At 38.7% G+C, this 1,151,201-nt stretch overlaps 8 protein-coding genes and 1 long non-coding RNA gene across 14 annotated transcripts; 6 read left to right on the top strand and 3 right to left on the bottom strand.

The window, feature by feature from the left end:
- The first annotated feature begins 111,988 nt into the window (after window positions 1-111,988).
- On the top strand, window positions 111,989-164,615 carry LOC124171524 (leukocyte elastase inhibitor-like). Its single transcript, XM_046550697.1, has 4 exons — window positions 111,989-112,719; window positions 150,894-151,098; window positions 154,631-154,797; window positions 159,391-164,615. Exons 1-4 carry the CDS (start codon window positions 112,040-112,042, stop codon window positions 159,581-159,583), a joined length of 1,245 nt encoding a protein of 414 aa, XP_046406653.1. The 5' UTR covers window positions 111,989-112,039; the 3' UTR covers window positions 159,584-164,615.
- Window positions 164,616-189,259: 24,644 nt separating this feature from the next.
- LOC124171535 lies at window positions 189,260-197,913 on the top strand. Its single transcript, XM_046550713.1, has 4 exons — window positions 189,260-189,889; window positions 190,077-190,250; window positions 196,909-197,033; window positions 197,114-197,913. The coding sequence occupies exons 1-4, from the start codon at window positions 189,374-189,376 to the stop codon at window positions 197,298-197,300; spliced, it is 1,002 nt and encodes a 333-aa protein (XP_046406669.1). The 5' UTR covers window positions 189,260-189,373; the 3' UTR covers window positions 197,301-197,913.
- Window positions 197,914-240,733: 42,820 nt separating this feature from the next.
- LOC124171699 lies at window positions 240,734-244,783 on the bottom strand. Its single transcript, XM_046550955.1, has 2 exons — window positions 243,803-244,783; window positions 240,734-240,821 (listed from the first exon to the last, which is right to left on the bottom strand). The coding sequence occupies exons 1-2, from the start codon at window positions 244,628-244,630 to the stop codon at window positions 240,813-240,815; spliced, it is 837 nt and encodes a 278-aa protein (XP_046406911.1). The 5' UTR covers window positions 244,631-244,783; the 3' UTR covers window positions 240,734-240,812.
- A 13,071-nt stretch (window positions 244,784-257,854) lies between these two features.
- On the bottom strand, window positions 257,855-277,736 carry LOC124170487 (chloride intracellular channel exc-4). Of its 3 annotated transcripts, none has more exons than XM_046549231.1 (6): window positions 277,560-277,736; window positions 269,626-269,768; window positions 268,580-268,742; window positions 268,328-268,502; window positions 264,963-265,108; window positions 257,855-259,193 (listed from the first exon to the last, which is right to left on the bottom strand). In XM_046549231.1, the coding sequence occupies exons 1-6, from the start codon at window positions 277,626-277,628 to the stop codon at window positions 259,113-259,115; spliced, it is 777 nt and encodes a 258-aa protein (XP_046405187.1). In that variant the 5' UTR covers window positions 277,629-277,736; the 3' UTR covers window positions 257,855-259,112. The 3 variants fall into 3 exon arrangements, with proteins under 3 accessions (XP_046405187.1, XP_046405188.1, XP_046405189.1); XM_046549232.1 differs by having other exon boundaries at window positions 264,969-265,108; XM_046549233.1 differs by lacking the exon at window positions 277,560-277,736 and adding an exon at window positions 274,052-274,254.
- Window positions 277,737-302,416: 24,680 nt separating this feature from the next.
- LOC124171038 (reversion-inducing cysteine-rich protein with Kazal motifs) lies at window positions 302,417-451,598 on the top strand. The gene is made up of 15 exons (XM_046550185.1): window positions 302,417-302,598; window positions 340,738-340,790; window positions 410,462-410,545; window positions 422,810-422,846; window positions 432,178-432,341; window positions 433,919-434,114; window positions 435,401-435,534; window positions 436,901-437,192; window positions 438,044-438,386; window positions 439,638-440,020; window positions 440,477-440,728; window positions 444,914-445,166; window positions 447,888-448,042; window positions 448,787-448,914; window positions 449,540-451,598. The coding sequence occupies exons 1-15, from the start codon at window positions 302,520-302,522 to the stop codon at window positions 450,266-450,268; spliced, it is 3,282 nt and encodes a 1,093-aa protein (XP_046406141.1). The 5' UTR covers window positions 302,417-302,519; the 3' UTR covers window positions 450,269-451,598.
- Window positions 451,599-455,903: 4,305 nt separating this feature from the next.
- On the top strand, window positions 455,904-492,439 carry LOC124170842 (dynamin-binding protein-like). 2 transcript variants are annotated; one of them, XM_046549835.1, is made up of 21 exons: window positions 455,904-456,118; window positions 457,260-457,362; window positions 458,322-458,499; window positions 462,302-462,420; window positions 463,106-463,242; window positions 466,734-468,082; window positions 471,003-471,188; window positions 471,928-472,021; window positions 472,179-472,347; window positions 472,509-472,679; window positions 472,796-472,945; window positions 474,429-474,534; window positions 475,672-475,802; window positions 475,908-476,141; window positions 477,727-477,879; window positions 483,599-483,781; window positions 483,974-484,156; window positions 484,241-484,430; window positions 490,041-490,372; window positions 490,646-490,696; window positions 490,831-492,439. In XM_046549835.1, exons 2-21 carry the CDS (start codon window positions 457,273-457,275, stop codon window positions 491,011-491,013), a joined length of 4,389 nt encoding a protein of 1,462 aa, XP_046405791.1. In that variant the 5' UTR covers window positions 455,904-456,118; window positions 457,260-457,272; the 3' UTR covers window positions 491,014-492,439. The 2 variants fall into 2 exon arrangements, with proteins under 2 accessions (XP_046405791.1, XP_046405792.1); XM_046549836.1 differs by lacking the exon at window positions 490,646-490,696.
- A 10,956-nt stretch (window positions 492,440-503,395) lies between these two features.
- Window positions 503,396-565,959, bottom strand: LOC124170752 (titin homolog). The gene is made up of 2 exons (XM_046549683.1): window positions 565,801-565,959; window positions 503,396-510,376 (listed from the first exon to the last, which is right to left on the bottom strand). The coding sequence occupies exon 2, from the start codon at window positions 510,368-510,370 to the stop codon at window positions 503,597-503,599; it is 6,774 nt and encodes a 2,257-aa protein (XP_046405639.1). The 5' UTR covers window positions 510,371-510,376; window positions 565,801-565,959; the 3' UTR covers window positions 503,396-503,596.
- Window positions 565,960-593,887: 27,928 nt separating this feature from the next.
- LOC124170940 (rap1 GTPase-activating protein 1-like) lies at window positions 593,888-1,150,302 on the top strand. Of its 3 annotated transcripts, none has more exons than XM_046550010.1 (13): window positions 593,888-594,343; window positions 888,680-888,821; window positions 940,987-941,292; window positions 1,020,573-1,020,899; window positions 1,117,392-1,117,616; window positions 1,134,612-1,134,850; window positions 1,135,807-1,135,958; window positions 1,137,007-1,137,133; window positions 1,137,646-1,137,811; window positions 1,138,860-1,139,177; window positions 1,140,794-1,140,963; window positions 1,141,284-1,141,743; window positions 1,145,722-1,150,302. In XM_046550010.1, exons 1-13 carry the CDS (start codon window positions 593,898-593,900, stop codon window positions 1,145,902-1,145,904), a joined length of 3,261 nt encoding a protein of 1,086 aa, XP_046405966.1. In that variant the 5' UTR covers window positions 593,888-593,897; the 3' UTR covers window positions 1,145,905-1,150,302. The 3 variants fall into 3 exon arrangements, with proteins under 3 accessions (XP_046405966.1, XP_046405967.1, XP_046405969.1); XM_046550011.1 differs by lacking the exon at window positions 593,888-594,343 and adding an exon at window positions 706,096-706,529; XM_046550013.1 differs by lacking the exon at window positions 593,888-594,343 and adding an exon at window positions 833,501-833,723.
- On the top strand, window positions 647,133-685,779 carry LOC124170941. The gene is made up of 2 exons (XR_006867614.1): window positions 647,133-647,455; window positions 683,227-685,779. It is a non-coding gene; the product is annotated as an uncharacterized LOC124170941 (long non-coding RNA).
- Window positions 1,150,303-1,151,201: the final 899 nt, after the last annotated feature.

Raw genomic sequence — 1,151,201 nt, 5'->3', positions numbered from 1 at the left:
AGTGCTTTTCCCGTCACCTAAAAAATTACAATTTATTATTTTATTAAATTCTTTATTAATGGACTGATTGATTGCTATGGAAGATATTGGAAGGAAGCGATAGTTGATGGATGACACATAGCAGCATGTACAGGATGAAAAAAGAGCGTATTTACCACAAAGCCCATTTGTAGTGCCAATTGGAGTACTTTAACCATCGCATAAATAGGTTAAAATTTAATTATTTGATAAAATCTTTTTAAATTTTTATGATCCATTTCAAGGAAGACCGACCATTGACATCCAAATTGTGTAAAATGACATTCTACCCATTATGAAGATTTTGAGTCGGAAGAGTTGCTTGGAATATCAGGTAAAAGAAGTGGCGTAAAATAATATGTCATTGCTCTTTTTATATGTTATCAAAGCCAGCCATCAAGGCCAATATGCTTTGGTATGACTATTACTTCATTTTCACAACTAGTCCTGAAAACTGATGCTGTGATTTAACTGTGAAGTCAGTTAACTTGAATAAAATCTGAATATTCTAGCGTGATGGAGTGGAATTTTTCCATATTAAAATATATACTTGCAATTTTCCACAATTTTAAGATTTATTGCGACATAGGTTTCAATGTTACTACATCATCTTCAAGGTACAAATGGTTTGTACTGCATTCGATTAATACAATATTTAATTGGAGAGAGGGAAGTAAGGGCACCGAAGCAGCAACAAATATCCCAGCAACATCCAGACAACATTTTCGGCGTTAACATATGATGTGGGTGCAATATCAATGTTTATCTAATTAACGTTGCAGGGATATCTGTCAGATATCCAAAGGACCCACCAAACAACATTGCAGCAATGTCCAACACTGAACATGGAGGTCCATACTACTACATATCTTAGAAATCTTCACAATATCTAATGAGTAAACTATAGGTAAACTTATTATGGTTTTTTCGGTAATCCCCAGGCATAAAAACAAAACATTTGTGCTCTTCAGTTCTATACAGAACATAAGGTACCTATAGATACTGTTTGAGATTGCATTTTTTAAATGCCACAGTTATTACAACTTGGATATCTATGCAAGCTTATTTTTACAACTCAATGTGGATGTTACAAAAAAGGTACCTATGTAGCGTTGTCAAAATATCAATCATGAAATAACAACATATTTTGGATATATCAACCTTATTTAGATATCCGATGAATATCGTTTGCTGCTTGGGGAGAGGAGGGGGAGGTCAGGGGCACAGCTAGAAATCAAGGCTAAGGGGGGTTTCAGGCGCAACTAATACTGGGGTGTATGGGGGTGTGGTATACCCGCCAGGGTAATCGGGAGTTGCGGGGGCCCTCTGCCAGAAAAAAAATATAGATGAATGGTTCAAAATGTTGTTTTACGGCCTTCTGAGGGATATTTTGTAAATACTCACACCATTCTATAAGCAATATTAATCCAATTAAGTAAAATAGATTTAACTCAAAAATTTCTCTGAGCTCTGGGGGGGGTTTTATCCCCCAAAACCCCCCCTCGCTGCGCAACTGGGGGAGGTAATGAAGAAGCATGAACTGGAAGAAGTGGAGAAAGAGGTGGCAGGGGGTGCAGTCCGGCTGGCGAGGGTTGTCCGATGACAGTTCAAAAGGAGGGGTGGAGAACCCTGCGCCAGCACGGTTTGCAGCGAATCGCTGTCCCCCAAACGTACCTCACACCCTTGCCTAGTCATAAGGCCGTTTCACACGGGGCACGGAATTGCGCAGGTTAGAGCTGCATTTATTGATAAAATGGCGTGGAATTGCGCGAATGCATGAAAGAAATTAGAACAGGGGCTATTTTGCCGTCTCGCATCCACGTATTCTCGCACATGTTCTAGCAATTCACCGCTTTACACGACGCAATTTTGATTGTTCCTTCGCACGTGCGTCAGATAGCGCAATTCCGTGTACCGTGTAAAACAGCCTATACAACGTTGTCACATGCATTTGAAGTAATGAAACAAGCCTCAACCCCAAAAACAAGCTCTTTCTTCGAATCATCAAAACAAGGGATTCTTCCTTTGGATCCTTCATGCTCTTCGTCCTCTCCGGCTCCTTTCTTCAGGGAAGCCTTTTGTTTACATGTGACGTGTTCGTTTCCCTTTCTTACCCGGCAACCTAACCCCCTGCCCCGAACTACCCTTCTAATTGCCAATGGACAACTCTCGGCGGCCCGACTATAGTATGGGAAGACTGCCTCCCGAAACAACACCCCCGAATTCCACCAGAAAGGAAGACCGCCACGTGGATGTTTGAATGTTTCCGTGGAAATTTTGTTAACCCCAAAAAACATTGCATTTTCCGTGCTTCCACCTTCCTTGGATACATCTGGATCTTCGGCAAGAAGAGCATTCAAAGCCATGATTTGATTAGAGCATCCAGCAGCAGGGCCAATGGGTGTGTTTGACTAAAAGTTTATGTTGTTTAAAAATGGTATGTTTTCAACTGAAACATTACCAGTAATTTTGGTTCCTACTGGCATCAACTATCTATCTAACGATTTGATCGTTGGATTATTCTTCCTCATAGGATAATCCTCCAAAGTTGTTAGAATAGTAATGGCTGATGCCTGGTTTCGCTGATGGTAGGACCCGCCCGCCTTTGTGGCGTTCCGGGATTCCTCGTCCCTTCCCTTCCTTCCCTATCCCGTCCCAGGAGGCATTGTCGGGCTCCTATCGCGGCGGCGCCTCCTTCCTTTCTCCTTCCCGTCCTCCCCCTTCTGGGTGCAGAGGTAAAAAGCTCGCGCTTACAGACCCTGCCCCCGGGAGTGTATCCTCGCGAGCCCGCCCTAGGGTTTCGTTCCAGCTGGCATCAACTATCTACGGAAAATCGTAGGATTTCTCTTCCTCATAGGGAAATCTTTCCTTTCTGTAGAAACAGCAAATCTTGGTTTTGCTAGTAGGTAGTGGTCCCCGCCGCCCCAATGACGGCGTTGGGATTCTCTATCCCCTCCATTCCCTATCCCTATTCTCACACCGGAGGCGTCATCGGGCTCTCATCACGTCAGCGCCTCCTATCCTTTTTCTTTCATTGTCCTTCCCCTCCTGAGGTGAGCGGATAAAATGTGAAGACCTACAGACCCGGCCCTGGGGAGAGCAACCCCGCGAGCTCGTCCTGGGTCCTCGTTTCACTTGGCATCAGCTATCCAGGGTTGAAATTTCGTGTCACAATTTTTCCCCACCGTATATTATTACTATAGTATTCTACCTATTAAGGTAGGTTTCTATGGAGTACTTCAGAAGCATTCTTAAGGAGCCTCGCTTGCCTTCAAGCACTTAACTCTTCAATTCACTGTAATGCGTTATCCGTTTTATTCTATCTAAAAAATCATATTCTCTTCCTTCTTTTCCCTCGTTTACCTAACATTCTTCCCTCTAACACCGTTTTCAGCATCTCTTCCCCGCTATCTAATCCCTCCATCCATACTTTCTGTCTCCTTCATGTCTCATCTGAAAGCTGCCTCTCCTCACCCACCATCTACAACAATAGGGTAGTTTCCTTCATCAAAGAAAACAAAAGGCATTGATGGCGATTCGTTACCCACCATTAGTGTATTCATAATACACAAATTATTTGGTTTTTGAAATACCGGTTTAGACGAATGGCAAGGGTCAAATTTTATCCTCATTTGAAAAAGGCCAGATTGGCGCCCATGCGATTCCACTCCACGTGACGTCACAGGGACCTAGTTTCTACACGAGAGGATAGGAGTTATGCATCGTCAGAGGCTACCAATGCATGCATGAGTCACAGAGCTCAGGGAAACATGTCTTAATAATCACCTATTAAAACTGGCTAAGGTCGGAAAGTTTTCTTCGCTTGATAAGGTATTAATAAACCTTTTTTAAGCCATGCGCTACCAGACAGGAAGGTACTCAGCTACCCGTTAGCATCCTGCGTCCTATCAGCGCTCAGAGCCTCGATCAAGGTCACCTACCAGGCGGGAGGGGGAACCAGAAATGCGTCGTACGGACTTTTTCCCTTCATTACTACTTACGCGTCGCGTTTTCGCGCGCTTGAAATTTTTCACTTTTCATTTGATCGCGAAAAATAGATATCGTCATTTAAAAATCTAAAAGCGTGAAATACGTACTCCAGGAGTAATAATCTTTCGATTTAGGCAATAAAAAAATAATAGGAAACCACCCTATTCGTCGTTCCTCCTCCTCTCCGTCCACTTCATCTTCTCCATTCTTCTTCACACCCACGCGCAGAAAAAATCGAGGGTGGTCGTTTTTCGCTAAATTTGCTCAACTTTGACCTCACATATATTGTTAAAGTGAAAACACAGGACCAAAATAATCTGGTTAGTTATGCACAATTTATTTGAGAATGTGTATGCGAAGTTTCAACTTCCTAGCTCAAAAAAATCGATTTTGAGGTTTTGGCCAGCTTTTTTCGATTCTAGCCCACTGTGCCACGTCTCGAATGCCTCGAGTCTTCTCTTGTCCTCCTTCCTAAGTGTCCACGTTTCCGCACCGTAAAGAGTTACACTCCAGATCAAACACTTCACTAACCTTTTCTTTAAACTCTTGCATAACGATACTCTCATAAGCTCCTTCCTGTTCATGAACGCCTCCTTCGCTAACGCAATTCTCTTCCTGATGTCCTTACTGCTGTTTCTGTTTTCCTCTAATGTGCAGCGCATGTGCTGCCCAAATAGTTGAATTACTCTACCTGCTCAAGTTTTCCCCCACCTACTTTTATCTTGAGTCTCACATTCCTAGCTCGTGATGCTTTATGAACCGCATTACCTTGATCTCCTTGTGATTAATCCTCATCCCATACTCCTCACAACGCTCGTCTACCGCATCCACTAGAGCCTGAAGCCCCCTCGCTGACTGGCTAATCTGCGAACCTCACTGATTTGAACATCATTCCTCCCACTTTTACTCCAGCTTCCAACTCATCCCACGCTTCTATTGCCATCTCTTAAGCGAATACGTTAAAAAGTAGCGGAGATATAGGACACCCCTTCCTCACTCCTCAGCCTATGCTTGCCCACCCAGATTCTCTGTCTGCTACTATCACTTGCGCAGTTTAGGCCATATACAGATTTCGGATCAGTCGCCTATCCTTCCAACCTACATCTATTTTCTTAAGAGCACGCATAAACTGTACCGAGTTCAATCTTTCAGATATTTTCCAAAATGCACAAAATAGGCATACGCGTCTTGATCATATTCTAGGTTTCCCTCAACCAAGCCCTCATTATCGCTATTGCATCACGAATTAACTTCCTTTTTCTAAAGCCAAACTGAGAGTCAACCAAAAACTCGTTTTCCCTTAGCTACATTCGTATTTTCAGTATCCTCAGTAACACTTTAGTGCGTGCGATATTAGGCAAATAGTCCTATAATCTCCGCATTCCACAGCCGTCTTCTTTTTCGGTAGCGGAATTAGAACTGTCTTCACGAAATCCTTCGGCCAACATCCCTCCTCATAGATCCTCCGTACTAGCTCGAAAAACCTTTTCTTACTATCCCTCCCTATATTCTTCAGAAGCCAGTGGCGAATACAAATGGGGGCGCAGAGGGCGCGCGTCTCCCTTTTGGGGCTGCCCGCATTGCCGAACATTGCAGAACCACATATGAATAACGTACATGGCGTCCTAACTTCATTGCTATATAGTTTAATTTCCTAACTCCATTGTTTTAGGGTTTATTAAGTTTATAATTTTTTATATATATTTTCATTTTTACATTTGTTTCTCCGCAAAATATTTCGTTTGCAATAAATACACATTCGTTCTTACTTGGACGGCATTCGAGTGGACATCACTGTCAGATTTGTATTTCAAGTTGAGATTTGGTGTTCTTATTTCGGGTTTATATTTTAATTGAGCTTTAAGAACCCTTATCGCACATTATGAATTGAATTGTCCGCAATACTTTTTGCTGTTGATTGTTAAGGCCGTTTTACACGAGATTCGTAATTGCGCAATTTGGCGTGTGTTCGAAGGCTCAGTCAAAATTGCATCGTGTAAAGCGGTGATTTGCGAGAACTCATCCGAGTATGCATGGATTTGATATGTAAAAGTAGCAGTTGTTCTGATTGTATTTGTGCATTCACGCAATTGCACGCCATAGCGAGAGATTATTGCATTTCTAATCTATGCAATGACATGCCCAGTGTAAAACGGCCTTAAGAAATGCGGTCATTTTCCTCCGGGTTCGTATCTTGGTCAAGGCGAATGATTTTTCTCTGTGGATTTTTCATACAAAATGTGCACTGCATGTGAGGCCCCTAGAAGTTACCATTGCGGCTAGTACCGGTATACGTAAAAAAAGACTGCAATGACTGAGAGTCGGACGCATTCTCAACTCTTTTGAATATTTTACAGTCGTCTGCAAACAGTAAAATTTCGCATGCGTTAGATCGTGCATAGCTGGTAGTATCATCATTGATGAGGGAAAAGAGATGAGGTCCGAGAACGCTGCCTTGGGGGACGCCTGATAGGATGGGGATTCTTGGAGCAGACGCTCCGTCAAGAACAACGCGCTGAGTGGGGTCGATAAGAAAATTCGAAAATATTGATAAGAAATAGCCGTGGATTTATATCGATGAGATAGTTTGCGAATAAGAAGGGTGTGATTGACGGAGTCGAAGGCTTTCGTGAAGTCAATATAGCAAACGTCTAATTGAGAAGAGGCTTCGAAAGCAGCGGTGATATGCTGATGTAGAATTGGTAGGTTCGTAGCACAGGAACTAGCTGGAAGGTAGCCGTGCTTCTGGGGTGAGATGTAATCGATAGTAAATGATAAATGGCGGTCGTGAATAGCACGTTCGAATAAAATAGAAAGAATAGGGAGGAGAGATACAGGGCGATAGTTACTTACATCATCTTTTCTGCCGGATTTAAAAATGGGAGTAACAAGTGCTGTTTTCCAGACTGAAGGAAATGATCCCGCTGAAAAGAATCGGTTGAATAATTTACAGAGGGGGATGAAGAGAGTATCAGCGGTTCGGTGCAGAAAGAGTGAGCCGAGCGCGTCGGCTTCAGTGGCTTTGTTGGAAGGCGAAGATATAAGGAGGCGTACAGTCTCCTCGGACGTAACAGAGACCATGGTAAGTGAGTGAGAGCAAACCGGATTAAGTGTTGGAAGTTCGATTTGTGGAGTGGGAGTGGTGAAGTTTGAAGAAAAGCAATTGTTAAAAGCTGAAGGTCATTCAGGCCCCGAGAAAGACCCTTGGTATGATTTAACGATGGGTGGCATTAGGGCTGATTTTCTTTTCGAGTTGAATAGTCACGTAATAAGCGTATATGGTTAGAAGCCATGTCATCTGTAATTGATTTGATGGTATAACTGTAATCGCGGCGTCGGAGATTCCGCGACACCCTACGAAGGCATCGATAACACTCATTCATAACTTTTCAATACTATTTCTCGTAATAACATACATTTTACTGCAAAAAATGGTTTAAAAAATTGGATCGCATTCTATCGCGATCTAGAACCGGATTAAGAATCAGCAATACTTGGAACCCAGTCATCCGCAACATTTCGTTATCTTCCCCCTCCAGTCCTAACTCCCCACACCCCCCGGCCACCCCTCCCACCTGAAACATAAAAAGGCAGCAAAAACCCAATCCTAACATCATTCCCTTGAAAAAGTGACCAGCAGTCGATCGCGAAACGTCGGGGCTATCTCCATCACGACACGCGGCATGCACCCGTATGTGACTTATTTTTAATCATAAAATATTAGTGTATCAGTGATTATGTTTCCGACTATGAAGTACTCTCAGACTTTGCCGAAGCTAATCCCGTTCATATCCTTCTTTCCTCTGTATCTTTGCTTCCCTTTAAATGAGTTAGTGCTTCGCTTATCGGACCACCTACCTTCCCTAAAACCTTAATAGGGTAGTTTCCTTCATCAAAGAAAACGAAAGGCATTGATTGCGATTCGTTATCCACCATTAGTGCATTCATAATATACAAATTATTTGGTTTTAGAAATCCCAGTTTAGACGAATGGAAATGGTCAATTTTAACCGCATTTGAAAAAGGCCAGATTGGCGCCCATGCGATGCCACACCACGTGACGTCACAGGGACCTAGTTTCTATACGAGTAGATAGGAGTTTTACATCGTCTGAGATTACCAATGCATGCATGAGGCACAGAGCTCAGGGAAACATCCCTTAATAATCACCTATTAAAACTGCCCATGGTCGGAAAGTTTCCTTCGTTTGATAAGGTATTAATTAGAATTAACGATCCCTATGCTTTCCCTGTTCATGGATTCCATTCCTTTTTCCTGGATTTATTTGATAGTTCTCCATCTTTTTGCAGTGTTGGCATAGTATTCTTTTCGATCCTGTAAAAATGAATTTTTTTGTTGGAAGTTTTTGATTCTTCCTCTATCTATTTTTGGCGCTATATCTGTTTATTCGAGGCCCTAAATCCAAATTTGATAACAAACCTTGATAACTAAATGTCGCAAGTCAACTTCATTTAATGTTGACTTATGACATGGCAAAATGTTTCATCATCATCATCATCATCATTAGTCAACAATCCTGATATTGGTTTGACGCAGTTCTTCATTCCTCTCTCTTATCCGCGAGCCTTTTCATGGCGACGTATTTCTTCTCTTTTGCATCCTTCATAACCTGCCCTTTGTAACTCATTCGGGGCCGTCCATTGCCCTTCTTCCCTTCCACCTGCCCTTCAATGATTGTTTTCATGAGGCCATCATGTTTCATAATGTTGCCGACTAAGTAATAAGTCTTCTCGTTAAGGTTTTTAGAAAATTCTCTTATCACCCACTACTCTTAGCACTTCCTCATTACTATTCGGTCGATCCATTTTATCTTCATCATTCTTTGGTGGCACCACATTTCGAATGCTTCCACTCTTGACTTCTCTGCTGCTGTCAACTTCCAAGCCTCACTTCCAAAGAGAAACATGCTCCATATGTAGCATCTGATATCTAAAGATTTGATCGTTGGATTATTCTTCCTCATAGAATTATCCTCCAAAGTCGTTAGAACATTAATAGCTTTGCTTGGCTTCGCTATTTAGTTGGGCCCTCTTCGCTTCTATAGCGTTGAAGTGTTTTTCCCCGTCCCGTCCCTTACGAACCTATCCCTTCCCAGAAGCGTCGACGGGCTCCTATCGCATGGCGCCTCTTTCCTTTTCCCATCCTCTCCAGCCCCTCCCTGGGTGATCGGGCGTGTAAGCCACTGGCTTGGTTCCCGGCCCCGGTGTGTTGTTCCCTTGAAGGGTTCCCCTTGAACCCCCACACTCTTTGTAGCATCTGATGAATTGTTTCCTTACTTCTATGCTTTCATTCTCAACTGTAAGAAGATTATTCTTTTTGTAGAAATCCCTCTTCCCCCGCGCAATTCTACTTACCATTTCTTTCTTGCTTCGTGCATCGTATGCTTATGCTTTTCTAGGTTAATGTTTGTTTTAGCCTCCTCAAATTTGCTGCATACTAAAATCTTAGTCTTCTTTTTTGTTGATTTTCAGCTAATATCTGGACATTTCCCTTTCCACATTTGTCAAAATCTTCTTCAAATCCTTCTCTATGTCACTGCTATGTCGTTAGCTAATCGCAGTATACTATTTTTTCTCAGTAGATATTGATAACCAACACTTTCTCCTAGATTACATTAATGGCTTTCTCGATATAAACTTTAAATATTATGGGGGAAGGTGCAAACCCTTGTATCACCCCTTTTCCTATTCTTTCTTCTCCACAGTTGGGTCCACATTTGACCACATCTACTTGGTTTGTATACAAGCAGTGAATAATTCTACGATCGTTGTAGAGCAATCCAATTTTTCTCAGAATTCTAAGCATTGAATTTCATTCTACTTTATCAAATTCCGTCTCTGAATCGACAAATGCTATGAAAGTCGGTTTTTTCTTCTCCTTTCTTTTCTGTATGAGCAGCGTAAGAGCCAAAATTGCTTCTCTTTTGCCCTTGCTTTTTCTAAATCCGAATTGGTCCTCTCCAGGAATTCTCCGCTCTTCGTTCTATTCTCCTGTAAATGATTCTTGTCAGAATCTTCGACGCATGTGTCGTCAGGCTTATGGTTCTAAAATCTTCGGACTTCTCTGCTTTCTTCTTTTTTTGTTTCGGAATGATGATGTTCTTCTCGAAGTCACTACGTAAGTCTCGTGTAGAGTACATATTGCTGATAATTTTATATAGTGGGGTAAAGACCTTTTCTCCTGAATTTTTCATTAGCTCTGCTGGAATGTCAACTATTCCTGAGACCAGATTCTTTCGCAGGTCTCTTATTGCAGCTTCAATTCCGATTTTATGATGTTCGCTCCCATGCCATCCTTTTCTTCTTCACTTTCCTCTTTATTTATATTTTTGAGCTAAGTTTGCTTCTGTTGTATAATTCATCCAGGTATTCCTTTCATCTCACGGCTTTTTCTTCGTTTTCAATTAAAATATTTCCATACTTGTCCCTTATTGTTTTACACCTTGTGTTTCGTTCCTTTAAATGGTTCCTCACTATTTTATAGGCCGCTTCCACTTTCCCTTGTGCGAGGTTATTTTGCACGTCCACGCAAATGTTCCTCATCCACGCTTCTCTAGCTTTCCTCGCTTTGCACCAAATCTCGTTCATTATTCTCTTTTAGCAAGCCTGTACTTCATCAGTATTCGCATTGCTATACTTTCTCCCTTCTTCAGTGAGGTCTAGGACTTCATCCGTGATCCATGGCTTTTTCTTAACATATTTTTTTCTCCCTAGAACTTTTCAAGCTGCATCCTCAAGCCCACTTTTGATATTTGTCCAGCTATTTTCCTCCGATTTCTCATTCTGATCTAATCTTATCCTGCTCTCCACTAATACGTGATAGGTCTGTTGATGTTTTGGCTCTTTTAGTTTCTCTAATTGCCACGCGTTCTTCGTAGATTTCTTGAATTTCAGATGGCATTTCATCATCACTAGATTATGATCACTGTCGATATCTGCCCCGGGTAGCTTTTGCAGTCCTTTCTCTGGTTTCTAAACCTCTGCTTCACTAAAATATAGTCTAGTTGAAACCTTGTTTTTTCTCCTGGCATTTTTCAAGTGGGTATATCTTCTTCGGATGTGATTCTTAAATAGCGTGTTGGCAACCACTAATTTGTGTTCTGTGCAGAATTCCAGGAGCCTTTCTCCTCTTTCATTTCGATTTCCTAATCCAAATTTTCCGGTTAATATTCCATCCTGACCTTCACCGACGACATCGTTCCAATCACCTAAAATTATAAGGTTTTCTTCACCCCTTACCTGCTTGATTACTTTCCTGATATCATCGTAGACGTCTTCAACTTCTTCATCCTCGTAGTCTGTCGAAGGCATGTAAACCTTAACCTCTACGGTATGTAGCGGCTTAGTGTCGTAGTGTAGTAACTTTACTGTAGCGATCCTTTCATTTACGGTAGGAAGCTTTTCACACGCATTCTGGCGCTCTTCCTCAACATTATCCCAACCTCAGCATTACAGTTTAGAGATCCTGTGTGTATAATCCTAAAGCATCCACTCCAAAAGTCTCCTTCTTCAGGTCACTTCATTTCGCTGATTCCTAGCACATCGAGATTCAATCTCGCGGCTGGCCTTTAAGCTACCGAGTGCGGGTTGCAGGTGGGTCAACCTCTAGATATCGAGGTTAGCTGAGACATAAGCGGGTTTACTTGTCGATTAAGCAGTGGTGGACAAAAAGAGGCGCCATTTCGAGGTGGTATGGGTCTATGGCTGTTTTCCTATCCACGTAGTATGCACTCATTCCATTGTTCCATTTCTCCCTTGCACCCTGCTCCCTTACTAATGCTCTACTGGCGCCATACAGTGTGAACGGAAATAATGCGAACTATTGACAGTAACGAAATGTGACGCACGGGGTAGTGTTAGGACATCTGGTGGTTGATTTAAGCATCAATTTCACCTTTAAACTTATATTTTTGCATGTGAAGAGCAAGAATTCACAATGCCGATATAATATTACGTAAAAGAGCTCACATAATAAACACAAAATTACTTAAAACTCCAGTTCAAGATTTCTGAGTTTTCCATTGCCGCCATTTTCACGTCCACTTCCTACGAGGGCACGTGAACGAGGGAGCATCCGCGTTCCCTTGTTCACTTACCCTTCGTTCCCTAGCGCCCTCGCCAATTGGATCCACCCTTGCTGTCGTCACATCCGTCAGTTGACGATCGAAAAGTGCACGAAGGGTGAATAGTTGCGAATTGGAAAACGGCCTATGCCTGAGGATGATAGGCCATCTAAATGATAATAAGATCTGATGCTTTCCCGGCGAACATAGTCGGAACGTTTCCGAACTTGAGTCGTGTTCCATCCTCAGGGCTGATGAGATGAAACACGACTCGAGTTCCGAAACGTCGGCAGAATGGTGAGAGACCACCCGGCTGGAAGCCCGAATAGCCTTCTTTGATATGTAAATGATACATTAATCCTGTGAACATGCCTTGACCTAGTGATAGGAGGCCACCAATAATTATACCTTAAATCATCCGGAGGAGAGGGTGTGCACACCAGTGGCGCAGCGAGGGGGGGGGGTTTGGGGGTTAACCCCCCCCCCCCCCAGAGCTCAGATAAATATTTTAGTTTAATCCATTTTACTTAATTGGATTTATACTACTAATAGAATAGTGTAAGGATTAATAGAAGATCCCTCAGAGAGCCGTAAAACTCACCATTCTGAATCGTTCATCTTAACGCATTAATCAATTTATTAATCTCGCATCTACCGCTTATCCTGGTGGGTATTCCATACCCCCACATACTCCGGTATTTGTTGCACCTAAACCCCCCCAGCCTTAATTCCTGGCTGCGCCCCTGGTGCACACATCTCTTCTTCGTACGAGTGACATCAGTCAACTGTGATAAAGTTATGAGAAAAGGTAGGTGTACATGGAACGTGAGATCACTTAAGACCTGCGGTAAGCTAGAAATCCTTAAGGTGGATATGCAAAAATGTTTAAAAATTGTTTTTTGAACTATTTTCAGTACTGACCAATGGGGTCCTTGCCGTATTGAATACGTGGGAATGGAAAAAAATAGATGGGAATCTGGCAACTGCTGCGGTATTTTATGCGGTGGACGAGAGACCAAATTCAAGAGAAGTGGAAAAGTAATTCAAGGTAAAGTAAAAAAAATACAGATATTTGTCGAATGGGATGCTATGAAAGGTCTCATTTTACGCCCAAATGACCCAATTTCTAGGGAAAGACCGTTGGCACCCTCAACTTTTGGCTCTTGGCATATTCGGACATATGCCATGGCACATGGACAGAGGTCACGTCTTTGCCTTCGAGAACGTCCTTCCGACAAGGGCGCCGCGCCGCTCTGCCTCAGAGTTAGCATGTGTGCAAAGGATGAAACGATGACCTTAGTTTTATTCTTATGATTCGGCGGCCGTCATCATTATTAGTCAACAACCCTAAGATGGGATAGTTTAAAGTATACCAGGACTAGCCACGGTGATAACTTATACGGGAGTCACCCGCAATGCACTATCGTGCGAAATATCCACTGAGAAAAAATCATCGAAAAAGAGAATAAATCAGAGAAAAAATCCCGGCCAAGGCGGATGATTTTTTTCTCTGTGGATCTTTCGCACTAAGATAGGATGTTTCAAGATTCTACTGGAATTAACCATTCCCACTTTCCGCATGATAAATTTCTCTTTGAAAGATGGCTAACTTTTTTATTAACAACTCATGCATGGTAAAGCTCCATGTTGTCGCCACCTTTTTCGCTAAGCGATTACCCGCGGCTGAATATGGTCGCGGTGTTAATTAGACTATCTTTCAGCAGGCATCTTTAGCTCCTATACATTATGCAAACGGCGAATATTTAATGCCAAGTCTTTGTCAAGAAATGGACATGCATAAAGCTCTAATTAACCTCTCTTTAGCCTTATGATAGGATCGCTGAGCCGTCTGATGTAACTATATTTCAGCAGCTGAGTGTCTTGCGCGCGCCTGCTGAAACATAGTTACTCGTGTCTAGGCCTGTTCATAGACACCACACGTTGCAATTCAGTGACAATTAGAGAAATACGAATTTTCATACTTATATAAAGTAAATCATTATTATACGTTAATATTGCCTTGAATCAAAGACCCCTTATTCACGGTGGTAGCTTAGCTACGGTCCAATCAAAATCAGTCTAAGTGCGCTAAGGAAAGTTGTAATCACTATTCATGACTTCGATGGTGAGATCTTTCAATTTACTTTTTTTATTTAGCTACTCGGAATACAGTAGAAGTCTTCATCATTAGTCAACTACCCTTAGATTGGTTTTATGCAGCCCTCCATTCCTCTCTCATATCCGCTAGCCTTTCATGGCAACGTATTTCTTCTCTTTTACATCCTTTATAACCCGCTCTATGTAACTCATTCGGGGTCGTCCCTTGACCTTCTTCCTTTCGTCTTATCCTTCTACAATTGTTTCCATCAGGCCATAGTGCCTCATAAAGTGGCCAACTAAGTTTTCCCGTCTTCTTCTTAACCCTTAACCAGTGACGTGCAATTCTTGTTACACTACCAGTGACGTGCGGTCTGGGAGACCGCAATAAATCAAAAATTCATAAAATATTGCTACGCCATTTTTATTGTTTTGTTTAATTTTTCTTTGAATTCTTAACTATTTTAAAACTTATATTGAAATTTTTACACTCCCAATACGAACCAATTTGTCATAAAAAATTGTGATTTGAAGCAGGATCAAAAAACTGATGCCAAAAACACTTGAGTTATAATTATTATATTTATGTATCAATATTTCGCCAGATTAAAAAAAAGGCCTTAAATGTTAAAGTTGGAAGGCTAAGTAGTAAGTAGCCATGAAATTTATCCCGCTCATTCCTTTTCTTGATGCATTCTTAGTAAGTGACGTGCGGTCTCACAGACCACTAATCGAGTTCAATTGAAAATTTAAAGGAATTAATAAAAGGAACGTTAAATTTTAAGAGTGGGATGTCCTTGTTATGCAAAAATATGAAGCTAACGAGAATTATAGATATCTTGAAGTCTTAATTTGGAAAATATTCACAATTTTAGAAACGCAGCGGTCTCTCAGACCACACGTCTCCGGTTAAGGGTTAAGGTTTTTAGAAGAATTCTCCCATCTCCCACTCTTCTTAGCACTTCCTCATTACTTACTCGGTCGATCCATTCTATCTTCATCATTCTTTCGTAGCACCATATTTCGAACGCTTCCGCTCCTGACCTCTCTGCACCTGTCAACGTCCATGCCTCTCTTCCATAGAGGAACATGCTCCATATGTTACATCTGATGATTTTGTCCCTTACTTTTATGCTTGTAAACTCTGCTGTAAGAAGATTCTTCTTTTTGTAGAAAGCCCTCTTCGCCTGCGCTATTCTACTTACTATTTCTTTCGTGCTTCGTCCATCGGTGGTAATTCTTTTAATAGTATTAATATAATAATGTGGAAAGTGGGTATGTGGAAATGTAATTTAAAAATGAAATGGTATAATGGAAACCGGCCGGCCTCGGTCCTCGCCTGCTAAACCGAAGGTCGCGGGTTCGAGTCCCGCCTGGGTAAATTACCCTTATCCAGGACATGGACGTTTGTGATTGTTAAATGTTATCAACCCCGATGTAAAGGCCGAACAGTGCTGTTTTCGGTGTTGTGTGAAAAAAAATATAATTTCCTTTTTATCTTCATTAATGAAATACGCTCCGCAGGAAATTTTACCATCGCTGACTTGGTACTCATTTAACTCTTTGAAACGTTCAATACGTCGAAGATACAATTTGTACCAGTAATTGCTTTAACGGTAGATTTTTTGAATTCATGATAGGTTTAACATATAATAAACTTATCCACGGAAATGAATACGGCACTTTGTGAACGGCACTCAACGGTTAACCGAGGAGCAGTGTTTGGGATATTTAAAGTTCTTTTAAGAACGGTGTACTCTTATTTTATTCGTATTTGCTCTCACAGGTTTCATTGTTGCCTGCAGATATTTTAACAATATATTCATTAAATTTTATAGCAATCGGGATTTAATAGGGTAGTTTCCTTCATCAAGGAAAACGAAAGTCATTGATTGCGAACCGCTACCTACCATTAGTGTATTCCTAATGAACTAATTGTTTGGTTTTAGAAATCCCACTTAAGACGAATGCCAATGGTCAATTTTAACATCATTTCAAAAATTCCAGATTGGCGCCCATGCGATGCCACTCCACGTGGCGTCACTAGATACTATACGAGCAGATAGGAGTTGTACATCATCTGAGATTACCAATGCATGCATGAGACACAGAACTCAGGGAAACATCTGTTAATAGTCACTTATTAAAATTTTATATGGTCGTAAAGTTTCTCTCGTTTGATAGGGTATTAATAATCCTTATTTAAGCCAAGAGCTACCTGCTAGAAGGGTAATCTACGCTACCGCCATGCTCGGCAGCAAGCAGCCTGCATCGTAGCGACGTACGTAGCCTCACACCCAGGTGGCCTCACACAGCATCAGCCGGACGTCACGGCTTTTCCCAGCATTCATACTTAACCGTCGCGTTTTCGCGCGCTTGAAATTTTTCACTTTTCATTTAATCGCGAAAAATGGATATCGTTATTTAATAATCTAAAATCGTGAAATACGTACTCCACGAGTAATAATCTTTCAATTTCGTCAATAAAAAAATAGGAAACCACCCTATTCCACACTTTTCACGATTACCTACTTATCGTTTTCTTAATTATTTTCGAAATTGAGCTTCGCGTATTTACTGTGTAATTTGAATTCTGGGATCAATGCCGTTTCACGTAATAATCGTCTTAAGAGCACCTCCCATGATATCAAACAGCAAAATTCCGTCGCTAGTCCCCGCTTCCAGAAAAGACTTGAAAACTTCCGGACCTGTTTCTATTCATTTAAGTTCTATTTATACAGTTATAGCGCATTTTATACAGTTTTTAGAGCGGCGGGTGCCGAAAATCTAATGGACGGATGAGGTATTGCACGGTGTAGCACACTGCTGAATACGGGAGGCACGAATATTACAAAAGAGGATCCTCAAGTCGGCATCTAAATGTGTTGTCAACCACCGCGCATTGAAATGGGTTTACAAAAATCGCCACTCTCGTCGCTGACGGACAAATTGATCCGAGTTTCATGGGAAAATAAGGTATAATTAGGGGTATCAATCAAAATTTCCATTCATGATGGTGCTATTTATCGCATTCTTAATTATAGAGTTTATATTACAATAGGAGGCTCCACTAGGGAGCAGTTGGCGCGTTACCGTGAAACCGGTCTCCGCGCATTAATCCACAATCAAACTTTAGTCCATGATAAAAAGAAGAATACAATGGTAATTTCCACACTTTTAATGCCACAACTCAGCAACCGACCATGGTTTCAACACGTAAGTATCATTTTCAAGGGCCATGGTTTCACACTTACGTGTTGAAACCATGGTCGGTTGCTGAGTTGTGACATTAAAAGTGTGGAAATCACAATTGTGTTCTTCTTTTTATCATGGATATAAAGAACTTCCACAAAATCGAGCCGGATACAATTTTATACAAACTTTGGTCACCAGTGGCGCGAGGATCAGTAGCTGTCAATGTATTTGGCTCTGAATTCCCTTCAGATCTCCCAGAAAAAACATGGTCGTGGACTGGTGGCTACGGTGTTCAACTCTTACGCTGGAATTCCGAGATCGAGTCTCGTCTGCGTTAATTATTAAATATTTCTCTCTCCTTTTCCTTTCACATAAGCCTGTTTTTCACAATTATTTTTCTGATTTTCGCTGAAAGTTTCACTTTTTCTATGCAAGGATTTTTTTGTGCTCATGCGGCATGTGATGCTTTCCCAATGTTTCTCTTTGAATCATTTTATTTCCTTGTCACAACACGACGCATTTTTAAGGTACACATGTACTTGGATTCCTTTTATATTGCAATACGGGTTTGTGGACTCTTACAATTCAAGACTAGTTTTCGAATCGTTCGAAAAGAACCGTTGAAATCCAGAATGAGCGAGCCAGGGAGGGAATGGGTTGGAGTTGGGGATGGTAAACCATCTGTTAACTCAGAGAGCTGTAACTTATCTAACAAGAGGCTCCAGAGAACCGTCTTGTAGGTAAATTTTGGTTTTTTCTTTCAGGAGAATTATCTATTTTAATCATCAAAGAATATAGCTTTTCCGGTTATGTTTTTTCCTACTCCCCAGGGTCGTAAAAGTTCATTTTATAACGAAATCCGATCCGAAGACTAGGCATGAATGGTCTGAATGAGTCACAATATCATATTGCAACATAAAAGGAAACCAAATACATGTGTATCTTAATAATGCGTCGTGTCGTGACACGAAAATCAAATGATTCAAAGAAAGCTTTGGTGTAAAAAATGGGAAAACACCAGACATCGTAAGTGTACAAAAACATTTGCTCTCACGGAATTACAAATTCAGTGAAAATCGTGATTATAATTGTGAAAAGCAGGTTTCCGTAAATGAAAAAGTAGAAGGAAATTATGAAAATTTGCCACGGATCGGAATTGAACATGGACCATTAGAATCGTATTCCAGCACCGTAACGAGTGGACCACATTTTATAATGTTTGCAAGTCTTTTAGTGGGGACTACATTGCACTTGTAAATGTTTAACTGAGTTTTTTTAAATATTTGATATGAAATTGAACTTAATATTAATTAATTAAGCTGTAGTTTTAGCAATAAACGATCACATTAAACGCGAAGTGTATCTCTTGCGGGATAATATATATGTCAACTTGTATCCTAGCGGCTAGCGCGCCGCTATTTATTGCGACCGGTGAAAATCAATGGAACCATGGGATTGGAGAATCCTGAGTAGAGTATTTTTGGCTACATCCCTTGTAAAACAAAAAATGAAGGTAGCGAACCGAGATGGAATAACGCGGAAGTGAGAAAATCATTGAGGTGACGGAGAGCGTGCCATGCTAAAATGAAAGAAGTCAGCACGAATTTATCCGTTAATGAACTTGAGTTAATAATTAAAAAATATAAGTTGTCTAAAACCGCCACGAAGGAAGCGATCAGGAATGCATTCACTAATATGAAAAGGAAAACACTAGTAGAGCAGTTACGGGATAACCCAAAAGCATTTTGATCTTATGTTCGGGAAGTTCAAGGCAAAAGATCTACCGTATGTTCGCTGAGAAACGATAATGGAGATGTGTTGACAAACAGTTCCGATAAAGCCAATTTATAAAATTCCTACTTCAAGAGCACGTTCACCGAGCCCTCTGAGAACTCATTTGAGACAGTTGACAATCTCTGCATACGAAAGATGCCGCCTATTGACATTAGTACGCACGGAATAGAAAATATATTGAAATCTCTCAGTCCAAATAAATCACCTGGTCCAGACGAAATTCCTTATCACATATATAGAGAATTAGCCTCAGAAATTGCCCCCTTCTTGCATTTAATATACAGTAAATCCATCGAGCAACACGAAGTACCTATTGTATGGAAAATTGCTAATTTAACGCCAATATTCAAAAGTGGAGACAAGGAACAGCCATTTAATTACAGGCCGATATCTTTAACGTCCATCAAATACAAAGTCCTTGAACAAATCGTAGTCAGCTCAGTAATGAAACACGTAGACGCGAAAAATTTGTTAGTGAGAACTCAACATGGATTCAAGAAAAGTAGATAATGCGAAACCCAGTTGGCGCATTTCGTCCTCGATATTTTGTTTTCCGGAGAGGACAAAACTCCTGTAGACGCGATTTTTCTTGATTTAAAAAAAGCATTTCATTAAGTACCCCAAGGAAAATTAATAATAAAACTGAAATTTTACGGCCCAGATGACGGTTTCATTTCCTGGATGAGAGAACTTTTGAGTGACCACGTGCAAAGAGTAATGTGAGACGGTGCAGTCTCCAATGATGTTAGAGTCACTTCTGGCGTCCCACAGGGTATTGTCATAGGCCCACTCCTATTCTTTCTTTATATAAACGACATTGGTGAAGTAGTACACAGTAATTTACGATTATTTGCAGACGACGCTGTAGTTTACATGGAAATCCGTTCCAGTAAAGGTAGGGATGAACTAACGAACGACCTTGCTGCTATCCTAGCGTGGTGATGAATTTCTGGAAAAAGAATAACTCCCCTCAACAGAGCTAAATCATTCGGGGTACCCAATTAGAGACTGTTGAATCCGTGAAATATCTAGAAGTTACACTCAATTATGATCTATAGTGGAAAAAAACATATTCGGGTAATATCTGGTCAAGCCAATCGTAAATTGGGTTTTGCTAAAAGAATATTAGGAAAGTGCGACGACAAAGTGAGAGAAAGTAGCCATTTCTCCCTCGTTAGACCCCATTTAGAATACGCTGCCAGTGCTTGGGACCCTCATGAAATAGGCTTAAAAACAGAGTTAGAACGCGTGCAAAGAAGAGCTGCCAGATACGTGAAAAAGATAGCTTTGTTGGTGTAAGTGACCTGTTAGATGAACTCGGATGGGAATCTCTGTCAGACCATAGATTGAAAAATAGACTAAAGCTTTTATATAAATTCAAGAGCGGTGTCTTTTCTAACGAAGTTAGCCATATCTTATGGACGCCAACATTCTATGGAAGATCAGATCGTATAAATAAAATAAGAGAGATAGACTGTAGAACAGATAGATTCAGAATGTCTTTTTTTCCACGGTCAATAAAAGTTTATAATGGCAGCGTTAGAACTCACAAATAGATTAGATGACTTGTAGTGTTTCCTACTAACTTATGTATACCTTAATGCATGTTTCTGAATTTTATTATTATTTCTAAAAGCATGAGGTGGTATAGTCTATTAGTATGCGTAATTTTTTTTGGACTGCGTGGTGTGCATGTGGGAATCAAATTGCATGCTGGTGATTTGATCACCCCCTGCCAAACACCTTAGATGTGGCTCGCAGGGTATTATGTAGATGAAGATATCCATCCCAGCGTAGTGTGGCAGTCGGAGAGGAGGTGAGCGATGGCTAAGGTCATTTGTGCCGTAAGGGAAGGGCAGGGTAGAGAGGAAATAGAGAAGAAAACTTCTTTGTAGCTTGAGAATGCCCTAAGAATGAGGGCAAGGGGAATTCACAGAGGAGTATCCAGTCCATGGCGTAGAAGCTTGGATAATATTGCTCTTTAACATCAACTGGTTAAGCATACATAGATACATTAAGATATAATATAATTTTCCCAGCAGAAGCGTTGCTTTTTTAATTTTTCATTTTCACAAGAATGAAATGAATTTACAGGTTAAAATCATAGAACACTTGGAAACGGTTGGAATACATGGAAAAATAATGTGCCAAGAGATATTGAGTGGGGTTTCTTCGCTCAAACTCATGGTTTAGAACTAGATTTGCATGTTTCTATTATATTGTGCCAAAGTTACCCGAATTCAGGATAGCTTTGGCCCGAATTAAAAAAATTATCTTGGTTGTTTAAAGAGTTAGAGGTTCAGAAACAGCATAATATTAAAGGTACATGATCCGTTAATAAACTTAATCACTTTATATAGATTGCTTACTAATTTTAATTCTAGATAAGTTTGTGTGTTTCCAAGAAATAATGAAAAGTTGGGCCAAAGTTACCCTAGTTGACGGTAAATTTCGTGACTTCACCTATAAATTACTTTATGAGATGTATTTTTTTAATAATTGAGAAACAAAATTATTTTCTAACGGGTATTATTTGCATAGGCTGACATTTTAAGACGATGGCATCAGATACTGTCACCCACCTTGCATTCAAATGTGTTTACAAAAGTCGCCACTCGCCTCGCTAACCCTCGCTCTTTATGATGATTGAACTACGCGTTTGTGATGAATAACTTTTCACTCCTGTAGACCTCTGCCGCTTTCTCTTCACTGTCGTTTCGAACTCCTAAACCAAATTTTCCCACTTCGTTTCCATCCCTTCCTTCCCCGACTGAAGCGTTCCAGTCCCCCATTACTATCAGATTTTTCTTACCCGGAGTTTCTCTAATTATTTCTTTGAACTGTCCATACATCTTATCTACTTCTTCTTCCCTATGATTGCTAGTGGGCAGGTTAACTTGAACCACCACTAGGTTGGTGGGTGGTGCCTCAATTTCTACCACAAGAATTCTATCGCTTACCTGATCTATACCTACCACACGATTACCCATCTTCCCGTTTAATACTAAAGCAACCCCTCGTTGACTTTCCTCCCCACCACCATATATAACACTGTACCCGTCACTCCAGTAGTCCCCACTGTCCTTCCACTTAACTTCGATAAACCCAAGATATCTATCCTTCCTTTATTTCCCTATTTATATTTTCTAATTTACCCGCCCTCATCATTGTCCTCACATTCCACGTCCCTACATTCATCGAATCCTTCTTCTTCTCCATCCTTTTGGTCTTCTTAGCCGCCTCCTTGGATGCTGCTAATGCTGAAAAAGATGATGATGATATGTATCTGCAATGATTTCGCATGATATGGACCCGGAGGACCTTGCCGACCTCGCTGCCACCTATGACTCCCACCCTTAAGGGTTGGGTCCATCCGAGACTAGTTCGATCAAACTCCATGTTTTCAGGGAAGAGACAGCTGGAGGGGGTTTTCCACTTCCATTCCAGCAGTATTTTTTACGTGACACCATCACGTGACACACCTTTTGTCTGGCTTCGACCATTCGACCTATCTGGCATGGGTGGCCCTACCGGGAATAATTTAGAATTAATCCCGCCAGTGCAGCTCTAGGGGCCATAGGAACGCGCAAGCATTTCCACCATGACAAGGTAATCATATTGAAATATAAAAAGAACCAACTACATGTGTGTCTTCAAAATGCGTCGTATTGCGACACGAAAATAAAATAATTTAAAAGAAACTCCCGTGAGAAAAAAAATGGAAAAATATCAGACTCCGCGTGTTCAAAAAAACATTTCCTCGCACAGAAATAATATTTTCAGTGAAAATCAAGAATGTAATTGTGAATAGCAGGCTTCTGTAAAAGAAAAAGGACAAGGAAGTTATGAAACAGAAGTACCGCAGACGAGAATCGATCTTATAGCTTTGGCGAGGAAATCGAGCGTAGTTACTACTGGACCACATTAACACGTTATAATATTTCGAAAAATCGACCCAGGAGCATGCCATTTTATAATTTCGAGACAATCGCACAGTGCGTATGTTGTTTTATGCACAGTTTCAATTTCTTAAAATTGTCCTACCCAACTACTAATTACATTTTAGGATAATTTTTTTTATTTTTATTATTAGTATTCTACCGATTAAGGTAGATTTTCATGGAGTATTCAAGAAGTGAGCTGGGAGCCTCCCTTTCCTTCCAGCACCACCTTCTTTAATTCACTGAAAGGCCTACTCTCTTTCAATCTATCTAAGAATCCTATTGTTTTCCTTCCCCTCCCTCGTTTCCCTAACATTCTACCCTCTAACCCCATTTTCAACATCCCCTCACCGCTAAGCACTAACTCCATCCATACCTTCTGTTTCCTCCGTATCCCTACTAAAAGCTGCCTCTCCTCGCCAACCATATCCAGCACTTCGTCATTCCTTTTCCTCTCCGTCCATTTCACCCTTTCCATTCTTCTCCATACCCACATCTCGAATTCCTCCAATCTTCTCTCGTCTTCTTTCCTCAAGTGTCCACGTTTCCGCACCGTAGAGAGCTACACTCCAGATCAAACTCTTCACTAACCTTTTCTTTAAACTCTTACACAACGATCCTCTCAGAAGCTCCTTCCTGTTCATGAATGCCTCCTTCGCTAATGCGATTCTCTTCCTTATGTCCTTACTACTGTATCCGTTTTCCTCTAACGTACTGCCTAAATAGTTGAATTGCTCAACCTGCTCAAGTTTTTCACCACCCACCTTTATCTTGAGTCTCACATTCCTCGCTCGTAAGCACATAAAATCGTTAATCATGCATGCAGGGTGGATAAAGATTGTGTCACGAAATCTTAACCCTGGACAGATGAAGCAAGAAGGAACCATGATGTTTACCATAACCAAAATTACTAATGATGTTTAGGTCGAAAACCCACCATTTTCTATCTAAGGGAGAGTTGGGTGGGGGTTTTAGCGTTTTTCTGGAAAAATTGAACTGACAGTTATCTTCGAGGTGGCTCTCCAATCAAAGTTTTCATTTCACCAGCTTAATAAATAACGTTTAAAAAATAATTGACGAAGATTTAAAATCCACTCGTCCAGCTATTATTTAAGCAGAAGAACTATCAGTCGAGGTATTGCAGACCACCAAGAAAGCAATGAATTCCCCTCCCAAACAACGACATTAATCAGCCCAAATTCAAATCCTTCCCCTCCTCCTCTGGTATTCAATCCTAAGATTGGTTGACAGCAGCTTCAATGGTTTGAACTTTTCATTCTTCTCGTCTCTCCGCTTACCTCTACATTTCCTCGTACCTTTTGGATCTAATTCGTTCAGTATTTGGTCTATTAACTGAAGCCGCGGTCTTCCTGTGGGCCTTTATCCATCAACATGTCCCTCTAGAATTGTCAATACTTAAGATTCCCCCATTCCTAATCATATGCCCAATAAGTTGGACGCTTCTATTTACCACTGATTTCAATTTGCTTTGATTCAGGTTGATAACCACGCCGAAGGAGCGTACAGTTCTGATGTTCCGGTGAGCCCTCGCTCACCCCAAGCAGCCAGTTTACGAATAAAAATTAATTAAATAGCGCATGTGCACCGCTGTTGATGTAAAGTGATGTTTGTGAGAAATAATGACTTACATCAAAAATTTTCACAAAGTTCAGAAGCAATTGCTCAGTATTGACATAAAGTTGAAACAGTTATCATTAGGTTTATTTTTAATTAGGTTTTTCTACATTTTTTATTTTTTGCTACCGTTCTGGTAACTCTCTATTAGATTTATTTTTTATCTTTCGTACTATTCAGTATTTCCTCAAAATTTCAAATGCAGGTGATGAAAACTATGACAAACAATTCATGTAATAGACGAAAGATATCGGGGAGCCAACGTGAGAATAACAAAAAATATCGGGATATTACGAGGATGCAAATCTTAGAGATGTCGACGGCTGCAATTGGAGGTACGCAGAATTAAATAACTACTATGGGTAGTTAACGGACGACGCGTAGGCCGCTGGAATATATGACGAAATATAAATAAGGTGATGGCTTTGACTGGAGATAAAAGTTAATATTCACGCTTCATGAGCGTGGGAGTGACTTTAAGGTCGTAGATGAAGATGCGCCATACCGTTTCGCGGCCATTGAATAACCAACCCCTGATCAATTACCTTTAATAACAACCTGTGGCCACGGAAGTGTCGCATTTTCCCCAACGCCACTCATGACTTGCTAATTTCTGGGCCGGGGCGTGGGTCGACCGCACGTGCATTTTGGCCGAGGCGGATGGAGGAGGCGGGACGGAGTTATTGCACCCAGGGCGCTGGCGGATAATTTGGCGCGGGGGAGCCGAGTGACGGAAGAGATAGCCAAGATGGCGGGGGTGCGCGTGCAACGGGGCGTGGGCCGCCATTCACTCGCTCCCTCGTTGCCCCTCAAAGATACTTTCCAACTTCTAGCCCAAAAAAGGAGTTTACTGTTTCCATTTTTTATGTGTAATGTGCTCGTTCTGTATTTCCACCATAGACCGTGAGACAGCCTGAAAATTAATTTAAAAAATAAAACTAATTCTAAAAATAAAAAATTAAACTAAAGTAAGAATCTTTTATTGTAACATTTTGTTTTTCGATCCGTCGCACAGTGGGCTGAAATCGAAAAAAGCAGGACAAAACCTCAAAAATGGTTTGTTTGAGTTTGGAAGTTGAAACTTGTCACAGTTGTTGCCAACATATTAGTGCATTTGTTTACGCAAAATGTTTTTCATAGGTTAATTTTTATATAAAATACATAGCCTCAAAGTTGAACAAATTTGGCGCAAATTGCCCGCTTTGAATTTTTTTCGAAATTCAGCATTTTTAAACTAATGTCACACCTTCATTAGTTATTCAATGGCAACAAAAATTTATAAAATTGTTAATCGGTTTGTTAGCATTGATTACCACCAACTTTCACGACTTACTTGTTGTATTTGTGACCAATACGATACAAAATGGCGGATCCTGTTTTTCGTAGAAATTTTGTGTTTATGCAGGATTTTAAAAAAAGGATCACCGAGTTACCTCGAGATATTTACACCACATATACAACAAACTATATAGATTATGATAATCGGAAGGACAGCTGCGACCACCTGTGACGCGGAAATTAAGATCGATTTTTCGAACGTGCGGCACCGCCCGGAGCTGGCTGCTGGCCACGGGAATTGCCGTACTCGACGGATGTTGGATAGTGAATCATTTTAAGCAAATTTATTGTAGACGACGCGTCGTCTACTTAAGCTTTTCGCGGCGAAAAATCAGAATCGTCTTTCAAATCGAAACTCTGTGAAGGTTTCCATACTTAACATGTCAATCTCAAGTAATTGGCAAGCGAAGTTTCTGCATTTTTCGGGATGTGCATCATGTAAACATCCCTTTCGAAACTTTAAGTAATAGATACGAAAAATTGAAGAAATAAGTTCTGCCTTCTATAGAGGAGGAAAACATGAGGATCACAAAAGAGGAGGCGACAAACTGTCCCGTAGATGCTCGATTTATGCTAGCAGGTGGGACCATCCAAATCTGTTTTTAAAATGCCCGCATCGTAGCGAAACGTGCATTTATCCTCAATATTTTCAAATGAGTTTATAGACTCGCCAAGAATAACCATGGAAAGTAATGAATATTAAAATAAATACTTTCAATTTTCCACGGTTTTAAAATTTATTACGACCTAGGTTTCACTGTTACTGCATGGAAACCTGTTAGTAGATTAAAACTAGTTGAAAATGATGTAGTAACATTAAAACCTAGGAGGCAATAAATTTTATAATCGTGGAAAATTGCCAAATATTTATTTCAGTATGAAAAATTCCACTCCATGATGCTTGAATCTTCAGATTTTAAAAGCTACGAATTTGATAGATTATGTCATCGTGGATATAAATTTCCTTTGTTAGCCCAAGTTGTAGCTTATTTTCGTCGGCGACTTGAATGGCGACTTTGGTGAATCCACTTAAATGCGCGGTGGGTGAGCACAACATTAGCCGCCGAATGAAGAATATTCTATTGTTATATTCGCGAGGGAAATGAAGTGATGAAGTGAGTGGCGCAATGAACTTAACGCCCACCATCGAAGCCATTAATTGTTGCCGGCATCGGGTCTTCGACCTCGCGCCTCCACGAACGCACAAGTAACCGACCCAGTTCCTGGAATCGTTCTCCTAACAGCTCAGTTCTCGAAAGTTGCACACGACTACGACAGTGTGATTTTTATTTCGCTAGTATTAATATGATTCGGGCATGACATGAAGATATGCTTTATCCCTGAGGGAATTATGATGGCATTTCCAAACAACAGAGAATTGATATTTCAAAACTACTCAACGAATCGGTTCTTGGAATTGGTCTCCCTACAGATAAGTTCCTGTAAAGCTCGTGCGAACATAACGGTATCATTTTTATTTTTTGCGCAATTATCAATAAAGGATGGGCATGATATGTTGGAGTTTCTTATCCCTGGGGAAATATTCTGACTACGCAAAAAATGGATTGATGGATCGTCGCAGGGTATGACGTGCACATATCGAGAATTTCTAGGAAGAGTAAAAAGGCAATTCATTAAGTAATAATTATTTTTAGCCTTAAGTTTCTCATGCGGACAAGTACAATTATTTGAACAATTTTTACGATTTTTTTTATTCTTAGCAAATGTGAAATGCATTTTACATTTTGAGAGATTGTATACATAAGGTGCCTAGCAACAAATGCCCAACATAAAAATAGGCTACTGCAGGACAGGCTCAGAGTGCGAACAAAGATGAAATGGGAATAAAATGAAAAACTTGATGCCCACATACTAATGAGAAGCGATATTTCATGGCAAGATAATAAAATGCCAACGGGATTTTCATAGGAATGGGCGCAACTAGTGTTTCGTAGTACACCTTTGGAGATTGCAAAAATAGTTGAAGTTAGTATACTCGTGACTAGCAGGAAAACATTAACTCCAGTTATCTCCTCGTGATATCCAGTACATAATGAAAAATACATAAGAAAAATCATAAATACAAAGAAAAACTGACTTTACGATCACTGGTATCATTAGAATGATAAAAATGAATCATGGCAATTTAAGCATACCATTCACTGGGGAGCTAATGAAAGAAATCCATATTCATCGCGATGAGATAACTAAAAAGCTGCAATCGATACAAAATAGTAAATCTCCGGGTCCGGAGGGAATACCCGCGCGCGTCCGCAAAGAGGTAGCGCTACAAATCGCACCATTCTTAGAGACAATATTCAAGAAGTCGTCTTAAGGAAAGATATCAATAGACTGGAAATTGTGAAGGTCACACCGATATTAAACAAGGGAAACAGAAATGACCCAGGGAACTATCGACCGACTTAGTAAACATAAATTATAGGCAAGGTACTGGAACACATTAGCAATATTATGAGTTTCCTGGACAGTCGTAACTTTGACAGTGGCTGTTAGCACGGCTTCCGGAAGGGTATATCATGTGAACGCCTCGCGCTCTTTCTTCACGATGTTCTCAAATCGGGTGAATCGAAAAGACAAGTAGAAGCATTTTTTCTAGATTTTAAGAAAGTATTCCACTCGGTACTTCACAACAAACTATAATGCAAATTACAGTTGGGCCACTAAGATTATTTCTGGTGAAAACTCAATCGAGAATTGTAAAACGCAATTTATACAATAAAGTATTATCATCCTTTACGATCACTTTATTTACAAGTGGCCATGTAAAGTGAAAGAAAACCTGAGATCATGAGTTACAGGAGTCAATTTTTAACATCATTGCACTAGGATACAGGAAAAATTAGAAGTCACCCACTGTAGATTATCTAAAAATCATTAAATGCAATAAAACTAAAGTTTTTTAAATATGATACCCAAAGAGGCCAGGCTTGTCAGCCTTCTGATATTTAAAACGATTATTTATCACTGGCTCTGGTCTAAAGAATTTTATTCATCACAGGAAGTTGTTGAGAGTAACACCTTCGAAATCAAATTTTTATTACTACATTCCTGTGTTTTTTATGTTTTATGACGATGACTATTACAGAGTATTTCTGTTAAATTTCAAATAAAATATTATATTATACCTCATCCCTCCATTTCTCCCTTTCTCAAGCCAGTTCCCTTAGTCCCACAATGTTCCTTTTTTCTCATGCTGTTTTTCATCTGCCCTCAAAACTTAATTAAATTCTTGATGAAAAACACCGGGGGATTTTTCATTCAATTTTAATTGCACGATTTTTTTAACTTGCTACGCCCGTTTGTCTTTTCCATCGATGGAATCATATAATTGATTTTTAACCCACCTCTCATTGTCGGATCGGCTTGAAATTATGTACATTTGCTTGCTTCTAATGACAACACAATATTCAATAATCAGTTGTTTGAAATGTTGTACCATTACGCAATAATTGCTAAAATGAATTTCCATTTAGAAATATAGTTTTAAATTTTCCAAAGAGGTGTCGTAAGTTTTTCATTTATCATTTTTTGGCAGAGATTTCTTTAACAGATTATCTTTAATCAAATAAATGATTCTCTATTAAAAAGTATAGAATAAAAATAAAATTATAAGATAAAATACGCTTTTTCCAAAAACTATATAAAATGCACTCAACAGTAAAAAATCAGCTTAGTATCACTTGGAGAAGAAAGCTTTGGCGATGATTACGTTTAGAAAATAATATTGCGTGCCAATCCTTACTCACCTATTAGGCTCTTATACACTCATTTTAAATAATCATAATCAGCTTTTTCCACGCTTAAATCTCTGAGTGATGAAAAGCCTATTTTATACTTTTCAGTGCACTTATACTAAATATAAAAAAATTTAGGAAAGTGCGACGACAAAGTGAGACAAATAAGCTACTTCTCCGTCGTTACACCCCGCTTGGAATACGCTGCTAGTGTTTGGAATCCTCGTGAAATACGCTTAAAAACGAAGTCTAAACGCGTACAGAGAAGAACTGCCAGGTACGAGAAATTTCGTTAAGATATTTTTGTTAGTGTTACTTAGCTCTTGGAAACAACTTGGTTGGGAATCTCAGTCAGACGTAGACTGAAAACAAGGCTAACCTTTTATGTGAACTCAATAGAAGTTTATTTTTCGACGAAGTTAACCATATATTACAAACGCCAATATACTACGGTAGATCAGGTCATAAAAATCAAATAAGAGAGATACACTGTAGAACAGATAGATTCAGAATGTCATTTCTTCCGCGATCGATAAGGGACTGTAAGCACAACATTACTTACTAATAGGTTAGTTGACTTGTAGCTAGCCTTTTCATTGTGAATTCCTTAATGCACGCCTCTTAGTTATGTGTCCTATTATTCCTTGTAGCATATTTTGCAAGTTCTAGCGTCATAGGCAGATTTTCTTCAAAAGTGGTTGGCAAGATTTGCCTTTGCATGAGAATAATTTTTTAGAATAATTATTTAGAATAAGAAATATTTTTATGACCATGAAGTTTGCATGAGGAAATCCTCTTGCATTCTGCATGATGTTGATTGATCAACCCCTGCCAAACACCCTAGAAGTGGCTCGTAGATATGTAGATATAAGTACCTACTGCCTTGGGAAAAAGTGAGATTTTATTAAAATCCTCTTTTTTATCCCTATTGCATTTCTCCCGTCATTCCTGCCTTATGGCATGGTCTATTCACCGGTTAATTCTCTGGCGTATGGTGTCCCAATGCTCCAATACGTCCCATCAATAACCAAGGGGAATGCATAGAGGAGGCCCAATTGCATCCTTCGGAGGGTTGATTTCTGTTTGCCCATTTGATCGTATTTTAATCGGCTTTCAAAAATGTCCACGGCGCGGTGATGAGTGCAATGCGGTCCACTTTTTGGACCATTCGAAACGGCTTGCAATAAATTGTAAATATGGTCCAATGGTTACGGTGACGGTTATACCATTCTGAAGTTCCATGATCAACTCCTATCTTTGGCATTGTTTTAATAATTTCATAGCCATTTTTCTTTTCCAGAAACCTGCATTTTACAATTATATTTATGAATTTTACTGTAAATTTTAATTCCGCGCGAGGTAATGTTTTTGTTCACTTGCGACGTCTGATGTTTTCCCATTTTTTACAACAAAGCTTTCTTTGAATCATTTCATTTTCGTGTAACAACACGACGCATTATTAAGGTACACATGTATTTGGTTTCCTATTATGTTGCAATATGATATTGTGACTCATTCTGACCATTCATGCCTAGTTTTCGGATCGGATTTCGTTATAAGTTGAACTTTTAAGACCCTGCGGAGTAGGAAAAACCATAACCGGAAAAGCTATATTCTTTGATGATTAAAATGGATAATTCTCCTGACGGAAAAACCAAAATTTACCTACAAGGCGGTTCTCTGGAGCCTCTTGTTAGATAAGTGACAGCTCACTGAGTGGAAAGATGGTTTACCATCCCCAACTCCAACCCATTCCCTCCCTGAAAGGCTCGCCATTTCTGGATTTCAACGGTTCTTTTCGAACGATTCGAAAACTAGTCTTAAATTGTAAGAGTCCACAAACCCGTATTGCAATATAAAAGGAATTCAAGTACATGTGTACCTTAAAAATGCGTCGTGTTGCGACAAGGAAATAAAATGACACAAAGAGAAACATTGGGAAAGCATTACATGCCGCATGAGCACAAAAATTCTTGCATTGAAAAAGTGAAAATTTCAGCGAAAATCATAAAAATAATTGTGAAAAACAGGCTTATGTGAAGGAAAAAGTAGAAAGTAATATTTAAAAAAGTAGCATAGACGACACTCGATCTTAAAATCTCCGTGTGGCATTGGAACACCGTAGCCCCTGGGCCACGACACTGATTATATCAAAACGAGTTCTGAAAAGAATTCAAATCCAAATACCTTGACAGCTAACGATCCTTGCGCCACTAGTGACTAAAGTTTGAGTGCAAATTAATGCGCAGAGACCGGTTTCACGGTAACCTGGCAACTGCTCCCTAGTGGAGCCTCCTAAATTGCAATATAAACTCTGTGGATGTTGCTATTTTTTCCCCAAGTTACGAGCGAAAGGAAAGCTTTCCAAGTATACTCCACATTTAACTTTATTATTGATTCTTGAAATGTGGGTAGTGGTCTGGTCAGTGCCTTTCCTCAAAAACTCACCGCGCGCCATTAATGTTTCGCGGCGGAGACCGCAAGGCCAAAGGTGCACGCCGCCGTCGAGGCGTCGGCCACTCTAGACGGCGGACCAACATGCCCCAGGTCTGGGCGTTTGCGCTTTTTATGAATCAAATGTAATGCGTCATGCATATGGCGGGTGCGTGGTCGACTTGATGCACCCGCTGCCCACGCCCCAAAACCCGATTTCACGGCGGCGTCCGTTATGGCTGCCGCCAATGGCTCATTTCCGGATGTCGATCGTCATCTCGGGCGGCGATAACAGGCACATAAAGCGATGCTCCGCCCAGACAGTTTCGATTGGAAAGGCATGCCCTAGATTATCGAGAAAGCATCTCAATCGGTTGATCTTTCTCGAAAAATTTAGTGAACCTGAATGGTTTCAAGCGGTAATTCTTAAACTTAAATGTGCGTGCATTTGTAAGTTTTACTAGGTACTAATAGTTCAAGCACGTATTCTGAGTAGATTATTTCAATTACTAAAATGTGTGGTTGAGTGTTTTTGGAATGAATAGTTAACATGTTTTTACAAACTTTTTTTTTAAAAAGAACCATCGATTTTTACGATAAATCGATCTCTTGGTTCAAATTTTAATTTTTTCCTTGAAAAGTCAAGCTTTTCATTTCAATTGAAAATCGATTGCTCGAAATATTCTAGCTCGAATCTTCGTGGTTGTTTGTTTTGAATTAATGAGGAAGCGACTGAATGAGGAATATTTTTTTATTAGTTTATGTCTTGGTTCGCCTCGTTTTTTTTATTCGGTTATTGCTACCTTAAGGTTGACGTGATCTTTCCCTTCCTTCTACCGAATTCTTTTAACGAACGGTTATTTTGGACTTGAATGAACCAAGCAATTCACCATCATCATCACTGGTTTACAATCCTTAGATTGGTTTGACGCAGCTATCCAATTGATTCTCCTATCAGCTAATCTTTCCAAACCTACGTACATCTTCTCTTTCACATCCTTCTTTACCTGTTCCATATATTTTTCCTTTTCCGTTCTTGCCTTCCACTTGTCCCTCGACGATTGTCTTCATCAGGCCACCATGTCTCAAGATGTGGTCTATAAGGCTGTTACGTCTTCTTGTTAAGGTTTACATGAGGATTCTCTTCTCTCCTACTCTTCTGAACACTTCCTCATTACTAACTCGGTCGATCCATTTGATCTTCCTAATTCTCCTATAGCACCACATTTCGAAGGCCTCCACTTTACTTTCTTCGCCGCAGTCATTGTCCATGCCTCACTTCCTCTGAGAAGCATACTTCAAATGTAATTTCTGATAAATTGTTTCCTTACTTCTATTTTTAAATTTCCCGCTGTAAGTAGAACTTTCTTTTGGTAGAATGCTCTCTCCGCCTGGGCTATTCTGCTAATGATTTCTTTATTTCTTCTCCCGTCGCTAGTTATTCTGATTCCCAATTAACAGAATTCATCCGCTTCCACCAGTGTTTGTTTCCCTATTTTAATGCTAGGACTTCTTCTCTTCTGCTCTATACTAGCATTTCGGTTTTCTTTGTGTTTATGTTTAGCTGAAATGTAATGATTTTCCCACCCATATTATCCAGAATCTATTTCATATCCTTCTCTATTCCTGCTACGACAACTATGTCATCGGCAAATATTAGCATGCTAAATTTTTCTCCGTGGATATTCACTCCCGAGGAGTTTTCTTTGGTTTCAGTGGTGACTTTCCGGATGTAGTCATACATTAGTTGCGGCATAGCACAGCCTTGTCTCACTGCTTTCCCATTCTTTTTTCTTCTCAGTATAATACCCAAACTTTTTTTTCTTTCTTAGTCCCTAGTCTTCCCATGGGTGCTCAGAAAAAAAGAAAAAAAGCGAATGAGCTTCAAGTCGGCAGCAACGGGAGATAAATCCTTTGATGCGGTTTCACACCGTAATTCCAATGGTCGTTTCAGAGATTCCAACGATTTGATCGATGGATTTTTCTCATTTATAGCAAAATTCACCAAAATCGTTGGCACATTAATGGCTTTGCTTAGTTTCGCTAATAGTAGAGCCCTCTTCGCTTCTATAGCGTTGAGGTGTCTTTCCCTCTCCCGTCCCTTCCGCACCTTTCCTCTCCCAGAGGCGTCGACGGGCCCTTATCGCGGCGGCGCCTCTTTCCTTTTCCCTTCCTCTCCTCCCCTTCCCCGGGTGATCGGGCGTATAAGCCACGGGGTTGGTTCCCGGCCCCGGTGCGTTGTGTCCTTGAAGGGCTCCCCTGAGCCCTCATGCGTTGTCGTTTCAGAGAATCCACGCAGGGGTGGAACTTACACTGTGAAATCTCTCCCACCGCCAGGATTTTAATTTAGGCTTACGGCATGGTACTTTATCCCCATCCCATGCAAGTCTATTGGAGCGCTAATAAGTTAGGATTTCTGTGTAAATAGCTCTTTTTTAAACTTATAAAACTAGCGATTATACAATTTTAAAAAATATGCCAACTTTAGACATTATCGCCAAGTAGTGTGTGGTTAACTCCAAAAATTGAATCGTCCCGTTTTTTTTCATTTGGTTATTAATACATAGGGGAGACCGGGGCAGGTTTCCGCATTTGTTTTTATTTTTTTATATTTTGTTCTCCTGCATATTTACAATTACCAAAGGCGTGCCATAGCTATTAGTAATATATCACCTACAATTAGAAATTATTGTAACGTATGAAATACAAATACTTGTTAGTAGAAATATAAAGAAGTAAATGTAAGTCACGTGCGAAAACGTGCCCCGTGGCCGGGGCATTTTTTCGCATAGCATTAAGTTATGCTGGGGCAAGTTTTCGCATATACTAAAATATAACTAAATGGAAAATAAGAACACATATGTTAGGAATTAACTGTATATTTAACACAAATACATTAATAAAGTTCAGCAAAACTCAGAATCATCGTTGCTGTCACAGTTAAGGCAAACAAAAAAATAATGATTCCCCTTTGATGCAAGAATCGTGTGCCCATCTTTTGCAGCGAGTGCATTTGACCCACTGCTCGCTAGATTTGGAATTGCTAGATTTTTCCAAGCAGTAAATGGACGAAAGGTCGGTCTCATCTTCATCACTGGAATGGCTTTGAAATAGATTTTTATTTACTGACTTTGCCATTTTTCCATCGTTCTTCGTGGTCTCTTTGTTCACCTTTTTCTGTTTCTTTTTTCCTTGCTATAGCTTTTGCCTTTTCTGTTTAGCTTGTTCCTGTTCCATTTTTAACTGTCTCTTAAATAGCCGAATTTCTTTTTTTTTCACCAAAACCTGGTTTTCTTACTGGGTCGAGCTTTTTCGAACGGCCTGACATCCTCTGGCGATGTACATTAAGCAGCAGTAGTTGTAGGGATGTTTTCAGCTAACTGAACCAAATTAGATTCAGTGGAACAGTTTTCACCATTGATCCCAGTTGGGTCAAGCCTATCCGTGAAATAACTTGGCATGATGTCGGTGTTAGTAAACACCAAATGATTCAAAGGACACATTTTCGATGGCGAAAACTTGACCCGCATCGTATTCGAAAACCTCCCCCATCGCCATTATTTTACTTTAAACCAACCTAAAATGGTGATAATAAATAATTCTTTGTCCAATACCTATATCGATAAACACAGCAGTTAATGCTCAATCGAAATATATTATTAAAACAAGGCACAACTGAATCGGTACATGTTTGTTTTTAGTTTAAAGTAGGGCAGAAAAAGTTACTCACCTGAGCAAAAATCAACAAAAGGTGACACTCCTCCGCAACACTTGCGTTCCTGTCATTGAAACTCACAAAACAGCCGTCGATGCATTGGCGCATCATTCGAGTATGATTAGTGATGCGCTATAGCGGATAGTTTAGGAGGTAAATCCAATTCGAAAACGTGCCCCATGCGAAAACATGTTGATGTTAAGTGAGTGAAGTCAATGTGTGTTTCATATAGATTTTACAGGCCTAAAAATAATGAGTTCATTTTTTTATTAATCAATTTTTTGCTCATGTCATCATCATCACTGGTCAACAATCCTAGGATTGGTTTGACGCAGCTCTCCACTCAGTTCTCCTATCAGCTAATCTTTTCACTCCTACGTATTTCTTCTCTTTCACATCTCTCTTTACTTGTTCCATATATTTTGTTTGCTCATGTAAAAGTTAAATTTCTAAATAAGTTGCTAAATGATTTGGCATACACAAGTTCAAAGTCAACTTAAGACGTAGAAGACATCACCGTTGGGCAGTGGCGGTTTGCCCATAAGGACTCTCGGACGCCGCCCCTCCCAAATATTTGAAAAAGTAAAAAAAATAAATATCCATTAATTTATAATTATACATCTGATTAATCAAAGCGTTTTTTCAGTCCCATACATCGAAAGTGTTGGAAAAACACGAAAAGAAATAGCGCGAGAAGTTCGTATTTGTAGCCGTGGGGCGCTGGCCAGAACGTCCCAATCCATCCCCATGCAGTTATATGGAGAGTGGTAGTGGTGGGGGCCGCTGGTGCTATGACGCGTCTAGCGTTGTGTCTTATGGAAGTCTTGGGACGTCGTCCGAAAATGCGCAGAGCGACGAGTGAGTTGACATCGCTGCGCAGGCCGGCGGGCGTATAATCTGGCGTCTACTTGGTGCTGCCACAGAAAAGGGACCTACGGAATCAGAATGGTCACTGTACTGGGTGTAGTTATACGATTTTAATTTTTAATCACTGGTACGTATTGCTACAGTAAATAAATTATCCCATTATGCTTGCGTTTTTTGGTGTTTGAATTCCGGAACACATAAAATCCAACCAGTTAAAGGCCGTATTGACGAAGGAAAACTATTCTCGAGTATTTGACACAGTTCTGTTATGATTACCTACGAATTTCAAGAACCTTGGGGAAACTAATATTATAATATTTAGGCCTTAACAATGTATTCATATCTTCCCGATGATTAGAAATACGGTACCTATTTTTCAGATAAATTTGTCAAAAGACCTGCAGTATTAGGAAAAATCAGTTAACATTCCCCACTGATTTATAATTTAAGAAATAGTTGCGTGCGTGATAGGGTGAAGGATTAAGTATGATTTAAATCGTTAAGCGCGACTTTAAATAGAGTCATTCAATTAATGTCATGAAGTTCCGCGTACAATGCACCTTTTGTGTGTAGGTTCATCATTTTTCTAGCCGTCCTTGTTGTATTAGTTCATGTTCACCTAATTCCTCAGCGGCAGAGCGGTAGCTGTCTGACGGAAAATGACCACTTGGGTCTGATTTAAGTGGCCTCGAAGAGTTCATATCAGTGCGGAAATCCTTACAGCTCCCATCTGTGGCTCAGTCGAGTCGTCTTCTTTTACGATCTAGAACTTATTTTCTATTATATCATGGCAATGATTTCGAAGACACGGTTATTCCAAATGCGACCCGTTGGCGTCTCGTGTGTTTACCACATATGAATCTTAGACTCAAGGAGATGGTCCGTGACGTCCTTTGTTTGCTTGAATGGCTTTGCTGACCTTAAATTCGTCCCTCAGCTGAATCAGCATTAGTGGACCACGACTTCTATCTCCCTTGAGTCGTCCTTATAGTAACGGCAAGACTCTCGGAAAGAACGGAGTGAAATGAGTTTAGACATCATTTTCAAGGAGTTAATTGTGCGTAATTGCCGATTAAGAAGTTTCTTAGTGCTGTGTGTACATTCAAGAAGACAATTTTGAATTAATCAACAGTGCTCGTTTTTTTAAGGGAAATATAGGGAAAAATTTTCCCAATTCTGTGTCCAGGCACGTTGTTCTTTTTGGTCGTATTTTTCGTCGGCCTATTTTGTGTTGTCCCTTGTTTATTTATAGACTAGTGCCCTTGCCATGTGTTCAATCAGAAAGAAATTGTTGTCCAGCGCTGATTTCAACGATCGTGTAATTGATCACCTTGCTGGACAAAATGAAAGAAGGATGGACTTTTGCAATATAACTAAAGGCCTGTGAGTATTTCATATTTTGTTAAAAATGTGTGAGAAATGTTTAATTGTTGATTTTAAATCATACTGTATTCAAGAAGCAACGCGAACACCGCCATCAAAGTTTACATCTGCAATAGCAAAGCGCGCGCATTCTAGTAGTGTTTGTTGCCTAGTGGAAGTCAGTGACACTCTCCTCCCTCCTCAGGTGTTAAAAGTGTCATTGCTACCTAAATCATTGCAAATGTTGTATAGATTTGACAAATAACGCATTATGATTGCAAAACGAACAACAGAAGTGTATTTCGGGCATATCCTCACGAAGAATGTAGACGCTAAAACCTAAAGTTACGTATTTTCGTTTGTATTTGCAAAATATCGCAGCAAATATATTTTTATTCTTCAAGATCATTGATCAGTATCATCGAGAGTCCGGACTAAGCCGATCCGTATGACCGAGAGTCTACTGCATTTAGTATTTATTAATCAAGCTTTATTAGGAAAACTAGGTATTTTTGTTGAAAAAAAAACGGAACGTATGGCATCACAGAATTTAATTCCTAGATTGCCGTAAAAACTTAATAAAATACACGAAATATTAAAAAATTATGACCCCCCGGTGGAGTGCGCCCCCCCTAGCATTTGACTCACGAGCCGCCACTGCCGTTGGGTGTATTAGCATGTACCAAGATTTTACTCTGCGAATCGATTGGAGTATTGACTCTCGATTTGATTCTTGCTATTGACATTATCATAATACTGATATTATTATTATGCATAAGTATTACATACTGCGTATGAGTGCATGAAAATCTTTTGGTATTCATGCTGTCATACGTAGGGAATTCCATCTTTTTTGATGGAACATGATAATTCAGAGGGTTCAAGATCAAGGAAGTGGTGGCCAGCAGCGAGTGGTCAAGGTACGAAAAGTACTGGAGCGAGTACTGCACAGACACGACTGTTGTTATCGGTGTACGGCATCTCGTTTATCTCCCAGTCGGCCGTTTGACTCAACAAATATTGATTGTTTGAGGCGTAACTTGGTGAAAGCGATTCATAATTAACATTAAAAAGAAGAACTTTGTGCTTTCACATTCATATTTTTTCACGACCATGGTTTCAACGTTAGACGTCATCATCAGGTGAGTATGGACTAAGTAGGGAGTTACTAATGCCATTGACTTCAAATTAACATTAAAAAGAAGACCTTTGTGCTTTCATATTAATATTTAATATGAAAGCACAAAGTTCCTCTTTTTAATGTTAATCAACAAATATTGAATCGAGCGCGAAACAGTCAAATCATGGCGTGCAGCGCTACCCGCTTGCCCCAAGCGGGCCTCGAACCCACGACTTAATTATTTGTTCCATGTCCCACCCACCATCTCGATTTGCAGAGTGTTTTGGGAGGCAGCGGAAAACTGCGTCATTTGCGTTATTAAAAATTGGCGAGGAGGCTGTCGAGAAAGGAATATCATCATCACTGGCCAACTACCTTTAGATTGGTTTTACGCAGCTCTCCACTACAATTTTCCTAATAGCTAATATTTTCACACCTACATATTTCTTCTCTTTCACATCCTTCTTTACCTGTTCCACATATTTTGTTCGAGGTCTTCCTTTTCCGTTCATGCCGTTTACTTGTCCCTCGGCATTTGTCTCCATCAGGCCATCATGTCTTAAGATATGGCTAGAGATGCGTGAAAATCGCAAATGCGATAAATGCGATATAGATGCGATGACTGGACTTTTGTATGGACTTATGATATTTTTACGCAAATTTGCCTTTTCGACGGCAAAATTCATACATTTTGTGCCGAGCCCAGTTAAAATGCTCCACCGACACTCGCCGCTTAAAGCATGTGAGCGACTGGCCAGCTACTAGTTGGCTGGGACTCTGCGTGGCCGCGAACAACGAGTGGGCGCGGGCAAGCTACACCTCCGCCACTATATGTCTTATTCCTTAATTTATAATTGTTCTACGACATAATTATTTAAAATATTCTGTATTTTGTCATATAATTGTGTTTAACTACATTTTATCGTCATTTACCTCATTATGAAAAAATAGACGCCACAAAATGCGATGAACTGTTGTTGAAAGTGCGATAAAATAAAAATGAAAGTGCGATTTTCACGTATCTCTGGACATGGCCCTTAAGATTGTTTCGTCTGAAAGCAATCCAAGGAGTGTAAAACTATAAATGCGTCTATGTGGAGGAATAAAGTGCTACCTCACAATAGGTAGTTTCCCTCCGCTCCCGTCTCTAACCTAGAACCGGTGCTCTCACGTGGATAGGGGAAACTATTAGAATCATTTCTTTGAGAGGACGATAGATATGGGGTCATGTGTTCCTAGCCGGGCTATCAATCCAGCCCTCAGGCCGCTGCTGGGTCCCGCTCCTTCACTGAATGGAGGCCGCTTTTTCGGCTCCTGCCCCCTCCACGTAGAACGCCTCACTCCACCGCTGAAAGCTCAGCCGGCCTGTAATTTTCTTATCATCTAGGACGGCGGGAGTAATCGAGAAAAAAAGTTGCCCATCCGGTGCCGGTAAAGATGCTGCGCGGGCCGTGCAAACATGTGGCCGTGGTGGAGATGATGGAGGAGGTTACCATAAAATTAGATTGACGGATTTTGTGAGTGGTAGGCGTTATAGTGAGCCGTGCTGAGTCGGGTACCGTAATGAAGGATCATTGAGGCAGGTGAGTGGAAAATCGCCGTTAGTCAGCCCTCCATTCTTCTACCATGAGCGTTACAATAGGGTAGTTTCCTTAATCAAGGAAAAAGATTGGCGTTGATTGCGATTCGTTACCCACCATTAGTGTATTCATAATATACAAATTATTTGGTTGTAGAAATACCGGTTTAGCCGAATGACAATGGTCAATTTTATCCTCATTTGAAAAAGGCCAGATTGGCGCCCATGCGATGCCACTCCGTATATTACGATAGCCCGGCTATCGTAATAAACGGAGTGGCGTCGCAAATACGGAGTGGCATACGATATCGATATACATCGATACGTCCGCGATTGAAATGTCAAACTCTAACCCTTATATTAGTTCCAAGTTTTGCCACGAGATAACTATGAACAAGTAAATAATCGTTACCGATTTTTCTTTCTGAAATCCATTGGATAATTTACAGTAGGGCTATTTTTTTACAGATTCAAAAATGTTGTTTAACCGGTACGCTTATAACGAGTTTGGATTTTAGGAGGTACGCCGCACCGGCCCGTGCCGGCCCAACTACAGCACTGGTGATTGGACATATGATCATCTCTACGAAGGTGAAAGACAAATCTAGCGCAGGAATTGAATAGTCGATGAAGTGTATTCTCTAATTCCAATGGGAGGTCATTGTAAACTAAGGCGCAGTTATCAAGAGAGGGGAAAGCAAGCGTTGAAATAGGCATTTTACGAGTAGTAATTGGAAGAGGGGATTTGTGCACCTTTAATTGACACAAGGCTTTATTTACCTTATTAGAGATTGTACGCGTAATAAGCGTTACCTATTGAATATATCCTGCGGATTGGAACTCTTATATAACCCATATGTTACGGACGCCAAATACCACGGAAGATCAGATCATATAAATAAAAAATAAGAGAGATAAATTGTAGATCAGACAGATTAAGAATGTCTTTTTTCCATGGTCAATAAGAGATTATAAAGGCAGTGATAGAACTCATAAATAGATTAGATGACTTGTAGTGTAGCTTACTAACCTGTGTAAAACTTAATGCATGTTTCTTAAATTTATTATTATTTCTAACAGCGTATGGTAGTATAATTTGTTAGTATGCGTGACGTTTTTGGACTGTGTGGTGTGCATGTGGGAGTCCAATTGCATGCTGTATGCTGGTGATTGATCACCCCCTGCCAAACACCCTAGAGGTGGCTCGCAGGGTATTATGTAGATGTAGATGTACACTTGTGGTTATTTAATGAATTCAAAATTGCCCGGCAGGACATCCTTATAGTGTGACGGAGAAGAAGAGAGTGACTACAAAGATGGAACGCCTTTTACACAACGATCGATCCGCAATTCAGTCACTGAGGTTAACGAATCTTCCCATGCGTAGCAGAGTAAACGAGTTTTCTGCACAATTTTTGGCGGAGGCGAGCGACAGCTCAGGGCCATTTGCAAGGGTGACATTGGATTTAGTAATCTCTCGTGGAATCATCACATGCATGAAATCTCTAATAATGTCAGCTGAAGGTGCACAAATCCCTTTTTCCTGTTGCTAATCTCCTGGTACTACTCGGATCTCACTGCCACCAGCGTCTAGAGTGACGACTTGTAAAACCATCAAGGAACAAATGACATTTAGTTGCCGATAGGAGAATCCCGTGTGGCAACGTTCAAGGGGACTGCATGGAGGAGGCCCATTCCATTCCTTAGAAGGCTGATTTCTATTGCCACTTCGGTTGCATTTTTATCGTTTTTCAAAAATGTCCGTGACGCTGTGACGACTGCATTGCGATCCACTTTTTCCATTTTTGTATTATAATGTTAGTAATTGCAAGGAAGAGCATTGAAAAGTTTCGAATTTGAAAGATCACTTCATCATGTATATTTGTTTCGGCTTACACCCCTAATTATACCTTAATTCCCCGTAAAACTCGGATCAATGTGTCCGTCGGCGAATCATGCGGCGACTTTCGTGAACACATTTAAATGCGCGGTGAGTAAAAACACATTTAGAGGAGAATTTTTATTTTTCAATATATATTTAATATCAATATATATATCAATCATATAATATCAATATATATTTAAATTTATCTTGATATTAATAGATAAGACAAAACGCATTTAGTCTTGAGGATCTTCTTTCGTATTAATATCCGTGGTAACGTTCTTGGAAATATTTTCTTCGTTTCCCGTTGGGACATTAAGGAAATATCCGAGAGCAACTTTTCCCATCGGCCGCCTTCGCCTCCGCCGACCATCCCAGCCGTCGTGCACTCCCGCTGGCGACCTTCCGGAGGTCGCGGCCGCCCGACCCGCCGTCGCCACTGGCGTGGGTGTCCCCTCTCGCCATAGAGCACCGCCATGATAGATGGCCCGCTGCCCCGGAGGCAGCAGCCGGCAGACGCGTGGGCCGCGCGCCCTTCTCCCTCAGTCGTCTTATTCTGTCCGGCCAGCGATCGCTTTCCGCTCTGCCTTTGTCCACGTCGTCGCGGAACTCACAATGAATGTTCGTCGTGGCCTTTCATTGATGAGAACAACCAAATCTCCCGTTTAGGCCCAAAAGCACATACAAATAAGAGCAGGATCAAACAATAAATAGTTATGGTACTTTTTTCGCACGATTTATTCAAGACGACCGGTTTCGTCGCAGAGGCGACATCATCAGGTACAGAAATCGATATTTTTAAAAATTGTGAAAAAGTACCATAACTATTTATTGTTTACAATGGATTTTTTAGGGTGTGTGCTTGTGGGAGTCCAATTGCATGCTGCATGCTGGTGATTGATCACCCCCTGCCAAACACCCTAGAGGTGGCTCGCAGGGTATTATGTAGATGTAGATGATTTTCACAAAGTAAACCCTGAAACAATCGAGTTTAAGAGCAGGATCACTAATATTTGTTATTTGTGCAAAAAAAAACGACTTATTGTTTAATTTATCTTGATATTGCGTGATACCTTGGGCTACAGCCTTGCCGCGGTGGAAGGACTTGCACGTTCCTATGAACCCTAGAACTGACCCGGCGGGATGATTCCAAATTACTCCAGATAGGGCCGCCCATGCCAGACAAGTGGAAGGGTGCGATCCAGACGAAAGGTAGTCCCCCTGATGGTGTCACGTAAAAAACAGAATGGAAGTGGGAAACCATACTAACTATCTCTTCCCTGAAAACTTAGTGTAAAAACTAAAGTACTCCATGGAAACCTACCTTAATCGGTAGACTTCTTAAATAATAAATTGCTCCCCGATTTTTTACATTGCTTTTCGTGATAGATGTTGAAGAGTAGGGAGATTCATATTTCTCCGTTTTTCCATCCGCCAACTGCTTCTCTAGCTATTTGCGGCGAAATCATCGGTCGTAACCCTTCCGAAAATTAGTTGATGAAGTCACGAACTCATCTCGAGCGGTTCACCGCTCCTCGGCCTTGTTCAAGAGCTTCGCGCGGTACTTTGTTGTTCACAATCTTGTAAGAGATTCCTTCCCTCTTTGAAAGGTTCCTTATGATCAAGTAAATGAATGAACTCTGAATGAATGAATAAATGATAGAACTCTGTTGACGTCACCTACTCAATGAGAGTGAGAGAAATCTTTCGCGTTTGCTTGTTTTAAGCGGGGAGAATAAGTAGGATTATTTTTCGTCGTAACTTATCTATCCTTTTCCTTTACATCATCATCATTAGTCAACAATCCTTAGATTGGTTTAACGTAGCTCTCCATTCTTCTTTCATATCCGCAAGCCTTTTCATAGGGACGTCATCCACTTTGTTTCCAATACCAGTCTGCATTATAGTGTTTACTAATGCGAGGGATAGCATTGAAAAGTATTGAATTTGATAGATTCCATCATCACGTTTGACGTTTTTTGGGCGGTGTGGTGTGCATGTGGGAGTCCACTGCATGCTGCATGCTGGTGATTGATCACCCCCTGCCAAACACCCTAGTGGTGGCTCGCAGGGTATTATGTAGATGTAGATCACTTGCATACATTTTGGTTAATACCCCTAATTATACCTTATTTCTCCGTGACATTCGGATCAATTTGTCCGTCAGTGACTCTAGTGGTGACTTTTGCATTCAAATATACAGTCGGTGACATCTTGAGTCCGACTTGATTATTTGACTCTTAAAATATTCGTGATTTCTATTGCTCACAAAATGACAGAATTACGAGCTCATTAGTTTGGAATCGCTTGCCCGTGACGCCGCGTCCTCATCTGAAATGCACAGGGAGGACTTGAGGAAAAGTTATTTGTTGAGACGGTAAAGTTGGGTGTGCGTCATCGTCTTAGTCTTAATGCCTAAAAGTGCCATTGACCCCGGCACTTTCCACAAAGGACCCGGTCGAAAACAGTATTAGCTGTTTTGCCGCGGAGCCGTGTTCTGGGCCCGCCCCCGCTGGCCGCCCCCGCCGCTCCCCGCCCCCACTGTGACCTCCCGCCCCCACGTCTCGCGGCGGCCCCACTCTCCCGTAGCGGGGGTCGACACCCCATCCACCAGAGGCCAAACTGCGTGAACAGTTGGATGGCGCAACTACTGGGACATAAATAAACCCAGCCCACTGCTCCACCTTTGCCTTCAACCTTCGTCGACGGTCCCGAGACGGTACATAATGGGCAAAATGTTGCACGCGATGCTCCCGTGAAGCACTCTGGGTGATACTTTGTTGCCGTCTCCACGAAATATGGCCGGCGTAGCGGCGGACTGAGGAAAAGGGTTGTGCGGTTACCCTCTCACGTCTACGGACGGATGCCAGGCCTACGCTGCCCTTGGGTAAGAAGAGATCCAGACCCAGTGGATATGCAATTTGTGCTCGTGACGTTAGCAAAAAAGCAATCTCATTTACCGATTCAAAATGCTGCATTTATTTTCCACGGGGCAGGTATTTCTACAATCTGACGTAAGACGCAGTCGAAATTGCGTCGTGTATGGTGAATTGCTAGAAAGCGAGAATGCGTGGACGTGAGATGGTAAAACAGTCCCTGTTCTAACAGCCGTTTCACATGGCACGTAATTGCACAATCTGACTGTGTACGAAGGTGCAGTAAAATTACGTAGGGTAAAGCGGTGAATTGCAAGAACGCATGTGAGAATGCATGACCGTGAAATAGTAAAATTAGTTACATAATGGTAATGGTAAAACATAGTTACATCAGACGGCTAAACGATCAGATTATAAGGCTACAGAAGAAATAGCCCCTGTATTTATGTGAAACTCTACTTCTAATCCATCGTCTTTGCACTTCCACTCTGCCGCAGTGTTTGAAGTGATAAGAAGAGTGGGAGAAAATAGAATTATTTAAAAAAATCTTACGGAAAAGACGGGACAACTTCGTTGGAAGAAGGGCAAGGGACGGCCCCGAATGAGTTACATTGGACAGGTTATAAAGGATGTAAAATAGATGAAATACGCCGCTATGAAAATGTTAGCGGATAGGAGAGAGGAATGGAGAGCTTCATCAAACCAACCTTAGGGTTGTTGATTAATAATGATTACTTTTTATTTGTTCCGTGTAGCTACCGTTGTAGATAAATAAATAAAGAAATTGAAAGATCTCACCATTGAAGTTATGAACTTTCGTTTGTGTATTTCGACTGATTAGAAGCTACCACCGTGACAAAGGGGTAATACTCGCGGAAAAATCAGCCGTAAACTTATAATTTACTTTTTATTAGCACGAAAATTTGATTTGCTATAATTCTCTCTGAAATGCATGCTTAGCAACGTGTGGTATCATTGAACAGCCTTTGGCTGCACTCTAGATACTCTGCTGTGAAAACAAAAACACATCAGTCGGCTCATCGATCTTATTATAGGGCTACAAAGAGGTGAACTAGCGATTCATGCGTGTCCATTTAATGACAACGTCTTGGCAAAAAATATTCGCCGTTTGCATAGTGTATAGGAGCTAAAGATGCCTACCGAAAGATAGGCTAACCAACGCCACGACCATATTCAGCCGCGGGTCACCCCTCACCGAAAAAGTTGGCAACGAAACAGCGCTTTGCCATGCTCGAGCTGTCGATTAAAAATTGAGCCAGCTTCAAAGTGAAATTTATCATGCGGAAAGTGAGAGTAGTTAATTCCATTGGTATCTTGAAACATTCTACTATCATTATTGTTCATATCATTTACCCCAATAACGCCGCTGTAAATATTTACTGTTTATGCATAGACCTTGAAGTGGGGATACATCCAGTTTTAGATTTTCATAAATGCCGAGTCTCTTAAACGATGTTTTTTCAATGTTGAGCTTGACTTATTTAAAATGAATACAACTCGATGCATACATCATTTTATAATAATAAAAATTAACATATGTTTACACCAACATTTACAATACGTTGGGCGTGGACGTAATAGTTGTTATCTAGATAGTAAATCATATGAAATGAATTACTGCGGTGACGTCTAATTATCAATGAATGGAAAGGAATGTCGCCGAATCATGAATTCTCAAAGGGCATAATTTCTAAATTTGACCTCAAGTCATGTGCCTTTATTAATAATATATTTGTAATAAAAAGTACACACCTTCCACTCACAACAGTTTATGGCAGATTACGCTCGCAATGATTATGATTGCGTTAAGCAAAATACCAATTTAGCTTCTCCCATATCCGATGGACCTTCTTCTTGCATTTTGAATCCCGCTAAGCATCAAGTATACCATAGAAAATTAGGCCCAAATCAAAATATGCTGCTCTTCAACGCGTTGAGGAGCGTAAAACACTGGTTGGAGGCCTGAGGGCCTGGAGCCAGCCAGTCGCCTGTCTGAACACTCCTCACCATGCGTGGGATGGTCACTCGATTTCCCCTTGAGGAGTGCTCCTCTAGCGGTAAACTTGTCTTCCATCTTATCATCACTCGCACGGGGTGGGCATGAGAAGTCGTTTGCTAAGTCCTTTTTTGGCATTATTATTACAGATTATGTCTACCTGTTAAAGTAGGTGGGTTAACTCGGAATATTTTTTTGCGAATAATTTTGGAGTGTTACCTTCCCGCATAGAATGTTCCACTTCAATTCGGCTCGAGGCCAATTTATATTCATTTTGTCCCCTAACTCTTGTTCTCCACCTCCCGCTTTACCATTCCCTTAGCACCAGGGGCGGATCCAGCATTTTTTTCTGGGAGGGGCACAAGGGTCTGACAGGCAAACGAACTTCTCATACTTGAGATTGAAAACAATATACAACAATTACTTAACGAAATAATCTCTTTATTATCATATGAGAGTTATTAATATGAAAGTAACTGATTGAGGCTCCGTAATGCACAAAACAAAACGATTTCCCTTCACCGCGCACGGTATAAATTTATACCCAGCTCCACAACATTGATAGTTATGTGTGCCCGCACGTGCGTAGACCAAAAACGTCGTGTGATAATACCCCGGCACAAATTTTTGCACCAAGAGGATTAATAGTAAAGTGTAGAATCCTTTGAGTTATGATTTCCCTATGGGTGTGTCAAGAGGTGTACCTACCCGACAGGGTGTTCAACTACAGAAGTTGTATCTATGTACATCTACATAATACTCTGCGAGCCACCTCTAGGGTGTTTGGCAGGGGGTGATCAATCACCAGCATGCAGCATGCATTGGACTCCCACATGCACACCACACCGTCCAAAAAACATCACGTATACTAAAAAAATATACTACTATATGCTGTTAGAAATAATAATAAAATTAAGAAACATGCAAAAAGTTTTACATAGGTTAGTTGGCTACACTACAAGTCATGCAATCTATCTATGAGTTCCATCGCTGCCGTTATAATCTCTTATTCGTCGTGGAAAAAATGACATTCGGAATCTGTCTGTTCTACAATCTATCTCTCTTATTTTATTTATATGATCTGATCTTCCGTAGTACGTTGGCGTCCGCAAGATATGGTTAACTTCGTCAGAAAATACACTGCTCTTGAATTTATCTAAAAGGTTTAGTATATTTTTCAATCTAAGGTCCGACAGAGATTCCCATCCGAGTTTATCTAAGAGGTCAGTTACACTAACAAGACTATCGTAAAGACCTTTCACATACCTGGCAGCTCTTCTTTGCACGCGTTCTAACTCTGTTATCAAGCCTTTTTCATGAGGGTCCCAAACACTGGCAGCGTATTCCAAATGTGGTCTAACGAGGGAAAAGTAGCTATTTTCTCTCACTTTGTAAATGTATGACGTGACGTAACGAGCAGTAATGAGAAAACTATTTAAAGGACGCATCTAACACAACCATAAGTAGCACTACGGGCTTTGGGAGCATGAGGTGCTTCTATGCACTAACTTTGGGCGGAATCCTTGCTGCCAGATGGAAACTCAAAGCGGACAGACAAACAGGCATCCTCTTTTATTAATATAGATAGGTGAAATGAAAAACTTTTCTGTGTTCCACCAACTCATTTTTAGCACGGCTACTTTCAATGCAGTGGCGTCATCCTCAGGTACCTGGTACCAGGTGGAGTAGAACATGTTTTCCATTTCATCAACGATACTATTGGGTAATATTCATATCATTTGAAAAATAGATTAACTAAGAGACACTCAGGAACATTAAGTTATAGGAATTGAGGAAGACTTGGTTGTATAACTGTTAGTTTATTTGACCGGCAATCATGAGATCCGGGTTCGAATCCCAGCTAAGATAATTTTTTTTCCATGGAGAAATTCATCCTTGGCGTAGGATATTTGTCGGGAGTGAGAGGGCGACGGAGGGCGGGGCTTGGGGACGGAGTGGGTGGAGGAAGGGAAGAGGTGTGTGTGATGGGTGACGTAAATGGGAGGCACGGACCACGAGAACGTGTTTTGGAGCAGAGGGCGAAATGTGCGGATGTTGTGACACGCTGTAATGGGACAGCAAGACAAGCAGAGGAAGGAAACGTGTAAGGAGAAACAATTTGCAGGGGAGGAGAATTCGTGTCATCATAAATCGCTCACCTAAAATGTTTTCAGAGGAGTTTTTGGAAGAAGTACTCCTAAACATTTTATTCTTTCTGACATTTTCATTGCATGCATAGTATCTATGGAGAAATCCTTGGAATAGCCATGAATCTACGGAAAAATTCGTGCAATAGTCTCATTTATAGATTATTATTCTTTTTTCTAGGAACATCAAATCAATGCTTGTTTCACACGACCGTTTTCCAGATCATCCATATGGTGGTGCGATATAATCCGGAAACCGATCGTGCGAAATTAGAATTTTGTGACAACTTTTCTCCAACCTGTATAATGAGTATAAATCTCAAAGTTAGGCTTGAATAATCATTCTCATCCGTGTCAGTGATATTGTTTTTTCGGCTACGAACAATTATTTATTGTTCGCCAGTCGAATACTTGTACTTAAAAAGAAGCCCCAATAGACAGCTTTCTATTTCTTCGAGAAAGATCCCTTGTATCTCACCCCCGGAGCGCACCCAACTTAGCCCCGGGTCATGGCAAGGTAGGCGTAACGACCGGGGACCCCCTTGTGTTATTCACAGTATGCATTGTGAAATTGTGAATTAGTTTGATTGCACACATATCAAAAAATTGACTGCCGTCAACTGGGGTAACTTTGGCCCAGCTTTTCATGATTTCTTGGAAAAAACAAAGTTATCCAGTTTAAAAATTAATAAACAATGCATATAAAGGGGTTTAAGCTATCGGCAATATATGTACCTTAAATTCAAGGCTGTTTCTAAACCTCAAACTATTCCAAAAGCCAGATTTTTTTAATCTGGGCCAAAGGTATCTTGAATTGTGGTAACTAATTGTGTGGCCCAATCTAATAAAACCAACAGATCTAGTTCTAAACCGTGAGTCGGAGCACAGATATCCGCACAAATATCTCTTAGCACAGTGTTTTCAAGTTTTTTTCTTGATTTTAACCTATAATTTAATTTATTTGGGTAAAAATGAAAAATCAAATAAAAGAATTTCTGCTAGGAAAAATCATATTATATCGCAATGTATGAATGTATATATAACCAGTTGTATTTCAAAATTTTCTCAATTTTATGGAACTAAAACCCAAACTAATAATAACCAAAACAGGGTGAATTTAGTGCTGCTACCTGTCGACTGGTGTAACAACTAAGTCGATAACTCTATGTAAATGGCAACATGCAGAACTATGAATGTTTTTACGTCTTTGGACCAAAGTAGCCTGGAAAGGGCCAGAGGTGTCTCAGGTGACCTTAACGAAGGTTCGGGCACTTCATGACATTATCAAGGTCCATAGGTCCATAGGTCCAAGGTCCATACCTATCTTGGCCATAGAATTAAGTGCCGACGACACACATCACTAAATCTTAATTCAGATGTCGAATCCTAGTAGGTTTTATTCTCATGACTATGTGCACAAAGAATTTCTACAATGTAATGGTGTGTGCATTTTCAAATTGTACTCGTAGATTTGAAAAATCGGGAAGAAAATCGGTGCTTTTTAACGAAAAATTACTACTATGGTTCTTTCCTCTCTCTAACTGGCAAAATTGGGTCGAGTAGTAATAATTTCTATAAATCATAGTCCAGAAGTTAGAGATACCTAAAAAGCGCATATAACTACGCTCAGAAATTGAATACCTTCTGTTCAAAAAAACAGAGGTGATTACTATGGAATGTGTTCCTTAAAGGAAGATCTTACTCTGGGAAGTATATGAATAAATATGTAAGGGGCAGAAATGTAGGCCTGCAGGTAATGAATCCTTGAGTTGTACCAAAAATCCCAAACATAATGAATTTACGTGGAGATCTGGAAGACCGGATTGTTGTGGTGGTTAAATTGATGGCTCCCATGATGTGATTCCAGATTCAAATACCGGCGAGAAGATGATATTAAAAGCTCTGTGAAGGAGACTTCAATTTATTTATTATCGTGGGCCTTTCTGATCCATGACATATTTTACAATAGCACTAAAATTCAGGAAAAATCAGTTAATAGATGTACAAAACCATGACAGCAATGCTCAATGAGTGCAAATACAAATAATTATGGAAATGATCAAAGAAAAGAAGAAAAAAGGTGCCAATTGATGAAAAGATGAAGAAATGATGAAAAGATGCAATGGAGTAATACACATGCACTCACCTGAATCCCGAATGCAGATACCCGGGAATCCAGCTGCACAAAATGTCCTCGCAGACGAAATACATAGGAAAAAATCCGATTGCTCAAGGCGAACAGAAAAACGCGACACCAGTAGAAAACACATCAAAACTACTTCAAAAATAAAAAAATATATTCTCCTTCTCATCATATCAGAAAGTCATCACAGCAGTATGGCTTGTTATACTGGGAAATTGCCATGAACTATCAAGAAGCAACTTGTACACTTTCATCTTAAATACTCGTACTGATGGCAAGTTGCTTAATTATTTTGGTAGTGAATTTCATATCCTGGCAGCTGTTACCATAAACGATTTATTGAGGTGAGAAGTTCTATGTTGGAGGACATGATTGCCAACATTGTGCTTTCTAGTAGGTATTAAATGAATATCTCTTTTCGAGATAAACCTTTCGAAGCACAGTATTCCGTATATCCGAGGATGCGTGGACCCCTTAGCATCTTTCGTTAATCGACTGGTAAGTCGCGACGTCACAAATAGCTGTTAGTCTGTTCTAATCTGTTAATTTTTCCAAACAAACCCTTTCGGTCTATCTCACATTTTCACGCAGCGAATGTCTTCTATATTTCATTTTTCCCAAATTCCCATCCCGAAGGCTGTCCACTGGGTGTTCCCATTTGAGTTTATTCCAGTAAATTCATGTTCCAAAAATAAGTCATGGCACAGTGTCAAGTTTAGGTGGTGGTGTGGATATCGGAAAGATTAAGGGTGGATTTGGAAACTTTGAGGTTTTCCGATGGCGAATGAACCCAAAGCGAGATCAGCATTTCATTATTTCTTTCCTTAGGTGATTTCGACAAGTTCTCTATTTGCTCCTTTATTTGGAGCAAAAGAGAAGTTATTTTCAGGCCTCGACCGATTTGCAAGTTATGAAGATTGAGTTCGTGAATCTGGCTCAGGGTCCATCCTCGATCAAACGGCGCTTCAAGCTCCAGGAAGACATCTCGGGAGATCCATCTTCGATCGGAGCCCGTTGTTATGTTATCAATAAAAGACACTTAGTTACTTCCACAATACATTTTTTTTATTCCGACCAGTTTCGGATGTTATACCATTATCAAGTACATAAAATATCAAACTTTCCCCTAAATATCATAAAATGTCATAACCCGTTGTTATGGTCTGGGTGAGTCGAGTAATCCAGTGAATATTCGATGTTTTTGCCGAAATCCGGTCTGTCCTGGTCGGATAATCTTGTTGGAGATGTGGTAGAGGTACCTAAAAAGCGCGTTGCATAACTACCTAAAGCCTGCCGGCCTCGGTGGCGATGGTTAAAGTCCCCAACTGCTAACCTAGAGGTCGCGGGTCCGAATCCTGCCTGGGTGGTTTGACCACCATCCAGGGCATGGATGTATGTGATTGTTAAACAAGTTAATTGTAAGAGAGGACTAGCTTGTTCTAAATTCGCTTGTGAAATAAAGACGACATTATTATTATTATTATAAAGAGGTACCTAACCACGCTTGAAAATTGAATATGTAATTCTCGAAAAACACAGGTGACTACTATGGAATAGGTGCCTTTGATTGGAGATCTCACTGGGAAGTATATGAATAAGTATGGAAGGGGAAGAAATGTTGGGCAGCAGGTAATGAATCCTTGAGTTGTACCACAGAATCCTAACATATTGAATTTAAATACAATTCTGGAGGACCTGATCGTTGTGGTGGTTGAAGTGTAGACGATGATGTATCAGATCTTTGAAGAGTTTGTAAAGTATGTTTAGTAGACTGATCGGCCGGTAAGAAGATGGTTGCGTCGGAGGTGTCTCTAGTTTGGGGATCATGATGATTTTAGCAGCCATATATGTTGTTAGAAAGCACGAGATGGATATTAGGAAATGGAAAAGGTTCTAGAGGAGGAGAATGATAGGTTTGAGAGGATAATTAAAAAGTCTGATTGGAGAAATATAGGTACGTTTGTAATCTACTTCATTCATTCACACATCGTCATAGCTGAAAACATCAAATATAAATTCAGTGAGTGGGAAAGAAAGGGATGGGAGCTCGTAACACAAAGTAGGCGAATACAACTATGCTGTGGTAGGCGGAAAAAGCCAGAAATCAGGGGTTTAAAATGCGGCCCGCCTTATTTATATCCCCATGTCTGCTCAGAAAAATTTCTACCTGCGATGATGAAGATATTTAGATACGTTGATTCCACAGTCGTCTTTAGTAAACCAGGGGAATAATTTGGTGATACAACAACTTGTTTCTTCAGAATGACCCGTAGCCATATAGAAGGTAACGAGGTCAGACGTTGTTTAATTTTTAGCAGTGATAGTGGTGGAAAGGATAAATATTCAGGGCAAACATATTTTTGGATGAAAGAGAGTTAAAATAAACCATACAATACGGTTTCATGTTAACGTTTATGATAATTACACTTAATTTGTAGACATTAGGTATCCATTTTGATTTTCCTTTATTGATTTTCCATCTTACATTCGTCTCCTTCCGCTAGTTGGCTTATTTTGACCGGCCTAAGAAATAGACGAATAAGTGAATTAAGTTATTGCAAGCTTCAGCAAGATGTTTGTGACATTCCGACAGGAAGAAATGGAGTGGGGTTTCTTCACGAGCTTCATATGCTTCAAATGGTAACATGTAGCCATGTGGTAATCTGTTATCGAAGATAAGTATTATTAAGGAGACACAACAAGTACAACATAAATTCAAGGAAGGGAAAAGATAGGGATGGGAAATCGTAACACAAAATGGACGAATACAACGGTGCTACGGAAAGTGAAAAGAACCAGAAATCTGAGGGTTAAAATGCGACCGACTTCTTTACATCAATTTGTTATTGGAAATGCAGATAGTAAAGGATGCACAGTGGGGATCCCATCACTTCTCCGCTGCTGCGAAAAGTTTAAAGTCTGCGCTGGAAATTGAACCCGCGCCCTCTTACATTAAAAGCCAGAAATCGTAGGTTAACAAGTGACCCGACTTGTTTTTATCGATTTTTTATCATAAAATACGTATTATAAAGAGTGTCTAAATCAGGTTTACCAACGGAGGAAAAACAAGCATGCCGCGAAGGGATAGCTCCACGATTACTAGCCAGCAAGCCCGAAGAAGAGGGTATTGTTTACTCCAATCTAAAGTTTTAGTTTTATACAATAAATGGTCTAGGAAAACCTTGTCCAATCGGCCCAGGCTACTTTTTTTCTGGAAAATGATTTTTTTGCACACAAGAACAAGGAATTCACGGAAAAAAACAATGTGTGAAAATGAAAATACAATTTTCTATCGGAAAATGCGTATTATAAAGGGAGCATAGCAATGGGGATGCCATCACTTCTCCGTTGCTGCGAAAAGTTCAAAGTCTGATCGGAAATGCGTGTTATACAGTTTTCCGTATCAAAGATCCACAATAAATATAGATACTTTTGTATCCTACTTAATCCATTTACGCTACGCTGTAAGCTTAAGCATACAAAACGGACGAAGACAACGTTGCAGTGGTGGACGGAAAAGGTCAGAAATCAGGGGGTTAAAATGCTGACCGATTTGTTTATATCTATTTGTTATCGGACTTGTATTGTAAAATGGGCTGAATGGGAATCCCATCACCGCTGCGAAAAGTTCAAAGTCTTGCGCCGGAAAATGAACCCGCGCCCTCTATGGGAGGCTCGTGAATGGGCCGCCCGATCTCGCACCCCCCCCCCCACCCCACCGAAACCTCCTCCTCCTCCCCCGCTCTTCCCGCCATCCCCAGCGGCGGCGGCTGCGAACGCGTGGGCGAGGGACATCTTCGCTCCGTGGGGAAGAACCGGTTGCTGTGCCCGGCTCGGGGTTGGCGCAGCGCACCGTGCCTTACCACCCTCGTGGTCGTCTCTCTCTCCACTCACCCTCTCCGCAGTCCGTGAGTCCGCCCTTGTTCTCACACCGTTAATGCCAGATTTCACACCACCATCGCTCGCTTGCCCACGTAACCGTGAAGTGGTGTTGGATGGAGGAGTTGTTCCTCCGTAGCGGTGTTCGGCCTACAGTGTGGACTCCAAAACGTAAGGGATAAACTAACGAACGACCTTGCTGCTTTCCAAGCGCGATGCAATGCATGGCAGTTAGAATTAAATTTTGAAATGAATGAAAAAATGAAAGTAATGGATTTCTGGAAAAAGAATAATTTCCCACAACATAGCTGTATCATTCGGGGTACCCAATTAGAGACTGTTAAATCCGTGAAATATCTAGGAGTTACACTCAATTATGATCTATCGTGGAATAAACCTATTCGGGAAATAACAGGTCAAGCCAATCGTAAATTGGGTTTTGTTAAAAGAATATTGGGAAAGTGCGACGACAAAGTGAGAGAAAGTAGCTACTTCTCCCTCGTTAGACCCCATTTAGAATACACTGCCAGTGTTTGGGACTCTCATGAAATAGGCTTAAAAATAGAGTTAGAACGCGTGCAAAGAAGAGCTGCCAGATACGTGAAAAATCGTTACGATAGCCTTGTTAGTGTAAGTGACCTGTTAGATAAACTCGGATGGGAATCTCTGTCAGACCATAGATTTAAAAATAGACTAAACCTTTTAGATAAATTCAAGAGCAGTGTCTTTTCTGACGAAGATAACAATATCCTACGAACGCCAACATGCTACGGTAGATCAGATCATGTAAATAAAATAAGAGAGATAGACTTTAGAGCAGACAGATTCCGAATGTCTTTTTTCCACGATCAATTCGAGATTATAACGGCAGCGTTAGAACTCACAAATAGATTAGATGACATGTATTGTGGCCTACTAACTTATGTATACTTTAATGCATGTTTCCGAATTTTATTATTATTTCTAACAGCATGTGGTAGTATAATTTTTAAGCATGCATAACGTTTTTTGACCGTGTGGCGCGCATGTGGGAATCCAATTGCATGCTGAATGCTAGTTATTTGATCACCCCTGCCAAACACCCTAGAGGTGACTCGCATGTAGGAATTCCAATAGAAAAATATTTAAAAAGCTGAATTGCATGCTTTCTTTGATTGCTCCTCTGTAGGAATCGCTCAATGTAATTATCACGAGAGTTGAAATCTCCAACGTAAGAAATACCACTAGCAAAAGTAAGGGGTAGGAAAAGCTAATTCTTCGTTAATAAGAAGCAAAAACTCGGCATACTCAACGGCATCAGTACAAATTAAGTTGAAGGATTCAATATCGGTTAGTAACGATGGTACACGGTATCCTTAATAGGTACACTGCTTGGGATCAAACCGGTCACCAGAGTAGAGCATTCCGTGAGATACATGACGCTAAGTTCAGTTGTCACATCGTTACCTTTGTTTCTCTGTTGGTTTGTCGGGGTTGGTCAGCGAAACAAATTATACTTCATTTTGATGAAAATTCAAAAATATTTTCTCTACTTATTTATTTACTGACGGCGAAAAACATACACTTTCCTTGCTACATTTTTGAAATTAAATTTGGAAATCTACAATTTTGCGCATTTACTTTTGACGAAAAATGTCTTAGCTTGCAAAGAATTTTGGGTAATTCTTGAATGTATATGTAGTTTCCAAAAAAACTGGTGCAATGGGAAATGAAATAATAGCCTGTTAACCGTGTATAGAGCCACAGCATTGTAGCAACGTCTCACAGTAACCTACTGGGAGTTGCTGCAACGTAATAAAAACGTCTTAAAAGCCTCCAAAGTCCTCCCTATCACGTTTTGGCAACGCCTTGACAGCGTTTTTGCAACGTGATACACCACATTATTGCAACACTCCAGCAACCTTTAATGAATAATACTCATAACTGTGCCGTTTCGAATAAAAATATTTTTATTTGATACTAATCGACATTTTCTAATTTATAGTCTCTCCTCATTCCTGTGATACCTAATACCAGTATACCTAAACCAGTCTATGGCCTTCTCCTTTATCTCTTTAAAACTATATTCCTTCAGAGAAGGCTTACAGCAGAAAACAACTGAAATTAAATTAAAGTACCCAGGTAAAAGTATTTGGTCTGTAACTGAACTGGAACAGGTCTGGAACGGGGGTAGAGCTAGACTTCAGTAGGTGGGCTGGAACTAGAAAAAAACTGAAACATTACTCCAGACCAGTATGGTCTGCAACTGGTCTAGACAATGGGTTGGTAAACTGGTCTGTACTGCTCGCCCCGCTGCTCTGAAATTGGTCAGGATTTGGAGGGTTTATCTCATCTGTAACTTGTCGGTTCTAAGAGGGCCTATGCGGTGGAATTAATCTGTTCTAGAGACTTGCTTGTTTGCACTACTTACCCTTAGCCTTTGAATAACCACAAAGTCAGAAAATACTGTATCTACGAATGTAAATAAAGCTCCAATAGCTATATTTACAGAATTCATTTACTCTGGAGCAGGTGCACCTGCTTGATATAGGTGTAAGGTGTACCTGCATGAGGTTATCTAAGGAGAGACGTTAATTAGGGTTATGTTAGTAGTAATTAGGGTTATGATGTTTTCCTCTTCAACAAATGCTTTAGCTTTAATGGGTAACTGAAATGAAGCGTGGTATTCTCCTTATTACCCATGTTGTACAAGGTGTTCTAAATCAGGGCCCATTTAGACATACACTACTTTTGCATATATGAGGGGGGCAACAGATCCTAGTTTTTACGCTTCCATTGCCCAAATCAAGTGTCAAAGTAGCTAGCTGGAAGATATTTAATATTTCAGACAGTCAGCTTGTAAACATTAACTCAGACTTTTAAGACGTTGTCATTACTTTGCAGCGACTCCCAATAGGTTGCAGTGAGACGTTTCTGCAATGCTGTGGCAACATGCACATGGTTTATAGGGATGGTAAGCGAAGGAGTTCCAATGAAGGGTAGTGCTACCCTTGCTATATAGGGAGTTAAAAATATATCCTTCTGGCATTTGTTTATTCACTTCATATGACAAAGAATCGCATAAAAAACAGCATTTTCTTAGTCACTCTGCCTCAGCTATTTCTAACTTTAAAGAGTTCTAAGTCCTCGAAACTATTGGAGACGTAATTATTACGTTGCAGGGACGTTGCAAAGCAACCTGAATAATGCTGCTACCTCTGCAGCCCTGTACAACTTGTCTGCAAAGTTGCTGCACCATCCTGTTATTAATGGGTACACTTTATAAGGTACACAAATCTATTTTATAATGAGCCTTACAAAATTTTTCTTTCATTCTCCATAATCAAACTTTTACACAAAGTTAATCCTGAAATCATCAATCAACTAGAGTAATGTTTGTTTTGCCTTAAGAATCGCGGTAAAAAATAACATCTCGTAACTGAAATTATTTTTTACTTGATAGCAAACGAATTATTTAATTGAAGTCCAATCAAGTAAGTTACGTACAAAAGTGTCCACACGGTTAGCTCAGTGTTTGCTTAAAAATATAATTTCAATTATCCACTGGCTTCTTTTTCTTGCTTTACTATTGTACCTCGGTGGATGTCATTGGTACTCCTCGGGTTCTCCACCAGTTCAGGGTCCATGGCCGACGTCTCTATGCTCGACTCACGCATCATTATCAGCGTAGAGTGAGTCTCATCTCCGAGGCTTGATAGTCTGATGAAAACAATAGTCAGACAAGTGGAAGACCCCGATTGAGTTGCAGGGGGCAGGTTATAAAGGATGTAAAATAGAAGAAATACGCCGCTATGAAAAGGATAGTGGATAGGAGAGAGGAATAGAGAGCAACGCCAAACCAATCTTAGCACTGTTGACTAATGATGATGTTGATCATGTATCCGTATGCAAGTGAGTCTGCTCATGCGTAAGCAAGTAGCCTGCAGTTGATCTCTCCATATTTCGGATTTTCGCTGCTATTTTTGTCATAGGGTAACAATAGTTTCCCCTGGTGGAATCCCGGCGAAACTGTTGACATCCTATAGCGAAAAACGCGGCGAAAATCCTAAATATGGAGACATCAACGAAGTAAGAACGCCACGGAAGACTACGAGACAATAAAGCACTGTATTGACAGTGAGAAGGTCGGAGTCGAGGGGAGAGTAGATTCGATATCACATTATTGATGTCTTAAGGTCTGTTAGGCCATCTTGGATGTCGTCCCTGACTCCTCTCGTTACGAGCAGACTAACGCTGTCGCCGGGTTCATCTCCACTCTTCCTATCCATCCTCTCCCTTTTCCACATATAACTTCGAACCTATCGTGAACACGTATGAGGAATATTTGTGGGAAAGCCCTGACAAGGCTGAAATATCGTTAAGCGTGTGGTGGGAAGATTTTCGATTGAGAAACTACAGGAAAGGTGCTATTTCGCACTCGTCCGGCCGCACCTTGATGGCGCTGCGAGCGTATGGGATTCGGCGCAGGAATACTTAACCAGTGAACATAGTGCAATACAAAGGGAATTGTCAAAAACTGCTACGGGCGTACAGACAGCGTGACGCGGTTATTTAACAAGTTTGGCAGGAGCCGCTAGAGACTCGGAAGCTGCGCGCCAGGCTTAGATTGCTTGAGCAATTGAGAATAAATATAATTCAGAGTGACACAAAAAACATCATATTAGAACCTCTCTCTATGACCAGGTCCGTGAGAAACGATAAATTAATAAAGATATTTTACCAAACTTATAGTTATGGGAAGTTGGTTTTTCCCCCGAACCATAAAGGATTTTAATAAATGCTAGTAATTATCTTGTTTGAGCATTTGCTCTTTATATGCAAACGGCTAGTGTCCTAACACCCCTGTAGGGTGTTGCTTATTTTTTTCCTCGGATTTTTTATTTTTACCTCTTAAAATATGCTATGGAGTGCATAATGGATATCCTAAAAATTTCAGCTCAATTTTTTAACATTTAGAGGTCGCTCAAAGAGCACAAATGCAATAACATTTATTTTTCCTGATTTTTTTAATTAACTTCGTTTTTTGGGGTAACGCACACTTTCACACGGCTTAGAAGCAAAAATTTGCTCCATTTCAAGGTCCGCTCAACAGTTTTCCAGCAATACAATACTTTTCCGCGAGCTGCAACCGCGCGTCACGCCCCTGGCGAGCTGGTCGTTCGCAGGCCACACACGGTCAACTGATAGGTCCTGCTCCCCGCACTGCCTTATGCCCCCCTCGCGCCTTCCCTAACGAGATTTGGCGTAAGAAAGGAGGTACTTAAAAACTTTTATTGTGTTACATTGTTATAAATTCAGAAGTCCATCTCGTGGAGAGCAGACATAAGCAGAATAGATGGAACCATTAAGAATGGTGTTTAGAGACAACTATGTGCATGTTTTCTTACCCAAGTTTGCGTGTTTCACACCTCCTTTAACCCCATCGCAGTCGGATTTCAAATAGCGTAGAGTAAATTTTCGGAGTCGAAACGCTATTGATAAAAACAATGTCATTTATCGAACGCAAGTCTAGTGGAGAGGAGGCAGAGAAGTCGGCGCGTCGAGTGGAGAGGAAAAGGAGAAATGGCGAGTGTCGCAGCAAGTCTGAATTAAAGAGTAAACAGGAAACTAGTAGGCCTTGTAAAACTAAATCTCTATCGATTTCCTTCTCATGCAATGACATTGATGTTAATTACACATTATTCTTTTAAGAAATGACGATATTTTAATCTCAAGCAGTGTGTATGTTTCTGAAACAGATTCTATTGATGTCGTCTAACGGAGTCGTCAAGTAAAAGATAGATTGGTAGGAAAATCCTCATGAAACCCCAAATTGCACAGACCATTGATGCATTGGGCATTAGCTCGAGAGGAGCGGAAAAGGCTCATGTTGCTACTATTTTGTAGTAAAAGGGGTTACTTTATACTAAAGGAAATATTTACATAATCGTTGAATCAAGTAATTAAATATTATTTTGCATATTACGTCATCAAATGGTTCTATAAATCTCATGGTCGATTGATGAAAGAAAAACAGCATAGAAGATTTCAAAACTCAGCGGAACTGCCAGTGGCTGGGCCACTACTGAGATTGTTCAGGACCGCATTCAGGAGTGGAGATTAGCGAACATAATAAAGTATTTTCAATTGATTTGACAAGCGTAAATAGAGGTAACTAGCTGTTTTCATATCATAGGTTCTCAGTCTATCATATTTTTTTGGATTCTTAACCTGAAAATTTCTTTTTTATCATATACTAGGTTCGAAGAACTGTGCTGTAGTTATTTTAAAGGAGAAACTACAGCAAACACTCGGATTGAAAAACGTCAACATAGTATTCTATTCCTACCTTCTTCCGCCGACTTTCGTTGGGGAAGGCGCGAGGGGCGTAAGGCAATGACGGTCGCTGACCGTGAATGCGGCCTGCGAGCCACCAGCTCGCCGTCAGGTGTGTGACGCGCGGCTGTAGCTCGCGGAAAAGTATGGTATTCCTGGAAAACTGTTGATCGAATGTTAAAATGGAGCGAATTTTAGCCTTAAAGCCCTGTGAAATCGTGCGTTACCCATGAAAATTATGTTAATTCAAAAAATTGGGAAAATTAAATGTTATTGTATTTATGCTCTTTGAGCGACCTCTAAATGTTAAACAATTGAGCTGAAATTTTAAGGATATCCATTCTGCACCCCATATCATAATTTAAGTGGCAGAAATCAAAATTTCGAGAAAAAAATTAAAAAATAAGCTACACCCTAACCCCCTGCCTTTTTAAGCGGCTTGCAGGGTAGATCGCATGTTTAGTGAAAAGCATAAAATATAGTACCTAGTGCTCATGCGTAAGGATCTATATCTACATAATGCCCTGCGAGCCACCTCTAGGGTACTTGGCAGGGGGTGATTGTTCACCAACATGCGGCATACAAGAATAGTCCTTTATTTTCTTTTCGTGATCACGCCTACCATAGTACAATGGTATAGTAAGGATATGTTTCACGTCGTCTGAGAAGAAAATGTTCTCCGAATTTTCCAGGTATTTAGTCTATACTTTGCTCTACGCTCCTGTTAAGATTCCCTGAATGGTGTGACCTACCTCCTGATATGCATTGCTCCCTTTAATCCTAATGTAACTAAAATATACTGATAGAATTCAAATATTAGTTATCAAGTATTAATTTAAATAATTTAACTATGCAAGTTTATTGTCGAAAAAAGGGTACACCGTTTTTTTACCTCAGATCCATAGAGCTTTCACCTTTAAAATAGTTTCATTTATTATGCTATAGTTACTCTAACCATTCTCATTTTTGTTTTCCATTCGATATTTGTATTGACAAATATTCTCCGGCCAATAGCATATTTTTAGAGCTTTCACTTGGCGACACCCCGTCCGCCTTAAGAAACCCCTTGAAATTTTCAAAAGTTTTCATATTTTCTGACTTCTTCCGCAATATTTTTTGACACATAACTAGCTTTTTCTCCCCTTTACGGCTGTGAGTAGTATTTCTCACGATGGAGATTTTAACTCTCGAGGTAATTACACTGAGTGACTTCTACAGTGGAACTATCCAATAAAGCATATAATACAGATTTTCAGTTGTTTTCCCTTTAGAAATTAATATGATAATTTCATTATAGGTGATTAAATCATAACTGGGATAATAAATCGGTCCGGAGTTATCTCCATCATCTGCATTGTAAATTATTTTACGCAGAGCTCCTTTGTCTCGTTTTCGTTTACTCGTGTTATCCACTGTGGTGATATGTCTCGCGTCACTTGTTTTTTACGCTGAATTAGTAGAGGGAACTTCACTCCTGATCCAACTTACCTCTCCTGTCCAGCCATAGGGGGACATAATCTAGTGCGGGCGCCAACCCATTTTTGTAGTTTTTGGTTTCCGTATCATGGGTTTCGCTGCTGAAGATCTATCCTGACTTAATATATTCGGAAACACTTGGCGACTTTTCACATGGGTTAGAACTAAAATACAAACTATTTTCCTTAACTGCGGGCAAAAAATATGAATTAAAAATCAAAGTTTCTTCAGCATTTAGCTAACTTTTTCCACTACTTACACATGGAGGCTTCGCTACTGCTGCTTAATTACGTCGGAACAGTAAAAAATTGAAGCGCTGACATGGGAAAGGTGGTAAGTCAGAAAAAAACGCAATTTCGTTTATTGATGGAGAAGGTAGTACACGCACGTGCCAATGGCATTGACAAGGTAGAAAGTCAATTTGTACAATACATCAGTTGCGGCGATTGACGAAGTTTGTACCCTAGCTTTACAATGTCAGCAAACTTCTTTCTTTTGCCTTCTTTAAAATTCACATTAAGTGACTTACTACCTTTACCATGACAACGCTTCAATTCTTGATTGTCATGTTTTAAAATACTTATGTACTTTATTACATGATTGGTGGTTTCGTTGTTAAATTTGTGCAATGATCATAGAAATTAAGAGTAGCGATGATTTTAATCAGATCTCTTCCTTCTTTTTGAAACCCAATTGTGGCGCAAATAGCATTTAATTTACACATTTTGCAGCAATAAAGCATTAACTTGCGTTAAGCCAAGATTAAACACTGCAAATACTCACATAGATATTTATTTATCTATCATGATGTATTTTGTTGTCTACACAAAATGTTTTGGTGGTAATGAATTCACAATTATCACAATTTTGTGGCTTTTATATGATATTATGGTCAGTTTTTTATGAATAATTATTGACTCGTCAAAAACAAGTCTTGAAGAACACACAAAATTTCAGGCGTTCAATGCATTTCCAATGGCAATACCATGAAAAGTGCAGTTAATGCAACATTCAATAGCGTCCCTTAACCTGTTAACGCTCTTCTGCACTATTTGATACCAGCTGCTAATGTAATTTTAATTTATACTTTATTATACTTTTCGATATTTTCAACGTAGTTTGAAAATTATACACCAGATCTGTGAGTATTAAATTACGTGATACCGAAGATGGTTTATTTTTAATGTTAAATTTGAAGCGACTGCAGCAGTTCAAAATGCTTAATTTTCAATCCAGACCTATGAAATATATTTATTTGCTTTGAAAAATAATTTTCAGCGAAAAATTGGAATAATATATACTATTAGGTGTGTGATATTATTAAAAGTGTGAATTTCCGATTATTCCTAACCAAATTTTGAGCCTCACAATCGTCTTGTAGTATCTTATAGCACCAGGCTATATTTCAATACAATTTCGGGCTAGGAACGTAAAATTTGGGCCGAATTACTCGGAATATGCCTATTTTAAAATAATAAATAAAATATGATAAAACTGAAACACACGAGATATACTCGTGGAGGAAGGACCTGCGTAAAATCAACCCTACGAGGCATTTTTTCTCTAGCACCACGAAAGAATGAAAAAATGCAAGCATTGGGAATTAGAAAGCAAGGTTTGCGTAATTTGTTACACATCAGCCTTTCTACGCTATATTTTTCCAGACGAGGCATGAATCTGAATTGTAGTAAGGTGTTTTATGCCCAATCTCGTAGAGTTCAAGTATAGAAATCATTTTAGAGTATTGAAAATTTTCCAAAACCACTTAAATGTAAATTTCCTGTTTTCATAGATATTTTATTATTCTCTGATGTTTCTGCGTGTGAGGGCAATTTCTATAAATTTTAAACCTAATAAAAACATACTTAATTTGGAGACTATATTTTTCCCTTGGAGTTACCGGGATAAGAGGGTCCGGTTTTGAATTTTCTACGCACATAACATTTACTTCGTTTGGCGGTGCAGCCTCCTTAAAGAGTGAAACCCATCTTTCTCGAGGTGAAAAAGTATTTGTGGACTCTTGGTCTTGAACGATGAGTCAGCAAAGTACAGGTGGTAACGCCTCCCACTCGAAGTTTGCGATTACGATTGTAGCATTGAGGCCATGAGGGATTTTTCCCCACCGTGAATAAATTATTACAATGAAAGCTTGAATGAGGCAATGAACCCATTGGCTCTCGTTAGTTAATTTATTTACGAAAGGAGAGATAATGCTCTTTTTACTATTCATATTAAAAAATTACGAGTAACAGGATATGTTCCACAATTACTTTGCACACGATAATACTTTGCAATGAAAGTAATTGTGGTAAGGAATTTATAGGAACTGTCTTCACATGAAGAAAAATCAGAGAATAATACATGATTTACTGAAACCGGTGATCGCATAGATTTAATTTTGGAAAATTTTCAAAAATTCTTAACTACTCGATTGAAAAACCGCCAAATTTTGATATTTATGAAGTCATTTCAACCACAAAATGACTTTTATACAACAAAATACTTCATAATAGGTAAATAAATACTATGTGAGTATTTGCAATTTGTCCTCACAATAAGCAAATTAATACTTTCATTGATGCACAATGCGTTTACAAATAACAAATTACACCACAATTGGCTTTTAAAAAGTTGGGAAGAGAGCAGGTATAAAAATTCATCGTTGCACTTATTTCCATCCTCGAATTCCACGAGGTTAGGCGTGAAACATACCACTACAATTGAGATTCGTGCCTCGACAGGAAAAATTTACCATAGAAAGTTTTGGGGGTTCTGAAGCTAGGAAACGCCATGAGTCAGTTATTTGTCAAAACAAAAATTATGTATCAGTTTTAATCTAAAACTATCGACGTAATTAGCCATAGGCATTTGCAAATGGGTAAAAAACAAATCTTGCTTTATGATTCTCAATGCTTGTATTTTTTTCATTCTTTTGTTTTGCCACAGAAGAAGTGTCTCGTAGAGGTGCTGTAACGCAGGTACTTCCTCCATGGGTATATGTCGCACGTGTCAGACGAAGATGATCTTGATTGACATAAGTGAATACAGTTTGACTTTTATCGTTGGCTTTGTATTTAATTAAAGACTTGCTATTTAAAAGTTACATTACAAAAAGTTAAAAATAAAAGGTAATTTTAAAATGATGCCGAAACTTTCAATTAAAATTTTCTATGCAACGGCTAAAGATGTAAACACATTTACTTCAATCATGAGGAGGGCATTCAGAGTTTGATTAGTCAAAGAAACATTCAAAGAAATTTGAAAAAAATTCAAAAACTTGCAAACCTTACAATCTGACAGAAAATTCAGGCACAATGAAGGATAGAAACCTCACACCCGGAAATTCATATGCCATTGAAGGTGTTTGGATGTCTCTTTTTAAAATATTAAACATTATTTTAGCCAAAAAACTTCTACCAAAAAATCTAATATCCCTATGAATCTGATAAATTTGTTCGTTACTTGGGAAGTATTACGGTTATGTGCCTTCATATCTATTTTTATCGTGGTTCGGAGCCAGGAAACGCCTTAAATCAGTTATTTGTCCGAGGAAAAACTATATTTCAATTGCAATCTATAATTATCGGCGTATTGTAGAAAAAAATTGGGAAGGAATTTTCTACAATTTGTGTGAACATCGAGTTCTCTGAAAAACGCATGGAATACAATAACCATATTTTTAAATGTATGCTTGTAGTGAGGTACCACCCACATCACTATTTTCGCTTGTGGAAATGCAAGTTATGAAGACATATTATTCCTTTAAGAAACAAGAGCCATTGGCATAATTTCTTTAAATTAGTGGTGGAGGCGGGAGTTAATCGTCCCCACGGTGAAATATTAATGATAATGACTGGTTCACTTCATCGCAAGAGTACCGAATGCCTAATAGAGTATTTTCCATAGCGTGATTGTACGGGCAACTTCACTTGACTATTGAGTTGGCTAAATTCATTCCTAATGAAGACAAAATATGACTAACATGTCAACAAGTTTCAAAATTGTTGTCACGTGAATCACTTTCAAAAATTGTGTGAAATTAATGGTTTACGAATTTACTCCGTGGAATGGAGACATGATAGATTCAAGAATTAACTTATTGCACACAGTATTTTTAACTCTACCTGTTTTTACCTTTTTAGGTCATCAAAATAATTCAAATTTTAGATAATGACCTGAAAAGGACGAAACCGGTAGTGTTTTTAAATTTTAATATACACAGTTGAGGGATAAAGCAAAGTTTATTTTTTAATCTTTAAAAAACTATGTTCAGCATTCACCCGATCCAACAGCATTGAATTAACATGTATCAATTTTCTAGGCATCACTTGATGGAACCGCATATCAATAGTCAGTGGCGGATCCAGAATAGGGACAAGGGCGGGGCTAAGTGGGGGTCAACCTACCAGCAGCAGTGGTGGTCCGAACAAAATCACAGTTCTATCTAGTGTAAATTGGATGCCCAAGGGGGTGCTAGAGCCCCCCATAGATCCGCCACTGTCAATAGTGCAAAATAACTCACTTTTTAATGTTCCATAAACTTTTGTTTCGCACTATACTATTGAATAAAGTACGAGGCTACGAAAAAGGAGCTTTTGCTTTTCTCAAACACCGAATTCAGCTTAGATGGTACATTATATGGGGTCAGTTATCCACGTTTACGCGCCCTGGCAATCGATTGGATCCGCTTAGAGAGGGATGACGCTGTATTTAAGCGAGACGGGGCGGCAGGTAATGACCGTGTCTGCAGAAGGGGTTGATGGGGGGCGCACATCCGCCAGCCGTGGCTGTAGGTGGGCGGACGGCGAGCACTTCGCCCACCGTCGACATCCCATAAGCTCACCGTCAGTCACCGCGTGGGGGAGTCTCTCCTGAGACTGGTAAGCCTCGTGATCCAGCGGGCGAAACATCTTTTAACCATCTTAGCGTTAACCCGGTAACGCCTGAATTAAAAAGTTTCTGTGATTTTTCGGTAATCATGTATCTAAATATCAATGAAATTCTGAGTCATTAGGTGCAAATTTTATTCTGTTACCACTAATAATTACGCCTATCGGTACCATATGCTACCACAAAAATGTTTTGCATCATAACATCCCAAATATTAGGCTCACATCAAATAACCATGCTTCATATGAGATATACATGTTGTAGCATCCATAACTACTTTGAAAAACCTTAGTATTAACAGTATATAAGACGTAAGTAAAGAAAATCGAAATTCTTGCTCCAAAACTCCCGTTTTTATGGGCTAGTTTATAATTCTCAATTTTCAAACGGCTCTAAAAACGTTAATTACAAGTTTAAAATAGCAAACATTTCGGGAAAATGTTATTTAATACATTCTAATCATTTAAACCTCTCAAAAATCCTAATAAATTATGAAAAATGGCAAAAAAGTTACGTTTAGCACTGCACTACCACCTGGTACCATTTGGTACGCTAGGCGTTAACGAGTTAACCTTTTCACTGGGGTACTTGCGAAAAGTGACGATGATAATTTTTATAATAAATTATTAGAGAATATTGTATTACAATAATATAGCAGTTTTTCTTTCTCTTGACTCCACTTTTTAACGCTGATCAGTGTGTGGGAGTGTAGGTCTTAAATAATTAAAAGGAAAATGTTTTGGCCAACGTTTTAAGTATATTTTTATTCCTTCATCGGGGCTTTTTTTGCAATGAATATGATTTGTTTTGGTATTCAAACTCTATTTTGCCGCAAAAATTCACTTACTCAATTATTAGTCTGCATTTTCTAACCTCTTAAATTTCTGTAAGCATCACATTTCATACTCCCTCATTTGTTAATTATACAATAATTGCATATGAATGTTATTTTTTTCAGTGAAATTGATTTCACATCTTTCACTGGTAGTAGTTTTAGTGATCATATTCATAGCAAATAACAAGCCCTGATGAAGGTATAAAAATACACCAAAACGTTGGCAAACATTTTTCATTTTATTTTAAATATCTTTACTCCAATGTACAAATCAACCTCAATATTAATAATAATAATGATAGGAAAAATTACATAGCACATCTACATCACTTCTCGCATAAGACCAAGGTACAATGAAATAATCTAACATTCTGTTCCTGCTAAGCCCAAAAGGGGCTTGTCAGCCAGTGCCTGCTTTTATCATCATAGTTGGTTTTGGTGCGCAATTATACATAATAATGTACCTGATCAGATAAATATACTGGTTTTGTAACCAATTTTAATATCCTCCTTTGCTTTCCCAATTGTTTAAAAAATTTAATTCTTTAGGCAGTTCATTAAATAGGGTTGGTGCATTAACATTTTTTGTTTGCATCCACATTTGTCATAGAATTTCGGTATTTTTTCATTTTTATATCTTCATTGTGTTTTGCATGATCGTTACTTCAAGATGCCATATTAAAAATTCATACTCAACATTACCACATTTGCTGCAAAAATCTACCTAATGAGTGTCATGTATTGTTTAAATTATCTTATTTGATTATTTATACGGGTTTAGGCGCCCGCACATATCATTCTATGATTCATCCGAGGTAAGTTTCTATCCGTATAACTGAAATGTTTCCTAACACCGTCATAAATGCCTTGTCAAACTCACTTCCTCAAGTATCCAGTATCTTAGCATCCATGTCCTTTTCTCCAAGTCATATGTGTTTCCCTAGAGTGTTATTCCATATCGGAATGAAATCTCAAACAGTCTAAAATATTGTTATTGTTATTGTTATTCTCCGTGAAACTGTGGTATGTCTCTCGTTTCATACATTACCTAAGCCAATCTTCTACTTTTTATTTTTAAAAATTTCATCTGTAAATTAAACGTATTATCCTTTTCTATTCCGAATTATAGTTAACCCTCTATGCCCCAATTTTTTACATGTGCATGTGCAGAGATCTGACAGAGAACGCCCTCAGGAGGGGAAAAACAAACTAAAAGTAATACATGAGAGGGGATTGGGCAGGCTAACTATTACTCCGAAGTCACAATGGTATATAGAGGCCAAGAAATGAAAAAATAACAAAAAGTGCATTAATGCGGTATGTTACCTCAAAGTCACCCTGGGGCATAGAGGGTTAATAACTTGATCTAATTTTGAGCTTTAATATTTTTCCTCATTGCTGAGTAGACATTCATTAGTGTGTGCAATAATTTCTGTTTCTTTCTCCTAAGATATTTTGGTAGCAAAATGCATAACCTTGCACTTTTTGTTTACAACTTTAACTTGTTATCATGTGCTCACTTACGAATTTTTCGAAATTCTGTATTCATAATGCTATTTGTCATGCAAAAGTTTTCATGAGTATATATTAGTATCGCATCATCAGCACACAGTACCAATTTACAAGTAATAACAACATAAAATACATCATTTTGAATGCATTAAATAAAACTGGCCCAATTAATTACATAATAATAATGATGATGATGATAATAACACCTTTTTACTCTTCATTGTAGCCTGCATGCATGTCTAGAAAGTACATATACCTATTCCTTTCGGTATCAAGCTCGTTAAGTATTATTCGTTTCATTAAAGAGTGCAATATCTTCCTCTTGCATACCTACTTACTTAGTGTCCTTGCCCGCACCACGGTTTTCAAGATTTCACCGCCCATTCATACTCGATCGATCCAAACCCTCTATATCCCCTTTATTTCTCCAACCTGCGTTCTCTCTGCATCTCTTGAAATTTTCCCTGTGCGCTCGTCCACATGATGCCATGATTTATCCGAATCAATTTTCTATCCGTACAACTGAAATGTTTCCAAGCACCTTCATAAATGCCTTGTCAAACTCCCTTCCAAAAGTATCCATTATACTGCTAATGACCGATTGGCTCAAGTCACTAAAGACATGATGATATATTTTTCTTAATTTTGAACATTTTACTTGACCAGCAATGAGCCTATTAGTCGATAAACGCTGATTACGTCATTTGGTCGTCATCGTCGACGATTATATCATCTTCACTAAACTCGTAATGATTCATGGTTACGTCATTGATTCATGATACAACCTAGTGTTGACTCCATTTCCGCGATTAATGATTTTCCATCATCTCATTTTTTTTATTTTATATCTTACGACTTTTATCTCATGTTAACGGGAAGCTGTTTTGAGTTGACCGATAGATATTTTGAAAGACGTATTCCATATATGTATATACTTAAAATCATAATTTTAAGGCACTTTTGATCTGTATTAATAAAGTAGAATGGAATTTGGAAATCAAATGGTAGTTATCCTGAAAGTTTGCTGATCCATTGATATGAATACTCATCAATATTTTAGTGCAAAGTTAAAATAAAATATCAAATGTTGAATGAAGTAAATTCTGTAGACTAAAACTTGGAGTTTTCAGTAAATGTTATCTGCTATGGTAGGGTGAATGGGATAGCATAAAAATTATTGTATATTAAATAACTACTGCAATTTATCTTCATTTTGTGAAAGAATTTATATTATTAAAATTCAATATCCAATATAAATAAATTTAATTCACTGGTACTTATTCTACTTTAATAGCTTTTTAAATGGCAAGATATCTTGAAGAAAATGTGTTGAAGTCGTTATTGGCATTGCTCTATCAGTAAGTCAGCGTAACACGTATGAAACCTCCCTAATGGTATTAATTTAGGGAAAACAGATACTATTAAAAATTAATAAGTGCAGTTAATTTAAAACAACATTGAAATTAAATTACGGTAAATGGATAGGTGAATTAATACTCAACGGAGATTCCTGCAAAAGCCTATAAAGTATCGTTTATGGTAGAATCTCAGGAAAAATCATAGCTATCGTCATTTATAACGCACTAGCACTGCCACCAGTAATAGTAAAGTTTAACAAATAAGGCCCCTGTCACTCCTTCGCCGGGTCTTATCCGCTCTTCAGATGTGCAAGGAGGCTTCATCACCGTTGCGGAGCAATCAGGACGCGAATTAATTTAAAATTCGGCGAACACCCGGCGGTTTGATAATGACAATTTTATCACTCTTATGCGTTAGGAAATGAACAATTTTCCTTTTATTCCTACTAATACTCTTAGGTTGGCAACCAAGTTCCAGCCGTTTTTTTACAATGTAATATTCCACATGTCATTTAGCTCAATGCATTAAGTAATTCGAAAGAGAACATTGTGCTACACCGGAATATATATTTCATTATTTTTATGATAAATTTATCTCACTTTTCAGATCATTGAAATGAAGTTTCAATCTAAGAAATGAGCAATATCGACATTTCCTTGTTTTTGCTTTTAATTAAGGTTCTAAGGCCACAGAAGCTTACCGCAACATTTATTCTGTGTGTTGTCTATAATTGAAAGAACCGCTCGTGATTGCTATGCCAAGTTCAAAAAAGGATAGTATAGCTTCAAAGACGCACCTCGTTTTGGCCATCCAATTGAGTTCGATGAAGATAATGTAAAAAAAACTGAGGGAATTTAGTTGCCAACCTAATAGTAGGATATTATTGCGGAGATGACGATTCCCGCTAAGGATGTACAGTCAATTTATTTTATTTAGCGCGTGAGATAAATAAAAGGGTGGAGCTGGGGTAATCATTATAAGTGAGTGATGATATTTTGACTTGGATGAGATGAATGGGATGTAGGCCGGCACAATGACTTTGAGAAACTTATGGAGTCGGTGTGCGAGGGAGTGATGAGAGAAGAAACATGAAAATATTGGTGACCTACTCGATTTCAGCGAGGGATGGTCTCAACCAACCATCTCAAACCAAGATACTCCCACCACATACACAAGGGGGAGAAAAAAATCCAATGTTCAGACACTGCAGCACCGCGTTTTTAATGCATTCCAGAATTTACAAAAAGAGCCAGGTGTATTTAAAAAAGTACGCGATTCGTTATGCCGAAGGGATTATCCGTTATGCATTGCCATGAACGAATGTCACATTGAGTACCTCCTATGAAGGGACATCAGATTGAACGTATCTTAAGAACAATTGTGTTGCAGAAAGAATGCATTTCCGGACCGATCATCTTCAGCTGCTATGAACGAGTATGCATAACTCAGAAAGTATGCATTTCAGGACAAAGGTTTATCAGACTTTTATTCTTGTGTTGGGTACTATCACTTCTCAAAGCATAGGATACTTTTTTCGAACACCCTGTATATTGGGCGATTGAAATCGGCAATAGAGTATTTGCACCCGGGAGGAATACGATTGAAATGCAGTTGATTCTATAAAGTGTATCATAAATACCATTAATTTCGATTAACAGCATTAATTGTTGCTTAGTTTTTGTAGTAATTAATATTTAATATGCATCGTTCTCGTCGTATCGTATGCATTGGTGAGAAACCATGACGTCATTCCAGTTGTACTGACCACTTGGTACAGCAGGCGTTTTTTTCTCCGATAAAGTTGAGTTGCCTCAATTGAGCTGTTTTAAAAAGTAAAAAAAATATATCATTCGTGAAGGTTAGAATTTTATCTCTATCCGAAAATTCTCTTAGTAATAAATAAAAAAATACGGTGCCACTGTCTTTTTAAAATCTATGAATGTAGTAAAATTGACCGGATTTTTCAGAAAGGCTTCCTAATTAGCGATCAAAGTGTAAGGTAAGTATGAATGGATATAATTAAATAATAATTCATTGTTAAACGCTCAGCAGATCTGGGTGAATCAAGTCAGTAAGTGAATCGGAAAGCTTTCCAAAAAGATTGCGTGGGTTGAAGACTGCCGTTTGAGACTGACTGTTTTACAGGGAGAACTTCTATGTAATCGTACCCCTCAGGTAAACTCGAAACGGGAAGGTATTTTATTATTTTTCATGTAAACATAATTTATTCCGGTATTACAGGACGTTACTCAAGTCTTCATCCCGACTCAAACTCGAATTGGTTACTAAGTCGGTAATGTGGGATGTCACTCAAGTTCCAAATAAAATTGATTCGCCGAATTCCAAGATGGCCGCCGCCATCGTATCACGTTTTTAAAATTAAATATCTCACTATATATAATCTACACAAGATTCTACACTCCCATGGTTCCATTGAGTCCCACCAGTCGCAATAAATAGAAGCGTTCCAGTCGGAAGGATACAGGTAAACATACGTATTAGCCCGCAAGAGATGCATTAGGCATTGAATGTAATCGTTTATTGTTCAAAATCAAGACCAATTAATTAAAATTTATCTGAATTTCATATCTAATAATTAAAAAGACTCAGGTAAACATTTATGAGTGCAATGTAGTCCCTTATAAACACACGTATTAGCACGCATAATTTATTGGTAAATATGGTCCAGTGGTTAAGATATTGGAATGTCATGCTCAAATTCTTTGTTCGATTCCTACCAGCGATAATTTCTTTCATCATTTATTTCTACTTTTTCTTTTACAGAAACCTGATATTCACAATTATATTCATGATTTTCACTGATAATTTTAATTTTGTGCGAGGACATTTTTTGTACACTTGCAACGTAAGTACCATTTTTTGCGCGGAATCTTCCTTTGAATAATTTCATTTTCGTGTCACAACACAACGCATTATTAAGATACACATGTATTTGGTTTCCTTTTATGTTGCAATATGATATTGTGGACTCATTCTGACTATTCATGCCCAGTTTTCGGATCGGATTTAGTCATAAGTTGAACTTTTAAGACCCTGCGGAGTAGGAAAAAACAAAACCGGAAAAGCTATATTCTATGATTATTAAAATGGATAATTCTCCTGATGGAAAAAGCAAAACTTACCTACCAGACGCTTCTCTGGAGCCTCTTGTTAGATAAGTGACAGCTCTCTGAGTTAAAAGATGGTTGACCATCTCCAACTCCAACCCATTCCCTCCCTGGCTCGCTCATTCTGGATTTCAACGGTTCTTTTCCAACGATTCGAAAACTAGGCTTGAATTTTAAGAGCCCACAAACCCGTATTGCAAAATAAAAGGAATCCAAGTGCATCTTAAAAATGCGTCGTGTTGCTTCAAGGAAATTAAATAATTCAAAGAGAAAAATTAGGAAAAAAACCACATGCCGCATTAGCAAACAAAAAATCCCCGCACAGGAAAAGTGAAAATTTCTGTGAAAATCACATACACAATAGTGAAAAGTAGACTAATGTAAAAGAAAAAGTAGAAAGTAATATTGAAATAGGTATAGCTTACGAGTCTCGATCTTAGAACCTTAGCGTTGGAGTCGAATATCGAAGACACTGGGCCATGACAGTATTAGTCCTTACGGAGTTATGAAGGGAATTCAAAGACAAAAACACTGACGGCTACCGATCCTGCTGCACGGAGACCGGTTTCACATTAACGCGGCAACTGCCCCGCAGCGGAGCCTCCTGTAGTAATATAAACTCTATGTATCTGACGTAAAAATACTTCCAAGTGCGACATATTACTCCAGTAGTTATAGTGGTTAAGATGTCGTGGGGCCATGAAGCAGGTACACCCGAGTTAGGCGTGGTTGGTCAGGGGCGCAGCTAGGAATTATTGCCACCCTTAGCGAATTTCAATTAGCTTACAAATGTTAACACTCGCGTCACTGTCGGGGAGAGCGATCGGAATATCACGGTGAAATGTTCTACTGTTAGGGCTGTAAACGAGAATTTAAGGGGAGCGGGTTGGTGTGGTGGCTAGTTCAGGTTCGAATCCCGGCGGTGGCAGAGAATTTTCATGGACTTCCCTATCCCTGCTTGAATGGTGTGTGGAGCAGGGGCGAAGTTAGGAATTAAGGCTAGGGGGGGTTTCAGGCGCAACTAATACTGGGGTGCCTGGGGGTGTGGTATACCCGCCAGGGTAAGCGGGAGGTGCGGGGGCCCTCCGCCAGAAAAAATTAAGATAAATGGTTCAAAATATTGAATTTTACGGCCTTCTGAGGGATATTTTGTTAATCGTCACACTGTTCTATAAGCAATATTAATCCAATTAAGTAAAATGGATTTAACTTAAAAATTTCTCTGAGCTTTGGGGGGGGTTTTATCCCCCAAAACCCCCCCCTCGCCGCGCCACTGTGGTTGGTACACCCTCCGTAGGGACGCTAATCCGCAACCCTTCCCTCGAGTCGCTCACCCTCGCCGGACTCTCTCTTCGACTCTCCGAGCGGGGGGCTCCCTCCCGAAAACTGACCGATCTGACTTGACTTGCTTCATGACCCCAGAAAATGTATCTTAGCCGTGGCCTCGGGTACGATACGAGCGGCGGGCGGCGAGCGGCAACCTGAGCGGCACGTGAGCGGCAGCGGTGGCTACAATACGAGCGGCAATTTTCTAACCGCTCAGGTTTCTCACCTTTTCTAACTTCAGTCTTCCTTTGTTTGGCCGTATTCTCACTACTTTGATGTTTCTCCGCTTACATTTTCAACTACACTGAAGGATGAATCTACTGAGCGGCGAGCGGCAGTGGAAAAGAAATCGGTCTGGACTTGGAACCATGAGCGGCACAGGGCGGCGCCGCTCACTGTCGCTCGCCGCTCTAACATATCTTATCCACCCTCAATGGATTTACACGCAACTAATTGAGGTCCGATTTCAGAGCGACGCCGCTCACGCCGCTTACCGCTCGCCGCCCGCCGCTCGCCGCTCGTATCGTACCCGAGGCCTAGTTTTTCATTTGCATGAGACCATGAATGAAAATAGTCTGGGTACATTTTGTAAATTTTACCGCAGTCAAACTAGCTTCAGTGAGATGAATGGAAGTTAGTTTCTAAAATGCGAAATCTAACTCAAACTCAACTGCAGTATGAGATCTGACGCACCGAGGTAGTAAGGAATCATGATTGTGTCAGATCCTTGAATACGGCCCATAATATCTGTGTAGCGTTTATCTTTCACTCTTTTGCGCGTGCGGCGCCAGCATAAGAGGTTAAAACATTGGGTAGGCATACATTTTTGTGTACGTTAGGAGTACGTACGTTGTGTACGTAATTTTTGTGTATGTTACGGAGCTTGATGACTATGCATGGTGACTATTGGTGCATTCTGCATGCTGGTGATTGATGCCCCCCCTGCCAAACACCCTAGAGGTGGCTCGCAGGGTATTATGTAGGCGTAGATGTATGCAACCATTGCTAAATAAAATTGTTTTCTTCCCTGAAAGTGAAAAAAACATATACTGCTGTAGATACTTTTCAGAGCCTTTAATGAATGCTCGTGTTGCACAATATATGTTTACTCGGACTGATGATGATTACTCAACTCTAATTTTAAAGCTATATTTGAATATAAGGTATTTATTGGCACCGTTGCATGAATATATAAAATTTATGGTTGTATTGTCTATTAAGAAGTTATGGAATTAAACTTCTAAAATCTAATTCCACATCAATGGTCAACAACCTTGAGATTGGTTTGACGCAGACCTCCTCTCTTTCCACTCAATTCTCCTATCAGCAAATCTTTTCAAACTTACGTATTTCTTCTTTTTCACATCCGACTTTTCTTGCTCCATGTATTTCATTCCAAATCTTCCTTTTCCGTTCTTGCCGTCTAACTGTCCCTCGACGATTTTGTTCATTAGGCCATCATGTGTCAAGTTGTGGTCTACAAGGTTGTTCCGTCTTCTTATAAAGGTTCCCATGAGGCTTTTCTTCTATCCTATCTTCTTAAGGCCGTTTTCCACGGTACACGCAATCTGACGCACGTGCGAAGGCGTAATCAAAATTGCGTCCTGGAAAGCGGTGAATTGCTGGAACACATGCGAGAATGCGTGGATGCGAGACGGAAAAATAGCCCCTGTTCTAATTTCGTTCATGCATTCGCGCAATTCCACGCCATTTTAGAAATTAATGCAGCTCTAGCCTGCGCAATTCCGTGCCCCGTGTAAAACGGCGTTTAGGACTTCCTCATTGCTTACGCCGCCGATCAATTTGATCCTCATCATTCTTCTGTAGCACCCCATTTCGAAGGCCTCTAACCTTGATTGCTGTTGCCTATGCCTCACTTCCGTAGAGAGGCATACTCCAAATGTAAGTTATCCAATTACCTTGGCGTAATAAAACATTAATTTCCACACCACTCTCCGGTCCTACTTGCCGTCCAGTTGAGCAGGCGAATACGTACAGCCGCTTCAATGAATCGCTCAATCACCATTTCCTTGGGAAATAATTGGGCAGCAATTTGAATTTAAAATTTGGCCAGCATCAACAAGTATTTTGTTGATGCTGGCCAAATTTTAGCTTCAGAATTTTATCACCTACATGGGTGGGGAAATAAAAACTCTTATTTTTGAATAAATACAAATACAAATGGTTTTGGGGTTAATGATGTGAAATTATTCCATGGTGGAAGTATATTGAACTTGCGAATTTCACTTCATGAATTTTAATGATAACACGACCCTCGTTTTAATACTTCATCTTTTAGTCAGAAGGAGATAAAAAGTATTGATGTTCGGGGTGAGCTCTACCGTCGCCTACCAAAGCCAACCCTGGGGTTGAATCAATGAATGAGTGAAAGTGAAAATCCCGAATTATATTTATTTACATCGGTTTTGGGTTTATTGGTCCATTTCAACACCCTTTGCCCCAATATACTGGACATACTGGTTACTCTTAAGGCTTATATGCCCCATTTTCTCGTAGTATTACATTCTTCAGCTTGGGTGTAGGGACTGTTAATGAAAAAATAACAAAGACACTAATATTATAGAATCCACAACTTTTTATAAATCGGTTTGACCCAGGTTTCGATGCTATACACTTTGTCATTCTCAAAGGTGAAAATACAAATTTTGCGAGCTTATTTATACCGTTTTGGGAGGTGAAGAGGGGTGAAAACAGGTTGCTTGAAGGTGGGAGGGGGAGACAATAAGGATATAACTTTTTTAGGGTCAGTATACTCATATGTTTTGCTTTGCTAAAAAGGTCGTTTACCTCGCATGCAATTTCGTTTTGACATGCTTAAGAAATTTCCAATTGATCAAAGAAGTCCGACTTTTTCCATTTACATTGCATCTGAACGGCCTTAACATTAAAACAAAGATATGTTTACTGTCTTAAGTTATGCTTAGAAAAATTATGGTTAGACCACCTCTTACCCCACCCTTCTTTTGCTTTGCTAACCTTGATTTATTTTCTTGACCGTTTTGATTCGACGAATTGAAACCGTTTTCATGGTAACTGCAAATTGCATCCAATAAAATGTTTGCATTGCCATAGCTCCGTAACTAAGGAGTTGCGAACCCATGTTTATAGGACAAAAAATGCTTAAAATGGCCTCCCCTACCACGTCCTTAAGTATTGCAGATACCTTCTGAAATACCATGTATAGTGTCTCTCTCAGGTGACGTCGTGACGACGCGTCGGTTCCTATTGGTCGATGCGCTTTTGCTTTTTTTCGCCATTTTTAAGATAGGTTTCGTTCAGTGGGATCTTGGTGCCATCCGACGGACGGAGTGCTGCACTTGAGGTGCCCTCAAGAAAGCACTCAAGTAGGGATCGGGCAGTCACTGAAAAATCCCTGCCACCGCCGGCATTTGAACCCGGAGCTGAGAAGGAAGCTAGCACTCTAGCTACCTTGCCAATCACACATGCTCGTGACCCCATCCCAGCCTCACATAATACCTCATTGGGCAGGTTATCCTCCCCCTTTATCGATAGAAAAAGCGCTGGAATTCCTCAGGCAACAATTTAATTTCCTTTGATCTTTTTTGGAATCATTTTCAAAAAAATATCGTTAGTTGATGAGTCCACTTTCTGCAATCGACATTAAAAATAAACGTCGGAATTGGGGAGTATCAATTGGAGCAATTATGATCTTCCAATTGTAACTTCAATGACAGTGGATGAAAGACATGACCTTTTTGGGGCTGCAATATTTCGAAATTAAATTTTTTATCTTCCCTTTTTCCCGAGTCATTTCTGAGAGCAATGCACGGAAAAAAGTATATGAAAACTAAAAAAAATAAACATAATTATATTGAAATACTGTTATAAGGTATGTAATAGTATAAACATTGTGATAACTACAAACCATATGCGCCGTGGAACACACTATTTTCTGACTCTTTACCGCATACATACATTAAATCAAGACAAATTACGTTACTTGAATGGGATTTGGGCTAAAATTGGAAAAACTGCGGGAAAAGTCTGAATTAAATGACAAAAAATCAATAATGATGCAAAGGTAGTACAAATTATCAGCCTTCACGCTAATATTTTAAGTATCATTTTGTGAGTGTCCCTTTTTCTGTGTTTCTATGTTCAGTCGTGAATTATTTATTTATTTAATCTAGTGTTTATGAAAAGATTGATATTAGGTATTAGCTTTACAATCACATAATCACAGCGGAACTTCCATGAGTTGGAATATTCGAAGGATAGGAAGCAGCTGTACGAAAAAATGAGAGAAAACTTCTATTAATCTCATCGCTATGTACTACATCATTTTTTAATATCCAAGGCAGTATGAGAAGTAAAAGGAACACTTTTTAATTTAGTAATTGTTAGAGTAATTTTATGGAAAAAACCAAATAAATAACTTATTTCAAAATCAGGTGGCCCCGACGGAACCTCCATAAGCCGATGGATATTTAAAGAATAGGAAGCAGCTGTAAAAATAATCGCAGCAAAAGATTTGATTAACCTGTTCGCTTTGTAGTTGACCATAATTTTGTAGGATCCATTGGAGTTATACTTAGCAGTACTTTCTCAGAAATATTTATGAAAATATTGAGAAAATAAATCGTTTTAAAATCAGATAGTCACAATGAAATACCCCTAATTGGATGGATATTCGAATGATAGAAAGTTGCTATGCGAAAAGAAGGCTCTCCTCTCCGCCAAGATGATTCGGAGGGGATGGGAGGTTGGAGGGGTGGGGGAGACAGCTTCCTCAAATCGTTTGTATGAAAATTTTCCGCAGGCAGACATCCGTCGGACGTCCGTGTCAGTTTTGCGTGATGGCGGGACTTAAGATGCGCGGGGCATGACGCCACCACCGCCAGCAACAGAATCTTCGCTTGCAGCATTATAGTCGGGAGGGTGACGTAAAGGATTTTAATACTCGACAGCAAGGCTTTCCGCCGTTGCGGGGGAGGTCCGTGGGGTGGGAACCAGGATGCCAAATTTATTTTACCACCCGCGTGTCCGGCGAGGGATTATAGCCGACGAGTACTTCGGCGGGTGGTGTAATGAATGGAAGGTTTTGGGGGAAGAGGGATGCAATTGTTTCCCTTAATACACGAAAGAAAGTGGGAGAAATTGCGTGTAGATCTCCTTCAATGTATTTTTCCAACCTTTTGTGCACCACAAGAGAGTTTATCCACAGTTGATAGGGGTATTCCATTGATTTACAGATATAATGCAGATGGGCTGATCCACTTTCTACTGCATTTCATAATGAAAAATGAAAAATCATGAGCAATTTCCACAATTTTAAATTTATTGGTACTACCGGTTTCGCTTTACAGCATCATCAGGCACCTGTAAATCAGGAACCTGATGCTGTAGAGCGAAACCGGTAGTACCAATAAGTTTAAAATTGTGGAAATTGCTCATGCTTTTCCATTTTTCATTATGTCACGTTTCCACTCCATGTCGCCTGAAACCCCAGATTATATACTGCATTTCATGTTCGGTCTATATTAGCTATGAGAAGTTTAAATCTTGGTTTTCCATTTTCCTGCAGATGTAAACTAACGTACCTAGTTATTATTGCGTATGCATCTATATAGTCACGCGACACACACATGCGTCATGTTCTCATCATAGGTATATTTTATTTTTTGTAACCGACCAACGGACTCTCCTCTTTTATCCTGGCATTAGAGTGGTAACATGATTACGAAGCTATTTAACCACTTACCAACCAGACGGACTAAATTGGAATTCTAACCTGAAAAAGCGTAACACTAGGAATGAAGACAAATGAAGATCAGAAGACGGTTTATCTGAAAAGCGTGGTATTTACAGATGAGCCAGACGAAGCACTCACGTTTGTGGAATGGATCCTGATTTATTCATTATATCATATTCATTAGAAGTTTGCTTTAACTCCCTTTGATCATTCTTTATATTTCCGCACAAATTCTGCCACGTAAACTGGTAAACGTTTCCCTGTGCCTCTTATTATTGTATTAAGGCAGACAGAAAGTGATGTGTCTTTTTAGACCCCCTACCGAGGGACATCCATGTACCCTACCATTTCCTTATTTAAAGCTTTTGGTTTTCCTCAATCCTCCTCTCATAATATGACTCTATCCGACATAGGGTCCGGCACGTTATCCAAAAGGATAACTCGTACCTCTTGGTCCATAACTGTACGAAGCGATTATTGAAGTGCGGACTTGCCCGTGCTATCAAAGTTTTGTATCAGCCTGATTCTTATTGAAACAGATAATTTTTGTACATTTTCGGACCAGAATCTAAAAGTAATGTTCAAAGTACAAGTCGTAAATATCCCTGATTACCATCCCGTTTCGCCACAGTACATATTCCTTTTACCCGTAGTGAAAAGTAAAGAAAACTTTTTAATTCCACTTAAATATTTAATATACCACCTAGGTTTCGATGTGGCATGTCATCGTGTGGTACAGATGCACAGAAGACAGAGAATAAACAGTCACACACAAAATTATTTCAAAAAATCTCAAAACCACAACGGTCTGAGGCAGTGGCGCAGCGAGGGTGGGGTTTTGGGGGATAAACCCCCCCCCCAGAGCTCATAATTTTTTTAAGTTTAATCCATTTCACTTAATTGGATTAATATTACTTACAGAAAAGTGTAAATATTTATAAAATATCCCTCAGAAGGCCGTAAAACTCACCATTATCAACCATTTATCTGAAAAATTTTCGAGGGGAGGGCCCCCACACCTCCTATTCACCCTGGCGGGTATTCCACACCCTTAGACAGCCCAGTATTTTGCGCCTTAAAAACTCCCTAGCCTTTCTAGCTGCGCCCCTGGTCTGAGGAGAGGGTGGAATTCCCAGGGGCGGAGTTTGGCCAATCAGTTTAACCCTAATACGGGCAAGGTGAGTCTCTTGGACTCATCGCATCACATTTTTGAGAATTTTATTATGTTATTGAAATGTACGTTACTAAGCTCCTTTGACAATGGCATACAAAAGCTGGTCCCAAGATACGATAAATGCCTCAATAGTAATGGGAATTATAGATTATTATAGAAAAGTAGAGTAAAGTATGGCCTTTCAAGTGAATAAATTATTTTTGAAAAATATTTATTTATTGTTTTTTTATGTCAAAACGGTACTTGCTTTAAAAACATGCCTCGTATAATAGTAACCTCACATTTTATGTTGTCATAGTGCTACGAAATTCTTAAATTTTTGATTGCACATTTCGCTAATGCTGCCAAATTTCGGTGGCACTAAGAGAGGTAAATTGCAATGTGAGCGAAAGATCTAAGGGATCTCAATTCTCCTTGATACTGACCTTCAAGATGCGGCCTCTTCTCTGCAGGAATGGTTTGGATCGTGAAGCCGGAAGTACGTCAGAGGCCGTCACGGGGTCGCAAAATGTCCGGCGGGCAAGCGCGGCGTGAGGGGGAAAGGGTCCGTGCCTGCCTGCGATAGTCTTTTGTCTTCGCGAGATAGCGCGCGGTCCAATCCCAGGGCCTCAAACCTCCCAAACTCTCCTCCCCCATCCCACTGTGCAAAACATGGGACCACGCTCGCGGGGCCTTCGGGAGTGTCACGCGTTCCGTGTCTTGGCACAAGACAAGCCCCTTGGGGTACACACGCCACTTCCTCCGATGTCCCTCTCAAATGCACGGCGCGTGGCCCATTCAGGTTCCGGCAGAAGCTGTGCTGTGGGGGACCGCCGAAAATGTCTAAACCCAGGTCAATCCTCCTCTTAAATTTATGCCTTGGATAGCATATAACCCAATCATGATGATCAATATCTCACTCGTGTTGTCAGTATTTCACTCGCAATGCTTAAATATTGTGTCAAATTTCAACTCACAATTTCAATATTCTACTCACAATGGTCAATATCTCAACGTTACTGGGCAATGTTTCAATTGTGATAGCCTATATTTCATTGGAATTGCTAAGATGTTTGTGATTCTCAACCAGTGACCAGTAAATGCCTCGGGAGTGGTCCTCTGGATTAGTAAATATTTTTCCAATGAATGAGGGTCTTGAAATGATGTACTTTGTACGAGATGGGGAGAATGTTTGCTTTAATAAATTCCTAATTTGGTATAGAAACATTTGTTCTGAATCTATTTTTATTTTACTAATGGCTATGGCAATGAAGAAGGCAGATATTGAGGGTATATTGGGATTGGTTATTAGATTTACTATAAGATATGAAGGAGAAAAATTTTATCACGACATTTTGACCAGGGATATTTAATGCTAGCGGGAACCAGAATTACTGATGGTGTTCAGGTCAGAAATACGCGATTTTAAACTACAGAAACTGAGGCAAGCGCTTCGACTGGCCGTGAAATTGATCCGTTGCCGAATGCTCTGGACAATTCACAACTCTGAATGCTTTGTCTACCGGAGATTGCGATGTACTCTAGGCATATAGCAACAGGGCAAACACGCAGACAATCGGAGCGCCTGGCTCAAAGTTTCTGTTGTTTAACAATGGTGCGTTGTCAACCTAAAAATCAATGGTAATTTTGGTTCCCACTGGCATCAGGTATCCAGGTTTAATATTTCGTGATATGATTTTTCTCCACCCTGAATAGTTTTAGACTGGATGGTCCAAACACCCTAATACTCCCCCAAATGGAACGAAGGAAATAAATCCCGACGGGGTATACTGGTTATATTTTCAATATGAGTAGATGAAAAACCTCGGTGAAGTCCATATGAGACCTGACCTGACTACAAGTCGATACATAGGTCGCAAAAATAAAGCGTACTGTGGAGACCACCTAAGTTTTTTTCCATTAATGCAATTTTCGTCTTTGATTGTCAATCTATATTGATTTTACACTCTATATAACCATTATATAGCCTTTTATAATCCCAGTTTCCTTCTCTTTTTCATCATTCGTCATTTGTACTATCGTTTTCTCTCAATTCCTTTATATGCCGATATTCCAATCCATTTTTCCTTCGATGATTGTCTTCACCGTGACTTTTTTGTTGCCGATGTAGATGATATGTATCTTTTTTTGATTTTCAAAGGCTTCCTCCATCTCCCACTTAGCTAGGGGTTCCTCATTTCTCACACGATAGGTCTACTAGATCTATATTATAGAACTCCATCTCGAATGCTTATATCTCAGATTGCTCTGTTCTTTTCCATGCCTCACTTCCATAAACGTATACGCTCGAGATCTAAGTTCTAATGAATTGTATCCCTTCTTCCGAGGAGTTTTTATCTGTGAGCCGATTCATCTAAATTTGGAATACCTCCTTTGCTTGAGCTATCTATTAGCTATTTCTTCTCTAGATACTTTCCTCCTTACTTAACCCATCGATGGTTACTGCAATAATGATTATCACTATCAACTTGTCACTAAGTCTGGCTCACCCACAAAAAAAAACGAAATACAATAGTGATTTGAGGAATACTTGCTCCATAGAAAATTTCCTCTATGCATCAGCGTAAAAATAATGAAAGGATAGACTATCACTTGGAACGAGGCCACTTAGCAGTTAAGGAAGCATTTTCGTTCTTTCGTACATCGGTCAGATAGTAAGAGCATCTACACTTTCTTATCTAGCAGCTTATCCAATTTATATCTATCGAATCGATATGAAAATTAATATTTTCTCCGCCACTGTCAATTAGGTCAAACAGCTATAGAAATTACGAAAGTGACCAATGTGAGGTACACGGAAAATGCTTTTACGCATTCCGAATAAAATACTTTTTGTACAAGTTTTCCGAAACTTAATCATTTTTTTTATTAATATTTATTTTGCATAAATTACCTCACAAGTTAAATGCATACCTTGTAAGTACATGAAGGTGTGAAAATTTCGTTTCAGACGGTGATACAATGCACAATATAAGCAGGTTACTGAACTACATATTTATTTACCTATTCCTAGTTCTGTGGGTTCTGTTGGACGAAAAATGTGGAATTCGTCTTCCACAAAGCCACAAAAGTTGATAAACCAATGTTGTGAATAGACAAAATTTATACAATGCATCATATCTTCTCTGTCGCTTTTTTTCGTATCCTTCTTGTCTTGGCTAGCTACCCTATCCTGCTATACTATTTCTATGGAGCTACTATAGTACTATTTTCACTCCAATCTTGGGGATTTGTAAGTTAGCACTGGCGTAAATATCTCACGAATTATAATTTTTATGGACCATTTTCATGTATTTCTTGCAGTGGTAACGATTGAGTCTCATATAGATAATCAAAGATATATTATTAAACAGTTGTACGATGTAGAATTCAATATTAGTTCCCATTTATTTTTTATTTACAAATTTCTTCATCTTTTGCCGGCCTCGGTGGCAGCGGAGTAAATTCCTCCCCCGCCAAACCGGAGGTCGCGGGTTCGAGTCCCGCCTGTGTAAGTTACCCCTATCCAGGGCATGATTGTTTGTGTAAGTTAAAACTATGACTTGCAATTTTCCACAATAATAAATAATTTATTATTGTGGAAAATTGCAAGTCATTGTTTCATTATGAATCAATTCCACTCCATCTCGCTTGATTCCTCGAATTTTTTAAGTTGAAACTGTTAATATGTTCATAACCCCTAAGTAAAAGGCATTATAGAGCTGTTTTCGGTGTAATAGAAATAAATAAATTTATTCGTATTCATTCCCCGGAAAACAGCTCTATTTGGCTAGTAGTTTAACTCGGGCTGTCCACCGGGTGAAAGTCTCCATTGATTCACACGCCATGAAGACGAAAACCGACTCGGTTTTCGAAACGCTTTTTAAACCATTAACTATCTCTATTTGGCCTTTACATCAGGGTGGGCTATTGCAAGGGACGATGAAAAAAACCCATGCCGTGGATAAGGGTAACCGACCCAGGCGGGACTCGGACCCGCGACCTTCAGTTTAAGTAGACGAGTACTGTACTCCTCCGTCACCCCACACTTTCAAGATAGTCATGATTCTTTAATAGTACATGATTATGTGAAGGGTTGAAAATAACGTACGTTTGAGGAAAGGTAAATACCTACTCCATTTTCTGAAAAACTGCGGTGAAGTCCACATAAGACCTGTCCTACGAGTCGATACATGAATCGCCAAAATAAAGTGTATGCATAAAATAAATTACTTGGCTATATTCCACACTTTATTTTAAATAGCTCGACCCGGGTTTCAGGATCTTGTGCTATCTTCAGGTGATGATAGTACAAGATGCTGAAACCCGGGTCGTGCTATTTAAATAAAGTGTGGAATAAAACAAAGTTATTTTATTTAATCTATAATGAAGCAATTCCACAAAGTAACGCCTGAGACCGTGTCTTAAATTTAGGTGTATTGTGGAGATCATCATAGTATTTTTTTCATTTAGGCAACTGTCATCCCTGATGGTCAAATTATATTGATTTTATACTCAATATTACCATTAGATAGCCTTTCATAACCTCAGTTTTTCCCTTTTATATCTTCCATCATTTTACCGTCTTTTTCACTCGGAAATTGAATCGGTTTGAGCATTTGAAAAGTATCGACATGGGTGAAGTTAGGATTTTCACTTTCCACGTATGGCCAACTCTTAAAATGAGATGGTCGAATCGGACAGCGAGGTTTAGTCTGAGGAGAAGTTGCAGGTGAAGCATCGTTGCGGGAGACCCATGGCAAGAAGTCAGGGGAAACGGTGAGGCATTAATATGGAGTGCAGCGCCTCACGAATCGCAAAGGAAGTTGTGTGTGAGGAGACTGGAAGTTTGGATGAGAAGTGAGGTCAGAGATAGCGAGTATACCCAAAGGGAAATAAAATGAAATAAACACGTGATATATTTCACCTATCTAATACATGCTGAAACTTAATGCTGAAAATATATATCATAGGAGCAATTCACTATGTAAAGCAAAATTTTTGTGATATTATGAGAATTAAATAGACCAGTAAAAATTTGCAAAAAAGGAAATAGGTGCGATAAGTAAAAACTTTTTACATGAAAATTACTACTTTCCCCTCTTCATGTTGAATATAAGTATTTTGACAGTAAAGGTAGGGCCACATATGGCTCAAAGGGACTCAAAATATAAAGAAAATCAGACTGATTGTCGACAAGTTGACTTTGTGAAAGTCTGTGGATGGTAATAATTGAAACAGCTATAGTATTTTTCCACACTTCTTTAATATTTATCGACCGGTTTCAATGCTTACGCATCATTTTTTTTGGCCTTTTAAGAGACAGGTCTTTATAAAGGAAATGATGACCTGCTTCCATAAATATTTTGTTAGACTGAACGTAAAAAATCACCTGATCTAGCAGCAAATACTGAGGAAGATGGTTGGTCAAAAACATCTGGAAATTTTGCCCTGAATTCAAGACACCAGCATTGAATGCGTTAGAGGTTCTTATGTGGAGCCATATGTGGGCACTCGAACTTAATCTAAGCTTATGCACGGCGGTACATTTCTTGCAGAGTCGTCCAGTTACGTACTTATATGCAGTGAATGGTGTAATCGTGATGGCGGCAGGTGTATCTAGGTGAAGCATCTGGGGGTTACGATTACTTCTAACCTATCGTGGGGAACACATTTGAGGAATATTTGTGACAGAGCCCTGAAGAAGTTAGGATTCGTCGAGCGTTCAGATCCAAGATTTTCAGATCGATATCTCTATCGAAGATTTTCAGATTTTAACGTTAAAGAGAGGTGCTATTATACCCTCGTTCAATCACACCTTGAATATGCAGCAAGCATATGGGGCCTAGTGCAGAAAGACTTAACCCCTAAACTAAAGAAAATACACATCGCGATTCCTCAAAAACTACTCCAAGAGTACAGAAAGTGTTTCACAGATGCTAGATTGGGAACCGCTAGACACTCGGAGGCTACGCGCTAGGCTAATATCACTCGATAAATCGGTAATGGATGTATTTAAGAGTGATACGGAGAACATCATATTAGAACCCCACTACATTTCCAGGGCTGACAGAAACGGCAAATCATGAGAGATATTTTACCTAACGGTTCAGAAAGCCGTTTTTCCCCCACACGATAAAAGACTTTTGTAAATGCTGGGCTTAATTTGGTTATAGCTAGGCTTAGTTAAGTTTGGTTAATGCTAGGCTTAGTTTGGAAAGCCGTTTCCACACGATAAGACTTTAGTAAATGCTAGGCTTAATTTGGTTATAGCTTTTCATTTTTATATTGAATCAGCTGGTATCCTAACACCCCCCGCCACACGCCTATTAAGGAGACTTGCGGGATAGTATGTACATGTAGAAAGGTGATCTATTAGAATAAACCTATTGAACTCTGAGTCGTTCCTATTCTTAATGGTGACTAGGTTTTGACTTCTCTCCAAGAGGCTTTTGCTACGTTTTTCATACTGAAGTTCGATTTCTCATCATAATTTGACGACGGATACTCCGGTAACTGTCAACGGTCATATTTGTATTTTTTTACAGTGATATGACATTATCGACAGTAGTCAATGCGTAGAAAATACTTTCTACGATCGTTTCTATAAATAACTAATGGAATAGTGCCAACTACCCCTTGACTGGGTGCCCATGTTATCAGATCCATGAAAGAAAGTTCTTATAGAAACAATAATGTTTTTTACTCCATAACAATGCAAAAAAATCATATATAAATTATGAGGAGCTTTAGGTGACCTAAAAGGTGGTTAGGTTACATAATTAAATAATAAACATTCATCCATTATTTTATAAATATAAATTATAAAATTAGAGGTTTTACTTATTTCGAGGGGCAATCTCATCTCCGAATAGTTTCTGTTAAGGGTACACAAACGAAGTCTTGATCTAGTCATTATCGTATTTGTGTTTTTTTTTTAGAGAGACCAGGACTAATAGGTTTAAATCGTGGGTTAACTATGACCCTATCGCAAGTCCATGAAAGGCAATTCGCTGATATTTTTCCGTGATTTTGGACTATTTAGAGGCAATGAGATTTAAGTTATTACAATCTGCTCATTAAAGTGATTGGCTACATTACCAAGGATATCGAAAATGGAACATTCTGTTTTATTTTGCGCTATTTAATGGATTCTAATGCTGTTTATTCAATTATTCATGCTGGGTAATCAACGAATTTTAATATCATCATTTCAATCCATTTGATTTCATTCACATTTTGCGCATACATGATTTAAAGTCTTTAAGAGATAAATGCACAATGTTATGGCTAACGTTTCGGTATATATCTATACCTCAATCAGGCCTTTTTTTACATTGAATATTATTTGTTTTGATCAAACTTTATTCTGCCGAAAACATTCACATAGGTCAGATCTTACTCTGGAATCGCTAACTTCTTTCATTTCTGCATGCATCACTTCTCAAAATGCTTCATTTGCTAATCGTACGATAACTCGATATGAATTATAGATTTTTGTCAGTGACATTGGTTTAATATTTTTCAATGGTAGTAGTTATAGTAAAAACCAAATCAATTCATTACAAAAATTAAGGTGTAAAAATGGTAAATTTATTTCGAGCAATTCTCCGTGGCCGCCGGTGCTTACAGAGCGAATGCAGGGAAAGATGCAATACGAGAAAATTGGCAGAAAAGGGTAGTTTCCTTCATCAAAGAAAACGAAAAGCATGCTTTTCGTTTTCTTTGATGAAGGAAATCGAAATCAATGCGCATTGATTTCGATTCGTTGCCCACCATTAGTGTATTCGTAATATACAAATTATTTGGTTTTTTTAATCACAGTTTAGACGAATGGCAATGGTCAATTTTAACTGCATTTGAAAAGGGCCAGATTGGCGCCCATGCGATGGCACTCCACGTGACGTCACAGGGACCTAGTTTCTATACGAGTAGATAGGAGTTTTACATCGTCTAAGATTACCATTGCATGCATGAGGCGCAGACTTCAGGGAAATATATCTTAATAATCACCTATTAAAACTGGCTAAGGTCGGAAAGTTTCCTTCGTTTGATAAGGTATTAATAATCCTTATTTAAGCCAAGCGCTACCTGATAGCAGGGTACTCAGCTACCTGCTAGCAGCCTGCATCGTATCAGCGCTCAAAGCCTCTCCCCACGGTCACCTCACAATGCGGCAGCGGGAAGCAGACTGACGTCACACGGGCTTTTCCCATCATTCATACTTAGCCGTCGCGTTTTCGCGCGATTGAAATTTTTCACTTTTCATTTAATCGCAAAAAATAGATGTCGTCATTTAAAAAACTAAGAGCGTGAAATGCGTACTCCAGGAGTAATACTCTTTCGATTTAGGCAATAAAAAATAATAGGAAACGGCCCTATTGTTGAAAATAACTCACATTTGGGTGTACGCCGCGTGTCGTAGTGGAGATTGCCCCGACGTTTCGCGACCACCATGAGCCGCGAAATCTTCAATCAAGAAATTCGCCCTATTGTTTTACAGGATGTATTGATGCTGTTTTTTTTTCTTATGAATGTGGTTGAAAAACTCATCTCACTGCGTTCCCTTTTTGTTTTCGTTAGTTCCAACTACCAACAAAACCCCACATGATGGCTCTGAGAAATTGAACGCAAGTGCAACTACCTTTCATTTCAACATCGTCTACACGCTTGTTCTTGGTAGTATCTCGAAATTATGTGATGGCAGAATGTTTCGAGATGATGTAGGTGAGTTCGCAAAACGACTTCTATCCATGATACTTCTCTTGGTGTATCTAAAGTGTGCTAAATGCCCGGCCAAGTCTGCATGGGACCTTGGCTGACCCGGAATAACCCCGAAGTAACGCCGAAGGGAAATTTATTTCGAGAAATGCCCGAGGACCGCATTGGGCCGAGATTTTCCGTTTTTTGTAACCTCGAACGACCAAGACAACCCTTGTTTAGTCAGAATCAAAAATTAACTTGTAAATCAGTACTGCCAATTTATCGGACTTATATTTATTTATTTTTATTTTATTTTATTCCCAAACCTCCGAATACAGCTCGTACAGGCCATTTTAAATCGGGATATTCAAGAAATTTAACATTGAAACGTACACGAACAACCTTGCCCTGGATAAGGGAAACTTACCCAGGCGGGACTCGAACCCGCGACCTCATGTTTGGCAGGCGAGGACTTCACCCGCCGCCACCGAGGCCGGATTCATTATTTCCATCTTTTCTTTGTCTCTCACTGTCTCACGATGAGGTCGGTGAGGTCGCAAAACGAATTCTATCCGTGATACTTCTCTTTAATTAAAGTATGCTAAATGACCCCCATATGAGTTGTTTCAACCACATTCATACACTGAAAATACCATCAATTCATCCTGTAAAACAATACTCCCAAGCGGTATTGCATCTTTCTCTTGCATTCACTCTGCGAGCACCGTCTCGGCCCAATGCTGTCTCAGTGAATTGTCCGAAAAAAATATTTCTCTTGCACGTGAGTCGGTGCTTCTTCGGGTCTATTCCGGGCCAGCCAAGGTTCCATGCAGGAATGGCAGGCCATTTAGCATTCTTTAACCCGAGAGTAGTACCACGGATAGAAGTCGTTTTGTGAACTCACCTACATCATCGTGAGACTTTTTCCGTCACATAATATTCGGAATTACAAGGTGCGTTCCATAAAAAATACGACCAAATTCATAAAAAATCATTTATTGTAAACATTCGTACAAATAATGAATAATCTTCAAAATAGCACTTTCTTGCGTTGATACACATCTAGAGGCGTTTTTTCCATGCCTGGAAGGCATTCATGAAGGCCTTTACCGGAATGTCCTTTGGAGTCGAGGTAACATGGGCCTGGATGGTTTCAATCATGTCCCAATGTTTTCCTTTCATACCTCCTTTCTACTGAGGAAGCAAAAACAGCGGGAGTCAGGTCAAGACTGTCGGTAGGCTGGGGAACCAATAGGGTGGTTTCCTATTATTTTTTTATTTTACCATATCTTACGGACGCCAAAATACTACGGAATATCAGATCATATAAATAAAAAATAAGAGGGATAAATTGTAGAACAGACAGATTCAGAATGCCTTTTTTTCTACGATCAATAAGAGATTAGAACGGCAGCGATAAAACTCTTAAATAGATTGCATGTCTTGTAGTGTAGCCTACTAACCTATGTAAAACTTAATGCATGTTTTTTAATCTCATTATTATTTATAACAGCATATGGTAGTATAATGTTTTAGTATACGTGACGTTTTTTGACCGTGTGGTGTGCATGTGGGAGTCCAATTTCATGCTGCATGCTGGTGATTGATCACCCCCTGCCAAACACCCTAGAGGTGGCTCGCAGGGTATTATGTAGATGTAGATACTCGTTGGATCCATGAATTTGAGGTTGAGGGTCATCCTCTGCAAGATTCGTAGGTGATATCCTCTCGCCCCTCCATGAACGACTTGTGTCATCGGAAAACTTGTGATTTGGAGAAGAAATCCCTCCCAAAGGCCTGCTAAACTATGGATACGTTTCGGTTTCGGATTTTCCAAGTTTAACGCAAAATTTGATAACGTACCATTGCTCCACAGAACGATTCATTGTGCCGTGTTCCATGAACCCAAAACAGGGTTCACGGGAATGCATGTCCTGACTCTCCGGCGGCTTGCAGCTAAATGAGTCTGGGAGTGTTTTGAAGCTAACATACCCCTCCACCTAGCCCAGTAGGTTTGAACACCTTACATCGACCCGTTGCGTCACAAAAAAATTGTGTCGCATTACTTATGGAACGCACCATTGTTCCACAAAATTTCAATACCGTAAACAGGGGTGTAGACAAGGTTGAAACGAAAGGCAGTTGCACTTTTCCACAATAACTTTATGCGTACGACGCGTTTCGGCTCACTGATCCATCATCTGGGATTGCATTGGTCTTGGAGGCTAACGAAAACAAAAAAGGAACGCAGCGAGATTAGTTGTTTCAACAGCATTTATTTTCAGATAACAGCATCAATTCATTCTGCGAAATAATTCTGCCTATTTATGGGTATTACATCCTTTTCCTGCATTCGAATTGTGAGTACCGGCCCGATGCGGTCCCCGTGAATTGTCCGAAATAAATTTTCCCTTGGGCGCGAGTCGGTGCGTCTTCGGGGCTATTCCGGGCCAGCCAAGGTTCCATGCAGATGTTTAATCATTCGCGGGGCATTGCCTCGCCGTCTCCCAGGTGGGCAATTTCTTCGTCGGCCTTTCCCGGGAATGGCCTCCGCTCTCTCCGCCGCCCACGCCTCCAACGCCAGCGCAGCCTCTTGGGAAGACGCCGAGGCCACACAAACGAGCGAGGGGAGCTTCCCGCTATTTCTCTTTTTTGGTCGGCGTGCACCCGCCTAAAGGCCACTACACATTGAGCATGACTTCGAGGTACGGAGGAAAAGGACAGAAGTTGTTGGCAAAGTTAAGTGATGGATGCATGAAAGCCGTGCGCACTCACGAATCTGATTTTTACGTTGTACTGCTTAGTATTTATATCACTTTGAGAGAATAAATACCCGTTACTAATGTTACGTTAGTTCATTTTTGCATGTAGTTTACAAACAATTATCATTTATTCCTAAAATATTCTACAGAACGGAAACGAATAATCACGGCCTACGTACGATCCTCAGAGAAATTATCATTTGGACTCGAATCAAAATCGTCCAATTACACGAACTGGTTACATATTTTTGCTGATTGATTACAGCCAGTTAAAGTGGTTCATAAATAACTTTTCCTTGGTGACTACATCAACGAAAGAAATTCCGTATTCCGAAGCTCTGTTACCGCATTTTGATCTTTGCTAATACCTATTCATTTTTTCATGTAATTCAATAGCAAGAACTATTTAGTATTTGATATACTACGTATGAGAAACGAATTATCACTACCTACGTGAGTAATTTAAAATATGTTTCGCACCGTTCTCAACAAGATTTATCTCGGTTATGTCATTAAAGTATGTAATATTTTTATTCGAATATTCCATGCATTAAGGAAGCTTGACTTGGAAGATGTTGGTATTTATATTTTTTGGTCCGCGTGCACCCGTCTAAAGGGCAGTTCACATCAAAACTGACTTCGAGGAACAGCGGAAAGGATATTTGCTATAGTTGCTTGCGATTGATGCACAGAAATCGTGTGCACGCTCGAATACCGTTTAATCAATTGTAACTTAGAACTGATTAGTATATACGAAGGGCTGAGAAACATATTGGTATAAGTCAATTTTTTTTATTTTGAAAAAACCAACTTTGTATGGAAACTGACTCCAAAATAGTTTGTCTACCTAGAAATACAATGGTGCAAGTAATAGTCACACTTGCGGACCACCAGGTTGTTGCACATACCTACTGGGTACCCTCAGCACAGTTCCAACTTCTTTGCGAATTATCATTCAATTATTGGAATACTTTTATTTTTGACTTTCACCAATATGCTTCTTGGCCCTCCATAAAATAATTTGATTTTTTATAACTTGATATTATACGTATGAGAAACGAATAATCTACTTGACTTACTCAGAGGAATTATCGTGTGGCCTTGATCCAGAACCGCCCAAATTCACGAACCGGTTACTCAATTTTATTAATAATGACAGAAAATTAAACTAGCTCATAAAAAATCTTTTACTTGGTGACCACATCGATCAAAGAGCTTGGCTCTATTTCTGCGTCCTCATTTGTACATATACTCGTTCGTTTTTGCATGTACTTCACAAGCAATGATCGGTATAAGAAACGAATAATCACGACCGACGAGAATTGTTTCAGTTATATTTCATAGCATTCTCGGCAATTTTCATCTCAGTCAAGATGTGATAAAATTATAAAATATTTTTAATCGGATATTCTACCTATTAAAATAGCATGGTTTGGAAGTTGTTGTGAATCCATCCTACAATGAGCGAAGGTAATATAATTTATGATTAATTATTATTTGAAAAGAGTTTCAGCTACCACGTAATGCTTTCAGCGAGAATTATTCCTTGTAAAGTATATTTTACCTCGCATCATATAGTGTGAAATCTAAAGGCATCCGGCAATTATTCTCCTCTAATGACTGTTTAGCATCGGAGAAATATGATTGTAGAAAGAAAAGAAAGAATTACTTAGTACTAAGTCTACAGGTAACTTTATATGCGTATATTCCACGTACTCGACTGAAAACCGGTGCAATTCATAATTAAACAGGATAAATTGGTTTTACATCGCACGGTAAAAAGAATAAACCTGGTAATGTCCAGTGATGAATTTTATTATGCATGGCGTGCGCAACTCAATGAATACTGGTTTACATTGAGCATACATGATGACATAGCAGGAATAAAATTTCAATGGTAAATTTATATGCAAACGACCCATGTTTTGGTACACAGCCATCCCCTGACTCTCGCAAATTATTCTACCTGGACCGGATTATTTACCTCAGAAGTCCGATTGAATAATTTTAGGAACTCACTAAAGGACGTGCAAAATATTACTTGTCTTGCTGTTGAATTTATGGCTTGAAATTGCTGCCCATTCCTCACGTTACCGCGAAATTGTAGCTGATCCAAATTTTACCAATGGTTGCCAGCGATGCCGAAATTCAAGTGTAATTAAGCTTTTAAAATAATGAAAAGTACTCTCCTATTTCTTCACTCGTTTATTTCATCTGACCCAGGTTTCTGCATAAATGCCATTTTCAAGGTTTCTGATATTATTTAGCTGTTGGTTTTCTACGTATAAGAAACGTATATTCACTACCTATGTGAATGGTTTCATTTATTTTTCGTAGCTTTCTCAGCAATTTTTATCTCGGTCAACATGTGATAAAATTATATATTTTTATTCCAGTATTCCACCGATTTCGGTAGCTTCACTTAGCATTAAGTGCCAAAACCTGGGCGGTTGAAATAAATAATTGTGGCGATAGGGAAGCACTTTTCATTATGTTAAATATCAAAGGCTACCACTGAATTACGCCGGAAACTGTATCTTTCGTGATTGAGCCTTTTCATATCATTTAAGAGTTCTGCCTAATTTTCTTTTATAACATGTAAAATATTTTCAGCCCAAAAATCAATTCAGCGCTGGACTAAGAACTTCCTTCCACGCTTTGGAAGCTAAGCTTCATTGGCAAGTCATTTGGCATATTTAAACCCAAGAGAAGTATCATGGATTGAAGACATTTTTCGGACTCACTTCATCGTGAAACATTTTTCCATCACATAATATCCCGACATATATTATTCCACATAATTTCGAAATACCACCGAGAACAGGCACGAAGAGAGGCCTCATTAAGTCATCTGCAAGGGCCCTGAAGCTCCTAAGATGAATTACCGTTTGACCTCGAACCAGAATCGCCCAAACTCACGAACTGGTAACATAATTTTATTAATTAATTACAGCCAATTAAATAAGCTCATAAAAACTTTGGTGACTACATCAATCAAAGATCTTGGCTCTTGTATCCACTTCCTGATCTTTGCTGATACACGTTCAATTTTGAATTTAATTTACTAGCGATGAACATTTAGTACTTGATGTTCTACGCATGAGAAACTGATAATCACTACCTACTTGAATAGTTTCAGTTATTTTTCATAGCCTTCTCTGTAATTTTTATCTCGGTCAAGATGTGATTAAATCATAAATTAATATTTTAATTCAGGTATTCTACCGATTTAGGTGGCTTGACTTGTAATATCATTCGAATCCTTCCTGCCTTGGGCGAAGTGAATATAATTTACTTTCGACTATTATTTAAAAAGAATACCAGCTACCACGTAGTGCTTTATACAGTAGTATCTGTAATACTCTTTGCTTCGAGCTATTACTTCATTCATGAGGCTTCTCTTATCTCCTACTCTTCTTAGCACTTCATCATTACTGTGTCGATCCATTTGGTCCTCATCATTCCTCTGTAGCAATTTATTTCGAAGGCCTCTATCCTTACACGAAAATGTAAAGGAGACTTCGTTGCTTTCCACAGATTTATTTCGTCCGCACGACATGTTTCGACCATAGAGGTCATTATCAAGTACCTACTTGATATTGACCTCTATGGTCGAAACATGTCGTACGGACGCAATAAATCTGTGGAAAGCAACGAAGTCTCCTTTTTCATTTTCGTGTATTAATTTCCACAAAGTTGAGCCGAAAACCAAGTCCTTTTCCGTTCTTGCCATCCACTTGCCCCTCGACGATTGTCTTCATCAGGCCATCATGTTCCAAAATGTGGCCTAAAAGGTTGTTCGGTCTTCTTATTAAGTTCGGTTTTCGCGAGGCTCCTCTCCTAATCTTCTGAGGACTGGCTTATTACTAACTCTGTTGATCTATTTGATCCTCATCATTCTTCTGTGGAACCACATATCGGAGGCCTCTATCCTTGCTTTTTTCCTCTGTTGTCATTGTCCATGCCTGACTTCCATGGAGAAGCATAATCCAAATGTAGGATCCTTTAAATTGTTTCCTTACTTTCATGTTTAAGTTTCCCGCGTTATATTAGTCTCTCTTTTGGTGGAATGCTCTCTTCACGTATGTTATTCTACTGATAATTTCTTCCTTGCATCTCTCTTCACTACTTCCTAGATAACAGAATTCATTCAACTCTATCAGCTTTGTTTCCGTATTTTAATGTTAGTCTTGGCTTATTCTCTTCCGCTGCACAATAATATTTTGGTTTTCTTTTTCAGAAGTCAAGAAATGCAATGATAAACGACATATTCTTCCTAGGGCTTGTCTATGATAGAATAATTTTCTTTCGTAGGAAATGGCATTTTGTAGCACACTTTTGTTCTGTGTGTACTCATTTATTTTTATTGTAAAACTTTCGTGATCTGTTATTTTTAGCGTCGTTTTTATTACATTTTTCTTCATTTCAAATCTAATTTCTTTCACACCTCTCCCTTTATTCCCGTAAATATATGTTAAATTGCCTTCTATTACTTCCCTATCATGATGATATCATTGACCAACGCTGCAACTGGAAACGTTCTGTGTGTAAAATCGTTTGTATTTATATTTGCGTAAAATCTGACACTATCTTTCGGTACAAGAGAAATCACGGATGCTTTTTATCACCCATAGCGTGGACCTTAACTGAATAAATTCTAAGAATCATGCGTTATGGAGAGGCATATTTCCAGATTGAAACATAGACTTGCAATTTTCCACGATTTTACTATTCAATTTGTTGCATCATATGATTAAGTAACATTAAAATCTTGGGCGTAATAAATTGTATAATCGTGGGAGATTGCAAGTATTTATTTCAATACCAAGACTAATGTCCTGCATCAAATTTTATAGCCTTTCTTTGCTCGCTAATTTCCTTCTCTCAAGTATTTTTTATTTCTTTTTCACATTTGATTCTATGCATTCATTTGTTAATTCATTTATTACGGCCTGATTCTCAGTTTAAAGAGTAACTTCAGATGTCTATCGCTTGTTCTCAGCACGGTGAACTGCTTATATTTACTAATGAGGGAAATTTCTATTAGGAAGATTGGATAGGTAAAGATCGAAAGAAAAAAATATTACTTTAAACCGTATCAATCCACAGTAATTTACCAAATTAACTCGCCATGGCTGAGAACTGGTTTCTCTTTTGGTGCATTTAAACATGAGCTGTTATCTGCCGCTCGAGTAATTAAGTTAAGAACGTTGTTAAGTTAAGTTAAAAACGGATAAGTTCTTTCCGGCCTCGGATGCGGCGGGGTTAGGTACTCGCCTGCCAAGCAAGAGGTCGCGTTCGAGTCCCACCTGAGGAGGTTACCCCTACCCAGGGCAAGGTTGTTCGTACTCGTGTAAATATTATCTCGTTGAAAACCTCGACATAAAAGGCCATTGTGAGCTGTTTTCGGTGAAATGGGAATAATTGAATGAATGAATCAATTCATTACTCCAACCTTGAATGTACACTTTTTCTAACAACACAAAATTATGGAGCTTTAGGTAGCTTCAATGGTTAACATAAAAAACCAGCATGGAAGCTACCATCTTAAAAATTAAATTCAAGGCAGGCAAAACAACAAAAGAAAGTATATATAATTTTTTGAAACATTACCCTTATGAAATATATATGTGACAATCACTTACAATAACTTACAATGAATTTACTTCACCTACAAAAAAATCATTAACTTAATGATCTATGCATATCTAACGCGATAAAAAAATTAATGGGAACGGGCTATACCTTCAGATGAACATGTAGCTTATAGATGCTATGTAAATATGAGTTACTGCAAGTAGACTATAAGTGCTGGCTTCGTAAATTTTTCCCGGTGCAACTTAATGAATCCTCAAGAATAATTTCACTCTATTGTTCTTGATGTTGAGATTAAAAGTATACTCTAGCTCCATGGTGAGAAAATAGTTAGCTTCTCACAGCAAAAGGTCTTCTGATTTTCTGCCGTAGGAAAGGATTAAGAACTAAATAATCAGCTGGGAATATTCTGATCAGTTGAGCATAAACCAAAATGAAAATATTTCTTCTTCTCCGTCTCAAAAGAACATAATTTTATTTACCTCAATCCTTTTTATATTTGCAATATGATTTTCATTTGATTTCAGCTCAATCGTTTGAAACCCCAAAAATAAGCTGAATACCGTAGCGGCTAAGAAAAATTGGTTACGCCACAGACACAGAAAGGCGAGTGTAGTAAGTGAAAAAGATTCTAATGCAGCATTTTAATTTTTCTACGTGAAATCTATGAATATTTCTAATATTCATAAATGCCATTTCACTTGCCTTTGCTGGTCTAGAACCTCATCGGATATTCCAGAATATGCTGAAAGACATTTATGGACCATACAACATTCTAGAGCTTTCCCAATTAAGCAATCTGGAATATTCTCCTGGGAAATTTTAAGCTACAATCGTAAGTAGGTCTTAGCTTTTGGGGGTCATGGATCAGATTGAATAGCAAGCTATATCGTGTAGTAATGCATGACATTTTTATATAAAACATGAATGTATTGCAGAAAAAAACATGGATAAATTTAATATTTTATTAATTACAGAGGAAAAATTTCTTAAACACATAATTATTGTATTTAGATCAATTAGGATAACTGTGAAACGATTGTATTTTTTATTTAGGATTCTGGAGGGAGTGTTCTATCCCGCTCATTCACCCTCCCCTCATAGTTACGCCACCGTTGTGGACGCTTCTAGAATACTCCTCCTAGTCTAGGTCACTTCGGCTCTTGGTGTTACACTCTCTTTAAACAAATTTATCTCTAAACCCTCCGTGGATCCAAACCAATATATTCTTCACGGGTGGAGGGGTGACGTATCACATAACACCTATGGGACTGCAATGGATGGTTCCGGAGCAGTGGTGGGATATATGAAATAGTCTCAGGCTTAACCCTTTGGTGGAACCCAGTGGTGGAAATGCGATATATCCACGATAAAATATAAGCTACAAATGATAATTTCCCCGCTTTAAAATGACGGAGTTTCGAAGCCATGGTCGGTAGTGGAGTTATACATTATAGTGGAGTTATAAAGTGTGGAAAATACCATTTGTAGTTTATATTTCATTATGGAGTAGTGGAAAGATCCGAAGGACCGCAAAAAAAATTACTGAACGTGTATTTGAAACAATTTTTAATAATTTTTCAAAATATTGATTTCATAAGATCAAGTTTATGTGATGGCTATAGAGGTGGCATCTCATCTAAGTGGGTCCGAGTTCAAAGGAGGCAGAGATTTTTCAACGATTCGATGCCCGATCCCTATTTTGGTGGTTTGAAGAAGGCACTACAATTATAGTACTCCGTCCGTCGAATGGGACGATAAGCTGTGGTCCCCTTGCCGCCTTTCGTTAATGGTAAGCTAATGTTTACACCGGGTTTCTTTCCACCCTTCCTTCCTTAAGAATCCCTCATGGCGCTGATGGGCTCATTGTCGGTTGCCTCCTCCGAATACCAAACCATACCATCTTGTTCTTCTCGATGCTGGTTCAGTGCGTTTGCTGCTCAGGCAACGCTCTCTTGCCCGTTGAAATAGATCCCAAGTACCTCTAAATTCTGACCAACCTTTGATACTTTGTGCCCATGAACATTTTCTTCTCCCTCTTGGGATCTTTCCTTCTACTCTCCCTTCCAAGATCAAACTGAGGATTTCGCACTTTTTTCCTCTCAGAATGTGGCCAATATATGAGATTTTCCTCTTTTCAATTAACGTCCTTGGAGAGCGATCAAGGCTTGCTCTCCGCAGAACCTCAGTGTTTGAAACTCTCTTGATCCATAAAATTTTGAAGAGCCGCCCTAAGTACCACATTTCAATTGGTTTCAGTCTTTTCATTGATGTTTTCTAAATCGCCCACACTTCCACTCTATACAATAAGATGGGTATTACGTAGCACCAACCATACCATACTATACCATATTCATACCATATTATTTTACCAACCATACTATACCGTTGATGGTTTGAGGCGTCACTTTGCACGACTGCGGTTTCGACGCACTGCGTCATCCTCAGGCCTCTCAGGTCATTTTTACATTTTTACTTTTTGTCTGAGGATGACGCAGTGCGTCGAAACTGCGGTCGTGACTGAATAAATATTTATGTGGAAAAACAAAGTTCAATTTTCATTCATCATGCTATACCGTATTAATTTTACTTCATTGAGATCTGAAGAGGGAGGTTATTATAGAATCAGGTCCATCTTTAGCTCGCCATGATGGGGTGAGTAAAAGTTTTAGCGAATATGTTGATGCCGTGAAAGGGAAGAGTGATATCAAAAATCTAAAGATAGCTGTCCATTTCACTTAGTCTATCTTTTAGCTGTGAAATGAATGTAGAAAGTGTGTAGATGAATGACGGGATTATCATCAGAGATGAGAGAACGTTTCTACAAGAAATGGAGTTCAGGGGGAAGTGAAAGGAGGGAAATCAAGGGGATGCCATACGTGAGATAATGATATGAAAAATGAGTGCATAGGGTTGTGGTGCTAGTTTTTCATGTGAGGAGAGTACATCACACAATTTTTTTAAAGGTTAGTTCCTCATAATATCTATTGGTTACAATGGATACTTGCAGAACAGTAGAAGAAAGACCGGGTAAACCGGGTGTTTCAAATAATATTTATTTATTTTTCAAAATAGGAGATCAGTTGGTATGGTGGCTATAGTGGTGGCCTGTCATTTAATTTGGGTTTAACAAATATAAATCATTAAAATCAGTCCCTATTTTCACATTGAACTTCCTGCTAAACACACAACAAGGTATTCATTCCCCTTTAATTCATCCTAATACCCCTGTTCTTCTACTGCCGCTTCCTCGCCTTATCAACATCCTTCGACATAGTTTTCGCACTTCCCTCCTCTTTTAGTGCTCATTCCATTGAGACCCTCTCTTTCCTCATCAGATTTCCTTTCTTCTCCACAGACTCCAAATCAGCATCTTCTATGTCTCTTTGACTTTCCGCAAAATTAACCTTCTCTATAGTGATGGAAATATGTCGGTCAAAATCGATTTTTATTCGAAATGGAATGCTCGACTTTTCAACAAAGATCGAACTTTGAACAAAAAGATCGATTACATGAAAAATTTGACGGTTCTTTTTTGTAAAAAAGATACAGTTCGTACAAAAACATTTTTACTATTTATTCGATAAAGACTGAAAATGCATATTTCAATGGTTTAAAAAATCCCATAAATATACACAGAAAACGCAGTGGCATTATTATTGGTAAAAAAATTTACAAATTCACGCACATTTAAGTTTTGCGATCACCAATTGGAACCATTCGGCTCAGTAAAACCTTTTTGAGATGCTTCCTTGATGATCGAGGGCATATCTTTTCAATTCAACCGGACTTAAATAAAATTTTATCAGTCGGGGCGGATGACTTTATCATAGGCCAGTAGTGACGCTGCTGAGTTTAAACGAAATGGTCATGATCGAAGTTGAAGAATCGACTTTTGATCGAAACTCGAAGATAATGGTTTGATCTCAATTTCCTCGATCTCTGATTATTGAAACTCGAATTTTTATTTGGATCAAAATTGATTTTTCCATCAATAATTCTCTATTCAACCGTACACCAAAATCAATTCGTCCAGTTTCATCTCGCTCTTTCCTCAACGACCACGTTTCTTAACCGTCAACCTCAACACTCTATGCAAGACTTTTCACCAGCCTTTTCTTCACTATCTTTCCTTTCAAACCTCGTATCGGCATCAGCAGTTTTAAAGGCATTAAACACCTTCCTTTCAAACGCTGTTCACCATTTTAAATCCTCACTGCTTCATTTTTGCCGCCAATGCGCTCCAATGATAGTTCAAGAATTAAACATTTTAAAAGAGACTAATTTGTGATTTCCGCTTAGATTTTTAAGCTTAGGAACGAGACATCACTTGTTTTTTTCGCCAAAATTAGTCAGTAATTGTGAATAAATATCTCTTGTCTGAAGAGCAAAGCCAGACAATGATATACAGATAATGCTCCAGATCCTGGGTATGATCAATGCCATCATTTACCATAGTTACGTGCACCTGCTGTTTTTGTTACCACTCAAATTTATTAACTGCCATTATCAATTACTTATACAAAAATCACTGGCCCATTCGTGAAAATTCCCAGTAAGCTCTTATTAAATGGCGAAAAGAATTTCTCAGTACACATCCTCAAAATTTGTTCATTAGCCCACTTCGTAAACTAATAAGTTCTCCTTATGGAGCGAATCCTTGAGGAATCGAGGTATCATTCGAGTCTTAAAATTAGTTCCCCTGACACGAATGTTACAATAGAGTATTCTCAGTCGGCTACCATATGTATTATCACCCGCCGTTCATGTAAATGGCTTAAGGGAAGTCGCCACTCCACTTGGTGACGGCGGAGGTATTAGAATTCCACGGAGAAATAAGCCACAATAAGGGCTGCTAGCCCAAAGTAGAATTCGAGAGGATATGATGTATAGCATTTTATAACTTTTCAACGCTATTCGTTGTAAGAGCAAGTACTACATTGCAATCTATAAATATTAAGTTTGTATGGTGTCAGTGTGTCTGCATTATACACAGTTTTTGGGGTCTATCTCAGTCGTACCAATTGCTACACGGATGAAATCTAATGCGTTAGACGTAGAATCTTTGCGCGCACATTTTAAACTTAGTCCCAGCGCTTTAGCTTCACATTTAGTTAAGTTTCGGGCAAAAAACGTGCAAAAACGGACCAGAAATAACCTGCCCACAAAAGGGGAGGCAAACAGTGGCAAGCCACAGTTAATTTCTGTCTTTCCTCCGCAGTGGCTCTCCCATGCAAAACTCTAGCAACCAGAAATAGGTGCAACACTGGCAGGCAACAGCGCCATAACGATAGGCGTCAAGGCAACATTATCAAGGACCTTATGGGTTTTGTAGCGCACTTCCAACGCTTTTTTGGCATTCATATTCCAGAAGGCTCTCCTTACGTCCTCATCCATGACGCCTGGTCTAAAATTCTCATAATCCGTCTCACTTTCATTTTTCTATGCTCGAACAAAACGAAATATTCCGTATCTCCCAGTGAATTGAACTCGAGCTAACGTTAAACCTTGGTTTTTATTATGATGTGGTTACGAGGGTGAAAAGATTCATAATTGGCGACGTTAATAGGACTTGATCCTTCAGATTTACCATATATATCTGTTTCTACTATGATAATTGACTTGTCCACCAGTTCTAATTCTGGTAGTGTCAGAGTTTGAAAAATAAAGAGACACATAGTTTTCTGTTTTTTGGTCCGTCGCCTACTTCTTTATCTACACGTGACGAAAAATTGACGGCATTAACCGCTTTTCAGATAAGTTGAGCGTCTCCTTGAACGCTGAACGTTGGACTTTTCCACTACTAATCGACCTTGTTAGTGGGTCTCGTGCGGCTCGTTGTTGTTTACACTCGAAAGAGCGATTCCTTTCGACGAGAAAAGGTTCTCTAAGAACGATTACATGAAATTTAGTCACGATAAATGTTCCAAGTCGGTCGTTTCAGTGATATGGATCACTATTCACCATACACTTGAGTGAGTGAATCGCGAGTTGTCAACCATCGGTTACTACTTATGTCAATACCTACCAAAGTCTATAGCAACCGATATCGATCGGCTTCGATCGAGAACGACCAAAAAGATTTTGTCGTTCGTCAGAGTAATCTCGTTCATCAAACGATCACACCAAAGATCTCGATCTCCCATGGCAGTCGCTCACGGCAAGAGGTGGGCCAAACAGTACCAGCCAAATAAGCAGTTGCTACGTGACGGTACCGGCTATGAGAAGGATCCGCGAGACGGTTCCAGTTCCAAACAGTTCCACAGTTCTCGCGGTACCCTGATTGGGCTGGTCGCTGAGCCGCGTGATACTACCATTACTGTGCAGACACCGAAGAACTATTACAATGCTACACGGTACCGCAGTACCGATTCGCCGTCACTTACTCAGTCTCAGCTCGTATTTCAGGCAGAGCTGGTGCCAGAACCGAGCCGGAGTGACATTAACGACAATAGGAACGAAACCCTTGGGTCGGGTTCACAGGATACACTCCTGGGGCAGGGACTATAAGCGATCAGCTTTTCTCCTCTGCCACTAGAAGGGGAAGGACGGGAAGGAACAAGGAAAGGAGGCGCCGCCGCGATGAGAGCCCGACGACGCCTCCAGGGAAAGGACGGGGAAGGAAGGAAGGGACGAGGAATCCTGCACCGTCACAAAGGCGGGCAGGTCCTACTACTAACGAAACCATGCTTACGCAATTAATATGCTACCAATTTTAGTAGATTTTCCTATGAGGAAGAAAAATCTATCGATCAAATCGGTAGATTGACATTAACGACAGTGGACCTAGGAGTTCCAAAATTTGAAGTGGTATTGTTGCAGTTATGGCGTGGAACAGTTTCAACGAGACAGTTCCAGGTATTTGGCCCATCTCTACACATGGTCTACCCATCTTAGCTCTCCTATCAGCTAATCTTTTCAATCCTACCTATTTCAATTCATTCGTTAGTTATTCCACATATATTTCCTTGGTCTTCCTTTCCCGTTCTTACCACCTACTTGTCCCTCGATGACTGTCTTCATTAGGCCATTATATCTCAAGATATGGCCTTTAAGTTGGTGCTTAAGGTTGGTCCGTCTTTTTAAAAAGGTTTTCATGAGACTTATCATTTTCCCTACTCTTCAGAGGACTTCTTCATTTGCAACTTGACCGATCCATTTAATCCTCATCATTCTTCTGTAGCACCACATTTCGAGGGCCTCTATCATTGATTTCTCCGCGGCTGTCATTGTCCATGCCTCACTTCCATTGAGAAGCTTACTGCAAGTGTAAGTTCTGATAAATTGTCTCCTTACTTCTATGTTTAAATTTCTGCTGTGACTAGATCTTTCTTTTGGTGGAATGCTCTCTTCGCCTTAGCGATTATGCTGGTAATTTCTTTCTTGCCTCTCCCATCGCTAATTATCCTGATTTTCAAATAACAGGATTTATCCACCTCTATCAACATATATTTACCTACATAAAATAGGTCTTACGGTGCAAGTTCTTGTGATTCCGCAGTAAATATTTATAGAATGTAATTTTGTGGGTTTTCTCCCCGTTAATTTGGTCCGTAATAAATATATACGTGCTTAGAATGACTCCAGTACGTCAATTATCATGGATGAATTTGCTTTGTCGAAACCCCGAGAAAATCAGGCTATATTGATGTAGAGAACACATATGCACTTGCACGGTTAAAATTTTAGGTATCTATGTAGCAAGGCTGATTAATCAGAAATTATCAGCAGAATTGCTCAGGCGAAGAGAGCATTTCATCAAGAGAAAGATCTAGGCATAGCAGGAATTCGATCGATCGAGTTATGTGATGAGGAAGTCCTAAAAAGAGTTAGAAAGATGAGAAGCCTCAGGAAAATCTTTATAAAAAGACGGACCAACATTGAGGACCAACTTAAAGGCCATGCCTTGAGACATGATGGCCTAATGAAGACAGTCGTCGAGGGACAAGTAGATGGCAATGATGGAAAAGGGAGCCCTAGAAAAAATATGTGGAACAACTAACCAAGGATTTGAAAGAGAAGGAATAGGTAAGTTTGAAAAGATTAGCTGAGAGGAGAGTTAAGTGGAGACCTTCGTCAAACCAATCTTAGGATTGTTGACCAGTGATGATGAAGATGGTGAAATATTTACTTCATTACCATTTCTCCATGCGATGCGATTACCTCATTATCATTCAACTCTTTAAATGTCATCGTACCAACTCGCCCTCCGGCTATCGCGGTGCCCATTACGGAGTCAGCGATCCATTGAGAGGGAGAAACAAGTCTATTTGTAGGTTATTCGAACGTCAAGGTCACAGCATCTTCGTAGACAAAAGTGCACACGGCTTTCACCGAACCAAAGGACGTTGATCGAACTCGCACTTTTTCCCGTCACTATCATCGCGAACAGCAGCCGCAACGACTTTAAGCACCGGTTAAGCATGCTCATAAGTCACGATGGTCTCGTCTGCCAAGTTGGCGAACGGTCGTTGCCAGTCATGCGGGAGGTTGCGAGGGGAATCGAAGCGGTGACCTTTCGTTCGGAGGGCGCTCTCGTCGACGTATCCGCCAGGAAGGGGGGAGGAGAGGGGGTATTATGGAGGAGTAGGAGGGGGAAGGGAGGGGGTCAAAACTGCCGATTAAGGGGGTCACTTAAACTGAGTGCGATGCCTCCAGGGTTGACTATAAAAAAAACCTTGGCTGGCGAAGGTAGTTGAAAGGTGAACAACTTCTATGACGACCGCTGAAATAAAATTTTCATCGCCCAGCGACCGCATGACATCTCCAGGGCACCGTCCAATCAAAAAAGAAGAAGTTAAAGAGGAAGGGAAGAAAGGAAAAAAAATTCCTGCTCAGGAAATCGGCTGAATAAAGTTTTATGGGGATAGGGGAGGTCATACTTTGACTGTTGAGAAAATCGCTGTTTCGCCGACGAGATAAATGGTTAACCATTAGTATTTTCTTTCTATTTTTTATCTTCCTCCACCTCCTCACATCCACGGCCAGAAATAAACGTAATATAATTTTGGTGGATTAATTCGCCACACCGAGCATCTCAGGCGTCGGGGAAAATTTCTACGGGGCGAGAACACGTTTTACACTGATGGGCTGTTCTCATCTTATGATACGCATGAGAAGCTTGCTTTTTTCGCTTTTTTTATTTTAGAATTTCGTCTCTCCTCCTGCCACACTCCGGAGGCAGGGTGTGTTCCCCGCCCCACGGCGGCCTCCAACTGCCGCCGACGCCAGCCAGTTGTTCCCTGACAGCGTCACCGTCGATGGCGAATTTCAGCGATGAGGGATACGGAAAATATCTTTCATACGCTGTAAGTTTAGATGTATAAAAGTTATTCTGACAAAAAATATGATAAAAGGGGCGTTACAGCATTTTTATCTTTTTATCTATATATGAATTTATATTCAGTAGATTCAACTTATTCTTATTGATATATATTCTAAACTTTATATATTATTAATATCGACATAGTCTGCCCTAGGAATGTTGATATTGTATAAAGTTTATTTTTCGGTAGTGGCTTGACGGTGGTTTTTCTGGTTTTCCATGGCCCTTGTGTGAATGCAAAGCCGATACCACTCCCGTACCAGCGGCCCAACCCCGGTGAATCTCCTACTAGTCGCCCATCCTTTAACTTTTTAAACAATTGTTTTTCCGGCAAATCCTCCTTAAGTTAAACTCGGATAGGATTTATATTTTACTTAATTTACAGTCTTTCAATTCTTAAATAAATAATACATTATGCAAACATTTATTAATTTAAACATGCATTATTTTATAGCAATGCGACAGAAATAATATTAAATAAATATTATTTTTGCAGCAGGTAACACAAATGTTTACACTTTTGCCGAACTTTCGTAAGGAAATAACTCTCTTCGTGTATAGTGTATTCCTCCCTCCTGTGGCTAAGTTAACTTTTCTCTCTTTTCGGTCAGTTTTCATGAGATATGACCGCAGTAAGTATTCTCACGTATTGGCTCAGGAGAGCATTGCGTAATTTCTTAGTGACACGAAATAAGAAGATACGCGACTCCAGACCATATCGATAGTATGGCATGACCTAAATCTTATTTTCAATAAATTAATATCATATATATCACGTATTGCCTTTGAATTCGCAATTCAAATGTAAAGACTAGTTACGCTCTTTCATGAAAATAACTCAACGCTTTTAAATTCCATCCATTGAGTTTTAGATGACAGTAAGTGGGGCATTGAGCTTGACTGAATTCAAATATTTAATTATGAAATTGGTAAAATCGTCATTTAATACAGTAATGAAATTAATTTTTGCTTGAATTTCGGAAAAAATACAGGTTTCATTGTCTCATTATATTTTCGCAAACTTGTTTGTTTTATGGGCCAAACATTAAGTATTCACGGAAAATAGGTGATGGGCCCTTTACACTATTTTGTTATCATAAATTCAAATATTAAATATTCCAATGCTATTGAGATTTTCCATTGCATGGTGCCACATATTTTATTCTTGAATCCGAGGAGGGGATAGTCGTCTCAGATTTGTTTAAACATGATAATATATAAATATGATTTATTGAAATGCATAATAACGCCGACATAACATTTAAATGAATATATCGCCACCGGCGGGGTTAAACCCTTCCCTACCATATCGATGGTCGCGTGATCGAGTCCCATTTGGGCATGGGAATTTTTAAATGTGCTGCTCAATTATATTAAATTTATCGTGATTGGGGGAAACTTTGATCATTACAGGCATTATATTATATTATATTATATTATATTATATTATATTATATTATATTATATTATATTATATTATATTATATTATATTATATTATATTATATTATATTATATTATATTATATTATATTATATTATATTATATTATATTATATTATATTATATTATATTATATTATATTATATTATATTATATTATATTATATTATTATATATCATATTATTATATATCATATCATATTAAAGAGGGAGAGAGTGATCCATGTTGGACGGCGCGCAGAGTAAATATTTAGAGTGCGCAAGGAGGCTGAGGTCGTCCCCACAAGGCGAGTGCCCGCGGACGGGCGAGGTGAGAGAGTAATGCACGCTTCACGGGGCGCTGGGGGGGCGGGTGCAGACGGGAGGGTCGGGAGGGCTCTCCTCGTGGCCTCACTCACTCATCGCCAATTCACTCCCGCCGCCCCCACCCCCAGCCGAAGGGGTAGCTCTCATCCGGGGGTGGAGGCGGCGGCGGTGGTGGGGGCAGCCGCGTTGGTGGTGGGGAGGAGGATATCCCACGCGGCCTGGGGACGTGGTCTGGCTCCGGCAGTGGTGCCCATGCCGCGTCCCCTGGCGTGTGCTGGACGACGAGGGAGGCTCACCGCAGGCGCCGCAGGATGTGGCACACGGCGCTCGTCTCGCTCGTGCTCCTGCTCGTCCGCGGCGCCACCCGGACGCCGACCGCCGGACTCGCCGCGGCCACCAACGTGCAGCGCCTCTCCCGCGCCCACTTCGAGTTCACGCTCGACTTGTACCGCCACCTCATGGATGAGCCTGGCGGCCGGGAGAACGTCATCTTCTCCCCGTACAGCATCACCACGGTGCTCTCGATGCTGTTCCTGGGGGCTGGTGCCAACTCGAACACGTCCCGGCAGCTCCGGGAGGCCCTCCACTACAACAACCTGAGCTACTCGGAGGTACACAACGCGTTCAAGCTGGTGCTCGAGAACTTCCATGACTCGTACTACAACGACACCGTCATGGTGGCCAACGGCGTGTTCAAGCAGGCTGGCGTGCCCGTGTCGTCGTACTACGAGCGGGCCCTGCAGGAGTTCTACAAGACTCAGATGGACGTGGTGGACTTCCGGAAGGACGAGGGATCGGCGCGGGGCATCATAAACAGCTGGGTGAGCCGCAATACGGGCGGGAAGATCCCAGAGCTGCTCCCCCGGCCGCTGCCGTCCGCCACCAAGTTGCTGCTGGTGAATGCGCTGGCTATGCGGGCCCGCTGGCTTCTCCGCTTCGAGGAGTCTCATACGTTCGCGAAGGGACTGTTCTACACCCACGCACAAAGAAGGTGGGTGAATTCTGCCCAGGTGCTACTGGAAGCAGAGTGGTAAATTTCTTATGAAGCGAAAGATAGAGTATATACATAATCAGAAGGTTCTCCGGTAGTCTATCGGGTTGCAATTTCCATTTTTGCGAAGATCCATCAATTTGGTTGAGCATCGTCTGCAGGATTCAGGTAAATGAAACGTAGAGGCCTCACCGCAGCCCAGAGAGTGATGCCTTACTATGGAGATAGTGATAAAGTCGGCCGCATTAGCCGTAGTACCTTACAAGAGGCTCCTGACTGTATACATCACCTAGAAAAGCCATATTACCCTAGAACAAGTATGCATCTGATACAGGAAAGGGATACCCGCTTCATTTCCTCCATATTTCTACTGCGCTTGCGAAGCGGATGCAATATAAAATATTTAACCCCAAGTTATTCTTTTTGAGTCGTATAAACTTCCTTGCTTCTTGCATAAAACGCAGCCGTGGCCACTTCGTATGGACTTAGCGTCATATTACTTTTATTAGCCAGCCGTAGTGAATAATTTATCCTCAGCAAGTAGCATTGTTTTGAAATGAGGAAAATATATTTCTAAAACGTAAACCTATGCAAATAATGTTTGTCTGAAGATTTTCGCAGCTTCTTTTATCTATCTGGTACGTTCCTTAAACTTCCATTAGAAGATGTTACCAACGCAACATTTCCCGAAAGAACCATGCATTTAACTTCTAATTCTCTTCGCGTTGCCTGTGATTTTTTGTATGATTGTTCAAAAAACTAGGGAAACAACTGACTTGCTTACGGATCCCTTCAACGCCATATTTCTTTCTATATTTCAGAGCGAATTGGGATATTAAGGGAATAGTCTTTCCAGCAAAACGACTTGTTCTGATAATTTAAAACTTTCTAATCTCAGTCTTTTTGTTTTTTGAGGATCCCATGTATTGGCGTTGACTGATAAGCTGAGTATGCAAGTAAGACGTTTTCCTCCTTGCGGAGTTTCTGCAGCTTAAGCCGGCAAGAGAATTGGTGATACCTTAGCCACAAGGTTATATATTCACGGGAATGGTGTCTTAGTACTCAGAATTTACGCAAAATTTTAACACAAGAAGTTTTCACTCTTGGACTAATTGGGGAAATAATCGTAGTTCATCGAGCAGAATCCTTCACAAAATCACCCGTAGTTGCACTTAAAGAGCACAATTCGTAAGACACACAAGAGTAAAAAACTTCGAGGCTTTACTACTTTCAAGCCCTTCTTGAATACGTCCCCCGGTGCGAGTAAAGGCTAAATTGGTCGACACAGTATTTAAACTTCATGCTTCGTTAACGTCTCCTCCGGGATATATTTTCGCGAGAGCTGCGCAGACCGATTGCCATCCTTGGAGCGGGGCCCCGCCAGCTCTCTTCGCCCCGCGAGGGATGAACGACGGATATCAGTGGCTCTCCGTGGTCTTGACCTCTTGAACCTCACCCCCTCAACCACCTGTTTAAAAGCACAGTACTGTCCTACCGCCGCAGTCCGCTAGCTCCAAGCTCGCTGCTCCCTCCCAGCGAGAGGAAGTCCATGGTGGAAATGAAACGTTCTTACCCTCCGCGGAGGCACTCAAAGAAACGTAAAACTTTACGACGGGGATGTATTTGGAGATGCGACGTCTACTTGAAAACATGCTATGCCAATGCTCTTCTCGTAACACATCCGGAGATTTGAACGCCCGCAAGGGGCTGTTATTATGCGGTTCGCGCAAAACTGGTGTCTAATGTTGTGACAGGTTTTAATACATGTTTCTTTCCATTTTTCCAGCGTTAAGGTGAGGGTATGAAAATAAGCTAGTCAATAATTTTATTATTTTTAGCGATATTATTGCATAATTCTGAGTGTAATTCCTGTTTAAGGTTCGTCTTTTCCTATTCTGTATAGAAGATTTATCAGCCGGTAATATTATTACTTAATTATTTTTTCGCTTTGAACTACCATGATGATTACTATGGTTTATTATTCACGTCATACTTTTACTTTGCTTGCATATTTTCTGAATTTACTCCGGAAGTGGATAGCTTTATATACGCTTATGCTTTTTGAGCACCACGTTTGAAGCTCAACACTGATTGTAAACATGACAATATCCTGAAATGATCGCGTAATGGACCTCGCTGATTTTTCCTAGTTCGTTTTTTCAGGAAAATGAGTGCTCCCGTAGAAATACTCCTATTTTCTCATATAAATGAACGATGTATCATTTAGTTTTTCACTAAGCACTTAAGAATTTAAAGACCGACCAGGAACCGTAAATTGTACACATGAGTGCAATCCAGGTCCTGTTACCTCATTTATATGGCCGGTATGCACGAATACATTAAGAAGTTTCATCGGAAACCATAAACGCGATTTAAAAATAAACCCACTACGCCCAGGAGGAATTACAGCAGTTATATATAGCTTACAATGCCTTACCATAAATTTTGACGCCTTAAGAACCGCAATTCTTATAACAATAGGCCTTTTATAGCCTCAGCTGGTAAGCGTTCCGGTTATATAAGATACATTCAAAATCTTTAAGTATAAAACGTCGGTGTTTAATGTGATAAAAATGAAGGGTTATTGCAGCTTTTTCTTAGAAACTCTCAGGAATGAGAGATGAAAATCCTCTACTATATTTTATAACAGCCATTATAGGATAGTGCATACTAATTTTAAAAGAATTTGTTCACTAACTCTATAGTGTATTGTCTTTTTACAAGCTTTTTAAAGTTATGTAAGCAATAAATTTGTGTTAGTAATAATGTGAATTTTATATTTATGCAACGTTTCGATAGTGAACACCAGCTCTAAGTGATTAAACAGCCGTGAATCTACGAGAAAACGTCTCTTTTGCAAATCAACTCCTCCTCGTTCCAAGATGAACCAAAACAGCAGCGCCAGTGATAAAACAGCCGGTAAACCGAACTCGTCTTCTTTCAGCCATTCTACCACGGGGCTTCCTTAGCATCTGCTTTTTGTTTGAAGCCTTGAAGTCTTTATGACGAGTTATTTAATAATGAGTAAGTATAGCCAGAAAACGTCCTTTATTCCGTGGGAATGATACGTGTCAATTTATCCAAAGCAAAACTACTTGGCTGCTGAGATGGAGCTCTTTCATTATAAAGGATGAAAGACAATATTAGCGTTCTTGAGTGAAATACAGTTTTCATTTAAAAAAACTTACACTCAATATTATTTTCAAGTATTTAATATTACATTTAAAATTCAAAGACTCTTAAATAAAAAACGTATAGAATCGCGGTTATATTACAAAATTTCTCCCACGAAATGGTTAATTTAATTTATCATCTTCACTGAGAAAAAGTTGTGAGAAGAATAGACACATTGTTAATCGAACGAATTTATTGCTAAATTATTGCTAGGAAAAAACTATAAAGTGAGGGGATATTTTGTCACTTTGAGTATATACTGTGACTTTTCGTGAGATTTTATTCTCCCTTTACTTTTGCATTGTATCTACGTCAATTTACATATTATGGTAACTCTCCCCACCAGGTTTATTGCCATATATATTACTTTTATACTAACAGAAATATTATCTAATTTATTTTCCGTAAGGTTTTATCGCAGTTGCTTTATTCGAAGTTTGGAAAACTATCTTAGGGTATGAAAGAGTGATTAATTCCACCTAATACAGCGTAGTGCGCTTTAGAATGTGCTACGATTTGAATAATCACGTTGCTTTTCAATTTAAAAATTGAAACTTTGCTTTTATTTTGATGATTATTGGTTAAAATTACTACATTTAATATATAAATGCGTAACATTTTGCAAAAATATCGATGGTGTATCTGTATGGCTTCGTTGGATAGGTTGAAATCATGTGCAGATGGGCAATATTATTTCTTATTTTTAAAATGTGATTTTTTATAACTGGGAACGTTATAACCACATGTGGTTTCTGAGAAGTGCCTCAATAATGCGTTCAGCAATAAAAAGATACTCGGTGTAATAGGGCTCACAGGGAATCAACGGAGCTAAGAATAACGGTATTAGGGTTTCAGAAGATACTAAATGTGGAGCTAAAATTAAAAGCTTCTGATAATAGCCACACTCATCAAAATTCAACGAATTAGGATTCTTTTAAATTACCAAACTATTATCCAATATTATCATGCAAAGGCTTACGATTTCTTAGAAACGTTTATAAACATCGCCACATCTACAAGAAAATTTACGCTCTGCTCCATGGTCCACGATATTATCGTAAATCTCTTCAAAATATCACTCGATCTAAGCTGAACGTTTTCTTTGTATTATTGCAGCTTGTTTGGTTAATTTTAATTAGACAATGAGACTACATACGTGTTTTTTAATCCAGAAACATTATCTGCTTGATATGATCCCGACTTCGTTTGGCTCTTTGGGGCAAAAATATTTTTTAATTAAATAATATCGGAAGTTGATAAATATGCATATCATTTCCATAGAGGTATCTTCCATTAATGATGAAGTTTTATCTATCCTCTTCGTTTACATTGTTTAATTTTTTTTCAATGACATCCTTGATGAGCTTTGGAAAATACTTGCTTTTCACGAGTATTACAAGATGGTAAAAACCATCTCAATTTCGGCAATGCATGGTTATCTACGGTGCTGTAATACCAATATTTCTTCCGCATTTTTTAATTTTTTTTTCTCTTGAGCTTACCAGCTACTGCAATTGTGGAAGTATTTACTATTTTCAGAGGACCACTTTTAACTTTTTAATGTAGCTGGTAGAATACTTTGATTATATAGCAAAAACGAGTTTCATAGTGCTAATAGCCAGTCTAAAGACCTAAAGGTCTAACCTTTGATGGTTTTCTCTAGAATGTCATCGAAAAAAGGTGGAGTTTTAGTTATAATCGCCATACTTTGATGTTTCCTCAATGGCATTAATACTACGCAACATGGAACTCGCTTAAGTGGTAGTCGTGTGTGAGTGCATGCAAAATTCTTACCTATAAACACGTGAACAAATCTTCATCATTTTCACACGTAATATTTTTTAAAATGTAGATTATTGAGAAAGAAATAAATCCAGTCGTATAATCAATAGCATATTTTCCTAATTGAACCAATTTGGGCCTAAGCATCGTTATCAATGTTTTTTGCGCATTATACAATGGAAAATTACTAATCGATAGCCAAAATGAAAATATTTTAACAAAATACCACTCTCTCTGGAGAGTTTAAGATCGATATATCTACAAAGAACTTTTCATTCAGTAGCGTTATCACCACATATTCTAAAAACCAGGAAATAATGTTTGCGTATAAAATGCTTACCCTTTTCCTAGTTGAGCCCTAGATTCCAATTTAGGTTATTATAGATGTACTTAATTCGATTTATATTTATCGGCACAGTACACATTCTATTCGGTATTGACACCCTACGTCTATCACCTGACAGAAAAAACCTCACAGACCTCGCGGGTAAAGTTGCACAGTGGAAAAAATTTCACAATATTTGTCTTTATCGCGTTTGGAACAATTCTTTCTCATGTTACTCTTTTTTCCTGTCCTGTAACCAAAGTTCTGGGTCGAAATGACATATTCATTCCCAAATTTAGTCTTTTTCTAAATTTCTCCAATTTTAAAAGCCTAAATTGAAGTCTTTATTCCACATAAGAAAGTTTCTACGGGTAAAATTTCCGTTTTCGAAAGATTTCCGAAACATAATCTATAACACAACAACGTGGCATAATTTATTTCATTATAATCTTTTGTTCAGTTCAATGCCAAACTTTCCCTGTACCGTAACTCACGCCACCATCATTTTGTTCCTGATTAACCCATTTCCGCCCACAAAACTTTCTGATTGCGATTCTGAAGATTATTATATACGTTTCTCAAATGGTCATCTTTAGTAATCAAGTGAAAATTTTGGTGATGCATGAACTGTTTTCTTCAGAGTGACCCGTAGTCATGTAGCTGCCATGGGTGGTAACGAGGTCAGAATCTAATGTTGTTCAATTTCTTCGATTGACCTCGATAGAAAGGATGGGACTTCAGGGCAAGCATATTTTGGGATGAAGGAAAGTTGAAATAAGTTATGTAATGCACTGATTACCGATTAATTAACTGATACTTCGAAGTAATATTAACACATTAGTTGTCCGTATTAAATTTCCGTTTCGCACCCGCCTCTTTTCGTCGGTGGGCTTATTTCAACTTGCTTCAGAAATATACTAATTAGTATATTAAGTTATTGTAAGCTTTAACAACACGTTTGTGGCAATTTGATAGCACAATGGAGTGCGGGTTTTCTTCAAGAACCTCATATTCTCGGAATGGTAAGATATAGCTACGGTGGTCGGAAATGTGTTAACATCATTACTCAATCTCATTGAAAGCAAACATTTTAAAGCCTCCAATGCTCAGTGTTCAAATCGTATTCGCAATTTTCAAGTTAAGTTTATCGTATTCTGAAGATTGCTGCTGAAATATTTTATGCAGTATGAATCAATTATCGAGCATCGTCCGTTGAATGCGACTTAAAATGTGGAGACCATCGCGGACTAACCTTGAAAATACCTTCTTACAAATTATTTGATGATTATTACCGTAAATCTGGTAAATGTCTATCAAATTCCCAGTTACCTAGGTAATAATAAAGTAATATCACATTAAAATTATTTATATCGTATTCATAATAGTTGAAGCTGTATATCTACCTTATCATTTAACTTTATGATCCTCCTATTTATCGTCTACAAAAGGTTTCGTTTCTTAATCCTGTTGCTTCCAAATATTATCAGCAATTGTGTTCATCAAACCATAGTGGATTGACACCAAAAGCTATCCATAATAGAAATAAATAAAATACGTATTCATCATAATCCTGCGTTTCAATAATTGTATTTTAAGAATTCACCCAATCACAAGATGACTAGAATTCGCCTTGTGTTTGGCTCTGAATATTACTTGTCGATTTCAGCCGATGGTTTTCAAGTATTTAGCTATGCCTCATTGGACACCGGAAAAATTAGCAAATTGCCATTTTGTCGCGATGCTCACCGATTTTATAAAATGGGTAAATATATTGCTAAATCGTTGCAAACTACCTTTTCACTAGTGTATTCATAATATACAAATTTTCCTTTAAGAAATCCCAGTTTAGAAGAGCGTTAATGGTCAATTTTAACCTCATTTGAAAAAGGTCAGATTGGCGCCCATGCCATGCCACTCCAGGTGACGTCGCAGGGACCTAGATGCTATACGAGTAGTCAGGAGTTTTATCTGTAGTTTTAGTCAGGAGTCAGTGCATTAGTTATTATCAGTGCATGCATGTGGTACAGAGCTCAGGGAAGCATCTCTTAGTAATCACTTATTAAAATAGCCTATGGTCGGAAAGTTTTCTTCGTTTGATAGGGTATTAATAATCCTTATTTAAGCCAAGCGCTATCTGCTAGCAGGGTTCTCTGCTACCTGCTAGTAGCCTGCATCGTAGCGGCGCTCATAGCCTCGCACCAAGGTGGTCTCTCACCGCGGCAGCGGAAACCAGAATGACGACATGCGGGCTTTACCCAGCATTCATACTTAGCCGTCGCGTTTTCGGGCGCTTGAAATTTTTCACTTTTCATTTAATCGCAAAAAAAGATGCCGTAATTTAAAAATCTAAAAGCATGAAATACGTACTCCAGGAGTAATAATCTTTCGATTTAGGCAATAAAAAAATAGGAAACCACCCTATTACTCGGTGGAGCACCAGAGCCTGCATATGCCGGGAAAGCGTCAGATCTTTTCTCCCCAAGTAAAAAGATTTTAAGTCCGAGGTGGCCTAGGGAGAGGATTTGGCCCTTCTATCCTGAATTTGTGGTCTCACAATCTAATGGATTAGCTTTGGGTGAGTTATACCCTCGCCTGTACAAGGTAAACTTCGGGTTGCACCTCTTAGTGAGTGAGTGAGGTCGGGCTATCGCTTTTGTGTCGTGGCTATTGTCTTGGCTTCACACCACGCGGTCCTGCACTGATGATACATGTAATTTTGATTTAAAACATGAATGCATTGCAGAAAAACACGGATAAACTCAATATTTGATTAATTAGAGAGGCCAAATTAGAACAAAAACGTTAAATTACCTTATTCATAACAAGAAGGATAGCTGTGTTGAGCGAATACATTTTTTATTTATGATTCTGGAGGGAGTGTTCTATCCCCTTCATCCGTCCTCCCCTCACAGCTACGCCACTGTTGAGGACCCTTCTAGAACTCTCAACTTAGTATCCGCCCCTTCGGCTCTCGATCGAAGGCGGTGTTATTGACTACCATGTAAAACCCATTGATTTGACACTCTCTTTAGACAAACTTTTCTTCAAGCCTAACCTCCGTGGATCCATATCAATCATTGCGAATGGAGAGGTGACGTACCTCATAACATCGATGGGGCTGCAAAATATACCTGCGGACTAATAGTGGTAGCATAAGACAAACCACACTAAAATTTCTTATATATGCGTTTGAAATAATATTAAAAACTTTTTCAAAGTATTAATTTTTGGTGATCAAGTTGGTATGGTGGCATCTCATCGTGATGGGTCCGGTTTCAAATCCATTTGGTGGATATCTTTCCATAGATTGCCCTATCCTTGCTTAAGTGCTGTATGGAGGCCACCTCAAGTGCAGTATTCCGTACGTTCGATGGTACACTCAACCGTGGTCTCCTTGGCGCCTTACGTCAAGGGCGGGGTAATACCGTCGCCAAGTTCCTCTCCACCCTTGATAACCCCTATAGTTTTACTGTGAACAAGCCCTAATTCTTAATTTGTCGGCTCATTATGAAAGTAAGAAAACTGGCAGATGCTTAATTGTATATAGTCATATGATTTTGGCTGTTGGATGTCATTTGATTCTGTCCCATGTCGTTTAGTTTAATGCTGAGGAGATTGTAACGGAGGCCTGGGAAGATTGTATCTGGTATTTAAGTGGATTAAATATATATCGACGCCTTAAGCGCCAACATACAAATAAATTCATATGATATATATAAAGAATAATCGTAGGCTTTCCCGGCGTATACAATTGTGGAAGGTTACACGGGATTTCCACCGGGTAAGGTTCTCCAACTCCATCTCGGCCGACGTTTCGATGGGCGAGTTGTCCATCCTGCCCTGAAGACGAAGGACAACTCGCCCATCGAAACTTCGGCCGAGATGGAGTTGGAGAACCTGACCCGGTGGAAATCCCGTGTAACCTTCCACAAGGACATATATATATAATCAGTTGCGATTCAGCATCTGTTTGAAGCTTACTATTGCATGTTCAAAAGGAGGGATGCTAGATTCTAATTTTTCACGAATATTTAAAGCCGAAATTGGGTGAACATGCCAATTCCGAACCGCAAAATGCATTTCGGAGTGCGAATTAGTAAATATACCAAAAATTGACGTTAGCATTTCTTTGAGTGCTATGAGCAGAAGAGGGTAATTCAAAGAAGGCTAGCGGTGTATAGGCCAACCTGACCCATGCCCAATGCACGCTTCACACAGCCCCGTTGCTTATCATTCTTCTCTAGATGTGGGCATGCAAATGAATTCTCGACTGAGCCCAACGGCGTGCTCAGAGTTCTCCGCACGGACAATGATGGCGACGCCGCGCACGTGACGCCTTTCACGAAGAAACACGCGCGTCAGCTTACCGCGACGAGACATGAGTTAGTGCCTATATTGTTCAGATAAGGGGATGAAACGTGAGGCGGTAGTTAGGTGACGCATTCTGCATCAAAAATCCGAGAATCGTTGTGGTCACTTTTCGAACCCCGACTAGAATTTAGTTTTTTCATTTGCCAAGCAATATTTTACTCCTGAAAAGATGGTTTGGAAACGTTAACGAAATACCTACCTATGCACCAGGGACAATTGATTTCTACTTTTTTTGATTCCGATTCCAATTCTGATTCTTTCTAATATATTCTCAATTAAATTCCATCGATTCTTATTCATACTAACAGGTAGGATATTGATTTTTCAATAGCATTGATGTCATTAAAATTTTAGAATGGAATGGAATAAAAAAGCAAAGGCAATTCAGTGGCCTAAAAAGTATATTTATTAAATATAGCGAATTAGTATTAAAGTAATACTATCTCTTCAGCTTTCATATAATAATAAACACTTTATATGTTTCAAAAATAAATAGCAAAATTAATAACGCGCAGTGAACTATGACTAAAGTGTGTGGCGACCTTCATGCCCCAAGCTTAGAGTCCATTTTCAAAATCTTTTCTTCCTGGAATCAAAGGAATCTCGAAGGATTTTAGGGGATCGATTCTCGAATCCGATTGCGTATATGAGAATCGGTGGTTCGAGAATCGACATCTGGAATCGACTCATCCCTAATGTACACCCATAGGGAAGGATAGGTGCGAGTACACTTAGTTTTGCAGAAAAGTGGCAGAAGGGGAGGGTCAAAGCATGGTTAACGAAATACAGGAAGGTTTTTCTCTTACGTGACGAAATGCGTGAGTCCTCTCCGTTGTCCACCCATCATCGCTAGGATATACTGTTATTGTTATTGTGTGATCATCAGCGTATGAAGCTTAGCACGCCAAACCTCATGCAACCCCTAAAAATGATCATAAGTTTATTACCAGCATAAAAATTATTTGAATAATTACAAACAGTAGCTACAAATTAATTATTTCAAAAAATAAGTCAGAAACCTCATGGAAATCTCGATATCATCATTTCTACATGTCTATTGTTTAAAAACGGAAGTGTTTAGCCCTGTTAATTGGCATGTACTTAATATTTAAAGATATAATCCACGTTTTCAAATAAGGTTTTTCTTTCATGCTCAATGATCTTCCTCATTGGTCAAGTGAAGCTCATTCTGTATTTTCGCAACTCTTTTGGTTTGAAGTTCGAAATAATGTATTTTAAATTGACTACACCAGAATTTGCGATTCCACTTTAGAATGATTACAAAAAGTAATGGTGCATGTCGTAGCGCAACGTTTAGTGGTGATGGTGTATTAGTAAGCGCCAAGATAAATGTAGTTTACCAATGAATACTGCAATAATTCTTCAACTGCTCGCATTTTATAGTACTCGTGTGGTAGTTGAAAAGACATTCTGCTAAAATAATATTCAATTTTTTTAATCTAAATAATTATTATTATTAAAATCAAATATAAAAACAAAATAATCCTAAAAGTGCGTAAGGTTTCGGCCTACTTTTCCTCACAAATGTCATAAATGGTCAAAAATGTACTTATATAGTACTTGAACGCTCCCTTAATACCTAGGATTATTAGCTTATTAATTACGGGTTTACATCTTCTATTATCTATTCCAATTTTCCAATCGCATAAATAGCCCTCGTTGTACCATTTTGTATCACCGAAGTGAGACTGGAATCAAGGAGCTACAAATTTGAAAGAGAATGCTTTATCCCGCCACACATGAGACCGTTATCTTAGCATAAATCATTTAAATGACAAATAAATATTCGTACCTATTTATAGTAAAAAACATAAATGCTCAAATTTATCAAACTTATGGCCTATCATTTATCAGTTGCAAATATCTCATTAATGCACTCCCTAATTGCTTCAATCCCCAGGCTGGTTTATGTAGGTGAACATAGAGCTCCCCGCGGCTGAAGCCACAGGTTACTCTACCCCCCATGTGTGAATTTCACACATGGAGGATAGAGTTTTTCCCTGCTCTCCCCACTAGTCATTACTCCATCCCTATCAATAATAATAAGCATGTTACCTGCATAAAAATCTATATATGTAAAAGAGAATATCTGTTTTTCTGTCCGCTAAGCGTTTTCATACGGCTGGATGGATTGGGACCAAAGTTAGTATATAGGTGCACATCATGCTCCCAAACTCCGTAGTGCTACCTTCCGTTGCTTCTGACGCGTCTTTTGCGTCGTTTTCTCATTACCGTTCGTTACGATACGTCATACAACTTCTGCGGTTGGACATCCTGCCGAGTAGGCACACCTATTGATACGCTCAACGAGAAAATATTAAAATCCAACTAAGCGACCATGAATTCCACGTTTTAAGTCTCCCACTTCTTAGTGTGCTATCCTTCATGAGCAATGCCGGGCGGCATGCTAGTAATATATGTATAGTTTTAACACTAGCATGCCCGAACAATCCTTAAGGCCGTTTTACACGGTACACGGAATTGCGCAGGTTAGAGCTGCATTAATTTCTAAAATGGTGTGGAATTGCGCGAATGCATGAACGAAATTAGAACAGGGGCTATTTTGCCGTCTCGCATCCACGCATTCTCGCATGTGTTCTAGCAATTCACCGCTTTACACGACGCAATTTTGATTGCGCCTTCACACGTACGTCAGACTGCGCAATTCCGTGTACCGTGTAAAACGGCCTTTACACCCTACTATGCCCGAGTGGATCAATTTGACCCAATATGCCCATGTTTGCATATTTTACTAAAATACTTACTTCCTTCCCAGTTTATTTACTAATATTGTTTATAAAGCATTTGGGAGGGTAGTAGAACATTTAATTAGACGAAAATATTAAAGTTGTAGTTTATCAACAATTTCTATGGTGCAGTGATAAACGAGCTTCCACAAATTTGTGAATACCTATCACTTTTCCTCTGATGGGTTGGGGAGGTACAATGAATTTGAATGGCATCGGGTGGAAAAAAATTACAATAACATTTTGACACAAAAATGGATTTGATAGTCTGGGTCAAAATGACCCATCCGGGCATAGCATGTATAAGTGATGAGAAAAAAATTGAAAAAATGATAATATCAGGCCTAACTATTGCACTGTGGTTAACCAAAGTAAATAAATAAAATTCATGAAATATGAGTCTAAAAATTTTCTTCCTTTCAAAATAATCAACTTAATATTCTCTTTTGGGTCAAATTGACCCAGCCGGGCATTGTTTTGTTAAATAATGACCAGCGCTGCCTCTTTCCTCCCCTTCTCTGGTATTCAATCCTAAGATTTGGTAGGTAGCTCCTTAAATGTTTGGCATTCTCCATTCCTCTCGTCTCTCCGCCTTCCTCTTCATTTCATCGAAGCTTTTGAACCCAATCCTTCCTTATTAGGTGTTTAATCTGAAGCCGTGTTTTTCCTCTGCGCCATTTCCCGTAAACATGTCCTTCTAGGATTGTCAATATGATTGTCATATGCTCAATAAGTTGGACTCTTCTATTTACGATCGATTTCAATATACTTCTTTCTTTTTCGTTTGATTCACTATTTCTTCATTTTATATTAGGTCGATCCACTCAATTTTTAGCATTCCTAAATAATACCTACCATGGTTCGAATGAACTCCTCATGACTCAAGAGTACATATTTCACAGCCATATAATGCCACACTCTATAAGTAGGCTTTGAGAATTCTATTCCTAATTTCAATGCTGTTTCTTCTGGATTTTAAAATTGGTCTCTTTTATTATGAGCGAAATCTGGGTCGCCAACCGAGGTTCTTTTCTTTCAGCTTAGAGTAGGATACCAGCTACCGTACTCCAAATGAAGCTTATGCCTTGCGAATCAATTTCACACGTCTCGAGAGCCTTAGAAATATTAGCCACTCGTTGTTTTTAATGGTGATAGCAGAAGAAAATGCGAGTAGTCGCATCCCTTTGAGCATTATCATGTGAACATGTGGTCTTTAGGAATGGTAAGGTAGCCGACCTCTCTTAAGCGAGTACGTTAACGCTGGTAAACCGCGTGAGGCATAACTCATGAACTTGATTCACGATCACTGCTTGCACTCGCAAGTTTACGACTACTCTCCCGCCTGCATAGTGGCCATGAATGAGAGCCGTGTTCAAGGCTTCGGTTTACTATTGACCGCGAAACATGGATCTCCGTCGCCAATTGTCTTCTGCCTCCGACCACCAATGGGGACACAATGAGGGGGCCTTTGTCCGTCTCTTTGAAACTTGCCTTGTTTCTGTTGCCACTTTGGGCGATTTTTAAGCGGTTTTTCAATAGTTTCCCTTGGAGGGCTATGAGGTGAGAACCAGCCATTTATTCTCAACCTTTACCAGTGGCGCAGCAAGGGGGGTTTTGTGGGTTAAACCCCTCCCCCCCCCAGAGCCCAGAGAAATATTTAATTGTAATCCATTTTACTTAATTGGATTGATATTACAAATAGAATAGTGTAAGGATTAATAGAATATCCCTCAGAAATCCGTAAAACTCACTATTTTGAACTATTTATCTTAAAATTCCGCAATTTATTAATATCGCACCTGCCGCTTATCCTGGTGGATATTCCATGCCCCCACACACCCCGGTATTAGTTGCACCTAAACCCCCCAGCCTTAATTCCTGGCTGCGCCCTTGACCTTTACTATATTCTATTTTGCAACCGTTGGGAACATAATTTAGAAGTTACGAAATCAATTGATCGCATCATCACGAGTTTAAATTTTCGTTTGCCATGGGATTTGGAGGAGGCGAACGACAGCTGAGGACATTTGCTCCATGAAGGAATAGTATGGTAGGAACGATGAGGAGAAACCCGGAATTAGCATTAGCCTGCTCTTAACGAAAGGAGCCAAGGGGACCACGGCTTAACGTCTCATACCACGGACGGAGTGTTGCGCTTCAAATGTCCTCCACACCAGTGGCACAGCGAGGGGGGTTTTGTGGGATAAATCCCCCCCCCCCAGAGCTCACAGAAATGTTTAAGTTAAATCTATTTTACTTAATTGGATTAATATTGTTTACATAATAGTGTGAGGATTAATAAAATATCCCTCAGAAGGCTGTAAAAATCACAATTATGAACCATTTATCTTATTTTTCCGGCGGAAGGCCTCCGCACCTCCCGCTTACCCTGGCGGGTATGCAATACCCCAAGCCCCCCAGTATTAGTTGCGCCTGAAACCCCCCTTCGCCTTAATTCCTAACTGCGCCCCTGCTCCACACACCATTCAAGCAGGGATAGGGAAGTCCATGAAAATTCTCGGCCACCGCCGGGATTCGAACCTGAACTAGCCACCACACCAACCCGCTCCCCTTAAATTCTCGTTTTCAGCCCTAACAGTAGAACATTTCACCGTGATATTCCGATCGCCCTCCCCGACAGTGACGCGAGTGTTAACATTTGTAAGCTAATTGAAATTCGCTATGGGTGACAATAATTGTCATCCACATACTACCCTCCAAGCCTATGCATTAGGTGTATGGCGGGCGGCGGTAGGACACCAGCCGTTCCCAAATAAAAAGGAAATGCTCAAACAAAGTTCTGTCTAGCATTTATCTAAGTCCTTTATTGCAAGGGGAAAAACTAATTCCCATACCTAACCGATCGGCTAAATATCTCTCTTAATTTTTCGTTTTTGTTGGAACTGGAAATATTTTGGGGTTCTAATATAATGTTCTCCGTGTTACACTTAAATACATCTACTCTCAATTGCTCAAGCAATCTAAGTCTAGCGCGCAACCTCCGAGTCTCTAGCGGCTTCTAGCTTAATTCGTTTAACATTTTTGCAATAATTCCTGTACGCACGTGGCATTTTTTGACTAATCGCGCAGCTTTCATTGTACATATTATATTAAGTTCACGGATTACATCTTCCTGAACGGGATCCAAAATGCTGGTTGCATACTCTAGGTGTGGCCGAATGAGATCGAAATAGCACCTCTGTTTTAATTTTTCATCTGGAAAGTCTTCCTATTGCCAGCCGAAGAATCCTTTATTGTAATATGCTTGATCGGGGAATTTAGCATCAACTATCCTGGGTTAAACTTTGCGACACAAGTTTTCTCCACCCTATATAAAGGTGACTCAATCGCTCATCAACACACAGCCCATACTGCTGATGACACATATATAGTATTTTCGGGGTACGTTCCTTGCGTGATTTATAGGCGCACCAGGCAAGGGTTTTTGAGAGAAATAATTTTTGATTAATTTATTTAACCAATGGAAGTTAACCTTTGGCTTCCGTAAAGCATTGAATGTGGTGCCTACCTTTTTTAATATGCTTCTTCAAATCACTTTCACTTGAGATACTGAGAGCAAATTTATCTACTGACAATGGTACTTTTATATCCAAAGCCAGTTATCCATTTACATCATCATCATCATCACTAGTCAACAATCCTAGGATTGGTTTGACGCAGCTCTCCACTCAGTAATCCTATCAGCTAATCTTTTCACACCAACGTATTTCTTCTCTTTCACATCCTTCTTTACTTGTTCCATATATTTTGTTCGAGGTCTTCCTTATCCGTTCTTGCCTTCCACTTGTCCCTCGACGATTGTCTTCATCAGACCATCATTTCTCAAGACGTGGCCTATTAGATTGTTCCGTCTTCTTGTTAAGGTTTTCATGAGGCTTCTCTTCTCTCCTACTCTTCTTAGGACACCTCGTTTCTAACTCGGTCGATCCATTTGATCTTCATCATTCTTCTGTAGCACCACATTTCGGAGGCCTCTATTCTTACTTTCTCCGCTTCGGTCATTGTCCGTGCCTCACTTCCGTATAGGAGCATACTCCAAATGTAGGTTCTTATATATTTTTTCTTTACTTCCATATTTAAGTTTCCCGCTGTAAGCAGGTCTCTCTTTTGGTGGAATGCTCTCTTTGCCTGGGCTATTCTGCTGATAATTTCTTTCTTACTTCTCCCGTCACTAGTTATCTTGCTTCCCAATTTTGGGAAATATCGGTGGCTTTAAGCTCAGCCGCGAGATCCATTATTTTCCCGATATCCATGTTTCGTACAATTTATCAACAAATTAACCTTCAATGTTTTTTAAATTAAAACTAAACGTTTGTAATGCTCAAATATTCGCTTAAAGCTCACATGTTAATTTTGTGTCTGTTTGAGCCTTTAAGTTGGCATTTTGCCCACATGGCTGACGTTTTTAAGCGGTCTTTAATTCGTATTCCAAGGTTAATGCAAGTAACTGTTGTTGAAAAAAATGTACTCCAATTTGAAGCCATTCACAAACTGACTTTTATTTTTATGGCCAATGAATCATATGCGTGGGCATTAACGTCTGTCCCAACGTTTACCGACAGTTCATTCTGCCAGCAATGTAGGCTAACATTTTTTTTATAGTTTTGGGGAAATAACTTTTAGTATTATTTATGTATGGTCTACTTTTTTTTAGGTAACATAATTCTATTTCATGCCTGTGGTGTTCCGTGGTCTAACCTGTTTTGAATTCTTCCCCTTTCCCCCATTAATAATTTTTGTGATTACTCCTATATGTCATTTTTACTCGGTACTATATTTTACGTTTGAATGAATTTGTAAAATTTGTCAAAGCATGTTATCTTTCTCTGAAACCCATACACCGTGGCGTATAGGTATTATCATTTGCAAACGCTGTCGTCTGATCAAGTTCAAAGATATGTTTTTGTTCTTATTTTTACACTAATGACTATCCATACCACATTGTTATGTGCTTCCGTAACTGCTATGTCAAATGGAATTGGAGGCTGTCCATCTCCTTTTGTTTATTTTAAAAGATGATTAGCGATTATAAAGACCCAGTCTAAAAATATTATCTTAAAATCCCTTTTTTACAATTAAATCTTAAATTGAGCATTGTAAATTGAGAGTTATATTGCAATTGAATATTAAATTATCATTGACTGTTGTAAGCAAGTGACTTACATCCATTCGATAATAGCTTTTAAAGTCACATTCCAGGGACGAATTCCTTTCCTTGATGCATTCTTCTCCTTTGAAAAATTTACTCCTGACTGGATGTTCATCCATCCGCTTAGATGCTGAATTAAAACGGTATATTGCACATTCGTATTAGTTGGTTTAAAATTCTGATATTTTTGTAGCGAGAGAACAGTATTTCCACTGTCGAGTTTCAAGTCTTCAGATGCATAATTCATCGGCTCCCCACAATTTCACCGCTGATTACTCCGTGTTTCAACATCGTCATTAGTAAAAAAATCTTAAAATTGGTTTGGCGCAGTTCTCCATTCCTCTCTTCTATCCGCAAGCCTTTTCATAGCGACTTATTTCTTATCCATTTTATTCTTTATAATATTTTCTATGTAACTCATTCGATGTTACCCCATGTACCTTCCCTTCCACCTAACCTTCTACGATTGTTTTCATCAGGCCATAATGTCTCGTAATTTGGCCAATTAAGTTTTCCCGTCTTCAAATTAAGGTTTTTAGACGACCTGTTTTCTCAGCACTTCCTCGTTACTTACTCGGTCGATCCATTTTATCTTCATCATTCTTCGGTAGCACTACATTTCCAAAGCTTCCCTTCTTGCTTACTCTTCTGCTGTCAACGTCCACATGCATCGCGACATGTTTTTTCTTCAAATCCGTTGCACTGTAAAAATTAAAGGGAATGGGGCTGAAGAGTAATAACTTTTAGTAAAAAGTAAATTTTAGATATAACTCCCGAAGTGGGTATTTTAATACTGCCTTAGCTTCATAAAACTGTATTTTATGTATTCAGTCCTCAACTAGTAGGACAAAAGCGGCAAAAAAGATCAGTTCACAAACTATCGTGCCCTTTGTGGAGCTAATTAGTTATCTGCATTCGATAGCTCCAATTCAAACTAAATATTGTGCATGGAATGATATGAAATAAATTCAGTCGATTTTTTGTCTATTTTTATAAAGTTGGGGGTCTCAATAATGTCATGTTAACCAAAATTTTTCACTGAGAGAAAAGTATGGCCGTGTTCCAAAATACTCATTACATGACGTTAAAAGGGAATAAATCGCATCAAAATTGATCAATTTCATAGTGAATTTATTTTATACTGTATCCTCGCAATCTTATGTAAATTGAGTATTTTGATTGATAAAAAATGGTAAGTATTAACCCTATGGATTTATTATGTAACCCAAAGAAGTTTGCCATGAAATATGTCCTCATCACCCATCCTAAAGTTTGCTTTGAGAAGATGGCTTGATGATGTAATTGGCTGACACGCCTAACCGGCAATCGAGAGATTTGAGTTCGGATACCGATTAAGTTACATATATATTCTACAAACTTTGCATCCGTGCAAGTGGCGTACAAATTCTCTTATTTCATGCATTATTTTCCAAACGATTGGTATCTACATATAATTCAATTCTATAATCCACGTTCTTCTACAAAGAGTTTCTTTCATTCCCAATTATCTTATTCAGAATGCACAGAAAATAAATTATATTAAATTACAATCAAGAATAAGAGGCTAATTAAATATAAAATTCATACGTATATACGTCCATCTAAGCTAAAACGGCTTCTTCTTAGTTGCCTGTCTTAAAATCCTTAAGAAAATTTAAGGCGCTTACTTATTTATCATACTGGATAACATCCGGATTTAAATAACAGGCGAAAACAAATGGATCTGTTAATACTCTTTATGAGGTATAAACGGCACTGACTCCACATCTTCCCTAAGTTAATTACATTTTGAGGGTCTGTTAGAAATGGAAGGTTTTACAGTTGAGGGTACAATATTTTTTCTCATTCTTTGGGTGATATTTTTACTGCCATTTCACCTCATTTTAAAACATCACCTCCCTCTATCTATACTTCAATTATCCTCATAAAGTTACTGAAAACACGTCTATGCCTCTTTACAATTTCGGACTGACTGGTTAATTTTTTTCATCCACCGTCTTCAAATAAGGTCGGCCATTGAGGACTTCTCTTATCTTCACATATATTTTGGGGACATATTTGATTGCGTCTTCTTCTTTTATCGATATGAATACCTTTTCCGGCCACTTAATGAATAACTCCTTTTTATTCTGTATTGAGTACACTCGAACTCAACATGTTCATCGATGTGAGATTTTCAGTCGCTGAGGACGTCGAGTAAATAAAATATCCTTCCGAAATAATTACTTAATACCTTTATGGAGATTATTAAGTTGCAGACGTAATATGTGAACAATTTGTGGAAGCTTTTCAAAGGGATTCATTGCCGACAGATGCGACATGCAGACGTTGAATTAAGGAAACGTTTTATATAAGTTGTATATGGTCCTCCTAAATGTCAGGGTCATGTGTGTACTAAATAATATTTGAAAGTGTGTAATTAGGCCAACGGCCAGCCCTACCAAGAACACCAGTTGCCCACTTTAATTTCCCAAGGTAGTAATCGTTGGGTGCGGCTCTTTAATCGAGGTATGAACTTGAATGTTTGGCGGAATACTGATGTACCTGTATGCCATCGGCTAGCAGTAATTTGTGGTGCGTAAGGCACTAAAGATGTCACTTGATTCAGTTATTTACTATTTTTAATTTGACGGCAGTTATAACTATGTTTCTCAAAAGCAAAAATGTAAACTTTTAATAGAAGCTAGTGACCGCATCCCGTCAGCAGATTCGATAATCGTATAATAACCATTAAATGAGCAATTATAGTTTTCAAGCAGAATTTTATGAGAAATATAATAAAATTCAGTGATGTAATAATGTCAAAGGCAGTTCATTTCATAACATCGAGACTGATGGCGTTAAGTAATCGGGTATGTGACAGTTCATCAAAATACTCATCCTGGAGGTAAAATGCGCATGTATTATCTTGTATTGCACAGACATTAAAATATTGGGTAATAAAATGAATTTTTGTAGTACATTGACGACGGAAAATACAAAAATGCCTTAGTTACACGTGTATAGCTTAAAATTTTCAGTTTTTCATCAATTAAAACCGAGCTTCAATTTATTTTTTAATGAAAATAATTTTTAATTCGGTGATAAAAAACGAAGTCGCGCTTCAATTATTACATATTTCAGTAGGTAAGATAGAATTTTTATGCTTCAAAATTTTGTTTCCTCAATGTCTCTATTAAAATTCTCTTTTTTTTGGTTTGCTGGAACCCATGCAAAATTGAAGGATTTTCTGGCCCATCAGGCAACTTTGATACCCTCCAAAGACCTTCATTCCGGTAAATATAATATAAATAAATATAAAATTACGTTCTATGAGTCAGGTGAGGTGGTTTAGTACTACTCCTTGGTGATACGCATCATTATATTTTTATAAAATATGGGCGTTAGTATTCTTCGACTTCCAAACGTCGTGCTTTTTCTGAGACGTTTTTAAGTGCCTAGAAAGAGGTGAAGTACAGTGTAAACTTGTGTCGAATATACTAACATACTAAGTTGATAATAAACCTGAATTACGCAAGGGAGGTATAAATTTCACATATTATGAATGCAAGGTTTCGACTGAAGACAGTTCATGAACTCCGATGTACGCTATAAAGTTTAAGTGAGCCTCGCATCGAAGCATGTAAAAAGCCATTTTTGTTTTAATTTCAAAATGTAACTCGCATTTAGGCATCTACAGGCTCAAATTCAAAAACTTTAGCCATCTTCCTTCTACGTTTTTGAAATAGCTTTAAAATATTATCAATTTTCAATTAGTTCCATATTAGAAGTTCGCCTATACTCAAAAAAATAATTTACAACATAAATATAATACAGTTAATGTACTAATATGCATGCATGGGATGCATCGTAACATGAATAACGGACAAATGAAATGCGTAATACACACATTTTTAGAAACAATCCTTGGCGATGCTCCAAGTACAATCACTGGATTTATTCACGCTTGTATGAAATTATAAAATCCAATAGCAGTCATTTTGATTCAAATGAGTTGCAAATAAAAAATGTCCTTTTCCTTATGTTTTATCAATTGCTTCTGGGGAATACAGTCGAACGTATTTAACGATACAAAATGACCGTAGCTGTGGACGCGCGTAGAGAGTTTACTCCTGATATTTTTCTCTGCCACGATAGAAGATTTTATAGGAAGCTACGTCAAACCATCTTAGGATTATAGGTAATGAAAAATAGAGATAGTGACAAAGAAAATATAGCGAAGGCACAAAAATGAGAAAATTCCCTTTCCTGTATCAGTAACTAGAAAATTGATCATTTAACTGAAGTAAAAATACGTTATTTGGATAAAATGTGGCGATCCAATCAAATCCGACAGCCAAGAATGTGGTTATTGAATTCTATTCAATGACAAATTTTCATGTAACGCATGCTGATTCTAATTTTTGACAGCTAATTACGACTTTCGTGTAGTCACTTTGAATAACTGAAAGCAATCTTTTTTAATCATTATCCACAAGTACGTGCATTACCTTTCAATTTTTGGATTTCACATTTATTTTCAATCGCAAACCGTGATTGAATATTCTTAGACATCTCAAGCTTTTAGTCCTTACTCCTCGTAATCAGTAGGGAATAAGGGTTGTCAATCCCCCTAGCCGCTGGAACACAATTCAAGAGTTTTTATTTTCTGATAATTACAAGCCCTAGAATCTCGGTGACCCAAGTTTAAGATGCAGCCAATGTTTGGCCCGGTAATTGCATTATTTTCCCATATATTTTCCCGGTAATCGTTTGATAGTCTCGTTGTTTTTGCGGCCTCCCGCTCGGTACCACAAAAACAGTCGTAAACCAGGATCCGAGCGGGTGAAGTCGTAAAAAAATTTAATTTACATGTGTACTAATGCAAATGTAATCACTCGCCACTCTTTGATGAACTTTAATGCCACTTGATCGAGGATGATGATGAGCATTCGTAGATGGTAAAAAAAATCCTCGCCGCAAAAAGTCTGACAAAGATTGCATGATTGCGTCGCAGAATGCAAAAATTCCCCATTTCCTGCTGTTCTTGGGACTTGGTGAGTGGGCCAAATTTAATTACCTCGGCCAGAGACGTCTCTGGGGCTCATTCAAGCTAAATGACCTCGGGATAAAAAAGCTATAAAGAATGGAGAGTCAGCGAGCGGCTGGAAATTCCCCAGCTTGAATCTAATTGGTGATTTCAACCACTCAGAAATAGCACCCGATAACTGAAATGATCTGTCCCTCAATGCCTATCGCTTAGAAAGAGGAAATAGGAAATATTCCAAAATATCAATGGCATTTAGTTCTTACTTGATTCTCTGATATACAAATCTGTAGGTACAAAATAAAAATGTAACGGGCAATAGGTACCCTATAAGATGTAGTAACTAATTATTAATCCATGGTAAAATATAAACAAGATATTGTAATCAGCCTTTCATATAGGAACGATTGTTCCAAGTGATTGAGGACAAGATGATAAATATCAATCTAACTTTAGATATTACACATCTTAACCCATTTCCGCCCAGAAAACTTCTCTGCATGTGAGTGTGATGATATTTAAGTTCGTTGATCCTATGGTCGTCGTTAGTAATCCAGTAAAATATTTTAGTCATACATCAACGTGTTTCTTAGTAATGACCCGTAGCTATATAGATAAATTGGTTGAGGTCAGAATCTAATGTTGTTCAATTTCTCCGACTGACCTTGATGTAAAGGCTAAATCTTCAGGGAAAGCATATTTTTGGATGAAAGAATATTGAAATAATCTAATAGAATACCATATCCTATTTGCTTTGTAGGGTACTTGCACGTAATTTATAGACAGTGTGCATCCACATTTAATTTATATTTCGCACCCGTCTCTTTCCACCAGTTTTGGCTTATTTCGACCGGCTTCGAAAATAAAATCATGAGTGGATTTAGTTATTGCGAGCTTAAACAGCACATTTGTGACATTATGATAACAAAAAGGATTGCAGGTTTTCTTCAAGGGTCATGTGCTTAGAATGGTAGGATGTAGCCATATAGCTACGGTGGGCGGACATGGGTATTATTGTTATTATTAATATTTTCTTTTTCCCTCTTGCTATCTTGTAATGTCTGTTCACAGTGATCGGACCAGGTCAAGTTCAACTATGCTATGTTATTAGTTAAGTTATTATTCTATCGAAAGGAACCGTCGGACAATTTGGCAGGTGTCCAGGATGACTGATTTTCGTATTTTTGGTAGAGTTTTCTCCAAGTTTAGTTCCTTTAGCTGGTGTAAAACTTCGCATGGTGTGATTCCTGTTGTTGTTATCACTATTGGGCATATATATACTGTCTGCATCTTCCACAAGGCTTTGATATCTGCTGAAAGTTCTGCATATTTATTAATTTTGGTGGAGTGTGCTTTCTGTACATAATGGTTTAAGGGAATTGTCACGTCTATGAGGGTAGTGTGCCGTTTTATTTTGTCTATTATAACTATGTGCGGTCTATTGTTTTTAATTGATCGGTCAGTTCTGATTTCTGCATTTCAGTATAACTTGCACTCATCGTTTCCCATAACATCAGGTGGATGGTATTTGTAGTATGGTGCATCGGTGTCCAGGATTCTATTTTTTCTTGCTAGTTCTTGGTGCATGATTTTGGCTACATTGTCATGTCTACTGGTATATTCGTTTGCAGCTAGGGCCGTGCAACTTCCCATAATATGCTCTATTGTCTCGGATTGGTTCTTACATCTTCTGCATTGATCGCTTGTTAAGTTTTCTTTTAATATGAACTTTAGTTCTTTGTCAATATTTTACGATCTTGAATGGCCCTCATAAATCCGACTGTTTCCCCATATATATTTCCTTGTTTCAACCATACATTTGAAGCCTCTTTATCCATGTGTGGCATGTTTATCTGATGAGGATGGTGCCAATGAAGTTATTATTACTATTATCATTACATTGTTACAAGTAGGCCATTGACCTGGTGGTAACCTGGACATACCATGCGAAAAGAAATAGAAAACATCATAACGAAATCCTTGGTCTCTACCTCTTCAACCGCTTTTTAAAAACATTCAAATTTTTTGGGAAGATTCAAATAGTATAGCTGGTAGGTCGTTCCAGTCCCTCATGGTCCTATTCAAGAAGAAGAACTGCTTTGCAATTGTCCTTTGTAACCAGCACTTTATCTTGAATTGGTAATGATTTTTTCCAACAAAGCTGGGTTTTGTAACGTCCTTCTCAAACTCTTTCCATGCTTTTTCCCCACTTATTATTTTAAACATACCACATAGCCTGCTCCTTTTCTTCCTCTTCTGTGAACTCTCCACCCAAGAACTCTGGGCATCTCTGAAACGCTCTCCGTTTTCTTATGCTTTCTCAGCACATACCTAGCAGCTTTTCTCTGCACCTTCTCCAAGTTCGTCACCCCTCCGTTATGATGTGGGTCCCAAACAAGAGATGCGTACTCTAATGCTGGGCATACTAGAGTACGGGTAAAGGCCGGTTTACATGACACACCATCTTACTCATCACTTACTGTTATACCGATTAAGTCATTTTATTCCAACTTCTGATCCGTAAAGGGCATTAGTTATTCTTCATTCTATCCATGTAATTCTTTACCTGTATAACCCATCGCCGTGTACCCAACTTCCTTGCCTGTATTACAGTTTTCAGCATCTTCCTTCCTGCTGGCACACGCTTTAACCCACGCCTCTACATCCTTTATGTCTTTTTATCTTGTGTCTCAACAAGTCCGCCACCTATTTATCCCTATTCCTGTCCGTCCATCCTGTATGAATGCAGGTAGTTATTATAAGGAACTACTTCCAACTGTTATCATTAGCATTATTAGCTAGAATACAATCTCCTCATTTCGATAATAAGTGAGTGTTTCATTTACTTCGTGGAAGGGCAAGGGCGTACCCAGAATCATAACTGGGGGGGCAAGCCATGGTCTAGGGGGGCAAGCCATGGTCTAGAGGGGGGCAAGCCATTGTCTAGGGGGGGGGGGGGGGCAAGCCAAGTTTTGACTTTTTAGTATGGAAAAGGTGAATGAAACCAACTTTGTTTATTTTATTTTTCAAAAAAATTTTAAAAAATTATTAGTTAGCTTTATTAGTTTATGAGATTATTTCCTTAAAAAATTGTTTTATTTTAGTCAAATATCTTATACTAATACATATCATTTTTCGTGGTTTTAAAGAAAATTTGTTGAATACTTTCGTTTCAATTCAGTGCTGATTTTGCCTAAAGGCGTCTGCGATTTTTGCTTCAAGGGGGGGCAGCTGCCCCCCCCCCCCCTGCCCCTCGCTGGGTACTCCTATGTGGAAGGGAAGGGTTAAAACGGGTAATGAAAGCAACTCAATTTCTTTCTTTGCTATGCCCTTCAATAACACTGTTCTGCAAAAAAATAGTTCAAAAAATGCCCCGCTACAATTTAGGGTGTTTCAGGCTAATTTTGGGTCGCTGAATCCGAAAATGACCTCCGTTTTTTTCTATCACCCTCCATTTTTACACAACCCCTAAATTGGGGAAAACAACCCCTTATCTAAACTTATCACTTGTCAATGGACTTTTACTAATGTTATCTGCTTCTGATTGAAAAACTTGACGTTTTAAGGCTATTAGGGTCAAGAAAGAGACAAAATTCACTAGGGTTGAAAAGATTTAGGGGGTGACAATTGAAAAAAAAACTTTAAAAAATATTAAAATAACCATTTTTCGTCGTTTTTTATGACATATGATATGGTAGCTAATGGAAAAGTTTTTAAGGGATGAATACACTGTTCACCCCCCCTATTTTGTAAAGTATTAATATAACATAAAACATAAGAGGGGAAGGGGGGTATACGAGTGATATCACTCGTATACCCCCCTTCCCCTCTAGGAAGGGGTATAAAGCGCTGCCAAAAAAATCTGATCACAAATCAAATTTGTCAAAATATTATTGTAACAGCGTTTGGGGTTCATGATTTGACTTCGTTGTCGTCCTTACTTTTAAAGTAAGAGCTGAGACCATTCCATTAAATACATGGGGAAACGTTGTGAAATACATTGGGAAAAATTTGGAAATACACTGTAAAAGTTACTCACCACATGTTTTGACATTCTTGGACACATTTAAACGTGTCTTCATGTGTCTTGGCAGTATCATTTGCTGATGTTCATCTATGAAATAAACCAGTGATCTATTCAGTACGTCACACTCTTCCCCGCGTGTCGGGTTATAATCTCCCAAGTTCTTTCTTCATTTTTCTAGCGTGTTAGCTTGTTATTTTGCGAGCGATAAAGTGTTTTCTCGCGATCGTTCAGCGATCCTGCAAAAATCATCCCAATTCATCTTGTAACACCTGTGGAGATTTGGTGTTTAAAGACCAAAGGAAATCGATGACTGCAATTGTGCGGAAATCTTATGAACTTTATTTCGGATGTAAAATTGGTGACCAAGACAAATCGTGGGCCCCTAAATCCTGTTGCAGTGGTTGTCATAGAAGTCTTTGTGAATGGCTAAACTAGGAAAATCGTTCCCTAATTTCGGAGTGCCAATGGTTTGAGCTGAACCCACTTTCCATTTAACGAATTGCTATTTTTGCGAAACCGACACTATTGGTTAAAAAAAACAATTCTGAATGACTTATCTGAATTTACCGTCAGCAATTCACCCGGTGAAGCATACTGATGCTAAACCTATCACTAAAGCTCAAGCTACTAGCACCCTCGATGATTCTAATGCCTTAGTGAACGAAGCTACACCGGTAGTGGAAGCAGGTCCTAGCCATCGAGATGAATATTATAGCCCTGATGTAGAAGAACCCCAGACTAGTCAAAAAGGGCACCTCATCACATAACACGAAGACCTAAGTGATCTAATACAAGATTTAGACTTACTGAAGGGTAAAGCACAACTTCTTGGCTCGCATTTGCAGCAGTGGAATCTTTTGGCTGATAGGGTGAATGTTTCTTACTACAGAGGCAGACAGTCAACCCTTACTCAAATTTTTTCAACGGATGATGAAAATGATGATCTGATTTTCTGCACTGTTATTGAAGGACTGATGAGGGAATTAGCGATTAAGAACGATCCAGACCAATGGAGGCTATTCATCGACTCGTCGAAGACAAGTTTAATGGTTGTTTTACCGAGCAACAGCCACGATTTACCTTCGGTTCCTTTTGGATATGCCACTGTTTTAAAGGAAACCCATATTCCAGATTTTTGTGGCAGCTCTTTATACCACCTCCTAAATCACCTCCTATACTACTCGTATACCCCCCTTCCCCTCTTATATTTTATGCCATATTAATCCTTTACAAAATAGGGGGGAGTGAACAGTGTATTCATCCCTTAAAAACTTTTCCATTAGCTACCATATCATATGTCATAAAAAAACGACGAAAAATGGTTATTTTAATGTTTTTTAAAGTTTTTTTTTCAATTGTCACCCCGTAATCTTTTCAACCCCAGTGAATTTTGTCTCTTTCTTGACCCTAATAGCCTTAAAACGTCAAGTTTTTCAATCAGAAGCAGATAACATTAGTAAAAGTCCATTGACAAGTGATAAGTTTAGATAAGGGGTTGTTTTCCCAAATGGTTCACCAGTCACCTCTGTGGAAGCAAACGAGCAGAGAAATCCTAATTTCAAGGAGAACTGTGGACCGAAATTTACATTGGCAGCATTTTGATTTATCAAATTCATAACTTTTCAGTGTTATTCCTCACGATTGTAAATATAATAGAGTGAATATTAAGAATAAATGAATCGCTTTTTCGTTCATCGCCGCGCTTCGGGCATTTTTGAAAACCGAATAAAACGCGCCCAAAATGCAACAAAAACCAAGCTTCAACGTGACGGACTCGGGCCTACTTCATGAATCCCTATTGGTCCTGATGTAGTCGGAGGCAGAAGACAATTGGCGACGGAGATCCATGTTTCACGGTCAGAAGTAAACTGAAGCCTTGAACACGGCTCTCATTCATGGCCACTATGTAAGCAGGAGAGTGGTCGTAAACTTGCGAGTGCAAGCAGTGATCGTGAATCAAGTTCATGAGTTATACCTCACGCCGTTTACTAGCGTTAACGTACTCGCTTAAGAGAGGTCGGCTACCTTGCCATTCCTGGAGACCACATGTTCACATGATAATGCCCAAAGAGAGGTGGCTATTGGCATTTTCTTCTACTATCACAGTTTCAAATAATAAGTGATTAACATCCATAAGGCTCGCGAGACGAATGGAAAGAGACGCACGTATGCGTTTTTTCAGCTTATGCCATTTTACAATCGACATTTTTTTGCACGTCAGTATTTAGCTTTAAAAAAATATTTCTGGTGTTATCCTAATTCTGAGAGTGCATTATTTAAACGAATTCCATACTGTTGTGCGAAATTTTCAAACACTTAAGAGATAGAATTTTGCAATTTATGCTAAATTTCAATAATAATTCAAATATAGTAGAAGTAGTCGACTTTAGACCTCTACTTTAATAACCTTTACTGCACGCTAGGAACGAGATGACTTTCCTTTGCATAACTATTTCTTCCAAAAAATGTCCAGAGTACGTAATATTCCAAAAAACTAGTTGAATCTGACTAGATTAATAATAGGATGGCTTCCTATTATTTTTTTATTGCCTAAATCAAAAGATTATTACTCCTGGAGTACATATTTCACACTTTTAGATTTTATAATGACGATATCCATTTTTTGCGATTAAATGAAAAGTGAAAAATTTCAAACGCGCGAAAACGCGACGGGTAAGTATGAATGCTGGGAAAAAACCCGTGTGACGTCGTTCTGGTTCCCGCTGCCGCAAGTGAGGTGGCCTTGGGGCGAGGCTTTGAGCGCTGATACGACGCAGGATGCTAGCAGGTAGCTGAGTACCCTCCTAGCTGGTAGCGCTTGGCTTAAATAAGGATTATTAATACCCTATCAAACGAAGGAAACTTTCCGACCTTAGCCAGTTTTAATAGGTGATTATTAAGACATGTTTCCCAGAAGTCCGTGCCTCGTGCATGCATTGGTAATCTCAGACGATGTAAAACTCCTATCTACTCGTATAGAAACTAGGTCCTTGTGACGTCACGTGGAGTGGCATCGCATGGCGCCAATATGGACTTTTTCAAATGCAACTAAAATTGATCATTGCCATTCGTCTAAACTGGGATTTCTAAAACCAAATAATTAGTATATTATGAATACACTAATGGTGGGTAACGAATCGCAATCAATGCCTTTCTTTTTCTTTGATGAAGGAAACTACCCTATTATTGAAATTTGATTTTTCAGCTTGGATAATTGCAAAATGAACTATTATTTTTAGTACGACAGAAGTCAGCTTCAAAAACTGATATCTGGTTTTATCCAACGTGAGACAGCGACATAATTTGAATCGTATGAAAGATTTCAGTGATATTTTATGCTAGATTAAAACATATTAGTAGCAATAGTTTGGTCAGAGGCTTCTTTTCTATTCTTCTTAGGACTTCTCATTACTTACTCGATCGATCCATTTTATCCTCATCATTCTCCAATAGCACCACATTTCGAAGGCCTCTATCCTTGATTTATCCGCAGCTGTTATTTTATATGCCTCACTTCTGTAGAGAAGCATGCTCCAAATGAATAAATGCTCTGATAAACTGTTTCCTCACTTTTTCTTTTGAATTTCCCGCTGTGAATAGATCTTTATTTTGGTGGAATACTCTTTTCGCCTGGACTATGCAGCTGATAATTTCTTTCTTACTTCTATCACTAGTTATCGTGCATTGCAAGTAATAGAATTTATCTACCTCTACCAGCTTTTATTTCCCTATTTTAATGTCAGTCTTGCATTTTCCTCTTCTACTGCATACTTATACACTGGTTTTCTTTGCTCTTATTTCCAGCTTATCTTTAGTCTACCTCTACCAGCTTTTATTTCCCTATTTTAATGTCAGTCTTGCATTTTCCTCTTCTACTGCATACTTATACACTGGTTTTCTTTGCTCTTATTTCCAGCTTATCTTTAGTCATAACTCTACTCATTTAAACCAGAATATTTTTCAAATCCTTCTCTGTCACTGCTATAACGGTTATGTCATCGGCAAATATTAGCGTGCTCCTCCAAATATCATACCATATTCATCATAAAATATATGTTATGTCGATTATTTTTTTCTTCGAGCACCAAATAAAATTATTAGTCATTTTTAATATTTTCTTTGAGGGTAAAAGTTCACATCGGTGACGGTGTATAATTAGTTATTTTTCGTGAGCGGGTGAACCACGGATGTTCGGCACATGCAAGCGTTGTTGGCCGTCCCGAAAGCACGACTCGAGGAGAAATGCACCCGGTTGACGCGGTAAAAGGCAGAGGAGGCGAGAAAGAGGCAGTGTATGTCTGCGTGCGAGTGTGGAGGGTAGGCGTGAAGTGTTTAGCCGTGAGGTGAGTGTGCTTAGGGATGGTGCGTGAAAACCGGTCTATGCGCCCGTCTCTATAGGTGGGAATTAAGAAAAAGAAAAGGCAGGGGCGGACCTACCACCGCGGGGGCGCACGGTCAAGGGGGACCTCGGGCGGTGGTTTGTTTTTTATTTGTGAGTCAACACTGCTTGCTCTAATTCCCGCTAAATAGCCAACTTGGTGACGTGCATTAAGGAAAATGCAAGTTCATGAGCACTGTGGGCACACCCCTTTTACTCAAGCAGCATCTAGTGTCATTTTACTTCGTGTAAAATATGTCAACTTTATTGCACCATTTTATCAAAAGGGTTACCTAAAATGTTGTCATTTAAACATCGTTTTGGATATTTAAATTTGACAATGTTTTAAATATTGAAAAAATTGTATTAAAAAATGCTGTGTGTGTATAAAATTTGACATCATCTATCGCTATTAATGAAATAGTGATAGCTACAAAAATATTACATGTTTGAGTGGAAAATAATTCGCCAGTTATATATATTTTCTTAGCAGTGAACCAAAGTAGTTTTCATGTTTTGATGACAAAATGATTTCTTCCATTTGGTATTTAAGTGGTGCCTTAATCGTGGGACCTAGAAAGTGATGCATTCCTATTTAAGATAAAGTAATAAAACTGGTATCTATACTTTGATAGTAAAAAAATTACATTTCTGATGCATAAAATATGCCACGAGTGATATCCTTTCGACATGAGGTGATATCCAAAAGACTCTGCTGCTTGGATAGTGTGGCACGGAGATCATTTTGAAACCTTGATTCATTTTCTGCCCTCCATGAACGAAAATATAAGAGATTATCATCGACAAACGGATACGTTTATGATTTCCTTTTTTTTCGAAAAAATAAGGGAAAGTCAACTCATAAAATTCTAACATGTTGTTCTTATTTTTCAGGCTGATAGCTCTTCTCCAAAAACAATCATTTCAAAAGCACTGTGAAACTGCTAGCGAGGTAGTATTTAGTTGTAGACGCAACGCTGTGCGCTAAGACATGGCGCTGATGGCAGAATTGTATGAAAATATGATATGATCGCTCCTCTTTTTCACGCTTCCTTACACGTGCGTATTATGCATTTAGAAATATAGTAAAGGTTCGTACGAAGAATGTGGGCTCATTCACTGAGGGCTGAAACGAAAATCTATTAAAAGAATTTGATAAATGTTATGTAAATATGAGGGGCGACGAAAAAAGGTCTTCCTCAACTAGTTATTTTTTCCTAACAATAAAATGAAAATGTCCGAAAATTGTCTCGCACTCGTGGCCAACCGCATGAGACCGATGCGCAAAAGAGGGATAAACTGTGAGAGTCAGTGACACCATCAAATTTTTCGTGAAAGGGTTATGCCGGTCATATCTACATCTCCTCGCTACCCCGCAAGCCGATTCAATATGCGGAATAAGTGGGAAAATTGCTGGAATAATCTAACTTCGGACAACAAAAGCTAAGGCACCATCAGAGGGAGGCCCTCTTTGATCATGAAAAACTGTGCCGAGGAAGTTAAATGATAAGGCATTGCGCCTTAGTACATCCATTTACGGAAGAAAAAATCCCACCTCGTGGTGAGGACTGCGACTCCTTCCTTAGCGCAACCTTTGTTCTGACTGAATGCGATGAATATCGCGTTTTACGGAATGCGCTGAATATATCTGGAGAAATTGAGGAAATTCTTGGCTACGATACTAAGCGCATGTACTCCGTTGTAGAAATTTTTTACGAACCACCGGACTTCTTCAGAAAGTGTAACATTTTCTAATAGAATAGCATTACTATGCTATGGGTTTTCCTTTTATTTCAAGGTGAAAAAATGACCTGAGCCGTCGACATACCATATGAATAAAATCCTACGTACCTGCCGTGTCTCGAGATGTTTTTTAACCAAGAGGTAATTTTTTTTTGATACATGGATATAAAATGCGTAACGCACGAGTAAGTCCACAAAAATCGACTCGTGTATCACCGGATAGGACTTTCCTAATAGCACTGCTGTGCCAGATAAAGAGCAGAGTTTTTTCTTGATTATCCCAATCGCACTCATTCTACAGGGCTGTGTCTGTGTTGTGGAAGTGATGGAATGCTTTCGCTGCAAAATGCCTCGGAAGTTATACTTTGTATTGAATAGCAATAAATAGACGTCTTTCTATTTTACCACATCATGATCGGTAATAAAACTATTCTGTCAGATGAACCCATTATTTTTGCCGTGGAAGACAATGCTGTGTCAACTAAGCTGCGAGATCTTCGAAAATACCCGGTGGTAAAAGTTGTACAAGACTATAGGTCCGTAAATGGTTGAGTATTAATTCACGCTACTGCTAAGGAAATGCATTCCTTATTGCTGCATAGAATGAAGTCCTGTTCGCCAGCATCCGAAATAGAGATCGACACGTTTTCAACTTTGTGAAGGCATTGCCTGATTATCACTCGACTTCCCTGATGAATAGGCTCATTATTTTACTTCACTGCATTTCCCTATATAGCGACACGGGCGATCATCTGCATGTTTTCAACCAACTTCGAACCAGTATGGGTTTTTATCCAACTTTGTAAAGTGGCGGATACATATGGGGGGCAAAGAGGGCGCGCGTCCCCCCTTGCGGGGCAGCCCGAATTGCCGAGCATTGCAGAATTTAATAGCTACTTTTTATATCATAAGATGACGTTGTTTTGTAAGTATATGGGTACAATGAGTCTAAATGAAAATTTCTTAATCTTTGTATGCAACTAAATTATTTTTCATTACGATAAAAGTATAGATAGCTTAAAGTATCTTTTGTGCCCCCTTTGAGTTTTTTCTGCATCCGCTACTGACTTTGTGTCAGAAAAGATAATTGAGAACCTCGGGAAATTGGAAACGATGTTTCATGTAATTACTGATTCAGTGTTGGTAAAAGTACTGAGATAAAGTAACTGGACTCAATTACTGTTACTTTGTAAAAAGTAATCAATTACGAGTACAACTAACTAACTTAAATTGTAACCAGCAAATTACAAATTACTAAAAGGTAATCTGTAAAAATACAGTTATAATTACAATTACTTCTTGTAAGTTTGTCCAATCTAGAGAACACTTGGGAAATTACGAATATTGCAGTAAAAATGTGGAATATTTGAGCCATAGAAATTGCCAATTGCAATTTTACTTACGACACATACAATTATAGCTGGTGTAACAACATAAGGGGCGTCATATGATGTACCCATCATAAGTAGGCTACAACATACGAGGGGTAGAATCTAAAAATGCTAATTATGGTACTCAAGGACTCAAAGTTATCAGTAGGCTTAGGTAAACTAGTGAAATCAGCAAAGTAATTGTTGATTACGAGCAAGTAATCATTACAATGAAAGTAACGATTCCTCTATCATCGTAAGAAATAAATAACAAATAAAAATGTCATGAAAATTAATTGTTACAAAAACATTTCTGCAAAATTAATCGTTACAAGTAACCCGATTACTAATATACTCGATTACTTACCAGCATTGTGCTGATAGAATAATCATCAATATAAAAGACCCTTAGATATGTATTCGTGCAGGGAGAAATAATTTCAAAATCTGGCTGTATTAGGTAATTACGATAAATGACCCGGAAGTCATGTTGCAACCTTTTCACCAACAATTGGATTGTAGCTTAAAATATGAAACTCACCTAAACCTGGTAGGAAGGACTCAAGAAGCAGATAATATTGCTATTAGGCATCCTCCAAAGGTATAACGTAACATCGAGAATAATCAAGAAAATCAGACATAGAAAATTAATCCAGTAACTTCTGAAGATTTTTGATTATTTATTTTAATCGCACCTATCTAAGGTAAGTAATTCTTATACATATGTGAGATAGATTGGAGAAGAAAGTTCAAAAAGAATACATGACGGGTGAAAGATAAGAATAATCTCATTTGACTCTAAAAAATAATTTTCTACTTAAAATTACTTCTTTGAAATAAAAAGTAAAATTATGGACAACGCAGACAGTACAATACATAAAGCTTTATATTTATACTTTTCCAAACTATTTAAGCCGAAAGTAGCAGAAATTTTACTCAACTATAGTAATTTGACTTCGGGCTAGGCATTATTTTCATGCTAACACCTCCAGAAGTAGTATGGTAAGGTTCTTAAGGTTTATTTTTCAATTGTTTATTTGTTACATGGAATCTATAATCATATTTTGTTAAATATACATTAAAATCGAATTTAACATCGCCATAAAAGCCTATTTAAAATACAGTTAGTTAAATGTAAATTCCATGAAGTGTAGATTGGGAACTCTAATGTTATGACCATGAATCGATCAAGTTCAAAATGGATGATGACATTTGAAAAAGTTCACACAGTTGTCTTGTGCTCGTTTCTCAATCCCTACGTTTCTGCACTCATTTCCATTCTTGAGGCCTGTTTACACGGTGCATTAAAACGTACGAGTTAGTGTCTAAATGTATGAATGCGAGAATGAACACGAAAATGCACCTTTTAACCACCCAACTTGTGCCAACGCATGTACAGAAAATAGTCTCACCAAATTTTGTTCATTCATTCATTCACGTTCCTTTAGAGTCCTCAAAAATCATCATGCAGATAGAAATTAACACTTACGTGTTCATGTTTCGTACAAACAGGCCTTTACAATTTTTATTCCGAAGTGACGCATTTGTTCTTCAATTAATTATTGATTTGCGGGCCTTTTTTATGAAATTATAAATTTTGAAATGACGGAAATGATAATTACTCTAAACTTATTAAATCCTTACAGTTTAGGTCTAGGCTTTTTCGGCTTTCATCGCTTCATGCAGCGGAAACGCAAATTATTTCGAATGTTCTTTAACTATTAAATCAGTTTATCATTAAAACATTAACTTTATGCCGTAAAATCCTGTATGAGGTATATTACATATCAGTAACTGAAGCTAGGGAGCATGTGAGTAAAACACTTGACTGCTGATTTGATGCGTCCAGGGTTCGAACCCCGTGTTCAGCCTTCGGGCACTCCCAAACAAATTCTCGCAGTGCGAGGTGGCCTAGGGAAAGGAACTGGCCCCCAACCCTGAATGTGTGATATTCACACGTTCGTGGCTTAGTCTGGGGTGAACTCTACTCTCACCTATCCAGAAACATTCGGGTTGAATAACTGAGAGAGTGAAGTGAAGCGTAAGTCAACTAGAGTTATTTTTTAAACTTATAGCTGTTATGTAATTAAAAATGTGCTCGTAACCGAATACTCGAAGCACTATATGATGGCAATTTTTAGAAAATGTCATTTTTGCACTATGTATTTATTAATAATAATAAATTCTTTAATTATTTTAAGAGTGAACTCCTTTGGAACATAGAGTCGATTTAAAATAATGACAATTAATGCGGTAATAAGGCAATAAGAAAATCAGGAGAAAAATAGGGAAATTTTCATTGGAATGTGTATAGTTAGTTGGACATTAAGGGTGTGTTGCTGGTCGATTTTTTGACTTGTGGCGACACAATCAATGCAACAGCGTACTGTGCGACTTTACAAAAACTGCGCCGCGCTATTCAAAACAAAAGGCGTGGCATGCTGAATGCAGGTGTCCTTTTGCTCCACGATAATGCCCGTCCACACACAGCAAATCGAACACAAGACCTTATCACTTCTTTTGGCTGGGAACAATTAAACAATGAAATTGTTTATGCACTTGAAGAAGCATCTGGCGGGCCAGCGCCATTCCGATGATGACGAAGTTAAAACGACCGTGAAGCAGTGGTTGTCTACTCAGGCGGCAAGCTTCTTTGACGATGGCATTCAAAAGCTGGTCCCAAGATACGATAAATGCCTCAGTAGTAATGGGAATTATGTAGAAAAGTAGAGTAAAGAATGGCCTTTCAAGTGAATAAATTATTTTTGAAAAAATTTACTTGTTGTTTTTTTATGTCAAAACGGTACTTACTTTAAAAACGTTCCTCGTATATGAATAACATTATCATTATTCATGGGTCACTGGAAAGTAGGTAAGTGTGTGGCAATCTTTCTCTCAAATATTTCCATTGACGATACAGATTAAGAAATACAGAAAAACCCAGGGGTAGAAGGAGGCCTCTTGTCATAGCTGTAGAAGAACGACACTGCGGAAAGATCCAAAGAAACAGGAAGGCGTAGGGGGTGGAGAATAATAAGCAAGGATGAGGCGGGGACTAACCCCCACCTCTCCATTTCTAATGACACGCTGCCTCCCTATCATCCTGCCCCCTCTATTCTTCTCCACCCCTTGGCCTTCCTGTTTCTGTGGATCTTTCCCCAGTGTTTTATTTTATTTTTATTTTATTTTTTCAAACCACCGGATACAGCTCTTAATGGCCATTTTACACCGGGGTGTACAACAAATGTAACAAGTAAACGTACGCAAGAAGATTCATGCCCTGGACCGGGGAAACCTACCCAGGCGGGATTCGAACTCGCGACCTCTTGTTTGGCAGGCGAGAACGTTACCGTAACGGTAACGTTCTTCTACAGTGTCGTTCTTCTGCAGTTATGACCAGAGTCTTTCTACCCCTAGATTTCTCCGTATCTCTTTAGTTATATGTTTTCTCACAGGCACTGTACGTCTGTTTTCCACCCATTCCTCGAATTTCTCAAATCCTTCCCCTACCCCTTCCTCAAAGGTATAAAGGTGATGTTCTCATGTGCTGCAACGCCTTGTACCATATGATGGCTCTGTGACCCGAAACGCGTCTTACGCACTAAGTAATAGTTGAAAAGTCTACTCCCCTCTGATGATTGCCTTAGACTTGCTAAAGACTGGCTCTTCTCACAAGAAAAAGTTGAAAATTTATTTTGATGTTATTTACATAAAACTTAATGTATCATGTACTGCATTATTATGTTTTGGCATACATTTTGTTAATTGATGGTGGCTCAATTCTGGTTCAATGACCTTGGAGACCACCTAAAGCTCCTTCTCTTTTTTCATTGTATTAAGATGTAAAAAAACAAAGGTAGGAGTAATAAATTATTATTATTATTACAATCAAAATACCAGTGTCGGAGATATTTTCCTTCCAAATTTAATTGGCATTTGTATTTATTTTCTTCTGACATTTTCAATTAAGCCATTTAGTTGCTGGACTTAATTATTGCATCCATTCTGATAGCAACTGCTCCTTTTTCCCTGCGTTCCAGATTCGAGATACCAATGATGATAGGTAAATTCAAGCTCCCCCTTGGCTATAGCCAAGACTTGGAGTGCCGCGTGTTGGAGATCCCGTTCAAGGAGAGGCGGATCAGTCTCTTCATCCTGTTGCCAGACGACCTGGAGAGAGGGCTGGCGAGGCTAGAGGCACACATGTCATCCGACACCATCAAGGCACTCTTCTCCACCCTCAAGGTATGACCCGCGAAACTTTACCTGGCGAATCACCCGAATGAAACGTTCACAGGTTGTCAGCTGGATTAACACTGACCATGATGTACTATAGATCTGTACCTCAGTGCTGGGCATTTTCAGTAATTTTGTGTTATTTCTCAACCCTATTAGTGCCACCTAAATTAGGTGGTACCTACTGGCGAAGAGACCCAACGTATATTCAAGAATTTTGTAGCACACTATGAAAAAATACAATTTTAAGTTATTATTTTAGGTATCAATGTTATGTTTTTCTATTTTTCTAAAAAGTAATTATTTGTTATTCATAATATCACAACACATTGTAGAAAGGATAAAACAAAATGAATCAACTTATTATGGTTTAAATCCGGTCTACGCCCTAGCCGATATATCGGCGCGTGGCATTAATCACCCATAGAGCTAAAGTCGACACATCGGCCCGTGTCTCCAAGGGGGTGAACAACCAACGTTTGATGCGAGGAATAGGTGTTTGGTGTAATTTTAAAGAATAAATTTTGATTTTTTCATTTTTTTTTATTTAGAGATTTGCCACCTTGTAAAAAATGGAAAACTTCATGTTTTGCTTAACATTACGTCCGCAGCAAAAATCCTACGATTTCATGCGGCGTGACATTACGCTCATAGCACACAAAGTGTTAATGTTTCCATTGGGACCGAGGCGAATTTTCCTATTCCCTCTTTTTATTCGATTAAATATGCTCATACCCAGACTAGTAATTATTGTAATTATAAAAGTTCAATTTTTTATTTATTCTTAGTAATTTGATGTCTGTTAGTTTTATTATGAATTCATTTAAAAAAGAAGGTAATGTACCGAAGATGTGGCACTTTTATCTTCACCTTGATGGTGAGTAAAAAGCCGCTACGTTTTATGCACCATCTTAATGGAGCGACAACCTGAGCAGCTTGAATCAAATGGTTCTCATATTTCATGAGAATAAGAGGTATCGTTGCAGACCTCTTTTATTAAATTATACTCTACGTAATGACTACCCCCCCGCTTTTATGTGATTTTTCGTTACTTTGGCGAAAAGGATCACATTTGACTGTTTTATAGTTTCGACCGTAAACTAAAATTATTATTTAATGAGCCATGGGATGTGAAAAGAAGATCCTATCATTTTAAAATGTATGCGTATTCTTTGGCTGTGCTGCTTTTGCTTTCATATACAAATCTGGAAGTCTGGAATATAAACGAAAAGGTGGTATTTTTTGGAGAAGTATACAAGAAATATATACGTTAAATGCCCGCCAGCGGCAAATGCACATAAGAACCTCTAGGCTAGTGTTAGCTATCATTAGGTGCCATATGTATGGCAAACTACGAAATTCTTCACTTATTTGTGGGATAAATCTTGTGGCCACTGATGACAACAAGTGTTCGATCAAATGGCCGAGTTTGATTTGTCATAATCTTACCTTCCTGCCTCCACGTCAATGCCAGAGGAGTTTAATTTGGCTATATTAGACTAGCAGATTACGTGTAGTTAATATGATACTGTACTGTGAAGAGTGAGCAATGTCTTCCACAGTCCGATTTATTACGACCGAATTTCGCCGTGTGGTTCATCTTCTTATGGCATGTATCACATGTACGATAAATTTATTAAGTTGATTCACGGCTTATATGCAATACTTTGTTATGTGATAGGGTAGATAAGCATCAGTATTTTCCCCCATCATTGCTGATCATCCTCAGGGGATCTCACATTATATACGACAAAAATGGCGGGAAAACCTCAATAAGCGTGAACCAATCAGGTTACACCTGAACTCGAAGGGAGTGTATATATACGGAAAAATTTTGAAGAACGGCATTCGGAAGATCCCCTGAGGATGATCAGCAAGTCGCGGATCGAAACGTCGGGAGACATGGACGACATCAACCGGTGGAAAACCCGAGAAACTTTTCTGCAACTGATACGCCGGGAAAACCTAAGATCATTGATATATGTATCTTGAAAGGGTGCTGAAAGCACGCGTGAATTCTACGTTAAGTTTTCAGTGAGTAATACCCACGGTAATTTCTATTGAAATTGCTCAAGGAGCGGTTGAGCTGCATCCGCGCTGGGATAACGGGCGTTGTCATGGATCAGACACTTCCAGAAGTCAGCATATCTCCTCTTTTGTTTTGAATGGGAATGGGCGCAATTTTTCACACTGTTTTACACTCAAGTGCATTTAAAAAAAAACTTTTCTTTTGTCGGAATAAAGTTCAAGACATGTCAATGCCGAAGCCATTCGCGGGTTTTCTGGCTGTCCCTTCGCATTGCACACTTTGTGGGAGAATCCATTGAGACAGTGTAGTTAATGAGATTGCCACTAACCTTAAACTAACAACTTGCGATCAGTAATGAGTTGAGCGTGTGGTGCGGAGGACGCGCAATAGCCCTACCTGCGCAGTACCTGCCTGTCGCCAGTGGCGCCGACTCCATGGGGCCTGAGGGGGCTCGAGCCCCCTCAAAGGTTCGTTTGGGGGGGCGGAGCCCCCTTAATAATTCAAGATAATAATTAAGTTATATTATGCTTTGTGAAATCACAAAAATATATTGGTATTTTTTATTTCCCATGCTTGAAGATAGTTACCTTTTAAAATACATTCAACAATATGTGAAAACAAATAATTATAAGGTAGAAAGCAGGTTAACTGAAAACAAGTGGTGTGAATTATGATAGTGTTACGGTGCTGATACACACTTTGAATTTAACCTCTTTCCGGGGCAAGACCCCCGATATGGGCCCCCCCAATATTTTTTATAAGTCGGCGCCCTTGCCTGTCGCTTGTATAGTGTTTTTGCTCAGCCATCGGAGGTTGAAAAAAATCCGCCCTCGTACATATCAAAAACTTTTTCGATGTTTATTTGGTATATTATGTAGCTCCAGTGGCGGCTCTAGCATAGGGTCGAGTGAGGGTAACCTCCCAGTAGTAGTGGGGTGTCGAACAAAAATAGCATTCTATCTAGTGTAAATTGGATACCCAAGGGGGCTACAGCCCCTCTCTGGATCCGCCACTGGATTGTAACGTACCAAAAGTGTGTAAAAATAGGCCCTAAATTCAGAGCGAATTTGTATTTCAATTCGTCTGAGAAGGTAAATATATCGAAAAATAAAACTAAATACTTTTTTACAAAGTGGCAAACTCCAATTATTTCGTTTCTATCTAGCGTGTGTTTCGACCCGATCTATATCTACTGTTGTTTAGACTAAGGAATTCGTCTTAGGGGTTTGAAATCTGGGTATAATATGTAAAATGTCATGTGTGTATCACACTAGGAATTTCAGTGCTGTGAGAGCATTAACTCAGGGTTAAGAGTCGATCATTTCCTTTGGAAATGCGTATTGCTATGGCCCCCTTAACACCCCCCTCTCCTAGATCCGCCACTGTGTGTCGTATTTCCTCTTGATGAGGACAGGGGAGTGGTGAAATTTGTCGATGCCGACCCGAATAACGCTGTGTGGAATCGACAAAATTTTTGTATGTGTTAATCGGTAATACACGAGTCCTTCACAGGACGAGATGGTGAACATCCGTCTGCCGCGCTTCCGGGTGGCCCGTGGTGCGGAGCTGGAGAGCACGCTGGTCGCCATGGGGGTCACGGACATCTTTTCGGCGGCGCAGGCCGACCTCTCCGGCATGTCCGAGGACCGCGGGCTGCACGTCGGAGGAATTGCCCACAAGTAAGACCCACTCCAAAGTCCCGTTAATTTATTTTAAGTATTCCCCCAAGTAACTCATTTCCACCCACCGTGGACGTATGGCTACATCCTATAATTCTGAGCATATGAGTCTCTTTAAGAAAACCCGCACTTCTTTTTGCTGTAGAATTGTCACAAATACGTTGTTGAAGGTCTCAATAACTCAATCCTCCTGCTAGTTTATTTTTGAGGCCCGTCGAAATAATTCCACTGACGGAAAGAGACGGGAACCAAGCGGAAATTCAACATGGACGCCTACAATCTGTAAATTACATGCAAATATCATAAAAATAAACAGGAAATGGGATTGTATCGACTAGATTAACTTTCCTTCGTCGAATAATATGCTTACTCTGAAGATTCATCCTATCTATCAAGATCACTCGTAGAAATTGAACATCATAAGATTCTGACCTCGTTACCACCCAGTGTAGCAATATGGCTACGGGCCCATCTGAAAAAAACAAGTCGATGTATCACCAAAATATTTCACTGGATTGCTGAAGACTTCCATAAGAGCTACCTACTTAAATGTCTTCACAATCGCAAGCAGAAAGTTTAGTGGGTAGAAATGGGTTAATGTAGGCTTCCATGGAGTACTTAAGAAGAATTATAGCAGCCTCCCCTTCCTTCGTGTACTTTCCTCTTCAATTCACTTTAATGCCTATTCCCTTTCATTCCATCTTAAAATCCGATTCTCTTCCTTCCTCTTCCTCGTTTACATAACATTCAACCCCCAACACTGTTTCAAGCATCCCCTCCCTACTAAGTACTCGCTCCACCCATACCTTCTGACTCCTTCGTATCTCATAAAAAAAGTTGCCTCACCTGACCCACCATGTTCAGCACTTCATCGTTCCTCCTCCTCTCCGTCCACTTCACCATCTCCATTCTTCGCCACACCCACATCTCGAACCCATCCAGTCTTCTCTCGTCCTTCTTCCTAAGTGTCCATGTTTCCGCACCGTTAAGCGCTTCACTCCAGATCAGACTCTTCATTAACTTTTTCTTTGAATTCTGATTCAATGATCCTCACACTTACTTGCCTACCCAGATTCTCCATCCTCTACCTACTTGCGCAATCTGGGCCAAATACAGATTACGGATGAGTCGTCTATCCCTCCAACCTACGCCTAATTTATTGAGAATATGGAACAAGTAAAGAGACATGTGAAAGAGAAGAAATACGTAGGTGTGAAAAGATTAGCTGATAGGAGAATTGAGTGGAGAGCTGCGTCAAACCAATCCTAGGATTGTTGACCAGTGATGATGATGATTCGTTAATTATCAATTAACCCTACTCAGTTCCCTCTATCAAATGCTTTTCCAAAATCCACGAAGCAGGCCTACATTTAAACAGGCAAACGTTAATAGCCATGGGAAAAATTATCCTGGACTGGGAATCTAACCGCGGACCTCTTTGGCTTTCGAGCCACTGCGCAGAACACAATCCCATCTACTAACTCCCAGGGGCGGATTCAGCATCGAATTTGGGGGAGTGGTCATGACTTGGGTTCAGGAAGCATGGTACATCCCCCGGGAGAGAGGGGAGGTTTTACCGTGGAATTTGTTTTAAGATACTACCATTTTTCACATGTTTTGGAGCCTAAAATTTCATTTCTATTTTTGAAAACTGATTAAATTGAAAAATTTTAGTCATTTAAGAATAAAAAACTATTTAACTAATTAAAATTATTTTTAAAATATAATTTGGTGCTGAAATTTGGTCTTTTGGTGATGAAATGAAGTGCTAAGTAAGTTCAACGAGCGGCCATAAATCGTAACTTATGTTTTTACATGAATTAAGCTGGGAGTTAATAGCTACTTTGAGGCTAAATGGTAGACATACATGGCTTGAGCTATTAACAACAGATCTATTCCAGAGCGATACGGATACTTGGAAACCCACATTGTATCTAGGACCAAATGACACGAAAAAATAAGAGAGATATTTTGCCGAGCGAACTGTAATTGGATATGGTTTTCTCCCGAACAATATTTTTCATTTTTTTTTTTTTAAGCTGTAAACGGCTGGTGTCCTAACACCCCCTGCTACACGCCTTTTAGGCGGCTTGCGGGGTATTATATAGATGTAGATATAGATGTAGAATAATGGACTTAAATTATGCTAGGTGAGACTCAGTAGTTAGATATTGCAGGCGTGTACCGTCTCTTATTTGGCTAAAGCCCTAATACCCCCTCCCCGGCTTGCGGGGTAGTATGCAGGTTTAGATGGAGTCCTAAAACAGCAGTGCTCGGCACTTACCGGCTAGTTTCTTAGCATGGCGTAGGGTTCAAAGAAGGCCATTTTTTGCTTTTTAAGGACTTTTCGAGATTTTCCGGAAACAATTGAGATGTATTTCTGTTCGATTCCGGCAGTGGATTCGAATCTATCTTCATCATGCCTGGTGCCTCTTTGGTTTACTTCTCTCTTCAGGCCATTACGTAAATTCATTTTTCTATAGCCATTCATCGAAATGTTTTCTGTAATGTTATGTGTCTTTTTGGACGGTTTCCTTGATTACTTGAAGGTTTGGAGAGTGAATAGAGTGCAGGACAAAATTTAGTAAAGATATGGTTTTAAACTCTCAGATACAGTTTTTCATATTTTACATTAAATATAATTATATTCTTATACTCTTTTTCGCCCATGTAAAAATAATTTAACTATCCAATCCCATCAGGGTTTTCTGTATTGAAATGAGTTAACATTGAATCTATCTTTTAACACGCTTTGAAAAATTAAATGTAAATATTTTAGTGTGACTGGTTCTAGAAACAATCTATATATTGGCTATTTATGGCATTATAAGGACTACATACACAATTCGTCGGTTTTCCCTGCGAATACTGATGATTTTAGTCTTTCACGGTCTTCCGGTAGGGTGATAATAATGTTGGGCACCCGCTTTTAAAGAGGGCTGTCAACCATCATCTTCAGGGTCAATGATCTCCTGCTGCAGGAAGCGTGTGCCGTGTAGCATCATTGCCGAGAAACAAATGCAACTTTCAGATGCAGTTTTATTAACATATTATTTTTCATAGCATGTAAAAAATTGGTACAATATTAACTCATTTAAATACTGCAAACCCTCGTGGGAGTGGATAGCTAAAATTATTTTTACATGGGCGAAAAAGAGTGACGTCATCGTCTACAAATTGATTAATATTAATTTTTTAAAAACTGCATCTGAGAGTTTAAAACCATACCTTTATAATATTTTGTCCCAAGGTGTTCCGTCTCACAACATTTTTTCCCTTCACACACCTAAATTATGTTTGGTATCTCCTCACTTATCCAAACCTACTTTCGTGGAAACCTTCCAACTTGGAAACTCGTGAAAACTTCATCACTATGCCGATATATTGACATGTTATTATTAAGGGTACTCATTACACCCGCTATATCGGTGTGATTTACTCATTTGCAAATCATACATATAAGTTTCAATGTTATGTCGAAATTTTCAGGGTATATAGAGTAGAGACCCTGTGTACAACGTCTTTCATAACTCGCTTTGGTGTTTTTGTCGTCTTGTCCCGGTCAAATCTTACAACTCTAATTCCCAATTAGCTACTTAAATGAAATTTTCAAGATAACTAGATGACAATTCACTATTCTAACAGTTATACTTTCGTTCAAAGCCTGTCATTTGAGAAGAATATTACTGCAGGTAAAATTTTCATATTTGAAAAGATATTGATTATTCATTATTTCCTATTGTAGTTACCTGACAATTTCATGATAAAATAACTTCTGAACAAGTTACACCTGAGGAAATCAGGCAGGTTGAGTGGGTGTGATGAGTCCTTCTTGTGTTTGATGTGACCTCTAATTACTTGATCATATTGCCCAGAATTTTTTACTGTCGCCTTAATTTTTTCTGACTTTTATTTGTTTTTCATGGTACGCATTCCGTTAAAAAATAATTTGATTTTTTCACATGGAAATGAAGCTATACCACCTGTCTACCGTAAAAGACTATCACCCGTCATAATAACGGGTTAATCGTTTTCTAATTAATGCATGTTTATCCAGGAAATCACAAGAATATATTACGTCAGGCCATTTCGATGTTTTGGTTAGCACATTTATTCATTCAGCATTCCTTATTGCATTATGAATGGAAATAATTAGAATATCTGCCATACGGAGTGACGTGCGGTAGGCCAGGGCAGGAGAAGCAGGATTGACGTGATTGCTGCTCATTTTGAATTCTTTATTGTAAAATGATTTAAAAATACTCAGTTCTATTGATAAATAAGTAAAAAGGTTATATTTAATTAAGTTATCAATAAATTTTAAGAAATAGGGAGAAATGTTTATAATAATTGTACTTATTCTTAACTATAATTAGTCTTCCGCGAAGTCAAGTATCAGCATCCATTTTCCTGGTATACGTCGCGTCGGTTGACCTTTCTAAACAACAGTTTCGTCCATTATTTATTATGCTGGTCCTTCTCGGTAGCCATACGACCCCAGTCCTTAAGGTGCTGAAGAGACTTGCTATTATCCCCACCCTACTTCAGCAGAGATATGACGTTCTCTCCGTGATCTTCTCCCCTCCCCTATAGGACTGTGCTGGAAATCCGCGAGGACGGCGCCGAAGCGTCTGCAGCTACGGCCGCCGGCCTCGAGAGGGTCGGCACCTTTGGCGACAAGTACTTCGAGGTGGACCACCCGTTCATCTTCTTCATCTGGGACTATCGCAGTGGCATTGTGCTGTTCATGGGCCGCGTGGCCGACCCGGCGCCCCTCAACGACTAAAAAGCGGCCACAACTCCACGGACTTGGCACGTGGAACGCCGCCCTGGCGCGGCGGTGCGACCCACCGGTCGCGCGTTGTGCCATTGACTCCCGTGGGTGCAACAACCTGCGCCGTGCGCTTCGTTTTTATGTGTGTGTGCACAAGGAGCGAAGGAGAGAAACGCCTACCGGAGCCGAGTGTGAGCCGTGCACGCGGCTTAAAGCGACGTTATTACGAGGCAAGGACACGAGAAATGGTCCCAACCCACATACAAACGAGCACGACTCCCCGCGCGTCCGAACGGAAGAAGTCTGCTCGGCAGCCACCGCCGCTAAGGGTACTACCATCTAGTGGCGGAAAGCGGTATTAGGCTAGGCGAGTGCAGCGTCACAACCCTGGAGCGTGCATATGTGACACTACTTGCGTTCCATCCGCTTCCGCGCGAAGTTCAATTTGTGGTATTCGCTTTCCATTCGTTTTTAAACCTTGCACACCGGTAGAAAATGTGAAAACGGATCCGGAAGATGGCTGTTATGCGCTTGGGTGTGTTGCAAGGTAAAATTAACTCGGTGTTTAATATCGTGCTCATTGTTTTTTGTGTTAATTATAATTGACTGGTTCTGAGCGCAGAGGTTGTTGGTTTAGCTTGTAGTGAGTGTTTTGGTAAGTTTCCATCTTGGATGCATGGGATTGCGAGGTATATTGTATGTTTTTATTATAATTTATCTAGGTCAAAATTGCATTCCGGTTTTATATCATTCCCCACTGAAGATGCATTCTAGCATATCTTCAGCTTATCAACCAACACATTTTTACGTGCAAATCTGGACGTAATTTGTTTCTCTGCTGCTCGCAAGTAAATTGATTCAATAATGCGTTTCATTCGGCGCTTTAAAGCACATTTTTTATTTAAAGAGAGAATTGCTTCTTTGAAAATATATTTCATCGTTATACTATATGAAAATACAGTTGGTAGTCACCTATTGTGGCCAATTTTTCTCTCTTTGACTCATATTATGTATTGAAATCCACATTCATGCTTGAAAAGAAAAAAAAAACGAAAACTCTTTCAAAACATAGAGTGAAGCCAATTGTCATCAGACGTTATTTATATCTAGTAATTATTTTGCAATGGATCTACGCATCTAAAGCAAATTGTATTTTTTAAAGGTTGGTTTGTTGGGTGTTATATACTTCTAGGCCTATAAACGGAGAAATGATCAAGAAATAGAAAAATTCCGAATTATCCTGATTATTTTATCTTTTCTCAAGAATTTTCTCTTTGTATTTCATCTTCATTTAGCATAAAGTCGATCAAGTAATCTTTGAATCACACATTCAGGCATGAGGAGAAGAGTTTCACCACAAAACATATATGCCAACAGTGCCTAGTGAGTTATTTACTGGTGAAAAAGAACGTAAAACTAGAAAACATTGTCACTTTACTTTCTACCAGCTATGCATTTCTTCATGAATTCTGGCGTTATAATGCTTTTATTTTATTTTACGTTGGTTAGTTCTCTCGGTACGGCATTAGCTGATATAAAGCGCTCCTCTGGACTGGAAATGTGTAATTGGCATGACTACAGAAATCTTGAGAATAATCGACAGATGTTATACGTTTTTCACTGGGCCATAACTAGAAGTTTTGTCAAGGGGCGAACATCATTTTGCCGCCCCTCTTCCCTCTCCCTGCCTCCACCTCCTCATCATTAAAAAGTAACACCTCCGTAAGCTACTTTTTGAGATGCGGCAGTTGAAATTACTCACCACGTGTATGCTATTACAAGTTTTATTTACGAAAAAACTTGTTAATAACACTTATATTAAATTATTTTATTACTTAAAATTATTCATATTAATATATACCTTACGCTTACATTGAAAAACAGTTATATTCATGAACTAAAATGCACTGTTTCTGCAGCCATCGACCCCGCTGTCGAGCGCTCAGGCGACTAATTCATATCAGTAGTAGACATGACTATAAAACGATTACTCCAGACCCATGAGTTACGTTAATTTTTTGTCGTGCCTCATAATGAACGAAATAATGTGTTATGCAGTGTCAGTGTGATATAGTTCATAAAATGAGCAACAAAGACTAATAAAATCAAGTAATTAATTAATTGTGGTGCTATATTTTTGAAAAAATTAAATAACTTTTTTACATGAACTTTTCAAATTTTGCCGCCCCATGAAATATGCCACCCGTAGCACAACACCCCCTGCCCATCCCTGGTTCCGGGCCTGGATTATCACTCTATCTTATCTGTCTTCTGTTGGGAATGAATTATATTTAAGACCTACGCTGATGGACGAAATAAGAATGTACTTAGAATCGAAAATATTGATTATTGCAAAATATACGTTACGTCACTGCTTATGATTTCTCTGAATTTCCCATCCATAAGGCCTCGACCATTTTTATCAAAGAATTTTAAGGTCTTTGGAGTTCAATAGACGGTTATCAAGTAAACATTATTTGAAAAGGAAACAGTTCGATATTATAAAAATCAGCCGATTATCGAAGTATGATATTGTGAAATATTAACGTAACATCAGAATTTTGGTCATCTTAAAATAGTTTCTTGTAGGCTCCTCTGTCCTCATATCTTGCTGTTAGGTTAACTGTTTGTGATGTTGCAGCGACTAATAAAAATAATTTTCACTACGCCTCATTCGCTCGATATTATCATTTTCTTCCTATGTTGAGCAGCATTATGCGCCATACCTCGTTGGTTTCGATCAATTACTCTAATTTTCCTGCAGCAAAGACAGGAGACTTCAATGCTCGAAAAGCACACTTTAATCAAAATGAAGATACAATAATCGAGTGAAAGTTGAATAAAGAATTTCTTCCATTATGACTGCTGGAAGGTCTTTGCAATGTGATATTTGGAGAATGACGTATGCAAGTAAATCACACTGAAATGCTTATGATGGGACAAGTAAAGTATGCTGCCTTCAGAAAGTATTTACACACGATTCTATTCATCATATCGGCTTACGTTCAATACGTTCAAACTCTCTTCATTCATACGAAAAAGTCTGCTTCTTCTACCTCCCTATTCCTCATTTATCCTTCGATTTGTTTCGTATTTCTATTTCTCTTGGACCCTCTTCAACCTATTCAAGAAATACTAATTAATCCCCCTGGCCAACTGCTTCATCTTCTTAAAGTTTTCTGCCTATCTTACTGCCTATATTTTTCTTCCATATCCCTCACTATCTAGCTGTTTCACCTTCGTTTTCCGATTTGTCCATGGTTCTTATCCGTTCCCCGTCATTCCTGCATATCGAACGAAGCCTTATTCTTTACTTCCTTCATCATATTCCGCGAAATTATAACATGAGAGATAAGTTTAATGTGGAGTATGGCGCATGTTTCCAAGCTCATGACTCTTTCTGGTATAAATAGAATGTAAGACATACATTTTGCGTCTTTTCCAAAAATGCGGCCGGATGATAAGCGCATGTAAAATATGCGCATGGAGAAAAATCAATAAGAGTAGAGAAAATGGGAACTAAGTTATCTGAGACAAGAAAGCAAGACCAGAGATATGTCCTGATTCATTCACTTGATGGGTACCGTCATAATGATTTCTTTTTCGTAAGGGTGTGTGACAAATATTCCTATTCTACCGGTCGTATGTGACTTAGTTCATCGTTCTGATGACCACAATAAGGTGGTGTGAAATTCAATGACCTAGCTTAAATGCAGTATCCAACCACCGATACGCATATCACCGCTGCAGCTGCGCAATTTCACCTATGTTGTCTCGGTAGGATACTAAGTAGTGCAAGGCAAATGCGCGAAAATTATCCATGAAAAGTTCACCGTTCTCAATTCTCATTCGAGACCTTCCATTAGCATTTTCCGAATCATTATACGCGTCAGTAAACTACCCATGGCTGGAGTGCATTTAAAAATTTCTTCATTATTATTCTATCTATGCCAATGATTGAAGGCTGAGACGCGAATGAGAATCCAGCCATGGCTTTCTGTCGGAGCGAGATAAAATGGAGTTCGACATCTTAGAAAATTATCTGAAAAAAACTTTTTAACGGAAAAACTTTTCATTTACAAAAATTTACTCACACTTTGCCAGTTAACTCCAAATTTTCTAGTTTTTTATGCTTGAAAACTCATTGAATGTGCATGAATTTAAGGGTAGAAAGGAAAAAATGGTATTTTTTATTCTTTTGCAATACTTATTATTGTAAATATTTATAAAAACATACAAAATGTCCGGAAATTTTACGAAACGCAGATAGTAGCACGCTGAATCAGCACTAGCTGGTATAAACTATTAAAATCAAGGTCATTATTCGTTAACTAGGTAGCGTTGATGCTACCACCCACTTTATAGGCTAGAAAACAGCAGTGAAAACATACTTATCCACCAGTGTCAACAGGTAAGTGATTTGCGTATGACGTCCGGTGCGTACAGAATGTCAACTATGAAAAGTACTTGTGCAGTTTCAGCATCATGAATGAGTTACAAGTAATCTTTAACTAACTAGAGTTAATTGTGCCTCATTGTCTCTCCTTGGATATTTTAACACCCGTCCACCTGAAAGCCTGTAGTGACGACAGTATGAGTGTGACCCTTGTGATTACATAAGGAGTGTTTTATCGGTTTATGTCTCCGAAACCCAAATCAACGAAGTCACACTAAAGAGTGAGTAAGAGGTATTTGGATTGCCCAAATGAGAAAATCTGTATTTCTCCTCACTTGATGACTTTGGGAACGAAACAACCCCTTTAATGATGGGTGACCATTCTATTTTAACGACATGTATGGAGGATTCGAAATACGTCTGCTAAAAATAGTACGCAGTCGTGATGGATGTGCGCGATCGGTATCCATTTAATAAAAGCTGTCAAGTATGGTGATTGTAAAAAAATGATTATCACAGAACCAGTATACGTAATGTGTTAGCAAACTGAATTTAAGGTTGCTGCAGTTATCGTGGATCTCAAAAATGTTTAAGTGTCATAAATATTCTGTATATTCCTCTAAAAGTTAAATAAACTCATTCAAAATGTTTTTCAAATTTTAATAACTTGATGGATTGCAAAGAATCCACCTCATTAATAGATCCCGCTCGCGGTGTACGGAAATGACTTTTTCCATAGTTTGCTGTTACATGTGCATACCATCATCATACCTACTATGTTCCTTTACCTAAAAATCCTGCCATGTGACCATGGGTTTCAAATTTCCCACTTCTCTTGGTACTATCCTTCCCGAGCCCGAATTGTTTTATTCAAAAACACCCGTCGCCCGCCTGCAATACATGTGGTCGTTTGCCGCCATCGACCGTAGGATTCCTGAATTGCCTTTACTACATCTTTCCACGTGTGGTTCACGTGTCAGTGCTCTGACTGTTTTATGTATAATTTGGTAAGTAACCCATTATAACCCAATGTTGCTTCATAATAAATATGTGCCATAATAAATGTATACATTGTCAGCTCTATTCGAGAAAGATTTAAACTATGTGTTCTTTTGAGTAGTAAAGTATTCCCACACACACACACGGTGAAATATTCCCACATTAATTGTGATACAATAGCTGTGATAGATAGAGCAATACGGAGGCTGAGCTTTTTTTCCCAAAGAAAAGTATAGCGTTTTGGAGCAATAGGAAGTTTCTGATATTTTCGATAGGGGTGTGCGGTATGTATCAGTATACTGTTATATTCAGCGTATTTTCCAAAATATATCGATAAACAGGGCAAGGAAAAATTTTGTTGCGAAATTTTAACCCATGGATAGCTGATGGCAGAGAATGAGGGCTCAGGGGAGCCCTCCGAGGATACAACGCACTGGGCCGGGGGCCAGCAATCGTGCTGATTCGCCCGATCACCCGGGGAGGGGGTTGGAAAGGAAGGAAAAAGGAAGGAGGCGCCGCACAGTGGGCGGAAATCGAAAAAAGCTGGCCAAAACCCCAATTTTTCACTATTTTTTTTAAATCCAAAAGTAACGTAGTATTGTTCTAGAATGTCTATACTTCCAAATACGTTAACTTTTTTAAATTCATTTACGCTCTTTATATGTGTAATATCCTTCAAAACGTGATAAAAAATCGCGAAGTTCCAAATCTACGTTTTTTTTTCAAAAATCTCTGTTTGTTGCCCTGGTGTGTGAGCAAAACATAAATATTGTTCTATTGGCGAATACACAACAATAATATATATCTTTTAGATACTATAACGCTATTCATCGTGGAAAACAACACTTTACGAATGACCATTATATATTAATTAAAAATTAACTGTTTTTCGTTTAAATTTGAACTAAATCAGAGATAAACTTACTTATCTCCGCGGAGATATTATCATAAACAGTTAGAGCGAGGTTTATTCTATGTAATGGAACGATAAAATCCTGCGCATACTTGCAATTTTTCCACTTTTGTTGAGTAATGTAAAGTAACGCACGGCGCGTAGAGGAGCGGCGTCGCAGCGCTCGGGACAGAGGGTGTTCTGATTGTCCAATTCTTTGGAAAACTAGGATTGTAATCACACTTGCTGTTCATTTTGTATTTTCCACATATTCCCTTTATTCCTTTTTGGGCTATTCCCAGCTCCTGTGTTTTAATCCTTTCCTAGAACTCCGCAGTGTTCAAACTTTGACCGCGGTTCACCAAGACGGCAATAAATAACCTTTATCACTGTCCCTTGCCGTCTTTTGTCTTCAGCGGCAACTGGTTCCTGCATGCAAAAAATGTTAGGGGCACGTGCGAGGAGTATTGGTCATAAACTGCCTTTTCCTAAAATTATTTCCTCAATATTGGTTACTCGTGGAGGAAGACCATTGACGCCTTTTGAGAGAGCAAGTGATAGGTCCAAAAGAAGGAAAACAGAAGAATGTGAGAAGCAGCACTTCGAAAGAGGAATTATGTGTGGCAACTTCAATGCAGTTACATACCACAGGAGATGATGCTGCAGGAAAAAATGTTAAATAAGCAACAACAATTACACCAACCAGGACCAAGAGGATACTTGACAAATTGAGACGGAAAGAAATAGCTCAAACAGAATTATCGGGGGAAGAGGTCCCTTATTGTAGCGGGCCATCTGACAAAGGCGCAGTATATATTAATTCGTGAAACGGCGAGAAATCATGGCCACAAAACATACCCAAGTTACGACCAAATCAGTTTGGCAAAAAGTGCAGCATATCCTGAGGGATATCTATTAAATAGGTAAATGGGAAAGGTAAAATGTGAAGTTAACTTGCAGTCTCCATTAAATCACACAGCCTCAAGGATAGATTTTTTTGATGCAGGTAAATCTTTATGGTCTAATCCACGCCCATCCTTGACCAGATTTTGTAGACCAATAACTATTCTATGGACCCGAGTAACGAGAGAGGTCTCCGTGGAAGAAGAAAGGTATATTAATGAGCAGATAAAGAATCTTTGACCAATTCAGATCGACAGTATTTTGGTGACTTTAATATTTTTGCTTATAGTGATTGATGGAAAGATATGGCATGTAAAGCAAATAATAATAACTAATTTTTATCAAGTGTTTACTCTTCAATTTATATCTAAATTCTTTCATAGCTTGGTTTTGTAGGTATGCGATGCATTGGCAGAAACGAGCAGCATGAAATGCTATCTGTTAGCTGCAAATAAATGAAGCTGTATTAACAAAATATCGTTGTTCCACGGCCAAAATTTATGTCAAAATTTATTCGGGTTCCATATGCCACCTAATGTGCATTAAGGTTTGATTCACGATGCGGCAGTTATTAAGGACGCAATTATTCGTATTGGCCAGCTATCCGAGGAGGCCTTGGAAGCAAGGAATAAAGATATTCGACGATTTAGAGAGCATCGCTCAGGAAAAATATACAGACAAGCCACTAATCACAACCTTTTTCACGGAATAATTCTTACATCCGACCCATATATTTCATATAAACCAAAAGTTGGTAAAAATATAAAGAAGAAGGTATTTGACCAAGTCAGAAAACTTCTATTGACGGAAGAAATTGATTCAGATGCTAAAGAGGAAGATTCTGGATCATATCTAGATTTTGACTTTTCATATACCTTCTTGATGTTTTTATCGTTCATATTATATTTATTTCATACATAAAAATAAAAACTCAAATATGATAATGCGTTTAATAACTTTAATCCTCCCCATTCTATGTAAATAGAACTAAGCTCATCCTCGAATCTTTAAGAGTTTACTATATTGTTTGCATAAGAAAGTTATTAAAATTCTAATTCGTATTGCAAATAGAAGACTTATAAAGTCAATATCAAAATATTACACTGATGGAAAAATATTTGGGGTAGATTTCCAGAAATTAGACCAACCCATCGGATGACACAAAAACGGCCTCTCCGCCAGTTTGTTTTTAGAGCGTCTTCTTGTAGAGATAGAGTCCTAAAAACACTGAAATTGGATTCCTCAGATCAAATCATCTATAATCACCACTAATTAGCCATAAATTAGCCAAAAATTCTTCCACAGAGGTTTTGACCAACTTTTTTCGATTTCCGCCCACTGTGCGCCGGCGCGATAGGAGCCCGACGACGCCTCTGTGGTAGGGATAGGGTTGGAGGGGATGGGACGGGGTAAAACACCTTACCGCTATAGAAGCGGAAAGGGCCCACTGACTAGCGAAACCAGGCATCAGCCATTAATGTACCAACGATTTTGGAGGATTATCCGATTAAAGAGAAAAATCCATCGATCAAATCGTTGGATGATAGCTGATGGCAGCTGGTTTGGGGGCACTCTTTGTTTGTCCAAACGACCGCAGTCGTTTGGCCAGCTGTCCCCTCCCCTACCCGTAGGATAGGATCATCGGAAGGAGTGTATCACTTTATTCTAGATTCAAGATGTTTGTTTTCCAATTAAGACTCCAAAACTGATTTCTTTTTTAATATTACACTAGCAGTTTGTTTAAAGACTGGCCATATTTCTTTTGTCACTAAAGTTTTCCCTGTTAGAGTCAGATCATAATTATTTATTTTTAGTAATAAGTTTTCCTCTCATTTCGAAAGGTTTTGCATTCTGTTAATATGCGCCAGTAACTCTCGGTTGCCTCTAGGCAGTGTTTCGATTATACTGTCACCTATACTGTGAAATACGCAATTCCATTGTTTTATATTCCATTTCTTGGTCACTGTACATGTTATGCTGGCACAGCTATCCCCAGTGATGAGTATTCCAAATAGAAATTAGCATACGGTAAAATTCAAGAAAACGTAGATTCGATATATATCGAAAGTGAGTCCACCAGCAGTAGTGACTTTAACACTGCTGTATGTAGTATACAAAGATGTACCTTTTTGCCAAATTTCATTGTTCTATCTGAAACAACAACAAAGTTATGTTCAATTGCGTTTTTCGATGGCTGCTCAGGTAACCCGGATAGGCAATGGTCGTTCTCATACTAAATTCATTTACATATCCATTGTGCATGAGGTAGCAGATATTAATTTGAAAACAAAAGATCAACACATTTCGAAAAATGGTTAAGAATCGTCGCATACATACCCTATGCAAGTTCGCACAGTCTACTGTCATTGTTCCCTCTTATAAGGCGATGCACGTATTTCTTACGGAGTCCGACCTCGGCCGTTTGCCGGGGAGGAATGGTGGCGAATGTCGGGGACTCAAAAAAATAATTTGGGAAAATTTCAAAATTAAATAATTCATTTACTATTACGATACCTAAATAAAAAAGAAAAACTAAATTGTACCGTATAGGTACGCTTTAAATAATATCTTCGTGAGCTGAAAAGCTTAAGTTTGAATCGCCAGCTCTCAAATCGAAATCACATAAGGTTGCATGTAAATCGATATCTCGAAATCGGCTTGACTTGGGAGCTTCTAACCTATGCCAAAATAAGCTCTTATAAAAAAATTTTTTTTTAAACCAGCCTTTATATTTAGATTACAGGGGATGAGCAACGTTTATATATGATACAAAGCAAAAAAACTCAGTGACCCCGAAAAACCAAAAGTGACGTATTAAAAAAGTCACTATATTTATTGAATTTTCAGTGAATGGTAAGCCCCCTATGTTTCAAAATGCCACCCCTATGCTTTTAAATGCCTACCCCTATGTTAAAAATGCCACGAAACACGAAAATCGACCATTTGGAACTTCTTAGATCAAAAACATATTTTGGGGGGCTATAGGTTGACTGGGGGGTGGTTAAAGGGGGGTTGGAGAGAAAAAGTTATATTTTCATGTATTGTCATCGGAAATGAAGAAGTGTGCAAAATTTCAGCGTTTTTGCTTCACAGGAAGTGAGTCAAATTTCAGTTACAAGATTTGTACCAGACAAACAGACAGGTTGGTGAGTTGATATAAAGACTGTAAAAATTGGTCAAAAAACTTATGTTTCCCATTAGGATCTCGTCCGCTTGCGGCGATTTTAAGTGGGTCATGTCGCGAATTTATTTTTTTCCATAAGAGCCCATGTTAAAGTAGATATATTTCGAAAAAAGCCGCACTTTTGGCATTTTCAGATTTTTTTCTCCCGGTGAATATTTGTTTAGTTTTACCAAAAAAAATTCAGCTCGATCGGCCCAGTAGTTTGGGCTGCGAATTTGTATCAATCACACAATCAGTGAATTACTTTCCCACTTTATGAAGCGGAGCACGATAATTACCGTGCTCCGACGACAGAGAAAGATTTTTCATAGATGTTAGTTCTGTGTTGGGGTGATAAGAAAAATCAGGAGGCATTCTAGTAAAATTTTGGATGCATAATTTCTGACAGAAAAAATTTCTTCAGGTATCTTGGCTGTTCATTTTTGAAGAGAGATAAGTAGTATATACCAAGCAAGCATTTCCTCTTGGCTTTACCTTGCATGCAAGACGGGTGAAATAGGGGTAAATGTGATAATCCTTTTTTTTATATTAAAAATACACCTAATGCACATATTTAATAGGCGTTGAAGCTTAGCTTTGTGCTCTTCAGTTAGATCCTTATGTACCAGACAGCAATAACGATACGAGGGAAAATTAGCGTAGATATCAAATGCTTGCGAGTGTGAGGTGGCAGAAGGTCTTTTTGGGTTTTAATCTGGAAGAGGATCACATTAGCCCTATTTCACACGGCTTGCACATGATTCTGCCCAGAAAAGTTACACGTTAACGTGACACCCATATTTTTTTACACAATTTGAATGTGATATTTTGGTGTCAGCAACTGTTATCTTTGGTATAATGTTTACACTTACATTTCTGAGTAGATGGGAGGTATCAAGTGCAATTCGTTTAGTTGCGTTGCACTTAAGAGCAAAGTTGTTACCAACGGCCCATGAGCTTAGTATGATGGCTTTAACATCTTCATTTACTTTCTCGATTGCATCAATCAACTCATTCTTATGACGATGATAGAAAATCTGCAAATCATCAGCATATAGCATTTATTTACAGTGTTCGATACACCTCGGGAGGTCACGGATGTAGAGAGGAAATAAAAGAGGGCCAAGAACTGAGCCCTGAGGTACTCCACATTAGCCCAATCAGCCCAATCCGAAGTATCACCAATAGGGTCCTTAACTGCTTGTTTTCGCCCGTTTAGGTATAAAAGGAACCAACTTAGTATTGCGCAGGAAATAATTAAGCTTTTTGAGCTTCCAATGAAGTCGGGCACTATTCGCAAGACCGAAACCATTTGCTAAGTCAAACAAGACAAGAATAGCGATCATTTGTTGATCAATTGCATGACGGATGTCGTCCGTGACTTTTGGTAGCGCTGACTGCGTGGATAAATTTTTCCGAAAGCCAGATTGGTAAGGGTCATATAATTTATTTCGGTTTAGGGATCGGTGACCTGTTTGGAGGCAATTCTTTGAGGGTATTTTGAGAAGGCACACAGATTAGAGATTGAGCTTAAATTCAGGACAGCCAGGGTTTTTTCACCTTTTTCATATGTGTGATAAGAGATGATTTCCAAACCTTCGGAAATTCAGGTGCATCAAGGATAAGTTCATTAAGGATAAGTATCAAGAACTTGATATATTTAACTTAAATATATCACCATTTCCGTTCACATCACTACCATGTAAGAGAGACCTTCTTAGGCCTTGGCACTCAACTTGTGGCAAAGATCTGAGTTGTTTAACCAGTTGGTCGAAGATACCAGTCTTAGTATGGAACCTGATATTGGTCCTTTTATGATGTCTGGCTGATTGCATTGGGCATCCAGGTAAGTGTACACTTCATTATCGTCTGTATTTATTAATCCTCAAGGCCGTCATGCACGGAGAACGTAATTGCACAGGTTAGAGCTGCATTAATTTCTGAGTATGGCGTGCAGTAACGCTAATTCACGAACGAAATTAGAACAGGGGATATTACGTCATCTCATGTCCATGCATTCTCGAATGCGTTCTAGCAATTCACCGCTTTACACGACGCAATTTTGACTGCTCCAATATTTTCTCAAGTATTTCACCCGATAATAATTTGTTGATCACGCACATAAAATATTTTCTCAACAGCAGGTAGAAAAGGCTTCGTTCTCTCTTACTAGCACTTTCATTCTCAACGAATGTCAGAAATACTATGTACAGTTTCATGAGAATCGCGATCACTGAAAGCGGGTGACTCCGTAAAGTTAGGTGCCTAAAAAACAAATGTAGTGCAATTTATCCACAATGAAGATATACCCACAACTCGTGCTATCTTCCTTATGTGATAGACGTTCTGACATTATCAGTCTATCTTACGCCATTTTTCGAAGATGGCTCCATTAAGATTTCTCAATGGTTTTTGGGTCGGTAACGGACTATTTTTACGTCTACATACTACCCCGCAAGCCGCCTGAAAATTGGTGTGGCAGACAATGTTAAGGCCGTTTTAAACGAGGTACGTCATAGCGCGGTCTGACGTATGTAAGATGGCACAATCAAAATTGCGTCGTGTAAACCGATGAATTGCCAAAAAAACATGCAAGAATGCGTGAATACGATACGGCGAAATTGCTCCTGATCTAATTTCAAGCTTGTATTCTCGAAATTTCAATATTTTTTTAGTGCTAACCTGCGCAATGGCGTGTCATATGTAAAACGGCCTTTAGGGAACCAGCCATTTACACATAAAAAACAAATGATCAGCCAAGATTACGACTACCATTTATTTAAGTCCTTTTTGGCCCCGGGGAAAACGCATTCCCATCTCTATTAATCTATCTATATTCCAGGGGCGGTATGGTGTGATTCGGGGCCCCCGGCTGAGACTCATTACGGGGCCCTCCTCCTCACCCCGCCCCTCGGAAAAGTTTAGGAAATTGCATCCCCGGAAATGGATTTTGACACTATTCTGGCTCTTAAAAACTAGATAAAAGTTATTTAAAAAATACTAATTCACAGCTTATTACCTGTAATAATGTATCACGGTTATATTCACTTCTTATTGAATTTGTTTCATGTAATTGTACTGTAATCTAAAAACATTCTAAATGTCCTACTCGAATAGCCCTTTCAAATCAGCGTTAGGTTCTTTTTAACCTTCTAACACCTTTATTTTATTTATTTTTACATGATATTTTCTTACTCATCATGTTGTAAATAAAGCGGCTAATGAAAACGTAGAACTTTAAAATTACAAAAAAAACTTTGGTTCTAGGTATCTTAGTCTTTTTTGTGACACCTTCCATACAGATACACTTCACGATGGACGCGAGCGAGCGATGTGGGGGCTCCCTAAGCTCGGGACTCTCGGCGATCGCCAACCAGCCAACCTGCCCAAATCAAAATTCTGGTTACATGCCTGGTGCCAATTTTTCCTGCAGGAGTTGTGCAAAGGCCTAAATGAGAGCCTCGTATAAAGTCTCAATAGTGAGTGCATGGTTTCAATATGGCAAAACCGATGGCTACTGGTTCCATTTGCCCGTGTATCTTGAATATTCACTGGATTTACTAGTGCACTCCCAAAAGTGACCCCGGTGCAATCGAGATACTTAATCTGTGAGATTAGGAGTACCCTACTCAGGAAAGGAGCTTCAACAAATGTTACATCTTACTATTTTAGTTTTGTTACAAACGAGCTCTCATCCAGACGTCAGAGTAATAGTCGCGTTACCGAGAGGGCGGGGGTTACATGTCGTGTCCATTTTTTCCTTCTCCTCCCCAAAATCTAATGAATAATACTTTAGTATGGTATAGATATTTTGCGCATGTTTTTAGAATTAGCGCAACTATGCTTTCCCCAAAAATAAAGTTCGCCCTTAATCCGAGTACAGAGAAATGTATTTCTTTCAATGTTTTAGGGTGCAGAGCATCCTGTCTCTCGGCAGTCGTGATCACTCACTCTTCTTTGTATATGCCAATGAAAAAAGGAGCAGAAAGTCCCTTGTGTACCAATGCAATGACCCCAAGAAGATTTCCTACGCTCCACTCTTTCTTTGGCAAAGCGTGTATCGTTTTTATCCTTCTCAAAGAAAAACGGAGGGAACCACAGGTGGGACTGTCGCCGCCTTGCCTCCCCAAGAGGATTCCAGAGGGGTTCCGCGTAACACCCTATCTCTGCCACAATGCCCCCAAAAGCCACTAGTTTCCACGCCTACTACCCGATCTTTTTCTCTGCTAACCCAAATGCAATGGATAATCGATCTGTAGGATGAAAAGTGTAGAGAGAAATGCATTACAGGTACGAAAATTCCTTAGGGGAAAAATACTGGCTTTTTCAGGTATGATTTTGCTTCCGGATAATTTTGACTCTCCGAGCGCAAATTTTTTTACGCAGTCTAGTCCGCAATTTTTTCCGCAACATTAGAGTAAGAATAAATATTAATACAAGTACAATACATTTTATAAGCAAGTACAATTACATGCTTTGCGTACGTATACCTACGCGTGTGATCACCTCAAGGCAGGGTGACCGTAATCCCTAGCAGCAGCGTCCTCCGTTTACATATCATTTACTTTTGCACTGAACACGAGGCGTGTTAAGAAAATAACGGGACCTAAATTATTAAATTTCTTGCGAGTTTGCAAATTTTGATTTTCCATTTATTATTAAGTTGGTATGTATACATGCCCCTGAAGTATGATAAAATTTTCAGCTATATCCATTGTTTACTTTGTCTGTGGCAGCCACTAAGGTTAGACATGTTTTCATGAGCTCGGCGATTTTCGGCTCACGCTTTATAGCTTTTTCCTGAAATTTGGGCCAACTACGTATCTGTAACGATGCCCCAGCCTCCATATTCGCCAAACATGGCTCCGTGAGACTTATTCCTATTTCCAGACAGGGACGGTCTTGGGTGAATGGGGGCCCTCGGCTGGAGCTCATGATGGGGTCCCTCTTAACGGGAGCCTCCCCCGGAAAATTTTAGGAAAATGCATGTCCAGGAAATAGATTTTGACGCTATTCTGGTTCTTAAAAACTAGATAAAAGTCAATAAAAAATAGAAATTTCGAAAGAGAAAATACTATGAAAAGTGAGAATTTCACAGTTTATAAAATTTAATAATGTATTATGGATCTATTGTCTATTTAGTGAATTTTTCCTTGAAACTGCACTGAAATCTTAAAGACCTCTCAAATAACATTTTCGAATAACCCTTTCAAAAAAGCATCAGGTTCTCTTTTTATCTTCTGACACGTTTATCTTCTATATTATTATTACTGTATAGATACCTTTTTCTCAACTTATACGCAACCAAACTCTACAAATGAGGTACCAAAATGCACAGAATTTATTAGAGAACATGCGACGGCATATCTTACTTCCTAAATATTGCTATTGTTTCCGAAAATTGGTTTTTAAATAATTAAAAAAAAAATATACCGGTAAATATTCCTGACGTTAACGGCGCACAAACTGATACATTTGTTCATTTGCAACAATATGTCGCATTCTTTAAATAACCTTCATCAAAGTGCGGCTGATTCCACATTCAAGTCTCCTGTTGATACGTAAGTATGAGTCATCATGTGCGTTTAACAGAGGATAGTGCAATTACTTCCAATGTTGTGTTTAAAGAGGTCCTCTGACCTCAATTTGTACATGAACATTCTAATTAAATTTGTGCATAAGACCCTGCCTTTTTTTCTACATTTTAAAATTAGAAACGCGCCTATCCCTCTGTGGACCTGCATTGAAAAGAGCGGGGGAAGCCCGCTGGGAGCGGGCGCAGCACGCTCGTTATATTTATTTACATACGATCTTTTTACACTGATTATGTTGTAAATAAGACAAATAACGATTACGCCTGTCACATGCGCTTCACGATAGACGGGAGCGTTGTGGGGGCCCCCTAAGATCGGGGCCCTCGGCAATTACCGACCACCCGACCTTGCCAGACCGACTATATTCTCTCATATTAATCTAACATCTCTCTTAATTTATCGCTTGTGTTGGACCTGGAAATATAAATGGTCTCTAACATGATGTTCACCGTGTCGCTCTTAAAGATATCTATTCTCAATTGCTCAAGAAATATAATTGTAAGCCTAGTGCGCAGTCTCCGTGTCTCTAGCGGCTCCCAGCCTAATTCACTTAACATCTGGGTAACGCTGTCTGTACGTCTGTAGCAGTTTTTCATGAATCGTTCAGCTTTCCTTTGTATTTTTTTCATTAGATGTTATTTTCGTCTGTAGTATAGAAGGAGGGAGGGTGGTGGCGTGGCGATTTATTTATGTACAATCTCTGTAATTCGACCTTGAAGTAATCCGGCACGTCAAGTACCTAATCCGGCCTGCAGGACTGAGAACCTTCCTTCGGCTAATATAATTTCGTCCGTTTTAAATAAAAGATTTTTCAAATATATGGCAAGCATTTCTTTTATTGTTATGTATGCAGGTGTTTGTCAGTTCACAACTTGCATGAAGTTGTGTTTACATGTGTTTTATTTCGGGAAAAAAATTAGTTGTATGAGAAAATGAGATCGGGCGGGCGCGCGGTGAATGTACGAGGCTAGTTTATTAAGCAAGTACCGTTTATAAATATTGAAAACCGGTAAACTTTTGTAAAAAAAAATATTTTTAAATAAGGCTTACACTTTAAATTACCTTTTTACATAATTTCCGTAAATATTAAGGCACTTATCTTATATAACAACAAACTTTTGTAGATCATTGTCATAGAAAATTGCCGCCTGAGTTGATAGCCACTGCAAAACTGTTGTTTTTACGATTTCATCGTCATCATGGCGCTGGCCTCCTACGTGTTTCTTCAGATAAAAACAACGGGGTAGTGACTTGGCGCTAGGTCGTTACTGTATGGAAGATGATTAAAGTCTTCCCAACCAAATGATGCAATGAATGTGGATGAACATTTTCATGCAGAAAAACGATCCCTTTACGCAACATTCCTCGCATTTTGTTCTCAATTGCCCGGCGCAATTTGTTTAAGGCCCTAAAATATCTCTCAGCATATATTGAACCTTCACAAGGCAAAAATCGACAAGCACACCCCTTTCCTGTCCAAAAACACGGATACACATGCAGACAATTGAACTCAAGTGGCTGCCAACTAGGCGGCAACTTTCTATGACGATAGTATACAAAACCTTCTTGTTCGATAAGATAAGCACCTTATTACCAAGGGAAATTATGTGGAAAGGGAGTTTAAATTGTAGGCTTTCATGTACAAATAAAATTGCTACATAAATTTTACTGTTTTTCAAACTTCAAAACGGTACTTAATTTAAAAAAACGCGCCACGTAATTTTGTTTTTACATCCTGCCGGTGGTGTAACTGTGGGGGGTTGAGGGGATTGCTCCTCCTCCCCCAAAACCCTCAGAGAAATAAATAAGAAATATTTAAAACTATTATCTAGTTGTGACATATAAGAAATTAATCTGCTTTGAGTTAAATAGGGTAGTTTCCTATTATTTTTTAATTGCCTAAATTGAAAGATTATTACTCCTGGAGTACGCATTTCAAGCTTTTCGATTTTTAAATGATGATATCTATTTTTCGCGATTAAATGAAAAGTGAAAATTTTCAAGCGCGCGAAAACGCGACGGCTAAGTATGAATGCTGGGAAAACTCCGTGTGAAGTCATTCTGGCTCCCGCTGTCGCCATGTGAGGTAACCTTGGGGCGAGGGTATGTGCTTCGCTGCGATGCAGGCTGCTAGCAGGTAGCAGATTATCCAGCTAGCAGGATACTAGCGCTTGGCTAAAATAAGGATTATTAATACCTTATCAGACGCAGGGAACCTTCCGACCATAGGCAGTTTTAATCGGTGATTATTAAAACATGTTTCCCTGAGGTCTGTGTCTCATGCATGCATTGGTAATCTCAGACGATGTAAAACTCCTATCTACTCGTATAGAAACTAGGTCCCTGTGACGTCACGTGGAGTGGTATCGCATGGGCGCCAATTTGGCCTTTTTCAAATGAGGTTAAAATAGACTATTGCCATTCGTCTAAACTGGGATCTGTAAAGCCAAATAATTTGTATATTATGAATACACTAATGGTGGGTAACGAATCGCAATCAATGTCTTTCGTTTTCTTTGATGAAGGAAACTACCCTGTTATAAGTGCCAAAGTGATGTAAAATGTATTTCCAAGCATGTTATTTTTCACAAATTTTCCCGGAAAACCCATTGCCTGGGGGGTCCCCACAATAGGTCCCCCATCCCCCCAAAATTCCTAGTATTACCTAGTACATATTCCTAGTCACACCACAGCATCCTGCAACATAGTCGACAAGTTTGCATTCAACTCGATGTTCGGCTCAGTGGCGCAGCGAGGGGGGGGGGTTTGGGGGATAAAACCCCCCCAGAGCTCAGAGAAATTTTTAAGTTTAATCCATTTTACTTAATTGGATTGATATTACTAATATTATAGTGTAAGGATTAATAAAATGTCCCTCAAAAAGCCGTGAAACTTACCATTTTGAACCATTTATCTTAAAACTCCGCAATTTATTAATTTCGCACATAACTCTTATCCTGGTGGGTATTCCATACCCCCACACTTCCCGGTATTAGTTGCACCTAAATCCCCCCCAGCCTTGATTCTCAGCTGCGCCCCTGGTTCGGCTCAACGTTGCATGAGTGAGCCTGTCGTCAGGAGCGATAAAACCAAGTGACAGGATTCTATTATATAAGTTTGCTTGAACCACTGCGGCGAGATCACAAATCCTGTGCCCATTTACCTATCACTCTGTGCAAATGGCGAACTGGCAGTGTTTCAATTTGAGAAAGTGAAGTACCTTCTTAATTTTCATTTGTGATATCAAATGTCAGGGTATGATAAACGTGTGCATAGAACATAAAGTTTGAGTGATAAAATGGAAATAATCATGAAACTCGATGAAGGCGAAAAACTAAACTGACTTGGCAAAATATTATGGTGTCGGACGTGCTAGGATGCGTGACATCATGAATAACAGAGGCAAGATTGAGTGCTTTTTGAGAAGTACTGGCAGTCAGCGGCGCAGCGAGGGGGGTCTCGGGGGATAAACCCCATCCCCCGCAGAGCTCACAGAAATTTTTAAGTTGAATCTATTTTACTTAGTTGGATTAATATAACTTATGGAATAGTGTGAGGATTAATAAAAATATCCCTCAGAAGGCCGTAAAAATCACCATTTTGAACCATTCATCTTAATTTTTTACGGCTGAAGGCCTCCGCACCTCCCGTTAACCCTAGCGGATATGCAATACTCCAAGCATCCAAGTATTAGTAGCGCCTGAAACCCCCCTAGCCTTAATTCCTAGCTGCGCCCCTGCTGGCAGTGATAACAGTAACAGACGAACTCTAGTGAGCGACTCTGGTGAGTACCATGAAGTTGAAGATGCTCTTTACCAGTGGCGCCGACTCCATGGGCCTTGGGGGGGCCCGAGCCCCCTCAAAAATTCGTTATGGGCGTGAGGGAAACATGTGTCAGGCTTGTTGATTTTCCCCGGAGTGTGCAGATATCGAGAATCGAGTTATCAGGGTTCTACTGTTGATCATATGACTCTTCTAAAATGCTTAAAAAACTAAAATCTCACTGCTTATAAAATTTCCCGGGGCAAGATCCCCGGTTTGGGCCCGCCCAATATTTTTTGTAAGTCGGCATCCCAGCTCTTTACTCTTGATTTTTGCAACATGGTAAAAGTCACATCCTTGAAGTAGAAGCTAGATATCTTTGCAAACAAATTTCATATAACATTTTCTCATCGAGATGAAGAAAATGCAAATTTTCAAATGACAGGATTTATTTCATGCTAAGTGGAATTTCTGGTGGTACCCATAAAGTTGATTTGTTGGTGATTCATAAAGCTAAGCAGCTAAGAGCATTTAAATTGCCGGCCTCGGTGGCGGCGGGGTAAAGTCCTCGCCTGCCAAACCGTAGGTCGCGGGTTCGAATCCCGCCTGGGTAGGTGATCCCTCTCCAGGGCATGGATGTTTGTGTTGTACTCTGTTAATATTGAAATCCCTCGTTGTAAAAGGCCGTTATGTACTGTTTACGGGGGTTGTGATAAATAAATAAATAAATAAATAAATAAATATCTAAGCCTTCAGGTCACATACAAAAATAAAAGCCGAGGATGGGTAACTCGGGAAGTGTTTCCTGAATCGCTTCAAGAGCACTTCGTACCAGCGGTAAAAATATTTCTTAGCCTTAAACCTAGCCACCCGAATGAGGAAATATTAAATTAAAGAGATTACTTTGTACAGGTTATGTTCTTGCAACCTAACCGGTGGCGGAAACTGAAAAAATTCAAGAGAGGGCTCAAAAGATATCTTGAGCTACCTTTACTTTCATCGTAAAAAAATAATCAAATCACTCGAGTAGTTTATGAAAGTTTTATTAAAACTGATTGGAACATATTCACAACATTTCCATCACATGATACAAAAAAATTACAATTGAGGTTCTGCAATGTTCGGCAATACGGGCAGCACCGCAAGGGGGGAGGGCGCCCCCCCCCCCCATATACATCCGCCACTGAACCTAACAACACTCCACTTTAACAACCAATGGACCAAATTATGTTACAATATATTAAATCATACAATAAAAATAATCTATTATACAAGGCAGTAGTAAAAATTGATGATATTAAGAAATGCCTAGAGGAAATGAATCTCAAATACGTGCATAATTAACAGTGTCCGGCGATACCTTGTGGAAATGTTTGATCTCCATGAGAATAAACTATGAACGGTAAACATCCACACAATTTTATTTAAATACCGACCCGGTTTCGACACCTACTGTCTGTAAAAAAAAAGCAAGATACTCGAGTTTGAGGAACTCTAGCGTCTAAACGAAGCAATTGATTTCAATGTAATAAAAACCATACGAAAGAGAATTTAATTCTACGTCGAAACATGCACTTTAAAAATTCTTCGGCTCAGTAGTATTTCCTGTACTTAATTTTTTCTCGAAAACGTACCCGTTTTTTGCGCGTAAAATCAAGGTGCCAAACTTTGAGCGCTTGGCATTCCCGTAGTTTTCGTTCCTATAACTTGCAATTTTGATATAAAGAAGCCATATCTATTACTAGTAGTTTGCCGTAAACAAATTGTTTATACCACAAAAATTAACGGAGTTGTTGTAAACAACGCAAACCTCTGCTAACTTCGAAATCAGTGTGCCAATTGAAAATTGATTGGTACTGTTGTCTTCCGTAGAATGTTAGTAATGCAAGTGGTGTCATTATCAAGGTTATGACACTATGTGTCTAAACTATTATTCGACTATTACCTTGATAATGACACTACGTGTCGAAACCGGTTCGATATTTAAATAAAATTCTGTAGAAGTTTACCATTCATAGTTTATTCTCATGGAGCTTTAAGACGTGGTTTTTAATCTTACTAATGCATAGCAAAATGTGACTTCAAAAATGTTGAATTCATCTTGCAAGACACTGTGCCCGCTGCACACTTTAGCTTCCAGAGACAATGAAAACAAGCCAATGGAAACAGGGGTGGTCTGGGGTGCTTGGGGGCCATCATCTGGGGATCCTAAGGGGGCCATCATTACCAGGGCATTCGGTGATCCTCTTCCGGAAAATATTAGGAAATTGCATACTCGGAAATGGATTTTGACGCTATTCTGACTTTTAAAAACTAGATAAAAGTAAATATAAATAGCAATTTCTAAATAAAAATACAATGACAAGTGAGAATTCCATAGCTTATTAAATTTATTAATGTATCATGGTTTTATTATCTATCTAGTGAAATTCGTCGTTGAAATTGTGCTGAAATCTAAAAAAACCTCCAAAATAACCTTTTCGAATAACCCATTCAAGAAAGCATCTGGGCGGTGATTCTCGTTCTCCTTTCGCCAGGGTCTTTTCTTCGCCGCGGCAACTCGAAGCGAAGCGAAAATTTTCCCCGCGATAATTGTCGTTCTTTTCGCCCCGCCTATCGTTTCAGTTCGGGTAACTTCGCTCTCTTGGCGAAATACTTTGTCGTAAGCAATGACGAATTACCCATAAATCAATAGGCACAACATAATTTCAGCGATCAACTCACTGCCTCCGCAGTCCGAAACAATTGAAGAACGCGAAGCACGTTCGTAAGTTCAAATAAATTTCTAAAATATATTATGCTATGTTTTTTTATTGCGTGAGACTATCATATTGCTACATTAAGTATTGTTGTACAATATTGCTTGTTCATTAGTCGTTTTCCGTAGTTGAACATAAAAACCATTAACTTTATTTTTTATCTTTTTCATAGATGTAAACAATGAGTCCAAAAGTCACTCCGGTGAAAATTATGAGTTAATATTTTCTATTTTAACCTAACCCATATGGCAAAAAATAAGATAATTATCTGTTTCTCATGGTTTTATTACGGATGAAAATGACAAGCAGCTTATCGTACGCTAAGGAATTTGTGTAAGGGAAGATTTTAGGGAAGAATAGGCAGGGGATGCAGTCAAATGTTCTCATATTAATATAATTTGCTGATGTTGGATGAATACCAAAGGCGGTATAACAGCGTGTAACTACACATCATATGCTACCTAGAGCGATGCCGGACATAAATGTAAAGCTTAATAGTGAAACTCAGTGAGTCTTTATACGAGCTGAACAACAGATGAGAGATTTTCCTTCAGGTACATAGAAAATATTTTGACAACTTCAAGTGACTTGCCTCTGAAAATGAAAAGCGTAGTATGCAAACCTTTTTTTTTTGATGTGGAGAGAAAAAAGTGACTATGACTTTCACACATAGTCACTTAAGGTACCTTAAGGTTGGTATATTGCCATGCTATCCACTACACTACTACTTCTAATGCCAACCAACCCCCAAACACCGATGCCAAAACTGGTGATATTTTTCCAATTAAAAGACAAAGTATAAAAAAGAGTTTTATTTGAGTCACTTGCATCAAAAAGACGAAAAATAAACATTTTCCTTGTAAAACGTCATTCAAAGTAAAAGGTTCCATTCCTTTTATATTTTTATTTCTTGCGCCATGTTCCTCTGTATTCCTATCCAACCCCTTTATTCCCCTGGTTCTCAGTGATGATTCCATGGCATATGTTGGCCGATATTTTCTGAGAGAACCAAACTCTGCATGCAAATAATCAAATCCCTATTTCACTAATACCTTCCCTATTATGGATGCGAGTGAGATTTAACTATTCTTTGCAGAGTCACCGTGGTGTCCAAGGTTTATTCTTTCGCATATCGCTATTATTTATCTATTGTTATTATTAATTTGGTTATCTGCCTTGACTCATTGTCAGTCTTTAAGCAGTAGGGAGTGTTGGCGTCACTAACTGTCTTTAATTGCAAAATTATTCTCGTACCTAAAAAAGTTTTTTCTGTATTGTTTTTTTTCTGTACGTTTCCAATAGCCCGGTGTATTTGATTATCTGGCTATGATACGGCTTTACATGGGTTGGATTACCATGATTGCAATGTACATTTCCGCGGCGCCTTAGTCGTATACAACACCTCCACGCGATAATTCGTTTGAGGTCTATGATATGCGCAGATAAAAGGGAGTCTATATATTATGCGAGTTGATTTTGGCGATTTTTGGACCCTTCCCCGTTGGTGAGATATCGTGAGATTTGGCTTGACCTCCTACCTCTTATCTCACGTGAGATTGTTTAAAATCCATATTTTCGGCGAAAATACGTTAATCCATGATTCATTGCATTGTATTTATTAAAAAAACAGTTTGATTAATTATTTGTGTTTATGATTAGTTATCACTAGTATTTAAGATTACTAAGATCGCAATTTTACATTGTTTCTCGTGGGAAAAAAATTACGTGATAGTTGCCATGACAAGCACATGAGAGTTAGTGAGAAGCGGTTTGACCCTCTCCATTCCCTAAACGCCCCACGTAATTAATAGATGCCCCCTAAGAGGCATCAATAATATTTATGTATTGTTTTTTAAGCTTTAGAAATCGGAGCATCCGTTGGGAAGCAGCATTCAATATAATGATCTTTTCAATTTTTCATAAATTACTGGAGACGGCCGCCTTTCCACTTCATTGGGCACATTGCGAAAATAGCCTAGTTATTCAACCATGTAGCATAATTTTTAACCTTTTTCAATCTACCTGTTCATCATTGCAGGGGCGCAGCTAAGGATCAAGGCTGGGGGGGATTTAGGTGCAACTAACACCGGGAAGTGTGAGGGTATGGAATACCCACCAGGATAAGAGTTATGTGCGAAATTAATAAATTGCGGAGTTTTAAGATAAATGGTTCAAAATGGTGAGTTTTACGGCTTTTTGAGGGATATTTTATTAATCCTTACACTATTCTATTAGTAATATCAATCTAATTAAGTAAAATGGATTAAACTTTTAAAACTTTCTGAGTTCTGGGGGCGTTTTATCCCCCAAACCCCCCCTCGCTGCGCCACTGCATTATTGAACATTTGCAGCCTCTCTGGAGCCTTCTTCAGAAAAATTATAATATGGTGGTTTCCTATTATTTCTTTATTGCCTAAATCGAAAGATTATTACTCCTGGAGTATGTATAACACGCTTTTAGTTTTTTAAATGACGACATCTATTTTTCGCGATTGAATGAAAAGTAAAAATTTTCAAGCGCGCGAAAACGCGACGGCTAAGTATGAATGCTGGGAAAAGCCTATGTGACGTCATTCTGGTTCCACCTGCCGCAGTGTGAGGCCACCTTGGTGCGAGGCTATGAGCGCCGTTACGATGCAGGCTGCTAGCAGGTAGCGCTTGGCTTAAATAAGGATTAGTAATACTCTATCAAACGAAGGAAACTTTCCTACCTTAGGCAATTTTAATAGGTTATTATTAAGATATGTTCCCCTGAGCTCTGTGTCTCATGCATGCATTAGTAATTTCAGCCGATGTAAAAACTCCTGACTACGTATGGCATCTAGGTCCCTGTGACATCACGTGGAGTGGCATCGCATGGGTGCCCATCTGGCCTTTTTCAAATGAGGTTAAATTGACCATTAACATTCGTCTGTACTGGGATTTTTAAAACCAAATAATTTGTACATAATGAGTAGACTAATGGTGGGTAACGAATCTCAATCAATAGCTTTAGTTTTCTTTGGTGAAGGAAACCACCCTGTTGAGCCGATCGCGTCGGGGTGGTAGCTAGTTTGCTTTCCGCCCGGTGGACTCGGGTTCAAATACCGGCGGTGGCAAAGAATTTTCGGTGACAGTATGATCCCTGCTTGAGCGCTGCGTGGAGGACAAGTCAAGCGCGACACTTCGTCCGTCGGATGGTACGTTAAGCCGCGGTCCCCTTGGCGCCTTTCGTTAACAGCAGGCTAATGTCCACGCTGAGTTTCTCTCCATCCTTCCTTCCACACCCTTCCCTCTTAAATGAACTCAGCTGTCGGCCGCCTCCTCCAAACACCATACCATACCAGGACACGGATGCCGACTTACAAAAAATATTGGGGGGCCCAAACCAGGGATCTTGCCCCGGGAAATTTTATAAGTAGTGAGTTATAAGTTTTTTAAGCATTTTAGAAGAGTCATTAATCAGAAGATCAACGTTAGAACCCTGATAACTCGAATCTCAATATCTGGACACTCCGGGGAAAATCGACAAGCCTGACACATTTTTCCTCACACCCATTTAACGAATTTTTGAGGGGGCTCCAGCCCTCTCAGGTCCCATGGAGTCGTCGCCACTGTACCAGGATAACTGAGACTGACGGCGAGAATTCCCTACCATGTGCGTCTACCGTGCGAAGGCAATCGCAAGAGTGTATCGTCAGCAGGAGGTAAATTTTGCCGTGTTTACTTTGCGCACAGAAGTATCACAATATGAAGTGAAAGTTGTACTTATTCAACCATTGCGTACATCTCGCGTTTAAAGGCTTTATGAGAAAATGATTTTATTCGCAAATCGCAGGTTTTGTTTTGATTCGGATATCAATATTCCGTTGTAGTAGAACAGCTCTTTGAGCTGAAAATGACTTACCGTATCGGGAAATCCAAACGTCTATTAGTATATCCGTCGTGCTCTATATGCACTCATTAATTCAGAAATTAATTAGCTAATGATTTATTATATGATTAGTTTATGCATTTCGCGGCCATCTAAATTAATCAAAACACGCTCAGGAAACAACTATACTGCACTAAATAATGAATTGTTACGATAACGTGAACTCACAGATCGCTATTCCACGTAACTTTCATTGCATGCTCGCCAGTTTTCACCTCAGCTCTGAGATATTGAACTATTTTATAAGTGCTCTGTTCTTCGCCCAACGTTTAGTTAGGACTTTCCTATGTTTGTATTAAAGTAATTGCAAATTCCAGGCAGTAGCGCAGCGAGGGGGGGTTTTGGGGGTTAAACCCCCCCCCCAGATTTCAGAGAAATGCTTAAGTTTAATCCATTTTACTTACTTAGATTGATATTACTAATAGAATAGTGTAAGGATTAATAAAATATCTCTCTGAAAGCCGTAAAACTCACCATTTTGAACCATTTATCTTAATATTCCGCAATTTATTAATCTCGCACCTACCGCTTCTCCTGGTGGGTATTCCACACCCCCAAACACCCCGGTATTAGTTGCACCCATCCCCCCCCCCCCCAGCTTTAATTCCTGGCTGCGCCCCTGATTCCAGGGATCATAGAGATATAGCTTCACAGTCAGCAGGAAAATGTGATTCTATCCGATTCAGGATATTACTGCGAGTCAGCAAGCTCCGAAATGATATTCGATACATTCCATATGCTATTTACTGAATGTCAGATGGTCAAAAATATTCCCTGTAGCTTACTCAAAGTATAACAATGTTGATGTCGGGAGAGCAAGATCCTGAGAAGGTGAGAGGTCGGCAAGGCCGTAGCCAGGGGGGGGGATCGAGGGGGATTGATCCCCCCCCGAAATGAAAAAAATTAAATGGATACCTTATGCTCGCTTGGTGCTCACACGACGATATTATATAGCGGAGCAGGGGCATCTAGTAGTCCAATGCGACTTAAGTCAATAATTATTTAAGCGAATTTGTAGGTGCAGTGTGTGTAGTTGTAGTGCAGTTTGTGAAATAATAGTGCTGTGAATTAGTAGAGAGGTGAGTGACTTATGAGCCTCCTGAGGGACCGCAGAATTGACATCGACACCGAGGAGTTAATTCATTTGGTCGCTGCAAAAAAAAAGCTAGAAGGTTAAATTCAATTTTATAATAATATTTTTATATTTTCCTGTAAGGGTTTATAATAAATATGCATATTTAACCGTATAAGCTATTTTATTTATCATATGAAAATAATTTTATGTTTGTCCACTATTCCATAAACCCCCCCGAAAATATTTTCTGGTTACGGCCTTGGAGGTCGGTACAGGATCCGAGAGAATATCTCAAGAATAGCAGGATACAAACATGAGGGGAGGGTGCAAGCGTAGCAGAGGTACACATACACAGGCAGGACAGAAAGCGTCACAGTATTTTTCAGACAAAAATAGTCCTAGACAGGGCAAAATCTTTTTCAGTATTATTAAAACGCCATTCTGAAGTAGGTACCAACTCTTTTTAATGAAGGAAAAACATTTTTACTACGAGAAAAAAATTATGAGGCCATTGTGCCAATTTAAAACCGGCGTTGCCGGCAAAAACCTTTTTGGGAGGAAAACCTCAAGCGGAATTAATTACTGACTTGAATAAAACATTTCCGGACGATTTAAAACGCCCTTCAATAGCGAAAAATGAATGTTTTCAAAACGGAAGAAAAGAATTGATGTATACTGTAATTTCATATTCAATTTTTTAGTTGAATTTTCTCTCGGATTTGATATATTTTTATCGCGCCCAATTTTCATCGGATCCGATATTTTTATTTGATGAATTCTTCGACATTTTTCGAATTTTAATATCGGATTCCCGATGCATTTTATAATCGCGATACTTAACGACAAGGGCGGAATCAGGATTTTTTTCTGGGGGCATCAAGGCAGTGGCGTGGAGAGGGGGAGTCTCAGGGGTCCGAACCCCTCCCCGAAATATGAAAACACTGCGTTCATAAAAGAAAACAGAATATTGAAAAACCATGAATTTACATAGTATTTTTTTAACAAATGAAGTTTTTTCGATTGTGAAAAGTGTTAAAATTAGTTTAAAACCCATTACTTAGTGCTCTATTTTTCCCAAATTCTCCTTTCTTGCTTTGGACCCCCCCCCCCTCCCCGCCGAACGAAATTCCTGGCTACGCCACAGCACCATGTCCTGACTGGCAAACGGTCTTCTCAAATTTGAGATTGAAAACTTCATGCAAGAATTACTCTAAAGGCCGTTTTACACGGGGCACGGAATTGCGCAGGTTAGAGCTGCATTAATTTCGAAAATGGCGTAGAATTCCGCGACTGCATGAGAGAAATTAGAATAGGGGCTATTTTGCCGTCTCGCATCCACGCATTCTCGCATGTGTTCTAGCGATTCACCACGTTACACGACGCAATTTTGATTGCGCCTTCGCACGTACGTCAGATTGCGCAATTCCGTGTATCGTGTAACACGGCCTTACGAAATATACTCTTAATATGCTTTACAACATCTCACCCAGGCTTATCCACTGCTGAGTGTGATATGGTGCATTGCACTAACTGTAAGGTACCGCTGTAGGCGCCTACGCTAGTTATTTCTTTAGAGTGTTTGCGTTTTAGAAGTGATTGAAGAAGGTGATATACCATATAGAGGTTTAAAATAAAAGCATATGCCGTCATGCATGATTATTTCCGTGTTATGATTAAATACCGAGGCAATATTATAGTTTCGACATTTTTAGTCGGCTGGTTGTCAATCTGTGAAAAAGTACCGCCATAAATATGTACAGTATACGCCCCCCCCCCCCCCCCTTCCGCAGTTCCTGACCTGATTCAATTCAGTCGTTGGCCGTAAGGTACCACTGTAAGCGCTTAACTCGGTTCGTTATTTTTTTAATAAGAGCGTTTTCTTTAAAAAAAATGGTGGAAAGAAATAACCCATCTGGATAAATTTTAACGTAAGAGAACATGCCGTGATACGTAAATATGTTTTTATCATAATAAAAAACCTAGTGACAGAGAACTTTTCGCGCCAAATTTTTCCCGCCATTGGCGGCGTTTGTTCAGCGAATTCAGTGACAACAAATTAATAAATTCCGCTACATATATTAGTTAAAGCACTGTGAATTACCTATAATAATCTACGCTCGATGGGTTATATCTGGCCTTCATAGCATGTTGTTATCATTGTTAAATACTGAAACAGCAGTGTAGTTTCCGCGCCAAATGTTTTCCACCATTATGGTATGTGTTCTGCAAACCGGAAACAAAAAAGTTCTATCGTCCTAAGGTATTTGGTATGTGTGAAGCGTAGCTTGAGCTACACTGCAATTTTTAGTTCTCCATCTAAGTGTTGCATTGGTAATGTGATACATTATGTTTCCCGAGAAAATGGACTCGGGTGAAGAGGACAGGTCGCCGGGAAGCGGAGACGAAAATGAGCCAAAGTTTAGCGGATCGTCTGATTCAAATTGTTCAAAAATGAGCGAACGGTCAATGGAAAACATAGAGAAATCAACCTTAGAGGTGACTTCGCAAGAATGGGATAAACCATCTACTTCTAAGCAGGCCGATATGGAGGAGAAGATAGGACTTTCGATTTCAGAGGGCCAGACTTCTCAAACCAGTGCACAACCATCGACGTCTCAGCAAGCAGAGGCGGAGGAAAGAAGAGAAGTGGCAGATTGGCAACCTCCAAAGATGAAGACGAACGGAAAATATCCTTTCGAATTTTATTTCATGTATGCATGGACTCGTCGGGAAAAAAACGCTTTTTGCAAGGGCGCCATTGTAAAATCCGAAATCTTTGATCGCAACGAGCAAGAAGTCCTCCTAGCGGAAATAGGAGATATAATGGAACAGTCACCGCTTATTGAGGAAGAAAATGATTTTGTAAGTACATCTGAGGTTATAAAATACGCAGCATGGTCTTACAAATACCTACTGTTTAAACTGATATTTATACCGTAATCATTGTTTTGACTATAATATAAGCTGGTTATAAATAGTTTTCCAGTCACGTGGACCGGCACACATTGACCACGAACCGCTTCATCATTCAACTGCTTTGTTTCTTTAGCTCACCGCAAAACACAGAGTTGCTGAAAAAAAGGATTGGCCTGAGGATATTATGAAAGTCATACAAGATATTATCCAAAGAGCTTTGGGAGAATACAAGCTTGTTGATCCCACCATGACGGTGCTTGGTTTGGATTCAAGTGCATATGTAATGCCACATTCGGAATGTAAAAGAGTAAGTACCCTCCTCCGTTTTAAGTGCTCCATCCAGTTCTAATTAACCTCACGGAGCCTCCTTACTCCTTTGTTTTATATATACTATCTCCTAATCTGAGTAAACGTCTACTAGTGTACTCACATCTTGGCGTCATTCTTCCATGGTGTCATGGGCGTACCCAGCGAGGGGCAGGGGGGGGGGGCAAAAATCGCAAAAGTCTTTAAGCAAAATCAGTACTGAATCGAAACGAAAATATTCAACAAATTTTCTTCAAACCCACGAAAAATGATAGGTATTAGCATAAGATATGTAACTAAAGTAAAACTATTTTTTCAAGGAAATAATCTCATAAATTAATTAAGCGTCGTTATAATTATCTTAAAATGTTGGTTTCATTCACCTTTTCCCTGCTAAAATGTCACAACTTGGTTTGCCCCGCCCTTATAGTTATGATCCTGGCTACGCCCTTGCATGGCATGACTCTTAATGGAAGTGAGTCCTATCCTCAAGGATACCAACAGCCTTAGGAATGTAGCCTTTCTATTTTTTTCAGTTGAATTTTAAAATTATCTCCCACTAAGAATCTCCACTAACAATAAGTATAAGCTCTAACCTGCTGTAACAAACCCCCAAGCTCCAAATTGACAATTGAAATTTTTTTATTTTTATCCACAGGTCCTATTCATTAAGAGAAGGGGAAATAAATAAAAATTTTGCAAAGTAGGATATCTTTTAGATAAACCGGGCATTTTGGAGAAGGCTGACAATAATATTCCCTTGAGTTTTCTACAAATTCTCATTATGGCGTGGAATTGTGCAAATGCACTAACGAAATTAGAATGTGCTATTTTGCCATCTTAGATCCATGCAATCTAGTATTTCACCACTTTATATGACACAATTTTGAATGTGCATTCAGATTTTGACTCGTCAGACCACGCAATTACGAGTCCCGTGTAAAACGGTCTTTTTAAAAAGGTGACATAAGGCCCTAGATGCGATACTGAGAAAAAGTTTGAGGTACATACGTGAAATACAACAAATTCGTCAAATTGTTGGTTAGGCATTACCATCATTTGCTTGATCATGTTCTCGGGTTTCATCCAAGTCCAACACTGCAGACCACAGAGAATTATGGCAAATTTTGAAGTCAGTATTTTAAATGCATGTAATTTTACGTTTCATGGTGTTCATCTCTCAGCTTGCTTTTTCCATCTTGGACAATCCTTCTACCGCCATGTTCAAAGTGAAAGACTACAGGATGCATGCAATTATCTGGATAACAAAGGCATAAAGCTTGGAGACGACATGAATTAGGCTCTGGTGTTCATGCCTCCCAATGATGTGCACGAAGTATTTTATCTTGTGAGAGATGATGTTGACCAAGAATCACTGCCCTTAATTGACTGCTTTAAAAAGAATTATGTTGTTGGTATACCTGCAGGTGGATGTCGAAAGTCTGCACCTGCTTGATACGTGATTTCATTATGGAAACAATATCATGGTACCATCAGCAGTTTGCAACATACTTGTAGCATAATTGTAGTAAGGGATGGTGCAACAGATTCAATTTGGTGCTTGGTATAAATCATCAATGTCATGCATTCCTGAAAACAATTAAAAAACAATAGGCCAACTATGAAACATATATGTATAGTGAAGTTGGCTTTGGGTAGTCATATAAAAGCAACCCAAAAAAAGGAGTGAAAACTGCTAATACAAAAATCATGTCTATTGTTTCTGATTATGGTATTTATAACAATGCAAATCAAACTAGAATAACAAGCCCAACTTGCAAATACCATTACTTTGGATTAGTATAAAAATCTAAAATTAGAAAATTTGCCCATTTCATAAACTTATTTAAAAAGATATTCAATGTAGGAATTTCACTTTAGAACTACTTTGATTAGGAAAAATGTTTTTGGAAAATTACATCATTACACAAGCTGCATTAGAAATTTTGATATTTTTTGGAACCAGATACCTCGGTCATCTAGGTAATTACAGACTCCCAGCAGTCTTTTGTAATTATTCTGACTTTACTCTGGCTATTCATCTGTTGCATTCTTTCTCATAAACCTGAGAATATTGGAAAACACAGTGGCAACATGACCAATATCTGATGTCAACATCGTGACTCCTATGCTTCATAGCCACTCTTGAGTCCTCTGCTTCACAAACCTTGCCTTGCTTTGCATCACAGATTAATTTTGATCTTTAAACCTTCTTATTAAAAGTTATCCTTCTGCGTGCCTGGCTCCATAACCGGAAACCCCTTTCTACCAATGACAAAAATATGCGGCTGGACATTTCTTGACCCACGAGACAAAAGCCAAAACTTTGCATGGGAGACATTTCTACCTAGAAGAAGGAATGCCGAAAATATACCTTTCCTTAATCTCCCCACTTTTACGACAGTTGGGGGTTCACAAAGTCTTAGTTTCATGACCCAACAATGCGGGAGTTGGGCCCTACCCTCGAAATCTGGGAGCAGGTACCCGGACCCCTCATCTTATATTACCCCTCTTTGCAGTAAGGGACTGCAGTCATTCAATTGTTCATTCAGTCGGTTTTCGAAATAAATATTTGTTCCTTTATCAAAATTTATAAACTAAGATTTGAATTCTTTGTCTTTTGAGCAGCATTTACAATTTTTAAATGAAATTCTACAATAAATATTAACTTATATCTCGATTTCAGCATAAACATACACATGGAAATTGCTGCTGCATTAAATGCGTTAATATTGACAGTAGAGCTTCGTTCAAAATTTGACAATTCTGAGAATAAAACATGGAATTCAATTCAAAGTCTCCAATATACGACCAAGCAACAATTATTCATACAGCTAATTCATATAAACTAAGCATGATTGAATGGTAGGGTTAAAAACCCCAAAAGAAGGGAGCCCAACTACCCTCAGAGTCCGAGATAATGCAAAGGGTCGAAAAAGGTTGGTACCGAGATTATCCATGAGATGCTTCTTAACGAATGTCCTGCAAACGTGCTCAGTACACAGGGGACGGAAGAGTTTCTTTGGGCTCAGTACAGCAGTCATGCTAAGGAGAGAACTCGACCGTCTCGAAAGGGTTAAATTATTGTCACCACAGGAAAAAAATGACAAACACAATGTGGCACCTTTGCTTTGCCAATTTTTATAACAGCAATGGCAAGGTTTCCCATATCCACATTCAACATTCCCATAAGAAACTTTCCCATCTCCCTCAGTGATTCAGGAATACATAGCCACCATATTAGTTTGGATCTCCAGGATCATGAGGAAGGTTGATTTCAACACCATCCACCTACCTCTATCTAAATTAAGATTTCTTGCCAACTAATGATGGCAAAGGACCCTAGCAGACGAAAATCTCCTGGAGTATACACCATACCACGTGAATGCGGCTAATCTTACTTTGGAGAGAAGAGCCGCACAATAGAAACTAGGTTGAAAGAACATTGCAGATATGTCCCTTCATTTAGGACTAGGCTTAGATTGCTTGAACAATTGAGAATGGATATCTTTAAGAGTGACACCAAGAACATAATATCAGAGCCACACTATATTTCCAGGTCCGACAGAAGCGATAAATTAAGAGTCATGATATGCCGAACGGATAGATATGGGAATTCGTTTTTCCCCCTAACCATAAGGGATTTCAATAAATGCTAGTTGTAATTTCCTTAGAGCATTTCCTTTTTATTTGTAAACGGCTTGTGTCCTAACACCCCCTGCCACACGCCTTTAATTGGCTTGCAGGGTATTATGTAGATGTAGATTTAGGACAGCCTGAAAAATCAGTAAGTCTAAGCACAGCATCAATCACAATTATATGATTCACAGGAAGAAATGAAGAAACTGCAGGGCTGTGGCAGGTTCTAGTAAAGAAGAATTAAATTGATTCGGCTTTTACTTTGTGAAAATCCATGTTGAAATGAAAATTTCTTCTTTTCATTTCTAGTAAAGAACCTGGCAGTCCTGTGTGAGGGGAGGGCAGTTACGATGGAACAGGTGAATAGAAAGGATGGAAGGGAAGAAAGGGAGGCAGAGAGGGAGGGAATGGCAGGGGAGCCAATCTACTTTTTTTAAAGTTGAAATTCCATTATGGCTGCTGTGAGCAATACACAAATGGTCCCAAAGACTTACCAAAATGCACAAGATAGAGGTACAAAGCACACACATGCAAGGCCAGTAGGCAAGTGAGGAAATCATCCATTGCCAAGACCTAACCTTAAAACTAAGGAAGAATTTCAGGCCATGTGTCATTGTCATAAGATAAGATGGAACTAGAAGGCAGTTAGTGGTGGGTCACCTCTTCCTTTTAGCAGGAGTGTTGGTAGTAATTACAAAGAGTTTGCCATTAACACTCCTCACAGAGCAACCTTCCCCTCCCGTTCACAAACATTTTGTGAGTTCCGTGGCCCAACCCCCATGACAGCCCATTGTGCAGTGATACAATCTTTTGTTAGAGCTATACTGGTTTCAGGAGCACTGGGATTGCTTAGTGACTTTTCAAATCTGACAGCACAGTAACACTATCAACAAAGACAGAACCTCCTGAAAGTCCGAGGGGAGTGACAGCCAATCAGGAGATGCTGAAAGAGCAACTACTCTTAGCTTTGGGCAGTGGTAAATTGCTTACAGACTTATGTATGAACGGAATGACATTGGATTCTTTAATCCCGAAGGAGGGTATGTGAGTCGCTCATTGAAATGTTGGAAGAAATGTGGGAAACATTACAGGTAGTGAAACCTTAAAAAATTTCTCTTAAATTGTTTGCAAGGGGAAAACCAGACAGTACAACAGTGGAAGGTTACACAGGATTTCCACTGGGTCAGGTTCTCCAACTCCATCTAGGCCGACGTTTCGATGGGTGAGTTGTCAGGGCATGATCTGAAGACTGAATGCCATGAATTGCCCTGAAGACGATGGACAACTCGCCCATCGAAACGTCTGCCGAGATGGAGTTGGAGAACCTGACCCAGTGGATATCCTGTGTAACCTTCCACAGTACAATAGTCTTACAAATATTAAATGGCCATCACAATGCTAATGCTGCTGGGGGAACAGGTTATACATATAGTCTCACCTCTACTTGACTCTTCTTTCATTCATCTCTAAACCTATTGAGATATGGCACTCAAAGAGACATGGTACAGGTCACATAGTGGTAGGAGACGCAGGGGTCTAGCCTGGTCATCTGGTCGGCAATCACCGAGGGCCCCGAGCTTAGGGGGCACCCACAACGCTTGAGTCTACCGTGAAGCATATATGAAAGGTGTAATATAAAAAAGGCTCAGATTACTTGATCCAAATTTTTTTACAATCTTAAAGTTCTACGTATTCATTAGTTGCTTTATTTACAATATACTCAGTGTAAAAAGATTATATAACAAAAATAAATAAAATAAAGTTGTCCCAAGGTTAATGAGAACCTAATGCTTTTTTGAAAGGGTCATTCAAAAAGGTTATTTTAGAGGTTTTTTTAGATTCCAGTGCAGTTTCAAGGAACAAATTCTCTAAATAGATAACAGAACCATAATACATTAATTAATATTATAAGCTATAAAATTCCTGCTTTTCACAGTAGTTTTACTTACAATATTGTAATTTTTATATAGTTTTTAAGAGCCAGAATAGCGTTAAAATCTGTTACCGGGCATGCAATCTCCTAAACTTTTTCCAGGGGAGAGCAAGATCCCAGAATCCCCCAGTGAGGAAGGCCCCATTATGAGCCTCAGCCGAGGGCCCTCAATCACACCAGACCTCCACTGAAGAAAGTCTTGGAAATGCCAAGGAAATTATGTTGTAGCCAGAGAAAAACACCTAAGGCATTGCAAAAAGATAAAAATAGTGATCGAAGCCTTGAAGCATAGCTGAGTTTTAGTGGTGAGGAGTATGTTTTGATGCAGATAGCAAGGGATAACATGAGCTTGAAACTACTTGACTTTATTTTGGCTAATACTGCTGGACATTATTTCTCAATGTTACTTGTCGTATTTTCCCATAAAATTTGTATACAACAGGTCCTTGCTTTACAGTAGGTACTAATTTGTTCAGGAGGACCGATCGTAAAGTAAATACCATGCGCATTTGCTTTTTATTTGGTATTTACTTAATGATTGGTACGTACGTGTGATTCAACTTATGATGAGTTTATAGGAATGAACTCTCCATCCAAGAGCATACCCAGGATCAAAAGTAGAGGGGGGCAAGCTGTGGTTGTTCAGGTTGGAGCACAGAAAAGGTTATGGAAACCAAAATCATAAAAAATGATAACAGCGTTTTATTAGTTTTTAATATTATTTGCTCAGAAAAATATTTTTACTTTAATTGCATGTTTTATACTCTCACCACTTTTCTCGGATGTAAATAAAATCTTTCGAAACTTTCTTTGAACTAAATTTAATTTTGCTTTTAGGGGGCAGCCTAAGCCGCCTTTAGCCCCATTAGTTTTGAGGCCTTATGAGCAATGTATAGCATTCAATCTCAGCCTTTGAGAATGTGATACACATCTGTATACATCTCTACATAATTCTTTTCATCTGTGTTCTGAAATTGCAAATGACAGATGAATGCCCTCACTATACTACTAGAAGCTATGCCTAGCAGAAATCTGACCTCTTTATGACAGCTGCCAGTTACTAATGTTTACTTATGTCTCTTTCCAGTGCCAAGGTGACATACTCATATACATCAATTTATATGGCACCGTGGCATTGAGATTACTCTCAAAAGCGGATGCTACAAAAATAGTTGACATATACATGACAGCAAGATCAATATTAATTTTAAAGTAAGTGACGTCTCAGGATCTCATGCCATGATTGTATTTTGGTTGGGGCACCATTAATTTAACTCTCTCTTTTGTTTCAGGAAAGAGGTTCAAAAAGGATATATCCGACAGATACTAAAAGATACAAATAAGAGGTTCAAAAATGTGATGTACACTAAAACAATTCATTTCGCCTTAATTATTGCAGATAAAGATCAGAATGAGTCAGGCATTGTTAGGAGGAGGAGGAGAAGGAGGAGGAGGAAAAGGAGGAGAAGAAGACATTGACATGGAAATTTTCAAAAATAGAGAAGTCTGGAATTCAAATTTAATATTTGAATGGCCACTCTGAGGAATTCTCCTCCCTAATTCTATGGCCCCATAATTTATGCTCATGGGGCATCATGTTTTTGCAATTGCCATAGTCAATATTTCATATTTCGGGGAAACTGCCTCAAGACTGTTATTTATGAGGTGTTGCAATAATTTTATTTTTCTACTGTAAATTCTGCATCATTCCAATGAGTTTTACTCAGGTGGTAATTATAATAGGTGAAATGATTGGACATAAAAATGCATGCCATGGTCATATGGGTATTGATAAATAAGACTTGAAAAGTTCTCCGTGTTTCACAATCTTACTGTGTCATGTAATGTCCTTGATAATAATCATGATTTTCATGATATTTTTCTTATTTCTTGGTAAATTTGTCAAAACTTGTTTCCAATATCTAATTAGTGTAATTTTATTTTATCATAATGGTGTTTGTTCAAAATTTTTAAGCCATTAGTTGATGATTTTTCATGCTTGTTTTATGTATGACTATACATCACATATATGATAAATTCAATATTGGGTATCTTTTTACCCAATGATTTCAAATGTAAGACTGATGTACGACCAAATGTGAAATTAATAAAGTGGAATCTAGTCATTTATTAAGTTGATTTTTCGCCTTTTAATTCTATAAGTCATTCTGTACCTTGTTACCCTGTAATTTTGTTGTTTTTAGTATTATAATTACCTTAAATTATGAAAATATTCATTCAGATGTGATGTTAATAACATATTAGTATATTTTTAGCAATTGTATTGTTTCCTTGATAAAATGTCTATAGTTTCTATTTATTGTGATATTTCCAGTAGCCTGTCTTTCTTTTATCTATTTTTGTTGATTATTTATATTTTAAAAGATATTCTGATAGATTTCATGTGAACGGGGTGAATTCTTCATTCGTTTTTCATGCAATATTTTGATAGGCGCATGTAAAAGTATTAAATTTTCTGTATTCCATAAATATAATTTTTGAATTCATAGTTGATTTTAATGTTAGAAAAGTTAGCTGGATAATGCGTCAATTAACTAATAATACTACTTCACTCATTTATATGACTCCTTGAGTGCAAGCATACAAATAAATTCACAGGTAAGGAAAGAAAGGAATAGGAACATATAATAGAAAAAGTACAAGGACAACAGTGCTTTGGTAGATGGAAAAAGCCAGAAATCAGAGGGTAAAAATTGTTCATTCATGATGGCGCATCAGCACATTTCCTTTGCAATGTTCATGAATGGTTAATGGTTAATGCCGGTTACAAGAAGAAAGTGAAGCACAAATAATAGCATGCACAAACTGAAGTCTGCAACACAAGGAATTACAGGTATGGGGAACTCATGCATCCTCCCATGGCTAATGTACTATTTTGATGAACTATGGGAGAATTTAAAGGCCTGGTTATATGGTACAATAGCACGTACGAGATAATGTGTGAATGCACGAACGATTTTGGTGAAGCTGAACATGCACGAATGCATGAACCAAATTAGAACAGGTTCTATTTTTTCTTCCTGCATTCACATAAGTTGGGTGGTTACATGGTGAATTTTTGTGTTCATTCATGTGTTCATACATTTAGACATTAACTCGTATGTATTAATGTATCGTGTAACCAGGAATAAACAGCATCTACAAAGAGTGTCTCAAAGGTGAATTGTACAGGGCAGGTGCTTTAGCCACACACGTTCCTGATTGATGGCTTCATTAGAACAGACATCCTCAAAAGATTTAGCTTCGTGATGATGAAGGAAGAGCTCTTTCTGAGCCAGTTCAGGCCAATGGCAGCATCAGTTGATGTATGTGGTAGTGATGAGCGATATATCGCTAACTGTGATTGAATCACCGTTACTGAAAAGTAGCAGTCACTGTCGGTGATTCAATATTCGAAATCACTGTGATCGGTGATTCTATCACTGGATTCGGTGGAGATAGCTCTGGCTGCTACCAGCTGCTATGCGATACATCGCAACCTGTGATTGAAGAGAAGTAGCCGATCACTGCCGGTGATTAAATCACCAAATCACTGCGACTGTGAATACGGTGAAGTTAGCTTCGGGAGCTACCATGATGCTACCAATAGTAAAATAAGGATGTCTTATTCATCTTGTATGATAAATAAGACATTCTGTGCGAAATATACAGCTAAAGCTTTGAATTATGATGGTTTGATTATAAATATGTATAAAAAATGATTGCCCCTTATCAATTCTTTTACCACTTCAAATTTACTTAATTATTGTAATATAAACTCGGAATTAGAACTATTCCCTCAAAAAAAATATTTTGCCTAATTTTATAATTTTCTATAAGTTTATTTGTCCCTATTGAGGAGAGCTCATTCCTTGGAATTGGACAAAGTAGCAGGAATAGCAGCGCCACAAATCACCGATGACTTTAGAGAGTGATTCACCTCGGTGATCGCAATCACAGTTAAGAATCACTGTTACTGATGAGTAGCAGTCACAGGTAACGAAGTGATCCGGAAATCACAGTTCCGCTCATCACTAGTATGTGGAGAAGGTGGTCGTGTAGTGACGAGGGAGAGTTCCTCCCTCTCCTCTCTCGTGTGTCCACCACTGACTTCCCGTCATCATTCAGCTGATTCCTGTTGAGGGTTTTACACGCCTCTTTTAGCCTTCTGCATGCAAGGTCCCCAACTATTTTACATCCCTTGACCACGATTGTGTCATATAGCTTTCTTCCATTGCCATTGAGTGGCAGACCTATTTTTCATCCAAATCCAATGCCAATGAGCTGAGAGGCAATGAAGTGTGTGTCAAAGAAAGTGCTTTATTTTCAACTATGTACATACTTATATGTATTTGTCATCCACCAATCTCTGAAATTTATGAATTATCATCTTAATGGGTATTTAATTTCATCAGTCCCCTTTCCCTTGGGCTAAAACCTTGTGATGTTGGAAAGGCCTGCTCATTCCAATGACTTCTAGAGCTGCAATGGTTGAGGTCCATGACAGATCTTGTATAGGTTGTGAACAAAATTCACTAATTCTTGGTTAACCTTGTGGTATTCCATCATAACCACTTTTTTTATATATTAGAGCACAACCCGGGTTTCAATGAATAATCATCATCATCAGGTGCTAATTGTGATTTATCAAATTTGTGATGAAAAAAATGATGATGATTATTCATTGAAACCCAGGTCGCTCTCTTATATGTAAAAAAGTGGTATGAGTAATTGTGTACATCCAGGAAAAACTCATAGGTTATGAACCTAACAGAAGATAAGATAGATTGAAAAATAAATTTTGTCATAATCCTAACAGTTTTTATCAAAAACTATCGATTTCAACCTTTTTCAGGTCTCACCTGTGATTTTACTAACAACCAGTTTCGTCACTGTGCGACATCGTCAGGTTCAAATACAGGGAGAGTATGGCCTTATATACGTTGAATAAGTAGGGGTTAAAACCTTGGCTACTCCTACTGACTCAATGTAAATAAGGCCATGGACCTGACGATGTTGCACAGGGACGAAACTGGTCATTAGTAAAATCACAATGTGAAATTTATGTTTTATTTCATAAGTTTTTTATTTCAAATGAAACAATTTCACCAAGTCACGCCTCAATCCATCAATAGGGTGGTTTCCTATTACTTTTTCATTGCCTAAATCGAAAGATTATTACTCCTGGAGTACGATATTCACACTTTTAGATTTTTAAATGACGATATCTATTTTTTGCGATAAAATGAAAAGTGAAAATTTTCAAACGGGCGAAAACGCGACTGGTAAGTATGAATGCCGGGAAAACTCCGTGTGACGTTGTTCTGGTTCCCGCTGCCACAAGTGAGGTGACCTTGGGGCGAGGCTCTGAGCGCTGATACGACGCAGGATGTTAGCAGGTAGCAGAGTACCATGCTAGCTGGTAGCGCATGGTTTAAATTAGGATTATTAATACCTTATCAAACGAAGAAAACTTTCCTACCTTAGCCAGTTTAAATAGGTGATTATTAAGACATGTTTCCCTGAGCTCTGTGCCTCATGCATGCATTGGTAATCTCAGATGACATATAACTTTGATCTACTCATATAGAAACTAGGTCCCTGTGACGTCACGTGGAGTGGCATCGCATGGGTGCCAATCTGGCCTTTTTCAAATGAGGATAAAATTGACCATTGCCATTTGTTTAAACCGGTATTTCTAAAACCAAATAATTTGTATATTATGAATACACTAATGGTGGGTAACGAATCGCAATCAATGCCTTTCGTTTTCATTGATGAAGGAAACTACCCTATTTCTTTTCAGGTCATCATCAAGAGGTAGCAGAACAAATTGATAGACAGGGTGGTGTATACATATGTAGGATCTCACAACTGTTGAATGGGGGGAGGGGGAACTTAAAGGATGGTTGTGCGGTGGTGATTGGGAAGCTATGAAAACGGAGAGGTGGATAAGGTAAGGTTAAGAAAGGCAGGTGACAAGACAAGCAACTGGCGGTGAGGGGATCAGTGGCAGCTTATCTGATTGTGGTGGTTGGGGATGGGTACTGAGTAGAGGGGTGAGAGGTTGGAAGGGGCTAGATCATTTAACACATCATTGTAATATACATTCAAACACGATAAAATTTCAAAATTTTCTATAAAAGTTTCTTCCCCTTGTCACAAACATGTAAAAGTTTCGGGATAAAATATGGGAAGTGGTCATTTTCTATTAAATATTTTTGTAATTGCAATTAAAAAATGGTAGAATGTTTAACCCTTTTTCTGCCAGCCCATTTCAGTTGTGATGTACGAAGACTGCCAAGGCTATTTTCCGGAATTAGCAACATTTCAGATAAAAAATTTTTTCAGCTACTTAATTTTATTTAATGCATCTAGATTTTTTCCCAATTCTTAAGATATATTTATAACTAATAACCATTGATAGATTATGGGGGTTTACATAAATTACAGCCATTGAAAAGGCCACAATCACGAAAAAAAAAAGTGAAATAATTTGGGCCGATAAATGGCCCCTGGCGGTTTTTGCTCAACCAGCGAGGGCCGATACATCGGCCCAGTGGTAGTAAAAGGGTTAATACATATTGTGTGGAAGATGACGAAGTGTATTTTTGAATCTATCAAGTCACCGGGGAAAGAACTCATGAGCCATTGATTTCATACAGACTGAGGGTAGTCCATACAATGGTATCACGGAAAAAACCTAGGGGACTGGATCAGTGGCGTAGCCATGAATTTCGTTTCAGTGGCGCCGACTCCATGGGGCCTGAGGGGGCCCGAGCCCCCTCAATATTTCAAGAAAATAATGAAGTTATATTATGCTTTGTGAAATCACAAAAATATATTGGTTATTTTTATTTCCCACGTTTGACGATAGTTACCTTTTAAAATAAATTCAACAATGTGTTAAAACAAATAATTATAAGGTGAAGCAGGTTGACTGAATCAGGTGGTGTGAATCATGATAGTGTTTCGGTGCTGCGGCACACTTTGAATTTAACGTCTTCCCGGGGCAAGACCTCGGATATGGGCCCCCCCAATAGTTTTTATAATTCGGTGCCCCTGTTTCGTTTGGGGGGGTCCAAAACCAGGGGGAAAATAAAAAAACAGGGTATGAAGTAGAGGGTTTTTAAATAATTTTAACACTTATCATAAATGAAAAAACTTCATTTGTTAAAGAAATATTTTGCAAATTCATGTTTTTCAAAATTTTGCTTTCTTTCGTTAAAGAAATAAGTGTGTTTTTATATTTCGCGGGGGGGCCCTCCTCTTGACTACGCCACTGGATTGGGTGTAGGATAACTCTACTAAATAGTAAAACTCGTTTGTAACGAAATCTCACCTCTAACGAGGTGAGTTTCCGGTACCGAGGACTTCCCAATGATCGCCAATGTTAGTTTCCCAGCATGTAACGAGTTCGGTTGATACGAAATCCCCCTTTAGTCCCTTGGGGAATTATTTTCTCTTTTATAAAGAAATTAAAGCTATCTTCGCTACTTAACCGTTCCTTACTTATTCATCAGTTTTCTTCACATGTGACCATCACCATATAGTTCTACCGATTTTCTTAAAATCCTTCTATAGTATAGCTGTTTTATGTAAAGTTTGGGATGATGGTTAATCGCTAGGGATCTGTTGCTTAGGCAAAGATTTTTTACGGGATATCAGCCAGCAATCCTGTGATGCAAACGGTGAAGTCTTTTATTATGGATAAAACGAAATTCCGTTTATAACAAATTAGGAGATGGTCCCCCTGAACTTCGTCGCAAGCGAGTTTTACTGTACATATATCTTCTCTGTAAACATGACACTTATTCATATGAGCCTCTGTAACTCGTGAAATGGAACCCGACCCTTAAGAGTGGAGGTCATGTGCAGGGGCAATTGAGACAAGGCCCTGAATGTCACAAAAGGCCCTGAGGATCACACAAAACCAATAAAGTAGTGGGCATGGATAATACCCGGTGTGAGCTTCTGAAGAATTGAGGGAACTTTAGGAATAGAAAGGTTTAAGGAGAAAAGTTAACCCCAAGACTCTAGAAAAGTGCTGATATTTCGAAGCGTGAAAAAAATTACAATTTTATAATATATACATGGACATTTTATTGAATATATAATTAATAATTAAGAGAATAAATGCGTTTATATAGCTTAAATTTTAAGAATCTATGCATTTTCAAGTGCTGTAAGCCAAAATAAGAATAAATATTTATTTTCCTTTTTTTCACTTTATTCTCCATTATTACTTATACTCTATTATTATTACTCCATTAATGGCATTTCCACTGGCTAAATAGTAGACCACCTCGAACCATCAACGCCCATTATTCTTCGAAACATATGTTAATTTTTTATATTTAGGTGGATACCAGTCAAAGTGGAAGTATTCTTGAAGGATTTTTAACGTCAAATTTATTTTACTAACTTCAAATTTTCCCAAGCCATGCGGTATTCGCTACCATTCGTAACCGACCACCAATGATGCAGTGGTGACGTCATCCGATACCTCATCTTGCCGATTTCCGCATTGCGAAATATTTGTCATGAAATACATGGCACATATGGTTTCACTGTTTAGTTAAAAGAATCAACCGAATAAAAAAACGGAAACTGGTAGTACTGCATAAAACGAGTGGGGAGAAAAAGGTGCGACTCAAGTTCAATACCACATCCAACAAATAGCGATGCTTGCAACCTCAGAATAATTATCTCTTATAAAATTTATGTTATTCTTTATTTCCACTGGAGCTATTTCAGCATATTTTTATACAAATGATTGCAATATGCAAGTACTAATTCTAAATCCCTGGCGTATTTGCGCATAGGAAAAAAATCTCCCGCCAAAACCTGAATTGGCGGGAAATGAATGCGCCGAAAATAACGGCCGCGATATGCGTTAAAGGCTCTTTATGTCAATATTTCCAATTTAAAAGCTAGTTTTGAAAATTATATTACATTCTAATGCAAATTTTCCTGAAATACACGGTTTTTACAGAAAGCCCCTGCCATCGTTACACGTGATGGAGGGATGGAGGGTCACATTAGCGAGGAACACTTCACAGTGAGCACGTCCCGAGCACGCTTATCCCGCTAAGAAGAAATCTGATATTAAAATACCACGCCTGAGGTAAGTGTAAGGGCTAATGTAGTCGATTACGCCGAGAAAAAATCACACATGCGATGGATTAATCGTCGTGCGAGTATATTTAAGATAAAATTCATGGATGTACCCTAAGTTTAACTCTATATAAAAATGAGGTAGTAGTTTTACGCTGAAGTAGTAGTGATAAGGTGGTTGACCCAGTATTTATAAATAGAGGAACCCGGATGGAACCATTGTGTATTTGCACTGTCATCGGAAACTCACGGGGACTACGAATTTTTAAAAAATGGCCAGCCTCCAAGTTGTAAGGGAGCGAGGGTACATGTGCTCGAGCGCCGCTTGTTACTTACGGCTTCGGTTTGCGAAAATGTTTCATTACGACGGGAAAATATCTGACGTAAAGAAGATATCCTTAGGAATTTTGATTGAGATGATCAATGAGTGGAATCTCAATGACATTACTATAATTTAATTTCAATACCACGTTCTCGCTGTCGCCAGTCCGTCTCGGGTGCTCGTGAGCATGACTTCATTGTTTCAATGTGACCATCCACCAATGTTATTTCTCCGTCTTTTGGAAGCTAAAAAGACCCGTATTTTTCGATTTTCGAAAAATCTATGGCCTTAATCCTCTCGTTGATAAGTTGATGAAGTAATGAACTTATTTCGTGCGGGTTATCGTTTCTTTTTGGCAGGAGAGATGCAGAGTGTCACAGAGCGATCTGCCAAATTCGTTGTGAAAAATAACATCTGAGGTGATTGTGAGGAGAAATTATTAAACAGTGTAGAAATTTTTCGCCAAGAATGATGTAAGAGCGACGGATACAATTTGTGCATTTATAGATCCAAGATCAACTAATTGGGTAAGGTCCACTGATTCCATTTACTCAACGACGTAATAGTTCTAGAAAGCATCACATTAGGGTAAATTCTAAATTTTCGTTATTGATTCGGACCTAAGTATATGCTAAATCCAATAATTATACGCAGATAAAGATGCATGAAAGTGTGAATTTCAACAGGGAAACGAAAAATCCAGATGTCTTTTTTATCTTTATAGAAAACCAATACAGTTCTGAATTTCCCACTCATCTTCCATGGCATCTTCAATAACTTCAACTACAAATCCATAAAAGCCAAATTTGACTAGTATCAGCGAGTTCAAATGCAATAGAATTAATCCAAGCTAACGAATGAACAGAATTCAATTCTCAGAAGTCACCGAGCTTGCTTATAAGTGGATAGAGGAAAACCTCGAGTTCATATTCATTATCGCCATAGAAATTAAAAGACATCCATTGAGTGGCATAGTGTCTTCTAAGACTGTTTGGTAATTTCGTATCATTGGGAAAATAGGTTAATTTATAGGCATTAAGGAATTTTAAATGATAAATAAGTCTCGGTGAAATTTTATTACGAGCAGAGCATCATAGCAAGTGGCATTTTATTTATATTCTCCCTTCCACCAATGCATAAAATAACAAACAAAGTAGGTGACACGAATGTCGTCTAGTGCCAATATTTTGTCACCCAGTGACAGCATTTGGTGCAGGAAGAAAAAGGAAAGAACTCCAGTTCCGCACGGTTAAACTGAAGTCAGGAAGCGATAAACCCCAAGCCCCTATTCCAGGGGACTCCAAACTATGGCCAGTGGGCATCATCCACCCCGATATATAATTTCATCCGGCCCGCGGTTTTTTCCCCTTAGTAGGTTACTCTGTGTGTCGGCCCATCTAATCTGGAACCTGATTTTCATGAAATTTTGAAGTCAAAACAACAGTATCATTTGTCACACTAGTTTTGTTGCATAAAACTAAAGGCAGGAATCTATTTAGCTTACCCTGACTTTTCCCAAGAAGATATTTTTTAATTTTTCCATGTTTTTGAGGAAATTAAATTACTGGCAGTGATTTGTTTTTTATTTTTTATTCCTTCATCCTGCATAACTGTGAAGAATATATAATGTGGCCCTTACATTGAAAAGTTTGGAGACCCCTGCCCTAGCCCATGGTTAACAGGTCCTAGACGGAAGAGGCAGTTGCTCGTCAAGTTACAATGGTTACAATTTTACTCTAGATAACCTTGTATCCATGGCATTAGATCGTTCAACAATTACTCCGATCGAAGGCCAAGTAGGAGTGAGGAGTTGTTGCACGTATGGATATCACATTTCTTCCCTAGTATCACAGTCTGTTGGCCGAATGTTCTTTTTTTGGTAGGCATTGTTGGGAAAGCGCTGGGGGCATTTTGGGCCAACACACTGTGTTACTATGGTTTTTGGGGATAGAGTTCTGGAAGAAGGTGGACCCATTCATCTATTTTTCTGCTGGTGGTGCTAATGTTGCTTTGCTTTTAAGCCGAGAAAATTATCATTTTTCTATTCATGAGAATTCCGCAGTGGTGGCACGGTGAAGTCCTTGCCTGCCAAACAAGTGGTTGTGGGTTAGTCTCGCCTTGGTAGGTTTCCCCTATACCGGGAATGGTTGTTCGTGTATGAGTATAATTATTAAATTTGTTGAACACCCCGATATGAAATGGCCAATATGAGCTGTATTTGGTGGTTAGGGAATAAAATAAAACAAAACTGCAAGGGCGTAGCCAGGATCATAACTAGGGGGGGGCAAGCCATGGTCTAGAGGGGGGGCAAACCAAGTTGTGACATTAGTTTATGAGATTATTTCCTTGAAAAAATAGTTTTATTTTAGTTACATATCTTATACTAATACATGTCATTTTTCGTGGGTTTAAAGAAAATTTATTGAATGCTTTTGTTTCAATTCAGTACTGATTTTGCTTATAGACTTTTCCAATTTTTGAGTCTAGGGAGGGGCAGCTGCCCCCCCTGCCCCTTGCTGGATATGCCCATGTTATGTATTCACCCTTGAGTTCAGTGTGTGACTGGCGGGGTACCAAGGCGATAGTTTCCACATGTTATAGATATTCAATTCTCTGAAATCGGAAAATTCTCTTAAATTTCTGGAAGAGCATTGATGAAGCAAATGTATTGCGAAAGTACCTAAGTAATTGGGTCGACATGTACCATAACGTCCACCAAGAGAATATACTGCCGGGTCGGACCTTGACTTTAGCACCCTTGGCCCCATAATCCCAAACCCGACCACTGCAGACCACACGCTGCAAATACCCCTAGACCTTAGCCGGCAACGCTACTGGTAATGTCTACTGGCTGAAATGAAAAAGACCTCGTGGTCTAAAACAAGCATTTGCTACAATAAGTTTATTTATTTTCACTAAAGCAATGGTTTTCTAAGGTAAATGTTGTAGTCCCTTCACCAAATATTTAGGTAACTGGATTAGTCGTCAAGGAATACAGTAACATGCTGTAACGTGAAGGTGAGGCTGCATTTTTACTATTGTCCGCGGATACCTAATCATGTAGACATGCTTAATATCTTTATGAAATATCTAGTTTTTCAGCTCATGAGAACAGGGGAAGAGCTACCTTGAGGATCATTAGCCGAGAGACATTGCGGGCCTTGGGCAACCTGCTCTCTTAAGACTCCTTCCACCCCTCCCCCACCAGTAAGTACGTTGAGAAGTGTCTTGGAGACAAAGAATTGGAGGCAAATGGCAATCAACCCTCATTACTCCCACATACCCATGACAGCACATGTAGAATATCATCTTCCTTGCAGTTTGTACAGATTACAATGGATTATCTGCTCGTGAAATAACCTCACCTAGGGAGGTAATGGTGGAGGCTTTGGTGAGAGGGGTGTGATTCGGCCCAAAACGTCTTTTTGGAGATAGCACTGTAAATGTAAAAATCGTAGGCTTTCCCGGCAAATACTACTGATAAAATCTTTTCGGATCTCGTTGGCACTGGGTAAGACTGTTCAAGGCCAACATTTCGACTATGTATTCAATTTAATTGTTATCTCCCTGAGCTAATTTCCTTCCATAAAATTTCATTTTGATATTTTTTCCGTTAACTTAGTAGTTCTGGGATCAATATGGCCAGGTTATTTGATTATTCATTGTAAGACTTTATCATCTTATGTCTCCCTCTTCAGAACCTTCAGCTGCTGCCAGAAGTTCACATTGCAGGAGTCTGCAAAGCAGATGAGTGAGGAAAGAAAAAATTTTAAATTATCAAAAATGACTTCACCCACTCCCGGGAAATCTGTAAAAAACACATTTACTGTGAACAGCTCTAATCAGCCCTCTCTACCAGAGGTAGGTGTCTGGAATGAATGTCATGAATAGTAGTCGCAAATTCAGTCGGTATCTGGCTGAGTGTACAGGCAATTTTTTTTTATTGCACCTCTAAACCTGCGTAGTGGTCACACAGATGGTAGTTAAGCTAAAGGAATCTAACTGGGAATTTTAGCCTATTGGCCCTGTAGCCATCCATCACTACCCCTGGTTGGCCCAACAGCTCTAAGCTTGTCCCATAAGCAGGTGGCCTTGTTTCAGGCCTTGGTGCTTGCAAAAAATTTCTGCTGTATAATTTCACTATGGAAAGCCCCCTTAAGAATAACCCACATAATTAATGAGGTGTGCAAGATAATCACTGCATAATTACAATGAATTTCCAATTAATGTTCGATCAGTTTTTTGATCAACCTGCATGTTTTTCCTTGCCCCAGGACTCAGAAACATTCAAGATACAAATCACTTGGCTCTAAATAATCATTAACCACTCTTCTTATTTCTTGATATAAATCTGTGAAGTTAGAAAAATCGACACTGATTGCAAGCCATTATTTTGCAGATTTTAAGTTTTTCCTTTACTCTCAAAACTTGCCCATGGTCACTTATCCATCAATATGTGTTCTCATAGTTGCTTTTCATCTTCTTCATACCAAATTTCAGATGCAATCTGACGATACAGAATCTACTGTTTCAAATGAAGGGGGAACTGCATTGGGTGCCGCTGCTGCTCCCGAGTGTGGCATCAGTAGTGCCACCCATCAGGAATCTGTGGCAGGCCATCCAGTGGCCACCTCCTCTGGAAAATACAAGGACAACCAATTCAGACACAGTGAGACAAGTTCAACAGCATTGGTTGCCGCTGCTGCTCCTGAGGGTGCAGTCAGTAGGAGCACTGTGTCTAACTATCAGCAAGCTGTGGCAGGCCCTTCTCGATACCTCAATACTCATTCTCAATACTCATTCAGCGTATACCGTCACTACAAATACCAACTGAATGAGATCATTGAATCACCAACTGCGAAGTATGAAGTGTTGAAATTCCTTGGAAGAGGTGCTTTTGCGAAGGTGAGATGTACATTCAAGGAATAGATAAATGATCAGACTGTAGTTAGCTTCGCTCTTTACTCAATATGACTACCGACTTGCGAAAACTAGGACATGCTAGAATTATTTGTGAATTTTTGGTGATCAGAGGGAATTTGTGAAATTATCATGCAAGGAATTACTACACCTTAATTTTACAAATAAAATTAACTTCATCAATCCTAGCACACATAACTGCTGATGCACCATTAGGGTATGATTAACACATGGGATACATGCTTGAAATGCCTGTGAAATTCTAATTAAATGGGAAAAATATGCAGAAAGTGTGAAATATTTACTATTTGTATGAAATATTTGAAGGGTCCTCTAGCTTACCTTGAATTTCTTGTGAAATTTCAGGAAAACTCCTGCATTGTGAGTAAATTTTTAAGACAACCATTGCTAAATGACCTCTAATTTAATTAACAGCCCAACTTAGTATAAATTATTTGATTTCATTACCAGATGAAGAAAACAACCTATACACATATGAGAGGATAAAATTCAAGATCTAAAATCCCTGCTTTACACACTTAAATCCTTTGCACTCAGTATATTTGTGTTTCTAACGCAGCCTTCCTTGAAATTCTATTCCACTGAAATACAAGATGAGCATGCATATATTATTAGAAATAAAGTTAGATCAGCAAAAATCTAAACAAAATTACTTATAGTAGTATGCTGCAGCCCTCAGTTAAATATTGAGCATCTACAAATGATATGGGAGCAAGATGGAGACAGTAGAATCCCTGAAAAAGGCCTTGAAAATACCTAATGCTCAATGAGACTCCATGTTTGGGTGGAACTGGATTTTGTTTGTGACCATATAAACTCTGAAGTGGGGCAAAGAGGCTTAATCTCTATTTCAACTACACAACTGAGGATGCAATGGCAGTTTTTAAGATCAAACAGTGGTGGCTTGTTTATATGGTTGCAAGGCTGCACAAGTCCCAAACCACGACTGTTGTGTCATTATTTTTGGCTTCTATTTTCTAGATGATTTAATCAAAAAAATTACATTGAAACAACACTTTTGTCTGGAAATATAAACAATCCTAATTCATCAAAGAAGACCTCTGCTAATTGTTTCACATTGCATGCTTTGCCGTTTTCAAAGAAGCATCTCATTCTTCCTTGCTCTGGTTGGTTGGGGTTGGATATCCTCTGAAAGATGAATGAGCCCGGCTCATTGGGGGGGGGGGGGGGGGAGAGAACTAGGCTGCTGAGAGACTAAGGGGTAAGGAAGGGAATGAAAGGGTTAGGCCTTAAAATTCACACAGATCACCAGCCTGGCTACATCACCTTAATTTCAGTGTAGTTGTGCAATGTTGATGATAATCTGATACATATCTTGACATCATCCATGAATCTGGCACACTCAATGTTTCCCTCTATCATCCTCCTCTTCTTTAATCAAGGCAATCCAGATGTTCTTAGTAAGCACATGAAATATTTGTTTGTTTTGCATTCGTTTTGTTGGCTTTCTTCTCATGCAGTGAAATTTTTCCTCTTTTGGCAAATGCATCCTTTTTGTGCACTTTTTGGATGTGCATTTAAAGACATGAATTCAATTGCATAATTTTTAATCAAAAGAAATAAAAAGACTTGGCCAGCCTTCAGGTGGACTGCATGTGTGCAAAGAAGACAAAACAAAAAGTGGGTGCTTTAAACAAAAAATTCCATCCCATGAATTATGAGAAGTTTGAGTGGCTGAGTGGGAGCAAAATAATGATGAAGTTGTGCCATTTTCCATATGTGCTCTCTGGGAGCAAGCCAAGGAGGGTAGATTTTTCTCAACAATTAAGCTTTTATATGCACATATATCATTTTATTTTGAACATTAGTCTTGAGTTTCTGGAATATTTTAACCCTTTGATGCCTTCCTAAGTTCTGGGCAATGGTCAAAGTTAACTTACCAAGCCAAGATTTGTGCAACAACTGGAAAATAATCATGAGAATATTTTTATCGATTATTGTTATGCTTGTGCTATTGAAGTATCTGAGTATAGGGAGAGAGATGCACATAAAGTGCATTGCTGTCTAAACAGTTTTTGTATCATTTAGGGTACTGTGACGAAAAATAAAATCATGTCTGTTTATTTTACGACAAGCATACGGGAAAAGTGTGTAGCGGCTGATGGCCGTGGATTCAATCACGGCTTCCGTGTTGTCAGGCAGGTCTCACTCTCATGCAATCTGGGACACTACTCTTGTCCAACAGTGCCAAATCCCTAGAGTTCCGTTAGCGGCACCAAGGGTCCTCTGCCTGTCTCCCTCCCGGTGGTGCTGCCTTTTGGAGGTAGCACGCAATGATTCTAATGCTATACACATCATTGGATGTAACACTTAAATGTGATGTGTGCTTTGCAACATGCCCGTGTTTACAAGAAGATGCCATGAGTTTTGCTCCCTTCTTTTATAGTTTGCAATGTACAGGAATGCTAAAAAAGCTTTTTTTAATACTTTAAATTACATATAGGCATTTATCTTCAAACAGCTTATTCTCTTAACCTCTCATGTTGCACAGGTCATTACACCACTGTATTTTCATATCACCACTGATATCATGAGAAGTGTATATTTATATTTACCTACCCAGATGGCACAGAATCCTCCGTTTCTAATTCGTATGCAGATAGTATCCATTGACGAAAAGCGACGGAGCGGTAGTCAATGGATACTATCTTCATACGAATTAGATACGGAGGATTCCGTGCTGTCTGGGTAATGTTAACCCATTTATGCCGAAGGTTTGAAAAATGCGAATTTTACCCTGATTTTTACATATTGTAGATAAAAATATGTATCAAAACAAGATCCGAAAGAAAAAACAATCTATCTCTTGCCAATTATTAATTACGAGGTGTTCCAAAAATGGAACACTAGGCAAATCCACTACTATGACGTACTCATTGATAACATGCAAAAATTTGATTCATACTTTTACTAACTCACTATTAAGAATGATATCCAGGTGAACACTCCCAGTGAGAAATGGGTGGTGGAATCCACGTGGAACCCACGTGGAATCCACGTTGAGTGGTGGATATTTGGTGGTGGTGGATATTGAGTGGTTGGACCCACGTGGAATCCACGTTGATTTCAAGTGGATTTGTGGTGATTAGCATAAAATGTTAAACAGAATTTCTAATTTGTGGAACTTAACTCTCTGGTGACATTGCGTCATTTATCATCCTGAAACCACGCTAGTTATGTGAAAATGTATCGCACATTCTATTTTTATATAATTCGTGGAAAGGCAGCTATGAGAGCACATGAAAAATCGTTGACACATATATAGAAGGTTTAGAAATAGAGTGGTTGAGGTTTTAATGGTTTTAGGACAGCACCAACTGCTGTTTTAATTTTTCCACCAAATTTCCACGTGGGTTCCACGTTGATTCCACGACCAAAAACACGTGGTATCCACGTTAATTCTCCACGTGGATTCCACCACCCATTTCTCACTGGGCTTAACATACAAGGATACATTGCCATTTTTACATTGAAAAGTGGTATTTTTTGACATAGGACACAGCGAGTTTGATTTCCCTGCTTTACATTCTCATGATTCATGCCGTCATGACGTGAGTCAAGTTTACGATTCATAGATTGCCTCACTTTCTCACCAGGCTCAGCAGTATTACCTCTCTCTCTCTATATAGTGACAGGCCACATGAAATTCAAGAAGGTCCTTTGGCTTCACATCGTTCATTTTATGCAATTTGCCAAGCATTTTGTAAAGCCAGCTCAAAGCAGAATAACCGGAGGGCTCGAGTACCATTTCTTTCCATGGATTGATGCTTGATACTTGTCAATATTTTCATCAGCTCGGTCTACTGCTCCAATTTACTGATTATAGACCTTAATTACATTTGGCTGAGTAACTTGTATCTTTTTTTCCTGCTTTTGAAAATAACGATTGACTGGTGCAAAGGATTGACACCGGTACCAGAAGATGTAACAGTCACAACACTTGTATCATTCCATCCACAAACAATATTGCCTTTTCCATCAATTTGGAAATCAAATGTGCCCCTATCTTTTTTATTTAAGGTAGCATCAGATAGTAAATGAGGTTTGTCTACGCGATCTTTTCTCGCTATGCCTGTTGCTTGGTGGCCCATTGAATGAAGTTTATCAAGGAGTGCAATGCTTGTGAACAAGTTGTCGAACACAAAATCGTATTCACCAGGATGCTCCATTGTGAGTGCCCTAGTTAATTGCAAAACAACTGGAGCACCTACACCATATTATTGGTTTTGAGTGCTCGGGTTTTTTCCTTGATAAGGCTGAAACCAGCAAATGTAGCCAAGAGGCGTTGGACCACACCAGAATATATACCCAAAATAGGCTTACCCCGAATGAACTATTTGCACCCGTCTTGACCGAATTAGGGAATCATGGCCTCATCAAAGCTAAAGTATATTTAATTCATTTGGCACAAATTTCATACATCCGTCATTCAAACGCTCAATCAGAGGTCGCCGCATGGAAAATTTGTCCATGTGGTTCAAGTTAGAATTGTCAGCAAAATGCAAATTTGAAAATATTGTTTCAAGTCGGTTACATCTCATTGCATCACTAACTAGAGAATTATGCCAATCTGGTCTTTGCTCCCAAAACATACGTCGTGTCCGAACAATGACGTAACCACTGAGGAAAATTATTCCCAAAAAACACCGACAGTCAGTTCAAGGTTCACTTCAATATCCAGAGAGAGTTCCAAATATTCTGTAGGGGTTTTCATTTTCGTGATTTGTTTTTCTGAAACTCTACCTCCTACTGGCTGGGCAGTCAGATCGGCTTTCTTCCATTTGTGCATAACGTTGGTTACCTTTTCTCTTTGAGCAAGAAGAGGTTGATGCGAAACAGAAGCCGAGCACCGTCATTTTCAGTAGTATCACTATCCGATATCAGCAAAAGGTCAGCATGGTCAAAGTTCTCTTCAGAAGAACCATGAATGAGATGAGCAGAAGCGTGCAGCAATTAACTGGGAAGATTATTAATTGTTCCAAATTTAATTGCTTACTTTATTCAAAATTAACGTGAATATTTCAGTGCGCCTGAATGCACACATAATAGTAGTGGATTTGCCTAGTGTTCCAAAAATGGAACACCGTTAAATAAAAGCTTATAACTAAAACAAAATACGTTGTTTCAAAACTTTCTTCATTAGGCACTATAGGTTCACTATTACTTAACATGCAGGGAAAAATTTACAACATTTGGGCGTAATGGCAAATAGTTATTAATATAAACATTAGAGATGATCTCAGAAAAACCGTCATGAAAAAAAAGACTGATATTTCTGAACACACTGGCTGCGATGGGTTGGCAAAACTGACTAAATCTTTGTGCCCCATAATACGATATATCTTTTTAAAGAGGTACAGACAGAAAAACGGTGGCATATTGGTGTACAATTAGTCGTAGTAATTGAATTAAAAAGTCGCGTCAGGTGTTCCAAAAATGGAACACTAGGCATAAATGGGTTAAATTACTGATTAAACAATAGAACCTAATGTCTTTATTGTTTGTTACCTCATCCAGGTGGTGAAAAGCAGGAGGGTGAATGATGGCAAAGTGGTTGCCATGAAAATGAGCACCAATCACCCAGTGATGGTGAGGCATGCACTGAGAGAAGTAAGTCAAGCTAAAAAGTTAGGCAAAAAAAGCAAAAGGCATAAAAGTTTTGCCATATCATAAAACTTTTACTTCTAAAAGGAGAATGAATTGTGTATTGCATGCAAACAAAATAAATAAATGAAAAATGATTTTATTCAAAGGCTGAAATATTGAAGCTGTTGAAGGGGCATGAAGATAACTTTCTATATTTCTTCGAGAGTTTCAAAATAAAAAACCATGTATTCCTGGTGTTGGAGATACTGCAATCCGATTTGAGGAATTTCCTAAGGAATGAGGGGTTGAAATACCTCCCTCTAAAAATGATCCATGCAATTGTGGAACAGATTTTGAGAGCACTGCATAAACTCAAAGTAAGATATGAGATATGGATTGTAACAGTCATTAATGACTCCCTTTGTGTGGCCTTGTTTAACATTTCAATTTTTTAACCACAGGAACTAGGTGTAATACACACTGACATAAAACCAGACAATATTATGATGGTGAATCCAAGAAAGAATGCGTACCCAAAGATCAAATTAATAGATTTTGGCTCCGCTTGTCACAAAAGTGAAACTATAGATAAGGGTTATCTGCAAACAATATATTACAGATCTCCAGAAATAATTCTGGGTAAGTATTACATATGGTTTTCTTTTTTAACTGAAGCCCTTCTTGGTGATTCATGGGTTATTTTTTGTAATTGGGGTGACATTCAGTGGGGGGACATTCACCATCATTTTCAAAAATTGGGAAAAAGCAATTTCTGAGAGGACAGACACCCATGAACAACTTTCCACCAATGGAATTAGTAGGTAGAGGGAGGCTGGCCTTCTAAGCTCTCAAAATGTGATATATAATAAACTAATATCCCTAATATGTTTTACTTGTCCTTTTATTTTCATGATTGGGAAGTGCCTTCACCCAGATTGAAATGGATGAGGTAAAATCTTTTTTGTGTGCATTGCGGTGAAGTACTTGTGCATTTATTCTTGTAATGCATTCCCATATAATTTTTTCGGATAATCATTAAATTGTGGGTTTCCATTATTTTTACTAGTGCATTTGCCAAATCACCCACTATGAGTGTGGATATCCAATGCTTAAGTTTGTTTATATGCATCAGCATCCACATACACAAGTGGATATCAACATTCTGTGTAAGCCCAGTGAGAAATGGGTGGTGGAATCCACGTGGAACCCACGTGGAGAATTAACGTGGATACCACGTGTTTTTGGTCGTGGAATCAACGTGGAACCCACGTGGAAATTTGGTGGAAAAATTAAAACAGCAGTAGGTGCTGTCCTAAAACCATTAAAACCTCAACCACTCTATATCTAAACCTTCTATATATGTGTCTACGATTTTTCATGTGCTCTCATGGCTGCCTTTCCACGAATTATATAAAAATAGAATGTGCGATACATTTTCACATAACTAGCGTGGTTTCAGGATGATAAATGACGCAATGTCACCAGAGAGTTAAGATCCACAAATTAGAAATTCTGTTTAACATTTAATGCTAATCACCACAAATCCACTTGAAATCAACGTGGATTCCACGTGGGTCCAACCACTCAATATCCACCACCACCAAATATCCACCACTCAACGTGGACTTCACGTGGGTTCCACGTGGATTCCACCACCCATTTCTCACTGGGAGTGGATCCACATATGTATTGTGGCCATCCACCGTATATCATAAGGAAATCCTCAAATAATGTTGATCATTCAAAATGGTTTGTAGATATCCACTAAAATGTTAAAGTTGACTTTTTTACCCATTGGTAGCATTTACAAAATTTCAAGGGGATGATGCAAAAAATCTTATGGATCCAACACGTAGGTACTCTTTGAATCACAGTCATTACTTTATGAAGAAAAATGAATATCTACATCCTCGTATACTGACTATAGTCTGTTCACTTTATGTCTGCGGGTGAGCTTTCGTGAGACACTCTCGGATGGCTTCGCTGATAGGGGAGGGGTAGTACCGAGAGAAAGAGAGAGGAGGAGCGAACATAATGTTGCCAAATGTACGTAGCCACCGTACTTTGTCACTGAAAACGTGTGAGTCAAGGTGGCCACAAGTATTTTGGCCCCTGTGCCAAGACAATGTACCTACTCATTTGGAAGGCATTTAGGATAATCCTTTCACAGATGCCCATGACATTGTCAGCTACCGCCCTGAATGAGACACCATTTGGTGGAAGTAATACTTAGTCACATACAAGGAGAACGCGTGAGGTTTGGCAACACTGCTCCACGAGCAGATTCACGATGTTCACTCGGCGGAGGTCTGAGAGCGACTCACTGAAGCCACGCCTACTGTTTTCTGATTGGCAGAGGCAAAGTCACATGTCGAGAAACTTTCCCTCCCCTCATCTCCACTTGCTTTGGCCACACCAGCTCACCCGCAGAGATAAAATGAACAGATTAGTGTGTCAAAGCATCCTTGTATGATTTTGTTCAAATTTGGTGGGATGGTAGTGTACTATGAGAAATTAATATGTGCAAAATTTCCAGTGCCCTCCAGACCTGGGTTCCAAGAAATTAGCTTTCAAACTTCAATGCCCGCTGCCTATTTTTCATTGAGGGTCCCCTCACCCACAAGCCTGCAACAAGGGGTTTCTACCATGAAGCTCTGATAAGAATGCTGGCAGGTGCACCAGGCTATGGGCGCAGCCAAAAATTAAGGCTAGGGGGGTTTTAGGCACAACTAATACTTTGGGGTGTTGGGGTATGGCATACCCACCAGGGTAAGTGGGAGTATCGGGGGCCCTCCTCCAGAAAATTTTTAAGATTAACGGTTCCAAATGGCAAGTTTTACGGCTTTCTGAGGGATATTTGATTAATCCTAACTATATTATAAAAGTAATATTGATCCATTAAGTAAAATGGATTAAATTTAAAAATTTCTCTGAGCTCTGGGGGGGGGGTTTAACCCTCAAAACCCCCCCCCCCCCTCACTGCGCCACTGCACCAGGCCCAAGTACGAGCTCAATCACCTGATAAAAGGATCCATGAGCTGTTAGCCTCAAGGTTTTGTCAGTTTTGCCTTACAGTCTTCTTTGAATACTTCATGACGTATATTTTATGTTAGTCTCAATGACAGGTGCACCAATGTAAAAAACAGAGCTTTGGATGCATTTTCTGGTCAGCACCGATGATGGACTTCATGCTGACAAGAAGCTAATGATGTGATAATTGGGATGGTAAATGGTTCCATGGCCATATGTTGAATGGTCCATAATGTCAATATCATGTGGTTCAGTTCTTTGAATAACTAGTGGTATTATAATAAGGCATGACTAAAATCACAGAAGTGTTATTTTTTCATGTTTTTGTAATTAAAGCTGGCATTGCATATTTATTTCATATATGAGAGCATCAGCCAACTGTTCCAGTAAAAAGTTGGATGCAAAATATTTGTTTAATAACACACTAATTCTCATTGCAAACTGTCTCATAATTTTATCATGCGACCTCTGTAAGGTAGCGTCTTAGTCTCATCAAAAGTAGTGTAAAGAGAAATATTGGTTTTTTAAGGTAGTCAACCAATCCATATAATTTGTTCATCATCCAAGGAATGCATTAAGTTGGTGGTAAAAGGATAATACCAAAGTAGGTAACAGAAAAGCACAAGATCTTGCATGCTAAGGAGATTCTAACAAGTTGGTGAGGCATAGATAACATCATTTCCTGTATTTTATCAGAATCCATTGGGGTTATCATCCCATGTATAAGCTGAGTTTTTACCTCAAAAGAATTTTTAACCCTTGTGCTGCGGGAGGTGATTTCAGCCACCAGGCTGCTTGGGAGAGAAGCAATAAATATTTTTCCCCTCCAGCCTGGCCGAGTGTCTCCCAGGGCAGTGGTGCAGCGAGGGGGAGGGTTTTGGGAGATAAAACCCCCCCAGAACTCAGAAAAATTTTTAAGTTAAATCCATTTTATTTCATTTGATTGATATTACTATTAGAATATTGTAAGGATTAATAAAATATCCCTCAGAAAGCCGTAAAACTCACAATTTTCAAACCATTTATCTTAAAATTCCGCATTTTATTAATCTCACACCTACCTATTATCCTGGTGGGTATACCATACCCCCATACACCCCGATATTAGTTGTACCTAAACCCCCTCAGCCTTAACTCCTAGCTGCGCCCCTGTCCCAGGGAGTGAACCATTATAATCTGGGGCGACTCTTACTTATTTCTTACCAAGGGATGGGCCTTAATTTTGGCGCTTGTCATTGGCACATTAACACATTCCATGCTGACAGATTTTTAGAGAAAATGCTCCGTGGCTGACGTTATGAGAAAAATTTGTATTTTTCAATTGTTATTTTAATGGAGTGATCTTGTGAGTTATGATGCTGAGTACATGTTTTCACTCTTTTTTTCCAGAAGTAATCCTTCATTTGTCAAAAATTTGAAATTTAAATTTTCTAAGTATCCTGTCAAACTTGTGATACCTTTCCACAACACATCTATATGTTTCCGATATTTCTTTGCTCTTTGTCAGTACTGCAGTGATAACCCGTTCAGACGTGATCACTTTCTGCAATAAAACTAATGAAAATAGTAATGCAGCTAATATTATTTTTTTAAATCTGGAAATGATACATTTAAATACGATTTTAAATGTATTAATGGACTGAAGTAAATATTGAGAGTATTACCAATATATCCTGCAAAAGTTTGTTCCCTATGATGGACAATGCAATTGAACGATATGATATACTCTGGAAAAGATTTTATAATGACATACATTGGTTAGTAAATGAAAAGGAAAATTTGTAGAAACGAAGAATTATTGTAATGAAATATTTTGTTTTACAAATCAGAAATTGACCAGCATACAAAGAAGAATTTTTCATTTACTAATTACTATGCATCAAATAATATCATTTTTTAAATAAACAGATTTACTTAGAAAATATAAAAGATATAGATTTTAAAAATACAATTTTGTCCCGCAATTAATTAATTTTCAGCATAACTAATGCTCATGATACCCCTGGAAACACTCAAGACACAATCGAGGCTCAGCTAGGCAGGTGGGGCAGTAATATGATGTGTCTTGGCAGACATTCTCCTTGAAGCATTCCCTTCACTTCTTCTGTTGTCGTCTTTCCTGTCTTTGGTGTTTGTCTTATAATCGGGGTAATGTCCTGATAAGCTCTTAGTTTTGATTGAGGCAGGCTAGGTTGACTGTCTCCTCAAAGGGGTCAAAGGAATAAATATTGTCATAAGAGATTCTACAATTTGAATTCAAAAGTCAATGACCGGAATTTTCCAAAAATTTTCTGTGAATAAAAAATAGGGTTCAGTAACAGTAAATAAAGAAAATAATGAAATTCAGTAGGTGAATTCTAACTTTGTTGTACCTTTCGATGGATTTCCTTTCAATGGGAAAGTAAGACATCATTTGATCCCATTGATTGATGCCATTCATGTAATTGTTTCATTCAATCTCTGCCTGTGGCTTTCTTGGCATTCACCCTTGTCTTTTCGTGGATTTAATCATTTTTTGCACTATTCGGTGCTGATCATCCCCACTTCCCTCTTATCCTTCCAACTTAGGATACAGATTTCATCCTCAGAAAAGGCCCCCCTCCACCTCACCTTTCTTTAATTCCTGAGAGAGCCCAACCGGAGGAATACCTTTCTTGGCTCACTGCAGTGTCCCCGTCACGTAAGTTTTCCCGTTCGGATGGAATCTAGAAGTGGCTACACATAAAAGTTGTCCATATAAAAGGACTGGCCACAATCAAAATTATTCTCCATCAATTTTTCTACCATCTTCTCCCAATGCCCTTTTCCAGATACTTCTGAGTTGGAAGACCCTTGGTATTCGAAGACCTGCAGTGCCAAAGCCTTTGCTTCCGTCTGCATGTACAACTTTATTGCGTATCTTTGACGCTTTCCCTTCTTATATTCACTAAACCCCAGTCTAGCTCTCCATGGAACCATAGACTCTTCCAAACGCAAGTCATATGAGGGGGTCACTACTTTGTCCATTGCTTCATTGAATACGTCTGTAAGGGGCCTTATTTTGAATAATCAGTCCATCAGAAGGGTGTTAGAGTCAGAGAGAACCTAGGTGAGTTCTCACTAAAATAAGCGGCTTTGAGAATTGATATGAATCTATCATGTGACTTCTGTCTCCTGTAGCAATGCAAGTCATTTAAAGGATGAGTTTTTGAATAATCCAACATTAGGGCAATTTTGTTAATTCCTGCATGAAAAATAATGCCAAAAGGTGGTGAAATTCTTCTATAGTTAAATATTTTCATCTGGTAATTCTTGCTTCAGGATGTGCTTTGCACTGCATATATCCTTGGATGTATATATTCTCGGGCCGGGTCAGTTTCTCTGAGCTCGGCAGCATGCGACTGGGTGAGGGGAGGATGCTCTCGGGCATTTCTTTGTTACGGCGAATACAAAATAAAATACTTGTAATGGTTTCGAATAAAATGGGAAAAGTAATGAGTCTGTAATAAAAATGTAAATGAACATAAGGATGGGGAAATCTAGCTATTGTGCATAAAATGGGAAAAAGTAATGAGTCTGTAATAAAAATGTAAATGAACATAAGGATGGGGAAATCTAGCTATTGTGCATAAAATTTAAATAGTAAAAATAAATGGCAATGTGGAACAAAGACTTCACTAAATTTATTGTAAAATTTATGCAAATATATGGTTATTATTTCAATTGTAGCAGCAAATAAACATTGCGATAAAACAAATTTTGCCATGATGAAATCATAGCAAATGTAATTCACTCTGAACCTTTAAAGGTATCAGAAAGAAAGTATTTATTATTTAACGTAGGAATTGAATTGCACATACCTGGAGTCTGTCAAAAGTTAGGCAACCAAGCATTTAACCACATTTGAGTCTATTACTAGTGAAAGTAAAAATAACAACAAGGGAAAAATATTTTTATTTCCTTGAGTAAAACCAATTAAATAAATATGTACACGTTAAACATTGTGTGAAAGTCATAAAGAAATTCAAAATACCTTGTAATTAAGTATGTTACTTCTCCTCATCAACTGCAAAAGTATCTTTTTTTAATTTCGCTTTGAAGATTTGTAAAGGTTTTTTTTTGCAAAAGAGGTATAAGAACGATTGAGGGAAGATATTACTGTTTTCCGCATTATAAAATGAAATTGTTGATGAAATAGGTTGTAAAAATTCATCTCCAAAGACGTCCTTGCAGAGCAAAATGGGGTAAAATAGAAAAACAGAAAAAAAAACTGAAAAAAATTTTTTCAGAGCTTTCCACATGGTAAACAGGCAAAGTCTGTTAACCGGCCCTCTGCCATACCCTAACACCGGTGGCTAGTGCTCAGGGCAGAATATAACTCAGAAGGGAATTATGATGTTACCCTTTAGGGTGGTGTAAACCCTTAGCTGTATATGTACATATACAGCTGTATTACACGTGTATATTTGCTGTATATGTACATATACAGCTGTATTACACGTGTATATTTGCTGTATATGTACATACTTTTGAGCTACTTTTACACGTGAAATACAGCTGTATTACTGATGTATACATCACCAATACATCATGTATAATGCATGTAATACAGCAGTATTACAGGTGTATTACATGTTTTGTGCTATCTGGGTTATGTCATCAGTCACTCAGTAGCGACTGCCATGACGTAGATGTTATGTCATGAGCACCAAATGTGTTAATGGTGTGGGTAGCAGGTAGGAAACAATATCAAATGGGCAGTACAATAGGAAATTCCAGGAGGCACCTCATGCCATGAGGGCTGGTCTATGAGAGTTAAGCCCCTTAGTCCTCATGGTGAGGGAAAGTGCCCAAGTGCAAGATATTTTCGGATAGCAATAAAAATCTTGGGAAACTGATTCAGGCAGTTGAGCAATGATCAAACGTTTAAAAACGTTTTTCCCGCAGTCAGTGTGCAAAATGTATGAAGATGTTCCCTTTATCTAAGGATCAAAGAATTCATTGTACATATTGATACAATAATTGCAATGGTGCTTGGGAGGTGCTAGACTTTAGGCCTCTGTTGCACTATTACTCTTAATGCTTAATAACATATGGTCATAAGAAATGGTCCTTGGCTCGGATCCCTGGATTGATATTTGGACAACTCGAACAAAAATCCTTTCAATATTAGGTGGTCTAGGGAAAGGAAATTGCCCCCTCCTAGCTCTCATTGTGTTCAAAGTACATAAATATTTACATACATGTTGCTCCTGTTGCTTAGTTTGGTACAAGTGTGTGGTAGAATGGTCAAACTTTAAAAAATGTTTATCCTGCAGTCAGCACGAAAAACGTACTAAAATGTTCCTACAGTCTAAGGGTTAACGAACCACTATTGACCAAATATCATGATTTTTTCCCTCCTATTATGTGATGCAAATACAAATTGTTGAATTAACCAGTATCATTTATACTGTGGTGGTGGGGATAAGTCCTCACCTGCCAAACCGAAGGTCATGGGTTTGAGCTGTGCCTGGGTACATTCATTGCCCATATATCCAAGGCATGAGTTTCTGATGGTCTAATGTCCTCTAAATCCACTGATTCGTCCACTGCAAGGGCCTTAAACACACTGTTTTTGGGGCAACAAGGATAAATAAATACATAAAAAGAATCTGAATATGATTATTAATTATTACCCTGTGGTTGTGCATATTGATAAAACTTGGAGGTGTGTGTACAGGATTTTGTTTATTAACAGGCACTAATTCATTTTGCCATGATACATAACCATCCTTCCAAATTTGGACAAAATCATTAGGGTACACTTCATAAAAGTTACTTGTATGACCCTTTTAACCCTTCTTTTGCACTAAATTACAGCCATTTTATTTTGCAATTGTAGGTTTACCCTTCTGCGAAGCTATTGACATGTGGTCACTAGGATGTGTTGCTGCAGAACTGTTTCTGGGTTGGCCTTTGTACCCAGGCCGTACTGAATTTGATCAAATAAGATATATCTGTCAGACTCAAGGAGTACCACCATCAAATATGCTCAACAGAGGGACAAAAACAAAGAAGTTCTTTAGAATTAATCTCCATCATGCACGTCACTCCTGGAGACTAAAGGTAAACATTAGGGATGGGTCCATTCCATTCTTTGGGTAATTGTTCCGACATTTCTAGAGCTCAATCTGAATCAGAAAGAGAGCCACAAAGAATTGTTACCAAAATAACTTTCTCAAAAACCCAGTTTGGAAACTTTCCTTGCATAATTTAAATAGAATGGTGTTATGTAAACAGAACTTGAGAGATAATTTGATGTTTCAATGAATACAGTTTTTGTTATCCCCTGCTAAAATCATTAATAGCTCTCAAAAGTTAACCCTCTGGTAGATGTGCCAAATTCATTCCCGTGAGTGGGTGAGCTGTGGCAATTTGACTGCAAATATAAATTGCCTTCCTACTGTCATGGTGGAGGTAATTTTCAGATGAAAAAAGACTGATTAAGGTGGTACAGCTGCATAGTTTGTTGTTTACCTCTGAAAGTATGCTGCTTATCGTCTTAGTTCATGTCTAGATCCTGCTTTATCCATTTTCTTTCACATTTTCAGCTTGAATTTGGAAAAAGAAACATTTTTCTAAATCTTTTGTTTTTTTGAGGTGCCCATCTATAATTTAAATGGACAGAAAAAATGAGCCAACCTATACTTCAGAATGATCTAAAGGTTTTCCCATATTGACATTGAATGGTGGAAAAATGTAATCCTGTGGCAATGAATTTGGCTATCTCTGGTATTGCCTATGACAAATAGAGAATTTATTGACTGAAAGTGGTAATCAGAAACAGGAAACATTTGCACTCAACAAAGCTGTTGGTTGTGTAAGCCTTTGTTGAAGATACAAGTTTTTGCTAATGAAAATTACAAGTATACTGGTATCAGAGCCGGCCTTAGGGTGGGGCGACTGCCCCGGGCCCCGCGCTTTGGGGGGCCCCGCATTCGTGAAAAAAATTAAAACATACGATAGTTTGAAAATGCAACTTCAACTATTACTGTATTGTTAAGTTCGTGCTAGACAAAAAATAATATTATGAAAAAGGAATAATAATGCAGTAATTTAAATTAAAAAGCGCACTTTTTATGTTTATTTTATGTTATAATTTTATGAATAAATATAATTATAAATTTTATTTGTATTATACTATTTTGAACTCAACTGCATGATGGTATCATAACGGCGTAATTACGGAGTCTGAATTTGGGAGGGGAACACATACTTAGCCAGAGAGTGGTAGGGATTCAAAATGCTCGAGTTTGTAGATGGGGGATAGAGTTTAATATTTTAAGTGAAGGGCCCCGCACTGAAGGTTCGCCCCTAGCCCCGCACCTGCTAGCGCCGTCCCTGACTGGTATGGTATTAGGAGGAGACAACTGACAGCTGAGGTCATTTGCGCCATGAAGGATGAGTGAAGAGGGAAGGGTGGAGAGAAACCTGGCATTGGCATTAGCCTGCTCTTAACAAAAGGTGCCAAGGGGACCAGGGGTGCAGCTTGGAATTAAGGCTGGGGGGGAGGGGTTTAGGCACAACTAATACTGGGATGTATGGGGGTGTGGAATACCCGTCAGGGTAAGCGCGAGGTGCAGGGGCACTCCTTCAGAAAATTTTCAAGATGAATGGTTCTAAATGGTGAGTTTTACGGCTTTCAGAGGGATATTTTATTAATATTTGCACTATTCTGTGAGTAATATTAAATCAATTAAGTAAAATGGATTAACTTAAAAAAAATTCCGAGTTCTGGGGGGGGGGGGGTTATACCCCAAAACCCCCTGCTTGGTGCACCACTGAAGGGGACCACGGCTTAACATCCCATCCGACGGTCGGAGTGTTGTCCTTGAAATGTCCTCCACACCAGTGGCACAGCGAGGGGGGGGTTTTGGGGGATAAAAGCCCAGAGCTCAGAGAAATTTTTAAGTATAATCCATTTTACTTAATTAGATTGATATTACTAATAGAATAGCGTAAGGATTAATAAAATATCCCTCAGAAAGCCATAAAACTCACCATTTGGAACCATTTTCATTGTAATTACGCAATTTACTAATTTCGCACCGACAGCTTATCCTGGTGGGTATTCCATACCCCCACACACCCCAGTATTAGTTGCACCTAAACCTCCCCCAGCCTTAATTCCTGGCTGCACCCCTGCTCCACACAACATTCAAGCAGGGATCAGGCAGTCTGAAAGTTCTCTGCCACAGCCAAGATTTGAACCCAAACCTACGGGGTGGGAAGCCAACACTCTAGCCACCAAACCAACCTGATCCCCATGAGTATACTTTACACAAAGTTTTTTTTCTTTCCTTCAAATGCATGCAATGATGAGACTTGAGCCTCATGCTTCACGCAGATGCACGTAATCACTATAATGCTCAGTACCACCCCTTAACCTGGATCCGCCCAATGTAACAAAAATGTCCCAACCTGTATCGCTCCACTGTAGTGGCTCTTGCATCGCTCGGGTACGGTACATTGTTGCGTTTAATACTTTATTAGAAAGAGGAAGCTAAGTGCTTCAATTCAGGGTAAGAAATGTCAAGTGAGAGTGAAGACCTATCCTTTAAGTACCCCTGGTACTTAGGCGCCTTCCCTAGACACTAAAAATGGACGTTCGCTTTGTGTAAGTATTTAATTTTTTCATTAACTATATGCGCTACAGCGACAATGTTTGGTATATATAAACATATTGATGCAAATTTGTTAATAATACATTAAAATGTTTGGTATTGCTTTCCATTTTTGTAATATTCTCTGATAAATGGTACTGTGACATAAATGTCACATTGGGTGGATCCCTTTGCAAATCTCCAAAGTTGCGAATTATATGCTCTAGTCAAAATTTATTGCAATTTCAACATTTTTTCCTTCATATTCCCGCCAAAAGATTTATTATTTATCAATTAATCAACAAATTTGCATTTATTAACTTTTATTCCGGTAATTACGTTTGAATTAAAATTTTTACTCTTAGTGATATCGATAGCTCAGAGATATTACACTGCGAGAAGCCAAAGAGCTCCCGGAAAACGAAGAGTTTGATGAAGTGTATCCAATATATCTTGAGCCACCAGAAGCAGCAGTTGTCTCTGATGAGGACATTGCAGATGACCAGGCTGGCAGACTTGTGGAAAATTTAATGGGAAGACAATCTCGGGCAAGAGTGGAGCTTGTTTTGCGGCTTGATAATGATAATTCTAAAGAATTTCAAGAGAAGTCCAGAAGAATTTCGGTACCAATTACACACAAGGAAAAGGATTCAAAGTCAACGAAGCCTAAATCACTTCTCCATCAGAAAAAAGTAAAAAGAGAAGCAGCCAATTTGCGACGGGAAGGTCATTTTGTAAGAAATAGGTTATTCTCCAAAACTCATCTTCCTGAATAGAGGGAAAAATCAAGTGTAGACATTTTTGAAATAGTTTTTTCGGATGACATTCTTTATTCTCATGGCAGAATCAGATAATTATACTAAGTCCATTGTTTTTTCATCTCCTAGCATCAGTAAAGAGGAGATGAAACTTTTCATTGGAATTTCACTGTTATGAGGTAGTAACAGGTTTCCATCCAAGCGATGCTCCTGGGAAGAGTCTGGGGATGTTCACAACTCAATGGTTACCGTAGCCTAGCAAAGGAATAGGTTCCTTGTGATAAGTAGATACCTTCACTGTGCAGACAATACGATGCCTGACATGAAAGACTAATTGTGGGAAGCCAATCCGTTTTGGTGGTGGTGTATTTTTTCTTGGATTTTGGATGTAGCTGTTCACAATCTGTTCACAAGCGGAAATCTGGTCCTTGCATGTCACAATTAGAGTTCAGGCATGTAATAGTGCAAACATAACTGGCCATATATCGGTGTGAAGCGAAGAAGCCACACTACTTCATTTTCATCAGAGGCAGTCAATGAAGTATGTTACGATGCTAATGATCATTTGGTCCCTGTTATACTAAATACAAGATGGCATCGCGGTGCTGGAGAATATTGCGCTTCCGTCAGTCGCACTGCATGCGATACATGTAAAATGGACAAATATTGCTTTTCTGCTTACCACTCAAAATAGTACGTATACGCAGGCATTCAACTCTAAATCAATCTTTAGTTTATTTGAAACAAATTGATTCATATTTCATTCAACTTTTTGCTATATTGCACTCAAATGTGGTGTGAGGATATTTTTCAAATATGTATTTATTTTATATGTTTTGCAAAATTGGGGAAATGCATTTTCAACTGTTTTACTTATTCGCCACGTAAAAAAATTATTTAGATGTACCTTCAACAAATCCATCGATTGTCTCTATTCAAGATTTTGTAATTTCATAACACTCCTGACGAAAACTTAACATAAATTTTAAAAAAAATTTCTTGATGTGTATTTGACAAGTTTATGATATAAACATTATAAATTTAAATACACCCCACATTTGTGTAGTAACATTGAAAAAATCCAGAAAATTTGAACACTTTTAAAACGTCACACTTTACATCGACAAATTTATGAAATGCGGACAATGAAACACTGAAAATTATTGCTAATTATTCAATAATTTACTTTAAATGTAAGCAAAATATTGACAGTAGTGCACATAAATAATTATATGTGCAAAATAAATGTTTTTTTAAAGTTTTTTCATCACTGAAATGAACTCTGCAGCACAAATTCGAAAAATCTTTGCTTTATCTGGGGAAACATTACCTTGCACCAAAAGACAGCAGATCCGCCCAATGTGACATATATGTCACAGCCTGTATCTCGGAAACTACACAACCGATCGATGTAATATTTTCAGAATATAGTAAAAATGAGACCTTTGGCATATCCCTAAAATATCAATTATTAATCTCAAAAAAAATATTTTGGGCGGATCCAGGTTAACCAGTGGCATAGCCAGAAGCATGAAGAAAGTTCAGGTGAAAGAAAGAAAGAAGTTCAGGTGGTCCAGACCCCCGCGAAATATAAAAATACAATTGTTTTTCCTCAATAAAAGAAAATAAAATATTGAAAAATTATAAATTTACATAATATTTCTTTAGCAAATTAAGTTTTTTCGATTATGAGAAGTGTTAAAATTAGTTTAAAACCCTCTACTTAGTACCCGGTTTTTCAAAAATTTCCCCCCTGGTTTTGGACCCCCCCTGAATGAAATTCCTGGCTACGCCACTGTCCTTAACTACTAGAGAATTGTAGAAATTGATATTTCAGAGGTTGAGTCAGCCAAAGTTTACTTAGCCCACTAAGACCATGAAGCCATATTGAGTTATTTCAGAAATTGAGAATTATTAAACTTAGAACTAATTACAATTATGGCCTTACAGAATGCTCATATGGAAGATTTTATTGATTTCTTTTTCAGGCTCGTTTGGAATACGACATTGAAACAGGCATCAAATCCATTGAAAATAATAAAAAAGCCTTCCCCTGTTTAGATGGAATGGAATATGTTCATGAGCCTACCCATTTAGGTGAAGCAGAATTTAAGGCCGAAAAGGAAGACCGAAGGGCCTTCATTAAGCTTATAAAGAGGATGCTTGCTGTGGACCAGGTAGTACATTTCTAACAAATGAAAAGCATAGTTCCTGAATTTTTAACACATTCTTTACATCCATGTAACAAAAAAATGCTAAAATTTATATGCAATACTTTGTAACTTAACAACTAAGGCAATACTGACTATGTGAAATCTACTGTTCTTACCTAACTGGTATGTTTTATGCAAAGCTCTTGATGTATGTTTTCACCCTTTAGGAACAGAGGGTAACACCTGAAGAGGCCTTAAATGATGCCTTCTTAAGATTGAGTCATTTTATAGAGTTTTCTCAGTGTGACACAGCTGAATCACCTCAAAAGGCAATGGAGCCCTCTGGAAGTCATCGGCAAACTACTTAGGTGCAGCCACTTGCTGGAGAGGAGACATCTGGCTATGACAATTCAGTGAGTCACTTTCTTTCATATTGCTCCTGCTAATCGTTCCTTCTTGATTCAAGCAACATTTGCTGGCAGACAAAAATATTCACTCCCTTATTAATGCTTGAATGCATTAACAGGGTAACCTACTGCTCAGGAAAACTTGGAAAACCTGGGAATTAAACCTAGCAGAATAATCTGGAAAAAAACAAGGATTTTCCTAAATTTACCAGAAAATTTATGTAGTTATGGGAATAAAAAGATAGAGGTTGGCAATTTTGCAAAAAGGGAAGGCAAGAATAGCCTTTACACCAACTTTTTGTGAATTATCAAAAGCTAACTTCATATTATTTTTGTTGAAATTCTTGTAAACTCAGGAAAATTTTAAACTTCCTGAAATTATGGCTATCCATCATTTTGGGTTTCTACTAATTATTTTTTTAGCTTTCATTGATAACAGTTTTTCCAGTGATCCTGCGGTCACCTTTAGGTGCTGAGCTGTAGTTATTGCAGCCAAATGAAAATTTGCAAATCGTAGGTCCTCCATGGACCCATAGGGAGTCAAATAGACACTGTCACACATCATTTATTAGTAATATTTAATATGGCAAGTCCAGCAACATGTAGGGAAGACCATGAACTTTGTTAAGAATTTGATGCATTTAAATCTTGAAAGGAGTGAGCATGACAATGAATGGAATAATCATCAGCTTTGACATGAAGTCATAATTTACATACTTCCTAATCATTGGGACCATAGAAATCATTGAAGAACTTCAAACCAAAGGAGGATAATAGCTGCCATTCTCATTATCAACTACCTGCTGAAATCTATTGCCTCATCATGGACTTAGCTCCAGAAAATGGTAGTGAAGTTGCTAAACTAATATAAGACACAGTCTCAGGCGTTTTTTTGTGGAATTGCTTCATTATAGAATGAAATAAAATAACTTTGTTTAATTCCACACTTTATTTTAAATAGCACGACCCGGGTTTCAACATCTAGTGTTGCCATCACCTGATGACAACACTAGATGTTGAAACCCGGGTCGTGCTATTTAAGATAAAGTGTGGAATAAAACAAAGTTATTTTATTTTATTCTATAATTGCTAAACTACCTCCTCAGGAGTAAAATCAGCATTATCACTTTCAGCTGTAAGTGTTTCACTGAATCCTCTATGGTGCAACCCAGTGAGAAATGGGTGGTGGAATCCACGTGGAATCCACGTTGACTCGTGGATATATGGTGGTGGTGGATATTGAGTGGTTGGACCCACGTGGAATCCACGTTGATTTCAAGTGGATTTGTGGTGATTAGCATAAAATGTTAAACAGAATTTCTAATTTGTGGAACTTAACTCTCTGGTGACATTGCGTCATTTATCATCCTGAAACCACGCTAGTTATGTGAAAATGTATCGCACATTCTATTTTTATATAATTCGTGGAAAGGCAGCCGTGAGAGCACATGAAAAATCGTAGACACATATATTGAAGGTTTAGATATAGAGTGGTTGAGGTTTTAATGGTTTTAGGACAGCACCTACTGCTGTTTTAATTTTTCCACCAAATTTCCACGTGGGTTCCACGTTGATTCCATGACCAAAAACACGTGGTATCCACGTTACATCTCCACGTGGGTTCCACGTGGTTTCCACCACCCATTTCTCACTGGGAAGGCAACTAGAATTTAGGACCATATTCTGAGTAAACCCTCTAGGGACAATGGACTTGATATGTTATCAGGCCCTACCTAAACCAATCTTCCCCTACATGGACCCTAGCAAGCCGTTCTTGGGGCCATTTTCATAACTTAACTGCACCTACTTGCTGTAGGCTACCCATTCCATCCCTACTCCCTACTTACAAAATGGTGGCCAGATTTTGTCTGCTGAACAGTTCGCAATGAAAGAAATTATACGTATTATGCATATAATGGATGCATGTTTATATGAATTGTATCATAATGCGTAGAAGTATGATGGAAATGTAGTACAGTGGAGCCTGTATATAACGAAGTTGAGGGGACAGGAAGTTACCATCATTATTAAGTAAACTTTGTTATTGGTATGTGGGCCTGAACTTGTGAACGTTGAATTGAACTTCAAACCATACTTACTGCGGTAATATCACCTAAATTATTTATAACCACTTATAGGTTAGGAAAAAAATGTCTGAAAGTTTCTAGAAAAAGATCTACCATGAAAATCAACCAAGAAAACAACTATCTTTATCTATTTCATGGCCTGTCGCCTCTGCCAACTTTTGAATAATTCCTCTCCAGATATGCTAAAATGAAAGTATCAATTTTACTATGTTATGCTTGGTTAAGATAGTTAACAGGGCAAGGGTTATTTTGTCCTATCATATTAGTACATTCATGAAATTTGCCTGCTTCATTGCAAAATTTTCACCGTACTTTAGAATGTGCATTGAAGATACTTTCAGGGACAAGCCACCGCTTGGAGAGATGAGGTTGTCTTTCTGCTTGGACAAGGCTTCAGTTCAATTACTGTGGAAGTCATGCTCAAACTTGAAGTGGGGATACTGCATTCTCATAAATGAGCAACATGATTCTGTCTTACGTTGGCATAATGAACTGTTGTCATCAGACATGTAACAATACGGTGGAAATCTTGGAGATCGTGAGAGCATCTACTACTTGTCGCGAAGACCTTTGCAAGTAATTACCTAATTAGCAATAGATGAGCAAATAAGTAATAAATGAGGTAAACATTCTAGCTGACGGACTTCGAAGCACTTCCATGCCCTGCGCATGCTGAAAATTTCACACACTGAATTACTTGAAGCATACGCAGCAGCAACTCCTTCTATACTAGACTTCTTTCTAGAAATCTTTTTTCTTTTATAACAGCGTGCAGTGTTTGATGGGAAAGCCTTTACCAAAATTCCCCATATCCACAGCTTACTTTTCTCTTTGAATAACTCTCCCAACAAATAGCTACTGTGAAGAACACCTGAAAACACTTTGATAATAACATTTTATTAGAAGTTAGCGAACCACCATAGTCATCAACGGTGGTAACTCAAGTGAGTTTTCTAAATAATGTGTTTAATTTGATTTCAAGTAGGCAAAAATCTAATTATTAGGGTAGCAATACTTGAGATGGAAACAAAGTATAAGGCATTGGGAGCCTTCCTTCATCAAATGAATCAGTTTGCTGCAGTTACATATATGTTTTTTCCATGTATTTCATCGCTAGTGGCGCCGACTCCATGGAGCCTGAGGGGGCCCAAGCCCCCACAAAAATTTGTTATGGGTGAGAGGAAAAATTGTGTCAGGCTTGCCAATTTTCCCCGGAGTGTCCAGATATCAAGATTCTAGTTATCAAGGATCTAATGTTGATCGCATGACTCTTATATGATGCGAAAAAACTAGAGATGTGCGAATAGTGTCCGCGAATACTTGAATACCTCAAATACTGGAAAGTATTCGATATTCAAGACCTCGAATACCTTGAATACTTTGAATTTCGCACCACACGCTGTCGCATGCACGTCGTTGGTAGTTGACTCAGAAAAATGTAAAGAACTTAAGTCGTTTAGTGCATGCAGCACCATTTTAGGCAAGTCGACAAACTACATCAAATTCACGGATTAGAGCGGTGAAAAGAGTTCGACGTGGGGAACCGAAAATGATCGGGTTGAAAAATCCGAATACCCCCACCAGGAGGACCTCAGTACCGTGGGATAGTAACTACGTGGCACAATTCCCAAAATCCCCTACCCCCTCCATCCATCAGCCCTCGACCCCTCCTCTGAAGCTTTCCTCTTCTCCGAAATCAAACAAAAGGCCCCAGCTCGCGCAGGGTTCATATTACAAAGACCATAAATCAAAAGCTTCAAAAGAAAATATCAAGTTACAGGAGAATTCACCCTTCCCTCTTTCTCCCCCACTGACCTTTTTCTGCCCACTGGCTTAGAAGTTCCCCATTTCTGGAGGTCAACTGCTGCATGAGTCATCTATTAGCCCAAAAGATGTCTAACAGTGACTTTTGGCCATTGATATTACACCTTTATTGGATTGAAATATTAGTAATGTGCGCATAATTTAAAAAAGAATAAGACAAAACATGACATATTTCTGACAGAGGTAATTCGAGGTATTCGAATATTCGAGCAATGATTTAATATTCGAATTCCATATTCGAGTTCGAGAAATCTGCTATTCGACCCATCCCTAGAAAAAACCTAAAACTCACTACTCATAAAATTTCCCGGGGCAAGATCCCCGGTTTGGGCCTCCTCCCAGTATTTTTTGTGCATCGGTATCCCTGTTCATCGCTGCTCTTCACTCACTAGTTGGCCACTATATTTCCAATACATACCAATATTTCTATAGATAAATACCCCAGCGTTTATGTAGGGGAGGAAGGCTTTCCTTTGGCTAACAATGTCTTCTGTCTTTGGATGTGTTTCTGCTGTCCTTGCCGGTAATCTTTTTGATGTTCTCTCTCGACTCCGCAAACTATGTCTTCAACGGGAATTTTTGCAACATCAAAAAGATTACCAGCAAGGATAGAATTAGGAACACATCAAAAGACAGAGAAGGCATCGTTAGCCAAAAAAAGCCTTCCTCCCCTACGTGAAAGAAACGACAGATAAGATCGGCGATATCCTTCGGAACTTTGACGTACAGGCAATTTTTAAACCACACACTCAAGTACGACACCTCTTGGGAAATGTCAAGGATAGGATGCCACTTCAATTGGAAAGAGTGTACAAAATTCCCTGTGGAACTTACCATAAGAAATACATCGGAGAAATGTGACAAACAGTCAAAACTCGCCTGGAAGAGCATAAGCAGGCCATTCGACTCGGTTACTCTGCAAAGTCAGCCATAGTGGAGCATGAAGGCGAGGGACACGCGATTGATTTCGAAAAACCTAGAATCATCGTGAGGGTGAAACATTTCTAAACCCGACTCATTCGCGAATCCATAGAGATAAAGAAAAAAAAAATAATGAAAACAGAGATACCGGATTGAGAATCAGTAATACATACATGGGACCCAGGCATCCACAAAATTTCTTCATCTTCCCCCTCCAGTCCTCACTCCTTACCCCCTCTGCCCACCTGAAATAAAAAGGCAGCAGAACCAACTCCAACCCAATTCCCTTGAAGAATTGTTCAGCAGTCGGTCACGAAACATTGGGGCAACTCTGTCACATCACGCTACATACACCCGTATGTCTGTATTCAATCACCATGAGCCGCGAAAGCTTCAATCAAGAAAAATATGTGAACTTTAAAATGCACATGTATGTATTGCACAATTGGTTTTACAATCTATGACTTTTTAGTTTGAGGTGAATATAGACCCATACAGAAGTTTTCATAAAAATCTAAGATGCTATGGGACAAATATTTGTTTAATGCAGGTGAAATGACCCCTATATGGCTTGTATTGATTTCATACACTATTTTATGCCATTTCAAGATAATTGCACAGATAGCTGATGACCACTTGAAGAATATGAGATTAATATTAATTAACTCTTACAATACCTTCCCGGAAAATAGAGACAATGACTTAATGTGATGAGTAATCAACCATTAATCATGAAATAACCTGCCCAAAAACTGCGAGGATAGGGCACTCACTAAAATTTCTGCCTTCCATAGTCTTGCCATGGGAAAAATCAACCAATAAGCAACAGAGTTAGCATTTTCCTCACGTTATTAGATATTTACTGCATGAATGAGATTGTAATGGGTCCAAGGCGTAGCCAGGATTATGAAATTACCAGACATTTATCTGAGTTTCCCAGACATTTCGAGGCCCTTCTGGGGTGTAGGGAAAATACAAAATTGGGGGCCCCCCCAGAAAATTTTGGGATTATTGATGTTGAAAATGTGATTTTTAGTATTCAAAAACTGTAATTTTGTACGAGTGCATATTTATTGGGTTATGGGAGTCCACAATTTTAGCTGCTAGCTAGTGCAGAAGAGCCTGCGTAGGAGGAACCCCCTACCACCGGTACAGGTCTGGTAGAGTTAAGACCCTTAGCAATCATTATGGTGAGAGAAAGTACCCAAGTGCAAGATTTCCAGGTAGAAGTAAAATTTTGGGTAAATGTGGCAGTCAGTGTGCAAAACGTATAAAAACTCTATGGGGGTTCCTGCACTCTAAGGGGGTTATAAGTTATTTATTGAGGACTCATTTTTGGTGCCTCTTTAAAAGGCTCAAGATGGCGGAGGGGGTTATTGCCCGAAAAAATCATACATTCAGTGGCTACACCACAGGTCCAAGGCTCACATCGTCGGCCGCACCATGATGTTAAGGTCCCCATAGAAAAGATCTATAAGGCACAAAGCCACAAGTCAGGTCAAGATTGTCTCATCACCATCAAAATCCCATGTTTTCAATATTTTGAGTATGTTGTGTGCATGCAAAATGAATTGACAGATCACTCCATGACGCTGCACATTTTAGGGATCTTGCCAGGTTGTCGGCTGACCAAAGATTAAGAGTACCTCAATAAAGTTTTAAATCAATTTTTATTGCAAACAGGCAGTTTATAATGTGGATTAAGTAGTGGATTAAGGCAGGGAGTGCAAATATTCTCAAAGCAGAGAGAGAGTCGACTGTCTTCAGTGGGGTTTCTTATGGGTTAAGTGTTTCTTTGCAGGATGGCGAAACTAACCAGCAATAACTAACTATGAACTCCAATGATGACAAACTCCCCCAGCAATACCTAACAATGAATCCCCTTGTCCTTCTGTGCACTTCCCTTTTATTCTACATCGGCCCAAGCTGGAAGGAGACGGTTTCCGTTTGGCGTCCACCCCTCTAAGATTAGAACCAAAAGTAGAAATATGAAATGGCACATCATGACTTAAGGTAAAGGAATCCCACAGGACTACGGGGGAAAAGCAAAATAGAAATAGCTTTTATTAGGAAATGGGAAATGAGGTTGAGATGTGAAAATAGGTAATGCTCTCTCTCTCTGTCTCTTTCTGGTAAACGGCATTCATATATGCTTGTGCTTCTTTCTTTGCATGTATTGCAGTAGCGGATACAGAAAAAACTCAAGCGCAAAAGATACCTTGAGTTACCTTTACTTTTATCGTAAAAAAAATAATCAAGTCACATGCAAAGATTAAGAAGTTTTAATTAAAGTGATTATGTAAAAATACAAGACAATGCCATCTTATGATATAAAAAAGTTAAAATTGTGGTTCTGCAATGTTTGGCAATACAGGCGACCCCACAAGGGGGGCGCGCCCCCCATCTGTAACCGCCACTGATGTATTGCCGAAAAATTAGATGGCCTCTCCACAGTACCATTGACTCATCTATACTAAGTTCCCATTCCGGCAAGACAGCAGTTTCCATTGTCTCCTTGAAAATTTCTAAAAGAGGTCTTATTTTATAAACACGATCACTAGGCGTCGTGGCTGTATGTCACTGTAAATCATCTCTCTGTTTGCAAGCCGGCGCACCGGTTTGTTTTCACTGGGACTTCTTGCAAAATGTAATGCTTGTAAAATCCCGAGAAAATGATCCCTTGCCATAGATTCTCAAAATATCGATATGCTGAAAAACTTACTGGCTATCACAATATAACCTCAAACTAGGTTTTTAAAACCATGGTTTTTCAGAACAGAAGAAAAAATTATTCAAGAAGGCATCAATTTCTGAAAAGAAAACACTAGAGCACTTTCAAATTAAAAATTATTCACCAAAAGTATCATACAAAACACAACAACATTCAAAAATCCATAGAAAAAAGAAAAATTGGCGTAACCAGAAACAAAGCACACTAGACAGAAGCTAGGACTCAACTAAGGAGCGGCGCAGTGGCGGGAAACGGAAGGGGCTGAGCATGGTACTGTTATAATGCGTGAGAAAGGACCCAAGGCCATGTCATTCATGAAAGACATCCGTGCAGGTGGCAAGGCACTGATGTCATCATTCAGCAATATTCTTTGCAGTGGCGTAACTAGGAATATGCTAAGGGGAGATGAGGGGACCTATGGGGGCAACCCCCTTGGGTAATGTGGGGATCGGGAGGCAAAATTATTTGCCTCCCGATATTAATTATATGCCTGCATGGAAATACATTTTACATCATTTTGGCTCTTAGTAGCTAATGCAGTAACTTATGTCAAAACTAGACAATAGTTTTAAATATTTTTATTTCTCTAAGGCGTTAGGGGGGATGTATCCCCTCATCCCCCTATGCTTATGCCACTGATTCCTTGAATATGGAGATTTTACTTACACCCTAAATGTGTATAGCATATGCTTTTGGTTTAGTCAAGGATGACTTTTACCCTCACCTACACAAGCCAACATGATGCATGACCTAAAATATAGGCTATTGTGTGTTTCTTAAATATTTTGGAAGTAATTTTTTTTAAATTTTAAATACAACCACAACTCAACTAACTTTTAACCTCCATTGCAGGATTCAGTGAGAAGAAAAGACTGCAATTGCTCTACCTGGACTGAGCAGTGCATGTGACTAATTTCTCTCAGAAGATCAGCACAATTGATATAATTGTGTAAAGAGTGTATTACTGTGCAATTTTTTGGCATAAAAGTATTTTAATGGACAACTAACAGACTGCTGAGGTTATGAAAGAAGGGTTGCTGAATGGTGTATACTTTGTATAGTAGTAGTTTACTTAACCCTTCAATACCATCCTGCATCTAGTGCTCTAATATATTTTACCCTTATTTCCCTTGAATATTTGTGATTTTATGTATTTTCTATGTCCCTTGAATATTTGTGGTTTTATGTATTTTTTATGTCCCTTGAATATTTGTGTCTATTCTCTGGTCTCTTGGTTCTTTTTTTAGCCTCTCTTGTGAAGATAGGAGCACTTAGTCCTTTCTGGGCATTTTTCACTTGTGTCTTGTTACTTTATGATTTTTGTCATGTGATGCAGAAAGCAATTTTAGAGTGGAATACAGGTGACTATGAAGAGTTGAGCTGTTGAAGTGCTTGAAAATTCTGTTCATAATATATTTGATATAAATAGGCAATATATCTGAATTTATTTGAAATTATGAGGTAGCTATTCCAATAAGTGGAATGATGAGGATTTTTAGATAGTTTAGATGGTTTTAGATAGCTTTAACTTATAAGAAATATGTGAATCACAACAATGTATAGGACTTAAGTATTTCAACCCCATCATCAAGATTTTATTTATATTATTTTCATTTATTATAAAAGATTGTTGTACATATTTGTGCTTGAAGTCATTTGTGCTGTATGTTAATAGGAAGTTAGAGGGCCAGGGTGTACTGGTACCCACTGCTAACAACTGCTGATGAACCTGATTGAGAGGAGTTACTCTTAATTGGAGACATGTAGTAGAGGTCTTACAATTAGAGATATGGAGTAAAGGCATGCCGCATGTAATGACTTGACGCTATGATGGTTACCGTGCAAGTGACGCTAAAAGGTAGCGTTCCATTTATTGTTTGGCGCCAAAACAAATGACACACTAAATTATGTCTAGCAGGTTACAAACAATAACAATGACAATATATCACATCATCTCCCTCCCTCAAAAAAAAAATTCGATTACAATTTTGCAACATCACAAAAAAAATGAAACTCTATATTGGAGAGAGAAGAAAAACCAAAGGAGACATACTTCATGTTTACAAATTGAACATTACAAATAAGCAGAAAAAAAAACTTCACAAATCCAAACACCCAAAGGAGACATACTTCATGTTTACAAATTGAACATTACAAATAAGCAGAAAAAAAAAACTTCACAAATCCAAACACTCCCTTCTTTTCCTCTCTCTAAGAGGGTACCTCCTTTGAGGGACACTGTTTTCCGTCACACTCTGGTCATTCACATTCCCTCCCACTTTGGGCAGCCTCGGTCCCCAGACACAATTTTGAGACTCCCATCCCCCCACAGATTGCACCGATCCCTCTTCTGACCTGCCTACCTCTTCGCTTCTGGGAGCTATTTCTGGAGCAACAGCTACATCCTCAATCTGCACACAACTTGGCCTCTCCCTCATTGTCACTCTTGTCTCCCTGCCCTGGATTTGATTAGTATGCCTGTGAATGAGATTCCCATCATCAGTCAAAATTTTGTAGTTCCTTGTACCGAGAACCTCTTTCACCACTCCCTTCACCCACTTCCCTATACCATATGGGTAAACTTTCACCATCACCTCTTGACCACTTCTAAACACTCGCTCAAAAGAACCCCCCTGAGCTCCTCCTTGAGCCCTTTGGTGGTTTGTAACAACCTCTCTCGTATTTGGCTTCACTACCGCGAGCCGAGAACGCGGGAGTCTTCCAAACATCAGTTTGCTTGGAGCTTCCCCCGTGGTAGAGTGAGGTGCCAGTCTATAGTCAAAAAGGAATCTGGGCAAGGCAACATGCAAGGGAACTCCTGAGTGCAAAAGGGTTTTCAGTTTGTTTTTGAAAATCTTTACCATATTTTCAGCAGCCCCATTGGTTGCTGGATGATATGGTGGAGAAAATATATGTCTTATACAATTCATTTCACAGAATTTTGCAAATTCTCCACCAGTGAATTGGGGGCCATTGTCGGTAACAATCTGCTCCGGGAGTCCAAAGACAGAAAATACATTTCTTAGGTGAGAAATGATCTCCTCACCTGAACTAGTTCTTAACTCCTTTACCTCTGGCCACTTTGTGTGGCTATCAATTAAAACCATAAACATCTTTCCCACGAAGGGTCCTGCCAGATCTAAATGTAGTCTTTGCCATGGTTTCTCTGGCCAGTCCCAACTCTTTAATGGTACCCTATTTGGTGTTGGCTTATTTGATAAGCAGGACTCACAAGACTTTACCATCTTTTCAATGTCCTGATCCAACTTTGGCCACCAAACATATGACCTTGCCAATGATTTTGATTTTGCCATCCCCAAGTGCCCTGAATGCAACTCTGACAATATTTTCAGTTTTAACCCTTCTGGCACTATAACTCTATTTCCCCACATCAAACAACCTTGCTCCACTGTCAACTCATATCGCCTATCAAAATATGGCTTTAACTCCTCACCCACCTTACTTGGCCAGCCAAACAAGCAAAAATCAATTACCTTACTTACACATTTATCCACCCGAGAAGCTTTGCTTATTACCTTTGAGGTAACAGGAAGAAATTCACTTTCTCCTACCTGCAAATAGGAGATTTCCTCTGTAATATTTGACTCCTGCTCCACGGGTAACCTAGATAATCCATCTGCAACTACATTTTGCTCTGCTTTGATATACCGTATTTCATAATCATAGGCTTGCAATATTACTGCCCAGCGCTGTAACCTGTTGGCAGCCATTTGTGGTATCCCTCTATTTTCCCCAAAAATGTGGAGCAGCGGTTTATGGTCTGTTTTCAAAACAAAGTGACGACCATATAAATACTGATGGAACTTTTTCACCCCAAAAATGATGGCCAAAGCCTCTCTATCTATTTGTGAATAATTCCTTTCTGCACTACTCAGTGACCTAGATGCAAAGGCAATTGGCCTTTCCTCTCCATTGGTGTATTTATGGAGCAGCACCGAACCTACGCCAAATGGTGAAGCATCACATTCTAATATCACATCTACAGTTGGATCATAATGTGCCAATACCCTATGTGATGTGATTAACCTTTTAATTTTCATAAAGGCTGCATCACAGTCTGCTGACCAAAACCATACGACACCCTTCTTAAGAAGTTCATGCAAAGGAAACAGCACAGAAGCTAGGCCCGGTAAAAACTTGGAGTAATATTCTACAAGACCCAAGAAAGATCTTAGCTGGGGGACATCTTTCGGAGCTGGTGATTTTACAATGGCTTCCACTTTATCCTTCATTGCATGAAGCCCACTTTTATCAATCCTATGCCCCAAAAATTCCACTGACTCGCAACCAATTTTACACTTTTGCTTATTTACTCGAAATCCAAATTTTTGCAACCTTTCTAGCAATGCATACAAATTTTTACTGTGATCCTCCTCATTACAGCCTGTAACAATTACATCATCCTGAAAACAAGCCACCCCTGAAAGGCCTTGAACCACTTGATCCATTATCTTTTGAAAGATGGCTGGGGCAGATGCAACACCAAAAGGTAACCTAGCATATCTAAAAAGGCCCCTATGGGTATTAATTGTGCACATACGCTGTGAATCTTCGGCTAAAACTAGCTGTTGAAAAGCCTGGGACAAGTCAATGGTTGAAAATGCCTGACCACCTTGCAACTTAAGAAAGACCTCTTCCACTCTAGGCAGGGGGTACCTTTCAATATTCAAATTTGGGTTTAAAGTAATTTTAAAATCCCCGCAAATCCTTACCTTCCCGGTGCTTTTCATTACTGGTACAATCGGTGTTGCCCAATCGCTAAAATCTACTGGATACAAAATACCCAGCTCCAGCAATCTGTCAAGCTCCTCATTAACTTTATTTCTAAGGGCAAATGCTAAGGCTCTGGGAGCACAAAACACCGGTGTTGCATTTGCTTTTAAGTGAAGGGCGACTTCCCCCCCATTGAAGGTCCCTAACCCTTCATCCCACAGATCCTTGAAGCTTTTCATGACATCTTCCCCAAACTTGACTTGTGACGAGCATACCTTTTGCACCGGCTGAGGTAGGCCCAGTGCACTGTGCCAATCTCTACCCAATAATGGCGGCCCTCCATTCCTTACTACAAACAGTGGCAATTTAGCATGAGACCCCTGATACACTACATCAACTTCCGCAATACCCTTGGGTTCAATGAGCGTATTTGCATATGACCTTAATTTTACTCGAGTATCCTGAAGTTTTAAGTTAGAAAAATACTTATAATAACATCTTTCTGACACTGCAGAGATGGATGAGCCTGAATCCAACTCCATTTTCAGGGCTATACCATTAACTATCACTTCAGCATACCAAGGACCCACCCCTCCAATCATAGCAGTATTTATGTTGTACAATGCAAGATCAAAATCATCAGCATAGGAAGAACAGCGACCTTCGGAAAAATCCTGTTCCCCCTCGGCCAAAATTTGAAATGATACCCTTTTCGGTGCACTTACCCTTCTACTTTCCCTGCACATTGCCTTAAGGTGCCCTGTCTTTTTGCAAATGTCACATTTGTATGACCTGTACTTGCAGCTTGCAGCCCTGTGGCCCACGTAACCACAGCAGTTGCACCTGTCTACACTTGGTGGCCTTCTCTCCTGCTTCTGCCATCTACGGGAGCTTCCTCCTGGCACTCCCGTGCCTACTCGATGCACCGCCTCGGCGTCGTCGTCTTCCTCCATCTCACCTTTCACATAATGCACTTCTGCTGCGCCTCCCCCAACTTCCAAATTTCTTCCCTCTGCTGCGTTTTTACTCGTCTCCGCGTACACCAGTGCCTTTTCCCGGGATGCGGCTATCTCCACTGCTCGGGCGAAAGTTAAACTTTCGTCCTCCAAATACAATGCCTGGGCGATAGCCGAATCCCTGAGTCCCAGGACAAACTGGTCTCGCAGGGCCTCATCCAGGAATCCGCCGTACTTGCAATGACGCGACGCGCTGCGAAGGCCAGCTGCAAACTCGGGGACGCTCTCCTCCTTCCCTTGTGTCCTCTGATGGAACTTGTGCCTCTCAGCAATTGCCGATTTCTGAGGGTTGAAATGACTCCTCAGCTTACCCTTGATTTCATCAAGCGAGCACTGCGACGGCTTCTTGGGCTCGCACAAATTACGTACGACTTCGTACGCCTCCTTCCCTATCGACGATAACAGCAACGCTTTCTTCTTAGCTGCGTGCACCTCTTCCTCTCCCAAGTCCAACACAATAAAGTACTCGTCCAATCTCTCCTCATAGGACTCCCAATTGTCCACCCCCAACACAAACTTCTCCATAAAATTCGGCATCCCGCCCTCGTCGCCAATGTAATGACTTGACGCTATGATGGTTACCGTGCAAGTGACGCTAAAAGGTAGCGTTCCATTTATTGTTTGGCGCCAAAACAAATGACACACTAAATTATGTCTAGCAGGTTACAAACAATAACAATGACAATATATCACACCGCATTAAATGCAGTACACCTTTACTCATTTTTAATGTTTTGGAACTAAGAGAATTTGTTATTCTCAATTGTGATATTACTTATAGCGCATGTATACCTAATTTTAAAAGTTTCAGAAAAAGAAATTTTTTAAATTGAAATATTTGTTGAATATTAATTTTTTTATAATAAAGCGAAAAAAAATATCTGGTGATTCCTCAACACCAGTTTTTGTTCAGTCCGTCAGTTTTTTCATTCCTATACTTCTTACAACTTTTTCCCAAATCTATCATAAAAATTTTAAGGCATGATAAAATATGAACAGTAATATTCCCAATCTTCAACTACAGCTTAACATAATTCAGCTGTTTCCTCCTCATTGATGTAAGTTGCTCAGCCATTACATAGTTTACATTTTAAACCTCTAAAGCCCTGGTTTCCAAGGGCACTTGGATCCATGACTGTGATGTGTGGTAGCATCATCACAGATTCTGGAAAGTGGTTTGCAAGGATGTGTCACACCACTTCACAGTGCTGTAAACTACAATGCCAGACAGCATGCCATGTGGTACCCGGCCACCACATTATAAGTCGTTGAGATAAGGTGAAAGGAATAAATAAGGAAGGCTCTTATAATTAAGCTTGTTGGCCTTTTCTTATGGGTTTCTTACAGCCAGGCTGTCAAACATCCAGAGTAATGACAAAATGGAGGCCAAACTTTCAGCACTTCCGTAGATGTTGTTATTATCCCATCATTTTAGAGAATTCATCAAAGAATTTATGTATAATTAAAAAAAATAATAATAGTATTCTACCGATTAAGGTACATTTCCATGGTACACTAAAGAAGTAATCTGGGAGCCTCCCTTTCCTTCCAGCACTGTCTTCTTCAATTTACTGAAAGGCCTACTCCCTTTCAATCTATCTAAAAATCCTATTCTCTTCCTTCCCCTCCCTCATTTACCTAAAATTCTACCCTCTTACACCGTTTTTAACATCCCCTCCCCGCTTAGTACTTGCCCCATCCAAAACCTCTGTCTCCTCCGTATCTCGTCTAAAAGTTGCCTCTCCTCACCCACCATGTCCAGCACTTCATCGTTTCTCCTCCTCTCCGTCGATTTCACCTTCTCCATTCTTCTCCATACCCACATCTCAAATGCCTCCAATCTTCTCTCGTCCTCCTTCCTCAGTGTCCACAATTCTGCACCATAGAGACCTACACTCCCAATCGAACTCTTCACTAACCTTTTCTTTAAACTCTTACATAACGATCCTCTCAGAAGCTCCTTCCTGTGCATGAATGCCTCCTTTGCTAATGCAATTCGTTTCCGGATGCCCTTACTATTGTATCTGTTTTCCTCTAATACGCTGCTTAAATAGTTAAATTATTCTACCTGCTCAAGCTTCTCCCCACCTACTTTTATCTTGAGTCTCACATTCCTCGCTCACGATACTTTACAAAACTGCATTACCTTAGTCTTCTTGTGATTAATACTCATCCCATACTCCTCGAACCGCTCATCTAATGCATCCACTAGAGCCTGCAGTCCCCTTGCTGACTGGCAGATGAGCGCCTGATTCCGCATACCTTACCGATTTAAACATCATTCCTCCCACTTTCACTCCAGCTTCCAACTCGTCCCACGCTCCTCTTACCATCTCCTCCATGTATAGGTTAAAAAGCAGTGGTGATAAAGGACAACCTTGTCTCACTCCCTGGTCAATGCTTGCCCACCCAGATTCTCCGTCCGCTACCCTCACTTGCGCAGTCTGGGCCACATACAGATTACGAATCAGTCGTCTATCCCTCCAATCTACACCTATTCTCTTGAGTTTATCCATTAACTTTAACCTGTTCACCCTATCAAATACTTTTTCAAAATCCACGAAACAGGCATACACGCCCTGGTCATATTCTAGGTTCCTCTCCATATGGGACCTCATTATTGCTATTGCATCATGAGTCGACTTCCCTTTTCTAAAACCAACTGATCTTCGCTCAAATACTTGTTTACCCTTATCTCCATTTGTCTGTTCAGTATCCTCAGCACCATTTTTGCCATGTGCGATATTAGACTAATAATCCTATAATCACTGCATTCCACAGCTTTTTTCTTTATCAGTAGCAGAATTAAAACCATCTTCACGAAATCCTCTGGCTAACATCCTTCCTCATAGATCCTGAGTACTAGATCGAAAAACATTTTCTTACTATCCTTCCCTAGATTCTTCAAGAGCTTGCACGGGATATATTCCACACCCACTGCTTTCCAAGCCTTCATATCACAAAGTGGTCTCTCGATTTCCAAATCTAAGATCCCTGGCCCAAGATCATCCTCCTCCGTTGCACTTTCCTCCTCTTAAGTCAATCTCTCCAGCCTGTTTCTTCGGTCATACAGATCTTCCACGTATTCCTTCCATCTACTCTGTACCTTTTCTCACTCGGTTAGCATCCTCCCATCTTTAGCCTTAATTTTAGACATGGAATTCTCCTTCCTTCTGAAACTTTTCCATTTACTCACACTGCTTCTTCCACCAAGCCTCCCTTGCCCTCTTAGTTTCACATCTTGATCGATTGTTAGTTTCCAATACTCCTTTTGCCCTCCTCTGAGTCCACATTCCTCCACTTCCTTCTCTCCTCCATTTCTTTTACCATTGCCTCTGCAACCTATGGCTTCTTTATCCTTCTGCTGTCAACAGAGCCAATTGACTTCTCCGCGACTTTGATCATTCCCATTTTGATATTACTCTACCCTTCCTCTACAGTCTGTGTACTTCCAATCTCCCATATACTAATGTCCACTAGTTCCTGATATTCTCTTCTCACAGTCCCCTTCAGCGCTTCTACAATCCACTACCTTGCCTTCCTGCTTTCTTAAGTCTTTTGAATCTTACGTTGCATTTCATGAGCACTAGGTTGTGGTCTGAATCTGCATCCGCTGCAGGATAGCTGTGCGAGTTTTTCACACTATTCCTAAACCTCTGTCTTACCATAATGTAGTCTATGTGATATCTCCCCACACCCCCCTGGACTTTTCCATGAGTATGTACCTTCACCCTTTTTGATGACTGAACCATGAGTTTGTGATGAATAATTTGTTTCACCTGCAAAATTCTGCTGCTTTCTCTCCCCTGTGGTTCTGCATTCCTAGTCCGAAATCTCCTATTTCGTGTCCATCCCTCCCATCCCCGAATGAGGCATTCCAGTCCCCCATCACTACTAGATTTTTCTTACCTGGGATTATTTCCTCAAGCTGTTCATATACCTCATCTACTTCTCCCTCCCTATGATTACTTGTGGGCATGAACTTGAACCACTACAAGGTTGGTGGGCCACACCTCAATTTCTACCACCAGAATCCTATCGCTTACCTGGTCTATACCTACCACTCGCTTACCCATCTTCCCATTTAATACTAAAGCCACCCCTCGCTAGCTTTCCTCCCCCCACTATATATAACCCTATACCCATCACTACAATAGTCCCCACCATCCTTCCACCTCACTGTGCATAATCCTAAGATATCTATCATCCCTTCATCCATTTCCCTTTTGACATTATCTAACTTCCCCACCCTCATCATTGTCCTCACATTCCACATCCCTACATTTATAGCCGGCTTCTTCTTCTCCATCATCTTGGTCTTTTCTTCTTTCTTCATTGCTGCTGCTGCTGATGATAAGTCTCTGCAAGGATTTTGCATGTTGACGACCCTGAGGACCTTGCCCACCTCGCTGCCATGAATGACACCCGCCCTTTGCGGACGGGTCCCTTTTGATGAGATTCTGAGGCTCATTTGGTTGTACTCCATGTTTTCAGGGAAAAGATAGTTGGTAGAGTTTCCCACTTCCATTGCAACAGTGTTTTTTACGTGACACCATCATGTAGACTACCTTTCGTCTGGCTCCTACCCTTCAACCTATCTAGCATGGGTGGCCATACCGGGAATAATTAAGAATTAATCCCACCATTGCAGCTCTAGGGGTCATAGGAACTTGCAAGCCTTTCCACCGCGACAAGGTCGTAGCCCAGGGGAAAGGGATTTATGTGTAAGAATAGTGTTTTTATTCTTGGTGATTCTTTATTATAAAGGGAAATAACATCATACGGCCATAATTTAAAAATTATTCATATTTATAAAATGATGGCAAAACCACGGTTGTAAGAAAAGCACATAATTTCACATGAATAGCGACGTAGAATATAAAAATGCCAGAAAGGAATCTCTAATATATAAATTTTATTCATCGGGTTATGAGATCTTAAATTAAAATTCATAAATATTAGATTGTTTGGACCTTGAATAATTTCCATTTGTTTCATGCATGCAGCAGCTAAGTTTTTCTATTTAATTGGGTTTTAAAGTGGTACATAACTATGCCTAACATGTCCTACAGGTGCCATGGTGTAGTGGTTAGCATACAAAGCTGCTGATCTGAGGGTCACACGTTTGATTCTCTTGGAGGTTATGTTTTTCTTTCCGCCACAAGGAAAAAGTATGTTCATTATATTTTGCATCTTCACCAGCCGGTTGCTTGCAGTTGTTAATTTTTTTCTATTTATGGGAAAATCTGTTATCAGTTGTTCAGCCCTCATAAAGACTCACTGAATTTCACCGGTATGCTTTATTTTCATGTTGGGCTGAGCAGCATAGCATGTGTAGTACGCTGTTCTGCCACCTTTGGCACTCCAACAGAAGGGGCTTATGTTAATCTGGGGATATTTGACAACATTCCTTACCTATTCTTCCCTAAAATCATATCCTTGTCTTATATAACTCCCTTAGCTTATGATAAGCTGCTTATCAATTTTTTCTGTAAGGAACCATAAGAAAAAGATAACTCTCTTACTTTGTGCTATCTGGGTAATGTTGAGCTGAAGTTATCAGAGAGGCAACTGCTGCAGGATCTGCTTGTGTGATCAACTATGAAGATCATACCCCCTCACCATCAGCAATGCATAGCAACTAGTGTCACAGAGCTCCTTCATAGGCAACCAATCGCGCCATTGTGCTTCACACATCATGCAGCCACACATATGTCATTACGTATATTGGACACTAGGCCTTTGGACTATGACTAAGGGCTATTCCCAGGACTATGTGTTAAATAGCAACCTGGTATACACTTTTAAGGGACCTTTGCACACTAGGCCACCATGAAAGCACCACTTTGGAACCGCGTTTGGTGGCGAGTAACCTTGAGTGGTGAGCCACTTCATCAGCCACCACACTTGCTCAGTTCATTTTTTCTTATTAATCGTGATGGATGGGGAAGAAGCTTATGTGTTTGCTTTTATGTTTTTTACTTGCAGAATAAAAGGAAAAAAAACAAGGATAAAATACTCGATACACCCCTTTTTACGCTTTACATCTCTGTCCGAGTACACTTCACCAGTGGCGCAGCAAGGGGGGTTTTGGGGAATAAACCCCCCCCCCAGAGCTCAGAGAAATTTTTAAGTTTAATCCATTTTACTTATTTGTATCAGTATTACTTGTAGAACAGTGTTAGGATTTATCAAATGTCCCTCAGAAAGCAGTAAAACTCGCCATTTTGAACCATTATTCTTAATTTTTTTCTGGAGGAGGTCCCCCTTAACTCCCGCTTACCCTGTTGGGTATGCAATACCCCCACACCCGCAAGTATTAGTTACCCTAAAACCCCCCCAAGCCTTAATTCCTAGCTGCCCCCCAGCACTTCACAACTCATGTCCCACAACTCTGGCATGGTTTGCACTTCTAAGATAAAACGTTCCACGTCAAGCCTCACCATGATCACAAGTTACACAGAAGAAAAACAAAACAAAGCAAACCTACTGGTGTCGCCACAGAGAAGCGCTAGCGTGCAGTGCTCCATATGATTCAATGCTTTTTGACTGGTGGTGAGCAAAGTCGGGGGCCTCCGCAATTTTGGCTGCACTTCCAGGAGTGCGACCAACCCACCAAAGTGGCCCAATGTGCTGTTGTACATGCAACTCAATGACTTTCGAGTGGCGCTTCCATGGTGGCTTAGTGTACGGAACAGAAAGTTGAGAAGGAAAGACTCAACTCACTCAAAAATTGAGGAAATATTCACTTCAGGAAATAACTAAAAGAAAAGGAAAATATAGGCCACAGTCAACTAGGTCATGCCTAATCCCTTCAAACTCCCCGAGTGGCCTTCTTTTTTTTGAGAGGGAAAAACATCGGAGTGAAAGCATTGTTAAAATAAGAAAAAGCACTATTTAGATTTTTGACTTCCTAGAAAACTAGAAAATAGTAGCCGCAGCAGCAGGTCACTGATGGCCCTAATTATCCTCAGCTCTCCCAGACTTCAAAAACACATGAATCCATTCAAGGCATATCTGTTGAGATTATTAATTAGGCAGTGGATAATCATGGACTTATCACGGAAGAAGAAAAAGAATGCACCAACTTAAGTTACCATCACCGGAAGACGACAGTCTCTTGCAGGGGCACAGCTAGGAATTAAGGCTAGGGGGGGTTTAGGTGCAACTAATACCAGTGTGTGTGGAGGTATGGAATACCCACCAGGATAAACAGTAGGTGCGAGATAAATAAATTACGGAAGTTTAAGATTAACGGTTCAAAATGGTGAGTTTTACAGCTTTATGAGGGATATTTTATTAATCCTTACACTATTCTATTAGTAATATCAATCCAATTCAGTAAAATGGATTAAACTTAAAAATTTCTCTGAACTCTAGGGGGGGGTTTTAACCCCCAAAACCCTGCCTCGCTGCGCCAAACTATTAGGTAGTAATGCAAAAGGGCAGATAGAAATGAATGCTCATAAAATGTCTTAATGTATCACAGACTTCCCATTTCTACTGATCGATCTTCTCCCTGTCTCTGCAGCAAGGTCTTCACACAATGCAGAGATCTCTGGATTCTGTACTGTGTGTGTGTGTGAAGATGTACCTCTACATCTTCAATATCTTTTATTTGAGATCTTTTTTGTAGAGTACTTTCTTAAGAGTCGTACAATAATATTTTATAATGACTTAATCAAAAAGTTCAGATACTCATGTCAATCTACTGCCTGCTGTGGTAAAAAGCTCGCCAAGTCCATGAAATTATTTGCACTGCCATCATTTATGGGATCATGTGACCGAAAGTAGAACATGCTCTAATTTTCATTGAATGATTATGCCACGAATATTACAAAAGAGGATCCTCAAATGCCGCTAATTGTGTTGTCAACCACTATGCATTTAATAATGATTTTGCAAAAGTCACACTCAAGTCGCTGGCAGACAAATTTATTTGAGTTTCATGGGGAAATAAGGTGTAATCAGCAGTTTTAACCAAAATTTATACATGGTATTTCTCCAAATATAGCCCCCCTATGAATATATTTCCCTCCCCTAATTTTGAGGCTTCAGTATCACGAAAAAATTTTTAAAATGTATTTGAATATAGTCGTCCTTATGAGGATAAAATAAAATGGTTAACTTCCACACACTTTTTTATTAACAAACTACCGACCCGGTTTCGACACGTAGTGTCATTATCAAGGTCGAAACCGGGTCGGTAGTTTGTTAATAAAAAAGTGTGTGGAAGTTAACCATTTTATTTTATCCTCATGAATATAAAACATTTCCACTATATATCGCCGGACACTGAATTATAGTCGTCCTTACTTTTACCATGGGCAGTTTTGGAAATAAAGGGGGTACTATATTCAGATATATGTACATGATGATGTGATCTATCAAATCCATAAAAGCTCAATGCTATTCCTTGCAATTACAAGCATTGCCCTGTGAAGTATTGGAAAAAAGTGGATCATATTGCAATCCTCACCACACTGCGGACATTTTTAAAAACATTAAAATGCAGCCAAAGTGGCTACAGAAATTGGCCTTATATGGGATCGAATTGGGCCTCCTCTAGTCCTCTTGGATCATGCACATAGTGTTTCATTCACAAATTTTTCTGTAATTCACAGCAAATAATTTCATTTGCATGATCGTTCACAGTGTGCAGTGGCCTTTACAACAAGTGAAGACGAAATTAATGAGCCAAAAGTTATGTTTCCTGCTAAACACATCTGGGAAATATTGCCAGATTACAGGTGTTCGTGGATAAGGGAATTCCGAATTCGGGGTGCTCAGCCTAATGATACAATTCTTCAATGAGGGTTCCTTGAATGTGAAATTTTAATTAATGAGACATAGGCAAATGTTGATGAGTGTCTACATACTCCGAAAACTTGAAGGTATATATCAGCAGAAGTTTTAAAGATAACCAGTACCCAGGGCAGACTCGTGGGGTTTAACTCCTGAGGGCCAGGACTTAAGTCCGAGACTTTTATGCCTGCACTCCTCAGAAGGGGAAGCACTTCCATGATGAGAGCCCAACGATTCCTCCAGGGAAAGGATAGGGATGGAAGGAGACGGATAGGGAACCTCTCACTGTCATATCTTCAATCTGAAATGTAACATTTTCTTATGTGAATTTGTTAATTTTGACGTGCCCTATATACTTGTTTTATGATTGTATCATGACATATAGTATCCTTTGGGCAAATAAATATTATTATTATTATTATCAGGCCAACAAGAGCCGCTATTAGCTAAACCAAGCTTTGCTGTTCCCACATAAATGAAAGAATACTCTATGCTTATATATATCTCTACCTATATTCCACAGATTTTTCTGAAGGTATAAGTTTTAGACCATTTGACTTGTAAAAAAATTAGATGAGTGGGGCTGATGCTTCCTCTTAAATCTCATATCTGAGTTACACGAGGCTCAGAGGATGCAGAGGCAATAGTTTTAAATTCTCATTTAAAGTCAGCTGTATTAGAACTAAAATTTCCTAAAAATGAAGCTCTTGTGTCGCAGAGTACGATCATTTTGGCTTCGGTGATGACCTGGGGAGGGAGTGGCGCTAGCAAGGGAGAGTTGGTAAATGCCTGGGTATAGGTTCAATTCATCATTTTTAATCTAATGGTCAGTCACTTGTATTTCATTCAGTTATTTGCGGCACTGTATTGAAATCAGCTACTATGCCAATTCCTTAGTCAATGATAGGATCGAAAAAAATTTAGTCATAGATATGTGCAGTGACCTTTGATGTGATAACACTCAATTATGGTATGTGCACTGTTCCAGGCTTGCTACTTCATTGCATCAAATTCAGCCCATCATCCCAATGGTGGGTAACAGATTCTTTCTAATACGTTTGTTAGGTTGTGAATTTATTAGGGCCCCTGAATTGTGCTTTGCTATAAATGATGCGAAATTAACTCTTTCCCCTGCAATCACTTAGTATGTTAGTTAATTAAAAATTACTGGCAATTTTCCATTAATAATACGTATTCCTTTTTCGATCAGTTTCAATATAATTTGCATTAATGTGTGTAAAATTGCCAGTAAGCTTTAATTACTTCATGCTAGAATTCCTACAAAGTAAGCCCGAAACAAGTCTCTATAAAGAGAGTGCGTGGAGCATTCACATGCCTGTCGTGTGACTAATTCATGCCGCAGACAGCAACACAACCCTTTTTCACCCCTACCACCCTATGATTCGCAAAGTTGGGAAATTAAGTTCTTATCAACTACCCAATTTATAGGTTATAGTGTAAGTTTCTCCTAATAGTGCCTCAGAATGTGATGGAGCAAGAAGTGGAATAAGCCTCTGAATGTATGCAGTTGAATCTCTTCCGGGTATGCAACATTATTGCACCAAATTCAGCCCATCAGCCCAATGGTAGGTAAGAGATTGTCTCATGCATTTGTTAAGTTGGGAGTCCATGAATCTTTGTGCACTGCAGTAAATGGTGAAAAATTTACTCTTTCCCCTCAAATAAATAATTATTTAGCCATTTTTTTTTTCAATTATGGTGAAGCACCAATTATCCCTTTTTAATGGGAGAGAAGTCTATTCCCTTCATAAAAAAATATGGCTCATCTGTTCATAGTCATTTTCATATTTCTGACGGTTAGCGTCTATCCCATTGAAATATGTTCTTTACTTTACCTCCTCGTAATGCTTTTAAAGAGGTTGAACCATTTTACCCCCATGGTGAGTATTCTGAGGATGTTATTCAGCATAATTTTTCCTTTATTCTTTTTAAGAAGCTTATATATTTTCATTCCAACTTCACGTAAATATTTTATTGCTAATTTTTTAGTCGATTGCCTTTATAATTATGGTAATGCTTGTAGAGGTGCAAAAAAGTTAATAAATTAAAAAGAAGTACGTGTTGCATCAAAAGAATTATACTTAATGAAGATTTATTATGCTTGTCTGCTTACGAAAAATTTGCAAACAAAAGTTTTATCTTTACCATGACCTCAGTGTGTTCTCACTTTTGATGTTGTAAATTATTCAGTAGCCACAATACCTACCCATTTCTATCTACGTGCGCATAGTATCCAGCAAGCCACTGGAAAGATGGGTGGCATAGGTTGCCCATGGTAGGCATTCACTAACCGTCAAACATTATATAATAGTACTGCTGCTATGCTTTGTAGATATGTACAGTTAACTCTCATGGAAATATAGTCGTAATTTTCTCAGATTTAATATTAGGGGTGTAAATCATTTAGGGTTCTCGGAATTCTAGGAGTTTTCAATAAACACACATTTTTTTAGGCTTTCAACATTTTTTCCTCTAAAAAAATGCACTTTCTCTCTCTTCCCTCCAGTAACATTCTTTACTTTTCAGAGCAGCTTCCTTTTGAAAAGTAGACCCATATGGTGACAGAGATGGACTCTGAGGACATTTTTTCTTTCCTCAATTTTGCAATGAGGGGAAAAAGGATGTGGAGAGCGGGTGTGACAATGTGGTAGAAGAAAACATAAGGGACACATACATCTAGGAGGGAGACAATAGTTATTTCTAATCAGTCTTTGGGCCCTTTTTCTGGAGCCAGTGGTTCAGTATTCCACCCCTAACCACAACTTGTACCTTTGCTACTTCCTTTCCTCCCTCTTCCATCCGAATACCCTTCCCTTCTCCCTCTCCTGAATATTGACCTTCAACACCCTCTAAACCAGTGTTTCCCAAACTTTTTCCAGCCACTTGGATCCATAAACCTATACCCAATGCCCCCCCTCATCGGTATCTTTCAAACAATAATCAGAATCATATACTAACTAACCAAACGAGGAACATTGTAATAATTAAATTAAAAACAATGACTAATAAATAATTAAGTTCTCTGTGTCGTGAAGTTGTACCAATGATACACCAAATGAAACTAAACCCCTTCAAACATTTCCCTTGTGCAAGAAAGGCTTGGAAATATTTTTCAAGCATTTCTACTTTAAAATATAAGAAAAGACATGATTTAAATTACTTCCATAAGCGGGAAACAAATTAAACTTTAGAAGCGAAGCTGGAAAACGAAGTCAAAAGGAAGATTACGGAACCTTCGCATTTGTCACATTGTCAGGACCCTTCGGCACCCCCCTGCTGCCCCCTTCTCGCCCCCATAGACTACAGCAATGCCCCCCAGGGGGTGGTAGCACCCACTTTGGGAAACACTGCTCTAAACCAAGCAGTATTGTGTGGGTTGATAATCTGGTGGACCCTCCAAATATCCCTTCTGGATGGCGGACAGCCCACACGAATATTTTGATCTTTTATTTATGGGTAGATTTTTTCAGTCAGTTGTTGATCAAACATAATTGTGGAGGAACTCTTTCTTCATAGTGTCTCCGAAAGAGCTCGTATAAGGGACTGTAAAACACTATCAGTAGAGGAGTTCCAAGTTTTCCTGGAACTTATCTTCCACATGAGGATTATTTATCCACACCAGCTAGCTGACTACTGGAGTACTGATGCAAAATTTGGGCATCATTATTTCTCTCATAACATGCCCCAGGACCCAGGACATGATGGTGAGGCATAATTTGCATTTTACCAGAAATCCGGTGAATGTAAGATCTAAGGGCCCCTTTTTCAAGATTAGGCCTATTGTATAGCACTTTCACCATATTATGTATTGAAAGAGAGCATTACACTCGGCAGAATGTGTATAATTGAGTCCATGGTGGCTGGTAGAAGAAGGCTTTTGTTCCGCCAGTACATAAAATTGAAGCTCTTATTTCATTTTTTCCTTTGACTAATTCTGAATCCTCTGATTAAATTTTGCAGAAAAGTTTTAAGTACTTGTAAATCAAGGTAACAGCCGTGGAAAAAAATTCATTCTCATACATATCAAAACCTTATTTTATCGTAAGTCCAGTATAAGTTATGCTTGCCGAAAAATCCTCGTTTCGTTTGATCTGGGGTGCGTCGTTGTATGTAGATTTCATTACTGCCGTGCTGTTCCATAGCACAGTCAATGTCTTCTCTTATACTTATGATAATTCCCAACACCAATGACAAAAACTCAGCATCAAAGCAACACAAATGGCTATACTGCAAACTTGTGAACATTTGTACTTATTCTGAAATACAGTCAATACATTTTTTGAGCCTGGCGATATTGAAATATGGAGCACTTGAAGTGGTGCCAATTTTTGCAAAAATAGTTAAAATTTTTATTAAAACCATTGATAAACATATATAAAGAACTGTACTTAACACAAATAAAGTAAAAAAAAAAATTTATCGGCTGATTCTGATGACTTTCATGAAAATCGCACCTGCATTGAATGTGTTAATAAGCCTTATTAGTACCTGGCTTGAAGCCTGGGAAAACTTCATTAAAATTCTATCTAGATAAACTCATTATATTCCAGGATTAAAAATTCGCTGAAGCAGCTACATTTCCATTCAGCAGGTCCTCAGTAGACATTTTGCGATAGGCCTAGTTCCAGTCTTACTGGAATTCATGTTTCATTTCAAATCACACCATTCAAAGCCCCATTTTTAGATCCTTTATATTTCCCATTGTGCCACAAAATTTTACTGCATTTGATAATAGTAAAATTATGACAACCCATGCAGTTAAGACATGAACTTGGAAATATTATTTAGAACTCCAAATAATGTGATATAGTCAGGTGCTTCAGCTCATCCCACTGCTAAGATGATGCAGAATCTTGAGTTATAACAAATCTGGGATGTAAATTCTGCCACCAAAAGGGGTGATGACAATTCTTATACATCATTCTAAAGAGATTGTAATGTGTATAAAAATATTCTTTAATCCAAAATATGTACTTCCATTTGGATGCAAAAATAAACAATTTATCATACAAGCAAATTTATTTGGCTAACAAGAATAGTTTTAATGTTTAAAGTAAGAATAATTCCACAGTAAGAAAATAGATGTCTGCATTTTTGAAGATTTTTTTTTCAATTCAATATAAACTATGTCTGCTGGAACACAAATATGCAGGCAACTCAATACCTGCTCAAACTCAGGTAATTTGGAAGGCGAAATATAATAAAATTAACCTTCAGAATTTTAATGAAGGCAAAACACCATAAACAATGCAAGAAGTGAATAATTAGCTTAAATTGGAATAATACTTACATAAGTTATGTAACTTTCATCAGGTAATGGCAATTGAAAATTGTATACAAAGAGCATGGATTATTATTCCTCCAATGACCCCTCTTGGTTTAGAAGCCAGAAAAATACTAAACATTAACTTCATTTCACTAGCCAATTCTGGAATAATTTACTTCTTGGATGCCAAAACAAAAGTAACTGCAGCTGGGAACCAACATCAAAAATTCTTCCTTTGAGAAAGAAATTCTGTACCAAATGTAAGTACATGGAACAGTTAAATTTTACTGGCATAAATACTAATCAAATTAGCAAAATTAGAGCCTTCCAAAGGTGAAAGCTTAGCTACAATGAATATGTACTACAATCACAAATCAATAATATAAACAATGAATGGTATTCATGAAATGTTTCTGGCATTCAAGAATATGAAGCCCTGAATTCAATGGCTTATTATAGAAATCATATGAATCTAAATATGATAGCACAAAACGAACATATATACCTAGGAATCCTTGTAACTATATTTTTGTTAAACCAGAACAGAAGGAAAAAAATAAGTTAGGCCACATAAATGCTATAAAATAGAAAAAAGGTAAGAACAACTAAAATTGCTGGCACAACAGTAAATCAATTCATCAGTGTAAGAATCATTCCATTGAATGGAAGCAAAATACTATGGGGCAACTTCTGCCACATAAATGGTAACAAACAATGCTAACCTGCTTCCATCAATCACAAACAGATTGTGACACTCATCAATCAGCCAACAATAATTCATCAGTTAACTAGAAGGCATTAAATCACATCATCACATATGTGTTATCACATACAAATGTGTTGCCCACCTTAAAATTGTAAGTCAGAGAACGCAAACATTTTCTTATGTTCCAAGTTTAACTAAAAGACAGGATTATAAACAATTTTCTAGTCCATGGAAACTTCAATTGGGATCGAAGTGGTGAATGTCGGGGTTTCCAACTCTTCGTGCTTCTTCATTTTCATGCCCTGGGTCAAATTGTATAAAAAGGCATTAATGAAGACGTTCTTATAAAAAAGAATTCTAGTAAATAGTATGTACACAAGAAAAATTTAGATCACATCTTATAGGCATTCCAGAATAGCAAGTAAGAATAAGCCAACATTCAGCATTGATAAGAAATTCAAATATTAATGAAGCCATGCAATGATTTCTCAAATATTAATAGCACGGAGGTTTTCAAAGACACATGTACAATAGCCTAGATAATTATGAAAAGAAAAATTATGACTACAATTCCCTTATTGCCTTGGCTTACACAAGCAAATAAAATACTGAATAAAAACTAGAATCAATCCTGCTCAACAGTTCAAGAGAAAATAAGATAGCTGACTGGTAACCCAAACATTTCCCACTCCCTAATTAATGAAAAATTGAAATTACCTAGCATTGTAAATATTCACCTTAGTACACATATTCATTCATATGCTCAATTTCCATTAATTATCTAGTTCTATTAATTACTATTTGCTGGCCATATTCGAATCATTATACTTCAACAGAACACGCCATTAACTCTTAGGGTCTCCAATTTTTATCAACATTATAGCATGGGAGTATTTATTCATCTTTAACTCTGGGATCATTTCCCAACAAAAAAATTGTGATTTTTTTCCAATTTAATACAAATTTAAAAAAAACATGGCCTCTCCAACCAATTATTGCATAGTTTTCAGGCTCACTTTACGGTTAAGACATTTAAAATAAATTCTATTTCTTTTATTGTAATTTTCTGAAATTGTTGAGTTTAAACCACCAAAATTAACTTTTCTTAAAAACTCTCATCTTTGAATTGTCCAAAACATTAATTTTACACTACAGTGCTCATTGCTTAAGACCACTGCAACATTGACAGCCACAATAACTTCAGTAGCAACGCCGGAAATATTCGTCATTCATATTATTAAGATATAGGTAAAATGTATTCTGGATCTTAACTGAAAATTTGTTAATTATCAGTTTGTAAAACACTATTATAAAACACTCAAATCATCAACATTAAATAATATGAATTATAGTTGCATGAATTAGGATAAAATTTACAAAGCTATTGATTAAAATTTTCGTGTTTGTTTAAGAATAATTTTCTTTCTTGATGTGAATCACCTCATCTTAAAGAGAATTTACATTTCTCCAAGAAAAAACTCATAGCAAGGATGAAACTTTGCACACATGCATGTAACTGAATACAGTAGAACTTGTTTAGTAGGTTTCCGAAGGGACCGCAAAAAATGAACGTACTATCCGAAAAACGTGCTAACCAGGCAAATAGATAATAACAATCGGGGTAATTGCACTCTGTGGAAAAGTCACCATAATTACAGTTACTTTTGAAAGTTCTCCCAAGATCGTCTTCCCGAGCTCTTTCCACATTGAAAATCAAGAAAATGAGCCCTGCACTGCAAAAACAGTACCATGTGAATGAAAATCAACGTTTCATGGATTTCCCTGAGACAATTACAAAAAAATGGCATTATTCTCCCGTGATTTGTGATACATAAGTTTAAACCTTTTCCCTACTAAGACGTAAATATACGTGTGACATTTCTTGACCCGGGAGACGAAAGCTGTATATTTCCGTCTGAGATTTTCCTGACCAAGAGAACGAAAGCCTTATACATATATACATTTTCTAGCTCTCCCCCTTTTATGACGGTTGCAGGTGTACGACGTCTTTGTTTCGGGACCCAACACTGCAGGGTTCAGGCACCCTCAGAATCCGGGAGCAGGTACCCTGATCCCTCGTCTTTTATTACCCATCTTAGCGGTAAGGGTCATAAAATTGTTTATCCAGTCAGTTTTCGAAATAAATATTTGTTCTTTTCTCAAGAAATATAAACTAAGAATTGAATTCTTTGTCTTTTGAGGTGCGTTTACAATTTTTAAACGAAATGATAAATACGAAAAAACGAAATGATTTCTATGATAAATATTAACTTATATCTTGAGTTTTGTATAAACATCAACATGGAAATTGTTGCTGCATTAAATGCGTTAATGTTGACCATATACTTCATTTAAATTTTGACAATGCTCAGAAAAAAATGAGGAATTAAATTCAAAGTCTACCATTTACGTGCAAGCAACAATTATCCACGTGCTAAATACATATAAGTAATACATAAGTTGACCGCGAACCGATGCCACAGGTATGGTTGTACACCCGGAAAGGAGGGAGCACAACTACTCTCGGAGTCCGAGATAATGCGAAGTCCCTGCGTGGAGGGGTCGTAAAAGCTTCCGCGAGACCCTTCTTAACGAATGTCCTCCAAAAATGTTCCGTACCTCGAGAAAGAAGTCTCTTGGGGCTCAGTACAGCAGTCATGCTAAGACGAAAACTCCGCCGTCTCGAAAGGATTGGGAGGACAAGTTAAGCTACGTAATTTCTTCTTTCTCACAGCATTCTCGGAGAATATGATAACTCTGAGTATATCATTTGGTTGGTTTAAAACATCATAAATATTGGCAAAACTTTATTTACCATTAATCACGGCAACCGCCTTATGCATTCGTTCTAGGTACGAAACCCTATCGACTGTTATATGATATATCGATATTGATATGATGATTAATAGCGCACATAAAGATTATTACAAGCACATTTTCATATTTTAAAGTTTAAATTCACTCAAAAAAAAATTGTCTAATGTAGTCTATTTACTATTTCTTGTGCCAAGATCACGAATTTTTATGTTAAGCTTCACGTGGAGATCTAACGAATCGTCTGCTCCTGCAACACTTGTCAAGCAATGACGCACGTATCCCTCACTTTGAGAAATTCATTTAGATGCACCATTTTTGTACAAAGAGAAGTGTGGGATGAAAGTAAGAGGGTATATGGCTGGTAATAATAAAATAACTTATGAATTCTAAAGTTTAAACACCTTAAAAAATATGAGGAAACGACTTGCGGGTTGCGTCATGACAAGTAATTGAGCGTATTAACCGGAAAGCATCACTATTTAAAACATACTAACCAAACAGTTTTACCTGTATTTTGATCGCATGGTGCTGGGAAGGAGGAAAACGTGCTAAAGAGGAACGTACTAATCAAGTTCCACTGTACTTAGTTACTTGTTTTATGCTGTGCTTTTAAAAAGCATCTAGTTTTTGTTAGGTTTGATTTTGAAAAACCCAGATACAATTATTATTTTCAATTCAATAAGTATCTATCAAGTGTACTTGGTCTTTCCTTCCCCTCACTTCTAGCAGTGGCATAATAGGATGACAATATACTGCCTCAGTAGTTCTACCCAGAGAATAATTTTACTGTATCTACAAATTTCAATAAAAGAATTATAACAACTCACATTTTTGTTTTTCTAAATTGTGTTATTTACTGCAGAAATATTTTGTGCAGTTTTGAAGAATCAGTATTAAAATCCAATTAAATATGCAATGCAAATGAGCAAAACTTGAAATGGCATTAAAAAAATGTTAAATAAATATCTCAGAACCATCAGTAAGAAATATCCTACACTTTATTTTCATCACAATTGCTAGAAAATAATAAAATATAATTGGGTGATAGATTCACTTTCGGAAATCAATACGATTTCATAAGAGAACAATTTTTAAAGTATGCCCAAGATCAGCAACAATAGTTTATTTATCATAAATACTCCCGAGAGCTACTCAAGAGTTAGGTGCTGGCTGACAGATGCATTCAAATTCACTATCACTGTACATGAGATTAATATAAGACATAAAGATATGTTCAAATGAACCAGAATCTATGCAAAGAACACCAGAGAACCAATTAGATGAGTAAAATTCACGCCAGTACTCTATACATCTGATAACTCATAGAATTGATCATATTGTATCACACTGCAGCCTTTTCCAAATCCATTTCATATGCAGTGTTAGATATTATATGAGAGGTACAGATTATTATTGCACATAACTTCATTTCAGAGCATCATGAAAACAATGATGAATGTGAACAGATTTGAAAGATTATGCCGTGAAATTTATTCCATGGAAATCTCTGAGGAAAACTCATTACTCGAGAAAATCATTGCGAAGGCTAGAAATAGGATTAACTCCTAGTCTTTAATAATTGAAACTTGTAGCACCAGTTTCACACACCACAAAAAGAATTAAAGAATACTTAATTATCATCCCAATTATGTACACAACACTCAAACCCCCACAACCTTCATTAATTAATAAAATTCTTTATGTACAGGAAAAAAGTGTGCCATTCTCCTTCAATCAGATAATTATTTTCTTACAATATTTACAAGAGAATGATGCCACCACTTCAAATTATATTATAATTAAGAATGAGTCGCTTCCTAATTTTCTTTGGTTCTTGGTACCGGTCCGATTCTCGTTACTCAGTTTCAAGAAGGAACTCGTATTATCTGAATTAATGGCAAATTTAAATGAACAGCCACAAGAAGTGAACGAAAATAATTTCACTAAAAATGTTAATTAGAAGGTGAGCTCTGTTGAAGAATTCATGATCGACCAATTTTTCACATTACATCAGGCAGCCACTAGTTCTTTCTCCAGGTTTTGACTTTAAAAATTCAACATTTTTCACCTATATACTCTTTTTTTGGCAAAAAATACTGCCTGCAGTACTGAACAGGCATTCATTGAAAACAGTAGAGGTCAATGTTGATTTTGAAGGCGTGCATAAAATATGCTTGGAGCACAGTTACAGAGCACAGGATAAACTGAGTGGCCGTGAGCTAACGCAAAATTGTAATGCAATGTTGCATTCTGCAGGATAACCATACTTTTCAATGCCTTGCATAGTTTTATCAACTTACGAATAACATCTCGGAACGCATCTTGCTCGTATGTTGAAGAATTACTGTATATGTACATGATTCAATCTTAAGACCACTTTCCGCCGGCTGCCGTTCACAGCACAGCACACGGTGTTACAGAGAGTCGTCTCATCTGAAAGCTGCCTGAATTTCATGAGACAGCGGCCGCCGAAAAGTAGTATTGTCTGAAAACGGCCTCAATGTAGCATTGTCTGTATATCATGCTTAGAAGGCGCATCGCTGAGCCAGATTGAAATGGGTACAATGCCATCAACGATGCAATTCGACTTGTTTGACATAGAGACCTATGGTAAGTTGAAAGAACGATGCCATGCCGTGGATGGCGGCAGGCAAAAAGTCAGCTCGTTTGAAGGCTATGGAAATGTTACAATGTTGGTGAGAGCAAAAAAATGACGAACCCTTAAATGTGCATGTTAGTGAGCAACTCTCAAAAGAAAAAAACGTGGACGCCATGCAATTGCAAAGTAATACATGCGTTTTTTTAATTTTTTTTATTTACTTTTTGGCCTTGAATACGCTGCAGACCATTTCGGCTTTGGGTGCTAAATTCATTTCCTCGCCATCATTCCGAGCCGGTTCCAAAGTACCGACTTTATGCAATCGGTTCTCGATACCGGTTTTACAGGCAAGTGCAGGCAGTACCAAGAACCGTGTGCCGGAACTGACCCATCTCTAATTATAATGTTTAACTTCACCAGCAGTGATTTTCCTGAGCTTGGCATCAACCAAGCAAACACAATTTAACACCTAAGAGAAATATATTATATTTAAAATTGAAAAATGTTGTTAGCCTGACATCTGGCCAGCTATACTAGAAGCAGCAGCCACCATTTTAAAATTTCTATAAACAACTAAGTTGCTCAAGAAAATTACTGCCAGCAAATAGGGGGTAACTTATAATTAGGGAGGATTAGTAAGATTAAGTGAACTGACCCCCACCTGCTGCAGCTTATAATGGTTGATAATATCTTGGTCTGCTGGGCAGCTTTGCGTAAAGGCATCTAACTGGTACATGTGATACATATACTGCCATAGATGGACTAATTCCGAAGGGATCTCAAAGTCTACAAAGTATTTTCCTGAAAGAAAATATAAATAAATATGAATTTATGCCTCAAAATACTATAAAATATATGTTAATGAAATAATACATCACTATGGAAATGAAGTTAAGCACAACTAGAGTTCAAACCTCCTCATTTCCAAGAAAATAGGTTAACCCTTTCATACCGAACGTTGGGTGGAGCCGACAGGAATATTTAAACCCATAACACCTGACATCAGGTATAGCTGTCGCAGATTTTTCGACACAAACGACCGGATGTCGGCTCTAGCCGATGAGAGGGAAGGGAAGCGACTGCTGAGGTGGCAATTGTTGGATGCCTTCATGCCCAGCCTGAGATCCAGCTTAGCACGATTAGCTGCTCAGCAGCTTTCGGCTTCTCCTTGGCAATTATGCCCGACCCTCCCACTCATTTATGATCATCCTCACCGAAGGAATCCGCTGGGAAGTTGTTATACTGCCAATGGCTTTACTATGATGTAATAGGGTGGTTTTCCTATTACTTTTTCATTGCCTAAATCGAAAGATTATTACTCCTGGAGTACGTATTTCACGCTTTTAGATTTTTAAATGATGATATCTATTTTTCACGATTAAATGAAAAGTGAAAATTTTCAAGCATGCGAAAACGAGACGGGTAACTATGAATGCCGGGAAAAACTCTGTGTGACGTCGTTCTGGTTCCCCTGCCGCAAATGAGGTGACCTTGGGGCGAGGCTCTGAGTGCTGATACGACGCAGCATGCTAGCAGGTAGCAGAGTACCATGCTAGCCGGTAGCGCTTGGCTTTAATAAGGATTATTAATACCTTATCAAATGAAGAAAACTTTCCGACCTTAGCCAGTTTTAATAGGTGATTATTAAGACATGTTTCCCTGAGCTCTGTGCCTCATGCATGCATTGGTAATCTCAGACGACCTATAACTCCGATCTAATCGTATAGAAACTAGGTCCCTGTGACGTCACGTGGAGTGGCATCGCATGGGCGCCAATCTGGCCTTTTTCAAATGAGGATAAAATTGACCCTTGCCATTCATCTAAACCAATATTTCTAAAACCAAATAATTTGTATATTATGAATACACTAATTGTGGGTAGTGAATCGCAATCAATGCCTTTCGTTTTCTTTGATGAAGGAAACTAACCTATTGTTGCATACAGCAATTTTTTTATACTTTGAAATGAATTCTTCATTTTTTCTGTGTGTAAACAATTTGTAAAAGAAATTTTAGGGTTAAAAATGACAGACTTCTGGACTTACAGTCTTAGTATCTTGTGTTCACTAACTTTGCTGTTATTAACTCTAGAAATGCATTTAAAATTCCACAATACTTGACAAAATGTTAGCAATTCTTTTCGAAGAGTAAATAATTGAAAATTAAATGCAACATTCAGTTGAAAAATCACTGTTAATGCAATAGGTTGACCCCTGACTCTTGCTAAGATAGGGTTAGAGGGTCTAGTCTAGTGACCGGGGTAAGGGACGGGCAGCCCTTTGAGTTGGGTCCCAAATCTGAGGGACGAGAATACCAGGGTAACTACTCCCAAAAAAAGAGCTCTGTAGAGAGAGGTTTAAAATATCTCGTAGCACGGAAAACATTTTCCTGTTGTAGGGCTGGCAGGATAGGGTTAATATGGTGATCACACACATTATCATAATTTTTTTAATGAAAATTCCTCATTAATGTCAGTTGAAAATCTTGACCCACCAAAAAAGGAGCATTAAGAATTTGAATTACAGGTATTCCAAGGCTAAATACTGCATACTACGATGAAAGCTTGATTTAGCAAGTGCTCATAATCACCGGAAAATTGCCCCCTTTCTCTATCCAAAGGTGTAGGACAAGGCCCTTCACAGTTGCATTGCACAAAGCTGCACGAGAGGCAGTCATAATTAGACGCAGTTACATGAGCATGAGGCTTAATTGCTTCATCCAGACTCTCGCAAACATTAAAAATCCTAATGGCAAGTAACAAGTGATTTTGCCATTGCGCATCACACGGCCACAAATGCACAGTTCTTGGATTAATAAACTTAGAGCCACAGATATTTTTGTACACAAGGTCACCCTGGTCCTGCATGCGGACCGAGTTTTCTCCCTGTTTTAGCATCCAGCAGCCATTGCTATGAGTGAGCCGGCATATAGGCATACTAGTCCAAAGTGCAAGTCTACGAGATGACCCGCTCATGATCGCCGGATGTCGGTCCAGGGGTAGATAAGAGGGTTTTTTGGACCTTCCCTTGGGGAAGACTAAAAGGGTATGCCTAGCTTGGCTCGGGGCTGAGTTGTGGCGTGGCGACTGGCTGGGCTGGATCAGCCAAGAGGCTGGGGACATATTTGTTCATTCTTAAAGGGAATAAAGTCACTGCTTTTTTTATTCAGAGTGACTCCTTTTATTTCCCGCACCAGATCCTTCCATTGGAGAGACGCTCGTATTGTCGCTAATATCTCGTTTTGAAGCCAGGTGGTCATTCTGTCAAGCTGTGGCCTTGCACTTGAATGAGTGAGGTTACATGCATTGTATTCATGATGCTAAGACATTTAGGGGCTAATGAAATAAACATCTTACTCCTATCTTCAAAGCTATTACTTCTGCTGTCACCAGTAAAATGTGTGACCCCAACTGACTTTCAAGTAAGCTCTGTACTTCTTGGCCTCACAATATAGATATTTTTTATATGTTTCTCATTGGCCTTTTCATTGCACATTATTTATTCAGTAAATATATTTATTAGATTAAAATATTTATCTATGGTAACATTATTTCCTCAATTTCATTTTCTTAAAGTGAAGCCTATAAGGCTACCAAAAACTTGCAATGAAAGACATTAAAAGTGATAAATAGCAATGGAAGACGTGCAAAGCTTAGGCATTGAAAAATTAAGGAAAATACCACAATGCCCGAATTCGAATCTGAAATCTTCTGATCCATAATAGCAAGCATTATCAATTGTGCCACAGGACCCCCAATTTTGTTGCGAAGAATTAAATCATTAAGATTATTGTTGAAAATGAGCAATTCATACAAATTTTAAATGTCAAAAACAGTGGCTCATATTAGCTCTGAAGAACTATAAATAGCATAAAAATGCATAGTCATTTGGTTCTAACCTGTAGTGCAAAATTTAAGTTGATATTCAATTGCTAAGTGGTTTTGATTTGAGTTGCAAGAATGTGCCAGGAAGGACAAACAGACAGGAAAGATACTGTAAAGACATGGTAAAATAAGATTACCTGCAACCCTGATGTGCTGTAACCTAGGCATCAGTTCACAGTCAAAGCAACAGATGGTATCCCCAGTCAAGAACCTTGTTCCCTTTTTTCCCATATGTTCATCTATTTTTCTTAGGTGCATCATCAGATTGTTCATCTTAGTTTCATCCTTTTTCAACAGCATTAGCTTTAATTTCTGTAAATGAAGGTCAAATTAGAAAAGAGACACGCCCACAAAATATTATTAAACAGAGCAATGGAACGAAAACATACACCATAAAGATTTTCAATCAAGGTAGCAACTTCCTTATCTTGCACAAAAAGATTATGGCCACCAGGCACATTTTTCATTATGTGTCTTTCTATCTTTTCATTCTCCAAAACTGCCAGGCCATTGTCTATAAGGATTGGGGGAGGAGTTGCTTCAAAATTTGTCCTAGAAAGAAGAAAAAACATAGGCTGATGAACCACACTCCATACAACCTACAATAAAAATGATGAATTACATCCTATTTCAGAAAATATTAAAACCACTGAGAAATAATACTATAAAAATAAATACTCCCATTCACAAAATAATCCTTAAGGCATTCTTAACAGAATAACTTTAAATGAAGCAATACTATCTATATGATGATGTTACTTCCCTGCAAAAGATACATTGCAACTGCAGGTGTTAAGAGTAAACAGAAAAAGAAATGATTCTCGCATTTTACTGGGAGTCATTCAGCATGACATTTCATTATTGAATGCCTCCACTGAAAATGCAGAAAATGAAGAAGCCTCTACAAACTTGCCACTGCAGCCCTCTGGAAAAATGTAAAGGTCACAGAGGGGCCTCAGTGATCTAAAAAGCGTGCTATTGCACTTCCTGAATACAGCATTGGATTGAATGAAAAATGAAGCTCAGATTAGTGCCATGTCAAAGAAATATCTGTTCATGATTTGACATGGTCCTCCAATCTTGTACCAAAGACTCTGATAAAAATTACAAGATTAAGTGCACCATGAAAGTGAATATTTATTATGCAGAGATACCTGGCAAAACAATATGAATTTTTGACCCCATTCACATCAATATTAAAAGACCAAATCTAAAAACTCAAACAAATTGAGGATTCTAGATAATTCTGCAAAGATCTCAGCAAAAAATTGTACAAATATTTTAATTTTGTAGTAGTTTGACTGCACAAGTAAATTGACAACTGATGAAAATTCAATGTGTGTTAGGACTCATCGGCAATAGTAAATAAAAAAATATCTCTAATGAGGACCCAATGCATCTATTATTCAGTCAGTCATACAATGATTATTCTCACCTAAAATCTGGAGGGGGCTTTTGCATGTCAACTGTGGTGACCTTTAGGCTGATTGTTTTCAATTCAGCCAAAAGGTACAAGTCCATGAAGTACTCTTGGCAAAATAGGCATGCACCTTTTCTCCTTCCGTCTATTGTGGATGCCTGAAACAATAAGATAAGATATGTGACTCTGCTTTAGCCTCTCCTAAAGAATGAAATATAGAAAATTTTTACTGAACACATGACATTATTACTTGATGAGGTAATTTAAGGCTGCTGATTTAAATCTGAGGTGAGGAAAGCCAATGAATAGAACTTCAAACTGCATAGAAACTAAGAAGAGTAATTACTAGTTTCCATTACCACTTCAAAATTTTCAATTTGAGAGTTCACATACACATACAAAATCATTGATAGACCTGTATACAAACAAGAGAATGAACACAAGGGAATTTCTTAAATGCATTGTTTAACCGAAAGCATGATAAGCAGCAGAATAATCAAGCTTAAAATCTGGCCTCCAAGTCCTCCCAAAAGCAATCAAAACCCACTTGGATGGACAACAAACTAGCCAATCAATCACTGACATTGCACAGGGATTAAAACTGAAGTAGGAAACTTGCTCATGTGTTAGCACACACATATATTTAAGGACATGATTAATTGATAGGATAAAAAAGGGACATCATTTTTTTCTGCTCAAATTATTGATAGGAAAAATGACCAACCATGTCAAATTCCCCCTCAAGCACAGTTATTTACAATCATGTTGCATTATGAAACAATTTGAGAGCGGTCTAAGAAGTAATGTCTTCGAGCAGTTCCATTACATAATCTTAAGCATACTCATATTGTAGTTGTCGAGTATCAAATTCATAAGTATTCATGAAAAACAATTGATTCGTTTTCTTTCATTTATAAAGAAAAATAAATTGGCTTTTTTATCTTCTTTTTTTAAATTCCCTCTAGCATATTGTAGCTGCCAAATAATGAAAGAATATAGACTCAGGATTTTCATAAATTACTATAAGGGAATGCCGGATATATATAGAAGTCAAAAAAAGTACCTACTATATGAAGAAGATACTGTATCTCTAAAACTTGCTTTCAATAATTGGAGTTCATATTAAGTCATTCTTCCTACCAGAGACGATCATTTGTGGCAATAAGGTAATTTCCCTGATAAGGAATAATAGATACTTTATCGGCTTGATGTCAAAGTGTTTGGTTGAAAACTTAACTGAAGAAAATGGTAAAATATAAAAGCATTGTAAAATCACAACATCTCAAATAAGCCTATATAAAGTGATGTTATACGATCACAGGATAGTAATTGATTCAATCCTTGATTTAATTCAATATGACTATTTTTCTATCAAATGCGACCCCACGGAATGGGCTGTTTCATCATCACATTCCTTATAAATCGTATAATACTTTTTCATTCATCGACTTGCTCATCATCATTATTCAACAATCCTAAGATGCATCTCACCTTTCCGCTAGCCTTTTCACTTGGCTATCAAACAGAAATTTGCTACTTGCATTTGAGGCCTTCGAAGTGATTGAGGCCTAGAGATACCTCCCAATTTTCACAATGGTGTAACCCTTATGTTTCATTGGAATACTTCCCTATAACCCACAGGGATTGCCATGGATGGATTGAGAGGCTCTATGAGGGGAAGGTCGATTAAGTATTTTTTATTGCACCCTTATTATACCAAGGGTATTTAACACTAACTTGCAATGGAAAAACAAGATCATGATTACAATTTTTTCAATTTACCCAGGTATCCCAGGGCAGAGAGGGATAGCCTGAGAATACGTAATTGCAATTGAGTCTCTAAGTAAGTATTTCTAAAATTTATAATGCAAGGGAAGTTATTCCATCACTTGGGTTAGGGTTGGGATTATATACTTTGGTGTCAGCGATGATGAATGGTCAGCTTAGTAATATGTCCTACTCTTGGGTGTTAACGCGTTTTATTAATGTTTCGGGAGCATTTATGAAAAAATTTGAACATCATTTGTGGGAGAGGACATCCACACACGATGCTTTCAGTTTTTAAAAACAAATGCCTATTCGCTATATTATGGAGTAAGTACAGTGGCCGATCAAAGAGTACAGTTCAGCCCATTCCAAAAAGTTCTGTTTGCCGGGAAAGTGAACAATCTTTGAAAAAATCTTACAAAAAGTACCGTTGAAATAAATATTTCGATTTTGGAAAAACTGAAATTAATTCTTTACGAGGGCAAATCATTCCAAGCCGATGATGCATCACAACGAAGGCTATAAATACGCAGAACATTTTACAAACAGCCGATATCTGCGGCTACTAGACTATAAAATGAACTTACTTTCCACGAAAGAAACACATAAAAGATAGTAAAAATGTATTCATTTCCTGTGTTTCTATGAAACATCGAGTGCTGACGAGAGATTTTACGTCGTAAGCTTCAAGAAACACACTTTAATAAGGACGGGAAAATCGATGACGACATCGTCAGTTCCCAGTCTTCGATAAATATATTTCTAAGACTTCAAATACCTCCCATCTTCTACGCTCATACACGCGAACGCGATAAGTTTAAGACCCGCGACCATAACTTTGCGATCCCCCGAAAGAAAGCGCACCTTCCCTCCTCCAACTTTTTGCTGGAATTCTTATATTTATCTGCAGGGTTGCGTCATCCGTTGACTCTTCGCGCGATGACGCACCCGCAATAACCGCAACGCATACGCTAAACGAAAAAGCTCCAAAACCACACACGTCTGCGGGTGATTTTCTTAGTTTCTCAGTACCCAGACTGCATCTCTAAGCTACTCAAAACGCTGACGCTTTTCAACGGCACTTTCACTTTCGCCGAGTAAGGATCCCACAGCGAACGAAATACACATTTTAGATATTCCTTAGACTGAACTTTAAAGAATGACTGCGAATAATGAGATGTCCTTGAATAGCGAGCGCAGAAAAGAGCACAGTATCAAGAAAATGCCACAATGCACTAATTAGCCAACTTCATCGTGGCAAAGTGTTCCACATGTAAGTTATCGCAATCTTGAATTTATGCTACCATGGAATCTGGTGGACAAATGTTCCAGCGATCTTAGAAAATAATACTACCAAGAATTGCGGAGCATAAACACTACATGACGACCTCGAAATGGCCGTACTCCTTCGTACTATGTAGATCATACGGGCAATTGACCGAGTTTCTGCCAACTCTCACCCTCGCTACCGGACGTACTGGTTCTACCAGTGGATGCATTGTATGTCATGTACTTTCTTGAACCCTATGGATAATACCTATGCGCCAGCAATGGGGCTCCATATTCATCGCACGATCTCATAACTTAAGGGATATAAAAATCACTTGCAATCTATTTGCTTTACAATGCTTAAATTACTTTTATACTTACAACAAAGTGAACTACATGAGAACTATTCAAATTGTGAAAGGCTTTCGCGAAGTCTTCCCATCCGAATGGGCATCAAAAAATAAATCTTCCCTAAAAACGTCTTCGAAACATTAGGATGAAGTTTTGAAAATAAAAATTGGGAGATATCAAACAATTATCTAATCCTAATCATTATTTTCAATTTAGCCAAAAGGTTATAGGAAGTCCCTTCTTGCCTCTTCTAATAGATTTTATAATGAGGATGCCTGAGAAACCTTACTGCAAGAGCACGCTTGTGAAAACCAAGGATAAGCTAAACTCATTCAAATGGTAAAATTCTATAATCCCGATGAATAAAAAATATAAAAGTACTGTGGTAGATTAAGGGAGAAGGGGCGGCTGCCCCCTCAGAAAAAATGAAAAGACTGCAGGCGGAGGAGGCGGCTCTCCAATGAAAGTTATATCAACAGCTTCCAAAAAAATGCTTTTAACTAATTTGTGGATGTTTGAAATCCACTTGCCTCTGCATACCAAACTGTAGACGCATTATCGCATAGAGTTACTTCTGGCCGCCAAACCGCCGCGGAAAGTGAAAATCACCTCCAATGAATGACCTTTATCAGAGAGGAGTCGCCTCGCCTTTACCCACCCCTGATCATGACAAAGACGCAGTGAAGCATGCAACAGGGCCAGCTTGTCGGTATGGAAAGTACAGGGAGCAAACACCTGGCTGATCAAACTCCATTCAAGGGTACGAATCTTGAAGAAGGGATCAATGCTATCTGTTTAAATCCACATGCTACCTTGCGAGCCACCTCTAGGGTGCCTGGCAGGTGGTGACCAAGGGATATCTAGGGATATAGGCTAACTTTGGGAGGCATTCAAGTTTTAAACGGAAAATATTAATGGGAACCATGCTCATAACTCTATAAAATATTCTATATTTCAATTAATGTTTATTTGCTCAAATGGGAAATTTGAACTGACACCAAGGACAGCATAAGGTGAAGGTAATCAAAGTTCACACGTGAGTCCAAATGGTTACCCTTATTTTTGGCAGGAATTGATGGTACACGGGTTGTAGTTCCTAACCCATGGATAACCGCTCCCACTCTCTTGATAGGGCTTTTCAACATCCAGGATGCCATCTATATATTTCAATGTTGGTCATCATTGATGATCTATTTAGCTTCACCATCCGTCCTTAGGACGCTTCATAATGAATCAATTGGAGACTTGAGCAGCCAGAATAGAACTCTAGTAGACAGAATATCATTTTAATAGGGAAACCAGATTTTAGACCACTAACTTAAAGGCAGACATAAGATAAGCAGCCTCTTCCTATTGAGGGAATATATTTAGCTCTCCAAGTAATAACTAAAAGTTGGCGGATACTTTAGTTCAGGTGTAGACAACATGGCAGCTTTCTTGCCTCAGTTATTGGCCCAATAAATCATTTATATGAAAATAAAACATAGCTGGTAATAATTCATTACTATATACTAATAAATTCACGCACACGTAAGCATAGCATTGTCGTCACCACAGAAAAAACTATTTTTATCGTGAAGGAAAAACGTAAACCCTAAAAAAATGAAGAATAACACGTTATCCATGACATTAAATTTTTCTTCGCCACATAACAAGCCCTAATTTCAAGGTGAAAGTGTTGCATCAATTATCGCGAAGCGAAAACGAGAGTGAAGATGAAAGATGCACAGCACGAAGCCGGAAAGACAGCAGAATGGACCGTTCTACACCAGAAAATTTTTGAAATCTCGTAAACAGGTAACACTCCGCCAGCTTATGTGAACTTGATTCACGGGATATGAGATAGCGCCAGCAAAGCATGACATTCAGTCTCGATCGTTCCAGGTCGTCGCGAGGAATTAGTGTGAATGCGTGATTACTAGATAGTCCACGAGGCGGTAGCTCACATGGGCATAACATGGTCTTGAAGGCGAAATTAAGCATGATGTGGCGGGGGTGAGGTCGGCGCTCCCGCCCCACTGACATCCTTTCTCCTCTTCTGTGCAACGTTCACCGCCCGCGCAAGCGCCCAGCCAGCGGTGTCGGCAGCGAGCACACCGAGGCATGGGTGGCGGCGGCAGCGGGCCGCTGGCGCCGAGCGAAGACGTTGACAGCGCGGCGATGGGCCAAGGAGGGGCACGCGGCAGTACAAGGGGAGGCGTAGGCCGCCGTTCGCGACTTCAAAGAGTGACGTCACCCTCATACCTTCGCTGGGGGAATTGTTGAGGCAATCGCAAACTTGAGAAAAGATACGACCAACCCATATATCAAAACCGCGAGGCCACGGGATTGCATAATATTAGGATGACTCGATTCTTCTAGAGAATCCCAAGTCTTGCCCCGGATGCATCACACCAGTGAGACAACCGAGCGCCAAGGAAGTTCACAGTGGGATGCTTAAGGGTTGAAGCTAAAAAGATTATACCCCCTGAAGTGAAGATAATACTTGAAATATCTATTTGAAACAAACGGATGCGTTCGTTTTTAAATCACCCACCGAAATGGGCAACGAATCTCCAATCCTTTCGGTTGAAAACTAACAAATACTCGATTTGAATATCTATAGATATAAATTCATCCCATTCCAATGACTGCGCATAAAGCCAAAAGCAAATAGAACGTTCTTCTTCACAAAGCAAGACTTCTACAGAAGATGTGTATCATAGGAGTGGGCGTTGCCGTAAATGCAACAATGGTAAATTAAACATTTTTAACGGGGTACTGAAACAGTGTTCCGCAAGAAACCATAATTACATTTGAGCTGGTATATAGCGCGAAAAAATACTAAGAACTTCGAAGCATACGTCCACTATGTAATTAAAGAAACAAAAACATCGGAAATTTACAATTCCTAGGAACAGATATGGTAGTGATGGCAACCTAAAAGCGGCATCACAGATTAGTCGATAATCAGAAGGAAGTTCATGCGGCAGGGAAAACCCAAAACCTCAACGCCACATTTATAAACAAGTGATGATGACAAAGGAAACGAAGGAAAGTGCGCCGACAACGCCCAAGACTACGTAGGGCAGCAGGTGGAATCTCGTGGTAATTGCGGTCAGCAATAATCTTGTCAGCTCGATTAATAAGTAAATGATCGGGGCTAAATACTAACAAAATTACAAAGGTTTAGATTTGGCAGCTAAGGTTTCGTGCAACACCGGTGGCGTTCATAAATGAGAAATAAGAAGGAAAGGCTAGGAATGAGCGAGAAGAAATGGCAAATGATCCATCGCACACTTTTGGGAACCGAAACGTCCGAGGACCAACGAAGCTCTAAGGAGATTGCCATGCTGAGTAAACAAGAGGCAACCAAGTCAAACCTCCCAAGGTTTATTCATGCGCCTTCCAAGATGACTTCATCGCGAAAAAATTAACCACTTTATCTTGTCTTTCGAATTATCACGAGATTCTATACAAACGGTACACGTGAAGATATTTATGATTAAAAGCAAAGCTAATGGTAAACAAAACATAAAGTGAAATTAAAAGACCCGGTTGGCAGCAAATTAAACAACCCGAGGTAGGAACGAGTGAGGCAGGCATTCGCAGTCACATTTATGGCACATGTATTATGAACAAGAGAAAACGCTACGTACCAGTGAGAGAGAAAACTACATGACCCAAAGCAGGTCATGGAACCTTATGATAGAACAGGTTTACGAGGAATCCTCACAACATGAATACGTTCGATCACTTGTCCAAATAAGAAGGAAAAGAAAGTTATTTACATTCGGAACAATGTAAACCAGTGACTTGAGCCGATCATTGTTTTCACGAAGGACAATAAAAAAACATATGGGATAATATAAGCGTATAATACGACATAAGTCTCAAGGATCACCTAACTGCCCACAGAAAAAAATCATACACCACCTCAGCCACACGTAAATAAATATTTAAAAATTCATGAGCGAGGCGATACATGGGTTCGATCACTTCCTTAACACGTAGTACCTTCTCCGAAACACTTGGAACTTACGAACGAATGACCATAGGCTCAATTTCCAAGATAAATTCCTTCTAAAGTGTATGACTAACCAACAAGATGCAAGAGGAAGAGGAAATACTTTCCCGCAAGCAATATATAACATGGATACAAACTCGCGACAAGGAGAAGGCCGAGAAAGGAGGGGCAGCGGAGAAAGTTGGGTGAAAGAATGTCCGAGAATGGCAGAAAACGACATGATACATAATGCACGACTTCTGAGTGAAATTAGAAGTATATTCACAGGTATGCAATGCATAGCTACATTCGATCGTAAAAGCAACGCACATGATAAATAAATAACTTTGAGGACATCAAAGGGCGGGAAAACCACACTCGACCTAACATAACAGTAATTGTAAACATATACTCAATATGAAACTCAATTCAGCACACGTCGCAGTTTGATGGTACTCGAATCATGCCAAACAGTGACAACAGAATCTCCGATGCTCGTCTTACAACAATGCCTTCTAATATTGGTTAACGTCGGTTACACCTTCACTAATGACAAGAAGTATTAATAACACCTTACCTTAATAATTAATTCAATTTCCGGCACTTCTCCATTTGAAGCTCCGTTGGAGACAGAATCTTCAGCCATATCACTAGTTTTTAAATGAATTATTCACAACTAAGTTCACTGTTCGCACTGACCACCATAAAAAGCTGGTGTAAAAGGAAATGCTCAAGATTCAGTTTCGGTCTGCGCAGGACAAATGCGCACAAATGAATTCCGAAAGTGAGCGATACACGAAGGCCTCCTGGTGGCCTCAACTCAAAGTTCGTAGCGCGCGCACATCTCATGCTTCTTATTTCAAATTCGCAGAGCATATTTGATGGTATAATGTTCAATTGAATATTTTGAATGCGTTGAAGCCGCAAATAATAGTTTATAGCCAAGTCATGTATTATTTATAAAACTCTCTTCTCATACTTATGATCTTGATTGACGGGAATCGGCCATTGAGGACAAAAGAGATGTCTAGTAATATGTACGATGACTTTTTCAGGACAACGCTGACGGTCATCGAGAGAATACTTGGTACATCTCTATGGTATGTTTAAAGCACCTTTTGTGTAAATTTTCAGTGGGAATAAATATAACTAAATGGAATTTCCTTGTGAGTCCCGATCGTCGTATTACGCTGCTGATAAAGATTTCCCCGGTGAAAACTTAAGTGTGGTGCATTGCCAATAGCCCTTGTTTTTCATTAACTCATTATCTGCCCTTAAGAATTCAATGGTCGTGATGTAACTTTTCATTTACTGTGAATCGCGTATGAGGTTTGAGTTTGCATGTTTGAGTGTGCTTAGTTCCCGCATAGCACAAAATATCTTATAGATGTCTACAAAATATCGGGAGCGTCATTAGCTAATATCGAGAAAACATATTCTAATAACTTCTAGACATTTTGTAGATTTCCGCTTTTCTGACAAGATATCTTAAGAAGATATTTTATAGACATTCATATTCAAATTGGATCCACTCATAAAATTCAGGATAAATGACTCGAATATAATGTTTCGGTATAATAAAGTTTATTTTCCAACTGAAAGCCTTCTGGTGGAGCAGGGGGTGATGATAGGGTGTCTTCTGAGCATTCTTCCTGAATATTGGAACCTCTGGCTTTCGCTTTTTTTCTAATAGGGGCTTCCTCCTCTGATTCCAAATGTGAAGTTTTCAACAGTAGCCATACTTTCATAGAATGGATATATTCTTGACATCTAGTAGACATTTAATAACAAGCTATTTTAGCATTAAATCGCTTATATAAACATTTTTCAGAAGAGTTGCATTTGCTTTTTAGTGCATAGGCGTACAACGACTTTACCTATCAATCCAACAAAAAGCATAACAGTTGCACTTTTTTTGAGATTCGGGTGTTTTCGGCTAATTTCGCTGGACATATACAATAATAGTATCTGCTAAAAAAGTATGTATTCTAGACATCTAGTAGATATTTAAAATATCCTAGACATAGAAGATATTTTCTTGATATCAAGTGAATATTTAAAACATCCAAGACATAGAAGACATTTTCTAGACCACTAGTAGACATTTAAAATATCCAAGACATTGTATGCACGATCTAGATACCTACAAGATATTTTGTGTTATATGGGTTTGCACAGTATATGAAGGATGAATATGTCTCAATATCCTAAGCATTATTATCTTATTTATGATAGCAGGCAAGAATTAAAATGAATCATAGCATAAAGGTGAAATACTTCCTACTTAATCACTATTACGTGCATGCTAACGTCCCAGGCAACTTGGTGGTATTCATTCATAATCAAGTTCAGGAAGCAGTGTATCTCAAATCAAGGTTTATGCTTAATTAAGAATTACTTATTTCATTCTTTCCAGCTTTCCCCTAACTTAGCTCATCATTTTCAATCTTTTTCAATCCCTACTCAGGACGGATCTCCTAGCCCGAAATAAATAATTAATACTACCCAAGTCCCATTAATAGTACCCAAATATTTTTTCTATAGCCCCTCATTAAATCTGAACTCAAAAATATTTTATGGAATATAGTTAGCATTGACAGAATACTTTTCAGTAGTATATTAAACAATCCTTTAGCTTCATTATGGAGCTTCTTCACTTCCTCATAAATGAATCTTATAGATTAGTTGTGTTTCCATCCTCATCAGCACACTCATTCCGGAACAATTTTTGTTTATGGTGATGAAAAATGGGTGGGTTTTTCTGCTGTCTTAAGCATGGCTTTTTTGGCATGGTTGCAAAAGTAAATCCACTTCACAAAAATCAAGCAATTGATTAAATGGTTATGATTTTTTAATTTTTTAATTTGATGAAATATATAAGTTGATATTAATTTTTATGTCTCATGATGTTGACCTTTTTTTCATCCTTTCTTGGTGTTTTAATAGCATTTACTATAATAGAAATCGAAAAAATTCTGTCCTGATTGAACATCAATCACTGATTAGAATCTAAGAAATTGAGCTTTCTGTGCTAAATTGATGGTAAAAATTCAAATTTTTGCTTACTCTTTTGGCAATACATATCTCTCAAAACTTTTGAATGATGTTTGTCATAACTACAATATAAATGTCATTGTAACAAAAACTCATGAGTTTAAAGTTTTTCCTTAAGATAAGAATTTTGATAAAAATAAAATTTAGGCTTGTGACCTTAGAATTACTTTTTGAGTTACTAGCAAAATAATCTTGTAATTGTAGTCAACTCATGTTGGTTGCATGAAAATGGTGCTGTGATGAATGACTAATGAACCTTAAAATAGCTTCTAAATTTAAAACACTAGTGTTAGATTTTTCATTTCCAATGTCATCTGTGGAAACAAATAATATCAAAATATGAAAAAATGACTTATCTTGAATGAGTTATTTTTGATGAAACCTTATGAACTGTATTACGTTTTTGGAGTATTTATGTGAAAACATCCCATTTTACATGAATAATGATAGTCGTAGAATTATTTGAAACCAGTTTTGTACTTCCCTCTAATTAATAGCTTGTATTTTTAAAAGTTAATTATGCAATGAAGCTTATCTTCCAGCAGCAATTAAGTGTATAAAGTTTTTCAGTTGGAAAAGAGCATTCAAAAAGCCCTGTGTATCGCAGTGATCACTTGTAAAAGTGCCTGCATTATTTCAGTCATTCCATGAATAAGCTTACTTGTTTCAATGGAACTTATCTTAGAATTTAAAACAATGAAAATAATAAATTCTAGTAAAAAAATCATTCACTCTGTAATTCAACCCAAAGGTCGTTGGATGGGTGAAGTTAGAGCTCTGACTTAGCGACAGGTGTGTAAATATTATGGTTGATTCAGTTCCTTTTTGTGGACCACCTAGAATTTCATTTGAGGTTGTCCAAAGGCATTGCCTGGGTAGTGAGGAGCATGGTAGCCTTATAGTAATAGTACTTGGCTGCTGATTTAACGGTTCCACATTCAAATCCAGGCTTTTAGACGCCCCCAGAGAAAATTATCAAAGTGCAAGGAGGCCCAGGGAAAGGGACTTGCCCCCACATTCTGAATGTTTGTTATCCATGTGCCTGTGTATAAGTCTGAGGTGAGCTCTACACTCTTGTACCCATACCAACCTTTGGGTTGAATCAGTAAGTGAGTGAGTGAATAAAGAAAATGATTTTTTAATATCATTATTTTGCATGTTTTTGTGATATTTAAAACTTTGTAAAAATTGGTACAACATAAATATATGTGGTGGCTTTGTGGCCCATTGGGTCAAATGCTATGTTAATACTGAACAGATGTGTCCAGGTTCAGTACTAGATGAAGCCTCCGGACAACATATCTTAGTCCACTACTTAAGTGCAATTTATTTGAAAATCATTAGTTAATGAGCAACCACTGTAACAGAAAATGGAATTCCTCACCCTGAATGAGTAAATTTCATATGGGGTGCAGCATATGTAAGGGGTGAGCTCTACCCTTAATTAGCACAGCCACCTCATTGAAACACTTAGTGTATGAGTGGGAAATATTTTGTGTTGCCAGTGAGTGAACTATTAAGTGACATGAATTATAAGATTATTATGGACTAGATTGGTGAAAGATTTTGCAGTGTTTTGTATTTCTAATGTTATGAAGTCTTTTTATTGATAAATTGGGGACCAAGTGGCACCAGTAGTCATAACCATACTACTTGTGGTTCTTTGTTCGAATTGTCATCAGACCTCATAATTTTGTGAGTTTTATTCAAAGCAATACTCAGGAGATCCAAGGATTACCTAATACTTAATGCACTTCACACTGTGAGGTATGGTTTTACCATGCTTGCTGATTCCTGGGAGTGAATTTCTTTTCTATAGAAATTAAATATGCAGTTGAACAGTGACTAATATGACACTAGTTGAATCACCCTTTACGGTGGAAAAAGGGTGGTTAGGTTTAATGATGTAGGCCCTAGTAAAGGAAATAATGTTCAGTGAGAGGAGTGAGGGAGAAAGAGATATAGTGTTCGTGGATAGACTGAAGAGAAAAGAAATAGGCTGAATATAGAGTTTAAGTATGATGGATCGGTTCATAAATGCATCATGCGAGATGAGACCAGAGAGAACAAAGAGCAATATTGGTGTGCCGTCCCCCATGTAAATATACTTTGAGATGAGTACTTAATGAGTAATAAATATTGAGTTAACACCCCTTACATCCCTAACTTAAATTCATGTTTTTCCTATTTTTTTAAAATCTTTGGTCCTATATCAGTCATTTTTTCATAATTAGCTTGACCCTTGCTGCATGGGAATCAAACCTTTTACACATGAGTTTTTTGGTACCCAGTGCTTTTCCAATTGGAATCAAGTTGTATTCTTAGTCTTCTGGTCACATTTCCTCCTTCTAGATCTTATGAATCAGCCTTTTTTTTTATCTCGGCTTTCGCCTTACAGTTAAAGTTCAAAAGTTCTATTTCTATATCTTGCATCCCTGGATCACTGTCATCCTTCTCTGCCCAGCCTTATGTCTCTTTTTACCAGATAACACGCCTTCACTTATTCACACAGTTTGTCAGCATATATATGCCTTCCTCCTATTCTCGAATCTTTAGTATTTGATTGTTATCTTGCCCTGCTTGTGCTTAATATTAGTTGTTGCTTGTCCTCTCTCTGCCTCATAGTTTTTTAGCTTTGCCATGTAGCATCCAAACATTCCTTTTCTTCTGTAATCTTCAAATTACCCTGTCTCTCACCGTCTCCAATGGCATATTTAATATGTATTTATTATACCTTTTCCTTACCAGTTCTGGGTTTATGTTTTCAATTTTAATTTATCATATTTTCCATTATAATTTTACCCATTCAGGGTTTCCGTTCCTTCTGATTTCCATGTGCTGTACCAAAATGAGAACTAAAAATGTATGGTTTTTTTTTTATCAGTTTCACAGCTCAGAATCAATGAAAATGCTACATATTTTTAAAAAGTAAAAAAAAAACTTAAAATTGGACCGTCAATTTCTTTAAGGAAATTGTATTAACACACTCAATGCGGATGCCTTGAATTCAAGGCATCCCGCGCTAGCCTAGGACGCGGATACCTTGAATACAAGGCATCGGTCTCGTTAGGTTTCTCGGCCCGCCATCCGCCTCCGCGTCTTCTACTAGACCCTGCAATTGTGCCCAGCGTCTCAGTGTGTCTTCTCCTGTGACTGGATACAAGTCGTTTGCTTGCAGCAGATTTTTTGCCTTCTTTTTATTATAATATATTTATTATAATTTTATAATAATGTTTAATATTTTCTCTATTAATAGTGCAAATTTTAATAATTTAGAACTATATATGATTGTATACGATTAAGAAAGACATAATATCTCATATTATTGCAAAATATTTTTTCCGCGTGGCGGCCTATTATGTTAATTTTCTCAGCATTGAGTGTGTTAAGAACAACTGGTGAGACATATTTTACTCTTCTACTATGGAAGCTGTTTTCCAAGGAAAATGCCTCATATTATTTATGACAAAAAGTTGATCAAATCTTACAACTAGCCATGATTACCACTCTTAGTTAGTTTATTATAGTTTTTAATTTTAGAATAAGATTTATAATTTTAGGTTTTTATACAAGTACCACATCTACTTAAAGTTATTATTATACCAGGCTGAAATGCTTATTCCAGGCATGTCATTTTTCAAAAAATTTTACCCGGGGGGTGTCGCCCTCCAACCTTCGCCATCCCAAATAATATTCCTAGCTACGCCACCTTCCTTTAGTATGTACCTCTAGTATTTTATTTGATATCTTGTCGGAAAGATGTTTAATGAAAGGAAATTTGCACAATTTTTCGAGAATCATTGGTCTTTTTTGGATTAATGGAGTTAATGAGCTTCGCTTTTTTTCTCTGTCTTTTCTTTGCCAGCAAAGAGTCTGCGGGTCCTTCAGATCCCTTTACCCTCGCATGCGATCAGTAGCTCTTCATTGACGTGGGGGTGCTGATGAGCCTGTGGATTAGGGTTTGAAAACCAGCCAATTAATTGGGTTATATTTATCAGCAGGGATGTCCTGAACAGTGAAAGTCGATGTCCCGTTTATGCAGAACGCAGGGTATGGTCTCAAATTTCAATATTCAAATCAAGGAAAATTATTTTTTCCTCATAACGTTAATTGAGTTGTGCAATTTGTGGCATTTTTTAGTGTTTCCCCCCCCCCCCAGAAATTCCTCAAAACTTCCTCCGAACGTATCCACAGAACTTCTCCCGCTAAGGACTTTTCGCGCTAAGTTCTGCGGATAAGTTCAAAGGAAGTTTGGAGGAATTTCTGGGGGGGGTATCAGAAATTTTGGGGGGGGAACACTAAAAAATGCCACAAATTAATTGATTAATTGGCCCTAGTAGGTGCGGGGCTAGGGGCGAACCTTCAGTGCGGGGCGTAATTACGCCGTTATGATACCATCACGCAGTTAAGTTCAAAATAGTATATAATACAAATAAAATGTATAACTATATTTATTCATAAAATTATAACGTAAAATAAACATAAAAAGCGCGCTTTTTCAATAGCTACGTATTTTAGCCGCGCCCGCTCTCACTCATGTCAAGTTCTCTCACACGACACAGTACTGTACTGACAAACGCAATTGCACAATAAAAATTACTGCATTATTATTCCTTTTTCTTAATATTATTTTTTGTTTAGCACGGACTTAACAATACAGTGATGGTTGAAATTGCGTTTTCAAAACTATCGTATATTTTAATTTTTTTTCACGAACCGCGGGGCCCCCCAAAGCGCGGGGCCCGGGGCGGTCGCCCCGCCCTAGGGCCTGCCTTGAGCGCACCTATACCAGTGGAAATGTTTCTGAACTTTCCATGCGACGTTGATGTCGCTTCAGCGGCTTGTGGCCCTCCTTTTCAGTCTTTTGAGATCTTCCAAGTAGAAGGCTGAGTTCACTGTGGTCCGGTAGGTACGAATTCGTGGTGGGTAATGCCTCTGACGTCAAAGAAGACAACGAATGAGAAATCAAGGGAGGTCCTTTGAAGGATGCTACACACCGGGCCCGGGACCCAATAATTCAATGATACGCCCGGACACCTGGGGAGGGTAATGGAGTGGAAGGAAGAAAGGAGAGAGGCGCCGCCGCGATAGGAGCCCATCGACGCCTCCAGGAGAGGATAATAATAATAATAATGTCGTCTTTATTTCACAAGCGAATTTAGGACTAGATAGTCCTCTCTTACAATTAACTTGTTTGACAATCACATACATCCATGCCCTGGATGGTGTTCAAACCACCCAGGCGGGATTGGAACCCGCGACCTCTAGGTTAGCAGTCGGGGACTTTACCCCGGCGCCACCGAGGAGGATAGGGATGGAAGGGTGGGATAGGGAATACCCGCGTTGCCATGGGGCAACGAGCTCCACTGCTTGTGAAACCATTACTTGATATAGCAACGAAAGTGATAGATTTTTCTACGAGGAGAAAAATCCATCGATCATTTCGTAGGATTGTTAAAGAAGACAATAAGCATGGTTTTTTATCCTGGTTGAATCCATGGGTTTGGGGTTGATGGTCGTCCGCTGCGAGTTTCGTTGGTGATCTCCTCTCAGTCTACTTGTACCATTGGAAAACTTGCGATTTGGACAAAAAATCCCTCCCAAGGCCTGCTGAATTAATGGAAACGTTTCGGTGGCGGATTTCCCAAGTGTATCGCAAAATTTGATAACGTACCGTTGCTCCACAGAATGACTTATTGTGTCATATTACATGAACTCAAAACGAGGTTCACGAGAACGCACCTCCTGACTCTCCAGCATCTCGCAGCCGAATGAGACCGGGTGCGTTTTGAATCTAACACCCCCTCCATCTAGCCCGGTAGGTTAGAACACCCTGCGGCGAACCGTTGCGTCAGGAAAAAGGGCATAGCTGAATAAGAGGGTAAAAAGTCCCCCCTCCGTTGCTTTTTTCGGTACTTTGGGCATTACATCTGGGCATGAGAATTTTTTTTATAGATATGGATAAGATAAGTATAAAACATATAGATAAGTAGTTATCTAATATACATCTACCGTAGATATCTATTTGACATGCTGCTGTTTTGACAATAATATATCTAATAGATATCTACGATAGATGTCTATTAGATAACTATTTATCTATCTGTAGATATCTAATTGATGTGTATTTTCTGTGTAGGCTGTGATTGTGGTAGCAGAAATTGAGGAATAGGGTGTTGCGCTTACATAGCAGAAATAATTAATTATTTATCCAATGGGCAGTACCAAGATAAAATTGCAGGACCAGCCGAGATTTTAGCTAGAATAGTTTTCAGAGCCATTTTCGCGACCAGTTTCCAAAACAATCAGTCTCTGTGGTGGGTATTATATTCGGTATGAGCGTTTGCGTTCGTGAAAGGACGAAATGTTTGTAAAATGGTTTATAAAGGGTGTCATAGAAGACCAGAGCATAGAGAAACCAGGAAAAATTGGCCAAAATCGCATATTCTACATTCTTTCGCGATGTTGCACTAATTAATAAAATCCAGCTCTGCTCTAGTCAAAAGGTATTAAAAAACGCCCCCGAAAAACATTTTTTCTCCTTGGCCCTCTCAAAAATATTTTATGAAAACATGCGTTAGAAATTTTCAAATCGACACCATTTCTCCTTTTCCCGCTGAAAATTCTTGAAATGAATTTGGCATTTGCTTCATTAAATAAGCTTTCAAATTCCGTAAATTTCATTAAAAAGTAAGCTTTCTTGACCGAGATATCTCAAAAAGAGTGAAAATCGTATTTTCGAGCCAGCCGGCCCTGGTGGACCTCTAGTGGGCTAGAAGCGTGGTGAGGTTAGTCCTATTTGATCCCAGATTGCATGCCCTAAGTACCGAAAAAATCTCGAAGGGGGGACTTTTTGCCCTCTTATTAAGCTATGCCCTTTGGTCGCAATACTTACGGAACGTACCATGTAAAAAAGTTATAATTGTGGTTCTGCAATGTTCGGCAATGCGAGCGGTCCCGCAAGGTGAGGGCGCGCGCCCCCCATGTGTATCCGCCGCTGACTCCAGAGGTAATACTTTTGCGAGCAACCTTGGGCTGGCGTGCAACCAAACTTTTGGTGAATGTGAAAAAATATGGATGACTTCCGGGCTTCCCACTCATCTTCGGAAACGGGGGTTGAGCGTTTGGCGCTGATCCACATTTTGAGACCTTTTTTCGTTTTTAACCCCACAGGTTCGCCCGAGCAGGAAAAAACATGGGGTAAACATTAGACTTTTGTAATTTTCGCGAATTTGTCTTGTGTCATAATATGAGTCACATCACTTTTGGAAGAGTGGCGAGAAAGGATGCCGGTGCCAAGGAAGAAATTTTGCGATACGTTTTATTCTGAATGTGCTCATCATAAGCTCTGGAGGATGTAAATCCCACCATGTTTACTTAGCTCTCCATGAAGTTCTTAGGAAATAATTAAATTCAGACTAGTAATGTAGACAACCCTCCTGGAATAGGAGTACAATGTACGTAGAAGAATGAGTATTTGCCTGGATTTTACTTACTTTTTATCCGATATACAATTAAAAGTTAATGCATGGTCAGATACCATCAAAACAGCATTTGGCATGTAAAACTGTAATAAATTCAACGCAATAGCTAGCTTAGACCTTTCAAGTATCCTTTATATTTCATAGTTATTCTTTCATGTACGGTTAGATTAGTGGCATTTGCAGAGGGAGAAAATTCTATGTTTGCCTTTACTTAGAGATCAGAAATCCCAAGATAGTGGAGTCTATCTCTCATACACGAAATCGTTATTCATTGAAACTATTCGGTCGACGAAGGAGAAGTTACAACGAAAAATGTCCAAGGTATTCATGAGTGCGCTCGCAAGTGTAAAATAAGAAAACCCAAAATTTGCCGCCTATTTTCCATGAGTCTGTTACGTAATTAGTGATCAAGCTCATGGCGAAACTGTCACTAATGGAACGGATTTGCTCAAAAGAGTATAAACAACAGTGCACCACTCGCGGTCTTAGCACAAAGCCTAGGGGAAGCAAAGATCAGCTTTGCAAGAGTTGGTACGGTATTTGGAGGAGGCGACCGGCAGCTAAGGGAATGGTGGAGAGAAACAAAGCGTCGGCATTAGCCTGCTCTTGTCGATAGGCGCCCAAGGGACCACAGCTTAACGTTCTATCCGACGGACGGAGTGCTGTTCTTACGTACCCTCCACTCAGCACCCAATCAGGGATCAGGTAATATATGAAAAATCTCTGCCTCCGTGAGGATTTGAACCCAGGCCCACGGGGTGTGAAGCCAACTCTAGCCACCACACCAACCCGATATCTCTATAGTACGTGACGCCATCAAACAGTCTAAGTAAGGTTGATGCGTAGTTTTCCGCGGCGTTGTCTAGATGATGTCTCCATGTTTCTGGGCTTCACCGCGTGGATTTTTCTTTATGACGACAGTTTCTCCGGTATTCCAACCGGCGCGGCGTCTTCAGGTCGATCCTCGCGGAAATCCACGCGGTGAAGCCCAGAAACATGGAGACATCAGTCTAAGTAAGGGTTAAGATCATCAATTTTTCGTTGCCAATATCTCGTTAAGTAGGCAAGGTATCGATATAAAGGATAAGTATGGATCTCTTCATTTTTAAAACTAAGTCAATCGATTGTAGAAGAAATTGGTGAACGAGCTCATTTATACCGCGGTGGATGATAATTTTACCCGCAGCAATTTTTTGCCTCGTGATAAGGGATGAGAAAATGATAAGAGAGGAGGCAGACGCATCAATCCACCAGAATACAAACTCTCTTCTCCGTAATGTAGTGGCAGTTCCTACGAGAGATCCACTTCAGGAGAAAATAGCTCCTTTTCACATACTTATCACTATTTTCCAACTTCCTACTACACCCAATTATAAAAACCCAAGCAAAGAATCTTAAATTTAATGTAAAAATCTTGAAACATATGCAACGCACAATACTTGACATGTCCATTATATTATCATCAGCCTACGACAAATAAAACTTTCGGAAGTTCTGTAGAGACTCCAAGTAATTTCAGCGCGAATAGCAGTCTAAGGAGAGCCGATTATACTAAAAACAATGTAATTCCGATGGCACAGTCCCTCCTAAACCCCGAATCGCACGATAATTTTTTCTATCCCTTTCGAGGGACAGCTCCAGCGATCGCTCAAATGATGGCGGAAAAATGACCGTTTTACGCGACCATTTTCCGCGATAGCTCGAGGGATGGAAATCACATTCCTTTTTCCCATCACTCCTTACGTCCCTTTTTCCGCCGCAGAAAATCGCTGCAGTGGCGTAGCGTGGAGGGTTGTCGGGGGTGGTCCGGACACCCCCCCGAAATATTTGAACACAATTACTTTGCTTCATAAAAAGAAAACAAAATATTGATATATCATGAATTAAAAGATTTCTTTGATTAATGAAGTTTTTTCGATTTTTGAAAGTGTTGAAATTAGTTTATAACCCTCCACTTATTACCCTGTTTTAAAAAATTTCCACATTTTGTTTTGGACCCCCCCCCCCAACGAAATTTCTGGCTACGCCACTGCATCGCTGGTACGTACCGTCCTTCGGCCGATAAGAGCGTACGACCGCTAACGGTGGTTGTATCGCCACGATTGGTTTTTAATTGAATGACAATTGTAAATACGGAAAGTGATGAATATAGGCGATGGGAAAAGAAGGAACAGTTGAAATGACCGTGTGACTCAGAAAATGATGGATCGAGCGATCACTCTTTTGGTCCCTGAACGCCTATCTCTGGAGCTATAATTCTGAGGGACGGAAAAAATGATCGTGTGATTCAGGCGTTAGTGATAACTCTCTTCCTTCCCCAAGAAACGCAATAAAATATGCTTACGCTTAGTGGCGTGCCGGAACTGGGTGTTTGGCGGAACTGTTCCGACCGGAACTGTTCCGAAGGGTGAACAGTTTCAAGAGGCCATTCCGTTGAAACAATAGGGTAGTTTCCCTCATCAAAGAAATCGAAATGCATCGATTGCAATTCGTTACCCACCATTAGTGTATTCATAATATACAAATTATTTGGTTTTAGAAATACCGGTTTCGACGAATGGCAGTGGTCAATTTTATCCTCATTTGAAAAAGGCCAGATTGGCGCCCATGTGATGCCACTCCACGTGACGTCACAGGGGCATAGTTTCTATACGAGTAGATAAGAGTTATACGTCGTCTGAGATTACCAATGCATGCATGAGGCACAGAGCTCAGGAAAACTTGTCTTAATAATCACTTATTAAAATTGTTTAAGGTCGGAAAGTTTCCTTCGTTTGATAAGGTAGTAACAATCCATATTTTAGCCAAGCGCTACCTGCTAGCAGGGTACTCAGCTACCAGCTGGCAGCCTGCGTCGTATCAGCGCTCAGAGCCTCGCCCCAAGGTCACCTCACTTGCGGCAGCGGGAACCAGAACGACGTCACATGGGACTTACCCAGCATTCATACTTAGCCGTCGCGTATTCGCGCGCTTGAAATTTTTCACTTTTCATTTAATCGCGAAAAATAGATATCGTCATTTAAAAATCTAAAAGCGTGAAATACGTACTCCAGGAATAATAATATTACGATTTAGGCAATTAAAAAAATAATAAGAAATCACCCTATTGTTCGGGCCATGCACCAGACTCGTTAAGGAATCTGAACTGAACGATTCCTGGTTGTATACTATGTTCATCTTCCCATGGGAAGGTGAACAGAGCGTACAGCCATGACTCCCACAATCCAGAACATTACCTTGCATCAATAATTACTTCGTGGATATAAAGTAACAAATACAAATGCTTAAAAAATTGTTTTTTTTCATTAAAGATTGAGAATAATACAACACAATACAATAGTTACTACATTAAGCAATAAAAGCCATAATGTAATCCAAATTTTTATTGAAAATTTAAGCGAAAATAGCGCAATCAAACGAGAAAAAATATTAGTCTTAATTTTATTATCCCAAAATATGGGAATTCGAGTTAAAAAAAATACTCGTTGCACTTTTGCTGACGTAAGTCTTATCCAGGGTCAGCAGCCGGAATCGCAGGACTCGTGTTACGGCGCCCAATTCCTCAGCTTTCCGGCCGCTCAATTAAGAGTCGGAGCAGCTATTTCCCGCAAGCTTTCCGGAGCGGAACTGTTCCGATCGCGAGCTAGCTCCGATATGACTCTTACGTTCTTTCGGGCACACACCTACTTACAGTAAGTACCCTGTAGGTACTCTTCCGTTCCTTGCTTGAACCAGGCTGAGAGTTCTGCGCCTGGTGGAGGGTCCATTACTGGTGGGCGGTCACCTCCCTTCGCCGGTCGCATTATGTTTGTTCCATACGCCTCAAGTTCACTGCTTGCTCTTGTAAGGAACCTCTTCACCCGCCCATCCCTTCCTCCCTCCCGCTTCCACCGAACCCCCCACCCCCCGTGGCTTGACGGGTCAATTTTTTGTCCTCTCGAGAAATTTCACGCCGGGTGTCTTGTTAGGATGAAACCAGCCGTGATGGGATGGAGACCGTGCGCCCATCCGAAGGAAAATGGTGTCATTTTTTGTATGTTTGTATTCACCCGTTCAGTGATTCAACCTGAAGGTTGGTTTGAACGGTTGAGGGTAGAGCTCACCCCGAACTAAGTCACAGGCGTGTGAATATCACACGTTCTGGGGTGGAGGACCTAGTTCCTTACCCTGAGCATATCCAGAGTTTTGCTTTGGGGGTATCGCGCTGCTTCTATCGTGATCGAAGCTCATCAACCTTCGATTAGTCGCCAAACTCCAAATAGTGGTTGCTATACATCCTTTTCGAGAATTTCTTGTGTATCTCGAAAATGAGAAAATTTTACCACAACATTTTCTGATGAAACAACCTTGAGACATGAAGGCCTGATGAAGACAATCGTCGAGGAGCCAGCCGATGGCAAGAAGGGAAAAGGAAACCTCGAATTAAATATATGGAACAGTTAAAGAAGGTTGTGAGAGAGTAGAAATACGTAAGTGTGAAAAGATCAGCAGATCGGAGAATAAGGTGGTTTCCTATTATTTTTTTACTGCCTTATTCGAAAGATTATTACTCCTGGAGTACGTATTTCACGCTTTTAGATTTTTAAATGACGATATCTATTTTTCGCGATTAAATGATAAGTAAAAATTTTCAAGGGCGCGAAAACGCGACGGCTAAGTATGAATGCCGGGGAAACTCCGTGTGACGTTGTTCTGGTTCCCGCTGCCGCAAGTGAGGTGACCTTAGGGCGAGGCTTTGAGCGCTGATACGACGCAGGATGCTAGCAGGTAGCAGAGTACCATGCTAGCTGGTAGCGCTTGCCTTAAATAAGGATTATTAATACCTTATCAAACGAAGAAAACTCTCCGACCTTAGTCAGTTTTAGTAGGTGATTATTAAGACATGTTTCCCTGAGCTCTGTGCCTCATGCATGCATTGGTAATCTCAGACGACCTATAACTCCTATCTACTCGTATAGAAACTAGGTCCCTGTGACGTCACGTGGAGTGGCATCGCATGTGCGCCAATCTGGCCTTTTTCAAATGCAGTTAAAATTGACCATTGCCATTCGTTTTAACTGGGATTTCTAAAACCAAATAATTTGTATATTATGAATACACTAATGGTGGGTAACGAATCGCAATCAATGCCTTTCGTTTTCTTTGATGAAGGAAACTACCCTATTAAGTGGAAAGCTGCATCAAACCAATCTCAGGATTGTTGACTGGCGGTGATGATCTCAAAAATAAAAATTTTACCACATAACCGGTTATAAATTTTTTCGCAAGATTTCACTTATTCATTATTGTAATTCTAGTGCTTTATTGGATAGGTGAGGGCAGTGGCGGATCCAGGTTAGGGACAAGGGGGGGGCTAAGTAGGGTATAACCTCCCAGCAGTATCTCGGGTCCGAACAAAATTACCATTCTATCTAGTGTAAAATGGATATTCAAGGGGGATCTATAGCCCTCTTGGCCCCCCATAGATCCGCCACTGGTTGAGGGTAGAGATTACCCCACGCTAACCCAAAAAATTGTGTAAATTCCACACATTTAGGGTAGGAGGGCCAGTTTACACCCCTGGCCCACCTCGCGCTTCGAGGGTATTTGGTTGGAAATGTCCGAATACTTCGTTCGGAATTTGAACTCGAGACGCTTCGTTCAGAAGCCAAGCTTTCTCTAATACTTGAGCTACCTTGCTCCACCCAAACATACCCTGCGCTTAAAAATTACGGGTAACCAACAGAAAAAAGTTCTTTCTGGGAAAGGAATCGTCATTGAAATCATATTTTGATGCAAGTCATTCATATTTCAAACAGAAAAATGCGTTCACTCGTAGGAAGGATTAATGAAAGGTAATTTTTGTGGCACAGTCGTATTGGGGCTCTAAGTGTAGTGGTAATGACATTAGGAAGAACATTTAATCCGTAGCGCGGGCTTCGCGTCCGATTATACAAACTCTTGATCTTCTTTTTGGGTTATTGAATCATCATTTTCCATTATAACCCACGTAAGGATCGATACATAACATAAAAGTTCCTGATTACAACCAATTTTCACATTTTTTTCGAAAAAATTAGCAGAAACTTTATTTTCTGCTTAAGAGGACGCCACACTCCCTGTCTACCGATCGGGTTTTATCTTTATTGCCTAATCTATTGCTTGTTTACAACTTCTCACTGACATCTTGAACTTTCCAGGGTGATTACAATGCACTGTATTCAATAGTCACCTGTATCTCACAATTGAAAATTTAACCTAATTACTTGTTCAGAGTTTTCCGCACATATTTAGGCATTAAGTGACTGTGCGAGAAATAATTTGGATGGATGAGGATGAAGCTAATCCCAGGCAAAGCCGGTAGTGACGATAGCGATGTTTGCATTTCACTCTGCCTCCGAACTTGCTTCATGTTGAAACGACGCTTTACACGAGTCTGGGACGAAAATATGATTTTTTAGAAATAAATCATCAATATCCCACCTGCCCTTCCTTGTCTTCCCCAACTACCATATATGGGGCGGGGTTGAGGGTTCTTCGAGAAAAATCGCTTGGATTTTTCCAACGTACTACTGGGCCAAATTTCATGCTGGGGTCATCAAATAGAACGCATAGCTCTTTTCTATTAATGCCGCTAGTACAATTTCATAAATGGCGGAAATGTTACTGGCAGTCGGGTACCTCGTCCACATTTCCATTTTTTGATTGCCATCCCTTTTTTCGGAACAAAACTGTTGATGAACGTTCCATTATATGGTGTAAGTGTATAAATCATTAAATAAAAATAATAACATAAAATTAATATAAAAGATTTTAAAAATCATTTTTCAGCAACAGACGTATCCCTCTTTCTAGCTCATATCTTTACTAGATTCTAGGGTGGCATATGAGCATTACTATATTCACAGCTCATCTTCTCAGGGATGATGAACGTTCCATTATATGGTGTAAGTGTATAAATCATTAAATAAAAATAATAACATAAAATTAATATAAAAGATTTTAAAAATCATTTTTCAGCAACAGACGTATCCCTCTTTCTAGCTCATATCTTTACTAGATTCTAGGGTGGCATATGAGCATTACTATATTCACAGCTCATCTTCTCAGGGATGAGAGCAAGTGGACATTTTTTTAGCATATTAGGGGGTTGGAAACTCTAATCTCCATAGTTGCGACCTTGATTCATCATAAGAGGAGTTATTTTACTAACCGATTAAGGTGTCGGCTAAAATTATGCCGCCATAAAATTATAGTATTAAAATATTATGCAATGTGGTGAAATGTAAGTCAGTTGAATTTACTCATTGTCTGTGGAAAAGGCTAGAGTGGTTATTCCTAGATGGTTTTTTCAGCCGAAAAGCATCATTTTATTATGTTAAAAATACGTGGCAATAGTACATTTTATTTGTTTAATAAAAGTAATTAAAATTATGGATAAAAGAAAAAAATTCACTGCAACGGATTTAAAAAAATCCTTTTTATTCTAGTATGCTTTTAATTTAGGTATTGTAAAACATGACGCAACTGCAGTAAAATACTTCAATCAATTTTTTCAAAAAAAAAAAAAAAAAGAACGGAAAATGTTTTTAGATCGTTTTACATTAACTTGACAGAAGTCTCCTGCTCTAAAACAAAGACTTAGTAATGAAACTTTACCAGCAATGTGCTCAATATTATTCGATAATTAGAAAATATAATTGCTTTTTCCAAAATTGATAGCCAAAAAATTATTTCGGGCAGCTTTTCTCGATTCCAGCCCACTGTGAGGCGGGTTTAATATGACTCATCCTATTTTTCTTTCGGCTAAAATCATTACGTATATATTTTTTCTAACTCCTTGATTAGTTATCCTTATTTTTCCCTTGAAATTTGTATTTCCTCCCATTTACCCCTCCGACGATTGACTTCACATTGTATCCACCTGACTGAAAATATGTCTGATTAGATTTGTATTTTTTTCTCGCGATTTCCGAGAGAATTCTGTGCTCTGTTAATCTTCACAGAACCTCTTTTTCAGTAATTTGATCGATGCTAGTGGTATCTCTTCGATGCACAATTGTTCTAAATTTTGCAGCATCTTTTTTTAAATAATTTTGTCGTTCGTATTATTTCCCTATAATTTCTGTAACCTGCTTGGATCGTGGCTTACAGTGTAATAAAAATCTGCTGTCTGCTTTTTGTTTTGGTAGCTTTTGCTAGACTTCCCGTTTTTGTGATATTTAAAAATAATTTTCAACAACGCACGTAGGTATTCTTCTTTTTAGCTCATATATTTACTAGATTATTGGGTGGCATATGAGCGTTACTTGGTATTTATTTATTAACGTTTAAGACGAATAGCTGCTTTTGAAGCAATTATTGTGTATAATGACGAGTTATTGTTTTGCTATTTTTTGTCGTTCTCATGATGAATACCGTTTATTGACGACCATTGATATGATAAATAACATCCATGAACTTAAGGAAATTTCGACTAAGATTTTTATTTTATGCATTACAATCTTGGCAATGTTGCACCGTTAATTCTAGAGGTATTACTTATCTTTACGTACCTGATCTGAGTCCACGCCTAATCAATCTTCTCTATGGCCTAAATTTCGATATTTTCAATCGTTTTCATGTTACGAAAGTAAAACTGTCAGGTTTAACTTTGTGGCATTTTTCCATGGTAACGGAAAGTGGGTAATTTTACTCGATATTTTTTTATATATGAACTGCAAAACTGACTTGGGCACCTTTTAAAACCTATGGTTCCACAAATTGGTTGTCATGATGGCCCGACGGATAACTCTATGACCTTTGACCTCCGTATTAACCTTGGAGGTCAATTAGTCGATAATACGGGTAATAGGACAATACCATTGACTTGGACACCCTTTAAAACTCATGGATCGACACCTTTGTTGGTATGCTATTCTTTTGCCACCCTCATGACCTTGATTGTGACCTTACCGGATCAACGGTTGAATTTTCGTAAATAAAAATGTTATTCTCGGTTTTCTCGTGTCCGAAGACCTAAGAATTGGCATCTTGGTCAATGAAATTCAGACTTTTTTCTATCTCGATATTTTTAACATTGAAACCCCATGAGGCAAATTCAAATTTTTGGTTTGGACCCACATTTTGAGTTCAAAAGTTCAAAATTGTAAAATTTTGATTACACTCAACAAAACTTAGAACCTTTCCCCTTAAGTTTGCCAATTTTCATGAATATTGCTCGATGCGAAGTTACTAAAATTAGAGGTCAAAAATGACACTCGACCTGTGGGAGTCTGCATTTCGATTTTCTGCATCGTAATTTTTTCCGGCATGCGTATCCATTATTTCCAACAGTCTCCACATTCCATCTAATATCGAAATTGACTTCAAAAATTTCCCCTCTGAATCTTCCCTTCCAGTTTCTGCTAATTAATCGATTTAAAATTTCATGTTTCTACTCTCACTTCATCTTAAGTGCAGGCTCTTCCAAGCCTAGTCGAGTTATAATGTGCTATTAGCATTATAAAGATACCTTTATTATGATCATAAACTTCATATTAACAAGACAATATCTAGTTGACAAATGCAGATCATATACATTAATTACAGATAATGTTATAGCTAGCGTTTCTATCTTATCGCCTCTGTTCTGTAGATTTCTACGTCTTCATCGTTTCTGTAGTCGGTAGTCTTTCTGTTATTATTTTTAAACGCTCGTTTCTATTCAAATGTGTGTGATCGTTCTCACTGCAGTGCGAAAGGAAACTCATTCTGTCCTTCAGCATCGGAAGCTTTTTACACCTCAAGCGAATTAGAATTGGTAAATAATCCATTAAACATAAATTGCTTCGTACACTGCAAGGCTTAAGGTTTCACAGAATGTGATATTCCATTCGCAACTGATTTAAGTGAAGATGTTGATGAGCATTGCGCACGCTTTCTGGCATGATTCCCTAAATTACACTCGCATTCAAACAAATCAGAGAGCTTGTTATGGCAGAATACTTATCGTCTGGTGATATAAATGCAAATGCATTCGACTTCCTTGACACCAGCGATAATGCAAATCAATGGTATGTGCTACATAACTTCGAGAGTGTTGCCACCGGTACTTAATTGGAAGTAACTGAACGTGTCTCTCTGATTCCGCCTTCGAGTTGCGAAGTGAATGCAAGGCCTCAACTAAGGCGAACGAGCAACTACTTTCATTCATGGCACACTATGTCGAGTGTCATCATCATCACCGGCCAATAATCCTAATATTGGTTTTACGCCCTTCTCCACTCAGTTGTCGGCTAACCTTCACATTTAACAAATACTTAGTTGTAGAAAATACTTCTCTATAGGCCTGTTTACACGATACATTAACGCGTAGGAGTTAATGTCTGTTTGCATGAATGTTTTTGTGGACCGGAACGGAACATGTACGAATGCATGAACCAAATTAAGGCCGTTTTACACGGGGCACGGATTGGCGAAGGGTTAGAGCTGCTTTAATTTCTGAAGTGGCGTGGAATTGCGCGAATGCATGGACGAAATTAGAACAGGGGTTATTTCGCCGTCTCGCATCCACGCATTCTCGCATGTGTTCTAGCAATTCGACGCTTTACCCGACGCAATTTTGATTGCGCCTTCGCACGTACGTCAGATTGCGCAATTCCGTGTACCGTGTAAAACGGCCTTTAGAACAGGTTATATTTTCTGTGCATGTATTCGCACAAGTTGGGTGATTACACGGTGCATATTGGCGTTCATTCTCAAGTTCATGCATTTAGGCATTAACCCTTACGTGTTCATGAACTGTGTAAACAAGCCTTAACGCATTAATATTTGTGGCAGGGATTAGATTTCATCTCAGTCAGACTATTTATTGTGATATAATAGTTTGCAAACCATGGAAGCCCAGTTTGTACCCTAAGAACCACAGGAACCTCGCGGTAATTTCATGATAATCGTTCAATTATATGATACTAATTAATTTCCCTTGTCGTTTTCTAGGCTGCTCGGGACTTGAGGAGAGGCCTTAATCATCACGGTTATTAAGGATCTTGATTGTCGTATTGGTCAGGGAATTCAATAGGAAAGCTGAAGCTATATGGTCGCATTTTATGAGAAACAGAATTGATATAACTATTTCGAGGAATGAGGTATAATAATAAGTGGAAATTTCCTCTTTTTTAGTGTGCAGGATATAATACTATAAGCTCGCGAAGCATCTAGAATGAAGTAACTAAGGAAAATTTGTGATTCTCTACGAATTTCCCAGTCTGGTGAAAGCATCTTTCCGCGTTCACCAAAATTAAACCAATTTTTTTTTCGCGCTTTTTCGTAACTTGCTTCCTCCATTTGTCTGTCTCATCAATGGAATCTTTTAATTGATTTTAACCGACGTACTATCGTCGTATCGGCTTGAAATGTTGTACACTTGCTTGCTTCTCATGGCAGTGCATTATTTAATAATCTGGTTCTCTGAAATTTTCTTCCGTGCTATAATTAATTAACTAAATTTCCACGTGGAAAAAATAGTTTTAAATTTTCTCAACATATGACTTATAATTTTTGCAGAAATTTCTTTAACAGGTCTGGTTTAAATGATTACATGATTTACCCCTAAAAAGTAAGAAAATATTAAAATAAAAACAAGATTTTTAAGAATAAAGCTTTTCCAAGAACAGCGTAAAATGCACTAAAAAGTAAAGTATTTTAGCTTCTTTATTTTATCTTATTAGCTTTTCATCACTCGAAGGATAACACATGGGTGCCGATTAGCTTTATATAGTATTATTGCGCGCCAATCCTTACTTATTGGATTCTTCTACACTCATTTCTAGTAATGCTAAACAGCACCCACCCTTTATTCTCCAAGTGGCAAAAAGCTCATTTTTACTTTTTATTGCTGTTGGAAAAAGCGTGTTCCTTTAAAAAATCTTTTTTATTTCATCATTTTAAGTTGGTTTAAGGGCTGCATAATCCTACAGATGAAGTGCTCAATCAGAGCCACGGCCATTGTAATATTAGCATAAATGATATGTAGTGTTTCTGGCTTGTGATTAAAGATGGGTTTGAGATACTTTCCTGTCTTACAATTAGTTTTACGTATTAAATTACACTCGAGTAATTCACCAATAAGCGTGGCGAAATAATTGGGTATTTTTATTTTGGCTTCCTGAAAATGTGATCTCCCTACTGCAAGGGTGAAGAACTACGAGTCCTTGGGATATCTTAAAAGCATCGAATGGAGAAAAGGGGGTGTCTTATATCATTATGGTGATTTAAATGACAGTGGTCCATAACCGGATGAGATAAATAGAATGATATCCACCATTTTCACAACCCCATATCAGCAAAATTGCACTCTGTAAATTATGGCTAAATATTTATAGGGATTTTCACTATTTCTTTCTACTTATAGGGGTAGTCGGCTTATCTCCAGAATCACCGCTCCCATATATAATTGATAGTTTCTCGGACGAACTGATCAGGGCAACGTATGAATTCCAGCTCTTATTTCTTATGGCTTTTGTTCTTTTGTATTACTCGTCTAGGAGTTGTTGAATGTGATTAAAGTCATACAGAGCACTTTTTAGCATGACCGTTAAGGCCAATTTCCGACATTTATTTTTATCGTTGAATAAAAATTGTATGTAATCATCTCATGGGGAAAAACGTTGAAGATGTCGATTTTGATAGTGCTTCATTATTCTTCCATCGTTCTACGTATTTCATTATGCAATGCTCCAAAATAAGTAGTTGTACTAGAATGTCTTCATTAATAAAATTTTAATTTCATTTCCTTTTTTCTCGGCACTATACTATGTCACTCGGGGAGATTTCGGTCTCCTTCTCAGAGTAGCTGATTTATTATATGGAAACAAGTGTATACATGCAAGCGGTATCCTGCTTGCCGTCTTTAGGATGCTGGATGGGGTGAGTTATCCGTACATACGACTTAGTTGTGCTATTGTACTATCGACTAAAGAGAATCTACTAATTTTAAAATTTGTCAGTGTGGTTAAGGTTAGCTCTCTAGAAATTTGCGTTGTTCCCTCTTCTGCAAAAAAAGGATCAGGGAAACTTTTCTTCGCGTCTGAAGGAAATACGTCATGCCTTAACGCAAAAAAATACATTTTAAGTTGATTGTTTGAGGCGTAACTTGGTGAAGGCGATTCATAATTAAATTAAAAAAGAAGAACTTAGTGCTTTCACATTAATATTTATTCACGACCATGCTTTCAACGTTAGACGTCATCATCAGGTGGAATACCTCATGATGTAGAAGATAATCAGGTAGGTAACCTAATCAGGTAGACCTGATGATGACGTCTAAGGTTGAAACCATGGTCGTGAATAGTGGTCTCATCATGTATTTAATTATTTTTTTGTCGTATATAAATTATAATGAAACAATGTTACTTTGGGTGATGTAAATCCTCTCACCGACAAATGTTTCAGCAATTTTTTTTCACGCAGAAGGATTTAATGACGTAAATTATTTTTAACTGATGTAATAATATAACATAAAGCTTCCCACACTTAGTTATGGGAAAAGCCATTGTCACTAATTATTAATTTCAATTAGAAGTAAAAAATTTCTGTAAAATTAGTACCGATGCACTTTCTTATGCTATAGTAATTACCGAATCAATTTCTCGTTATGACCTGCGTCTCTGTTTTGAGTGGAAATGCGGTACGACAGAAAATATTATATATATTTTTTCCTCCATACCTACATATGTATACACAGGTAATTTTTTCCATTCAGGGAAGTAATGTAGCCTGCATTTAGGCTGCCTTCAAAATTCTTAAATACGGAAATGAAAAAAAAACATAAGCAAAAATACTCATTATCTAAAGAAAAACATTGAAAAGAATATTTTGCGTGAAAATAAATTCAAAACTGTAGTGACTGCGAAATGAATTACAATATAGAATGTACAATACATATTATTATTATTATTATTATTACACATTGCTGCAAGTAGGCTATGGCCTGATGGCAGCATTAGATGTATTCACATGAATAACAAATGTACCTATCTAATACACAGTTTAGAAACAGAAAAGACACCTATGGTAAAAAATAATACATTATTTCTAACATCATACTACTAGGAATTTAACATTGTCCCAATAAACCAATTTCAAACAATCCATTAATTTTAATATAATGCGACTAGCAAATGAACATTGACCCAATTTACCCAATTTCACACTCTCCCTATTAATCCACTATATAATTAACCAATAAGTGTTGAACACTTATTCCTAAAAATTTTCGCATTTGCAGGGATATGAAGTTAAGCATAATATATACAATACATATACATTTCCACAAATTGACTACTGATGTTCTTACGTGTGTTTGAAGTTTGTTAAATCATCGTATATCACCTTATCCTGCGCCTTAGTTCTTTTGTGCCTGCGGTCTAGCTCTGTGATTAATCCTCACACCCAGCCTCTCGTGTTTGGAGTAAGGAAACCGAATCGGTTCATCGTCTCATCTCAAGTGGGAGGCATGTCTGGTGAACCCAGAGCGACAGCCATCCTCCCGCCCCATCAGAAACAAAAGTCGTCGGACGCGCGAGTCCGGAAATGTCAGCGGCAATGCAAGCATCCGCCCGGAAAGGAATTTCGGGCAAAAAGCGCGTCGGAGCGGGGCGCGCGATACCCGAGCGACACCCGACTGCGGTCCGCTTAACCCTCTCCCCCTGCTTATCATTTCACACTCGCCCCTCTCCGCGAGGGACGGCAGCTACAGCTTCCCACACGTCCTAATGGGCGGCCGGTGGAAGGGCGGCAGCGCTACTGTGGTGATGGCGGTGGTAGTGGTGGTGGGGGGGATGTGCCCCGGGGGTGGGGTTGCTTGGGGGCGGGGCGGAGGCGAGAGAGGGAAGCCTATGGGGAAGTTGGCCAACTTTAGTCAGCTGCGGTCGCCGGGGACGCGAGGGTCGACGAGTGGGGGTTGTCGGTTGTGTTTTGTCGCGGTGTGGTGACAGTGCTTGCGAGTGGTGGTGAGCGCGGAGAGTGCCTTGCTAGACATGGCCACCGGCGGTGTGGTGCGCGCCCTCCTCACCCTGCTGCTGCTGATGGTGGTGGTGCACGACGCCGTGGCTCAGGGTGAGTCCGCCCCGGTAGATTCTGCATCATTTGGGGGGCGGTGCCCATGGCCCTCCACTTCGCCTGAGGTCCATGGCTCTTCCCGTGGTCCACGGCTTTACCAGTGGTTCACACCGCTTTGCCCGTAGTTCACCGCGTTGCCAATGGTTCACTGTTTTTCCCTTGATCCGCGGCTTTGCCCGTGGTTCACCGCTTTTCCCGTGGTTCACCGCTTTGCGAGTGGTTCACTGCTTTGTCCGTGGTCCTCCAATTTCCTCTTCGCCCGTGGTTCATGACTTTGTCCGTGGTCCTCGGCTTTGCCAGTGTTTCACACCGATTTGCCCGTAGTTCATCGCTTTGCGAGTGGTTCACTGCTTTGCCCGTGGTCCTCCAATTTTCACTTCGCCCGTGGATCATGACCTTTTCTGTAGTCCACGGCTTTGCCAGTGGTTCACTTCATTGCCCGTGGTCCTCCTATTTACCCGTGGCCCTCCTTTTTGACCGTGGTCTTCCGCTTTTCCCATGATCTTCCGCTTTGTACCCCGGAGGTTCGAGGGGTGACGTCTTGCTGTGTCCGTCCGAAGACTGCAGCATCCCTATCGGGTGCCGTCCGCCTCTCTGCTGCCGCGCTCGTCCCTCACCCCACTCCCCCTCCCCGGCATGTCTCATTTCGAATGTAAAGGCGAGGAAAGACTGATTGATATGCTCACTGTGCCGCGGGACGGATGGAGCCGATATGACCGTTGTTGTTCTCTTATGGGCGTCCGCTGCAGCGACTTCATGAGTGGTGCGGGAGCTCGTGGTGTGTTATGGTGCCGGTGTTGTGGTGCCGCGTCCGTTGCGAATACTCCTGACTCGATCCCGTATTCAACATTCGATCCCGCTGAGTTGGCGTTACCACAGAAACAACTACGTGAATCTTCACTAAAATTTTATTGTACCTATCGCGGATTCAGCGAATTATAACCTTGGTCATCGCATAGGTCCCCGCCTGCCAAACCGATGATCGCGGGTTTGAATCTCGCCTGGGCTTGGGTGTTTTTAAATGTGTTGTCCAATCACATTAAAATGATCGTAATAGGGAGAACATGTAATCATTACAGTCATCATCATCATCATTATTATTAGACATTGCCATTATCTAGTGTATAATTTATTGAAACATATGGCAGTGCAATAGAGTTGTTGTAGAAATTTACAAAGTTGTTTAATGGTAATGATTGTAGCATATTTCCATTATGAATGAATGATACTTCAAAACCCGCACGTGGGTTAATTCAAAGCAATTCGTTCTCACGCCGACTGGCGAATTGTGTTCGTTTTTATTATTTATCGCGCTGACGAGGGGATCAGGAAGTAATGCAGGGGACGTCGTGTGAATGATTTGATGAGCGGGGAGATGGAGGCTCCGAATGTTCCGAAAAATCCCTTTGCCGGTGACAAGCGCGCTCCGTCGTCCCCGACCGGACGCTGACTGCGAGAGGGTCATAGGGCTCGCTAGTCGACGAGATAATGCTCTTTTATTGCTCGCTTCCCGACGGAATGGACTGCCTCCCTCGCAGCATATGCGGAGACGGGTTGTCAATGTGAAAGATATTTCGCTCCTTCCAGGAGATGAGCTCGATTGCCGCCACAATGCTTATTGCTGAGAAGGCTATAATATTCATAGATGAAACGATCGCTGTAATAGGTCCGCGGCTATGGTGCTACCAGTTTCATTTTCGTATTACAGTTTGATTTTCACCTCTCAATTGATTAGAGTACATTATTTTCATTCATCTTGTTCTTAAGTCCCTTATTCTTTCGATTTTTTGATACTGATAGTAGGAGAATGTTGTTGAATGATAGAAAGTGACATGCTTGATACGGAGAAATCGGAAGTTTTAAAATATAGTAAAATATCGTTCCCCAATTAAATTTATTCCTGAATGCTCGTACTTTTTGGCTATTATGTCGTCGTGGTGGAACTGACTATGGCATACAACCTGAACAGCGTTGTATGAGATTGACTTCGGTGAAACAGTGTTGAGAAATTTTTTGACTGTTGAGAGGCAAAATGTTTCCCAGAATTGCGTCCATAGTAGACGAATTTTATTGTACTGTCCACCTTGAACTTCGTCCAAGATGTTTTCTTTGGAGAAAATTTTAAATAAGTCGATTCTTTCTTTTTACAAGTCTTTTGCCGATACCATTTGTGGAATCTAATCTTGCTCCTTAACTGTAATCTTGCCAGTATGACTGTTTCCCCCATAGAGAAGTGATTATTTTGCATTTTGAGCCCTATAAAATGTTTGCTCATGGCAGGGCCAACGCAATTTATCACCTCAAATCCTTGCAGAATTCCATCCTTTCACTTAATTTATTGCTTCAATCAACCCCTTAATCCCCATATTATTTTATTTTCACTCCCCGCATTACTAAATGGCGTTATTTCACAGAAGTATACCACTTAGGTTAAAAGAGATATTTGAAGCGCATTGAGTGTCTTGAAATTAAGGTCTAATTGTGAGTGTTATTTATGGTATGTCTGTAGTTCAAATATACTTCTGTCGCTGACTGCCAAAGGTGAATTACTAGAGACTTCGACTGGAAGTAGTAATTGTGCGTATTGCCTCGTGTTTATGTTTTAAGTGGCTTCATACGACCCTTTCAGGAATGCAATATTGTCATTACCGTATTTTTATGACGCATTTATCATTTTTCAACATATTATCTGTGTTGAATTGCGGGTCATCTTAGGCTACCGAAGATGGATCAGTTCGAATTATCACACTGATATAACTATCGTAGTGAAACTATGGATAAAGGTGTTGAATTACTGGAGGTAGAGTTGAGTGGAGAAAGGTTTGACAATGCATTTGAGGGACAAATTTAATTCCCTAATACTATAAATGATTGAGTACTTGAGGGGTATCGAGCATTTTCTTCCCTACGAATATTGCGTACTTATGGACTTAAAATTACGTTAGAAACTAATTATATTTGAAAATTCAGTATTTTTCTTCTTCTTGGTGGTATTCCATTAAGGTTTGTAAGCTAAAAACTGAAACTCGGTTCGCTTAATTAAAATAAAGTGGTACTAGTAAATGTTTTTTGTCTAAAAACCTTGTATGCGATTACCCTCATCTGAAGTGTCTCGTCACAATATCCATCAAAGTATTGAAATCACCTTCTAGTAATTTGCTGGTATTTGCCTAATATTTTCCTGGTACAGATAAAATTATATCTGAAGCGGGCTGCGCCCTTTTCCTCGCATGAACGCTGCAATACTATCGCACAATGAGTGCTCCTCGCTTCTCTATGCACTTGAACTTGGAGGATGCTTCATTTTATCCCTCGGTCATATTTCAAACATTACACCGAGTCAAAAGGTCATTTGCCGAAGAACTTATTTATGTGTGAAATAGTCAATTATTGCCCTGGTAGTAATTATGCCATTTCTCGGAATGTTTGATTCGATAAGTATGCTAACAAACAGCATGCCCCCGAGCAATTAGACGGATATGCTTGAGTATTTATGTCAGTCAATCATTTTTTGATTGACATGTGCTCGCGTGTATTCAATTTGACGTATTTATGCTATGGAAGAATGAAAGACTAATTGCTCACAGATCTGCTCCTGTATTTGCATTCAAGGAAAAAATAAGCCGTCAATGGCTCGCATTTCTTTTCATCGTTTACGGCAGTTATTTCCGTGGATAGAAATGACACAGTCGCATCAGATTACACTGAAGCCGGTAATTTAACAGTACCTAATAATTCCCAGTGAACTTGATCATGTATTTAGTATCGCTAATTATTGCATTAAACTCCGCATTAAGACCACAAGTATTTCAATGGCCGATGGATCGGTACGTTATTGAAAGCCGTTTAGCGCGGTAGCTATGTTAGACCCTTTTTCGATATAATTAATCAATCATGAGATTATGTGTTAACTAAGTATAGTAATTATTCGTCTAAATATAACCTTTCCACGCGAAATGTGACCATTGCGTTGTAAGTTGATGCTTGTTACTGTTAGAAAGCAGGCGAGTCGCTTATTTTTTATTACTTGCTAAAATTGAAATGAAAATATTACATTTGCATTTGTGCGAGTATGCAAATGTTTGAGGTAGAAAGCCTCTACCTTCGAGCATATGAAATGCCTCTCGATGCCTCGTGTTGCTATTGCAATAAGATGCTGAAAATTAATGGTCGTATGCCTTACAGCTAAAACCAACTTATGAGAAACTCCAAGTAAGTTCTGAAATTTGACCGTGTTGTCCGTGGTGTCTCGTTAGCCATAGTTTCGCTCGAAATAGTTTCGGCTTCACTAGTTTGAAGTGAGTTTCAATTATTTGCGGTTATAATATTTATATGTTTCAAGGGTATGGATGTCTATAATTTGCCCCTCCATGTCAGGGCTCTGATGGGCCGGGGGACTTAGTATACTTAAGGTCTTTCTTCCGCATGTATTAAAGTCGATGTCGTAATTAGCCGGACGCATCATAATGGCCTTCTGACCCTAGGCCTTCGGCCTCTATGTTGGGTTATGGCGATTCCTATCTTAATTATTCTCAACCACCCTGATTTTGCCGAATAACTTTTATTTATACTAACTCGAGCTCTGGCCCCGTATGTTATGCGCAGCGGATAAACGTCACTGTTGATTGTTGGTATCGCATAAATAATTCTTTCAGATTTAAGGAGAAAACCGCCGGCTAGTCACGGATCCACCATAAATTATGTGCCGTTCCTCCTAATTCATCAGCTTTTTATGGGGTAAGATATTTTTTTAGCTTAAATTGTCAGGGAGATCACGATGCCCATTGGCTAGTTCGTTTTAAGGCCATGTTGGATTAGCTTTTCTCTGTAGAATTTACTTTCTCAAATACCCTCGAAGTCAGCGTGTGTAGGACCTCATTTTCATGGATAGACGTGTATTGAGACGCCGAGGAAAGGTGGGAGGAGATTGAAGTAATGATTTTCAAAGCTGCAAATCCGTTCAGCAAATATTTAAGAAAAATCGCTTTCTTTGGGCTTTTTCAGTGCTAGCAAAGCCATGATTTCTAAATTTACTTACGGATAGGAGTTTTACTTAATGTAGTATGCATTAATTGAAATAAAATCGAAATCGCAGCTTAGATAGCCCCAAATATATGCAAACAACTGTTCATCCCAAATTCCTGCCAAGTGGACTTCTTCGTTTTGGAAAAATTGACTTTAATTGCTTGTTTCTCCTTAAATATTTGAGTGTTAAAGAAGCAAGGGGGAGTTACTAGGAGATTGCTCACCAATAACTTTTCGCGGCAATTTGGTCTAAATCAATTCATCCAATCTTTACCTTACCCCCTTCCCTACCATACCTTCTTTCACTTTTTCACTTTCCCTATCTCAATCTTCTTCGTTCCATTACGTTTTAGATTATTCTTGCCTTTGTTATAGTTCAATCGCAAATTTCACCGACTTCCAGTTTACTGCAATATCCTCCTCTTCACCTACCCTACCAATCACGTTTTCGTTCACGTATAACATTTTACACCCTGGACATATCTATGATCTATTCGATACCCGAATTTCTCTTCTGTCGTGTCCCCTTTGGGCTCAGGGCTCACCTTGACCTCGAATGTTTACCATACGTTGGCTTGTATTGACCATCGGTGAAGCGATGGCGTCATTCGATGTTAGTGCCCGGTTTTGACTTCCGTATTTCGATGATGGATCGATTCCCAATGATCAATGAACTGTCGGTGGTCAATTACTGACCATCGGTTAATTATCAACTGTTCGGTGGCCGCAAATATGTGTTCAAGTCGTTAGTTGTTATATTTGTTCGAGGTCGTTCAAATGACCTGTCGCCGTGGCTAGGCGGGTAATAATACATCACAATCATTGGCAATGGACTACCATAGAGTTTATTTCTTGATTTTATATGCCGAGTGATAAATAAGATTACATAGTAATAAAATACGCTTTTCTTACTTAGTTTAACGTTCTTCAGTAGGCACATAAAAATTGCTATTGATTTTTAAATCCGCTTTTACGATGTCTTGAAAAGCCTAGCGGAAAACAGGAGGAAATTTAGGGTAAAATCTACAGAACGTTTTGCCTCTGAAAGGGCCGAATTTTTGGGGATTTTCAATGTCGATACTTAAACTCTTTCACTGAGTAAAGTCAACTTATCAATAATGCTTTCAAATATATATGAGTTTAAATACGTTATGCGAGCAGCGTTTCAAAAGAAAGTCAGTGTTTCTTTGATCCTTTTTGGACCTCCATCCATCCTATAATTTCTTTTTCCTCTCCCTTCATTGAAATACTTTACTCTTCTCTCTTCATTTCTTTCCTTTCTTCCCTTTATTTTTCACTTTTCTTTTCTATTTCCCCTTTGGAAATCCTAAAGAACATAATTTTATCTTGCATACATTAAGATTTCCTCCTCTTCTCTCGATAATATTAATTTTCTCCTTGTCCTTCTCCGTTTTAATGGCTTATGTAAATTTAATAATTTGAACTTAATTCTTAGGATTCGTAGAAAACCATTTTCTCTTTTTCCCGTCTTTTCTCTTTTCTTCGCCTGTTATTTCCGCAAATGTAAGCACATATTATATTGTATTGTATCCCATATATCTTGTTTTACTTCAAATTAAGTTTTGCTTCGCATATTTCATGCTTCATTCTCAAATATAATCCCAAATTTACCCTAACAATGACCTTCCCTTCTTTTACTGATTGTTTGCATCGCATTTAATGTACTTCCTCCTCAGCAATCAATATAATATTCTCAATAATTTTCTCAATCATTTCTTTCTTCTTATCAACCCGATATGATGATAACTTGCCTTACCTCCCTCTTTTTCCCCCTGAAATGTCCCGAATTTGATTCAGGTAATTTAAGTGTCCGCCCAGCACTTTACGAGCCAAATCAATGGAAAAAATTTGTGTATTCATTTATTCAGAAAAAATTTTTACTTATGTAAAAGTTTTCGAGATTCCTTTACTCATTCGATGTAGGAAGAAGTGAGCAAAAATGGTGAATAGCACAAAATAAATTGTGATGTAATTAAAAAATTTGATATTGCATCTATTCTTCCGTAAGCGTCCAATTTCTGAACGTCGAGAGCTGTATAGCGCCCATCTTTCAAAACGTAAGAATAAAACTTTGTGTTATTCTAGAGGGAATGAGGTCTCTCTTTCCGCTGATCTAACCCCCCTGTTCCGAACCCGAGTTCGAGTCGGACACCCTCCTTCAACGGGGTGGATGGTACGACAAATCATGTCTTTGCTTAAGTCTACGTGTCGAGTAGTTTTCCAAATTTTAGCATCCCTTGCATTTTATTATGTAATTTTCGCTTCTGTGGGGCATTTATCTAGCAAATGCTGAGAGATCCGGGTTGAATTGTGAATATAAGTATGGTATCAAAGAGAAAGAGATTTTTTTAATCGAAGGACTTTTTACAAAAAATTGGTTTCATTAAGAAAGGGATGATTAACCGTTGTTAGCAATTGTAGCACATCTGGAAACTGCCAAAAGACTTGGGTGTACTTTTCAACTAATGCGCTCTAGAACTTACCTTTCTGCTCATTGATCTGGGCTAACACTGGATCATAAATGGGGATAATTGGCTTACAATATGCAAATCTAATGCTTCAATAAGCTCTGCGCCGCTCGTGTAAGCACCTCTATGTGCAGAATATTGTCTCAACGAAAGATGTCACACCAGCACCCTTAAGTCTCTTCTGTAGATCGAATATTATTTGTGGATCAACGACACAAGGGGATTAAATCAACGTTGGTGGTACTTGGAAAAGAAATTCGCTTTGTAGGTTCCTCACTGGAAACACACTGTCAGCGTGAAATTTGCAAAGCGAATTTTCTTTTCCTATACCGTGGATCAACAACGTTAAGACGCAACATCAATCAGTGTTGGGGCTACATTATAACAATGATTTCACTGTGCGTCAATTGACAACTGGGGTGAGAGAAAAATAAGGGAAGTAAAAATCCAGGGGCGAAACAATGAACCATAGTCCTCTCACAGTATCGTTCATAGCCCGTCGAATCATACTCTCAATTCAAGCGCGTTCAGCTCTGGCATTATTTCCACTGCCTCCTCGCCCAACTTCCGGTCTCATTGTCAGCATCCCCGTCCTTGAACTCCTATACATTGTCATCAAAGGGTGAAGAGGCCTGTTGTGCCCTCTCGGTGGCGGGGGAAGGTAATTAGGGCGGTGGATTGGACGATATGTCTCCCGCGGAGCTATCGCGACGCCGGCTGCGGGTTCGACGCCGTAAGCCACCGAGGACTCCCGCCAGCCGAGCCACCGTGCGGTCAGCAGGCATCCATTCTCATGGTATACAGGTGCGTCCCGCCGCAGACACGACAATACAAACCAACTTGAGGGAAGTCCCGCCAACCGGGGTGAATATTAGAGAGAGTTAGAATTGTAGAATTTCACGTATAAAATCGTTTCAGGTTTGACTTGGTGGAAGTTAGATACATCCATGATAAAAAACTACAAATGGTAATTTCCACACTTGGAATCACAACTCTACTACCGACCATGGTTTCAACATATTATGCCATTTTCAAGGTGACAATGAAATTATTGTTAAAAGCTACCTCGAAAATGACGTAATATGTTGAAACCATGGTCCATAGTAGAGTTGTAAATTACCATTTGTTGTTTTTTATTATGGATGTAGAACTTCAATTTTTCCCGGCGAATGGTGGCAGTAAATTCGTCTCGGGATTTCTTCCGGGTAATATCCTCAATTTTCATCGCTGCCGACGTTTCAATGGAATCCTTTTCCATCATCATCAGGGCCGATGACGAATTTACTTCTTGAGTTACAATTATTAGAACCTTCCTGCCGGTGACTAGCGCCTCAATTTAATACGCAATGCCCATATTCCTCGTGGAAAAGTTTTATTTTGGCGAATAATTATTGTATGTAATTAACTTTTCATCTCAGTAATAATTATTTATATCGAAAAGGGGTCTCACATGCCCGCGCTGCAAGGCTTTTAATATCGTTAGAATCCATCAGCAACTGAAATACTAGTAGTATTTATGCAAGGTTTAATGTGATGATTAGCCAAATACTAGAGAGCTTACGGGGCTGCGAAGAAATAAAAAGGTGTGGCTAACATTAAAACCCAAACTTCAACGTTATCGTGGGAAATGGAAACAAATAACAATGGGATCCTTGATGGAACGAAGGTTCCGCAGTGATGCTTTGACTTCTGAATTACTATCGGGTTTTATTCCGCGTCAGTTTTCTTTTAGTACTTTTTCTTCGAAAAGTAAGAATTGAAGTACTTACCTATTCTTGAATGTAGCATTTCAGCAACTATCGTAAGGCATAGGCAGGCCATTTGCCGGTAACGTCAACTGCATGATTATATGCAATGAAAAGGTAATATAGAAATCGCCTGACGGAGCCGGGTAAGTAGCTCAGTTACCATGTGTTCTATGATTTCTCGTTGTGTTTTCTTTTGCGGAATCCACTTTCATCGATAAAATCATCTTTATTTATGTCGATTCACATAAGATATTTACACTTATTAGGAAGTATGATTCACGATAATGATGAACAAGATCCGGTGGATATGAGCTCATGAGTTCGATGCAGAGTATTCCCGATTACGATCCTAGAAGAGAAAACGAAGCAAAGTGACGGATATCCTTCGTCATGTGTGTTATGCGGTCGAGATGGCCAGCCGACCAAAAATGCGATATTGGCCTGCCAAACACCACTTTAAATTATGCGCCACTATGGACCAGATATTGAAATACAGAGTAAATACGGTTTCAAAGCATACCGGGACTAGCCGCGGTGATAACTTTTACGGGAGTCACCCGCAATGCACAAATTGTGCGAAAAATCCACAGAGAAAAAATAATTCGCCTTGACTCCCGTAAAAGTTATCACCGCGGCTAGTCCCGGTATACTTTGAACTAGTCTAGAGCGAACACCTCTTTGTGTTCTATGTCCGGGCCTGCTCTCCGGCTGTGGCGCTGTGCGCACGATTTGGACTGCTTGTGGCATCATATGCTCTGCATTCCAGCAACGTCTTGTCCGGTAGTGTCCGAAAATATCCACAGGTAGCTTAACTGGCTAAAGCACTCGACTGGAAATCGGGGGATCCGGGTTCGAATCCCGGTCAAGGCGAATGATTTTTTTCTCTGTGGATTTTTCGCATAAATACGGTTTGTTTGATTTTTGGTAACGACTGACTTTATACCGTAAATGTCATGAGGGATCATACTCGTGCCACGACATCGGTAGAATAATGAAAAATGCGTATTTAAATGTGGTTCGCCATGTGTTGTTGGACCGCAATGGAAGGCTATGTCGTGTTAGATATTAAATAGTTTTAAAAATGACGGCCGTCGGTAGAGTTAATATGAGAGAAATGTGTATTTATTGTATTTTATAACGATGGTACCACCAAGATTAAGTATTAAAAATTGCTCTAAGTTTAAATAATTCAAAATACCTTCGCTAAAAATGTTTACACGGACCGTAATTGAAGGCCATGTAGTATTAGATAATAAAGTATTTTAAACATCTAATTATGAAATATTTTTATTAAGTCTTTAGGAGTTTTGGTGAAATGCGCCCATATTAATTTTATGTACTAACAATGTCTCTATTACTAATTTTCATTTTCAGTGTCGTGTTTCTACGGAGTGACTCTGTTCAGAGTTCATTTCATAAATTTCTGTGTGAAATGCTCTCCTTGGTATTGATTGGATTGACCTTTTGATGTCTCAAACTCGTAGCAATCCAACGTTATTTACGCTGAGAGTCCTCGTCAGTCAGAGATCAGCTTGGTCATTTCCCTGCTGGGTACATTTACCTGGGGCTCGTGAAAAGGCCGAAGTTTGTCTTAGGATATTAAATGCTTATGCTAAGGTCTCTAGCTGATCAATCCTTTTGCCTCTACATTTCTGGCAATACATGGCGAGGAGAAATAATGAAAATGGATGTTATTTTTTTATACTATCACACTTAGGTTATTCAGTTGCCGTGGGTCCAAGAGGGTACATGTTCTAGACGGTCAAACGTTGTGGCGTGCATGGAAAAGCAAATAATACTGATTGGGTTTATCGATGGTTGAGTTGTTGGTGATGTTGTTGAGCTCCATTTGCGCTGCGGGTTGGCGATATAGGATGATATGGACGGAGCACTTTGACCTTTGCGCTTGACGTAAGCCTCTTGAGCCAGTGGGGCGGCCAGCGATTGGGTGATGCAGCTTGAAGAGCTCTGGATCCCCTCAATTCAAGGCTAAACCAGTTACAAAAATGTAATTCATTCGAGTTTAATTAGGGCAATGAAGGATCCGATTCAAACCGTGTGTATTTTTATCTGGCACGACTGTAGAATAAAACCTACCAGGAAAAGGTTGAGGAGGTGCATTTTTACGCGATATTTCGATTCCTTCTGCTTTCAGAGTCTATATCCCAGGTTTCCTTTGTATCTTGAATTAAACAATGGGCTATCGATCGCGGGGTACCGGGTTCAATTCCATGTGTAGTCTGTTGACACACTGAGAAAATCCTTAGGGTGCGTGGTGGCACAGGTTAAGGAGCTTGCGTCAATGTTTGAAGGCCGTTTTACTCGGGGCACGTAATTTCACAGTGTCCGGCGATATCTGGTGGAAATGTTTTATATCCATGAGAATAAAATAAAATGGTAAACTTCCACACCTTTTTATTTTATTCTCATGCACGTAATTTCGCAGGCTGCATTAATATCTCTTCACTGCGTGAAACTGCGCGAATGCACGAAAGAAATTAGGACGGGATATTTTGCCACCTCACGTCCATGCATTCTCGCATGCGTCATAGCAATTCATCGTTTTACACGTTTATTGTGTAATTGCGTGCCCCGTGTAAGACAGCCATGACACTTACACGCATATGGCTTAGTCTGGGATGAGATCTATCCTCACCTATCCGAACCAGCTAAGACACTGAGTGAGTAATGCAAGCTAATCAGAATTTGCTTTTTATCTACATCATATAATGATGATACCGCAGTCTCTCTGCGCGCGTTTCGTTTCGCTGCGTCTCCCGTATTGATGAGGCCAAAATTAACTCGTCGAGTGCTGTCGCAGATTCATTCATTTTCTTCGTTTGGATTTTTGGCGGCTTTTGAGAACAAGGTGCGATGTTCGGGGATATTGAATGGAGTACAGTAATGGACGTAGTCAGGAAGCAGCGGATGGGCGGTTTCCTCCATTAACATAATGTTTTTGATGAACTTCATTTACAACCATTTAAACAGGACTTACCAGAAAAACTCCCCATCCCTTGATAGGGATCTAAGTCCACAATGATGAGTCCAGCTCGGGTCATATATAGTTTTTCTTCTTAAAAGTTGCCCTTCCAGTGCACTAAGAGTAACTACGGAAGTTCATCAATAGCTAGTCCGCGATAGTTTCTTAACATTTGGGGTAAAACGTAGTGAGTTGTGCCACGCCTAAAAGCATTAATGCGTCGTCTTGCTAGCGAGACCCTAGCCTGATTAGTATAGGAATTGATGTGGGTTTAGATAATCTAAACATTCCATGAAACGAGTGACTTATATGCGCGTCACGAGCACTGGTACAAAGTGTTTTATACCAAGAGTAAAATTTTCCATGAAAAAATCATTTGAAATCAGATAAATCAAATATTCTAGCTAAACCACAGCCTAGGTGTAATTAAGACATGATCCCATTGCCTTTGGTCTAGTGTTTCATTCACTTCAAGTTCTGAATACATTGTAATTTCAATATATAACCTACTATTAGAAATCTGAATGGTGTACGAAGCGGAATGCCGAAGCAATGGCTAATATGTTAATCCCGTTCTTTGTGGCTTTTGGCACGAGGGAACGTAAGCTGTGAGGATTTGCGACAAATTTCCGAGGAATACGACGTGCTGTCCACTTTTGGGGATTTCTTGGAACCGATTCTTTTTGGAAGTGTTTCGGCCGCGAAACAGTTGAATCGACACTTTCACTCTGTTGGTGTTGTGTTTATAAGGGCCAGAGTGTCTGAAGAGACCGCCTCCCTGAACCCTGGTGTCCGGCGTCCGAGTGGCTAGAGCGATCGTGTTTTCAACCGAATCTGTCGAGTGGACGGTTCATTGGTTGAGATACGAGTGCGGATGCAGTTATTCCTCTCTCCCAACGGATGGACGATTTTACGACTCTAAGGAGGAGGAGGGAAGATGGCCGACCTATAGTGGCCCTTTATAGACTTCCATCCGCTGGTGAAAGAGATCAGCGGGCGTTGACGTTGACAAATAATAATAATGCTTATTCCGCGCTCAATTCCAATTTTTAGTTGTGCATATGTAATTAGGAACATATAGGTACCGCCATAGATAACCCTATTTTGCTTATAAGAACTATAAAAAATATATACATTTTCAGCTATATTCAGGAAATATTTAAATAACGTGTTCCTTTGTGCTGTAAAGTTAAATGTTGAAATATGTAGCTGCCATAATAGTTACGATTGGATAGAAATTTTTCATTTTTTTTAAAATGAGAAGTCATGGAACTTAATTTCTCCCAGAAGCAGCTCTGTGTTAGTAAGTGTTAAGACTTCGTCACTTACTCGTTTTATATTTGGAATGTTTTGGATGTGTTGTAACATATTTGAACAAAAGTGTATCAATGAAGTTACAAGAAAAATCCACGTGTTGGAAGAACAAATTTGAATTTTCATACGAACAATACTTATACTATATGAAAGCGCTAAACTAGGGCATTTGACATTGCACATATCTACCTCATTCCATACAATATCTAATCAAATTCGGCAGTCTGAAATCGCGACCATTTTCAAAGTAGCCTTACTCCAACTCAACTGTGTACGTCCCGAGGAAAATAAAACGTCAGTAAATCAATATCCGCCAATATTGAGAGGCGAATTTTTTGAAAAAATATATTTTTCTGCTTACGTTCCTCGAACAAAGCCAGCTCTGCGAGCGCTGGCGGTATTTTACCTTACCTAGCAATGCTTTGGAAGCATTTCCTTTTCTGCAGCCTCGTGGGAATGTTTTTGGTGACGACTGCATACTATCTTCGCGCGGGTGGTCTTACGAGGTGCTCTGAGCGACTGATTTCCTTTTCTTGACGAGTTTATAGGTTTCCCTACTTCTTTGATATGCGTTTACAACGCAAGCTGCTCCCCAATTACTCTGCATTAATGATTGGTCTCTATTCTGGAGTGCTTATAGATAAATATCTCCTGCTAAACTATTGGGACTTATGGTCAAAAAGATTTAAGGCCGGTTTTATAAGGTCTGTGCGACGGTAACCATAAGCCGATACAGCCTTAACCCTATCTAACCCAGAGCTGTTTCTGGGAGAAATCAAATTTCAAGATTTTTCATTTTGAAAACTTGAAAATTTTACAATCAATGATAATTATCCCGGCAGCTAAATATTTCGTCATTAAAATATACACTACAAAATAATATTTAGTTCAGATATCTCCTAAATATAGCTGAAAGTTTGAAACTTTTTGATGTCGCTTAGGAGCAACATTGGGTTATAAAGGGTTAAACTTTACCTATAGGTGGTTGAAAGTTGTGGTTACCTTCAGTTTAAGGTCAGACGTCAAACTGACCAGAACTTTCAGCTGCCGCCAGGTAAAGTGGAAGGCTGTATCTTGTTATGGTTAGCGCTAACCATGGATTATAAAACCGGCTCTTTAGAGTTTTATAATCCTGGTGTTGGAGCAAAATTGCGAATATCCAAGGACCAACAAAGAGAGGTACGAGGAGGAATACAGCGGAGTGAGTAAATGCAAGACGATGCGGAGCTTCTTCAACTGAAGAATGCGGTGAACTTACCCTAACAATAAGTCGCGGTAAATATACGCAAAAAATAACGAGGATAAAAATCGATGGCGAAGTCCCCAGAGGAAGGTTAAAGGACGGAGGTGGTTGCCTGAAATATTTTTCGGAGGGGGTTAGTTTGGAAAGAGGTTACATTTTCGCTGGGGGCATTTGGAGGGGATGCACTTTTGACAACGGAGATTTCCGCGGTTTGCGGAGAAATTTTTCATTTTCGGTTACTACCGCGTCGGTTGCTGTGGCGAGAACAACACTTTCACTGGCATTACTACCTGCGTCTTCAGGTCCATGACGCTGGCAGTCTTCAGGCCGTTTTTCTCGGGAAACGTCGTCGCGCAATCTGACATGTGTAGGAAGGCGCAGTCGAAATTGCGTCATGTAAAGCGGTGAATTGCTAGAACGCATACGAGGATGCAGGTATGCAAGATGGCAAAATGACTCCTGCTCTAATTCCGAGCTCGCATTCTTGCAATTTCAAAAATGTTTTCAGTGCTAACCAGCGCATTGACATGCCCCGTTTAAAACTGCCTGAAGACGCTGACACTAGTGCCAGCGAAACTGTTGTCTTCGCCAGAGTAACTGACGCGGTGGTAGGGGAGGGTGGTGTACGTAGGAACATTTGCAACTACCGGCAAGTTCTGCGACCTAGCGGCTTTAAACTAAGCTCTTATGTGAAAGATGCGCTAGAATGCAAAACAGGTCAATTATGAGTCCATTTGGGTTATTCTTACAAAGAAGACGCTAGTTTGAAGTTTTTGTCGCTAAAAAGTAAATATTTTTAGTTGTATATCCAAGTCTTTTAACGAAAATCGATCACTTCAACAGTGGTTATCGTAGCACAGGTTAAATTGACATATAATTGTGAGTAGTATTAGCTACTTATTTGGTGAAGAAGTAGGAGCAATTTCCTCAAATTTCGCATTTATTTTACGACCGGTTTCGCTTACAGCACCATCAGGTTTTTGATGATGCTGTAAGCGAAACCGGTCGTAAAATAAATGTAAAATTTGTGGAAATTGATCCTGCTTCTTCATTATGTTCCGTTTCCACTCCATCTCGCCTGAAGCCTCACATTTTATTCTTATTTGGTATTTTAGGCGTAATATTAACCAGAAAAATCAGCCGAAATTAAAAATGGCTACCTATTGTACCAAGGAACACAAGCCCATGATGTACCGAGGAACATGTTCCTATGCTTGTGATTTTTTTAGTCAGCCGTAATTTATGGTCTAATATTCTAAAATTAATTTTTGTTACGTTACATTCATTACATAATGGGACATTAGAGAATGATATTGATTTAGGGGGGTTTAACCTTAGTTTATTTTTACTTGAAAGGAGTTATATTTTAAAATTGAGTTTTTACCTAAGCTACATTTATTTTCTTTACGTAACACTTTAATGTACTTACAAATTTAATAAAAAACTACATATCGATTCCCATTTTTCACGTTTTTAATTACTGTTCTCACCAATCTAACTTATGCTCCTTGCTACGATAGGTAGTGTTCCTAGGCACATGAACATGATTTGCCTAGGAACAATTATAAACACTTTAAGAAGTTTAAATTAGATCCATTAATAGTAAAGGTACATGTCTAAAACTTAAAAGTTATGTTAAGTAATCCTGATGGATTAAATTGTTACTATTAAACTGAATCTTAAGTAAATATATTTTGCATTATCTAAAAAAAATGGAAAAAGTGCTCTGTGGTGCAACACTCTCCCCTACCCGAAAATGAAGAATAGGGTGGTTTCCTATTATTATTTTATTGCCTAAATCGAAAGATTATTATTCCTGGAGTACGTATTTTACGCTTTTATATTTTTAAATGACGATATCTATTTTTCGCGATTAAACGAAAAGTGAAAATTTTCAAGCGCGCGAAAACGAGACGGCTTTATAGGAATGATGGGAAAAGTCCGTGCGACGTATTTCTGGTTCCCGCTGCCGCCCTGTGAGTGACCTTGAGGCGAGGCTTGAGCACTGATACGACACAGGCTGCTAGCAGGTAGCGCTAGGCTTAAATATGGATTATTACTACCTTATCAAACGAAGGAAACTTTCCGATCTTAGACAATTTTAATAAGTGATTATTAAGAGATGTTTCCTTGAGGTCTGTGACTCATGCTTGCATTGGTAATCTCAGACGATGTAAAACTCCTACCCTCTCGTGTAGAAACTAGGTCCCAGTGATGTCACGTGGAGTGGCATCGCATGGGCGCCAATCTGGCCTTTTTCAAATGAGTATAAAATTGACCACTGCCATTCGTTTTAACTGAGATTTCTAAAACCAAATAATTTGTATATTATGAAAACCCTAATGGTTAGGTAGCGAATATCAATCAATGCATTTCGTTTTCTTTGATGAAGGAAACTACCCTATTTCGTGGTCACTTATGACCGACCCCAACGAAAAAACCACGCAGTTTGAACCACGCTGCTAATGGCCTTGAAAGAAACTAATACTTTGTCCCACTCAAGAAGGATTCGCTAGTCGCGCAGTAATGAAGCACAGGAATTGGCGTGGGATAGGGATAAATGAAGGATTGCTGTTCTCTAATGTTAGGTACTTTCCACTAATTTTGGTCGCCATGCCAAAGAGGCTCCCTCCGTGGCTTGACGATTCCATTTTTTTATTCGAAGTACCGCGTTGTATTGTTTGAATGCCCACCAAATTGCTACAATTGCACTGGAGGGATGAATGCCGGGAGAGCATTCATTATCATCTCGAAGAAATAACCCTGGCAAGTTGGAGTCTGTACAGACTTCCAACTCATCCTCGTTAGCCTGTCTGCAGCCTCTTAGAGCATTAAGCCCTGGTGCAGCAGTAGATCTTAATTACCGTTGCCTCATCTGTGCCCGCCTCTCCTTCGTAATGAAATAGTCTGTTTCACATGGAGGGTTAATGTTCGTAGGAATATTATGCTCAGACGTATACATTACAATAATCCTAAATGGACGCGTTGACTACGTCGAAAATTTCATTCAGAAAACAAAAATAGATATTACTGGGAGGTGATTACGTGAAGGTGTTTCAGTTATTATAATTTCAATTGCTATAAAAATCCAAGGATATAGGAATAAGTAACGATTTTTTGTTTATGACAATGTTGTTGTTCTGCAAAAAATCATGAAATCCTAAAAAACAATAGCCACGAAAAGTGTTATTTTTTACTACTTTTTAAAATGAACTATTCTATGAGAGAGCAACTTTTGTTATTTATCATCGTCGTACCACTCCGGCTGGTGGGGAAATTTTTCATTTGCCAGTTGGGAATTCCGCGTTAATTTATGCTAATCAAAACTGATCGCCAGTTCTAATCAGTCAAAAATATTACTCAAAGGAAAATTCATTCATAGTGACCAAGGCTCGAAGCAGGTTACCCTAAATTCGTGTACATTGCTTGAACGAAGGCGTCTTTCTCGGAGCTTTCAGAGGAGTCTGATGGGATTTGGATTGTGAACGCTGCTTAATTACGTTCGAGCTTGGCACGGACTTGGGGTATCTTGGTATTAGTCCAGGTCAAGGCGAATGATCTCTGCCAATAATTTGTTTTAATGCCATGTTTTTAACCCTGGACTTCCATTAAGGATTTTGAAGAACGACCTGTTTACATAAAACGCGCCACAATTCACATTCACGCCGTTCATACTGCTAGCACTTGGAATGATCAACAGGTTTCACCAAGGCGAACCTCTCCCTCTTCAAGCAGATGCGTGAATAAACATTAGAGATTTGTACACTCGATGGATAAGTCATTATAGAAAGTGTATTTTATCAACGAGTACCGTAGAAGATATATATGCTTCCCAACCAGCTCTGCTTCATTCTAAGGCCAAGGCGTGTGCTGTGACGTCTCTGCAGTGCTGCCGAGGGCGATTCATTATATATCAAGAGCAATGAATCAAGATTAATTGAGGGCGACTTTTATGCTCTGACTGGCCAATGAGCTCCTCCCTCCAACGATACAGCCCGTCACCAGACGATGTAAAGACCCGCGTACGGAAAATATGTGCCCATATAAATGTCCCTGATTCATTCAAAGCCGGAGAGCAATTAAATAATAAAAGATATCCAGAAACATAATATTACATACAACTCGAACAGTGGTGTTGGCAATTCTTAGGTAAGAAGATAATTTCGCCAAACGCTTTGTTTGTAAAATGTATTCTTTGAAGTGTTTTTTATGCCATACGGAATATCAGATTGAAATATTAAGGATTATATTGTGACATTCATATGTAACTGCTGAAATAACTATTCTACATCTACATCTACATAATACCGTGCGAGCCACCACTAGGGTGTTTGGCAGGGGGTGATCAATCACCAGCATGCAGCATGCAATTGGACTCCCAAATGCACACCACACGGTCCAAAAAACGTCACGTATACTAACAAACCATACTACCATAACTATTGGTGGATATCATCATGGTGTCCGAACTGAAATTCGGTGAGCCACTCACACAAAGCTAGATTCTCATCTCGCCGGGAGAATGTTGATTTTATAAGTATTTGGTTTTGGCTCCTACGTTGAACAGTTATAGAAGCTGTAACCGTTGGAACTCGTATAATCCTATTATGAGATTTGACATTAGAGGTGGAGTGGAATTTCGTCAAAATAAATATTTTGAATTAACTGATATTCGTATTTGACCTTATTCAATGTGCGTGAAATAGATAATATTTTTAACTGGACATTTTTAGGTTTGCCTTCTTTCCATGCTATTGGGTGTTAACTTAATTCATATCGCCCTTAGTGTTGGAAATGGAAAAGAAAGGAAGATGCGGAAGTACCCCAGTTGATCTTACTTTAGATTAGTTTCGTAGGATTTCTCTTTCTCATGACATGGTCACTTAATATCCTCTTGAATTTGCAATTGCGTCACAGTAATTGAAATTATATTGATGAAGGAGAAATCTAAATTATTCACCGCATTAAATTGCTCGGTTAGTTTTCGATGCTTGAAAATGTTTTAATCGTCGTTTCCGGAAGCCTTAGTCTTCGAAAGGATTTGGGAACATTATAGATTCAAACGACAATTTCGTGATTCATTTCGCTTAATATTCGCTCGCTAAAATACTTGAAAGTTACTAAATTACTTTCCGGGAACTTTTATTCTCGATTTTCTCATCCATGCTAATGGAAGCCGCTGTCAAAAATGGCAGCCAGAAAACGGATTACTGATTATTTTTCGACTCCAAATGATGAAATACGGAAAACTTTAAGACTTTTACTTTAAAACTTTTACTTTACGTAAGATGAATTTACGCCGTTGTGAAAGAGTTGCAATGCAATTTTTGATGAAAAATTGTCAAAAACAACCCATGTTAATTTGAAGTTGGCATAGAAGTTTCATTTTTTGGTCATTTTATCCGTAATCATGGTATAATAAAAACTTGGATTTCACGCTGTATTTATTTGTGCATAAAACATTTGTGCATCCAATCGATAAGAGAATAAGACACTGAAGTATTAAAAAATGAAAAAAAGGCATTAAGCATCGATCTAACGTCGCTCCAATTATTTTTTTCATTTAAGTAACAGCTTCCAAGGCCAATTTGAGGCCAGAAAAATTCAGATGCAATATTTTAAAGATTATAGGTTTTAAAGTTGATGCGTAGTTTTCCGCGGCGTTGTCTAGATGATGTCTCCATGTTCCTGGGCATCACCGCGTGGATTTTTCTTTATGACGACAGTTTCTCCGGTAGGTCGAGACCTGAAGACGCCGGTTGGAATACCGGAGAAACTGTCGTCATAAAGAAAAATCCACGCGGTGAAGCCCAGGAACATGGAGACATCATATAGGTTTTAAAGTTTATAAAATATTTCTCAGTCGATTTCCCCCTGCGTATATTTAGTTTATAGCCGTTTAATATTGATCAATTATTAATCAAGCTTTGCGGATTTTCATTTATAAAATATGTGAAATCCATATTATTGTGATTCAACGTTGTCGAGTGGTGAAAGTGCTGTGATATATTTACAACTCATTTCATCCCTTGATAAATGCCTATCACACTATCACATTAAAACATGCCTAATTCTATAGTTTAATAAGGGCTAGCCCCCTGAGTAGTGTGTATCATAGGCCATTATTCAGATCAATCAGTGAAAGCTCCACCATTTTAGACGAGGCGCCGCGCCGTTCTGGGAAGAAAATGCCGAGTTAGTATGGAATGCAATTTTTTTGGAGAATATTCTCAAAACATTTACCCAAACATAGAGGCGCCGACTTTATAGTTAGGGAGTTCTTTTTGGCCCATCTTAATCCGCAACCAGATGTTGTCTTATGGCCGTTTTACACGGGGCATGTACTTGCACAAACTAACATGTATCCGAGGGCGCAGTCGAAATTTCGTCGTGTAAAGCGGGGAATTAAAGGCCGTTTTACACGGGGCACGGAATTGCGCAGGTTAGAGCTGCATTAATTTCTAAAATGTCGTGGAATAGCATGCATGAACGAAATTAGAACAGGGGCTATTTTGCCGTCTCGCATCCACGCATTCTCGCATGTGTTCTAGCATAGAGTAAGTATATAATTAGAGTAAGTAATATACTTACTCTATGGTTCTAGCAATTCACCGCTTTACACGACGCAATTTTGATTGCGCCTTCGCTCGTACGTCAGATTGCGCAATTCCGTGTACCATGTAAAACGGCCTGAATAGAACGCCTGCGAGAATGCATAGACGTGAGATACAAAAAATAGCCCGTTCTAATTTCGCTCGTGCATTCGCGTAGTTGCACGCCATAGTGAGAAATTAATGCAGTTCTAACCTGCGAAATTACGTGTTCCGTGCACAATGATTTTAAGGGCATTTTTATTCTTAGTACTAACCGGCGAAATTACGTGTCCCGTGCGCAATGATCTTAAGGGCATTTTTATCTTTTTATTTCTATAAGAAGTAATGGGATGGTTAAAGAAGTGCCTCCCCTGGCATTGACTAGTCCAAACAGCCCAAACCAGGCACTCAACTGTATTGCTACATTTCTTGTCTTAACACACCATTGCCAGCAGAGTCTTTGGCGGCTGTAAGAGATATCAAGCCCCAAATACACTTGTGAACTTGCATTTCAAAATGCATCGAAAATATATCGCTTCAAGATGTGTCATTTTGTGCACCGCGTAGAAGAGGCTTGAACAGAGCCGGAGTTGGCCCTATACGAGGAAAGCGCCCGCTTTGGGGCCTCGCAGCCTCAAGAAAAAATTGAAATTTCATTTGAAATAATAAAAAATATTCATTGTTAGTACAAGGTCATATTTATTTTTTACAGTGCCAGATTTAAAATTGTCGCTATCAGTAATCTGGAAACACATGATGATTGGGTGAGGGGGAGAAGTTTGGCGGGATGAAGGGGCTGAAGGTTTGTTTGGGAGGGCCTTTTTTGCTTATCTTGCTTCGGGGCCTCAAGTTTGTAAAGGCCGTTTTACACGGGGCACGGAATTGCGCAGGTTAGAGCTGCATTAATTTCTAAAATGGCGCGGAATTGCGCGAATGCATGAACGAAATTAGAACAGGGGCTATTTTGCCGTCTCGCATCCACCCGTTCTCGCATGTGTTCTAGCAATTCACCGCTTTACACGACACAATTTTGATTGCGCCTTCGCATGTACGTCAGTTTGCGCAATCCCGTGTACCGTGTAAAACGGCCTTAAGGGTTCTGGGCTTTAAGATGTGCAATTTAGTGACCCGCGTAAAACAGGCTTAATTGGGTGTTGAATCACCCGTGACCAACAATCCGGCATTGACGTCTTCCTCTCCGCAATATTTCGTGCATGTGAAGAGTGCATCCTCGATCGGATGGTGGTAAACTGACCGGAGCAAGCGTGCCTTTGGTGTGTCTTAGCGCTCCGTTTACCCTTCACGTCAAGTAGTGGCGGATGAAATCATTCAATCCACTTTCCCTGGCGACGGTCGACCGACCATGCACTAATGCCTCTTGTAAACATAGTCCCAAGTGTCGCTCCTCGCAGTGGGCGTCCGCTCCGCTGGTCACGTGGCCGAGGGGCGGGGGTGTCCGGCGGGAAGGGTGGGGGGGTGACGCGAGGCTCGGGCTGCCGGCCAACTCTCCCTCCCCCCTCCCTATCTCCCCCCACCCCCGCGTCCTGCCCTGCCACTGCGCGAACGCTTCGCGAGTCGTGTCATCGGGTCGGCTTCAGATACGCAGTCGCTGAAGTTGGAGGCTTTCGCTAGGTGTCCAAGCTCTCAGAGCCTGGTTTACACGATGGGAGTAATCTCTCCCATCATGACGATATTATTTATGTATTTATTTATTATCAAATGACCGAATACAGCTCGCATAGGCCATTTTACATCGGGGTGTTTAACAAATTCAACAATTAAACGTACATGAACAACCATGCCATGGATAGGGAAAATCTACCCAGGCGGGACTCGAACCCGCGACCTCTTGTTTGGCAGGCGATGACTTTACCCAGCCGCCACTGAGGCCGGCGAGAGATATTCCACGGAGTTGAGCGAGCAACTATCGAAGCCCTGGTGTATCCGTTGAATTTGCTGCTATAGCAGTTGCTCAGAAGTGATGGAAGCTATGACGACTTAGATTAGTAATTTTCCACTTAACAAAAAATTACTGTAAAAAATTGTGTGGAAAATTACTTAGTCGTTATTACTCCCATCATATCCAAATTCTATAGAGTTGACTCGGTAACGATTGAATCCCTGGTTTACACGCTGAAATTTAGTGCTGTAGTAAGAGTCTAGAAACGATGGAAGTAATGACGACTTCGTAATTTTCCATGCAACCATTTTTTAGCTATTGCTACAGCACTAAATTTCAACAGGTAAACCAGGTTTTCAATCGTTACTGGTTGACCTATGTGGAATTTCGTCGTGATAACGTGAATTTCGGGGTAAAAACGACTTTTTAATTTTCAACACAACTAAGTACCATTTCCTGTTTCAGTTTTTACCTCATCAGGTTTATTTAACATTGAAAAGTACTATGTACTAATACAATGTTGACGAGATGCTGTGAAATTTCTACAATAACAAGGTCAGGTCGTTTTCCGAAGTTATTAGCCTCAAATCACAAGCATTAGAATGGCATGACTCGAGGACTATTTGAAAGATTAATGACGGAATTACAGCTTCCCCGGTAATTACTGACGACTTCGTAATATTATCGTAAATTAGGTCGTAGAGTGATTATTTAGAAGGCCTTTCCTAGGTTACATATTCTGAGGACTTACGCTGCGATTTGGCTGGAAAAGGATATGCATCACACCTTGAAGTTATTTTCCCTTAGCTATATCGAAGAAAACTAGAGCAAATTAGAATGTTGCGCCGCCACCCATTCCCAAATTTAGGACCAGTGACGTTATACGCATAGTATTTTTTTCATTGTATCATTTGTTCTAAAGGCGTGTGAGTCAACCGGCTTCCTCTAATTTATTCATCAATCCTAGCGGTTACTTGTCCATATTTTCTTTAATTTCAAATTCAAGGCGTAAGCTAAGATGAAATTCTAACAGTTCAAGAGTAGATGGAATACCAGCTACAAGTTCGACATAAATCACCCCTTCCATGGGAAACACATTCTTCAAAAAAATTGTAATAGTTACAACCAAAGTGATGTAAAGATAATATTTTGCGTTATTCCACCGACTTACGACATAGTACCTCAGATTTCGTCCTCTGGGTTATGCATTTTGTGGAGTCCGTGGGCACTGGGGCTGCCTGCGAGGTAAGTGAGCGTATGATCTATATACTAGCGATTAGTATTCGAGGACGATTATCAGAAGCTGGAGCGCCAATACAGCATCCATAATTCAAATAAATGAGGTTGAGACCTCAGCGGTCAGTAGGATGACACTTAACCTGCAACAGGCGGGGTAAAGGTTACTTCGACGGATTAAGTACTATTGCAATAACTGTAACTAAGGATAACCACAGCATTATAATACTAGAGATCCGTGAGTAACCTATATTTATCACACTTACTCTAATTTTAATGAGGTGGTTGCACATTTTTGATCAAAATACTACGAAAGGCAATGTGTCTCCAAGGCGATTCACTGCTTTTGACATTTTATCATTGCATTAGTCATATGGTGCGCACAAAATGGAATAGGAATTAGGAATTTTGGGGTGCATAAAATCTAATAATGAAAGAGATGTAAATATAGAGAAATATGTAAGAGGGAAAATAAAACAACCTTGGGTATACTTTAATTACTAAGAGGAAACTTCTCCCATATCAATTTTCGAATTAGACGTTTAGTAGGCCGAAGTATCTAGGTTTATGTGGAGAAACTGCATCATTTTCTTCTTGTAAAGTAAATGGCCATTCCCCGCGTTGAATTAAGGAAGAATTTCATTCCCTGTTCGTTAAGTGCTACAATAGCGGAAGACGTTTGTTTTCTGCCATTGAAATCATAAGTAGCCTTCAATCAGTGACTGCGAATTTTTGCGTCTGGTTAATTAAGTGACATTAGTAGGGGCTCCAACGACGGATGAGGTGTCCATAGGTACGATGCAAAGGGTCATACTTTTGGTCTTCCGGAGTTGGTTAACCTTATCAGATTAACCAACTCCGGAAATAACCAGAAAGACATTATTATATCCCTTGAATTTTAAATACGGCGCAAGGGGTCATATTTTTAAGTTCCGGAGTTGGTTAACCTGATGAGTAGGGACGGTCGGATCGGATACCTCGGATCCAAATATCCGCGGATATTGCCCTTCATCGGATACATCGGATCCAAAGTCGCGGAAGACATTGGATCTGGATCCGAAATTTTAAATAATAGCTTCAGTGAATGCAACACCCCAATAAGGGTGGAAAGAGTTCCGATTCTATCTTGGAATGCGCCGTCGCATGCGATTCTTGTCCTACTCATGAACTGTTTTATTTGAAAGCTCTCGCAGAGGTTACGTAGGAGAATTTCAGCCGTGGAAAATAAAAAAAGGAAATAATACGACTGGCATATAGCGTGACTCTTCCCAAGAGATTGAACAATCATCGGGGGAATGTCAGCGTCAGGAATTTGAAAATGCATTTGGATCCGAAAATATCCGATCCGAAAGATCCGGCTCCGAAAATCAAGGATCCGATCCGGATCCGATAAAAATCCTGGATCCCTCCATCCCTACTAATGAGGTAAATTACAGAAAGATAGGTACTATCGGGTCACTTGAATTTTTGCCGTACTTATACTAATTCAGGCGTCGTATGAACGCATTGACGTGACGATCGGGTATATCAATTGGCGCTATCGCATTTCCTGTGGGTTCAAGACTTTGCATCTTTTGCTTTTGGAATTGTGGAAGAATAGAAGCAAGATAAAGAGCAGTAAGTATGATAAAATAAATAACGTAATATTCGACTTAATTATTTTAATTTCAAATAATAATTTGCATGATGAAAAGACTTAAAACCATTGCCTCTGAGTTAATTAGATTTGTTGTTTCTTGTGTCCGCTTTCATTCGACTGTCAGCCAAAATTTATTTTTTACCTTAATGTTTAACCTTGTTCAAAATGTTCTTATCCCACGACAGAATTTCAATTTTTATTCAGCGGAGTTTGACGTATTTAATTTTGTCTCCTCCGACTATGAATTCTGAGTACGCGTGATGGCCTAATAGCACTGGGAGGACGGGATGGGTTGTTTTAACATATATACCTACCATGCTCAAAATGAAATTTTTTTCTCTTATTTTCCATCCTACTCCTCTGAAATTTCGCGACTATGTGTACAATTGATGATAATATGCTTATATAAATAGAAAACTTCCTAATTATTCGTAAAAGTTTTTATAATGGATGTTGTATTTAGAAGGGCGGCTGTGGGTCATGTTGACTCATTTGTGGTCCTTCCCCATTCCCTCTCTTTGAGGCTAGGATTTACCCCTATTTCTTTCCGCACGCGTGGTGTTTTTATTTGCGGATCAAATAACACGTCAGAATGCATGAAGAACAGCATTTGAAACATTTTGATTCCAATTTAATGCTATATACCGAAAATAAGGATTATAATGATTTGCGTGTTGCCTACGTCGCATTAATTATCACATACAGGGCTTGTTTAAGCGGTAAGCGAATTACGCGGCTGCGCAGGGCGCCAAGCAAAAGGGGGTGCCTAAGCGCTCAGTCCAATGCTCAGTACTAATCAAACTAGGATATTAAAGGTTTAGGGTTTATTTGCTCCACAAAATTATTGGAGAAATAAGGGTATGTCGTTTTAAATTCACGCTGATATTTAAGTTTCGACCCTTTTTCCTAACGTATTTGTATTTATTTTAAAATTTATCCAGAGAGACTCCATACTACGTCTCAGGTTATTTATGAGTGGAGGGTGGAACATTATTCGCACGTATAATACACTACAAAAATGTCTATTACCGGACCTAATCACATATCTAGGGTTCAACTAAAAATTGCATTCGTCTCAGGACTTTATTAATAGAAGGTCATATAAAGCAATGATTCGCGAGTTCACTTCGTGGAATGGTGACATGATAGAAGCAAAAATTAACTTTGTTATATTCCGCACAGTAAGTATTAATTAAAAATCATCAATAAAAATTAAACATATTTATTTAAATTAAAGCGGTAATAGAACCTCTTGATAATGATGGAAACGTCGAAACCGGTGAAATTTTTAATAAATACCGTGTGGAATATAACAAAATTTATTTTGTTTCTATCAGGATGCTATTTCCCTACCGTCACGGCCTATTTCACTCTGCATCGTGAGAATATGCCAAAGAATTGAATTGAAATGATGATTGAAATGTGCAATAAGCTAGAAATTTCAATGGGTCGAAATGACTCAAACCAACCCTTCTGGGTAGTTGCAAACTCCCTTCCTCCTAGTTTTGAGTGGAAAAACTGCGCATACCGAAGGTTTTGGGAACTTTCATATACCCTTCAGAGAGAGTAAAAGCAAGTGTTTCCTGAAGCAACACATGTGAGGCTGGGAATAAAATGACAGGGTAGTTTCCTTCATCAAAGAAAACGAAAGGCATTGATTGCGATTCTTTACCCACCATTAGTGTACTCATAATATACAAATTATTTCGTTTTATAATTCCCAGTTTAGACGAATGGCAATGGTCAATTTTAACTGCATTTGAAAAAGGCCAGATTGGCGCCCATGCGATGCCACTCCACGTGACGTCACAGGGACCTAGTTCCTACACGAGTAGATAGAAGTTTTACATCGTCTGAGGTTACCAATGTATGCATGAGGCACAGACTTCAGGGAAACTTAATAATCACCTATTAAAACTGCCTACGGTCGGAAAGTTTTCTTCGTTTGATAAGGTATTAATAATCCTTAAAAGCCAAGCGCTACCATCTAGCAGGGTACTCTGCTACCTTCTAGCAGCCTGCGTCGTATCAGCGCTCAAAGCCTCGCCCCAAGGTCATCTCACACGGCGACAGCTGGAACCAGAATGACGTCACATGGGGTTTTCCCAGCATTCATACTTAGCCGTCGCCTTTTCGCGCGCTTGAAATTTTTCACTTTTGATTTAATCGCGAAAAATAGATATCGTCATTTAAAAATCTAAAAGCGTGAAATGCATACTCCAGGAGTAATAATCTTTCGATTTAGGCAGTAAAAAAATAATATGAAAGCACCCTATTCTGCTAAGGAACCACGCCTTCCATTACGCTTCTCGTCGCGAGTTAAGTTGTCGTTAACCTTGCTTCAACGCAGCGCTCTGCCGAACACCACCGCTTTCCACACACCGCCCTTCACGCCTATCTCCACTTGTTTGCCAATTATCAAAAGGCGGATCCTCTGTTAATACCTACTGTCATATCTTTATTTTAGCCATCATACCGTAAGGAAATAGTGATTGTACCGATGACATATTAAAATCACAGGTGATTAAATTGAACAATATAACTATCACACGATAGTATAGTCTTTAATATATGAGCATTAACAATTATTTTCATAATAGTATATTACCGCACATTACCACGTATTACATTCGAAGATACACTTTTAAAGTCCTTTTCCGTGTTTGCTATTTAAATAGACAGGTGATTTTGTGCGCTGTAGGTTTCATCACGATAGGTTTCTTCTGGGAAAATTTTCATTACAGTATAAGATATTGGCGGGATGGAATTCAATGATAATGTGATAATCTCTACATGTCATCAATTACTTCTTAATTCATCTAATTTTCAATTGAATTCTAGTGAAAAAAAGAATGCAAAGAAAGGTATTTCATTGTTTTCAAGCTAGTAACGTTTATCTGTAAGTTTCCAGGGCATGATTTGAATGGACTTTAATTAATTTCATGATTGAGCCGCCAAAACTGGAAAATGGACACTACCCATCTCCTTGCTTTCCACTATCTGCTCACATGACGACTTGCTACCCCACGTGTAAACAAAAGCCACTTTCGGCTTCTGCGTATGCGACCTAGGATGAAATGACGAAATCCAAGGTCATGTGATTGTTCGGATTGGCTGACAAGGGGATAGCGTTTGTTTTCGTGATGTTCATTTCGACTGAAAATATTAATTATCATAGAATTAAAAGTTTGCTTAGAAGAGTAAGTTTCAGGATTTTAATAAAATCTTAAACAAATTATTTCACTAGACATTTTGTTTTCATTTTCCATTATAATATTTAAGTTTGGATTTCAATTTTTGCCTCTTAGTTATCGCGCATCAACGTTGAGAGCTTCGGTATGTATTTACTCTCAGATCGCCATATCATCCTCTATGGGGCCCCTCTGCGACTTCATTTGTATCTGGTTATGGAAATTTTAATTTATCATTATTTAGGGTAATTTCATTCATCATTGAAATTTTCGTGTGTAAGCCAAAAGAGAGTTATCAGGAATTACTACTGGGAAAAAGCAAACTAACCAGATGGTGTAATGGAAAGTTATAATTATTTTAATGTATTAATTTCCTGGTCGAGCGTCGCACTATTTTTTACACATGACTAATTCTCTTTTTATTCAGATAGGCGATAATTTTCACAAAATCTATGTTATAAGCGATTTTTATAAGAAAATGTATTAGAACACCCCTTGATTTCATTGGCTTGTAAAGGGAAAACATATAGCTTTATTTTACTATAGTAGGATTATTGATGACAGGGATAATTTCAGTTCGATTTTAATTTTTTAAATAACAATATTTCTTCATATTGGTTTATGAAAAATATATCGATAAATGAATGTCAGTGTGTCCTTGCCTTGAGATTGCCGCACCTCCCACCTCAATGTCAATAGCAGCGTTCTCATAAAAATAATTTCACCAAGCTTAAAAAAATTTAGAGAAAAAATAACGTGGAGTAGGAAGCTAAAGATTTTTTTGAATGCGATTCTTCGTGTTTTTTCAGCGCTTTCGTGTAGCTTATTTACGATTGCACACATTTATTTAGTACTTGATTTTTTATACAATTACCTCTGTCTTAACAGCCAATTTCAATATTCTCATCTGGTTCCTGATTATTGATTTCCGCAGAGTATTAGAAGCCATTCCCCAAACTGTTATTCCGTATCATCATCATTTGCACCATTGCGTTGTACATCAATGGCTTTATGGATGTAGGTACTACATCTTTGAGCATGTAAATTTGGTATAAAACGATTCTCATTTTTTTGTTTTATTTATCAATATGGTGGGGAAATTTAATATGTTCCTCTATTACAACACCAAGGTAACAATATTTTTCCACCCACTCCAAAGTGGAACAATTGCAATCAACATCAAAAGCGATATCATTACAATGGATATCATTTTAGTCATATCATGAATAGAAGTGTGGGAATGGAAATTTATCTTTACCTCTTTACTTTTGCTGTTCATCGAGGATACTTGCATACTCGAATGTATAAATTTATTTGAGTTTTCTTTTCTTTAGTGCTTAGAAAATTCAAGGGCATTCAACGTGCTGTCAGACATTTATTATCAATTTTTATGCTTTTTCATTTAATATGGCCGGCTCACGAAGACTTTCATGTGGTCACCCTGCACCTTCCAACCAGGTAGCTTAAAATACTGTAAATAAAATATTATATATTCCTTCCTTCCGCCAGCCCTTCAAACAATGCTCACGCCTTCCTTCACGCCACCTCCCGCCGCTGCGACGCAACAAGTGCACAACAATCCAGTCGTGGCGAGGAGGAAGCGAAAATCATTTGAGCCCGCCTCGCCGCCCCTCGTTGGCTCGGGAATTTAATGAAGGGTTTCCGTCGACTCGGATACTCCGTGACGTCACGTGTTTTTAGTCATCCCCGCGGCATTTTTTTCGAAGCGTGTTGCGTGGTGCGGTCCTTGACTTGCCTCCCGACTCGTCGGTCGCGTGCGACGGAGACCGACACTTTAAGCCATTTGAGATGCAAGTTATTTAATTGGTGGACTCGCATGAATTCGGTGAAGACGTGAGGGTTGGGGAGAACAAGGTATTAGACTTGGTCTAACTTCTGGCACCGCCTATTTACCGACTCGTAACGCTGCAGACCGACTTAAAATTGAACCGAAGGCTTTATTTCGCGAATATATTTTTAGCTTCACATTTTATTCGTCACCTTTGGGTTCCTTAATGCTCGCGAAATGGACGGATTGAGGAGGGTGTCCTTGAGGTTTACAGTGACAATCCCTTGCCGACTACCTAAAATGATGGCATCAAAATGGTGTTAAAAATATTTGTTCCAAATGAATTGTAGATATATTCGACCGAATACAGTGCCCACTAGTATCAATTAAAACTTATTTTAATGCAATTCGACGCCTGAAAATCAACTTCCGTTTACAATTAAAGACTTGTTACAATACTGCTTCAGGCATTGTCTCTTGGAGATGACGATCCCGCGTAAAAACTTACCATGATAATACTTATAATGATAACAAATACATGATAATAACTGGCAAAGCTGTAGCGAGCATGGGTGTCCGTGGGTTCGAATCCCCCGAGACTCTTGGGAGATACTGATTTACTGGTATTAGTAGTAGTATTAGTTTTTTAATTAAATTTACCCTCTACAGAGGACTGTATACTTGAGGTGCTCATTCATTCGTACTAATTGTGGTTTTGCTTTATGTGGGGAGTCCTGTAAGAACGTCGATGGGATGGAATTTGAAGTGCGGTTCTTCGTCACGAAAGAGGGCTAGCGGGTGTCGAAAAGAGATTAATTTCTGCTCTATCTTCATCCCTAGTGAAGTAATGTCTGATGCTTTCCCGGCGAACTCGTTGTGAACCCGAGACCCCCCACCAATATATCATTCCTAGTGCCATCCTGCTCCATCAACCCAACCTTTTATTACCCAAATGAAGCCAGCCGTCGACATCCTCCTCAACATAACCAACCGAACAAATGAAATTTATTATGGGATGATGATACGGGCATCCGGCCTGCCCATGCTACCGCGAGTAAATATAAACAGAGTGCTCAGTGTGGCTGCGCTGTAACTAAAAGCTGCGGGCAACGTTGAAACCCCCTACCTCTCTCTGAAAATTGCATAAATTGGAATAAATTAGTTAATCGAAGCCTTAAATTATGTTGCATTTGAATCTTGTTTCCTCTGCTTAATCGTCAGTGTTAATTGAAATGGAAATGAAAAATCGATTGAAACAAACGAGATGTAAAAAAACACCCCAAGAGTCACAATTACAAGTTATCCGGTAAGTTCGAAGGGATTCAGTTAGGAGTCACGTGATCTTTTTGCAAAGTAAACCTGCGCAGAAGCCAAAAATTCCTCTTTCCTTTTAGGTTATCCTCTGTCACGCGAGCCTAGCCACGCCCGCAACCACGTGGAGGAACATCTTCCCGCCGGCGGGAAACGGTCAGCAGCCGCCGCCGCCGCCTCCGTTGCTCCTTTCTTGGGGCGGCGACGCCCCGGGCGTCCGCCCCCGACCACCTCTCCGCCCACCCACACCCCCTCGGGGCAATAAGGCACCCGGGTCACGCGCCATCGGCGACTCGCCCCCGCGCCACGCCGCCGCCGCCTCCGCCGCGTCCCCGCTCGTCCCCGCCGCCAATGACAGCTCAGGCGTGGAAGCACCTCGAAGTGAACATTTAATATAAACACTCCCTTGGCGTCTATCAGCTCCGCTGCTGGAGATATTTGATTGACAGTAGGAATGCTGAATTGCTATGCTAGGCTCCGGCGCGACGCAAGCGGAAACAGCCGTGTATTGTGTTTGTGAAAAAAACTAATCACAAAGGATTTCAACGGAAGCACACGTTTTTATAGTCCTCCGGAAACGCATTGAGAATTATCACGTCGATTTCCTCTTATTATCACATGAATATACGCGTGAGGTAGTCCCCGTATCTTGTCCGCTGCTGGTGATTCACATCTCGTGTTAAAATTAATGCGTTAGTTTCATGAATCCTTTCTCTCGAGCCGCGTAGGCTACCGTAGCACAAACAGCTTAAGTGCTCGACAATATTTGTCTTCTCTCAAAATGCAAAAGAAATATACCGGAATAATTTCTCTGCGAAGGTTTCATAAAAATGTGCAAAAGCAGAGGAAATCATAAACTTTAGAAAACGGTGAAATACTAGCATTATTATTCACTGCCATGCAATGAGGAATCATAGTCTTGATCAAAGTGAAACTTTATCTATTCATCCTAATCGAGATATGGTGTTTCTAACAAATTCCTGAGTTAAACGTTACGAGGGTCGTTCAATAAGTCTTTAGAAAAAGTTATAAAAACAGATTTTATTTGGTCAATTGATTTATATTTTTCATTATAGTCTTCTTTAACCATATGAACAATTTTAAAGCATTTTTCCAAGCATTTTAAGTCGTCCAAAAAGTAGAATTTCGGGATCACCTCAAGAAAGGCATTCCTTCGACGATGACTACCTCCTTAGACGCAAATCTTAGTCCGCAAAGCCATTTCTTCAAGTTTTGAAATTATAAAATTCCGCCGGAGGTCAAATCTTGTGAATGCGGTGAATTTTGTTATAATGGAAACTTTAAATCTGTAATTTTGGCTAGTGACTCTGAACAGGTGTGCAGCTGTGCATTGTCTTGTTGAAGAAAGATTTTTTTGCTTTTAACGAGGGCGCTTTTCTATTTTTTAACATCAAACGGTCCGATAACGATGCCTAATACTCTCCCGATATCGTTTTTCCCTCTTCCAACTAATTGATGTTGATGTTTCCGCATGAATTCCAAAATATCGTTGCCATGACTTGATCGGCCCATTTCAACATCTTCGCCTGCTTAAGAGCTTCATTCAAGAGTCCATCTTCAAAATTCCATTGTTAATCTGTTATTTTGTCTCTGTAGTGTAGTGATGAATCCATATTTCATCAAAATTTATGAATTGATGCGTAAAATCCCTGGGATTGCGAAGGAAAAGCGCCAAAACAGCCTTTGAGTTGACCACACGATTGCGTTTATTCTCCAATGTCAGAAAACGCGGCCCTAATCTTGCCGATATTTTTTTCAAACCCAAATTTTCGCGCAAAATTATAGCCATTGTGCTTTTAGATATGCCTGTGGCCTTACCTATTTCGTGCTCTTTGATACGTGTAGAACTTAAAGCCATGTCTTGAATTTTGTTTATCATTTTAGGGGTAGACACTTCCACGGAGCGACCGGAACAATGTTCAATTTTTTGGATGTATGGCCAAGTTTTACTCATTTACTCAATTCGAAATAGTTTTAAACACAGGAGCAGATCTTCCATAAGCTTCATTCAAGTTAGCGTTGATGTCTTTCGGCGTCAACCTTTTCAAAATCAAGCGTTTGATCACCGCACATAACTCAATTTTATCCATTTTTGTGTACAAATGAAAGTTGTTCGCTACAATTGGCAACGACAATGAAACTATGGGATGGATACAGCTGAAACTTTGACGGCTGACTAGTCACGAGTCACCTTTTAGTCAATATTAATTTTTTATACTAGGAGAGTAATTTCTTGGAGATTCTTAGGACTTATTGAACGACCCTCGTACCAGAATCGTGGTAGCACCGAGTTTTGAGAAATAATTTCATCAATTTCCAAAAAAATATAATTATTATAAAAAAAATTGGTCTGCCGGCTTAGGCGTTCAGTGATCTGAAAGAAAAGGACATTCTCGTATTCCGGCATGATGTTTTTAATGACCAGAATGACTAATAAGTTAGAAATCTTTTCAAATCACATTGGGCCTTTTCCAAACGTGAATCATTAAGTTTTTTTGCGCTGTCCATTTTCTGAAATTCTGGGTAACATAAACGAATTTAGAGCATCACATCTAGTATCAATATATTTTACTTATAAATAGTCTAATTTCATAATTTGCGAATTATTTGTTCCACAGAAATATTTGCAATTGAGGGGGTGCGACAATAATTACATAGATGAATCGCAAGCCTCGGGTCACGTGTGCTTTATCCTGTAACTTCCTGTTTATTCATAGTTTTTGTTTACGGTTACTTCCAGAGATGCTCGGGAAATGAGCTCTTTTCACCGTAATACTTTGGTGGACTTTTTGTCTATGATTGAGTAAAGATTCTGCCTGACTTTAGGAAGAGAAGCCGACGTCGCTAGTAGAGTATTGACGAACAGGGTGAACTACATCAAAAAAATTGCTTCCAGTCTAAGAAGTAATCGAACTACTCTCCACCCAGTGCGAAAGTGGAACTTTGAATTAATGGAAAACTAACTCTGCTGAGTTTCATTCGGTGTTTTGAATTAAAGGAATTAAATCCATGCTTGCAAAACCATGATCGGGAAATGAGCTCTTTTCACGGTAATGCTTTAGTGCGCTTTTTCTCTATCGTTATACCCTCTATATAACCTGTTTTCCCTATACACCCTCATTCATTATTCTGCGTTTTCTTCGTCTACTGATTAGTCTTGACGGCATCGGTCATGGAGTAGCTGACTGCAACCGTGTGTTCGTGTGTTACCATTATAATCCGATTGACATTTTGAGTTGAAAGGTGGAAAAGTTCAAGTTGGAAAATACTACGTCTTCTCAGGGAGTTAAAAAAAAGCCTGCTCCATTCATTGGTAGTGGGCATGTGCCGTATTAAAATTCCACCAATATGTCCTCAATGAAGACGTCGTTATCTTGAACATTATAATGACGTTACATCCCCAAGATCAGATTATAATGTGAGCATTGCGGCGAAAAGTTTGCCCTCGCCTTTATGCCAGAATACTTGTGGCAAGTAATTTTTCACCGAGCAGTTACTGCCTTTTTTCCGCCTCATTACCGGATCTCTTAGAATCTCGCGAAGTGTTTGGATCGATTGACGGTAAATGGTAGTTGTTGCCGTGAGGTACATTGAGATCTGCTGGCTACCGAATTCTGGGACTGCTGAAGGAAACATGGAAGGTCAGCTTATCTTTACTCTTTAAGCTCCTTTCCGATACGAAGCACGTGCTGTGGAGGGCGCGGTTGTTCAGGATTGTCCTTGGTGCGATTAAAGTTGCTAACTCACGCTGTGCCAGTCCTACGGAATAGATGGCTAGATTCGATTAAATAGTGTTTTACTTGCAGAGTAACTGCCTTATTTCGAATTCACCATGGACGAGCGCAGCATCTTTTTCATGCTTTTGTGTGTGTTTTTCTAATAGGGTGGTTTCCTATTATTTTTTTATTGCCTAAATCGAAAGAGTAATACTCCTGGAGTACGCATTTCACGCTCTTAGATTTTCGAATGACGATATCTATTTTTCGCGATTAAACGGAAAGTGAAAATTTTCAAGCGCGCGAAAACGCGACGGCTAAGTATGAATGATGGGAAAAAGTTCGTGTGACGTATTTCTGGTTCCCGCTGCCGCCCTGTGAGGTGACCTTGAGGCGAGGCTTGAGCGCTGATACGACGTAGGCTGCTAGCAGGTAGCTGAGTACCCTGCTAGCAGGTAACGCTTGGCTTAAATATGGATTATTAATACCTTATCAAACGAAGGAAACTTTCCGACCTTAGACAATTTTAATAAGTGATTATTAAGAGATGTTTCCCTGAGGTCTGTGACTCATGCATGCATTGGTAATCTCAGACGATGTAAAACTCCTATCCTCTCGTGTAGAAACTAGGTCCCTGTGACGTAACGCGGAGTGGAATCGCATGGGCGCCAATCTGGCCTTTTTCAAATGAGGTTAAAATTGACCATTGCCATTCGTCTAAACCGGTATTTCTAAAACCAAATACTTTGTATATTATGAATACGCTAATGGTGGGTAACGAATCGCAATCAATGCCTTTCGTTTTCTTTGATGAAGGAAACTTACCTATTATTTTGTCCTATGATTAAGGTATTCATGCGTCACTTGGAGAGTTCATAGGCCACATGTGGTTTACACCATATACGCAGTGGCGTATCCAGGGCGGGTCCGGACCCCCGCCCCCCCCCGCGAAATATAAGAGCATAATTATTTTCCTTCATAAAAGAAAACAAAATATTGAAAAATCATCAATTTACAAAGTATTTTTTTAACAAATGAAGTTTTTTCAATTGTGAAAAGTGTTAAAATTAGTTAAAAATCCATTGCTTAGTATAAAAAGATACAGTGTCCGGCGTGATACGGTAGAAATCTTTGATATTCAGCTTATTAAAACCACTTGTCTGTTTCCAGTTTCCACACACTTTTATTTACACCCACCATGGTTTCGGCAGCTTGTGCCATTATCAAGGTGGCACAAGCTGCCGAAACCATGGTCGGTGTAAATAAAAGTGTGTGGAAACAGACAAGTGGTTTTAATATGCTGAACATTGCTTAGTACCCTATTTTTCAAAAATTTTCCCCCTAGTTTTGGACCCCTCCCCCCGTACGAAATTCCTGGCTACGCCACAGCATATACCAACGCCTTTCTCCCAAAAATCTGAAAATTATAAGAAAACCACCAATTCAAATGTGTGTGAGGCAATCCTTGCCCAAAATCCACATTTGTAACACCTGATTATTGTATGAAAAAGAAATTTCTCAAGGAATAAAAAATATGCTTGAGGGTTAATAAAGTAAAATGATCCTCTTGGTTAAATTTCGGATAATTGAAAGTTGGCCTTCGAGAGTTTTAATCAGAAGCTTCTTTCTAATTTAAATCTTCAATTCAGGCACCTAGTTAATGAACCCACGCTCCCTTGGTTATCACTCTAATTTTGTGTCTGACAATCTCAATATAATGATATTCAACTTCCAACTGGCGTGAAGAATTGTCGCGTAGTTATATTTTCACATAATTTCTAAATTTGGACATTAATATTTTCGTAAATACCCCAGTTGAACACACAATTTATATGCTATCTGTCTTTATGAATGAATTCACGCCATAATTGGTTTGAGTGAGTAACTGGGAAAATGAATTTACTTTTTTTTACTAAATTTGAAAATTTTTCATTACAGAACCGATGTGTTGCTCAATGGCCACGGGATCCTGTCGATCAGCCTGCGAAAAGGTGAGCGCTTAAAAATCAGGCCATTCCGTTGAAGTAAATTGGAGTTTAAAAAAACCTTTTTACATCGAGGTTTGTGTGTGTGGCCGATATTCAGCTTAGGATAGAAGTTTTGTTCCTGAACGAATGACCTTGTGAAGGATACGAAATGTGAATTTTCGATCGTCAGTCTGAGTATTTACGTGTTTTAGCTGGTAAGTGAGTCGCTTGTATGTTTATCTAAAAAAATATTCCTTTATCCTTGCAGGGAACAAAATTTGAAGGTTAAAATCATGAGTATAAAAAAATAAAATTAAAAAAGATAAAAAACCACGCTTTTTCCCAAAACCGTATAAAATGCGTTATCTATTGAAGAAACTAACGCCTTCAATTGAGAAAATTTAAAACGATTTTTCCTTATGTAAATTTAGTTAAACATTAGAGAAAAGTGGATACGATTTTTAAATATTGTATTTTCATCAGAAGTAAGCAAGTATGCAATATTACAAGTCGAGCCGACAACAGGAAGTGGGATAAATATGAATTACATGATTCCATAGATCAAACAGACTTACGAAACAGGTTAAGAAAGGGGGTGTTAAAATCATTCATGATACCATAGCCCTCTTCGAACTTATAGTTGTCAGGTTCTTGTATGATACATCTCTTACTGGATATATTGTTACAAGTATGCTTTATGGTCATATATATAACATGTCTTGTATCCCGAAATAGTTCATCACCGGCTACGAATGTGCTGAGGTCTCACTTGTTGCCCCTCTCCTCGCTTCGTCGCGGGCCAACTGCGCGAATTCGCCCGTGAAGGCCGCATCCTCGGCCGAAGCAGCGCTCATTGCTGTGAGCGACGGCACGAAGCTCAGCGGTGCGGCGTTGAGGCCTATGTGCAACCCTTCTATAGTGCTCCAAAGGGAATGCATAGAGGAGGCCCAATTCCATCCCATAGAAGGCTGATTTATGTTACCACTTCGGTTGCATTTTAATCCGTTTTCAAAATTGTCTGCGGAGCGGTGATGAGTTCAATTCGATCAATTTTTTTCCAATTTTTTATAGTAGGTATAATGTTTGAAATTGCGAGGAATAGCATTTAACAGTTATGAACCTGATGGATTACGAATAAAGTTCGGTTGATATCTCTAATTATACCTTATTTCCACGTGAAACTCGGATCGATTTGTCCGTCAGTGACGCCAATGGCGACTTTTGTAAACCCATTTAAATGCGCGGTGTGTGATATCACATTAAGAGGTCTTTGATTTCTAAATTTTTGTGATTGTTCTTTATGTTTTTTTTCCATGCAGTTGGCCGTCAGCTACTGCTGGCAATCTAAAAGAAATGGTAAAAAATTGTTTTGTGAAAAAAAGAAAATTGCCAAAATGATAAAATATTGCAAAATAAAAAAATACTAAGATAAAATAAAATCATAAAATGCAATACGAGGTTCTTTCAATAAGTCTTTAGAAATAGGTATAAAACAAATTATATTTGGTCAATTTTTTATATTTTTCATCATAGTTTTCTTTTAGCCGCATAAAATTTTTAAGCATTTTTCCGAGCATTTGAAGACGCCCAAAAAGTAGAATTTCGGGATCTCCTCAAAACAGGCATTGGTTTGGGTGATGACTTCTTCCATAGACGTAAACCTTTGTCCGCAAAGCCATTTCTTCAACTTTTGAAGTTATAAATAGTCACCGGGGGGCAAATATGGTGAATACGGTGAATTTTGTAATGATGGAATCTTTAATTCTGTAATTTTGGGTATTGACTCTGAACAGGTGTGCAGCTGTGCATTGTCTTGTTTAAGGAAGAATTTTTTTGCTGTAAACGAGGGCGCTTTTCTATTTTCTAACATCAAACGGTCCAATAACGATGCATAATACTCTCCTGTTATCGTTTTTCACTTCTCCAATTACTCGATTTAGATAATTCTGCAAAAAGTCCAAAATATCGTTGCCATGACCCATTTCAACATCTTCACCTGCTTTTCGGCGCGTTCGTTTTCAAAATTCCATTGTTTTAGCTGTTATTTTGTCTCTGTAGTGTATTGATGAATACATATTTAATGAACGATTATAAAACCCTCAGGATTGCGAAAGAAAAGCGCTAAAACAGCCTTTGAGTTGACCACACGATTACGTTTATTTTCGAATGTGAGAAAACGCGGCAGCAATTTTGCCGATATTTTTTTCGCAACCAAATTTTCGCGCAAAATTAAAGCTTTTGTGCATTGCAATATGCCTGTGGCCTACCTATATCGCGCGCTTTGATTCGTCTAGCACTTAAAACCATATCGTGTATTTTGTCAATCATTTTGGAGAGTGGGCACTTCCACATAGCGTCCGGAACAATGTTCTTTTTTTGGATGGTCAGCAGTTTGAACTCATTTACTCAATTGTAAATAGTTTCAAACGCAGGAGCAGATCTTCCATAAGCTTCATTAAAGTTAACTTTGATATCTTTCGGCGTTAACCCTTTCAAAAATAAGTGTTTGATCACCGCAAATAACTCAATTTAATCCATTTTTGTTAACAAATGAAAGCTGTTCACTACAATCGGCAACAACAATGAAACTATGGGATGGATACAGCTGAAACTTTGACAGCTGACTAGTCACGAGTGCTATTTTCTTGTCAACATTAATTTTATGTACTAAGAAAGTAATTTCTTGGAGATTCTAGGGACTTAATGAACGGCTCTCGTATAAAGATATTAAGCAAAAATTCAAGGAAAAATTATAATTATTTGTAAAAACTTTCTGTCCATTGGGACTATTTTCCCGATGCCAGTTTTTTGTTAGTTTTAGCTCTTATAAGATTTAGTGTGCATTTCACACGCTCACTAATAGCCTGTCTTTCAATTTCTTCACTTACACTGGAAATATAATACTGGTCCCCTAAGCTTGTTGTGTCAATTCTCGCCTTGGTGCGTGTAAAAACGCACAATCAAAACCGCTGAAGAGGTGGTATATGTACTCATCCGCTGCTGGACCATCACCCAGTTATTGGGATCATATTTGTGGGCGAACCTGTGAAATACTGGTTCACCCGATTGGGATTATCGATTGTGTTGATTAGGGAGTTTACATCGGGAAGTATAGTAGATGCTCGCAGTGTCTCAGCCCGAAGGTTGGTTTGGATTAGTGAGGGAAGAACTCAACCAAAACTAAGCCACTGACGGTGAATCCTCCCACGTTCAAAGGAGGATGGAATGCCTTTCTTTCTCTGGACCACTTCATACTTTGAGGAATTTATTTGCAGGTATCCAAAGGCTGCACCCGGAACCCTTTGAGCAGTTTACGTAGCGCTCTGCCCACTAGCCTACCACATGTTCATGAAATCACAAAATATAATCCAAAAATGCAGTCCTGGCAAAAGCTTACTAAAATGCCTACTTCATAAATTGCATACATTATCATTGAATGGGATTTACTACTTTATGATTGATATTTTAATGCATGTTGAGTGTGGAAAAGGTTTAATTGGTGTTTTAAAGAGAAAACTAAGGCGAATTAGGATAAACTTCTTCTTTCTCGCGAGAACTTCCGAGGATTCCTTTAAAATAGGGCATTTCATTAGATACCCGGTCGTATGGTCAGCCTAGTCTGACAAATTTTAAATAATTTTAATTATTCATTTTCGATGATGAAAACTTACTATCATTAGTGCGCGAGAGGCCACCTGTTTGTCGAGAATGTTGGCGCACCCTCTGGCATAAGACTCCAAGTGTGCTGGCCATTTTACGAAATATTTTCATTTACATTATTGAGTAAAGAGCATAAATTTGACCGTATCAAACAAACCCGTTTTGCATTTATTTAAAATTCCTTCCCTCGATCCAACATTATCCAGTTGTGGTCATTTGTCCATGGCCCTTCAGGTAAACCCCAAATACAAAGTTTTCATGGCGAATTTTAATCCTTGGTGTAATAAAGCCGTCACTGATAGCATTGAACTTATTTGATGAATTGCATATCTAGCCGCTGCTGCTTACATTTTAGAATTTTCAGCATGAGTTCCCACGCGTATTTTGTGGAATTGTTATTAACCCATTAGCGAATAGCGTCCGATGTATCGGAGGCGTGTATTCAATTTTTTTCTGGGCTCCAGTTGACTTGTGCTACATTTTGATACTATATTAAGTTCAAATGGATGCCTGTATTCACCGCCCTAATAATATTTTAGTTGATTCCCTGAATTTATTGACTTGAGGAGCAATTATGTGAGACATGTCATTGAAAAGAATTTTCAGTCACCCGCACGGGGTAAGTAAATTATTTTTTATTGTAGTATTTTGCTCAATATTTTGATAACTTTTATCTCATTTTTCTTCTAAAGGCTTATGTTTTTATTTTCAATATTATCTAGTTTTTCTGTACTATCTTGAATTTGTAATCAACACTAACACCTGGCCGCCCGACATATCGGACGGGTTGTATTATTTAAACTACTGATTGTAAAAATTTAATAATTGCAGAAATATATTAAAATAAACCTTATTAGCCAGCATAATTACTTTCTAAATGAATATTTTACAAAAATAACTTTATGCACTAATGGGTTAAAACCGGTGAATATGAAATACGGTGGTGTTTGTAAGACAGAGAAGGCAGATGGGGCGTGGGATGGTAAGCCAAATGGGATGATTGAAATTCTGTTCAAAGTGCTTTGAAAATTTGTGTTTGAGAGATTTCTCTTCTGTTTAGCTCCTTTTTGAGCCGCAAAGATTATATTTTTTGACGTCAGGACCTCGAAAACGTCTTAAAATGCATTCAAAAAACTTGGAATTAGCAAAATTCTAATGCCATGCGTACCTACGATCATTTGGAGCACCATGGCGTATCACGAGGAGCAGCGGACGAAAAATGCCGTAGAGGTTGAAAAAGAAACTACGCATTTACTGTAAAAGTTGAAGTGAATATTTTTGCCTCCCTGAAAAAAAGGTCATATGGCTGAAAACTACATGGCTGCCAGCTCCTTTATCCTAAGTGACTTGGCCGTGTTGAATGAGTATCGCTTGATGGTGGGAGGGCTTGCCAGTACTAAAAAAAATCAGTCACGCTTTTGTACTAAAAAAAAACAGTCACGCATTTAAACGCGGTAAACTGAAAGACTAGCCGAATGGCATCCCGTCACATTCATTTTGATTACATGCGGCGTAAATATGGTTACCTACGACCAAGATTTACAACAGCCCGATATGCGAGGGAAACATCTCTACATCTACATAATACCCTGCGAGCCACCTCTAGGGTGTTTGGCAGGGGGTGATCAATCACCAGCATGCAGCATGCATTTGGACTCCCACATGCACACCACACCGTCCAAAAAACGTCCCGTATACTAACAAACTATAGTACTATATGCTTTTAGAAATAATAATTGAATTAAGAAACATGCATTAATTTTTAAATAGGTTTGTAGGCTTCGCTACAAGTCATGCAATGTATTTACGAGTTCTATTGCTGCCGTTATAATCTCTTATTGATCGTGGAAAAAATGACATTCGGAATCTGTATGTTCTACAATCTATCTCTCTTATTTTATTTATATGATCTGATCTTCCGTAGTATGTTGGCGTCCGTAAGATATGGCTAACTTCGTCAGAAAAGACACTGCTCTTGAATTTCTCTAAAAGGTTTAGTCTATTTTTCAATCTACGGTCCGACAGAGATTCCCATCCGAGTTTATCTAAGAGGTCAGTTACATCCTTGAATCACGGATACTAGCTCAGTTTGTGTTCGAGATTGATAGAATTCACGTCTACGTACTTTTGATTTCAGCATAAACATAAATAAATGCACACCTATGTAAGGAAAATACGCAGCAAATATTATGCACTTGTTTTTTTTTCGATACATACGGATATTAATCATTAGCATAATCAGCCGCACTAGGCTTCTTTTTATTTGACTAATGGCTTCTGATACCATTGCTTATTTTTTTAAAGTAAAGATTTACTACTGGAAATACCAAGAAAATTGAGTTTCGCCTTAAAAATCTTATTGAATAAATCTAGCATTTTGCCTTTTTTACCTTCACTTTCGTAGAGATATACCAGAAATTTGTTGAATTTCGAAGGATTGCAATCAATGGATATTCTTATATGGAATCCAACAGTAGCATGTGATGATGGGGAAGTTGTCGCAACATGTCGCTGTAATAATTAATTGTGTCAATATTGCTATTGTCCTATTTTTTAAGCTTAATTTAAAGAACTTTCTTCCGTCCTAACGTAGGTGTTCTCCATTGTAATCCATCTTAGGATGATCTAGCGTGTATGAAGTTCCAGCAATATATATTTTGCCTCAGTCTTGCCCTTACCAGAAGGAATAATCTTCGAATCTCATCGAATTATCGACGATGCAGCATCCCAACGCTTATCTATTGCCACCCAGTGCTCTGTCGAAAAAGATTCCTTTCCTAACTACCCTTATAAGTGGCTCGGCAAACCGTGGCGTCATAAAAATCATCCGGACCTCGTTGGTGCATGAATTTGATCCCTGGGTATATCCTTGATTTTTGTTTTGAAGGCCCAAGATTTTGTATGAACTATCAATTTCTCTGGCTTGGTGGCGGCTGTGTATAATCCTTGCCTCCTTAACCGAAGATCACGGGTCCGAATCCCGCTTGAGTCGGTTGCCCCTATCCAGGGCATTATAATAGTCCACTAATATTTGTTTTAGCATCCCGATGTAAAGGCCTAACACTGCTGTTTTTGTGTGTTGAATATTAATAAATAAATTTCAGTTCTGGGTAGTAATTCGTGAAATTCATCAATAGATTTTGATGACGGCGAACTAGCTGTAACACGTGGATTTAATAATTTATTGTGTGGAAAATTGATACTCTCCTGTTATTTTATAGGAATTCCCTCCACCATACCTTACCCGAGATTTTACAATCACTGAAAAGGTTTACCGTAATGTGTCTTGACAAGGTGTAACAATGCTTTCCACGCGAGGGACCCAGGATGGAATCTTAACCCTTTTAGTTCCGCCAACCGATGTACCGGCTTTTGCCTCCCGACCAAAAAGTGCCAGGAGCGAAAGTTTGGCTTTGAGGTGGTAAATCGTTCCAATTAATAATTATGAACCAACTTAACTCTTAAATAAAAAATTAGGATTAATCATTATAGTTGAAAATTAATATAAACAGTGTAAAATAAAAAAGCATATTGATATACCAAAAAATTACTCAGCAGATATTTTCTCCCGAAGATGTTCATTTAAATACCTTTGGCATTTCTCGCCATTGCAACTCCAAGTAAGTGGCACTGTGTGGGTTAACCCTTTCTAGCCCAGAGCTGCTTTTGGGAGTTATCAAATTTCAAGATTTTTCATTTTGAAAAATTGAAAATTTTTCACTCAATCATAATTATCGTGGCAGGTAAATATTTCGTCATTAACATTTACACCACAAAATAATGCGTAGTTACGATATCTACTAAATAGAGCGGAAAATTCATATTGCTTAGAAGCAACATTGGGTTAAATTGGGTTAAAAGTGGTGTAAATTCTCCCTGCTAGAAACCATCTGTAGTTTATCAATTTAGTGTGACTTCCCACCGAAGTATCTTACCCGTGTTTTCCCCTCACTGTTAAGGGTTTTTCTTTTAATCTCACCGGATCGTTCGCGATGTAACATCCAACCGCTTACCTGTGGACACCTGACGCTCTTCCGTCGAAGAGGAAGATCCTCACTACGCGACACTTGCGACTCTCCCACCGAACCGTGGCGGCATTAAACTCTTCGCGTACATCTCGCGACGCAGGAAGCACGCGGGAGAAAAGGAGGGAGTGCTTAAACCATTCATTGGGTGTGAAACGGGACCTCGGTGAAAACCATTCCTGGCACCACATGCTCCCTGAATTAGTTGGGCCAGGGTGTATTCTTAGCTCTTCGGGCTCCCCGACCGAGGCGACAGTTGTGGAAGAAGAGGACTGCGGGATGTCGGAGTTGGAGGGGAGGAAACACCGACAAAGGGGTGCCGGAGTGGGGAGAGGGAAAGAGGGGGTTGTGGGGGGGGGGGAGGGGGTCGGAGTCGCCCGCCGCGAGACTACTCCTTCCCGGCCTTTTGAGAATCGTCCAGATCCGCCGGGGAAAGTGAAGTATATTTTTAGGGAGCGGGCAAGACAGTCAATCAAACACTTCAAAATTTGTCCAAAACACATATGCACGCACATAAGTTGAGACCGTGGCCTCCTTCCCGTTGGTTTGGCAGCTCGGGACCGCGAGGAGAATTGAAGATGTCAGAAGGGGATGGAATGAGGCTTTTAAAGAGGCCGACGCAAAGTCTTCAACATAGGAGGAACGCACGTGGTAGTGCTTGCTAACAGCGGAGTATGACACTTTTGTTTATTAGGTAATGTCCTGCTTCGTGGCCAATTCTATAGGCTCTTGCATTAATCTCAGCGTGAATTAAATCCTGAGATCAAGAATTAACTTTTTATTGGATACCTGCGCTACTTTGGATACCGTGACTGTTTTTACCCGAGAAATCCTGTAATAAATCCTGTATTCCCATAATTAATTATTGTGTCAATGTGCTAGTCATAGTCTCAATGACGACGAGAGTTAAACTTGAGATTTTGGCTTAGTGGTCAATTATATTAGCTGGAATTAAAAATTGGGAGTAAGAATTAAATTTTCATTGGATACTCGCTCTATTTTGGGTAACATGACTGTTTTTACTCGAGAATTCCTGAAACAAAATTCCCCAAACTTCTTAATTTTATCATTGTGTTAGTCTTAGTCTAAAAATCAACGAGAATTCATACTGTAAGCCATGATGGTGGACGTTCACGTGAGTTCTTTGCCATCTCGCATGGTATTCACGTGTTTTTCGGGATGAGATTCCAAAAACATGTCTTAACCACTTACTTCTGTGTTGATTGATTACAGAATTATATTTGAAAGTGAGGGATAAAAATGAGGCATCGAAATATTTGTATTAGATCCTCAATTTCTCGCTCGAAATCCTGATCTTAAGTCTAATCTCTTCTAAATCGGTCCATTGGACGCGTGAACGCTGATAACTTTGAGCCAGAGTCTCCGTCCCCCATCAGGTAGAATGGAATCGAAGACAGAATTAAGGATAAGGCTCAGGCCCTTCAAAAATTCCAACGCAAAGCCCCCAACAAGGAAGAAAGGCACGTGTACTGTCTTGCCGACAATCTATATTTACAGCTGAAAAGGGTGACTATATTTATAGACCCATGTTCCTCACCAAATTATGTCTTTTCTTAGATTAATATTAGCATGGAATGAAACTTGACATGATAATGTACCCACTTTGACGAGTGCTCCTCGCTGTCACTAGGGTCAACCCCATATTTTACAGAGGAAATAAGCAAAATCATTTCCCGTGATTAGTGATTTAGTACACTATTGTTGCGAGGAAAACTGAATAACAGCATTCATCAAAATGTGAGACTGCGGATCGCGGAAAGAATTTCACCTGTATTTGTATTTTTTTTCGGAAACTGAAGGATGAGATCTGGAAATTATTATGACTTTATGAAATAATAGGGTGGTTTCCTATTATTTTTTTTATTGCCTAAATCGAAAGATTATTACTCCTGGAGTACGTATTTCACGCTTTTAGATTTTTAAATGACGATATCTATTTTTCGCGATTAAATGATAAGTAAAAATTTTCAAGCGCGCGAAAAAGCGACGGCTAAGTATGAATGCCGGGAAATCTCCGTGTGACGTCGTTCTGTCTCCCGCTGCCGCAAGTGAGGTGACATTGGGGCGAGGCTCTGAGCGCTGATACGACGCAGGATGCTAGCAGGTAGCAGAGTACCCTGCTAGTTGGTAGCGCTATGCTTAAATGAGGATTACTAATACCTTATCAAACGAAGAAAACTTTCCGACCTTAGCCAGTTTTAATAGGTGATTATTAAGACATGTTTCCCTGAGCTCTGTGCCTCAAGCATTCATTGGTAATCTCAGACGATGTAAAACTCCTATCTATTCGTATAGAAACTGGGTCCCTGTGACGTCATGTGGAGTGGCATCGCATGGGCGCCAATCTGGCCTTTTTCAAATGAGGATAAAAATTGACCATTGCCATTCGTCTGAACCGGCATTTCTAAAACCAAATACTTTGTATATTATGAATTCACTAATGGTGGGTAACGAATGGCAATCAATGCCTTTCGTTTTCTTTGATGAAGGAAACTGCCCTATTGTATAATTGAGTGAAGAGCTGCGTCAAATCAATCTTAAGATTGTTGTCCAGTGATGATGTTGATAATAATGTCAATTCTATTCTCGCTATGCCGTTAGCTCAACATATGTTACAAGTGTGTTATATGATGCCACGGAATTTTACGCGCTCATCTCAATCCAATTTGCCTTACCTGGAGAAACATTTCCATGTCCTAGAGATTTTAATGGTTCATTTGTTGCACTAGAACATCACTCACCCCCATCACAGTGCAGTCTACTAAACGCGTTAAAAATTTTAAGAAAATAACCACGGACTTGCGAGCGGCGTGCCTTTACGGAGTCACCCATAAGTGAATTCCACCGTGAGAAATCACCAGCCTTGTCCAGGATCCGAACCCGATTCTCCCAAATCCGCGTCAGTGGTTCTACCACTCAACTATCATAGTGTCTTCTTTCTGAGAATTGTATGAATTTTCTGACTCCTCTCTCGTCTAAACTCCTCGAAGAAAGAAGGTGGATAAATTTGCAGAACACCAGGCGCGAATCAGTGAGATTCGGGTACGAATCCTGGTCATGGCAAATGATTTTTCCTCCGCGGAATTTTTTCGCGTAAACGTTGCTTCAAAATATGTTGGAACATAGTGCCAGGCAATGCGACTCAAAATAAAGCCTAATCCCCACCCTATTTGGCACCTGCGAATTAAGGGAAAGAATTATACATTATTTAGATACCACGAGGGAATGGGATGAGAATTTTAAACATGCCGACACACATCCTCCAGCAAACAAGAGACGCACGTGTTCGAGCTTGCTGACAGTGAAGGAGGATGTATCTATTTACAGACCTGCGCTACATTCCTAATTATGTCAGCTCCAACATTCGTCTCACCGTGGATTGAAATACGATATTGTGATGCACCGGAATCACAGATGTTTCGCAGTATGACGTGTACCACGGCAGTCGTTTTCTAGAGAAATTAGTGACAAAAATACCAATGGATGGTGATTAGAAATCCAGTAGTATTCATTCGTCAGGATCTTAATCTCAACGTGAATTCCAACTTGAGGCCGTGAAGACGCTAGGCAGCTGGAAATTGGAGAAAAATCAGGAGATCGTTGAAGGGGATTGTGTTGGCCTTTTACAAATGCCGACTCTAAGCCTCCGACGAAGAAGGGACGCACGTGGCTGAGCTTGATACGATGTTGGAGGAGGAAGTCTTTATTTACAAACTTATACTCCTTGACCAATCATGTTATTCATGGATGGAATATCAAAGTGAATTAATACCTACGAATAAGGTATGCCGCATTTAATCACCAGCATAAGTAAAAAAACTGGAGAATGGTTTGACGCAGCTCTCCATTCACTCCAAATGACTCATAGTTTTTAAACTTGAGATGATTTATCCTTTTAAACACTGCGACTACTTAGTCGCTTTTATCACCTTTATTTATCATGTAACTACTGTATTTACTAAGTCTCAATAAATCCATTGATATTGCATGCAGTTTGAACGTCTTCGGTATCATGTTTAATGTATAGTTAAAATTTTCAAACAATTCACTAATATTTCGAGTTTAACGATCACAGAAGTGAAGGTAAAGGCTTTTTATTGCACTTTTTAGAGAATCACTGCTCGAGTAACCATACCATAGCCATAACCTGAGTCTTAAGGCGATACCTGAGTTCAGAAAACGAGATCGAGACGAGGCTGGCTCAAATCTCGTCTCGTCTCGCAGCAACACTATTCCTAAATCACTGAGCTTTTATGCTATATCCCTTGAGTGCCCTTTCTCTGGCATCAACCCTGACGAATTCCTTAACTGTGAGATGATATCTTCGTGAATGCCAGCTTCACCTCATGAATTGATATTTCCACATTTTCCAAGAGTTCCATGACTTTTAAGATGCTTTAAAATCTATCTTTATGTGTTGGCGTTAATGACGCTGAAACATGTTTGCCAATCCAGTCAATTAAAATACCTTTGATGAGAAACATTAATTTTACGAATTTTAGAGTCCAGAGTGGTGTATTGCGTGGAGTTGTGGCTTATTATTCTGAAGGTACAAGGAAACAATACGAAGTAATGATACATTGCACGTTTTCACACTAATTTTATTTAAAAGGAGTCAGCATGTTTCATTGCACAGCAGAATCATCATAGCTAACAAAGAAGTTAAACATGCCAGAATAAATAGTCACATTACCAGGTTGACAATAAGTTAAAAGAGGTTTAACAAAGAGGAAGATGTTTAGAGGAGATGGTTTAACAAAGAAGTTAAAAATGCCAGAATAAATAGTCACATAGTAGGTAGGTAATTCTGGCATTCTTTGTTAGTCCTGATTTTACTGCATTGCAGTGAAGCATATTGACTACTTTGACATAAAGATTTATGTGGAAAAGTGCAATATATCATTATTTCATATCTTTATATCTTACAATGGATTACAATGGATTATCTTACAATGTATATCAGCCTCCACCATTCATTTCATGGTATCCTTACAGTTTATTCATCCGTCAGCTAAAGGCTTGATATTTAGTCACCACTAAAATATCAATTTTTAATTTCAATCAGCTGATGGTAATTCTGATAGTTAAATTTCCATCATCCTTGTTCAAAATTTTCATACTTCTCTTCACCTTTCTTTCCTTCAGTTCGCTCTCTTCTCCTGCATCGTTCTTACCGTTCGTGTGCCAATTTTTATAATTTCCCAAGTATTTCGATGGCTGAAGATCCGAAAATCCGTGATGCTTACCTTTCCGAATGCTATTGTCCATCCATAATACTTTATTTTCAATGAATTCCAGCCACACACGATTTCAATCCAATGGATCCTTTATAGTACCCGTCGCCGCATCCATCCCTTCACCGCTGACTTTCATCAGTTCATCCGAAAGGTAGGGGAAGGATTAGAGCGAGTAGGTGCCCTAATCTTCCCCTCACCGACATTTTGGGAATAGGGGCTGTCGTTCGCCCCCTCCAGCCGTGCCCCTTAAATTACCACGAGGACCTTTTATTTCCATATTAGTATGGTATATCAGATGCTACGTTAAGTAAGTAAAATGAATCGGCGGATTCAGTAATGGGGAAGTACCAAGAAGAGTGGGCGAAAAAATAATTCTTCTAAAAGTCTCGAGAAGAAGAGTGAAAAGCTTAGTTGTTCACATTATGAGGCAGGATGTCCTGATGAAAACAATCGTTGAGGTACAAGGGGAAGGGAAGAAGGACAACGGACGGCCCCAAATGAGTTACATAGACCTAGTTATAAAGGATGTAAAGGATATAAAGGATGAGAAGAAATACGTCGCTATGAAAAGGCAAGCAGATAGGAGAGAGGAATAGAGAGCTGTGTCAAACCAATCTTAAGATTGTTGACTGATGATGATGATATTCATCACCCTTGAAACAGCTCTATTTAGCCTTTATATCAGGGGGCTATAACAAAGAACATTGGACGATCGCTAACGTCCGCGCTCTGGATAAGAGTAACCCACCCAGGCGAGACTCGAATCCACGACCACCTGTTTGGCAGGCGAGGACTGTATCCCGCCGCCACCGAGGCCGACAGTTAGATATTACTCATCCTTGAATGTAAGGCCCTTGAAGCATTTCCATAATCCTCCCTTCCTCATGTGAGAGCTTGAGCATGCTCAATGAATTGGTGGGTAAAATATTCCAATCGTGATATGAATGAAACTCTCCTTCCTTCATAGAAAAATTGAATTGTATTACCCCTGCGTCTTTTCTCCAAAAAATTTCACATTTTTTGATCGATCTGTCCATCCCTTCATCGTTGACTTTCATTACTTCATCCGAAAGAGAGGAAATTATCTATGACACTTTTAAGGTTACAAATCCGTACAACGTGAGTTGTACCCTTGAGAGCGACACTGTAAGTGTCGAAACTGGCTGGGCTAAGTGAACGTTCCGTGGAAAATTCCGAAAGTCATTATTACTCCCGCAGACAGTAAAAGAGTGCCACACAAATGTTTTACTTTTATTGCCTTCCTCCCCTTTTCAGTATTTATACTCAGGGCCGGTTCTAGACATTTTTCTGGTGTAAGGGAACAAAATTCTTAAAAATGATCTGATAGGTAGTTAGGATTTTCTGTGAATGAATTTTAAAATAAAAACTAATAATTTAGGAATAAGGGTCCAGAATTAAATATCAGCGTGAACTTATAACGTGCTTGCTCTTATGTATTGAATGTGATATTTTTAGGGGTTAAAAACCAGCTCTTTGGCGCTCCCTTTTGCTTGGCTCCTTACGCGGTCGCGATACTTTACTTACCGCTTAAATCGTCCCTGTTTGTACTCCGGACTAGTGAAATAGGCAGACACACCTCTGAGCCTCTGATCTGCGGACTTCGGCTTCCGTCGAGTCCCACCGGTCGCGGAAAGAGAGGACCCTCCTTTGATCCGGAGGATGCGAGTGGTGGTGGTGTTTTGACAGCACCCACCCTCCACCCCCTCCCGCCCTCTCCGCACCAGGCAGCTATTGAGCGTAAACTCCTTTTATGTAGCGCTCCCGGAGCGCAGAAATTGGATAAGACGTTGTCGAGTGGCGAAGAGGCGGGGGTTCGCCTCCCACTTCCTCAGAGACACCGGCCCAGGACATTGTTGTGTCGGGGCCCTCGCGGAGGCGTGAGAGAGGCCCGGGCCCGCCAGACCCGATTCACAAGGACCCCGTTTCAGACCCAGGGGCCCTCTCCTCATCCGAATTATTTCTTTTCTTCCAGTTCCCCATTGTGATAACATGGGACACGGTTCAAATTAAAGGGCTTAAAAGAGTCCATAAGACCTCTGTCTCCCTTGCCATTGTTGGTTGCTCCAGATTCACATTCAGGGGTTTTCTCGGGCGAGCTCATATTGTGCCTGCTCCTTGTTTTTTTTTTGTTCGCGGTTGGCTCAAACGGAGAAATGGTCGACGGAATAAGATGGTTAAAGATGACGGGAAATCCGAAACTTGAAGATGTGAATGAGGCTGAAAATTTGCTCAAAAGAAGTACGACTAAATTTAATAATGGAGCCAATGGGGTTCAAATGTACCTACTTCGAGATACCGTGAGGGATTTTCAGCTGTATAATCAAGGTTGTCTAATATTTTTTTAAGAAGGGAAGGTGCTGAAGAACACAAACTTGCGGTATCAGATCGCAACGAGATTTTTTTCCTTAGAAATGAGCTTCTTCAGAGGTGCGTATTTTGCGTCCATTTCGCCGAAGAAATAGCTGCCTAGACGTAAAAAATATGTATGACCATACAAGGGTTTTCCGGTGAAGGTAAACTGTGTATAAGCCTAGTTTCTTAGCCTTAGTGACCGTTTCAGTGATGGTTTTAATGCCTAATGCGCGTCTTAAAACAGAAATTTAATGATTAAACCCCCAGCCAGTAACGCTCGTGTTTAACTCTAAACCTCTTCACGTTCTTTGACGTGATTTCAGAACATACTTATTCACTGTGAACCATAAATCATGTTGCGGGTGCAGAAGATTCATGAAGATGGCTTCCTCAGTTTAATTCTGTTTACATTCATTGTCTTGGACGACATCAATTCAGGTGGATTAATGGGGTCTCAAGAAGATAGCTGAGTGCATAACGCTAGAAAGAGTGATACTGAGGGAAAATTAATAGCTCGTCTGCATCGTTAGGCAGAATTTTCGCGGTCGTTGGTAAAGGTGCAAGTTTTAACTATATAATAGGTATTATGTAAGCGAAGGCAAATTTTCGTCTTAGTGTTTCGTCAATTTCTCGTGAATAAATTGAAATATCGTGAATAAATGAATGTTATAGCAATTAGAATGAATGTCAGAGGTTGATAGTTAAACACGAGCGTTACTGGCTGGGGGTTTAATCATCAAATTTAATGGAATTAATTTATGGAAGCAAAAATCATGAAATGTTTAATCACGTTATTGTAGAGATCAGTGTTCTAATTTTTTTATCTACTACGTATATTTTCACAAATTGGCGAATAAAACCTCCATATTATCTTCATAACGCATATTTTTTGCACTGTTTGTAGAATAGAGTAAAATGGAGATTCTTTTATTCTTTCATTTTTCTCATATAAGCTCTGAAATTTAAATTAAAACTGTGCGCCTTTTAAAAATGTATTGTAAATCCACAGTTTATTTAACGAAAATATCGCTTTTAACCCAGCATTGGTCAATTTTATGTAAACTCTATTTTACCAGAACATTTTCTAACACGAAGGCGATATGTTAGGAGGAAATCCGAAATTATGTACATCCGTAGATAAGGTGTTGAAAACCCGAAATTAATTTAGCGAAGCGATTTTAAAACCCATTCCGGGCCACTTTTATGCATCGCACACTCACTGATAGCATGGGCCTACCCACCGGGGGTAGGAGGGGGCAACTGCCCCCCCTAGAAGCAAAAATAAATTTAGTTCAAAACAAAAGTTATGAACAAATTTTCCTTTTGAAGAAAAATGATATTAATATAAGACATGGAACTAAAATAAAAATATTTATTTTTTCAGGCAAATAAATATAAAAACTAATAAATTGTTGTCATAATTTCCTTAAAATGCTGGTTTCATTAACCTTTTCTGTGCAAAAAAGTTACAACTACGACCACGGCTAGTTTTGCCCCCCCCCCCTAGTTTTGATTCTGGGTACGCCCATGACTGATACAACCCAAGTGTTGGTCTGGATAGGTTAAGGTATAGCTCACCTAATTCTAAGCCACAGGTGTGTGAATATACCACATTCAGGGCAATGGAGCCAAATCCTTTCCCTGGACCATCTCGTAATACGAGAGTTTTTTATTTTATATTTACTAGAAGATCCAACCGAGATCGGAACCCGGGACACTTCGATTAGCAACCAAGCGATCTCCCGCAAGGCTCCCTCATTGGCGTAGTGAGGGGGGAGGTCCAGGGGGTCCGGACCCCTCCCGAATTATAAAAAACACATTTATTTTGCTGCATGAAAGAAAACAAAATATTTGAAAAATCATGAATTCACAAATGATTTCTTTGAAAAAAGAAGTTTTTTCGATTATGAAAAGTGTTAAAATTAGTTTAAAACCCTCTACTTGGCACCCAGTTTTTTTTCCAGCCTTTATATCAACTCACCAACCTGTCTGTTTGTTTGTCTGTTTGTCTGGTACAAATCTTGTGACTCAAATTTGACTCACTTCCTGTGAAGCAAAAACGCTGAAATTTTGCACACTTCTTCATTTCCGATGACAATACATGAAAATATAACTTTTTCTCTCCAACCCCCCTTTAACCACCCCCCAGTCAACCTATAGCCCCCCAAAACATGTTTTTGATCTAAGAAGTTCCAAATGGTCGATTTTCGTGTTTTGCGACCACAGTAAAAGTTATCCACTTTAGGCATATCCACATAGTAGGCATTTAAAAGCATAGGGGTGGCATTTTGAAACATAGGGGGCTTACCATTCACTGAAAATTTAATAAATATAGTGACTTTTTTAATACGTCACTTTTGGTTTTTCGGGGTCACTGAGTTTTTTTGCTTTGTGTCATATATAAACGTTGCTCATCCCCTGTAATCTAAATTTAAAGGCTGGTTTAAAAAAAAAAATTTTTTATAAGAGCTTATTTGATTTTACCTCCCCAGAACGAAATTCCTGGCTACGCCGCTGCGCTCCCCCAACTATATATAATGTATAAGCATAAGTACAGATAGAACACGGATGGATTTTGAAACTAAGAGATAGGAACGTCGATCGAGAATCACCTTCTGCTTTCTGTGCTTATGCTCAGACCCCCGAGCTACCAAAGTTTCACTTATCACCATTGTATAATATGTATGTATTAGTCTAACTCCAAATAAATTATATTATGTACATTTATTAGCCTTAGTGTCCGTTTTAGTGATTAATTTTTAATAGGTAGTTCTCTTCTTAATACATAAGGTTGATGATTAAACTCCCGGCCCATAGTTCTCGAGTTAAATTATCAACCTCTACACGTTCGTTGACGTGATAAGAAAACATGCCAATTCACTCTTAGGTACTGTGAACCATAAATCTTGTCGCGTGTGCAGAAGATTCATGACGATGACTTCCTAAGTTTTCTTCAGTTTGAATTAATTATCTTGGACTAAATCAATGCATATATATGGTTGAATATTAATCTACATCTACATACTACCCCGCAAGCCGCCTAAAAGGCGTGTGGCAGGGGGTTTTAGGACGCCAGCCATTTGCACATGAAAAGAAATGCTCTAACGGAATTACGACTGGGATGTATTAAAGCCCTTTATGGTTACGGGGAAGAAGGAATTCGCACATCTAACTGTTCGGCAAAAAATCTCTCTTAATGTATCGCTTCTGTTGGCCCTGGAAAAAAAGTGGAGCTCTAATATTATGTTTTCTGTGTCGCTCTTAAAGATATCCATTCTCAATTGTTCAAACAATCTAAATCTAGCAATCCAAGCCTATTAATTATATTTAGTCTAATGTTCGTTCTCGAAGAAATTTGACTACGTAGATTTCCGCGGCGTTCAGGTTCCAATTTCTCCATGTTTCCGGTGCAACCGCGTCGGTTTGTTGGTGATGACAACAGTTTCGCTGGCACTGCTGCCAGCGTCTTCAGGTTGAAGATGATATTATGAAGAAAAGCTGGATTGCGATGGATTTTACTTGAAGGGTGAAAGTTTTTACGATGGTTTCACGTATCCTTGTCACTATCGTAAAAAGTACATATGAAATTCAAAGAACAATGGCACTTATATTTATTAAGTGATGAGAAATGGCTTAAGTAATCATCATTCAACTTTCAAATTCATGAGGCCATCCATTCATGCGGACGTACCCAGCGGGGGGCAGGAGGGGGGCAACTGCCCCCATATAAGTGATAATTAATAAATTTAGTTCAAAACGAAAATTTCTTAAAATTTTGGTTTCATTAGCCTTTCCTGCGGTAAAATTACGACTTGAACGACCACGGCTTGCCCCCCCCCCTCAGTTTTGATCCTGGGTACGCCCTAGCAACCATTCATTCATTATCTGATACATGTCACTCTTTATTTCTGTCATGGTTCTTCTGCACTTTTTGGAAATGTTACTGTGTATTTTTTTTTAGCTGGGAGAGTGAATTTATGTCAAAACTGTAACATATGTGGAACCTTAAGTCCTATGGAATAGGTTCTTGAAATTAATAATATTCTATGCTACTATGTGTAAAAAAAACTTCTTTCCCCGACGTCCCTCCCTTAACGAATTTATGTCAAAACTATGACATATGTGGAATCTATGGTCCTATAGACTAGGTTGTTGAAATAAATAGTATTCTATGCTACTATGTGTAAAAAAACTTCTCTCCCCGACGTCCCTCCCTTAACGAATTTATGTCAAAACTATGACATATGTGGAATCTATAGTCCTATAGAATAGGATCTTGAAATAAATAATATTCTATGCTACTATGTGTAAAAAACTTCTCTCCCCGACGTCCCTCCCTTAACGAATTTATGTCAAAACTATGACATATGTGGAACCTATAGTCCTATAGAATAGGTTCTTGAAATAAATAATATTCTCTGCCACTATGTGTAAAAAAAATTCCCTCCCCGACGTCCCTCCCTTAACGAGGGGCACTCACCGCTGACATCCGCATGTGAGCGCTCCTCCGTCCGTTTGATGAGCGTGAGAGGCTGGGATGTCGCTCCAGGGGTGGCTGGATGAGGGACCCACGCTCCTCCCCGCTGCACATGTGACTCACTCGGAGAATTGTATCGAGTTTCCCGGTTGAGCCGGGAAATGCCGCGTCGAAACCACTCAAGAAGTCTCGCCGCGTGATGCGTTCATTTTGGCACCAACTGTGGTATTCATAGATTCCGAGTTTATCTTGTCTCACGGATGTCTTTACTTTGACCTTTTCCTGGATAGCGTTCTTTATTTTAATCCTCGGAGTGAAAGCATATTTTATTCAGTAAATGTTGGCTTCCGTCCGCCGATAAATTCTCTGGAGTAGAAGCCTTATTTTGGTCGCCTTATTCTCCGAAAGCTTGAGCAATTGTATAAGTTTCTCCATAGTAATCTTCGTTATGCCTTAAATATGGTTGCTATTAGGTTGTGCCATGTGTCCTGGAAATGTGATCGGGATTTTGGAAGTGATAATTGATGATAGGTAACAGGTTTTCATGGTAATGAAAATCAATGTATATACAGGTTGATGTATAAGTTTTTTCGATTGAAATATGTTCATCGGCCTGATTCATACATTAACTCCAATCTTACTTGCTAGTCTCAATACATATTCCACAGCATGTTTATAATTCCACCCTTCCATTCTCCTGCTGGGAAAGAGAAATTCAATCAATGATTTTTATGGCCTATGGTAATAAGTCTAATGCTATGGCTTAAGTGATACCGATTTACGTTAATTTAGATGATACGTCCCAGCAAATTGAATGTTGTGCATTCAAAAATTCATACCGAAGATGGAATTCAATAGCATCTTTATATTTGCTATGATGTTAAAATCTCTTTTTAAAAGCCATTTCAGTTTTCAAAGAAAAAGTAAAATTACCAAAAGCCATTACAATTTTCCAGGAAAGAGTAAAATTACCGTGAAGATCAATGCATTGGTGAAGAATTGAAGTCTTAAGACCCAAAATCTACTTTAGTTTAACGACATTTCAATTAATGTCGTAAGTAGCCAGCACTCATTTGAAAATATTTCCCGCCACCGATTATTAAAAAAAAGATTGCCATGCATTCACAGCTATATGCAATCGTTCTTTTGGAAGCTCCGTAAGATTTAACTATTTAACACTTTAAGCATCCGTCAAAATGGCGTATTAAGCGTGAAAATAATCCGTATATTAATTTCTAGTCCTATGCAAAATATTTAAATGACTGAAATCAATTAAGTTACAAGACTTTGAGGGCGATTAACGACATAATACAGCCAATACATATCATTCTGTCGCAATTGAAAGCTGTTTCACTTGTAAATCACGAAGGCAATGAGATTCTGCTATTGGTGATCCGAAAAATATCTTGTACTGATAGTAGAAGATAAAGAGTAAGGCGTTGATTAGCCAGCCACAATTATTTTTCAGCGGCCATCGTGGAGAGATGTGGATTCCAAATTGCGGAGCTCATTATTCTGAAGCGTTTCTCATCCACTCGATTTTCGTTTTGCACATAACGTGACTATTTTAATAACACCAGTATGCTATGCTTCCTCGCCTTTGAGTATCCTATCAGTTGCCAATCCTGCATGTGATATATCCCTATCTTTCCCGTTTTCATGCTGTGAAGTATCTCCGATTCCACTCATTTGGAGTTAGGAAAACAATAAATTTATCTATGCTGTATGTGTATCTATCATTTTTTCTGAGTTTCAAATAAATCGTATATTGTGTTTTTTTATAGTAGGTATTGGTCTCACGGCGCTGCAAGGATAAATTAATTATTTCAGTGCCTTTAACTATACCCAGCACGGTCAAGTCTAAGAGGAAACTATTTTTTCCCCCCTGCCTTGCAACTCTCTGTCAATTCATTTAATACACATAGGCTTCCCTGCATACTAATTCTAAGTCAATTCGCCATCACAGACAAATCGCCTATGCAAATTTTCACGGGTAATAATGTTTATCAATGCCAGGGTTGACTGGTAGCCTCAGATCTCAACTTTACCTAGATTTCTCTTCAATGCATTTTTGATCGACCATTCTCTACGAGCTCTGTGATAATGATAAACTATAGGAAAACGTGTTTCTGCGGTCTCATTGCAATATATAATAATAATAATAAAATACCTATATTCGGGTGAGGTTGAGACTAAGAAGTCCCCTCTTCCACCTAACCCCTTGGTATCGTCAATGCAAACATATTAAAAAATGGTAGAAAAACGTTTACATTACAAAGATATACAATATACTCTATTTGTGAAATGTCAAAAATATAACCAACTATATGTGAAAATTTTGTGTAAAAAAGATTTCCGTTTGTGGGAAAAAACATGAGGATAAGGGTGTAGTATCCTTCAGCGAAAAAACCCACTGCAGGAAAACGCCCCCACAAGAAGGGGCGAGATATACGATGTAGGTTGGGCGAAAAGACTTAAAAGAGGGAACTTGGTATCTTAACGAAATATGAAGTGCAAGGGGAAGGGATTTTATGCGATTTCAAAATTCGAGAAAGCCCTTTCGATTCTCTACCTCCAGGCCTTGGTGATTAATCCACGAGGATAATTGACAAATGGACTATCTAAAAGTTGACAGAAATAGACCGATTGCATAAGTGAAGAACACGTTATACCCTCTCTGATAGCATGCGCCGGGTGAGCTGTAGAACTTCCAAATGTGTTGCTTCGGTAATTACGTAAGAGTAAAAAATCTTATATCAAGATACTTTATCTTTTTTCGTCTATTTCAGAAGTGTGTTATTGTGATAACCATTGAAAATATTTGAGGAGTAATATTGGTTGCGTAATTTTCTAACTTAATTTGTGAAATTATAATCCTGACCTAAACACTTCTCTCATGAAAACCTTCAAAGAAGGTAAAATTTTCAATTTCTTCATCGTAGATTGCAAATATTTCCAATCAATCGATTGTATAACCAACTTGTTGCATGAGTATGGTGGTGGTATGGATTACATTAACTCCGAAGTAATTCCTCAAAGGTAAAACTTGTTCTGCTCGTTTCGCCAGTGCAGCTACTGCCTATCTTATTTTACTTATTTTTTCAAATCGGTGGTTATTTCTCTAGCACACGAACACCTACATTATAGAGGCCTTTTCTGTGCATCCATTTTTATCATCATGGTAGACATTAGGTATTTTTTTCGGATATTAAATTAAATCTTATTCGTTTATTTAAACAAGTACCCCGGATCTTACATCTGTAATTATTCTGTTGATGATAGAGAAGTCATTGGTATTAGCATGGGCAGAGATGAGTGGGAACGGAAGTGCTCGGATTGATGCTATTATTGATGAAATTTGCTGTCGAACAGACTTGATTAGTCATTAGGCGAAAGGTGTGTTGGATTAGATTTGGAAAGTGTGCGACATATGTGTGCAATGTGACGATAAGCCACAAGGGAGCTACAAACGTGAGATTATGCAGAGTTTTGAAAAGAAATAAATTGAGGCTTAACGTCAAAATTGATATCCACACATGCCAATTGGTAGAAAACTTTAATTATTTAGGCAGTACGGTGGAAAAAAATATCTGCATATGGGAAAAATATTTCTCGGTCGGTATTCAGCAATAGAATAGCGTTAATTAGAGGACCACTGCACAGGAGTTTAAATAAAAGGCTGGCCAAGAGTCAGATGTGGAGCAAAGTTTTGTGCTACACGGAAATATTAACCTGGTGGAAGGAGGGGGGCAATAGATTTTCGTGCTTTATTTTTTTTACAAACTTTAGGGGGCTTGGTATTCCCATAATATTCGTTCCCATAACTTGCATTCAGCAGATGAGAGAGTCGCGTTCTCCAGAAAACTATTTGCAGAAAACAGATTGTTTATGTCATTAAAATTTTCAGGAGCTGCTGTAAGCAAGAACTTCTGCTTACTTCTGTAAGTATGAAATTTAAGGTTTCATGAGACAACATTTGGAAATGCTTTACGGTCATAATCTTAAGGCTACTTTTTAAATTTCCGAACGAATTCTTTATTCAACCGACACAGTTTTCAGCAAATTATTGCAATCATCTAGCTATAATTGATATTGCGATGGTGACAGTAATTTGCTGAAGCCCCGGGTCGGATTGGTGGAATGAAAAAAATGAAAAACGAATTAAACACGATTAGGAATTAAAGTCTCAAGTGAAAATTGATTGGGACTTGAGCGTGCTCTCGTGTGTAAGTAAAGTAGTACTTTCAACTTTCATGTTAAGTTTAATAGGTAAATTTAGTGAAGTTTCTGAGTGACCCCGCGCGTTCCGATCAGGGAGTCGTGAGTGCATGCGGTGAGGGGGAGGGTATCCTTGGATTCGGGGGTGGGTGTTTTTCCCGAGTCGCCTCGCGTCGCCTGCAGCGTCCGTGGATTTATGGCTTCCGTCGACGTCCACCGCCCCTGGGCGACAACGCAATCACGCTTTTCCCGGGAAAGTGTGCCTCTCATGAAGAAGATTTCCTCGTCCGGGAGGTATGGACGAAGCAACACTTGCTGGCAATCGGGGGGAGCGTGACATAGGGTAGAGAATGAGGTGGAGGTCGTGGATTGGCTGTTCCACGCTAACCTCATCTCAATTTGAAGACGGATTTGGTTCTTTTCCGGCGAATGCTGTTAATAAGGTCTTCACGGGAAATCAGCCGGGTAAGGATGGACATTGCTGCCAACGTTTCGGTGGCCTTCTCTGCCATCGTCTTCAGGGCGAATGATGGACCAGGTTATTGCCGGGCTTATATACACCGTTGAGGAGGTCAAATCGTCTGTGATTGGTCAGTTTTTTAGGTTTCTTTCCTCCTCTCAGCTTACTCATTCTTTGTATCATGGGATTCCACGATTTTCTGAGGTTGAAACCCGCGTCCCTATTCATTTTATTATTTGCGATTCGTATTTCGATGGCCTCTTTTGTAAGACGGTCCCAATATCCCTTTGCCTTGCAGAGGATTTTTGTTTCATTGAACTTGATGGTATGATTGTATTTAATGCAGTGGACTTGACCTCCCCAACGGTGTATATAAGCCCGGCAATAATCAGGTCCATCATTCGCCCTGAAGACGATGGCAGAGAAGGCCATTGAAACGTTGGCAGCAATGTCCATCCTCACCCGGCTGATTTCCCGTGAAGACCTCATCAACTCATCTCAATTTGTTCAGAAATCCTCGTCGGTATTAGCCGAAAACCCATGGCACCAATACTTTTAGTGAGGGTAGACTCGTACGCTGCAGCGCAGTCTACACGAACTAGTCCACGCTGCTCAAACGAAAATCTTGAATCTCCCGAAAGTTTTTTTCTTTCTTTACTTTTTGTACATTAGCCCGAAAAAAGCTCAAAATGTGGCCTTGGTAAATTCTTTACAGATTGAGTCCCAGGCTACAGATACAATAGGGGAAATTCATTTCGAAGTGACCAACGCAATAATTCATTCGTGCCGCTTAAAATATGGCTAATATGAAAATTTACCTCCAAAATACAGTCAACATAAAGCCCTTCAAAGCCTTTTTCCTTAGCATGGCGGGCCTCCCTACCGCACGCTCAAATAGCGGCGCATTATGTCGATGTAATTTTTTGTTGGCCATCCGTGTGCCTCAACTTCTTGTTTGTTCTCTAAAAAGACAGAAAGGATTTGCATCAAGTCCGAAATGGAAGATTGATGCAACCATCCTTTATCCTGATCTTAAAGAATGACAGCAAGGCTTAACGTCCATTCTGAAGACCGGAAAACCGTACTTGAGTGATCACAAAGTACTCATGTGGTCCCATTGCCAAAAGTCAAATTGAAGTCCATGAACCCCGATAGGACACATGTCCCTTCGGCTGGGATTTAGTACGAGCATTTTTTTGTATTTCTCTATGGTTATTTGCTTATTGCTTCGATTTTTTCTGTTAATGGAGAGTAAATAGAATAGCATGTGTATTCATGAGAACAAGTGGAAGTGTTGGCTTTAACGTTTTTGAACGGAAAAAGTGGCGTGCATGAAAACTTTGCTGATTCGTGCTATTTTAAAGTTCACAACTTCAATTTATACCATCAACAGGATTTGAACCACTTAATTAGTCAGTGTCTTCTCTAGCCTTCACGCTTACCTGACTTAAATTCATATTCAACTGCGATAATGCCGCACATGTGAAATGCGGGTTGAAATCTAGGTTGGCTTTAATTATTTTTTTAATGATTAAAACAATCAATTACCATACATAACTACCTGCTGTCGATGGACTATAATGACGGAATCTAACGTAATTGATATAAAGGTTGTGACTGTGCATCTATATATATATATTGATAAAAGTTAAATGTGATGGATATTAGACTAGGTGCTTTCATGGCGAACGGTATGGATGAAAGCCACACGAGATTCCCACCAGGTGAGCTGTTCTATCAGAGCCGACGCGTCGGAAACGTCGCGACGTTTCAATGGCTAAAAGTGCGTTTACTTTGCGTAAACGCACCTTTACTCTTCCATCGTCATCAGGGCGTTGAGTGTCTTGAAGCATTCATCCATGTATATGATGAGTTTTCTCTTCATTTATACTCATGGGTGAAATTGAAATCAATAAATAAATCTGTGACCCTCCCAAAGTTAAGTCGGACAGACCTACGATCTTACATTTAGGTGATAAAGCATTTATTTCATTTGACGCCATTACTTTATTGATTTTATTGGAAATCCGATGGCTAATAATTGGATACTGTTATTGAACTGTATTTTACTATTGAAATATATAGCAATTAAATAATGTACTTAAGTAAATTTTCTTATCATTGACTTTAACACTATTAGTGCTACCCCTTAATATCTAGTCCCTTAATCCAGTGCTGTGAATTTTTCCTAAATTTTAGAATTTTTTTTGTAATTTTGTAACGGCACACGGTAGCAATATTTTGCAACAGTACTACACAATAACACTACACAGAGAGTTGAAATAAAAATTCCATATCTAAGACTCTACCATCTAGTGTATTTTGTATTCACCAATTCGTCTAAAGAACAATTCTCCAACGATTGTAATATTACGACGGAAATAAAAAAGACGATCAAATTGAAACGGACGTAATATTACCTCGCCCGCAGTTCTACAAAGTTTCGTTAGAACTTAATATTGCGTCATTAGCACTGTAAGTGTTAACTCTTTATTCGAAAATGGTATTTGATGGGATATTAGGGTTATTTCCTTTGGATGAGAAAAAAATGTTCAGAACCGGTTGCTGTGCAGGGTACGAGGAGCGTGAGAAAAGTGAAGGCTAGCTGTGTGCTCAGGCAATTGAAGGGTTCGTCCGCAAACGGCCCTCTTGATACGCCTGCCCCTTCAAAAGGTTCACCCTCATAAGGGAACGCTTTGAATGCGTTAGCTGGAGCGGAAATGACCCGCCGATCGCAATGGTAACGAGCCTGCCGAAGGTCACGTCTTCGAATCCAGTCATGGGCACGTAGGTGCCGGCCTCGTGACGTGCCGACCAAAGGAGACGATATTACCCACAGGGGAATGTGACCTCATCCTCCGGAGGATATAGAAATATTATACTGATGACGCGTGACTTATGTTTTAAAAGGGAATGGGTGGGCGAATCAATTTAATCAGAAAATGAGGCGTAATTGTATTTTAATTGGTAAGCTCATAAAAATTAGGGAGCTCTTAACACTAATTGATTTACCCTTGCAAATTGTGCATTGCATATAAAGGATTGAGATGCTTTACAATATGTAACCCTGCCTCATCTCTGTCTCACTATTTTTTGATAACTTAATACTGTTCCTTTTGGTGAAAAATTCTTTTTATTTTTAGCTGCAAATTTGTTCGCAGAACCGCCTGATTGGACGAGGCTGCAAACATGCGGCTGTAATCTTTGAGAAGTCTAAGCTGCTTGCAGCTGAAGTCAGGCCGCCATTGAATTTCAAAGAAGAATGTATTATTATTGCTGAGGTTGAAATTTTCAATCAGCCAAGCTACAGCAAAGTGAAGATAGGGGTATTGTCAATATAATTTTAGGTTGGGACACCCCGTATCAGAATAAAGATGGGCATACTTGGCCAAAATCTCCAATTTTTTCCATGTATCACGAGATCACGGATACCTGCTTCCGATTTAAACCCGCGGAATATCAAGATACATTGTGGGGATGAAATAATGAGAAAAAAATGAGGAGATTCACGGGTGAAGACGTGGAGAAGTGAAAAAAAGTCCCGTGTAATATTTGCCTATTCGGTTTTTCAACTTGACGGATACTTTGATCGATAAATGAAAAATTAAGGTGCCACTCCGTATCGAGATATCGTAGAAAATTCACTCGCTGCGTGTTCTAGCAAAATCTAATTATACTGGGCCTCCTAACACTTCCAAAAAAATTCTGTAAATCGGAATACTATATCATCAAGATCTTTCGGGTGAATGATCGAAAGAAACCATCGAAACCAAGACGTATTCCACACTTCATCCTCTCTCAGTAGTATTCGCATCGTCGTTCTTTCTCACGACGGAGACTAATCTTGCCATCAGTCCTTCTGCCTACTGTGCGCCTTTTGGCAAAAATATTTCACCGATGTATGCGACAGTGATGTATGTGGGCGATGGGATACTTAACCATGTAGGGTAGACCAAGCGAAACAAGCGATAGTTATCTGTCAACCAGGTATATTCAAGTACATTTTTTCCGCAAACAACGCGGCCATAACTTACATTTTGGAAATAGATTTTGGCATTGTGTCTATGTGCAAAAATTATTTATCTCATGAAAATTTCATTTTCTGCAATGAGCTGAAGTTAAGGCCATTCTTAAATACCATATTTTCAAATTAGCTTTCAGCTTTTGGCAAAAATATTTTACAAATCTTTGCGACAGTGAGAGGTACAATGTTGTTTTAGAGAAATACACATTTTTTACGAAAAATAAAGAAAGAACATTAAATTCATATCTACGCTTGGGCATATAACCGTAATAAAAATATTATTGGCTGTACGAATCATTCATTTTGCGGAAAAAATGAATGGGCATTACAAACGATGTCAGCGATTGAATTTTTACACTGCGAGGTGACCTGGCAAGCTTTACGGATGCAATGTGGTACCGTTAGCGGTTGAAATTGTGGAAAAAGTATGCATATGATCATCTAAAAATGTTGGTCGGTTTTTTCGGCACAAGTATGTACTCCATGCAGAGGCCTCAATTCATGATGGGGGGCATTGAAATTCCTGAGACATGTTCCAAAAGCCCCGTGTCTTAATATTTCTTGTCATACGCCTTTGCAGTGGTTCCGCGAGTTGGTGCGTGGATGTTGATGGATGTCTCCATGACATCGACAGATTGTCTCTCGCGTTTGACGGGGCGGGTGGAAGCGGCCATTGTGAATCGCGAGCACCAAATCGGCACTCGTAGTCCCAATATCCGATGCGACTCACCGTCCGCGATGGCGGATGTTCCTCCGAAATGGAGGGTCATTAGAATAATGATTGGCGCCGCTGATGAATCGCAAATTCATCCCTTTCGTGAGCAATCGCCCATTGGCTAGAGCCCGTCTGTGAATGACTGGAGTCCGTTGAAAGGCGTGCCCGACAATCCTCGCTCTTTATGAATAGAGTGGTTAACTATTACTTTTATATTGCCTGAATCGAAAGATTATTACTCCTGGAGTACGTATTTCACGCTTTTAGATTTTTATATGACGATATCTATTTTTCGCGATTAATTGAAAAGTGAACATTTTCAAGCGCACGAAAACGCGACAGCTAAGTATGAATGCTGGGTAAACTCCGTGCGACGTCGATCTGGTTCCCGCTGCCGCAAGTGAAGTGACCTTGGGTCGAGGCTTTGAGCGCTGATACGACGCGGGATGCTAGCAGGTAGGAGTACCCTGCTAGCTGGTAGCGCTACGCTTAAATAAGGATTACTAATACCTTATCAAGCGAAGAAAACTTTCCGACCTTAGCCAGTTTTAATAGGTGATTATTAAGAGATGTTTGCCTGAGCTCTGTGCCTCATGCGTGCATTGGTAATCTCAGACGAAGTAAAACTCCTATCTTCTCGTTTAGAAACTAGGTCCCTGTGACGTCACTTGTAGTGGCATCGCATGGACGCCAATCTGGCCTTTTTCAAATGAGGATAAAATTGACCCTTGCCATCCGTCTAAACCGGTATTTCTAAAACCAAATACTTTATATATTATGAATACTTTAATGGTGGGTAACGAATCGCAATCAATGCATTTCGTTTTCTTTAATGAAGGAAACTACCCTATTGAACAAATCATTAGTTCATACCTTGACCTCGGGTGGGAAAATACTTCATTCAAAACGACAGAAATGGTGACTATTTTAACCTTTCTTACTCTTGAAAAATGACTCCTATAATAAAACCGTGAGTTTTGAGCGATTTCCTTGGTATCTTACATGGATTTTTTAAATGTTCAATGGAAGGGGATGCCATTAAAATGTGTCTATCTTTTGTGTTTATATCTTTTGGTATCATATGTTCCCTAGAAATGTGTAATCGAGATTAAACTTGTTTTCTTGTGATCGATGGTTGAACGCATTCGGTTTTTCACAAATCTAATGAGGTACTCAGTGACTTCAACACCTGTCGGAGACAAAAAAATGGCTAATTTCCAGCGGCCTAAATTTTTGTAGAAGGCCTAAACAATTTGAAAACTTCGTCCTTCTGGTGTATTAATAAAATGAAATGGCTGGTTAAATAAGAAACTACGATTATTTTTAAAGAAACGTTGAGAAAGATACAAAGAAAAATGTGGAGAAACGTAGAAAAAATGTTAGTTGTTAACGATCAGAAAAAAAAACTTTCAGAAATATATAACATGGAATATTATCAGTGAAACGAAAGCGAGACGTTCTTTGAATATGCCGATGCGTTCTGATTTATCTGAGAAGCATAATATAAAATAAAGATCCTCGTATATGACAAGGTATAAATGCTTACTTGTGTCAGGTACGAATGAACTCACCGCAATGATCTGCATCATGTGTTACCCCTAAAATCTTCATTTTTTAAGAGAGGCAAAAACTTTCGCTTTAAAAAATTATTTTTTCACCGTGAGCCTTTCATTTTCTGCCTTTAACAGTAGGTAAGTCATTTCGTAAAAAGTCTGTTTTCAGGTTGCGGTTTTAGCTCACTAGAACAAATATCTGTTCTTGGAGACATTATTTCGATAGTACGAGTGTAAATGCATAAGATTGTAAAAAAGGGTACGTGTGAGCCGTGTAACCCATTCTGTTCTTAAGCATTTTGGAATCAAGGCGCACAACTCAGACGATTGAAAAAGATTATTATTATTACTATTACACAAAATGTTCTAAAGAGTGTGACGGATTTCACTGGGAAATTAAAGGGAAAAAAGCCTCTGACAACCAATCTTATGACTTTACAATTAGGGACTCTAAATATATGTCACGGTACTTAATTCGATGTGCTGAAACTGTTCATCTACTGGTCAATAGGATAAAGTATTCCACTTTTAGTAATAAATTTATTTGGACTGTAATTCATCGAATGGATAATATTATAAAATCGTTAAATTACTTATCATTCATCAGTAATACATCCTGAATATATAATAATCACTATGTCTCCATTATAATTATAACACCTCTCTCTACATTAGTTAAAGCATGCCTTTTCAACTCTCACCATTAATATATTCGTGGTATACATACATGAATGCATGTCGAGGAATCTCGTCTATTTCAAACGGAACTGTACTGTCTTACTAGCTCATGTAATGTTGATGATGATCGATGGGGACAATGAGCAGAGATTTTCTTGGATACCAGATAAATTAATGAAGAAAGCGACCGTCAATGTCAGTTTGTGGAGTCATTTACCCAATGGTTACCTCCTGTTTAATTTATTTTCTCTCTTCCCTTATGTCATAGAAGCGCAGTCTAGTGGATGCTCAAGGAATTGAGATTACGATTAGATTTTGGCGTTGACCGATTTCATTTCTGTAGCATGCTGCTGGATACTTAATTAACTATTCAATTCTATTTTTTTCAAATCACTCTGTAAATCACGTTTTTTCAATGCAACTAACCAGTAGAAAAGATTTTTAAGTAATTCCAACAAGCGTGAGGGAGGGAAGATGGAAATTATGCTTGAGGGTGTTTGAATCGGTAAGGGCTTAAGGGAAAGGAATTACATAGGAAGAGGAAGGATAAGGCCGATATATTTCCGCACTACCACTCGAATTTCATCTCAAGCATTGAGAAAATCGTGACGTGGTCTTGTGACTACTCCAGTCTGTAAAGTAATGGCAAGAAAATTGGCTTTTTATCCCAGAAACCAGATATTTATACTAGTTATTTCGATAGTCATAATGGAAGATTTTACTGCTGAAAACTATACTCAATGAAAACTATACCCCATGTTCCAAGCAATTACCTGTGACGCCAAGTTACGAGAGGCGTAGAAACGTAGCAAAAGGAATGATAGTTAAATACAACAAGTATTTAACTAATTCATTATACATGTATTTTATAGTATGCCTCCGTGGCGCAACGGTAGTGGGTCTGACTCCAGATCAGAAGGTTGCGTGTTCAAATCACGGTAAAATAGATTCCGGCCTTGGTGGTGAAGGCTTGTTAAAGTTTTTGGCTGCTATTCTAGGGGACGCGGGTTCAAATCCCGACTGGATGAATTTTATTCCATCCAGGGCGTGGCTCTATGGGCGTTTCCATCAACTTAATTGTAAAATACAACTATGTAGTCCTAAATTCACCTGATAAATAAAGACGAAAATATTACTATTGAGTATCCAAGTCATAAACGGCAATAAATTCAGCAGCGTAATTTCATTCTTAGTTTTTAACTGACACTGTGATGCAATTATGTCCATTCGCAATTCATTCAGTGCCGGAGAATTGACAAAGTCTCATGCACCCCCTTGCCATATTTGCTTCCGTTTGCGAAGAAATATTTCATATCAGATGAAATTTTGATTGAACAATTGATGGACCACCACTTCCATCGCCAAATCATTAGAATTTCTATAAGAACCCTTTCATCTGAGGGCTAATCGCAAACTACATGTTCTGCCACTTGTCTGGTATTCCTAGGCCTACTGCTCAGTTTGCTATGGATACTCGACTCAGAGCGATGACGGAAGGACTGAGTTACGGATGAGAAAACATTAGGGTTGAAAGAGAACATTCATGGAATAACAGAGAGGATATTGAAATAAACACCGACAACTTTCCACGATTATAAACTTTTATTCCGACTTAGGTACAAAATGGTGCGTACCTTTTGAACCGAACCATTTTTACCTTAAAGATGTAGTAACATCGAAACCTAGGTCGGAATTAAAGTTCATAATCATGGAAAATTGCGAGTTTTTATTTCAATATGAAAAAATTACACTCCGTTACGTGTAGTTCTTCTAATTTAAAAAAAGAGGACGAATTCGAAATGAGTGTAGTTCACTTTGGCTCCTGGGAACACAAAAGTGTATTTAAAAAATCACCCAGTCGCTCCCGTCCTGAAAGAATCTTGGCATGCAAGCCTCCGAAAGCATTATCATTTACGCAAACGATTCTGAGAAGCAAACACGTCCGACCGTAACTTGACTTTTAACAACCTTACTCGCCATGATCTCTCCGGTCATGAATAAATAATAATCGAACTCGGTCCGATGTAAAATAGCGTCGCACATGTTTCTTCGATTTGAGGGGAATGTGGGAATTGTTGGAGGGTCTTGCCAAGAGCTTGACGGCTTGAAAGCATCGGCTCATCTGCTTGCATATAGCGTCGCGACAAGTGGTGGCATTCGATTCCGTGGAATGGGCCCACAGTGTGTGGAGGGAAATACGTGTCCTCGGGCGGGAGAGTTGTTCCAAACGGGGCTGGAACGTGTGAAGCATCCTGTTGGAATGGATTCTCTGCTCGCACCTGAGAGCGACCTAAAATTTCTCTCAGTCCGGTGCTTTGGAAGGAAAATTCGTGAACTGGATTGAGAGCGGTGACAATGAGATGTCCAGATTTGGCACAAAAGGGCACTATTGAACGTGGGGTAGAGTGAAGAATTTCAACTCAGCGCAGCACGGTCCATAATTTTTCTTTGGTCACTGGATACTTATCTAATATTTATGAAAACTAAAAAGAATGAGAAGAGACAATGAGATATCCAGATTTGGCACAAAATAGTACTATTGAACGCGGGGTGAAGTAGAGAATTTTAACTCAGTGCAGCACGGTTCATAATTTTCTTTGGTCACCGTATATTTATCTAATATTTATGGAAAATAAGGAGGATGAGGAGAGAAATAAGTAGGGAATTTTATTTTTTTAATGATAAGGTATTTCTGATCCTGATCCACATTCCCCAATAATCGTATAAGGTATAGCATGTGTTTAGGTTTTCCGGTGACCGGACCAGTACGATCAGTACCATCTACGCACACTCATGTCATGAGTGGTGAGATACACACTCAGGCTGGTCCTGAACCCGCGACCCCAAGATTAGCCGCCGAGCACTTTGCTTTGCTGCCACCGCAGCCAGCTGTCAATATAATTATTGCATTGTAGAAAATCTTCAATTATTCTTCTTCATTTATGGATTCTTTAAAAAAAATATCTGGTATTGGCTGCTATTGTTTGCACTAAAGCTCCCGAGGTTATTTCTTGCTTGTATTGAATGAGATACAATGCTCCGATTGTGTTTCTCGTTTGTTAATTTGCTCATTATGAGGGTCGTTGTGCTTCAAGATTTCTAATTGAGAGTATGGTGTAGTCTCCAGTTATCATTTTAATATTCTGCTATTTTATATACTATCGATTGATTCCCTTTCAATATTTAGCAATCTTATCCTTTTTGGGGATCGGGTTGGTGTGGTGGCTAGAGTGTTGGCTTCCCACCCGGCGGGCTCGGGTTCAAATCCCGGCAGTGGCAGAGAATTTTCAGAGACTGCTCGATCCCTGCTTGAGTGTTGTGTGGAGGACATTTCAAGTGTAACACTCCGTCCGTCGGATGGGACGTTAAGCCGTGGTCCCCTTGACCTCAGCTGTCCGTCGCCTGTTCCAAATACCATACCTTATCCTTTTTCATCTTGAATGAATCTGCATCTTGAATGGTGTATGTAGTTGTCAGCGCAGAGACCCGGGATCCTCAGATGCGTGAAATTATTAATTGTCCCGATTAATTATCCTCGAGGGTATGAATGTGAAAACAAGTTGAAATCGGCACGACGGCATTTTTCCTTTGCTGTTGTGAGCGCTTTTAGCTTCGAGGGAGCAAACGCCATCCACAAATTTACGCATGGGCCATAAAAAAAAGTTTTCACAAGAAGGAAGTGTGGGACCCCGTTTTCTCTGGTGTGATTTAATGGACTTTGCTCTCACTTTTAGGGTGGAGAAGCAGTAATATTGAAATAAATTTGAAAGCAATCAAAAGTGAATACGGTATGGAACGTCAAAACCATTATCCGTTTTTAATGAGGATATGTGGTATTGCAAAGATATTCCCTCTTATTTCGCAGGGAAGGGTATAACGGCGTACAATTCAGTGAAAACACAATTCGAGCCAAAAAGCCACAAAATGGCATTCAATGTACCGATTTTGTGTTAATAATGAACACTTTGAAGCCAAATCCCGAGTGTACCTTGGGATGTATATTGACTACCGAGCGGAGCTCGGACTATCGTATTCAATTCCGTAAAAAAATATTCCGCACATTCTGCTTGGACCTCGACTATGCAGCCTCTTTTTTAGCTATTTGATCTTTTTGTGTGGTAAGTGCTGCCATTTTGCATCTCCTAAATATATAATTAATTCTAAATGTACTGGATTTTGTAAAAAAAATTTAAAACCCAGGGTTCCACACAATCTACCACGGGATACGAGTACCACAGGAAACAAAGTGTCAAGTAGCAGGTTGCTGCTGTCTTCAGTTATCCTTCTTTAGTTATCCTGCTTGGAGGTGCTTGATGCATACTCAAATATTGTTTATTGACATGGAGGAAGTTAGGTTGATGTTTCGGGGTGCGGCCCGCGCGCGTCTAGTCCGTGGGCGGATGGGGCCGCATCCCTACGCGCACCCGGGAGGTGTCGAGAAGCAAGCGGGCCGCCAAGTGCATGTCAACTAGCGACGCGACCCACTCCCGCGACAGCCGCGTGCATATCTTCACGTTCGAGCCGGGATGTTCCCGGCCGGAAGGAGGTTCGATCCTCGCCTCCCCAGGGGGTGGGGTGGGGGAGTAGGGGTTTTGTTTGAACCGCTCGAGATGATCCCCAGCTAGAAAAGAAAATCTAGGACACTGGTTCCGCAGCCATGGAACTATGCGGTACATAAAGCCTGGAATTAAATAATTTCCGAACCTCTCAAACCCCCAACATTAACTCCTATCCGATGTAACCCTGGCACATTGCCTTTCCCTTGGAAAAATTCCAACATAATAAAGTAAATACATACCGCCCTGTCTAACGATTTGTTATGTTGCCTCTTGATAATGACCTGAAATGGTCGAAACGGGTAGAGTTTTCAATAAACACAGTGTTTTGTCGTAATCCATGCTGCCAATCTTCATTGAGTGTGCAGGATTAGCTAGCCCGCTTGGAGATCTGTAAAGTATCGCGCATAGCTGAAGGTTCGTGGTTCTATTCCTGGTTCTGGTGAATATAGTTTTTACTATTCCGCGAGTTATACCACCCGATGACAACCGTGAAAATAGAAGCGATGCGGCCTGTGGCTAAATGGCTTTCTACTAGACATGCGCTTTCCTAGATGATAGCGAGAACTACTCGGATTTTAAAGAGATATTTACCGGTATGTAGTCAATCGTTATAATTACTGGGCTAAAAATTCGTCTGAAACCACCATAGGTGAATTTTTTAGCTAAAGACAAATAGTACTTGGATTTGTACGTGGGAATCTCCTCTAGGTACTGCGTTGTACTTACTCGAACAAGAATGCCTCAGCAAATTCCTTTTATGGTGTGATTTCAACATAAAAATAACTATACAAATTGGCTAACGGTAGGACTATATTAGGAGCGTAACTGGGTTTCCTCCTTTCCTAATTGTGCTTGAAACATGTCATATTAATTTTAAGCTCCGAGTTAAATAGAAATGTATCATTTTAACCTCTCGCAGCGTCTCCAGAAAAGACGGGAGTCAAAAAATAAGAGGAATACTCCGCTGAGCTGAGAGACACGAAGATTCCAATTGAGAACGCGCCTTTAATGACTGCGACAAAAACGGAGGGAGAGACTCCGTCAACAAGCTGTTCTCTTAATGTCTTTTTCTTCCGACTCGCACCGTTGTGGAGGCTATCTGGGTGATATTTAGACGCGTATCCCCTCACGCATTGCTCGCCGAATAGACAAAATATGAGCCGAGAATAGCCTCTCCTACATCCCTGATTGGCTTCAAACCGAATCGGTCTTCGGCGTGAAATATTGCCTTACTTCGGATGATTGTTGTCATGATATACAAAGAATGAGTCGCTCGGTTAATGATCCTTTCACTGTGAGCGTTTTATTTACTGCCTCCTATTTGGGTTTAAAGTCTGTTTGGCCCTCGGCGGAGTCCATCTGTATTTTCCCTCGGAACATTTATGTCCGTGATCAATTAATGAATCTTGGCTTCGGGCTGCCGTTCCGGAATATTATTAGCTCCAGACGAGTGTCTCGGATTCCAGCGATCCTCATCATGAAGCCACGAAACACGTTGTAAAATATCGTCATCATTTCGGTAAATTTGGCTAACCACGCCATTGACTTAGTAATCAATCTACCTCGTGAATAAATATGTGTTGTCATTCAAGTATTTATTTTATTTTCTCTTTACTGCATTGTTTTTCACGCAGTTTCGCCTCGATATTCCCGGGGAAGGTTTATGAAATACCATCTTAAACATACTATCAGGTAAAGCGGACGTGCATCAGATGAAAACCTTTTTCTGTGGCTTTTGATCAGGTGCCATTGGGGAGAACCCACCAGAAATATAGATCGTCTCAATGACAAGAGCCATATTAGTTCCTGCAATATCGCTAACCTTTTTGGTCTCGTAGAACTATATACCTATCGTTGATTACGAATGTGCATGCGTTTTCGAACAACGATGAATCGTTGTCACCTAATGGGTAGGTATTACCATAGAGTAAGTATATATAAGTGAAGAGTAATGTAAGAGTAATATACTTACTCTATGGTATTACCTTTTAGGTAACAACGATTACCCCACGGCGGGGTAAAGTTCTCGCCTGCTAAACCGAGAGTCGCGGGTTCGAGTCCCGCCTGGGTAGATGCCCGTATCCAGGGCATGGAATTTCGTGTACGTCCAATTGTTAAATGTTATGAAAACCCCGAAGCATGGGCCAAATTGCGCTATTTACGATGGTGTGACAAAAAGTAAATAAAATTACAGGTCTTGTCGGGCTCTTCTTGTATACATGTGGAACGAACCCAGTAATTATAGGAAACAGCGAAAGGAAGAATTATCTGGCGGTCAAATGTTAGGATTTTCAATTAAGTTAACGTAATTAGTAATTGCAACCGTTAACTCAGATCCTTGCCATCTCATCAAGTTACCTATAGCTCAACTCTTCGACATTGCGGCTCATCTGGTTACCTTCGTTGAGCATTGAAATTTCCGCCACGGTCAAACGTTAGTACACGCAACACTTGCACTTCTTGTGGTTACATGATCGAGCACCGCGAAATATAATCCATTCCTCTCCGAGACGTTAATCTATTGTGAACATGAGCTCGCGAGGGAGATAGAATACGAAGTTTCAAGCATTGCGTTAAGTTGCAGTTTCATAACGTCTTGAGTGCTGTACAGCGCTATTTGAATAGAATTTAAAAATAATGTGGTGGCTCATATCCCCTCAGTTCAGCAAACGAGGTCCCTTTAGGGCCTGAAATGTTGACCAGAATTTGTTAATGATAATATACAATCAACCAAAGACCATTTTCCTACAAAACGTTGATAAGATCTATGCGCATTTTAATTTGCCATCTCTTTTGCCGAGAAAGTACCTCAAATCGTATAATTTCCTTTGTATCCGCACGTTATTGTCGAAGGGTATCATGATTTGCCACTCATTTTAAACCTTTGTCTTTAAGTATTATAAATTAAATGGAATTGGTTTTTTAATGATTTCCAATCAATATTGAATTTGAGTATTTACAATTTGCCTCATAACTTGGCTCATGTACACCACTGAGGGTCTCTCGCGAATTTTCTTAATACTCTATGCACATACGGTCGTATAACTTATGGTGCGATATTATATTGAACTCTGAAATTTAGTTTCTTCTAACAGCTTGATTTCCTTACTCAATTTTGTTTACAAATCAATTGTGATGCCATATAAAGTTATATCAATGCATTTACTACGTGAAAAAATTGAAGTTATGACTGAGCTGCGTCTTCAGAATAAACCTGAGGGTGCTTTGACGTTACGTCGAATCAGACGGCTATTGGAACCAAGAATTCAGTGTTACAGTTCTTTACCAGCTCTGTTATCGGCAATAACTGGTGGAATTAACGGAATCATAGAGCCTATTTAGTTGCCAAACGCAGCAATTGTGCATTTACTCTCTGAAAAAATTGATGTTTCGACCAAGCTGCGTCTTCAGAATAAATTTCAGGGAGCTTTGATGTTACGTCGAATCAGACGGCAATTGGAACCAATAATTCAGTGTCATAGTTCTTTACCAGCTCTGCTATCGGCAATAACTGGAGGAATTAACGGAATCATACAGCCTAACCCAGCAATCGCGGTTTTGATAGCCAATATCAGCGATTATGCTTCCAAAGGGCTCGTTCGAATGTAGAAAAACACCATAATTTTACCAATAAAATGTTTTCTTAGGCCAGTCTCTTTGATGATTGAGTAATTAATGGTCTTACACCGCTTCTGCTGGTATCCCCCGGAGAAAGCCTCCAGAGAGGATGCAAACGTGGACATAACAGGGACCATAGGATTTACATCGACAAAACTCCCCGCTAGAAGCCTCAATGGGCGTGTGGCGAGAGGTGTTGGGACGCCAGCCGTTTACTCATAAAAAGGAATTGCTCTAACGAAAACCGCCCAGCATTTATTAAAGCCTTTTATCGTGCGGAGAGGAAACAAATTCCCTTACCTATCCGTTGAGAAAAATCTCTCTCTTAATTTATTGTTTTTCTCGTACCTGGGAATGTAGTGGTGTTATCGTGTAATGTTATCCGTGTCCCTCTTAAAGATATCCATTCTCAATTGCTCTAGCAATCTAAGCTTAGCGCGTAGCCTCCGAGTCTCTAGCGACTCCCAGCCTAATTCGGTTAGCACCTGGTTAACGCTTTCTGTACCCCTGTAGACGTTTTTGACGAATCGCGCAGCTTTTCTTTGTATTTAATTAATTTCACGGATTAATTCTTTCTGCACCAGATCCCATATTCTCGCTGCATATTCAAGGGGTTGTCGGACGGGTGCGAAATAGCGCCTTTCCTTTACTTTCCTTTTCGAAAATCTCTCCACGATACGCTCGACGAATCCTATCTTCTTCAGGGCTCTGCTACAAATATTCCTTACGTATTCCCCAAAATAAGTTCTAAGTTTTCGTCAATCCTAGGTGCCAAGATCACGGATGAAGCCTCTCTGCACCGTATCCCACGTTCTTGCTGCATATTCAAGGTGTGGTCGGTCGAATGAGAAATAACACCTTTCTTTTCCTTTCTCATCCGAAAATTTTCCCAAAATACGCTTGACGAGTCCTAACTACTTCAGGGCTGTCACAAATCTTCCTTATAACTGAGGGGGTTAGAAGCCAAGGAGCACAAGTGATTTTTTCTGAGCAGAGTGAGGTACTGAAAATAGATAAACTAAACAAACTAGTTTAACTTAATAGTGCATTTAATTTTCCTCTCGATGTCAGTACAGAAGAGAGACTCACTCGTATCCGTTGGCCGCCCCAAGTTTTATTATATTTCTTTTATCAATTTCTGTAAATAGCTCTGTTTTGGAAGAAAATCACTTCTACGTCTTGGCTTCTCACCCTTTCATACATATTTTCCTCATAATAGGTTCGAGGTCATCGCAACTCCCAGGTACTAATTGTAAGTGTACGGATTAAGACTTTCTGCACCGTATCCCAAATGTTCGCTGCATATTAAAGAAGTGGATGATGCTGAGCGTGGCGCGGCGTGCATCGCATAGGGATTGATGAGGATATGACATGCGTGGGTGCAAGAGGGGTTGCCCGGGAGGCGACACGGGCATTCCCTCCGCCCCAGCCACGGAGGCGGTGGCTATCAAGTGACAGCGCTCGTCAGTCACTCTCAAAATAACGGCTGGCTGTGGCGGGGGACGCGGATTTCGGGCCCCCAACAAAGAGCCGCCCCCGCTCCCCTCTTCGCCTTCCCTGGCACCCCCGCGGGCCTCGCGTCACATCCACACTTAATGCCCATCCCTCATTAGTCCCATAACGAATCCCATCCCCTACAATCGCTTATTACTTTCTTCTCACTGTGAATATTGAGTCAAACATTATTAATGAGGAAATACTACTTTTTGAAAGAAGCTAAGAATCTGTTTGTGAATTGATATGGATTGATTTTTGCGTTTTTTTTTGCGCCTGTGACCTATTTGTAATCACCATATTATTGCATTGCATTATCTTACCTATGCCTCGAGGATGGAGACACTACCATTTGTAATGCCATATTACCAGAGGGGTTACTTATATGCCGACTACTCTTCTACTCCTCTCCTAAAATTTTTGTCTCAAGGGGGGGAGTAATGATCCCCCCCACCCGATTACCTCTTGCATCCGCCACTTATAGGAGAGAGATTTTGATATTATATTTCTATTTCCTTCCTAAATCGTTTGTTTCAATTACTAATACCTTTGCACGTTCTTGTGCCAATGGCAGAAAATGGCAATGTCAATGTTATGAAATCACAAAGCTTACACCAAGTAAACATTCCAAGAATGTATATACTATCGAGGATGAATGGCTTTTTTTAAATGATGTAGTGATCTTCAACTTAGCTTGCTCAGCTTTTAAAGATAGGGAGATTTGATCGTAATAGATGAAAATTGAATTAGGGGTGCGAGGGCTCTTAGAGGAAAAACTGACTTCGACGGTGAACGCTCCGGAACGCAACGCTCTATTCGTATTTAGTGCATTGGCAGCAAAGGCTCCTTCCCAAAGGCATCCAGTTAGAGCTGTAGATAAATTAACGTTTTCATCAACTTTCGTTAGTCCCGGATTAACTCTATTAAGTATCTCGAGGAAGTCTTCGGCGAGCTCAGCCTTATAATGACACCACCTCTTCACCTGTGTCGTATTTCCCACTAAAATGCAAAAGAAAAATGACCATCTACATTACCAAATGCGGAGCATTATTAAAATAAAATAACGAATTTTATAAAATGGTCACTGACATCGCTGGGCTGGGACGATTCATTATGAACAGAAATTATTCTATTGTTCCACACATTATATTGGGAATATTTGTGATATTTATCAATTGATGTCATGTGGAACTTATTCTTCACCTTTTTGCCTTCTCTTACCAGAACTCTCTCCTTTTAACCAAATTTTCCATAGAGATTCACACCCTGAATATCCTCACAAAAGGTTTTCTAGAAATTATGAGGGTAATGATAAGCTCACCCTAGATGAAGCCACTGTTGTATGGTTTTCACTTATCCTGAATAGAAATTCGTCCTTCAATCGCGGCGAAATTTTGGTATGTGAAAATTTTGCTGCAAGAATTTTGTCTGGTTTCAATAGGTTTCACCTTGCTATAGCCCTAAACTTATACTAGTGAGCGTTTGCGACTTGACTTAGTAGAACAAAACGATGGTGATTAGAAACGAAAATTTACTGTTCACACTCCAAATTCAGTCTGTATTTCTATTAAAAGTATAAACAATTCCCCGGGTGGAATACCCAGTGTCAAGTTTCCTTCTAATCCCTCATCTAATGCTAATTCGAGTGAAATAAATTGGATTAGTATATCACGCGCAGGAATGGCCAAAGACCCTTCTAGTTTATTTCCCTCGCAAGAATTAGGCACTTGGGAAGAGTGGGAGATCACTGCCCTAAGGAAACACTTTCCTTTGGACGCGACAAAGGGTGAGATGGCTCGCGAGCAGGAAATTTGTGATCAAGGCGGTCCCTTAATCGCCCACTTAATTACCCTTGTCGCGACAAGCGCGTAGCTCCGAAATGATTCAAAGAGAATTTTGGAGAAGCTGGTCGGAATATCTCTTTAGCCGCAAAGGGTCTCAAGGGATGAGATCTTTTGGCCCGTAGACTTGCGGCGGTGGATTTTGGCCTCTTATCGAGGGAAACTGAACGGGGCGTTATTTCCATCCTTCTTTCATCTTTCCACGGCCGGTCGGCACCCTTTTCAAAGGCACGCCGCGGCACTCGAGACAAAAGAAAGCCGATTGGTGTTCTTTGGAACGCTAGACGGCGGTCGGCTGAAAAGGTCTTCCTCCACTGCATGTGGAGGACCGGCTTCCGAAAGAGCGAGTTCCTTTGCCGATTGAAACCGTGGATCACAGGAATCCTTTGGCCACTGACATCAAAGGGCTTCGTGGAGAGGAGGCAGATAGCACACGATTCGCCCCGTGCTGATTGGCTGCCGCTCCCGCGCGCGCGGCCCCAATCAGATTGCCGTCTGCGGTATTGGATTCACGTCACGCAGAGGTGAAGAAGGAACGGGCCGACCCGGATGTTAGGCGTGGAAATGTTAATGCGGGAGAATCCTTAAAATGTGAAATCTCCATCGCTTTGTGACAAGGTTATGAGGTTCTGATCAGGGTGGCAGAGAGAATACTGAAGTAAGCTCGGCTTTAATATCCTCTGGCAAAGGAAGTTCGACGGTAGCAATCCCAGCTATAAGATTTGAATGGTACCGAATCATGGTCCACCGCTGCATATATGCTTACTCTTATTTATCACGGGGTAAAAAGTGAAGCAGGTAATAAATTCAAAAGTAAATGACCAAAACATGAAATAAAGTTGATGCTCGATGAGGAATTCTTTTTATAAATTTTCCCTTCGAATGTTTGTCCTTGATGAGCTTCCTGAAACGAAGTAACAACTTCTGCCTTGACGAGGCGTTCAAATACATATGATATACTGATGGAACCGTAAATTTAACGGTAATGGTCGAATTTAGACTCATCAATTGGAAATATCCTCCCTGTTGCCAGGCAAATTTCTCGCAAAGCGCCGTTCTTTGTCGCAATCGAATTGTCCCAAAACCCTTATTCCCTGTTGACGTTCCATCTCCAATCCTTACTAAGGAAATTAAAAAAGACTTGTTAGAGCTCAGGAAATAAGAGGACATACACAATGCAATACCTCGGAGAAAAAAATTGATTTTCATAATTTTAACTTCTGTCTTATGAGTACCCTAGATTCCCATGCTTGCCGCACATTCATGCATAACGCATGTGCATTGTGCGATTGGACGCATCCGTGGGGTACGCGGAGAGGCTTCCGGATATCTGGAACGTTGATATGACGTTACAGGGGCTGATGTATGGCGGGTTGCAAGCCACCCGTTCCACCCTAATTATTAGCAGGCAACAAATCGCCTAAAACAAGAACAGAAGAGGAATTTTTCACGGTTGTCAGCAGCCCTTGGACCGAACAACACGAGGAAAAACACGAGAGGATTCAGGACTCATGATGTTTTAGAATCCCACCAAAGGAATGAAGGTCACCTGAACTGCATGTTAAGTATTGGGAAAAAAATTTCTGTTTCAAAAACCATTGGATTGCTATTATCAAAATTGAAGCATGCAAAGAATTAGCAAACATGCATCTACCCATGAGATGAAAAAATCTATGAGAACAAAATAAGATATTCTGGGTAAAAATATGAATTTTCCGAATTTCAACGCATTGAGTGCTAGTATTTAACGCATGAAGAGTACTCTAAATATCCATGCATAACACGCAGGCCAGCCTTACGCTGTTAAACGCATGTCTCCAAAATTTGAAGCATGACGCGAATTCATATATTACGCGCAGGATGCTTGCAGAACCCTTAATATTGAGATTCAAAGTCTGGTAACCATTGTTATTCGCAAGTATCATTTCATTAATTTATGGCATTTTTATCAAGTGTCTACCGAGTAATTCGTATTTATAAAGCACAACCGTTCGCCTTATGTTTAAAACGAATCAAATAACTTCGAAAATTTTGCAATAAAACTGTGTGCCTATAGCGCGCGCGATAAACTTAAGAATTTCTGTTTCCTTGTCCCCATCGGCCTACAGCTCGTCAAAAACGAAGGCGAGAGCCCTTCGCTATCTTCCTCCATGAAGCACAACGTCGAACAAGCTGCCGGAATGCATTGGCTCCTTTCCGAACATATCTTTCATCGTAAGCTTCGCCCTCACAATAAGTCCGATCGGCGTTCGGACGCGCGTGCAAGGTGGAATGGCCAGCTGCTATGTTCCCGTCTCCGTGCTCTCGGCGGCCATTGGTGTCGCGTCAGCTGACAGGGGCGCGAGCTACGAGGGGCATGGTGTCGCATTCCCGAAGGCGAGGCACGACAGCGACGCGATGCAAGTGGCCAGCGCCACTGATGCGACTCTCGATACGATGCGCGATGATATCGAGTTCACGTCGCAACACCCGATGCAAAGGGACGCCTTCGTCAGGTACGCGGACGGATTTCCTGAATGTTCGGGCCGTTGATTTAACTTTACAAGGACCCATATGTGGGAGGAAACAAGCCACCCGTAATGAACCAACTCTTAGCAGGCAACAAATCGCCCAAAACACAAGCAATAGAGGAATTTTTAACGGTTACCAGTACCCCTCCACACAGTATAGGGCAATTCGAGGACTGATGACTTTTTAGTATCTCACCGAAGAAAACCAAATAGGGAATAAAGCTCAACAGATTCAGGCTTCCATTGGTGGAAGTTAGACATATTTAAATAAATGTCAAATCTTCCCCAACTCCCGTTCTCAAGGGTATAAAGGTGATTTCAAATGTTTTGCAGTTTCTTTTACCAGATGATGGCTCAGTGAGCCGAAACTGAATACCTTAACATTAAATTCATCTTGTTCCCACTCCCAAAGATATTATCGCCATGCGCTGCAGTGGTTGTATTTGATTGCCGTATTTGGTAGTCCGCCGGCAAAATGGGAAACGAATAACTAGCTTAGTTGGGGAATAAAGCCATTTATAATTTTCCAATTTTATTTTAAATATGTATAGAATAATAATGGATGATTAGCGGTCATTTCGAAAAATGGTGATTAATCAAGGAATACGTCGCGAAAAGAGAGAAAATTAGGGGCTGATGATAGTTCGACTCCCATAATTAGCCCTGAAGATGGGAACCAATTCCGCTTTCGAAACGTTTCGACGTTTCGAAAGGCGCGGCTGCCGACGCCTCGGCAACCGCGTCGTTATTGATCCGGTGAGAAAACAAAGTAGCTTTCCAAGACGTCAATGAATATAGTGTGAGGACCAAAGCGTTCACGCGAAAATTGATGAAACGAGAAAAGAGTTCTTTTTATATTCCACACATATCATTAGAATCCTTCCAAGAGACGCCAAATCTTCCCTTGGCGCCATAAAGTCGGCACCAGGATTCCAGGGTTTTTCTTATCATCCTTTGTGAAAGCTGACATGTTCAGAATGATGGGCGGTTTTGGTTAACCATCATCGAACTCCTCTTAACTCTGAGACCCTGGAGGGAAGCCAAAATTCTTGGAGTCGGGGATTTCTTCATCAGATCACTCTAAGATTTTCTCCCGAAAATGTATGGCCCTTCTCCGAGAAGTTTGAGACTAAACCACTTTTATCTACTTCTACTTAAGAAAAATCTTTCCATTTCGTTGCAATGAACGTCAAGCATAACTGCGCTGATACAAATATTTCCTGTAATAAACTACATAGATCAAATGCACTTCGGAATGAAGTAAGCATTTTAGGAAAGGAAAAATCAGTTTCATTTGATCAGTGAGACCACTTTGGCGTTTATATACGTGCGCCATAGAACAGATAGTTTGTGTACTAGCAGTGTCCTTGCAATATGGGTATTAAGGAAAATGAATGGATTCTATATTATGGGATAATTTCTTTACGCAACTCAGTTGTGTTAATTTTCATTTTTTCAAGAGTTACCGACCCATTGTCGCCCTAGCTATGGATATTGCATAATGTGACAATTAGTAATCATTATCACATCATTACTAAATACGTTGTAGTAGTTTTGGAATTTTACATCATTACTAAATACGTTGTAGTAGTTTTGGAATTTTGGGTTCGTCGGTGACTAAGGTCACTATAACCTTAAATATTCCGTTTTGAGAACTCAGAATTGATTTTAACTGAAAAATACATCGAAAAGAGGATGAATAGTGTTCTAGCCATCGAATTTATGACATATAGTACGCTAAAATTTGATGAATAATCGAGAGTTCTGTCGGAAACCTGAAAAAATAACTGGTGATAGGTAATATTTAATTACAGCCCTTCCAAAATACAATAAAGGGACGCGTGTTTCTCTTTCCTACCTAGAAAGCGTTTTTGTGAATATGCCTGTGAGTTGTAATCATTTTCTGGTCTACTGATAGAATTATTAGAGCTGAGCTGGATAGAGATTCTGCTTCTAAGATTTAATTGTAGTAGCCAACGAATTGCTGATTACTACGAATTGAAGAGAAAAAGGCCGCAGATATTGGTAACTGTGACTTGCCGGCGATTTGGACCTACTATCGGCGGATTTAGCAGTTGAGATAGGACTTCTACGCCGAAGAAAAATTTTCCTTTATTATCTATCCTTTTATCTCGAGCACTTGATATGTAATATCACTGCCTCTGTTATGGACGTTTGGTGAGATAAGGAATTGGAATATTGATTTTATAAAAGCTTTATAGCCAAAGAAATGGAATTAAAAAAATAAAATTTCGCATCCTCGAAAATTTGTGTATTTGATAAATTAGTTATTCAGCGTTATTTACCTTAAATTATTTCCTCCCACCACTTATGCTTGTTCGGAAGACGACTTCATACATATATATCCAATGATTGACATCTAATGATAGATAATGATGATGTGACTCATTTTGACGAGGCGATATTCGAACTAGTTAGTTGTATGTGCGGGATAGCTGTAAGAGTAGATATTTACTATGCATGCTCCTATCATTATTCGAAGAATGCCCCATCATTATTTGTCTTCTACAGCTGTACCCAGACAGAGCGTGTCTTATAGGTAGGCCGTGCCTAATATTTTCCATTCAATTTATAGAGAGTTTTTAAGTAGATGAGACGTTTTCATCGTCATCTACATATATCTCACTGAGCCCATTTGTGGCCGTGTCACAGAGTAGGTGTACTAATACTAGTTAAATATTAGTTAGGCTGGCAGGTTTTAGTCTGAAGCCGTCTCATGCAAAAGTAGAGGTGAAAAGGTTGATTGAGTACGAGATAAAAGCGTTTTGTGAGCAGCTGATTTTTATTTCGGTCATTTATAGCAATTGATTTACCTTTCTATTCAGCATTGGGACTGCCTTATTTTATCTTATCTCTCGGATCGAGATATACAGTGCAGCGTTAGGATATGTGACAATCCGAATCAGGTCATTTCGGAAATACTCTATAAGTCGCAGCCTAAATTCTTGCCTCCAAAGTTCAAATCGTTGATAGCCTAAACCATCCAGAAATTGTGAAACTTAAAGTTCGCTCGCTGTAGTTTTTTAAAAATAGCTCTCTTGCCCAGTTAATTTTCCTGATTTCTGTGACGTAATGTGTTTGTTCATACAGTGAAATGCTCGCAGCATCTCCATTGATGATTTATTCCGAGCAAGAGTCTCTCTTTCAAAATTTTCATCCTCCTCGATGCATCATGGATATTATTTTATTTGAGGAGAAGCTAGAAATAATTTGAGTATGTTTACGAAGAAAGTTCTACAGTTATCTATCGGATACCCTCGTGTCATGCTCGGCCAATTCTCGTGTTTTGTGCCCTTCAATAGATATGTTTTCTGGGGATTTGGTCAGAAGCACCTCTTAATTACGCCATTGAAGTTTGATTGTAATAGAAACTAGGTTATAAAAATGAATGAAGGATGGAAAAAACCTGGTATCAGTATCAGCTTGCTTTTAACCGAATACACCAAGGGAAATAAATTTTCAAATAATGATTCTTTGATGAAGCATTCTCGACGTCGACTTTGGATGGCTATCATTTAGTGATAGACTACTACATCGAGTACGGGGATTCGAAAAATCGAATACCGAATGAATGACCCGAACAACTGTCGATAATCGACGATTTTCGACAGAAGATAGTTACTAAGCCGTGTTTTTCGATTAAATTGCTGTATAAAACCTTTGGTTTGCGATAATGATAGTCCACGATCGCTGAGAGTGGATTGGCGTTTACAGTCGATGGCCGTCTGTTGGCGATAGCCCTCGATATTCAATGACCGTCGATTTTTGATGGTCATCGATCGTAGTGTCGTTAGTAGTATTCCGCAAATGTTTCATCTTCTAAATTTATGATGATATTCGTGGGGGCACCCGTTGGATGTGGTTTTGAACCGTGGTTCTCGGCCAGGTGTCCGGAAAAAGAGTTTCTTTCTACCTTTCGCCAAATATCCGTCTGTGGCCAACTCAGCCATAATTCAGGCCCGCGCGACTCCTGTCGTCGGTTGTTTCCCCCGAATAGCCGGCATACAAGCGAGGAAATTATTTGGTGGGGGTCAGGTTGAGGCATTCCCGCACCACCTTTGCATGTCAGCACCCGCAGAAATTCCCAGTCGATGCGCTGCCCAACCCATTTTAGACTGCCACCGCGCCGTCCCGACGCGACGCTCCGCAACGCATCGGCGCGTATGCAAGGAAGAGCCAACTCCACAATCAGATAGATGACGCCCTGAAAATTCGAGCGAGAGTTTATTTGATTTAGAGACTAGCAATTATGGATGAAATTCAATTTTTCGTAGGCTATCCCGGTAAGAATAGGATCTCGGAAAAAATATTTTCATGGGTTCTATATAATTGTATCGAGTTAATATCTTCTGAATTTAGGATATTTCGCGTTCATGCTCTGAGCAAAACTGCTTTAGTTTTACTTTTGAGTAAAGAATCCCATTGCTTGCTTTAAGAAAATGTAACTGCTTGGCTATGCTACAAATGTATGGGAAAAAGATTCATAATTTAAGGAAACAATTTTCATTAGATTTTGATTGCTGAATAAGACGTAATTCAGCTTGGTAAAATAAGTTAGATGCTAAGGTTTTTTTCAATTACCAAGTCTGGGAGGTACTTTGGATGATTGGTCTTACAAATTTGCAGAGAAACATACTCACGAAATATCATCATCATTAGTCAACAGTCCTAAGATTGGTTTGACACAGATGTTCATTTCTCTCTCCTATCCGCTAACCTTTTTAAAGCGACGTATTTCTTCTCTTTTACATCCTTTATAACATGTCCTACGTAACTCATTCGGGGCCGTCTACTGCCATTTTTCCCTTCCACTTGTCCTTCAACGATAGTCTTCATCAGGCCATCGTGCCTCAAAATGTGACAAGCTAAGTTGTCCCGTCTTCTGCTTAAGGTTTTTAGGAGACTTCTCTTTTCTCCCACTCTTCTTTACACTTCTTCATTACTGAACCGGTCAATCCATTTTATCTTCACCATTCTTTGGTAGCACCACATTTCAAATGATTCCACTCGTGACTTCTCTGCTGCTGTCAACGTTCATGCCTCCCTTCCATAGAGAAACATACTCCATGTATAGCATCTGATGAAGTGTTTCCTTAATTCTATGCTTGTATTCTCAGCTATGAGAAGATTCTTCTTTTTGTAGAAAGCCCTCTTCGCCTGCGCTATTCTACTTACTATTTCTTACTTGTTCCATCCATCGTTGGTAATTATGCTTCCGAGGTAAGAAAACTCTTTCACCTCTTCACGAAATATCCCCTTTTTTATCTCTTAGTATACACTTTAGCTTGTAAAGTTTAGTCGTTACGAATCAATTAAGCTGTCACCCGCCTCACGAAGCAATCATACAAAGAAAGCAGTATAAGCCCAAGTAGATATCTTTAAGTTACTACTATGCCGCCGTTCCCTGCCAGATGGCTGTCTCCTGTGCGTTTCTTGCTTTTTCGTTTCATGAAAACTATCCATTCAACTTTTTTACTCATTTGAGTCTTAGAAATGTGATGGCTCTATTTTAGGCTAGATGAAATTGGGTTTAACTTCAGATCTTTCCGAATGTTCTATGAACAAACTACGGTACTCCGATGATATTTGTCACTATTTTATTTTCCGCTGTTTGGATTATTTCTAGGGCGTTGAAGCGGATTAAAAGGGGAGGGAAATAAAAAGAGAAATATGTCTTTAAATTGTATAGAATTCAAGGAAATACTTTTTAGCACTGCTCCTATTTTTACCGGACAAGGACCCCGTAATTTCTAGAAAAATGGGAAAATAATGTAGTCTTTAAAGTAATATGAAATGGAATTTTTAATTTCACCAGCATAGCAAATAAGGTATGAAAATGATTGATTACTATCTAAAAGTCCTGTGATTACTGACTTCTAGATATTCATATATTAATTTAGGCCTCAGACGTATTATCGCTGAGAGGTATTGTATACCACAAGGGCATCTCGGAAAGTAATGAACTGCATTAATAAAATTGTAGATCTAACAGTTTATTTTCTTGAAATTGCGCTTGCATTTCAAACTTCATTCATCTCAATTTACTTTAAATATTCATGGTATCCTGGAATCAATTATTTATTGCAATAATTATCTCTCATTGGTCAATTTATCATTGGGACAGATTTATTTCTGCCGGTGATATCTCTTCGTGGGGTTAATGCTTACATAATTGAAACGAGCTCCTTGAATCTTCATCTTTATCCATGAAAGTAATGGGGAAGAGAATGGCCATATGCTGTTATTTAAGTGTATTGGTGTAAAAAGTAGTGATAAATACATTATAAAATTGGGACTGCAATCGTGTTAAACTGTCGAAACCGCTCTGCCTCCCCCACAACTACGTCCTTGATCCATTCCAGGTGGGTTAGGCGTAAAAGAGGAAAGGATCATTTGCACTGTCGCGTTATAGAGCAGTTGTTTAGTCTCCATGTCAAATTAACGTGGTTTATTTAAGTGCGGTTATTTGCATCGTCGCATTCGGTCATCCGGTTGAGTTCTTCTGATACAGGACACTCGCCACTCCATATATCTCTCACACTAAATGAATGTTCCGATCGACGCGGGCTTCTAATAGTGTTTGCATAATGTAAATGCGAAAATGTCGAGTACCTCAAGTAGGGTGGCTTGCGAAGTTGACTGCCGCACCACGCGAGGGCAGCGCTGAGCGACAGGCGAGGATGCGGGCGGTCAAGGTTATGACCAGCACTCAGAGAGTGAAGTGGCAGCAATTGCTGCGCTACTTAACGTCACACCATATTCGCAATGGACGTGAATTGTGAGAATTTTTGACAGCTACTCTTCTACTCTCTCACTATTTATATTAACGTTTGGAAGCGGTCAACCATTCTATCAACATCTGAGAGCGGTTAGCCCTTAATAAAAAGTCGAGGAAAAACTTATTTTTTGAATTGGTTCACACACAGCAAGACTTCCAATTTAAATTGCACTTATAGCAAATAAAAATTAAACATTAAGCTAATAGGGTGGTTTCCTATTATTTTTTATTGCTTAAATCGAAAGATTATTACTCCTGGAGTACGCATTTCACGCATTTAGATTTTTAAATGACGATATCTATTTTTCGTGATTAAATGAAAAGTGAAAAATTTCGAGCGCGGGAAAACACGACGGCTAACGCTGACGGAATGCTGGGAAAAGCCTGTGTGACGTCATTCTGGTTCCCGCTGCCGCCGTGTGAGATGACCTTGAGGCGAGGATATTGTGCGCCGCTGCGATGCTGACTGCTAGCAGGAAGCAGAGTACCCTGCTAGCAGGTAACGCTTGGCTTAAATAAGGATTATTAATACCGTATCAAACGAAGGAAACTTTCCGCCCTCAGGCAGTTTTAATAGGTGATTATTAAGACATGTTTTCCTGAGCTCTGTGCCTCATGCATGCATTGGTGATCTCAGACGATGTAAAACTCCTATCTACTCGTATAGAAACTAGGTCCTTGTGACGTCACGTGGAGTGTTTTCGCACGGGCGCCAATCTGGCCTTTTTCAAATGCAGTTAAAATTGACCATTGCCATTCGTCTAAACTGGGAATTCTAAAACCATATAATTTTTATATTATGAATACACTAATGGCGGGTAACGAATCGCAATCAATGCCTTTAGTTTTCTTTGATGAAGGAAACTACCCTATTGCCATTACAAATCAAACAGTGATAAAACAAAAACAACAAACCGATTATACTGGCCTCAGTATTTAGCAAGTTATACAGTCGCTATGCGTTACATGAGATGATGCCGAGTGAGTGAACTTTTAAATATTGGTAACGGAAACGGATCAATGTCAGTCCGGAGAGAATTTTTCAGGTCGGGAAGTCGGTAGAACATAGAGCGCTTAATTACTGATAGCTTGGGTATTAACATGTGGAGTAGAGAGGTCGAACGGTTGTGGTGGGCAGGTACTCTAATGACGAAGAAGTAAACAATGTTAGAATTGTCAAAGTGGGACTTAAGGGCATTGTAAATAAATTTTATGTCTGACTGAAGTCGGAGACGGGAGATGATGAGGATAAAACTGCATTTGTAGGTGCCTCGCGGAGAATTGGGTATCTTTATTTTACAATTTTTGCAAAAAAGTTGTAAGACTGTTAAATGTGGCAAGATTAGTGGGAGCAGACATTGACAACATTGGGGAGCAATCGGTGATTACTGAAAGAACTGTGGATGATCGGTAGGATTTCAGGGCCTTTGTAATGTAATATATATTATTCCCTCCATGATCCATTATATTTAAGTAATACAATTCTAGATCTGTCAGTTTATTTTCTTCGAATTTTACTTACATTTCAATCTACACTGATTTCAATTTACTTTAACAATTTCTTAGTATCCTGAAAGCAATTATTTATTGCAATAATTACCTCCCGTTGATTAGTTTATCGTTTGGATAGATTTTATTTTGCCGATGATATTTCTTCGTGGGATTAATGCTTTGATAATTGAAACACGTTACCTCGATCTCTATCCCAAGCCGTGGAAGTGATGAGGGAGAGAATGGCTCTATGTTGGTAATTAAGTGTATTGATGCAGAAAGTAGATATAAATACATTAAGAACTGGCACTATGATCAATTTAACTCTTTTGATACTGCTATGGCATAATACATTCGGGATACGGGTAAAGTATCAAATTCGGATGAGACTTTTTGGCACTCTTATAAAATTCTCGTATTGCAGTTTTCTGTTTTCTAGAACGTATTTTTGAAATCGATGCTGGACCAGGGGGTGCGCTTGACACTGATCGGAATTGTTTTGATTCCGATCAGTTTGACACGATTTTGATTCCGGACGGTTGATTCCGATTGGTTGCCACGCGATCGGCATTTGTTGTTTTTTAATTATTCTCCCAGAAAGCGTACCACGAGGGCTCAATTCGTCGTCAAAGTGAAAATATTCAAGCACAACTATTTTGCATGAATTTATAACTAATCTTAATTGATTTTATTAATTTTTCATTTTTATCGTAATGCTCATTTTAATTTTTACATCAAATCCTCCATTAATAGAATTAATGATGTGAATTTTTCCTTCGGGGAAAGACAAATTTTACGAATTTTATTATTTTTTTTATTTATAAATGACCCTAACATGTACAATTTATGACCTGGATATCATTCATATTTTTGAAATCTAGGCCGCGAATAAGATTTTATTTAGTAAAAGTCTCAATGTTTGTTTTTTTCCAGCATGGCATGCATATATTTACTCCTAATATTAATAATTCGACGAGAGGTTCACTGGAAGAAACGACTTTTGAGTCATATGACCTGGTACCGGCAATTATTCTTTCGAAATAATGGCTGTACATATATAATAATACTAGATATAGACTAGTACATTCCACAAATGTTTTATCCTCTCACCGACTAGGGTATCATGCATATTTTGCGAGTATCGGTCTGGGTTCAGGTCCAGCGATATAGGTCCTGATGATGATGGCATATTGTGGTCAAACTTGGGCTAGAGGGAGAATAAAACATTTCGGAAAGTACCAGTCCCTCTATTTCAGTACGCACCTATGAAGTGTAAATATCTGCACCGAATATCTGCACGTTAAAAAAAAAACAAAATTAAATTAGTATTTAGTTTTAGTTCCTTAAATGCTCAAACTATTTCACCCAAATATGCTAAAAATGAAAAACTACGAATGAAGAACCATAGACACTATGTTATGCGTAATTTGTGAAAGAAGATGAACAAAAACGGAAGCCGCAATATTTAAATTAAAAGCAGTATTTATAGCAGCTGTATTTGTTTATTCGAGAATAGCATGAAATCACGCCTTTATTTCTCTGTTTTTAAGGTTAGGCATATAAATTTATTTCGGAACTTCTTTCAATTTATCTGTTTTTGCTTACATATTATTGCATTAATGTGGCAATGGCTCTGGCATCATTACCGTCATAAACTTCATCACTTATTTTGGGAAGATGCCGAGGATTAAAGTTGTCATTGAGGAATTTATGGAGAAGGAGCTGAAATAAATCATACCCCAAGCAAACGATACAAGACTGAAAAACTTATCTTGATTTAGGTTAAATTATCTAGGTGATAGAATTCTTGGACTTATCAGGAATGGCCTTTGATAGATAATGAGTTAAGAAGGCGTGTAAAGAGTCCGCTTACATTTACCTGTGTCCCAAATAGCTGCCACGATAAGAAGCACGGCTCCAAAGAAATTTTTCATCCGCTGAGATAAAATTCTTTGGATTACCGGCGATTATACGGGTTCCTTTCCAAAAAAAACAAGGTAAAGGTTTATGCGATCGCATTCTTTTGCACTTTCCGCGTTCAAAAGCCAAGGATAGGAAGGCCTTAGATTTAAGGCACCGACCGATAACCGATACCAATATCTGCCTAATTCCTATTTATTATTTTAGCCGAACCGCCGTAAGAGCAAAACTTGAAGCGATGTTACCCCCATTACGTGCCTATTAAGCGCCTTACGAGGTATTATGTAAATCTAATCTTCGCGTATTCGGGCGATCAAGCGAATAACAATTTCCATGGAATTTTTGCCCTTCAATTCCATTTGAGAGTGAGGCCGTAAAAGTTCACCGTCGGTATGCCCGCGGTTTTCGCTAAAATCAGAGAATTTGTAATTGCACGTTCCAGTTATCACGATCTTAATCGCATTTCCCACTATAGAGGTTGTTAAAACAGCATATCACTGCGTTTTCTAATTCTAAGGTTTGCTTTTTATGGGATATTTGCCCCTCTTCCCCTTTTTTTCCATTTTATTCATCCATTTGATCTTCAGGATACACCTCACGTTTTTACCGTATACTAGAGCTTGGTGCTTGTTGGAACCTCACGGGGAGTGGAAAAGATAGGGAAGATAATTACATTCAGCCTCTTTCCAATACTTCCTGCATGCCCAAAATAGACCTGTGCTCCGACTGTAGAAAACGAAGGCGGCGGCGTCCGAAGGTAATTTTTGCGTCTTAATGCTGGCCGATGGTTGCAATAGCACGATTTGGTATCTGACGAATGGAAATTGTATTGTAGGGAGCAAAATAAATATTTTGTGACGGTTATTAATCCGTGGCTGAGTAAATTTTGGAAGATTCGTGACATTACTTGGAGCAGACTCGGAATCAACGTCGTGTTCGGTGAGAAATAGCGCTAAATTGTTGCAATATATCTAAGTTAGCATTTTTTAATAATAATAGTACCCATATATTGTAATGCGCGAAACATATTACTGCATATTTTAAAAGTCTATGCAAGTTTCAAGAAAGTCGAAAAAATATTTTTGTCCGCCTATTTCCAGGTACTTTTAAGTCGCGACGTTCGTATTTACGTTTATCATCTACGTAGGAGGAACGCACTGTTTTAGATATTGCAACGTTCTCTTGCTTACTATAAGCATGCACTTAAAGTTTTCAGCTATCACAGGATAAATTAGAGTAGAAATTCCTATGTGTTCTAGTCATCAGTATATAAAATCTATATTTTTAAAAACACCTGATATCCCTACAATTGATTGCCGCGCGTCGTTTCATGAAAAATTCGCAGAACTAGAAAATTTATTTGAATCATTTTTCATTTTCCATATATTTATTGTTAATACTTTTTAATAAGAACTGTTTAAAGACTTTGCGCTTTCACAGATAGAAGATCATATGATTTTGTCAGGTTTGCTACATCCTACATCTGATAGTGTACCCGAGAAAACTTCACCCGAAATTGTTTTAAATGCGAACATCTTTAGTCCGGCTCTGTCGAAGAGAGATCCGTGGAGCTTATGTCAGGTGTAATAAAATTTCACGTGAGTATACTCATTATGCATAATTCCACAGGGGTTGCGCGTTGCAGAATTTTCATCGTTGTGTTGAACGCAAACTTCGTTAAGATGTGTTTCAGTAGGGTTTTCATTGACTGGCGTGCATAACAGCAGATAATCTAATCTTCTTTTCATCCGGCGTTTAGAGGATGAGGCGAAGTTTGTGTGTGTTTAGTTGATATCCATCTTATCTGAAAGATAATATCGCGAGTTGCTTCTAAATACCGGTAATTTTTTAAAGATAATTCTATACCATTATAACTCAACCGTTCTGACTATATTGATTTAGGATATGGGGAGGCTGAGACTCGAAATCTCTTAGAGCGTGACGAGCAACATAAAGGAGCTCTCTCAACTTCGAGTTACATACATTATTAACTGATGTTTATCGAAATTTTGAGAATCTGGCGTCAAAATCAGGTCAGTTAAGGGGATGAAAAATTTCGAGGCCTAACTGAATAGGGTCCTAAATGTGTCTTAGCTTCGAATTACGTCCTCCTTAACGTAGATATCTCACAATTACGAAGACTATTTTGCTAACTTGATCGTCCTATTCGATGCCTTGCAGTATGAATAATTGTATAAGCGCCGTATGAGCAATGAAGCATGCTGAAATTCCAAGTGGACAGTTGTGAATTACTCCATAAATCAGATGAATGGTCGAAAAACTAAGGAGTACTATTAGACTGAGGCGAAGCTAAAGCTTCGTTCCTTCATATCTTTCTTCTAGGCTAGTTCTTTTCTTACCGACCCACCTACCTTCCCTAATACCTTAATTGCTGGACACCTCCCAGAATAGCCTTCGTAACTGTACCCACTTTACTAGCAGTTTTCAAGAAAACGAAGAAAAGAAGGGATCTTTATCTTCGTTTTTTTTATTTTTATTTTTTTATTTTATTTTATTCTCAAACCACCGGATACAGCTCTTACTGGCCATTTTACACTGGGGTGTTCAACAAATGTAACAAGTAAACGTACACAAACGACCATGCCCTGGATCGGGGAAACCTACCCAGGCGGGACTCGAACCCGCGACCTCTTGTTTGGCAGGCGAGAACGTTACCCCACCGCCACCGAGGCCGGCGATTTTCGTAGGAAGGGAAGGTTTCTTCCCGCCTTTTCAAGATGGGCTAGAAATTTCTAAGCGGTAGTGGTTTAAGCGGATAAGGAGCAAGTAAAAAAAAGAAGAAGAAAACACATTTGCTGGAAAGTGTCGCTGAGCTGTGACGAGGCCGCAGTCCGTAAATTAGCCGTAACAGGGACGGGAGCCAAGCTTTTAATCCCGTGCGGCGGCAGCCGGCTAAGTATCCCCTTCGAGATATGCCTCAAATGCTTCGTGAGGGCCTTCCATCGCAATGGAAAGCACACTTGAGTTTATCCGTCTCTTCGCTTTTCGATTCCTTCAAGACTTTCATCCGCCGGATAAAGAAATTGGCGTTTCCTTCCTCTCCATGTGAGCGCGCAATGTGCTATCAGCATTTTCAATTTTAGCTTACAATATTTTTCGATTGCATTTGCATAACATTTTTTCTCCCGATAAAATTTGTGTTTATATTGGAAATGACCTGTATGAGGCAGTAATCATGTTTTTTCACGCATGCCCAACCTTAAGGTGCAGTAAATTTCAACTCACTTATCGAGTAAATATTTTTGTAGTGCTGAAAATTCGATGTAAATAATTTTTGTACCGCCTAAATTGTTTTTATTCTACAAAAGGCGGAATTTTATCAATAATAATAGTTGTTTTTTACTTTAAAAATCCACCTTCTATTTTAGGCTCATCAGCTGTTGAAATAAATTTATCGTTCGTTTTTTCCTAAGCCTTCTCGCTCTTATCTGCCCTAATATTTTAAATTTAGCTCATATTTCACTATTTTACTTGCAGCAATATTAATTGAGGAATGCAAAGCCTCTTCAGGCTGTAGTATGAGGTATTTTACACGCCTTACACTTGACGGTTTTATCAGACAGGAAGCGTGTTGAACAAAAAAGAATGAAAAAAAATTCTTATTGACTTTCATGTAATTAACATGATTTTTGACAGCAAGTGGTGCCCTTCATGAGCGCATTCAGTCCCCTTTCAGCAGCGGAGGCATCATTGTATTTTGCAATTTCGTTTGCCAAAGGCCTTTCCACGTGAGGAGCCGTGGATACAGTACCACTAACCCGCCGTAGGAACTGCGAATCGTAATTGGGTGCCTGCCATGTGGATTGCGTTACCAGTGAATTACTCCATAAGCTAGGTAAAGAGACCATTAACTTCTTCGCTTAGCTATGACTGTCACCGGTTCCTTCCTCCATTACTTCATACCCTAGTTAATCCCTACCTTACCGGCCCATCCATCTTCTCTTCCATCCAGGGTTTAAAAGACGTAAATTTTTGGCATCCTACCAGAGTAAGCATTCAAGCTGTAACACGCAGCGATATTAGACGAATGAAAAAGTAAATGTAGTGCATTAAATGCATGACCTAACTGCCAGGTGAACATTTGCCTTGTATTTGGTGTGAATAAAGAGTTGGTATTACCAATGATTTTATTGCCCATTTTTCAAGCTGCATCTTTGGTAGCAATGAGTTTTTCCCCAATCCAGCTCAAGAGGTAACAGGAATTTGAATATGGAAACGTTGAAATCATTTCTTTGGGTTAACATTTAATTAGATTTTTCAATTTCTTCTCGTCGGAAATTTGACTCTCACCGATTTCGATACCTTTCAACTTGTCTCTCCCTATTAATAGGCAATAATAGAAGCCGAGTTCCTATGATCCTCATCAATGATATCTTTATGACTGATATGGTAAATGAGAAGCTTAGAATCACAAGGCAGCTGGTCCATGCTGCTTACTATTTGGTAGTGTCAAAAACCATTAATGAACCACTACTACAAAAACAACCACTACAAAAACCATTAATAAACCTCTGAAGACTATGATGTTGACATTTTAAAATGATGGAATCGAAAGGAGATTCTACGCTTTGATGCAAACCGTTTTTATAGACATTGAGGTGTTAGAATCAGCATCGCAACGGTATCTGTATCTCCAATTTTCTTTTTTAAGACAAACTGCGTTTTCATTCTAAGTTCCCTAATTAAAGTCTAGTGTAGAATTTGAGCTTTGAGAACAAACCAACCACCCCCATTCCAGGGTATTAATACAATTAAGAACGTGGCTCCATATTCTATCTCTGAAGTCGGTGGCAGACTTAGCCTTCGAAACGTTGCAACTACGTACCCAAATCAATACCCGGTGAGAAACCAGAGAATTATTCCTGCAAAAAATCTATTAATTTTACAAAACAATCAAATAAGTAACGCACAAGTATGTCAAGTCCTGATCGGTTGTCCCCCCTTCAGGATATTGGATTATTTCAGTAATATGGAAGAGTTGGGAATTCATCTTAGGGCGGTAGAAAACTTATTGAACTACCTCGATACCACGACTCAACAATGTCTCATATGTAAAAATAAAAATAAAAATCGTCAACTCTCAACATATTACTTGCATACTTTTGGAACTACGATCCTAGATTTCCAAATACATACACATTACCTCATGAAGTTAGTCTTCTATGATTATTTTCTATGCCTTCCTATTTATTCGTCGCCTATTATTATTAATAGATGATGGTGACCCCAACACAGGATACACCAACCAATATTCCGCTTGAAACTTTTATGACACGGTACAACCATAAGTAGTGAATTTTGTTGAGGTGGAAAAAAATTTCCAGTTGCATCGGCTCTCGAGTCCCGATTCCGAACAATAGAGCCATTTACAGTACTCTCTCCATTTCCTCGAGCTAGGATCGTGAAAGAGCACAGGATGAGGTTATTGACAATAAGGTGATACTCAGATCTCTGTGAGTGCGAGGCGGCGGATGCGGCGTCGGCATCCCGCGCTCTGAGACAGCTTCCGGCTGGACGTGCCACAGACGGAGGAGCCGTCGAGATGCGAGCGGCAGGGAGTCGGCCTGGAAAATGTCCCCTCCTAAGTATATCCCTGTAACTTAAGGCCGTAGGGTATTCTCACAGCAAGAGACCTTAGTTGAGTAAGTTTTAAGAGGGATCACGAGTGGAAATATGGAGGAGATAACTCGTATATTGCAGAAGTGAGAGATTAAATATGTAACACTTTCCGCGTGCAATCAGATAAAGTAAAATTTGTGCTATTTATTGATTTGTTGTGAAATTAAAGTTTTTTTGCTGTTCGAGGCGTGCAATAAACATAACTGACCAGACAAAAACAAAAATTAAATTTCACTTTCAGTTTCAGTGCAGTTTTAACCAGTAGAACAGCAATACTTCAAAATCGCAACTTTCACTGTGTCATACACCTGGCATGCATTGAACCTAACAAGAATATCCCACGGGCAGCCCCCACACACGCTAGGACCAACAGGGTAGTTTCCTTCATCAAAGAAAACGAAAGGCATTGATTGCGATTCGTTACCCACCATTAGTGTATTTATAATATACAAATTATTTGCTTTTACAATTCCTAGTTTGAACGAATGTTAATGGTAAATTTTATCCTCATTTAAAAAAGGCCAGATTGGCTCCCATGCGATGCCACTCCACGTGACGTCACATGGACCTAGTTTCTATACGAGTAGTCAGGAGTTTTATATTGTCTGAGATGACCAATGCATGCATGAGGCACAGACTTCAGGGAAACTTAATAATCACCTATTAAAACTGCCTACGCACAGTGGGCGGAAATCGGAAAAAGCCGGACAAAATTACAAAATGGCTTTTTTTGAGTTATAAACTTGAAACTTCGCAGATATACTAAAAACTGATTGAAATTTATTGATATGTACTTCATTTGACATAGATTCTACCCGTTACTGAGATACAGAGGCTCAAACGTGAGCAAATTTCCACAAAAACGCCCGTCTTCAATTTTCTCTGAAAATCTTCCAAAGTAAGTGAATGGTGAAGTAATGGGTGGATTCTTGCCGAATAAAAAACCACATAATCTGTTAGCATGGTGTTTTTTCTTTAATTTTCCGTAATCTTAAAGAACACAGCCCATAAATTCTTACCGTGCTGTAACAAAATGGCGGACACTGTTTTTCGACGAAGTTTTACATTTAGGTAGAGTTTCAAATAGGTTTTCGGCAAGGTCGCGCAGAGTAACTTATATGAGAGAATTGTTTGAAGATTTCTTGAGGTCTTTATGCAGTTTTCTTTGAAATAAGTTTGCGTCGCCGGAAATTACATTGATTTTTCGATCGTGCGGCAGGGTTCTTCTCCGCGCGACGGGAGTTGGATTAGCCGCGCCGCGGTAAGGTTATTGAAGCTGTATGGGTTTTAACGCTTAACATTCACCGTTTTTATGTTTTACTTCAAGACACTGATTCTCAAATGGTCTATGGTGAAGACAGTGGAGGTTTTTCATGCGATGTACTTGCACGTTTCATCGAAGTTCATTTCGTTATCTTTGGATACGATCGAAGACCATGCTTCTATTAAAAGCGTTCAAACCTCGACAAAGTGAGTTGTTTTCCTGGGACTCATACAAAAAGACCTACCAGAAAGATACCAGCTGAAACCCTTGTACCTTCTTCAATCACCGATCCCTGACCCTCAGGATTCTAATTTCGAAAACGGTCGTTTTATGACACCCTGGAGCGGAGCCCTTGGCCGTCTTAACGGAGGTATTTTCATGGGAACGGAAAAATGAACGATTTTTGTGTCTCTTCAAAAATTGGCTCGCTGAACCCATAACATTTCCGGAATATGCTTCGCATTACTTTCTCAATACTTCTACGGGAGTTGGTATTTTTGTAAAAATCTATTTCTTTCAAATTTATTGAATAAATACTATTCCACATTCAGCTTTACGTTACAAAATTCATACTTTATTCATACGTACCGACGGATCAATATTGACATAAATGGCGTGAATAAATTATTCTGTGACAACGTTGCGCTTGATAAAGGAAACTTACCCACGCGGGAGTCGAACCCGACACTTTTTTGACTGGCGAGCATTTTACCCCGCCGCCACCCAAGTCGGCAAATTGAACAAATAACGAACTGCAAAAAGCGTCATTAAATCTAATGTTTTACTCTTGAGATGAAGAGAATAATGTTCAAGAAGATGGCTAATAATGCAGTGTTCAGTGACTTAACATTACTAATCATGAACATAGATTACTGATGGCAACTAAATAATCAAAATTTTATGGACGAAAATTATGGATCGCGTGACAATCTCATGTTCTGCACCTACAGTAAGCACTAGAAAGTTGTTGAAGCAGATACGATGAAGACAGGGTAGTTTAGGTAGAAACGTGTATCATACCCTCAGTTCTACTTTGACTGTGGTGAAGGAAAGTTAAGTTCTCTCGAGTGCGCAGAATTTGTGAAAGTGATTTTAATTTGCTTGTGGAGCGTAGAAATTTCAAACTTCCACTTGTCTGTAAGTACGCTTTTGAATAAATCCCCGAACATCTTTTTCAAAATAGTTATTTTAATTTATATTATCGAATTTAGCTGAAAATTTTCTTAGCATTCCTTTCCTAACTAAAATAAATTAAAATTTGAATTATCAAATGCCACTGTTTAAATTCCAATCGATACGAAATATCCAATATGCATTCAGAAAATCATATGTGGCAGTGCAGCGTACACAAACCAACAGAATATTTGTCGATATCAGGTGAACGATACTTTACATCTCCTAAGTTATTCATACCCGACGCTATTGCACCGCAGATTTAGAACCCCATGATTCAGCTGTCCTTCAGTGTGTTGCAAACTAAAAACTATCGTTTTTCTTAATTTCGAAATGACTATACTTCCCTGTAGGATAATAAATTATATGGGTTTTAAGATTAAGAAAAAATTAGGAAAATAAGGCAAGCAATGTAAGCATTACTTTTCCGTTGATCATGGTCGGTAGTAAACAGAACTTGACCGTGTAAAATCCAGAGTTGAAATCATTAAGGACATCCACCTGCCTTTCGATGTAGGTAATGTCTTTCTGATTTTGTAACTTCTTTTGTCTCTTTTTTTCACCTAAAGCGGATGGGATGACAAAATCGTGTCGACGTCGGCAGTGGATTTTCCCAGATAGTGTCATCTAAAATTTTAGAGCCTATATGTGAGAAGTGCCTCCGATGCAATTTAAATTCTTTATCAAAAGTTTAGAGATAAATGTAATTAACCAAGAGAAAGTGGAAACTTCAGTCGTTACCTGTAGCGCCTTTGTTACCAGCAGCTTTTTAATCAAACTAAGAGATACAAGGGAACTCATGACTAGGAATTTATCTGAAGCATCCACTTGTTGCCACATTTGCTTATATTGAGAGTGGCCCGAACTTCCATCAAAACCGTACTTAGAGATTAATCTGTAGTTCACCACACATTTTAATTCTTGAGAGGTGGAAGTGGTGGCTAAGCAGGCTATTGTTCCCAATATCGTGTGGTTCAGTGGTGCTTGAAGGTTTACTTCGCACATGGTCTCAGTTATTTTAATTCCTTCGTTATAAGCTGCCTTTTTTTGCTATCGCTATTCTATCATAACTGGGATACAATTCGTGTCCATGGCTCAGAGCTGTCCTACGAAAAGACCGATGTTGACGCTTGGTCAAATCAGAGGCAATCATCAATGACAGTGCCTCTTCCACTGTCATCTCAGGGTGGACCTTTTCACTCGTCCTCCACTTTGAAAGAACTCTTTTAGCCCGAGTAGGGGTCGTAGTTGTAATTTCTGCAATTAGGTGAGCTGCTGCAGTGTCTCCCCTCTCTCTCAAACTCACAGATGCCGCGAGAGCAAGCTCAGCAGTAGTAGCAGTAGTTTTTAAAGTTTGAATTTTCTTCTGCGTGATCTAACACATTAGGTGCGACATTTTTTTGGCCGCCTTGGAATGCCTGGCAAATATAATATGAATTTTGTAGCATGAAGCTACAGGGGGAATTTTATTTAGTCAATCAATTTGAGAGGAATAGATTTTTACAAAAATACAATACTCAACCGGCTGTCGTTGAAGTATCGGGAAAGTGATGGATAACAAATTCTGGAAATGTTATAGAGTCAGCGAGCCAACTTTTGTATCGACACAAAAATCATTCATTATTTCGAGAACTCTCTACCCATTTCTTAAGGTATGGCCATAGGATGCGTTTTGTCAGGAAGTCATTGAGAAATTTCAGAGCATCAGGGCCTTGTCTTGAATTCAGCCTCCGCGATAAATAATGGAGCAAATATTTTTTACCGAGTGAATGATTTTTTTTACCAATTCCAATATTATTTTGTAGATATCAAGTCATGTAATAATGTGAGGTGGCATTTTCTATGGAATGGCGGCTGGAGCCTATGTAAAATTTAGAAATAATAAATTTGTCGAACCTATGGTTATCCAATGCCCTAATGCGTACACGGGGAGGAACGTATGGTAAACGTGTAAAGACATGGTAATCTGTATGTCAAAGTAGAACTGAGGGTATGATGCACATTTAAAAAAAGCTAGAAGTTCCCATGAAAATACCTCCGTTAAGACGGCCAAGGGCTCCGCTCCAGGGTGTCATAAAACGACCGTTTTCGAAATTAGAATCCTGAGGGTCAGGGATCGGTGATTGAAGAAGGTACAAGGGTTTCAGCTGGTATCTTTCTGGTAGGTCTTTTTGTATGAGTCCCAGGAAAACAACTCACTTTGTCGAGGTTTGAACGCTTTTAATAGAAGCATGGTCTTCGATCGTATCCAAAGATAACGAAATGAACTTCGATGAAACGTGCAAGTACATCGCATGAAAAACCTCCACTGTCTTCACCATAGACCATTTGAGAATCGGTGTCTTGAAGTAAAACATAAAAACGGTGAATGTTAAGCGTTAAAACCCATACAGCTTCAATAACCTTACCGCGGCGCGGCTAATCCAACTCCCGTCGCGCGGAGAAGAACCCTGCCGCACGATCGAAAAATCAATGTAATTTCCGGCGACGCAAACTTATTTCAAAGAAAACTGCATAAAGACCTCAAGAAATCTTCAAACAATTCTCTCATATAAGTTACTCTGCGCGACCTTGCCGAAAACCTATTTGAAACTCTACCTAAATGTAAAACTTCGTCGAAAAACAGTGTCCGCCATTTTGTTACAGCACGGTAAGAATTTATGGGCTGTGTTCTTTAAGATTACGGAAAATTAAAGAAAAAACACCATGCTAACAGATTATGTGGTTTTTTATTCGGCAAGAATCCACCCATTACTTCACCATTCACTTACTTTGGAAGATTTTCAGAGAAAATTGAAGACGGGCGTTTTTGTGGAAATTTGCTCACGTTTGAGCCTCTGTATCTCAGTAACGGGTAGAATCTATGTCAAATGAAGTACATATCAATAAATTTCAATCAGTTTTTAGTATATCTGCGAAGTTTCAAGTTTATAACTCAAAAAAAGCCATTTTGTAATTTTGTCCGGCTTTTTCCGATTTCCGCCCACTGTGCTACGGTCGGAAAGTTTTCTTCGTATGATAAGGTATTAATAATCCTTATAAGCCAAGCGCTACCAGCTAGCAGGGTACTCTGCTACCTTCTAGCAGCCTGCGTCGTATCAGCGCTCAAAGCCTCGCCCCAAGGTCACCTCACTTGCGGCAGCGGGAACCAGAACGACGTCACACGGAGTTTTCCCATCATTCATACTTAGCAGTCGCGTTTTCGCGCGCTTGAAATTTTTCACTTTTCATTAATCGCGAAAAATAGATACCGTCATGTAAAAATCTAAAAGCGTGAAATACGTACTCCAGGATTAATAATCTTTCAATTTAGGCAATAAAAAAATAATAGGAAACCACCCTACTATCTAGTTGTCATTTGCGGAATGGAAACGCACAGATTGGTGGACCTTTTTTCGACACTTTTCGAAGGTCATAAAATGTGCGGAATACGTATCTGGCCCCTCCTTCGGGGGCTGAAGAAAAGGCTCGTTGTTCCCTAGGGGAGCGTGGCCATTGAGTAAGTGGCATTAGTCCCGCACCACGTCGTCCGAACCCCTAGGCCTCAATCAACTGAAGAACTGTCTCGTTTGGTCCCCGCTGTTTCCCTCGGACAACGGAAGCCTCGACGTAGTTGCCCAAGGGCACGTGCAATTCGTGGTTAATTATAGTCCATTTGGTTACTTGGAGGAGTTGATCTACTGTTAAGGGCATTTGTACCATTGGTTTGACTTACAATTAGTTGTCACTGTGAGGAAGATTGCTTGGTGACTCGAGGGAAAACCAGCATCCGTCTCTGTCTGTTCTATCTACTGAGGGCACCAAAGAGAAAGCATATTAAAGGTCCGTGTGAACAGTGGCGCAGCGAGGGGGGGTTTTGGGGGATAACCCCCCCCCCCCCCAGAGCTCAGAGAAATTTTTAAGTTTAATCCATTTTACTTATTCGGATCAGTATTGCTTATAGAATCGTGTTAGGATTAATCAAATACCCCTCATAAAGCCGTAAAACTCGCCATTTTGAACCATTATTCTCAAAATTTTCTGGAGGAAGGCCCCGGCAACTCCTGCTTACCCTGGTAGGTATGCAATACCCCCACACCCGTAAGTATTAGTGGCGCATAAAACCCCCCTAGCCTTAATTCTTAGCTGCGCCCCTGCGTGTGGAGGGTATAAAATAATATTCTAAGTTCCCTAGTAGGGGTCGGTATTCCTTTGATAAACTCCGTCATCACAGTGAATTGAAATCGGATCCTCGGGATGAGACACAACTACTATAAACTACACCAGCCTTACGCCTTGCACAACTGATTGATTTTTTACTTAAAAATGAGGTTATATGCCACACTTAAAATTCGAGGGTTAGATATTTTGAGAAATGAAGGGAAACTACCGCATCTAAAAAAAATAGCTTACGGATGTATTATACTTAAGTGATGGGGAAGGGATTGAGAGAGAACGAGGGAGTAATCATGGGGGGGGAGCAAAATTATCTTTTCCCCACCTGACAAAACTTCTAGTTCCGGCCCTGTGCGTGAATTTCATCGCCTCCAATGCATTGAATGTTTTCAATAAGCGTGATCGCGGCTTGGCGCTCAGAGACCCATCATAAACCATGGGCCACGCCGTCTAATCACATTCCATTCGTTTTATTCGCCATTCACAACACTCCGCGACTGGAATCCAATGACGCACTTGAGCCAAGGTTGAGTCGGAATACCCCGACAGCTTTACGATTACTGCGATGAAAATATTTTCTTCCGATTAGGCCGAGTATTTTGACTCTGGAGAGACCATTGAAGTGGAAGGATTATATTTTGACGTGATTTGTTGCGTGAATGAGGCAACTTAGGCTCCTTAGAAACTCATTCCGAATAGAAGTCCTAGGTTGAGACTGGCGTATTTTGGTCTCTAAAGAGCATAATTCTCTCTCAGCATTGTTTAAAATAGGCATCAGAGGGGTTTGGCACTATAGAGATGGTATTTGTGAGATACAATCCTGGGTAATTTAGTATTACACAGAAAAAATCTGGTTTTCGAAATACTAAAAGTATTTTTAAAGTTTTGAAAAATTTCGAAGGTATGTTTTATTGAACTAACTGAATTTTGAATATGTCCCTTATATGAAAATGTTTAGGTCTAGGGAAAACATCGAATAACTTTTTAAATTTCGCCTTTGATTAAAATTAAAACTCACGCCTCCTAAAACAGATATTAAGGTATTGTTCAGCAGTATATATTTCGAGATAAGTAAGTTGCATCTGGCTCTTTTATTTGATTTCATGAAGAATTATTGTCATAAACTGATATATTTTACTTTAAAAAACCATTATACTGGTCTACCTTGAATGTATTTTAAATGTGCTGCGCTTTGTAAATTTCCTGTAGTCGCAAGTTAATGAATGGAAGAAAGGTCACTTGGCGGAATAATTAGAAATACGCTTGATTCTTCTCTGCTAAAATGTGAATAACGAATGGTAAATATTTTCTCGGGAACGCATAAGGATACCGTTTTATATTACCGCGTCTCCGGACTCATAAATAATGTGATAAGAAACAAAATTTTAAATTTCGATATGATTATTATTGGCAACGGTAATGGTCTTTTCTTCACATGCTATTGACTAACATTAACTAATTTTAACGATGGGCCGTAAGAGATGGAAGCTCCTCGCTTGGCCATAGAGAAATGCGATTCGATTCTCAGATTTCCATGTTGTGATATTCCTAAATACGCCGAACTAATTAATCTTCAATTAATATTCCTGAGCGACCGTACTCTTTGTCGTATGAGGTTTGTATGAATCCAGAGTTCTTTTGAGTAAAATGCTGGGAAAAAGTTATTCAAAGCAAGTGCCGAATGTGAATTAGTAGAGTATGATTTAAATTTAAGGGTCATGTGTAGGTATATCTCAGTAATTCTGTCTCATTATTTTGACAATTGATGCATTATTACCTTAACATTTCAGGTATCCCTCGTGGACATCGCCACAGACACAGAAGTACGGGAAACAAAACTGATGCAGCTTCGGAATTTCTGCCGGTTAGAACTGGTGAGTATCAGCAGCAAATATACGGGTTCTTTTCAAATTTATTTTATTTTCACCCTGTGAGGAACGAAGAGCGCATTCATCCGGGGAAAATATGACAAATACTTAGTACTGATTGTATTTATTACGAAATATCTAGAATTACAGCAGGCCCCAGGGGCGGCGGGGTAATGTCCTTGCCTGCTAATTCAGGGGTTGCTGGTTCGAATTCCGCCTCGGTGGATTTTCTTCCATAAGTATGTACGTGCGTTTCCATTAACTTAATAGTGAGAAAGAACTGTATTGTCCTAAATTCGGCTGATAAATAAAGTCGAAATCATCGTTATTATTATTTCATTGGTATCAGAATATACGAAAATAGCTTGCCATGTGCATTTTTAATACAATGCATTGCGCATTTCACTTCATAGATTTATAAAAGCTCTGCAAACGTGCTTCAGCTGAGTGAGCTCTCATCGAGCGTGCACTACTCCCTGAGCCTCTAATAATGGCTAAGTTACTGCATACTTACGTTTGGTGTTCTTAATGGCAATATATCGCATTGCTCTAGCCATGTTAAGTTGGCAAGCCACGCAACCGTTCCATAGTTTACAATGAGACAATACAAATCATCCTCGTTCGAATCACTTAAAAAAGGCATTGACAAGACGCACCGAGGTTGTTCCCGTGATTATGCCACTTTAGTTAGCTATTGAATTCAATTTTAAAAAAATGCAAATTAAGGGGTAACTAATAGCACTTCCCGTTGAACTTTGTGACTCACAATTAGATGGAAAAATTAGAACAGAGTTTTTAATTTTTCGTTTCAAGTGGAGTGATACGATTGAAAGAAAATTAATTCCCCAAGGATATACCTAATCTTTATTGGGGGAAAAAGAGGAGGACAGTAAAGGCAAGGATGAGGCGTTAAGAAGTTAGTAAGGACGTCAATTGGGTGAAATACAGCTTATTAAAACTAGAAACTCAGGTACATACACATAGCTTGAGCTCACTCACTCAACTAGCAGATTTTCCTAGGGGACAAATTTCCGCGTAGGTCTCAAGAACGCACTCACTCAGATTTACGAAATTTATACTCACACCGGTGAACCATTTACTCTGATAAAATAGGCAAAAACAAAATTAAATTAAAAACATGCACACCCTCATGCTCCTCGCTTCTCAAATGAACAAATTTCCTCGTGGAACCACTCACACACACTGAGACTAGTTGTCTTCATTAACTTACCTACACCAGGGCAAATAACTATTCCCTTATAATTCGGAATCGCGTTGAAAATATATGATAATGGAGGTCATTGTATATATTTCAGAGATCGCTAACTCTCTAAGCCATGCAACAGCCGTGCTTATTTTCCCTCAAATGCTGATAATGTTACCTTACTGCCAATGTTATTTTTAGTTTTCCGGTATTTTATGACGAATTCGTCCAAAGTGTGACGAATTAAGTGAAAAAAAATTGCACCGCTCGAAAGTGCTTATGCTTATAAAGTGAAGATGCTTATCAAGTGAATAGGAACATAGGTAATATTTACAAATGAAATTATATGAGCTCAAAAATTACAAAATAATTATTCCTACCGCCATAATGAATCAAATTACAAATGCGAATTGATCATGATTTCCAGGATCTTTAAATAACAACATTGCTCCTTAGTTAAAAGCTAGCTTACGAAATTACTATCCGAAGTTATGTTATCTATTGTCATCCAATCTCGCTTTTCTATTGATTAAAATATGAGGGTGAGAATTTCAATTTCCTTTGACACGCTAAGTCATGATGATGCCTCCCTAAAACATTGGCGGAAAGGATTTATTGACGGGGAATCACCGCCTCAGTGGAAGTATGTTTCGATAATGTCGATTATTGCGAATTTGACCATGATTGCAATGGCAAAATCAGGGACAGTGTGAAATGCCTGAATGGCTGACTGCGGCGATATCGTTGTTGTGCACCTAATTGTTGTTTCCACTAACTTTACTACTAGATCCGGCATAAAAAGTATCAGGACTTGAGTAAAACTTTTACATATCACCAGTATTTCTCAAGGCTATTTGGAGAATACAACCGCGCCAAAAGTAATCAAATATTTGCAGACTGAAAATAAAAGTAGATGTTTCTAGATCTGCACCAGTTAGTTAGTCTTGAAAAACAAATTTTTTAGCTAAAATTGACATGATCCATTTTTCTAAAGTGAAATCTATCACATTCCGTAACATGTTTCACTTAATTTCTCCGGTATTAATTTTTATTCAAATATTTGAATGCTATTTCATTCTTTGATTTATATTCTGGATTGATTGTAATATGATTGTCAACTTTTTCAATTACCCATTAGAACATTGAAGTTGGGTTTCAATTTAAGCCTCGAAATTTGATTACTTCGCATTCACTCTGAGCGCATATTTACTCTGGGGGAGTCACCTGCACAATACACCGTTAGCAGTGACCCTTCGGATTCCAGCCAACACCCACCGCGCATCGCCTACACTTAACTGCGGGGAAGGAAATCGCGATAAAGTGGCGCTTGGCATTCCCGAGTGTCGCCGACAAAGACTAATTGATCACGTACACACGTGGAGAAATTGCGACGATGACGCCGACGACGGGATAACGCCGAACCAAACTTTAGCAAGAGCGACGACTTCGCAGCCGTTTAGCTGTACGCGGCCATTGTCGAAATCATCATCATTGGACAATAATCCTTGGATTAGTTTAATTCCCCTCTCATGTCCGCTAGCCTTTTCATAGCGATGCATGTTTTCTCTTTCACATCCTTTATTACCTGTTCTATGCAATCAATTCGGGCCCGTACCTTGCCCTTCTTCCGGTTGACCTGTTCCTCTATGATTGTTTTCATCTGGCCATCATGCCTTTACTACTGCGTCAAGGGCCTACCCAAGGTACTCCATTAAAGGAGGCCTTAGAACATGTTGGTTAAGCGTCATATCTGTTACAGTTTCGCGCGCCTTTTATTCGGCGGCGATACTAAGTAGCGGAATAAATTGTGAAAAAATCGTGAATAAATTCCACGATTACTGTAACATTCTCCGAACATAAGTTCTTGTTTACACACCGTATACGGAACGCGGCTAATTCCATTGTGCATTTCCGTACTATACGTATATTCCGTATACGCATAAATTCAAAATGGGTCTAAAACCTATCAGATATGTCACGTGATCTCTGTTTTCGCCATTCCAATGTTGGCCGAATGCGCAGAAGCCGATAATCCCATCTACTACCTTTAAGATATCACCTAGCTCGAGACCGTCGTGTCAAAATATTTCATTGAAGCCGCATTTTATTTTTCCACCTTGCAGGGTTCGTCAAGATTCGTTGGGGGGAGCCTAAGTAGCCGAGTGGTAGCGCTTGGCCGCTGATCGAGGGGTCCCGAGTTAAAATCCCGGTTGAATCCTTCAGACATCCCAAAGAAATCATCCTCAAAAATGAGGAATAAGCGCTTGATGAGAGGGCAGACACCCATGAACAACTTTACTCCATTGGAATTATTAGAGGGAGGCCAGCCTTATAAGCTCTCCGCGTGTGATGAAAGATAAACTAATATCCCTAGAAGTTTTCCTTGTTCTCATCATATTTTCATGATTGGGAAGCACCCTCACCCAGGCTCACATGAATTAGATGAAATCTTTTCTGCCTGCGCTGAATTGATTATTGCCATGGGTTAATGTCCAGAATTAGAGGACCCACAAATAGTGGTGATTTCGGCATCGACTTAAATTTTAGAGGATCCACTAAAATTATCCTTTAATTTGGTGAGTGTATTCAGGAGAGCCTAGAGAGTAGAGCTGCTGGTTTTGGGGTCCCGGGTTCATATCCAAGAAATGCAGATACCCCCAAACGAAATCCTCGAAGTGCGAGGTGGCCCAAGGAAAGGAACTGCCCCCCTAGCCGGAACGTATAAAATTTATACGTCTGTTGCTTAGCTTGGGGTGGGCTCTACCCTCACTTATCCAAATCACCCTTTGGGTTGAATCACAGAGTGAGTGAGTATAAAACCACTCTTGGCACTCGACAAACAGTAATCAAATATTCGAACAGCTGATAATGAGGTTTTAAATGGAAGCGATGGAATCAATAAAAATATTCTCATCTCAAAATTATCCCACACGGAGATGAATGAAGGGAAGTATGCCTTCGGTGACGGCTTCGAAGCTTATCATTTCCAGTTGCACTGAGGGACGATAGCTGGCGCTGCTCATTTTACGTTACATTAAAACGTTTGATCAACACACTTTATTGTATCCAAGCGCACGCGTATTCTCTCACTTCGATAAACCTTGAGAACAGTTTTACTGAACATCGCACCAAATTTTTAAAGGATTTATATGGCATCAAACTACCTAATGGTACTCCAGAAGGAACACAATACTAATTTTGAAAATGAAAGAAGGTTTCGTGATTCGCTCAAACAATAATCACTAAATCTTGGCATCTCAATTTCCTTAGAGCAGCAAATTTCTTCAAAGTGAAGGCGATTTCCTTTCTTAGAAGGAAACATACTTGTAGAACGTCTTCGCCAGGCAGTAGTGAAGAATTTTCCCGCTGAATCGATCGTGCGTTGAAATTGAGCCATTCAACTGGGTTGTCCCGGGTCGCTTAGCAGTGACGTCAATGAACCTCATTGGTCTTAATGATGCGGAAACGCTAATGGACGAGATGCCAATACTCCTGTGTCTTTAAGCTATAACTCATCTCCAGTTCTATCCTCTTTAAATTTGGAGAAGTGAGCGCGTGAATATAAACGGATTTTACTTCCCGAAATGAACGAAATATAGTGAAGAGCCGATGTACAGCCGATGTGAAGTCAGTACAATGAATGAGCTTGCTGAAATATTTTGTGGTTCAAATAGAGAAAAATGAGCCATCATCACCAAGATATGTTCCCGAATGTATTGTAAATGGAATTGTCTCCACTACTTAAAACGCAATAGGGTAGTTTCCCTCATCAAAGAAAACGAAAGGCATTGATTGCTATACGTTATCCACCATTAGTGCATTCATAATATTCAAACTATTTGGTTTTAGAAATCCCAGTTAATCCTGATTGGCGCCCATACGATGCTACTCCGCGTGACGTCACAGGGACCTCGATGCCATACGATTAGTGAGGAGTTTTACATCGTCTGAGATTACCAATGCATGCATGAGGCACAGAACTCAATGAGACATCTCTTAATAATCACCTATTAAAACTACCTAAGCATGTTTCCTTCGTTTGATATGGTAATAATAGTCCTTATTTAAGCTAAGCGCTACCAGCTAGCAGCCTGCATCGTAGCGGCACTCATAGCCTCGCACCAAGGTGGCCTCACACGGCGGCAGCCGGAACCAGAATGTTATCACACGCGCTTTTCCCAGCATATACTTAGCCGTCGCGTTTTTGCGCGCTTGAAAATGTTCACTTTTCATTTAATCGCGAAAAATTGATGTCGTCGTTTAAAAATCTAATAGCGTGAAATACGTACTCCAGGAGTAATAACCATCCATCCTAGGAATAATAGCCATAGTCGCAAAGGATTCGCTGTTCCTATCTTAAATGATGATCCAGGAATTCTTGAGATGCTAAATTATATAGATTTACATGCCTTCATCCCAAAATATGCTTACGAAGAAGATACTTCGACTAGTCTTCTCGTGTACTTCAAATTGACATGGATGGCAATACTTTACCCTCAGAAACATCTCTAATATTCACGCGTGTGACCCAATCGCTTCCCTGCCCCACCGATAGCGGCTGTTTTTAAAAAGTCATGTATACTTTCTTATTTACTGAATTAGATATGGAATGAGGAGTGAACGGAATTGCATTAAAGAGTGAAGAGTCAGTTTTTACTTCTAAGATGAATCAGTTTTATTGGAATCAATCATGAACTCGAATGGAAAAGATAATGATTCAAATTTTCTGCCGAATATTTAGTTCAGAGGCACTACTGGGGTTGATACGGCAGGAATGCACATGAATCATTTGATGATTGAAGTTTAATGTGACATATAATAAGAATTTACTGACTCTGTAGCATTCACTGTTGTAACTCTGACTTCCACATTTGCTTTGGTAGCACGTATCCACGTCTCTTTATTGTTTCAACTACTGCTTGGTCTCGATGCCTCTCATTCTCGCGAGACATTTTATGATTCTCTTGCTGGAAGACATTAAATGATTTTTAGTGCGCTATTCCGACTCTATTTTGAATTGATTTGTCTCTTCTGCTTAAAACTCAAATCATGTGATCCATCCGAGGAATCATAGTCTTAGCTGTAAAAAAAAATGCCCCGTGCCTATCTAAAATGATGTTTCCAGGAAATCTTGATATGCGACACGCGTATAGATCGCATATTGACGCCTGCGTCCCAATGGATGAATCATAGAGGAAGGGAAAAAGAAATACCGAGAAAGATAAGCTAAGGAGAAAAGAGCAAAATATTTTGTTCATGACGATCACGTTAAAATGACTTATCTCGGCCAAGAATTCCAAACTAATCCCAAAAATATTCCGTCGAAAATTCTTATAGTTAAATGGAGTACTACCCGGTTCATTCATTTTATTACGTGATGACTTTACATTTGTCTATCGTGCATTTCATAGTACGCTGATGTCCTAGCTATCAAGCAATAATTGAGTATTCAAACGCGTAACATGCCGTGGTTAATGCAAATTGGGTGAAAACAGTAGTTCTAAATTTTTGAACTGTTTTTGAATTTTGATATTCAATTATTCGCTGAATTATTCTGGAATATCTAACTATGGTAAATTAGTGGGTGGAGAGATTGACTTCTGATCGAAGAGTTCCGGGTTCACAGATCGAGTGAAGCCTTCAACATCCTGAAGGAATTTATGATTAAATAATTGAAGTTTGTAATTTCCACAAGATTTATTTGAGAACTGCTCGACACGTCTTACCACAGAGTGGCATAATCTGTGTACAGCATGATTATGCCACTATATTTTGAAACGACTAGTGCAGCTCTCAAATAACCTTTGTGGAAATTACAAAGTTTAATTATTCAATTATGAATTACCAATATTTTCACCAAGTCTCATCTGAAGCAATCAATTTTACCGTCAAGAATACTTCTCGCCATGGCTAAGGCAATGTAGTTGGCCCACCTAACGAGAATGGGCGTAATTTACTAGACTCTGGCTTAGCTGAGCTGAGCTCTACCCTCACATATTTAAATTAACCTTTGATTTGAATCATTTAATAAGAGAGTGAGCGATCCAGTTATCACCATCAGTTCTTGATCAACGTTCTTGCAGTTATCGTGCATTATTGAGAACAGGGAGGTCGTTTTTCAAAATTCAAGGAATACCTATTAACCTTATCTCTATTCACTTTAAAATGCGTCAAACCATTTCACTCTAGTTTTTTTTAGCTGTTCTCATTTTATTGTAAAAAATTCTGCCACATGACAACATGCTCCCCCCCCCCGTTGTGAATTCATCTTTATTATTATGTAAATCACTCCTTACTTTTGTAATTCTTTTTGCTGAACTGGATCCAACCCTATTCAGGAAATTTTGCAGTACATCCCCAAAAGTATAAAATTACTCCACATATTGGTAAACTATTTCATGATATTCAGTATTGTGAGGATAAGCAATTACCATCTCATTTCAATTGATGCGATAATAATTTTTCACTCTCACATGTTCTTACCTGTCATTGTTCATAATGCTAATTATGAGAAGTTATGTCGGCAGAAATCGAAAGATATGATAGACACGAAAATTTTAATCGCCGGTGCTTAAATAATAAAAAAATAATTCAGTGGCTGCTAGAACCAACTGACCATCTGACAATTCTTCCGAAGAAAAATTGAAAACAGTCTCCACAGAATTTAAAAGGCTGAAATTTTGAAACATATAAAATGTACAGGTTGAGGCTTTTACATTGCAGAGTTCCATTTTAAGGAATCATAATAAAAACTTTGCTTCCTACAAGTTAACTTTTACCGTTGACTAGTTTCGACACGGTGTCTCATCATCAAGACTAGTGACCACCACTATGATACAGTGAATCGAAGCTAGTCGATAATAAAAGTTAATTTGGTGGAAGAAAAGTTTTTATTTTCCTTCTTAAACAAAATGTAGGCTACGCTTCTTTTGCTATAAGACGCAGAATAATTTGACAGTTTCACATCACCTTTTTGAGTAAAGATGTTCCGTGACAAGGTGTTTTTATTTGAATGGATATAGGGGACAGAACGAGCGATACATCCTAAGAAAACCATGCTCCCCCTGGCACTTGACCTCTAAGACCGCACCTGTCACAACTCCACCCTTCCTATTCCGGAAATAGAGCCGTGCGCGCAGCATATTTCGCACTTCTTTTGATATTTATGCCCGATTTTTTTATGCCAGGATCGTGCTTTTGAGGCGAGAGCGGCTGACGAGGCGTCACAAAGGTATCAAAAGACACCGCCGCATGCCCACCGCTCATATTTTTTATCAAGAACCCTCTCATCCTTTCATTTTAAGATGTAAAGGATATCCAGAAGTCCAAAAATGCTTGAACTTATCCGATTTACCTTTTAAGTGACAGCGATTCCTCTGCGCTTTCAGTGAGTACGGAAATTTTGATTTTAGCTCTAGATGTAAGTGCCGCGAGGTATGAAGCACTGTTTCATTGAAACAGTTTTCCGTCGGAAAGTCGTCTTATTGGGTGATCATGTAGCTAGCTTGAAATAAAAATTAAGTCCTAAAATTGTGATAATACCAGTATTTGAAGTAAGTGTTCTCATGCACGATCCTTTTGCCCCGCTATGTGAATATTAAAAAGGATACTATTATACAGAAGATTCCGTTTAATGGGTCCACCGGTTACTTGGGGCAGCCATTTAATTGGGGCAGATCTTGAAGAACAGAACCCAAAAGAGGAATATCCAAGAGTATTCTCCGCTTAATTGGGACAGCATGCCGCTTTATTGGGTCATGAGTCGGCGATATAGACTCTATACTAGCGAAGAAATTAATATTTTTTGTTTTCAGAATACTATTTTTTATATTTTCCTCCTTTAATTTACTCTTATTTTTCACAAATTTTCCTATTCTCGCCCTATTTTGAAAGCTCTTGATGTTAAACTCTCCGCAAGAGGATAGGACTTTTCTTTAATAGGACTTAGTAAAAGACATTCATTCAGCGTCGCCCGAGGCTGTGAAAAATATTTTTAACTACATTGTTATAATTCTTAAAAATCATAATAAATTAGCTAAACTCGCTGATTTATTAATCAAATTAATAGTTTAATAAACTAATGTTGCATTATAAACATTCTTTAGTCTTCTTTCTATCATTTCAACGTTTGTTTATGCCCATATACAGGATGGTTCGCCTAATTGGGGCAGCCGCTTAATTGGGCCAAAGTGCACAAGCCCCGATATGTCCCAATTAACCGGAACCTTCTGTAATTCACCGCCAATAGCCGTGCCAGTAAATCGTTTCAGAGGAGAAACGTCAAGGGGATGATTTAAAAAAAACCTGGATTTTTATGCCCGTGAAATAATCGAAATAAATGATTAATTTAATTTATCTTTCCCTCGTTTAATATTCTAAGCCTTAAAAAGAGTTAAATTAGATGCCACTAACCGTCCGAAAATAGTGGCTATGTCATATATTCTCGATCATTAAATCCTTCTGAATGAGAAATCTTTGACTGTCAAGTAAATGCCTAACGTACGAGTCAAAATAATTTAGTAAATTTTCAAAGATTTTATTGCTGTTTTCGGTAAATCATTTCCTTTGCTTCTTTTTTGCTTTAAAATTTACCAAAAAGGTCCCGAGATTAATTTTTCTCTATAGTATACGTCAGTGTTTGACCGCAAATGCTGCATTTAGCTCATGAACAGCATCACCCTTGCACAGTGTAATACTACTTGTAAAAAATTGTTAGCTCCTTGTAGACTATCATTTAGAGTGCAGTATTTTTTTATTCCCTCTTTCCTTTTCTTGGAATTATCCTTCCTTCAGATGCAGTCTTAAAAGTTTTCAGCAGCAAAAATGCTCTAGTTTGCGTCAGCAAATGCATGGCGGTACATTTCTTACGGAGGTCCTCCAACTATCCCTATGTATATGCTGTGAAAGGTGTTAACTAACGGTGACAGATAAAGTAAAGCCGTATAAATGTGGTAAGACCTGTATGGGAAGTTCTCGCATTCACGATCCTTTTTCTACACGATATAAATATTGCTTTCAAGGTATGACTATTAAAAGGGATAGTATTGTCATTCACCAACAATCGCGTTGCCAGAGAATCCTTTCGGAGGAGCATCTTCAAGTGAGAATTGAAACAACTCAAATCGTTTGAATGGCGAAAGAATTTAAGCCACAATGGCAAATTTACCACTTTATCTTGAGCATCGCCGTAATTGAAGAGACATTTATTGATAAAACATGTTTTATTCCCAATTATTTCATATTACTGGACGTTTTTCATCAGGTAAAAAGTTAAGACTTCAGAAATCCGGAAACTTTAATTTTGGGAACCTTTAATTTTCGGATGGAGGTGTAGCCATAAAAGCCCCGCTGTGTACGCGTCCAAAATTCAATTATTAAATATCTCGTCCCTTTATTTGGATTGTATGGTCATTTCAAAAGAGGAAGATTTAAAAAACCTGGTTTTTAAGCCTATGGAAAAATTTTTAAATCGAAATAAACGATAAATTTTCTTTATCTTTTATTCGTTCAAAACGCAGAGCCATAAATCATAAAGAGATAACTGAGATACACTAGCCGTCCAAAAATAATGACTTTGTCGAATATTATCGAGCAGTAAATCCTTCTATATGGTGAATGAAGCTGTTATCTTTGACTGCCAAGTAAACGCCTAACCCATAAGTGAAAGTAATTTAGCTACTTTTCAAAGAATTTATGTGATTTTCTTGGTTAACTGCTTCCGTACCTTCCTAGTTGCTTTAAAATTTGCCAAACAAACCCCGAGCGCGACTCTTCTCCAGTGTATTCATCAACATTTGACCGCAAATGCTTTATTTAGCTCATTGGCACTATCTTCAAGCGTATTATGGGAAGATATTTGGATGAAAAATTGAAAGAAAAGTCCTATTTCGCTCTCATCTAGCCACACCTTGAATATGCAGCGAGCATATGGGATCTGGTGCAGAAGACTTAATTATTGAACTTAATCAAATACAAAGGAAAGCCGCGCGATTCGTCCAAAACTGCTACGATCGTACAGGAAGCGTTACATAAATGTTATCATATTAGAACCCCACTATATTTCAAGGTCCGACAGAAACTATAAATTAAGAGAGATATTTAACCGAACGGATAGTTATGGGAATTCTTTTTTCCACCGAACAATAAATGACTTAATAAATACTATGTGTAATTTAGTTGGAGGATATCCTTTTTATTTGTAAACTTATGGTGTCCTAAAACCCTCCGCTTTACGCCTATTGAGAATTGTAACTAGTTGTCTTTTGTGATATGTAATCCTCAGTTGTAATGCATGGTTTCTATCCAAGCTACCCCACTCAGCCAGGTTAAAATGTTGAGACAGGAAGATGAAAATAGACAACAACTACATATTTTATTAATCTTAGCCAGTGGCGTATTAATGGGGGGTAAGGGTGCTATAGCCCCCCCTTGGGTATCCAATTTATACTAGATAGAATGGTAATTTTTTCCGATCCCAACTACTGCTGGTATTTAAACCCCCACTTAGCCTCCCCCTTGTCCCTATCCTGGATCCGCCACATATCTTAGCCATGCATCTAATCTAAATATTTACCCAAAAAATATCATTTGTTGCTATAGTCTTTGAAATGAAGTACGGAAGATACGCTTCCATATCAACCGCGCAAATAATGATAGAGAAATGAGTTTTACTGCTGTAACTATAATAAATCTTAAGGTTTCTTGGTTAGTTCACTTTCACTTATAACGCTACTTTTTTGCATAACGCCACCCGAGTTTCGATTAAATGCCTTGCGGGTTGGTATGTAGATGTAGATACCTAGATGACAGTGTGAACACATTTAGCTAATTTTATATTCACTAGTGTTGATCAATTTCGAGAGTATTAACTCATTTCTTTCGTAGCACCAGCATGTATTAGTTATGGTGACTCAGATATCCAAAGCAATGCTTCGTGGTGTCTATTGTTAGCATGTGTATACATCATGAAAAAGGTGTCTTTTTACTTTTTATGCGTTTCCATTTTGATTTGATTTTTATTATAATATGATTTTGCATCCGTTTAAGTTATCTTTGTTTTTTTTCAGACTTCATTTTGGAAGTGTGTCAACGCGACCTTGGAGGGTACGTATTTCCATTTCATTCTTTTTCAATGGCCATTATTTTGTTTCCTGGAAAAAAATCAATGATTGCGTGTTTTACCTTTAGAATTTCTACTTCACTGTCTTGTGAAGTTCTTTCATAGCGTTTAGTGGCAATGAATCCGCGACCGCTTTTTTTCCAAGGGTACTTAAAATTTATCTCCCATTATGTTGAATACCTATTGAACGTATTATCAGAATCAGCCTTAGCCACTGAAACTGGTCGGGAAGTTAAGAGAAATATTTGTAGAGTTTTGACGCAGTGGTGGGTTCTGCATGAAAGATGACCGTAAAGATAATTAAATTTGATTTTAATTGACTTTAAACCTTAAGTGGCAGTGCTCTACCATGCGAACATATTCTATATCCGTTGGCTGCTTTACATGAGACACCTTTACCAATCTTAAGCATGCAATCATTCGTGCCGTACTATCAGTAACGGATACAGAAAAAAAACTCAAGGAGGGGGGCGCAAAAGATATTTTGAGGTACCTATACTTTTATGGAAATGAAAAATAAAGTTACATGCTAAGTTGAAGATAGTTTTATTTAAAATGATTATACGCGTATACAAGACATTGCTATCTTATAATGTAAAAAAGTTACAGTTGTGGTTCTGCAATGTACGGCAATGCAAGCCGCTCCCAAAGGGGGGGGGGCCTATCCACATGTATCCGCCACTGGGTCCAATGTGCTTAAAAAATGGAATCCTGGCTATTTTGATGGTTCGCATTCCTACATTTGGGCATTCACTTTGGCAATTTGTCACATGGTACAAATTTCACTGCGCCTCATCATAGAAGTCAGAGTTTTTGCAGCACAGACGACACGCTCACATCTATTTTGTACAGCTATTCTTTCGATTTAATTCTATTTGGCACTCTAAGATGACGAATCACTCCCTTTGAGCGTTTTTTGTGACGTATTACTTGTGTAAAACTTAAGCTACCATATTGGAATAGGAGGGGAATAAAAATTTAAGCCTTGAAAATTTATCTCTTGTCTACTTATGCCTGTTTGAAATTCGAAATAATTTCTCAGTTGCTAAACCATAACCCTTCTAGTGCCACCTACTTGGAGTGGCACTGGAGGGAAATACTAAGGGCATTTAAATCAAATGTAACGTCTTAGGGAAAAAATTCTGTTGTGTCTCGTTGTAGCTTCCCAGTGGCGTGGCTAGGATTGTGCTTTGGCCCGTATGAGGGGCCTAGGGGGCGACTACCCCCCCCCCCCCTACCCCAAGCAATCTGGGTCCGAGAGAATTTTTGAAAAATGACATGCATGGAAATGCATTTTAAATCATTTTGGTACTTAAAATTTAACTTTAAGTAGATGCATTTATTATAAATCAAAACTAGGCAATAGTTTTAAAATATTTATTTTTTTCTCTGAGGTTTTGGGAGGGGATTTATCCGCCTTATCCCCCCCATAGCCACTGTAGCTTCCTATACTGTAAGTGGTAACCTAGAAAATCCGAAGCAGAGTGACTTGCGCAAGTGTATACATGAACTTGAACCTTCAAAGTTTGTGTTACGTAAAATTGATGCGTATGCCATTTGAATGCTTTGTGTGTGTGGTCAGTGCGGGTAGTGGTTTACCGTGAAGAGGCGAAAGCCACAAGTGGTGTCCCGTGACACATCAATGACCTCGCCTTCCGTGTTTCTTTTTCCATATCGCTTGGCAGAGCTCAACTGGTGTTGGTGGGGAAAGATATGGACGATAGAAATGTGTATATTTTCTATCTACGACGGATGATAGCCGTGAGGTAATTCACAGAAATCGAGGCACATAAATTAGAAAACTATTCGCTTAACCTCGTATTAATTTTTCCTGCATTAACTCATTTGAAACTCAGAAAACTTCTTGCGAGGGAAATCATGCTCGCACAATATTAATTGCTCAAGGACGGTGCTTGATAATTTATTCCACAGTTCTCCATCCAATCCTCTTTCAGCCGTTTATTTGAGTACCCATAACCATGAAAACTTTTCGTAGCAACGAAAGGAGAAAAGGCTCTGAAAATGCGTAGGACTTAATGGTCAGAGATAAATATTCTCAGTTATTTGAGCAGTTAAGAAAAATATCTCGCTGCAATATTATATCTTCAAGATTTAATTTTAGTGTAAATATTAAATCTGAATTTCAGTCGTTTCATACTTCGATGAGTGAAAGAAAATTATCTCGTATGGAAATTTTCCGCCTCTCAAATTGCCTTCTATCATAAAATGAAATCCTGTATTTGCGCGAACCTTGCACTTGGTGTCAGGATTTTCAACTTTCTCATGACTCAATCAGCTGTATTTAATGTTCCTTTTAAAATTTCATCGTTATACCTAGGTTACAAACATCCAGGAATCCAACTCAATCAGGTAGTCAGCGAGGGAGCCAATTGTGTACCTTCATATATACTAGAACTGTAGTAATAATGTCGCGTGGGGCGTTCTTTATACTGTTAAATGGTCACCCTCTGCCAAGGACTATTGAGGTGGCAGATTGGCATTACTTACACGTGCATTAATTTGCGATTCTTGTACATGATAGTCGCCATAACTTCATGCCTAGTTTTGGGATAGATTTGTGATACTTCACTAAAGCGACTGACATTCTCATTTGGATACCAAGAAAGTCGTTTAGGAAAAAGAGCGATATTATTTGACTCACTCTCATCTCGAGAGAGACATTATCTTTTAAGACCCAGCACGGAAATGTTTTAATGCGTCACATAAAATATGAGGAAGAGCCGTTCAATGCATAGGACAATATTGAAATTCACTAGGAGGTACTGAAAATTCATATATTATAATGACACTGATGAAAACGACGGTTAACCTCTTACACCAAATTTAATTCCGATGATAAATAATACAAAATACACGCGATTATGATGCATCAAAATGCGGTGAACTTTCCAATTCTAATAGGAAATTTTGGCGACTCCGTGATGTCGGCAACCACGCATTTCACGTGTGAGTTAGAAGTAGCATGAATATAAGGATGAAGCATACGCTCACCGTTCACTTTCTGTAGCGGAATGTACTTAGAGCTGCGATGAACCTCTTCCAGTCTGCATTGGAAGTACTTTTCAATTATTCAAAAGTAATTACGCTCGATTTAACGTTGGGCTAAAACGAGAGTTTATTTTTTATCAAAACCGCTGCTGAAGTTGAGCATCTATGAAGGAATAAACATACAGAAATTTATAAATTCACTGGGTTGCAAGACTTGTTACTAATAATATTGCGATTAACTCTGTAGCTAATGCCAATGGTTCACTCAAGCCAAATTTCCTTGAACATTTATTAAATTGATGTAGAAGTAAATGATAACCACCTTTCAGAGTTCAATTTCAGAGTATGTAGAGTGAAACCGTATTTAACTTGTACTGTAGTGTTGATGCTGCTGCAAGGTAAATGAAATAAAATTCTCCGATGGAATTTTGCTAAATATCTACGTATTATTTTTCCATGAATGGGATCTCACAGAGGAGCGCCCCCCACTTTTACTACTTTAATCAATATTGCTACTTTACCTCTTTTAACTCCCGATATGATAGCCTATATTCATCTCCAAATCAATCTCGTAGCTATAAATTTGCTTTGGGAAGGAAAATCTGGTGCAAATTGTAATCAGACTTCTCTTTTTGCTGACGAAGGGTCCACATGTCCCACTAACTCACAGAAGAAACGTTGTATCTTGCACACGACCGTAATTGAAAAAAAGTGTATATGTGTACATAAATAAAATACTTGATAATTCAAGTACGTAGATGTAAGTGTGCATAAATGTTTATTTGACTTGATGTAAATTTTAATTGCGCAAAGTATTTTTGGTGAAGCTAAAAATATTTCGTGGGGCTGGAGGCTTAAGCCCAGCTGTGGCATTTTCCCTGAGTACTTATTTGTCCCCACTCTGTCATTTGGTAAACCCAACTCCTCCGCAGAGGTTCAAGTCACTTGAACCGAGTCTTGCTATCAGATAGCGCAAAAATCCGTGCGAAATTTCTTAACTACCTACCTTAAATTTGTCTGGGTAATTTTTTCCTGCCAATTTGCTAAGCCTTTATCTGAGCTGGTTTTACCTTTATTAACAATCCATAAATTGTGCATATAGAAAGAATTGATGGGAAAAGTATCGAAAAAATGCTTTCGGGTTCAATTTAAATTGCATGGTAAAATTTGTAACTACTTAAAATTACAAATTACTCTTTGAAATAGTAATCAGTAGGATTACAATTACGATTCTAATTAATTTTAATTATGCTCCTGCACATGATGCAGTCGCTGTAAATATTTTCTTAAACAGGGAGTTCTTACATGCAAACCATCTTTTTATTTATTATTTAATGCCAAAATAATGATTAAAACAAATTTAGGCGTAAAAAAATTAGTTCAACCAAAAATTTATACCTGAATGCTATAGTAGCTGGAACTGATTTTCGATCATCGTGCGTGAAATTCAAATTTTCAATTTTGAATACTAAAACGTAACGATTACTCAAATGTAACAGCTACTTGCTCGAGCTTTAAAATTAATTACAAATAAAAATTACTTTTTCAAAAGTATGGATTGCCATTAAACGTTATCAAAGATGTAATCGTTAACAGTAATTCGATTACTTTTACTTCGTTGCATAATATCAGTTCTGGATCATATATCCCCATCGTACATTTTAGTGTCTTCGCGGAACCTTTTTTGTCAATTAATTTCTGCTCCCAGTATAGCTATCCATCATTACGCTGCCACTCTCGACAATAATTCCTCTCGTGCTCGGAAAACTTTTTGATCTTCGCGACCACATTTTTCGTGGTTAGAATACGTAACGTAGGTATAGAAAAGACAGATTGGAAATCTCGTTCTTAAATAATTCATTTGGTTCCCTCATTTAGGGAGGATGGCGATCACAAAAGTTCCTTGCGTTATTGAGGTCCCGATGGGAAGTATTGCGTTAGAGATAGCGGGAGAGCTGAGAGAAATTCGAAGTCGGGATCACTCTACACTACGGTAAAAAGTCGAGGAGTTTTCAATCCCTACCCCCGCACTGTCAATTACCATGAGGCTCAAGCTAAATTCGATATTTTTTCCTCCCACCCATAACGAATTTTTGAGGGGGCTCGGGCCCCCTCAAGCCCCATGGAGTCGGCGCCACTGGGTGAGCTGCTAGTAGACGTGATCGCCACATCGCCCTGAATCTTCAGTTTCATTTTTCTGCGGCAACTATTTCTCGTGCTACTGTTCGAGGGCGTCATTTTTTAAGGGAAAATATTATTGGAAACGAGAGGCATCCTTAAAAGTGCTCTGAGGATTGCAAAGACGAGGGTTTGTGAATTATGGATCCGAGAGGGATCGGTGATGACATTGAAAATTAAGTGACCAAGGTCAGGGGCGCAGCTAGGAATTAAGGCTGGGGGGGGGGGGGGGTTTTAGGCGCAAACAATACCTACGGGTGTGGGGGTATTGCATATCCACCAGGGTAAGTAGGAGTTGCGGGAGCCCTCCTCCAGAAAATTTTGAAGACTAATGGTTCAAAGTGGCGAGTTTTACGGCTTTTTGAGGGATATTTGATAAATACTAACACTGCTCTATGAGTAATACTGATCCAAATAAGTAAAATGGATTAAACTTAATTAATGAAATTTCTCTGAGCTCTGGGGAGGGTTTATCCCCCGAAACCCCTCGCTGCGCCACTGACCAAGGTCGCATATCATAAAGAAGTGGCCTTGAGGGTTTTCTGAAAAGAGCTATTATTGCCACGGAAACCCATGTAGTAATGTGTTCTTCGCAGGTCGAATCGTGTGGCGTGGTATTGCATGTCGCCTTTTTGCCAGGGAAAAACTGGTGTAGAATGCTATGAACTTACAATTTTGTGTTAAAACTTCCAAGTTGTGGAGGAGGAATGCGATAGTGGAAATAAATCAAATAAGTGGCAAAATTGATTTTCCAACGAGTGGTGTCGTGACGACTTTACGACGCTGTCGTCCGACCCGTCTTGTTTCTACTCTTTACGATGCGTTAAGAAATGCGATGGTCGTGAGTCTGCAGTGACTGATGGCTGAAGGAAAATTGGCTAGAAAATGGTTGAATGTAAAACCTATGAAAATTCATGACTGCATCGGAAGGGAGAATGGTCATGCATCCATAGGAAACTTGCTGGAACGCCCAAAAATGAGGTTCGCGAAGCAAATATTTATAATAATAGTAATAATATTTATTGTTCTTGGACAAATTGTCCATTAAGAACATTAAATGGATATTACATGCAAAAGAGATTACAAAATAAACTTGTACAAAATATATCAAATATTTCCGGATGGAATTCAGCACAACTAGCATATCAGGGCATAGAAATGAAATCTTGAAATTAACTCAATCAATCATAGCAAGAAAACCTAAGTATACACATAAACCCATCACAACATTCATAGTATAACATGAAAAAATAAATAAATAACTAAATAAATAGAACATGAATAATGATAAATCATTTACTCCAGCAAATATGGCATTCAATTTCAAACAGACCTGAGGTAAATATTGTAAAACATAAATTATGAATAGTTTAAATCTCAATAACGAATAAATAAATACATACTTAACAAGTTTGAAAACCAGTAAATACTTTCCAATAGAATAGACATAAATTTTTAAACATGCTAAAGGTATTGCAACTGCGATATATTATGTATTTCACATTGTACAAGAGTTTTCAGGTTTTTTTAGCACCATCTCTTATTTCTACCAAACCTACATCTATACAAACTAAAAAGATTTATAAATGGTAACCACAGGAGTAGGCAGACACATTACAATGAAAAACAATACAAGAGAACAAAACGAGGTCATACATTTTCGAGGGTTTTGATGAATTGAAGAAATCTTTGCTTGAAAGAAGACCGAGACATGGAATCTTTTACATTCTTTGGAATGCTGTTCCACAGACGTGCTCCGACAACAGAAAATGATTTTTCATAGGTGGTGGTTCTGTGTCGGGGGATGATGAGAAAATCTGGAGCCATTCTAGTTAAGATTTGAGATTTTTTATCTCTGACGGAAAAAAATAGCCTTAGGTAGCTAGGCTGATCAGTATTGAAAAGAGAGAAGAGGTATATAGCAAGCAGGTACTTTCTCTTGGCTTTTGCTTTCAACCAACCAAGACGGTTGAAGTAGGGGGAAATGTGATCATCCTTTTTAATATTACAGATAAACCTAACGCACATATTTAATGGTAATTTAATAATTTATACGGTGATGATTACGAAGCAAAGGGAGGAATCACCTTGGAAACAAAACGCAAGAATCTAGATAGAGAGAGGGCTGAGGATTGAAACACGCGGAAAAGAAGCATGAGACCTCGGGAACATCTTAAAGGTGGCTCACAAACAAACCTTCGGTTTCGTTCTTGCGTATCTAATGAAAACCCGAAAATGTGTGTTTACAGGGCTTGCTTATGACATTTATCTTCTACCAACTGTTCGTAGAGACCTTCCGCTAAAACAGATATATTTCTATCCAGCACAAACTAGGAGAGAAATAAAGTAATTGACTCTTGTCACGACTTGGCCTATCACGCTTTTAAAAGCAAGTACGTGTTTGAAAATTGTCCATTGGAAATTTTTTAAATATAATTTTAGCTGTAATACGTTGACCCTTTGTACTACCTTCTTGTGGTTCTTTCGTTACCTTTTTTATCATTAGTGCTAAGTATGGACAATTAAATTTAAAAAATGAGGTCATTTATTAAATAGATGTGTTTATGGAATCCCTTATGAAATGGGAGCGAAATATTAAACCACATTTAATGTTCATCTAATTGAATTGCTCCTAACATTAGTCTAGCTTGGGGGAAGAAGGTAAATCAATTTACTTTTCGTGTGGCAACTATTTCTGTTCTGCGGAAAACTTGTTTTTAATGGGACATAGATCAGGGGCGGATTGTCGTTGTCTTTTGGGGCGTACTTTCCGCGGCGCCTTGATGGTATGCAATACCTTTACGCGATAATGCGTCGGAGGCCAGCTACGCGTAGACATAACGGATTTTAGACATTCAGCAATTACTTTTAAACATAGCTTCTTGTAGAATCTTAAGTTGGTGAAATGAAACCTTTCAATGGAGAGCTACTCCATACTTATATTTTTTCCAGAAATTTCCCGGCCGAAAAGAAGGGAGCCATTCCATTGTCTGAACAAGGCCCTAACATCCAGTCAATAGAAACATTCGACGATGTGTGGGTTGCGTGACTCATCCACTTAAAAGCAAAACTTTAAAGCTGCGCTTGCTTCTTTGTTGAGAACGGCTTCGGAATGTATAAGGAGAAAATACAGTTAATAAAAAATATGGCAGGATAATATACAGTTCTTTTCAGGCCTATGCCTCGTTTTCTCGGTGAAGTTTCGGGACCCTAGCTGCACTCCTCGTTAATATGCAAAAAAACTCAGTTTGAGGGGACTTTAATACCACCCGGAAAGCCTGGGGCTCGAAATTCCGATGACAAACTGGTTGTTAAGAGAAGAACACATAAATGACACCGCCCCGTCCGTCATATGGGACGCTAACCCGTGGTACCCCTGCCATCTTTGGCTCAGAGCAGGGTAATGTTTTTGGTGACGGTCTCATTCTTATATATTGAACCTTCCACACGAATCCAAATTCATGAATTACTTGAGCAACAAGAATAATGCTGATGCCGTGTCGGCTAAGCAGGATATTATTGAATATACCACCTAGGTTAGTCAGTTTCATATCCCGGTATGGGAAAATCGAATAATAGTAATCTTGAAGGTGGTTTTCCAACGATAGTTAAAATATGTACTAAATCTAAAAAACTGCACCTTATCTCCCTTGAAGAAGTGATCTGCAAGAATGGCGAAATGTGAGGTTTACAATAAGTAGTACGGAGGCATACACCCAAAAGTTATTACATATATCTCATCATGATCCGCTACAACTTCTATAATTTTTAAGAGCTCAAATTACAGTACAATCGTGGCTGTCAGTGGCGGAGGGGTAGAGTCCTTGCCTGCCAAAGCGAAGCCTGTGCGTTAGAATCACCCTTGGGTAGGCTGCCCCTATTTGGGGTGTGGGTGTTTTTATTTGTCCATAGTGGTTGTTTCTTGGAATCCCCCGATGAAAACGCCTGGAATGTGCTGTCTTATAAGGGGGGAAGATCAATTAAAATTAAATTATTTTAAATTATGCGATGGAAAGGGATGTAAAGATGCACCATCAAAATTTTTTTTAATTTATTAAAAAATTTTTTGAGTGGCCAAGCACTTGTGGACCCTATCTCGTGATCGTGGTATTTCTTTCATATTGGCAGAGGTCAGCAGGGGTGAAGGTTGGAGTGGCCGATCTTGCTGCCCCATTCCCCAGTCTGAGGCGTGCAAGATGGCCTGTGTATCTGCTGGTAGTCGCAAGGACCTAGATGCATCATGCCGAGAGAGCGATGAGATCGCCTTCTTTGCCTGCCTCGACCGGCAAGAGGTATGTACGGAAACCTTTACTGGATACTTCAATTTTTCTAGCAAATTTAATTTGAAACTGGTCTTCAATGTACCTGCAGGCACATAGGCAGGAATTTGCTCCGGAAAAAGCTTTGAAGGTTTCTGGACTACCTACACTGACATTTGTCTGTCATTTTCCATGAATGTAAATATAGTTTTTAGACCAACTGCATGCTGTGTTCACCAAACTTGAGGTCCTATTAGCCATGGTCAGAGTGTACATATTCTCTTTGCCCCATATAGTGCTGCAAACTAAGCCTACTGACTAAGTGCCGGGCTGACTGATTCATTTGCTACCTAATCCCTTTGGGTGGCTTGGTGGGTCATGGGTGGCATTTGGATTGCCTATAACTATACTTATTTTGTTGTCAATTCACACGAATTGGAAAAATTAACATTCCATTTAATAAGCTTTGTATTTTGCGTACACTATGCTGCAAGTTTAATTTTTTGCAAGGTACTGGCAGATATTTTGAAATGTAACTATATCAAAAATGGACTGCCAGAAGATGAGTGCCCCTAGGCCAATGGTCTCATCGGAAGATATATTCTGGGTAGTTGTCGCAACGGGACGACGACTGCTACCTACTAGGGATAAGGTTCCGAAGGGAGAGCGAATCAAAGGCACTTCGGGAGTTACTAAACTCAGATTTAATGTCCGTTCTTATTCAGTTCTTGCACTTGCACGGGGGTGGGGATTTGAGGCTGGCGCGCACGGAAGTGGAATGCTTGGGTATAGAACTTACGTGGCGGCGAGTAGGGAGAGGCGATGCCAATGGACGTGGACCTGGTCGTACCCGGTTCGATTCCCACACGAGTCGTCGTTCAAGATCTACCGCAGCTCCCGCGTCAAGGTCCCGAAGAGTCCGCGGAGGAGAGTCGCAGAAGTCCCTGAACGACGAACTCGTTCTGCCCAAGCACTCCGCACTTGCTGTACTGCCAAGAAAAACTGTCCTGCGCGGGCCACAATTTCTGCCCGATATCTCTATTTTCTGGAGGTGCGGGTGGGGGGAAAGGGGTCGCAGCGGGAAAGGGTAGAGTGCCCTATTGCGTGGTCCGAATTCTCGGAAATGCTCCTTGGACCCACGCACCCTAGGGCGGGAAAAGTAGTGTCACGCCTCCTTTCCCGCCACGCAGAGTACCTTCCGATCACCACATAGTCTCCATGGTGGAAAAGATTTTAGGTCCCTGAAGTCTCAAAGCCACTCCCCTGGCTACGTGCCTCTCTATAAGCTTTGAGGATTGGCGAGACTGGTTTAGATCTGCTTTTAAAATTTTAGATTGAGCAGAACCCATGGAAACCCTAAGAAAGTAGTAACCATTGCTCATGGAAAATGGGATTCTACTCAGTGGCTGATCCAGAGAGGGGCTATGGCCTCCCTTGGGTACCCATTTTTTACTAGATAAAATGGTAATTTTGTTTTGGCCATCACTACTGCTGGGAGGTTACCTCTCAGGCCCCTCACTTAGCCCCCCTTGTCGATGTCCAGAATATGCCACTGATTCTACTCATTTATGTATTTGGAATCCCCTATTGATTTCATTTGTTGTCCACAGGCAGGAGAGAGATGCTGTGCCCATGCTCAAACACCTGACTGTGCTCGTGCATGTCGGGGTGTGTTTCGTGTTGGTGTCAGTGCCAGCCGGGCAGCAAGAGATGCCGTGATTGAGACCTGCACTAACCGCTCACCCAAAGTACTGCAATGCGTTAAGAACTACACTCGGCTAACCCCAGCCACAAACCCAGAGAAAAGTAAGTGATTCACAGTGATGTGAAGGTTTCAGTCCATAAATAGAATCATCTATTTTCTACGATTATCAGAATAAATTTTGAGAAAGGTTTCTGCAAGATTCATCATACTCACCTTTCAATGATCAAAACCTTGATAAAGCAATTAAAAATGAAGTTTTCTGATAAATATTTCTTGCTCTCATGAGAGCATAGGTCCTGAGAATATTTGAAAGTGGTACTTAACCCTCTCACACTCCTTTTGGAAATATGTAATTGGCTTAAGAACCTATTCCTGTACTAAATAAGGATGTACATATTATACAAATCACCACTGCCAAATCTCTTCCTCTCCCTGACTATGCTAGTTTTATTCTGTATATAATGTCTTTTTATTAGATCTTTTCCACAGCTTTCCATTATTCCTTCCTATGAAACCCCATAAGAGGGAAACATGGTACGTACCATGTTCAGCAAGTCAGGCTATCAATTTGGAAACAGTGTAAATTGGAATCTGCATCGAGGTAGCCACATCTAGGGAAGTTTCTCAATATTAATGAGCAGATGACTTGCACTGTACATTTATGTTTTTTATCATATGAAAAATTGTGTTAAAAGTCTGTGGTATGCAGTAAAAAAAACTTGTCCCAGTGGCAGAGGGCACCTCAGCATATGGCTTCTGATTCCAATCCTGACTGAGTGGGTTTTTCACCACTCAAAGGATAGGTATGTCCAAATTTCTGCAAGCCTGGTCCATAGAAAACCCAAATACAGGCTACATCTTCTAAGATCCTGGGGACAAAAAAAAAGACAAGTGGGATCTGATAAAGCAAGAAAAAAAAACACTTTTTCACACTTTTATGTTACATTTTTTGTAGTGCTAAATAGCAATGTCTAAAGGCCGTTTTACACGGTACACGGAATTGCACAATCTGACGTACGTGCGAAGGCGCAATCAAAATTGCATCGTGTAAAGCGGTGAATTGCTAGAACACATGTGAGAATGCATGGATGCGAGACGGCAAAATAACCCCTGTTCTAATTTCGTTCATGCATTCGCGCAATTCCACGCCATTTTAGAAATTAATGCAGCTCTAACCTGCGCATTCCGTGCCCCGTGTAAAATGGCCTTAAGACTATGCAGTTCACCTTGCACGTAGTCACCACTTCTCGAACTCTTAATTGTCATTTCTATGATTTTACACAGTGGCCATATTTTGGTCGTATAAATTTGTATTAAATCGTGGATTTCCTCCTGTATGCTCTGCCAGAGTGTAAGCCATCTCTCATCTAAGAATATTTATTTGTAGATATCCATTGCTGTGGTGAGGCAACAAATCCTGAATGTCAAGAAGCATGTCGCACAGTCCTGCGAACTCAAACAACTCAGGAGTCTGTGGTCGAGGGATTAGTGGCAGGTGGCTGTGGGCTTCCTCATCCAATTGTAAGGATACAAAAATACTTGCATACATCTTTTGAAAAGTAACACATGTATTTTTGCTGTATTAACACAATAAGGTGGTTTCCTATTTTTTTATTGCCTAAATCAAAAGATTATTACTCCTTGAGTATGTATTTCATGCTTTTAGATTTTTTAATGACGATATCTATTTTTCGCGATTAAATGAAAAGTGAAAATTTTCAAGCACGCGAAAACGAGATAGCTAAGTATGAATGCTGGGAAAACCCCGTGTGACATCATTCTGGTTCCTGCTGTCACTGTGTGAGGTGACCTTGGGGCGAGGCTTAGAGCGCTGATATGATGCAGGCTGCTAGCAGGTAGCAGAGTACCCTGCTAGCAGGTAGCGCTTGGCTTAAATAAGGATTATTAATACCTTATCAAACGAAGGAAACTTTCCGACCATCAGTTTTAATAGGTGATTATTGAGAGACATTTCCCTGAGCTCTGTGCCTCATGCATGCATTGGTAATCTCAGACGATGTAAAACTCCTATCTACTCGTATAGAAACTAGGTTCCTGTGACGTCACGTGGAGTGGCATCACATGGACACCAATCTGGCCTTTTTCAAATGCGGTTAAAATTGACCATTGCCATTCGTCTGAACTGGGATTTCTGTAACCAAATAATTTGTATATTATGAATACACTAATTGTGGGTAACGAATCGCAATCAATGCCTTTCATTTTCTTTGATGAAGGAAACTACCCTATTCAGACTTGATCAGCAAGGAATTTTCATTAACTATTTAATTGGAATAATTAACTTTAGCTTCCTAATATCTTAAGTGAATAAGGATATCCAAATGCCTATTAAAGTCAGAAGGAAAAAAATTTCCAAGACCGGTTTTTAGATTGCCTTACACAATCATCAATCGGGAGAAGTACATTTGGTAACCCACCGAGAACTAGGCTAAGGCTTGATCTCAAAGTCAAATCCTCAGCAGGTTAACACCTCTTCTCCTCCTTATGATGATTCCCTAGTACAATCAAAAAACCAATGCCAGAAATATTTTCCTTCCAACTTAAATTGGCATTTAGATTTCCTATCTTCAGATCGCATAACCGCTGATACTCAAGTAATACTCAATTCCTTGTGAGGACTGTGATCATCATTTTGATCATTGAAATATTTTTCAGTACTTCAATATGCATGGTAATATAATGAAGAAGCAGGAGCAATTTCCACAATTTAAATTTATTGGTACTATGTACCGGTTTCGGAAACCGGTAGTACCAATAAATTTAAATTGTGGAAATTGCTCCTGCTTCTTCACTATGTCACGTTTCCACTCCATCTCGCCTGAAACCTCAGATTATATGCATGGTAATCTTTTAAATATATTTGCAGAACAAGATGTGGCAGTGCTTCTTGCAAGGTGCTGAATCAGGAATTGGCACTTCTGGCTCGAGTGGAGGAGATCCAACAGATAACTCAGGGTATTCCACATCTACCTCAAGGATAGAGAGGTTGGGAATGGACTCAGCCAAACTTCAGTGCTGTAGCCGGGCAGTAAACCCAGCATGCAGACGTCTGTGTGCTGTGACTTATTTGAATGAATGGGCCAGAGGATGGGATAGTTTCCATCAAGAATGTCTTCAGTCTGTCACCGAAGTGAATTTGGCTCACTGTATTGATGAAGGTAGGAAGGAATGGAGGTTAGCTAATATGATGATGGATCGTTAATCCTCTCGTCCATGCTATTATTTACTATGCATGAATATTATCCTCTTCTACTCTCTCTACGCTTAAATAATACATAATTCTATTCTTAACTTTCACCTGGTTCATTTGAACCCCTAAAGTGCCTCAAGTTCTCAGTTTAATGACTTACGCTAGCTGTCGAGGTGCTATGTGCCATAATTGGAATTGATGCAGCTCTGATTCTTATAAATGTATTTCATTGAAGCTAGGAATCATAACTGGTGCAAAGATAGTGCTAAAGGGTAAAGACTTCTTTGCTGAATCAAATGTTGCAAAATGATGCAGCTCAAAGCTGGCAGTCTCATCCATACAACATCCCTATCCTTAGATGCATGTGGAAAAGTAGACTTGCATCACTCCCTTTATTTTCTCTAATATGAAACTTATATTTTCAATAATTCCTGAATTAAATCATGAAATTCTCTGACATCAATTTAAAAAAAATCAACAACTCATGCCACTCATTTAAACCATTGGTTCTGCTGTGTTTACATGTACAGGCATGATATTCTCTCCCAGTACTTGAATATCCACCGCGGTTATGGTGTGGTTAAGCCTTTGTTTGCTTACCCCAGAGCTGTGGATTCAAGTCCCTCCTGGTTGTGTCACTACTTAGGGCATGAGTGAGTGTTAAGTAATGTTGCTTTGGTCCCTGGAAAACCTAAGGACAAGCAATGTCCATTGGGATAGCAGGGACAAAACAAACTACCATAATCGTTCAGGATTCGAAAAGAATAACTGTGTACCTACTTTTCTATGACTAATGTGGCTTTATATTCTAATTAATAGTTGATAAACCCTGTGAGCTGGGATGTGAGGGGCTAAACTACTGCACTAATTTCAACAACCGTCCCACGGAGCTGTTTCGCTCATGTGATCCAGAATCTGACATGGCAGCTCGTCTCTTGGTGGCCCTTTGGGAAGATACCGGACGCCTCTTTCTACCACCTGGACTTGGAATTCCTGGGATCCCTCTTCGCAACACCAGTGCCATTGCTCAACTGTCATCCTCTGGAGCGACATCTAGATCTCCTTTTACTCTCAGCTGCTCACCTCTGACTTGGAAAGCTGTGGCCTGTGCATTACAACTTAACCCTTGCCACCCAACGTCACATGACAGCCGTATCTGCATGTAAGTTGTCATTTTACATGCTAAATTTTTGTCTATAGTTAGAATATTTTAGCTTGATGTGTTTAACCAAATTTGAGGTGTTAATTGAAGTATATGACATTTGCCAGGATCTTGTATAGGATGAAAAACATTCGGGGGGAGGGGGTGGTCAGTGGATCTTTTTGTTCAATTCTAAACATCAACTTTAAAATAGTACATAATCATTATTATGAAGATATTAATGATGCTATTTCATCACTTAAGTCCAGTAAATGGAAAAACAGATTCTAAATTTGTCTTGTGGGTTGCATGCAACCAATACATTAATTCTTATGAGTGACATGAAAAATCTAAAATCTAACCCTTGGAAAAGCAATTTTCTAACACTGATTCATCAGGGTACCATAATTTCAAAATTTCAAAAATGGTAAATATACTTTCTTTTGCTGTATACTACTATGGTGCCATCTCCTGGACTCTTTGACAGGGATATTTTTACCATGCGACTAACACAGCAGCCTTGTGGGGCCTCACAATGACTGAGGGTTTCATAATGACTGGAGTCCTAGGACCTTTAAAAGTCACATTGAAGAAGGGATGGGTGTTACTTGAGTTAGACCTAAAGAGAAGCCTCATTCTAGATTTCACGAGCGATTTCAGGGTTCTAAAGAACTTCTTTACTCTTCTAGGGTTAAGCTTATTACTGCTATAAGTATCAAACCAGCTTTTATGCATTCTGTAGCAGCAAATCTCCTCAGAGATGACTTCGAGTTTGTTTAGTACATGCTACCACCAAAAGTAGGTAAGGGCCATCCACAGGAGCTAGCGTGGAGGATCTCTTGCCCTGAAGGATTAACCTTGCCCTGGGTTTGGCCCTTTGTCCCATGGGTTAGCACCCCTTCACATGTCAGTGGGATACGATGCTGGAATGTGCCTGCCAGTGCACTTTAGCTCTATCATCAACCACCACCTTTTTTAGGCACTGTTCTATTCATTATTTTTTCAGTTGTAATAATGAGTCAGAAACATTCACTGAACTGTAATACTTTCTCTTTATTACGAAGCATGACACGAGCATGGTGCATTTGTAAGATGGCACGACCAACTAAAAAGACTAAACGCAGCAGTCATTATGCAGGAATGCCAACATGCTACATGTATACTCTGGAAGTGCCCCATTTCAAATAACAAACCCTTACATTACCCATACTAGGGTAAATTATTTTCTGTCATTTGCCACGAATCCTAAATTTTCAATCTGTTCTGTTTCAGAGAGGATTGCTTGGAACTAGTTTCACAGTGCACAGACTGGTCTCAGATGCCGAAAGATCATCATCTCAACCCAGCATCCATATGCTCACGTCTGTCACCTCCATCTCTATCCATCTCTGGTTGCATCTCTCTTTGGCCATTTCTTTCACCGAGCAAAAGGCCATACTACGAGGGCTCAACGATAGAATCCCTACCTCCCACTCAAATTCAGAGCCAGCAACAATCCAAGCAGACCCAAAATGATGAGCAGCAGAGGCTGACACAAATGATTGACCGTGTAACTGCACCCTGCAAGATAAACACTTGTGATATTTCTGAAGTTTGCATAGTGAACCGAAGTTGTAATCCAGGGAAGACATGTCTTCCATACACCTGTGTTCCAGGTATGATTTTTTGCATTTATAATTATGAATTGTTGAATAAAATCAAACATTGCTGAATGAAATTACTCACTTTCATAAAATTCATGGTCATTGATTGCTAAAATGTATCACTATTGGTCTCTTTTTTAGAATAACAGTAAATTTGCTTAAATTTTCATTTTCTGGTAGCATGATCTTTTTCCTTGAAATGTTGAATTTTATTTCAATGAGGGGTGAATATTATCTATGATATCTTGCGTGAAACACAAATGTTTTACGGATTTCTCCTAGAAATACGTATTTTTGCTTGATACATATTTCCATCTAAAACCATGAAAATGGTGCATGCCACCATTTTTAAGTAATATTCTCTTACAGATTTCTAGCCTTTGTAGATTATCTTTTAGATCTATTATGATAAAACAATTGAAATACTATATCAATGACTAATAATTATTTCATTTCTCTTTTATATAGGCTGTAGACTTGGAGAGCTATCCAAATATGTTGTTCCTAAAGGTTCTTTCATGCAAATCCCAGTATCTGCAAACATGAAAGATCGTGGGTGTTACAAGGTGTGCCAATGTAGTTCTTCATCATCACGTGCAGCACCAGGAGGAATGCCCTCTGGTTCTACAACAGGGGTGCGTGAAGTTGCTATTGTTGGCCACTGTCAACCCCTGTCATGTTTTCCCCTTGATTCATGCTGGATAGGAAGTAGGAAAATAGGTAAGTGGGTCCTACTACATTTTCTTTCTCTAGAGTGAAGCTTTCCATTAAGTTATTATATTAGCTGTAGGTATGGGGTTTGTGCTCTTCAATAGGACTAAATTTCATTAGTTTATGTTCAAGAAAGCATTAGGGATGATTTTTTTAATTCAATCTCTTAACGAATGTTCCATATGGATACAGAAACCGAGTATTTGAGAAGTATCATATCATGTTCAATAAAGCAGGTTATCAATTTGAAACAACATAAATTAGATCACTTATGTCAAAAATCCACGTTCAGGATGTGTCAGTTCTTTGGTTTTTTTTAACAGCACCCACAAAACTTTAAATCCGTTAGAAAAATCTATAAATAAATCTTTGTGCAGGCAGAAGATCATTCCTATCCATATATTTTACCTTGCGTCCCAACTCACGTTGTTTGAAGGTCAACAAGTGTGCTGCTGATGAAGGGAATTTTAACTTTCACCTGCATTCCCCCTACTAGAAAAGTTCCATGCTGTCAAAAGGAGTTACCAGATAGGCCAGCCAGCACATTTGAGTGTGAGAATATGCGATAACCACAACTTAATATGTGTAAATTATTTACTGGCTATGTGAATGGCTAGGGAGTGAAATGATATCCGCAACTTTAGAGTGATATCTACCCAGCCGGCACAAACCATTAAATTTCTTTTTGGCAGCTGGATGTCATCCAGATGCAAAGAGTATTAGTGCATCCTTACATATAGATGCCATCCATATGCCGGACCGCTGCCGAGGGGATGCAGAAAAGAGATACCGCCGCACTTAAAGAGATGCCGAGAGGATGCACGAACATGTGCACGAATGTGCTGCCATCTAACGGCCGAAAATTGAACTCGGTCAAAATAGCATTTCTGTATTGCTTGCTCGGTTCTCTTTATCTCAGGATTGTTTTAAACAACTCATGAAATAAACGTGCTCTGATTTATCCTAAGTATAACTTTAATGACTCAGCATAAAAGAAGAGACAGACGAACACTGGACTACACATGAGGAATACAGGCGTACACAATACCACATATGAGAACTTCAGTACAACATTGCTATCCATCGGAGTCCAAAACAAACGCAGAGTTCAAATCCAGGAGAGTAGAGGCCAATGAGTGAGCGAGGGTCGATACCGGGAGATTAGTCAAAATTGCTGCAATGGTCAGAATTAAAAAAAGTCACAATAAAACACGCCTAACGCAACACTCAATCTACGAGGCTCCAACACGTCGAGAAAGGGAAAGATGGCTACCAGCCGACAAGTCCATACCTACTGCTGTAGTCATTGCCAGTTCCGTATGTTCGTGAAAATCTTGAATGCAGTGAATAATTATAATAATAATAATTCTTAATATTTTATAATAATTAATGCGAGGATTTGCAGACATTATTAAGTATTAAACCACATCATGAAAATATGGCATACATAGGCGCTATTAGCAAAGGATGGCAGAAGGATATTTGGTACCTAGCACATCCTGTCACACACTGCATCCTCATTGCATCCACTTCACATATAGATGCAGTATGGGCTGTGCCGGCTGGGTAGGTCACTCTTTGGCTGTTTATCCTAATGTCACATCAATAGTGGATTAAAAGAAGAGATTTCCATAAATCAGGGTGGCTGCCAATCGTGATTTATGGAAAAGTTGAAAGGATCTTTAGGTTGGCTCTCCAATGAAAGTCTTTCTTCCACCAGTGAGGAATATTAAAAAATGATTTTCGAATATCTAAGTGTCTTATACATGTACAGTCAACCCTTGATAAGTGAGAGTTCAAGAGACCAGCATTATTTTCTAGCTAATGGAGGTTTCTCACTTCACCAGTTTCTCACTCTCCAAAGTTCCGTAATGACCTCTCTCACTTATATCAAAAATAGATTATTACCTTTTTGAAATGACTCTACAACTGCATGTCTTGATTCACTGTATTTGTAGATGCAGCAATGTAAAAATCTGAAATTTTCTTCGAAAAATATCGCTGTCTTTCACTCATAACTTGTGTGTTAGGAATTGATAGCGCCATGAAGAATGTGTTCCCTTCAAGTCAACTTTAACTAAAATGCATACAAATCTAAAGTTTGTATGCGACATAAGTTTCCTGTCATTTCGTATTAAGTCAGACAGCGTACACACATTTGAAGTCGGCCAAAAAATCTCTCACTTATAGAGGTTCCTTAATTCTCACTTAAAGAGGCTTTCAAGGGTAAAAATGACGGGGCCTGACAATTAGTTACACTCTTAGAGGTTTCTTACTTATCTTGTTCTCGCTTATCAAGGTTTGACTGTGTATATCAGATCACAGACACATTATAGCTTAGAGGTATTGCATACGGCTGGAGCTAGGAGTTTTGTCACAGTGGGCAAATACAGTTTGCTGCCCCTCCTACCCTGATCCCTCCCTCCCTCCCTCACCACTAAAGCATTGTAGCGGAGGAATCATCGAGATCCTTGAAAACGGTGGTATGTGATGGGAGACAAGAAAAATCAACGAGGGGATTGGGGAAATAGTGTGTTTGGGAACCCCTTTAACGTAACTGTATGTGTATTTTTCAAGAAATAAATGTGTTTAAAGAGTTCGGGAAATAGTAATACGTAGTTGTTTTTGCACCCGCATAAGTTACGATGTAATACCTCTTAAAGCAATTTTTTGAGATGCAATAGATGGAGCTACGCATCGTATATTTTCTATGAAGCAGTTTTATTAATATTATTTTTTTATGATTTGTGATGTAATAATTATTGTTAAATAATGTAATCGTTAAATTTAATATCCTTTTTAATAAACATTTCAAATTTTGCCGCCCCTTGAAATCCGTCACCTAGGGCACATGCCCCTTCTGCCTCGCCCTAGTTCCAGACCTGGTATTGCATATCAGTAAGGGGCCATGAAAAGTGATGGACCTGCCCTGAATTAATCACCTTAAACCACTCCTGTATCACATGGCAGAAAACAGTTATTCTGCATAGTGGACAGGAGAAAGCCAAATCCATGTACCCTCCCTTTAGTCTTGTGTAAGAACAGTCTGACTGAGAACAATTGACAATCTTTTTCCTTTTATGCCATCAGCCATAAAAGTTGGTCTTTCTATGTGCAAATTGGTGGGATAGTATGAGGATTCTCTTATTATACTGATTTTCAAACTACACAATAGCTAAAAGTTCTTTAATAAAGTTGTCTACTGCATAAATTGTGAGGATGACAGAAAAAATTATAGAGGGAAAGTGTAAGCTTCAAGCCAGAATGCAGTTGTGTTAGACTTATGGGTTGAATTTTAATTAATTTAATCACCATAAATTCTAAGTATAAATACATATATATTTATTTTACCTACATTCTCTAATATTGTCTAGCAGAACCAGAAAATTTCTCTAGCAGAGGTTTTCAATGAGAGAAATTGAAAGATTTTTCTTACTCAACCACTGTGCTTCAAATATAGCTCATTCAAAACAAATAGTAATTACATCATTTCCATGGTATATGGCTTATAATTATTATATTGATTTTGTGAGATATCTCAGCACTATTTTTTTTACTCATTTGGCCTTGATATCCATGTCCCCAGCCTTCCCAGTGAGAAATGGGTGGTGGAATCCACGTGGAACCCACGTGGAGAATTAACGTGGATACCACGTGTTTTTGGTCGTGGAATCAACGTGGAACCCACGTGGAAATTTGGTGGAAAAATTAAAACAGCAGTTGGTGCTGTCCTAAAACCATTAAAACCTCAACCACTCTATATCTAAACCTTCTATATATGTGTCTACGATTTTTCATGTGCTCTCATGGCTGCCTTTCCACGAATTATATAAAAATAGAATGTGCGATACATTTTCACATAACTAGCGTGGTTTCAGGATGACGCAATGTCACCAGAGAGTTAAGTTCCACAAATTAGAAATTCTGTTTAACATTTAATGCTAATCACCACAAATCCACTTGAAATCAACGTGGATTCCACGTGGGTCCAACCACTCAATATCCACCACCACCAAATATCCACCACTCAACGTGGATTCCACGTGGGTTCCACGTGGATTCCACCACCCATTTCTCACTGGGTTAATTATACACCACTGCAATAAATACTATGTGGTGCATATCCATTTTATGTTTTGATTGAAAATGCTGGTTTCACTTCAGCCTAATGAAATAAGCACTCTATATTTACAGAACATGGCTCATGGTTTTATGTGGATTGCAACCTGTGCAGCTGCTATGCTGGAGAGAAGACTTGCAGCAAGCGCCAGTGTGGTGAAATGTGGGGAGTAGAATCTTCACAGAGTATGAGCTTGAAAGGCCTCCTGGATGAGGCTGACTCCGGGAAAGAGCTGGATATGATATCATTGCCTTGCAACTGTCCTCCTCATTACTCTCCAACATGTGGCCGAAATGGAAGGACCTACCCTAGCTCATGCCTTGCAAAGTAATTATTATAAAATTGTCAATCTATTCTTTCACTCCATTCTTTAGCCCTACATTATATTTTTTTAAGAAATTCCAATCATTAGTAGAAAAAAGAGGATTGTGGTATCCTAGAAGTTAGAGTGCTTGGCTGCAGATCAAATTGTCCTTGGTTCATATCCCTGGTGAAGCCTTTAGACTTCTCCAAATTATATCCTCAAGGTGTGAGGTAGTTCTGGGAGAGGAACTTGCCCCTATACCCTGAAAGTGTGATGTACACACACCTGTGCCTGAGTATGTGGTGAGCTCCACCCTCACCTATCTAAAACAACCTTTGGGTTGAATCACTGAGTGAGTAAGGTGAAAAAATATGTTTAAATTCATTAATTTCCCTCGCATGGACATTTAATGTGACACTCTCCTTATTTCATACTGAAATTTTTAGAATTATCCATTGGAAATGCCATTGAGATGCACTCATGAAAATTTTTCAATAATTATTTTAAAGATAACATAGCGCTCCCTGAGTACACTTCAAGTTCCAGTGAAATATGAATCACAGACTCTGTGGTAAGGTTCTCATTGAATAATATATGTATTGTAGTATTTGAAGGAGACCTTGAGGGCTTTCCTCTTCCTTCTCGATTCCTCCTTGACACAACATTTTTTAGCTATTCCCTTATCTTTTCAGGAACTAAATGATTTCTTAGGGGTACCACCTGAAACACCTTTTTTTTAGATGGTTCAAGCTGAAGCACATAGGTTTATTTATGTATTTTTGAGGGGACTTATTTTGAAAACAGGTGGGAATTTAATTTTTACCGTAGTAGTCAGGGGTACATAACCTCAAGGATATAGTTTCAGGGTCCTGGTCCAAATAAGCTTCTTGCAGCAGAGATTTCATGGGCATACCCAGCGAGGGGCAGGAGGGGGCAGCTGCCCCCCTAGAAGCAAATATCGCAAGTGTCTTTAAGGGAAATAATATTTTTCAAGCAAATAATTTTAAAAACTAATAAAGAGCTGTTACAGTTTCCTTTAAATGTTGGTTTCATTCACCGTTTCCATGCTTAAATCTTAGCTATTACTTGAACAACCGTGGCTTGCCCCCCCCTAGTTTTGATCCTGGGTAGTAGAGGTGGGAATTTCGGTTCATTTTGTGGATTCGGTTCATGGGATTTGATTCTTGGCAATGATTCGGTTCTTTAAATCGTTCAAAATGAACCGAATGAACCGTGTGATTCTCGAATCCATGATTCTCGAATCCATACCTCGAATCCATGATTCTCGAATCCATGATTCCTCGAATCCTTGTATATCTGTCGATTACTGCATTTCAAATCTTATGAGTGAATACTAAATCTGGGTGTGACAATAAAAATAGCAAATAATTAACTAACATAAAAACTAAAAATCCATAAATTAACATAAAAATTTAAAAAAATCGCCAAGCAACTAAATTAAATGAATGGGGATGAGTTTTAACAGTGATTTCTAAAATTATAAGACAGAAAAAAATTAGCCTTCACATGGTCTTGAATCAGACTCACATATTGGGGGATAATGAAGTAGCATCTTAAAAACTCGGTTATTGAGGTACTTGAAAGTTAATGCTTCTCAACGGAACTTATACTACAAAATCTTTAGATGAGATTATCTTTCGTACCATACCTATTTCGTTTCAGAAAATAACTCGTGATGTCTCATTGTGTGCCACACAGATAGGTTACATCCTAAAAATATGAATGAAAGAACTTCTAAATGAGCTTTTTTTCACACAATTATAGAAACTATTGTGTACAGTGGCATAGCCAGGAATTTCGTTCGGGGGGGTCCAAAACCGGGGGGGGGGGAGATTTTTGAAAAACAGGATACTGAGTAATGGGTTGTAAACTAATTTGAACACTTTTCATAATCGAAAAAACTTCAATTGTTAAAGAAATATATCTTAAGTTCATGATTTTTCAATATTTTGTTTTCTTTTATGAAGGAAAATGATAGTGTTTTTATATTTTGGGGGAAGGGGGGTCCGAACCCCCCGGGACCCCACCCCTGGCTACACCACTGATTGTGTATATTATTGCTTTCCTTAGGGGACTTTTAAAGATTAGTTGTGCAGCCCGTCTATCTTTGCTTTCAAAGACTGCTTATGTTCTTGTACAGAACTCAATACTCTTTAGCAGGTGAAAGTAGCTGAGGAGACACTTTCAGGAGATGCTTTCCTCAGCAATGAATGCTAAGTCCCAAGGAAGGGTAGACGAAGGATATTCTTACACTTGTCATACCATTAATTGAGTTATAGGAAGGGTAGATGGATGGTATTAGAGGTGGCCATGATTCAGTGGATTTGAATCTTCCCCACAATTCATTCATTTTGAACGATTTGGATTCGGCGGATTTAAATCTTCCCCCACAATTCATTCATTTTGAACGATTCGAGAGGAAAACGTGGATTCGATTCATTCGGTTCATGCCATTGAATCGTTCATTTTGAACGATTCATTCATGAACGACACAGCTCTACTGGGTACGTCCTTGAGAGATTTCTGAATAAAGCCCTGGTCCCTGCTTTTATATTGGGTTGAGAACTTTTTAATTATTAGCAACATCATTTTTTCATTTCATATACACATACACTACGTATTGTATAGTTTTATTTTTATCAATGTATGGTTGCATGTGTTTAATTTTCTTTCTGTGGCATTGATTCTTCATCTTCAACAAACATTGTCATTTTTTTATCAAGGTGTGCCGGCTTGGGTGATGGAGACTATGAATATGGGTCTTGCTTGAGCATCAATCCATGTGAAAGCCATACATGCAGTGAAGGTCATATTTGCGTTCCCCACCGAAGAGTGTGTCTCAGCCTATCACACCAGCCATGTCCCCAATATGAGTGTGGTGAGTTTTTTATATCCAAATACGTACTCATTACATTTTCAATTATAGAGTTTTGATGATGCCCAGTAATGATCACAATCATTGCAAATAATAGATTTTAATTTGTTTTTTGGTGGATAAAAAATTCTCAATGGAGACAACAAGTGAAGATTCTTATGAAATTTTGAGTAGATTTGAATGTGGTAAAGATTTCCCTTTATACTTTCCACTACATCATTGTAGTCACTAACGTTGATAATCAATTAATTTTGATTTACCGTATTTCTCCGAATATAGTCCCCCTCTGAATATTGTCCCCCTAATTTTGAGGCTTCAGTTTTGGGAAGAGTTAAAAAAAAAAAAATGCATTTGAATATAGTCCCCCCTTTACTTTTACCACAGGCATTTTTGGAAAAAAAGGGGGGACTATATTCAGACACATACGGTAATTATTGCCATTGCAGTATATTACTTTGCATAATTTTAGAAAAAAGTATGCTTTTGAATGTACATTAATTACTTATTCTGAAAACTCAATGAATGAAAATGAACTGGCCCCTTTCCATGAAATTCACATGCCTGTGGCTAAGACTGGGGTGAGCTATATCCTAACTTATCAAAACCAACCTTCAGGTTGAATTCATTGAGTGAGTGAGCCAAAGTCGGCATGTATGTTTCACTGATTTTGATGATTCTTCTGTTTGAAAAATGCTGTTCAATTTGTTTCTCTCAGCTTTAATTCATTCTTCTCTTTTCTCTCCTCAGTTGATAAAGAAATGAAATGTTCAGACATGGAGCTCGATCCTGTGTGTGACTCCGATGGTGAGGAACATCCAAATTCTTGTTTTCTCGTACAGTCTAAGAAAACTCTAGCCTATCGAGGACCTTGCATTGTAAGTACTGTCTCCTACATAGTGGCCATCCAAAATTCTTCAATCTAAATCAAAACTTAGAAGCTTGTACATGGTGGAAGGGCTCCATTTTATCAATAAAGACATTTTGCTACATCCACAATATATTTTTAAAAATTCAGACCGGTTTCGACTGTTACACCATTATCAAGTGCATAGAGTGGGATATTCTATGAGAAAGTGGGGCTTACAGTGAACCACCCTTCAAGTCCCCCTCTCAGTGTGGCATTGCATGTATGAACTCTTTTCCGTTATTTTTTAAATAGCCTGTTTTTAAATGAATTTGCTGTCCATAATATTGGCCATCATTACTGTTCCTCATTTACTTGATCTGTTCCAATTTTGTCACTATTATTTTTATCTGTATAACTCACAATCAAATGCAACTCATCTTTATTGTGTAAAGCATCATTGGGCCCAGGTGACTATGTCAGAAGGAATGCTGGTGAAAACCTGAACAAATGACGCTCTTACCCCTCTCTTATATCTGAATGAGCCCCCTCTCTAAGCTCTTTTCAAATTTTAAATTTGAAACGAGCTCAGTGATTTTGATGGTGTATTGTGGTAAATCTGTATGCTAATTTCTCTTTGTATTTGCTTATTTCAGTCAAACTGCAAAATGCAAGGTGAAGTTTGCGGTATTAATGGAGATACTTATGCTTCTGAATGTGCAGCCATTGCAGATAGAATGACAGTAGATTACTATGGGCCTTGTGTTTCTGTTGGACGAATAACTGAAGGCATTGGTGACTACTTCCGCAGGAGTTATTGGAAGACATGTGATCGAGCAGTGAAATGTCCCCCTCTTCCTCGTTCAGATTGCCTTGCATCAATACCACCTGGTTCTTGCTGCCCTGTTTGTGCTGGCGCATTACGCTTATTATATAGCCAGAAGCAGGTGGAACGAGGATTGTTTGCCACAGCCAGTGTCCAGCCAAACCTAAGGGATCAAATCATGACTGTTGAATCTATGTTGAGGCACCTGGAAAGGCATGTACAAGTGGCTGAGTGCTCCGTGTATGGGATGCTAAGCATTGAAATGGACGTTTATGTAATCGTGAAAGCCAGAAATGGTGTGAATATCAATGATGGAGTACTTAATCCCCCATCAGAGCTGCAAATGGAAGCGTGTATAGCCGAAGCTGAAAAACTTGCACGAATGGTTCAAGGAAGAAGCCCTCGAATACTCAGTGAAGTGCCATTAAGTACCTTAACAACTGCTAGTGTCGTTCGTTTGGTGGCTAGCTCCTCAATAATTATTTCATGTAATCACCACCTTATATTTGTTGCTACTATCCTATCAAGCATTTTCAGGTACCTCCAGGTTGCCAGGTAATGATAGTGGAGGCAAAAACTGCTCATAACCTTGGTCATTTTTTACTCGTTCTTAAAAAGAATGGATTTCATGACTTTGTTCCCGAACGTCAATGCAAAACATTCCAACGTGATCAAATATGATTTCTGCAGTCAAAGAAAAAGTCATAACCAGGGCCAAATCTGAAGAGAATAATAGTCTGTGTCATTGTCAATGACCTCTGTGTCAATATGTAATGACAAAACTTTGAATTTCTGTGATTCATAGTGATTTGAGAGCAGGAATTTTTAATTCAGCATTTTACAAGTTTCATAGAATCTAAGACATTAGTTAAGAAAATTTAGGGAATACCTACTAAGTGAGCGAATTTGCTTTTTGTTTGACCCAAACGTTTCATAATGCCAAATGTTAAATATCCTCTTCCTTAATAAAAAAGGAATGCAATAGATTCAAGTTACCATTGCTTAGGAAATGATTTTTAGGCAATGCCCATATCAGTAATTTATTAGACATATAACACCTTAAGACATTGTTAGTTAAGCCTTTTCTTGAGGAGACAAGAGGCTAGTCACTATTAAAACCTTACCAAACATTGACCCCATTTAGTTCTCATGTGATGAGATGTGCTAAGATTCAATTCTGTGATAATCTTTATATTTTTTGCTTTTATGTGAAGCTGTTAAGGACTTTGTCTAGCTGAATATTTCTATATGCCAAAGAAATGAATAAATCAAGTATTGAGAATGGTTCAACTTTACCAATTATGTACCTACGTGTCATGACAAAGAAAATTTGTTTCGTCTTGGTAATCAACTTACATAGAGGTATCATGTTGCAAAGGCCAATGGGCTTATTTACTACTAGTCCATTAATACCACATGATGAGTTTTTTTGGAAATTGGTGAAGCAATTATTCTGAATAACTTTCATTGCAGACAGTATAAGAACAAAGTTGAACACAAATCGATCCTCTAATTATCAAGTATTAGGTGCTAGAAGAATACAGTACATCTACATTTTTATTGCTCAATGTGAATTTACCCTCAAGTTAATATAATGTTTTATAATGTTATACATTTTCATGTTCGTACGTAAGCTATGTCAATGGTAGAATGGTCTACCAGGAATGTAACATGAGCTGATAATTGAGCCAAAAATTATTTTTACTGATTATCATTCTTTCGGATTTCCGATGGGGTGACTTTCATTCTCAAGATGAGTCCTTGAACTTTATACATGTCTCACCAAACATTTATGATAATTAGTGTGTCTGGAAAAAGTTTGATGTTTATATTTGTGAAAGTGTGATTGTGAATAGTTGTGCCAAATAAATATGTTGTGTTGATTTTAAGTTTCAGCTGAAGGGTGGAACTTGTGCCTGAGCATGTCTGTATTTAAAGCCAACGGGCATAGTCAGCAGAAATGAGCACTCAAAGGTCTTTCTCAGCAAATCCTGAGGGCAGGCACGCACTAGCATGACCGCGACAGATATCTGTCGCACACCTTCCGACCAGAGCACGACCACGACCACGATAGCAAAACACATTCACCACTTGCTCAACCGGTATGGTCGGGTCAGAGTGAAGTCGGTGTCAGTGCGCGGCGCGCCATAAGAATGTGTGTAATTTCTGGCCGCAACGACCACTGAGTCGGGAACGACCAAATTCAAAAATTTTGGTCTGACGACTCGGGTCCGACCAACGAGTCGGACTTGGCCTAGTGCACGTCGCTCCATTTGTTGCAATGCTAAAACTGGTCGTGGTCACGCTAGTGCGCGCCTGCCCTAAGTGGGATATTCTTAGCCAATCTGATTGGTAAAAGTCAATAGAGCACTCAGGAGGGCCTTTTGAATCATCTAGGAACACGCTTTTGTCCTCCGTAGAACTAATATTTGAATGCCCACCAATCAGTGACAAGTGTTCTGGCAAGAAGTAGCGAAAAAGACTGCTCCAAGATATGACTGAGTGCTCACACTAAGCTGCTATGCAGTGGTCAGATTAAGGTGAAAATTCCATGGCTGTTGTGGTATTACCCTCTGAATGCTCACTCTCCCTGGTTGCACCCAGTGACTTCTAAATAGGGTTGCCAACTTTTTCCTGACAAAAAAATATGAATGGCCCAGAAAAAATTACAGGAATTACTCTTCAATTATTCAATTCAAATATCAATTATTCAGCTTGAACTCAAAGATATTTAAATTACAAGGATACTTTTTCAAAATTGAATTGATAACACAAAAGGTGCTTATGTCAATGATATGTTGAGATAATACTTTGACTAATACAGGAGCTCATTAAAAATGTGGGAGGATTGGCAGCCCTGCTATCAATTAAAATTTCAGTATCAAATGAGTTACCTACCATGTATGCAGGTATGAGAGGCATTAAGTTTACGTATAAATTTGAATTTTATACTGAACTTTAAATATATCAGTCCTTATTGATTATTTTTTAACATATTAGTCCTGTCACTCATTTTTACGGACAGATCTTGTCATTGTGTGCTTTTTTTTACTGTTTTCTTGAATGTATGAGATTTTTACATTAAAACCTTTCTTATTAATAATAATTATTTCATTTACTTGGTACACCAGTTCAGGCAATTACCCAGGTCTTTGATACAGGGGTGGATTAAGGTCGTTGTCATGCAGAGTTCATTACCTTCCGCAGCACCTTGGTTGTATGCAAGTACTCTCTGTGATAATGCAGATGACATCTATAGATATTCATTTATTATTTATATCCATTGTTTGTTAACCCTTTAGCTGCAGGAGTGCATATATGATTTTCGCTACCAGCCTAAGTGGTAGAGAACCAAGAAATATTTTGTTCTCCAGCCTGGCGGAGTATCTTGCAAGGAGTGAACCCTTATGATTTGGGGCAACCGTTCTTTCTTTTCTACCAATGTATGGGCACTTGTTGTAGGCATATTAACAGCGTAGAGCGGGAAAGAAACAATACAAAATGGGCAGTACGATAGGAAATTCCAGGAGGCACCCCCTATTGTGAAGGTTGGCTGGGAGAGTTAAGCCACATTAGCAATCCCTACAGTGAGGGAAAACGCACTTCGGCTCTACCCAAGTAGCAATAAAAATTATGGGAAACTGCTGTGGGTAGTCGAGCAATGGTCAAATGTTTTTCCCACTGTTGGCATACAAAATGTTTAAAAACATTCTCACAGTCTAAGGGTTAAGCAGGTGAAATAAAAACTTTCATTGGGGGAGCCACTTTATATCTCTTCAATTTTTCCAGAAATGTTTTATTTTTTAATTAAAAATACTTTTGGAAATGTGGTTTCAACATATTCTGTGACCTACTGAAGCGATGGAACACATGAAATATTTCTCCCAGCATTAAATATATCTTAAGTCATATACGTATCCAAGTTTTCTGATTTCTGAAGGCCATATTTTTTTGTGGAATACAGCTACCCACTACACCCAAAACACTGTGCTCGGCTCTGCCAGGTCGCAGTCAGGATCACCTGATGGGTCCTGTACTGCACTACTAATGCTTTAGCCTTCTGGACTTATTTCCCTTGATTCTTTCAGTTGGTTTTTACCACCCCACACCCTTTTGCCCCTTGGCAAATTGTATATTTTATGCTTCCGCTTTCCAATAAAGGCAATTCCCAGCACAACCCTCTTCTGCTTCTGTGCCTTCCCTTGGCATACAAAACTGCTCTGGGAAGACGAGCTCCAGTTGTTGGTTTCCAGATACTGAAAACAAAGAGGGTAGCACACAAACCCTAAGAGGAGCGAAGAAAGTGCTTTTCTGGGAGGCATCAGTGTGGTTGTCTGTAATTAGTTAGACAGGAAGATAGTCATGTGGACCCCAGAGCCAATGAGGCTGCACGAGAATTGGTATGAGTATTGCCACAGGGTAGATATACGGCTTCTTCTTGTCTTATTTTCCACTTCGTTCATTTTCCATGTTTCCTTAAAACACTAGCACACTACGTGAAAGCATTGAAGAGAGGAGGAATATAAAAAAAATTGTGCGACAACACTCCACGCCAAGCGTGAATGATAGCAACTCAAGCCACGTTTCCTTATTTAGAACATGGTGAAATGCGCAATGAGCTGATTACCGCCTTCAGCCGCTTTGTCCTCTCTGTATATCCCTACTCTGTGGTATTGCACTGCTTAATTTTTTGCAGTGTTGGCTAAAACAATTTTATTACAATTTTGAATTTTTGGTGGGAAATCAGTCAGATCAGAAGAAAAGTAAAAAAAGTGTGTCTTTCATTCATTAAATTTAGTACACTAATATGAAAATAATATATCACCCTAGCGAATAAGTCCACAGGACCCAGTCACCTTCTTGAGGGTTGAAAGAAAATAATTCACTCAACTTGTGGTTTACTGCATCTGGCTTGAATTGTACAGACAGGTCAGATGATGACGCTTTTGCATCACCATTTGCAGCGGATAAAGGGAGAGGATTGAGACAAATGGGAAAAAGTATCATTAACTTAAAAAAATTAGAGATGGTAATGTAATAGTATGATGGATCTGAGGAGTGGCCAGTGGTGCTGATCAAAGTTTAAAAGACATGGTAAATAAAAATCTCGATATTAACATACATATAATTATGTCAATATCGAGATGTAGCAGCCTATCCATAGAAAATAGAACAATTTGGAGACATTGAGTCCCTGAATCATTTTGGATGAATTCACTCTCTAAGGTTTTTCTATTACTTTTGCAAAATTCTTATAAATTCTCAACAAAAAAAAATATATATAGGTATATACATGTATTATCGCTTAGTGCGCTCCGTTATTAGAGAGCGCAATAATAATTATTATAACAATAATAATAAATTTATTGGTTCCAATGGGTCTTCAGGTGTGAGAATGAGGTAACAAGGGTTTAGGGTGGAAGAATTCTGGCGCTGTCATTAAGGCGAGGCGGGCTACCACTGGTGAAACCGAAATTTCCGTTCCAATACAAATGGAAGATTCCTACCGTATTGGAAAAAAATCTGCCAATTCATTTGAAAATTTCAACTGAGTTCAGTTGAATGTACCAATATTCATTTGTATTTCCTCATATTAAATTGAATTTCCATATATATGAAATTTGTCACTTTTCAATTGAATGCAATTGAATATTTCCAATAGGGTACATGAAGAATAACTCAGATATTCTTCTCTAGAGGCCGCCAAACTTACTGTGAGCATCACAAATCTTATTCTGAAAGAAGGAATCCTTCAAACCTAATTTGGGAAGATAAGATTTAGCCGCAATCAAGGCCGTAACCATAGCCACATCTTAACTTTTCCTTCCAGGAGAAAGCAGTAGCGGACATATAGAAAACAGTCAAGGGGGGGGCGCAAAAGATATCTTGAATTGCCTTTACTTTTATCGTAATAAAAAATAATCAAGTCACAGGCTCAGTAAAAGAAAATTTAACTTGCTAAGCACGACGCGTTGGATTAGGTCTGACCTTAACCTCGTCAAACCACAGAATAGGGACCTAGAGAAGTGGTCAAACCATGGCTTCCTTTAGTATTATTAGTATTTAAGGAGGCCATGGTCAAACCGTAATCCAAATCATGCAGATGTTTGAGGAGTTTGCAGTGTCATCTCAAATATGGCTACCAGCCGCACGAACGAATTTGACAAGAGTGATGACACTCTAATCCTCCAAGGGGACTTCAGCGAAGTTGGAAAGTGTTATGTTATCTTCGTGATTGCGACCACTGTCTGTCTAGACGTGGGTGTACTTTTAAAATAAGCGATGACATCGATACTATATTTTGTGGGCGCTGAAGAAACGTTTATGATGGAAATAAGGCGGAATATTAGCCTTCGGCGATGATTATTTTGGAAGTTAAATGTCCTTGTTTTTACACTTCATTCACAAGGTTGGTAATGTCAAATTTGTGCTAAAGAATTTAGTGGTGGTATATTTGCCAAGGATTCATTTCGTAGCGTTTCCGCTAGTAATTATTAATATATTCTCATTTACATAATTTGAACAAGTTAACCTCACAACGGCAGCTAAGCAACATATGCCTTAGTGTATAAAAAGAGGGAAACATTCTCCTCCCTGTTGATCATGACAATAAGAAGGGATAGTTGCATCAAGTCACCCACCATAAAACTTAATAAATAAATAAAAATTGGTATTGCTATTCACCTTCAACTCCACAACACATTAATTTCCTCGGAAAATACCTCCACTGGTGTTAGTATTGAAATCGGTATTCTCTGGAACGAGTTTATTGTCGGAATGAAAGCTTAAAAATTATGGCCATTCCGTATCTGCTTCATAACGTTTTTTAATTCGAAAATTCTCGAAGATATGAAAAATTATGCAACTATGTAATAGGTTTATGGAGTATGTGGTCATGTATTCAGCGAAATAAAGGGTACTGATGATGGTTCACATCAAACGTTATCTGAGTCGTATGAGTTTTGTTTATTTGAAATTTGATAATTTTTCTGAAGTGAAGTGCCATTCTTAGTTCAACATATTTAGGTGCCAAAGGGAAACTTCATTATAAACATTGGCATGTAGTTCTATAACAAAGCCTTCTATTCCTTAATATTGATTCCCCAGAATAATGGAGTGTGTTCAGCTGAAAGCTTTGAAATTTGTTAGTAGTTAAGTACTTCTTTCCCGCGTACGGAGTCCAGTTTCCTATGGCCTTCATTCAAAATATCACTGACAGAGTGAGATCACTGAAACACTGAAATTAAAGCAAGGATGAAGTTGCTCAAATTTTATGCTGCGTTTTATTTCAATCGTAAAATGCTTAAATATATGATTCATTGTTTTATTTTTTACTGGTCATAAGTTGCCCTTCCTTAGTGTAGTATGACTGTAGAAACCTTCCTGATGCTGATAGGTTGTTTTGGAAGGTCTGCTGTTTCTTGAATAGCTTGATGAAAGCACTCCAAATTATCCACCATTTCTGGAAGGTCGATTTTTAGTTTTACCGCATTATTATGAGCAGAATCTTAGTTTTATGTACTTATGATATGATTTTGTTTTTTTTCCAGATAATTTAGTAACATGGAGGAAGGCAGTTTAGCAAAGGTCATCAATGACTTTCTGTCAACAAATGAGGGTGAACTATGTCTCACCAAAGGCGACATTGTTCAGGTAATTATGTGTACATTCACGATATATGAAACCTCATGCTTTTAAATCTACCTGTTAAGGGTAGTTAAAAGAATGTTATCTGTTGGGAATGTGATGCAAACAGGAAGGAAAGACAATTTGTGAGGGGCTGTTGTTAATGGCTGAAAGTTATCCTAGTTTTTTCTTGGTATGACAAGCTGTGTTTATTCTTATGGGCTGCTATTGCAGAGTCCTTCTGTTGGTTCAATTCAGAAAGAACTATTACGAGTTAAACATTTTTGTGTTCTTATCCCTGGATATATTTAGCCAAAAGAGCAGCTGCTAGGCTGACCCAGGGTTTTGGGTGTTATCCCAGAGCGATTGTTGATGTTATGGCTATTTTTCTCTTATACATATTTGTTTTAAGAAAATACTGAAAACTGATCAATTGAAGTTTTTTTTCTAAGGATGAAAGTTTTTACGATGGAATAAAGAGGAGATGTGGGTGATTGTAATTGACTAGGGCTAGGCTGTAGTGATAAATGAAATCCTTATAGAAATAATGTGTGAGGCATCTAGTTTTCACTGCGCATGCTTTGCATCTGATTTGAGCTTATGGCCAGCTTTTTTTTTGACAAAGTTGTACAGCTTTATGCCTTTTAAAAACATACTACAGAAATGCTGAAATAAATCATAAAATATAATATCTGAGGGTATTGGTATCATATTTATTCTGGCTTAACGTGTAAAATATGCTTTTTATTAGGCATTTTGTGTTTGTAGTGAGTGCGGTCCGCCTTTCAGTTATGGTCACAAAGATTGCACCTGAGTCTGGCCAGTGTGGGGTTGAGATTGATTTCTACTTCCCGCTGAGTTGTTCCACTGCAATTAGAAATCAGTAATAATGTTTTCTGCTACGATTGTTTTGCCATAATTAAAGAAAAGGTAAAATGTTATAAATGTCAGGCCATAATATCATACTTCTTTGATCTTCATTACAGATTATTAAGAAAGAAGATATGCACTGGTGTTATGGATGTTCGGCGGGAAAGCAAGGGCTGATTCATACAAACTATTTAATGGAACTGGATGATCCAGTGCTTGAAGACGGCCAAGAGTTGTTCGTTTCTCTTGCTGACTTTCAGGCACAGCAGGCTGATGATCTGTTTTTCAAGAAAGGTGAGAATAAACTTTGACCACATGAGTATGCAGATAGTATCCATTGACTACCGCTCCGTCGCTTGTCGTCAATGGATACTATCTGCATACGAAGTAGATACGGAGGATTCTGTGCTGTCTGGGGTGGTACGTGTCACTACTATTGTAGTAGGGGTTAAATGGTGCTCAGCTTTCAAAGGTGGATTGGCACTCTGGTCATAGACAGTGTAACATAATTATAGCATTCATTTTACATCAAACTAGCAAATGGTAATTGTAGACAATCAACTGAGTTTGAAAAATGGATTTGAATTTCATTAATTTTAATAACAATAATGAAAATAAAATGCTGCCAGTATTTATATAATTAAGCAAGTTTTAAATCACTTCGTAATTTGTTTGGAATGTACATTTAAATAATTGAACGAACTACGGCCTTTAAACAGTTGAAAGATAATTAATTCCCCAGGGCCGTACTCTTTGATGGGCATAGGGAGGTGAGAAGTTATAATGCTAACAAGGGGAGTAATGAGCAAAAACAAGATAAAACACTAAGATATTATACAAACACGCAGCTCACTCATGCACCATGCGGATTTGCTCCGAGGAACAAATGTCCGCATAGGACACACGCACTCACACAGGTTTGTGAAGCTCTCGCTTACCACAGTGACCCACTCACACAAAAGGAAATAGACAAAGAGTACGGCCCTGGGGAATTAATTTTCTTTCAAATACTTTTACATTGGTTTGGTTACTTTCCATTGTTGAAATTGAAAAAAAATTATAAATATAGATCAGAAATGCAATTACAGCAGACTCCTGGTAATCAGACTGCAGTAGGAGTTCAGTAAAATATATCGTGGCTCACACAATTCCCCTATTTACGTTCCTGCTTGTAAACATCGCATCGACAAAACTACGTAATTAAATATGTGAGGAAGGTCGCGTAGGTAATTACTCACATTCCTACTTAAACCCTACGTAATTAAATCATTGCAGGTCCATAAAATTGCTCAAATTTCAATGCTCTTATGGGTTGATAGGCGACCTCATGACAACATTTTTCATATCAGCAGTTGGAAATACAGCCGAGTCCCGATTATACGGCTGCGGTTTATCCGTGCATGAGTTTTACATTTTTTTGATGTTTTCCGTGATCGTCATAAAAAAATAAAAATGACGCTAAAGCACTAGGATATTTGCATTTTAATGCAAGACTGCACCGGAATTATTATTTCTTTTAGAATTGCCTTTTTAAAATAGAATTATTTTATGTTCTTGCTGACAAGGAATGTTTCATGTTTACTTGGACATCTGCCATAGCAGTGCTAATGACGATCAGCCGCAGGAAAAATCTTGATTTATTTTTGAAGATTCTTCATTGTTTAATCTTTCCTAAATTAAGAAAATGTTATTTACTATCTTTAATTGCATATTTCATGTCACGAAAAGGGAAGTTAAGGGTGGTATAATTATTTATTGATCTTTCGCAGTATAAAATCAATACCTAATAGCATTTTTTAAGAATGCTAGGTTAAATAATCACCAAAAATGTAAAAAAAAGGATCATTAAAGACAAAAAAGAGCGGTCGAAACAAAAGCTAACATTTTTTTCCAACTTATTAAAAAGGTTTGAAATTACGAAATTCGGTATTACAAAGTGCCAATTTTCCGGTCCCACTGACTTCGTATAATCGAGAGTTTACTGTATGATTGCATTTTAATGCTAGGCTACATCGGGCTTATTATGGTGCCATGGTTGTTCACATTGTGAAGTTTCATCATAAAAAATGCAAATGAAACCAAAATTTTATGAAAATAAAAGATAATTACAGCATTGATTTATTATTTAAGTACCATATTTCTCCGAATATAGCCCCCCTCTGAATATAGTCCACCCCCCTAATTTTGAGGCTTCAGTTTTAGGAAAAGTTAAAAAAATGTGTTCGAATATAGTCCCCCCCTTTATTTTTATTTCTTTTATTTTTCTGGAAAAAAACGGGGGACTATATTCAGACATATACAGTATACTGGGACTGGCTGTGGTGATAACTTCACAGTCATACGCAATGCACAAATTGTGTGAAAATTCCAGGGGGGGAAAAGTCATTTGCCTTGACCAGGATTCGAACCCAAATCCCCTGATATCTGGTGGAGTGCTTTAATTGGTTAAGCCACCATGGTGTCACTCCCCTCTGAGGAAATTTAATGTGACTAGAAGACCAAATCATGGAAACTGAACTACAGCTGGAGAGCAAAGCCCAAAATTTGAACGCTAGAGGTATTTGCTCTTGGCTAATTTAAATATACCGGGACTAGATGTGGTGATACTTAATGGATTCACCTGCAATGCACAAATTGTATGAAAATTCCACTGGGAAAAAAATTATTTACCTTGACCAAGAATTGAACCCCGATCCCCAGATTTCCAGTCCGATATAGTCCACAAATTTCCACAGAAAGGAATGACACCTTGGTAGCATAACTGGCACTCAGCCGGAAATTGGGGCATATGGGTTCTAATCCTGGTCAAGGCAAATGATTTTTCTTTTATCTGTATCTTTATGAGTTAACTATATGATCCTCTGTTGAAATCTTTTCGGTGGCACAAGCATGCAAGAGTGTGACAAAAATCTCTGGTTCCCTTGAGCTGTAGCCACCTGGGAGGCCAAGGCAATAAATGCGCATTTGCAATATGATAAATACAGCAAAAGGTCCTTGCTAACATTTTCTTGATTTGTGATTGGTTATCCAATGAAGAAGATGATTTGCTGCTTTCAGGTTCTCTCCCACATCTGTTCATCTCAGGTGACGACATGTTTCCCAATGTTGCAGTTTGCTTCATCAGGTCTGAAGTAGGACTTTGAGTTGTGAAACATGTCGTTGCCTGAGATGAGCAGATGCAGGAGAGAACCTGAAAGCAGCCAATCATCGACACCGCTCCGCGGAAGCCTTCTTTCCAACATCCAATGAAGAAATCTGAAAATAATAATGAGTTTTTTCCACCTCTCATTGCCCTCTGCAATATTAGAGCAGTCATCCAAGTAAACTTGATACATTCCTGGTCAGCAAGTAAAGAAAATTGTTACGTTTTACAAGGGGAATTCTAATTGAAATGGTAAGCCTTGTATATTCTTCCATTAAAATATGATAACCCTGGTGTTTTTTCGTCCGATTTCATTTTTAATTAACTACATACATTGGAAAAATGGAAGGAGAGTGATTCTCATGCATAGATAATCTGCAGCAAGGGTCTGCTCTCTGATGATCAGGAGTTAACTGTATCATTTTTCTCAGGTTTGAAGAAAACTTGATGGAAACTATATAGCCATTAAAAGTTTTCTTTTTTTTTTGCTTCTATGAGAGTAGGACAGCTACCCATTGTGGTTATTCATATGATTTAAAGAATTCATTGGTAGTGGTACTTGTGCAATAAATACAAACTTATTCACTGTGGCGTTCTACATTTTGGAAACAGGTTATCTCTTTTGCAGTGTTTAATGAACAGAATGTAAAAGCACAAAATTTTTAAAGGCTGCATTACAACCTTAATTTGGCATAATCTATATTTTAGTTGGTGAAATCACGATTTAGAATTGGGTGGATCCCCAATATATCATAAGAGTGTTCTCTTAGAAATGCATCGTTATCATTATCCCCGAGCAAATAATTTCAGGTTAGACTGGCTGGTATGAAGAAAATTAAGTGGCCCTTTATAAGTACTGATATTCATTACTAGTGATACACATTTTGATGCATTAAAAAAATGATAGGAAAACTGATGACGGTTTACCCCTACATTTTATGTCTTTCCTCCTAGGTGAGATAATTATTGGCTTGCGGGCAGAGGATGACAATTGGTGGAGGGGGAAGATTGGTGACAGAGTTGGTGTATTTCCAAGGAACTATGTGTGGCAGCTAAATAGTGACAAGTTTAAGGTATGTTTATATCATTTCCATTTTGAAGCTCTTTTTTGTTTTTATTTTTCCCTTTTTTATGTAGCCCCTAAAATTTTGGGATTGTTTTCATGTGACTGCAGACTGAACTGTGACTTGAACTGTGGGTGTAGCTTTATTTTAATTTTTTGTGGGGTTTGAATTACATTTTCTTCAGTTTCAAAAGCATGAAGTCTTCATAGAATTAAAACCTGTCATGCCTAAGAAAATTCTATGTAGAATATGTAAGAATTAAAAAGTCTTGTGTTCCCTTCTCTCAGTGTCACTGATGTAATATCTTCGTTGTTTTTATTTGTTTGTTATCAAAATGGACTCTCAAGATGTAGATATCCATAGTGGCTCCATATTTTTCTGCATTTTTATTAATCAATTTTCGAAGTGAATGTCTTCCTAGGTTTAAATAGTTTGTGTATGAAATTGTATTTTGATTATTTTCATGGAAAATACTTAACCAAGTTTGAAGAAAGAAAATTATGAACAAATCATCATTTCTTCAAAAATATTATAAAATTTATGGGCTGGAAAATCAATGGAGATTTTAACTTTGCCTGTTGTGACTGTTAAAAATAGACATTGATTCCTTTGTTATGTATATTGTTATGTACTATTGAAACTTGTCATAATTTTTTTCCAGAAATAAATGTGCTTGTTTGATATCCCATTTCAGAAAACCTCTTTGAATCGCGGTGTTTTAATGAAAGCTGTTGTGAAGACCAGCATGAAAGCACAGCTGGATGAAGAGATGGACTTAAATGAAGGGGACATCGTTACTATAACTGGGATGGTGGATGGCACATGGTATAGGTGGGTATATTTCTGGGACCATTTCTCAACGTACGAACTGATCTTGCTGCATGTGTGATGTGGTGGGAGACGTGAAAACTTTGCTGCCCGCAGGAAGGAAAAAAGTGCAGAACGCTTAAAAGCTTCCGACTTCACAATGGCTTTATTGATATTGCGTTTAGACTACCTAAAAAGCAAGTTTGTTTAGGTCACACCACTTTGCATTGGCCAACCTCAAAGGCACCAAATTTGAAAGTTTGGACAAGCTTGAATTTTTTGAATATATGTATATAACTGTGAAAGTTTGTATTGAATGTTCATAGTTAGAGGACTTATTGTATTCCATTATCTCATACGTGACTTTGTGGACTTAAGTTATAATTTTAAAATTGTAAGAATACATATTTTTTCACGTTGTTTTATCATGAAACAATCTAGGTTTTGACAAAGATCATCATCAACAGGCACAATAGTTATGGAAGACAATGAATTTATCACCATTCAAACTTGGGGAGGTATAATTATTTGAAATTTGAATTATTTCTGAACGAACATTTAAAATATAACATTTCCTAGATCACAATTTGAAAAATTGTATTCAAATCAATCATGTATTGCATAGTCACAATGTTAAACAGGCGATATAACTGAGGAACCATTTCTGCCGATACCTTATATCTTTCATAGAAGACGGAAAATGTATTCAGTCTCGTGTGCTTAGAGATGACAAGAATTTAAAAAATTCTGTTTTAACAAAATATCCTCTCCAAAACTACATGATAATGTTAACAATTCATTATTAATTTCCTTGATTAATCGTAGTTGTTTGTGTTAGAACTAATTTTCATTTTTGTCTCGTATTATTTTCATAAATTTGCCATTGCCGAAAACTTTTACATGAGCATCTTCCACCATTTTTCTTGTACAATGAATGAAGCATGCAGGAGAGAGAATCACGATAAGGGTCATGTGAGATTCTTTAGAGTAATACCCAGGAAATGAATCAGGAGAATCTTTCAAGGGGCGTGAAAAGGTGAGCAGTGGGCTACCCGGGAAAAGTGCCACGTGTTCCCTTTTACATGCCAACCATGCCATAAAATTTTGCAATGTTGGTTTCTTTTGTGAACTCATGAAAATTATACCTCAATACAGTGCTACCTCTATATAACGACACCCCACGGTGCACCAATAAACACTCGCTATAGCGAATTGTCGCTTTACCGGAGGTGGAGCAAATAATAGCCAATACACCTGTTGCGAACAGATATACAGGAACAGCAGTGGTGCGGCGACATATAAACATCTATCCGATAAACGTAAGCATAAATCCAGAGGAAAGGCGATGTTTTTTTGCATCACTAAATTTCCTTACTCAAATAACGACTAACTATTCAAACAATTTATAAGCGCCGCACTGAATAAAAATCATGCAAAGCATTGTTTCGTCAATCATTATATTTATCGAACGACAGTTTACCACATAAATTTGAGACTGAGCACTCCATTAACTTCATTTCTAACAGATCGCTAGCAGTTACAGAGGTTAAGGAGTCTTCATGAAAGTCTTCCGGCGGTGAAACCCTCGCTATGGCGAGAGCCAACGCCGAAAGGGTCTCGTAAAAACGAATTTTTTAACACGCTTATTATAGGGTCAATTGACGGTGCATCGGCTGTCTCTCGTAATAGCGGGGGTGTCGCTATAGCCGGTACTCGCTTTAACGAGGTTCCACTGTATGTATCTTGCCCTTCTTTAGTTTTTGGGTTACATTTTTTACCGCATTTAAAATGATGCTATGTAACGCTGATATAGAAAAAGCGCTAGAAATAGGCATAGATAAATGAAAATAAATATTAGCATTGAAGGGAGAAAGAATAAACTAAATAATGATCGAATTAAATTCTTCTCGGGTGTCTGTCCGGGTAAGGCGCTTCATCTACCTCTAAGCCGACGATTCAATCGAAGGTACTTTGTCATCAATGCCGTTGATATTTACCGGGTGTGAAGTGCTGCGATTATAAAATTGTCTCTCTTCTTCTCTGCAGACTTTCAATAGAAATTATCTATTTGCTTTGTCCTTTCCACGCTACTACTATTTTAGGATAATGGCACGACTAATTTTTACTGCTAACTTAAAAAATCTTTTCTCTGTATTAATGATACTTTTCATAATTTTCAATACGATGGAGAAAGACACAGAAAAAATAAATGAGGTTAAGGTACACGTTTTGGGGTATCATTTTTGGGAATTCACGCCAGTGAACCAATACTTGTCCTAAATATGCTGAGAAATGATAAAACGTGTGTTGTACGCAAAAAATGAATGAGGATAATAGCGTTTCTCTCTTTATTTCCCTGACAATGGAAGATGCTTCTCCAGCTTTCCTCCGGTAGGAACCTTTCTCCTGTCGGCATAAAAGAAGAAAGACTTATTATACAAACATGGCACCTCACTCCCAGCATCCATTGCCATGGTGACGAATAAAAAGTCTTCCATTTTAACATTCAGGACAGAGAGTCCAAAAAGAATTTATTTCAAATATTCGCCGGTAGAGAATCATATCCTACGTAATTTATGATCGTAACTGAATCATAATGGAAATAACTAATTTAAACGATGGTACATTCACCTGACGATATGGAAGGAACTACAAATATTAACCTGCGAAGGTTATTTTAGAAACTATCTATGACCCTCTTTTTTCTTGTCACTGAGCATTAGAGGGCGTCACAAATAGCGGTTAGGCGGCCTGCCATTAAAATTTTTTAGGCGTTGGAAACAAATATCTATCTTATGCATAGATAATAGTTGCCATTCGCTACTGACCACAAAATTCTCAGATTAATTTCTTGTACAAAAATTATACAAGATTTTATTTGATTACGTTTTCTAAAATGGACGGTAATTTCTTTAGAGCTAAGATCATTGATATTCAACTTGAAAGAATGGGAATTTTAGGGTCGTATGATTTTTTTAACGATCTTTCTCAGCATCATTTTTATAAGAAAGAGCATTTTTTTAAAATTCCATCTTAAATGGTCACCGAAAACGTAAAACTGGGCCGATGAAGACAGGAAAATGGTGGTGGGAACAAAAGCAAACATTTTTTGCGACTTATTAAAAATGTTTGAAATTACGAACCTATATGTTACCAAGTGCCCATTTTCCGGTCCCGCTGACTTCGTATAATCATGTTTACAGTATTCTGTGGTGCAGAACAAAAATGATGGCCTTGGCTTTGTTGGACTAGATATAGAATGAAAATTTCTGTTCACTGCATTATTAAGAAGCTCACAGCAATGAAATGAAGGTGTGCTAGGTGGATGGGTGCACATTCGAAGTTGGGATTAAAAGGAGCAACTAGCAGAAAGATATCAGTTGTTCATAAATGTTTTGTTCTGAAATTTTTTGCGTGCTGTTTTAAATACATGGCCATGTCAAGTCTTCTTTGAGCGAATGCTTGTGAAATCACAAAATCTATTCATGAGTTTCCTTTCTTTTTTATCTTTTCAGGGGAATATGTGGGAATCGAGAGGGCATATTTCCAAAGAACTTTGTTACCCTCTTGGGAGAGGACAGTGGAAATACAAGATCGTTGCCGAATGATAATCATCTAATCACATCTTTCTCAACCCAGCCCAGTTATTTGTCTGATTTTTCAGACTTCCCTAGAAGTTCAGAATTCCCTGGAATTTCATCAGACTTCCCTAGTTTACCTCCAAGTTCATTCCCACCTTTGGACAGTTCAGCTCCTAAGCAAGGCTCGTTGATTACTTTTTCCCCTGACGAACCAAAAGAAGTGCCTACTTCAAGTTTCAGCTTGACTAACTTTAATTCCATGGATGACAGTCTTTGCAATGGCGTCTTTGGGTCTTCAGATCTAGAACAACTTCCTTCAGTATTTGATGAGTGTGGCAGTCACAATGACAATGGTGGTTTGTCACCCTATGGCATAACTCTCTATCCCTTTTATGGCCAGTTTGATAATGAGCTCAGTTGCCATGAAGGAGAAATAGTGACCCTCATAAGGCATGTGAATGAGGATTGGGTTGAGGGTGAAATTGAAGGGAAGAAGGGTATTTTGCCCGTTAGTTATGTAAATATTCTTATAGACTGTGAATATTCAATGGGAGAGAGTAATAGGAATGAGTCATCGAAGAACAGTGCCAAGAATAGATTAAGACTGAATAGTTCTGCCAAAGTTGTTTACAATTTTCATGCACAAATGAATAGTGATATAAGTGTTAGGGAAGGAGAAGTTGTGTACATCACAGAGGTTGTGAATGAAGACTGGTGCAGGGTTAAGAACAGTGAGGATGTGGTTGGTTTATGCCCTTCTAATCATCTTGCCCCTCTCTCTGCCTGGGAAGAGCTGATTGGCCTTGAATTCCCACAAAACCCATCACCAATTGACAGTTTGCCCAGTTATAATGATGCTTGCCTGGTCAAGGAATATGACACTAACCAAGGTTTTATATTACCTGATATCAATGCAAAGGGTGATTCTTATGATAGAAGCTTAGATTTTTCCTTGTCCAAGAGACCTAAGTCTGTTGATGACCTCATTGCAAAAAATATGGCTAGTCTGAATTTTGATTTTAAAACTGCCAAGGTGCCCTCTGGAGATGATAGTGAATCACGTCTAATTGGGAATACTGATTCAGTGGGTTCTAAAAAAAGCATTGGCGATATTCCTAAAGAAGGTGACTCAAAAACCTTGCCAAATTTAGGTCCAGGAGTGCAAAGGAACTCCATGCCTCCACTGTCAAAGCCAAGCAGGCCGTCTTATACGCCCTCACCCTCCTCCACATCAGCTGCTGCTGCAGATTCTGCATTCCGAAGGGCACCAGTGAGGCTCTCAGGTTTGTCCATGAATTATTTTTTTTATCATTTGTGTATCCTCTGACTTTTGATTACATGCTTGTAAGGAAAAGGAAGTGCTTTTGTTTCTTTTTAACACCGAAAAGGAATGGCTTAGCTCATGGATAATGTCGTCTTAAATCAGTCAGTTTCTTGACGGAATTTCGATGGATGAATTCAATGTAAATTATTTTAATTGATTGCAGATGGTATTTTATCTCATTTTTGTATCAAAAGCTATTTTTTTTACTATTAGAGCAGCTCTTCAGCCATGATGGAGACCTATTAGTAAAGGGGGCCCAGTCATGTCTCAGTTCCTACTCTACTCTAGGATGGCATTGAAATAAAGTAAATTTACAGTCCGAAGTACATTTGTAAGCGTTTTACTTGCGTTGTTCTCTTAAAAATAATTATTTATATTGAACTTTTTATAATCCATACTGGCAATGGGGTGAGGAGACACTTGGAGTTGAAAAACTTTTATGCATGGACAATATTAAATTTTATTGGCTCATCGTCCATGAATGTAGATGTTTTTAGACCATCTAAATGATTGTTTTCCAGGTAGGAGGTCCAATTAGCCATGGTCAGAGTATACATATTCACACTGCTCCGTATTGCGCTGCAAACTAAGCCTGCCGACTAAGTTCCTGGCTGATTCAAGCATTTGTTACCTCTGCTCCCTTTGTCTTCACTTTTATTACATCCTCTCCCTCTTGACCTAATCACATAGGGCATAGACAGTGACCTTCTTGGTCATGAAGTGAAACCTGTGTTCATTTTTGTGACTAGCCAGCCATTCAATTTTTTGTGAATTATCTTACCAATAAGGACAAATTATGGTAGAACAATTTTAAATTGGTGACTCATGATATGTTAGCATCTATATCTACTCTTATTGTATTCGCAAAAAGAAATTACAACATTCTAATGGTTATGGTATGTGTGGGACCTCAGTACCTTCTATATAGTATGGTATGGACTGTGATCGGTGAGACAAACGTTATTTCTTTTGTAGTGTATATAGGTACGTGGATGTGTGTAATGATTGTGTTCCTGATTGTTTAGGGTTGATAATTCAGGATGGGATTTGGCAAACGTGGCAGATTCTAAGATTGGTATACAGGAAAGAGTCAATAGGTTGAATTTCTCAAAGTAGGGTTTGCAGGAAGTTTTGTTTGAGATTCTGGCAATTGTTCTAACTGCCCTTTTCATTAGTTAAAAAATTCTATCACTGTGACAAGATTTTCCCCAAAATAGGATACCACATTTTATCCTAGAATATATGTATGCATTATATATTACAAGCAAAATATTAGGGGTACTGTTTCATATAAATTTTTTAATAAGTAAATGTGTGAATGTAACTGCTTGGACAAAGTTTCAACATGATTTGACCTGTCTAGGATTTCTATTAAGGTTACACCAAGGTATGAATAAGCTGTGAATTTTGTCTACCGTGAAAAAACCTGGAAAAAGCTGTGAACTTTGTCATTAAACCTTAGAATCCTCTCAAACTTGATTGTAGAGCTACAATTGACCATTCAAAAGGAAAATCAACATGTCGATCATGTTTCAAGGTCAGTAACTCTCAGACACTGTCCACGTATTTGTCTCCACTCATGTATTTGAAGTGCATTTATTGGTCCGTGTGCCATGACGAGACACAGACCATAAGCCTGTGATTGGAAGACTGGTAACCAAAGTGCTTATTAATCCTTGCGAAAAATCAGACATCTCCTCACTTCCCTGCCACCCTATATTTTCCCACTCACAAAATTTAGCCGGCTCTAAATTTTGCCAACGATAGGCGATGTAAAAAGAGCACTTTCATTGCTGCGTTTGCATTGCCGGCATTTATTGCATTTGTTAAATTTTTATAAACTTGCGGCTGGTGATTTTTACGTGATCAATATTTATTCCTAAAATAAAAAAACAGACGTGAATTTGACGAAATATAGACCGTGAAAACCTGGAAAAAACTGTGAATTTTATTATTCAGTTACAGTGGGAACTCTGTGTGTCTGATATGCTAATTATTTATCTTGTTTGTTGGATATTCGATCCTTTTTTGATATGAATGGAAAATGACATAGGAATTTTTGGTGAGATTCAGTAAAAGGTTGTTTTGGGATGTCCAGTTGTACATTTCGGTTGCAGCCTGATCTGCTGCAGATTCAATTAGCTTTAGAGAGGGGACACTGAGTATGTAATTAGTGTCATCTGCATAGGCAATTAACTTGCCTATATTTATCATACTTGGCAACTCATTTGTGTGGAGTAGGAATAACAAAGGGCCAAGAATGGATCCCTGTGGGACCCCCTTGGTGATGTTTAGCGGTTGGAACTTGTATGTACCGTATATGTCTGAATATAGTCCCCCCTTTTTTCCAAAAATGCCCAAGGTAAAAGTAAAGGGGGGCAATATTCGAACACATTTTTTAAATTTTGCCCGAAACTGAAGCCTAAAAATTAGGGGGGGGACTATATTAAGAGGGGGACTATATTCGGAGAAATACGGTACTTAGATTACCATCTTTAAAGTGGTATTTTAACTGTACGTATTGCTTCCTATTGTAAATGAATGACATTATCCACTCTGACACCACTCCATTCAGTCCGATTTCCATTTGTTTTTTCTGGAGTATCCAATGGTCAGTTGAGTCAAATGCCTTGGACAGGTCATAGAAAAGACCAATTATGATTTCCTTGTTGTTTATGGAATCATAAATTGACTGGAGTAAGTCAAATAGAGGTGTGGTTGTGGATTTACCCTTTTGGAAGCCATGTTGTGATGGGCTCAGAATATTATATTTGGTCTGGTAAGAAGTTACACAGTTGTAAATTATTTTCTCAAATATTTTTGAGTAGGATGACGTTATTGTGATGAGTCTTTTTATGTTATGGGTTTATTGTGTTCAGGAGGTGAAAGTTTGCAAGAGGATTCTAAACTTCATTCCCGTGAGACTCCAGCTGTGAAGGTGGAATTCAGGAGACAAGGATCTGATAGAGCACCACATCGCCCTGCTCCACCAATCCCTGTACCTGGCCAAACACCTGTGAGGCGAACCATACGAAGGAAAAAACGCTTATCACCTGCACTCTCCAGTGAGTAATAATGTTTTGTCTACCAAAGTAGTTGATAGGTCACTCTTATCAAGTACTAAATGTGTCATCAAATATTTAGAACATGCAAAAAGTCATACTGATGATTTCTAGTCAATATTTTTAACTATCAAAGCTCAGTCTTGTAAATAATGTCATTTAGATTCTTTCAGAGCTGAAATTTTATTTTAATTTTGCCCAAGAGTGAATAGCATAGTGATGAATTAGCCATTAACACTTTTGACATACAGCCAGAAATTTGTTTTGTTAAGGCTAAGAGTACCATAAGTGGTAACATCTCGGCCGTTAAGGATGGGTGAAGGATCTATTTTAGTAACGATCGATAAAGGATGAGAGAAAAATAGGTCTTTATTAATAATGAAAACAATTTTTAAAAATCCCTCAGCCCTGTTGAATTTGCTTTATAGTGAAAGTAATGCTGGTTTGAGTGATTCTTGTGCTGGAGAATCAGTGATATCAGTTCATTCTATTAGGTCAGGTAATGAAAATGTTGCCCTGATGGCAGATGAAAGCCTCAATATAAATTCATTTTGAAGTTTTGGGCAAAGAAGGTATAAGTTAAGAGCCTCCTCTTTAAATTTGCTTGATTATAGCCTGAAAAAATTTCATCGCACTTTTTAGAAAGTGCACCCAAGCGTTTTCATTTATGTATTTTAATGATGAATCAATTTAAATCACAATTGATTACCTGGGGCTAAAATATATGAATCTGTTATTGCAGGGTCTAATTCAAACGCTTCTAGGATGTTGGCATCAAGAGAAACAAGACCAGATGAGGCATGTGGCGAATCCAGTTCTGGGCAAAATGATCAAAGGTTGGAGTCCTAGTTATTATCCGATTTGTCATTATTTCTTTGTATTCAGTTGTTGCATTTGACCATTTAATGCTGTGATTTAATATTGCTGTCAAATTTTACATTAACATATTTCTTTTATTTTCTTCCAATTATCTTGTGATGTATCTCTAATCAGAGTGAAAGACAGTGAGCATCGACAAAATGTGATATCTGAGTTAGCGATTACAGAAAAGGAATACGTGCGTGACTTGAAGTTAACCTATGAAACATTTAATTTGCACAATGAAGAGTTTTTAGAATCTAGGGGAATTGATGTTGAAGGCATATTTGGGAATCTAATTGAGGTAATTCGCTGTAGATATTTATTTGATATGATATTTTGTGTCGCATTAGTTAGTGTAGAGTTAATTTCTCATACCTTTGTCTGTTGATGATTAGTCTACCATACTTAATTTCGGGTTGTCCATACCAATTTTGTGTAGTTAACAACTTACTATGATTTCAGGTGATGGGAATTGCTGAGACATTGCTGGATAAAATTCTTTTCTCCATGAAAAACAAAGAGGACGAGGAGCAACTTATTGGTCCTTGTTTCCTTGAACTTGCCGATGATATGAAAACTATTTATAGCAGCTATTGTATGAACCATGACACAGCTCTGACGTTGTTGGAAAAGGTATGCTGTATGACTATTATCTCAAGTCATGGCTCTCACATCAGTCTGTTTATGCTTCCTTTATGCATTTTAATTAGTAAATGAAATCATGAGTGGTGTTTGTTCATTTTTTTCAGTATGAAGAAAATGAAAGTATTCAAAAGATTTTCAACAAAGGTATTGAAACTTTGAGGTACCAGATTGCATGTTTTGATATGGGGTCCATTTTAATTAAGCCAGTTCAGAGGATCCTCAAATATCCATTGATTCTCAATGAACTTATCAAGGTAGGTAGCTTATATAATATTTTTATTCATGAATACCTGGAATGGTTCAGTGGTAACTTAATTGTTAATTCATAATAAATTCAGCAATTTTGCACAAAAACCTCAAATTATTGTTTTTTTAGGGTGAAAGTAGAAAAGCCTTGAGCTTTTAGTGAAATAAATAGCCCAGGTAGTAGTTTCCTGGGTATTAAGTGAGCAGAACATGTGTAAATTGAACAGGAAAAGGGATATTTCACTTGAAATATGCTGACGTTTCCTGTAAAAATTTTAAACATAATGAGATTTGTGGTTGTGGAAAATATGTACTTCATTGTGCATAGAAGGCGGTGAAAAGCCAAGGGCTACAAGTGATTTTCTTTCTAAATAGACTTACTTACAGAAATTGATAAAAGAAATACACTAAAATTTGGTGGCCAAGGGATGTGAGTCAGTCTCTGTTCTCTGCTGGCATCGAGTGAAAAATCAAGTTCACTACAAAATATCTAGCTGATCTCATTTGTTTTCTCTGTCTGGTTTCTGTTCCTAGCTCTGTTTAGAAAAAGAAACCACTTGTACCCCTTGTCTTCTAACACCCTCATATTAATGATATTTTTTTCAAAGACTGCAGAAGAATGTTTAATTATTTATCCTACAGGAAAAACACATGCACAAATATTTTCATATGGAAGAAGGATGATACAGAAGTAAAATACAGTGAAACCTTTCTGTATCAACTTAGGTGGTTGCTTGCCTTGCAATTTTGTATGGATGCAGGTGGAGAATGTGGCCACACATCCCAAAGTCATATACATTATACTCACAGTGTGCAATCAAAGCATGAAAATGATATTCGCAACATTTTCAATATTTCAAAGATGAAAATTTTATAGATAATCAAGAGTTTTTTTCCCCCCGCTCATTGTTTTCTACAATGCTTGAGCAGACCCCCAAGTAAACTTGACACATTCCTTGTCAACAAGTAAAGAAAATGATTACATTTTATGAAGGGAATTCTAATGGAAATAATAAACCTTGTGTAATCTTGCATTAAAATAAGACAACACTAGTGTGTTTGCATCTGATTTTATTTTTTATTAAGAATGTGGAAAACATTGAAGAAGGGTGAAACTCGTGCATGGATTATGTGCAGCAAGGGTAATTTGAACACAGATGATCAAGAGTTTACTTTATGTTGCTCTGTGAAATTGTTTTTGAACTGCATTTGTTTCATGGAACTCTTTCAAATTCTTTGAGGATTTCTTGAAATTCTTTCTTATAAAAATGATAAGTAAGCGCTTATCGCTGAATATAGTGTTTTGAGGGTAATAAGTGTCTACCTACTGGATCTTTAGATTTTAATTTATTGAGGAAAATGGGTACATGGGTACATACTATTCAAAGTCATTGGATTATGTTTACATTCTGTTACCAGCCAAAGTGAGTGGCATTTTAAGTTTTAATTACTGTTGTAAGTATGCAATAGAGTCATTATTTGTATTCACAGTATACTGAGGATTCTCACAAGGATAAGCCCCTTCTTATTGAGGCTGTTAAGAGAATGACAGAAGTTGCCATGCACATCAATGAATTCAAACGTCGGAAAGATCTAGGTGAGTGTTTATTCAATTAAATTAATTTTTTTCCATTCCACCAGCACTATACAGCCTATTACATTGGGTTTATTAACCCTTTCACTGCTGTGGACGTACCTAGTACGTCTGCACGGCAGACTGCTGTGGACGTACTTTTTCTTCCTCCCTACTATGCGGTCTGCACTTTCGCCGAAGCACTTCGAAGGGTCCCTAATCCGGGACCCTATCTTCGACCAGGTCACCCACGCAGGACCGTCTCCACGACCCTACCAGCAGGCAGCCTACCTCCCGAAAAGTGACTGCTCTGACTACAATTTGAAAATCAATCAATCAATCCGATCATCAAAAAATGATTGTTTTCATCGCACTCTTGCCAATGATGCAATCAAATACGTCTTTGAACCGTGTTTCTGCAATGAAAAATAACGATTTTGTTAACTTTGCTAAAATGACCATTTTTCCGGTTGTCCGCAGCCACGTTTTTAGCAAAGTTAACAAAATCGTTATTTTTCATCGTAGAAACACGGTTGAAAGACGTACTTGATTGCTTGATTGGCAGGAGTGCGATGAAAACAATAATTTTTTGATGATCGGATTGATTGATTGATTTTCAAATTGCAGTCAGAGTGGTCACTTTTCAGGAGGCAGGCCCCCGCTGGTGGGGACGAAGAGACGGTCCTGCGTGGGTGAGCTCGTCGAGGATAGGGCCGCGGATTAGCGACCCTTCGGAGGGTGTACCACACCCATCCTGGAAGTACCTGCTCCGTGGGTCCATGAAACGCATTTTAACCTTTTCGCCGCATGTGAGGAGAATGTTTTCGGAGATAGAACAGCAGGGAAAGGATTAAGATGTTAACTGTTTAACGTACACAAACCACCATGCCCTGGATAGGGGTAACTTACCTAGACGAGACTCAAACCCGCGACCTCCTATTAGGCTGGTGAGGACTTTACCCTGCTGCCACTGAGGCTGGCATGGCTGGTTTTTATTGCAATTACGAATAAGTTTCCCATACTGTGTAAATAATCATTAAATTATGGAGGTAATTCTGAAATTGGTGTGATAAATAAAAATTTCATTATCTGATTTTGTGTATGAAGTAAAAAGAGGTTACATTAATTATTATTTGGGCTATTTATTTTTATTTTTTTCAGTTTCCAAGTATTTGGATGATGGAAACTCAACTTTGTCCAATAGAATGTCAAAGCTTTCTCTACATTCAGTTTTGAAGAAGTCCTCACGCTTAGGAATGAAGCTATCATCCTCCCTTGGAATAGGAGTAGCAGTAAGAATTTCTTTCTATTCCATGAGTGCAAAATAATAGGTGAATGTTTTATTTTAATTTGTATTATTAATTAATATGTGTAATGAAATTATGGAAATATTGCAGGCCAAGGATCCAGAGTTTGATGCCCAAGAATTGCTTTTTAGATCTCTAGAAAAATCTGTGAAAGATTTTATGAGGAATGTTGAACAATTTTACTGTGGCTTGGAGGAAGTGATATCTTGCCAATGTAATTGTGGTGAAATCATCTCAACGTGTTTTGATGAAAATAAATGCAGTGGAGTAAATGAGTTCAAAGAGGCACAAAAAATTGTTTTCTCCAAATACTTAGCTGAATTTGTGAGTATTTCCTTTAATGTTTGTTCTCATAATGTTAATTTATTAGATTAAACTCTCGTTATTACGAAGTACATGTGACCGAAAAACTGAAGTTTTGTAATAACGAACTTCGTTAGAGCATTTCTTTTAGGTATTGCAAAAAAACATACCTTGCCAAAATTCATTGTTTCTTTAATCTCCTGTACTTATTGTCCCGCTGCGGAATAGCTTCTGAGTCATGTTTATGATATACGCGATTAGGTTATGCAAAAATGCTGTAAATCCAAACATACTATGTGGATGCATTACCAGACCTTGTTCATAAGTTGTCAAATTTATGCAAGGCATCAAAAAGGGTGGTTATCCTGCATAATGCAACTTTGCAGTACAATTTTGCGTTACTCACGATTTTGATGAACTAATCTGGCTGCGCATGTGATGCGGCTGGAGCGGAAAAAAATTCGCTATTTGCGGGAAAGAAGAACAGGGATAACGCTGAAAAGTTCCTGACTTCACAACGGATTAATTGATACTTTAATCAGACTATTTCATCTACACCTACTGCGTTGCATCAACCAACTCCATAGGTGCCAAATTTGAAATTTTGGGCACATAAGAATTTTTCGAATGTTTGTACCTCGGAAAGTCAAATATTTGTCCGAGGAGGATGTATTGTACTGCCAATTTATGATCGGTAATGAGTGGGTCACAATGATTCCACAGGAATGAAGCTTATTATATGATGTTGCGTGGATACTGAAGTATCTCCCGCTGAAGAAAGAACCATAATTGACGCTCTTGGGCACAGTGCACGAAGAGAACTCTAATGTAGGGTAATGATTATTACGTAGCATAGTGTAAATCCACCCAAATGCCGTTGCTTATCTGTGGAACTTTGTAATAATTTCCATTTTATGCCCGCTAGAACCGGTACTGAGGTAGTAATTTCGTAATAAGGATAATTTTGTAATAAAGTTTCTTATTCTATAGATTGGGCTAGCCTTTTTGTCGGAACCAATGATTTTCTTGGTAAAAACGAGAACTTCATAATAACATTGTTCCGGTTAACGATAGTCTACTGTATTGATTTCAGGTATCTTGAAGGTACTACGTATATCATCAAACCCTTCTGTGGGCCATGAGAATTTGATAACAATAGTGTGTATGTACATGGAAGAGGAGGTTCCTAATTTGTGACTTGCCAGTCATGAGACTAGGTTTGATTGTTAATTGATAATCTGGTAAATTGAACTGCTTTTGTTTCATCATTTGATCTTAAATGGTGCTATAAAACTGTATAATTTGGTTTATTATTTTCTGGATATTGATGAGAGTAGGATTATAATTATCAAATCATTTTATCTTCATGGAGATATTATTCATAAAAAGTAGTTGATGAAAATTCATTCTCATAAATGAAATATGATACCAGACTATATATTTTTTGTGACTGAAATTTCAAATGACTTTATGTATGCAAAGATTTTCATAAACAGGATTGTGGAAATACTGGCAAAGTAATTTATATTGATTAAATTCAAAGCTAATAATGATAATATCTTTTTAATTGTGCCTGAGTTGGTCTTGTGTGCTCTGATTTTCACAGAAAAGCAACATCGACAGCCGTGTGCTGAGACCATTGAATGCCTTGATTGAGTTGTGCGAAGGGCCAGAGAAGCTGATTCAGAAGAGGAATGATAAATTATTGGATTATAATCGATGTCTAGCAAAATCTGAGAAAAATAGGGATTCGAAACTTGTGAGTTTTTTTTAACTTTATTGTCTTCCTTTATTATTCATAATGGTGTTAGCTATGTGCTGTAAAAATGTAGAGGAGGATACTCGACTATGTATGAATATTCTTCCATTCATGAAATTGCCATAGGCTTTAAAAATGTTTATAAAATATTTAACTATTTTTTGAAAAATAGGCTGTGTCCCAATCCACGGTTATGTGCCCTTGGTGCCCTTGCTGACGTCATGTTCAGGAAGTGACATCAGGTTAGGGTCATCCCAATATGCATAGTGCAAGGGTTTGAAGGGCGCGTGGAGTGAATGGCATGATGGGTACGAGAAGGTACCTACGTGCCCTTTGACGGTCGACACTATGGAAGGATGGAAGAAAACCATGCTAGTGGAATGGATTAAGCACTTACGATTGTGCATGCCTGTTTAAGTGAATGTTGTTTAAACAAATGAACGGAATTTTTCATAATAATTGTGTGGAATAAAGCGTAATATTTGGACAAAAGTCCGTTCCATAAAGATTGGCGTCAAGGGAATGGTTTGTTCGTTTATGTCATCTTAACTAAATAATGCTTTTGCATAATTTGAAGGGCTAATTAAAATTCATGGCATGAGTTGCACGAATTAATGAAGCTATTATCCTTAAATGTGTCTTACGTCCCATGTGCTCTCGCTTTCGTACTATTGAAGGTTAGCTTGCTGTTTTATTGCTTCAAAGCATAGGTTACATGCCGCTTTATACAAGGTATGTATTTAGCAAAAATAAGCAATATTTATTGGCATGATGTGAATTGCATCCTCAACATCACATTATTCACGGCTACTTATATCTCCATCTCTGAACCATGTACTATCATGGTGTAATTGTTTGTCCGATTCAATTTTGCATCAACCTAGGTATTGACATAAGGGTTCTTGTATAATGGTTACTTAGGTTACTTATGTTGGTGCAAGTAGGTAATCTTAGTTCTTCCGTATCATATGCATCCATTTTGTGAACGGGAAGGTTTTAAGATTTTTAATTTTAGTTTGTTGGCAATTGCAGCTCAAAGAAATTGTTGTTATCAGATGAAATTAACTCCACAAATTTTGATATTTAAGAAGGTTATCTTTAATTGCCTGCAAAACGTGTTCTCTCTTTATTCAAGTTGAGATAGATTAAACTATTTACCATAATAAAAAGAAAAGTGAAGATTCTAATCGTAAATGTGCGTGAATATGTTTAAACAAGTTTTTCATGAATTTGGATGAAGCATGCATTTACCTAATCCCTGTAGCGTGTATTCTCATTTTGTTCCTCAAAACATCAACTTGTGTTGATGCAGGGTGTGTTGTACGAGGAATTGGCATGGTATTATTAGGTACTTGAGCACGCCTAGCTAACGATCAAGATTACTTTTTGTAATCAGCTGATCATACTATTAAAACTATTTCAATCAAGTGGAGTGGTTTCTGGAGGTAGTGGTGCTGGCACAAGGACTGTGGTACTGGTTCATGAAAATTTTTGTCATTATATCACCGAATTCCCGTCTAGCCATAATTAAGTGGTAGTACCCTTGAACCTCACATGGTCCGAGAAATTAGATGCATATAACCTTCGTGACATCTTAACAATCCTTTTATTACGCTGAGGAATTCTTTTCTTGTGATAAACATTAGTATATTTATGTATATGACTTAATCTTAAAACCAATGAAGCAGCATTTGAAGGCTTCTTGCTATTTTTTATTTAATCATTATCTTCTTACTGTGATAAGGACCATTTTGTAACAATTATTACAATAAAAACCATTTATTATGGTTGGGTTAGCATAAAATAAGAGTTTGTGGAAACCGTTGCTCATTTGTTTATGATTCGCAAAATGACCAATTCCATCTTTGGCGTTAGCGGAGGTTTGAAGAGCACGAAAGGCGCAAGGTACCCCAAGGGCGGGTAGGGCACAGGGTGCAGGGTACACCCATCTGTATTGGGACATGGCCTTACTCTGAAATCATACTTTCAAAATACTATTGGTTGTGTACATTTTCCCAGTTTAGCTTATCTCTAACGATGTCCTCTGTGTTAATCTGCGCTTAAACTTACTAACTACTTTAGTGGGTTAAGAAGATAAATTATTGCAGAGGACATTCCAAAAGATGAGTTGTGACTTATGAACTTCTCCATGGGAGCCATCATCCAATTTTTGTATTATTGGTGCATTTATTAGTCTTGAGTGAACTTCAGTTCCATTTTCTATTTTCTTATGAGGCCTCTCAGCCATGAGGATGATTAAATATGAAAGCTGGTGCTTCTCCTTTGATTTTATTGTATGTATTTCTCTTGCGTTTTCAACTTGGTGAATTATTCCATGACTCCTTATGTTTCAAAGTGGGAATCATTTCTTGTGCTCGGAGAAAAGATGAGGAATGATCCAGAACTAGAAGTGAAGGCAATAATGAGACAATAAATATGTACACTAAGTCCTCTGCATAATGCTGCACAGTTCCCAACTTCTCAACAGTTTAATTGATTCTTTGTTTAGACTGTGTCCAAGAAGTAAGTTTCTCTTTTCTCTTTCAAAAAGTAAGTTGCCACACTGCATTGCGTCGGCCAACCTTAAAGGTGCCAAATTTGAAATTTTGGGCACGCTTTAGAACAAAGTTCTTCAACCTGCGGGCTCACCGGCTAATTTCTTGCAGCCCCTAGAGGCTATAGAAAATATTGTACCATAAACCAAATACCGAAACACTCATCAAAAATAAACAATTTCAAAAATCTCATTGATTGATTGAACTATTGAACAAATAAATATTATATCACTTTGAAATTATGTTTTTTTTAGTTGTTTCATTGATGTGGTGGTAAAAAGACATGGAGCACTGTGGCTCTCTGGACGACGTTAATTCGATTTTAGGCCCTTGCATTTAAAAAGGATGAAGACCCCTGCTTTAGAATGTTCATATTCTGAAAATTTGTAAGCCGTTCGTTTGTAAGTTGAGGACTTACTGTATGAGGAGCTGAGCTCTAGGGCCTTGAATAGAAAAGGTATAATGGAGCGTTCCAAAAGCCATAATGTATTGCACTTGTCCTTTTTACACCAATCTGGGTTACACTGTATTGGTGTGTGTGGATGGAGCAACACTGCTTGACCTGCTCATTTGAGCCTATTCTCTTGGCATTTTTAACCTGTGTGAGTGTCCTGTCCTATTGTGTGTGTGTGTGTGAGTGAGTGATAAAGGTCGAGGCTTGCCTGTTGAGAGGCTGTGTTTGGTCCCTGCATTCTTTGCTCCATCCCCACTAACCAATACAGTATAACCCAGGTTGGTGTAAAACGGACAAGGGCAGTGTGTGACAGCTTTTGGAGAACTTCATTATACTGTAACCGTACGGGCGCCGTCCCTCCGGTCTACGCCACCACTAAACTAATACCAGGCTAACGTAAATTGGGTCGTGAAATAGCTTCTCGTCCGAGGAACCGTGACAGGTTGCCAAATGAAAGGTCGGGACACAATTATCTATAACAGCATTTATTTTAAGAATTAACAAACAAACATGAAACTTAATTACCTTTATTAACAGAGAAACAGACCAAGCCTGCGATGAAAATGAATATTTCGAAGAAGCAAACGCGAAATGATCGGCACATGTAACGCGCCGCCCGCGACCAAGCAAACCAAAACACGGAACTCGGAAAACATACCCCCATTCCCTCAATCACATCATACCAAATCGCGAGAGAACTCAACACGACAAATTACGGGCAGGGCAAGTACTTGGGGCTCACAACTTTGATGTCCTGGTGGAACTCCAGGATAACTTCCGGTGTCACGGCGAAACTCCATCAGCTGTTCCGGCGAGACCGCCGCTCAGAATTGGGATCGTCGTTCCACCACGCAATCAGCCCTTCTGGCCACCGCCAACCTTCCGCCAGGCAAGGTTGGCTGAGATCCTTTCATCGCCGTGGTTGAAGAGAGAGAGAGAGCAAGCCACCAGGCCTCACCTCCAAACTGACACCTCCTCTGCTTCCCCTCCTTTTTTTCTCCTCTCGTCGTCCGGGAACAACTGCCTCACAACATGCGTTGAGTTCTCTTGCGTGCGAGTTCCGTATTTCCCTTACTCCCATGACCCGCGACCGCACTGGCTTACTCTCCACCCGGTGACCCCGTGGAGTTTCAATACCAATACAGTAAATCCTCGACATAGGAACAGGATGCGTTCTGAGACCTTGTTTGTAATTTGATAAACCTACAGTCTGACCGCTGAGAGTTGTCCGATGACAGACAGAGGGGTCTTGTTTGGGGTAGGGGGCAAGATTGCCGGGTTAGAAAGGGCCATGTCACATGTAAACGATAGGCTTCCGTGATGAAGGGAGCCAGGAGAGATGATGGGCGTAAAGGATTCAAAGGACGAATCCCTTGTTTTGGTGGTTCGGGTTTATTTTGGAGCTTCATATGCATGTAACAACTTTGTATGACGAGGGGAGGGTGTGAGGTGCGTTTGGGAGACTGCAATTGGCTGCAAACCGTACTGCAATTGGCTGCAAACCGTACTGCGATTGGCTGCAAACCGTACTGCAATTGGCTGCAAACCTTACTGGCACAGGGTTCTCCGCCTGTCTTTTTGTGCTGTCATCGGTCAACTTTGGTGGGCAGACTGAATGCAAGGCATCAAAAATTGTTGTTATCCTGAACAATGCAACACTGCATTACAATTTGCAATAATTCACGATTGTGACGAACTGATCTAGCTGCGAGTGCTACGTAGCTGAAGCTGAAAAAATTTAGTTTGCTGTTCACGGGAAGGAGGAGCATGCAAAACCTGTCTTCACAATGATTAAATTGATAATTTGTTTAGACTGTGTCCAAAAAGTGAGTTCCTCTACACCACACCACATTGCATTAGCAAACCTGAAAGGTGCCAAATTTACAATTTCGGGCATGCTTCAATATTTGGAATGTTTGTATCTCTGAAAGTTCGTAAATAGAATTTTCTAATTAGAGGACTTAACATAATGGGACAGCTTACCAGAATGAAAACCCAAGATGAATACATGCAATAAGTAGCTATACTTATTCTTAGTGCAAACTCCACTTGCATTAATATTAATATGTTTTTAAAATGATTCTGCCGGATAACTTTGCATTTTGTGTAAATGTTTTAGTGACCATCACTGTTGAATTTTGGGAGACCTGGTAGTTGGTATTAACCCTCTTAGTGCGGGCAGGGTATTTCTTTTGCATCTCAGATGCCTCATGCCATCGGCGGCTATGTCAGCATGTCACAAATCATATACTAGTTATATTTAATGGGAATGCAATAGTTACAATTATTTATCAGATAATGTAAACATTGTTTATCATTATTGATTCAGTGGATTAGTTCTGCTTAAAATGTTGAGTAAAAAGGAACACACTAATTGGTCTATGTACAAAATATAGCTTCATAATGTTTCTTTTTTCCTAAAATGATAAATTGTATGTAATTAATCTCAGAATTTCATGCTAGTGCCTTAAGAGGAAAGTTAGCAGTAAGAGGGTTATGAACTTTTTATTTATAATACATATATTTAAATCAAGATGTTATTTCCATAGCCAATTCCCTGAGGAGTTTCCTCCACTCCCTGGGATCTGCAATCATTTCATTGTAAGGGAAACTTAATGAGTCAATTTCATTTTCGTCAAGGATAAATTATTTCTTGTGCACCTGTACGAGCTTATGTGATGCTCTTTTGTAACGATGTGTTTATTTGCAGGTTCAAGATGAGATTTTAATGTCAAAAAACAATTATGATGCCTTAAACTCTCAGCTGTTGGAAGAGTTGCCGAAGTTAGTCACAATATCTTATGAATTATTCATGGAGTGTATTGCAGCATTCATTTCAGCTCGTAAGTTATTTACTGGAAGGGCAACTAAACTGTACCTGTCATTATGTGAGGTGTGTATCAGTATGGCAATGCTTTAAAGGTCTTAGCGTTTTGATAACTCATGCATTCATTATTGAAGGTGTCATTTCATTGGTACGCCTACAAAGAATCCTCTAATGCAATACTTTTTACTTCCAATTGGATATTTCGTATGATGTGTGCTTTCTTGCTATAGATTCTAAATGAAGCTACTTCTGTTGCAGAATCATCTTGTTCAGTCTCAGGGTGATATTCTAGAAGTTTTTGGTGTCAAGCATAGTTTAGTGAGCAATCAAATTGGCCGCTTCAGTTTTGTTACTAAAAATTTCTCGCTTGATCCAAGTGAGACAAGAAGTGAGAATAAGTCTCCAATCCTGGGTAGTAGTCAAGTGGGTGGCTCTCAGCAGGTTTGTGAATAATGGAAATGAATTATGGTGACTTGAGTTGATTGAAGCTAACCCATTGATAATAACTCTTTCCTGTTGCTGCAGGTATCACAAAATTATAGCCAACGAGTGTATCTACAGAGCAGATATCCTCCAGACAAATTGTTTGTCGCAAAAGATTCCTACTCGGGGGCAGATCCACTTGACTTGCCAGTTACCGCTGGCACTTTAGTTGCCGTGATCAAAAATCAAGATCCGATGGGAAACAACAAGCGGTGGTTCGTGGACTCTGGAGGTAAAAGCATCGGTGAACTTTATCTTCCATGAATGCGGGAATAGTCATAGAAGTTCTGTCAGTCATCTAGGTCATTGTATCTCTTAGATTTCAGTCTTCAGATATTTTTATTTTGGCTTTGTAAGTCGAAAACTACTTGAATTCAAATCATGATCATTTTTACTCTGTAACATCGACAAAACTCTGCAGAGGAAGATGATGTCTTGGCACTGTTAGCGGTAGAGCATGTGGGGCAAATTCTGGGCACTCAACCGTGAAAACTTTAAAGCCGTGAATAAGCCGTGAATTTCGTCATAAAACCTTAGAAATCTCACAAACTTGATTGTAGAACTACGATAGACAGATTAAAAGAAATATCGATATTTCGATCATGTTTCAAGGCCAAGTCACATGCAGGTACTGTCCACTCATTTTTCTGCGCATTCGAAGCGCAATTATTAATTGGTCCATGTGCCATGATAGCATATCGACCTAAAGCCTGCGATTTCAAGACATTAACCCTGGCAAAAAATCAGGCACTTCTTCACTTCCCTGCCACCCTGCTCTCTCCACTTTCCCACTCACACCCTTTAGCTGGGCCTGAATTTTGCTAATGATAGGTGAAGTAATTAGAGATAGCACTTTCATTGCTGTGTTTGCATTCAAGGCATCTGTTGTCAGGGTTCCCACTCAACCGTGAAAACCTTAAAACCGTGAATAAGCGGTGAATTTTTTCTACCGTGAAAAAACCTGGAAAAAGCCGTGAATTTCGCCATGAAACCTTAAAAAATCTCTTAAAACTTGATTTTAGAACTACGATTGAAAGAGCAAAAGAAAAATTGAAATGTCCGTCATGATTCAAGGTCAGTCATGCGCAGACACTGTCCACGCATTTATCTGCACTCGTATATTCTTAGCGCAATTGTTGGTCCGTGTGCCGTGATGACACATTGACCTTAAGTCTGTACCAAAGCCGGAAGACTGGTAACCAAAGTGTTCATTAACTCTGGCGAAAATTCAGACACTTCTTAACTTCCCAGGCACCCTGCTCCCTCCATTTTCCCGCTCACAAACTTAAGCCGGAGCTGAATTTTGCTAGCGACGTCAGGAGAGGCTTTCATTGCTGCGTTTACATTTACGGCATCTGTCGCGTTTGTTAAATTTTTAGTTAACATGCGGCCAGTGATCGTTACGTGATCAATATTTCTGCCTAAAATAAGTTATCTAAAAACCGTGAATTTGAAGACATCTAGACCGTGAAAACCTGGAAAAAACCGTGAATTTTATGTTTCAGTTTGGGTGGGAACCATGGTTGTGTTTGTTACATTTTTAGTTAATGTGCGGCCGGTGATTGTTTCATGATCAATATTTCTGCCTAAAATGCCTTATCTATAAACCATGAATTTGATGACAAGTAGACCATGAAAACCTGGGAAAAAACTGTGAATTTAATGATGTAGTTAGAGTGGGAACCCTGTCTGGGGATCTGAATTCAAATCCTGGTCAAGGCAAATAATTTTTCCTCTGTAAAATTTTCACACTTAATGTGCACTTGGCACATTTAAGGTATGCCACTGTCCAGTCCATGGGATTATCCTTGAATTGCACCTCAAATGATCATATGAAATGATCATTTTCAGGAATACCTGCTATGATCGTGGTACCTATCCTTCTCTTCTCTGTGGAGTTAGCTTCTTTTTTAATCCTTGAAAGTGTTGTTGATTCTATAATTTAGCAACATAAGGTGCAATAAGAATCTGAAAATAAGCCATTAAATCTTACTTTAACCTTCTAGATAGCTTTGTTATCCATGCATTATGCATGAGAAGGGCCTGGGAGCAAGGCCATGATTTTGCTATACTGAGATTTTTGTAAAATTTTGCAATATGGAGTTTTGTTACGCAGAGGTTTTCCTGTACATGCAATCAAATACAGCATACTCCCGATTACCCAGGATAATGATGGGGAGAGGCGGCACGAATAACCCATACTTACCCTTTAATTTCTTGTAATTTTCAAAATTTATGCAAATCAAACAATCTATTATTATTCACGCGCGTTGTCTGTTATTTTAGATTGCTTTCTGGAATCATAACGAGCTTTTTTTTCCTGACCGTGATCTTTTTAGCGGCGATAACGTGATTGTACTCGTACTTCTACTGCTCCGTGTAATACCTAATTTCTGAAGACCATGCATCGGTGGCTGCGAGATTGCGGATTCAGAAAAGTGGGTTGCTCGAATGCTTCCAAATCACTTCGCGACGTCGGAAAGTATAGACGTCAGGCAACATGCCGCATAGTCCTGTCTCGCACAAATTGCCCAGGATTCAACTGCTAATCTGTGATCTTTGAGCGTGATTGTGTGCCTTGATGGTTGAAAAAAGGAGCACGTAACTCCCATGAAGGTAACGGGCACGCAATCATGCCATCGCGCAGCAACAGCTATAGGGAATCAGGACTTATGGCAAATTTTATGACTTATGTTATCACTACTTCCACTTCTCTCGCTGCCTTCACTTCTACTATTCCCTTCCCCTCCAGTTTGACCTTGACTACTCGAGGCATAAACATGCCCAGGTGCGACGAATTCTCTGGTTCCCTTGGGCTGTATTCAACCGCATGCAAGACCACGGCATTACATACTTCCGAATTTGCGAGATAAAATATACAATAAGAGATCTTAGATAACATTTCTCTCACTTTATGATTGGTTTATCATTGAGAATTCTTCTGAAATTAATCAAGAGTTTTTTTTACGGCCGCTGATCGTCGTTTGCAATTCCAGTGCAAACCTCCCAAGTAAACTTGAAAAATCCTTGTCAGCAAGTATATAAAATAATTCCATTTTACAAAGGGGTTTCTGATGGAAATAATACCCCAGTGTAGTCTTGTTGAGATGAATTCAGATATCCTGGTGCTTTTGCGTCCGATTTTATTTTTTTATAAAGACTGCGGAGAAAGTCGAAGTAAGGTGAAATCCTGCATGGACAATCTGCAACACAGATAAACCGCAGCCGGATAATCAGTAGTCTGCGGTAGAGTGGAACTTGGTTAGTACATTCCTATTTATCACATTTTCCCCCTTAACCATCCGAAAAAAATACAGTTAAAACTATTTGGTTAGTAAATTTTACATAGTGGTGCTTTCCTGGGTAGTACGCTCAATTACTTGTCATGACGCAACCCGCAAGTCGTTTACTCATATTTGTTAAGGTGTTTAAACTTTCGAATTCATAAGTTATTTTATTATTTTCAGCCATATACCTTTCATACTTTCATCCCACACTTCTCTTTCTACAACCGTGATGCATCTAAATGTATTTCGCAATGTGAGGGGTACATGCGCCAATAGGGTGGTTTCCTATTATTTTTTTATTGCCTTAATCGAAAGATTATTACTCCTGGAGTACGTATTTCGCTCTTTTAGATTTTTAAATGACAACATCTATTTTTCGCGATTAAATGAAAAGTGAAAATTTTCAAGCGCGCGAAAACGCGACGCTTAAGTATGAATGTCGGGAAATATCTCCGTACGTCGTATTTCTGGTTCCCCCTCCCGCCCGGTGAGGTGACCTTGAGGCGAGGCTTAGCTCTGATACGTCGCAGGATGCTAGCGGATAGCTGAGTACCTTGCTGAACGGTAGCGCTTGGCTTAAAAAAGGTTTATTAATACCTTATCAAACGAAGAAAACTTTCCGACATTAGCCAGTTTTAATAGGTGATTATTAAGACATGTTTCCCTGAGCTCTGTGCCTCATGCTTGCATTGGTAACCTCAGACGATGCATAACTCCTATCCTCTCGTGTAGAAACTAGGTCCCTGTGACGTCATGCGGAGTGGAATCGCATGGGCGCCAATCTGGCCTTTTTCAAATGAGGATAAAATTTGACCCTTGCCATTCGTCTAAACCGGTATTTCAAAAACCAAATAATTTGTGTATTATGAATACACTAATGGTGGGTAACGAATCGCAATCAATGCCTTTCGTTTTCTTTGATGAAGGAAACTACCCTATTGCTTGACAAGTGTTGCAGGAGCAGACGATGCATTGGGTCTTCATGCAAAGCTTAACGCAAAAATACTTGATCTCGGCACAAGAAATAGAAAGTAGACTACATTGGACAAATTATTTAAGTGAATTTTAACAGTCAAATATGAAAATATGCTTGTAATAATCTTTAAGTGCATTATTAATCGTCGTATCAATATCGATATATCATTCGATATAACAATCGATGGGGTTTCATTTCAAGTACGAATGCGTAAGGTGGTTGCCATAAATAATGGTAAATAAAGTTATGCAAGTTTTTAAGATGTTTTAAAACAACCAAATTATCTTCTCAGAAATCATCATATCATGTATATTATAGTCATATTCTCTGAGAAAGAAGAAATTACTTAGCTTAACTTGCCCTCTTAAAACATATCCGTGGCAAATCACGGGAGAATGACGCTGTATTTATGTAATTGTTTCTGGGATATCCATGAAACATTGATTTTCATTCACATGGCACTGTTTTTGCAATGCAGTGCTAATTTTCTTGATTTTCAATGTGGGAAGAGTTCAGGAAGACGATCCTACGAGAACTTCCGAAAGTAATTGTAATTATGACGACTTTCCCACTGAGTGCAATTACCCCAGTTGCTATTATCTTCTTGCATCATTTTTTTGCGGTCCCTTCAGAAACGTACTAAACAAGTTCTACTGTATGTACTATTGATTTTTTTATTTGATCAGGGAAAATTTTCCTTAGCAAAGCTAAAAAAGTAAGAAATATTAAAAATCCAGGTTTCAGAGCTATGTACCTTTTTTTTGGTAGTGGAGGAAAATTTTCAGTGTAAACTCTGTCTTTACTTTTCTGCCGTTTTTGTAGCTCCTGTTGTGCAGCTCTCCATACTATGCATGAATATGTTCTAAATATCTACTCTCTTAGTAGTATTTGTTGGAACTAGGCTGATAATGATGCTTGCTTTCTTTCCAATCCATTCTAAACAGTCCTATCGTTACGAACTTAGCTTCATCATGTCAAAAAAAAGGAAAGGAGAAATAATACTTGCCATATTTTTGTCGACTGACACTATTATGTAATCTTCAGTGTGTATTTTATAATATTATGTGTTTTAATGTTATTTTGATTTCCAAAATTGCTCTCATTTAAAGAATATCAAGTGTGAAAGTGTGCAAGTACTTTTTTCCTTATTCTTTCGATGATGGTCAGGATGAGCATCCACCAAATGGTTACCTTCCTGTTTGTGGATTATTTTATTTGATATTTAGATTGATGTTGCTAGTGTGGTCAGTAGTTGTGTGCCTCTCAATATAACCCAATCCACCAAGAAATACAATGATATGTTTTGGGAAAGCTTTCAGATTCATAGGTGCTCAGTGCCAACCCTAATTAAAGTACATTGTGATAAATTTTAGCCCAATAATTTGAAGTTTAGCTTTAAGTAAATATAAAACTTTTAAATGACCATGAAGACTTTTGAACTGCTGCTTCTGTTCTTATTCAAAATTTTGATGAAAATGCACCGTGTTTCCACCATTTAATCTACCATAATATTACAAGAGAAATTAAGTCACTCATTTGATGATAACACCCACATGGTATCACTCCTTAATTTTTCCAGGTATTCAAGGTTTTTTGCCAGCTGCTATCTTAGGGCCTATGAGTGGAGAAGCAAATAACTCGGTTGATCAGAACAGTGCTAGTGGTGCTATGTCATTAGGCAATGGCCGTAACCTCCTCTCTATGGCTGTGGATAAACAATTGATTCCAAGTAATACCAAAATTGATGGAGGTGCAGTAAATCGACCAAAGAGTGAGACCACCAATAATTTGCCTCCAACATACGAAGAAGTGGTAGATTCGAAACCTGTGCCATTAGTGAATACTGATAAATCGTTTGTCGACCACAGGTACGAGGAACCTTCGGAAGAAAGCACCTATAATGTTAGTCAGGTGAGTTTTGAGTGAAGTTTCTGTTGCAAGATTTTATTTATTTTTATTATATTTTCGCTTTAGCTTTGGAAGTTTATTGCTATATTTAGGGTTACATATTAGATTAGGCTTAGATGCTTTTCCATTGATTGGTGCATGTTTAGTTACTCAGAGATGGTGGTTAGATTTAGGTGCCAATGATTAGATTTAGTTTTCAATGATTAGATCTAGATATGCCGTACCACCCCTTTCCTTCCTTAGTTAAAGTTTTGGAATGCTATTTTTATTCCTCAGAGTCATTTGTATGCAGAGATTCCTGATGACGATAGCAGTACTGAGGCTCAAGTAATTATTTGAATTGTTTTGTGAAAGTATTTTGATCTTTTTTACTAAAGAAAAGTTTAACTAATAATGTTATATGTGTAGTATTCTTTTTTCTTTGAATGAATTTGATGCTAAGTTTATTGTTTCTTTTACAGTTTTACTATGCCCTGTATGACTTCAGTGGAAATGGTGCCCATACGTTGAATATTACTCAAGGTCAGGTTTTAAAAGTGAAAAGCTTTCAAGATCTCCGTGGAAATTCTGAATGGTGGCTGGTGGAGAACCGTGATGGACAATCTGGTTATGTGCCTGGAAACTATTTGAAAAAGTACTCCTGAGTTTTCGTTGCCAGTTAGAAAATTATTTACACGTATTTATGAATCCTATTATATCTGTTAACATTGTTAGAAATTGTATTTACAGCTGTGTAATATAGTTTGTTTATAAAAGTTTATTTTATATAAGTGTGTATATATGTACATGTAAAATCAATTGCACCCTTGTGCTCAATATAATTTTTGATATTTTTTACGTTAGAGCATTAAGACAGAAGCAGATTTACTAGTTAACTATGTGATAAAGTCAATTATGAAGTCTAAGTCTTTTTTGGCAATCAAAATTTTTTATTTTTGTTTAAAATTGTTTTTCCTCATTGCCGTAGTGAGTTTTAAGTGGAATATTGAGTTTTTTCAATGTGCTATTATACAGAGACATTGATTGGTGCCTGTGATGGGTAAAAGTGGCATTTTACGCAATTGATCTCTTGCCCTGTGCTTCCTGAATTGCTTTTGGTACATCATTGCCTCTTTATCTCTAAAAAAATCTTGCTAAAGGCATAATATTTTATTACTCTAATGCGAGTTCTAAAATTTTACTACATATTGCTTGAACTACATAAGGCCAAGCAGTGCTTCCGAATGGTTTTAATGTTCGAATCTCTCTCATAATTACCATGGTGTCATTTATAACTATCAATCACTTAAGCTAAATGTCTATTATGAGTAATTAGATGAAGTTAATGATTTTATTCTTGGTTGTTGCTATTACATCTATCTATTGTATAAGTAACTTGCTCGGATATTTTAAGGATTGCTGTGTGAGATATGGATGAAGAAGATTGCCACTTAAGTATGTTTCCTTCTGTCAACTATGTCATTGTTAATGTTAATCTTAGCATCAATTGTTTAATTATGTACTGCATCCAATTCTCTTTTCTGGGCAGTATATGTCATATCTTACAGCTTTGCATTGCTTCTTCTTTTATTACTCTGTGCTAGGCATTGTTCAAGTAGCCATCAAAAAAATAATTATCGCAAAGCATCTGTTTGCATGGCTCACAGAAAGGTTTTATAATCATCTTCTACATTTTAAATGTGAATTCCTTCATGTTTGTCGTTTAAATGTTATTGTATGCGTAAGACGTTCTGTTGTCAGCCCTCAACCCTTTGCACTTGAGTGTCAAATTTGCTTCAGATTTTGTTTTAACATAAACTTTAAAGCTCTTTAGGGCATTTATAACCCAGATCATTTTGAAAAAGGCCTAGTAAAGATTTTCTATTTGGCTAAATTTTGTAATGCATTGAGTAAAATGCAAAGGTAATATAAATGACATAAAAACGACTCTTGACATGTGTTAACCCTTTCATAGCTAAATGGCTGATTTCACAGCCTATATTAGCCAAGGTATTCTTGCGGAAAAGCTGAAGTGACTGGTGTGAAGAATCTTAGCCCTGGAAATTTAGGAAATAAATTTAGTAAAAGCATGTGGAGCAAAAGATTTAAAAGTAAACCATGACACTTTACAGTGGAAGTGGATCATATGGGAAAAATGAATTATTTTCAGCTGTGACCATTACCTGTTAGGTTAACCCATTGGCTTATAGACAAATCAAAATATTGTTATGCCGAATTAGAAAATTCGTTATAGATCCATTAAAACTATGGGTCACCTGATTTTACTATTTTCTATTTATTAGTCATTTATCTCATCAGTGTTTTATCTTGAGTTAATCATTATTGGTTGCCTAATGCAAAACTAACAGTAATATCAATGCCGAGACTTTTATTTAAATACAAATATTTATTTTATTATTTTAAGGAGAAATGGAAGGCTACAGTGTACCAATCCTAGGATTGTAATACTATTCATGTATGTAAATATTATTTGTATGAAATACGTATGTACTTAAATTAATGTAACACGCAATTTAAATACCAAGCCAATGGGTTAATATTGATGTATTGTAGGGATGGCTTTTGGGATGGACTGGGCTTACTACAAAAATTTCTTTCTTTATGTATATTCACAAAACCAAATACCTGGAGGCCTAAATTCAAAGATTTGGAAATGTAATTGCTTGAATAAGGTGGTGGATCCATTTAATCTATGGGTCACCCGAGTTTACTACTGTAAAACCTCTATGTAGTGAACCTCTTTACATCATAAACCTCCATACATCATACCATCCCTACGGTCCCGTCAGATTTACATGTAAATTTATAGGCAAACCTCTTTGTAGTGAACCTCTTTATATCGTAAAACCTCCACTTATCATACCAAGGAGATACCCCCGAGACGGCCTAACTACCTCTTCAAATCAAACCGAGACAACTAGACACCATTAATGCAGCCGCGATTATGTACATGGAATGGCATTTTCAGTGATAAATGTTTCACCCTTATCATTTTTTTCTTATATACCTTTAATATGCTGTAATTTTCACGTTAATCATTAGTTGTGGCCATTTTGTTCCATATGAGAGCATACCTAACAGTAAATAAGAACAAAGGTATCTAACTATCCTAATCAATTTAAATGACTGTTGAATTAAGAGAGATCTCATAATTTTCTCTCAAATCGAGGTAAAAATCATGTGATAGCGCACGCTTTCTGTAATTATTATGTATATAGGTAATAAATATATGTTCACTAATCCATGCATGTTTGTTTAAACACATACATATAATGGTTTTATAGACAGTAGTGCCTTTCATTTCTGAATGATATGAAAAAATGGTGCACCATCACTAAAACTTCTCTATAGTGAACCTCCATACATCATAATGCCCAAATTTTGGTCCCCACTGTTACGATATAAAGAGGTTTTACTGTATTTTCTATTTATTAATCATTTATCTCATCAGTATTTTCTCTTCAGGTGTTTTTTGTTAGTTTTTGAGGATGTCCGTGAAGATTGTATTAATTTTTGGAAATTTTTATTGCCAAAAGTTAGGTCCAAATAGAATATGATATGTGTGCACTTTCAAGGACTGTCTAGAGACATCAAAAACATGTGTACATCTTCCCGAATCAGGCTTTCATGTTATGTTTCATTAAATGCAGTGTTGAAGCTGACATCTTTTGCTGACAAGATTGAAAATTTAATGTAATGAGTCCATCCTAAATTTAAGGATGAGTATGTTCTTAAATTTTTTCGGTTCTCCCTGTTTGGTTCTCAGTTCTCGATTCTTAGTTTCAAGAATTAACTCTTATTGTCTGAATTATTGGCAAATTTAAATGAAAAACCACAAGAAAAGAATAGAAATAATTTGACTAAAGATATCAATTAGCAGGGAAGTTCTGTATAAAAACTTAAGATCATCTTCATAATTTTATTTGCCAATTAAAAAAGTTTAATTAGCACATTGTTAACGAATGCATGATAGACCAATATGTCTGATTACATCAGGCAGCCACTGGTTATTTCTCCAGGTTTTGGTTAAAAAATTCAACTTTTTTTATCCTTTCTATTCTTTTTTTGGCAGGAATATTGCCTGCAGTACTGAACAACCATTCACTGAAAACAGTAGTAGTGGATGTTGATTTTGAAAGGCTGCATGAAATATGCTTGGAGCACAGTTTATATACTGCATAGCAATAGGATCAATAGTGAAACTTCTCCGACACCTGGTGACATCATCCGTTAATTTTTTGTAACTTGTGAGTCAGTTCAAAATATATTCTGTATTCTGAGATGTAGCTTAAATTGTTACTTTAATTGATAACTTATTCGCGCGATTCACTTTCACAGTTCTTATAACTTCAACAATAAAGTGCTCAACACGCCGGTACAGCGACACCATGGATAAACTGAGCGGCCGTGAGCTAAGGCAAAATTGTAATGCAGTAATGAAACAATGACTTGCAATTTTCCACAAAAATAAAATTTAATTCGACTCCAGTTTCAATGTTACTACATCATTTTCAAGGTACAACCTTGTACCTTGTACCTCGTTGTACCTTGAAAATGATGTAGTAACATCGAAACTGGAGTCGAATTAAATTTTGTTTTTGTGGAAAATTGCAAGTCATTGTTTCATTATGAATCAATTCCACTCCATCTCGCTTGATTCCTCGAATTTTATTTGTAATTCAGTGTTGTATTCTGCAGGATAATCACACTTTTCAATGCCTTTCATAGGTTTATCAACTTGCAAACAAGCTCTCGGGATGCGTCTCTCGTAGGTCGAAGAATTACGGTAAATGTACATGATTCAATCGTAAGACCACTTTTGGACAAAAAGATTTTCCTCCAGCCACCATTCACGTCACGGCACACAGCGTTGCATTCTCGTCTGAAAGCCGCCTGAATTTCTGGTGAATGGCGACCGGCAAAAAGTCGCATTGTCTGAAAGTGGCCTCAATGTAGCATTGCCTGTATTTTACGTCGTAGACGGCGCATCGCCGCGCTGGATTGAAATGGGCGCCTTGCCGTCAACAGTGCAATTAGAGTCATCTGACTTTGAGGCCTGTGATAAGTTGAAATAACGGTGCCATGTTGTGGACGGTGGCAGGCCAAAAGTCAGCTCGCTTGAAAGCGGAAATGGTACAATGTTGGCAAAAGTGGCAAATGGACGAACCCTTAAATGTGCGTGTTAGCGAGCAACTCTTAAAAGAAAAAAAATGTGGATGCCAAGCAATCGGAAAGTAATATGTCTATGCGTTTTTAATCTTTTTTTCACTTTTTGGCGTTGAATACGCTGCAGATCATTTCAGTTTTGGGTGCCAAATTCAAATCCTTGCCACCATTCCGAGCTGGTTCCATAGTACCGACCTTATGCAATCGGTTCTCGATACCGGTTCCAAGGCCAAGAACCGGCAGCACTGTGAACCGGGCCCTGGGACCAACCCATCTCTAGTGATGAGGTTTCCTATTGAATTTTCCCGCCTGGAGTACATACCTGTCGACAGATACTCCTGAAAAGCTATCACTAATCCTATATGTAATGAAATACTTGAGAGCGGTGCAAATGACCCTATTGTCGACGCACCCCTAAAAATGCATCTCTACTACTAAATAGTTGAGTGGAATCTAATGATTTCATTCCTTCAGTTAAAAACTGCTGTCAATTATCAATGTATTTTACAAGATCAAAGACTTATCAATGTATTTTACAAGCTCAAAGACTTCAATTATCGAGGCAATCGCTAAACTAATAAAAAAACAGTCATGAACATGTAGCCCACATGGCTGTTTGCGCCTAATCACGTCTCTGCTGGTGATGGTGCTGCCATTGGATTCGTGAATAAGCTGTGATGGGAGAACTATAGGAAATATTTTTTGGATTTCAAGAAATATTTAGTGTCCAATCGATACATTTACCGAGAGAAAACAAAGGTTATATATATGATGTACTTTTTAATTTTTTATACATAAAGTTGTAGGTTTCCATGAATGGAAGAGCTCCTAGTGTTGGAATTCCCCCTCTTCTGTTTGGCAGGCCTTACCAAAAGAAACTCCCGAAGTCATCCCTTTTCCTAATGAGACCTTAAAAATAATCGATCACAGCTGAAAAGTAATTCAGACAAATTACCCATGCGAGAGCTCAATTAAAATATCTTTGCGACTGGGAGGCAGGCCAAAGTTTTTTGGGATTGAGAGTGGAGGGCACATGACTTCCTAAAAACCAACCAAAATCCAATAGGCGGAGCACAACCTCCAGAAAATTCAGTTGCTTTCAGACCTCTGAAGTCAGTGTGGTAGCCAGGAATTTTTTTCCGGGGGGGTCCAAAACCAGGGGAAAAAAACTGTACTAAGTTGAGGGTTTTAAACTTATTTTAACACTTTTCATAAACAGAAAAAATTCATTTTTCAAAATCTCTTGTGAATTTATGATTTTTTAATATTTTGTTTTCTTTTATGAAGCAAAGTAGGTAATGGTGTTTTTTTATATTTTGGGGGTTCCCCGACCCCTCTCCTGCTGCGCCACTGTCCAGTGTGTATGATTCATGAGTCATGTTGGCTGCGTTGCCAAGTGGGGAGAGGGATTTCACGACAGTCTTTTGTTTCTATTCTTTGACGATGTCTTTTGAGAAAACATGGCAACGCCTGCCTCTCTCCCCCCACATCCCACATACCTAGTGGGGCAGGTCTCAGCTCCTGCTATGACACCTCTTGAGCCACTCTGAGCTTGCACGACTGAGCCAGTCTTAAAACATTTGACCCCTGACTCGCCCTAGATCTGCCAATGGTTTCATTTCGATATGAAAATGTATTTATATTTGATATCTAGATAGTGGATACCCTATTGTACTTAATTGTAAGAAGACCACAGTATTATTGACAAAATCGTAGTACATATTGAAAACTATTTCAAATCATGAAATGAAAAATAGAAATTTTTAAATATTTATTTGATGCGTGACATTAAATTTTGTATGGAATAAACTCAAGTGCTTAGGGTTTTATCTGTGGGATCTGAATACACACACTTAAATCCACTCACGGCTACCATGAAAAGGTGTGAATTATGTGTTGCCAAAATGAATTTTTGTTGTAAACTGTAAATCATTCTGTAATATGTCAATGGTTTTATTCTTATGTTACTTACTTTGCTGCAGATTTGCATGTCAGTTTACAATTATTGCACTTTATAAAAAAGGCATGAAATTGAGTTGTCTTGCACTAAATTTCTGTTGGGAGAATATGTAAGTTTTGAAATTTCATTCAGATTGTGTGTTTTTCCTCAGAAATACATTTTTCATCGAATCAAATCAAATAATTACATGTACATTAAATATGTGAGGCGAGACAGTTCTTGTGGTCCTCATCTCACCTCATGGAGATAACCTCAGCTTGATAATAATGCGATTTGGCTACCTCACCAATGAATTTTCCAGTTATTTATACTGTCATTTTTTATTCATTCTTGTCTGTGCTGATCTATTTTTGTCTTCTTTTACATAATTTCATGAATGGTCGGCACACAATAAGCTCCATTGACTGTTTAATATGCTATCACTTACTGAATTTTACTGTTGCACCTATGGAAAATGTGTTAGATTATATGATCTTGTTATTATCTTGGAAGGAATTTGTAAACCTGGCACCCTTGTCTTTAGAAAGGTTGTGTGTGTTTTTCAGGTAACTAAAATTTTCTCTTGGAAAGTTTTCACGAGCTAATTCATTGAAATAAAAGTGAGATGTGCATTTTAAAATTTATGATTTTGTGCATGTGTGTACATTGAACTGAATAAAATTTAGCTTCTATTTTTTACAGCATGAACTTGTGACGTTTGCTTCAGATAGTATTTACAAAGCTGCCTCTTTGAATTCATAGTTACTTGTGAGCGATTGATGATAGAAGTGTTTGATTTTGAAGCATGTGAAGAAGCTCAAGTATACGCATTGTTCCTTTTCTTGTATTCATTGATTCCCTGGAGAGAGTGAAACATGCTGAAAGTGGTGCTATCATAGTGGTAAGCTAACAGTTTAGTTTTATTTCAATCAGTTCAACCGATTCAAATATTATATAGTTGAAGCACGACGTATTGAAATGAAAGGTAGTTGTGCATTTCCACAATATTTTAATTCATGCAACACGTTTCTGAAATGCGTTGTCACCATACCTTACATTTCAATTATTTCTTGTTGCTGATGGTGACATAAAAGACATAGAACATCATGTGTGAATATAATACTTCATTGTATGCGTTTTGAATAAGCCACAGGAAATATTTTGGGCAATTTTTTTGCACCATGGTTGTGTACTTACAGCAAAAGTTTATATGCACGTATGAATTAATTTTTTTCAATATTTTGACTAGCAGTGCCCACCTGCGTGCTCTGCTCCCAGGTTGACCTTGCTGGGCTACTGGCAAAGACACGTCATAGGAATTGTGTATCTATCTGCCATTCAACTAAATTATGACATTCAAGTTTAGGTCAGTGTTTTTTGTGCCAGAGTCATTCTAGTGCTGGAATGTACCAAAAAAATCAGGTTGTGAGCCATTTTTATCATTTTTGGGGATAAGGAAGGGAAAGTCATGTTTTTCGGAATTATCCTCAGGACCCCTTGTCGGTCAGCCGCCTCGTCAGAAATTTCCATCCCTGCAGCTCTCCTGTAAGTGCTCAGGAGTTTTTACTCATGAGTCATCCAAGCATCTTCATAGTATGCCCATTTTTATAGAATTTTCAGCCCAGCAGCTATCCTGTAAGTGCCCAGCAGTTTGTAATCATGAGTCATCTAAGCATCTTTATTGTATGCGGACAGATTATGGTTAAATTTTTATTTATTCTATTAGAAAAAATAATTCCTGTATCACCGGAAATAGCAACATTGGTCTTTTACATCAAGGTTTTTAACTTAGCAATGAACATACACAAACATCCATGTCCTGGATAGGGACAACCTACCCAGGTGGGACTCGAACCTGCAACCTCTTGTGTGGCAGGCAAAGACTTCCCACCACCATTGAGACCGGCAAAGGAAGGAGATAAAATGTACTGGAGTGAAGTGATTCAACGTGCTATACAAGGCGTGTTTGAAATTTACATGAAATCAGATATTGTCATACACAAAATCAGCTCTGTTTAAAATTGTGGCGTGCAAATTAGGTAGTGAAACTATCATTAAGTAGGGCTCTATTTTATTGATATAAATTCCAGAAATAGTTGGGATAAAAGACTGGTAGAGTGAAATGAAGGAGTCAGCATTCTAGCACTAGAGATTTCATCGATCAATCAGCCTTGCTTTGCAACTCAAGATGAAGTTGATGAAATTTCTCTGTCCCCAAAATCTTACCTTCATGTAGCTATGTTACATAACTCATGAGTGATTTAAATTAATTATGTATTTAAATGATTATAAATACTTATACTTTAGTTACAGAATGAAAGTTTAGCGGAGAAATTTCTCCATCAGCTATAAAATCACACAATTCATTTATTTTCATCAATTTCATTTACAACAATTTCAATCCTCAAGCTGAGTAACCCACAGTTTTGAAGGTTAGGCAACCATCTATTCTCTGCATTCAATGGAATTCTTGGGTGCTTATGGTTTTTATTCATCTTGTTCTGTGTATCATGAGAATTCCACATCTGATGCAATGATGTATGCATTGCTATAATGATAAATTTTACCTTTTTTCCTTCCACAGATGTCAGGTACATTCACTTTTTCAAGGAGCAATACACCCATGTTTTCTCTTCCCAATCAAACTCTCCCGACATTAAATACATTTGTTTGACTGGATAAGCAAAAAAAATATATGCACGAAGAGAGTTAAGGTAATATGTAGTAAAAGTTAAAATTTGTAACATTAAGGTAAAGGCATATCACAGAATGCCTCATTAAAGTCCTTTATTTGGAATTTCCGATTTCTTCTTAATGTTGATGGTCTATCGAACAAGTTGGTTCTGTGTTCTGAGCACTTTACACTAGAGGGCTTACATCAGTTTAATAGTAATCAGAAACCATTCAGCCTTGGTCCCTTGATTTTATATCGACTACTTTCACCTATCTTTTTGGCTTTATAAGGCACCTTACACTTCTGTTTCACATTCTTCATCTCTCTCAAGAGTTTTATTTGAAGATAGTCTGATTGCTTTCCTGCTAGCATGATTGTAATTTAATGATACATCCTTGACACTTTGGTGTAATAATCACCACAGTTAGGTATGATTGAAGAACATTATTCATAAAGTTATAATTTGCTATGTAGTTGTGATAAGTGGCTAAAACCACTACATATGTTTAGTATCAAAATCTTTGAGATTTATAAATCTTCATCTTCAAAAGACTAAAGTAAAAATGGCAGTGGAGTCAACCTCTGCCATGAATCTGTGATGGCATCTGCAAATTGGCAGAGTGAAAATGATAGATAAGTATTTTTTAGTTGCTACTGCATGAAAAACATGCCACAGTACAGTTGAGTGATTATTATTACGTAAGACGTCAAAGCAAAATCTTTTGCCAAATTTGCGTAAGCACTATGTATTAAACCATGGCAGTCTTAGTTGATACCAAGGACACTTAATCAACTTAAGACAATTTTTTAAATTATGGCAACTTATAGTATTTATGTTTTAAATATATCACGTATTTAAAGTTTCCTCATGTGAAGTCAGCATTCCATGTGCTGTTGCAGGAATGTTGTCTCTTGTCACCAGGTGGGTTTAAATCTTTTTAAATACATACATTTTGCGGCATTGAATTCAGTATATACATGAACTTAAAATCCCATACTTTAAGCATGGGCGCACCCGGTGAGGGGCAGGAGGGCATAGCTGCCTCCCCCCCTCCAAGAAGCAAAAATTGCAAATGTCTTTAAGGAAAATAATATTTTTTCAAGCAAATAAATTAAAAAAACTATTAAAGAGCTGTTACAGTTTCCTTAAAATGTTGATTTCATTCACCTTTTCCATGCTTAAATCTTGCCTACAACTTGAACAACCATGGCTTGCCCACTAGTTTTGATCCTGGGTATGGCCTTGACACGAAGGGACAATTTCATTCTGATACATATTTGGTGTGAAACAGTGGTTAACTTGGACTTATAAATTGAACAGCATTAATTACTATTTACTTAAAAGTGGTTTATGCTTCTAATCAAGTCGCAACTTATTTTTGATTCATTGGAGGACATTGCCACAAAATATATCACTTCCATTTTTAGATTAAAGATAGGATTACATAGCATATCTAGAAAACACTTAGTTGGACCATATCAAAGTCTTTTATGACTAGTCATTCACTCATATCAATACTAAAGGTTGGCTAAACTACTAATATCTTGAGGCTGGGGAACCATTGCACTAATAATTAGAGATGGGTCGAATAGCAGATTTCTCGAATTCGAATATCGAATTCGAATATTAAATCATTGCTCGAATATTCGAATACCTCGAATTTCGAATACCTCGAATACTAAATGATGAATGCTGGAATGTTTGACTCGGTTGCCTATGCAGCAGGCAACACAAGATTTTGGGGAGTAATTTTGATTTCCTTTAAATGATTCGAACAGGAATTTAGCTGATTAATGAATATTTTAATTTTATGGAAACAATTGGGCATATAATTAATTCAACTAACATCGCTTTACCCCCACTTCTGCTGCCAAGTGCTGGCTGACAATCTGAGGCATTTTGCAAAATACAAGCTCTTTTCCACCGGATTTTCTTCAATTATTTTCAGTCCATCTTTGGGAGTTCTCACGAGATAAGAAGATGAATTTGAATTGCTATCAGGGAGAAACCAAATATTCTGAGAAAATATCCCTTTGTCTGGGACTGTAACAATAAAGATTTATCGCACCACTCATTAATTGTAACTTGATATATGCGTTCGGAAAAAAATACCGCATCAACTTCCGAGAAGCTCTGCTGCTCATATCGAGTTTCGCCAGAATGCTAAGTCTCCGTCGTATTTTGACATTTATTTCTTTGCGTAAAATGCTTAAATAAACTCAGAAATACGTCGTGTTTGGTCTCATTCTTTTTTAAATTACGCGCACATTACTAATATTTCAATTCAATAGAGGTGTAACATCAATTGACGAAAGTCATTCTTAGACACCTTTTGTGCTAATAGATGACTCATGCAGCGGTTGACTCCCACAGAAATGGGGAACTTCGAAGCTGGTAGGAAAAAAAGGTCAGTGGGGAAGAAAAGGGAGGGCCGGAAACACGTTTCTATTGTTCTCGTGTAACTTGGTATTTTTTCGAAGCTAAGGTCTTCGTAATATGATCCCTGCGCGAGCTGTGACCTTTTTTTATTTCGAAGAAGAGGAAAGCCTCAGAGGGGGGGCTAGTGCTGAATGGAGAGGGATACCGGATCTTGGGAAATGCGCTAATGTAAGTATCCCACGGTACTCACACAGCAGTTGACCTCCAGAAATGGGGAACTTCGAAGCAGGTAGCCAGAAAAAGGTCAGTGGGCGAGAAAAGGGGGGAGGGCGTGAAACACGTTTTTATTGTTCTCGTAACTCGATATTTTTTTCGAAGCAGGGGTCTCCGTAATGCGATCCCTGCGCGAGCTGGGACCTTTTGTTTGATTTCGGAGAAAAGGAAAGCGTCAGAGTGGGCGAGGCGAGTGCTGAATGGAGGGGGATAGCGGATCGTGGGAAATGCCCTGAGGTTGCTATCCCACGGTACTGAGGTTCTCCTGGTGGGGGGAATTGGGGATTTTCGCATTTTTCACCCAACCATTTTCGGTTCCCCTCGTCGAACTCTTTTCACCGCTAAAATCCACGAATTTGATGTAATTCGTCAACTTGCGTAAAACGGCGCTGCGAGCACTAAATAACTACAGTTCTCTACATTTTTCCGAGTCAACTACCAACGACGTGCGTGCGACAGTGTATGACGCGAAATTCAAAGTATTCGAGGTATTCGAGGCGGTACTTTTCGCATAACTATTCGAAACCTCGAATATCGAATACTTTCTAATATTCGAGGTATTCGAGTATTCGCGGATACTATTCGCACATCTCTACTAATAATCAATCAATTCTTGTCATCAGTTTACGCATGATTAAAACACATCTCTTAACATGCACATACGACTACAGTATGAACCAGGTTTAAATCTTTGAAGTCCAATAAAATACCTTAACTGGAAATTCCACCTTTCAAATGTAATTTGAAATCTAGTATGAAGTTTAATTCGCTCATTCCTCTATAACTTTGCTACTGTCATTTATCACATCCTTTGACTACTGACAGGTATTGATTCTTGTAAATAAGTGGAGTCTCATCATCACTGACAAAGTTTAAATTTGGCCTCATACTAGCAAAGGGATTTTTCATAGGTGATATTAATTCATTACAACTGCATTGTTTCTTGAATCTAGCTACATCCTTTGGTGCTTCAACTTCTGTGTAGGCAGTCAGTAAAATAGGAATGTTTGTGTCCTTCACCATGCTTGCTATGGTGGGACCCCATGTGTCTTTGTTATTATATCCAGTGAAGCGGTAAATGCCACAGTTGAAAGCACAAATCAAATCTGGTTTAACGAATGATGATGCATTCACGTAATCATGATATAACTGGCCATAATAGAACTCTGCAGTCAGTTTTTTGGAACTGTTAAATGTTTTTATCTCTTGCGTTTGGTATCCATTATCATTTATATCATCTAGACTTGTTGGTTCAAGTTCTGGACCCACAAAAACTAAATGGACTTTTTCAACCTGGGGCAATAAGTTAAGCAGAAAAGCATCCCATTTGCTCAATGGCTCTACCTCAAACTGATTTTCTGCTCCAACCAAATGGATTGTCAAATTTTTAGGAATATTTGACTGATTTACACCATTCAGCAAATTAAATACGTGGCATATGGTCAGAGGGCACGTTGCAACATCGGATAAAATGCATTCGTACATACTGAAATGACTAGAGTTGCGATCGTTGACCAATGATGCAGAAAAGAAATCTTTCATTGATTTTGGGAAGGGCTTTGAAAAATCCAAATTAATCGAAGGTATTTGTGGCCTGAGTAGACCATACTTAGATTGATACTGGTTGATTTGCAGAAGCATTTTGAGATCTTTGCACCAAACTTTATGAGAAATGGGCAAGTGCCCTGCAGAGCAGTAGTTGATAAAATGGCATCCTTTACAGACTTTAAGTTTCTCGGGGTCACTCTTGTAACAAACAGTACAAACTCGTGGGTATAGGAACATTTCTCTCTCAAATGGCAGAAGTGGCCTACCCATACGCTTCTCTATATCAACAATGTGAAAACACCGGTACTTTCTCCACTCCTCGGCATCTGTGATTTTATGTGCATCCCCGTACAAATCTTGCAAGCCACTCTTTTTGATTCTCTTTTGCACTTGTTGACATAGAGGTTTGTGTTCCTTCCAATGCATTCTTTGGTGTTCTTTACTGCAGTAAGCAATCAGTCGACAGGCGCTACATGATTTTAGTCTAGTTTCACCCCCATGAGTGCATTTGCACACGTGACATGCATTGGCCATGAAAATGGGTCTGGCCTGGAATGTTTCGTCATCATTTCTGATGAAAAGTTTTTCCAACCCCTTTGATGTTGCATCACCATGTGCACTTGTTTTTTGAACGGCTTCAGAACTTTTTCTTTCATTGGATATTGGGACAGGTTCACCTTCTGGAACTGGGTTAGACTTCCTGTCTTCTGGGGATTGCACTTCCCCAGTTTTGCTAGGGATCACTTGCTTTTTATTTTCCTTCCTCTTCTTTTTATCACTGACAGAAGAAGGGTCATTGGCAGCGCTTTTGCTCTTTGCACCTAACTGAGCCTCTTTAGGAGTGTCTGGTCCCATTTCTGTTTTCACTGCAATCTGAGTAGATTTCGTGGAGACTCCTTCATTTACATGGCTCTCTCTACTACTTTGGTCCTTTCCCTTGGGGGAATTTGTGGATGGAATTTGTGAGGCAGGGTTTGCTTTACTTGGAATACCTTCCTTATCTCCTTGAATTAAATTCTCCTTTGACGTGACCTGCTTGGTGCCTGCAGGATTTTCTGCCTTAATTTTTTTAGGCCCTTGCTCTTGGGTTGGGGTGGATTTCTCTCCCAGGATAACTCTCTCTTTTGATACCTCCTGTTTTGTAGCAGCAGGTTTTTCTTCTGGTTTCACAGCCTTCTTTGATGCTTCCTCCTTTTTATTAGCAGCTTTTTCTGTTGAAGTCACATTCTTTGTTGTTTCCTGCTTTGTTGTTGCAGGTTTTTCTCCTGGAATCACACTCTTCTTCGATGTTTCTTGCGTTGGTGTAGTAAGTTTTTCTGCTGGAACAGCATTCTTCTTTGTTGTTTCTTGCTTTGTTGTTGGAAGTTTTTCTGGTTGAACTACATTCTTCTTTGATGGCTCTTGCTTCAATACTGCAGGTTTGTCTGATGGAGCCACATTATCCATGGATGTTTCCTGCTTTGTAGCAGCAGATTTTTCTGTGGCATTCACATCCTTCTTTGATGATTCTTGCTTTGTCGCTGCAGGTTTCTCTGCTGGGATCACATTCTCCTTGACTTCTCCCTGCTTTTTTGCTGTTTGTTTTTCTGCTGAAATCAATTTCTCACTTGATGTTTCTTGTTTAGTTGTGGCAGGTTTCACTGGTGGAATCACATTCGTCTTTGATGCTACCTGCTTTGTTGTTGTAGGTTTCTCGGCTGGAGTGAGATTCCCTTTGGATTCTTTTTGTGTTGAATCCTTCTTTAATACAACCTGCTGTTTTGTGGTAGGTTTTTCTGCTGGAATCACATTTTCTTTTGGGGCCTCCTGCTTTGCTGCTGCATGTTCTTTTGGCTTTGCTGCTGCAGGTTTCGCTGCTGGATTCACCTTGTCTTTGGATTCTTCTTGCTTTTTACCTGCAGGTTTCTCTACTGGAACCATATTCTCATTTGATTTTTCTTTCTTTGTTTCTGATGGGTTTTCTCCTTCAACTGCATTATTTGATGCTTCCTGCTGTTTTTGCGCTGGTTTTTCTACTTGAATTTCTTCCTTGGATTCTTCCTTTTTTGTTTTCGTTTGCTCTTGCTCCTTGGTTGCTGCAGGTTTCTCTGCTGACATCACATTCCCTTTGAGTTCACCTTCCTGTTTTACCCCTGGTTTTCCTGTTTGAATCTTTTCTTGTGATGTTACTTGCTTATTAGCTGCAGATTTTTCTGCTTGGGTTGCATTCTTCTTTGATGATACTTGCTGTTTTGGTGTAGATTTTTCTGCATGTGTCATCTTTTCCACTGCTGCCTCCTGCTTTGCTGTTTTATGTTTTGCCACTGGTTCTTCTGGCTTTGTCGCTATGGGTTTATCTTCTGGAATCTTATTTTCTTTGCTCACATCCTGCTTTTTTCCAGAAGTTTTTTCTGCTTGAACCAAATTCTCTTGTGATGTTTCCTGCTTCATTGCCATTTGTTTTTCTCCTTGAACATTGCCAATTGAATTTCTATTTGATGCTTCTTGTGGTTTTTCTGCTTGATTTTTATTTTCCTTGTCCAGCTTCTCCTCAGCAACTTTTCCTTCCTTGATTACATCCTCCTTTGATGCCTGCATGGCTGTTGTGTTTTCTCCCTGAATAACAGTCTCCTTTGAAGCTTCATGTTTTGCCAAAGCTGCTTTTTCTACAGGAGTCAAGTTCTCCTGTGAAGCTTCCTGTTTTTTTGCAGAAGGATTTTCACCCTTACTAGGAGTCTCCTTTGATGTCTGCATTTGTATTACTGTTGGTTTTTCACCCTCCAACACTTTCTCCTTTGTTGCTTCAGGTTTTTCTTCCAATGCTGTATTCTTTTTTGATGCTTCCTGCTTTTTAGTTGCAGGTTTTTCCACTGGATCCACATTACCCTTCAATGCTCCAGGCTTCGCTGTCGAAGTTGTATCTGCTGGGGTCACACTCTCCCTTAAATTTCCCTGTATTTCCACTGCAGTTGTTTCTTCTTTAATCACATTCTCTTTTGCCACATCTGCCTCTGATGTGTGTTTATCTTCCTGAATAACCTTTCCCTTTGGTGACTCCTGTTTTTTCCCTGCAGGTTTTTTGGCTGGAATAACATTATCATGGGAAGCTTCTGGTTTTTCAGCTGAAATTTCATCCTTTTTTGACGTTTCCTCCTTTTTACCCTCCTGTTTTTCTGCTTCCGGAACCTCATTTTTCTTCATAGTTTCCTGCTTTTTAGCTGCAGGTCTGTCTGTTGGGGCCATATTCTTCTTTGGTGTCTCCTGCTTCTTAGTTCCAGGTTTTCCTCCCTGATTCACATTTTCCTTTGATGGTTTCTGCTCTTTAGCTGCAATTTTTTCTTGCATTTTAACATTCTCTTTTGATGGCTCCTGCTGGTTTGTTGCGATTTTGTCTTGACCAATAGTATTCTCTTTTGATGCTTCCAGCTTATTTTTTGCTGATTGGTCTGCTGGACTCGTAATCTCCTTAGTCGTCTCCTGTGGTGAAGCTGCTAGTACATCTGTCAAGACCCCCTTTTCATTTGATATTTCCTTCTTTGTCTCTGTCGGTTTTTCTGCTGGAATCACAACCTCCTTTGGTCCCTCCTGTTGTGCTACTGCTGGTCTAACATCTGTAACCACACTCTCCTTTGAAGCTTCATTCTTATTTTCTGCTTGTGTCTCTGGTGATTTGGCCATCTCCTTTGATACCTCCTGCTGTGAAGTTACAGGTGTTTCCAAAGTAATGCTCTCCTCTGATCCTTCCAGTGTTTTAGATGTACTCTTGTCTACTGGAGCCACTTTCTCCTGTTTTGATGTTTCCTGGTTGGTATTCGTGGGTATGTCATCTGAATTCGCGTTCTTCCTTGGAGCTTCCTGCTTTTTCCCTGCGTGTTTTTCTGCATTTGCAGCGTTCCCCTTTGATGATTCCATCTTTGTTGCTGCCGATTTACCTGTAGGTTTCACATTCTTCTTCAATGATTCATGCTTTTTACCAGAAGGTTTTCCTTCCTGGATCACATTATCCTTTGAAGATTCTCCCTTTGTATCTGCAGGTTTGTCTGCTGGAGTTTTACTCTCTTGTGATGCTTCTTTCTTTGGTTCTGCTTGTTTTTCTGTAGGAAATATACTCTCCCTTGATGAATCCTGCTGTTCTGCAGTAGGTTTATTGGCTGGAATCATATCCTTCTCTGGTACTCCCACTTTTGTTGCCGTGGGTTTGTCTTTTGGGCTCTCTTTTACCTTTGATTCTTCCAGCTGAGCTGGTTTGCTATCCTCTTTTGATGGCCCTTCCTTTGATACAGGAGATTTGTCTACTGGAATCAAATTTTCCTGTGTTAGTTCCTGCTTTGTTGTTGCACATTGGTTTAAAGCAACTGGAGTTTCGAGCTTTGTTGATTTGGACTTTTCTCCCGCAATGATGCTCTCTTTTGACACCTCTGGCTGCACTGCCTCAGGTTTCTCTTCTGAAATTGTATTATTCTTTGATCCATCCTGCTGTATTGATGACAATGCACTGGCTACATTCTCCTCTACATGGCTCTTGTTACTTTCAGTCTTGGAAATACTTGAATCTGGTCCCTTAACCTTAGAGTCTGCACTGGAATCACTTTTTTCAGTTTTCTGTTTATTATTCTTTTTCTTAGGGTTTGTATTTTTCTTATTGGCAGTGGTTGTGGATTTGTCTTCCTGATTTGGAATGGCTTCAGCCATTGGTGAAGATACCCCAGTAACGCTCTCAGCCTGTGCTATTGGTTCAACTTTGATGCTGGTGTGCACTGCTGTCATTACATCTTCATTCTTCTTTTTCTGGCCTTCTGATGTCTTCATCATGCTGGGTAGCTGCTCAACTTTCTCACCCTCCACTTTATCGGCAGCAGCGGTGGCTAAATCAGTGGTTTTTGCAACATTTTGGTTATCTACTTTGGCACTGCTATGGCCCTGCAAATGATTACCATCAGTGTCAGTGCCACTGCTTACTGGCGGAACCAAATTTATTTCTTTTCCTTGGAGTCTACTTTCATTCTCTTTTTCAGGATTCTTCTTTGCCAAATCCTGTCTGTTGTTGATTTTTTCCCCACCTTGTACGCTAGAAGGCGATAGGCTCAAGTCGGTTTTACTGTTAGGTGATTCTTCTATTACCATCTTTGATGACTTCTGAAGGGGTTGTTTTGTTATTTTATCGTCCTTTGCTCCAGTATGACCACCTGCCGATTTAACTGCATTAGGGTCTATCTGACCTCCAGGCATGTCTTTGACAGGGACGGAATCACTTTGTGCTTTCCTTAACTCAATGCCTTCTATGTCTTTCTTACTATCTCCTACAACTTCCTCAGTCTGAGCAGAAGTCAAACTTTCTGTTAAAACAATGTTTTGAGGAATGTTACCTCTATTTTTTGGCAAGGTGTTGGAACTTATCCCTTTTTCTGAAGTTGTTGGGCATTTACTTGGTGACATATTTGAAGATGGGTCATTGTTTTTATCTGGAAAAAGCTTGATCTCCATTGCAGAGTGGGAAAAATCTGGCATATTTGGTTTAACATTTGCTGGTAGGGCATGAGCTGATGCCAGGTCACCTGAAGAAATATCTGGGGTCTTGGTATTTTGATTCTCAGACGCACTCTGAGAAATACTTTCATCTTTAGTCACTAATGGTTCAATATTTCCTAGATTCACAGGGGAAGGAGGTAAATTCTGAAGAACTGCATCATTTTTGTCTGCTATCTTATGGCTATCATTGAAGGAGAGCAAATTTTTACTGTCACCTTGCTTAGTTTCTGTTGCCAAAACCGTGGGGGTAGCTTTACTTAGCGGATACATTTTCTCAGAATCCTTCAGTGGCTCTTCTTTAGTCCCAGTTGAATCTGTACTTGCACTAGGTTGGGGACATGTTTTTTGATCACTGATTGAAGAAGCTGCACATTCCTCCATAGGCACTGCAGATACATGAGAAAGGTCTTGCTCTTCCTTGATATCTGAGGATGGCTCTTCCAAATCTCCATTTGAAGAATCCTTTGGCCTGTCGGGGTTCTTGTGCTTACTTCTACTTTTCTTCTTTCCCATTTTTTCCTAAAAAATATAGAAAATATTTTAGTATGACTCATGCGATATGCATTACAAATAAATATCTTTGTAGGATATTTTCAGTGTCTTATCACAGATATTACCTAATCATAGTCCATAATATTTTTTAGCCAGAACTCTGGAATTACTATGGAGTACTAAAAATATTCTAAGTACAGTGTACTCCCGATTATCCGGGCTAATAATGGGGAGGGACGGCACGGATAATCGGAAAACACGGATAATCCCAACTTTCTCTTAACTGTCTTGTAATGTTCATAATTTACGTAAAACAAACAATAAATTATTATTCATGCGGTTATTCTGTTATTTAAGAGTGCTTCCCGGACTCATTGAGACCTTTCTTCGCCAGTTCGCGATATTTTTAGCGGCGATAACATGATTGTACTCGTATTGTTAATGCTCCATGTAAGGCCTGGTTTCGAAAACCACACATCCGAGGTTGTGTGATTATGGATACAGAAAAGTGGTTTGCACGAATGCTTCAAAACCACTGCTCGACGTCGGAAACTACAATGTCAGGCACCACGCCACGTAGTCGCTTCTCGCACAAGTTGCCGAGTTGCAACTGCTGCGTGACGTGTATCCGTGATCAAGGACCGCGGTCGCGCACTGCGAGGCTTGGAAAACAGGAACACGGTGCTCCCGTGAATGCAGCTAGCGCGTGATCGCTTCCGTTTTACGAAGGTTTTCTAACGTAAATAATAAGCCCGGTGTATCCTAGAATTAATGCCGTAATTCCGATGATTTTTCGTCCGGTTTTTTTTAACCCTTTGAGTGCCACCGGCTTTTTGGTGGGTACTCCCAGAAGTGCCATGAGTATTTTGCTAATTTTGTAGGCCTTTTTTCAAAACTTAATAATTTGCTTATTTATAGCTGTTTTTGCATTATTCTTTTTGTATTTAGGAGTAAATTCTTTCTTACAAATAAAAATTAAAAAATATTGCCCGTTTTTTCTTGGTAAAACGCAATTGTTGTAGCTTAATCTTGATTTTACGAGATTGAATTATTTAATTTTTCACTTTTGACCCAAAAATCGAGACGTAAAATCCTTTCTATATCAACAAAACAAGAGTAGACATAAAGTTTCATTGTTTTCCTATAAAATTATCACATAATTGCAAAGAAAATTTCACAAATTTTTAGTTTATTTTACATTTTATTCTTGCAATGACAGTTGCATAAAATTCAGGAGATATCAAGAAAATTATAATACGAATATTTTCTCACCCATGAGTCTTAAACATGTGAAAACTGTATGACAGAGATATCTGGATAAAAATAGCAAAACTTCGCGGTAATTATTACAAAAAAATTATTCACAGTTACACTAAAAGTTATTAAACGTATGTTAGTTGACATTCATACAAAAAATTGCAACATTTCAAACTTACTTCCAAATGAAATAAATGAATGTAACGTTATTCACAAATATGATAGGAAACACACAGTCCATGTAGACCTTTTCCACATTTAACACAAACTGTTCTAGATCTGTGGACGGGGCCGCCATCTTTCCTACTGCATACTACACAAACTTTTTCCCTCCTCCCTGGCAATTTCCTTATCCCGCATATTCCCGTTGACACTGCGCTGGGAGTTGACAGATTATTCTTTGTGAGAAACCATTCACCCTCAATACTGTCTATTATTTCAGACATAAATTGCAATCTTGAAATTTTTTTTCCAGGATTGCTTGATTTATAGATGATATAGGCATTCAGTACCATTCTAGAAACTACATTGAAAACTACTTTCTTCCAGTATTTCATCGATCTTCTCTCATCTAAATAACCATAAAGCATCATATCCGAAGTATCAATCCCACCCATATACCGATTGTACTGCTCAATGATTTGTGGCCTTTCCTTTGGCAATGTTTGACCCTTTCGAACAACGTAATTGCTTTTGGCTATCGAGTTAGTTGAAAGTAATAACACTGGATTTTTCTGTGATTTTTTTTCTCGGTATCCAAGGAGGAGGAGCTCTTCCCATCTAACGTACTTTTTTTCACCCACGCTGAATTTTTCTTTGAGGGGTTGAGGAATTCCTTTCCTATTACGTCTCAACGTACCAGTTAAAAATGTTCTTTTTTTGAACAAATCACGAGCTAAATCTATACTTGTGAAAAAATTGTCCACTACAACATGATACCCTTTCAAAAAATAGTTTCCAGCAATCAGTAAATTGTTTACTACTATATGCCCTAAAACGTGTTTTTTTATTTTTTCGCTGTCTTCTTTGGTTTTTGCCCCTTTATAACAATAAAATGCCAGACAATAATTCACCACAGAATCGCATAGCATCCAGAATTTTATTCCCCATTTATGATGGTGCTTGTTAGGCAAATACTGCAATAGCTGGGAGTGATTTTTAGCGCCTACTAATGACTCATCTATACTTAGGTACTGATGAGGGGTAAAATGGTGGCGAAAAACATAGTTAGCATGATCAACAATGGGAAGAAATTTAGCACAGGGATCGTAGAGTTTATGACCAGGTGGAAATAGTTTCGTATTGTCTGTCAAATGGAAAAATTTCAGAATCAGTTGAAACCTATTTCTGGAAAACATCTTTCCAAACCAAGGGATAAAGCGAGAGTTAGTAGACCAGTAGGAAAAAATGGATGTTCTTCTCGTGATACCCATTTCCATGAACACCGCTATAAAAGCCCTCATTTCCTCCACTGTGACTGGACGCCATTTCTGCATTCTCGAATTTGGTGACAGTCCATCATGTGAAGCCAAAAACTGTTCAGCGTACCTGTTAGTCTCCTTCACAACCAAGTTCCAGAATGCTCTTGTAAAGAAGAGGTCGAAGTATGCGATTGGAGGAGAATTTTGAGGCGGAAGACGTTTGGGCCCAGGAGTTTCCAAGAATTCAAAACCTGGAGCCTGGGGTAAATCACAATTGTCCTGAACTGCAACAAATTCAGGAGAACGATCACTGCTTCCACTTCCACTTTCAAGTTCATCAGAACTGTCACTATCATCACTATAATCAATTCTTGCCGGTCTCTTCTTAGCAAATAATATCACACTTTCATCTGAGTCTGATGTCAGTTCCTCTTCACTCTTGTTTCGACGAGAATGGGCGCTGTCCTCACTTAGCACAGAGTTGTCGTCACCATCACTTAGCGAATTTAAATATTCAACTAGTCGGTCATCATCGACACCAAGCGTAAATTCATTTCTCGACGTTGACGCCATTTACTGAATCAATGGGCTTCTTCAATTTCGAGGAGGCAAAATGCGATTACAAACCCGCTCGTCGCAGAAGAATACTGGCTACGCAAACAGAACTGTGAGCTTTATATAGGTGGTGAAATGTCATTGTGTAGAAGATAGCAAAAGACGACACACATTGCATTGTTTTATGCTCACCATCATCATATTTCAATTACTACTGTCTTAGATGCCATGAAAACGAGGTTGGAAATCGGAGTCACATTGTCGACTCAGCGCTCCAGCTGACCGATACTTATGCTGCGAGAGATAGCCCGGTATCAATTACATAGTATCTTCTCTTCTCTCTTTCGGTGCTAAATATCAAAAAAACGAATGAAATGGCACATTGAGTTACAAATGACCTGTTTGGAAGTAACTGAGCAGAGATATAAACCTCGTGTCTTCCTGTAACGATCATATATTGTCGCGCTGTGAAAAAGAATGCGACGCGCTTCGCAGGGGAGAACATTTTTCAAATAAGTTAAAAAGAAATAGGTGTTCGCAAAAAAAAATACAACTGGTAGAACTACAAAATAGGGTGTATAAGATGGTAGTCAATTGATTTTAGGTGACCAAACAATGTGGCTTATGAAGTACAACATCAAGAAGCTGTTTCGTGAAGACCTAAAATGGTCCTCGGAAATTTCCATCCGTCATATGGTCATATAAATTAAAAAATATGTTGATCGTTGCAATTAACTATTCAAATTATAATGCAACGCGATAAAAAAGAAACCATTCTGGTATTATACACAATAAAAAATATTGATTGTATGAAAAAAATATTGTTTTAGCGGGCTTCATAATAGACGACGATATATCGTCGTTGGCACTTCTGGCGCATTCTGCAAACGACGATATATCGTTGCGTGGCACTCAAAGGGTTAAAGATCGCGAAAAAAATTGAGCGAGAGTGAAAATCATGCACGGATAATCCGAAACCTGGATAAACCGCAGCCGGATAATCGGGAGTCTGCTGTATTGAGTTTTAAAGGCATGGACCATGTTGGTTAAACTGTACTTTATGATCAGCCAAGAGGATCAGGGAATATTTTCAGATATTGTTTTCTTATCATAATATTTAGCCATTGAAGTTGTGAAGAATAAAATTATTTCATGCATAACAACGTGTAAATTACTACCAATGCATCATACGTACTCGAAAATTACGTATTTTGTTTTTAGAGGTGGTGTGTTTTAGCATCATAATTCACTAATGGGAATTGTCCTAACAAAAAGCCTATCAGTTTCACAAATATTCCCCTTGACAGATAGGCTTACTTCAAATCACTTGTGATATGCATGGTGGTGTATTGTAAGGGGTTATTTGTGCATATTCCACAATTCTGTATGCATGAATATTTTAAAGAGAAATTTTCAGTGGAAAAATCATGTTTCTTGACCTTCATTTATACTACAATCCCCTTTTTTATGCCACGTGTTCTAAATCATTGGGCTACTAGTCAGTTTCGAGCCCTACAGATTTTTGGTTGTTGTAGAGGACAAGTTAGTAAATGCTGCCAGACATTGCAACAAGGCATGGTGTACAACGTTCCCATTCTCCTAGACCAAAGATAATAAATTTCTTCCCACCACTTTTTGAAGTGTGTGTGTACATTTGGGTGGCTCATTAATTGTTACCCATGGCTATTATACTGTGATTATTTACTTAAAATATCAACAGCAAGCATATAAGTATTCAAATTTCAACTTAAGCCACAGGATGGTTGTACTTTTTTCACAGCATAAATCACTAGTCCTTAAGGGCCCCATAAAATCTAATGGGAAAGAAGATTGTATTGTAATGAACGAAGATGTAAAACAATTGTAAATTTTACGCAAGTACTCGAAAATGAAACCTCAGGGTCGAGACACTTTGTACCAAATGTAAAAATCTGTGGAAATTTACAAAGGTTGTATCTCTTCATACAGCATGAACTTTCACCAAGAGAAAGCAAAATCAATCAATTTCATCGTATAATATTACGTGGTAGTCTATATGTTTAGACCGCTTCATGTGAGTTTGGGGAATCTGGCTTCACATCCCAGGCAAAGTAAGGGATATTTCAATAGCATAATTTTTTAACTCAAGAAGGCACTGGGCAATGAATTGTTCTGCAAGGTTCTCATCAAAAGACAAAGCCTTAAGATAACACAAACCAAAACCAAGCTAAAAAAAAGGGAGTTAACGGCTCCATCGGTAATAATTGTTTTTACTGGCTAATGATTTGCTAATACATTTTGGCTATGCCCATGGGAGAAATATGTACACCATGGGATGTCTTCACAAATAAATTTATTTAAGGTATGCGCCGTCACATTAGGAGTATTCCTAGCATCATCAAGTAGGCACTTGCCTCCTGCTATCCATCCATTGTACTAGCCCACGCAAAGAGGAAAATCCCAAAATGCTCATCACCAATTGGTGCGATGAATTTTGCTGTTCTGATTAACGTAGAAGATGCTTGGGACAATGGGGGATGCTATCCAGTACACCATCAACACCACTATTCGTACGGAAATTTATTTCTTGTTTGACCAAGGGCAGGAGAGATTTACCAGTCCGAGTGCTTTGCACCCACTGGAAAGACTTACCGACCCTATTCATAACAGAGAATACGCGGAAACAAATTGGCTGACTGCCTTGAGATTTCATCATTCCACTTAATAAAGGGAAAAGTAATTATTAATCAGGTGGACATTTGAAATATACGTAAGAAAAAAGGGATCATGGCACGTAAAATATGATCGCAGATGTTCTTGAAGCACTTGAAAATATTGATCTTAAATGTACATCGGTGTTTCTTCTAAATTAATGAAAAATGTAGAAAAAAGTTTATGGAGAGTGAAATCCATTTCAAACCACATTCCTTAGACCTTTTTTTAAATCTAGACACTAGGGAGAGAGGTAGGTGGAGAGATGGGAAAAAGTAATTACCAATATAATAGGGTGGGGATTTGAAATTACGCAAGAAAGAAAAGGAAAAGGGATCAGGGCACGTAAAATGTGATCGCAGCTATTCCTGAAGGACTTATTGATACTTATAAAACTTTTACTACAGTATCTTTTCTACCTTCATAAAAAATGTAGCAGACAATTTATGGTGGGTAAAACCCATTCCAAACTATGTTACTCAGAACTTTTCTTTAAATCTAGCGACTAGGGAGAGAGGTAGACCCACTGTCGCAACAGACAAGATAGCTCATCGCCAATCAGCGCGCAGTAAATCACTTTCTCCCGCTGAACCAAAGACACCAATTTCAGTATCTCCAAAGCTTATACGACCAGTCGCCTTTTCCTCCACATTCCCGACGCGTCAATGTAATTTCAGTCTATCCCTCACAAATCGCAGTGGTTTTTAACGCGATTCTGAGATAAATTTCGATTTTCCGTATTTTTACCAGATGACCGTACGCCACTGACGTAGAAGATTGAAAAACAAATGCATCACCAATTATGATATGGCAGCCGTAAAATTGTTGTAAATAGGGTTGAAAGTGGCTCGCTTTTCAAAATTAATAAAGGGTCGTATACAAGTGAGATATGTAATCATTTCGTCATAGGGTAGACCATTGGCGGATCCAGGGGTGGGGCACGGGGGCACGTGCCCCCCCCAGACCCTTAAAAATATGCTAGATTTTTAATACGGTCCCATTATCATTTCGTTCGTTTTGTATGACGAGGTATCCTTGTGCCCCCCCCTGAACAAAATCCTGGATACGGCCTTGCGTGTGCCCCTCCCAGAAAGAAATCCTGGATCCGCCCCTGGGGTAGACGTCGTATAAATCGAACTTCAGTGTGATTTTCGGATTACAAAGTAAAAATACGAGCCGTAATGCCTACGCATATACACGTCGAAAATAAATAAGGACGATGAAATGAACCAAGTTTTGCCTCCGCTTGAGGGTAGTGGCATTTGGGATTCTGTAATCCGTCTAAATTTTTAATACATAATCTTAAACAGCAAGGACGGATTATGATCGCTGTTTTGGTGGAGGTGGGCGGTTGATTATTTCCCACAGTGCCTTGGTGTAATGCAATACCTCTCAGCGACAATGTGTCTTACGTATTATATGCACAGACAAGTAGCTTTGGATATTAATCAATTATATAAAAAAAAGTATGTATATCTGGTGGAATAAAAACTTTCATTCGAGAGCCACCATTAAAATTACCATTTTCCATAAATTACGGGGACGGCTAACCACCCCTTTTCCCTAAATCCGTCGCTGGGAAACAGGTCAATTTAAGCACAGCTGATAAATTTAGCAGAGTTACGGAGGTAGTTATGCTGCGCCCTAGACTAAGGGATAAATCTGGTGAAGGATGAAGTGGAGTATCTTCGCCGCTGGAAGCTGATGGCAGGGGCGCTGCTAGGAATTAGGTGTGCAACTAATACCGGGGTGTGTGGGGGTATGGAGTACCCACCAGGATAAGCGGTAGGTGATAGATTAATAATTTGCGGAATTTTAAGATTAATGGTTCAAAATGGTGAGTTTTTACGGCTTTCTGAGGGATATTTCATTACTCCTTACACTATTCTATTAGTAATATCAATCCAATTAAGTTTTAACCCCCAAAACCACCCCCCCCCCTCGCTGCGCCACTGGCTGATGGGGGTAGTTAATCGGTGAATATTCGCTCCTCCATAGGATATTGCTCTCAAAAGGTCTCTCCAGTACAGAATACTATCACCATTTAGACTGCAGTATATTTGTTGTATTCTCACGCCTAGATGCCGGGTTGAAATCCCTAAGACGTTTGTTTCTCAGAGAAATCCCCAGCCCTTCTTACAAGGGGAGACCACGTACCTTGTTTCTCCTTTTTCAGTTCCATGTTATTTATTGCATTTCGAAATGTCGAACACTTCTCGGAATGGGTTGTGGTTTCATGAATTGGCTTTAGATTGACTATAATTAATTATTTTTCATGCGGTACGTTTAACATTCCTTACATTAAAAAATAGCGGTCCTTAATCCGCAAGGCATTAAAATGTGGCCAAAAATATGCCATTGAAAAAGGCGTACCAAGGTCCGTGGTTTCCCTCTGCTAGATGTCATGCGGGTGGCATACCGTCCGTCGAAGGGGACGTCAAAGCATGGTACCCTTGCAAGCTTCCATAAAATCAGGCTAACGCAGATAAAGGGTTTGTTTTCGTCTATTATTTTGCCTATGGCGCAAAAAATCTTAGCTCCCGGTCGCCTCGTGTTGATATAACTATGTACGACTCTCCTGGAATTCTTGGGTTGTAAATCGGGATGCGATGTCCACGTAAGCCTAATTTACCACCTATGTGATATGGGCTGATGCAAGAAGTATAGGGCGTTCCGAGATTAGACACAAGAAAATTAAACAATTTGCTAATGAGTGAACTTCTTGAAAATTCACCTTATGAGCAAGATAAAAACTTAAGTCGAAAAGGGTGTTCGCACGCTGATAAAAATAGAGGTAAAAATGTACTTTTTCGCAGTTTTGAGGAAAATTTTAGCACAGTCTAGCCATCAGATGCTATGCTACAATACCGTATATGGTAAATGGTCTGAAGGTATTCGCGCCAAAAGTAAAATTTGTAATGTATATTTACAACGATTACGATTGTCAACTTTTCTATTTACTTATACCAAGGACTGGACAGGTCAAGGTTTGAGAAACAGATAAGGTATCCTGCTGAGCGAAAACGTGTGTGGGTGTTCCTCGCATCGTATCGGAGCTTTTCTATAGGATTACAAAACAGGGCCGGATTACGTATGCGTCGAAAGAGGGCCTGAGACTCTGGAGGTACCTACCCGGTTTACCCCTCTGCTCTTGCGACTCCCTCCTCCCTTGGGGGCCCCACGGCTTGTAAAGCCCACGGACCCCAAGGGTGTTAGCTAGTTAGGCATTCTATGGGTTAAGTTTCGTAAAAAGAAACTAGCCGGCACAAAGCCATTATTAAAATAAGAATTTTGGTGTCTCACATCACGTGAAATATAATACGGAAAGCGTAATAGCATGAATATTTTAAAATAATGAAAAAAGGTTCCAAATTACCCGCAAATTTCACGATAAAATAAGCATGATATGAAACGGAGGACAAAATATTTTGGAAATTTTAAATTAATACTCATTACCTTAATCATGATGAATACCTTTTCGTAAGGGTATAGAATATTGCGACTTCTATACCATGATCATCATAAGTTAGTGGCACCTTATACTCCATGACTGACTTTGTATTATGTTACGTTGCTCGCAATTATTGGATGAAATATTTATACATGCGACTAACTGAAACACCAGGAGAGCCACAAACAAGCCTTAAGACTTATCAAGGAAACGCATATTAAAAACATAAACGGCGTTGCTTAAAACAAGCTTGGTTTTAACTTCCGAATATTAAGAACGCCTGCTAAAATATTCAGAGAGAACCGAGAAAGATGAAAGAACAAAAGGTTACTGTTGCGTGAGTTCTTGAGGATGATGCGTCCATTTGGGACACTGTGCCGAAAGATTTAGTCCGTGGCATGACACACAAAGCAACCCTGGTCACGCCTTGAGAAGCAGCGAAGAGATAGAAACACAGTTGGCAAAGGAGCAAGCACGAGGCCGCATTTTACCCTGATTTTATGAGCTGGGCTAAAAGTAATTAGGTACATGATTACCAGGCACTCAAGACGATCACGTGAGTTCCAGCGTGATTCGTAGGTGAGATGCTACTAATAAAACAAGGGAGCTTCGGGTTTTCTTGCGTGCCATTGAACATGGATTGAGCTTGGAAAATCATTTTAAAATATGAATGCAACAATTATACTGATTTTTTACAGTATCCTGGTAAAAAAGCTAGTGCGAATTAAATATTTTTGGCCACATGAGCGTGAGTGAATATAGGTTTAAAGTCAACGTATGTTAACTTGATTCAATATGTAACCTATTCTTTAGATCACTACGAATTTTGCCTTAGGTATTACGAGTAATTATTTTTTGGCAGCGTAACTAACCATGAATGGCAATAGTAGCAGCGGAACCTGTTTCCAGCCAAATGAGGACCTCGTTATGCCTCTATGGTGCACCCGCCATGTTCGATGGACTTGGGTTGATAGGAAGTATCGAGCAAGAATTTAAATTCGTTTGCCTACCATCTGGAGGAATATTTATAAATTATTGCGGTCAAAAATGAAAACAAAAACAGCGAAATTAATGAAAATTACGACAAGCTTACGTCGTCGGTATCTTAAAACGGGCTGAAATCGGAATGCAGAGTGGAGGTGTACAGACATGAACTTTTGATTACGAATGGAATTGGCATTTTGGCATAATAGGCCGGAAGGCGACATAAACCCTAAATACCAACTTATTATTATTTTTTTCCTCTTCTATTCTTGACCTTGTTTAATACATTTTATAATATTTCTTGGAGTTTAGGTCAATGTAAAACAATTATTCTATTCTGTTCTTATATATATATGAGTATACTTTCAATTTGAAACAGGATGTGATTTAACCATTAGAAGTGTATGCTTTGACCGGGGTTTTATAATTTCTGGAGAAAAGATTTCAATGCGAAACACAAATTAAGTAGCTTTCTCCAATCTTAACGTCAATTCATCATTTATCCATATTAACTGGCATACTTGAAAAACTCACGGAGCAAGGTAGGCAAATTTTAAATAAATACGGCTGAAACGTCTCATAAAGGATATGGATAGCGGAATAACCGAAGCGCGTTACATTTAGTGGGATAAAGATGTACAAAAATAATAGTACTAAACTAAACTGAAATGAGTGGCCCTAAGCTGTTTTAAAATACACGGCTTCAGTGATTTTATTTTTACGAGTACAAAAGAATTGCGCTTGGATTGAAAGAAGAATTTCAGTCTGCAACCTTCCTCTCCCGCACAGTGGGCTGAAATCCAAGAAAAGCTGGCAAAAAAAATCGTTGTAGTCTTAAGTACTACAAAAGTAATGAAAATTTTTGTGAATTGTATACTGGAAAGATGCAATGAAATTTATTTAGGATGATGTAATCCACAATGTTTGGGAGGCCGATAACAGTTAAAAATAAGATAAAGTGCCGCGTGAAGCATAATTTCCATGGGCACGAAGAAGTTATGATACGGGAATATCAAAAGAAAGATGGAATATCTTCTATATCTAACAGCATTATAGTTATCAAATAGTAGCGCATAAGGTAAATGATTATCAAAAAAATGCTATTGGGTCCTTAAATTTGAAAATTCGGTCACTGAAACGTAATAATATAGAAGAATCTCATTATGAAATATTTTTGTTGCTACTTCCTCAAAAGCAAAGGCGTGCCACTTAAACTCTTATTCTGAGTAACAGGATGAAGACTCGTCATATTTCAAAATATTTTCTTCTCTCGCCAGAAAATTTTTCACCTCCTTTAGTGATATTTTACTTTACGGTGAACTCCCGCAGAGCAAGGAAGAAAAGAATCTGATAAAAGTAGGAGCCTATGGAAAAGGTCATGGTTTGTGACAATCCCTACAATTCCACGATATCCTTGTGCCGGGCTTCCAACGCCTCTTTGGAAAGCTGTCAAATAGGAAGAATGGCATTTTGCACATTTCCCGTTTCATGTACTTAAACTTTATTATTAATTGGTTGCATGTGATAACACGAATAAAGTTTTTCGTACAGTTTAGCTTTTTTAAGACAGAAAGCTGAGAAAACCGCATCATTTACCTGACGCTATGTTAATATAGCTCTAAAAACTTCTGAGAAGTGGTCTAATTGGTCGTCCGAAACACCTGTAAAAGGATTTTACGTGGCACTTGATTAGATTTGTCGAATAATAATTTGATACCTGAACTAGAAGATTTTTGGGAGACATTTTAAAACAGCGGCAGAAGAATAGCTATTTTTGCCAAATTTTATTCGGCTTCAGAAATCTACTATAAGTCTGGAGTAATCATCCAATTTTCGAAAATATCGGTGAAAAAACACTTGAATGAAGGTCACAAGCAAAGTTTTTAATTTTTCGTCTTCTTACAAAGAAAGGGTTTTTTTGAGCAAAACCTAATACGAATGATTTCTTCTGCTTCATGGACCTATTTGGTAGGACTATACTATGTAAATCTTGGCGTGATAAATACGTTGTATCCATAAATGAGCAACTATACTGTGAATGTTCCTCGGCGTAAACTTATTGTTAGATAAGGAATACTGAAGGGAGGCATGTGGAGCACTCGGCTAGGAATGAACGAGCCAATCGCATAGACGGCATATTTTGTGGAAACCCAATCAGTAGAACAGAAACATTTGCACGTCTTCAAAGTGAAAGAACAAATCTGGATGCATAAAGGGGTATCCGCCGAGGACACTGAGCTCGGAGAGCGCGCGAATCATTGGGTTTATTGCCGTCCGAACGCGGCTTCCACGCAAAAACCCAAGGCTAAAACCGTCAGAAGGGGGTACATATCGCAAATAGTATCGTAAATAGTAGTAAGTATCGTAAGTAGTAAGGATTTGAGTTCAATGCACTCAAGATGTAGAGCAAATCCTGTCCCTCAAACGGACTGCTATACATAACACACCAACTTCCCGAGTGCCTACCCCGTGCATTGCGGGTCACGGGACGCGAGAACCGCCCGACATCATTTTGCTTTACCATGAAAAAAACATAGGGGCGCGAGTTGGTGTAAAATTTTTCTTTTCCGTCTAATAATATAGACTTCAGGCTAACCCCTGGTGTAAATATCTCAGGAGCGGCAAGCGGCGGTAGCTACATTCATCCTAGCATTAGGTGAAAAATTAGCGAAAAACAGTGGTATTTTAAAAATATCATAAAGTTGATAAAAAAAGGACTGACTACAACAAAGCTTCGCTATAAATTAAATAAAAAATAGTCCTATCACCACAAACCATTAAAAATTCCGAATTATTAACTGCATTCCATTGCTTGGGGAACTAACACTGAAATAGTTGGTATAAATCGCGCACTTAAGATTTCATAGATTTTTATTGATTTTTGGCGAGCTATGAAAATTAGACAAAATTATTTTGAAAAAAGATAACTTCAGTTTTACATGCCTTGGACAGTCCAAAATTCTGATATAATATTCCCGGTGCGAATTGAAAAAGTCGATATCTTGATTATTGGCCAGCTTTTTTTTCTATTTCAGCCCACTGTGTCCCGTGCCTTTATCACATCCTGTTTCTTGTTTTATTCTTTCCCGTCTACGATCGCGACGAGTCAACTCCCCCTTCTATCATCGCACTCAACTGACCTTTACCTCTAAATATACCCTGCCACTGCGCTCCGCGCCACTCGCATTCCGTCTGACAGCTTCCTTTCTTTTCTTTTAGAACTTAATGGTCCTCTTAAAGGGTAAACTTTCAATGGGGAATGAATTTATCTACAACAGACAAACTCGATGCAGTAAATCATCATGAAGTAAATTTGATAAATTCTCATACTCTCAGGTACTGGACAGGGTTCGCAATATTCGTACTGTAGCTTCAAATACATTCGATGAAATAATTATAGCATTATTATTAGATCCCTTTCTCAGATCCCAATTGCCAATATTTACGATACTTCCAGTGCGAAGATGTTTTTATTTGCTCAAACCTTGAAGGTGGATTAGACTAACATAGATTAGTATAATAAAACAATATAACTGCGATGATTAAGAAGCCAGAAACTACTACTAACTAGTAGTTTTATGTTCCTGGTAATGCGCGAATGCTCTTGGAGATATTAATTCTGCCGCTATGTAAGCGATAAAAGAAGCTTGCCCGTACATTAAGGAGTTTCTATGAGCATTACAGGACGCAACTATAATGTGGCCACTATTATGGGTCCAAAGATACACCTACGTGATGCAAAAATAATACGCTATTTTCAGCATTAAAAACGAGTATTGTGGCAAAAACTCCCAGTTATAATGGATACAGCTATCTACCCTATTTTTTTAACCTATTCGCGGAAAAGACGGCCGTAGCCATCTTTGAGTTGTGGTCTCCGTGAGGAATGACGTCTCACGTCGTCAATTTATGTTAGACGAGGATTAGCGGATAAAATTAGGTGTGTTACTGAGAAAGGTATCTTAATAGTTACTGTCCGCTTAACATGGATCAAATGGTTTCAAACTGTAGTCATTTCAAGACCATTTTCATCAGAAATCAAGGTGAATAATCGTCCTGTAGGTATTTGGTTTGAAAGGGCGAGTTAAGCATCGGAAGATGTATGTAAGTTCACCGCCCCCAGAGTGACAAGCGAAATCAATCCGCGGAGGCAACCGCAGCGCAGGTCTAAATGACAGATAATCCCGCGGAAAAACGGGGGAGCCTAGGGAATATCCATCAAGCGGGCAGCCAGTGTCTTCAGTTAGTGTGGGAGGGTTTTCAAAGGGTGGGAAAGTTGAAAGGAAGCCAGCACGTGGACAGCCCATCCTCGTGTGCATGACATGTTTACTGCCGCGTCCACAGACGCTAGCAATTGAAAGAGGGAGACGGCGCTTTTGGCTGGCCCGCGAGTCTACTGGCAAGTTTACGCGAGTAGATGTAAATACGCCGTACTTTCCACATGTTACTCCGCCAACCGTCAAGGTGAGTCCACGGCATGACGTGTTGTGAAATTTCTCCTATCTATTACTTTTACTATTGCTCGCTTTTCCCATTCAATGACGAATTCAAGCGTGTCAGGAGTTCAGAAATAAGTCAAAACTTAGCAGTATTGTACTGGCAAAAATGTATGATTTGTTGATTTAAAACACCTTTTAATGGCAAAATTACGATCGAAACACGCGCAATTTTCATAGAACAGAATTGTGGACGGTATAATGCAGCAATTATTTTACAAAGAGACAGAAACATAGACACGGGACGATTACACAGAGTGGCGTGGAGATGGAATGACTTTCTCGACGTGCTTATCCCTGGGAATCATACCAATTGGCCTCATTATAAAACTTCCCCTGACTGGCTTGCCACCTGACCTACGTCCATCCATTTACACTTCCGCCTACCAAATTTCTTTTCAGTTCTGCCAGTCAGTACTCACTAGGTACAATAACCCGGTCACCAAATACTATTCACATATTGAATCCCCTGTTAAAATAATTAGCCAATATGTAAAACTCTCTGGCTTCAGTTAATCGAATTTTGCTTGCCTCACAACGCCTTACCTCAGGATGTCTGCTTGTCTATCCGCTATGAATTTCCTGCACGGATAGCAACCAAAGTTAGTACGAAGGTGTATATAATGCTTCCAAAGCAAATATAGTGCTGTTTCTGGTTGTGTCCTATGCCTCGTGTTCTCATTACAGTGTTTTGCCGAACGGATAGATATGGGAATTCGTTTTTCCCCGAGCCATAAAGGACTTTAGTAAACGCTAGTTCCAACTTCGTTAGAGCACTTCATTTTTTTAGCTGTAAACGGCTGGTATCCTAACACCCCCTGCCACACGCCTTTTAGGCGGCTTGCGGGGTATTATGTAGATGTACAGTTTGTTGCATAACGTCATTCAACTTCTGCGGTTCGACATTCTGCAGGGTAGGCACACATCTTGACACATTCGAAGGGAGAGCATAACTGAAAGGAGTCTACACATAGCTGTTAATCCTTTTTGCGCAAACATTTTTGCTGGAGTATGCGTTCACATGACGTTTTTTACAGATACACATGAGTGGGCATCCATTAATTACTTGCGGAGTTTAGCGGGGGGGGGGGGGGGGGGGGGGGGGGAAGGTGTCGGGCCGATTCTCACCCAATCACACGTAGGGGAGAGAGAGGTAGTGCTGGCAAGTATCACATTATTATTTTCCAAATGAAACAGTGTAAAATTGCGAGAAAACTGGGTTGAATTCTATTTAGGAGGTTGAATTTCAATAGTTCTCATTTAAGTATTTCATTGTTCAATATTTTCTCTGTGATTCCAGTATTCTACGATCTTAGTAATCTTAAATGCTAGTCTTAAATAATCTTAAATGAAAATAGTTAAATCATTTTTTAATAAATCCAACGCAATGAAACATAGATTAACGTATTTATACTGAATATACATATTTTGAACAATCTCACGTGAGATTAGAGGGAGGTTGTCGAGTCATATCCTACGATATCTCACTAAGGGGGTTCAAATATCGCCAAAATCACCTCACGTAGGTAATTAATGCACGTCCCATAATGATCAATGCTGTGTAGCGGATGTAGTCTCTTCCTATGTGTATTATACGTTATAATTCGTTTTTCCCATTGTTTGCTGTTACACATGTTTACCATCATCATACCTCCTTTGCTCCTTTACCTAAATATCCTACCACGTGGCCATGCATTCCAAGATTCCCATTTTTATGGGTAACATACTTCCCAAGCCAGGGGCGCAGCCAGGAATTAAGGTTAGGGGGGGTTTTAGGCGCAACTAATACTTACGGGTGTGGGGGTATTGCATACACGCCAGGGTAAGCAGGAGTTGCAGGGGCCCTCCTCCAGAAATTTTTTAAGAATAATGGTTCAAAATGGCGAGTTTTACGGCTTCCTGAGGGATATTTGATTAATCCTAACACTATTCTATAAGTAATACTGATCCAAATAAGTAAAATGGATTAAACTTAAAAATTTCTCTGAGCTCCGGGGGGGGGTTTTATCTCCCAAAACTCCCCCCTCGCTGCGCCACTGTTCTAAGCAACGCCGGTTGGCCAGCTAGTATCGAATAAGATTCAAGACGCCAAAATTCAAAACTTTCCAGAGATAGTTTTTACTCCATTCAGTAATCTTGCCACGCTAACACAATAAATTTTCCAGTCCGTTCGAGGTGTAGCACTCAGGAATGCTCGGATTAACGCCTAATATTTTTCATTTGACATGAAGTGTTTCAGGGATGGCTCAAATGGTCAGGATCCCCATTTATTTTTACATCACTGAGCACGTGTTCCATCCTTGAAAACGCCTTTTTGCCAATCCGAACGCACGGTCTCGGAGAACGATGGATCAATTCTACGCCACGTTCGGCTTTCAGTTAAATGAGGACCAAAAACATAAGACGGCACAATGGCATAAATAAGCGTGAGTTCCAGAAAACAATAGGATAGAAAATGAGTTCCGTTTTCACGGTCCCCAAAAAAATATCGCTTTAGCGTTCAGAGGAACCGCAAAAAAACAATCGCCGACTGAAATTTCAATTATCTCACAGGTATTATGATAAAAATGAGATAAGTCTTCAGATGGAATAAGCTGGTAGACGTAGCATACTCGGAGGCTACACGCTAAGCATAGTTAAATTTCTCTAGCCTATTAACTCTAATGTTAATAGGTTCGCAAGAAGCCTTTAAATAAGAGAATTATATTGTGCCATATATAGAGGGGAAAGGATGAGTCATTTCTATGCTAAATCACTTAGTATTACAATGGCTGATCCCCGACCTCACCCATATGAATAAATTCCCGTTGTTGTGTGAAAGTGCCGATGGAATTAAGTCTACCGCACTAGCCGACAACTAAGACGGAGAAGACTTTAGGCCGTTTTGCACGGGACACGCAATTGCACAATCTTACGAGTGTACGGAGGCGCAGTCAAAATTGTGTCGTATACAGTGGTGAATTGCAAGAACGCATGCGAGAATGCATGGACGCGAGATGGCAAAATAGCCCGTTTTAATCTTGAGGGAGGGAGGCCAAGGAATCTCGGAAGAATATCTCATTCGACGGATGTCTGATACATGTTAACATGCCTTCCTCAAACCTCCCTAGCAGGGGTTACATTTTTCAATTTTTTAAATTTCACAATCCGTCCGAATCAAATGTAGCTGAAACACCGGGACCGTAACTTGAACCCAGCCCCCCTGATGGTAGAAAAATACTTAAACCACATTCATAATCCTCTAATAAACTCTCTGAAGACAAGCTATTACCTGAAACCACCCTAAAACTAAGGGTACCCAGCCCTCTAAGTCTGACGACAAAACCACCAAAGCAGGTGGCTCATTCCCATCCAAAAACTTTTTATGCTTCTCAAGGCCACTAATTGAGGCGAATACTTTGACCGTTTACTGATATATATTTAGAAACTTTATTTCTAAAGATATTATTTTGTTAACCCCCAAATGTATCCCCATATCGCAATAATAGGATTGGTGATATGACTAGTTATTACTTGAAGGTGGTTCCTCCATATTGCATCCCCAAATGTAGTTCTACGACTCCCCTCTAAAAATTCGATGAATAACTATGCCTCCATCCGAAGGCATCCTTGAAAAAATACTAATTTTATTACGGGTGAAGGGGTTACTATACAAGCACGAGAAGTGAGAATTGCCTACCAATAGCAATAACTGGAGTTCGTTTACTTGGCAACCAATGTAGCGTTTTCTCTAGAATGCTGACATTTGCATCACCACCGTTCCATTAAAGTTCCGTAAGGGCAGAGATATTTATGCACCTTCACGCAGGCTAATGTTGACTATTCTTCCTCCAGTAATTACTAGTCACATCACCTATACAATTAGTGCGAGAAAACTCAGCTGGTGGTGTCCACCTGTGATGGATCCAGGATAGGGACAAGGGGTGAGGCTAATGTAAGTGGAGGGTTACCTACCTCCTAGCAACAGCGGCGCGCCGCGGCCGTCCGAACAAAATTACCATTCTATCTAGTGTAAATTGGATACCCAAAGAGTGGGCTATAGCCCCTCTTGGTCCCTCTCTGGATCTGCCACCTAACCTGGCTTGTAACCTACCAAAAGCGTGTAATATAGGCCCTGAGTTTAGTGCTAATTTGTATTTCATTTCGTTAAAGTAGGTAAATATTTAAAAATATAGCTTAATACTTTTGTGCACAGTGGCAACCTGCAAAAGTTTCGATTTTTTCTAGTGTGTGTTTTGACCCAATGGGGGGGACTATAGCCTTCATAACCCTCCCCCCATAGAGCCGCCACTGGTGGCCACTCAGATAGCGCATCAAGTTTTGATCTTTTTCCACTGACATAGATTCCTCGTAGAGTAGGTGTCAAAAAGAAGTATTCTGAAAGAGAAAATGGAAGACAGGAGTCGGCCTGAGTGCGACAGACGAACGAGCTAAGTATCTGCCAAGTTCTTCCTTCGTCATAAATTCAAGACAAAAAATCACCCAGGACAGATAAGAAATGAGGACAGAGGGAACTTAACGTGAAGGGGCTCAAGTCTACTATGATGACTGTCCGAAACATGGAGTAAATGATTCCTTCTAAACTGAAAGATTCCCCAGATTGCGGAGAAATAAGCGCCAACTTCCTATATTCGAAATTTTATGATGTGATGGAGGTACAGATTGGTATCAGCAATGAGAATCACGAATATTTCTACGCACTACTCCATGAACCACAGGATTCTTTTCCTCCTAAAGTAAATAAGGTGATTTAACCCATTATCACCCGGTGAACTCATATGAGATTAACAGATTACAGGCGGGAGCTTGTATATCAATTAATTTATTGAGAACATTTTTAAAATCTCATGTGAATATCATAGAAATATACCTGACAGATATATCATGGAGTTTTGGTAGGCAAATATACAGAGGTAATTACGAAATCTGTTAATGTTTAAGTGATCTCAAATGAGATCACCGGGAGGAACGCCAATGGAATAACAGCTATATATCTTTAGTTTTTACGCTTAAATTAAACGAATTTCGGATTAATGTGAAAGAATAACGTAGTCATCTTCTTTCAAACCTTTCATCATTTAATAAATAAAGTCACTACGTTTACTATAGAGATTTTTCTAGGGATAAAATAAATTTTAAATAGGTGAAGGTATTGGAACTATTGGTTAGTCATAGGAATATGGTCCATAAGGTTTCGGCATGGTAGATGACGATTGATAAAAGGTCATCTTGATGAACAGTAGCTGGTGGTCCTAGATTATTTGACTAATGGATAATATTTGACTATTTTCTCAGATAATTCAAGGCGGGACATTTAAGGCATCATAGATAAGGCGTCGAACGACTGAAATCTTACGTAACACGATAAAGAACCCAAGTGAGCACTCCAAGTAAGACGGAGTGAGAATAGGTCAACCTCGTCCACCACCAAGATGTTACGTAATGCTTGGATGGCAGGTTGGCGTTGAGGCTACACCGCTGCCAAAATATTTCTCATTCCCAGACTCAGCAATAAAAAAAATACTCTTAAGGAACGGCAGAGAGGCAAAAAAGAGTAGGAATAGATTTTTATCCTCGAGGAAATAGCGAAAATTCGAACCGAGTTGAAATGGAAAAAATGTGGCGAGAATAAAAAAATTAAGTCTGAAGAGTACAGTTTGCGAGAAAATTTGAAATAAATCTGTGCATTTACTCTCATAAATTCTCTTCCGTAACAATCATGTATTATAAGCATACAGTACGTGAATAGAACCCAAATGCCGCCAGCACGTTCGGTCTTACGAGAATATCGCCGTAATCTGGATTTCTATATACACTTCTGAATACCCAGGTAGGATAAAATTTGATAGCATTTTATAAAACGTCCCCTCTCTATATATTGATTTTTCAACTATGGGAAGGAGTGTGACACAACGAATGAGTTCGTTCGCTTCAGCAGATTAAATCATGCGAAAACTCCACAAGAGCCATGCACTCAAGAATTCAGCTGAGGTACCAGTATCTTAGCCTTTGCAATATGGTTAATTCGAAAATAAAATGGAACGCAGGGCTCCACTGCCACCTCATTTTACGCATCAATTTAGAGCGTTTCAGAGGGCAAACTTAGCATTACAGCGTCAAATTATGCCTAGATGATAATAATAAAAATCACTAGATTAGCAGAGTTTTCATTTAATGAAAAAGGGAGAAGGCAATGTCTCCAATACTTTATTCAATAATGTACGACGCGTTTTGGGCGTCAAGTCATTCTCAAGTACAATGTAAAATTGTTGAAATCCGAACTGTGAAAAAAAACAGCTCCTGATTTAAAAAATTTTACCTTGTACTTGGGAATGACCTGGCGGTCAAAACTTGTCGTACATTATTCAATTATTTTTGGAAAAATTGCCATCTCTCTTTTTCATTACAGCAGGATGTCATTCCAACACATCTCGCCTGCATCAATTATCTAGTTTTAGATTAGTATAACGTTCTTATTACATATATCGACAACGGGGTAGGTTTATCAATAAAGTTGAGATATCTTTCGACAAAGCTTCTTTGCTTCACATCGTTCATGCCACGAGGCAGAGCTCACGGGGAAGAAGCCCAGGATGTGCAGAGAAGGCCTTAGCGACTCGCGATCTTCTGGCAGCTGAGCGGTGCCACGAGTCCACAGGACCCCGCCAGCTTCCTGGGACTCAAGCTGGCCAAATCGGCGGGACAGATCGGCACGGGCACTAAATTTAACAATGGATCTCAAAAACAGTCTCTCACCAGCCTCTTCTGTCTCCCTCATCATCTGACCATTAGTGAAGCTCAGCGGCCAGGGATCTGCCCCTCCTCCCTTCGAATATCGAGACTCTTCCGCCCCTTCTTACGTCATCACAGTCTCGTGTGGCCAATCCACATTCAGCCCTTCAAGTAACCGTAAGATGACGTATGTTAGATCCAGCTACCATGGTTTCAAAATGGAAAGTGACAAGTCTCCCCTATCAAGAGTTCGAATCACGTTGGATTACGATCTATGCTGATTTTTCTCTCGCTTTTCTAAAATTTCAAGTTTCAGACGATTTTGTCTCCTTTCGCACAGTTCGTCATGAATTGTGTTATTCTATACCTTATTTTTTGACGTAAAAATTTTTCAAAATGGTTGCATTTACAGGTACTAATGCTCTTAAATTGATTCTAGTCTGGAAATAATGTAGATTGGAAATAATGTATAAGATGGCATTCTCTTTATTTTCGGTTCTCCTGAACGGATTAATTGCAGAAAGAGTTGGTATACTATGTTTACTTTTTTATTTTTGTCGATTTTAATGGCGACGGGGAAATGGCCTCACTCCCTATCATGAGATCACGGGTTCCACTACCGTTAGAACGGAAATTTTCAGAAACCAAGGAATAAGTGCACATTGTTGCCCAGCAAACTGATAAAAAGAGAGGACTAAATCATTTTAAGTTCCTATATATTATAAATATATCATTCATTCAACGTCTAGTGATCAACAGTAGTTATTTACCATAATTCATGTGTATGGGTTCAGGGTAATTTCAATTCCACCACATCTCAGATGAGGACAGTAAAATTGATTTCGTGTTAGTAAGGATATGGACGGCTGCGATCATTTCGTTAAGAAACGGCTCCATTTATGATGGAATTATTAAAATATCATACATTTATCATGCATTTTCTTGTTACTGATGGTATTGGCAGGAAACCACTTACTCACTACAAGAGCGTTGAAAAAAGTCCTTCGTATTTCCAAAAAAAGTCGCCATAATTTTTTGAAAGGATTTTATCTTAAGTCACTCATAATTCTTTCAGAATTTTGCCAGAAAATTGCTTAATTTAAATCAATTGATGGAGAGAGGAGCCCAGTGACAAAGCCTTTGGTATTTGAGGTTTCCATGAACTTGGTATTGGGAAAAACAGTAATTTACAATTTGGTTAAATCCCAAGTTTGGTGAAAAAGTCAATCGAGTAATACCGTGGAATAGCAAATCTGGCGTAACTTTTTGATGCCTCAAATCACTAAAAACTATATTTTGACCAGCTACTACTACTTGATTTCAATGAATGGAATTTTTTGTGGATTGTAAGCATGGCCTTATAATTCTGCACTTTCTCAGAACTTTGATTTTGCTACAAAACTGGCGTTTCTTTTTACAAATTTTATTCACAATTACAATCCAAATCAACGTGATGTTTGCCGCTAATATACTAGTCAAATTAATAGATTATGTTATTTCCATATTTATATCTATTTTAGCTACCTAGACAGAGAAGGTCAACGTTATGCTAATAACATTTATGCGTCCAACCCAAAAAAAGGTTTTTTTTAAACAAAGTATCAAACAATTATTGTTGATAATTAATTTTTAAAGCAAACTCATGGAGAGCTATAACTAATAACTTCAGGCTTTACTTTGTGAAACCTCTCCATATTGGAAGTAAGGAAATAAAACTTTGTAAGGTTCACTGTTATTTAATTATGGGCACGACCCGGGTTTCGTAACTTGGTTACATCGTCAGGTGACTGATCTTGCATGCATCATACATTTATACACAAAGTACACAAGTGAAAGTGAGGACATCTATCGGAAAGGACCAGACCTTTCAACCAGTCCTTTTCCTTTCCGATAGATGTCCTCACTTTCACTTGTGTACTTTGTGTATAAATGTATGATGCATGCAAGATCAGTCACCTGACGATGTAACCAAGTTACGAAACCCGGGTCGTGCCCATAATTAAATAACAGTGTACCTTACAAAGTTTTATTTCCTTACTTCCATCATGGAGAGCTAATGGGCACTAGCACATATAAAAATTAACTTTCCAAAAGTTTGTTGAAATTATGGAGTCAGATGTAGAGTTATTACTTCGGTGTGAGTTACAGCAGTCATTCATTGTCAGGTCATTTAATGTAAGGAATTTATTGAAAAATCTTTGAAGGAGACAACAGTATCGTAAATATGTTTTAAAGCGTATTTTTATGAGTAAAAAAGCAGAGGAAGAGAGTTAACCAAAATCAGAAAATATGTAGTATTCAGTAGATGGAGGAACATTCTCAACAGAAAGCTTTTGTAGCGACTTCTTTGCTCATAATCCCTTTTCTGGATTTTTTCATCAAAAATACCTTAATTTTTACTCATAATAAGATTACTTACTGGAGGAAACCAGATATGATCATGTCATTTACCATACTAGACTGAATTTTATTAGTCAGTGGATTCAAATTTCAGTACTAAGTCAGAAAGTTGAATTTAAAAATAAAATTCGGAGGTGACCGTTGCGAAATATTTATTGGGATGGGTTTTAATGAGATATTAGCATTGTTATCCAAATGGAAGACTACAGCATGGGCAGAAATAGTGTGGGGAGTGTCGCAGGTCCTCTCAACTCTCTTGAGATAGTGAAGGGGTATACTATACAGTAGAAGGCGTGGAGTAACCTTTATTGGGATACGGGACTTGCTGACTTTAAATTTACTCTAGATTAATCTATTCACGGAACAATAATATATCCATTAAGCTAATAGTTGTTGTTATAAATATTTGATACCCTTAACAACGCGGATGGGACATTATTTTCTCATGTGGCAATTGTAGAAAAGTTGTTATATTTTACGATGTATTTGCTGATGTTTTATCATAAAATTGGTGCATTACGGCTTTTGTAAACGTTTTCGTCAAGCTAAGTCATATGTATTTATTCATATATATTATGTATAAATATTTTTGATTGTTATGCTGTCAAAACGTAGGTGTTACGACTTACGTTTGTTGTTATTTATAACTGAAAATTAGGTAGCTTTTATAGGAAAAAATATCAGCAAATCTTGAGAATTTATTTATAAAAAAATCCTAGAAGAAGAAACGCTTGACCAAGTTGGTAATAATCGGCATCTGCCGCGAACGAAAGCAAAGCCGGAAGTGTTGTAAACCCAGGGTGTTGTGAATTACACCCGCGTCACTCTCAGTCTCTGTTCATGAGCATTAGAGAACTCCAGAAATATCATTTTCCCCGATAGCCACCTATAAATCATGTAAAATCAGACTACAAACGTAGTGGAAAAAGAATTTCTGCTATTTTTTAATTTCCTTCCACTCCGAAATTCAATTTGAACATTTAGCCTAATGTGGTCGTGCAATCCGCTCTACAAGCACCATTTCCACTCACTATTTTGTTTTCGAGGAGCTCTGCAAGTGATTATCAACATTCTCATCAGCTTTCTTATATGTTACATAAATAATTTGCCAAATCCACTAAAAGTGTTCGTACTTCTTCAATTTTCCTGGTTTCGAAGTTTTGGGAAAAGGAGAGATTGTTCCATCACAGAAGAGGCTAAAGGAGAGAATTTGACCATTTAATTGGCGTTTTTGACCCACGATCACGTATAGAGACATATTTCATTTAGAGATTGGCTCGGTGGGTTCGTTTTCTTCAGAAAAAAGTGATCACCACATCAAATGTTAACTTAGGCATGACGATCTAAGAAAAAATCCTAGGAAAGTCTTTTTATCAGAAGAAGTCCCGGCACACCGATGAAAGATACACAAATGTCTCTATAAGCCTCTTACATAAGATTTTAAAAAGTAATATTTGCTGAAATAGGTAAAGATGTATATTTAAAAGCATAAATGTCCCACGTTCACAAAAAAGTCGAAAGATCTTTTTTTTTCGAGCTCTACTTCATTTGACTTAATAATGTTAAAAATGAACGATCTATACAGACGAGACCTTCATAGTATACTTTCATTGCCGCAGAGAAGAATGCTGAGTGATACTACAGATAATAGTATAAGATAATCGAATACAGAAATTTATAACTACTTTACAATTCCGAATATGATCTTTTTCCAAGTCCTCCCATAATCATTTATTGATCGGACATCAATTTTGTATAACGCTCAACTACCACCGAAAGCATAAATCCAGCAACGGAATCATTAATAAAGACTGCGTTAGAGACCAAATTGAACAAGAATCATGAGGGTTCAGGGCGAACCCTTCGAGGGTACAACGCACCGGGGCCGGGACCCAAGCCAGAGGCTTATACGCCCGATCACCCGGGGAGGGGCTGGAGAGGAAGGAAAAAAGGATAGAGGCGCCGCCGCGATGGGAGCCCGCCGACGCCTCTGGGAAAGGATAGGAGCGGAAGGGAGGGACGGGGAAAAGCACCTTAACGCTACAGAGCGAAAAGGGACCACTAAATAGCGAAACCAAGCATACGCAATTACTTTTCTACCAATTCTAGTAGATTTTCCAATGAGGAAGAAAAATCTATCGATCGAATCGGTAGATACCAAATTAAACAATGCAATTTATCAGTAGATAGATATATGGTGTGAAACTTTCGCATATTGAATGCAAGATGTACTTTTCCGGGCCACTCGAGACATGCCAGGTGCCATACTTTTTTTTGCAAAATATTTTAATCCCACATTTTGGTATTAAAATGCAAGCACGTCATGTTATAAAAAAATAAACATGTATTCAAAAACATATCTTCCGAGCCAATACAAAAAATATTGTTAAATTTTAGCTGAAAAATTAATATAGTCTTTTGTAAATTCGAAAATTTTAGTCGACTTTGCTTGTGTTTTTTCGCCAATCACTAATCGAGTCTCTGCTACCGAAAGGCAAACGTTCCTTTTTCAAATTACTAATTAATAACAAAATATATATCGATCAGTATCATGAAACTGATGGTCTTTTCTACTTGTTATTCATTCATATAATTTCAAAAATAATTTACTAGCAAGTGAGGGTTAAAATTGAATAAACCACGTCAGTAGAATCACCGGGTCCCTAATAAATATCTGGCTGAATGCATCTCCACATCATGTCTGGGGTATTACCAATTTCTTTCCTCATTGACGGAGTCGCGGTGACGACGTAGGAATGTAAATAATAAGATAAATTTTCTCAGGCATGAATGGAAAAAATCTCGTGTCTCATTTAATGGGAGGAAGGGGTGTGGGGAACGTGGCTGACGAGTTGTGCCCAGGCGGTCGTTCTCTCCGAAATCCAGAGGATAATGAGCGCGGCTACCATTATCCTCTCAGGGACCGATAAACCACGAGTTGGAAATAGCTGAGGTAGTAGTGCCACGATAGTTCCCTTTGGCAGACGGGTAATCTTTTTTCCGCGAGAGGTGGGCCCAGGAGGGACAGCAGGGGGGCCGGATACTCCCATACGCTCGCCGGCAGATGACGCTGCTCTGCCGGGAAATTAATTTTAGACCGTCAACGGTTTTGTTTGTGAAGTGCAAACGGCCAGAGTTCTGGCGACGAGTGTGAGGTTCTATTGCGTCACGGCAAGGTGGCACCTCAGTGGAAGGGCGTGATGAAGTCTTGGAGGTCTGCCTCGGGCAGCCCGCCTCTCGCCGTGCTCATTGTTGCGTGCTCAATCCCGACTGGTATGCGTGATCGTTTGGACGCCTTTGCGCAGATGAGCGATGCCCGGAGGAAGTTATGCCGGCTGCGGATACACGGTCGCTGCATAAATGCGCCGCACGGAGACCACGTGGCCCGCGCGGTGCTGGGCGACATGACACTTTCGCCCGTTAGTCTCTCGACCGGATCGTGCATCACGCGCGATCTCAAAGCAAGAGCAGTCCGAATGGCCCTGAAAAGAGCTCTCCTCACCATCGAAAGATATTCCAAACCTATCAAACGTGAAAATGATAAACCCGCCCTTATGCAGGGTTTTCCATCAATGTTGAGTACGAGACCTCAGGATAAGGCAATTACTTCCCAAGATTCCACAGTCGTAAACTTTTAAATTTTGTGAGTAATATGTCCTTAACTTTTAAGAGGACTATACATACTCTGTCGATGATTTTGGCTTCTTTACCGAGGTCGTCCGTTTCAGTTGGCATACGTTCCGCAAGTAATTCAACTACCACATTGAGGTCGAAGGACTATCGTCATGATATCAATTGGATAACGCGGTCAACTGCGGTCTGCTTAAGCCAAGCTACACGATGAAAATGCCAACAGTACAGAGAAAACTCCGCACCATCGACCAATAGTAATTTGTTCACTCAAAATACTTAAATCAATTTATATAATTAAATCTTGTAATACTAACATTTGGAATTTTATTTGCATGCGGCCCATCAATTATATTACACAGATAGGATTGATACAGAACCAGACTACAGGGTGATCCTGTCGTCATTAAACACCTAAGTGGATTGATAAATTGGCTGAAAAGAGGTTTCAAATTTTGGAGTATCCCGTACAGTAAATATTCAACCCAAAATTTGCGAAAGGAATACCAAAATAGTTTCAATTATAGGTCCTTAATACAATCCAAGACTCAGTTTCATTGCTAATAGAAAACTTAAAGCTGTGCCCTATTGCCCAATCAGTCTCATTAACTGCCACACGCGCTCATATATAATCATGAAGAGACGAAAAATTTAACCGACTTTCATGACGGATCGGTAGCTTTTCATAAACCAACGATAATCATTTCCCTGTGCCTGCATGCACCTTTAACTATTCACTACGCCGTTGGTAAGCTCTTTACCTTTCAATTTTCCAAAAAAAGTTGGCTCAAGCTCTGATTGGAAAGCAATGGAGATGTCCCCGTCAACCCTAACCTTACCTTACGGTGTCTGGGCTCTACACTATTGTCTCGGGAGGGGAGTCACTCACACCGAGATAGCTGTTCTGACGAACTTCCGGGTCACCGACCCGCTGTTCCAGGGCTGAGTGCGTAAATTTTGGGCGGCTCGCGGCTCAAAATAGACATTGAATGGGAATCTTTAGTTTCTTTTTTCGCCGTTGGAAACTTTTTGTGAATTAAATAAGGCGGAGCGCCAGGGGGCGACGAAAAGAAATTCGTCGGATATCGGACCTTCCCCATTATGCTCCTAATCAATGTTCTGTGGAATAATTGCTCGGAAACAGCTAATTATTGAATGCAGCACCACCTTGTGAGTGAAGAACGAGTGGAAATGTTGAAATGTGGTAAAGTGAGATGCCTATTTTGCCATGGTATATGCCCAATAAAATCCAAACCTACTAGACTCTTCATTATAAAAAAATCTGAGCGGAAAGGTATTTGCAGCTAATAGGATGAATGGGATTGAGTAATTTTGAGTTTTATTTCATCACTTGAAGTACTATAAAAATTAAATTCCTTCAACCAGTAAAATATTACTACCGCGACAAAACAAGGCAATAGACACTGTTAGAATATGCCATTTGACCCTCCAGTTGTCACATCAAATTGCTCCAGCCAAACTCCATACCTCGGTATATTTAATAGCTTAAACGACCGTTTTCAACTTAAATATCAAAGTCATGGAATTTCACCGATATCAATTATGTTCAAGTTAATTAACCTATCTGCTCAGTAATTTAAATGTTGATTTGATTAGAAGAGTATTACATGATAGCTAAAACTCTCATTACAGGTAGAGTCTTACCATAAAATTTAATACTAAAAACGAGGAAGGAAACAATTGTAATTCCCTCTCACGTTCACCGTAGCGGATACACCGTTCAATTACTCAACAGTTACATAAAAATTGTAGTATTAACAGCAATTTTTTACTAAAAGCATTCACTTATTTTACTTCTTGAAATTTATCTGTATGCTAGCGGATTAAATTAGGCATAGGATGCAATAATTTAGTGGCTTCTTTTTGTACAGTTTAAAAAATGTCATAAATTCTATCTATATTCAAAGTAATTTTTAGTAAGTTAAGTTTAAGTTTAGTAATTTAAGTAATAAGTATATCTGAATTCAAAGTAATTTTTAGTAAGTTAAGTTTAAGTTTAGTAATTTAAGTAATAAGTATACCTAAATTCAAAGTAATTTTTAACATGCTTTTAACTCCATCCGCAAGGATTAGAACACAAAAGATTATCCTCACACAATGGGTGTGAGGTTCTCCTTATCAAATTATCGTTATTCTCTTCGCGAGACTCATGGAATCCGCAAAGCATAATTAAAGGTTGTCCTAATTCCCCCTCTTTATCTGGGGACCAGCGTTATCCATCAACTTTGAGTCCACAAAATTTCCATTTCCTGGCATGACTTGCCCCTAATCGTAAAATCAATGCTTGGAACACGACCAACGCCGGCGCATGGATGGGACAGGTTATTCAGGAAAAGATTTAGAGAACACTTAAAAAATTTAAATATATTACTTCCGTGGCTTGTTTTCTTAACAATTCCCCACCAGTCATTCTGTAAAAAATGACCAACCCTTGAGAAAATCATGATTTAAGTTTATAGTCCTCTTTCAAATCCGATGCTATTTTATTCAGTGAAATGTACAAATAAACGGTTATGTTCAACTCGTTATCATCTAAGAAGCCTTGGACTCGGAGAGTATACTTAAAAAATATACGACAGCCATGTAGAGTTCCGTTTCCAAGTCATGGTGTAAGCAGAAATACAACATAAAGGAAGTCGTTTGAGTAATTTTTTTCGCTTCAGACCACGTTCCTTTTCCGGCTTCTCGTCAATTAGTTTCCAGCCATGCGAAACGGTGGGATAACAATGGCTAAATATACGGTCGCCGTCCGTGGACACAAGATGTCGTTTTTTTGTCCCTCGACCCAGAGACCCCTGACCTATCTCATCCGAATTTTGCTTGAGCTCTGGCGTTAGTTTTCCAATTCTTCTTACTGCAAAGGATTTTTTACTGAGGCGCCGTTGAAATACTTGTTAGTTTTTTCTCGACCCGAACTCGGTCAAAAGAACTGAATCGATGCACTCTTCCCTAGTATTCCCTGTGTTTCATATACAAACTCATTCGTAACACCACCACCTGCAATGAGTTCAGCCTGGCAAAGAAGTGTTGGAATAGGTATTATTTGAGTTTATACGTAAGTTTCGTGATACTAAGAGAACCAGCGTTCCCTGAAGGCTCACAGCATTTACGTCACACAGTATGCCTTTAGGTCGTCAGATAAGCATTCGTATAACATACAAGTGATGTTGTTTACTATAGGGTTTATTTTATATTGGATTTGTAAAATCTTACCTACTGACAAAGAAAATACGATGGAACTGATTTAAAGAGATGGAAAACCCTTTTTGATGTTTTACCAAATGCCTGCGAAGAGACAAGGTATATCTAGCTTTAGTGATCTCAGGGAAACTCTGGTTATGAAGTCATTCCGGGTTTTTAGCCTGGTGAAGACTTTATTGGGCACAGGAACTGCTGTTTCGAAGGCGAAGTGTACTGGCGGGACGATCCAAAAGTATGCCTTTGAAAAGAAAGAAATGCCGTAGGGCGCACATACACTATCGAGCTTCACCGACTGAAAGCCCAAGAGGAGTTCACTACGAGGATTAATAATATTATAATAAGTAATTTTTATTCCTTCATAAATATTTGACAATAGCATAGATACAAAACCAGATTGGAGCTTTACCTGATCTTGAGCTTTTGGCGGGATGTCATGGGCGTGGTGACTGATTCCAAAAACGAGTTTCGGCTTAGATAAGTTTTACTATTTGATGAGGTATAAGCCATTGAACTGTTTTTTACATTGGGATACATTGGTAAACTCAAATATGCTCTTGAAATATTTGCCCAACTCATTATAAATAAGCACTCAGTCATTTATTTTCCTATTATTAGTTCATGAATCTCATCTTTTTTTCTGTCTCGCTCCCGCTAATTCGTTGTAGATATTCCACTGCCTTTTTGTATAATGATTTTCTCTGTAAAAATTATTCCATTTGTAGCAGAAAATCGCGTAGCAGTTGCATGCAATTTATTCCTGAAGTTTCCGTACGCGTTTCTGAAGCCGTCGCTGTGCGTGTGAAGACGCAGTTTTTGAAAGAGATATTTGTTTACGCTCAATCTCGTTCATTAAGGAGTCAGTGATCCAAGGTTTTAGTTTTACTACTCGGTCATTCATGATTATTTGAACTTCAGACTCATTTAGACATATTACTAATATATTTTAGAATTTAGCAAAAGCTTTTGAAATTTGATTTTCTTCATACAAAGCTTCCCCAGTTTTTTGTTGAACGTTTTCCTTGAATGATCTAAAGAAAATTTATTTTGCACAGTAACTTATGATTGTGTACTTTCGTTTGATTCTCGAACAGAACGATTGGAGATTGTGAATTGGACTGCAGAGTGATCCGTTTTACCTAAATGAATGACCTTGGCTTGGAGGTCTACCTTGTCCTATGAGTTGAAGAGCCATGATCTAAATTGGTAGCTGATTATCCAGTAATTGTGGTTGCTTCATTTTACTAAACTAGGCAAACCATATGAACTCAGGAGATTAGTAAACTGCTCAGAATCGCTGTTGGATAACAATAAGCATTCATTGGACCGACCTTTAGTAAATTTTGAGATATGAGATTTAATAAGGTTCAGTTTCTAAAAAAATTGATTGACAGAAACATTTTGTTCTTTGTAGGTGAAAAGGAGGGCAAATATACAAAATTTGCATTTAAAATTGATTGACAAGCAATCCGCAGAGGTTACACTCCAAGGCCTCAGTAGGTACGGTTGTTATATCACGTCTTATAAACAGAACTACACTTGTTCAAAGTATACCGGGACTAGCCGCGGTGATAACTTTTACGGGAGTCACCCGCAATGCACAATTGTGCAATCAAGCAACACAACTACACTTCTTGATCTTACAGAAGTATTATGATTCGCTTAGGATATCCACGTATTGTATATAAATAAATTTCATCAAATTTGATCCATATTTCAATTAGATTTATAATATCGTATGACTGAGACATATTATTCAAATCGCAACGCTTGGCCATGAAGTCGTCCTTGGTGTTTCTGCGATATTTTACTTGGATTCCACCACCTGGCTCACTGCTCTTGGATTTAAACAGGTAGCAGCTGTTGATGTCGTCAGAATACACTTCCACTCCTAATTTTCTCCCTAAGTGAGCCACAAAAGCAGTCATATAATTTGAAATGGGAGTACTTTCGTAAATGTCAGTACAATTGTGGAGCAGGTGCTCTTCTAGCTCATCTTGACGAACTCCCCGCACTAAAAGTTGTTACTTTATGGTGAAATTTCGCCTTGTACACACTTAACTTTTTTGGCATTTAGGCGTTGACCCACAGATTCTATGATTTTTACAGAATCGTCGAGCCTTTCATACAGTTTCTTGATGGAGTCGCCCAAATTTGCTTCCGTAGCTTTAAGATATTTTTTTAGCTCTTTAATGAATACGTTATATCTCGTCTGTTTCTCTTTAGAAGCGAGGTTTGGACATGCGGCTGCGGAGAATTCAAGAGTGGAAGCATTGGAAATGTGATACTACCGAAGGATGATGAAGATGGAAAGTGCTAAAAGGAGCGGCTGAAAAGAGGAGCCTTCTAAATACCTTAAGGAGAAGACGGGACAGATTAGTTGCCCACAAAATTCACTAACTCTTGATTTACTTTGTGTTATTCCATTATAAGTTTTCCTGGATATCAGACAATTACTTGTACCACTTATTTTTTATCGGAGCAGATAAGGCAAAGATGAAGATAGTTCATTGAAACCCGGGTCGCGCTCTGATAAAAAATAAGTGGTATAAGTAATTGTCTGATATCCAGGAAAACTTAGTTGCCCACATTATAAGGCATGATGGCCTTATGAAACCAATAGTAGATGGGCAAGGAAAAGGGAGGAAGGGCATGAGACGGCCCCGAATGAGTTACATAGGGTGTAAAGGGTGTAGTGGATGTAAAGGAGAAGAAATACGTCGCTATGAAAAAGCTAGCGGATAAGAGAACGGAATGGAGAACTGCGTCAAAAAAATCTTATGTTTTTAGAATTATGATGATTAATACCCAGTCGATTTGAGAAACGCTTGTGGGATCACTTTTGGCAGCACTTTCACTGTCAAGTTTCATACTCGACCTACAAGATGCACTCTACTCATTTCTCCTCCACCTTTGTTTGCTGGCAGAAATTGATTCTATTTCTTATTTTCCAGCGGTTTATCCAGTTGAACCAAAAAGGTACTATATAATTAATAAAAGAATGCCTGTAAAATTTTCCCTGGTAATCCACACAGGAGACACAGATGGAGTTTCTTGTTGATGTTTTTATAGATGTACCGCAGCGACATTCTGTCATAGCACAGTTTTATCAGCAGAAAACAGTAGTGTTCAGTATTACAAAGTTACATTATTGGTCAGGATCAGAGCAGAACACGTCTGAGCGCTTCGAGAGACCCGTGAAGAGTGTGGTTACCAAGACTTCTCCGTCTGAATAGGTAGTAATTATTTTTAGGCTGTGATCGCATTGAATATCACACATAATGGACGTGTTTGTCCTATTGAAGCTCAACAGGAACAAGTGCAGCGATCGCATTCCTCGAATGTCATCCTATGCGAACAACTACAATGTGCTAGGAAGTGTCTGTGCCTAGAAGCCAAATCAATTAATTTAACTGACCCTTGGCCTAATTTCTTAACGATTTCATATTAATTCATTCAATTTAAGGTCACATTAAGGCATTTCTGATGGTAATTAATCGACTATGGTAAAACACTATTAAAATATTAAACTATAATACTCAATAGTCGTGAGTCATATGAATAAATTATATTTAAAAATAGTTTTACTTTACCGGAGGGTCAAACACAATGAGTTCACGCCGGCAAGCCGACATATATTTTATTAGTCGACCATGGCCAATAAAAACTGTTAAAATTTTAAACTATAATACTCAATAGTCGTGAGTTATATGAATACATTTTATTGAAAAATGGTATTACTTTACCGGAAGGTCAAATACAGTGAATTAAACGCCGGCAAGCCGGCTTATATTGTAAAAAGGCAAATATTTCATTTTCCATCAATCGGAGTGACTTCCCATCACAATCATCGAGGAGGGTAGTCACCTTTGGTTTCATTGCAGACCCAAACATATAATTCTGCAAATGAAATCAAGTCCTCTCTGAAACTAGGTTGTAAATTCCATTGAAAACTGTTGGAGCCGTGCAAGCCATTACTCTTTATTGATCAATATGGTAAATTAGTTGGCCAAGGATCCCAAACCTCATTTACTGATTGACTTCCAATCATCACCCCCTAAACTGCTGGTTCTACTTCGGAAAATTATTTCCACTCCTAATTTATCACTCTTACATCGGCATGCAGAGTGTTTTACTAATGCAGTTTGAAAATTATGCCAAGCAAGTGATTCCGAAGAAAATTTGGATGCTTAAAGCGTTAATGTACTGGATAATTAATCGAAGAAAAATAATTCAAGTTTCAGAATTTTCTCCAAAAAAAAAAAAAAAAAAAACACGCGCATCCTATTTGGAGAGAAATTTATTTTATCAAATTAGTTTAAAATTAACCTATTTTTAAATTTTCTTAATAAAGCACCAAATAACTAAAATTGAAAAACAATAATATATTTGATATACTAACATGTTGTGAATCCAAGGTGCTACGGATCAATCAAATATCAAATGGCAAAAGTACGAATTTTAAAAATTCCGAAGTATTATAAAAAATATAACAATACGCCTGATAATTCTTTACTGGAAGTAAACTGTCAGTAAAATACGATGATCAATACTCGCGGCAACACTATTGAATGAGTAGTTAAACAACTCTATTCGAATCAATCTCGGATTAGCCACTGTAACCTTTAAGAGATCACCACTGAATCCACTCAGAGAGCGAAAATTCTACAGATAAAAGTTAACTTTCTTTAGCGTCGAGACACTAGTATGTCTGACGCCTTGCTTACGGGTATACCGCATTGTGACATTGTATTCCAGGCAGTATACCCTTATCCTCTAAAAACACCACAAGTCGCAGCGTAAGAACATGGTACTTAAGTTTGTCAAAGCGCACGGTGCGAATAATCGGAACCCTGGCTCAAATATCGGTCAGTAGAAATTCTTTTTCCATTGAAAATTTCTCACTTGGCGTATAACGCATGCACGCAATTCCTCGAAACGGTCCACTTAGGTAAGTACCCAGTTGGCCCTTTAAAATCCACCATCACGCGTGCCATACTTGATTCGAAGGAAGCATACCACTCATTCGATGTACCGATCGGTAGTTACGATACAACAGAAAAAAAGCGTTCACCGTTCACTCACAATCTGAACTGAAGTAAACTGTGGTCACTATGAGACTAATGATGCTCAATGCGACGAAGTGATTGAAATGAGAGTCGTTGAAAAAATAGGAGCATCCATTGAGAACAGCTATGCCATGAAGTTAACGAGATATTTCAAAGCATAGAGGCCGAGTAGATTGATTCTAGGATAGGATTCTAGAAAGATAATAATTATTATATTATTTTATTTTCAAAATTTAAAGAAATACTGCAAAGAGGATAAAAACCATATATAGGAAGAAGAGAGGATAAAGCGTCCCTATAGTAAATTCATTGCCGGCAGTCAAATTAAAGCACAGTCAAAATTTATCGTTGTAGTTGATTGCACAACTTTTGGCTCTTCCTTCTCAAAAGGTTACCGACCCCTGCCCTAGGGTAATGCCCCAACCCTGAAATTGTGAACTTGGATTTTTGGCGGGGATAAACCGAGACTTCACACGGATTTCAACTCGGGACTTGGGCAAATATCCGCTAAGGATAATCGGTTTTCTTGATTAACATGGTACTCTCGAGTGTGCTGTATAAACAGCCATAAGCGTCACGATATGAAAGTAAACATCTCTTTGGAAATTTGCATCGCAGTTAGAGAAATCAATACCACCCCATTGCGGCTCAAAATACTTCATATCAAATGAATCACATTAGTCTATTTCAACTGATTGAAAGAAACATTGGATCCTCTTAAATGGATTTAATATAAGAAAAATAAATAACTGTAATAAGCTTCAAGATCTAACACGTGTTGAATACCTTTCGGGATGGATATTTATTCAAGAACAACCAGCGATATTAAAATTTATCGTTCTCGAATAATAACAGGCGTATCAAAATTTCATGAATGACTTCTACTTTAATGACAGCGCCGAAATAGTCAGTGTGACATCACTCAGAAACAGCTATGACTCAATGCCTAACGATCACGACTGTTTCACGTTTAAAATAGCCGACTAAGCACCTTCGCAGAGCACTAATCCCTCAAATTTAAATTCAATTAATGACCACCAAGAATTTAAAGAATTCCTTTATAAAAAATAAGAAGCGGAGCATTTTATGAAGCGGTATAAAAATAGGTATTATAGCCCGTATATATATAGCTGATTAACCTAAAATAAGTCGCTATAAACAGAGTTACCGATGTGAAATGTCCCACTCCACGTTATACACACAGAGCCCGAAGTAGAGTGTGAAAAAGCCATTCATTTCCGATTTTATGCTACCAGTCAAACGCTGGAACTGCGCCCAATTTTCGAGAGATCCCAGCCCAGCGCGGGGATGCAAGGCCTTTGTATTCAAGCCGCTGATAAAAAAAAGGATGGCTATGAACGTTTAACGGGGCTTGGTACATTCTTAAAAAATTAAGGTTGAAAAATCTGATGGTGAAAAAAGTTCTACACATCGATCCATGAACCCAGTGGGTGCTGTTCTTTAACCCATAGCTGGTGACGTGCGGTCTGAGAGACCGCTGCGTTCCTAAAATTATGAATATTTTCAAAATTGCTATTTCAAAATATCTATAATCCTCGAGAGAGTCATAATTTTGTATAATAAGGACATGGCACTTAAAATTTAACGTTCTTATTATTTATTTCTGAAAATTTGGAACTGAATTATAGTGGCGGTCTGTGAGACCTCACGTCACTAAATTGGAAATCAAATGAACGTAATATTGGTGGAAATGAATAAAAAAGTTGTTAAAAACAATTCCTAGTGATTTTCCGAGAGTAACAATAATAATAATTAATAATTTTAAGGAAGCATTTTTAGTTGCATAACGTGGATAATTAAGTACTTAATTAAAAAAGTACCATAATTAAAATAATAACTCAAGTGTTTTTGATATCAGTTTTTTGATCCTGTTTCAAATAGCAATTTTCACTGAAAAATTTGGTTCGAATTTGGAATGCATAATATTAAAAATAAGTTTTATAATCGTTGAGAAGTCAAAGAAGCATTAAACTAAACAATAAAAATGACTTTGCAACGTTTTACGAATTTTTGTTTTATTGCGGTCTCCCAGATCGCACGTCACTGGTAGTGTAACAAGTTGTTGCACGTTAAGGGTTAAGTGTAGTAGTTGCACGTTACTGGTTAAGGGTTAACCAACTGCCGACTTTTCGTGAGTGTAGTAGTGAATAATATGAAATCTTAAGCCTTCTATGAAAAGGAGCTATGAAAGTTACTGTAAACAAAAGTCGCTCCCGTGTAACCATTATAGAGGCATGAAAACTTCCTTTCTCTCGAAATATAATCGGGTGTTTTCCCGGCGTAGGTGTTGGATGAAAAGTTCTCGGGCTTTCCACCGGGTAATAAAATCCTTCTCCGCCGAAGTTTCGATGTCCATCAGGGGCATCATCCTCATGGCAACTGACTCAGTTGCCCTGAGGATGATGCCCCTGATGGACATCGAAACGTCGGCGGAGAAGGATTTTATTACCCGGTGGAAAGCCCGAGAACTTTTCATCCTTCCTTTCTCTCGTTTTCCAGCGAGTGAATAGGGTACTGAAAGGTATCAGGGATGAAATAACGACATTTTGGGTAAGGTGACAGACACATTTGACAAATTATTGCTTCAAGTTTAGCATTGTGTTACCAAGCATAGGATATGTTTCGTTTATCAAATCGAAGCTGGAGATATCCACGGCTGAAAATAATGCTCATTTGCCAGGAAATTACTAAACGAAATTACGATGCCTTTCCTAAAGCCAAATTTTCCCTTCCGCTGCAATGAAACTCATCCCAAAATAAACATCCACGACATGTAGCGCCAGTGAAATATGTAGGGATTTCCATTAAGTTAGCAGATCACTATTTTATTTCGATGTTTTGTGATAAATTATGGCATATTCTTAAGCAACGGCCTAGTTCCAGCGTCGAGAATAGTGCGTTTGGGCCCGAGTTCAATAAAAATGGACTGCGTTGGAAGTTTTTGCCACCGGAATAGTCTCCAAAAATAAAAGAAAAAACCCTACCGATTGGACGGGGAGAGCTGCTAGGAAATTGTAAGTTTTATCACAAAGATTTTACGCAGAATAATGAGCATCTTTAAGCTATTTTAATAAAAATATTCCCTATCGTTTTCACTACACATCGCTTCGATTCCATTGGGTACTCTCTAATTGATGACATGATACTAAACCACCCTAGTTTTTCAGCGGCTGAAATCGCAATAATTGATTTTGGTGGAGTAGACTTGGTTCTGAAAAAATGTAGGAGACTCAGTTATATGACCGGCTGTTTTTACGCGAAATTTATTCTTACATACTTCTGTATACAAATGATATATTATAATGTATACAACTAACACTTCAACTCTCTTCAGGTCTGACCCTCCCACTACTCCATTAAAAATTCGTATGTATAAACCTTCAGTCCACCTTTCTCGATGTAAGTTGAAAGTTTTAGGCATTATAGCGTTTAGGTGTCGACAAGTTAACCATGAGGTACACTACCCTGGGCTAGGTGGCTTGTCCTATCGCTGTGTGTGAGCGATTTAGATAGATCTCTCTTTACCTGAGAGCTATATCCTCTACGATTCAGGTGAAGAAGATGAAGAGGCTTCCATCGAAAATTAAACAAAGAAAATATTACGAGGGGAGCAATGCCAGACGATTCTGTCTTCAATGTATTTTTTTTACTTTAATCACGGAAAAATGATTTTGGAAAAGGCTTGCATAGATGCAGGTCAGTTATGGAAAGTAAGAGAGGGCTACTATAGAGCAGTTGAGAAGGAAAGTGCCCAAAGCCTCAATAACGTTGTGCATTGAAGCATGGGATTTAATTACATTTAATTACTGCACAAAGCTGAGTGATTGCTACGTTAGGGAGAAATAATTTCATTATCAGCGCTACTCGATTCACCAAAAAAAAAGATCGAATGAATTTCAGATGCAAGCATTTTCGGCCAATAAAAGATGAAGTAACTTCTCGATCACCGTGAAATAGCTCAGAGGCAGCCAGATTTTTGGAACAGAATAGAGAAATTGCCAAAATTATTTTGGACTACTCGCGGATTGGAACAAAAGCCGATTTGCAATAGGGAAGAGAAGTCTGACCTATATGATTAAGTGCTGGCGGAAAGAAGTGGCTCCACACGAAAGCTTGAGGCATTGGTTTATGGAGCCGAAACTATAATTTATTCTAGGTCTATGTTCAGTTTGTACCGCATCTGCGAGCTACTTCATATTTTTACACTAAATCAGAATTATTTTCGATCATAAATTAGGAGATTAATTCAAAATTCACTCGTTTTCTCCATTAAAAATTTAGACGCATTTGAATTAAAAGTTGGGAGTTCACGGAGAGGAATAATAGCTAAGCCATTGAAAAAAAACTCTTCCATTAATTATTGCATTGTGGTGCATATAACGGTGTGTATGTAAGAAAAGTGCAAAGTGCCTCAATAGCGTTGTGCATTGAAGCATGGGATGTAATTACTGCATATATATATAATCGTTTGCCCTAGGGTGGGAACATAGAAACACTAAGTAATAGATGAAAAATAAACGAAAAATAAAAGTCGGGAACTTATGGGTAATAGTTATTTCTTTCGAATTTTCGATGGGACGCAGCCAATCTTTCTCAAGTGAGAATAGGAAGAAAAGTGAGGGTAGGAGGAAGGGTGGAAAGGAGAGGGTAAAGATGGAGGGAGGAAAAACGGTTGACGGGGATTGGTTGTGCCTTAGTGGGCGCGGTTGATTCCTGGTGCAGAAAACGCACGAAAAGCCCAAATTCACGCCTGCTCCAGGTCCTTCAGCTCTAGGGGGTTGGTAGACGGGGGGAGGTGACCACCAAATCTGGCCAGCATTTTTAAAACAACTAAACCACTGTCCAAACAGAATATCTCTATTAAACCACATCCCTCACCCTGCAACCGTAATTGTAATGAGGATGGGACAAGTTTTGCATCTTGCACGGCAAAATTGGAAAGTTACAACTATTCCCCGTAAGTTCCCTGCTTTTATTTTTGGTTTATTTTTCCTCTATTACTAAGGGTTTCTATGTTCCCACACTGGGGCAAGAGGAAGTTTAATGAAATCGTTTATAATGCTCGTGTGAGTGCATTTCAAATGTGTGTGTGTTTGTATAATATATGAGATAACCTAGGGCGGGTGGACCGATTTAATCATTGGATTACTGCGCTGGAAAGACGTGGACGCAGCTGCAAAGATGTAAACAAGAGAGGAGTGTTGGCAGAAGAGGCACTCAGTCGTATGGAAGACTTGATGACAAGGACATGGTGTAACGGTGTAAAGAATAGGCTGGCGAGGAATGCAATATAAAGGGCCAGCGCTGTACTGAGTCGAAGAGTGGACCTTGAGGAAGAATGATGAGAATAGACTCCACACGCTCAAGATGTGGAATAAGATAGCTGAAAATGAAGGAATGAGTATTTAATATGGTGTGTGAGGAGAGGTAATTGCGGAGTGAATTTTTGGCTGACGAGAAAGAGGGTAGGAAAGAAAATAATTCGTGAATTAGGTATATAAAACCTAGATGACCATTTGACGAATCGATCAAAGAAACCGAATCAGAGCGCAGCGGGATACAGCCAATAAATGCTAAAAAAAAATTGTTATCTAACATCCATGTTAACCGGTAGTAATCGATAGATTACCTCAAATAATAAAAATATGAAATAAGAGTTCTAAACAGTTTTTTCAACAATCACTGGTGTATGAAAAAAAAACAACGGCTTAAGTTTCGCCGGCGGTTTGTAATGTACGTCATACGACGATGGAAATAAGAAAAAAGAGTAAATAGATTTCCATTAATTAACTCAGTGTGTTGTAGATCACTCTTTGATGCAACAATAAGAAATTTCAAATTTAAATTTTAAAAACCTACTGGGTACAGGTATAATTGACGAAGATGACACAAAACCCTCATGGTAGAACGCAAACGGTTGAGTAAGATGAGAATTTCACGTATTCGAGCAGCGCATTTGAAGAAAACGCACAGTGATAAGGATTTCAGAAACGTAAGTGCATAAGCCATGGACGCATTTATGTATAGGAAAGAGCTGATGAGAGGATCGTTATGTAGGAGCGTTAAGAAAAGGCGATTGCAGAGTCCGACCTGGAATGCTTTATGGTGGGCAAAAATGTATGCTGAGAAAGAGGAAAGAAAGACTGGAGGTGTTCGAGATGTGGGCGTGGAAGAAGATAGAGAAAGTGAAATGCACGTAGAGGAAGAGGAAAGAAGAAGTGCTGGATATGGTGGGCGAGGAAAGGAAACTCTTAGATGAGATACGGAGGAGGCAGAAGGTTTGGATGGAGGAGGTATAGCACTGAAAGGGGAGGGGATGATATACTCCGATTTAATCCATTATTAATTATAAAATCTTAGAAGAAGAAATGTCAGGTGAGCGATAGAGGGGAAGGAAGAGAATAGGATTTATTGATAGAAAGAAACTAATTGCGATTTGAAGAGAGAGTTCTAATCTGGGCAGGCTGAACTCGCAAAACGCCCCATTTAATCCTACGTAAAAAGGTATAAGATCTTTAGTAACAAAAACCATACAAAAATAAGAGATCCTCCGATATAACGTATATATAAATAAGTCAATCGCTGGGCATAGAATGTAACGATAATCTTACAAGTAAAGTAATCAATAGCATCAAAAAGTTCAACAGGTGAAAAGAGTACAAAACCAACAATACCACCAGCAATGACCAAGAGCTGTTGAATAGGGTGGTTTCCTATTATTTTTATTGCCTAAATCGAAAGATTATTACTCCCGAAGTATGTATTTCACGCTTTTAGATTTTTAAATGACGATATCTATTTTTCGTGATTAAATGAAAAGTGAAAAATTTCAAGCGCGCGAAAACGCGACGGCTAAGTATGAATGCTGGGAAAACTCCCGTGTGACGTCGTTCTGGTTCCCGCTGCCGCAAGTGACGTGACCTTGGGGCGAGGCTTTGAGCGCTGATACGACGCAGGATGCTAGCAGGTAGCAGAGTACCCTGCTAGCTGGTAGCGCTTGGCTTAAATAAGGATTATTAATACTTTATCAAACAAAGAAAACTTTCCGATCATAGGCAGTTTTAATAGGTGATTATTAAGACATGTTTCCCTGAGCTCTGTGCTTCATGCATGCATTGGTAATCTCAGACGATGTAAAACTCCTATCTACTCGTATAGAAACTAGGTCCCTATGACGTCACGTGGAGTGGCATCGCATGGGCGCCAATCTGGCCTTTTTCGAATGAGGATAAAATTGACCATTGCCATTCGTCTAAACCGGTATTTCTAAAACCAAATAATTTGTATATTATGGGTACAATAATGATGGGTAACGAATCGCAATCAATGCCTTTCGTTTTCTTTGATGAAGGAAACTACCCTATTGAATCAACTCGGGCTAATACGATAAGCATCCAAGGAAACTGCCTTATTGGATTCAAATTGGAAATTTCGATTGTTTTCAGACATTTACATCATTCCTTCATGCATTCATCCGCGATTGGCACCATGGATTACTTTTCCCGGATAACGCTTGTTAGATCCACCATTCATATTTCCAGAGTTGAATTTATTAACGGACAAAAATTCTACCGTTTCTTTCATTTTTTATCCTCATCCAGCGGAGTTATTGCTCTCGCCATCCCGTTAACACCCCTCTACCGGTGATGTGACCAATTTTATTATTTCAGAATTCATGCTTCAATGGGAGACAGCGCATGGGAGAAGCCGGCCTTTCAGTTTCTCTAACGTGCTGCTTTACTTGAAGACATGTTTAAAAAACAGGCATGTTTTCTAAGCTTTCCTGAACGCGCAAATCCTAAACGATCCATCTGCCTAGTCAGTTTGCGGAAACTTCTTCCTAACATGGAGCCTGGGTTTACTTGGATAATTACCTCAAATGGCTCGCCTTGAAAATAACGTAGAACATAGAAACATAGGATGTGTTTTTGATCTGCATGAACCAGAGATTCGACAGCAGGTATTGCAAGTGGAATTGTTGCTTAGAACCTAAATGATTATTCCCTATACTGCTTGAATTGAAGCCGAGCGGATAAAGCAAAATTTTCGTAGCGAATGTAGTCAGTTGGAAAGATTCGCCACAAGCAAAGTGAAATGTATGCTGAAACTTAATGGTTACGCACAGTTAGGGCAACATATTTTTAAAATTGCTCGGAAAAACGTGTTGATGAAGATGAATTTTCTCGAAAGGATCATTGCCACGTCAGCTACACCTGAGAGAATTTAGGATTTTTCGGTTCGAAAACGAATCCTGAATCCTCCGATATTTTGAATCCTTTGAATATCGAAAGATTCTGACCCGCTTCCGAATGGAATCGTGTCCAGTGATACAAAATACCTAGGTACTTAGGTACCCACCTTGTTAACTATCCAAGATTCTTCACTACTCCGGCATCTTTTATGTACACAATTATCGTTACCTTCAAAGCTTTACTAACGCTTAAATTGCAGCGGCCAAAACAAAGGTATTCGGGTAGCCAAAGTGGAGATTTTCAGAGGTGTGTACGTCATTCAAGGATGAAATTTATTTTTAAGAACAGTACGCAAAAGGAGACCTTCTAACTACAAGATTAATGTATCTAAGTGCTGAAACCGAATTTTCCGAATTTCAGTTTCGAGAAGCAAGAAACTGAAATTCGGAAGTGGACAAATTAGATGTTTGCAACTAATCAAAAGTTTAATTTACCGTTGATTCAATGATATTATTATTATTGTTATTATACAATGCTGCAAGTAGGCTATTGCCTGGTGGCAGCATTAGATGTACATGAATAACAATTGTGTACAATCCAAGTTTCTATCTATCTAATACAAAGTTTAGAAACAGAAAAGATATCCACGGTAAAAATAATACACTAATTCTAATCTCATACAACTAAGGATTTAACATTTTCCCAATAAAACAATTTAAAACAATCCATTAAATACGTTAATTCTAATATAATACTTAAAAATGAACATTGACGCAACTTCACACTCTCCCTTTTAAACCACTATGTAATTAATCAATTAGTGATGCACACTTCCTCCTAAAAATTTTGGCATTTGCAGGGAAGATCTTAAAAAACACTTCAGGTAGGTCATTCCACTCCTTTATTCCTCTATGTACGAAGGATTTTCTCAAAATGTCTGTTTTCTGTTTTTTAACTTAATTTTAAATTTATGGTCTTTCCTTCCTATGTAGTAGGGTGAGTCCAGCTTCAGACCTAATTCTTTCCAACCCTGCTCATTTGTAAATGCTTTGTATACCCCGCATTATTATTATTATTATACATTGCTGCAAGTAGGCTATTGCCTGGTGGCAGCATTAGATGTACATGAATAAAAATTGTGGCTATTTATGGTTCTTCTCACGTTTAGAGGTTTCCATCCTAAGCTCCCTAGCATATCTGATACACTTTCCCCCTTCCATGTTTCCCTAGAGTGTACAGGGACGCCGACTTGCAAAAAATATTGGGGGGGCCCAAACCGGAGATCTTGCCGCAGGAAATTTTATAAATAGTGAGTTTTAAGTTTTTTAAGCATTTTAGAAGAGTCATATGATCAATATTAGAACCCTGATAACTCGAATCTCGATATCTGGACACTCCGCGGAAAATCTGCAAGCCTGACACATTTTTTCTTCACACCCATAACGAATTTTTGAGGGGGCTCGGGCCCCCTCAGGCCCCATGGAGTCGGCGCCACTGAGAGTGTACCTGGCTGCCTTTCGCTATGCTCCATTTACCTTCCCAATTTTAAATAAAGGCCTTAAGATGTTCATTTGTTTAAGTGCAGAGCACCGAGTTGTTGTATGGGTGGGCAGGGTGAGTTGTTTGCCTAGCTTGGGGAGCGGCCCGCGTCCGGGTGCGGTCAAGGCATGCCGAGGCCCTGGCCGAGGGACGCTTTGGTCACCTCGGCGTCCAAATGCACTCTTTACATTGCTGGACGGAGTATTTAAGTGCCGCCAGCCCTCCGGTAACCCCATCGCCCCCCCAAACTCTATTTTTGAGGACTTGATCTGGTGTGCCAGGTCTTGCACTGTGCCAAGAATGCTTTGCTAATTGGTTTTTTCGTTTCTTTAGCCGCACGAGCTTAAATGAAGTCACCCCCATTACAAGGGAACACAGCGCATGACTCCAAACGAGTTGAGCCGTTGAAAATGCACATAGAATGCCTCGCAAATCGGAGTTTTTGGGATCTATTTCCAGCCCAGACGAATATTTCTGCTTGGGATAACGCAAGTTCGTGCTTCTGGGATACAGCCTTTCGCAACTTCAGCAACTATAGACTAAAACTCGGAGGTAGGTGATATAGATGTTTCAAAATAAAGTAAAGTATAGTTCATAGTTGATTCAATGATATGCCCCACCCAATTGCAAATATACGTCTTAAAAATGGTATCCACAATCACTTGATACAAAACTTTTCAATCTACCACAAAGTTAATCTGTTTTAAACCTATCTGGTTAGGCATAAATTCTCAGAGAAGGGCTTGCATTCTCTGTGAATACTAGCTTATTGCACGTGAAAATTTGCTTATATAAAGATCATGAAAATTAAACGAAGGCTCAGAAATTTTCTCGGTAAAAACAGTATTGATTCATCCAATAATTGGCATGATCGAATTGAAATATTGCGAAAAATCCAATTGCTATAAGCTCGAGAGTACTAAAACAATTGCAAATGAGAAACCTGGAATACCTTCCGAAAAAATAAAGCCGTTCCTTCAGCCGGGATTCGCATCTTTCGAACAGGAATACCAGATAACGCAGAAGGGAATAGGTGCAGGAACTGCCTATCCTTGATCGGCCGAAATTTGACGATTAAAAAATATACTATACTGTTCGGCTGACGGGGAGTGTTAACTGGTTTCTATGTAGCTAATAACCTTCAAAGGTTCTTTCCCGGTTCCTGGAGGAAGCAAGGGAGACTGCTATCCTCTAAAACGACACGGTCCACCAGGCTCGGAACTCGGACAGGGCAGAGGGGGCACGTACCCCGGGCGGCAGATTACAGGGTGCGGAAAGATTTATAAATTTCATCAAAAAAAGTTATTTAATTTTTAGCATTAAATTATTTAAAAATATTTATTCAATTTTAAGTTATTAAACTATAATATTAATAAATATTCTTAATGGCAAACGTATGGCGAGTAATTTCAACTACCGCATCTCAAAAAATAGCTTACGGATGTATTATATTTCAGTAGTGGGGGAGAGGGAGGAAGCGAGGGGGAATCAGGGGTGGTAAACTGGTCTTTGCCCCCCCTGACAATACTCCTATTTCCGGCCTTGCGGTCCATCATCAATCACCGAAAGGCTGTCGTCTTCCGAGGAAGCCATTTATTATGAGGCTATCTCCGCTCCATCGGCTACAACTTCGCATCCATCCTTCCGATTGGACAGGGACTAGGGTTTGAAAACATTGCCTATCCTTTGCTTTCCCCACATTAATTCGTTATTCAATTCCCGCTAAGAGTTAAAAAAATCACGTAAATAAAAAATAAGCCAATAATTCAGGGAATGATTTTTTTTCGTTTCCTTAACGCTATTCAAGAATTGATAATTAGATGTCCCTTAATTTTTCGGCCAACCGAAAACTTAAATTCCCTTTTTGATCTATTCCTTCCATTTCAACCTTTCCTAACTCAGAGCTGTTTCTGGGAGAAATTAAACTTCAAGCCTTCTCATTATAAAAATGTGAATATTTTCTACTCAATCATAATTTTTGTGGGAGTTACATATTTCGCCATTTAACTTCACAGCGCAAAAGAATTAGTTGTTTCAATATTTCCTGAATACATCGTAAAATGTACACATTTTTGATGTTGCTTAGAAGCAACATTGGGTTATAATGGGTTAATTCGACTCAGATTCAGTGGCAAAGAATATTCTTTTTCTTCCTTTCATGACTGAACTTTGATATTCGTGATGACTCGAGTCTCAAAGAGAATGGCTGAGCCAATTTGTGCATTAAACGATTCAATAGAAAGTAATATATTTTAATCTTAATTTTCTATGCTTAACCCTTTGCGGTCCAACGTCGAGGCTGGCTCATCAGGCCTAGTGGATCAGGTCCAATGTCGCGTTGAGCTCGATATCACAAGGCGCTGCGATTATACGAGGGCAATATTTCAAGAGATTTCACTCATCAACAAATTTTCAAAGAATTAACTCTTTGATTGAAAATTAATGATGTTGCAACCAGTGGATTTTTAATTTTAACAATAAGATAAGAACATTTAAAAGACCAAAAATCAATTCTGTCAATTATTTCTTATTTCCTAAACAATTAATTTGAAACGAACCACTTAAATAATAAAAAAATGAACCGCCTAAGCTTAAGTACTCTCAAACTTTTTTCTTATTTTTTATTTCCTAAACATCCATTGAGAGCAAACATTACATGGACTGCGAGTGGTATGAATATTTATAACCTCATCAAGAACAAATAATTGCCTTCCTTATTTTCTCCATATTTAATCTAAACTTTCAAGTACATAAATAAAGATGTGAAACGTGTCCCATTTCGGTCTCTAAAGAGTATTAATTAAGGGAAGAATTAGCTCGCGTCCAATAGCCATACAATTTTTAATGTTTCCTTATTATGAAAGTCTCAGACCACACACTTCACTCACGGCTAAGGGTTTCCAAGCCGTATGACAGACGTTCCGTTCATTAAGTAGGAAAGTGAAAATCTGGCACTCGGCTCGCTGCCACTTGGCTAATTCACTCGTGTGTTCGAAACTTGGACGGGAGTGTTTCTGTTTATTGGGCGCCGTGACTTATGAACCACATAAGGTACTGGCGAATCATTCCTTAGGGAAAATGCTTCTTTATCAGTCCTCGTAACATACCTGTTCCATAAATTGTCATGAATGGAATGATGACGAACGAAAAGATATTTACGATAAAAGGAATACGGTTCCCATTTTCTTACTCGCTAAAATGTTAACATAAAGAGCTCTTTGACTCATGAACTGCTGATGATATGCATCCTTCCATACACTCGATCAAAACACATAGGTCCAAATATTAGATGCTCATTGAAGAACATGATGAATCACACGAGCCAACTTATTTATTAAAGCAAAACAATAATGCGCCATCCTACTCTATTTATTTGGTTGTTGGATAACGAGAAATTATCGCGCTATAAAATTATTTCGTCATCAATGTTACAACCATATACTTTAAAGCTAAACCATGTGGCTTTTAACTGCTGGATAAAGCAAAAAAAGTACTAAAAACAATGGGAATAAACTAATTTAATCGAAGAACTAATACGTGCAAGCAATTAATTAAGGAAAACCGCGAAAAGTGAAAATGAACTATAAAAAATATAACAATTTTAATTTTCTACGGAGAAAAATTTTCTTTCACGATGCAAAAATAGTTCGTGCACAGTCACAATACGATTCGCAATAAAGAAAAAACTTCTGAAGAATATGGCTCTTTCCCGCGTAGTGAGAGAAGAAAAGGTGGGAAAACAGGCGACTTTGCTCGAAGAAGGAACATAGACTCCTGGTATTGAGCTCAAAGGTGACATACGACTGTTCTGAAATATGACTCACATTACCTTACTCCATCCTCTCTTGTTTCAAAGTCTTCCCTAGCAAGATCCACCTCTTAGCTTAGCTTTGAACCAAGATGTGAAAAGTCGGGTAGTGCCAGCAAAACTTGTGCTACCCACTGGATTTTAAGAAAGTACAATCGAGAGATAAACAAGTAAAAATGACATCTCTTACATCTGAACAGATACCCATAATCAACTTATCTTCGATATCACCACAAAGTTGTTTATGCGTTTCCTCCTTTTAATGAAAAAAACACAATAACAGTGGTTTTTTCATTAAAAGGAGGACGTTGAAGAAAAATGTACACGGAATATGACGAGGAACACTACGCTGGCAATAGAAATAATTAAAAACCTAAGCGGACAGATGCGGTGTACTTGAGGGTACGTACTCGTTTTGCAATACTAGGGCTTAAGATGACGCATCACTCCCTCTCGACCGGTTGTATTTAGTCTTTCTCGTAGATGATAAACTCTCTTAAAACTTAAGATACCACCTTGAAATTTTCATGGTGATGTTGGTGGTTTTCGACGATACTTTGTGGAATCACTGAAATTTTTGAAGGAATGACTTACACTTTGTTTTTCCACAGGATTTTTAATTAAAAACAACCATGGACCAGAAGATACTGTTAACCGTCGAAACTGTAATCGTATTTTAATAAAATATCCTGTGAAAAACAATGTTGAAGTCATTAATAAAAAAAATCGTAGTGCATAGAAAATACCTTCGCTAACATCTGTCTATTACTCAAGCGCAAATGAAATGAATATGAGAAAATAATTTATAAAAATATCACATTTGAGTCACAGGTAAATTTTGACCTGATTCAGTTTTATACAACCTAAACATTTCGAGATGATGGCATAAGTTTTGGTCATCCGACACCAAAAAGGGCCTATCCAGGTAAGGGTACTCTTAAGATCACCTCCAATAGAATATTTAATTTTGACAGTGATTAAGGGAGCACTTTCAAATCCATACATACATCTAAAATTATGTATGGTGATATGAATGTGGTATGATAGTATGTAGATTCTATATACTATCCTCCTAGCCGCCTCAATAGGCGTGTGGTGGGGGTGTTAGGAAATCAGCCGTTAAAAAATAATGAGGAAATGCTCCAACGAAATCACGCCTAGCCTTTATTAAGACCTTTTTTGTGCGAGGAAAAGTGAATCCCCATATAAGCGGGGAAAAGTTCGGTGAAATATTTCTCCTAATTTTTCGTTTCTGTCGTACCTGAAAATGCAGTGCGCTTCTTATATGATGTTCTCCGTGTCGATCTTAAAGATATCTATTCTCAATTGCTCAACACGTTCATCCGCGGTTTACTTAGTTCAGAAGCTAAATCAGTTTAGAAAAGAGAAACGACAAGGCTGAATTTTTCTCCACTCTTCTTTCAATGCCCATTATGTCCCACTAATCTAATCTATCGCAAATGACACAGATGAGAATATACGTTTGTTTTTCACACTCAAAACTTCATTTCACCTGATGAAAATGGGGAAATAAAATTATGGCCGTATCTATGTTTTTTTTGCGTCAGTTTTGCAAAGTAAGCCCGGAAAATCTAAGCTTTACTCGTGAAACGAGTGCCGCCAGTCATAGGTGGTCCCCTTGAGCAACCGACCAAACAAAGGGTGGCAGGTGCAGGGAATGCCTCCAAGAACACAGCCGCTGCGTTCGAAATAAGACGGAGCGACCAAGGGAGGGTACCGGGAACAAAGAGTCGTTGGAAAAGCCACAGAGAGAAAATGACTTAAAATAATCACAGAGATATTAAGGTATGCATGGGTTAGGAAGGATGAGTGATGCGAAAAATAACTGACTAATAATAAAATAATAGATAACCAAAAGGAGCTCCTTGTTTCTTCCACTTTCTATGCATACGTTTTCATGTTAGAATCAAAAGGCTTCCGGACATAGATCTTTTCATTTGGGTAGTTATAAATTCAATTATTTTTGTTTGCTCTCTAAATGTAATCAACGTCGACACCACATTATTATTTTTACAATTTATCGCTTTAATGAGACTGTAAAGAATTAAATTAGGGCACAATAATGTCCATCATCATTTTTAATCCATAATGACGAACAGAAAAGTCATACCGACTCTCTTCATTTCGAAATGTGAACGAAGTTGTAATTAGCTACTGCTATTCCTTACGGGGTAAATTTATAAATCAGATAAACAATAATTCGAGTAAATTAGGGAAACTAAAAGTGGGAATTAAATATTCGTGTTTATGTTTAATACAATCTTTTATTATGACTAGAATCTCACTACTTCGCTTCACAGAATAACAAATAGAATATACACATATTTTTCATACATGCATAAGCGTCATAGCTCCGGAATATCCCATTCATTTAATATTTTATCGTAATATCCTCGCGTTAGTGGTCATGCGCGCGATATAAATGAATTTTTGACATAGCAAATTTCAACGCGGTTGATCACTCCGAGAGAGCGTAGTAGCCTAGTGGAGAGAGAGTTTGACTACTGATCGAGGGGTTCGGGGGTCAAATCCCAGGTGGAGCTTTCGGACAGCCCCGTGCAAAATCAACGGAAAATCAATTTGTCTTCGCTCTCCGCTCTAGAAATTCATTGCACACATCTCTGCCGGGGAAGAGTTTTTTCATAAAATCAACCGAAAAGCGACGTGGCCCAGGGGAAGGAACTAGCACCATTATCCTGAAAGTGTGAAATTCACGCGCATGTGGTTTACAATTAGTTTGAGGTGTGCTCTACCGTCACCTATCCAAATCAACTTGCGGGTTGAATCACTGAGTGAATAAGTGCTTACGAATGGAAAAACATATGACATTTACTGTAGTACAATGGGGAGAATATAGTTAGAACGAAGTAGCCACGATGTTGTATAAAGTAACCTACCTTGGATTAAAATGTATACGCGTTAGAAATAAGACTGACGGATTTAAGAGAGGGTACGGGGAATAAAGAATCGCTGAAAGTGCCTATGCAAAAAAAACTTTAAAACATTGGATAGGTATATCGACAAAGGTATGGATCGGTAAGAACGAGCGAAACTATAATAAATTATTGTATAAGAAAAAATAAATTGACTTTAATATCTATCTATACTTATAACTGCATCTTTCGGTTTGGCTCTAGTATTACTATTTTCCTTCATGGAATAATACCAACGTACGCACTGCTTTTATTCATGCAAAATCGTCGCAGCTACGAACTAGGAACAGCATATACATTAACCATCATAACATGCCGAAAAAACATGCTTAAACTCTACAAACGCACTAAAATTAAATAACATTGGCACATTCAGTTAATCCGCTAGTAATTCATAGATTGAAGCGTGACATAATTCCAAAGTTTCAGGGTGCTTACGTTCTACTTTCATAGAAATTTGACGACTGTAAAGGGATCGATCATTTAACCTGTCTTTAAAAATACTTCAGTAACTTAGCCACAGTATAATCAATAGCAGCTTTAATTAAAATAATCCGCAATTTTCCGTAACAGCTGGGTAGCACCATGTGGAGCGAAAAATCAGCGAATGGGGGTAATGGCCTACGAGATTACATTGACACCACCAAGAAAACGAGATGGAGGGGGTTGATGGTGTGAAACATTTACCATCGTGTTTTTATAATCATAGTGAATTATATTTCCAACAAATTACGACGTGTGTACGAATGCGCAGTCAAAATTGTGTTGTGTATAGCGGTGAATTACTAGAACACATACGAGAATCCGTGAACGTGAGATGGCAAAATAACCCCTGTTCTTATTTCGTACGTGTATTCGCGCAACTCCACGCTATAAAGATATATTAATGCAATTCTAGCCTGCGTACTTCCGTGCCCCGTGTGAAACGTCCTTTGCAAACTTCGTCTTACGGTAATCCAGGTATATTTGACAAATGCTGAGAACGACCACATCGCAATGAAGATGATTTGTTAAGGGTACCTTCGACTGAAGCCTGTACACTTGGTTCATTCTTGATCCATTGTATGAGCCGCTAGTTAAAACTTCCCGTCACATACAATATCGCACTAAGATGATAAAGTTGGTAAACCATTCAACTCTATTCCGGGCCCAATATAGTTAAACTTCGGTTACGGGAATCACGATATTATTATGGCTAGGTTCTTGCTTAAATACAATACAGGGAAGCGGATATCTTATCCGTAATGCCATTCCAAGATTCTTCGCGGGTCTTTTGCACGGCCAAGAAGTTAACTGCTAGTTAAACCTGCCCATCACTCACAAGATCGCACTGGTATGGTAGGGTAAGTTAACCATTAAACCCAATTTTGGGCCCAACGTGGTTAAACTTCGATAAAAGGGAATCGCGATGTTGATGTGCTCAAAAACGACAAGAAAGGCGTGGAGTCTAGTCGCGATGCCATTCCGAGATTCTTCGCGGGTACGGCCAAGAAGTGGCGGGACTCCAACGAGCTCGCGGGCTGTCCGCCTCTCCTCACCAGCCGTGCGCACCCGTCGGCTTCCACGTGCTCCCACTTACGATATCCTAACGACTATCCCAAAGACGATCCGCAGCGCTTCCCCGCCGAACATCCACCACGTCAAACCCCCCACGCCCCGCCAGGCCACGCGGGGAAAGTTTGAATCCTCAAATCCATACTATCCCCGCGCACAGATGCAGTATTCATATTATTCATAATATTCATTTCAGTAAAGCCTCAAGTTCCGTAATCCCTGATGAAAAATTTCGGGAACTCGTTAAGAATGTACATAAAAAGCAAGAAAATATGTAAATTCTCATTAAACATGTTTCGGAGACGGTTGGTGAGGTCTTCATAAATGCAGGATAATCGGACTATACACATATATCAAACCATCCATGGGTTGGATTAGTGGAGCGATTACAAATTAATATACGAAAAAATAATTATAACTATTATTTTTCATTAACCAATTCAATTATAACCATTATCCATACTTTAACAGAATCTTTCGGTTTGGCTCTGATATCACTATTTATCTTTATGGAATAACACCTACGTAAACATTACTTATATTCGTGCAAAATGGTTATATCTCCGATCTAGGAGCAGTGTGTACAGTTACCATAATAACATACCGACTTCTTTTTACCCTTTCTCTACTATTTTGCCCTTTTACCGGGCGACCTGGCCCTAAAGATCCGCATAACATCTCGGCAACAAAAAATTGAATCCTAGAATCTACCCATTCCACCATCGATACCTGTAGAACTAAATTACAATAGGAATTTAATGAACCCCCAGCAAAGTCTGTAAAGCTTGGTCCTTTCGCTTAACTAAATCATTTATATCGATGAAACGGTTGATGGAATAATCAACAACGCTGGAGAAACGAATCTCACAAATGGCGGTGAATTTCTACCGGGATTCCGATCTTACCTTCCACCCCAGTCAGCGTTTCATTTTCATTATCCAATAGAGACTTTGATTAGGATGTCTAATTAACCAGAGGACGAAGAAAAAAATCTTCTCGCCACGGATGGATCTAATTAGAGGAAACTATCCTCGGTGACTTGCATGGAGACCATCTTACCCTGCATCGGACAGATCATTTGCGATACCCTACGCACGTACTCGTAAACTTGCTCGCGGAATTATTGTAAATAAAGGGACACCTGATATTCCTCACCTTCCACGATACTGGGTCTAACTTTTAATGCCGTGATATTGAACAGTCCCTTTAAGATTTAGCTATGCCACCTCAACTGCACCTATCCTTCGAGGATCGCATTCTCCAAAACCCTAAGAGGGGACCTGATTCGAGTACATCTTACTCGCAGGAAAAAGTGCAAAATTGTTTGCCATTCGATACTGAGGACCTCAACCGAATAAAGAGAAACAGATCTTTTGAATGACTTCACCCAAAGACTGAGCCTTCCAGCGCCTGCACGCGAGTTTGGCGGAAACATTGGGAAAAAATGCTTCACTCAGTTTCAAAGAAACGGGACCCACCTTTTTTAAATGAGGTTTTTTTTAGGTAATCCTTATTATCTGCACGCTGACGTCCACTGTTGGTCTCTTAAGGGTATGGGCCCGTGGTGAGGAAGGCTCTCGGTCCGTCGCGTCTATCGTCACGAAGCCTGATCAATTCTCATTCTCTCGTGGCTGCGAGAGGAACAGCGTCCTTTGTGACGTTTTGGGCTGCATCCCACTTGGCCAAGAATACGCCCCCCTCTCTCTCCTCCCCTTCCCCACTCCACCTTGCAACTCCCTCCTCCACCTTCACCCCCTCCACTGCCTCCCCTGTCCAAGGAAAACAATTTATATCCCACCCCATTTTTTTCGTTCTCAAAGGGCGTTTATCCCAAGCTCCATGTGGCGTATCCTAACGCTAATGCTCACCCATCCCTCTCGTCAGAGCTCCATGATATAAACGCATGGCTTAGCTCCACTGACCTCCTCTGCGGAATTTCCCTGTTTATAAGATATTAACTTTATTTCAGCAAATACGTAGATCTGTCTCAGTGGTACAGTCACTTTCAAAAGTTTTAGGGCAAAGTTTGTGGCGCCACTTCTACTCCTCGAGGAAATTGAGTTTCCCTTACTACTTTGGTTGCCATTGGCTACTCACCGCAAATATTTCCTTTGAGCGTGAAGATTAGTCACTCAGAGGGAGAAATTACTTGAGAATGTAAAATTCTGTTTCGATTTATGTTGGGTTTAATGATTATTCCGTTAGTATTTGTTCGTACTTGCCCCGATTGTCACTATTGGTTAGTATTTTAGCCATTATAAAGGCCGTTTTACACGGTACACGGAATTGCGCAATCTGACGTACGTGTGAAGGCGCAATAAAAAATGCGTCGTGTAAAGCGGTGAATTGCTAGAACACATGCGAGAATGCGTCGATGCGAGACGGCAAAATAGCCTATGTTCTAATTTCGTTCATGCATTCGCACAATTCCACGCCATTTTAGAGCTCAATGCAGCTCTAGCCTGCGCAATTCCGTGCCCCGTGTAAAACGGCCTCTAGATCGGCCCACGTCGCACAGTGGGCTGAAATCGAAAAAAGCTGGCCAAAAATCATATCTTCCATATTTTTATAATTAGCTCGATGACATTTTTTCCTACTAATCTTGTTTAGGCTATATAACATGAATATAATAACATTTTGCCGAAATATTAATCCGGGGTAGTTTTTTAAACAAATTCGCGGAGACGGAAAAAACAAAAAATCGACTGACTACTTGGACCTCTTCAGTGGAGAGGGAACATTTAATTGAAATTAATACTTAGGAATAATAAAGTAATTATTTTTTAATAAAATATAATGATTTAAATAAAAAAATTCATATTAAACGCATAAAATTATGTTTTTAAACATTATTAATGATTTGGTCAATTAACTTTGCGTCTACATTTTGTCTGAGAGAATACATATAAGAAATCACCTAGCAAACAGTTTGTACTATAAAACATAATACCACATAAAATTATTTATGAACCATAATAAATTAACATAAATATATAAAACATAACGTCGCGTCGCGGGAAATATTTCACACCCTATGGGCCCACAAGGCCCCTCACCTGTGGTCCATAAATTGTATTCCATACATAGCGCTGCTTTTCTGCTTTTAAAGAGTACTTACACTGAAGTCGGAAGACTGGTATTCTTTTCGTCGGATGGCTGAGTTATTTAAATTTCAAATTCCAATAACTCAAAATTCACTAACTCTTGGTTTACTTTGTGGTATTCCATTATAAGTTTTTCCTGGAGATACACAATTACTTACACCACTTATTTTTTATATCAGAGCACGACCCGGGCTTCAATGAATTTTCATCATCTCCAGGCGCTAAGTATGGTTTGATCATAATTAGCGCCTGAAGATGATGATGATTCATTGAAACCCGGGTCGCGCTCTGATATGAAAAATAAGTGGTATAAGTAATTGTGTATATCCAGGAAAAACTTCCAATAACTCAGCCATCATTTGATTTTGAAATCTCAGGAAACCGTGTGATTTGAATGAGGTATAATCTATAATGTCTTAAGAAATTTCTAAAATTTATATCCAAATAGACACCTGGTAAATAACCGTTCGTTTAAGAAACTATAAGGTGACAGGCACGCAGCCAGGGGGGTTTAGGGAGCTTCAAGCCCCCCAAAATTTATCACCCCCATCCCCTCGACATTTTTCCTCTAACGGCGACACGTCAGCTGATGAGACAACTAGCCGAGCTATCTGACCCTCCATATTTCGAGGAGTTTATTTGAAGGGGGTACACCGAAGACTGTGATTACCTCCCAAACATTTCGGGGAGGAGGGGCTTTGAATTTCTCGACCGCTGCCGCTTGTTTCAACATGTGCCAATGTGTTGCTTTTTATCCCAACTGCAACATTTGTTCCGTTAATCAATCGTAAGCACCTACACCGAGAAAAATAGAGTAATTTAGCCCGAAATTATTCACCATTGCAATAAGTAATTAAGGAATTTATGAAATAATCGGCCAATATCGGGTAAGTATCCAGGGTATTTTTACCAGAAGTGGCAATATACCGAGTGGATGTGATACTAATATAATTTAAGGAGTGAGTCATGTGTAGTAAAAAAAGACCAAGGTTAACATTATATAAACGTTTTCTTTGCATGGAGCCAAAGTTATTTCATTTACTCCCCGCTAAAATAAAAAAAAATAAATTACCAAATAAAATGTTATGACTTGCAAAAGACTGGCTTTTCTCACAAGAAATAATTGAAAATTTATTTGATATTCTATATATAAAACACTCATGTATTACTTACTGCATTATTATTTTCTTTTATTGGCATGCATTTTTGTTATTTGACGGTGGCTCAATTCTAGTCCTGTGACCAAGGAGACCCCCTGAAGCTCCTTCTCTTTGCTATCTTGTATTCAGCTGTAAAAACAAAATGTAGGAGTAAATAAATTATCGTTTTTAAAATATCACCGTGTGGCCATAACAAGCAGGCTCGTACCACTTGGAAGTTTAGCCTCTTCCCCCCGATTGTTTTCTATTTTGAGTGATTTCCCGCAATTTATTTGCGAAGGACACCGCTAGCCCAGGGGCACCTATTCTTTGACATTCTATGCTTCGACGCAGCTACATTACATCATGTATGCCAATGACCAACGATTAATTTAAATATTCAGCATTATTCAAGCGATATATGTAGCTGATGTGATTTCTGGTTTCCCAGATGGCGCGAATTCACAAAAGATATCTGCACAGGCAAACCGCATGCCACCCAATCACCCCTGAAGCATATTGGTATTATATAGTATTTGGAGGAGGTGACGGACAACTAGGGCCGTTTTCGCCACGAGGGAAGGATAGGGAAGGAAGGGTGGAGAGAAACCCGGCGTCGGTATTAGCCTGCTCTTAACGAAAGGCGCCAAGGGGACCACGGCTTAACGTCCAATCCGACGGAAGGAGTGTTGCGCTTGAAATGTCCTAACACAGCATTCAAGTAGGGATCGGGTAGCCTATGAAAATTCTCTGCCAACGCCGGGATTTTAACCCGTGGCCGCTGGGTGGGAAGCCACTCTAGCCACCACACCAACCCAATCCCCCGGGAACATATTTCTATCTGCTTCCCTGAGAGAGGTACTCATTAGTATCCTTGGAAAAAATGCAAAAATACACCCCCCAATAATGTATTTGTGGGGCTAATGTTTTTCTTTCCCCCATTAATTCATTGCGCTAAAATCCTAAAATTGATGTTATGCTAGCAAATAAATTTGTAAAACTCCTCATGCACACTAAATTACATTAATTACAAATTACATAAGGGTGTATCTTGAGGTTTTATATAAATTAGCAAGGTCTACAATTGAATAGAACAATGAAAACTCCATTTGCAGATTGTAAATATTGGTTATTTAAAGTTATTAATAATCATTCGGCAAACTCTTAAATTGAAATAAACAAAATAAATTGGTTTTGAAAGATAAAAGAAATTTGCATTTTTAAATTATTTATTTATCATATTAGAACATAAATTAAGTGGATCAGTTGGTCAGTTATTTATGGTTGAATGATTAATTTTTTTTGAAAATGGCAATTTGCACACGTAAATAGAAAATGAAAGTGCAATATTTCCGGAAGTCATAAATAATAGAAACAAGTGCTTTCAATTTTTCTTTCTCACAATTGCACATGGCACAAGATGCTATCATGTGTAAAATTGGAGCATCATGCATTTCAACTGAAAATATCAAGGCGCACATTGTAATAAAATATAATTTATTGCAGATAAAATTCACAAATAAATTAATACAGATGTTGTTACAACAATAATTACAAATCTATGAATAAAAAGATAGAAATCGCTTGAGATTAAAACTGAGGTATTTAGAGTTCTGACGCATGAAAATAAATTCGTATACACTACGATAAATACACTTACATCACCAACTGTATTAGCCAGCGGAAAGTCATGCGTGTGAACTAATTCACCAGTTTTACACTTCGAAATATTTTAAGCGTAGTAGTCAGCTAATGCTGTGAAAAATATCAGCAATAAACACGCAAATAAAATGCGATAATTTTGTATATATCATCTTCAAAACTTTTATGAAACATGATTGTCCGCTGTTACACCCCCTCTCCACGCAGCTGGATTTGAGGGGGACATGCACTACTCCACACTAACCAAAGTCTGCGATACAATCAAGCAGTATATTTTATGCGTAAATGGCTGGTGTCCTAACACCCCCTGCCACACGCCTTTTAGGCGGCTAGTGGGGTAGTATGTAGATGTAGATGCTTTTTGATGGCTACATTTTAAGGGAAGGGATTCGGAAAAGTGGGAGAGCTGGTGGTAAAGGGCGTATAAAAACCCGGCGTTGGCGTTAAAAAAAACTGTTCATAAGCTAGCGCAAGGAGCCCACCTTTCGTTACATAATTAGAAACTTATTATTTGATTGAGATAAATATTGGTTATGATTATTCGCTATATTTATTTTTCTACGTACTCTCCTCGGTTTTCTCTGTTGTGCTTTAAGGCTTGAAAACTTATTTGCCCCTTCGTGAAGTTTGCGCATTTTTTGATCATCCATGTTGGCCAATTTACCTGTATGCACTGCAATATATGACCTCACAGTTGCGTTATAAAGCGTAAATTGCCTTCATAATTATCAAATACTACTTCAATTGGGTTTCGCGTTGAATGTGTTCTTTGGTTCTCAATTAATGCAAAGATCCAACTAATCCCTCAGGACGGAATCGTCTAATTACTCAGTGGGCTGAAAAAGAAAACTTGTTGATGATATACCCTATCGCGAATGTAAACCTATAAGGCCGAAAGATCTCACCGTTGTAGTGGCACACTTAGGGCTGGTTTTATAATGCCTGGTTACAATTTTACGGACCTTGAAAACTGGAGTTACCTCATCTTTGCGTTGGAGATCATGAGTTTAACTAAACATTATTTTGGACTACTTTTACTTAGTGTAAAGTTACTAACCTTCTCCAATTAAGGTTTTGGCTGTAAGCTATAATATACAAATTATTTGGTTTTAGAAATTCCAGTTTAGGCGAATGGCAATGGTCAATTTTAACCGCATTTGAAAAAGGTCAGATTGGCGCCCATGCGATGCCACTCCACGTGAGGTCACAGGGACATAGTTTCTATACGAGCAGATAGGAGATTTACATCGTCTGAGATTACCAATGTATGCATGAGGCACAGAGCTCAGGGAAATGTCTCTCAATAATCATCTATTTAAACTGATGGTCGGAAAGTTTCCTTCGTTTGATAAGGTATTAATAATCCTTATTTAAGCCAAGCACTACCCGCTAGCAGAGTACTTTGCTACCTGCTAGCAGCCTGCATCGCAGTGAAGCACATACCCTCGCCCCAAGGTCACCTCACACGGCGACAGCGGGAACCAGAATGACGTCACACGGGGTTTTCCCAGCATTCATACTTAGCCGTCGCGTTTTCGCGCGCTTGAAAATTTCACTTTTCATTTAATCGCGAAAAATAGATATCGTCATTTAAAGATCTAAAAGCGTGATATGCGTACTCCAGGAGTTATAATCTTTCGATTTAGGCAAAAAAAAAAATAATAGGAAACCACCCTACTGGTTTTATATGTGGAGTGGCATCCTACGTGGAGTGGCATCGCATGTGCGCCAATCTGGCCTTTTTCAAAAGCGGTTAAAATTGATCATTGTCATTCGTCTGAACTGGGATTTCTAAAGCCAAATAATTTGTATATTATGAATACACTAATGGTGGGTAACGAATCGCAATTAATGCCTTTCGTTTTCTTTGATGAAGGAAACTACCCTATTATGCGTGTGCCTCAATGCCTGAAAATCTGACAGAGAGCTGGTGAATCATGACACTAGTCATTTCAGATATACTGTCTGGCAGATTAGTTTGCTGGGCAACTTTTTTCACACGATTGAACAGTGCATTACTCACGAGGAGTACTTTTGAAATGGTAACTCTTTTTTCACAGCTCAACTCCACAGTTACATCATAGAAGACACTGAGCAACTCGCATGATTTTTCCATAATTATTCACTCTGTTTTTGTTATTGGCTCCAATTCTGAGTTGAAAAGGGCTTATGTGGACAGTATTAGTTCTTTCAATTTTATCACTCGATAAAGCATATCAAAGGAAGAATTTCACCTTTTGGGAACTTCTTTTTCAATTTTAAATTATTGCTTTCTCTTTTTAATTGTTGATCTTTCAACTTGGCCACAGCATCAGGCCTACGTTTAAAGAATTCAACAATATTTTTCAATTTCAATTGAACCTCACCAATGTCCTGAATTCCTGCCTCTACTACTAGATTAATTGTGTGGGAAAAACAAGGAATATGTCTCCACTGGCATTTCCTTACGGCAGCCTTAATATTAGCAGCATTATCGCTAACAGCTGCAACTATTTTGTCACTCAGTTCCCTTTCAGCAACAACTCTTGGAAGTTCTGCTGCCAATTAATCACCAGTATGCTTCCCACTGAACTCGAAATAATCCACTACATATGACTTAAGTTCACTTCCAGGATGATATGAGCTGTAAATGCAAGGAAACTTTCATTGTTAATTGATGTCAATGCATCAGTTGTGATTGCAATTGCTCTTGCTTTTTCGGGGCTTTCTTCAATTTCAACCCGAGTACTTTGGTAGATTTGGGGAATCAAGGAGATGGACATTGTCCTCCGGTTGGGTATTAAATAACAGGGATTCAACATATGGATAAAATTTCTGAATTCCTTGTCCTCCACTAATAACAAAGGGTGGTAACTTGTAATTTTTCTTTGACCACCCTGTGAGGGCAAAAATGAAGTCGAAGGTCCCTTACCAGTCCTTAATGAATTGGGGACCAGTGTGGCAGATGTAACTCAAGTGCAGGCTGTTCTGATGACATTGGCGTATCAATAGTTTCCTCATCCCTCCTCTCCATTACGGATTGGCGAGAAAATTGTACACCAGGATGCTTGGTAAGTACGTGTCTTGAGAGATTACTGGTTGCACCACCAAAGAATGAAATAACCGCTTGGAACTAAACCCACATTTTGCCTTTGAGCCTTCAAGTTCAGTGAATGTGTTCAAGATAAGGCTTTTTTTCCTCCTCTCCATGTCCCTTAAAATAAATATGAGCAGCTCAAAAATATGTATTGTAGTCAGTAATTTTACCCCAGAGAAAAATTTTGATCGAAAATACAAATTAAATCAGGTTAATTATAGAGCGAGGTTATGATGGGGTGAGTTATCATAACAGTTTGGTGTATCGTTATTTAAAAAACTTTGTTGTGGATCTCAGTTCCCTAGTTATTTATAGACTTAATGGAATTTTAAGGTGAATTTAAAGGTCCTTCTCACCTACAAGGGAGAGCATGCTTCGGATCTCTTACTGTTATATTTAATATGGTTTGAATTAACCCAATCATCATGAGAGGAGAGGAATTACTTTTTCTTATAAATTAAAAAAAAGGAACCTATTGCCTCCCATTGGTGAAATATGTCACCATTAATTAATTATAATTACCCCTATTTAAATTAAAATTGTAGTATTAATTTACAATAAGATTATTCGCATGATTTCCGATTCAAGTTTTCTCTGGGAAGAAACCAAAATACTGTTTTCACATTGATACTTCCAAATTACCACACAAATTTAAACTGGAATATTTTATGGACCTTCCAGATAATGCAATGACACAAACAATGATAGAATAAAGAATCAATTATAGAAAACTATTGGAGAAGCTTATAATCATAGGGCAGTTCACTAATATTCTTCAAATATTTCTGTGTACGAGTACGCAGTTCAAATTGAAGTAAGTGCGCGAATCGCGAAGAAGGATCGAGAATGAGAATCGTCAAGGGATTGGTGATTCCCTCATGGTAGAAGAATCGCGATTCTTTTACGATTGAACCATTCAAGTGGCTTGAATGAAAATGATTGAATCAGCAAACTGAAGGACTCGCCCCATCTCTACATAATTTTAATTTCACAAACTTAATTACGCTAGTTTCAACTGCTATTTGCACCTGATGATGACTGCAAGCCCGTTTTAACACGAATAGTTTTTAATTTAACAATTAAGCGTATACGAACACCCATGCCCTGTATCGAGTCAATCTACCCAGGCGGGACTCGCACCCGCGGCCTCTTGCGTGGCTGGCAAGGAATTTATCCCGCCACCGAGGTCGGCAAATTTAGTCGGTGGCATAGTTGCTGAAATTTAAATTAACCTTTTATATCCCAATGTTACTTCTATGCAACATCAAAAATGCATACATTTTCCCATCTACTCAGGACAGATTTAAACTAGTTATTTTTTGTCCTGCATTGTATAATGGCGAAATCTGAAGCTGCCACAATAATTATGATTGAAAAGAAAATTTTCACATTTTTCACATGAGAAGTCTAGAAATTTTATTTCTCCCAGAGTCAGCTCTGGGTTAGAAAGGGTTAAGTAGACTGTAGGAAATCTTTGTGCATCATATCAGAATGCTGTTCTACAATATCTCTCCGGAAAAGTTGACGTCACTCAATAGTTACTCAATCCTTTTCATCACATTACTATCACCAAGCAATCAACAACGCAAATTTTTTCGCCCATTGTCCCCACTCACTTACCATATGTTCGTCGATCTGGTACGGCGCCCACTGAGGAAGCGGCCAAGCTTGAAAAAAAATCACGAAATCTTTTGCGTCATGGGTGTACCAAGCGAGACTTATTTTTAAGCATCGCCTGGCGCAACAGCGCACACTTTTCACGGGGATTAGCCTTCTTAAAGAAAACCTTACCTCCACTCCAGGAAACTTATGTGCACGTACCTCGCCTACATTGCCCATTAAAGGGATGCTTATCGTATTAGCCCGAGTTGATTCGATAGGGTAGTTCCCTTCATCAAAGAAAATGAAAGGCATTGATTGCGATTCCTTACCCACCATTAGTGTATTCATAATATACAAATTATTTGGTTTTAGAAATACCGGTTTAGACGAATGGCAATGGTCAATTTTTATCCTCATTTGAAAAAGGCCAGATTGGCGCCCATACGATGCCACTCCACGTGACGTCACAGGGACCTAGTTTCTATACGAGCAGATAGGAGTTTTACATTGTCTGAGATTACCAATGCATGCATGAGGCACAGAGCTCAGGGAAAGATGTCTTAATAATCACTTATTAAAACTGCCTATGGTCGGAAAGTTTTCTTCGCTTGATAGGGTATTAATAATCCTTATTTAAGCCAAGCGCTACCTGATAGCAGCTTGCGTCGTATCAGCGCTCAAAGCCTAGCCCCAAGGTCACCTCACTTACGGCACTTACGGCAGCGGGAACGAGAAATACGTCACACAGAGATTTCCCGGAATTCATGCACGGCGTTTTCGCGCGCTTAAAAATTTTCACTTTTCATGTAATCGCGAAAAATAGATAACGTCATTTAAAAATCTAAATGCGTGAAATACGTACTCCAGGAGTAATAATCTTTCTATTTATGCAATAAAAAATAATCGGAAACCACCCTATTATCAGCAATGATATAAGGGCAATTGAAGAAAACTCATGACGACAACATATGTCCCAGAGTAGCGGAAGATTCAACATTTGGGGAAGGACTAACGCTTAACACTTTAAGAAAGGATGCAAGGCGTTAACTGTGGTTCCAGGATGCTAGGAGGCTGCGATGGTGCTCACCGCCATCAAGTACCTCAATATAACCCTTAGGGGCCCGATATACCATCCACTCACAGTCAATGCTTCAACATGGAAGTGAGCCTTGCAGTGGTTTTTTCCAAAATAGGACGAAAGTCAATATCCTTAGATTTTTCCACGCTTCCACACACATTATTACACTTGGTAATGTAAATTAGTTCACTTTGAATTTTATTTTGTTTTTTTAAAGCATGCTTCTACGTCACTTTTGTTATAATTTAACTGTATTTAATTTCAAGAGTTACTTGATAATGTATTCCCTCTGCAAGTATTTATTGTATCACGAGGGGGTAGATGGAAGATGGGACTTTCTGGTCCCAATATCGCCCAATAAAGGCGAATTATTATCATCCATTAATTATCTTCAGTTTTCATTGAGTTGTTTTAGTGTAAAGAGCACGGGTTCTCACCAAGGTAACTCTTTACTGTTGAATTGCGTTGAGAAATTTTCTCGTGATATGACAGGTTGAAATTATTACACCCTTTTGCAATTTGATGTATGTATTTGGATGGAGGTTGAGTATTTTGAAAATATTTTGTATATGTTTTGGGATGATACCGATAGCTGAGATGACAATTGGAGCTATGTAAACCTGTTCCATATTCCATATTATTATTATTAGTAAGGGTAGAGCTCATCATGGACTAAGCTACAGGTGTGAGAATATCACAGATTAAGGGTGAGGGCCAGTTCCTTCCCCTGGGCCATCTTGCACAGTGAAGATAATTTTTTGGGAATGTCGAAGGCCTCGCCCGAGATTTGAACCCAGGAACTTGGTTAGCAGCCCGATGCTGTACACGTTCCTCCACGAAGCTCCCGCCCGATATGAAAAGCATTATGGGAAGGTTCGAGGTTCTTTTCATGGTCAATTTATATTTTTTTCCATCTGTGTTTTTATCCTATGTCATCCACACATAATTTTGTTTGTATGTTTACTTTATTTTATTATTCCTTAGTTTTTCCTGTATGACTTTAGGTATTTACACCCTCGGCACCTTGTATGTGTATGTAAAGGGTGATTTAATGTAAGTAGATTAATCATAGATGGCTAGGTTATGTAACTGATAGCATACCTGACCGAAAATCGGGAGATCCAGGTTCGAATTCCGACTAAGCCAATGATTTTTGCCGACTCGGTGGCGGCGGGATTCAATCATCGCCGGCTAAACTGATAGTTTCGGGTTCGAGTCCCGCCTGGGTAGGGACAACTCACCCAGACGGGGATCGATATAAACTACATGTAAAACCCTAGAATAATTATGCTCTCTTCTAGCATTTTTCAGACCTGTTATTAAGGTCGTTTTACACGGGGAACGGAATTGCACAGGTTAGAACTGCATTAATTTCAAAAATGGCGTGGAATTGCGCGAATAGATGAACGAAATGCTATTTTTCCATCTAACGTCCGCAACGCGAGAAACTTACTTTGGAAGCCGACATTAAAGAATTTGAATTTATCAAAAATTCTATTCTCTAACTTTAATTTTGCTTGCATCTTTATTACAGCATTTTGTGTTAGTGGCGTCATTTACGATGTTTTCGCGATTTACGAATGCTTTCCTCAAGATTGTTTTTTAATAAAGAGTTACAAATTAAAAAAGCGCGATAGTTGTCGCGTAAGATCAAAATCTCAAATTATATACAATGTCGCCATTACTCTTATGAGAAAAAGGGTTGAAAATTAATTAAAATTTTTGAAAACTTTTCGCTATATGGAAATGTATGCATTGTAACTTAAAAAGCATACACCACGTAAGACAAAAAAATAATATGGGAACACATTAATCCTTTTATTTAGCACCGAAACACCATAATCTCCATTTGAAAATAACATGCATATAAGCAAAAACACAAAAATTAAAAAATACATTGAAATAAATGAAGATTAAAATCTTAGGTATAATATTGTACAAGACCAACGAATAATGACTAAACATTCTATGAGGTAACTTAAAAATAATCGATACCAAATACATGCAGATAGGTTCTATCACATCTCATTGGGAAGGATCCAAATGGAAAAGTTGGCATTATCATTTTTTCGGCTAATGGCTATGATGATGCTTTTCAGGTTATTAATAACAGTTGCTAATGTTTCTTCAACTTCCTTATGGTCTCCAGCTGCCTCCCTGCATTTAATACCGTCATTTCCTTCAAAGCCTTCGGAGATTGAAGTGGAATTATTGGCCTGAGGCTGAAAAATGAAATTTTTATGGTTCCAAAAATTTAATACGAATTCAACTGATATAAATCTGGAGTAAACTGGGAAGAGAGATGAACAAAGACGATGAATTTTGGATAAATGAAAAATAACGGGACATGTGAAGGTGCTAAAAATATGAAAGTATTAAAAACTCTATCATTTGGATCCTTTCCAACTCGATGCAATTCGGCGGTTAACTGCCTATTGGTATGTATTTGGTAACCATTATTTTAAAATTCTCTCGGTGAGATACTTCCCAGCATTTTTTTTCATTAACATGTTTTTCTGGTATTCGTACGGCACGTAGATTTCACGGGTGGTCGTCTTCAAAACACCTTCGTCTTCATACCTACGCTGACGGAAAGCTCAGAAAACCCTCATGCAAAAGGAAATACATTCAAACAGGGGTCTAGGTTGTAGAAAGGAAATACTCAATTGGCCGTATAATTCTCCCACTGCTCGTCCACCTTGCAAGTCAGAAATGCTACTGCGTTGGTGTGCGGGAAGGGGGAGAAATTCCCCGCAGGGGCCAAACACCAGCCTCTCAACCGGAAAGCCCAGGGGTCTAGGTACATATGGGAAATGAGGAAATCCCCCTCGAAACTGTGAAAATATTAAAAAAATTAATAGCTCATTATTTGAATTAGTTTAATTAATAAAAAAATAATTCTGCGGCATAACAGGGGCGGATTCAGCATCAAATTTGTGGGGGGGTCATAACCTGGGTTCGAGGAGCATGGAACACCCCCCGAAAGAGAGGGAGGTTCTCCCGGGTAAAATGTTCTAAAATACCCATTTTTGACGCATTTTGGGGCCTAAAATTTAATTTTTAGTCGTAACAACAGATGTAATCGAGCAATTTTAGGTATTTAAGGAGTTTAACATTTGAAAAGAAATGAGTAGTCTAAAAACCTATTAAAATAATGAAAATTATAAAAAATTTATAAAATTTGGGGGATTCCATGACCCTTGTGACTCCCCCTAAATCGCCTCTGGATACAATCTCACATGTATTACCGTTTGCATGTACTTAAATGCAAAATATCATAAGGCTTATTTCTTTAAAATTAGTAACTCTAGCCTCACATTGACTTTTATATCCTCCACTATCATCGATCCATCATCAAGTTATTGCTAAGTTCTGTAAGTCCGATTATGTGCGAGAGAAAGGGAGTGAGGCAGTCCTGACGTGACAAACAACCATAATAAAGTTGGCGAATAATCAAGAAGTGCCCTGACAGGCGTGATCTCCTCGTATTACCGAGTTTACGCTCTGCATTAGTGATGGAAAAATCGATTTTGATTGAAATCTAAATTCGAGTTTTGAAAGTGAAAGATCGAGATCGAGCCATGATCTTCGAGTGTCGATCCAAACTCGATTTTTCAACTTCGATCTTGACCGCTCATGCCCCGTTCGGATTACGTTTGTCCGAGCGATCGTCCCAACGATAGTTAGCAGAACTAGCTGTCTGTTTATTACACATTATGGTACATGAAATTATAACAGCTTACTCAAGCATGAGTTTTTACAAGGTGGAATATAGGCACCCCTGTGGTAAGAACCAGTGTTGGGGTTGCCACCTCTTAAATTAACAAGCTGACAGCTGGCTGGTGCGGCCAAAACAAAAGAATACACCATAAGTAATGAGTCAAAGTACGCTTTTCTTTAACGTGTGTTCCTTTGAAAATATTATGGAATATTGAAACATAAAAATAAATGAAAACAAAAACATTAATTACCATGATACATATAAATATTCCATACACTGTACAGAAATCAGACTAATAGGTACTATACAATGTTAAAATAATGTGCAAAGATAATATTTACAAGTACTCTTCAATATTGTCTATGGAGAACAACCATATTTTCAATTCACGTAGAAACAAGGTGAATAACTTGATAGAGGTGATATGAAATGGTAGGAGGTTAAACATCTTAGTAGCACAATATAAATAAGACCTTCTAAAAGCTTCGTTATTCGGTTTTGGAATAGGTACTCTATTCCGTGGCCTCAAGCCATGATAGGAAATATTTACATAGCCAGTGACATTTCCGCTTTCAGGCAATAGTTCACGTATTCATAACGATGCCAATTTACGATAGTTAGGCGCTGGGAGACTGGAAGAGGAAGCGACTAGAAAAAGACGAAAAGTTCGTGAAGCACCCTTCGCTTTTTTTCATGGATTTATCCAATCGAGGAAGATTATGGGCGGAAGAAAAATTATTCGCTAAATACACGTTGAACACAGTCATATCTTGACCCTGCATACCTCAACAGCTTTGCTAACCGTCCATTTCTCCTTCAGTTTAGATGTCAGCACATGAGGGCAGCACAGATTTTACCATCGTTGTGTGAATGCACGATAGTTCCAATGATTGCTGGAACAATCGTAATTTGAACGAGGCATCAGAAGGGTCACTAGTGGCCGATGATAACATCATCCGTCCCATGAGAAAGGATATTCTCTTAGACCGGTTGAATTAGAAAGGCAGGACCTCTTTCATCAATTAAGAATCTGAATCAGCTGATCTTCTATCATAAAAATGAAGGCGAATGGCTCCAAGTGGTGATCCCAAAACTTAAATGAGCGTGCAATTGTAAACTTTTACCACTAAAAATTCAAAGTATTCTTAATCAATTTTTTTTCTTCTGCTTACATTTATATTTTGTGTGTTTTTCGAATGAATGATAAATATTTTTTGTACAAACTTTTCATAAATAATAACCGTCGATTTTTACGACCAATCGATCTATTGGTTCAAATTTCGGTTTTTGCTGAAAAGCCGAACTTATCATTTCAGTAAAAAATCGATTGCTCGAAAAATCAATTTCAACCGACATTTTTCCATCGCTACTCTGCATTGAAGCCAAATCAGTACTTAAAGTTGCTGATAGAATTCCCATTAGGGGCGAATGTAAGGATGCCTCAACCAACTCCCCTTCCCATCGGAATAATGATCTAATCACGCCACTTACCCCCGAATACCACGAATAATCGACTCCATAAAGTGACCAATTCCTCTTAGATATAATCAACGAATGAAATGCGTTCAATCATCAAAAACTGCCTCAGTTGGCGCCAGGATGTGATACCAAGCGAGTCGCAAATCCATTCAAACTGGCAATAAATAAGGGAGCGTGCAATAGAAATTTAGGGCAATTATTTCATACGATGAAAATTGAATCTGAAGGCTAAGAAATAACTTAAAAGGTCTTCTACTGTGTGCATAACGATAAAGAGGGGAGTGAACGCGATAACAGTTGTGCTTAAAATTCCCTCTCAAGAGCCTAGATAGAAGTCCTGCCAGTCCGACTCCGCCGAAGGGCCACGCCAGAGACACCAAACGGCAGAAACCTGCAGTAACATCATTTGCACCGGAGCGCGTGTTTGCGGGAAATTCAACTGAATGACACGAAAGGATTTGCAAGTAGAGTTTTGAGATGCGTATGTACATATTTGCGGTGAATGTTGGAAGGCTAAAGGACACAAAGAAAAAAGATTTAATAATGGTAATAATTTTTTTGCCATTAAGTCAATGAATAGCAATAGACATAGTCAAATTATAAAAATAATTTATGATTGAATTCATGCATTAATTGATATCATTCACAAAAAAAATATTCAATCACTATACATAGAGTAAATGCCTACAAGTTAAATTGATGTAACATCTTTGAGGTAGAAAAAATGCAGGATTATTGAATGGATGCAGGCAACAAAATTTGAAATGGTTGCTCATGTGACTTTTTTGGATAAAGAATATTTGGAATATTTTTCAACTACGATGAAAATTGAATCTGAAGGCTAAGAAATAACTTAAAAGGTCTTCTACTGTGTGAATATTGCATGTGCATTATAAATTTTTCCATACAAAATAAGATAAAAAGCAGTACTTGAGCACATAAAAAAAACTGGTACTAGCATACATTTAATGTCATGCGCTAGTTCTTTACTAGGGAAGGAAGTCCGTTAAATATCCTGATACCCAAAGTTCCATGGCTATTAATTGATTTAGATAATCTTTGATCTGGAATATAAAGTTTTGTTTACTAAAAGTTTTATGGCTATGAATATTGGTTCTAAGATATAAAGACAGCAATCGATTTTCTTGTATAAATTAAGGGAAATAGATGCATAAATTAGTCACCGTGATAATTTTGAGATTGATAAAAGTGGTTTGCAATGTTCTATGTGGGAGGAGCCAGTGGCACAGCAAGGGGAGGTTTTGGGTGATAAAACCCCACCCCCAGAGCTCAGAGAAATTTTTAAGTTTAATCCATTTTCCTTAATGGATTAGTATTACTTGTAGAATAGTGTTAGTATTAATCAAATATCTCTCATAAAGCGGTAAAACTAGTCATTTTGAACCATTTATCTTAAAACTTTCTGGAGGGCCCCTGCAACTCCCACTTACCCTGGCGGGTATGCAATACCCCAACACCCCAGAGTATTAGTTGCGCCTAAAACCCCCCTAGCCTTAATTCTTAGCTGCGCCCCTGGGAGGAGCCATTCAATAATCGTATGCATGTCTTCATCTGAAGAAATGGTACATGGGGGATATTAAAACCTGTTTGCCAGTATGAGTGGGCTTCCCCAATTTTGTGAATACCAAAGAATTGTGGTAGGGTATGAATTTGTGGGGTTTTTTCCATGACATTAAATAATACCCTGGTGACTGATTTTTACCCATTATCAAAATTGGAGGAGGTATTTGGTTATTTAGCTGGAGGCAATGTATTTCTTACTTTTGATCTCTAAAATGCATACTTGCAACTTGGATTGGGCACAAAGCCTCAAAAGTACCTCAACATTAACACTGATCAGGTATTGTTTCAATTGTCTGCCTTTTGGTGTTTCTAGAACACCTGGAATAATCCAGCCAGTAATGCAGGAAATACCCAAGGGTTAGCCTATGGTAGTGTATTATTTGTATGGCTTTTGATCTCTGGAAGAGATTTTCAAGATTGCAAGCATAGGGCGGGAATGGTGTTAAAGAGACTGAATGAATACAATGTAAAATTGAACATTGCAAAATGTAAGTGGTTTTCGGAATTTGAAGACTATCTGGGTCAAACTATCAATGTGAACTGAGCTCTTCCCATGTCATGTAAAGAAGATGCCTTGTGAAGGCTGAATATCCCGAAGAGGTCACTCAACTAAGGCCTTATGTGGGGATGTTAAACTTTTACCATGGATTTTGACATAACCTCTTGAGCATCATAAAACCTTTACATATATAATATGACCAATGAAAATGCAACTTGGGAATGGACTAAGGAGTGCAACTGAGCCTTTGAAGATAGCTAAATTGCTTTTAGGACATTCCTTGTCCGTGAATTTTAACCCCAAATACCCTTTCCTGGTGATGTGATGGGCAGGTTTCAGATATGGGAGATCTGGTATTGTTGCATGGCACCATGGCTAGAGTTGTATTCTGAGTAAATCTGTGAAAGGTACCATGTGTGTAATTGATTCTCTCATGTTCAGTGCCATAAACATGAATTATGACAGTGGTCATAGGAATTTAAGACAGCCTTTTAAAGAGTGAAGGACACCATTACAACAGTTTTGCCTCTATTTTTTACACAAATCATGGCCTGCATCTTAACAGCAGAGGTAAAAATCATTTATGCTCAGTAACTTTTATGCATTGGAATGAAAGTATGTGAGGATGGATCTGATATCTGATAACCATTCCTTATGATTATATGATTGAAATACAGCATAAAAATCTGGCTGACCTCTCATAATGTTGTTTAAACAAACAAGTTTCCTCTCATGAATCTCATGAAGTTTCAAAAGTTCTGATTACATTGACGGCATCTGTGAAGTTGAGGGATACTTATTAAGGGAGGGACAAAATGAAAGAGCAATGAAAAAGTGGAACAAGTGTTACAGAGAAAAAAAAGAATATTGGGAAAGAAAAATAATATTGGAAATTAGGAAAAATTTCAGCATGGGGAAATATATTGGCAGAAAATATTTTTTCACGATAGAATGAATTGTCCCCCAAAAAGTACCACCTTTTTTCATGATAGAATGAATGATCCTCAAAAAAGCACCACATTCCTACCAGATTATGAGTGATAGTAAAATATTAACCTATCAACCCCCATGGGTGCCATATGGCTCCCAGTGCAGTGCCGAGCCAATACCCCTGCAATGCATTCAATTTGTGAATTTTTGCACAAATTTCCGTACACATTTTTAGTAGAAGGTTTCCTGTATTATTCAATCAGTTTCAATTGTGTTCATTGTGTTGAGCTCATATGTATCACATTTTATAAAAGGGAAAGATGTGTGATTAAAAAAAAAACTTTGGGCTCGGGGTAAGCCATCCAAACCATGGACCCATTGCAAACGCTAATGTGTGCAGGAGATTTGAAGTTATATTGAGATGTTGCAGTGGGAAGTGGGACAAACCAAAAGGGGCATGGAATACAGTTTGAAAGAACATTCTCAGGCACTGAGAAAAGGTTAGGAGATGGGCTCTGCTGGTGCTGTGGCGTTGTGCCCCCTTCCAAGAGGGATATCCGCTTGTGCAGGTGTACAACAGCATCAGCCGACCTATTCAGCCTCTCCACCACACTTGAACACAGCTCTAACGTCAATGGCCTCACTGGCAATATCTCCAATAGTATGGGCATTCTTTGGATCCATGGAGTTCTCGTCTGCTGGGGACATGAGAGGTCCTCTAGGGGCAGGAATTGGAGGTCCGTCACCATCTCCTCCCTTCCTATTCACTCTCCTGCCTCCAGTTCCACCAGGATGGGCCCAGCAGAGCCCATCAGCTATTGTTGCATTGCCTCAATTGAGCATGGAGGTAGCAAAAGAATTTGACAGCCCCAAAATAGGGGCCAAAGATAAAACATACTTCCCCAGACTCAGTGGCACAGCGAGGGGGGGGGGGGTTTGGGGGTTAAACCCCCCCCCCCCAGAGCTCAGAGAAATTTTTAAGTTTAATCTATTTTACATAATTGGATTGATGTAAGTAAGAGAATAGTGTAAGGATTAATAAAATATCCCTCAGAAAGCTGTAAAACTCACCATTTTGAACCATTTATCTTAAAATTCCACAATTTATTAATCTCGTACTTACCGCTTATCGTGGTGAGTAGTCCATACCCCCACCCATCCCGCAGTTGGTCGCACCTAAACCCCTCCAGCCTTAATTCCTAGCTGCGCCCCTGCCCAGACTAACATGGGTAGCTGTGAAAATAGTGAAAAGACAGGGTAATACAAATTGAGAGGATAAATACTACAGAATATACTTTTTCCAGCTCGTGGAAATGTGTCTTCAAAGACGAATGCCATTTCCCACTATTACACCAGTGGGGCCCCGATATTTGACCAATCAGGGAAGGGCAGCCTTGCAATCACCCAAGATCTACCATATATGTATATGCAGCTCAAAATTTGATATCATCTCCACTTCAGACTGCGATGAGGACGTGAACAGTGCAGCAGTAGAAACATCACCATCTACATGATGAGAACGCACACAAAGCCCCAAAAACAAATCCTGCGGTTCACTACAATGCTGCAAAATCTTCCACAGATAAATAAGAAATCATTTAATCCATAATGAAAGGTTAAGAGATAAAGATTGAAGTCAAACCATACGAGACATCAGATTTTAAGACTTCCAGAATCCAAACTCTGATGCAACCTAAGGAAAATTAGCAAAAAAATTGTGTGGCTACTTAAAAAAGCATATTTTGATTTTTGAAGATTTTCCATGGTAGATTCATATAATAATAAGATTCAAATTAATAATAAGACTTAGATTAATAATAAAGAAGATATTACATTAAATATCTCAAAATAATGTAAAATTGTGAGATATAAAATGTAAGCAAGCTGTTAGCAGTGACTACAATTCTTGCAAATATGATCTGATACCACATTTTCAAGTTCCCAACCATGTTAACTTACTGAGAACATAGGGTGCCACAGGTTGAATCTATCATTTAGAGATTACAATGGAAGGAGGGCTTCTGTCCTTTTAGTAGGTACATATTCTGTGCCCTTTCTGCATTTCCCTATAGTATTCATTCAATAGAGATGACTCACATCTCTGAGCAAGGTCATGCTGGCAGGCAGCATTGGCTCCTTTGGAGAACCAGCCCCATCCACCTACAGATGCCCACCTCGAAAAAACGAAACATTTGAGATTGTTTTAAAACCAACTTTATTTCATTTGAATAAAAGAGAATGTCAAACAAAAAAATTTTCACCAAGTTGTCAGATGGCTCTTTTCATAGTGCATATTACTAGCAGGTCATCTGGTGTTGCTAAGGAAAGGCAGTACCCAGAGAAGTGGGAAACTTGAAACTTAGAATCCATGGCCACATGGCAGTGGCAGATACAGAAAAAAACTCAAGGGGGGCGACACAAAAGATATCTTGAGTTACCTTTACTTCTATCCTAATAAAAAATGATCAAGTTACATGCAGAGATTAAGAGAATTTTAGTTTAATTTATTACTCTCGTATATGAGACCATGCCATCTTATGATATAAAAAAGTTATAATTGTGGTTCTGCAATGTTTGGCAATACGGGTGGGCCCGCAAGGGGGGCACCCGCCCCCTGCGCCCCCCATCTGTATCCGCCACTGCCACATGGCAGGATTTTTAGGTGAAGGAACATAGCAGGTATGATGATGGTCCCTCCTAATGTTTGTTGCCTCAAAATTGAAGTAAGATGGTGAACGGAAGAATCTTAATAGTAAAAAGTGGAAAAAAACTATTTCCATATGCCATGCACAGGATCAGCCAATACCCCACTCCACTACATTGATTGTTATGTGTGTCCGTACATGCATAGACCAAAAACGTCATGTGAACGCATGCCCCAGCAAAAAAGTTTGCACTAAGGGGTAGGTAAGTGTAGTATCCTTGGAGTTATGTTTTCCCTTACAACGTGTCAAGAGGTGTGCCTACCCCGGCAGGATGTCCAACCGCAGAGGTTGTATGGCGTGGCGTAACAAATGGTAATGAGAATGCGAAGCAAAGGACGCGTCGGACATAACCGAAAGTAGAAATACGGGGTTTGGGAGCACAAGGTGCACCTGTGCACAAACTACGGTCGCAATCCGTGAAGCCGCATGGAAAGGCATTGCGGACAGACAAACATAAATCCTCTTTTATACATAAAGATTATGTTGGGAGAGCGATATAATGGCCTAGTAGGCAATGCGGTGGACTTAAAATCGGTTGTGTCCGTGCTGCAAATCCCGGGTGAAGTTATCTGGCTCCCGCGAATAAAATTCCCAGAAATGCTTGGTGGCTCAGGGAAATTAACTTGCCCATTTGTGTGAATTTCACACGTGCCTGAAGCTTAGAATGGGTTGAGCTTTACCCTCAACTATCCAAACCAACCTTTAGGTTGAATCACTGAATGAGAGAGAGAGAGTAGGATTTTACATTCTGTATTGCTTTACTATCAGAAAGCTAATTTCACTCTTGAATTGTTTTCATCTAATCACGAATATATTTACCTCATATTGAAACCGTTTTCTCATCACGAATATATTTATCTTCAGGCTTATATTCAGTCTTCGGCTATGGGTTGCCTCCTTCAAATAACTGTCCAAGAGTGTCGGAATGTGTTAAGCAGGGATTGCAAGTGAAACGAAATGAAAAAGTTTCGTTTCGACCCGGAGCGAAACGAAAACACGAGGCTTAGGTTTAGTTTCGTTCCCGCACGAGATTAAAATCAAAAAGGAGTTTAGTTTCGACCTGGAACGAAACTTTACTCCCCGGAACGAAACTAAATTAATCGAAAATCCGCTGCTCGTGGTTTAGTTTCGATCCCAAAAGTTGAGTGAAGGGAGAAAAGAGGGAATAGTTTCGACCCATTACGTTTGACATGCGTGTAGAGAGGTTAAAACATCGAGCTTAAAAATCAAATGTCCAGTTTGCGTTCACCGTTCTTCTGTTAGTGGGGTAAATATGAGTGCCCCATACATCTAATGGCGGCAGGCCGAACATCTACTTCATTCAACCATACTTCGTACTCGGTGTGTCAAAAACATGGCGGCCAAATATCGTCTGCTGATCACTTCGATTAAAGAATCTACGTTACAATGGATATTAAGGGAGACGACCTCACACAAGCCATTTTAAAATGTACAGTAACACAGCGGAAATGTAATAATACTACCACTTTAAAACCACCAAGTTAAATAAATTATAAAAATGACTGAACTAATAAGAACATTATAACGGGTTACATCACCTTGTTTCTACGAATATATAATAATATTTTTCATGTTTGGCACTCGGTATACTTTTGGAAAACCAATACTTCGTTTACGGATATACATAGAAAACGTATTTTCATGCCACTATTTGCCACATAATAAACTTAACTACGGAAGGTGAAAACGAATGACGAACCTTGATGATGCAACGTAAGTTCCCACGTCAATTCTCATATTTGCTCCGTACTTATTACTATCTTGTACAGACCGCTTTTGAAGTAATTTAAAGACAATTACGTTCTACTTTTGGCTCGATATGAGAGTATTTGAAGCGATAATAGGAGGGAACACTCAAAATTAGAAATTGGTTTTCGTTATTTAAAACCAAAAAGATATGAATGAAAAACACACACACCAAATTTTAGAGCTCAAATTCGATTTTTAAACAAGATAAGTAGCTTTGAAAGTCCGCTAGGAGCTTCGGCCACGCCCACGGCGCGAAACGTATTTCCATTGGCTGACGCCGCGTGACGTGTGAATCTCATGAATGTCGCGAGAGTAATGCTTGAAGAAGCCGTAAACGCACTGCGTTCGTGGAAATAGTGGCCAAAAGTTTATGGTCATGACGAAACCCAATGTTAATTTTGTTCTGGAAGATATCAGAAGTGTACTGACATTATTAACACGGACTCTGGACAATTTTTTGTCTCAAAAATAATCATTTCATTGAAATGAAACTTCTTAAGATGAAATGTTAACACTTTTGAAATAGACAGTAACCACGGCAAATATCGTGGATGTTTTAATTTTTGGACTCACCATCATAAAATCCTTTGCTTATTACTGGTTTTTAGTTTCTGGATGTAAATTGTGAAATAAATGAACAAATGTGCTATAGTTATAGCTGTTTTCTTGCCCTCCGAAGGGAGGAAATTCGGGGTTCTCTCCGTTTCTTTTATGATTACCATTCAGATTTCGTTGGAACAGCATTTTTTTAAAGCAGAGGTCTCGCTTTGGTCCACCTATGTTCCTGATAAATGTTGAAGTCAGTTTTGTACTATGAAAAATGGTAAACAATTGTCATGAAAATGAAAGAGTAACTCAGAGATGGGGATTTTTACATGGCGGCGGCGGTGGCCTAGTGAGCAACGCTTTGAGCCTGGGTAGTGAAGATTGAGGGGTCGGAACTGTCTCTCATAATTTCCTCAGCTCCTTTTCCTACTTATTAACTGTTTTTTTTATAATCGTAATTTCGCTGTATTTGATATATTCTGCTTTTATTATTGCTGATGCGAATTTTTAAAATTAAGAGAAAAATGGTGGATAAAATCCTGGCGTTAGCATTAACGTACAGTTTGAAGTCTGGCGAAAGGAGTCACACATTATAATTTATTATTTGTCAATTATACTTTTTCGATTAATGATAGTTCAAAGTATTTCCTAGTATTCATTCAATAAGTATTTGCCTCCGGTTTCTCTGTTTTGTTGTAAGATTTGCAGAGTTATCCGTGTTTATCATTTACTATTTGTTCTTCTATTTTTAGATCTGACGGCACCGGGAGTCAAATATGCTTATTTCTGTTTATCGTGAGTATTTCGATATCATAGTGTTCCTGGAGTACAAATTTGAGATTATCATGTATTAGTTTGTACTATTTGGCACATAATCAGGTTAGCATCGAAGACCCTTCCCGTTGCAGTGGTTGGCTTTTAATGCGCAAGATAGAAACAAAGAGTGAACACCGGGGAAAATATGCAGTAAATGCACACGAAATAATCATTATATCCAACATAAATTGAAGCAGAATGATATATTTTCAATTAAAAAGTAAAATTTCCCGTTGAGTGCGTATATATTTAAGCACCTACGAAATTTTTGCGTGTGTGGTCAAAGACAACAAAAGGAGTAATGGAAACTAAATCTCTTTGAGAAGCAGAAGAGATTTACGTTAAAATGGCTCTCACACATTCTATAACAGCCTATTTCTGAAGGAATATGCAGTCTCCGTACAGCGTCACACCACCGCCTTCCCCGGTCAGGGTCGTTTGGCACCACAAAAAATACTTTTCTGGCGTTTAACGAGAGGTAAATTCACATCTCGGCACACAAAAATATACATAAGGTTTTCTACCACTCATTGAAAATTCTCCGTTTTATCTAGTATTTACTTATACTCGAAATAACGTATATTACAATGCACTCCTTATGCAAGCGATGCGGACATCATGAGGTTCACACGTCATCAACATGGCGTCGCCCGAGAAATACGTTTTTGGCGCGGAATTCAAATTGAAACTTCAAACTGCTCTAGGGGCTAAATTATTCTGCGCTCAATGGTAAAATTTGGTGAGAGCCTTTCTTACACCCATAGCTTTATAAATTGGACAAAATATTTGGTAGAGTAATCCCTTCTATTAAGGTACCGACACGAACTGTTGGACGACACCTATTGTTTATTTACCTTGAGCCGTTACCCTAACCCTAACAATACGCCAGAAAATTATCGGACGTCTTTTCTTAGTTTCATAGTTAGTTCTCATTACGCCACCAGAGTGGAAAATTGGCGCTGCGCCATCATCTACGTCATTTTAGAGAACTTGACGACGGAATTACCCCCCACCACTTATGTAGGGTCGACTGAGAAACGCATGTAGGGGCCTTTTGTTATGTAGGAACGGATATGTACGGTCGACTAAGAATACGGCCCTATGACTCCGATTTCGTTTCGACCCTCGCTCCCCTGGTTTTATTATTTTTCGTTTCATTTCTACATTTCGCTCCCGGGAACGAAACTATTGAAATTTTACTGGATTTGACTTAAGTTTCGTTTCACTTGTCATCCCTGGTGTTTAGAGTATTTCCTGTGGCGTGCAGGAATAAAATTCATGAGAAACACAACGCAGGCCGTATACGGGTTCTCATGTGCGGTTGATCTCATCTGGCGGGACACTGCTTCTCATATTTCTCTCGTAAATAGCGACTTTGTAAGAGTTTAGCTCATTAATTGATAATTTGTCTCACTTACCTGTCCATATTCACCCGAATGCAGAAATTATTGAGCATATCTCGCAAGAATGGAGAAGATTGATGAAGCACTAGAGGAAAGTAATTTCGTACCGTTGGCCCAGACTGCACAAGTGAGGGTAGCGGACGGAGAATCTGGATGGGCAAACATTGGCTGAAAAGTGAGGCAAGGCTGTCCTCTATCGCCGCTACTTTTTAAGGTATACGCTGAGAAATTGGTAATAGAATCATGGGATGAGTTGGAATCTAGATTAAAAGTGGGAGGAATGATGTTTAAATCGGTAAGGTGCGCGGAAGATCAGGCGCTCATCTGCAAGTCAGCGAGGGGACTGCAGGCTCTAGTGGATGCGTTAGACGAGCGTTGCGAGGAGTATGGGATGAGGATTAATCATAAGAAGACCAAGATAATGCGGTTTTGTAAAGCATTGCGAACGAGGAATATGAGACTCAAGATAAAAGTAGGTGGGGAAAAACTTGGAAATTTTTTGTATGCCGGCATCCCTGCTTCGTGGTGCACACAACAGAAACGGAGAGATCGACCTGAGTGGCCAAGTTGAATCTCTGATAAGGGTTCTTAGGTACTTAAGGATTGAGATCCAAGTGATGCCAGTGGGAAAAAGACTTTTATTTGTCAAAAATCTTACAGTTTCCAGAACCCCGGAGAAGCGTGGCCTTCGGCAGCGAGCTAGGTCTCTTCCCGTGAGGTCCATGGATTCACGGGTGTGAATACTCTGATTCCTAAAGAGGGGGGGGGACATTGTCTGTCTCAGAGGGAGGGAAAGAGAGAGAGAGAGAGGGCTTCTTCCAAAACGGGATATTTTTGGGAGTAATAGACAGTAACGTTGCACCTGGGGCATCAACTACACGGGAGGATAGGCAGAAGTTGCCTTCCATATCACTCGTCTAAACCAGTGAGGATAGGCAGCTGTCGCCTTCCTTATCACCCGTCTCGACGTAAAACATTACAATATGATCTATCAAATTATAACTTTTCAATGCTATTTCTCGCAATTGAGCATGATATCCCGCAAAATATAGGAAAAAAGTGAATCGCACTACACTCATCGACGCACTGCGGACATTTTTGAAACCCATTTAAAAAGCGACCGAAGAGGAAACAGAAATCAACCTTCCATAAGATGAAATATATTGTCCCTTTGGGTTCAAAACAAAAAAATCGCGAATGTAGTCGCGCGCTTATCATGAGTTGGTGACGTTATCAGATTTCTGATTCATTCAGTCGTTCAGGGAGAGCTGCTCATTGAAGGAAGGAATCTCTCTGAAGAGTGTATACAACAACGAATCACGCGAGGAAGAGTGACTGAGAACCAGTGACCCTCTCAGAAGTACTGCGTTACGTCATCAACTAATCTGCGGAAGATTTAAAGCTGTCGATTTTTCGCCGCGAGTGACTCGAAAAGTAGGCGAAGGATCGGAAAACGAAGAAAATTAACTGTCCAGTGTCCATTCATTTTATAACCTAGGATTTTCTAGATTCCTATGCCCAAACCTACTTTCACTATAAATGAGGAGTTTCTTGTGCATGGCACCAAAATTTGTATAATATCCTACTTGATGAAATTAAAGAAACTTATTGCTATGATAAGTGCATAAGGTTGGTAAAAATGCATAATAGCTTTTGATGATATTGAAACGTTATTGTAAAGGGCCTGTATATGTGTAGTGTATATTATGCTTAATTCACATTTGCTGTACTATCTATATTTTAATTCATTTTACAGGTAATATAATTTTGAATTTATTTCTCTGCAAAAGATTCCTTTCAATGTTTTTCATTAGGTAATGATTATTTTTTCATTTCCGCATTTAAGAATTTTGAAGTTAGCCTAATTACGGTAATACCTAATTACCATTTGCTCGTGTAAACAACTTTAAAAACCAACAGAGCACCTTTAAGTTTTCTCTTCAAGATGTCCACGTGTGGAAATCATATGATTATGCACTTTCTACTATTTATTAGTACAATTAACTCGTCTAACCCAGCCTTAACAAATCTGATATAGAAGAAAATCACTATTTAGGTACCTACCAATCATGAGTTGAAAGACAATACCAACATGTTTAAAGATAACACAAAAAGTACTTCTTTTGAGCTGTTCCGTCACGATAGAACTTCCTTAGGTGAGGGAGAGAATGCCTTAAGTGAGAGATTAGACGTTGCGAAATATCCCGGGACTCTGGGGAGAAGAGAGGGAAGGACTGTTGGACACTGAGAGGAGCAGACGCTGCAGCAGCGGAGCACCCTCGTCCCTATCTCGCCAAAATGCAAGTGAGCGCCAATGCGAGGACGTGCCCAGCGCCCTTCCGGAAACCCCGGCGCCCGGAGGAAGTGGCGGCGGCGGCCGGAAGCGGCTTCCGGTGCGCCCTCTCCCGCGCTGCGCTGCTATCGCCAGAGTCGCCGCGAGTGCCGGCCGAGTGCAGTAGCCATGAGCGCGGCCCACGGCACCCGTTTCTACCTTCCGTCGCCCCCTAAGGGCGCGGAGCCCGGCAAGCCGCAGCCGCCGCCCAAGCCCGAGGGCCTCTGCCTGCGCAAGAAGCCCAAGGCGCGTCTCGCGGGCGGGTGGGGCCCTCCGCGCTCCGACCCGGGGCAGCCGCCGCCACCCGCCGCATCCACGGCACCCGCCTCGCCGACCACCGCTTCGCCGCCCGCAAATTCGCCAACATCGTCGTCGTCTCCACTGAGGCTCCGAAGCCGGTTGGCCCGGGTCTTCTCGGTGGGCAGTTCGGGGTTACCAGGGGGTCGAGGCGGAGGCAGTGAGCCCGCTAGTCCGACGTCCCCAAGCCGCACTCTCTCCACCAGCGACAAGTCCGTATCCAACAGCAGCCTGGACGCGTTCCGCAGCGGAGTCGTGCCAACTTTGCGGCCCACGTCGTAAGTAACCACGGCTCTGCTTGTGCTTGTTGGCCTCGCTTGCATGTAGGAGGACGGCGGGAGGCGATTCTGGGGCGCGGCCGCGGAGACAACTTGGTTTCCCCGCGGGAAGACTCGTTACCCCATCCGAAAATTCCTTCAGCGAATTGTGCAAAAATTCCACAGCGGAAAAATCATTCGCCCTGCCCGCGTTACTTAAATTCGGTAACCCGGTAATCAGCATACTCAAATCCGTCTACGAATTTTCGGTCTTCCGTCTACGAATTATCGGTCTTCCGTCTATCGAGTTGCGTACCGATTCCGCGGCGAATTTCGCGAATTCTATGACAAAAATTCTTCAGAAAAATATCAAGCGGCAGCACAAAGCTTTCCGCTCGCCAACCATTTTTTTGGAGTGACATTGCGCTGGCGAATTAATTGTTCTAATAATTAGTATCAAGTGCATAACCATATGATTTCCTCACATGGACGTCTTGGAGAGTATACTTCAAGATGCTTTGTTAGCGTGAAAAGTTGTTTACGCAAGCAAATGGCATCGCAAATCGGTGGTAGATTATTACCTGAGCAATACAGAATAACCTCACCCTTAAGCAACTATATGATTTCTGCCTCCCATCATGCCGTTCTAAAATAGGTATTTTCCTCTTTCATCCGATGACGCGATTCTCCATTGTTTTGCCCCTATCCATACTCACCTTCCTTCCAATACATCACATCACGACATCTTCATTTACAACGTCTCCATACCTTATCATCAACCTTCCTTGCCCACCTACCAACATTAACCAACTTTTGTATCCCGCCTTTTACTCAACTCGTCCGATATTTTCGCCTCTACAACCATTAATAACTTACTCCATCTGGTCGGCACAAATTACACATCAGCTAGCTCTTTAGAGAACTAAAGACAACCCATATCACCTTATGCCAATAATCGGCAAAGAATGTTACTAATCATCTCCCAAGTACAGGGCCGGTTTAAGCGGCAAGCCAAGTACGCGGCCGCGTAGAGCGCCAAGAAAAAGGGGGCGCCTAAGCGATTAGTCCAATACATATTTATAATTGGTTTTTAAGCTCTAAAAATATCACATTCAATGTATAAGAGCAGGCACATTTTAAGTTCACGCTGATATTTAAGTCTTGACCCTTATTCTAAAGTATTTGCATTCATTTTTTAATGTATCCAGAGAGAATCCTTACTACCTCTCAGATTATTTGGGGGGGGGGGGGGGAATGTCGTTCGCTTACACTAAAAAAAAGACTAGAATCGGCCCTGCCTAAGTAGTTACTGCATGGAAAAAAGCAATGATCACCTGTCTATAATTTTACTACTCTCATGAAGCCAAGATTTGAGACAAGTAAGACTTAAAAATATAATATGCCCACGATATCAAGCCTAAATATTTTTACCTTGAACTAGATCTTTAAGACTTACATAGAGTCAATATAAGTGTAGAGTATATATAAGTATAGTGTAGTGTATAATACATAGAGTCAATATAAGTTCTTGAGTGTTGCTCCATATTCTGCATGGAAAAGCCATGTCCTCTGCTTTAAGCTGTTTTGCGAAAACCAATGGATGGAGCATATGCATCCAGTTACAGAGAGTGCACTTAAGCGTTAACCAGGCAACTTCACGGGCTTTATCACAGACGATAACTTAAAATAATAACATAGTGATACGCAAATTCCTAAGTACGAATAGGACCTAATTAGAATATTGATTTGATCCCATTTCAAATGCAAGAATGAATACGATACTTAGAGCCTATTCAATTTTTAAAACCTCCTCGTCAAGCGAAAATCCTTTAACATAAGGTTATTGATAGAATAATGATGTTACCTCTGCCAGTAGCGTGACGACGGACGAAACACACTAGAGGGATATGATGAGGATATGATAGTAAGACTTCCAAGCCGCTAAAAGTTCTAAGTTGGAAGATAAAATTAACCAACAACTTGAAATATGTAGTAATTTGACTATACTTGTAACAAATCTACGTTACCACCCGGCCAAATGGTCGACTTGTAACTTTTTTAATAATAATTATACCAGAGACGAGTACGCTTCACGCAAGGCTGAGGTTACCTGCAAAAATTAGGAACACCAGTGACTGGTTACACTATGGATACCAGAAGCAATCTGTGGATACCAAAGATAAATAAAAATGAAAAAGACAAGCGAAGTAACAAGCAGAAAATCAACCTTCCCAAGCAAGCACCCTTCTCAACTCATGAGTGAGGAAAGGGCATAGCTAAAGACGTTTCAAAATGAAACAAGCATCCTTTCATTTCATAGCAAACTCCATTGCTATTCGTATCATTCCATCCTGTCATCGTGGCAAGTGAGCTCATATCTCGGAAATTTGCAGTGCAGTAGACAGACACATCGGATTTTCAACTAGGTATACTTCAAGATGCCCTCACCTCCCCATCCGCTATAAATGCTAAGTCCTTCAAGTTTAAAAGGTAATCGTGCAGTGGTTTCCACTCAAGTCGTCAAAAAATCTTTCCAATATTAATGCTTTTTGTTGACCGATACTCATCACCGGAGGAGAGTATGGTGAGAAGATATTATTACTATATACTATAAATTATGTCATTCTTCTAATGGGCTACCTTGTTATGTGGCACATAAAATTTATTTGTAGCAGCAAAGGTAGATTCACCATATATCCCAGGTCATGTTCAATGGTACAAATGGTTTTTTTTGACCCAGTTAGCTTTGTTATGAACTCATATGTGAAATATTACAACCACCGCAACCATTTCATTTCTACGTCATTACATCTTCAATCTTTGCAAACCTCTTTTCTTTGATTTCAGTTTCATTTTCTTTGCAGTGCAGTAGACAGACGCATCAGTTTTTCAACTAGTTCTACCGTTTGAAGTCTCATCAATGAATCACGCTTGATTCGCATCGTGTCGCATTCGTATTTAGGGTAGCAAGCCAAAAAATATGGTCCCAAAAGCAATGGGAAGAGGGAACGAGAACACTTTTGGTCGTTCCTCTTGGCCCTTAATCCTGCTACTCAATCACGCGTTAAATAATTCAGTTTTAATTCTGTAAGACAAACCAGTTACCCTTTTGGCACATGCACCGATTCCAGATTTAAACCCATTACCGTTATCGTTATCCGTAAGATTTACTATTTCACAGCTTTCCGTAGTTTTTCCACCATTTTTAGTGCAATCTAGGAAAACTGATTACATTCAGGGCATGATTTTTTTAAGATAAATAACTTTGTGATATGAGAACTTTACGAATAATTATTTTCATTAATGCTTGTATAAATTAGAATACTTTGCGTATTGCAGGTGTATGGGCTTCAAGGGTCAAATGGCTATTAAATATTTATATCGCGATTTTTTAAAATACTCCTATTATCGCAAAAATTCCGCAAAATAATATAAAACCTTATTAAATGAAGCATTGTGTCAGTCCATATCTAACGTGCCCTTCGATCGCATCCAATTGCACATACAAGTCGGGTATGACGAAACAAGCTAATTAAATACTGGGTCAGGCTCAATTATTGTCCGTATATTACAGAAAATTTAGTGTTGTAAATGATGCTGATATCCTCGGAAATCTCACTGGCGAGGATTAATCACAGATTCATAAGAAATCCAGATCGTCGAATTTTTTTACATTTATTTCAGTTAAGTGATTCTTTCCATTTTATAAACAGTTATATTCTAACTCAGCATAATGCGAGGCACTATCACGGGGGCGTTTGTTATGGTTTGGTGGTTGGATAATCTGCTCAATTAATATTATATTTCGCATTTTAGCAATTCAAAAAGTGTAACTAGCCCGAGGGCAAAGTATATTCCCAGCTCTAAAAGCGCTCATTTCTGCTTTCGCGAAAGGGCTCTCAGCACGTCTTACAATCGTAAGACTCTTAAGCAAACCGCAATGTATTTCCGGAGGATGGATCTGCGGAGATTAGGTAATCTAAATGGGTTCGTTAGCTGCAGCCATTGCATACCATAAATGATGAATGAAACGTACTCCAAAACAACTGAAATCGTTTGGGCTCGGTCATAACTTTTATTTTTTTGTTGATTGTACCAGAGTTGGAAAATAAAAAGACCCATGTTTTTTTTCGTTTTTCGATACGACACCTACCTTTCTAGCCATCCTTATATTCGAAGTAGTTACTACATGGAACAAAGCACTGATCATCTGTCTACTATTTTCTGCTCTCACTACTCTTTGAAGCCAATGTGCGAGGCAAGTGAGACTTAAAAGTCTGCTTAAAAATGTAATATGTCCACGATGGAATTATTCTTCAAGAAAAATCGACGGCCTTAATCCTTTCACTGATAAGTTGATGGCATCTTGGTCTAATGTATTGCATGTCACCGAGTTTGTGCCACTCCTCATTCTTGTGCATGGGTCTCGTGTAGTTCACAGATATTTACACTTTTGCTAGGGATTGCTACCCTCAACAAAAGTTTCCCCAGCACGTGTAAATGAATCAAGACTTAATTGACGTCACCAACTAATAAAAAGTGAGGGACAACTTTCAATTTTTTATTTGAAAATTGAGATAATATCGTACGATTTGGATTTCAAATAGTGAAATCTTTCCACAGAAAAATACGAACAGAATTTGCGTTTTCCTCTGCCTTATCACAAATTTTCACGACAGGCGGTACGGTACATTTTTGCGTTTCTTCTCGCGCTCATGCATTTAGACATAAACTTTTACGTCTTGATGCGTCGTGTAAATAGGCAAAGGGATTTCGCTTAAATGCGTATGTGTGGCCAACATGGGCGAAGTTTAGAATTTTATATTGTGGAGGCAGCAATCCTGCCGGGGGTATAGGGCTATAGAACACCCCAGTGAAACGGGTTTCGGGTATTCCATTGCCCCTTAGTGTTCCGGGAAATTTTGTTTAAATTAGCCTCTGAAAACATCATTTTGAGTTCTAAGTCTAAGAGAGTATTTATTTAAGCTTTATTTTTTGTTTTCATTGTACTTGAATGTACAGGTATGTATTAGCCTCTGAAAACAGCATTTTGAGATCTAAGGCTAAGAGAGTATTTATCTAAGCTTTATTTTTTGTTTTCATTGTACTTGAATGTACTGGTATCGTAGTTTTTTTGGACAAATTACCATTTAAGATGGAGTCAGCGGGATTGGTTCTCGCCCTACGTGCACTCTGTTAGTTACAATAGTTTCCGAGAAATCGATACTATGTTTATTCCACGACGACGAGCATAAAATCTTCAATCAATTTCTTATAGATTAACTGAACGAGTTATTACACGATCTCAATGGCCCGTATAAATAACATCACAGCTGGATGAAAATCTTGGAAAAATCAATCAACATTTGTCAAGTTCCTTTAAAGTTCGTGAGAGCATTTAATTTTTTAACTTCTCCATTCAGAAATTTGACTGCCCTAATTTCATGCTAATCAATTTACCTTCCGTTATTACTGGAGCCATATAATATGCTTTGACTCCTTCAAAAATATCTTACGCTCCATCCGCTATAAATGCTACGTCTTTCAAGTTGAAAAGGTGATGGTGCAGTGGTTTCCACTCAAGTCGCCAAAAAAGTCTTTCCGATATCAATGCTTTTTGTTGACCCATACTCATCACCGGAGGAGTGTATGGCGAGAAGATATTACTATAAATTATGTCATTCTTCTAATGGGCTACCTCATTATGTGGCACACAAAATTTATTTGCAGCAGCAAGTGTAGATTCACCATGTATCCCAGGTCATGTTCAATGGTACAAATGGTCTTTTTGAACCAGCTAGCTTTGCTATCAACTCATATGTGAGATATTACAACCACCACAACCATTTCATTTCTACGTCGTTACGTCTTCACTCTTTGCAAACCCCTTTTCTTCGATAATGTTTCATTAGACCCTGTTGTCTTTAAATATGTCCGTGCATATTTCTCCTACTTTACTTCGGTCTTTTATCAGGTTCTACTCTCCTTTTCAACCTAGGGTGCCGTCTTTGAATATCCAATCGATCTACTTTATATTCACTGTGTTTCGTGGCACCGTATTTTGAAGGATCTCTTCCCTTTCTTCCTTTGCCAGCTCCAGAGGAGCTACAAGATATGAAGGTAGTGATGAATTGCTTTTATAATTAGACGCCTACTTTCATGCTAATGGTATTTGTTTAGTAATTTTTGACTTATTTATTCTGCTGCTGGCGTATGCATGTGGAATTCAGCGATATTATTCCGCTGAAATTTAAGATTCTAGGCTATAATTCCACGGCTGAGTAGAGATTTTTATGGTTATTTTTCATAGCGCTACATTTTCATACCACGCACCTAAACTTGCGAAGGTGCCAAAGAAATAATACCGGCGCACTGCAATCTTCAATCAATTAGATAACGTGATTCAGGCATTCAAATATGACTTAATCTCTTGAAAAGGCATTAATTCACAATATCGGCTGAGATGAAGTAGTACCTAAAAACCATTAACATCGTCAATAATCACATGAGAAATCTGATTCGTAATGCAAGCTCACTTAAGCCTTGGTATATTGTACGGACATTATTTTACCTCGGTGTAATTTAACTTAGAATTAAATTGGTAGGTGTAAAACTAACCATTGCCATCATCTGAGAATTTAGCTTAAAACTAAAAATGTTTTCAAATGCTACTACATAGGGTAAGATATCTGATTAAAACGATAGTCATTAAATTAGTTCAAATAACGGCGCCATGGAAACAAAATCCTATACCTACTAGTCAATAATTACCCCCGTGCGACATGAGCAGACGGCAATATTATGACGAAAATTGATATAACTTACGATTACTAGCGGTTGATATAGTAGGTGTACGATTAAAATATGTATTAGCATGTTGCTGTGATATAATCTTGAAATATACTTTTCTACTGATAATATTTACAACCACGGGGTAATATTGACCACGACTTTTCTACTGTTGTGATACCATAATGTCCTTGGTTTCAACAAATACCAGAAAGACGCTGACACGCATTCTATATCCTAGAGCTTATGGTTTAGGATCTACCATAATACGTGATATAAGTAACTTCAAGACAGCTTAATTTGGGTAAATGTTTAAGAGATAGTTACCGCTATTAGTGACTAACCATGCTACTAAAATAACTTGCATACCACTTAAATAAATGTAAACATGATCACTGACAGAAAATTTGGCTCGTTCGTGAGACCTTCTCCTCATTTGAGTTAAGCTTTCAAAGGAAATGTGCGCTGAATTCATCCAAACATGGCATCGCTCTTTATTGGATCACTGCTTTCATGAGTGAAGCCTGCCTAGAATGGATTAAATCTCTCCAATTCGCTTGAAAACATTCCCATGGCTCGTACGATTAAGCCCTGTCTCCGCTAGAGCTGCGCCTTAAACACACCGAACGCGCTTTCTCCAACGCTAAGAATGACGCCCACTCATGAGAACTTCCTCCACTCCTCTTATCTGTCCTTCAGACTTTCTTGATGAGGCAGCTGACGGGATTTCTTTTGCAAAGAATGATACGCTAGTCATTTTATTGTAAACTACGCACGAGCCACTCCTTGTGATGCAAACGAAAAGTTAGGTGAAAGCGATCGAATGGAAGAATGGTTCCAAATTATTTAGCGTGTGAGGCGAAGTCTGGTTCATACCACCTACGACTACTTACATTCAGTCATACAGAAATGAAAAAATTGCTATAAAACCAGAAGAGGACTAATTATGTATTTTAATTTTCAATATGTTAACTTAAAGAAATTAAAATTCGATTTGGCATAACATTCCGGCAGCTAAATAATATATTGGTCCATTTAGACACACCCTTGGCTCTCAGAATAAATATGGTGCACTGCTACGTGATACCTGTCATATTGTATGGAATGGAAACTTGGATGATTAAGAAAACATCTATGAAAAAACTGGAAGCAACTGAGATGTGATTCTTAAGACGGCTTCTCAAAATTTCATAGATCAAGAGATTTTCAAACACTGAGGATCTGCGAAGAGTTGGTCTTGATCTCTCTATCTGAATAGAGTTTATAGAGAAGAAGAAAATCTCATGTATGGATCAATTTATGACAGGGAAAAAGTACGATATCGTCAGTCTGATCTTGGGAAGGAGAGTTGTAGGAAAGTTCCCAAGAGGGAGAAGAAAACGTTTATGGGCACAAAACATCAATGATAAGTAGAAATACGTGAAAATCGCACTTTCATTTTTATTTTATCGCACTTTCAATAACAGTTTATCGCATTTTGTAGCGTCTACTTTTTATTTTCATAATGAGGTAGATGGCGATAAAATGTAGTAAAACACAGTTATCTGACAAAAAATACAGAATATTTTAAATAATTATGTTGTAGAACAATAATAAATTAAGGAATAAGACATATAGCGGCAGAGGAGTAGCTAGCCCGCGCCCACTTGTAGTTCGCGGCCACGTAGAGTCCAAGCCAACTAGCAGCTGGCCAGTCGCTTACATACTTTAAGCGATGAGTGTCGACGGAGCATTTAAAATGCGCTCGGCACAAAATTTACGAATATTGCCGTCGGAAAGGCAAATTTGCGTAAAAATATCATAAAAGTCCAGTAATCGCATCTATTCCGCATTTATTTGTGCACATCGCATCTATATCGCATTTTCGATTTTCACGCATCTCTAATGATAAGACAGCAATTACATACCGAGGACCTATTTCAACGGGCAAGAGAGCGCTACCTGAGCAGCCAACATACTTTAGAGTACGGCATCAAGAATAAGAAGAAGATGATAACGGAAGGTGAGTTTCTTGTTATTGGACCATGACAGTACCTACCGATGTAATACCTCCTTCATCCGTTTAATCGATTCTCCACTCTTTTTCCCCCATCAACACTCAGCTTCCTTTCAATATGTCATACCATTACATATTCATCCATAACGCCTCCATCAAACATCATCAATCTTCCTTGCCCACCCACCAACACTTCGTGTTCCGCTTTCTAGTGAACTCGTCCCATATTTTTGCCTTTAGAACCCAAAATAACGTATTCCGTCCGGTCCGCACTAATTACACAGCAGCTAGCTTCTTAATGTACTGAAGGCAGTATATATCCTCCTCAGCACTTATGCCTATGCAATCGATGCTGTGCCTACAAAAAATATAGCGAAAGAAATCACATCGAGGCCTCATCTAAGGAGAAAGAGGCAAAGGCAAAGAAACCACTCCCAGAGAGTTCATTTTAGATTTTCCTCGATTTCAAAGTAGCGAGATGATTGTGTAAACGAGAATCGGCAATTAAAGTTCAGAGTTAGTGAGAGGATCATCATGCTAGTTTACATCACCTGATGATTATGTTAAGAATCGAAATCCGGGTCATGTGAATGGTTACTATTCTTAGAAATTCCTAAATTTTTCATTGCAATTAATCGAAAGGTAATAAAAAACTGTTACCGAGGAACATATCAAAGTTACTAGAGCCTTGGTGAGCAGAACGCTTTCCGAATTCTAACGAGCGTCTGGGGTCATATGAGAGATTTAAGTATCAAATAAATTGTTATGTAGGCATATTTCACCCACTAGCTGCACTAGAAGTGTCAGGTCTGTGTCTTGACGCGGTCAAATATTTTTACGTCACCGATCGGGTATCTTTTTTTAACCGCCCCCCACTGCCATCATCCATTATTTTCCGCTCCTTGATTTTTCCGTTTGTCTGATTCAAAATATGAACACAAATAGTTGCATAAAATATACAGTTTACGGCGTAATTTTGTAAAAATAAAATTATATTTAGTATAATGAAATCATTTAGTATTATTCCTGTTATTTCGACCTTCCCAGGTTTCAGCATATAATGGCATTTTCAAATAAAAAATGGCATCAAGTGCTAAAACATAGGTCAGTCAAACTGATTTCATCATGTTAAATAAAAAATTTCCACAAACAGGGGGCATCATATGAAATAAAATTCCGATCACAAGATTTATGGTTACGTGACTATAATTCTAAGCTTTCCAAGACCAAGAAAATTAGTTCAAACTATCATCTAGCAACTTAGATAGACATTCTCTTCCACGTTTTTACCACAATTTTTACAATTTCATTCCAATCATCTGTTTTCAAAGCCCCGCGCGGAATGTCATACGATTAGCTAAATGGCGATGTCGGGGAAAGAAAAAGGATGTCCTTGATTAACGGAAAATGGGATAAGGATTCTTATCAAAGCCGCTATGACAGAGACGATGAAGTCAACATCATCTTAAGCGGAATAAGGAAGTGAAAGAATTATCGAGCGATTCACTTGCAATATCCTATACAGTTCACATGCATATTCAGATTTAACTTGCAGACTTGACAATAAAATTACATTTCATTTTATTTTTCACTGGAATGCAATTGCTTGTGGGTCGAGGTTTTGATGGCTACTCCTTCCATCGAAAAGTCGGCCTACAAGCAAATCAAACGGTTAAAAACCCGAGAAGATTTCACCAGTATTATACGTCGAGAAAGAACGACATCATAAAGTGGTTATGCGTCCGTTAATATCATTGGCAGTGGCGCAGCGAGGGGGGGGGTTTGGGGGTTAAACCCCCCCCCCCCCCCCAGAGCTCAGAGAAATATATAAATTTAATCCATTTTACTTAATCGGATTTATATTACTAATATAATAGTGTAAGGATTAATAAAATATCCCTCAGAAAGACGTAAAACTCACCGTTTATCTTAAAAATCCACCATTTATTAATCTCGCACCTACCGCTTATCCTGGTGGGTATTCCATACCTCCACACACCCCGGTATTAGTTGCACGTAAACGCCCCCCAGCCTTAATACCTGGCTGCGCCCTGATCATTGGGGAGAACAATCGCGTTTTTTACTGTCTAGGATGGATATCACTTATTCATATCGGATCAATATCCGTCAACAGTCGACTCCGTACGAAATTAACCATGGGGAAAATGTATTATCTATTAATGAATGCCTATTAGCTGGATAGCTTTGATATTCAACCGGCGGCGGTCATGTCGCAAATTAGAAGGACATTTTCCTTCTGAGCCCGTTCAAAACAGTCAGTGACAGTTTGGCGTGTCGGCTTTAACTTGAGACGCTGTGACTTGATATGGACCGACCACGGTTTTATGTATGTACTTTCCACACTGTGACTTGACCGACGTGCTCCTACCACGGTTTTGACATAAAATGTCATTGGCCTCGATGATGAAATTTCACATTGAAATCATAGGTGGTATTCATACAATCACGGAGCGAAATGTAGGTTTGATTACCAGTCTCTATTCTTTGAAGTCTTAATATTTGGCCAAACATTAAGCCCGAAGTGGATGAAGTTTTAACAGAGTATGGGTTTTAGTGTTTATCCCTCTCGTGCATTGCCAAAGGACTAAACGCCCTTAAATCTGTGAGGCGAATAGTCATTCATAAAAAACATATTATTAAGTAATTTGATAAAAATTTTCTTCAAGAGAAATGAGATCAGTATGACACTGGATTAGTTGCTTCGCTTTATAGAGGACAATGTCAAGGGTTACGATAATGTTCGAGATGGTGCTGTGAATGTTGACTGTAGTAGGAGGAAAGTACGATATTCGAAATCCGGCACTATTCACCAAGTTCCGTCCGACTGGAATTGCACCCCGTGCAATACCGAAGCACACTTCGGAATTCCTCTGACAATGAGAATTTTCTGAAACTAATCATGCGGGGAGAATCAGATTAGTGTGGTGGCTACTCTGATAACTTCTCATCTCGGATATCCGGGCTCTAATCCCGATTGATTTTCATGAGGAAACCCTGCTTAGGATACCACAAGGAGGGTATTGCAACTCCGTCCATAGGAAATGACATTAACCGTTGTCCCCAAGAGAGGGCTCTCGCCAGGAGGGTACTATGAGGAAAAGGATTATTTCCCTCCGATTAATTAAATAAAGAACAAGATAGACACAATCCTGCCATTCCTAGAACGGAATTATTATTTAAAATGCAAAACATCTTCTTCGGTGCATAGAGAGATAAAGCAGAGAGAATCCATGAATAGACGGTACTCATGATCTACGCTGTCGGCCGCCTCCTTCATTCACCATAAGACTCCTGAAGATCAAAATCTTCCGGTATAAATTTTTTTGTGAAAACCTATCAAAACGTGAATGTAAAGAAAAACTTTCTTATATTCTACCAATTTACTTTCAGCTACAAGCAATTTCGACCCAGCGTCATCTTCAGGTACAAAGAATAAAATAAAAAATGGTTCTTACATATCATCGAGGTTAGGTTATATAAGGATCATGTTTTTGATTTTACTCTTTGTACTTAAAGATGACGCCGCTGCGTCGAAACTAGTTGTACCAACAAATTAATTAGCGGAACATAGAAACATTTTTCTTTTCATTTACGATAAATTGAACTTGAGATTGAGCCAGAGACAATAGAGATAACCTACCAAAACCTGAAATAAAACTTACCAAAACCTAGATTAACTATGCACTAAAGGAGTTTCTTCATATGAGACCAAAACTGTATACATCCCACCTAATGCAATCGAAGAAACTAATTGTTTTGGTAAATATATAAGGTTGATAAAAAATGGATAACTGTTGTGGATATTGAAACGCTATTGTTAGGATATTATATTGTGTATACTTTGCTAAAATTCATATGTGTTTTACTTTCTATGATGTGATTCATTTTACAGTCACTATAGGTTGAATTTATTTGTACGCACAAAAGCCCTTTCAATGTTTTTCATAATTTGTGAATACTTTGGATTCTATGTTTTTTCATTTCCGCGTTTAAGAATTTTTTAGTTAGCCGAATTACGGACGTATTGCCTGACAGGCTACTTCCCTGAATGGAAATTATTACCTGTAGGAACATATGTATTGGAGGATAAATATTATTATAGTATCAATTTTTTGCGATTCCAAGCGGATTACGTCTGATTCCTGTCGATTTTTGAAGTTCTCCCAATTTACAACCCCTGAATTCCTTTTCCAGACAGCCAAGGGAACCATACAGCCTTTAAAGTATCACCCCAACGGCGGAATGACCTACTTTAAGTATCAAGCGTAGGCACATCACCCAAGTAAAGATATATTCCTCTAAACGTTTAAGTTACCCTCGGTATGTTTACCTATGTCCTCGGTATTGCGCTAGCTCTCACAGTAGCCTTGACAGGCCGATCCCATAGAGCGGCAGGCAATGAAATTTATTCATTTATTTATTATTATTTTAGTAAATGATTTAGAATATTCATGCAAATTGCAAGGTATTATGGATGACAGCTTTGGACTCGGGCACTGAGAAGTTTTATGGCCGTTAGTAATACATTTAATAGTCGTGATAAAGTAAAATATCAAAAATGTCAATCTTTATAAAACTAATACACAATTGAAATATATATAATTATCACATAAATACTTAAAAATAGTTTTAGCATGATTCATGCAAAAACAGTGTCAAATTTCGCACTATGTATAAATATCATATAGAAACTAAAATAATACTATGACATAAGAAAATGTTTACATACACTCAGTGAATGTCTTGTGATTCCACCAAAAGCAGATTCCGGTTAAAGAGGCTGGCTCAAATTCTGTCGGAAAAAATTGTCAAAATTATTTTTTTCTGTACAAATATCACAAATAAACTAAAATAATGCTATACCGTAATAAAATCGTTACAGACGCTCAGTGATTCCACCAAAAGCAGATTCCGGTTTAAGAGGCTAGATTCTTGTCTCAGGCTGCTTACGCTCACCAATAAATCTCTAACAACTAGAGTAGAGAACCACGATAACTTTTGTCTGAAACATCCAGAACCTTTCCCACCATCCCAATCGCTGAGGTTGCTTCTCTTCTATGATGAATATTGCGTATGTAGCTCTACAGTGAACGTAAAAGTTTCAGATTCCACCCTTCAGCCAAAAAACAAAAGCATCAAAATGTTGGCCCTTAGTGCCATTATATGGGTTAAATTATCATTATGAAGTGCTAAAAACTTGGATAAACTTGTTTTATAAAAGAAGAGTGGACTTATAGCTTAATCCTGGATTAAAAAGTGCAAAAAGGTTTAAACGAAGTTACACATTGCATGTTATCTCGAATCCGCGTGAGGTTTGCCTCGTCGAATGCATTCTCAATTGTCTCGCGAAAAAATGGAAAACCTTGATGACCTTGGAAAAGGATAAAACACAGTCATGCCCAGTTTTTAATTTTATATTACGCGTTTCAACGGCATTATTAGGTGTTTAGACAATAACTAATGGTAAGGCCGTAGCCAGAAAATATTTTCGGGGGGGGGGGGGGTTTATGGAATAGCAGGCAAACATAAAATTATTTTTATAAGATAAATAAAATAGCGTATACGGTTAAATATGCATATTTATAATAAACCCTTAAAGGAAAATATAAACATATTATTATAAAATTGAATTTAGCCTTCTAGCTTTTTTTTGTAGTGACCAAATGAATTAACTCCTCGGTGTCGATGTCAATTCTGCGGTCCCTCAGGAGGCTCATAAGTCACTCACCTCTCCACTAATTCACAGCACTATTATTTCACACACTGCACCTACAAATTCGCTTAGATAATTATTGACTTAAGTCGCATTGGACTACTAGATGTCCCTGCGCCGCTATATAATATCGTCGTGTAAGCACCAAGCGAGCATAAAGTATCTATTTAATTTTTTTCATTTCGGGGGGATCCCTTTTTTATTACCACTACAATTAATATGAAGTCACCGGGAATAAATATAGATCAATTACCTTTATTTGTTTGAGCTGTAGTTATTACCGTAGTATTAATTTTATTATCATTACCAGTATTAGCTGGTGCTATTACTGTACTCTTAACAGACCGTAATATTAATACATCATTCTTTAACCCAGCAGGAGGAGGAGATCCTATTTTATATCAACATTTATTCTGATTTTTTGGGCACTCTGAAGTGTATATTTTAATTTTACCAGGATTTGGTACAATTTCACATATTATTGCCCAAGAAAGAGGTAAAAAGGAAACATTTGGCGTACTAGGAATAATTTATGCCATAATTGCAATTGGAATTCTAGGATTTGCAGTATGAGCTCATCATATATTTACTGTAGGAATAGATGTTGATACACGGGCATATTTTACTTCAGCAGTAATAGTAATTGCTATACCTACAGGAATTAAAATTTTCAGTTCACTTGCCACACTACATGGTAGTCAATTACAGGGGGGGATCAATCCCCCTTGTTCCCCCCCCCCCCCCTGGCTACCGCCTTGACTAATGGTAGCGCTGTACCATATGAAAGCAAAAAGAGGAAAATTCAGCTCTCCGAAAGTTTACTATATTGCGCAAATGATTAGAATGCTTCCGTTTCATCATATACGAGCGGATCGAGTTCTTAGAACAAGAGGAAGTGGTGAGGCTAGAAATTCATGGCCTGGCGAGAATCCGGAGGAATGATGGGGAAATAAGGGACCTTATCCTACGTATACGACTTAAGCCACGAAAATTTTGCCACGCGTACAGTGAGGTAGGTTCAGGTGTAAATATGCTTTTTCATCATGCACACGTATGTATTTCTTCTAGAAAAGAATTAAACTATGGGAAAGCGATAAAATTACAATAACTTTTACAATAACATTTTTTTATGACACTTACAGGTGAAGATTTTACTTCGCCCAGAGGTTTAAAATGTTTAATTAAAAAAAAATGATCACAATTAGCTCAATATAGCACCACAGGTAAGTTATTGATTTATAATACTAATATGAATTACGTGGCAAAATTATGTATTGCTACATAATTTATTACCTACATTTATACTCAAAATTCTCCCCTAGCGTTGGTTAGCTACGGTTCCAAAAAGGTAGGATTTTCCTAGTCCAACGAAGGAATAGTTCTTCCCGTCTTAGTCTGCTTTTATCTTGCTTCCCACATAAGAAGCCCATCATGTGGCTGTTTTTGTGAGTAAATGAGTATGAAAATGCATTTTAGAGGAAAGCGGAGGAGAAACGTTATTTTTATTTCCAAAATTATTATAGTGTACGTCGGATATGCATTTAATTCAGTTACTAGCTATATTATCCACGTAAAAATTCCTTTTCAATGACTAAAGTAAAATAAGTAAAGATGGCTAAAAAAATGAAGGGCGACAGTAAAAATACAGAGTATAAAAATATAGCGGCAACATTCTTGTACACAAAGTCAAAGGTATGGGCACGGAATCACGTGCTTCCACGAGAAGGATGTGAAAGTTATTCTTTGAAAAATATGCAAAATCTCTAATAGAAGAGAAGAAGCTTAGAAAAAATAGAAAATTCATAAAATCCAATTTAATCTGTCAAGTGGAGGATCAGATCTTCTGCATCTTAACTGGTAGGTAGAGGGGAAGTACCATGCGGAATATGGCCTAAAATGCTTCCGCAGGCATGCTAGAGCGTTGAGGAACACATGGTAGGATCGTGACTTCAAATATGAGCGCAGCAATATCCATCAAAAATTAATCCATTTCCACTCACTGTAGGTATATGGCTACATTTTAGCATCATGAGCATATGAGAACCTTGAAGAAAACCTACTCGAATTGTGACAAATATGTTTTGAAGTTTGCAATAAATAAAGCACTAATTAATTATAGAAATAAGCCCATTGGCGGAAAGAGACGGGTGCGAAATCAAAATGTAATATGGACGTCTACCATCTGTGAATGACTGACAGTTATCATTAAATTAACCAGAAAATTACATTGCATGGATTATTTTAACTCTCCTTCATCCGCAAATATATTTCCCTTGAATATTCATCCTTTCTTTCAAGGTCACTCGTTGAAATTGAACAATTTTAGATTCTGACTACGTAACCATCCAGTGTAGCGATATGGTTAGGGGTCATTCCGAAGAAACAAGTTGATGTATCACAAAAAATGTTACACTGGATTACAATGGACGAAAATAGGAGCAACGTATCTAAATATCGTCACAATCGAAATGAGAAAGTTTCCTGGGCGGAAAGAGGTCAATAGAACTTGTATGGAATCGCAGGTGATCGTGCGAAAGAAACTGAAGTCCCAAACTCCAAGGGTGATTTTATAGCGCTAGCAGTTTATTGCTTATAATGAATCCTAGCCTCACCTCACCTTTCATACCAGCCATGGGGCTTAAACGCGTGACCCACCTAACACTGCTCTCTTATTATAGAATTAGTCTCTAGAACACGGAGGGATGAGGGCTAACACGTCGTTAAAGCTTCCGGGGGCAGCTGCGCGGTATGCATTGTTAAACAGAAGCTCTGGCACCCTATACGTTTAACAACGTGCACAAAGCAGCTGCTCTCCGATCTCTCAATGACCATGCTGTTCACTGTGAAAACTCTGGATTCAAACGTGCGGAAAAGCCGATGCCCTCGTGACGATAGGGTCTGGGATTGTACGTGATCCTTACTCCTTTCTCCAAATGCACGGGGATCGAGTTGCAGGCTGCAGGGTGCTATTTAGAGGGTATCGTAATGGGTAGTTTTCCCTTTTGAGAAACAGATCGACGACCCCATGGTACAGCATTTATTGAATAAAAAGCTCATTTAGTGTTTATAATAGCGTAAATCCTTGAACTAGTTGAAAACAAAAATTATGAACCTAAATGAAAATTAAATAAACCAAAATATAATGGTATAACTACCCGTTAAACCAAAAAATAAATAAAAATGTTAAAGGTAGGCAAATAAATAATAAAATAAATAATAAAAAATAATTAATAAAATAAATAATTAGAATTTAAAGGAAAATTTCTCAAAGAAATCTAATAAAATACAGTTTCATCGATAAACGAAGTAAATATTGTTTCCATGAAACGTTAAATATACTCTATTCTTAGCCAGAAGTTCAGGGATTGACGACCTAAAAACAGAGGGCACGTTTTACGCACCCACACAATGTTTTCATTTTGGATATTGCATGAAAAAGTTCGCACTTTTCACAGGCCCTAAAAGCGATAGTTTTCCATGCGTAAAATTTAGATTGCAACTACAGCACATGTTTTGTTCCTAGGAAATTTGATTTAAGATGTGACAGATCATTATCACTTCAAGTCGAAAATATAGTGTTAACTCCTCACGATAGGGCACTCTAAGTCCTTAACAAATTAATACAGTAAAAAAGTCAACAATCTCAGTTTTAAAAATGCTTTAGAACGACTCAAGAGCATGAGAGAATTCAAAAGAACCCCAAACCATATAGCCTTACCTTCCTTATTAACGGCGAGGAATGTCAATAGTTAAGTCAGCATTTAAAAAAATTCTGAAGAAAAAATAGAATAAATTATTTATTTTGCATGCGATAGCCTCGGCATGCTTTTTAATTAGTGAAATCAAAAGGGATATCTATAAAAGCTATACATACAATTTATATCTAAAATGCAGCTGGAAATACCTTAATCAATCTGGACAAGGAACTATTCCTCGAATTAAATATCCGCGTTGTTGCAACAGTATTTTTCTTCATAAATTTTGACTATAACTTTAAAGCCATACATACTTGTTCTAGGTTACCCCCTCTACTTTACTGAACTGATATCCCGAATATATGAGCTGAGGCTCTAACGAAGACTGCATGAAAATTGGAAGTTAGTAAAAATCAATAATCTTATATAGGTGAATAACACCAAATTATATTTTTTACTTTATGATAGGTATCACAAAAATACATCTATTTCTGTGATACCTATCATGATACGTAATATTTATCCCGGAAACTCAAATAAAAACGAGTGCAAATATGTACTGAAGGAATAACGTGCACATAATATTTAATTACTCATGGCCATAATTTTTTCAAAAATAATAATTTATTCATTGAATTTTAGAAATTATTATTAAGAGAAGTTTTTGCTCGGTTTGAACTCATTTTTATGGAGTTTATGATTTGCAAAACAAAAATACACTTCCATTCTTAGAAAAATACGGAGATAACTTGATGCACAGTAAATAATCACAGAAGCCCGGTAATTACTGCAATTTAAACTTCATCGCCAATCTTCAAGGTGAGACTATAATGGTTATTAGTTGGTCATGAGGCGTTTGATATTCAAGGCCACTATAAACGGTCTCGGTTAAGTACAGTTACAGGGCTTCATAAAAAGAACTTGTGGGGCATACAAATTGGATAAAGAGAAACGTTATAAGCTTCTCTAAAGGCCTCAATCAGAGTATGTTGCTTGCGTGCGGAACCCTTGCGAGGTAGCACCGATCGAGGCGATAAACACAACCAGTTTAGTGAAGAGTTACTACGACACTCTGTGTAACGCTTACAGACTCTTGTATAAACTAGGCTCAGATTCTCCATCTAACAGGAAAAATTCAATATATTTCCTAATTAATATTGTGGATATAAAGACGGTTGAGAAAAAGTGAAACGAAAGAAGTCATAGAGCTCAAAGCATGGATGCACAAGGAATTATTTTTTTTTGGTGAAACAAAATAACTTGGTTTGAATCGTTGACGCGCGTTAGATGTATTTTTCTTGTTCTTAGGGCGAGTATACTGCTAAATATTTTGGTATTTCCTTTGAGCGGATATAAAAATACATTGGTTCGACTCATTTTTATAACTAACCTAGAGTAATGGTAATATAACGCCACGATTACATCCCCATTATTTTTAATATATCCGTGGCTCATTGTGGTGGAAGGAACGAAAATATTCATGCGTGTTAGCCGGAAGTTCACGACTCCCAGTTGCAATATAAATTTCCTCAAATATATTATAAGTGGAATATGTGGAAATTTAGCAACCCACATTTCGAATGAAATGTTTGAAAAGGTACGGTAATCACAGTCTGACCACCATTTAAGTCTTACAATTTCGTTTCTTTGAGATTAGTTTCCGGGCGACATAATCTCAATATTCGGTCATTCCTTTTATCCCTATCCGTATTTTTCACTGGTTTTTCCCAATGTGCCAGGCTTTCCTCTGCGACCGTACTCTATCACCCAGATGGATTTTATTTTTTCCATGCGTATACTTGAAGAGTGTTTTTCCCGGATTTTCAAAGAGCAGCGGTTTTCTGAAACTCGAGAGCATATCTTATCAACGACGTTAATTTGCCGAAAATTTTAAGCAACGACGGTCAGTCATCTCTAAGTAATCCTTGAATAGTTATGTCGATTTCGCCAACAAGTATCGTCAGTTAGCAAACGGAGTGTTGCGTACCCCTCGATAAGCTTGAAGTTGCCCATAGCCGGAGGAATACTTGAAACGGCTTTGTTAATTTTGGCGAGGCTCACAGAGAATTTTCAACAATTTCTGCGCAGAAAATGGAAACGTATTAATCAATGACACTTTAATGAATTCATTCAATTAACGTTTTAGATTAAACTGCATTCCTTAATATTTTAACGGTAACACGTAAGCTATAATTAATCTCTAACTGTGGAAAAGTTGTCTATAATAGCCTATTTTGATTTCTCCTGAAGGTTTTTTTTTTTTAATAATAATTGCCTTTATTTGCATGTACAAAATTGGTCCTTCTAAGCCATATGGCTTGTCAGAAGGTTCAAGTTATTCAATACAACATGTGACACATTGAGAGCATAGCATTTATATTACTAGTTTCAACTTCAACTTTAGGGGCTTTTAAACAAAACTATGATAATTTAATATATTTTGTACATTTCAGGTTAAAAAAAAATAAATCACCAGTTTACAATATCACTTATCAACCAATCTTTCACTTTTCTTTTAACGTCGGCCAAAGATTTGAGATTACATGAGGCCTTTGGCATACAATTAAAGGTATGAGGTACAACATACTTCAGCAACCTTTTACCGTACATGTTATTATAAAGATAAGTTTTCAACAAATTACTGTTGCGTTCGTCCATAGAATGTGTATTGTTACATTTAATTTTGCGCTCATTTTTGAAATAGTTCTCTATATTTTAAGATGGTTATTATTACTGATGGATATTATTGGTTTGATCATAGTTCTGTTGATTAGAAAAACAAACCATTTCTTCCATCTTATTATAATAGAAACATAGAGGGCCACGTATTTTCCAGCGCCTTGGCAGCATGGAGGCGAGAGTATGGAAGCAAGATCGTACTTTGTTTAATCGCGACCACGTCTCCACTTCCTCGCAGCGTATTGCGTCAGCGGGGCTCTCGGAAGGAAGAAATTTATGTCGGCGTCTCGTGGACGAGTGGGGGGACCACCGCCTTTCCTAGACGATGTAAAGAGAATGGCCATATGCCACGATGGAGGCGCCTCAACTCTCCTCACGATCACGAGCCCACCATTCCACGTCCATCCACGCCTTTTGGGTGAGGCAATCATTGGCCACCTCGGAGTAAACGTATACAGGAGACGACGACGTCTCGAAGAAGCAGGAGGGTCAAACCCACGAGCATCCGATGGTCCCATGAAAATTTCTCAGTATTTTGAACTAACCCCCAATTAATTGAGTAAATACACTCATACAAGAGCGCTCGAAGTGTCTGGGTTTTGATAAAATTATCTAGTGTTTCATAGCCAACAGTGGTTTACTATGGGGGGGATGAAGGGAACAGATACCCTCATCATCATCATTATCTTTAGAAAGGGGACTGCATAGAGGAGACCCAATCCCATCCCATAGAAGCCTGAATTCTTTTGCCACTTCGGTCGTATTTTTATCGGTTTTCAAACAAGTTTGCAGCGCGGTGATGACTGCTATGCGATCCACTTTTTTCCAATATTTTGCATTATAACGTTTGTAATATTGCAAGGAACAGCATGGAAGAATTTGATGCATAGCATCATCACGTACATTAGTTCCTGTTATACCTTCTTCCATTAAATTAAAATTAAATTTAAATTTTAAATTATTAATTAAAACCCTATTCCCAATAATAAAAATAACCTTGCTGTATGTATCCAAGTAGACTAACCAGAAATCCCATTGTTCTAAAATATGTCAATTATTTTGCAGATGGTGAATGCAAAAAAGAATAAAATTCCAAATGGTATCTGAAAAATTAAAAATAAAAGAAATAAAAATGAGATTGTAAGTTTACTAAAATGAGTTTAATTTAAAAATTTTTAAATTTGATCTGAAAAACAGCAGCATTGTATAGGAAGCTAGCTACAAATAAGGACAAACGTTTGATTCTGCCAAAAATTCAACGTTATCAGTTCTGACGAAATACTTTCGTGAATTTAACTAATGGTAGGTTTAATTGATATGATTTTCCTCACCTCACCGCCGGATTATTTCAAATTCATTTTCAAAGTTTCTACTCCATAGATGAGTCATTGCTGACAGTGCCTTTATAGCATAGTTTTATCCTGCTCATAACAAAGCATGGCAACGACATTCAACTTGAATCAAAAGAAAGTTACGCTACACAACGCTCAATTACTCAGAAATCAATGCGCATGGTGATGAAAAAGCTCAAGAAAAAAGTCCTCGGTGAATTACTCGAAAGAAATGTTTATGGTCGTATGCGAGAGAGCTTCAGGAAAAAATCTTCAATCGTAGATTCGTTCTTTGAAAAAGATGGTAAACTTATCACCGATAATATTGACAAATCAGGCACGTAAAATTCCCACTTTGAAAGTGTCAACACTGCAGACGATACTGAATTTAATTTAGACAAATTATATACTGAGGAATCAATGGAAGAAATCTCTAAACAACGTGATGGTGTAATTAAACAACTAAAATCGATATAGAATAGCAAATCTCCTAGTCCGGAGGGAATATCCGCGCGTGTTCGCAAGGAGTTAGCTCCACAGATCGGACCATACTTTGAGATAATATTCAATCAGTCACTATCTAAAGGAAAGTTACCGCTAGACTGGTAAATTGCAAGCGTTACTCCGATATTTAAAAAGGGAAACAGACATGACCCAGGCAAATATCGTCCAATCTCATTAACATCGATTATAGGCAAGATACTTGAGCACATCGTCGTTAGCAATATCATGAGTTTCTTGGACTGTCATTACTTCCTCCATGGCTGTCAGCACGGATTTCGAAAAGATACATCATGCGAAACACAGGTCGCGCTCTTTCTTCGCGACAATCTCAAATCTAAGGAATCGAAAAGACAAGTTGACGCATTGTTTCTAGATTTAAGAAGGCTTTCGGCAAGGTATCTCACAACAAACTTATATACAAATTACAATCATTCGGGTGCAACGAAAAAGTGATATAACTGGTGAAGTGAACTGGATACGCGACTTTTTTAACGATCGTAAACAAAAAGTAGTTCTTGACGGATTTAGCTCTGATGACATCAGGTGTTCCATAAGGAACTTTGATTGGCTCCCATTGTTCATTATATACATTAATGACCTATGCTACCGGATCAGCAGTAAAATACGTTTATCTGCTGACAACGCTGTCATCTATCGCGAAATTAATGATCACTCTGGCTATGAAATTCTATCATCGGGTTTAAACAACGTTCATTTGTGGAGGCAAGAGTTGGGACTCGAACTTAATCTGAGCAAATGCATGTCGGTACATTTTTTGCAGAGTTCGTCAAACTATAACCATGTTTATGCTGTGGATAGTATTAACATAAATGCAACAGACGAAGTGAAGTAGGACTTACGATAACCTCGTAACTCTCATGGCGAACACATATAAGGAATATTTGCGGCATAGCCCAGAAGAAATTAGGAATCGTCAAGCGTATTGAGGGAAGATTTTCGGATGAGAAAGTAAAAGAAAGGTGCTATTTCACACTCGTCCGACCGCTCCTTGAATATGAAACGAGCGTATCGGATCCGGAGCAGAAAGACTTAATCCGCTAACTGCATGATATGCAAAGGAAGGCTGCGTGGTTCGTCATAAACTGCTACGGGTGTACAGACAGCGTTACCCTGATGTTAGGTGAATTAGGCTGGGAGCTGCTGGAGACTCGAAGGCTGCACGCTAGGCTTAGATCGCTTGAAAAATTGAGAATGGATATATTTAAGAGCGACACGGAGAACATACTACTAGAGCCCCTTTATATTCCCTGATCCGACAGAAGCGATAAATTAATAGAGATATGTTGCCGAACGGATAGATATGGGAATTCGTTTTTCCCCCGAACCATAAAGGACTTTAATAAACGCTAGTCGTAATTTCGTTGGAGCATTTCCTTTTTATGTGTAAAGGCTGGTGTCCTAGCACCCCCTGCCACACGCCTTTTAGGCACCTTGCGGGGTTGTATGTAGATATAGACATTAGGGGATGGCTTCAAATTTTACTCCGCTATTTATCTACATCGATTTACGCGAACAATTTCCTGTAACGATAAGTTTTTAAATCACTGTCAGACAATAATTTTTATGCTTGGATGAAATAATGATTTATTTTCTATAATTTAAAACTTTGTGTTTAGAAAAGCATATCATGCGAAAATGAAATCATTTCACATGCATGAAGACGGCTAAAGGGATCATAAGAACCGTAAGTCAATCATTTCAATACATCAGGTAATGATTAATATTGGTATCGCTCCCTGCTTAAACATTTACCGTCTCCACAATCTTGAATCTGAGACTACAACAAAAAATTTAGCGAAAAATGGTAAGAACGTCAGGCCTGAAATATTCGATAAAAAATTAAGAGAAGTCTCGACAGTTTTATGCTGGACCTTGAGGAAGGCCATTTTTGATTTAAGGTAAAATATTTTTTATTTTGGACTTCGGGGAGACGTCTTTTACTTTAAAGCGACGAATGTAATATAAGAACTACTTTAGTAAGGAAGTTTGTTATACATCTAGAGATGTTACTATAAACCAGCCATACATGTAAATAAAAGAGCTGAGCCATTTATCCCAGTTCATCTGCGTAATAGAAAACTCTGCATGCAAATCCGAACAATAAGATATCTGCATTTTAATATAGAACATGATTTTAGAGAGTGCCCAAGAGAAAAAAAATAATTCTGAAAAACAATCTATCTCTCGGAGCCAACCCGATAAATCGTGTGGGCGGCATACCTCAGGGCAGGGCGCGGCCTGCACCCGTGAACACGGCATGTCAAGGCCTCATTTGAAGCCCTTTTTAAAAAAACTGAAGTAACGTCATCAAACTGAAATTCACCGCAGTAAGGTCAATAATGTTTCAATGAAACTGAATATTTAATTTTTTATGATGTTTTCTTACGTATAATTCCACAAATATTAGTCCCTTTTTCCTAAACAAAGAAAAAGGTGATAAGATGAATTAATTATTCGTGCGCACAAAACTAAGGCGAAAGGGAGTAGAAAAAGTAATTCACAGAGAAACGGATATGACAAGAATGATAAATGAATAGGATGATAGTAAAAGTGGATCTTGGTTATCAGGTACAGCAAGTACAATAGAAAGGTAGGAAGGGTTACGTGACGCTCGAAAAGGCATTATTAAGAGGGAGCGATCGAGTAAAAATGTAAATGCCTAATTATTAGCAGGGAGCTCCAACATTATGGTCAGAAATAAATCAGCACTAGCAATGGGGATTAGCGTTGAATTTATTGCATTGCTTAAGGAAGATATCATGGAAGCAGAAGGCATTGGTGTGACACATGTTTTCTACTAATTTTACAATATTGCTGTTAGTAAACAAAAGTAAAAACCTGCGTAAGAAAGACGGGTGGTATAAGGATAAAATAGGCGTGTTCGAGTACTGTAAGGGGAATTATGTTATCTTTTAACAACGTATCAGGGTGTGGGTGTTTGAGTGAACCGATGTAAATACACATGGCCGAGATGTATGACACATGGTGGACAGTCCTGTCGAAAGCTTACGCTCATAAGATGTGCATAGATGGAAGGCAAAAGGTGCCGGGGGAGCAACGGAAAAGAGCTGAGGGGAATGTGAGCATATGAATGAAAAAATGGCCAACATAGTGCCTCGACGCAGATATGAAATTGCCAGACGCATTGGACAATTCTCTAGGTGGACGCAGCCAACACACAGGACGGAAGAGGCAACGCCTTCTCCTTAACCCATAAAAATGAATGGATTATTTTTTAACACTTTCTCAATGAAAGGATGATTCCGTAATGGCACTGTTATTTCCAGTATAGTTGGTAGGAATTCGGGATACAGAGTTTTTTGTTCATGAGAGGAGGCTAAGACAAATATTAACCTAGGAAAGCATAAGCATGAAGAGGTGAAAGAGTTTTCTTACCTGGGAGGCCGTACTACTAACGATGGACGAAGCAAGAAATGAATATCCAGTAGAATAGTGCAGGTGAAGAGGACTTTCTACAAGAAGAAGAATCTTCTTACAGCTGAGAATACGAGCATAGAAGTAAGGAAACAATTCATCAGATGCTAAATATGGAGTATGTTTCTCAATGGAAGCGAGGCTTGAACGTTGGCAGCAGCAGAGAAGTCAAGAGTGGAAGCATTTGAAATGTGGTGCTACCAAGGAATGGTGAAGATAAAATGGATTGACCGGTTAAGTAATGAAGAAGTGTAAAGAAGAGTGGGAGAAAAGAGAAGTCTCCTAAAAACCTTAAGCAGAAGGCGGGACAACTTAGTTGGTCACATTTTGAGGCACGATGGCCTGATGAAGACTATCGTTGAAGGACAAGTGGAAGGGAAAAATGGCAGTAGACGGCCCCGAATGAGTAACGTAGGACAGGTTATAAAGGATGTAAAAGAGAAGAAATATGTCTCTGTAAAAAAGTTAGCGGATGGGAGAGAGAAATGGAGAGCTGTGTCAAACCAATCTTAGGATTGTTGACTAATGATGATGAATTTTATACTATGGCTGTTGCTTCGTTTTTCCAATAAAATGATATTTGACAGTGCGACCTATCCATTAATGAGGAATAATTAAGTAATAAATTTGGCAGCTTTGAAGATTCTAGAAAATTCAATGAGGGCTCACGACTAATTTCAAACTAGGCAACGAAAATCGTGAACATTAGCCCGCCCGTACTACCCTTCCTCCCGTGTTTTGGTTTTATTAGGATAAACTCATCTCGTCCGATAATAGTGCACTGCTCCATGCCATTATAATCCGCTAGGGCTGCTCAATTCCTCATTTGATCAGGGGCGGATCCAGCATGAAATTTGGGAGGGTCATGGTCCCGGGCCCGAGGAGCATGGAATAATACCCCGCGGGAGAGAGGGACGATCTCCCACGTAAGTGTTGTTTAAATACCCATTTTTAAGCATTTTGGAACCTAAAATATCGTTTTTATCCTCAACGGCGGATTAAGTGGAACAATTTAGACATTTAAGAATTCCAAAAATGGAGAAGAAATACATGGCCAAATTGAACTTTAAAGTAATTATAAAATATAAATGTTTTATGCAATGGAAAATGTGAATATAACTAATTGTAAACGGTTTACGGTGATGGTAATCACATAAAAGTATAAAAAACAATAAACTTAAAATAATTTTAAAAATTTTGATAAAAATTGGTCATGACCCCTGTAACACATCCCTCTAAATCCACCACTGCATTTGATGACGTGGATGTAAATAAGAGCGTGCTTGATTAAATGCAAGCGTGAAGAGAGTGACAGAAGACATGCGGAAAATGGTGATCAAAAGTCAAACTTGGAGGCGTGGAGTCTTGGAGGAGAGCGGACTATTAGAGAGTGAGGGAAGGAGTTCTGGCGGTAATGTACTCGGTTGGCTCGGCCGCGTCGTGAGTATGAAATGGGACGGAATAACCAAACAGATTCATAACGGCGGAACTGCTCTTTTTAGTGGAAGCAGGGGTACACCGAGAGAGTGATCGTTGAGCGAGGTGGACCAGGCTCTTTTATGGAGGGAATTAACATAATACGCGGCGGGAACAAGCGGCTGGTCACAAAGCGACGCATTCATTCGCTAGAGTATAAGGTGGCTATTCGAGGATGGGGAAGCCTGGAAGCAATTGTAGCCACTAATTAACGAAATGGCGCAAGTCCATTACGTAGGGGTTAAGGGTTATTTGGGGTTAAGAGTTTTTTTTTCGTATTATTTGGCCTAAATTAGCTTTTTACTCGTATGAATATTTTTTAAAATTTATCTGTGAATGGATCTATGTACAGGGGTTCCGAGGCCTCCTCTTTTCAAAGTTTTTTAAGGTTTCCTAAGGCCGTTTTACACGGGGCACGGAATTACGCAGGTTAGAGCTGCATTAATTTCTAAAATGGCGTTGATTGCGCGAATGCATGAACGAAATTAGAACAGGGGCTATTTTGCCGTCTCGCATCCACGCATTCTCGCATGTGTTCTAGCAATTCACCGCTTTACACGACGCAATTTTGATTGCGCCTTCACACGTACGTCAAATTGCGTAATTCCGTGTACCGTGTAAAACGGCCTTAATGTATAGATGTTAAAGAATATGACTTTCTACCATTGATGCACCACACATGAATCCCCTTTAGCTCGTAGTGCATGAAAATAATATTAAAGTATAACGTTGACAACCCATGGGAAAGTATCAGAAATAATATTATTTTTCAAGAAAGGAAATATATTTAATATTCGTTTTTTTCTACTAACTTAGAGTATATATTTTGGAGGACTTTTACCAACAGCTCATCGGTCTTTTTAGGCTACGTAAGACTCACTTCAAACTACACAATTATGTTTGAACTTTCAGGATATTTAAAAAAGGCCCAGTTCAGCATTTACTAATATATCAAATTTGAAAATAGTAATCCAGTATTTTCTCAGGTTTAAATCTTTTATACTTTAGATGCAGGGTAATGAGACAAAGATTAATCTGTAAAAACCATTAAACTTCGAGATGGTAGCGAAATTTTATGCGGCTAGTACATCTAAAAAAGACAATAGGGTGGTTTCTTATTATTTTTTATTGCCTAAATCGAAAGATTATTACTCCTGGAGTACATATTTCACGCTTTTAGATTTTTTAATGACGATATCTATTTTTCGCGATTAAATGAAAAGTGAACATTTTCATGCGCGCGAAAACGCGACGGCTAAGTATGAATGCTGGGAAAACCCCGTGTGACGTCCTTCTGGTTCCCGCTGTCGCCGTGTGAGGTGACGTTGGGGCGAGGCTTTGAGCGCCGCTCCGGTGCAGGCTGCTAGGAGGTAGCAGAGTACCCTGCTAGCAGGTAGCGCTTGGCTTAAATAAGGATTATTAATACCCTATCAAGCGAAGAAAACTTTCCGACCTTAGCCAGTTTTAATAGGTGATTATTAAGACATGTCCCCCTGAGCTCTGTGCCTCATGTATGCATTGGTAATCTCATACGATGTAAAACTCCTATCTACTCGTATAGAAACTAGGTCCCTGTGACGTCACGTGGAGTGGCATCGCATGGGCGCCAATCTGGCCTTTTTCAAATGACGTGAAAATTGACCATTGCCATTCATCTAAACCGGTATTTCTAAAACCAAATAATTAGTATATTATAAATACACCAATGGTGGATAACGAATCGCACTCAATGCCTTTAGTTTTCTTTGATGAAGGAAACTACCCCATTCAATTGATCGAGAGGTTAAAATTGCGTTCTATGTGGTTATAATATCAAATTATTGGTGTTTTAACGAGGAGTCACCTGGGAAATTGAGGAAAGGATTGAAACGATGAGAATAATTCATCCGGGTTACACCAGCTTGACGTCCCATCCGACGGACAGAGTGCTGCATTTGATTCCCCCTCGAAAGAGATTTAGATTAGGATTTTCCAAAAAATGAACCGGGCTCCCTCTAAAGCATCTGCATCACCTTCACGATTTGAACCAATATGCTCCAGGTAGGACAGCAACGCACTTATTGGCGCAACAAAACCCGGTCATACTTACTTCCTACGCAAATATTTTATTTTATTTATTTTTAAATTTTTATATTATTATTATTTATTTTTATATTTTTAAGTAAAAAAAATAAAACGAATTTAACAAGTACACGTACACGAACAACCTCACCATGGAACGGAATAACCTACCCAGGCGGGACTCGAACCCGCGACCCCTTGTTTGACAGGCGAGGACGTTACCCCGCCGCCACCAAGGCCGACGCTACGAAACTTTTACGCTAAAAAAACGCGAAAGACCTTACGGCCTCATTCATAACTTTCCTCCTTTTCGACTGCGAACGAGGTTGAAACAATCCACGTCTGTTGGAGGCAGCTAGAAAACTTATAGAACAATGAACCCGAAAAACCACGTGTTGGTTTGACTTGCAGTGGCGCAGCGAGGGGGGTTTTTGTGGATAAAACCCCTCCCAGAGCACAGTGAAATTTTTAAGTTTAATCCATTTTACTTAATTAGATTGATATTACCAATATAATAGTGTAAGAGTTAATAAACTATCCCTCAGTAAGCCGTAAAACTCACCATTTTGAACAATTTATCTTAAAATTCCACCATTTATTAATCTCGCACCAACCGCTTATCCTGGTGGGTATTTCATACCCCCACACACCCCGGTATTAGCTGCACCTACACCCCCCCAGCCTTAATTCCTAGCTGTGCCCATGTTGACAAGGACTTTCAAGACTCTTTTATAATGAATTAATAAAACTTTCGTATGTTTTGTCTTGCCAATTTCAATCAGTGCCGAATTCCCAAAACAATGTAGTCAGCTGCCAAGGCACCTATCAATGATGAAGTAGTCAAACACCTATTTTGATATTTTCTCAAACGAAGGTAACTCATTAATTTGCCATATTGGAGGTACAGGGGTCCGGAGGAGTAACCCTTTCTTGCACGGCTGATTCCTGCCTCCCCCAATGGGTTTCCCTGCACACCCCCATGCGTGATGATACGGAACCATTATTTTAATTAGCCACGAAACCGGTACATCAGATCGGATTGCTTTGCTTCATTTCAGAGTGAACACTTTTGTATTTCTTCCTCGGTCATGTAATAATTGCGTTAATACTTACCATCATATCAGTTCAATAATAAAATGTTTTGAACGCGAAAATAATTTTTCTCATTTATTTCTTCTGAAAAGAATAGGTAATGGATGTGGGAAGACTATCTTCGATTTTCCTTTATTGCGGAATAAATCCTTTTTATAATCATTACATGGTTAAAAAACATGGTTCTACTATAAAATGAATGCAGCCCACGAATATTCGCTTTAAACGGCTTTATATACGCAACTTTCGTCAATTTATTTGAAAAAGTGCTTGAACAGTTCATCAAAAATGATTTTTTAATGCTATGAAAAATTTCCAAATATCTGGAAGCACTTCAGTGTGTTTTCAGCTGGCACTGAATGGTAATAACATATTTAATTTTTCAGCGGCTTTCTCCTCCAGGCTATGAACTTGAAGCGCCACCACTCCATCCCATGCTATTAACTCCTGTATCATAAATCTGCTTCTTTATTCGACTCTCATCCGCTATCTCCACGTGGAGGAACATACAGAGCACACTCCTTTCATATGCGCCCATCGCTGAGGCATTGCTCCCGCATTCTTTTGGGTAAAGGTCATTCCTAAATCTATGCTTCCTGTTTTAAATGCAAACCATTCTAGGGTACCCCTTCTGAAAAGAATAGACAATGGATGCGAGAAGACTATCAACGATTTTCCTTTGTTTAGCAGATACTTCTTACTAGCGGGTTATTTTTTATGGTGTGATGAAGTGTCCTAGCATATTTACAATTATGTACTCGATTATAGTTCGCAATACGAATACCATACCATCCTGAAGATCCTTTGTCGTGTAATCGCGGGAAACAACTTCTTATAGAATTCTTTTGCAATTTTTCAGTGAGATGGAAATGGTGGTATCGGGTATTGAAATTTTATTTCCAGCAGCTAAACTATTTAATTATAACTTGCACTGAGCATCAGATTCTTTACCGAAAAAGTCGACGGAGCAGCTTACGTTTTTCATTAAAAAATAGTAATTTTACGTATCATAAATTTGGAATGACTTTACATAAAGGTTTGAGAAAGTCACTGGGCCTTCTGAAAAGTTTCCCTCGATCAAGTGGTCGGAACGAAGTGTTCCATGTGCCACCAGTTTAGTAAAAATATAAATTGTCTTGGATATATTCATGGCATATATTCTGGTCTTTTAACACTGTAACATGTAACTGACGTACTAATATAAAGTGTAAAACTTTCAAAGCCACGCCAAAGTTTGAATTACATAAAATTTTATGCAGAGGGAAGAATTTTTATTCTACATAAGGAAAGCCCTCCCTTATGTCTTCTTATGCAACATATATGCACTGAAAAAGCTCTGTAGCCAAGGAAATCAGTATGGTTGGAAGGAAATTACTTTGCTTTTCTACAAAACACACACTTTATTGCCGACTAGTTTCGGTTACACTGTACCATTTTCAAGAATATTTCGGATAGCAGAGGTGACAATGGGGAGCCCATAGCTAAACCTTTCCCGTGGTTTTTTCCCCTATCTCTTCCCACCTTCCCCCTTCCCGTCACTTACCTCCCCTCTCCCCTTCCCCTCCAATCACCTGACCATAGAGTATATATCCCGGCAAATTCTTATGTGTATCACTAGTCTTGAAAATGGTACAGTGTAACCGAAACTAGTCGGCAATAAAGTGCGTGTTTTGTAGAAAAGCAAAGTAATTTCCTTCCAACCATATAATGGAATTCTACAAAGTAAAGGCCTCAACAATTCAGTGCATCAAGGAAATCTGTAGTCTAAAATCGTTCCGTAGCACGTAATCGTAAAAAAATTACATATTATGGACATATTGCTTTCTTCCGGGCGCTGCTTAAGGATGCTACTCTTTGTCATACCTCTGTATAAGTGCATGTCATTTTTACCGAGGATTTTTATCCTATTCGTCATCATTGACGCCCACGAAACTACTTCCGAAGCATTCATCACATGACCTGATAATTGCCGAGCCTCATTAAAGGTGAAATTGACGTCCTGACGTCGGCAATTATCGATTTTTATACTCAAGATATGCCTTTTTTCGAGGATTTAGCGCGACAACCTTGGCATTACGGTGGTCTGAAGTTCTTTTTTAAGTGCCACCTGAAATGGATACACGTGAAGCATTCTGCCTCATCGGTCTCCCTAGCTTAAACATGTCGTGTTCCCTATCTCAATGGACAGCCAAACGAATGGTGGAATTTTTTTTAAGCGGCCTAAAAATATGATTCGTCGATGTGACGTTTGTTCTGCTCTATCACTCATCTTATTTTTACGAAAAAAAAATCTTTCGGGAAGTATCTCATTATACCCATTTCACAAAGAATGAGGAAAATGAAAATCGCAGGGTCACACAAACAGGCGGTCTAAAGGAAGAAAGAGCGCTCGAAATAATCTGATCCATAACATATAAAACGTCGCAAATCAAAGGAAAAGAAATATTTTACAAAGATGAAATGAGAGGTCAAGAAGAACAATTGACAAGAAATGAGTTTACGACAGTGGAAAACGATCTTCTCATGCTTGAAATTAAAAACGAGGTACAAGAATTACTGTACGAAATATTCCCTTGATATTCATATGAAAGTTATTGATATGAAATTAATTAATTGAGGGTACGTGATACATTGAAAAAAAAAACAAAAGACGACCGTATAAATAATTTTGTCCATTTGTTAGCGTCTTGGGCGGGGCACGTGCCCCCCTAAATCCTCATATGTCCTTATTCCACAACACAAAGCAGATCGGCGTCAAAAAGGCGATTAGCCTTAATCCCATTGAAACACGGTGCGGTCCAAAAGTTCAATAAGATTAAGACTGCAATGCAAGTTGGAGGGCTAGATTTTGCAACTGCTACGAAAATAAGGAATACTAAGTAAGGAATTCTGGCTTGTAAGCCAAGTTCAGCCTCCATGAATTGGCAAAAATGGTAAAACTTGAAACACTTTGATTTCAAATACCTCCTCATTCAAGATAACAAAATTTCAGTTATTCATACAATTTCCTTATTTGTTACTTATTTATTATAGACTGGATGCACATTGAAGAACTATACTGCTAAAAGATTAGCCGATAGGAGAATTGAGAGGAGAATAGCTTAAAAGCAATTCTAAGATTGATAACTGCTGACTATGAAGAACAATAATACTGAAAAAATCATTCCACCGAAGCAAAAATATAGCACGCCACCAAGTCCTCCTATGTCTCTATTCCACAACAAAAAGCAGATGGACGTCAAAAAGGCGATTTGCCTTAACCTTATGGAAACTCGGTGCGGTCCAAAAGTGCCGAGACTGGATGCTCGTCGAAGGGCTAGACTTTGCGACTTCTTCGAAAATAAGAAATATTTTAACAAGCAAGTCTGGCTTGAAAGTAACGTTCAGCCTCCATGATTTTGTAAAAAGAGTAAAATGTACAAAAAAATTCTGAGTTAAAATACGTTCCTCACTAATATTAACAGAATGTCAGTATTTCATACGATTTCCTTATGTTGAACTTATTTACAGCATAGCATATTCAATTTTCTACGAGGAGATACTATTATTTACCCTTATTTTAGCTGTCATTGATTAAATATAAACATCCTTGTAAATTATTAAGTAAAAAGCAAAATATGGGCTAGGACCTTCCACCATTAATAAAAATAGCGACGAGGCGGATGCTAAATGGTTATTGTTGCTTAGCTTTCATAAAATGTTTTGAAGATATCGGCGCTTTGTATTGTGTCTACAAAAACTCCATTTTTTATGATACTTTCATTATATGTTTACCACGATTCCATATAATAAACCATTCTTAATTCTAATTCCAGGTACCAACGGGTATGATCTAGCGGGTTTCTATCCATGATTAATAAGTATTTACCACAGTTTCAGGAATACCCTCGGTATTCCTTCGTACCTACACCTTCATAGCCAGGCCAGGGTGACTTTGGAAGTTTTGGACATCGAAAATCACGCTATGTTTAACTATGTGCCTCAAAATTCCAAAAGAGTGCCTTTGATAAATTCAAACATTTCCACGTCGTTACACCAACAATATTTCAGTGATTATTCCCGTCTCTGTCTTACTGCAGAAGACCCCACTGATCCGATTGCTTCCTATTAGACGAGAGAAAATGGAAAATCGGAAACACTGAGGTAGACGAACGTGATAGTAAGAGAGAACTTTTGAAATAAAAACTATCAAAATGATCATGCAGAGCCCTTAATTGATCATTTAAGTGCAGTCCGAAGGCAAGTTGTTTTGGCAAATTTGAGTAGTAAGTATGAAAAATATCTATATGCCATTTTGTTCAAGGCATTTTAGTGTACATTCTAAAGCACGTGCTGAAGTGCATTGAAAATTGCATCGGGTTGCATTTTTCTGGCACTCTGAACTACGCAAATTGTTACATGCTTTAGGTTTTCATTAATGTGTCTCTTTATAACGACTAAAAGGGCTACTTTTAATTAGGAATGGCTGTCGTTGACCAGTATTGTAAACAGTGATCTTTTAATTACATCCATAATATTCCGTTTTTATTTTGGGATGAATCAATAATTTTGCCATCCCACAAAATTCAATATATTATTCAATATAATGAATTTTGAATTCATGCCTGATTTATCGACGACTTTGCGGCATCTGGTGAGACAATTTCATTTCGTTTACAACAAGGGTATATACCTTAACGTCCTCATAGAAAAGTAGCGTATCTATTAAATTATGCATTAGAATCAGAAATATTATATATAAACCTGATAGTGCGCGGTCTGTATTTATCCTTCGAAAGGTTTCAAGTGAAATCGATTTGAAAGTTTGAAGACTTGGATTCTGCAAATACAACGGGTTTACTAAAATGTATTCAAGAAAACTCGTGCAAAAAGAGTAAGAAACATCCAACCACCTTCGTATATGTTAAACTCTACAGTAGTGACGACGCACAGTGGTCCCAAATCGAAAAAAGCTGGCCAAAATTAATAACGTCGTAATTTTACCTAAAACAGCAACAAATGTGGGTATCTCTTACTGATTTTAATCGTCTAAATATGATTTTGGCATTATTTTTACGATGTCTCTTCATTTTAGCATTTTTTGAGCTGTTATTATTTAAACAATTTTTAGAAAATCTCGATATAGATGTCATTTCGATTGGCGATAACTTGTTGTTCATGGAGAGCTTAAAATAGTATAATTTTAAGGTAAAAATGTATAAATTGTTGTTAAAACCCATTATAGAATTTACACATGAAACTGGTGAGATTCGAACCCGCGACCATCAGCATAGTCGGTGAGATACCAAAATCGGAAAAAAATACGCACACTCACTCATTTTAGGCTTCCATGTGTTTGATAAGTCACATTAGATGAAAGAAATGACTGATATTAAGAACATTAAGGAAAATAATGTTCAAATTGCAATAAAATCGCTTTCATGTATCACAAAGAACAAAGTTTAAAAGAATCGTCGTCCGATGTCACCACATCGGACTCATTGTCGCTCTGCGAATCACATAAAATTACCAAATTTTCACCTCACCGGATGGGCTGACCTCGTATTTTTTGTAACTCCTGATGTAATTAAAATGCATGATTCAGATATTTAAAGGAGTCTTCGAAAGATATCTTCATAATTTAACATTCTTGGGTATTTTCTTGTACAATGCTCTCGGAATTTCCTCATGTCTATGTTCCTGGCCTCCAATGCTTCCTCCGTTAAAACTTCAACTGTAAGAAAGGATTCTTTGGAAATTGCTGTTCCATGTATCAGCACTTTATGTACCATGAGAAGAATATAATACAAACTATAATCGATGCACAGCTCTGCTACTTCAATGCAATACTGGCTGAAGGCTTCATTATTTATCTCATAGCCGCAGGACAGAGATTTTAATATCACTGAAAGTCTATGAATAAGTGTTTCATCGATACCTGTCGTGAAAATTACAAATCACATTAATAATTACATTTCATACACACAAAGCATTTATTCGTAGATTTTTCAAAATTATGGAAACGGGTCCAATATTTCTTACCTATTGATTATAATTTTATATTTACACGTAATTTCATCTTGTCTGAAATGAAATCCTGAATTAAAACTTCACTTTTAAAAATGTGATGATTGATATTTATGAATGATTATTTTTATACACTGCATATATTCGCCGACTGTGCTTACACGGTAATCATTTGCACTCACTAGATGCGAGAGGGAGGCATTGATATGCTTCTGGAGGGAATTTCATTTCCTCCTGCAACCAGCTTTTGAACATCTCTTTGAAATGCTCATCTGTAATCGAGCTTTGATTCCACTTTCTCAGGTATTTCGAGGAAACATTCTTATCACAAAACGCGTCATAATATTTTTTGCATGCTTGATTTCATTCAGTCGAAATCTTGTTTTCAAATATTACACGACACATTCCTTCTTCTTCGCTTATTAATATTCTATTCTCTCTGTATTTTTATTGTACACCGCAAGGTACGAAACAATTTGCGGCACCCATAATTCAAATTTAACACGAGTATTTACGGCTGTAACGATGAAAGTGATTTCTAAAAGTTGTTTTTTTTTAAACCAATAATAAACCGGAAATTATGAGTTGACATTGAATAAAAGATATACAAGCTTATATAGACTTGCCTCTGAATTTCCGACGTATCCTAATATTTGAATGCCAAACATCGCCAAAGCAAGTGCTTTAACTATCTGGACAGGAGAAGTTTCTCGAGTTAGCCGTGTTAACACAGTTCGGAGCACAGCACTTTTTCACTAAGAAAATCGTTAATTCTTACTGAGTGGGAAATATTCACCACATACATGCAATGGTCTGGTGAGGGAGGCCGTCATCCTCATTCCATTATTATAAAAAAATGCACTTGCAAGATTCACGCTCCATTGGTGGGTTTAGACGAATGTTTCCCTCCAAATTCAATCCTATCTATGTCTATGGGCTGTTGAAATGATTCTGTGAACAATTCATGGCATTAGGGAGCATTTATTTCTCTTAGCGCCAATACCTTATTTCGGAATAACGTGCTGACAACGCTGTACAGCAGGTAAGGGATCTATTCTCTATAAAAACATGAGGAAAGTTATGCAGAGAAAAGCATCTTGTGGTTACTGTAAGAGTCTCGCATAGTGACGTAAGTAGTCGCTTTTTGATCACTCAATATGTTTCTTATTAAGAGGTTGAAAACCGGCCCTCATTGTTTTCATGAATATTTGAAGGTTAGTGCACAAACGAGAAGTGTGCATACGATAGGCGTGAAGCACTTGATGTATGTAATCTTACAGGATGTAGAATTATGCTATGTATACACCATGCAAGTTTGACCACCGATACAGGAATATTTGAGCGATAATGCCACTGTCTCCCGCCGGCCGCCGGCCAGCCGCCCTCAGCGGAGCAGTGCACTGCTCAACTTAAAACCCTCTAGATGTCGGATAGGCAAGTATAGGCAAGATTTTTTTTCTCCATCTTGTTGTACACACTCTTCCTAAGTATTCAGCATAGGAATCTTTGAGGGGCACGGAGGGGCACAAAACTATATCGACACATTTGACTAAAAATAGGCCCAAAAACAGCTAAAATTATAAATAATTAAATATTGTTATAATAAATTCTGAAACCAGCAAAACATACTATAATATTGTTAACAAATAAACAAACTTACCATATTAAAATTGACAAATGAATCCCACGAAAATAAAATAGTCATTTATTAAGTTGAATCACCCTAAAATCGACTATTTATACGCCTCGGGCGTTTTAGGCTGAACATGCCCATGTTTGACGTGTTACACAGGTCAACATGATAATCACACAGACCTATCAGGTACGAAATATTATAGGCCATATTCTGTAGAATCCGAATACATAATTCAAAACATCCTCGTAAAAAGTCGAAAAAATGACTTTTGGCCAGCTTTTTTCGATTTGGGACCACTGTGCGACGCGATAATGACTAGCAAGAATCATGAACGGTTGCACTGTAAAAGGTACATGCTACGGTATTTTGGTAGTGCCTCCACTCGTTGGGGGCCGAATATTTTCGTTGTCATATTCCCGCCTGTAAACGAAGTTTAGTATAAGGCCCTAGTAAGATATAGTTTTAAGAGATGTCATTAGAAGATCGGTGCATGAGTTTACAAAGCAGAAAGAGGATCAGGGAAAGAGAGAACCAATACTGATGTGAAAGACGGCTTAAGGCGGTAGATTATCTCCAAATAATCTCTTTGACAAATGGAAAAAAATCCTCCAATCCAGCAAAGGAGCAGTTTAAAATAAGCTAGAAAATGGATTCATGAGGATACAACTGTCTGGATAAAAGTTAAGCAGCAAGGTGAATTCAAGGTTGACGAAAACAAAATATTATTAATGGAATTCATGGAAAGCATAACGCCGTTTCCGCTTTTTTCCCTTTCTCTTTAAATCGACCAGAGTTTCGACAGCCTGTGTCAATATCAAGGTGATACCAAAGGTATCGACCGATTCGGATACTCCCGAGGTGATACCTTGATAATGGCCCAAGTTCACGAAACCTTTATTGGAAAGAACTAAAAATGGCGAAGGCCGCCAAAATTTTGGTCCTATTTCCGGGAGAAAAATGTCATTTTACAAAGTCACCAGAAACTTCATCGCAGTCAGGAAAAGGGATTAGAGTTCTTCCCTATATTTTTTGGATTTGACAAATAAATGTTTGCAAGAAAATTGCATAATTGTTCCAAAAAGATCTTTACCCATTTATAATACTTGTTATTTTTTCTTTAAAAACTCTCGACGAGGCAGACCTTTCTTGAGTATGTAAAAGATCATTCTTATGATAGAAAAATTAGGGAAAGGCCTAATAAGAAATCATAGAGATGAAGACTTGGCATAACCTCGGACTTCCATTTATTTTCGCTGGTGAGCTCGTTCGCTGTAGATATTCCGCAAAGCAAAACCTCCATGAGAGGGCTAAAACGAACGCAAAGCAAGCGTCCGCCGAGTGCTCTCCATGCTATGTGCACTATTCATTTATTGTAATATCTTTATGTTGAGCAATGCCTCATTAAGCCAAAACATACAGTATAAAACCTTTAATATAGTAAACGATAATGCTAGGCTACCTTTTTGCTGCAAAAAATCTCCCTCATTATCACCCTCTCTCAGCGTGAATTCTCATGAGAAAAATTTCCCTTGCACCGGGAATGGAACCACGCACCTTAATAACCGCACTGACAAGTAACGTCAGTTAAAATTAATCTTTCGATTCAAAAATATTATATTGAAACGTGATAGCACGCGGTCGGTATTTATCCCTCGCGGGGGTCCAAGTGTAAGCAATAAATTTGAAAGTATAAAGACTTGGAATACTGTAATTGCAATAAATTAATTACTTCCTATTCAAGAAAGCGCCCTCTGAATTGGCTTTCTGGGCCACTGCGCAGACCACAACCCTATCCAGGTTCCTGATTTCCTAGAAAGTCAAAGGTCCGTGGTTCTATTCCCGGTACAAGGGAATTCTTTCTCATGGATATTCATGTGAATTTCATTCCTGTTCACGTGACGTCACGATTGACATCACAACCTTTCAAACTGAAGGAACTTGCATCTCAAGGAGAAAATAACCTCCGATTCAGAGGCCGTCGTGAGTGGGGAAGGCGGAGCGAGTCCCGAGATTCGACTCCAGGATAACCGTAACCGGAAAGCATAAAACTATTCCAGACCTCTCAACACAAAGCATCTGCTCGAGGGGTCCAGACACGAGCGCCAGGGGGAACAGAATTGAAGGAACGGACATGAGAAATATTTCTTTGCTCTAATGTGTGGTACTCCTCCAATATGTCAAGATGACAATAATTTTGCGGTACTACAGCAGTATTGAAATAATAGGTATATGCACCTTTCCACAATTATTTAATGCGTACGATGCGTTTCGGCTCGCACATTCATATTCTGTTAAAAGGCATCACCGTACATGAGAACCTCATATTTATACATTCTGGGAAGAGGTGAGGGAGGATTTGACAAGTTTTAGGAAGGGGTGTGAAATAGGCGTACAGTAGGGAGACAATGAGGAAACGGACAAATAAAGAAATACATAAAAACCTAGGGGGAGGAGGACTCTAGTCATAACTGTAGAAGAGCGACACTGGGGAAAGAACCACAGCAACGGGAAGGCCAATGGGTGGAGGAGAATATAAAGGGCAGGGTGAAAGAGAGGCCTCATGTCATTAGAAATGGAGAGGTAAATTGATTTCTTAAGGTGATTTTGGCGATTTTTGGACTCCCTCTCCTCCCTTAGCGACATATCGTGAGACTTGTCTCGAACCCCCTCCCCATCTCCCTCCAATCTCACGTGGCATTGTTCAAAATGCGAATTTTCAGAGTAAATACGTCATTATATAAGTCATTTCGTTGGATTTATCAAATAACAATTTGTTAAATTATTTTTATTTCAGATTAGTTTAGACTAGTATGTAATATTACTAAGATTGCAATTTTACACTGTTTCTTGAGGAAAAAATACGTGGTACTTGCCAGGACCCCCCCTCTCCCCACGTGAGATTAGCTGAGAATCATCTTGACCCCCTCCCCCCTCTGAACCTCTCACGTAGTTAATGCATTAATTAAGTGGCGAGGTAAGGAGGAGGTTGGGAAGAGTTCTACTGTATCGCGCGTGTATCGGTTGGACCTCAGCATTGAATGATTTAATTCAACAGAGATCACTGCGTAACATCAAGAGGTGAAATTTACTTTTTATGAGATTTAACACAAAATATATTCGATTAGCTATCGTCAATGTGCAGTAACCTATTACGAAAGCAATAGTAAGACCTGATTAAACTTGGCACTTCAATTTTGCCAATGCACAAATATATTTATATAATGAAATTGTCTCACCAGATGCCGCAACATCGTCGATAAATAAGGCATAAATTCAAAATTCAATATATTGAAAAATATATTGAATTTTGCGAGATGGCAAAATTATTGATTCATCCCAAAATAAAAACGGAATATTTTTCATGATCATGGCTTCCAGTATCCGTGGAAAGTGAAAAGATATAACTATTTATTTTTGAAGAGAAATTTGGATTGATTGTAACGCAGGAAGATATTATCTCTTTAATCAGGAGGAAGTCAATTTTTATTCAGAAATCTTCTTCAATGAACACACTAAGTACGCTAACATTCTACCCTTCACTGAAACTGTTTTTTATTCAATCCCTGCTGTCAGCTGAGGATGGAATTATCTTCGCCTTTCCCATTACCTATCTTCTATGCATTGGAAAAAGCGCGTTATCGTCCATCCATTAGTCAATTATAGATAACAAAAATAAACACTTCATGAAAATATCATAATCCATAGTTCAGCATATCCAAACACTGCCGCCATTAAACAACCTAGTAAATCCATTATATCTTTCAATGTCAATAAAGTCACATATACTATTTCAAACTTATACAGATTGTGGAGAACACTTCGTCCTCGGATACGCTGTCTGACTCAAGACCTCAGCAATTCACTTGCCAATTTCCAATGAACGAGACAGCTTAACGCCTCAACAATGATTTGTAACTCGGATAATGTGCCAACGGATAATCAGGTGCGGTTTTCCGATGTTTAAATACAACTACACAGCCATGTATAGTTTTTGTTAACGAAGGTGATGCAAAGATGACTTCAGATAGATCACGGTTAAACAAAACTTGATTTGGACAGCAGGTGATCAACATGATTGGAACAGTATTTTATCCTAAATAACAATATAAGATCGCTTACTCATAATCAATGTACGATTTTTTGGTCTATGTCATGGCCCTATCGGTGGTATCGAATCAATTGAGTTCTTTCCAGCGAATCAGTTAAAGCAGTTGATAGCATTGAAAGATCTAAAATTGACTCCATAAAACGACAAAAGAAAATCATCAACAGTAGATTTGATTGTAAATGTTCAACGACCATCGCTCATCAAAGATCAATTATTAAAGATCATGATCCACAATTGATTATCGATTACACCCGAAGACTACCGAATCGATAACCATGAAAGGCCAATAATTTGGCTACCGAAGTTTCAATACCCGCCATGGAAATTCATAAATTTCATTAGAATCATCGAAAGCAGACGGTAACCCGCGGAATAAGTATATAACATGAAATATTCAGTTTTTAGTAGAAAAATCACATTGAAAACTCCCCCTAGCATATTGCCGAGTTCTTAGCCCGAGCTGTAAGAATGAACACCACTACACCGGCCGTGACATCCATTCTGTCTCAACTCCGATGAGTTCGTTCAGTTTACAACTCACGAATCCTTCGATCGCCTGTTTTTCTCTATTGTTTTTCATTTTTTTATCAGTATCAGGAGCTCTCTGAGTTGCATCCAACAGCAGTCCTCGTGATAGCCGGAATACGAGGACTGCATAGAGAGGTTTAATGCCATCCTACAGAAGGCTGATTTCTGTAGCCACTCGTTCGCATTTCATTCAGTTTTCAAAAATGCCCATGGCGCATCGTGATGAGTGCAATGCGATCACATTTTTTCCTATATTTAGCAGTACAATATTTGTAATTGTGTGGAATAGCATTGGAAAGTTATCAATTTGATAGATCACATCATCCTGAATATAAATTTCGGTTAACATCCCTAATTATACCATATTTCCCCGTAAAACTCGGATCACTTTGTCAGTCAGCGACTTTTATAAACCCATTAAAATGCGGGGTCGGTGACAACACGCTTGGGGGACGACTTGAGGATTCATTTTTGTTAAGGCCGTTTTACCCGGGGCACGGAATTGCGCAGGTTAGAGATGCATTAATTTCTAAAATGGCGTGGAATTGCGCGAATGCATGAACGAAATTAGAACAGGGGCTATGTTGCCGTCTCGCATCCACGCATTCTCGCATGTGTTCTAGCAATTCACCGCTTTACACGACGGAATTTTGATTGCGCCTTCGCACGTACGTCAGATTGCGCAATTCCGTGTACCGTGTAAAACGGCCTTAATATTCGTGAGTTTACGACTCGTGAATTTTTCTATGCGGACTCAATAAAGAGGGCCGAAGAAAACGGCGGAGAAGCGTTTACATCTGTTGCCTTTTCCCGCGCATTTTATTCGGCGGCGCCACTAGGCAGCTGTATCTCGTTCAATGTGATTTTCGCCATTAATCGTAGTGGAATTGGCCTTCTTTTGTTGAAAATCGTCTCGTATGCGTTAAATGTGTGCTTTATATGATTTATTGGCTCATTTGCATATTACTGCCGCGTACTGTATCGTGAAAACTGGATATAGATGACTAGGTAGCGCCGCGAGTGGAGATTTTGAAATCTGATTATTATGCGCGCGGAGCGACCACAATTCTAGCGGCGGGGTTGAGAATCCTCTTATGTAATATTCGTGAATTCTTCGATCGCCAGTATTTCTCGATCGGTTTCATTTTTTCCGCAAGAGCATGTATCAGAAGCTCTGTTGCATCCAACAGCAGTCCTCGTGATAGCCGCTAAGGTCCTTGCTCCTTGCGCTACTTCACCGTCGACGGCAACACAGTTATAGATTGAAATTTACTGAATGTCTTTTCAAATGATTCCCGGCACACCATTCCGCCACAGTTCTCGAAATCACTTCCGCCGCCGCCGCCGCCGCCGCCGCCGCTTTCAAACCCTCGTCCTCTGTCCTCGTCCTCACATTCGCTTCGCGAGGGAAAAATCCCAAATTCCGATGCAAGAGCTACAGGAACAATGAAGGAGGCGTTCGTTTGGTTTCCAGAGAGAGCATTGCACCTTGAAAGACGAGTGCCATCAAGCTACGCCTTTTCTTTACGACAGGAGAAACTTCCAATAAGTAAGCAAAAGTGTATTTATACTAAAAGATGTCTTTTGTGATCGTTTAAACCGTTGTGACTCGTTTCTTGACTCACCGTTGATGTCCCTCAATAATTATTTTACCACCTGCACTGTTTACGTATTACCTACAAGCATTTACTTAGGCTATAGACAATAGAATGCGAACAACTTTCTGTCGTACTTTTTCACTATGCATTTCCATCCCCCAAATACGGCGAGAAAATGTTACAACGTTAAAGAGCGAACATACCTACGAGCATCTATTTCACCTTTTAAGTGCCAAGTACACACATCGCAGCTGCGAGAAAGAACGCTCAATACTTTACTTATATTTTCTCAGTATTTTCCCCGCGGGAAAATAGATCGTCTTTTCTTCTCTTGAGGGAGAAAAATGTAGGGCTGAATATTGGAGTCAAAAATATTAACGGAGACGCTAAAGAATTGCTCGCTAATATGCACGATACGTCACATAGTATTGTTGACTTTAGCGCATAAATAATGGAGCATTATTCTGGCTATAACAAAGCTTTGAGCTGTTCAAATGAATCAAACATAAATATAATCATCCGAAAGCTCAAGACCCGAAATAAATGATAATAAATTTTCTATTCCATTATTTGAAGCTCTGAGTAATATAACAAATAAATACTAAAGATGATATTTACATCAAGAAATAGATTTTCAGGATATAACAGCTACCCTAAATTAAATTCCGCACTTATTACAAATACTCGCTTGCCGCCAGAGAAAATGTAAATCTCAAAACAGGAAATAAAAAAATCATAGACCAACAACTTGGATGAGAAAAAATTGTTCTCGTTGTTTCCACCAATTCTAATTAAGTTTATTGTGCTCATTTCAAATACAACCTCAATTTTAATGTATAATCCAAGACTTTTTCACTAAACATCATTTTTCAGATGTAACCAATTTTTAAGAAAATGCCCCATTATAGCGTAGTTAATTGCACAATCACCAAAGAAAATTCATAAAATATGCAATGCATTTAGATTGGGAACGCCTCGAAAGATGTTTCCGTAAACTATTACTCGTACTCTGTTTTCAATTTCCGATGAAAATTTTCAATTTTAGCACTCCGAAGAAAAATTGAATTAAGGCAGTATTTTCGTACAGAATTCAGTGATCAACTGTAGAGAAGCTATTACTATTTCTCTCCTGTCCAGTATTTACATTTGCAATCTATTCACTGAGACAAACTCTCTTTATTGCTACAGAGTAAAACCCAATTCCAACCACTGACTTACTGGTTCATACAGATTTTTTGAGTGAACAAGACGAGATAAGGCAAAAATTCATAGAATCGACCCCCTCTAAAATCATCTGAAACTCTTTAAAATTGTTGAAACATGTTCTATTTTTATCTATTATATGTTAGTTTTTATCTATATATGTTAGTGTTCCTTACTGTCTATATGCATTCACTTTTCGGGGGCATTTGGAGGTCAAAGAATCGATGGTAATGAGGAATTGGAACATCGCGGAGAAGCTACTTAACGGCACCAACGTCAATGCGGCAGCCACTAATTCAAACCATGTAACATTCAGAAAGTTTGGAAGCCAAGAACTGTTTGGTAATGCTAGGATTCAATGTAAGTAGGTTAGATATGACCGAAGAAATGATACTTAGGGAACATACGGCAGACACAATTTTTTAGAAGTGACAGAGAGATCACAGGCCAGAGCGAGCGAAAGCGAGTAATCTCATCAAAATCAGCATAAGTTCCACAGAAGTATACGGTTGAAACTTAAATGCATAGAAAAGTGATGTTAATGACATTGACTGCTCAAAAATCTTAATGTATATTTCCAACGTTTCCCAAAATTTTAGGACAATTAAGGTAGAAGAAAAGTGCAATACTCACAAAATTTCTTTATATGCAAGGTTCGTTCTCCTGAAAACTCCTTTCTTTTAGAAAATATTTAATTGACATAACTTGCCTTGAAAAGGGACGCGAAATTCTGCGAAATAAACCAACTTGTAACTAGATCAGAGGCCTGTCTCTGCATTTTTCTCATTTCTTCTTCCGTTTCAGTAGCTTTTCATCCACAATCCAACTGACGCGGAAGAAAACCCGAGAAAAATGCAGGGATCAAACCATCACCGCGGAAACCTTCGTACTAACATTATCTAAGAGGCCTTTTCATAACGTGAGATAAAGCCTAATTATATAGCTTTATTTATCAATATATTAATGGCTGAAATTAAAAGATAATAGATGCTTACCGAGTATTGCTTTAACTTTCCTCAAACTCTGAAAGTAAACGTCGCATTATGCCAAGCCAGAACTTGCCATGTTAACTTGTCTTGGAGTTTTATCCATATACATGAACTCGCTACCAGTCTTCATGCCCTTTAAACCAAGTGATCAACCCCAGGCCGACAATCCCGTTATAACTGCACCGTATTGCCTTGATATGACAGCATATCAATGAAATGTAGTGCACTGTGTTTCCCTCTTTATTCCCTCCGTTCCATTTCAAGCGTTCATAAAAGTTAGGAACTGCTTCTCGGCTGCCGCTCCATCTCACGAAATAAACAGCCAATCATTTTAAGACTTGGGCACCGCGCCTGTGGAAAATTTTCCCACGGGTGTTAAAAGGACTGTCGGCTCGAAGACGCGTGTGCACTCGAGAGAGGGCGCGGAAGCAGTTGCCGGAACAACGACTCAAAATTAGAACGGGAACCATTCAATGGTCGCGTTTGCGCATGTCCACGCGTTCACATTACCCAGATTTGAGGGAACGTTTAAACATGCATCCCTCCTCATGTGTATATTCTAGTATGGAGGTTCTTAGACTCGTTACATCTCCTTGGACTTCAACACTACTCTCTGATGAAGGATCAAAGGCTTTCCCGGCGAATAGACTGGAGGAAGAGTTCTTGGGTTTCCAGCCGGGTGCTGAAAAACCCCTGGAACCGGCTGGAGAACTCTTCCTCCACTCCTCTCTGATTTCATATAATTCTTGCAGCCCACATACGAATTACAAAGATTATTAGTTCAAATCTCCGACGTTTATCTTTCATTAATCGATCGATTAATTGCGAGACAAATATTAACCCTGAAATCGAGTATTAAATAGCAGAAATTAGAGAATCAGGAAACTTTTTGTGCAAATAAATAGAAACAATGTCACCTCGTAGTCTTCTGTGGCGTTCTTGATTCGTTGATCTCACCATCTTTCGGGTTTTCGCCGGGTGGTTTGTCATAGGTTGGCAACAGTTTCGCCGGGATTCCTCGTTACCTGGAGACGCATGGTGGAATCCCGGCGAACCTATAGTCAACCTTAGACAAACAACGCCGCGAAAACCCGAAAGATGGAGATACCATAAATAGAGAAAAATATGCGCTGATTTAAAAATTGGATTATAGTGCATAAAGTGCATATTTACCTCCGTCTATACTCCTTTCTAATTTAAAAAATTTCTTGTAACCCACATAGGAATGACAAAGATTACATGGTCAATAGAAATATTCGACCTTTTATTTCATTTATCAATCGATTAATTATAAGATGAAAATTAACCTTGCAATCGAGTGGTTGTTGGCGGAATGAGAGAATTATGAAGTTATTGCTACAAATAAATAGGGATAAATATACACTTAAAAGTTTCAGACCTGCAATCCCATTTTAAAACATTTGTGTTAGATTTTTTTTCGGGCAGCATGCGGGGATGGTAAACACCAGGGGTTAAATATATCATGAATTTCTCATTTTCTTCAAGGCTAAAATGACCGTTTCCATGTGAATACTACATTCCAACTTTTAATAAGGAAATGAATCAATGGAGAGGTCGCGGTTTGTTGACCATAATAGTTCAAATAAAAAATCGCCCTCGTTAAGCCGGCAAATGTTACTTCTTCTGGCAGAGCTACTAAGTGCGATGCGTTAAAAAAATAATATCTTATAGGTACTGATATTAATTACTGCTTAGGATTGTGCAATTATAAAACAATGTTTAGTCATAAATACCGTATACCTTCCCCCTACTACTTTATCAATCTAATTTAGTTGAAGTGATGACATTGAACTAAACTCTTCGATACGTTTCCGTCCAAATCTGGCTATAAAGAGCAAAGGATTCCTCTCCAATTTTCCTCTATTATCCTAGGACTGGCTGGATAAGGAAACTACTGCATGTATTTATTGACTATTGAAATTTTCCCTCCCACTTCATTTTATCCCATTCGATCGGGTCTGGTAGGAATCTTGTATTAGTTCATATAATTCAGTATAATCCCAAATAAAATGGCAGCGTTAAGAGTCTCAATAGCAGAAATCCCTCGCTTGAGTGATGAGAAAGTCTGACAAATCCTATGTTACTATCGCTAGCATCAAGCCATAAGCGGCGGTAAACCCAAGCATTTAGCATAGCAGTAAACAAAAGCTTTCTCCCTAGTCGGAGCTGCATCACATTGGAATATCGTTCGGCCATGATGAACATCAAAGGAGAAAAAACGAGGGAAGAGGTTATAATCTCCAATTAACGAATATTCACATGTGCTATGCGTCGTAGAAAAATAACAGCAGCATCGAAAAGACGGAAGAGCATTTTTTAATAGGTATTTCACCATAATCCAACGGCACAATGCACTGAAATAAAAAATTAATCCCTAAGAGCCTCGGCGAAAGATTAAAAATTAACGATTTAGGACCTCGTGTATGACGTGCGACCCATTTTTTGACGCTTGCGACAGAGGATAAAAGCGCGCGAGGCAGGTACGCGAGGAGATACGGAGATAGCCTCGAGAAATAAAAAATGTGGGAAGAATGGTGGTCTGCGCATTGCCTCGGGCACAATAAAACATGCTTCTATTCCCGATTCAGATAAAATTTCTCTCTAACCGTATCATCTATCAGTGATTAACTCCAAGTGAAGAATCAGACGAATGGGCTACGAATCAAACCACAGGCCTTTAAAAATTGCGGCCCAGTGCATGGGGCAAAGGTTAGGCAGTATCATTAGTTTTTTTGGCTCTCAACGGGATAAAAAGCTTAATTGAGTTCCCGTGAAATTAAGGGTATTGAAAGAAATTATCCGTGATAAAATATAAACAACTAATGGTAAATTTCACGCTTTAATATTCAATTCATTTCCTTGAAAATGGCATAATGACTCGTTGGGTGGATTGAAACCATAGTTGGTAGTGGAGTTATGTATTAAAGTCTGGAAAATACCATTTGCGGCTCATATTTTATCATGGATATATAGAATTTCCAAGACGTCAAGCCAAATAAGATTTCATACGAAAGAAATTAGGTAGCGTAATAGTTTCAGCACTTGAATGAATAAATATAGGTCTGCGTTCCGATTTGCGTCCAGATTATTTTTTCCGTGACTGTTTATGTGAATGATAGGTTCCACCGCCGTTAAACGGCTCCACCGTGAAACGAATTACATGATATTTTCGTATCGCATCACATCTATCCGACAAGAATCGTTTTCAAACAAAACTACAGCCTTTTTTCTCGCGCTCATTGCATATTTAAGGAAAAAAAACCTCTGGACCAATACATTAGTGACTGCCGATGCAGACAAAATTTCTTAATGGTCGCTTTTGTTATTCTGTACCGACTTAGACCCCAAAAATGTGAGCACTCCACGCTTTCGTTTATCTATACTGTAATTTCAGACACGGTCTCAGGCGTTACTTTGTGGAATTGCTTCATGTTGAATGAAATAAAATAACTATGTTTTATTCCACACTTTATTTTAAATCGTACGATCGGTTTCAACACTTAGTGTTATCATCAGGTGTTAGTGTTATCACCTGATGATAACACTAAGTGTTGAAACCGATCGTACGATTTAAAATAAAGTGTGGAATAAAACATAGTTATTTTATTTCATTCAATATACTGTAATTTATGAATCCAATAATTCCTTTAAGTTCTTGCGGAGAAACTTGCCCTAGAAGGATGCACGCAAGGAATCATGTGCATTATATGAATATATAATTTAATATTAAATATATTAAATTAAATAAATATGCCAGTTTGGCGATGAGACGTTATGCATCATCACATGATACTCACGATACATATAAGTTGCTGAACATAACACCTTCATCTTGACCCGTCCTTTAACCCCACTGACATCGAGAGTCAGCTGATTCCTAAAATAAACAACGCATCAACTCCCCCCTTCTACCCAGCGGAGTCGAAGAACTCGTAAATATAACCTGCCAACAAGAACTGCGAGAAATACGAACGGTAATTCAAAACGTTAGATCTGTGCTTGAAAGCGTCGAAATTGGTTTGAATCAGGAATAATTCGCAGTTAACGCAGCTAATGCGCGTTGGAGCAATCATGGATACGTGAATATATGAATCATGAAGCGTGATAAACACTACTTAGGAATTTCGTTGCGGGTATGTTGAGTTTTTTCGAACGTTGACTATCAGTTTCTTCAGGTAATACGGATAGGATTGCATTTATTGATATGCATGACATCAGGAGACTCCGAATACGTAAAGGGCGAAAACTCAGAAAAGTTTTTATCACCAAGAACCATACTCCTCAATTTGTTAGCGCATGAAAATACCGAAATACGAGCATGAATCCGAATCTGCAGGATTCATTTCCCAATCGCAAAACCAAGTATTCGATTATCTATGGCGAAGTCAATTTTGGCAATGACTCATTTTAACAATTCAATTCCTCTTATAAATAATCATTCATCAGTTTTTTTTACCGTTTTCACTCTAAATGTGCGTAAGAAATTATGTTTTTAGAGTCAAATTTACTCATGGAACAAATATTCTCATATTCAAAATTCTCCAAGGAGATTCGAATCGGATGAATTTGAATATTCAGTCGGCACTATTTATAGCAATGCATCGATGAGGAAAAAAAGAAATATGTTTAACTCGTATGAATGGTATTTTTTTTCTATAAATTTAAACTGCAATAAATATTATACGTTTGTTTATTTTACGTTGAGGGGAAAACTGGTTCATACTGGTTTGTGCCGTAACGTTGGAAAATATTTAACTTCTTTATATCGGCCAATATAATAATTAAGCGTACTGAAAAGCATTTTTATTCTATATTTAATCTTGAATTAAGGCGATGGAATTGTTTTACGCTGTGGTGATGATTGGTTTCATACCTTCGTCTCAACAAAATTGAGAGATTTCCCACGTTTCGGCTAATAAATCGGCCAGCCGCACGTCTTGCTCGAGAGAAACAGTCCGATACATCGGACTGAGATGCTCAAAGCCTTCCACCCGAAACACTGCATCGCGATGCGCATAAGGAAAAGCGAGTGATAAGGTTATTCAAGAGACAAGTAACAAGAGAATAAGTATTGCATATTGTCATTACAATCCTGTTGTTATGTTTTTCTCACATTTTTTTTGTATTTTCTTATGCTTCGCCTTTACGCCATGCCTAAAAACAACTTTTATACAATTTCATCTCCGCAAAATTGGACAGTACTTGATATCTCCATAGATATACATATTTTCAACCGATGTGCATTCACTATTTTAACAAGGTTGATATTGAACTTCCATACTTAGGGGTGCAAGAACGAAAGAGCGAGTTTTACGATTAATACGAAGGAAAAATAAACTGAGAACATATTTTTTATGCTTGAAGGCGTGTTGTTGTACCATCGATTTAAAAGCTTCAGAAAGATACGATGCAAATGCACCGCGTGAAAAGGCGATGGAATTATTTAACCTCCAAATATTTCCAACAATAAAAAACTCACTTAAAAACCGAAATATCATCCCACCACGCTTCCAATCCGAGATGAATAGCACCACGTATCGGCTCATCCCGCTAAGGACGTTTGAGATGCCCGAAAACTCCCATCCGAAACAGTGCATCGCGGTGCACACAAGAAAAAGCGAGTGATACGGTTATGAGGAGAGAGAAAAAATCGCCCGAGCATTTTAATCGCGATGGCTCGCGGGAGTGGGGGGCCCACGAGGAATCAAAAGGTCGCGGGGCGGCTTGAGGCGGGCGCGGGGGCGGTGTGGAGGCAGAGAGAGAGAGAGAGAATGGGGGCGGTGGAGAGGGGGCGGAAGAAGCACGGCCCCAAGCAGCAACGGCAGCCACCGCCGTTCGATAACTGAGAAATGTAGGCCAGCGCCGCTAGAGCCTCCTAGCGACAGATCTGGGAACCTTCACGCACGCCGTATTCCGCGGTGTCCATGCACGGGGGAGGGGAGTCTCTCATCCCCCTCCAGTCGCGGCCGAACCGAAAAGAAGAACCCCAGCCCCACTCCGGAGGAGGGCGAAGGGGCGCCTGCCCCCCCTCCTTTCTGCTGCCCCCCCTTTGCTCTGGCACCCCCTGCCCTCAACCCTCCGAGTCCCATATTCAAGCAGCAGACTCCGCCGTGCGAGCACGTTCTCCGGCCGTCGCGTCTCTACCTTGTCCCGCCCGAGCAAGCACCTAGCCTCCGGCCAAGCTGGCTGCTGAGACCGCACCGACCGCGCAAGAGGAGAGCGGACAGAAAGGTGACGAACCTGCTATTTTGCACATCCCACTATAACCTGACGTAGACGTTCCCCGCTGACAGACTCTGTGACCCTCCCGGGACCTCGACGAAAAGGACCTTGACTGCAGAAGACGCTTGAAGACAGTGGACAGGACGAAAGACCTGGATGACGGTGTTCTATCAGCGCTGGCTAGTGTCGCGTTCGCAGGTGGACCCTTCGGAATGTTTCATTAGCGACTAGTGAAGGTGGGAGGCTCATCTATAATTTCTGGGTGCATTCTCTTTTGCGTTTGCATTCCTCAGCTTCGATTTGTTTCCAGTCGCTACATCCGTGGAAACAGCGAGGGGTGGGTGACGGTGGGAATAAACACATTTTGGTCTCACCAATGTCACGGGCGTCATCGCTGAGGAATCGGGCGACACAGCCGTGCCTTTTAGTAATTATCAGTCTGCTGAGGTGCATTTCGCGGGACATTTCCAGTCGCGGTTTCCTCTTTCCCAATTAAGTGTCTACAGCCGACCTCCTCCTAGAAAACTGTGTAGACAGTAGCGACCAAACAAACTCCAGACGATAAGTTGGATTCACAGCGTATTTTTTTCCGGAAATTGCCAGACGTCAGTGACGCTATTTATTTAGTCTGAAAGTTTGAAGGCAGTCATTTTTCATATCCCTTCTTGAGATAGATTCGCCATTTATTTCAGTAAAAATTTCAGTACTCGTGAGATAAAGGAAAATTTCAAAGGTTCAATTTTTAAAAAATTCAGAGAATTTAAATCGTAAATTCAGATGCTAATGTTTTCACTACCACTTCCATCAAAATCCTGTCGATATTAGTGAAATTTCGGCATCAGACCAGTTCTTTTTCTCCTTTAATCCGACTCAGACGCGGCGCGTCCCAACAAATCGTAAAGTTTTCTTCAATTGCCGTTATCAACGACTACGCTAATGCCTCGCCTGTTGCGCGTAAAGACAATGACGTGAGTTCTGGCAGTTTTTCACGACCTGCCGTTACGTTTCAACCATGATCGATTCCCATGACTAACTGGGGGCAAAATAATGACCCCGTTTCATTGACAAGGCATTAACACTTCGCCTTAGGCGACCTCGGTAGCACCGAACGCGTCCTCGAGTCTATCGTAAATATCACCTATTCAAATGTCCCCACAGCATCCATCACGAGTCACGACGGGACATCGCACATAAGCAAAGTTTCCCTTCACTAAAGGGGGAACACCCGCCCCCCTCCTCCTGCTTTGCGCACGAGTCAGATGTGTTCCACTGCATTGGATGCAGTGGCATGGGGAGTCAAGGCCGCGGGAGAAGCTGGCTGGCTCGAATCCCCAACGGGAGATGGGAACACAAACAGGCCGCTTCCGAGATAACCACGGCTTCGCGAGCGCACCGTTTGGTCATTTAAGGCAGACGGTGTGTCGTAACGTGCGCGACAAGCTCTGATATTTACATTGACTGTAACTCTATGTAGGGAAATCTCCTGCTTTTTCCACGACGATCGACCGCGAAAGGCTTCGGTACTTTCACCTACATCTACATAGTTCCCATCTAGCCACATTTAGGGTGTTTGGCAGGGGACGAGTTTCGCTCAACGTGCACTACGATTTAATGTGCATCCTTTCATATGTTACTGGAATAACAAATGTACATTTTGGCTAGAGATAAATCACTTTTAATACGCACACAACAAAATTAGTCCACGGAAGGCGAATATGAAGTTGATTACATCACTGTTTTATCAAAACTCAATCGATGTTTCCAGGTAATATACCAGCATTATATTTATAGTAGTTTTCTATTTTTGACGGGAGAAAAGTAATTATTAGCCTTATCTGTTCTTGAATATATTTTCATAATATCAAGATAGATTTCAATTATTCGTTAATTCTCTTTACCCTTTCAAATTTTTATGACTACCCATCATAAGTTTTGCAATATACTTATAATAATTATCAAACTTATCTGAAACGTACCCCGATTATCTTCACCGCACGCGCTCCAACTTGAAGATTGAACTAACGACTAGAAGACATTGAAAATAACAAAAACTGTGGAATATTTGGTCGTTTGTGAGTGAAATGAAAAATTATTCATCTGCGGCCAGTGATTATGTTTATTCCGATTTCCAGGCTATCTGCGAAGTAATAATGTTATTCTTGACGTATAGTAAAACCCATTACATAATTTTTCACTCAGAAATTAAAAAAAAAAACTTAAGGGGAACATCTGAACACCCGAAGAAATTTTATCTATGTTCATTGACTAATTTCCTTTGAAATATTGACTACATCGTTCACCGCGAAGTCGTGAGCTATCCAATGTTTCAGAATGCAAAACCATGAGAATCTGGTAACAGCTTTATAAATCATGGTCAATGATAACTTTTAGTTCTGGGAGAATAAAATTTAACTTGAAGGTGGTGCAAAGTTTTTGCTAGGAAAATTAAACTATACCAGCCGCTAGTAAAGGCCATTCTACATAAATACCGCTGTATTTCGTTGACGTACACAGAAAATTCACAACTAGACATTATAAAATAGGGCCTCAGCCAAGCATTATCAGTGACTTAACCGCTCGCGAGAGCTCCTCAGGGTAGTGGTAACAATTGCTCATCTGCGTCTCCGTCTATAGATATCCGCCCGGGGGGGCTGAATTAATTGTTGCAACGACTTCGATTGGTGGGAACAATATCGATTCACGGATGACGGCCCGGGGCTGTAGAGGGTGGTTCACTGTCTCCGTCACGATATTTTCTACCCTCCCCCAGCCAGGATTTTGGGCCCTACGTCAGCCTTTTCTCAGGAATTGGCTGCTCCCATCGACCACTCACATTGCAGTTCACCCATTTGAGAGCGCCCAGCTGATTCTCCCGGCATGCAGCGGAACTGACGGAATGAAACAAAAATCGAACCGTCTCCCCCCTCCCTACCCCAACCCCTCTTTTGCCCTATTATGGAAGAGAGTGGAGCGTTAAATTCTAGCCTTAGCAACTCGTCTGACACAAAATCACCACCTTCAAGTTATAGTGAACGCTACAACAACTTATAGTTATCATTGACCATGATTTATAAAGCCGGCACTAGGTTCTCATGGTTTTTCTTCCTGAAATGAAGGATAGCTCACGACTTTACGGGGAACAATAGAGTCATCATTTTAAAGGAAATTTCTCAATGAACATAGAATAAAATTTTGTCGTGAGTTCAGATGTTCCCCTTAAGTTTTTTTTTGTGATTTCTGCATGAAAGATTGTCTAATTGGGTTCATGAAATGTCATGACGATTGTAACGATAGAGTCATCATTTTAAAGTTAATTGGCCAATGAACATTAATCGTGTTAAATCATATCGTGTGTTTTTCAAAGTTTTTCGTACCCGAATCTAGAATATACCCCTATTTCGTATTATTATTGCATCGGTCGGCGATCTTAAATTTTCAGTACACCAAAGTTATACTTGAAAGTGAATTTTTTACAGTTTCCCTGAGTACTCTGACACATTAACGGTAAATTGCTCCGAGTACTCCCGTTATTGTTTAAATTTTCCAAAAGTTTGTTTTTATGATATCGGTATGAAAAGTTATCTAATGGGGTTCAAGATACGTCAAGTATAGCATAATTATTATGCAGTTAGCCTGGACATCAAAATAAATATTACCACTAACCCCAAATGGTTAATTGTTCATTTCACCCTCAAACGATGAATTTTCTGAACTTTTTGTTTTGCTCAGGGTCTTGTAGTCGTTAGTTCAATCACCGAGTTCGAGAGAATACCTTGTGTCTTTTATTCCTGCCATACTTTTGTAAGAAGAAATAATAGTAAAAGGCAAGAGGTCCTTGTTAAATTTTTTAATAAAAACTTGGCCGAAACTGAAAAACCTGCGTTCGACACTAGTAAAAGAAGTGGTTAATTTACAGCAAGCATGTAGCATACCTCTCCGATTTTTTTGATGCATTTTATACGCATCTAAGACTCACTAAATAAATCGCTCTTTTCATGGTTTGTCATACCCGAATGAAGAATTTAGCCCTATTTCGTATTTTTGTTAATGCATTAGTAGCCAAGCTTGATTTTTCAGGACAAAAAAATTTACTTGAAAGTGACTATTTTACAGTTTCCCTGAGTGCTCCTTATTCTAACGCGTTAACATTGCAAGTGTCGTATTCTCATTATAACATGTTATTGATATCATAATATTAAAAATAAGACTATAAATGCTGTTAAATTAAAAATGGTGAGTCTCAAGGAAATCCACCCCAGGGCTCCGATGCATTAAGGTTAATTAAATGATATCCGGCTGTAATTACATATTATAGACCCTCGACACGTCGATCGGAAACTCTTTCATAACTATTTTAAGGTTAGCATTAATTTTAAAATCTATAAATTTACGTCTCCATTCAATAAGGATTCGTTCAGTCACACATTTAAATCATTTCTTTACGATCGATTCATGTCCCGAAGTCGATCCTGTTTCAAATGTAAAATCGCCGAATTTTTAAAGCATCATTTTACATGGAAAACTCTAAGCGATACAAAGAGGAGCATAGTTTTTTCACGGCCCATCTTTGAATTTGGTCTATCAATACGTACCGTAATTTGAGTCGAGGAAGTTTCTGTCCTCCCATAAGGGCAACTCATCACAAAAATTTATGGTATGAGGCGTGACTTGATGAGATTGCTTCATTATAACTAAAAAAAACTCTGTAAATTTCACCTGTGATTTTGCCAATCTAACGACCAGATTCGTCACTATGCGACATCGTCATCAACCTGACGATGTTGCACTGCAACGAAACTGGTCGTTAGTAAAATCACATGTGAAATTTACAAAGTTTTTTATTTTAAACTCGTCACTACTTAACGACGATGAACTTCTCCCTAGTATTTTAATCTATTCCCTGCTTTGAAACGAAAAACTTAAGCCTTAAAGATTTGCAACTCCTAGAAGCAGTTCTCTGACTAAAATGGACACGGACTCATAAGGACTGATGACTGTGAGGACAAACGACAAAATACTCATCCGACGAAGAGTTTTTCTGGTTTTTATTATTTTTTCGAGGCGAAAATTATTGTTTCAGTTCAAAACATCTTGAGTACATTTCTTTTCACTTTTACTCTCCCAATTTCCTCGAAAGCATAAGCTCATAATTTTATTTTCATTCAAACGCCTCTGTATGAATTTTTTTTTACTGAATGGTATCCACGCCACAATCACAATTTCATGTTCTGATCCAGGGCCGGACCAATAGAGGGGAAGAGGAGCCCTCTTTACCGTATCAGTGTGGACGGCGAGTCATAAGCTGCAGAGGATTTGTGACTAAATGAATTGAACACCATGAAAAACTATTTATTTAAACTTGGTCTTGGTCAGTATTGATTACTTTCATTTTTTTATATTACCTCTTATTATTTTACCGTATTTTCATTTAAGTTAAATTGATTTTGTGTAAATACCAACGTGTTCCACTTTTTTGTAATGAACCAAATTCACAAAAGCTGTACATGTAGGAGGACACTTCGTGAATTCACTAGATTAATTGTAGCTGATAATCCTCATATAATAGTGCTGTTGAATTTATGCTACAATCTACTCACATTTGCAATATGATTTAAGCACAAAATTCTTTTATACAATTAAGAATTCAAAGCACATTCTAGAATTTCAAAATGCTTTTCTGATTTCACTTAGTTTAGCTTATTAGTTAATGAGGCCTTTTCTGCTTAATATTTTTGTTAAACTTCTTACACATTTACTAACACCGTCTCCATGATTTCTGCAGGCAACAAAACACTATGCTACACTTTGCTCGATACTTCCAGTTAGTTGTCATTTAATACCCATAGAATAGCCATCTGTGCCTAGGAAACTACTCCATACGCAGTGAAAGTTATCAATGTAATCCTCTTGCATGTAGCATTTAGTAACGCAAGGAATTAATGTCCTAACTTGACGTGTGCCAAAGATGATTTCTTTTGTGCTATTCCATTTAAACCATGCATAAACCCGAATGTTCCGCTTAGGAGATCGTAAAATTTCATTTTCCGTTCTACCAATAAATATGCTTTCACGAATAGAACCAAATTCAGAGTCATTTAAAGTAAAAGATCGCGCGAAACGAATTCTCTATGAAATTCAGATTATCAATGCCCCCATCACTCACGAATATTACAGAAGAGGATCCTCAAGTCGGCCTCAAAATGTGTTGTCACCCACCGCGCATTAACCCTAAACCAGTGACGTGCAGTTCTTGTTACACTGCCTGTGACGTGCGGTCTGGGAGACCGCAATAAAACAAAAATTCACAAAACGTTGCAAAGTTGTAAGCAAAGTTGAAATTTGTAAGAAAGCATTTTTAGTTATTTTAATGTTTCTTTGACTTCTCAACTATTATCAAACTTATATGTAATATTATGCATTCCCAATACGAGCCACCTTTTCCAGTAAAAGTTGTTATTTGAAACAGGATCAAAAAACTGATATAAAAAACACTCGAGTTGTTATTATTATTATCGTGCTTTTTTTAATTAAGTACTTAAAATCCACGTTATGCACCGAAAAATGCTTTCTTACAAATTATAACTATTCTTGAAAAATCACTAGGAATTGTTTATAACAACTTTTTGAATTATTTCCACCAGCATTACGTTTATTGGTTTGTCCAAATTAGTGACGTGAGGTCTTACAGACCGCTACTAAAACTCAGTTGCAAATTTTGAGAAAAAAATTATAAGAACGTTAAATTTTAAGAGTACTATGTCCTTATTATGCAACATTATGACGGTCACGAGGATAATAGATATTTTGAAATAGCAGTTTTGAAAATATTCATAATTTTAGAAACGCAGCGGTCTCTCAGACCGCACGTCACCGGTTAAGGGTTAAAATGGGTTTACAAAAGTCGCCACTCGTGTCGCTGATGGACAAATTGACTCGAGTTTCACGAAGAAATAAGGTATCATTAGAGGTATAAACTGAACTATATATAAGTACGTGATGATAATATCTATCAATTTTAATTACTTTTCAATCCTATTCCTCGAAATGACACTCATTTTACTGCAAAATATTGAAAAAAAACTGGATCGAATTGAACTCGTCACAGCGCCGCGGATATTTTTGAAAACCGATCTAAATGCGACCGAAATGGCAACAGAAATCAGCCTTCTATGGGATGGAATTGGGCGTCCTCTATGCAGTCCCCTTTTCATCACTGCTATATCCTTTGTTCTCACTTGTTTATGATTTTCTCACATCTTCTATGGGTTCAAACCCAACCGAGCACTTCACTTTACGATGTCCAAAACCCATCCTGCCTTTTTCGCTTAAATGGCTTCACGTGTCATATTATTTTTCTCATGGCCACTTCAAGCATCTTAACACCCTGTACACACTTCCTATTTATTTAACGACGACCCCGCTGCGAACGCAATAAATCTGAGCTACTGGAGAACAACAACCCGGGCCATTATTTCACGGCTAGCGGTTTAATTAAACTTTACGGAAAATCGTTAATTTTTTTTGGAGCGCTGTAATTTATGACCCTACACTCTTTTTCTCGTGTCATATTGTCCAGCAATGACCTATTTAGCTCAGGAGTTTAGGGCATTGAAGTTAAAAGGGCTTTCCAACGCGAATGGCGTGGATGTTCTCTTCTATGTCCGTTATCTACTCTAAGCCATATCAGATGCATATAAAAAATTAAGGCGAAGCCAATCTAAGAGGCTCACATCAAAGAGTGGGATTCATTTTCCTTGTCAAAATAACTAGAAAGGATTTTTTTATTTCTGAAATACATCACTTTGGTTTCTCAACACAAGATAAGCTGAGAGGGGTGATTTAGTTACTATTTATTTAGATTAAAAAATCCGGTTTCCGTAATAAAGATGTCTAGGCAAACTAATATTAAGATCCAAATGAGAGAGGACAATATTGATGACATAAAAAAATTGTTTTCAGCTTAGCGGCGACCAGATTGACCTTTAAAGCAAATAATAGTGATGACAACGATCATCAAACTATTTAAAATTTGTGTTTACCACTACTATACCATTTCACAGAAATTCAGGTTTCATTCCTGTTTTAAAAGAATTTATACTTTTGATTGACTCGAATCTCCTTTGCTATGAAATCGGAAGATTATGTATCATTTACTCCATTACTAAGTTTCACGATCACTGTGTAACGAAATTAGATCACGTTTGTGCTACGTAAATTCCTTAAGTAGGGCCAAAATTTATTTCAATATGCAATTACCTATCAATTGCTTTTACTTTTTTAGCTCTTTATTGGGCAGAGAAGGAAAACTATTTATTCAAATTTAACTTCATAATGCATAGAACTGACGACAAAACCGCGAGTTATGGCCAATCTCTACCTATTGACCACCCGAAAGGGTGGTTAAGAAAGTAGTACGATGGTTAGATCTTCAAGAAAGCAATAGATCCAGTTTTCGGTAGCTTAGAGAATAAATTGTTTCCACAATAAATAAACAAATTTTAAAAATCAGAAATAATAAAAAAAATATATAATGAGTTTTACTGTAGACCACATATGTGGACTTGTTCTTGGAGAATCTTATCTATCTCGCGAAAAAATCTGCGTGTCAAAAATAATCTAGTAAAACCGTACCACATGAGATATCATTTCTTTAATAATACTATAAACTGACGCGGTTATTTTTAGGAGATCAAATGTCATGACCTACTTCCAAATTTTTCGTATGTATCAACGTTTATATTTCTATCGCTAGGTTAATCGATAAATTTAAAATTTATGGCACGCTGGTTTACTCTGAAAGTTTTTCCGTAAATATGAAAATTTCACTCGCATCTTTTGACGTTATAATATGTCACGAATATGCAGTTTGGATACGATTCTCATTTTGGTCTCTATAAGGCTTCGTTCCGGGAGATGAACAAACCCCCTTAGCCCGACAGTTTTTGAAAAGCTATAAACTTCATGACCTCTTCTACTCAAGCCATACTTTTGAGGCCGAAAAAACTCTTGCATATCCGCTACTACTACGTGGATCTCTCTACTTTTTATACTAATATGGAGCTGCCGATGCGCTAGGTTACGGAGTAATCCGGGTCACAACAGAAACATTCCGCGAAGTCAAAATGTACTCATTCACCGCCGTTGAACTTCTGGCAAACAATTCTCAAAGACCAATTTTAGCAGACATTACTCAACGGGGGCGCTTTCCTCAAAGCATCCGCGTACTCGACGCGATTGAGCCCATGCCGACATCCGCACAAACTTGCTTTACTTGAGGCGCGACTTCCATATCGACGTTTCATGGCTAATGCCGGCCGACGGTAAAAGGTAGCGAGTACAATATGTAGTCAGGTCTCCCTTGTCATGAAACGTCGATTAACCCAGAATGTCATCGTAAAAGAACGTTGACGGAGGGTGCCCATCCACCTAATGAAGAAAACTTGATCGATATGCTAAGAGGTGTCATTAACTAACGGGATTGTTATTAAGAAATCAAATACGTTAACATCATGATCTGCTTTCAAATTTTACTTGTCTTAACGTTTATCTCCATATAATCGAATTAAAGAATACATTTAACATTTATGATAATAAGGCTGAGTCTAAAATTGTGTTTTCGTAAATATGGCAATTCAGTTTTGAATTCGCAATGAAGGGTGGTGACACGAACACATTCTTTGCACGTTAAAATGTAGGCTACACTTAATTGTAGGAAAAGAGAAAGTGTAAGGGCGCAGTAAGAACGGAAATATATGAAAACTGAGATTAGGGGCGGTGAAATGGAAAGGGCTAGGTTCACACAAAAATCTCGTAGCACTGGATTTCGGAAAAAATATGATTTAAGACTTTGAATGTGGAAAAATATTGAGCTTTCAAAGTTAAATTTACCACAGTTTTAAATTAATAAAATCCCATAGTACTAGGCGGCAATGATTCTCTGCTTGAAATATCATGATAAAATACGAGAAAATGTTTTTTTCTGCAAAAAGTGACATTCAGTAAAGGAAACGTATAAGTCATCAGGGGCGCAGCTAGGAACTAAGGCTATGAGGGGTTTTAGGCGCAACTAGACCTGAGGTGTGTGGTATAACCGCCAGGATAAGCGGGAGGTGCGGGGGCCCTCCCCCAGAATTTTTTTTAAGGATAAATGGTTTAAAATGGTGAGTTTTATGGCTTTCTGAGGGGTATTTTATCAATCCTTACACTCTTCTATAAGTACATTAATCAAATTAAGTAAAATGGATTAAACTTAAAAGTTTCTCTCAGCTCTGGGGTGGGTTTTATCCTCCAAAAACCCCCCCTCGCTGCGCCACTTTGAGTCATCACATTTAAACGTGGGAAATTGCCAAATGTTTTAGTAATTAGCAAAATAAAATATTTATGCTCTTAAAAATTGCGAAAATGTCGGCATATATAGCAAAAAAAAAACTGTTCATTCATATATTCACTGATTGGTTCATCGAAGTTCGTATTTAACCTCGCTGACGGTGACGTCATTCGCGCGATTCTTCTGATTTTTCGCCTTGTGTTGATGCTCGTCCCACGCTTTTTATGAAACGTAAATCAAGTGTTGACGTGAGCACAGTATTCTTCGAAACACTTACATCTCTCAGTCACCTTGAAATTTTCTACGAGGAATTTTCGCGATGGCTCGAAACGATCTATTGTGCTGAGAAAAATTAGCATTGTTGCGTAAGTAGAAACTGCAAGCAAACATACTTACACAAAAAAACTGAATTGCAGGAAAATATGCAACCTTGATCTAAACCAGGACTCCTTGATGGCACTAAATGCTTTAAGACAGTTTGTTCAAGATTAAATTCCAATACGCAGTTATAGCCGAAATGGAGAAGTGTGAATCGGAGATGTAATTGGTTTCGCAACTGAAGCAAAATCGGGAAATTCCGAGAAATAGTTTGTCCTCCGAGGAATTCATGCACGGCTGAGGTCATTATCGTAAAATAGGATTAGTAGAAAGTTTTTCAGCGAAGAGGCTGCTTACGGAAATAGAGGAATGATAAGGAGACTCACATGGTCGTTATAACAATCATTTATGTTATATTTGTGACATTTTCATCGGAATCCGTTAGACCATTAATGAATGTATGAGATATTAATTCGCGAAAGAGTGAAATAGCACGATTAGGCCAAAATTATGTGCTCCAATCGATCTGAAAATTGGTTTCTCGACGTTTCATATGGTAAAGATTCCCAAATGACATTTTCAAAAAATCGATTTTTTGACCCCTTTATGCCCACAAGAATTGGATGCAACGAGGCTGTTGGCAACACTGTAATCAATAAAACATTTGGTGTTTCGACAATTTTTCCTAGGGTTTCATACTATTTTAGAGGGGGTCAATTCTTTGGCTTTATGTCGTATCTCGTCTCATTCTCTTCAAAAATTTGCATAAATCAGTCAGCCAGTCAGTGGTCGAAAGTGCATTTTATTCATCTGGGGAAATAGTGAGTATAAAGTTTTCAAATTTGAGGTACAGGAAGTTAAATTTAATCTCGAGAGTCTACTTAACACTTTATGAAAATTTTAATGTTATATCCTAAGATTCAAGCAAATAATTTCTCACCAAAAGCGACTAATCGAGCGTATTATTTTGCTTAATGCACTATGCTAAACACCACCTAGATTAAGGAATACATCCGTACATCCTACCTCATCCTATTCCATTAACACCTGCATCTAGAACGCCTGAGGCTCATCCTCCTTCCTCAAGGCCAATGTATTGGTACGGCCCGCCACCTTAAGTCGCGGGTCGCACGCTTTAAATTTTGTGGGTTCTTACCCTTGGTGTCGGGAATGGAATAATCACACACAAGTATTTAAAGGTTCGACCCAAAGTTTATTTCCCAATTTCCAAATCATTTCAATGAAAATACATAAAGTAATGATGAATTTGTGCGTCTAGAATAGCCAAAATTGTGGATATTACTAATGTCTTGGGAAGGAAAGAAGCTGCTGGTGATGGCACGGGAGAACAGCGAGGCGCTTAGGTCGCGCGGGCCATACGACCCGCACTTCGACTCCAACTGACGGCTACATCGCTGACTGACTACTGGCGAGTCTACTGGTGACTAAGTAAATGTGTCAAGTAAGTGTGTGCCAATAGTATCTCCACCGTGCCATTATATAGGGAAGTGGAACCAGGATGTTTTCATCAAAGAGGAAGGGGAAAAGGAAGGTTAGGCGTTCTTGAAAGTGAAAAGGTACAAATCCCGAGGCATAGTTTGTCATAGCTGGCTATTCTGATTCGTCACACAACAACATGTTTATGCATATTTTGGAAATGGAAATCTTGCATTTCCGCATCACTACAAATGTTTCGCCCTTTACAACGCGACGTTCCACTCTTGGCTCTTCCTAAGTCTTTTCCTTACACTCTTTCATGAGGTATTCATCATTTACCATCTCCAGTATGATATCTATTACCCTCTGTGAAAGGCGCAAAGGGCGCAGAGTTTAGTGTCCCATCCAACAAATGAAGTGAGGTCCATACTTTGTAGACCCATAAAATGGACATTGATTTCAACTTGTAAAATATATCACCGCCAGGATATCGTCCGCCTGATACCCTAGATTGGATGGTTAAGAAAACAGGAAATAGGTTTTTAAAATTCATGATGGAAATTTAATGACTACATACGTGCATATAACTGCTCCTAACTCTTTTCTGTGCGTAACATGCAAAAATATTCTATTTTGCATAGGCTCCCTTCCGCCTTTATTGGAACAATCTGGAATTTTAAGAACGAGTCACTTACTACGAAATATAATACTCTTGCGTGAAATATTTTGACGAAATACGCGGTTCTGCCGGCAATATATGAAATGCATTTTTAACTCGCATAAGATGTACTTCACTGCGAAACGAAAGCATTAGACATTGAACGAGGTCGTGACCTGGTGGAAAAAATGAAAATCACGCCAGCAGGAAAGACTCGCTTTCATTTCTTGCCGATAAATTTGCGGCTGTTGACTTAATGGCCAATAAATGTAAATTTAGAGTCACTAAGCTTTATTCCCGAGGTGTTTTCGAGATTTTACGACTCAAAAATAGTGATAAATTATTTCCGTTAAGTATGATACCATTTCATTCATATTTATTAGATAATTACACCTCAAAACTACCTGAATGAACCTTTTAAAATATAGAGTGTTTCAGGTTCAGCACGTCGATGAGCTTTTTTATGAGTCACCCATGTGTCTATGCATCTCTTAATGGACTCATAGTAGAGTTGAGTGCGATAGGTAATTTAGTAACAAATAAATGGACGTAGAAGTCAGCTGAAGCAGGTGATCATATAGCATTAGAAAATAAAATCGTGTTGCATTATTTTACATTTACAATTACTTCTTCTGCCTTTGAACCCTAAAGGAAGCAGCTTGAAAAGAGTGAATTCTCTAACCTTTACATTAAAAAGTTTATCCATCTTTGATCCAATTCTAAATTAGTAAAGTTTCGTAAAGTTTACATATCCCCACGAAATCTTGATGCATAAAAACAGGTACAATCAATATCTGATACAAATTTTCTTCAATGCAATTCAGTGATTATTTTTATTTTCTTCTCCATCATACATTCAATTTTAAGAATCCAGTAATTAATTCTGTTCGTTATGTACCAAACGTGAAGTTATATAAGTAATCCGAAATTACGACGATGGTTATACATATTAACAAATTGGGTATCGTGTAACGCCACGTAGAACAAATAAGGCATTGTGCTAATTTTGTTTTAAAAGTAGTGCCAGATATACGCACTCGGGCCTCTTGGACGAGGAGAACACATGCCAGATCACGAACTATCCAGATTTTGGTCGCCGAGATCAGAACTTCATGTGTTCCACACCATCGTAGCCAAGTTATTCGTTGCGATTAACGGTTAACAGATGTATTTCTTCATGAAAGCTTTCGCGGCTCATGGTGATTAAAGAGAGACATACGGATGTATGCCGCGTGTATCGGAATTGCCCCGACGTTTCGTGACCGACTGCTGGCCACTTCTTCAAGGGAATGGTGCTGCAGTTTGGTTGTGCTGCCTTTTTATTTCAGGTGGGCGGAGGGGGTGAGGATTGGAGGGGGAAGATGAAGAATTGTGGATGACTGGGTTCCATGTATTACTAATTCTCAATTCGGTATATCTGTTATAATTATTTTTGTTTTTATTTATCTCTATGGCTTCGCGGATAAGTCAGGTTAACAGATGATTTGCGCGCCTAGTTGAACGTCTGGTCACATAAGCTGTGAGCTTAACCATGTGTCCAACCTAGCCACTTACATAGGGAATTTACTACGAGTAAACACATACCACATTTACCCCTGCGTATTCTTGATATTCTTTTTAAAATAAGTTCGTATGGCTCAGACGGAGATTTGAACCGGTGTTTCTGTAGGAAGGTAGAGCTCACCAGCACTGGGCTTGTGGTGTCATAAATTCACACTTGGAGCGTGAAGTTGTCGGAATCTTTCCCGCGGCCAATTGCAATTCAAATAAAAGCTCTTGCAAGTATTAGATACCACCACGAGCATACAAGAAGGTTCTACTGAGGACATATGAAATTTTAATTTTCGTGAAATACTGGAAAATTTGATCATAAACGTTCTTTATCGACTGTGGACAAAATTTCTCTTTTTTCGGAAAGCTCTATTAAAATTTTGAATTTTTAACCAGCACCGACAGGCGATGCTAGTAAACCTATGCTAGAAATAGCCTAGAAATGCTGATTCTATCAAGATAGTAAACGTGGATTCGGAAAAAAATGAGAGTCATAACTTGACATCACGATCAAAATAAAATTTAGGCACCCACTGAGGTAGTGTTGACAAATTCAATCTGGAGCTTAAGTCAACATGCCTTAGTTGAAAGGTAATGTCATCTCACACAGATACAGAAAAAGTAACACTGAAACAAACAATTTCGATTCAATAATTTGATTTCCTACGTATCCCTCATTTTCTTTGTAACATCTTATCTTCTTACAAGAGCAAGTAATATTTTCAATTATATTTAAAATAATATGGAATTCATCCATATTCAATTTTAGAAAACAATACGTGGCAGCATCTCTATTAGGTAAGTTTCTCAGATAATTCACGCGGATTTGAACCTGGAACACTCTAGCCCTTAGTCTCATGGTTTAGCCGCGATTCAAGAAAATCGCCGGCTTTAATGTATCAAAAATATTTAAATAGTGTTTAGGTTATACTCGGTTTCCATTTTCATGAATAGATACAACTATCGCGATGATATATCTGATAAGTAGTTGTGATATTAGAATTTATCTACTCTTCGTATTCGGAATATTCTTTTGTACCTACTGTACTAAATAAGAATCTAGTCAATTAGAGCAGCATATCCTTATACATCGTCATTAATGCTCCATTGTTTCCAGAGAGTGAAGGTTCTCCGGATTAATTAATTTAGCAGATAAATCTAGATGATGCATGATGAGTCATTGTTATAACAATTTTTGAACTAAAATACAAAATTAGTGAGCAATTAACTCAAAATATTGATCAATGGTTGTTTTTTAACGATCAAATTTCATACCCTGTGTGATTTAGTACGTGTGAATTCAGTCTTATTTTCGCTGTAATTATCTGTTTCATATTTTAGTCGGTTCTACTAAAACAATTTCTCCTGAAGCTGTGCACATTACAATATACAAATAGATTCAATTTCAACGATGTAATACAACTGTACAGCTGATATTTGCCATTGATAAATTTATTTTTGTATAGCTATTTACATTTAGGTATTCGATGTTAATTTCTTACTCAGTTTCCCCCCACAACGACAGCTCAATTCTGCAGGGTTACCGAACTACAATTTAACAGGCTTATTTAATGTTCATTTCATTATGATTATGCTGTGCTACAATTTTTCTAGTGAGGGCAATTTAACTGCCCTTTGACTCAAATGCCTCGACAATTATTGAGGTATTTTTCTAGCTAAAATACGGTATTATTAAACTCATATCCCGATTGTGAAGCCATACATATCTTTTCCTCTCGAAGGCTTTTCTGCTCCTTTTCCGGGAAATGAAATGGTCCACACAACATTACCGCAGGTCAGAAAACGAAGCCAGAATAAAGGAGAGGGAATAACGCTAAGTAATGAGTCTTCTGTTTGCATGCGTCGCGCGTGGGAGTACCAGTACCTCGATGCCCTACTTGAGGAGGTCACTTACGCCACTGAACATGACAATACAAGCAGCATATCGTACTCTTTGCTCAGTGAAGGTCAAAAAGATATTGCGTGCATTGAAAGATTGCCTTAAGTGTGAGAAAGTAAAAGTAAGCACAGTACCAATTGCAAGACCAAAGTGGTATACCTTCTTATAGGAAACCTGCCTTTGGTTTGAAAAACACTAATGACCTCAAAATGCCAATGGAAGAGAAATAGTTGATGTAACAGGCACACATTACTTAACGACCTTGAAAGGATAAACTTCCATATGAAGAATGAGGTAAGAAGCGGTATATGAAAATTAAAAGCAGGAGCAATTATGTTGCCTAGTATTCTCTTTAAAGGAAAGCTAACCTGGTTCGAATTCCAATAGGAAAATTTAGATATTCGTGGCGTCTTCCCCTGATTAATGCCAATAACAGATAACAAGAAGGGCTGTTAGCATTGTTCCCTCTTCGGTCACTGGGTTTATAGCATTGTATCGTTCTTCATTTCACATTATTTGCTTCAAGAAATAAACGCCAGAACAGGGAAACGCATCACGACGCGAAGAAATGTTCTTTTCGAATAAGTAATAGTGATACTTGATTTTATCTCCTCTTCCTATTTCGGAATATTCCATTTTCTACTACCCCTATGGTACTGAATAAGAATCAAGGCAATAAGCTCTAATTTTTTCATGCAGTTCTAAGCAATTTTGGCACAAAGGCGCAAGCGCAATAATAAAAATGGAAACCTCTGCATTTTTCCCTCATTTCTCGTTGCAGCTTACAGCTGCTTGAACGCCGTAAGGTTGCCATAATTTAAGATCTGCACATCGTTGTGACATGCGCATAAGTTAGACGTGCTATTGTTCCTTGGTTTTCAACCTGGTCTTTGTGAAATTTGTCTTGTAGAATTTCGCGGGAAGATAATACATCGCCGTGAACATGGTAAAATCAAACTTTGAACATCAATGATCAAGGTAAGGCACTTGTGAGGTTACTAGGGCGGTGGGTTACGCACCCAATTGCCGCGGCCGACAAACCACGACGTGAGGAGAACACGTTCTTCAAGCGCAAGAGAAGGCGGCAATGCAAGCAAAAGAGCTTTTGACTCGGCCACGAGGTTGATTACGTCCCCTCCCATGATAGGTCAAGAGGCGACATAACTACGATTTACAAAGCCTTCATTTGAGGGTCAGAGTGCAGCGAAGGTCCACAGTTAGGAGTGGACAAACGTGTCACGGGGAGTGAGGGCTATGCAAATCTGTCTGTCACACATCGTGGGTGATCCTCACTTGTAATCATGGAATCAATGCCCATCAAATCAAATTGTCGTACATACACTACTTGCATAACCAAAGCAAACTGAAATTACCTCCAAGAGTCGTGAAATCCATGCAACTTACACTCGCGGTTTCAAGGCGTAATAAATCAAATGACTTCTTGAAGATTAAAACTCAAATAAGGAATTGAAGATAAGTATGGGTGAATCTATGAATTACATGAAATCCACATCCAAATATCCCTAAGTCATTAAAATGGCAGTGAGTTAAACTCATTTTAAGTTTTTCTTTCAACTTATTGCTTTCTTCCTCAGACCACACTTACTTTTTTACATAATTCGTACTTATTACTTGAATTTCAGCTCTATAATGAGTAACTTCTAATGTTTTACCAGCTTTCTTTTTCCGGAAATATGTTCAAGTTACTCCCTACAGTTAATGCCTATTAACCAATGGCCATTTCAAACCTACAGCGAGAAAAACGGAGAATTTTACATTAAATGCCATAGGGAAAATCCCTGACTCGGGAATCGAATCCAGGACTTTCCAGTCCGCTCTGAAGAACACCACGCTATCAAAGTTTCTAAAATCACACAATTTTCATCAATGGATATTTCTTTAATCGATTGGTCAATTTTAAGGAACTTTTTAACGCTTATAATGTGGAAAATACTTCTCCCTCCGATTAATTATATATATGAAAGAGGCGACATTTTTGAGCTGGGTTTGGCCTGTGAAAAGAGCTCATGTTTAGAGGAGTCCCTAGACTTTAATCAGGTTGTAGTCACTGAAACCGTCCAATCAGGATCCCCATTGTGCTCTTACCTTGTCAGGATATCGTACCCATGTGAAGGAAGTAAACGACAGACTTCTTCACATTTTTCTCTCGACGTTGCGAAAGGGCAATTAATCGATTAGCTTTCTTATATAGAGATAATCTTTCACGAAGCTGAAAATTCAAAGTAGGCAGAGTGTTTTTTAATATGGGTGAATATTAGAGCTAACTTAAATCTGCATCAAAATATTTCTAACGTATTAAAATCGGAGTTAGTGAAACTTCCTTACTATTTTCGCGCAAAAAACACTGCATTTGTACCTGTTCCTTAGGTTTCAGCTTTATATTGATTTTATGACATCATTTGAGCCGTTTGAAGGGCTTGAGGTAGGGCTTGTTGGGAAATCATCATTAATGGTGCAATTTTTACAATACGGAAGAGATAATACTTGTTTGGAAGAGATAAAAGATGTGAGACGGGCACATATCACTGCCTAGAACGTTTATTTGGCTTAAGCAAACACGTTTGGGAGGATAAACCCCGTTTCTTTGTCTCAGATACTGCTAATGAGTCAATCTCTTTCGTCCTTCTATTACGAAATTTTCAAACTAATCAACAGCATTAATCAGAATTTTTTTACCTTTTGTAGATTTAAGTATTTCTGCGTCATTTTCAAGGAGTGAGTGTCAAGCAATTTCTGAAGACAGCACCATTTTAAACAAATTTTAGAAATTTTAGTGCTAAATAAATCGTTACCAGAAACTGTCGAGGACTTACACTAAGCGGCTTACATCATCGCTTCTTATTTTTCACTAAAATCGCTATAGTGAAGTAAGACTTCTCTAAAAACCGTGAATAAAATCAAATTAACAACGAATTCGACTGACGGGTAAATTTAAGTAAAATTAATTCCGAAATAAATCATTGAAACAATGTACATGTCTTGCTTATTTAAAAAGCCTGAGAGCGAGGACAAAACCATCACCGAAAATATAAATTATCATTTGTTACATAGTTAATTTTAACGACCAAGGTTCATAATCCTGACCAAGACCTCGACTCTAATATGAGAGGTAATTCTAAAAAGATATCTGGTTATATTCTATCCAAAATATCAAGTGCCATATAGAATCATCGTCAATGTATGTTGTACCTGAGTAGACCTACAGTGCATAGAAAAGCATACATAGCCGTGATGGTACACTCCATGTTATGAAAAAAGTACGACTGCTTCCACAAATTACGGAATCCTTGATATCATCATCTTAAACCAATTTTAATATCGATAATCCAGCTGAACCATATCCTTATAGGCGAAACTTGTTGAATATGGTCAAAAACTTTCGAGGAACTTCAAGAAGTTACCCATTATTAACCCTTTCTAAACCAGGAGAAATTAAATATCTAGACTTCTCATTTTAAAAACGTGAAAGTTTTCTACCCAATCATAATTATTGTGGCAGCTACTTAGTTCGCCATTTCACTATACGGCACAAAAGAAGACGTAATTTAAATATTTCCTGGAAAGAGCTGAAAATGTACTAATACATTTTTGATGTTACTTAGAAGCAACATTTGGTTATAATGGATTAAAAAGTAATCACGTGCCGCTCACTCGTTCTCATCTAAACGGTCTTAAGCCACAAATTACGAAATACATATAGGAAACACAATCGAAAAGGATGGCATTTTCCTCCGGAGGTTTTTTTTAACTTCTTCTAGATGAAGTAATGGCCAATCGCCGATCGGCGAACGCCATATCAGCTCAAGAACTCATGCCGATTGCATCGTATATCTAGTTTACATTCGTTCACTTATCAAGTGGAACAATCTGGAGTCAATAGAGAAAGTAGGCCAAACAGCCGGAGCAAAATTACGATGTCTTTTTTCTCCAATAGTTGAAAAGGCCGTGACACCGAATGGGCATGTCGCTAACGCCTTAATGACCTATACAAGATAGAGTTCCTATCATTTACACGTAATAGCACCCATCCATGTGCTCGTTCGTCCATGTATTTCTCTTAGCCACTACAAAATTTAATGCCGCAGATCTTCATCAACACTATTAAAACCGAGAGCTGTTTAGACAGCATACCATTTGGATACCAATGATTAGGCCCTTATACACCTTGGTATTCGGATTTTTTAAAGTGAGCATCGCTAACCTCCTATACAAAAATATAAAACTTGTTCGGCGACATATTATAACTCATTTAATTCCTTGTTACCGAATATATGTTTCCCTCCATTTCCCAATCCATAAATTACAATCACTTTCTCTTTGCCCCCTAACCACTCTCGCGATCATCATCTTCTTTTGTTTATCAACATTACCAGGAAACTCTCCCAATTTCTAATGAAAATGTTAATTTTAATACGCTTCTGCTTCACAGATCAAACCGTTTGAAATTAGTGAAAATCCTCACCAAAACTGGTTGCGTGAACCTTAGTCAGTTGAGGGGAATATTTGTTATTATTTTTCAATCGCTTGCGTCGATTTAGGATGCTATTCCGTACTACTAGACCGTAAATTTCACAAAATTAGGGACACCTTAAAACGCATAATTTACAATTCATTTAAAATTTCCAAATTTTTAAAAACACAGCAACCTTCAGACTTTCAATACGCACGTCTTCATCCATAAGCTTTCAGTTTCAGAAAAAATAGTAAGATTCGGCGAAAGAGAAAGCGATAGGGGCATTGAGCGAATGAAGACAGAACCTACTACAGAACTCTTAAGAAATTCTGCTTGTTAGGACTGACCTCTCCGGAGCGTATAGTGGGAACTAACGAGAAGAATGTGGGCATAAGGGCTTCGAATGCCACTGCGTAGGAGAGCACTTCAGCTCCAAGAGTCGCCAATGATTGGGTCCACTTCAAACACACGTACTCGCCTGCCACCTCCCCTTCCCTGTTCCACACACCCCCAGCGACATCTCCACCCCCCGGCAACCCTTCAAGAGGACAAACCACTCCTGTTCGACCGATCTCGTTTCCTGACGTGTTTCACTTGTTAAAAACTTCCATTTCCGAAATGAAAATAAACAACCTTGGTAACTTTTCACAGGAAATTTTTTTATTGGTACGACGTATTTCGACGATGAGGCGTCATTCTCAAGTACTTGAGAATTCACATGAGAGAGGTACTTGAGAATGACGCCTCAGCGTCCAAACGCGTCGTTTTCAGTGAAAAGTTGGTTGTGTATTTTCATTTCAACATGGATTTTCACAAAGTAAAAGCCGAATCAATTGAATTCACTTCCATTTCCTTTCGCTACCATTTCTGAAGGCCTGGTTTTACGATACATTAACAAGTAGGTAGGTAAGTATTTTGAGGAGGCGACCTAGAGCTGAGGTCATTTGCGCCTTGAGGGAGGGTATGGAAGGAAGGGTGGAGAGAAACCCGGCGTCGGCATCAGCATGCTATTAACAAAAGGTACCAAGGGGACCACGGCTTTACGTCCCATTTGACGGACGGAGTGTTGCGCTTGAAATGTCCTCCACGCAACATTCAAGCAGGGATCGGGAAGTCTAAATATTCTTTACCACCGCCGAGATTTGACCCCATGCACACGGGGTGGTAAGCCAACACTCTAACCAACACACCAACCCGATCCCTACGATACTTAATTAACTCGTATAAGTTAATTTATAAATGTATGAACACGAGAATGAACGCCAAAACGCCTCAACTTGTGCAAACTCGTACAGAAAATAGAGCCTGTTCTAATTTGGTTCATGCATTCTTACATGTTCCGCTCCGGCCCACCAAAATCATTCATGCAACCAGACATTAACTAGTACGTCTTAGTGCATCGTGTCAATTGGCCTTGAGAGATATATCTCTATCACCTTTAAATTTACAGGTTATATAGACAGGCTCCCGTTTGCATTTGCAAAGTCTCTATTTTCAAATGCTTATTTTATATTTGAAAATTTATCTAGGCAACTCTTTTTCCCTGAATTAACATTTAAATACTGAAGATGAAGGTTAACTTGAGAGAGGTACTGATTGTGAGTAAAGGCTGCTCTACTTCATTAAAAATTCAGGATATTAAAGTTCGTTTTGGACAAGATATGCAGCCGGAAAAAAGTACGACGGGTGGAGTGGGAGAAACGCATTCCCTTCAGCATGAGCCTAGCGTCCAATATCCAACCACAGCCGGGAAACCGAAAATAATTCCGCTCCATTGCGCTTCCACGGTCGGACTGACGGCAAAAGATCAGTCAGGGGAACGTAGGGGAAATTACGTCGCACTTTCGGCACCCAACATTATTGGTGCGACTCACCCTTCCTTTGGCAGGGGGTGCCAACTAACTGTCTCACGGGATGCTCATTTGGAGAAGCGAACGAAGACAAGAATGGCCCCGTCTACATAAAATATCATAGGATACAATTATTTCTGTTACAATCTCCAACCCCTTACTTCCTCCTTGATTGCAACAATTTAATAGATAATTTAATCTTTTTCGCCCGCATTCCCTTAATGCACGCTGGAAAAATGTAAATTTACGATCCGAAATTGCTAAGGAAACAAGAATCCGTAAAGATTCATCGTAAAGGTTCTGCATATTCTGCGGCGGTATCTTAAAATATATTTTGTACCCATTTGTACTCAATTTTTATTCTGTTATTTCACAGGTATTCATATACTTGTGTGAATTACACTCACATGCCTACGACGCGTCGTCGCGATGTGCCCTTTCAATTACTGCTAAGTATCATGCATTAAAAAGGTTAACATAGAAATTAAAATTCATCAAACATCAAGGCAAAACGTTTCATTTAAGCGAATTATGAGCGATACCTTGGGTCACTCACAGGGTTAATGATTTTCCTTCAGAGAAAATAAAAACCAATGAATGTCCTGTGTAATCTTATTCATTAAAAGAAGGAAGGAAAGACAATTTTATCTACGTTTGCGTATTATGATGTAAGTAGCCGATGGAATAATTAACCATATGCGTTAATTATTTCGAGTACTGCGATCCAATAATGTCATCTTTTATTTAAATATGTCGAACTTCCACCATATAACGCCTGAATCTGTTGAACTTACCCAATTATATCGTGAAAACTTCAGCATGGAAATGTCAACATCGTTTTGGTTCAACGCGGTCTATTCATCGTACCTTACAATATTTGCACTAAAATATCATTTTTCTACCATTTATTTGCTTTAAATAGTATTCTTGATCGATAGAAGCGTGAAGTGCTGAACATAGTAATAAAGCAGTGATCAAGAGCGAAATACCCAGTTGCGAACCAGCGTATCATACAACAAAATCTTAGTATCCCCAATTAAAGTACTTATGAGAGATATTCCAACCATGGATATAAAATAACGATAAAGTAACACTGATGAGATAAAATGTTATAGTTGGCTGAAGTGGTCGGCGGGGATTGCATTTTTAAAGGGAACAACAGAATATGTCCAGATGACCACCTCGACAGCGTAATGACTTGCGTAATAGCTTTTAAAGCTGAGGACTGCGGCTTTCCTCGGGTGTAGTGCATTTTGTGATGATCGTTGAACTAAGTAAGTATTAGTGGCATAGCTAATGTCATTTTGGATCAACACCATATTTCATGGTCACGCAGAAATCTGACCATGTGAAAAATTTCTGGAATAGACAGTATAATTAATGTTCCACAGTAAAAAAGTAAAAAAAAATTAAAAAGACTCGATACCCACTCAGAATCTTCCTAAGTTAAAAATGTCATTTTTCTGTTCTATTTCCACCCATCGCAACCCTCTGTCTCATGACTAAACAGAATAGTAGTACCTACGTATATTAAATTTGCATTTTTTTCGATAAAAAAATTATATTTAAAACTCTTCCTCACACTTTCTGCGAATTCATTTCGATTGAGTCTGCATAGGAAATTCTCGAAATGAAAGTCGACGATTCTTACGAAATTGAGTGCAATAATTACACACTGAAATAACAAAAACGTGCGCTTTTCCAGTTAAGGTAAACCGCACGCTGGTATTATTTCGAAATTCTACAAAATTTTTAGCCTATTCAGGCAACGGACATTGACTCCAGTAAAATGTAAAGCTTCAGGCGTCCGTAAGATTCGAACCCACGCAACAGAGGTGAATTTGGCACCACTTTTATTGCGGAACTCCGGCGGTATTATCGGGCTAATTGCGGAAGCTGTGAAATTTGCCCACTTTGGCCACTTGCCAGGCATCCTTACCAATGAAGGATCTTTCATGGCCTCTACTTCGAGCCAAAACATATTTATGCATCCCCACTTTCATCATAAGCCCCACGAGAAGCAATGGTCGCTGTTATCTATCAGGAAGCATGGTGCAAATACGATGAGGGTAAAACTCCATACAGACCCTTTCCCGCTTCATCTTAACAATTTTACTGATTCGGCAGTAAAACCGTAGAACCGCCGACAAACCAGGTGATGCTGGCATTGAGATTAATCTGATGTGCCATTTCTTCCCGAGTTTTCCCCACGTCCGCCTTTAATGCAGAGAAATCGAAACTTTACTAAGGAGATATCTTGGAATAGAATATCCTGAGCAGGCCTCCACGAAAACGTATGTTATCATTTATATTAGCTATATGCATACCATATTCCCTACTTTTACTCATTCGATGAAATCAACGCCTTTTAAAAAATATCATCAAAAAATTACTAAAGACCAATAAATATTTATGTTTCTTAGGTGTATTAAAGATTAAGGTTTCTCAATGTTGTTTCACTTAGGTTCCATAATAAAATAAGATTTTGTTTCATTTTCTTCAAGACGGTCCTCTGCATAGTTACATAATGAATTAGGGCGAAATATATACGACATTCAACGAATCGTAGGCTCAAAAGAATACACTATTAATAAAAAGACTTGATGAAGGAATGGGAGGATAATTGAACATTTAAGAATATCAAAGGTTTAAGTGGCATTTTTGAAACAATACTTGGAATAATTTGGACGTTTTTATTTGTTTTGATCCACGTTTCCACAACGTAACGGCAGATTAGTCGAACATTGGAGGATGCCAGTGGTGGAAGTAGCATATTTGATACAATTTTTGGAATAATTTGGAATTTTTCATTCGTTTTATTTACGTTTCCACGACGTAAAGGCAGGGTAGTTGAGAATTGAAGAATGCCAGAGGTTCAAGTAGCGTTTTCTAAAACAACATTTGAATAATTTGGACGTTTTCATTTGTTTTGATCCACGTATCAACTACGTAACGTCCTTCAGGCGCAGCCCGCAAGAGACATTTCCCGCATCCGCGGCCATCACCCTTCTCACCACGTCTCGACAACAATGCGCCACGTGTCATTGTGTCAGAGCGCTTCTTAGTGAAATTCTCCTCTATCCGTCCCGATGGACGCATGCCAATGACACCCCCTCGCCGTCTAGGAAATCTCGAAGAATGGAGTTATTTTCGGTGTCTCACCGTTCGAGCCAGCCGCTCGTTACACGCAATCCATCGGTTTGCCTCCGTGAGATGTGCAAGGGGTTTTGATCAATGCAACCCCCGAACACGCTCTTACCGCGGCCTTGTGGCGGTTCCCAATACACAAGCATTTCAAAGCCAACAAATGAAAATCATGAGGACACGCACCTACTCGACCGGTCATAAGAATTGAGCAACGGAGGTCGATAGGTTAGGTTTTTTGCAAGGAGACTACATAAGGGAGGTAATAGTCTGTCTCGTTGAAAATTGATTTTTGTGGCAGAGAATTTTCAGAGACTGCCCGATCCCTGCTTGAGTGTTGTGTGTAGGACGTGTCAAGCGCAACACTCAGTCCGTCGGATGGGACGTTAAGCCGTGGTCCCCTTGGCGCCTTTCGTTAAGAGCAGGCTAATGCCGACGCCAGGTTTCTCTCCACCCTTTCTTCCATACCCTTCCCTTATGGCGAAAATGACCTCAGGTGTCTTTCGCCTCCTCCAAATACCGTACCAAAGAGGAGGTAACAGTACGTCTCATTGAACCTTGATTTTTGTTTTAAGTTTGCGGAAAATATTACGTGTTTACTGGGGGAAATGCAGCTTGGAGAATCCCTTATTGTAGCATTCGTAGTTTTGGGCTAGAGAACTTCTCTACCAAAAAGCGTATACAGTAAGCATGGGCGTACCCAGGAGGGGGCAGCTGCCCCCTCCACAAGAAGCAAAATCGCAAAATTCTTTAAGGAAAATCATGATTGGATCGAAACGAAAGTTTTCAACAAATTTTCTTTAAGCCAGCGAAAAATGATATTAGTATAAGACATGTAAAACATTTTTTTCAATCAAATGATTTAAAAAACTAATAATGCGCCGTTATACTTTTCTTAAAATGTTAGTTTCGTTCTCCTTTTCCATGCTAAAATGTTACAACTTGAACAACCACGGCTTGCCCCCCCCCCCTAGTTTTGATCCGGGGTACGCCCTTGACAGTAAGTACTAATTTGGAGAAATTTAAACCGTGGACTTCAAATTTCTGCTGAAATTTATTTAGAGGGCGCATGTGGCTGGATGCTCGATACTGGTTTTCATTTTGTTCATTGATAGTGATTTTCAGTAAGCTCATAAATGCCCACTTCAAGGCGGTGAGGTGAGACCGATCCGTTTATTCCCAATATGAACTACATAATGTTTACAATAGTAAAGAATGGCATAGAAAAGCCATTGATAGGACACATTATCACTAACATAGATTTCGGTAAACAGCCTTATTTATAACTTATTTCTCCGTGAAAATCGGATCGTTCTACCAGTCAGCGACACTAGTGGTGCCTTTTGTAAATAGTTTTGTAAACAGTTAAATGCGAGGCGGGTGAAAACATATCTAGAGTGCGACTGCAGAACCACCTAATGTAGTATTCGTCCTTTTTGGGCTACAGAGCAAGCTGCTAAAGCAAAAAGCGTTTACATCACTATTTTGGAGAAACTTAAACCGTAGAATTTAAATTCCTGCTGAGATATACTCAGAGGACATATGTGGCTGTATGTTCGAGCGCAGAAGTCGACCTTAGTCGCTGGTCGCAACACTCATATCCGAGCGGTCGTAATTTGCCTCTTGTTCCTGACGCATACTTAATTTGGTGTGGTATAGTACCTCGTGATCATGCATTAGGATCTACATCTACATAAGTCCCTGCGAGCCACCTCTAGGCTACTTGGTAGGAGGTGATCGTTCACCAACATGCGGCATGCAAGAGAATCGCCGCATGCACATCATACGGTCATGATATATTACGCATAATATCAAGATATACGCGCAAATTCATGAGAAGGTAAAACTTGCAAACCGTTTGCAATTCCTATAGAAAATCTAAGCAATATTAGAGTAATGGAATAAATAAAGACATGCAATGAGTAATTCAAGAGCAGGCCTTTCGGTAAGAGCAGGCTAATGCCGACGCCGGGTTTCTCTCCACACTTCCTCACCTGCCCTTCCCTCACGGTGCAAATGACATGGGCTGTCGGTCACCTCCTCGAAATACCATACCATACCGCATTATTAATTTACAATTTTACCTTTGGTATTAAAATATGTACGGGGGCATATACTGAAGATTTTTTCAAAATATTTTTTTGCCTTAAATGATTCAATTTAATATTTACAAATTCAATTTTCCTCGGGAATCAGCGGCAAGAGTGGTTTAAGGGTAGTCAGCGTCATTTTATTTTTTTAAATTCTTCTCCACAGGGATTGGAATCGATTTCCGCGGCGCGCTGCTGGCGTTTTTTTTTACAAATCTCTTCACAAAAAGAGTACAATAGTAGCAATGCAATTAAAATGTACTCCTGTACAACATTCGTCGAGTACTGGCCAATTACGGTAGCCAGCAAACGCAATTTTGAGTTTTAATGATTGTGCCCTGAAAGTGGCGAGTTAATAGGCACTCCGAACTCTGTAACTTGCATCCCTAATGGCTCGGTTAATTTCATCTCCCTCTCAAAATGACTAAATTTCCATGGTTGATGATATTATGGCCACGACGTTATTTCCACCGCATTAAAGGCGATAGACTTAACTTTGCCGTCTATCAAGTCCCGGCCCAGGGGAAATATGTAACTCTTGTACCGCCTCCGCACACGCTATCTCACATGTAACCCTGATGGGAATTGGAAAATATTAAACCCACTCTCTTCTGAGGTCTCCGACGTTCACTTTATCCACCATTTGAAACAATCACATGCTACATTAAGCTGACCAACTAGGCAATTAGGCGATAATGGGAGCTTATTTGACGTATCATCAAAAATACAACGAGTAATCAATGATGAAAGTTTACAAAACAAAGTAAATTAAGTGAGACGTTGCCTAGTAATTGGCTAATTTATTATAATTTTGCTGAGGATGCCACGAATAATTATTGATTAGCTGAAAAATACACATAGCAGAAAAATAGTACGGAGAAAACAAGCACAGCTAATGCGAAATATATCCTATGTTTGATGAAAGGTTTAAGTATCCGGAAAAATTCTTGGTGAAACAAAAGAAAATACATTTCGCATATTTATGATAATTTTTTCCAATCCTCTAATGCAATAGTCGAAATTAATTTGTACCCTCATAGCTCATTGATAAGTTGAGTAACTAAGAAAAACTTGGCATAAATATGCCCATTGATGTTTCATTTAAAGCGAGTGGGCCGCGTAAATAAACTTTGAAACTGACTGAAGGCATCATTTTTTATCTTTACCTGGGTAATAATCTTAAGTTTGGTTTGACGCAGCTCTCCCCTCAATTCTCCTATCAGCTAATCTTTTCACACCCACGTATTTCTTCAGTGCAGCTACTACCAAGTTACCAACCAGCACCGACTATACCCTGATTCATAGGCTATAGCGAATCAGTGTGTTGTCGAAAAAAAGTTGGATGGGCTGAAGAGAATTCGCTTTCTCGTCGACTTAGTTTGTAATGAGGAAGTCCTTAGCAGAGTAGGAGATAGGGGAAGCCTCCTGTAAACTTTGATTAGAAGACGAAAAAACCTTATCGGTCAATCCTGAGACATGATGGACTGATGAAGGCAATCGTCGAGGGACAAATAGATGGCAAGAGCGGGAAAGGTAGAGCTCGAATAAAATACACACGGAAGAGGTATATCGAAGAGAAGAAATGGGTGCGTGGGTGCGAAAAGATTACCTGATAGGGGAATTGAGTGGAGAGCTGCGTCAAGCCAATCTTAAGATTTTTGATCAAGGAATAATGATGAAGATGGAAAAATTTACCTGAGGAAATATAAAAAATGATGCCTTCAGTTAGGCAAAGGCGAGACGCTCCAAGGCACGAAAGACCTCCCTCACAGCTTAATGTGCATTTTTAAGTATCTTATCATTAATACTATTTCCCACTCTGCCTTCATATATCACCTCGACCAGGCATAAATCCCCACGAGGTCCCACTAGCCCCGGGTAGCCATGAAGCTATCTGTATTGGCCAATCGAAAAATGGGGGGATAGTTGACCTAGCGTACCAATTGTTATTTTATTGAGAAAAGACCAATCTTTAAAGTTGTCTCATACAACAAATACTCGTAACTTGGTAGATAATAGAAAAATGAAGAACAATAGCGCGGGTGAACGGGGTTTTGGGATGTAACTGACTGTTGTGTTCAATTTCTCCGTGAAATACTAAGTTGATCTTTGTGCTTGCAAGAGTATTTAGGAAATGGAAGAAGGGCTCCGATAAGCCTCTATCGGCAGTATATCATGAAAACATGGAGCTGAGGCTCAGTTCAAGTTAGGTAAGATCTTATTTATACCTGGATTATTTGCTGTACGATTCATTCAAGGGTCTTTAACCGAGTAAACGGTCTACTCGCCTTCAAAATGTCGACATTCCCCTCAGTCATTGTTATCAGAATAGAATAGCTTCCGCATTAAATACGATAGTCGATTGAGAAACCGAAATGCTGCCAAAAAGGTCACAATTGTTTCGGTTGACGACCTGAGAAAATTTTTTGAAACCCAAAGCTAACGAACCATCCGACGGATAAGAAGAGTTCTTCCAGAAGACACAATATGATCGAGGATGTATTCAAACTTCTCCTGTAGGAACAAATATTTGGTGAACAGGACTAGATTCGATGCCCTTTGGTAGATAGTGCAAACCTCTTAAGACCTATGGACGTTCGATGAGTTAACTAGTAAATATTTGATTTGGGTTCACAGCACATTTAAAGGGAAAAACATATTCTATGAATAGTTCAAACAAATGATAAAAATATTTTTTTTAATTATTTACTTAATTTTAGTAGTTATATTTTCAGAAATTGAGAAAACGTCATAGTGGCATCATTTCCCCAATGCAATGCAATACGAAACCTCTCATTGATTTGTCATAAGTCTTAATTGTATAAGATATCACAGGGGGTTCAACTGGGTTCATGCTAAAAAGTATAATCTAGTTTTTCAAAATGGGCCTATTGGTCAAGCCAGCGAAGAGATATTTCTCAAAGCCATGTTTGTGGTTTCCTTGATCACATCCTCGCCCCATCAGAAAAAATTACATGTAACAGTTTTCTGGTTATGCTATCCTTTTTCACTCATTGCCTAATTGCAGCACATTAGAATGCATGCCACGGTGTAAATATTTTTATAGCGTGATTTTATGGTTAATATCAATGCCTTTCATTTGCATTGGAGACAGTACTACGGACACAAATAAATGTGTTCGTGAATTTCATGAAAACTAGATACCTTTATGCTCGTGATGCACAAAGGTTAAGAAAAAGACTTCGCTGTTCCACAAAATAAAATATATTTGCGACCGGTTTCGATACAGCGTATCATTATTACTTGCATTTAATTTAATTGTATCAAAAATAATTACTCGTAATGAGAAAAAGCATTATAAAATTTTAACTTTCTTCACACTATCTGTTATCTGAAGCCAGAAAAATTAGTCCCAATGAAGAGTATTGTGAATATTGCAAATGAGGCACTCGCACTACACAATCACACATTCCTTATTCATTCCACAAACTTCAGCTGAGATGCTTTAAAAAACCATACAGCATCGGAAACAATCGAGAGAAATAATTTTAGCAGATGGGCATATTTTGTAAAAAGCGATAAATGCAGAGATACTTCCTGTTCTCTTGAGCCGATAATAGTAATAGCAGAAGGCACGAGGATGGCCCACGCATGGTCAAAGATGGTCCACGAATCATCTTTTGATGTCCATAGTCGGCTCCTTCTCTCTTTTTATCGTCCCCCATATTCCTCACAAATTCTTAGTTCATCTACAGTTTACCTCCTACACCTGGTGGCTCTATTCTGAATAGCTAACCATATGGTGTTTCGCAATCTTTTTTGAATAATCGCTTCGTCCTTACTGCGGGTAATTGGTCAAGTCATCCATAAAAGTTTCGTCCAGATGCAAGCTTAGGAAATATTTTTTTCTCTACCGTTGAATAAAAAAATCTCGCAATCAATAAAAAATGGAAGCGTATGATCGCCAAAGTCGATGCCAAATTGTACAGTTTCGTTAGTCTCCCATCCTTTGCGAACAGTTTTTAAGTGAAAACGACCTAAAATGGAGATAGAACGATTCCATGACGCGCACAAAATATTTAATTGTAGAATCTCGAGGCAAACCTGAGGTGACGTTGCAGTGAACGTTAGAAAAACTCGTGGAACACCGATTGCTTTAACAAAGAAATTGGAATTTATGGCTCCTAAATGGTTTTTAATCACGCATTAAATTTACCATGAATATATTTTTAATATTTTACTTCTTTAATTAAATATTTGAATAGAGATTTGAATCGTGATACACTTAAAATATACATGTGGGATATTCAAATCGGGCCGCGTGATAGACGAAAATTTAAAATGAGTGCTACTTCTATGTCAAGAGCCCATTTTAACACCGTTGAAATTTACATTGCTATTAAAATAGAGCTTGCACCCTTAGTGCAAGGTCGGTATGAGGTTATCGAATAACCATGGAATGAAATAGATTTGCTGTAGGTTAAAGCGCAAGGAAAAGTATTCTAAAATGTAGAATGTGAATGTAGACTATACATGGCATGCAGCAAAAACATCAAGCAAGAAGATTCTTGAGTAGACGTAAAAGAGAATACTGGTTGGCGTTCAATGGCTTTCTAATGCAATGGGTCGGGATGGATCTAATCTAAGACCATACACATCACTAACATTCGATTGCATATAAATATTTACACAATGATTTTACTAGTAGAAACCGCAAGAACGCAAGGGAGAACGTTAAGGTTATTGACGGACTGCTTATTAAACGTGCTGCTGATTGAAGCGAAAATAAATTAAAAATGACAGGGATAATCAAATTGATCAGGTGGTTTAATGAGACGGTTAAGACCTCTGTTCTCTTTAAAAGAATTACCCTCGATTTCATATTTTTACTTCAGGATTCGTTATTACTAGTGTACCATTTTTATACTCCTTTTTTGAGTCATACCTCCCTGAAAGTATTAATGAGCTGAAATTTTTAATATTACAGATTATTGTTCAATGAAATTATCCTAAGCATTTTACATACTAACACTTCTTGCAAGCCTAACAATCTTGGAGTTTTAATATAAATTAAGAATTTACAAGCGAACAAGTAAAAATAGGAGCGGACATTCTTCGCAGGTATTCATCAAGGAGCACTAATTAAAAAATTCCTTTCAATCTCGAAACCTTATTATAAGCGGGGGAAAAATTAAAAATAGCACCACCTTTCCTCAATTCGTGGAAAAACTTCCGAGAAAAAAAAAACTCCCGAGAACCTGGCACGCGTTCCGTGATTTGGAAAGCACCGTAGCGACATTCCTTGCATAATTTTTCCATTTCGGGATCCCCATAAACGAACGTCTACGATATCCGCGCTGGCTTTTAGCGCTAATGTGCCGGGACGTGATGGGGACAATGGGATTATTAGATTAGCGACATGAAAAGTGTCTTCCAGTGGGGTGAAGGGTTTAAATCGGATTTCTGGCCGGTCGACGGAAATAAGCGTGAAGCCTTCTCCCAAGACACGCACCTCAGGAGCCCAAACAGAAGTTAATCGACTTTGCGTGGCCTGTCTCAGCGCAGAAACTCACTTCAACGCGCTCCGACCCCAACCGAATGGAAAATCACCACTGATTAACTCACCGAAAGTTACTCACTGCTACTTTGACTGATCTAATCAGTGGTGTTTAATCAAAGAATTAACTCACTGTCCCTTCCAATGAGCTAATCAGTGGTGTTTACTCACAGAGAGTAACTGATTTAACGGTAACGGTTAATTTCAGGACTACATAAAAAGTGTAACATTATGTAACACTTTTGCCTCTAAACTCATCACCACAGTAAAATCAACTTTTTCTGTAGAGATATCGTGGAACACCATACTAAATATTATTAAAATATATCGTACTGCCCACTTAAATTTACTCAACAGGTCTGGTGTACATGTTTTGATTTGCTTGCGATCATCATCAGATACTATCAAAGTACCTGATGATGATTGCAAGCCAATTGAAACACGTGCAGTAGACCTGTGAAATAAATTTAAGTGAGCAGTACGATGTATTCGTCCATCATTTGCATCACCACAACAGGTCAACAACCCTTGTGTTGCTTTCACGCAGCTCTCCATTCATCTCAACTTTCGGCTACCCTTGTCATATTTACGAACGTCATTTCTTTTACCTCCTTGATAACTTGTCATATGTAACCAATCGAGGCCTTTCTAAGCCGATCTACTCGTCCACTTGTCCTGCAACAGTTTCTTGTAACCTGCTATTTGGATTCCGAAAGTAATGGTTACTTTCTCTTTTAGTATGTCGCATGATAAATTCATACTCACCTTTGGCGTAAAGGTACTCGATGCAACTTCTTGAAGAGCGGTACGAGCAAAACTTAACGTGTTGAGACATTACGTCTTCTGTTGATAATCGTAGGCAAATAATTTTGACTATTAATATAACCTTTGAACAGTGAGGAAAGCAGGAGTATTTGAGGAAATTACTGCTAATTCACATTCATATTCCTCCATACACTAGAAAAGTGAAAATAGCTCTCCAACAAGCATCCGAATTTCTTTGAATATCGTAAGTAGCAGAAGCTCCGCGGGACGCATCTTTCTAGATTTTCTATCACCATATATGGTCAAAGCCTTCGTAAATATATTTACGGTAAATAAATTAAAACGAACAAACTTTGTATTAATCCACCAATTAATTAAATATTAATTAATATTTACGCGGTACGACTAGTTTCGACGCAGCGGCCGGTACCTGAGGATGACGCCGCTGCGTCGAAACTAGTCGTACCGCGTAAATAAATTGGTGGATTAATACAAAGTTTGTTCGTTTTTATTCATTGAAATAAACTTCCACAAAGTCGAGCCTATGACTTTAGAGATTATATTTACGGTACTTAAAAAAATAAAACGAGCTATTTATCGTAGGCTTCTGTTCAAGCCCAACCAACTTCGTCCATTTAAAAAGCGAAGTACTCCACGAAATATTGTCTCACTCTACATAGCCATTATCGCTTCCCGTGTTACCGCCTGGCATGAACACAATTTCTGTGACGCAGGAAGGGTGACAACGAAATTCCCGGATACTCGCGATATAAAATATAGACATCCTTCCCGCCTATTCCACGGCTATGGAGTCCTCCGCCGTCCGGTTCACCGAGGGTAACGCGGTTAAAGAGGACATCCCGACATGTCGCGACAGTTCAATTGATCCGGACGATCATCTGGAGAGATGGTTGGAGGCTAGGAACGGATGGGAAAAACTTCGAAAGAAAATGCTATTCCATAATTTGCACACTTTTCAAGTACCAGGGAGTAGAACGGATTCAATCCACATAGGGAGCACCGAATAATTATTTTAAAACGGAAGGCGGTTAAGTATAAACCAGCCCTCGCTGAACCACACGAGACATTGTGTTGAATCAATTATGCTTCCAGTGGGTCAATACTCTAGATAAAATACTTTCAGACTAGGCCGGCCGGATCACCATTCTTTAATTTCAGTAGTCCAAAAACCTAGTACTGAATTGCGAATACAAGCGAGAAAGGAGAGAGTTACTTTTATAAGAAAACTTCTGAGTTTCCAGCAGTTTTGCACGTGAGAATTGAGTGAAAAAATATCTGTAAGGGTTAATTCCCCTCCCCTAACGGTGTTCGATCGAGGACTACCCATTTTGCAAGTCGTTCACTAGCCAATTATCTGAAAGGATTGATCATCATCCTCATCTTTACGTACAGTAACCCTTACTTCGTCATCTTTTTCATCTCTACACACAGTATCCATGTTAAGAACTTTCCACATATTAGAGCATACAGAACAGTTTTTACAATAGCTACCAACATGCTAAGCTGGTTTTAGTAGCGTACAGATGCAATCTGATTAGCTAAGACCACATTTCTCCATCCAGTTTCATTAGCACCCTAAATTTATTATCCAATCTCATCCACCACACAAAAATGCTTAGACCTTCATCAGGCACTTAGAGGTCTCGCATGATTAACCAAATAACCCATTTGGAACGCTTTCTCACGTCCCGACACCTCCACCCACCCTCTCTCGTGCCGTCCAAAAGGTCCGGCAATGCCCCGCTTGGAGCTATGGCGGCCCAAGAAGAAGGAGGCGGAGGGCTCGCCGGAGGCGGCGCGTGGCCCGGGCGCTGCCGCGGACGCATCCGCCGCCCCGGCCGTCGAGCCGCGGGTCTCCTCATGGCCTCGACTCTTCCGCCTCGCTTCGCTGCTGCTGGAGACGTCGTGTTGAGGGGCCGAGGCCTCGACCACACGCCCTCGCCGATGGCAGGCCGCGCGTGCGCCACGCAGCCGACCACGTGGCCGCCTAGCCGCCGACCATGTGGGCGCCAAGCGGGCGACGCCGACCACGTGGCCGCCGCCGCCGCGCCGGCGACGCCGACCACACGGCGGCCCGCGACCCCACCTCCCACCGTGGGTCCTCGATAGTCCAGTGGCTCTCAAACTTGTGTTCCGTACCCGTTGGCGGTTTGTTCATTCGCCGGCCACCTTCCCCGACATGTGTGATTGACAACCTTTCTATCTGTATCTTTATTTCGGACGGGATGCCGTGATGTGGTCGTGGCACACGCAAGCGATGATGATCCGCATCCTGAAAATGTATATTTTCCAAAATTTTGTTCATTTCATAAGCTATGCTTGCTAGGCATGCCCCCAAGGGTATACTATAGAGAGGTTAAATTTCAAATTTAAGTGTAAATTCTTTGCCGTGATTATCTCATCTTTTACCGCCAGCTAGCGTTGGCAGTGCATTACTTGGTTTTTTAACTTTTCACCTACTCGATTTTTCTCCTTCATCATTTGCAAAGCTTGATGCCCTTCCAAATCAAATTTTATTTGTATGATCCGGGCAAGTTTTAGATCCACTGGTTTAGTATAGTACGCGTTTATGTACAGGGCTTTTTTCTTGCGGAACTGCTTTCCGGTACTTTCATTATGACACGTTATGGCAATTCCAGGGCTCCCACATCAGCTTCCTTCGTGCTGCTTCTTTTTTGAAGGGCAAGAAAGTGCTTCTCTACTAAGTTCTTGGATGAATCAAATTGAAAGTGAGCGGGACACAAAACTGGGTAAGAGTGAGGTAAAAAAAACTCGCTTGTTGCTGAAACTATCATACCGGCAAAGTCTTTTTTCAGAAAAAAGCCCTCCGTATGTATGTGTCTATGTATGTACACGTATGTCTATTTATACGTACATATGTAAGCATATAAAATGTAAGTAGTGATTTTGTGCCATCGCATGCTTATGATGGTAACCTACAAAAGAAGCCCGATACTTTATTAGTAGAGATAGAGACAAAATACTGAGAGGACTATGCATGATTATTTTGAAACCGTTCCATGCTGTTTCTCCTATATATCCATCTCCCCATGAAACTTTGCCGCAACATGTGTCTATTCCACCAAAAGGAATTTGCATGCCATGACATGCGTTGGTTGTATTCAGGGATAGTCCCTCATGGGGAGAGATTGACAAAGAGGTAAAGATACAAGACATTCGCTCGAATATTCAAATTATAAAAATTCAGCGAAAGGTTTGGATATAATTGTCTATTTTGGATTGAAAATTTAGTTATAGTTTGTGAAATCACAAAAATGTTGAGTCCTTTGGAGAGCACAAACAATTATTTCTTAGACCAAATTGAATTCAAGAAATAAAAAAAACACATTTGCCCGGAATTGCTGACAATATTACCACCAAACTGATTCCTGTAATTATGTGTTCTGTAAAAGAAACTCGGTAATGAGTATATTTGATTCAGTATTTTAATAAGTGTATTTCGTTTGATTCTTATACTAATTTAGAATTTTTCATCATATCCATGTAGAAATTTAATCTAGGAAATTGTGTTGTATTTTCATGTAATTTATTTTAATTAATTTTAACTATTATTGGTCATTATTCCAAGGTAAAGAAATCTCAAGAGGCATTTCAGTTCTACTTGAGAGAGTATTTATCACCAGTCATCATCTCTTAACGATGCATAAAGCAATATTTGCTTTTTAATGATTTGTCATTTCCACTATGTCTTCCGTGATTTTTGTATTTTAAATATTTCACCTGATGTGATCGAATGAGAGTTAGGGATTTAATTCTCGTCTTTCATTCTTTTCTCGGGGATTCCTTCGGGAATTCGCTGTGTATTTGAAAGCAATTAAAATAATTTTGATAACAAAGTATAGTGTATTGTGTCATAAGTAATATTTACTTATATTTGTGTTCACGTTTCAAATCTGCATTAATTGAGAAGCTGGAAATGTAATGAATATCATCAGTGAGGCAATCAATGTGCCGAATATTATTTTTTATCATGTTTGGTGAACCTATTTCATAAATATCACTGATACAATCAAATTATGGAGATAAAAATCACATGATTGGTATATAAATAATCAATATTAAGCCCGTAAAACCTACGAATTCCAATGAAAAGCATCGTTCAAGGTAAAGTATTTTGAATCGTGTTTCACACTGGGCGTAAAGTTCGGTGAATAGACCACCTTGTGCGGTTATTTTTCTGATTTGAACTTGTTGTTATGAAGTAGCTGAAGGAAACGCTCCTTCATCATACTCAAAATAAAATAATTGTTGACATTAGAGACAATATATTTTTATTTAAATGTACCTTCTTCACTGGTATTTAGTTGAACTAGAGTAGTCCAAAACACGAATTTCAATCGAAACTTACCATCACTTCATGGCGCAACAAGCTTCATTTCACGTTATCCAACAAAATTTGTGCCGAGAATTCAAAATCAAAGGCTTTAGGATAAAGCAAGGAAAAAAAGAAAGAAGGCAAACAAGTCAACATGCCCGGTGTTTGTAAATGTAGCAGAGAGGAATCCTTATTCGAGCAGGTTAAATTTGCTGTTTTGTGGATTCAGAAAAGTCGTTAACGGAGTGAGTATCAAAAAAACTTAGTAAAATGCTAATGAGAATTTACAAAAAAAATATTGAAGGGATATACCGCAAGTTTGTTATGGTTAGGCCTGATATTACGTGACCCAAAGGTGATCACCCATATATATGAAAATGAAACGTTGAACCGAATCAAAACAACGTGCTGCACGTATCTTTTATTTAGTGTTCATAATGAATCATGCAAGCTTCGGCCAAGAAATGATCAATGCAACCGGTGTAAAGGGGAAATAAAGATCGATCATTGGAAATTACTTGCCTCCATAGGTCCAAGTAGTAGGGCATACTGAAAGTGGTACGGTAAGTATAATACCAGGTTGTCTATCGTTGCCTCTTTTCTTTTGCGACGAATATAAAAGAGATCACGAGAGGCATGGAAGGAAACAAGCAATCTTTAAAGTGCGGGGCCAAATGATGCCGGGGTGTTACTTGATGACAATGAAGCGCGGTCTAGCAATACGTCGAGATGTCTCAAGAAAATGCATAGGTTCGGAAACAAAGCGTTGGGATGAACATTAAATGCAATAAATGAGTTTAATCGGGTTCTTTGCAACAAATAAATCGCAGTTTGACATAAAAGTTTTAAGACAGGAAAAAACGGAAAAGGAAATACGGAAACAGATTTTTTTTACTACTTTGATTGCATGCTTAAGTAATCCAGGGTGTGGGCGAAAGAGCATTTTTTTTGTAAGAAATAGGAATTTACAACGAGTTAGCTGGAATTTAATCGGGTTCTTTGAAACAAATAAATGGTAGTTTTGGCCTAAAAATTTTAAGACAGGAAAATGCGCAAAAGGAAAAACTGTAAACAGGTTCTTTTTACTACTTTGATTACATGTTCAAGTAAACCAGGGCGTGGGAGAAATGTTTTTTTTTGTAAGAAATAGGAATTTAAAACGAGTTAGCTTGAGTAGTTGTACGAGAAAAAATGGAGATGAGAGGAGAAACTGCTGAGTGATACGTTTTACGGAGCGGATACGTGGGTAGTGCGTGAGGACGATGAAAATATAGTGGACGCTCGGGATTTGGGAGTGGAGACAATTGAAAAAGGGAATTTGACGGATAGGGAGACGAGAAGGTACTCGGAATGATCCGTGAGGAGAGAACTCTTTTGTGAGACATATAGGGATGACAGTGTAGGTGGCTGGGTAAGTAGTAAGTAGTACGTATGGTATGGTATTTGGAGGAGGCGAAAGACACCTGAGGTCATTTGCGCCATGAGGGAAGGGTATGGAAGGAAGGGTGGAGAGAAACCCGACGTTGAAATCAGCCTGCTCTTAACAAAAGGCGCCAAGGGGACCACGGCTTAACGTCCCATCCGACGGACGGAGTGTTGCGCTTGAAATGTCCTCCACAACATTCAAGCAGGGATCGGGAAGTCTCTGAAAATTCTCTGCCACTGTTGGGATTTGAACCCGAGCCTGCCGGGTGGGAGCCAACACTCTAGCCACCATACCAACCCGATCCCCAAGTAGTACGTGAGCAAGTGAGAGGTACGATAAGTAGCCTTTTCACGCTAAACCCCGACTTACAAAGTAAGTATAGAAGGTATTTATCATTCAGGAAATAAATCCATGGAAACTAAAATTATATAGTAAATTTTGCAGGCACATTAATTATAAAATACATATTTACATTAGTGAAAAGCTTTAATTTTTTTAAAATTTCAATGCATAATGTTTTTCCATTTCATAACATAACTAAACATAAATGCCTCCATTTGCCGTTTTATTACTTAGGTAATAAAACGGCAAATGGAGGCATACACCAAGCTATTTTTGATACAAAACACAAAAAACTCTTGCTTTCTTAAACAAACCAATTTAAAAATGTTGCAGCAAAAAAAATGAACCATAATAACGAGAACACAAATTTGAAAAAAAATAAGAGCAACTTATGATATTCTCGAGACAGCAAACAATCTCAATGTTTTAGTATGATTGTTTTAACAGTTATGCTATTCCCGAGAAAGTAAATAATTATAGATTCCAGCCAACAGAAAATTCCAAAAAAATTCAGGCAAACGAGAAATACATAGAGAGGGTTGAGTTAATTTTGAAGTCACAGGCAGAGGGAACGGCAACGGGAAGGTAAGGAAAGTTTCAATGGATAGGATGAAGGAAGCAATAACGTATCCAGAGCTGTAGAACAAAAAAAATAATATTAATTGTTGAAAAAGATAATGGTGAACAACCGTTAAAGGGCAGTAAAATACGATACATACACCAACACTACGTCATTCATTCATAATTCTGCAAGAGTGGTACATTGGGACTCTCCAATTATCCCTTTCTCGAACTAGTTACTTCAATTCCTTGATCCTCATTTTCCTTGCATCTTTCCTGATCTATCCCAGGAGCTATTTTTAGGTCTTCCTTCGGAGGAATCTCCTCCCAATATATTTCTTGCGAAAAACTATATCCACCGGTAAGGAGATGAAAGTTGAGTTAAAATCATTAAGGGAAGACTTTTTTGGCTCTCAAATGTTGTATCCAACATGGCATGGATAAAATTCATGTGTCTGAAAATGTAATTTATCCCTATATCTACGGCATTATTTTATAAATGAATGCACGCAGCTTTCACTACATTTCATAACCGCCCGAGGGCAAAGTCAAATCACTGCCAGCTGACACATATTTTCCCTTATCCTTTGTTTGATTCCTACAACGAAGAGTTGAACAACGCAGCCCTACGCAGTGAAGGCAAGAGGTAAGTTTATTAGGGACCTAATTGCTTTCCTAGGCTGCCTCGCCTGGATATGTTCACCTCAGAGACTGACAAAATGGATTGGCGTAGTAGAAAATATGGTATATCGATCACAAATAGGGATTCATTTTAGAGAATATTGCCAGGTGGAGCAGTACGATAAGCAGTAGTTCTACTATCGCTGCAGGAAAGTAATAGATTCCAACTAGCATAAAATCCCTCACGGAAGGGATTTATGGCATACACGTGATCCCTTGATACCGAAGTACACTGTGCAAGGAAAGATGAGCTTATAGACGACACAAGTGATTAAATGAAGATGCAATGATAATTTTCGGCCAGATAAAATATCGATTGAAGCTAAATTTTCTCAATATTTTTCTTATAATCACGTTTCTACACGAAAAAAAAACGGTTTTGGAGTAGAAATAGCAAAATAATCAGATAGAATGATCACTATTTAAAGAATAAAATAGAGTTAATTTTATAAATTACGAGAAATATATCGGGAAAACCCGACGAGTCATGATAAATACATATCATGATCAAGAAGGAGGATTGAAAGAGGATAATATGGAAATAAGAAATTTTAATGTCATTCTCAATCGCTAATTTCACGGGGTCAGCTCGAGAGCCATTGTAGAGTAAGTTTTCGAAGGAGGAGCATGGATGTTGATGAAGCATAAGTCATTTAGTTAGACATGCATACAAAGCCAAAGAAATTCGTTATATATGTAGCCAGTTGGAACTGGATGCCATTGCATCGGGTACAATTGAATGATCATCCACTCATACTCGTGCAAGACGTAGCAGACATAACTGAGAGCTTGGTCCAACAAGCGGGAAGTTATCGACAATCGAGGTCAGTCAATGGTCAGGCAATTGAATGCAGACATTAGAGGCATACTAAAGTAGGCCCAATATAATAAAGAGGGTCCCTGGGAAAGAAAAATCTGAATGTATATGACGAGATGAAAAAATGTGGTCCATGAGGGTAGAAAAAAATTAATTTGAGGTAGGATCATTGATTGGGACTTATGAATATAAGTACGATGGCCTTCTGAATAATGGAAATTTTACTCATAAAGTAATTTTTAATTAAATTCATGGTTAATTGAATGGCAATCCCTGCTTATTCTCGAATAATAAATCATTAAAAAAATTAATCCATATGGTTAAACTTTTTTTCGGATCTTAAATGATATTAATTATAACTGTGGCGGACCACAAGATTATGTATGTATGTATGAAGATGTATACAAGATTCCGACGGAAAAAATACTGCTTGATGCCATCAGCATGCCCGGTGTCAGTGGTATAAAGCATAACAAAATTTTTGATGAAGATATTAGCTCAAAGTTATGTAAGCATATAGCATCTTATTACACCACTCATTGGAAAGAAAAAAATGATGATACCATCTTTTCCCACGATTAATACTCACTCAGAACAAACCTTTATCAAAAAGAGTAGGTACAACTTAAAGATATATTCGGCATAAAAGGAGGGAGTACAATGCAAAATAAAGGTAAAGTGAATCTATAACCAGAGGAAAGAAGAAAAATAGCAGAAGAAATAAGTAATTCAGAGGAGAGTACACCCTTAATTGCAATAACCCTATTAACCCATTCTGACACTTATTAAGGCTATCTATAATGCATCAAAAGACGCAGACGTAAGACAAGGAAAATTTTTTAACATCGTCGGAGAAGGGAATCTATGCCGACAAAAAATGGAATCTATGCATTAGCAAAGTGATTCTAAACAACCAAAAAAATAATGTTTGTGAATCATGACACTTTGTTTTGCAACGAAGGTAACGCGGAAATAATTTCAAACTGAAGTAAAATAAGGATACGGACGACTGCGCCGTAAGAGACGACTTTTAGGAACATTAAACACATCGCTAATAATAGCATTCCGTTGTCTTGACTCAGTAGTCAAGCAAAATTTACCAATCGACATGTGCTCACACCGGTGTATGCTACGAGCAACCACTGATATATAATGATGTTTCTAAAATTTGATGGGTTCATATTTATTTATACGATATATAAAAATAAAGGAATTGCCTTCTGGCATTCACTTTGGGATTCAATATGAATTCAGGGTTGTACCCTAAAATTATGGGTCGACAGTTCAAAATAAAAAAAGCTGTAAAACAAAAATGAAACTCTTACTTTGATCCATAAATTTAAGAATTGTGTACTTGGAAAAGAAATGCAAAGATAGAACGCTTGGGAAATTGAGATACAAAATTTGTAAATTTTCCTGTTTTATCCGAAAGTTTTTGAGGACTTTTAAAAGGCTGCCGGCTGTAATCAATCATCTTTCAGTGAAGTAACTAAGGAGCGTCAGCCCATTTTCTTTTAAGCAATGCTGTCAGTACTCGTCAGTATGTTTTCTCGCACCCAGTAAACCGCGTGATACCTGTTGCTCCAATATTTTAGGTCACCAAAGCACTCATAAATATCTATCTCCAGCCTCATACCTCCGTGAGAAATATCCTTCTTCCCAATTCATGAGGGTTGATATTCCTATTAACAAACTGCTATCAACGCACTTTACTTTTATTAAACTCTGCTATAATACTATATTTCCGCCATTCACTCCCTTTAAAAATATCAATGTATATATTTTCCCTATAATTTCCTCACAACATTTTCACATGTTAAAACTAAATTTATAGATCCGGCTTCAACTTACTAATTGCACATGTACTTATGACACATGCCAAATTTTGGGGCTATACAGCGTTGCTCCACATATAATCATAGTTACTTAGCCATCCGTGATGGGAAAAAACTTGCATTTAGTATGAATTTTTATCAGTATTTAGCGAAAAACACAATTATCGAATCTGGATCAGAGTGACAGAAGTTGACATAGCGCAGCTGGCTAAATCGCCAAAGATGGAAGGCAAATACCGAATAAAAGCGAAGGATATTCCACACAACGGAATCACTGAGGATGAAAATAACTTCTTGCTCAGAGTACGTAATTAGCAATAAGGAAGCAGCAGGTAATTGAAGACCATTGGTGATCAAATGGGAGCTGAGAGTAACGTCAAAATTATTCAGCACATCTCTTTTCCTGAAAAGATAAAGTAATTTCATGTTTTTGAAACGATTGCTCGGAAAGTAAAAATCGGACCAATTTAACAGAACAATTTAATATCTATCTTTCAAACACTACAGATTATCTATTTATTGAATGAGTGCATTTCCAGTGAATTAGAAAAATTGAATGCAATATAGTTTATGATACCTACAATTTAGGTATAATTTAACTTATTTATTGCTAAAAAATTGCACAAAAAAAGGTACAAATTTATTGGTAATATGAAGAAGCTCGTTCACCAATTCTTTTATTGTTATCGAATGCAATAGCTTTGCTGTGTTTTTACATCCTCGTGAGCGGTTCCCTCACTCAATGAGCGGCTCTCCCGAGCGAGTTAATGAGCCGCAACTCTAATGACACCACTGACTCTTTTCTGTAGCGGACATTAACCTCATCTCATTTTCTTATTACTTATGAAAAAAACGAGTGAATCGCGAACTGCTTTTTGTCCTTATCTTCCCATTCCATCTCGTATTTAGATGACCGAATTGTGATTTTAAGCCCTAGTGAACGACACCATTAAAACACTGCCTTTCTAAAATGACTTTAACTTTTAAAATGATAACGGTGAGTAGAAATATTGGCGCATCGAGCATTTCCCCACCCCTGAGCTGTACCGTTCTAACGCAGACCTAAACACTTCCCTTATGACATCACGACGAAGAACCTCCGCCACAAAGCTCACGCAATCCATTAACCACCTCATTGTCAGCACTTTCAGGGCGTCGCCCTTAATAATCAAAGCAACTGGCACGGAAAAGCACTCAGAATATATAACATCACGGCAGAAATGGTTAGTTGAATAACAAAATGAATCCAAGAAGAATATTTGATAAGAACTTCGTATACATATGCAGGGGCGGATCCAGGATTTCTTTCTGGGGGGGGGGGCACAAGTTAGGCCATATCCAGGATTTTGTTCTGGGGGGGGGGGGGGCTCAAGGATACCTCGTAATACAAAACGAACGCAATGATAATGGGTACGTATTAAAAATCTTGCATATTTTTTAAGGGTCTGGGGGGGCACGTGCCCCCGTGCCCCTCCCCTAGATCCGCCTATGTACATATGGACATAATCTTGGCCTCCATGAAGGTGCACAATATGCCTCTTTAAAAGATTTACTCGTGAGAAACAAGAGATACATATATTATAATGAAAACAACCACAAAGAATGGTTATCTTTTTGAATTTCTAATGAAAGATTAAAGAGAGGTTAATTTTTCTTCGACGAGGGCAACAAAACTTTGACCCAGTGTAGAATTTTCTGTAACCTTATATTTTACAATTACCCACCTTAAGTACCGTTTCCTGGGTTAAAGCAAGCCCTTATTCGAGGATCTCTGCATCTGCAGGGCTTTCGCCGCGTTGGTTGCATCGTATTTTCCCGTTAAAAGCAGAGAAAAATATCAGTTACAACCGATATATAATGTAAAAAAGTGCTCTTCTATAGCCACTCCGTTACAACCTAGATCAGTAAAACAGTGGAGTGAATAGAAGATGCTTTATTGAAGGGAGACTTCAACGCTTTGAGATAACCTCAGAATTCAAACAGACAGAATATGCTAAAACAAAAGAAACATAGAATACGAAAAGTGGGAGTTTGGCTGCGAACATAAAATGCTGGTATATGATACCGAAAAAGCTGGGAGCATGTAGTGGATGGAAAAAAGTGGAAGCCGCGCATGTGACACAAAATATGGGCGATAGAAAATTATACCAGGAGAAACGTAGCATTGGTATCTTTTTGTCTCCATTCAGATGATCTTCATCACAGAGTATGCAATGTTAAAGTTATGAAGATTATTAAATTATTTCATGTTGAACCTCAATAATTATAATCAAAATTAATAAAGATATTTAAATAACCAATCTTATTCGACAGAATTGTTCGATGTGTATGTATATGGTGCGCAAAGGAAATATTTTAGCTCACAAGTACTGGATATCGTGCATTGAAATTGAACGGTCCAAGAAATACTACTACCTAAAAGAGATGGTGACGTTTCCTGAACTGATGTTTTGACAGGGGGAGGTGATATGCGAAAATTCGTGAATACTGAAATGCCTAACGGTTAATTTTGACATTTTGCAAATTTCCTTTTCAAGTTTTTCATTTTTATCGTGTTGTAGTAGAAAATTTTTGACTAATCATCATTTTTATTTCTGTGATATATAAAATTTTTCCCTTCCAACTATTATTGGAAGTTAAATAGCAATGATATAGCATATCACCTCTGAAGTGGGGGATATATAATTATGTAAATTTATGTATGCATACAAATTTTATAATCAGTAGGGAGTATAACGTGGAAATGTTACACATTGACGTATCCATGGATCCGTCCCGTGGTAGCATTAATAAATTTCAGGTTCCTCACTACATATACATATATTGTCGGGAAATAAAGGAGCAATTTACACTGCCACCGAGCATTGTAAAATCACAGAAATATTAGCGTAATAATCAGTAGTATGGTAAGAGAAAAGGAGGTACTTAATATTTTTGCCTCCATTCAGATGATCTGCATTACAGAATACACGGCTGGGACAGAAATGTGCCATGAAAAGTTAATGGACATAGCCAGAAAAACCAAGGAGAGAGCGGGATAAATTTTCAAAGAAAACAAAAGCTACTGATAAATGCCAATCGATGCATTTCAAAGTTGTTCCACAGGGATAGCAACCAGGAAAACAGAGAATGGGATTTCCTATGCACTGTTAAAACAAATAATACAGAATTATTTAGCTATAATGAAGGAAAAGAAGTTAATGTATCCCGAAGACGCAATCGAACGTAATAAATAAAGTAGCCTATCAGAAAACGATTTTAAATTTTTTTATCGTCACCATGATTGCAATTCCAGAGAGAATCCCCAAATACTATTGCGGGAAAATAGGAGACAGAGAGTCAACATTTCAAAAGGCAACAATTTAAAAGAAAGGATATGATGTTCAAACAAAATTACTACACCATGCATCGAATATCTGTCACATATACTGCAAAGAGACCAAACATAAAATGCTCAGTACACATTCACTTAAAAAACATTATCCAATGAGAAAAAAATGTGAAAAAATTCCTGGGAAATAGACTCATAAACGAGTTTAGTACACAATGAATATTGTTTTGAACCTGCAAATAACTAATCCGCTCCCTACTCAATTCAGACGAAACATATGGTTTATGCCGTGAAAGTGGCTATTCCAAACAGATAAAGAACCGGACGCACGTTTTTAAATGTATTAGTTAAAGTTCCAGAAGAAATACTTGATGCAGCTCTGGAAGGCAGCATTAGGCAGAAGTACTTATAAAAGGTTTGTGGTCGACTTAGCTGAAGACACACTAGTTAAATTTACTTTACAGTTTGCATGCACCCTGTTGCGTAGTTCTTCTATCAAAATTAAATTTTAAATGAGAGAAAAGAATTTCCGAATGGGTATTGATAATAGTTATAATTCATTTTCAACGGTATCACGGATTTTCTAGCTTGTCGGAGCCGTTTGCAAGAGCAATTTGCTTTATATTAAATTATGCTTAATATTTGATTAGATACTTTGGTGAAAGCGTGAATGCTAACCTATGACGTTAGATTCTAATTGCTGTGTACATAGTTGTATTCTCTTGACTGCTGGTATCCTATTATTTTATTTATATACCATGATTAACTCCAGACCACATGGGAAATTTTTCCACTGAAGTAAGTGAAATTCTTTATTCGAGTCTTGGAATATATTTTTGGAGTGGAATATAGAAGAAGACCACTACATTAAATTTAGTTTAGAGTTATCTGAAAATGTATTTTCTAACGTGATGGTATCGTTCTATGCTGCCGCATTGTATGTGAGCGTTAGTTTTCATGTAATGTGATTTTTACTTCTGAACACTAGGTTTGAAATAACGATGAGTGAAAATCTACGAGGAATTATTACTTACGCATCAAAATCAGTATGATCAAGAACTTGGTGAATTAGTCCCTACCAAGAGTAATGCCCTCTACCTTGCAATTAGTGAGTGATTTTTATTATTTTTCTCTTTTGTACTAATTTGTTTGAAAATGATTGAATTCTATCCCTAGGATATTCCACTTTCTAGTCAGATTAATTAATTATCATTATCTTGCCCCCATAAATCCAAGTTGATTCTTCGTTGTTGTCATAAAAATATATTATTAGATGATATAATATTTGCTTATGAGGTAGTTTAGTTATCTTTGATCGAATAATATAATTGAGTTCATACGTCATTCATGAAAGGAAATATATAACTGACTGTTTGTAAGTTGAATAGGATTTGCTTATGCGCATATGACTGAGACGCGCTCCGAAAGAGTTATTCACTGTTCCAAAGATTAATGAAGGCAGTTAGAAACTACCGACTTATATTCGACTGCTTGAGATCTATTTTTATCGATTATTTATCGAAAGAACCATGGAAGTACCACGACAAACTCTCTCGAAAAAGTCACGCAGGAAAGTATTTATGTGTAATTATTTTGCGTATAGTTTATTTTATCACGAATATACTATGTGGGGTAACGCGGTAGAGAATCATTAAATGTTTTATTCAAACTGGAAATGAAAGAGTAAAACTTTGTCAGGTTCACTATTATATTAATATAGGCACGACCCGGGTTTCGTAACGCAGATACATCTTCAGATCTACAGCTGAAGATGTAACTACGTTACGAAAACCGGGTCGTGCCCATATTGATATAAAAGTGAACCTGACAAAGTTTTACTCCTTTATTTCCAATATGGAGAGGTTTTACAAAGTCAATCCTGAAGTTCTCAGTTATGTTTTATCCAAAATTTGGCGCAGAATCTCTAGAAAATTATTCATTAAAATGTTTATCTTGTATTATTCATCTAGTGCTCGTGGTATTAAGTTTAATAAATGCTGTACTTTAAAGGTAATTTAAGATACATATATCAGTAGGTGTGGGTGCTGATTATGTTCTTGAAATTGAAGAAGTCTTCAATGTTTAAGTAATGGTAGGGAAATTGAGGGAGCTCACTTCGTCTTGAAATCGACCATGCATGAATATTGGTTTGCCATTGTAAGTCAAGCAAGTTACACTTATGCATTGGAATCAGATTGGCTTTCCTCTCTGCTTCTCGTTGGTCATTGTTTATCTCGAATGCTCACTCCACTGAGGGGAAGGAATTAGTCAATGTCTTGTCTAGCTGAATGGCATTGGTGTTTGAACCATGTCTGGGAAAACTGCATGTATTTTTGAGGCCTCCTAGAAAGTAATGTGCGGTAGTTGGGAATGTTCGGAGTGTAAAAACTCTCTTGAAAATCTACTGGAAAACTGGAATGGTATTATTTATATTCCACCTTGCTATTACGGAGTCGACTTCGCAGAGGCTGATTTGGTGGTGGTATTTTTTGTACGGGAGAAAGAATTTGAAATTTTGAAGGTATGTAGATGAAAGGAATTATAGCACGTCCTTATTTTCGTTCTTTGATTTTCGATAGCATTCATACAAGGTGATGTTAAGGCCGTTTTACACGGTACACGGAATTACGCAATCTGACGTACGTGCGAAGGAGCAATCAAAATTGCGTCTTGTAAAGCGGTGAATTGCTAGAACACATGCGATAAGGCGTGGATGCGAGACGACAAAATAGCCCTTGTTCTAATTTCGTTCATGCATTCACGCAATTCCACGCCATTTTAGAAATTAATGCATCTCTAAGATGCGCAATTCCGTGCCCCGTGTAAAACGGCCTTTATGCACGGTAAAAATTTTCTCTCGCAAATAGGAATGCAAGTAAATCAAGTTAAAGTTTTTTAGTCAATTCGTTTCTAATTAATACATATTCAAGAAGAGGGTCGTCAGGTTGCTTCATGTAAGTCTATATCGTGCAACCTTATTACGCACCGCGGACTTGAAATTATAAAGCAGCCGCACCAGAGAAACGATGAAATCAAGCGGGCAGGACAAACATAATAAGGAGGGAAGCTTCACGTTCGCATTGCTTTGGAAGGACTTTCCGTAAATTATTAGGGATCCGATGACACAAGGGGTCCATAAATTACTATTTTACCGGCAAAGTAAATAGGGTGGTTCCCTATTATTTTTTTATTGCCTAAATCGAAAGATTATTACTCCTTGAGTACGTATTTCACGCTTTTAGATTTTTTAATGACGATATCTATTTTTCGCGATTAAATGAAAAGTGAACATTTTTAAGCGCGCGAAAACGCGACGGCTAAGTATGAATGCTGGGAAAACACCGTGTGACGTTATTCTGGTTCCCGCTGTCGCCGTGTGAGGTGACCTTGGGGCGAGGCTTTGAGCGCTGATAGGATGCAGGCTGCTAGCAGGTAGCAGAGTACCCTGCTATCATGTAGCGCTTGGCTTAAATAAGGATTATAATAAATATTAATACCCTATCAAACGAAGGAAACTTTCCGACCATAGGCATTTTTAATAGGTGATTATCAAGAAATGTTTCTCTAAGCTATGTGCCACATGCATGCATTGGTAATCTCAGACGATGTAAAACCACTATCTACTCGTATGGAATTTAGGTCCCTGTGACGTCACGTGGAGTGGCATCGGATGGGCGCCAATCTGGACTTTTTCAATTGCGGTTAAAATTGACCATTGCCATTCGTCTCAACTGGGAATTCTAAAACCAAATAATTTGTATATTATGAATACACTAATGGTTCGTAACGAATCGCAATCAATGCCTTTAGTTTTCTTTGATGAAGGAAACTACCCTATTGCTGAAAATTATTCTTTTGCGATAAACTAGAAATCTTTTCGCTGATTATTTCTTTTTATTTTACGAGCAGCTCGAGGGTGATGCAGTTTTTGGTATGCTTAACGTAATTGTCCGTTATCTCTTCAGTTGGGGTTTTATGTGCATAATTTAATTTTTATTTTCATTTTTGATATTTTTCCTTCTGCTACTACATTGTCTATGCTCGTTTTGAACATTTGAAAGAGAAAATGTTTCAGAGGGTCTAATATTTGAAACTGCTTATATCTGAATGGAGTTGATGTGCGCATTCAGCAAGCTTTTTAAGAAAGTCTAGAGAGTAGTGATTCAAGTGATAAAGTGATTAAATGAAATTTAGGATCATTCTCTAAGAAAATATTGATGCAGACTCAGTATGCAAAGGAGGTACTTCTGCAAGACACTACAGGCATTGTTAATTCAATCAAATAGTTATCATTGCAGCATTTCTTTTTATAATGATAAGCAATAAATGTATGAGTTACCTTTAAACGCAATTTGTTTGGGATTCAGAGAATAAAGTGGTTTTGGCAATCAATTTACGTCTATAACTTCCTCCAAATTAGAAGTGTTAAATTTTTCTGACAGAATCTTTGCCGTCTTTGCGATCTTTATGAACTTCTGTTAGTGTGCATCTAAAAGAATTTATGCCAGCATATCTTATTCAGACGCAACAGATTTTTCTGAAAGAACCTGAGCCATAAGTTAATACTACAACCCTGTCCTAGAAGTACGTCAAAGTACTGCCTTGCAAGCCGGCTCGGTTGGCCTATTGCCGTGTAACTGATTCAGAGAACATAATTGTATTTTTTGGTTTGAGTTGGAATTGTTTTCATTATAGCCTGATTTTTCCTTTGGTTCTTAGCTAGGATTTGGAAAATCGGAAATTCGGCCATAATTGATTATATGTTAACATTTCCAAAGAATGTGGGAGTTTAGTGCTGTTCAAAAATGGTGTATTCTTTATATCGTACGAAAAAAATGTTAATTGCTATTGCTGAAAAAAATCTTGGCCTAGAGTGAAGACTTATTTGCCATATTAATTTAACTACCAACTCTGTTCGCTCGTAAAAGTATTTAAAAATTGTACCCTTTTCCTTGCTATTTTATTTTGGTATGGGATTAAATTATTTGTGCCGTATCCCAATGCTGTTCAAGGTATAATCTGACTAAAAATTTACACCTATTCATCTCTTTTTTTAGGGCCTTCTATTTATACACTTAGTGAAACTTGATTTTACACTCTGTCAATCGTTTCTTGAATTATGAAGAGCTTATTTCACTATGATAGACGTGAAGTCGTCGTCATTCCCTTGAAATATTTGGATTCGTCATATATCGAATTCATTTCTTCATCTTTAGCGTAAAATGAGAATTGTTTGACGTCTTACGACCTTAATACGCGACATATTAGATGTAAAAATTAAATACAGGATCGCATACACAGGGTATTTAACGAGAAAATTGACCGTGCAACTATCTGACATCTAACAGGTTCATGAACAAATAGTAACTTCATCTATTTTTTGGTATTTCACTCAAACAAGTTCCGTTCCATGGGCGAAAGTATAAATGAACTCCGTGAATAGTTCTCAGGATCGCCACTGGGTCAGAGCATAGAGTTTATATTACTAGATGAGGCTCCACTGCCAGGCAGTTGCCGCGTTTGTGTGAAACCGGTCTCCGCGCATTAATTCGCACTCCAACTTTAGTGACTAGTGACGCAAGGATCGGTAGCTGTCAATGTATTTGGCTTTGAATTCTTTACAGAACTTCTTATAACACAAACACTGTCGTGGCCGAGTGGATAAGGTATTCGACTTCAAATCTGAGATTAAGATTGAGTCTCGTCTGCAATACTTTTTTAAATATTTCTCTCTGCTTTTTCTTTTATAGATGCTTGTTTTTCACAATTATTTTCACGACTTTCACTGAAATTTTCACTTTTTATGTGCGAGGATTTTTTTGTGCTCATGCGGCATGTGATGTTTTCCCAATTTTTCCCTTTGAGTCATTTTATTTCCTTGTCGCAACACGACGCATTTTTAAGATATACATGTACATACTTGGATTCTTATTATATTGCAATACGGGTTTGTGGACTCTCACAATTCAAGCCTACTTTTCGAGTCGTTGGAAAAGAGGCGTTGAAATCCAGAAAGAGCGAGTTAGGGAGGGAATGGGTTCTTCCTCCGGAGTTGGGGATGGTCAACCATCTTTTCACTCAGCAAGCTGTCATTTATCTAACAAGAGGCTTCAGAGAAGCGTTTTGCTGGTAAATTTTGCTTTTTCCATCAGGAGAATTATCCATTTTAATCATCAAAGAATATAGCTTTTCCCGTTATGTTTTTTCCTACTCCGCAGGGTCTTAAAAGTTCAGCTTAAAACGAAATCCGATTCGAAAGCTAAGCATGAATGGTAAGAATGAATCCAAAATATCATATTGAAACATAAAAGAAAACCAACTACATGTGAATCTCAATAATGCGTTGTGTTGCGACCTGAAAATTAAATAATTCAAAGGAAGCTCCCGTGTGAAAAAATGGGAAAACATCAAACGTCGCAAGTGTACAAATATATTTCCTCGCACGGAATTAAAATTTTCAGTGAAAATATTGAATATAATTGTGAATAGCAGGTTTCTTTAAAAGAAAGAGTAGAAGGAAATTATGAAAAAATTACCACACATGGGAATCGAAAATGGACCTCTAGAACCGTATTTCAGCACCGTAACCACTAGACCACATTTTCTAATACGTCTTTTTGAAGGGAGTACATTTCACTGGTTTAACTGCGTTTTTTAACTATTAGATATGAAATTGAGCATTATATTAATTAATTGAGCTCGAGTTCGAGGAATAAACGATTGCATTCAATTCTTAGCGTATCTCTTGCGGGCAAATGCGTATGTTGACTTGTATACTAGTGACTGGAGCGCCGTAAAGTAGTCCCAAATCGAAAGAAGCTGGCCAAAAGTCATTTTTTCGAAATTTCACTAGGAAGTTTAGAATTTTGTATTCGGATTCTACAGGATATGGCCTACAATATTTCGTACCCGATAGATCTGTGTGATAATTATGTTGACCTATGTAACCCGTCAAACATGGACATGTTCAGCCCAAAACGCCCTACGCGCAGAAATAGTCGATGTTAAAGAAATTCAGCTAAATAAATGACTATTTTAATTTCATGGGATTCATCCGTCAATGTCTATACGGTAATTTTCCATATTTGTGCACAATATTTTGGTAAGTTTTGTTCGTTTCAGTATTTATTATAACAATATTTAATTATTTATAATGTTAGCTATTTTTGGTTATATATTTAGTAAAATATGTCTATATAGGTTTGTGCTCCTCTGTGCTCCCCGAAGATTCCTATGCAAAATCCTCGGGAAGAGTATATACAACAAAATGGAGAAAAAAATCTTGCCTAAACTTGCCTATCCGACATCTAGGGGGTTTTAAGTTGAGCGGTGCACCGCTCCGCTGAGGGCGGCTGGCCGGCGGCGGCCGAAGGCCGAATGGCATTATCGCTCAAATATTCCTGTATCGGTCGTCGCACACGCATGGCGTATACTTAACATAATTCTACATATTGTGAGATTTCATACTTAAAGTGTTTCACGCCTATCGTATGAACACTTCTCGTATGTACCTTCAAATATTCATGAAACCAATGAGGGCCGGTTTTAATGCTCTTAATGAGACAAATTATGCGTGATTAAAAGCAACTACATTAGTCACTATACAAGAAGCTTATAGTAACCGCTAAATGCTTTCCTCTGCAAAACTTTCCTCCTAGAGGGGAGAACCTTACGTGCTGGATAGCGTTGTAAACACGTTATTCCGAAATAAGGCCTTGACGCTAGGAGAAACAAATGCTCCCTAATCCTCTTGCCGCCCCAGTGCCGCCAAGAATTGTTCACAGGATCGTTTCAACAGCCCGTAGACGTAGGTAGAATGGGATGAGGAGGGGAAAATTCGTCTAAATCCACCAAGGGTGCGTGCATCTTGCTAGTGCATTTTTTCTTATATAATAACGGAATGAGGATGACGGCCTCCCTCACCATGACCATTGCATGGATTTGGTGAATATTTCGCACTCAGTTTTATTAATGATTTACTTAGTAAACAAGTGCTGTGCTCCGAACTGGGTTAACTCTGCTACCTCGAGAAGTTTCTCCTGTCAAAACAATTGAAGCACTTGGTTTGCCTTAGCATTTAAATTCCAGGATACGCCGGAAACTCAGAGTTAAGTCCATATTAGCTTGCATATCTTTTATTCAGTTTGAAAACATAATTTCCGATTTTTTATTCATTAAAAATAAACATTTTTTGAAACCCCATTCATCGTTTCAGCCGTAAATACACCTGTTAAATTTGAATTATTGGTGCCGCAAATGTTACGTGCATTGCTGTGTACAATAAAAATACAGAGAGGAAGGAATAATATTGTGGAAAAGTGCTTCCAGCTTTTATTTAAAATATGTCGAACTTCCACCATATAACGCCTAAATCTGTTGAAATTGGAGAAAAGAATATTCATTTGCGAAGAAGAAGGAATACCTGAGAAAGTGGAATCAAAGTGAGGTCAGATGAGCATTTCATAAGGAATTAAAATTCCCTCCAGAAGTATATCAGTGTCTCTCTCTCACATCTAGTGAGTGTAAATGACTACCATGCATGCGCAGTTGGCGAATGTATGCAATGTGCAAAATTAATCATTAATTAATCTCAATCATCAAACTTTTACAGGTGGAGTTTTAATTCAGGATTTCATTTCAGACGAGATGAAATTACGTATAAGTATTACATTATATAATTAGGTAAGGAATATTGGATCTGTTTCCATAATTTTGAAAAAATCTACGAACAGATGCTTTAGATGCATGAAATTTAATTATTAATGTGTTTGAAATTTTAATTACAGGTATCGATGAAACTTATCCATCGACTTTCAGTGATATTAAAATCCCTATCCTGTGGCTATGAGATGCATAATGAAGCCTTCAGCCAACATTGCATGGAAACAGCTTATCTGAACATCGAGCTTTATGGCTGGTATTAAATGCCGCCCATGGTACATAGAGTACATACTTGGTACATGGTACATGGTACATACTTGGAACAGCAATTGCCAAAAAATTACTTTCTTTCAATTGGAGTTTTAACGGAGGAAGCCTTGGAGGCCAGGAACATAGATATGATGAAATTCCAAGTGTATCGTGCAAGAAAATCCTCAAGAGTGTTAAATAATGAAGACATCTTTCGGAGTCTCCTTTAATATATGAACCACACATTTAATTACATCAAGAGTTCCAAAATACGAGGTCGGCCTATTAGGTGAGGTGAAAATCTGCTAATTTTAAGTGATTCGCTGAGCGACAATGAGTCAGATGGGGAGACATCGTTCACAGTGTCCGGCGATATCTGGTGGAAATGTTTTATATCCATGAGAATAAACTAAAATGGTAAACTTCCACACAATTTTATTTACTAAAGTACCGACCCGGTTTCGACACGTATTCTATATATAGAAAATGGAAAGCCAAATTGGTACCTTGATAATGACACTACGTGTCGAAACCGGGTCGGTACTAAAGTAAATAGAATTGTGTGGAAGTTTACCAATTTAGTTTATTCTCATGGGGAGACATCGGACGACGATTCTTTTAAAATTCACTTTTGTGATACATTAAAGTGATATTATTGAAATTTAAACATTATTCTCCTCAATTTCCTTAATAAATTAATAAATGGGTTCGAATCTCGTAAATGTCATGTCGTAAGTTCTATCTTGGCTTTTAACGGCAATTTATACATCTTTTACTTTAAAATTATACTGATTTAAGTTCTTTATCAACAAGTTATCGCCAAATGCCAAAATCAGATTCATGCGATCAAAATCAGTAGGCAACTTACATTTGTATTGCTAATTTATGTTAAATTACGGCGTTATTAATTTTGGCCGGCTTATTTCCATTTGGGACCACTGTGCTATTTATTGCGACCGGTGAGAATCAATGGAGCCATGGGAATGGAGAATCCTGTGTAGAGTATTTATGGGTTCGAAACTGCATTACTGCCGACATTTCGATGCTCGACTCAGCCATAGTCCTCAGGGCTGTGAGGCTGTCGAGTACGATGCAGCCTTGCAGGCCTGAGGACAATGGTCGAGTCGGACATCGAAACGTCGGCAGTTATGCAGTTCCTTACCCGATGGCGATCCCGATAACTCTTCACGGAGTCTATTCGACGGGAAAGCACTAAATCTTTCTATAAATGAACTCGCACAAGTCGGTGCAATGTGCAACAGAGCCTTGGCGCAAGATATACTTTTCGCTGTAATTTTTTTACCTGCCGCCATGATGTGTTGTATGTTATGTCTATTTCAATGCCCTTTTGTTTTAGTGCTTTTCAAACATCTTCTTTACTTCCGTTTTGTACTTCCTGTGCTTTCGCTGAAAAATAAAACAAGGTTGGACTATGTGACTCGAGAATCTCTATTTTAATTTTTAAATAAATGGTTTTAATTATTTCTGTGTCACATCCTAATGACCTTCAGGGTAGAACCTGACCAGGGAAAATGAACAATTATTTATCTTCACTTAATTGTTCTGCCTCGTTCAGATAACGATTGTTCCATCAATCGTCGGAACAATCGTGCATTCAAACAATGATTGTTAAAACCTGTGCTTCCCTCTAGTGCTGACATCTAATAAGAACGAGAAATTGACGGTTAGCAAAGCTGTTGAGGTATGCAGGGTCAAGATATTATTGTGTTCCACGTGTATTTACTGAATAATTTTTCTTCCGCCCATATTCTTCCTTCCAAGGATAAGTCCATGAAAATAAATAGAGCGAAGAGAGCTTCCCGAACTTTTCGTCTTTCTTTTGTCGCTTCCGTTTCCGGTCTCCCAGCGCCTAACCATCGCAAAGTGGCAACGTTCGGAACTACGTGAACTATTGTCAGGACATGCATTCACACGGCTAGTTCGGCCAACTATCGTTAGGACGATCGCTCGGACAATCGTAATGTGAATTCGGGCCTTCCATTTTTACGTTTACTGAAAACTAATGTCTTTAGACTTCCGTCATTTTTTTCTTAAAAAAAGGAAATGTCACTTGACGGAAAAATCACAACATTTTGAATATTCACTGCGATTCAAGCATGGGGAAATTGTCTCGAAGAGGCTTGAGCGATTTTAATCTTCCCTCTCGAGCAAAACTTTGGAAGATAGTCTCTCAAGAACCTGCTAGATGGCAGGAGTAGTGACGATGAAAAGAATACACGACGCCGCCGCAGTTCCGCGTCTCCCCGCTCCGCGGCGCTTGCGCCCCACAATATCGGACGCCCAACCCCCGCAATATCAGCAGACGGCTCGCGCCCCACCTCAACACGACGCCCCCTCCCCTCCACGATCACCCCGACGCGAGTGTCGCGGGCTAGCCACGGAACATTCGGCCTGCCGCCGCGTGCAAGCCGACAGCATCCCTCTAAACTCCCGCGGGAGACATTTGAGGGCGTAAAAACGACCCGCCTCACATCTGTCGCCGCACGTTAAACGAGCGTGTGTGACGCCGCGAGGCGAGGCCTCCGGTAGCATCGGGACAGCGCCCGGCGCACGTTAATCGCCTCGGACGATGCCGGGCGCCTGAAGCCGGCGCCGACGTCCGGTGCTGGCGAGGGGGTTCGCCCATGGCGGATCGGAAGTCGCGGCCGCAGCTTCAGCGATACCTGTCCGAGGGGCACGACGCCCTCGGGGACGGCGATGGAGTCCGCCGGTCCACCACGACACTCTTTGGACACCACCACCACTTCCACCTGCCGCGCTCCACCGAAAGGTCGGTTACAACCACCACCATTGCGAATCTCTTTCCCTCCCGCACCTCCTCAGCGCCCGCACCACGATAACGGGAGTGCCGATTGTCGGGGCCACCGCGGTGGCCGACTTCCTCCGAGCTGGATATCCGTGTCGCGCCAAAATGTGCCGCTTTCTTCGCCGTGTTGGTATCGGGGCGTATCGCGCATCGCTTCTGCGAATAAATCTGCACGCGGGGTTGTGGGGTCTTTGCAGGGGTTGTAAGAAAGCCGCACGGCGCCGGTTGTGACGGGAGGGAACGGAGGAAAAAGCTGCCGAAAGAGATTAAAAAGGAGAGCTTTCTCCTTGTTTTGGTTTATCTATGGCCTCAGATTTGTTTGTGTCATTGATTTTGCTTTAATCTCTATATTGTACATTTGCATAACACCCTGCGTTACTACCATAATAACGCTAATACCATAATATCGCCTCTCGGGTGTTTGGCATGGGGTAGTATCTATTCTGTTGACAGTATATCAGTTCTCACTCAACAAGATGGGTCGAGATTTTCCGCTAAGGGGCTGTAAGGGCCGGTTATCACGATAGGGGAATATGAATTGTCATTTAAGGGCGAAAGAGGGGAAATTTTATTTGTTTTGGCTACATGATTGCCTCAAATTTACTTCCGGTCTTGAAAGGTACGTGACTCATTGTATTCAACTGATGGAGATACCATTCATCTTATTTCATTACGCGATATTTTGAGGGATCCATCTCTGGGCTGTATGGACACCGGTCATGACAGTAGGGAGCGTGAAGAAGCTGTGATAGAGTTAAAAGGATTGAGTTTTGACTTTATTTTGGTCCATTTAGTGTATAAATCAAATTAGATTTTATAAATGAACAGCACATTAAAGTGGGGATGGAGATATTTTTTACTCGTCAAGAATAAATTCCTGTTATTTATCTACATGCAATGCGGAAGGGTATGGGCGGGACGTAGTGACACCGCTTGTAACGTAAGCCAGCGGCCGAAAGGAATTGAAATAGTAGACAAGATGGAAATTCGCATTCTTTCACATTGCTTTATTGTCTCGATCACGAATAGTACTCAGGAACAGTGGCGTAGCCAGGAATTTCGTTCAGGGGGGGGGGGGGGGGGGGTCGTCCAAAACCAGGGGGAAAATATTTTTTTTAAACGGGGTACTCAGTAATGGGTTTTAAACTAATTTTAACACTTTTCATAATCGAAAAAAGTTCATTTGTTAAAGAAATATTTTGTAAATTCATGATTTTTCAATGTTTTGTTTTCTTTTATGAAGGAAAATAACTGTATTATTATATTTCGGGGGGGGGGGGGGGGGTCCGGACCCCCCTGGCTACGCCACTGCTCGCAAATGATAAGTTGGATTATGAATCTAAGTATTCGCCTGATCGAGAACGTAAACTTATTGTTTCTCTGCACGTCTCGTTTAGGGAACTCTACTTAGTTGTTGGGGTTTATAAAAACTTGTGACGGGAGAAAATGGGAATCAAAAGTGTTATGACAGAATTTACTTCTCTTTATCCGAATAAATACTTCCGCATCCAGATTTTCGCTATTGCCATGAATGGGATTAACGAGATATGCGTATATTTGAACGCATCCGATCCAAGATATGCTATTCTCAAGCAATGAGGGATACCCAATATGGGCGTACCCAGCGAGGGGCAGCAGGGGGTTGCTGCCCACCTAGAACTAAAGTAAATTTAGTTCAAAACGAAAGTATTTCTTTTATATCCAAGAAAAGTGTTATAAGTATAAAACATGTTATTAAAATAAAAAATATCTTTTTCGAGCAAATAATTTAAAAAATAATAAAACGCCATATAATTAATAAAATTTTAAAAAGTTATAATTCTCTAGAAAGTTTGGTTTCCTAAACCTTTTCTAGGTTACAACTTGAACGACCATGGCTTGCCCCCCTTTATTTTTTTATCCTGAGTAAGCCCTTGATACCCCAAAAGATTTCATCAGGGGGAGGGAATGCCGGTAATAACGGCTGAAAATGAGGAAAGCAACGAAAAGTGTCGAAAGAATGGGAATTTTGCATTTTTTTCGGGGATGAATACCTGACTCAGTTTTTGTTGCTTTCATCAAAGTTCCGGGATAAGGAATTTTTTTTGTACTTTCCTAATCGTGATATCTCTCTCATTTACCTCCATATTCTCATTTGAAATTTATTAGGCGGCGGAAAAAATATTTTTCGAACTAAAATCAATCACCAGCATCAGTTTTTTCTCTCAATGGCGTTCCCATGAATAACGCCTTTGATGGCTCTTTCATTTAGAAGTGGTATGCATTTATGAGAGGATGCAAGCGTTAAATTCTTTTTTTTACGGATTTTCAGGGTTGTTTTAATGGCTAAATGTATACTGGAAAATTTCTTATTACATGCAGTCAACAACACATTTTTGGCACATTCAAAAATTCAGTATAATTTTTCATTATATAACGTCTTCATCGTATGGAACGCGTTATTGTCCAATAAATCTATGCTACTACTATCCAAGCTTGTCAAGCTTTTGACGGAGTGTTATTATTTCCCTCCGGATATCGTTTGTTATCTCTGAAACCGGGAATGTCGCGTTTTTCCTTGTCCGCCTCGACTGAATCAGACAAGTGTTCGTAGATGATGCGTTGTTTGATACGACGGCCTCATCGCCCGCCGCGCTGACCGATATGCATTGAGAGCCGCGCACGCGGACAAGGGCGATGAGTTAACGTCTCAGCCTCTTCGAGACAATGAATGGCGAAATGGGGTAGTCTGCTTCTCATTCACATCCGAAGTCCTATATAGAAGCTGGCGTTGAGGTATACCCCAAGGGATTTGATCAGGGTATAAGTGATGCCGGTAATGATGGCTGAAAACGAGGAAAGCTACGAGAAGTGTTGAAAGAACGAGTATTTTCGATTTTTTTTCTCGGGAATGAATACCTAGTTCAGTTTTGTATTGTTAATTAATGGTACTAGATGGATAAAATCTTTTGTACTTGCCTAATCGTGATAGTATCTCTTTCATTCATCTCCATTTTCTCATTTGAAATTTATTAGACGGCGGGAAAAATATTTTTCGAGTCGCAATTCATCAAATACATCAGAGTGAGCCATGAGTTTCCAACTTGATAAGGAAGGTCAAGTAGCTTGATGGAAATTTTAACTTGAATTTAGCCCTTTCTAATCCAGTGTTTCTTTTAAGCAACATAAAGTATGAATATCCCTCATTGAAAAAATGTGTGTCTTTTCTGTTCTTTTAGGATAGATCTGAAAGACGAGTTATTTTCTGCTGTAAATTTTAATTGACAAATATGTAGCTGTCATGATAATTGCGTTGAGGTGAAGACGTACTCATTACGTAAATGACAAATCTTCAAATTTGATTTTTGTCCAAAGAAACACTGGGTTAGAAAGTGTTAAGCGGGTTCTAGCGCAACTAAAATTCACTTTCAGATGAGAGAATTTATTTTTAAAGTAAAATTAAGGTTACAATTATTTACAATTACTTTTATTTAGATTTTGAAGGAGATGTTCGCTCTTTTCGATAAAATTTAGATCAAAACGACCGTATAAATGTTAATTTGAAAGGAGCATGCAATACTTCGTGGATGTTCACCATGCTCGGGAAGCATTTGGAGCCACTTGAATGAGTGAATGAATGAGTAAAGAATGAAGTTACGATCGATAGAAGCCATTTTCCTGCGTTTCCCTGTTGTTTGTGAAAAGCACCAATTGTATCCATCAACTGAAGTATTCCCCTGAAGTTATATCTTGCGCTCCACGGCATTTTGAGGTGCCAAACATAAACAGCTCTTCATCGTAGTGGCGTGACTAGGGATAATCTTTGGGGGGGATGAGATAGCCTAGGGCGGGAAAATTTTTGAAAAATGACGTACCTGAATATATATTTTACACCATTTTGGCACTAAAAATTTAAATTTAAGCAGATGCAATTGTTATATTTCAAAACTAGGCAATATTTTAAAATAACTTTTTCATTTCTCTTATACTTTGGGGGGATCTATAGTCATCTCCCCTATAGTTACGCCACTGCTTCATCGAGTCAGTTCTTCTGTGGCTGCGAATTTTTCCATAAAAGAATAGTTTTTGAAGTGTATGAAGGGCATATTGATGAGCGATGTATCCCCTTAATCGTCGGCAGCCACGGAATTGACTCCATGACGTAATAGTTGGTACTGTCTTCACCTCTATTAGAGGATGAAATAAAATTAAAGTTTGGCACCATTTTGTACCTTCTACTATGAGGGGGGGTAACTTTTTCGTATCATGACAAATGGAAAGGATAAGTAAATGACCCTTGAAAAATATCAATATGCAGTTCAAGTCTCACTATTTAATACCTAATATGAGTAAACAGCGATGGAAAGTATCAATACGTAGATTTTTAACAATCTGGCGATCTCATGAAGTTACGTCGACAGAAATAATGGATGCTCTATGAAATCTCTATACATGATATGGTATTGTGAAGGAGAGAATCGGAATTCGGTGAGAAAACCTCTGCTAAGTTAGGCAAAATAACGAGGCTAGTCTTAACTAACGATGCAACTTTATACTAGTCTTATTGTTAGTTAGAAGACTTAGACTAGTCTTGGAAATGATAGTGTGCATTCAAACTAGTTGACGATTTAAGATGAAATAGAGGGACGCAAAGCTGTTATTTTTTTCAAACTTTAAATGGAATTCTTCAAGGTTAAGGCCTCAGCAATTCATTGCATCAAAATCTCTGCTTCTTTCATGATTTGAACCCAGGCCCTGTGAGTTCTGCCCCCTGCCTCTCAAACACCTCAGCCTCATCCGAGCATGCAGGCATTGCGGTGAGGAGATTTCGTTGCGGAAGGCGAGAATTTGAGCGTTCTGGTAAACCCTTTAATGATAAAATAGTAACCGCCTCGAGCACCACCCACTAGGAAGCCAAGTCAGTCGATAAAGCATTCAATATGAATAAGGGCGCAACCTTTTTCGGCCGCCGGCAGTGGAGCGATGCCGCACACGGTGGAGGTAGGACTCGCCGGGATTTATAGAGTGGGAAAGGCCGTACGATTCTCCTCCCCATGTGCCATTCATGACTACGACACAACCATGAAGTTACTGTGTCTTCAAGGCCGTAGCCAGAAAATATTTTCGGGGGGGTGGGGAGGTTTATGGAATAGTAGACAAACATAAAATTATTTTTATAAGATAAATTAAATAGCGTATACGGTTAAATATGCATATTTATTATAAACCCTTAAAGGAAAATATAAACATATTATTATAAAATTGAATTTAACCTTCTAGCTTTTTTTTTTGCAGCGACCAAATGAATTAACTCCTCGGTGTCGATGTCAATTCTGCGGTCCCTCAGGAGGCTCATAAGTCACTCACCTCTCTACTAATCCACAGCACTATTATTTCACACACTGCACAACAACTACACACACTGCACCTACAAATTCGCGTAGATAATTATTGACTTAAGTCGCATTGGACTACTAGATGTCCCTGCGCCGCTATATAATATCGTCGTGTGAGCACCAAGCGAGCATAAAGTATCTATTTAATTTTTTTCATTTGGGGGGGGGGGGGTCAATCCCCCTTGATCCCTCCCCTGGCTACGGTGTTGTGCGTCTTCCAAAATAATGGCGTACTTTAGTTGTTTTATCGACTCAATGACGTAATAGAACAGTCTTCGCCAATATTAGAGGAAGAAACAGAGTAAATTTTGTTGCTTTGGCACCATTTTCTTATCATTTTCCCTTATTACTTTTTTGCGTGCTTCTCTGCTGTCTTCCTGGACTGCCTTCCACCTAGCGTTAAACATTCCGTCTGATCTTCATGTATAATGCAAATTTGTGGGTAAAATGGAGTCTCGTTTTTGCAAACTAGTTGCAGCCGAACCCATTTCGTATTACTTGATTGTGCGGATTATCCGAAGTAATAATAAAAATTCGTTTTCTCTTATGTTTGCGGATAGGTTTTTCATCTGAGTGCATGACGGGTATGTTGATGAGCGACTTATTCTCTTAATCTTCGGTAGCCGTGAAATTGACTCCATTGCGTAATACAACAGTCTTCGCCAATATTGTAGGATTAAATAAATTAAAATTTTGTAGCTTTGGAACTGATTCATATTTCAATTCTCGGAGCTGTTCGAATTAAATGAATGTCCGAATAAAATGATTTCGGATAAGCGGGACTCAACTGTACTTAAAATTCTACCTGTTATATTATTCTTTTCACATGCTACACACGCTTGCCTCACAACTAACGTCATAAGTAGAGGACGTGATGTTCTATACCTCCAATTGATTCCGATATATTTACCAAGTGCAAGTAAAATAAAAAGACAAAAAATATATGCCATGTTACCATTAAAATGCTTTTATTGTGGAGAATTAATTCCATATCTTAATACTCCGTTTATACTTTCGATGAGACGAAAATAAAAGAAATAGACTGCAAAACGATTATAAACGAATATAAGAAATAGACTGCAAAGAGAGATTTAAAATGCCATTCTAACTCGTAGTATTAAGGATGGCAACCTTGTTTCAATCAATAGGATTTATGGAGTCACTCGCTAGGATGACTGACTCATAGCATGTTTTCCATAGTTCTAGCCTTGCATGTATTTTCTATAGGAATTACTAACCGTTGGCTAGTTTTGTCTTCGTTTGAATATGCATGTATATTTTTCTAGTATGCGTAATATTTCTATGTCCGTACGGTACGCATGTGGCGGTCCTCTTGCATGTTGGTGATAGGTCACCCCCCTGCCAAACACTCTAGAGGTGGCTCGCAGAGTATTATGTAGATGTAGAAAATAAACCTTAAAAATACTCTAATTCGTTAGCTAGGAATTCAATTTTCATTCGACCTTCGATCGACTCTGTAGCCGATTCTGGGAGCGAGAAATTGCGTACGTAGACGATGGTTTTTTATTTTTGATGTCACGTTCTTGTCTTCGAGTTTCAACTTTAACTTTTTGTCTACCCAAAGTTCTATTCAATACCCTCCTTTTTCCATAAGTAATAACTTATACCACTCCTCCGAGAGAAGCTGCTAAAGGAACATTTTTATGTTCTTCACTTAAGATATATTTCTACATCCTTGATTCTTATTTAGGCTCTAGGTTCGTGGATCTTACAATAAGTTGGAGTACTGATCTTGGCCACCTGCTTTCAATTGATTCCGTTCAGTATCCGGAGTATTAGAAAATTTAGTTATTAAATAATTATCGTCGATAGAAAACGATTGTCAATTGTCTGTGAGTGTTGATGATCGTCGATTGCTGTGGGAATCCATTCCTAATGGCGTCAGAGTGGTGGTGTTCGGATTATTCGCCGTTCCTCTTCAATATTCTCCAATACCTTCCACGTGCTGCGATAAGGAACCCTCACGTGCTTCCAAGGGAGGCTGGAATTGAACAACGTTATGAATCCCTTTGCGTTTAACTTGGAGAATGTTGGAGGATTGGAGAGAGAATAGAAGGAAATCAAACTATCCACCACGAGGCACTATCTAAAATCGACGGCCTATGTAGATGTATGTTTATTCGATTCTCAGAGTTGAATCAAAGCCCCACGCGTCGAAGTCCAAAGATGTCGTCGGACGAATGTGCTCATCGAAATTCAAATCGGCCAAAGGCATCAAATGAGCTTCTAATACAACAAAAGCCTCCTCGTAACGCGTGATATGTCAGTGGGTGTATTAGAGGATATATGTCGTGTTAAGCTCGTAACCTCCTTATGAAAGTACAGAGTAAGTTTTGCTTTAATGTACGGAAACAGGAAGGAATTTGGAGGGACTTTAAAGAAAGCATGAAATACGGAGAAAAATGAACCCTAACGTCAACCTATGTCCAAATCCATTGCCTATCAAAGACCAACCACGGCAACAGTTTCCGTCCGTATTAGCTTTTTGGATTGCTTCGACACTGGAGTCCAACGGAAATCGACGAGAAATTATTCCACCCAGCCGCCGCCGTAAGCGTAATTATGACCCAAGGATGAAGAGGTTAGACTTAAACTAGTGGATAAAGTAAAGTGCCTATTGATACAACACTTATGATAATTAGAAGCAGGGGTGTGTTCGAGGAAATGTTCCTTTCGGAATTCAAAACTTCTAAGGATTAATTGCAATTGACGAATCTTGCTTCTATATCCATTTTATGGAGTCTAAGTATCGACATCGGAGTCCAAAGTAAGACGATGGCAAATACTGACAATGAAAATGAAAACAGACCTGTGCGCTGAATGTAGAATTCGATGGTGGTGGCGGTGTCCGGAGGTTATTTGCGGCGTGTCGTGGGCTCCACGCCAATGGTCTCTACGAGGCGCATTTGTCGCAGGCAATTAAAAATTGAGTTCCAATCGTTATTAGGTGCTAATAATGATCAACTAATGACAAACATACTTCACTGAGTGAATGAAATCTTGACGGTTTGGAAATGCGATCTATCCATGATAACACATGAACAAAAAATGGTAATTTCCGGATTTAAATATATAGCTCCGCTACAAGCAATAGTTTCGACACTCTATGATACATTGATAATGTCACAGTGTCGAAACTATGGTCGGTATTGGAGTTTCATATTACATTGTAGAAATAATCATTTGCTGTTTACATTATATCATGGTATGACAGGGAATTTCGGAAGATTCACGACATTATTTTGATCCTTGGCGTGGACTATTGTCTTTGTTCGCGTAACAGCGGCTTACTGATCTATTACTAATCGGAAAGCTAAATAGTGGGACGTAGATATAGGGGTAGGCATGTAGTAAAGGATGAGGCATTTTCATTTTTACAACCACTTTCCTGTCATTTTCATGTAGATATTCACTGAGTAGAGAGGACAGCGTGGACCAGTTGTTTGTGTCCGCGGTACTGCGGTTGACTAGTCTATTACTAATTCGCGGAAAGCTTAATCGTGGCCCGTGTAGACATATATATGGGGATAGGCATGCAGTATAGGATGAGGCAGTGTACTTTTTACAACTTTTTTCGTAATTTGGAAGGTTACTCGGGATTTCCACCGGGTCAGGTTCTCCATCACGGCCGACGTTTCGATGAACGAGTCGTAACGTAATGACGTAAACTTCATCATGCCCTAATGACGATGGACGGCTAGTTCATCGAAACGTCGGCCGTGATGGAGAACCTGACCCGGTGGAAATCCCGAGTAACCTTCCACCACACGAAAGAGAATGTAAAAATGATACTGCCTAATCATTTACTACATGCCTACCCTTATATCTACAGGCCATGAGTTAACTTTCCGCTGATTAGTGGTAGACCAGTAAGCCGCCGTGCCGTGGACACAGACAGCTGGTCCACGATGCCCTGTCTACCCAGTGAATATCTACATGCAGACGAGTAACCATCCACGACAGAATACGCCGGGAAAGCCTGCTATTTTTCCTCTTTCGTGTCGTCTGCATGCAGATATTCACTGTGTAGAGGGGACATGTTCCTTTCGCAGCCTCCCACGGAAGCGTGTGAGTGCCCTTTGCCGTAACCCGCGGAAAGTGGAAGAGAAGGAATTGGTGAGGCGGGGGCGATATAGTGATTGCACGCGGTTGCATGTGGGGCAGGCCGTCGGGATGGACTGGAGGGGAGGGGTGGGGTAGGGCGTCATGGGGGCGGGAGAGTGAAGTTGAATGAATGGGGGCAGATGGGAGCGTGGGGCTGCAGGAGAGGGGGAGGGGAAAGAAGGGGGGGGGGGTTTCGCCGCCATTCCTCCTCGTCGCCGGAGCGCGCTCGTAATTGTTCGAGGAACGTTTGATGTGGCGGTCCAAGTTGGGGGAGAAAATATCGCATTGGTAAATCAGCAATCGTCTCTCATTTCCCTTCTTTTCGGCTTCCGAAACAAGCGGCGATAGTATTAGGGTAAAAAAAATAGTATGAAGCGGACCCGATTAATTAAGAGGGAAAAACTCGCGTAAATTGTGTGGGATTTTTTTTCCGACGGCGTGGCCCACTGTGCCTTCCTGAGCTGTCTTCCCGGATTATATTCCGTGAAACTTGTTTCTCAATAAGTTCTGCTGTTTCGTGGTTTCTTTTTGCCGGTCTCGGTGGCGGTGGGGTAAAATTCTTGCCTGGCAAACAAGCGGTCGCTGATTCTTGTCCCGCCTGGGTAGGTTGCCTCCAAGGGGACAGCATAGATGAGGCACAATTCTATCCCGTTGAAGGTTGATTTCTGTTGCCACTTCGGTCGCATTTTAATCGTTTTTAAAAATGTCTGCGACGCGGTCATGAGTGCATTGTGATCCATTAAAAAATATATATAATGCATTATAATGTTTGTAATTGCGAGAAATAGCATGAAAAAGTAATGGTCTCGAAGTATCAAATAATCATCAACGTAGATTTCGGTTAACACCCCTAATAGGGTAGTTTCCTTCATCAAAGAAAACGAAAGGCATTGATTGCGATTCGTTACCCACCATTAGTGTATTCATAATATACAAATTATTTGGTTTTAGAAATACCGGTTTAGACGAATGGCAATGGTCCATTTTTATCCTCATTTGAAAAGGGCCAGATTGGCGCCCATGCGATGCCACTCCACGTGACGTCACAGGGACCTAGTTTCTATACGAGAAGTTTAATAATAGTTTCTATCGTCTGAGGTTACCAATGCATGCATGAGGCACAGAGCTCAGGGAAACATGTCTTAATAATCACTTATTAAAACTGGCTAATGTCGGAAAGTTTTCTTCATTTGATAAGGTATTAATAATCCTTATTTAAGCCAAGCGCTACCAGCCAGCAGGGTACTCAGCTACCCGCTAGCAGTCTGCGCCGTATCAGCGCTCAACTCGCCTCAAGGTCACCTCACAGGGCGGCAGCGGGAACCAGAAATACGTCACACGGAGAGATTTCCCGGCATTCATACTTACGCCTCGCGTTTTCGCGCGCTTGAAAATTTTCACTTTTCCTTTAATCGCGAAAAATAGATATCGTCATGTAAAAATCGAAAAGCGTGAAATACGTACTCCAGGAGTAATAATCTTTCGATTTAGGCAATAAAAAATAATAGGAAACCACCCTATTGAACATTATATCCCCTTGAAACTCGGATCAATACGTCCGTCAACGCTGTGAATGGCGACTTCAGTAAACCCATTTAGCCAATTACAACCCAATGTTGCTCCTAAGTAACATCAACATTATGGACATTTTCAGCTCTATTCAGGAAAGGTTTAAACTCTTTGTTCTTTTGTGCTGCAAAGTTTAATGGCGAAGTATGTTGCTACCACAATAGTTATGAGTAGAAAATATTCACATTTTTAAATGAGAAATCTTGGAATTCCATTTCTCCCAGAAGCAGCTCTGGGCTAGAAAGGGTTAAATGCGTGGTGGGTGGCCGTGGGTCAAGGGCACAGTTGTTCCCTTAGTCTATTTAGTATGTTAGAGTTGTTAATATGTTGAAAACCTCGATGTAAAAAGCCATATAGAGCTGTTTTCGGTGTAATGGGAATAAATATATTATACTGACTTTATTGAGAGTAAATCGTTTGTTATCAGTTTGATTCAATGACGTTTGTCTAGATCCGGAAACGTTTGATTTTTGACAAAAATATCGTTGTATTTGCCTTGTATTGTGCAATTCAGTGCCTGCGATGCCTGCTTCGCCGGCCACTTGAATCCTAATGAGATGGAAAAATATATTTACATCTATATCTGAAGTGATTTTTAAGATCTTCCCTTCAAATGCCAAAATTTTTAGGAAGAAGTGTGCATCACTTACCTATTGATTAATTACATAGTGGTTTAAAAGTTGAGGGTGAAGTCGGGTCAATGCTCGTTTTTTAGTTGTATTATATTAGAATTAATGTATTTAATGGATTGTTTTAAATTGTTTTATTGGGACAATGTTAAATTCTTATTTGTATGAGATTAGAATTAGTGTATTATTTTTACCATGGATATATCTATTCTGTTTCTGTTTCTTTGTATTATGTACTTCCTGATTATATGTTACCACCCGACATTATGGTCGACTTGTAACAATTTATGTAATAATAAATAATAATAATAATATCTACATAATATCCCGCAAGCCGTCTCAATAGGCGTGTGGCGGGGGGTGTTAGGACAATAGCCGCTAGCAAATAAAAAGGAAATGCGCCAGCGAAGTTCCCCTTATATTGTAGTCCATTATTGTTTGGGAGAAAACAAATTCCTATACCTATCGGTTCAGTAAAATGTCTCTCTAAATCTATCCTTTCTGTCGGATCTGGAATTACAATGGGGTTCTAATATGATGGTCTTCAAGTTGCTCTGAAAATTGCTTGTTCTCAATTTCTCAAGCAATCTAACCCTAGCGTATAGCCTGCGAATATCTACCGGCTCCTATCCCAATTCGTTTAGCATTCGTGAAAATTTTTCTGTTTTGTGTAACGTTTTTTTCACATTATGGGGTAAGTTTAAAGTTATAGCATTATCAGCATAATCACAGGAATAGCTATGTAAATTCCACAGCAAACTTTTTGGATCTACGTTGGTTTCATCATATTATTGCCACTATTAAGGCATGATAACCATTACATATCGGACCTGGAAATACAGTAGGGTTCTAATATCATTTTCTACATGTCTCTCTATAAGGTATCTATTCTCAAATTCTTATGCAACCTAACTCTAGCGCGCAGCCTCCGAGTATCTATACTGAAAAGCAAACGGCGTTAGTGTCATAAGAAATGACCGAATGATTCCTTTACAATGAACGAAACGCGTTTGGATCATGCAAAAGCGCTAAGTCCAAAATTTCCTTGCCTCATCTTCCTTTCCGATGAGTTGTAACGTTTCCTAGTTTTTTTGTGTTTTATCTGTGTATTTCACCCGAATTATCTACGAATAAAATTGTTAAATACGGCGTGGAACTTTAGATGGCCACTTCGTCCCTATCGATTTGCCTGACCTTCATTTGCAGTACGTGTTCATGAATATTTTTTCTATACCCCGTTTGGGCTAATACCTTCATCTGCACTCGACTGTATCAGCAGAGAGAGATTTCTAATAAAAAACAATGAGCTGACCCTATAAAAAAATGCTAAAGGTCACGCATGTGTGGGAAGTTTAAAAGCTTTTCCACCTGGAAGGCCTTTTTCAATTTTTGATTCCCGAATTTTTGTTATCATAAATAAGAATTCGGATTAAAACACTCGGAGCATGCAGCGTTAGAATTCGCACATATCAAAGGGTCCCGATAAAAAGGGATTGCGCATTGCTTGAGTTTTTGTCGCCATATCGGAACTGAGCTTTTTGTTCTCAGTCTCACCCGCCTTAATTTATTCATGCCTATATTTATTCCTTTAATCTCAAAACGTTTTAATGTTTCCAGGTTTTTTCTTGTAGCCGTTGTGTTAATAGGGCCGGCTATATTTATGAATAAATTTGAATGACGTTGTTAAAGATTTTCGTATTGGCGATAGAATCTTCTTCGGTGTCGATTGATGCTTAAGTTAATGTTACACGTAATCCAAATTCCTCGCGAATAATATACGTGCATTTTTGCATTGCGCTAAAATTACGGTGCATAAGACGTAGCCTATTTTGTGATACCTAGATTAGGAATTCCTGTAAATCTAATCTCCGATGAAAATATTCCAATTCAACTGGCGGAAGTAACAGCAATAAAAATAAAGCATCCGAATAATATTCGTATTTTAACTTTGTGGAAATTGTGCCCGATAAATTTGAGACTATGCCGTTAGGCTTACTACTTCCCTTCCACATCTCCTCCCTCAGTGCATTTCCTCATCCCCAGATTTCCCTCTTGTACAGCCAGTGAACCTGACCTAATATATGGACGAGACAAATTCTCATATTTGAATGATATCATAAAAGATTTTGCTGCATAAAGCCATTAAACGCCTGCTTCGATCTCCAGCTGGAATCCTAATGAAACGGATTTCCGTTGAAAAATATTTTGTTACGTACGTCAGTTGTTTCAAAAAAATAGAGCCATAGTGATAAGTGAAGAGCTAACGAAATTTGTGTAAATCATGGATTTTTTCCCGGCAATCACAGATTGTGCCCACTCAAGTTCACCCTCTGTAATTTGACGGCGTTCAGTGGATATCAGTGTTTCCTGGTTCCCTCATTGTACATTTTGGAATTGATACCGTTGAATGCAACTGAATTTACGTGACGCTTGTCCAGATTGGTAGCCATTCGTGGTAGGAATTGTAATTTTGACCTGATTTTTGGGTGGAAAAACTTTGGGGTTTTTCGTGGAACCTAAAACCTGAAATGCGTGTTTCGTCCTCCAGATCAAATCCCGATGAATTACATTTATTTGTTTTCAGTCAACATGGCTTTTCATGTTCATCAAATTTATTTCGGTTGCTGTAGGGTTATTGTATAATTTTTCATTGTTAAAAATTATTTATGTCGAAAATTACAGTTGTTATGCTGAGAAATGAAAAAAAGAGATAATTGAATGTTGTTGGATATCTTTATAAACATGTTTGTTTACATTTGTTTTGATGAAATTTCATGTATGAATTAACATTGTATAGTAGTATAAATATGAATGACTGATAATGTATGAATTTACATAATAATTTGTTATCTCTGCTTTCTAGTTCACTGTCATCATACCGAGTGTTTTTATAATTTTTTTCCATGTATAAATTTTTCAGTCTTAGTGTTTATATGTTTACTAATTTAGGCTACAAAGGATAACCTCCTAAGGCCAATAAAATTTATTTATTTAATTGAAAAATATTTATTTCCAGCTTCTGTGACTACTCTGAGGCTTGGAATATCGAATTGTTACGTTGAGTTTTGTCATATTTTTGGTTTTTAGTAGAGATGAGGCCTCGAACATTTATTCAGTGTCAATTGACAAGTATTCGAATACCAGTCATATTGGTTCAAAATTATCGAGGTTGAGGATTTAAAATTTAATTCAAAGTCCCTATAGTACCAAACGTGAAACAGAGAATCAATTAGGAAGCAAACATATTAAAAGGCTTCAATAATCAAAGGAAAATATTAATTTTATTAAGGCGTTCCGGCTTGTATTTGATTTATAGCAAATGAAAGGATTCGCTTTCATAATAGGGTAGTTTCCTTCATCAAAGAAAACGAAAAGCATTGATTGCGATTCGTTACCCACCATTACTGTATTCATAATATCCATATAACATAATTCATAATAACAAAAGTCCAAGTTATTTGGTTTTAGAAATCCCAGTTTAGACGAATGGCAATGGTCAATTTTATCCGCATTTGAAAAAGGCCAGATTGGCGCCCATGCGATGTCACTCCACGTGACGTGACAGGGACCTAGTTTCTATACGAGTAGATAGGAGTTTTACATCGTCTGAGATTGCCAATGCATGCATGAGGCACAGAGCTCAGGGAAACATCTCTTAATAACTACCTATTAAAATTGCCTAAGTTCGGAAAGTTTCCTTCGATTGATAGGGTATTAATAATCCTTATTTAAGCCAAGCGCTACCTGCTAGCAGGGTACTCTGCTACCTGAAACCAGCCTGCATCGTATCAGCGCTCAAAACCTCGCCCCAAAGTCACCTCACACGGTGACAGCGGGAACCAGAATGACGTCACACGGCGTTTTCCCAGCATTCATACTTAGCCGTCGCGTTTTCGCGCGCTGGAAAATGTTCACTTTTCATTTAATCGCGAAAAATAGATATCGTCATTAAAAAATCTAAAAGTGTGAAATACGTACTGCAGGAGTAATAATCTTTCGATTTATGCATTTAAAAAATAATAGGAAACCACCCTATTCCTTGTCCAACCCCTCGAATACACCTCCGATGTAAAAAGTATTGAGCGCAATTTTACTCCGAATTATTTTGAAATATTGAGTCATCATATTTTCTTCCAAATTCATTTTTCCAGTGTATGGTGATGATTGAATGGATGGTAACGTAATCACATACGGTACATAAGGCTCCCCTGGACATAAATTTTTTGTATCCTTTGTGTTTTCGCTGTATTTGATTTTTGGGGAGAAAAATACCATTACTGTTATTATTATAAACTTTACTCTAGTGAAAAGTCTGATTCCTCATGACACGTGATCTATGTTGCGCTCTTTATTTTTGCCGCATCTGTTCGTCTGTTTCATCGATTGAATCCTGTAATTGATTTATAACCCTTTTACCAATATCGGATTGGTTTCAAATTTTGAACTTTTTCTTGCTTTTGATGGCAATAAAATATTCAATAATCAGGTATGAAATTTTGTTCCACTGTTATCTAATTAATTAACTGATTCTCCATATGGTTAAATAGCTTTAAATTTTCTCAATGCATGGGGTTAGTCATAATAGTTTCGCTGAAATTGCTTTAACGCTGTGGTTTAATCGATTACATGATTCATCAATAGAAAGCAAAAAATGAAAATAAATTTTTTTATAAAACTAAAAAAACACGCCTTTTCCTAAAGCTGTATTAAATTCATTAAAATTTAAGCAATTAGGCTTTTCATTACTCTTTTATTATAGAATATTTCTTATTCACCTATTCTTTACTCTTCTACACTCATTTGTAATAAAGTTAATCAGCACCCACGCTTTATCATCCAAGTTGTTAAAAGTATTCTACAAAAATCGTGGTAGGAATTTCAATTTGACCTAATTACTCGGTGATAAACCTTCCTGTTTTTGCGTGGTACCGCAAACATAAAGTGCGTGTTTCGCAGAAAATACAGATTTTTTTACTGCATCTCATGATATTTTTGGAAAAATATGTGTTTTTTTAAACCTTTTTAATTTACTTTTATTCATTTAATGATTATATTTTTTACCTGATTTGCTTGAATCTTCATTTTTTCATGAATAAAATTTAATATTTTCCGACTCTTACATTTTTAATTCCGATCTTTTAAAATATGGAGACATTTAATGACGCTGCCTAGAAATATGCATGCTCCATTCCTCTCTTTCCTTGGTCCAATTGACCCCTGACGGCTTTCAATGAAAGTACCTACGTACCCTTGATGAAGGCCTGAGAGCTGTAGCGTGACTCTCTGGTCCATTTTATTGGGATGTCGAGATGAGGATGTTTTCGGCGGACAGGGAAGTAGAGCAAGTGGTCAGGCCGGACATGGACCAACGTAAAAGCTTATTTCCCTTGGGGTAATTTTCCTTGTCCAACCGATGTGAGCATGGCACCACTAGGGTATGGAATTTACCTACCACGAGGAATAGGAATGTTCATATGCCAATGCACATTCACGTCACCCTTTCCTGCTATATGTTATGTAAAAATAAGTATAATTAATATAAATATCCACCGGAGCAGTTTAAAAAAGCGGTATTTTACGAATATTAAGGCAGTGAAGGGCGGCTATAGGTATCGAACTCTATTTCCCCGCGGTTAAATATAAATTGAATTAATAAATTAATAGAATTTTAGAAAATATAATTAAAGATTTAAGCATTCCGCACTAGGAAGATCGATTGGGATTAAAATGATTTATTATCATTCGAATTTTTGGGTTAAATAAATAGCTTTTGATCGTTTTTTATTAGATTCGTTACTTTTTATAGGAATCATGATCTGCTTCACATTGCTATTGCAACCTTTTTCAGAAACGTTTAATGATGTTAACCCTACCCACGTTATCATTCACTAAATGATTTTTTAGAAACTTAGAGATGTGTTGGCCACGGCGCCCTCTAATATTTCATGTACCTAATCACCTTTTGGATGAGAAAATCATTGTAAATTGTGTTTTACTCCAAGGGTGATGCCTAGAATATGAATACATATATATTCTATTCAGTTTTCATTTTTAATTTAAACAATGGTTACAATTTATAGAATTGCTATCGCCTCCTTTTCAGCAAAGTTTAATAGTATTAACTCAGCTCTCCTTGTAATATATTACACTGCTTTTAGAAACGCATCGTTGTTTTGATCCTTTCGCCACAGCGCCCTCTAGCAAGCCTTTTTGTTGTCTGCCCTTTCATCGCACATGTGTTAATGACTTCGGAGTGCGTTCAAATCTTCCTCCTTCCCTTTATGAAAATTTTATATCTGGTCCATTTCATCTCTCGCAGCTCAGGCTGGCTGTTCATGCTCTGAGTGCGACGAAATCCCTCCTCCCGAAACTCCCCAGGGAGCTGCGTTTATGGCTCATCTCAATCCTCACCTACTTGTCCTTCAATGGTTCTCTTCTCCTTCTTGTTCTTTATTCCTGCCTATCTATCCTCACGCTTTCCGCTGCTTCTCTGTTTACTTCACCATCTCGGCCGTTCTTTCTTCCAGTATTCTCATGCGCACTACTGTGCTTGGCTGCATTAGTTACGACTGTTTCATTCCCTGGAAATGACGCAATCTCTTTTAATTTTCCCATTAGTGTTCGTCTCCACGTTTTTAACGTTGGTGTGGACGGATTTGGTTTCTCCGGCTGGTTTTGCGGTTATTTCGGAGAGTGACTGATGGTTGAAATAGTTTTTTCCACCGACGAAAGATGGGTAGGATTGCGGTGGACATTAGTTTTTAATGCGGTATGACGGTCATTATTTGAACCATTAGAGAGGCCTCAATTTTTTTCCGAGCGTTAGAAGTGCGGAATAAGTTTGTGGCACTATGTTTTTGCTAAACTCTCTTCTGAAAAATTTATCTTAATCTCAATTTTTGTAGAAGAGTAGGATTTTTTTGAAAATTTCAGGCACAGACGAGGTCAGATTTTCCCCACAAACTGGAGCGCGTCTCATGCTTATTCGAATTCCTATGAAAAGAAACAGTTGAAGAAAGTAAAAGAATTTTATTAAATTAGGATTCACGAAGAATAGTGCGTCGCCTGCAAAAATTACTTACATTTCCCTACCTCCATTGGCTTAAAAATTTTGAGCGAGATATCGGAAACCCAATTATAGATGTAAATGCGAACATGTAACATCTTTTAAAGGCCATGCTATGAAACTATCCCTTCACGAAATGAAGTGGCAGTTGCTCACGGGAAAATGATGCATTTATGACTTATATCGGCAGCTATTTTACTTTTATCATGAGAGAAAACCTGGTCGAAATCCAGGCAATAATAAACAGTCTAATCTAATAAAGAGAATATAATATTTTTCATCCCTTTTCGATCGATTTTATTTTTTTCTAATTCTACTCGAAGTAAAAGGAATTCCATCGTTTGTTTATGGTAAAGATGTGGACGAGTATACGCGCTATAGTATGAAGGACAAAGAGCATGCCCGGATTTGATTGCAATGAGACCAACTTCAGCTGTACACTATAACTTTGGAACAAAGCATGCTGGAAAGTTTCGCGGCCGTATGGCGGCAACATATTAAGGTTTAAGGGGCGGTACCCAGTACATAGGACGGCGTTGAGGGTTAAAATTGACATTATAGGCTCTAACAACATTAATCATGACACAAGAGGAGCAACCTGTTCAATACTGTACCACTAGCATGTAAATCTTGTCGTCAGGAGCAAAGTCTTTGCCGAGGAAGGGGAGGGGGTGGAGGGGAAGTCTGTAGTAAGTGGTGCGGGCCGTACTTCAGCTGCGCCGCGGTGCGGGGTGGCACCCTGGGGGGTGGATTGTATTACGACGGACGATATCTCCTAAACGCTAAGAGATAGATGAAAACAAATAGAAAATCGGACCCGAAGAACTTTACTTTTACGTTTTACTTAGGAATAGCAGTTTTTCGGCCCCAAAAAACTCAATTAAGGGTCCTAAGTACTTAGGGCCCTTGGGGCACGGGTTGCCGTTATTTTAAAGCAACCAAATTTTAACACGTGAATATAAACCTCATTTGAACCATTTTGAGACTAGGAAAACATAACTTTTCGCAATTCTGAAAAATAAGGGCCGGCCTACTGTACAGCCCCCTGGCCATCTTCCTTACGGCTGGCCACAAGAGATTAGGTCAACCTCTTGCGGCTTATGGCATCGTCAATTGCAGAAAGATATATAGTGTACCTTCGAAGAGGGAAGCTTAACGGTCCACAGTTTAATGTCCTACTCAACGGATGATATCCTGTACTAACGTGACGAGCGGATCTAATGTTCCTCTCCGCTTTCCCACTTGCAAGACTCACCGGATAGAATATTTTTTCCGCTGTAAACTAAACCAGACGTCGTTTAATACCCATTTTCTGGCCATCTTGCGCGGCTATGATTTTCATCACAAATTTATAATACTAACTTTATGCATTGGCGTAAAATTCTCCCTACATTCTTTGCGAAGAGGATGCATAAAATTGTAAAAATTTGGGGCATGAGATGCAGTTTAGTCAATGAATTACATTTAAAGTCAACACAGTTTTCATCTGCATGGTCCGATGTTAGCGTCGATTTCAGACAAATGGCATTAGTATTTTAAATACAATTACGGTATGATGTTGCTAATTTTTCATATAGTATGATTGTAAGGCACTCCCGTTCTACATGTATCTTTACTCTTCTCTTAAAGGAGTTTCTTCATTAATTTTAACTCAAGTGGTATTTTCGATTGCGAAGTGATCTACATTTTCCACGTATTTGCTATTATCGCCTTAAGTGTCGATAGAACTTTTAGTGTTTTTAAATACACATTAGTTCAAAAAAGAACATTCGTGGACCACAGTAATGAAAAATTTTGGTGTGTTCTGCAAATTTACTTTCTTCGTCTCCTGGTAGAAATTACTTGTATCCTTACCGTTTGAGTTCTAGGAGTCCAGATCATATTTATGAGTTAATATTTCGTAGCAATTTATAGTATATCATAAACATTAGAATCATGGGTTGGATAATAGTTGGTACTTGGTATTTTTATTGTCATTGTATGCTGTACGGGGCCGGGGCAAGAGGGGTGAATTATGTTCTAGTGTACAATAAAGGGGTTAGATGCCGAGTTGAAAAGAAAATTTGGGTTGCAAGACTCCAGGAATAGTATAAAATGATATCAATTTGGTTTTAAAGAATGATGAAACTACGAAAGAGAAACGTTGCAATGAAATTTACGGTACTGTTTGGAAAAAGCGTTTGCAAGTTTTGCAAAATATGCAGCGGACATCCCATGCATCTCTTTAATCGACCTTAATATTTGCGATCCTTAGATAATAATGTATAGGGAATAATCTTCCTTCTGTTTAGTTTTAAGAGTGCAAAAAAGTCTTATGATTTCCTTAGCCTTAAAAGTAGGTTATTATTGAAAAATTTTCTTGTTTGAGTGACTGTTAACGTTTATGCTAATGTTTCAATTTCCTCATGTTAATACTTTGAAAGTGTCGCTGAAAATTTGATTTTTCTCTTTCACTACTGCTTTTCGTCTTTCGCGACTTTCATGATTTCGATTTAGCCAAAGTTTAAAGTGGGAAATTCACCTACCTCCCAGAACCGATTTCCTGTGACGCATTTTTTGTTCCATTTTTCAATTTAACCGAGATTTCCCAAACTTTTTCGTTGAATTGGGCATGCCTCGTTTCCTGCAAAAGTCAATAGAATTCCGAACTACTAGGAAGAGCGGGATTTGATCGGATTAATTCTTTTAGATCGAAGCGTCTCTAAATGTGAGTTCCTTATCTGATAAATATAGCGTAGCTCCTAATTAGCCGCTCGTGTTGACTGAAGCGGTCTGCCAGGCGGGAGGTTATTTACTCCCTATTCCGTGAGAAACTGAAGAATGGATCTCGCTTTTGAGGAGACGCGTTCGCTGTGGCTTATGTGTAGGTAATGAGCTCCCTCTGGTGGTGACAGTTCGTTTTCATCGTGTAATCATCTCGAAAGCTAATTGACGTGTCTGAGACCTGATTGCTAATGGCCCAGAAAGCATTGGTTGGAGTTTTAAGGGTAGGATTTTTTTCGATTTTCAAAGATTTGGCTGTACAAAACAGCGACGTAGCTGAAAAACCGCACGAAATTGAACTTCGCTCTAGCTCGTAAAGTTTTCCAGCAATGGTGTATTCGATCGTGCATGATTATTTCTGGTTCCCTAATGAGAGGAAAACTTTCCCTCGTCATTGAAATTACTTTGAGAATGAACTTTAATTATGAATAATTTGAAGTCCGTGACAAAAGACTTCGAATTACATGTTTTTGCTTTGATTTGCCTGCCTCAGTGGCAGTGGTGTAAAGTCCTTGCCTACCAGATTTAAGATGGCAGGTTCGAGTCCCACCTGGATAGGTGGTCCCTTTCAGGGTATGAGTGTTTGCGCTATGTTATGCATTGTTAATGTGAGAACCCCCGTTTTATAGACCTTAATATGCTGTTTACGAAGAAGTTGTAACTTGGTAAATTATTTCCTCAGACGTAGTGTTTAATGTAACGAGGCAAATTATTTTATGAATTTTGCCGGAAAATTGTACAATAACCTGGAGGGGACTTCAAGGTATTAATATTTTTCCCTGGTAAGGATAACTGCCGATGCAGGTGTTCTTTTTCTTCCTTCTTTTCGAGTTCCTGGTATTTAAAATTGAAGATGGTGTTTGCCGGAAATATGAAGGATCTGATATTCGATTCCCGGTCCAATAAAATTTTTGCCTCCGGACATTTGTGTTTGGGACCCTCATGAAATAGGCTTAAAAACAGTGTTAGAACGCTTGCAAAGAAGAGCTGCCAGGTACGTAAAAAATTGTTACGATAGCCTTGTTAGTGTAAGTATCCTGTTTGATAAACTCGGATAGGAATCTCTGTCAGACCGTAGATTGAAAAATAGACTAAACCTTTTGGATAAATTCAAGATCAGTGTCTTCTCTGTCGAAGTTAACAATATCTTACGAACGCCAACATACTAAGGTAGATCAGATCAAGTAACTAAAATAAGAGAGATAGACTGTAGAATAGACAGATTAAGACTGTCTTTTTTTCCACGATCAATGAGAGATTATAACGGTAGCAATAGAACTCAAAATAGATTAGATGACTTTGTAGTGTAGGCTACTAACTTTTGGATACTTTGGTGCATGTTTCCGAATTTTATTATTATTTCTAACAGCATGTGGTAGTACAATTTTTAAGTATGCATAACCTTTTTTGGACCGTATGGTGTGCATGTGGGAATCCAATTGCATGCTGTTGATTGATCACCACCTGCCAAACACCCTGGAGGTGGCTCGCAGTGTATTATGTAGATGTAGATTTATGTCGTAATCACCATTAGCGCGCCCAAGTTTAATTAACGTCATTTATGTCTTAACGTGGCTTCGATGCTATAGTGGGGTTGCGAACAGACTTGCTTTCTTGAATAGTAATGCCATCCTTGACGTGCTGGCACCTTACTTAGGTTTCCTGGATCATTTTTACTGTCTTTAGCCATGGTATTCGTGCCCTCGCGCACTGAAACTCTTCTTTTGGTTCAAGAGAAATAATTATGCATTTTACGAGAATTTATATTGGCATTGGCGAAGGCGAGTGGCTGACACGAGTGGATGTTTTCATTAAAACTAGCGCCAAGGAACATTGGAAGCGTATTTTTTGTGGATTTGAATTTCAAACCTAAGATTTGTGGTTCAATTCTCCTTGGAGATATACGTTTATATGCTTACTAGGTGTATTTTTTATTAGATCATGTCCGCTAAAAGTCAGCGTTCTGAATGTAAGGTTTTGGACTTAAATCGTGAATTCGATGGTCAGCGAAGTAAATGGTGAAATTTCGTCAATATAGAAATGAAAAAAATTGATGTGACTGACCAATTTTGAGCTGTGAAGGGTATCAAATAGATATGATGAAAACATAATTTTGCGATGTTTGTTTGTTTGTTTTGTGGTGTAAGTGAGAGTTTTTCTTATTAATCATGAATCCATTGCATATTTACGCCTGAAATAATCAACCAGTCGCCTGATGTTGCCCTCAAAATTCGAATTCATTTAATTTGTGCTGAACGGTTTTTCATTTCTATATTGCCGAAATTACAACTTAATTCAATGACCACCACTAATTTCCAAAAATATTGATTTCTTTCCAAAACTTCGATGACTGTGAGATCCCACTTTAGTTACACACTGGGTAATGTTTTTAGTCTATCTATTTTTTCATTTCGACTTTTTTTCTGGCCACTCATTCTCTATTACTTTTCTATCAAATATATGTGATCTTACTGAGTTGTAACCCTTTGCTCATTCAACTTTCTTCCAACAGCCCTTTAAGGCTCACTAGCCATGCACTAAAGAAAATTAATTCAATTAAATGAATTTCATGTATAAAATTTGATGGCAACTTGAGATCTCGTACGATGTGGATAGTTATTGATGGCTTTTCATTTCTTTAATGCTGAAATTACAACTTACTTCAATGAACACAATTTTCACCACTAATTTCCAAAAACATAGAAGGCTTATAAAAACTACGATGACCGTGGGATCCAATCTTAGTTAAACATTGGGTGATTTTTTTTTATTTTATCTATTTTCATTTGCTGTGTTTCTTTTGGCACTTATTTTCTTCGTCTACTTTCCTATCAAATTTTTTTCTGATCTCACCGAGTTGTAACCCTTTCTTCCTTCAAAGTTCACAACTTCCTCTGTCCTTTATAGTTCACCGGTCATTCACTAAAAAAAGTATTTCAATTCAATGAATTTCATGCATAAAATTTAATGGCAACTTGAGAGTTCGTGCGTCGTGAGCATTCGTCGTTGCTGAACGAGTCGTGGATCCGCCCGCACGCTCATTTGCAATTGGCGGAGGCCGTGCCCCCGTTAGCCTGGCCCTACACTTATTATTATTTTTTTTTCGGCGGAAGTGTGCTTGGCCAGCACGGAAGCGTGCGATGCGCCCGGTCGTGTCGTTTTTGTTTTTGCCAGGTCGTGCCGTCGCCGAGGGAGTCTCTCGGAGAGTGAGCGGATGAGGACGGCGAGAAGTGTTCTCACTTTCCGCCGTGGAGATCCCCGCTCCACGCATCCATGGCACTGTCTCCCATGCACCAATATTGCAATAGTGCATTCTAAAGTTGGCCTATTTCGTCTGTAAAAAGAGCAAAATACCCCGAGTTTTAGGAGCTCCGTCGTCTAAACGAAGCAATCAGTTTCAATGCAACAAAAAGCATACGAAAGAGAATTTATTTCGTTCAATTGGGAATTCCTCTGAAAATGGATGATTATGTGATAGTAAAATATCCTTTATGCTGAAAATTAGAGTGGAAACAGTTCTTCTCTAACCTGCGTATTATTCGTAAAATTCCAATTTGAAAATTGTCTTTGAATCTTGCGCTCCAAACGACCCATCGCCATGTTGGCTGATCGTGACGTCAGAATCCAGTAAACAATACGTTTACGTGGTGCAAGTAGAGAGTAGACTATTTGTCCCAGGTTTAGAAAAACCTATGTATCTCTCTGTACGATTTATTTTTTTATATGTTAATTTCATCATCAGTCACGTGAAATATTTATCCTGAATAATTGACAGGTTTAAAGAACGTATGCATGCTGGAAGATGCAGCATAGTCTTGACAAATAGCGCTTATTACTTTTTCATCATCATTATCTAAGGCGATTTCCACAGTATTAGAAAATTACTAAATTATCTACCTTCAGAATGTTCCCAGAATGCGTCTTTTCGAAGTCGGAGTCAACCATTGCGCAATACACGCACCGTAAAACTATTAAACTATTCACAACTGTTTTCAAACACCCTTCAAGTTATGAATCAGTATCATTGTAGATGCTTGTTATCGTCGTTACTGTTTTGTTATTACTATGGAGCGAGTCTACTTACTCGCATTCTGACGTCACAGGACGTTCTTGTAGCGGAAAAGAATTTAGTAATTTTTGCGATCTTTGAAGCTCTCTAGCAACAAGAGTATTGAGAATTATGAAGTCATATTTCGCATACGTTAATAAATTTAACTTAGTCATCTAGACATGTAAAAAAATTACCTTTTTAATTTTACGAGAGCACCCCATTGTATTAGGCTCAACTATGTGGAAGTTAATACTCGAAAATGAAGAGGAGACTTCGTTAATTTCCACTAATTTATTTTGCCCGTACGACATGTTTCGAACCATAGAGGTCATTATCAAGTACAAAAATTGAATGGTAAGCAAAGATACATACTCTTTGAAGGATATGTTTGCTTACCATTCAATTTTTGTACTTGATAATGACCTCTATGGTTCGAAACATGTCGTACGGACAAAATAAATTAGTGGAAATCAACAAAGTCTCCTTTTCATTTTCGAGAATTTATTTCTACGTTGGATCGTTTGCTTTAAAAACTCATCGGCTGTGTAGTATTTCCTGTACTTATTATATTGCCAAAAAAGTACCAGTTTTTTGCGCGTAAAATAAAGTTTCCCAAATTCGAGCAGGTGCCTTTCCCGTAGTTTTTTTTCCATTGTCTTGCAATGTTTATATACGAATGCCTGATTTAATACTAAGAGTGTGCCGAAAAAAAATGTTTATACCACTAGAATTGATGGTTTTTTGTCGACAGTGCAAATCTCTGCTACCTTCGAAACCAATGGGTCAATTGAAAATTGATTGGTACTGCTGTGTGCCGCAGTATGTAATTAATGCAGGCACGTAGATCATGCACGTTAAATGTCAGTGGATTTTTTGTCACCCATCGCGCATTTAAATGTGATTACAAAAGTCACCAATCGTGTCGCTGACGGGCGAAGCGATCCGATTTTCACGGGGAAACAAGTGGTCTTAACTGAAATTTATATTCACAATGATGATAATAATAAAAATAATAATAATAACATTAATAATAATAAATTCATTTACTGTTCACTTGTGAACTTCTTTGGAACATAGTAGCGATTTACAATGGTGTGCAAGAATGATTAATACGGGAATAAGGCAAACAGACAATCAGAAAACAGGCAAAGAAAAGGTAGGAAATGAAAACGCAGAAGGAGCTTAAGGATTTACATTTTGTGAGATTTTATATCGCGAATATTACAAATGAGGATTCCTCAGTTGATGCCTTCTTGATGGCCTCCATTTTAAGGAAGATCGAAAATAAATATTTTCCCTTTTTCCCTCATTTGTGACCGTAATATTTTCCCTCCTAGAAATCTTTTCTGCAGAAAATATGCATCCCTATAACTAAATAGAAACAGTGAACTGCTTGGGATCGTTCGCCCGGAAACCTGATTTTTGTTAATTGATGGGGATCGGGTTGGTGTGGTGGCTAGATTGATGGCTTCCCTCCCTGTCGATTCGGGTTCAAATTCCAGAGGTGGCAGATATTTTTCAGTTCCCTGCTTGAATGCTGTGTGGAGGACATTTCAAGTGCAGCACTCCGTCCGTTGAATGGGACGTAAAGCCGTGGTACCTTTGGCGCCTTTTGTTTGGAGTAGGCTGATGCCGATGCCGGGTTTCTCTCTCTACTCTTCTCTCCCTACCATATCTTATGGTGTAAATGACCTTAGATGTAGGTCGCCTCCTCCAAATACGATCCTTACCACCCTTGTTTATAGATGACTTGAAATACATATTACCATTTTCAGCATTGAAAAGCGTCTTATCTTATCATCCCAGGATTTGCGCGTGAAACAAAGGCGTGTAATTGAAGCTTCATTGAATCACTCGTTGGGGGAACATCCCCCGCGGACCCTCCTCCACCCCCCTAAGTTACAAGTTTGGAACTTATTTCCAAGGGGCTGCTTTTCTTAGCTTTTGTATCACTTTAGCAGATTTTTAAACTATCTGCTCGCTACGCGCGGTTTATTTTTTGACCCGGCTTGCGCTGGGCGAGTGACCCCCTCACCTTCCACATAAATGCGGTAGGATCATTGGGATCCGCTTTGGCTTTCATTGTCATTGTTCTTCGGTGTTCGAGTTGGATTTTGGGTTTTTCTTTTAATTTCCAGCAGACTTTTCATTAATTCTTTAGCTGTATTGAAAATGTTAACGGGGACTCCGGCTTCATTGAATCAATGAGGAGTCCTTGTCAAGCATGCATGCTGACATCAGAGAACTCCCATTTCCATGGAGGAATTTCGAAAATCATCGGTCGGTCCCGCCAAACAAAACACAAGCGCACGCGTGACTGGTCCGTGAGTGCTTTCACGTACACATCGAGGAATCCCATGAGTTGATCAGCGATTGGACGTAGTCCTGTCGGCGTTTAATGAAATCGCGTGCGAAGAAGGCGAGCCGTCCATCGAGATAGCGGGCGATTGCAGACCCCCTTTCGGCAGGTGGGGAAGGCGAGGAAACCCACACATTCATGCGGGCAGATCCGCTCTCAAGGGATTGTCATTTGCTATCTACATCTACGCACGTAGTACGCTGCAAGCCGGGACAAGGGTTTTGTTTTGATGATTTGCCAATAAGCTTAATGCCACACTGTTGCCGAAGGAATTGAGTTAGGGAAAATTTCCGTCATGACGGCTTTTCTACTAATTTAGCAATCAAATCTGTGGCGAACACTTGCTGTCGGTCAGTATGCCCTGTTTACTAAGGGAAGGCATCCAAGTATATGACTTCAGGATATCTTTACTGCATTTAAATTTAAAATTTAATTCTTGACCTTGAATTTTACTTGATCACACCCATCCGCAGCTCATTTCGTTTCTCAGCAGACAGGAAAGGCCGTTTTACACGGTACACGGAATTGCGCAATCTGACGTACGTGCGAAGGCGCAATCAAAATTGCGTCGTGTAAAGCGGTGAATTGCTAGAACACATGCGAGAATGCGTGGATGCGAGACGGTAAAATAACCCCTGTTCTAATTTCGTTCATGCATTTGCGCAATTCCACGCCATTTTAGAAATTAATGCAGCTCTAACCTGCGCAGTTCCGTGCCCCTTGTAAAACGGCCTTAAGGCACACTAAGTTAAGACAGTATGGTGGCTTAGTTCAATAAGTATTAGAGTGGTAGAATTGCATTTTTTGTCATTCTTTTCCAAATAGGCTCGATGGGAGTCCAAAACCCAGACACACACCTATTTGAGCGGCTTGGGGAGTAGTATGTGGATATATTTTTCAATCTTATTAGAATGCAAGTGGCTATCGCAGCAGGCGACTCAGGAACTGCTTTTCACGATGTACGACTATATATTTGTCAAAAATCATAAGTTTGCAATCACAAACAAAAGTTTTTCTAGACAAACGTAACACAATCCAGGTAATGAGGGCTTTTCGGGTGCTCCACCGGATAATCTCCATCATGGCTACCGAGGTTTCGGGGCACGAGTTGCACTACATCCTCAGGGCTGAATGAAGCCTGAGGATGCCCTGAGGATGGAGAACGACTCGTGCCCCGAAACGTCGGCAGCCATGAAGGACATTACCCGGGGGAGCACCCGAACAGCCTTCACTCTCAGCATACGCCGGGAAAGCATCCGATCTTTTGTAAAACAGTCCAACTGATGTGAGGGAAAACAATATACTCCAAATAAAGATGGTACAAGATGAGATCACGAAACAGCAAAACTTGTTGAGAAACAATTTTCACTGAACGGTTGGATCCGAACACTCCCTGCCACAGACCTATTGAGGCCTCTTGAGGAGAAGTATGTAGATAACTTTAATCGAGAATGCCTCAAATACTCCTAGGTGTTTTGTTGAATATGCTGACCTAATCTCACGAATACCATGATAAGAATGCTGCCAACAGAGATTTTTCTGAGAGAATATTTCAAACACTCTCCCGGACCACTGCGAAGGATTGTTTTATTAACTAACGACTGATGCTCTAACACTCCCCGCCATACGTCTATTAAGGCGGCTTGCGGGATAGCACGTAGATGTTGATGAATGTTCAATTTGCTTCGAAAACAAAACAGACGGGAGTAATAGGAGCATTAGTTGGCGCCCCGGCTTCCTGTCCCTTGCACGGAAGTATCATCATTTACGCACTTCGTCCGGGGCGCGTGGCGGGGGGGGTGTGAAAAGACCCTCCCAAGTGCGACCTCTTCCAGCTACACCCCCCTACTCTCTCTCCCTCTTCCCTCCTTTTACGATCGAGTGTTGCTGGGGGGTTAACCCTCGTTGCTAGGAAGTCCGCCTTAAGACGTCCAAGGGCCTGGAAATTAGGGAGCTAAGGGTTTCTTCTTTCTTTCCTTCGCTCCACACCTTCTTTTTTTTTAAGGGTTCAAGGGACTAGTGCCAAAATATATATAGAGAGGGATCGGAAGGTGTGGGGTGTCTTTTGGGGGAAACGCTTCCCCCATCTCCTCGGGGATGAGCGGCTGGGGGTGGAATTAATTCGCAGGGGTCCGGGGGAGGCGGCGTGGGGGCCAGGTGATGGCTTTTATGCCGGAGGACAACCGTGGAGGCGAGAAAGGGACAGATGAATGCTGCTGAGAGGAGACTCGTGGAGTGGCTGTGCTTGCCGAGTGACGCAGGAGGAGGAAGCGTGTTCGAATTGCACGCACTCCCCCGATGTGTGCACGCCACGTGAACCGAGGTGTACCAGCGGTCGCATCCGTATGCCGCACATTTTATCAGAAAGGGTCGAAATAAGGTCCATTAATCCGTGCGTTGTTTTCATTATTTCCTTCAAGGGCTACGGAATAGAGGAGGCCCAATTCCATACCGTAAAAGGCTGATTTCTGTTCAGTGGCGCCGACTCCATGGGGCCTTAGGGGGCCCGAGCCCCCTCAAAAACTCGTTATGGGTGTGAGAAAAATACGTGTCAGGCTTGTCGATTTTCCCTGAAGTGTCCAGATATCGAGATTCGAGTTATCAGGGTTCCAATGTTGATCATATGACTCTTCTAATATGCTTAAAAACTTAAAACTCACTACTTATAAAATTTACCGGGGCATGATCCCCGGTTTGGGCCCCCCAATATTTTTTGTAAGTCGACATCCCTGTTTCTGTTACCACTTCGATCGCATTTTAATCGGCTTTCAAAAATGTTCGCTGCGCGGTGATGGGTGCAATTCAATCAACTTTTTCCCAATATTTTGCGGTATGGTGTTGGCAAACGCGAATAAGAGCATTGAAGAGCTATGAATTCGATGAATCACATCATCATGAATGTAAATTTCGGTTAACACCCCAAATTATACCTTATTTCCGCGTGAAACTCGGATCAATTTGTCCGTCAGCGACGCGAGTGGCGACTTTTGTAAACCCATTTTAATGCACGGTGGTTGGCAAAATATTTAGAGACCGACTTGAGGGTCTTCATTTCTAATATTCTAATAAGAATTGATGAGAGACCGACTCGTGATTTAATTACTGCTGCACACCATTATTACGTTATATTTTTGATCCCAATGAGTTAAATTGTAATTCAAATGCTTGGCATACAACCTGTATGTTGTTTTACTCGTCTTTTCGTTCTACGTAATTAAATAGATGGGATTGAAAGTGAGTTTACATTTGAATGAACCACGAAGCTTTTGTATGTCAAGCGTTTTGTGTTATCGTGGGAGTGCTGTTATTTTGAGCACATAAATGTGTTGGATTGCCTCAGAAAACTTGTTGTTGCAGTTACTATGCTCGTGATCGTTTCATCGGAAACAATAAGAAAGAGACTGACCGAAGTTTTGTTATACAAGACCATGCCTTACATTAATTGAAGTAGTGGTGTAGTGGATAGCATGGCAATCTGTGTTGGAAGTGTGTTGATCGCTGAAATTATGTTGCGCCCATTGACTTATGGGTAATTCGTCATTCCTTACGTCACTGTATTTCGTCAAGAGAACGAAGTTACCCGAACTGAAGCGATAGCCGGGGCGAAAAGAACGAGAATAATCGCGGAGAAAAATTTCGCTTAGTTTCGAGTTGCCGTAGCGAAGCGAAAACCCGCGCGAAAGGAGAACGAGAATCACCGCCCAGGTCAAGTTGGGCTCGGGGTAAACACTGGAATACGGACAGTCGCGGTCAAGGCAACTGTGGGCGCTGTGCGGAAAACGGACGTTCTTATCTACTGAGGCAGGTAAAATGTGTGTAGTAAGGATGAGACGGTACCAGCTTAAGCAGTGTTCACTTATAGCGTTACATTAACCCTATTCATTTTATGCAATTATTCGTGGATAAATACGAGTGATTAAATTAGACTTCAATCAGTGCATTCTCCTCATATTGATATTGATAGTTTAACTTCGTAATGATCCAATAAATTGATTGTTTTGCTACTATCCGGATTTCATTACATTATCAGCATAAATTCACTGGCTAAGGGAGTATTTGATGAAAGCAGAAATGCATTATTCGTGCTAATTGTACTCTCACCCTGTTTGAATTATTAACTAATGGAGGAGTATCTGTAATTATTTCAGAATTGGCTACGTGTAAGCTCTTCATAACGGAAATAGATTTTGCACTTCGTATGAATCCACTAAATTGATTTATTTCGTACGATTGCATTGTTGGCAATGGAATAAAATACCAACTTAGGTCTTTTATTACATCATCGTGTCTAAAATATTCTATCAGATTAAACCTGATTCTATTTTTTAATTTTTGATTGCAGCGTAAATACATATCAATAAAACTATATTTCTTCAAGATATTATGAAACCCTGGTGGTTGCATCAGAAAATTCTATGAAACGGGAATCAATCAGCTCGGATAATGTAGAAGCGTAATTATTATTTCCGATAACGAGTAGCTTATGTCCTGCTAATTTCGTTGGCCACACAACTTCCTTCATTGTTTTCGAGTGTTATATATTGGTTTAGATCGTGCTTTGTGAAATCCATATTCTAAAATCAATACATAACTACAAAAAAAAACTTTATTTATTTCCACATTTGAACACTCTCTGGGATTATCAAAGCTGCATAAGGTGCACGAGCTTACAATTTATTTTTATTTTTTCTGAGGCACGATCGTGGCTATAAATAGCTTAAACTATGGTCGGTAATGAACAGAGTAATCGTATCAAAATTAGAATGTAGTTACTGTTTTTTTATTATGGGATTCATCGGTTTAAGACAAGAAAGCTCGAACTTCGCCTTTGACTAAGGAAAATTAAGTCTTGTGTCGGATCTTGCCATATAAAATATCCGAAGAACGATTCTTTTTTATTATATCACAAATAAAGCGTTCTTCCTTTATATTACCTGCCCTCCTAAGATTGTATTCACCAACTTTTGGACCCATTCGTTCATAAATTTGCAATATGCTTTGGCTTGGTCCTTTGTGTCTCAAATTCGAATAAGAACGAATTTCCAAATTTATCGAGAGAATTTCTATTACTTATTGTAACTGTTGCTTTCATTCATGAAGAAACGGTTACTTGAATGTTTGCTTAAATTTTCACCTCGTTGAATAGCGGGGTTGCTTCCTTGTAAACACTTGAATATGGTGAAATAGGGAAAACGAAACTCAAGCCAAAACCGTGGAAATCATTCGATCGCGTGATATTCTGCGTATTAAATAAAAAGGTGCCTTATGCCGCAATTTTCCGCTTGAATGGGAAAGGAAAAGAAGAGAGCAATCAAATATTTAAACCCAATTGTGGTTATCAATCAATAACGCTGGAATTTCAGCAGGAAACCCCGCGTGTGATGCGTGGGAGAGTTACATCATTTTTTCTATTGTCTTTCACTCCATGACCATATCCTGACTCTAAATTTTTAATTCCCTTCTCTGATATGTGCAGCTGCTCCTTCAAAATGGCTTCAATAATGATTACTTTTGACTGTGCCATCACTTAAGTGCTAGATTCAAGAATGATTTCGTTAGCCTTAGCCGTGTACTAAAATTTCATGCCTAGGACTGGCTATTATGTAAAAAAATCGGTTTGAGACTAATTTCCCATCACTTTTGATAGAAATTCTTAAAATATTTTCGTGTTGTACTTTGATGCATTGCCGAATTGCATATATTCGTTTAATGACTACGTCCTTGATCTAATTTTCGCGGGAAAGATGTGTGCCCGATTTTAGTGCCGCGGTACCCTACAAAGATTGAAAAAAAATCTTTTGAAACTCATGCGTAATACAGGGAGACCACTATTTGCTGGAAAACGTGTTTTCAGTACAGTATAATTTTCTGCTGATTACCTGGTCACATTTGAAAGCAAAATAAAAAAGGACGTGTTTTTGGTAACGCAGACGTGTTTAAGCAACTGTGAAATTAACTCATGCCAATGCGTTAAACGACAGAATTTTCAACAGTCAGCATTGACTTTTATGTATTTCTGCGAGTAGAGTAAGTTTTTTAATGAGATATCACCCCATATAAGTGGTTCAGATCAAATACTTATTTTCAACTCTTCACGAAGAAAGTGAAAAAAATGCTTTTTGGCATTATTCGATGTTCGGATGGATTGGACGCAGTTAGGCGGCATGCCGATTAGTCAAAGAAAATATTTTTCAATTAGCTTTTCTATCAGTAGTTTGAAGTGGCAGTTTCATTACGTTCCTTTAGATGCTATACTTAGACTCCAGCTGCTTAATGAACTTGAAAAACACCGTAAAAGCAGTATTATGAGGTGCCTTTGTTTCAATTTTATCACGCATATGGCAGGGTGACGTATTTTTCAACAGTTCCTGTCCAAAATTACATTGACAGTCTAGTTTTCATCAGCGTCATTACAACGCATAGGCAAACATTGTCGTTGGAGGCTAGAGAAAATTTTGATTTTTGATGCAGCGTCAATAAACACTTTTTTACTGATGTGCGACGGAGTAAAGTTAGAGGCGAATTTACTTTTTTATTTTTATGAAAGCAGCATTAATTGCGTATATTGTTGAAACTTCATAGAATGGTGGAAAAATATTCCTAGCTTCGAGGAGAGTTCTTTTTGTTGGCTATTTGACAGAGACGGCGCGTGCCATGGCGCGTGTCCATTCGGCTGAGGTCCATCGGACATCCGGCATCCCGGCCAAGCCTTGGCGTGGGCTGGAGGTGACTCGCGGTGTTTCATTTTGCATTCGTATTCGTCGCGGATGGTGGCGTGTTGAAAGAACACTCATCGTGAATTGACGTTTGTCCCCAATCGAACGATAGCATACGATCTGAAAGTGTTTCCGTCAATGTTTTATTGATTGTATCTCCGCACAATTGAATGGAGTACGCAATTTATTCATATGATGTACTCTTGAATTAAATATTTGTTTTATTCTGGGTCATTATTTTAGCTGCATTTTCGCGTACTTTGTATTTCCATTTACTCCTGCACAATCATGCAGACTTTTCAAATCTACTTTGTGAGCGAATCGCTGAAAGATGTTTTTATGCGAACGTAAAAATTGTATTTTCTGGTAGCGGCAAAATTCCCTTTTAACCTTTTTACTGCCAGCCCATTTCAGGTGGGATGTGCGAAGACTGCCAAGGCTTTTTTCCGGAATTAGCAGCATTTCAGAATTAAAGATTTTTCAGCTACTTAATTTCATTTAATATGTCTAGATTTTTTCCCCAATTCTTAAGATATATTTACATCTTATAACCATAGATAGATTATGGGGGTATACATAAATTACAGCCGTTGAAAAGGCCACAATCATTTTAAAAAAGTGAAATAATTCGGGCCGATAAATCGGCCCCTGGCAGTTTTCGCTCAACCAGCGAGGGCCGATATATCGGCCCGGTGGCAGTAAAACGGTTAATCTATTTTTTCCAATCTTTATGTGTTCAAAAAATTTAGATTGGAACGAATATAAAAGGTAAGTCCGGGCGTGTGCCTCCTCTATCTTAGGCTTCTATTACAGTATCTCAGTTATTCAAACCCTAGCCAAATACCCCTATATGAACAATATACTGATAAATATTTCGATTTGTTTCGCCCCATTCCGTTGGAAGAGTTTATGGGAAGGCAGATGGGAAAAGGAAAAAGGGTGAAGATATTTCCCCATCTAACCGAAACGCTCCGCTGTAAGGTTTGGTAACCCGAGCTTAAGAGGTTGTGCTTTTCTCAATCCCAGGGTTGGAGTTCCGTATTCCAGCGGAAATGTAATGGAAGAGGACCTGTTTGGTGTGGTGGCTAGAGTGTTGGCTTCCCATCCCTTGGGTTCGGGTTCAAATTCCGGCGGAGGCAGAGATCTTCTGAAACTGCCCGATGCCTGCTTGTATGTTGTGTGAAGAACATTTGAAGCGGCGAACTCCGTCCGTCGGATGGGACGTTAAGCAGCGGACCTCTTGGCACCTTTCGTTAAGGCCTGGTTACACGATACATTAACACGTACGGGTTAATGCCTAAATGTATGAACGCGAGAATGAACGTCAAAATGCACCGTGTAACCACCCAACTTGTGCGAATGCATGCACATAAAATAGAACCTGTTATAATTTGGTTCATGCATTCGTACATGTTCCGTTCCGGTCCACCAAAATCATTCACGCAAACGTATTCATTAAGTTGTACGTGTTAATGTACCGTGTAATCAGGCCTTTAGAAACAGGATAATGCCGACGCAGGGTTTCTCTCCAACCGTTCTTCCATACCATTTTATACTCCTCCAAGTATGATACCATGAAAAGTATCAGGGATAGTCTGAAAAAGAAAGAGAATTTGTGATGTAGATTATTTCTTTCACACGCTGTCTTAATGTTCTCAGCTAAATGTTACAGGTTTTTCGTAAATGACTTTCTGATGTTAATGTTCATAACAAGATGAATTACTCTCGGGTTTCCAACCGGGTCAATTCCTATGCTGCTGACGCTTCAATCCCTAAATCCGCCATCGTTCGCAGGACTTAGATGGACGGTCGGACGGATGAATGATTGTGAACTATGGCGGAGTTAGCCGTTGAAACGTCAACAGGAAAAGACGTGATCCTTTTGAAAACACAAGAAGAATCCATCTCAGTTTAGATTAGAAAGTAAACTTTTTTGTATTCTATTAAATTTACCATGTCACGATTCCTCAAAGTAAACTTGCAAAACATTGATTCCATACCTCACAAAGCCGTATTTGCAATTATAGGAGGATTAATTCATTGATCTCCACTATCTACAGGAACCTCTATAAATAGAGAAATACTATAGGTCCAATTTTTCGCAATATTAATTGGAGTAAATTTAACATTCTTTCCACAAGATTTCTTAGGATTAGCTGGTATACCTCGTCAGTAGTTCGCCGGGAAAGAACTAAACCTTATATTAATGTAAATAACGTTTGGTCACCAATGCTTTAAGGCGTGATAATTTGATTTTATTGCTATGGCTTAGGAAGGACGCTGGAGGATGGATGTATAGTTCTGTAGTATTGAGCCCACGTTTGATGTCACAATCAGCTCACATATGACAAATGAAGTTGGTGACACTTGACTACCCCACTGCCCAAGGGTCAAGGTGCTACTGACCTCTCGCACTGCGAGCGGTCATTGGTACCTGGGGCACAGCGTATTCTTTATGCGGTAGTCAAATACAAAATACCCTCGTGCAGGAGTGAGGTCCCGCACCGGGCTGTTTGACGTCGTGCTGACGCCCAAGGGCTCGCTGCTAATGATTCTCCGTTTTTTATTCCACGGAATCGCACATGCATATAGCTATAAACTATCTAATTAACTTTGCGTGAAAATCTAGAAAAAGTACGGGATAAGATTAGTCATTTCTTGTTAAGACTTGTTCATTTCTTAGTATTTGATTTCGTCCTCCTGCTGAAAAAACCGCCTTCGCATATTTATCGCCTATTTTTTGGCATGAAATTATTCATGTATGAATACAAAAAATAGCGGGTATTGGGTTGGTGTGGTGGCTAGAGTGTTGGCTTCCCACCCGGCGGGCTCGGGTTCAAATCCCGGCAGTGGCAGAGAATCTTCAGAGTCTTCCCGATCCCTGCTTGAATGTTGTGTGGAGGACATTTCAAGCGCAACACTCCGTCCGTCGGATGGGACGTTAAGCCGTGGTCCCCTTGGCGCCTTTCGTTAAGAGCAGGCTGACGCCGACGCCGGGTTTATCTCCACTCTTCCTTCCACACCCTTCCCTCATGGCGCAAATGACCTCAGCTGTCGGTCGCCTCCTCCAAATACCATACCATACAAAAAACAGCAAAACCTGGAAACCCATCCTCTGAAGATTCCAATTGGCTAAAGCCAAGGGCCAATCAGAGGGAACTTGAGGTCTAGCAATGCTATATAAGACGACCACATTCTGGGCCACATTTTCCAGCCCTGGAGGAGAGTACCCGGTGGAGCAGCCTTTACTACATGCATGAATCAGTTACGCTAACTTTTCGTTTTCTAATACTAACTAAGAGTTATATTTGCTTAGTAGCATGATCGTGTGCTTAGCTTTCTCGTAGTTTCTGGTCTGACCGCATCTCGCTCTCTTGTGTGCCTGGCCTGTGCCCGGCAAGCGAGCGGGTGTCTAATTATGGATAGGATGCGTGCTGCATCTCTGAGTGGAATCACCCCGTGCCACACACCCTGGTGGTGGCTTGCACGGTACCTCGTAGATGTAGATCGGTGCCACGGTTTAAAATCTTCCGATCCGTCAGCGTGGGAGTGACGTGCAGGGTTTGATGCGCGATTGACCGAAGACTGTTGCGGTCAATTGGTAGGCCAAGCGATCTCCGTTTCAGCAGCCGTCCGCTCATGCGACTGCTTCGGCACAAGTGAATGAGTCCAGCCGGCGGCGTTGACCTTACTCACGGCCAAGGCTTATGCAGCCACCAGAGTGCACTCGTTTCGTCTTCATACGCTCTCTAACAATATCCATTTATCTTGACGAGTTTTTTTTTTTTACAATTTACGGCCCTCGTGGATGGGATACGTCTAATCTAAAAAGAAAATTTAATATTTATATAACTAGTGCAGTTCAATTAATGATTTTAAGTTAGCCATTCTGACCGTGCCATCTCGATCCTTGATTCCTCGTTTCAGAATCGTTTTTAGACTTTATCCATTCATCTTGACGAGTTTTTTTAAAACAATTTACGGCTTTCGTGGATGGGATACGTCTAATCTAAAAAGAAAATTTAATATTTATATAACTAGTGCAGTTCAATTAATGATTTTAAGTTAGCCATTCTGACCGTGCCATCTCGATCCTTGATTCCTCGCTTCAGAATCGTTTTTAGACTTTATCCATTCATCTTGACGAGTTTTTTTTAAACAATTTACGGATTTCGTGGATAGGATACGTCTAATCTAAAAAGAAAATTTAATATTTATTTAACTAGTGCAGTTCAATTAATGATTTTAAATTAGCCATTCTGACCGTGCCATCTCGATCCTTTGATTCATCGTTCCAGAAACGTTTTTAGACTTCAATCACAGAAATACTGAGAATTCATGTTTGAAAAATGAGTGTGGTGGCGTGCCTACATTGAATAATTATCCCTATTCTTATATAATGCCTCGTTTAGTATCAGCTTTTGTCAGTACCGAATGCATATTTTTATTCTATCCTTAATTTTTCGATATGCATGCTGGATCGTAATAGCAACTAGGTATGACCTATGCGTAAGCAGATACTATGTACACATGCGACTATTCTAAAACACTTCAATAAAAAAAATTCTGAACAGGAAGCGCAGTTTTCGGTTTAAGCACAATTAGAAGAATAAATCATATTTTAAAATTGACATGGAAATGGCATTTACTCAGTTTATCGGAGAAATAGTAAGATTTATTATTACTGAACATATCATGGCACTTCTCAAAGTATTCTCCAACCCCTTATCCGCGTGTGTATCCCCATACCACCATACCGATGACTTCTCAATAAGTGGAGAGAAACATCGCTGGTCGGAGGGTTCTTCACTTCCTTTACCAATGACGTTATATTCGAAGGGTGTACAACCGGTAACATGATCCATTGGATTGTTTATGTCATTTCACACATCCACAATGCATGCCTTTGAGTGGAGAGGTGAAATAAAATCCGGTTCTCTGGTCGCTTTGATTGATATTACCAAAGTTGCTTGTGTGTGGGAAGATCTCTGTGGGGCTGAAGTAGACGTGTCTCATCTCCAAACACTAAACCTGGGAACAAAGCGAGGAATTCGCGCGGGAGGGTTTCAGTATAGCAGAGGCAAAGGAGTCCTCCCTCATCAAATCAATGGAGATCTCACAGTCGTCGGTGGAATCTCTGGGATACCAGCAAAGGTATACGTGTCAACATCAAACTTTTTGATAGTAGGTGCATTTCCTAAATGTTTGCACTTGTGTCAGTTTTTCTATTATTTAAAGTATCCGTGGTTAAAAAACAGTTGTTGTAATAATCTGGCTAAGAGTTTGTTAGAATTTAGTAAGCAAATCAAATTTTATGAAGCGTTGCAATGTCTTCCTATTACATTCATTTGATGTTATGCATAGCAATAATAAAAGACACTTTGTACATCCACACTTATTTAATACTTGGCAACAGGTTTCGACGTATTCTGCGTCATTCTCAAGTACAACTGCACAAACAGTTGCTGAGTATTAAATCAGTGTGGAAAGTATCAAGTGCTTTTTATTATTACTGATCTAATTATGTTGTGCGTTCATCGCAGCTCTCTATATTTGTGATGAATGTACTCTATTGCTTATGCGATGTGCCAGGGTTATTGTAATATCGCATAAGTTCATTTGTCTTATTGGATTTGGAGTTAATTTCGTGGTTGTATTTGAGGCGATTTACACTTCGATGCAGAAGTGTGAAATGCGATACTCACTGTTGCATGAAATATTCATCAGGTGCGATACACACGATATATTTTTCATCTCCTTGATGCATATGGTTTGACTAACTTGTTATGCTGCTTCTTGCTGTAGCCATGTAGACTCTGCTTCAAACATCCGCTGTGCTGTATGCCTGCCAAATAAAAATCTGCATCGTGATCCATGCATTAGAGAGCAAAAAAGAGCTGCTTGTTTTTCTCTCCGAGTTGCCGTCTGTATTCCATGTTTGGCCGATACTCAATAGGTAGTACGTACTCTTGTGCCTCTGACGGAAATGCGTTGTGACGTATTTCCTTTCCTTCAAATTGGTTGCGGTGGTATGCATGACAATGGCTCAGGTTGTCTCCGGAACCTCAGGCGATAAAAGCTTTTCCTCGAACCCACGTTCTTACCGATAATTTGAGACGGCAGACGCGAGTCCGCCGTCCATGGGCATGATCCTGCCTTACTGCCTCGGTGTTATTTCATCAGTGGCCACTGTGTTCTGTTATAGTATTGTCTTCTTTACAAAGTAAATATACGCCTTGTATAGTTATTTTTTGAGGCACCAACCTTTTATTATACTTGCGGAAGTATGCTTTCTCTAAAAAAATTCACTAACTCTTGCTTAACTTTGTGGTATTCCATTATAAGTTTTCCTGGATATACACTATTACTTATACCACTTATTTTTTTGTATGACCCGGGTTTCAATGAATTATCATAATCTTCAGGCGCTAATTATGATAATTATTATGATATTATAATTAGCGCCTGAAGATGATGATAATTCATGGAAACCCGGTTCATATAAAAAATAAGTGGTATAAGTAATTGTGTACATACAGGAAAACTTATGATTTCTCTGCTGTTGACATGAGTAAATTATGTCAATTGATGATACTTTTGGGTTAATGCGTGTCTTGTGACTAAAAGTCAACGTTTCCCCCCTCTAACTGGGACCTTTTAAGTACTAATGAGTAATATTACATTAGTCCTTAAGAGGTCCTCGGCAGAGGGGAAGAAAGTTGACTTCTAAGCCACAAGACCCAAATGTTTTATTGGTTGACCACATATGGTCCGCGAAAGTTAAAATAACTTTATTACTGAATTATATGTAAATGTATTGGTATATTTTATTCTGTAATTACCAGTGTAACTTAACCGTGATGGACTATGGGGAACATTTGTAGACCTTGTCCAATCGTAACCCAGAAATTGTTCACATTTTATGCCTTATTATTAATTTCATTATAATTTTATAATCGCATTTCATGTGCCTAGTGATTCTATGTCATTCCTTTGTATTTAATTGCATTTTTACCTTCGTTCCTTACGGAATACAATGGGAGAAAATTGAGCGACTGTGACTTTTCCGTTTGAACAGCCTTTCGTCAGAGGCACCTAGCGGCAACATCGATTCGATCGTTCCGTGGTCATTGGTCGAGCTGAATATTTTTAAAGCACTCTATGGCGTGGCCCGTCAGTGACCATGTCGATACTCAAGTTTCCCCGTGATTGGTCATCTACATCCCCTATTTCATGTAAAAATATTTACTAAGTCATCATTCAACCATGATTAAACTGATGGATCATGTCTCCCCTGGCCGATTTGTAATCTCAAATTAACACCTTTACTTCAAATCAAATAGCCTTGAGCATTGTAATCCCCTCTTGAATAAAGAAGCCACTGAGCAGTTCTCACATTTTTTGTTATGGGATACTACCGTCAATAGTTTTGTGTGAATTTAAAGCTGGAAAATGTTTTTTGAAAAAGGATGAAGGGTGCATATTGTAGGTAAATATTTTTTAAAATATCTATCATTGTTTAACATTAGAGTGAGATAAATAAATGAGGTTTTCATAGACTTTTTCGGGGATGATAAAAATACGCGTAACACAACAAGGGATACGTCATTTGTACGTGAATTTGCCGTGAACTCCTCCGCCGTCGGTCGCCTTTCGTGATTTACGGCCGGCACTGTTACTCCGCCGTCGTCTTCCCATACCAATCCTCGTCTCTTCCGGCCTCCGTTCCCTTAGCTCACATCTCCCTGTCAGAAATGCCAATCTTACCCCATTATAACCCTGAGCTGCTTCTAAGTAACATCAACAATTTTATTTTCAGCTCTATTCAGGAAAGATTTGAACTACGTGTTATTTTTTGCTGTAACGTTAATTGGTGAAATTTGTAGCTGCCACAATGATTATGATCGAGTAGAAATTTTTCAATAATGATCCCTGGCTCTCCCGGCGTATTTCATCGTGGAAGGTTAATCAGGATTTCCTCCGGGTCAGGTTCTCCATCAAGACCGACGTTTCGATCGAGTAGAAAATCGAGTAGGCTCGACATGCCCTGATGACGATGGACGACTCATCTCGTTCATCGAAACATCGGCCGTGATGGACAGCCTGACCCGGTGACCAAGTAATCTTCCATGATAAAAAATTTTCACTTTTGTGAAATGTAAAGTCTTGAAATTCAATTTCTCCCTGAAGCAGCTCTGGGTTAGAAAGGGATAAGGACTTGCCCTCCGTGTGTTTCCTTTTTCTATATCCCCTGTCTATATATCGAATCTACTTTTTCTTAAAAGATATCGAATTGCTATAACAAATAGGATTTTACATCCAAGGACATAGTTGACATGGAATCATATAAAAAATACCCGCACACTGGAAGTTAAACCAATAGTATTGCGGATTTTAAAGTACAGATGTCAGTATAATCGAAAGATCGATATGATAATTATAGCAAATACGCAAATTGGCATAACTTGATAAGTATACCCGTTGGACCAATGAAATTTGGCGAAGGTGCACATCTTGGTATTCCTCACAATATCCCCGAAAAAAGTAAATATTTTTTTTAACACTAAGCAATCCAAGTAATCATATTGATGTGAAAGAACTAAGAATTAAAATTGAAAAGTCTTCTTCCTCTTATTTCTCTGCAGCTATTCCGCTAAGGGGTCACTTTTCCTAACTAGTCACCTCCAAGGCCCGTGCAGAACCCCTTCTTACGGCGGTAGACGGCCATAGCTAGAAGGCGCCAGCACTGTGCAGGTGGAGGACTAGGTTCCGGGGGTGTGGAATATAATAAATTAATTTGGAAATTTATATCATCACCCTCTTGAAATTGAATCGAATTTTACCAGTATGAATTATATTAATTCAAATCATTATTTTGTTTAGTCAAGACGGTGTTAATTATTCTGTTAACACTAAAATGTCCGGCTGGGTCAATTTGACCCTAAAGAGAATATGTTGATTATTTTGAAACGAAGAAACATTTAGACTCATATTTCATGACTTTTAATTATTTACTTTGGCTTACCACTGTGCAAAAGTTAGACCTGAAATTATTATTTTTTTCTCACCACTTATACCTGCCATGCCCGGATGGGCCATTTTGACCCAGACTATCCAATTAATTTGAAGCCTTTCTTCTGTTCCTTTGTATTCAATTTAACGGTGTGTGTTTTATTCTGACTTTGTCAAATTCTTACCGTAATTTTTTCAACCTGATTCCATTGAAATTCATTGTACCTCCCAAACCCATCAGATGAAAAGTGATAGGTATTCACAAATTTGTGGAAGCTAGTTTCCCATAACACTGTAGAATTTGTTGAACAACTACAATTTTAATATTTTTCGTCCAATTAAATTTTCTGCTACCTTCCCAAATGCTTTGTCCTTATCTCCAATTAAAAAAACTCTATAGAATACTTTAGTTTTAAAATTTGGGATAAAGACACGATGTCTATTAGGCAGTTATTGAAAAGGGTCTGCTCTAGTTAGTCAGTTAGTGGTCGGAAGTGAGTTTTATAATATGCTTACAGACCACCCAGAGTTGTTCGGTAAGGAAAGTACCCAGAGAAGTGGAAAACTTGGAACTTGGATTTCATGATCATTTAGGATTTTTGTTTTCTCTCTTTGATCGTGTAAAGCGGTGTGCCTACCCGGCAGGATATCCATTCGCAGAAGATGTTTAACGTGACGTAACGAACAGTTATGGGAAAATGACGCAAAGGACATATCGAACATAACCAGAAGTAGCTTTATGGGGTTTGAGAGCATGAGATGCACCCACGAACTAATCTTGATCGCAATCCTTGTAGCAATATAGAAATGCAACCAAAAAGCCGACAGACAAACAGACCTCTTTTTTACAGGATGTCCCATTTATCTTGACCACCCGAAATAACTTTTTGTCCAGATGCAAATTCAAAAATGTGTCAAGCAAATATTCATTAGCCGTCAGGGGGGCATTAATCAGCATGATTGCCTTCCTTGTAGCTTTGTTATTTACAAAGATATGAACAGCGGTATGTCTTTTTTAAATGGCACCCTATATTTTTTATTCGGCAATTCATTTCCTCCCCTAAAGACTTATTTAAAAATGTAGCACAGTGGACCATTAACATAAACACAGTGTTATGAAAAATGACTGACTCTCTAGCGCTTAGTGCAGGTGCGCGGGTATTGGAACTACTCCACTTGCTGACATTGGCGGTGAACAAATGAAAACAGTAAAATGCACGCCAGTCATAATAAACTCGTCCACAGCAAGTGGACGTGGTTCTTATGTTTTCAAAGCGTTGTTTTTATGTTAATGGTCCACTCTGCTACAGTTTTGAATAAGTCTTTAGGAGAGGAAATGAATTGCCGAATAGAAAATTTAGGGTACCCTTTAAAAAATACATACCGCTATTCATATCTTTGTAAATAATAAAGCTACAAGGACGGCAATCATGCTGATTAATGTCCCCCTGACGGCTAATGAACATTTGCTTGACACATTTTTTAATTTGCATCAGGAAAAAAGTTATTTCGGGTGGTCAAGATAAATGGGACACCCTGTATGTATAGATTGATACTGTTTCTTCTCCTGACCTTCCTTATTATTACAACAATGTAGTGTTTATGATCTTGGAGTATAGGTCATGATTTAAATTAAATACACATTTGGCCAACGTTTCTGAGATTTATTCTCCTTCCTCAGGGCTCTGTGATAGAAAAGTTTCGTTACGAAACTTTTCTATCACAGAGCCCTGAGGAAGGAGAATAAATCTCAGAAACGTTGGCCAAATGTGTATTTAATTTAAATCATGACCTATACTCCAAGATCATAAACACTACATTGTAGATTGATACTGTGGAATGAAGGCGCCTTAGTGCGCGGGATGCACTCGCTTGCCTAGGAATGCATTCAAGTAGGGGGATGGGGTGTTCTTTGTTGTCAGGCGCCGGTATGGGGCGGAGACGCACTGTCTGGCCGGACCCCAGCGGCCTGTTGGAATTTTGGGAGTGGTTACCATATCGGGAAGAGGTTGCTGGGGGTTGTTCCTGGGGACTTACGCGGCGGACGAGGCCTTCTGAGGGAGAGACAAATGAGTGGCGATGTGCGTGAGAGTGTGCGTTCGGTTGGCACGGGAGAGCGGTGACGAATACTGATACGGTGCGGGGCGAATATAGATGTCGACCAATTTGTATTCATCGAGTATACGCGTCTCCTAAGCCGAAGCGGCGCTTCCCTTGCCACTGATTGAAATGAATTACTTCACGGGTGATTCTCCAATGGCGTCTGACGTGGGATATTAGAAAGCGGCCGATCACCATAACAGGCGCATAAACGTACAAAATAATTTATCCGGTCATGTTCAGGGTGGAGAAATTTCTGGGCGATGGTCCACTTAGTGCAGGATCTCAGTTTTGACCGGTGAAGTTCTCCGGTTTCCAACTGGTCTCTCCGTTTCACACACGTTTCGACGACGTGGTCGGTCGTCATCTAAAGGGTAAAATTATTTCACTGTGTTGTCGATGACTGCTCCGGGGAAACATCACTGTGACTGAGTAATGCTTCACTATTGGAAACTCGAGTGCCTATATCGTATACTGAGGGCATTTATTCTGTACGACGACGTCGCTATCACATGAGGGTATAATAAGTTAGCCACTAAACAAATATACTGTAATTCACAATGTTTATAAAAGACTTTGCTGAGGTTAGTATTATGTACATACATAGCTAATTACAGAAGTATACTCTGGAAAACAAGTAAGGCCTTGCGGTTTAAAATATTTACTTAATTTTATTTAACAATATTTAATATTAAAAATAGTATTTAATTATTTAAAGCCTTTCGCTATGTAGTATGAGCTTGAGCAGAGTTTTAGAAAAATTATCGTATGTTGCTTCGTTTTCTCTGCAATCAATATCATGACAACGAGAATAAATCAAACTAGTTCGAGCAACAGCGTTCATGTGTGCGATGTTTGGACCGCACTTCTCTGTTATTTAGCATTTGTAATATAGCTACACGAATTTGTTCTCACCCTCTAAAATTCGGCTCATCGAAAACACCAATGAAAATACTTCTTTTGGCGATCAAAATTGCGTATGTGGCAACTTCAAAGCACTTCAGATTTTAGTAGTATGAGACTAACACCAGAAGCCGAACGATGGATAAAGTTAAGGATGCTTAAATTTGTTGTTACTCGCCGCATACTTCTGCTCAAAACTTTTTAATGGAAAATGTAGCAAGCTTCTACTTATTCCGCGAAAACTATTTTAATTGATGGAGCGGAAAATGTTTTGTGAATTGTTTGTATAAAGGCACGCTTGCAGGGATGGCAGTTAAAGGATCGCACTTGCTCGAGAGGTGAATTCTTCCCAGTTAACTGAATCTAATTATGTAAAATATTCAAGAAATAAAGTAATTCAGCTTTGATGCAGTAGGTAATGAATCAGCGTTCAAATGATTGGTTTCATTTTGTGAGTTTAATGGTTGAACAAGGAAAGTTTTTCACTGCGACAAAACGCGAATCCAATGCAAGCTTACAGGTAACTCAAATGTTTACATTATTTTTTTGCTGGTCTTTTTAAATTTACCCGACGCTTTTACTGTGTTAGAAAACCACAAGATATTATATTTGTGGAATTAGCCACATACCTAATACTTACCATAGTAACTAGTCTTCTCTAAATTTTGCATGCGAATTTCAGTATTTGTATTTCAGTATTTCAGATTTGGTGGCTAACATTTATTTTTCAAGGATACTAGGTTAAATGAGCAGCATTCTTTTTCCTTTGCTATATGCTTTGGTCCTTGTATGTTCTTTGAAAGTATATCTCAAAGCTTTTTAATGGTTTACTCTTTAAAACCGCCAATATGTTTCTCCACAGAAGAATCATTTTAGTATTAGTTGTATCTAGTGGTGTAGCCTCGATTATTCTTAGCAAACTCCAATCGTTTGCATAGAACTCCTATTCTTGCATTGAATCCAGCCACTAAACGTTTGGCGGCTACGAAGCCAGAATATTTTTCTACAGAATGCTTTATTTTTGCTAGCAGCACATTTCGAACGACCTTTCGGCTAGCCTTTGTGCTCTGTATAGTTCGAAAACTTAATTATATCAGAGGAAGGTTTTGTTTTGGGCTCAGGGAAGAGTGCTTTTGGCGCAAGTATCGAACGAAACTATAAGGTGGACCCAGTAGCGCCGCTGTCTCGAACTCAATTTGAGGAAGCTCATTTGGTGATGTATGACTTACTCCGAAAGGTTCAACCCACCTTGCCCTCGGTAAAAAAAAAAGTTACGAGAACTCACCCACGATCTAACTTTTTCGCTTGCTAAACACTATTGCATGTTCGGGCGGAGATTATTTTCCCGAATTTCTCTTTGAAAGCAAATGGGTTTTAGATTGAAAATCAGCAAAGCAATCTCCTGTGCCTACATCCCACCTTTTTTCTTTCCTTCTCATCCCTCTTGGTTCGAACGAATAAACAGTGCCCTTGAGGTACTGATGGTTACAGCCCCGATGCTAAAGCGGAGTGGAGATGATAGAAAGCGGATTGCCTTGCTAACTCTTTTGTGTAAAAGATCAGATGACTCCGGACATGAAAACCGGGGCTCTCGTAAATATAGCCGCGGGTTGAATGAAACTGCTCGAGTAAAAGTTTTGCTCTGGAAACAATATTTCGGTGGGAGGTTGCCTTGAAACATTGAAAATAGGGATCGTAATTGAAGCTCCCCTTCCCTATTGAGCAAAGGTCTTGGAATGGAGATGAATTATTTAGGCTGCGTAAAAACTGTTCGGCAGCCTATGTTCGCATTCGTTCGAATGGGGAAATTGTTCAGAATATTCATGATTGTGTTGGATTGACCGTGGGAGCAGTACGGTCGTGTGCGAGTGACGTTGCGCTTATGACATAAACATACTATCAATAGTAATTGGCAAGATCGGCAGCTCAATAACGTAAAAATATCACTTAGTACTCTTTACGGAATTTTGCTCAATATCACGCTTTACGCAATTGTGCAAAGATACCCTCTCCAAAGGATTAAACTCACCCATGATTTGATCGGCGTTCAAATCAGGACTTATCGGTTATCCGTCAGGTGTACTACCAGTCACAGCACATACGGTAAAAACCATAGATATCACAAAAAATTCATCGGGGAAAATTGTTCGGAATATTCATGGCTGTGCTGGATTGGTCGATGGAGCAGGAGCAGGTGGTGAGCGATTGATGTTACGCATATAGCATATTAATACTCTCAACGTTATTTTGCGATAACGGGAGCTCAGTGACGTAAAAACATCACTAGGTATTACCTTTGTACGCAATGGCGCGCAATATCTTGGATCTAAGTTATACGAACTGGTTCTTATAATGTAAAATTTAACTCATCCAAAAAATCAACGGTAATACTTCTCCTTGTGACGTTCAAACTTTCGATGGTGGCCAAGTCAAAGTACTTCAAATTTTAGTAGCATGAGTCGTCTTAACACCGCCACGCGAACGATATATGTAGGAAAGGGCACTTAATTTTTGCTGTTGCTCACCGCACACTTTCCCATAAAACTTTTAATTTGAAAATTTAGCAATTTTCTAGTCATTCACCAAAAACAATTTTAATTGATGGAGTTGAAAATGCTTTTTGAGTTGGTTGTATTCAGTCACTCTTATAGGAGGAGGGCACTTGATTAAGAGGTGAATAATCACCCGTTAGCCGAATCTAACTAATCTAAAAATTGTGTGAAAATATGGAGTATTAAATTAATTCCGTTTTGATAAATTAATGAGTCAACGTTCAAATGTCTGATTTCATTTTGTGAATTTATTGTTTGAACCAGGATTAAATTCATCCATGGCTTGATCGGGGTTGAAATGAGGACTTTTTAGTTAGGTGTTCTATCGGTCACATCAAATGTGATACTAGCCATAGATATTTCACAACTTTATCGGATTCACCAAATTTTTCTTTTCACATTAAAATTTATTTCTTTGTTTATAAATTATAAATATTTATTTCTTTGAGAAAAGTATGAGCGTGATTTATTTCAAGGCTACCGCATGAATCGCGGTGAAATTTACAATGATTGCCATGAGAAAAAACTTCCCCTGTACCGGGAATTGAAACACGATCTTCGGCTTTCCGAGCCACTACGCACACCTCTATGCTATTCAAGTTGTTTAAATAATTTTCGTTAATATTACGAAAACTTTATGGCGCGCAGGGACCCTGTAAGCCAAAGATCCATGCTGCGATTCCCGGTCCAAGGTAATGTTTTTCATGGAAATTAATGTGAATTTTAACAACGAGTTTTTTTTACCATTTAGGGGAGTGGTAGACAGGCGAGCAAGAGCAAAGCGCTGGAAAATGAAATGTTTATAAATATACATTATGGAGGCATGCGTAACTTCATGAAAAGCCATGTTGGATGTAATGAAAATAATCAGCTTTATGACGACTCACAGCTTTTTTAATAGCCAACCCATGCTTCATCTGTTCTAGTCATTATCAAGTTCTTGAAACTTATCGTTAGGGCATATGGTTTACGCGCCTTGCTGGAACGCATGCGTTCGGCTTTAGCCTAATCCTTGGTGAGCAGCTGCTTCTCAAACCAATCCTTTGGAAACTTCTTCGTCCAAACTTGCCTTACGTGACCGTCGGAGTTCGTGACACTGCTTAATAATCTCCTTCACACATTAGAGACAACGGGTTAATATGCATTATGAGAGAGGTGAGGTAAAATGAGAGATATTCACATGAAAGATAATGTGATAACTTATCTTGGCTCGGAAAGACTGCATTTGTATGATTACGGCAATCAATCATGTACGTCCCATTTAACTATACCGGGCTATTCTTATTAGCGTTGATCACATCGCCCGTTCTAAATGAATATGTGTGGCCTATCACTGTAGATTGATTGTTATATTGCTTTGTTTTATTTTGTAGACATAATTAGGATATTTTCAAACACCTAAACGGTCGGTGATGAGTGACATTGATCGTCATAAAGCTTAACTGACGTTGCGAAGAAGGATTTTTATCCGATCAAACTATAAATGTATTCAATTAGATGTTGAAAGATACGTTATTAGCGGGTTCTGTCTCGAGCGAGTCCACCTGCCTTAGCTATCCATTATAGGTTTTTAATCGAACTCCCTCACCCATGAATTGACATCATAGCATGCATGTACGACCCTGAAACGGTGCTGCTTATAGAAGGTGAACATAGTTCAGTAGCCGTTTTCTAGATACAGGGAGATATTTAGCCTCACATTAGGTGCCAAGTAATTGACTTTGCCAAACTAATAATCGTCTAGAAGGTGAGGTTTATACCCAAACCAACTCTGATGATAGCCGCAGGGGAGATAATTATTGTTTGTTGCCGAGCAGCGTATGATTCGGGATTGCTTTTGTGGAGGAAGTAATCTCATAATCGGCTCTCGGTGGCTGAATCCGTTATCCATTGACTGAGGAGAATGGGCCACTTTGATGAATATTACGGAGAGAGTGGCCGTGAATATAAATAGCTCAAAGACTTGGCAAGAAGGGTGCCATTTCATAAAGAATCTAATTTCCCATCATTTGCTGGCTCGAAAATGCGTTTTGGTTACTCTTGAGGCATTTGGCATCGTCAGAGAGGTGAGATGAGTAACTCTGGCGAGTATTCAATTCGTTCTTGTGGGAAAAAGAAATAATTGAACGTGTCGCCTCAGTCATGATACCCATTCCAGCGCTGAGTAAATTTAAGCTGGCTGGCACATTTGAATTCACCGAAGTAAATAGTGGGAACTGCAGTCGTTAATATTGATTCAAACGATGTAGCCCGTTTTACTCTAGCTCCGATTTTTTTATATAGACTTTCATTTTTCCCCCGCGTTAGTTTATGTTCGATTAATTTAGCATTCATAATCTTTGAATTAAACTGTGTCTCTAGAAGAAAATGAAACATTAATTGAATACTATGGGGCCAATTTTAAATTCGATAATAATAGATATGCAGGCAATTTAAACTTGGTTCATTTGGGTTGATTAATGACAACTCCTATCTCTCCAAGTTTGTTTTAAGAGCAGATTTTTAGTATCGATAGTTTCATCCTCAGTGTATGTATCCATTAACTTTTTATATCAATTAATCAAATAACAAGGCTTTTAAATTAATTAATACTTTTAGTTGATATTTTTGAAGTAAAGATCGGATTCGGCAATGATTTGTTCGAATACCATTTCCGATGATCTTAATGTGCATTGGATATTCAATATCGAATCAGCTCGAAAAATACTATACCTAAAATTTGAATGTGGCCGTTAAATTAGCATATTTAATTGGTTTCCTCATAGGTCGCTGCGGAGTATGGGTTACCCTCAGCCATTCCGCTATCAGTCACCCGTCTTGCGATTTGATTAGTCGAAAAAATCTCGTTGTTACCTCTATATTTGCAGCGGTAACGATGTATTTAACGGCGAGTATAAATCTTCCAACTAAGAGCTTTACGCCCAAGTTTTATGTTTTCTCGAAAAATTTCCTGGCATGAAAACCTAAGCTCATGAATGTAAGTTGTTTTTCTTGTTGCCTCCATTTAAATCGCAGATTGCAGCATACCGTCACTTGCAGTTGGTGTATATGTTCCATACTCCTATCTATCTCATCCAGTTACGCCAATTGATTTATCGAAAATTAAATTTTAGCTTTTTTTAATCGATTCAATAAAGTGATCACCTTGTCTGTGAGAAGTCACAGTTAGAACCTTTACTAAGCCGTTGGGTTATAAATCCTATCATTCTGGATATGGGCGCGGGTAGTTTCTTCTGGACCGCCTTCTATTATTTTAGTTAGTTATTCTTTTTCAATATTAAATTCTATCGTATGATCACGATTGCGTTTAATATGTTGAAATATCTTCTACATTCGTTTCGGTTACAATTGAACTCTCACCTTTTTAATCCAACCTATGTGTATGAATTTGATATTTCTCATTCATGAATTTTGAATTGCTTACAAAGGGGGATTTTGAATATTATGAAGATGATTGTTAAATATATTGTTTGAAGTCCAAACCCGACTACACTCTAGTTCTCTTGAGTACGTTCTTGCAAAATGTTGCAAATTTGAAATCAAATATATGCACGACTATATCTGTTCAAAGAATAAATGGTAGTTAAAGATGTAAAAGAACCAAAAATAGTTGTATTTATGTTGTCATAAAATAATCTCAAAGTGCACATGTAGTAAAAAAAGTGAGTGTTTCAATACGAAGTAATAAAGCGGGTTGAATGGCAAAGTTTTTACCCGTAACCATCAGTTGCCATCCATAACGGCCTTCTCAAAACATTGATGACATTGATCATGATTATCTATGACTGTTTAAAATTGGAAAATTTCATCGAGAGGGTTTACTCTGGTAATGATTCGTGAAGATTGTGCTTAAATTTGTAAGGGAGGGACGTAGAGGACATGAGGGGTGGTGAAAAAGGTGGAATTCTGAGTGAAGTCACGAAGAATTATTACATTTTACTGTGGTATGTGGTCTCGTGGATGTAATTCGGGATGCATTTAAAGAGGTAACGAATTGGACTGAGTCTCCAGAAAAAAGTCGGAAAATTAATTTAGTAATACGTGCCAAATGTTCAAGTCAACAATAATAGATATGTAGGTCATTTGAACGTAGTTTAATCGTCATTTACCTTAGCTGCCTAGAAATCTGTCTCAATTGTTTCTCTTAAAGTACAAGAATCATAAGTTTTTTATTTTTTTATTCCCATACCAGCGAAAACAGTACACAATCGCCTCTCTTACACCGGGTTTTATTCAATAGTTCAAACATTTTTCATGCACGAATAACCATACCGTGGATAGGGACCACCTGCGCTCTCAGGACTTAAACCTACGACCTCTTCTTTGGGAGGCGAAGACATTACCTCGCCGCCACTTAGGTCGACGTTGTTTTTCTTTTAATTCGCTCCAGAAACGTGGCGAAAATAGGAGTTGGAACTGTCTTTTTCTAAGCGGGGCCCTTAAGTTTTCCCTAGACCCTACGTTCATGAAATTAATAGGTACGCTACTGGATGTGACGGCACCATAGTTAACTTTTGTTGTGCTCGCCCTAATATCCAATGAACCACGGAGTAGAGACGCAGCCGTAATGATTTGAATTAGCGTTTCACATTGGCCCAGCTCACCCTTGCAGACCGCTAGGGAATGCGACGAGTGGCAATGCAACGAAGAGAAGGGAACGATGAATAATGAAACGTATTGTTTCGATCCGTCCGCTTTAGGCCTCCGAGGGAGTCCTCCAGTTGGTCACTTAACCCACGGGTGCGTATCTCAAGAACAATAGAGCGGCGGCGAAGCGTGAGTCACGCTGACCTTGGCCCCCCACATTTAAGTCTTAGGCGTTAAATAAGGTATAAGCTGACGGAGGGGGGGGGGGGAGCGTGAGAAAAATCAATTAGAACATCGTTTATTTCGTCCCGGAGCGAAATTTAATCTTCCGCGGTGCCATAAAATCCCTATTGGCTGGCTTAAGCCCTTGGTGGAAAGTTTGAGGGAGTTCTAACGTGGTAATTCTATCATGCATGAATCACCGACTCCGTGAACTAAGACTAATTGGCCATGCAGGTGCTTCAAATTTGCTTGCGTCCTGCTCCGGTGAATAGATCCCCGGAGTAAATGGTAACTGTATCGTGACCGCGTGCTAACTTGTGGGATTGCCTTCGTGCAAGCAATGAAACTACCTTCGCCGTTACTAGGCTCACGATAGAACTTAAGCGGTTTCCAAGAGTCCCTTATTTGTCCGAGCTTCTGGAGTGATAACTAAAATGTCGATTTCCTCAGTGTAAACCGCGCAACATGTCATTATATGGCATATATCTCAGATTTTCTGTTTAGTCTATGGTTATTTTAGGTGATAATCAATAGTCTCCCAGGTTTGAAACTCTTTAATTTGAAGCTCACTACGTATTGTATTCAAATTATTACGCCTACCATTAAATTCTATGCGTGCTACATAATGACTTGGCTTTTAGATAACATCATCTGCCTTTCACCCACACCTTTCCCAATTACTTACCTTGAAATGAATGTATAAAAAATGTAAAAGCCTTACACGTGTCGTAATACTAATTTGTAATATTTCAGTAAGATCAGCCGGAGCTCCTCAAATCCTCTCAACTTCTCTCAACCGGGAGATTTCCACTTGTTTTTAGGACATCTTACTAAGCTGGTCTCCTTCATTGATATCGCTGCGCATTTAATGAGATTAATTTAGTTTCTAACAGTTTATAAACATTAAGATGAAGTATAAAATTTTTACAATGAATGCATGCCCTGATATGGTTGCTCATTCAGAGTATTCCCTCTTGAGCCTTGATCAAATCAATATGCCATTGTTGCACATAATTTAGTTGCATATGGAGTCACTATTCAAGGTGTATGAATCTTATGCTTTATTCTTTCCATTGTTACCCTACTGTAAAAAACAATGAAAAGTGTCTCTTGTCTTGACTAAAGAAGCTAGCATCGGTCATTATGGCCATAATAGGTATTCGAATTACAGTTTGGATTCCTTGAGTAGTATTGAGTTCTTCCTAGTAATATTCCCCCTCCAGTACTATACTCTCCGACTACACAGTTCCTTGTTTATATGTAGGTTAATCTTTTATGAAGCAATTGCTATCGGAATATAATTAACAATGATCAACACGTCCCAGAAACTGAATTCCATTCTTCAGCAGTCTCCCAATAGGTGATTCTAGTCCCGCCTCTCATGAAAATAATAGACGACAAATGTGCTTTAAATACTATGAAATTTAGCTCCGCAGTATTGGGTGTGTTATTTGATTTTCGAGTAGGATGTAAATTTTTTGCTGTTATAAACCTGTGTGTTGCTCATGTGTAAGTTAGATAAGATATCGGTGCTCCCTTTTAAATATCCGAATATAGAATTGACATTTCAAGACTTTAATGTTTTAAATTCTGAACAGTGCATTCAGTATTTTACATCATTAGTTGAAGTTAGCTCGAATAAATATTGCTCTGATCAATGACAGTTCTAATGCGTAGTCGGTAGTACTCAGTACTTTTTTTCAGGTACAAATTCAGGTACCATTTTTTTTTACAGAATTCAGACACAAATCCAGGTGAAGGCTTTCAGAAACAATACTTAAATGCTTATGGTGTTTTTTATTGCTATTTCTTAACTTACTACGCTTGTTTGTCCGTTTCCTTGATAGCATCTTTTAATTGATTTTTAACCCACTTTCCATCGTCGGATCGGCTTCAAATTTTCGTTACAGATCAGAAACAGATAACAATACATTCTAACACAATTACTAGATCTTTAGAGACAGTATGCGCCACAAGTTCTCACAATAAACATTTGAACTGATCGCTCAGCTTCAGGGTAAGCAGTAGTGATTTCATTCTACGGTAATTCAGTAGGTGTCATTTGGTGCGACAGTTGCTGCGTCTTCCGAACGTACAGAGGTTTACAGATTCAAATAATGGTAGGGGCGATTTTTTTTCTTGAATTTTTAAATGTTGTTTACCAGTTGACCTTACGCGTCTCGCATCGTTTGCTATTTCTAACTTTATACAAGGAAGTCTTTTGGTGGTCTTATAGACCTCACATAATGAAATTATAAAAATATAATTAAAATGGATTAAAAATTAATTTATACTCTCACTAAAAAAGAATAAAAGATATGAACACACTTTCTCCAAAAACAGTATCAAATTCGCAAAATAGTAAAAAAAATAAGCTTTACATCACTCGGAGAATAAAGCGTGGGTACCGATCCTTACTCACCTAACAGGATATTCTACACTTATACCTAATAAACCTAATCAGCAGTTTTTGGAAAATGCATGCTTTTTTAAATCTCCTTTCATCCATTAGTTTTATTGAAGAAAAACACGGCAAATAATTGACCTATTGAAAGTTTCTATACTTCCCATCCTAAAGGTGCTAATTTCACATGGGATATGCCTCGGTAAAGGATGAAGAGAGGATAATCGAGTCGAAAATTCATTAAAAGTTGCAAGTATATAGGCCATTTTCATGCAAGCATTTCATGCAAAAAATGACAAATCCGGGATAGAGTGTATGCGTGAATGACAAATTCCTTTCCTTATTCAGTCAGTCAGTTGCACAAAAATTTGCACGACTGTTCGTTCTGTTCAACAATTTACCTCTTGCAAGCGTGAACACAAGATTGTTTTATACAATGAGTGAAGCCGCTGTAACATTCGTGGTGGACAGGCAATATTGGCAGCTGATGATGGCTACTATTTGGGGTGAAATGCTTTTTAATGACTTACTAAATGACCTGGCTTTCAAGTCGGCTTGTTTAACCTTTCACTCCTCCTCCGCCAGGCAGATGTAGTAAAATGTGAGAGGCTAAGTGGAATAGACATGTGCCATATCCCCACTCCGCTCTCAATCAATTGCGGTAGTATAATGGGTGAGGTACCATTGCCACAGCAATTCTGCTTTCTGTTAACTCCCTCTTTCTATCCCTCCGTAATTGAATTTCTGTCCTCCCTAATTAACGACTAGTGCGTGGGGATCTATCTCCGCAAGCTGTGACAGTAGCTTACAGTAAATACTCATAATTGATTGTGTCCATCTGTGTTCGGATCGGGGAAACTTTTTGGTGCTGCTTATATATCTTACTCTGAATGAAAGAAATGAGGCATTAGTTCTCCCTTAATCTTCCTATAAATTGTTTGTGAGCTTTAGTAGTTGTGATAGAGTCCGTGACTCTTCCATGACTTTTATCAAATATTTGTCGATGGCTTTATTACCAATTACTAAATAATTTGTCGGTGGTGGATATCAAAATTTAGTCGATGATTGTATATTTTTAGATTTTCTGGTACTGTTGGATTTCTTCTTTGTGATAATTTTTGGTCGTTGTAAGATATTTATCTTGTGTAATACAGTATAAGTAAATATTTGTAATTTATATTAACAATTTTTACAAATACGCCATTAAAACTTATTGCTCGCGTTAAACTTGTGGACAGATAATTGCAAGTTGGATCTCTTTAATCTCTTAGCAACCGAAACTACAGAAAAAATTACTTTATTCTTTTAATTATTTTAAATATAATGTTACATGCTACTACTCCTTAACGATAGTAATAATTATATTTAGGTATATTTTTACGATGCGTGTAATCGGTAGAGCTCGTGGATTTTTTTCGAGGGAATCTACATATAAATATATTTTATATTTCTTATATTTGAGGAAGATCGGCCGTTTATAATTGGATGCACTGTAATTAATATAACACTTCCTAATAGAAGGCATAAAAATTGCACTGGTTTTTTAAGGATAATCTGGGTTTCAAGTAGGCTTATTAAACCTTTCTCTTTACTCCGCCTAATTTTTTTTCTCCAAGCAGCCTTTAACACTTTGTAATTATACATATTTCTCAACGGAAGTATGTATTCTTGGCAAAGGAGCTTTTGAGCAAGCTTAAGAGCTTTTGATGTGTTTTTTTTTCTTTTTTAAGAACATAATATGGTACATAATTTACCAAAGCACCTACTCTTCCTAATCACAATTGGATCATTGGATATCACAAAATAGAGAACATGAGCAAAAAAACGCAAATACGTGATTACGTATCTTCTTCTAATAAATGTAAAATACAATTATGAAGAATCCCTCGAAAAAGTATCCACGAGCTCTACCAATTACGCGCATCGGAAAAGTAAATATGAATATAATTATTACTGACGGCACGGAGTAGTAGCATGTCGAATAATATTTTAAAGAGGAAAAAGAATAAAGTAATATATTTTTTGGCTTCGGTCGTTTTGAGATTAAGATTTCTTAAACTTCCAATTAAATACACTCAAGCCAACCAACTTCCAATTAAATAGACTCAAGAAACTTTTAAAGTTCTTACCCTGCCTCATTTCCCCATTCCCCAGTGTTAACTGTCCCTTGATCCCCGGTCAGAACCCTCGTGGAGCCCCACGGGAGTGGTATGTAGGTTTAGAAATAAATGAAGCAGCATCCGTCTCACGAGCTAGGAAGTGGTCACACAAGTTTCACGGCTTCCCAACACGCCTTGACGCATTTCGTGGCCATGTTGCCCGCGTGCAAGTGCATTGGAGAATGCAGGAGAAGAGTGATTCAAGGATCGGAATGTTCAGAGACCGCTTCGATGAGAGGGGACCACAAGTCTATAAATATTTCCTCACCTCGCGGAAAACCCGCGGAAATCCTGCGGACGTAGTCATGAAAGTGCCTCAGTGAATGTCCACGGTATATTTTTGATCGCCGCCTTCTGTCGCGTCTGCATTCCCGAGAATAGGCTTTATAATTCGGTCTTTTTAAAGTCGCCCGCGTGAGTTGTGGGCCGGAAGAATAGAGATCGCCATCACATTTTAAATATGAGAAAATATCTTTGAATATTGAAGAAAGATCGCAGGTTTTCCCCATTTATTGTATCGTGGAAGGTTATTTGGGATTTTCACCGGGTCAGGTTTTCCACCACAACCGACGTTTCGATGAACGAGCCATCCATTGTCATTAGGGCATACAGTGGACCTTTCTCGGGTTTTTCATCGCGTCAGGTCCTCCATATCTCCTGCCAACGTTTCAAAAAGCAACTCGTCTTTCGCTTTCAGGGATGGTATCCAATGATGAGTCTGGAATCCAATGATTTGGATTCCTAAATCCCTGATGACGATGGGCGAGTTGCTTGTTGAAACGTTGGAAGGAGATATGGAGTACCTGACCTTAGAAATCTTCACAGCAATTGTTCGCCGGGAAAGAACCAAACAGTACGTTATCAGAGAATTGTCTATCATCATCATATCCTAAAAAAGATGGACGACTCGTTAATCGAAATGTAGCGACGCGTCGGCAGTGATTGAGAACCTGACCGGGTGGAAATCCTGAATATAGATTCAACGATGAGAGCGATTCCTTGAAATTGCGATGCGAAACATAGATTCATTTCAGAAATGCCTGAAAAATGCTAAATATCCATCAAATTGCTCTTTTTTGAAAAACCCGTGTAAAGTCGATGCTTTTGTTCATTTTGGGAATTACTATTCTAATTTCGGGATTCTCTGTTGGTGCGGAAGAGTTTCTCTGTCATCCTTATCCGTCATTTATCTGAAAGCTAATTATTTCCTATCTATTTCCAAATAATCTCACTGAGGAATTTTGACGGACAACTGTCGGTAGCAAAGCTCTCCATTACTCATCGCTGGCTTGTGATAAAATTATTAATCACTAAGAGTAGTTCTAAGCTGCTATCGGTATATTTTTTTCTTTGAAATGATTCAGTTGTGTTACTAATTGGCCAACAAGGTATTTTGCTTTTCCGCCCGTCTTATATCAAGTATGGCAAATAAAAAACTGTTAATGATTTGAAAATTTCCCTCAACAGTATTAATTTGCGTATTGTTTTGGATACCGCCTATTCGCGCCAATTATGATTGGATACTGCTGTCGATATTTTCTTTACTTTATTAGAAGTGACCGATGTACCTGATTACGTAGTTATCGACAGTTCTCTTCGTAATCCTTCTCAACAATGCCGTATTTGGTACTATGTACCACGTACCATTTGTTCTGAGTATAACAGCGACGAAATTAGGCTGTCTCATTGAAGAAATGTAAAGCTCATTTACTCCCGGGCTGGGCAGTATTCCAAATACAAGTATTTTAAAATACGCATTTGAAATACATTTTAATTTGTATTTGGTATTTCAAATAGCGATTTTTGGTATTTTTCCATTCTATAAGAAAAACATTTGTGAAATGCTTTTGAAGTAGCTCTGATAACACTTCTGTAACATTGTGCTTCAGAAATTACTTCGTCTCGTTAGTATCGTTTTCTTCATGTTTGCAACGATCCATAACATGCCAAGGTTGGTTATATTTTCTTAAGATTTCTTAGTTTCCATACTAATTTATTTCATACTTAAAATACTATTTCGTAGTTCGTTTTTCAAATATGCAAGTCAAAGGCTTTTTGAATTTTGCATTTCCAATATATCTATAGCAGTATTTTGTGTTTCAAATACTCCTCGGCCTGTATTGTGCCCAGCCTTGATTTACTCTTAAACTTTATATCATGAATTCTTTCTCAGATATCTGTGTCTAGCAAAAATTTGTGTAACTTAATGAAATTTGACCCTTTTGCTAGGGCTTGAGCATTGCGAGAGCACCAGGAGAGCAGAATTTGCAATCCCTAGCTCATTGTCAGAGCAAGGGGAATTTTTCAAACATTCGGACTTTGAATCAAAATTTGGTGCGAAGGAAGTGGGTCATCTGAGTGCTGTGTATTTTCTGCAGCATGTTGAGTCTAAATAATATCTTTCTATGCTTCCATGAACGCTATTAGTAATTTTTGAGGTGACTTTGAGAAAGGAGCTATCCGGTTCTAGAAAGAGGGCGTTTTTTTTTTGTGAGCTACAGTTTGTCCGAAGTTTTTCGGTCACGCTTGGGTAATAATTTTCAGGAACCACGATGGCGTATCTTTACAGTGATAGTCATGGGAGGATAATGGCCTTCGTAACCATTTCTTGCGTTCTCCTCTCTCGAAAGATAACACCCTTACTTGACACCTTTGCTATTGACGTGGCCTCATTTCCGTTTGTTGCTAGCAATTTCTTCTATAATTTCTGTCTTCTCCTCACTTGTCTTGACTTTTTTCTAATGCCACTTGCTAACTAAAAGATCCATATCGTTTCTGCTCTTACCTAGCAGAATTTATTTCGTGGTAAATTTCCAGCCAGCTTATTATGTATTTAGTGAGATATTTCTTCAAAATATGAAGCTGGAACAAGAAGAATGTATACGAGGAAATTACTTCGGAAAGCTGCGTATTTCTGATGCCTAGTGCTGCATTGCCTTGGAAATACGATGAAGAATTCCTTGTTCGAGTTATTCAGGGCTTAGTGACTCGGTAAAATACTTCTATACATGCAGCAATTTACTCTATTTCTTGAGTTGATCTTAAGAGCTGTATTGATTGGGAATGCAGCTAGTCAGATAAAGACAAAGAGTTACTTGAACCGAACACAGGAAAAAATAAGGATAAATTGACAGAAATTAGATTTTAATATTTGTAGTAATTAAGGCTCGAACCTTATATTTTTAAAATTTTTAAGTTATCCCTATTAAACTAATCCTAATCCCCATGTTTTCGTTGCTAATTGCCACTTTGGGTTAAGGATTCGGTGTTTTAAGAATATTGAAAGGGAGCAAGTAATAATAAACATAAACAAATTTACGAACGGATTCTAGGAGTAACACGGTGGCCGAGTATTGAGAGCGTATGAGCAATGATAGAGGAGTCCTTAGTTTGAATCCAGGTGCTTTCGGACAGTCACAAATCTTCGAACTGCGACGTGGCCATGGGAAAGGATGCCCTCTCTCTTGAATGCAAGTAATTCACTACCCTATAACTTAGTTCGGGGAGAGCTCTATTTTCATCTAACGATACCAACATATGGGTTGAAATACAGGGTGAGTGAATGTATGCACGAATAATATTCCCATGCATCAATTTAATGTGTGAGCAACGGTTTAATTAGAAGGGAAAAAGATGAGTTGGCAAGTACGATTGGACTTGCCGATCAACACTGGTAAACCATCCTTAGGCTGGTTTTTCACAGGTCCCCACTCAAATCCCCTATCACCCGATCTTTTCACACTTCCATATATTTTTTTCTATTTCACATTCTTCGACATCTTTTATACGTATTCCATCCTGGTCATCATTCCCTACCGCTAATTTGCCTTAAAATGTTCGTTTTCATCAGCCCATCGGGTCTCATGATGGAGTCCACAAGTTTTTTCCGTCTTCTACGTAAGGTTTTCATTAACTTCTTCTTCCTCCCACTATGGCCGGCCTCGGTGGTGGCAGGGTAGAGTCTTCGCCTACAAATCTAGGGGACGCGTGTTCGAACCCCGCCTGGGTGGATTATCTCCCATCCATGGCAGCGTATGTGCGTTTCCATCAACCTAATTGTAAGAAATTCGAAAGAAGAATAAAAACGAAATAATTATTATATTATCTGTTAAGGACATCGTCATTTCTATAATTTCTCACTCTGACTATCCGTTTGATTACTCCTTATCCGACACGAACGCATGGGTCATATTCTATGGCTTTTGGTTCTCCTCTAACCCGTTGATAACAACTAAAGACGATATTCGAGCACAATTCATGCGTAGGATGTACTATTCCCTCACTCAATATTTCACTGCGTTGGCCTTGCGGATAAGCGTCCGTGGTGAAAGTTTATCGGTTTTAATGGCCTACACGTTCGGATTAACTCCCTAACTCACAGACAAAACTCTCAAACAAGAGTTACCACTGAAGATAAGGCCACTTTTGTCTTATCTCTGTAATCCACGATGATGATGATATCATTTTATATCTCGGAAGCCTTGCGACTATGGTCCTATGTGCTGGCGTTTACGTCACTCATCCCATAGTTAGTGATTCATTCTTCGACCATTTCATAGTTTTATACGGTTTGATAGCGGCTTCTTTGAGGAATTAGTATTTTTTTCTTGATAGGCCCGACTCGTGTTATACCGTGCTGATTATTCTCTTAATATTTCTGGGACTTTTAGGGATGAGAACCTTGAAGGCTTAAGAATCTCTTTCTTGTTGCAGGTATGAATATAAAAATTTAAAACATGGATTTTTTTACTTCATGAAGAATTTCATAATGGTAATAGAATGGCTCAGCGTGATCCGTGTCAGCTATTCTAATAACTTGGGCTAATAAGCCCAGGGGGAGTAGTGAACATAATAAAGTTCGGGGAAAAATTCCTCCCTTTTTATTACGTTGTCATATTAAATTTTCACCTCACAATAGATCTTTCCCCCGTCCTCAGAGTTCTTTGTTGGGCTCCATCTCTGTCCAATCCCATCTCCGTAATTCACTCAGCCTCGAGAGCTTCAAATCTAAGGGCGTTTCATTCCCTCTGCAACGAAGTTTTTGAACCGTACATCGCAATACTCCGTGCCGGGGTTGTTATTAATATTTGCTCATTGCATCGTCTCCCTCGTCATTACCCTTTCTCTCCGCTAATGAATCCTTGGCCAACACAATTTCTCTCCGTTCGTTAATTTAATTTCCAACCAAAGTAATTCATCCGTTCCACGACTTCCTCCCAGTGTTTGTTATTATTTGAGTCATTTTAACGGATGTGGTATCTCGTTATACATTATATTTTCACAATTGAGCTTCACTACAGATCTTTTATGCCCCAACTCAAACGTGCTGATGCCTTATTATTACGAGCCTGGTGGTTAATTTGCGCTAGGACAAATTGCATATGCATTTATGCCCCTAGCTATTTTCGAGTCCGCTCCTTTCTGGCGTGCGCATGAAATAATTTCAATTTGGGTAAGGGAATATGGTAATGAAGGAAAGAAAGTCAGTAAGGCTGAAAATTTCGCGCACGATCGACATCCGGGATTTTACCGTGTGTTTTCCTTGTAGTACAGTTCTCTTCTATTTAAAAAATCTTATCTGGTGCTAATACTATCTTTGCTCCAAGTCTCATGACTTACTCACGGGTTAGGCGCCTTCAAATATTTGCTTGATGAGATTGAAGTTTTTCTCTTACATCGTGGCGTTAACTTCTGCACTGCCAGTGCAACGACTCAACGAAATTTATTTCTTTTGGCAATCAATCCGTGTTTGGCTAAGGGATTATATTTTTAATGCACTATTTTCTGCCTAGTTATTTTAATAATATCCCATCCATAAAGCGTTGTCGGAAACCAGTCTTGTATTATTTCTGGAATGGAATTTTGAAAAGGACAGCTAGGGTATATATTAGCATAGAGTCAGACGCACGAAATATGTCAATTCATGTATGTAAAATGTTTTGTAAACCCTGGCTGCTTAACTGGTAACAGGAGTGGCCAGAAGAACGCGTAAAGAGAATCTGCTGAGGCCTGCTTTGATAGAAAGTTTCGAGGACGGCCTGTTCGATGACTAGCTCTAGGCACGACCCATTCCGCAATTATATTGGTTTTGGCCTAAGGTTGATCTAGCCGCCGACTCGATAGGTAATGGTTTTCCAATCGAATGTGTTAGCACTGTAACATCGAGCGAAATATGTTAACTGCTTTGAAAGGTTGAACTCTTTCAGCAGTTTAACGTATTCTCGTTTGTTTCATTAATCTCGAAGATAAACATTGAAATTTCTTGATTTTTAACATGCTGCCAGAATCAACGTATTTAAAACCTCAGAATTGATCGTATTTGGTATTTTTTGCGGCGAAATTCTTGTAAATCTTGCGTTAACATCTTGAACATTTCAGATGATACATAATTTACCTTTTCAAGACTTGCCTCTACCTCAATTCTAAACTTTAACATCTGAGAAAATACTGAGGTACAGTTTTCAAATTCAACATATTAAAAAATATTTTAAGCACTTTATTTTAAGTGCGGTTAAAATTTCGTTAAGATAACTTAAGTTCAAAGCGTGAAATTCGTCGTGAAAAAGACGGCTGAGTGAGCGTGATGCGTGCGATAAAGATTTTTTTTAATCTTTATTAAGCATTTTAAATGTACCACGCCATTAAAATATCCATTTGCAATTATAGTTTCCTTACAGGCTTCATATGACTGTATTTTCTATTACTTACCCCCAAAATTCAGCCCATGCCAGTAAAGATTGAGAAGATATCAGCATGAAGTCAGTAATATATGGCTGATCGATAGTGATAATGTTGAAAAACTGCGTATAAGGCATTGTTTCCCTAAAAGAAAGAACTAAAAAAACGCATATTGTATGCCTCCATGTTTAAATCTGCTAAAATACGTCGTCGCGCTTTGTTAAACCCACGCTCATATTAATCTATGAAGTACTTGAAAGCTTCCCCAATTATATACAGTTGCTTTTGAATGAGTATGTAAATGAGGAAACATTAAAATCGTTATTTGTAGCAAAAAAATCCTCAGTTTCCTCCAAAATCTTCCTACGACCTTAACGTTCGAGGTGATAATTTGGCGGAGTGAGAGTCCTGTCATGTTTCGGACAATTTCGCCAGCACGTGCGCAATATTTTTCTTCGCCTTCGGTCCTCGAGCATCGAGCCGGTCCTTCGGCTGCCTCCGCGGTATGGCACGGTGGCGCCTCTTGCCCTATTATATGGTCGTCGACGGGCGATAAAGATCGTCGAGCAACGCGAGTGGGTGTTGGCCATCGAGGATCTCCTTGCGTCCCGTCGGCGGAGGTCTCAAACTCCTGGAGAGCGTGTACCCGAGGGGCGGTAAAGTTTCCTCTAAACACGGCACACTCCGCCGCATCGAAAATGAGAGGAATCTATTTTAAGACACGACGGCTCCGAACGGCGGTCGTTCATGCTGCGTCGATATCAAGTCACGGGCGTATCGATTATTGCACCCTCTCTCCTCGCCAACGGGCCACCGAATAAAATTTGCGTCGATCGGAAATTTCAAATTTCCCCGAACTTTTTCGGGTGCCGTTATAATAATTGCCCTTTTATGGGAACAATTAGAGTGGGGAGGGGAGGGGGAGTCGGCTGTTATTTCCTGCGGACGCCCCCCTCTCCCTGCCTTTCCACCGGTGGTCGCGCCGCGCCATTGGGTGTTCCTGTCGGTCAACTCCGGCCGCCACCGTCCCCGTCACACGATTCGTTTAGAATTCATGTTTGAGCCGGATCGCGGAGGCTTCCTCGCCGAATGAATGAGGCTTCTTCACGTTCCTCAATGGAGATCCGTGTCTATTTTTGGCCCTCATTTAGGTGGATGTCTTCGGGTGTATATGCTCTCTCAAGTTTCTACAAATTGCAGCGTGGGATCATTCAAGTAGTTTTTATCTAGTGCTTTCATCGTGGCTCCCCTTCCTACTTTTTTCATAGGCGATTTTCGAAAGAAGAGACTTTTTTAAGGAAGACGCGCCCAAACTCATGGAATAACGCTAGCTTTAGTGGGAAAACATTCTTGTGGCTTTAAAGAAAACTTTTTTCTTATCATGCACTATTACTTGTTAGCAAAAACGTGCATAAAAATGAGTTTTGCTAATGACGAAAACATATGAACTGAGCAGATTTTCTCAATGATGCCTTAGGAGCATATCAATTGTATTTTTCGTTACTATTAAGAAGCACTATGTCTGTGTAGAACATTGTAAATTAGCTAGCTAAGCATTTTTTTCCTCTGCGAAGTGAAACATTTGAAGTTAGAAACAAAGCATCTCTTAAACTGATTGCTTGAACTACTTGACAAAAGATCTGCCATATGCATCAGCTATGCTGTTTATAGAATCAGTAAGTACATCCTTCCAACTTTATTCCCGGCGTCTTTGGTCATCACAGGATTAAGAAAACCTCTGCCCAGCCTTTTTCCTCTTGAGGCCGGAAGCTAGTCTCACTTCCTGCTTTAGCCTCTGTTAACCGACGCTATCCGTCACTTGACCCCAGCGAATACTCATACTGAGGTGAGCTTAGCGACGCCTCGTGTAACATTCAGATATCTTGCGTAGAGACGAGAAGAAAATAGAGTTTTCTCTGTCGTGCTGGCTCCTCGAGAAAAATTCTCGCAGCTTCCTTGGGCCTCACGCGGAGAATATGTCAAATACGCATATCAAATCGCACGTCAAATACACAGACTCCATTCGTTGGATAACACGTTCGACTTTGATGTCTTCTGCTGAGAGCATGTTGGTATTAGCGCCGTGCTACTTTTGTCATCGTTGGATAATCCTCCCCAACCAACGTACGCATAGCTTCAAAATTATACCATTCGCGTAATGTAAATCAGTCCCTTAGTAATGAACGCTTGAGATCGCTAGGAGAGATTTAAGAGGGGCGGAAAGTTGGCTCGAAGGGAAGAGAGGAGCTCTTTGTCGTTATGAACAGGCTCTGCTGTTTTACTGTTGGGTTATCACGGCTTACCATCCCATCTAATTTCGCTGCAGTGAATGCTTCGCTTGCGATTTTTACACAATGCATGTCATACGTTCAATATTATGCTATTATTATTCGGAATACGTGTATTATGCATGTCATCTGCGCAGTATTTTTACTCCAAACATCGCGTGAAACTGTTTGATTATGTTTACCCACCACCTATTTCAATAAATATTGTTATGTATAGAACTTCATGTAAAAATCGGAGGACGAAGACGCAGTCAAAATTGCGTCGTGTAAAGCGGCGAATTACTGCAACGCATGCGAAAATGCATGAACTCAAGATGCAAAATATGCCATATGCATCAGCTATGCTGTTCTAATTTCGTCCGTGCATTCGCACAATTGCACGCCATAATGAGAAATCAATGCAGGTCTAGCCTGCACAATTACGTGCCCCGTGTAAAACGGTCTTTGGGAATTGTATATACCTATTACATGCATTTTATGCGATATGTTACCTTAATTCCACGTTTAAAATATGCACATACATGCATGCGTCATATATTTTCGGTTTGATTTTTTTTGATTTGACATACTTGTATATCCTACTCAATCGTTGACCTCAAATCAACAAAGTTAGAAGTGATTTCCCTCTAAAAATTATCGTAACCCGCTAGGTTTCGGAACCATTCCTTTGCTCAATAAGCCTGTGTGAATTTCTTCTTATCCGACTATAAAAATAAGTATTCTGTTATTTATAAAATTCGAGGAATCAAGCGAGATGGAGTGGAATTGATTCATAATGAAACACTGACTTGCAATTTTCCACAAAAATAAAATTTAATTCGACTCGAGTATCGATGTTACTACATCATTTTCCAGGTACAACTGTTGTTGCAGTTGTACCTTGAAAATGATGTAGTAACATCGAAACTCGAGTCGAATTAAATTTTATTTTTGTGGAACATTGCAAGTCAGTGTTTCATTATTCTGTTATTCTTTTAGTAAGTAAAATAGAATATGTTCGATGAGGAAATTGAGACTAGTTAGTTTTTTCACATTTCTCTGCATCAAAACTTGACATTTCTGCGATCCGTCGAACCACGAGCCTAGAGCTTGTCCTTTCCTACCGTCTGAGCCCAGATCCAAATCCGTTTTCATTGAGACTGAACTTGGTCTCGTTGAGTGGCCTCAGGGCGGCGTGGCTTGGGTCAAACGCAGCCGTCCAATGCAAGCACTCGCTCATTCGTTTATGCCCGTGGTGTCAACGAGCCACATGTGGCCCCGTCCGTGCTTGGGACAGTCCGTTTTCAGCACGGCGAGATGACGCGTTTAGCATTCCGCGCGTGGCCTGAGGCAGGAGTGACGTCACCGGTACAAATGTCGCCGCAGTGTCTCCCGTCGCAACGCTCTTCATTGCACGAGACGTATCTTGTGGCTCATTGAAACTAATGCAATTAATTGCGTTCCATTGGAATCAGGTTGTGTGGAGAAGAGAATAGATGTGAAGGGGTGAGAAGCCAAGGGCTACAATTGATTATTTTTCTAAACAGAATTTATTACAGAAATTTATATAAGACATATACAAAAATTGGAGGCCAAGGGATACGAGTCTCCTTTCTTTTCAAGGGATCTCTTTTATTTGCGAACATTGAGTGGAAAATCAAATGTTCTAATAAATATCTAGTTGATCTCGTTTCTTTACTTAAATTTATCTGCCTAACTCTGTTAAGAAAGAAAACACTTCTACCACATGGTTTCTCACCCCTTCATATATTTTATTCATTTGAATCAACTCACTGATTTGATGATTGGTTTCGTTGGATGACAGAGCTCACCCTGGAGTAAGACAAGGGTGTTTGAATTTCACACATTAGTTTCTTTCCTTATGCCACCAAGAACTACGGTTCTTTTTTTTTGTTTGTCCAAAGGCTTCACCAAGTATGTGAACCAGAGACCCCTCGACCAGCATCCCAGCGCTTTACCCACTAGGTTACCGCGCTCCCCTTTATGTAAACTAATCTTCTTTCCCTTAATAGTGGTCATATAAGTTATCTATAGTCACATCAATTTTTTTCCGCATACAGAATCAACGCTTTCGGCGTCAGCAGAAATATTTTTAAGGGTACGTCAGCTAGATGGAATAATAATGAACTCATGAATTTCTACTGCTCAAACTCTATATCACTTATAAAATCGTATCCGGCTCGATTTTGTGGAAGTTCTTTATATCCATGATAAAAAGAAGTAAAAGAAGATAGAAGAAGTTTTATATGCAATGACGGGAAATCTTGTTTCGCTAATCATTTATGCCTCTGTAACCATTTTAGCAATTTTGACATAGGTATATATTTTACATTGTATTGACAAAGGGCTTAAACTAGATTTTATGGAAAAATTCGAAATTGCCAATAGCCCGGATGGACTTTGTAATGATGTTTTATTCTGTACGGACTCTCCTTGTTAAAATGCATCCCCATGACGTCAAAACCCTGACCTTCACTCCGATCCACTCGATATATGTTTTCGTCCTTCACTCACTTGTTCACCAAAACCGTTTCCCCTCCCACTCCCCCACACCTAATTCCATATGCCCCCACCTCCTACCTTGGCCTGGGTATATATACCGAGAGAGTACTGGATTTTTCACCTTGAAAATGACACTTACGTGTTGAATCCATGGTTGGTTGCTGAGTTGTGATATATTTAAAGTGTGGAAATTACCATTGTGTTCTTCTTTTTATCTTATATCACTATTGGACAAATAATCTTTTACCACACAGTTGTGGTACTTAACCCCTTATAACCCAATGTTGCTTCTAAGCAACATCAAAAATGTTTAAACTTTCAGCTCTATTTAGGAGATATCTAAACTAAGTATAATTTTGCAGTGTAAGATTTAATGACGAAATATTTAGCTGCCAGGATAATTATCATTGAGTGTAAAATGTTCAAGTTTTCGAAATGAAAAATCTTGAAATTTGATTTCTCCCAGAAACAGCTCTGGGTTAGATAGGGTTAAGAGTGTTCTCGTCTGATAGGGTCATTTTGCTCTCCTCAATTCCAGATATTTGAGTCAAAAGGGGAAAATATTTAAGGCAAGTGTAATTTTTTCTCTCTTTATGCTGGTGCTCAGGCAGTTTCCACTCACAACATCTTACATGAGTTTTGCCCCACGAAGAACTTCAGCATATCCATGGAAGATCCAGAACTCTACCATTTTATCTAAAAAGTAGTTTATACATTTTGCTCATAAGCGAGTGAAAATTCGTGACTTTAGGTATGCAATTAATGAATTATTTATGAGGACTACAATCCAATCAACAACACTCACTATATTTAAAAATTTCAAGCGCGAAAATAAACTACAGCCTTGAGTTTGGCGCGTTAGTATTTACTCTGTGAGTTAAAATAGTTTCCATTTTTATTTTTGTCTTTTGCCGGAGTTGGAGAAATAGGGTGGTTTCCTACAATTTTTTTATTGCCTAAATCGAAAGATTATTACTCCTGGAGAACATATTTCACGCTTTTACATTTTTAAATGACGATATCTATTTTACGCGATCAAATGAAAAGTCAAAATTTTCCAGCGCGCGAAAACGCGACGGCTAAGTATCAATGCTGGGAAAAACCCCGTGTGACGTCATTCTGGTTCCCGCGTTCGCCGTGTGAGGTGAGCTTGGGGCGAGAGTATGTGCGCTGCTGCGATGTAGGCTGGTTGCAGGTAGCAGAGTACCCTGCTAGCAGGTAGCGCTTGGCTAAAATAAGGATTATTAATGCCCTATCAAACGAAGGAAACTTTCCGGACTTAGGCAATTTTAATAGGTAGTTATTAAGAGATGTTTCCTGAGCTCTGTGCCTCATGCATGCATTGGTAATCTCAGAAAATGTGTAACTCCTATCTACTCGTATAGATTCTAGGTCCCTGTGACGTCACGTGGAGTGGCATCGAATGGGCGCCAATTTGGCCGTTTTCAAATGCGGTTAAAATTGATCATTGCCATTCGCCTAAGCTGGGATTTGTAGAACCAAATAATTTGAACATAATGAATACACTAATGGTGGTTAACGGAACGCAATCAATGCCTTTCGTTGTCTTTGATGAAGGAAACTACCCTAATAAGAGACTCGAAAAATCTCTTTTTGATTCGTCGCGTTGCCTACTTCTCGAGCTAGTAACGGTGCAATATCGACTGGCTGAAAATTTCATGACGTCACTGACTCTTGCCAAGCGGCTCACCGCTTCTACGCTACTTCTCGGCCTCGCTAATGGGTCTCACGGGTTTTGATGTCATAAACATTCTAATGAGTGATTCTTTCCCTCAAATATTGGGTCTCTCTGAACGACTAAATGAACCAGAACTTAAATGACGTCACTAACTCATGAAAATTAGGCTGCAACTTTTTATTATTTTTTGCATTTTATAGTCGTGATAAAATGGCTGAATGAGGAAGATATTTTTTGTTTTGAGAAAGAACCTTCCTTTTGAATATTCCATTTAGCGACACAAGTTATGTGAATGAAATCGGTGACAATGTTACGTTTCTTCAACGAGTGAACCTCAAGGTACGGATGCGTTATGTCATTTTTTTCCTCCCGTTATCTACTTCCTGCTCCAGCTCCAGTTATGGTGAAATGTTATCTGCCCGGGAACTCGAGAGCAGCCTCCATATTTTTTCGGCGTGGGTCGTAATTTAGGGTGGATGGAAAAGTCGATGCAATTAAATATGTAATAGGGAGAGTGGCATCTCTTTCGGGGAGAGCAGTGTATAACCTGACGCTTCATGTGCGTCTCGTCCGTGGAGAGGGATTCGTTGGAAGGTGATTTTACTTTTCATGCCGTGGAGACGTGCAGGATTTTAGTTCTCCATCGGTCACGTCTTTCCGGATTAGTAGCTATTCATTTTATTGCATTTCATACGATCCTCGTCCACATCCGTTTATAACAATGCCATCTATCGTAATATAAATCGCATTATATAATAAATAAAAGGGTATTTTGAAATATAAAACAAGTCTCAAGGAGAAAGTGTTGAAATGAAGCCAGTTTATTGCTGACAATGAAGTAATGATTACCCATCAGTGTATGGCATGTTTGAAATTTCAACGCCATGCTTTACTCTGCACTCTTTATTCTCTCTTAAAACATCATGCAATATCGTGCACTTAGGAACATAGATACAAAAGGGAGCATCCAAGAGATATTAAAACATCATATCCAGGAAATAGATTAGATCCACGGATTTAATTACTAGTAAAGTAATTATGCGATCCTTATGAAGAGTGTTTGGTGCGTTTGAAATTTCAACGACATGCTTTATACTATGCTGTTAATTGTTTCTTAAAACATCATTCAAAGTCTTTTGGGATCAAAGATGCGGTAGGTATGAACACCCAAGAACAATGAAAGCATTATATCCAGGAAATAGATTAGATCCATGAAAATAATTCCTAAAAAGTAATTTAAACATGCAATCTTAATATATAGTCTAAGTTATCATTAAAAAAACTTGAAAACACAAATGTAACTATCCCAATGGGGAAAAACTTGATTGAATATATGCATTGCCTTTTATATTAATAATAGTCCTACGAATCCTATCCTATATTTTATACCCTCCTGATCTTATGTATGTTTCTAATATACCCTTTTATAATTTTTCAAATGATGCTTTTAACATAGCACATACTGTAAATACCTTAAATGTTATCTTAAAATTGTCCCTTGAATTTTGTCTTAAAAATATTTTTTATATATTTATTATTTTTCGAAGTAATATATTATTTCAATCAATATTTTGGCCCTAGCTAAAACTACACGTTTGTTATTTACCAGTTTCTGTCAAGAGTGGTGCACGTAATAGCACATACCTTGTTCACTTTTCACGATCACGTGTCTCTCTTGGAAAAAATATATGACTATTTGTTTGCCAAACATAACGTTTTGCCTTACATTTTGGTAAATACGCATTTTAACGAGAAAGACTTCATAATGCATTTACTTTCGTGTTTTCACGCCATTATAAATTGGTAGATACTTTATCTAAGCGTGCCAGGTTAGCTTAAATGATTTTAGTGAAAGATTCATTGTTCGTATCCCAAAGGCTTTGCCAAAAAAGGGCATTAAGAATAAATCACCTCAGGATAAACTAGTCTCACTCGTTGCCTCTAAATGTATTTCATTTTCTTATTCTTGATCGCCGCTCCGTCAGATGTCGTCTGTGGCGGAAAGGATCAACGTGAATAATGGAAAGCTTCGCTCACAATGTAGCTCCATTGCCATTAAAATAATTTTCGCTTGCCGACGTGATGCGTATGGAGAAAGAAGTTCTGGCGGAAATTAATAAATCCTGATTGGCACTGAATGTTTTTTTCTTCAGCATAGATTTCCAAGCAAAGAAAGAGATAGAATTCTGGTGCTACTTTATGTTTAGCATAACTAATGCCAGAAATGACTATTTTTTCTGTATTTCATTGGAATATTATTGAAATTAACATTTACATTATTATTTTATCAAATAAATTCTGGTTCCTCTTGCTAGGATTGCAGCCGCTGATCTTAGGACATGAAAGAGGCTGATTTATTTCGATTTACTCGTTGACTTTACTCACTACGCGTTATGCACCGATAGTGTGCGAGGGTCAAGTTAATCCCGTGGCAGGGCATTGGCGTGCGACTTTCTCAGTCGAGGTTAGAAAGGCTTCTGTATTTCTCTGGGCCATGTACGATTTTTCAGTCAAAAAATTTGCGCCGCAAGGATCTCTGGGCTGGTTAACCTTTAATAGAACTCAAGAATCGGCAGCTATTAGGCCATCCTAGGCTACCGGATTGACCACCTCTTACCCTCGAAGTAGTGGTGTCCTACTTGTGACTGATATGGCTAAGACTTTGACGAAGATCTCGTTTGGAAGATAATAAATTTACTTCTCCTGAAGTGAAGGCGTTTTTTTATAAGGCTGTATCTCCTAAAGTTATATTTTAAGCAAAACTGGTGGAATCATGTTCAATGAGGAGTGAACGGAGGTACCCATGCCTTAAATAATGAAAGTACCTTACTTGGGACAACGGGGAAGCGGGTGTTTTCAGTAAGTACTTATATTTTAAATATATTTAGGTATTTTATGAGATTTTGTGCACAAAAATCTAATTATTACTTACCAAAACTTTTTAATTCACCATTCTATTATTTTATAAAGAAAACAATTGATGTTACCCTTAATTCTCAAGCACTTGAAATTTTGTAGAGAAGAAGATGACAAGGAAAGGTTGATCTGTGCGTTATGCATGAGTCATGCTTGGGATTTCTGGAAAACAAAATTTGGAGCACTCCCGTCAAACATCTCACGGTTGCAGGTCCTTATTGCGTAATTTACGTGCGAAACGTGGTGCAGGCTTGACGTCCCGCCAGATTGAAATATCACGACACCGTGACATTCGTGGGAGTAAGATATCGGGAACTTTCGTGGGGTAGGAAGCGGGGGTCGGTGTTGACAGCGATCCGTCAGTTCCCTCCACCCCCGAGGTTCGCAGTGGCGCGCTGAGTTAGTGCGAGAGCAGAGAGCGCGACAGCAATCCTCAAGTGCGAGTGAGACTAGTGTACTTTAATATCGGTTGTCCTACACCCAGGCATTACTCGAATACCCATACCCGTATTGAGTACTTAGGCTAATTATCGCTATGGATCATGAATTTAACTATCCCATTGGGAATTACCTACGTTTCGCTGAATATATTCCCTGTCTTTTATTATCCTTGATAGCCTTGGACTTTCATTTTATATCGCTTCATTCTGAAAACTGTTTCTATTATTTTTATTACTTATTATCAGTATCTTTATTGATTACTTAAAAGTGCAAGTTACTCGAGTTCCTGGACGAATATATGGGTACTGGATTCATGCATAGCCAAAGATAAGTATCTTCAAAACCTGAATCTAACGATCCCAGCGCAACTTCCATGTAATTACAATGATACAAGAAGTACCATTTAGTACCCTTGTACTGCAGAAATCAGGTGAGTAGACAAATACCACCTTCCTTGAGATGGCTGCTTGAACTCTTTCGCAAGCAGTTGATTGTCTGGACGTGTAAAACAAAAGTGTCTGAGTGGATACCACCGTCTACCCATCTAGTTGTCGTAATTAATCGAGTTCCTAGATGAATATATGGGTGCTGGGGTCATGTACAGGCGAAGAAAAATAAGCTTAAAACATGATTCTTTTTATCCCAGTGATTAAAGAGAGACATACGGGTGTATGTCGCGCTATGTATCGGAATTGCCCCGACGTTTCGTGACCGACTGCTGGCCACTTCTTCAAGGAAATGGTGCTGAAGTTTGGTTCTGCTGCCTTTTTATTTCAAGGGAGCAGAACCAAACTCCAGCACCATTCCCTTGAGGATGAGACTAGCAGTCGGTCACAAAACGTAGGGGAAATTCCGATATATCACGCGGCATATACCCGTATGTCTCTCTTTAATCACCATGAGTCGCGAAAGCCTCAATCAAGAAATGTCCCAGTGAGAATTACGATTTGTTGAATACATGCCTAGTCTTTCACTATCTTTGATAGTCTTAGGCTTTCGTTTTATATCTCTCCATTCTTAAGTGTAACTACCTTTTATTTCAATGCGTCGAACTACCGCTATATCGCACCTGAACCGGTTGAACCCATCTATTTGTCTTAATTACTCGAGGTCCGAAACTAATAAATGGGTACAGGAGTCACGTATAGCCGGAGTAAAGTACGTTCAAGACATGAATATAATTGTCCAATTGAGAATTACGATTCGTAGAATGTGTGGCATGTCTTTCATTATGCTTGATGGTCTTAAGGCAGTTGTACATGGGGCAGGTCATTGCGCAGGTAAGCACTGAAAACATTAGTTGAAATTGCGAAAATGCGAGCTCGGAATTAGAGCAGGGGCTCTTTTGCCGTCCCGCATGCATGCGTTCTAGCAATTCACCGCCTTATGCGACGCAATTTTGACTGCGCCTTCGTACATACGTCAGATTGCGCAATGACGTGTCCCGGGTAAAACGACCTTAAAAATTTCATTTTATATCCTTCCATTCTGAAATATGTTTCCATTATTTTTATTACTTATTGTCAGTCTGATTATTGATTGCCTGTGTAAGTGCGCAATCAATATCTTTTTACTCGAGCCGACACGACACCCTCATACTTGGAAGTTTGACAAGACGGTGAGGGAGGCAGGATTGTGGTGCCATTGGGATTTCGCCCCGGGCCTCCCGAAGCCTGTCCCTGCCCCACTTGCCCCCTCCTCCCAAAGGCCCCCTTGCCCTCCCCCGCACTCATCTAAAAGTCAAAGGTGGGTCTCCAGGCGAATAGGAAGGTGGATACGGCCGCTCGCTCATGAATTACCAGGTGGCTTGTGAGTCACGAACTGGCGGAATAAAAGCGAGCATTCCCTGTTGCAATAGCGCGGTCTCATTACTTAGTGATTTCCCTACGTCTGTTATCTCCTCGGCTGCCCTTTATGCCATATGAAGAATTGTGACCAGGATTCACCCTTGGCGTCTTTTCCCTGATCCGCGAGGGACGGAATTGGGCTTAACACATAATTCTCTCCATTGAGTTGGTGGAATCTGACTGCGGTGTGAAGTGGTGCCTCTACCTGGTTGGATTGAGGCTATGGTTTATGCCACGTTCTTTCCATGGAGGATCGAAAAGTACACGAGTTCAAGTGCACGGGAATTTGAAATGCTATTTCGATGAGTAAAGTGTAAAATTTGGATGGTAGAAGTTTGACAAGGGCTGACAGATCTTATTTTGGTTGAGTTTTGGAGCTTGATATGTGGTTTAATTTTTCTCATAAAAATAACAGGCATAAGAAAAAAAACAATTGTATTTGTGGGGAGAGTTGAATAACGGGAAGTCATTATGTATTGAAAGTTTAATTGGGACGCGTAATGCATATAGCATTTATTATTTATTTGTTAAATTATTCAAAAACAGCCAAAACGGCTTTTACATTGAATAGAAAACTTAAAATCTGCAGCTTTAACAAAATATAAACTATTAAAAAAACTATAAAAATGATATAAAAAAGGGATTCAGAAGATGGCTTTTCGAAGCTGCCTCTTGAATAATCTGATGTGCATTGAAAGATCCAGGGAAGGGTGAATAGTCGAAATGGTATTGAAAGAGGTAGGGAGTCTGTAAAAAAAAGTGAGTTATATGGACGTAGGAAAATTTGCTAATCAATTGTTATTTCCTTTGGTACTTGAAGTAATTTTTTCGAGGAATTGGATTATAAGTACCATGTTTCTAGCATGTTGAAGCGTTTGTGTGAGGGGAGGAGTATTTAGCTCCTGTAAATTGTGAATCAGGACGTCTCATAAAATTTTATTGGTCTGATTTGGAATATTATCCTGCCGTTTCGTCCATGGCCATTGCGTCTCATGGTAAACTTATACAAGATCGAGTTTCTGCATCGCATGAATCGAGACTGAAACGTACAAAAAATCAGAATTCACGTGACCACTTACGTTCTTTCCATGGAAGATCTAAAAGTACACGAGTTCAAGTGCACGGGAATCTGAAATGCTATTTTGATGAGCATAATTGTAAAATTTCAATGGTAAAAGTTTTATAAGGGATGGCAGATCTTATTACGATTGGGCTTTGGAGGTGGTTTACAATTTCTGATCCCCCTCCCCTTTTCTGTGCCAGGGAAGATAGCGGATTGGCTGATTCATTTGGTAGAATTTTTTTATTCCTTAAAGATACAGTTTCCGGCGTAATTCAATGGACATCTTTGATATTGAACATAATGAAAGTACTTGTCTGTATCCTTACTTCTATAATTCTACCGACCCAGGTTTCTGCTCATATTGAAATAGCATTATGTGCCAAAACCTGGGTCGTAAGAAATAAGGAAGTGTGGAAATACACAAGCACTTTCATTTTTTAATTTTTTTATTCCCGTTGAAAATTTTGAACACAATTAATTCAAAACTCACTCAGAAAGACGAGTATCAGTATTTCTACAAAAAAATGTTTTTTCCTGAGACTCACGTCTCATATCTTAATCGATTTCAAGCCACTTTAATAATAATGGTGGTTGTTTCGTTGCTGGCCTCAGATATTTCATTCGCATCTTATGCGGTAGGAAACGAATTTTACGCTCTTTTTCTTCATTTGCTTCGTCTGTTTGCCTGTTTCATCGATGGAATATTGTATAGGATGTTCAACCCTCTGCCCACAGTTATATTGGCTTGAAATTTTGCACGCTTGTTCGCTTCTGATGAAAGTACAATATTCAATTATCATACAATTGTAATTTGATTCCATTTTGCTCTAATACACGAACTAAATTTTCAATTTGGAATTTTTTTTAAATTTTCTCAATGCATAATATTAGTTATGAATTGTTTGGCAGGAATCTCTTCAACAGTTCTGGTTTAATTGATTAAATGATTAAGCGCTAAAAATTAGAAAATAAAAATAAAATAAAAAAGCAATTTTTAAAAGAAGAACGCTTTTTCCAAAAACAGTGTAAATTGTTTTAAAAAGTAATTGATAAACTTTTTTACATTTGGAGAATAAAGCATTGGTGCAGATTAGTTTTAGATATACTAATTTCTTGTCAATCTTCACTCTTCAATCAGGCTGTTTCACACTCAATTTAACCCTCGAGAGAGCGCGCCTGATATTTTTACACGACTGGGCGCGTGACGTACTTTGTCCACGGTATATATATATTTATATGATAACCATCGATTTTTATTAGAATTTATCTTTATTTTTTTAATTAGTTCAAGCTTGTAAATTTATAGGTGATATTGATAGAAAGGTACACAGGTGGTACAGGTTGTACACAGTCGGTCGCGCGGCGTAATTTATATGCCACGGGTGTCGGGTTCCTCCTTGCCGAACTAAAAAAAATTTGCTAAAATACTTTGTAGTTTAAAAACTGACGCTATAGACAGTCAAAATGACGTTCTAAGAAGGCATAAAAAAGCACAGCACGAGGTACACGGCCGGTCGGGCGTCGGGTTCCTCTTGCAGATCTAAAAACAAATTTGCTACAATACTACGAGCTTTGAAAACTCGCAGTACAGACAGTCAAAGTACATTTTAGGAATAAATGAGGCCATTTTAGACCAGAATGTACGTACAATGTTGAAACCCTTGGTTTTTTAAAGATTGGCGTACTTCATACGCCAGCGCGCCCGCTCGAGGGTTAATCAAGCCAATGAGTGTTTTTTTTTACTTGTAAGAGAATTTTATACTATTTTTGGAGAAAGCGTGCTTTATCAAAACAATTTTTTATTTTTTTAAGTCTCCCCTCTAAATTAATATTATTTACAATGTTTTTACGCCTAATTTTCATCGTCAATGCAATAATGTTATGCAATACCACACATTTATTTAATAGAGTGTGGACTATGTCACCAGCCGCAACATATGATCGGCTTTATCAGGCTATGATATTGGCTAGTCAACGAAATCGATCTCGGATTTACTTGTGAATGAGGCCATGAAATATTACTGATTTCTTCATCGATTACTTTCTTCTCGTGTTTTTTTCCGTAAGATCTGCAAGGTATTGCGGATATTACGGATATACCATGGCAAAGTACCGGTCCTAATAAATGATATCGCATTTGCTCAGGTAATATAAGGACATTAATTATTTTCCTCCAAAACCATACAAATCCTGTCAATAGTGGATTTCAAGAATTGAGAAGCTTAGGTATATTATTCATTTCACACAACATCATTTTGTGCTGATACAATAATTGGCTTGGCGAAAAATGGCTAATCGCATCCAGCGATAGTTATAGCGGTTTGTATTAGAAGTGAGAATTTTATTCTGCAATTGCTACCAATTATGCCCAGTTAAATCTTGTTCTAATTGAATGGGGCATTTTAAAATCAAATCGTTCTATTTTAATCGTTTCAGCGTTGAGTAGATGTGTTAAAAGCGTCTCCGCATTATCTAAAACTTCGGATTCCTTTTACTCAGCGTTATACGTTATACGGTTTCAAACATTTGTATGGACCTATTTTTGGGACGGAGGCATGTTTTTTTTATCTCAAGGGGGCGTGGAATTGATAATAAATATTTTGTTACCGTGGCCTTGACCGAACTTCGAGTACGCGTTCCACGCGACTTATTTTTATCGTCTCTCCCGAGGACGAGTTTTATTCCGGCGCGAATATCTCGAAAATATGACTCCAAATTCTGCGTATTATTTTCTGGGTTTAATAAATTGCTTTTCCAACTGGTAACTTGACTGGATGGCAATTCTAGGGATTGAATATGGACCTGCTAGCGAGCTAGGAATAGCGAGTTTTGTCAGGTGCGCCCGAGGCATCAAATTATTTTACGAGAATACGCACAAATCGTTAACACTACATGAATAAGCCAATTTCTTTCAGAGCACATAAACGTCGAATTCTAATTGAGAGATATCCTTAGTTATAGCATGGCACAGTACCTGTCCTAATAAATGATATCGCATTTGCTCAGGTAATATAAGGACATTAATTATTTTCATCCAAAACCATACAAATCTTGTCAATAGTAGATTTCAAGAATTTAGAAGCTTAGGTAAATTATTCATTTCACACAGGATAGAATGAAGGGGTTGGCGAAAAAATTCGGTGTTTCATAAACACCTACTTGCAAGCAATGTTTTTCGACTATTATAGAAAAGTGTTTGAAAGAGCTATTTTTAGGTGCGGATTATTTATTTGATGCATTTTACCTACACTCCTCACAAAATGTATTAGCTTCTTAACTTTTCCAACAATATTAAGTGAAGCTTTAAAATTCAACAGTACTTTACTCAAGAGATCCAACGTTGTTCTAAGCCATGATGTAGTTTTTAACCTAACCCGCTGCTTATCTAGCGCACTTTTTTGGATTAGATTTTAGTCTAGCCTTTTATGGCCGTAAATGATAACGTAGAAACTCCTTTAAAGTGAGATTATTCTTTTAGGTCCTGAGTATGTCTAATTGAATGTAATTTTTTTCGCTTGAAACACTGTAACAAGGTATCTGATAGTGCCAATTCTCTATAAAACTTTGGCAAGATTCATTCTGATTTACTCCCCTCAGTTTATCCTTGTTAATATTAAAATAAAAGTTTCAGCTTGAAAGTATAAAATATGGCTGTATTAAGCGGCCAATGATTATAATATTCGTCACCACCTCGCGAAAAAACATGTCATAAATATTCCCGCATGTAACTCTAATCCATACACATCAAATTATTCTCGGTAGTGGAAATAAAATCTTAAAATGGGGAAGTAATGAGAGTTCATGATATATGACCTCAAGGCTGTTCGCTTATTCGAGAGTTTCGTGTACTCTGCTCCGTTTACGACTACCATTCCCACCGAATGATGCCGAGGACGCTTAGGGCTTGAAAATATGCTCGCCCGAAGCACTTGAGAGTTGTTCATCCCAAAGGTTTCGTAGTCCTCAGGGTGCTTGGAATTATACAAGATGTAGTGCAAATGTTCTCCGGTTGGCAAAGTTCGCCCGGGCTGCGATTCATACTGCGTGCTTGTTCTAATCCGCCTTTTCGGCTGTTTGTCGTCCTTTCGCTCGAATTTTGGAGTACCTCCGCACTCTGCCTCACACAAGTGCAGCCTAGAATTCACTCGTGCTGGAGAAAATGTGCAAAATTGCCAATTTTGCCCATTTCTCCCTGCCATTTGCGTTTTTCTATCACTGAGTTGAGTATTATTTGTTTGGAACTAGTAAATAATCGGCTAAAGTTTTTATCTATGCATCCGAAAGTGGAAATATTGAACTGCATTAACTTAAGGGTGGATTTAAATATTTGGTAGCACTGTGTAACAGGAAGCATAATCGCAGACATACTAATGTTGCATGTTCCACCAATTTTATTAATGGTCTCACCCAGGTTTTGACCCTATATTATTTGCGACTTTATATACATACAGCTATCTTATTCTCAAAGGTTTGGCAAAGTTCATAACCATTTGAGAATGACTTGGTGTATGTGTAGGGTATATATATGTTTCCTATAAAACTATATGTTGTTGAGTCGACGTCAGCTCGTTATTTAGGCTTAAAAAAATGATCATTTATGAATAAATGAAAATAAATTACAATAATTTTGGAATATTTCGGGATTTGATTCGACCGTGATGACCTCTACTATACCCCGTTGTATTACAGACCTTTACCATTGAGGTAAGGTGGAGTAAGTCTTAAATAACATCCCGAATCTTAGTTTTTATTACTAAATGACTAGGAAACTACATCGGCTTCTTCGACTTTGGCCATCAAGACCTCATCAGACGGCATTAGAATCATGTAAAGGAACCTCAAGATATTCGAAAAAATTATCAGGATTACACACCGTCTCCTGAAATTAGTGAAATTACTCTCTTTCCATTTATGATGCCGTATTTCTATCATATGTCTCTAACCTAAAAATAAATGTCGTCACTCGCATTAAATTATTTAAATGAGCTCTGTGGCATTCTCATTCAATAGACGAAATTTTACGTAAACTGTATCGATAAATTCTACGAGCTTTATCAATCTGATGACTGAGCAGCAGGAAAATTCTGTATCCCTTTCCTTTTATCTCATTTAACCTTAATTAGTCTTGCTTTATTTCATGACCGAATTCTATATCGTCATGGTTATGTTTAGCTTGATGGATTCCATCTTGTTCATCCTCGGCAAATCTTTTCTTTCAATTTTCCCCTCATTAATGTTTTCACGAGATCGCTGTGTCGACAAGTGTGTCTAATTATTTTTTCGTCCTTTGAAGAGCTTCCATCGAGCAATTTCCCCGTACCTCCGTGGGAACGAGTTACATCATACAATGAAAAATAGTTCAGGAACGCGAGAGAAAATTATTAGCTGCTCGATTTTCAAAGAGTCATATTTTATCACTTCAATTTTCATTGACGGTACCATGTGCATAAGTTCACGTGAATATAACAGCTGTAGCAAATTTGTTCTCTCGAGTAATTCATACGAAACAACTCTTTGGAATATAAACACGCATTAGTTGCCTGAGGCATCTGACCTTTAAATTTCTGTGGTAAAATGACTTTATTCCACATTTTGTTGATGTTGATGTATTTTACGTAATAGCGTTCTATTATTCCTCATACGCGCATAAATTACCTTTGGCAATAAACTAAAACAAATTGACGCTTTTTGCCGTTAATTGTATGTCATTGTATCCACTGGATTCCCTCGTAAGCTTGCGAGTAATTTTAATTCCCATTATCACTCAGGTGACATTTAACGGCTTATCACTTTCCTCTACGCCTAGACTAGGCTGGGATAATAGATCCTAGGCCTAGGCTCTGTTATCTCTGTGTACATGAATGCATCTTGGGTATATATATCTTCAAGTCTTCTTTTAAATATCCACGGCGATCACCTGATCATATTGTCAACGCTCGGTTCCGGGAAAGGCCGCTGGTTCGAATCTTGCCTCAGGCATGAGTGCTCCATTCTTCTTGGGATGAAGGTCTTGGATAGGGCGTAACCTTGGAAGTTGGATGCATAAATTTCCTGCTTGCCTCAACTTGAATATTCACGAAGAAATCTTGTGTGGGTTTTCATTCCAGCTTAGTTGACTGAAGGGATTTTCGTCTATGCGCAGCTTTCTGTCAAGGAGTTATAAACAAGAAGTGAAATGAAGCCAATGCTAGTTTTTCACGTCGTTATTCGGGACATAAAGTTTCGAGTTACTTTAATGAAAGTAAAAAAATGCATTTCGCCATTTTTCCCTTGTACCTTTTTTTATTATACTCGCTTTCGAATTTGTATGTCCTTCAAGGCAAAATCTTGCAGCTCAAATTTCGACCACATCCTGATTAGCTAGATTGCTGAAATTTTCAGGATAGCTCATAACTGAATGGCAATGCAATTTTCTTACACGTATACCGTGGTCGGCACAGTATGGCGAGTGATATTCAGAAATAAAAATTAAATATGGAGATTATTTCCAGAAATAGTCATCAAAATCCAATGAAGGCGCCTCAAATATTTCAGGTGCAATTGTCTCTTCAGAAAACTGGCATATCAACGTCCGCCGCAGGCCAGTTGCTACAGTGCGTCCTGAGCGGGAAAGCCCGGGTCGAGGTTCTCGTATAGCCGTTTTTCCATCATATTCAAACCCATTCCAACTCGTAGTCTAGTAAAAAATGATATACCTTTCGTTATAATTGGAATAAAAATTATAAATTATTTCATATGGAATCGAAATGTTGTCTCTAAGTTCCAAAATATTTCTACTTACGATTGTATGAGGTCTTATCCTTAATAAATCTGCACAGCCATCTATTCCATGATATACATTCATGCCACAGTTTTAATCAAGTCGATAGGTCATTATATGGTTCAGTTTATACACAGTATTAATTGACATTAAACGTTATCATTTACATAGCAATGTAAAATATAATGCTAGAATCTTTTTTAGACAGCGTGCATCATCGTGTGAACAAAAACATGTGTTTCGTCACATGCGACCTCAATATATTTTACACCTAACAGTTATAATTTCAGACTTCAAATGCCTATTTTTGTTTTATATACCGCTCCTTTTCTGATGACGAAAATGCGACGTTGAAAATTGTAGTATCTAGGATAAAAAGTGGGTATTAATGCGTTGGAATTTAAAATATTATCACTTTAGTCCAGAACTATTCGTATTCAAATGTTGAATCTATTTTGGACTTATCTCATAAATTATTTTTACGTGCTCACAATTACTTGAGATTACATCTACTCGTATCTAGTATCAAACCATTTATCTAACTCTGATTATTTTTTCTAAAAACCATTTATTTAACTATGCATCGGCTAACTTAACTATATATCCACTAACTAACCTACAATCGCTATTTAACTGACAAACCAATATCTACTTTTAAACCAATATGAGCATAATTTAGCCGCGGTTGACTGAAACCGTTATGCATTTAAATGTTGAGTGAATTTTTTAAACTCATTATTCAATCATATTGACATTCGCGAAGTAATAATCAGCGTACTGTAATCATCAGTATTGTAAAGCGTAGCGTTTCTTTTTTTCCTTGAAGGGTATTCACCCAAGTGCGTCTTGGCTCAGGGGTCGAGTGGGCGTTAAGAACTCATGTTTCGATTTCCAATACATCTCCCGAGGCGTCAAGTCTAATCAATTTTTCTTGAGTGGCATAATTTAGTTAAACCTGAGTGGGGGACTCTTCTGGCCCAGTTTTTATTGCCTGATAGTGATTCAGAGGAAATCGGAGAGGATATGCATTATTTAGGCTAAAAGTTTTAATGACAATTTTTTTGGAAATAGATTATTTTTTTATATTACGCCTATTTAAACCAATTAAATGAAGAAGGTATGAACAATCGGCAAATTGCAATATGTCTTGATGCTCATTTTAATTACATTAATATCAATACCTCTAAATTTGGAGAGTAGTAATCAAAACGTAATTTTTAATGCTGCGGCTCTCCTCTTTATTTAATTAATTTAATGTTAGTTATCTCGGTGGCATTATCATGTGTGATATTTCACCAAAATAGCGCCCTTTTATCTAAATTTCGTGTTTGTCACGGGCAGTACTTCGAAAGGAAGAATTGGAGAACTGGAATAGAGTTGGAGAAGAACGGAAATTAAGTCTGATTATTTCAGCACATATATTTGTGTAAACTAATCTCTGTGCCATGATATGTATACAAGAAGAGTTTTTGCCTCATTAGAGCATAGAAAATACTCATCATCATACGTATGTTGATATTTACTTACCTCACTGAAAAGTTATGCCTAGTACTGTATTTTATTAGGGTACGGAAAACATTTGATGTGTTGTACCGTAAATTTTATAAAGGCTTGAGCGATGGAGTGAGGTACCAGAGTGATAAATAGAATTAGCTTTACCTTCATTAAGAGAGGACAACTCTTAGAATACTGGCGGGAGGGAGGAGAGGAACTCATCGCTCGTGACGTTATTGGCTGCTCTTGACTGGAGAGAGGAAGAAGATCACGGCTAAACGTTCATTTGGAGAGACGTACAGTGCTTAAGTCTTCTCTTCAGGATACCAAGGAGAGGTAATAAAAACGAAGGAGGGAGGTATGAGCCAAGTGACCACTTGAACGGAAAGGAAACCTTCCCTGCCTCCATGTGGAAATCCTACGTATGAACTTTCTACTCTAAATATATGTATAAACTCTATGTAAACTTTCCCTCAAATTTCCACTGAATTCTTGGGTGGTAATTTTTTAAGGTACTGGTATTTGTACTGCATTACATTCGTGGCGAAACGGATTAATGAGCTTCCAAATGTAAAACGTTTTCGGTACGCCCAATATCGGAGGTTGACGAAAGGATATTCTTATTCAAATTATCGAAACTTCGAGTTTCTGCCGTTGAAGAAACGGAATATACGTTCACATTTTAATATTTTTCGGTAGAAAATTGTACAGCGTCTCGGCGTTTCGTGAAGGTGGTTTGCAAAGTAGTCATTGGAAGAATTATTTAAAATAATTCGGAGTATAAAGAGAGAAGTTTGGCGCATTTTCCGCAGTAGGTGGTTCGCGATACATCTAATCGTCTCGCTTTTGCATTACGTTCTTCTTCGGTCCATAGCGAGTTATGCGTTACTTTCATTTCTGGATATAATACCGAAATTCTATTACCTATTATGAATGCTTTGTAAGTAAATAAGCATTCAAGTTATTAAATTTAATTATTAATTAAGTAATTAAAGTATTTAATATGATATCTCCGTATTGGGGGCACAGCCATTATTATAATCTCCTTGGACTTCGATTGAAAATTTTCATGATAAGAAATTCGAGTTTGACTGATATCTATCTACCGGAAAACCATGGACGTCTCATCACATATTATACCACTTCCTGCACAGATACTAAGCTGAATTCCGGTTTCGATATTCCTCATATTTCAAAGGGAAATGGAGTAAAAATTCTTTCGTGAGCTAAAAGCATGAGTATTAAAATATTTCATGGGCTAAAATTATATGCAATGAAACAATTGAAGCGTATATATGATTTTTCTGCAACCTTGTGCAAGAGTTAAAAGTTTTTTATACCTATTTTTCACTCATTTGATTCTCAAAACTTGCAAAGATAATTTCCATGACGATTTTTGCATCATTATAAAGTCAAGTGATTGTAATTAGAAACGAATCGCAGTGAGGAGAAATATATTGTTTTGAAATATTTTTAGGGGTAGAAATCGTGGAAATTTATTGGGTATTCAAAATCATCTGATTATGATTAGAAACGTATCACAATGAGTATCATATATTTTTTGTAATATTTTAGTAGTGGAAATCATGATGTTAAGGGGATTTTGTAATAAATCTAAAAACGCTAGGGTAAATCCGCCTTTAAAAGTTCATATTTGAAGGTCTCCCGTGTAGTGTGAACGTGGCGATTGGGCATTTAGCACACACACTCAAGCGATAAGAGTCGAGCTACGAACGGGGAAGGGGAGTCGGCGTGCCGGCGTGTCACGGAGAGCGTGACTATGCCACGATAACTCCATGGAACCCGATAAAATACTTATTTCCGTGCTGTAGCGAGTGAAAATAGTGGAGGAAAAGCAAGTTGTGGGACTGTTTAAATAGAATTAAAATAGTTGAAGTTTATTGGGGAGCATACGGAGACGAATTGATGTGATACTGATGAGGATTTTCTTCTTATTCCGTGCCTATTTAACATTCTTGGGCATATCGTTGTAAAATGTGAACGATTCCACCGCGAATGCATGTTTTCATAGTCTTTAATATGAAACGCCATTGTATCCTTCATTGAATATCATGAATTGCGCTCTTTGTAGCCTTTTTTGCATCTTCGTAGCGTACCTCTTCAAAGGATTTGTATGAGATTTCGTTTTCCATTTGTCTTATATCTGATTTATCTAGTATTTCTCAATTTGATGCATATTTGGAGGCTTCTTCTGCGGCCACGAATGCAAACCAAATTCGGGTATGACTGAAAAACGGAGTAGCACTGACATGAACCTTTGACCTTTTGGTCAGTAGGAGACGAACTATTTACCGCTTGAGACTCCCTTGCTTGCGCGACACTCGATTGAGTTATCTTAGGCTCGAGAGGTGACGTTGCTGTCTAACATCAAGCGATGACAGCCGTGAGAGGGTATCCGAGGAGCCGCTGAAGGTGCTGGAAATGGAGATGTCGCCAATGAGGAAACGCTTCCGTAGCCGGAAACCCATTGCTGCTTGTAGGTGACGGCCAGGGGAGTCGCCGGTGACATGAGTTTCTCATTTCCGGGAGCCGAGACATATTAACACGGAAGTTTGCCTGTAAGATTTAGGACAGGATCACATAATGTGATAGACCATAGTCTTGCTGTCCAAAGTGAAAAGGTGTAGCCTTTTGACATGATTATCGAAAAGGCTAATCCGTATCCTCACGATGCTATCGAAATACAGGGTTATCATAAAATAATGTGGGGTTTCAGTAATTCATATGAAGAAAATAGGTAGGAGGTAGCACAGATTTTTCAGAGGTTGCCCTATCCCAGCTTAAGTGCGTTTAGGAGGGCACTTCAAGTGCAGCTCCGTTCGTCGGATGACACGTCAGGTCGAGGTCCCCTTGCCACCTTTCGTTAGCTGTAGGCTAATGTCAACGCCGAGTTTCTTTCTTGTCGAGCGACTAAGGGCGCACATATTAAAATTTATAGATCAAGTAAAAAACTGTTTTAGACGACGAATTCTAAAAGTAAAAAACATAAACTGAAAATAATTATGTTTCGGTACGCCCAATATCGTGGAAATTTATTGGAAATTCAAAATCAACTGATTATGATTAGAAAAGTATCACAATGAGTGTTTATATATTTATTGTTATGTATATTTTGTAATAAGACGATGAGATAATTTATTTTTTAGATGCTTATCTCAGTTGAATATGAACTACGTGAAAAGAATACCACCTCCTTGTTAGTTATAATTATCGGCTGGTATCAGCCTGATGGATGGTGCAATTTATATTTATTTCCGTTTACATAAAATCCAAAGTTAATTGAACCAGGAGGTGCTTGAATATGGCAAGAGAAAGAGGGTTTTGGAAAAGAATAGAAGAGAATACAGAAGGGTTAGGAGTTACTTAAATCTATGTAATATTTTTAATTCTTTACGTACTTACCTGCATTGTTAGCTAGCTCGAAAAAATTCATATTCAGGCTTCCCTTGTAATCCTTAGCATTAATTGTCCCATCATAATTAAAATCGCAGACTTCAAAGATCGTTGCAATTTAAAAAAATATTTTAATCATTTAGTTTCCGGATTGTTGAATATGTTTATATGATTTTCGCGGGTGCTAAATAACACGTTTTCCGTATTTTAAGGGAGGGTAGTTCTTAATTACCAGTTTTAAGTTTTTTTTGTGGCTTGAAATGTGAACTTACTTAGGATTGAAGTTGAATGGTTTTAAGCAAGAGAGGAAGGAAATAGGCTTAAGAATTGGTATGAAAGAAGAGAGACCATATTGTTTGCTGAAGAATGAGTTACTGTCAACGGAGAAGTGCATGTGAATGTAACTGATAATTGAGCACCCATCAAAACCTATCTCAACCAGTAAATCTCTCAATAGTAAGTCACTTGGCCTATAATCTTGGGTATCTGCCAATTTAATAAGCATATTTACTGGAATAAAAAATTTACTTTCCCGTCGGGGATGATTAATGTAATATTTTGTTGCGCATTAACCTATTTTAAGATAAAAATCTTGAGGAAGCGTATTACATATTACCAATTAATTATTTATGTCATCTACTTAATCAGCCCGAATTAAATCTCATTAACCGCAGGCATTCGCTCCGTTTTTTGTCGCTTATATCTAATATTTTTAATTCTTTACATACTTACCTACATTATAAGCTAGCTCGAAAAATTTCATGTTTAGGCTTCCCTTGTATTCCTTAGCATTAACTGTCCCACCATAATTCCATAATTAAAATCGCAGGCTTCAAAGATCGGTGCAATTTTGTCTAATACTTTGATCATTTAGTTTCAGGTTTGTGAAATATGTTTATATGATTCTCGCGGGTGCTAAATAACACTTTTGGCCTATTTTAAGGAAGGGAACTTCTTAGTTATGAGTGTAGCTGTATTCAAAGTTTTTGTGGCTTGAAATGTGAAAATTTCATCGTTGTTTGTCGGATGTTTAAAGCTTTGTGATTTTGCCTCAAACGACTTTTGTCCTTCTCGCAATTATTAAAACTGTTATCTTTTTCGCTATGGCGACGATTCAAATCCCGGGCTTTAGATTGTAACGGCATTTATCTTACCTCCGAACCATTTTATTTATGTACCCTTTTCCTTTTGTCTTTGTCGTTGTTGGAGCGATATCGTATTTTCATTGCTTTCATCTTTGTTCCTGATTTTTGAGAGTAAAAGTATGTTCATGCTATTATTAGAAGTGAATTTTTTACTCCAGAATAATAGTTCAAAAGTTCAAATCTCAGATTTTCAGCTGTGCTGATCGAATATAAAACTTTCCACGACCGAATTATTTGACCGAATGAAGTCAACAGAACAATTCATTCCTCTGCCCCCCTTGCAATATTCGCCATCCTTCTGAAGGAAAACGCAAATTCGTTGTCTGTGTTATTAAGCCGTGACCTTCCGGAGTCTCTTCCGAATTTTAGCCCTAGACTTTGTCATGCGTATCCCAGGACTCAAATCACCTAGCAACCACTCTCCCTGTATTCAAGTCGAGGCTTTGAAATTCAGCTCATATTCTATTCCTTTTCTTTTACCGATTTGAAATCCATACGTCTTTTTTATTCTCAACGTTCATCATTCCTTGCCGGGAGATTTATATGGTTATTAATGCGTTTATTACTCATTTGATCCGCTAATCATTGGGAACATATCTCACTACTCGTCCTTATCCCTTATAGAGTTGCCTTTCCATTTCCCACACCCTCGATCAAAGCTAGTGTCGTAACAAGCACGTCACTTTCCCTTGCGTGGGCTCAACTAGTTTAGCTAGATTTACATCTAGCCGGTAATCTTTAATGGGTCATTTGACATTGATTTTTGTGCACCACCCATGGCTTATTTTTTATGGTGTTTAAATTGACGACGTACGTATTTCTCCTTGGATATGTAAGAAGAATTTATTTACGCCCCCATAACTCTGGTTACACCTTAACAGTGATGAGAGAATAAAACCAATGTTTTAGAAACACAGCTCAATTTAAGTCATGCAGCTACGGTATTTTTAAGATTTTAGCTAGTGATACTTTATGGGTCTACAGTGTTGAATGAAGAAACTAGAAATGACAAGGAATAAATAGTAAAAATAAAACGATTTTTTTTCATCGACGAGTAAATGTCTATGTAAAAAATACGGTGAAAAAATATATCTCAATTCAACATATTTTTCTTTTGCCTAACCAATTGGGTCATAAATAGAGCGAAAACGGAGCCAATTCTCTATTATCTAAATGATGAACAGGCGCTAAAATCCGGATAGGATTTCAAACACACACGGAGTGGCTTAGGATGCAGCAGAATTCTCATGAGTACTCTCAATATAATGGTATAAAGCCGAATCGCACATTAATCAAGGCACTGTGGCCTTATTAAAAGTTCAATCAAGGAGTTTTTTAATTTTAAGTGAAGAAAATTAACGCTCTGGAAGATACCGGGCGAAATAATTATAATATTAAAATGAAGAGAAATTATTGGAGGTGACAAGGAATGTTGACGGAAGGATAAAGGGACTAAATTCATCATATACATTCACATAAAGCCAGCAGAATTATTGGCCATTTGGTGATCTAAATGCCGTTATGGAAGAAGACTCAAAAATTCACATTTTTAATTTAATAAAGGGCCCAGGTAAAGCCATCTATGCATGAAATTACTCAAACATATCTTTCTCAAAGCTGTGGAGAAATCGGGCAACACCGATATGTCTCATTCTATGTCAAGTCACACATATCTGAGTGTTTTTCAGAATTTGCCGCCATCGCGGAACGGTCAATTTTGGGAATCAGGTAGGTGTGCTGTCTGTAGTGTTGGCTTCTTACCCTGGGTTCAATTCCCGGCGGTGACAGAGAATTTTCAGAGATTGCACGATCCCTGCCTGAATGTTGCGTGGAGGATATTTCAAGCGCAACACTCCGTCCGTCGGATGGCACGTTTAGCCGTGGTCCCCTTTGCACCTTTCGTTAAGAGTAGGCTAATGCCGACGCCGGGTTTCTCTCCACCCTGCCCTACCTACCCTTCCCTCACTGTGCAAAGGGCCTCAGCTGTCGGTCACCTCCTCCAAAAATCATGTGGTCATATTTTCCGCCATCATTTGAGTGATCGCTGGATTTCTCCCTCGTAAGCGATGGAATAAATGATCGTGTGATTCAGGAATACATTTCTGCCCTTGCTTTAAAAATGATAGGACCTTTTGAGGCTTTGAGGTTCCTCATTTGGCCTCGGCAGGTGGTACATGAACCCGCGACCCCGGTGCTGGGAGCGGGACCTCACCACCCGCCGCTCTCTCCTCCGCCGCACCGCCAATTGCCGCGGATGGATGGCCCAATGCCGCAGCATCCGGCAGCACCCGTCGCGCGCGATCGTATCCGCTCCTCATGCTCCCCGCTCCTCTCCCACCCGGGTGCCGTGCAATTTCCTGTGCCGCCCGCCCCAACCACCCGCACCCGCCCCGGTTTATTGACCAAGTTTTCGCCTAGCCCAGAGAGAGAGAGGCGACGTTGACGGTCAAGCGGTTGACGCCGGCGTCTTAGCGCCTGTCTCCTTAGTCGGAGTGAATTCCTCTGCCCTTTCTCCTGGGCGAGGCTGAATATGAAGGAGAGAAGCCAAAAGCGAGTCCTTCATTCGAATATTCTTCTTTGAGTACCATAGGTTCATAAAGTTTTTAGAAAATTCTTAGCTACTTTAATAGTACTTATGGCAAACTAAACTATAAGCCTTGGAAGGCTAAATATCAAGACTGAATGTAATTAGGTTGTGAGTTTGTGGAACCTCGAATTAATTGCTAAATAATTGTATTGGAACTTTGTCAATTCCACTCTGCCTTTTTTGGTAAACCACGGCAATCACATGTCTTTCGCAAGGGGAAATACAATTTTTTATCATGGCTATTTTGCGTTTATATACTTATGTTTACAGGAGGGCTATGAGGAGGAGCATTTATTTCCTCTCCACAAGAAAAATGTATTATTTTTTCAACTTGAGAATACGCGAGTATTGAAAACGGTCGAGGTTAACAAATAAAAATTTAGTGGATTGACAAAACATTATTCACCTTGGCCGGGCTACGAACCCGGATATCCCGATTTCTGGATAACCGGCGGAATACCTCCAGTTTATATGTCAGTTACCCGGAAAAGGGGAGATTTCGATTCAAATTCCGTTTAAGCCAAATGATTTTCCGTGGAGAATATTATCTTTGGTGCAATTAACTTTGTACCCGTATGCGTGACTGCGTACAAAGTTACTTGCTACATGCAGTTTTTTGGGAAGTCTCATGGTAATAGCACGACTTTAATGAAATAGATCGGGTGAATTATTTAAAAAGTCGTGGAATATTAGTGAGTGCAATGTATTTCGGGTGTATTACCAATATATTTTCCAATAATTTTCTATTGAATCCGGGTGTAGGTTGCTTTGAAAAGATTAACGGATGAAATATTGATTTCTAAACATGTTTTATTAAAATGCCACATTTATTGCTGGGATATGAAGATTTCTCCCGGACATAATATTCGTTGACGAGTCTTAATTGTTCAGGGTATCACAGTGATCTCTGGTGATGCACTGGGTTACATTATCCGTGATGAAACGTTTGGTGGTATGAATTTCGACTCGGGCTACGGTCCACTTGCAGCTCGAAACTCTCTCGAGCGTCTGAGATAGCTCTGGGGTGATCCGCTTGGAGCTCCGGAGGGCTGCGAGAAACTGATGACGTCACAGACAGCGTCATCAACACCTTTCCCGACCAGCCCTAGACGCTCTAAAAAAAATTTCGCGGGTCCTTGTGAGCGAAAGTTATCATGGCGTATTATCCGAGAAGTGTTTACATATCAGGAAGGACATTAATGCAATTTTAATCTTGATGAACATTGAAATATTGTTATAATGTGGTAATAAGGTTATTTTTATATAATTTAATAATTTATTTTCCAATAACTTTTAATTAAATCTGGTTGTGGGTGGGTTTTAAAAGGAAGACGGTTGAAATTTTCATCTCCTAATATATTTTATTAACATATCTTATTTATTGCTAAATAATTTATACAGATATGCTAATTACGCGAATTTATGAGTAGAATTGACGTGCAAACTAGGTATCAACAGCACTAGAACTTCTATAATAGCCGGAAAACAATTGAAAGAGTACTTCAGCACTCAAAAATATGGCAAATATTCTTTAATAAAACATTTCTATCTACTTATGGCCGTGAACGCTAAAATCTGCGTCATAAACATTTTCGCTACGTGTATGACAGCACTTATGTGATCGCTTATCCTTCCGTAAAAGATATGACTATACATAGCATTGGGGGAAATTGTTATAAGTATAATATACCGAAGTAAAGAAAGAGGCTAATGGATGGAAAATATATGCACCGAGCCGGATTTGATACAAAAAACTCCTGTGTTCTTAACATAACAAATAAAAAAATGCTATAGCAAAAAAAGGAACGAAAATAATAAGAACAATTTTTTTAATTAGAGCAAATTATGCTTTCCCTGAGGAAATAAATAATCATAATACTTAAGTTACTTTAAGCCGAATTACCAGCGATGGACGGAGCAAGAAAGAAATACACAGTAGAATAGCGCAGGCGAAGAGGGCTTTCTACAAAAAGAAGAATCTTCTTACAGCTGAAAATACCAGCATAGAAGTAAGGAAACAATTCATCAGATGCTACATATGGAGTATATTTCTCTATGGAAGCGAGGCTTGGACGTTGGCAGCAGGAGAGAAGTCAAGAGTGGAAGCATTCGAAATGTGGTGCTACCGAAGAATGATGAAGATAAAATGGATTGACCGTGCGAGTAACCAGGAAGTGCTAAGGAGAGTAGGAGAAAAGAGAAGCCTCCTAAAAACATTAAGCAGAAGAAGGGACAACTTAGTTGGCCACATTTTGAGGCACGATGGTCTGATGAAGACAATCGTTGAAGGACAAGTGGAAGGGAAAAAGGGCAAGGGACGGCCCCGAATGAGTTATATAGGACAGATTATGAAGGATGTAAAAGAGAAGAAATATGTAGCTATGAAAATATTAGCGGATAGGAGAGAGAAATGGAGAGCTACGTCAAACCAATATTAGGATTGTTGACTAATGATGATGAATACTTAAGTTTAAAATGTTTTAACAGATATGCAATTTTTAACTTCAGTTGGCATCTTATTCCATATATCACTAGCTGTTGCAAGAAATTATCAGTGGTGAACAGTGGTGCGATGCCCTGGGAAATACGATATTTAATTATTAATATCCTATTTAATATGTATTGATAGCGCTTTGTATAATTAATCGTAAAATAATTTACCTGTGAGTTCAATTACACTCCCCAGTAAGTAGATTGCAGCGTTTTATGTGGTAAACAGAATCCTCTTCCCCATTTATGTGTGCCTATGCTAACTATCTCTTACCTACATTCTCTTTCTAGTCTTAGTTTTAGCGCCTCTTTAAGCTCACCGTGAAAATGGAAATCATCGGGGCCGTTCTTTGCTATACGTTGCCAGGATGTAGATCCTTGTGATGCAAGGGCGTAAAACGAATTAAAGCATGCTCGACGAAGATCACCGAAATTGATGTGAAAGATGTCATTATAATCATTGAGTTAGTATCACCAACCTAGATCAGCAACGCAGGAGGGAATTAGTATAAATGGGTTAAAATTTTGACTATACCTTTCGAGTGATGATGTGACTGATTTCAATTGCGATAGCGTCTAAAGCAATTAACCTGCTCTTACGCTCTACATCGTAACAGATCATGATCGTGTAAAAAGAGCAATAAGACTTCAGAGCGCCAGGATTTGACATAAAATTTTCTTTGAGCGGCTGAACGTCATTAAACTAACGTGGAAGACGTTATTAATTGATTTGTTACTTGGAAGTGTGGTGATATATATGTATTTTTTTAGCAGTGACCGGATCCGGTGTTATGTTCTCGTGTAAGTGCTATAATTTTGAATTTATTTTATCTCTTTGCAAGCGCGCTCGAGGGTTATCTGGTTATGTGTTAAAGAGGGCGGATACAATCCACCTTCTTGGATACCTTTCAAAAAGTCTTAACCGACGATTTTCTGTGATAGTTCCGACAAATGCTGATGTTGAAATGAAAAGATTTACCGTCGCAAAGGATGTGATGCTAAGGCTTCGAACTGACAGAAACGTAAATTTTCTGTGATGGCCTGCTGAGGCGCTGGATATCCATCTCAATACACACGATATTCCATGGAAATAATGCAGTGGAAAACTGTCCAAGGGTAAAGAAAAATAGAGCTGTGACTCCTTGATCTCTCTTTTCCAGTACTTCACAAGAAAATGACATATATTTTCCTGGTATTCCTTTTTATCTCAAAAACGGCGTCGATACGCTTGCATGACGCCAAGTCGCACTAGTCACAACTATAAAGCTTAGTAAAACGTGGAGTGAAAAGAGCGTGTTTTTATCCATTTAAATGGCTCTTTGGCGATATTGAAGACGCCTTGAAAAATACAACTTCTGGTACAGAACGCGGTATCCTTAATTATTTTTATCAGTGAAAATTTGTTGGTTCACGTTTTTCTTTAGGTATTTCCTACAATTCTCCGGTTTGTTCATAGCAATTTTTGTCAAATGATAAATAATTTGACAGTTTTTGTTTTACCCTTTCGCGGAATATTATTTACCGCTAATACGTATTTATAGACTATTTATATATTTTATTTAATGAATGATTTAAAGCAAAAAAATAAGTATATTTAATTAGTAAGTTTTCATAATATAACTATATTCCACTCGCCCTTAATTACACTACACCCATTACAAAAGTAGTGGAATATATAGGTACCCTACATGAACCCGTTTTGGGGCCACCATCATACATTGCTCCACCAGAACTGATACTATGTATAATACAAATTTTCTTTAATTTACTTCAGTGATATTTGTATTTTCTTATCGTTTGTGCATTCCAGTTTAAAAAATCCAGTTTTATGCATAAATAGAAAACTAACACACATGATAACTAAGCTGCTTTCAACAACACACAATTTTCATACTCCCAACGTAAAGAGCCGTACAATACATCATTTGTGCCTTAAAGGTATTCCGTACACGTTTTAGTGGAAAATGGAGATAGATGGAGACTTTAATGGACCAAAGGCTGCTGTCTCATCTTCACTTGACGAAATCCCATCCCATTTCCATTCCTCTCCTTTCCGCGCCACAATCTCTAATGCTATTCACCCCAATCAACCTCCCAACCCATCCTTATTTCGGTCAATTTTCTAAGAATTCTACCTTCTTTAATGACATTTAGGAACTTCTCGCCCCGAGTCTTTTGATTTATTCCCACTCCACTCCTTTGATTTCCTACGGGGACTTTCTTCCTCATCCTTTCGTCTCGCATGGCAAATACTTCATGTATACTTTCGATAAACCTCGCCGATATCTCTCTCTTTCTCCGGACGCCAGTAAATCCATCCACGGCAAATCCATTTTCGTCTCCCATTTACGAGCGATCTCCGGATGTGACATGGGGGCGGCTTCGACCCCCTCACCTCTGGAGAAGTCTTCGCCTTCGACTCGGGGGTAACGTCGTTTGCCAGGGGTCTCGTCGAAACGCGCTGCGCAGGAAGTGAAGCAACCGGCGGGGCGTTAAAGGAAAAAAAACATATGCGACGGAGTTTATGTCGCGATAGGTTTTGCCATCGTGATCTAGAGTGGTATCTTCCGTGCTTGAAATCATATCCATCTATATATGAGTGGTTTGAAAGCCAAGGGGTACAAGTGATTTCTTTTTTCTTTACACATTTAGGCACAGAAATTAGGTATAGAAAGCAAACGAGATGAATTAGATATTTGATATGGTGCATTTCGTTTTCCACTCGACGTCAGCACAGAACTGAGACTCACCCGTATCCCTTAGCAACCAATATTTGTGTATTTCTTCTAACAATTAACTTTACCTAACTCTGTTGAGGGGATCGGGTTGGTGTGGTGGCTGGAGTGGCTTCCCACCCGGCGGGCTCGGGTTCAAATCCCGGCAGTGGCAGAGAATTTTAAGAGACTGCCCGATCCCTGCTTGAATGTTGTGTGGAGGACATTTCAAGCGCAACACTCCGTCCATTGGATGGGACGTTAAGCCGTGGTCCCCTTGGCGCCTTTCGTCAAGAGCAGGCTAATGCCGACGCCGGGTTTCTCTCCACCTTTCCGTCCTTACCCTAGCCTCATGGCGCAAACGGCCTCAGCTGTCAGTCGCCTCCTCCAAATACCATACCATACCTAACTCTGTTGAGAAAAAAATCACTTGTACGAGTTGTACCCCTTGGCTTCTTACCCCTTCATATATAAGAGGATGTCTGTTTGTCTGTCCGCTATACGTTACCATTCAGCTGCACGAATTGCGGCCAAAGTTAGTATGCAGGTGCACCTCATGCACTCAAACTCAATAGAGCTACTTTCGGTGGTGTCCAACGCGTTCTTTGCGTCGTATTCTCATTACCATTTGTTACACCACTCCATACAACCTCTGTGGTTGGACATCCTACAGGGTAGGCACACCTCTTGATACGCTCAATGGGAAAACATAACTACAAGGATTCTACACTTAACTTTCAATCCTCTTGGTCCAAACCTTTTCGATAGGGTATGCGTTCACACTACGTTTTTGGTCTACGCACGTACGGATACATAATGATCAATATGGTGAAGCGGAGCATAAGATGATTCCGTGCGAGGTTTACGGAAATCGTTTTTTCCATTGTTTGCTGTTATATAGGTACACCATCATCATACATCCGTTTTTCCTTTACCTAAAATTCCTGCCATGTGACCATGAATTCCAAGTTTTCTACTTCTCTGTGTATACAATCCTTCCCGAGCAACGCCGGAATATATATAGTAAATATATATAGTAGCATATATTTATACATAAAAGAGGTTGTCTGTTTCTCTGCCCGCAATACGGCTGCACGGAATGCGACCAAAGTTATAACATGAGTGCATCTCATACTCCCAAACCCCGCAGTGCTACTTTCGGTTGCGTCCGACGCGTCTTTTACGTCGTTATCTCATTAGCGTTTGTTACGTCGCGTCATACAACTTCTGCGGTTGGAAATCTTGCCGGTGAGACAATCCTCCTTACACTTTCAGAGAGGAAACATTAAAATCCTACATGATCATGGAATCCAAATTTTTCCACTTCACTCCGTACAATCATTCCGAGCATCGGAGGGTGGACTACTAGTATCATATATTTATGTTAATGTCCTGCATTTTTATATCCAGCATACAGCAAGTGTTCCTGATCTAGTAACATTTCTAATTGTTTCCATTGAAATCATGAATGATATTGATGCTGTAGGTGCTCCCTTGTGTAATAATGCAGCTAATAGTTACTGCAATCAACGCTGAATAGTACCTACATGGGCACAGGCTACATTCAGAAGAGCACTTGTATTCATAAGAAAATGCACTTTGGATAAGTAAGGGCCGGAATGATAAGGTCTAGCTTAAATTCACCTTAAAATGAGAGATTTTTTGTGATTTTGCGGGAGTTTCAGAGTTTTTGCATTGTAAGTAATACTAGCAGCTAGTTTTGCGTTGGTCAAGTATTTCCTTCGTAGAGCATACGAAATATATTCTTAATTTCATTTTTGTGTGATAAGTGTTTACATTACTTTCATCATCATAGGTCAACAATACGAATATTTTGTTACGCAACTCTTCACTCCGCTCTTAATTCAGTTTACGTTTTCGTATACATGTTTCTATTTTACAAACTTATTAGTTTGTTGTGCGACATACAGTCGGGGCCTTATATTGCCTTTCTTCGCGTCACTTGTCCTTCCACCTTTGTTTTCATCAGCCCTCATACCTAATGATGAGGCCAATTAAGTTTTTTCGTCTTCTTCGTAGGGGTTTTAGAAGAATTCTCTTTACTAACTCTTCTCACTCCTTCATTACTCACTTGGCCGATCCATTTAGTCATTTTTGCGTATGATATATTAATCCATTTGATGTTATTCTTAGCATACCAAATTTCATCACGAATTACTGAGAAAAGCCTTTGATGTTTGGTCGAAATTCAGTAAAACACTCACGGTTTTTCGCTAAAGGAATTCTATGCCGCTCTTAAGAGAAGTATATCGTTTTCTTCGACTTTTTCTGTGAGGAGTGAACTTTGTCCATAGAAGTTCTGTGGAGCCCTTTTCAATTCCACACGTTTACATTGGAAATCTTGAGTGGAATCTAATGGCAAGGTGGAGGTAATGCATCCCAGTGAATGCTTCGTAGTTGTAACGAATCGATTCCGCCGCATTGCCGTTCAATTCCCAAGGGAATCTGAATGCTTCTCTGTCGAAACGTTTGAATGCTTAATTAGTCCTCAAATACAAGCATTGGGAATTCGCGTGTTTATATTAGAAAAAAAATAATTTTTCGCAATTAAACATTCTAGAAAATTCCCCTCCCCTGATTACTATTTACTTCAAATGTTAGTTGAAGTCCAGCATTTTATTTGTAAGAAGCATTTGTGCATTTTAGATTCTAAATCTACGTTAAGGATATTTTTTTTAGATTCATTTGATTTGCTTCATGATATTTAGTGGTAGATTTAGCTTCAGAAGTTAAGTGGGAATAAATTTTTTCGATTCCAATTCTGTATATAGTACAGCATTAGTTATATACTAATTTTTCTTTCGCGTCTGGTAAGAAAAAAAGCTCTGGTACTTTTATTACTATAACACGAGCAATAGGCTTAATATTTTAAGGAGGTTGAAAAAGCAGATAATTAATATTCCATCTCCCGTCTTCCACAATCAACTCTAAATATTACACAGCCGCAGGATACATTAAGGATCGGGGCACCTTTATGCATAGGAAAATATATTATGCGAAAATAAGGGCCAGAATGATAAGGTCTCGCTAAAATTAACGTTTAAACGAAGGATTTTCCTTGATTTTCGGGCGTCTCAGTGTTCTTGCATCATAGTAGCGGCTAGTTTTGTGTTTCCCATATGTCGGGATTTCATCATCGGAGTCTTATTGTAGGAAATGTTATAGACAGGCAAATGTAGGAAGACCTGATATAAATCAGTTATAAGCATTTTCACTCGCTATAAATCAAAGCAATGACAGATAGTGATATATAAAAGTTCTTGAAAAGAAGCATTCATAAAAGTATGAGGGCGAAAGCTTCGATGGTAAGCTAAACTCCAACGATATGCAGTACACATAATTATTCGTTATACTCACAAAAAGAACGTCGGATACATTGGGTACAGATGACATTAAAACATTCGGCAGAGTGAACGAGTGGTAGTATTAACGACGAGTCTATTGGTTTAACCTGGGCTCATATCCTGCTGAGTAAAAGCGTTTCGCCAAGTCGTACCGAGACTAATCTATATACAGACAAGGATGTGCGTTGTAGGCCGGCCATTATTTTTCAGAATTTAGAAAAGCTAGTCTGAAGTGACCTAACTGGAGTCTATACTCATTTGCTAATATTTGGTTACTAAAAAATAACGGGAACTTGTGCCCCTCGGACCCCAAGTACAAAGGACAAAAATGAGGGCCTTTTGGATATACCACAGAATGAAGTTAACCATGAATAAATATCTAACTTAGCCAGGAATCGAACCCGGATCTTTTGATTGGCGTTCAGGCTTTAACATTGCACCCATGCTCGTGACTGCGTACTAAGTCATTTTTTTTCTTGCAGTGCTTTGAAATTCGTCATCGCCGAATAAAGCGACAAAGTAGATTTTTTTTCACACCCAAAGTGGCTTGGTAAGTACGGACTCCGCCACATATGCCGCAGAGTGGACTTGCGGAGGACGCGGGAAAAATACACCAATCAGGTGGCACTTCCTCCGTCAAACTTACCTATGTAAGACCATCGAAAAGTCGTCAAGGTACTCATTACCTGGAGTCGATGGCGGAGTAAGTTGTCAAAACGTCGGCTTGGAGCCAAATCTGACCCGGCTGAAAGCCCGAGAGTATTGCCGTGAATAATTGATCAGTGCCATGGCCCGGTGTATCGACTCGCGCTTGCATATGGGTATCTATAAATATCTTCCTCTTCAAAGATCTTCATTACTTTTAACCCTTTCTAACCCAGGGCTGCTTCTGGGAGAATTTAAATTTCATGACTTCTCATTCTAAAACTGTGAAAATTCTCAGTTATAATTACCATAATTACTGTGGCAGCTAAATATTTCGCCATTAAACTTTATAGCACAAAAGAATACGTAGTTTAAATATTTCCTGGATTGAGCTGAAAACTTACGCATTTTTTATGTTTCATTGAAGCAACATTGGGTTATGATGGGTTCAAATGCAATAAATGTATTCACTTCTTTTATTTTTCTCACATATATATGTTTATCAATTAGAAATAATATCATGATAATATTGAATGAAGTCCTCCGTTGGATTCTCAGGAGGAATTTAATTTACCGTGATTTGATAGGCACTATAAATTAGCTAAGGCATTCTTTGGGAAAAATTGTTTCGTTTTATAGAGAATTAAATATTTCCCAACACTATGTTTGCTGATTGTTTAACTAGAATATCTTTAGCAAATTATGCGCCGGAAAAGTTAGTTTTCTATTTTTTATTTCCTCTCGGGCACTTGGGTGGTAGACTTTTCTTTTTCTCTTCTCAGAAGATAGTGATAAAACTCTCAGAAGATAGTGATGCCTGTCCACCTTCTTGATGACGCTTCGAACTTAGGGTACTAATACGACACTTAATCAGCGGTAGGTCTCTGCACTGTCTTATTAATTTTGCTGGTGAATTAGTTTTCTCCTAATTATCATTCAGAGTTCGGCGTACCGCTTATTCAACTTCCTCAGCATTGATATTAAACATCACTTAGAGGCGTCCCTCATATTTCCTTGGCCTATCATTATTCCGCCCAGATTACCTTTCTTATTTCTGACTTGCGCCATATGGCTATCAACGTAGGCGTTTCTTATAGTGGGCAGTCTCTTTTTACAATCCAGTTAACTCGTCATCGGGAATTGTTTTCTAACCATGTCCTATTTTTATCCATGCAATCATTCCTACTCGATCTATGATTCAATATCGATATGCAACAATTCCTACTGTCTTTCGCGCTGTGGCTGTAAACGTTAGAAAGCATAGAAATTGCGTTTGTACCGGACCCTTCCTTAACTTATTACTGTGCGGTTTAACATCAGTGCATTTATATTCTGTTGGTAAAACGACTTTTAATTTCTGTTATCCTATTTCAGCTTAACAAGTTAACGATTTTAGATTTTTTACACAAAGTTCTCAATGACCAAGGAGGGCTGAAGCCCCCCATTCCTCTTCCTGGCTACGTGCTGGCGGGGTGGTGAGGGAAAATAGGTTGTTGCAAATTATGAAAAGTTAAGAGGACAAGCCACAATGGGCTAGTTCGAAAATTTTTAAAAATTTGAAATACAGCGATTTTGCTGGTGGCCAAACCCGGAATTTCCGCTATGAAATTATGGAGCTCTACCTTCTGCTCCTATGACATCCTCCCTGGGCGTCACCCGTATTAGAGAACCACTTTGGCCAGTATCCGTAGTGAATTTGATAAACTTCAGTTATTGAGCAAATTGTGTCATTGCAAAGATTTAGGATTAAAAGCAACTTAGGTCACCAGGAAAAAACCATCAAAATATAAAAAGTTATATAAAAGGATATAAAGAATAATACCAAGCAAAACACTTGTATGGAAATTCCTCCGAAAAACCCCATCCGCTATGACTGGGAGTTGAACCCGAATCTCCGGGTTGATACTTTAGTCACTTGAGCTACCGCGACTGTAAATTGATGGAATATAAATAAAAAGATGATTTTGACTGCTAAGCACATTATTTCACAGAGAAAAAATCATTCGCCTTGAGCGGGATACGCAATGTTGGGAGAGTTGGTCAATATAGTTGCTTGCGACCTAAAACAACAATATTCATTAAAATAAATATTTCTTCGCATACCTCCTCCGCTCTACATATTCAATTGGATGATTAACAATTGCCAGATGATATTCATTCATTGGCTGCGTGAACATTCGTCATGCATTCCGTGACGTAGCTTGCAGTAACTTCGGCAATCTCCGCCTCTCCTTCCGATGACGAGGGGAGGGCACGGAATACATCCCGATGTGCATAGTGGATAGCGTCAAAGAGCTTCCGAGTAACGGAAACGGAATCGAAATGTTCCGAGACGGAAACGGAAAGTTCGATTTCGAAATCTCGGAAACGAGAAGACGTAGTTATGCCTCGTTCATATTACGATTGTCCGAGCCATCGTCCTAACGATAGGTGACCGAACTAGCCGTGTGAATGCATGTCCTGACAATAGTTCACGTAGTTCCGAACGTTGCCACTTTACGATGGTTAGGCGCTGGGCGACCGGAAAAGGAAACAAGAGAACGACGAAAAGCTCGTGAAGCTCTATTTTTTCATGGATTTGTCCTAGGAAGGAAGAATATGGGCGGAAGAAAAATTATTCGGTAAACACACGTTGAACACAGTAATATCTTGCCCCTGCATACCTCAACAGCTTTGCTAAATGTCAATTTCCCGTTCACTTTAGATGTCACTTTAGATGCACTAGAGGTAAGCACAGGTTTTGACCATCGTTGTGTGAATGCACGATAGTTCCGACAATCGCTGTAACAATCGTAATGTGAATGAGGCATTACTGGATAGGGCTCCTGTTATCTCAAATAATTTCCTCCTCGTACGTCAGAAGTTCATTAGTTTCAATGCCCGGGCGCTTTTGACTTTGGGACACCTTCAAAACTATTCAACCAATGTGATTACATTCCATTTACTATCTTTCCCACTTTCGTGGTGCAACGCTATTTCCTCCCACAGCCAACGGTCTGGTTAACCGTCACCTGACGATGACTCGTTCCCATGTGTCATTTCAAGTACCTACACTTTGACGCCATCCATGCGAATTGGTCACCTTCCATCAGCGCATCAACGTAGCTATGTCACCCAAGGGAAACACGGACACAAGTGAAAAAATGTGTATTTGAAGATAATTCGGAAGGTATCCTGGCGGGGACAGCGGCTTGCTGGTACGAAATCCACACTATTGATCGTAAGTAAGAAAGTTTTATGTATGTAGATTTATATTGCCATCAGTATTTGTATTCCATGAATTCATCAGCATAGTGCGCCGGTTTTTGGAAAATTTCCATTTAACCACAACGATTTTAACACGCAGTGGCATTATTTTCCGTGGTATTGCGGCAGATCTTTTATATATATTACGTTCATTATCTCTCATCAGAAGACTACAGCGTTAATTGCAAGGAAATGTACTTTGATGGATCGGCCAGTTCAATAGTGAAAGTACATTGAGCTTCTGAAGGTGGATTCCTCATCGTCCTTATAATATTTACGTTTCACCTGATTATGTGCATAAAAGGTGCATTCATACGATCTGTGTTTTTTGTTGATCTATGATGCATTACATTTTATAATATTCCATTAGTTTTATGCCCCGTGGGACATGTACTCCACTAACTTATTTATTGCGTTTTGTCGTTGGTGTTCTTCCTTATCGTGCCTTATCGTTTGTAAGTTCTTAGTGTTCTCATAGTGGAACCCTCGTGTGTTCGTTTATCCCTAGAGGATGCCATAAGGATTTTCTCCAATAATTTTTCGCCCGGCCCTCTTTGTAGCTTCCATCTGTTCGTTTGATCTTCAGCTGCTATCTCATGCACCGTGTGGAGAAGCTTATTTCCTTTGTAGTGACCCGGGGTCATATCCTCAGTGTTTACTGAGCAAAAACACAATAAATTCTACGAGTGAGATTTAGTATTCAGTCTAACATAAAATTTTTATAATGTTGTTGTTTAGCATAAAATATGGCCATTTTAATTCATTTACCATCATATTCCTGTGAAGCCACTCTTGGCTTATCAGCAGGTGCCTTTCTAATTTATCAGTTGTGTTATTACATATCTTTAGCAACATTATTTATGTTGCTATCAGTTATATATAATAGTTTTAAATAGTTCAGTGCTACAGCGGTCATATTCGGCGTGTAAGCCAAGCTTAGAAGACATCAGGGTGAGATGTAATGTTTGGTTCTTTCCCGGCGAGCAATAGCAGTAATGGTTTCTCGGGTTTTACACCGGGTCAGATTCTGCATATCTCCTTCCAACGTTTCTATAAGCAAATTGCCCATCGCCTTCAGGGATCAAGAGATCAAATTTTGGATTCCTGAATCCAATGCTCAGGAATTCAGGAATCCAATATTGTGATTCAGGGATTCAGGAATTGGATTCCTGAATCTCTGAAGTTGAGTTGCTTATCGAAACGTTGGAAGGAGGGCTTAGAGGGCTTGATCCGGTGCAAACCCGAAAAGTCTTTACTGTTATCAGGGTACCGTGTCCTGCGGGCCTGTCGTCTTGGCTGATTCCATCCGTTCTTTTGATCTTCAGCTGCTATCTCATGCACTGTGTTGAGAAGCTTATTTCCTTTGTAGTGGTCCCGGAGCTTATATCCTCAATGTTTATTAAACACATAATAAATAAATTCCACAACAGAGGTTTAGTATTGAGACAAACTTCGCTAATATATGTGTCATTAGGTTAATAGCGTACATTTCCCTGTGAATCGTATAAGCATTAGATTTTTCTACCTATTTGTTCAGCAATAATTCTGTTTCATACAATGAAGTCGTCAATACCTTTTCATGTGTGGTAAAATTATATACTAATAATAATAATATATTAATTGCTCCTTAAATATTGTAAATACTTTAAAATTACATGCGTACAAAACCAATTTTGGAGTTTTAGGGACCCTAGAGGCTTTTGCCTGTTGGTGGAATCACCTTCAAAAAACCGTCGTTAACTGTGCCTATTAATGAAATGTATAAAATATCTACCACACGAACTTTTGTACTTCAGTAATATACAGTTAAGACACGGTAAAGAAAAAACAGTGGGATTGAAACCAATTAACGAAAAAAAGAATATGGTTTGAAAATACATACATTAAATCTCCCCTATAATATTTTTGTTGCTAAGTAGCCAGAGTTTCACATCCTTAAAGAAGATATATATGTTGTTACTCTCATTGGCAGACAGTTCTTGGCAAGCAGTTGTTAAATCATTCGCCTAATATTTACTTTTTAATTCATTTCATCAATTTGAATTTTTTCATTTTGTATTTTATGAACTTTCCATTCTTTATATTTATCAAACTTCACTGATTACAGTTATTTCAGTCTTGTTTGAGGTCTAGTTATATATTTAGTGGAAGTTATTTTTGCTATATGTCTTATTTTGAGTTTTACATACTTGGGTTTCTTTATTATTATTGAGTTACATAGCTTTGGATTTGTTTATCGAGTGAATGTTATTGTTGCAATATGCAACATACTATTTGTTTTAAGTTGAATTTTATGTATTGAAGGTATTCATATTTAAATTGAAGGTATTTATAAATCACTATTATTATTTCGCACTGATTACTTATTTGTAATAGGAGGTGAAATTTTTATTCCTGAAAAATCTGTAGGATCGTACTGGGCTACGAATATAAACGCTTTTTATTACTATTATTATAAATATTCATTTTTTAACTCGTAAAAATACGCCAAAACATACAAAAACACTCACTTGCCATCATAACTTTTCAGTTTTTTCGTCCAAGGCTGGTTGGGCTTATGCTGGTCCATCAAATAATGACCGAGACGTTGCCTGGGTGTACTCCATCTCGTTGGAGACGTTCGCTGGCGTAAGGTGGGCCCTTCAGCGTGCTGGCTGTTGGGAAACAAGAGTGATCTTCATCCCGTCAAGCCGCTGGACGGACTTGAAATCTTTCATCTCTATAAATAGTCACTCGTCTAGGGTTAGACGTCGTCTCGGCCGTCCCTTGCTCTAGGAGAAGCAGCGCGCGCCTAATTTCTAAGGAAAATGTTACCCTTGGTCCCCTCTTAAGCAAATGGCCCACGTCAGCGTCGGTTTTTTTTCCTTAGGACTCTAAATATGGATGCTCGTTATTTACCTACATTTTTTTGCTTCTGTAGTGCAAGGAGTGATGGGAATTATAACGATAGACTGATGTCTTATATGCCGTGTATTATCATGTTCTCTATAGAAGCTGATTGTCTGTAATTTAAAGGAATAGCCCAGTTGTAGGAGCAGCATTTTGAGTTTATTCGCCATTTTTTTAATCCTTACGCTAATAGTATAGTACGTAATTTTATTGATATAAATGCAAGTATGAATGTACTTCTTCTCACGTAGCTTTTAAATAGCAATCTAGTAGGTTCTCGTTGCAAGGGAACGTTGCAAGTTCATATCTTTTTGCCTTGATAAATTTATTCCAGGATTGTGTAAAATTCATACGTAAAACTTGTGGCGTAAAAGTACTATCGTACGAGTAGCGTGGACCTATTTGAAACGATCTTAAGCTTATGAACGGCGAAACATTGGACGTACGAATGGGAGTTAGCAGTATTGTAGAGGGTGAAAAGTGTGCGATAAATTCTTGCGCGTTTTTATTTATTACAAACCATCGCGGCCATTGCAGGGCGCATTATCAGGGGCGTAAGTAGTATTAATTTCTAATGATTCGTCCGTAAATGGTCGTGAAAGCTCGTATTTTAACATCAAATGTTATCATACCACTTATCAGACCGGTCGTGACATATGGAGCAGAAACGTGGAGCATCTCCGCTGGAAACGAGCAAGCTCTGCGGATATTTGAACGGAAGGTTTTGCGAAAGATATATGGTCCCGTGACAGATGGGGTAACTTGGAGGATAAGAACAAACAAGGAAATAGAAAATATTATCCGAGGTGAAGACATAGTGAGGTTTGTGAAGACCCAACGGCTAGCTTGGCTAGGTCATGTAAAAAGAATGAGTGAAGAAAGGATGCCTAAGAAGATTCTACATGGAAATATGGATGGAAAGAGAAAAAGAGGAAGACCGAGGAAAAGATGGATGCAGGATGTGGAAGAAGACATAAAGGCTATGAGGATTGTCAGATGGTGGGAGAAAGTGCAGAACAGGAGAGAATGGACAGGCGTCTTGAGGGAAGCCAAATCCCATGCCGGGCTGTAGTGCCAAGGAAGTAAGTAAGTAAGTGTTAGCATACCAGGGAGCCGTAAATGACCATGTTCCCAATACCTTTCCCAGAAGTCCGAGAGAGTGACTGGTTTTTTTCGCATAAAAATCTTTGCTGGCAGTATTCGAATGATGACCACCTTAGGGATAAGTGAGAACACTAACTACAGCACCTAGAAGTATATTAAGCATTCTCGATTAAAGGTATCTACATCTACATATTGCAAACCGCTTCAATAGGTGTGTCGCGGGGTGTGTTAGGAACCAGTCGTTTACAGATAAAAATTAAAGGCGCATACGAAGTTTCGCCAAGCATTTATTTAAATCTTTTCTGTTCGGGTAAGAAATGAATACTTATGCGTTCATCAAAAAATCTCTCTTAATTTATAGTTTCTGTTGGACCTGGAATTATATGGGGGTACCAACATGATATTCTCCGTGTGGTTCTGAAACATATCTATTCTAAATTGCTCAAGCAATCTAAGGCTAGCGCGTAGCCTCCAAGTCTACAGCGGCTCTCAGCCTAATTCGTTTGCCATATGTGTAACGCTTTCAGTACACCCATAGTAGTTTTACGAATCGCGCAGATTTCTTTTTGGGTTTCCGACGAGGTCTATTTGGTGGTTGACGTTTTGCTATTGTGTCCCTGCATCCTACGGGATAAAGTATTCGGAAAATTTACCGGTGTGAAAAGCCTCGAGAGCCCAAAAGTTTAAATTCCCTCTCTGCTTGCGAAGTCTGATTTACACGTCGCAGTTCGTTACTATTATAGTTGCTCAAAATGCGATATATTTCCACTGTTGCCAGCACATAAGTGTCGATGGTGTGAAATAACTTTTCGTGATGGCAGAAGTGAGAAAAAGAATGAATTTACCATGGAAAAATATTTTAATCTCCTTTGGTTTATAAAGATTTGAGGCCGGTTTATTGAAGATATTGGATATTTATAAAAAATTAGGATTAACGAAAAAATTAACTTCAGGGTGTCCATAGAAAAAATACGCGTTGACTGGATGGCATCTTTAATTCATCTGCAGAACTGTAATAGCGCACTGCTACACGTAATGCTTTGAAATTGAGTTGAGTTTTTCCTTAGCCACATCGATTTCTTTGCCGGAGGTGAATTCTTAATTCCATGTCGTAGCCTTGTTATTTACTTTCCCAGGTCTTTATTCCGCGACTCACGGTTAGAGCTAACAAGACGCGGTTGCAAAGCGCACGGAAAAATTGGATACGAAACTACGTTCTAAAATTAGTTTCTCGTTAATACAAGGGCGTACCCAGGATCAAAACTAGGGGGGGAAGCTATGGCTGTTCAAGTTGTAGGTAGGATTTAAGCAAGGAAAAGGTGAATTAAATCAACATTTTGAGGAAACTGTAACAGCTCTTTATTATTTTTTTAAATTATTTGCTTGAAAAACTATTATTTTCCTTAGGTACATTCGCGATTTTTGCTCCTACCCCTCGCTGGGTACGCCCATTAGTTAATACTATATCGACCAAACCCAACGCTTACTTCACTAGCCGCGCTATCTTTGTGAGAATTATTTTTCCATGGATTTCATTCCTATGAATTCTATTTTCATGGACGCACGAGTGCTGGAATTTAACGCTACACGCGGATGATTCACTGCTAATTTTTTTCTACAAATTGACCATTACACTTAATTATTGGTTATTATTCCTCCCTTATAAGTGAGAAGTGGATAAAATCAACCATTGACTACACACTCTGCCTTCGTAGCTATATCAACGCTATTTTCGATATGTCCGTAATCAAATATTCCTGCGTTCGAAGTTGAACTGCTAAGTGAAATTCGTGCGTAGGTTTCCGCGGCGTTGTTCACGATGACTGCTATACTCTTGTTTTCCATTACTGCTAATATCCATGTCTAATCTGCTATCTTTCCAATCCAATGCTAATCTTTCATTCATTCAATACCCAAGGCAAATTAGGGAAGCAATTGAAATTCACAAAACACAAAATATTAACAGGGACAACGGCTACCCAATCAGCAACGTTTGGAAGAGAGTTCTGACCAATCAGCGCACAGGAGGAGATCGGCCAGTGCTATATAAGACGGCAAAAAATGAAAACTTCTCACCTTCGACCTGAAGACGGAAGCAGGATGGCTTCCGAAACTGTTGTCGACCATAAACGACAGACGCGGCTGGAGAACCCGAAAATTAGCAGTCATCTTGAACTGCTAAGTGTTGGACGATAGATCTGATCAAGATCGATCCACGTCCGCGATTGATTCGTACTTCGCTAGTTCTCTAGTCGAGCGTAATAATTTTTAACGGAAAATAAAATAACGAACTTTGTAAGGAGCAATAATATAGTTAACAAAAAAGCACGCCCAGTTTTCATAAAATAGTTACATCTTGTCTGTATCCACCAGAAGATCAACTGTCTGCATCCACCTGAAGATGTAACTACGTATTAAAACCCGGACCCTGTGTTTTTTATACATATTTGTGAACTTTACAGAGTTTATTCTTTTATTCATGGTGGAACAGAACCAAGTAATGTTCCAAAAAACTTTTTTTATTATTAGCTGTCAACTAGTTTCGACGTCTATACTTTCATTATCAAGACGAACAGACAGCTATTTGTCTTGATAATGACGGTATAGACGTCGAAACTAGTTGACAGCTAATAATATTAAAAAATTGTAGAACAGTACTTGGTTTTGCTTCACGGTGAACATTTCCACCAAGTAACGCCCAGATCAGTTGATTTTATTATTTTATTTACCATAACGGAGGGGTCTCCAATGTAGGTTTGCTGAATCAAATGTTCAGCAATTCAGGAATCCAATGCTGGATTCAGGAAATGGAGACCTGAATCCCTGAATACGATGGGCGAGTTGCCTATGAAATTTTTCAATATTTAAGGAGCAATTAATATATTATCATTACTATATAATTTTACCACACGTTAAAAGGTATTAACTGTGGGACTTCATTGTATGAAAAAGTACTTGGTTCATTTATAAGAACCTCCGTGAACTGGGCTTTAGGGAAGAGTTAGAAATTTTAAAAATTATTGAAAGTCAAGACAGTACTCTTATAAATGAATATCTTTACCCATCCTTTTCCCCTATTCTGGCGTCCATTTTAAAATTCATCAAGAAACTAGGTAACAATAAGATAAACAAATCATAATTAGCGCCTGAAGATGATGATAACTCATTGAAACCCGGGTCGCGCTCTAATAAAAAATAAATGGTATAAGTAATTGTGTATCTCCAGGAAAAACGTATAGTTCCATCTTCAGGTGGATATAGAAGCATGATGATGTAACTATTTAATGAAACCAAGCTCATTCTTTTTTAAATAGTGAACTTTACAAAGATTATTCTTTTTTTCCACAATGGAGAGGTTTCACACTGTCAAGCCTGGATTTGTACTTTTTCATATTTTCAGATTCTTCATCGGTTTTAAAACAGACGTACAGAAAATTGGCACAGAAAGTCAATAATTTGACAAGGTACGTAACATTAAGAAAAAATACACGGTCTATCAACAATTTTTTATGATGTGGTAATTAGCGTAAAATGTGCTCTAATTAATTATTTTAACATCAACATCCTGCTAAGCTACTCTTAGCTTATCAGCTGGTACTTTTCATTATTTATCAGTAGAGTTATTATGCAGTAGATTCCGACAAGTATAGACAAGTAACTAGGTAACAATAAGATAAACAAATGATAATTAGCGCCTGAAGATGATGATAATTCATTGAAACCGGGGTCGCGCTCTGATAAAAACTAAGTGGTATAAGTAAATGTGTATATCCAGGAAATGGAAATGGAATACCACAAAGTAAACCAAGAGTTAGTGAATTTTGTTAGATGGAACTATGTTTCGAAACCCGGGTCGTGCATTTTTTAATACATTACTGATATCTGCTATCAGTGTACGGGGTCACCTGCACCGGAGACCCGACCGCTCCAAGCGGAAAAGGTGCACCGGAGACCCTCTGAGTTGTATCCTCGGCGAGAGAAGCCGTCATTCACCCCGCCGCCCGGGGTCATCCATCATTTACGGATCGACTCGCGAAATTCAATTCGCTCGACTGGTTTTCGTCAGAGATGCGGGTTTGAGCCATTCCTTTCTCCTCCCACACCCCCCTTTGACCCGGTACCCCCTTTCCCCCCCCGAAGATTCCCCCGCCAAAAGCGGCCGTGGATCAATGGAGCCAACACCACACTGCGATGCACCCGTTGGGAGACAACCGATGTGACGCGAAAGTTGCCCCCCCCCCCCTCGGCCCCCGCCGCCCCCCGCAGCAAGGTGAGGACTCGGGTCGCCGCCGGTGGCGCAAGTGGAGTGGCCCCCGGCGTGGAAGGTCGGCGGTCGCCCACCGCTGGGGACACCGTAAAGGATCTGTCCATGAGCACCTCGCACGATTGTCTTCGAGGGGAGGGTTTTGATCCGACCCAGGTGTGGAAGCACACAAGCGAGATGTATCAAGATGAAGGCGTTCTGCCACGAGTATTACAAAAGAGTCAATTCGATAAATATCCTCAAATCGAACCATAAATGTGTCGTCATCCACCACGCATTTAAATGGGTTTAGAAAAGACGGCACACGCGTCGCTGACGGACAAAGTGATCCGAGTTTCACGGGGAAATAACTTGTAGTTAGGTATGCTAACCGAGATTTATTTACATGACGATGTGTTCTATCAAATTGATAACTTTTCAATGCGATTCCTGGAAATTGAAAACGTTACACTGCAAAATATTGGGAAAAAGTGGACCGCATTGCACTCATCACCGCGCCGCGGACCTATTTGAAAACCGATTAAATTGCGACTGAAGTGAAAACAGAAATCAGCCTCCTATGGGATGGAATTGGGCCTCCTCTATGCAGTCCCCTTGCGTTCAACGCTGTAGTTGGATTTTGATGGTCTTATGTCTTCTGAATTTTTTTCTCCCCGATTATTAGTTATTTCGCCCTTGCGATCTTCATATACTAAAAAAACCTTTAGTAAAACTCGCTTATAGTGAATTTCAGGAGACTATCGTTTTATTTTGTTATATACGGGATTTCGCATTATTCATAATGTTACCTGACTAAATATTACGCCCTTACGGTCGATATATTTTAAAAGAGTTCACTAAAGATAGCTTATAACGAATTTCAGGGGACCATCGTTCTATTTAGTTATAAACGGAGTTTCGTTTTACCCATAATAAGGGATTTAGCCGTATGTATCAGAGGAATACCGGCTAATATTCCGTAAACCGTCTTTTTTAAAGCAACTGATCCGTAACAATTAACCATCGCTCGAGCCTTATCATCAAACGGCTGTAAAGGGAAGAATTTTAATATCAACGGTAAAAATATATGTTGATAGCCACACGTGAGAACAACTGATGATAACATAAGGAACGGTTAATTATCGAAGTTGGCTTTTATTTCTTTATAAAAGAGGATATAATTCCCCTAAGGGACCAATGAACAGTTCGTAATAGTGGGGATTTTGTATCATTCGAACTCGCTACAAGCGGGGAAATTAACATTGGCGATCATAGGAAAGTCAAAGGGACCGAATACTGACCTCGTTATAGGTGGTATTTCGTCGCATGCGTGATAGTTATAAGCGAGTTTTACTGTATTTCCGGCACATATTTCAAAAATCATCCAGTCTGCGGTATTCATTGTAGGTATCCTTAAATCTAGTCAAAGCTTTAATAGCTTCATTGTCGCTGGCTGCCAGTCCTTCCTAATAATTGGCTGATTGAGTCTTTATAACGTATCTGATAGGCTCTGATTGAGTCTTTATTACGTATCCATAATAAAGGATTTTTCCGGATACATCATAGGATTGCCGGCTAATATCCGTAAATCGTTTTAATGACGTAACAATTAACCATCGTCATAGCATTTATATCAAACCGCTGTAAAGGGGATGATTTTAAGACCAACGGTAGAAATATGTTGTTATGAAACTTTTCAAAGGTGTTCAAAAGAATGAATGGATGTTTATTTTGCTCTAGGATAACTTATAAGGTTCCTCGGCCGCCGGCGTTTCTAAGTCCTCGCCTGCCAAAGAAGATTTTGCGGGTTCTAGTCCTACCTGGGTAAGATGCCTCTATCCAGAGTCTGGGTGTTTATGCACGAATAACTGTGAAATTCATTGAAAAACTCGATGTAAATGTCAATATGCCCTATTTTCGTTGGTGTGGAAATAAATAAACAAATAAGAGCAAAGACCAAAAAGTATAAAATCGTTTCAGGCGTGGCTCGGTGGAAATGCCATGTATCCATGATAAAATATAACCTAAAAATAGTCATTTCCACACTTTAATATAAAAACAACTCCACCACCGACCATGATTTCAACATTTCGAAAAAAATCTATGTCATTTTTTAAGGTCTACATTCCGTGGTTACCTCCAATTCTAAGGTTTAGCTTGAAAATGATCTAGAATGTCGAAAACATGGTCGGTAGTGGAGTTTTATCTTTAAGTGCTGAAATTATCATTTGTAGTTTATGTATTATCATTAAAGAAAATACATCACATATTATTATCTGCTCTTAAACAAATGAATGTCATTTCAACAAAATATTCCATATCTGCGATACAAATAATAATTTTTTTAAGATTTTAAAGAAATTATAGCAAAGCCTGGCGAGAAAAAATGTTTTCACAACAACACGGCAAAATATTCTATATAAATAATGCAAAAGTATAAGATTTGAGAAATTGTGACGAAAAATAATACGAATGGAAAGTTTTAATTGCAACTAAAAAGAAAAAAATGTAAACAAAAGGGATGTTACTCACTTGGAGGTCACCTTTAAGAGGACGTACCACTTACCCTGGACCAGTCATACTCATTCCTTTTCCTTAGGCATTGTTTCTTTAAGACTCAAGCTATAGCCTTGAAAAGTTTTCAGGATTTTTAGAACTTCAACAGCATTTACCTGTATCTCGAAAATAAAAATTTTACTTGAGATAAAATTCTTGAGTAAAATTTTCAAATTTGGGACGCAGTTGAACTTTCAAAATGGTGTACCTACCCGGAAAATTTGAGGATCAAATTTTTCAAATCAGGAATACGTCAGACCAGCATAGCGGGAGTGATGCATCTTAACGATGGGTTTTACTTCAAGGCACATCCTTTGAAAATCAAAACCAAGAGTATTTGGGGGAAGAGAATAATTCTCCCGCTTTTAAATTTAGCACGACACCTGGAGAAATCTAATTGGCGAGTTGTAAAACTTGTGTCGTACAATATTATAAAACTCGCCTGCCGTATTCTCTTAAAATTTCCCGGCAAGCACAAAGCACCCATCTGCAGCATAAGAGTTCCATTCATGGGGCATGATTTTTTTCGATAACATTAGTTTTCTGAGTAAGTCCATGGATGAAGACACGGGAAAATTGGAATCCGATTCTCTAAGATGAATCAAAATAATTTTTATCCGCAGTGCCATAAATAAAATGTATAGGTTCTGTTACATCTTTTACCACTGAATTCATTTGAAACGTGTCTGAAGCCAGCAGCAAGTACGTGTCGATGATTACATTGCTATACTATCATTCAATTATTTGGTACAAAGCGCAATAAATTGGGCGTTTATTTTGTTAGGCTTCCAGTGTTATACTTTCCTTTCAGATGTGAGTCCTTGTTCCTTTTCTCGTACCACCTTTTATCGTTTTTTGCTTTTCTGTGGCGCTTTTCCGCTCCTCGTTACTGATTTATTTTCAGAAACTAAATACGCTTCTACGGAATGGCAAATATTTAAGCACATTAAAAGCCCGGTCTTTGCAAATTCATATTTTCCCAATAGCACTCAAAAAAAGTTTTTCAAGGAATGGTATTCCTCTTACATAAATTAACTTTTATATCCCGAAAATTGACAGAAAATTAATGGTATTTTAACATTAAGTTGGTTAACAGAAACTTTAAGTTTATTTTACTTCGTTTCTCATTTTTTCTCAATAATTTCCTCCGAACGAAAGTCAAGTCAAAGTTAGCCTGCGTGTCAGGGTATTACGCAATTTTATTACTTTTCAGCGAAACAAGTAGATGTCACCTCATACCACATCTCGTCTGTTCTCACGAATGAAGTGATTACGTTGACTCCCCGTGCGCGCAGAAAGATATTCATTCTATACACGGTGGTAATGAATGTAGATATACCGGATACAGCAGATAGAAGACTAGCAGAATAATTAATCTGAGTGTGGCGTGACTCGGAAGTAGATTAGCGCCATCCTTTCTGATGAAATTGTGAATAAAATCCAAAGCTGAGTCTCAGTGACCACAAGGTGCCACTGACGATTTTAAGAGCGGCAATCTTAATGCTGGATGAGATCGATAACATTTTTTTTATGAAATTATGGTCCACCGGATTTCATTGCACTTTGCTTTCGTTCCTGCCCGTCACATCCGAGCCCGGTATGAGGTCCGCTTTTCAGATATTGAGTTTGAATAGATTATAATAATAATAATAATAATAATAATAAATTCGTTTATTTCGTGGGCCTGTGGCCCATGAGAAAACCATTGCACAACTTTCACATGTTAAGCATGATATTACATTCCCAAAAGAAAATAAAAAAAATAAAAAGAAAAACATAAGATACACTTGTTGCGGACAGCCGCCAACTTACAAACAATTAGGCAAAAACAATACCAACGAAAGGAGAAACAGTTTCCAAAATGGAGATACTTTAGTTTCCCCTCCTTGGTGACATCATATTCATAAGGAAAAACAAAAAATGAAAAGAAATACAAAACATTTAATCGTTGTAAACCGCCGACAGCACACAGACAATACGGCAAAACAACAGCAACACAAGGGAAAACATCATACTGCGGAGTAACTGACCAACCATCGCAAGAAATCAAGGCGATAATTTAATATAACAATAGTGTCAGACAAACAGTATTAAAAAAAACAAAAAAAGTAAATAACAACTTAGTATGACACTCAAATTTAACATAATTTTACACTCAATTTTCTGCAACCATATGTTAGAGCCATTCGATTTAACACCGTTCTAATTTTACTTCAATCAGTTTTAGACAGACAGCATTTTAGGGTTATTTATTAAGATATCGTACACCTGGGTTTTGAAGGCATGTATGGATTTAGTATTTCTAATTTTGGATGGTAGGGAGTTCCATACTCTAGAGGCGATTATTGTGAAGGATTTAGTTACGTGAAGTGTGCTATGTTGAGGGATGTGAAGATCTACGGAGTGATTCCTAGTGGATACTGCATGTAGATCTTTTTTCCAGGTAAATCTAGCAGCTAGGTAAACGGGATTACGAGTGGATAAAATTTTATAGGCAAGCAGGATCACATGGTATAAACGACGCTGTTTTAGTTTCAGCCAACGTAATCGAACGTAAGTATCAGATATCCTATCCCATTTTTTTAGGTCATAAATGTAGCGCATTGAAGAGTTCATTGTTATTTGCAATTTGTTGTTACTTTCTTCGCAGAGATTAGTAAACAGAGAGGAGCAGTAGTCAAGGTGAGGAAAAATTAGTGACTGAACCAAGGTGGTTCGAATTTTGGGCGGAACTATGTTCTTGGTTCTATACAATTGATGTAGTATGCTCAGACATTTCTGTTTTGTGACATGGACTTGTTTTTTCCACTTGAGTTCCTTATCAAATATTATACCAAGGTTTTTAACCGTTTCTTCGTACGGTATTACACGATTTTCTAATTGAATTTTTCCAAGAGCGGATTCATCAATTTGAGTAATAAGATGTCTAGGACCAAATATAATAGCTTTAGTTTTTTTTTCATTGAGTTGCAGTTGGTTTTTCCTCATCCAGGAAGCTATTCTTTGGATATCATTATTGATTAATGTTATGGTGGAAGATAGATCTGATACTGCCGTATGACAATAAATCTGGAAGTCATCCGCGTAGAGATGGTATTTACAATGCATTAGAACCTCAGGAAGGTCATTTATAAACAAGGAAAATAGCAGGGGGCTTAAGACTGAACCTTGGATTACCCCTCTGCGGTTATACGTCCAGTTGGATCTGGTGTTGTTTGTTCCGATGACTGATTGAGTACGGTTGCTTAGGTAAGACCGAAACCATTTTACATTACTCGAAGAGAGATTGTACTTAATAAGCTTACAGAGTAGTATTTCGTGGTTTACCATGTCGAAGGCTTTAGATAGGTCAAATAGTACCAGTATTGTGACCTCGCGCCTGTCCATTGCTCCTCTGATATCCTCGGTGATATTATAGTGCTTGATTATTGTAGAATGGAAATAACTCAATTAAAGTAATTGAGGCTTGGAAGTATTGTGGAAGGACATCCTCAGCTAATGCAAAAGAGGTGGCACTTTTCCAAAAATTTCTAAAACTAGGTAACCCGTGCGAAAATTTCGTACTTTCACGCTATCTGGGAATAAATATGTCAAGGAAACGCATTGGATTAAAAATAGAGAAGAAGGTGTTTCATAAAGTACTTTCTTTATGCTTGTTTTCTAGCAAAAATGTTCGAAACATATGAACACAATAAAGGCCAGAGAATTTGGTACCAATAGGAACAATCATAACGTCTGTACTGAATAATGGCACGCAGTCTACAAAATTTCTTTAGAGACAATATTAGAAGTAACAATGGTGTTGTCTGTAACTTTTTGGTTACGAGTTTCCTTAAAACAAGCATAAATATCAGGGAAAGAGCGAACTATAGGAAATGCTACATACAACTGTCCATGCGAAAAAACGGGTTTTGGCAAGTTCAAGCCGGCTCGTTTTTTGTTTGTCAATTCCCGTTGATAATAATTCCTGAATACTTTCAACACGATATTTTTATTTATTCCTGATGCACATTATATTTTATGCTCCTTACACACTATGTCTCTTATAGAGAACGTTGAACGTTCTTCATACTTCTTAGATTTTATTTTTAGTATTTTTGCCTACGTATGTTACATTTCTTTGGTTTAATTGTATATTCAACAGGTTTTTAAACCTTTCTTTTAAGTTAAGAACAAAAAACGTGTCGAGTCGATATACCTAGAGCGAGTAATCGACATGGAAAAATCGAAACTTTTAAGTCAAATTAATGGGTAAATAGTGAAATATGAGATTGTATTTTTTGTCAGAATCCGGTGCTTCAATGTTTAAAATTATGCGTCATTTATCACTGTACGTGCAGTATTAACGGAGCATATACGGAATGACCTTTCCCTAATAGTAGTTCTTGTATATATGTTGTATAGTTGACCTAGTATATACGATATGATGATAACGTACCACATATTTATTAAATGGAAATTTTGTAGACTGCGTGCCATTATTCAGTACAGATGTTATGATTGTTCCTATTGGTACCAAATAATCTGGCATTCATTGTGTTCATAAGTTTTGAACATTTTTGCAAGAAAACAAGTATAAAGAAAGTACTTTATGAAATAGGTCAACTATACAACATATATACAAGAACTACTATTAGGGAAAGGTCATTCCGTATATGCTCCGTTAATACTGCACGTATAACGCGTTACGATAGTGTACTAGTAGCGGATATAGCAGGCGGTAACACGGGTTATGGCCCGCCCTCCCCAAATGTTTTCAGAATTTTCAATTTTTATTAGTTTGATAGTTTTTGTATACTTATAAAAGAGGAAAAGGGGGTGTATATGCAAATGCATGCTTGCAAGTCCCAAACTTGAGAGAAGTTGGAGTTGGAGTTCTAATAAAATTTTACCCGGGAGAACACCCTTCTCTTTCGCGGGGTATTCCATACTTACTGGACCAAGGACAAGGACCCCCTCCCAAATTTGACGCTGAATCAGCCCCTGAGTGAACAACGGACTCTAATACGCTGTTCCTGACAATGGCCTAACGGTCGAAACCCGTTGTATATGTTACTCGTTATTATGTATTATGTTACTCGAAAAATTTGTGGAAAAGTGTCATACCTTTGTCATAAACTCTTGGAAATTACTCCCTTAATTTGAGTCTTAACATTAGGAGAATTGTTTTTAAGGATATCGGGGTGCTAAAACAGTTTAAGTGATGTTAAGTTTTTTACTTAGTTAGATCGAAACTTGAAGCTTGTTCGTGGTGGAAGGGCTCCATACTATCAAAAACAGACACTTTGTTACTTCCACTGTATATTTTTAAAAATTTTTTGAACGCTTTCGGCTGTTAAACCATTACAGAAAATATTTTATGTACTTTATATGTGTACTTGATAATGGTGTAAACAGCCGAAACCGGTCACAAAATTTAAAAACGTATTTAGTGGAAGAAACAAAGTGTCTGTTATTGATATTTTTAGTTGTTTAAATGGTTCTCGTTCCCAATTATCACCAAGTAATTCGTTATTCTATCATTTGAGACTTATATGCACTTGCGGAGATACCTATAGGTGTGCTTCCAGTTCAGTTTTCTGCAAAAAGTCTATTAGAATTTCTTTAACTGAGCAATTAAATTGGAATCCAGTGCGCAGTCCTCGTGGAATGCATAGATGAAACTGCCATTGGCTCTCTCCTACGCTCTAAAAATTTTATCGTTTCCTCCAGCCTTTTTGCTTGTTGCAGCGTTACTTTTGAACTCGCGAGAAAAATAGATTAATTGAGTGCGGGAATTCTTGTAGCATCTACTGCAGGGATGGAAAGGGTGGAATGGTTTGTGTGGTGAATCCGAGATATTGCTTCAAGCTGAAACTTTGTTTAGTCTTTTCCTCTTTTTTGCTTCATTATTTATCTAGTACCTAACCATCATCATGCCATTCACCATCTCTAACATTCTTTTATTTTATCATTTATTGGCCCATTTAGTAACTATTTTATTTAAATATTCCGTTTAGCCGTTTTTAGTGGGTACATGAATAGACTACTCTGTAAAATACTAAAAACTTATTTACTCTTTCGCCATTTGTTTGGAAAGAACTAGCGAAGCAATATGTGCACAAAATAATTCCATGTTTTGGCTTCATTTTTCGTTATAAAATTAAGACTTGAATCCTAAAATTATGTGCTCCATCAATTGATGGTCGATCTTTGATGTGCATGTTCATCACTGAAATAAGGAAAAACCTTGTGCGAGTTTTTTCATTCCTCGTGTACGTTTGTATTACGATTGGAAATCATTGTCAATAGGGTAGTTTCCTTCATCAAAGCAAACGAAAGGAATTGATTGCGATTCGTTACCCACCATTAGTGAATCCATAATATACAAATTATTTGGTTCTAGAACTCCTAGTTTAGACGAATGGCAATGGTCAATTTTAACCGCATTTGAAAAAGGCCAGATTGGCGCCTATGCGATGCCACTCCACGAGACGTCACAGGGACCTAGTTTCTATACGAGTAGATAGGAGTTTTACATCGTCTGAGACTACCAATGCATGCATGAGGCACAGACTTCAGGGAAACATATCTTAATAATCACCTATTAAAACTGCCTATGGTCGGAAAGTTTCCTTCGTTTGATAAGGTATTAATAATCCTTATTTAAGCCAAGCGCTACCTGCTAGCGTGGTACTCTGCTACCTGCTAGCAGCCTGCATCTCAGCGGCGCACACATCCACGCCCCAAGATCACCTCACTTTGCGGCAGCGGGAACCAGAATGACGTCACACGGGCTTTTCCCAGCATTCATACTTAGCCGTCGTGGTTTCGCGCGCTTGAAAATGTTCACTTTTCATTTAATCGCAAAAAATAGATATCGTCATTTAAAAATCTAAATGTGTGAAATTCGTACTCCAGGAGAAATAATCTTTCGATTTAGGCAATCAAAAAATAATAGGAAACCACCCTGTTACGATTTCGTGGGGATATGTGTTGAGTTTAGACTCAGAACGCTGTTTCGCTGCGAAGTCTTCACCCATGTCATTTGTAGTGAATTGTCTGCAAACCCCTCGTTAACGCTTCTACAAAAATCCCTATATCTACACTCCTCCGTTTCTTCATCTTGGCTGCGTTCATTATTGTGATTTTAACCTTTTTCTCGGCGACATTTTTCTTTTATACGAGCGCCAACAAAAGGCGCTGCCTCACAGCATCTTTTTTTCCACCTTAATTACCCACTTGACGCCTTCTCAAAGACCGCCTCAGGGACGTCCCACTTCTCCGCCTTATTCCTGGTCGATGTCACCGGGTAATGCGATAAAAGGACGGCGAATCCTAACTCGCACCTAGATGACTCAATTAAGTGATTGAATGATGAATAAAATGATAGGGTTTTCGATTCGCTGAATCTTTGAGCCAATTATTTCCTCTTTTGGGTCATTGCATGCTCATGTTTTCAGCGACCGTGGCGCTAGACAATTTAAATACAAATTATAGGTTTAACATTTCATCTCGATGTGATTCTAATGAGTGTACTGAATTTGTGACTGATTGCGTATAAACTGCAAACCACCGCAAGGTTCATTGCTTCTTTTTTCTCTCGCAATGGTTCGGCGTAGATTCACGTGAGTGACACTTATGACTTACTATTTCTGTTGAATATATTTACGATATATTTTCATTTTTCTAATTTATTTTTAGTTACCCGTGGTGTAGTTGTCTATGTACGTTTTGCCATTCATTTAATTTAATTAATAATAATTAATTTAAAGCAAGATGCACTGTTAAAAATTTTTGTGGGAATCGCCTCCTTGTATAGAGCCATCATCAACAAGACCCAAGCACCTTTCTGCTTTTTTTCACCGCTGGTTCTTCTATTGGCTGGATTTTTTAAAACCAATTTTTACGTAGGGGAGGCCAGGGCAAGAAGCATATGCCAAGGGCAAGTTTATAAAAGACTGTACAAATATATGTTATACAGAACTTTATTAGCTAATTATCAGTACTTTTCTTCATAGACTTTGGTCTCGGCAATTAAAAAATAAGAACTTAAACAATAACTTCTTCTAAAATCAATTAAATGAAAACGTATCTATTATCCGTTTTGCCCTTAGTACCCGGGCAAAACAGATATGCCTCAAAGGAAGAAGGATAACTTGAAACATTAACAAATTAGCCTTGACAATCATTTCAGAAGTAACAGCCCACTCCTGCATATGATGTGCAATTCTCATGTGCCCATCCGTGGCACTGGCTGCACTATATCCAGTCTTCGATAATCGGCTGATAGCTGTTATCCCAGAGATAAAAAATTTAATTCTTTATCCCCAGATTGTTTTACTTGCCTATTCTATTATTTTCTAGGCGTAACATTTCTCGTCGGTATATTCCTCTCTCCCAGTCGTTCGGCCAAAACTCATATTATGGCCGCAATGGTGCAACAGGTCTTTTCGTGCGTTAAACTGGTGAGAAAGACGAGTCTCTCGGAACAAAATTATTTGAAGTGTAAGGTGATCTCACTGTCGTTTAAATCTCTTATTATTCTCGCATGCATTTTTAAAGCAGGATTACTATGATAACTCACCACTAAAATACTTAAGCTGTTGACAAAACTTCACCGTGTAAATATGCGTTGCAAATTATGGATCTAATTCCCCTGTCAGTGGATCACAAACTTGCACAATGCTAACGTAGGAGGTAATGCCCTCTTATTGTTCATCAATTCTTTCTTTGTGACATGGTTTGAGAGATTTATGTATTTAATTTATTATTATATATCATCATCAGTATGACCATCTGCTTTCGCCACAAAGTAGATAAATAGAATAATAAATTTCATATTTACTGTCAGAACTTGCATGGTCTTAAACACTTTGGAATATTTTGTATTTGTGGAGCTCACAAATCGAAACACTTATTCATATATAAAAAGTTCCACTGTCTGGTACTTACAGTACCTAAGTGTTCCTCCGGAAGTGAAAATAAATGGTTTTTATATCATTCCAGGGTCTTTGATTTCGGAATCATTTTACATGTACTTCATTGCTCTAGATGTTATCGCATTACTAGGACATTTTAAAACTGTGACGCTAGACGCGGGATAAGCCATTACTTTCTTGAGTAGCATAACTGCCGCAAAAGATAAGGGAAATTTGCTGGTATAACTTTGGATAAACACTTCCAAGTTATTATCTCGGAAAATTTATTTCTATCTAAATTTGCATTAAGCTTGTACGCGAATATTTTTTGTCGTTCAAATAGCCTTCAAATAGTGCGTTCCACTTCCCACTAAAAGTACTTATTTTACTTCAAAGTAGCTCATTGAAGGAGGCAAATGCGAGCATTTTTTATTCTTGCCGAAAATATTTACCTGATTTAAAAATATATAATTGCTCGTATCCTTAATTTTAGGGTTGTTTTTTCGTGTGAGAAAGAAGCGAATGTCTTAAGACCATTTTAAATGGCCCTAATTATTACTAAAGAGATACCATACCTGGTAATGTATATGCAAATTGAAATTTCTCTTTGATAGCTTTGGTCCTTTCTAAAATTGCTTGTCGTAATTGCTAGACATTTTGTTACATCATCAACCCACAAACTCGCTTTTTATCTTATATTATTTCATCTTGTTTTCATGCAGCCAATACGAGTTCCCATTCTATGTGATTTGAATTTCCATCATAAGATTAAATATTACGGTTTTCTATTATTGACTGTCAATTGATCGCGAAATACGTTCTAGATTTCTTTTTTAGGCTGTATTCATTGAAGTTATATTGTATTTTTTTCTCGAGTAATATAGCCGCAGAATATAAGGGAAGGTGCTTTAAATCTCTGTATGCAAAAAGCGAAGGTTGATGAGCACATTTACTCTGTTGTTGTTTTCTTGCGCGTTGCCAAAGAAGTTAAAATTACCTTATCCGCAGTCTCGATTATTCATGAATTCAAGGTGACGGTTTGTATGAGCAAATTATGGTTGACATTCCTCTGTAGTTATTTCCGTTCTCGCCCTGTTTGAGCTGAAATATGCAAAAAATTCCGCCATTCGAAGAGCGTTCCGTAAGGAGGCGAGTTGAATCACGTATGCGCCATGGGGACGGAGGCGTCTAATCCAATGGGAAGTGAGGGAGCATGCGCAGTAGATGGAGTTCAGTATATCGCCACCGTCTGCCGAGAGCAGTGCTGCCCGGCTGACCTCTTGCGGCTAATCTTTCAATTACGTGCTGCGGAGGGCAACCCAAGAGAGTAGAAAGAAGGGGTCGATCGTTTCCTCGTTAGTAAGGAATACTTTTAGCGCTGTGTGCGTCTCGGGTGTCCGTCTCAGAGCGTGTGTCTCTTACTCCCGGTGTGTTTGAAGTGCGTTGAGTGTCTCAGTACCTTTCAAGAGTTGTATCTACGCGGGATTGGTTCATGTCTGTGGTCCACACGTACTGCCGCGCCGTCCGCAAGGAGCCCAGGATGATTCCGGGGTTGTCATGAGGATCATACGGAGGAAATGGTGAGTAACTCTGAAGGAGTTGTCCGTCTACACGCGTATCCCTATTATTACGTTCCCGTTGTGACTCGTGTCGGGAAAGATCGCTACGTAGTCCGTTACCAGAAAGGTGGATCCAACGTCTCCAGGTTATCCATTGAGTGCGTGTTATCAATCTGTGGCTGGTTTATGGAATTCTCTCGCACCGCAATCTCGGACGTACACAATACACTCGCCCCTTGTGCAGCTGGTGAGGACTTCCCCTCCCACCCGCGAGCATTCCCGCTGCCTTCCACCGTGTATACCCCGAGGCCCTCGGCCGTCTTCGGCCAGGCTCCTAGCGTGCCGTCGGGGAAGGGATGCGTGCTCTGGACCGAATAGCTGGGTGAAGCAATTCCGAAGTCATCCCGTCGCATTATTCCACTCTTCCGGGGGCCAGGTGATGGGACGTCGGCCGGTCAAGTCTTTTACCACCGGCTGGCTCCCAGCACTGCTGAGTGCGGAGGTGTGGTGCTAGTGTTGCTGGCTGGTCGGCGGCCCACGTTGCCCGCCCCCCTGGCCCACATACAAGTCCATACATCGGCCGCCACTCTTTCCAGCCTTTAAGGAAGGGAGAAAAAAACTTGACCGGCCGCGTATGTGTTTATGTTTGTTTTTTTTCCTCGTGCGATCCTTTAGTTCGGCATTCGTTGTGCTGGCTGGCGTCCACTCCGGCCGGCAAAAAGCCTTGGCGGATTCATTCATATTTTCAGAGCCAGGTATTCCGACAGGTTGTGGGAGTTAAGAGTGGGGGGAGCGGTGCGTCGCGCTCACAGCTGTCCTTTCCGAGAGAGACCGGGCAGTTGCGTCACCGCGGTAATTAGTTTCGTGATTGTGTGAGTTGTCCCTCCGACAGCATACGTGGAGTGAGAATGAGGTGGGTAATTCTCGGCTGCTCGAGCGATGGTAAACTGCGGGTGCGAAAAAGAGCTGCAAATTAATGAATAGCGTGGACGCGCGTGCCGTGAAGGTTTTTTTTAGCGGAACTCCTCGGGCAATGTGGGCCGATTTGCGGGCATTTTATCGTACTCGATTCGTTGAACCTTAAATTTTGTCCGTTAGATATTTGGCCCATAGTTGACAGTTAATCGTAAATTGACATTTTCTCATGATTTGTATATAAGGCGAATATTTTCTCGTGATAGTCGTAGAATATGTATCAATTGTATTACCTTTTCGTTAAAATTCATTGCACCATTAATTGATCATTTTTTCTTCGTTTTTCTTTGAAACATTTAGTTTTTTTTCTTCCTTATTAGGTGACAAGTTCAACCGAGTCAGGCGTGATATAGCGGAAATTTGGCATATTGAAATGAAAGGTAGAGGAAACTACCTTTCATTTAAATTATTTGGTGATATCTAATTAAATTTCTTGATTTAAGTTATATCCATTTTCCTTTTTTATTGAACTTCTATGTTTCATTGCCTGGAATTTAAGCTTGGTATAATACTCATAAATATTATTTTATTGCTTTCCATCGTTGGACATTTATTTTTCCTATTTGAAATGCATGGGAAAGCCTGTCGTCTTTATTGGATCTCGAAAGCATTGTTCTTTCACGTGGGAAAAGTACTTAAAATCCGTGCCCAACCCCTAAATTTGGGAGACGTGGAAATTGAATGGGCTCCTGACATCGACCCCCGCAAACCAGGAACCGATTGTTTTATCTTCATCTAGGAGGAAGGTTGTTCGAGCGAGCCGTGCCCCAAAAACATGAGCAGCGATTCCGTATTTATTTTTTAGTTTGTTCCCGTGGCCGTGGAAATCGGTAATTTAACGGGAATAAATTGACGCAGTGGAAGTTCTCGTAATGAGGGACTTCTTGCCTTCTTAATCACTTGATGACCGCCTCTCTGTGAGTGTGATGATATTATGTCTCAAAACGTGATTGTCTGGTCAAAGAGTGAATGAGAATGCAGTACTATGTGAAAATAAATATTTAATAAAAAAAAACATCAGCGGAATGAGGAATCGTGCGTGCTGGCATTACACACAGATATATAATTTTATTGTTCAACCATCCAAATGACAGTTTATAATTGTAATTAGACCGATTTTCGCTATTGAGATGAAGCGATTCCCAGAAGATATTTCTGACGTATGTCATTCTCATATCTGTGAATTTACGTTTAAGGGGAAAAGATAAATAAGACGTAATATTAGATAGAAGTCACTGAATGGTATTGGCTGTTTGAAAGTAAATACCATCTTTGTGGGAAATAATTCTGTCTATGTATGATCTCAAGATTTTTGGCCAGGTACTTTTACATTTAAATGTGATAAATTAAGGTTTTAAATAGTAAAATTGATAAAATATTATAACTAAACGATAGTTGGGAAGTATACGAGTAAAAACGTAATTAATAGGAACTTATGAAAAAATAAATCACGTTTACGTTACTTTATTCCGAAATTCGCATTTTAAGCTGTAACAATTCAGTTTCATTTTTAACACATAAATGAATTTTGCTGCCATAGATGGTTACATCGCGCCTATCAAGTCGCGTGGCTACAAGTTAAATAAGCATCTTCATAGATTAAAACTTAGAATCTGTATTTCATTGAGGTAACTATTTTTTTTATAAAAAGCGATACGAAATGATGGGAAACTTTGGTGAAATCAAGTTATGGAGCACTGCTTGTTTTTTGCTGAAGTGGTGAAAGTAAATAATTTTTCCTTCCTCAACTTCTTTATAAATTGAGGATATGATGGGTGAAATATCTGAGGAGATTAGAGTTGAGGCAATGAAGCCGTGAAATTAGAATTACCTAAGACTTCAATTTTGGAAATTATTAGGAAGCAGAAATTTGATGTGACCGCTCGCTGTGACGTGAAACTTAATTAAGCCTTGAGATTACGATGATCATGTAATATTAAGGTCTTGTTGGTCATGATATAATTCATTTCCAAATGTAATTGGCGTGGTATCATTGTATCTCTGGTATTTGGGCAAAATGTTGCGTATTCTAACCCGGCTTCATTAGCCACTATTACATAAAGTGATCGATGCTTTGTGATTTTCTGACGTTAACTTATTTTAAAAATCGTAGGTGGGTATGGTATTTTCACATTATCCCTCGCCTATTAACTCAATCTTGATGTGAAATATGAGCGCATTATCGCATAGCTGTAAGTTAACTGTCTTAATTTCCTCTAAGATAATGTATAAATCAGATATAGGAATTGATGAACTGAATAATATTGTAGGTACTAAAAGGAAGCAATAAATTGTTACTATTTTTATTATTTGTCTCATCATATCCTGGTCATGACGGTCTTATTGGATACAATCATCATTTCTTTCGCTCAGTAAGGGAGGTAATTCGATATGTTGATTTTACGAACAATATTCATTGCTGATAATGGTTTGAATAATTTCGTTTTCATAGTCCAACTCTTGGTAGATATTTCGGGGTGTTCCAGTGCATATCTTACTATTGCTACGATTGGAAAGTAGCAGATTTTGACGAGAGATTTTATCGTGGATACTGTTATGAAAATTTCAAAAGGTGATTTCAAATATTACAAAAATTTCTGTACGATATACAAGTTCGCGGTGGTCACGCCCTCGAATTGAGGGATGAAATATAGGTGCCGCGTGACACTAGCTTCGCGGCACTGGACACGCCTTGATTACGCTGAGAGCATATGGGATTCCGGATGGAAAACATGAGCTCGAGGAATGAAAAAAGACTGAGTTTTGTCGAGTTTTAACGCTCGCTTCGTGATAAATGAAAAAATCAAACGTTGTGTCACAGATTAGTCACGGCAGAATCTTATTTGCGTAGCGGCGATTCAAACAGGATTCAAAAGGTAAAAGTTCTTCTGAAATCTTGTAGGAATAATTTAAAAAACTCTATTTTTTTCATTTGATATCCTTTTTTTATATATCTGAACTGTATAACAATGCTAATTAGCCTGTAAATATATTTCAATCGTTTCTTTTCTTAACAGCTCGAGTTTACATGGCATTATGTGTTAAAAACCTATGTCAATCAAAATAAAAGTGTGTGGAAAGAAGATGAGAGATTTTATTATGTTAAATATTAACAATGTCCACATAACTGGGGCATAAATTGTATCTTTCATGGGTTTCATTATTGTCATTTTCCACGATTTCTAGTTTCAAATGGTAACCTAATTTTATATTATATTTTATTAACTCCTACTTCTTTTTTACCTGCCACAGGTTTCGGCATTTCGTAGCACTTCCATTTGGTGCTAATGCATCGAAAATTCAGGCACCCATTTACTAGCTGGATTATTTCATCATGTAATCGTTTCTTACCGTTTCTGTCTTTCAACTGATAAATTCATTTATTTTGTCGTTAATTCCAATATTGCCCACAGACGATTGTTACCATTAGAGACAATAGAATTTTGTAGACTTTCTTATGCTATCTCGTAGTATTTTAGTTTGTTAAGTTTGCCAGAGATAGTTAAGTCTAAACAGAGTTAGGTACAGAATTTATAAAACAAATATACTAAAACTTGGTGTTCAATGGATGCGAGTGAGTAGCTAATCTGTGCTGATATCAAGAGGATAATCTAATGCCCTACTAAATATCTAGTTAATATCGATTGTTTTCTTGAACTAATTTCTGTACCAGGCATGGCCGAAGATTTTTTTATCCGAAAAATAAAAAATGACAAACAGAAAATGTTCCCATATCTTTGTTCTTTCTTCCCATTTTAATTGAATGATTGAAGGTTTTTTTATTTTAATGAAAGTTAAAGAAGTAATTTAACCTGCTTGTTTTTTGCCGTAGTCGACGGAGCAGGGAGTAGGACATGTTTTAACATAATAGGGTGTTTAAGGAAGCCGACCTGATGCTAAGGTAATTTGTGATGTGAAAAAATGACAGTAAAGAGATGATGGGAGATAAACCCGGGCGTTTGCATGACCTTGTTCTTAACGAGAGGCGCCATTGAGTGCACGGCATAATATCCCATCCGACGGATGGAGTACCGTTTATGTGGTGTCCTTTTCGCAACGGCCAAGTAGGTATGAAATATCCTCTGTAGAAAGTGTTTGTCACTCACCTCGTGTTATTGGAGTGGGAAGGCATTATTCTCATTATTTTTTAATGAAAATTTGGTCTACTTCGATTCGCTTGTCCCTTCTGATGTACCTAAGGAAGTATCTCCCCATATCGAACGGCATATTTTGTCTTTTTAATTTACCCTAAACGCTAAGTTTGATATTTAAACTATTATCTCGAAATTTTCTGAGTATTTATAAAAGCACTTACCAGCATTTTACTGTTAAAAAAATGAATGTATGAAAAAATTTCCTCAGAGAAAATACCTTGGTGTAGTTTACATGTTTGAGGTGCAGGTATATGTATACATTCTATTGCACTTTTTATTACACGTCATACTATTCTACTTACACTTTAAACTTCAAGATTATGTTCAAACGAGGGAAGCGTTGATAAATCATACTGATCGAGCGGAAATGATGCATACAGACTGCATTATTGAAAACAAATTTTTAATTTCAATGCATCCGTGTATTGCTTTCTTGGCATCCCTCGTTGTTGAAACTTGAAATGAATTGATGCTGTTTATTTGAGGAAGTTGTGTTTTACTAATCCAAAATCTTGGAATCATACACACGAAGTTAAATTACTTCGTTAACTTTCATTAAAGTAAAAAACTTCAATCATTCAATTAAAATATGGGGACATTTTTCTGTGTGTCATTTATAATTTTTTGGATAACAAATCTCCGTCCATGATTGGTAAAATTGTTTTCTAAATTATTCGGTGTCACTTGAGGGATATTTTTTCTATAGTACTACGCTATTTGAAAAGCGCTCATCTTTTCATATTCATTTTCGCGTATTGAAATAAATACTTGCCATCATCCACGATTATAAAGTTTATTACGACGTTTTCTCGTGATTTGACCTAGATTTCAATGTTACCATATCATCAAAGTATGTATCGTGTAGTGACATTGAATCCTAGGTCGTAATAAATTTTATAATCTTGTATAATGGCAAGCATTTATTTCAAGGTAGTTGTGCTATTTGGAGGAGGCGACCGACAGCTTAGTTCATTTTCGCCATGAGGGAAGGATATGTAAGGTACGGTGGAGAGAAACCTGGCGTCGGCATAAGCCTACTCTTGACGAAAGGCGTTAAGGGGACCACGGCTTAACGTCCCATCCGAAGGACGGAGTGTTGCGCTTGAACTGTTCTCCACACAGCGTACAAGCAGGGATAGGGCAGTCGCTGAAAGTTCACTGCCACCGCCGGGATTTGAACCCGAGTCCACGGGGTAAGAAGCCAACACTCTACCCACTACACCAACCCGATCCCCCGTATTATTTCAATATGGAAAAATTCCACTCCATTACGTTTGAATATTCGTATTTTATTCATTTTCGGGTAGATCTCATGAAAATGTTGCATGAGCTTTACAACACGCTCAGCCCTATCATATACTATCTAAATTATATTCTTGATAATGTACAGTGTATATTGTTCACCGGAAAGCACCACATTTCACATGCCTTTACATCTCCTGTCATTGCCGTTGGAAGTTCCTTACGGTGCGGGAGAGTTCCTCTCCGACCGAGGGTGGTGTGGGGCACGACGTGAGGGTATTCGGGCGGAATGTGGCCGCCAGTGAATGAGAGACAGTTGCGCGGTCCACGGGGAAAGGCTGGAGGCGGATGCTGCTGCGGATCAAACGGGAAGATGCAGCGAGGTGGCCGGCACAGGACGCTCAACGACGAGTCTTCTTCGGAAGCGTTGATATAGGAGTGTGCCCGGTGGATTAACCACTTCCACTGATATTTATTTTATGAATATTGTGCTCATCATCACCGGTCAACAATCCTAAGACTGGTTTGACGCAGCTCTCCACTCAATTCTCCTATCAGCTAATCTTTTCACACCTACATATTTCTTCTCTTTCACATCCTTCTTTACCTGTTCCATACATTTTGTTCGAGGTCTTCCTTGTAATGATGATAATGATAATAATAATAATGCATATTTACTCCATCACGGTTTAAATTGTTTAAGAACAAACACCTCGGAGATTTAGGCAATCTCTAAGTTACAAGCACCTTTTATGTATACATTGTATATTTTCAAAAGTAGGAAACATTTCATTGCCATTTTTAACAAAAAATAATGCATACTTATTTTTACAATACATCAAGTGATCACTTTATATGATTGTGCAATACATCAAGTATTTATAATATATACAAATCATCAAGTGAACTTTATATGAATGGTAACAATTTTTAGTATAATTTGAGTTAAAGTTTAATACAAAACGTCAATTTTATTTATCGATATTATCCATTCCTTAAAGAGCTTTATATTTTTTCTTTTATTTTATGAAGATTTTAAATACTCTGCCATATCGTTAAGTACTCACGTCCTAAGTCCTTTTCCGTTCTTGCCATCCACTTGACCCTCGACGATTGTCTTCATCAGGCCATCATGTTCCAAAATGTGGCCTAAAAGGTTGTTCGGTCTTCTTATTAAGGTTTTCGCGAGGCTTCTCTCCTAATCTTCTGAGGACTGGCTCAGTAGTAACTCTGTCGATCTATTTGTTCCTCATCATTCCTCTGTGGAACCACATTTCGGAGGCCTCTATCCTTGCTTTCTCCGCTGTTGTCATTGTCCATGCCTCACTTCCATACAGGAGCATACTCCAAATGTAGGTTATTTTATTGTGTCTTTACTTCCATCGTGCTCATATCCTCTATTAATTTCTTCTGTGGGTTATTTTAAATTGAATGGTACGTAATAAAATGATATTTTTCAATTAGTAATCAATGTAGAAAAATGAATTAAAGCAAGATTATAAAAAAATCGAGGACGTAGCTATCGTCGTTAGTATAAAACCATTTTTTTCCAATGCATCATCTTTTATAAAATATGAGTTCTTTACGTAAATTATAGATGTTTTAACATTGTTAAACTTTAAAAATATTTATATTATTTCTCTAAATAGTGCTAAAATTGCGAAAATTTGATGACCAGCTACACTCGTCATTTCAGGGCAAGGGGTTAATTCGTCGTTAGTCGAGTACCCAAATTCGTGCTCGCGTTTCATACGGAGTACCTGGAGGCTCTTCAGCAGCCCTGATGAATACTTGTGTGAATTACAGTGAATACTAATGCCTGATTTGAATACATTAGCAAGTCCTCCAGTGTTTGCCTCGGGCGTGTGACGCAGTATTTAGTTGTTCGAAGGTTGTCGTGGATTAAGTGTGGACATGCATGTGGCAACCGGTATACCCGTCCGATTGCTCCTATATTTATGCAATAAAAATGAAGACATGTGGAATATTTAATTATGTTATCTTGCGTTGGTGATATGCTGATGCATTGATTTGGAATGCAACCGCTTGCTTGGATACATATTCATTTACGTACCTGTACGTATGCATTTTTTTATGCGCGCCGTTACAGTTCTTTATATTTTATATTAATTAAGTTCACGGGACTTGCTCTTCATTTTTCTTTAGTAATCATCATTTTTTGTTAATCCTCTGGAACTTCATCGCAATTTTTATGACAGCTTTCACAGCAATTAATCGTAGCGGGCGTAACTTGGTGGAAATCCATAATCGCAGGAATAGAAGGATGAACAACTTTGCTATTTCCACATAGTAGTTTATTAGTCTGCTATATATACTGCCCATTTGCCTGAATTTTCACCGTGATAATGTTACTCTGTAACGAAACCATGGTCGGTGATAATTAACTACTGTGTGGAAATAGCAAAGTTGTTCATCCTTATATTCCAGCTTTCACACCGTTATTATATATGTTGCTCATACCTCAGCGAAGGTTGTAGAATTGCATGGGAAACTTTGCTGCATGAAAAAAGTAATCGCTATTTTACATATTCTATTTGATAAGGAATAAATCCAGCCAGATCCGTCAGCAAGCTGCAGAAGAATAATTTTTTTATAACCAATTGTCGGACAATCCGTTGTCAATTGTCAATTGTACCTGTTCGGAATCGTTCGCAAGTGTACTCAGATGTAAATACCCCACCGAGAAAACAATCACTCGCCTCGACGTTACACTATTTCCCCGAATTCACGTCGAGTAATTCAATCCGTATGTGGAAAGGAGGCATTGATAGCTTATTACCTCCCGCAGAAATCTTAGATCTCGAAAATTAATGGCAGAGTTGAGTAGTAATTACCATTAATTTTATATTAATCAAATATAATACTAATCGCCGTATTTGAGTTCGTAATCTTCGAGGTGGATTGTATGAACGTATGCCTCAATCGTATCTCGCCAATGTTGTCGGCCCGTCAGCGAAAAAACTTATAGCGTTCATACATTCCTTTTTTATCTTTGTAATCTTAAATGCAGCATTTGCATACTTTAATTTAGGGTCATTATTTGCTGCTATTTCGTAGTAAATTTGTTTTTTTTTGATCTGGAAATGAGTGAGAGAATGTTGAAAACTGAATAAATATAGGGAAGAGTTTCCTTTATTTCACCACTTTTTACATTTTATGTTATGTAGCTCAAATAATAAGTTTTACAGCGACTATACTATTTTATCTTGTTCAGTGTCATGTAATGTATATCATTAGGAAGCAAAATGTTCAATGTCACACCGTTAAGAGCAAAATTTTGCTGAATTTATAAATGTCTTAAAGTGGTGTAAATTAGGAAACTGGTCTTCTAATTTGTACCACTGGTTTCCTAAATTGGACCTAACATTTACCTTTAATCAATTATGTAGCTGAAGCTCAATAAATCCATTGCAGTGTAGATCAGTATTATTAATATAAGCATTTTAATGCACCTTGCTGGTCAATACATCTATTTATAGACATCATAGAAAAAAGTTTTCACTCCTTTTCCCAGCCCCGCGCAATTAGCATGAATCCATATTTTGCATTTCATACTCCTTATCATCTCTTCCATTTCGTTTTTCTCGCTGAGTTCACAATACTACCGCAGCCTACCCTCACCCGTATAAAATCGTTTCCGACTTAATTTTGTGGAATAATGGTATATCCATGATTAAAGCACAAATGGTCTTGAAAATGACACCAAGTGTCATTAAGTCATCAAGTATCTGGCACTCAATGGCTAAATTTGAGGTGAGATCTACCCTCACCTCTTCCAGACCAACCATAGGGTCAAAAAACACTGACTTAGTGACTGTTCATGCATGTCATATCTGGAACTCAGTGTCTTAGTCTGAAGTGAGGTCTACCCTCACCTCTTCCAGACCAAACATCGGGTTGAAGTAGTGATTTAGTGGTTCATACATGTCATATCAGCCTATTGTTAGCGGCTTTTGCGATTGGACAGCTGCAAACGAAAGGCCTATGCAGTCGGTGATAACCTTCAGTAGTGGCATCCGAAGAGATCCAAGAACTTCGTTTGAAAAGCCTCCAATGGAATCGATGCTCTTCTGAAAAATGCCCACCAATTCCTACATTTAATCCCGATTCCGTTTATTCGGAACGGTTCACTTAACTCTGCCCAACTCTCACGTCCCATGCATTTGTTTCGTGATCTATCGCTTGGATCCCAGTCTTCATCACGCTTATTAAATTACTGTGCTATGGGACCAGTCGAATTTTCTTGACCATCCAGGCATAGAAGTAGGTACTTGCATATGAAATACTTGACTAATATGGTCATTGTGTACTTTTTATGCATGGGGACAAGTGAATTATTAAAGATTTTAAAATCTCAAAAAAATCAAAGTTTTGAAATCTTTCCGTTCCTCTTTTATTTTTCCCATCGAATCCCATTTTGTTTAAGAATATCCTTTGTCACTTACACGACGCTATCGAGCGTAAGTAAGTGTAAATGTATCTATCACAAATCGTAAGTTCACCCTTCTTCAAAGGCTTCAAGTTTCTTTTTGAGCTTCGCGTATACTTTAGTTTTTAAAATATTAATACATATTTCAAATGATGGTCTTAGAGTGACTCCTGTCCTGGTTTTTCTGAGGTTTCGTTTCTCTTTTCAAACTATACTGCATCGGCATTTAAAGTGTCTTGCTGCGTTTCAAAGTGAAAACCCGGATAAACATGGTTATAATTATTTTCATGCAAACGTTACAAGTGGGCCATTGGCTTGGTGGTAGCATAGAACGTACGAGTTAAACGACTGATAACATTATAACAAACCCTTGAAACCTACTTATGTAACTGATCTTTTTTAAATAAACAACTTTTTTGGAACTTCTCCACGCGGTCGTCGAAGATTCTTTATGTTTAGAAAATCTGTGTGTTTTTATTATAAGTTTTCCTGGATACACACAATTACTTATGGGCATTTCCATGAAAATGTCAACTTTTTCTCACAAATTAAAATTTAGGCTGGAATATTTTATCTTTATAAATCAACAGCTAATTGATTGAATTTCAAGAAATCAATTTTTGAAATATTAATCACAGCCTTGCTAAAAGTTTTCAAACTATACTTCGATTCGCAGAGTTTGGAAGATGTTTAAAATCATTACACTTAGGAGGTTGACCTGGCAGCAATTCCGTCACATGTTAATTTTGGGCATATATAGAAGGTAATTTGATAATTAATTTTGTTTCTGTACATGAAAATCACCTTCATAAATGTTTTTTGATCGTTCACTGTTAAAAGTTTTACAATTTTTTTGTATTTAACAATTCAATCGAAATATCATATTGCATAATTTTCTCTAAAGGTAATTCCGTCACAAATGGAATTGCCCTTATTGAATTTTTTTAAAGTGGTATAAGTAATAGTGTATATCCAGGAAAACTTAAAATGGAATACCACAAAGTAAAGCAAGAGTTAGTGAATTTTGTTTTTATTTTGACATGAAAGTAACAAAGTTCATCTCATTTGAGCTACTTGAATGTTGATGTGATTCGTTGCTCGAGTTCGGATATTTTTAGTGAAGAGTTCTCGGGATTGGGTCAGGAACTCCATATCTGCTAAATATATGGAGTATGATGTATATGATATGAAGATTTGGAGTATAGATAAAGGAAGATATGGAGTCCTGACCCGGTGGCGATCCCAAGAACTCTTCACTAAGTCCATTCGCCGGGAAAGAACGAAATCTTTCTGATATTATTCCTTCCTCATGAGAATCCCAAATGTTCGAAGCGTATTCAGAGAGAGGTCTTGGTGAGTAAAGTTGTTCATTTGAGCCCGGGAGAGGGTTCCAGGGTTTGGGTAGTCCCATGGGTGCTCCTTCCCACCCCCGCTACCAAAAGCGTCCTTCACCCGGGGCGCCGCCGCGTCTAAATATATCCACGCCTTAGCGCACCGATGTCTGTCGAGCGCCTTATCGGGATGCAGCGATGGCATGTAGTGGCTGCAGACACTCTCACACAGTGATGCACCAGTGACAATCCATTCTCCTGAGACGAGTCTGTCAAAAGTAAGGGAGCGTTGCCAATATATGTTTTCGTTGTAGGCACTCAAGAGGATGCATCGCTCCCCGCTACACCGATGTTTTTTGTCGCGATAAAAAAAAACTCATTTAAAACCGAGGCTATCACCGTGAAATCTTCAGAGGATATAGTGTAGATGATATAAACGTTTTATTTCTCAAATTTAAAAATGTTACCTCATAAAATTCCCAGGCATAAAACTTTGATATTTAAGTTGTGACAAAATGTCGATCAACTTGTATTCTGTGTGTCCCTAAAATATGTAAATGGTATCATAACTTTTGAATGAGTAATTCTTCTCGAAAAAGACAAAGTACGACGGATCGATCGGGTGAGATGCATACAATTAATATTTAAATAAATTACAATTTCGACGTGATAAAAGATCTCGTAAAGGTTTTGGCTACTATGCCATCCTATAACACAAGCTGTCATAAGCTGAAACTGGAGGTGCATAGAATAGATTTTGTGGAAGTCACCAAGTTTCAAATTATTCCAACCGTGTTCATTCCTTATTTTAAATTTTAAACACCTGTTATAAAATAAGTGACAATTATTGTGGAAAAGTGCAATTACCTTTTTTAGTATATCAAACTTTCACTATATCACGCCTGAATCGGTTGAAAATTTGTTAACAACTCAGGTATCAACTGAACTCATGCTATGAACTGTCGGTCTTAGACGTCACTTCAAGGGACCAATTACTCAAATAAACGGCAAAATTAACTTCCCCATAAAAATGCTTCTTTTGAAAAGTTTTGTGTGGAAATAATCAGGTTATCTTATTTAATATTTATTGTACATTTAACATGGCTGTATATTAACAAACATAAACACTCTTTAGTTTTATTTAATCATTTTGAACTTTCACATCATCACGCACGCAGTTATTGAAGTTACTGTATAATATGTAACCCTGGGCGAATATATTGAGCAAAACTGCGTAATTAACGTAGATGAGTACTTTTTATCATGTTCAGTGTGTCGTGAAGAGGCGAGCTTTATTCTTTTAGGACGACCTTTGCGTCAATTTATGGGCCACGACTGTTGTTTTCAGGATTTCATGTAGCGTCTGTAGGTTTGAAGTCACTTCGCATTAGAAGACGACTCGTACTGTCAGGTTAGCTCAATTAACGCGGAGGACAACCCTAAAATGAGCTGCACCTTATGACAGCACCATGTGCGAGTCTTCATCCGTTGTATCCTGATGTTATTGTAAAATGCACTTTTTTTAAAATTTCTTTCTTTATTTATATAAACTTATATTTGAAAAATTAGGTGTTATTATAAATTAGGTGTAAGTGTAAATAGATTGAGTGAGGAATATAATGAAGTGAATTTTTAAATCATATCTCAACCCCTTCAGGTGAGCTCAGGGGTTAATGGCGCGATTAGTTTAATAATTCAGTACGAGGTTGGTAGATTCTAGATAGAGGGTTATTGTGAATTATTCATTCCTTGTGACGTTTAAAGTGAAATAGATGACTATAACGTGGAGGTTCGTAAAATTAACGTGAAATTAGGCGATGACAACCCATTAACACCCTCCCGGTTGTTTATTAAACTTGGAACTAAATATGTAATTAGAACCCTGTTGAATAAGTTTTCCAAATAGTATATCGTATGGTGGTATTATATGTGAGGAAAGTGAATGTATATATCCCTTGTCCTAAAAATTACTTCCTTGTTTTGAAGGTAATTATTCCGTGTAGCGTGATGAGTTAGAAGAGGAGTCCCTTTCCAGGAGGCTGGGCAGAGGCGACTTAAACAAGTATCACGTCCACGGTGACCTTTCACGTCTCGGTCATCCGTGGGCTAATATTTTGACCAAGGATCAGCGTGCGTGCCAACGAGCCTAGACGCCAAATGAGGTCGTGGGTTCGATTGTGTATACGGAGTGTAGCTGTGCGAGAAAATCGTGGGAATATAACTTTTTCCGGGAGAAATGTTTGCTGCACGGTTTGAGGCTTAAATTTTGGGAAGTGACAGGTTTTCCCATAAATCTATTTTCCCTCTGTTCGTCGGCCGGTACTTTTTCAAAGGTGTAGCGATCCTCATTTGGCGAAACTTAATTTTTCGCTTAAAGTGTGCCGAAATGTGGATGAAATAACAACAAAATTGGCTTTTTGGAAGTCATATTAATGCTCTATGTTCCGCTTTTAGCGTTGGCAGTGGCACTATGAGGGCTGTCTTCAATCATTTGCGTTCCACACAGCGGCTAATAGAGACGTGGGTACTTCTCTCGTAGTTCCGGTGAACAATGTGTAATACACATCGTATGGCCCTCTTACAGTCCAGGCGTCCTGTCACTGACTTCAAAATTTAAACGGTAGGTTACGTTGAAAGCAAATATTTTGAATTAATGGCAGTGAATTTTATCATATCATTATATAAATAAATTTTTCCTTTCCTTCATTGATTCCTTTAAATAATTTTATTTTCCCAAGAGCCGTGTGACGCTTCGAAATAATGAAATGGGGAAAAGTGCAGTTAAATATTTTACGCGTAGTTTTATTTGAGACTGTAACGGCGGTGTTAATGTAATTAATTACTCCAAAATTTCATCATTTTTCATGGAATGTGGCTTTTTTATACATAGACGGAATAAGTGATTTATTCCAAAAATCTCTTACGTTAGATGCCCACTATGGTTGCCTATTAAGTACCATTTCCATGCAAATTGTAGCTTGGTTTGGGATAACCAGCACAGAATAAGCTAAGTGAATACCACTCGATCACTACGTTCCTACCGAGATGGTTGTCTTCGGTAAAAATAACGTTGCAGAATTTTTTAGGACCGACAAAATTGGCTTTTAGGAAGTCATATTAATACTCTATGTTCCGCTTTTAGCGTTGGCAGTGGCCTAAATGTATCCAGCCCCATTTTCTTGCTGTGAATGTTTGATTCGTATTTCAGCTACCGCTAGACCTCACACATTTTCATGCAAGGACACTCATTCCTTCCCTCATACACAAGCACCGAAGGATGGAGGTATATCCGCCCAAATATCTCAGGGAAACAACGGATTCGATGAGAATTATCTTTCTGAGCTGACGTGTATGGACCATTTTTTATTTTTAGCCCTTGCACGTCATGTTGGGACAAATAATTTTCTAATAATGATCTCTTTTTAATTGCTATCGTCGAGTGTGTATCTTCTCCTTCGAGGTAAGGAGTATAGTAGTAGCTGAAATGCGTGTAAAATATTAATTCGTGATGTGAGGGGCTTTAAGAGGCTGAATATCCATAGAATGGAAGCTGAAAATACGATCCAGACCATGATTGGAAAAGTTTGCAAATATGTAACCGATTATTGGTAAAATTGATCCTAAAAATGAAGTTAAGTTAAGGCTTTGCGCTTTTATGCATTATTTTGTCGGATATTTAAATATGGACGCCTACCGTCTGCTCATTCCATGCTAATATCATATGAGAAAGCAGAAAATGGCATTGCATACGTAATAGTTAGCATAATTTGCTTTCCATCATCGAAAAATATGCTTGCCTTGAAGCTTCATCCTTCCTATCAAGGTCACTCGTATAAAAAAATATTTTGAACTCTATTCCACCCAGGGTATCAATATGGCTGCAGTTCATTCTGAAGAATAAAGTCGAGGTATCCTCAGAATATTTAACTTTATTTCTAAATGAACTCTATTCCACCCAGGGTATCAATATGGCTGCAGTTCATTCTGAAGAATAAAGTCGAGGTATCCTCAGAATATTTAACTTCATTTCTAAATGAACTCTATTCCACCCAGGGTATCAATATGGCTGCAGTTCATTCTGAAGAATAAAGTCGAGGTATCCTCAGAATATTTAACTTTATTTCTAAATGAACTCTATTCCACCCAGGGTATCAATATGGCTGCAGTTCATTCTGAAGAATAAAGTCGAGGTATCCTCAGAATATTTCACTTTATTTCTAAAGATGACCATAGAAGAATCGTGTCTAACACTCGCAGGCAGAAAGTTTTCAGGGTGGAAATAGGTTAACTATAGTTAATTTTACGTGTCAATGAGTAGTTTAAACCGTTTAAGTTTAAACTTTAACGCTTTCAAAAGTATCAATATAATTAACTAGCTGCAACTCTTAACGATTAATTTTAATCGCGAATGTTTTGAATCGTTCATCCCTTGTATGGCCTTAACACTCCATGCCACACGCCCACAAGGCGGCTCGCGTGATGCGTCATGGAGGTTTTTTTCTCCCATTCTGCTTGATGAGCTGGCAACATTTTCTTAACGATCGTCATCAATCAATCGTATTTCTCAGGGCACCATTCACGACTGAAACTAAAACGGCGAAACACACTCCTCTTTCACTCCCGTGTGTTTAATTTTGCGGGGCCTTTTCCCTCTGACGCAGCGATTCCTTCGTGATACCATTGTGGCAAAGCAAAGAATAATCATTTGATTACGTTTATGGGGTCAGGTGATGGTGCCTTTTCATAGATGGATGAACTAGTGGAAGACTAGATTTGGATCACTGTTTCATTGTCTAGTCTGTATCAAAGTGTAACGTGTTACTGATAACATCAGGCTTAACAGTGAGAAAACTTTCCATAATGAAAAATAAAAGAATAAACTTTTTAAGGTCCAATACTATTTTTTTAAAAACATGACCGCGTTTGTGCTTATTTTATAAACATAATAGTGGACCTTACAAAGTTTATTTTTATTTTCCAAGTTTAACGTGATTTCAAAATAAAATTATGTAGGTAGAAGCCATGAAATTATCAATTTTCTGTTTTACTGGCCTGATCCATTGATGTTGAATAGTTTTACTTTCTTTGCTGAGAATTTTTATTGTAAATTTGGCATCGTAGTAAGTGTTATTTAAGAATGGCCTCGTCTTTAGCGTAACTACATATGATAATCTCCTAATCACCAGTCATTGTAATCTCACTGATAGTAATCTTCCTTCTTGAAGATCTTTTTCTGAACTCATCACCGAGTAATGTGTTAGTTTTACACGATCCGGGAAAGCTTTTGTGGATTCAGCTCCGTCTATAGAAGCAAGTGAAGAAAAATGCCTTTGGTACTGAGAGGAAACTCTTTTACGCTAAATTTTATATTAATACGAAAGCAGAATAATTCTGGGATACTAAATGTTGAGCAATATTTAATGATGAAAAGAATTTTTGCCATGCTGTAAAAACAAATGGAAATTACCGGTGAATGTACGTTTCTTTGCGTTTATTATCAATCATTACATTCAAGCGGCATACTGATTCAATTGATATGGAAAAGTACAGCGACATGCTGCTACTGTTGTACGGCGCATAATAATTAATTTAAGTTTGCGTATAAGTGAACGTATTAGTTGAACGTTATCCACTCCATGACATTGTATTAAACAGTCTTAATATATGAATGCTCTCCAGTTCTTTCCATTTAAAAATACTCTTCGTTTTATCTACCATCCCTCAGGATACATTCCATTTCGTCTTTTCTGAATCGCTCCATGGTAACGATATCTGCACCTAATAAAGTGATCTGTGATGGTAGTTTGCTATCCTTTAATATCAAACAATATCTATTCAACGGTGTTCGGCGAGATGTTGTGGAACATATTGCAATGATAATGAAAATGAAAAACTTTGTGTATGTCCACAGTATTTATTATCGTACGACGCGTTTCAGCGAAACACCTTCGCTATCATTAGGTGCAAATGCCTACAAGCAATGATTTAATGAAAATGAAACCTGCATTTCATCTACATCTACATAATACCCCGCAAGCCGCCTAAAAGGCGTGTGGCAGGGGGTGTTAGGACACCAGCCGTTTACAACAAAAAAATGAAGTGCTTTAACGAGGTTGGGACTAGCGTTTATTAAAGTCCTTTATGGTTCGGGGGAAAAACGAATTCCCATATCTATCCGTTCGGCAAAACATCTCTCTTAATGTATCGCTTCTATCGGACCTGGAAATATAGTGTGGCTCTAATATTATGTTCTCTGTGTCGCTCTTAAAGATATCCATTCTCAATTGTTCAAGCAATCTAAGCCTAGCGCGCATTTGTACCTGATGATTCGATAAAACGCGTCGTGCGATGATAAATACTGTGGACATTCACAAAGTTTTTCATTTTCATTTATCATAAAGCAATATATTCACGTGGCTGAGGTGCTGATTGAATTGACGTGAAAAAGGACAACGACATGTTGTTCGAGTTAGACGGAAAACTTTTGTGGAAATCTCTGCAGTCATTTCGCTACGCCTCCAGTCCGCAGATGCTCAATTTAGTAGTAACAGACTTTTGAACCGCGTAATGACCTGCTCGTCATCTGAGTAATCGAAGCTGAAGTATTGTTTCCGGCAGGATGTAGTGGAGGCGTCGAGTACTCAGTGAAGATAATACAATTTCCTACTCGGTAATTTTATTCGCCACGTGTGAAAAACCTTGAACGCTGCGAAATGTGTGGCGGAAATGAAATATTTTGCGGAAAATTGAAGTGTCACCGGATATTGAAAAATACGTTTAAAATATTTCAGGACTTGGCAAATAAAATCTCGCACGATTGACCTCAGGTTTATAATTGCCTTTAACCCATTAAAACCCAATGTTACTTCTAGTCCACATCAAGAAATTTGTACATTTCAGCTCTATTAAGGAAAAATTTAAACTATGTGTTCTTTTATGCTGTAAAGTGTAACGCCGAAAAATGTAGCTGCCACAATAATCATGATTGAGTAGAAAATTTTTAACCCATTATCCCCCGATGTTGCTTCAAAGCAACATCAAAAACGTAAACATTTTCAGCTCTATCCAGGAAAGATTTAAACTATGTTTTCTTTTGTGCTGTAAAGTGTAATTTCGAAATAAGTAGCTGCCACAATAGTTATGATTTAGTAGAAAATATTCGCTTTTTAAAATGAGAAGTCTTGAAATTTAATTTCTCGCAGAAGCGGCTCTGGGTTAGAAGGGTTCAGAAATTAAAGTCACATTCACTCAGTGATTAAGTTAGAGGGGCATCAGCTGAAGTCAAGTGATGTAATCGGACTACCTACTATTTATGCAAAAGAGTCGCCAAAAAATTTAAACAAAATAAAACATAATTAGGTTTTAAATTTCAGTGCAGTTTTGTACCTCAGTATAATACAAACATCAAAAATGATTTTTAAAAGGTGTTCAAAGTATTCAACTTGACTAGTTTGCTTGACTGCTACGAAATTTTGCTCATTCAACTCTTGACGGAACACCTTGACTAAATATTCACAATCTAAGTGTTAAATCCGCAGTAAAGTTGTTTATTTATAATATTATATCATAATATTATATTTTACAGAATATAAGTAAAAGGTATGTAAAAGCCGGTCGGTGTATTGGTTTAGGCGCGGTCGGTGTATTGGTTTTTGTTTTGCGATGTTGGTACCAGAGACCCCGGCAGCCATCTTGCCAGTTTCAGGCAGTTTTTCGCAAATATCTTTCTTATTTCATCATAAACTTATACTTTCCCGTACATATTTAGATTACTCAAAAAGTTTACTTTTGATGAGTGCAGTCTCAACAATGCCTTGTTACAAGCACCTTCGCTCGTTCGAAACAAACCGTATTCTGAAGTTATTTTTAAGATCTTCCCTGCAAATGCGAAATTGTTTAGGAAGAAGTGTACTTCACTTATTGATTAATTACGTAGTCGTTTAAAAGGGAGAGTGTGAAATTGGGTCAATGCTCATTTTTTAGTTGTATTATATTAGAATAAATGTATTTAATAGATTTCTTGAAATTGGTTTATTGGGACAATGTTAAATTCTTAGTTTTGTGAGATTAGAATTAGTGTATTATTTTTACCATGGATATCTATTCTGTTTCTAAACTTTATATTAGATAGATAGAAACTTGGTATGTACACATTTGTTATTCATGTAAATCTAATGCTGCTACCAGGCAATAGCCTACTTGCAGCAATGTATAATAATAATTTCTTCACATTAATTTTTGTCAAATATCTCAAATACGTCACATGAGAATCCCTTTCTCTTTGATTCATTGAAAGCCCGTCTTTCAAAGAATATGTGACCAATCATTAAGGATTGTACTGTGTTGAAGGCTAATCATGCTGGAGCTGTTAATGTGTGGGTTGCTGATACCATTGGAACACTATTTGGTTTTAAGTTTACCTTTGCTGTTGGTAACGATCACAATGCACAAGGGTCCTATTGGCTCACTATTTGCTTTGCAAGGATACCTAACAATGTCACTATGAATATTGGTGGCTTAGAGAGTTTTCCTTCATCTGATGTTTTGTGTTTTAAAACAATTCAAATGAATAATTTTCAATCTTATCAGAAGGAACATTGTACTACTGTTTCTTCGAATGTGTTAACATCTAAAAGGTGTATGAAGTTTAAACCTGAAGACCGTTCAATTGTGTTTTGTAAAAGCAATTTGACCCCAGACACTGCTTCCATCGGTGTGTTTGGTGATGTACAATTTTATGTTAAAGGTTAATAAATAATGTATTACATATTCAGTCTTTCTATTCCATGCGCTTAGCATGTTGTCATTTGTTATTGCGCCCAGCGCCATCTTGGATTCTCTGGACGTTATATCAAATTATTGTTAATTTTATCGAGGCGCTCTAAACACATAATTAAGTGAAGTTAAGTCTCTCATCGGGTAGAATATGGACGAGCATCAGATTTTTTTGTATTTGGTCTTGGTCGCCCGCGTGTTCACCTCCAGTCTTCCCGTCCGGGGAAAAATTAATTCCACCTCTCAGTCCTGAGAAAAAAAAAAGAGACAACTCTGTTAAGAGTCTAGCCAGAGCAACTTTCTCAGTTCACCTTTCGTCTTCGCATCTTCGAGCCACCTGAAATCCAGTTTTTTACGTATCATATTTTAGGTTGTAAATGGCTCGACGAATAAGCGTTCCCTTCGAAAGCAATTTTCTTGGTGACCGTTCGAATGGTTCTTCTGTATGAAATTTATATTTTAAGGTGTCAAAGGCAATCTCGTGTTCTGAATTTTCGAGGCGAAATTTTAGTGATTGAGTCGCTTCGTGTTTTTTTTTTATTGAAAACAATCGTGCCGTAATATCCGCTATGAACTCCTCGATCTTCCCCAGGTTACTGACCCCTCTTCGGTCTATTCAAATTCCGCGAGTATAAAACATAACTTCCGTCTCCACGAGTGAAAACCAGTTTAGAGGACCGAGAGAGACTGTCAGTAATTTTTAGATGCCCGGTCATCTCCTTGTCAGTGAGTCAATTATTTCCCTTCGATAGGAATAAAAAAATTAAAGCTTTACATTTGCTACGCTGTTCTTTTCGTGTGAAATTTTAGTAAAATCATATCCCTTGTTTTGGCTATACCACTTGAATCTAGTGGATTTTTTTTTCTTCATTAACAAATTCATCCGCTCAGCCTAAGCAGTAGCTTTAATGCTTGTCAGATTGCCTGATGATTCTCACTTATTTATCGTTCATCAAGTTTTCCGCTTTTTGTTTCTACTGAATCAGAGGAATATACCTGTATGTTTATTAAAATTATATATTCCATTTTTCCTACATTGTGGCAACATTGAAAGCATAGCGTTTATATTACATTACAAGTAACAATATCATACACAAAAAACAATTACATGGAAAAAAAAGTTTTAGGGGCTTTGAAACAAAAATATGAGAATTTAATATAATTTGTACATTTCAGATTCATTTAGGAAATTACAAGTTTTCAGTTTCACTTATTAAGCATTCTTTCATTTTTCTTTTAACATCGGCCAAAGATTTTAGATTACATAGAGCCTTTGGCATACAATTGAAGGTATGAGGTACAGCATACTTGAGCAACCTTTTACCATACTTGTTATTGTAAAGATAGGTTTTCAACAGAAGACTGTTACGTTTATCCGTAGAATGTGTATTATTACATTTAATTTTGTGCTCTTTTTTTTAAATAGTTCTCTATAATAACGAGCCAATTCAGCACATCATTCACAGTTAATATATTATATTTAGTACAGAGTGATTTAAGGTCAGAATTTCAACAATAGCTGAAACCATCTGTATCAATTAACTTCAACACTCCTGTTCGTCGAAGCATTGTTGGCGTAGTTCTTATTAAAATCATGATCCAAGTACATATTTTACATCGCTAGATTTATTATTTGTAATGGGGTCATTCATTCAGCGATTTGATACATGCAGCCATTTTCTCATAACTTGAAAAATGAAAAAATGCTGAAGTTGCCGTCCACTTTTCATGAGTTAGTGACGTCATTAACGTTCTGGTTCATTAGCTCGTTCAGAAAGACCCAATCTTTGGCGGAATGAATCGCTTATTGGAGTGTTTCTGTCAACGAGCCACATGAGACGCATGCGCGGGGCCGAAAATTAGCGATGAAGCAGTGAATCGCTCAGAAAGTGTCATTGACATCACGAGCTTTTTGGAGAAAGGAATAATCCCGTCGATATTTCGCGGCTAATAGCTCGAGTAGTAGACGACGGATCACATAACGTAACTGTACGTCTCTTGACATTTAAAACTCTAGCAATCGACAGTAATAATAATGATGATGATCAAGCCCGTTCTACCTCTTAATAAGTTTCCCGTATTTTTTAACGGCTATTATAGTTTTCTTGTAACATTTTATTTTTATATTTAAAATGGGCATGATGTTTGTGCGTCGACTAATTGTAAGAATTATAGGAAATTAAAAATTTTATAGCGCATGTTAATGAAAGCTGTCCTTGTACCAAAACCCTCTCGCTGCTTATCATTATATGCAAAGTTTTTTTTCAGAACCTCGATTGAATGCGTCGTACAACATTTGGTTTAACTACAATAACTCGTACAAGCTATAAATCTACCCTAAAGTTTGGAGGAAGTTCCAACGTTAAAATTTGGATCAAAATTTTAGCGAATTCATCACTGCATTAGAAAATCAAAGGAGACGAGCAAATAATTTTATGACAGAAAAAGCTTTCTATTTTTATTCAATGGAGTTGGAATGAATGTTTTAGCATGGATAGGAGGTTGTAGTTGTGTTGAACTTCACATTCGAAGTGTTTCTCTTGCAGTGTACTGTATTCTGAGCGAGTTTACAAATCACGCCGGTCGTGGAGATTCACTGCGAGTAGTTGGAAACTTTCGTACCAAGGCGCAGGAAATTCATGACGCACAGTAAAGAGAAGAAACGGCCAGCTGCTAACTTTTTGAGCGGCATCTGGAGTGAATTAGTGTGGTCAGCAGTGCCCTAAGGGTTCCCAGAGAACCCATCGCCCTTGAGGCATGCCCTGCCACTCCTACTCTTGTCGAGGGCGTGTTTTCAGTTCGAATTCTCTGCCTTCTCTTTCGCCGTGTCACTGCAGTCCGTAAATGCGGTACCCACGACACGACCGTTAGTTTCGTTTTGGGCAAAATGCTGTGGCCAACATTTTGCAAGAGTTGCTTCGTCAGCTCCGTGAATATTTTCAAGAGTGGAAAATATCATCCGGGCTGATGGCGAGTGGACGAAGTAGGCCAGCTTTTATACTTACCTTATTTTATTGTTATTATTAAAGTATTCTACAGTTTAAGGTAGGTTTGCATGGAGTATTTAAGAATTATTCTGGCAGTCTCTCCTTGCATTAGCTTCCCTCTTCCCTCAATTCAAAATAAGGCCTCCTCCCTTTCATTCTATCCAAAAATCCTATTCTATTCCTTAATTTCCCTCGTTTACACAATATTCTGCCCTTCAACACCATGTTCAACATCCCCTCCCCGATAATTACACTCTCCATCTTTACCTTCTGTCTCCTTCTTATCTCATCTAGAAGCTGCCTATCCTCACTCACCAATAGATTACGGAATTTATGCTAGAACTATTTTTCGGGTTTTGCAACGGATTGGCCTACGTGTTTATTTGTCGATAGGTTTCGAGCGGAAGGTCTTCTATCAGTCATCCTATTGTTGCTGAATGTCTCCGAGTTATTTTGCTGGAAATATTTTTTCGCTGGGTCTTTTGGTGTAGTAGTGGAGTCAGTGAACCTAAGTTTTCCCAATGCCCAAAAACCCTTAGTACAATAATCCAAGCTCTGAGGATGCGGGACCAGTTATCGGTCCAAACGTTGGCCTTTGACGACATAACTAACGAGTGGAAACCCATGAAACATCCATCGATCGGATACCTTGGATAATACGCCTTAGTATAATTGCATGATGGAATTTTTCGGATAAGTGCGAACATGTTGCTTGAATGGGTAACCTATGGAAATTACGAGTTTTTAATACAATGGAAGATTAAAAGAACTTTCTAAAAGGCCTGATTGCAAGATAGTTTGACCACGTACGAGCTAATGTAAGAATGCTTGATCGATTTTGGTGGATCCGGAAGAAACAAGTATGTACGAGTGTATGGATCAAATTAGAGGGGATTTCTATTTTCTATGCTTACATTCACTCAAGTTGGATGGTTACGCGGTGGGTTTTTGCGTATAATATCGCATTCATCAACTTTCACATGGTAATATGTCCTGTTTGTAGGCCTCAAGTATGTAGTGTAGTTCAAGATGTAGTGTCCCATTTTTGAGCTCTAGTTACCCGAAGGAGAGAAGTGGAGTTTCAATAGCAAAAGAGGGTGTTTGAGGAATCTTGCCAGTGTCAACACGTTTCTCCATTTTTTCAACTTTTTTTTAGTTTTTTGAGGAGGAGCCTCAGCTTCAATATGCTCTGCTGAAGGGCAATAGAATTTTGAAGTAGGAGTAAACCCCGAGTTGTCAAGGAATGCCTTATTTTGAGTATGCACTTGGTATTCAACTTTTGAATATCATCGTAATAATTAATATAAATTTCCCGTATTCTACATCATTAAATATTTAATGCTTCGCCGGGGGAAGTTTAAATTTGCACCCAGTTTTTCCTCATTGCTTGAATTTGAGCTCGTATTTTGATGCCGATTTGTATCCGATTCTACGCATGTGTCCCAGTCCTCGAGTGCCTCTGCTGGGCGTGATCGCATGTGGGCGAACATATGACCTTCCGTCATCCAAGCCTTACGGCATCGTTTGACGTCGTCGGCCTTGGCGAAGCACGAGCTGAACTTCATCTCTGGCCACATGTTCGTCACTTTGCTGGGCATTACCTGCGGTCACCATCTAGTTAAAACCATGTGCCTTTATGTTAGAGTTAATAGCCCATATTGGTGTTTATAACAGCCTATGTTGGTTATCCTGTGTGGATAGACATCACAAACAGATTTTAAAAGCAGCACTATCTGTCAAGAAAAGATCAAAATCACAAATAAGATCCTTCGAAACAGCTTTCAAAAAATGTGAAATCTTCTCTCCTGCATCGAGATAGGAGATTGGAACGGTCTACTAAAGGTAGTTTTTAAACCCTTCCCGCGGAACCTAAAGATCTTCATGAAAAGAATGAGTCTAATTGAATTATAAGGGTATTTTTCATTTATTTATATTTACTAATTTTTGGGTAAAGTTTATATTTTATGACTTTTTAAGTGCTTCTTCATGTATATGAGGTTTTCTCCATTGCAGCGTGATGTATTGAATTGGGTAAAACCAATTCATGAAACCACCCGACCGAGTGGTTGACTTGTAACAATATTTTTAATAATTATTATCATGATAATAGTATTTCCAAAATTCTATAATAGGTAATCATTATTAAAATTATTATCCTTAAGTTTTGAATTGCTTTCGGTGGCCAACTGAAATTACTGGCTATATAAATGTTGAAAAGATGAAAACTGAATGAGAAATCTCCTTTCTCATTTTAAGCAGATGTATAAGGATTAGGGAGACATTCTATAAGGGGGTAATTTTTCCAAAATTCTATAATAGATAATCATTATTAAAATTATTATCCTTAAGTTTTGAATTGCTTCGGTGGCCAATTGAAATTACTGGCTATATAAATGTTGAAAAGATGAAAACTGAATGAGAAATCTCCTTTCTCATTTTAAGCAGATGTATAAGGATTATGGAGACATTCTATAAGGGGATAATTTTTCCAAAATTCTATAATAGATAATCATTATTAAAATTACTATCCTTAAGTTTTGAATTGCTTTCGGTGGCCATTTGAAATTACTGGCTACATAAATGTTGAAAAGATGAAAACTGAATGAGAAATCTCCTTTCTCATTTTAAGCAGATGTGTAAGGATTAAGGAGACATTCTATAAGGGGATAATTTAAAGGAGCCACTTCATCTTTGTGCCTTTACAGCCTAAAGCTCTTTATGTGTTGAAAGACATTTTTTAACTGCCGCGATCCTGAATCAAAATTAGTTTACTGTCGTGGCCAAAACTTTTTGTAGGTGATCGTCAGTGTAGCGAAGTAGTTCATCTATCACCCATTGATATCTATTGGTACTTCTAGTGATACCAACTGGACGATTCGTATCAAATGGCTATTACTTACATATTTATATTAATGTAATGCCTACATCATCCATGGATGAAATATATTTTTTGTGACGGACGAATGAGGTATCCCGGGGCAAAATGCCAATAAGTTTGCTAGTGTCCTAGTATCCGAGATAGTAAAAATGAAGGTAACAGTTAGTACGGTCATGCTTGGTAAAACTTCTACCTGCGAAACTCTTTTTAAAGGACTTACCAACGTACCACGCTGGTATTAAGCAAAAAATTTATTGTCCGCACAACCGCCTCGTTCACCGCGAATCGCTCTAAGAACGGGTTATGCTGCTTAATATGTAAATAAAATTATGAAAGTTAATAGTTTTCCACGATTAGTTTTCCTCGGCCAGTTTCAACTATTACCCTCCTTTTGAGGTTAAAAAAGGCTCTTGACATTTACGTATATTAGTGTTATTGACGATATCAGCATGAGTCTTTGCGTTTAGAAATACTGCATAATGAAAGGCTTGATTTTACTTCACCGTGACTGCTATTGTCTAACCATTCGCCTGTTATTAGCTACTGTAAAGGATTTTCAACCCCTCTTCACCCTGGAGATGATTTGGAACTGCTCGGAACCGTTCTCCGTTTGAGACTTGCTGTAATAAATGGAACTTTAAAACGCAGTGTTTCATATTTACTTGTTATTGGTTACATGTTATCTTTACTTCCCAACTAAAGCAGTAGTACTACTGCACTATTGATATATTTGGTTTGCATAAAGAGGAAGGTGTCATTAACAATTGAATCATAGAGCTCCTCCCTGAGAGCTTCCTCGTGATTTAATTGAAACAGGTCGTATTGATGTATGTGCTATGAGTCGTAATGGTTCGCCTGGTTGGTAAGAATATTTCGGTATTATCGTTCGGCGGCTAACAGAGCCCTTGAGCTAAAACGAGTCGTAGGTATAAAGTAAGTGAAGAATATTGCAACTGCCTTTTATTTCAATGGTAATAAATGCTAGTAAAATACTCGAAAATTACTGAGATATCGGTTAATTTTCGAGTATTTTACTAGCATTTACTAGAAATTACTGAGATATCGGTTAATTTTCGAGTACTTTACTAGCATTTATTACCATTGAAATAAAAGGCAGTTGCAATATTCTTCACTTACTTTATACCTACGACTTGTTTTAGCTCAAGGGCTCTGTTAGCCGCCGAACGATAATACCGAAATATTCTTACCAACCAGGCGAACCATTACCACTCATAGCACATACATAAATACTCAGTAACTTTTCCTTAGTAACTCCCACTCAGATATTCTCCAATGCGGCTACTTTAGGTAAAGTAGTAAGGAATGGTTGTGTGCGGCACTTCTTCTCGCGCGAGGCGGCTGCACCAATCGGACGATGATGCTCGCTTGTTTCGCCCACCACGCCAAGGTGTGCCCCGCTCAAGGTTTCAATCGGCACACGGTGGCGCAACCCTCGCACAAGTGCGCGCCTCCCTTGCGGTCTCGCTTTCGTGGACCGTAGTCGTCGTCCGCCGGGAAGTTACCATGCTAAAGGGGTTGCGAAACGCTCTCCCAGCTGATCCTCCGCCGAAACATCCGTTAAGCGAGGAATTCCAAGCATTTGCGACTGTGAGTCGTCCTTTCATTCCGTCCGAGAGAGTTTCCTTGTGTCATGTTTCGCCCGCGGCCTCTCCGCCTCGGAGGAAAGCATGTGAACCCGCCCTTGTATTCATTCCTTCCTTCCTTCCTCTCGTAGAATGCTTCTTTGATGTCTGCGTTTGTGGAAAATCCCGTGGCCATGCACTTCTACATGCATTCGTGGCAGCCTGCAGTGGGTTTTCCTCCCGCGAAAGATATAAATCGAATTCCTGAGGTCCCTCTTTGATGTGCTGCGTTTTTTGTAAAACTGCGGTCATTTCTGAGTGGGGTGAATTGAATTCCTTAAGTTTTCCTCCAAAATGCGCATTGTTGAAATGTTGTTGAAGTGTGCCAACTCCAACCGTTCTTAGCAATGGAATAGATAACTATACAACTGCTATTTTGGTCCATATTTATTTCCAAGGGGGAATACTTAAACATTTACATGTTCATTAAAATTTTATTTTCAATAATGCATTAATTCAACTCCATAGCTATGTCAGTACTTTGTTCCAACATACCGGTTTCCTATTTATCAAATGTCACAGATCTATTGGGAGAGTGCTTCGATTATCGATATTAAAAGCTATTCTGAAATAATCGGTAACAGTTGATGAAAGACCACTCACCTTCACTCCATTAGTGCACCATAAGAAAGTAAATACAACTGTAAATACTCACCGAGCCAATATTCGTGTAAACAAACAGGAAATACCGCGTTTCTGAGCAATTATCTTTTCTCTCACATAACAGTATCCAACCTTTCGATAAGTTTAGGATTAAAAAATAAGGGAAATGTATTCGAGGACGAGGAGGTTTATTGATAAACATTCCCTTGTTCGACGAAAGACCACAATATCTACTACCAAGTTTCGAAACCTGGTGTTTCGTTTGGTAGTGTAATTGATCAGCTTTTGCACTATACCCGTTAATAGTCCATTTAGGACTAACGGAATGTTGTTCGAAGGAAGTTATTGCATACGTTTAACTTCGTGAAGAGTATAGTTTCAGCGAACCGGCAGCATGTTGTATTACTAAATGCTTGGTGAGAGGATACGCCATCTATATATTCCTACGCGTGTGTGGATTCATTCTTAGCTAAATTAAGTGTTTTATATTGTGCAGTAAATTGTGGGGTTTCAAGAACCAATGGCAAGGACCCTGATTTTGCTTATCTGATTACTTTGTAGTTGCAAATGTTGATTGATCATCGAATATATTGTTAGGGAATGATGTTTTAAGTTCCCTAGAAAGTTTTCATCCACTTATCTTCAAATTAAGTGCTGAGGTTTTTTTAAGTATCTAAGTTATAAGTTGGAAAAGTGCGTTTAATCCATAAAGGTATTTTAATTTTTCCCGGATTTTTCTTATGTAGCGACCGAATTTTCGAGTAAATGACATTTCTATGAAATATAAGTGTTATGGTTACTTGCAGCACATTTTGGTTTTTCCTATTTGAATTCATTCGCTTCAAGTAGCCATTTTTCGGACCCGAGGATAGCTTGACAAAAATTCAGGCGTTCTTATGACTTCCCTTAATATCCCATTGGGCTGTGCGCATGACGTATTGTACCCGTAGGACGCAGGGATGCCGACTTACGAAAAATATTGGGGGGGCCCAAACCGGGGATCTTGCCACAGGAAAGTTTATAAGTAGTGAGTTCTAAGTTTTTTTTTAAGCATTTAAGAAGAGTCATATGATCAAATTTAGAACCCTGATAACTCGAATCTCGATATCTGGACACTCCGGGGAATATCGACAACCCTGACACATTTTTTCCTCACACGCATAACGAATTATTTAGGGGGCTCGGGCCCCCTCAAGCCCCATGGAGTCGGCGCCACTGATAGAAAGTAATCAATCAATATAAGCAGTCATATATTTTTCGTAAGGGAATAGGGTGTTTTCCTATTATTTTTTTATTGCCTAAATCGAAAGATTTGGCCGTATATTAATAGGCAATGGAGTACGCATTTCACGCTCTTAGATTTTCGAATGACGATATCTATTTTTCGCGATTAAACGAAAAGTGAAAATTTTCAAGCGCGCGAAAACGAGACGGCTAAGTAGGAATTATGGGAAAAGTCCGTGCGACGTATTTCTGGTTCCCGCTGCCGCCCTGTGAGGTGACCTTGAGGCGAGGCTTGGGCGCTGATACGACGCAGGCTGCTAGCAGGTAGCGCTTGGCTTAAATATGGATTATTGCTACCTTATCAAACGAAGGAAACTTTCCGACCTTAGAAAATTTTAATAAGTGATTATTAAGAGATGTTTCCCTGAGCTCTGTGACTCATGCATACATTGGTAATCTCAGACGATGTAAAACTCCTATCCTCTCGTGTAGAAACTAGGTCCCTGTGACGTTACGTGGAGTGGAATCGAATGGGCGCCAATCTGGCCTTTTTCAAATGAGGTTAAAATTGATCATTGCCATTCGTTTAAACTGGGATTACTAAAACCAAATAATATGTATATTATGAAAACGCTAATGGTGGGTAACGAATCGCAATCAATTCATTGCGTTTTCTTTGATGAAGGAAACTACCCTATTCCTGCTATTCGGACTCCGTGAGAGCTTCCTCGTTATATGATTGAAAATGGCCGTATTTATGAATGTGCTGTCAGTCGAATTGGTTCGTATGGTTGATAAGAATTTTTCGGTAAATCGAAATGGTAAATTTTTATCCAAAGATATCTCTTATACGAATTTCATAAGATCTTTATCCCAATCCCCAATCAGATGAATGTGCAGTTCAGTCTATTTTTTTGCCTATGTGACGCTACGTAAGTAACCTCCTTACAATCGATCGTGGGGACTGAATTTTTTTCAAATAGCGCTTATTTCCTGTGGTTGATCAAGGCTATTCAAATATAAGGGCATTTCAAGTGTAACAGTCTGTGTAAATTGACAATAAAATGTTTTTTCCAGTATATTTTATCGCTATCTTTGATTGAATCTCGATTTCCTCAATTTTCTCTCTCTACTAATGTCTCGCTGTATTACAGTAAGGATCTATGATTGTATGGTGTCTCATTTTATATTTTTCATGAATCAAACAGTTATTGAAACCTATTTCAACCCATAACTCATATGATGAATGATTTTGAATTCATTTATTGCAATCTTTTTTTCCGAATATGTAATGTAATTCAACTTGTTTGGGAGCACGGATTAGTGCCTCGCGATTTCCTGAAAAAATATAGCTTCCTTCGCAGTTTATCGCGGAATAGGAGAACATAAATTCCTATACTTGGCATGACCCTAATTTACTAGTTTTCTTAATGTAGAGCTTGAAAGCGCAGTTTTTAGTTTGAGATTTTGGTGAAGAATAAAATTTTACTGTCCGTTCGAAGTAGAGAGAAGATTTTTCGATGAATGTCAAAACATTCTTGACGCTGTGACCATATTTTTTCAGAGAATTCAGCTTTAATTTGAGAAATGTGGATCAGAATCCACGGGCCGTAATTATTCAGTATCGGCATCGTAATTCGCAATCGTGTCATATCAAGTTGGATAGATATCTGATACTGAGTCATTGTGGAAAACTTTTGAGATTGCCGGGGAAAATTAAGAGGCATTGCTGTATAGTTAAGGTAGTTATGTATCATTTAAATTCATTCACTACATGAGAGATGGGACTCGGAGTCGGCTATAGCTTTCTCAAGAAAGGTGTAAATGGAACCACGGTTTTCTTCCCTTACGACGGACAGAATCCTGCCCTCCAATGCTCTCCTGGTATAGTGGTGGAAGAATTTCGCTCAAATCGATTTTTTGAGCAACCAGTTTTCAATTAAAATGAAAAGAACGACTTTTCAACAAAAATCGAAATTTGAATCGAAAAATAGATTAATAAAAAAAATGGACGGTTCTTTAAAAAATTACAGTTTTCTGCTAAAATATGTCATGTATGCCTACGAAAAACACTCAAAGTACAAGTTAGAAATGCGGAAATTAATCCAAAAAAATCTACTGAAAATAATGTGTGAGTTAATAGAAAAATTTATAAATGCACGTACATTAAAGTTTTCAACGCTTAGAACCTTTCAGCTTGGCTAAAGTTTATTTCGAAGATCAATTGATTGCGATGTTTTCATTATAATCTAGGGCGTGCTTTCCAATTAATCAGCCTTAGAGAAAATTTTTTTTCGTGGGACGGATGACGTTATCTTAGGGCGATGGTGACGCTGCTGAGAGCAAACGAAGTGATCAAGATCGAAGTTGAAAAATCGAGTTTGAATCGAAACTCTATCTCGATTTCGTCGATCTTTGTCCCTTAAAAATCGATTTTTTATTTTAATTGCAATCGATTTTTCCATCATTATCCCTGTAGAGACGGGGCTTTCGCAAAAAAAACCACTACCAAGTCCGGGATTTTAACCATAGCACCCAGAATGGAATCCAATCCAAGCCTCAGCTTCCGTAACAATCTGACCTCGCAAAAATCTCTTAAATCTCATTTTTGAATTGCGACAAATCCGTTGCATTCCTGAATAGCATCCCAATGTGAGCAACTGCATTTTTTTGCTCCTTATACGTCGATCCTCTTCGCTTTTCATCTGTGAGTGCCCCCATTCAAGTTCGGGATCGTTATGAAGAGGCTCGGATATCAATTCTCAAAGCGGAATGCCCGTATGAAAAAAAAGACGTGATGTGATGATGTCATGGTTGTATTGCTTTGGCCTCATGACTTACTCATGTCCGAGTTTTTATAGCGGTGACTCGAGTAATTAGAAAAAAATATTTCCCCCTTCCTTATCTTGTGTGAATTGATGTATTCGACTTCTTATAAAGTGGGCGCTCTCCTGTCGAAATTGTCGTTCGTGGGGGTTAATGAAGTCACGTGGGAGGTTTGTGGAGTGATTCCCACACTCCTTCTTTTCATGAACCATTGGCTCGTGGATAAGTGGCCAGTGTGGAAAGGGAATGTCAAACGTCGGGGAATGTTTCCCGAGGCAGACGCGAAGTTTTACGGTTACGATTCAGGAAATGGAACTTCCTCAATTCGCAGTCGTACGGGTGAATTTGGGGTGAGTCCAAGCCAGGTCGTAAAAGACCAGCATTCGTGCGGTGCGCTCATATCTCCTTCTTTGTTATATCTACATCCTTTGTTGTGGCCGATATGTGGGAGGTGTTTTGGAGTACGTGAATTATGATGTGCATCCTTCGTTGCTGAAAAATTGCGGCGCGTAAAATGACCAATCAAGCATCTGTGGTTTATTAGAGGCCAATTTATAAGAGGCACTTCAATGTGCAAGTTAATGCATGCAGCCATTCGTCCATTCCAGCGTTGTTGAAAAGAAGTGGAACTGAGGCTGCTTTTCGACTCTCGTTCTTGGATTTGTGTATTCTCTTAAAATCCAGAAAACCCCCTAATCCTTCATATACGTAAGCAACTTATAGGGGATAGGTTGTAGAATAGTGTTCCTACCGACTTTAAAAAAATCCAGTTCAGTTTTTTATTTTAAAAAAGAGTTTTTTTATGCAGTCAGCCAAGATGGGTCTTACTTAAATAAGTATTCAAAACCTCATTGAATGATTGTTGATATTGTTCATGATAATGTAACTGCGTCGCGAATCAATATGCTATCGAGCTCAAATATATAATATATACTACTCAAATATATATTATTAATATAATGTGCATAGTTGTATTTTCGTGTTATAGTGGACGAAGACGTCCAAGGACAATAATGTATATTATATTTGTTTTTGCAATATTTCGCTGCAGTACATTTTTCACTCCACCTCGGCATGGACATTAATCTATGCTCTGAAATATCCTGCAGAATAGCCCTTGTCATAAGCTTTTCCAGGCGCGCTGAACCGTGAGAAAGATTGCTTGCGTCAAATTGTGCAATTGAATGCCTCTGATGTAATGGCAAAAGATGTATCTATCGTTTGAATTGGGGTTATTGTCGAAGCAAGCCCATGAGGTCATCGTCGGTGAGAACCCCTTCTGTATTGATTACGCGGAATTGTATGGACGTTCAGAATCGATAAATTCGGGCATATCGATGTTTTTATATTTCTTAAGCATTGACCTATTTGTGAATACAGTTAGTTCCCGATTGACACCGGAAATATTCCATCGGTGAATTTGATAATAATACATAATTTAATGGAAGTCCAATATTTTCATATTTTCCAACGAAAATAAAAACGGCTATTTTTCAAACCACATTCGCCATTGTCGATTGTTATTATTACCAATATTCCTGATTAAATTGTGGTATCCAGAGTACTGTGATTGAAGGTTTTCATTTAAATTGATTTATTTTCATGTATTATAATGGGTAGACTAAAATTTCATTTATGCCACATGAGAAAGTGCATCAAATACACGTATGGATTTATTAAACTCATTGTCATTGTCACGAGAATATCACTAGCCTCACTCAAATTCCAACTTGGCTAGATGTTTGTAGAAGTAATTTTTAAATATCCATCCATCACGTGGAGCTTTAACCTTACGTGCGTTGAATTTATATCTGTTTTGGCTAGTTGGGAGAGATTCATTTTTTTCCTGGTATTTACCGAAAGGAGGGAAACGGGAGGAGTTTATGACCCCCTAACACCCTATTGGAGGTGTTATGGGGTCAAGGGGCACTTAGGGTCAGATGCAATGGCGTTTGGGTTCTCGTTTTCATGTGGTGAGCCATTGTCCTTGACCGACCTTCTTCCCTTTACCAATAAGGCTTAACTAATGCATTCTTATTGATAGAAGTGTCCTCAATCACCATTACTTTGCCTATCCATCGACTTTTAATGCACGAGAAACTTAATAATTATCGAAAGCATCAGTGGTATGAACTTGCTTGCAAAATATAGTTGAATATGTGGTGAAGTAGATAGAATTTTTAGGGGAAACTACATCAGTCTTTATGTGTATATGTGTAGAGGAAAAAAGGAAAATACCATAATAGAGTACACATTGTAAAGTTTTTATTATGGAATGATGGGCTTTGACGCCTGGCCTCATATTCAGTATTCATATGTGCTATAATTTGACCCAAGGTTTAGTTACAATTATTGCTGTAATGAAATACTTGAAAATTTGGAATTCAACCAAATATAAAGTATTTTTACACATTTACCTTTGTTAGAAGTTCCGTTCTGCATGCGTTGTTTTTAACACGTGGGAGGGAATCATGTAAAAAAAATAGGCTGCCGGAAAACACGTTCTCTTCCGACCCAGATCAAATCAATCGGATCAAGGTTGCCAGTGAACGGCGTATTATCGTGAGTTTGGTTTTGTTTGTTTCTTTGGCGAAGGCGACTGGATGCTGAGGTCATGTGTGCCATTGAATCCAGGTGGGCAGTCCAGTACGGAAGGATTCTTGAAATGGAGGAGGGACGGAGAGAAACCCGGCGTAGGCTACTTCGCTACTTATAAAATTCTCAATAGAGTTCTCAATCTCAGCGTTCCGATGCCACTAAGAATAGGGATTCATCTAAAATATTACGCCGTCAGTTACCATCGCGTAGGGATCAATTTAAAGATTTAAAATTAAGGATTAAGTGCTTACATTGTAGACGAAAATGAATAACTTCATTTCAGAAACAACCAGTAGGTAAGTGGAAAATAATTGGGTGGAATAAGTGAAATATCTTATTGTGTAGAAAATGTCAAATAACCTTTTTAAAATCGTATTTATTCGCTGAAAACTTGATTTATTGCAAATTTTGAGTGATTGTTTGGCTAATACATGTATTATTTAAGGCAATATTGCTCAGTGTTTATGTACATGAAAGGTGTGACATAAATGACGTCAAATCTTATTTCCAGATTTCATCTAACTCACTGTGGTCCATGTGTTTCTATGGAAAATTAGGATACATCTTTCTTTAGTGGTGTATTTTTAGGAGAACCATTTTTTCGTATCAATCGGTTCTTCATCCGTTGAAATGATCTCCAGTGCGGTCAAGCGAGTACGCTTAATCAATCCTCATATAATGAAAGATGATGGCTTGAAAATTACTCATTCAGATGATACCCTGGTACGCAAATGAAAACTTGGCGATGTTTATTACTGCATGGATAGCCTCAGGAAAAAAAACGCTTTCTCTGGGTTGGTATTAGGGCGGGGTTGGTTAATGCTTACCGTTGGGTTCTCCTCTAGCTCTTCTGTCATCCATCAAAGCCAAATTCGGGTTGAAACGGTAAGCGAGTAATCGAAGTGTATCCGGCGACGATATACTAGGTATTAGCTTCTTCAGCAGCAGCTTAGTGGAATGGAAAATCCCTTGGTATATTTCCGTGTTTCATTCATTTTCATCCTGGTGGCTGTTGTGGCAATCTGAATGAAGAGATTGTACATACTTAGCCTTCGTTAAATTGCCATGACTGTACCTGTGACTTTTTTCCAAATGATGCAATAAATTCCGTGACTCACTATCCATAAAATGACTGTGTTGTATAGTTAATTTTATAGATTCAGTGTTTACTGAGCTTAGAAGGCTTGAAGGTCTCTCATATTCTGTGGTTAATGGTAACCTATACGGAGGCCATTTTACCGTCACGACAGCCTTTGACCTTTCCAGTGATATCTCCCGACACGTTGGTGCTTAGGAGAAAAACTCCTCAACATTAAAAGCGTGGTGTGGAAAAATACGCTTTTTCTTCACAGTTAACTGCTATTGTAATTTGACGCCTCAACTGTAGCCTTTCATCAGTGTGTTCGTCTCTTTTTTCCTCCTCCATGGGCGTGGGCATTGGCCTTAGGTCTTTGAGATGACCATATCACACGACACTCAGAAGGTCAAAGAGTAACACTGCCGTCACAGGATAGACTCTATGTTTCGATCGAACGAAATCATCAGCGATGCGATGGTGAACATCGATGTCTTTTCCAACCATAAGGACTTAAGTTTTCCATTTGTCGATAGTCCATTGATTTCCAAGGGTCATTTCTACTCCGAGGATAACAATAACGTTTTAAGGTTTCCACGATAGAATATAGCTCACCGGAGAGAAATTTGAATCACGATTATGTTTATTTGATAGAGAGTAGATGGAGTTAAGTATAGACTTTCCATCCTGAGGTTTCCGGTTCGTCACAAGATAGACTATGTTTCGATCGAACGAAAGCATCAGGATGCGATTGTGAATATCGGTGTCTTTTTCAACCATCAAGAGTTGAGTTTTCGATTGCTGATAGCCCATTGAATTCCAAGGGTTACTTCTTCTCGAAGGCTACCATTGGCATTTTAGCTTCCCAAAATAGGAAACAATATACTGGAGGGAAATTTTTATTGCGATTGTGTCGTTTTTATAGACAGTAAATGGAGTTCAGTACTGAATTCCCATCCTAAGGCTTTGGTTTCGAATCCCAGTGTTTCCGAACGCTGAATAATTCTGTTCCCTGCATGGGGGCTGTTTGTTTCAAGTCCCCTTCAGGAGTAGCATCCAGGACGTCACGGGAGACGCATCCCGTTGTATCCCTTTCCATATTGGCATATTTGTTATCAGAAGGTTAATGCGGATATCAATATTCTCTCCTCATCGTTCCAAGCACGATTGGATGGCCATGCCGAGGCACGTTTACATTCGCCGTTGTGGTGAGTCCATTGACTCACCCCACCCAGCCAGTTAAGAAAAACATCGAATTTCTTTGGCGCATATGTTTGCGTTGTCGGATTAAAACGTTGTTCGCGTGAAAATGAAACTTAAAAGAACAATTTGGCATAGAGAAGAAACAATTGAATTAAATAATAACATCTCAGATTGATGCGTTGATTTAAAAAAATATAATTTTGAATATCAAAATGGCATTTTCTATTGGTTTTATAATTATAATATTATATGAATTCGCTGTGGCGAAATTCAATAAAATTTGGTCATTTTTTTCTTACTTTATTGGAGAGTTAAAACATTAAGATTGCCAATAGCTAGCCAAAGATAAGAAGGAGGTTTATGCATAGGAAAGACTTGTAGAAGATTGACTTGTTGGGGCAGTGTATATGCTGTTGTGATACTTGTGTCGTAGTCATTGTAGCATGCATTTAAAAAGTTGAATTTTATCATCTGACGCTCCCCCTTAATTCTAGAATATCTTCAGAATTTCGTCTCGGAGCTATTGCTTCAGAGATATTTTTGGCTCCCATGACCCATTAGTATTTATGTCATGTGTCACTCAAAGGCAGTCCGAATACTACTTTTTTGGTGTATGTATTCTGTTTCATTTCCGCTGACTGTCAGTTTCAGACTTTCATTCCCGTGCCTTAAGGTGCCATTCATAGACGACACTGAAATCGCTCACTTTACAAAGTCTCTCTTTAGCTAAAGTTCGTTTCAAAGTGGTCCCAAGGGTATCACTTTATAAAGTGGAACTTTAGCTGCTAAAGTCTCGATCAGGCATTGAAATTTTGAGTGTTGGCAATGAACGCTGCGAAAAAGTGAAGAAAAAGTTGACCCACGATATTAATTGCGAAGTTTTTTTTTACAGGTTTTTGGCGACTGGGTTTCCGTGTAATGATTTCATTAAGCTGCATTTTCTCGTTCCCTCATTTTGTGTGCAAGTGTAAATGAATACTGCGTTATTGAAAGCTTTTCCCCAATAACTTTTTTGTACGTTAATGACTGAGTTGGCTGAATAAAAGCTCACTTTTAATTAGCTTCGTGCATTGGAAATGCTCCTCGGTGTTTCCAGCGAAGTAAAGATTCAAACGCTGATATTTTCACGTTATTTTATGATCATCTTGTACGTATAACTACGTACGGTTGCTTGGACTACATGTTAGTCGAAGTTTGATGGAATACGTTCATTGAAGGTGGGTGAAATAATGAAATTCTCTCGCGTTAACTTGAAACTGTGCCAATTAATTTGAAGATTTACCAATCAGTGGTTGTCTCAGGTGGATGCATATTTTGAGGGAGGTATGGGTGTGTATTGAATTCTTTTGTGCGTGCCTATATTTTAATTCTTGGAATGTTGACGTACGGGACTGTATGCACTAGAGAAATGGGCGCTCAAGAATGCCTATATCATGAAAACGAGTGAACGCATGACCACGCAATGAAACATGTTGACTGTGAGAATGGATTTGTATCAATAGATATCCCTGTATCTACTCCAAATGATGCCTCTACATATGTTCCATTCACGAATTTGGCAATAAAAAAGTTCAATGAAGTCTCTGATGCTGTGTACAGAAAATTTCATAGCAATCCTACATATGAATGAAAGTATGCTTTACTTTTTTATTGCTGCCTTTCATAACGAGATCCTATATCATCATTGTAAACATTCAAATTCGTAGTCGAAAAACGAAACAAAAACTCTCCAGTTTCAGAATGACAGAAACAGGAAAATGTTTAACGTGATATGGAGGCATGTGGAAAGAGTACATTAAGCAGTTATGGAATGAAAACGCTTAAAATACTATGCAACGTATAGAAACTAGCATCTGGCTGGCCCAACGACATGAAAATCAATTCTTTGCTTACGAAGACCATTGACGCCAATGTAAACAGAATTCCGCTATCATTTCAAGTATATTTAAGGGAAATTATAGAATATAAACACAAATAACCTATGAACTTAATAATTTGCTTTTATTCAAAATCAACATCAATCATGCCAACCTGTTTAACCACTTACTGTGCTGTAATTATCACATAATCATAAAAAATTTCCTAGATAGTATAACGACCGATAGAGTTCAACTGCAGAATGTAATGGGTCATCTCCATCGATACTGACTCAATATTTTCTCAGGGAAAAGAGACATATTACGTGTCTTGTTATTTCTTGAAACGCGCCTGTCTGCTGCTGTGTTCTCACCAAAAGATAAATGCCTATTAATTTCCGCAACCCAAATATCTTCGTATTTCAACTTTAACAACAACCGGCGTGGCCATATTCATTCATCCGTAAAGGACACTTTAGCCCTAAAGTTAGATCCGGTTGGGTACTCAACGCTAAAGTGACGATTCGGCCATTTTTCTTCGTAAGTGGCGTTTATGAAACGGAGAAAGCAGACTTTAGCCCATCTAAAGTATACTTTAGCCTAAAGTGCCGTCTACGAATCGTACCCTTAAATAGCGTCGCTCGTGTTTGAAACGCTTCCTATCCTCCAATCTCATACCATTTTTGCGAACAGCAACTCCTCCGGAGAGGAGTTTCATCGTGTTCGACGGGAGCGCTTTTCACTTGATAGGAGTAGCCTCCACCGTTTCCACAGAAGTTTTAATAACCGACCAAGGTTCCGACAGTACACTATGTCATTATCAAGGTGAATATACACAAATTTGCGAGCTTATATATACCAGGGAAGCTTATATATTCACCTTGATAATGACATAGTGTACTGTCGAAACCTGGGTCGGTTATTAAAACTCCTGTGGAAGATACAACATTGTATCTTTATTATGTTTCCAATCACCAAGTTCCACTCAGTATCGCCTTCCAGCCTTAAGATGATCCACCGTTTCCCTCTGGAAAAAGAATTATCGCCGCAGAGAGAAATGTCTTCAGTGATTCTTATATACAATATTGTAAAATTGTTTGTTTATTTACGAATTCTAAGCGCATAAATTCCCTAACATGGGAGTTTTTCATTTGATTTGCTATTCTTGTAAGTTTAGCTGTATACTAAAAGCATTTTCATTCGTGTGACCACTTTTCCAACCCCAAATTGCTGGTAGCTTCTCTTGGTAATGAGTATTATATTATTTAAAGTGGCTCCATAGGCGTTGAATATGAGTCAACGGTATTAATAGGTGATTTCTTCGTGTTTGACGGGAGCGCTTTTCACCTGGGGAAAGAAGGTGCGTCAATCGTCGCGGCTGATTGTGAGAGGGGTGAGGAAAACAAGGATATATGCATAGCAAGGGCGTGCGTGATCACGGAAAGTTTTTCGGATGCCTTAAGCGTATTCCGGAAGTTCCGCACCCACTCGTCTGCCGCTTCGTTCTGCGTGCATTAAAGTCGGTCGAAATTCAGTACGTGGGCGCCAAATTTATCCTCTTTAGTCTTTGAATGTCATCAATATTTTTTTCAAGGTGGGCGATCAATTTGTTATGTCGTTCGCCATGTTGCTGAGCAATGTGTAGCTGGACTATAAACCATATGTTATCGTGAAAAATTAGGTTTTCAAATGTGGAAGTAAGAGTAGAACATTGATTAACCTCTCTTTACACAGTTCATGATGGACATACCTAGGGCTCCCCAGCAGTTAAAGTAACTGGTCCTGTGTTATTCACTTGACGTTATTAAAAGTCGTAAGGGAGAGGAAAATATTTTTGAGGCCCATTGTGGTTCCCCAAACTTGGGGCTCATATGTAAATGCCTACATTGTCTTACCGGTAATTCGGATTTGGATTTGCAATACGTGGCTAAAGGCTCGTAGTTGTATGTCAGTCCAATTGAGTGGTCATTTTTTATGAAATTCTGTCCACCAAGAAATCAGGAAATATCACTTATTTTTTCCATGAAAAATACGCGTAACATCGAATCCAGCAGTACGGCAACTCAGACACGCAATTCATGAATAGTAAAAAATACTTGAGCTTTAAAGCTCTACAGTATGAGCTATAAGTATTTCTGATAGTTTCCCACGAAAATGATTTCCTCGCACCTATTTAAAACGGAGTTTGTAATTTAAAAACGAAAATCTTTATTTTAGTACTTTATGTCCTATTATTTTAATCACAAGAAAGTCATTTAAAAAAACATCTAAGTTCCCACATTGAACTATTAATTAGTAACGTATTAAATAAATAGCCTTTAGAAACAAGGTCGTTTCAAGTGATGCTAACCTGATGAGAAAAGGCACAAAAATTTATCGGGTGACTAATTTTTATATTTTTTTAATTTAAACTAGAATTGAAAGAAATCTCTGCAGTGGTTCATTTATTTATTATTTTAATTTTGTTTAATTTTGTTTCTTTTACGAGTTTTAAGCGCTAAAATTTCCTGACATAGTAGCTTTTCATTTGATTAACTGGTGCTCTTTAGTTGAGACGTGTATGAATATTTTCATTCATGTTACGACTTCTCTAACCAAAAACTTGCTTGTAGTTTTTCTTCATAATGAATATCATATTATTTGAATTGGTTCTGTGGGTGCTAAATATGAGGCAACGGTTTATATGGATGACTAACGTTGGAAGGCGATGGCGGTGGAATACCGAAGCGGTTAGTGTATTTCAATGACCTCAATGCTTGAGAAGGAATTCCCCAAAGACAACCGATTTTAGGAAACTATTAGTTTTTGGAAAAATCGACCCTCTCTCTTAGCTGCTGCTCTTGTTTGCTTTGCGCCAAATTTGAGATAACACCTTCTTAATTTCGGCATACTTAGCAAAATTCATCCAAAGAATACAATTAACCCGCCTTTAAAAATGTCATAAGTCTTGAAAGGTGGGATCAAATGCCCGTCTAAGTGATGGAGAATTTTTTGGGAATTGACCCAGTCAAATTTTAAGAATTCACAATGATTAAAATTTTATTTTTAAATTAATAACTACGCTATAATAGTGGCACATTTGTCATTGGGTGTCTGAAGTATGAGAAATTATTCTATAAATTTCTCGTGGTCATTGATTCATTTACAATAAACTATTTTTGTCCAAACAATCCAATGGTAATTCCAAAATTTAATTTATTGTAATTTTCCGCTGGTCGATTTTGCTCTCCCCAAAGTGGTAAAACGGGCTTAGAATCTTCGAAATAATAAATTTTTAAGTGTTTAACTTTGGAGAATCTGTTGAAAACTTCGTATTTACTCCGTTGACTTATTTTCATTATTTTCCTTCAGTTTCTCCACCAGTTTACGATTGCGCACTACCAGGTTTTAAAACTACTTCTTGGTGGTCGTCATTTTGGCAGTGAGTAGTAGGTTCAATATTTAGGAATTTTCTTGTTCACGGAGTGAAAAAATCGTTTGCGACGCAAAATTGAACATTTGTTTTCATGCTTTTAGAAATGTTCACCGTGATTACTTCTGTATCTATACTTTCCATTTTCCCTGGGGGATGAACCCGTATTATGTCATGGTCCATGACGTAGTCGCCCCTTGAATTGCCATTTCCGACGAGTTCCCTCATCCCAGTCGCTCTTGTCATTCACCGCTTGGTCATTCGAGATTGCCCTTCGAGAAGCCCGGGTGATTAGCGAGCGCTGCCCGCCTCGCCCATGACGCCCTGACGCCATCTTCCTTCCGCGTGGCCTTGCTGCCCACGTGCTCGCCCTGAAGGTCGAACGCCATCGCGGAGCAAGACGCTGCCGGCGATCCCAGGTTCATTCAAACGGTCGCTCAAACGTCATTCCCCTCTCTCGCGTGTGTTTGTCAGAGGCTCGTGTATTCATCGAGAGTTTTTTTTAAGAGGTTTGGTCGTGAATGAAAACTCATAACAAATATATTTCGCGTATTTTGTTTGAAATAGTTTTGCTTGCCAAAACGGCATATATATTTTATATCGGAGCGATCAATATTGTTCGTATGCTTTAACACTTTCTAACCCAGAGGTTATTCTGTAAGAAATCAATTTTTCCAAGATTTTTCACTTTGAAAACTTGAAAATTTTACACTCAATTAAGCTCCAGTGACTGCTATTTCGGCATTAAAATTTACACAACAAAATAATGGGCAGTTAAGATACTTCCTAAATAGAGCTGAAAGTTTGAACATTTTTTATGTTGCTTAGAAGCAACATTGGGTTATAAAGGGTTAGCCAGCATCGCCATGAGAGCGCATGTATAATTTTGAATTTCACAGCTGCGTCGAACCAATCTTAGGATTGCTGAGCAGTGATGACGAATGTAGCTTCCTGAAAATCTAGTGAGAGGAGCCCGATTTCTGTTAAAATCAGTCGATGAGGTAAAATCAGAAGAGAATTATGGAATTTAATCGGAAATAACATTTCCTTCTTTTTTCTGTGGAACCTAACTAGCATCCACGCACCGTATACTTCATATTCTAATGGATGTTTTAATAAAATGGAGCTTTGGTGACCACACATCGCGAGGGCCTAAAACATATCATAGGCAACACTCATTCCTGTGCCAGCGAAGTAATTAACACGGTTATCCATGTGCTCAATAGGTCGCGGCGGTTGGTCACCCCTGTGGAACCAAAGGGGTTAAACAAATCCTATTAAACGTCCTCGAGTGAAATGAGAGAGGGACGTGGTACTGCGTGATGTTATAAAGCACTGCGATCGCATTGAAACGGTGGTTAAAAAACATAATTTTTTAAACAAATGTATTGCAAAGGAAGTAGGGCGCATTTCTTCAGAAACTTTCCCGTTTGAGTAGAATGTATCGCATTTTTTAGTTGCAACGGGATGGGGACTGTTCGGGTCGGAGACAAGAGGGACATGATTGCGAATTCTTGGCTAAATTACTTGATGAATTGGTATGGTTTGGCATGCCTCTCCAAAAATGCCTTTGCTTGTTAGGAACGATAAAAAGAGGGGGCACAATACCAACGTATCCGTTCGAGCGTTCGGATGCAACGTACGAGAAAGAGATGTTTCGCTTTAGCCCGAAATCGTAGTTTAATACATGAGTTAGATAGTTTTTTTAGAAAGTAGACTTTCTACAACTCTCCTCTATTCACCTACTCTTTCGTAAATGTAAAAAAATGCGAAATCTGCAATCTACTCATAAAGTTTTCAGTTATGTCGTTTTTATTATTGGGGTGTTCTTACATCCCCTTGCCACACTTCCATGAGGCGAATCAGGGGTTAGTGCATGAGATTAGGTAAATGTAGTGGTATGAGGGAAGAGGAGGGAACGGTCAAAGTGGACGGTGAATTGGTCAAAGAAACTATTACAGTGGAATGGCGGCGGGGAATAGCGTCAGCCGCTCCATGTGCCTCTTTCCGCGCAATTACTAAGAGCATAGATGTTTCATTAGACGAAAATAAATCTGAAACGGAGACAAATATTCATTGAAATTCAAACCCTTAACGGAGAAATATTGTGGAAATTTTAAAAAGCTTGCCAAATAAAACTTTTAAATTCATATTAATCAAATTTATGAATATTTTCCACTTCGTCAGTAATTCATTAGTTATTTAATGGAAATTAGATTTAAAATGCGGATATTCAGTTTGTAGGTAATTTGTAGTTTATATTTTATCATGGATATATCGCATTTCCACCAATTCAAGTCTGAAACGATTTCATACGTAGATACTCAGCCTTAAACAGAGGCTGTCGTCTTCGTTAGGCGATGAAACCCGTCACGTGATCTCGGATTTCGCCATCACACTTCTGGTCGTATGCCCAGAAGCCGAAAATTGCCCACGCTTGTATAGTCTCTGTGATTGAAACAACTCTTGTTTCCATCGCTTCCGGAACTAGAAGATCGAAAAGTGTATGAAGTGTGTATAACAGCAAATAGGGTGGTTTCCTATTATTTTTTTAATTGCCTAAATCGCAAGATTATTACTCCTGGAGTACGCATTTCACGCTCTTAGATTTTTAAATGACGATATCTATTTTTCGCGATTAAATGAAAAGTGAAAATTTTCAAGCGCGCGAAAACGCGACGGCTAAGTATGAATGCTGGGAAAATCCCGTGTGACGTATTTTTGGTTCCCGCTGGCGTCGTGTGAGGTGACCTTGGGGCGAGACTTCGAGAGCCGCTACGATGCAGGCTGCTAGCAGGTAGCGGCTTGGCTTGGCTTAAATAATGATAATTATTACCCTATCAAGTGAAGGAAATTTTCCGACTATAGGCAATTTTAATAGGTGATTATTAAGGGATGTTTCCCTGAGCTCTGTGCATCATGCATGCATTGATAATCTCAGACGATGTAAAACTCGTATGTACTCTTATAGAAACTAGGTCCCTTTGATATCACGTGGAGTGGCATCGCATGGGCGCCAACCTCACCTTTTTCAAATGAGGTTAAAATTGACCATTAACATTCGTCTAAACTGGGATTTCCAAAACCAAATAATTTGTATATTATGAATACGCTAATGGTGGGTAACGAATCGCAATCAATGCCATTCGTTTTCTTTGATGAAGGAAACTACCGTATTGGAAAACGGCCAGAATCGATACATTCGTGGGAAACCGGTGACTAATTCTTGGTTATCACAAAATCTAACCGACTTAATGGGTCGCTCTTCCTGCCCTCCGTGGTCCTGCCCACGCCTCTACAGTCCCTGTGTTTGAAGAGCAATGAGGAATGAGGACAACCTTGTCTTGATCGTCTTATTACATCCCACCCGTACTCTGGATACGTACTTTTTGCTTTCTAATCCGGAGATAATTTGCGTATCGAAAACCCGTCCCTCACATTGGCAACCTTCATTTACGACATATAGGCTCTTTGCAAAGCTGTAGAGTACACGTCATGTTCTGTTAGGTGACATGAGCGAAGAACATCTCCAAGTTTATTTCCCACTTGTTCAGCATTTCATCGTGTATGTATACATACCTATTATTTTGCCACCATTTTCTAAGGCTACCCAATAGGGTAGTTTCCTTCATCAAAGAAACCGAAAGGCATTGATTGCGATTTATTACCCACAATTACTGTATTCATAATATACAAATTATTTCGTTTTAGAAATACCGGTTTAGACGAATGGCAATGGTCCATTTTTATCCTCATTTGAAAAGGGCCAGATTGGCGCCCATGCGATGCCACTCCACGTGACGTCACAGGGACCTAGTTACATTGAAACTGTTGTCAACCAACAATCTGACGCGGAAGAAAACCCTGGAGAAATGCAGAGATCAAACCATCGCCGCGGAAACCTACGCTCTAACACAGGGACCTAGTTTCTATAGGAGAAGATGGGAGTTATACATCGTCTGAGATTACCAATGCATGCATGAGGCGCAGAGCTCAGGGAAACATGTCTTAATAATCACCTATTAAAACTGGCTAAGGTCGGAAAGTTTTCTTCGTTTGATAAGGTATTAATAAACCTTTTTTAAGCCAAGCGCTACCACCCAGCAAGGTACTCAGCTACCCTCTAGCATCCTGCGTCCTATCAGCGCTCAGAGCCTCGATCAAGGTCACCTCACAAGGCGGGAGGGGGAACCAGAAATACGTCACACGGAGAGATTTCCTTACCCGTCGCGTTTTCGCGCGCTTTTAATTTAATCGCGAAAAATAGATATCGTCATTTAAAAATCTGAAAGCGTGAAATACGTACTCCAGGAGTAATAATCTTCCCATATAGGCAATAAAAAAATAATAGGAAACCACCCTATTATAACTACCAATCACTTTCTATCATGTATTGCTCAAAGCAGTGAATTTACATTTGAGAATGAGTGATGGAAATTTTTCTCATTATACAAATGAATGATAAATTTTTCTCTTCAGCTATTAGAAAAAATATACGAAGGGGTTTTATAACCTGTTATTACATTACTTAGCGTTAAAATCATGAGGTATTCATAATGCTCACATGAACACAATTACTGGCAGAAACGGATAGTTATTTCAGTTAAGTGAAAAAAATGATCATTGGTGATTAACTAACCGTATTACGATATTTTTAACTGTTAATAAACGGTAATTTATGTTTGAAATTTCGATTGTCATGCATCAGTACGAAATCCGTATTTCATTTGCTGTGAAAGTTTCAGTGCGAGTTGAAGAGGTCATGGGAGGGCAGATGGCTTCAACATTATAAGGTGTGTTCAAAAAATGACAGAAACTTCAGTTTTGTTGAAAAAAAATATTTATTCGTTAAAATTAATACTGTCGCCTTCAAAATAGTCCCCATTATAAATTATGCATTTGTGCCAGCGCTTCTGCCAATCCTCGAAACACTTTTCCAACTCAATACTTGGGATAGCCCTTATCTCTGTCAGCGATTGGTCTTAATTTCAATTACGCTAGTAAAGTGACTGCCTTTTAAGGTTTTATTTATTTTTGGAAATAGACAAAAGTCACATGGACCAATTTCTGGCGAATATGGAGTTATGGGAATCGTTATAGTATCGGTTTTGGCCAAAATTTCACGAACGAGCGATGAAAGGCCAGCTGAAAATCGCCGAGTACATAAAAATACTTCTAACCTTAGCTGCTGCCAGAGGCAAGGTAAACAATTAATACAGCTTAAAACTTTATCATATCTCAGGGAAATGCATACCAACATAATAAAGGCAAATTTTGAAAAGGGGGATTCGGTCGTTCTTCATCGTGTAACGCCTCTCGGGTGGCGCTTCCCCCGATTAAAGCTGAAGGGACCGATGCGACCGAAGCCAAAGTGTGTGGAGGAGTTGAAGTTATTGGGTTAGCCGTCGTTTTCTCCAGGATAATAGCATTGCTTAGCCGTGGGCGGCTCTGTGGCGGCTCCCTGCGGTAAGTGGAGGCGCCTCTGTCTGCTTCTCTTCCGTCAAACAATTTCCGAGCGTCACCGCATCAATCTGTCCCCTTCCCTTAGGGTTTTCTGTGAGCTTCGCCGCTTGGATAGACTAACATCATGGAACAGGGGGGGATGGGTCTTGGAAGATTGTTGGAGTTTTGGATTTTCTTTGGGATCTTTGAGTGATAAAGGCATTCAAGGCATCTTACATCACAAAATTTGTAATTTTTTCTATTTTTTAAGGTACTGGAAAGAGTATTATCGAAATTTATGGGATGAAACCGCAGTAGGTATATGCTTCAAAGTGTTATTTATCTTCACATTTAATTAAATTTAGGCGTAGAGAGTGGACATTCATGAAATTTTAATGTCGTATTACTTTCATGTAGACATACTCCAACCCTTCGGGCTGTCGCAAACGTTTTTTAGGACTGATCAATTGGTCTTATTTTGTTTTTACCACAGCCAATTACTTGTGTAAAAGTTAGACCATCATCTTCAATTGTTGTTATCTTGAATTCTTCAAGTGTAAAAAAATACCTCTAGGGTCAAATCTCCTGCTTACGCTACACACTACGCAATCACCTTAAAAGCTACGATAACTTAACGCTATCTTCTTGATATCTTCAGGGTGTATTAAGTGAAACGTTTTTAGCTTACCTCTCCCTCAAATTTACAAAAATTATTACTGGGTTGAAATTTCCTTACTTAAAGCAAAGTCAAAGATTGAAAAGAGTTACCAATATACACGGAATAATTTATGATGGTAAATTAAGTATTTATCAAGCGTCCTTATTTATTTCGGTCGAGCATCCATTGAATTATCTTGAGAATTTGGGATTATTGATCGCGTAATTGGAAAAGATCTATGGAAAATGGTAATAATTTATATTTTCTTTTTCACTATTTCATTGGTAAAAATTGTTGATTTTTCTCTATGCCGCTCAAAAAATGTACTTCATTTTGTTCAGAAGGGGCATAGCCCCTGGAAAATTTATAATTTATTAATTCAGTAGGTTTTGATAAGATTTCACCTTATATTTTAATGAGTGGATTTATTTTTCCAAATATTTTCCAACCTTGTTGGCGTGTGCTATCATTTCTGAGCCATCAGTCATTATGAAGACTTTTCTAAGCATGAAAAGGCGGAAAATTCTGAATCAAAATCGCAATTTGGTCCGTTAAATCGTTAAAAATACGCCTTTTAGAACGCGTTGAGGCATATTGTGAAACCATTCTCCACGGGCTGAATGTCTTTTCGTTTAAATTGGTCGTAATCCTTATTTGGTGATCTTCCTCGTGAAATGAAGAGCGTAAAATTTTCCTGATTACATCCTGGTCGTTTGCCTCAATGCGACATTAGATGCTTCCAGTAAGGCAACGGGCAAATTAGTCTCGTTCCCATCTCCGGCTGGAGTATGAATGTGCTTCCAATCGGTGCCGTATCATGGGTCTCCAGGATGTTGTCATTGCAATCCGCGGGCTATCATGATCTCAGGCAGACTATTGTGTTGTTAAGATCTCCCCGCCATCATTTGAGAGGTTACGGTCTCTCATTTCCTGCCTCAATACTGATCCTTTTTCCAATGCCGAAAGCCCCGCCTGCTTAGACCGTAAATTGGGGGCTCGAAACGGATTTCTACTATTGCAGTTTTTTCTATGGTATTGAAGTAACGATATTCCAAATTAAATCGTTAAGCGCTTAAGTAGCTTTGTGTATTGAATAAATTGCAGATTGCGTAGGAGGATAGATTGTGGATTATTTCTTGAGCCCTTCAACTTTGTGAATGACTTGCTTCTCTCTCGTTCTCTGGGTTAATGCGTATTAAGTTTCATTAAAAGTATCCTATGTTTTTAAATAGAATCAATGCTCATTATTTCGGAATTTTTCTGCGGAATCTACGTTTTGCCGTTCAATTGTTCTCTGTTGAACATGTAGTTATAGAACGAGAGACACAATTTTTTTTACCTCTTCAGATTTAGTTTCCTCCAAAGATAATATTTTTTCGGTCGCAGTCAATGATTCCAACTATTATATTTATTTTATTTGTTATGATACATATTGAAATGTTTTATCGTCATTGATCTTGGCAGAGTCGAGGTATCAAGCTACTCGTGAGAATAATTGAAAAACACTTTGTAAATTAAGCTTCGTATTCTTTAGTTAAATATTTCTGACCTCAAGTTTAGAAGTAACGTATGCTTTACCATGATAATAATGTGAACATTCTCTTTAGTTGCTTGCATTGTTATCGTATCTTTTAATGGTGAAAATTTGCTTACATATTGATATCAACTGATGGTCATAACCTCAACAGACCTATGAACAATGGCTTAATGACTCACATTTTATAAATGATTTTACTCAACTATTATAATGGCGAGTTGAAAGAGGTCATGGAATGTGAATTTATGTGAATTTCATCAGCTGGGCTGAGTTGTAAAGTGAGTTATGTGGCGTGAAATCATCATACCGAGTGAAATGACGAATAGAGAAATTCTCGGAATGCGGTTTTCCCATCAGGGATATCGAGTCGTTTAGATTTCAAGCTATTGCTGTTTTGTGTATTTTATGTAAATACCTACATACATGTATCTTATGCAAGTATATAAATATGCATACAAATATGCATATTTTTTGGTGCACAGCTTTTCCTTCCGCTGTTCAAATTGGAGCGTTATGGTTGAAGTGATACCATGATTTCACCATCTCTCGGAAACAGCGGATAGCTGCACCTAAGAGTATATTTTGATCTAGGTGCCATTGTTTAGGATGTTTGGTTTTTTGAGAAATGAAAGGATTTACGACCGTGTATGTCATCGACAGTGCATTGATAACTTTTGTTCAACCCATTCGCGCATTTAAGAGTATCTATTATCTACTTAAATACGTCCAAATACGATAAATGTGCTTGAATAGTAGGAAACAGTGGCGCAGCGAGGGGGGTTTTGGGGGATAACCCCCCCCCCCCCCCCAGAGCTCCGAGAAATTTTTAAGCTTAATCCATTTTACTCAATTGGATTGATATTACTAATAGACTAGTGTAACTATTAATAAAATATCCGCAATTTATTAATCTCGCACCTACCCCTTATCTTGGTGGGTATTCCATACTCCCACACACCCCGGTATTAGTTGCACCTAAACCCCCTCAGCCTTAATTCCTAGCTGCGCCCCTGGTAGCAAATACTCGCTAGATGCGTGATTTTGAGATCATATTACATCTTCAGCTACCCACCTATAAAAATTACCTGCACTTCTTTTCACTGGGTTATCTGCTTATAGCTTTTTACAAAGCCTCCGGTCATATGCCACGCTGGCAAGCCTATACATCGGCCATGTTGTCTTTCCTCAAATAGTATTATCAATCAACGTTGGTTCCGGGTTATTATGATTCCTTTATCACCTAACGGTTGCCAGCAGTGCAATTGATAGCATGGAACTCTCTTAGATCGGCATTTGTTCTGGTCCTTTTACCTGTTCAGCATCGGTGCTTGAAGTTATCAATGCTTTGAAGTGGTGAGATAAGGTGGATAACTCTGTTGGTATCAGGTGCGTTTAAATGCTCCGGATAATGTCATAGTCATTGAATTCCCGCATAAGGACGACCAAACTCCTTTTCAAATGCTAGTTGAGTGTTTTAATGTACGATAGTACTGATTTAAAATAATTTTCAATTTGATAAAATATTGAGTTATCCATTCCTCCGTATTTCCGCGTATTATAATTAAACATTGGAAGAAATATTAGTTTGATCATTAATTTTCTGACTGATTTATGTCATTAGTTGTATGATACTCATGACGCTTTTCGAGTAGAAAAAAAATTGTTTTGCATCTCTCTTATAGTTGGTAAAATCTTCGTATTATCTCAGTTCATTTATGCATGCTTTGGCCGTTGATTTATAAACCGTTTTTATTACGATTAGGAATAATGCACTTAGTAATATGAATTTTCTAATGTTTAAGCCGTTTTTTTGTGCTGTTGCTTGATGCATTTTGAGAACGCTCAACTTTGACCACCAGTGTTCTCATCCCGTAAATGCGTTTTTCGCTCTTTTTCTCATTGAAACCTTTGAATGACAGTGAAAACGGACATTTAGTGTCATTTCATAAATATATTCATTAACAACCCAGTCCCTGGCCGTATTCAATGGTATATTTGGCCATCAGGCTTATCTGTATTTAGAATTTGGCCGTTGCTCTATGAGTTTTTATTTATTATTACTTAATATCATTAGGAACGATGCCAAGTTTCTTCCTACATGCAAGAAAAATTCCAAATTTCACTACATGACGCGTGATGAGATGTTTTACCACCGTGGAATCCGGGTCACAGTAACGCAAATATTTTTTCCTATTAGCGCCACGCGGGAGAAATTTGTAAATGTTTAAATTAAACGTAGTCAACAGTAGCCATAGGTGGATTAAGGGAGGCAAGGGGTACGTGTCCCCCCAGACGCTTAAAAAATAGACAAGATTTTTAATACATTTATCATTACGTTCGTTTTAATTAGTGTATTATGGAGCCTCAATCATTTAATTTAATACTAATAACTTTCATGTCAAAATAAAGAGAATATTTTCTGCAGTAAATGTTGTATTTTGATTTTAATCTCAAATATAAGAAGACCAGTCAGACCCTTGTGCCCCCCCAGAAAAAATCTTGATCCGCCCCTGTCAGCAGCGTCTAATTTTTTTTAGTACGTATGCTTACCTAAAGTGAAATGTTAAAGTAGAGATTTAGTATTTAAGAAAAGAGAAATTAATATTTTCTAAAATATTAAAATTTAGCCATAATAGGACTGATGTTAAATTAATTTTATCAATTTTATTTTTTTCCAAATTCTTTGTTTTAAAAGGAGTCAAATGACTAGCCCGTGCAACGGTAAGGTATAGTGATGTTGGAAATCGTATGATTTAAGCCACATTTTGTGGCAAAAATGTGAAAAATTATTGTGAGTATAATCGCGCAATATATTGTTCTCAAAGCCCTGATAGTTTAGGTGAACACTGTTTTGTTTGAGGTGAATATACACTCATAAGGAAATCTTGATCAAAGTCTGAGACCTTAAGTGTTGTTTTTTTAACCCTTTGAATTCCAACCGATTTTCTAGATGCTATGCTAAAAATTCCGGGGCAGGTTTGCTGATTTTACAGTAGTTTAGGAAAAAATATTATATCTGAAACACAAGTGAAGGTCACTTCTTTTGTGCCGTTTCAGTTTAATTTTTTTAATATTGTGTTGATGCCGAAAGCTATTAACTCAGCTAGGAATTTGTCTTTTCATAATTTAATTTTTCGTACGGAATATAACTTTTCTTTTCCATTGATGGGTAATAAAGTGGCGGTATTTTAACAGGACTTTTAGTAAGTGTTTGTCTTATCTCAATACATCTCGATTTTTTCTGTTCATGCAAATATTTCAGCAACAGGGAAAGGCTACTTACTACTACTACTAGAAAAACACACTTCGCGGGAGACAGAGACGTAGGTTAGCATTGAAATCATGTTGAATTTGCGAATATGCGAGCTTGGAATCACTAAAAAATACTACTATTCTGGTTCTAAATAGAGCAGTGGCTATTTTTTCGTCTCGCCACCAAGTATTTTCGCAAGTATTCTAGCAATTCACCGCTTTACGCGACGTAATTTCGATTGCGCCTTCGTGCACACGTCAGATTGCGCTACGACGTGCCCCGTGTAAAACGGCCTGAAGGGTTAATAAAGTTGGAATGACCCTTATGTGAAATTGCTAGCATATGGGAATCTATCTATTTATCCTGTTAGATTTATTCTCTATCTTATTGCCACAAATATTAAAAAAAAAAAGAGGATCCACAAGTCGGCCTATGCATATTGTCTCCCACCGCGCATTTTAATGGGTTTACCAAAGTCACCACTCGTGTCGTTGACGGACACAAGTGACCGAATTTCACGGGAAAATAAAGTATAATTAGGGGTATTAACCGAAGTTTATGCATATGATGATATCAAATTCATTACTTTTCAATGCTACTCCTCGCAATAACAAACCTTATACTGCAAAATATTGGATAAAAAAGTGGATCGCATTGCACTCATCACCGCGCCGCGGACATTTTTGAAAACTGATTTAAATGCGACTGAGAAGTGGCAATAGAAATCAGCCTTCTATGGAATGGAATTGGGTCTCCCCCATGCAGTCCCCATGCTTACTGCTTTGGTTTGCTCGTGTCATTGACCGCATGGGTTATCGCGAGCCAAAATGTTCTCATGGTCTTCTCTCGTTTTAGGCGACAGCCCATGGATGGTATCCAACAGCACCAAGGGCTCTTCTGTCCTTCGCCCGGCGAGCAGACTGACGGCTCCCGCAATTCCCTGGTCTCCTTCAGCGCCGACCACGGATCCAGTGGCCGGCTTCACTCCTGCCATCCGGTGAGCACATACCTTTCCACTGATAGCTCTCACCAGAGCTGTCCTCTGAAGGAAACGGACATGGGTGGGACATTTAAGACACGAAAAAATATCACTCGACATCATTTCTGGCCCGATACCAGTATTCTCGTTCCAATCTTTTTTCTTCCTATACATTTCTTGTCATTTTCCGTCGTCTCAGCCTTTTCTTCGTAAAAATTCACGTCAGTGAATCGGTGTAGACACCGTAAATCTTCGTGGGCTTATGGAAGATCGCTTCTATTGTGCCTCTTCAGTGTTATTTTCTTCTCAGCATTGTGTTAATGCCGAAAGCTATTTGAATTAGCTGAGCTAGGCCTTCCAATTTTTCAGAACTTATTTTTTCGTTCGGGATAGCATTTTTCTTTTTCATTGGATGGATAACAATCAGGCGGTATTTAAACATAAGTTTTAGCAATCGTTTGGAATTATATTGAGTCTTATATCAATACATCTCGATTTTTTGTGTTTTCACGCAAATATTTCAGCATCAGTGAAAGACTACTTACCAATATCAAATAAACTGGTGACGAAATTTTCTAATTGGTATGGGATGGTATTTAATTTATATTTGAATTGAAAATTTCTCAAGCATAATTTTTATTATTAATTTAACATTCCACTGCTATTTATCTTAATATTAACGTTTTACATCTTTTGTGACATATTTCTTCTGAAAAATAATTAAATCTTAAATAGCGAAAGTTTAAAAAGCGTTTTAATACTTCCTCGAGTTGTCAAAATTCCTCCTTTTGCAGCATACTGAGTGTAATTTAATCACTTTTACTCATCCTCATTTCTAATTCAATGCTCACAATCAAAAATAATGCTCACATTGCTATTTTCCGGGTCATAAATCAATTATTATATGGGAAATGAAATGGAGGTATTCAGAAAAATTACGATTTGAATGTATAGTTAAAAAATAAATAGTAAAAAGTTAGTTAGTTACTGAGTTATTTAGTTCACTGTCAACATTAAAACTGCCAGCAAGTGAATGTTCAAATTAAACGAAATTTTATTATTGTAACAGCATGTATAATTATCTTGAAGTTTAAGCAGATTCTGAAATTGAGTATTTTAGAAAAGTGAACTACTAATTTGCGAAATAATACAATTCAGCCGTGGTAGGAAATGGAGTTAAATCAATTTTATCATTTTTAAACCTTGCTAATCAAAACCCTAGTTTAAATAGGAGTCAAAAGCCATACCATGTAGGCCGATAAGAGGTCACAGTGTTGGTGAATCAACGTCAATTTCAGTAGCGTCGGATCGCTTGTTGCATGAGCGTATGCCATCAACTCAGGGTAATACGTATTTTATGCTTTGCTTCTCCGGCTCGCATGTCCGGTCGCGATGCTCACCTGTTGTTCGTCCGCGGTTATTTCCTGGTTTCTGCACTTCGTCTAGAGACAGGGAGTTTTCATGAGCCAGGAATTTAATCGGGATGAATCATTTCATGACCGATCGTAATGCTACAGGGCGGGCATGAGCTTTAGCAATTTTGGGACGCCATGAATCGTTTCAAGTGATGCAATAAATCGGATAACATATCTACATCTACATGATACCCCGCTAACCGCCTAAAAGTCGTGTGGCAGAGGGTTTTAAGACACAACCCGTTTACACAGAAAAATGAAGTGATCTAACGAAATTTCGACTAGCTTTTATTAACGTCTCTTATGGCTCGGGAGAAAAAGGTAACCGTACATTTATCCGTACGGCAAAACATCTCTCTTAATTTATCGCTTATGTTGGACCAAGAAATATAGTGGGGCTCTAATATTATGTTCTCCGTGTCGCTCTTGAAGATATCCATTCTCAATTGCTCAAGCAATCTAAGCCTAGCGCGCAGCCTCCGAGTCTCCAGCGGCTCGCAGCCTAATTCGCTTAACATCTGAGTAACGCTGTCTGTACGCCCGTAACAGTTTTTGACGAACCGCGCAGCCTTCCTTTGTATTTGATTCAGTTCGCGGATTAAGTCTTTCTGCGCCGGGTCCCATACTCTCGCTGCATATTCAAGGTGCGGTCGGACGAGTGCGAAATAGCACCTTTCTTGTGAGTAAACTTCTCTCGGGTTTCCCACCGGGTTAAAGGCTTCATAATGGCCGACGTTTCGAGCTCCGACTCGGCGATCATCATCAGGGCTACGGGATGAGCGCCGGATGATCCAGTGATGATGAGGACTGGATGATCCAGTAGCCCTGATGATGAGCGCCGAGTCGGAGCTCGAAACGTGTCGGCCATTATGAAGCCTTTAACCCGGTGGGAAACCCGAGAGAAGTTTACTAACATCATTCGCCGGGAAAGTATCAAATCTTTCAGCATCTTTCTTTTACTTTTTTATCGGAAAATGATCTCACAATACGCTTGACGATTCCTAATTTCTTCAGGGCTATGCCGCAAATATTCCTTATATGCGTTCCCCACGAGAGGTGTGAGTCGGTTCACTTTCGGCACCGAAGATAGCGGGTCATCCCGTTGAAACGTCTGTCAGTTATTGTGTCTCTTTTGTACGTGTTTGTGTGTTTTTCATTGTCAATTTCTGTTAGAGGTCACAACATGGACGAATCAGTATATATTTTAGTAGCGTCGAATAAGTTGTTGCATGATGGTTATATAGGGGTCACGAAGAAAAGTTATGTGCCGTTTACCTCTGCCCTCGCAATATCAGAGTAAATATTAACAAGAGCGATTGTGGCCTTCTGCGCATGCGACCTCATACCATGGCTGACTAAAGCAATAGCGTTTGTGTTCACGTAGTTAAATCGATTGGATATTTTTTCATTTGCTAAAGCACTGCACTGAACAGGTGACTTCGTAAGCAGTCACGCGTACGGGTGCAAAGTTATTAGCACCAAAGATGAAATTCGACACGAAAAAATTATTTGGCCTTGCCGGGATTCGAACCCGAATCTCCCGATTTCCGTTCAGGCATGGCACCAGAGGCTTGGTGGTGTAATTTTTAGCATACTGGACCGCAAATCTGGGGATCCGGCTTCGAACCCCGGTTAAACCAAATCCTCTTTTTAAATGGAGAATTTTATTATTGGTGTAAATATTTTTTAATTTAATTTTCACGAAAAATCAGGATTTTTGTATTAATTTAGCATTTTGTATTTTTATTTTATTTTTTTAGATTTTAGTATTTATTTAGCAGTGAATTATTTGTAGTAACAAGCAGACCAAGGTTAACATTATACAAACGTTGTTTTCTCCTCATGAGGCCAATGTTATTTCATTTACTGCCCCCTAAAATTAAAAAAATAAAATCCTCAAATATAATGTTAAAACTTGCCAAAGACTGGCTTTTTTCATAAGAAATAATTGAACATTATTTTGCTGTTATTTCTATCAAACACTCATGTATTATTTACCGTATTATTATTTCTTTTACTGTCATATATTTTCGTTATCTGATGGTGGCTCAATTATAGTCCTAGCCTTGGAGACCAATTAAATCTCCTTCCATTTATTTTTTATAATTTTTAAGCATTTTATTCTCTCATCTTTACATGCCTCATTTTGGAGGTTTTAATGTTGGACTGCGCAGTCACTTGAAGCGCTCTTGTATATAATTACTCTGAGCTCACAATTAGAGTGACGCAAAATTTTCATGGTAACCTCGAGTGCACGTGAATTTGACCCTTATGCTCCTTCCGTTACTTCACGTTGTCGAGCACGTCTTCCGGAGGTCATGCCCTCTTGAATTGTATGGCATCCAATTGGGATACACCGGCGGAACTGTGAGGCGAACCTATATCAGGTCCGTGTTGTGGTCAATTTATACAGTTCTGATCGCCGCACGCGACGTTGCATGTCATTGACTATGCCCACTGCATTTAGATTGATTCGACGTGCATGATTGACCCAGGCCTGCGACCCGGAGATGAGGCTTCTCGGAATCGTTCATGCCTCGCTGTTCCAGAGGTATTTTTGAGTTTGATCGCTCTGCCAAACATGCGCATCTTGAGTAGAATGCCGCGACAAAATCTACCGTGCATGCTTAATAAATAAATTCGTATCCCTTATACGTTGGAGTGTTGGTTTTAGAAAGAAATTAAATACTCCGATCTAGCAATGGAAAATATTTAAAAACACCGACTCGCTTTCGTCGTTATCGGTTTTGGAAGTAAATTTCAGTTTATGCAATAAACGATGACATTAATTAAAATAATATCTAAAAATGATAAATTTTAACATTTAAAATATATGTAATATATAAATATTGAAAACAATGCATATTCGTGTCTATTTAAAAAATTAATTATTAAGTTACTTTTGGACCTTGTAAAGGCCGTTTTAAATGGTACACGGAATTGCGCAATCTGACGTACGTGCGAAGGTGCAATCAAAATTGCGTCGTGTAAAGCGGTGAATCGCTAGAATAAGGCGGGAAAGCGAGGATGCGAGACGGCAAAATAGCCCCTGTTCTATTTTTTTTCATGCATTCGCGCAATTCCACGCCATTTTAGAAATTAATGCAGCTCTAACCTGCGCAATTCCGTGCTCCTTGTAAAACGGCCGTAAGAGTCATCATTTATTTGGCGAAACAGTTGCAGTTAATGCTAGGCAAACTATTGATTCTTTGTTGTGCCTCGTATTGTACGCAGGATTTCCTAGAGGTTTTCCATTGCTCCGAGACGTTATCTTTTTTAGGGCCGAATTAGTAATTCAGAGTTATTGAAGTTTCACTGTAGCAAGTGTAAATATTTGCCGTATTTGATGGGTACCTCTCGTGTATGTAGCTCTACGGCGGATGGTTATAACTGTGATGAAGCTGGCTCGCAATTTTTGAGCTTAATAAAGATATTAGTTTTTAGATGCTGCAGGCACTATATCCAATAAGTGATGATGCTTGAATGCCGGGCCGGAATAGCCAGAATAGTTTCGCCTGCGTCTCTGGGAGAGTAGAAATTTTCTACGAAGAAATGTTTTCTTGTCTTGGTAGCGATTTGTTGTTGAATGATTACCATTTTTTAATTTAATTTTTCCTTATTTTTTAAAAGCTGTCTTTCCTACTACTTTTCTTTCGGATCAAATGCAAATTCTATTTCATTTCAAAACACGATTTTTCTATAGCTCAGTTCTTACGAATTGATTTCATTCCAATAGTTTCTCTAAGTTCTAATGATTGTGTATTCATAATTTGGTGGCATATTTTATGCAGTGAAGTATCAGAATAACGATTGGGCGGCCTAGGTGGGAATCAAAGAATTTTCGAGGTGGGATTGCCTGGGGGTCAATGAATGGAGCAGAAGCTGTGGGGAAATATTTTAGGATTGGGATGCAATTCAATGCGGGGTGACTCGTCATGAACACTGGTCTTCCGTATAATGAATATTTTGGCAAGTGACAATTCCTCGGGCGACTCATCCAAACGTCTTTCTTCACTTGATATTTTTTTATGAACTCTCGATTCCCGTTCAATATTTAATCCTCCGCCACAATAACCGATATTGCTCATTATAATTACCACTTAGACACTCATTCAATGATAAGACAAGTAGGCGTCATCCTAATTCTTCCTCATTCCACTGACTTTTATTTTAAGACCGTTTGACTCGGTGAAAGATATTATACCTAACAACGAATTTTAAGTTTAATTGGTACATTTCTCAAATGAAATAAGATTAAAACTAAATGCAAAAAATAACTTTGTAATTTTACATAAATTAAATAATGTACGACCTAGGTTTCGACGTGGCTCGTCATCATTTTTCTACATTATTAAATTTTTTTTTTTACATTTCACTATGTTTAGTCGATTGAATGATATCACGCTCGAGACAACGAATCATATGAAATCCGGATAGTTTTTGCTTTCCAGCCATTCCTTCATAAACTGGTGTGTGACGTTGTTGGTGATAAATTTTCTCTTACATAGCGCCTCATTTTTTATGTCTGTAAGAATTTTACTCGCGTATCGTCCTCTAAATTCATACAGCAAAATAATCTGTCCTTCATTCATCGCTAGTTTTGACAAGGGCTTCGTTATGGAGTCATTAGCTAGTGTGTAGGTTTTATAGTGGTTTCATTCATTCATACGGCTGTCTAATAAATACTTTGAATTCCCTTTCTTATAATGTATTTACTTGGCACTTGATTCACATTTTCATTCTACCCTGAAGTAATTTTACTATTAGTTTCCAATAATAATTATTGTAAATAGGCAAATAATTAAACATATGCTATCTGCAGTATCGGACGCTTGAATAGACAGCTTACTATTCGTGAACTAGTACTTCCCAATGAAACTCTTTATTTTATAAATACTACGTTTGCTAACCCAATGATTTGTAATTTTTCCTTATCTATTAGTCAACTTGTTCTTTAGTTTTCCGCCGAATTTCAATAGTTGCCCTCTTCCAACTGTGGCTAATCGTAAAAATATTGGTGCCTCATTAGTAGTTTCCAACCCTCTCTTCCCGATCACTCAATTTTCTTTAACCTAGAGATTGGATTGATTGCCCAGGGTAGAGCTCTCCCCATACTAACCCGTTGGCTTTAGGAGTATATAGTGCATGCGCAATGACTTGCCCAATACCGGACACTGCCCAGTACCGGACAGTGTGTGTTTAAGAAAAAATAAGCTAGAGAGCAGGGTCACGCACCCTGGCCCCGAAATGCTATGCCACCCAAAGTCATTGCATAGTAGGCAGCCATTTCTTGCCAGGCTTATAGTAGCAATGAGTGAGGTATGTGTTTTTGTCCCGTTGGCTGCTTCCCGACCTAATTTTTAAGCTTCAAAACTGTGACATCTGATTCCAAGATTTTGTTTTCTCATAGCTTGGGTCAATACTACTTAAATAGACAATGGTTTGAAGTTATTTATTATTTAATTGTAAACATTAGTTTGCAAGGGTAAAGTTAAATCATCTACCCACCACTTTTGCCCAGTATCGGACGGTCTTGAATTGCCCAATACCGGACACTGGCACTTTAGTGTGCTAGCTCATTGAACGTTATATTCTTTTTTCCAAGCACATAGCACACGATGGCGAAGGAGAAAAAAAGGGTATTTGGTCAGAGGACTTAATGAAAATGGGAGTAAAGCAAGTACTGGAAAATAAAATTTCTATTAGACAAGCTTCACTCCATTTCTCTGTCCCAAAGAGTACGCTGGCAGACAGAATCAAGCAGCAAAGAGGAGGTGGGGACATGGATATGAAGCCAGGGTCACTTTAAGAAGGAATTCTATAGATTCAGACGAGAAGATGATGCAACAAGGAAGAGTTTATAAGATTTTCTTTTGATATAGCTGAACCCTTGAAAATTCCACACCAATTTTATGAAGATAAGAAGAAAAAAATTTTTAAGCCGCCATCCCCAGCTTTCGTTGCAAAAACCTCAGTCAACCAGTATTCCACAAGCTCTCGGTTTAAGTAAACCACAAGCAGACCTCTTATTCAACAAGTATGAAGAAATGCTAACAAAATGTAACTTTATTTTCTTCTTAACTAATTAAAAAGTTATATACTTGTGTCAAATGATTATTTTCGTTATGTTAACCAATGTAATCTACGAGTTCTTAAGTGTCCGGTACTGGGCAAGCGTTTCTGGAACACTACGAAAACTAAAACGTTTTCATTTCTTAATTTTATGTATTCAACCACTGCATTTTGCAAATATTGATTTTTTTTTCTCTAAACAAAAATTTTAACTTTCCAAAAATTTCATTTTTGTTTCCTACACGTATTTCAAAAAAAATATTATTTTTTTAAAAAACCTTACGTGTCGGGTACTGGGAAAGTCTCCCCTAAGTTCTAGTATTTTGGTGTAGTTCCTGTCGTGGGCTACTTACGAATTTACTCTTATTTCTGGGGTAAATGAAACATCATGGTAACTATTTTAGGTGAGCAAAACGTGAGGCTTTTCAGGGATACAAACATGAGACTCCTAAGTCGGTACCCATAAGTGCACTGTCTAGATTGTGCAAAGTTTTGAATGAAAATTCGTGATAGAACTTTTTCTCACCCAACTACATCATCCTTAATATGTTTTACGGATTCCGAACGTAGTAGATAATATTTTTTGCTTCGTGTGGGAGTTTTGTGTGCTCCCTCTATTTTGTCTTGCTTTGCAATTTACTCGGTGCACTCAAATCCATTGGAATCATTGATCAAGGAAATCCATATGATTAAATTTAAATTCCTAAACGCCGTTGTAACTGTAATCTGGAGCTGAAAATCGGTTGAAGAGCAATCATTTTTGGCCTTTGTAAATTAATTTAATCTGAACTCAATTTCAGTTGAGATTATAACGATACATTTCAGTGTAAGGCAAGTGCGGAATAACCAACTATATCAGTAAGTTAATGCTGTTATTGCATAAAAACAATTTAATGAATATTTTCCGTTCACTCAATTAATTCATCCACTCTGTGAAAATATTATTTAATTCTTCCCTGTTCATTTTCACCATTTAACTTGATTGCGTAAGCCAAGCTAATTATTTGTGGTTGGACGTAAAGGGATTAATTCCAAGTTATTCAATGTTTGCTCGGCTAAATTTTCACGTAAATTATTTTGTTGGGCCTCACATATTAATTTGATTCCTGCATCATCGGATATTAAATTATAAATTTTATTTTTTGTCTTGTTAAAATTACATCCCTTTTCCGTGGTTTGACATTTTATGAAACTCTGTACTCAATTAATTTGTTTAATCTAATCCACGCAGTTAGTTAACTCTGCATTTTGATTTTTTTGCGATTCAAGTTGATATTATTCACGAATTTAATTATTGCAGGTCATACATGGTGAATAATGTCGTCAGAATTCAATTTGAGCTGTTGTGATACTCCACTGAAATTGTATTACTTTACCTAGACTTCGATATGACTTATGTTTTAAGGGCAAAATCATGGTTTCTGTTGTCTGCCTAAATATTTACATAGTAAAAAATAAACAAGAATATAAACTTAGATACCCTCCCCGCTTAGTACTCGCTCCATCCACATCTTTTGTCTCCTCCGTGCCTCATCTAGAAGCTGCCTCTCCTCACCCACCCAGTACTTCGTCGTTCCTCCTCTCCATCAACTTCACCATCTCCATTCTTCTCCGCACCCACATCTCGAATACCTCCAGTCTTCTCTCGTCATCCTTCCTAGCTGTCCATGTTTCCGCACCGTGAAGCGCTATACTCCAGATCAAAATCTTTGCTAGCCTTTTTTTAAAACTCCTCGAATCATTTTCCGGAACTTTACTCACATCTTAATCCCGATTCTAACTCGAAACGGTTGCCCGAATGCACAGTGGGCGGAAATAAAAAATCTTGACAAAACTTATATCTCCGTTATTATTTAACGTATATCCACGATTTTTTTTCTATTTTTAATGATTATTTCATCCTAAATCCGAATCTAATGTTATTTTTGCTGTAGACCGATCAGGGGCCACTCTAAAACAAAATAGCAGAAACAGTAAAATACCCTTCTTTAAATATTAAAAGTGGAGAATGTAAGACAGTTATAATTAAGTATTTTATTCCTACAAGTGATATCAATGAGTTAAAAACATCGTCACATAACCCTAACAAACTATTCCGAGATATATCGATACGCGGTATCGATACAATATCGCACATATAAAGGTTAGGAATTTTATCAATGTATTCCACTGAAATTATACACCATTTTTGTTTTCCAAAAATAGTGAAAATTCAGGGTTTTGTCAAGTTTTTTTCGATTTCCGCCCACTGTGCGATGGTATTACGAGACCTAACTCAAGTCCCGACTCAAATTGAGTCGCTGAGTTCCTAGATTTTCGCCGCCATCGCATCACGTTATTTAAAATAAATGTATATCTCGTAAAAAATACTTTCCACGGCTGATATTGAACTTCAGAAATGCTACTTTTGTAATCAGGAGACCATGCGTGAAAAAATTTTATGGTCATGATTTTTTTGTAAATGTTACTATAGTCTTGCTAAAATGAGTTCACCTGAAGTTATTTTCTGAAATACGAAAACTAACTCAAACTCGACTTTGAGATCTGAACTATTGAAATAAGACCCTACCTCTGGAGCTCCAGTATTTCACGATTTTAGAAGCAGTACCGTCAAAAAAAATTTCCCGAAATTGTTTCACTCTTTTATGTTTTGGTATTTTTTTGTTTTTATTTATTATTTATCTATGGTATTTATTTTTTAATATTTGGAAGCATTCGTAAAAAATTTAATTTATGTTAATAATAATGCAGTAGTGAGTGTATTGCACAAAATAAGGAATATTTACGCCGGAATTCATTTTTGGAGCTTTCGGAACTTCTGTCTCAACGCATAAGAAAAAACTAGAAGCTCCGAAGGAAAGCTTCGAAAAAAATTCCCCTGTCTTTGTTTTTATGTTTCTTATTAGGGCTAGTAGCTCGCTACTGTATTATTATTATTTACTACACGCATAATTTTTCGACGATATTGTTTAAATATAAGTAAATATTTCATTTAAGTATTTATTATTATGTAAATATTTTTAAATATTTATTTAGGCACCTGTTTGACTTGCGTAGTCGCGGCGGAAACATTTGAACTGGCGAGGAGCTGATGTAAAAATTACATTATCCATCGCATTTAATTTCGGTTTGGCAATACGGTAGTTTCCTTCATCAAAGAAAACGAAAGGCATTGATTGCGATTCGTTACCCACCATTAGTGTACTCATAATATACAAAGTATTTGGTTTTAGAAATCCCAGTTTAGACGGATTGCAATGGTCAATTTTAACTGCATTTGAAAAAGGCCAGATTCGCGCCCATGCGATGCCACTCCACGTGACGTCACAGGAACCAAGTTTCTATACGAGTAAATATTTGACTTTGAGGAGTTTTACTCGTCTGAGATTACCAATGCATGCATGAGGCACAGACTTCAGGGAAACATTTCTTAATAATCACCTATTAAAACTGCATATGGTCGGAAAATTAGCAGCCAGCATCGCAGCGGCGTACAATATCCTCGCCCCAAGGACACCTCACACGGCGAAAGCGGGATCCAGAATGACGTCAGACGGGCTTTTCACAGCATTCATACTTAGCCGTCGCGTTTTCGCGCGCTTGAAAATTTTCCCTGTTCAATTTATCGCGAAAAATAGATATCGTCATTTAAAAATCTGAAAGCATGAAATGCGTACTCCAAGAGTAATAATCTTTCGATTTAGGCAATTAAAAAATAATAGGAAACCACCCTATTGAATTGTGTAATTATTATTATTAATTATTGCATGAGTAATTATATTATAAGAGTAGTTATTATTTTGTGTAATTATAAGATTGTAAAGATTCAATATCGAGTCAGGTTCTGGAATACGGGCCCTAATTAGGTTATTTATATTCCTTTGGGCGATTGAAATTCATAATAATTGCAGTAATTTGACATCTCTGGAGCGGCTCTCTCGGTTGAGCTTCATTCCGTCAGGTGGCGTGCTGTGTGCGTGCCCGTATCGACCGTTGGAGTGCAGTTCGACGGGAAGCGGACTGGTTTTTCAAGTGATCCGTTGAATGGGGAGACACGATGGATTGAGGAGCGCGCGTATGCCTCGGCGCGGCATTGTTTGTTTGGACGCACGGGGGAGTCAATTTTCAGGCCGCGCCGGTTCCCACCAGGGGCGCAGCTAGGAATTAAGTCTTGGGGGGGGGGGGGTTAAGGTGCAACTAATACCGGGGTGTGTGGGGGTATGGAATATCCACCAGGATAAGCGGTAGGTGCGAGATTAGTAAATTGCGGAGTTTTGAGATAAATGGTTCAAAATGGTGAGTTTTACGGCTTTCTGAGGGATATTTTATTAATCCTTACAATATTCTATTAGTAATGTCAACGTGTGAGGGCTCAGGGGAGCTCTTCGAGGATACAACGCACCGTGGCCGGGAACCAAGCCCGTGGCTTATACGCCCGATCACCCGGGGAGGGGAGGAGAGGAAGGGAAAAGGAAAGAGGCGCCGCCGCGATAGGAGCCCGATGACGCCTCTGGGAGAGGAAAGGTGCGGAAGAGACGGGACGGGGAAAAACACTTCAATGCTTTAGAAGCGAAGAAGGCCCACTAAATAGCTAACCCAAGCATAAGCAATTAATGTTCTAACGATCTTGGAGGATTATTCTATGAGGAAGAATAATCCAACGATCAGATCGTTAGATAAAAGTAATATCAATCGAATTAAGTAGAATGGATTAAACTTAAAAATTTCTCCGAGCTCTGGGGGGAGGGTTTATCCGCCAACCCCCCCCCCCTCGCTGCGCCACTGGTCCCCACGTATCGATGCCGTGTAGCGCCCCACCCGCGAGCCCCCGCGCCTCACTAGGAAGTGATCAACGGAAGAAATTCGAGCACGAATCTCCATCAAATATCTCTGCCTTTGCATATCTTACCGACTTCTTCTCAAGTATAGTAAAATATAGAGTCCATCACATGCGTAATATGCCCTGTAACACCATTAATATCATTTCTCTCTCCATCCACAATATTCCTTTTCTACGACTTAAAAGTGACCTTAAATTTATCTACTATCTCCTATATTCTATCACAGATTGTCCTGAACTTTTTTTCATGTAGTATCGTACCACCGAAAACAACTCATGTTGACCTTTGCATCGGAGTCTGTAGCATAACCGTGTTGTAGAAGGTAACATTTACACGTGCACGAACAACCATGCCCAGGTTTGGGGGATCCTACCCAGGCGGGACTTGAACCCGCGACCTCTTGTTTGGCAGGCGAGGACTTCACCCCGACGCCACCGGGGCCAATTGTCTAAACATCCCTCCCGCCCTACACGCACCCACTCAGTGTTCCACACTATCCCTAACGTCTAGATTATTGCTCATTCAATGCTCACATTTTTTCCGCCCCCCTTTTTCATTCTCTTCATCCGACCGTTGATCCATTTTATCTATCCCCGACCGTCTTTACAAACCTGGCCATCTGATCATCAATAGTATTTCTTCCTATAAATTATTTTATTATTTATTGGATTCTCTTCATTTTATGTACTCGTTTTCGATATATTTACGGATATGATTCTCGTCACATTTTATGTATTTGGTTCTAGTTGTATTCTATATATTTCCTTTTTATTGGACTACTGTTTTTGGCAATATTACTGCTTATGGACATTTTCAATAAAATAAAAGAATTAATATTACAGTAGAGGATTTTCTGATCTGCGTCTAGATGTGTTGTATCTCACCGCGCGTTTACATGGGTTTGCAAAATTCGCGTCCACTCGCGTCGCTGACTGGCAAAGCGATCCGAATTTCGCTGAGAAATAACCTATGATTGGGGCTGTTAAACGAATGTTACACTGACGCAAATGTGATCTATCAAATTCATGACTCATCAACGTAGTTCGGCGTGTTTGAGTTGATGACGAGGCTAAATCGCTGTTTGCTAAAAATGAGTGTGTAAATTTATCTCCGGCTTGAAAAAGATCCAGCATTTTTACGCCAGGAAATTAAGCGTGTTGAGTACGTCTGCTGGGGCTCTAAGGCTTCGGCTGTTGTCATTTATGATTCATTTTTATATTTGTGTTATCTTGGGAAGGAAATATTTTAAATCATTTAATAACATTGTTAATCATTTTCCGGAGATAATTACTTTGCTCAGTGGGGTCTGGTATAAATGAATATTTTATTGCTTACGTTTGTACAGAAAAATATCAATTGTACCTATTCTAGTGATATTTGAGTGTATTTCTTTTCCTATTGGGGATATTATTCTGTCAGCGTTCCCGTTCCGCCTAGCCAGTAGTTCTAGCAGTTATTTTGCGACATGAGCTCATATTTTTGGAAAAATGTACTTTGGAGATTGCATTTGCATTTCCCTCGAGACACTGTGGAGAGGAATAGATATTCATCGTGCACACGCACGCGGAATACCTGAGTTTATACGAATCATGAATTTCAAAACCGTTTCATCAGAATAAGGAATTTTACATCGGATAAATTGTGATTCATCGTGCATCACAATTTTTAACTGCGAAGGATGGAGAAGCAGAATGAGTGGAACAATGTCAATCTTTACTAAATACAGGAAATTGCCTAAACGCATCATAATGCTTTTTCAACCGGTATTGATTGAATTATTTGAGTGTTTTCTTATTCCTTAGCGTTTTCTCAATGTTAGCGCCTTTAAAACGTTTTATTGAGAAATAAATGGGATTTTATTAGCATAAATGGGACAAAATATGTTCTTAAAATAAAAGATGCTTGTCATGCTATAATTTCTTGAGATTTTAGAAAATAAATTTTACATTCGTTTCCGTATTGAAGCTGGTCAGTGTACTCACTCATTCACTCAGTGATATAGCCAGAAGGTTAGTGTGGATAGGTATGGGTAGAGCTCACCGTAGACTTACCCAGATGCGTGTGGCAATTGGAACCATTGCGTTTCCCTGGGCCACCTCGTACTTCGAGGATTAATTTGGAATTGAAATGTAAAATTTTCAATGAAAATTAAATTAAATCGAAAATACTAACGTCGTCGGAACAAAAACATGGTATAAATTTCGTTGTCCCATTAGAAACATGATAAAAGTAGGACGTAGTCACTTCATCCAACTACGCTTGAGCAATTGGTAGGTTAATCCATACCAACCTTCGAGTTGAGTTTCTGGATGAGTAAGCTATGCTGTCATTGAAGTTGAATACATCATTTACAACCAAATGTAGTTATAATCTGGTGTTAGAGCATGGGAAAGCATCAGTGCAATGTATAGGCCATGTATCGCGTACATTTTTGTGCTCTTATTTCGCTATTAAACGTAAGTGGGCGTTATCTGTCTATGCAAAACCTTTATTTAGCAAATTTCGTGAAAATTTACTTTCATTTGTTCGTTCGTGATAAATCATCCTTGAAATTTTCATTTTTTTATGGGATTTTCGGATTTAATTCTTTTTCCCGTTTTCATTTTTAAGAGTTTTTTTCTTAATTCACCGCCTTGTCCACCATATGGTCGTTTCAGCTCGCCGATTCATCTTGTGCAGACGTTGAAATGTTGGCTGACTGGCCTTAACACCCCATATAGACTTTTTTTATCATGTTGAAATTCTCAGTTTGATTAACGGTACGAAGTGCTCTCAGCCGTCGAATTACGCCAACCAATCCGAGTGGAAATACGAATTTCAAGTCCAGGTGCTGCGAAAGGAGAAAGTTAATAGCTTTGTCTCCGGGGACCTGGAATTGAGCGAAAATGTAATGCAATTAGACTTGTACGTGATTCTCCCAAGACCTAGTGTTCCATCCTCTCTCGATTTCGTAATTGAAATGAGGTAATTTATAAATGGACCCTTGATTCAAGAGAATGCATTGGTGGTTTTATCAGTGTCTCCTGATTCCTAGGATAAAATAAAAAAAGAGGTAATTAAATACACGGTTTCCAAAACGGCAAAAGTACGCTCGGAAATAATGTAGGATAAACAGTTTTTATATTTATTTTTTGGGATAATAGAGCAGTTGGCTTGGTTTTTCTCTGTGAAATGTACTTTCTCCATAGGAACAATCTATTCATGAGAAAACTGGAAGTATTGGTTTTTGTAGCTGTGAAGTATTACACAGTAAAATAAGTTTGTCTCAAAACTTAACTGAATGGATTGGTGCTGTTTTGGAATTCATGGCTTCAGCAGTTATTCATCGGAGAGTATTTCGTGTGTCGTCTAAGAAAGAATGTTGTTCACCGGAAAATAAATTTAGTTTTTCATTATGCTAATACCTTGTTTTCGCAAAGCCTACGCCTGAAATATCTATTTTTACCTCTTCGATGATATTTCGGGCAGGTTTTTAAAAACAGCTATATTCTTGCTTTTCGCTGAAAATTATGGCCACGATCTCTAATGTGCATGAAAGCATTCTTCAGAAACGTTATAATCCAAAATTATATTGCTACGATCCATATTTTTTATTCTTCCTCAGTTGAACATTCGTACTGCATTCAGATAGGTACCCGCTAAGAACATATAAAAAGTTGAGAAACTGAATATAGGGCCTTTGAATTTCGATGAAAATCAAAATACTACTACTCAACCTAATATTTAATGGATAACACATTCATTTTCAGGGTGAATTTTGAGAACCAAATATCTTGATTAATATTCTATTAGAAGACTCAGTCATAATGGGCCTAGCGTGATGGTACTATAAAGTAGTTATCACGTACCTTAACTCTGAAGCAACATCCACGTAAAATCAATCAGTTTTTTTGTGAGACCCAATGTTCGAAAGTTGACGTGTCACTTCAGGTACTAAAATGTACCGAGAGAAAATGTCTCCCTCGTGTTAATTAATTGGAAATTGAATCTCTGGTTCTTTCGAGGGGTAATAATTACTCGGTCGCACTGCGGTAGACTTTTGTGGACTTGCTCTTCCAAATCCTCTTCCCAGGGTGTCATGAAGTGCATAATCCAAATCCTTTCCACGGCAATTATATTTCGTGAAATTTGCTGTAAATACTTCCCTTTATTTCTCTCGTAACTTTTCCTCCGAGCCAAAATTAATCTTCCGATATGTGTTATCTTGATTAGTTCAGTACTCCATTGAATTCAATTTCAAGAAACCTTCTGTTTGCAGAGGGGGCACTCATAAGGAACAGTCAAAGGGAGATAAATCATTAGTGGAAATATGTGTTTATCTCAATTTTAGTGAAGTGGATTAACACAGACATCGGTAATTGATACTGACACGGGCATAAATCTGGGTCAAATATCTAGAGAGGTGTTTTTGTCTAAATGGAATTCTAACTTATATCAATGAATTAACAGTTAATGGAAATTCCACACGTATATTTTAATTACAAGATCGGTTTTAATATGTTTTAAATATCTTCAGGTGCAGGTGAGATTGAACAGGAAAGTTGCCATTAAATTTTAATTTATTCACATGTCAAATATCTACTTGAATTAGTATCTTGCAATGCATAACCGAAGTTAAGTGTTTGCTTTAGTTAATTTTGTAATCAATTTACCATAAAAAGTCTATTAACTCCAATATAAATTAAAATACATCGTAGCGGTGAGATTAGCGGTGCAGATGACGTTGGTGATACGCTGAAATTCAGCAAAATCATTTCTTGGTAAATCTCTCTCTCACAGAGTTCCCTCTGAATAAAGCGATACGTTTCCTCATGCAGTGATTTAACCTTATTTATTTTTGGCAATCACTTTTTACTTAGATTGCAATTGGCTGCGAGCCTCTCCAATTTCTTTCAAGAATTTCTCCATCCCTTCTAAATGAGTTTTTTTCGGTTTCGTCAAGCATCATTTGCTTAATACACTATATTAATACTATTCGTTTTTCATTTCTGTTTGACACTATTTTTGAAGAGCTTTTAAAGACAAATAAGTACCGTCCAGTAGGCTTGTCTACTATTTCACTGTTTCGTGACTTTTTCATTAGGAAGTCAGTGTAAGGCATTCTAAATGTTCGTCTCCATCGATCTATTTTATTCTTCACAGTGTCAAACCATTCGCTCTCCTTTACGTTGCAGCTGTTTCATTCTGTTTTTAGTACGTAGTTTATGTGCTTATTTTTCGCGCCGTTCGCGTTTCTTCCTTGTTACCATCTAACTTTAACGTTTACTTGATTACTGTGTCGTACTCAGAAAAGCCCTAAGCGGCCGGAATTGCTTTCCGAAATGGGATAAATTTACATCTCCCGTGAGATGAACGAAATTCTTTTAGCGGAAAATTTATTCTTTTTCATTTTTTGTTATTCCATCAGGTAACCCCATTCATTTTCACCCCGTTTTAATAATTTCCTCTCTGAAGGAAATGGTCGCGGACGGTCTAATGATAAACTGCCTTTTCTCCTGGAATGTTGTTTATGTTTGTATAACCCGAGTTCTTTGGTGGCTATTTTCCGATTTTCTTACTATGTGGAATGTTCTTTAATGCCATCGTGCTCGGCTAAAATAGAGATAATTCCCTTTTTTGTATTAAGTTTTGTGCTTTGAATAAGACTTGCAAATGCACGGCCGTATATTTCTGGCTGAAGACGTCCGATCTATGCCGATACTACAGTGAGGGTGAGAAAAGGTGTTAGTTGAGAACAATTGTTTCAGATTTGTAGGAATCGTGAAAAGTTTGATCTTAATGCGGTCACTTCTGGATGAGTACACTTGGTAGCGTATCTACCGAGACTTCACTTATAGTTGCACATTAAGGTACATACATCCGAAGGCCTCCGAGTGTATAACTAACGGCCCAACGACAGTCCATTGCTCAACCGGCAATCCGCCATTGATCATGGGGAACGGAAAATCTAGGAAACCATCAAACTGTACTACATAAGTATGCTAATGCGTCCAAAAACTCACCTCCTCAATTTCCTCTAATAAATATTGTGCCTATGCTAGGAATTACGATCGTAGTCCATGTTCCAGGTATGATTTGTGCATATGTTCAGTTCATGTGCTGACTTAAATTGTGTTACTGATTGACGCAATTAAACGTATTATCGACAGTGGACAGGCTAAATGAAGTACCGCCAATGATTTTTTAATATCGCACTCCAGGTGTTTTCGGATTTCTCTTCTTTTGGAGAAATAATGCGAAGTTATTTGTCTTATTTTTCAACATTTTTAATGTAACGGTATTAATTCTTCGGCTGAATAAGGCTTCATTTATCCACAGGAATATGTCTGGAGTTTCCCGCTGGGTATTGGTTTGGGGACAGAGTCCCAACGTTTCAACAGCCAAGTCTACCATTATCTTCAGGGATGGAATTCTTCTTAGGGTCTTCGCGTCTAGGTCTTCAGGTCTACCCCTTCCAATCTACCCCTGAAGGCGATTGGAGACTTAGACCAAAACAATACCAGTTGGGAAACCCGGAAATAATTCCTGCAGACATACACTGTGAAAAACTCATATTCTCCTTCACGCATCCAAACAACCGCAGGTGAAACATGGGTGGGTTTGTAGGTAGAATTTGATACCTAGGAAATGAAATTAGGCCTTAACTCAAAACACGAAATTATAGTTAATGTCCGAGGTGGTGTATCGTAGGACGAGTAGAATCGGCTGTGTGCGGCCGTATCAATCCGCGGGGTGGTGATAAGGTTGGATATTATCGAAGTGTGGGAGGTAGATAATGGCTATTTCATGGGCCGGGGAAGCATTCAAAGAATGGAAGATATGGCGCGCGGATTGTGTGAGGTGAAGATAGGGAAAGAGAATAGGGAGATAGGAAGTAATGCTGATGATTCACCCTCTCAGAAATTCTATATATCAGCGTAATTGTTTTCATCGTCAGTTCTAAGGCTGGGACGCAATTCAAGTGAACGCGTGACGTAATCCGATAACGGGAATACGCGAAGAAGATGACTGACGGGAAAGTAAACGGTGCGGATACAACCAACGCGAACGCGTGTACGGGAGAGATTGCCAACTTCCGTCTCCTCACGCTTTCCGTTTACGAAGAACCAATCAGGATCCTCGTAAGAAATGGGATACACCTATCGGAAACCATAGAAGATTCAACGACGTGACTTGTTTTTTTATTTTACCTGGCCCAGGTGAGGACACAATCCGGCCTCCTCTTCCCCTGGGCCAGGACTATTTTACAGAATTTCTGTAATTACATCAATAAAATGTTTAAAATGCAAAGTTGGCAAACAGGCCAAATATTTTCATTGATGAGGCATTTGCAGTCAAGCAAAGAGGAAAGCCTTCGGGGACACCCCCGTGTGTGTTTGGCACGTCAGGCAGCCTCTGTGAAGACATTTGTAATGAATTGTTTGACATAAATAGGTACTAATAAATTAATAGTTAAACAAGTAAGTAAAGAAGGATACAAATTGAACTCTGGGTCAAAATTTATAAAAAGTTCCTTGTTTGAAAGAATAAAACAGTGAAAGATGAATTATAAGTAAAAAAACGTATAAATAAATTGGGAATAATATGTATTATCTAAATAAAGTAGAGAACATTTCCGAGTTGTGAACACGTTTGCCGATTAGAGAAGATTTATAAGATGTCAAAAGTTAGATTTTTTTTCGGTCTGTGATCGATCAAATTTTCGTGCCGTGGGATTTATAAAATAATAGAATGAAATGTATTGCTATAAATTTAGAGGAGTCCAAAATACTGCGATCGCTGCGTCTGCATCCATTCCTCATAGCATAGTATTTATCAAGCGATGTTAAAGATAAAAAGTCTGCCTTTCACGTAAATTGCCATGAGGAAAAACAACATAAGTCTTATATCATACCTTCATGCGAAATATTGCACAAGCCCACCTTTCTTTACATACGGTGTTGTATAGACTTTATATTGCTTTATACAATATTTATGCGCTTAGCGACTGTCAATTATTCCAGGTGGCGCGCCGCTACGTGTCCGAGGATGGAATCTCCCATCACACATCACTCACCGGATATGGTTCTCGTCATGAGTTCACGTTGATGTGACCCAATCTTTACTGTATTGCCAGTGAGGATTGAGTTTTAAAAATAAGGATTCTATAAATTTCTCTCTTTCTCAATCTAACGCCTACTTCTCGAGCTACGAATAATCACCAGCCATAGCCTTTTAGCAGTAAGTTGATGACATCACGAGCTCATGCCGCACTGGTCGCCGGCTTCTCAGCCTTGAGAATGTGATTCATGTGGGTTGCTATTTTTTCTCTCTTGCGAGCGATTCCGTCCGAGTGGTTCTCACAAAATTCATTTTCACTCAATATGTTCACTTCATGAAATTCTGGCAGGACTGTTTGCACAATGTGGTTATAGGCCTGCGCTCGCGATTGCGCAATTTATTGCTCAATCTTCAATATCGTCTCCATACGGTACAATATTTTGCAAAAAAAAATATTTTATGACTATATTGGCCGTCTAGGAGCCGCCGTAAAAATATTGTGCAACCCACATTGCGCAATCATATTGAGTGTCTATGGGCCGCTTTAAGCATTGATGGCAGTAAATGATGCACGGAAAATGGCTGGAAAAGCGATGCTGAGATTGGTCGCGTGAGCGTCAGACTGCATGAGCATTCGATTCGGTGGTCCCTGAAATTTGCGGATTAAATGATTCCTTTAGAAGTTTGAATGGCTTGTATGCTCGCGTCGTATGATTCTGGCTGTGTGGTTCTTCTATATTAACTCCCGTAGCTCTAAATGCTATTCTTCCAGTTTCCATACCTCGTACCCTTGGCTTGAATTTTCTATGACTTTAAATGAATTTCTTTCTTTGAAAATCAATATCTACTCTCGAGTCTGGAGTGGATTTCTATCCTCGGTTACGGTGAAAAATATTCGAGATCTTAGAAATGGTATTTGTGTGATAGGAAATGAAAAGGTTTCCTTTGCCGTTAACCCGTTTTTTTCACTTTAACCTCCGCTATTGGTAATTCTGAGCTCCATGACTTTTAATGGTCTCCCATACTTGAGGCAAGTTAATATTTTTTATGATCTATTATATTTTTTTTATTTCCATTACCCGCGGATTTTTCCGGTTTTGCGTGAGGTATTTGACAAAAGATATGAATCATATATGGGAATTCGCGTACATTGAATCTTTAATTTTAAATACAATTTTTTTTTGTTTTAGTCGTTAATTGGCCTTTTTTTAGTCTATTGACGTTATGTTTGGTTATCAAAGAGGATAGCTCTCTATTCTTTGTATCGGACGAGGAGCTGGTTTAGTGATTCAATAGCGTGCGAAGTGTCATATATTTTTCAACATTACATATCTAATCGGCTAATCCAATGCAATAGCATAAAAATCGCCTACAGATAATTTGGGATGAGATACGTTGATATGCTGCCAGTGAAAATGTCTTGATTTTCAAAATCTTTATTGCTACGGAATTAGCTGGCTCGCCGCAATTGCTCTCGCATTTGAATTGAATCCATCAGAAATGAATAGGGAATTAAAAGTGATTATCAAGAGAATATTTAACATAAAGTAATTGGAAAAGTTAGGCTTTTAGCGTAATTCTTGCGATGCAAAAAAGAAATCAATTCGTTCAAATATATGTTACTTTTGGGACAACCTCGAAATGCTCACCTGTGATATTTCACGATGTGCCATAATTAAACCTGATGTCATGACCCTGATGAAATATCATTTACTTTGATCCAAACTCGAAACAAGGTCTCTCGCATTAGCGATTAGTGTTTTAGCTTATTAGGCTGCCAAGGTAGTGCGTCAGGTGGTGTAATGTCGCCGGACATATTGCGCATGACAAAGAGCAAACATTTCATGTGTTCCCACTGGGGCGGAGAATGCCTCTGTAGCTTAATTAGCTAAAGCACTCCCTGCGAGTGACCTGAGTCCAAGATAAAGCAAATAATTTCATCTTCGGAATTTCTGCACTCTTTCTCATGATTGAAAAATAGTGCTTTACAGCAAATGAAATGCGAAATATGTGTTAAACTTATCATAAAATTGTTTTTCCCTTCGAGTGTTCTTAGTTTGAGAGTGCTCCAGTTAGTTGTAGTTTTTTTTCTTTTGCTCGGGAAATGGCAGGTTTATTTTATTAATCGCTTTGGGTTATCATTTTTTTAATTACAAATCAAATATTTTAGTGCATTCTCTTTTGTGGCTACTAACTGTAGCCTTCTCTGAAATAATCCAGTATTTGTACTCTGTCAAGATTTCCGAGATATTTTCCCTCTAAATTTGTCTCCTGATACGTGTGGTGCATCGAGATATCCTATTTCGCTATTTTTACAATCGTATTCATATGTTCATGTTATCGAAATCATTGTTAATATTACCTAAAATATTTATTTAAGTACCATGAATTGAACTAAGCCCTTTATCCTCGATGCGTATTTATACTTGAGGTTCAGTACACCTTGAAATATTTTTTTTTTTTTTTCGTCGTTAAAGTGCGTATAACACGCATTCAGTTGTTCATTTCCAAGCTATCCGTGTACTTTCCTCTAAATATGTTCTTTCGCATGTGCTATGGGTCAAAAAAGTTCCCAAACAAATTTGGTGGCGCCAGAAACGCTTCATTTGAAAATTCAGCTTCATCACTCTTGTTATGTTATTCTTAGGTGTTGTTTTGACGACGAAAATTTAGCACAGTAACGTGAGTATATGTTTCAATGTAATCTTAGAAATCTAGTATATCGATTTAATAAAGCTCAAACAAGATGAAGCATTTGTTTTGTCTCCAAAATACCGTCTCCAGCTCACTTACAAACGTTCCACGATGGGTGTTCCGCAAGTTCGTTTACGTGGCGAAGCAACATGGAAACAATCGTACTTTTTAATTTTCGTTCAAATTAAAGGGTCTAAGAGTTTAAGTTTACGTGCTAAATTTTAACTTTATTTTCCATTTGCTTTACCTTAAGCGTTGGACGTCAGTTGAAACAGTTAAGAACGTATGAGGCGCCGCTCCGTTCGTATAGAAACATTTCGTAGTACGCGTGGTACACATGAAGTTTACAATTTACCCAGTAGAAACGCGATGGCGATGAGCGACGTTGAAGTGAACGACGTAAAACTTCTCCTGTGCTCATGGTTTTTAATACATCTTGATGTCTTTTTAAAGAAGATAAGTTTGCGTTCACACCGTAAAACGGATGGAAGATGGAGAGGAGTACATAGAGGACGCACCAATCTGTCCCTTTGAAGCTTGATTTTCAGTTCAGGCGCAGAGTTATTAAAAATGACTGCTGTGCGGCGATGATGTGAGGGTCATCCTTTTTCCTCCTTTTTTCCTATATCATTTTTTAAACAGGGTCGAATAGCATGGGAAAGTTATAGCTCAGGGGTCATTTTATATTGGTTCTCCAAAATAATAATAATAATACAATAGTAATTCTACTTTTTGGGGGATCGGGTTGGTGTGGTGGTTTGAGAGTTGACTTCCCACCCCGTGGGGTCGGGTTCAAATCCCGGCGGTGGTAGAGAATTTTCAGCAATTTTCAGAGATTGCCCGATCCCTACTTGAATGTTGTGTGGAGGACATTTCAAGTACAACACTACGTCCGTCGGATGGGACGTTAACCCGTGGTCCCCTTAGCGCCTTCTGTTAAGAGCAGGCTAATGCCGACGCCGGGTTTCTCTCCACCCTTTCTTACCTACCCTTCCCTCATGGCGCAAATGACCTAAGCTGTCGGTCACCTCCTTAAAATACCATACCATAGCGATTCGACTTTATCGGGCGATGTTGGGACTAGAAAGTGCTATCTTCCCTCTAACCCCTATTATTTCCGCAGGGCGGCGACAAAGCGAGATTAATCCCTTCATTCACAATATTTTCAATAGAGTATTTGCAATTTTGAGGCATGGGAAAGTTGGCACGGGTTATGCGTAGCAAGAATTTATGAAACCATCACAATGGTTAGGTGTTAATATGTAAAATATCATTTTGCAGGAACCGGTCAAAGGCATATTATTATCCTTATTTGATTTGGATATTCTCTCTTTACGGTAAAAAATATGATAGCATTGAAAATAAATAAATTTTATCGTATTATCCACTATATAAATTTCGGTTAAGGACCACAATTATGGCTTATATCCCCATGATGATAATCGGGTCACTTTGCTGACAGCGATGCGGGCGGCAGCTTTTGTAAACTAATTTACGTGCGCGGTGAGTATCAACACATCTAGTGGATTACTGGAGGATCCTCCATTGAAATATTCGCGCTACATCTACATATTCGAGGTACAGTCACTTTCAAAAGTAGGTCCCCACGGCCAGCGCGAGCAACTACGTTTTTCTCGGAGGTCGAACTTCGGGTATTGGCTATGCCTTCTGTGTCTTGAACGGGCCAGTTTGACTTAGGCATTCTTCACTATTCCTAAATACTTCGCGACTTCCCCGACTCCCAGTGCCACAACACAAGGCGAAGCATATGTTCTCAGTCATGGGATTCCCACCCTGATAGTATTCTGATATGGATATTCCGAGTAGTCTTGCTTGCACTAAAAAATAACGAGACGTATCTGCGTCGCAACGCACATATGAGGAAGAAACGAAAATTGGAATTTACGTCTGAAAGATTATTAAAAAAGTTTCCTACAAAATAACCTTCTAGATTATACCTTTAACACATTATTACCAACACCATCAATATATATTGCTCTATGTTTAAGTATTTCAAACACTTTGTTTGGCGCATTCATTATTCCTAACCATTTTCTTAGGATACATATGTTTACCATGGTTTATACTACATTTTCCTACGTGTCTCATCACGCGAGAAATCAAAAATATTAATGTGCGCTAAATTGTAATGTTTAATTCTGTATCATATTTATTCCAGTCGTTACTAACATATCCCATATGAACAAATATTTAAATAATGCTTTATACATTCGAGGTATCAGGAAGTAATTAACCGACATATTTATGTTCATCGAAAGTTCGAATGTCTTAATAGTTACCATAAATATATTTTCTATAATGAAAATACCAACGGAAGCATTAATTACATGACTTGTGTGCCTATTTCTTACCATTTAAAGGCATATTAATACTATATGTTTTATCTTTGCCCCTTCATTGAGAGGTTAACCTAAGTCTTCCCCCTTTTTCGCTTCTTTTTTTCCTGCTAAAACCAGTCGTAATTGGCGCCTGCTGATATCATGCAGGGCAATATCCTACACATTATTATGTATAAGTGGTTTTACATCATAAATAGAACTTACACTCATGTAATGAATACCTTGAGTCAGTCTTACGTGCGAACAAATACTGATCATATTCCTACTGACACTAAACTACGCACGCATAATATTCATCCGATAAAAATATACCGTGTTGGGTACCTAATGGCTATTTCTGCATTATTAATACAAATTAAACTTATGAGCTGCTAAATATACTGCTTGGGATGTAGCGTTTGACGGTGTGGAAACTTAGGCGACGACAAAAGAGGGACAAGAAAAGAATGAAGGCATCCGAGATGTGAGTATAAAAAAGAAAGGAAAAGGTGAGAAGGATGGAGAGGAAAAAAAGAAGAAGTGCTATCCATGGTCGAGAGATTTTTGGTGAGGGGGGAGGGGAAGGATAAAAGTAAGGATATGGTTAGAATGAAAGGGCCTAATGCGAATGGGCGTCACTTTTAATTAAAGGGGTAAGTTGGGAGGGGCGCAGGCACGGTGATTCGTAAAATCTTCAATTCAGAAGGGCAGGTAAATGATGTTTTTCTATGACCACCATAACTGGTTGACTCACCATCATAACTCCACGCACATGTTGCTTGTACTGTTTTTCTTAAAAAAATGAACAATATTAATGTAAGAGTATTTCCCATAAACAAAAGGACAACACTTCCTACGACGCATTATGGTCTAACAGCCTGCCATCTCGCTGCTTCTTTTAGTGAAAATTTATGTTTATCTTAGAAGCAATTCAATAAAATTTAAAGACAATCCGATTGCTTATTCGAAAAAATAATGCAAAATTATCTTCTCCCATAAAAAATTGCCGTACCGGTAGTTTTGACCGGTAAAAATTTAAAAACTTTTTCTGATTTTCTATTCACAGTATGGGAATAAGTTGTGTTATTCAAAATGTAGGCACTACTGTAGTCAGAATAACCTACTACTTGGGGGAGTGACAGCTATTTAACTTGTAAACATTGAAATAATGTCTGAAAATCTTTAACCGCCGGCATGGATGAACGCGATGACGGATGGTAACCGTGACGCAAATGACAATATTTACATAGGCGTATATATTTACGTATTTTTCACCAGGCGATGTGAAGAAAAAATATTGGAGTAACATGCTCGAAATGCTCCGAAAATTTATTTGCACAATATGTTTTGTATAAGTTTACCAAACTACACAGATGTCTCCTCTCTTCCTCGTGCGATAGGTTACTTGCCGGAAAAACCCATATATTCTTCTCCGCTTTCTTCGGTGGTGGAATTGTTTGGCTGTGTGGGGGGGGAGGTTCACGCGGCCTTCCTACCTCTGAAATCGTGCGTGAGGCTCTTGACGACGGTTAAAGTAGTCAAGTTGCACCATTTGTACTACCTGATCAAGTCGAATCGATCCCCAGTGGACAAGCAAGCAATACGCGAAGGTCGACTTCGGAGAATAACGGAGACGGCTGCGCCAGGTATGGGGACCGACTTTTGAAAGCGACTGTACCCTGCAAGCCGCCACCAAGGTGTGTGGCACGGGGTGATTACACTCAGACATGCAGCAGTGCAGCACGCTTCCAAGCCTCAATCAGAAGAACAATCTCTTGCCGGACACAGGCAAAGCACCCAGGACAACGACACGCGGTCAGACCAGAAACTAGGAGAGTGCTTAGGACACGATCATGCTGCCATGCAAATACTACTATTACTTTGTAATAAAAAACGAAAATTTAGCGTAGTAAGTGATTCATGCAAGATTTATAACATGCCAAGAAATGAATGCAGGTATCTAGATAATATTGACATTTATAGTAAGCTATTAACTACACACGCATAGCCTATTTTATGTAGCCCGAGTGAAGCTGTCACTATCGTAGGCATTATGTTCCCTTTATGTTCGTGGAAAATACGACATCTTAAATGTATCGGTTCCGCAGCCTATTTCCCTAATCTTATACTCGTGATCGTTTCTACCCATTTTCCTTGGAAACAGTCATTTTGTTGTCTTAGATCTATGACTTGTTTTTGACTAAATTTTGGCCCTGAGTAAGAACATTGCCTCAGTTTTTATCTATAACGTCAACTTTTAAGCTACAGGACACCCTCTTTTTGTCTCCTACGTCAAAAAATTTGCAAATGAAGGAATGTGAAGAGAAATATTTCCTTTTATACTATCCATACGGGAAATTTGTAGGTAATTTATTAAAAGGTATTGTTTACCTATGCGCGTGAATCGACAACAAAAAATATATCCGTGTATGCAACCCTCACAAATCCAATGCTTCCTTACGAAGCAATTTTTGAGCTACGTGGCTGTGTCTCACTATAGTTTCTTCTACATAACTAGACTGCTATTAACCTGTTGTTGGTGTCCTACTGCGTCAGCCACCAAGCGCCAGTGTGATAGGACTAATTTCAGCCAATTGGAGAGCAATGATGCCTCCTGTGTTCGACGCTCAATCTAGCAGTGTGTGGTCACAATAACACTAGGTGAAGTGAAAAAAAAACTTTACGTGGTAGAAGAAAACTAACTCCAGTTTTGAAAACAGTCTATTTTTAAGGCCGTTTTACACGGGGCACGGAATTGCGCAGGTTAGAGCTGCATTTATTTCTAAAATGGCGTGGAATTGCGCGAATGCATGAACGAAATTAGAACAGGGACTATTTTGCCGTCTCGCATCCACGCATTCTCGCATGTGTTCTAGCAATTCACCGCTTTACACGACGCAATTTTGATTGCGCCTTCGCACGTACGTCAGATTGCGCAATTCCGTGTACCGTGTAAAACGGTTTTTACTGTAAGCAGCCAAACAATTGATGTGAACTCATTATGTGTTGAAAATTGTTCCCCAGTGTTATCGGTAGCCAAAATACCTTCTTCTACCTACCTTCTAGCCTACCTACTCTAAGTTGCTTGAATTCTGGGCATAAATCGAGGACGTAGTTGACGCTCCTCGTGATCTAGACCGCTAATTTTTGCAGCCGGTCGAGATGTTTCCTGTGGTCGTGTCCCCAGCGCTTAGATCCTCTGCGCGTCTTATCTCCGAATTGTGCTTTTCCAAGCCGGCACCTCTCTCGTATCGCACTTCGCTTACCGCAACGTATCGCGTCAGCGGAGACCCCTGCAGCGGGTCACAGTTAAGCAATCTTCCTCTGCAGACGCGCGAATTTTTACGACAGTTCCGAGGGTTGCCAATAGTTTCCCGACCATCAACTTCTCGGGCTGGGTTATCGAAGCTCCTCTAAGTTTTGATTGTCCGCAGTTAAACCGTCCATTCAGCAGCTGCTCTTATCCGCTTCGACTCGGAGATATTTGGGACGCATTGTCTTCGGGTTAAGATAGTCACGTAAGATTTTGATATGAAAGAATCTCCTTTGTCTCCAGCCCCTGGGCAGCTCGGTAGGTTAGGTGGAAAAGTAGTCCCTGAGTCTATTTCTTTTCATGATAACTTCCAAATATAATATTTTTCCCACTAATATCTATGGTAATTGGACAATAATGGATACTGATAAGAAAATTAAGCATTTTTCAACAATATTTCATCATTTTTCCTGTCAACACCCTGTCCCCAAGAACTTTTCCTCCAAAAAATCCATCTCTCTATCTTTTCATTCATTCAGAGTGATTTTGTATGGAATCTAGTTCATTTCATTGGCCTTTTTCTTTTAAGAAGGCAATGTATCGTCAGTGATAGAGTAAGGTCTTAGAGTGATGAGAACCATGAAAGAAAGTAATGGGCACAAGTCGGAATATCCATGGTCGTTTAGCATCTATTCTCCTACATTTATATATGGTGGCTGAATCAATCAGAAAACTGATTTGGGAGATAAATATTCCAAATTTAATTGTTATTTGGATTTCCTCGTCTTCGAAAATTTTCTTATTCGTCAATCGGCGGTCAAATTTATGTTTTAGTGGCAGAAGATTGTGCATTTTTTTCAAATTGCCTATATTCCGTTTGAAACTAAAAAGGAGTTTCTATTAACACTTTCAATGCTGACCATGTAAAACTCAAAATCGACCCCCGGTGCGGCTGTCGTTTTTTAATGCAAAACGAATGCATGGGTGCCAAAAGAGCTGGAAAAAATAATGAAAAAATTTTCTTGGCCCTAATTTGTTAGCTATGAATTTTTTATTCATGACGTGATATCACGTCACCCGCACAGCGGGATATTAACGTAATGCGGGTTGCATACTGTCGGATTTTTCCCCGCGCCACCGTTTTCTTTCAATTTTTATTCTGCGCTATGTATCAAAAAAAATACGAGGAAAATGAATTTGTTATGCTCTACTGGTATCGCCATTGGTATTTTGCCACTGCCATAGGGAAATTTTTGGCTTAGATGGATGTAATGCAAGTTATAAGTACAAGGAATCGCCGTGAACAGCTGTTTGATTGTGATGGTAATTCTGCACAAGATATTTCGGCGTATTCCTTGTACTAGTAATCCTAAGTATCGGGGTAGGGTTCGATAATATTGAATAATTTCTACATTTTCTTCTGAAGCCACTATTCTCGTCACAAATTCCTTCACTCGTTTCATGCTTTCAGCTCCAATTCCTTTCTTCCCATACGACCACCCGTAAGCATCAGATATTTAACAAAAATGGTTTTCACATACCATTATGTATTCCCTTCACTGCAGGTGCTTGAGATGGGTGGCACTCTGCTTTCGAGATTATTTTCCGACGGTGTATTAGGGTGTTTCTTGACGTGCGCCACTCCTGCCGGCTGTTCTAAGGTTGGAGGGGGTACGGAGATGAAGCGAGGGGTGATAGTAAGATTTAGTCGGTCCACTTGTGAGAACTAGGAATAACCTTTTTGGAAGTGCTATCGGCACATCAAAAAGATGGGGAAGGTATGGGGAAATATTTTGCTGATACGTGTCCTTTTAGGGTTATTGGGGTATAGGCTCCGTTGCCGAAATAAAAATGGATGTGGAAACAGAAATAATCAACCTATAACTTCCTCATTACTATCTTCTGAACTCAAGCCAATATCATATTTTTGCAATATGATGTTACCGAGTTAGAAATTAATGCATAAAAACTGGAACTAATAGTATTTGCAAGCAAACATCTTACAAGTAATCTTCATTTAGGCCACGTATCGCGGTTCTTACTACGAATATTCTGCGAAAATCTGAAAATGATGTAAATTTTTACCGCAATAATATTTTTTCATTTGGTGCATAATAATATCAATTCGAGTAAACCATTCAATAATACGTATTGCTAGGAATAGATTTGCAGCATCTATGCCCCTTATTACTTACCCGATTACCGAAATCAACGATACGTTTTCTTTCTAATTACACGAGGGAAAGAGTAATTCCATCGCGCTCGGAAATCTCTAGTTACTTCTTATTTATGTAAGAGCCCTAGACTATTGAAAAAAGGAGCACATAACATGAAAAAAAAATATTTTATTTACCCAAAACAAATTCAATACAATCGAAATGATGACTATTTTTAAATTATATATTATATACCACTACGTAGGTCATGTATGTTATACCTGTGTAGAAAATACCTCTCTCACAAATTTTATAACAATATAACAACCTACAATACTATTGCAATATAACAAAGCAACTAAACAAGGCAACCTATAATACTATTGCAATATATGATACAAAAATATATAATACTACTTATGCCTTCTTATGAAAGAAAGAAAAAAGCTCGGGACAGAGTAGAGGAGACCTAGCAGCCAATGTAGATATCTGCGGTCTCTTTCCTACGCCCAAGAGTGCTTGCACCGCAATAGTGCAATACTTGCACCATCGATTTTTCTTTCTGCCACCTTCCTCTTGGATGAGTTCAGGGAAGTGAGATTGATATATTAATGGTAAAAGTGGCTTGGGATAAGGAATGTGGAATGGAAGAATAAAGGATCTAATGACAGAAAGATGGAATTTATAAGGGAAATCTTTCCGGCGGGTTCACGATAAATGAAAAAGCGTGCATAGCTTTCGGGAAGGAATTATTAGGGAATCAATGGAGGAGTGAAATGAATCTAAAAGGGACGGATTTTTTTAGAGGAAATACTCAGGCTCTGAATCGTTTGGGCCGGTATTTGCTGAAAAATGTAGGGCTTGAAGAATGCTAAAGAATCCATCACGACTCATGTATATCCGAAAGCAAAGCAGGTCAAACAAGATAGCAATGCTCCATAAGTCGGATATATTGGTTATAGAAATACTTACCTTGTGAAATATTAGGCCTATGAAGGTAAAACTCTTCATAGGTCAATTGTTTCTAATTCCTAACCTATTCTTTCGAAGATTATGAGAAAGTATGTCTGTATACGAAAGAGGGTGTCTGGGAAAAGGAGTCGCAAAAAACACTTGGGTCCATGGAAGGGGGTGGAATGGTGAGAGCTGGGTTTTCTATGAAAGTGATATTTTGAGGGGTCACTGAACTAAGGGTCCACCGCAAAGGACGGACGGTATTGTTAGAGGGTTCAGGAAAGAATAGGACAAAGGGGATGGGCCAGTGATTGACATAAAGGGATCTGGCGTAGAAGCAGGCAACGCAGTACCTGACTGTGAGGGTTCAACCTCCTCCCCACCCTCCTCCTCTCTAATTTCTAGCTCGGAGTCTTCAGAGAATGCCTGATCCCGCTCTCTTCCAGGAGCTCCCCCTTCTTCGTGTACATTCTTCTAGAGAAGGCAGAGAGCTAAGAAGGAAATGTTTGTGCCCTTGCGGAGGTTTCCTCCCTCGACGTCGATGGCTGCAGGTCCTGATGGAAAGTCGAAGACTACTGATCATCTACAAAAGCTGATGAATAGAGAATTTCACCTCTTTCAGGCGGCATTGACTACCGGCCAGCATGAAACATTTTCCGTTTTACTTCTCGCTTCCGTACCATCTGCAATAAATACATTGTATTTTTTTTTTAATTCCGATAAATAACAGGATCAAAGTAAACACTCTCGGTGAAATAGGCCAAAGCTGAAATGCTACAAACAGCTTTACTAATGTAAAACTATGTTTAGGAACTAAATATTCACAATGGCGAGACAAAGAATTGAAAGCACCCATAAGCCATTGATTTCACGGTTATCGAGAAAATAAAAGCATTTTTATAAAGTAACTCCTAAGCACTTTTTCGCCAATCCATGGGATAATGTGCAAACAGTTATTTGCAATTATAATAAGAATGTTTATAAGTGCATAATATACATATATCAACAATAAATATTATAAATAACTTACACTTTTTCCGTAAATAACTTCCTTCACTCTCGTAATATTGCCACTTGTCGATCACCTCACTGCTTAGGAGTTGCACTGACAAACAAAGGAAGGGTGCAAAAGTTAGAGATATGTTACGTTGCATAAAAAATGTAATGGCATTTTCAAATTTACATTAAAGTTTAACTAATCACAGTACTGCATGTATTAATTGAATAAAACTTATTAACATCAGACAATAAAGGTTCGAAAAATGAAAGGCTCGCAAGAAGAAAAAAGGAAGGATGGAAAAAATCTATATTCTCGCTGAACATTATTAAAACAATAAAAAATTAATAAACACACATAAGTAAGTTCCAGTTAGTAAATACTTTTGATTTGTAAAATAAAACTCAAATAAAATTTGTCAAACTCACGCATTAATAGAAATAAATAAAAATAATAGCATAAAATACAGGGGAGAAAATGAATGGAAATTGGCTTACCTTAAGATAAAAGAAAAAATTTCTCCCGATCCTCCCAGGAAAGGTTGCTTGAAACGGCGTCCACAAATGCGCTCCTAGATCCCTGCTGAGCAACTTAGGGGGGTAAAATGTCATAAAAGAACTGAACCGAGCTCTTACGGAGGGCCGGAACCCTCGGGGTACACATGACGTGATATCACGTCATCAGCACCAGGGGATAGCGCACCATGACGTGATATCACGTCATGCCGCACTCAAGGTGTTAATATTATACGCCGTAGGATTTGATACTGGTTCACTGGTTAACCCGAATTTTTGTGCCAGTGAGTATATGGCCGAACCCAGGTTCTGAACTAGTAGATAGTAAGTGAAATTCAACCACAATAGAGGCATGCATCCTCGTTAGCTTTGAACTTGGGCATGAAGACGAAAAAGTTAAGTCGTCAATTTTTATCCAAAATATCATCAGCCCACAAATTAACTCTAGAAGCGAGGAAAGGAATGCATCTTAGTGGTCCCTTTTGGGCTTTATCGAATTTTAAACGATCTACCCTTGTCGTACACTCGCTATTTGATGGGTTGACATAGACTTCTCTTCGCCAAGAATTACAGTATTACAGAAGTTTTGAGTATCAAAAAGTATAAAATCATAAAAACTTCAATAGTACCTCTTTCATTTTTTGCGTGCTTTTATTTTTCATATTCGAGCAATGAAAATATCCCTCCTTTTGCTTGGGACCCCGAGCTCTCACGAGACCCCTGGCACTTGCCAGGTGATCTATATGGTAATAATAGTCCGTAGGTAGTGTCTTTCGAGTTAAGCGGTGTGTTTTTGGCTATCTTACTTTATCAGAATATTATGCTGTGGTGTAATCGAATCCTCCTTGACTCCCTGAAAATCTTGTAGTATCACTTTTCACTTTGCCTCACAGTTCTGCTTTCATGTCCGAAAAAGGCCATACTCACATTCTATCTCGGTAAGGTCTAAAAACGGGTGGGCCTCTTGTTTCTGGTGCGCAGCAATAAAAACCAAGTACCCAGTTAGGCTTGTATTTTTGGACTGAACGTGTTTAGTGCGACGCTCACTAATTTTCCGGAATCATTGGCGGCAAATCGGAGCTCGTGGGTTATCGAAGGTCGCGGGTATTCCCGTAAATAAGTAGTATGTATTAAGAATAAATAATTATTCCCATATAAGGATACTCATCCGTGCTATCGTGGTCCCTAATTCCGGGAAAACGAATCGATCTTGGAGTAAATATTCAAAATGGTATACAACAATTGCCATGAGAAAAATACAACAATTGCCATGAGAAAAAATTACTACTTGGGACTAATTCAAAATGGTACTTGAAGGGGCTCGGTGTAAACCTGGGTTTGGTTTATGTCACCCAGTTCTTAGTAGTGTTCATAGATTCTTAAATTACCAGAGAAATAAATGGTTAGAGTTTCAGTAGATGTCTCAACAATTAACTTGTTACAGGTAATAATATGGGTAGGGTAATGGCAAAAAATATTTTAGTGACTTATTATTAGGTTTATCATAATCCAGATGCTTTTAAATGACTCTTATTTTGAATCCTCCTGTTTATAGTAATTGTTGACTTATTTTTCATGTCATTATAAGAAGGGAAAGGGCATGAACATTATTAAAACAGTTCTAATTTTCCCTTAATTTGTTTTGGGAAAGCTTAGTGCCTAAAGTCGTTCAGGTAGACGTTTTCCAAATTTTATGGAATAAAATTGCTAAATGTTAATTGAATTAAATTGTAGTAAGTTAATCATCTAAGAAAAGTAGGAGAGAAGAGAAGCCTCGTGAAAACCTTAATAAGAAGACGAAACAATCCAATCGGCCATATCTTGAGACAGGATGGCCTGATGAGGCAATTGTCGAGGGACAAGTGAATGGCAAGAATGGAAAAGGAATACTGCGAATAAAATATATGGTAGAGGTATACGTGAAAGAGAAGAAATACGCAAAAGTTAAAAGAAAGCTGACAACAAAATTGAGTGGAGAGCTGAGTCGAACCGATCTTAGTTGACCAGTGATGATGATAATGACGAAGAAAGTTAATACTCTGTAACTTCAAGTATGTAGCGATAAAATTACAAAATTGACTAAAATGATCATAATTTATTTGTATACTTAATTTTTATAATTTTAATCCCATTCGTAGTATAACGACAACCGTAGGATTTATGCGTCCATTCAATCTTTTTTGTCTTTGTCCATCATCACCTCCCCTAATCTGCGTTACGCACGTATCTAGGAAATAAATTTTGCCTCCAGTGCCTCCTGGAACCCACCGCTCGGTGCCTGGCGATCGTTCAACAGTTTTCTTAGAAGAAAACGAGACCTCTTTGTGAGCTCTGGAGGAGATGTGGGTTGAAAGCGAGGAAAAACAAGAATAGGCTTACCCTTTTATGATGCCCTAAACTTGGTCATTGAGGTAAGAGGTTGTTTAAACATCATAAAAGCTCTTGAAATTTTGTATTTCTTGTGGATAGTGGTCGAATTTTGGGTGCGTCTTGGCTTTGAACGAAAGAAAGTTAATAAAGCAGGATTTCATAGTCGGCGACTTGGTTTTTAACACAGGTCTATCTGAGAGTACTTCTTCACACACTCCGAATGAGTAGTAAGCATTTTCAGCTAGTGTTTTTATTCTGCGATATATATTTTTGTCTTCTACCCCGAGAAAAGTATGGCCGTAAAATTTCGACATGACCAGGAGATGCTACATATTTATTCTGTAAAGCTCTTGAGATTTTGATCAAATTATTAATATACTAATGTAACGTTTCTCTTTAATTTTTGTGTGTCCTTTTTATTTCAATTTTAGATGATTGTATGTGTCACTTAGATTGATTATCAAATGCAGACAAATGTTTTTTTTTAATTTCCGTAGTTGGTAAAGAAATTTAAATAAGAATTTGTTCCATTGAGTATAAGTCATTTGGATTTGCCAGGATTTGAACCCAGATCTCTCGAATACGTGCCAGGTGTTCTACAACTTGAACTACCGAGTAATTTTCTCTGTGGAGTTTGGTTCGCTTCAGAGGACAGGCTATTTCCTCTTTGGAATTTCCGCAATTGAGGGTGACTCCGTAAATGTACGTCGCTGGCCACTCCGCGGTTATACCTTAAATAAGAATTGGTTGTCAATTAATTAATTAATACTGTGCCCGTGATAGGCGTGTTATTGTTTGGCCTTTCAATATAATATTTCAGAATAACCACATGCATGGTGTGTTGTTTCAAAGTTTTGTTTTTCTAATATTTTGTTGCTTTGCTTTGTTCTTTTCGTATATCACCTCCGAGGATTCTTTTCAATTAAAGCTAAACGTTGATCAGGCATTTTTTTAAATCATTTCAGTAAACCCTCAAGAAGTATGAAAATCAAATGAAATAAAGGAGTGGTCAATGAACTAAAAAATCTTTCTTAAATAAAATCTTTGGCAGTTGACTAATGTTGAAATTTAGTGTTGTTCTTAATAATAATTTTATGCTGCTTTCTGTCGTAGAAATCATCAACATTCGTTTAGTATCTTTATTTTTCATAATCTCATTTCATTTTTATCGCTATATGTAAAAAAGGGCAAGTTTTTAAGATCGTTTTCAATTCGCCTGCGTGTGACTGTACGATCTTGGGAGGAAATCTCATCTCCCCAGTTACTTGATGACTAATGGGGAGTGATTTGGCGTATTTTCAGCACCGTTTCGTCTTTATTTAGAGAAGTCCGAGTGAAGGGAAGGTTTAGAAATGAGTCGATAGTCTCATTGATTGTGCCATTGTGCCACCCAAGAGGACTACGTAGTGGAAGCTCCAGTCTCTCCAGTACAAGCTTGAATTCTGTTGCCATATAGGGCGTGTTTTAATCGGGTTTAGAAAATTTCCTCATTGCGGCAGTCCGGAGCGACCATTCATTTAGGTCACATGCTCCACCATAGTTACATTTTAATTGATGTTAAAAATAAAATGAGCGTTATAATGGAGCATGCGCGAAAATATTTTCGTTGTATGTGCAGAAATTATTTAGATACTATTTCAGGCTCGTTTAAAATGTATTTTATTTCTTTAGTACGCGAGAAAAGCATTTCTATAAATATTTATTTTAATACAGTGTCATTAATCCCCTCTTTTCCGTGGAGCGCATTCAAGTCTTCCCGGCTCGCTAATAACTTAAGTATAAATGTGTCTGTTTTTCCTCCAACTATGACACATGTACCATAAACATTTTGTCGTGCGGTAATTTGGCTATAATTATCGCCTTATGGGTTATTGTAATATTGAACTTTACTATTTATTTCCGGAAGTGCTGGTGACGGAGATATTACCTCACTTATAAATGAGTTGATCTCGTTGTTGCAGCGAGATTAGTTGAACAAAACGATCATTCGCTATCCCCTTTTGCGCATGAATAATCTGAAGAACTTCGGAACCTGAGTGATTTATAAAAGTTTTATTCGGTGGGATCCTCATGTGGAATCCTATGCTTTAGGGTTTATGGGGAAAAATACGTATAAATCATTCATACGCAGCCTTAACGTGAAATTCCAGTACCCTTACGTCAATGGCGGTGTTCATAAAAAATTAGCGCGAAAATAGGGTGGTTTCCTATTATTTTTTATTGCCTAAATCGAAAGATTATTACTCCTGAAGTGCGCATTTCACGCTTTTTGATATTCGAATCACGATATCTATTTTTCGCGATTAAACGAAAAGTGAAAATTTTCAAGCGCGCGAAAACGCGACGGCTATGTAGGAATGCTGGGAAAAGTCCGTATGACGTATTTCTGGTGACGTGACCTTGGAGCGAGGCTTTGAGCGCTGATACGACGCAGGCTGCTAGCAGGGTACTCTGCTACCTCCCTGTGTGGTTTCCGTTGGGTGGAACGTAGTCAATAACAAAGAGATGCATGCTTCTGCTTCTTGTATATGAAGTGGGTCATAATTCCGTCGTACCATTTCCCAACGATGGATGTCCGCCCATCGAGGAAGTTGATGACAGAGTAACATCATCTCAAGGAAAGTTGCTAAGGCAAGATGTTTTTATGCCATTGGGTATTTCCTAACTCCTAAAAAAATAAGTAGCCTTGTGTAAGCGTCTTTCACACCATCATTGCGATTGAACACAGAGGGAGATATATTGGCTTTGCGAAGACAGTTGGAAGAAATCACGTCCACGGTAATAACACGTATAATGATGAAAGATCTCTTATCCAGAGAGCGGCAGAAAGCTTTTCAGAAAGCATCGAACCATAGGCGGAAAGAAGTGACTCGATAGCTATGTAATTAGGCGATACAAAACAAAAATGATCCAAGTAGGGTGCAACTAAATTTAGTATTAAGACTTATTTCATGAAAGAAATTGATAAAGAACTTTCCTCAGCATTTTTGTCTTAAACCCATTGTACGGGTTAAAAAATAAAGATGAATTAGTATAATAAATCCCCGTCTCTTTGAGGCCTAGGTTTAAGGCTTGTGGTCCGGAGGATTCAAAATAGCCGATGACAATGTGATGACCGCAGAACACAGGGTAAGGCATGAAAATATTTAAACTTAACATGTTTTCTTCAATTGCACCCAAAATATCCCTCTTATGAAGCCGCTGCTTAAGGAAAATTACCATTACATGTAACAGGCATTTCTGTTCCAAAAAAATCAATCTCGTGTCAAAGTACCACAGCAGCGAAAATGGTTTATTAATATTTAATGAACGCTATTATCTCTTCAAAAATGTATGAGTGACACAAAAAAGGGATAGCTTGCGATGTAGCTGCATCTTTAATTCAAGCCGACGTAACGATTGTCATTTACCTGCATCCAATCCATTGTGGTAGATAGTATCAATTTCAACAGTCAGCCCTATGTCGCTTTAATTATTTCTCGCACCATCCTCGACACTACTTATTGATATTATACAAAATCACTTCAACAGCCTTAAAAGCATGAAGAAATAATGGGAAGCCACAATATACCTGGTCCTTCATGCAGGCGAAGGTACATTGTGATTTCAGTTGTCATACATCCTTTCGCCGAGGATACGTGAGATACAATTCGAAATTTCGGTCGTCCGGTAAGCTATATGCAATATTTCAAGTGCCACTGGGCGATATTTGACACCTTATACGATCAAAAAACATGGTATTTTTATCGTAGACATAAACAGTGGAAAATACTGCTTCCAGAATTAGAAAATGTGTGCAAAATAAAATTTTCAAGGTAGTAAAAAATAAGATACTAAAGATGAGCGTCGTATGCTAATAACAGTACCGTACTTAGATCTACTTGCCGGAATTATGCCGCAATGAATATTGGAATCGGAAAAGAATTTAAAATTGCTAAATAGTTCATGGCGATGTTATTGTGGTGTTTATCGTTTAATACATCGGGAAAAGTGGCATTCAATTTGTATTTTAAGATACACATAATTTCAAAGTCAATTTTACGCTGAATACGAATTAACCTAATGAATATATATCTAGAGACTTTCGAAGGTCTCGTGGTAATGTTTTCGTAAGTCTTGCGGCAACACTAGTTACGATTCATCATCTTTTCTTATCAAATCTTCAGGTTTCCTCGTCGGTAGTTGTCTTGATTAATTTTATTTCCACCATTAATGGACTTATCCCCGTGCCCTTTGTATTCTCTCTAATTCTAATACGTATTTTAATTACGTGTCTGTGCATTTCAAGTATTACTTCGCTCAACATTCTGCGGTGTGACTAATTTAAGGGATTGAAGAACTCTTTACGTACACTCCTATATTGTGCCGTATGTGGTGTCTCCCTGAGGACAAAGAACAGTAGATGTTTTGTTCCTCGAGGGAAAACAATTGATGTCGATAATGTACGCTTTGTCTGTGTTTGCTCTGTGAATCAAGCGGAAATTGATGATTGTCTGGCCGCTACTTTGATATGTCCGCTGGTAGAGAGCCATGGGCGTTACTAACTGAATCGTCTGTGTATGCAGACGTGACTATATGTGATTATATACTGTCTGTAAAAGAAAGCCAAATATTATAGTTTGAAGAGCTCTATCGTTCATACTAAGCAAGTATTTGAATCCAGAAAAAAAGAATGGATTATCATTTCTGCGCCGAATTGTATGCTCAAATAATAATTTTCCCCGTAGTATTTCGGGTACTTGATTTTAATTTTTTTTTAATTCATTAAATTATATATTTACTATCAAATCCCTATTTTCCGCGTTTAGCTAAGATTCCCAGTTTAGAGCGATTTGCTGTTCCCGTGGATGGTGGTAATGATATGAATTACGAAAATAATAGAATAGTCCGAAAGCTTCACTTTCAATGTATGAAAGCCAATGCCATTCCTAAATGTTGACGGAAAATATTGTATACTGAATGCGAACCCGGAACCATTCTGCTAGTAACAAAGCGCGATGTCATTGCTGTAATATAAAATATAAAATGGATAGCGGCACAAATACATTTGTGTCACTGTTTACATCAACTCACCCAAATTTTGGAGCATATATATATAATGTGTCTATGTGATCATTTCCTTAATCATACTATCATAATCATAATTTGGTACTCAACGAGCGTGCTGCGCCCGCTCCCAGCGGGCTTCCCCCGCTCTTTTCAATGCAGGTCCACAGAGGGATAGGCGCGTTTCTAATTTTAAAATGTAGAAAAAAAGGCAGGGTCTTATGTACAAATTTAATTGGAATGTTCATGTACAAATTGAGGTCAGAGGACCTCTTTAAACACAACATTGGAAGTAATTACACTATCCTCTGTTAAACGCACATGATGACTCATACTTACGTATCAACAGGAGACTTGAATGTGGAATCAGCCGCATTTTGATAAAAGTTATTTAAAGAATGCGAGATATGGTTCAAAAATGAACAAATGTATCAGTTTGTACGCCGCTAACGTCAGGAATATTTACCGTTTTTTAATTATTTATAAACCAATTTTAGGAAGCAATAGCAATATTTAGGAAGCAAGATGTGCCGTCGCATGTTCTCTGATAATTTCAGTGCATTTTGGTACCTCATTTGTAGAGTTTGGTTGCGTATAAGTTGAGAAGCGGGTAACTATACAGTAGAAATAATATAGAAGATTGAAGGGAGGCGCCACACGCGCGAGGCCGATCTAATTCTACACTTAGAGAACGGGAGTATGGAAAAGAAAGACTAGGCTATGAGTGCTTTCATGCACGAATTACTCGTCAAATGCGAATGAAACCGAGAGTTGGTAGAACTAACTTTCAAGTTGTGTTCATTTCATTCGCTGCTCATGGCTATGGTTTTTGTAAATTGCTCGATTTCTGGACGTTGACCGCTGTCTTTCTCTCATCCCTTTTTCGTCTTCATGTCTGAGATAAGGCTTCTTGGACTTGTCCCGTATCCAGGTTAAAAGACTTGCTCGTCAATTTCCAATTTCTATTGCCGGCTTAATCAGCTGTACTCTGTAAATATTTTCTGTTCTAGTGAGACTAGCGTCGTCTCCAATGCGATGATTCAAAATGAGGTTCGGATTTGCAATTGATAATGTATCTGTCTAATGTCTGGTGCACATCCTACGATCTTTGATCTTCGTATCTCCCGGCTCTAGGTTAACTCAGGAACATGGCGTCCACTTGCACTATGCTTAGTGTTGTATACTACTTAGCAATTAATTTTTTTGCATGCACATCTACATCATTATGCTACCCCGCAAGCCACCTCAACAGGCGTGTTGCAGGGGGTGTTTGGACACCAGTCGTTAACAAGTAATAGGGAAATGCTATAACAAAATCACGCCTAGCATTTATTAAAGTCCTTTATTGCTATGGGGAAATACGAGTTCCCTATCCGTTCGGCAAAATATCTCTCTTTATTTATCGTTTCTGTCGGACCTGGCGATATTGTGGAGTTTTAATAATGATGTTCACCGTGGCGCTATTAAATATATCTATTTTCATTTACACAAGTAATCTAAACCTAGCGCGCAGCCGAGTCTCTAGCGGCTCATAGCTTAATTCGTTTAACATTCTTACAATGATTTATGTACACCTGTAGCATTTTTTGAAGAATCGCGCAGCTTTGTTTGTATTTTACTAAGTAAGTTCACGGGTCGAGTCTTTCTGCGCCGGATCTCATATGCTCGCTTCATATTTCAGGTGCGGTCGGACGAGTGCAAAATAAAAGATACAGTGTCCGGCGTTACACGGTGGAAATCTTTGATATTCAGCTTATTTAAATCACTTGTCTGTTTCCACACACTTTTATTTACACCAACCATGGTTTCGGCAACTTGTGCCACCTTGCACACCTTGATAATGGCACAAGTAGCCGAAACCATGGTCGGTGTAAATAAAAGTGTATGGAAACAGACAAGTGGTTTAAATAATCTGAGTGCAAAATAGCTCCTCTCTTTTACTTTTTCTACCGATAATCCTCCCACAACACGCATGACGAATCTTAGCTTCATCAGGTCTCCGCCACAAATATTCCTTATATTTCATATAGATAAACTGTGTTGAGCTGTGGATGGAATACCTGTGGGTATAAATTAGACTACCTGAGTGTATGAGGGCACCTTGAAGGTACCTTGCCCAAAGGACAAATATTGGGAGCTTAGAGGAACATATGAAGGGAAGAAATGGATCCTGGTGTAATAGGATTGTCCTATGAAGGATGAAGATGTGTTAAAGTTATGTAATATTAAGGGGGATATTGTTTCACTTTCACCCACTTGGGTTCCTCCTGCGATAATTTTATTTTTTTCCAACGGCGAAATTCGTAATTAATTGGCGTGAAATACAATTTTGTCAGAGACAATCCCGGTAATTCAGGCTGGGGTAATCGTTAAGTGTATTGGCATGTGTCATCTTGGTTCGGCTGATTTTTGTCTTGGTTTTTCATGGAAATGATTCCTTGCTGGAGAAAATTTACTTCCGTTATTTTCAATTCATCAGCATTGGTTAGCGACAGCGTTTCGCCTCTCTCCATCCTCTGCCATTCTTTGCATTTCAGAAAATTCTCCGCATTCCATGTCCTCCTGAATCCAATATTGGTGTTTTTACCAATAGCCCTCTGTCATCCCTTCTAAAATTATTTTTTCCAAGCCCTATTGCCAGTCTATGTCCAAAAAATTTGTCCCGTCTTCTAAAGGTTTTCCATAGGTTTCTCTTCGATTGCGTAAGTTCAAAGAGTAGTGGCGAATTAAGGGGTCTCAAGGGTCATTATCTCCACCCTGATTTTATCATAATTCTTAATTTTTATTGTTTCAATATTTTTTGTAACCTCAAATGTATAAAATTGTTCAATGTAATCTATTGTTAAGAATAAGAATGAGTTTTTACGCTCCAAAATGCGTAAAAAAATATGGGTATTTTGAAAATTTTAAACGGGAGAACGTCCTTCTCTCCCGGGGGGTATAAAATACTCTCCGAACTCAGGTCATGACCTGAAACTGAATCCGCCCCTGTTCAAGAGGATGATAGCGTAAGCATCAAGCGAGTAAGACGACAGACAATTAGACAGGAGCGATGCGTCTTCTCAAGTCTCTCCGAATATACTAATCAGAAAATTGCTCCTTCATTGAAGGCAACGTGAACTCGACTAAAGGGGAGAATCCAACCCTGTTCCTCGAATGAAATTCTAGAGCGCGGAAGAGGATGTAATCCTTTGAAAGGCGTGCGAAACTCGGATGCCTTCCGTCAGTCAAGTGTAACCATCTTGGTGACCTCGGGAGGATTCCTGGAATTCCCTAGTGTTTGATACCATCCGTCTCTAGGCAGGGCGTCTCTTAATTAGGGCGTCGTCTCGCTCTAGCGGCGTGGGTGGGTCGCGGAATGATTTGAACACGGCCTCCATTCCACCGATAAGGCTGGAGACGACGGATCAGCATAATCAATCCCTTTTCATTTGTGTCCGATGTTTGCATCCGCCTTCTCCGCCCCCGCAGCGACTCACCAGGACGGCCATGTCATTCGCGGGGTAAACATCCTGCGGCTCAGAGAAACGTATGGGAATGGGCAATTTTCGTGGGAGGCATATTCTTCCACCTTCTCATGTTTTATTGACTCTGTGCCCGTTCGACGTTTTAGTCGCCGAGGTCACCTGTGAGAACGCGTCAATACCGCGCGACCGATCGTATTTTATCGTGAATTTTTTCTGAATAATTGTTTTGGTGAATTTCTTGTTTGCAACAGGGTAGTTTCCTTCATCAAAGAAAACGGAAGGCATTGATTGCGATTCATTACCCACCATTAGTGTATTCATAATGTACAAATTATTTGGTTTTAGAAATACCGGTTTAGACGAATAGCAATGGTCAATTATTATCCTCATTTGAAAAAGGCCAGATTGGCGCCCATGCGATTCCACTCCACGTGACGTCACAGGGACCTAGTTTCTATACGAGTAGATAGGAGTTTTACATCGTCTGAGGTTACCAATGCATGCATGAGGCTCAGAGCTCAGGGAAACATGTCTCAGTAATCACCTATTAAAACTGGCTAAGGTCGGAGAGCTTTCTTCGTTTGATAAGGTATTAACAATCCTTATTTAAGCCAAGCGCTACCAGCTAACATGGTACTCTGCTACCTGCTAGCATCCGGCGTCGTATCAGCGCTCAGAGCCTCGGCCCAAGGTCACCTCACTTGCGGCAGCGGGAACCAGAACGACGTCACACGGAGTTTTCCCAGCATTCATACTTACCCGTCGCGTTTTCGCGCGCTTGTAATTTTTCACTTTTCATTTAATCGCGAAAAATAGATATCGTCATTCGAAAATCTAAGAGCGTGAAATACGTACTCCAGGACTAATACTCTCTTGATTAAGGCAATAAAAAAATAATAGGAAACCACCCTATTGAGAAAAGACAATACTCAGACGTGGGGTAATTGCACTTTTTCACAATTTTTTTCAAAGCTTTGCGGAATATCAGTGATTAATCCAGGTATATTTAGGGGCGATATACTTAGTGGATATATAACCGATTTAGACGTAATATAGTGGAAGTTCGATTAAACATCTTCCGAGTCCAAAAACCTTTCTTTTGTGGGAGGATCATTCTTCCATCTTCCAATGCTTTATTGACTCAGTTCACGTTCGACGTTTCGATCGCCGAGGTCAGCTGTCGGAACGCGTCACTACCGCAATGCCGATCGTATTTTATCTTGAACTGGTGATGAATTGGATCTGGATTTAAATCAAAACTTGAAGCTTGTACATGGAGGAAGGGCTCCATATTAGCAATGAAATACTCTTCGTTACTACTTCCAAAATTTATTAAAAAAATTCCTACAGGTTTCGTCTGTTATGCCATTTATAAGTATATAAATAAATTATAATAAGTAAATAAGTATTTATGCTCTTGATAAAGGCGAAACAGCCGAAACCGTTAGAAATTATGGTATTTAAAAGTAAATTGTGGAGAAACGAAGTGTCTTTCATTGCTAATTGGATCTGAGGTTTCCGCGGCGTTTTTTCCACATAAGTAACGTCTTGCGGGCTTTTCTTCGCGTCACCAAAAAAAATTCAGCACCACATTGGTGTCTAACGGCTTCCGGGCGTTCCTCCGCGTAGTGTAGTATGAAGGCGAGGACAGTTTCACCGACCATCCTGTTGGCGTCGTATCGATGCATTAAAATTGTCCGCCTTATTCAGGAGCTTCTGTGTCGTAGGTCGGCTCTAATTGGTCGGGTTAATCACTGGTAGGCTTTTAATTTTAAACAAGACTACGCGGAGGAATGCCCGAAAGCCATTAATAATGTGTTGATGAATTACTTGTTGGAAATTGAGAAAAGGCAATGAGTAGGGCATATTTTACCGTAATAGGACGAATTCCTCCTGTTCGAGCGAATATTTTTTGGTGATCACTTAACACTCATGCCATCATTTTGAAGTGTTCAGGTAAGACAGTTATCCCAATACAAGTCAGATATTATCCATAAGTTGACCCCAGTAGCATTTACCTGTATCACAAACGTTAAAATGTTTCCTTATTACGATCTCGCATGCAATTTTTTTTATATTTTGAGATGAAAGCAAATGTTTACTAAGTTCTTTTGCACGTGATGTGAAAATAACTGGTGAATGCGTAAATTTTAAACGAGTAATACGTCACTGAAAACAAACGAAGCACGACGGATCGCGAGGAAGGTATTAGTCCTTTAAAGATACCGTCTTGAAATAATTGAACATTTAGAGTTGCCGTTGCGAACAATCATCTACTTTTCAAATATGAAAAGTAAAAGTTCAAGTTAAAAGGTCAACCTTGTCAGACCTGCATTGAAAACTGAAAGAAAATGTAACCGGTCGAGCAAGAGCTGTTAGTCGTCTCTGCAACTAACTTGTTTACTGCTTATCCGAATCGGAGAATGGTGGCTTATCTATAGTCATTCCAACCTAAAGCTTTTAATATCAGTTCTGACATGGTAACGGTGCTTGATATTAATTTGAAACGCCGTCTTTGTAGTTTCGCCAACACCTATTTTAATTGCTCCACGCGTATCACCGTAGTGTGGCGTAGCAAATTTCTGGCCGTATGATTATACCTTATTAAGACAAAACAGTTTCTCTTTCCTAAATAGATTTTTTTTAGGAACAGCAAGGTTTATTTAATTTGTTCAAATGTGATTCCCGGGGATCGGGTTGGTGTGGTGGCTAGAGTGTTGGCTTCCCACCCGGTGGGCTCGGGTTCAAATCCCGGCAGTGGCAGAGAATTTCCAAAGACTGCCCGATCCCTGCTTGAGTGTTGTGTGTAGGACATTTCAAGCGCAACACTCCGTCCGTCTTATTCATTATTGAGTCCTCCTAGGGTGACTTCACTCCTAAGATCAAAAGTATAGCGTGACTTCATGACGTTAGCTATGATGCCCTTGATATGTATTTTTGTTGATAGTTATTTCATAGTGTATTTCTCTTTACTTTTGAATTTTTATCTTTATGCAATGGCCGCCATGAGAAATCAATAAAAAATTTATTTTATTGAGTGTTCATATTCTCTCTTTTACCTTCGCATTTACTTTTTGTGTTGAAATATAAGTTTATTTGCCATGAATTAGCGTAATTCCGCAGATTCCACTAACCATCATGATGGGCCAGCTTAACTCCGAGGACATGCCTACTTTCCTCTTATCTCGGTATATTTGAGGTCGGTATATCTAGGTATATTATATGTTAGCGTTTTTTCTGCCTCAGCGTTCAATTTTAAGCGGATTTCTTGTCAATATGTTTTGAGAGCAATAACTGGCGAGTAGGTAAGGAATTCTATCTTAGTTGGAAATGGTAACTTTAGCAACAACTCTATACGAAATGAGGCGATGATCTAGGTTTCAGCCATTTATCGTTATTATCAGGGGCTAATATTAAAATTTCTTGCCGTTTGTACAACGTAGTCACCATTGCAGTCACTGCAATTGAGGGATTATATTCCACTCTTTGAATTTCAATAATACAATTTCTCACGTGGTTGGAAAGTCATTCAGAACATGTACTTTCTAATGTTTTCTGCTATGTTCAAGGTACTTTCCAAGTTCAGGAGTATACACGTCACCCCTTTTCCATCGCATATGTTTAAGGCCAGGGTGTGTAGGTTAAATTGATGGCCATTCTTATCTGTTTTCCATTATTTCGATTAATCTGTCGGCCCAGTTGTTTTTATGGCTATCTGTGTAATTATTCTGACTTTTCTACTGAATTATTCTTTTGAGAATGGCACATTGAGCAGCCGATGGGCGAGAAAGCTGGGTTTTTTAGTAATACTCTGGTATTTTTTGAGCTAAATATGTGAAAAGGAATTCCACTTAGTAAAATAAGGTAGAATTTTATACGTGAGGAGTTGCATTATAAGCCGAAATAGCTACTCAAGCATTAAGATCATTTTGATGAGGGTAATCAGATAAAATAATATTTGGTCGTGACTGTTTTTCTAGAGGAACGAGCGCAATTTGTTAACTGATAGCCGACTAATTTCGTCCTAATAATGTATGTATTAAGGTATTTATGCACCCTTTCATAACATCGGACGTATTTATTTTTTGTTAATTTTTAAAATGGTTTATCATTATATTTTGGATGGATACAATCTTTCATGCTTGAAATCCTATCTCTCGCCATTGTCTATTTGTAAATGTTTTATTTTCGTATTGATGAAAGTAGGTCACTGAGAATTTATATTGGTTATATTATCCAATGGAATTTTAATTATTTGGATTTCCTGCTTTTAATGAATTTAATAGGTGAATTGCAATTTGCGTATGAATCTATAAAATATAAATTTACAACGCTAAAGGCTTTTTGAATTTTGTCCACAATACCTATGTTAGCGGAATGAAATCCATATTTTCCATTTATTGAAAGGAATGAAGGTTATTCGGTCGTTAGTTATTCGTGTGTTATATGGTTCGTGCTGAAATATTTGTACTATTTTCTCGTACATTTATTCTGACCGTAATTTAGTATTTAGGTGGGCTATCTAATTCCCTTAAAGATAGACTTTTAATTTTTGTTTGGAGACGCTCTATTGGTACTTATGATTCACTTTTGGATTACTGACGTGTTGATTGGAATGAAATTGTTTTTTTGTCGTAGATACATTCAAATGTTGCCCTAACAGCACAGGTTTGTACAGCAGCGATAGTGCGAGGTGCATTTGGCCCTAAATTCGGTGAAGAAATGGAGCAAGGTTTTGAATCTCGAATAAAATAATCACTGAAAACTCAGTTGGGAGATGGCTATAACCTGTAACGATGGATCTTTTAAGCATTTTCGCAGTGGAGACGTATTTCAGGAGATGAAAAATATTTTATACCTTTCAAGTAGCGAAATGATATCATATCAGTTCGATCTCTTTATCTGTGGCTGTGGAAGGTGAGACGTATTGGAACACAACGCTGCTAAGAGTAGGAGATTGGTACGTAAATCCCCACTTAAATATCTCGCTGACAACTGGTTGTACGTTGAATAACATGGTGGGCATTGATGAATGAAGTTCCTATTATTTTCAATTTCTTATTCTCTTCGTCTATAAACTCGACCTTGCATGGTCCCTCGTCGTGCCCTAAGTCTTGCTGTGGTTACATCTTGAGAGTAAATACAAACTTGAGCGCTAAAAGCGGCTGCGCAATAGCACGAAGCCGAGGTCAGCATTGATACCGCAACTTAAGTATTTTTAAGGGAAATGTGTGAGCAATTAGAACACGTTTGAACAGATTTTGTTAAAATCAAAATTAATCTACCTCGTGAGCGTTAAATTTATGTGCATCAAGGACGAAATTCGCCATGGGAAAATCATTTGGCTTATCCGGGATTCGAACCCGGATCTCCCGATTGCTGGTCTGGTATGCTACTAGCTATAGCAGTCAGCCTGAGATGTCCGAAATTCACCTTGAAAGGAGATGGCTTGGTGTGTATCTGTTAGCATACCTGAATGGTAATCGGAAGATTCGGGTTCGAATCCCAGCTAAGACAAAAGATTTTTTCATCCTTGATGTATTTAGCTTTGCACCCATGCGCGTGACTGAAGGAAAAGTTACTTGTTCTATACAGTATTAAATTTTATGGCCGCAAAATTTCAAATGGCAGTGAACAATATAGAAACAAACGTAATTAGCCAGTCAAAATAATTGCGTGATTATATCAGTCTTCGTCTTCGGTGCAAAAGCCGCTGATCGCTCTTGCTATCATTTACTCTGGGAATCCACCTCTTTCCACTATTGATTCAACATCACAGGTCTACAGTACCTAATACATTTAGCTCAAAATTGACTTATATTCTGACACCAGCTAAGTCTTAAAGAAAGAAGAATCAGATTGGGATGCATGGTAACAGTTTACACTCACGTTCTATGCCCGTTCACCGCCTGGATTAGCGGTAACTACTACTTAATGCTCAATTATGACGTTTTATTATACAATGAATACATCACACGAAATTTCATTGGTGTTACCGTGAACTACTACGGATATCTTCACACATCATCACCTCATGAGGTTACATCTCTACCAGATTTCTTCTTTCGATCCCTGGAGAATTTCGATCCTAAGAGATGCAGCCAAGTCTTTTGAAATCGATCGCCAGCGGTATGCGCTTCGCAAATTTTTGAAGTCATCTTTAATAGCTAATTTGCCTCGTAATTTTTCACTCTTAGGTATTTAAATACGGGTATGGAATGATGAATGCCAAGTGTGAAAAATTACCAAATAATTTATTATAGAAAATGCTACCACTTGCTTCTCGAGAAGACTTTATCTTTGCAATTTCAAGGCACACACACCTCCAATCCAACACCTGAAATCCATTCACTAGTACACCCAAAGCCTGCTTCATTCACACACCCAGTTTTAGAACTGGCACTCTTTGTTTGTTTTATTTTTTGTGTTTATTGCTAATTTTATGTTTAATGGAAGCCTCTAAACAGGTGATATGCATCTATTATTTGCATTATTTTCACGCTTTGAAGTTAATTTTATAAGCCAAAGTTATTGCCATGGATAGTTTCAAATTAATTGATAGCATTGGCCACTGTAGAATGCAGTTTTTTCATTGGCTATGTAAACTTTGTAATATATCAATTCAAGCCTGCCAAATTTGTTGCATTTTTTGTGTTTTTTGCTCAAAAGGCTGTTTTAATTGTAATTTTTGCAATGGGATTAGACCTAATGAGTTTTGTGCTGTTTGATTTATCCTTGCACATACCACTGCTCACCTATTCCTTAAAATGTTCTGAAGAAGGATATGTTCTTGAAGTCATTTGCATTGGAATTGAAATTCTGATACCAGAACTTCTATCATCCAACTTACTAACTTGAGGGAGTAGATTTGTGTGAATACGGGTCAACCCAGGTGATTTCATAGCTTAGAATGATAGTTAGCTGTTCGCGCAGCTAGCCTTTCGGGTTGTCCTCCGCGTCGAATAATGTTCGTGACGACAGTTTCGCCGGCATTGCAAACCTAAAGACGCCTACTGCAACGCTGGCGAAACTGTTGTCACGAAGATAAATCGACGCGGAAGACAACGCGGACGCGGATTGGTGCAGTAGACGAAAGGCTTCTTTCGTCTACTGCACCACTTCACGGAATCCACCATCAAAAATTAAGCTGTTCATTTGTGCAAAGTATGCATGTCAGTTTCTCAAGCGTCGAGAACACGCCGGATTCAAATGAACGTTTAAATTTAAATACCATTCAAAGCCTGGTACCACTTGGGATGATGCATATTTTCTCAATGCTATCCTCTTTATTCGTTAATGATTTGATCAAAGTAATGGTAAAAGTGAGTAAAGCTCAACCGGCACGCGAAACAAAAGGGTTCAGTGGGTACTTCTCTTGAATACTCCTGAAATTTCCACGAAAATTAAGGATTATGAGTAACTTCATATTGGCCGAGGACTCAGTCCGTCAATGGATCGTGGTCCAGATGTTATTTCAACTCTGGCAATTCATTAGAACCAGATTCGGGGTTTAACCTTTTCTTTAGTTTTCTTTATGGGATTGTCCTTCGTAAATGGAAAGAAACACATTATTCCACTAATTTGTTTTCTAGTACAACTACTTCCGACGCAGCGGTGTCATTTTCAGGTACAAAGAGTAAAATGAAAAATATGATCTTTACATAATTCACCAGGGTGACATATTGGGATCATGTTTTTTTTATTTTACTATTTATACCTGAAGATGACGCCGATGCGTCGAAACTAGTTGTACTTTGTACGGGAAAATAAATTGGTGGAATATGACTAGTCTTTCTTTTCATTTACGATAAAATGAACTGAAGCGATAGAACAAGGGATTATCCTTCTTCGGAGCAATTTCACCGCATTAAATTTCCTCTCCTGCCGCCACAAATCATGTCCCATTTCCCATCCACATATTCTTGTTCACCCTTGCTATGTTTTGATCCACATTTTTTTACGATCCCCTTTTGTTTTTTTTTCTTTTTCCATCGCGTGTGCCTTTTGCGTGTGTCCTTGCGCAGCCGGGCCCCGAGGCCTCGGCCCCCGCGCCCCCGCGGCCCGCACCGCCGACGCCCAAACACCACCGCCTCCGCCGCCGCTCCGCCTCCCCACCCTCGCCCTCCTCCTCCTCCTCGACGCCGCCCCCGACGGCCGCCGCCGCCTCCCGGGTGCCGACGACGGGCGCCGCCCCGCCCCCGGCCGCCGCCGATGAAGACGCCTCCGGCCACTCAGCCACGCACCAACCTGACCTCTTCGAGCTGCTGGAGAGGGCGCAGAGCAGCCGGCTGGACGACCAGCGATGTGTCCTGCCTCCGTACTTCACCCAGGTCAGAAGGAAGCCTCCGTCAACCTGTCCCACCTCTGTCTCTCTCTCTCTCTCTCCTGCTTTCTCTTTCTCACTATCCTATTCTCTCTCTCTCTCGCCTGCTCTCATCTCTCGTTTTCACGTTTCCTCCTCTCTTACCATCTACCTCGTCGTCTATGCTGGCACGCGGCAGTGCTGTGCCAGTTTATAGGTACCTCACGGGCTACTTTAATGATATCAAAGAAGATTTCTGGGGTTTCACATCGGGTTAGGTCCTCCATGTATCCTTCTCTTCTAATTAGAGGACCCCCCTCGGTGTGAAGCCCGAGAAATCTTCACTGCTATTGTTCTCCGGGATGAAAATTAGACATGATATTACTTCAATGATATTTGGCGGAATGAGCTAAACCATGCCGGTAGCATATTTTGTCTTATGTGCGTACCTTTCTCTTTTTTTCCTCTATCCCAGGCTCGCCATATATATGGCGACATGCAGCAGATCTGAGCCGGTTTAGCGATTGCCGAGAAGTGGTATGGTAGGGGTTACGTCCATTATACCTACGGTAATTACCAATACTGTGCCACTAATGTATGTTGTTGTCTACCGAATGACAGCCGGTCTTCTTCTCTCGTCTATTGCCTCCTCTCTTTGCCTCGTCATTTTGGCACGTGTAAGCACATTTTTTAGAGATACAAATATGTCTGGCGTCATGTGGCTGTGTTAACGTATGTTGGCATGTGCTGACAATGTCGCCAAATGTTTGTACTGAGCCAGCTCTGACTTAAGTCAGACAAAACCTACTAGGAATACTGCCATGATATCTGATGGCATTTGCTGATAATTCTAGTTACTATCCTATCCTCGGCACGTGCCGATTAATTTTCTACTCTTTTCCTCTGATGCATGTGATGTTGTCCTACCTTTTACGTCAACTCCTGGTAGTAGGTACTTTGCTGGCTATGAGAATTATGTGAGATGATATCGCCCGTGTTATGTCCGTAATATCTCACTGACGGGAAAATACAGTTCCACTATTATACATTGATGTCTGCCGATGGACGCCCTCTCCTTTTCCGTCACCTCTTGTGATTTACTTTCGGCTCACCTGTTAAGTTGGCAGGCGCTACCGAATGATAGACTGCCTTGATTAATTAGTGAATGGCTTGCGTCCATAATATGCTAAGGAGATGATAATACTGTCTCGGTAATTTATTCTTTGCTACCGATGAATGCTACTACTGCTAGATGGTAAATAACAGACTTTGAATGTCGCCCATTTACGACATGAGTTCCAAGTGGTCCCACCTTCTTCGCGATGATCGCAGTTCTATTTTATCGTTAGTATATCGTTATTACCGTTTGTCTACAAGAGTTACCAGTAGTCCAGCTTATCATTTACTCATATTCGTTGAGCTGGTGCCCGTAATGACTACGTATAGTTCAGCTTCGTGGTTTAATTTAATTATTTCCTATCCTCTCGTCCCCTGTGATCCATCTGTAGTCCATCGTGTCCTTAGACTCCGGATGAACTCGGCAAATGACATGCTATAGTCGACAACATATCTTGTTAATTAGCTGCCCATGTCCTTGTTTACTCAGGCTTAGTATTCAAGAAGGCTCCAGGCAAGCTTGCAAGCATTTTTCTACCTAGTAGTGTATGTAGGGATCAGTTGCAGCTCTTTAAAGATCAGTGATACTTTTGAGAATCTATCCACACAAAATATGGACAAAGAACGAAATAGAAGTGCTTTGATAGGAAATCAAAAGATCAAATATAAATAACGTCGTAGTAATATCAGAAACGTTCCGTCCGTATGATGTCTCACTCCTTTGTACTACCGACAGTGAGAAAGGATACGCCAAGTGTTTGAGTGGACATGAAGTAGTGGGCAATATCTCTTCTCAATTAGTGGCCCATGTCCTTGTTAACACAGGCTCATTATTCAAAAAGACTCCAGAAAAGTTTTCAAACGTTTTTCTACATAGTAGTTTTCGGCCAATTCCTCGTTATGAAACCAAACATGAATGTAGCGCGGATACTGTCTCTGGTATTTTATATTTTCATTTCTGTCATCACCATAAACATTGAAATTTCATCATAAAATAGGCTCCAGAGGTTGAATTCTTCTCTGATCGAATTCGGCAATTAGTCAGTATTGAGCTCCGAACCAACAATAGAATCGAATCCCTGAGTTGTAAGTGGATGTAAAATTATTCTTGTGTTTGCATTCAGATGCGACAACCCTTCACGAGATGTATAAGGGGATTCAGAAGGTTTAAAGCTATCTAGATTCATAAATCGAAATACGAGACATCGAGATTGACGCCAGTCGTAACCGAGCCTTTAATCATTTCCTCAGCCCATTCCTCTCCTTTCCCAAGCAAATTACCGCCTCCAAACCCGTGGCTCTTCCCATGCTGTCACCTTGGTGCCGCGATCCGCCTTCGCTTCTCGATTCTCACCTGTTCTTCTTATTATTCCCTCGGTCTTTCACTCGCCGATAATGGGAGATTCGCTCGGGACTCCCTTTTCTGTGTGGCGAGGTAACCTTTTTTTTAATCCCAGTTGAACTTTGCAGTGTTCTTCGTTAAAAGGTTCTTTGATAACAGTCTGCGAAAAGTATCGGATAATGGTGGACTGTTTGCTCAAACGCTTGGCGTGTCCTTTCACGTTTCCTCTAGTACAAAGGGGTGAGATTTCATACGGAAGTAACGTTTCCGACATGGCGTGCGATTTCATTCAATTTGATTTCCTTTCAAAGTGTTTCTTTTTCGTCCTTTGTCCATATTTCGTGTGGGTAGATCGCAAAAGCGTAACTGATCGTTATAGAGTTGCAACTAATCTCCAAAGAGACTATTAAAAATGAAAATGCTTGAGACGTGTCTCGGCTCTTTTTGAATACGTAGTCTGAGTCAACAGGATATGTCTTTGCTCCTGACTATTTTTTACTGGCCGCGTATCGGATTTTATTTCTAAAAACATAGAGAGCGATTGATCCGCTCGTCGCGCCTGCTTCTGAAGTTTGTAAAGAGAAGTTTTAAATAGTTTGTGCAAATCTACTTATCATTTCACTCGCGATTTAATAGTATAGGTTTACATAAACGATACAGTTACTCTCCGCGTCTGAGTGATTTGTTTAACACACTTTTATTGTCAGCCAGTCGGATATTTTAATGCTGAATTCCAATCATTACTTGGCAGTCCTTTACACTTTCAGCGTATAATATTTTTTCAACAATGGCGGTATACATTGGATCGCATAAATGTTACATTTCGAAAATTATATCCATTTTGATTCGTGTTCCAAGAACTGTCTTTTATGAATGAAGTTTAGTTATCAAATCGTTTTTAGTTTGTATTTCTACGATAACTTTACCATTTGTAGGAATGAGTCCATATTTATAGTAAATTAATTAGTACTCAATATTTGATCGCCCCTAATGATGATGCTGTGCAGTTAAACCCGGTTTTCGTGCTGTAAATTTACTCCACCAGAATTTAGAAGCTTCTTTATTTCTGAAATGGGGCTTATTTTGCGTTAGGTGGAGATTGTCTCGTACATGCATTAGGACTTATTATCTGGGTTTTGGTCCAAGTACCCCACGCCACAGTTACAACTATTAGTGAGGGCAAAGCCCTTATTCACCGCCTCTTCGGCACCCAATCCTCTTGTGACTGATAGTTGCCTCTAGGTCAATTTCTCTCGCGTTTTTTTTCCGCGAGCTGTTCAACTTGCGCGCGGTCGTGCGTCATCTTTTCGCGCCGCTCGTATTGTCGGCGAGTGTTTTTCTAAGGTTCTTTCTTCTTCTTATTGGCCCTCCTCTTAAGTTCTGGACCAGGCTTTCTCCTTTACATTGAATAGCAGGATTATTTTCACATTTTTTGAAAAGTGAAAGGGAGCTCATAATCGGTTTACTGTTATATAATCGTTTCCAAGCCCTCCATCAAGTTTCTCATCGATTCCTTGGTGATTTTTTTTCTTCACTTTTCTTCCGTGGAACTCGACAAATCTTTAGACAGAGCCAGGGTCGTATTTCCTTTCCAATTCAATGTGCTCGTCGAATTTTCCTCGAGAGAGAAGTAACTGGGAAGTAAAACTCACTCAAGTTACCCTGATCAAAAGTTTCGAGTTCCAGGAAAGGGCGTTGTCACGGTAAATCTAGGTCAGTACCTGCTCCTAAGAGAGGAAAATTAATCCTCTATTTGAAATAAGGATTTTTATTCCAAGGTAAGAGAAATATTGATGCTCCTAGCCAACTAGGCCTTTTCTATTTATCTTTAAGTTTTACAATACAATTTATTAACTTTATAACCATTATAATTTAATGTCCTTCCTTTCATCGCATCTGCATTGTTTCACAGCTGTGGTCTCTCTGATGACAATGAGACCTAGGTGATTTTTAGTATTGGGGTATCACCGACTGTCTAGCATTAGTGCAAAGTACTAATGTTTTCCCAGATTGGTGGCGAAGGTTAACTTCAAAAATTTGTTAGAGTTGGACGGAGGTTTAACTTTTAATTCTGAGCTTTAGCCTGTAAGACAGTGACCCTCCTCAATTTGACCTCCCCTTAAACGAGAAAGGCATTGTGTAACATTTAGATTTTTTATTAAACTTTTCGTATCCATATATCCGCCAATATTATCGCCCTAAGGGTCAAAAATAAAATGTATAGCGCAGCTCGGAATTTCTTCATTTTTTCCTTTTGCCACCGAATATTATATTGAATTCTACAATAAATGATTGGTAAATGATTATAATAGGCGTCAATGACCAATTGGTTGTTCGTTTGATTTGATGGTGGTAGAGTTAAATTTTTCAGATACTTATGCATATCCGAAATAAATTTTGGCCGGCTATGCGAGTATCTAAAAATGATGGAGGGAAGTTCTAATGATCAGAGTGTATGTGAATGTTTTAGCTCAAGCTCCAATTCTTGGATTGCTTTCCAGTAGTTTTTGTGAGAGTAAATTTCCTTCCTGGGACGAAGAGGAACACAATTTTCCTGGAAATGAAAGTAACAGGGTTATTAGTTGCGTTCCAATTATTGGTGAGTTATATGCCTGACTTAGTTACGATTTAAGAGCCAGTGTCATAAACTAGGTTAGTTACCAAATATTTCGATGATTCGGAAGCGATAAGTTATTTTCCACAGCAATTTTAAATAATGTAGGAAAATAAAACTTCCGTGGAACATTTTTGAGTGATTTCCCTACCAAGTCATCGGAATTTATATCCAGCAAATTATATCTGAGAATTCGCTTTATAACTGTCAAAGCGTTTTCTGTAAATTTCATAAACTTAACTCCTCTAATTCAGCAGTGAAATTCTTATAAATAATTCTTTACCTTTTGATAAAGCGGAAAACGTGATGAATTGTAAACAAGTGAAGGTGACAATACGCCCATTCACACATTCACCCTACCCTACCTCTTGCCCATTATCTTCGAGTGGTCTCTTTTGTCGCCAAGAGATCCGTTCCGAAATTTTCCACTCCATCTTAGCTTTATTCTACTGGGATAGTATCAATGGTATCTTTCTATAATCCTCTTACATTTGTGAGCAAGCTCTTGGAAAAACTTTTGCCATGCGCCGTAAAACACGAATGCAAAAAGAGATGTAGTGGACATGGAATATTTAGCAGTGTTATATTTAATGTATTATAATAGGCGATAAAGTAAAATAGTTAACTATTATAAAACGTTTAATTATATTCGTAAATAATGTTAAATTATAATTTATAGTCGGCAATCTCCATTATTTAAAAGACAATTAATTTATATCTTTCTTAGTTATTCCCTGTGCCCATCTAAGTCTAATCGGAGTTAACATTAGGTTTACTCGCAGAGTTAGACGCGGAATATCAAATTTCACCATACTGATTTCAATCAACTTAGATTTAAAAACGGTCTCGGCTGCGATAAGTTCATGCTTACATTTTTTTCTGGTCGATGCTATTTTACATTTTACCTCTGCGAATTTGTATGCCCCTAGAAGAGTATAACTTGATTATGTATAGTGATTTTCCTCCATTGAATCCATTTTAACGGACATGAGTACTTTTTCGGAGAGAACTTTATCATTGTAATTGAATTGACGTTCCATATGACCTCGTTAATCTCTAAACAAATTTGCTGTACTTGAAGGATAACAATACTTGTGGATGCTTTAAAAGCTTTCGTGAAGTTTGAAAATTGTTTTTTTAATTAAATTTGACTCTTCTATCCATGAAAATAATAATAATAATGGAAATAATATTCATTATATTTATTCATAAATTGAAAAATACATTTTTTATGATTTTAGTTTTTTAAATGCATTCTCCTATGGTTTTTACTTTAGTCTTCAAAATCGTTGATTTCGGAGTAAAGTCCTTAGAAAAAATATCAAGAATATTTTTTTCTTTAGGCCAAGGCCGTTGTGAAGGAAAAGAACGTTTGAAGAAAATGATGTTGTACTCAAAGGTCGGCACAATAACGGAATTTTCTCTGCAAATTTATTCTTTGCTTGAATGATACTTCATTTTATAAAGTGGGAACTTATGTTTTTGCCGGTTTAACTGTTAGAAGGCATCTTTAATGCCACGAAATTGTTAATGTACGATTTCAATCTTTGGAAGCCCCTAACGTAAATAATGGAAAACGTTTCCACCCTTTGCAATAAAGATTTTTCCTTGTTTTATCACCTTATAATACTCGTACAACTATTTTGAAAATACTCAAATGCTGCCACTGCCAAAGAGTCCTCATGTATGAATGTGAAAAACACAATTTTTACGAGGGAAGAATCTTTTGCCTTGACCTGGACCAAAACATTTTCCTTCTGTAAAATGTTCGTACCTCGTGTACTGAGGTCGACTCGTTTCTGACATATGGCTATTTTACGATTCATCATCATCATCATTAGTCAACAATCTTAAGATCAGTTCGACGCAGCTCTCCATTCCTCTCTCCTATCCGCTCTCTTCTCATAGCGACGTATTCCTTCTCTTTTTCATCCTTTTTAACCTGTCCTCTGTAGCTCATTCGGAGCCTTCCTTTGCCCTTCTTCCATTCCCTTATAATCATGCATATTTTATTTAAGTAAGACATTAAAATCTTTCCTCTGGATTCAAATTTAGCACTACGCGTTTCTTGGCTAAAAATAACATTATCCTCATACAACATTATCAACATTATCCATTAGCCTTGTCTGTAACAACGAAACGCGTCTTGTTAAAATAAAATCCAGTAGAAGTATTGCAACGTCTTATTTAAATATTATTAATAACTTCCACCATACCGTGTCTCATAACATACAAGATATGCATATTTTGTTACTTATAACGCTTTCATTCGGGAAAAGCATTTGATGATGGCCCAAATCGATCCCTTCGCGAATTCTCTCCGCGAGAAAAAAATAATAAAATACGTGCCAGTTATTGGGAATTACCCGAATCCTTGTAAATAATTTATTTCCTCCAGACCGGTTTGGCACACGTGTAACCCCTCAGGATTGACTGGACCAATTTTCCCTAGGACCCCGCGTCACTGCGAGGCCAGGGCTGTCGAGGGCGTGCTTATTGATTCGCAAGAGGGATTCTTGATGCCGTTTTCAAGTGTCGGGAAACGTTCGTGGGGACAATAAGGCAGCGCTCAGTTAAGATTTCTCATCCCTGCGAGGCCCTCAGTGAATCGCGTGGGGGCGGGCGAACCGTGGAGGACTTGCCCGAAGACCTGCGAGCATTGTGTCGACGTCTCCGGATTCCACTCGAGGGAAAAGTCATGAAGCACCCGGTGTAATTCCTCTCGTCCAGGGCAACTCCCTCATCAAGCCAGTCTTATAAGTAGCCATGCTCCCCTCATCCCTCCTCGTGTCCCTCTCGGTTGAATGGGGTACCCTTGACGCTGTCGACTGACGTCGAATTGCGCCACTGGCCCAGCCGCGAGGCGTGGCGCCAGGGGTGGCGGACATTTTTTTTCAATTCAGGCGTGTATTTCCACATGCATTCTTGTGCATGATAATGTGGGAGGAGATAACTTTTTTTAAGGGATGCATTTATTTTTAAGGTGAGTTGGCCCTTTCCTAAAGGAATGTCCGTAGTCGGTCAGAGGTTCTATTTTTTCATTCACGTGGTGCAGTGTAAATGTGACGCGTTACAATTGATTGAGGCTATCGCTCAAACAGGTTTTTTCTAAAGTCAAATTTTCAAAGCACATTAAAAGATTTTTTTATGGCATTCGTACTAAGGGAGCTGAAGCTATGTTTGGATGAAATAAAAGCTTTTTTACGAAACTATGTTTATTTCAATCCAACCCTTTTATTTCTAAGCGACTTGAGCTTTGGTACACCCGTACTATCGTCAGGATAATAATTTTCTACTATGGCCGAGTGTGTAGAAGGCTAAGTTTTATTGTGAACGTGTGCAAGTTCCACAAATTTGAGCCATGATTAGCTTAAATGAAGAGCTCTTTCTTAATTATAAAATTATTAAATGTTCTGTTGTTCTGTGAGCCAGGATTAGCTTAAATGAAGAGCTCTTTGTTAATTATAAAATTATTAAATGTTCTGTTGTATCTTTACTGCAGAATCACATTTCATATGTATCATATTTCGAAAACGGTTTTAATTTGAACGTGTTTAAAATAGTAAGTATTCTACTATCTTAGTGGAGTGTATAGCATTTGAAAATAGTTTTAGATGCATTTAATACAGCTATATGGCATAAATTGTCTTAAACATGAGTAGATATCTATTTAGTATCTCCTTGGCATTACGTCATAGCGTACCTGTTGCTGAGATGCGTAGCGTTCTAGTTGTATTTCTTGCTGCTGTCGTAGGTGTAGTGACGTTTTTTAAATGTGCAATGTTGAAGCATGCCTCAGTTTTGTCTTGGTCCCTTTTTAATGATAGAACTGCAGATGAAACGGTATCCTGTCCATATAAACCCTTGAACATCCTGAAAAATTTCGCTATGGGCCATTATTCTTTCGTCACATTGTTAATCACAATTTACAATTTCACTTCCGTAAAACGAAATTGGCACGTCTCAAAATTCCGGCGTGTCTTGAAATTTAAAACTGGATCGTAGTGTTGGAATGATGTAGTGACATCAATAGACTGGAAAGGAATTTTTAGTAAAATAAGCGTGGTTAAAAGGATTTATGACTTAAAAACTCGTTTAATTTGGAATGCGCGGGGCAGCTGATAGAATGATCGTAACTGCGGGAGAAAAAAAGATTTTAAGATAGCTGGAAAGAGCTTTGTAAGATTTATCGTTCCATCCGGAAGGAAAATTGCCCGTAATGCTCTTTTGGATTGGAAATTTGAAGTTTATAGAATATTTCTAGGGCTTTTGAGGATGCGTGTTACTTCTTGTAAAATAACAGGTAAACCCTCTTGAGTCTATCCTCGGTAAAAATCGTTTTGGTCTACTTTGCAAATATTTTAGTATTTTTAATGTTTATTTTTCATTTATTTTCTGTAAATCCCTATTACTTTGATCAATACTATCTTTTCTGCAAATGAAAATTGGAGTGACCTCACTACTCTGGCTATAGATCCCATTCATGTATCTAATTCTGTTGTTATCAAGGAAATACAATTCATTAGCCTTTCTTAGTACTCTGCCATTGGAAAGTGGCACTCCTAGCACAGAATTTAAAGACGTATCGAAGAATTCTCTCCGAAATATTGATTAAGACTATCGAAGGCCTTATTCCGGAATGCTCCTCCCTTGAGTGACTTTCGCATCGGTCTCTTTCAGCGTCTGTCTTAAGACTCGTGAGAGACTTTGTCAATAACTTGTCAGTTTTTGGGGTGTTATTTGCCGCACCCCCGAACCCAATCATGACCACGCAGTCCTCGTGTCTGCTCAGGCCATCCAAAAAATCCTTCTTACGCCTCCGTTCTTGAAGACGGACGGAACGTCTTTTCCACAAGCCGATTGGTTTCATGGCAGCTCGTAGCCCTTGTCTCAACCCTTCAACCTTGTGAAACCCGACTCCCCACAACTCGCTTCTTTGATGAGTGATTTATTGATATCGCGTTTCGATAAATATAATAATAGGGTGGTTTCCTATAATTTTATTGCCTAAATCGAAAGATTATTACTCGTGGAGTGCGCATTTCACGCTCTTAGATATTCGAATGACGATATCTATTTTTCGCGATTAAACGAAAAGTGAACATTTTCAAGCGCGCGAAAACGCGACGGCTAAGTAGGAATGCTGGGACAAGTCCGTGTGACGTATTTCTGGTTCCAGCTGTCGCCGTGTGAGGTGACCTTGGGGCGAGGCTTTGAGCGCCGATACGACGCAGGCTGCTAGCAGGTAGCGCTTGGCTTAAATAAGGATTATTAATACCCTATCAAACGAAAGAAACTTTCCGAACTTTAATTTTAATGTGTGATTATTAAGACATGTTTCCCTGAGCTCTGTGCCTCATGCATGCATTGGTAATCTCAGACGAGTAAAACTCCTATCTACTCATATAGAAACTAGGTCCCTGTGACGTCATCGCATGGGCGCCAATCTGGCCTTTTTCAAATGAGGATAAAATTGACCCTTGCCATTCGTCTAAACCGGTATTTCTAAAACCAAATAATTTGCATATTATGAATACACTAATGGTGGGTAACGAATCGCAATCAATGCCTTTCGTTTTCTTTGATGAAGGAAACTACCCTATTCGGAACTTAGACGCTTCTTATGGGCATAAAAATGGTATGTCAAAACTGCGATTCACTGCACCTAACTTTAATTTTCGATTTAATTACTGATCTAATTATGGCTATATTACTGTACTTGGCTGTAGTAGATGCTTTCAATACGTAAAAGCGTATTCTATATAAAGCGTTTATTAAAATTTGCTATATATTAACTGCCTTAATTTATTTAAAGAACGTTAGAACGTGCTTTTTATTTACCTGTGTGGTCAATCAATGACCGAAAGGTTAGTTTCCCTGAGCACCGTTCTTTGTTAATTATCAGAGTTGGAGACGAACATGTATGAGCGTAACTGCACGCTCTTAAATTATTTTTCATAGCCTTGAAGATGCATGAATAATGCTTTTGTAGTACCTTTGCCAGAGGAGCTTAGATTTTTGCCATTGATTCTCCAACCTACCAAAAGCGGAGAGGTGACAAATCAAATTCTATAAGGTTTTGGAAAGATCTTGAACCATGATTTATTATGGTTTGCAACGGAACTTCTCTTAAAGTCGAAGGTAAAACTAGGGATGGTCGGATCGGATACCTCGGATCCAAATATCCGCGGATATTGCCCTTCATCGGATACATCGGATCCAAAGTCGCGGAAGACATCGGATCTGGATCCGAAATTTTGAATAATAGCTTCAGTGAATGCAACGCACAATAAGGGTGGAAAGAGTTCCGATTCCATCTTCGAATGCGCCGTCGCATGCGATTCTTGTCCTACTCATGAACCGTTTTTTTGAAAGCACTCGCAGAGGTTACGTAGGAGAATTTCAGCCGTGGAAAATAAAAATAGCAAAATACGACTGGCACATAGTGTGATTCTTCCCAAGAGATTGAACATTCATCGGGGGAATCTCAGCGACAGGAATTTGAAAATGCATTTGGATCCGAAAATATCCGATCCGAAAGATCCGGCTCCGAAAATCAAGAATCCGATCCAAATCCGGATCCGATAAAAATCCTGGATCCGTCCATCCCTAGGTAAAACCTATACATGTCTCTAATGGCCCTCTTCTCTTTATCTTGTCCGTTTATTTTCCGATTCCACTCAGTGCTATCCTATTGTCCCTGTTCGGTATCTTTCTCCTTGCGTGAATTATTAATAGTGGTAGCCGGCCTCGGTGTCGGCGGGGTAAAGTCCTCGCCTACCAAACATGAGGTCGCGGGTTCGAGTCCCGCCTGGGTAAGTTCCCCTTATCCAGGGCATGGTTGTTCGTGTACGTTTCATTGTTGAATTTGTTGAATACCCCGATTTAAAATGGCCTATGAGAGCTGTATTCGGAGGTTTGGGAATAAAATTTTAAAAAATAAAAAAATAGTGTGGTATGAAAATTGGAAACCATGGCAGTCTGGGATCGTATGATATTTGATTAAGGCTACCGGCTGCCTAGGTCAGTCCCCACTGTAAAAGGGAAGGACGAGAGGCGAAAAATCCAGCTCTAGCTTGACCCTGACGAAAGGGTCAAGGGAACCTCGGTTGACGTCCTATCGTAGGGATGGAGTGTTGAACTTGCGCGCGCAGTAGATACTCAATACAAGATTGGGATTTCTTTGAGAAATCTCCGCACCTTCTTGAATCTGGGGGGTTGTAAAACAGCGCTTTAGCAACAAAGCTCTCCCATTCCTCATCGTTAGGAATTCAGCGTTGTTATATAAAAAGCGAGATGAAAATGTAGAGATTGAGCAGTCTGTGCTTCGTATATGGCATGTTATGTGTGGGAAGAAATCTTATTCTTACTTAATTCTGTTGAGCAAAAGACCTCGCTTATTTTTCCGTTAAATTATAACGTGTATTCCGGTGTAAAAATGATATTATCTTTATCCCTCTGGAATACGTCCCGTCTCAATTGCCTTTATTAAATATGGCAAGCGTGCCTCTTAAAGGCGGAACCGGCTTAAAGCCAAATCCCTGTATAGAATCTGAGGAAGACAATGCTCACTCGAATTTTAACCTTTATACGAGGCAAACTAATTTGTTGCGTAACCAGGAAAGAGGGGTCGAATATGACTCCATTCCTTTTATTGTAAGCACGTACATCTCAGTAAAAGTGTGGTCTAACTGGCATTAAGTAACATAGATAAATTCAATTTTGCTCAATCATTTCTGGGCTTTATAAATAAGGCGGCGTGCCCCAGCGTTGTCTTGCATTGCGTTTGTGAAGCTATTCTGACAGTGCCTACACTTGACTGTGTACAAATTCGATAAAGCTTTCGAGTACATAATTTCTATTGCCAAATTAAAATGTACGAGACCAATATGGGATATATAACGCGGCAGTGACGTAACTAGGAATATGTTTTGGGGGGGTAGAGGGGCCTGGATGCAACCCCACCCCGCCAGACAACGGTAACATTTGTGAAAACTGACGTGCCTGAAAATACATTTTACGTCATTTTGTAACTTAAAATTTGGGTTTCACTCGCAATTCTGCAGGAAATCATCACCTCAGCGAAAGCATTAGTATGCTATAAAATTTTCTGAGGCTTTGGAGGGATCTATCCCCACATCCTATCCCCCATAGTTACGCCGTATAGCACCGTCGGTCGGAAGTTTGTAGTTCATTTTAGGATCAAAAATTATTCCGTAATATAGAGCTTGCTAACTCTGTATCACGCGGTACTTGAGCCTGCGCGGTTCAGAAAACCGAGTACGACGGCGGTGCACCTGTTCAGAAGCCGGACTCGGGTTTTTCTTGTGTGCCGTTATTTTCTTATCGCGCCTGTACTTTAATCTTAACCGTTTTATTGATTCCACGGTTATTTCGGATGAAATTGTCTCCTGCATCAGTGTGGTTCTTTCTCTGTTTGAGCGTTTCATAAATGTTTCCTCTAGTTTATTATTACGACGTTTTTACTATGAAGTACTGAAATATGAGTATGCCTTAATAAACGGAAAAATAAAACGTGAGAATTATTTTGTTCTTATGTGAGGCCTATTCGTACATTTAAATTGGCCTTAACGAGTTAAAATGTGCATATTTATGTATTGATCTGCCAAATTGAAATCTTCCGATGGCGATTTTTAAGCTCACGTTAATTGTTATGACAACTAAGTCACTCGTCCGTTCATCATACCTCGGGCTATCGGTCTCGTGGTACGATTGCTCTACAAGGTCAGGTTTTTAACTACTTCACCGGTGACCCTGATCAGAACCTAGTCTACGTTTCACCGGATCAGATCGCCTTATCACCGATTGCCTGATGCGCCGGTTTTTCATTTTAATGTGACCAGGCTTAACGGTTCCAAGAAAAACCGAAACGCATAATCTATGCTTTGAAAATCCACCCTGCCCGAATACTATGCCTTCCCAGGATATCAAAATTCTGCAATATTCAGTCATTAGTTCTTCGCCAATGGAATCTTTGGAGAACCTAAAATATGGGCATTGTTATCCTTGCAGAATGTTTTGCAAATTTGTGACGCATTATTTTTAATAATTTAAAGGAAATAAAAAATTAAGGAATATCTGTGTATACCAAATTTTATAAAATATTCCTTTGAGTTTGCGGTTTGTTCAAAGTGAGTTACCGAGCCTTGGTCGCGGAGATAATTATTTCAGGGACCCTTTCTTTGCACGCAATTTTGGGAGAATCTTTTGCAAGCGTCTTGGTTATCGCAGTTAATATTTTGAGGTTATTCTAGCTCATCTCTTCAATATGATTAAACAACTTATTCGGCGGTTTGTACGGAAAGCGTATTCCTCTCCCTGATATTTCATTCACTAATTACGAACTCGGGCTTTGCCGCCCTAACAAAAAAAATATCGCGTGTTCTTCTAAAAACGAGGTCAAGTTTCGATGCACTTGAGCGGAATTTTGTAATGACGTAAAAACCCTTTCTGTTGTAGCTCAGAAAGAACGTTTTAATTGCCGGGGATGCAATTAATTCAGGCTAACATGGCGCCACTCGGAACGGGTTGCTTAGAAGATGCAGTGGATCCTCATTTTACCTGTTTTCTCCCTTCACGGCTCACTGACTCTTTAAATTTTGCGTCAGTGTTGGAGATGAGATTGAGTTATTTCCATAATGCGAAGCATTTAAGCGTGAGCGTCTATCTCCGCCTGAATTAATATGCATGATGCGGAGAGTGCATGGTCCTCTCATGGCCGGGAGTCGAACCCAGATCTCTTTAATCTGCGCAGATTGATGTTAAAACTTAGTAAAGTCTCCAGGTTTCGCTTGGAATATGTAAACTTATATAGTAAAATCGTATTATAAAATGAAATGAAAATCTACGGATGGTTAATATAAAAATATTGATTTACTATTAGTATTGTTAGTAATCTTAGATTTACTTCACTGTTGAATGAATAAAAACAACCTTTTTATTTTATTCATTCAGCATGATTTTTCGCTAATTGAAACCCGAATGTATCGATTACTTCCCTGTTATTTTACCCTGAACTGTGCACATGGCTATTTTAGGACAGCATTATTCCAATTTCCGGCATCCCGTCTATGAGAGTTCCGTATGTACCCGTGTTAGTTGCACTTTACTTTCAAAGAAACCTTGCATATGTGTTTTCTTTGCTTGGTATTTCTTCATTATCCTTTCATGAACAGTTACTTCCAACTACTTCTTTAGTTAATAAGAACGTTCTATTTTCTTGTATGATTGATGTTTAATGTTTACATTGGTTTTTTTTTAAAGCGTATTTATCCCATCAACGATGTTATGCCTTCATTATATGCCTATTGTGTGTTTTTAGTTATATTCTACAGCTAGGAAAGTATCCTGTCTATTTGTCTTCCAGTCTTATACCGTCATCTCTTCGATCTATCGCAACGTAATCTGTATCCATCCTATAAATTAGTTTTTGGGAATCCCCCAATTTTTATCTGGTTCAACGATAAGTTCATCAGTATTTTATATATATATATATATATATATATTGGTAAATAAATTAACCTTCTTCTTGTCCTAGAGTGGGCACACAGAAACAGTTATACAGGAAAAATAAAAGGAGGGAACTTACGGGGAATAGTTACTAAAATTTTCGATGGGATGGGCCTATCTTACTCAGGTGAGAAGAGGAGGAAAGTCTCTTAAGTCATTTCAAGTACTTCGGCATTATTTTTTTTTTCTCATCTGCTACACCTTTCTTATTCTCCAGCAAACCCTAATCCTGATCGCCTGTTGCCAAATGTCTTCTTAATTTGTTAAGGTTTCAATTATTTTACTTAAAAATGTGCACGAGGCTATTTTAGGACATAATAAGTCAACTTTCCGGCATCCTGTCTCTATGAGTTGAGTAAGCACCCGTGTCGGTGGTACTTTACCTTCAAAGAAACCTTGCATACGCGTTTCCTTTAAGCTGTAATTCTTCATTATCTTTTCGTCAGCAATTACTTCAAGTCACTACTTTAAGTTACTAAAAAAGTTATATCTTTTGCGAATGATGTCGTTTTAAATGGTCGATTTATTCACCGTAAACTCGAATTTATAAAGATTTCATTTCATTTCACTGTCATCCTTAAACAGTTTCCATTCCACTGGCTAGTTATTAATGCATTATGTTAACAAATGTTTTACTTATCACCAACCTCTTTAACCGTTTTGAATTAAACTCTGCATCTTGAGCGCTGATTTTATCACAATTTTGTCACGACCCGCAAGCTTGTAGTTAATTAAACAATTTGAGAGGAAGCACTGAAGGTGAGAGAGGTAGAGGTGAATATCCTTGCGATTAAGGTCACCTTACAACATTAAAGCTAGTTATTCCCAATAGGGTGGTTTCCTTCATCAAAGAAAACGAAAGGCATTGGTTGCGATTCCTTACCCACCATTAGTGTATTTATAATATGCTAATTATTTGGTTTTAGAAATTCCATCTTAGACGAATGGAAATGGTCAATTTTTACCTCATTTGAAAAAATGCCAGATTGGCGCCCATGCGATGCCACTCCAAGTGACGCCACAGGGACCTAGTTTCTATATGAGTAGATAGGAGTTTTACATCGTCTGAGACTACCAATGCATGCATGAGGCACATACTTCAGGGAAACATGTCTTAATAATCACCTATTAAAACAGCCTAAGGTCGGAAAGTCGGAAAGTTTCCTTCGTTTGATAGGGTATGAATAATCCTTATTTAAGCCAAGCGCTACCTGCTTGCAGCCTGCATCGTATCAGCGCTCAAAGCCACGCCCAAAGGTCACCTCATACGGGTACCGCTGGAACCAGAAATTCGTCACACGGGCTTTTCCCAGTATTCCTACTTAGCCGTCGCGTTTTCGCGCGCTTGAAAATTTACACTTTACGTTTAATCGCGAAAAATATATGTTGTCATTTAAAAATCTAAGAGCGTAAATGCGTACTCCACTAGGAATAATCTTCCGATATAGGCAATAAAAAAATAATAGGAAACCACCCTATTTGCTGAAAATACTCAGACGTGAATAACTGGTAAAGTCATTTACATCGCATTTGAATTCATGCCCGCTTATTGCTTGAGAGTAAGAATACCTAGAGAGGAAAGTGACTTATTTAAGCATTGGTTGACAATATTGTGTAAAACGAAATATTATGGAATTATGAAGACTGTAAATGCGCTGGTTATATATATATTTATTTATTTAATGCAGTCCAAAAGCAGCACGAGGTCCATTACGGAGGACCCACAATAACAAAATAAACAACCAATATTAAGTAAAACGTAGCCAAGAGTGAAGAAAATAATATTCAATCCTATTTACAATTAAAGAGCAAATAATGGTAGAATTCATAGGGTGGTGCGAAGAGTTGTGGGAAAATTATAAATTATGGTTAAAATAAATTAAGTTCTCATAAGCGTTTATTTTAGCCTTTAAACTTAAAATTAATGTACTGCTGGCCTAAATTTAATTTAAATTGAATTTAATCGCTTTTGTGTTTACAAAATTACAAGGTTGAAACGAAGAATTTGTCAAATTAAAAAAAAACGAATTAAATTCTGTATTCCTTTTTCAAGCAATATTATGATTTCCACCTAATATGTCGAGTGACTTTAAAAAAAAGCAAAAGAAAAAAGTATGTTCGTGATTCAGTTCTCTTCATATGGAAGTAAAAAATGTGACATTCATAGGAACAAAGCACTCCCTAAATTTTTTTCTCTCAAAAATCCTATTCTAGCGCGATCTTACCTTCCCCATGCATGACACGAGGATTGTATGCTGAAAATTTCATGACTGTCTTTTAAGTAGTTTGTTCTGTGCGATGATAGGTGAATGAATCAGTCATGACAACCCATTTTTGATATCAATGTGATGTGATATTGTTCATTTTTTATGATGGCATATATTGCATGATTAGATTTTACCACGTGTTGCTAGCAACTACTTTCATTTCTTAAATATTCTGAGTTCAAGGCCTCCAATTTCCCGTGTGTAGATGACGTACTTTCTGTCTTATTATCGTCTCGTATGACGCCGGCGAGACGCCGTTTTAACACTGATGAAACTGAAGGGTTCGTATAAACCACGCAGTCCCGTTTTGCCGTCATTATTTGAAGCAAAAATTTGCTCGGTTTACTCGAATTAGTAAAGTTGAATCCTCTGGAAAATTCCAATATTCCCTGTGGAAATCCAATCCAGCGGTGGCAGCGAAATGAGGAAATGCAAAATATCTAATCCATACGGTTCGCTGTAGGCACTTTTTGAAGTACGACATCCTCTTAGAGTTATTTTTCCTAATTATGTGGCCTTCAAGTAATTTCCAAATTTCCACTCCGAGCAAGATTATGAGAAAGTTTTGAACAATATTTTCAAATCCTAAGCGATTGTTTTTCTATTAATTTTTTGCTTACCAATCTGCCTGTAATGGAATATCTCTGTCATGTTTCGACTTCACACCTGCCTATGCAGGAAGTTGGAGGATTAAAACTTGAGTTAATCGGGGCCTTTTCGAGGTTCAAAGTTTGCATGAAACTTTCCGGTTGCCATTAAGCTCTCTCCTCTCGAAAGTTTCAGGGGAACTAATTCGGCCGAAGCGAACTAATTTTTTAATTTAAGTGTACTAATGATGTTCCATTGTCCTGAATTTATTCAACTTCTGACTTCACAAATTGTGCTCCCATTCTACGTGTAACTTCACGCTCTTCCTGTGACAACATGCCTTAGTTCTCAAAAGATTGACAATCTTAAGCATAGGATTTTTCGAGTGTTCTATTTTTAATGGGGATGTAATAACTTGAGCGCCGATACCGCAGATTGTTCTTAAGTATTGATAATTACACATGTTTACAATACGTAACCGTATTACACATTTTAAGCGCAATATAATTTTTCCCCATTGGAATCAATATTATATTCTATATGATACATTATATGGCAGTTAATGAATAACAATTCATTCATGAATATGCCTGATAAATTTCAGAAGAACTGCTTAAATTTCCATCTGTTTTGATATACCAACTCCGTTGTTTTTTATTTATCTATATATTTAATAGAAACCAGCTTATCAGGCATTCCTGGGAATGTAACATAAATTTCACACTTGTTATGGCTTATGATATATATTCTTGAATGAATTAAAATTCACATTTCTTCTACACAATGAAAGGGCAGTTTTCAAAGCTGTATCATCCTCGGCATATTTTTAATTATTTAACTCAGATATTAAGTTTCCCTAAATAAAATACCGGCAGGTAAAATAATTTGATTCATTTTTCTATACCTGCATTAAGCGAACTCACATAGTCAGCCGCTGGATATGCTTTAGGTTAAAAATTAGGAATATGTATAGGATAAAATACTTTTATAAAACTACATATACTCAGATGTACAAAAAGTAAAAAATTATATATTTGTCCCTTTGGAAATGAAGACTTAGAGACTATTCTTTGACCATGTACCAGCCTTAGCTGTCATGATCAATATCCATTTCGTAAATGCCCACCGCAAACTTGATCAGTGACGAAAGATGATTTCGTACTATTTATGATGCATTTTTATCCAAGCAAATTTTTTTCAAAAAAAATTTCGTTAATACGGAACAGAATTACGTAAATATAAGAAGTCATTTCGTGGAAAAAAAAGCTATTTACTTCGTTTAACGGTTTGACATCTCTAGTTTGAGTAATTGATCGTTATGCGCGATTGCGATGCGAAGATTATTTTGCGCGATTCATGATCAATCATTAGCTAAGCATTTTTTTAAAGAATTTTTTTACATACGGAACGAATGTACGTAAATATAAGTAGTTCCTTCAGGGAAAAAATGCGTATACTTCGTTTTGCGGTTGGTCTTCTCTGATTGCAAAGTTGGCTTTTCGTTATCTTTTTTACTCATCGCCTTGGCGCTGCATGAGACGAGGCGCGTCGCGTATTCGTGTGTAAGTCATGTACTGGATTAGCCCCCCGAAAACCCTCCAATGGCTCTGACTGTTGATTGGAGATGCCTAGGCCCCCTTCCGCTCAGATTACGAAAGTCCTGCGGCCGAATGTCAGTTTTCCTCCCTTGAGACCATCATCCCTCCAAGTCTTTTCACGTTGGCGTCCCTTAATCTCTAACTGGCCCTCCTCTCGTTGGATCAAATTAATCTGTGTGCTTCAATGCTGCATTTGCCCTGCAATCTTTCTCGCGCTCGTACCAACCTAACCATTAGCCTTGCTTCCACGCTTCTGTGATTTTCCTTTCCATCCTTTCGCTTTAGTCGCACGAATCCGTGAAGGGTGAATACGGATCAATCACGTAATTTGAAGGTGCGTACAGAATACCCTAAGTTTATTTATTTTAACTTTGGAGTATGATTTCTAACGACAGGGAAATGTTTAGCGGACGAAATTCCGTGCAATGAAGAGATTTTTTAAGGCATCTTATTTTGAAAACAAATGTGCCAAGCGAGATCATGGGTGTGATTTTTCTTGGTTGTCTTTTTGTGTATAATATCGAGGAATCCATGCTCATTTCTAAGAAGGGAAAAATGCATCATCTTGCATTATAAAGGTTAATCAACTATGTATGATACGTACAATCCGCTCTTTATTGATACCTGCCATGGTTTCGTTATCATATGCCTCCGTTTACACCTTGAAAGTACCTAATTTCTCATTTAGTTCCTAGCATTAAGGATGGAAGTGGATCAAGAGAAAATTTTGTTTCAGTGTTGCTATTCCTTGAAGTATAATATGATAGGTTCGTATGAATTTGCCATTTAAAGAGTATAATGGATTCCTCTTGGGATGACTGCCTAATGATACTCTAACCGGGTTAATACATTCTATGTGCTGATAAAACAACAAATCATAGTTTTTTACCCATTGACTGACCCACAAATACACAAAATAAATTATAAAATAAACTAATTTTATGCAGTTTATAAGTGTAATATTACAAATGAAATATAAGTTAATGAAATATTACATTTTTAATGATAATATTAGTCCTGTGTTCTGGTTGAGGTCAGTTTATTAAAGAAATTATATCCTTAAAAACTTCCGTATTATCGCCTAGAACCTAGGTAACCAGAAAGACCGACCACGTTAATATAGAACCTCCTAAATGACGCTGATATTATCTTCATCCCCATGGCTTTTACATTTTGAGATGCTAATTTCGTCTTCTTCATGGTATGAAAACTCATTTAGTGATTCGCAAAATTTTTAATACACCTAGGTTTTGTCGCTGAGCCATGTCATTAAGTTTTTTCGATACTTAATCACATTGTGAAAACATCGCTCAGCGGCAATACCTGAGCGTGTTAAAGTTAATTATGTGAAATCCACTTATTTTCAATTTATTTTTGTGACTATTTCACTGAGTAACGCCGGAAAAAATCCGTTTGAGTATTTTTATGCATTGGTTCTTTTTTTAATTCCGGCCAATTCACTTCAATCTCTTTTAAATTTCGTCCATTTTGAGTTTAATTATTCATAGATCCCAACGGTATCAAACACTAGCTATATTAGCTAGCTCCTTTGGAGTGGAGGATTAGAAGTCTCACTTAAACCTCTTTTAAATTTCTTCCATTTTGATTTGAATTATTCATAGATCCCAACGGTATCAAACACTAGCTATATTTGCTAGCTTCTTTGGAGTGTAGGATTAGAAGTCACGCCTCGGATAGAGAAGTTTGTCGGTCTTAGTACACTGCAGTTAGAGTTGGGCCTTAGAGCTTTAGGATGGATCATAAATCACTCGTGTAATGGGTCATCAGGGAAACGTCCTATCCAGGGGTCAATGCCATGCGCCCGAACTACTTCGCGTAGCACTCTCTGCGATTCTGTTGAAACTAGAGGTGAGCTAAAGGGATAGGACTTCCAAGTATCGCTTACCACTGATCCTTATACATTTCAGTTTCAAGTACTGAGTAGCGATCACTTTTTACTCACGAGTCCTAAGTGTATTTAGGACGACAGCATAAGTATTAAGTATAGCACTTCCGCGGACAATTCATTTTACTTCGGATTCATTGCTGTATCCACTTCCAATTACAATTACTTGAAATCGTGTCGGCTCAGAGGCAAGGGATTGGATGTAATTAAGAAGTTTTTTACGCGATACTTCAATGTTGAAGTATCTAATGCATCTGAAACGGTGAGTCTCGATTCCTTTGTGACGGTTGCCGATACTTGGATACACTTCCGGTTGAAACGCCGCTACCTGGATTCGAAGTTGTCTCGATGAGATGAAGGCAATTCTCGACCAGTTTCTTTCATTCATTTCAACTAGACCCTAAGAGTTCTTATTTTCTTCTTAATCGAATTCCTTTGTGTTTCAGCCGGGAAAAGTAATTTAATCTCGCATAAGTCGGCGATACTGAAGAAATAATTAAAATCGTGGCGAAGAATCCCTAACGAGTGGTCGAAATTCTCTCCCTCTCTGCCAGTCCTTTCGGCAGTTTTCTGCTTAATTGGATTTCATTCCCTTGCGTGATGGCCTTGTGCTTACCATTGACCACCTCTCTTCAGCGAGCTATCTTTGGATAATTTGTGTGGCGAGAATATTGGAAAAGTAGTCAAAAACAGACATATTTTTAGAACTCAGCCGTTCTTGGGAGTGAGGGTGATTATTTAAGTAAATTGGGGAAAGTTTTTTTTCAAGCATGGAGCGTGTGCGAGATAGATGTCTCATTTTTTTATGGTAAACCATAACTTTTGAACATAATTGAAGCATCTCGAGAGTTTTCAGAGAGTCATAATGTTAAAACTCTGCTGAAGGGAAATTCTCGTATGATACAAAAGTTTCTTGTGCCTTCCTGACGTCCCGAGCATCATTAATAATCATATTTTTATTTGTAATTAGTAATGCTGGTAATTTTAATTTTTAATAGTAATGATACATTTATGAACGATATCATGCAAATTATATTTTCAATCATCGAACTATTTATTATTGAATTGAAAAATTTGCCCTGCTAAAACAAATCGGAAGGTCATTCCGTAATTATCCCATTACAGGTTTGGTCATAATTGCATTTCCATACTTGCTGGAAAAAAAACTTGATTTTACGTTCTTTTTTACCCTATTTTTTCTATTTAGCATCGTTGTTGTATATTGAGCCAATATTTAATGGGAAAATATGAGGGAATAATTGAGCAAATATTTAATGGGAAAATATGTTTCATACTGCTCAGTAGTGATGTTCCTTCCTGACCATACCTCCAAGGACGCCTTCCTCACTAGAGAAAAGATGCTGGCTGTTCTGTTAAGGTTCGCCGGCTAATATTCTAAAGCAAATTCCTTCAATCAATTATTGGTTACTCAGGAATAATTGAAATATCACGCCTTAACTCTCTTTTGAGTGTTTTATTCTTGTGCTCGGAGATAGTGGGTGCTTTGAAACGTGGCTTATCACCGCTATGCATGGAACAAAAGCCATTCAAGGTCCTCATGAATATGCTTTGTATTTTCCTATCCAGTCTAATAATAGTGGTTAATCATTCCATTTCTAGAACTTTGGCAGCCACGAAAGTATTTTCATCAATTTCCAGTGAAATTATACCTTTTTATGGATATTATTGTGCAGTATTCTTGGTTAAGGGACCTTAGGAAACAGAGAAAACTATACAACTTGTACAAAAAGTCCATTACGTTTGGTCATAAATCTAAGGAACTTGAATCAAAAGAAAGTTACGCTGCTTAACGCTCAATAACCAAGAAATTAATGCCGTATAAAATCTTCAACCGTAGATTCGTTATTTGATAAAGATAGTAAACTTGTCACCGAAAATATTGACGAAGCTTACATGTTAAATTCACACTTCAAAAGTGTATACACTACTGACGATACTGAATTTAATTTAAACACCCCCTGTGCTGGGGAACCGATGGAAGAAATCTCTATACAACGCGATGGGATAACTAAACAAATTCGATCAATAAAGAATAGTAAATATCCGGGTCCGGAGGGAATACCAGCGCGTGTCCTCAAGGAGTTAGCTCCACAGATCGCACCTTACTTATCGTTACAGAAAATATTTAAGAAGTCACTATCTGAAGGAAAGTTACCGCTAGACTGGAAAATTGCAAGCGTTACACCCATTTTCAAAAAGGAAAACAGACATGACCCCGGCAACTATCGTCCAATATCATCAACATCGATTATAGGCAAGATAGTTGAGCATATCGTCGTTAGCAATATTATGACTTTCTTGGACAGTGTTGACTTTCTCCATGGCTGTCAGCACGGATTCCGAAAAGGTAGATCATGCGAAACACAGCTCGCGCTCTTTCTTCACGACTTTCTCAAATCTGGGGAAACGAAAAGACAAGTTGATGCATTATTTCTAGATTTTAAGAAAACTTTCGACATGGTACCTCACAAAAAACTTTTATTCAAATTACAGTCATGGAGATTAAACTAAATAGTGGTAAAATGGATACGCGCCTCTCTGAACGATCGTTAACAAAAGGTAATTCTTGACGGAATCAGCTCTGATGTAGTGGAAGTGAAATTTGGTGTCCCACTAGGAAGCGTAATTGGCCCTCTTTTGTTCATTATATACATTAATGACCTCTGCTCCCGAGTTATCAGTAAAATACGTTTATTTGCCGACGACGCTTTCATCTATCACGAAATTACTGATCACTCTGACTATGAAATTCTATCATCGGATTTAAACGACGTTTATTTGTGGAGACATGAGTGAGGACTCGACCTTAATCTGATCAAATGCATGTCGGTACCTTTTTTGCAGAGTTCGTCCAATTTTAACCTAGGAGTTACGATAACCTCGAACCTAGCGTGGGGAAGACATGTAAGGAATATTTGCGGCATAGCTCTGAAGAAATTAGGAATCGTCAAGCGTATTGTGGGATCATTTTCCGATAAAAAAGTAAAAAAAAAGATGCTATTTCACACTCGTCCGACCACATATTGAATATGCAGCGAGAGTATGGGACCCGGCGCAGAAAGACTTAATCTGCGAACTGGATAAAATAAAAAGGAATGCTGCGCCGTTCGTCAAAAACTTCTACGGGGGTACAGACAACGTTACCCAGATGTTAAGCGAATTAGGCAGGAAGGCGCTGGAGACTTGGAGGCTGCGCGCTAGGCTTAGATTGCAAGAGCAATTGAGAATGGATATCTTAAAGAGCGACACGGAGAACATAATATTAGAGCCGCACTATATTTCCAGGTCCGACAGAAGCGATAAATTAAGAGAGATATTTTGCCGAACGGTTAGATATGGGAATTCGTTTTTCCCCCGAACCATAAAGGAAGTTAATAAATACTAGTCGTAAATTCCTTTTTTTTTGTGTGAACATTTTTATGTGTAAACGCCTGGTGTCCTAACACCTCTTGCCACATGCCTTTTAGGCGGCTTGCGGGGTATTATGTAGATGTAGATTTTGATTTAGCAACTATTTTATTAACCTTTTTCTGTACGTACTGCTTCAGTAACCCTAGTGTGTAGGTATTGTTTAATTAACCGTAATATTTCGTCGTAAGTGAACTAGTGTCGTAATCGTGTGGAGATAGATTACTGATGCATGGTACAGTGTATAACATTTTTGACCCCGTTGAATATTACGACCAGGGGACACTTTATCAAAAGCTCAAATTCGCAAATTACAATCAGATTATTAATGCTGTGACTTATTGGCCTTGATAAGTGTTTCGTATGGGAAGTATAAGTAAATTATTGGCACGAGTGTATTGTGCCGATGCCGGGCTTCAAAATTGAGCATCACAAGTGACTGTGCCGTACGTCATTCAGCCCTCCATTGCCATCCATTCTTATACCATATCGAAGGTCGCTGTTTCGAGTCCCGTCTGGATAGGTAGCCCTTTCCAGGACGTGGATGTATTGATCATCTCTTATTGTTGTTCAAACTCCTGATGTAAAGGCCACATCGAGCTGTTTTCGGGGGTAATTGGTGTAAATAAAATAAAAAATAAAAATAACAAATGCCATGATAGTTAAGGTGTAGCAATGATCTAACAGAAGGCGTCTCCCACCTCGGTTTGCTGTTTACTTTTGAACATCGAAAGCGGAGTGCAGCATTTTCTCGTAAATAGGGAATAGAATTTTTAAGTGATAAAATGAGATAGTATGTCTCTTTATGAAGTCACGAGATTTTACTCTCGGTCGCGACGAAGTTTGTACCAGTGAAGTACATTTCTGCACGCTTTCCGAGGAAGTGACTCCGTGGTTCGTGAGTCGACAGTTGTTGAACGCGAGATGACCCAGTTTTAAAGGTCAAAGTCACGACTTTATGGCTTGAGCTCTGAAAATCACTGCCATAATGCAGAATCAATCACCAAACTTGAGCGTTAACCTGGTTTAAAAAATTCGCGTAAATTTCATATCATAATAATGAGTAAAAGGTCGAAGAGGTAGGAACTGCCATAATAATTTTTTCATTTAATAATAGTCCGTCCAAGGACTATTTCATTAATTTTTTATTTAACTTCTCATAATGCATAATAGAAATAATTGGATGTTATGGCCAGGTAATTTGTGGGAGGAAACTGCAATGAAAAATTTAACGTAATATATATTTTTCTCATTTGCTTCCTTAAATTTTCATGCCGGTTGAACTACCTTTTGATTGCATATACACTTAAGTATTCTTTGCATTTGCCGTGCCTATTTAATCAGTAAGCCAGCTAAATTGACGATCTGACTTCATATGATTTATTAGATTCCAGTTGTTTTCAATACTTGCATCAGTTAGGGATTAGAGAATTATATATGGGTCACATATTCTCTAGGCCCTCGAAATTACGGTGGAATCAGCTAATTTTCAAGAATTCCAGGGTAAATGCGATGTTCAATGCCTGCGATACTTGAAAAATCACTGTAATCTATCGCATCTTTTCTATTTTTTATTTATTTACGCGTTTGATCCGCTTAAATTTTGATATTGTCACTTTCCATGTGATAATCGGTTGACGAGTTGACATTGCAAAATCAAAATTTCGCCGTACAAATCAACTATTTTGTCCTTTCCGTCCGTGGAATTTAATTTAGGAAACAGATTTCATTGGTGTTTATCTAGGAATATCACTACGTATCGGTAAGAGAGCATCGCTAATAAAAGAGTATCGCTCAGATGAAGTCCCTTTAGGGGCTAGCGTTCTTTAGCGTTAGTCCCTTTAGGGGCTATTATAGTTTCAAGCATAACTGAAATTGTCATTTTCATTGTCAATTTTAAATACATCAGTCTAAATGAATCGGGTATATCCTTGTAACATAAAATTTTCGTGTACGAATTTTTACATTTCTTATAAGGTAAAAGAATAATTTATCCTCGCCGTCATCACTGGCCAACAATCCAAGATTGACAATCCTAAGTCAAGATTGGTTTGACCCAGCTCTCTCTTCAATTCTCGCGTCAACTTATCTTTTATCGAAATAATTCTGCGGGTAAAATATTTTCCAGAGGGTTCAAGTGCTCCTAGCTAGAGCAGAAAAAGCTACGGGGCAGAGGACGATAGCGAAGGGCTTCCAGAATATTCATAGAGTTGGGGAAAGTAGAGCTAGGCATAATGTTTTCATAGAGCATCAAAACTAGATTTGATCAAAATCCACAACAGTGAAATATCCGTATCAAAATGCTTAAAATGAAGATGGCTCGGATGCTTACCCATTTTTCGAAGCGATATTTGATTAATATGATATAATATTAATCGGAGAACACTCAGTTGCTATTTTCGCGATTGCACGGTCTCCAGAGCGCTCTTAATAATTCACGGAACTGCCTTCCTTCAGGTCTAGCGCGTGCTGTCTATCCTTTCTCCAACTCCATGAATATTCTGTCCTTGGCCCTTCGCTATCGCCCCCTGTCTTGCAGCTTTTCCTGCTCTAGCTAGGAGCGCTAGACTCCTCTGACAAATCTTTCAACCGCCGCTCTACATTAGCCATCCCTGGATCACGGTCTTCTATATTTACCTTGCAATGCAGTCAGTCGTTCCATAGTTTCGTCTCCCATATACTTTTTGTCATATATCCCCGGGTTTCTTCCCAGGGCCACTATACCCCTCCGGATAAGTCTTGCGAAATTTTTCCAGTATTGTTTCTGTGCCGATGTGGTGTATTGTATGATATATCTTAAAAATAATACATGGAAGCATCTCCCTTTGACTTTTTATCTTCTATTATTTCGCTTTGTGGTATCACAACATTATGATTGTATTTTAACTGATGATGAGATATTTCAAATTTTCCTTGATGAATTGAATTTTTAGTGTGCATCATTTATGATAAAATATATTTTCACAATTATGAACAATACACGTTAAAACTCTTTCAGTATACGATCATTATTACATTGAAGTATAGAATATATCACTTCCAATATCACACCAAAGGTTTTGTTATGTAAGGGCTGCTCATTTCGAGACTAAGTCGAAGTTTGAGTTAATTTTACAAAATTAGGTAAAGAGGTAGAGGGTCAATTCCGTTTTTTTTTAATGGTTTAAAGATCAGGAAATCGCTGCGCCAGTTTTTAGCTGGGGATGTCCAGAGGCTTTACTCTGTATCTTCAGCGTTGAGTATTGCACAACCCTCAAGTATGCCACTTAACCTCGAGTAATAATTATGCATTCGCCGCTACCGCCATAGCAAATATTGAAATAAGCAAATACAATATTAAATATTTACGTTTTTAACTCGACGACGCGTGGTAATATTTTATATAATCTATAGATAAAATTCCATTACATGGCCCACCTACTTAAAGAGTTCAGAGCTAACATATCCAGATGTTTGGGAAAAATTATATTTAAAAGATATTTTAGTTTTATGGAGACAAAGTTTCTGTACAAATTTTATCGACAAATGTCTGAGTGGAGGTACCTGAATACCTTTCGTGTCGTTAATTTTGTCGTTGGAAAAATATCAAGAATTAGACGATACGATTTACTCAATGGATGAAGTTTAACATGAAAAAATCATTTGGCTTAACCTTTCCAATTTGAACCCGTGAACGTGTCTGTGTTCAATGTTTCATGTTTCAATTTCGAAATGATAGGTTACGCAAATCACGTTGATATACCTAATCTCTCAATTTTTATTGTGTTAATGAAATGACTTTAAGAGCTCGTCATAGGATTCCATGTATCGCATTGATCATCATATTCACTATTATTGATAATTTAATTTGAATACATAAAAACTGATTGACCAAAATATAATAAATAATATTTTGCATCATTCCGTCTTGTCGACATATACCATGCATTCATCTATTCACCGGATCGGCATTCTTTCGCTAACAATCCATTTAATCCTTTGTGCCTAAATTTTATATATCCTCGTTGTGTTTTAAAAATTTAATTTTGGTAATTCATCATACAAGCGTTTCGGTGACATGAAGAATGTTTTTTTAAACATTCAAATGCTAACATTTACCTAGCTTCCTGGTCAACCTCCGTATTCTCCGCTAAATAGATGCTGCCATTTTCCGGTTTTGAATTCGTTCTTTAACAATCCATTTATTTTTTGTGCCCAAATTATATATACATATATCCTCTTAGTTTTTTAAAATTCCATTTTGGCAATTAACCATGTAAGCCTTGAAGAATCAAGCCAATAATATTTCCACGAATTACCCAATATGAAGAATATTTTTTAAACATGAAGATACTGATAATTACCTAGTTTCCTGGTAGACCCTCGCAATCCACTGCAGTCAGAATTATTGGGTTCGTTGCGCAACTCTTTTCGATACTCTTGAATGAAAAACTCGCTGGCACATTGAATCTCCACGAGCCGTTTTCAGAGAGATTTTCGCTAGATCCGATGTTCTTTCCAAATTAAATAAAAATTCTCATTTCCATCCATCGTTAGCATTTACGAATTCGACCGCCGACAGTGGAATCTGTTAGTGTTTATGGTGGGGTTTGATTGGGAATAAAACTCGGCGCCATTAATTTTTTGCGATCTCCAGAGATTTATCGATGACGTCAAGGTCTCGCGAAAAAATTAATGTGTACACGCGGCAATGAGCACGCGGGGTCGCTGTGCATTGGTGCGAATAATTATTCGAGGCTCACCAAACCGTACTATTTCACTAGGCGGGTTGGAATGCGTTGCCAGAATTTAATAGTTAAGTGAATAACTCGCCCGTTATTTCCTGGATTTGTTCGGGATCAGATGTTTGATTGCTGCCGTTGCGTTAAAGTGATGACCCTTCGTCTGCATTTTAGGAAATCACCTTCCTTTCTTACTTGGTACAGCAAATGAGATCCAGCTGGAGGAATCGTTTCGAATAGAAGTGAAGGGTGAAATGAAATTCAAAGGAATTTTCCGGAATTTTCTTATAAAAATCGTCTGATAGTGATGATTTCCAATGGATTTCACATTTGGGCTTATTGTGTCGGTAAATTGATATTTAAGTTACACAGATATCGTCGTAAATGTTACGATGTAATGATTTCTAAATTTCTAGCTAGTCAAAACATCGCTAATATTATTTTTGTTCGTTCAGGACCATCAAATTTCGGATATTTTTACTGAAGCAAATATTTATGGCGACATATGCAGTGAGGAAGGTTCAATGAAGGAATACATATGGTATGCATGTTAGAATAGACCACCTTAACACTTTTAACGCGAAAACTATTTTTGGGTTGGCTAAGTGCTTATATTTGTATCTTTCCGGAAATAAGGCATAAATTCACCATTTTAAATAGTTCATATTTTATTGAACGGTGTTATTTCATTCTTAGCTGCTACCACTAATTCAAAAACCCTTCATTGCGTTTTAGAAGCACGAGCAAACTTTTGGGAGCCCCTAAGGGAGAAGATTTATAAATTCATGGTAGTATTGGCAAGTATCTCCCGGGATAAAATAGACCTTTAAATAGTGGTTCAATGTTATTAAAATTCTAAGTTTTAAAACTATTCATGTTTGGATACCTTATTTTCATCCTTAGAATAAGGCTTCGGATCTTCACGCCTGATTGATTTCGTCTCCATAGTTTGATGCAACACTACGTGTGTATAGCCGTTTGGAAAACACTATAAAATGGCAATTAAATGTTACAGCTTCACCTCGTATTTCTTTATTTAGGAAAACGCGGAAAAGCTCTATACGGGAGAGTATGCTAATGGAATGATTGAAGCTTCAATTTTATGACGAGGATTAAATACTGTGGGAAACACCTAAGTGGATGATGATATCAAAATTAATGCAACACATATTTTACCCTATGGATTTTAAAAATGATTATTTTTTGGATGAAATAGAGTGTACAACTACGAAGAATATTTATGGTCAATAAGCACGCATTAGGCTAAATATTTTGTATTATTCCTGATCCTGGTGATAATTGGAATGTAAAAATCACTAATCTGGATTTTATTGGATAGATTCCAGCCTTCAGATCCTAATATCATTTTTACCATTAACGGTATTATCGGTGCCGAAGTTTTTTTATCATTTTCACTTTGAAAATGGATGCGTGTTAGTATCACGTGACATCTGAAAAAAATTCCTCGCAGTTTTCAAAACAAAAAGTAGTTTCGGTCACGGCTAAACCGTAATCATATTCTCCTTAAAAAGCTAATTTCTATATTTCAAAGCTAGTTATTAATTATATAAAGCTATCAAATGGTATTCAAATACATGTGAACAAAAATGGGATTACAATTCTTTTAAGCTGTTGTTATCTGTCTATAATGGGCTTACCTTAAAAGACTCATCCCTTTCCTGTCTTGTCTGAATATCCTTATCCCTGCTGTTTATCAAGAAAAATACACTGCTTGTCTTTCTCCTACTGAGTTATTGTATTCTTTTCCTTCACTTTGGTAATCCCTGTTCCTTCTTCCATTTTGCTTCAAACATTTTCTGTACCAATTTTATTCATCTCTTGAAAGACGTATTTTTCTTCAACTTTTCTTATAAACCACATCTTTTATGTTCTTCTATTAGCCGTAATATCGTTCGCCTGTCGGTTATTCCCTCCTCAATTATTAGATAGCTTCCGTCTTCTCAACAAAAATGGACTGAATGAAAATTCCATTACTGTCGGCTCCAAAAATGGAAAATTGCTCAATTTAATGAATATATTTATTTGAATATCTGATTGGTAATTATGATAATGTTGCTGATTAAAATTTAATGACACCGTGTAAAATATCTATTCAATTCATTATATGACGTGGATAAACCTCGTTCGTCGATAACTCGAAAAAATTAATGAAGGAAATACGGCTTGAAAAGCGTTGCGAGCACTCTACACAATGTAACCGCAAACAAACGTAAGCTGTCATGAGATGCGAGGATAAAGATGAAAAAATAATTTTTCGATTTCCAGAATTTATCTCGCATGAAAAAGTGGGGCTGCTATGGAGTGATATTATCTGACAAAATACCGGTGGATCTGGGTTCGACTCCAAGGAAATGATTCTTTTATTGTGAATTTCATAAATAGATATATTTTTCTTGACCTTCAGGGCAAATAAGCCCTGAAGACGATATAAGAAATATACATGGAAATGTAGGCTAAAAATGTTTCATATCATTCTCCGATCAATACTCCGAGACGTTATTCATCGTTGTGAATTTCATAAAAATGGCAAACTTTTTTTCGATTTTCACCCTTTCATTTGCGTCGACAGTGCTAGGTTATACTGTGGAAATGAAAGTTAATATGGAAAAATATCGGTAGGCCTGGGTTCTAATCCAAAAGGATGATTTTTTAAACAGTTAATTTCATTTATTTGAACAAATTACGGTGTAGATATAATCGAAAATTAATTTCGATGGACTTAGTGAAAGCTGATGCTGTCGTGAATTTACTTTGAATGAAAATAAAGATAGATCACAGAGAAAGTACTAGGAACGGCATTATCATCTGAGCTCGTTTTTCAGTATTTGCAGTTGAAAATATTTCACTGTAAATTACTTATTTTGGTAGTTTTAACTAATTACCTTGGACACCATCGGACTGATCTGTTTAAGTAACCATTTATGTATTTCTGCAGATATATCACCAAGTATGTAATGAAATAATGAAACTCGAGGAAAAATCCCTGATATCACTGAGGTTTATCCATTATTCTATGGTTTAGCTAAGAAAGTTTTAAGACGGAAAACTGTTTTGGCCGCAGTCGGTTGAATACAAATTGTTACGCGGTAATTACAGGCCTGAAAATTATAGAAAGATGATGAAAGTATTCATATGCAATTCAAAAATTAAATGTCCACTCCATCACGAAAAAAATTTAAAAAGAAATCAAGAAAGACATGACCCCCTTCCCCAGTGAATCACAACTTGGGTAAGCAAGCGGTGAATGACTGACTACCCACGGTTTATCGCGTTTATAACCTCAAGACGTCAGACGGACTTTCACCAATACATGGCACCGTAGAGAATCTGATCAATTCCATTCTTGGAGACCTCACCGTGTTTGCTCACTAGCTCGAACGGCATTGGTTTCCCCACTCTAACGACTGCGTCCTTTCATGGAGTGAGTATTTTCCTATCGATAAAGCTTAATGCTGAAACCCGCACAGAAATCACTTACATAAAGTGCAATTCCCAGACTGGCCGATACATTCACTCACTTCTACTGTACAAAATACTAAAGATCCAAAAAAATTCTTAATGTATTCCTGGTATTGTTTATATGAGAAAGTATTTCTTCACGAGGGAGAATTCTTGAGGCTGTACTTTTGCATTTTCCCAATAAAGTTAATCCCAAACTTATTAAGATGAAAAAGATCATTAATGTATTCCTTGCGTCATTTATGGGATCTCTAAGAAAGGATTCCTTTACTTCAAAGAATTTTTGAGGCAGTGTTTCTGTATTCATCCCATAGAATTTACTTTTAATTGACGTAAAAGAAACGTAAATCTAGTGGTGATGCAACCATGAATACATAATAATGCATTCGCAACGAGATCAACTGAGGCATTATAAGTGAAGTTCTGAGAGAAACAAAGAAAGAGGTGTCTAAGAACCTTACGGATATATTTTTCGTGGATTTTTTTACCCTGGTACAACTCACTCTGATGAATTTTTGGCAATTGCATATGCTTCTAATACTGCTTTTATAAAATACTCTCACTCTTTGTATGTGATAAAATGATGTATTGCTGGAAATAGATAGTTAAAAGACTTTTCACTGTTTTGATTTTTATAATTTGTGCCATTATTCTAAAACGTATTGCTCTTTCATATCCAAGGTTATTATTTTTCCTTTTTCCAACTGAAGAGCGTATGAAATCAGATAAAAAGCTCATGAAGTGCGAATTCTCTTTGAAATAAACCACACGCCACTCTTCACCGACGACACTACTATCAAAGTACCTAAAAATGGGATGCAGGGGAAATGATCGACAACCTCGCAAGGATCTTGACGATCTACCACTCGAAGAAAAGAACGAAAGCTAGGTTAATTTGGTTGGAAAACCGCAACTGACCTGGGGACAAGGCAGACTCTTCATCGATTGAATGCTGAAGATTGGAAGGATAATGACCTAAAATGGCCATTATGAAAACCTTAATTTATACGCTAGCTAAAATGAACACTTTTCCAATATTTGAAGCCTACAGTGAAGACATTTTCGTTCAAACGACTTATTTTTTTGTGAAAACGAAAGATAGATGCTAATTTACGTCTACATTATTCTGGTTGGAACAGATATGTATGGCTGTAAAATCCTCAAGAGTACAGGGGTACACATGAATTTTGTTAAGAGTGAGATCGAATTATTTGAGCTTCAGTAGATGGAGTAAATTGGAAAAACATGTTTTAAAATTACTTTTCTGCGCCTCTTTTGATTGGCCATGGTTAAACCGGTCAAAATAATCACTTTTATTACTTTCAAATTTTCTTCTGCGTTATATGCAATTTTTCTTGCAAGTATGTCACATAGATTGCGTAGCATTGACAGACTAGATAGATTATTTTGGTGATAAAATGAGAATCGGGTTGCATCAATGATTTGGCTTTTCAATCGATACTTTTTCAGCCGGCTGCTTCACCGAATTTATTTATCCAGCGTTTTAGAAACTAAATTTGGGAAATGATTTTATTAATAATTCTAATAATAGTCGTCCAATGAGGTACATTTCGTACCACAAATATTTAGCATGTTGCGTCGTATTTTTTTCCAGAATATTTACATTCCGATTGTATGAATTATTTTTTCAAGCACGTACAAGGATTACCTATTGAAGTTGAACCAATAATAATAGCCCTTTGAAAAGATTTTTAATTAGGTAGGTCGCACTCAACAGAAAGGGCACATTTTTCAAAGTTTACAAAAAAGTAGCTGTTCCATCATTTCTCGGTGGATACACTTTGTGGAAAAGGGCAAATTAATTTCAATCCGTCATTCTGAGAATTGATTTTGATCACAAAAGTTATTTACTTCCAAACTATTATCCTCGGCAAAAACTTTCTCCCTAATTTTCTGGGTGAGATATTTCCTATCCCCCCCATCAGATCCGACGCTACCCCATCCCCACCGCCAGTGGTCGGGGGTGTGACGTCGTCTGCCACACGCCGCAGGTGGCCTACAGTTAGTTGCGCCGTCCGTCGACTGATGTCGCTCCCAGCGGTGTTTGCCTCCGGCCGATTCCCGCTAGCCAGCGCGTGGGTGGACTGCCGAAGGCAACAGAGGGCCTCCTCGACTTCTTCGCTGCCGCCGTGACGTTGCTCGAGTTTAGATCCGTGCGAATGCTTCGAAATTGAACTTCAGAATAAATATAGAATAGAGCACTCCAGGTGGGACTGCAATAACCGAATCATAAAATGAACCGAATACTAAGGCAAAAATTGAAACATCGAACCTCAGTATAGTTTTGTGACATAATTAAAGGTCGAAAATTAAATATTAATGAAAATTTAATATTAATATATGGATAAATACCCTTCTTATTGATCGTTGAATTTTATCAATAATGTTTCCTCCTGATAAGAAGAACAGCTAGCGGTATCGTCGGAATCAGCCATTCAATGTCACGCCCATGAAGACATGTCCTGGGATTTTGCAATTAAAATCAGGGTCTCATGAAACCATGAGAATCGCTCTTGTTTGTATTTACTTATAGAATCGATAAAAATTGTCTCGAATCAGGAATCATTGATTAAACTCGGATATAGACGTTGGTTGTTGATGGAACCTATATATATATACTTTTTCGAACTCAATTGTTAAAGTTAGCAAAATATCATTCTGAAATCTTTGTTTTATAAAATTGTCATTTAAAAATAATTTTCGCAACACCATAGCATCATGAGGCCAATTATACCTTTGCAATTTGGGGGGAATTCCCTGGAAAATTGTCACGAATACTTCGGTGACATGCAGTTCGAAATATTTGAGTCGGCAAGATTCGCCCTCGTAAAACGGCTTCATAAGTTTGATATTTTAGATATTGTTATTGGTTGTGCCAATTCTCCCTTCGAAAGTATTTCACTTCCCTGCTAAATTATTCATTGACATTCTCAATAAGTTGAATTTGTAAAAACAAATCATTATATTTTGATGGATTTTGAGGAAGTATGTGGGATATTAACTTCAGAAAAATAAATGTTTTGCGGACAATGCACTTATTAGCTGAGGGAGGGGGAATAGTGGAGAAGTAGGGTCCAGGGGGAAATACATATATATGTATTTGGTCATCCAAAATACGATTGCTACTTTCCGTGTCAATGGCAGAAATCGAAATCTTTATTTCATTTTTCCGTTATCATCGATTTCTGTCCTTAATTTGGCGTTACATTTCATTTCTTTGCCGATTATTGAACTCTCTCCATTTTTTTTCGCTTGTATAACCAGTTTTGTGTTAACTCGGCAGAAGAGAGAAATTTTAGGATTATGCGATTACTTGAAACTGCTCAACTTGACAATTACAATCGCAGAATTGTTGCATTTCTTGTCATGCACTTAGAGATTTTCCCTGCTCCTACGGCTGTTCGTCCATACGTGTATTACATGCCTCGTGAAAATTGGCTGTATGTTATACATTCAAATAACAGGTTACCCTCAGTGTTTATATTTCTCAAAATTGGGGTTTTCGTTGGATAAGGGCTAAGCTCACCCAGGGTAAACGTTCAGCTAGTGAAATTCACGTTCCTTGAGGAGGTTGGGTAGATCCATTTCCAGCGATACTCACTTTACACATTGAAATTTTGACAATCTGCAAAGTGCAGGTTAATCTGGGGAAATTCTGTCTTTTTTATTTACTAGAACCTTGGGTCATTCGTAACTAGACGCTCTTAAGCTGTGGTTTAGAGTGTGCAGAGTATTTGCTATTACTTGAACCTCTGAACGTACGAAACCAGATGCTATTGGTTAGGAATGTCCGAGCTATTTGCCTAAACTTGAATCCTAGGGTCTACGTAATTAGCTGTTCTCATGCAGGGGTTTTTAGCAATTGCCAGGACTTAATGAATGAATGTTTTGAATGATTTAATGAATAATAATAAAAATGAATCCTCTGCAGAGTATTTGGGGTAACTTGAACCTATGGCCCTACGTAACCAGAGGCTTTTGTTTCGGATTGTCCAAACTATTTGCCATCACTTGAATCCGAGGGTTTACGTAATTACGTCATCCGTGGATTTTCTACAATATTTGCCCGCACTTTAGTAATAAATAACTTGAATTACTTAATGAACGATAATGAAAAACAATTCCTCGAAATTCCTAATTAAATAAAAATTATCAACAACGCAGTTCCAATACGTAGGTGATGATACCATTCATTTATGACGATTGATATCAGTCACCTGGATTCCCCGGAAGCAGCTACTTGACTTTCCCCCCTCCCCGCTAGGAACACCACCACTGACGGCCATGCTTCTTCTTGGCCATAAAGACCCTGCTGCCTCGGGTTTGTTTAATTTTTAAGGGTTTCTGTCTGCGCTGTAAAATGTGGGTCGTTCGTCCTTTGAATCGATGCCCTCTCTCTCTCTCCCTCCGATTGAGCCGTGAATATTTGATGCGTGCGGGTGATGAGAGGGTCGTTTGCCGGGGCGTCACATGGTGACTCCCGCTCCACGCCCTCCGCCTCCCAACTGCCGGGGCCCGAATCTTTTATATCCAAAGGCACGAATGCTGGGTTTTGATTGATGGTATGCCGGCCATTTTCTCCATCTCCCTAGCCGTGGTTCTACCATTTTGTACCCTCCACTTGAGAAAGTAATAAGTAACTGGTACTCTTCCACTTTTACCTAGTTGCATCCTTTTCAAATCGGTGAGTGTTAAGCAACTTAGGTAATCAAAAGTCAAAACATAAGGTGGCACAGAGAGAAGGACTTGAACGTGTGAAATCCAAACAAATTTATACCAATAATACACTTTTATTCCACTCGTACACAGTAGGGTGGTTTCCTATTACTTTTTTATTGCCTAAATCGAAAGATTATTACTCCTGGAGTACGTACTTCACGCTTTTACATTTTAAAATGACGATATCTATTTTTCGCGATCAAACGAAAAGTTAAATTTTTCAAGCGCGAGAAAACGCGACGGTTAAGTAGGAATGATGGGAAAAGCCCGTGTGACGTATTTCTGGTTCCCGTTGCCGCCCTGTGAGGTGACCTTGAGGAGAGGCTTGAGCGCTTATACGACGCAGGCTGCTAGCAGGTAGCAGAGTACCCTGCTAGCAGGCAGCGCTTGGCTTATATATGGATTATTAATACCTTATCAAACGAAGTAAACTTTCCGACCTTAGCCAGTTTTAATAAGTGATTTTTAAGACATGTTTCCCTGAGCTCTGTGCCTCATGCATGCATGCGTATTCTCAGACGATGTAAAACTCCTATCCTCTCGTGTAGAAACTAGGTCCTTGTGACGTCACGTGGAGTGGAATCGCATGGGCGCCAATCTGGCCTTTTTCAAATGAGGTTAAAATTGACCATTAACGTTCGTCTAAACAGGGATTTCTAAAAACCAAATAATTTGTATATTATGAAAACCCTAATGGTGGGTAACGAATAGCAATCAATGCATTTCGTTTTCTTTGATGAAGGAAACTACCCTATTACAGAATACCCTTCACAAAAGCAGTGGCATATATAGGTACCTACCCCATATGAGCATGTTATGGGGCTATCATAATGCATTGTTCCGACAGAACTTGTGCCAATATCAAACAAATTTTCTTTAATGGAATCCAGTGATAATTTTTATTTTCTTCTTTTTCGTGCATTCAGTTTTGAGAATACAGTTATTATGCATGCTTAGGAAACTAACAGACATGATAACTAAGTTGCTCTCAGAATCACACAGCAATTGCATGCAAAAAATACCTTAAATTAAGAACATTTTATGTTACCTTTCTTGGTAAAAACTCCACTTCCTCATAGCACGTAAGCCATTTTTTTTACAGCAAATCTTTTCTTCTCTTTAAGTAAGGTGTAAATTCGAGTTAGAATAACTGGTATCCTGGTTATATTTTACTACAAAGTGTGGTAAAATATTAAACCTCTGGACTCATGGTTAAAAATTCTTTACCGTGTAGTAGAAAGTAATCTGGTTAGGTGTACTACACTTTAATGAGTTTACGGAAACATTTACCATAGGGAATTTATAATACCACTTGACACTTAAATGGCCATTGAGCAGTTGTCTGGAAAATTTAATATGGGTAGCTTTCACACAAGCTCTGGCTCATAATAATGGACAGAGTCTGGCAACACTAGGATTCTGGAAATTTTAACCAATTTTCCCGCTATTTTTATAAATTTAACCATATTTCTACCCATGTAACTGCACATTTTTCTCCGTGTAGTGGCTCAATCCAGGATGAGTTTAATTCTCACCTATCCAAGCTAACTTTTTGCTGAATCCCAGAGTTTTTAGAGTAATGAGATCGTTTACGCTTACCTTGTAGTGCAGTTTAATTCGTAAATTCGGAAGGTGAGTAGAAAAAAGGTACTCATTGAATGATATCTATGTAAAGTAAGACATTTTATTCGTGAAGACTGTCGATCTTTTGTCGCCAATTACTTTAATTAAAGCTCCGGATTGAAAATGCAGTTACTTTATTCAATCAGCCAAACTATATGAGATTTTACGATCAAAAATGTTCGTAAATGGGCTAACTGAAGAGTCAAAATGCCACTACTCGGTACTGATGAAGTGAAAAATTCGTTCGTTTCTCTGTGCGTTCCTTTTACTTCCAGTCATGAACTTGTATTGGAGGCTTGTTATGGCCAAAATTTCCAACATAATAACACTTTGTGAAGTTCACTTGGTTATCTTTTTTTCGTCAATGTGTCTCTCTTATTCCATTTTTACTCTACTTCAACGTTTGAGATTACCTCCTCGGCGAAACATTGTCTTTCGACGTTCTCCCAACAGAAGAGTATTTTTAGCCTTTTATTTTTCTTTCTTCTTCTAATATTTCCTTGATGACTTCATGAGAAAAATTCTAATTAAAATAAAAATGAGTGATAAAATCATTACAAAATATAGTTGATAATAGGTGGTTGGTATCAGTCACAGTCATTTCAGGTGGTTGGTATCAGTCACTTGAAAATGATGCGAATTTTAAAAATTCGGAATTTGAGGACGGGGTTTATTTTAAGTCCTTTCTTTCTTAATAAATCTATGACGTCGCCAAACTATTTTTAAATCCCCCAGTTGTGTCTTGAACCATATGTACATTTCTCTGGGAGTCCTCTTGTATCACCAGACTTGTATCTCTGTCACTCTCCCTCAAATCTTCGAATTAGTCTCCTGGTATCAAATTACGTATAAATGGCATGATCACTCATTTTCTTATTGTATCTTGATCTCTTGTCATCTCTCTTCATGACAAATATGATTTCATTGGATGGCATTGGACACAAATCAGAGATAGCTGAAAGATTGTCGCTTTTTTTCCTCCTTCAAAAGCGAACAAAACAGGTCTTGATGGATTCATCGTTTTTCTCACCGTGAAATTTTTTTTCAACCCAGATAAATGCTTGCTACCTGTTTCGACGCTTGGACATCCCCATCAATTTCGACTCGTGGACATCCTCATTAATTTCTGTTGGATTTTAATTCTTATTCACTGGTGTTTTTTCCCATGTTTTTGATGTCTTTGTGGGAAAGGAACTTAAAAAGGGCTACATGGAGATACCCTCGTGTTAGTCAATCAGTGATGAATATTACATCAATGGCGACACCCCGGTGTCACATTTCGCCGGTGCCATATTCGCTATGAAGCATATGTAAATATGTCTAGCCGCAGGTTGTGCTGTGCGAATAATGGATTTTCATTTCAAACAGAGTGTCGTATCCCCTTGAAAGTGTTCATTCCTCATATAATTTCAAGAGTGATTCTCATCGCTGTGACTTCTGTAGTTTCTCAATTTTTTCCATTGTGAATATTTTGCCCATAGGTGATTGGTCTAAGTACATACTTTAATTACCTTTCGAGTCTATGATGTTTTCATCGACCCTATAAATATTTTTCCTTATTCATTCTCTGTATTCTCTCGGCAGTGGAAAGCATGTCGTAGTGAGTACATCACTTTAAATACTCCTCTTGCTGATGAGTACTTATCCTAAAATAATTGCTTCAGGCTGTTTCCTTTTATCGCTCTTTTCGTTATGACTCAAGAGACTTTCACCATGTGTCGTTGGTAAAATGTCATTAACAACACGTAAATGTACGTATTTGTAGACTTGTTTTTATGATATCTCTCTTAGTCTCGTATTTACTATAAAACAGCAGTAACGAATCGGTAATACTCACTGTCACTTGTTTGGCCATATAATTTGCTTACTTGGGTACAGTATTTAAAAATTTCGGCCAATATTTTTACGCCTCTAAATTTGTGGGACTAATTACTTACCGACTTACTTTTCACTGTTGAGCAGCCTTCTTTTAGTATTCTTTCTAACTTTGGACAAAAAAAGTTTCCATCTGTGATTTATTATGCATTCCCTTTTGCTCAAAATGCTTTGCGTGCCCCTTATTCCTCCATGGTAAGCCATTGTGCATTCTAGAGCATGGATTTTCAGCCATGTGAGCCTCTGAAGTGATACTGAATACTGTGGACGACTTAATTTTGACTTACTTTTGAATTACTCGAGGAATCTTATTTGCCAGTAAGTGACTTTCTTTCTGCTTAATCCTCATTTCGTGAATTGAATTCTGTGTTGAATAACTTATTTCCTTTTCAATGAATGATAGTTTCAGGCAAGTTTTCATTCCGAAAGTGCATTTCTAGGATTATCATCAAACTTATTCTTTTGAAATGAATCAAAAAAATGTTTGCATTGAAATACATCATTTTTTGAAACTGTATGTGTGATCAAAAAATACGAAAGGTAGGTAAAGTATATAATCTAAAGAATCAAATTCTGAGTTTGAAATATGAGGAGGCCCACATCGTTATTCTCACACTTCAATGGATAAATTCATGCAATGCATTCTTTTTGCGAGATTTTGTTTTTTTTATTTTTATGTCCCCACATCTGTCTGTCACAATCGTAGTGCTCGTTATTTAGTGGCTAAAAATAACTGAATTAATACAGTTACAATTACTGGTGGGATTGGGGAGGAAAGTTGGATAGGGAGCCACGATATTCACGTATCGTGGCTGTATTTGTATCATGGAAGCGAGAATGGCGAAGAATTTGCCGAGGCTATACTGAGTAACAATTAAGAAGGTGATTATTTTTACAATCGATGACTTCTTCCATTTGAAAATTTAATCACACGATGCTTAAAATTCTCCTGGAAAAAATTACCGAGAAAAGAAAAACTTTCGAACGATAAAATTTCGATCGTTAGTCATGGACCATTTGTTTTTCATTATCCCCTGCGAAAAATTGGATAGATTTTCTGGCAAATTAAAAAGTTAATTTATTTAATCGGTGAATTCTTCGAAAATTCTAGTAATTATTTAGAGTATAAAATATTTTAATTTATCCCTCGAAGCTCTGCAGAGCCTTTGAATTGTTCATCAATGAGAATCCTGATGAAGTAACAGGATTGACATGGTTTGTAGGTGCCACAAAAATTATTCTAACCTCGTTAGTTCGTTGGAGGAACATCCATAAACGAACCTTAGAGCAAAATCGGGGACAACTGACCTCAGCTGTCGGTCCCCATACCCCCAAACATTGCCACTTCTTGTAGCACTTCACCAGCATTCAATTTACACGGCTGTTGAAGCGGTTCGGGTCATTGTCGGCCGTTGCAGCAATGATCATGCCGGAGTTATTCATCCCGGCAGGCATTCATTGTTTCTAAGAGCGTTCTCGCTCAACGGGCACGTTATACCTCTCTGCTTCCCGAGAAGTGTTTCCTCCCCAAGACGACGTGTGGCAGCTGGCCCGACGGAGTTTGCGAGGCGTGTTTACTCCTCAGTCATGCATAGCTGGAGAGACCTATCTCCCTCTCCCAGGGGACTATATAGAGGAGGCCCCATTCCTTCCTATAGAAGATTGATTTCTGTTACCCCGGGGAGCGTTTTAATCGGTTTCCAAATATGTCCGCTGGGCGGCGATAAGTGCAGAGACTGCACTCCAGGGCGATCTACTTGTGAGCAATAATGTGGAGCATATTATTTGCAACTACGAGGCATAGGATTGAAAAGTTTAGAGTACTAATCTATTTTTAGTATATTGTGCAGTACACTATTTGCAATTACGAGGCATAGCAATGAAAAGTTCATAGCATTGATCCACTTTTTTACAGCAGTATGGAGTAAAGTATTTGCAATTACGACGCATAGTATTGAAAAGTTTAGAGTATTAATCTATTTTTTAAGTATATTGTGCAGTACACTATTTGCAATTACGAGGTATAGCAATGAAAAATTCATAGCATTGATCCACTTTTTTACAGCAGTATGGAGTAAAGTATTTGCAATTACGAGGCATAGTATTGAAAAGTTAAGAGCATTAATCCATTTTTAGTATATTGTGCAGTACACTATTTGCAATTACGAGGCATAGCATTGAGAGGTTCATAGCAGTGATACACTTTCTACTATATTCTGCATTACAGTATTGTCAATTACGAGACTTAGCATTAAAAAGTTGAGACATTGATTGATAATATCATCAGGGGTATACATTTTAGGTATCAGCTTATTATACAACTTAGCATAGCTTATTTCACCGTGAGATTCGGATCACTTTCTCCGTCAGCGACGCGAGTGGCGACTTTGGAAAATCCATTTGATGCGCGGAAAGTGGCAACACATCCAGAGGCCTGCTCGAGGATTCTCTTTTATAATGTTCATGCCAAGAAATTTAAATTTCTCCATTCACTCAAATGTTGACGAGCGGTTACTATCTGAAAATTTCAAGGTTGTAGCGTAATTTTTATACAACAAATGCATCACAAAAAACACCGGTCAATCTGGAGTTATGCATCCTCTTAATACGGTGGGAAAGCATCAGAACTTTCTCATGTGTTGATTCGATTCGCTACAAAAAATCTTGTTTGGATATGAGGGGCGTGTTTAGTCCCCAGTCATGCGTAGCCGGAGGTATCCTTTCCCTCCAAAGGGCCCAGAATGGTAGACGAATAATTTCCCGGCCCGCGTGTTGATCTGCGTGGGCCGTGCCCTGTTCTGCATGGCCGCGCCCTGGCGACTAATTGTGATCTACGGGATGGACCGCGAAGTGTACGCTTTGTGACCGGCGAGCCCCGCGTTCCCGCCAGAACCCTCCTCACGAAAATGATTAACCGACCGGAGAGCGTCTTGTCGTCTTGGAAGCAGTTAAATGGGGCGGTGCGCTGCGCCGGGTTCGGTGAAGCATCGCTTTTTGAAAGGAGCGGTCTGGCGCTCTCGTGCCTCGGTAATGCTCTGTGTTTTTACGTCTAGGGTGGCTTGGTCACTACCGTAGCCAGAACATTATTTGGGGGGAGGGTTTATCCAGAGAAACTTGCAATTTTTTTTTTACCTGCCATAATCGTTGTACGATGACTTGAGCTTCTCAAAAAAACAGTTAAGCCAAGGACTGGAACTAGGAGTTGGGCCAGGGGGGGCAAAGATCAGTTTTCCGCCACCCCTTGCTCCCTCTCTGCCCCTTCTCCGCCTCTAAAATGTAATATATCCATTAGTTACTTTTTTAGATGCGGTAGTGGAAATTACACACCGTATATTTGCTGTGAAGAAGTTTTCTTTTTATTATTGTTTCATAATTTATTAATTAATTAGTATTGTTAAACAATTCCATTCTATCGTCGTTAACGTCTAGGGTGGCTTAGTCACTACCGCAGCTAGAACTTATTTGGGTAGGGGAGTGTTATTGTGGGAAACTGGCAGTTTTTCTGCCATTATCGCTGTGAGGTGACTAGAGCTTCTCACAAAAACTGTGACGCCTATTAAAAGTTAGAAACTAGAATCAAAGAGCAGTCTTCTAGAACAATCATGGACGAGAATGTGGTCGGTTAGAACGTCAGAGGAAGTCTTCGCATGAGATATTCGAGTGATTAAGAATTTGCAGGTAAAGAAATGCGTGGAAAAGAAAGACTATATGAGGGAGAAATGGAGTGGAGAGCTGAGTAAAAATGATCGCTGGATTTTTAACTAAAAATGATGATGAATCAATTTAACGACTAAAAAATACTTCCGTAAATGTTAAATGTAAAATATTGTTGAAAGGAATATTTCTTGATTTAAGTGAATGCTTTGAATAATATCTTTGTTAGCTGTCTCGCTTAAAGCCATTAAGCGTATTATATAAAATACATTTTTTATTGATTGACTTATTTATCTAAAAACGATAGTGGAGTATTTATCGGGCGATTCTCGCTGAAGGAATTTAATTTTCTTATGAGAATTCCTACCATAAGATGCGCTTGAGGTAAAAGCAAATCCGCCACTGTGTTTTACTCCTGAAATGTGGCTTAGAATTGGTTCAAATGTTTTCTTTTATGGTTCAGAAATAGGTAGAGTATGGATACTTATCACTCTTGTGTCTTTTGAATGAATTTTCTGCAAAGGATCCCAGAGTTAATTCTACTGAGACGATTCAAGATATTCAATGCCTCTTGAAACCTTGTTATTGTCATGCATTTGCTCTTGACATACTTCAGGCTCTATATTTAATGGTTTTAGTCGGCAATGACTGGTGCAGTCGCAGTTCTTTGTGTAGCCTTCATAAAAATATGCATGTCGTTGAGGTCCACCTGCATAAAGTATACTTATTAGCTTACGTTTTGAGAATCTGATTTTGGAAAGAAGCAATTTGATGGTATCGTGCAGGAGCGCTTTTTTATTACCTCAATGACGGTATAATTTTAGGAAGTTGAGCTCATTTTTAATGTGGGTAGGTATAATCATGCAAATTATTGAGCGCACTGCTACGAAATATTTATCGATGGATTCCGTCATCGTGGAACACGGCTGGAATGAACCCGGTCGTGGTATAATGGCGGAAAATGAAAAAGTAATGATTGTGAAATGGATTGTGTGTGTGCGGCTCCGAATATTTTCCGAGGTCCTTATCCAAATCGATATGGCTTCATCTGCCAAGAAACAAGCAGCAATAAAGAGACGGCCTTTTCCGTCATCCATGTTGTGTTCCGTGGATGGAGTAAAAGAGCTTTACCTCTTAAGTGGACGCATCACTCCCGCTCTGACGTTCGTGTTTTGTCTTTTCTGGCGACGTATTTAAAACTTAAGGTATCATCTTGAAATGTGTAGCGTACTAATTTCCATAGTTTATTGCGTAAATTATTGTCAGCATTTTCCTCTCTTTCAAATATAAAAATTTTACTTCCGAAAAATTACGAGTAAAGGATAATAATTTTTACATTTTAGGTAAATGGAAATGTTGGCAACAGGATACTCTAAATTCCCTGAAATTTTTAAATTATAGTTTATATTATAAACAAGAAGCGATTCACGAGTTAATTCAAAATTAATGCATAAAAGAAAGAGGTTCATCAAAAACTGTTAATAATGGCTTTTAAGTATGTTTGCTGTGAAGCCGCATTTTTGAAAACAATGCTAAACAAAATATGGGGGTGCGTATTTGCTTTGAATAGAGTAATGGAAACGTAATCTCCTCAAGAGGATTATTCAACTTTCATCCACTGGTCATATTTTGTAGCGTATTACTAGATAAAATCTCAATTTATAGCCTTAACATATTCATAATATCGAGTAGGCCCCTTCCAGAATTTTATTGCATCCTAAATGTAGAAATATTTGCTCAAAATGTTCTCCTAGGCACCATTATTAAATATAATATTATTATGCATAAACAATCATTAAAAGAGGCAAAATATTATCGGTCCAGCGGAATTTTCGTCTTAAATGTGCAGTACTCGCGCTGGGTGTAAAGGACCCTTCAAATTATCAGATATTTTTACTGGTTATCAATTGTTTGGATGTTATTGTAATTATTTGGATTAATATTTCTCGCTACACCAATAGTGTGGGAATTATTCTCGTAAAAAAATAAATTAAATATTGCGTACACATATTTTCGCGATAGATTTCTGTATTGCGATTTTGCGAGAATCACTTGAAAAAAAAACTGCGAAAAATTGCGCTACATTGAAATAAATCTCTTTAAGCCAGTCACACGAAAGCAATGGATTCAAAGTTTATTACGGTTGATGAAAGGTAAAAGGTTTTGGAACTTGGAATGCTTTCGGGTCTAATTGACCCATTCGCTTGCACTGGATGTTTGTGCGTAAAAGTCGCCCACGGCATGGGGACTCGAGATGACGTGCTGTGTTGTGCGCTATCTTCCGTGACAACGGGCGATCATCCTCCTTCATGTCCTCTTGGTTCGAGCACGCCACCCAGCTGCCGACAACTCATTCCCTTTCCCGAGTCGAAGATGATGACCGAAGGGGCATACCGACCGCTCGCCCCTTCGTCGTTATTTTCTGCTTCCTTGGACTCGTGTACTACGTTGTCCTCTGTTGATGAACACAAAATACCTCGTCCCCATTAATTGTTAATTCATGCCGCTGTAGTCACTTCGCTTTCTCTGTTTCGGAAGTCAGTTTCCGGATAGCTCACGACGTTGAAGGTCACTCTATGGGAAAGAGGTTAGGACAATTATGTATTGTTGCTTGCGATCTTTCCGCAAACTGCCTAAGCAAGAAAGAGGTATATCATTGTTCTTCAATCCTAAGATTGGTATACTGCAGATCTACAATCACCAAGATAGTTTCTTCTGTTCCTGGATATTCTGTATCCTTGTTTTTTCCTTTATTCGTCCCGATTGCATGTGAAGCAGCTTGCTCAAGTACAAAAAAGTTTGTGTGAAGCAGCATTTTGAAAATAATGTCAATAAATAGGGGAGTTCGTATTTGCTTTAAACCACGTGATGAAAGCGTAATATTCTCTAAAGATCTATCAATCCTGCTCCATCTGTCATATTTCTTACGTATTATTAGTTTAAACCTCACTTTATGGGCTTTAAATTTTCATCATATATCGAGTACGCCCCTAATAGGGCGATGATATATATTGCTACTTGCGATCTTTCCTCAATAGTTCTTCAATCCTAGGATTCAAGGTTCTTCTAGGAAATTTTTCTTTCAATTTTTCCTTCCGTTATATTTCTTACGACAGACGTAAGGGCGATAATGCCTTGTTGCTAACTGTCTTACATCACTGAAAGGACCCTTTTGAAAGGAATATATTCGTAGGATTTCTCGGAGAACAAGTCTTAGAAATTCTCCTCGGGTTCTCCACCGGGTCGGGATTTCCGTAGCCGAGGTTACTACGCTTGTCTCGCGCATCGTCTTCAGGGCAGATGAACTCACTTGGTGGAGAATCCCAGGGGAATTCTTGCGACAGGAAACTTAAAATTGAACGTAATGGAGACAGTAAAGTCCTTGCGACCGAGGGGAAGTATGATGGTCGGTGAGTTATTCCTTTAGGGGTAGAGGGAAATTACCTGTTGGGTAGAACCCTTGCTTAAGATGGGTTCTGGGTTCAAATCTTCGTAAATACTCTGGTAAAGCCCTAGATAAGAACTTATGTTTACGTAGAGCCCTGGATTCAAGTCATGGCAAAACAACACACACTCCTAAAGAAGAGCTTCTGGCCAAGTAGGTTGATGTGTTTAAGTCCCAGTAAACACTCTGAACACTTCCCAAGGAAGTGTGTCTGGTTATTAAGGGTCCTGGGTTCGAGTCAAGTGGATGTCTACTCCTGAAGTTTCATTGGTTAAGCACAAAAAATCGGGACACCGTATTTTTTGTAAAAATGTTAGCAGTTATCTTTTTTATCTCTTTCTTTAGACGTATTCGAACGCTGCTCATCTTATTTTCTTCGCTTTATGTTCTTTCTAGATATTTTCCTTATGATTAAATCGTGATGTATTTCATTTTCCCCATCGCAATGTTGGACAATTCCAAGTTAACCGGGGGTTATCACTCCCCACGTATCTCAATGACAGACACTGACCTCTTCTTGTGTGGTAATTTAATTTCAGCGATATGCATACTGACTGGCTTTCTCAGAAAGGAAAATTAAAGTTTATTGCTCGTAATTTCCTTGCCTCCCTCCTGTATCTGAAGGGCACTTTTCCCCACGCTTCTTGACCCTCTTCCTCTTTCATCGCTTATATCGGTAATGTAATTAGTTGCACGTGTCACGAAGGTAATACTGGCAAATATTGATGCTTACTCTTGTGACGAAATTCACGCCTATTGAACAAACTAATATTAATTGGAGTATGGGGCTATATAGGGCGAATTTTCAAATTTTCGGAGAACGTATAAAATCGTATGGTTAACCATTTTAGTAATTTTAACTTACATATTTTACATTGTATTGACAGAGGGCTTAAACTAGATTTTATGGAAAAATTCGAAATTGCCAATAGCCCGGATGGACTTTGTAATGATGTTTTATTTTGTACTGACTCTCCTTTGTTAAAATGCATCCCCATGACGTCAAAACCCTGACCTTCACTCCGACCCACTCGATGTATGTTTTCGTCCTTCACTCACTTGTTCACCAAAACCGTTTCCCCTCCCACTCCCCCACACCTAACTCCATATGCCCACACCTCCTACCTTGGCCTGGGTATATGTACCGAGAGAGTACTAGGTTTTTTCACCTTGAAAATGACACTTACGTGTTGAAACCATGGTCGGTTGCTGAGTTGTGACATTAAAAGTGTGGAAATTACCATTGTGTTCTTCTTTTTTTCGGAGAAACTTGATTTTACATTCTCGATGCTTTGCAAGTGAATGGAAGTAATGCAGTTTCAATTTGACACTAATTTAGTCGTACATAGTGGCGTACGGTCATCGGTGGCGGCGGGGTAAAGTCCTCGCTGGTCCTCGCCTTCCAAACATGAGGGCGCGGGATCGAGTCCCGCCTGGGTAAGTTCCCCTTATCCAGGGCACGGTTGTTCATGTCCGATTCATTGTTGAATTTTTTGAATACCCCGAATCAAAATGGCCTATGAGAGCTGTATTCGGAGGTTTGGGAATAAAATAAAATTAAAATAAGTAACTATGACAGATGACAGGATAGATCCCCCCCAAAGCCTCAGAGAATTAGAAAAAAACATATTTAAAACTATTGTCTAGTTTTGACATATAATAAATACATCAACTAAAACCTTAAATTTTTATGCATGTAATGTAAAATTTATTTTCAGGCATGTCATTCTTCAAAAATTTTGCCAGATTTTGCCTGGGGGGAGAAGTTGCCATCCCATCCCCTCTAGGCATATTCTTAGTTACGCCACCGGTCAGACATGCGCGCTAGTTCACCTGAGAGGTTTACAGGTTATGCAGCGCGTTTGTCCATCAACGTATATGACAGTTCCATCACTTCATCGACCTGAAGAAGTCAGCTGCAATGCCGGCGAAACTGTCATCTATTAAGATGAGCCCAAGCTGTGCATATCCCGTCAACCTCTCCAATGAGTCTTCCTCCATCACACCGCAAAAGCCTACACAAGGATTCGTGCTAGTCTTCACAATTTTCCTTTTGTTTGGTACGATATTGAAATAAACGCTTGCAATTTTCCACGATTATAATTTTTTTATCCCGACCTAGGTTTAGATGTTACTACATCATCTTCATGGTCAAAATTGTAAACATTTTGTACCTTAAGATTAAGTAGTAACATCTAAACCAAGGTCGGAATAAACATTTAATAATCGTGGAAAATTGCAAGACTTTATTTCAAAATGTAAAAAAATCCACTGATTCTTCGGATTTTAGTGGTAGATTACGATGTCATAGCGTATGAGAGATGTTTCTAGTAATTGTACCCTATGAAACGGTCTTTAAATTTAGTCTACACACTCACAGCCCCTTTTTTTTCCTTTTATCATCTTATCACCGTCTTCTATTTTGTTGATTACCTCTAGTTGCGGCATTTCCTATCACTCAGTTCGCTACATCTATATTGCTTCCATCACTCTCCTTCGCTGCAATTACCGTCCAGGCTTCTCTATAATACACCGTGTCTTGCTCCGTGCGCGAATGCCTGAATTTCTTCCATCCTTCAGATCCAGGACCCAGTGCACTCTACCTCCCCGGGGTCGAAGTTTAGTTTTCGCCCATAATGTTCCCTGTCGTTTATTTTAATTGCGCTATTTGACATCAGTCCGTTGGGAAGGCATTAAATGTAATGATAAGGGCAGCCAATTTCATCGCATCGCTAATCGGATTCGTGCCCATGGGTAAAAAAGCGGTGGCCTTGATACTGAGATAAATTGTTGAGCCATTGCTGACATGGTTTTATCACGCTAGTGTCCGTAGGCGAGATCATCACGTTCGCTAATTGGTATCTTTATTGCGCTGGATGAATTCGTAACTCTCGGAAGCCGTAATGATGCAGTAAAAGCTACTGTAGTACGCACGAAGTTGAGCTAAATTGTATCTGAGTCTTCAAATTTACGCTCTAAAATGTTGGAAAGGTATTTTGAATGTATTTATTCTCTTCATTAGTCGCTGGTTAGTAATTGGTGATCGCTACATTAGTGATAATTCCAGTATCGATGCATTTTTATAGGTGTGATCAATAGTGCCATTACCCCTCCTGTACGAGGGTTAGTTTGTGATTTCGATCCTGTTTATTTTTCTCTGGATACTCCTTGACCACGTTTTTTGCACATAAAAATGGGAAATAAATTTCCGAGTATAATACATTTATTGCTATCATTTTAGACATCGAAATAAGCCTCTTAGATAATATAAATCGGATATGCGACTTTGGTCCTTTACTAATCGATAAATTTGATAAGAAATGTCAAGGCTGATGTATGTACTCAATAATTTTATTTGAGAAATAGATAATTTGATTGTCTCAATACTCCAATTTGTCATTTTTTCATATAATTACTTATAGGATCAAAGCGTCTTATAATATATTTATTATGTGAAAATAATGATTCTTTATCAATGTGAATCTTATTTTAATATAAAAGCCAGCTTAATTTTTTCCAGCGTAGGCAGATATGGTGGCATTAAAAATAAACTAAAAACTCGTACTTATTTTGTTCAGTAGACGAATCTGATGAGATCACTTTTTTATCGAGAATTTTTCCCTAAACTTTTCTTCATTTATGTGTCGTGAAAGCAATTATAGGCTTTTGCGTATTCTGAGAAATATTTTCTCTGAAAAATATTGAAATACTAAATGAACGGGATGAAAACCAAGATTATAATTGCCCGCTCCCTTGAATTTGAATTTTTCAATCCTATTATATTTTCTTCGTTGAAATGCTTTAAATATAATGAAAGCAACCTTTATTTCTTGTATTTATTTGATATAAACAGTTGAAATTGCGATGAATTCCTTCCATTATATAATTAAATATCGTGTCCCATATAATTGATTTTTTTATTAATTATTTTAATTTTATTATATTTGAATGGCTTAAGTTTAAAGCATTACATTGAAGCTGTAATTATAGTATTTATATTTTCAAATATTTATGAAAAGAAATCTTTTGTTTTTACATTGAAAATGTAATGTTTTGACTAAACTACATAAACTTAAGAATATTAACGGAATTAAACCGCTAAATAGTTAAGTTATCAGCTTACTCTCACTTCTAGTCTATTCTCTTAACTGGTTATATATATTCAGTTTTATCATTAACAGTGATATGCCTCTTTTTGGCTTCAGTTAAATTAAATGGAGGCATAGTATGCCAATTTTCAGGTCGAAACCGATTGTAATATTTCACTTTCCATTCAAGATGGATTGAAAGATTTCAATACCTTTTGAATGCAAATCAAATGTTATAATTAACTACCATCCTAGTTTGATCATTCAAGAGCTCCTTGGTATCACTCATAATATAATCCTACTAATAAGATTACGATGAAAATTGAGAATGTAATTAATCATATTTCTGGCAGTGATGTATTTATTACTATTATTACTGGTAAAATAATAGCAATTTCTACATCAAAAATTAAGAAAATAACTGCAATTTTAAAAAACTTAAGTGAAAATGGAATACGTGCTACATAAAATGGGTCAAAACCACATTCAAAAGGGGTTCTTTTTTCTCGATCTACAATTGATTTTTTTGATAAAATGGATGCAATAGACATTACTACTGTTCTTAATAATTTTAATACAATACCTATAATTACTATGGAATTCAATATTTATTCTGATTTATTCAGTCCTTCTGATTGGAAGTCAAATATACTATATATACTAAATAAATATCTACCTCATCAGTAAATTGAAATATAAAGGAATAATCATACTACATCTACGAAATGTCAATATCAGGCTGCAGCTTCAAATCCAAAATGATGTCCTGATGAAAAGTGCTTTATATAGTGTCGTGCTAAGCAAATTAATAGAAATGTTGTACCAATAATTACATGTAACCCATGGCAATTACATGCAACCCATCATTTCTGGCAATCCGCTCGTTGAAGTCTCCGATCAAGTGACACCGGTGGACAAAGAGTTTGCTTGCATGGAGTTTGGAAGTAAACCTGTTTAAAAAGTTGATTGATCTTACATGTGTATTTATTATTTTCTCGTATTATTTTCAGATAAATTTTTCTATCAAGTAATATAGCCCTCTATGTAACTTCAGGGTTCCCACTCAACCGTGAAAACCTTAAAACCGTGAATAAGCCGTGAATTTAGTCTACCGTGAAAAAAAAAACTGGAAAAAGTCGTGAATTTCGTCATAAAACCTTAGAAATCTCTCAAACTTGATCGTAGAACTACGATAGACGGATTAAAAGAAAAAATCGATGTTTCGATCTTGTTTCAAGGCCGAGTCACGTGCAGATACAGTCCACGTATTTTTCTGCACACGTGTATTCGAAGCGCAATTATTAATTGGTCCGTGTGCCATGACAGCACATTGACCTTAAGCCTGCGATTGGAAGATGTTAATCCTGGCAAAAAATCAGTCACTTCTTCACTTCCCTGCCACCCTGCTCTCTCCATTTTCCCACTCACACCCTTTAGCCGGACCTGAATTTTGCTAACTACAGGTGACGTCATAAGAGATAGCACTTTCATTGCTGCGTTTGCATTCAAGGCATCTGTTGCGTTTGTTACATTTTTAGTTAACGTGCGGTCGATGATTGTTCCGTGATCAATATTTCTGCCTAAAATGCCCCATCTACATTCCGTGAATTTGATGACATTTAGACCGTAAAAACCTGGAAAAAACCATGAATTTTATGATGCAGTTAGAGTGGGAACCCTGAACTTTTACGGGCTTAGACTCAAAATGTTTCTGATGGCAATACCCAGAATTTTCTTATATTCCGGGATGGTATTCGCCCCAATAAAGGAGAAATAAACTACAATATTTTCCGAGTATAACCCAAGTTTGTATAAAAGAGTATATGCATCACAGATTTTATAAAAATAAAGCTTTATTGCCCCAACTAATATTTTGCCTTGAGAACCTTTATTTTTGCGATTTAGTATGTTAGTGATTTAAAAACGCATTCAGCGCTTAGAAAACCCTAAATATAATAATTTGGCAGCTGTTTAAAATTTAAAAAAATTCTGTATAATTTAAAAAGCGACCATCCCAGCCACACTACACCCATACGTAATTGCTTGAGTAAGAAACTTAACATTTTTGTAATATTTATTTTATATCGATAATTTCATTGGACCGGATGATGCAATTTTTCAGCTTATTTTGTAATATTGATGATACTTTTTCCGTGAATGTAGCATTGGAAGTAATATATTGTCAATGCCCGTTAATAAATTTGAATAACGTTTGGGTAAAACTGTACAAACTGTTAATTTTCCTTACCTTTTTTGATTATGCATTTTGCAAGACTTAAATCATTGATATGCTAGGCGCTTATGGTTATCAAGGTCGGTGATTCTAGCAGCAGAAACACGTTTCTCAGGTAACCAATCTGTTTTTATTCCGTCAATGAAAAAGCATCCATTATTCCTATTGTCAATGGATACAAATGATTAAATCATTATAGCCTTAATAGTGTTCTTATTTCATTTATAAAGGGAGTTTTTGAAACGAAAATTTCATGAAACACAGGGGTAAATGATTTCATGCCTTTAAAATCATGTATTAGATTTTTTTAAATTACATTGTACTAATGCGAAAAATTGAATTTTTTATAATATTTACTTTACTAAGAACCAAATAAAATACCTCACCGATAAAAACCATTGATCTATTTTATATTCCTAGTTTTTATAAAAGTAGGAATCTGATTATACACAGTAGGGTTAAGATGATATATGATTCTCCTGAATATTTATTTTATATCGATAATTTCATTGGACCGGATGATGCAATTTTTCTGCTTAACGTACTAAACGAAGGCTCGGGTGGCGTCTTCCATGTGAAAATAAAGAGCAGAGGTCGTTCAAAATAAACGTCAATGATTTAAAAAGCTGAGCGAATGTATAAAATGGCAAATGTACCTAGATTTCTTATTTGCATAAAAAATTTCTATTCTGAGAAAACTGTGTACAATTATCACCTTCTTGCGTTTTTTCCGCCTGAATCGAATTTTTATTATGAATGGTCCGTATTCTTATCGTCCAAATTACTGAAGTATTACGGTAATCTAATCAACAAACCGCTTGAGTGAGTAAATAGGTCATATACTCGTTCCTTCAAGTCTTCATCCACATAAAAATGTTAGCTTTAAGTTTAGCCACCTATAATTTGGCTGTTACCCTTAGAGATATGATGCCTCCCTTATTACTCGTACTTAATCGGTCACGTACTTTTTTGGAGTAGGCGCGTTAATTCACGCCGTTAAGTTATTTAAAGAGCATTTTCATTACGCATCATCAAATTTTCGACGGTGAAAAGGTCGTCAGCCGAACTCAAGTTAAGTCGTGCAGTAGGTAATATGGAAAAATGGTGTTAATCGAATTTTCGCTTTTTTTCTAGGTGACTGAGCATTGTTCTTTTTCTACGTTTTCCATTGTTGCGAAAATCCAAGTGGCAATTGTGCCGGAAGGTTCCTAATCATGTTGCAGCGGAGGCAATGGTCGATAATTCCGGTCAATAGCCCTGTAGTGTTCCCTTCATGTTTTACCTTAGTCTTTGCGGGGTTTTGAAATACACAATTGGGTTCTTGGTCGTTATGTGGGCCCACCCTCGCCCGAGGTATACTAGACACAAGCCAGGGGTAATTCTTCACGCTCAATGTTTACCATAAAGGAAGGTTCTACTGAATGGTAGGTGCAAAGTGAGGAAGTAGCCCCAGAAACTGTAAATCATGATGATCTGATACATCGTTGAATAGGATGAAATGTATAGAAGAGTGAAAAATACCCTCGAACTATGGAGGAAAACTCTGTTCACAGTGGTATGAGAAAAAACATGTTCAGATGCATTGAATAAATCCTTAGCAATGTAGGTCTTCTAAAAACGCGTGTAAAAACAGAATTCCACAGCATTGGAATACGTGAGAACTAAGTAGCAGAACCTATAGGTTATTATTGAAAGAGTAATGAGTAGATTAATACCCACATTGGTATAGGGGCATAAAAATCGTCTAGTAAGAGTTTAACTGTGCTTGGGTTTGTTAAGGTCTAGTTAAAAGCGATAGTTAGTACCGTTTTACTTTATGAGCTTCAAGCTTTTCTTAATGGAAGATGTTGATATTGAAATCATAAATCCTTGACGTAACTTAATAAATATTTTCCTTGTGTTTCATTGGTGGTTTGTCTGGTTTCAGCGCTCTCCGGCCATTTTCGAAGGCCACAAGGATATTTTGAAATTAATTGAGAGGCACAAAAATTATTCCCGTGACAGAAATAGGCCCCTCACATCTCGTAACTTTCTCGAATTGAGAGTTGGTAAAGTTTCTATGCAAAATTCTCCTCCATACATTCCTGTGATGAAGTGATACTGGCTGCTTGCTCTTTTTTATATGCACGCAGGCTTAAAACTTATCATCCGCCTCAAGATGACTTGCGTCGAGTATTGGGCCGCTACTCATGATGAACAGAGGTTGTTGGGGAAAGGGAATGAATGCGAAAAAATTATGCGAACTGCTTGGAAGCATGAAATTTGACGTTTCTCTATATTTGCTGAGGCCTTTGTTAGTTTTTAATACGATGGTTAATTGGAATAGATTTATTTATCCTTGTATATTGTTATTATGTTTCAATTTATCTTCTGTAATCTCTTCATTCAATTCTGGGCCGGTAGTTGCTTTCATTTGAGCTCACCAAGGACAGTAGCAATTAAACCTGAGAAGTTATACGTTGGAAACTGATAAATATAATTGTAAAAGCGCCTATAAATCTTGGGCTTTCAATTTTTTACAGGAGGAGGAAACTCAAGAAGCATATGCTCCTTTTACGTAGCCGATAAATTAATTGATTTTCATTATATAGCTTTAGAAATGGTTGTTTTCTGTAGTTTAAATGTAAAATTAAAAGAAAAATAAGAACGGATACCTTCATAGGACCCTATTGTTCATATTGCTAACGAATGCTCATCGTCACTATGGCATAATACACGCAGTTCAATCAACCTTAAAGCGGCTCCAGGATCCCTTTAGCTATTAATAGACATATCATGTGTTCGTCATCGTTTAATATTTGACGCCAAGCTGGTATAGTTAGAATTTCTCTTATTATGGTATATGAGACCCTTTAAATTTCTGTAAGTTGCTTTCAGTCATGCGCAAATTCAGTGCATTGGAAAGGTCTCTCTAATAGCCATAAAAAATTGCCCCAATTATTGGAGAAAGGTGAACATTCACTGTCATGAGCTTTCACATAAACTTAGTATTATAGTCTGCTCTACCTTTTATATTCTTTAAAGAGAGTAGAACCAGCAAGTTACTTGAAGGCGTCACCAAAAAGTGAGAACGAAAAGTTGTACCTAACGGAGTTTAACGTCATAGTTCTACGAATTCAGTAAGCATAAATGGAACTCAGGCCGGGTTCGAAGCTTCGTTTAGGGGGTAGTCTGCCTTAAAGTAGCTCTGTAATCGCTCTCGCTATTAGAATACGTGGCACTTATACATCGCTAGAGTGTATTTTGGCGTGATTATTTTGAACTTCCCTGGTATTTTACGAATGCTAGCATTGTTCTTGGATGTTGCAGAAACCTATTCCGACCCTGGATCGAAAATCCGCAGTCTATTTAACTCTTATTATCGATTTACTGTATGTGCCTCTTCAAGGTTATGACGAAATATTCGCTTATGTTCTCTCCATGAAAAGCTGGACGTTATTATCATCATTACTGCTGTTGGGATTGAGCAGATAAAAGGATTAAGTTAAAAGATTCATGTTTCAGCTCCCCATAATTTTTCTGAAATTATCAGGATAATTGTATAATTAGTCCACTTCCACGAGAGCTAATTTGAGTAAATCCCCTTGAGAGGAAAAAAGTTGTTTATATTAATTATAATTTATAATTGATTCTTATTAATTAGCGTAACTACTTTATCCTGCCCTTTCCTTTGATAGAATAGGTCAGATAGCCTTATCTTACTTTAAATCGTCTCTACAATCACAAATACATGTATCAAAAATTAGTCATTACAGCTACTTAAAGCTACATAAAGCGAAACTTGGAGTGTGCAGCCTTCTCTTGCGTTTAATTGTTCCGAAAATCGCAAATATATGCATAAATTGTATTCTGCAGGTGGTGAAAAACTCTTCGTTTTTTTATTAAATCTCTCCCTTCATTTAGATCCTTTCGGGTCCATCTTTAAACTCTCCTCGATTCCCGTGAATATTGGGTGTGTTCTCCGGTGAGGATGAGATGGTTGGGCACGCCTTAGCGGCTGGAGTCCACCACGCCCGATCGCTCGGAATGCCTAAACGGTCATTAGGCAGCGGGATACACCCGGTCGGCGGTCCGTCTCCCCCTCGGACTCATGAGCATGCAAAAGTACGTTGACCCGAATACACGAGATGCCGGACGGAGCTGTGTTTCCGGTGAGTCCCCCGCGAGCCCCGGGTTCGACCGAGTTCCACCCCAAAGCCGGTTTCCACGCTTCCGCGCCGAAGGCCGACGACACCCTGTCCGCTCGGGTCCACGCACGCTTCAGCCGATCATTCTTGTGCCCATAAAAATGCATAATTGGATTGGAATCTGATCGACCTTTCTGCTGACCATCATCTGCAGGCTGGCTTGCCACCGTCGGTCAACGTGGTCACTGGGCTCGGGACTAACGGGACGTGGCTATAATATTTGTGTTCGTGCGACCAAAACGATTGCCATTATGTACGATATTATTTCTATATAAATTACAATTTCACACACATCATCTTTCCGTCACGTTTCCATGTCCTCTTTAATATCTCCGCCTACCTACAATATTACCTGTAATGGATTATTGCGAACGAATTATGGCCCTTCTGTGCAGTGGCGCAGCGAGGGGGGGTTTTGGGGGATCTACATCTACATAATACCCTGCGAGCCACCTCTATGGTGTTTGGCAGGGGGTGCTCAATCGCCAGCATGCAGCATGCATTTGGACTCCCACATGCACACCACACCGTCCAAAAAACGTCCCGTATACTAACAAACTATACTACTATATGCTGTTAGAAATAATAATTGAATTAAGAAACATGCATTAATTTTTACATAGGTTAGTAGGCTACACTACGAGTCATGCAATCTATTTACGAGTTCTATTGCTGCCGTTATAATCTCTTATTGATCGTGGAAAAAATGACATTCGGAATCTGTCTGTTCTACAATCTATCTCTCTTATTTTATTTATATGATCTGATCTTCCGTAGTAAGGGGGGGGATATACTCCCCCCCCCAGAGCTCAGAGAAAGTTTTAAGTTTAATCCATTTTACTTAATTGGGGTAGTGGGCGGGTAGTGGGGGGGGGATAAACTCCCCCCCCCCCGAGCTCAGAGAAATTTTTAAGTTTAATCCATTTTACTTAATTGGATAAGTAATACTTATAAAATAGTGTTAGGATTAATCACATATCCCTCAGAAAGACGTTAAACTCGCCATTTTGAACCATTATTCTTAAAATATTTTGGAGGAGGGCCCCCGCAACTCCTGCTTACCCTGGTGGGTATGCAATACCCCACACCCCCAAGGATTAGTTGCGCCTAAGAACCCCCATAGCCTTAATTCTTAGCTGAGCCCCTGCTTCTGTGTGTAGTATATAACATTTTTGGTCGTTAAAATGAAGAGGGTATATGCTTTTTAGGATCCTTCTTATTCAAATTTCTTGGTAAAACGCTCAAGGTTTATATAGTTGTGTTTTCTGATCCCAAAATATACGTGCTGCGGATTGATATGATGAATGCATAGTGAAGTCGTTCTTAATTTTCTCACAACTCGTTTATTTTATTGTCTGGAAGGATGATTTGGTTTTGCGAGGGTAGAGTTCACCCCGGATTAAACAACAAAGGTGTGTTTCGCATGTTGAGGGTTAATTAGTAACGACGTTTTCTGCGCCATCTAGCATCGGACAATTTTTTTGGAGTGTACACAGGCTTCACCCGGATCTGAACCCGGGACCTGTCGGTCAGGGGCCCAACGCTCTACCCTCGTGGACAACAACCACCACAACATGCTTGAAAGGGTACATTTCGAATTTCATTCCGTTTTCTTTGTTGTGTCAAACCTTAAGTCTCGTAAGATTGTTTTCTTCCGTCTTTAAAACCGGAAGTTTGGCGAATAATCAGAAAATATATCATTTCTTCCGAACTCCATTTTGGCTCTCCGACAAAATATATACCACGATGAAAATAAGTCACGGCTGAGTTTTAGCATTTCATTCTCACTATCACCAATCCGGTGGCTTATGTGGTTGGTGAAGATAGAGTCCCCTCCGGAAAAAGCCGTTAGCATGTACGTGGTGAGTAGCCAGTTTCCTTTCCTGGTTCTCCTACAAATTTACCAAAAGCAGTAAATCGCCTAATATTATAAGAGGTTGGACGTGTTTTGCAAAAATAAATTTATTTCCCATAAATATTCCCGTAGCATGTCAGAATCGTATCAGGGAAGGAAAAAGGAAGGAAAAAATTAACCGATCCCTGCGTGATATAGTGGAAGTTCGAAAGATTGAAATGAAAGTTATTTGACGATTTCCACAATGTTAATGCGTACGACGCGTTTTGGCTCTCACAGAGACATCATCGGTTACAAGACCGCTCAAAAAATTGCTCAAAAGTATTTTCAGTGAGAGAAAATGAAGGAGAAAGGTGATGAAAAATAAACATAAAGAAGACCAAATAAATACGTTAATGCAATATATTAATATGTTAATACTATCAATGCAAATTCTCTTTATCGATGCAAAATTTAGTATGTTTCCAATCAATGTGGCAAAGAAGGAGAAAAGATGGGGATTTACATCCGCTGTTAAAACATGGCTTATGCGCTATGAGGAAGTAAAGGTTTTGCTAAGAAAGGAAGCATAAAATGTTCTCAATACAAGGTATATAGTACGTATGTATGTAATTGTTATGCGTTTCTAAAAGCAAGTTACCATGTGTTAGTATTGTGTGCATGTACATTACTGGAATAGCACAATTGAATGCAAACGATAAGAAAAAAAACGCTGAATTCAACGAAATAAATTATTTGTCATGTATTGATAGCACCAGTCCTGTAGAAACAGTGTATGATGGTAGCCCCAAAACGATTTCATAAGGGGTACCTATATATTCCACCATTCTTAAAGGGTTGTCTGATGTAATGTAATTACATATTAATGGAATAAAGTTTTATTATTATTTAAAAAATTACTTGAAATCCACGCAATTCTGTTCTTGGTATCTGTAAGCTATCATCTGGTACAAGACTAGAAGATGGCTGTGTGAGCCGAAAGGCGTCGCAAGCATTAAATTATATTTTTATACATATATATTAAATTAAAATTATAGCATAAAATTGCAACTAATTTTTATTTCAATATGACGGAAGGAACTTAAAGTATTTCAAAACTTCCAGGAAATATATTGCTATTGAAAACAGGGGGGACAAAATATTGTTCATAAAGCATTTATTAACTGTGGAAAATATTTAGATTGATTTTTATTGCTAGACTTTCACGAGATTAAGTCTGAAAAAGTACTATTTATTAGTAAATCACATGGCTAGAATTTTTTATGTGGGACTGTTCAAAGGTTTCAACATCGAGGATTTAACCTCAGGACCCTTTGCTACGTTTGCCGACGCTTTCTCATGATGCTACCTTTGACACTTTTAAAAGTAATTTTCAGTTTCTTTCCATCTAAAGGAAATGGATACTTTTGATTAGTTTAACATTGAATCAGATTCGTCATCCAAGGAATTTAATTGGTTTCAGAATAGGTGAGCTCTACGTCCTCAGTAGTGAAACAGAAAATCGTGTGACAGAATACAATCGGCACAGTATTTTGTTTCGTGCCAGAAAAGTGATCCCTCTGTCATAGCCATTGGAAACGATTATCTGCTTTATTTTATTTATCTCTGAGAATAATCCAGGGGAAGCCCATTCAAGTGTATTATAGATCTGGAAACGAGTCTTGTTTTTTAGGTGTTGTGTGTCCACTGAGAACCTTTGAAATGTTGTAATCCAAGGCCTTAAAAGTATGTAGGACAATTTGGAAAAAGCATGTTTGTATAGGACCATGAGTGCCCACCAGTGGATGAAAGGCAACCCCCTCACTCAGTGATTCTACCCTGAGATATGTTTGCATAGGTGAGGATAGAGCTCAACCCAGACTTAACCACTGGCGTCTGAACATCACACACCAGACTAGGTGGGCGAGTTACTTTCCCTGGGTTACCTTGCACGTGGAGGATTTTAATCTTGTAGTGTCGGAAGGCTTTATCCGAGAATTGAACCAACGACTCTTCGATCATCACCCGGTTGGTTTAACCCATAGGCTACCACGCTCCCTGTAAGTAATTACATATTACGAAATTTTGCTTTTTTTAGATATTTATTGTCAATGTCTGATTTTGCAGACATGTGTGCATTGATTAAAAAAACTAAATGTTTCCTTCCATATTGTGATGATATCGTGTGTTGCGTCTATTAAGCGTTGGTCAACTGGTCTTTTACTAGTCGAAACCAGTCTTTAGTAATAAATAGCTTTCAAAATCAGCGGCATTATTACAGCATACAGTAATTGAGTTCTTCAAAGTATTACCCTCTTTCATCAACTACATATGTTTCTCCCGAATTCTCGCTCTGGACACGATGTGTTGTGTAATTAGGGCGGACGTGTTTCTATGTTTCACTCCTTATCCAAAGCATATGATTTGACGCGATCACTATATGAGGCCCATAGAAAGAAATTGAATGCTTTCTCTCGATGCAGTGGCGTAACCATGGGAGGATGAGGGGATGTAACCTCCTGAGGGGATGTAAATCTATGATTTCCTCCACAAATTTCAGAACATTGTCCATAAAATAATCCGGGTCGGTTTATGAAAAAACTTGTTTGGTTAATACGTCCTGGTGTTGCATCTACCTTAACCCCTAAAGAAGGTACAGTTCATGAATGTAATACATCTGCTGCTGTGACTAAAATACGTACCTGTGCTTGTATAGATAAAACTACTCGATTATCAACTTCTAATAATCGGAATATACCCTTTTCCAAATCTCTTTCTGGTACTATGTAGGAATCAAATTCAATATGGTTAAAATCTGAGTATTCATATCTTCAATATCATTGATGCCCAACAGTTTTTATGGTAATTGAAGGTTCTCTAACTTCATCTATTAAATATAATAATCGTAAAGCCCAAAGCCTCAGATAAATCAAAAAATTATTTAAAAATCTTTTCTGATTTGATACATAATAACTGCCTCTACTTAAAGTTAAATTTTAAGTGCCAAAATGATGTTATTTGCATTTTCAGGCATTTTATTTTTCAAAAATTTTCCTTAACTCCCTGTTTCCTGGAGGGGTAGCCCCAACGAACCCCATCATCCCCCCCAATGCCCCCTCATCCCCCCCCAAAGCAGATTCCTAGTTACGCTACTGTCTCCATGACATCACTGAGCCTGAATTTAGACAATCGCAAAATTTACGGTGACGTATCGTTACGTAATCTGCTGCTTTTGTTTCGCTCGACGATTATATAAAGTATTTATCTGTAACTTTCTTAGGCTTGTGCATGGCAGTTGAAAGTTTCTTTCGCGAATACTGATGCCTTCTCCCTGCAAATATTCTGAGAAAATTGAGAAAGCGTTGTTTTTATAATGTCTTCTATCTAGTACCGAAGATAAATTATCTTTTGATAGATGGTAAATGACGGCTCTGTTGTTGTTACGTAAGTGAAGGATAACAAATGTCCGAAAACATTTCATGTGGAGGAATGAAGATTTGAGGAGATAAAGAGAGATTCAGTAAAACCTTGATAAACATATTAAATATAAAGGTGAAAAAATAAGCTTTTTGTCGTTTGGAGAACAAAGGGTGGGTGCTGATTAGGTTTATTAGAAATGAGAGTAGAACAGCCTGAAAGGTGAGTAAGGATTGGCAGGCAATATTAATACGTAAACCTTATCACCACTCACGCTTTGGTCTCCGAGTGATGAAAATTTTATTTTTTACTTTTAAGTGCATTTATGGCCGTTTTTGGGAAGAGCGTGTTTTTAAATAAAAATATAAGCTTGTATAAACTTAGGACTTAAAAACTCCGATTTTTTCAAGGGAGCGTGCAATAAATAAAAATAAAATAAAAAAGATTTAAAAAACACGTTTTTTCCAAAGAGAGTATTAATTGCATTAAAAAGTGAAAGAAAAGGCTTTTTTTCACTTGAAGAATAAAGGGTGTTTTTTAAATGTTTTTTACTCTATTTTTATTCTCTACTTTTTTGTGGCGTGTCATAAAATCGATCAAATCAGAGCTTTTAGAGGAATGTCGGGCAACAAATTTACAACTTATGCATCTATTGAGAGAACTTGAAACTATTTTCCAAACGGGAATTTTGTTTGTTAGTTAGAGCACAAATTATCAAATTTCAAATACCTAATTATTGAGTATTGTATTTTTATCAGGAGCAAGCAAGTGTGCACAATTTCAATCCGATCCAACAATTGGAAGTAGCTTAAAAATCACTTACAATATTCTATCGATGAAACAGACTAATAGACGAGGTAAGTTAAGAAAATGTGTATAAAATTAGCCGCGTAGCGTTTCCCTAGCACTTCGAGGTATAAGATAGTTTTAGCACTTGTAGTACTAGCGCATATTGAGGATATGCGCAGAGGAGACAAGATTCATTTATTGGTCCAATACCGACCAAAGAGTGGTCATTTTATCCTCGCTATCAACTGTCAACTATGTTCCTGTCAACTATGGCTTGAAACTATGGTCGTCCCAACAACGCTACCCAAACCCCCTCTCTGGAGTCTTTCTTTTTTAGTTGACAATCGTCTTGCATGCGTTTAAGGTTTGTTTCATACGGTTTATTGGCTCAATTACGTATCACTGCCGCGTACTTCTCGTGAAAAGGGGAAATCGATGACTGGTAGCGCCGCGAGTGGCGATTTAGATACCTGATTTTAATGCGCGCGGAGCGACAACAGTTGTAGCGGTGGGCTTGAGAATCCTCTAATGTAATTTTCGTGCCCATGAATACGCCTATCCAACACTTCTGGCTCCGTACAATTTTTACTAACTGCGGAGGGTTGCGACAGCCATAAATATCGGTTAGGAATCTGTGCTTTAAATTGCTGAATTACTTCATGACGAAAGAAGAATATACTAACTTTTTTAATTTCTCACGCTTTACTCAAACTTACATCGACAGAGATTTCAACGGATAACCGTCATTCTCAAGTTTATCCGTTGACGCTGATCGCTGCGAGTTTTGTTAAATCGTGGAAAATTAGAAAAGATTTGTGTTATTATATTGTCATGTTTGGAAAAATCCGCCAAATTACAACTGAGTCTATTGTGTATTCTTAATTAGTTTATTTATATCATGTCGTGCATACACGCGGAGAAAGTTCTTTTGATGCATAGAAATTGAAAAACTCTTAGTGTTAGTCATGTATACAACGGCATGGATATTTTTTCATAAAGTATAGAAATTGTGTAATAATGTATGACACATATTTTGACTTTTAATCCTGGCGGCACAAGCCAGAAATTATCAAAACATTGCATAGTATGATGCAAGCGTGACATTCGGTACAATTGTTCCTTGGACCAATCTAAATGAATTTCCTCGTGAAGCCCGCATCCCCGGCGAATCCCCAGGCCATAGGGGTAAGAAAGAAAGTATGGATGCAAAATCATGGCCATTCTTGCAGATAGCGCCATTTTTGGTACATCCGGTCATCGGAGAGGAAATGAAGAGTCGTTATCGCTTTTAACGGGTTTTACTTACGTGGGGAGACACATCAACTACTTGGGCTATAAATCTGATTTTAAAAAAATACTCATCATTTACCCCTCTGTGGGTTCAACATCGCTTACATTTGTATAAGAAACAACTATACGAAATTCATGCTTGCCTCGTAATATGCTACGTTTTTGGTTGTCCCCTTAGGACTATTCGGTGAGTACCCTAGTCCCAGCGGACATCGAAGAATCTTGCTGAGGAATTGATGACTGTGGGTATTGTAACATCGTTTGCATTCTCCGTTCCGAGCGACGAGGATCGGAATTCTATGGTGACACACGGTAGGAATGGAGAGCGTTGTAATCGCATTGTAATCGGCCGTTGCGTCGCCCGACGCGTGTGTTTTGTTGCGCCTTCCCGCGTGGAGCGAAATTCTTTTATCGCATGCCGTCGGCTCATTGCGGTCATGCTTTTCGCTTATGCAAACTTGCGATCGTGGGACGTTCCTTCGGCTGTACACGAGCACATTAGGCCCGTTTACATATTTATTTGACTGTGAAATTTCTATACCCACCTTTGAGTGAAAGATTCGGGAATTATAAAGAAACCTACTGGTTTTATAAATGCTTCTTGCACTAACACTTTGGTAAAATAAAATTTGCTAGTCTAGCAAAAATCGATAAATCTATGCAAAATGTAACTATTTGAACGCTGTGCACATCTTACATTACAAACCTGTTCTGCATCTCAGGGACCGGAACTTGAATTTTACGACTATATCTTCATACGCCCTAGCATTAACCTCAATATAAAAGTCAAATAAATAATCAGACGACTACAAATAGAAAAATAGAAAAAGGCACACTCACAAAATGTTTTCCACAGACGTTTCGGTGGAGTGGCCCAATGAGTGAGAAAGGACTATTGATGTCTTCTACGGAGGTGATTGGTGGGTTGGAGAGATAGGCGGAGGTGAGGGGGGGAAGGAGAGGGATTGGCTGGTGGCTAGTGCGCGATGTTCTGCCCGGGCGGTTTGAATGCTTTTTCCCAGATGGAAGATATCCCAAATTGAGAATTCCATCACGCAAATTTGCTAGTCTAGCAAAAATCGATAAGTCTATGCAAAATATAACTATTTGAACGCTATGCACTTCTTATGCTACAAACCTGTTCTGCATCTCAGGGACCGGAACTTGAATTTTACGACCATTTCTTCATACGCCCTAGCATTAACCTCAATATAAAAGTCAACATCTATTCACCAAATACTTGAAAAATAGGTAAGGATTAAGGTAGGATGAGGAACAAGTGACTTTGTACGCAGTCACGCGCATGGGTGCAAAGTTAAATACACCAAGGTATGAAGTTCGCCATGAAAAAATATTTGACTTAGCCGGGATTCGAACCCGGATCCCCCGATTGCCGGTCGGGCGTGTTAACCAGTTCCAATACCAAGCTATTTTCTCAGAGCGAACTTCGTGATGAGTTTTACCGAACAAGATGTTGACGTCACAAGTCCACACTGTAGCACATGCGTCGAAGGGTCGTGCTTACTAAGCCACTACCGGGGTGAAAAATTACCGGCAATCGGGAGATCCGGGTTCGAATCCCTGCTAGGTCAAATATTTTTTCATGGCAAACTTCATACGTTGGTGTATTTAACTTTGGTCATTAGAGGGCAGAGCCTATTTTTTTTGTCATTGTCATTTTCGTTTTGGACTCAATGAAGTATGTCACCTTTTTATTCCTTGAAAAACTATCATTAAAACGGAATTTTCATTTAATTCAATGGAATTCCTTAGAGACTAAGAGGCCAGACCAATGGGAACGGTTGTTTCTCACGAGGAATCCTGAAGTACGAGAAACAAATCTAAAATCGCTACATAATAAAGACTTCATATTGTATGTACTTGGGTGTGCTGGGATACAATCTTGCGGGCATTTACGACGTCGTCGTTTCGAGAGATATCCACTGATTTCTTCGTAGCAACTTCGAAAGAGCAGCAGTAAGTGCTCATAAAACCTGCTTTAATTCTCGGTACACCTCAATAAGTAAGAGCATGTGAGGATATTATTACACCTCTGGTGCGCAGAATCAATCGCTCATGTAGGAAGTTAGCTTCTACTCATATTGTAAGGCAAACTTTATATTCTGTTCATTTTAATAACATCCTACATAAATTTTTACCTATTTTTCAAGTACCTGGTAAGTAGATGTTGACTTTTATATTGAGGTTAATGCTAGGGCGTATGAAGAAATGGTCGTAAAATTCAAGTTCCGGTCCCTGAGATGCAGAACAGGTTTGTAGTATAAGATGTGCACAGCGTTCAAATAGTTATATTTTGCATAGATTTATCGAGTTTTGCTAGACCAGCAATTTTGCGTGATGGAATTCTGAATTTGGGATATCTTCCATTTGAGAATATTTTCACCTGCATCATCATTTCCTATCCATCCTAGGCCAAGCCACAGAGCTATTTGATGTTCTCGACCATATCGTTGTTCACTAGGTCACACTGGACCTAACTCCATCCTCATCTCCTGATCTGTTTTCTTTTTTTGCTGCGTTTTGGAAAAGAATGGATCTTTCTCAAGATGCCGATTCGTAGCGAATAAAATATATTTACAATTTCATTATTGAGGGAGGTTGTCAGCTGTCATTCCTTTGGCTACGATACTTGTATCCATACCAAACCACTGTATTATATACGGGGTTTAAATATATCGCATTGCTATTCTCATGAAGAATTGTTCAGGTATCATACGATGGAACTGTAAGCACTGTAAAACTTTCTCGAAGTATGTTGCAATGCTACGCAACGAGCCACGCTGTATACCCCCGATTAGATGTAGTCGTGTAATTAGGGACGTGGCAATGCGGTGAAAGTCTCAGCCTTCTAGGGTCCTCAAATATCATTTGTTACAGTGTCCTTAAAGATTCCAATTTTACGTAATGCTAACAATTAGCCATAAAAATGTAACCTTATCTTTTTTTACACCGCTTGTATATTGATTTAGTCATATTTCAAACAATCAAATTCAAAAAACTTGGTGTAGCAATGACTATGTGTATTTATAATTATCTCTAATCTGAATACATAAATTTATAATTCTTTATATTTTTAAAATACTTCGACGAAGTCATTTTTGATTAAATAGGTCGTGCTCGAAGTTCCACCGCTTGGCTGCTCAAGGACTAGTTAAGACTATTAAATGAAGATGCTATGAGTTTCAACGTACAATTTTTGTAAGTTATTAAACTGTACGCAAAAATCTAATTTACTTATTGTGAAGGGATTTTGTTTCAAGTATTCGACAGATTGTTCATACAGTAATATCTCGTAGTCATTTTCATAGCCATTAAACGAAAATGATTCCTAAAGTCGCAACCGATAAATTTATTCATCTGAAACTACGTTGCTTTGCTATCTCTACTTCTCACTACATTCCTTGCTAAAATTAGTACCTAAACGAGCGTAAACTTTCCTGCCACTTCTGCAGGTAATTAATGGCAAGAGTTTGAGGAGAAAACTTAGAACTATAGAGATAACTTTGCTTTCTGCATGATTAATTTTTGTTTAGTCTTGTTCCACGTCGTGTTTCACATTCTGAACATAATTCAAAGTTAAGTTCTCCGAAGATATCAGGGAACCGAAGTGGAGTGAAGTTTTGTTTGAGAGAAGTGGCAAAAGTCTGATGAGTTTGTGTGCGTTAAACGTGAACTTTTAGCGCGGCATAGGCAGCATCAAAGTTGATATTTTAGCAAACATTTTGGAATATAATTGGAATTATCATCGTATTACTTTCGGCATTCAAGTTAATTCTTAAATCGACAAAAAAAAATTTCAGAAGTTATTCAATATTCGTAATACTCTGTGATGAAGAGGTCATACATATTTCGACTATCAATTCATTCTGCGAAACAATTTTGAAAGACTTCGACGAAGTCATTTTTAATTAAATAGGCCGAGTTCGAAATTCCACCGCTGGGCTGCTCAAGGACTAATTACGGCTATTAAATGAAGATGCTATGAGTTCCAACGTACAATTTTTTGTAAGTTAATAAATTGTTCGCAAAAAATCCAATTTAATTATTGTGAAGGGATTTTGTTTCAAGTATTCGACAGACTGTTCATACAGTAATACCTCGTAGTCATTATCATAGCCATTAAACGAATAAAATGTGTGCCAGTTTACGACACATGTTACTTATTCTATCAACACTCATTTTTTGCCCTGTTCAAAATATTTTCTAGATGTCCAAAACTGAGACTTTTTTGAATAGCGTTCAAATGGAAACTTTTCGTATTAGCTGTTTAACTCGTGCCAATTTTTTTACGTAACCAGCGTTTTTGTTTCGATTTATTTGCATTACATTCTAAATTTAAAATGTAAAGAACCATTTAAAAGCAATTTATGACTGCCATGCCATTCGGCTTCATGTTGTAGAGAAACCAATCTCTCCTCTCCTTTGCTGGTTGTCAATTCTTGTGAGGCAGTAGCTTGAATATTTTTTACAATGGCTAGTTTACTTGTATTATATATTCATCGTAAAATTTCTTCTTAATTTTAATTTTTGACAACCAAAATATTTCAACAAACGTAATAACTTAGAGAAAGGGCGTATCACACATTTTTATGTAACGGAACGTATTTAGGCAAGGGATAAGTTTTTAGGAAGTTTTTTTTATCAGGAAACTTATTCGCACTTATTATATAGCATCTTTATATTGATGTTATCTGTTTAGTTTTCGTACGCAAGAGTAGAAACATCGAGTCACTTGCATGGGAGCTCTAGCCGGAGAAGGTAATAGCAGGCCAATTCAAGAAGTAAATAGACGCACAATCTACCCATAAGGCGGTGAAATTTCATTTCACTCACTCTCTCTTGCTTTCTTATTGAATGGCCAAATTTAGTCCTGGTGGTTGTAATAACACCCCACATTAAGTCTTAACTATTTCTTTATTATCTGGTGGGTAGATGATGACTTTGATTTTGAATGCTAAGGTGTATGAAGAAGTTGTCGTAAAATTCGATTTCCGGTCCTTGAGATGTAGAACAGATTTAGAGTATAACATGTGCACAATATTCACATTGTTAAATTTTTCCCGAGAAGTTTTTATAATGTTGTCGTGAATCCATTCCCTTGGGCCAGCAATTTTGAAGGACTAGTGGAAAATGGTCGGTGATATGGGCGCCTGCCAAGTTACGAGCATGACACTCATTTTATTTCTCAGCGATTTGCATAATGCGTTCAGAAGTAAATTAACTGCAATGTTCTGCTGCGATTTTTATGCGCCATAAAAATGGAGAGGATGGCACTTAGTCTACTCTCGCTGGGGATTGAGTTGGAAACTAATTACATTGTAATACATTTTCGTTTCAACCTTTCCCTCCACAAAGCGGCCTTTAATTTGAACTTTAGTTCACGGAGCGCTCCCTTCGGAAGAGGCAGGTGCTGCCCCCCTCGTCGGAGGCGTCGGCGGCAGGCACGACTTGAAAGCTTGGCAACGCCGGCCTCCACGCTGCTTTTTGCTTGTGTCTGACACCGCATCACTTTTTTCAAGCAGTTACCTGGCGGCCGCCTCACGGTGATGTAGACGGAGGTAAACACTTTGAATGGAATCGGGTAGTGGCATGCTGCTTTTCCGCTCACGGAGAGACCTGGAAAGTGGTCTTAAACTCTGTCGTGTGATGAATGCTTGTGTAGTACGCGGTGGAGTTGTTTCTTGTGATAAAAGTTTCCCAAAGGTTGCTTCGTTACCCGTAGGAGTCGATCTATGAGCGGTGCCGACTCGCGCCAGTGGTGTTTTTGACGTTTCGTGAGTGGTGTATTTACACGGAAGGATTTGGGAGAGAGCCAATGGTGGTGTTAGTTAATTGAACTATTACCTCGCGAACGATTGCACTAGCATCGGTGCTGTCAACGTTACGCCCGTGCAGTAATGTGCGAGCGTCTTTATTGTTGCTAGCGGTGGGAAGAGCTGATCACGGGGAGATTTATCCTTTTCGTGGAATTGGTAAAATTTATTCAAACTGTACCTATTGTGGCCAGCGGAGGTTATGGGAGTGCTACGGTGGAGGCAGGATAATTCAGTAAGTATTAGACGTGTATATTTTCTCACGGTATTTGTTGACATTTTGTTTACATAGCTATTTACATTTATATTACTATATTATCGATACATTTTTTATGTATGTGGTGTAATGGCCTCTGTATTTTAAATTATTCCTGTTCACCACCATCTCTTGAAATATCAGCTGATATTTCTATGTTTTCGACTCAAAAGATAACGAAGTTTGAACGAAATTTTTTGTGGGATTATCGCTGAAGAAACTTCAAAAATAGGAATTAGCTACAGCTTGCCATGTCTTTTGTATGTGGGAATCGCCGGTTCGTCTATATGTTTGGTTTCTCCGAAACATTTACCTTTGATCTCATGTTTATCCTGCCGGGTTTGTTTTTGTGGTGACGAAAAATTTGAACGCACGGGCCCCGTCGCTTATCCCGGCGTTGGAATCTCCGGAGTATATCCCGCAGTCGTTTTGAAAAGTGGGTTTGGCTCAGTCATAACCGTTAGGAAATATTTTCACGGAAAACGTTGACCATTATATAGGACGCCCTGGAATTCACCATTATCACAAGTTTGGGGTATAATTTTTGCTGAAGCATCTACGGAACACTCGATAAAAAATTCGCGGCCGAGCATCACCTGCGGCAAGTCAGCTGATGCGGCCGTTGGAGAATCGGTTGGTGAATGAAATTTTTCCTTTCGATCATTTTAAATTGTGCGATGTATTTTAATAGATATTTGACTAAATGGAATGAGTGTAGTTTTTATCTTCCATACCGTTATACTTGCTGTTACTCCTCACGCAAATGTCCTTCAAATTTGCTCTTTTTCGCGGTGATGCAAGTACCAACGCCGGTGTTGGAAAATAGTGTATCGCGTAAAACGACTATATAATGATTGGAGCACAGAACCCTGGAGCATCATTAATGACTTTTAACTTAACCAATTAAGCTACTCCAGGAACTTTCAAGTTGTTGTCAGTTCAATGACATTGATTCAACTCAAGTCTGACGTGCTCCTGGCTTATTGTGATCATCAGTAGAAAGGTAGGTTAATTTCTACGTTAAAACCCTCATCGTAGGCGAATCACCTTAGCTTTTGAGTGGTTAGCGACTTATTGTCCACCGTTCCGCGGAAGGTAGGTCGAAATGCTTTGTTACTGCTATTCAGCTGCCGTATACGTACTCCTCTCAGCGATCGTACGGAACTATGTTTCAGTAAGGGTATTGCAAGCCTGTGTTCTTTCTACTTTCGACTTGCAATCCCTGAGGTGACTTATCTTTTTTACGGAGCTCAAACATGAGAGTCGACCTCATTCGATGAGCGGATCGTTCGAGTCTCGTCGTGGAGTCGTTTCTATTAGGAAGTTGAGAGAATCGCAAATGGAGTGACTCCTTCCTCTTGGCTGCTAATCTTTTGCTCTCTATGGCTCAGAACGGGATTTCCCACTCCGATCGCCTCCTTAATGGGCTCACCTTCAATTTTTACACCAGTTTCTTTCATGCGTTTCAAGACTAGTCTCGGCTGGATAGTCTACGTTTCAATTGATTAATTGAACGTTTCAGCTGATACGACCAAACGTTTATTCATCGTCTGTAGTTTATTTTCTGGCGTAAATGAATCGATTCCTCCAGCAAATTTCTCGCTTGTCATTTTTTCAAGTACTCTTCAAAAAGCTTTATTTTCTTATTATCAGTCGGCTTTTCTCCACAAATTTCTCCCGTTATCATTTCTTCTGTGACCAAACGTGACTTCATCGTCTTTAGTTTTTTTTCTGCCGTTTATAAATTGATTCTTCGAGATAATTTCTCGCTTGCCATTTTTAAAAGTACTTTTCACAGGGCTTTATTTTCTTACAATCTTTCGGCTTTTCTCCTGTTATTATTTCTTCTATAAACTGACGTTTCTTCATCGTCGGTAGTTTTTTTTCGCCGTAAATGAATCGATTCTTCCAGACAATTTCTCGCTTGCCTTTTCAAAAGTACTTTTCACAAAGATATATTTATTTTAATCTATCGGCTTTTCCTCCCTATTTTCTCATAACATTGCTGAAATAAGCACGTCGTTGCTGAAGTAATCACGTTCATTTATTAAAGCGGCCAATTATGCAAACTTATTCTGTTAATTTTGAACTCCAGGTGAAGTTTCACATTATCACAATGAATGCGAAGTAAAGAACTTCACCGGGTGTTTAGTCCGAGCGGGGTTAACCTTTAACATGCAACAGTTTTCATTCAAGTATGATCTCTTAACCCCTGTGTTTTTAGTCCCGCCTGGCTGAAAATATTAATCACACTGCTGTGGCCCAAATGAACATCGGTGAATCCATACGAAATCACCTTTTATATGTTTCGAATTCAACTCAAGTCGCTAGCCTTGCTGGCTTCGATATGGAATGTATCTAAATTTAGCAATATCTTTCGATTTTAAATATATCAAGCTCTGACTAATTACCACATTTATTTCTGATTATGGACAGATGTGAAACATCTGACGTTTTGAGTCAAGCTCGTAGCCCCGAGCGCACGAATAATGCAGTGTAAACAATTTTGCTGCACTCCCACTTGTGCGGCAGTGTTTGTTGAAAATAGTGTTTGCTGATGCTTTAAGACGGTCGCTTCTTACGAGTCCTCCTCAAAGTGGCGTAACTCGTCTCAAGGTTTTGCCTTTGGCAGTGCCTCCACGTGCAGAACTTGAAGATGGATCTTCCTTAAGAATTTTCAGTGATATATTTTTAAAACATTCCGGTATCGGCATTGGAAGTTGTAAACCGTCGATGGTAAAGTAACAATTTTTTGGAAAGATGGTGTTGATTTGACGTTATGAGGGATCACGTACATATACATGAAATCGCTCTTTCTAGGGGAAAATGTCTTCTTTTTTTATTGGAACAGAATTGCAGACTCATATTTTGTTGCATATTCTTCACTATTCTGTCATAAGGAAATCGCAAAAATGACAACGCGGGCAATTTTAAGTGATAATACGTACGTTCTCTGTAGCAAAATACCATTTATTGTTTTACCATTCTTTATATTTTAGCTTTTTTGTTTAAGGCTCAGTGATTGGTCCATTTTGGCCCTATGTAACATAGAAAAATATTTTATGTAATGATGAATACGCTTCGTGCGTGGAATCCAAAATTTATTAGGAAGGTTTCCACGTGGGAGAGCCCAATAGTTGTGCTATGTGGGGAAAAAAACGATATGTGAGACAACGTAGCCGCACGGGCTTGGATGATATTGCTGTGTCCAAGCACAGACGCAATCTTACTAAAGAGGACTTCCGTCTCCAAGTCTTAAGATTACTTATTTTTATGATAACTCGTTAGCATAATAATGACGTGTTTTGCGAGAAAGTCTAAACGGACTGATACCTTTATCTCCTAATCTATGCTGATTTCGTACATATTCTGTGTGAGTGCTTCGGATATTCCATTTCCCTATATTGAAAATTCTATGCCATTGCACTTCCCGTTTTATCGCGAAAAATTTCTAGGAATTTAATGTTTTGAATTTAGACGAATATTTTTTATCCCGCTTTTGCATGCCAAACAGTACGTGATATTAAATCAAGGATTGACTAAGATTCTCTTACCTACGCTGCATCCAGAATAGTTGGTTAGGAAGAACAGTGATATTTATCTCTTTCATCCTCTCTCATTAAGAACATGTTCGTCGTTAGCAGGGTCGTAGCTAGGATTTAAGGCTGGGGGGGTTTAGGTCCAACTAATACCGGGGTGTGTGGGGGTATGGAATACCCACCAGGATAAGCGGTAGGTGCGACATTAATAAATTGCCGAATTTTTAGATAAACGGTTCAACATTGTGAGTTTTACGACTTTCTGAGGGATATTTTATTAATCCTTACTCTATTCTATTAGTAATATAAATCTAATTAAGTAAAATGGATTAAAATTAAAAATTTATCTGAGCTCTGTGGGAGGGGGGGGTTTATCCCCCAAAACCCCCCTCGCTGCGTCACTGGTCGTTAGTCTTTTAAATGTTGGTCTCCACAAATGAGCAACATTTGTATCAGCTGACGTCGAGAACAATCTATCTCGTAAGGCAAAAACTCTTTTCTAATTTCCTGTGCATTTTATCTTTTTCAATTCAAGACAAAAGGCCTTTATCTCGCCCCTCGTTCATTAATTTTTTTTTCTTAACAATCGGACGGGAGTATTTGTTTATGGCGGTTGTATGGACAATCTACAAACTTCCTTCTCAATCTGATTACTACCCTCGGCACAAATTATGTTTTCTAACCTTTTTTGTTTAAATGAGACAAAAATGGGATTACAATAATTATGATTGTATTATTGCAGGTGTATCATCAGTATAATATATTTATTTTGCGAGTGGTAGCAATATGATATATTTAGTTTATTAATAAATGCGATAATTATCATAATATGTTTAGCAAAAGATATGACTTTTTTTTAATATTGGTCCATGTCCTTTTTTCCACAATTTATAAACCCATGCATGGAAGATTGTTATATAACGATGGTAAGCTAAGCAGAGGCCCGCCTTCTAGGCTATTGAAAGCTTCTTACATTTTATTTATGTATTTGTTTGTTATTAATATGGAATAATTAACATTAGTAACATTATCATTATATTCAAGTGATGTTTAAACTGGCTCTAGGCATTATAACATCTGCTTTTGTAACGTTGACCTTGTTAAATGTCGACGACCAGATTATGCTAGTGGGGTTCCGGTGCATCTCGGTGATCTCGTGGTGAGACGGATGCCTCTGTGATTTTTTCGGTGAAACCGCACGATTTCACCTGATGATCGTTTGCTTTCTCGGTGTGTGCAAACCAATGTGTTGACGTGTTTCTCTCCGTGTCTTCCTGTGGCTGCATGAAGTCATGCTTCGTCTCCCATTTATCTTGATAGCCACCTGTTGGTCATTTCGTACGGAATTATTTCTGCCCAACGCGCTCCAAGCTGTGTAATGTTGTTTATGCACCTCTCCATTGAAGCATTCTTACGTGTGTTACAGGAATATGTCTTCGCCTAACATTGAGCATTCCTTCTTCTAAAATTATATTATATGTTATACTACTTTAGAAACATGGCAAATTTCGGTGCTGCAGACGTTCAGCGATTCCATTGAGATTACCGTGTTAGCGCTAACTGAAGCATTAATCGTGAACCTGTGGCAGGTATCAGTTAGTCATCAAATAATATAATCAGTCATTAATTATGAATCTGTGGTCCGTTAGCAGATAGTAATCTACACTATTTGAATTAGGAATGGGTTTAAAATCATTCTGCTGGCAATAAAATGCACAAAAAAAGAATTTCCTTCTACGCTTTGTCATGCATTCCTTCGACTTTTGCTATCATTATCTAGAAAGCTGTATTTTGTGACGCTTACGCCAAGATTTATCTACTCAAGGCTTTACATTCTGTGGATAGATAGCATAACGTGTAAATAGGACGCATTAGGCTTTCCTTTGTCGTAGTGTCATCAAGTCATTCGCCTGAATAAATATGATAACATCTCCATTCGCCCCGCACTATGCCTGTGTATTCTCTGTGAGACGAGTAGGTACTGTACGCTTTTGAGGAGTCCCTTGTATCACGAATCTGACACTCCGGTGAGTGTGCTGTGTCTTAACGTTGGTTACTCTTAACGATGTTTTTACTTGCAAGGACGTGCATTTCACAGTGTATCACGTAGGTTTTCGGACAGGAAATACTACAGATGTCATTAAATGAATACGGGTGTGCCTTTACATGTAATAGCAGAGACTTCTTCAACTGTTTGAGGACAGAATATGAGCGAGGTTATTAGAAATGTATTTAATATTAACGTATTTTTCTTGGTCTTCACTCTAACTCTGGCATTATTAAACCCATTAGTCTGCCGTGACGTTGGAGAAAGCTTAATTAATACAATCCAAATGGAGAGTATAAAATCACAGTTGAGGGGGTGAGAAGCCAAGGGGTACAAGTGATTTTTTTATGTTAGTAAATAAAAAGTAAAGTTAAAGTATGTAAATTTTTTGAAGAAATATACAAAAACTTGGTGGCCAAGGGCTACAGATGATTTTCAGTTCCTTGCTGACATCAAGTGGAAAATCAGATACACTGCTAAATCTAGTTGATCTTGTTTCTTTTCTTTACCAAATTTTTATTTTATTTTTTTATTTATTTTATTTTATTCTCAAACCACCGAATACAGCTCAAACTAGCCATTTTAAATCGGGTTGTTCAACAAATTTAACAAGTAAACGTACAAATACAACCACGCCCTGGACCGGTGAAACCTACCCAGGCGGGACTCGACCCCGCGACCTCTTGTTTGACAGGCGAGGATGTTACCCCGCCGCCACCGAGGCCGGCTCTTCATAACTCTGTTTAGAAAAAAATCACTTGTACCCCTTGGTTTCTCACCCCCTCAATTATATCAATTATATAGTAGTTGTAATTTTTTGTATTTTCTTCATGCGGCTTTAACGTGAGGTTTTTGTGTCTTTGCAGTCCACCCGCGATGAGCCCAAGTCTTCGGCGACGTCGGCGTCGTCGGCGGGGGGCTTGGGTCGGGGCCCCCCGCCGCCGCCGCCGCCAGTCGGGGCCACTGCGGAGGGCCCGGCCGCCTCTCAGCGGCTGCTCGAGGAGGCCCTGGCCAAGGGCGGAGGACCGCCATACCCTATGGTGATCCTGCCCCCGGGCGGAGGCTACTGGGCCGATGGACACACTGCTGCCGGCGACGATCATGCCACGCCACCGGCGCTGGGACCTGCCTCACGGCCCAAGATCGAGACCGATGACACGGCCCGCATCTTCCGCAGATTCTTCCTCGGAAAGGTAAGCATCGCTGTCAGCAATCTCATAGCTGTTGTCTATCCAAATACTGTACACGGGCAAGAGATTAAGACACCGCTCGAGAGCCCAACACTAACCGCGTACCCTCTTTCCGCCAGGCAATTGCCGGGGTCTGGTCGACCGCGTGCGCTATGATGTGTCACGAATTGCACTCCGCTCTGAAAAATTATGGAATAAAAGTTAGCGTAATTGTAATTTTTTAATAGTTTTTATTTCTACGAGTGATTTCATGGAAAAAGAGTCTAGACACGACGGAGTTATGTCAATAAGTTATGTAACGCATAGTGTGACACTTGAAAGAAAAGCAATATACAATTTTTGAAATCCTTATATTCCCCCGCTCAAACTCGGATGAAATCGAATTTATACATTCTAAAACGATTAAGGATCCTCCTCCATTGATGATCCTCGCGTAGGAATCGTCAAATTGTCTTGTTTATCAAGGTGCAAATGGTTGGTCTCGCGTTGCCGGAGGTAGATCACATTTTGAGAATATTCCCAATTTGGAATGAATCATTTTTGTGTGTGTGTTTTTAGGATTACTTTAATTTCATTCTCTTACTTCAATTTTATTCTACGAATGGATGTCGAATATAGCGAGAAATCGAGGTGATGGCTTTTGGTAGCCTTGAAGATGTACAGATAAATTGGTAGGTCTCCAATTTTTGGATTTTTTTACTTCAAATATTTTAAATAAGCTTAATTGTGAAAGGTAGCCGTTCAAATCTCTGCTGAATTCATTTCAGTGTATAATCGATTTCTGCAATTAAGAAGTCATAATTACGATACTTAAAAGTGAAAGTTAGTGTTGCGTATAGTAAAAATTTATTGTAGAGATAGTGTGGCCTTAACGTTGCCGGGGATCATGTCAATATAAAACACTTTTTCAAAGGAAAAATTTGTATTTATTGAAATAGGAATGCAAGCTTTTATTTCATTGAATATATTTCACTATTTTGTCATAAAGGAGTGACAAATCGATAGGCCTAACTCTTGCGTTTGATAGTATGCATATGATTATATCAGAACAAAGATAGAGGTAGAAGTTTTGCTGCTGCTAAAATATGCGTAGAGTCTTAGTTGTTTTTTTTTAATGATATAACGCAAAACCTCGTATATCATAATGAACGAAAGTGTGGTAATTGTTTTAGATTGACAGGCTTTCTCCATGTATCCAGAGGATCTCAATGTATAAATCATATATTCAGGTATCAGTTATGTCATGTTTATTTTTTATTGTACCGGAGAACACTTACGTATTTGTTGGTGATACTCATTTTATAAAGGCTTATATTTCACAAGGACCATGCCAACACTTGGGCTGTTCGATAAATGTACATTTCCACGCTCACGAAGTATGTTCGTTTCTACTTTAGATTTTATGGAAGTTAAGATAGCCGATATGGAAAAAATGAAGGGTCTTTAGGTATAAATTATTAATTTCCATCATAGGTAAATCTATTGACTTGCTTACAACTAGCAATATCTTTTTCCGTCTCTTTTGTCGGCGGAATACGTCTCAGGTATACCTCGGAGGCAACCTTGGCGTTACAGCAGGTATTATACTCTACGCTGATTGGGATATACAGCTTGTTGTAATGAGCTTATCTAGCTTCCATCAAGCCCCTTATTAGTAATAGATCCAGCGTCTGTTAGTTGAACTGAGTGGGCCTATCTGTATGATTTGGTGAAGGACTAGGGGACTCGGGTGACCTTAGTTTGATGAAGATGTCACCGTGTCCCACCTCTGGGCAGGGGCCAATATTTCGACGTCGTTACAACTCCCACGCTTCATGTTCACACTTCGTCTGGACTGTAAAGCATAAAAAAATATTTTCGCAACAAAGCTCCCCACGAGACCGCATACGCGAGACGGGATAATATCCCACGACCTTGTGGTTGGTCGCATCGCCATCCGTGGGAGCGGACGAGTCGACGTTCGCTTGTTTACTTGGGGCATCATCGGCCCGTCGAGCGCTATCGTTTTCCGCTGGGTGGATGTGAGACGCAGTGGCCCGAACGAAATGTTTAAAGTAGAAATGTGACTCTTCTTTGGTGCATCTTGATTGCTCTCACTTAGGAATTGTCTAATTGTCTTGCCTATCAAGATGCGAATGGGTGGTCTCACCTCGCCGAAGTTCGAGTTTGTTGAGAGCCTATTTCAGCCCAAATTAAAACTTGATGAATTGAAATAAGATTTTTGGAATAATATTTATTTTATTTATTTATTTATATATTCATTACCCCATAAACAGCACATTTACGGCCTTTGCGATGGGGAGTCAACAATTAACAATGAAGGACATTCACGCACGCCCATGCCCTGAGTAAGGGTAATTTACCCTGGCGGGACTCGAACCTGCAACATTCGGTTTGGCAGTCGAGGACTTTACTCCGCCGCCACCGAGGTCGGCTCGGTGCAATATGCATTAATGCCTTTATGCTTGTTTTTTCTTATCATATATGGTAACATAAGTTGACTATATGATGGCAGAAGTTGACTACAATTACATTCTTCGATAAATGTACTCAATATGGGTTTACTGTCCCTTGTAACGCATTTACCTCGATGTTATGGCGGAATTTGAACTCGTGTTTGGTATGGTAAGGTATATGGAGGAATCACTGACAGCCAAGGGTCGTTTACGCCATAGGGGTGGGTAGAGAAGGAAGAGCGGAGAGAAACCCGGCGTCGGAGTTAGCCTGCTCTTAACGAAAGGCGCCAAGGGGACCACGGCTTAACGTCCCATCCGACGGACGGAGAGCTACACTAGTAGTGCCCCCCAAGAAGCACCCAAGCAGGGATCGGGCAGTTTGTGAAAATTCTCTACCGCCGCCGGGCTTTGAACTGGGGCCTTCTGGTGGAGAGGCCAACATTCTAGCCACTACATCTCGCGTTTGGTGTAGTGATGTTCAGAATCGATCGCAGGGCAGGAGATATCCGCCGGAAAAAGCCCATTGAGAAAAAATGGAAACGGAGGACTCTCTGTTGCCTGCATTAATATCAACTGGGTGACCATTCACATTGAAGAAAATTGGGTTAGGTTGCGGAATGATTGTTTTAAAAACTTTATGCACGTTCATTACTTCTCTTCCCTGTAAACGATCTCCAAGGTGGACAAGAATATTCGAGCTTGAGGAATCGGACTTCTGTTTTTATTTCAAGGATAAATTTAGATGTAATCGTCGTTCGGGGAATGGTCGTCTTAAACGTAGACCCCAACGCTGCAATTAGCCTAAATGATGTTCCTCTTTTGGGAAATATTGCCTTCAGAAAGTTAAATATAATTTAAAATAGTTACCTCTCCGTTTTACAGAGAATGGATACTTATTTTATCACAGCCCTCAATGGAGAAAATTGTGAAGTAGCTTGTCATGCAGTATTAGTGATCAAATTGGCATGATCTATTTGGGGTGTGAATACCAGTATTTTCAGTAGTTAGTTTAGTTGATAATTGACTAAATTTCATGTGCTAATTCAAATTATTAGTTTATATGCATATGTCAGCTTTGTCATTGTCTAATGTGAAAACAAATATAGCCGTGTTAGCGTAAAGGTGAAAATAACCGATAAGTTCGCTGTAAGCTGAAACCAAGGATGGAAAATACAAAATGAAGTTTAGAGTACACCAAGGGAAGTATTTTCCTTTGCTTGTGTTGTACAGAGTACTCCCGGTACTTTGAAGCCTAAATTACCTTTAAAGCTTCAATTGATGAATGGATGAAAATTAGGAATGAAATGATGATTTAGTTGAGGATCCCTACATTTTCAAATTAAATGGTCGTGGCTGCAATGAGTAATTAGATCGATCCCCTTCCGCCCTCGTCAATTGTTTCGTGTTTGCACCATAGTTGCATTCTTCTTCCTCGATTCGGTCCCTTGGTATTTTGCGGAAACGGCGGCTGGGCGGACGGCGGTGGTGTGGGGAGGGCCGGGGGGGAGTGTGGGTATCCGGTTTCAGTTCAGCGTCGGCCAACCCGAAAGAGTGCCGCCCGGGCACGCGTGATCGGCCAGCCGACCATTCACACACGCACCACCTGCCCCTCACCAAAGTGGCGGTGCCACCGAAACTACCGGCCGCAACCTGGCACGGCGGTTTGGGGCAAGCAGGTAGAATTCGGGGGGGACACCGCAAGCGTTCAATTCCTCCGCCGCGGTCCTGTCGGAATCTGAACTCGTCCCGAATCGCGCTGCGGCACTGAATGTCAAGGAATTTTGATCCCCACTAGCCGGCCTAGAAAGTGGCGGGGAGTCTCGTCTGCTGAGCCGTAGGTCAAAATTTCAAATTCTAAATGTATAGGGAAACATTTATTGAGCATTTATCTTAGCTGTTGCCCTTTGAGTGAAATATAATTGTGGAATAAAATATCAAATGACAACAACAAGGTATACTTGACGAAATAACGAGTTCACCGTTCCACCTCACCACCTGCCGTAAGGGTTTGGAAATAGGAAATATTTTGCATTACATTTTCGACAAACACGCAAAGATCATATAATTCTATGCAAATTATGCAGGTTAAAGTTTTTAAAGCAATGTAGGGCACAATGCTGATGCACGATATATAAACGAATACTTTAAGTGAGTGCGTTGGTTATAATTAATTATCAACTAAAATAACTTTTAAAACTATTGGTATTCATTCCCCATAGTATTTAAAGTAACCTGAACTTTAGGGTTAGTGCGAAGGAAAATTCGTCTTCTGGTGCACTCTAAACTTGATTTTTTTTAGCCTTTGTTTCAGCATACAGCGAACTAATCGGTGATTTTAAAGCCTTATTCGGATGGTGACATTTTTTTAAGATCTCGGTCTGAACTAAAATGCATGAATGTGTTCCGTGGCTTTTCTTTCCGTAGCGAAAAAACTTTTCTCTATCCCCTCGTATTCAATCCTATCTTTGAATTGAAATACTTGGATCATCTAGTTTTGTGCAGTCCTATATATTCCCTTTCAATGAAACCTTCAAATTACAATTTACTTATTCAAAAATATTCCAAATGGCCTTTACATTAAATATAAAACTTATAAGCTGCTGCTTTAGCAAATTTAAAGTATAAATAAGTTAAAAAAAGGAATTTAGTAAATAGATCTTGGAGAGAATGGGTTTTTGAATTATCCGAAGGGAGATGAAAGAACTAGGGAAGGATAGTAGACGAAATGGTGTTGAACAATGTAGGAAGTCTGTAAAAAAGTGATCTGTGGGAGATAGAAATACGGAATTTAAGTTGTAGTAGTGGTTATTACGAAGGAATTTACATTCCATTTCGTAAAGCCTTTTACTGTAGCAGCTCCTTCAACTTCGGGTACTAAAGAGTTGTGGTAGTGTGAGCAAGGGCGTATCTAGTATTTTTTTTTCTTGGGGGAGAACAAGGGTCTGACAGGCAAACGGTCTTCTCATCTTTGGGATTAAAAACAACATGCAACAATTTCTGTGCGAAATTTTCTCTTGATTTTAATATGAAAGTTATTAAAATAAAATTAAACGATAGAGGTTCGGTAACACACAAAAAAATGAACTTAAAGATAACCTTATTAAAAATCTTGTGCATTTTTAAGCGTCTGGAGGGTACGTGTCCCCCCAAGTCCGCCCATGACCGTGGGCATGTATAATATATCTAGGCTTGTGGCGTGTATTTTGGTCTCGGGATTGAGGAGCGTGGGTTGGTGTATCGCGTGGAGATGGCCTCGACTTGACATCTGTTCTCCTCGCGCCCGCGTCTCTTTTGCATTGCTCAGAAGTCGTCCGGGTGATTATACTTCCAAATCCGCACTTAACTCTTCCCTTCTTTTACATCACGATTGTCTAGGTGTCCTTCATTGTTGTCCGCTCGCGATCTTGGCAGAGCAGAAAACGATGGCCCCCATTCAGATGCACGGGTTGAGTGATTTAAATACTCACCTTTTCCACCGCGGAGTTCCTCAGATCGCGGTGAAGAATAGGGTGGTTTCCTATTATTTCTTTATTGCCAAAATCGAAAGGTTATTACTCCTGGAGTACGCATTTCACGCTCTTAGATTTTCGAATGACGATATCTATTTTTCGCGATTAAACGAAAAGTGAAAATTTTCAAGCGCGCGAAAACGCGACGGCTAAGTGGGAATGATGGGGAAAGCCCGTGTGACGTATTTCTGGTTCCCGCTGCCGCCCTGTGAGGTGACCTTGAGGTGAGGCTTGAGCGCTGATACGACGCAGGCTGCTAGCAGGTAGCAGAGTACCCTACTAGCAGGTAGCGCTTGGCTTAAAAAAGGTTTATTAATACCTTACCAAACGAAGGGAACTTTCCGACCTTAGGCTGTTTTAATGTGTGATTATTAAGACATGTTTCCCTGAAGTCTGTGCCTCATGCATGCATTGGTAATCTCAGACGATGTAAAACTCCTATCTACTCGTATAAAAACTAGGTCCTTGTGGCGTCACGTGGAGTGGAATCGCATGGGCGCCAATCTGGCCTTTTTCATATGAGGTTAAAATTGACCATTGCCATTCCTTTAAACTGGGATTTCTAAAACCAAATAATTTGTATATTATTAAAACCCTAATGGTTGGTAACGAATAGCAATCAATGCCTTTCGTTTTCTTTGAGGAAGGAAACTACCCTATTGCGTTTAACCCGACCAAAGGCACTCTCGTTCCATGCATCAGCAATGCATGGCCACGAAATTCTAATAAACTTCCTGGTCGGCACTCTTCATGCTGAACTGCTATTGTGCATCAGCATTTTGCCCAAAAGAAGCTGCTCACGTCCGCCGGGATAACGGGTAAGGAATTGTTAGAAAATTGGCATGGGAAAAATATACCGAAGCAGGTTTTCCGGCTCTGTCGGACGTTTGGACTGGCCGTCAAGTTACTTGGGCTTCGTAGTTCAGTGACTTTCTTTCATAAGAATTCTAGCTGGAAAAAATTTACGTAAAAATTAGTATTTATGATATATTTATGAAGCCGTCTTTTTCAATCATGTTGTTTCCTTTCTATCAAACTCTTCATGAAGGACGCAACTTAGTAAAAAACAATGATTGCATACTCCTGCAAGGGAAGGTTTTTGGAGGATGAAGGGTGTAGAGTTAAATTCTAGGGTCTCTAGACTATAAGGTGAGGCAATAGAGAAATCTTGAAGAGCAGTGACATATTGTGAATGTGCTCTCTGTTATAGAATGTGTTTGGTAAAAAGCGCGACATCATGATTCATTTGGATAAATAATGAAGAAAATGAAGAAATCTGGCCAATTTCTATGGAATTAAAAAATGTTTTACATACCTGGTATTTATATTTCGTTAGATGATTTTATTAAGAATTAAAATGAATTAAGCCTACATTAAACAAGATTAGAGAGAAAGGTAATCATATTAAAACTAAAATCTTGTCCAGACTTCTGTTGTAATTATTTTTCATGTGCTTTAAATGTTTATTTATTATTTTTCCATTGCTTAAAAGTAAGAAATATGAAAATCAAGTAAAACTGGAGGATTCACAAGATATTAATTTTGATATTGCACCCAATAATGGTGAATTTTTGTGGTTTAATTCTTTATTAAAACCCTATTAAATATGTTAATAAATGCGTAGATTTCGGGCGCTTTAGTCTCAAATATTTTTCGCATAAGTAAAGTTCTATCCCTAAGGGTCCCATCCCATTGCAAAGGCAACTGTTGGGCTGCCTTTTCGATGCAAAGTGGCTTTGACGACAAGGGCGCTCAGCAAAAATAGATGTTTACGCTAAACATTCACATGGAAGGAAGGAAAAGGCTCTAGTAATGGCCGCATCGTCACGTTTGCAGCTGTTGAGTGTTATTGCGACCACATGGCAATGAGGTAATTGCGTCGCCTTAGCCAACTGAGGAAGAGGATATTTTTTTTCTAACCGTTGCTTCGTTTGCTGGAGTCTGGTTACAGTGAGCTCTTATCGAGAGAGATACGTGCTTCGTGCCATATTCCAGGTGATCTTCCAGAGATTGCGAGGCTGCTAATGGTCTTAGCTTCGTATATATATTGTTTTGGCCATGATTCCTAGATGCATGATGCTTAGCGGGCGATCTTAGGGAGCGATATCCATCTCACGATACGCTATGCTTGCGTAGTCTCGGATTTAGGTTTATGACTGAAAATGCGTCTACGTAATCCGTGGTGAAATCAATGGAGGTGGGGCGAAGCAATGTTTGTTTACCGTGGGAGTAGATCGTGACCAGCCCTTAGTGATGAGGTTACGCCCACCTATGTTTACCTATGAGGGAAACATTACCTTCTCGTATATCATTACACCAAGTTTCCCATTATATATTCTTCGCTACGGCCTTCTGCCTTATTTCGGCTCACACTTTTTTTATATTTTTTCTGCCCATGGGGAGGGTATGTTTTTGATGCTCTCAAGGTGTCTGAAATTGTAATGATATGCCAACTGACTAAGCATATTTATTATCGATGGTACTTATAATAATATTCAGCAACTATTCCAATCGCGATTTTATTATGTCCTCCTTGTCATCGGTTAAATTTTTTACTATCGTTTGCTAGGAAACCCAGGGATTTGTGTGTCCTTAAAGTGAGAATGAATGGAAGATATCGCACTGGGACTCCACGCAGCAATTTAATCATCAACGGCTTTGCAATGATTGGCCTGTGAATGAAATAATTTTGCATACATTTTTATAAGCTACCTTCTGCCTGGGTGCGTAAAGTGTAAGCGTAAGTAATTTCATGTAATCTCCTTGTTGAAATTCTTTTTCTCCCGTGAATATCACGTCCTATGTAGTATAAGTTCTTAGAGGCCGACGTTTTCATTATTTATGGCAAAAAAGTAGTCAGTGGAAAATTATAGCTGTGTTTTATTGTCTTCGGCAAAACTGAGCTCTGCGTTCTTGTTCGAAAGGAAAATTAGCGGTGAGAATCAGAGGACGAGCATTATATACATTTCCGATGTTATTTATCGATATGGCTTTTTATGTCACACAATTTATTCCATTCAATAGTGTAAACATTTTCCAAACGATTGGCCATTTAAAGAAGGTATGTGTTGGAAAAAATTGTAGATTCTCGCGTTGAAATGCGTTTAATGTTATTATAAAATCGTCGGTATTTTGAAATAACTTTTTATAAATGAAGTATTCGTCCCTTTTGAACAGTTTTTGCCTCGACATTTAAAAAAAGATTTCGTTAAAGTAAAATATTATTTGCACAACATATCGAGATACAGTATGCATTATTTTATCTTAGGTATGGCACTTAGTTTAGTTTTTTAGTACGTTTTTCTACTTTGGAACCTTTGTGGGGTCAAAACAGTATTTTGTTTTCATAAGATGTGCAAAGTACTTTGTAATTGTAGTGTTTAATGTTTTTTTTACCCTCGTACTGTTTAATTATATAATTTAGCATGAAGTGTTTCACTGTTTCACTACCATTTCTGGAAGTTTCACCACGCATTTTTTGTCCATTGTCTTTCAAACCAACTCACTATGTGCTGGTACTCATAAATGACAACCAAAAGTAAGGAAGTGATTTTATCTTGCTAGAAAGATGAAAACTTTCATGAACATTCTCAACAGACATGCGACCGCAATTATTTATTCTATTTCTCTTAGTTCTCACTCATTACCAATCAATATAATATTCACGGATACAGAGCTTCACAAATTTCAAAAGATTGGGCCGTTCTTAATCAGGGTTCCCAATCAACCGTGAAAACCTTAAAACCGTGAATAAGCCGTGAAACTAGTCTAACGTGAAAAAAAAACTGGAAAAGGCCGTGAATTTCATCATAAAACCTTAAAAATCTCTCCAAATTGGTTTTAGAACTACGATTGACAGATGAAAAGAAAAATTGCTATTTGGATCATGTTTCAAGGCCGAGTCACGACCACCAAACACTGTCCACGAATTTATATACACACGTGTATTCGAAGAGCAGTTATTGGTCCGTGTGCCATGGCGGCACATTGACCTTAAGCCTGTGATTGGAGGACTGGTATCCGGTAAAGTTTTCTTTAACCCTGGCGAAAAATCAGACACTTCTTCACTTCCCTGCCACCATAATCCTTCCATTTTCCCACTCACTAACAAGCCCTGCATTTGGCTAACGATATGTGACGTCTATAGAGATAGCACTTTCATTGCTGCGTTTGCATTCGCGGCGTCCATCGCGTTTTTTAAATTTTTAGTTAATGTGCGGCCGATGATTGTTACATGATCGATATTTCTGTCTAAAATGGCTCGTCAATAGACCGTGAATTTGACGACATTTATACCGTGAAAGCCTGAAAAAAACCGTGAATTTTATAATTTAGTTAGAGTGGGAACCCTGTCAATATTCTAAAATAATATACGAGCTCGAGCGCATGCTGAACCTTTGATTGCGAGGTCACCGAATTTCTGTAAACCGCGAAAACTTCTCAGAGCCGTTTGTTATAAAAATTGTAATGCAGACTAAAACTAATTGTATAAACTATTTTTATACTTTCTGTGTTGAAAATTCTCATACGTCATATCCATTCAATAATATAGTGTCTGTATTACAGCTATTGAAATAAATATTGCACTCTCTAACTGACTGTGCGTTATAGCGATTCTCGACACTTACACACTATCGATAAAAATTAGATATATATTGGAATTATAATTGCTGTGTTCCGTTAATGAATAATTTCTTTCTTATTATATTTATTTTTATTTATATCCCCCCGAAAACAGCACAATGAGGCCTTTACATCGGGAGTTTTAACAATTAATAATAGATGAACACACATATCCATGCCGTGGACAGGGAATACTTATCCAGACGGGCCTCGAACTGGCAAAAATCGTTATTGTAGGCGAGGAATTATCCCCGCTTTATTGTAACAATAACCATTTATTCGGTGATTTATTGATTACCACTCATTCAATGAGTCAACCCGAAAGTTACAATGGATGGGTGAGGATAGAGGTAACCCCAGACTACATTACAGGCGTGTGAATATAACACATTCGGGGCAGAGGGGACAGCTCCTTTCCCTCACCTCACAACGCGACTATTTTTATTTTGCCTCTCCAAAGGCTTCACCCAGGAATTGAACCCGTTACCCACGAGACAGAAAACCTCGTCTTCCTGCGCGTGAGAAAGAAGCGGAGAGGAAAGCAAAAGGTGGAACCGCCCTCGTAAAGAGGCGCGCCGCTACGTTCGAGCTTATGCATTGCCTGCAATCGAAAAGCCGTTGCCCCCTGACTCGACCGGGGCCTCACGGGGCACCCACCTATTACCCTCCCTACCCACAATCCCTCGCATAGTGAAGCGTCCCCCCAATTACTTCCCGCCCGTCAAAAGCCAAAAAAGCAACGAGGTCTCCCCTATAGTCCTTAACTAGCTTAACGGTACCATGGCTGTTTACATATTCCGTAGCTTTAAAGTCATTCCCTTGAGCATAAAATCTGTGAGAGGAACTGGTAGGCTTGGATGATCCCGGCGTATTCGCTCTTTGTCGTGGGATCCTGCCTAATCTCCGGATTGAGCCCTTTCGCCTGTCGTCTTCCCGTCGGGAGCGTATTTGTATCCACTCAGCCGAGGGGGTCGGGTTTCATCGCTATTTACTGCGAGTTACAGGCACTGCACCAGCCATAGTGCGAATATGGTCGAGTAGTGGGCTGTTACCCTTGCTTTAAGTGGAAGAGAAGGGCAAGCAAACAGTTTTGAGGATAATTATGATGAAGAACAGTTGGTACCCATTCACCGTGTCGTGAATTGTAAATCAAAATTCATAGTAAATGATGACAGCCTATTATAGTAATAACAGTTAGTTTCAATAATGAATTGTGATAATGATTATTTTGAACCCCTTATTCTGAAGAAGTTGGCAAGATGCCGAAAATTTTTAAATGGTGGTTTGATCGAGTGTTTAGTTCAAAAACCTTATAGGGTTCTTGCTTTGGCTTCTAGTGGTGAAGTCCCGGGTCTATATGCTGAATAAACCCTGAGAATACCCCTATCAAAGGTCTTCTTCGCCTGCTGAATGAAGCGCTGTGTGAATTCATTTGATTAGTGATATTCACTTTGTAGCTCGTGTGCCATTCAGATACTTATGAATTTTCTTCAAATATAGAAAATTCCGATCGAAGCTTGTTAAATCCATGAGCAATGCTTCGAATTTCGGTGGTAATTATTTTAGTGGGTGGATCGCATTACCAAATACATCACGTACCCTCGAGCGAATTGATAATCATGGATCGATCGCAATCGGTGATATTTTGCGTCGTAACGTAGTTAGGTTTCGCGTTTGCTCGTATCCACCACGGCGGAGTTTCTCTTCCCCGGCCGCAACGATACCCATATGGCGAATGCGGTTTGTCTATTAGGGCGAATTAGTTGGGTGGGTCTCTCCTTTCAGACAATCGGCGAGCGGGCTGCAAGGCAGGAGCCCATTCGCCTCATCCCTTTCCCCCGATCCGAGAGAATCGACGTGCTGCATTACGAGGAGGCCTAATGTATGGGCAGAATTGGATTTGCGAAATGGAGGCTTTCGAAATCCCAGATGCGTGCTAATTTTTGCGTTCCACTCCACGCGATACCTCCAGGTACATTTCTGGTCGGAGTGAAAATTCAGTCTGTTGATCATATTTCGAGGTGATGGGCAACTGTGGCCATTTTGACCATTAAGGGTCCTTACTGTGGGGAATAATCTATTTGATGCTGGCCTGGAGAGGGTGAAAAGGCACCGTGAGCTGGATATTTCCTTGGACAAAAGGTGCCCAGTAGTCTAGTGTTTCATTCGACTAAATCCGTATTCCGGCGCTATACGGTCAACGTGATCATATCATATCGACCTATAATCAAATGTCACTGCTGGTTTCCCGCCTGCACTAGGAATCAAATGGAATTAGAGGTGGATTACTTTTAGAAAGGTGGATTAATCCTGCGTTTCTATAGATTGTAACTTAAATGCCACATAACTTGTACATACATCCCGACCGTTTTCAGCCCTCACCTTACACTGGAAAGGGTATTTCCCTTTGCAAAGGTTATACGGCTAATTTATTTCCTTTGGGAATGACTCTTGAAGGTTGAGACCGTTCGGGATATATGTACCAATTAAAAAGTTGTGGGGAATTTATGAGTTTCAATCTACTTATTTAGTCATTAATGCGAATCTCCACATATTTATCTCGCAAACTGTTGAAGATATACATTAAGCTTAATTGAGGCTCTTAATTTTCGGTTTCTCTGGGAAAAAGTTCCAATGATACGTTTTCAGAGTCTAGAGGTATCATTTTCTGGAGCACTCGTCAATTTTCGTCGTCCCTTTCCCAATATTAGCCGTTCAATTTCGCATCATTTCCTCAATTGTAACAGCCATTACTCTATTGATAGCCAAAAGTGGGGTTTAAAAGTTCTCTGATTGGCTTGACGTCGTCTTCCGGGATTGGATAAGGGAAGTTCTCAGTTTTAGCGGAAGCGTGTGAGATCTGTGCAATTTCAGCTTACTTTCTAAGGGTTTGCGACAAAGTATTATTTTGTAACGAACCATTGTGACTAGTAAAATGTATTTTTTTTAACTAGCCATTCTAAACATTCCTCATACAAGAGGTAAAAATGATACTGTTATTATTGTCTTCTCAGGCTCAACTTTGTGGACGTTCATTTCATTATGCTACTGTTGTTCATTCTATAATAGATCTTCCGTCATCGACTAACATTTGAGTGCGAACTTTTCGCCCTCCATGAATGGAATTTCCTCCACGAGAAGGATGAGCAAATATTAATTATATTATATTTTAAGTATTCATCTTGATGCCATCTATCATTGATAAAATTAGAAGATTGATAAAAATATAAGTTTAATTGTTCATGCAAAAAAGTAACGGGGATAAAATTCTCAGCTATTTTTGGTAATTATTTCCAACGATCAATACGCTGCTTTAAATAATGGCTTTCTAGATTAATGTTTGCATTCGTTTTTTTTTTTATCAAATTTCACTGAGTGCATCCAGTCAAACGGATGGCGCTGAAGCCCAAATTTTTCCTCCCGAGTGAAATACTGTAAATTTCACTTTTTTTACGTAACAGAATGCTTTATTGCAGTTTAAATTCGAGAGGCTAGGTAATTAGTTTTGGGTTGTGTATTCGCCATTTCAGCTGATTTTATACCAGCTCCAATATTTCCTACTCGATAGAGAGCGCGATTAATCTCCAGGATAACACACTGGGGGAAAATAAGCCCTGCTAATATTTGAGCGTATCGTGCAATAAGACTAATGCATATTGCGTAATATCGAATGAAATTAATCTGAGGTTTCAGGCGAGATGGAGTGGGGACGTGACATAATGAAAAATGAAAAAGCAGGAGCAATTTCCACAATTTCAAATTTATTAATACTACCGGTTTAGCTTTACAGCATCATCAGGTACTATCAATTACCGCATCAATTATAATCATCATCAGGCATCAATTACAGCATCATCGGGTAGCTGATGATGCTGTAAAGCGAAACCGGTAGTATTAATAAATTTAAAATTGTGGAAATTGCTCCTACTTTTTCATTTTTCGAATGAAATTCATTAATGAAGGCAAGAAGACGATTGGGTTTAATTGAACTTGAAGAAATTGAAATAATTTTCCAGCTGTGATTACGTAGGAGCCTCGCTGTATGATTTCTAAAGATGATATAGCGTGACATGAGGGCATATGAGCAGGTGGGTAGATTGGCTGGTGATGTTATCGGTAGCTTATAAACAAGGGGTTCGGATTGGTGCCATGGTTGGAGTGTTGGCTTCCCTCGGGGGGTTTGGTTAAAATCCTGGCGGTCGCGCAGATTTTTTTAGAGATTGCGCAATTTATGCTTGAGTACTCCGTGGGGGGCACTTCAAGAATCGCACTCTGTACGTCGTATGGAACGTTAACCCATTATTCCCCAGACTGTATTCAGGGCTTTTAACTTCGGTTGTTTCGCATTTTACGATTTATTTTGGCCTAATTAAGATGAATTTTTGGAAAAAAATATTTTCATCGTATTGTATGATTTTCATAATGCTGCATATATGCAACGCTGGGAAAACTCCGGTAAATAAATTCAAAAGCAGTAATTATAAAAACTTGGGTTACATCTTTTATTTTTTATCTTGATTTGCACACTCGATGTCTTCGTCGGAAGTTATCAGTATTCCTTTGAAGGAAATTCCCCATTCTGCCTTTTGACGGAAATGCTGGGGTATGTCATTTTTCCCAGGGTGTCTCGTATGTGCGCACCGATTTTTATGCCAAACGCCTTCGGTCATGAAAATACAATTATATGAATGAAAATGTTGGTGGAAATGACAAAATCAGAACTATAAATACTTTTAAAAAGTCAGTAAATCCAAGAAAAAATTATTCTGAAGTAGAAACTTGTTCTGAGAATTATGATTCAATAATGTTGCGTTAACACAACGCTGGGGATTAATGGGTTAATCCGTTGATCCCTTGGCCACCTTTTATTACGAACCGCGTAATACTGACGTCTCGGTACTCTATCCACAATTCCTTCCTTTTTTCTTCCCTGTTGGTTTAAACGTTGTAAGCTGTCGGTCGTCCCCTCCACGCACCACTTGCAGACACAGTACTAAATGCAATATCTGTCTTTTGCAGTATCGTATTCTTTGTTGATTATTGGTAATGACACTAGAACGTTGACACAGTTACATTTTATCCTAATTATTTAAAATCCAATTTCCCCGTAAGCAACGTAAATGTGGCCTTTTATGACGGGGAATATTCAAAAATTAACGATGAACAATCACAAACGCCCATGTCCTGGAATGGGGCTGCCTTACTACCCAGGCAGAACTCGAACCCGCGACCTTCGGTTTGACAGGCGAGAACTCACCGCCACGGAAGCCGACATGAATTTTTTGATGGAATAAAAGACACGAAATTTTATAAAATTATGCAATGCAATTGAGTCACTGGATCCATTGAAATTGCTTGAATGGGGAAGCTGGGGCTCTATAAACTGTTGGCTACATTCGCTCCGGACTCATTCTGTGAGTCTTCGCGATTGATAGGAAACTTCTTAGTGGATGGTTTCGTCATTGTCTTTAAAAGTAGCGGATGATATGCGCCATTTGTAGCGCACATTGTGCCGTAAAGGACAAATTCATTTATTGTGTGTTTCTCTTATACTATTTAATGTGCGTCGCGGAGACGAATCACTTGAGTGAGGCCTGACAATAAACGGGGTATGCCAGAAGAAAATTGGAGATTTAGTGCCCATGGACATCTTGACCTGGCATTCGTCCATCATATTTTCTCTGAATGGAATTCTTGTATGTTCTACAGCTACGTGGAAGATATTCAGTTCCATCTCCCTTTTGCTGAGTAGCAGAGTGGAGGCATTCCCTTATTGTGCCCCACCGCATTTGATTTCCATTTGCATTCTTCGAGCACCGTTTGACGAAAAAGATTTTTTCATGGTGGTTGATAATTAGGAGCGCTTCCGGAAAAAAAACTGTTTTTTTTTTGTTTTTAGTTTTTCCTGTATCTTATAATACTGTGAATATTTCTTTATCTCGGGGTAGAGACCACGCTACTCTCACGCGCTGAAAAAACCTGTTGCGTTCTATTGCATTATGGTCACTTTGCCAGTTGTTACAATTTTGGTCGGTCGTTTTTTCCTATGAGATCATTTTTTCGGTGATATCTAACCTACTCAAATTAAATTCTAGGAATACCAGACATATCTTGGCGTACAGGCTTTCTGACTGCTACAAAGTGTGGGCTAGTGGCTACCACAGTGACTTTGGTGCCATTAACAAGCTTCTTAGCGATGTTCAGATACCTCATTGTCATAGATTATTTGACCCCCAAATTCCCCCTAAAAGTAGAGGCATAGAGACAGTTGGTAGCACTGTAATAGATAGAAAATGTAGTGTTTCGACTATTTTTCCCGGGGTTTAGGACTTTTAGAGGGGTCGATTCTATAAGTTTTTGTCTTATGTCGTCTCCTTCTCCCCAAACATTTGTATCAATCTGTTAGTGGTTGCAATTGGGTTTTATAGTATATAGATATGTATACATCATTTCGCTTGTAATTCATTGAGCTATTCTCGCTATGAACTGTAGCAACAATTTCCAGTAAGATGTATTGGCGCTTCAACCATGTGTCTTCCAAGAGAAGTGAAGGCTTTTCAATGTTTATATTTTCATTTAGTGAGTTAAATAAATTCTACCGAGGAGATAATGGTAATTTTTGTGATAAATCCCAAATATCTCCACTTGTTCTTTACCGACTTTCTTTAATAAAGATCATCCCAAGAAATTTATCTTGAAGTTAACGTATCTTATTGAAAACTCTGCTGATTCATACGGCAATTCATATTTGTGGAAAATTTGTGTATTAGAACTAGAACATAATAATTCTTTTTAATGAAAAGAAACTATTTCCAAGAGGAGACACGCTCGGGATGAGTTTGTGACGTCGTCGACTCACCGGCGAAAGGGTTAAAGAGCTCGATTCTTGCGCTGCGAAAAACGGATAATTACGGGTCCCTTTATTTTTCAAACTCTATCATAACCAACAATGAAAAAATTGTTACTTTCTGTCATAGGTCTCTTTGACTGCATGTACAGGGAAAGAGGTCGCTACTACGGTGTGAAGTAGTCCACTTCTTCAGCGTAAATGACCGTGCAATATGCACCAAGGGGATCAAAGCGAATGAAATTAATGGGACCAGTGTCACCGTTCTAGTGCTAGTGAAAAAGAGAGTTTTCTATTAGAACCTTCCAGGCTTTTAGTGAGCGCGTGCAATGCACGCTTCAGATTAGAATGCCTAAGGGCCGTATTCTTAGTCGACCCTGTAGGGTCAACCGACCCTGGATACGTCATCAGCCCCTACATAAACCGATCTCGCCCTACATATGGCCGTTTTTGGAACTAAACGGGCCCTACTTGATGTAGGGTACCCGAACCGTTCACACATCAATGATCATATATACTCCGTACATGTTACTATCTTGTACATACCGCTTTTGAAGTAATTTAAAGACGATAAGGTTCTACTTTTGGCTCGATATGAGAGTATTTGTAACGATAATTAATGTACCGACACGACCTGGCGGACGACAACGATTGTTTATTTACCTGGAGCCGTTGCCCTAACAGTACGCCCGAAAATTATCGGACGTATTTTCTTCGTTTCATAGTTAGTTCCCATTACGCCACCAGAAGAGTGGAAAATTGGCGATGCGCCGTCATCTAGGTCATCTCAGAGAACTTGACGACGGAATCACCCCCACCAATTATGTAGGGTCGACTGAGAAACGCATGTAGGGGCCTTTTGTCATGTAGGGACGGATATGTGGGGTCGACTAAGAATACGGCCCTAAAACTGCATGATAAAATGGCGTCGGAAAGTGTCCCAATGGACAGAAAACACTCAATAAAAGTAACTATAGCGCGAAATAACTCACTTTGTTACGTTCCACAAAACTTCATTATTCCCATCGTGGGTTTCAACTACGAGATTTTCATTATCAAGCTAGTAGGGCTATGTAGTAGTTGAAATCCTGGGTCGGAATATTGACGTTTTGTGGAACATTACAAAGTTCTACTACCTTGTAGTCCTACTTCCTTGATAATAACTACTACCTTGTAGTCCAACTACCTTGATAATGACTATAAAGTAGTTTAAACTCAGAATCGGAATAACAAAGTTTTGTGCAACATTACAAACTGTATTACTCGTATTTTGCACTAGTGATATGTGGTTCCAAAAAGTGGTGCCTGAACACTTGATATACAACACAATATATGTTACCCAATGACAATATTTTTATGTTGAATTTTATGCGAATGATCGCATTGTTTATTCCACGGATGCATCCCCTCATAGGGCTCGCTCCGCCCCTCGCCCTTGAAGTGGTGGGTAGCATTTCCAGCAGCGGGCCGTGGCAGCCAATTACCCCCACCCACCACTTCCGCCCCTCATCCCACGAGCTCGCATCGGTGCATTCTACCTCCCGACTTCCTCTGCCGTCGCCTCAAGGCGCGGACATCACGGTTGGCTGGGACGCTGATGGCATCTTCGGCAACCCCTCATGAAAACCCTTAGGAAAAAAACCCTTAGCTCAGGTGCTCCAGAAAACGGTTGGCTAAGTCTACGAGTGAAGGGTTGTGTATACACCTAAGAGGGTAGGAATATTCTCGGTGGTCGGATTTAGCCTTTTATATTGGGGGAACGGCGTAGACTCAAGTCCTCATCTTTCATAAATTTATCTACCATCATATTATTTTTTACTATTGCCTGTATTCCTTTATGTCCGTATTTATAACCTTTTAAAGAGAGCCCTGGACCAGAGGAAGAGATGGTGGCCTCATCTGGGCGAGTTTAAAAAAATAAATCAAATTAAATCATGTATTCCTTAGGGGTTTGTGTTCCTTGATCGACTCTCCGCTCGCGCTAGCCTTATCCATTCTCAGTTTATGAAGTTATAGAACACCGTGTATATTTAATTATGCATCTCTATATGGTATAAACACGCATATATCAAGGTTTATACAAGGTCTTGTGTCTTTAATTTTTTAAATCTTTAATTGGGCCTTTTTTTGTGATCATCATCCCTGAAGATTTTGGGAGTCTCCCAAGTAAATGTCGGCCTGCATCATGTAGACAATAACCCGGTTGGAAACCCGAGAAGTATTCATTCAAGTCATTCACCGGGAAAAGCTAATATTCTTTTATATTCTTTTTCTCCCCGGTAATTTTTAAACTGTAACCTTCTCATAACCCTAACCGAACCTCATTTCGGACGACAATTTGATATAACACTGAAATTTTCCGCCAATGTTGGCGGCGGGCCGCATCCCGCGGGTCGCCGGGGGCGTTCGTTAGGCGTGGGAGGCCTTTTAAGGGGCGGAGGAGGAGGAACGGTTTCGGCGAGTGGAGAAGGACGGTGGGAAGAAGCTTTTTGGTGGCGAGGCATCTCTAGTTCACATCCGGTCTCCTCTCCTCGCTCAGGCAAATTAACGAGAAAGGGGATGACGGAGGGAAAGAAAAGGAAGGCGCGCTTATCGAGTGGATGCATCTGCCGCTATATCTTGGTCGCGCCTCTCCCACGCCGCCAACCACTCCATTCTCATCTGCCTCTGACAACACACACCCCAGCCACTCCGTTTCCGCGTTCACTCCTGTCCCATTTCATCGCCTTCCCCTCAACCCTTTCTTCCCTTGCGATAGTTTGAGGGGGGTGAGAAGCGTGTGCTTAGTGGTGGTATTTCCTACCCTTGTATTCCTCTGGTTCCAAGAGAATCTAGATTCGTTGCTGGAACATCCATAGTGGATTCTCGATATTCTATGTGCATATATACTAGAGAGTACAGACTCGATGTACTACATTCAGTGTCTATACTAGAGTATCTAGAATGGATACTCGAGTGTGTGTAGTCGATACTCGAGTGGCCGATTCATGGCCGATTTTTCTATTCTCATCTGCCTCTGACAACTCACCCCATCCACTCCACTTCCGAGTTCATTCCCATTTCATCACCTTCCCCTCAACCCTTTCTTCCTTTGCGTTAGTTAGAGGGGGGTGAGAAGTGTGTTCTTAGTGGTGGTATTTCCTACCCTTGTTCCTCCCTCTGGTTCCGAGAGATTCTATAATTATGCTCCAACGTCCACAGTCGCTACTCGATATTCAGTTTCTATTCTGGAGTATCTACAGTAGGTACTATAGTGTACAGAGTCTATACTAGAGTATTCATAGTCGATATTTTATTTTAATTCTGAACTGCCTGCAACAACACTGCTACATTCTATTTATCCGGGTTCACACCTGTCCCATTTCATCGCCTTACCCTCAACCTTTTCTTTCGTTGCGATAGGTGGAGGGGATAAGGAGGGTGTGCTCAGTGCACTCTAGTAATGGTATTTACTACCCTAGTATTCGTCTGCTTCCAAGAGAATCCAGATTCGTTGCTGGAACATCCATAGTGGATACTCGATGTTCTATGTATATACAGGAGAGTACAGACTCGATGCTTTACATTCAGTGTCTATACTGGAGTATCTAGAGTGGATACTCGAGTGTGTGTAGTCGATACTCGAGTATTCTTGGCAGATTTTTCTATTCTCATCTGCCTCCGACAACTCACCCCATCCACTCCACTTCCGAGTTCACTCCTGTCCCATTTCATCGCCTTCTCATTCCCCTTCAACCCATTATTTCCTTGTGATGGTTAGAGGGGGATGAGGTGTGTGTGCTTAGTGCACTCTAGTAGTGGTATTTCGTACCCTTGTATTCATCTTATTCCCAGAGTATCTTGAATTCGATACTCGAACATCCAGAGTAGATACTCGATCTTCAGTGTCTACATTGGAGTATCTAAAGGCGATACTGGAGTGTACAGAGGCAATACTCGAGCATTCGTAGCCGACTTTTCATTCTCAACTGCGTGCAACAACACCACTACACCTTTATCCGCGTTCACACTTATATGTATGTATCTCCTCTCTTAACTCCCTTCCTTTCCTTACGACTGTTAGAAAAGGCATTGGCATAGTTTAGGAATGAAGTATAAGCCAATTCAACTATTGCACCGGTATTCGAGCCTCCAGAAATTAAGTACTGAAGTACCGAGAGAGGTTTTTAGAGTTTTCAGGGTTTGGCGATTGGTCCGGGCAAGGGGATGTTAAACGGAGATATGGTCATAGGATGTACCTATACTCGGTGCAAGAGGTTGCTAAAATTCCTGAAATGGGTGTGGGAAAATCCTATTATTCCTGCCTCGTTTCCTACTCGTGAAATGTTTTGGCAAGTAACACCAAAACGTTGCTCTTTGGCGAAGCCGTAGTTGAGATCAATGAAATTGAAAGGGGGAGCTAAAGTGATTCCACTTTTCGCCTTACTCAACTTAGCTTTGGATTAAAAAAGGTGTTTTTGGAGAAAGATCTGCGGGTTTCCCGGCGTATGATGGTGTCGAAGTTTTTTCGGGATTCCCACCGGTGGAGGCTCTCCATCTCTGCCGACGTTTTGATGGCCATCGTCATCAGGGCTTGAGCGTTAATACAAAAGGATTGCAAAAATAATGCGAAAACTTCTAGTATATTTTTTCGAGTTAAATGGATAAATTATATATATATAGAGTAGGATGAGATTTTTAAGATAAACATTAAAGGAGATGCGCGTCTAAGGCTGAATTCAAACGAAGTATGTGCTCGTTAAATACAATTGAGTAATTAGCGGCATCAAGCCCTGATGACGATGGACGACACGGCCATCGAAATGTCGGCAGAGATGAAGAGCCTCATCCGGTGGGAAACCCGAAACAACTTCAACAAGGTGTTTTTGGGCGAGCCTAATCCTACGTTCACACGGCAAAACTTTCAATTGGTTTATGAGTTTACCTGCTCAGAATGGCAGTCGTGTGAACGGGGTATTAACCACTTTGTGCCGGCTATTTGTATCATGCAGGCATGTACACGCGGAATATGTACACGGGCATAACCATAACCGTTTATGGTCTGGGTAGCGATGTGAGGGAGACGTCGGTGGGTATTTTTCCCGTCGCGGAAAGAATAGCAGGTCGTAAGGGAAGGGCGACTAGAATTATGACCCCGGATGCTTCACCTCGGCGGCTTACTTGCGTCGGCATGCTAGCTGAGCTGAACTTATGGAGATCCTATCGTGAGTGTGCGAATCAAAACAAATGCTAACGTCCATCCGTTTCAGTTCAGATTAAAAATTTCAGCTACGTCTAGCGAGCTTTCGTCTCTTTCTAACTTAGATGTTCTAACGAAATGAAGGCTACAATTATCCGAATGAAATTACTCAATTGTATTTAACGAGCACATAATTCCTTTGAATTCAGCTTTAATTGTGCCTCTCCTTTTATGTTTATCTTAAAAAGCTCTTACTACTCAATATTTACATATTTTTTTCCATTTAACTCGAAAAAATATGCTAGAAGAAGTTTTCGCATTATTTTTTCAATTCTTTTGCATTAATTCTAACTAAAACTTATTATGACCGTGCGTCTAAGTTAATCTATCCTTCCATTTATTTGTATAATACTCCTTATGAAATGTTTCTCCTCACCATACCTTGCCCTGGGAGCTGTAGATTCATCTAAAAACAGATCCGCGAAAATTAGATATCAACCTGGCGGTTAATCTCTTCTAGAAGTGACCAAATGTGTAGAATCAAGGGATTCATAAAATGGGTTACGCGATGAGCATGAAAATTGATAAACATATTGAGACCATGAAAAATTAACCGCTTGAAGGCCTTTGTCTAACATCGACATCTCCGGATGTGGGTGGTCCAATATGACTTGTCAAAAATTCGAGCGTTATGATGGTACATATTTCAATTTACTCTGAGATACTCGCCGTGTTTTGTTTTACTGTTGATGTGGGACTATTTATATTTATTTTATAATTCAGCAATCATTATAGAAAAAAATCTTAGAATTAAGATTAGGGTAAAAATGACCCCTTACACCTCAGCCTTCGGTCTGTATGAGTTACACTACGCCATTCGCTAGATTAAAAGTACTTCTCCCCACCTTTTGAATAATTACGTGCATTTTCACCGTAGATGTAGTGCGCACCTGTATAACTATGTCTAAGCATATTAATGGAAACTGATATCTTATTTAATTCATCATAAAATACTTGAGAGTTACCCAGTAAAATCGCGAAAGGAAATACACTAGGTATCTTTTGGCAGAAAAAATAAGAGGAAAAAGGGAATACTGAGGGTGGTGCATTGTCTAAATTTTTTAGCATTGCAGTAGGAAGTTGCGACTTTGAGCAGACTTTGAACCAATGCAGAGAAAAGGAGAGAACAACTTTCCACATAGACGTGCATATAAATATATCAATTTACAGGAGATTTCCCACCTTCGTAGTTGTTAAGATGACATAAAAATGTTTTTCTCCGGTTTCTGACATGTTGGGTACTGTGAACGACAGAGGGCTCCAAGCTATAAATTTGTTCAGCAGACAACCTCTGGGACCCCGAGGCCTCAGGTGATTATATTACCTTTCAAGGGCCGAAGAGTGAAAAGATCAAAAATTAGGGTTGGCATTTGTGTCCACTATACAAGCTTTACACTGATCAGAGGATAGCGGGTAGTAGCTCAAACAGCGCTAGTAACACACCGAGTAGCGAATCCTCGTTTTGAAGAAAATCGCTGAAAAAGCATAAACATCGAAATGGAGTTGTTAGACGTAATGGAAGGGAAGTCAAGCGAGGGCAAAATTAGTTCCAGTCACGTTTAGCTATTGTCTCCAGTAAGAATTAAAACCGGCGTATCTCACAAACCGCTGTCAGCAAACGGTGGTCAAAATTACAGCTCCCACTATACTCGCCAAATACAGTTTCCATAATGAGATATAACAATTGTTTGGGAAAATTAGCGTAAGATACTCATAAGCGATAATATTCAACACAAAATTAGGAATGGGAAGAGTGACCTGAAAAGAATTAAGGACTCTTAAAAATTGTGAAAATAACTTGACACGTACAAAAAACTGCTAATTATGATGCAACACAAATAAAGGAGTTTATGCACGTACAAATCAAAATTGTAAAAATAGCATCTACATTTTCATAGATATCGTTGTGCAATTCCACAGCTTGCAAACAAAATCAGAGGAATTAATGCATGAATATACCATAGAGGCAGAAATGTATTCGTTGCGCGATTGATTACAGTAATCACATAATTATTTGAATGATCTTTTACAATAACACTCATTGAGTAAATGGCATTTACACCTTTAAAAATCCACTGGCGCCAATAAACCTTATGATTTAAACAATGTAAACTGGTTAGGTGTTTTCCTATGAAGGAAATCTAAATTCCCAAAAATATAATGCGATCCCTGAAATTTAATCACCCCGTTCTTCTGTTTAAATTGCCGATGGAACACCTTTCATTCAACTACACATTGGATAATGCCAACTGTTACGACAGGCTAGATTCTAAACGATGAGCCGGAAAGATAACGAAGACTAACAATGGGGAGAACTAAACAATGAGGGGGAAGCACATTAGCGGGACGACAAGGGGAAGAGAGCAACCCAGAAAAAATTACCCGGAAGGGGAAATTAATATATACACGAGTTCATATCTGGCCCATTCTTTCCTCTTCCTCTGTTTTGAATGCTCCGAAAATATCATTCCCCTCTTTAGCTAGCGTACGAGTAAATGATTACTAATTAATCCTTCCTAATCCAGGGCTGTTTCTGGGAGAAATCAAATTTCAAGATTTTTCATTTTGAAAACTTGAAAATTTTGCGCTCCATCATTATAATCGTGGTAGCGAAATGTTTCTTCATTAAAATTAACGTCACAAAGTAATGTTTAGTTTAAATATTTTCTAAATAGAGCTGAAAATTTACGCATTTTTGATGTTGCTTAGAAGCGACATTGGGTTATAATGGGTGAAACGGGAAATCCACATCAACTCTCCAAATCCTTGATTAGTTAAGCCTAACTAAAATTTATCTAGGATATTCCAGACACATATTCATGGATTTCCCACCCTATGCTCGTTCGCTGAAGTCCTGGCGTGCTAATGAATAACTACAAGAAATTGAAATGATTAAAGGTGTGAATACAACGACTAATATGATCGAGGTCTTTTACAAACAAAGAGAATAAAATTGATTATGAAATGCGCACAATAAAGTACTTATGGTCATAATACACGTAATGCACATGGGATTCGATTTTATAACCAGCTGTATCGATATCCCCTCTGGTAAGAAACTATGGAGTTAAACACGATATTTAGATCAAAGTGGAGAAAACGTTTTCAAAAATTCCAAACCCCATAAAAAGCGTAAAGCGGGATTTATAGTTTATTTACATTCATCACCCTAAAACCAGCAGTAATTGATATTTACATCGGAGGGCTACAACAAATATCAATTTGTTAACAAGCCATGACATCGACCATCCACTCCACGAGCTTATAGCTTTTGTATATTTACATGCCTTAAAGTTTAATTTGAGTAGGTACTCCATACGACTCAATACGGCTCCTACATTTTCGATGGAACTGTAAACACATATGAGTATTAACTAGTGCACTTATTTTTACGTGAGTTATTTGTTTTATGTTAGTTCCCTTTGTCCAAATAATAGTATGAACTCTCACTATTTGAAGTGTGTGAATGTAACTATCTGCATTCGAAAATAATCATGTATGTTATGAGGGATCGGATTATATCAGTCAATATCGTTTTCTAAAGAAAAATAATATTTGTTGCGAAATTTAAACTTCGATGGCGTCCTTCCCTCAGAAAATATTTAATTTCACATGCATCATTCGTACAAGCGGAATTAATTTGAGCCATAAATTGTGATCTTATTAGCTCTACCATCTATTTTAAATGTTTACGTAATATGTTTACGTCAAAAATAACTGTTGGTCGAAGGGGGTCACGGGAAATAATGGAAAGAATAATAAGCTCCTGGGGTTTGAAATTATATTGGAATGAAAGTAATTGGTATTACTTTGCCTCTTTTCATGAGTGAATGACGGAGTGAAAAATTGGAAATTCCATGAAAACCTTAAAAATAATGTATTTGATTAGTCATGCTCTTATTTTTTTCGTATTTATTGTCGCCTCTCTAGTGCACATTTTTCACTTTTATTTGGCATAGCGGAATTATTAGGGCCATGATGAACGTAAAGTAAGGATGTAGTAGTACCAATAGAGTGTTCAAAGAAAAGGACGTAATAAGGATCTTGAGAGTTGGCATTGCATTTTTCCACATTTTTTCTCATTTCATTGACTAGTTCAAGAAATGCGTCATGTTAAAGTAACTTCAAATGTTTGATCTGCAAACTAAATAAATTAATAAGAATTAATGAGCTAATAGCGGAAATAAATTTGCTTGTTGGTTTAATAGCGTAGTAATAGGAAATCTAGTTTTGAAAATGCTTTTGACTTTTATGCGTAATTATTTGGGAAGATTTGGGAAGGGTGCCCATAAGCTTCCAGTGAACTCTGTTGGTGGGGAATTTGGGTCGGGAAATGTTTGTTTCGTGTGGAACATTTCGGGCCATCGTAACAGGTGGGCGGTAACTCGTTCCCGCTCTTTGTTTTCCATGGGACATCTTCATGGCCTTCTTTAAACTAGCGCTCAGCCTAATTTTTCCTGCCCTTGGGAAATGACAAGGAACTAAGCAGGCTCTTGGCAAATTGGGGAAGAGTTCCAACGATCCAAGTAATGTTTCCTGCCCGTGTCTATGTGACTCTGTACATCGATATCGTCACAAGTGTGGAATTTTGGTTCATGAGGGAGGTGCTAACCATCTTACATAGTTTTAATACCGTGTTTCAAAATAAATTGCGAGGTTTCAACGCTTTCTCATATGCATTACGCTAAAGTTACAGGTATTAATGATGCATCATTGGAAGAACAACAACACTTTTACATAAAAGCCCACAAGTGTTCAATGTTAACACCATTTGACACACGGTACACGTCAACACAATATGTAAATTCTTCCCAAACGTTGATAAGAATCTCGCGAGTAAATGTTGCAAGCACTTTTTAATGGATGACGATGGAAACATTGGGTGCATATGCTCATTGTTGTCCACAAGCGAAACTGTTTGAGTTGCTCATTCATTTGGTGATTCATTTATGGTTTAGTGTGTTTAATAGTACAAATCGATGAAACCCCGCTATTCATTTTGATACATCCGGCATTTGAAATTTTTTAAGCTAATTATTTAACGTTGATAGGAAGTTAGAAAATTTGCCAGAGTCGAAAAATATCTCGATAAGTCAGTGGCTGACAGCATGCAATTCCATTCAGGAATACTTCGATTTTATTAAAATCAATTATCTCATGGTTTTGAGGTTGAAAGTTGATACTCGTTGGAAAAAACGTTGGGTACCTAATCGGAGGTTCGTTGCAGTTGAAATTGAACACGAGCATTCAGGCGCCGCCAACCCATCCTTAATCGGGCCTGTGGTACGTCTTTGTAGTGAGCAATTGGGAATGTTGTTATTAGGCAGCGAAGTACGTTCTGTGTATAAACTTCGCTTTTCGTTCTTATTTTGTCTCCCTTTTTACTGGAATTTATACTTCTTTTTCTTCCTAAGTTTTTCCGTCTGCCGATTTGTGATTTTTCCTTACTAAAGGCTCATTATTTTCAGATTGATGCAGGACGCAAATAAATGCATTAAGTAAGAAACATTTTGAGTGACTAATGGCAGGTCTAACGATATCATATCCATGAACTACGGCTTTTTTATTGCTCATATTTCTCTATTTTAACGCTCCGTTGTATTTTCTTAATTTGTTGGAGATAAAGTTGGAAACGCGTCTTTTTTCCTCTGAAACAGATCGAAAATAATAACAGTAGTCGATGTAGCGTGCTCATTAGTGTACCCTCCGATTGTTTCTGTGGGCGTCTTTATTCTCTGCTATTCTATGCTAATGTTCTTGTGTCGCATTAGTTATTACCCGTCGTATATCATACTATTTGGCTACATCGCGTTGCCTTGGAACCCTTTCTGTTACTTTCCCTCCAATTAGTAACCTAAAAAACCATTGTCTAACAATGTGAGCCAAATTTTCTTATTTCATCCCATTGCATGCGCATTTCTCTGCTATCCCTTACTCCCCTTACGTTCTCTGTGTCTGCCGTAATTGCTGAATCCATTAACGGGTCTTATTAAAATACTTAAGTGGATTTTCTCACAGCTAAAGTGTGTTGTGTGGAACCATATGTTGGGTGGATATACCGGTTTTTATGGGTACTTAGTTGAAAGTAGTGATAGAAATTTGGCTAAAATGATAATGGAATATGTTATCCGAAGTCATTGTTTTTTCCAAACGAGAGTTAATGAATGGATTATAATTACAGTAACCCATTCGTGGTACAGCTATTGTAATTGAAACCTCATGTAGTTCGCGCGCTGGCTCTTGATACTGCATGATATTGAAAGTAATGTTCATATTCGGGCTATCATGTATTTTTTAAGCCGTAACGTATTCAGGTTATACCCCAGCGTCTCTGCTGTTAAGAAACAATATCGATTCGCGATAGATGATTGCCAAGTACATTTTCGTACGAATTTGAAAATCGTTTTATTGGTTGCGGTCATAACCGCAGCATGCTATAAGAGGTTTCAGTCATTTGGCATTTTATAGTGTTTTTATTTATCTGATATCTCCTATTTTTAATATTTTACCGAGAATTTTCAATAATGTTTGGTGAAATGCAAGTATTATATTTTAAAGTTTCGCATTAAACCTTTCAGTTAATAAATAGTTTAGCTTAGGCTGGGTCAATAGTTAATAGCTAACTACAGTAAGGGATGACATGTTATAAATTTATTTGAATTTTCTTGAAATCATCTGAGTATACGCTCTTTTCTGTTGGAAACCAATTCCACTGTAACTTATTTCACCGCTCAGTAGTTAGTGAATTTGTCGCTGTTCATAATTATACTATTATGTTTAATTTACCCATTATTATAATCGCAACAGAGTTTATCAAGAAGAAAATTGCGTAAAAGATTTTATGGTTCTCTCGAATCGGTTGTTTTGGCTGGTTTGAATGGCTTTCGGAATAATATGTATGACGACGACACTTCAAAGCTACTTCAACTCTAATTTGTTTGAATTTTCATCCTGAGGGTCGAATTTCCGCGCCTCTCGTGTTTACCCACGAGTCAGAATTTCAAATATCCCTGCCAGAATATGCACACAACTCGTAAAACATCTTGGAATCACTCCAAAATGAAATTTCTTTGATAGTGTTTGCATTGGATGGATGGGTAAAAATATTTAGCATAACTTATGTTTGCCGAGGTAACTTATTCGTTTACGTTGGTTCTACAGGTTCTATGTGTCTCTTAATGTGAGATTTGGTGTAAGTGAAATACTTATGTGTAAAGCCATTTACAATAGTTTCCGTAATCAGTAATCGTTTCATAAAAGTAAATGTATAGATACAAGGTTAATATAAATTGGTGAGAGATGTTTTATTTTATGCGACTTTAACATTTGACTGTGATAATAATATTGGAGTTTCATAGTAATGGAACGATGGTGAGTTAACTTTTTGTACTATTACTTTGAGAGTGATTGTGATTAATGTGTGTTCAAGAGAGGGTACAAATAATTCGATTTTATTGACAAAGATCGCTTTTGGTTTCACTTAATAGCCTTTTGGGGAAATCAACGACTTCTTGTGTAATTTATCGATTTTCTCAAAACTCTCTGGTGATTTACAGCTCAATTTGAACATTATTTGTACATAGTTTTTCAACCCTTCCACATTAATAGCCATTGCATTGACTGTCATTATATTTTATTAGTTAATATCCGCTCATATCTCTCTTTAACGTTCTCACACTGTTGGGCAATGTGTTAAAAATCCTCATTTTTGCCTCATCCATTTTTTTTCTTGCGAGTGGTGTTATGTCTGATTTTGTGCCTTCCCTGTACTTCGCGAAGCGACTTTTATCGAATGTCTGCTGCTTAGCACCTCCATTCAACCTCCTTGTTGGCTTGGACTCCGGTTGAGAGGATGAGTAATCCTCATTGTCACCCCTACCTCTTTTTTCGTTTTTTTTTGTTCCCAGTGAACGGTACTCGGAAAAATGCGTCTTTTCTTGCTAAGGCACTAAAATTTCTGCCCTTCAGAAATTTATATCCAGTTTGACTGAAGACAGTTTCCGGAACTGTAGAATATTAGGACTTATTTATTCTCAAATGGAATTAATTAGAAGAAATAAATTCAATGTGAGAAGGGGATAAGTAGAGTATTAATTTCCATGTAAATCTAGGTTTATCATTAGAATACCTGCTGTGAAAAAGACAGCTGATAACCTTGGGGTGAGGAGGGTGGTCCATATTTCGATTGGCATTGAGAGGAGGCGATAGAAAACTAACGTCATTTGCGTCGTAAGTTGAGGGTAGCTATGGAATTGGGGATATAAGCCCGGAGTTGGTTTTAGCATGTATGCGTAAGGTAAAATAACGAAGAAGGTGGTGAATAAGGTAGACGAGGAGAGTACATTGCTGGAAAAGATAATTAATAGGTATAACTTTTGGCTAGTCAATTTTCAAAGGGAAGTGGCCAAGATGAGCTCCATAGTTGTGGGAAGAATTCCTTTTGGAAACGAAACGAAGTGTGGAAGAGAATAGTTTTTAGATGTGATGAAGAGAATAATGACGTATATCTATCTGAGTTAGAAAATACGTTCAGAGATATGAGATATGCTGGTGTAAAGTATAATTTATCTGACTTCTGCGTTCTTCGGAAAAAAACTACGAAAGCATTTCCATAAAAAAGTCCCTTCAAGAAATTAATTATGGCATTATGTAGGAGTTCCTTAAATTATAAAAAATCCTTTTTTAATTTCTTTAAAGAACTGTAAATGTTCTAAAGCTGTATTTTTTCTAGTAAAACTCTGCAAAGAGCCGAGTGCTTCTTCATCAATTCTGTGGAGTCATAATGGATCCTGGTACTCGCTTATGAAACCCTTACGAGGAATTTTGGAATCATTAAATATTTTGCTTATGTTCTTGTTCGTATTTTTTTATCTATGTGAATGTTGATGCCTTATCCATGTATCTTTAATTACATCTTTGTTTAAATCGTTTTCGGAAACCTTCTTTTAACTTTGGTTCACCTCCAATCACACTCCTACCTCGGTTTGAAGAGCTATTCCCTGAAACCAACAATGGAAGGCGAGGTGTCTTGTAGTTTGCTAATAAAAACTCCACTTTTTATTTCCGATATATCATCCTCATCCGGAACTGATTTACCTGATGAGGATGCTGAGCTGTGGAAACTAGTTATACTCAGAATGCAATGTGCACGTATACAAACTGACCTCAGCTGTGGCCACCTCCCCCAACCGCTTCCGCCGTCAGCAATAGGTCGTATAGCCCACCTTTCGCTTTGCCTCGTGCCCGCCTTACTCCCGCAGATAGAGGTGTGCTATTCCATTTCGGGGGCGTCACAACAAAGCGGCCCGACTCGCTGTCACGACCGCCGCCCCCGCGCTATCACCTGCCCCCCCACCCCAAGTCCCGGAATCTCTCCTACCTCCAACCGCTAGCTTCCCGTCAGTGCACGATGCCAAGCTTGTTCGAGTATTCGATACTATTATCAATGTTTTCGACCGACGACGATATTGTGGTATCATTTGGTGTTGATGATAGGCGTTGACTTTCTCACTAAAGTGATTAACGGTTAAAATTGGTGTTTCAGGCTTTTTCGAGCAGTCGATATTATTATCGATGTTTTTGACCATCAATGATATTGTGGTGTTCTTTGGCGTTGATGGTAGGCATTGGCACTTCATTGATTTACACTTAAAAGTGTAGGTCCAGGCTTGTTCGAGTTTTCGATACCATTATCGATGTTTTTGACCATCAACGATACGGTGGTAAACGTTGGTTTTGATAATAGGCATTGACTTTTTCACTTCATTCATTGACGGCTAAAATTGATGGTCCAGGCTTGTTCGAGTAGTCAGTGCTATTATCGATGTTGTCGACCGTCGACGATATTGTGGTATCCTTTGGTGTTGATGATAGGCATTGACTTTTCACTTACTTGATTGACGGTTAAAATGTGTGGTCCAGGTTTGTTCCAGTGGTAAAAGCTACTATCGATGTTGTCGACCATCGACGATACGGTGGTAAACGCTAGTTTTAATTATAGGCATTGAATTTTTCATTTCATTATTTGATGGTTAAATTAGTTGTAGATATGAGCAGGGGCGCAGCTAGGAATTAAGGCTGGAGGGGGTTCTTATGCGACTAATACCAAGGTGTGTGGGGGTATGGAATACCCACCAGGATTAGCGGTGTGTGCGAGATTAATTGATTGCGAAATTTTAAGATAATTTTTTCAAAATGGTTAGTTTTACGACTTTGTGAGGGATAATTTATTAATAATTACTCTAATTTATAAGTAATATCAATCCAATTAAGTAAAATGGATTAAAATTTAAAAAATTTCTGAGCTCTGGGGGGGTTTATCCCCCAAAACCCCCCTCGCTGCGCCACTGGATATGAGATTTACCATTTCTATCTATTTGTGTGCTTGAGAGTTAATTTCTCGGATTTCCAGCTTTTGGAAATATTTCATGAAATGTGGATCGCTTTGCACGTCAGCGATGCAAGTGGCGATTTAGGAAACTCATTTAAATGAACGGTGGGCGACAACGCATCTATAGAGGCCGACTTGATGATCCTCGTTTGTAATATTTGCGGCTTTTGCGATCACCAACATCAGAGCTCGGCGATAAATTTTCACCGTCGGAAGCTCAAAACTCTTTGAACAGTCATGCAGGATGCAGTCAGCCCAAGACGAGTCCGCGACGGGAGAGTGACTCATGCAAGGCGCAAGGGATTGCCGTAAGCCCGTTTTGAAGATCCATGGCGAAGTTCCATATTTGTGGTGAACGGAGGGCAATGCGCCAGATGGCCTCAAGGCATTCACTCCAACCAGCCGAGGTCATCCTTTTGATGTCATTACCGCTAATATTTTTCCCCATTCACACCGTCTCGGTATGCCGAAACTAAGCTTCCAGTGTGGAGAATTTTATTTATGTTTTGAAATGGTATTAAATTCAAAACGTATTAAATAAATATATCCCAACAATCATACCTTCATTTTAAAATTATTTCATGTCTGTGTATCCTTAATCGAGTTTCATTAAACTGGGGTATTTAACACAGGAGTAAGTGTAGACCATGGTAAGTTTAGCATTCAGTCCTTTCTTCTAAAATGATTCATTTTTCGCGCAATTTAAAGGGGATAATTTGGGCAAGTTATAATGGTGGTCTACACATTAGCTAGAATTTTAACTTATCAATTTCCATTGTAAACCGAAGCTTTTTAATTTTGTCTAATGTGTATATTTCCTTTTTCAGCCCTCATAAGCTTTAGAGCTGGGAGAAATAGGTGCTATTCACAAACAATAATGCCTGTCTTACGTGGATTAGTCCTTTCAGTGAATTCATTGATAACATTAGTCCGCTCCTCTGACTTAAAAAGGTTCTGTCTACAGTCATTTATTGTTTAGAAAAATATAATAGATTTCCTATAGCTGTTATTATTATGATAAGCCTGTCAAATGTTAATATTAATAAATCAATACAGTTCATTGGAGGCTCACAGAAATATGCGGAATCGGGCAATTTACAGCGATGATAATTTTCATTGTCATTCAGAAATTTCCCTCCCTAGGTGATTTGCAGCGAAGGCTGATTAGGAGTGCCGATTTTTCATGTTCGTCCACATCTAAATTCCATTACGTAGGTTAAGTGCGTTTACTTTTGAGGCAATGATTTTAAGGGCAAAACGTCACCTTGGATCAAAATTTCAATTGTTACTTACCCAAAACATTGAAGTAAATGGTGTTCCCTCTTCCAAAATCACCAATCAAGCGACAGGCGACCTCTATGTAGAATTGGACGCCGGATATAGTAATATTCGGTGGCAGCGTCCGCGCGTGTTCTTTCCAGTGTGAGGCAGCTTCCCGGGGTTAGTGAAAAACCTGTGATTGTCCAATGAAAATCGATCTCCATGAAATATTATTTGCGTAGAAAACCTTTAAATTCAATATGAAGCTGGCCTCCGAGTATTAAGTGAAAATTATGAGCTTCGTCGTATGAGGCTGAGTAGGACACCGCGTTGGTCGCACGCAAGGAATTGGATTCGGCGTCGCGTTGTGGACCCATTAAAGCCATGAATTTTAAAATGGCTCTGTTCACTCGGCAGGAGTATGGAATGAATAATTTTAATTAATATTTTTGGGGTTATCACAGCTATTTCTATAATTGTATATATAAATTGCTCTTATGTATATTAGCGTATCTTTTCATAGAGAACATTCAAAGTTATGGCTTTTTAGCTTTGAGGATGTGCCAAAATAGTGGTTTATCTTAAAAAAATAGCTGAATCATCCATTGCTGCTAAGGAAATCATGGCTTCAATTGTCAGCCGTGACGGTACACGGAGTGTTTATTACGTAACTTTTTCAAATGGCCTTATCGTATGATGACAGACGGCTGCTATGACAAATCCTAGCATTACCCTTACAATCAGCTCTTGTCGTACATCACTGCCTGTCGAAAACGTTTCTAACTAGGCACCCGGGTCTTCTTCAAACGGCACGCCGGATAGCACGGGCCGGCGTGGGTGAGCCTCACGTCACCAATGAACCAGATATGCCCTCGCCTATCACGAGTCGGAGGCCCTCTCTACGTGTGCCATAAAGGCGAGGCAGAAGTGGCAACCACGCGCCCCCTGCCCCCGCTTTGGTTACGGCACGAGGCGGCAGCCGCCCTACTCCCAAGCGAACAGCTGAGCCACCGCCCCCGACTCGGAGGCAGCCGGCGCTCCCGGCCCACAAGGTCCACAATGCACCTCAGACGTGAGCTCATCCTCGCCCACACGGTTATCATCTGAGGCCCGTTCTCGTAATGTCCAGCAGACATTCCCGATGGTATGAAAACGAAAGTAAATCGATCGTGCCATCAACAGCTATCGCCATATCACTTAATCAATTTTCAATCTCATGCAATTCTCAGTCGATGTTTTATATATTTTCCTTTTTGAAGGACAGTAAGATAAATGAAGGTAGTCATTTTTCCGTGAGAAATATATATAACAACTAGGTTCCGATAGAGCAATCGGCGCATGATCAGATAATCGCGTAGCAAAATTTCCATTAAATAAAAATGTGATTCAAGTCGAATGTTAATTTGGATAAGTGAGGAAAGAGCTCACCCCGCACTAACCAATAGGCGAGTGAATTTCACTTATTCGAAGGACCAGTTATTTTCCCTTAGCGACCTTTTGCATCACATATTGCATGGAAATTTTTTAAAGGCTTCCCCCAGATTGTGAACCTGGAACCCTTCGGTTAGTATCTCACTGCTCAACTAATTCGACCGCTCTTATCTCTATAAACGATCTTCTAGTCATTTTATACCTTGTACTTATAGCATGAAGGAAAGTTCCTAGCATTTCGATAAGTTAATGCATAGTGTTTGTAGAGGGAATAAATATGCCAAAGGGAATGTAATTTTTATAACAATATACGTGAAAAATTTCTCAATCCATGTTTTCTAGCTTTTCCATTTTGAAGTATAGGAAGATCAATTAAAGTAGTCATTTTTCCGTGAGAAATATATCTGACGACTAAGTTTTTTTGATAGCGTAATCGCCGCGTAATTAGAGGATCGTGCTGCGAAAATTCTTTCAAGAGAAAATGTTACACCCTGGCGAGGACTCGAACCAGGATCCTCTGATTTCTAACCACTGCTTTAAAGACGAAGAAAACTCGTAGAGGATGAGACAGCTTAATTGGTTGAAGTACTGGGCTCAAATTCGGGGAACCTGGTTCGATTCGTGGTCAAGGTGAATGCTCTTTCCTGTGTAGATGAATTATAGAGATACTGGATATTCCTGGCTGAGTGCATGCCTATGTGGATTGCCCCAACAACCTCCGCTTGGTAGAATCCCACTCAGCTAGTTAAAGAAAGGCGCTTCGCCTTCCCTCTTCCATCTTGCACCGTGCCCCCGCGCACCTGGCTGCTGCCTTGTCGCTTCCTGCGGCCATATGCCGGTGGCAACCAGGCGTTAAGTAAACGGGCTACTTCCTTTCTATCAGGTTTGAAATGGGACCACCTTTGATTAGAGGAGACGTGTAACGTGCCGCCGAGTCACTGTTATAAGCGGAGAATGATGTGCATGCATATCTGTCGAGCAATTTTTCAGCATTCTCCCACTTTTGCATTACCTCAGATTTCTGGAGAATGCTATATCGTCTAAATTTGTCATCGATTTGTCGTCGAAGTTGTGTGATTTCTTGCAACGTGATCGATTGGTGGGTGTTAAGAGAAAACTACTCTTCGTTTAAATAAAAGATACAGTTTTCGGCGTGGTTCGGTGGAAATTGTTGATATTTAACCTAGTGAAAGCTTGTCTATTTCCACGTTTATTTCAGCCGACCTAGATTTCCGCTATAATGACATTTTCAAGGTTCATCACTTGGAAATGGCATTTTGTGCCGAAACCTGGGTCGGTTGAAGTAAATAAGTGTGGAAATAGACTGGTACCTTCATTATGTTACTATTCGTTTGCCTATTATAAGCGCTGAAGTTCTGTCCTAAATTCGTTGATTCTTGAAAACGCCTTTAAAATTGATGGAAAAGGATGTTTTTTGATTCTAATTAAAATATTCTGTTAAAGGAAAGGGAATGAAAAGGAAACATAAACCGAGAAAAATTAATAAAAAATCAGAATATGTTACTTATCAGGTACTAACTCATATTTCACTCGATAAGTTTTTCTAGTTGTATTTAGTTATTTTTTTCAAGTTGACAACTAATAATGGTCGATTGTCATGTCAACAGGGAATAATTGAAATGAAGCAGCAGGCTATTAGTCAAGTATTGTTATACTTTATCTTTTATTCAAATAAAACGATTCGTAATTTCATAAAGTCGTCAGAGGTTATTTTTATATTAAACAGAAACAGCCGTGGGTAGGTTAAAATATACGCCGGCGGAGATGACATACCCAAATTCATCTTCAAAAATAAACCCAGCTGGGAGATAAACTCGTATTTATCATACGAGAAAACATTATAAATGACTTTCTCCATTGTTTGGCATCGATTCAGGGTTGTCCGGTGTCTTCCATATTCATGCGTCATTTGCATATTTCAAGCCTTCATGTCGTAATCCCTTATATTACGTTTTTCCCCCGTTTCTTCATTTCTATTGCATCTGCGTTGCTTTGGCTCCCATTCCTTTTGGAACAACTACTATCTAACATATCAGTGGAATTCAGCTTGAACTTTGGCCCTGTCGACCTGTGAGGACGGAAATGGAAATTCAGGAAAAGTTCTTCGTAGGATTTGGTGACCTCGGCCCGCCCAGGTGTCTCCATTATTCTCCCGACTCCTTATCCGCCCGGAAAAATCTCCGTGCTCTACGTCAGATGAACACATTCTTTTAGGTTCCACATCCTTTGTCCAAATATTTTTCCGAATTTTCTTTCAAGTTCTTGTGGGGCAAGAATTTCGAGGACTGGTTTTTTTGTGTTGTGAAGTGTTGTCTTACTATGACCTCGACTCAGTAACCATGGGAGATGTTTGTTTTGAGTGTGAGCTATTGTATTTTTTGTCATTTTTTCCCTTTACTGCGTCGGCCAATTGTTCCTGAAAATGTGCGATTCAGGCACAATGCAGTACATCGGGACTATTAACTGAAGTAATATCAGGATTTTTTTAGGATGTAAGACCATGCGAAATAATTGCATCAATTATTTAGAGCGCATACGCGAGAAGGACCCACTAATCTCTCAGAATCGGCCTAAAAATATTTTGATAAGGATCCCGTTCAATGAAGTTTATCATCCTATTCAATGAGAGGTCAAACTTTTTGGCTCTCGATAATTATCTAATTTTAATTTGACACCTCGCAATTAAGAAAAAATGTGATTCAGAAATATGGAATTTGTTTGCGTCGAGTCTCGCACATTCCTTTAAATGCCATCACAAAAACCCTATATGTATATAATATCTAATATGTGTGGCTAAATATCTCTCTTAAAAGAATATTTACGATGTGAGTCATGGGTGTTCGGTAGTGGGTGAGTTTTTTTAGTGACATTCTTTCACACGTAAGGATAATTATTACGAAAAGAACATCAAACTGGCTCAGATATGCAGGTGATGTAATTTCTTTCCATACTGGGATATGAAACTGTTTTGGAAAAAATTATCGACCACATTAGTGTTAAAAATACAAATTAAGTTCAGCCAGTGATGTTTTGTATTCGTTCAATGATTATCTGCAGCAGATCCACACTCGCTGGGAGAAACCTTAGGTCATTCAAGAGAGAATTTTGGAGGCGGCAAAGAATTATTTGCTATTCCACTTGTTTTTTTTTCCTTTTATGATTACTTTTTCGAACCCTCAGCAGCATCTTCGATTGAAATTGAAATTCATGCATGATTAAAGCAACGACATAGTTGCTAGTTATGGTGGAGGAACGAACTTAGAGTTCGTAGAGTATAAAAAGGAGACAGTGGTTGAGGATAGAGCGCTTACGGGAGACGGGATACTGATAAGGAATGATTTGAGTAATCGAGGGAAGGGTTGGCATAAAACGGGATTCCTGGGTGTCATATAGAGAAATATACCTACTTGACATTCCTAACCGAAGAGGGAATTTATATGTGGTAAGGCTATGTAAATAGGGGCAGATAAAGTGCGTTCTTTTGTGCGTTGTTTTTGTTTTTCCGCAGAGCCTTAGTGGTATGCAATAACTCTCACCAATAATGATTATGCTTGGACAAGGGGCTTTTAGGTATTCTCTGTCGATCTTTAAGCATTGTTTCGTTGAGCTGGCGAAACTAGCACTTGTATTGGAGAGCCACCTTAATGGTTATCATTTCCTCTATATTTCCAGAAATCTCAGGGGGCGCGCACCCCCCTTAAGCTGCCCAAGCGTAAAAGTCTCTCCTAACCGGTAGAATGACTGTTGTAAAAATTATATACATAAAGTTGAAATCAATGGTTTTCGAGTTCACTGTGTGGAATGGTGACATGATGTATTAAAAAATAAGCTTTGCTGTTTTACCCACAGTATATATTAAAAACTCAACGGGTTTCGACCTTTTCAGGTCATTATCAATGCGTGTTCACCTCTTCATAATGACCTGAAAAAGTCGAAACCGGTTGAGTTTTGTTAATAAATACTGTGTGGAATGCAACAAAGTTTACTTTTCAATCCATCATACATATCATTCATAGGTTTGTGGCCGAGTCATGGGAAATGGATAGTGGATAGACATTGGGTTGGATGGCTGGGAACGAGGGTCTCCAAGATGACTGGGGAAGCGAAAGTCGGCTTGGGCGTCGCTAAAACCAAGCGGAATAGCAGAGTGATTTTTCCACACAGCCTGATATCGAGGAATTTCACCAAGTGGGGTCCGAAACCATAATCTCGCAGAGAGGAATTGTCTTCCATAGATCGCCAGGATATGAATCAACTGGCATTTGTCGGGGCGGGCCCGCCTCTCTCTCTCTCCCTCTTCCGTCGTGCCCGGCGCACCATGCTTTAACCTTCGGCTGAGAGAGGCGAGGTTGGAGGTTAGGGCGTCTCCGCGTATTGTGCCCACACGCGCCGCCACCAGCGGACCCAACTGGCGCCGCTGAGGCCTCCGCCCCTCACGGGAAGAGGCTCGCGCCCCAGCCGGGTCACGAGGCGGTGAAAGGTTCACCGGCGTGAGAATGGAAGAATTAAACATTGGTTAAAAAAGAAACAATACTCGCGTTGCTCGTTGTAACGGCATTCCCGATCGTTGCGCTTTTGCGTTCCTTTCTCGTTCGTTCAGCTTTGCTATCGTGGGAGTGTTCGAGATTTGAACTTGCGCTGGATGCTACTATTTTAACCCTTTCTAACTTCTAGAGCAGCTTCTGGGAGATGTCAAATATCAAGATTTTTCATCTAGAAAACTTGAAAAATTTGCACTAAATCATAAATATCGTGGCACATAAATATTTCGTCATTGCAATTTACACCACAAAATAATTCTTAGTTGAGATATTTCCTAAATAGAGCAGAAAAGTTATACATTTTTGATGTTGCTTAGAAGCAACTTTGGGTTACAATGGGTTAATGGGAGTTGGATACCTTGCTTTTAGACAAATTTAAGGGAAAGAGGAAAACTGCGTGGTTCGTCAAAAATTGCTGCGGGCGTACAGAAAGCATTACCCAGATGTTAAAGTGAATTAGGCTGGGAGCCGCTAGAGACTCGGAGGCTGCGCGCTAAGCTCAGATTGATTGAGCAATTGAGAATATGTATATCTTTCAGATCGACAAGATTAACATCATATTTGAACCCCAATACATTTCCAGGTCCGACAGAAGCGATAAATTAAGAGATATATTTAGCAAAAGGGATATATATGGGAATTTTTCCCCCATCAAGATAAAGGACTTCCAGAAATGCTAATCATAATTTTATTTGAGCATTTGCTTTTTGTGTGTAAATGGATGGTGTCCTAACACCCCCTGCCATACGCGTTTTTAGGTGGCTTGCGAAGTAGTGCGTGGATGTATATTTATGGCCGTTTGTGTTTCGTATTTTGATAGGAAAGTGAGAGTCCGATAAACTGGTGAGATCAATCTTCACGTGAAAGAAAAAGTAACATCATTTCATGTTCACCGTAACAGAATTACGGCTATTGCGTAACTGAGCAATGAGCGTCACGAAAGGTTAATATCGTCACAAGTCTAAGGATAGTTTTATATTTATTATAAGGCCATTACTTGTTTCTCAGTCCGATATTTTTTGAAAAAGCATTCAATATAGTAGCAATAATTAGTGTTTTATATTTAAAAGAATGTTACAATCAAAATGGGAGAGAATCCCGCGTGAAGACTTTGGACATCCCAAAACAAAGTCTTCGAAGTGCGAGGCGGCCCAGGCAAAGAACTGCTTCTCCCTGCCCTAAATGTGTGATATTCACGCGCCTTTGACCACGCTTGGGGATCCTATCCTAAAGCCCGTATGACACTTCCCAATTTATCGGCCAATTCATTGGATATTGGATCGTGGTCCAACTGACACGCACCAATTTTTAGTCCAATATCCTTTTCACAATATTGGACACAATTTATTGCCCAATTTGTAATTTAGAACAGGTTCTATTTTCTCGCGGCTACTCTCCAATCAGAAGTCAGTTTTGTTTGACTCCTAGTGGCCAAAACAAGAAACTCTTCGCAAAACATCAGGTTTGGCTGTAAAACATTGGATTTGTTCCGAAAATTAGCTTGAAGTTTCTAAAATGTGGACGAAAGAAGTTGTTTCAATACTGATTAAACCGTGCAAATCACATGAATGCTTATGCAACGTAAAATCATCGATATACAAGGGCGTTCTCTGGCGGGACATTAGAACACTACTTGGGCCAATATTGGTGTAAATATTGATACGTGTCATACTGTACGTAACGCCCAATATTTTAAACAATATTGTGCGCCTATATATTGGCCACTAAATTGGCAAGTGCCATACGGGCTTAACCTACCTTCGGCTATCTAACCCCCCAGGGCTCAGAGAAATTTTTAAGTTTAATCCATGGTACTTATTTGGATCAGTATTACTTATATAATAGTGTTAGGATTTATCAAATATCCTCAGAAAGCCGTATAACTCGCCAATTTGAACCATTATTCTTCAAATTTTTCTGGAGGAGGGGCCCCGTAACTCCTGCTTACCCTGGTAGGTATGCAATACCTCCACACCCGTAAGTATTATTTGCGCCTAAAACCACCCCTAGCTTTAATTCCTAGCTGCGCCCCTGTACCCCCCTTCCTATCTACCCTCGCCTATCCAAACCAACCATCGGGTTTAATCACTGTGGGAGTGATTAGCAAATAAATATTGAAAATAATTTATTGTTCTTGGAATTACAGTATCCTCTAAGAATACGGCAATTAATTCATTTGAACTAAAGATCAAAATACTGCAAACTGAAAAGTGTAAGAGACGAATATATATTTTACAAAAGAAAATAATTATGTGCTCCACGCAAAAAACATAATTATTTATCTTCTAGAGCTAAGAGGGAACGAAAGTGTCTTTTTTTAATAAATGATGAATTAGAAAGAAAGCAACGGCGAGATTTTGCGGAACATACTGATGTAAATGAAATACCTAAAGGCCTGGTTACACGATACATTAACACGTACGGGTTAATGTCTAAATGTATGAACGCGAGAATGAACGCCAAAATGCATCGTGTAACCACCCAACTTGTGCGAATGCATGCATAAAAAATAGAACCCGCTCTAATTTGGTTCATGCATTCGTACATGTTCCGTTCCGGTCCACCAAAATCATTCACGCAAACGTACATTAACTTGTACGTGTTAATGTACCGTGTAACCAGGCCTTAAAGGATGTTTTATATGCCCACTTCAATGTTTTCACGTACTACTAGTTTCGACGCAGTTGAAAACATTGAAGTGAATGTATTCTACATCCTTAATATATTTCGTTTACATGATGTAGAATCTCTGTTTTCACTGGTATTGCTGTTCTGGTCGTTGGCTTTTTTTATTTCTTATAGAGAACAGGCGCGTCGGGTATACAGTTTCAGGTTTTTTTAGAAGACCATACGTAACCGATGTTGTAAACGTTACATCAGGTGTTCCACAAGGAAGCGTAATCAGCCCCCTGTTGTTCATTACATACATTAATGATCTCTGCTCCCGCGTTAGCAGTAAAATACGTTTATTTGCTGACGACGCTGTCATCTATCGCGAAATTAGTGATCACTCTGACTATGAAATTCTATCATCTGACTTAAACAACGTTCATTTGTGGAGCCAAGAGTGGGGACTCGAACTTAATCTGAGCAAATGCATGGCGGTACATTTCTTGCGGAATTCGTCCAACTCTAACCATGTTTATGCAGTGGATGGCATTAATGTAAAGGCAACAGACGAAGTGAAGTACCTGGGAGTTACGATAACCTCGAACCTCACGTGGGGAACACATATAAAGAATATTTGTGGCACAGCCCTAAAGAAATTAGGATTCGTCAAGCGTATTGTGGGAAGATTTTCGGATGAGAAAGTAAAGGAAAGGTGCTATTTCGCTCTCGTCCGACCGCACCTTGAATATGCAGCGAGCATATGGGATCCGGTGCAGAAAGTCTTAATCCGCGAACTGAATAAAATTCAAAGGAAGGCTGCGCGTTTCGTCAAAAACTGCTACGGGCGTACAGACAGTGTTACCCAGATGTTAAGCGAGTTAGGCTGGGAGCCGTTGGAGACTCGGAGGCTGCGCGCTAGGCTTAGATTGCTTGAACAATTGAGAATGGATATCTTTAAGAGCGACACAGAGAACATAATATTAGAGCCACACTATATTTCCAGGTCCGATAGATGTGATAAATTAAGAGAGATGTTTTGCCGAACGGATAGATATGCGAATTCGTTTTTCCCCCGAACCATAAAGGACTTTAATAAACGCTAGTCCCAACTTCGTTTGAGCACTTAATATTTTTTTAGCTGTAAACGGCTGGTGTCCTAACACCCCCTGCCACACGCCTTTTAGGCGGCTTGCGGGGTATTATGTAGATTTTTTTTTAGAACCGTGAAACAATAAAAAAATCAAACATTTGCGGATGAGAAAATCGCGTGATGCAGTGGAACATACTTCTAAGAATCAAGCCGTGGTCAAAATCAAGGGGTCAATTAGTACCTAAAAGAATTTCTCCCACTATCGAGGTATTGAAGTCCCATCTCCCGCCGCGGTAGCCCAGAGCCTCCGGAGGATATGGAAGTGAAAATAAGCGCTCTTTTCTCCCCTCTTCATATCCACTGTGCCAGTAGTGTAGTCCCCGTGTATTTGCTTTCCGTGAGATTTCGCGAGAGGAAGAAAGAGAAGAGGATTTTTTAATTGAATGAAAGTGAGTAGTCCTCATCATGAATTGAAGAGGAAATACCAGGAAAGGAGGGGAGACTAACGAATGAGGGCTCAGGGGAGCCCTTCGAGGATCCAACGCACAGGGGCCGGGAACCAAGCCAGTGGCTTATACGCCCGATCACCCGGGGAGGGGGAGGAGAGGAAGGGAAAAGGAAAGAGGCGCAGCCGTGATAGGAGCCCGACGACGCCTCTGGGAGAGGAAAGGTGCGGAAGGAACGGGACGAGGAAAAAACACCCCAACGCTATAGAAGCGAAGAGGGCCTTTACTATTAGCGAAACCAGGCAAAGCCATTAATGTGCCAACAATTTTGATGAATTTTCCTATAAATGAGAAAAATCCATCGATCAAATCGTTGGATAGGAGGGGAGACTGCCAGAATACTTCTTAAATACTCCACGCAAACCTAACTTAATCGGTAGAATACTTTAATAAATATCGAGATATATAACAACGCCCGCCGTTGCCTCAGAGGATATGGAAGTGGAAATGAGAGCTTTTTCCCCTCTTCATTTCCTCTTTGGTAGTAGTGCACTCCCCATGTATTCGCTTTTCGTGAGATTCCGCGAGACTAAAAAGGGGTAATAAAACGCTCCCCGCAAAATTGCTGACAAACTGGGAGCTTCGTGATCCGGGCAACTGGGAAATGACCGCAGAGGAGAATCAGCTCTCCTATTCTCATTGGGCTGTCCCGCTCCGCTGGGAACGTCCGAGAAAGTTGGCCCGAGCCGGGGAAAGACACGAAAATTGCGGAACCAGAATCGCGGAGCAAACATTGGGGCGACAACCTTGGCCGACTGCGTCCCTCGCCGAGAACAAAAAAATGTCTTTCGGGAAGTGGATACACTTCGTTCCATTATGCGTCGTCGCCATTCTTTTTGCTGCGGCCCAGCTCTCGCCTCCCTCCAGTAATATTTTTTTCCCACGGCCGAAACCACAAGCGGGTTTGCACAACACGGAGCACAACTAGTGGACGAGGAGGGAGCCTCGGCCGATCGAGAAAACCGGATGGTTGACCAGCAATTTATCTGGTTATGTTCGGTGGCCGGAAAGCAAGATCATCTACGTCACTTTGTTGGTTCACTTTTACTGGGAAGGATTTTGTCATCTTTTTTATCCATTTAGTGTCATCATCATTAGTCAACAACAATCCTAGGGTTGGTTTGACGCAGCTCTCCATTTCTCCCTCCTATCCGCTAACCTTTTTATAGCGATGCATTTATTCTTTTTTACATCTTTTATTACGTGTCCTTTGTAACTCATTCGGGGCCGTCCCTTGCCCTTTTTCCCTTCCACTTGTCCTTCAACGATTGTCTTCATCAGACCATCGTGCCTCAAAATGTGGCCAACTAAGTTTTCCCGTCTTTTGCTTACGGTTTTTGGGAGGTATTTCTTTTCTCCGACTCTTCTTAGCACTTCCTCGTTACTTACACGGTCAATCCATTTTATTTTCATCATTCTTCGGTAGCACCACATTTCCAATGCTTCCACTCTTGTATCAACCCTAAATTCGGTTTCAGAACCCAATTGAATCTAATCTAATGAATAAAAATTGAAATGATATCACCACACCTTTAATTGGTTAGAAACCAACTTTTATTGACATTCTCAGATGATAGCTGCAAAGCTGGGAACATGAGTCATTTTATAAACACAGCGATATTTCAGAGTAGCGTTGGCTTCGGAAATGAGGGTTAAGGTGCTCCTTTTTTATCTATTGATGCGCGAGTATAAACCAAGAATAATTTGTAACGTAACAACTGCGGAGTAGCCAGCGATGAATTGAGTTACCCGCGAGTACACTAAAAGAGCAAAAATACCACAGTACGATATTCATTTCTCTTGATCTGGAAATTGGTTCCCACGAATTTTTGCGGAACGCTACGACCCCTTTGCTTACCTAAGATTACCTAGGATTATGGTCAGATTCCTACTTTCCAAGGCGAATTTTTGTTACCCTACCGTGTTTTCTCTCATTTTTAGTAAACGGGGTTGGTTTCGTTCCCTAAATCACATCGCATTAGCTCTAAATACTAACCATTAGGTAATTGCTCCAAGGTTGGCCATAGGCATTCTCGGGTCATGACCGTCAGCTCCTTGGCCACCATTTTTTAAAATTTAACTAAAGTTTTCCTCTGTGCTAATATTATACGAATTTTCGAGGAGCATTGTGATAATTTAGTATTTATTCGTCTCGAAATATTGGTGCGCCGAAGTTCTGTTGAGTGGTTCGAATCCCAGCACAGGTGTCTTTGAAGAATAAACTTTCCTTCAATATTTTGTCAAGAGCATTCCTAATGACCGTGATTAGCTCTTGTAAAAGAAGTTTTAGTCGTATCCTCGTGCTTACGAGTGAAAGTTATTCCCGCACATGTCCGTTTCTTTCATTCAAATGCAGTGATGTGACGTTGGCTTTCTTTTTTTTAAGCAAAAAATTGTCCCAATCCGACTTTCCATAGCAGCCGGCTTAACTGTGACTGAAGTCTGTGCATGTGTCGCCTGTGATGAGTGACATCAGGTGCTTCTTCTGACGATGACGAATTCTCTGAAGGACTGCTTGTGTAACGGGTTGCTATTAGTTTATGTAGTATGATCAGTAGGGAGTCTAATTAGTAGCCCTAGGTCCCCGCATGGGCATTGAGTATTAGAACAATGTTCTCTTTTGATTTTATTTAGCAAATATATTCAGATCAGCTTTTAAATATATTTGACTGTCATTTGTATGATGGGTTGGATTATCTCTGGTATTGAGGAATTTGCAAAGAGTATATTTTATTTAGGCCAGCCATGAAATTGATTTTCAATGTCGATAATTTGTTAAATTTCATTGCGTAGAAGAATTAAATACTTAGAAATTCATTTGAGATAATAAGTGGACTTGGTCGAGGAGTTGCATTACGTTAGTTTGATTGTTCAGATAACAAAAAAAATGATAACGTTAGTATAACATGTATTACTCCGTAAAGATTTTTCCATGACGGAGATGCAAATACAGATGGGAGTTTTAGGTGATCTCAGAGGTGTTGCTTGAGTCACAATCAGAAAATAATCGTAATACTGTGGAGATTATTGAATAGCAAAACTGATTTCTTGATGGACTGTCGTTACATAACTAATATGCAGTAATGATACTGTAAAGAAAAACAAAAGAAATAGAAATTTAAAAATGCCGTTTCCGGCGTAATTCGGTGGAAACCTTTAGTATTTAACTTAATGAAAGCACTCGTCTATTTCCACACTTCTTAATTTCAACCAACCCAGGTTTCGGCACATACAAATTAGAAATTCAACCTTGAAATATAAATTAAATCGATAAAATTAAAGAAGTAATACGGTTTGAAAATACTTAAATGAGATATCCCCGATATAATCTCGTCGGTCGTCAATACCCCTTGGATTATATGTATCGAAAAAATAAATGTTTAATTCGATGCAATAAGTCTAACCAAGCCTTTAATTGGACATTGTCAACACTTTGAGCACTCTCGGCTATTCGCCTCGAAGGAATGGCACGCATCTGAAGTACTTGGATGGGAGCCGCGCGTAATACTTGTATGAAATATCCCCAATATAATGTCGTCGGTCGTCAAAACCCCTTGGATTATTTCTCGAAAAAATACCGGTTTAATTCGATTTGATACGTCTAACCAAGCCGTAAATGGGACATTGTTAACACTGCGAACGTTCTGGACTGGTCGACTAGTCGCCTCGGAGGAATGTCTCGCGACTGTCGGGGGGGGGGGGAGTGCTTGGATTGGGGGCCACGCACGCGAGTCGTCCTCGCCCCGCGTCCCCTTCCGGCGTAAATAATTGTCCCTCACCGCTCTCTTCTTCCCGTGCGACGCATCCGGGGACGGCGGAAGCGACCGCCTCCCATTGTCACCCCCCCCAGGTGAGGTCCTTGGTTGCCTCACCCCACCCCGCTTTCCTTCCATCTCCTCATATTTTCCCACCCGTTTTATTTCCTGGATTTCCTGTGACACTTGTGAGGAAAGTAAAGCATGCTCGTCGTAGCATTTTTCGTGTAAATTCCTGAGCCGGTGTGAGGGCTTGTCTTTTCGAGAGACCTGAGCCGGAGCCCTGGGTTTGCTGTTCTAAATACTTTGCTTATAATATTATTGCCTATTACAACCTTTATTTTTCAGAAAAAGTTTCGATATTTATATTTTGGTAATTTTGACGCTGCAGTTTCACGCAATTTTGGTGAAGAGGAGAAATTGCACTTATTTAGGCAATATGAAACTGCTCATAGGCCGGCTAAGTTATGTAATAACGTCATTTAAAATGATTGGTCGCTTCTTCTAAACCTTGTCCTCCCACCTGCCTTATTTCACCCTGGTTATGCTTCCTGACTTTCAAAACATCCATGGTTTTATCCTTGTATTAGCACACCCCCTCCTAAGCCTTTGACGTAATAATCCTCCCCTCTATTCCTGGGTAAATAAGGCGGAGGTGTGTATTTGAGAATGATACGTTAGTGCTGCCCCTTGTTGCCAAATATTTGATCGGATGATTGATTAAATTTTGTGGGGTAGGTTACCATTGGTTTTCAATTTTACATGAGTGCACATTGTAAAGTCTCTCACTGGATTTGATGACCACGAAGTCATTTCCAATTTTTTTGTGTCGTTATCGTGAGGCTTCTCTAGATAAAAGCGCAATTAACGGTAAAATATAGTGTGGAATATTGAAAAGCTGTTAGTAATTTTTAAGCAAATACTATTCTTGGCCGCTTTCGATACAGTTTAACGAGTTGACCAGATATTTTTTTCAGAAATCAGTCCGAAATTGTTAGGGCACCTTAATGGGTATGCATTTAAAAGACTTTTGAACCCTTTTCGTTGGTTAGCTTTTCCGGATAGTGACCTGCAACGTAACCTGACGCAGCCTTACGTGGTCATCCATTGCGTAGGGTTCCATACATCTGCCGAAGGGTCAATGTTTAAATCCCAGTAGAATTTCTAGAGCACCGTCAGGCTGAAGTCCTGTTGGTGCGAGATTTCTCAGGGATAGGAAATGGACCACATATCCTGAACATGTGTAATTCGCACCCCGGTGGCGAAGACCGGGTTTAGCTCTACCCTCACCTATGCAAACCAAACTTCGGAGCGATGGACTATGTGACGAATTTAATTCATGCTTTAGATTTACAGTAAATAATTAGCATTAAATAAGTAATATAGGTTCATAGAATGTCCGGTCTCTGCTTAAGTGCTTTGTGCAGGGTACTTCAAGTACGGCACTCCGTCCGTCGAATGGGACGTTAAGCCGTGGTCCCCTTGGCGCCTTTCGATAAGAGTAGGCTAATGCCGACGCCGAGTTTCTCTCCACCCTTCCCTCCCTTCTCTTCCCTCGTGGCGCAAACGACGTTAGCTATCAGTCGCCTCTCACAATTACCATAGCATACCGAAAAATTCGGGCCTTCCTCAGTAAATATTCTCGCAGTTCGAGGCACATGGAAAGGAACTGCCCTCCTATCCTGAATTAGGCCTCGCCTATTGAAACCAATCTCTGTATTGAATCACCGATTGATTTTTCTCAACATGGATCCCTCGCGATATCAGGTACCTTACTTTTATTTAGTTTGTGTGCGTTCCGTTGCAGTCAGGGCGAAAAGGCCCGTGCTCTTCGTGCTGTCACGCACGAATCCGGCCGAAACCGAAGTATGCTAATTTCCACGCCTTGCTCTATCGTGGGTCGTGAGGCGTTTCGCGGGGCGCAATATCTTCGGAGTCACCTCTTTCGTGTCGGCGGATTCGTGAAAGTTTGGGGGCGTGGAGGGCAGTTGTGCGGGAGTTGCGATAGCCGCACCCACAATCGAGCTTAACAACCGCGCTCCGCTCCACCCCGGCGCGCCTGGGCCATCCCCGAACGTGTTACCTGCGCGGCCGACGCCTTCGCCCGAAGAATAGAAAATGCGGGAGCTTCAATTGTGCAGGGTTAGAAATGGCCACTTGAAGACGTACCGCCGTTGCTTTTAGTTTCTCTACGAAGACTTAATTTAGGCTTTTCGAAATACAAAAAAAAAAAATTTTGACATTGGAAAATATCTATAAAAAATAATAAAACTAATTGTTTCGATTCTTAATGTGTTATGTTTACTCTAAAAATTTGATTCTGAACTCTGTGAAAATTTAACATTAAGTTTCTATTTCTCATAAACATCACATTTCACCAATAACCATACGCATGCGCTACTTTATTCATGTTCCTATGTAAACTGGCTGGTTGGGCTGAGTAAGAACTCACTGGAACAGTAAAACTGTACGTGCCTTCGCCGCAGTCATCAGCGAGATTGTGTTTCATAAATACTGTTTTAACATATCGCTTTCGGAAGAATTCGATTCTGGGTTCTTGGGGTGCCTCGACAATACTCCCGCCATTATGACCCCCTTCCAATTTTTATATTTATTTCGCTATTTTATTTGTATAAGAGAGAAATGCATTTTTCTTAATTTGATATGAAGTTGCTATAATTTATTTTACTCATGGATTGGGAATTTTTTATAGCCAAATCTCATTTTGTCCCAACAATTCACTCCAATTAGAGTTGCTTTGTAGCCACTATCCTTTCTAAAAGGGAACGGTGACTTTGACTACTTTAGGCTACTGATACAAGGGCGTGCCCAGGATCATAACTAGGGGGGAAACCAAGCTGTGACATTAGTTTATGAGATTATAACCTTGAAAAAATAGTTTTATTTTAGCTACAGATCTTATTCTAATGCATATCATTTTTCTTCGGTTTAAAGAAAATTTGTTGAATGCTTTCGTTTCAATTCAGTACTGATTTTGCTTAAAGACTTTTCCGATTTTTGCTTCTAGGGGAGGGGGGGGGGCAGCTGCCCCTCGCTGGGTACGCCCATTTACTGATATGGAATCCGTAGAGTTAGAGATCTGTCGTAGGATATATCAGTATTTTTCAAAAACAGAGCTCTCCCAATAAAATGATAGCCTGTTTACGATAACCTATTCTCATCTTTTGGCATTACTTGGAGACATATATTCTTAATTAAGCCACACTTAATTTCCATGTCCGATTGAAACGATAAACTGAGAGATATATTTGCCGAACGGATTGATTATCTTCACTCCCCCGAGCAATGAAGGACTCAAGTAAGTTTTAGGCTAGTTAGGTTCATGAATTCAGATCTCTCGCGACGCTTTATTTTTTGTAGTATTCTTGTTCGGTTTAACAGCATAAGTCCTCACTCCCTCGCAACGTGCCTTTTTGTCTTTTTAGGGAGTTTTTTAGGCGGCTTGCCGGGGTACTTTGAATGTGTAAGTGATTTAAACTTATATCTGACTGAAGATGGGATGGATCCGTCACTTGAACCTGAAGTAATAAAGTCCTCCTAATATTATTATGTTGATAATTTTATGCTTTAAAAGTCTTTAGTCTTTGGTATTGTCTGTCATTTAACTCACCCAATTATGTTGAGCACGTGTTCTGAAAAGGTTACTTATTTGGAACTGATACCAAGACAAACTTGCTGATATTCGGCTTGAAACATTTCGTCATCGTTTGTTATCACCTCGCAAGACAAGTTGTTGACAAGCCTCACCGAAAGTGGAACGTATGTTGTGATACATATTGATGTACACATTTGGGTCAATTTTTGTCGTCCAGTTGTTCTTCGCTACACTAAGTAATAGATATCAAGGAAAGCTATATGAAAGCTATTAGCTTGGGGAAATTCTTGGTGGCATTTTTTTTAAACATGGGTTTTGTGAGAATTAATTTCCTCAGACCTTCAAACAATCGCCGAATGTGAGTTGTGGTTTCTTGTACAATTCTCTTCATATAAAATTACTATTGTTATGTAGTGATTTTTGCAATAAACAATTGGAAGTACTCAATTTACTTAAACCTCGCACCATAAATAAAGTCTTAAAAAGAATGACCATGTCCTCGTAAAGCATGTGTTTCGAGGGACAGTACCTTCTATTTGGTAATATTTCGTTTTGTGAAATAAAAACCTGATTAAATCGTCAATATTAACTATTATAGGATAGTAATTTTATGTGTGGGAGGCAATCACCAAATGATCAACAGTGATGTGCCCACGTTTTGGTACCCAATGGTATAATTTTCTCAGGACTTGTACAGTGGAATTTCGAATGTTAGGGTAATTCCCTGTAATTATCATAATCGCCTCACTCTCCGTTACAGAGAGCTTTCAATCTGATTGGAACCATGCCGACGTAGTGGGTGTCAAGTTCTACGGTAAATTCACGAAGAATTGAAAGTATTAAACCGGTTTCGGTGGCTTATGCAAGAAATAGCTCAAATGCCATGGTATCGATATTCTGTTTACTCGCTGAAGTATTTGCAAATGAAATAAGTGAAGAAATAAATCATGCCTCTAAGTATCCTGGTTTTTTGTTGATTATTTGAACTTTGAATTATACAGAGTTTAATGTGGTTAGGTAAACGAGTTAAGGGTATGAATGAAACAGGTGTTTTTTTATGTTTTAATTGTCATTTCCGTGAAAAGTTTAGGCCGATGCGAATACACTTAAGATACTGAAAATTAATCAAAGGTATGCACCGAACCGTACTGATTTTTGAGATTAGCAATCTATGTGTATTGCATTCATCATAAGTTTGTTTCATCATCAAAAGGTGCATTAGGTTATGGAATAGGAATATTTCTCAAACAAACGTTCGAATACTCTTAGCAATCTGGTGTACTAAATTGATTGCCATGAAATTCCCATAGCGATGGGACTCGATTTTTGATAATATTAAAAGTGTAAATTTAATATTTTTATTCCCCTGATTTATTTATATATCTACATAACTGTGTGACTCGGTTTTTTATAGTATTTAAAGTGGAATGTTAATGTTTTATTCCCCTGATAGATTTATAATTCTGCAAGATATTCTTTAGCATTGTGGTTGTACCATTTGTAGGAATAGTTTTTACTAAGTATTTAACTAGAATGGCGTAGTCACGGAGGAGACGTCTTATAAAATCACGACCCAACTCTTCCTCAGTCATTTCTACTCCCCTAATCTCAATCGGCGCAGACTTACCTTAATCCCAGGTCTTGTAATTGAACTCAGTTCTTCCTAATCCGCGTAGAGTGCCTTAATCGTAGGGCTTTTTAAAGACCCTATATAGTCCCTGCGAAATGAACATTATTAGGGCTGAAAATCCTTGGATTAGGTTCACCCTCAGCACGTGGAGAAATCTAAGACTCGGCTACAACGTGCATTCTATTGCCGTTCCATCAAATTACTTGCATGTCCGGTTCAAGCGTACGTATCGTGATCATTAGATTTGGCAACTCGTGCCTTCCTCGTTCGCTCCACGCTAATTGAGACGCTTCTCGCGCAAACTTGGCCGTATAGCCCGCGCCGATGGATATCTTCGTGGTTTTACGACCTCAATGAGCGTCGTGATTTTAGGCATACCTGCACGGTTTTCTCATCTCCCCCCCCTTCGTGATACGATGTCCAACTCCCGTCTTCTACGGCCGGGAGCCACTCCCCGTTCACAAAATGCACTTCCATCGTGCACGAATCGGTGCGCCAATCCGACATGATATGTCTCCAGATTAGGGAGAGAAGTGAGGAAGCAAGCTGTAACCGGCAGTAGTCCCCTCTTTAAGACTGTTCAATCAGGAAACGAAGTACGGATATGCTGATTACCATTGTCAATCAAAATCGGCGTCCTCCGTGGTAGTGGGTTAAAGTCCTAGATTGCTAAAAAAGAGGTCGAGGGTTCGAGTCCTGAAATTTAGTGGGTTCGAGTTGGTGGGTTTCCTGGGTGGATTTTCCCTATCCACGGCATGAATGTTTGCCTACGTTTCATTGTTAACTTGTTGGAAAAAAACGATCTAAAAGGCCAATTTAGTGCTTTTTTGGTGGTAAAGGAGAAAATGAAAAATAATGAATTTGCCCTTTTATTTTTATGTGTCCAAACGCTTACTCTTTGAATCTGTTGAACATTCTATGCTTTATCTTTCGAGTACTTCATTTGGAATTAAAATAATTCCAAAGCTTCGTGATGATGCCTTTCTATGCGTAGAAATAAATGCGGATTACTTAAAGAATATTATTTCCATGAAAACACTAATATGAGGTGCGTCAGTGAAATGAGCTATTATAACAATCATCATGAATATAAAAAGTCCGTACGCTACCCGACTGAGTTTTGTGCGATATGTTAAGAAAATTACAATATACCACCATCACTCGGTTTTTAAATAAAAAAGAAATATAGGTAAAATAAAACAGCTTTTTAATGTGTCGTTTAAAAAAATATACATCGCGTGGTGCATTTTCTTTGAGTCATAATTTTGCCCTTTGGCATCAATCGGTGTAATCTACTTAGGATAACTTGTTACAAGGTGCGAAACGAAGTGTTGTAGGGTTTCAAGGTGCCTCTCAACTTAGCAATTATGATGAAGATAAAACTTAGGCAGGTCTCCGTTATACTTTTTTCATATCAATAAATGAATTCAGAAATTGAAATTAAACGCGTAATTTGAATGAAACATTACATTGCATAAGGCGAGGGGGATCGGTTTGGTGTGGTGGCTAGTGTGTTGGCTTCCCACCTGGTGGGCTCGGGTTCAAATACCGGCAGTGGCAGAGAATTTTCAGAGACTGCCCGATCCCTGCTTGAGTGTTGTGTGGAGGGCATTTCAAGCGCAACACTCCGTCCGTCGGAAGGGACGTTAAGACGTGGTCCCCTTGGCGCCTTTCGTTAAGAGTAGGCTAATGCCGACGCCGGGTTTCTCTCCACCCTTCCCTCATGGCGCAAATGACCTAAGCTGTCGGTCGCCTCCTCCAATAACCATATACCATACCATGCATAAGGCGAAGTGGAATTGACAATATGTTGCATTTAAAATATTCCTACGCATGGAACTGCCCATATTCCATCTACCGATTCCATCGATGGATTTTTCTTCCTCATAGGAAAATCCACTTGGATTGGTAGAATATTAATTGCGTTTCACTTGGTTTCGCTGTTAGTTAGTAGGGCCCGCCCGCCTTTGTGACGGTGCGGGATTCCTCGTCCCTTCCCTTCCTTCCCCATCCCCTCCCCGGAGGCGTCGTCGAGCTCTCATCGCGGCGGCGCCTCCTTCCTTGCTCCTTCCCTGCTCCTTCCCGTCCTTCCCCTCCTAGGTGCAGAGGAGAAAAGCTAGCGCTTACGGTCCCTGCCCCAGGAGTGTATCCCCGCGAGCTTGCCCTAGGGTTTCGTTTCCATTGCCCTTATTCCGTGTACCCTCGTTTTGATTTTTGATGTATAAAGGTTTGGAGCGGTAGGTACCTGGTTTGGAGGGTTATAACTTTTCGGCCCGCCTTGGGGGTATACAATACCTCGCAGTTACAATGTCTGAGGTATGTTATGTGTTGTAGCTTTTAGATATTCATTAATTATTTTTAAGCGTTGTTGGTTGAGCTGGTGAAATAAACGTTTTCATTGGGGATCCACCTTAAAAAAAGGCATATTTTAAAACTTTTCCAGAAATAAAGGAGGTCGGTAGCTCCTACCACTCACCCCCTTAATCCACCTCTGGGAATTCCGTGTTATTAATTTGACAATAGTAATATTATGTTCAAATATTATTTTTCGTGAGTGATTCAACCGGAGGAATAACTCTTGTACGGCCGGTTACAAGTCTCCGTTCATTAATAAACGTTAAGCGTATCCTGCACGAATTGCTCAAGGATGATATGCATTCCGAGAGGAGAGTTTTTATTTGAAGATATGACCGGAATCATTCCAGATGTTGAGGAGGTTCCTCTAAGAAACCAAATGCATGTCGTCTGAGTACTTGGCATCACTTTTGAAAATATGATTTCCAGTTTCCCGCCTTATTTTTATAAATACAGTTTCTTCTCCTGACCTTCCTTATTATTACAACAATGTAGTGTTTATGATCTTGGAGTATAGGTCATGATTTAAATTAAATACACAATTGGCCAACGTTTCTGAGATTTATTTTTATAGTAATCGAAGTTAAAGTTGAATAAAAGATCGAATGAAATATTAGGGAAAAGAGTATATCAGTGTGCAATTAATACACGTCTCCAATGCCTAACTTCTATCTCTTATATAGCGATGAATATCGACGAATATTTTCGATAAAACTATCCATAACTTGTAGAACTCAGTAATATTTGTCCTTTTTTCAAGCATCTTAAATGAAAATCGACGTATCGAGCGAATGAAGAATCGCTCGAAAGAAGTTTAAATCACGTTTTGGAGTGCAATTTTTCCATTTAGACGTGTCTAAGGCTACATCACTGAAAAATTCGATACTTAGATGGAATGAGATTTTCATAAAAAATTATGGTAGAAATAGATAATAAATACTTATGAAAACGGGGGGAGGAAACGTGCCTAAATAAAATTTACATAGGTAGTTTTGCAGGAAAATTTTATTTAGGTTAGCTGGAAAGTAGTCGCGTGGGAATAAGATAATGTCTCCACAGTGAGATAATTGTTCGAAGCTAGATTATGGTGAAAAAATGTTGTGAGAAAGTTTGGCCTATATGGTACAGAAAAATTATATATTTTTTTAAGATTCACGTGTGTTTGAACGCCTACATTTACATTATAATGTGGGAATTCTACAACTGCCCGTTAAATGTGTTTACAAAATGCATTAAAAATTGGTTAACAAAATTCGCCGCACGCATCGCTTAAGGCAGAGCGATCCGAATTGCATGGAAGAATGTGCTGTAATTAGGGATTTCCACCGAAATTTGTGTGTGCAATCGTATGATCCATGTATTGCATTGGCAAATATTTTATTGCGAATATTGGGAATGAATTGGATCGCTTTGCTCTCATCGCCGTGCTATCGACATTTTTGGAAACCAATAAAAATGCGCACGAATTGGCAACATGTCATGAATGGAAAATAAGTCCATGGGCGTACCCAGCGAGGGTCAGAAGGGGGCAGCTGCCATCCCCCTAGAAACAGAAATCGCAATCGTCTTTGAGGAAAATAATATTTTTTCAAGCGAATAATTTTAAAAACTAATAAAGAGCTGTTACATTTTCCTTAAAATGTTGATTTTATTCACCTTTTCCATGCTTAAACCTTATCTACAACTTGAAAAACCATGGCTTGCCCACCTAATATTGATCCTGGGTACGCCCTTGAATAAGTCATTGTCTTTGGTTTTATTTATTAAAATATGGTCATTGTTTTTGTCTTTTGTGTAACTACGATACCTTAAATTTTAAATATTACCAAATGCCCTAGGACTAAAAACTAAGCCAAAAATATAATCCATCTTGGTAATACGTTTACTCTCATTTCATCATCTGACATTGCTGGCGGTCACTTTTTCCAGTTGCATAAGCCGACGTGTTGAATTGGGTCAGTGTCAAAAGTAAAACTAATATGTAGACTGAACTAAGTGAGCTTTATTCGTGATTTACCCAGTACCAGGCCTTCAGCTTCGAGTTCGAAGGAGTGGACGTGTAGACAATGCTCCAGCAGCAGTCTTAGCCGCTCCGCGACCCCGTTTACCGATCTTCTATGAGCTCCATCTGCGTGCTTGCGTCACTAATGTTTAAGGTCGGCAACGGAGTCATTCGTGGGCGATCGTCGACCGGAAAGACGCGACGGAGGAAACGGCAAAAAAACGCCCCCAGAGCAAAGAAACAGTTGAGTGCTGTGCGCCGTGTGGTGTCTATCGTCATATATGTGAACGCCTTCCTCAGACGCCTCTCGTTGTTCACCGTTGGCAACCGCTGATAGTGACCCCATGTGATATGAGCAAGTGACGGAAAGAAATTATTTCAACTGACGTTTGTCCGCTCGAATACCAAAACAAATTAAGTACTATAATATATACCTAAGTAATAAAAATACCAAAATAAAAATATCATAAAAATACCATGTAAAAACTACTATAACATGTACAATATAGTATAATACCTCACAACGTTGGCAAACAGCCCTTTTTTGGCTTTGGAAACATTTTTGCCGAGGAAATCTAACATAAGCACCAGATGCGTCCTATTTCGTGCACCCACATATTTTATTTTATTGTTTATAAAAGCGTTTGTCTTTAGAATAACAATGTGCGAATTGCGTTTCATCTCTACGCTAATGATACTATTATACCCATTTCTGTTGAAGAAGATATTACACATGGATAAGAAATGTAGGCCATTGTTTTTAAGCATCTTTTGGTTGCCGTAAACGATCTGACATGTTCCAAGAAGGCTTTGTTAGAGGTGGCAGCAATGACCATCATTACCCGGCTGATTTCCCGTGAAGATTTCATCAACAGCATTCGCCGGGAAAGCACCAAATCCTTCTTCAGGCTTTGCTAGAGTTTAATCCCTCAAAATTTCGCTGGTGTTTTGAGCGACGTTTATGGAGCTGTTGCCGAGGAAGATAAACGTTGGTCGTTGCCGATAAATAAGCGGAGTTTTCAAAAACCACAGTCATTTATTGGGCACGGAGAAAATTTCAATGATCTGATGATTAAAAGTGTTTAGGGTGATTGATTTTAATTAAGAATTTTATAATTATCCTACTTGTGAATGTAACTCTTTTTTGTCCTTAGATTTGGAATGCTGAATGCAAGTAGATAAAATCTTTAGATTGTACGGCTATGCCCCCTAGTCCTACTTCATGTCTAGTCATAGAGTGAGTATAAAAGACCTCCTGGCGTGTCCTTTCAGGGATTACTTCAGAAAGGCTTCAAAGAACTAGTTGCTCATTTTAGTAATAGCGTCTTTATAAAGCAGGGGTTCCCAAACTTTTTTGTACCACCCCCGCCCCCCGCTACATGTATCAGCTTTCCATTTTGCAATACCCTATTTCCACGGTGTCGTACATACCAACGCCTACTTGTACAAGTACTTGTACTCGTACAAGTATGTGCCTACTTGATACGGTGAGTTGGTAAATTTTTTTGTTCACTGTTGAATGCGGTAACGCAGAATGGAAAGATTCAATAATTGTGCGTATGATGAAAATTAAAACAAGTATTACATGAAAAACGAATATAATTACTGATACAAAATTTAAAATTGTAACACAGATACATTTTCGATTTAAGGAAGGTGAAACAATAGGCCTACCTACTTACAAAGACAAAACATAAAATTTAATTTAGTGAGATGGGTGCGCTTGCATGTTCTGGATAAGTTGACAGATCCTGGGTTGAGTTTCAGACAAAGTACAGCGTAGGCCACTTTCGACATCAAATTTGTTGCGGTACTTGGTTTTGATCGCCACAAGAGTTGGAAACGCTTTTTCGCACATGTATGTTGTTGAAAAAGGCAAGTACATCCGAACAGCTTTCTCTGAAACTATTTCAAAGATCTGAGGAAATTATTTTTGTAATTTTTTTATTTATTTCATTTGGGTGTCACGCCCCCCCCCCCCCCCCCCCCCGGGGTGGCGCCCCCCCCCCCCCCCCGTTTGGGAACCCCTGTTCTAAAGGGTATTTCATCCGTTGAAGTTCAAGTTCATCAAATTCAAGCCCTCTCTATTTCCCTATTCGTGTTTCTCTTGTTAGTTATTTGCATTACATGGAAAAACACATGATATATGCTGGGTAGAAGTACCGAAAATAACCGTAGCTTCCAAAAATAACTAATTTGACCTTTACCCCTTAATCGTATCCTATGTTAATATTCGATTGGATATAAAGGTCCTTGCAATTTGAGTTTGGATGGCAGGTTCGGAATTTGATGATTCGTATTAAAAAAACAGATGGTTCTTCATAACACTATTTTTAGATGCATGGATCTTTGAGATGAGACACTATGAATCTTAGGGATCTTGACAAAATTAGTGCTTACAGCGAGAGGTGACATCATCAGTAAGATCCCTTGAACCCTGTATACGGAACGCTGAAATAATTACGGCTCAATTTTCAATATAGGACGGGCTGAGCTCGGTACAATTCCTAATTATGAACTGAGGGATTTGTGATACCCTGTAATAATTCCTTCATATGATGGGGCACTCAGGAATTTCCTTACCTTTTTGTCATGTTACGCTCTTAAAACTGCAAACCTTGCCTTCTTTATTGTCTGGATAGCAGACAGCATAGTTATTATCTTTTTTAAGTTTGGAGCACCAGGCTATTTTGATGAATCGCCGAAATCCGAGGGCCCTTATTGAGAGAAGACAAAAGAATTATGAACACAATATACTTTTAAAATCTCTTTTTTTGTAAATCTCCTCAAGTCTTGAATACAGTATCTCACCCTTCAGTCATTTCATCTACCCATTGTTTATTGACAAACACTCGCAATCAAGCTAAATCTCCACCAAAAGATTACTCATGTAACGTAATGGTTACGTTTTCCGCATCATATTTATTTTTCTCTATTTCTCAAACGCCTGCGGGTTATTCATATTCTTGTCTTGAAGTCGACACACGTGAGTCATATTTGCAAGACTCATGCCAGCCGTTTTCTTTCAGCATTCTTTCACGAGGTGTTTGCCATTTGATCTCTCCTTTGACTGTCTTGGTAAGAGACGCGTCGACGATGTCGAATCCTGTTTCATCCATGTAGAGCCCTCCAGTCCACCTCATTGTCTTTGATTGAGTGTGTTTTCCATTTTGCACCACGCTATTTATGCTATACCTCAATAGAATCTGATAGGTCATTAGAATGTATGTGATTAACAGGCGCTATCATCAAATTTCCTTTTGTCTCGATGGAAAAGTTGGTTAGCCATGGAATCTATTCTAACCTTTTTAATTTATGAAACAAGAAGTTAATACGTAGAACAAGGAGAATCAGTGTCTAAATAGTGCATTTTTTCAGACAAAATAAGCAAAAAGATGTATTTAATCTCCACTGAGCTTTAGGTAATTTATCAGAATTGTTTTTCAATATTTTAGGGAATTTATAAGGATATTCTTCGCACGTCTTTCAATACATTTCAATTTTTGCTGATGATTTATTTACAGTGTGCTATTCTGTCAACATTACTGGTAATTTTCGCGGGAAATTGAGTTGAGAATCAAATAAATTGTTTCATTACCTGACGCGCCTTCTAAATGATAACCTTAACGGCAGTTAATTTGGTATTTGACTTCTCGGTATGAATTAGGTAATTTGAAACCTTTCTGCTGCGGATATTTCCCGAAATTCATGCTTTTAATCGTATCTTCTGTATTGAGTCGGGTCTTTTAATGTGTTTAACATATTCTTAAGAAATAAATCGTCCCGGATTTTTCTTTAAAGCTAAAACTTGGTTTTCAGCAATGGTGGTATAGTAGTGATTCTCATCCGAGTCGTTATACTGTACTCCTATCACTAATCAAATACTCAATGTGACCTTGATAGTCTCTCCTTATATTTGCTTGTAGAGCTCTAGTCGATAACTAAGCGGCATATAATGAGAAATATCCCTAATTTATTGCGTAAATGTGTTGCGTAAATCCTGAATGAGGCCCACAGGAGGAAGCAAGTTTATATCTATGAAAATTTTTGCCCCACTAACATATCAATCATACTTCCCCAGCTCTCTTCTTAGAAATTCTAATTTGCGATCAACTTGTAATGTTACTTCATCCATATGATTTTCGCGATAGTGTTTCAGTCGCCGTAACTACAAAGCATAAAACAGATTTTACTCTCTTCAATTCTGTTTCGTTTGTGAGTTTGCGGTACACAGTTTTAGGTTTGATGATTATATATTTACTTGATTATAGTGGTAAAGTAGGATTTAAACTTATTACGGCTCAAATAACAAGTAATGAAAATGATTCAATTTAGTTTTCCAATTACAAAAGGCATAAGTAAAAGGTGTGTTTGTAGGGGTGAATCATGCATGGAACATGCACGAAGAATAATACAAAGGGTGTACAAAATATTAAAAATAAGTGGCATAGATATGTAAATCTACCGCAGAGCCTAAAACCGGTCCGAGTGACGCTGTTGGAAGAGTTTAAATGTTGCCTTCGAGGGTGGAGAGTCGTCTTAAAGGTTTTACGAATTCTATTGACCTCGATCGATTCCGTCTTCGGTTTCAACCATCTATTCTCGCAGGAAGCGAAGGGACTCACAGGCGAATCCTTATGCGACGCCCACTTGAATTCCTAGCTGAGAAAAACGACACTAATCGCCTCCTTGCCCATTAAATTAATGCTTTCATTAACCATTGCACGTAACGTTCAAAAGGTAGGGTCAAAGTGATTACATCGGTAAACAATGGTATATTAAAAAGATGAGTGTTTTGTGCGGATTTATTATTAAACAGTGAAACAAGCTGTCAAAGCCCATTAAAAAATAGTAAGATAGTTGTGCATGTTTGATAGATTTTGATAGCATGCTCAAATTTTTGCATAATTTGGCTAACACATCAGTGCAAGGAATGTTTCGTGCATAAAATATTTTGTACTCTCTTTGTATTCTTTTATGTACGTCTTCCGAGTTTGATTTACCCCTGTACACTAACCTTTTAACAATGGGGGTGTTCTCTCTTGACGAATTTAAGTATACCGGGACTAGCCACGGTGATAACTTTACGGGAGTCACCCGCAATGCACATGTGTGCATTGCGGGTGACTCCCGTAAAGTTATCACCGTGGCTAGTCCCGGTATACTTAAACTTTTAACAATGCATTTTTTGACTGGAGAATTAAATTGAATCATTTTCACTACTCGTTATTTGAGTAGTAATAAGTTTAAATCCTACTTTCATTATACATTCCATCGATTATTCTAGGCGTTTCACGATGCTATGAAGTTTTCGTTGGCATTGCCAAGATGCTATATGATAATTTACTTCTTAATTGCGATTTACTGTAATGGGAGATAGATAAGATTATTAAAACGTAATTTATGTAATGATAACTTTAAATTATGTAATATTTGTTCCATTTTAATGCAGTATAAGTAGCCGTGCTTACTGGAGAAATTCATTTTAAAACCTCTGTAATTGCCTTTGGCAAGGATCTTTCTAAAATTGTTTTTGGTGTTGAAATTGCTACAGTTATGAAAGTTATGGCTTAATTTCCGATGCACCTCGGATCATCATACAGTCATAAAATAAGTGTATGGTCTGCGAAGGAAAATCGGTCGTATTTGCGCGTAGGTTACCGCTCTAAGCCAATTGGTAACTGGTGTGCGCGCGGCTGCGCGGCGTTTGTCATTGTGGGAGGGGAATTTGGGGGAATGATCTCAAAAGCTGTCATCTGGAAACCGCGGACGAGATAGTGCCGTCAAACGAGTTGACACATGCTATCGCATCAAGAGATAAGACGCACTCATGTGAGGTGGGAACAAGTGCAGTCAGGGATTGAAATGGCGAAGTAAGTGACCGCTGTGCCCTGCTATGGGCAATGGTCCGAATGAATTCTTTTCCGATTGAAATGTTCCACGGTGCCAACTGAACAGTTACTCATTGTCCGGACATGTCGTATTTTGTGTTGAGTCCTCAGTTAACGTCTGAAATTGTTTTGTCCACGTAGCCATGAATTGAAAAATTCTGAAATCATAAAAATCAGGGTTCTCCAAACTTTTCAATGTAAGGGCCACACTATTTTTTCCCCTCATTTATGCGGGCCGAAGGAATAAAAAATAAAAAACAAATCAGTGCCAGTAATTTTATTTCCTCAAAAATTATAGTGTATGAGTGGAAAATTTTTAAAAATCTTGTTGAAAAAAATCAGGTTAAACTAAATAGATTCCTAACTTTAGTTTTATGCAACCATATTTGTTGGACGAATGTAACTGTCGTTTTGAATTCAAAATTTCATTAAAATCAGGTTCCAGAATAGATGAGCCAATTGTGAGAATTGTAAGTAATCACAAGGGATTTGTTTGGCGGGCGGGGTGAAATTGTGTGTCGGGCCGGAGGTGGCCCGCGGGCCATAGTTCGCAGACCCCTACTCTAAGTTATTGAGGAACTTTACCCCTGGATTTACCATAATCAGTATATAAGTTCCACCACGTGCACTATTTTAATTAAAATTCCATATCCAAAATATCTTTCTCAATGATGAAAAACTCTAAGCTAACAATTGATAAGGATATTTGTTCGGAACCCTTTTGAAGTAATATGATGAAAAATCATCTTATCGAACTATCCTATCATTCTTTTCCAATTCCAAGCGGCATTTATGCATCGTAAGAGTCGCCCGTTTTAAAGACCTCTACCCTATTTCCTCCTGTAAACCATGCACCTATGTCGTACACTTTTCGGACACCATTTTATGAAACTTATGGAGTGGTGAAACATTTGACCCATGAACTAGTCTATGCAAAATTGATAAAGGTACCAGTTTCTTGATTTTTTTCTTGCGTATATTACGAGTCCCCAAACTTTTCCCGTTCCATTAAAGTTTCAAAAAATATTTTTATTTTATGATACTCTTCCGGACTTTTTTGTATTGAAGAACTTTTATAGATTTCCTAGAAATTTAGATCTATAATCGAGCATCAAATTTCTACCGACTTTCGCAATCTGTGTTGATTCTTATTTTAGTCTTCCTTAGCTTCAGTTTTAGATCCAAAATAAAAGAAACACAAATACTTTGAGAATAGCATACTTATACGAATAGACGAGAGAACTTTTACAATTGATTCTAGACCGTTCATAATGAGAAATTTACGTCAAATATGTATCGCAGTCGGAAGGAAAGATAAAACAAGAGCATTTCGTAAGGCTCTCAAATATTTTAATCTATTGACCCAGTTCTCGAATACTATGTAAACATTTCAAGGCCCTTGAAAATTTCTGGAGTGTAATACACACCAGGGTTAGAAAATTAAAATATTTGTGAAGTACTTGACGCATGTATTTTTATATTATTTCACATCGAGCCGAAGCTAAAAGAGGAGAAAAGAACCACAAAAATCCACAATTACGCTAGTAAGCCACGATATTTTGTGAGCTGGTAAGTATCAGGATTATTATGGATATCACTAGTTACTATCGCTTGAGCAAAAATAATGTGATTAATCATCGCTTTTTTTTGGTTAAATTAAAGGAGAACACCTGGGATTGATAAGTTTCGTTACCTTAAGTAACCTACATCTTCCTCATTCAACCGCTTGAAAATAATTGGTGAAAAATTATCATCTCTAAGTAGTCGATCGCTATTTCATCGAGTGAATGGCCTTTCCGAGGGAGCTACATAGGGAGGTCCCCAGTCCGTCCAATCGAAGCTTGGTGTATGCTGCCACTTCGCTCGCTTTTAATTCGCTTTTCGAAAATATACGCCGCGCCTTTATGTTACCTTTATCTCCAATTTCTGCATAAGAATATTTGCGCTCGCCAGGAATTGCATTAAAAGTTATTAATTCTATCAATTATACAATCTCAAAATAAGTTTCGCTCAAGGGTACTTATTATGCTTCGTTTCCCTCCGAAATTCCAATCGCTCAAACACCAACGTGTCGCGAGATGAGACTTCTGTAAATCCATTTATATTCGTTTTGGTTGGAAGCACTTATGGTTGCGAACTCTATTTCAATTTTGCTGGGAATTTCATCGCTTTTCGTTCGTCATGTGTTTTTGTTCTCTTTAGAAGTGTGCCAGAGCCCACCCCTTGGCTTTACTGCGATTCCCATTCGAGGCATTAGGAGTGAGTGGAAAAGTGAAGTGCCTCCATGCGAACCCTTGCGTCGTCATACCTCTTACTCTTCCATCACGTCGGTAAGGCAATTATATTATTTTCGAGCTCAATGCAAAGAACAGTGTGCCACATCGCATGCTCGCACTACTTTGGAAGTTAAACGCGTCCGCTGCCGAACACGGTGAGTGAGTCGCTTGCTGTTCGAAATACGTGTTTAGATTCGTTGATCTTTGGCACAGCCGAGCATAAACAGAGCGCTTTTAGATTTATCCTTATTTGGCACCGAACAAGAAATGCTTTCAATCAGGATCGGGATGAGAGGAGAGCGCGTTTCGTGACCCTAATGCGAGCTCCTATTAGCACTTGAGTGAGCAAACGCCTTTTACTCGCCCGTGGATGATGAAATAGGATTCTCTGGCAGCGCTTCTTTTTTTCATCCCTAACTTATATATTGCGCTTCAACTGCGCCTGCTTTATGATATCCTAATTTGTTGTTGCTGCTTCCTGTATTTTCAAGGTGCTCGATTTACCTATCACACCTCCCTTCTACACTGGACTACTACTTACCATAAATCGTTGCAACCGGCGTAAAAAAATCTACCTCAGTATTTGTTTAAAAAATGTTGTATCCATTCAACCAAGAAGCGTCTGAATTTAATAAGTATGCAAAACCTCATTGAAGGATTTCTGTTATGGTTCATAGTAATGTAACTGCTTTGAGAGTCAATTTGTTATCGAGATCGAATATATATATTCTTTGTTGTGTGTTCTTGGTGGACAATACATTTTTATTCTATTCTATTCTTCCTATTTCATCCGTGCGAGCGGTCAGATATATCTCGTGTGAGTTGCCCGTTTTAGAGGACTCTGCCCATTGTACTCCTCTAATCCTAGTACCAATTTCGTATCAAAGCAACGCTTTGAAAAAAGGGATATATAGTCAATCATGAATCGTTGAGGTTGAGTGTTCAACTGTTGAAATATTCCATGTGTTTTACTCTTTTATGTTCTTGCGGGCGTTAGACAAAACATCGTTAAGTACCTACTCATCCTCAGTACTTATAATTTCAGTCAATTAGCCATTGCGTCGTGAATGAGCGAGTGCGCTTCAAATCTTTGGGAGAGGGTTATACTATCTTACACAGGTATTAGGCTTCACTTCGAGGAAGTTATTGGCATTCATTGTAAAAACTTTGTACTAATCCACAATTATATTTCCATGATAACATCGTATTTACCCGAAGAAGCCGCGCACCTTATCTCCAGAAATGCCGGTGAAAAAATTGGTGTGCGCGGCTTACACGAACCCTCCAAATGTTAATGTAAGCCACGTACCATTTCCCTCAATTTTTTTTTCGTTTGTTTCTTCAGAGTTTAGCAATGAATCTAGGAAAATTTCGCAGGAATTATATTTCTAACATTATTGAACCTTGTTAATCACGGTAACGTAAATTTATCAATTTAGCAACGAATCACGAGTTCGTATGTTAGACCGCACCCAAAAAAGCGCTAGGAAATTTCTTTTTTCCTCACGAGCCGGCCCAGAAATAGGGGTGCGCGGGATACACGAGAGCGCGGCTTACACGAGTACACACGGTTTTAGAGAATTTTCTCTTAGTTCTTACTAATAATATTCATTTTTTCACTGAATACTTGTCTTTTTTACTGTAAAAATACAAGCCAGCATTTTCCCTTCGTATGACCGATATGTATCGTTTCTTGTGCAAGCGGTTCTCTTTCTCTGTCACACTACCACCTTTACAACTGTCTTGCATACTTTCGCCCGTGACGCAATCTTATAAAGATGACTTATAAAAATGCCTTATCTCACCATTACCTCATTTCCTCGACATTGGAGAGCGCCGTGCCGTTAAAGCTCGTGGCAGAATCTTTTCCTTATGCTAACACTACAATGGTGTGTTCTTTAGCAAGTCGAACCCTTCTCATGCCTTCAAAATAATGCAAGATAGAAGTTGTGTTATCTGCAACATCTCTAGCATTAACGGTTTTGTGAGGGAAATGGCATGTACCTACATTACAAAGCGGAAAATTGCGTGGGCGATTTTACGAATGTCTCTATGACTGTGCGGAATCTATTCCCTCCTGTAATCATGGGCGGAGTTTTGGATGAGCCTGGTCACCCCAACTTAAATGATAATTTGACCGAAAAAAGTACGAAACCTGCTCATTTAAGTGCAATAAAAACAAAAGCTTCAAAAGGATAAATAAATTTTAGTCTTAGATTGTACTTAAAATGCTGTTTACTGAGGTTAATTTAAACAAAATTTCCGGGAACACTCTAGGAATATGCAATGCCCGTCGTTTCACTGGGAGTTGTTCCTTAGCCCCCTTAACCCCCGGCTGGATTGCCTGCCCCTCAACATAAAGCTCTAAACTTCGCCCATGGCGAATCGGAATTGTTCAATTCAGATAAGTGCGCAATGCGTCGTGTAAAACGGACTTCGAGGTACGCCGGTTCGGTTGACTGTTAAGACTGCATTGCAGAGGTCTCTGGTGGTAGTAATTGCTAAAGTTCCTGTGAAAAGGCGAGGAAATCACCGTAGGAAGAACCGTACATTTAATATAGTTTCTTTCTCTCTCTCTCTCTCATCGCTGTCTTAATGGGCACGTCTGAATCCTCACGGTCTTGTACACGAACGGAAATGAATGAGGTCAGAAAATGGCCATTGTGGGGCCGTTCTCAGTCCACAACACAGTTGCCCCCTCGCTCGCACAGCTCCGCACCAATTAAGCGCACTCGGAGAGGAGATCCGTGTGGGCGTGGGGGATGCGGATCCAAGCTTCAGAAGACGCATATCACCCGCGTGTAGACCGGGCGTAATTTGTCTCGATACTAGGATGCATTACTTTATTTTTTTAATCCTCCATCGTCTTCAAATTTTCGGGGTGCGTAGTGGATGCACATAGAAATATTCAGCTCTCTATATTCGGATGTATTATTTTTTAAACTTCTCCATCGTCATGAAGTTTTCAGGGTGAAATTTAGTTTTAGCGTATAGAAATATTAAGCTGTATCCGAGGAGAAGAGGTCTAGAACATTTTGATTTTAACCATCGCTGCTACATTCTTACCAACAAATGTATCCATTACCATATATCGATAAACCCTGAAGATGAATATTTCCTAAACAGGGGTCCTTGCTGCATATATGTGTGAAGCATTCCTGTACATTGGCGGTATAATTAGGAAAGAAACGCATTTTGGCTTGACTCGTGCAAGACCATTTTTACCTCAGTACCTCTATTCGGTAAAATTTTGGTAATTGATTTGCAGTCAAATTGTTGAGAAGAATATACTCTATGTACCCTGAAATTTTCAACATGGTAGCATAAGTCTCAAGCAATTCATGCGTCATGAAATTAAAACAGAATACATTCTGCCGATGGGAAGAAATGGCTCGTCCGTTTTGGCCAGCTGCGGCGAAGCTTGGTGTTCATGTCCAGTCATCGCATGCGTGAAGGGGGACGCGTGTCCACGTTCTCTAGCTTAATGAAATTTAAAATGTATTGATATAAAAACAATCGAAATCCCAAGTAATATTTATTTCATGCGCAAAATCTAACAGAAAAGGGAATCCATAGGTGTTCCCGGTCGAGGCAAATGATTTCTTACTCCGTGGAATTTTTGCACACTGTCTGCACTTGCGTGTGACTCCCTCAAGCTGCACCGCTGGCGTGTGCTCGGCCATTTCCTTTAGTATTGTCCAATAACATCAGTTCGAAGTTAGTTCTGAGGGGCGATCGATTCTTATGCCTATTGATCTGGGGATAGACATTAGATTTTTTTGTCAGCTAATCACGATTGTCACTGGCACTTCATGCAATGATTTGCTTACCTAGCGGAGACGAATGCACGCCCATCTCTGTCCACTAGAGAAGCTTGGTTGGAATATATTGCCAAATATTTTACGTCATTTTAATGGATTGTTCGCAATTCTCTTTCGTATAATTTTACAATTCTTCGTGGATTTTCTCGACGACGATTGCCGCCATACGTTAATTATAGTCTGCCGACTTAGACCTAAGCATAAAAAGGGCTTGTTAAAATAGGTGATAGGTGATTATGGATCTATGAATGAGCAAGGGCAAATAAATGAGAGAGACGCTTTCGTGAACGAATTAATCTGAGATATATTTTTGCTCCATGTCTTCTAGATTCCAGACGGAAGTACTCGTAAATAAAAGCTGTATATCATTGGTAAATTCAAAGTCTGAGTTCTGAAGCGATGCGTAGCGGGAACGATACTAATTAGCAGTAGATTTGTAATGCTTTGATATGAGCACTCGGGCGGGGATCAGGATTCAGTTGAAGAATTCCGCCACCACTGGAATTCGAACCGGGACTAACAAAATGTTAAATAAATTCCATCCACAGGGAACATATCGAAAATCCAAGAATCACAGAAATCAAAGAACGAAACAGATCGTGATTATATTTGGAAGCTCTGTATCGTTTACCTCAGTATGCTCTAAACTACGCATTAATGAACTAATTATAATGATAATAATAAGTTTTTTGTATGTTGAAATACCCATTTACTAATGCACAAATGGTTTTTGAAAAATAAATTCAAAGAAAATCGGGACTATCAGTCCATCCCTTGACCCCTGGGAACCTAAGACTGCAAGGGTCTCTCCATGGATTCAATGGTTCGCGGAGGATCGAAACTAGTCGTTGCGAGTAAGACGTTTAGAAAAGCGGGTAACTGTCGTTTAGTAGTAGGTAATGAAAAAGTTCCGCCATAAAGACCTCATCTTATATTCTTAAAATGGTGTCCACATATCGTTAGAAACGATTTCGGTTTCGCTAGACCAGCTGCGTCATGCACACATGACGGAGTAACTCATGGGTCGATCCATCATTGGATCATGAGGACGATGAGCGAATAGCTCATCGAAACCTCGGAAGAAGTTATGGCGGACCCTACCCGGTGTGTGTCCCGAGAAGTCTTCACTGTCTCTCGATGGAATTTGATCATCCGATGTCTTGGTAGTTTTGCATCCTCATGCTCACCAAAAGGATAGGTACTCATGCACTTCCGAAAGCTCAGCTCCAGTGTTTCGACCGGAAGCCGTGGCTGGTGGGAAAGCTTCAACAGGTCCTTCGCCCCAATCCCTAAGAATTCCTTATTTCACGCGCCGTTGGCCTCGACGTGAGCGTTCACCTCGCGCCTGTCCATCCGATCTCCGGCTACCCGTTTCTCACGGCTACGCGTCAATTTTCTCTCGTCCCTGAAAAAACAATCCTTAGCGCCAGGGGAAGGAATTGATAAGGGCAGGTGAGGCGAGAGTTTAATGTTTGGTGGCGCCTACGTGCAGCCAGATAGTAAGAAGTGGATTGTGGGCCAAACCAGAAAGATGAATGAAGAGGTAATGAAGCATATGATGCATCTCAGAACACTCTCTCCTCGTATTTCCAGAATATTGTTCGATGTAATTATTTGAATGTTTTAATGTCTAAATTGGCGAAGAATTTTGCAACGGTGTCCATCATATAATGTAAAATGATTAACAGTGTTCCATCAGCTTGGGCTATTATTTGTATAGCGTTGATTGAATGATATAATTAGTTGGTGATGTTACTATGTAACGAAACACACCGTGATTATATTCGGACTGTATTCTTTACCTTATTATCTCTAACCTACGCATTAACTAGCAAATTATAATGATAATAATAAATTGTATTGTTTGGTAAAATAACCATTTACTAACATGCAATTGGTTTTTTTTTTAAACCTTGCATCAGTGATTATGAGTATTTGACGAGCATAGATGTATTAAGTAATGTTACATAAAAATAAAAGACGCAAAATTGTGGCGTATGACTAACGTATTTTTAAAACTCGTCGTAGATGTTACAAATGGCATGTCTATGTAACGTTATCAAAATATCCATCCTGTAATAACAACGTGTTTTGATAGATATCCGATGGAGATCCTAAATTAGATATCCAATGGATATCGTTTGCCTCTTGTGTTATTTATAAAGTAATTGGAGAAAAATTTTTTGAACGTGGATTTTCGATATATTCCCAACGGATGGAATTCATAACTTAATTTTATTGTATATGACAGCTTGGGAAAATTTTATGCATGTAAAGAGTTCTTATAGGCCTGGGGCATAGGGTATTTCATCCCTTTGGAGAGTTAGCTATTTTCTATTACTACTTTATCCTTATTTTTAATTGTATTTTGCCAAGATGTGCGATCGGATTGTCACAATAATCTCGCTATTCCCTTCCGTTCACTAGAGACTGTTTTTTGTCGCTTTACATGAGGGTCGCATATTCTGTAGGATAGAGTCACAATCATCATCGAGATTTTTGCTGGTTATTTATTACCACTCATTCGAGAAGTGTTGCCTTAGAAATTTCATAGAAGGCTGTATTATTGAAGGCTACGGAAGTATAAGAAAAGAGTGAATGGAAACTCCATTCCAAAAAGTTGCATATAAAAATCAGAATTTTTTGAATTGACTCTCATTATTTTAAAGGCGTGGAGAAATATAGATTTTATCTGGAAATTAGATAACTTTTTTAAATTGGTGGTACAATATACTGCCGCCTTATTCTTCCGATATAGTGTGCCTGGTACATCACCGTAATACTATCCGAGTTATGGTGGATTAATTCAATAACTACAGTCAAAGTACGTTAATTAATCATAAATATTATCACAGTCCATTCATATAGTAAGAAAAGTGTCTATTGATCAATAATTTTGTAGAGGAATTTATACGCTCATCTGGGTTCTTTTTATCCATAGCTTTGCTTTTTGAGAACCAATTGTGAGATTTCTTGATGTGGAATTTTAATACAGCATTCAAGAACGGGTGGAAATAATTATTTTTCTTGAACCACCGCGGCGGGGGATACTCATGGTTGTGACAGCATATCCCTCCTCCTGGCTCCTTCAGATCAGGAGACTTCAGCTTTTTATGCCTCTTCAACCTGAAGACGCCAGAAGGATGGCTGAAAGAAGTTTTCGCCTTTAAGACACCCGAATGTGGAGGAGGGCCTTAAAGACTATTCTATTATGAAAAAATGCGGTCGAAACATCAATTTGACTTTATTTGCTCCCCTGCGTAATAGAAAGATAAAGAGTGGTGGCCTATTTGATTGAGCTATGGACTGTTGATCGGAGGATCCTCGGTTCAAATCGTGAGATGACTTCGATCATCCTTGAAGGAAAATCCTCGTGTTGCGAGTTGGCTTAAGGAGAGGAACTAGGCCTCCTACACTGAACGTGTGATATTCTAACGCCTGAATTTGTCCGGGGGTGCTCAAAGCTTCAGCCATCATTATGAAGGCTAAATCACACGATCATTTTTCCGTCCCTGTGATTGATAGGTTCGGCGATTGCTTTTCAGGAACCAAAGAAATGATTACTCGATGTCATTTTCTGAATCACGCGGTCATTTACATCGTCCCTTTTTTCACCGCTTATTCCATCACTTTCCGTATTCACAATTGTCGTCCAATGAAAAGTCAAGAGTGGCGTTACAATGGGGTAGTTTCCTATTTTTTTATTGCCTCAATCGAAAGATTATTACTCCCAGAGTACGTTCTTCACGCTTATAGATTTTAAAATGACGAAATCTATTTTTCGCGATTAAATGAAAATTTTCAAGCGCGCGAAAACGTGACGGCTAGGTATGAATGCTCGGAAAAGGTCGTGTGACGTCATTCTGGTTCCCGCTGCCGCCGAGTGAGGTGACCTTGGGGCGAGGATATGTGCGCCGCCGCTGCTAGCAGGTAGCTTGGCTTAAATAAGGATTATTAATACCTTATCAAACGAAGAAAACTTTCCGACGGTGGGCAGTTTTCATAGGTGATTATTAAGAGGTTTCCCTGAGCTCTGTGCCTCATGCATGCATTGGTAATCTCAGACGATGTAAAACTCCTGACTACTCGTGTAGCATCTAGGTCCCTGTGACGTCACGTGGAATGGCATCGCATGGGCGCCAATCTGGTCTTTTTCAAATGAGGTTAAAATTGACCATTAACATTCGTCTAAACTGAGATTGATAAAACCAAATAATTTGTACAATATGAATACACTAATGATGGGTAACGAATCGCAATCAATGCCTTTCGTTTTCTTTGATTAAGGAAATTACCCTATTGCTGTTAGCGGCCGTACGTTCTCATTGGCTGAAGAACGGTGTCAGTGATGATTTCAGCGACGGAAAAAGGGACGTGCCGAATGATGGAAAAAGGGATGGCATTTCCATCTCTCGAGGCATCGCGGAAAATGATCGCGTGAAACGGTCATTTTTTCCACCATCATCGAAGCGATCGCTGGAACAGTCCCTCGAAAGGGATGGAAAAATGATCATGTGATTCAGGCTTACACTGTGGGTTGATGCCTGACTTAATTGAGTGCCGTAATAAGTGCCGTGACGATCTCGGTGGCGGCGAGGTTAATTTTCCGCCCTTCCACTTGGAGGTCGTGGGTTCGAATCCAGCATGGGAGGGTACTTACACCTAATAGGGTATGGATATTTGTGACTCTCTTCTTTATTATTTGTTAGGGAGGTGTTTGTGCATCCAAAATCTGCTGGATGAAAGAAGTGGTTCGTGAATAACGCCATCCAAACTAGAATTTTTGACTGGAAGCAGCTCGTGAGTGACGTGTTCGGAGAGAGATACTTCCTTTTTTAACGCCTCTCTGACCTTGAGTATGTAAAATTCGTGCGCGTTATTTCGGGGGAAGATCTACCCTCAGCCTACCAGCCAATTTTCGGTTTGAAGCAGTGAGTGGACATTAGGGTGGTCCTTATTTTTAAAGTTTTCGTATTTCTTTCGGGACGCCCCCCAGTTTTGTTTCATTTGGTGAGAAAATACACCGTGAAAATAATTTTTTAATCGGATACCAGGAAAACGTGCCGCATCGTACTTGTAAGTTTTGAAATTTTGGTATTTTTGCGCGTTTTTCGGACATAAGTGAAGATGATGTCACTTTCGGATTTTTCTATCACTTTTCTGTCATCTAAAACGACTCGTTAGACATTTGTAGAGTATCACCTAAAATTTCTTACAATTCTGGCCTTTTTTTCCCGAGATATCGCACCGAGAGTGAGCGCGCGCCACCCAAGTCAGACACTTTGGGTGGCACGCGGGTTGCATACTCCAAAATTTTGTTAATCATTCTCACTCATCGTAAAAGCATTAAATTTGTAAGATAAACTTTAAACTTCGTCAACATAACCATGAATGCTATATATATCACTGTTTATTGCCAAAACGGGCTTAGTAGCAGTGGTTTATTCTCCATATCTAATTGTTATATCTAAGTGCTTCTGTCTAAATTCTGGAAATCATTTCTGAGAGGATATGTTAACCCCCTGACTGGTATGTGCACTGCACATTGAGTGCCACCAGAGAAAAAAATATCCTCAGTGATTATTATTGTAATATTTTTGCCCACCCCTGTCACGCTCATCCAAATTGGGAACGCCTCATTCGTGAAGCGCGCGTTGCGTGACTCTGCGCACGCATTCCCGTCTCGTGCGCTTGTGCACTGCTCTTTCGATTCCCCGGATGAGGGCCTGTCGGTGCATCGGCGGCGATGCGTTCGTGGTCCCTCCATTTCCGTCTCTTGCAGAACGGGACCACGAGGATTCGAAGTCGGGGTGTGGCGGTCGCAACCGGGTCAGCGGCTCACGCCTGACGCCCACTTTAGGGTCTGTCCGCGGGGTGACGTCAGCGCGGCGGCCTGCTTATTCCCTATTCCTGCCTATTCCGTTTGCGCCTAGTGAGGCGAGGAGGAAACTCAGGATTAAATATGTATGGGACTGCATAGAGTAGGGGCCAGTGCGGGGAGTAGAAACTTTATCGACGGTGCCACTTCCCTCGTTTTCAATCGGTTTTCAGGAATGTCCTCAACGCGGTGATGGGTGCTGTGCGATCGGTTTATTTAATATTGGCTAGAGAGTATTTGCCCACGCGAGGTATTACATTTCGACGAATTCAATGATTTTACCGTCACCCGAACGCGGAGGAAGATCCTAAAGTCTGTTCTGTTAAGAATAAACACGGTTGAATTTTAAATTTATTTATTAACAATCTGTATTCTTTAAAACCCACTTTCGACCACTAATTTTTGGGGTGAATGAGACGAGATACAACAAAAAGTCATAGAATCGACCCCTGAAATTCAAAGAAAAATCGTCTCCAACTTGAAGAAAAATTGTCAGTAACATTAATCAGTAACATTTCTCTACTGTGTTGCCAACTATGTATCTCTATGCGTTTACTAATTGGGAGCATTTGGAGGTCGAAAAATCGGTTTTTCGAAAATGTCATTTTTCGAATCTAGACCACGTGATACGTCTAGAAACGAATTTTCAGAGCGATCTGTGACTTAGACTTCTTCGGCTCTCCGACAACTCGGACCTTTATTTTCACATGTCCAGTTATCACAGTTCCTTAGCTAGGATATTGACTGAGGTTCATTGGATTTGTCTTCTCATATGTCATATATTGAAGGAATGTTTTAGGTGTTAGTTAGTAGATATCTTTCAAATTTTTTGCATTTTCAGAATATTCAAAAGTACTCCCCTGCAGAATCCTGGAGGTGAGTAATAGTACTAACTCTGTACCTCATCACTGCTCTGGTGTCTCGTGGAAGGAAGTACTTGGCTAAGTCCTCATGAAGGTCCTTCATATTCCGCATTTTCAGACTAGTTAAAACTATTCCGTTTCAGAATTCGGGAAGTGAGTGATAGTACTAATTTTATTCCTCATCACTGCTCTGGTGCCTGATGGAAGAAAGTACGATAGTAAGTCCTTGATAAAGGTCATAAAACTAATAGGCATCCTAGAGCCGTCCATAAATAGTAGACTAATGACGACGTTGAGTTTTCCCGTGGGCTTCGCCGAATCTCCTTGTAATTTCCTCTGTGCCGATTCAGCCAGCTACGGAGAAAATGACCCCAGTTGACGCTCTCGTCCGCCAATTAGCGAGCAAGCAGCCGTGAGATATGTAAGCGCTCCTAATGAACTTGTGTCGGAGCAATCGAGTTGATATTTTTAGATTTATATTCGTTTGGAGAATTTCTGGAGTGATTGGATAGCCTTTATTTTCAGTTTCAATGGCAATGGAGTTTAATGGACTGAGTTTCAAAAATACGTGGGATAGATGTTCTTCATCGCAAAAATAGCATCTCATCTCATGTTTTTGAGTAGTTCTGATAAACAACTAGAATCTCATACTATTTTGTATCTTGTATGATATGCGCCAGGATGTGGTGGAAGTTCTTGATGTTAGTTGAATGAAACATTTAAATATTTCCTCAGGACTCGTTTCGTTGTTACAACATTATCAAACAACATATCTTGATGATGTCGTTGTAGCAACAAAACGGGTATTGCTCAAATAAATCCTTTGGATATATTGCAATGTCTCGTTTAACCCATATTATTTTATTACTTTGTCCTTAATCGTCTCATTTTTTAATAGATTCAATTACATTGAGGGTTATATGAGCTCATATATATAAAGCTAGCGCAGAGGTGGATTTAGGTGTATTGTTAGTATTAATAGATTATTGGATTAGTGTTTGGTGGGTTCATTTCTTCCTACGACACCTTGGGGGTATGCAATCCCTCTCGGTGAAAATGCTGAGATATTATATGCTGTGGTTTCTAGATATCCATCAGTGATTTTTAAAGATTGTTCGTATAATATTGAATAAAAGGTGTATGATCTCAGGTTTTCCCGGCGTATCAGTTGCAGAAAAGTTTCTCGGGTTTTCCACCGGTTGATGTCGTCCATGTCTCCCGACGTTTCGATCCGCGACTTGCTGATCATCCTCAGGGGATCTTCATTCGGAAGACCCCCTGAGGATGATCAGCAAGTCGCGGATCGAAACGTCGGGAGACATGGACGACATCAATCGGTGGAAAACCCGAGAAACTTTTCTGCAATTGAATAAAAGGTAGTTGCACTTTTCCACAATATTATTTAGTCCACACGACGCGTTTCGGCTCACAGAGCCATCGCCTCGTCTCGTACGCGAAACGCGTCGCACGCATTAAATAATTGTGGATAAGTGCAAAAAACGTTTATTTAAATATATCTTAATTCCAATATATTACACATGAATCGGTGGAACTTATTGTTTTGTAAACTGGTGAAATTAAATCTTTCATTGGAGGGCAACTTGGAAGTTTGCTATCTCTTCAATATTTCGAGAAATTACGGGTCGCCCCATTCCTCAGTTCTCTACTGGCCGTTTGCGGAATTATTAAATAATTTTAAAATACGGATTCAGTTTCTTGGAATGGCATTTATGCATTTTGTTTCTCTTACGCCTCCGCATTGGTCCAACTGATTGGTGTTCGCTTGGTAGTGGGCGATAAATAGATGCTACTTACAATTAGATCTCAGTGATAAAAGTCATTCAATGTACCTTGCCGTGCATGTCTTACATGTTCAATTACGTTACCTGAGGGCCATGTGTCGATTTACTTTGATGAGGATGCAAATGAATCTACTTCCGATCAGTCACTCCATGTGCAGATTTTAATGAGTGGTGAAAAATACTCTGAGCCATCCGATGTTGTGTTACAATGTATGCCAATCAATATTTAAGTTTTCCTGGATATCAGACAATTACTTATACCACTTATTTTAAAATAAAAATTAATTAGAAATGAATTTAAAAATTTATAAAATTTTTATTTTATAAATTTCTTTTTTTGTTTTTATTGATAATTTTTTTAAATAAGTGGTATAAGTAATTTTCTGATATCCAGGAAAACTTATAATGGAATACCACAACGTAAATCAATATTAAGTGAATTTTATTTTAATTATTTTTCAATCAATATTTACCTGGAAAAGAGATGGAGGCTAACTCTCGTCTTGAGATCAAACTAATTAGGTCTTACAATCGGGCCCAAGGGGCAAAAAGAAGGTGATATTGATGAAGAGGGCGATTTTGTATCGTGAAAGGGATTGGTGAGGTAGGCGTGGAAACTTCAAAGGGGACTTCGATTAAGTCCGCAATGATGCGTAAATAATTTTTTGAACGACTTAACTTTGTTTTTAGCTATCGATTATTTCGGGTCTGCGCCATGAACATTTAGGTGTAATAAGGGTAATCAAGAGTCGTTAATAGCATACTATGTTTTTCTATCTTCTATATTTGTTTTCGGTTTATCACTATTCCTTCTTAAATCATAGTTTTAATGCTCTTCTTATTTATACGATTTCCATATCTGACAACACATCATACTGACAAGGACCTGCTGAAGGTTATGCCTTGGCACGAAGACAACATTTAATAGCAAAAGTGGGATTTAAAAAATGGAAGCATTTATCACTTGTTAACACCACGGTAAATGCTTCACAAATGTTTTTAAATATCAAAATATGCACACGACGAGGTTTGTGTGAAGTAATTATTTTGTCTTATTTGATTTTTAATTTAATCGCTTAATTAAGTATAAAAAATTAGATAAAATATTTGAAATCAAATAACACAATAAAATTATTACTTTACGTTAACCTCGTCGTGTACATATTTTGATCTTTAAAAACCTCTGTGAAGGATTTGCCGTGGAGTTGACAAGTGATATCTACTTCCATCTTTTTCAAAACTCCACAAAATTACCCCAGAATATGTTGGAAGCCATGTGGCTCTCATTGAGAATGTTTTAATGTCAGGAAAACGTTGAATTCACTGAACAGAGTGTACGGCGTTCGTGCTGTGGATCTCTTCCATTCTTCCCCTAACATTTCCTGTATGCCCATAATTGCCCACGTTCGCCAAGTGGCTAACATGAGCTGCGAGTTACCCTTTAGGAAAAAAGAACATCGTCACCGGTTTCTTTCACTTTGACTCACCAGTAATCCCTCTATTCTAGCTTTCATCTAGATATGAGAATTAACTTTTTCGATGGCAAAAAGATATAAATCCGTATTCTCTGCAGTAAATATTTTAATGACTCCTTAGCGGTTGATAGATTTGTTTTTATCATTAAAAATTATTATAAGGCCACTCTTTGGTCTAATATCAAACACGATATTTTTGAGGGCGTAATTGTCAGCTGCAAAGGGTGCTCTTCATTTAGTAGCAAGATGTGCGTGTTGAAACTCTGATGTATTACTTCGCTGCTAACGCGGCCGAGTCGTGGTTATCGCATTTATCGTGGGTCTTTCCTCAGTGAAAAATTACCAGGTGTTTCATCTTTTTATTTATCCTCTCCTGTTATTCATGCCATGACCTTCATCAGGAAAACGTCGCATATGATCTGCGATTATCACATGTTCGAATCCTTAATTTGTATTTCTTCACCGCGATACAATCTCTTAGACGTGTGCTAAAAAGTTCTAGTTTACCTCGTTGCTATACACGTTAGTACTTTAGACCAATAAGTATAGTGTTTTCTCATATTTATTCATAGTATGCACATTTTCTTGTTCCCTAAAAAGGCACTGAAAATAGCCATTTCAAAGGAACTAATTCATTTGAGTAGCTATTCCATTACTTTATTTGGGAATAAAAATTTTCATCGGCAAAGTATGCGTGTGGAAGATCATGCTTATTGCCTTAAGGTGACCTGAAAGGATAGCCTCGTTGATCACCATTTAATGAATTTATTGTGATTTTGATGTAGTAACACGAGTATACTGTACATTTTTTGAAACCACTGGTTTGGTAGCATTCACCATTTTGGTTGCGCATGCTAATTCCGAGATATCACTATTTTTTTAATGAAGTTAGGTTTTTTGTTTTTTATCTGGATTCAGTATATAATGCATTTTTTTTCGACCATTATGTTGGAGGATTTCCTTCTACGTCGTAAATTTGGGCAGCAAGTATTGCAAATTTAGTTTGACAGATATGGAGTTCCTGACCCGGTGGCGATCCCGAGAACTCTTTACCAAGTCCATTCGCCGGGAAAGCACGAAATCTTTCTTCATTGCAAATTTAGTCGTTCCCTTTTCCACTTTGCTAAGAGTATGTTTGTAGCACTCTTCAAGGAAGAATATGTCATCACCTCATGCGCATACAAATACCTTTGTGGGATCAATTCATATTCTTGAATAGTAAAATGAATACTCATTAGAGGGCGTCCATTAATAAATGAAAGGTAATTTTGGTGATTTATGGACCCCCCCCTATCCTCCCTTAGTGAGTTATCGTGAGATTTTGCTCGACCCCCTCCCTCAAATCTCACGTGAGATTGTTCAAAGTGCGTATTTTCGGCGTAAATACGCATTAATCAATGCTTCATTGCGATGAATATACAAAAAAAAAACAATTTGTTTAAATATTTTAATTTAAGGTGAGTTAAGACTAGTATTTAAGTTATTTAAGAATAGTATTTAAGTTATATAAGAAAAAAATTACGTGATACTTGCCAGGATCCCCCACGTGAGATTAGGTGAGAATCGGCTTGACCCCCTCCCCCAATGAAAGCCTCACGTGATTAATAGATGCTCCCTTATAATTACTTTCATTTATCTCTCCGATAATCCTTTTTCGTGTAACCACTGAGCTGTTCTATCCACATCCTCAGTTCTCCGTATTCGCGTTCCTCTCTCCGCGACCTGTGGCAGAAAATGCGTTCCTTATCGATCCATCCAGCCTTACCTAAGCATCTTCTTGTTTCTTTGGGTCCATCTCTGCTGACTGGGCCGTGGTGTCATTGCGTGGGAATTTATAGTGGGAATAGTGATTCATTGCCTCAATTCATGGTGGAACTAAGACCTAATTAAGACAAACTCTCTGTCTACGCTGCGAAAACGGAAATTATGGGTTCGTGAGAAAGTTATCGGTAGTCCTTTTTTGCTGTATAAATAAAGACCCTTCTGTCTGTTTCTCGCAATAAAATTTAGGGGCAAACTCAGATATGTGTTCTGACACTTTTTCTCCCTCTCAACCGGGTGACTTTATTCGTAGAAATAGAGTCAATATTGAGTTGGTCTCCTTAATCATTTCTGCACAGTATATGAATTAAAATCATTGCTTTGGTATCCCCTAGTAAATTCACAAAAAATAATACTATTTTCACAGTTAGGTATACTAAGAGTCGCCAAACGGATCGGTCCTCAACGAAATAATTGGTAGAGTGGTAATGTTTTGCCGAAAATGTACTTTTCTCCGTCTATTTGAGAGAGACGGTGTACATCAGTGTGATACTTGACTGAGGTCAGCTCAATTCCCAACTGTGCGAGAAAGGAACAGCTCTGCTGGTCCAAAATCTTTTCTACATTTGATGGGAAAAACAAAAGGAAGTGTACAGTTTTATGACCAAAGTTGAATGACCTTGTCCAATTATCGGTAGTCTTATCTTCAAGTTGGCATAGTCGTCGTCATTTTTAATTAGCCGTAAAATATTTATCGATTCATGTTTCCATCCCTCAAGGGAGAATTTTATTCATTTATTTTTGTCTAAAGAGAACAGTTCAGGCAGCACCCGCCCATTATGAATAATGTCATACTTAGAACCTACTATGTCACATTCACCACGAAATGTCATCTTTTAAATTTGGGATGTAAACCTTAAATGCGCAATATTTTACTAACCTACATAAAAGATATGGTCTAGAATCTTCTCGGAATCCCTCTGAGCCTTTGAGTGCTCGGGATCAATTTGTGAGTTATCCTTTGAAGAAAGGCATCCATTGAGCCCCGCGGAAAGCGTTGCGTCGTGTCGGTGCTTGATGCAGGCTCCTTCATAGGGGAAGTTGCGTGCCCTGGTGAGCCAACTTTAGACGAACATGATGAATGACGAAAACGTGTTGAAACTGGTCTGTAGTATATAAGATATATCGTACTGTATTAACGAGTGTTATTAATTACACCCGTCTGGAAAATGTGAACGTTTAAGTTATCGTTCCTGTATTTCCATTCAATCTTTCGTACTTTGGCACTGCATGGAACATGTGAATTTGTACGCAGTCACGCCATCCAGGTACCTGGTGATGCTGTAAAGCGAAACCGTTGCTACACAAATATAAAATTTGTGGTAATTGCTCCTGCTTCTTCATTATGTTCCGTTTCCACTCCATCTCGCCTGAAACCTCAGATTATATCCGAAATTCCTAATTGCTGGTCAGGTTCGTAAGCCAATTACAACACCAAACCTCTTCTCCCGCGAACTCCTGAAGTTTGGATTCAATTGGCTAGCACACCTGATCAGAAATCGGTAAAGCCAGGTTCGAATTCCGGTTAAGCCAAATATTTTTTTCATGGCGAACTTCATCCTTGGTTCATATAAATCCTAGTTACACCATTTTTGACCTGGCCTCTCTTGGACTCCTCGTCTGGATTCCGATTCTATTTTTACCCCCGTTATGTTTAATATAAATTCGTTAAGCCTCATTGTTTGGTCTACCCTTCTGGATCTTCTCTCCCCGATATTTTTCCTCCTCCGATAATGCTACTTCGGGAACGGCGAAGGTTTGTTTCTCGGAAAGATGCTGGTGAAGGATTGTTAGCCTTGTGCCTTTTAGCTTGGCTGGAGATTTGGAGGAGGCGACCGGCTGATGAGTCCATTTGCGTCCTTGAGGGTAACGAAGGGAGGATGGAGAGAAACCCGATGTCGGAGCTAGACTCCTCGCAACGTACGGCTCCGCGGAATGCACATCCTTACCTAAGTATGGAGTTAGGTGATTGTCCAGCTCGTAGCTCATATAAAATGGTACCGTAATGACGGTAAAAATCTCCGCCACCGTTTCTAACTTCAGTTACTAATGTGTACCTATTTAGTTCATTGAGCTTGACTTTTAATCATTTCTGTAAATCAGTGGCGGATCTAGAGTGAAGCTAACCCCCCTGGGGTAATTATTAACTAGAAACTCCAATTTATGAACTAGATAAAATGGTAATTTTTTCCGAACCCCACTACTGCTGGTAGGTAATCTTCCAAGCCCCCCTCATAGTCCCCCTTGTCCCTATCCTAGACCTGCCTCTACTGTAAATCACACTAATTTATGGTTTACTTTCCTCCTGATGAAGACTGTGAATATGCCAAATGTAAGGAAAGAGCGTAGCAAATACACGAATTGAATATATTGCGTGACCAGCTAGAAACATACCGAATATTATGCCTGTCATAGGCAGAGCCAGGGAGGTGGGGTAATAGAAAATCCCTTTTTATGTTACCCTTCCTTGCTTTAGCTTAAAAATACATTATAGTACACACCTCTTGTGTTTATTTTTTTACTCACTTATGCTGAATATTCAAGGAAGCTTTGCTGTAGGAGAATTTATTAATGGATTCGCATTTTTTCTTTCGAGTCTTAAAATGAAATACACAAAAGTAGGCCTTTAAATAATTTTATCCTGTAGACTTTCCTCATGCCATTTATTCTTAACCCCTAGCACGTCTTTCCTGGGTTTTAGTCCTGTCTCTGATTTCTGTAAATGATTTGGCCTGTTTTTGTCATCTGCTTCTATAGAATTCTTTATCAATTATTATTATGTACATATACTTGATCTCTGAGAGGGGCTGGGAAGACCTTGGACCTGCTGATCAGCCAGACTATGTGCCATCGAACGGAACAAGTAATAATCGGACTGCACAATATCTGGGGAATGTGGCGGGTGTGTAAGGACTTCCTATTGGAGCGTTTCGTGGTAGGTTTTAACGGTTTTGGCAGCATGAGGTCGAGCGTTCTCCTGCTGTAAAATCAATTTGTCGAATCATAAGGAACTCAAGTTCCTTGCTATTGCATAAAACGGCTTGGTGGGTTACTCCTAATGCACAAGCAAGCTCTTCTTGAGTTTGACATGGATCTACATCCAGTAATGCCTCAAATTCGGTGTCTTCGAAGGTTTTTGGTCTTCCTTCACACGGACGGTCGTCAACTTTACAATTGTCGTCTTTGAAGCGACGGAACCAATCACGGCACGTTGTTTCTCTTTGAACAGCATCTGTTTAAACTTTTTGGGGCTCTAGATGCACTCCAGTCGCCGTTTTCTTCGAGTGACAGAAGAAAATAAACACTTCCCGCAAATAACGGTCGCAAACTCAGCCATATTCACGTAAATATTAGGATATGACGCCATAACAAATTCACCATTGTCATATAGCGGTTTGTTTGCCTATTCTTCATGACGTTTTCAGCATTTGAAAATCGACCAGCAATCACTTCAAGAGTCATGTATTAAAAATAGCGGGAACTTAGTTGCACACCTAATAATATAGATTAACGAGGGCTTAAAGACATTGCTTCTACTCTAAGGTATGCCAGTTAAGTATGCACCATAATATATTAATATTAATATATGTAAATATGTTTTCGACGTGTTACCACAAATTATAATACATATTTTCTAGTGTCTTCTCTTACCTTCGATAAACTTCTTCAGTATTGAATTTTTCGTTAATTCGGTTTTTACTGTCGTCGGAAAGGTAAACGAAAGTTATTAATCGCCCAGTATGCACGCCATCTACGTGGAGACTTAACAGGCTCCTTGATGTTTTTAATAACCTACTGAAATTTGCTCCATTTTACCTAGATAAATGCGTGAGCCTCATATTTTATTCGAAAAATAGCCAAAACCTCTTTGGTTAATCGTTTAACCTGAGTTAGATTGTACTGGAGGTGAGTTAGTCTTACCGATACATTGTAGATGCATCTGTCGGTTTCTAGGTGTATTCTTGTACACATCATGAATATATTACAGTATTCAGGAAGAAGTGATGAGAAACAGTGATTTCGACGCTAGCTGCTATAACTATGCTGTAACACCTAGTAGTTAATTTCTTAAGTGCCATCAAAGTCATGCTCATCTACCCTAATGAAGCCGGTAATAGAAATGAGAAACTAATTGCCGAATGGCACAAGTACTGAGCTTTATAACCAACCGCCGTTGTAGTTAATGAACCGCAGAAGTTTACTACTTCATTAGCTCGTATTTCTGTAGTCACCTCGAATACTTCCGTGGAAATTATTATTGCATCACCATTTTCTAATTGAAAGGCTTTAAGGAATTATTAAATAATAGTCTTTTTATATAAATCCCTCTACCTTTCCTCTACCTCCCTTAATTACAAAAAGAGGGGATGAGGCGGACATATTAGTAAAATAATACGTGATAAGTTTATTTGGTAAGGTTTATTGCCGTTATTATTGTTGTTATTTCCTTGTTGCACTTTATTGTTAAACCCTTTGTTTATTAATCCAACGTAAATAGTCTCCTCAACTGATTTTCGATTTGATGCTAATAAATGAATAAATTTGTTGATAAAATACAAGTACATGTTGAGTATGAAAAATTAAGTACAGTTGTTTTTAATTATTAATCTTAAGGCGTTTATTAGCCGGTATTTACATGGGTTATCTATAACATGGAAGAGATAGCTGCCGCATATCGTTTTTCCATGCGACTCAAACACTAAAACTCTGTATTTTAAAATTCCTATGAATTAGGATCCAAACTTGTACTAAAAATGCCCACTCAAGGCATCTAATTAAACTTGGCTTTGCGAAAAAATACCAGAAAAGTAAGATCCATGAGTGATTGTATTTACGCACTGGTTTTTCCTCGTTACATCACCTTCAGATACTTAAATTGCCTGGAAATGCTGTAACAAGCAAGCCCTAGGTCGTAAATGAATTTTATTGCTCGTAAAACTTTCCCATCTCTTGATTTTGTTTTCGTTTCCCGGCGCGCATCCCTTAAATCTTAAGCATTCCCAATCGCGTTGGGCCAAGAAATTTTTGAAAATTCTCATTTCTGGTAAGTTCTTTTGCGTAGATAAAATTTTTGAACGAGGTTTTTGCTGTCCCTCCCTGAAGACATCGTTAGGAGACAAAAGAGCTAAACACTATCATTTTCCGGGGCATATTCTCTGTAGAGAAACAAAATATTTGCGATAAAAAGATATTTTTTAAACTCTCCACACCGCATGGATACCACAAAAGGTTTGGATAATTGGCCTCGATTCGAACTCTACGCCGGGAAGAACTAAAATTCCACAAAAGGTATGTTTATGCTACAAAAATCGCTGCTTGGAGTGCTAAATGAAAAGAAAATAAATGGATAGCATATTTGAGTCTTTATTTGTGTAATGGCTTCCAAGACACCCCAGGAGTCAACAGGGGAAAAGAAGTCTAGCGAGTGGAGTAATTGTCCATCACTGCGTCCACTTTCACCTTAGCTCCCGAACTCAAGTTTTTCTAATTTATTTATATGAATTTTGGTCAGGGTTTGGCAAACCGAGGCCTGCTCATGGAATTTATGAGTCGAAGCAACAAATCGCACATAATTATCGTGCAAGAATTTCATAGTATCAGACGAAGATAAAAGGCTAATATTGCATATGTTTACATTTAAAGAGTTTCTATTATCAATTGATAACAAATATTAGCTTTCGTGAATTAAACACGTCCTTTTTTATTTTAGTTAAAAAATCAAAGTCATAAACATAATATTTTACATTAAAATAGGTGCATTAAATTGTTACATTCGGAAATTTTAAGATTTGCCATTTGTAAAAACTCTTCTATAAAGCCTGTCTGCGATCATATCTAAGATAAAACCTTTGGACATTCGATATGCAATGCTTCATCAGGCAAGCGTTTAAAAAGTATAAAACGTTACCCTGCTCTCATTCTCAGTGGAAGAGCAAAACAATTTCGCAAATCATTTGTAAAGATATTTATAAAATCCACTACGCCACATGGATACCAAGAAAAGCATGTTTGCGCTATAAAAATCGTTGCTATAACCCGCTCAAATCAAATTTCTTCAGTCAAACCAGTATGATCTAATGTCCTCGAGATGAATGAAATTCCCAAAAATTCGTGTCAATTGTTGAATCAATCATTTTTGTAGTTTTATTTGTGTTTCAATTATTGATTGAATGTTAACTGTAATTATTAATTGAATAATTACTAGTTTCTAATATAGCAATTGCTAAATTCACCAATCGAAAGGATTGCCTAGTTTACCTAGCTGCATCGAAAATATTGTTGAATTTTGCATTTGCTAGATGGAGAGACTAATCACTTTACCGCTCCCGTCAACAGAATTGTAAACAGAATCGACAAAAACTGAAGAGGTATTTCGCTCGAAATAGAAGATGTTGGAAAATTTGTATTATAATCTATGGTAATGCGTCGGAAAAATATTCTAATTATCGTACATATTTAACATGAGTACCTCAATGGAAGCAATTTCCTTTTGCCTCAAGGTTATCCCTCGTTAATCGATATTAATCGCATTCGCCAAATATTCTGTTCGCGTCCCGAGTGTGTTGTGGTCACTCATGGATGTTGCAACAAGAGAGCATCGCAGTTCGCCAAGTGGGTGGGCCCAAGGTCACCCTCCCTCCCCCCCTATCTCAGACATCGTGTTTTCTCTTTCATTCACTTCTCAGCTTCCCGCCCTTTTTCATTTTTAACCAGAATGGAAGCTTTTGTTTCAATCCCAATCTCAGATAACTGTTCTTGGTCCGCAAAAGGGAAGAATTCGAACAAGGCGATGTCAGCAATAAAATTTAACCCCCACCCCTTGCACTCAGCCCATTCACGTCTGATCGTACTTAACGTGCCTTATGCATGCCAATGTTGGACTCGTTCACATTTTTATTACTTCCGATTACAAGAGAGTTTTAGAGAGATTTTAGAGAGATTACAAGAGAGAGTCGAAGTAAATATATCCGTATTGTTTCGTTTTTCGATCCGTTGCCTAATTTTCAAGCCATTCACGATGAATAATCGACGGGCTTTCACTAATAAGTTCATGACGTCATTGACTCTTGACGAGCGGCTCATCGTTTCTCCGCTACTTCTCGGTGTCGCGCACCATCCGTCTCGCGTTTCGATGTCATTCACTCTGTAACGAGCGATTCATTCTATCGAGGATCCGGTCACTCAGAACGACCCAGTGAACCAGAACTCAAATGACGTCACCAACTGATGAAAAGTGGGTGGCAATTTTTCAATATGAAGTTAAGTATGAGAAATTTTTTTGAAAAGAGTTAACGTTTTTCGCTGTTAATTGTCTTCCCCGTTCATCTACTAAATTATCTTCATAAGTTGTGATTCTGGGTCTTTGTGAATGACCACATTCTTTCGATCGCAACCCGCCTTCAAGGTCTCAATGGACTTTTACCTCATGGATTGTCTTTCTTTCTTCCTTATAATTAGACGTAGCGACAGGGACGCCGACTTACAAAAAACATTGGGGGGCCGAAACCGGGGATCTTTCCCCGGGAAATTTTATAAGTAGTGAGTTTTAAGTTTTTTAAGCATTTTAGAAGAGTCATATGATCAACAGTAGAACACTGAGAACTCTAATCTCGATACCTGGACACTCCGGGGAAAATCGACAAGCCTGACACTTTTTTCCTCACACCCATAACGAATTATTGAGGGGGCTCGGGCCCCCTCAAGCCCCATGGAGTGGGCGCCACTGCGTAGCGAACACGTGTATCTCAGAATAAGCCTCGGTACCATACCCGTCCCTTATGTTGTTTTTTTTTGCGTGGGTCCCAAAGAGCTCTCTTTCCCCCAGAAAATTTAGTCTCTTGCATTTATGACTGTCGATAGATGTTCCCACATGAATCTCGTTAACATTTTTGGAAAGGTGTCACGAAAAGTGACTTTAACTACATTTATAACTGTAGCTAGTTACTTTTTGGAATTGTAACTGGTACTTGTAACTGATTACTAAATTGATAAAGTAACTGCAACTGAGCTCACTTTATTATGTTCTCGACCCATCTTTGTTCATATTTGCGTCCACCTATGTTATATTTACGGCCACCAGGAGTGCTCTTGTTTTTATGTCCTCCGAAGAGAATGGCCGCAGGTCATTGTGACTGTTGGCATGTGAGGTAGCAAATTGGAACATGGCTGGTTCTTGAGACGTCTCGGGGCGTGGGAAGCGCCTATTAATGATCCATTTGCTCATCCAGCCCCGTTCCGTGTGCATATGGCTCCCTTGCCGGAGTCGAATGACATCTCCAGCCGACTCTCACGCGCTCCCGCCTCAAACACTGGTCGTCATTCCACTCTTGCTCCTTCATCGGCTGAGGTAATACTTCGATTGGAGGTCTTGGGACATCTTATCGCGTGGGAGAATAATCGCGACATAAAACGTTCGAATTACTGCCCGAAGTCCATGACCCTCTCCGTATGGCGACCTTCGCGTTCGGATATTGCGCTCGCAGCTCTTCAGTTTCATTTTTTTTCCCTTGCCTCCGCCAACCTCAACGTTTTGTTGTCCGAGTATCCCAGTTTGCATGAAGTTTTCAATTGTTGATCCAATGAATCGTTGAAAATTCAAGATACTATTATCATTTTGCCTAGTAATGAACGCTTGACTATATCTTCATAGTGGTTTTACTTGATTTTTTAATTTTCGAATCTGATTTGAGAGTTTGAAAAGTTAAACTATTTGCATTTTCCGATTTTTTATTCTTATTCTAAAGTACGCTTTAACGGATAAAATGGGGATACAGACGATTATAGCTGTTGACGTCACTCACCGCTTCCATCCAATCCAATTGGATGCTGTTCAGCATACTCATTACCTCCATTGCCAGCGACAGAATTGAGTTCGTTACCGGAGACCGCTGATTACCCGAGGAGCTTTTGAGGGCTACGATTTTCAGTGTTTTTGTAATATACTAACGAGTGCCTATTTGCTAGGAGATTTATCTCAGCAAAAATCTATTTTCCCATCCGTATATCGATTTCATAGATTAAATTACCATCTCATGTCTGAGTAATTGAAATGGCCATTGCCACTGCTTTTCATTTATCAACGTTCAATTTAGTGATTTCGGCTTTGCATGTTTAACGTACGCTTTTCTTATTTATACAGACCTATCTTTAGCTGTTAATTTTAGTGAACGTTAAAATTTAGCATGACAATTTCGAGGAATGTCATTTGTAAGTGACGCTGGAAACTTTGAAAATTATTTGTTGTTTAAATATCGTCAACTCTTCTTAAGTGTTATTTGTATATTCACAGAAGTTAGCATGGATTAAACTGCAAATTTCCCAAATAAGCTTGAATATCGCAAGTTTCATATAAATAGTGTGTTGAGCTAACGCAATTAATGTTGGGTTAACCTTTTTTCATAATTTTATTGCTATATTTCTTTTGACATTGATTGCATTTCACAAATGTCCACATCTAGTAGTTTATAGCCTCAGTAATAAATATGTCACAATTAAAATTAATGGAGCTGTCATTTTTGCTGTATTAATATTTTTAGTTTTAGGCCTAAGCCATCGTGTCATTTTCAAGACAGTTCCTCTTAATTTACATCACGGTTTGATTACCAGCCAGGGCGAGGGTTTGATATCTTTTGTCATTTCTCTTTTATTTATGAAAAGCAACTAACATATGGCCAGACATCGCAAAAAGTCTTGTGCGATATCTTGTTTCCGTTCTGAAGTTTCATTGCAGTTAGATTCATTGCCTCTGGCGTCGTTAAGATGATTGCATGTGACCTCTGATATTCGCCTTACTATCATGAAACGGAAATCGGTTTCCCGTAATTAATGCATTTTTATCTGAAAGGTCACAGGTAGTTGGCAACTATACTATCTTTTTACCACTCTTAGATGGTTAGTCATCTCGGAACGTCGTTATAGAGGGCGAGAAGATTTCTTAAGTGGCCGTAAGGTTAACACCAATTCCGTGCCGAGTGTCGATGCCTAAGGAACATGGATCATCAAATTGAGAGTGAATCTTCAAAATTCAACGCAGAAAAGTACTGAAATATTCTTATGACTTGTATGAACTTAATGTGTCAGTTATTGGCGGATCCGGGATTGTAGCGGAATAATCAAGTAGTAAGCACTTGTTTTTGCACATCGTTTTGTATGACGAGGTATCCTTGTGCCCCCCCCCCCAGAAATAAATCCTGTATCCGCCCCTGATGATGTGATCTATCAAATCCATAAAATCCCAATGCTTTTCTTCGCAATTACAAACATTTCACGGCAAACTATTGGGGAAAAAATTGGATCGCATTGTACTCATCACCACTCTGCGGACATTTTCGAAAACCGATCAAAATACGACCGAAATGACAACAGTAATCAGCCTTATTGGGCCTCAATGCAATTGGGCCTCCTCCATGCAGTCCCCCTGGGTGCGGCCCCAAGCCACAATCGGTGGCAAGCTCCTTGCGCGGCCGCATTCCTGGCGGCCCGCGGGCGCGGAGGACGAAGTCCTCGGGGCTCTCACGCCGAGGGGCCGTCGTGGGTGGGGGGCGGAAGGAAGTCCCCCCGTCGCCTCCTCCCCCCCCCCCAACGATGTGAGCTTTTGCGGTGCACCTGTTTTCGAGCGGGGGTGGTTGGAAATCTCATGGGAGACTGCCCCCGGCTCCCCCTACCCCACCACAATGTTCCACGGGAACTCCGCTCTTGCGTCTTATTTTCTTTTCCATTCAAAACGCCGGTGGGGCTCGCCTAGCGTTCGCGCTCGGACATGGTCGGGTTTATTGCGCGTAGTGGCGTGTTGTCGCTATTCCGCAGATGTGTTCGCACGCGAGCGGTAATAGTCTCCGCAATGGTCGATCCGTGTATGAATGAGAACGAATAATAGGGATGTATGTACGCTTCCCCCTCGCTTGGCAGTGCTGTGTCCCTATCAGAATGGAACTCATTTCCGCTTCGTCGGCTTTTGGTTTGGAGAGAATCAGTGGCGCTTACGTTTTCTTTCATTTATCGTCTTCAAGCAGATACTTTTGTTGATTTTGTAAATTAAATGATACATTCGTGACCCGATCCTTCTGTCAGATTATAATTTAGGAAAAATCAGCAATAATTCTTTCAAATAAGGGTGGGTAGTCCCTTCACACATGTCAATCGTTTGGGTATGTGTTCTCACGCTAGCAGCAGCAAATTGACCTATCATCAGTTGAGCCGTACATGAACAAGGAAAAAATAATAAGGAAGCACTCTTACATCGATTTTAGTTCTGTATTTCTCACTCCGAATCAGGATGCAACTATTCTGCTCCTTGTGATTCTATTATCGGCCGTATTAGTGCAAATGTTGAATTAAATGAGCATCATCTATCGACTTTGATCGCTTCCTTATGCCACCTTGAGCTTCGATCTTCGCGGTGCCTGAACTTTTCGTGAATTTTATTGTTGATAAAAATGAAAACTATTGCGATTGTGCGGCAATCAGAATTTAGTGTAGTTTTAATTGTTGCTGTTTGTTCGAAAAGTACTTTGGACGGATTATTTATCGATGTGCAATTTAATATGACAAAATCAATATCTAGCCATAATTATGTTATAGTTAACTTGGATTAAAAAAATTTATTTTAAAATTGTGGAATAACCATTGTGGTAACTGTCTTCCCAAAGTTTCTGCTCTACCCCACCTGCCCTAGATCACGTTTAAGAATCGCGTTGGGTGATGAAGCAGGACGAGTGAGCTTGTAATCAGGCTTCATGTAATGTCAAGGAGGATCTCTGTGTGGTTCACATGCCTTCTCATTCAAATTTAATTTGATCGTTTTCTATGAAATGCAATCGTTTATCCATAATTATGGTTTTTGATTCAATGTCTATTTATATAGTCCATTCCCTTTCAACAGCTGGGCTATACGCCCATGTCGCTCTGCGTATTATGTATTTGCCTGAAATTTGACTCGAGAACCCTCTACGTGGATCCCACCCAACCCCATTAGGAATTTCAGTGTCACCAAATATCAATCCTCGAGGATGGGGTGAAGTGTCCGAAAATATCTAACTTATTTCAGTAAATCGTATAAATTTGAGATAATATGGTCCTGTGACGTCATGGCAAAATTAGCAGTGCCGGAATGCACTTTACTTAACTTTTTTTGGAAGTGAAATATTACTCTGTGTGTTTTTATTACAAATTATTTCAATTTTATCACAAAATTTTTCGTACTGTTTACGAATGCATATATTAGAAATTTTTAGGCAACAAAATTGATAAAAGTGTTATTTGACTATGACGCCTTTAGTTATAGCCAGTGCCTGAACGGCGCACAGTGGGCAAGAATCGAAAAAAGCTGGCCAAAACCTCAAAAACGATTTTTTTGAGCTAGGAAGTTGAAACTTCGCATGCATAATTCTCATTCTCTAAATTGTGCATAACTTGCCAGATTAATTGTTTCCTGTGCCTTCACGTTAACAATATATTTGGGGTCGAAGTTGAAAAAATTTAGTGAAAAACGACCACCCTCGATTTTTTCTGAAATTGCCAACTTTATCCTCGGGCAGTGGTTTCATGAATAGTTTTATTGACGCCGCGGCGTTCCGGCACCATGACTCCACTGATATGATCATATAAATTCATCATCTAAAGAATTAGGGTTACAATCCATGTTTGCTTTGGCATAATTTGAGGATGCTCGGACATTATCCATTCCTGTTTGTGTCACGTAGCCAATGAGAAGGCAATAAGAGCATTTAGACGGTAGACAATCAGGAAAAGTTAGAAAAGAAGACTGCTAAAATGCCAGTCAGCTTCTGTCTTCGTGGTCCTTGAACTTTTAATTTCAAAAAGGTCTTTTTCATTGAGTAATTTACGTGTACCCTTTTTCTTCCATCCGATTCTACCTTCAGCACTCCGAGCAGTGCATTTTGTTTATGCTTAACGAGGTTTCGTCATGTGTGCCTTCCTTTGTGTGCTTGATATGAAACAATTACTTGAAAGTCCTCCTCCCTATGCACAAATCTACTTCGCCATTCTAAATATATTTGTAGTTCTCTGCGTGAATGGGTAGATAAACGAGATTTTACCCATAGCTTATGCACGCTTTGACCATTTCCGAGCCAACGTCGCTCTCGGCGATGTTCGAAAATATGTGTTTAAGCCAATTTTCTTCGCATGGAGGGGCGCTTCTAAAACTGTTTCATGGTAAAATACTTTTACCATTATAATTTCCCTTACTTAATTTCTTTTGGAATGGCGACTGAATAAGTATAAAAATATTTTCTTTTCACTTCAAAATATTTATCAATAGAAGTGTAATAATAATAGTGTCTGTAATGATCACAGGCTCTCCCCAATTGGTTTTATTAAGTTTTTCATAAGACCTGCATTTATCTGTGAAATGGCGTGGCAATATTTGCCATAGGCAATGCTACACAGCTCGAATCGTTGACTTAGTGCTCTGGAGCATCATTAATTCAGCTCGTGTTTCGACTTGAGTTTATTCACGGAGGCTTGCCAATCCACGTGTCTCTCAGAATCACATCTTGTGAAAATTTGTCGACGAAGTTCGAAGTTCGCGCTGTAGCACTGGGGTGCTTTGGCTGAAGCACGAATAGTACAAAAGAGGATCCGCACATAGTCCTCTATACGTGTTGTCAACCACCGCGAATTTAAACGAGTTTACGAAAGCCGCCACTCTACCACCTGCATCGCTGACGGACATAGTGATCCGATTTTTACGAGGAAATACGGTATAATTACCGGTTTAAACAGAAATTTTTATGCATGATGATGTGATCTATCAAATTTATAAAATCCCAATGCTTTTCCTCGCATTTAGAAACGCTGTACTGCAAAATATTGGAAAAAGTGGATCGCATTGCACTAATCACCGCGCCGCGGATATATTTAAAAGCAAATAAAATGCGACCGAAGTGGCATCATGCTGTTTTGGGATGATATTGGGTCTCGTCTATACAGTCCCCGTGTTTATTTTCCAGTTATCAGCATTTGCGTAGAAGAGATTGTTGTTAGCTTGTTTCTTGCGGTCTGCCGTCTTAGCCCCGAGTGACATTCTCTGGGAAAGGATTGGTGTTTATTCGAAAGAGAGTTTGAGTATTATCACAGAGGTATCGCCTCAATCCAGCAGCCATCAACTCTTCTAAGTGGAGGTCCTTAATGCCTTGATAGACTCTATCGGCTTGCTGGGAACTCCATAACAGAATCGACATTACTTGTTGTCAGAAGGCAATTAGTTGTGGCTTGTGTATACTTCGATTATCGACAAAAAAATTCTTGCGGCACGTTCGTGACATTGTTCATGGTGACTTGTTTGAATCCCTTGAGAGATCAGAATCAGTGGTGTCATAAACGTCTGGATGGAGCCTGTTCAAGTTTTCGCTCTTACGTCTAATTTAATGTGTGGTGGAAGTAATGGCTCAGTGTGTACAACCCTTGACTATGGTACCGTGAGTATCGGATTCATATCCTGGTTCAACTTGTGTGTCAGATTAGTATTTGAAATCACAGGTGTTCCATGATAAAGGGATAACCTCTCTTTTCTGGAGGTGCATAATTGACACGCCAATGGCGTTGCCTAGGATGAGCTTTACCCTCACCAAAAAGGCATTCGATCAACTGCATGGGGTACCCTACATACGTGAAATTCACATGCCATTGTAATGGTCCAGGGTGAGCTGAAACCTCCTTTATGTAATGTTCCCTTCAGGTTGGAACATAGAATGAGAGTCATTTATGTCTTTACTGCTCATAATTTAAACATTTAATAAATTTATCATTTCTTCTCTTTTGCAGGAACACACCACCTTGTGGGCAGAAGATCCTCTTTTGGGTCCTGTTGTTCTCTCTTTAAAAATGGAAATGATTCCACTAGCCAACTGTGCCTCTTCTCCTTCCACTTCTAATCCTGCCCAAGAACATGTCCGTATTGTCCTCAGAACAAAGTCTGGCACTCGGCATGAGTTGCTGCCCACATCTGATTGTGAGGGTAGCTCCCTTTCTCCTGCCTTTCTTGCCAGGGTATGTATTCAATTTTCCCTTTTATATTAGTAGTAACCTTTCTCATTTTAAAAAGTTTTGATATATGCTTGTGATGCCCCAAATACTATCATATAAATCTGTTTGTTCACTTTGTTGCATTCATTTTTGCTCATGCTCTGGGTCCTAACTACAATGTACAAACTCTGTCAGCCTTATAGCTTGTGGAGTTGAATACTATTTATATATAAGCATCATTTTTTATATTACTTAGTTTTTATACTTTTAAATGTTAATGGTATAAGTTAGAAGGCTCATGTGTGCATGAGCTCACAATGTATTACAGAGGTAATTTGTGTTGAAAATTGTTTCCTGATATAAAATTCCCTTTATATATGCTGGTTTATTGTACAGAATGATAGTCTCCTTTTCATGTATTTACTTACTTAAATGTTAAACCACTCTGGTGTCCACCTAAAAAAAATAAATTATAATCAAAGGATCACAACTTTTTACCCTGATTTTTTATCAGGGTCATCTTACCAACAAATGTACATATTGGCATTCCTTCTGTCAGGGGCGGATCTAGGATTTCTTTCTGGGGGGGGGGGGGCACAAGCAAGGCCGTATCCAGGATTTTGTTCAGGGGGGGGCACTAGGATATCTCGTAATACAAAACGAAAGCAATGATAATGGGACCGTATTAAAAATCTTGCATATTTTTGAGGGTCTGGGGGGGGGGGGCCCGGGCCCCCGTGCCCCCCCCCCCCCCCTGGATCCGCCTATGCCTTCTGTACTTTTGAGTAACTTCAGTTGATATGGGTGAATAAAACTGAACTGTTTATTTCATAGATGTCCGTGCATTTGAATTCTGGTGGTCTGAGTGGAATAAGACAAAGTCTAAACACTCTGTGCTTAGCCTGATTGCATAAATTCTCTAAAATTTGGCATGTTACCTGATATTTTTGCTTAAACTTTCATGTCTAGAGTATGAAAGTACTTCTTATAAAAACTGCACTTATTGTTTCATCTTTTCTGGCATTTGCATGTATAGCTCTTTTTGGTCATGCAAAAAGTATAGTTAGAAAATAATAGATAAGTGCATGCTTTTGTTTTGATGTGAGCTGCAGTGTAGTGATATTCCATGAAAGTGTACTTTTGGCATGGATCAATCCTACCTGTTGCGTCAAACATTAGTAGAGGCACAAAATTTTTGTGAAACGTGATCAGCTGTTCAGTTCAACAATTTTAACTTCACTTGTTGCAATACAAACTAAAATTATTTTATGGATGGAGTAAAGCAATTCAGAATTCTGGAAATAACCATTGTTGACCTGGCTGTGCATTATTGAAATTCATGACAATTCGGTGCCTGTACATGCTAGTAATAATTTTAGAAAGATTTCCAAAACTTTCTGTTGGATTTACCCTTAAAATATTTTGTTAAACATTATGAAATGCTTCATTTACAAATATTTGAATAATTGTATGGCTCAAATGTTTATACAGATATTGGAACCACTTTGGAATCTGAATTATAAACATTTGAGTTTTGCCGTTTACTGCCTTAGGGTCCTTCAGTATTTTGGGCTTCTAAAATTTACTCTGTTTTTTTTTAACTTTATTTCACAAATATATACTTTAGATGTCGATCATTCTGCATGTATATTTTTCCTTGTATCTGAACGGGCATATTGGAAAGTTTTCCTATCTCATGAAACTGATCAATTGATGTACCCCTTCACTGTTGCTCCATGACCTTTATGTTGTTATGTCTACTTGTTTTTTTGCTTGCAGGATGTCTGAATTATAGCTTTACTGGAATAATTATTTTTCCATTAACTATATTTTCCCATGTGTAAATATGTTTTTTCGTGTGAAGCTTAATACAAATGCTCTATGTATAACTGTAGTCAGGTATCTTGCTGAAATAGCATATAGTATCAATCAATGGAAAGGTTTGCATACTAGTAGTATATGTGAATGTATTGGTTCATTTCTTGCTTAATTTTTACCTTTGTACATGTGTATATGTATGTGTGACTATAGCTTCATTGTCATTTAAGTATTTCCAATTTAAAAGCATAAGATATTGTGTCAAGTGCACTAATCAGACTCAACATTCATTTTAATCAATAATACCATTTAGGGTCTATTCTCAAGTTCCCTTGAGATGCTTATATTAGACCAGTATCACATAAATATCTATCAATAACACCTAAGTATATTTGACTAAATAGCACCTTTAAACACAATGTTCGAGTCTTTCTTTAATTCAATCTGGCAAGATTTCTTAGTCTGCTTGCAGCACAGTGACATTTTTTACTTCTTACTAAATTAACACCTCTTCCTTATACATTTTACATTCTACTTAATTGTTCTTCTCACAATTTGTTAGCTATCCACTTCTGGAATTTCATAAAAGGTATGGGTCATTCTTAATTTTGTTTTTTTACAATCAAAACTTGAAAAAATAGTTTTCCTCTACATGTGATTCATGTTTTTTATTCTTCACATTACATATAAACTTATATCTTCTTTTTTAAACTTACTAAGTGTAAATATATTACCTAGATATGGCAATTTTAATTACATATTTAAAGGCGAGTTTCTCTTGGATACTGAATTAGCAATTCACATTTTCTGCATAAAAATTAATCAAGGAGAAGGGGTGGTCCCTGAAGGAAAGTGAGATTATGGAAGACATCTAATTATTTCTTTTTATTGTATGTCAGTCTCCAGTCCAAACATGACGTAAATTAATTTGTAATTTTGAAGTTAGGTGGCGCAAAATATTTTTTGGAAAGATTTTTCCTCTCATCTTCATTGTGTCCCCTAGCTGCAAAATATAATTTTTTGGTCTTCTGTCACAAATATGTGTGCCAAATAATTGCAATTTAGCTACAGTATAAATTAGGCAAAAAAAATATTTAATTATGACTAAAAACTAACTTCAAATTCTGGATACATGGCTACCTTGACCCTTCTGCATAGAACTGTTGCAGATACAATTAACACTTTGAGTGCCGGCTACTAAATTTAAAGCCCTACTGAAAAATCCAGCCATTTTTACTATATTCGTACATTTTTTAAAACATTAGCATCAAAAATATATTTATATCGATGTGCATTTCAATAAAAATGGACTTTGCTCTTCTTTATGAATGAGTTGAATAACATTTATTGCTAATTTTTAATGTATATTTTAACAATGAAAACCTACTGTTTTTGAAAAATAAAAAAGTTGCAACATATGATGTACCGCCATAACATGCATAATAATTTTTTCAATACGCTCAATTTGAACTATTTAAAGCACGGAAATCATAAAAAAAACATTGTGCCAAGCAAAGCATTATAAATCCTGGATGACAAAAAGGGTCAATGCACCCTTAACGAACGGTCCATTGGCCCAAAGAATTTTCACACTAAGTGGCCTAAGATGAGGATGCCGGTAGCTACAGAGGACTTTTCGTCCTCAAGACATAAAGTGAACTCTTTTTCCATCGAGCAGTTGATTTTTGATAAAACAGAACCCCTAAGCAGTAAACTGGAAAAGTACCACGGGCGAAATATTACGGCTTCATGCATACAAAGCCAATTAAATGGAAAGACGTAATATTACGTCCATGGCAATCCACAGAAGGATTAGCAGGACATAATATTACGTCCATGGCACGGAAAGTGTTAATTTTACTAATACAGATCATTGTCACAATGTTGCTGAGGTATTACAGGGAAAGAGTCATAGGTGCACCTAACATTGTTGTTGGTACGCGCAACATTGCATGTCCACTTGTAAAATGAATGCCGTTCCCAACAAGATGGGTTGTCACAATGTTACGTTGTAACCCCCAAAAAGAATATCCGTCGCTGGGGATAGTGGGGTGCAGGCATTGAAATGAGCACCTTGAAACTGAGGAGTAATAGTCTTTTTAGTTTACCTGTTACTAAATTTATAAATGATAATTCTGCTTCCGTCCCTATATCCCACTAGGGTTGCTGTTTGTGTTCCGCATCAGAATTGATTCTCCCAAGGGGGGGGAGGGGAGTCAGAAAAGGGTAGGGGGAGTCAGAGGAATTGTGCACTTTTTGTGAAGTTTTGGCAATAGCGTTGCTTGTTGTATGCTGCATTGATGCCAGATGTACTTTTACTTTGAAGTCTTAGTTGGAGGTTGATCCAACATTGCTACAATGATCACGTTACAATGTAACCTTTTGGATGTCCTTGCAACATTGTGACAACAATCTCTGCTTCTTGGGAAGTTAGCCTGTGATGACACTGCTTTATGGCCGCAAAGCTTAATTAGTACCATATTATCTCTAGGTAAAAACGGCAAACTGAGCCACTCTTATGGTTCACATTTACTGCCATGGGATAAAATTCCTTTCATCCAGGAATTGAACGAAACACATACCTTTTGCTTTCCCAGGCCATTTTACGGACCTCTGCACTACCAGGTCCCGTAATTCCGGACATTTTTTATTTATGACAATTTTACAGGGGATCAAGGAATTAGATGATAGGCCCCTGCAGGTCCATCCATAATAGCAATTAGCATTATGCAATTAGCATTATGCTAATTGCTATTATGGATGCATTAGCATTATAGCAATTAGCACCATAAGGGGATAGCAATTAGCTTTCAAAAAACCACTACCAAAAGTGAACCCTATTTCAGCAATAGCACTGCACTCGTTGAAATATCTGGTATATTTCAAGCATTAACAGCATTGAATTTCACAATAATTGTTACAGGAATGAACCCCCCCCCGGACCTGGACCCACACTTATTGTGGTAGAGATCTCATTTCAAAGCAAAATAACCGATACTTTCTTATTATTCCATTCCCCACCTAGTGATGGGCCATAAGGTAGTGAGTTAGTGCAAGCCTGCGACTCTGCAGAAAGAGCTTAATGGCACATATTACATTTTACATTTACATACACACATTACATTTAAGGAGTCTCAACTCCCCCTCCACATGCAACTCCCCCTTTGAGCACTACTTGCTCTTCATGAAGCAAGTCTCTATACCCCTTTACTCCGCATGAATCTCCTCCACAACCCCCTTAGTAGTAGTACATAGTACCAGTTATACCACTAAAGGCCTCTTCTTCCAAGACCGGCAACCGGGAGATCCAGATTAAAATCCTAGCTAACCCAAATAAATTTTTCATAGCAAATGTAATCCTTGTTGTACAGACCTTATTAACTCGCAACTCTCGGGCAACCATGACAGTGGTTACATACCGTATTTCTCCGATTATTGTCCCCTCTGAATATACATAGTCCCCTCTTTACTTTATCCACAGGCATTTTTGGAAAAAAGGGGGGACTATATTCAGATAAATATGGTATTCCTACACCTCCAAGGCTCCTTTAGTTAGCAAAAGTTGTCCCTATGGGCAAGATTCTCGAGGTCTTATTTTTCCAAGTATTTTGTGTCAGCACACAAAAATATGATTACCTTTTGTATTCAGAGGATACATTGAAGGTTGGGAAAAAAACAATAAGTGTGTCTCTAATTCACAATTACTATTTATTTTACTATGTTATCACTTTTTCATAAAATAAGGATTAGTGAAATTTTGGAGAGTACAATCTGTTGTAAAGCACTTTAAAGTGACCAAGTATGCCAACAGAAGATCGGAGAGGCTTAAAGGAACGTAATGCCATAAAAGGAAGCTAACTATATATATTTAAGTATACGGGGACTAGCCACGGTGATAACTTTTATGGAGTCACCCGCAATGCACAAATTGTGCGAAAAATCCACAGAGGAAAAAACATTTGCCTTTGGCCGGAAATCAAAGGATCCGGGTTCGAATCCCGGTCAAGGTGAATGATTTTTCCTGTGTGGAATTTTGGCACAATTTGTGCATTGTGGGTGACTCGGCAAAAGTTATCACCGTGGCTAGTCCCGGTATACCTAAATAAGTCTAGAGTGAACACCTCTTTGTGTTCAAAGTTCAGGCTTTGCTCTACGGCTGTGGCGCCGTGCGCACGACTTGGACTGCTCGTCGCATAATATGCTCAGCAGTCCATACCACCTTGTCCGGTATAGTCCACAAATTTCCGCAGGGGAGAATGATGCCTCGGTAGCCTAACTGGCTAAAGCACTCAGCCCAAAATCGAGGGATCCGGGTTTGAATCCCGGTCAAGGCGAATGATTTTTCCTCTATGGGTTTTTCGCACAAGCTAACTATAGTATGAATCCTGTGGTTCCAAATGAACAGCTTTGAGGTTTTTCATGGGTGAAAAGTTATCAATGGAACGTATATTGATATTAATTATTTAATGTTCTTCTGAATGGTTGTAAGGTTTCAATATGAATTACATATCCATCTTGTATGCATTCAATATCTTCAACAGTAAACAATATATTCATTTGGTAAATCGTACTACAATTTTTTGGTTATATTGTGATTAAGCATTGACATTACCTGAATCAAATTGTATTTATTTATGTGTGTATTGAAATTATTGAGCAGAATTTTTGTGTATTTACTTCAATTGCAACACTTAGGAGACAAAATAGTAAGAATGGAAATTAGGGAGATATTGATAAGCCTCAATCACTTAAGAGACTTAAGGATTCATTTTGCTGTGTATCTTTGTAACTGAATCTTGACACAGATTCTTATCAGTAGGTATTACTACTTCTTTCACCAAAAGAAAATAATATTGATTTTTCTGTAAAAATTCTTATTCTCTCATCTGTACATTTTATGTAATTTTGGTTGAGGGAAAATTAAACTTCTCCTCAGCATAAAACTGATTCCAAAAACCATTTATTCTCATTATAAAAAAACACTGTTGTTTCCAGACATATACTCTTTACATTCCTAATTTTAAAAACTGTGTGTGATGTCCTGCATGGGTATTAGTAATAAAAACTGCTTTACCTCCGAGGCACCTTGCACTTACAATAAATGAGCACTGGTCCACGCTGCCTATATTGCTTTAGCAATGATTCACCTAAGAACTTTGAATTAAAAGAGTTTGCTTTTCACCAAGCTTTTTGTTGCTTTTGTAGCATGTCAGCCTTACCAGATAACGATTTTAACACAAATTCATGTTCAAACAATTTTTATGTAAGTTATTCATTAGACCTTCTATTTTGGAGTAATCTTGCCAGTTAAATGGTGGGAATATAGGTGTATGTATTTTTCATATTTATTGGAAGCTAATGCCTGTTGATGAAAAGAAGAAACTATATTATTGAACGTGAAGTAATAACCTTGTAAGGATTAATCATGTAATATTTTGTGCACCAGTAGGTATGTATGACCAAAAGACCAATGCTGTAATATCCTTACTTAAACCCCAGTATTATTTGAAAATATGGTACAGTTTTCATTTTTGAATGGAGTCTTCATGAGGTTAAATAATGGTAGTAAATAATGTGAAAACAGCTTCCCAGATATTGCTCCTAATCTGTCGCTGTGGTGATTTTCTTTTGACCTACCAGAATGAAATGTATTGCGAGTACTGTTAAATATTGATGCTGAATATTACCTTCTTGCCAGACTTGTTCGACTCATATTTTATTGTGTTCACGGCAGTCATTAATTTTAGTCCTTCAGCAAGTAAGGAAATTTTCAAATTACAGGCTTTTTTAAATTTGGGAAAACGTATTGCATTGCATTCTCCATGGTTGGGATAAAAATTTTCTTTAATGAATTGGAAATTTCAAGGAATAAATTTGCAAGTTATGGATGTTCAATTGTGTTTTTTGACTGTGTGCAGTTGGGTTTCTGATTTGAATGTTAGTCTGCAGAGTATGGGATTCACCTCTTTCTCTAAGCGCTACATCAGGATAGTCTTAGTGAAATTCGCCTTTGTTATTAAAGATATTTGAATGTCCATCCTTTCTAGAAACCAATTTGTATGTCTGGTTTTTCATGTTACTCGTAGTACAGGCAAGGGCAGTCCAGTCAGGTCGGCTGGGCGGCAATCGCCGATGTCTGCGAGCTTAGGGGCCCCCCACAACACTCACGTCTATTGTGAAGCATATATGAAAGGTGTAATAAAAGAGGCTCAGATTACTTGAACCAAATTATTTGCAGTCATAAAATTATATGTTTTCATTGGTTGCTTTATGTATAGCATACTCAGGGTAAAAAGATTACATGTAAAATAAAGTTGTCAGAAGATAAAAAAGAGAACCTGATGCATTTTTGAAAGGGTTATGGGAAAAGTTATTTTAGAGGTATTTATTTAGATGTCAGTGCAGTATCAAGGAACAAATTCACTAAATAGATAATATAATCATTATGCATTATTAAATTTTATAGGCTGTGAAATTCTCACTTTTCATTTTATTTTTTCTTGCATAATTGGTATTTTATTAACTTTTATCTAGTTTTTAGAGCCAGAATAGCACAAAATCCCTTTCCAGGCAAAAAGTTTCCTTAAACTTTCTGGGGAGAACCCCTGCATTGCCTGGTAAGGAGGGCCCCATCACCCCAACCTCTCCTGAGTATAGGTCATGGTCATGAACAGACAAGTTGTGTTAGGCTCTCTGAACAATGTCATCCTGCCCTCACAATTTTTAGCAGCTATACCGTTTCCCAATTATATAAATATAGTGTATTCAACAAAACTTTTCAGACTGCTATGAAACCCACCGGTGGGTCACATGTAGACTCATCTTCTAGCCAACGCTTAGAGGTGGTGCCTCACTTGGGGGCCTTCTGCCAACAGGAGCGGGCAGAAGGGAAGTCGAGGAACATGGGGCAGCCCCCATTCTGCCCCAATGCAAGTAGGAACTACAAAAGAAGCTCTTTATTTCAAACAGGGATGGAAGGGATTCATTTTTTCTCCCGGGTCGAAACGAAACTGGTTTTGACTTTTGTTTAGTTTGGATTGCCAACCCTGATTTGAAGGCCTTCCCAGTGCACTGCCTCAAGAATGTGACATAAGCCCATTGGCAGGACTCAGGGCCTCTAATTTCTGGGCTTTCACAGCCTCAGCGTTGTACTGAGGCCTGTGTCTGGTGGGAGTACCACCCAGGTTGTGCTAATCCATTTTTTCACTTTAATCATAAAACTCCACTCTGCAGGGAGTGGGGTTATGTAGCACACTTTGAGCCACTTAAATTTGGAGATAAATAATAACATGAATAAAGCTGATCACTTATTTATGGTAGGAATTTGTGTTCATATTCATATATAGGTATCCGACTCAAATATATAGGGGCCACCCAAAAATTGACGTGGCGACATAGCCCAAAAGTTTATCTTCAACTCTTATTTTTATCTATACACTTCCTCCAGAAGCTTCCTCTATTCCCCAAGTGTCAAGTATAAATACTTTAATATAATATAAGTCTTTTGAGTGTGCCACTTATTGGTGTCCCAACAGTTAACAGGTTTCATCTTTATGAAATATCCCTCATAAATCATCAGGTGTTGTTTAGGTGCTTAAATGCTCATCTATGCTTGTCTGTATAAAATTGTCTTTGAGGCTGTACATGGCCCAGGAACCGCTGAGTACCAAACCTTTTATCTAAATCGTAGGAATTTGTGTGCCAATTTAATTATCAAATGTTATCAATGATATGTGGACGCTAGAAGCCAAGGGGTCAAATTTTAATAAGAATTTTTTTTATGATTTTGATGATTGAAGTTAAGCTCCAACCCATGAACTGCATTGCTTAGTTGGTGTTAGGGCACTGCGATAAATAGCAGCACCAACCGAGATTTATAAGTTTGGCTTGGTTTAAGAATATAATAAGCTTGGATCTCTTAGCTACTCAGTAGAATGGTCTTTGCGCATAATATGTTACTGCATTTCACTCTATTTGTCCAAAGATATCATGAAGAGTATGCCACAAATATTATAAGTTTATAGTTTATGCACTCATTGATGTCCCAACAGTTAACAAGTTTCATCTTTGTGAAACATCCCTCGTAAATCATCAGGTGTTGCTTAGATGCTTAAAATTGTGCAATATTTTTTGCAACATTTATGATGATCTGGGTCTGATGTCTTAGGATACCATCACATTAATTGTTGAGAAATAACCACAGCTTCTCTCCAGTTTCCAGAGCATTTGATAATAATCTTATTAGAGGTGGGAGCCACAGTGCCTCTAATTCGAAAAACTCTTTGATTGTTAGCTTTTTGAAAAAAGATCATAAATCTCTTAGTATATACTCAGTACTCAGAATGCACAATATGCTTGTTTTGCACTTCTTAATTCTCGGACTCAATTTTAAATGTTAATGACCAGAAGGAAAAAACTGAAGTTTTCCCAGCACATGATGTTGATAAATTGCTATAGGGTGACTCTGAAACACCCTTCTGATCTGCTGTATTTGAGCAGTTGGTTGCATTTAATTCTATTGCATGACTGCAATATCAACATGACATAATAAACTTTGATCACCAGTCTACACTTGCTATATAGCAAGTCATTGTGGTGGTATCGCTGGGTTTTGAGCATCTGCTTTGCCCAATATCCAAGCTTTCCATTGTGGAACTCTGAATTGCTACTCTGACCTTGCTGATATATTCAATGAACATTTTGCATTAGTACCAAACTCTTCAGTTCCTCACTCCACGTATAGTGCAATGGCTAATCCAATGTCTTGTTTATGAGGCCTTGTGATGACAGGGAATTATAGTCAGTCATATCCAAACTCAGCCAAAGCAGTTCAAGTTCAGGTCTAGTTGGTATCCCAGCAAAGATAATATCCTGTAGCTATCACATGATTAAGATTGCACTTCTTCACTTAGTGAATGAATCTCTAAGAATGGGTGTCTTTCCAGCTTCTCTGAAGACGTCCAAAATTGTTCCTCTTTATAAAAACAAAGGGTGTATTGATGGTTTGACCGACTGCAGACCAATTGCTCTGCAAAATTCATTATCAAAAATTTTTTAGAGGATTGTATAGTATCTTTTGTGGATAAGTTTAATCTTCTCTCTAGAGATCAATATGGTTTCATTCGTGGAAAATCCACTATTTCTGCCATATATCAGGCAATAAACAAAATATTACTCCCTATGGATTACAAAAAAGAAACACTAGCTTTACTTTTTGATCTCACTAAGGCCTTTGACCTGGTAAATCATGATCTTGTTTTCTTTAAGCTTGAAAAATTGGGTGTCAGAGGTATTGCTCTTCAGTGGATGAAATCATATCTCAACAACAGAACTCAAGTTGTAACATTAATTGTTGATGGTGTTAGGCATGTATCTTTACCTCATAAGTCTAACTTTGGTGTACCTCAGGGATCTACACTTGGTCCACTTCTTTTCCTGATATATAAAAGTGATTTTCCACTTGCCTTATCCGGTATTGACAACATTACCCCTATTTTATATGCTGATGATGCAACAGTTGTAGTATTATCCACTTCTCCTAAATCTTTATCTAACAATGTCCAATTAGTGGCCAATAAAATTAGTAAATGGGCTCTAGATAACTTTCTAATTGTTAACCCCAAGGAATTAATATGATACCCTTTTTAACCAGCAGTCAGCCATCTGAAAGTATGTTTATAAAAATGGAACAAAAATCAATCGAACAAGTCAACACCTGTAAGTTGTTGGGTTCATTTCTTAACCCCTCAAGTGTGGTGGGCATTTAATTAAATCCCATCCCAGCGGCCGGATGAGATTTAAATGACTTCGCCATTTTGGCATGCTATCATTCAATAATTTATATCTTTCATAATATACGATTAGTATTGTTGAAAATTTTTGTAATCTTGCGTAATATTATGTGCTAATATATAATAATTTTTCGAGCGATTTGAATAAATGTTTATTGTTTTAGGTATCTCCTTCTATGCACTAATTTATAAATTTTCAGTTTTGAAAGATTTAAATTTGGTTTCAAATAAGCTGCGAGATCTCTAATATTCCATGCATTTTTAAAATACAATTACATGAAGTATTTTAGTTATTTGGGGTTGAAAAATTCATAACAAATTGGATACTTTCGATAGGATTACCCGTTTCGCCTACTTGAAAATTTATCACTTAGCCCATTTCTCTGACTTTGTTCTATTACTACTGTATCATTTCATATAGGTAATCACATGCTAACGTTTCAAACATCAATATGTGAATATTCAAATGATTTTACCTTAGAAAATATGCTTTGTGTGACATGATTTGAAGCAATCCAAACAATATCCCACTGCTCATTTTTCACACCAGTACACGCAGTCTCTTAATTTCCTATATTAGGCACAAACTGCACACCTCCTTTGAGACTTTGATTTCTTCCCAACTGCAGGAATTGCCCTTAGGAAATGTATTTCTGTGAGTCTTGATAATAAATTGTGTAAGGAGTGACGGCCATGTCCAAACAGTCTGTATGAAGTTGGATATTTCAAAAATATTAACTTGGTCAATGGCACGCGAAATGATAAGTCGTGTTTTCCCCATGAACAACATATGAATTTAGGACTGCGGCAATTCAATAGTCTCCTAAATAACTTCATACACCACTTGTAATGGCGTTTTCTTTCCATTAGTTACTAATGCAATAACTGGTCCTTGAAATTCACCCCACCAATGAATTTATTATAACCTAACACGAACAGACTTCCGAGTCTCTTTTTTGCCTTTCAATACTATTCCCATTTTGTAGGATCCTCAATTAAAAATAAAAATACCACACACAGGAAGTACACCCAATGAGAATTTCAACACACTGCTTGAAAGAACACCACACAGAATGAATGACTCCAGTGGACCGACTGGCACGTGATTTCGAAGCTCCATCAAGAGACAAGAAAATATCTCGAAGGGGACCTGTATCTTCGTTGATTACTGTCCAGAAAAAAATAAATGCAGAGCGAGGCACATGGCCCCTTCTCTTAGGACGCTTAGGACTAATGACGCGAACCAATCACACTTGGGGCTCGAGGTGACGACACACAAGGAGAATATGGAGAGAAGGCAGTGAGCTTAGAAGATACCGTATCTCAAGCTAAAGTAGCTGACCCTTCTTTACGTCCCACAAGCAGAATAGGCGGCAGTTTTCAAGATAGTACAGTTGAAGGAAGGTGTCGAGTTTTTGGACCGAATTCGTCAACTAGGTTTAAAACGGAATTTCATCAAAACATTTAAAAATATCCTGAAGGCATAAAGTCGCTATGAATATTTTATTGAAGAGGAAAATCATTTCTTCAAAAGATAGAGCAATTAGTTTTAATTTAAAATACAATATCTGGCGAAGAAAAAATATTGTATACAGTAGGTCAGGAAGCGTACTGGGTACGCATGACAGTGGCAATCGAAATTTAAAGGGCGCGCACTGGGTACGCATGACGGCGTTGAGGGGTTAATGATAAAATGTCTTTGCAGAGCATATGAGTTTCCTTAGCAGTAAGCTTAGTTCAAGCTGCTACATCCTTAGACAGCTTAGTCAGACAGAAATATGAGGAATTTTACTAAGTTTGTATTTTGGCGATTTTTACCTACATGTTACATACAGTATCATCTTTCGGGAATCTACCCACTTATCTTTAAAAATATTCAGAATTCAGAAAAAAAAGCTGTAAGAATCCTTGCTCAAAAGTCTAATAGCTCCCCCAGTAAGCTAATCTTCAAGGACCTGAATCTTCTTCGGATTCCATGTGTATATATATTTTTAACCATAATGTGTGTAAAGAGCAACATTGTCTATTATGCAGTGAATTGTGCATTCCATCATTACTCAAGGGCAAAAAACGATATTCATCACAATTATGTATGCACAAGAGCAGCCAAAGTGGGACCCAAAGAAATGGGCAATAAATTGTACAATAATTTGCCATTATGTATGATAGACGTGAAAAGATTCAATTATTTTTAAGTCTGATCTGAAAAAGTGCTTAAAACATAAGCTGTTCTATTCAATCGCGAATACATCATTGACTCTTCATGTAAAACATTCAATTGTATATAATATGTGAATACAGTAGACTCTCGTTAACACGAACAACGTTATTACGAAGCAAATCGTTGGTCCCGACGACAAGGCCTATCCAATCTATAGTAAAAGAAACCTTATTACGAAAATGTCGTTATTACGAAATTACGAACCTCAGTCCCGGTCCCGGCAGTTACAAAATGAACTTTATTACGAAGTTCCATGGATAAGCAACGGCATTTAGGTGGATATTCGCTACACTAAGTTTTATTAATTAGGCCACGTTTAAGCTCTCCTCATGTACTGTACCCAAGAGTGTCAATCATGGTTACCCACTTATAACCGTTCGTAAATTGGTCGTAAAGGGAGTCCTTTTCATACGCACATTCAATTTACGAACTTTCAGAGATACGCGCATTCAAAAATTTCTATTTCGATTCGGTCGATTCGACGCGGTGTGGCGTGGAGGAACTCGCACTTAGGGCATAATCTGAAAAAAGTAATCATTGAAGCCGGTGTGAAGTTAAGGAACTGTTCAGCGTTTGGCCCGTCCTTCCTTAGCGCGGAGAGCGATTTTTTCGGCTCCGGCAGCGTCGCACGCCCAGCTATATCAGTTCGTCCTAATCGTGAGTTAACGCACAAATGTGATGCATTTTTGCATTCTGCAGGATAACTGTACTCCTCCATGCCTTCCATGCAGTCCGGCCGGCGAGAGATATCCGATGACAGCACAAAACGAGGGGCGGAAAACCCTACGCCAGGATAGTTTGCAGCCAATCGATGTCCCCCAAACGCACCTCACACCCACGCCTTGGCATGCATACAACGTTTTCACGAAGGATTACTTCCTTTGGGTCTTTAACGCTCGTCGTCTCTTTTGGTTCCTTTCTTCACGGAACCCTTTTGTTTACCATTGACGTCGGCGTTGCGCTTTCTTACCTGGTAAACCTACCCCGAACTAGACCCTTCTGTCATCGGGCAGCTCCCGGCGGCCGGAGTGTAGGTTTATCAACTTACGAACAAGGTCTCGGAACGCATCTTGGTCGTATATCGAGGACTTACTGCATTCGGGAAGTTATAAACCCTCGATTGCGTCATGCCGCATTCTTTTATTGAGAATCTGAAACGAATTTTCTTGTTTTTATATAATTGCGCGTAATAAATCGCGTACATTATCTACTTTTTATAAACGATTCCTAAGAGAAACGTTCATACTTCGTTATTACGAACCTCCGGTTTTTTTTTAGTCCCGCGAACTTCGTAATAACGAGTCTACTGTATATATGTTTGAATATGATGTGCCTTATATCTATGGATACAAATGTATCAGATCTCCGGGCAAATTAGGATTAATTATTATTATCACAAATGGAAAGTGGCCTCCAAGCAACTGGAAAATTCTATCATTCTTGACCTGGGACACTTTCTACCTGAGTCCTGCTGGATTGAAGAGGTGGCCCACCTCAACTGCTCAGCCATGTAACTGACATCCTATTAGGCATTCAGTGCTATGATAAACTTATGTTTGGAAGGAAGTTGCAGGGGTTGCATTGTTTTCTATTTTTACCCTCAGTGACGAAGAGGAAATTACACTGTCACGAGGCTATGGAAGTGTGTGTGTGTCAAAAAAGCAGAAAACTGAAAGTTACCAAGGTATTGATGCCAGTAATGGAAATGGCATTTATATCTATGTAAGAGGATGTTGAAAAGTTATCTGATACCTGTAGAAGTCTGCACTGTGCTAAGCACTTTCTTAAGTCATATGCACACCACTGTTCACTCATTGAAGATGTGTTATTTGTATTTCATAATTTTCTTATTTACTGTGTGTAACCTGGTGGTGATTTTGCATGGAATTATGAAATAGGTCAGGCATAGTTGTGTTTTTATAATGTGTGTGTAAAAGATTGAGATGCTTAGTGAGGCATAAAGACGCAACTCATATTTTTAAGGATTTTGTGTGGTTGACACCTTAATCACCTTGTTAACTGCCTTGCAAATCTGTAAACATTTCCACGAATCACGAGTTCACTTACAGCCCTTTCCAAAGAAGTTGGTAAAAAAAAGCTCAGATGAGCTTTTGAGAGTGAGTGAATATAAGTTTGTTAATTCAATAATGTGAGTTAATACAATATTAATATAATAATGAATTATTGTAATGTTAACATAATATATGAAAGACTAAGTTAATATGAGTATTTGACAGTGTTCATTTTGCAAGCCTTATTCTGTTTTGTATAGTTTTTGAATGTAATTTCATTGTTTACATCTATGCTCGAGGGTACAAACTAGAAATTATTTCAGCTTAATTTTTTAAAAATAATTTGGGTCACCATTTTCTTAAAAGAGGATGTGTGAATAGAGGAACTTCAGACTGATCCAGTAGCAGATACAGAAAAAACTCGAGAGGGCGCAAAAGATATCTTGAGCTACCTTTACTTTTATCACAATAAAAAATTAAGTCGCGTGCAAAATTTAAGAAAGTTTTATCTAAACTTACTATACATGCATATAAGACAATACCATCTTACGATATAAAAAAATTACAATTGTGTTTCTGCAATGTTGTGAATCGTGTACGTCAGGACCTTGCGGGGTCGCTCCCATTGCCGAACCCTGAAGCCCCATCTGTATCCGCCACTGGACTGATCCAGTGATTGTATGCTATTCAGTGTAATTAGGTGATAAAACTGATCTAAGTTAAAATTATTGGTTCTACATGTTAGGTGTAGTTGTTAATATTATTTATATTTCTGTGTAGTATTGATATTTTGACTGTTGAGTTAAAGATTATTTTTCAATTTTCTTTTCCTGCTTTAAATGGAATTTCAAAATTATATTAGTTATACAGAGATAAAGAAAATCATAGAAGTAGGTTTACTATTTACTATCTGATGAGACCTTGGTGCATATTTGTGATGTCCTTACAAATTGTTTTTTTCGCGATAATTGAAATGGTAACCCATAAAGGCTTTAGCTGTTTATATTTTTATTGCCACTCCACCATTGCTCTGCCTTAGGGCTCATAAAAATTATTATTTTGAGCTCCTAATATTTGTAACTCATTCTTTAGGTACAGAGATAAAGTGGTAATTATTTTAGCAAAATTCTGTTGTCTCTTCAAGTGAGATTAATCCATAAATCTGTTTCCATTGTAGGTTTTAAATGCAGACCTGTCAACAGAAAAATACATACCAGCTGCATCTCCTCGATCATCAGAGCTGATTGCTGCTTATGATGAACGGAGTCTTGTTACAACGTTTAAGTTTGGAGTGCTGTACCAACGCTTTGGACAGACTGCAGAAGAACAGTTATTTGCCAACCGTGTATCTTCTCCTGCATTTGATGAATTTCTTCATCTTTTAGGGAAACAAATCCGGCTCCGTGAGCATACTGGGTAAGTTATTTTTCCGCTGGAAAATCCTTTCCATTTATCTTCCTTGTCTTTAGAATAATATGAAAATTTAATTTTTAAGAAGATATGAAATTGGACCTGGAAATTAATCCAGCTCATAATTTGTAGCAACTTGAAAAATTGTGTAATATTTACATGAAAATTGGACATTAGTGTTTAAAGAGCTGGATTGTGTCCCTGTTAGTAATTATAATGCGTACATCAAGATAATCATATTAATTCGGATGAGGTATTAATTTCTTTTGTCAAATTAAGTAGGAAGTCATAATCGTGTGAATTAAGACTGTCTACATTTTAGTATGATTGTTTTAAGCTATCTTTCAGCATTTGTGAGTACATACCAATATTTTTGGCATTAAAAACTTCATATCAAGTATGAGAATTTATCAAGTGTAATCAGTTTGGCCGTAATATTTTATCCATTGAAAGAATCCATTCTATATTATGGCATCTTTTATTGGTGCAGTGAGAACATGCTATTTGAAAAGATGATTGATTACATCAAGGTACCTCTGTCAATTTGATTGTCATCCCATAAAGTGCGAAATTATTTTGAGAAATGTTAGATGTATGTTCAAAATTATTTTTATATAATATGCCAAAATTTTGAGAAACTACCATTTTCTGTAGTTTTGGTTCTACCGTATTCATGAGAGGAGCTGATTGGTTCTCCAAATGTGTCATCAAAACCTGAAAAAGGGAATAAACTTTAATAGAATTTTTGTGGTCAGAGATATTTTTATCTACTTTATGGGTATCCATAGAATTTCTTAATATTGACTCATGTGCATATATTGATTGAAAGGATTTAAATTGTGCTTTTGTATGATTCTGGGTATTAACTTCAAATATGAACTACTTGAGTAGATTTCCTTTTATGCATTAATTTCCCTTTCTCTATCTAATAGAATTTTCTTTTTTTTTTGTTTAAATTACAGATACAGAGGTGGGCTTGACATCCAGTACGGACAAACAGGAGAAGAGGCGGTTTATGAAGTATTTAAAGATAGAGAATTGATGTTTCATGTGTCAACGTTACTTCCATACACAGAAAATGACCCTCAGCAACTCCAAAGGAAAAGGCATATTGGTAAATATTTAATGCAATAATTCAAGTGCAATGGATGGAGCATTGGCGTCTTAGAGATGTCAGCTCTTTATTAGTAACCTTTTTATTATCAGTCATTCCTTTTTAACGTGCGATAGTAATCATTTTATGCATGGAGCTCTCATTTAAAACAGAAACTTGTTTTCCCACCATTATCTCTGAGCACAGCAAATTATTAGTGACTAATTCTATTTGCCCAAAGTTTGAAATTTTCTAATAAACTGGAACAGAATCCACCCTAGTTCTTTTTCATTTGCTGAAACTTTGCTCTTCTTGGCAGAATAACTAACTTTTTCATCATTAGTAATTATATTCAATTTTGATGCTCAGAGTTATTTGTTTGACATCCTTTTCATCATTTGTTGTGTTACAAACTTTTAATATCCTAAGTTTAAATTTTGCTTAAATGGTATCGCTTTTACATCACCTAAGAGATGTAGATGTAAAAGTTGTGATGTAAAAGTGGTATCTTTTTAATATAAAAAGGACATATGGTGCAGCTTGGGTATGCATAAAAAGAGTTTGCCCCAGATTTTGATGGGGCTTGCGAGGGGCAGTGCACCCTGGAAAATGGGAGTTAAAGGAGCATCCTTTAGCTCTATCTCACAGAGGAGCAGGAGGTTGGGAACTGCTATTGTTTCCATGGTAGGGTAGGACTGCATGTCATCACATTTGGAGGGGAGAGAGGGTCAAAAATTCATTCATTCAGCAGTCAAAGTCTATAAACTTCTGTCACTAACAGTTCTATCTAATTTATTTCCAACTATCTACTGCAATTCAATCAGGGCTACACACAAAATATTAAAATAATGAATTCATCTCTATTGGTGATGAATGTTGAAACTACTTTTCATGTATCATAATTTTTCTAATTGGTTTTTTATTCTTTTGGTTTCTGTTGTGGATTTAAAACGTTTAATGACTGCATTGTATCCCATGGGAAAGTAACTATTCTATTGTCCAAATTTTATTCAAATAATTGATATAGCTCTGTTTTTTAGTGGTCTCATCTGTTCTTTTACCATTACAGGGAATGACATTGTGGCAATTGTGTTCCAAGAATCTAATACTCCTTTCACACCAGATATGATTGCCTCACATTTCCTACATGCTTTCATCGTTGTGCAGGTTATAGATCCATGTACTCCAAACACTAGGTTTGTTTGCTATATATATTGTTGCTTTTTTCATTTATAATGTCATTTTTTCTAGAAAATGCCGTTTGAAGTTTGTCAACCACTTCAACCAACCATTCTTATTGCCTTCTTATGTAGAGTTTTTAGTTTCTTCATAAGTAATTATATGGGTCAAATGTTGCTGTTCCATGTCATGTATTTTCATGAGTTAGAGTATCTATTACATAAGTTTATCATAACTTAAGTCATTGAGTATGTGTTGAAACTGATGCTGTACATAATATGTAATGAAAGTTGGTTTAAAAAATAATGCAGTGTGCTCTCTGGAATTATTAACTTTTTTAATTCTCGGAGTTTGATCTCTCTCTTGAGGTGTCAATTTGTGGTAAGGTTTCCCTACCCTATGGAAATTAAAGAGTCACACCTAAAAATGGCTAATGTAAAAATGACTTGCCTCTCGTATATGAGGGTAGAAAAATTATGATGCTAGTCTTGTTTTATTGGTTTCTAAATTGAGTTCAAATTTCTTGTAGATACAAAGTAAGTGTAACTGCCCGCGATGATGTCCCAAGATTTGGACCAGCTCTTCCTACACCAGCAATATTCAGAAAGGGGCCAGAATTCAAAGAATTCCTACTCACCAAACTTTTAAATGCAGAAAATGCCTGTTATAAGGCAGAAAAATTTGCCACGTTAGAGGTAAGTCCTTGCAGTTTTTGCCCTGCTACATTTTTATTCAGTTGTTTTCATACGACATCGGTAACTTTAGTATTCCTTCATCGTGAGAGTGTGATTAGCAGATGGAAGTGAACTCTTCCTGCACCCTGATCCCCCCAGTTTCTTATCCTATCCATGTTTTCAAGACAATTTTGCAGAAATGTAATATTAGTTTTAAATAATTAGTGACTTTGGTATAAGTTTTGTTAATGTAAGTCTGAAGGTCTCAGTGGCAACAGGCCTTCATATGCTAGTCCTGAGGTCCCATGTTCGAGTCTCTCTTCACTTCTCAGTTCACTCTTTTGGTAGGTCTTTCATTTTTAGGGCTTGGTTGCATGTGAATGTCCTACTAGTGACACATGAGAGAGAACGTCATAGTCCTAATTTTGCTGTGGACTAAACTTCTATACATTGCAACACAATACAAGGTTTTAGAAAAGGTACTTAGTCAATCAAAGCCATTTGTATTTTCTATTTGATTAATACTACAAAATAATGAAATTTCATTCCTCAGAGGTGTGCATGAGTTCACTTGTGGAAGGATTGATTCATTGCATAATTCAGTGAGATTTATGTGATATGAATGTTGGGAATGTTCGATGTGAATGAGTCTTACAAAAATGTAAATACATATGTACTCAAGAATGTAATTTGGTATGCATCTTAGACATGAATAGTTAGTAGAATTTGCTGGGTTAAGTTAGTAAAATTTGCTGTGTATGTCTTTGGAATATAATAGGAAAATTTACTGAGGATTGAATAAATATGGTCATCTATTTTCTTTTTCTCCCTATTTTCTACCTGCTGTATTCACTCCAATCCAAAGAAACCCCAAATTTGTATGATCTTGAAATAGCAAATTACTGATTTGAATGTCTCAGTTCATTCCATAACATCTCTGTAACATGCAGTTGTATTTCATATTTGAATCGTTGACAAGTTTTGATGTTTACAGTTGAATCTTTTTATAAGCATTAGGATGAATTAAGTATAAGTAATGACTATTAATTCCCTCTTCTATTTTTTTCAGCTGCGCACAAGAGCTTCCCTCTTAGGGTCATTGGTGGAAGAACTTCGCCTCAAGTCACAGGAATTCCTTGGAGGCGATTGCAGTGTTACATTACATTCTAATAGTGGTGCTAAATGTGATAATAGTGTGGGTGGCAGTAGTAGCGGAAATGGAGGAGCTGGAAGTCGCTTCATTGACACTGTTCGTAAAGTGTTGACTCAAAGATCACGTAATCATAGTATTGAATCAAGCGTCTTAGCTTCAGGAGGGAGTGGCAGTTCTCAGAGATCTGGAAGCATGACTGGGAGGAGTAGCCAGTCCACATCAACTCCACCCTCAGTAAGTTACCCTAAATGAGTATTTTATTGTAGCCCATATCTTTTATATGAGAGAGAAATGGAGAGCTGCGTCAAACCAATCTTAGGATTGTTGACTAGTGATGATGATATAATATAATAGAGGAAGTCTGTTTGTCTGTCCGCTATGCATTTCCATATGGCTTCCAAAGTTATTACATAGGTGCATCCCATGCTCCTGAACCCAGTAGTGGTGCTACATATGTTTGCATCTGACACATTATTCACACCATTATCTCATTACCATTAATTATGTCACGTCATACAACTTCAACAGTTGGACATCCTGCCAGATAGGCACACATCTTGACACGCTCAAAGGGAAAACCTAACTCAAAGGATCTACTCTTAACTATTAGTCCTCTTTGTGCAAACTATTTTCTGGGGTCTGCATTCAGATAACGTTTTTGGTCTACCCTTGTACGGACATCCAAAACATACATAACGTTCAAGATATTAATGTATCCATAATTGCTTTGTTACTTTGCCAAAATATCCTGCTATGCGACCATGAATTCAGAGTTCCAATTTTCCCACTTCTCTGAGTGCTATCTTTCCTGAGCAAAGCCGGGTGGCCTGCTAGTTAATGATAAAGGCAAACAAATATCAGCACTATCCAAAAATTGTTTTATGTAATGAAATGAATTGTGATGGGTATTTATTTGTGTGGGATTAAGTTGGTTGGTGGTTAGAATGGTTTTTTGGTGGTGGTGGTTCCTATTCTAAGGCCCCACTTTCAAAATAACACATTCTGGGATATTTCTTGTGATGGAAACCCTCAAAATATGGTTTATTAGCACATCCTCTCGTGCATTACTTGGTCTGTCAGGTGGGTTGTTGAGCCTCAGCCTCATCTGTTCTTTTCGTTTAGAGGAGGGGCTAAGTGGTATTTTTCTGACCTGGTACATGAGCACTGGTGAAATTTTCAATAATTGCCTGGAGAAAAATTCCTGTGGATCAGGGAATGAAAGAAAAACCTTTGGCTTTCCAAGCCGCTGTGCAGACCCTAAATAGGTTCCTTGATTGCCACGGCTACTGACGTAGGTTCAAGGTGCTATTGGCCCCCAGGGTCCATCAAGAATGGCAACGGAAGTTGCTAGAGGGAATGGGTTTGAAGGAAACCACTGCCAGGGATAAACCCCTTAATTGCACTGAAGCCACACATGGCAATATATGTCATATATTTCAAATCTGCTGCATGCCATTGTGGTCTTTATCGAAAATTTTCACTCCACTTAATATTGCAAAATATTTATCTCACATTAAAATGATATTGGCCTCTTTTGCAAAAAATATTTAGTTTAATTTTGTATATGTAGTTGAAAAGTATTCCCAGAATTCTAAAAGATGGGGAAGGATTCGGGAAAGACAATATCCCTGTAAGTAAGTGACTCAGAAATGTTGCATCTTTGCATAGTATATTGAACGTTATGACACAATTTCTGTCATTGATGATTTGTAGTGAGTGGTGCACATGTCTTAAGCCTGTTCTACATCCAAATGATCATACTTCACTCATTTCAATGCTTTGAATTACTGAGTTACACTATAAGCATCCTGGAAAATTTTGTAAAATGAACACTGTTTTTTCTGTTCCAGACAAGTTCGAGGAATGGCACGGTTGTCAATCGAAGAAAAAGTGGAGATGAAAAGGATGGTCGATGGGGCAGTAATCCTTCATCACCTGTATCTAGTCCAGACATACCTGCTCATCACCATCATGGTAGCCATTTTGGCGGGAGCCATTCTTTTCAGGCACAGCAACAAAGGTGTGTTTAATTCCTGAAATATCAAAGCCAAGAATTTTGTTTCCTGATAAGGATGACGAGTCAAAGCTGATTGTGATCAATGAATTTGGATTTTTAGTTCTTATCGTTCATTTGTCTTCTCTGTGATCAAGTAATTATGACTAACTTCATATGATTCTTGTATCAAATTAACTTCATGGCTCACTTTGTTGCACTTTTCTAAACCTACGTAATGGAGAAATAGAAATGATTTCCCAGCTGTAAAATTTTATGTAAATATGGTATTCAGTGCAAGTACTGGATTAAAAAGATGATAATTGATTTTTTCCTTCGTTTTTCAGAGTTGCCTTGTCAGAGAGTGATGACTCGTCATTAAACAGTATTGAGATGGAGGGGAACGTTGTTAGCGTTTGCCGTCACAGGCCTGGCATTTCTGTGGTGGAAGTTGTCGGGGCTGGGGGGACCAGTGGAGGGGGTGACAGTGATACAGGGTTGGAGAGTCTGTCGTCTGCAGATATCCCTCAAAAGAATTCGTCGTCATCCTGCAAGTACTGTTCTGAGGAGCGTGAGGCTGATGGTGGTGTGGAGGGTTCGAGGGGGGAGGATGCGTACCCAGGGGCATGCGATGGCCACCACAACCATCGCAGGCACATGGGACTCGATGATGGGGATAATGGTGGTGACGGCTCTGATGACCTCAGGTACAATGGAGATCGTCAGCAGCAGTTAATCATCAATGGCTTGCGGGAACATGTCAGTCGGCTAAAATGTGATAAGTTAGATTTACTGCGAAAGAATGTGGTGAGTAATTATTGTTTCTTGCCATCACTATCTCATGTAAAACAAGTAGTGGTGGTTCAAGGTATTTTTGTCATCAACCTTTTGGGTGACCTTAGGGGGCAATAATTTAACACCTCAGGAACTTTGATAATATATTGGAAGCATGGTATAAAGAGTGGTTTGAATACTGCTATAGGAAAGGAAAATAACTTGCCATAACAGGCACTCGTTATGTCCAAAGGTGAAGGATGAAGCCTTTTAATTCCCTATATTCATCCTTACTGCTTCTCTTTCATAACTATGCTATTTCACAGGTATAGAAGATCTATTTTGGCATTTACCTGCATATTTAGCTATAATACTTTAAGTGAAATTTTGCAACAGGAATTTTTCAATTCATAACCAAAAACCATGCATCCATGGCTGCATGATGCTAAGTATTGCCAGAAACCATGTTCCAGACTCCAGTGGCACAGCGAAGGGGGGGGGGGGTTTGGGGGATAAACACCCCCTCAGAGCTCAGAGAAATTTTTAAGTTAAATGTATTTTAGTTAATTGTATTAATATTACTTTTAAAATAGTGTGGGGATTAATAAAATATCCCTCAGAAGGCCCTACAACCCACCATTTTAAATCATTTATCTTAATTTTTTCTGGGGGAGGGCCCTCGCACCTCCCGCTTATCCTGGCAAGTATGCCACACCCCCATGCTCCCCAGTATTAGTTGCGCCTGAAACAAAGTTGCGTGATAAGCAGCAGTGGTGTAGCCAGGAATTTATTTTAGGGGGGGGGTCCCAAACCAGGGGGGGAAATTTTTGAAAAACAAGGTTCGAAGTACATGATGGGTTTTGAACTACAGGCGGTCCTCAACTTTCGTACAATTCGCACTTTCGTACGTTCAAAATTGACACCTTTTACTTGACTTCCGTACGCTAAATTCGGACTTTCGGACGTTGGTCTGTAATCTTTTTAAATTCCCGCGATGTTTACTGCGCATCCCAACATTCAATTGTTTCAAATGGCAGAATATGCGAAAATACGAACGTATACAATGAAGAGAATTGTTGGTAATTACTAGGTGATTTATTTGGGAGAGAGACTGCCTGCTATAGGCTCCTTCATCAAAAGTAGAAGAAAGCCTTCATTGGAGAGACTTTTCAAAAAAGTTGACTAGACATCATCTAATAGCTTTCAATAAAACTAGTAAGATCGGTAAGATCTTCTTTCTAATGTGTTTCTTTGTTTGAGTGCTGTTTAATTCATGTATACCTTCGGCGACGATATTGTAAGAAATATTACCCGAATTCCGTTTTTCTTTTGTCTTTTTTGAATAACATGCGAAATATATACGCGATCAGGAATGTCACCTGCCGAATGTCGAATTTTGGTGTGAAAATTAAAAAGTATCCAGAGTGCGGGTTCAACAATTAAATTTTGTTATGCTTCTTGATATGTCTTTTTATTTATAGTGGACGTAATAATTGGAATGTCAACTTAAACGCCAAGAGGAAGTTTCACTCGCTATAGCCAACGGAGTTGTTGTTTTTTTAAACTTTTATATACATTTTCTGCGTATTTTCGAAAGAAATTAGATGATTCGAGGAGTTTTATTGACACATTATTAAAATTAAGTCAATTGAAATCAAATCCGCAAAAAAAATGTTTTAGTGCGTATATTCCGCTCTTTTGGAACATAACCCCTAATTAGTATGGAAGTCAATGGTTCGACTTTTGTGCATTCGACTTTCGTACAAGTTTTCGGGAACGCATTGTGTGCGAAAGTCGGGGACCGCCTGTAATTTTAACACTTTTCATAATTGAAAAAACTTCATTTATTAAATAAATATTTTGTAAATTCATGATTTTTTCAATATTTTGTTTTCTTTTATGAAGGAAAATAATTGTGTTTTTATATTTTGGAGGGTTCCCTGAAAACCCCCCTGGCTACGCCATTGATAAGTAGTTGTAGAGGTCCATGAACTTAAGGCTCAATTATGCCTTCTTTACATCTGTGACACTTGGAGACCATAATCATAGAGCTCTCATCAAGGTGATTAACACATTATCAGATCATGCAAAGATATTTGAAATGAACCATAATGGATAGTCATTCAGTTGAGTTGTGCCTAGCAATTTAATCTGTGGAGTAACTGGTAGCTGGTGATATAAAATGAATGAGCAAGGTCAAAAAGTCGCTTCCATGGTATACATAGTACTTCCTGATACTTCAAGGTAATCAACAGGTTTCATTAATAATCCCGTTTATAACATAATTTTTATGTTAGAGTTATTATTTCTGTCCTCACAGGTAAAATAAGTGACCCTGTTTATTTTCTAGTTAACTAAATATGTAGGTATTAACTACTCTGAAGAGATTTACCTCGTAATATTGAGTGTACATACATAATGGGACAGATTTCTTGCCCTTATACCTATACCCATATTTTTTCCTTGCTATTCATAGGCCTTTTGATTATACAATGCCAGGCACCCGTTATGATGTCATTCTCACTGTATGTTATACTATCCAATGAAATGATCTTTGGATTTTTCTCTTCATAGAAAAATCTTTGGTAAAGCAAGTAATGGTTTTCGATGACTGCTAATTTTCAGGTTCTCCAGCCGCGTCTGTCGTTTATGGTTGACAACAGTTTGGGGAGCCATCCTGCTTCCGTCTTCAGGTCGAAGGCGTCGACCTGAAGACGGAAGCAGGATGGCTCCCCAAACTGTTGTCAACCATAAACGACAGACGCGGCTGGAGAACCCGAAAATTAGCAGTCATCGTGAACAACGCCACGGAAACCTACGCACGAATTTAATAATTCAAGTAATGGTTTTGCTAGCGGTGGGGCTTGTTGTCCCAATGGCAACGTGGGTATTCCCTATCCCACCCTTCCATCCCTATCCTCTCCTGGAGGCGTCGATGGGCTCCTATTGCGGCGGCGCCTCTCTCCTTTCCTCCTTCCACTCCATTACCCTCCCCGGGTGTCTGGGCGTATCAATTGAATTATTGGGTCCTGGACCCGGTGTGTTGCATCCTTCAAAAGGCCCTCATTCATTGCATGTTATGCTCACCATAAAAGGCTTCCACTGTATCAGGTTGGAAATAATTAGCCTATGCCCCTTGCAATTTTCGTGCGATCCTCGATATGGATTAGCACTGCGCATTCTTAAGTCCGTTTTACACGGTACACAGAATTGCATAATCTGACGTACATGCAAAGGCGCAAGCAAAATTGCATCGTGTAAACTGGTGAATTGTTAGAACACATGCGAGAATGTGTGAATGCGAGACGGAAAAATAGCCCCTGTTCTAATTTCGTTCCTGCATTCGCGAAATTCCATGCCATTTTAGAAAGTAATGCAGCTCTAACCTGCGCAATTCTGTGCCCCGTGTAAAACGGCCTTTACAGAGAGTAAGTACAATTTGAAAAACAGAATCACTGTGTGGCATTCATGTCAATTTTTGGAGTCATGCATTCTGATGCACTGGTTTCATCTCGTGGATGTGCATTAATCTCTTAAAATATTTTTGCTAAAATGTATCTAGTAATATTCCAGTCTTTTTTATCATAAAAATCTCCAATTTTTTCAGGAGCACTAAAAAGATAAGAATTTCTTCATGTATTTAACCTTATATTTATAAAAAATTACATTCTTAATCCTTTATTTTTTATTATTTATTGCCTTAACTTTTTTATCTCTATACATACTTCAAACTTTAAATTTCAACTTTCTCATCCATGCACTTTTGCTGTTATAGTTTCATTAATAGCCAGAATTGAAGTGAATAATTGGGCATTTGTTTTCTGGAAAATATTTGGAAGAAGACCCAAGCATATATCAATTTTTCTACTAGAATAAAAATGTATAATTTGTTTTTCCTTGGATTAGAAGTGGAATTATCCACTCCCCACCACCTGGTATGAATTCGTGAAAGTGATGAGGCATTTTGAAAATCACTTGCATATTCTAGCAAAAATTTCTTTTTACTTCCAGACATTTCAGAATGATTTGAAACAGCTTCGTGGGAAGGAGCTTGAACTTTCTTCGGATCTGGCATCGGCGACAAAAGAAATTTACCGCCTGCAGTGTATATTGAAGGAATACAGAGAGGCTGGTGTCGGGATACTCTCAGTTCCCAGTGATGTTGGTTTCAATGGGGAAGGCTCTCCAGTGTGACGTAAAAAATTATAGTTTCCCAGAACTGCATACTTAGAGCTATTTACCTTGTATTCCACATGTCGCAATGAGTTTTTGCCTGGAGTGCTCTGTTTCTTGAAATTCCAATGAAAGAGAATTACAAATAGCATATTTTTGAAATGCATTCCTTAGACTTCTGCTCTCCATTTTTTTTAATGGTGGCATAGGAGTGTTTGGCATTTGCCTACAATCCAAATAGGATTGCCAAAGAGTTACAAGTGCTTTCTGAAGTAAAGGTATGTGAAATGAAATGGTTGGAAGATGTTAAACTATGATTTCAAAATTGTGTAGACTACATTTTTGGAACTCATTTTGTTTATTGTTTGCATATTTCAGTCTCTCAGGGTTGATTCCTAAGCTAGGGTCAAGTGATATTAATTAAAATAACTCCTTTTCTGTGCGCATAATTCTGTCTTTAATGTGCAGGTTATGCTAGGAAATTCTGTCGTTGAAGCATCTGACATTTCAATAGTGGTAATGATCTCACACATCTTGGTAAATTTAAATGAATCTTTCCCTAATCATCAAATTATATGTATTTAATTTTGAAGTAATATCAGTGTAAATGAATGACTGCTCTTAAAATGCTTAGATAACCATCTATTGGGGCATAACACTTACTACATGCTCTACTCTGTGTTTGATGACTCGTAATATGTGTAAAAAAAATCAATGGTCTTCTAGGGTTTTATGTCTCATCTCTGTAGCATCAGTTAATGATTGTGTCTGACTAACTTTACGTTGGATATTTTTAGGTCAGTACTTTAGTAGGGTACAACATGTTTTCTGGACTTTTCAAAATTAGGAATGAACTCTCAAGATGCTTTTTATCTTGCCTAAAATAGTTTGGCAGCAATTAATGTAATTGTATTTCAGTGGAATGTGGCTATATGTATAAGTACAGCTTTTTGGAAAGCTGATTTTTATTTGGGCCTCAGTTGCATGATAATGTTTTGCTGTGTAGAATTGAAAAGTATTTTGAGCATATTAGTGAGTTTTGATACTAGAGCCATTGTATTTTACTATATAGGCACAAAACGAATCATACACAAGTTCAGTGTTACTAGACTCTCATCTTGCTAGGAAGAATAGGACTGTCACAGGCAATATTTAACAAAAAGATTACTAGACAAAAAATGTGACATTTTGCAGTCATTACATTAAATTTGTATTAGCACCCAATTTTTCATCCATAATTACTGAAGCAGGCAATTTTAATTCAATTGTTTTTCTCTGTCAGCATTCCAGCATTAATTTTAAATCCAAACTGTTGATAAAAACCACTTGGAAACCAGTGTATGGGTTTTTGTCGAATAGGGTCAAGTAGATATCATGCACACCAGAAGATAATGACATTTCCAGTCACATTCTCTGCTACAAATATGTTTGGAAGTTGTTGGTTTCTTTGATGTTCTCATTGAATATTCCCCTTAGCACAAATCAGTGTTTCTTACAAATTCTGTGCTGTAGCTAGGGTATATTTTAATGTTTAACCTTACCCTTTTTTTCTTTTGTGGTTTTAGAGGTATCTTCATTTTCTCACTTCCACTTATGCTAATTTCCTCATCCTTTTACATTCTGAGGTCTTATTTTCATTTCAGCCCTTACTCTTTCATTCAAGATTTTCATATGATATTCCACTCCATTTATTTCCTCTTTCTCATCTTTACTAATCTGGAATGAAATCATACACCATATATCTAGCTGGCATTGAATGGGTGATTTCTTAGTCACTGGACAACTTATGTCCACAAACTACTGGTGTGTAATGTGGTATAATATACATTTGATAGCCTTTTTGGGTTTCTGGTCTGCAATTGGATGAAAAACTTCTATTTATTGTTGAATTCAGAAAATATTAGTCAGTACACTTGCATTATGTTGCCTGTTTAGGGTGTTCCAGATGGGAAAAAGATACCAGAAACTGAAATAGATGGTAATCATTGACTACAGGGTCATAAGCTGTAATTTGGGAAATAAGTAATGAATTGTTTTCATGCTATAAGGCAATCTGTTTTTACCTCTACTTAAAAAATTATCAGGTTTTCATGCATGAAGAATTATCTTTTGAAGGGAAAACAATAAGTTTTTTTTTTGTTATAATACAGGATCCCATAAATGTGGTGCTATTGAATGCCTTGAACATTTAATTTTTCTCATACCAGTTTTCAGTAAAATCAGTTTCTTTCTGGTATATCAGTCTTATAATCTATAGTTATGGGAACAATTATGTTACCACTCTGCAGGAAAGGTTATGGGAGTTGTAGTCGAGGTTACATACGCAGAGGGATTGAAGGAGTCATTGCGTCACCATTACACTGTCCACTTGTTTACAAATTAGACTAGTCACCCAGGCACCCACAACCTCATTGTTTCTTGAATTGAAAGAACTTCTTAATTGAATATTACAGTGATACTATAAAGAACCATGTTGCAGAAAATAATTTATCCTGAAAAGTTTTCCCGAGCATATGAATTTTATGAGCATAATAACAATTTATTTTGAGGCACCTGGATTGTAATACAATTGTGTGTCATTGATAGATTCTCAACACAATCAAAATACATAGTTATTGGTTACCTGTTACTGTCTATTTTTGTGTTATGTTACGGATAGTGGAAAATGCCACTGAAGGATAAACTTTTTTTTTTTCAAATTATTTGGAGGAAACATTTCATATAAGAAACTCGGAGACCGTTTCCTTTCGTACCACAAACCACACCTCTTAATTTATTTCTGCTAGTCAAAGTTTATTGTTAAAAACCCTTTATTTTAATTTTCTCAATCCATTGATTACAGGCTAACACTTTGTTTCACAACATTAAAATCAACCTTGGAATGTAGTGTGCTGCAAGTTTTAACTTAGTTTTTATTACTCATTCCTGCTAACGCAAAGTATCTTTTACTTGTTGCCTGGGATGTGTTTAAGTAACACTAAATCATGCTTCCTATTTTTCCATTGTGGTATTAAATTTCCTTGCTACTTACCAGAAGAATGTGAGGGTGTATGAAGCATCCAAAATGCTCCTCTACGCTCTTACTTAAGTGTTTATAAACAACCATACCTGCCCAATAATTGTAGTAAAAGTATTTGTAATTGATTTATGTATTTTTTAAATTCATTATCACATACCGCGTATGATATCATATGTTTAACATGGAGTTTTAATAATTTTTCAAAGATGCTTGATGATTTCTCATTTTGGCATTAATAACATTCATTATTTATTGTTTGTTAATAACAGAAGTGTTGTAACTGTTTACGTACAGCATTGTCAAAGTATAGATTGAAAGTGATCATCTAAATATGTGATCAGCTACGGTTAGGTGATCCTTCAAGTCATAGTAAACATTCATTACCAAATTCCTTAAATGGAGCATGATTTTGGAATTTTAAGCAAATGTATCTGTATATGTATTTTAGAGGCACTACATAAATACGCTTAAATTCATTTGCACACAAACACTTCTGGAGCCAAAATATTCTACATCACACCATATATACCAATATTTTGAAGATGTTTTAAAGAATGAATTTTATTAGCGGGCTGGAAGATTTATGGACAAAGAGCAGTTGAACCATGCAGATTGTTTCTATGAAAATGGTAATGTTGGATTATCAAATTTGAAAAAATGTGCTAGATAAACCAAAAATTGATACCTAATTTAGTTCTTGTCATGTGTAGTGATATGAGAAACTTCTGTCTTTTGTCAATTGCCTTGGTGTTGAAGGCTTTTGCTTTAATTTATAAATGTAATAATATGTTTGCTGTGTCAGACAGTATGCAAATTGTGTTATTGTTGAAAACGCAAACTATTTAGTTACCATGTTCTTTTTTCTTTGTGTTTATTTTCTCTTGGATATATTAAAAATATGATTTGATTTTCAGTGAATGAAATCAGTTTACTCTACCAAATTTGTGAATACACAAATGCTCATTTCTAAATTGACTGATAACAAAAAATTTAGAAATAAAATGTTGTTTTGTAAATAATAGCAGAAAGAGGTCTAATATATCTGTTGTAGTTTGTCCATTAAAGTGACTGATTATTTAATTTTATTTTTGGCTTATCAGATTTTTATTGCTCTTTATAAGCCCATTTTGATGTTTCTTGTGTAAAATTATTTCTTTCATCAGTTTGAACTAATTACACTTGTGTGTAATTTTATGTGTAATTAATTCAGTAGCACATCATCCTTGATTAAAATTTAGTGTTTATTGTATTTATTTATATCTGATGTGTATTTGGAAAAACTTCTCTGCCATAGATAAGGAAGTACAAAAGGAAAAGCATGTGTATTTTTTGCTATTATTGTGGCTGAGAATGTCAATATTTCTCTAATATTATTAAAATACACTCACATTTGAAAAAAATATTCATCTATGATTTTCTTCCATTCCTACCAAAATGAGAGTCCCTCATATATTTGCTCTGTAAAGGATTCTGCTGAATGTTTCCTGGAATATTATACTGGTGCAGTGAAAATTTAAAAGAAGGTCTTTCTCCTCCTGCAGTTATTTGCTGTCTAGCTCAGCTTTTAAACTGATGGGGTATTCAGTGGCACAGCTTGTGGCTTCTTTGAAGCTTTCCCTTCGTGTTATCATATTTGACTGCCCAAAAGATTTACTTCAAATGTCATTGGTTCATGCCTCCATATGAGCCAGTATGGAACTCAACATTAAGTTCCCATTCAGAGTACTACAAAATTATCCAGTTCATTTAGGATCTATAAATAAAATTACCTACTACCAAAGTCATGGCCAGCAAGTGCATTGTTTTTAACTTCTATCAAGTCTGGCATGGGGAGAAATGAAACTACATATATTGGTTAATAGATGGTAAGGACAAATGGTAAGCATCTTTTTGTTTCATCCAGGAATGACAATAGAAACTAAACAAAATTCAAATCCTGTAAAATTTCGATAGTTTCGTTCCCAAGAGCGAAGTGTAGAAACAAAACAAATTGGATGTAAACCCGGGGAGCTAAATTCTGGGTCGAAACGAAATCGGAGTCTAAACTACTTCAGGTCAAAACTAAACTAAAACTCTGAGACGAAATGAAACGTAGAGAATGTTTCGCACTGGAGGGACCATGTGCTTCACCTTCGAACGGTTTAGCTTCCACCCACACACCGAGTACAATGTACAGTTGAATGAAGTAGGGGTTCGGCCTACCGCCATTAGATGCATGGTGCACTCATATTTTTAGTACTAACACGAGAACAGTGAACACAAATTGGCCATCTCTACACATATGTCAAACGTAATGGGT

Source organism: Ischnura elegans, chromosome X (assembly GCF_921293095.1).
Source record: "Ischnura elegans chromosome X, ioIscEleg1.1, whole genome shotgun sequence".
NCBI lineage: Eukaryota > Metazoa > Arthropoda > Insecta > Odonata > Coenagrionidae > Ischnura > Ischnura elegans.
This window is presented reverse-complemented; position numbering and strand designations above follow the sequence as displayed.

Bases quoted from the DNA above. Each gene is read 5' to 3' on its own strand.
- LOC124171535 (XM_046550713.1), top strand. From the start codon at position 189,374: ATGTTTCCCGAGAAAATGGACTCGGGTGAAGAGGACAGGTCGCCGGGA. The intron at 190,251-196,908 runs GTAAGTACCCTC...GTCTCTTTCCAG, and splicing joins CACATTCGGAATGTAAAAGA to TGCCAAGGTGACATACTCAT. The intron at 197,034-197,113 runs GTAAGTGACGTC...CTTTTGTTTCAG, and splicing joins AGATCAATATTAATTTTAAA to GAAAGAGGTTCAAAAAGGAT.
- LOC124170940 (XM_046550010.1), top strand. From the start codon at position 593,898: ATGAGCGCGGCCCACGGCACCCGTTTCTACCTTCCGTCGCCCCCTAAG. The intron at 1,117,617-1,134,611 runs GTATGTATTCAA...TTTCCATTGTAG, and splicing joins CTCCTGCCTTTCTTGCCAGG to GTTTTAAATGCAGACCTGTC. The intron at 1,139,178-1,140,793 runs GTAAGTTACCCT...TTTCTGTTCCAG, and splicing joins CCACATCAACTCCACCCTCA to ACAAGTTCGAGGAATGGCAC.
- LOC124170842 (XM_046549835.1), top strand. From the start codon at position 457,273: ATGGAGGAAGGCAGTTTAGCAAAGGTCATCAATGACTTTCTGTCAACA. The intron at 477,880-483,598 runs GTGAGTTTTTTT...GTTTATTTGCAG, and splicing joins AAAATAGGGATTCGAAACTT to GTTCAAGATGAGATTTTAAT. The intron at 484,431-490,040 runs GTAAAAGCATCG...TAATTTTTCCAG, and splicing joins GTGGTTCGTGGACTCTGGAG to GTATTCAAGGTTTTTTGCCA.
- LOC124170752 (XM_046549683.1), bottom strand. From the start codon at position 510,370: ATGGGAAAGAAGAAAAGTAGAAGTAAGCACAAGAACCCCGACAGGCCA.
- LOC124170487 (XM_046549231.1), bottom strand. From the start codon at position 277,628: ATGGCTGAAGATTCTGTCTCCAACGGAGCTTCAAATGGAGAAGTGCCG. The intron at 269,769-277,559 runs GTAAGGTGTTAT...TTATTGTTTCAG, and splicing joins AAATTGAATTAATTATTAAG to GCATCCACAATAGACGGAAG. The intron at 265,109-268,327 runs GTAATCTTATTT...ATTTTCTTTCAG, and splicing joins ACAGCACATCAGGGTTGCAG to GAAAATACTTTGTAGACTTT.
- LOC124171038 (XM_046550185.1), top strand. From the start codon at position 302,520: ATGGCCACCGGCGGTGTGGTGCGCGCCCTCCTCACCCTGCTGCTGCTG. The intron at 434,115-435,400 runs GTAAGTGATTCA...ATTTATTTGTAG, and splicing joins AGCCACAAACCCAGAGAAAA to ATATCCATTGCTGTGGTGAG. The intron at 440,729-444,913 runs GTAAGTGGGTCC...CTATATTTACAG, and splicing joins GATAGGAAGTAGGAAAATAG to AACATGGCTCATGGTTTTAT.
- LOC124171524 (XM_046550697.1), top strand. From the start codon at position 112,040: ATGTGGCACACGGCGCTCGTCTCGCTCGTGCTCCTGCTCGTCCGCGGC. The intron at 151,099-154,630 runs GTATGACCCGCG...AGTCCTTCACAG, and splicing joins CACTCTTCTCCACCCTCAAG to GACGAGATGGTGAACATCCG. The intron at 154,798-159,390 runs GTAAGACCCACT...CCTCCCCTATAG, and splicing joins GTCGGAGGAATTGCCCACAA to GACTGTGCTGGAAATCCGCG.
- LOC124171699 (XM_046550955.1), bottom strand. From the start codon at position 244,630: ATGCCGAATTTTATGGAGAAGTTTGTGTTGGGGGTGGACAATTGGGAG.